The 1,130,332-nt window shown below is 42.4% G+C and overlaps 7 protein-coding genes, 1 long non-coding RNA gene, 5 other non-coding genes and 1 pseudogene across 24 annotated transcripts; 6 read left to right on the forward strand and 8 right to left on the reverse strand.

Annotated features, from left to right (window-relative positions):
• Nucleotides 1–108,201: 108,201 nt before the first annotated feature.
• Nucleotides 108,202–833,047, forward strand: ALK (ALK receptor tyrosine kinase). Of its 3 annotated transcripts, XM_070449831.1 has the most exons (30): nucleotides 108,202–109,932; nucleotides 323,621–323,740; nucleotides 342,985–343,149; nucleotides 503,150–503,351; nucleotides 643,799–643,926; nucleotides 705,704–705,835; nucleotides 713,451–713,582; nucleotides 715,971–716,071; nucleotides 734,877–735,046; nucleotides 755,773–755,867; nucleotides 756,039–756,167; nucleotides 774,031–774,193; nucleotides 787,487–787,637; nucleotides 791,892–792,023; nucleotides 792,786–792,930; nucleotides 795,512–795,694; nucleotides 796,906–797,004; nucleotides 797,482–797,634; nucleotides 799,081–799,185; nucleotides 801,099–801,285; nucleotides 801,933–802,023; nucleotides 802,151–802,215; nucleotides 803,600–803,729; nucleotides 811,976–812,073; nucleotides 816,058–816,150; nucleotides 818,672–818,773; nucleotides 827,185–827,319; nucleotides 828,064–828,154; nucleotides 830,259–830,969; nucleotides 831,074–833,047. In XM_070449831.1, the coding sequence occupies exons 1-29, from the start codon at nucleotides 109,248–109,250 to the stop codon at nucleotides 830,940–830,942; spliced, it is 4,866 nt and encodes a 1,621-aa protein (XP_070305932.1). In that variant the 5' UTR covers nucleotides 108,202–109,247; the 3' UTR covers nucleotides 830,943–830,969; nucleotides 831,074–833,047. The 3 variants fall into 3 exon arrangements, with proteins under 3 accessions (XP_070305932.1, XP_070305927.1, XP_070305938.1); XM_070449826.1 differs by having other exon boundaries at nucleotides 108,203–109,932; nucleotides 830,259–833,047; XM_070449837.1 differs by lacking the exons at nucleotides 108,202–109,932; nucleotides 323,621–323,740; nucleotides 342,985–343,149; ... (10 more) ...; nucleotides 791,892–792,023; nucleotides 792,786–792,930 and having other exon boundaries at nucleotides 795,534–795,620; nucleotides 830,259–833,047.
• Nucleotides 622,569–622,641, reverse strand: TRNAW-CCA (transfer RNA tryptophan (anticodon CCA)). Its single transcript has one exon. It is a non-coding gene; the product is annotated as a tRNA-Trp (tRNA).
• Nucleotides 833,048–838,917: 5,870 nt separating the features above from the next.
• On the reverse strand, nucleotides 838,918–920,677 carry CLIP4 (CAP-Gly domain containing linker protein family member 4). 4 transcript variants are annotated; one of them, XM_020886234.2, is made up of 16 exons: nucleotides 920,447–920,677; nucleotides 899,900–900,047; nucleotides 896,267–896,406; nucleotides 895,042–895,135; nucleotides 893,563–893,724; nucleotides 891,732–891,850; nucleotides 888,442–888,678; nucleotides 887,708–887,843; nucleotides 880,400–880,540; nucleotides 874,360–874,449; nucleotides 873,209–873,352; nucleotides 869,467–869,601; nucleotides 865,891–866,014; nucleotides 861,218–861,282; nucleotides 844,206–844,278; nucleotides 838,918–841,332 (listed from the first exon to the last, which is right to left on the reverse strand). In XM_020886234.2, exons 2-16 carry the CDS (start codon nucleotides 900,030–900,032, stop codon nucleotides 841,011–841,013), a joined length of 2,115 nt encoding a protein of 704 aa, XP_020741893.2. In that variant the 5' UTR covers nucleotides 900,033–900,047; nucleotides 920,447–920,677; the 3' UTR covers nucleotides 838,918–841,010. The 4 variants fall into 4 exon arrangements, with proteins under 4 accessions (XP_020741893.2, XP_070305950.1, XP_020741894.2 ...); XM_070449849.1 differs by lacking the exon at nucleotides 920,447–920,677 and adding an exon at nucleotides 905,189–905,390; XM_020886235.2 differs by lacking the exon at nucleotides 920,447–920,677 and adding an exon at nucleotides 905,185–905,390.
• A 9,441-nt stretch (nucleotides 920,678–930,118) lies between these two features.
• On the forward strand, nucleotides 930,119–938,672 carry PCARE (photoreceptor cilium actin regulator). The gene is made up of 2 exons (XM_020886190.2): nucleotides 930,119–933,858; nucleotides 938,495–938,672. The coding sequence occupies exons 1-2, from the start codon at nucleotides 930,119–930,121 to the stop codon at nucleotides 938,670–938,672; spliced, it is 3,918 nt and encodes a 1,305-aa protein (XP_020741849.2).
• A 12,663-nt stretch (nucleotides 938,673–951,335) lies between these two features.
• Nucleotides 951,336–993,106, reverse strand: TOGARAM2 (TOG array regulator of axonemal microtubules 2). The gene is made up of 19 exons (XM_070472789.1): nucleotides 992,860–993,106; nucleotides 992,592–992,705; nucleotides 991,614–991,895; nucleotides 990,773–990,984; nucleotides 989,905–990,092; nucleotides 984,969–985,015; nucleotides 982,536–982,702; nucleotides 978,044–978,194; nucleotides 977,651–977,815; nucleotides 975,599–975,752; nucleotides 974,640–974,745; nucleotides 973,617–973,852; nucleotides 971,590–971,748; nucleotides 967,143–967,260; nucleotides 966,654–966,748; nucleotides 964,933–965,125; nucleotides 963,840–964,056; nucleotides 955,771–955,857; nucleotides 951,336–951,818 (listed from the first exon to the last, which is right to left on the reverse strand). The coding sequence occupies exons 1-19, from the start codon at nucleotides 993,104–993,106 to the stop codon at nucleotides 951,562–951,564; spliced, it is 3,195 nt and encodes a 1,064-aa protein (XP_070328890.1). The 3' UTR covers nucleotides 951,336–951,561.
• Nucleotides 993,107–1,008,394: 15,288 nt separating this feature from the next.
• Nucleotides 1,008,395–1,013,389, forward strand: LOC139037163 (uncharacterized). Its single transcript, XR_011490000.1, has 2 exons — nucleotides 1,008,395–1,008,598; nucleotides 1,013,244–1,013,389. It is a non-coding gene; the product is annotated as an uncharacterized lncRNA (long non-coding RNA).
• A 17,127-nt stretch (nucleotides 1,013,390–1,030,516) lies between these two features.
• WDR43 (WD repeat domain 43) lies at nucleotides 1,030,517–1,065,533 on the reverse strand. The gene is made up of 18 exons (XM_020886233.2): nucleotides 1,065,268–1,065,533; nucleotides 1,057,893–1,058,030; nucleotides 1,054,730–1,054,851; nucleotides 1,049,149–1,049,269; nucleotides 1,048,244–1,048,383; nucleotides 1,046,916–1,047,018; nucleotides 1,046,321–1,046,385; nucleotides 1,043,620–1,043,791; nucleotides 1,041,996–1,042,082; nucleotides 1,040,974–1,041,105; nucleotides 1,039,608–1,039,739; nucleotides 1,037,103–1,037,189; nucleotides 1,036,486–1,036,517; nucleotides 1,035,201–1,035,264; nucleotides 1,033,044–1,033,157; nucleotides 1,032,419–1,032,488; nucleotides 1,031,036–1,031,085; nucleotides 1,030,517–1,030,934 (listed from the first exon to the last, which is right to left on the reverse strand). Exons 1-18 carry the CDS (start codon nucleotides 1,065,490–1,065,492, stop codon nucleotides 1,030,743–1,030,745), a joined length of 2,046 nt encoding a protein of 681 aa, XP_020741892.1. The 5' UTR covers nucleotides 1,065,493–1,065,533; the 3' UTR covers nucleotides 1,030,517–1,030,742.
• On the reverse strand, nucleotides 1,040,702–1,040,777 carry LOC139031720 (small nucleolar RNA SNORD53/SNORD92). The gene has a single exon (XR_011484191.1). It is a non-coding gene; the product is annotated as a small nucleolar RNA SNORD53/SNORD92 (small nucleolar RNA).
• On the reverse strand, nucleotides 1,041,446–1,041,523 carry LOC139031716 (small nucleolar RNA SNORD53/SNORD92). Its single transcript, XR_011484190.1, has one exon. It is a non-coding gene; the product is annotated as a small nucleolar RNA SNORD53/SNORD92 (small nucleolar RNA).
• LOC139031722 (small nucleolar RNA SNORD53/SNORD92) lies at nucleotides 1,048,671–1,048,755 on the reverse strand. The gene has a single exon (XR_011484194.1). It is a non-coding gene; the product is annotated as a small nucleolar RNA SNORD53/SNORD92 (small nucleolar RNA).
• On the forward strand, nucleotides 1,049,870–1,050,314 carry LOC110132737 (large ribosomal subunit protein uL15-like; annotated as a pseudogene).
• Nucleotides 1,065,534–1,076,054: 10,521 nt separating the features above from the next.
• Nucleotides 1,076,055–1,088,221, forward strand: TRMT61B (tRNA methyltransferase 61B). Its single transcript, XM_020886183.2, has 7 exons — nucleotides 1,076,055–1,076,783; nucleotides 1,079,353–1,079,455; nucleotides 1,082,302–1,082,492; nucleotides 1,086,305–1,086,396; nucleotides 1,086,715–1,086,941; nucleotides 1,087,641–1,087,718; nucleotides 1,087,803–1,088,221. The coding sequence occupies exons 1-7, from the start codon at nucleotides 1,076,070–1,076,072 to the stop codon at nucleotides 1,087,856–1,087,858; spliced, it is 1,461 nt and encodes a 486-aa protein (XP_020741842.2). The 5' UTR covers nucleotides 1,076,055–1,076,069; the 3' UTR covers nucleotides 1,087,859–1,088,221.
• On the reverse strand, nucleotides 1,080,597–1,124,009 carry SPDYA (speedy/RINGO cell cycle regulator family member A). 7 transcript variants are annotated; one of them, XM_070449889.1, is made up of 9 exons: nucleotides 1,123,891–1,124,009; nucleotides 1,122,017–1,122,075; nucleotides 1,120,566–1,120,647; nucleotides 1,119,532–1,119,784; nucleotides 1,117,576–1,117,634; nucleotides 1,115,371–1,115,456; nucleotides 1,108,789–1,108,960; nucleotides 1,100,438–1,100,735; nucleotides 1,080,597–1,088,189 (listed from the first exon to the last, which is right to left on the reverse strand). In XM_070449889.1, the coding sequence occupies exons 2-9, from the start codon at nucleotides 1,122,037–1,122,039 to the stop codon at nucleotides 1,088,101–1,088,103; spliced, it is 1,062 nt and encodes a 353-aa protein (XP_070305990.1). In that variant the 5' UTR covers nucleotides 1,122,040–1,122,075; nucleotides 1,123,891–1,124,009; the 3' UTR covers nucleotides 1,080,597–1,088,100. The 7 variants fall into 7 exon arrangements, with proteins under 7 accessions (XP_070305990.1, XP_020741848.1, XP_020741846.1 ...); XM_020886189.2 differs by lacking the exon at nucleotides 1,122,017–1,122,075 and having other exon boundaries at nucleotides 1,120,566–1,120,644; XM_020886187.2 differs by lacking the exon at nucleotides 1,122,017–1,122,075.
• Nucleotides 1,122,375–1,122,448, forward strand: TRNAC-GCA (transfer RNA cysteine (anticodon GCA)). The gene has a single exon. It is a non-coding gene; the product is annotated as a tRNA-Cys (tRNA).
• Nucleotides 1,124,010–1,130,332: the final 6,323 nt, after the last annotated feature.

The following is a 1,130,332-nucleotide window of genomic DNA, read 5'->3' on the forward strand; positions in this document are numbered from 1 at the left end:
TTTTACTCAATTTGAACAAAAATTTATCAGGCCTTGCAATGAAAAATAGTATTTTGTATGATGATGTCTTTTGGACTCTAACTATGTACTAGCTACAGAATGACTGAATAGGTATTCAAAAAGTACTGAAGAGAGTAAAGTTAAGGCATGAAAAGTAGTTTGCTTTTATCTGCTGTAGTTGTCTTGAGTCCAAGAGTGAAAGGCATAAAGGCAGTTGTATCAGCTGTAGTAACACACTAAAAAACCCAGAGCAGAGGAGAGTCAAGGCCAAATTTTTGACCTCTATAGTTCCATCTTGGTTTTAACCACTGCTCTTAACATAGGAACTAAGTTCTTTGGAACAAAGATGAGAAGTCAGAAGGTGTCATTCTGCCTGGGATGTTTGGGAGAAGCTTTATCAAGAAAAGGACTTCTTTTTTTTTCCATTTATTTTTATTAGTTGGAGACTAATTACTTCATAATATTGTAGTGGTTTTTGTCATACATTGACATGAATCAGCCATGGATTTACATGTATTCCCCATCCCGATCCCCCCTCCCACCTCCCTCTCCACCCCATCCCTCTGGGTCTTTCCAGTGCACCAGGCCTGAGCACTTGTCTCATGCATCCAACCTGGGCTGGTGATCTGTTTCGCCCTAGATAATATACATGTTTCGATGCTGTTCTCTCGAAACATCCCACTCTCACCTTCTCCCACAGAGTCCAAAAGTCTGTTCTGTACATCTGTGTCTCTTTTTCTGTTTTGCATATAGGGTTATCGTTACCATCTTTCTAAATTCCATATATATGTGTTAGTATACTGTATTGGTCTTTATCTTTCTGGTTTACTTCACTCTGTATAATGGGCTCCAGTTTCATCCATCTCATTAGAACTGATTCAAATGAATTCTTTTTAATGGCTTCTAAACAAAGTAATACACTTCTCTGCTTATATGGGCAGGGTGGTCTCAAGCCTTTGTGAGTTTTAGAGGAAATATATGATTGTAGGAAGTAAAGGACTTGCTAGTACTTGTCCTATTCCTTGTAAAGATATTCTTCTTTTCCATGTGAGAAATGACTCTAATTGGAAACTTAAGACTCACTGGATTGTAAAGTTACAGTGATAACATCAGTATGGAATTGGCGTTAAGATAGACTTGTAGATCATCGGCATAGAATTGACAGTCCTGGAACAGATCATCCTTATATAATCAATTGTTGTTCAGTAAAAGTGTCAGGTAATTCAGTGGTAAAAGGAGAGCCTTTTCAATATATGGTGTGGGAACAATTGGTTATTCTTGTTGGCACTCCTCCCTTTTCTTATTGCATATAATAAAGCTATTCTTGATTTGCATAAGAGAAATGACTTTCTACTTAGAAACTTAAAATTACTGGACCACAATGGAATTAAATTAGAAATCAACACTTTGCATATTTGAAAAATTCCCAAATATATGAACATTTAAACAATAGACTTCTAAATGATATGTAGATCAAAAAGAAACTACTTAGGAAATTAGGGAATATTTTGAGCTTAAATGTGAAATGAAAATACAATATATAAAAATTTGTAAAATCCATCTAAAGAAATGATAAGAGGGAAATTGATAGTTTTAAAAGCTTGCCTTAGAAAAGCAGAAAGGACTCAAATCAATAAACTAATCTTCTACCATAAGAAATAAAGGGCAAATTAAGCCCAAAGAAAGTAGAAGGAAGAAAAGAACAAAGATCAGAGAAGGAATCAATGAATTTTTTAGCAGACAAGTATTTGTGAAAATCAATGAATTCAGAAGCTTATCTATGAAAAGATTAGTAAAGTTGATAAAGCTTTTGTTAGACTGATAGCACAGAGAGAGAGAAAGACAGAGAGAGGGAGAGGGAGATTAATGAGAGATTGAAAGGGAGAGAACAAAAATTCCAGTTGTTAGTATCAGAAGTGAAATGGATGTCACAATAGATTTTACAAGCATTGAAGGATAATGAAGTAATAGTATGAAAAATTTTATGCCAGTTAACTTTACAACTTAGATAAAATGGATAAATTTCTTGGAAGACATAAATTACCAAAACTTGGTATTTGAATATGTTGAATTCATAGTTAAAAACACAAACCTTCCAAGCCCAGATAACGTTATTGGTGAATTTGTTCAAGCATTTAATGAATAAGTTGTCACAATCCTTTGTAAACTCTTGCAGAAAACTGGGGAGGAAGGACTACTATGCAACTCATTTTATGAGGCCAGTATTACCAACCCTAGATAAGATATCAAGAAAGAAAACCACAGATTAATATCCATCATGGACACAGATTTAAAAATCTTTACAAAATAAACAGACTAAATCCAGCAATATGTAAAAATGTCTGTATATCATGATCAAGTGGAATTTTTTCTAGAATTGAAGGTTTGGTTTACCATTATCCAATCAATCAATGCATACACCATGTTATTAAGATAAAAGGTAAAAACCATTTAATCATCTAAATAAATGGAGAAAATACCTTTGAGAAAATTCAGCAAACATTTATGATAAAAACTCTCAGCAAGCTAGGGCTAAAAGGGAATATCCTTAATTTAAGAAAGGGCATCTAAGAAAAACCTGCAGCTAACCTTGCACTTAATGGTGAGTGTGTTTCACCAGAGATCAAGAATAAAGGAAGAATCTGCCGTCACGACTTCAATTCAACATTGTAATGGAGGTCTTAGTGCAATATAGCAAGGAAAAAAAAGGCATAGAGATTTGAGAGGAAGAAATAAAATGTTATTTGATAATAAAGTTAGCATGTATATAGAATGTTCTAAGGAATTACAAAAAAAGAAACTGGAAGTAAGTGAATTTAGTAAGATTGTATGATATAAAATCAATAAGCCAATATTAACTGCATTTTTGTATACTAGCGAATAACAAGGCAGAAATAAAATTTTAGAATTTTGCACACATTACACAAAATACCCAGAAATAAGTCTTAACAAAAGCTTTGCAAGACCTCTACACTGAAAAAATATAAAAACATTGCTGAAAGAAACTAAAGAACAGCTAAATATGTAGAGAGCTATGTCAAGTTTATTGATTGGAATACCCAATATTATGAAGGTGACTACTCTCCCAAAATAGATCTATAATTTCAATGTATTCTAATTCAGTATTCCTGTAAGCTTTTTTTTTTAAAATGAAGTTGACAAGCTGATTCTAAAATTTATGTGGAAATACGGAGAGCCCAGAACAATCAAAATAGTTAAAAATAAGTTGAAGGATTTACATTTCTGATTTCAGGAATTACTCTCAAGTTACAGTGATCAAGCCAGTATGTTACTGGCATAAAGATAGACTTGCATATCACTGGCACAGAAATAAGAGTCCTGGGACATATCACTTTTATGTGATTAGTTGATTTTCAGTAAAGGGGTCAAGATAATTCAGTAGTGAAAGAATAATTTTATCAGTGGATGGTGCTGGAACAAATGGTTGTGTATATGGAAAAATGAACTTTGAGCCTTCATGTCATACACAGGTATTAATTAAAAATGAATTAAGTGTAAAAATCATAACAAATTTATAAGCAAACATAAAATCTATTTATTTTTTAACATAAAATCTTTTAAGTAACATGGGTGCAGCTAGAGATTATCATACTAAGTGAATTGAGTCAGAAAGATAAAGACAAAATACCATGTGATATCATTTTTATGTGTGATATAACATATGACACAAATGAAGCTATCTGTGAAACAGAAACAAAATCGGAGACAGAGAACACGCTGGTGGTTGCCAGGGGGGAGGGGGATGGGAAAATAGTAGTGGGAGTTTGGGATTAGCAGATGCAATCTATTATATATAGGATGGATAAACAACAAAGTTCTACTGTGTAGCACAGGAAGTATATTCAATATCCTGTGATAAACCATAGTGGAAAAGAGTCTGAAAAAGAATGTATGTATGTGTAACTGAATCACTTTGCTATACAGCAGTAATTAACACAGAATTGTACTTCAACCATACTTCAATAAAAATAAAAAGCAAAACAACAAAAAAGGAAAATTTTTTAAAACTTGGGTTAGGCAAAGATATCTTTAATAGGACAAAAAAGCTTAAATCATAAAAGAAAGAAATTATAAATTAGATTTCATGAAAATGTAGAACTTTTGTTCATATGGAAACTAGTAAGAAAGGGAATGAAAAGCCATGCATGGGGAAAGATATTTGCAAAATATATATTTGATAAGGCACATGCAAAAGTGCAAGGAACTTTTATACAACTCAATAATAGAAGACAAACAATTTAAACAAAAGATTAAAACATATTTTACAAAAGAAAGTACAGAAATCGTTAGCAAGCACATGAAAAGATGCTTGACATCATTAGTTATTTGGGAACTGCAAATAAAACCTCCATGAGATAGTTTTTATATTCCCAAGAGTGGCTGAAAAGATTGACAATAGTGAAGTATTGAAAATAACATGGAACAACTGGAATTCTCATATTGCTAGTGGAAATGAAAAATGATACAGCCTTCTTCAAAACAAGTTAGGCAGTTTTTTTTTTTTAAATCAAGCTAAATATACACTTTCCGTATGACCCAGAATTTCTGCTTGCTGTCTATCCAAGGAAAAAAACAAAACACATGATCATATATGGAGGCATTATTCATAATAATCTAAAATTAGAAACAACCTGATGTCAACCAACTGGTGAATGGGAAAACAAAATATGGAATATCCAAAATATGGAATATCCATACAATGGAGTATAACTCAGCAATAAAAAGGAAAGAACTACTGATACACACAACATGGATGAATCTTAAAACCATCATGCTAAATTGAAGATGTCAGTCACAGAAGACTCCATATCACGTAATTCCACTCTGGCAGCCAAAGGCAAAGCTATCATTGGAGAAAGTAGATAAGTGATTGCCTAGTGTCCCAGGGCCAGGGATTGGCTGCAGATAGGTATAAGGGAACATTTTAAACTACACCCTCTAAATGGATGAATTACAGGACTTCCCTGGCAGTCCAGTGGTTAAGACCCTGCACTCCCACTTCGGGGGCCAGGGTTCCATCCCTGGTCAGGGAACTAAGATTCTGTATGCCTCACCGTAATTCACAGCCAAAAACAAAACAAAACAAAAAAAAAAACAAGTGAAGAGACAGAAAGAAATGAATTATAAGTAATTTATACTTCAATAAAATATAGAAAAATGCTGGTTTTCTGCAGAAAACACACAAGTAGTTGGCTTTTATTTCAGGATTCTTAAAAAATGTTTTGTTTTAGCTGTAATTGTTTTTCTTCCTTCATGGTGGCAGCAAGTGGTGGCATGAATTTTTGTGGCTAGTTTACAGGGCTTTCAGTAGTTCTGCATGTGAACTCTTAGATGTAGTTGAGCACACCTTTCCTGGAAGTATTGGAGGTAAAGTGGGATAAAAACCTAAATCCAGATCAGATTTTATTATTTTGAAAAACATTTAAAAAACAACTTTAGTTTAGGTCACAAAAAATTTATCTGAAATTTTTGACTAGCATTCTTTTCAGCAAAAATTTGCATGCTTGTTTATTTGCATTTTTGAAGATGCTATAGAACCCCATTTTACACGCCCCCTGCCACTCCCCACCTTGCCTTTGTTTAATATGTTGGTGAGGAAAATGATTTTTCCATCTGTTTCCACAAATGGCAACATCTTATGCTTCTGGAGAATGTAAATGTTCCTTATTGAAGGACAATATTTTGCTTACTCTGTGGTTGATGATTATTTTTAGGGAATCTTCTAGAGGTCTAGGGCTCCACATTGAGAAGAAATAGCAAACTTTTCCTATGCTGGGCAAATAAAAGTTGGAACAGAATGGGATTAATGCTTATGAGAAATAATATATTTCTTGATTTCTGTGTCTTTCTTTTTTTCTTTCTCTCACTATCTTACCTTCTATCTCTTTACACACACACACACATCCCTTTATAACAGCTGTGACATTTGGAGCTAGAAATGAAGAGGACAAAATAGAAGTCAAAAGCATAACATTAAATGAAATATTTCTACTTCCATGATTTTATCCTAAGAAAAAATTAAGTACGTAAACAAAGTTTAAGTTACAAGTTTTTCATTTCATTTTGTATGTAATAGTGAAAAACCAATCTAATATTTTCTAGTGTTAATCACTCTAAATGTCATATAGGGATTTTATTAAAAAAAACTAATGTGATTTTATACAATGGGATAGCACGCAGCCATTAAAAACCATGTTTATAGAAGAATATTTATTCTACTACATGGGTAAATGTTATTTTGCTAATATGCATAAGGTCAGTGACTGGTGGGTCATGGTCAGTGACTGTTGCAGGACCAGTAACTGTAAGAAACAGAAGAGAAAACATACCACTGTGGTGCAGCAGGAATTTCCTTCCATAGTTTTAGAATGAGCCTGTGAGTGCTGGTAGCCCCCGATGTCAGAAATCCTCTAACACTTGCTTCTTAAAGTAGTATCTGTGGACTAACGGCATCCTTACACCTGAGTTTCGTTAGGCATACAAAAATCTCAGCCCCACCCCCACCCCCACCCCCCACCAGACCTAATGAATCAGAATCTGCATTGTAACAAAAGTCCTAGGTAATTCCTGTGCACATTAAAGTTTGAGAAGCCTTGCACTAGCCTGATTCTGTAAGGGCTGCACAGGTCATCAGTCTTTGGGTGTCCGTGGAGAGCTGCACTAACTTATTGTGCCGTTAGTCTTGTGAGTAACTGCACTGCATGATTTGCTGGTTTGAAAGTCAGTCTCAGTGGAAACAACATCAGTGGAGTTCAAGACCCTGTTCTCGCCTATCTTTGAACGAGATCAGCCTTTGTCATCTGGACTTACTGGCTCGTATATATGATTCTAGATCCTAAAATGATTCTAGTTCCTAAACTGTGTTCACTGAGACATTGGTTCATTCATTTTCTCATAACCATTTATTAAATGCAGCTCTATTATAGGCACTGGGGTTACAGTAGGGAACCAAACAAAATCTGTGCTCTCACGGGGTTTATGTTATAGTTGATTTAGTATGAACAAGTTAAAAAATAGGAGATAAGAGGGATTTGTGGCCATATATATTAACTGAAGTTTCTCACATGCTTTTAATATACTACTGTATATTTCTAATAGGGGGTGGAGGCAGTAGGGTGGGCAGAGGTTGAAAATATTCTATGTAGCATCTTAAAAACTGATTTGACTGGAGCTTCTTTATTAAGGGGATCCTGGCAGGATTCATGTTTTGCAGAAAACACTTTGACAAATGTAATTCCCAAATCTTAAGAATGAGAGTATTTCTCATAGTTGTTATTGTTATTCAGGAGTTCAGTAGGGTAGAAATCTATTTTTTCATAAAATTCGGAGATACTTATTTCTTCTCTCCTTCACCTTCAAGTAATGATACTTTACTTTATTTAACAACTAACTCCACTGATGCTTAAAACCTGCTGACATTATTCCATAATGATGTTAAGGGCAAATGAAGTGAGAGAGACTGGTATCCTTACCCACATGTAATAGATGAGAAACGGTGAAAGGAGAAAAAAGTATTGGGATAATAACAACTGTAGTAGAGTGTGACAGCCAGAATTCTAAGATGATCCCCATAACCTTCACTTCTCATGCTACTCCTGTGATAACATATCTTACATGGCAAAAGGGATTTTGCATATGTAATTAACAAAACTAGTCAGTTTACCTTAAGATAAAAGATTATCTGGTGGGTCTCACCTAATCACATGAGCCCTGATTTTAAAGGCAAGAGCTTTCTCAGGCTGATACATTGATTTCAGCCTGTGATATCCTGAGCAGAGAATCCAGTCATACTGGCCTGGAACTGTGGGTCTTGTTTTAAACTGCTAAGTTTGTAGAAATTTGTCCCATGGCAGTAGAAAAGCAAAGCACAGAGCTAGAAAGTGACCATGAACAATAAATGAAGGAACTGAATGAAACCTGTGGAACTGAAGTGGTTTCCCTGATGTGAGTGTCTTAGAGGGTCTTTGTGGTTACCTCTGGCGGTCACTTCAAACTTAAGATGCAGTAGTTTTGTTTTCAATCTATTTTACTGAAGTATAGTTAACTATAGTGTTGTGTTGCTATACAGCAAATGATTCAGTTATACCTGTGTGTGTGTACACACACACATATATACACATTCTTTTTCATACTGTTTTCCATTATGGTTGATCACAGGATATTGAACATAATTTCCTGTGCTATACAGTAGGACTTGTTGTTTATCCATTCTGTGTATAATAGTTTGCATCTGCTAATCCCAAACTCTCATTCCACTCCTCCCCACCCCGCCCCCTTGGCAGCCACAAGTCTCTTCTCTGTGTCTGTGAGTCTGTTTCTGTTTTATAGTAGTTAAGTTCATTTATGTCATATTTTAGCTTGTACATATAAGTGATATGTGGTATTTATCTTTCTCTTTCTGACTTACTACACTTATTTTTTAAAAAATTTAAAAAAATTGGCTGTACCATGTGGCATGTTGGATCTTAGTTCTCCAACCAAGGATTGAACCCGGGCCCTAACAGTGGAAGTCTTAACCACTCAACTGCCAGGAAATTCCTCGACTTACTTCACTTCATGTGATAATCTCTAGTTCCATCCACATTGCTGCAAATGGCATTATTTTGTTTATTTTAATAGCTGAATAATATTACATGTGTATATGCACCACATCTTTATCCATTCATCTGTTGGTGGACATTTAGGTAGTTTTCATGTCTTGACTGCTGTGAATAGTGCTTCTGTGAACATAGGAGTGCATGTATCTTTTTGAATGATAGTTTTGTCTGGTATATGTCCAGGAGTAGGATTGCTGGATTCTATAGCAACTCTGAGTTTTCTGAGGAACCCTCATACTGTTTTCCATAGTGGCTACACCAGTTTACCTTCCTACCAACAAGATGTTTACTCCACATCCTCTCCAGCATTTGTTATTTGTAGAGTTTTTAATGATGGCCATTCTGACCTGTGTGAGGTGGTACCTCATTATAGTTCTGATTTGCATTTCGCTAATAATTAGCATTATTGAACATTTTTTCATGTGCTAATTAGCCATAGGTGTGATAACTTTTTAACATTCACCTCTCTCTCTCCTGGGAACTCATCTAGCAGAGTGCTTTCCATTCTCATATGGTATGCGTTAAACACAGCCCCTCCCTTCAAAGAGCTCATAAGTCTGATGAGGAGAATAGTTCAGTGCGCTGAGCTGGTATATATAGAAAGCCACACAGAGCTATGCATAGGAAGGAGAGGATGGCCTCTGCAGTCCTTTGGTGGAAAAATGTTTACTTTTTACTAGGATTTTGGTGATTTATAATGAAACCCTATTATTACCTGCAAAGACCTCTGGGATGAGTTCATGGATATTAGTCTGGGAACCATTGTTCCTTTTATTGATGAGGAAACTGATACCAGGAGAAGGGTTATGACTTGTCCAACATCACACTGTGGAATAGTTCTGAACCTGTTTATGATCTCTGACTCCCTGACTCTAGGATAGTGTTTCTTCTGCTGTACTTCCCTTCTTTTCCTTAAAAAGATGCCATTTCTTCCCCTTTATCTGCAAAGCTCTGCAAAGGACAGCAGAGGACTGTTAAAAATTTCCATAGACAGTGTGCTGATTTAATAGGCTTTTCTTCAGCAATTCATGAATTGGGCAGCATCCAATCTAGCAGATAGAAAGGAACTCTGAAAAGCTATACAAGGTGAGAGATTCTCACCAAAGTGAGACCAAAGTGAGCGGGAACAATGAGTTACATTGGGCATTCGCTGAGTGTTTAAAGCTGAGTCACTTTCCTTTTATGGAGCAAAGGGAGTCTTGGAGCCTGGTCAAGTAACTTGTGCTGATCAGACAAACAACGACTGGTTGACTAGGCCTGCCTTTTCTGAGAGAGCCAAGGGTAGAAACTTGGTTAAGTTTTGATTTGCTGACTTGGGGCTTAGTGTGAAGAACTCCATCTTGGGCCTAATCTGGCTAGTTTAACTGGAAAAAACCCTTTAGTCCAGAATTGGTCCATTTCAAAGAAGAGAAACGCATTCAAACAAACTAAAATTGTAGGGGGCGCTCCTGATAACAGAACTTGGCTTCTCAGTGGAGTCAGAGGAACCTAATGTTGTCAGCCTACTGTTTCTCTGCCCTTCTGAGCATCTGTTTCTACATCTGTTTGCTCAGAGTCCATCCTGATTTCTACAGAGTGGAGCCCCTGAACCTAAACACTGCCCAGCTTGACTCCTCATGGTTGACTGGCTCAGTTTCTGATTGTCCTTATTTGGTATTGCTGGTCATCTGGGGGCAGAAATTGAGGCATCTGGGATCAGGTGTCCACTTTTGCCCGTGGATGGGGCAATCTTGAAGAAGCCCATTATGGAGATTGCTAGTGTAGGTGCCAAATGAGGGTGGCTGTCGCCCGGTTTTGTGCAGCTCTTTTAAGAAACTGCCTCTGTCCTGGCAAGACACACCATAGTATAAAGATTCCATTTTCTTCCCTTCTATTCTCTATGAACCCTGTTATTCAGAGATCATTTATGTCATTTCCTTTATCACTTAATCTTTAATTCAGTTTTTTCTCATTGATGCTTTTGTCTCTCCTTTGATTAGACTATGTGGAGGGCCTTTAGGGGCATATATTTTATGATCCCACATGGTTCTTGGAAACTTCCCTTTCTGTATCTGTTTTAAGAGCAGTCCCAGCCTCAATGTGTCCTGGCTTTGAGGGCAAGGACTGAACAGCCATGGCTGGAATGATGATGACCAGATGGATTAACTCTGGTGATATATGTTCCATAGGCCCATCTGCTTGGCTGATGTTAATGCCAGGTGATGTCCATGAACATGACGACTGTGTGGACTCCAGTCTGTGTGACTGTGTGACTCACCCTCACTGGGGGTTGTTGAATCACCATAATCATGAAAAGGTGCTAATACTTGGCACTGAAATTTAGTAGCTCTGCCAGCCTAGGGACTTCATTAACTGGAGGGAAAATCAATGACAGGCTCTTTAAAACCCAGGGCTTCCTACTTAGTGCTCCCTAGGCCATTCCATCCAAGAATAGGAACTGTGTCATCTTAGAATGGGTGTTTGAGAGAGAAAAATTTCTTTTTTGTGGTTTTATATTGGAAGAGTAAAGAACTTCTTGATGAGGGTGAAGGAGGAGAGTGAAAAAAGCTGGCTTAAAACTCAATAAAAAAACTTAAGATAATGTCATCCGATCCCATCACTTCATGGCAAATAGAAGGGGAAAAGGTGGAAGCAGTGACAGGATTTCCTCTTCTGGGACTCTAAAATGAGATTAGAAGACGAAGCTTCTAATCCTGCTTCTTGGCAGGAAAGCTATGACAAATCTAGACAATGTGTTAAAAAGCAGAGACATAATTTTGCTGACAAAGGTCCATGTAGTCAAGGTTATGGTCTTTCCAGTAGTCATGTACAGATGTGAGAGCTGGACCATAAAGAAGGTAGAGTGCCGAAGAATTGATGCTTTTGAACTGTGGTGCTGGCGAAGACTCTTGAGAGTCCCTTGAACAGCAAGGAGATCAAACCAGTCAATCCTAAAGGAAATCAACCCTGAATGCTCATTGGGTGGACTGATGCTGAAGCTGAAGCTCCAATCCTTTGGCCACTTAATTCAAACATCGGACTCATTGGAAAAAACCCTGATGCTGGGAAAGATTGAAGGCAGAAAGAGAAGAGGGTGACAGAGAATGAGGTGGTTGGATGGCATCACTAATTCAGTGGACATAAGCTTGGGCAAACTCAAGAGATGGTGAGGGACAGAGAAGCCTGACATGTTTCAGTTCATAGGTTAGAGAACAGTCAGACACGACTTGGCAACTGAACAACAACAACGAAATCCAAAATATTTATTCCTATTCTTTTCAACCCAAACATACATCCTATATATCAAACTGATTATCATCTGGCCTTTGGAAATTGGGAAAGCAATTGATTATAGATGTTTGGGAATGTCTAACCTTGGCAGGCTAGTAGCTATGATGTTGTTTGACTCCTCATTCTGTCTTTGGGTAAGTATGTGTTTTGTAGCATTGTCATTCTATGTTTGCTTGCTTAATTGCATCTTTATGCAACCCAGTTTGGGGCTTCCCAGGTGGCACTCGTGGTAAAGAACCTGCCTGCCAATGCAGGAGACATAAGAGACACCAGTTCGATCCCTAAGTCTGGATGATCCCCTGGAGGAGAGCATGGCAACCCACTTCAGTATTCTTGCCTAGAGTGCGACACAATGAAGTGACTTAGCACACATGCGACTCCATTTATGGTGTTAAAACTGCTCTTTTGCTTCCTTTGAGTCTGTTCCACACTCATTTTTAACTTTTCTCAATTCCCATCAACTCCTCGAAACATTTTTTGCTAAGAATTCTGTTGGATTGCTGTAGATTAAATGTCTGTGTTTGGCTTCAGAAGATATGGATTCTAAGTCTTGCTTGTCTGGTAACTCAGAGTGAGCTTGGGCTAGTCCCCCTGAGGAGGTTAAAGATAAATTGCTTTGGCTCTCTTGGCATTAAAAGAGAAAACTTATTGGAAGTCACTTTATTTTTCTGAGCCAGTGTACTCATTTTCAGGAGTTGTTATGCAAACAAGAGCTTTGGAGCAGCCAGATGTGGGTTCAAATCCCAACAAAAGCATCGATTAGCCATGTCCTCTTGGGTCAGCTTGTGAGTCTCATTTTTCTTTTCATCTTGGAAGTGTTGCTGTTGTTTAGTCACTAAGTCCTGTCTGACTCTTTATGACTCCATGGACTACAGCAGACCAGGCCTCTGTCCTTAACTATATCCTGGAGTTTGCTCAAATTCATGTCCACAGAGTCGGTGATGCTATCTAGCCATCTCATCCTCTGCTGCCCCTTACTCCTTTTATGTTTAGTCTTTCCCAGAATCAGGGTCTTTTCTAGTGAAGGAGCTCTTCGCGTAAGGTGGCCAATGTACTGGAACTTCAGCTTCAACATAAGTCCTTCCAGTGAATATTCAGGGTTGATTTCCTTTAGGATTGACTGGTTTGATCTCCTTACAGTCAAGGGACTCTCACGAGTCTTCTTGAGCACCACAGTTCGAAAGCATCAATTCTTTGGCACTCAATCTTTCTTATGGTCCAACTCTCATATCCATACATGACTATTGGAAAAATCATGGCTTTAACTATATGGATCTTTGTTGGCAAAGTGATGTCTCTGTTTAATATGCTGTCTAGGTTTGTCACAGCTTTACTTCCAAGGAGCAAGTGTCTTTTAATTTCATGGCTACAGTCACCAGCCAAACTGATTTTGGAGTCTAAGAAAATAAAATCTGTCACTGCTTCCACTTTTCCCCTTTCTATTTGCCATGAAGTGATAGGACTGGATACCATGATTTTAGCTTTTTGAATGTTAAGTTTTAAACCAGATATTTTCACTTTCCTCTTTCAACCTCATCAAGGGGCTCTGTAGTTTCTCTTTACATATATTTTTCCTGACAATCTTGATTCCAGGTTGTGATTCATCTGACCTGGCATTTTGCATGATGTACTCTTCATAGAAGTTTAACAAGCAGGGTGACAATATATAGTCTTGTCATACTCCTTTCCCAATTTTGAACTGTCTGTTGTTCTATATACAGTTCTAACTGTTTCTTCTTGACCCACATACTGGTTTCTCAGGAGACAAGTAAGGTGGTCTGGTATTCCATCTCTTCAAGAATTTTCCAGTTTGTTGTGATCAACACAGTCAAAGGCTTTAGCATAGTCAATGAAACAGAAGTAGATGTTTTTCTGGAATTCCCTTGCTTTCTCTATGATTCAGTGAATGTTGGCAATTTGATCTCTGATTCTGCTGCCTTTTCTAAATCCAGCTTGTACATCTGGAAATTCTCAGTTCATGTACTACTGAGGCCTAGCTTGAAGGATATTGAGCATTACCTTACTAACATATGAAATGAGCACAATTGTATGGTAGTTTGGACATTCTTTGGCGTTGCCCTTCTTTGTGATTGGAATGAAAACTGACTTTTTCTAGTCCTGTGGCCACTGCTGAGTTTTCCAAATTTGCTGGCATATTGAGTGCAGCACTTTCTTAGCATCATCTTTTAGGATTTGAAGTAGCTCAGCTGGAATTCCATCACCTCCACTAGCTTTGTTCATAGTAATGCTTCCTAAGGCCCCCTTGACTTTGCACTCTGGGATACCTGGCTCTAGGTGTGTGACAACACCATCGTGGTTATTCGGGTTGTTAAGACCTTTCTTGTATAGCTCTTCTGTGCAGTCTTGCTATCTCTTCTTAATCTTTTCTGCTTCTTTTAGGTCTTTACTGTTTCTGTCCGTTATCCTGTCCATCCTTGGGTGAAATGTTGCTTTGATACCTCCAATTTTCTTGAAGAGATCTCTAGTTTTTTCCACTTTATTGTTTTCGTCTATTTCTTTTTTAAAAAAATTTATTTATTTTAATTGGAGGCTAATTACTTTACACTATTGTAGTGGTTTTTGCCATACATTGACGTGAATCAGTCATGGGTATACATGTGTTTCCCATCCTGAACCCCCCCTCCCACCTCCCTCCCCATCCCATTCCTCATTGTTCATTTAAGAAGGCCTTCTTATCTTTCCTTTGTGTTCTCTGAAACTCTGCATTCAGTTGGGTTATCTTTCCTTTTATCCCTTGCCTTTTGCTTCTCTTCTTTGCTCAGCTATTTGTAAAGCCTCCTCAGACAACCACTTTACCTTCTTGCATTTTTCTTGGAGATAATTTTGGTCACTGACTCCTGTACAGTGTTACAAACCTGTCCATAGTTCTTCAGGCACTCTGTCTACAAGGTCTAATCCGTTGAATCTATTCATTACCTCTACTTTATAATCATAAGAAATTTGATTTACATCATAGCTGAATGACCTTGTGGTTTTCCTTACTTCCTTCAACGTAAGCCTGAATTTTGAATTAAGATGCTCATGATCTGAGCCACTATCAGTTCTTGGTCTTGTTTTTGCTGACTGCATAGAGCTTCTTCATCTTCTGCTGCAAAGAATATAATCAATCTGATTTCAGTATTGACCATCTGCCCTTATGGCAGAAAGTGAAGAAGAACTAAAGAGCCTCTTGATGAAAGTGAAAGAGGAGAGTGAAAAAGTTGGCTTAAAGCTCAACATTCAGAAAACTAAGGTCATGGCATCTGGTCCCATCACTTCATGGCAAATAGATGGGGAAACAGTGGAAGCAGTGTCAGACTTTATTTTTTTGGGTTCCAAAATCACTGCGGATGGTGACTGCAGTCATGAAATTAAAAGACGCTTACTCCTTGGAAGGAAAGTTATGACCAACCTAGATAGCATATTAAAAAGCAGAGACATTTCTTTGCCAACAAAGGTCCATCTAGTCAAGGCTATGGTTTTTCCAGTGGTCATGTATGGATGTGAGAGTTGGACTGTGAAGAAAGCTGAGTGCCAAAAAATTGATGCTTTTGAAGTGTGGTGTTGGAGAAGACTCTTGAGAACCCCTTGGACTGCAAGGAGATCCAACCAGTCCACCCTAAAGGAGATCAGTCCTGGGTGTTCATTGGAAGGACTGATGTTGAAGCTGAAACTCCAGTACTTTGGCCACCTGATGCGAAGAGTTGACTCATTTGAAAAGACCCTGATGCTGGGAGGGATTGAGGGCAGGAGAAGAAGGGGACGACAGAGGATGAGATGGTTGAATGGCATCACCAACTCGATGGACATGGGTTTGGGTGGACTCTGGGAGTTGGTGATGGACAGGGAGGCCTGGCGTACTGTGGTTCATGGGGTCACAAAGAGTTGGACACGACTGAGCGACTGAACTGAACTGAACTGATGTGTAGAGTCCTCTCTTGTGTTGTTGGAAGAAGGTGTTTGCTATGACCAGTGCATTCTCTTAGCAAAACTCTGTTAGCCTTTGCCCTGCTTCATTTTGTACTCCAAGGCCAAACTTGCCTGTTACTCCAGGTATCTCTTGAGTTTCTACTTTGCATTCCAATCCCCTATGATGAAAAGGACATCTTTTTGTGGTGTTAGTTCTAGAAGATTTTGTAGGTCTTCATAGAACTGGTCAATTTCAGCTTCTTTGGCATTAGTGGTTGGGGCATAGACTTGGATTACTGTGATGTTACATGGTTTGCCTTGGAAACGAATCAAAATCATTCTGTTGTTTTTGAGATTGTACTCAAGTACTGCATTTTGGACTCTTTTGTTGGCTATGGGAGTACCCTATTTCTTCTAAGGGATTCTTGTCCATAGTAGTTGATATAATGGTCATCTGAATTAAATTCGCCCATCCCTGTCCTTTTTAATTCACTGATTCCTAAGATACCAGTGTTCACTCTTGCTGTTTCCTGCTTCACTACCTCCCATTTATCTTGATTCATGGACCTAGCATTCCAGGTTCCTATGCAATATTGTTCTTTACAGCATCAGACTTTACTTTTATCACTAGACACACCCACAACTGAGCATTATTTCCGCTTTGGCCCAGCTGCTTCATTATTTCTGAAGCTATTAGTAGTTGCCCTCTGCTCTTCCACAGTATCATATTGGACACCTTCTGACCTGGGGGTGGGTGTCATCTTCCAGTGTCATAACTTTTTTCCTTTTTGCACTATTCATGGTGTTCTTGCAGCAAGAATATTGGAGTGGTTTGCCATTCCCTCCTCCAGTGGACCACGTTTTATCAGAACTCTTCACTATCTTGGGTGGCCTCACGTAGCATGGCTCATAGCTTCATTGAATTAGGAAGTAGGGAGAGGATTACCTCATTGAATAAATGTTGTGATTCAGTGGAGTGATTTAGATAAAGCATGATATGCATTTTACTGTGACCTTTCCTCAGCTCCCCAGTACATCCTGCCCTTTGTTCACCTTTATTTTTTGCATAGCATTCATCAATTTTTTAGATTCTACATCATTTACTTAGTTTGTTTAGTATATATCTCCACCCTCTAACTCCACAAGGATAGAGTTTTTTGTTTGTTTTGTTCACTGCTATATCCCCCAAACCAAAAAAATAAGCATTCCATAAATACTTGTAGAATGAATGTTAAATGAATGTGATTCTTGTAGAAAAAAAAAAGAAAATCAGACTTTTTCTGCAAAGGACCAGATAGTAAATATTTTAAACTCTGCAGGCAGTACAGTCTCTGAGACTTAACTTGGTTATGTAGCCTGAAAGCAGCCCCATAGACAATATATAAACAAGTGAATGTGGCTATGTTCCTATAAAATTTTATTTGCAAAAAAAAAATAGGACTTGAACTGGATTTAGTCTGTAGGCTATAGTTTGCCTATCCCTACTATAGACTCATTGAGTGGTTCTGAATTCTGATGTCTTTCCTGTAAGTCGTTAACTCAGGAACAGCCACATTTGGCCTCCTGTGGTAGGAAAGCCCATCTTGGATATTTTCTGCTTGCCCTCCAGATGCACTCTCCTCACTTCTCCCTACTGCCCTTGTCCTAGCAGGCTAACCCTCAGTAGCTTTATCAACTCTCTTTGCCCTCTTGCCTCTGGTTGATTTCAGTATCTTAGAAGCACTTGCAGGTATTCAGAGCATGAGAAGGGGAGGTGGGGGTTCAGGGTGCTTGTTTCTCAGTTCCCTCTCTGCTACAGTGGACTGGGGAAACAGTTCCTTTCCTATAGTCCCAAATCTTTGCAGCTTCCAATCCCACTATTTCTTGACTCAGAACTGTCGTTTTTCTTTGGTGTGCTCTCTTAGCTCTTTTCATACTTTTGTGTAACCTGTGCCTTTATTAAACTTGCTTTTCTTACCCACTTTAGAAGGAGCTGCCTGTTTTCTGCCAGCCCCAACTCATGTACTGTCCAAAGGAAGAAACACATAGTGGGAGCCAGCTACAGCCTCCCTAATTCCCTATCCATAACTGCAGGTGATCCCAACTCTCTTGCGTCAGCTTCAGAACTTTTTTTTTATAGAGACTTTGTGTTTTCTCTTCTTTTCCTGTCAGCAAAGGTAGATAAAAGAGGAAATGACTTGCCTGAGGTGGTAGATTGACAAGTGAGAGATTCTACTTAGTTCTCAAATTCATCAAAAACTAGGACAGACTATCTGAATTTTTTAGTTCTAGACGCAGACTTTTCACTTAGTAGCCCTGCCTCTTTGGACCAGTTATTTAACTCCTTTGAGCCTCAGGTTACTTATCCTCAAAATGGGTGTAATAATTCCTGATATACATATTTGTGTATTTACTATGATTAAAGGTTAATGAAAAACTCAACACAATGAACTCTTTGAATGTGGTATACTATTAAAAAATGTTAAGCATGAAAATCTATGGGTAGTTTTTCCCTTTCCTATATTTTCCCAATTTCATGAATAAGTATTATTTTTGTTTAGAAAAAAAGAAAAAAACATAGTCTCTATCAACTATACAGAATTGCTCAGTAAATGAAACAAAATATATTTAGATGTACTTTGAAAACTGTAAAGTGTCATGAGGGTTACTCTTGTGGGTTTGAAGCACTAAGATTCAGTGGGTCTCCCTTTGCTTGTTGAAGGGGTGCTCCTTTTGCTAGGCCCTTTACCCTTTGGTCCTCAAAACTCAAGGAGATGTTAAAGGCACATCTTGGCAATATTGTGGGTTTGGTTTCAGATCATTTCAATAAAGCAAATATTATAATAAAGTGAATATTGCCATAAAGCAAGTTATATGAATTGTTTGGTTTTTTCAGCATGTATAAAAGCTATGTTATACTATATTGTAGCCTATTAAGTGTGAAGTAGCATTATGTCTAAAAAAACTATATCTTAATCAAAAAGTACTTTATTGCTAAAAATTGCTCACCATCATCTGAAACTTCAGCAGGTAGTGATATTTTTGCTGGTGAAGGGTCTTGCCTTGCTGTCGATGGCTGCTAATTGACTGACTGATCCAGGTGATGGTTACTGAAGGTTGGGATGGCTTATTGCTCAAAATAAGACAACATTAAAGTTTGCCACATCAGTTGACTCTTTCACAAATTACTTCTGTAGCATGCAATGCCGTTTGATAGCATTTTATTCGCAGAACTTTTAAAATTGGAGTCAATCCTCTTACATCCTACTCAGCTTCCTCAGCTAAGTTTATGTAATATCCTTAAATCCTTTATTGACATTTCCAGTCTTCACAACTTATTCACCAGAAGTAGATTTCATCTCAAGAAGCTACTTTCTTTGTTCATCCATAGTAAGCAACTCCTCATCTGTGAAACTTTGGTCACGAGATTGTAGCAATTCAGCTATATCTTCAGGCTCCACTTCTAATTTTAGTTCTTTTACTGTTTCCACCCCATCTGCAGTTACTCCCTCCACTGAAGTCTTGAACCCCTCAAAGTCATCCATGAGGGTTGGAATCAACTTCTTCCACACTTTCATTAATGTTGATATTTCGACCTCTTCCCATAAATCACAGATGTTCTTAATGGCATCTAGAATGATAAATCCATTCTAGAAAGTTTAGAAGTTGACTTTGACCATATTCATCAGGGGAATCACTGTGTATGGCATCTATAACTTTACAAAATACATTTATTAAATAAGACTTGGACGTCAAAATTGCTCCTTGATCCATGGGCTGCAGAATGGATGTTTGTGTTAGCAGGCATGAAAACAACATTAATATTATTGTACATCTCCATCAGGGTCATCAGGTGCATTGCCAGTGAGGAGTAATATTTTGAAAGGAATCTATTTCCTGAGCACTAGGTCTCAACAATGGGCTTAAAATATTTGGTAAACCATATTGTCAGATGTGCTGTCATTCAGTCTTTGTTGTGCCACTTACAGAGCACAGGTAAAGTAGATTTAGTATCATTCTTATGGGCCCTAGAATTTTCAGAATGGTAAATTATCATTAGCTTCAACTTAAAGTCACCAGCTGCCCTAGTCACTAACAGGAAAGTCCCCACCTCTGCTTGAAGCCTGACATTGACTTCTCTCTAGCTGTGAAAGTCCTAGATGGTATCTTCTCCAATATAAGGCTGTTTTGTCTACATTGAAAGTCTATTGTTTAGTGTAGCCATCTTCATTTAATGACCTTAATTAGATCTGGATAAGTTGTTGCAGCTTCTACATCAGCACCTGCTGCTTTACCTTGTATATTTATGTTATGGAAATAGCTTTTTTCCTTAAACCTCGTGAACCAACCTCTGCTAGCTTCAAACTTCTTCTGCAGCTTCCTTACCTCTCTTCAGTTCAGTTCAGTTCAGTCACGCAGTCATGTCCGACTCTTTGTGACCCCATGAATCACAGCACGCCAGGCCTCCCTGTCCATCACTAACTCCTGGAGTTTACCCAAACTCATGTCCATCGAGTCAGTGATGCCATCCAGCCATCTCATCCTGTCACCCCCTTCTCCTCTTGCCCCCAACCCCTCCCAGCATCAGGGTCTTTTCCAATGAGTCAGCTCTTCGCATGAGGTGGCCAGAGTATTGGAATTTCAGCTTCAGCATCAGTCCTTCCAATGAACACCCAGGACTGATCTCCTTTAGGACGGACTGGTTGGATCTCCTTGTTGTCCAGGGGACTCTCAAGAGTCTTCTCTAACACCACAGTTCAAGAGCTTCAGTTCTCCAACACCACATTCAAAAGCATCAATTACCTCTCTTAGCCTTTAGGGCCTTGCTCTGGATTAGGGAATGTTATGGCTGGTTTGATCTACTCAGACCACTAAAACTTTCTCTGTAGCATCAAGAAAGTTGTTTCTTATCATTGTGTGTTAACTGAAGAACTTTTCCTTTACATTTGCTATATGGCTAACGGTTTGGTGTAAGAGGCCTAGCTTTCGGCTTAGCTTTTGACCTGTCTCAGCTTTTGGTGTTCCTTCCTCACTAAATTTAACCATTTTTAACTTTTGATTTAAAATAAGAAATATATGACTCTTCTTTTCACTTGAACACTTATTAGAGACCATTGTAGGGGGTATTGACTGGCCTATTTTCATATTGTTTTATCTCAAGAAATAAGGAGACCTGAAGAGGGAAGTGGGCAGCCAGTCATAGTCACAGTCAGAACACACACATTTATCATTAAGTTGATTACCTTAAATGGGCATGGTTTATGGTACCCCCAAAACAATTACAGTAGTAACATCAAAGATCCCTGATCACAGATCAACATAATAAATACAGTAATAATGAAAAGGTTTGAAATATTGTGAGAATTACCAAAATGTGACACAGAGACACAAAGTGAGCAAATGCTGTTGAAAATAGAACATTAATAGACCTGCTTGACACAGAGTTGCCATAAACCTTAAATTTGTAAAAAAAAAAAAAAAAAAAAAACCACACTATTTTTATAGTGCAAAAAAGCAGAGTGCAATAAAATGAGGGATGCTTGTATTAGAGGTTGGCAGAGACCCTGATGCTCTGTTTCACTTTTGCTGTGATACCTGCCACCTACCCCTCAGGTTGCCCTTTCCCTTGGGGTGTCCTAAGGGATTTCCAGAAGCACCTTCCACAGCTTCAGGCCCTAAGGTCTTTTTGCCTCCTGCGTGAATTCAGACCCTGCCAGATAGGGGCAGCAGACACCAGCCCCTCCTCTTTATCACATTCCTTTCCCTGAGCTCATCCCTCTGCATGTGCCCTGGTCCTCAGGATTGAAGGAGAATGAAAGAATGGGGCACCATGGGCATTTTTCATTGATGCTATTTTCCTGTATGTTTTTGGATGAATCCTTTCCTTTGGGCCAGTACTGCATGATTGATGGTGTCTGCCTTCACTTATCCATCCCAAAGAAATGACTTTAGTGTAGATGTCCCTTTGATCCAAATTTTTTTTTTGTTATACATACACATGTACAGATAAAATTGAAGTTCCATTTTTTTCCCTTCTTAAAGCCAACCACTGTCATGAATTTGGATTTATATTTTATATTAATGTTTTCTGATTTAGAAGTGATAGATTATGTTTATGTCCTTTTAATCGTTGCCTTTAAAATTTTAAATAAAATTTTCTTGAAATGTATTATAGAAGTTGTGCAAATTGTAAGTGTACAGCTTGATTAATAGTAGTGTAGGGGGTTGGTGGGAGCAGTTCATTGCAGCTTTAGGTGATAAAGGGGTTCGCGTCCACAGAAAGTTTGAAAACAAGAGAAAAGCAATCAGTTTGCTTTTTATTATCACTGTGTGTTTGCCGTTCTAAACAATGTCAGTGATAAAATACTCATCTTTGCTGTTATAGACCACCCTCATGGTCCCACTTCCTTGGGATACCTCTTTAGGTTGATAAATATCACACAGTGAGCACACTCATGAACCACCACCCATCAGCACCCTGGAAGCCTTACCTGTAATACTACAGATTTGTTTTGCCTATATTTAAATCTTATATAAATGGAATAATGCAGTATCTACTCTTTCAAGTTTGGCTTCTTTTGCCCAGTATCATGTTTATGAGACTCATCCATATTGTGTGTTGCAGTAGTTTGTTCATTTCTGTTGTTGTTAATATTTCATTGTGCAAGTGTACTGTATTTATCTAGTCTTCAGTTGATTAACATTTCGGTTGATTCTATTTTTGAACTATTCTGGATGCTGCTGCTCAGAATGTTATTGTGCATGTCTTTTGCTGCACATATGTAGGCATTTTTATCAAGCATATACAGAGAAGTGGAATTGCTTATAGAGTCTACAGATGTTCAACTTTAGTAGATATCACTTTCTTAAAATGATTAGACCTATTTTTACCCCCACCAGCAATGTCTGAGAAGCTCAGGTATTCCACATGTTCATCAACACTTCATGTAGTCAACTCCCCAAATTTTAACCATTCTGAAAGAAGTGTACTGGTATTGTATTGTGGTTTTAATGTGCACTTTTTGATCCCTAATGAGTTTAAGAAACCTTTATGGTTATTGGCCATTTGGATACTTCCTTTGCAAATTGCCTGTTCAAGTCTTTTGTTTCAGTTTTATTTGAGTTGTCTGTGTAATTGATTAGCAGAAGCTATTTATATAGTTTGGATAAGTTTTTTTTTTTTCAAGTTATATGTAATGTATTTTCCTCTGTCAATGTTGTGATTTGAAGCACAGCAGTTCTTAATTTTAATGTATATCAACTATCAATTTTTAAATTTTGTTTTGTGCTATTGTATCTTGTTTAAGAAATCTTTGCCTACCACTAAGGTTTATGTTATTGTCTAGAAGCTAAATTATTTTGCTTTTTATATTTCCATCTGTAATCCACCTGGAATTGATTTTTATGTGTAATGCGAGAGGGGGGTCAGTTTTTTCCCCAGGTGAATATCCAGTTTACCCAGTAATTATAAAGTGATAAGAGTAATCATCTTGGTTTTGCTCCTAGTCTCAGAGGAAAAACTTTCAATGGTTCACAGTTAAATGCAGTGTTTGCTGTAGGATTTTTGGTAGCCATTCTTTTGTAGTAGGAAATGGCAACTCACTCTAGTGTTCTTGCCTGGGAAATCTCATGGACAGAGGAGCCTGGCTGGCTATAGTCCATGGGGCCGCGAAGAATCAGACATGACTGAGCAACATCCTTTATTGGATGAAGAAAGTTCCCTTCTAATTCTTGTTGGCTAAGTTAGTTTTTTCTTTTAAATCATGTGTTGACTTTCATCAGATGATTTTTTCCCTTGTTAAACTGATTTTTAAAAATTATTTTTCTATTAAATTGGAAAATTACATTGATACATTTTCAAAATGTTAAATCAGTTTTACTTTTTGGAATAAAACTGCCTTTGTCTTGATGTCTTATATTCTTCTTGTATATTGTATTTTAATTGTTGCATAAATGTGGGTCTTGCCCCTGATGTTTTGAGAAGAGGGGTTTGCCTTGCACAGATTTGATAGCCCTCTCCCAATAGTGCTGGATGTCCAGTGAGCTGTTGTGGAGGTAAAGGGCCATTAATCCAAGTAGAGTCAGTCATTTTTCCTTCCTGCAGACTGGTGGATTTGACAGTTTGGATGGTGTGATTCTCCTAGTGGCTAATGAGCAGCTCAGGAATGATAATGAAGGGTTTCCTTTGGTAGTCTCTTGTGAGTAAGCAAATGAGCTCTGTAACTTGGAGAGCCAGAAGTTAATTAGTGACCCAGTGTAGATAGACCCTGATGAAAATAAGGGAATTTTGGTCTGTTAGAGCGGAGCACTAAGAAGCTTTGAAGATGAGGCTGGGATTAGGGACGTGAGGCGAAAAGTGAATGGAAGCCAGATAGGGTTATGAATAAATAGCGGTAAGGTACCAGGAGAGGCAGAACATGAGACATACATAGGAAGAGGGAGGGTCCAACATCTGGCTATCACTGACATCAGAGTTGTTATTGATTCACATCTCTCCCTGGTAACAGAATAGAAGAGAGATGCAGGAGTTGTGTGCAGTATGAATAACTGAAGCAGATCACCTGCCAGTGGGCAATGATGGATGAGGGATTGTAGGTGTTTTGTGTTCCTTGTCCATTTTTCTTTGAGACAGGATGGAAAAATCTAAAACCCGTCTGCTTACAAGTTTACTACCGTAACCCAAAGGATGAATAATTTGGCAGGTAATACCATGGATAATGTTCTTCAAATGAAGTCCAATAGAATATAGATATCAGGTGAAGATGAAAGATCAGGGGCCTTCCTAGTCAAGCTGCATAAACAATGTCTACTGTAAGTGTTGAACTTGGATGTGCTGGGCATGCTCATGATCCTGGAAAGAACTCCAGCCAGAGAAAGTGTCACTTCCTAGGCAGTTCCCTAATTAGGTTGGGAGAAATGCCCAAAAGCAACCTATTAAAAGCTAAACTATTGCAAGGCACTGTCTATAAAATATGCAAAATTCCATGGAGGCAAAAGGAAGGAGGCCTGTAGAACAGGTGCAACAGAAAACTAACCTGCCAATGAAGTTTTAGTTCTGTTTCCTCTTGAAATGAATTTAATCTTTTTTTTTTTTCCTCCTGTTTGGAAGCTCCGTCCTCTTTACCATTTAAGACCCAGGAACAGATAGTCCCCATTCTCTCCCTACTCAAATTTTAATAGTAGGTTGAAAATGGAAAGGAGGCTCCTGATTGTTACATGTCCAGGTCAGGTGTTGCAGCCATTCTGTGTCCCCTAGGAAATGTGCAGAGTAGAATGGCAAGGTATTAAAATTCTGCCTGGTTTAAGCTGGTTTAAGCCCATTCTTTGAAAGTTTAATTATTTGAATGAAATGTTCCTGATGTTCTATACTCCTTTCTTACTGAAACAACAATAATACACCAGTGATGTCACCTGGGGCCTCTGGAGCCCAAGGAAGGCCTAAACCTCTCCCCTCGGTTTATGCAGATTCATGGTCTTAAATTGCATTGCATTGGCCAGATGTAAAATGCAGCCTTGTGACACATCCCTCACTTGTACCAAGGTTTTTTATTAGTAATTTTGCTACAGATTTGAGGCACGATGGAGTGGGGTAGGAAGAGGGAGCAGGAGTCTGTGTTCTGCCTGTCAAAGCCACTAGCCATCTTCCTAGCTTTCCTGTGTCACTCCCTCATGCTTTTCTGTGCCTTTTCTATTAGAAATCCTTTTTCTTGTCACATGCAGAGAAGTTTCATTCCCTTCTCTGAGCTCTTGGTACCAGCGATATACATGCTTTACGGGTTATGTATAACCCAGGTGAGCTTCTCAGGGAAGCTTTCCTACAAAGGAGTTTCTCCCTAAGAGATTTGGAACCAGCACCTTTTAAACCCTTTGAAGTGGGCATCATTATCCACTTTTATGCTTGAGGAGACTGAGGCTTGGAATGAGTTCATGAATTGCTTAACACCACAGGGCCATGATCCTAAATAAGGTTGCTTGATCCCAAATCCTATGCTCTTTTCACTATTTCATGCTGCTTTTAAGGTCCTCATAAGGATTTCAAAGCCCTTTACCTACATGACCTCTCCCATTATCAGGTAGGAAGAGGGTGCACTTAGCCTTCATACCATATTGTTGTACCTTAAGTCACTTTGTTTTATTAAAGCCTGTGAGTAATCCCTTTTTAAAGAGGTTAGCTCCTTTTTAAAAGAGGAAGCTGAAGTTGGAGAGGAAAATGACTTGGCTAAAGTCCCACTACTGGTAAAGAGCATATTTAAGTCTAAATCCTGGTCCTTTAACTTCAAGTCCACTGCTTCCTATACTCCCCTTGGCAGAAACCAATGGGTTAGAAGTTTGTAGAATACTGCTGATTTCTGCTTGGTTTTTCAAGATAGTGTTTAGGCTAGGACAGAAAGGATAATTGGCTAAGTCACACATGTGGGTTTATCCTACACCTGACCCCAGGGCCCAGCTCAGGTCTGAAGCTGTGTTATCACAGGAGTAGCAGTGTGTGTTGAACCTTGAGAAGGCCAGAGGAGACCTGAAATGGCTGGACTTTCACAATAATTTTCTTCCCTTTCCTTGGCTTTTTGTGAAGCTGAGTCTGTCATTAATCAGGCTGTGAAGCATAGGAAATTTTTAAAAAATGCCATGGAAAAAAGTTCTTATTTATTTAAATTGGGGGGAAAACCAACTCAAAAAAGACTGAACTGTGTTTCCAATATATGGATTTGATTATCTGGCTGTGAACAAGGGGACTTAGTCATTTAAAATTAAAGTTTAGATATTTGGTGAGTTTGTTTGATCAGTCAGTTGGTCTGGGTGGGGCCCCAGGATAGTCAGGTTTCCTTCATCTTCTCTCTGTACATTCTGAGATGCTTAATTGTTTTATTTGTTTGATGTCACTTTTTCACAGGGCCAGGGTAGGGATGTGTCAGAGAAGCCCTCCATGTCTATCCTACAGGTTTGAACATGTCTAACCTCATAATTTTAGAGCATTGGTGAAATGATATCATTCGAACAAGGGAGTCCTGGGTGTCTATCTGCAGGAGTGACCATCAGACCACCTTCCTCCCAGCACCCAAATGTGCCAGCACATTAGCTTTTGCCTTTTGATGGTGAGTATCCCTCAGAAACAGGCCTTATCCAGCTGGGAGCAAAGATTAATGCTTCATTGAGACAGTGAAACAGAATGGAGGCCATAGGAAGCTGTGGATATTATTATTGTTCTCTAGGGCAGCTCATAGAAGAGAAAGCCTGGCAATGAATGCATAGGAAGCAGTAACTGGCGGATATAATTCTGGCAATATGAACTCTGGGACATATTGTTCAGCACTTGCAGTTGAATTGCAAAGTGAAATCCGGGTGGATGGAAGACCCCTCTTCCCATGAACTCATGCCCTTTCCTTCCTCAAGCTTCTGTGTTTACAAGATTCTCTATTCCTCTGCTGCTGATTAATTTTCCTCAGGTACAGTTCTGGTCACATCCTTCTCTTGTTTAAGAACCTGGAGGGGTTCTCTATAGAATAGAGTGAATTTGGCACTCAAGTTTACCTTCCTCTCCTTGATTTTTCCACTTCTGCCTTTCCACATGTCACCCATGCTTCCCTTTTTGCACCCTGCATTTCAGCCACTGTTTTCCCTATAACTTCTTTCCATGCTTTTTTAGTTCATGTCTTTTTTTTCTTCCCCAAATGCCCCCAGTCTCATCTTTGCATACTGCCATTTTCCTCATGATTTTAGAACACTGGTGAAGTGATATTTCCTTCTTTAATTCCTCTCCTCAAACTAGACACCCCTTCTTCCTCCTCTGGGCTCCCACAGTACTGTGTTTTTCTTACCATTATACTCATCACCTTCCAATTTGTATTATCGTTGCTTGGTAGGGTTTCTTTCCTGCATGTCTTTACCTCATATATTCTTTGAAGGCAGGAGTACAATGATTCCTCGTGTCTACTCTAGGGTCAGGCAGGATGTCTTGGACTGAGTGGTCCTCCTAAAATGTTTGATAAATGAATGAGAGGTTTATTGAGGCAAGGGTTAGCAGTCTTTGGCCCATATTGGCACCCAGTGGTTGCTTCTGTCTGTCTCTCCCTACCTTCTCTATTTCCCTCTCTTACTTTTCCCTCTTCTTTCTTTACCTTCTCTTTTTCCTCTTTTTTTTTTTTTTCTTTCTGTCACTTGCTCCTAAGCCTTAGTCTCTAAATAGTTCTGCTGGGCATACCTGATTTCTCCAAGTGGTGATTCCTTCTACATGGGGAGTTTTTGATGGTTCTAACAATACATTTTTGGAGTTTTAAATATTGAAGTATAACTGACCCGTATCACTGTGTTAATTCCTGGGACATATGTAGTGATTCAATATTTCTATACATTGCAAAATGATCACTGTGATAAGTCTAGTTACCATCTGTCACCATATGAAGTTACTGAAATATTATTGGGTATATTCCCCATGTATATTTCATTCATACAACTCATATTTGTACCTGGAAGTTTGTACTTCTTAATCTCTCTCACTTATTTTACTCATTTCTCCACTATACTCCCCTCTGACAACCACTTGTTTGTTTTCTGTATCTATGAGTCTGTTTCTGTTTGTTATGTATGTTCATTTGTTTTTTTAGATTCTATATCTAAATGAAATCATATGATATTTATCTTTCTGTTTCTGACTTGTTAAATTTAGCATAGTATCCTCTAGGTCAGTCCATGTTGTTGCAAATGGCAAAGTTTTCATTCTTTTTTATGACTTAGTAATATTCCTGGAGTCAGACATCCTGGAGTGCGAAGTCAGGCTGGTCTTAGGAAGCATCACTATGAACAAAGCTAGTGTAGGTGATGGAATTCCAGCTGAGCTATTTCAGATCCTAAAAGATGATGCTGTTAAAGTGCTGCACTCACTATGCCAGCAAATTTGGAAAACTCAGCAGTGGCCACAGGACTGGAAAAGGTCAATTTTCATTCTAATCTCAAAGAAAGGCAATGCCAAAGAATGTTCAAACTGCCGCACAATTGCACTCATCTCACATGCTAGCAAAATAATGCTCAAAGCAAGGCTTCAACAGTACATGAACTGAGAACTTCCAGATGTTCAAACTGAATTTAGAAAAGACAGAGGAACCAGAGATCAAATTGCCAACATCTGTTGGATCATATAAAAAGCAAGAGAATTCCAGAAAAACATCTGTTTTTGCTTCATTGACTATGCAAAAACCTTCGACTGTGTGGATCACAACAAACTGTGGAAAGCTCTGAAAGAGATGGGAATACCAGACCACCTTACCTGCCTCTTTTGAAACCTGTCTGTATCTCCGGGAGATGGTGAAGAACAGCGAAGCCTGGTGTGCTGCAGTCCATGGGGTGTCAAAGAGTCAGACACAACTGAGTGACTGAACAACAGCCACAGTACTCCATTGTATATACATATATGTGTGTGTATACACACACAGAATTTTCTTTACCCATTCATTTGCTGATGGACACCTAGGCTGCTTCCATATCTTGACTATTGTAGATAATGTTGCAGTGAACATAGGAGTGCATGTATCTTTCAGAATTAGTGTTTACATTTTTTCCAGAAAAATGCTCACAAGTGGAATTGCTGGATTATATGGTAGTTATATCATTAATTTTTTGAGGAACTTCCATACTGTTTTCCACAGTGGCTGTACCAATTTATATTCTACCAACAATGCATAAATGTTTACTTTTCTCCATCTCCTCACCAGCACTTATTGTTTGTGATCCTCTTTTTAAATGGAATTTTAAAATTCATTACTTTTGGTCTAAGGATTTAAAAAAAATATTTATCTATTTATTTGGTTGCCTTGGGACACCAGATCTTTTGTTGTGTGTGTACGCTCTAGCTGTCCATGAGCAGGCTCCGGAGCACATGGGCTCAGTAGTTGCCCTGCAGCTTGTGTGTGTGTTAGTCACTTAGTCATGTCCAACTGTTTGTGACCCCATGGACGGTAGCCTGCCAGGCTCCTCTGTCCCTGGGCTTCTCCAGGCAAGAATGCTGGAGTGGATTGTCATTTCCTTCTTCAGGAGATCTTCCTGACCCAGGGATCAAACCCGGGTCTCCTGCATTGCAGGTCCTGCAGCATGTGGTATCTTAATTCTCTGACTAGGAATCAAACCTGAGTTTGATTTTTTTCAAATTCAGTTTTGTTACTGGCAATCTGTCCATTCATATTTTCTTTTTCTTCCCTAATCTGTCTTGGAATATTGTATGTTTCTAAGAATTTATCTGTTTCCTCTTGGTTGTCCATTTTATTGATATACAGTGTTTGTTATTTTCTTTTTGTAGTAATGTCTTTAATGTTTTGCATTTCTGTGGTATCAGTTATAATATCTCCTCTTTCATTTCTGATTTTTGTTATATGGTCCCTGTCTCTTTTTACATTTTTCTGGCCAAAGGTTTATCAATCTTATCTTTTCAAAGAACCAGCTCTTAGTTTCATTTTTCTATATTTTTAGAGTCTGTACTTCTGCTGTGATCTTCATTACTTCCTTCCTTCTACTAACTTTTGGTTTTATTCCTTTTTTCTAGTTTTTTAGGTGTAAGATTAGATGGTTTATTTGAGATTTTTCTTGTTTCTTGAGATAGGCTGTATTGCTATAAGCTTTCCTTTTAGCACTGCTTTTCTTGTGTCCCAGAGAATTTTGGCTTGTTATGTTTCCATTTCCATTTGTCTCTAGATTTTAAAAACATTTCTGTGATTTTTTTCAGTGACCTGTTAGTTTTTTCAGTGACGTATTTTTTAGTTTCCATATATTTGTGGATTTTTGCAGTTTTTTCTTGTAGTTGATTTCTAGTCTCATGCTATTGTGGTCAGAAAAGATACTTGGTGTGATATGCTTGGTATGATTTCAGTCTTCTTAAATTTATTGAGACTTATTTTGTGGCATACTTGTGATCTATTTTGTACACTTTTTCTGTACATGAAAGGAATGAATATTCTGCTGTTTTTGAATTGAATGTTCTCTAACTATCTATCTTAACTCCATCTGGTATAATGTGCTTCTTTTTAAGGTCTATGTTTCCTTATTAATATGTGTGGGTTTGATATAAAGGGATATTTAAGTCCCTTCCTATTATTTTGTTATGTTAGTTTCTCCCTTTATGTTTGTGTTTGCTTTATATATTTAGGTGCTCCTTTGTTGAGTGTGCATATATATTTACTACAGTATGTCTCCTACACATGAAAAAGTTCTATTCCAAGAGTGCATTTGTAAGTCCAGTTTGTTCATAAGTCCAACAGATTTGGCTTAGGTACCCAACTAACACAATTGGCTATGTAGTACTATACAATAATAGGTTTATAATACTTTTCACACATATAATACATAAAAAACAAACACAAAAAATAAAACATCTTTAATTTTACAGTTTTGTACCTGCAAAGTACAGTACTGTACAACAGCTGGCCTACAGGGGCTGACATCAAGTGAACAGTCGAGAAGAGTTTACTGACTGTAGGATGGAGAGGAGGTGGGGGATGGTAGAGCTGAAGGATCATCAGCAATTAGGAGATGGAGGCAAGCCACAGTCTCACCCACACCTGACACTGATGGCACAGTTTCTGGTTCCTTGATGGATTTGATTCTATCTACCCTCTTCAAAAATCAATTCAGTGGTGTCTGGATAGTGGCTTTTTTTTTTCTCATCATAAATGACAGGGTCATACTGGATTGCATTCTGAATGGCTGCTTTAACCTTCATGTACCATTTTACCTTCAGGTCTTGTGCCTCAAAAACTAACAGTGTCTCCTAAAATAAACATCTTCTTGTCATTTCCTGTGTTGTGAATCTCTTTGGTTCTTCAGTTCCTTCTTCTTTTTGTTTCTTTTCGTCCTTTCTCTGGGCCTCCAATTCCATCAGGTCTGTATTAGTAATCTGCCTGTGTTTTACAGCAGGGAGTTCAGTTAAGTTGTCCTCTTGCAGATCTAGCTCCAGCTTCTTGCTGGAGGTCACTAAGTTGCTGAAGGCCTCTTTAGACTTCTCATTGACTTTCTCAGATCCACAAAAATCATGAACAAACTGCAGCAAAGATCCTTCCAAGCCCCATTCATGGTGACGGCTTTAACCTCACATCAAGCAAAGTCAGTGTTCTTTTTTATGGCCTTGTGGATGTTATAGTCCTTCCAGAATTGTCACAAGATTGTTTGTTCCTGATTCATCACTGCCCTTACTACCTGATGAAAAGTGTGATATAAGTAATATTTCTTGAAAGTTGCTATAGGTTGGATGAGTGATACTGTTATTTGGTAGCAGATGCACTATTTTGACAATGAGATGAAAGCTGTCCATGAATAGGGGTGGCCCAGAAAAGAATGTTGAATGGGTTGTCCTTCTCCAAACAATGTATCTCTACCTGCAGGATAAAGTTTTTCCTCCAGGAAAAACCAGTCTTCGAAAGTAACCTGTGTTACCCAGGCTTTGGGGTTACTCTTCCACAAAATGTGAAGGGAGCCCTTCGCTGTTTTTAAGGGCTCTTAGGTTCTCTGAATGATAAACTAAAAGAGACTCAGCTTCATTTCACAAGAAATATTGCCACCAAACAGCTGAGTTAGACTATCCTTTGCTGCTTTATGGTCTGGCATCAATTTTTCCACCTTAGTGATATAACTTCAGTCTAGTATCCTCTTCTAGTACAGTCCTGTCTCATCCACATTAAAATCCTGCTTGGGTAAATTTGCGCCTTCATCAATAATTTCCTGAAGCATTTTAGGAAATTCCTAGGTAGCTACTGTATCTGCACTCACTGCCTCACTGCTTGCTTTTACATCATGAAAGTTGGCTCTAGCCTTGAACTGATGAAACTAGCCATGGCTGCCATTAAAAGAAATGCCCTCTGATTCCTCCCTGTATTTTTTTTTTAAGTCATCATAAAGGTTTTTAGCTGTGTCTTGAATCAACATTAAGCTGAGCAGAACTTGACACTAATGCTGATCCTGTATCCACACAATGATAAATTTCTCCATTTTCTCTATCACTTTTCCATGCTTTTTTGATATTATTGTTGACATGATCAGCACAGCAGACTTTACATGTTACATGATATTATCCTTATTCTTCAGAATTAGTGCCCATGGTTGTAATAATTCATGTTATAAGAATGAGCGATATCTACCATCTTTTTTGCCTTGCTCCACTCTATCAGTTATTTTCACTTTTGTTTCCATCATTATTGTTTGGTGCTTCTTAGCAGAACCAGCTGCATCACCACTGCTTTTACACTTGCTTCCAGACGTCCTGGACTTGAAGTAAAGATACTATACTATTGTACTCTATATAGTACTGTATGGTAAAGTACACAGAAACACAACCACTTCTAGAAGATGCATGCATATGATAATGAATGCCCAGACAAGTGAACTCACTTACGTGATTGGACATATGAATGCATGTTTGCATCTTTGAAAGTTTGCAACTTGAAGACTTGTATGTAAGGGACTTACTGTATTGTTATATATTCTTGTAGGATTGACCTAGTTATCATTATTATAATGTCCTCTTTGTTTCTTTATATAGTCTTTGTTGTAAAGTCTATTTTGTTTGTCTATCTATATGGTTATTTCAAGTTAATCTCTTAAATATGAATGCATTCTAACAACCCTGCATTTTTACTCCCCCTGAGTGATGTTTCATGTTTTTTATGTTATACTTTACATATTTTTGTTTTGTGTATCCTTTAACTACTTAACTATATCTCTTAACTATATTATAGATATAGATGATTTTATTACTTTTGTCTTTTAACCTCTCTGTTAGCTTTATAAGTGGTTGATCTTCTGTGTGTGTGTTTTACTGTATGTTTGTATTAACCAGTGGGGTTTTTCCTTTCATAAATTTTGTATTTGTATTTATGGTCTTTTCTTTTCCACTTAGAAAAATCCCTTTAATATTTCTTTTAAAGCCACTTTAGTGCTACTGAGCTGTTTCAGCTTTTGCTTGTCTTAAAACTCTATATTTCTCCTTCAAATCTGAATGATAGTCTGGTTCAACAGAGTATTCTTGGTTTTAGGGTCTTTCCCTTTCATCTCTTTAAATATATTATATAAGAGTTGCCTTATACATAACTAACTAGTTGCATTTGACTTTTGCTTTTAAGATTTTCTCTTTAAGTTTTGCCACTGTAACCGCCGTGTTTCTTTGCATGGATCTCTGGGTTCATCTTATTTGAGAGACTCTCTGTGCTTCCTAGATCTACAAGTCTAGTCCTTTCCAGTTTAGGAACGTTTTCACCTATTATGTCTTCTATTAAGTTCTCTTCCCTTTTGTCTTTCTGGAATATCTATAGTGTGAATGTTGGTATGCTTGATATTGTCTCAAAGGTCTCATCCTCATTTAAAAATTTTTTTCTTTTTCTTTTCAGATTAGGTGATTTCTACTATACCTTCTTACAGTTTGCTGATTCATTCTTCTGTATCCTCAAATCTACTCTTGATTCCTTATAAATAAAAAAAAAGTATATTTATTTGTTTCAGTTATTGTATTATTCAGTTTCATTTGGTTCCTTTATATATTTTCTAACTCTTCGTTAAACTTCTCACTGTGTTCATCCATTCTTTTGAGTTTGTTGAATATCTTTATGATTATTACCATGAACTCTTTATTAGGTAGATTATCTCCCCTTTGCTTAATTCTTTTGGGGTTTTATCTTGTTCTTTTGTTTGAAATACACTCCTCTGTTTCCTCATTTTGCCCAATTTGCTGTTTTTATTTCTATGTGGTAGGTAGATCAGTTATGTTTCCCTATTGTGGAGAAATGGCCTTATGTAGGAGATGTCCTTTGGGGCCCAACAGTATATTCCTCTCTGGTGAGAGCTGTATGCTCTAGGGGCACCTATATGTGGCCTGCATGGGCCCTTTTGTCCTGGTGGGGACTACTGTGGGTGCACTGCTAGGTGAGACTGGTTCCTGGCCCAGTTAGCTGCCAGGCCTGCCTCATGTGGAGGTTGCTGGGCTGCTGCTAAGCAGGGCCAGGTTCTTGTGTGGCTGTATATGGAGCTTTGGGGAAAGGCTAGGACTGGTGAAGGCCCACTGGTGGGTGGGTTGGGCCCTAGGCATGCTGGTGGGAGGGGCCCTGTCCTAAGATATCCAGCTATAGGGCCCATTGTGGGGTCCTTGGGCTGGTGTATCCCTGCTGGTAGGGGCTGGGTCCCCAAGTGGCTGGCTAATCAACCTGGGGCATCTTGGGATTGATGCTTACTTACAGGTAGGCAGGTAATCCTTGGTACTTTTAGGCTACAGGTAGGACTCCAAAATAGTGTGTGTGAGCAGTAGTACACTTGTGTTAGGATGGTCTCCCTCCAGTGACTGGCCCCTGGTTTATGTCTCCTGGAGAAGGCCTAGTTGCTTCCTGCTTCTCTGGGAGCCTCTGCAAGATCAACAAGTGAGTTTGATTTAGGCTTCTTTCAAGTCACTGCCTTTGTGCTGGGTCTTAGAGCATGTGAGGTTTTGTGTGCACCCTTTAAGAGTGGAGTCTGTGTTTCCTACAGCCCTTTGACTGTCCTATATTTAAATCCTGTGCCCTTCAAAGCCACATGTTTTGAGGGGGTTATCTTCCAGTGCAGGACTGCCAGGCTAGGGAGAACCTCTGCAATTGTGATTGTTTTCCTTTTTGTGGGTTGCTTACCTGGGAGTGTGGGTCTTGACTATACTGTCTCTGCCCCTCCAACCCATGTCATTATGGTTCCTTCTTTATATCATTAGTTGTGGAACTTTTTTTGCTTGTCTCCAGGTCTATTCTCATTAATAGTTGCTTTGTAAATAGTTGTAATTTTGGTATGACTTTGGGAGGAGATGAGCTCAGTGTCTTCCTACTCTGCCATCTTGTCCACACTACAAACAGATTTTAAAGCAGAAGAATAAAGAAACTGTCAAGTCAACAAGGTCTGGTATCAGGAAGATAGGACCTTTTCCTATAGGATGCCTGTTTGCTTTGGAGAGTAGAATGTGCATTTGTGGAGCGTTCTCTACTCTCCTCTGGAAAGCAGCAAGCACTCTTTGTTGGCCAGTGTTTGTTTCCCTCCAGTAGAATGTTAAGCATGGAGGAGGCAGATGGTTACAGCACTGAATAGCAGCCAAGCCACTTTTCTTACAGAGATCATTCTACAAACCTCACCTCCCTCAGCAGTCAGGGTTACTGGATATAGTGGTTTGGCTTAAAGAAGCAGGAAACCAGCAAGGTGCTTAGGGAAAGCATTAGGTTGGACTTGACTGTGGCTTTGCCTGGCAGCATCTAAGGGGTTTAGTTCCCCCTTCTGCACAGTGGGAGAAGGGATTGGATAATCTCTGGGGTCTCCTTTAGATCAAACTCTTCAGAATTCATGATTTGAGATTTCCAGATCCAAGAAAAGACTGCCATGGCTGGCTCAGACTGAGCCAGGGCCAGGAGGTGGCAGCATCTGCCCTGTTCAGAGCCCATAGCCTCCAGCTGCAGCCTTGGGTTCTGGGCTGTTACTGCTGTAGAGCTGGGGTGGACATCACGCTGCACTTCTGATTGGACTCTTCACTTACGTCCCACCGCAGGTTGCTTGTAGTTTCCTGGGTCTTGACTGCCAGCAGACTGCCAGGCCCCGAGTACAGGAAGCACCAATTGCTCCCTCTCTGCTTGTGTCTGACTTCACCTGGCATGACACACACAAACCAGGGCACACTCATCCCCAGTGAGGCCCCGGTGACGGGCTCATATCCGGGCAGCTCTCTGGAGCTCTTTGACGCAGACTAGGATCTCCCCAGGGCAAGTGAGAGCAGCATCCATGAGTAAGCGCCTGTGTTCACCCACACTGAATTTATGCTTCTATCTCCCAGGGACCCCTGTGCTGTTCCTAACAGATAGATGCATTTGCTCAAGGCAGAAATGGAACTGCCTGATGCCTGGCATGACTGATCCAAGCACAGAGAAAGTGACTTGGTGAGCTCCCTCAACTCATAGGGGAGCTTTTACTAAATGGGGATGGATATAGACAGTGAAAATACAGTGGAATGTTTATATTGCAAGGGTCATGTGAGATGATCTAGTTCAGTCTGCTGGGCATCACTCAGGAAGCTTTTTAAAGATAAGTAGCTCCAGCCTCACTGAATAAGGATCTCTGGTGTTGGAAGCCTGGAATCTATATTTTTTAATAAGCTCCTCATGTCTGTCTAATGTAGCTGGTCTATAGAAAGGCATTTAAAAGCCTCCATACCGTCTAGTCTGTAACAGTGCATTCAGAAAGCTAATTAGAAACACAAATCTAAGGGTGAGGCCTAGCACTGTTTTAACAAGCTCTCCAGGTGTAGAGGTGACCAGGTTATCCTGGTTTGCCTAGAACTTCCCTGATTTTAACACTAAAACTCCGATGTCCCAGGACCTCCGTCAGTCATGGCAACACCAGATGGTTGGTTTCTTCATGAGGTGACTTTTGTGCATGCTAAAGTTTGAGCAGCACTGGAAGCAAAATTTATTTCCCAGTTGAGGAGATGGTGGCCAGAATGGAAGCAGTTTGCTCATGGACATGCAATGAGCTAGTGGAAGAGATGGGACAAGGCCTCCAGGCCAGCATCCTTGCTATTCTTAGAAACACTTTGCTGTAAGTTTCTGTCTCACTATTTCCTACTTTCTGCTAGGAGCTAACCCTGGAGGGGCTCATTATGGAGTGGCCATGTTCAGGGTGAATAATCTCTATTCTGTGGCCTGACTAGAGTGAGGTGTGCAACTGTGACAGGTTCAGGTGCTATCAGACTTTAATGAATTCTTCCAGGGCTTCTCTTGGCTCAGGTGGAGAAGGTGATTTACAGTTTAATGCATTTTCATTTGACCATAATCCCTGGCATATCAGCGTTACTGAGATGGAGAATCCTTGAGAAGGGATTATAACCCAGGGGCTTTGGTCCAACCGAGTCAGGGTCCTTGACTGCTCTGCTACCTGTAGGGTCCCCCCAGAGGCCCTGGGATAAATCCTAGATTACCCCGTTTGTCTTGTCATGACAGGCTGTGCCTGATTATCAACGCCAGTTTTGATTTGTTTATTCCAGAGTGCCCACTACATTGCCAGTTAGCTGGGAATGGAGTAACAGTCCAGCAGGCTCTTGTGATACAGTGGTTTTCAGACTGGAGCATGTGGCAGACTCAACCTGGATGGCTTGTTAAAGCCCTGCTGCCAGACCCCACCTCCAGAGTGACTGGTGATTGGTACATTATTAGTATTTCTAAGTGACTTTATCATGTGATATTCATTATTGATATCACCAGCTTGGTCTTAACTATATAAGGTAGGGCACTAGATGATTTCTAAGGAGTCTCCTGTTAGCAGAAATTTTTACTTATGGACAAAGAATATATGTCTTGATATGTGATGTGCTTTCATTATCACTATTGCCTCTTCCCCTCAGCACCCGGTATGTAGGCTATTATTTAAATCTCACAAATAGAGAACAGTTCTTTTGATGTAAAGGTTTAGCATGTAAGTCTCGGGGAAGAAAGAAAACTAATATCTATTCAGAACCTCTTGTTTCAGCTATCACAAGAACAGAAATATTGAGCCTTTTGTACTTGAAGCCTCTTAATCTTGATGTGTGGTGCCAGAGTCTCCTGATATCCTTCTTACCTCCCTGGCCACCCTTCTCAACCCCCTTTACTAGCTCCTGCTCTTCCTGACTTCTTAGGATTGGTATGCTCAAAGCTTGGACTTAGGCTCTCTCTTCCTGGGGAATAGGAGAAGGCAGTGGCACCCCACTCCAGTACTCTTGCCTGGAAAATCCCATGGACAGAGGAGCCTGGTAGGCTGCAGTCCATGGGGTCACGAAGAGTCGGACATGACTGAGCGACTTCACTTTCACTTTTCACTTTCATGCATTGGAGAAGGAAATGGCAACCCACTCCAGTATTCTTGCCTGGAGAATCCCAGGGACGGGGGAGCCTGGTGGGCTGCCGTCTGTGGGGTCACACAGAGTCGGACATGACTAAAGCGACTTAGCAGCAGCAGCAGCCCTGGGGAATATCATCAGTCTCCTCAGTTTAAAATCACGTTAGTATGCTAGTGACTCCAAATTATACCTTCAGTGTGGACCTCTCTTCTAAGCTCCATCTGCTTACCTGACAGCTTTAGATGTCTGCAGACAGCACATATGAAACATGCCTAAAACCATATTATATATAAAATCTACTTCTCTATCTCCATGGTCTGTTCTCCAGTCTGTGCTCCCACCATCATCTGTCTTCTAAGAAATACACTGATCTCCTTCTACTTTATTCTTCTGCAACCAGATGATACTCTTAAAATGAAAAGCAGACAGTCTTTCCCATACTGAAACCCTTTTAGAGACTCCCTATTCCAGGAGCGCCTCTTCCCAGGTGGCACTAGTAGTAAAGAAACCGCCTGCCAGTGCAGGAGATGTAAGAGATGCGAGTTTGATCCCAGGTTTGGGAAGAGCCCCTGGAGGAGGGCATGGCAACCCATTCCAGTATTCTTGCCTGGAGAATCACATGGACAGAGATGCCTGGCAGGTTATGGTTGGTAGGGTCACAAAAAGTCTGACACGACTGAAGCGACTTAGCACGCATGCATTCATATTCCTCACAGTGGCCCACAAGGCCCTGCAGGAGCAGGCTGTGCCAACCTTCTATCCCCATCTCATGCTGTGTTTCTCTGAAGACCACATGCTCCAGCTGTATACTTTCTTTTGGTTTCTGGAACACAACAAACTTTGTTATACCTTTAGATGTGTTGTTGGATATATTGTTCTATTTGAATGTATGTTCTTCCACTGTCTTGGTGTGACTGGCTTTTCATCTTGCAGGTTTTAGCTTAAAACATCATGATCTTCAAACATCCTTCTCTGACCATACCTTTGTAAGCAGGTGTTCCATGACTTATCATTTTCTGTTTCAGCTTCTTGTTTACATCTGTCTTTGACCTTACAATCTGTACTTATTGCATGCTTTTGGTCTGATTACATGTGTCTTATCTTGCTTCCTAATTGGGCTGTGGACTGTGTAAGGGCAGGGAGTTGACAGTGGGAAAGAAGCTGGCTTTACTGCCTGGTGCCCAGAGCAGGCCCTTAAGAAAGTGAACGAATGTATCAGATTCCATCTGGAGAGCATAATAGCTCTGTTCAGGGGTACCAACCATGGGCAAGAAGGAAATAAGAATGGAGGAAGAGATAGACGGTTTCAGACTTGAGGAGTCATGAGCATTGCCAGCAAATAACGGGGCCTCTGAATTTTGCTTTAGACTGGCATGGCTTCAGGTTTCTCAACTTGCCTGGAGCACAAGGTCTAGTCATGAGCCTGCTTGGGAACATTTCACAGACCTTCTTACTGGGGGTCTTATTCTTATTCTTATTCCTGAGCATCTCAGTGGTTTCTCTTGTGGTCCTACATGCGGTGGCAGTATTTTAGTCCATCACAGATCTGTGCCTTCTGGAATGAGTTTAAAGAAAGGAAGACCTTGCTTGTGCTGGAGAAGTGCTCATGCAGAGTGGGCATACAGTTTCTGTCTCTCCTTGACTGTCTGCCTCTCTTGTGCCTGGAATACTCAGCCAAGAAAAAGTCCCATATCTCAATAACTAGTGGGGTTGCACAGTCAGACGACTGAAGCGACTTAGCAGCAGCAGCAGCAGCAGCAGCAGCAGCAGCAGAGAGGACAAGAGATATGAAAGTTAGTATTGTGCATTTGAGGAGCAATAGGAGGAAGCAGTGGGCTTCCCTGGTGGTTCAGATGGCAAAGAATCCACCTGCAATGTGGGAGACTTGGGTTTGATCCCTGAGTTGGGAAGATCTAGAGGAGAGCATGACAACCCACTCCAGTATTCTTGCCTGGAAAATTCCGTTGGCAGAGGAGCCTGATGGGCTCCAGTCCATGGGGTTGCAAAGAGTTGGACACGACTGAGCGACTCAGCACAGCACACAGCACAGGAGGAAGCAGTAGGTTCTGACTGTGAGGGAGTAAGAGAAGATTGAAGATGCAGAGTTCTGCTTTGAACATGACATGTCAGCTTCTTAGCTAGGTCTGAGCCTGGGTATGAGCACCACAAGGTGTCTTGGTGTCTGCTTATCATTTATTCATTCCTATATTCCTGTAGTCATTCATTCCTTCATCAAATATTTATTGAGCACTTGTGATTGGCACTTTACTAGGCACCGTGGAGACAAAGATAAATTGGATACAATTCCTGCTCTTGAGAGTCACAAAACTCATTACAGTCATTATGGTAAGAACAAGCATAGCTGTATTCTTAAGTCCTGTGTGAACACAGAAGAGGAGTCCTAACTCAGCCTGTATGGTCAGAGGAAGCTTCTGGAAGGAATTAATACTGAAATTGAAACTTTGAGGAGAAGTTAGCTAAATGGAGAATAGGGGAAGGAAGTGCAGAAGTATATTTATTCACTCTATAATTATTGATTGAGCCCAACTCTTTGCCAGGCACTGTGATAGTATCTCCTTCTTTCTGAAACTACCCAGGAAACAATTGAATGTCTAATTACTAAGCTTGAGGGGTGGGGAACAGGAATTATGCGAGAAGCATAGTGTAGTGACTTAAAGCATGGATTCTGGTCAGACAGAAGTGAAATTGGTTTAAATCTAGGCTTTTACCATTGACTATGTGACATGAGCAAGTTACCTAAAGTCCCTTCACTTCAGGTTTCTTATCTGTACAATGGGGGCAGTGATAAACACCTACTGTTGTTGTGAGGTTACAGTGAAAATTTTATATTAATGCATTTAACATGAAGCCAGCACATAGTAAACAATAAATGATAACTGTCACTGTCATTATTATCATTGTAGTAAATTATATAATTAACCTCAATGTTTTTTCCTCACTTCCAAGCGAGAGAATTCAGTGTCATTTCCCATTTCCTTGTTGCTTACAGTGTCTCTTCATGGGAAGAGTATACATCTCAGTCCAATGGCGGTGAACTTGTCTGTGTGACATAGTTTGGTCAACAGGTATTAGCAGAATGTCATGTGTACCATGTCTGAGGAGAAGTTTATTAGAAGCATTGTATATTTCCAAAGAATGTCTTGTTATACATTGGGACTGCTCCAACAGTCTGGGTCTTGAAATGAGAAGACTCAGGGAAGAGCATGAAGCCACTGTCATGTAACATGGGAAAAAGTTAAGAGCTAGTCATAAGTCATTAGATTTTGCAGTTGTTATTGTAGCAAAGATGACTGATAATATTATCATCCTTTCATAGGAGAGGAGAATTAAGGAAGGTTTTTTGGAGAAAAGTATTTCTAGGTTGAGCCCTGAAGATTAGAGAAATGGAAAAGAGGTTGAGAATGGCTGAAGAACGAGAAAGGGAGAGTGGAAATAAGTACATTGGAGAGAGAGTTGGGGCCACGTGAAGTGCCTTGTAAATTTCTTGATAAGAAATTGGCACTTTTCTCCTAAAGATAATGAAAGACCATTTCATGATCTGCTTTTGCATTTTAGAAAAATCATGCTGACTAATTGCAAAGACAAGGTTAGTGAGGCAAGGAGACTTAAGTCTGGCAGAAGTCCAGGAAAAGAATTCTGGGCATGAGGGCACAGAGGGAAGTGGATAAATGTGAAGTGTGTTTAGAATGATGTGACAAGTTCTTATGTGAAATTTGAGGATAAGGAGTCAATGATAAAGCCCAGAGTTAGGTGGCTGGTGTTGATGGAGAACATAGATAGGAAAGGAGCGTTGTAAGGGAGGCACGTGAGGAATATGTTTTGGCCGTTTGGGTTTCCAGGTACCTGAGAAATATTGATATTCCTTCTAACAACAGCAGTGCGCCCAGCTAAAAATTACACTCTACCACTTTTCTTATAGCTCAGGAAAGGGGAAATGTCAAGAGGAAGTGATGGTGCCAGTGATATATGAAAATGCAAACTTGTTCTGAATTCTCCAGCAGATTTCAACTTTTCACTCACTGGCTTGAACAGTGTTGTATGTCATCTTAGGTTTGGTTTGTATTCTCCACAAACATTTTTCTTGTGTGATATGTTACTTTTGTTATGCTGTAACTTGCTCTTTTTTTTTTTTTTTACTCAACAATATGTCTTAGAATCTATCCATATTGTCACATACAGACCTTGATCATTCTTTTTAAGAGGTGCATGGTATTCCAGTATGAATGTATTATTGGTCATCTGATCATTCTCCCATTAATAGATGTATGTAGAGTTGGGTTTGTTTGTTTCCAGGTTTTGCTTATACAGCCAGTGTCATGAGGGCATCTTTGTACTTGCCTCTGTTTTCTAAGAGCTTTGTAAATGTTTCTTGAAAAAACAATCTAACAAATAATGCTTGAGACAAATGGAATTTTGTTAGATTGTTTTTGTAAGAAAAATTACCAATGATGCCTGAGACAAATGGAATACAGCAGATAGGCATGTTTTTAGTTTTAATAGATGCTGTCAATTGACCTTCAGTGTTGTATTGATTTTTGTCTCCTACTAGTGATGCAGCAGAGTACCTGTTTTCCTATATTCTTCTCCCACATGATATTGTACTACTTAACATTTAGATCATCTGTAAGTTTATATTTTCATGTCTATTAGCAAGATTGTGCATTTTCTAATTATTTATTTCTCATTTGTAAATCATCTATGAACTGTTTGCTCATATCCCCAGACAGTACTTTTTAACTAGGCTGTTTTTTTCTTGTTGATTCTCCAGGGTGTTTGAATACTCTGGATGCTCGTCCTTTTCTATATTTACAAATGCTTTATTGAAGTTTTTAAATAATTATTTAGTGCTGTATTTTAGCATATAACATTTGAAAAAGTAAGATTTATTTATCTATATGATTTTTACTTTTGGCATCCTTATTCCCAAGGACATAAAAATATTATCTTATATTTTCTTCTACTTCTTTTATGGCTTTCTGTTTTACATTTTATTCCATTCAGAAGTTATTTTTATTACCATATGACATAGGTATATAACTGTTCTCCCTCCTCAAAGAGAGAGCCTCCTGCTATAACACCACTTTTTCAGTAATTCATCTTTCCTCTGCTTAAAAGAAATGCTATATAATTTATCAAGTTTCCATACCTACGAAGGTCTGTTTCTGATTCTCTGTGTGTTCCATTGATCTATTCCTTACAGTGATAGATGGCTATGTTTACCTCTTCAAATCCATTCTCTACCCTTTTTCACCCTGCCAATTGCCCTGCTTCCCAGGTGGTGCTCGTGGTAGAGAACCCATCTGCCAGTGCAGGAGATGTAAGAGATGCTGATTCTATCCCTGGGTCCGGAAAATCCTCTGGAGAAGGAAATCGCAACCCACTTCAGTATTCTTTCCTGGAGAATCCCATGGACAGAGGGGCCTTGCAAGCTACAGTCCATGGGGTTGCAGAGAGTCGGACATGACTGAAGTGACTTAGCATGCACATGCATAACTGCCCTGGGAAGCTGTATGGAATACATGGACTATATTAAGAGACACTACTACATTTGGACTTCTAGGTGGGTTTGGCCAATAAGGGGCCTCCAGTAACAGATGGAGGGAGTGAGCAAGATGAGGTTGGGGCACTTATTCTCCTGGCTCTCTTCTTGCAGGGCTGCTCCTTGGCCTGACTGTATCCCCTGCTATGAAAGGGCACACATCCTCACGACTCCTTTCTTCTAGAATTTGGATTAGGGATTATCTTCCTATGGGGTAATGGCCCCATTGTTGCATGTTCTGGCATAGGGATGGCATTCTTCTTTGTGATTTCCCTAGACCTTATCTATATTGTGTGAATAGCAGATGTGTAAATAGTCCCTTTATCAACATCCCCCTTCTCTCCCCAGAATCATCCTAATCTGAGTGTGCTCTTAGTCTCTTACTGGGACCCTGTATAATACAGTTACTTTGAGATTCTGATTGGGATTGAATTGAGTACATAGATTGTTTTGGGGAGAGGTGAAATATAATATTAAATCTCTACATAAACATGATTGGTCTCTACTCATGCCTTTAAAAACTTTTCAGTAAGGCTTTTTTTTTTTAATAAAAAATGCTTTGCATTATTTTTGTTAGGTTTATTTTTAGGTAGCTTTTTCTGTCATGAGTAAGATTTTTATTCTAAAATATTTTAAATTGATAAATCCTAGTTTATAGAAAAATCATTGATTTTTGTGTAGTGATCTAAGTACTTTGCTAAACTCCCTCATGAATTCCAATTATTTTCCAGTTTATTTTCTTCAATTTTCTAGGTATACAATCTAATCTGTGAATAATAGAAGTTTTATTTTCTTTACTATTTTTAAATAACTTTATTTCTTTGACAGTTTTTCTTCTTTGGCACTGTGTTGAATACTGTCAGTGACAATAAGCATTCTTTTCTTACATGATATTGATAAGTCTCTTCACCTAATTAAGAACTTTACCATCTATTTCTCATTTGCTACAAGTTTTCAGAATAATAAACAGCTGGTGACTTGTATTAGCTGCTGTTTTTTAAATCAGTGTGCTTTTTATTAGTCCACAAGTTCACTTTATATACTTTTGAAAAGTTTAGTACATAATAGTAGAAGAGATGTTCTATTTAAAGACAGTATTTGAAGTGGATTTTCAGAAAACAGGTTAGGAACCATGTAGTTGGAAATGCTCTCAAATGTGACTTCCAAGAAAAACCCATAATAGCAACAACCATATAGTGAGTGCTTACTCTGTATTAGGAACTGTTCTAAGTGATTAAAGAAAAACTTTTAATGTTGATATAGTTTTCGGTGTGTAGAAAAGTTGCAAAAAATAATACATAGAATATAGAATATTAATATACTCTTCATCAAGCTTTTTGTAAATGTTGACATCTTTACTGTAACCATACCACAGTTCTCAAAACCAGAAAATTGACACTGATGCAAGACTAATAACTAATCTATAGACCTCATTTGAATTTCATCAGTTTTCCCACTAATGTTCTTTTTCTGGTCCAGGATCTAATCCAGGATTTCACACTGAATTGACATATGTCTCTGACTCTTTCAGTCTGATGGTTTCTTGGATTTTCTTTGCCTTTCATGACCTTGGCACTTTTAAAACATCCATGCCAATTATTTTGTAAAATATATTTCATTTTAGGTTTGTCTGATGTTTTCTTTTGAGTAGATTGATGTTAATCATCTTTGTCAAGAATACCACAGAGGTAATGTGCCCTTTTTAGTGCATCATATCTGGGGACATGTTATTGGTTTTTCTTATTACTGGTAATGTTAACTTCAACCATATAATTAGGATGCTCCCTGCCAGAATTATCCAACATAGAAGTCATTCTTTTCCTCTCATAATTAATAAGAATTAACTAATTTATTAATTTGTAATTAATTACAGTCTCATGGGGGAGATACTGTCCTGTTTCTCATCATACTTTTTAATCTACCATACTCTTTTATATTTTCTGCTCTTTGTCTTTCATTGAATTCTGGATATTGTTACAGATTTATCTTCAAGTTCTCTAATTTTCTCTTCAGTTATGTCTACTTTACTACTAAACACTTACTGTATTTTTAATTTTAAAATCTCTTATTGCCTCTTTGAAGATATTACTCATTTGAAAACCTTTTATTCCTATTTTTTGAAAAAATGTATATTTAATTTTTATGAGGATTTTAGCTGCATCTTTGAAAAGTCTTTTAAATTTTTTCTATTAATATTTCCCCTACATGGAACTTCTTTGCATTATTGGAGAGTTACCTTTTTTGTTCACCTTCATCTGCTATTTAGTAGTTCTTGGTTCTCATTCATTTTTAGTGACAGCATTCTTCCCTGTGACCCTGGGACATGCTGATTTCTTTCCAAGTATCTAGATGCCCTCTCAGCTGGTGTCATCAGGTATTTCTTGGCATGGCAGGTAAGATAACCTCCTGTGCTTCCTGTTGTGGTGACCCATCATTTTCCCATGTTAGTCTTGCATTGTCTTCCCAAGGAGTATTAGGATACCCTGTGGAATATTAGCTTATAACATGCCTTCCTTTCTACTTTTTCCCCCCAGTATGCCTCTCAACTTCAGATATACCAAATTTTCTCTTTTTGCATGTATTTTTAAAAATAAACTTTTAGGGATTTAAGGTAGAATGATAGGAAAGTTAACACACATAACACTTACTTTGCCGACAAAGGTCTGTCTAGTCAAAGCTATAGTTTTTCCAGTAGTCATGTATGAATGTGAGAGTTGGACCGTAAAGAAAGCTGAGCGCCGAAAAATTGAAGCTTTTGCAGTCCATGAGGTTGCCAAGAGTTGTGTATGACTGAGTGACTGAACTGAACTGAATGTATGCTATGTACTTACTTAACATGCACTAGCTTATTTATTTCTTGCAACATTTCTGTGAAGTGGGTATTCTTTATCTACATTTTATAGATCAGGAGAATGAAGCACAGAGATACTAAGTGGCTTCCCCAAGATCACAGAACCAGAATACTGTCAAACTCAGGTCTTTAAATCAGATAGAAAGCTTCCTCTTGCACTTCTTTCCTTATCAGCCAGTGGGTCCAGCAGCTTCTATAGCCTGAATGTCCCAAGGCATCATTCTACCACTCACTTAAACCCTATAATCATAGAGGGTGGAATTTTAAGAGCTGCAATTAGTTCTGCTAATATAACCCACATGACCCTCAGGAATGACATATTGGATTTTGGACCTTTTTCTTCCTGGCTCTGCTTCCCTGCTTCAACTACTGCTCTAGGACTGTGTTGTTGAAATAAGATTATTGTAGGAGTCAATTCCTTTGAGACCTTAGGGAAGTAATTTTTCCTCCTCTAAGCCTGTTTTTCTCATCTTTTGTAAATAAGTAGAGGATTGAGGGTGAAATGCATAGTGTGTGCTCAGTTGTGTCCGACTCTTTGAGACCCCATGGACTGTAGCCCGCCAGATTACTGGAGTGGGGTTGCCATTTCCTACTCCAGGGGATCTTCCTGATCAGTGATCGAACCCATGTCTCTTGCATCTCCTGCATTGGCAGGCAGATTCTTTACCAGTTGCGCCACCTGGGATGGAAGAGGGAATTTTAAGATTTTTTTTCTTCTCTAGCTCTAAGGATTCTCTGACTCTATAATTCATAAATACTCATTTTTTACATTGTGTTTTGATGTTTTTAAAAATTAATTAATTAATTAATTAATTTTTGGCTAGGCTGGGTCTTCACTGCTTTGCATGGGCTTCCTCTTGTTGAGGCAAGCAGGGGCTACTCTCTCATTGGGGTGAGCAGGCTTCTCATTGTGGTGGCTTCACTTGCTGCCAAGCACAGGCTCTAGGTGCGTGGGCTTAAGTAACTGTGGCATGTGACCTCAGTAGTTGCGGCTCCTGGGCTCTAGAGCACAGGCTCAGTAGTTGTGGCACACAGGCTTAGTTGCTCCGCAGCATGTGGGATCTTTGCAGACCAAGGATCAAACCCATGTCCCCTGCATTTACAGGCAGATTGTTATCTACTGTGCCACTAGGGAAGTCTGTGTTTTGATGTGTTTTAATCTCCCTTTATTTGCTTATCTTTTTGTATGAATCAGTCTAAAAATTCAATCAATACATTAAATTTTTGAATAATATATAAGTTCTTACAATGAAAAAAGTGTCTGGCTTTCCACCTTTTATCCTCCCAAATATTACTCCCTGAAGATAACCATGCCTGACTGTCTCTGGTTTTAAGAGTTCCTGGAGGTTATTTCCATATCTCTTAATAATGTACATATTCCCTTTACTTGATTTATGAGCTCCAGAAGTAATCTATTGGGCCCTACTTTGAAAGAGAAGGATGTACTTCCCCTATGAGGTGAGAATCAGCTCTCTGATCTCAGCTAAGTCCCAGAGGTGGTGCCTCTGCAAGATGGGAAATTCCCCACGTTTGACTGCTGAGGCAATGTGGGTACCTTATTCAGGTTTGCAAAGATGAAAATGTTACCACAGCGAGGCACTGGAGGCAGCTTATGACTGAGGAGGTGCTTTCTACCCTGGGGAATACTGGCTTGATTTTTAAAGAAGTTAATCAAGAGGAAGTATAGTGATTGTCTCAGAGCAGTATACAGTTTATTGCTCTCAAGAGGGCCTTGTGGCACTGGGGAGCCAAGGAATAGGAGCTTCTTTACTACATTCATGCTCTTGTTCCAAGCAGTGGGAAACAGCAAGGTTATCTGAGACAGCAATAGCTGAGTGTCAGAAAGTTCTCTGGCTATGCCCAGTGACTGGTACGGGAAAATTCTTGACCTATGCCATCACAGTAGGTCGAGTTTCCTCCTTCCTGCTGGGGACCAGGAGAGCATACTTTGGAACATTTGGACACAGGGACTGTGGATGGGAAGTGGGAGAGGTGGCTGCTCTCTGACAATTAGATTGTGCCACAGGAGACCTGGGGAGGAGTAGGAACCACAGAGAGGACAGTCTCACAGCTCTGATAATCTTTCTTACTGGGGTGGTCTTAGTAGTTCAGACTGTTGTCACATGCCTGTCACCTGTCAAGCTCTGTCCATTTAAGGGTCATAGCTATCACTGAATTTTACACTGGTATTCACTTCTCTGTGAGGCAAGGGCCTTCATCCCTCAGAGTTACATCACTAGTCCCTTCACCTCACTGCTGTCATCACCTGTAACTCAAGGACTGCTATCACACACAGTGTGATGCTGGGACAGTCCTGTGGACCTCAGCAGAAGGGAGATTGGGGGAAGGCCACACACTTGCCTGCATCTTCCATCCTCCATCCCACCTCCATACAAAGCTGAATGGCTGGTAGCAATAAATTAAGGTAATTACAGAGTTAGAGGTAAAATGGTGATGAACCAATGCTTGCTTTGACTTTTTCCATAGACCAAGGGGGAAAAGCTCAACCAGGTAATTCAACTTTTCACTGGAACCACCCTGATACCTAGCCTTGCCTCCTGTGCTTCAGTATTCCTCTTCACCTCCTTTCTGAAAGACTTTTTCCATTATTCAACATAAAACTTCCACCTTTTGAAAACATAAAACTCATACCCTGTATCACAGAAATTGATCTCATCCCAGAATCTACTTGTTTCAGTATACCTCAAATCAGGGACTTGATCTGTAACAGCGTAAATAGGATGGGAAAGAGATACTTGGATGGGATAGTCCAGGGTGGAGTTTGGCACTCCAAGGTCTGATGTCCACTGGAGAGCCACCATTGTGACTGTAGGTCCCTTCTTTATTCCTTGTCTTCAAACCTGCACATGAGCGTGCATGCACACACACACAGAGACATCTCACAGAGACACACAGTATTTCTCTGAAGCAGTGATATAAAGGAAGAATAAACATTATCTTTTCTGCAATATCATCTGCATAAATTATGCTATCAGGCACAGAGAGTGCTGTATCAATTGTTCTTTCTTCATCCTTCCATGTGTCCCAGGTCCATTGCTCTAAAGAGAAAGGTGGTCAAAGACCTTGGATATTTTCTTTTTTAATAATAATATCAAATTATAATATTAGTGATTTGATAATGATGTAATAATCATTTAATAATCTTTTAAAATAATCGTTTGACCTGAATGAATTATTAGAGTGTCTTCCTCCCTCCATCTGTAGCAGTCACCTGGAAGTGATTGTGGTGGTGGTAGCAGTAATGTTTCACCTACACATATGAGCTGCTCTCATGCCACAACACTCCCTGATGACTGGTGTATTACCTCGTTTTGTATATTAGGAAGAGGAAACTCATAGAGGCTTTCTGGTACCCCCAGTCAGGTAGAGCTAGGACTAGAATTCAGATCTAGTGAGTTGAGGCCTAGAATTCTTTCTACCACATTAATGTGGAAGACAACATCACGAACATACATCTTGTTAAAATAGATTATGACTCCAGTAAAGAAGAAATTAGTGTGAGAATGTACAAGACAGGGGAATCTAGAGTTTAAAATAGATCAAGATATCATTAAATTTTATTTTCTAAGAGAACCTAAGGAAGAAGGATCTTGTCTGTTAGCTTGGTATAGGAAGAATTGTCCATACTTTTCAGCCAAATTTTATATCAGGTACTTTGAGGATTTTAGTTTATCTAAAGACAGGAAAGGTTGGATTATGATCACAGCATTCTGTGATATAAAAAGTTAACAAAACACATAATATGAAGTATGGAAAATGCCTTCCTTTTTACATGGTGTCTCAGGAATGATAGAGTCATGTAGCAACACTACTGATCTTATTGCTGTAGTGTATCCAAGGTCTTTGAGTTGGCCTGGCCTTGGAGCCACAGTGAAAAGAAGTACTTCATTTCATGATTGTAGGAGATGATTGGCCATTATCAGGAACAAAGAACTCATCAAATTCTCTGTGAGGTTAAACAAATGTAAAAGGAAGCTTAAGTGGGTCAAGAAAAGAGCTGTTGGCTGACACTGAAGAGTCCAGAAAGGTCAGATACACCTGGGAAGTGAGGGCTCATCATCTGCAAGACTGATAAAAATTTTAAAAGGTCGGAAGTTTGGTTTGTACAAACAGACAATTATCTGTAAGAATGATGGTTGTGGACTTAAACTAAGATGATATAACAGATTCATTTTGAGAGAATGCTCAAGGAGGAAAGTTTCTATGATGATTGTGCTGTGCATTTGATTAATGATCAAAAATAGCCAGGACGTGACATTCATCTGGATCTCTCAAGGGAAGCCAGATACAGTAAAGGATTTTGAGGAAAATAGTGTCTGGTCAAGCAGTACCTTCTATCTCTGACTCACCTCTCTAGTCTAGTCATAGTCACAATTCTTGATCTGGAAGCCCTTATCAAAAACTATGGTAATATCCATCTCACAGGTTGTTGTAAAAATAAAATGTATATAAAATATGTATGTGTATGAAAGGGCGTGGCAACCTGAAAAACCCTCAACTAATACCATTGCTGTGCTTTGTGGGGACTCTCAAGGAAAGGAGGTGAGGCGGCAGTGTGGTATTTTGGTGAGAGCTGTGACTTTGGTATCAGGCAGTGTGGGTTCTGATCCTTGACCTATAGGTAAATCACTCAACACCTAGAGTCTCATATTTCTCGTCAGTAAAATGGGAATAACAGATCTTACTTGCACAGTTATATGACTTAAAGCCAAAATGAATAACTTACGGGAAGGCTGCAAGTGCTAAAGCACTGTATGAGTGCAAGGAATTACAAATACGATTATTACCACTTGGGTCCCTGGTTTATGGGTTTAAAATTCAATGACAGAGGAGAGGAAATACATGAATGATTACCCTCAAATTATACTCTTTCTTCTTGCCATCTATCACCAGTAAATATTTGGTTTACATTTGAAATCTTGCCACCCTGAAAGCCATGAATCTAAATAAATACTCAACACTCTGTAAGGCAAAGGGTTTCCCAATCAGAGCCTCTACCTGCTCTGTGACACTTGCCTGGCACATGTGGACAGACTCATTTGCTGCTAGTGCTGTCTATAATGACCACCCCTCAGACAGTCAACAGCCTGGCGTTGGTGGCCATTGTGCATGCAGCAGCTTGCAACAATCTGTAGGTAACTACAGAGGAAGGACAAGCATTGTCCTTTGTTGTTGTTCACTCAGTCATGTCCAACTCTTTGCGACCCCATGAATGGCAGCATGCCAGGCTTCCCTGTCCTTCACTGTCTCCCAGAGTTTGCTCAAACTCATGTCCATTGAGTTGATGATGCCATCCAACCATCTCATCCTCTGTTGCCCGCTTCTCCTCCTGCCCTTAATCTTTCCCAGTATCAGGGTCTTTTCCAATGAGTTGGTTCTTCACATTAAAGTATTGGAGCTTTGTTTTGGACATGCTAAATTTAAGGTACATGAGGGATGACTGGATAGATAAACCCATCAGGCAAATGGATATATGAATTTGTGGCTTGATAGGGAGGTCTGGGTTGGAGAGAGACATTCAGCAATCATCATCATATAATTAAAATAATTATCTAAGGAGAAAAGTGGGGTACAAAGGATATCATGTTCGAGAAAAACCCTGAGTACACCGATACTGAAGCATTGTGCTGGAGTTAAAAGAGCTGTCAAAAGAGGCCCTGAAAGAATGGTTGGAAAGATAGGAGACAAACCAGGAGTGTGTGGTCTCCTAGAAATCAAGGAATAGCACTTCAAGATGGAGAGGGTGATCATCAGTATCACATGCAGTAGCATACAGGGGAAAAAAAATATTCTGAACTGCCTATGGTGTGTGAGTCATCTAGTGGTCATAGGGTTGGTTCAGTAGAGGAAGGATGGGAGTGGGGATGGGAGTGGGAAACAGAGAGGAGTAAGTTGAAATTCATAGAATAACTGTGACAATTCTTTGAGAAGTTTACCTAAAAAGAGAGGGAAAAGATGAGATCGTAAGTGGAAATGGATCCAGTAGCAAGGAAGACTTCCTCTTAAGGACCTGAGCCATCTGAGCATATTTTCAGTATAATAAGAACGAGAGATATACCGGGAAGGAAGGTTGGAGATATAAACTGAGAAGGTTTGGGGATACAGCAAGACTTTAAAGCCTGGAGGGGGTATGGCCACTGGCACCATGGATAGATTGGCCTTAGAAAGGAGGACATATTATGTATGATAATGGGAAGAAAATTTTTAAGAGGGGTATGAATTTTAATAATTGAATTGGGAAATCTTTGGGAAAAATACTTATTATACTTGGTTTCACAGAAGTAGGAAAGGGCAGGGGCAAGGTTGGAAAGTTGAGGACATAATACTAGATAACTATTTTTTCTCATGTGGCCAGTTATTTCTAGTTGGTCAGGAATAGACTATGGCAAAAAGGATGAGTTGCTGAATGCCACATGGCCCAAAGGCCTTACGTTTTCCTATTCTTGAGATATAATTTACTTGACATAAAATTTACCTTTTAAAAGTGTTTTTAGTCCATTCACAGTTGTGCAGCTATCACCACAACTGTCAAATTCTAGAACATTTTAATTACCCCCACAATAAACCTATGCCAGCTAGCAGTCACTATCTATTCCCCCATCCCCTGATTCCCTGGTAACTGTTGGTCTAATCTCTTTCTATAGATTTGCTTTTTGTGGACATTTCATGTAAATGGAATCATGCAATATGTGGTCCTCTTTGTCACCAACTTCTTTAACTTAGTGTAAAGTTTTCAAGGCTCATCCTTGTTGTAGCATGCTTTATTCCTCTTTATTGCTGAATAATCATTCATTGATAGATTCTCCACATTTTGTTTATCCATTCATCAGTGATAGATGTCTGATTTGTTTCATTCCTGGGGTACTGTGATAATACTCTTAGGAACATTTGTATATAAGTTTTGTGTTGCACAAATATCTAGGAATGGAATTGCTTTGTCATATGATGTTGAACTCTTTGAGGAAATGCCAAACTGTTTTCCAGAGTAGCTGTGTACCATTTTATTTTCCCACTGGCAGTATAGGGTTCCAGTTTCTCTGTATCTTCACCAACACTTGCTATTATTAATTTTTCAAATAATGATCTCTAAAATTGTGTATTTAGGTGACATTATATTTCTATGAACAGCACTACACAGGGTCCCTCCCATTCCCAAGGTAAATTGAGGAAAGATGGTTACTATTCTCATTATCATGGGGACAACCACTGTAAAACTCATAGGAGATGATGGGACTGTTGTGAGGGAAATAGCCAGGACAATAAATGTCATATCACTTCAGACAGTTATGCCTTTAAGATAGGCAAATACATGCCTGTGGAGTGGTCACTGTACCATTAAAGGAAAATCAGTCTCAGGGATAGATACAGGCTGACTGCATTTCACAGATCCATTGTTATTTCCTTTTATTTGACCTCTGACCCTGGGTTCTACCTTTCATTACTTTCTCAGGATCTGGCTCATATTTGGGCTTGAGGACTTGAGGAACATTTTGAATAACAGCCTTTTTTTTTTTTTTTTTTTCCCTGCAGTTGACATAGAACTGAGCCAAACACTTAGTGTGGACGAACAGGTTCAGGAATGAGAGGATCCTTCTATCACTTTATGGCCAGAGCACCAGCACTGGTTTCTACTTTCCTGGCTGGTGTTGGAGGCTGGCTAGTGGCCCCCATGCACTCTGCCTCTGGTTGAGAGATTTATATTCCCTTGGACACCTGACAGAAGTTAAGAGTCTGTTCACTGTACCTCATGGGCCAAGGAGTATTGGGAGGATATCAAGAGAGGCAAGAAAAGCCTAGCACTGAAGGGTATTCTATCCTCTGGGAGTATGTGCTCAACATGAGTGTGGAACCCTGAGTATGACAGCAGGAATTTTAACCAGCAGAGGAATTAAACTAGTAGGGATTAGGGTGCAAGTGTGGATTAAAAACAGTAGAAATCACTTTTAAAAACACTGTGCTGCATACTACCACCAGCATAACCATAGAAAGGCCCATTCTTCCTTCCTTCTTTTTGCTCTCTTCCTTCTTCTATTCCTGTTTCCTTCCCTCCCTCCCTTCCTCCATCCTTTCTCCTCTTTTCCTTTCTTTGTTCTGGGACATGAACCTGCCAACGTATCTTTGCAATCTATCAGAGCCTAGATTTACACCACTCAGAAGTTTTGCATGGCTGTCACCTCATTAAGGTATTTATGTCCTGGCAGAGGCTGAACTTGAATCTACCTTGAAGGTGTAATTGTGTGTTGCTAATGTAATGGCTGAAGTTGCCCATGCAAAGAGTAACGTGGAAAAGGTCACGGGAGGAATGCAAGGTCACAGAGCCACCTGAAGTGTGCTCAGGGTTGATTTGCTCATTTCCTCCAATCCCTGGGAGGAGAAGTCTCATGATGTCAGGTAGGACTTGCAGAGGGAAAAGATTGTAGTTTGGCCTGTGCAGATGGGAATAGAGAGGAGTTTATTGTACTTTCCAACTGGCTGAAACCTCACTGAGAATCTGAGCACACGCAGCAATAGCCCCAATGCAGAGGCCCATAAATATGGATGAATCTAGGGAAGAGTTGCCTGTCCCCTAAAGATGACATATTGTTTCCCCAGCATTAGCAGATTTATCTGCAAAACAATATAAGAAGATTTTTTTTTTCAGAATAGATACAAAATCCAAGCTTGCTCTCCAGTGTTCAGTCTACTTCCCAGATTCCTTGGGGGTGTGTGGCATGAGAGATGTGGCTATATCCAGCACTGTGATGCTTTTCTTCTCCTTTCACCCAGGAGAAGTTGGCTGGCAGGGATCACCCTGTCACAGGGGCACTCTGCCCCCTTAGATTATATCACATTTATGGATTCAGTTAATATTTATCTCACCTGCCATGAGATGTATCACGGGGCTCCCCAGGCAGTGTAAGAGACGTAGGTTCAATCCCTGGGTTGAGAAGATTCCCCTGGAGAAGGACAAGGCAACCCATTCCAGTATTCTTGACTGGAGAATCCTATGGACAGAAGAGCCTGGCAGGCTACTGTCCACAGGATCGCAAAGAACCAGACATGACTGAAGTGACTAAGCAGTAGCAGCATGAGATGTATCAAGTGCTGGGGGTGCTGCAGGGAACAAGGCAGTCATGAAGCCTGCCTGGTGCTCATCCGCTTGCCCAGGATGCAGGCAGTTGCGGGGTAGTAAGCGCTGCCATGAAGGACAGAATAGGGTTCCAGGGCTGCACAGAGAAGGGGTATCTCACCCAGAGCAGGTGGCACAGGGAAGCCTTCCCAGAGGCAGGAGACCCTGCAAATCCTACATTATTAGAAACATGAAAGAAACTTTAGAATTCATCTTGTCCGATTCTTGCAACAATGAAGAAATTGAGTCCCAGAGAAGTGAAGTAAAACCTCAAGCTTATAAAAACTGGTAAGGGGAAGACTAACCAAACTCAAGCTTCTTTTTTTCACCCTGTTATTCTGTTCCAGATGTAGATGTTCTTCTGGAATTCTCTTGTTTTTTTCTACGATCCAAAGGATGTTGGCAATTTGACTCTTGATTACGCCAAAGCCTTTGACTGTGTAGGTCACATCAAACTGTGGAAAATCCTTAAAGAGATGGGAATACCAGGCCACCTTACCTGCCCCCTTAGAAATCTGTATGCAGATCAAGAAGCAACAGTTAGAACCAGACATGGAACAACAGACTGGTTCCAAATTGGGAAAGGAGTATGTCAAGGCTGTATATTGTCACCCTTCTTATTTAACTTATATGCAGAGTACATCATGCAAAATGCCAGTCTGGATAAAGCACAAGTTGGAATCAAGATTGCTGGGAGAAATATTAGTAACCTCAGATACACAGATAACACCACCTTATGGCAGAAAGTGAAGAGAAACTGAAGAGCTTCTTGATGAAAATGAAAGAGGAGAATGATAAAGCTGGTGTAAAGCTCAACGTTCAAAAAACTAAGATCATGGCATCCAGTCCCATCATTTCATGGCAAATTGATGGGAAACAATGGAAACAGTGAGAGACTGTATTTTCTTGTGCTCCAAAATTACTGCAGATGGTGACTGCAGCCATGAAACTAAAAGATGCTTGTTATTTGGAAGAAAAGCTATGACCAACCTAGACAGCATATTAAAAAGCAGAGACATTACTTTGCTGACAAAGCCCTGTCTATTCAAAGCTATGGTTTTTCTGGTAGTCATGTATGGATGTGAGAGTTGGATTATAAAGAAGTCTGAGCACCAGAGAATTAATGCTTTTGAACTGTGGTGTTGGAGAAGACCCTTAAGAGTCCCTTGGACTACAAGGAGATCAAACCTGTCAATCCTAAAGGGAATCAGTCCTAAATATTCATTGGAAGGACTGATGCTGAAGCTGAAGCTCCAATAATTTGTCCATGTGATGCGAAAAACTGACTCATTGGAAAAGACCTCAAGGCTGGGAAAGAGTGAAGACAGGAGGAGAAGGGGACGACAGAGGATGAAATGGTTGGATGGCATCACTGACTCGATGGACATGAGTTTGAGTAAACTCTGGGAGTTGGTGATGGACAGGGAAGCCTGGCATGCTGTAGTTCATGGGGTTGCAAAAAGTTGGACACGACTGAATGACTGAGCTGAACAGCTTTTGTTCCATTAAAGTTGTGTGATTCTCTTTCCTTAATGCTGGGTGTTGAGCCAACTGAATTTTAAGACATCAGATGAAAGAGTTGATGGAGACACAGTATTGCTATTAATCACATAATTGACATTAGAAATGATAATTGTCGTTTAGGTGGAGGCTGAACTCCATTACTAGGCAGAGCTGTCCACCCTGTCCTAGAGGTACTGGAGCTGAGAGAATGCATGCATCCGTGGATGCCTCACTTTGAAGAGAAGGAGGAGAGAAAAGGGCTAGGCTACCCTCCCCAGGTTTGTCTTCCAAATGCAGCAGGTTTGTCTTCCAAATGCAGCAATTGGATGGGCCACCCAATATACCTCCCAGGACACAGTGAGTGATAGGACAGGAGGAACCAGGAGTGCTATGTTAATGGGAAGAAGGAAGAAACACAGAAAAAAGGAAGAAATACTCTCCTTAAACTCACCTTCCATACTCAATTCATTTGTCCATCAAATATTTTTAAGCATCTTCTCTTTCTCCATGATATGTGACAAGGATTTAATGATGTTATCTTGGCTACTAGAGAAATCATGACCTTAGTAATAAGTAGTATTTTCTTTGAAATCTAACATTGGGAGAGGAGGGGTTATTAAACATAAATTCTAAGCAACTCAATCAGTGGTTCCCACAGTGCCTTCTTCTGTCGTTTGAGTTTGGAAAAGAAATCCACATGGGGCATCACTTGCTATTATAATGCCCTCATCTCAGCTTTGCGTAATCCAAGTCACCATGAGGTGGTGAAAAAGGAACTGAGTTCTGTCTTTCTGTGATGAGAGTGAAACAATTGTTTCCGTCTTCCCTGTGACTGCCAGCTGCTTCTGTTATGCAGTCATGACATTATTCCCTGTTCCATCCATCTCCCCTCGTACTCCTCTTCCAGTACAAAGCTTCTCTTCTCATCACTCTCCACCCTGTAAAGAAGGACCACCAGCCTTTGACTCACCTCTCTTCCAAAATTTCAATGACTTGTCTCTTTCTTAGAGTATATACAACTAATGTCACAGACACCTCATTTTGGAGTTGTCTCACTGTTATGTGTGTTGACCTTAATATAAGTGAGTTTTCTTTGTTCTTATTTTTGCCTCCCCTAAAAGGAAACTCTGAGATAAAAATATAAATTCAAGTTATTTATTTGGGAGGGGGGGGAGCTTCAGGAAGTACCAGTAGGGGAGTGAGAAAGCAATATTGGGAAGGGAACTGAGCCAACCAAGTATGGGATAATGAGTAAGTCACTGCTGTGGAACTTGGGGCTCTGTTCCCAGACCCTGAGAAAGCCTGTGTGCAGTGTGCCTCAGAGTTATCTCCGAAGGCTGAGGAAGTCAGCATATTTATCCACAGCTCTCAGCCCTTGCTTGATAAAGATTGCCCCTGGGGCACCAACTGACAGAGCAGACTGGAGGCCAGAAAATGCTTTGAAGCAGAGAAATGGTGCAGAAAGCCATCCACATGGGAAGAACTGTATGGTGACGTCTGGGGTAAGCTGGGAATGCGGGCAAGGCCGTGACCACCGAGGCCTTGTCTTTGCTAATCTCTTAATCCATCCTTTCTTTCATTTAATAATATTTACTGCACTTATTGCACTTCTCAATTTTATATTAATCGGTTAGTTCATGTCTAATACTTGTCTTATTTGCTACGGTATACCCAGTACTTAGCTCAGTGTGTGGAACCTGGTAGATCCTCAGTAGCTATTTGTTAATTCAAAGACTAAATTAATGAATGAGTCCATGCCTCTGTCTTAGCTTTCTGTTCTTGGGGCGTGTCTGGGACTACCTCTGGGTTTTTAACTACTGGAGCAAGGGAGGAGCGAGGTTTGAAGCTATACCTACCTCCTTTTAGGTAGTTTTTTCCTGAAAATCTCTATGGGAGTTGGGCATTGCTGTCATTAAAAAGATGTGCCTTCCCCACTCTTGTACAGTAAATCTGTACTTAGTCACTCAGTCATGTCTGATCTTTGTGACCCCGTGAACTTTAGCCTACCAGGCTCCTCTAGCCACGGGGATTCTCCAGCCGAGAATATTGGAGTGGGTTGCCATGGCTGCATCCAGTTAAAATCTGTAGGGAGATTCTAAGATCCCTTCAATAGCTCACTCATTTGACAAGTATCAAGCACCCACTAAGGATAATATACCATATTCAGAGCTATAACATTTACAAGAAAGGTACAGGATACAAGTCTTGTTCTTACAGAAGAGCTTACAGTTGAGTTAGGGGTAATAATATAACCAATGTGAATTATAGAACACCTTATAATCAAGAGATGGATTGCATATCTCAGGCTAAGAATTAAGTAGTTGTAGGGTTCAGAATCTTCTGGGGAATTCACTACATACAGGGGAGTGGAGCAAGCTCTAAACTTGTGATGAAGAGACCTGGGATTGGGTTCCTTCTCTATTACTAGGGTCTAAGACTCTTGAGGGCACAGACTAAAGCTGATCCTGGGAGAAGAACTACTCAGATTTGGAGCCCACAGAAACCACCTCATTCTCTGCCCCAAGGCTGATGTGTATGGATTCCATTAATGGTGCTGATGCTCTCTGGTTTATATTTGGCTTTGACCAATGGAGAACCCTGTTGGTGGGAGGAGAGAGAGGCCAGGGTATTGGCATACCATGGCTCCTTTTCTGTGGTTATCTTGGTTCAGCTACTGACTCTTTCTCACTGTTTCCTTCTGGAATCCATTTACCTGATCTTCTCTCTTTCCTCTGGCTTTCTGCTAGCTCTGGATTTCCACACTGTCCTTTAGGTTTCCTGTGTCTTTCCTACATCATGGTAAATAAACCCTCTTTGAATTATCCAGTTTCAACATGCCATCTGTTGTCTTTTGGGACCTGTTACAAAAACTCAGACCCTGCTCTTAAGAACTCTCAGTTTAGTAGGAGAGAGAGTTCCAGACAAAACCATTCTTAATCAAAGACAAACTGAAGGCAACATGCTAATGGCTGAAGAAGACATGATGATTCAGATTATAGGTAGCTGGAGGACCTTTTCAAATTTACTATGGAATGTACAGGTGATTAAAAAAACTGTTGGAAAAGATATTATTTCTTATAATTGCACTTATTTGTGACAACATGATTTTTGGTACCATTAGTACCAGCAGTGGTAATTGGGGCTTTATTGTTAAAGCTATACAGTGGACATTTTCTGTAACCCACCAAGGCCTCTGTTTCCTCATTCCAGGAGCTTCCTACTCCCCTCAGAAGACAGTAAGTCTCCTGGCTTTTGTTTTGCCAAAAGCTGTGCTTCAGAGGGGAATGTGTTGAGCTTCAAGTGAAGGGAAGACATAGTAGAAGCAAGTGCTTGGTGTTCAAGAGGCTCTCGATGTTGAAACTGCCAGAGGAGAGAGAAGATTTTAAAATACCCCCTAAGGCCAGGAGAGAAAGAAAAGTTCTTGGGTTTATAGGATAGTAGGCAGCAGTGCGTGGCCCTGGAAGGTACTTCAGGGAGGAGGGAGGATCTCAGAAGAGTGACTCTTTGGGGCACCAAAACAGGCAGGATGTGGCACTCTGGATACTCAGCCTTGGCCATGAGCCCAGGAAAGAGAAGATGCTCACCTTTGTGAGATTTCATGGGCTTGGAAATTGACTATGGACCATAGAACATTTCTCAATGATGCACACTGTGCCAGGTCCCCAGGAACTCTGCCAACCCTGAGTGAGGAAACTGGGCCACAGTTGAATTTGAAACTGTGCCACAGTTGAAACTATGTTGAATTTCATACCAATTCAATGGGATGGGGCTCAGAAAAGATTAATTTTATTTCAGGAGATAAAAATAATGTGAAATTTCTTATGTTCTATTTGTGGGATAAATTTATACCTGACATGGGATCCTCATCTAGGACTACTAAGAATCCCAGGTAAAACATATCTATACCACAGATTGTTTACTGCCGTAGCAGTGAGACCGGTTGGTTTTGAGGAAATTGTTGTTTCTCTATTGGAAAACTGGTAGGCAGAGATGTTCACATTTCTGAGTGTGAACTATTAGAAGTCACTGCTGATTTGGGGAACACCATTCACTAGTGATGAAACTGTGTTTTAAAGGGTGCCATAGAATGCTTTAAACCTTCAGGTTGATATAAGGTAGCTTATTCAGTGTTTGGAAGGAAGATAATACAAGTGTAGCTTTGTTAAATTACACTGACAATATTAATTTCTCTGAAATTCCCTGGAGGATACAGAGACATTTGAAACCCACAGAAGAAGAAATTTTAGGCCCTATCTCTGATTTTAGTTTTAAAAACAAAATTTAATCTCTTTCTGGGATAAAAAGACGTCAGAGACTGGTATCACCAGAGTCCTTAATAAGAAAACTATCTCCCAAGGGTTATAATGGGCAGAGAAAAGATGTCTGGGGTTGATTTTACTGGTAGTCTTTCCAGCCAGGACACACGGGGTCTTAAAACAGAAGGTAGACTGCCAGAGAGAGGAAGAGGCCTGCACCTTATTTGATGAGGCTGCTAACAAGAGGTGGGCTGAGTGCGTATATGACAGGCTACCCCATGCTGTACTCCTTAATGGAAGAGGTTATAGCCTCAGGCTCCAAGTTCCATCAGATGAGTCCGGAGAAGTCCAGATGAGTAAAGGGACCACCACACCCAGGTTTGGCCCAGAGCCTAGAGCAGGGTAATGACTTAAAAGAAGTAGAATGAATGGTTGGACATTCTATTGGGATGTGCCTTGTGGTTCACTGGCTAAGATTCCATGCTCTAAACACAGGGGGCCTGAGTTCAGTCCCTGGTCAGGAAACTAGATCCCACATGCCATAAATCCCACATCCTGCAACAAAGATAGATCTGCGTGCTTCAGCTAAGACCTGGCACAACCAAATAAAAATAAATAAATATTTTAAAAAGGAAAGTCTTATTAATGAATAAAAATATCTGTTGAGCACTTATTTCTTCTTAAATGCTTGTCTAGATTTTGGGGATGTATTACAAAAGAGGCAAAATGTCCCTGCCTTCATGAAGTGTGGCAAATTGTATTTTCCAAAAGTGACTCAGTGTTGTTAAGATAGCATTTCTTCCCAACTTGATCTGTATATGGCAAATATGTGAAAAATGCTCAACCTCAGATATCATTGGGGGTTACAAATGAAAACTATAATGCGATATCACTACACACCTATTAGAATGGATAAAATCCAAAAACCTGACAACACTGAATACTGATGAGAATGTGGGACAATAAGAACTCCCAGTTATTGCTAATGAAAAGGCAAAATGGTACAGTACAGGTACATTGGAAGGCAGTTTGGCAGTTTCTTACAAAGCTAAGCATAGTCTTACCATGTGATTCAACACTTGTGCTCCTAGATATTGACCCAAATGAGTTGAAATCTTATGTTCACATGAAAACCTACAAGTGATTATTTATAGCAGCTTTATTCATAATTATTCCAAACTGGAAGCAACCAAGGTATCCTTCAGCAGGTGAATGGATAAATAATTCATAGTACATTTGTACAATGAAATATTGTTTGGTGATAAAATGATATGAGCTATCAGGAAGGCCAAGAAAAGACATGGAAGAAATTTAAATGTATTTTTCTTAGTGAAAGAAACCAGTCTGAAGTTGCTACATATGATTCCTACTGTACGACATTCTGGAAAAGTCACCATGTTGGAAGGCAATCCCAAGTCCATGGAGATGTTATATAATGGTGTTCCAGACAATAGTGCCAGCTAATGACCCAGGTGAGCATCAACTACTCGACACATGAGTAATTCTTCAGGTAATTTTAGCCCTTGATGTCAAGGCATTCTCAGCTTTCTTATCTTATAACTGAGGACCCACATACTGTGAGCAGAGGCAAAACCATCCCCGCATTGCCTTGTCTGAAATGCTGACCCACATAATCCATGAGCATAATAAATGCCTGTTTCATACCACTAAATGGTAGACTAATCTGTAATGAATGACTGGAACTCATATCTCTTGTATTCTGGCTACCATTTCATTAATTCTTAGATGGTGGCTATGAAGGAAGACTCAGAAATAAAAATATTTAGAAAAGAAATTTACTGGCAGAGAAGTACAAGATGATAAGAAGGACTGTCTCTCCAAATTATAAGAAACGAACAAACTAAATTTTCTGTTTGTTTCCTATGGCTGCCATAACAAATTATCAAGAACTTAGTAACTTAAAACAACATCAATGTATTATCTTGAGTTCTGGAGATCAGAAGTTCAAAATGGGTCTCAGTCTCAGTAGGCTAACATTAAGGTCTAAACAAGGCTGCATACCTTCTGAAGGCTCTGGAGGAGAATCTATTTTCTTGTCTTTTGCTTGTTTCCCAAGACAGCTCACATTCCTTGGCATGGATACATTTTCCACCTTCAAAGGCAGCAGCAATATTGGGCCAAGTCTTTCACACGCTGCTGTCTCTTTGGGTCTCCCTTTTATGCTTTCCACTTCCATTGTTATAAGGGCTCTTGTGATTTAACTGGAACCACTCATGAAATCAGGGTTTCCCTCGTACCTCAGTCGGTAAAGAATCTGCCTGCAATGCAGGAGACCCGGGTTAGATTCCTGAGTTGGGAAGATCCCCTGGAGAAGGAAATGCAACCCACTCCAGTATTCTTGCCAGGAGACTCTCATGGTCAGGTGAGCCTGGCGGGCTACAGTCTAAGGGGTCTCAAGAGTTGGACACGACTTAGCGACTACACCACCACCTGTAAAATCCAGGAAGATCTTCCCATTTCAAGGTCAACTAATTAGCAAACAATTCCATCTGCAACCTTAATTCTCTTTTGCTCTATATCTTTACATATCACAGTTTCTGGAGATCAAAACAGACGTTATTGGGGGCCATTATTCTGCCTTTGGGCAGACTTGGCCCAAAGTTTCAAACTAGCTTTATAATTGGTGGATGGGTAGGTATTTCCATTCCCTAAGGTGGTTGAGAGTGTTTTCACACACTTTTGTGTCCATCTACAGACTCTCCCTGTGATAGGTTCCCAATAAATGTTGATTGCCTCCCCCTCCAAAAAAAGTGCAAAAGCAAGCATATTCCCGTATAAATTATATTGTTCTGTGGAGAAAGAATAATTAAAATGACATGCAGTGCAATCTGAAACCCTTGTGGGATGCAGAAACCTGCCCTTCTTGTTCTTGTTTTTCTCAGTGAACTCTAGAGTAACTTTGTGAAGGAGGTGGGATGGCTCTGTTATCCATATTTTACAAGTGGGAAAGGAAGTTGCAGGGAAGGTGAATGACCTCTCTGCAGTCACCCAGGGGTCACTATAGAGCTATCCTTGAATTCTGTCTCATGTTTCCAAATCTAATGCTTTTCTTCTATACACTCTGATGCCCAGGGATCCCCTTGGTCTCGTCCTATGAAGAAGGATTCCCTGCATGTGTCAAAATCTTATATTTGCTTTTGTTTTCCCCTTTTCATCCTTTTGTGGTCTAAGGGATTTCTATTTCCCCACTCTGTTCTATGATTTAATTTCCAGCCTGTTCTTCATATGAAGCTTGTAAGTTTGGGGTGTTGTCAGGGACCTGCCAAGAAAAGTCAGCACAGAGCGGCTGTGTGTTTCTTATCTTTCCACTATTACTAGCAGATGCTTTAAATTTTATGCTTTTATTCCATTGTGTTTGGACTGGCTTAGATGAAGTCTGAACTTATTCTTAAGTCATGATCAAACTTCTAGTTGTCTTTTAGGATTGTCAAGGGGCAGAGAAAAACAAAGTTACCAACAACCCCCTCATTTGAGTATGTACTAGTATATCCATCCATTTAACTATTTAAAAATATTTATTGAACATATTTGGAGAAGTAGAATTGTTTACAGTTATTCAGCCAGTTAGCAGCAGAGATGGAATTAAGACCAAAAAAGAGATGGAATTAGAACACAGTCATCTTTCCTAGTTGTACTCAGCACCATCACCAGACCATTAACAGAACATTGTTCCAGGATGGTGTGGTCAGGCTGTGAGAGCTGCTCATCTCCATCAGTCTTCAGAAGCCATTTTCTAAACACTTTCAAATTCAGGCATTTGTTTACTTTGAGAGATCCTAAGGTACAGAGCAAAAGACAAAAGTTGGGGTGATATTGGGGTTTGAATCCCAGCTCTACCAGATATTAGCTGTGTGCAAGTAAATTAAATAATTCTGAATCTTACTCTCTTCTTTGTCTAGTGAGAATAAGATAACTGTCTTTCTAACACAGTTGTGAGGAATAATGATATGGTTCACATGTAAACATGAAAAGTATGTGATACATATTAAGAACTCAGTAAATACCTGCTTCTTCCCTTCTTGCTGTCTGCAGTGCATTCAGCTACTCCTCAGCCCTGTCCCTGAGGAGGAAAACCCTGAGGGTAGGTCAGGCATAACTGGTAACTGAAATTATAGTATTGGTTCTGCTGTTGGCCTGGATAAGATGCAGCCTTATTCTGTGTATATATATATATATATATATATTTACATCCTTAAAAATGTGAGTAGTCAAGCCTGTTCCTCCTAACCTCATGAGGTTTGGTAAATGTGTTGAGCTCCTTGGACTGAAAAATATGTAGAATGATTAAAAAAGAAAAAGCAACAGGAGGCTCGGCTTCTAATATCTCTATTGCAGTGTGTAAAAAATAAGCAATCAGAGCAGCTTGCTAGTGACTAAAAACTGTGAATATTTTGACTAAAACAAATTTAAAATTGGTCAAAAAGCATTTGCTGAATAGCTCCAGGAACTGAAATCTCTTATCGACTTAGTTACTCATTAATAGACAAGTACTGAACCACAGCCATGCTCTAGACAGGCTACAAATAAGAGTATTTAAACATAGCCCCTTCCCCTACTATTAAAGGAGATTAAAAAACAAGACAAGCATGCATAAATGAGAAATGTACTAAGGGGAGAAGGGGTGTGGGATTAGACTCAGTGCAAATCAGAGTTTCTTCTGAACATTGCATATGCCATGGGACTCAATGTCTCAGAAAAGAGAGGGGGGCACTGATCCAAAAGAAAGCAGTGAAAATGATAAAATGAGCTTTGAAGGAAGGTTAAATACTTTGGGTTGATTCAGATGCAGAAGAAAAGGTTAATGAGACTCTGGCTGTCTGTTGTACACATATACATTCATCCAACTCTCAAATATTTCCTTCTCTACCCCTCTGCCCCTGTTGTGGTCAGTTTCCAGTTTTACCAGACTTCAAGTCCTCTGAGGACAAAAATCGTGTTTGTCTTTGAATGTCAATCCTCAGGCGCTTGTACAGAGTAAGGTTTCTAGTGCATGTTATTGGACTAGTGAGTTATTATAAGGGAGGGTGAATATAGAGTGGTGAGGCTCACAGCTTGCTTAGAGGAATGAAAAGAACATTGGTTGCTCATGTAACACATGCTACTGCCTTCCCCACCTCTCTGATAGCAGTTTATTTCTGTGCTGAGGTGGGGATTACCTCACCTTTAGCCAGTTAGTTTAATCCCATCTTCCTTGCTTGGGTGTTGATCTAAGTGAAAGTCGCTCAGTTGTGTCAGACTCTTTGTGACCCCATGGACCATACAGTCTGTGGAATTCTCCAGGCCAGAATACTGGAGTGGGTAGCCGTTCCCTTCTCCAGGGGATCTTCCCAACCCAGAGATCAAACCCAGGTCTCTGCACAGCAGGTGGATTCTTTACCAGCTGAGCCACAAGGGAAGTCCAAGAATACTGGTGTGGGTAGCCTATCTCTTCTCCAGGGGATCTCCCGAACCCAGCAATTGAACTGGGGTCTCCTGCATTGCAGGCAGATTGTTTACCAGCTGAGCTACCAGGGAAGACCAGGTGATAACCCAGGCCTAAGCTAATAATCAGTGCATGATGTACCTTGGCTACTTTGATTCTTCCAGGTTTGTCTAAATCAGAGTGAAGATTATGAGTCTGCTCCAGGTTTTGGAGAAGAAATGTTTCAAGTCTGTCTTTTCCCTCTGGATGATGTAGAGCATGAATATTGTATTGGAATCACCATAATCACTTTGCTTCAGTCAGAGATGAAGCAAGTACATGAATAAGGGTGAAACCTAAGAAATGGAACACAATTCTGAATCAGACGACCCTGAAGACAGCTTTACATTGTGATTCTCTGTACAAATCAATACATTTCCTTCACGCTTAAGTCAATTTGATTTGAATTTTTATTAATATTCATAACATAGTGCATGCTCAGTGATGCAGCTGTAATCCTGCCATCAAAGTTGGAAGCTGAGTGGCAGTGGCATGGTGGTTAGGAATTTGGGTCTGGCTCCACCACTCCATCACCAGCTCTGATACTGGAGAAGTTATTTGCATTTTCTGAGACTCAGTATTTCTCATATATAGAATAGGGTAAGGATAATAAGCTTGCTAGGAGTAAACGAGATAATGCATATCACTGCTAAGCATATAGTTCAGAATAAAGTAGCATAATAATACGGATATAAATTGCACCACTTTGAAGGATCCTACCTGGGATTTTGAGTTTAAATGACATGTCCTGAGTTATAATTGAACTTCTTTGTCACACTTCTCTTAGGTTCACTCACCTAAAGTTTTTTGTGTCTACCTCTTAGAAGGTCAAGTCAACTCAAATGGTTAATTAATAACAACACGGTCCATCTTATTGTGCTTTTTAAGTTAGGCATTGAAGTTAGTTAACAGAACCAGTGAATGGAGTAGAGACATGGGGATCTCTCTCTCTCTGTTTATTTATTTATTATAAAGAATTGGATAACACAATTATGGATGCTGAAAAGTCCCAAGATATGCGGTAAGCAAGCTGGAGTCCCAGGAAAGCTGGTAGTGTTAGTTCCAGTCTAGGCTGAAGGCCAAAGAACCCTAATTGCTGATGATTTATCTTCTAGTCCAAGGTCAGGAGAAAATTGATGTCTCAGTTCAAGCCAGCAGGAAGCTGAAATTCCCTCTTAGCTTTTTTGTTCTATTCAGACCTTCAACTGGTTGGATGAGGTCTGCCCACATTAGGGAAGGCAACCTGTTTTACTTAATATATCATTTCAAATATTTTAATCTCATCCAGAAACACCCTCACAGACACACCCAGAATAGTGTTTGACCAAATATCTTGGTACCTTGTGCAGTCAAGTTATACATAAAAGTAACAATCATGTAATCCAAAAATGTTTATTGAATATATGTTAGATGTTGTTCTGGGCACCAGGAATATGGGAATAGAAGGGTGAGAGGGAGTGAGAGTAAGGAAGAAAGAAAGGACGGAGAGAGAGAAGAGAAGAGAGAGAGGAAGAAGGGAAGGAAGGAAGGAGAGAAAGGAGGGAGAGAAGCAGAAATGCAGAAAGGAAGGAAATCCCTAGCCTTATGAAGGTGGGCTTTTTTTGGTGAAAGTTTCTTCATAGTTTAGCAAGTTCTTTCTCTTTATTGTCTCATTTAGTCCTCATAATAATCCTGTGAGGTTGTTTTGACAAGTTTTATATCTTCACCATACAAAGGGAAAGATAGAGCCAAAGAGAGATTAATTTGTTAATTTGGCCAAGGTCACAGAGCTCCTAAGCAGTAGAAACAAGACTTGAATTGAAATCTTCTGAATCCAATATAATGTTATTTTCACTATACTGGATTTTTATATACCTATTTAGCCACAGAAGTTGCGAAGTTGAGAAGAGCCCATTTACAGAATGTCCTGTCTCCACTCTGCAGTGTGTTTAGGGACAGACAGTGCAATACAAACTGTCAAATCGTGTGTAATTACTATTATTACTCTTTTGCCAACACACTCTAACAGCCTTTCTTGCCTTTGTCCAATGGGCAAATGCATTTGAGAAACGCACTTGGGTTGGCATCAGTTGACCACTTAATTCTCAACTGAAGACAAGCTCTTGCTTTGTTTAATGGCTCTCAAAACATTGACATGCATGGGAGCACAAAATAGCACTCTTTCTTGTTTTTCCCTCCTTCCTAAACTACAAGAAATTATTTAAGGAAGTTTTAATGAAATGCATCTGTCACTTATTAAGATGGATGGCTGGAGTGCAGCTTTCCATTACTGGAAATGGCAGAATCAAATTAGGAAATAACAGTCCTCAGCATCTTCTCCAACTGGTTTTAGCATAATGTGTTGGGAAAAGTGCCACCTCGGCAGAAAGCCGCTATTGTGTGGGCCAGGGTTCTTTCCCCAAAAGGGTTGTGTTTACCAGTGAGGTTCTTCTTCTTGGCAACTGAAATGGGTGGGTTTGAGCAGCAAGATTCCTTGTTTAGGACACCTTGCCTTGGTGTTTGGAGATTGGGGCCTCTATTTAACAGCACCCATTTAACAAATACTGGATGTCTACTATGTGGCCCGCACTCTTGACCTTGGGGTTTCAAGAGAGAGCAAAACTATGTTCCTGTTTCATGTTGCTACTACACATGGTAAGGACACAGTTAATAAAGTTCAGAAAGTGTTTTTGCTATCAAGGTAATAAAGCCAAGCCACAAAGTTAAGAGTAGGTGGAGGAGGGGTTTATTAGGAAGAATAAAATCTCTTTCACAAGTCATGAAATCTGGGCCTTTATTTCAGGATAACTACTGTATTTTATGTCTCCAGAGGAAAACTGCAGTTAGCATTTGTTGTTACCATTGTTGTTAAAAAGGATTTTTACAATTATTTAATTCATCTTCCATCTAGATAAAGGATTCTCTTTTTCAACAACCTCATAAATGATAGCAGACTTGTCACCTTTTCCTAAATACATCTAGACTCTACTTGTATTTCACCAGGAAGAAGTCAAATCAACTCAAAATATCTGTTAATCCTTACAGTCTTTCAGCTGATAGCCTCTTTTATGCACTAGGCATTGAGGAGGAAACAGTGAACAACGTGCAGGACATCAGCACACTGTTAATTTTCATAGCACTTTATCCTTATGAAGAATTTTCACACATGATTTTATCTTCTAAATCATCCTGCAAAGTAGGCTGGACAAGTATAATCAAGATGTGAAGTTTATGACTATCCTTAGTGCTATTCCCTAAATATTTCTGGCTTTCTGTTTTCTGAGCACAACCCTTTTAAGTAGTTGTGCTGGTGTGACATGCTCTGGCCAGTGAAATATGAGGAAAGGTCATGTCATCAATGGAGAGGTTTTAAGGGGGCCTTTCCCTTCCCACTTTTGTGGTGATCAGGGTGCCTGTGTTCCCATCACTGGCTGATTAAGGAACCATAGTGAAGAAAGATCCCTTGTGCCCCACATTGAATGGGTAATGTGAGCGAGAAACTAAACTTTTGTCATATTAAACCACTGAATTTCAGTGTTATAACTGCCTCCTAACCTGGCCCCAACTAACACAAGGTTTCATCTGATCATTTTTCCTCACTGTGAACTTACTCTCTTGTGGGAACAATTTAGCATCTCAGAGAGAGTCCATTCCATTGCTAAAATTTCTAAGTGTTGGGAAGCTCTTCTATCAAAATTGAAATGAAATCTTCTTTCCCGTATTCCCCCCTGACTCCTCACTCTTCCCTCCGGACCATAACAGAGAAACCTACACCTCCTTCTACATGGCTGCTCTTCATACAATATGACAGGTGTCATGTCTTCTGTCAGAGCTCAACTCTCCAGGAGAAATTAACTGATACCCTCAAACTGGCTCTTTGATGACATGGTTCCCAGATGCCTCAGTATTCTTGTTTCCAGTCTTTAGATACATGTAACTTAACACTGTAGCTTTTAAATGGGGAGATCATACTTTCAGGTGTTTTATGTTCACATCTACTACAATGAAACCTCTTTTTGTTTTTTATGCCCAGGTACTATAGCTAAAAAACTTTAATAAAAGATTTAGTAAACTTTTAAGACAAATTCAATCATATACTTTCTGTTTAAAACCCTTCACTAGCCCCCCATTGTGTTTAGGATAAAGCACTTACAAGACTATAGGTGATCTGAACTTACCTTCTGTTTTCAATTTTACTTTTACTGTGTTAGTCTTTTTTCTGTTTGCCTTCTGATCTGTTCCTTCCTCTCTCTGCATTATAATGGGGCTGACAGAATCCAGCTCTCATTTTGGCTGGATTTTACCTCAGTTTCACCAACCAAAGACACTGGTGAGGGATGAGGGGTGAGCAGAGTTATTTCTACTCTCCAACCACCCCACCTCAGATGCAGTCTCCAGAAATGGCTGTATTTCCTCTTCTTTTGGCTCCAGTGCCCACAAGGCTGTCATGACAACCACAGCGCTACTCCTGACATTGAGCTGTGGCAGTTAAGATCTTGCCTGCAGAGACTGAGTGAGATCGCAGTGCTGTATGAACATGCAGGTGGGACAGATTACTGGCCAGGGCATTCTCTAGTGCTAAGGTGGCCACATGACAGTTAGCCAGTTGTGCTGACTTTGGGGATGACTTTGACTAGGGATGTCCTGGATGGGGATACAGGCTCTATCTTGTGTGATGGTGCTACTGCCACCCATAAGTGTGTAGACTCCCCTTGTTGGTCACTCAGTTGATTTCAAGGGACCCTCCATGTGGCCTGGGGGTGTGGGAGAGGGATTATCACCTCTGGTGCCATTGCATCTAGCAAGGTATTGAGGAAAGGAGAGACTATCTCCTCTTGTAGATAGGATATTCCAGAGGGCCCAGGTTTGGCCCTAACCTTTAAGTACTATTTCCATCTCAATAAGGAGATCTCTGTGGCTATGCTGAACCTGTAAGATGCTGCTTTGGTGACCCAAGACATAATGGGCAGCTGGGTAAAACTTGGTCTGGTAAAGCTGAGTAAAATCTGGGCTCAGGGCCTATGAGAGCTTCCACGCATCCCAAGAGGAATCCATTATGTGGCCAACATTTGCTGTTTTAATATTGTATAGTATGAAGCTGAAGAGTTTCTTGCACTGGAAGCCCATAAGCAATTTATGGCCATCTTGGGTGGTTCAAAAACTTCAGGAAGGGGTTGCTAATGCCTGTGTAGTGGAGGAGTCTCCAGAGAGCACTAAAGGGATTGCCTGTTGCATTGCAATTTGAATAGATTTGAGAGACTTTTGTTGTAAAGAGTCTCATTCAAAGTGGGCTGATTTGTGAGTAACAACAGAAGTGGGATTCAGTAAAATTTGTAAGTGAGGAATATGTTGCCTCCAAATTTGAATAGATCCAGCAACTCTTGGGTCTGCCTTAAATCAGTGGGTACGGATAAGTGAGGAGTTGATTCCTTGACCAAATAATGCTCAGAAATGTTGTTGAAGTTGTAGAGCTTTGACTCTTTTGTGAAACAATGACTCAGCCGTAATTGGAAAAGTCTATGATGTATGTTTATATCTCCTGTGTGAATGTATCCTTTGAATCTCTTCAAAGGAGGAAGTAGTCAGTGTGGTGTCATACTTGAGTTCTGAAGAAAATGGAATGCAGTTAAGATCTTGCCTGCAAAGAATGAGTGTGATGGCAGGGCTGTTGAAACATCCTATGGGGAGGCAAGCAAAAGTATTTTGTGTTCCTTCAAAGAGGAGGGCATATTTCCATTGAAAGGCTGTCAAAATGAGCAGTGAAGAGAGCATATTAGCCAAGTCTATAACAGCATAATACTTTGCAATTTCTGATTGAGTAGAGTCAGTAATATCAATGGTATTTGATATGGGAACCTTAATTGAAGGAATTATGATATTAAGGTTAGGGTAAAGCACTGCTGAGTATCATTTATTTTCATCAGGTTTGAGTACTGGCCAAATTGGCTGATTAAAAAGGGAGACAGTGGAAACAATGACCCCTTCCTTCAGTAAGTCTTGTGTAATGGCTTTTGATTCCAGTAGATCTTGTTTCAAAACACATTACTCTATGTTAACCACTTTAACCAGGTTCAGTGGAGGTGTGGAGAGGCCTATGGGATCCTTTTTTGTGAAACCAACTTTAAGTGCCAAAGACTTTGTTTTATTCAAACTTATTGCTTATTGAGTCAAGTATCCTTGCCCACTATGGGATATTTTAGGGAAATGAGTGCTATGACCTTGGGGAAGTTAGGTAAGACAAATAATACTGATGGTTAAGATGAGACATTGCTGTTTGCCCTGTATTTTAATGTCCTGTAACTTAAGTGCATAGGTGAGACCTTGTTTAAATTTCTTGGGACCCCTGGTATCATTGTTACTTGAGCCCAGTATTGACTAAAGCCATGAAGATTTGCCAATTGTGGGGATACCAATGAACCACTAGAGAGATATAGTGGCAAATTGTCCCCAGGTGGTGGCTTATACCTCTGGGAGATGCTGAGTACCTAGCAGGTTTGTGGGAGTTGCCACTGCCTAAAATCAAGACATTGGGTAGTGGGCTCTTGGGGTGTCAAGGGCATGAGAGTCATGGAGATCTGGAGGCAACTTTCTGTATATCTGTGTGGCCTGGCATTGGATACCCTGTAGCTTTTGCATAGTTCACTATAACGAAACTTGTATCTCCACAGGGGTTGTGCCCAAGATTAAATGATTAAGGAGATCTAGACTTCAGAATCTCCAGTATTAGGCCTTTTGATGAGGTTGTTGTTTTGGGGAAGGCTGATTGCCTGGAGGTCCTTTGTGAGGCAACAAATAATTCTAGGCCATCTATTGCTTTCATTCTTTTTATAAAAAATAGTGGCAGCCTGTTTAAAAGGCCCAAGTAAGTCTTCTTGATTCTTTGGGGTGCTATTTGAAAAAAAAAATGTCTGATACAGAATCAAGAGGCCCTGCTTGCGAGTAGTAAGTGCTTCTGGTTAATTGGGATGTTTCACAAAATAATAATAAATACATTGCACCATGCCAGTTTTCCATAATAGCTATTATTCTTCTTTCAAGTTTTTCCAGCTATTGAAGGCAAGAGAATTTACAGTGGTGGCAGGGGGATGGAGTCATTTCCCTGGTGTGAAGATCCAGTAGATGAGAGGAAAGACAGGGAGATAAGTTCTAGTGTGCTGTGGGAGGGTGCATATTATGGTCCCTTTTCAATAGATCAGTGGGTTGCTCAATAAATTATTAATTTGGGGGTCATGAAGTATGCCTGCCAATTAACAAATCTCAGCAAATGTTAACATTAACTCTTAGCTGTGTTGAGTCTCAGTTCAGTTGCTCAGTAGTGTCTGACTCTGTGACCCCTGGCAGCACGCCAGGCTTCCCTGTCCATCACCAACAACCGGAACTTGCTCAGACTCATGTCCATTGAGTTGGTGATGCCATCCAACCATCTTATCCTCTGTTGTCTCCTTTTCCTCCTGCCGTCAATCTTTCCCAGCATCAGGGTCTTTTCCAATGAGTCAGTTCTTTGCATCACGTGGCCAAAATATTGGCATTTCAGCTTCAGTGTAAGTCCTTCCCATGAATATTCGGGACTGATTTCCTTTAGGATTGACTGGTTTGATCTCCTTGCAGTCCAAGGGATTCTGAGGAGTCTTCTCCAACATCATAGTTCAAAAGCATCAATTCTGTGTTTGATATAACAATTAACTGTGTTATAGAGGTGCAATAGCCAACTTTTCATCTTCCCTTTGAATAAATTCTTAGAGTTACTTTTGAATTTCCAAAAGGACAAATCACAGACTTCTGTTTTAGTTTCCCTTTCCTCCACCTGAATAAAAGATTTTTGAGTAGTTATATGGAACTCTTTTGGGGAGGTCTTGCTCTGTCCTGTCTTTAAGTTTTTCCATCCGGGGAATTCCAGCTAGTGTCAGGAATTTCACCTGCACACATAATCTTACCCACAAATACCACTTGATTTGTTGACTTACAAGGCTGTGCTCCAGGGTGGGGTTGGAATGGCTGCTGAGCATGCAGAAAGATGGTGGTACCTGGAGTCTTTGGTGATCACTTTTTCAATTTTCCAATAATGTATAGTTTCCTCTGGCCCCTTTGGGGAGTTGGGATGACATATTCCGATATGCTTTCATTAGTATCACAGAGCATCACACATTTTCCCTCTCCAGTGCTGAGATTCAGGATCCTTTTTTCTGCCAGAAGCAAAGCAGCAACAGAGGCGCTTTCAGCCACACAGAGACCTGGTGATCCAGGTGCCCTCTGGGGCTTATACCTCAGTGCACCACATACTTATTTGTTCTTTCTACACGAGTAATCACCGATGGCACAGTTGCATGTTAATCCCTGAGTGTTCTTTCGAGAGTCGTTCTCTGAGCCAAGAGTTGGTTAGACTCAGCTTATGGTAATATCAAGACACACGGTTAACTCTGAGACACAAGGATAGATCTGAGCCGTGACACACCACCCAGAGTAACTTTGAAGAAGGCACTAGTCCCATTTAGGGTTTCCTGTACCTAACTGCCAATTATCAAAGTTTTTGATTTAGGCCAGTTAAATCTTATAACAGAGTCTTGGTAGAACTCAGCCCGTGCAGCACCAGCTAGCTTAGCTCAGAGTGTAAGTTTATCAGTCAGGCCACAGCAGAGCTCAAAGGTCACACCAGCTAGCAGGCAGCAGCTCCAAATGCATACTTCTCCACAGGCAACCTTCTGTTTTGTCTCTGGTTATATTGGCTTTTATCATTCCTTTCTGCCACCTCTGTCACCACTCTGCTCTGGACTGCTGATTTGCTGTTAGGGTCCTGGATGGTCAGCCTCCTGAATGCTTCCATTCATTCTCTGCTTTATATGATACTATATGGCACCCTGTTATCAGCTGAACGCTCAACACAGGCAGCTTTGTACCATGTAATTTTTTCTCTTTTGTCTTCTCTTTTCTGTCTCTGACCTCACACTGAGAATGTGAGGTCTTTGAGGGTGAAAACACCTCTTTTCCTCTCTGTATCCTCCGAGTCTCTACATAGTGGTGCCTCCATGAATTCTGGTCTTTGTTTTGGCTGCAACTGGGTTTTCGTTGCTGCACAGGTTTTCTCTAGTTTCAGCAAGCCAGAACTACTCTCTAGGTGGGATGTGTGGGCTTCTCTCCTTGCAGAGCATGAGCTCAAAAGCACTGGCTCAGCAGTTATGATGCATGGGTTTAGTTGTCCGGAGGCATGTGGGATCTTCCTGAACCAGGGATGGAACCCATGTCCCCTGCATTCACAGGTGGATTCTTAACCACCAGACCACCAGTGCCGTGCTTGGTCGCTCAGTTGTGTCCGACTCTTTGTGACCCCATGGACTGTAGCCTGCCAGGCTCCTCTGTCCATAGGGATTCTCCAGGCAAGAATACTGGAGTAGGTTGCCATGCCCTCCTCCAGGGGATCTTCCCAACCCAGGGATTGAACCCAGGTCTCCTGCACTGCAGGTGGATTCCTTACGATCTGGGCCACAAGGGAAGTCCCCAGTTCAGGTCCTTTTTAATGACAGTGAAGGTGACACTGAAGTGTACATTGTGCCCATTGCATGCAAATTGATGTCTCTTGGGGTTTGTTTTCTTCCTGTATCCACTCAGCCCCTCCCTCCTTCTGCCTTAAGATAATCAATGAGCTGACAAAGTTTACTTATTTGTGAGCTCCGCTTCTAGGGCTCTAAAGCTGCAAATGACTTATCTTTTTCAGATCTTTTTTTCAAACCTGATTGTCCTAAAGTCCCTAAAGCAAGTACAACCAGTTCTTAAGCATTTACAAGGTTTTTCTCCTGCATGAGAGCAATCATGTTGCTGAGTGAGTTCTTCCTTCTGCCTGGAGGGGCTTTGTATGAAATGGAACATCACAAAATGGGGGCTTTTCCTTGTGCCTCTTCCAGGTCTGTGAAAAAGCAGGGGAGCCTCATCCATGCAACACTCACAGAATGGGAGTTTAACAGATAATCCTTATTATTTGTGCCCAATTTCTTTCTAGGAAGAAGTCAGGATAGTTTACAAAGAAAAATAGGTTAATCATGAGAAGTAAAAGAGGCAAAGAAAAAAATGTAAGCTGAAAAAGACATTAGTGCAGAAATGTACACTGTGATTCCATACACTTGTAAGGGCAGGTCATTTATTTGCTTCTTGCTTTCTTTCAGGACACAACAGATTGGAACTGTCACAGGGTCACAGTTCCCTGAAGTCAAAATAATACAGTCAACTGTGAAGAACAACTGTTGTTACTGAATCCAGAGAGAAACATCTCCCGAGGATTTCCATAAAGAGAATCCCTATAGTAAGCAATGTCCTCAACAGAGTTCTTAAAATAGATTCAGTAGTGGGTTTCTTAGGGTTATATTTTATCATGGCCCAAATGTAGCCTTAGAAAGGGAGGAGGGTATTTTGGGGAACTTCCTTTGAGTCGGGGGCGAGGGGGTGGGTGGCCATGGATAGTCCTGAACTAGACCAAGGCAAGCCTGGGCAGGGCTAGGCCAAACAGGGCTGGCTGGGCAGGATTGAGCAGAACGTGAACTGGTTTGGGCAAGGCTTAGCTGAGCAAGACAGATTGGACAGGACCACACAGTACTGGCTGTGCTGTGCTCAGCAGGTTCGAGCAAGGATGCCTACGCTGGGCAGTTCAGGGCAGACCTGGACAGGACTTCTAGAGCTGAATGGAGCAGGGCAGAGTCAGGCAAGGTTGGGCAGAACAGAACAAGCCTGAGCAGGTCTGGGCAGGGGACAAAAATATAAGAGGACAGGGTCTCAAACTCTGGAAGGAATTGCTAAAAGGAGGAAAATGTCCTCTGTTCCCAGTGGTCTCTAGAAGCTGCAGCCACAGAACTCATCCTCCCCACAGGAGGGAGACTGCTTGCCTTGTTTACAATATGGATTGTTGATCCCTAGTAAGGGTAGATCTCCCTGAGGTCTCCCCTAAGGATACTGGCTGGATTGTCATGCTCTGAATGAATAGTATCGTTGTTGTTGGGAAAGACAATCTGAATCTAATATGTCCTGTCCGTGGAAGGCCCTTCTTCCCTGGAAAAGTCCTTGTCCTTCAAGACCCAAGGTAAATGGCGTTCTCTCTGTGCCACCTTCCTGATGCTTCAGCTCTGTAATTTGCTAACCCTTTACCTACGTCAACCAATATTGATGGTTGATGTATCTGTGTCATTACTAGTATTGGTTGAAATTCATCCTTTCTTTCTTGTTTGTTCATCATAATGGAGTGAAAGTGATGTTATACAAATGATCTCTAATTTGGCACGCTTAGTAACAAACTGATTTGTATTATGCTTCACAATCAATATGTTAGGACACCTCTATTGCAGGAAATAAAGTGGAGTGTGAGGCCTGATCATGTCCCAGGTCTCAGTCTAGTCCCTGTGAAGGCTTCCAAGTGTGGGTTCTTGGCTTCTTGTAGGAAAGAATTCAAGAGTGAACCATAGTGAAGTGAAAGAAGGTTTATTCAGGGAGATACACCCCATGGACAGAGTGTGGGCTGTCTCAGAAGGCAAGAGGCCCAGGGTATGGGGTTGTCAATTTTTATAGGAGTGGTTAATTTCATAGGCTAATGAGTGGAAAAATTAGGGGCAGGGAATTCCAGGAATTAGGCCACCTCCCACTTTTTGGCCTTTTATAGTTGGCCAAACTATAGGTGCCAAACTGTCATGGCACCTGTGGGTGTGTCATTTAGCTTGCTGATGTGTTATAGTGAGCATATACTGAGGCTCAAGGGCTAGGGGAAGTTGACTTATCTGCCATCTTGGACCTAGTTGGTTCTAACCTGTTTATGCTATATGCTCAATGGCTGTGTCATTCTTTTAAAGGTTGTGCCCTTCCCTCTTTCTGTCTCATCTCTACTGGGAGCCATTTTCATGGACTAAGATAGATTTGACTGCAGGATCAGGCACTAGAGCTGGAAGGATCATTAGGAAGTCTTATTAGGAAACTGAGACCCAGAGAGGATAATTGACTTACTGGAAGTCCCTCAGAGAGTTCAGGAGAGAACCTGGACAAAATTCTTTTGACTCTTCGCCTGATGTTTTCCCGTGAAAGACTTCAAAAATATGTGACTTTATATCTCATGTGCTCTGTATTAATGGCTCTGAAACCAGATTTTCAAAATGCGTGTCAGTAACTCCCAGGATCTGGGGATTTGTAGACACTTCTCTGGAATGATACTTCCCAGCCTAAACTTCCAGTCCTTTCTCCCTGTAATCCTATAGCTTCTCCAGGGGAGGCTTCTCTTTCTAATGAGGAGCCCCTGAAGTTGAGTGAGAATCACGAATAAAAACATCCAGATGAGCCTCATGGAAAGGGGGTAGACTCTGGAGTCAGACAGATGTGGATTTGAATCCCAGTTTCATAATTTGAGTCAATCATTTACCATCCAGGAGTCACAGTTTTCTAATCTGTAAACTGGAGGTAAGAGTACCTACCTCATAGGACTGTCATGAGGAATACAAGGTAATAAATGTAAAATGCCTAGCACAAAGTCAGGGCTTAATAAATGCATTTTTGTCATTCTCCTTAAAAGAGCCCTCAGATATAATTTAGTAGTCTGTTCATGTCTGGGAGTCAGTTCAGAACAGCAGGCTACTTCGGAGTATAGACTCTAAAGTCAGACCCCAGCCCTAGTTAAAGTTTTGTTGTCACATAATTATAGGCTATGTCAACTTGCATAGGTGAGCCTCAGTTTTCTCACTGTCCTTCCTTTATAGAACCATTTTGAAGATTAAATGAAATATTGCATGCACATGGTTTAGCAGTGCAGTGCTTAGTATTCATCAATGCCAACTATCACCAGCAGTATTATTACCCTATTAAAACACTGTAGACAGTTGACAGTGAGAATCTTCCAAAGACTCGGGCCCCTACAGCAGACTGGCAACTCCTCCAGCTCTATCACCAGGCCTACTGAACCCTGCAGACTCCTGTCTCCGGGCTTGATCTTCTAGCCATTATGAAAATGGAGGGGGCCTCCTGGCAGGTTCCTTTCCCTCCCTGGATGTGGTGAACCTCACTTCCATAAAGCCTCAGAAGCACATTTGAAAACATACCACGTGTAGAGACCCTCTCCTGCTCCCTTTCTTAACTCAGGGTGTCCCCAGTCCTCAGTCTCCTCTTTATTCTCCTAGGGCTGCTGCTCTAACACTGGATCCAGGATGACTTCTTAATCCACCCCACCCCAGCCCCGACTTGGCTGTCCCTTGTTAGTGGTGCAGTTTTGCCAGCCAGGAACTGCCTAATCCAGGGCTTGAAGCTTTACCCAGATAAACATTTAATGAGCATAGAATGCAGTGGACTCCATCCTGAGAGGTCAGGAGGAGGGGAGAACAGACCCTTGGGGCTGGGAACAGGACCTGGAGGAACAGCTGCTCCTCACATCTGTGCTCACTGCACACCGCCCCTCCTCTCAGTCTTAGCTGCTCCAGCAGGCTCCATGGGGGCGTGTACTGGGCCAGCTTCTAGCATCTCAGAGCAGTGGTTGTGGCTGTGGCTCTCATTAAATCAGGTCCTGAGCTCCCCTCTGCCCTCCCACCAGTGGTTGAGGCGGGAGCACGTGATAGCAGGGGAGACCAGATCCATGATGTATTTGGGGAGCCACTGGCAAGGCTGTACATACAGGGCAGGAAGGGCCTCCAGGAGCAGCTTCCTTGACCACCCCTGGGGGAAGGTCAGGGCACCAGCCATGCACTTTCTTTCCCCTGGCTGGTGGCTTGCAGTGATTCTGAAGGATGATGAGGTCCCAAGCAAGACATAGGTTTTAAAAGAGGGCATCTCCAGGGGCCTGTAAGACACAGTGAAATGAAGCCACTGCCTTGGAAATAATTTTCATATACACTATATATGTATCATGTGGACTTTCATAGTATATGCCTATGAGGTGCTCAGAGCACATTTACATCCCTAATTTATAGATGGGGAAACTGAGACAAGATGAGTGAAGGGCCTGATATTGCTAAGTGAGTCAGGCAGGGCGAAGACTAGAACCAGAATTTAGGTCTTCGGACTGTAATCGGTGCTTTTTCTAAGGGAGTCACCTGCTCCAGGCACCTTCACCAGAGGTCTCATCTGCTCCTGGGGAAGGTCCTCAGGGAGACCTTAGAAGGTAGCTAGGCTGGGATGTCAGCACCTGATACGAAATGAGTGCTAGGAAGACTGGTTGGGGAGCAAGAAAAGCAGCCTGGCAGCTTGGGTAATCAGTTACTCCATGGAGCTTGTTTCATCTTCTGAAGAATGGGTAGAAAAAGAAATGTCCTCCAGATATTCTGGGATTCTTGTGAGACTAAAATTAAGTGAGATGAGTGCAAAAGTGTTTTGTAAATTGTAAACAGGCATAAAAATGAATGTCATAATTAATGCAGAGTCAAGGAACCAAGTTGGCAAAACTTACAGAAGAAAAACAACAAGGTAAGAAGAAAGGAGAATGTTAAAATAGGGCTGGTTTTCTTTCCTTATCTCCTTCTATCTTCTACCTGTAGGCTGTCTACTCTTTATGTGTGGGGGGGGTGCTGACATTATTTTATTTGATCCAGATATTCCAAGACTAACTTAAAGATGAAAATGGTTTTATGAGATAAAACCCCAACATATATTCATAACTTTCCTTGAACTTCAGATTTTAAGCATGTTATTATATTGATAATTTTAATACCACTCTTTCTACTCCCAAGAATACAAATTAGGTATTTATCTGTTTGACACTATGCATTAAAATAAAAACAATTTAATTTTGGAAGTGCTAATATAATTTGCACACAGATACCCCTTAAAAATCATGCCTTAAAAATGTCAGACTTACCTTGAACAAGTTTTAGTGGGAATATATTGCAAAGCAGAGGAAATAAATGCATCATATAGAAAGCTGTAAAATACAGACACCTTAATCAATTGCAAATGCAAGTTTAGACTCCAATAAAGGAGAGTAACTATGTGGTGAATAATTATTTTAAATATACATATAATTGGGATTCCCTTTGGCTTATACAAAATGTTGTAAAACAGCAAAGACATTCTGTCATCAAAATGAATACTCGTTAATACTCAGAATACTATTGGAGGAGGAAAGACTTTTGCAGTGACTGCTTAGAAAGATATAAGGGAATGGGCCAATATCATTAACCGTTACCTGAAGGAGGAACTGAAGCCTGAAGAACTTAAGTAACCTGCCACTGTCATTCACTAGCAGGGGGATTGTGTAGTCCAAGTGCCCTGACTTCCCAGTTTATGCACTGGCTGTGTGTGCTTGGTAAGTCCAACTCAGTTGTGTCCAACTCTGTGTGACCCCATGGACTGTAGCCTGCCAGGCTCCTCTGTCCATACAATTCTCCAGGCCAGAATACTGGAGTGGGTTGGCATGCCCTCCTCCAGGGGAATCTTCCTGACCCAGGGATCAAACCCGAGTCTCTTGCCTCTCCTGCATTGGCCGGTGGGTTCTTTATCATCAGCACCACCTGGGAATCCTCAAGTTTAAATGCTACTTTTCACTATTTGTTTTTTTAGGAATGTCATCTGTTGCTACAATCCCCCTTTTTTCTTTTTAAATCTCATTTGTAGAGGTAAATATTTCCTCCTGTCCAATTAGTTTCATATTATGTTGCAAGGAAACCCAGGGTTCTGTGACTGACTTTTCCTTGGAATGTGAGCATAGAAAGGACTGGGGGCAGGGAGTGGTGGTAAATCAGCAGGGTCCTTCATCTGCAATCCCCCTTTATCTAGAACTTTGTTGTCTTTGTTCAGTCACTCAGTTGTGTCTGACTTTTTGCGACCCCATGGACTACAGTACGCCAGGCCTCCTTGTCCTTCACCATCTCCTGGAACATCCTCAAACTCATGTTCACTGAGTTGGTGATGCCATCCAGTCATCTCATCCTCTGTCATCCCCTTCTCCTCCTGCCTTCAGTATTTACCAGCATCAGGGTCTTTTCTAATGAGTCAGTTCTTTGCATCAGGTGGCCAAAGTATTGGAGCTTCAGGTTAGTATCAGTCCTTCCAATGAATATTCACGACTGATTTTCTTTAGGATTGACTGGTTTGATCTTGCAGCCCAAGGGACTCTCAAGAGTCTTCTCCAACACCACAGTTCAAAAACATCAATTCTTTGACACTCAGCCTTCCTTATAGTCCAACTCTCACATCCATATGTGACTACCGGAAAAACCATAGCTTTGACTGACAGACCTTTGTTGGCAAAGTAATGTCTCTGCTTTTTAATATACTGTTTTGGTTGGCCATAGCTTTTCTTCTAAGGAGCAGGCATCTTTTAATTTCATGGCTGCAGTCACCATCTGCAGTGATTTTGGAGCCCAAGAAAATAAAGTCTGTCCCTGTTTCCCCATCTATTTGCTTTGAAGTGATGGGACCGGATGCCATGATCTTAGTTTTTTGAATGTTGAGTTCTAAGCCAGCTTTTTCGCTCTTTTCTTTAAACTTCATTAAGGAGCTCTTTAGTTCCTCTTAGCTTTCTGCCGTATCTAGAACTGTTCCACTACTATTTGTCATCTAGCCTGGATATCAGAAAAAATTTGAATTTAAAACGAGGATTCCACTGCCAAAAAAGAAAAATATGTAAACCACCACTGAGGGGAAACCCTTTTATTGCCAGTTCTGGGGCTTGGGGGGGTCAAAGGTAGTAGTGAATAGTGAATAGGTGGCAGTAGCTGTTGCTTCCAGTTGAGAGTAGGGAGAAGAGGTCTCAAATGGGACTGCAAATATTTTCACTCCAGGTGTGAATCTAGAGAAGTCAGGAAGCACCTGCCTCTCCCAGCTGCTCTGGGAGGCTCTGTTTGGCTCAAGGAATCCAGAGCAGCAGCTAGGGGCTGCCTCAGAAATGAGCAGGCTGTTTTCTGAAAATAGGACATTTGTTGTCTTTAAGGCTGTATACCCCAGCTCCCCACTTTGAAAGGGAGCAAGATTACAGAGATGTTCAGAGCTGAATAAAGGTTCAGAGATATATACTGTCAAGTGGTCCTAAACTCCGTATTTGGGGGTCTAAGCCTTTTGTCTTAGGATCTCAAAGCACCTCACCTGGCATTAAGTGTGATTACTTCAGCTGTGCAGAGTGAAAATAGAGACAAGAATGGACAGAGCTTGAGGGATGAAATAGTGAGGGAATGGAGAGTCATGAATAAATCTTGGGCTACAGGACACCTTGAAATGTTGTTGGAAATTTGATAGGATTCCTTCCCTTTTCTTCCCTACCTCCTTGTAGAGCTTGAAACTAAGACAAGGGAGATTATGTTTTTGGATCTGAATTTTATTTCTTATTCCTCAAAATATGGCCAATGAAATAATCCTAAAGTGGGTGTTAGATAATTACTAGGAAAACTGAAAAGCAAACATTGCACTCTTTGAATAGTTTCTGATACAAAATATTAAAAAATAAACATGCTTCATTGTTTATGTACCAGTTCTAACCCCACCAATTTATTGATAAAGCATCGATAAGAGATCCAGCAGATGTTGCTGTGAGGATAAGCAACAAAGAAATGAAAGCTCAAAGTCCAAGAAAAGGGGGATGGTGGTGACAAGTTTATGTGCAGTTTATATGGACTATTTTATTTCACCCTCACAATATCCTTTAGAGGGTAGATTTCATCATCTCCATTTTATAGGTAAAGAATCTGAGGCTCACAGAGGTTATAACTTATTTATGGTCACGTGGTAAAGAAGAGAAAGGGTCAGAATTTGAATTCCAGTTTAGCTGACTCTGAGGTCCATATATATTTTTTTTATCACATCATGGATGAGTTTTGATTTGAGGGTAAAGATCAATGCTATTAGAATTTTAAATGTGATTAGGACAACAAAAAATGATACATATTCTTTTGGAATAAACTTAAAAAAGATATGTGCAAATGCTATATGAAGAAAAACATGAAACACTTTTGAGGGACAAAAAGGTAGACTTGAACAAGTAGAAACACATCCTTTGTTCTTGGATGAATATCTCAATATCATCAGGATAATATGTTGGTTCTCTTTAAGTTAACATATAAATCTGACGCAACTACAACAAAAATGCTAACATACTTTTTTTTTCTGTAGCTAGACAAGCTAATACTGAAAGTTTATGTAAAAAATAAACATGAATACCCGTGTGTGTGTGTAGTGAGAAGAGAGAAGGAATCAGGCTTATTAGATATAAACACACTACAAAGTCTCTATAATTAAAATAGAATAGTACTGGAACATATATAGACCAGTGGAATAAAATAGAAAATCCAGAAGCAGACCAAGTACATACAGAAATTTAATATACATGATAAATGTGGCATCTAAAGTCACTGGGGAAAAGATAGCTATTTTAATGAGTAATATTAGGCAATTGGATAGCCACATAGTGAAAGATAAAATTAGATTCATACAGTATGTATTAATAAACTAAAGATGGTTCAAAGGGAGAGCAGAACTTCTGGCTATGGTAGCATCAAGAAATCAACATATCTTTTCCCCCTCAAAATAAGTATAAAACTGGAAAAAAGTTTAAGAAAAATAATTTCAGGAATCTAGAGATTGACCAAAGGCAGACAGAAATTGAGATGCATTTATTTGTGAAAAACCACAAGAGCTTTGGATGAAAACATGAGTCTGCAACCTGCATTCAAGGATTGCTATCATCTTTCTACCATCATCCCCACCTCCCCACATAGATCTGTTGGCAAGAATTGTGGTTTTGCCGTTGGAGAATTGGCCAGTAAGAACAAGCAGTTTTGCTGCTGGGGAGATTGAACTTAATAAGGAGCAGAGGGCAGGAAATCTGGGTGTTTTCAGTAAAAGTACAGAATTCAGTATAAAATGAACTGTGGAAACCTATAACTCTACTAACTTAGATATGTTGTGGTTGCAGAGATAGTCAACAAATGGTGGATCATCAGATATTTTGAAGGAAATTCTGGAAATGAGAGTCCACGTTCGCAGGGCTTCGTAAGCTCTCCACCTACCCTTGACTCACTGTGAAACTAGTTGTAGACTAGGCAGAGTCTCAGCAGAGTCCAGTGGAGAGTGAAGGTCAAGGTGGGCTTGTGAGCTGGCTGAATGTTGAACTTTTCCTAGCCCATAGATAGATAAATTGGAAGAGGGGTGGGTGGACACTTTCAGAGATCAGAATGTTTGAGAGCAACCTCTACTCAAATTGTTGGTTGCCCTCAATCTATATAAGCCATAGAAAGCCAGGTTAAAAAATGAGGAATAAAAAACTGATGAGAGATATTAGTGTTTGTTCACCATGGCAAAGAGGAATTTTGCAGTTCAACTCAAGGCATGTTAACTGCTTTCGCTAAAAACAAAAGAAAATCATAAAAATAAGAATTGAGAGTTTTATAAAATACTATCTACATTTTGTTTTAAATGAGGCATGCAAAGAAACAGGAAAGGATGATCCATACTCAAGAAAAGAAGAAGCCAATAGAAATGGATTCTGAGTGGGCCGAGAATGTTAGTTTAGCAAAGAGAATCTTAAAGAGCTATTATAAATACATTCAAAGAATTAAAGGAAAATATGATGACAGTGACTCAGTAAGTAAAAATTTCAAATAGAGAAAACTATAAAAAGAATCAAATGGAATTTTTGGGATTGCAAAATACAGTAATTTTTAAAAATCACCAGGTTTGCTCATGGGCAGAGAAGAAATAGCAGAAGAATGGATCAATGAAGTAAATCATTTAATGAAGTTATCTAAGCTGAAGAGAAATTAATGGAGCCTCAGATACCTCTGTGACAATATGAAATATACCAATTTATCTATAAAGAGAGTCCCACAATAAGAAAAGAGGAAAGAGTGGAACAAACATTTATGAAATAATAACTGAAAACTTCCCAAATTGGATTTTAGTGATGAATTTACAGATCCAAGAGGCCAAACTATTCCCAAGTAGAATAAACACAAAGCGAGTCATATCTCAACACAACATATTCAGTGATAAAATTCAAAGACAAAGACCATCTTGTAAGCAATAAGGGAAAAATTGCTCATCATATGCAAGGGAATAATAATCTAATTAATGTCTAACATAAAAATGAAGGTCATAAGGTATAATGACATAACACAAAAGTGCTAAGAGAAGAAATAAATATAAACCAAGAATAATCTATCCAGAAGTACTATCCTTTCAATATGAAGACAAAAATGAAGATTTTCCCAGATAAGCAAAAACAAGAGAATTTATTGCTAGCACACCTTTCCTGCAAGGAATTCAGAGGAAAGCTCTTAGGACTGAAAGACAATGATACTTGATGTTAATTGAATATATAGGAAGAAATGAAGAGTGCCAGAAATGGTAACTGTGTGTATAAAGTGTAAAGAAGAGTATAGAAAATTAAACTATATTGAAGCAAATTTGCTACATTTTCCTGGAGTTAAGATAGTATTAACTTGAACTAGATTAAATATAATACTACCGTTAAAGTGACCACAAAGAACATAACTGAAAAAAGTATAGCTGAAAAACAAATAGACCAACTAAAATGGTACACAAAAATTTTTTGTTTAATATAAAATCCACTAAAGGTGGAATAGAGAAATGAAGACAAAAGATGTAAAGATAAAAATAGCAGAGTGGTAGATATAAATACAAATGATCAATAATTGCATTAGATATAACTAGATGAAAAACTCCACTTAAAAGGCAGAGGATATCAGATTGAATTTAAAGAGTAAGATTCAACTCTATGACACTTACAAGAGAGCCACCTTAGATTCAAAAACACAAATAAGATGTAAAGAATGTATCATGCAAACTATAACCAAAGAGAACTGGAGTGGCTATGAATAATATGAAACAAATTAGGCTTGAAGACAAGAGGGAAATTTCATAATTATACAAGGGTGAATACATTAGGAACATATTGCAATTATAAACACCTAACAACAGAGCTCCAAAATACCTAAAAGTGGCAGAATTGGAAGGAGTAATAGACAATTTTTTTAAAATTATTTATTTTAATTGGAGGATAATTACAATATTGTGGTTTTTGCCATACACCGACATGAATCAGTCATGAGTGCACATGTGTCCCCCCATCCTGAATCCCCCCTCCCACCTCCTTGTACTGGTTGTCTATTTTACATATGGTAACATTCATATTTCACTGCTCTTCTCTCATATCATTCCAGCCTTGCCTTCTTCCACATAGTCCAAAAGTCTGTTCTCGGTATCTGTGTCTCTTTTGCTGCCTTGCATGTAGGATTATCATTACCATCTTTCTAAATTCCATCTTTTTATTCACAGATTCAGCAAACATTTCGTGAGTATTTCTTCTTAAGGGGTTCTAAATCAAATGGGGAAAAGGAGTTATGAAGTAATAATTACAATATAATAAATGTGTTCTGAAGTTTTCTGAACGTAAGAGAGAATCTGACATATAAACAAATAAGTCTTCATCAAAGGGGATTAAACACCTACTATTTGTCTGCCCCCTTCATAGATTAACTCAGTGTATTCTCAGAATCTTTTGTTCACCTTACAGGTGTGCCTGGGATCCACAACCAGCAAGTGACTGAGGCATCACTTCATCCAATTCTTCTGACTTTAGATTCTTCTGCTTTCTCAAGTGTCGGATTCCTGCCACAGGTAACTGTCTCCTAGAGCTTAACTGTGCTCATATGTAAGATTGGTCAACAGTTTGATTTTAAAAGATTGTTCCGATTATAACTAATACCCTGGGGACCTTTAGAGGAAAACAAGCTAGTGTTTATCGGCCTCACATGACTCTTATAGCCTTAGAAGCTAGCTTCTGTTCTGAGGAAGCCTGGTTTCCCCATCTTGCACCTAGTTCTCAGCCCCACACAGCCAGGCTCCAGCAGCTGGCCCCAAAGGGAGGTGCAAACACAGGCTCCAACTTGCAGCTTACCCATGCTCTGGACATTGGCTTTGAATCAGCTCTGCCTGCAGGGCTTTGTTTAATTACTGCAAACCTGCTGACTTTTAAAAATTTTTTTTAAGTACTGGATACTTAAAGTTCAGTAAAGAATCTGGAAGAAGAAGTAAAACTTTTATCCATCACTGCCCATGTCAGTACAAAAGCAGTTGATAATTTCCAAGCCAGGATTGTGCTGGAGCGGGTCTTCAGTGAAGTCTGGAGCCCAGGGGTCCCAGGAGCCCTGAGGGACTGCAGAGCTACCTGTTGCTTTAGCAAGCATTCAGACGTTGAGGCGAAAGGCAGGGGCCTAGCAGTGGCAGGGTGAGAGACACAGTCAGCCTGAGGGGCCCTGCAAAAATGCTAACTTTTCAAAGTGTGACAGAGAGAGCACACAAACCTGGTACCTTGCCCTTTAAAACCATGTGCCTTTCTTACTGTGCCACCAAGTACCTCTGGAGGGAGGATGCCAGTGGGAAGGCACAATTGCCCATGCTGTTCCTGACTGTTTGCCTTTGGGGTTCATGTAACCCTTTTGAGGATATTCAACCCCCAACTTCACCTCTTGTAAAAGCTCCCAGTGAATGATGGGTGAGCATATCTCAGGTTGGAAGAGAGAAGCTCACACTGTTCCAGGAAGAGCAGAAGTGTATGTAGAGATCAGGATCATGAACTTGAAAATCAGAATAAGCACTTTCCCAGTTTCACCTGAGTCACTTATTATTGGCCCAAGCTTGGGCAAGGAACTTAAGTTTCTCTAAGCCCCAGTGATCTGTGCCTGCATGTGTATGCTTACTCGTATCTGACTCTTTGCGACCCCATGGGTGGTAGCCCATCAAGCTCCTCTGTCCATGGGATTTTCCAACAAGAATACTGCTGACGGGGCTAAAACTACCTATCTAGCAGTTTGTTGTAAAGAATTAATGAGATAACATTTAAAAGGCATAAAATACAGTGCAAGCACTTGTTGAATCTTGGCTGTTATTTGAGTAAAGGACTCAGTCTTACTCTAAGAATAGACTCAAGGGATTCCTCTATCTTCAGTGGACCCCAGACTAAGCATCATGTGGTTCTTCTACATGAACCCGCACCTTCTTTCTCTTCTTGGGTTTGGATGTGTCTTAATGATCCTAAACTACTCAGATTAAGCATTTTTCTTTGCCTGGAATTTTCCCTGACCCCTACCAGGCAATAAACTCCAGGAGGGCATGGACTATATTTTTCTTTTTGCATTCTAGCATCACTTATAGTGTGTGATGTAGGAAGGTTCAATATGAGCAGAACTGAATTCAGGGTATGAGTTTGTCCCTTTCTAAGTCAGGGTCAGGTGCCTGCTGGAGGAGGTAGAGTCAATTGCATCATCTGTGCCTTTAACAGAATAGGATCCAAAGGAAAGCAAATACTTATTCTGTCAAGCTTTGTCTGAGCTGAGAATACCTTTGGGTGCTTTAGGTAGATGTAAGCCATTAAAGGGAGAAGAAAAAATTAAACAAGAGAAAAATAAGAGGAGAAACAGAAATAAGAAATGTAGATTTGTAATGGGCCCATTATAGATCTTTGCTGATTGAACCAAAAAATCATCGCTTGATTGAATATGAAAATAGAAGAAGAGAAAGTAAAGAAGAGTATTAGGGAAAGGACAATCAAGCAGTGCCTCTTAGGCTCATGTCTACCTCTGTGAAAAGACTTGGCTCTGTGCCATGCAGTAAACAAGCCCCAGCGAGGCTTCAACAATGGGAGGAGGAGAGTATGGGGGCTGCAGGGCTCCAGCTCTGGAGTCAGATTTTCTGATTATGGGCTCCCAGTTCCAGCAAATGGCCACTCAGCTAGTTATTTTAAAAGCCAGTTTTCTGAGTCATACAGTGTGGATAATAATAATTTCTTTTTGTTGTAAGGATTAAATGAGATGATGAGTGTAAAAGAAGTTGTCAAACTTCTTGGTACATAATAAGTGCTCAGTAAATTATATCAATTATGTAAATGTTGATTTTTCTTTTTTTTCTGAATGTCCCAGGCCTGACTCAGAGAGTTGGGGGAAAGAGGGATGAAGGGGAATCTTTGGATATAGGGTAATATGGCCTAGAACAGATCTTCTCCTGTCCCAGGTTATGTTCATTGAGTTACCCAAAGCATTTTTTACTATGGATCTAAGGAAATTAGTCATATGGAGAGACAGAAATAAAAATGGCAGTGGAAAGAATGGTCCTGGAGTCAGAACACCTGTGTTTTCATCTAAATCCCACGACCGCTCAGTTTTGTGATCTTGGCAAGTTCATAAGCTGTCTGGGTCTCAGCCCACTCATCTGCAAAGAAAAGAATTGGTCTGTAAGGCCTTTTTTTCTAAAGCAGTCATTGACTCTCATATTCAGCCAAACTGAGCTGAAGCATTTTTTCCCTTCTTTTCTACATTTGCTTGTTACCCTATCCACTTGGCTGGGGGCTACAAATTGATTAATAGACAAAGCAACCTCACCAGACAGGCTGTTTGTAAAGGGAACTGATGACTGAATAAGTACAAGTTATATCTAACACTATATGTTTAAGTACTTAAGTCTAAGAACCCAAAGATTTCTGGGGCAGAGGTAGCTGAGAGGTGGGAGTGGGCATGAGAAATACAGAGCTTCCTTAGAATGCGGAGCTTGATCAGGCAGGGGTGTGTACTGGCTCCCTTCTAAAATATAAGCAGTGAGTGAATAGGACAGGGGTTTCCATCTCAGGGAAGAGAGAACCAAGAGCAAACCACAATATTGATTATACATACCAAAGGGTTGTCTGATGGAGGACAGGAGTGAGCTATCTGATGGAGGAGGACCTAGCCTCCCGTGGCACTCCAGGGGAGAATGACGGCCAACAGGGCAGATTGCAGACTTCAGGGTAATGTAAGAAAACCCATCCATTTCATTAAAAGCAGGATTTGGAAAACTTGTCAGTAAAGGGACAGACAGTATTAATAGATATTCTAGGCTTTATGGGCCATACAGTCTTTGTCATAGTTACTCAACTTTGCAACTGTAGTGTTAAAGCAGCCATAGACAATACATAGTAAGTATGACTGTATGACAATAAACTACTATTTACAAAAGCAGGTGGCAGGTCAGATTGGGTCCATGGGCTGACCCTGGACATTAGAGGAACCGTTCCCCTACCACCTCTTGGGCTTCCCTGGTGGCTCAGAGGGTAAAGTGTCTGCCTGCAATGCGGGAGACCCGGGTTTGATCCCTGGGTTGGGAAGATCCCCTGGAGAAGGACATGGCAACCCCACTCCAGTATTCTCCATGGGAGAATCCCATGAATGGAGGAGCCTGGTGGGCTACATATATAGTCCATGGGGTCGCAGAGAGTCGGACGTGACTGAACGACTTCTCTTTCACTTTCCCCTACAACCTCTCAGGGAGGACAGTATTCCAGTAGAGGTTGAAAGACTGCCTTAATAGTGCCAAGGTGTGTATCCTGATTAGCTGACCCACAGGGTCCCTTTTAACAATAAATCCTGTGCTTCTTCGAGGTTAGACATAAGGTGAGACCATGGGGTCCTGAGTGTCTGAGAGGAGGCGGAAAATCTTGGAAGGAGAAGCTGGAGCTCATAAGGTAAACTCCACGATTAACCTGGAGCTGATGCAGTTTAGGTTTTGACACTTCAGTTTTGATTTTTTTCTCTTTGAAAGAACATTGGGAAGAATTTTATGTTCTTATGATTTTGGCAGATTTGAAGGGGATCTTGTAGAAATGTTCAATTACTGATATTGCAGATGAGAAAAAAATTCCTCTTTCTGTCTTCTGATGTTTTGGTTCTTCCCTCACTCCATTTGCCCAATACAAACACATGTGCATGCACACACACACACAGAAACCCTTCACCACTCACTAGTTGTATTCACATTTTCATGCAGACCAGTTGGATATAGAACAGGCATCTAAGAACCCAAAAGGAGCATAGCCTGAGCAGAAACTGTAGTTCTACTTTACCCCATGGCCTCCTTTTCATATTTTGCTCCTCCAGAATACCATGCCCTTCACTGATTTCCTTCATAATCTGTTTGATCTTCCTTAAAAAATATATCATGCCAAAAAATATATATATGTGTGTGTATATATATATATATATATATATATATATATATATATAATGCCTTGGAAGCAGAAGGAGGGTTTGGGGGTTGCTGGAGGGACTATTAAGGGTACGTACACCAGGCTGTTATTATCTGATTACAGGCCACCAGGCTCTACTGTGTGTGGAATGTTAAGATACAGCAGCTCACTGTGGACCCTTTAACAAGCCACTGATAATCCTAGTCTTTGTAAAGCCCTGCTCAGGTGGAGCCACACGGATTCTAGCACTTTACATGGCTTTCCCTCTAATCAGGAGTCAGCCAGGCATCCTTACAGAGTTGCACTGAATTATCTTTCAATCTTGTGGCATGGCTGACTACACATTTCTAACACCTGGCCTGCTGGATACTGGCATTTCTGTTATTTTAGCATCTACAGTGTTTCAGAGTAGAAATACATGGAGATTGGGGGTCATGCCATTTGGGTTCAAATTCTGGCTCCATCACTTAGTAAATATGAGCCTTGGGCAAGGGAGCCTTGTGAGACTTTAGGTTCCTGCATGCATGTTCAATAGCTAAGTCGTGTCCAACTCGTTGCGGCCCCATGGACTGTAGCCTAGACTCCTCTGACCATGGGAATTTCCCAGGCAGGAATACTGGGGTATGTTGCCATTTCTTCTTCCAGGAGATCTTCCTGACCCAAGGATTAAACCTGTGTCTCCTATATTGGCAGGCGAATTCTTTACCACTGAGCCACCTGGGAAGCCATTTTGGTTAACCATTTGAGAAATGCAAATTTAAAAGTGAAATGAAACAAAACTGAGCCAAGTATAGTGGATTCTTTTTATTTGTGGTAGTTATGTTCTGTAAAGTCACAGCAAACTCTGAATTAGTGAATATTGAACTAGTACTCCTAGGGGAAATGCAGAGTTAGGTTCCAGTGAGCCTCTGGCCACAATAGTTTAATTAATGTATCAATACATAACCTTGTTTCATTTGTGTTTCTATTTCAAAACATTTAATATATATTGTTGATGCATTAACATTAAACTCATGACAGTTGTACTGTAACTCATGCCAGAGTGCAGCCTATCTAACACATTTCTCTGCCTTCTTGCTGCGCAGCACTGCAGCAGTACACTTGGGAACTGTTTTAAACAGTTGAAATCACTAATACAGAGCCCAAAACATGAAAAAAGGTGACTCTAAATAGATAGCAGAAAGGGCACTGGTTTATGGTATGAGAGCTGAAACCAAAAGAACATCTTCTTGTTTCACCTCATCTGGAAATGTACATAAAAATGTCTGCTGCTCTGCAGGTCTGTGAGTGACTGAGAAAGTACTGCAAGTATTGTTTTGGGTGTTATACAAATAAATTTTAAAAAGGACAGTTTGCAAATATCAAATGTATGAATAATGGTGACTGACTGTACTTGAGATTTATCATGAGGATCTATTGTGATAACATCCAAAGGACCCCATCTAGCGTGCAAAGCCCTCCAAGTTCTATCTTCTGTCTGCTTTTCCAGTCCTTTCTGTGGATGCTGTCTGACACACCCCCAGTTTTTCAGTCATCCTTGCTGTTCTCTAGTCATGGAAGGCTGTTTCTTGCTTCTATGCCATTGCACACACAGTTTTCTGTCTAAAATGCCCTCTTTGTCTCCACAGAGGTAAACCATTATTCTACTCAAGGGAGGTTGACAGGTAGGAAATGTGGCCTTCACACATTCTGTATATTTGCCTCAGAATAAAAGCATTTGACTTTTTTACTTATATTTTTAAAGTCATATGTAAATCATGGGACAGACACATGAAAATTTCCTTTCATTAAGGGCCAGTTTCTTCTGATTCTCCTAATCATCTGCTGTCTCAGAACCTCAGTCCTGTGCATGTGCTCAGTATCAGGGGTTGGAAGGAAATTTCTGCTTCATTTTTCCTGGCTTTTATACTCAAGATTTGGGGAACTCTTACTCTCAGCCTGTGGTTTCCACCCTTTACCTGAGCTTTTTTCACTTGAGACCTTTTAGGATGGTACGGTTGGAACAGGCATAATCAAAATAGCATCAGAAGTCAAAGTCAATCCTTTATATGTCAGAATGATAGTCCAGCCCTCAGTCTTGGTCACTCCAGGTCAGAGCTGGACTTCCAAGAGTGTTTTGGAATCTGTATCACACTGAGTCCCATGAATCTGGATCCCAGGTAATTGCCTCTGAGCAGCTTGGCTAAATGTCCCTGCCAGCTGGGTTTGGGCTTCCATCTGTTCTGCCTACTCTTCGGACAGGCCTGCCCCATTCTTGCCTTGTTTCATGCCTGCCTGTATCTGTTCCTGGGGCTTGTTTTGTGTTTGTTTCATCTTCAGAATAGCCAGCTATTTTCCAGCTGCTCCTGGCTTCTCCCACCTGCACAGGCTTCCTTTCTGCCACCCTTCCTGCCAAGACTCTGACCATGCCATCTGACTGCAAGAAGAGGGGGCACCGGGTAGTGAAAGAACACTGGATTGAGAGTTAAACAGACCTGAGTTCTGGCCCTGTTCCCACCTCTCATTATCTCAGTATTGTGCAAGTCCTTTATTTTCCTTTGCCCCAGTTTCCCCATCTATAAAATGAAAGGATTGACCAGATTGCTGAGGGCTTTTCCAGCATTCACATTCTATGATGCTATGAGGTTTTTGGAAGAGAGATGGGTAGGATGAACCTGATTTGTCCACAGGTGGCAAAACTACCTTTGACTAGCTCCAGGGCTAATGAAAAATCTGCTCCATGACTGGTTGAAAAGGTCCACCCTCCTTTTCCACATTTCCTAGGCTTGATGGTGACGATACCAGTGAGAATGCTGTTGACAAAAATAAAAATTGGGCAAAAGCAATAACAATATGGAGAGTACATTATTTGGTTTTCAAAGTAACCTCACATTCATTCGTTGTCTTTTGAAAGAGAAAAGCCTCTCAGGGTGTCAGTAAAAGCCTTACTTATCACTTTTCTAATGCTGTTTGGTGGTTTAGAGGTTGGCTCAAAAGCAAACTCAAGCAGCCAAATTCTCGTGAATCAAAGCAAGAAAATGTTCACTAATTGGGAGCATTTATAATTTAAAATAAATGCAACATGTTGATAATGATGAGGATGGTGGTGGTGGTGATGATAATGATAATAGTATTCATCATATACAGAGCATACAATATCTAGCACGTACATTGTATGCTAGGTCCTGTGCTAAGTCTATATACATAGGAACTCATGTAATCCTCAGTCATATTGTATTATTTAAGGTTACACTAATATTGTATAAACAAAAAATCCAGATCTGCTTAGGGGACAACACTATGTGAATAATAACAGTATTTTACATTTACTGTCAGTTCATAAACCATTGCAAATAGATGATACCATTTCTGGTTTGACTTTTGCAACAACTCTAAGACATGGAGAGGGTAAATGTATCTTATGTTATGTATAAGCTTGTAAGCTGAGATTCGCAAAGGTAAAGTAACAGGTCAGCAAGCTCCTCAGAAAGAAATGATAAAATCACTTCAGGGGACTGCATTGGTGATTCAACAAGGACAATTCCATCATTGTGATTTGCACAACAGCAAAGAAAATAAAGTGTTCACTGTTATGTGGCAAAAGCAGTTGCTTAATTGCATGTCCTTTGGCTATGTTGAAACCTGATTTGAAAATATCTGAGACTCTGAAAAGTTCTTAAAATTCTTTTAAAAGAAAGCAGAAAAAGAAAGCAGTTCCAGGGACTTCCCTGGTGGACCAGTGGCTAAGACTCCATGCTCCCAACGCCAGGGGCCCAGGTTCAATCCCTAGTCAGGGAACTTGATCCCACCTGTCTTAAGTAAGAGTTCACATGCTGCAACTAAAGATCCCACATTCAGCAACTAAAGATTCCACATGCCACAACAAAGATGGAAGATCCTGTGTGTTGCAAGTAAGACCCAGTGCAGCCAAATAAAGAAAGAAATAAAAATATTTAAAAAGAAAGAAAGCAGTTCCCCATGTCTTCCATGACCATGGGCTTGTTGGTTGTTTTTGTTTGTTTGTTTGTTTTTTTCCCTTGTGGGACTCTGGCCCTGCCTGCCCAAATCCTTTGGGTCGGCAGAATGGGGTTTGTAGTATGATTGCAGATACTGCTGCTCTTTACCCCTTGGTGATTGCTGCTTTTTCTACTGAGTTTTTCTTTGAAATCATGACCTCGGAGTTTTTGGGCCTGCTTAATCTCTAGTCTGTCTTGCCTTGGCTACAGCCAACCCTTAACCTAGGTGCTGTGCAGAGTTGGGTGATGGGCAGTGGAATGAAGTTGAGGCTGGGGCTCTTCTTCTCACCACACTGCTTTCATTCCCCCGGAGGTCAGCCAGAGGGCTCAGGCAAGAATAAAGGATGATCTCACTGTGCTTGCTTCCAGTTTCTACATTCAGGAACTTTATGAACTCATTCTTTTCATCTTTCTTCACATTTCTGCTTTGTCTCAGCTTGCTACCATGTGCTTTTCTGAGTGACTTTCTTATTATTTCATCTTCTAGGTCATTCAAAATGATGTTAATCATTTAGAAGGATGGGAGCTTTACCTACCTGGAGAATGCTTTTTCCTAAACTCATTGAAAGTCTCTTTGATTTGCCAAAGAAGCAAGAAAATAAAATCTAGACTAAGTGGGAAAATATTCTGTGTGAATAACGTATTTATAAGCTCTGGGTGTTATATCAAAATCTCCACATTGTGGAAAAGCCTGCTGCCTGCTTCCACTGGCAGAGCATGTGGTTACCTATATAGTGTGTTTTGAAGTTTGCTAGAAAAAGCTTCCTGCCTCTAAGTATGTTGCCTTGGACACTGCCATTACAGATACATGATTTAGTATTAAATAATTTTGCCCTCTTGTGATGGGGGTGAGAACCTTTTTAAAAATCAGAATACTCCTAAGGTGATTTCAGCTTGAATTGTGTTTGAGTAATAGAGTCTGGATTGAGTTTTACCAAGTGTAGCAGATCCCGCTGGTACCACACCCATGTCAGTCTGTATGCTTCTCACTGCTACTGAAAATACCCCAATCTTGGTCCCAATCTTTCAGGCTGTGGGAGTATGTTTGGCCTGTATGTAGGGCAGGCCAGTGTGCTGGAGAATTAATGCTCTACAGGGCTTAGTTCTCCCCCACCCCCAAGAGGATGGGACTGCTTGGGTGCATACTCTAACTCCCTACCCCCATGGTGGGACCTTTCTGGTGTGTTCTGCATGGTGTCCTGGACTTCCCCAGTGGGACTAAGATCCAGTTCCCCACTGAATAGATCACATACCATTTTTGGCTTCCTTCTCTTCTTTGTGTCGCTTCTCATCCCCCTACTGGCATTTCCTGGGATTACTTCCTAAATAAACAACAGTTCAGTTCTTGTCTCAGGGCTGCTTCTGGGGAAACCCAAACCTAGACACCAAGAAACGGCAGAAAGGCACAGTCCACAAGGCATGAAGGATCCAGGCTGCTTCTTCTAGTTCCATCATCATGACTGTGGTTTTCAGTGTCATGGTGGCAAGAAAGCTGCTGCCCCTTCAGGCATTAGGTCCGTGTTTCAGGCACGAAAAAGGAGATGGAAACCCAAGACAGAAATGAAGACCTTCTCTATCAGAGGTTTTGCCATTTTAAACAGGAATGGATACCTTCTCCAGAATGTTCTGTTTACACTTTTTTTGTCCAAATTGTGTGACCCCCTCCAAATCCCTCACTACAGTGAGTACTGGGGAACTAAACAGTTAGCTGAGCATATGAGCCTACCAAACAAAACTGGGACTTTCAATGTAAAATAAAAGGAGATGTTGGGTAGGCAAGGAGCAGTATTTGTCACAGAACTTAATGCCTTATAACATGTCATTAGCATCTGACTGTGGCACGGTTTTTTAGATCCCACAGCTCAAAGTATCTGACTAGCAGTGTTGGAATCACTTAGGAGCTTGTTAGAAATGCAGGATCTGAGGCCAATCCTGGACCTGCTGTATCAGAATCTGCTTTTTAACAAGACTTCTCCCACCAACCAGTAATTTGTATGCACAATCAAGTTTGAGAAGCCTTGTCTTAAATCACTTTCCTTGGTGTTGAGATGAACAAGGGCATCCCTGCTGTGGGTATCCTTTCCTTGGCCTTGCCAAGTGCCTTCTCAGTGGTAAATTTCTGCAGAATGATTGACTAAGTCATGCCAACCCAGGGTTGGGGGAGAAGCTTCCTCCCTCATCCCTCCCCCTCATCCCTTTCCCCAGGCACTTTGCATCTCTCTTTTCTGTATCATAGTCAGTTTTGAACTTCTCTCATTGTTCTCTTGGACCAAAACTATCTAGGATCTTATCTCATTCATCTTGGCATCATTCCCACTCCATTCTCTCCCAACACCCAGCTGAGTCCTTTGCTAGTAGGGTAAATTGAGCTGAGTGAAACCTTCTTCTTTATCTAGTTCCACCTTTGTTTTTTTCATTGCTTTGACTATTCATTTACACATTCCTTTTCTTAAAGCAACTCCCACAACTGACAAGGTAGTGTTTTCTTTCTGGATTTTTCTCGCTTTGTTTTAAATGACTGTGATATTGCATAAATAGAAATGTGTAGTGCAGAGATTTCAAACATTTTTTTGGCAGCAGGATTCTTTCTGCAAACATAGAAAGTAAGTGTGTGCTTAGATTCGAGGCAAGCTGGTGGTGCTTTAGTGAAGTGGTGGGGGTCTTGACTTCCATCCGTGGGCCTTCCAGCTTCCATAGTCCTTAAGTGTTTTTGATCATAGTCCACTTGTATGAGGCAAAAGACTCCATGGCTCACCCAACCCCTCTTTTGGTGATGGATAGGAGTTGGAGAGGATAAAAATGAATTGGAGAACAAATTGTGATAAATATGTTGCTAGTGAAAAATACTTATTACATATTATTCACATTATAAAAGAAGAAAGTGAGGATATAAAGTCTATATATGCTTAAACAGTGCATTGTGATTTTAAAACAACTCGGTGATTTTATCACATTCTCTTTGACAGAAGTTCAAGTTATTCCAGTGGCACAAATTCACAGGCTGTGTCCTTGTAAAAGCACATTAGCCCAGGGGTGTGGATGATTAATGTTAAACTCTAATTGTTGGGAAAATGATAGGCCCCAAATACTGTTAATGCAGCCATGTATTACTGCACACCGTAGGGTTAACCGAATAATTGATAATATTCTAATATTAATGAAGAGCTTTCCAGGTGACTCACTGGTAAAGAATATGCATGCAAGGCAGGAGAAATGGGTTTGATCCCTGGGTTGGGAAGATCTGCTGGAGAAGGAAATGGCTCCAGTATTTTTGCTTGAGAAATCCCATGGATGGAGGAGCCTGATGGGCTACAGTATGTGGGGTTGCAAAAGAGACAGACAGGACTTAGTGACTAAACAACAATAACAATATTAATGAAGCTAAATGAGCAACAATTCATATTTTGAAAAATTAAAAGTAGCAGCTCTTGAAAACCTCACCAGCTCACAGTAGTGTGGTAATCTTAATGCTAGTAGAATCACCTGGAGTATTATTTGCATTGAGTGCAATTCACAATGGCACCGAGTACGTGGTTGATAAGAAAGCTGACTTCCTGAAGATTATTGGAGTACAGTTTCCTCTAAGGCATTCTCATAGTTAGCTGGAGTTGGGAAATGCAGCCAGGCTTTGCAAAGTGTACTCACTTTTTAGTGGATACTGAATTAAACTCCCCTGCAAACTCTAATAATGAACCATTTTTAGTTTATGAGCGCCAACATTTAATAACCTCGATAACTCAGCTTGTTACTAGGTACCCCTGAGTCCCATGTCATGATGAAAGTCTACAAAACAGCTCATCATTCCCTGAAGGAAGGGAGACCTCTTGCATTCATCAGGCTTTGAAACTCACTGCTGTAAAGAAGTGGAGAGACAAGTTGGGAAAACGCTCTGCTTCCCTCAAAGGAGCTTCCTTCATTATGTCATGCTGCTGAAGATAGAAGCTAAACTTACCAGATGGGCTCCCTCAGTGGGTCAGGCATGCATTCATGTCCCTGCAAATTCACTTTGATATGGTGTGACTTGCAGGGAAGTAACTGGCGTAGCTGCTGGAGGTTTGTTAGTGGAGTCCCCGAAGGCCCTGGGAAGCATGTCAGTGGGACAGCTTCTGAGTGAGGGTTCCTTAATGGGCTGAGCTGCTTTACTCTTTTGCTTAAAGACCAATTTAAAAGCAGTTCAGTAGTGCTGCCGCTTCTCACCACCTTTGACTCTAACCACAGGAGTTGCCTCTGGGTCTCCTGGGTGTTCAAAGACCATTTTTCAAAGTGGCCCTGACTTGGTACATGAGAGCAGTAGACAGTTTGTAGATGTGCCTGTTCATCTTCAGGGCTTCTTGTCTTTACCTGTGACGATAACTCAGGTGGGCTGCTGGTGAGACTTTCCCAGCTTCAGCAGGCTTTGGGGAAATAGAGGAAGCAGGAAGAGGGCAGACCTAGGTCAGTTATGGATAGCAGGGTGAGTAGTGTTGGGGTCAGGTACACCTATGCTTAGAGAGCAGTCTCTAGGTAGGACCTCTGTAAGGAGTTAGTGCCAGGAAGCACTAGTGGGAGAGAAAGGGCAGTGTCCCCAGCTTGTCTTAGTTTGATTTGCCAGGAGCAGAGTCCATCCCAAATTTTCTCAAAAAGTGAGATGTTCATTAAAGGCCTGATGGAAACCATCAGTTTTTAGGGGGCATTCTGATGCCCCACTATTAATGACTCACATGTCAGTTCCACACAGTCTGCTTCCTAGTTGGAGAGGGAAGCTGATTGGCTCAGCCCAGCCTGAGGATGGGCCTCTCTGGAGTCAAGTGTTCACTTCTTATCTAATCAACCATGGTCGTGACCTGTGTTCCATAGTAATAAGTAACGCTTACTCTTGGTTGTGGGCCCAATCAGAGGAAGGGGGAAATAGAGGAAGATAGCATCTCTAGTTCACATCCATGGGAGAGAAGACTGAGAACTAGTATACACACAGTTGGGCTGGCAGGAGACTGGCTCAGAGAAGCCAGTCAGTGGAGAGCAGATTTCAGAGGAAGGGTATTGACTAGGGGGAGAATCCTGTAACAACAAGGCTAAGCTTAGCCCATTAAGAAATTAGGAATAAGGTGTGGCTTGGTCACTGAGTCCAAGACAAAAAAAGCAGTTATTTGAATAGGATTCAAAGTGATTAGCATGAAAGGCAATTGATGATAAGCCATCTGAGCTAAGCCATTAAGATCCTCTTGTTGTTGTTCAGTCGCTAAGTCGTGTCAGACACTACCACCCATGGACAGTAACACAACAGGCTTCCCTGTCCTTCACTATCTCCCGGAGTTTGCTCAAACTTAGGTCCATTGAGCCGGTGATGCCTTCCAACCATCTCATCCTTTGTCGCCCCCCTTCCTCCTAAGTAGAACTAAAATGTGTCTCTCTATCTGGGTAGGGCTCAGTCAAAGGTGTTTAGTCATCCCGGGTCTGAATAAGGAAGAAAGTTAGGGAGAGAAGACCAAGCAAGACAATGCAGATGTGAAATAATGAATCAGATAGGACTGGCAAGTGGGAATTGCCTGTTATTTCCATCATTAGGACAACTGGAGCAGGTCAGTTATATGCAATCTATTGCTCAGAGATTGATCTGCCTATGATTGATCTGATCTGTCACAGATATGTGATTAGGCTGTAAGATACCAAAGGCTTCTTCTTGATGTCGCTAAAAGTCACAGGCCAGGACACTAACCTGGGTTGGCTGAAAGTCAGAAAGAACTAAATGAAATGGATACTGTGTTGGTCTGGAGCCCCTGAAAGGTCTTAAAAGGATTGCATTGATAATCAGATTACCCAAAAAGTTTTACTTTCATCTTCTCTGGCCAAAAAGGATATTTAAAAAGACAAGAAAATATTAGGCTAGCAGCAGGGGTTAAGACCAACACATGCTACTTGTAGTACTGCTCACAGCCTTTTTCCCTAATGTACTGTGCTTCAGCAAACATGGGGATTGCTGTGAAATACATAGTGGAGAACTGTTTGCTTTGATCTCTCTTGTTGTTTCTTCTCTTTTCAGTAAATGTAAGATTGTTTATAGTTTCTGGGAGAGAGCTGTCACTCTTTGGTGTTTGAGAAGGGCTTTTATTGTGTCTGTGCAGCCTCTTATATCATGCCTTGTGAGGGATGAGAGCAGACCAAGCTTTTCTGTTGTTCCACAATGACACATGGACACAGTGAGAGGCCGTGCGGCCTCATGTGGCTGGGCTCTCCCATTGGCTGTGGATCTCAAGCAAATTAAGATCATATTTTCACTGGGTAACACCAGTCTTCTAGACCCTACCTGGTCTGAGTCATCTAAGGCAACCCTTCAACAGGTTTTCCTTGGACATTGCTGAGGCTGTTTGCTGGATATTTCTGACTCTCCACCTTGTGGACTTTCTCATGATAGAAGAGGTCCATATGGCTGTTTCCAGCCAGAGTCATGAGTAAAAAGGATGTGACATTTCCAGGTTGGAACTTTTTTGTTCAAAACCCTCTAAGTTCACAATAGTAGCCCCCTCCGTAGCCTGGATCCCTGAATTATTATGGCAATCAGAGCTCTCTGCTGACCTGAAATAGATATGGATTATGAGATTATATGTCATTGTTAGTGAAATTTGTTGTTGTTGTTATAACAGCATAACCTAGCTATCCTGACTGATATATTTTCTTTATGGGAATCAAATTCTATTATTATTTATTTTACAAAACTGTTAAAAGTTAGCTGTAAAAAGAAAATCACCTATAATTTGCCATGCCCAATAAGTCTATTTATAAATAAATCTATGTTTTCCTCCATTTTTTTTGTTTGTTTTGTATTTGTAATTTTTGCTTAGTTATAGCATAGGCCTGAATTCAATTTTGCATTCTGGATTTTTTCATTTGATTTTTATCAAGACCTCATGCTAATAGGAACCTTGTCTGTTTTATTCATCACAGTACCTCTCCTTGGCACCCCATGTAAAGCCAAGCAAATAGTAGGTGCTTAATAAATAATGGTTGAATTAATTATTCTAGCTACTTTTCTCTTATGATGATGATTTTTAGAAGATATCTTATGTATGACTGGTCAGTAATTGCAGATATAGTTTCAGAACTGAAGTCTGTTTTCTAGTAGAGATACATTTCTTTCTTTTTGGAAAGAAATCTTTATTTTTCCTCTTTTCAGCATTAGTTTCAGACTCTTTCCCTGGTTCCCTTGGAAGTTCATTTTCTTCTTTTGGGTGTGTTAGTTGCTCAGTTGTGTCCAACTCTTTATGACCCCGTGGACTGTAGCCTGCCAAGCTCCTCTGTCCATGCAATTCTCCAGGCAAGAATACTGATATGAATTGCCATTCTTTTCTACAGGGGATCTTCCCAACCCAAGGATCAAACCCAGGTCTCCTGCATTACAGGCGAATTCTTTACCATCTGAGCCACCTCAGCTCTGGCCCTCAGTCTTGGATGAGAACTTTTGGCCACTTGGAGAATCTCACACAGAATTCAGAGTAGCCAGTATCTTAAAGCTATACCTGGTTCTTCTAGTTTGATGTATGAGCCAAGAGAAATCAAGGAGTTCCCCAAGATTCACAGAGCCTCCGAGAAGCAAGATGGTGATTAAAATCCAGTTTCCTGAATACAAATCCACAGTCATTTGAATGTTTTTTCTAGAGCACACTCCCTGCTCTTGTCCCAGGGTAAGATACTCTGGCTGTGAGTTTCCAAATGTCTTAGCAGAAAGCATCTTTCAATGACTAGCTTTAGCTGAACTTATGATTTTTCTCCTACCTTCTTTTCCTTCTCTTGGTCCTCCTGCTCTTTTCCTTCCCTCTCTCTTCTCCTTCTTTTCCCCCCTTCTTTTTGACCACCTGAATGCCTGACTTAACTCTGTAGGTCGCAATCAGGTTTTCCAGTTTTGAGGTGTGTCACACTGCCTGGATTTGAACTGCTGTTTTTATTACTGCTTTTCTTACAGAGAACTCAAACCCCTCCGTATCAGTCTTACTCACTTTGCCATTACCAGAAACTGGGAATTTCCAGAGGAGGGTCTTGGTGCTTTCAGTGTCCATCTTGGCCCTTTGCTTTCTTCCTTCATGATCTCACTTTCCTCCCTCTTCAACTTAAGTGCTGAAGTTATCAGCAAGGTGACCCAGAGCAGCCCATCTTATCAAATGTGTCTTCATGGCTTCCATTATCTCCTGTCCACTCTCACTATAACTTCCACACCCTATATCTCTCTTTTTGAGTTGAGCTTTCAGTTTTTTCCTTGTTCACCTCTGCCCATCTCAGTCTATTCCACCATACTCCATTTTCTGTCTTGTGAGGTCATCCAGGATTTGATACCATGGACTTCTTAGTCAGATATTCAGGTTCAAATTCCGTAACCAGTTTTGTTACCTTTTATAGTCTATTGTTGGGAATTTACTCTCTCTGAGCTTCCATTTGTAAAATAGAGATATTGTTACTTCCCCTCATAGTGTTAGTGTGAATCTTAAATGAGATAATACATGAAAATTATTTTGAAATATGCTGGTCCATAATATGTGCATCAGGCCATGTTAGTTATCATTGCTGACACATTTTAAATCTTTCTATCTCTGTTTTCCCCCAGTTGTTCTTAATTGCTCTTTTCCATCTGCTGTGCTCTAGATGGAAATGATATAAGATAGAATAGACGTGCTTGATTAGTTGTGTCCAACTCTTTGCGACCCATGGACTGTAGCCCACCAGTCTCCTTTGTCCATGGGATTTCCCAGGTGAGAATACTGGAATGGTTTGCCATTTCCTCCTCCAGGGGATCTTCCTGACCCAGGGATTGAACCCATGTCTCCTGCGTCTCCTGCATCTCCTGCTTTGGCAGATGGATTCTTTACCACTGTGCCACTGGGGAAGCTAATGACATAAGGGAGAAGTGGCAAAATTATAGCTGTAAGTCATGAGCAAGAGGCCAAATTTGTCTCAGTGAGACGTGTTAATTTTGGAGGGAAAAAAATCACAGGTTTGAATTCCAACTCTTACTTATTAGCTGTTTGACCTTGGGCAAATTATTTTGCCTCTCTGAGCCTTAGTTGTTTTGTCTCTGTAATGGAAATAATAATATATACCTTTTCTCAAAAGGCCACTGTGTGATGTGATACACACCCACAGATGCATATGTGTATGTATATACATATATGACTTATATGTGACTGATAGACTATCAGTATTCATTTCTGCCTCTTTTTCTAAATTATTTAACAAAAAGGGAAAATGTTTTGGATTCATTGTGATTTAATCTATAGAGAGAAGCACTTGTCCTTCTTTTGGGGATATTGGAGAAAATTTATAAAAGCATGAGAATTGAGACCCTTGTGTTCACTAGGTGCAAAAAAGGCAGTGATCCTGGTGATTTACCTGGGAAAATGTTCAACCCTGGTGGATATCTTAAGTTGAAAGTCTCTGCAGCCCCCTAGTGGCTGTTGATTGTAGCGGATTCATGCTGCTGCTAAGTCGTTTCAGTCGTGTCCCACTCTATGCGACCCCATAGACGGCAACCCACCAGGCTCCGCCGTCCCTGGGATTCTCCAGGCAAGAACACTGGAGTGGTATAGCCAAATGCCTGGGGTCAGTTTGACTTTGGACAAAAATTAAATTGAGAAATAAGGAAGGGCTGCGGTGGGGAATGAAAGGACCTGTGTTTTAGTCTTTTTAATATGTCACATAGAAAATTATTCTCTCACTAGTGTGCATGCCAATGAAATATGATGAAAATCAAAACATATTTGCTCACATACTAGGAAACTATTAACCTTCATACCCTTTCCTTCCTCTTCCCTTTTCTTCCTCCTTCCCTTGCTTCACCAAGGTAGGAGCATCATTTCTTCTATGAATCAGGTCATTCTTTGTTGCTCAGTGAGGGAGAATCAGCTCCACTGTGTGCACCAAAGATTGTAGTTTTGTCTACGATTCTAGTGAACCATTTGTTGTAAACAGCCATTATCCAGGTTCTGTGATAGCTGCTCAAGAGAGATGAAGAGAGACTGGAGATACAGCCCTGACTTCACAGGGCTATAGAAATGGTCTCCAGTTTTGAACTGTCACTCCCAGGACTGTGAACAGGAATGCCAGATCATTCTTTCTAGCTAAGTCACTTCTAGACTTCTTAGCCTGTTACTCATAGAGGGGTATGGTTAAGAGCAGTGGTTAAGAGGCATGAGTAAGAGCTTGGGAGGCACGTAGGACTATGTGATCCTAGGAAAATCAGTTAAGATCTCTGCGACTCAGTTTCCTCTAAAACTAGAGTTTAAAATATTTACCTTGCAGGGAGTAAAGGAAGAAAACACGGAGTGACTGCCGTCTGAAATATTTGTTGTAGCTGAATCGCAACTCTGCAAGATTGCGAGCCACTTCCACCCTCCCCTGGAACCCCCCAAAAGCTCCCCCCGACCTCCGCACCATTTTATCCTATGTGGATGGTGGGATCACCAGGTTCTCCAGGAATGCGTTCAAATAATGGAAGGGTCAGAGAAGACTGTCTAAGGGCCCTAATCCAAGACCAGAGTTGGCAGTGTCACGCTGCCCCTCCCTTCTCCCCTCCCCTGGCCTCCAGTTTTATTCCAGAACTGCTTTTCCGAAGTCAGATTCGTTTACTTCCCTTAAGTGCGAAATTAGAATACTTGATTACAAAGGCCTCTTCCAGTCCTACTATTTATCTAATACACGCTCCTGTTCACACAGAAGCGACATAGGGCAGGAAATCTGGCAGAGGTGGAGCGAGGGAGGGAAGAGGGGTGGAGGGAGGGTAGGGCGGGCTCTGTGCTTTTCTCAATGAAAGCGGGGTGGGGGGTGGTCCTCTGCAGATTTGCATAAGAAGTCGACCTCGCCGCACCATTGGCTGGCGGGAGAGCGGGGCGGGGCGGGGCTGCGTGGGCCCAGCCGCGTTGAGGAGCTGGCATTCGAACCCCGCCCCCGCCTCGGCCAGGCCCCTCTCGGCGCGCGCTCGCGGCTCCGCCAGCTGCAAGTGGCGGGCCACCCGGCAGATGCGATAGAGCGGCTCCCGGGGCTGCAGCGGCAGTAGCAGCTGGCACCCTGGCAGCCGCGGCCCAGAGGGTCGCGGGGCACAGAGGCGACTTCCGGCCACCTTCTGCCCAGCCACTGAAGCCGCAGGAGCTGCCGATGAGTGAGGAGAGGGCAGCAAGATTTCGGGCTTTTGGTCCCTGAATGCTTTCACTCCGCTTCTGCCGCTGGGGCCGCTTTGGTGCCTGAGAACTCTGAGACCAGACGGGAGAGGAGAGCAAGGACGATGTAAACTTGCGCGGCGGCGGCCTGAGCCTCCGCTCCGCAGCGCAACGGCTCGATTTAGGTCCAGAAGTTCAGCTAGTAGTGCAGTCCGAAGACCTCCCGCTGCGGAGGATCGCGGGAGGGTGCGCGAGGAAACAGCTGGTGCCCTCGTTTCCCTGCTAGACGCGGAAGAGGAGCTCAGAAGAGCCAAAAGCAGCTCAGGAGGCAGCCAGGACACCAAATACCAGCTCGGAGCCACCGTTCCCGGCACAAAAGTTGCAGAGGGTTGGAGGCCGCTCAAGAGTGGACAGACCACAGCTCAGGCCGCGAGGGGCAGGAGAGGACGGTACCTAATTGCGGTCTCCCATCAACCATAGTAGTCTCTCTCATTCCAAAGCTCGGCGATCAACGGGCGGGGGCGCGGCATTCTGCACGGCGCGCGAGAGGCATAGGGTCCCAGCTGCTGAGCCCTTCGCGCTTCAGGGTCTCTTGACACGCCCCTGAGCTTCCAGCCCCGTTTTATTGAGATTCCTGCTCTCCTTTCAGTTGGAGGGAAGGAAATCCAGTGCACGGACAGTCCCCCGAGATTTGGTGGAAGGAGCCTGTAAGGACCAACGACTGTTAGGAACCCCTTCTCATCTGAGGGGGAGCGGAGGGTGAGGCTGGATCCCGGGGAATCGAAGCTCTAGCATAAACAGTCACCCTTTGGCGGGATGGGAGCCATAGGGCTTCTGTGGCTGCTGCTATTGCTGCTGCTTTCACCGGCAGCTTCAGGCTCCGGGACTGGGATCGAGACCGGCCAGCGCGTGGGCTCTCCGGCCACGGGGCCGGCCCTGCAGCCCCGGGAGCCGCTTAGCTACTCGCGCCTGCAGAGGAAGAGCCTGGCGGTGGACTTTGTGGTGCCCTCGCTTTTTCGCGTCTACGCTCGGGACCTGCTGCTGCCACCGCCGTACCCCTCGGAGCCGAGGGCTGGCCGGCTGGAGGCGCGCGGCTCGCTGGCTCTCGACTGCGCCCCACTGCTTAAGCTGGTGGGGCCACCACCCGGGGTCTCGTGGACAGCAGGCTCCAGCTCTCCCACCCCGGCTCAAGCACAGACGCTGTCCAGGGTGCTGAAGGGAGGCTCGATTCGCAAGCTTCGGCGAGCCAAGCAGCTGGTGCTGGAGCTTGGAGAGGAGGCGATCCTTGAGGGCTGTGTCGGGCCTCCAGAGGAGGCGACTGCGGGGCTGCTTCAGTTCAATCTCACTGAGCTGTTCAGTTGGTGGATTCAACACGGCGAAGGGCGGCTGAGGATCCGCTTGATGCCGGAGAAGAAGGGGTCGGAAGTGGGCAGAGAGGGAAGACTGTCCGCCGCGATCCGCGCCTCCCAGCCCCGCCTTCTCTTCCAGATCTTTGGGACCGGTGAGCAGCTCCCGCCTGAGTGGTTCGGGATTTTTTTTTTTTTTTTTTTATACACACATCAATTTGCAACCACTGTCAACTAACCCCGATTTCCAAAACCTCAGCCCTTTTTCCTCCCTCAAACCTTCTTCCCCAGTTATACTATATTTTCTCCATGAACGCAGTCACTCCTCAAGGGACTGTCCCTTCTTTCTCAGCGACCAAGTCGGGGGTGGGGGTGGGGTGGGGCGAGTTTCCTGTTCTTGGTAGAATGACCGTTTCTACTGACAGACACAGGTTGCAGCCAAGATCGGATATCCTTTATTTGGGGCTCCTAAGACAGTTGAAATCCCTCTATTACTTCTGCATTCTGAGAGCTTAGTTCTAGATCTCAACTGTTACCTTTCTTCCTTTCCCTTTGTTACTCTTCCTGGCCTCCACAAATTTGGGGAATGTGATACACTTTCTCAGGGAATATAGAACTCCTTATTATTGAATCCCACCCAGCTATCCTCTTCAAATGTTGACTTACCTAAGAATGGCCTCTTCTTCATTAATTCATTCTGCTCCCCACCTAACCCCAGTTCCTGTCCACTCACAGACTCTTGTTCTTCCTCTCAGATGTATTGGGAGAGACCCAGAGGAACTAAGGGACAGGCAACAGGGTAATGGAGGGAGATGTGGAGAGAGGGAGCAAAGTAGCCAAGATTGTTTTCCTTTAGGGGAGTCACTCTGAAGCCAGGAAGAGGCAGTAGTTGATTTCCCTTTCTCTCCCTGCCCCCAGTTCCTTCCCTCCAGTTCTTAGCTTGAGTATCTGTGGTAGCAGATCTGAATGCCTATTTCTGAAAGGCCCATTTCTCTGCAGATCTCGCTGCTGGAGACTCCTGAAATGAGGTTTATATTTCATTTACTCTCATTTTCTTCTCACATTCACTGAGTTGGGGTTATGTATTTAGGCACTTACTTCTAACTCTTCCCATAATATCTTTTGACTGGGAGAACCAGATGGTTTTGAATGGATGTTTCTTTTGTAAGACCATTGGGGAAAGACTTGTGAATAAAATATAAAATGTAAATGAATGAGAAAGCACAGAAGAGAAAGCATGCCTTTTAAATGCCTACACTAATTTCATTGAGTAAAACCCGGCGTCTTTTCTATCATTCCCGTTGTCAGAAATAAATGAAATTCTCATGCTTCACTGGTTACTAATGTCTCTGTATTAATTGGATGGAAAGCATTGAAAAAAAAGCCTATTATAGAGCTACAAGTATCTCCCATGTTTGTCCCAACACACACACACACACACACACACACGCACGCACACACTCCCACATATACCCAGTAGTCTCATGCAGGGATATTCTGAAGCTGAGGTTTCTCAGTCATTGTAGAAAAAATATACCGCTATGTGGTCCCCTTGGAAAACAGAGTCTGGATGCATATTTCAGCATTAGTGCTAGTGGTATTGGCACCTAAAATGAGCCGTTTATGTTCAGTGTTGGAATTATACTAGCCTGTGGCAAGAGACAGGATCTGATGAATTTGATAGTGCTTTCTGTGAACTGAGATAGAGACCAATACTGTTGTCTCACCACAGATACTTTTGTAAAGAACAGCTGTGCTTTAATGTTGTCTTGGCTTCCATGGTTTATACATGCAACATTCTCTTTTAGTGCCTAATGTTTGTGTAATGGATATAAAAATTACTTCTCTGGGAATGCAGATTTTCTCTGACTTAAAAGTCTCTGAGCATCTCTGAAACTTTCCTATCATTTCTTGTTATATAGGCAGGCCCTAGCAGTCTAGATGCTGTTGATATAGGCAAAGGGGTCCTTTCTACAGTTCTGAACTTACCTACTATAAACAAGCAGGTTGCTTGAAGTTATCACTGGTGCCTCTGGAGAGTCACACGCTTGATGCTTTTGAAGAATAGACTCCAGTCAAGCATTAGCTGAGGAGTTGGAGCTGCTGAGTGAGGGAGTCTCATGTAGAGACTAGTGTGCTCTGGGAGCTGCTCTGCTACTGGCTGTAGGGAAGCACAGTGAACATCCCAAATCCTCCCTCGGCAACACAGTCCATTTGGCAGCAGGATGAAGCCCTTATGCATCATTTGACACATCTAGCAATGCTAGTTTTAGAAAGAGCCAGGATTCTGCCATTAAAAGGCTAGAAATTTTAGCCAAGCATTTTTCAGCAGTATTGGAATCAAATGATTATTGATGGGATCAAATAAGACACTAAGTGTAACTGAATGAGCTCCCCATGACCTCCAGAGAGACAGACAGCTTATTGAAAAGCACTTCAGGCCTTGTGGTGATCACACTTGGAACAGGCTGGACTCTCCTGCTCTGAGACATATGCTGTCTGCAGTTAGGCAGCTGGCCATGCAGGACTAGCTTCTCGCCTTATCACTGCTTCCCCAGCCTCATTTTGACAGTCTCTACTGCAGACTTCCTGTGGAGGGACTGGGCACACCCTTCTGTATCATGTTTTATGTTTGGGGCAACATATATTATTGTAGTTTCATTCATTTTCTTATATCAAAATTGAAGTTTAGGTTCTCACACTTGGAACAGTTAGTCACACTTGGACTAATTTTGCTACTCATCTTGTTTGAGGAAATGAATTTATTGTTTTTATATAGACCCTGACTTACAGAAAAGGTGTTTAACTCTTCTGTGTCATAGGATCTTCAATTAAGTGAAGGGAAAATAGGCATAGCTCAGTAAATTTCTCCTTCTTGTTTCTGCCCGAGTAACTGATGGTCTAATCTAGAGGGGAATGGTCTTGCTGGTGGGGCTGTCTGTGGGGAAGGAAGTGGAGAGGTTGGGTCTTCTGCCAACCCTTGTTTTGAGGGGCCTGGGATAGCCCATTTGTCTCAGACTAAAGGTAGTGTACTAAACCTGAGCAGACCATGACTAGGAATCTGGTAAAAAATGGAAAAGCACCTAGTTAGAACAAAGCAATACCTCCATATCACTTGCAGTTTGGGCTATCTGAGAGAACAAAAGGATGTCTGAGAGACTTTATAATGCATGACGTATTAATGGTGTTTCTTTGAGGGTTATTGTGAATTCATAAATGGGATCAACATGTGAAAAGTCTGAAGTAGTTCCCCAGAACACCCATTCATTGAAAAGAGGTACAGAGAGTTACTGGGGCTATACAAATGGTGTACACTCTCTTGGGTCAGCCCAAACCTCAAAAATGATGTCTGCCTGGAGGCTACCACATTGCCCATAGCTCTACTTTGTAACCTGTTGTGTAAACGTCTTGACATCTTGCTTCTGCCATCCTCCAGGCAGAAGCCTAGAGGATGGTGATCTGTGGGATAGGATGAATTGTTTCACTGTTAATACCTGTCTTCTCATTCCAGGAAAGGGGATATATGACTTGGGACTTTATATGTACTGTGGAAGAGCCTAAGCAATTTAGAGTAGGTATATACAATGCAATATTCCTGACCCTTGAACTCACATATCTATTAGTCCTTCCTATTTCATTTCTGGAAAGGGCAGAGAGAGGGAAGGAAGATAGAGAGTAAATTGGAGCTCCCAGAAGGGATATCAGTTATTGGAGGTAAATTGGGAGAATTGGAGTTAGTCCAGAGAAGAGCCAAGAGCTGATTTAAGAGTTGAAGGGACTGATTTGTGACAAAAGACGAAAAAAAATTAAATATATATGGCTGGGCTAAGTGGTGATGAAGGGAAAGCCATGGTAACAATCCACAAATCCCTGAAGAGGGAGAGTGGCAGTGAAGGGGAAGAGTTATTTAGCGTGGCCCACAGAAGTAATAGGATGAGACTCGCAGAAGGAAACTTCAGGTTAGATATCAGGGAAACCTTATTTTCTGAAATTGATATTCCTCTGACTATGGAATGGAATTCCAAAGGAGCAAAAGAGTAAGGTGAGATGTGGGTCAGACAAGCCACAGCATTCATAATTAATCAGTTCTATATTTTCAAATGTTGAGAAGCTGCAGAAGACGGGACAGCTGGGATGGAGAACAGCATCAGGAGTTGGGTTTTTTGGGATGCAGTTCTGGAGAGCCTCTGGATTTTGATGTTACCAGGGGGAAGAGAAAATAATTGCATATGTATCTTTGAAGTTTGTGGGAAGTGCTTACAAGAACATTGTTGGTATCTTGAAAACACTATTGTGAAATTAATGAGTTTATTCTTCTTTGTCCCTAGATTAAACAGAGTGTTCTCTGGGGTTTTTGTATATTCAGTAGGGGGAGCCACACTCACCCAGCACTATGCATTGAAGATATATTTATTAATGTGTGGCATCAAGTCATTGGGCAAGACAAAAGGTACTTGGATCTTGAGAAGATGAGATCAGTTCTAGGTTTGGTGAACTCTTACTGGCTACTGAAAACCCTTTGAAATGCTGAGAATATGTACAGCTATTTGAAAAATGAGCTTCTTCTAAATCCTATTGATCCTTTCACAAATTTACAAAAGAGAAAGAAGGTTCGTGAAAGGTTTTATGTGGAAGGTGGGAGGAGAGTAGTATCATTAATAAAAATGAAAGCATTTATAAGGCAGTTTGTCTGCAGAAGGTGAAGAGGGACTGGCCTGCGGGTAGGGGAAAAGGAGAGTTGTGTGAGCAAAAGTTGCAGCCTATTGCCACTCTCAGGATTACTGCCTGACAACACTCCATAGAAATTTGCCCAGCCTGATTTGGAAAGGACATTTTGCTTTTTAAAATAATCATTATTAATGTCCTATTACAGTTGTATGGGACTTTATAATTTATAAATCATTTTAACATTTATTATTTTTACCAATCATACAGTAGGAAGGGCAAATATTTGCTTTATTTTGTAAGTAGAGTAATTGGAATCCAGAAGTTTGATAACATTGTTTCAAGGTCATTTAGGTAGAAAGTTTTAGACCTGGAAACTTTCATTTATATGTTGAAAGGTTATGACTTGCTAGAGGATGTGTTAGAATACTGACTGGGACCACATATCCTGCCTTCAAATCAGAGCTCTTTCCACTAAGGGAATCATCTCAGGTGCATACTATAAATAACCAAGACATGTAAATAGACAAAAAGCTTTACATTATCTTTTTCAGAAGGTCATATAATAAATATTTGGTGGGCAATAGCCATGACTTGGAAACATTTCTTAAAATCTTTAAGGCCTGGTTTGATCATTTGAAAATGGTTATAGTAAATAGTTCCTATCTCAAGATTGTGTCCCAAATATTAAATTAGGTGATGCATGTAAATCTTAGGGCTTTCCTGATGGCTCAGTTGGTAAAGAATCTGCCTTCAGTGTGGGAGACCTGGGTTCAATCCCTGGATTGGGAAGATCCCCTGGAGGAGGGCATGGCAGCCCACTCCAGTATTCTTACCTGAAGAATCCCCATGAACAAGTGGGCTGCAGTCCATGGGGTCTTAAAGAATCAGACATGACTGAGTGACTAAGCACAGCACATGTAACAGCACATGTAACCCTTAACCCCAAACCTGAAACATCGTAAACTGCTCCATCAATATAAACAGCTATATTTTTTCCTAGAAGCAGCAACACTCCAGCATCTGGTTGCGCAGGTTGTGCACTCTGCAATTACAAGGGTTCCATATACATTTTAGCCTATTTGAATGGTGCCATCTGGAGTTGTGCAGTCCTCATGTGTGAAAATATGTGGCAGCCCTGGCAACAATTGTGATACTGTGTGTTCCCCATATAACTAACTCCTAAGAGATGAGAGGTAAGATCCAGAGGAAATGAGGAGTGACCAGGATGACAGTTTCTATTGTTCCATCACAGAAGACCTGTCTTTGCCAGAAATGTAGATGAAAAGAGGTGTTGAGGTGTGGCATTTACTTTATTCCTATCAACTATTTTTATTTTATAGGCCTTTTGACCTTGGATTCAGTCCAGAGAATCAAGTGGCATATTTACAATCCAATTCTTTTTTTTTCTATAGAAATAAACAAAGTCTTAACTTTGTGAAAGTAAGGAAACTAATGCTGAGAAAGAAAAAGATGGAGGCATTACAGAGCAGTAGTTTTCAGATGGTGGATCTTCCCTCAGAATGATCTGTGTAGTCCAGACCTTGCCATGTCCATAGACATGCTGGACCACTGACCTCTGGCAACTCCTTTATTGTAATTAGCCAGAGCTGTGCCCTTCCCATACATTTCTAGCCTCATCATTCATTGTCAGATTTGTACTGTGCTTAGTCGCTCAGTCATGTCCGACTCTTTTTGACCCCAAGGGCTGTAGCCCGCCAGGCACCTCTGTCCATGGGGATTCTCCGGGCAAGAATACTGGAGTGGGTTTCTATGCCTTCCTCCAGGGGATTTTCCAACGCAGGGATCAAGCCCAGGTCTCCCACATTGCAGATGGATTCTTTACCATCTGAGCCACCAGGGAAGCCCCCCTGGTGCAAAGTCCTAAGATGGAGATGGAGAGATGCAAAGTCCTAAGTGGTTAATAGACCTGAGCCCGTGAAAAGCAATTAAATCTTTGAAATTCCATGGAGACACATAGCCCAGGGACTTGAATGGGAGGCTGTCTTAGGAAAGTACCTTAACCTAAAATAAGTTGTTAAGCATCCACACTGCATCTTATAGATGGCGTTTTTTGTGAGTCATAGATGAGCTGCTGCCTCCAAAAGATGCACATGGATATCATCTCTGCTTGAGAGTAGATGAACATGAGTATTGGTGAGGATGGTTATAGGTCCAGGGGTCATGTAGAGAGAATAGCAAATAGCTAGTAAGGAACCCTGTGAATACCTTCTTTCTTAGAGCCATTGCTTTATCCTCCAATCTAGGGTATGGCCAGTGTTTCTTAACCTAGTGATTACCTGGGTTCTTTCACACAGTCAGGGTGTGAGATTGAAGCAGTTCAAAGCAAGTGTTGGCCTGATGGTGAAGATAGTAAGGGGGTGGGAGGTATCCCATATATTTTTGGGTGAGCAAGATTTCCCAGAATAGCTTTATTTTTCCTTCAGGAAATATTATGATTAATTTTCCAGCAGGACTGTTCTTAGCTTAGGTCCTTTCCCAGGCAACTTTTATCAAATCCATCTGGTGATATAACATAGACATTCCAGAAAGTGGGAAGCCCAAGAACATGTCAGAAAGAAAGCTTCTTTGGGGCAGATACACCTAACCACATAGTTAATTAAGAGACTTTGTTCCTTGAATCATCCCTTTCTGGCTAAGTGACAGCAGGTGCATGAAGAGGTAGGCGGTCTGAATTCCCTTGAGTAAGGAAAGGCTAAAGGGTAGGTATGAAAAAAAGTGTGAAAGTAAAACAAAGGAAATCTAGGCAAGCTTAAAGGAAATCAAGCAGATAACCAAAGGAAATCAGAAGGAAAATTTAAACCATTGGTTATGGTTTTTTCTCTCACTTATATTTTATTCAGTTTTCATCAGAATATGGATTTGTGAGCTTGGGCATGGGTGGAACTTCTTTGTAGATCTTTTTTACATTCTCAGCCCACATAGTTAAATATTTTTTTGGTGAACAGAACACTGGATTAGGAGCTAGGAGGCCTAGATTCTTTTATGATATTAGCCTTCATTGGATTTGAAATCTTGTGCAATCCCTTAAACACCTTGAGCCTCTGGGTTTTGTTTTCCTAAAGGAGATAACACAGATCTTGTCTTGACTACCTCACAGAGTTGCTGTGAGCATTGTATGAGATAACCTATGTGGAAGCCTTACTCTGGATTATTCAGAAATAAATATGTAAGGCAGTAGAAAAATAAATATGTAAGAATCATGACAGGTGCTAAGATTCTGCTTCATCCATGCATAGTTTCCCCAGCCTTTGGCATTCAGAGCAGCTATGCAACATCCCAGACTTTGAGGCAGGCAGTAAGTTTCAGTTAACAGCTCAGAAACATTGAAAAGTGTTTGTAAAGCCCCTCCCTAAGGTTCCTAAAGTGAGGTTGTTTCATTGAAATCAGTTTGCTCAATTTCAGACTTTTCTGGAAATGTATCTCTGGTAGTGGGACATAGGTCCTGTGTTTTAGCATCAGAAAATGATTTGTTTTTTAATTGAAGGATGACAAATAAGGTGCATTGAGTATATTGATCTTGTGTACAGCTTGATGATAATTCACATGTACAGCATCCATATTATCGTCACCCAGATGAAGATACAAAACATTTCTAGCATCCCCAGAAAGTTCCCTCCTGTCCTTTGGCAGTCTGTATTCAACCCCTAACCAAGATAACCATCCTTATAATCCATATCATCAATTAGTTTTGCCTATTTTTGGATTTCATGTAGATGGAATCATATAGTATATAATATTTTGTGTCTGACTTTTCTTACTCAGCGTTATTTGTGTAGGATTCATCAGTCATTTTGTGCACCAACATTCATTCTTTCTTTTTCTTAATTTGCTGTGCTGTATTCCTTTATATGAATATAACATCATTCATTTATACATTTTCTTATTGAGGAACTGGACTTCTATAAATTCAAAAGTAAAAGGTCCTATTCTAAATAGTGGGTGGTGGTTGTTGTTCAGTTGCTCAGTTGAGTCCAACTCTTTGTGACACCATGGACTGCAGCATACCAGGCTTCCCTGTCCTTCACTATTTCCCAGAGTTTGCTCAAACTCATGTCCATTGAGTTGATCCCCTTCTCCTCATGCCCTCAATCTTTCCAGGCACCAAGGTCTTTTCCAATGTGTTGGGTCTTTGCATCAGGTGGCCATAGTATTGGAGCTTCAGCTTAGCATCAGTCCTTCCAGTGAATATTCAGAGTTGATTTCCTTTAGGATTGACTGATTTGATCTCCTTGCAGTCCAAGGGACTCTCAAGAGTCTTTGCCAGAACCACAGTTCGAAAGTATTAATTCTTCAGTGCTCAGCCTTCTTTATGGTTCAGCTGTCATCCAAACATGACTTTGGATAAACCATAGTAGAATAAGTAAAAGATCTGGGATTGAAGCCCTCCTATACCATTTATTGGCCCAAAGCTACTTATTTTCTTCTTTGAATTTCGGCTTTTCTTATTTGTAAAGTGAGAAAAATAATACCCATCTCCTGAGTTACAGTGAAAATAGGATAAGGCATATAATAAGTCCTGACACACAGTTGGTATTCAACAAGTATTAGTTTTTTTTCCCCAGTTCTTGATTGCATTTCTTCCATTGGTGGCCAGAATGGATGCTTCAAACGCTTCCTAAAGCAGGGAAAGCGAGCCCTGTTACAAGTGAGGTCATTAACTCAGAGGGAAAAGTAGCAACCAAGGACTATGTAATAAATTACATGTAATACCTCTTCATCATTTCATTTTAAATAAAATAAGTTAAATAAAACATAAAGATGTGTTGCACTCAGTCTTAAATTTAACAAAATATTCAAGTAATAAATCAAAATTTCAAAACTCTTTGGTCTTATATTCAAGTCAGTTAAAGAAGAGAGAAAGTTTAGAGGGGACAGAAAAAAGTGGGCAGAAGCACAACTATGTTTATATCAAGAGAGATAAAGATGAGAATGACAGAGATATAAGTGGGAAAACAGAGGAATGTATAAGAAGAGGTAACCCAGGAAAATAGAAGGTAGGGGTTATTTTCTAGATATGGAGATGCATAGATACAGTAAAAGAAACCGAAAGAGTGACAGAAAGAGAATGGGGTAGGAGGAGGAAAGGAGGTGAGCAGGAACACTTGATTATTTTTGGCCTGGAAGGATTATTTTTGACCTGGTGTCTGAACTTATGACCAGCGTTATATAATGGTTATCTTCAATTTTATTGAAGTATAATTCACACACAATAAAATGCACCTGCTTTAAGTGTTTAGTTTGGTAAATGTGTACACTGTGTAACCACCTTCCTGATTAGTATACAGAACACTCCTGTCAACCCCTGAGCGTCTTCCGTGACTCGTTGCAATGAACCCTATGCCTCCTGCTCTAGGCAATATCTGATGTGATTTCTATTGCAGTAGATTTGTCTGTTCTGTGGATGAAAACATACAGTATAGTCTTTTGTATCTGACTTCTTTCACTTAGAATTCTAATGCTTTTAAGATTTTTTTGTGTAGTTGGTGTGTATTATAATAGTAATTTGTTTCTTTTTATTCATCTCATTGTATGAACATACAGTTGATTCTTGAACAACTTGAGTTTGAACTTAGAGGGGGCCCACTTATGTGTGGATTTGTTCAACAATAAATACTACACAGTCCACAGGTGGTTGAATCCACTGGTGTTGAACAGCCGGTATGGAGGAATTAAACCCTGTATTGAAAGGGCCAAATATAGATTATATGCAAATTATCAACTGCAAGGAGGATAGGTGTCCCTAACTTCTGTATTGTTTAAGGGTCAACAATTTTTTTTATCCATTCATCTGTTCATGGACATTTAGACTGTTTCCAATTTGGGTCTCTCATGACTAAAGCTGTTATGAACATTGTGTGTATAATTCACTTTGTGGACATATGTTATTAATTCTCTTAAATCCCTGATAGAATTGTTGGATTGTGTGGTGAATGCATGTTTAGCATTATTAGAAATTGAGAAAACGTTTTCCCAAGGTATATGTACCGTATTTTGCTCCCGTCAGTAATGTATGAGAGTTCTACTTGCTCCATCCACATCCCTCAAAATATTTGGCACTGCCAGTGTGTGGTGGCATCTCATTGTGGTTTTAATTTGTATTTCTAGGTGTTGGCTATCTAACATTGCATAGGAAATCACCCCCAAAGTTAGTGGTTCAAAATAATGATAAATAAGTATCCTCTATAGTTCCTATGAGTTAGGAATTTGGGAACAGTTGGCTTGGTGATTTTTGCGTGAAATCTCTCATGAGCTATCAGCCAAAACTGCAGGCATCCTAAAGCTTGACTGTGGCTGCAGGATTTACTTACAAGGTGCTTTACTCACATGACCGGCTATCTGATGCTGGCTACTGGTGGGGTCTCTGTTCTTCGCCAGGTGGTCCTCTCCACAGGACTATTGGAACATCCTTGTGTCCTGGTGTCTGGCTTCCCTCAGACTGATCGTCTACTGAGATGATCATATTTTTCTTCTTCTTCTTCTTTGATAAATGTGAACTACACTATTTAACTTCCAAATGTTGATTTGTTTTAAGTTCCCTGGATAAATCCCACATGGGTATGACTTATCATACTTTTTACATATTGTTGGATCTGCTTCCTAATACCTGGTGAGAATTTCTTCATGTTCATGAAGGTTATTGGTATAGTTTTCTTTCACTATCTTTGACAGGTTTTAGGGTCTAGGTAATCCTGGGATCATAAAATGAGTTGGGAAGTGCTCCCTCTTCTTCTGTTTTTCCTGGAAGAGAATTGTAGGTTTTTCTTCCTTGAATTATTTTTGGTAGAATTCGGTACTGATGCCATCTTAGCGTGGTGTAGTCTTTGCTGGAGGGTTTTTAAATACTAAATATATTTATTTAATACTAATTAGAGGATTATTCAGATTATCTGTTTACTTTTTAGTGAATTTTAGGCATTTGTATACTTAAAGAAATTGGTTCATTTAATTTGTTGAATTAATACAACTTAGGTTGTTCATAATATTCCCTTATTTATTTTTAATGTTTGTAGGCTCAGCAGTGATGCCCTTTCTTTTATTCTTGATGCTGGTAATTTGCATCATCTTTCTTTTTTCTTTTTCATCATTCTGGGTAGAGAATACCAATTTACCAATTTCATTGAATTCTAAAGAAATGACCCTGTGATATTGATTTCTTCTGTTATTTTTCTTATTTAAATTTCACTGATTTCTGCTCTCATTTTATTGTCTTTCTTTCATTTTGTTTGCCTTGGGTTTAATTTGCTCTAATTGTTTCTAGTTTCTTAAGATCATTGATTAGAGATTTTTTGCCCTCTATTTCAAATATAATCATGTAATGTTAAAATTTCCCCCTAATAATTACTTAAGCTGCATTGTACAAATTTCATTCTATTGCAATGAAACTTCATTTACATTCAATTAAAATATTTTCTAGTTCTTTAACCTGTAGTTATGTTTATTTCTGAATACTTGGAGGATTTTCAAGATATCTTTCACTGATTCTAGTTCAATTCTGAAATGGTCTGAGAACATACTTAATTTGATTTTATTTAAAGTTTGTTAAGGTTTGTTTTATAGCTCCTATCTTGCTGAATGTTCCATGTATACTTGCAAAAACGTATTTTCTGTTATTGTTAGATGGAATGTTCAATCAACATCAGTTAGGTCAATTTGGTTAATAGTGTTGTTTGGTTTTTTATATCCTTGATTTTCTCTCTGTTATATATATTGCCAATAGAGGAGTGCTAAAGTCTCCAGGTTTTTGTTTGCCTCTTTCTCCTTTCAGTTCTATCATGTTTTGCTTCTCTATCTGATGCTCTTATTATTAGGTGCCTGCATATTTAGGATTGGTATATATTCATGATAATTTGATTCTTTGATTTTATGTAATGTCTCTTTTTATCTCTGATGGTATTCATATTTTGAATTTTACTTTGATTTTAATATAGCCATCAGCTTTCTTTTGATTAGTGTTTGCATGGTATATCTGTTCTGTCCTTTTACTTTTTTTTTTTTTTAATCAGCCATAGGTATACATATGTCCCCTTCCTTTTGAACCTCCCTCCCATCTCCCTCCCATCCTACCCCTCTAGGTTGATACAGAGCCCCTGTTTGAGATTCCTGAGCCATACAGCAGATTCCCACTGGCTATCTATTTTACATATGGTAATTAAGTTTCCATGTTACTCTTTCCATACATCTCACCCTCTCCTCCCCTCTCCTCATGTCCATAAGTCTATTCTCTATGTCTGTTTCTCCATTGTTGCCCTGTCAGTAAATTCTTCAGTACCAATTTTCTAGATTCTGTATATATGTGTTAAAATATGGTATTTATCTTTCTCCTTCTGACTCACTACACTCTGTATAATAGGTTCTAGGTTCATCCACCTCATTAGAACTGACTCAAATGTGTTCCTTTTTTCGGGTGAGTAATATTCCATTGTGTATATAGACCACAACTTCTTTATCCATTCATCTGTTGATGGACATCTAGGTTGCTTCTGTGTTCTAGCTTATTGTAAATAGTGCTTCAATGAAAAATGGGATACATGTGTCTCTTTCAATTTTGGTTTCCTCAGGGTATATGCCTAGGAGTGGGATTGCTGGGTCATATGGTGGTTTTATTCCTAGTTTTTTAAGGAATCTCCATAACATCTTCCATAGTGGCTGTATCAATTTACATCCCACCAATATTGCAAGAGTGTTCCCTTTTCTCCACACCCTTTCCAGCATTTATTGTTTATAGACTTTTTGATGAGGGCCATTCTGACTGGTGTGAGGTGATATCTCATTGTAGTTTTGATTTTCATTTCTCTAATAATGAGCAATGTTTGTCTTTTTACTTTTTTTTTGTCCTTTTTCTTTTAATCTATGTATTTATCTAAAGTGAATTTCTTGTAGAAGACATATTATTGGATTTTATGTGTCTTTTTAAAATTTAGTCTCACAATGTCTATCATTTACTTGGTGTGTTATGTTTGATATGGTTGGATTTGGTCTACCACTTGTTATTATTATTTTCTCTTTCTATGTTTTGTTCTTCTGTTATCCCTTTCCTGGCACCTTTTGAGTTATTTGAATATTTTTTAGTTTTAATTTTTGTCTTCATTACATCTTTTTATATTATTGTTTTAGTGTTTGCTCTTGGGATTTTATTTATGTATGGGCTTTCACAGTTTATTTTGAGTTGACATTTTAGTACTTCAAGTAAAATATAGATGGCTTACAACTATGTGTAAGGCTTCCCTGATAGCTCAGTTGGTAAAGAATCCACCTGCAATGCAGGAGACCCCAGTTTGATTCCTGGGTGGAGAAGATCAGCTGGAGAAGGAATAGGCTACCCACTCCAGTATTCTTGGGCTTCCCTTGTGGCTCAACTGGTAAAGAATCTGCCTGCAAATGTGGGTAACCTGGGTTTGATCCCTGGGTGGGGAAGATCAAGATCCCCTGGAGAAAGGAAAGGCTACCCACTCCAGTATTCTGGCCCGGAGAATTTCATGGACTGTCACAAAGAGTCAGATATGACTGAGTGACTTTCACTTTCTACAACTATGTATGTCCTTTTATCCTCCCCCTTTAGTGTTACAGTTGTCATCTATGTTTTATCTACATAACTTAGAATCCTGCTAGACAGCAGTTTTAATTTTTTCTTTCAGCAGTTATTTTATTTAATTTTATTTTTTTCATTAATTTTTATTAGTTGGAGGCTAATTACTTTACAATATTGTAGTGGTTTTTACATTGACATGAATCAGCCATGGATTTACATGTATTCCCCATCCCAATCCCCCCTCCCACCTCCTTCCCCATCCCATCCCTCTGGGTCTTCCCAGTGCACCAGCCCTGAGCACTTGTCTCATGCATCCAACCTGGGCTGGTGGTCTGTTTCACCCTTGATAGTATACTTGTTTCAATGCTGTTCTCTCAGAACATCCCACCCTTGCCTTCTCCCACAGAGTCCCGAAGTCTGTTCTGTACATCTCAGCAGTTATTTTAAATAAGAGGAGAAAACTAGTCCTTTATATTTACTCAGATATGTAATATTTCTCTTGTTTTCCCATCTTTATTAAAATTCCAGTTTTCCCTATTTTATAATTTTCTATCAATCTAAAAAGCTCCCTTTTGCGTTTCTTTTAGAGCAGGTCTTCTGGTGACAAATTCTCTTAGCTTTTTCCTTATCTGAGTGTCCTTATTCCATCTTCACGAATAAAGAGTATTTTTACTGGGCACAAAATTCTGGGTGGACAGTTTTTTGGTTTTTTTTTTGCTCTTCAAGAATGATGTTCTTCTCCTTCACAGTTTCTGGTGAGAATTCTGTCATTAAATTGTTCTCCCTTATATGTAGCTATTTTTAAGATTTTTCTTTGGTCTTTGGTTTTCAGAAGTTTGATTATGATGAATCTATGCATGAAATTTTATTTGATTCTGTCCTCTCTGCAATTTGTTGAGATTCTTGATATGTAAGTTTATGTCTTTCATGATATTTGAGGAGTTTTCAGCCATTATTTCCTTATTTTTTCCCTTGCACCATTATCTTTCTCCTCCTCTCTGATACTGTAATTGAACAGCTATTTGACCTTTTGATACTGTCTCACATGCTCCTGAGGCTCTGCTTAGTTCATTTTTAATTTTTTTTCTTTTAGTTCTGCAGATTGGACAGTTTCTATGATCTGTCTTCAAGTTTACTGAATCTTTACTCTGTTATCTCCATTTTATGATAATTTTTTATTTTAGATATATTTTTTAGTTTAAATTTTCCATTAAAATTTTTCTGTTTACTTAGTGAGAACTACCTTTCCATCTGTTTTTCAGGTATTTATGTTAAGCTAATGGAACATAGTTATAGCTTCTTTAAGGTCTTTGATAGTTTTAGCATCTTATCATCTTGTTATTGCCATCTGTTGATCATCTTTCTTGTTAAGACTTTGTCCTTTTTTGTTGTTGTTGTTCTTTATATGTTGAGTAATTTCAGGTTGTTTTCAGGAAAATTTGACTAAATGTTCTTTGGTCTGAGACTTGAGTGTGGTTTAAACCTTAGTTTTGTCCTTAAAGACTTTGTTGTGTTGCTTTAAGTCTGTCCACATGTGTGCTGCTCACAGGTGAGCTGGAACCTGCAGCCAGTTTCTTTACAGAATTAGCATATTTCCTTCTCCATCTCTCTCTCCTTTTAGATTTTCCTTAAACTCACAGTTTTACCCACTTGTACTACTGCAGCACAACTCCTTTAATTAAGGTTGCCTTTAGGCAAAACAGAGAGCTAATAAAGATAAACAAAACAGGGATTCTCTCCACACTCTTAGGCCTGAAAGGGTCTCTTCTTAAGCCCTAGCCGCCGCACCACCCCCACCATCACCTCCAGTCTTCTGGTCTGAATGATAACGTTTGAACGTTTGTTATAGGATTTCTGTTAGAGTTTGGCTGTTGACATCACCAGCCCAGCTAACTCTCCTGAGGACTTATGAATTGAGAGAGAAAAAAAAGAATGTCAAAGATACATGTTCTCTGGATCACAATGCCCTTTACCTGGCCATTTGGCCAGAAAGAAAGGATTTCTCTAAGAATCCTTAAGAGTTGCTTTTCCAAGTGTTTCCTTTTACTTTCTTCCTCAATATTCCTGGTTTTATTTACTTTTCAGAGTCCTTTGATAGTTGTTTTTGTATTTTGTCCAGAGTTTTTGGTTGTCAGCCACAGGGTAATAGGATTTAGTGGACTTACTCTGTCTTGGCTGCAGGAGAAGTTCCTTGTTCTTTTTTGAATCATTTTCCATCTACAATATTTTTCTTTCATTCATTAATTTTTTATGTGCCATTCTTCTGTATTTAAATTTGCCCAGATTCTGTTTGCTGAAAGTATCTTTATTTTGCTTTTATTTCTGAAGATTTTCACTGGATACACTTTTAGGTTGACAGCGCTTTAGTATTGTCCTATTGTTACATGGTTTGTCTTGTTTCTGATCAGAAGTCAGAGAAATTTTAATCTCTGTTTCCCCTTTTGTTTCCCTTCCCATCATCCCATGGTTGCTGTAGGATTTTTTGCTTATCATGGAATTTTCACAGTTTGATTATAATGTATCTTATGGTTTCTTTGTGTTTTTCTTGCTTTGGATTTGCTGAGAGACTCTCAGTTCTGCAGGTTTATATTTTTCATCATATTTGGAAATTTTTCAAGTATTTTTTTCTGTTCCCTCTTCTTAAAAATCTAATTATAATTATGTTATACAATTAATGTATTCTCACATTTCATTAAGGGTCTGTTCACTTTTTTCCAGCCCTGTTTCTCTCCCTACTTCTGTCTGGATAGTTTTTTTGCTTGTCTTAGAGTTTGTTCTCTTTTCTTGTACAATGTCTATATATTTTTAGTTTAGATATTATATTTTTTATCTCTAGAATGTCTACTTCCATTTGTGTTTCTTTCCTCATTATGTTTTTAAAAAGTCCTTGAATGTACTTATAATAGCTGCTTTAAATTTTTTTCTGAGGCAGTCTGGTACTATGGAAAAGAGCATAGCCATTAGAATCAGATTTCCTGGGTTCAGATCTTAGCCTTAATGTCTGAAAGCTGGATTGATCATACATAAGTTGCTTACGAACCTTACTGGGTTTTGCTTCCTCAAAATGGTACAAAGAGATTATCTCCCTTAGAGGACTATTTTGAAAATAAATGAGATAATACCTAATGTTAAAACAATAGTACCTTGAACATAATAAGCACTCAATAAACATTGACTCTTATGATTTTTTAAAGTTTCTTTCTGCTACTTAAATTATTCTGTCATTTCTGTGTCTGTTTCTGTTGACCAGTTTTTCTCTTAGTTAAATGTCACATTTTCTTTCTATTTGGTATACCTAATAATTTTTTATCTGATGGTGCATATTATAAATATTACATTGTTGACTGCATAGATTTTGTTGTCTTCACTTAAAGACTGTTAACTTTTGTTTGCCTGGCAGTTAATTTGATACTTTCAAGGATTATTGTCAAGCTTTGCTAAAGGAGTTTAGAGGAGCGTTTATTCTTCTGTTAAGTTAGTTCTCATCTTAAGGTTTGATCTTTCTAGGGTCTCCACTGAAAGCCTGAAGTGTTCAGTGAGGTTCTTCTCTCTGGTTAAAGGAAGGATACACCCATATGAGTAAGAAATAGCAACCCATTCCAGTATTCCTGCCTGGAGAATCCCATGGACAGAGGAGCCTGGCAGGCTACATTCCATGGGGTCACAAAGAGTCCGACACAACTGAAGTGACTTGGCACACATACCCATCTGAATGCAGAGTTCCAAAGAATAGCAAGGAGAGATAAGAAAACCTTAAGTGAACAATGCAAAGATAGAGAGGAAGACAATAGAATGGGAAAGACTATAGATCTCTTCAAAAAATTAGAGTTACAAAGGGAACATTTCATGCAAAAATGGGCACAATAAAGGATAGAAATGGTATGGACCTAACAGAAGCTGAAGATGCTAAGAAGAGGTGGCAAAAATACACAGAACAGTACAAAAAAGATCTTAATGACTCGGATAACCACGATGGTGTGATTACTCACTTAGAGCCAGACATCCTGGGGTGTGAAGTCAAGTGGGCCTGAGGAACAACTATGAACAAAGCTAGTGGAGGTGATGGAATTCTAGCTGAGCTTTCAAATCCTAAAAGATAATGCTGTTAAAGTGCTGCATTCAATGTGCCAGCACATTTGAAAAACTTGGCAGTGGCCACTGAATTGGAAAAGGTCAGTTTTCATTCCAATCTCAAAGAAAGGCAATGCAAAAGAATGTTCAGACTACTGCACGATTGCACTCATTTCACATGCTAGCAAGGTAATGCGAAAAATCCTTCAGGCTAGGCTTTAAACTATGTGAACCGAGAACTTGCAGATGCACCAGATGTACAAGCTGGATTTAGAAAAGGCAGAGGAACCAGAGATAAAATTGCCAATGTCTGTTGGATAATAGAAAAAGCAAAGGAATTCCAGAAAAACATCTACTTCTGCCTCATTGCCTACACGAAAGCCTTTGACTACGTGGATCACAGCAAACTGTGGAAAATTCTTGAAGAGATGGGAATACCAGACTCCTTTACCTGTGTCCTAAGAAGCCTGTATGCTGGTCAAGAAGCCACAGTTAGAACCAGACATGGAACAGTGAACTGGTTCAAAATTGGGAAAGGGATATGTCAAAGCTGTATATTGTCACCCTGATTATTTAAGTTATATGCAGAGTACATCATGTGAAATGCTGCACTGGATGAAGCACAAGCTGAAATCGAAATTGCTGGGAGAAATATCAGTGACCTCAGAGATGCAGATGACACTACCCTAATGGCAGAAAGCAAAGAGGAACTAAGGAGCTTCTTTTTTTGTTTAATTAATTAATTAATTAATTAATTTTTATTAGTTTGAGGCTAATTACTTTACAGTATTGTAGTGGGTTTTGTCATACATTGACATGAATTAGCCATGGATTTACATGTATTCCCCATCCCGATCCCCCCCCCCCCCACCTCCCTCTCTACCCAATCCCTGAGTCTTCCCAGTGCACCAGGCCCGAGCACTTGTCTCATGCATCCAACCTGGGCTGTTGATCTGTTTCACTATAGATAATATACATGTTTCGATGCTGTTCTCTCGAAACGTCCCACCCTCGCCTTCTCCCACAGAGTCCAAAAGTCTGTTCTGTACATCTGTGTCTCTTTTTCTGTTTTGCATATAGGGTTATCATTACCATCTTTCTAAATTCCATATATATGTGTTAGTATGCTGTAATGTTCTTTATCTTTCTGGCTTACTTCACTCTGTATAATGGGCTCCAGTTTCATCCATCTCATTAGAACTGATTCAAATGAATTCTTTATAACAGCTGAGTAATATTCCATGGTGTGTATGTACCACAGCTTCTAAGGAGCTTCTTGATGAAAGTGAAAAAGGAGAGTGAAAAAGCTGGCTCTAAACTCAACATTCAAAAAATCAAGATGATGGCATCTGGTCCCATCACTTCATGGCAAATAGATGGGAAAAAAATGGAAAGTGAGAGATTTTATTTTCTTGAATTCCCAAATCACTGCAGACGGTGACTGCAGCCATGAAATGAAAAGAGAGTTGTTCTTGGAAGAAAAGCTATGACAAACCTAGATAACGTTAAAAAGCAGAGACATTACTTTGCCAACAAAGGCAAAGCTGTGGTTTTTCCAGCAGTCCATGTGGTAGATGGACTGCAAAGAAGGCTGAGTGCCAAAAGAATTGATGCTTTTGAACTGTGGTGCTGGTTAAAACTCTTGAGAGTCCCTTGGACAGCATGGAGATCAAACCAGTCAATTTTAAAGGAAATCTAGTCCTGAATATTCATTGAAAGGACTGATGCTGAAGCTGAAGCTCCAGTACTTTGACCACCTGATGAGAAGAGCTGGCTCATTAGAAAAGACCCTGAGCTGGGAAAGATTGAGGGCAGGAGAAGGATGTGAGAGGATGAGCTGGTTGGAGAGCATTGTAGACTCAAAAGGACACGAGTTTGAGCAAACTCTGGGAGATAGTGAAGGACAGTGAAGCCTGGCATACTGCAGTTCATGGGGTCACAAAGAGTTGGACAGGACTATATGGCTGAACAACAACAACAAAGCATTTTCTAATTCAGTGTGAGCTGCGGAAGTTGTTCAGATTGCAGTTCCCTCATATGTTCTTTTCCCTTTAGCTATTGTTTACCCAGCTTTGTGTAATCTCGTGCTATGAATGCATCTTAATAAGGGGACTCCTGTGCAGTTTTGTGGAGTGTTTTATGTCTTTCTCTAGATGTCTCTTCTCTGGTTTGCGCCCCGATAATTCAAGCTGCATTTAGCTGTCCCGAACTCTGCTATTACCTCAGGCCTGTGAGACCACCGTGCTCTACTTGGATTCTTCCTTCCTGTATCAAGGGCTTCTTGGTGACGGATGGTGAAGAATCTGCCTGCAGTGCAGGAGACCCAAGTTCGATCCCTGTGTTGGGAAGTTCCCCTGGAGAAGGGAATGGCTACCTATTCTAGTATTGTTGCCTGGAAAATTCCATGGACAGAGGAGCCTGGTGGGGTATAGTTAGTCCATGAGGTTGCAAAGAGTCAGACATGACTGAGTGACTAACACTTTAGTTCACTTCCTGTTTCTTCCTCCAGGAAGAAAATCAGGGAAATGCTAAGACCTCCCACATTTTCTTTTCCTTCTCTCAAAGATTATAATTCTTTGCTACTGAGTATCCAGGAAAAATAGTTTTTTCATATATTTTGTCTAATTTTATTGCTTTTTGTGACAGAAAGGCCAGTCCAGTGCTTGTTTAGTACTCCATCGTGGCTGGGAGTCTGTGTGATGAATTTGGAGATCAGAATCATAATGGCTTGTCTCTAGAGACACCATATAGGTATTTATGAGAGAGCTCACCAAAGAAAAATCAGCAGAGGGATTCTTTTTTGGATATCTGTAAATTTGGAGTTTTGCCTGAGGAAATGTTATTTATTGGTTTAGTTTTTATTGAGCACTTACCGAGTTGAACGAAATAAAGTCTCTTTCTCCAGGGGACTTCACAATGAGTTGGGGGGAAAAGGCAGACAAGACATTCTAATAAATAACTCCAGTGAAAGGTAGCACTTGAATGGTGAACAAATGATGCAGTGGTTTAGTGGAGGCTTGGAGAGGTCAGTTCCTGCTGGGGTGATTGGGAGCATGTTCATTCCGAACCTCCAGATCTCAAAAACCATTCCTTTAAAGTCAGATGAGCTCCAGCTGTTCAGTGTATGATGGGAGTGGTGAAGTTCCTCTGAGACAGGAAATTATATCTCTGAAATTTTAGAAAGAATAAGCTTATTACCTTTTGGCAGGAAGTCAAGTCAAAGGATATCTGCTGAGAATGATGGTTTTCTTTTGGGACTACAATAGAAGTGAGTTAGAAAATAGTCCAGAAGGAGGTGATTTGAGAGGTCTTAGAGTGAATACAGGGCTTCCCAGGGCTTCCCAGTGAATACAGTGCTCAGTGATAATCTGCTTGCTAATGCAGAAGCTGCAGGAGACGTGGGTTGGATCCCTGAGTTGGGTAGAGCCCCTGGAGGAGGAAGTGGCAACCCTCTCCAGTAGTCTTCCCAGTATAATCCCACGGAAGAGCCTGGCAGGTTACAGTCCATGGGGTCTCAAATAGTCAGACATGACTTAGCAACTAAGCACTCAGCAGAGTCAGTACATAATTAGACTTGGAAAAAAGAATGGCAAAGGACTTTTGAGTTGGGAAGATGGGGCCTTAACACAAAATAATGCCTAGAGGAAGAACAGTTGGGTAGAGAGAGAAAGAGAGACAGACTGATTCTGTGTGTGTGTGTGTGTGTGTGTGTGTATGAAAGTAGGACAAGCCAGAACAGAAAAGTCTAAGGAATATTAGGAGCTGAGAGGATGGGTGCTGAGTCAGATACTCTTAATTAGAGGTGGGGCTGGCTTATGAGTCAGGAATTTGCATTTGATGTTGAAGAATCAGAAAGTGTTTAATTAGTGAGTTGGGGTCACGCATGTTGATTGCCTGTTGACTACAGATTCTTTAGGAAATGTAGTTTGGTCATGTGTTTCAGGCCTAGACCACAGGGAGAGCTGGTATTTGGATTTGAGCCTTTGGAGACTGTACCCTGGCTCAGGAGTGGGGGACTCAGAGATGCCTAGATATAAGGGGAACAAAAAGGAAGAAGTCAAAGGTCTAAGGTTTTGGGCCAGGGACCCTGTCTGACTGGTAGTGTTGCTGATAAAGCAGTCAATTGGAATGAGGATCTGGTCTAGGAGAGAGTGACTGGCATGATAATAGTTGTAGTGGGCGTCCATCTGAGGATCAGGTTATCTTGTATGCACATGAAGATACAGAGTAGAAGCAGGAACAGGTGAGAGGTCTAGGAGAAGATATGGATATGGGAGCTATTTATATGTAAGGAAGATCACACCTAAGACTTAAGAAAGTTCATAATTAGGAGGTGGGATGGAGTCAAAGATGTCATCCTAGAGAACTTTCTTACAAGAAGGAGGAGAGGCTACTGGATTGAGTGGTGTGATGGAAACTGAAGGAGGAAGATTTTCCACAGATGGACTGGAAATGTCTTTGGGTTTGGCCAAGAGCTTTCTGGAGAGCAGGCATATGCACAAGGAAGTTTAAGGGCAGTGTTAAAGAAATCAAAGCAAAATGTGCTTACATAGTAGTTCAAGAAGTCTGTCATCTGTGAAAGGAAAAAGGGAAGAGAGAGAGACTGGGATGTCAGTGATGCTAAAAGGTTGAGCAGAATGAAGAAAAAGTGTATTAAAGATGGATGAACCTTCTTAATGTTGAAAATCAGAAGGGGAAAAGCTAAAAGAGAAAGAAGATTTCAGGTACCATAAACAAGGAATAATTTAGTAGCAAGACCACTCAACCTAGGCATTTCAGATTCTTATACAGGCCTCAGATACCACTCCACTCAGGCTTTGTCTGCTCCTGCAGTCTGTTCTTTGATAGTGTTCCTGGAATTTCATCTTTTAAAATATTTCTGGAAGATGGGGAATCACTGTTTTATGAGGCTGCCCTATTTTTGCTGGACAGATATGTTGAAAAAATACTTAATAATGGCTAAATTCTACTCCTATTACTAATGGTAATAGCTACCATTGAACAGTTTTCACAGATTAAAATATTTAGTCCTCACTATTACAAGGTTGATTATACTATTATTCCTATTTTCAGATAACTAAGACTCAAAATTCTCCAAGCCAGGCTTCAGCAATACGTGAACCAAGAACTTCCAGATGTTCAAGCTGGTTTTAGAAAAGGCAGAGGAACCAGAGGTCAAATTGCCAATATCCGCTGGATCATCGAAAAAGCAAGAGAGTTCCAGAAAAACATCTATTTCTGCTTTATTGACTATGCCAAAGCCTTCAACTGTGTGGATCACAATAAACTGTGGAAAATTCTGAAAGAGATGGGAATACCAGACCATCTGACCTGCCTCTTGAGAAACCTGTATGCAGGTCAGGAAGCAACAATTAGAACTGGACATGGAACAACAGAATGGTTCCAAATAGGAAAAGGAGTACATCAAGGCTATATATTGTCACCCTGCTTATTTAACTTATGTGCAGAGTACATCATGAGAAACTCTGGGCTGGATGAAGTACAAGCTGGAATCAAGATTGCCAGGAGAAATATCAATAACCTCAGATATGCAGATGACACCACCCTTATGGCAGAGAGTGAAGAGGAACTGAAAAACCTCTTGATGAAAGTGAAAGAGGAGAGTGAAAAAGTTGGCTTAAAGCTCAACATTCAGAAAACTAAGATCACGGCACCTGGTCCCATCACCTCATGGGAAATAGCTGGGGAGAGAGTGGAAACAGTGTCAGACGTTTATTTCTTTGGGCTCCAAAATCACTGCAGATGGTGATTGCAGCCATGAAATTAAAAGACTCTTACTCCTTGGAAGGAAAGTTATGACCAACCTAGATAGCATATTAAAAAGCAGAGACATTACTTTGCCAACAAAGGTCTGTCTAGTCAAGGCTATGGTTTTTCCAGTGGTCATGTATGGATGTGAGAGTTGGACTGTGAAGAAAGCTGAGTGCCGAAGAATTGATGCTTTTGAACTGTGGTGTTGGAGAAGACTCTTAAGAGTCCCTTGGACTGCAAGGAGATCCAACCAGTCCATCCTAAAGGAAATCAGTCCTGGGTGTTCATTGGAGGGACTGATGCTGAAGCTGAAATTCCAATACTTTGGCCACCTCATGCAAAGAGTTGACTCATTGGAAAAGACTCTGATGCTGGGAGGGATTGGGGGCAGGAGGAGAAGGGGATGACAGAGGATGAGATGGTTGGATGGCATCACCGACTCAGTAGACATGAGTTTGAGTAAACTCCAGGATTTGGTGATGGACAGGGAGGCCTGGCGTGCTGCGATTCATGGGGTCGGAAAGAGTCGGACACGACTGAGTGACTGAACTGAACTGAACTGAACTAAGACTCAGAGAGATTAAAGTTACTGGCAAAGATCACATAGCTAAGGAGAGAAGGATCTGGTATCTAAATCCTAGCCAGTTTAACTCTTGTCTGTTATTCTACTTGATGACTGTCATTCTTTCCCCAGTATGAGGGCCCTTTACATAAGTCAGTTATCCTACACATGCTGGATAATTTCCTTTGTCATCTCCTTCTTTTCTTTCTTTTCCTTTTTCTCACCTTCTGTTTCTTTTTTTTTAAACAATGGTTAATTCAATAAATAATTATTGAGCAGCTTCAGAATATCAAACACTATGCTAGGTGCTGCACAGATAGCAATGAATAAAACACACCAGGGCTTTGGCCTCATGGGGTTTGTAGACTAGAGGGAAGCATTTTAAGTATGCAAAGTAACAAATACATAAAATAAGAAATGATGATGAGTGCTATGAAGGAACCATACATCCTAGCTCCCCTTGTCAGCCTTATTCATAAACTCTGGGTTTTGGAGTGCTCACTGTGTTTGCTTATTTACTCCTGACATCTGCTTTTAAGGGGTATCCCTCAAAGGAGGACAACTTCTGCTGTGATCTGACCATTGTGGTCATGTTGAGGCAATTAACTAGGAATCCTTGTGTTACTGCAGCTTAAAGGTAGGAATGGGCAGAACCGCAGGCCAGGGTGACTGGAGAGAAGACAGATGTGCAGAGGGCTATGCAGAGATAAAGGATGGAGAGCCCTGGAGTGGGGCCAGATGGTCTCAATCCATTCCGTGAAGTATGAGCAAAGGTCATGCTGAATAGATCATGAAACCACGCGTCCCCTTCCATTCCACAGATCCTGCCTTTCCCTTCATGCTCCAGCCTCTCTGTACCCACACATCTGCTTGACAAATGCAGCTGAGGAGGAAAGCACTGAACACACATGTGTCACAGTGGGCAGCTAAGGTTGGAAATGTGCTGTGAGGAAAGTTTTTTCCCCTTCCCCTTCCCTCTTTCTTTCCTTCCCTTCTAGTCCCCTCCTTCAGCTCTCCCTACCCATCCCCTCCATCCCTCTCCCCTTCCTTCTTTCTTCCTTCCTTTTTTTCTTTCTTTCATAATATTAGTCTTAATACCATAGTTTGGAAAACTGTAGTTGAAGAAAAATGTCAAGAAGTACAAATGCAGATTTGATATATCTGACCTTTCTTCTCTTCAGAACAATAAATGTCAAATAGCTTAAAATGACATCAGGATGGATAGGGATTTTTTATGTCCTTAAATATTTAGAAACATAGTTTAGATTTACGTCTAATTTACATGAAGATTCTGGCCTATGAGAATCATAAACATTTTTAAGGTAGCAGCATATAAGCTGTGTTGTTTACTTTTCAGAAAACAGAAAATGTTTTGAAAAAGCATTCTGAAAAATCAGGAGAGAATGAAATAGGAAGTGATTCCTGGTAGGTAATGAGAATGCTTGATAACATCAAGAAAGTATTTTGTGACCCGAAATTGTGTTTGGGTTTTTTATATCTGCTTGGTGTGGTTTGGTAGCATTCCAGGGAAAGATCTACAATCCACATGGCCTGTTCTTTGATTAAATGAAAAATATTGTATATATGCATTTTTACTTGAATCACTTACCCTCATTTTACTAAAGACATTTTATTGTTAAAACAGAAGCAGGGAGAATTTTCTTGCTCCAGCTGTGTAATTCCTTATAGAAGTATAATCGTTCAGCCTGGAGTGTCATTCTGTAGTCTACCTCATACTCTCAGAAGCAGCAGTATCTCTTTCAAAGTGTAGGCTCTGAAAGGTGTTTTTTTTCTTTTTTTTAAAGAATGTTAGTTAACCCATTCACTTCTGAAATGACACAGTATCAGTGTGTTAAGAAAATGGAATCTGAACTTAATTCTGGATCTGGTACTCAAGTCCAGAACTTATTATTTAAAAGTTCATAAAATAATGAGACAGCTACTTACTTTTCTGCTCTTGGAAGTCTTATCTATGAAATAGAGATTATGAAATAATAGAGATTATAATAACACTTGCTTTATAGGGTTCTTATGGGAGGTAAATGAGATAATTAAAAAAAGTTTATTGTAGCACCTGCCACATGGTTAAAGTGTTGAAAATATTATTTGTTATCTTCTATTTTAGAATTATTGTTGTTTTATTAGTAAAAGCATCCCCTAACATTTTTGTACCTTTCTTTCTATATCACCTTTGCTGAAATTTACCTATATTCAAAATTAGAATTCATCCTGTATAAAATACAATTAAGCGAAGGACCCAAAAGAAATCTTGAAATGTTGTAGACTAAAGCAGTCTGTTTGCTCAAAGAACTAAAGTCGTCAGAAAATCAGGGCCATCGCATTGTGCATTTCCGAAGAGTTGCATATGGACCCAGCAAGTCTTTTCTTTATTTATGTTTAATGTCAAATGATTTTAATTAAGTCATGAAGATTGTTTCTAAACTCTTTACGATATTCATTGTAAGATCTTTTACTTTCATAGCAGAAAAAGTTCTTATTTCTATATTTAACTATGAAGTTTGAAAACCTTTTTAGGTTGAAGCAGTAGAAGGAAGGAAGAGTTTTGGACCAGGGGTAATGGGATTAGGTTTTCATCTTAGGATGTGCTGACTTGTCCTATTTGAACCTAGGCAAATCACCTAAACTTTCTCAGTCTTAGTTTCAGTCATGTGAAATAAATGAATTCTAATTTTTACTATCCCTTTCCTGTTAAAATTATGTGATTCTAACCTATTTCCAGGGCTGGTTTTGAAGTGATACTGGGAAGATCCTATTTCTATAAACAGTTGCAGGCTTAATTAGAATTTCACAGAGCAGTGGTAGGAAAGGATAACCTTCTCTGATTCCTATGTGTTTGGTAACTAGCAGATTATGATAAGTGCTGTTTACTGCTAACTAATATGCCTAGAAACTATAAAATTAAATAAATTTATTTTCATTTCTACCCCCAAAAAAACCCCAAGTTTTTTGGGTGCTTTTCTGAATATGCAGAACATATCCAAGATACTCTGTTCTGGTTTTCTGTTCTATTAGGGACCAGCTGTGTGGACAGAGGTGATAGATAAGAAGCTAGATAGATAGACAAACAGATAGATAGATAACTAGATTGATCAATACTTATTATTTACATACCTTCATGTATTAAAAGCTGAACTTCTTCCTTATTTAGATAGGGTTTATGTTAGGGGCAAAATTGAGAAATAAGGGAATATTTGATTCATCTATCTCAGTGTGAAGGACAGGAGGTATGGTACATTTAATATGGTATATTAAGAGGATTACTTAAACAGATCCTTTCCATCTTTACTTACTCATACCCCAATGAACACAGTGTGTGTCTTACAAGTTTATTCACTCACATTTAATTTTTTTTAACTGAGGCATAGTTGATTTACAGTATTTTACTAGTTTAAGGGGTACAACATAGTGACTCAAAACCTTTACAGATAACACTTCATTTATTGTATATTTTTGCCTCCTTTGTCTTAGATTAGTTGACTGTTAAATGTGTGGATTTGTTTCTAGGTTCTCTATTCTGTACCATTGGTCGATGTGTCTATTTTATGCTAGTACCATAGTACTATAGCTTTGTAGTTGGGGAGCGTGATACCTCCAACTCTGATCTTTCTCAAGATAATTTTAGTAATTAGAGTTCTTTTGTTTTTCCATGCATATTTTAAAATTATCTTTTTAGCTGTGTGAAAAATGCCATTGATATTTTTATAGGTGTATTACCTTGGGTAGTATGGTCATTTTATCAATATTAATTCTTCCAGTCCATTAACATGGTATATATTTCTTAATGGCTTATTGACTCTTTCCTTGACTTTGTTCTCCATTCAACAATTATTAATAGAAATTTGTGTGTTTAGAACTTTGTAAAGTTCTATAGGGTAAAAGATGGTAATTATAAAATGTGATCCCTGACTTTAAATAACTTATAGTCTAATAAGAAAGACCAAAATATGGGACTTGGAGTCAAAAGTTGGAGATTCAATGCTTGAATGTATTGTAAAAGCTAAGGGTCTTGGGGCAAAGAACAATGAGTAGGGAGTTAGGGAGTTGAGGCTTGATGGAGCTGAGGCTTGATGGCTCCTGGGATGAGTGGGTTCTGGATAGACAGGATGAAAGAAGGAGACCATTCTAGGTGGGAAGAATAGAATATGGAGCTTGGAGTGAGGGCTGCTCAGTTCAGTTTGGTTAACTCAGCCAGCTCTCCTGGATTACCTGGTATGAACATCATGCTCTGCTGGAACCTTTCTGTTTGGAGAAGAGATGTGTTGGAAAGAATAGTTGGATGAACAAATGGGATCAGGTCATGATAGGAGAGCCCTGGAGAGCAAGCAAGAGTGTTTAACTTCCTCATAGCAAGAAATAGGCTGCCATCAATAGGTCTGATATGAATAGCATTTTAGGAAAATGAAATTGTTAAGAATTTTCAGTCTGTATTAGTATTGCAAAGGCTGGAGTTAGTGTTCTGGAGTGGAGGGTGGGGAAATATTTTGAAAGTGGGATGGTGGAGAAAAGGATGAGTCCAGAAAACTTAGCAGATTTAGCTGTCAGAGGCAAGAGGGAGGCGAATTCCAATTTTTTTTAGAGCTTTTTGCCAGTAAGATTAGAATAACAATGGTTCATTTGATAGGAAAGAATTGGGAAAGAAAAGAAATTTGGGAATAAGAGTGAGTTCTTTTGGCACATGGGGAGCTGAGATGAGAACTCACTCAGGGCAGCAACATTCTGTAGGAAATTGGAAATATGAGACTAGAACTCATGTAAGAAGTCAGGGCTAGGCATGGGGATTTGGGAATCATCAGCACAGAGACTTATAAATTATGCACTTTGCTTAGAACTTAATTTCATGTTTTTTTAGAAGATAAGAGAAATGAAAAGCTTGCTGAATTATGGATTATGCAACTGTATTAAAAGTAATTCTCCCTGCTCCTCCATCTCCCTGATGATTTTTGTGTTCTGTTTTTCTCTCTGATCCACTCACCCTTCCCCTAATACTTTATAAACTGAGGGACACAATAACCTCTATTTCTGTCAGATCAGAAGATTGTCAGTGAAGAGATTAAGGTGATTGGGAATGTTCACCAGAAAATGTGCGATCCTCTTGGCACCTTCTCCAATCCTTCAGAGATCAGAGAGATACAAATTTTCTCTAGAGGAAAGCAACCATTTATATTTATAGGAGGAAATGTTTAAAGAGCTAAATTTTCAGTTCCCTGGGCAGTCCTGTTGTTTGATTTGCAGCCTTTCATAAGTAAAGCAGTGATTCTCAGCAGAGACAGAGCTGCTTGGCAGATAATTTAATAAGATGAAGTAGGGTTTTCAGACCTGGTGGATGTACTTGAAGTTGGGACTCCTCTCCTGGCATCCAGATTTCATCTGTGGTTTGAACTGACTTTGCACAAATATCATGTATAGAACTCAGAAGTTGAATTTAGTTTATCCTCATCAACATCCCCTTCAAAGAAAAACATTTTTCAATAATTTGCTTAAATGTTCTCAAACATTACCTGACACAAAGAGTATCAGACTTGACTTTAGAGAAGGTATTGAGGAGGAAGAAGTTGAAGAAATAAGACACATGATGCTAACATTTATTGAACATTTATTATATGCCAGACATTTTATAGTCATTCTCTCATTTAATCTTCAGAACTGCAAAAGATGGACATTTCAACCTCAGTTTCACAAATGAGGCTCTGAGAGGTTATATAATTTGCCTCAGTCATGCAACTAGTAAGTAACTGAACTAGGATTTGGATCCTGTAACTGGGATTAGAAAAAGCAGAGGAACCATAGATCAAATTGCCAGCATCCTTTGGATCATAGAAAAAGCAAGAGAATTCCAGAAAAACGTCTACTTCTGCTTTATTGACTACGCCAAAGACTTTGACTGTGTGGATCACAGCAAACTGTGGAAAATTGTTAAAGAGATGGGAATACCAGACCACCTTATCTGCCTCCTGAGAGATTTGTATGCAGGTCAAGAAGCAACAGTTAGAACTGGACATGGAACAACAGACTGGTTCCAAATCAGGAAAGGAGTACGTCAAGGCTGTATATTATCACCCTGCTTATTTAACTTGTATGCAGAGTACATCATGCAAAATGCTGGGCTGCATGAAGCACAAGTCAGAATCAAGATTGCTAGGAGAAATATCAATAACCTCAGATACACAGATGACACCACCCTTTTGGCAGAAAGTGAGGAAGAACTAAAAAGCCTCTTGATGAAAGTGAAAGAGGAGAGTGAAAAAGCTGGCTTAAAACTCAATATTAAAAAAAAATGAAGATCATCGCATCCAGTCCCATCACTTCATGGCAAATAGATGGGGAAACAATGGAAACAGTGACAGATGTTATTTTTCAGGGCTCCAAAATCATTGCAGATGGTGACTACAGCCATGAAATGAAAAGATGCTTGCTCCTTGGAAGAAAAGCTATGACCAACTTAGTATATTAAAAAACAGAGACATTACTTTGTCAACAAAGGTCTGTGTGGTCAAAGCTATGGTTTTTCCAGTAGTCATGTATGGATGTGAGAGTTGTACCATAGAGAAGGCTGAATGCTAAAGAATTGATGCTTTTGAACTGTGGTGTTGGAGAAGACTCTTGAGAGTCCCTTGGACTGCAAGGAGATCAAATCAGTCCATCCTAAAGGAAATCAGTCATGAGTATTCATTGGAAGGACTGATGCTGAAGCTGAAATTCCAATACTTTGGCCACCTGATGGGAAGAACTGACTCATTGGAAAAGACCCTGATGCTGGGAAAGATTGAAGGCAGGAGGAGAAGGGGACAAGAGAGGATGAGATGGTTGGATGATGGCATCACAGTTTGAGGAAGCTCAGGGGATTTGGTGATGGACAAGGAAGCCTAGTATGCTGCAGTCCATGGGATTGAAAAGAGTCGGACACTACTGAGAGACTGAACTGGAATTAGGTTTCTAAACCTGAATGTTTCTTTCTTGTTCCAAGCTTGTACTTCCTTTCTATCCCTATTACAAGGAAAAGTTATTTTTTAAAGGACACTTGATTATAATTTTATAGAGGCCTGTAGGGTAGGATGAAAATCCAGTAGTGCTCAGATCCACATACTCCTCAGCCAGTTTACTCAATTCCCTTATCCCTCTTTCCTTCCTGTTTTCTCTTTTGTTTCTTCTCCACCTATCATAATGGGATGCCCTCTTCCCTCCTTATAATTATCCATCTTGAGATGAATAGGCTGAAGGATGAAGCAGAGCAGTAAGGAAATACAGCACCAAGTTCTTCATTTCTCAGGATATCCTGTGTATTCTTTATTAACCTTCTGTGGAGCCTGATCAAGGGCATGTGGCTACTATAATTTGGCTGTATTATAGTTTCTGATTTTCATGTTGACTGTGGACAGACATTGATAGAAGGACCTACCGTATACAAGGTACCATAGTGGGTACTAGAAAAATTACTTTTCAGTGACTAAATTGAAATTTCCTTAAAATTAAAATAAAATGTGTTTAAGTATTGCATTCTTTGGGATTGGAATGAAAACTGACCTTTTCCAGTCCTGTGGCCACTGCTAGTTTTCCAAATTTGCTGGCATATTGAGTGCAGCACTTTCACAGCATCATCTTTTCAGTTCAGTTCGGTTCAGTCGCTCAGTCATGTCTGACTCTTTGCGACCCCATGAATCGCAGCACGCCAGACCTCCCTGTCCATCACCAAATCCTGGAGTTTACTCAAACTCATGTCTATTGAGTCAGTGATGCCATCCAACCATCTCATCCTCTGTCATCCCCTTCTCCTGCCCCCAATCCCTCCCAGCATCAGAGTCTTTTCCAATGAGTCAACTCTTTGCATGAGGTGGCCAAAGTATTGGAATTTCAGCTTCAGCATCAGTCCCTCCAATGAACACCCAGGACTGATTTCCTTTAGGATGGACTGGTTGGATCTCCTTGCAGTCCAAGGGACTCTTAAGAGTCTTCTCCAACACCACAGTTCAAAAGCATCAATTCTTCGGCACTCAGCTTTCTTCACAGTCCAACTCTCACATCCATACATGACCACTGGAAAAACCATAGCCTTGACTAGACAGACCTTTGTTGGCAGAATAATGTCTCTGCTTTTTAATATGCTATCTAGGTTGGTCATAACTTTCCTTCCAAGGAGTAAGAGTCTTTTAATTTCATGGCTGCAATCACCATCTGCAGTAATTTTGGACCCCCCCCAAAATAAAGTCTGATACTGTTTCCACTGTTTCCCCATCTATTTCCCATGAAGTGATGGGACCAGGTGCCGTGATCTTAGTTTTCTGAATGTTGAGCTTTAAGCCAACTTTTTCACTCTCCTCTTTCACTTTCATCAAGAGGTTTTTCAGTTCCTCTTCACTCTCTGCCATAAGGGTGGTGTCATCTGCATATCTGAGGTTATTGATATTTTTCCCGGCAATCTTGATTCCAGCTTGTGCTTCATCTGGCCCAGAGTTTCTCATGATGTACTCGGCATATAAGTTAAATAAGCAGGGTGACAATATATAGCCTTGACGTACTCCTTTTCCTATTTGGAACCAGTGTGTTGTTCTATGTCCTGTTCTAACTGTTGCTTCCTGACCTGCATATAGGTTTCTCAAGAGGCAAGTCAGGTGGTCTGGTATTCCCATCTGTTTCAGAATTTTCCACAGCTTATTGTGATCCCCACAGTCAAAGGCTTTGGCATAGTCAATAAAGCAGAAATAGATGTTTTTTGGAACTCTCTTGCTTTTTCGATGATCCAGCGGATGTTGGCAATTTGATCTCTGGTTCCTCTGCCTTTTCTAAAACCAGCTTGAACATCTGGAAGTTCACAGTTCACGTATTGCTGAACTCTGGCTTGGAGAATTTTTAGCATTACTTTACCAGCATGTGAGATGAGTGCAATTGTGTGGTAGTTTGAGCATTCTTTAGAATCCTAATGCCTTTCTTTAGGATTGGAATGAAAACTGACCTTTTCCACTCCTGTGGCCACTGCTGAGTTTTCCAAATTTGCTGCCATATTGAGTGCAGTCCTTTCACAGCATCATCTTTCAGAATTTGAAATAGCTCAATTGGAATTCCATCACCTTCACTAGCTTTGTTCGTAGTGATGCTTTCTAAGACACATTTGACCACATTCCAGAATGTCTGGCTCTAGGTGAGTGATCACACATTCTTGGTTATCTGGGTCATGAAGATCTTTTCTGTATAGTTCTTCTATGTATTCTTGTCACCTTTTCTTAATATCTTCTGCTTCTGTTAGGTTCATGCCATTTCTGTCCTTTATTGTGGCCATTTTTGCATGAAATGTTCCCTTGGTATCTCTAATTTTCTTGAAGAAATCTCTAGTCTTTCCCATTCTGTTGTTTTCCTCTATTTCTTTGCATTGATCACTGAGGAAGCCTTTCTTATCTCTTCTTGCTATTCTTTGGAACTCTGCATTCAAATGGGTGTATCTTCCTTTTCTCCTTTGTCTTTTGCTTCTCCTCTCTTTTCAGCTATTTGTAAGGCCTCCTCTGACAACCATTTCGCCTTTTTGCATTTCTTTTTCTTGCAGGTAGTCTTGATCAGTGCCTCCTGTAAAATACCACGAATCTCAGTCCATATTTCTTAAGGCACTCTGTCTATCAGATCCAATCCCTTGAATCTATTTGTCACTTCCACTGTATAATCATAAAGGATTTGATTTAGGTCATACCTGAATGAATGGTCTAGTGGTTCTCCCTGCTTTCTTCAATTGTAGTCTGAATTTGGCAATAAGGAATTCATGATCTGAGCCACAGTCAGCTCTGGGTCTTGTTTTTCCTCATTGTATAGAACTTCTCCATCTTTGGCTGCAAAGAATATAATCAGTCTGATTTCAGTATTGATGATCTGATGATGTCCATGTGTAGTCTTCTCTTGTGTTGTTAGAAGAGGGTGTTTGCTATGACGAGTGCATTCTCTCGGCAAAACTCTGTTAGCCTTTGCCCTGCTTCATTTTGTACTCCAAGGCCATACTTTCCTGTTACTCCAGGTATCTCTTGACTTTGTACTTTTGCATCCCAGTTCCGTATAATGAAAAGGACATCTTTCTTGGATGTTAGTTCTAGAAGGTCTTTTAGGTCTTAATAGAACTGTTTAACTTCAGCTTCTTCAGCATTACTGGTTGGGGCATAGACTTGTATTACTGTGATATTGAATGGTTTGCCTTGGAAATGAACAGAGATCATTCTGTCATTTTTGAAATTGCATCCAAGTACTGCATTTTGGACTCTTTTGTTGACTATGATGGCTACTCCATTTCTCCTAAGGGATTCTTGCCCATAAGAATGTATCTGTATTAGTAGATATAATGGTCATCTGAGTTAAATTCTCCCATTCCAGTCCATTTTATTTCACTGATTCCTAAAATGTCGGTGTTCACTCTTGCCATCTCCTGTTTGACCATTCAAATTTACCTTGATTCATGGACCTGACATTCCAGGTTCCTATACAATATTGTTCTTTACAGCATCAGACTTTACTTCTATTACCAGTCACATTCACAGCTGATCATTGTTTTTGCTTTGGCCCCTTCACTTACTTCTTTCTGGAGTTATTTCTCCATTCTTCTCCAGGAACATATTGGGCACCTACCAACCTGGGGAGTTCATCTTTCAGTGTCCTATCTTTTTGCCTTTTCATACTGTTCGTGGGGTTCTCAAGGAAAGAATACTGAAGTGGTTTGCTGTTCCCTTCTCCAGTGGTCCGTGTTTTATCAGAACTCTCCATCATGACCTGTCCATCTTGGGTGGCCCTACATGGCATGGCTCATAGTTTCATTGAGTTAGACCAGACTGTGGTCTATGTGACCAGTTTAATTAGCTTTCTGTGATTGTGGTTTTCATTCTGTCTGCCTTCTGAGGGATAAGGATAAGAGGCTTATGGAAGCTTCCTGATGGGAGAGACTGACGGGGGGGGGGGGGGGAGACTGGATCTCGTTCTTATGGGCAGGGCCATGTTCAGTACATCTTTAATCCAATTTTCTGTTGATGGGCAGGACTGTGTTCCCTCCCATGACCTGAGGGAACTTGATTGTTTGACCTGAGACCAAACTATGATGGAGGTAATGAAGATAATGGTGACTTTCTTCAAAAGGTCCCATGCATGCATTGTTGCACTCAATGCCCCCAACCCTGCAGCAGACCACCACCAACCCACTCCTCTGCTGGAGACTCCTGGACACTCATAGGCAAATCTGGGTCTGTCTCTTGTGGGGTCACTGCTCATTTCCTCTGGGTTCTGGTGCATACAAGGTTTTGTTTGTGCCCTCCAGGAGTCTGTTTCCCCATTCCTGTGTAAGTTCTGGCGGCTCTATGGTGGGGTTAATGGTGACCTCCTCCAAGAGGGCTTATGCCATACCCAGGTCTGCTTCACTCAGAGACACTGCTTCTGCGGCAGGCCACTGCTGACCCATACCTCCACAGGAGTCACTCAAACACTCAAAAGCAGGTCTGGCTCAGTGGGGTCTCCTGATGTGCACAAGGTTTTGCTTGTACCCTCCAAGAGTCTTTGGCAGGTATGGGGTTTGATTCTAAACATGATTTTGCCCATCCTGCCATCTTTCTGGGGCTTCTCTTTTGCCCTTGGACATGGGGTATCTTTTTTGGGTGGGATCCAACATTCTCTTGTCAATGGTTGTTCAGCAGTGTGTTGTAATTTTTGAGTTCTCGCAGGAGAAATGAGCATACATCCTTCTACTCTGCCATCTTGTGTCATCTCTACTTTTGTAACTCAGGGGTCTGTCTGTCAAGCCAAGCAGCCATCTTGCACAGTACCATTGTCTTCTGAAAATTCCTGTATCCAGGCTTCAAACTTCCTGTATTCAATGCTCAAACTTCTCCAAGTCATGCTTCAACAGTACATGTACCATGAGCTTCCAGATGTTCAAGCTGGATTTAGAAAAGGCAGAGGAACCAGAGATCAAATTACCAGCATTTGTTGGCTCATTGAAAATGCAAGAGAGTACTAGAGTATTGCTTTACTGACTATGCCAAAGCCTTTGACTGTGTGGATCACAACAAACTGTGGAAAATTTTTAAACAGATGGGAATATCAGACCTCCTGAGAAATCTGTATGCAGGTCAGGAAGCAACAGTTAGAACTGGACATGGAACAACAGACTGGTTCCAAATCAGGAAAGGAGTATGTCAAAGCTGTATATTATCACCCTTCTTATGTAGCTTATATGCAGAGTACATCATGCAAAATGCTAGGCTGGATGAAACACAAGATGGAATCAAGATTGCTAGGAGAAATATCAATAACCTCAGATAGCCAGATGACACCACCCTTATGGCAGAGAGCGAGGAAGAACTAAAGAGCCTCTTGATGAAAGTGAAAGAGAAGAGTGAAAAAGTTGGCTTAAAACTCAGCATTCAGAAAACTGAGATCATGGCATCTAGTCCCATTGCTTCATGGCAAATAGATAAGGAAAGACTGAAGAAAGAGTGAGAGAGTTTATTTTCTTGGGCTCCAAAATCACTGTAAATGGTGACTGCAGCCATGAAATGAAAAGACGTTGCTCCTTGGAAGAAGAACTATGACCAACCTAGACAGCATATTAAAAAGTAGAGACATTGCCAACAAAGGTCCATCTGGTCAAAGCTATGGTTTTTCCAGTAATCATGTATGGATGTGAGAATTGGACTATAAAGAAAGCTGAGTGCTGAAGAACTGATGCTTTGAACTGTGGTGTTGGAGAAGACTCTTGAGTGTCCGTTGGATTGCAAGGAGATCACACTAGTCAATCTTAAAGGAAATCAGTCCTGAATATTCATTGAACGGATTGATGTTGAAGCTAAAACTCCAATATTTTGGCCACCTGATGTGAAGAACTGACTCATTGAAAAAGACCCTGATGGTGGGAAAGATTGAAGGCAGGAGGAGAAAGGGACGACAGAGGATGAGATGATTGGATAGCATCACCGACTCGATGGACATGAGTTTGAGCAAACTCGGGAATTGGTGATGGACAGGGAGGCCTGGTGTGCTGCAGTCCATGGGGTTGCAAAGAGTTGAACACAACTGAGTGACTGAACTGAACTGAAATGAACTGAAATACTGCATGTTTAAGAACCATGGCCCAAGGAGAAAGGAGTGGGGAAGAGAGAGGAGCAGATAGCAGTTCTTCTTAGAAGCTAACAAGTTCCTGGAGATAGAAGGCAAGGGCAGGTTGATGTATGGCCCTGTCCACCTACCCTGGTCCACTATATAGTCACTTTTTGGTCCACAGTCATCACGTGTTCAGGACTGTCTATTAGGAAGCCCATTTCCACTGACATCCCTCAGGTGGCATTTCATGCAGATGCTTTACTCCCCTTCCTCTTTTCCTTTCCTCTGAAATCTAATACATGAATCAGTGAATGAACTGACCTATCCTTAGGGTAGATGGAGGTGCAGAGGACCTGTTATCTGGGCAAGACAGGGAAATTGGACTGGGCCAGGGCTCCCTCAAAGGATTCCCAAATTAGTCAGTGCATGTTGACTACAGCCTTCCAGAGAAGTGTTGCTAATTGTCAAGGAGGAAGCAAGGCTAGCTGTGAAGATGAATTGAGATGATGCACATGAGGCAGACTTGGCACATGATAAGTGCATCCTAGATGTTATTTGTATCATGATTATGCTTGTTCTCATTGAGATCAACTAAAACACTTTTGTCTGCAAATAACAAAGACCCAACTAAAAGTAGCTGAACAGTCTTATATAATGAGAATTCAAGAGGTGGTGTGTCTCTAGGGTTGGTTAATTCGAGAGCACTTGATAATCTAAAGGACCCAGATCCTTTCTGTCTTTCCACTCTGCCTTCCTCAGGGTGTGTGGTTGCAGAAGCTCTAGGCACCTTCACATGCAGCTGAAAAAGGGCAAGCATTTGTCTTTTGTTCCTTCACAAGAAAAAGGAAAACTTTTCCAAAGATTGCCGAAATCAAAAAGAAATCTAGAGGAAATAACACAATTCACATAGTCTCAAACTTGACCTTGTGTCAGAATCACTGGAAGGGCTTGTTAAAATAGACACTGCTGGCCTGCATCCTCAGAGCTCCTGGGTCAGTATGTCTAGGGTGGGCCTGTGAACTTGAATTACTAATAAGTACTCTGTTAGTGTATCATGCATGCATGCAGGCTAAGTTGCTTCAGTTGTGTCTGACTCTTTGCAACCCTATGGACCATAGTCTGCCAGGCTCCATTGTCCCTGGGATTCTCCAGGCAAGAATACTGGAGTGGGTTGCCATGTCCTCCTCCACGGGATCTTCCTGACCCAGTGATTGAACCCGTGTCTCTTATGTCTCCTACATTGGCAGGTGGATTCTTTAGCACTCACGCCACCTGGGAAGCCCCTGTTAGTGTATTAGTGTAGGGGCCTTACTTAATAACCATTGCCTTAAACTGTTCAGCAGTCATGTCTCAGGTCTAAAATAGTGCTCTTGAAGTACATAGATGTTTCAAACCTGATCAGAGTTGAGACCGTGTTAGCAATAATGAAGGGGGAAAATGCCTGATGGGTAGTCAAATCATCATTTTTAATTTTTGGAGTTACAGAAAGGGCAGGAGGTTTCATATAAAGCTTTTGTTTCCCTCTGGGTCATATCTTATAGGGGGCTTTCCTTTCATTTAGAAAAATCCCATGTAGTGTCTGAATTACCAGTTCAACTCAATTGAAGATGGGATAAAATTAACTGTCATGTTGTTACATAAGCTCTTGGATAGCAAATATTAAGATTAGCAGACCCCTGGAGATGGTGGTGGCTGCTCCTCTTCCCCTTCCTCATCCTCGTCATCTTCCTCTTCTTTGTCTCTACAAACTTCGGCATCATATGAAACGTCTATATTTCAGAGGACCAAATTCTTCCTTGTCCTGAAAGTGTCCACTCCAAGCTTCCCACTTTGGGGCTGTGCGGCAGCAAAGGCTAAGGGTTTTACAGCTGGTATCTGAGCAGTCACAGGCTCAGTCATCAGGGAGCTTGATGCTGTGGTTACTTCTAAATGAATGCTCATTATTGATGCTAATTGAACTTGAAGTTAATGAAAAAGGATTATTTTATAGAGCTTAAGTTGAGGCCAAAATTGTTATTACAGGTTAATTATTCTCCTTAAAAGACACTATTAACAGCCATGATTGTTTTTTATCAGCTTTTTCTCTAGCGCTGAAAGAGATTTCTTCGAAGGCAGATTCCTGATATAATTATTCACCTCATCTAATTCTTAATCACCAATCATTTCTCTCCAGATAAAGGTTAATCAAAGGTGTATGAATTGGCTATTCTGCCTTAATTACATTTGATCAGTTTCAAAGAAACTCTTTTCTCTTCCATCTTTGGTTAGAAACGTGGCCTTTCTCCGTGCTTTTAAGCCTAAACCTTGAAGAAGGAATGAAATGGTCTCACTGAATAAAATGGACCTATTCTGCTCCTGGTGTCAGTAGGAGTTGGACAACTCTGGGTGTGTCTGGGGCCAAGGGAGGGTGCAGGAGATAGTGTGTCTCTGTGGGTCTGTTGTTGGGAATCAGCAGATAGAAATGAGGTCTTGTTATTCTTTTCCCTTACTTTCCTTCTCTCTTCCACATCTTTTTATATGGGGTTTCAGCCTTCAGCATGTGAATTTGGGGACAACACATTTGGATTCATGTTGACACTCAATTCGCCATCACAGCCCTTTGCTTTTGTTAAACTATTTCCTCTTTTAGGTGCCTTTTCATTCCGCTCCAACTGGGGAAATGCTCTTCATACCTCAAGTCTCTATGTAAATTTCAGCTCTTCCAAGACATGTAGTCTCTATAGCCCCCTCCCTGCCTCCTTCAAGAGAGATTTACTACTTCAGAGCTGTGAATGCATGCCTTGCCTGGTCATTTCTATGGCAGTGTCTGCTTGCATCCCCTCTGCCATTCACATAATCCCATTGCAGGGAATAGTTTGTGCCCCCGCTGCCCTCCATGGGACATTTAGTATAGTATATGTGCCTGTCTTCAGAATGGAGAGGCATATGCCAGAATCTTCTGGCACCAAACACAATGCCTGTGAAATGCATGGAAGGCCAGGAAAAGCCACAGGTCTGTAACCTACAGCTAGCCCCTCTTTTCACTCCTGCCATTGACAATCCTGGAAGGCTACTGGCTCACTCCTGTGGTCCTCCTCTCAGATACCCATTGATCATAAAGAACATCCTGTGTGTTAGTCACTCAGTCATGTCCAACTCTTTGCGACCCCATGGATTGCAGCCCACCAGACTCCTCTGTCCATGATAATCTACAGGCAAGAATATTGGAGTCGGTTGCCATTCCCTTCTCCAGGGGATCTTCCTGATCCAGGGATTGAACCTGCATCTCCTGCATTGGAAGTAGATTCTTTACCATTTGAGCCACCAGGGAAGCCCCAAAGAAAGTCCTAGGAGAGCCAGTAACTTGGCTGATAAACCAGTAATTAACCGGATTGAGGCTCACAATTAACTGTTGAATTGAGATGGTGAAGGACCTACTGAATTAAGCCTCTTGAAATACTGGTAAGCTTCAGATATTATCTAGAAGGAGAAACTATGGCCAGTCATGCAGTACTCCTTTACAGAGTCCATGGTTTCTTTCCCACATTATTTAATCAGTCACGCAATTGGTTCCCAAAGGAATGGAACAGGAGCCGGACCGCGGTTTAGCAAGGTCAACAGCCACAGCACAGGCTTTCTTGGAGCTGCAGCTTCATTTTCAGTTTTTGTCTCTCTGCCAAGACTTTCAGTCATATAACTTTTAACTCCTAGCCCATTCTCTTTTAGAGCAAAGCTTTGTCTTTTAACCCTTGTTCACATTGTGTCTTTCAAAATGAAATAAAGATCTCCTAATGGAATCCTGATTCACTCCAGTGTGGTCTGCCTCCCCAGGTTGTCACTCATTCACAGAACAAGATGGCAAGGAGGAGGCTATCCTGAGTAATACTTTCAGGGCTAATTGAGGTTTTAAATCATCCTAGAGAATTAGGATCAACCAACAGTCCTCATGTGTGCTACTGTAACTTGCCAACCCCAAATCCTGCCTTATCTCTAGGCATAAAAGCCACACTAAGGTTTAAGACCTGATTCAAAAACGCATTATGGATAATGATGGCTCCTTGATATTAAGTTTTCAGAAAGGAGTCTGGGCATATGATTTGACATGTTGAGGTTTTACCACTGATAGAAATGTTAGTTTTTATATGTTCCATTGATTATTAAGCAAATACTGTATCTTTCTATAGAAATATTTTCTCAAAAGTGCATTTTAAGAGGAGTATGTGTAAATGGTGTGTGTGTTTTGGTGTGTGTATATCTGTGTGTGTTTGAAATATTGTCATACTTAGATACTGGCATTTTCCCTGTCTTCCTACAAAGGGAAAAGCAAAATACTTGAGAATTTTAAAAAGTTGAAAGTCAAAGAACATACTGCATTAAAAAAACACTTAGGAATAAGAATGAAACATTAGATAACATTAGAGCACCCTGATTTTTTTAAATTTTAGAAGAAAATATCTTGACTAGAAGTCATGCTGCTTGGGTTCTCACTGGTCTCTCACTGCTTAATTAGGTGATCTTGGATAAGGTATTGAGAGTTTAAGCGCTAACACTTTGTTGGTTATTTTTTTGTTGTGTTGTGTTTTGAGTTGAGTTTTGTTTCCATTTCTTATATCACCCTCCTAAGCAGCCCTATGAGGGAAAGATGGATGCTTTTCCCATTTCACAGAGGCTTAGAGAGGTTAAGTCACTTCAGTCATGTCTGACTCTGTGCGATCCCATAGACCGCAGCCCACCAGGCTCCCCCGTCCCTGGGATTCTCCAGGCAAGAACACTGGAGTGGGTTGCCATTTCCTTCTCCAATGTGTGAAAGTGAAAAGTGAAAGTGAAGTCGCTCAGTTGTGTCCGACTCTTAACGACCCCATGGACCCCAGCCTACCAGGCTCCTCCATCCATGGGATTTTCCAGGCAAGAGTACTGGAGTGGGGTGCCATTGCCTTCTCCAGAGAGATTAAGTCACTCGCTGACGTGGTAGAACTAGACCCTTGCTCAGGCTCTCGGGCCCTCGACGCCTACCATCAGCCACTATGCTGTGCTTCCGTCTTGAGTCTGACAACACCGTCCATAGCGCCCTACTCACCGAGTGCCTCCTGTGAGCCAGGCACGGGGATGGGATGGAGACGGGGTGGCCCCTGTTCTCAGAGCTTGCAGATCAATACAGTCAAGACAGTTAAATTCTCTCTGGGTTTCTTGATCTTCCCTCATAAGAAAAGAGTTCTGGTCCTTGATATCCCCTGTAACCTGAAAGCTTCTGAGCATTCAAACTACTTGCAATGACTTCAAGTCTTCCATTCCTTTATTAATATTAATAACATTGTACTTTTATTGGAGGGTTGTCATATGCCAGGCATTCTGCTAAGGATTTTTATAGGATTACTGAATTTAGTCCTCATACCGAGTCTAGGGAGAGACTGCGGATGAGGAAATGGTGACTCAGAGAAGTTACTTCAGCCAAGGTAATTTCATTTATAATGGCAGAGCAGAATTTGAACCCAGCTCTATTAGCTCCATGATCTGTTCCATGTAAGCAACTTCTTGAGCTACTGTTCTGGAAATTTAATAAGCTGCATTCTTATGACTACAGATATCATGAAAACAAAATTCTAGGTAACTAAGCAAGCTGGAAGCCTGGGCCACAGCCTGCTTATTATAGGCAGCACTATACACCAGAGAATTCAGGCCTAAACAGCCTCAAATGTGGGGTTTGGTTTGTTTGAAGCTGAGAATGAATCTGGAAACTAACAACTTCCCAAATTCAATTGAATTTGGGAAGTTGTTAGTTATAAAAACAACAACAACAATATCAAAGGACTAATATTTATACACCTCCTTATAGGTTCCCAGGCCTTTCCGCATCCATTATATTATTTGATAAGAAGAAGAAAAGAATGGAATAAGTTGGAAGCCTGCAAATATATAAAATGATATTGAGAAACTCAGAGCAGTGAGAAAAAGGAGCAGGGTCACTTGTCAGAAGTAGACAGGCTTATCTTTAAATACCTGATCAGGATGGTGGCTGAGCAGTAGATAAATGTAAAAAGACCATGAAGCTGAGAATAAATGGAGCAATCTTTTTCTGAATGAAAGGCAGCTGAAATTCCAGAGCCAGGGAAGGGGAGGGGTGGAAACATTCAGAAGTTATGGCCTGAGAGGAATCCCTAAAGCTGTCAGACAGCAGGGAATGAGAAGGCCCATCAGGAGTGGCCCAGAATAGATGGAGCTATAAATCAAGGAGAAGAGTTACAGCCATTATAAGGCACTGAGGTGCCTTAATGGGGGATGGGCTAGAGGACTTTATAAAAGCTGGGTCTCCTTGGCTCTGGGGCATGATGGAATTGACCGTGTCAACCTTGGGAAGGTTTGAAATTCAACTCAGTTTTAAAAATGGACCTGAGGGGTTGCTTAGATTATTCTGAAGATGCACAAGTCAGTTTTTCTCTCACCAAAGAGCCTATTTAAAATAAAAAGATTATATTCTGTTGGGAAATAATGTGTGTGGGAGCAGAGGAGAGGTTCTGGGTATTTAGGCTTGTGTATGTTTGAATTCCATCAGTGCCCATAGAAGCAGTCTGGAATGGTGCTGGTGGCAGGGATGATGTTTGTTCCAAGTCCCAGATAGGCCACCAGTTATATGACAATTCCCTTCAGCTCTCAGCTCTCAAGTTTTCCAAACCTCAAATTCATCATCTGTAAAATGGTGATAATAATATCTCAATTATAGTTCATCATGAGGATCAAATGAACTAAGGATTATAAAGCACTTGATATAGGGTCTAGTGCATAGTACATTACTAGAAGCCATCATTGGAGAGGAAAGTAGGTATATCTCTCCATTCAGGAATCACAATTAACAAATGAAGAGTGTAGCAGAAATCTTTCTCTGAGTTATGCTGCATGAATAACCTCGGAGTCTTGTTGCTTTACAAGAATGCTGTATTTCTCAATCATACTGCCTCTTGGTGCCATGGGTGGCTACTGTCTGCTCCAGGCTGTCAGTAGGTTCAGATATACTTCATGCATATTCTCATTCTGGAATTCATGATGAAGGGCACCTCTTATCTGAGCCTTCATATTCTCATGGCAGAGGAAACAAATGGAAGAGAGCTCTGAGAGCTTCTGCTTGGAGCTGGTACCTCGCCACTTCTCCATACATCCCAATTGCCAAAGGAAATACTAGGCCAAGGCCAACACTGATGGGGCAGGCAAGTATATCCTCCCCTAGTGGATGGGAAGGGGAGACTAAATATTCACAGGACAGTAATAGAGTCCACCTCAAGGGGTATGCTTGAGACCATGCCTATCTGTATAAAGTCACCTGACTGGATCAGGAGGAGATTGACTGAACTCAGTCAAGCCACTGTTTACCTGGGAAGGTAAACAGTGGATGTGCATTCAGAGAATGGGCTTTTGTGGAATCTTGCTCTTGGCTTTGGCATTGTGTGGAGAGAGGCTAGATGTCAGGAGGGCTGTGCCTGCTTCTCCCCACCGCTGTTGCCCTTAGGTCTTACTGCATCTGTGGCTCCACCTGTGACGCGGCAGTGACTTCCCTAACTTACCCTTCAGTTCTCAGCTTTCTGATGGCAGTTCCTGGTCTGTGTGAGTTGATGGTGAATCAGTGTCTTCTGAGAAGTTGGATTAAGTGTTACAGCATCGGAATCCAGTGATTTCTTACAGTTTTCCCCAGAATCATAAAATATTCTTCTTTTTGGGCCTCAGACTTGTCATTTTTAGATGAGAAATGGCAGAGTGATCTCTAAGGCCATTTCTAGTTTCTGTGGTTTTTGACCATGATGATTTGACAAGTTTTTAGGAGGCATGTATGAAATACTTGATCTGAAACTTCTTAGTATTGATAAGTGTTAATGGCAACGTTATGCTCACTAAAGCTGTGCTGTACTACCCACATTACTATAAAGAGTAATTGTCACCCAGCACCCTTTCCAGGTCTCCTGTTACCCTGGGGTGCTGGTTTCTCTTACGTCCTCTTTCAAATCTGCTGAAAGGCTTCAGGGTGTCACGAAAGTGTGCATGATTGATCATTATTTCCTCTTTACCTCCCAAAGAATGACTTTTGAATACCATAATGTGACAAGCTTGAAAAGGAAGACACTTAAGGCAGGAAAGCCCCTCTTCTTCGTTTCCCCAATTTGATAAATATTTATAGAGCACCAAGCCCCATGCTTACATTTATGTTCACTTATTTAACCCTCAAAAACACCTTCTAAAGGAAGTATCACCATCTTACAGATGAGAAACCTAGTTCCAAAGAAAGGAACTTCGCAGTCATACAGTCAGGAATGGCAGATCTAGGCTGCAAACTTAGGTCTATTTGATTGCAGTTTCCATTCCCTTTTATTACATTTTGATGAGATGTGACACTGAGCTAAAGTTGGGGGTCTCTTTCTAAGACTTGAGTCTACTTCTTGCCCGTGTGGCCTGAGGCAGAACTCTGATACTATAGAATTGAGGCAAGGAAACATTTACCTACTGGGAGACTTTTGTTTTCAAATCCAGTTCATAGTTTACTAATTCAGTGACTTTAGATTTGTTACATTTATATAACAGGATTTATGATACCAGTTCTGCCTACCCCACTGAGATTCTGGGAGAGTCTGAGGAAATAATAAATGTGAAGACACTTTGTAAACTGTTTAATATTATTCAAATATAGGCATTGATAGTAGTTCTTAGAAGGAAATGAGAACAAAGCTGACTACCACTTCCCCTCTTAAAGAAGGTTCTGCCTGAAAAGGAAATCCTGCCCTGCGAAATGTTTGTTTTGAAGTTTCTAGGAGGCAAGAGAAGGAGTATGAAGTCTGTAACTATTTTTGAGAGAACAAAAGGTAGAATTTCAGACTCACTTGTAGAAAATCTAATGCACCGAAATCCAGATTTTTCACCAAAGGCATTCAGGAATTCAGGCCCAGGCTTTTTTGGCTTAGAAACTCCCACTTTTTCATCCTAAAACAGTGCTTAGGCTAGGAATTAACAGAGGTTACCAAAGATGACATGGTCCCTTGATTCTAGTGACATACAGTCTGATTGGTCCTGGGAAAAGGCACACTTACACAACACAGTTCAATCACAATAGAGAATGGTATGGGGTATCGGGTCTGTCAGCAGAGTGAATGTCTAGTTAAGACGGAGTGGAGCTTGCTTTTCCTCCTACTGTAGGTAGGTACTCTGTATCCTACCTCAAAGTGTAATGGCCTAGAAATAGTTGTTTAGAGGACTGAAAACCTCAGGATGTATATGTTTTTGGAAACATTGCTCTAAAATATTTGTAAAGCACCCTGTTGTCTTCTTTTATCAGCTTATTTGCACAATAGAATCCAGTAAGAGCTGATTAGCTGGTGGTTGTTCTCTTCCCTTAAGAAGCTGGATCACAAAGAGATGAAATGACTGCTTGGTCATCTATGCCTAGGAGTGCTTGAGTCCATCTTCATCGGAGAGTCTTTACCTTGCCTGACCATCTACCCAATGTGTTCTCTCCTTCCCTCTCTTTTATTCTGTCTTTCTTGATAGGTCTTGATTTCCTTCCTTTTCTTCGCTCTCCCTTCCACAGAGAAACCATTGTACAGCTCTGCAACCTTTCGTTCTATTCAAATGTGCTTTTTTGTGTTAACAAAGTAAAAAGACAGAACTTTTCAAAAAGAGGCTGCCAGATTAGTGTTTATTCAAAGTCACTTTTTGATTTAAATTAACTTTTACCGAGTGGTTTTCAAACCGTGTTCGGAAATTGAAATGCCCCCTCTTTTGATTCCATTATAGCTACTGATTTTCATTAGTTTTGTACATCGAGATTCTCTTAGGAGTTATTTGACAAAATGTGTACCAACAAACAGACAGACTGCATGCAAATCCCTCTTTTATACCAACAGTTAGTTTCCCAGGAATCAGTAGGAAATACTAGAATAGGAGGTTAGCATTAAAATTTTTCTAATGGTAATGAAACCATTTTAGAAATTGACATGTAACTTGGTATTTTTTCCAAGTGCTTTTCAAATAAAAGATGTAAAGATTGTGGGTATAGTAAGAGGAAATCCTTTTTGGGAAATTAATAGGAAGTTTTGAATTTGACTTCTGTGAAATTAGTGCTCCAGAGCTACTATGGCAAACTGAAATAAGCATTCATGATTCCTTTTGGGTAAATTGCAACCTGTTTCAAGACAGCCAGAGCCCTATGCTTCTGAGTTCTGAATTACTCCAAGTTCAGTAACTAGAGCAGCACAGCTCCTGGAAGTTCTAACACAGGATAAAAACCTGTGTTTATTTTGGTTGAACAAAGGGCAAAGTCTATTTCACAATAGGTGTTACAAGATGTTAATTTGTAACAGTCGAGAATTAGTCCAGAAATTGCCATATTGTATCTAAAGGTTTGTATTTCTTTGAATCCTGCTTTGAATTTATCATTCCTTAAGTAAGAAAAGGTTAATATAGTTGTGTTAACACTGATGATTAGCTAAGGTTCCTTTTTTATAGAAACAAAATTGATTGAACTGTGTGCTTAATGCCTCCAGGCCCAACTCTTCACACCCAGAATAACCATGATAATTGGGACTTTGTCTTGTGTGACCAGAACCCAAGGCATCAATACTTCTTGATCAGCAGCTAGCTGAGTCACAGATATTGTCTGAGTCTCCAAGAGGTGGTAAACCACCAATGAGTCCTCTTCTCATAGTCATCTTTTTGGATGTGTCTGTATTCAAGTGCTGGAGAAAAACATACCCCAAATTCTTTATGATTACCTGACCTGACATCCTCATTTGCCAGAGGTTTTCCCGTTAGCCATTTTAAGCTCCCTGTGAAATCTAAACATAAGGATGTTTGTTTCTTTTAAGATAAAGGTCTTTGAACATAGTTGCCCTTTCAGTAAGTCTGAGAAAAGATTGGCTGGATGAGTTCTAAATTAAAAGAAGCTACCAGAGCATGGGGCCTCCCCGGTGGCTCAGTGGTAAAGAATCTGCCTGCCAATGTAGGAGACACAAGAGAGACAGGTTCAATCCCTGGGTCAGAAAGATTCCCGGAATAGGAAATGGTAACCCATTCCAGTATTCTTGTCTGGAAAATTCCATGGACAGAGGAGCCTGATGGGCTACAGTCCATGAGGTCACAAAGAGTCGGACGCAACTGAGCACAGGATAGCACCAAAGAATGAGACAATAGAAACAGTAACAGACAGGAAGGATTTCGGTATAATGGAAGATGCAACATAATGGGATGTCAAAACCGTTTCTACTCGAGAGTGTAATATATGAAGAGCAGTATCTCCTAACTCGGGAAACTGTTTAAAATGCAGAATCCTAGGCCCCACCCCACCTCTGCTAAACCAGAATCTGCATTTTTATAAGATTCTCAGAGTGGCAGATTAAGAATTGGGCCCCAAATCTTTGACACTTTCATTGAGAGGTGAGGAGCCTATGTTCTGTCTCCTTGAATCTAGGCAGATTTGTGGCTGTTTTCACCAGTAGTTAGTTATTGCAGAAGTGACCCTGTGTGATCTTCTGAGAGTAGGTCAGAAACGGCCATGTAGTTTTCTCCTGAGATGTTCACTGTGAGAGAAACTAGTGATCATGTAAGAAATCTGAGCACCCTCAGAAATTCGGTAAGGTACTTTGGTAATCTGTCCCTGCTAAGCCTAGTCTTCCAGCCACCCTTGCCAAAATGCTAGATGTATGAGTGAAGCCACCGTGGAACCCTCCAGACTAACACATCCACCAGCTGAAAAACCACCTAGTGACTCTAGTTGGTGTCGTAGGGATTGGAAGAGTCACCTAAACCAAGTCCTGCCTAAATTTCTGAGCCATTGAATTCGCGAGATGTAATAAAATGGTTGTTGTTTTAAGCCACTACATTTCTTGGTGGCAATTTGTTATCTAAAATGTATCTGTGTCAGATGTACTATATGCCTAATAAAATTTTGAGACTCACTAGACAAAAGACAAACAACAAATCACTCAGAGAGGCATTAAAAGACATGTCAAATGCTAGGATGGGTTAAGATGTTCCTGATTTCAAGTGGGAATGCTGCTTTTTCAATTTTTCTTGTCTTTACTGTATAAACCACAGAAAGTCTTATGAGAAGAATTTGAAAACTGACATCTATCAAGTGTCTACACTGCCATGCATTGAGCTAAGTGCTTTACTGTGTTGTACCAGCTATTTTTCATGCAACCCTATGAGTGAAGTCTGATTATTCCTATGTCATAAATGATGGAACTAAAGCAAAAAAGGTTATATAATTCATTCAAGGTAAACTATCGTAAGTTAAATGTAGGTCTCTCTGATTTGAATTTCCCTTGATGGTACATGGTTTTCTCTTCATGGCCGTGGTTGAGATGTATTTTCCCTCAGGCCAGACAATGTACTGTGAGCTAAGGGCACTCTTTTTCCCTCCTTGGAGGAAACAGACATGGCTCTAAATAGCCTGAGTTTTATCTTTTTTAAAATCCAATATCTGATGGAAGGACTAAACAAAGATCAAGATGCAGGTAACTAGAGAGATATAGGACTAGGGTGCTGCAAACATGTATTGAATTGTTCTTAGGCAACAGGTTCAAATGTACTTAATTGGCTTAAGAGAAAATTCTATTAATTTTATTAATTAATAGATATATATATTATAAATTCTATTAATTCTATTAATTAATCTTGGGGGAGTAGTAGATCTGAGCCTAGAGTTTAACTCTGTTGAGTTGGAGCTTCTCTGTATTCATCTCTGGGGAGAGAAAAGTATTTTAGTTCAGCATCTTCTCTTGAGTGCCACTGTGTGCTTGGTGGAATTCTTGCACTGTTGGAGGTAACACTGTGGTGATGAAAGAAATTCAACACCTCTGTCAGGAATTTCTTGTTAGGCACTAATGAATATCACTGGGCAGAGACCAGAGGATGGACAGTGTGGAAACAGCAAGGAAGGTTTTCTAGAGAAGTTGGCCTCAGATGGGCCTTTACAGATTTCACCAGACAGAGATGAGGTTAAGAGCATCCAAGGAGGGGTCACTTAAAGCAAAGCCCTCAAATGAGGAAAAGGCCAGAAGGATGGGGAAATGGCACAGAGACTTCAGTGGCTAGAGTTAGCTTCAGGCTTTGCATTGTGTGTATGGATGGGGGTGGGGTGTCTAGGATGGGGAACTCCCCATCCTGTTAACCTTCCTAACAGGGAAATTAGGGATTCTTTAAAACTTTTTATAATGTTTGGATATTAGCTGGAACTGCAAGATTCAGCAAATAAAAAAAATACAGGATGCCCAGTTACATTTGAATTTCAGATAAACATGCTCCATATGATATTTGGGATAGTTCAGTTTAGTCACTCAGTCGTGTCCAAGCATTTGCGAACCCATGGGCTTCAGCACTCCAGATGTTTCTGTCCATCATCAACTCCCAGAGCTTGCTCAAACTTATGTCCACTGAGTCTGTGATGCCATCCAACCATTTCATCCTCTGTTGTCCCTTCTCCTCCTGCCTTCAGTTTTGCCCAGCATCAGGGTCATTTTCAAGTGAGTCAGTTCTTCACATCACATGGCCAAAGTATGGGAGTTTTAGCTTCAGCATCAGTCCTTCCAGTGAATATTGAGAACTGATTTCCTTTAGGATGGACTGGTTGGATCTCCTTGTAGTCCAAAGGACTCTCAAAGAGTCTTCTCCAACACCACAGTTCAAAAGCATCAATTCTTTGGCACTCAGCTTTCATTACAGTCCAACTTTCATGTCCATACATGACTACTGGAAAAACAGTTGCTTTTACTAAATGGATCTTTGTCAGCAAAGTATTATCTCTGCTTTTTAATATGCTGTCTAGGTTGATCATAACTTTTCTTCCAAGGAGCAAGGGTTTTTTAATTTCGTGGCTGCAGTCACCATCTGCAGTGACTTTGGAGCCCCCCAAAATAACGTCTGCCACTCTTTCCATTGTTTCCTCATCTATTTGCCATGACGTGATAGGACCAGATGCTATGATCTTAGTTTTCTGAATGTTGAGTTTTAAGACAACTTTTTCACTCTCCTCTTTCACTTTCATCAAGAGGCTCTTTAGTTCTTCTTCACTTTCTGCCATAAGAATTGTGTCATCTGCGTATCTGAGGTTATTGATATTTCTCCTGGAAATCTTGATTACAGCTTGTGTTTCATCCAGCCTGGCATTTTGCATGATGGACTCTGCATACATGTTAAATAAGCAGGGTGACAATATACAGCCTTGTGTACTCCTTTCCCAATTTGGAACCAGTCTGTTGTTCCATGTCCAGTTCTAACTGTTGCTTCTTGACCTGCATACAGATTTCTCAGGAGGCAGATAAGGTGGTCTGGTATTCCCATCTCTTTGAGAAATTTTCACAGTTTGTTGTGATCCACACAGTCAAGGGCTTTGACTTAGTTGATAAAGCAGAAGTAGATGTCTTTCTGGAACTCTCTTGCTTTTTTGATGAGCCAACGAATGTTGGCAATTTGATCTCTGGTTCCTCTGCCTTTTCTGAATCCAGGTTGAATATCTGGAAGTTCACGGTTCATGAACTGTTGAAGTCTGGCTAGGAGAATTTTGAGCATTACTTTGCTAGTGTGTGAGACGAGTGCAGTTGTGTGGTAATTTGCGCATTCTGTGGCATTGTCTTTCTTTGGGATTGGAATGAAAACTGACCTTTTCCAGTCCTGTGGCCACTGCTGAGTTTTCCAAATTTGGAAATTTACGCATTGAGTGCAGCACTTTCACAGCATCATCTTTCAGGACTTGAAATAGCTCAGCTGGAATTCCACCCCCTCCACTAGCTTTGTTCATAGTGATGCTTCCTAAGGCCCACTTGACTTCACATTCCAGGATATCTGGCTCTAGGTGAGTGATCACACGATCGTGGTTATCTGGGTCATGAAGATTTTTTTGTATAGTTCTGTGTATTCTTTGCCACCTATTCTTAATATCTTCTGCTTCTGCTATGTTCATACCATTTCTGTCCTTTATTGTGGCCATCTTTGCTTGAAATGTTCCCTTGGTATCTCTGATTTTCTTGAAGAGGTCTCTAGTCTTTCCCATTCTATTGTTTTCCTCTGTTTTTTTGTATTGATCACCACTGCTGCTGCTGCTGCTGAGTCGCTTCAGTCGTGTCCAACTCTGTGCGACCAACCCATAGACCACAGGCCACCAGATTCCCCCGTCCCTGGGATTCTCCAGGCAAGAATACTGGAGTGGGTTGCCATTTCCTTCTCCAATGCATGAAAATGAAGAGTGAAAGTGAAGTCACTGAGTTGTATCCGACTCATAGCTACCCCATGGACCGCAGCCTACCAGGCTCCTCTGTCTATAAGATTTGCCAGGCAAGAGTACTGGAGTGGGTTGCCATTGCCTTCTCTGATTGATCACTGAGGAAGGCTTTATTATCTCTCCTTGCTTTTCTTTGTAACTCTGCATTCAAATGGGCATATCTTTCCTTTTCTGCTTTGCCATTCACTTACCTTCTTTTCTCAGCAATTTGTAAAACCTCCTCAGAGAACCATTTTGCCTTTTTGCATTTCTTTTTCTTGGGGATTGTCTTGATCACTGCTTCCTGTACAGTGTCCTCAAGCACTCTGTCTAACAGATCTAATCCCTTGAATCTATTTGTCACTTCCACTGTATAATCATAAGAGATTTAATTTAGGTTATAATTGAATGGTCTAGTGGTTTTCCCTACTTTCTTAAGTCTGAATTTTGCAATAAGGAGTTCATGATCTGAGCCACAGTCAGCTCCCGATCTTGTTTTTGCTGACTGTATAGAGCCTCTCCATCTTTGGCTGCAAAGAATATAATCAGTCTGATTTTAGTTTTGACCATCTGGTGATGTCCATGTGTAGAGTTGTCTCTTGTGTTGTTGGAAAAGGTTGTTTCCTATGACCAATGTGTTCTCTTGGCAAAACTCTGTTAGCCTTTGCCCTGCTTCATTTTGTACTCCACGGACAAACTTGGAGTACGTTTTGTAGTCCAAGGACAAATTTGGGATACAAATATGCTAAAAATGTATTCTTTCTTTATCTGAAGTTCAGATGTAATTGAGTATCCTGTATCAGACAACTTTAGTATTAGGTAAACATAAATAGCCTCTTGGATGCCTTATGTCTGTTCCACAAAGGAGGTGAAATCTACTTGGTTTAATTTAATTTTTCTAATAAATTTTTAAAATTACCTAATTTTTATAAATAAATTTCTGTTTAACCTAGTATAATAGTTTATATCAAGACATTGTTTTCTTTATACATGATTTTTTATTTCTTTTTTAAAAATGACCTATTTGCAACCTGTCACTTAGTTTCCTTATGTCTGCCTTTATTATCTTGATTTTAAGACTTTCAAATGTGACAGTTACTTTCAGAAGGTGTTCTCCTTCAAGCTAAGGTTTGCTGTGAGGGACACCAAGGCTCTCATGTTGATAATCCTTCATTGTCTTTTGCATTTCCTGGAAATGTTTATGTATTTAGACAGCCTCAAAAAGTGTCCCTGTGTGCAGATGGAGACATTGAGTAGGAGCTCTGGTGTGGTGGGGGGGTCTTCATCAGGCTCCAGATCAGGTAGCACAAAAGGGCACACGCCATCCCAGGACTCACAGGACTGAGGAGCCTCTAGTTTCCCCCTCCAATTTGATGGCTTAGAAATTATAGAGAATTTGAGGTTTGAGACCAGGGAAAGGGGAGGAGGACATGCAATGACGATAATGATGAGAGTGATACATTTTGAACTGGAGGAGGTAAAGGGGAAGAGGGAGGGTGAGGAAATAGGAAAAGTTTCTTGGAAGAAATGACATTTCAGCTGAGCATTAAGAAGTTAAGCAGAAGTTTTACCCTATCCCTTGCCTGTGGAATCTCATCCACTCTCCCAATTCCATTGTGTTACTCTTGTAAAGATTGTAATTTGGCCCAACTTGTAACAGCACATGGAGGAGTCAGGGAGACAGCCATCAGCCTGTTGTGTCTGGATGAGCTGGCAGGGGAGCCCACCCCATGGACACGAAAGTTTGCTGTGCCCAACAATGCCACCGTGGCCTTTGCTCCAGGGTCAGAACGGTTCAGCCCCATGTATCTCCCTTGCTTCCTATAACATACAGAAATGCTGCTCTTTGAAACTTGATAAAAGCACCGACCTGCCAATCCAAAGACGGAAGATCATAATTAATGATAATAGCCCTGTTTTAATTATAGCTATTTAACAAGTTAGCAGAACAATACCAGTAACACAGCTCGACACTGAATGGGTCGGGAGCAGCCTGCTGTTCCTCTCAACATTCATGCGGTGCCCCTGAAACTTGCAAGGCTCAGCTCCCTGTAACTGGAGGGACTGCAAGAGAAGACTAAGCAGCCCGCAGCTTTCTTTAACCCAGTGAGGTCGTTCTTCCTTGCTCTCTTCCAGACTACTTGCATCTTATGCCGGGTGCATCTGGCGAGTCAGTGGCCTCTGAGGCTGCAAGGTTGAAGACAGACCCACATTCTCTTCGGGGTAGAGGCAAGAGATATTGTATGTAGATCCCAGTGAGCCCCCTTTTAAATCATCTATTCTTGGCTCAGCTCTCTGTCCTGGCCAGACTGAGACTCCTAGAAAGGTAGCCCTGGAAGGGACCTTAGAGCACCTCCAATCAAGAGACTTTCAAATTTCTTAAGACCAAAAGAGCTGCTCTATTTGAAGGGGAGGGGTAAGAGTGCCAACAAAACCCTGCTCACCTCACCTCCATCTTGCCTCTCATTATAGCCCCTGGTTGCTCCATGGAACACTTAAGACTCCTTGAAGAAGGTGTTCATTATCTTCATTTTTTAAAATTGCGGGACTAGAGGAAATACAGCTTTCCTTTGTGTGTGTGCTCAGTCATGTTAGACTCTGAGACCCCACAGACTATAGTCCATAGGCTCCTCTATTTATGGGATTTCCCAGGCAAGAATACTGCAGTGGGTTGCCATTTCCTCCTCCAAGGAATCTTCCTGATACAGGGATCAAACGTGCATTTCCTGTGTCTCCTGCATTGCAAGCAAATTTTTATTTATTTATTTTTCACACTGAGCCACCGGGGAAGCCCCACAGCTTTCCTACATCTAAGCAATTAGATTCAGGAAGAATTAAAATGCAGATCTCCTCCCTGTCAGGCATGTGCTATTATAATAAACCTATCTAAGTTATTCTTTCAGTGCTGAAAATCCAAATCCATAGATCCATAGATCCATAGATCCCCAAGGACCTATAATAAAGGAAAGAAGGAGCAAAGGTAGGTCTTATGGTGGAGAGAGCCCATAAGTCAGTGACTTTTAAGCTGTGTTTCACAAGCAGATTGGAGGATCATTTTATGTGTATGATAAGGCACTTATGGGTGCCTTTTTTGATTTGTTGAGAGGTCTATAGTTTTCATCAGATTTCAGTAAGATTGATGACCCCCAGTATTTAAGAACTACTGCTTGAGATTTCTCTGCAAGTCAGTGAAGGGCTCTGACAAAACCCAAGCTGCTGGAACTTCTCTGATTGTCCAGTGGCTCAGACTCTGCACTCCCAAAGCAGGGACTCCAGGTTTGGTCCCTGGTCAGGGAACTAGATTTCACATGCTGCAACTAGGAGTTTGCATGCCTCAACTTAAAAAAAAAATCACACAAAAAACCCCAAACCCAAGCTGCTGCTTCCTTTATATATCATATTGGCACACCCTCCTGCCCTGGGCCATATCAGCCTTCTGAGTTGGTTTTTCCTACTTCACAACTAATTCCAAGTGACCACAATCCAGTTGAGGTAGAAGAACCTGACAGGCAGCAAAGGCGTGGAGCAGAATAGAGAGGAGCAGATTCTTCCCCAAGGCAGCCAGGGGGGAGTTGGCTCTGAGAGATGACAAAGTGGCCTTGTCATTAATGACATTGTCATTGTCATTAATGACAATCCACCTCTCCAAGGGTGGATCTGCAGAAAAGACAGTACTTCCCCAATCTCTTATGACAAGATCCAGTCTTTAACAGATGCTGAAGAAATCTATAGGATGGGGTTTGTTGGATCTGCTTTGAAACTGCCATGGCGTGTGGACGGTCAGAGAAAATTATCACAGGTGATAGAGAGTTGATTAGCATCAGATGACTATGAAGTAATAAACTGTACCTCTGAGGTGATTCAGGTGGGCTTTCTTCCCTGACAAATTCAGACATGAAGTTTCAGTCTTGTTAGTTACCAGATTTACAGGAAACGTACTGGCTGCTTCTTACCAAAGGGAAGAGAAATTTCTCCCTAAGACTTTGGTCTGGCAATCTTCCTTCCTCCTCTGATTGATAAGTGGGCCTGTGTTGTTTGCAAGGAATGATAACTCTGTTGCTTTTGAGAGCGACAGGACAGAATAAGCTGGGGCATTAGAGCCACCCCATCTTTTGAACTGAATGAATACACCATTGTCCTCAAAACCCCAACTTTCTATGTTGTCAGTATCCTGGGACCTGGTTTGGGAGGGGAGTGGAGGGAAGGCATTAGACCGAAGAGCTGGAGCAGAAGAGTTTAAAACCGGCTGTCCAGTCACAGACCATTACCAGTCATTGATGAGGTAAGGATCTTGCAGCAGAGTATAAATCACCTTCATCACTGAGTTTGCAGGTTAGTTCAGCTGATATATATATATATATTTTTTTTTTCATTGCAAGACCTTCTTAAAGGAGGATGCAGTGTGTTGCTGCTTGCTTGGTATATACTTCTTATTCCATCATGGACTGGCACTTTGAGAAGCACTGGTTGAAAGTAAAAGTATTTCCTCCAACTGCTTTATCTAGAGGTTGGAAGTTTTCCAGGCCAGTTGCTCTCAGGATCCAGGAGAATTGATTGGAGGAGGGCTTCTTGGCCACTGGGTCAGGTCTGTGTGTCCTGGTGCTACCATGCAGGCCTGAGCTGCCTGTGAATAGTAGCCCTTCAGAACCATACACGGGAAAGCTGAGTGCCTAATCATCGAGTGCAAAGGACCTCTTAGTCCTGGAGTCGTTTTTGGCAAAGGATGTTGAGTAGAATTACCTTCTTAGGGGGCACTGGGGCCCGCTAGGGTGACACTACTTAGCATCAGTCCTGTTTCTTGCCTATTCTCTGCTTAGCCCCTCTGCCTAGGCTCTGCCCAGCCAGCCTGCTGTGCTCTTGTGGCGCTCCTCGCTCTACCCTCTCTTCCTGCTCCATCTACCAACCTTGTCTTCTTGACTCTGGATTCCTGGCTGATGTCTCCTGCTGCCATTTTTCTCATCGACCAGTGACCTGGTGCCCCATACCCTTGCCACCTGTAATGGTTCCCAGTCTCTCAGCCCAGCTCTCCACTGGGCTTGGTGCCCTGTGTTGGCTGAGCTCCCCTACTTGGAAATTCTCTTTACTCCCTAATCCTATGGCCAAAGAGTTCATTCATCATAGTTATTAGCAACTGCTTCATTCTCCAGAGTGGCCTGGAAATTCCAAGACCCCTGTTAAGACCTGGGTCTGCTGGCAACATCTAGATCTGAGCTGGGCAAAGATGTGTTAGAAAATGCTCCAGCAGGACAGTGAGCTGGGCAAAGTTGTGTTAGAAAATGCCCCAGCAGGATAGTGAACTGGGCAAAGTTGTGTTAGAAAATGCCCCAGCAGGACAGTGCATCAGACTTGCCAGAGAACAAAACTGAGGCTTGGGATTAAATCTGAGGTTAATGGCTTACCAGCTTTTGGAGCTTAGTCAAGTCATGAAACAACCAAACCTCAGTTTCTCAATCTGTAAACAATGGACAATCACAGGGATGTGTTAGGACAATAGATGCAGTGAACACACACTTAACACAAGGCTTGGCTTATTATAGTTTCCGTTATCATCATTCAACCTCCCAAAGATCTGATTTCCCTAAAGACTCACAACTTTCTTCTCTGTTTTTTCTCTCTAGTTTCTGCACCTTCTATATGCCTCAGTGGGTAGAAAACTGAAGCTCCATGCTAATATTTCTCAGAGGCAATCAAGTCCCTTTACAAATGGTAAACAGGTGGTTTCCTGGTAAACAAAAAGCTGTGTACTTGATTCATCCTGCAATCCAACAAAATGAAAGAGGCGGCTTTTTATTCTGTACAATAGCAGAAAAACCGTTCTCACCAAACAATACTCTCCTCAATTTGTCTCCCAAGTTGAGGTGGATGGGATAATTGCCCATACAGACTGCAGTAAGCAGGTTGCCCCCCGAGCCCTGCCCTCTGATCCAGTGGTCATGTTTCTCCTCTGGGCCTTGGAAGGAGGCCAGTGTCTTGGTGCTGGGTAGGAAGAAGAGGGGCTTCCTTGCCTCTGCTTCACTGGGAGCCCCATCTGGTCATGCCTCAGGGAATGGCAGCCTCCTGGACAAGTCTGGCACATCCTCCCACCACTGAGCCAGGGGCAACCTGGAGTAGCCTCTGTGTTGAAAGAGTGCTGAAGTGCCCATAATTTGCCTCTGCATTCTGTGAGATTTTTGACCAATTAAATTAATGGTGGACTAGGGCCTCAGGAATCAACTGGATAGCTTAATGAATGAATGAACAAATGAAGAATTACTTATTTAATGTCTACTGTGCGTGAGACACCAGTCTAGGCACCAAGAATACAGTGGTGAACAAAATGGGGAGAAGTTACTGCTCTCGTGGTGTTTACATTCCAGAGGGGAGAGCAGGCAAGAGACCAAGAAATGCATAGTATATCAAGGGGCAGTAAAAGTTTGGGAGAAAGTGAAACCTGGGAAGAGGGTGGATAGTGATGGTAGTGCTCATTTACATAGGATGGGCAGGGCAGGCTCTGTGACCAGTGATGTTAGAGTAGGAATGGGAACAACGAGAAATATGGAGCCATGAGCATGCCTGGAGGAAAGATCTCTGGGTAGAAGGAAGAGCAAGCATGAAAGTCTGAGGTGGGAGTGTATTTTAGTCCATATCAGCCTCTAACTTCAGCTTTAAAAGAAGCAAAAAATTACATATTTATTTCCAACATGTAAGTATGACCCTACATGGGTCAAAGGAGGCACTGATCTTTGAGCAAATTACTTCATTGGACCTTATTTTACTCACTTACGATATATTGATAAATGTGCTAGGTTAGGTTTGCTCCTTCTATAAGATGGAGTTTAGAGACTGCTTTTTGTTATGGGTACCGGGAGGCTATAAAAGCAGAGAAAATCTGCGATCAAGGCATTATACATAGGGGTGGTATCTTTGTTGGCTTCAACCCTTTAATCTTCATATCTGGTAAAGGGACACTCAATAATATTTGCTGAATGACCTCAAAGTCAGGAAGACAGATGAGGGATGGGAATAAAAGCTAAACTCAAGAATGAAGCGGGCACTTGGGAAGGAAAGGGCTGGGTGGTTAGATTTGATGACGTTTCAGGTCACTCTCAGTCCTGAGAATTTAGTTCAGCTCCAGGGCTTGTTTGATACAGGTTTTGATGGTTATCAAATTATCTCAACATTTAGCAGCAGCTTAAAGCAGCAAACATTTATCAACTCACAGAGTTTTTAAGGGTCAAGAATCCAGAAATGAATTAGCAGTGGCTCAGACTCCCCTGAAGTTGTAGTCAGCTGTCAGTCAGGGCTGAAGTCACTTCAAAGCTGGAGAAGGGCTGGAAGACCTGCTTCCAAGATGGATCCCTTGTGTGACTGTTAGCGGAGCCTTCAGTTCCTCATCATGAGGGCCTCTCCATAGGTCTGCTGAAGTGTCCTTCCTGGAACAAAGACCAAAATGAGGATCGGGACTAGGGCGAGACAAGCTCTGGTTCTGCCCCTCATAATGGCAGCTAGCTTCCCCCAGCATGAGTGACTCAAAAGGGAAAGAGCCAGCTGGAGGCAGCAGCACTTTATTATGTCAGTTGAAGGCCAGTCCTTAGGTCCAGCTCACACTCTAAAAAGAGAGTGTGTAAAGGTTTGTGGACTTTCAAAAATTACTACATCCACCTTTCAGACATAGGAGCCTCATCAGGTTGTTACCTTTCCATCCTTGGAGTGCTCATTTTTAGCTCTTAGCATACTGTTCAACGTATGCAAGGCATTCAGTTAGTGCTTCTTTGTTTATCTAGGGGAAAAGGCTAGACTGGGTGAACAAAAGGCTGAGTGGGTGGTCAGATGTTTAAACACATGAACCTCACCCAAGAAATCATAATTCAGTTGATATTAGGTGAGATTGGAGCACAGATACAATTTTTTAAAAAATGTGTTTCTTATTGTGATAAAATATAAATAACATAAAATTTAACATTTTAATCAGTTTTAAGTGTCCATTGACATTTAATGCATTTTGTAACATTGTGTAACCAACACCACTATCCATTTCTAGAAATTGTTCATTACCTCAAACAAATTCTGTGCTCATTTAACAATAGCTCCTCGTTCTTCCCTGCTTTCATCCCTGGTAAGATCTGTTCTATTTTATGTCTCAAAGGATTCACTTTATCTCCTTGCTTCATATCTGTGGAATCATGTGACATTTGTCATTTTGTGTCTAGATTATGTCTTAGCAAATGTTTTCAAGGTTCATCCGTGTTGTAGCATGTGCTATAATTTCAGTACTTTCAAGGCTGAATAATATTACATCGTATGCATATACCGCATTTTGTTCACTAATCTGTTGATAAACATTTGGGTTGTTTCCACCATTTGGCTTCTATGCACATTGGTGTACAAGTATCTGAGCCCTTACTTTCAGTTTTTGGGGATGTAAAGCCAGAAGTGAAATTGCTGGATCATATAATAATTCCATGTTTAACTTTGAGAAACTGTTGTGTGTTTTCAAAAGCTCCTCAGGAAATCCTGATGTGCAGCGAGAGTGATAAAGACTAGTTATAAGTGAGGACTTCTAAGGAAGTTCATCTGATGGGAGGGGAAGGACAGAACTAAGAGTCAAGGCAGCTCTTGGTAGTTAAGTCCATGGTGTTTGTATCTGGGCAAACTCACCTCCAATATCACTTATGAAGTTGCCCCCGATATTAGAATACCTGTATTGCAAGTCCATAATCCACTCTTGGCTTCTGCCCTTGGCTTCTTGCAGAACTTTCTGGAATGATTTCCCCATATGTGTCTCAGCTTCCTCATGTAAGAACCCATTGTCATGCCTGCTTTCCTTCTCTCTTCCTGGCATGTTGAAAAATGACATTGGTAATTTGAAGACACACTCTCTGAAGCTGCTTGAGCAGTATAAACAGTTTTCTCCAGATGTGTGTGGGCCATGAGTTCCTGACCATGATGTGGTAACTGCTTTAGGTAAGTGCTCCAGCAGTGTTCCTTACTGTACACATCTGAGTTTTCTCATCAATTTTTGAGTTCCTCTCAAGAGGGAGGGAAATGTCTGATCTGGTATGTCTGATGTTTCACTTAGTCCTTTTGGATTCAACTTGTCATTGCCAAGTTTTCTTTCAAGTATGTCAGCCTTTGTCATACCAACAGAGAATTTTTTGTTGTTGTTGTTCTGGACTTCAGTTGACAGATGTCAAGTGATGCTAGGTTCTGGGTGGTAGGGGTAGGGACCAGTGAAGGAAACCATATGAGTTTTCCAGATGAAGAAATAATCTTACAATTTTTAAAACCACAAAAGCAATCACACCAAGTGTTTTGGAATGCCCAAATCTTGGGGCAGTGAGACAGGAGGATTTGTACATACATTTCTTTGCCTCATAAATTTGGTCAGTGGTTAGTGGGTGCTTTGAGAACAGAGCAATTTCTATTCACAGTTGAGGAGGTCATTGTGGAATGGCCCTTTTTGGATCCTATGGTTCTCTACTGCTAAATTTGGGCCATGCAGAGAAAGAGCTTCTAGAACAACCCAGGTTTCCATGACACATGAGCAGATAGCTGCTTTATTGGCCAGAGGCCATCACTTTGTTGGGAACATTTAAAGAGTCCAGCTTTTGAGGCCCAATGCAGAGTGGAAGTGCTTCCCAGGCAACTGTTATCTGGGTGGTGAGGAAACAATAGGGGTTCTGAATTATTCTGGTGATGTTTCCATGTCACAGGCACCTGAGAAGGGCAACTCTAGTCAGTTGGCTGCTGCTCTGCTTAAGACGCAGCCCCTGGGAGGCATCTGCTTCTTCCTGTCTGGCTTCCATTAAGATACTGCTTTGACTCCTGATGCTCAAATCTCTTCCTAGAATTTGGCTCTAGGCATCATCTGGTTTCTGCCTCTGGGCAGATTTCTAGCTTCTTGGCTTGCTCCACTGATTTTAGTTGCCCCTCTACTTCCTACTTGAGCTGGAACCACCACGTGAACACTGTTGTTATTTCTGTCTCCCCATCATCACCACTAGGTTTTCCTTTCTGAGGGCCTGTATGTGTTAACTGTCAGAGTTCTGGTTGCCCTTCAGCTTCTGTTGCTCCCTTGGCATATGCTGGCCTGTTGTTTTGGTAAAACCTCAGAGTCAGTGGCAAGGGCTGCAACCTAGAGTGGACCCCAGCCATGCCCCAGATTCCTGGAGTGTGTATGGATGGGGACACAGCAAGTTGAGGAGCCCACACAGTCTAAGTCACTTCCAAAGTAGACTGGAAATCCTCTGGAGCTCTTCCAAGGAGAGATATTGTGTATCTCTTAAATGACTTACTTTTAAAAAAAATGTAGAATAATTTTATTTCTTTATTACCTTCAATCATATTCAAAGTCTTGAAGAGTGGATATTTGCTGGCATTAAATAGTAGAATTTCAGTGTGTTGCATTGTTGACCATTTATACATGGATCATCTGTGTTGCACGTTATTTTTTCTATTGAAGATATGTAAGGGAATTCCCTGGTAGCTCAGTTGGCAGTGCAGGAGACCTAGGTTCAATCCCTGTGTTGGGAAGATCCCTGGAGAAGGAAATGGCAACCTACTCCAACACTCTTGCCTGGAAAATCCCATGGACAGAGGAACCTGGGGGGCTACAGTCCATGGGAAAACATACTTTTGACATTTAAATGCACTAGCCAACTTGAAAGTGAGGAGAAGTGCTGGTTTTCAACAAACATATAGCAGAGACGCGGAGAAGGCAATGGCAACCCACTCCAGTACTCTTGCCTGGAACATCCCATGGACAGAGGAGCCTGGTAGGCTGCAGTCCATGAGATCGCACAGAGTTGGACACAACTGAAGCGACTTAGCAGAAGCAGCAGCAGCATAGCAGAGATGAGGAAGAAGAAAATTTTGAAACTACATAGTTATAAGAGACCTTACTGATTATCTAGTTTGTCCAACTGTGTTGTCTCCTCACCAGATGAGAAAACAGGCCTAGACAGATCACAGGATATCCTTAGTGTCATACAACTTTTTACCAGTCAGCTTTTTCCCCTGACTGGTTCTGTTCTTAAATTCTTTGGACTTTTAAGGTCCTCAGCTCTTCTGAATTAGGGATGTTCTGGAGAGACCAGTTCAGTCAACCTCCTGTCATTAGTTAAATATTTTAGAGGCTCTTCTATGAAAGTATCTAGAACTTTATATATAAGAGAGGCAGCTAGAGAGTGTCAGGTTTCCTGAAGCTTGAGTCTGACAGTCATAATATTGTTATCAGCCTTGTATGTAGTGATATAAAACCTGGGGCTTGGAGGGCCACAGGCTGCATGATTTCTTTGGCAAGGAGTGGGTGTTACAAGGCAGGCCTCTCTACCAGATATGCATGGTTTTTCTCCAATCTACTGAGGCAGGTACTATCATTATTCTCACACTGTGATTGCTTTCTTTAAAACTAATGCCAAACTTCTGTCAGGGTTGGTCTAGCATATTTTGTGAACCAGGGCTTCCCTGGTGGCTCATATGGTAAAGAATCTGCCTGCAGTGCAGGAAACCCAGGTTTGATCCATGGGTCTGAAAGATGCCCTGGAGAAGGGAATGGCTACCCACTCAAGTATTCTTGCATGGAGAATTCCACAGACAAAAGAACTTGGTGGGCTACAGACCATGAGGTCACAAAGAGTCAGACACAACTGAGTGACTTTCACTTTTTGTGCTGTGAACAAGTTGTGTGACCTTGGACAAGTTGTTTCCCTCTTTGGGCTTCAGTTTTTCTCCTCCACAAAACAAGGAGAATTGCTTGTTTAGGGGTCCATGATTTTTAGGAGTCCATGATTTCATGACCCATGCAATATCAATAGCATTTACTGTAGAGTGATCTCAAACCTCTTTTTAAGCACATCTTCAATTTCTACATGTCTCACAGCCTTTTTATGGCCAGGAATGTAATTGGAACCATTGGTTGAGAGTTAATTCCAGAATCAGAGGTTTTATTGCTCTTAGATGCTAGACCTACTCTGATTTTACTTTTCCCTTTTCTTGTTGCCTGTCTCTAATGGACCTAAGCTTCTCACTGCCATGTGCTTAGCATAAAACTAGTCTCGGACTTCTATCTTTGGAGGACTAACTAGGCAACAGTGGGAGGATCCCCATAAGGGAATGTAGTGGCTGATCCCATGAAGCCTGTCCAGGAATCTGTCCAGTAGAATTTAAGGGGTCAGTGCAGGAGAGCTGCATGGATATATTATGGTCTTCATTCTATTTGGAATTAACACCAGGGGAGCCTGGATTAGTCTAGATACAAATTTCTGCTAGACCAGAGGAGGCCTGTAGTGGTGGTTGGCTGTAGGCTTGGTTTCGCTGGTATCTCTCTTCCGTAGTCAGGTCTCCTATTCCTCACTTCTTGGCTTCTACAAACCAATGAGCTCTTTACTGACTGAGCAACCAGGGGAGCCTAATGAGGTCTGTACCAAGGTTCACGTGTGCTGACTAGCCACACCTCTCTCTTCCTGCTGTGGACTGGAAAAGGAACATGAAATACACCTATTCAGTTTTTTACTGAAGGCTGAGGAGCAAGACAGTCCTGGAGTCATTATAGTTGATCCCCTTTACTTCAACAGTGGTTATTTGAACTGCCTTATGATTTGGCATGGCCTTGTAGTTCTTGTGAGCAATGAGGGTTGCTCTTCATCACAGACCTCTAGCACTTAACTCCTCTTACAGGGGAATTGGGAAACAAATCTTAATCAATTTTGCCTTGATTTTTTTTCCCCTAATATTCTACCAAAACAGAAACTTAAGAAATAGATAAAGGAAATTAAAAAAATAGATAAAGAAAATTCATTAATAATCCTTAGAGCTAACCAGAACTATAAGTTTGAGGCACATCTTAGGCTTGTTTCTTTTCAGAAGCATACATATATTTGCATATTTTATTTATTAAAAATTTTATTACATTTTCCACATCTTTAAAATATTTTTGTAAACATGATTTTAATAAATGCATAATATTTTATGACATAGATACATCACAATTTGCTTAACTATTTCTCTAATGTGGATATTTACCCTAAATTGTTTTCAAGTTATTCTTGTTTCATTTGCTGGTATACATATTGCCAGTTTACTTCACCAAAGATTTTTTAAATGTACATTTCCACCAGCAATATATGAGAATACTCAGCTCAGAGTACACCATTATTGTCATTTTGCTGTTATTGCAGATGAAGATCATTATTACCTCATTATTATTTTAATTTGAAATTCTTTGATAACCCATCAAGTAGGGTATTTACCATTTGGATTTTCTCATTTAGAATTTTTCTGTTTGCATTCTTTGCCCATTAATCAATTGAGATCTTAGTGTTTTTCTTTCATTTGTTTGTTTTTTGGTATTTGTTCTTTGCTTATAATCTTTGTTGCATATATTATTCTTTATTCATTGTCTTTTAATATTGCTTATAATTTTTGGCATACAATTCAGTCTAACAGTATTTGGCTTTGTAATTTTTTTGCTTTTAAATTTAGAAAGTCTTTCCCCTCAAGAAATAAAGTATTGCTTTATCCAGATTTTCTTCTTTATTATTTTATTTTCAACATTAAGCTCTTTGATCATATTGAATTTCTTTAAGTGTAGGATCTAAATTGATTTTCCTCTGAGTAGTTAACCAGTTCTTCCAGTATCAATTTTTAAATAATCTTCTCTACTGATTTGTGATACTTCTTTTTAACTTTTTAATAAGGTTTGTTTTTGGCCTATTTGTTTTTGTTTTTGTTGTTGCTAATCTCTCTTAGGGGTAATGTTGGGATTAGTATGCAGTTAGGAGGTCAAGGGACAAAGAAACAGATTAATCTCAGCTTTTAGCTTAACTACTTCTCCTCCCTTGTGGGGTGCCTAAGGAAGGTATAGGCACAGAGGACAAGCAAATTAATATTTTATTATTAGCTGGGGTAACATACTCTGCACTCTCATGTGGATGCTCCAGTTGTCTCATGCTGCATAAAAACCACTCAGACTTAGAGGCATGAAACAGCTACTTTATTATGCCCATGGATTTTATGAGTCAGGAATTAGAAAGGGCACTTGAAGGATCTCTTGTTTTTCTTCCATGATATGGAGACTTTAGCTCAGCTTCAGCTTCAGCTCAGAAGACTCACAGTCTGGGAGAGACTGATGGCTGGTGATGGAATCTTCTGAGTGATTTGTTCACTTACCTGCCTACTGGTTGAATATGGCTGTCAACTGGGATCTCAGCTGGGGCAGCCAGTTAGAATACATACTTGTGGTCCCTCCAGGTGCCTATGTGGGCTTCCTCACAGTGTGGTGGCTGAATTTCAGGAGTGAGTGTCCCTGGAGAACCAGGCAGATGCTTTACTACCTTTTATGGCTTCGCCTCAGAAGTTATTGTCATTTCTACCATAGTCTCAAACCTGTCCAGATTCAAGGTGATGGAAGGAGTGCCAAAGTTGCATTATAAAGAGAGCATGTGGGATAGGAGATCCTGTTGTGGCCACTTATGAATGAGGTACATTGCCAGAGCAGGAGACTTTGACAAGCTGGCCTAGAACGTGAGACTTAGGATATCTCTCCTGCTTGATATTCTCTTCTCTCAGATACCCACATGGTTCATTGCCTCAATAACTTTAAATATTTGCTCAAAGCCACTTTCTTAATGAAGTCTCTCCTTATCACCCTATTTAAATTTGACCTCACCCACATCTTGGAGCTCTTTCACCCTTCCTTGCTATCTTTTCCTCAGTAATGCTTATCATCATTTAACATGCAATCTCATTAACTAAGTTATTATGTTATTATTTATTAGTTATCTCCTCTGCATAGAATATTGCCTTGACAAAGGCAGACTCTTCGTCTGTTGATGTTTATGGGTGTCTCATAAGTGCTTAGAATAGTGACTGGTACTTAGTAGGTGCTCCAAATTATTGAATGAATTAATAGATGAATGAAGGGCAGGGGTTCCTCATCCCTTCCTTTCTCCTGGCCACCTTACTTCTTGGGGCTCCTTTTGAAGCCAAAGGAGACAATCTGTTTTCGTTCCTTTTCCTGGCTTCTGGAATACATACTCCCACCTTCCTGCTCTAACTGTTTAACCTTTCTGTTCACTGCTCCCTCCTTGATGAGTAGTCCTCAGTCTGTTCCAGCTGAAGCATGAGGAATACTCTCCAGGCTCTGGGCCTCCCAGGTCTGTCATACCTGCTTCTGCCACCCTTGCTCTTCACTTGGTTGCTCTTCACCTGCTCTTCACCTCAGGGCCCATGCCTTCTCTGTCCTCACCCCCCAATGGGAACTAAAAGGCGCTGCTGTCTGGGTAACTGCCTATTCCTCCATCCTCACCAACTGTGACTGTCACCTCCTTCCCCCACACTCTCCACTCAAGCAGCACAAGGACAATTTGTCCTCAGGACAACCCTGGGAGGCAGGAAGGCCAAGTCTGGAAGCCTTCATTTGTAAACGAGGGAATTGATGAGCCAGTGTAGTAAAAGAGCTTGCCGAGGTAACAACAGTGGCTAGAGCTCAGAGTCCTTGTGTCTCCACTTCCCTTTGGTGTGGTAATGGTTTTACTTTGTGACTCTGGGCCACTTCTCAGTCTCTTTGTGTTTCACTTAGGGCTTCCCTGGTAGCTCAGCCAGTGAAGAAGCTGCCTGCAATACAGGAGACCCAGGTTTGATCCCTGGGTCGGGAAAATCCCCTGGAGGAGGGAATGACTACCCTACTCCAATATTCTTGCCTGGAGAACTCCATGGACAGAGGAGTCTGGCAGGCTTCAGTCCATGGGATCGCAAAGAGTGGGACACAACTGAGCATCTTAACACTCTTTCACCTTCAAAGGGAATTACAGAACATCCTAAGTCATAAGACAATTGTAAGCCCTCAAGTTGTCAGGGACAAAACAGCATTGTTGCAATTCATCGATCAGCTGAATAGCATGAGCAGAACAACAAAATGGTTGAATATATCTTTAGGACAAGTGAACCTTGTAATTTGATCAGATCACCTTGCAGAAGTATCATTTTGACTGTACTTAATACAGAAGTTACATACCAGGCAAATGACTGTTTTGGTTATGGTACTTCTACTCCAGCAACCTTCAGTCTGGAGAACATTTCCTTACAATCTCTTGTTTTTTTTTAAAGGACTAAACTTCTCTGAAGGGATGTAAGGACACAAGAAAATAACTTTATATTGCCTTCTTTGATGTGCTCATTTGAGTTCTGGGCCTCACTGAAATGGAGACTATTTTCTAGACGGTTCCCCTTCAACCTATTATTCTGCTGTTGTTCAGTGGAGTGTCCTGCAGAATGTAGAGTGGGCTGCAGGCTTTCTTTATGTAAATATATTAATCTTTCAACCGCCCTGGAAACTGTCATCTAGTGCCAGCCAGATAATGAATTTTGCCTTTCAAATATTGAGCCAGTGTATATATTTTTGCCAAAAGGTAGAAACTGGCTTGTTTGTAAGTGGCAAAAGTGCCTAGGAATGCATAGTTGTGACAGGCACCCCGGGTCTCTATTACACACTGCTTCCTACGGACCACAGATCACGGAGAGCAGAAGCAGGGAGCTCCCAGGAACCCCACCGGGATGCCTGGTGCCCTTGTTTTGCCCACAGAGCTGTTGCAAGAGTTTCAGATTTTCAGACAGGTGACTTGTGCTCCACATGGCATGTTTTCGATAGGTCTTTAAGGACTTTTTTCTTCAGCCCCTTCTTTGTTTCCATCTTTGTTGGCTCCTTTAATCAAGTAGTTCTTTTCACCTGCAAACTCTAATTCCTCTGCATGTAGGTTCTCCCTAGTCCCTGGTAAATCTGCATATCATAGTGATCAGCCTGGGGCATAGGGATGTAGCTCATAAGTTTAGCCTGTAAATAGAACTGGAGTTAAGCTCTTTATTACCATAGAAATTAAAAATTCTCCCACTCCCATGTTGTTTTGGTCCTTAGACAAGGTCCGCTAAACCCGCCAACTCCTAGCGGGCTGTGAAAGCTTTGTGCATGCCACACACTGAGCTGGCACCTTCTCTGAAAGGTGGAGATGCTGCCAGCTCCCCCTGCTCCACACCCCCAGTGTATTGCTCATCAGATTGTCAAAAGCCGCTCTGTAGACATGAATAGGTTTTGTTGCCCTTCCTTTCACTCCAGTTACCAGAGAGTTGGAATGAGTTCAGTTCCTGGAGCTGAGATAGAGATGGGAGATGACGTGGAGAAGGAAGACCCCATCTCCTGAGGCTCCGGGTGACCTCTTTCCACTTCTGAGGAGCAGGAGTGGGAGAACACCCCTCTACAGCATCCAGGCTGCTCAGAGTTAGGCTGCATTTTCCCCCACATCCTTGTCTTTCTGTGCCCTGGGAAGGACTTTGATGTTGCTGTGTTTCCAACAGTAGTGGAAACAATTGTTTATTTTTCAAAAAGCAAAGAGCTAGTTTACTACCAAGCACCAGGCTAGATGCTAAGGATATGATGCTGAATAGATTGGTCCCTGCCCCAGGAGAACTTTGGGCCCTGGGGAGAGACACTTTGATCATCCAGAGACCTGGTTTCAAGTTCTGAGTTCTCTCTTACTGGCAATATCACTTTGGGCAATGATAACTATATCAATAACAATTTTAACTTCTATTTTGGAGCAGTGGCATATACTAGGAGGAATAATAGGTGATTTCACACACATTATCTATTTAAGTAAATTTGTCTCTTCAACTCTCAATTTCTTTTTACTAGACAGACTTTTTGCCAGCCTAGGTTTTCCTTCACCACATTCCCTACCCTCATGCTCCCATGGCCATGGTCATGTGATCTAGGGATGGATATCTGAACAAAGATAGGCCAACAGTTTCTTATCCCGGGGTAGGAGTGAGTTGTGTCAGGAGAGAAAAAAAATGTGAATCAATGAGTGTCTAGGTATGTGAATTGTTACATATCAAAATGAGGAGTCGCTGAGGAGCAGAGGAAGTCAGTTCACAGATGAAAAACAAATAAAACAGATTGGCAGAAAGGTGGAGATGAAAGAAGGTGAGAAGGGTTGTGGGAGTTTCCCAGGCCCAGGTACCAGTGTGCCCACCTCTTTGCCTGTTTGTGAGCTCTCTGAGATAGTCTGAGTCCTAACAACATCTTCCATTTTTAGGTGGAGCTAGGAAGAACTAGCACTCTAGCCATTGTAACAAAAAGTCCTAAATAGTGCATTTCTTTCATGAAAGGAGAATTGTTGTCAGAGTTAAATGAGACCATGTGCCTGAAGACACTTTAAAGGTATGTTTGAAATGCATGGGATTATTGAATGATGAGGATGACCATGATGAAGGCAGTAATGAGGATGGTGATGATTACTATCATACAATGATAGACAAGTGAAGTTCTCTGTAAGGTGTAAGATGACAGTTTTCCAATAGAGGTCAAATGATGCTGGTATTACTTGATGTTGGGTGGAATAGATCAGGATTTGGTGCTGGACCCAGTGGCTTCCAGGATGACATAGGAGCTGATCTAGGTGTTTGAGTTCAGTGAGGAAGAAGCTTGCTCCAGGGAAGCAGCTGCATTTCCTCTTGAAAGTCTCAGGAAATGTTGTGGTAGATCTACCAGAAAGGGTCTCCCTCCCACCTAGGAAAGGCAGTGTGTGTTTACTCCTTCCACTTCTGGCAACCCTAACTCTAACCCCGCTGCCTTGAAACGGCTCTCACCAGCTGCTCAGTAAGAGTGGGGGCTAAGTAGCAGTCCCACTGAGTGCACATGCCCTGAGAAGTTCACTGTAAAGTGTCAGAGAGGTCACAGTCATGTTGGGTAGATGTCACTGAATTAGCCACTGACTCTGCCAATTTAATTGTCAACAGCAGAGTTCTGTCCTGGACTGTCAGGGGCAAACCCATTGAACTTAGTAGCATTAAGCCGGAGTGTGGCCGAGAGGACTCAACTGACGTCTCCGACACTTTGGATGGATATCAGCCCTGCTTGACAACTCCAGTGTCCTTCAGGGTTGAGGATAGGAGGTGTTTGTTGGCACAACGTGACTTGCATGAACTGCTGGCTTTATACACATTCCTTCCAGGAAAAACACTGTAATTTCTCCCAAGGTGGACTTGCCCTCTCAAGCTACAGATTCTCCCATTATTAGAGACACCCTGGTACCTGGGACCATTAGAGAAATGTGAAACATGATTTTTTTTCTCCCAGTCCAATGAATTTAAACTCTTCTCTTCATGTTCTCTTTGCTTTTTAATGTGAGAGAATATATGTGGTAAAGTGCCATGCAAATACACTGCTTTATTCAGCACACATATATATTGATAGACTGTGTGCCAAGCTCTGTGTTAGGATTTATCAATGCACTAGAAAGAGAAAGACATGATACTTGGTATCATGAAACTTGCATTCTAAGGGCAAAAACAGAGAAAAACACTATGCAGAAAAGCAATGGAAATAATTTTATGTTGAAGTGAGTGTTGTGGAGGAAATAAACCAGGGGCAGAGGTAGAGAAAAACAAAAAAGATCAATGCTTAATTCAGGAGGTCAGGGAGTACTCCTTTGCCAAAACCCCAAAGAGGAGAAGTAGCCTGTCTTCTAAAGAAGAGGAACATTTCAGATAGAAGAAACAGTGTGGCCAAAGCCCAAGGTGAACTAACCAGGTATGTTCAAGACATGAAATATGGCCTGTGTACCTGCAGTGTGACAGATGATGGAAAGACTGGCAAGTGTGGGTAGCCAGGGAGATGAGCTCAGACTCTTGTCAGACACACATGGTTTTGTTTGAATCTAAGCTTTGCCAATGAATTAGCTAAATGATCTTCGGCAAGCACTTAGCTATTCTGTGCCTCAGTTTTCTTATCTCGAAAATGGGAACAATAGTATGTATATCTTGGGTTATCATAATTGCAAAAAGGGATAAAGCATTGTTTCTGTCCAAGTCTTCTGAGAAGCAGATGCCAAGACAAGATTAGGTGTATAACAGATTTATTGGGAGAAATGCCTTGAAAGAAAAAGTAAAGGAAGCCAGAAAAAGTGGTTGGTTTTCAGATCTTGATGCAGGTCTGACATCTACAAAGGCACGCAAGTGGAAGGAAGGCATTCCAATAAAGATTTGGCCAGTCCAGAAGGGAGCCCTTGAGCCAAAGCTACTTGTTGGCAGACTCTCACCCCTCAAAGGACAGGGCTGATGATAGTAATATTTTTATATCACTGCTTTTCTCAGTCATTGTCTGGCTGAAGCATGATCTTGCTATGGGGCCAGAGGAATGGCTGCTGAAACTTTTGGTCAGTTGCACTCCTGTAACAGGAGGTCCGAGCAGTGCATTTTCATGGCTGTGAACAGTATATGCCTTAGTAGACCCTCTGGTGCATAATAGATGTTAAAATTAAGTGTAGATTTTGCTGATAAATTATTACTACCAAGAAATCTCAATAATATCTGTTGTTATCTTGTTTTATTGATTTTTTTTCTTCTCCCGTGCCTTGATTTTCCCTTAGCCATCTGGTAGAACTTCTGGACATTATCCATCCTCATGGATGAGCAAAGGCGTTCGTAATAAGAGAGAGCAGGTAGTTGCCATATGATGGGATTTGAGAAACATCGATAAAATTGTTTGTTGTTATTTAGTCACTAAGTCCTGTCTGACTCTTTTCCAAGCCCTTGGACTGTAGCCCACTGGGCTCCTCTGTCTATGGGATTTCCCAGGAAGAATACTGGAGTGGGTTGCCATTTCCTTCTCCAGGAGATCTTCCCAACACAGGGATCGAACCCAGGTCTCCTGCATTGGCAGGTGGATTTTTTTTTAACACTGAGCAACCAGGAAAGCCCTCCAACAAAATTACCTTTTCTTAGCAACAACAACAAAAAGCCCCTATCACATGACCAGAATTTCCATCATTAAAAATTTCTTCCTTTGGATAAGCCTCAGACCACAGCTCCCAAAGGGGAAGATTTCAAAGGCTTATCCTTATCATTCTTTCACTCTTTTTTCCTTTGCAACTAATGATGATAATAAATCATTTGCTGTAAAACAAAAAACAAACAAAAAAAACACCTATTTGGGATATTGCTTAACCTCTGCTTGAAATTCTCACCTACCCTTTCATGAGTCCTTGTTGTTTTGAGCCCTTTGTTAGCCCTTCTTCCCATCTTTTAGTCCATATCTATATTCTCTGCTGTCTTCTTTGTCTCATCCTTCTCAAAAGGACCTTAGGGCTCTCTTAACACACTTTCTCTCAGAAATCTTCCCTGACTTCAACTAGTTATAGTTTTGCTTCTTCCTTTCTGATTTGGATGCCTTTTATTTCTTTTTCTTGCCTAATTGCTCTGGTTAGGACTTCCAATACTATGTTGAATAAAAGTGAGGGTGAGTATCTTGTCTTATTCCTGATCTCAGAGGAAAAGTTTTCGCTTTTAACTGGTGAGTATGATGTTTGCTGTGGGCTTGTCACATATGGTCTTTATTGTATGGCGGTATCTTCCCTCTATACCCACTTGTTGAGAGTTTTTATCATAAAAGAATGTTGAATTTTGTCAAATGCTTTTTCTGCATCTATTGAGATGACCATATGATTTTATCCTTCATTTTGTTAATGTGGTATATCATACTGATTAATTTGTGGATGGTGAACCCACATTGTATCACTGGAATGAATTCCCACTTGATCATGGTGTCTGAACTGGGAACACGATTGTCAAAATCAGTATCTCTTTTATCTCTTTCAAACTTCATATCACATCTTTCAACTTCTTCTGGTCATTTCTCCTAAAAGAAGTCCTCCTACTAACTCAGTCTTAACATGACCAAACCATCTTGTCCTCCCCTTAGTCTTTTCCCACTTCTGGATTTCCTGTTCACTCAGGCTGAAACATTGGTCACTTCCATCTTCTTGTTCACTTGGGCTTGAAATTTGGGGTAAGTCATATATGACTTTCCCCTCCCTTTCCCCTACATTTCTAGTCACTCTTGAATCTTCTATTTATTTTTTTCACAAGTGATTATTCCCTTCTTGCCAGCTTCTCTGCCATTATCTTAATTCACATTCTCTTCTTACTGCTGTGGCCTCCTCCCTGGTCTTTTTGCTGTCTGCTTCTCCTGCATTTATTTGGAACCATCTGTTATTTATTTAATACATACAGTGAAGTCATGTTTTTAAAGTTCTTGAAATGGTTTGTTTTCAACAACTTCAGCTTCTTTCAGCCTTCTTTACACACATCTCTAATGCATAGGTCTGACTCTTGAGTTAGCAGAGGCCAATTTCATCTCCATGGTCTTTCTTGCAGTCCCAGCCTGGATCCTACTCAGACCTGACCACTTGATGAACAACCTCTTGTCTATTGGACCCTCCAGACCTTGCATCTTCTTGCCACTTCTGTTATCATCTATAGGGGTGCCCTGTCTCCAGTACATGGCCCCTCTAGTGGGACATGGATGCTCTGCATCCTGCCACTCAAGTTGTTAAATAAAGCAAAGTGGGCATTTCCTGTGAATGTCAGAAACTTCAACTCCATAAGACCGACTATTTCTATGTAACCCCCTGTTAAGACATGAGAGATACTTTGTGAAAAGGATAGTTCAACTTTGGTTTTGAATTATTACCTCAAGGGATGTTCCTCATCTTTAATTATATGCTGTTATCCATAAAATGTTAGCGCTTCTATGATTCCACTTATGTAACAGTATTAAAAATGAAAAAATTATAGAGTTGGAGAACCAATTAGCGATTGCTGGGTGTTGGGGATGGGAGCAAAAGATAGATGGGTATTGTCATTTTTATAACACGAGAGATCCTTGTGGTGATGGAAATGTTCTGTACATTGACTGGTGGTGGTGGATGTGATAAAATTGCGTAGAACTAACCACACATACATGTACATGTAAGCACACATGAGTACAAGTAAAACTGGTAGAATCTGACTAAGACTGCTGGATTGTATCATTGTCAGTATCCTGGTTGCACTTTAGTTGTACAGGATATTACCATGAGGGTAACAGGGTAAAAGGTACCCAACAGGATCACTCATTATTTCTTACAACTACATGTGAATCTACATTTACCTCGAGATAAAAAGTTTAATTAAAAAAAATGTTAGCACTCCTAATTCTAATTCTCAATGGTATTTGTTGAACTGAACCATTTATTCTTTCAGCCAGTTCTGCCTCGTGGGAGTAATAGGTTTCATGGGGTTTTGTTCACTTAATTAGAGAATGTTTCCAGTTACTTTCCAAAATATACCTCTGCCTTTAGTTTCTTCAGTGTTCTTGTTTTTATAATTTGTAATTTTGTAGACATCACTTATACCTCCGCTAGTGCTCTTGCACATGAACTGAAGAATCCCAATAATTTAGAGCAACCCCCGTGTTCCTTTTACTGTTAAAACTGCTTGTCTCTGGTTTCCCACCTGTGAATTTTTTGCTTTCTAAAGTGTCAGGGTCAGATCACACTCAGTTACAGCCCAATGGTGTTTGTACCATGATTTGGTACAGTCAGAATGAGATCTTCTGTTTGGTTTTAATTTTCCATTTTCCTTTTTTTCTTTTCTATGTTTTTGGCTTTGGGGTCTAATCATGGAAAGACTGCAAGATGAGCTGCATGGGTTTTAACTGAGAACTCTGAATTCTTGAAGTTGGGAGAAAACTCCTCTTCTGTGTTTCCCACCTAATCACATAGTCTCAGAGGATCCTGTGATTTCTTCTCATCAATCTGCTGATTTAGTACCCAAAAAACTTGTCATCTGCAGTATGTGAACATGTATTGCACATCCACACTTTCAGTAATTTATAAACAAATAAATAATCTTGAACCCAGTTCTAACCCCACAGAGATGCACATTTTCTCCTTCTAGATGTTTCCTACCTCAGGTCAAGGTCCTGAGTTTGCTAGATCCTATCTGCACAGTTCTCTGCCCAGCATGTGCAGTTACATAAGAACAGTTAAGATTACTTGGCTGAAAGGTAAAACTAAGAAATGCAGTCTAACTTACTATAGAATCCTAGAGGCAGAAAAGACATGAGGTCACCTTATTTCCAATCAGGCATTCCTTCCAACTCATGAACTTCATTTGTTAGATATTCTTTCTTATACTGAGTTCTCGGCTGTGTGCCCTCAGGAGGGACACAGGTCCTTCTACCTATGATGCGTCTCTGCAAATTGAAACCCTTGCCCCCTCTGTGTAACACCTACACACACCTTCAGCCTTTTGTGCATGTCAAAGGGAGACAGACAACATCACCAGTCCTTCTTTACCCACTTAAATGGGAGGTGTGATTTGGTGAAGCAGCCTGATGGTGGATTAACATCCATCTGGGTTCAATATCTGTTCCTATACCTACTAGCTGGTGACCTTGAGCAAATTACTAACTCACCCTCAGACTGCTTCTTCACATGTAAAATCCATCTCAATGGATAGGGGAGAAGTAAGTGAGGACCTGTATGTAAAATGCCTGGCACACAGTAGGTGCTTTCAGTATGACAACTTACATTACTAGCAGTAGCTGTAGTAATTTACTGAACACTTCAGTTCAGTTCAGTCGCTCAGTCATGTCCGACTCTTTGCAACTGCATGAACTGCAGCATGCCAGGCCTCCCTGTCCATCACCAACTCCCGGAGTCCACCCAAACCCATGTCCATCGAGTTGATGATGCCATCCAACCATCTCATCCTCTATCATACCCTTCTCCTCCTGCCCTCAGTCTTTGTCAGCATCAGGGTCTTTTCCAATAGTCAGTTCTTCGCATCAGGTGGCTAAAGTATTGGAGTTTCAGCATCAAAATCAGTCCTTCCAATGAACACCCAGGACTGATCGCCTTTAGGATGGACTGGTTGGATCTCCTTGCAGTCCAAGGGACTCTCAAGAGTCTTCTCCAACACCACAGTTCAAAAGCATCAATTCTTCAGCGCTCAGCTTTCTTTAAAGTCCAACTCTCACATCCATACATGATTACTGGAAAAACCATAGCCTTGACTGGATGGACCTTTGTTGGCAAAGTAATGTCTCTGCTTTTTAATATGCTGTCTAGGTTGGTCACAACTTTCCTTCCAAAGAGTAAGCGTCTTTTAATTTCAAGGCTGCAGTCACCATCTGCAGTGATTTTGGAGCCCAGAAAAATTAAGTCAGCCACTGTTTCCCCTGTTTCCCCATCTATTTGCCATGAAGTGATGGGACTGGATGCCATGATCTTAGTTTTCTGAATGTTAACTATGAGCTAGATGCTGTACCGAGCACTTTACATGCAGTATTTATTTTATTCCTCACAACAATCCAATGATCAGTTCAGTTTAGTCACTCAGTCGTGTCCGACTCTGTGACCCCATGGACTGCAGCACACCAGGCTTCCCCGTCCATCACCAACTCCCAGAGCTTGCTGAAACTCCTGTCCATCGAGTCGGTGACGCCATCCAACCATGTCATCCTCTGTCATTCCCTTCTCCTCTTGCCTTCAGTGTTTACCAGCATAAGGGTCTTTTCTAATAAGTCGGTTCTTCACATCAGGGGGCCAAAGTATTGGAGTTTCAGCTTCAGCATCAGTCCTTCAAGTGAATATTCAGGACTGATTTCCTTTAGGATTAACTGGTTTGATCTCCTTGCAGTCCAAGGGACTCTCAAGAGTCTTCTCCAGCTCTAATATAATTTCCTACTTTACAGATGAGAGATCTGGGGCTGGGTTAAGTCACTTACCCAAGGCCGCATAGCTGGAAGGTGGTAGAGTCAAAATTCAACCTCAGATTTTCCTGACGCTAGAGGAAAGAGTCCTGACCTACTGCTCCATGTCATCCATTTTCACCCTTCCTCCATCAGAGAAGCTCAATATATTAATCAGGCAGTCTCTTCACATCTTTCTTGGGATGAGACGGCATATCAGTAAAGAGAATATGCATATTTTAACTGGAAGGAGTCACAATACCTCTCACTTGATGTCTATGTAATCATGAATTTAAATTAATGTCATCTGAATTAATGGGGTCACACATTAAAGAAACAAAACATGATCTTTAGGGTACTTTTGATTTTAAAATTTGATGGTCCTACACACATAGAAAATTATGGGGAAGTAAACAACTAAATAATTGAAGAGTTGGAAAGACTAAACAGTTTTGATGAGGATTGGCCTAGAACCTGTGGAGTCAAGTACATGCCAAGTAGGTGGGGCCTCCATTCTCTCCAGTCCACTTAGAGCGAGAACCAGAACTTGTAAACTCCTGCAACCACTTATTTAAGGGAAGCAGGGAGACTTCTGTCAGTGTGTTGATTTCTACTAATTAATTTTTAGGAGCTCTTCTGTTAATTTTTTCAAAAGTTCAAGGATGTGATCCTTGAATATTGACCAATTAATTAAAGGTTATATATGAGCCTAATTAATCAAGATTCTTATCTTTACATTTCCTTTTTCCCAGCAGCATGAGGCAGCAGTCTCTTCACAGCAGGAATAAGAGGGTAAATCTTCCATTGTTCTCGAGAAATCAGGATGGCACTGCATAAACAGATAGGTCACTTGGGCATCTAGGTGCAGCTTGTGTGACATGAGCCCAAGATTCAGACTAACTTAGGCATAAGTCTCTTTACCTGTGGGCCTTGCTGTGTTCACAAGTGGAGAGGAAATGATGATACCTTACTGTAGGGTGACTGTGAAGATTAAATGTCATGATGTATGTTAAGGGCCACGGTGCCTGCTCCTTCATTGGTTCATTTAATTAATATTTATTGAGCCCCCTTGTATGCCAGGCCCATGACATGTGCCAGAATTACAGTGGGTTACATTGTTTACAGGGAAAATAAGATAGGTTGTTCCTGTCCTCTCAATGACCTCCAGTACAATGAAGAAGACAGACCAAAAAAAAGTCCATTACAGTATACTAACACATATATATGGAATTTAGAAAGATGGTAACGATAACCCTATATGCAAAACAGAAAAAGAGACACAGATGTATAGAACAGACTTTTGGACTCTGTGGGAGAAGGCGAGGGTGGGATGTTTCAACAGAACAGCATCGAAACATGTATATTATCTAGGGTGAAACAGATTACCAGCCCAGGTTGGATGCATGAGACAAGTGCTAGGACCTGGTGCACTGGGAAGACCCAGAGGGATCGGGTGGAGAGGGAGGTGGGAGGGGGAATTGGGATGGGGAATACATGTATATCCATGGCTGATTCATGTCAATGTATGACAAAAACTACTACAATATTGTAAAGTAATTAGCCTCCAACTAATAAAAAAAAAGTCACAGATAAAATATATAATTACAAAATATGATAAAGGGCATGGAAAAGAAAAATAGCTATAAAAATGAATATGCCAGGGGCTAGAGGGAAAGGGAAATGGGTAGTTGTTTTTCAATGGGTATAAATTTTTAGTTATAGATGATAAATAAATTCTGGAGAGCTGCTGGACAGCACTGTTCCAGTAGCTAGCAATCATGTATTGTGCAGGACTGTTAAATTTTGTTAAGAGAGTAGAGTTCATGTTAAGTGTTCTTAGAACAGTAGAATTATATATATGTATATGCTTAGTCGCTCAGTCGTGCCCAACTCTTTGCAACCGTATGGACTATAGCCTGCCAGGCACTTCCACCCATGGGTATTCTCCCAGCAAGAATATTGAAGTGGGTTGCCATGCCCTTCTCCAGGAGATATATATATATATATGTATGCATATATATATGCACATATATATGTACATATATATATGTATATGATATGTGTGTGTGTATATATATATAAACTAATGTCAGTTCACTACACATATATATGTCACTATACATATATATGTATATGATATGTGTGTGTGTGTATATATATATATATATATATATAAACTAGTGTCAGTTCACTATATATATATATATATATATATATATATATATATATGTCAGTACATGTATATGTACATATATATACATATATAAACTAATGTCAGTTCAGTTCAGTCGCTCAGTCATGTGTGACTCTTTGAGACCCCATGGACTGCAGCACGCCAGACTTCCCTGTCCATCACCAACTCCTGGAACTTGTTCAAACTCATGTCCATCGAGTTGGTGATGTCATCCAACCATCTCATCCTCTGTTGTTCCCTTCTCCTGCTTTCAATCTTGCCCAGCATCAGGGTCTTTTCCAATGAGTCAGCTCTTTGCATCAGGTGGCCAATGTATTGGAGCTTCAGCTTCAGCATCAGTCCTTCCAATGAATATTCAGGACTGATTTCCTTTAGGATTGACTGGTTTGACCTCCTTGCAGTCGAAGGGACTCTCAAGAGTCTTCTCCAACACCAGAAATCAAAAGCATCAATTCTTCAGTGCTCAGCTTTCTTTATGGTCCAACTCTCACAGCCATACATGACTACTGGAAAAACCGTAGCTTTGACTAGACAGACCCTTGTTGGCAAGGTAATCTCTGATCTTTAATATGCTGTCTAGGTTGGTCGTAACTTTTCTTCCAAGAAGCAAGCATCTTTTCATTCATGGCTGCATTCACCATCTGCAGTGATTTTGGAGACCAAGAAAATAAAGTCTCACTGTTTCCATTGTTTCCCCATCTACTTGCTATGAAGTGATGTGACTGGATGCCATGAGCTTCGTTTTTTGAATGTTGAGTTTTAAGCTAGATTTTTCACTCTCCTCTTTGACTTTCATTAAAAGGCTCTTTAGTTCCTCTTCACTTTCTGCCATGAGGGTGGTGTCATCTGTGTATCTGAGGTTATTGATATTTCTCCCAGAAATCTTGATTCCAGCTTGTGCTTCATCCAGCCTGGCATTTCACATAGTGTACTTTGCATAGAAGTTAAATAAGATCGGTGACAGTATACAGCCTTGATATACTCCTTTCCCAATTTGGAACCAGTCTGTTGTTCCATGTCCAGTTCTCTGTTGCTTCTTGACCTGAATACAGGTTTCTCAGGAGGCAGGTAAGGTGGTCTGCTATTTCCATCTCTTTGAGAATTTTCCACAGTTTGTTGTGATCCACACAGTCAGAGGCTTTGGCATAGTCAATAAAGTTAGAAGCAGGCGTTTTTCTGGAACTCTTGCTTTTTCTGTGATCCAATGGATGTTGGCAATTTGATCTCTGCCTTTTCTAAATTCAGCTTAAACATCTGTAAGTTCTCATTTTGCATACTGTTGAAGCCTGGCTTGGAGAATTTTGAGCATTACTTTGCTAGTGTGTGAGATGAGTGCAATTGTGTGGTAGTTTGAATATTCTTTGGCATTAAATACATTTGTCACTTCTACCTTATAATCATAAGGGATTTGATTTACATCATACCTGAATGGTCTAGTGGTTTTCCCTACTTTCTTCAATTTAAGTCTGAATTTTGCAATAAAAAGTTCATGATCTGAGCCATAGTCAGCTCCCGATCTTGTTTTTTGCTGACTGTATAGAGCTTCTCCATCGTTGGCTACAAAGGATACAATCAATCTGATTTTGGTATTGACCATCTGGTGATGTCCATGTGTAGAGTCGTCTCTTGTGTTGTTGGAAGAGGGTGTTTGCTATAATCAGTGTGATGTCTTGGCAAAACTCTGTTAGCCTCTGCCCTGCTTCATTTTGTACTCCAAGGTCAAACTTGTCTGTTACTCCAGGTATCTCTTGACTTCCTGCTTTTACATTCCAGTCCCTTATAATGAAAAGGACATCTTTTTTTGGTGTTAGTTTTAGAAGGTCTTGTAGGTCATCATAGAACCATTCAGCTTCAGCTTCTTTGGCATTACTGGTTGAGCATAGACTTGGATTACTGTGATAGTGAATGGTGTGCCTTGGAAACAAACAGATCATTCTGTCATTTTTGAGATTGCACTCAAGTACTCCATTTTGCACTCTTGTTGACTACAAGGGCTACTCCATTTCTTCTAAGGGATTCTTGCCCACAGTAGTAGATATAATGGTCATCTGAGTTAAATTTGCCCATTTCAGTCCATTTTAGTTCACTGATTCCTAAAATGTCAATGTTCACTCTTACCATCTCCTGTTTGACCACTTCCAATTTACCTTGATTCATGGACCTAACATTCCAGGTTCCTATGCAATATTGTTCTTTACAGCATCGGACTTTACTTCTATCACCAGTCACATCCACAACTGGGTGTTGTTTTCATTTTGGCTCTGTCTTGTCATTCTTTTTGGTGTTATTTCTCCACTCTTCTCCAATAGGCTATTGGACACCTACAGATCTGAGGAGTTTATCTTCCAGCGTCATTTCTTTTTGCCTTTTTTTTTTTTGCCTTTTTATACTGTTCATGGGGTTCTAAACTCGTATATTTAACTATAAAAGAAGTGCGCACACACCACTTATGAAGGAGCTCATATTAGTAAAACATTTCGAATATTGCCTGGTACAGAGAAAGTGGTAATCAGTGGGTGTCAAGTAAAATAAATGTGTATGAATATAGGGATTTATTCTAAGAAAATAATCATGGGATGTGAAAAGATTTAATTGCAAGGATATTTAACCCAGGGTTACTAATCTGAAGTTGTAAACAACCTAAATGTCAAACAGTAGATGACTAAGTTGTTGTTATTTGTTGTTCAGTCACTAAGTCATGTCTGACTGTTTGCGATCTCATGGACTATAGCACACCAGGCTTCTCTGTCCTCCACTATCTCTTGAAGTTTGGTCAATTTCATGTTCATTGAGTTGGTGCTGCTGTTTAACCATCTAATCCTCTGCCACTCTCTTTTCCTTTTGCCTTCAATCTTTCTCATTGGAAAAGACCTGTATGCTGGGAAAGATTGAGGGGAAAGACTAAGTAAATGGTATTAATTTGTGAAATGAGAACCCAGGGAGTGTTAATATAGATTTTGCACATAGAGAAGGCTCTGAGGATGTGAAAACTGATAGATGAAGGCTGAGAAAGACCCATCCTGTTCAGGTTGGGGGGGGGGGCTTGGGATAAGAGGAGAACTTTCTGGTCGAGGGAACAGTAAATACAAAGGCTGAGAGGTGGGGAGAAGCCAGACAAGTTTGAAAGATGACCCCCAAGCAAAGAGAACACAGAAGAGGCTGGGGAGCCAGGCAGGATCTGATATTGTCTGATCTTCAGGCTGTAGGAATGAGTTATTTAAATGAGTTTATTCCACACAGGATGGATGAAAAGCCTTTGAAAAGCTTTTAAGTAGGAGGATGGCACAATCTGATGTACATGTTAAGAAAACTGCATAGATGGTTGCATGGAGGATGAATGGGGAGGAGGGTAGGGATGTGGCTAGGAGGCCAGTTGAGAGGCTACTGGACTAGCATAAGTGAGACGTGATGGCAGCTGGGCTGACGTGGTCCAAGTGCAAAGAGTGAATGGGTAGCTCTGAGATATTGTTTGGAGTCAGAACCAACAGGACCTGTAATAGACTGGGCATCCGGTGAGAGCAGGTAAAGAATTAAGGGTGAAGCCTGAATTTTTGGTTTAAATAATAGGAAGAACCAAGGTGTCATTTACAAAGATGGGGAAGACTGGTTTGTGAGGAGAAACAAAAAATTCAGTCTGAATATGTTGGATTTCTATGAAATATCTAAGTGGAGAGATCAGACAGACTGTGGAAGCATTAGGATTGGAGGTGTAAGTTTGGAAGTCCTCAGCCATATTGACGGTACTTATAGTCTACATCAGTAAAAGTTGCTTTACATTCCCACTTAATAATAGCAGCCACAAGTTTATGCGTTTTCTCTATTATGTTCTCAGTTCCAGCTGTCAAATATACCCATTAGATTGTGTACCATTAGAAACTGTAACTGAGTGACTTAGGACAGGGAGAGTATTTATGGAGGAAGGTTCCAGAACTGTTGGAAATCTCTGCTGGGAGGCTGCTTCCCCAGTCCTGACTTCTACACCTTGGATTTGAGAGATCTGTCCCATGGTGTGAGAGACCTTCTCCACGTTTCAGAATGAATCAACAGGCACTGTCACACTCCTTGACCCACCTTGGGTGGCCAGTCTTGGCGAACCTGGGTGATGGTCAGTGAAGCTGCCAGCCTGATTACAGCCTGATTTACAGCCAGAGACTAGGAGACCACATAGATCTCACTGCAGAGAAGGTTCTCAGTCTCGCCACTGACACACTCCATCTGCCTGTCTTATTGTCACCTGGGTGGAATGCTGTGATGCTCAAGGAAAGGTAAGAAGGTTTGTGAGTTATTAATGCATTACTGTCTTAGCTAGCTTAGCATATGCCCCTCCATGGAATCAAACTATGTGCCACAGGTCATGGGATAAATGCTACATAATGGGCTGGTGTTCTTTCTGTGGTAGAAGCACCTAGGGGAACAGGAGAGAAAAATCGATAATAGTTTTTGCTCTGTTCTCTATCTTCCCCCACAGGCAGATATGGCCAGACTAGAGTAATAAAGTGAAAAAATTCTCCAGGTCTGAAACACAAGACAAAGCAGGTTTTAGTTCATATTCTCTCTCTTATTTCCTCTCTGCCTGTTTACTTCATGTGCCCTGAGCATCCTGAACCTCAGCTGGTCCATCTGAGGAACAGGAGTGATTTCCTGATCTTCCCTTCTCCCAGAACTGTCTTAAAGGTAAAACGAGGCAACAGGTGAAAGTGCTTTGTTAGAGTGCCACAGAAATATGCGAGTTCTGTTTTCATTTATTCAGGCACTCCCTTGTCCTCATGGAAGTGATAGTCGTTGAGGAGGCTAAACACTGAACAAACACTAGCAAGCACAGACATAAAAGGGGCAAGGAGATGTCCTTGGAGACTGTAACAAGGAGGTGGGGCGCTTTGTCTTGACTGGTGGTTCTCAAAGTGTGGTATCTGGGCAAGAATCACCTGGGAACTGGTTAAACATGCAGATTTCCAGGTCCCATTCCGAACCTAAGGAATCAGAAAGACTAAGGGCTTGTGTTTTAGCAAGCCCTTCCAGGAGATTCTGACCCTTGCCAAAGACTGAGAACGACTGATCCAGGCATTTAGGGAAGCTCTTCCTGAGAAAATGAGCTCAGTGAAACCTGACAGAGAATTAAATTTGGTCAAAGGAGAGGGCAGTGTGGGGTTAAGAATACTGTTCCAGAGGAAGGTCCTGGAACAAGTGAGAATGTGGTCTTTTTGAAAAACTGAAGTCAGTCCAGTGTGGTAGAAGCAAAGGAAGAGCAAGTGGAGAAGGACATGAATGGAGCAGCCAGGTGGAAAGGCCCTTGTAAACCTTGGGGAAGATTTTGCAGTTTATGTTCAGGTCAATGGGGAGCCATTAATAGGGTTTGAGCAGGGAAGGGCTTTTTCTGGTCAATAAGTGCTATTGTAATTTTAAAACATTTCCTTACAATCCAATAAGGCAGTTAATTGTCTTAATTAGAATTACCACTCTAATTCAGGAAAAGACACAATGTAACTACTGGGCCAACAAATGGAAATATATTCACCTCTAATTGTGTGTTTGGCACTGTGCTAGGCATGACAGAAAGGATGCAGAAAAAGATATCTCCTTTCAAAGGATGGAGAACCTGGGTGAGAAGACAGATGAAAGTACACACACAACTCCTAGTGAATCTCTTCACATTAAATCGCTAATGGCCTGGGTTGGCTGTGGCAGTATTCCAGAGACTAGGTAGTTAAGGAAGTGCTGGGGCAGTAAGACAAAGCTTCCTGGAGAAGGTGGGTATAAAGCTTGGCAGGGCAGAGGAGGAGGAATTGGGAGAAAGTGTAGGGTCAGGGATTGGCAAGGAGTCTTTCCGTATCCTGAGGAAACAGCCTTGACAGTTTACGGTTCACGTTGGGAAGTACTGGAAAATATGCTTGAAGGAGCAGGCTGAGACCAGATTGTGCTGCCAGGCCCAGAGAGGGGAAGCCCCTGACCATCCTGACCTCAGATGAAGCCATCCTTGGGGTTGTGGGCAAGGGCCCTGCTGGGAGACCTCAAGCAGGGAATCGTGGCCATTTTCTGCAATCACCAGATTGCAGAGAGAGAATATCTTTTCTCTCTCTCTTTCCCAGGCTCTTGGACATCCTTGATAGTTGACTGCTTCACACTTGTTTTTAAATTCTTTTATTGCAATAAATTAGTGATAGAAAAAGTCACAGACGTTAACAGCATAAAGAATTTTACCAAATGAACATATCTCTGTTACACCCACCATGATCAAAAGCAGGACATAGCAGCACCCTGAAATTTGCTGTTCCCGTCATTTCCCTTCCGGGTGTGTCTCTGTCCTAGAGAATCACTGTCCTCTTTTTGTATCTTATGTACTGTTTGTTTCTGGCTTCCCTAATGTCATACTTGTAAGATCCATCCAGACCATTGCGTGTAGTCATAGATTATTCCTTCTCATTGCTGTGTGCTGTCTGTTGTGTGAATACATAGCTATTCATTCATTCATTCATTATACCATTGGTGAACATTTAGGTAGTTTCTGTTGTGAGGTTAAAATGCAACAAAATAATACCTCATATCAGAGCTATCAACTATACTTCAGTTTTGAAGAAAACAAAAATGTTTATGGAGAACTTCATCTTGTGCCAGGCACTTACAAGGTGTTTTACATCCTTTGTCTCCTGTAATTCTTTCATAGCTTTGTGGAGATAGGCACTCTTCTTGCCCCCATGTGCAGATGGGAAACTGAGATGTGACTGGACCAAGCCACCTCCAGGTCCATGCTCATGATTCATGAGTGTGTCATGGGCAACATGGGAAGCCAGGAGGCCGGGCTCTGAGCTGTGCTCTTTGCTACCACACAGCTGGCATCATATGAGCACAGCCAGTGGTAAGGGCTATGGAAGGATGGGCAGACTGGGAACCATTCCCAGGTGGGCTGTGGAGGGGGAGGTGGAGTTTGGGTGGGACCTTGAAGAAGGAGTGATACTTACGCAGGTGGAAGAGAGCAATCTGGTCATGGGATACGGGTGACCAACTTGAGTGCCCTCCTAGAGTGGGCAAGAAGCAGGGATTGATGGGGGTCTGGGGAGTCTGCCAGAGGAGGTGAGACCCTGGGGAAAGTAGGCATATCCTGGTTGTACTTGGAATAAAAACCCTAGGAGGATATTGTGGCAGATCAGTCAACCCAAGTGCTGCCAAGTTGATATTGCCCAGTCCAGGTCTCTGCCACTTGGCCACTACTTGGCCACTACTTGGTGGCCAAATCTCTGTGGCCCTGACTTCTGCCCTTCCTATGAGTTCAGCTGCGGCCCACCACCCCCAGGACCAGCCTCCCTTTGGAGAGGCTGTACCATCTTGTCTTCCTGCACTTGTTGTAGGATCCCATCTTCAGGCAGCTCAAAGCCCAGACCTGCCTGAACCTTTTCATCCCCAAAGACCTAAGAGCTTAACCTTCTCCCCATCCTGGGAAACCCTTTGGACAACAAACAAATCCATTAACACTTATTGAGATTTTGGAGGCTGGGTACTAAAACACTGTGCAGAAAGCCCTGCAGGCTAGCAGAAACGCTTGAAAATTCTCTGCTCATTCCCCTTTCACCACTAGCAATTTGAAGACCATATGGTTTGAAAGTCCATCATCGGCATAGAGATGTTCCTCTCCTTCTTCATTGTATATGTAGCTCAGTGGTTCTTAAACCACCTTGTGAAAAAGCCTTTCTGAACCAGGTGGTAAATATGAAGCAGAGCATGTATGCTGCACTTTATAGACAATTTAAGGGATTTTCAAGTATAGTTTTTTCTTTATGCAATTTGTACCTTTTGCGCTGACTTCAGAATTGAAGTCCCAGTGTACTGCCGACTTGGCTGGGAAGAAAAGCTCCCTTCTGCCCCCTCCCAGGGGAACTAAGGCACACTCATGCTCACTGTCTCTGAGTCCCTCGGCACCCTGGCAGCTGCATACCTAGTCTTGCCAGCGGCTAAGAGGACACTTCTTGGAGACTTGGAAATTCTTGCCTCTTATGGAGGGATTTAAATCCAGTTGGCTCCTGAGCTGAGCCTATAGTTTTGGAGCCAGGAGTCTGTCTCCCACTAGATAATGTGCTCATCTGAAGGCAAGACTGTTTCTTCTTCTCGGCTCCTTTTCTTCCCCCTTCTCCTCTTCCTTCTCCTTACACCCCTACCCCCCACAATCCATATTTCCACCATGGAGCACACAGCCTGGCACAAAACAGTTATTGTATAAAGTCTGATAAATGAATGAATGGATGTCATTATTTGGCTTCAGAGGAAAGTTCACTCATTTTTTTCAGTCTGGGATGTTTGGAACTGGATTGTCATTCACCTTTCTGTCTGTTTTTCATTATTCCCTGAAAGCACAAACTCAATTTAGGCTTTAGTGAAAAATGGAGAGCATTAGACCAACCTTTTAAAATTGCTTGGTCAGTACTTCCTGCTCGCTTGTACTTCATGGGGCTGTCATCACTGGGTAATTATAACATTAAGTATGTACCTGATCAGCAAGTTGCTTTTAATTAAAATCCCCTGTTGGTTTCCTAGCACCTCAGGGCTCCTGGAACATTCGTTCAGCTCCTTGGGCTGCTGGCAAAGTTTCAGCTTCAAGGGGGAAAGCAGTAGACACCCAGAGGTCCTGGTCAACATATTCCCCCCACTTCCAGCTTTAGTACATTGCCTGCTATGGTGAGCAGCTCTGTTTACCTCCAGAAGAGGGTAACTATTCATAAGGGAGTTCTGAGGTCCCCCAGAGAATGGGAGGGGACCCTTGGAACCGGAACTTTTCTGGGAAATTCCTGAACAGCATCCAACCTGAGTGAGATTCTCCCCTGTGGCTTAGCTGGTGGGGCCACTTGGCTTTTCTTCCTATATCCCGTGCAGGGGAAATGACAAGGATGTCAGAGCTGTTTCTACTCCTATTCCCTTCATATGTGTTTATAGATTGTATAGCTCAGCAAGAGTAGTTCTAGAGGTAGGTTGACCTGCTTATAAATCCTAGAGCAAATGATGTTTTCCAAACTTCATTTCCTCACCTGTAAAATGGAAATAATAGAATCAATCTCTTGGAATTCTTGTGGTGAGTAAATGATATATACAAAAAGAGCATCACATAGTTGCTGGCATATAATAATATACTCTCACTAAGTGGTGTCTGTGACTGTCATGACAAATGACTACTACTGCCATCACTACAACCACTACCAGTAGTAGCAGAAGTAGTACTTCTACCCAGTAAAGAGGTTGCCCAACTTTTGGCAGTCTTCAGAGGAACATGGCATCCCTTTCTTGCAGTGTTGAATGTTCTTTAATGCCAGGGAGAGGAGGTGGCCGTTGGGCCACTCAGAAGAATATGACTGGAAAAGGAAGCCATTCATCAGGGTAGACGGAACAGGCTGTGGAGCCTGAGAAAGTCTAAATATGGAATAATGTCGACCTTTGGACACCAACATATGTGCCAGTAAAATTCACTAATACTTAAAGTATATGCCTATTTCTTTTTGCCAAAGGATTATGTCTCCCTTACAATATAAACTCAGATGTAAAGCGTCTGCCTGCAATGCGGGATACCCTGGTTTGATCCCTGGGTCAGGAAGATCCTCTGGAGAAGGAAATGGGAACCCACTCCAGTACTCTTGCCTGGAAAATTCCATGGACAGAGGAGCCTTATAGGCTACAAGTCCATGGGTCGCAAAGAGTCAGACATGACTAAGTGACTTCACTTTCACTTTACCATATAACTGTTTTATTCAATAAGTATTTATCAGACACTCACTGAGTATTTAGTAGATGTGATAAATACTTTTTCAGTCACTCAACGACCTACTGTGTGCTTCCTCTGATTTGAGTGTAGGTGTACAATGGTGAGTTGCTGTGCAGAAGGAGGAACTGAGGCACGGAGAGCTCAGGAGCCTTCCCTCAGGGGACACAGTGGCAGGATATGATTCATTTCAGGCTTCCTGTAACTTACCTTGGATCCCTTTCTGCTGTAGTGTACTGATATGTCCCCGTTTTCAAGAGGATTGTAATACTTCTTATGGGACAAAAGATATAAGCCACAGATCATTGAAAGCAATCATTCATTCATTCAACAAATATTTATATCCCTACTATGTGCCAGATTGTAGGTGATGGATGAGACAAGTTCTTGTTTTCATGGAGCTTATATTCTAGAGGGGAAAACAGGTAACCAACAAGCATATGTATATATGTGCAAGGCAATTTTTCATAGTAGTAAATATTGTGGAAAAAATAAAACACATGAGACTAACAGGACCAGACCATAGAATAAGACATTACATTTCCCAAGTCCTGAATTTCTTACAAACATAGCCCAAAATATATGATCCAGTATACAAACACTAAATGTAGACTAGAGCAGTGGCGAAGGTTTCCTTCATGAGGTAGCATTTCATACAAGTCTTGAATGGGAAATAGGGGCGATCCATTGTGTTAAAGAGAGTCCTGACATGGTAAAGAAAGCCAGGGGAAAGGTCTTAAGAGAATTTGGGGAGCCAAATTTCCCCAAATCTGTCTTGGAGCACATGTGTGAGATGCTCCTTAATCAAAGGCTTCTGGGAAAGTATTCTAACAGTTTTAGGAAATCAAAACTAGAATTCCTTCTCCAGGGTTCAAGAGATGCCATGAACAGCTGGGGAACTCTTGCAAAACAGACAACTGTCTCACTTTTTATAGTCCAAAGTGTCCCAAACTTACTTGACCTTCAGTTCAGTCGCTCAGTCCTGTCTGACTCCTTGAGACCTCTTGGACTGCAGCATGCCAGACTTTTCTGTCCATGACCAACTCCCGGAACTTGCTCAAACTTACGTGCATCGAGTCCATGAGGCCATCCAACCATTTCATCCTCTGTCATACCCTTCTCCTCCTGCCTTCAATATTTACCAGCATCAGTGTCTTTTTCAATGAGTCAGTTCTTTGCATCAGGTGGCCAAAGTATTGGAGTTTCAACTTCAGCATCAGTCCTTCCAATGAATATTCAGGACTGATTTCCTTTACAATGGACTCGTTGGATCTCCTTGTAGTCCAAGGGACTCTCAAGAATCTTCTCCAACACCATAGTTCAAAAGCATCAATTCTTCAGCACTCAGCTTTCTTTAAAGTCCAACTATCACATCCATACATGACTACTGGAAAAATCACCACTTTGACTAGATGGACCTTTGTTGGCAAAGTAATATCTCTGCTTTTTAATATGCTGTCTAGGTTAGTCATAGTTTCTCTTCCAAGGGGTAAGTGTCTTTTAATTTCATGGCTGCATTCACCATCTGCAGTGACTTTGGAGCCCAAAAAAATAAAATCTCTCCCTGTTTCCACTGTTTCCCTGTCTATTTGCCATGAAGTGATGGCACCAGATGCCATGATCTTCATTTTCTGAATGTTGAGTTTTAAGCCAAATGTTTCACTCTCCTCTTTCACTTTGATCAAGAGGCTCTTCAGTTCCTCTTTACTTTCTGCCATAAGGGTGGTGTCATCTGTGTATCTGAGGTTATTGATATTTCTCCTAGAAATCTTGATTCCAGCTTGTGCTTCATCCAACCCAACATTTTGCATGATGTACTCTGCATATAAGTTAAATAAGCAGGGTGACAATATGCAGCTTTGACATACTTCTTTCCCAATTTGGAACTAGTCTGTTGTTCCATGTCCAGTTCTAACTGTTGCTTCTTGACCTGAATACAGGTTTCTCAGAAGGCAGGTAAGGTGGTCTGGTATTCCCATCTCTGAGAATTTTCCACAGTTTGTTGTGATTCACACAGTCGAAGGCTTTGGCATAGTCAATAAAGCAGAAACAGATGTTTTTCTGGAACTCTATTGCTTTTTTGATGAGCCAACGGATATTAGCAATTTGATCTCTGGTTCCTCTGCCTTTTCTGAATCCAGGTTGAATATCTGGAAGTTCTCGGTTCATGTACTGTTGAAGCCTGGCTTGGAGAATTTTGAGCATTACTTTGCTAGTGTGTGAGATGAGTTCAATTGTGCGGTAGAAACATTCTTCAGCATTGCCCTTCTTTGGGATTGGAATGAAAACTGACCTTTTCCAGTCCTGTGGACACTGTTGAGTTTTCCAAATTTATTGACACATTGAGTGCAGCACTTTCACAGCATCATCTTTTAGGGTTTGAAATAGCTCAACTGGAATTCCATCACCTCCACTAGCTTTGTTCATAGTGATGCTTCCTAAGGCCCACTTGGCTTTGCGTTCCAGGATGTCTGGCTCTAGGTGAATGATCATACGATCGTGGTTATCTAGGTCGTGAAGATCTTTTTTGTATAGTTCTGTGTATTCTTGCCACCTTTTCTTAATATCATCTGCTCTGGTAAGTACATACCATTTCTGTCCTTTATTGTGCCCATCTTTGCATGAAATGTTCCCTTGGTGTATCTAATTTTCTTGAAGAGATCTCTAGTCTTTCCCATTCTATTGTTTTCCTCTATTTTTTTTGCATTGATCACTGAGGTAGACTTTCTTATCTCTCTCCTTGCTATTCTTTGGAACTCTGCATTCAAATGGGTCTATCTTTTCCTTTTCTCCTTTGCCTTTAGCAAACTCCTCCTCAGACAACCATTTTGCCTTTTTCATTTCTTTTTCTTGGGGATGGTTTATCACTCCTTTTTGTACAATGTCACAAACCTCTATCTATAGTTCTTCAGGCACTCTACCAGATCTGATCCTTTGAGTCTCTTTGTCACTTCCACTGTATATTCATAAGGTATTTGATTTAGGTCATACCTGAATGATCTATTGGTTTTCTTCAGTTTAAATCTGAATTTTGCAATAAGGAGTTCATGATCTGAGCCAGCTCCCGATCTTGTTTTTGCTGACTGTATAGAGCTTCTCCGTCTTTGTCTGCAAAGAATATAATCAATTTGATTTCGGTATTGACCATCTGGTGATGTCCATGTATAGAGTCGTCTCTTGTGTTTTTGGAAGAGGGTGTTTGCTATGTCCAGTGTGTTCTCTTAGCAAAGTTCTGTTAGCCTTTGCCCTGCTTCATTTTGTACTCCAAAGCCAAATTTGCCTGTTACTTCAGGTATGTCTTGACTTACTACTTTTGCATTCCAGTTCCCTATAATGTAAAGGACATCTTTTTTTGATGTTAGTTTTAGAAGGTCCTATAGGTCTTCATGGAACCGTTCAACTTGACCATACAATCGAATTTATTTTCAGAACTCCTATTAACATCCCCTAGAATTAAGGTACCAAGGACCACTCTTTGGGAATCATTCCTGAAATAAAAACTCAGGTTTTCATGGGCCAGAGTGATCAGTAGCCTCAGCCCTGGGATCCCAAGGTGGATGATTCACCACTTGTGCCCACGATGGCTAACCCTGATGATCCTCTCCAGTGACTCAACTCACTGAGTGTCAACTGTGCCTTTTTTGGCCTTGATCCACTTGATTTCACTTTGTTAGCAGATCAAGGGAGAGTCTGGAGAGAGGAAATGAGTAGACATGCATTCATAATCCACCCTACCCCCCGCCCCTGCCACACACACACACCAGCCTAGCTGTGACTGAGCTGGTTATGAAAATGCTTTTGGGCCTTAGACAACAGCCCTGGGAACCTCCAGTGCCAATGTTCTGAAGGGGCCGATATCTATAGCCTTTGAGAGGCCTTTCCTTGGGAGGGGCAGCATGTGTGTGTGTGTGTGTGTGTGTGAGAGAGAGAGAGAGAGAGAGAGACAGAGGGGCAGATAGACAGAGACACAGACATGGAGGCAGAAATCAGTGTGAAGATGAGTGTGTTCTTTGTTATACTTTGAGGCTAAGTTCATCATGCTTCTTTTTTCCATAGAGCCTTTGCATATGCTGTTCCCACTACTTAATATGTTCTTTCTTCTCCATCTAGAGGAAGAACTACTGATCCCTCAGGCCCATGCAAACCCCGATAAATCCATCTTATCCTTCAGATAGCAGTTCAGGGGTTACTTTCTCTAGAAGGTTTCCTTGACCTTTACCAGGTCCTATATATTAGATTATCCATTCTGTGTTCTCACAGCACTTGTGGATTTTTTTTTTTAAGTGCCTGTCACATTTGAGTTTTACCTTTCTTTGTGAGATTAATTGCTTGATGTCTGGCTCCCCACTAGATAGTAAGCTTCATGAGAGCAGGGACTGAGTCTTTGGTGCCTAATGATGTGCTTGGCACACAGTTGGTGCTTCATGGTAGTGTGTGTGGGATGAGAGAATGCTGTTTGGTTCCCAGTGTGTATTATATCTCTAGACAACACAATCCATGGTCTCAAGGTTTCTGTTGACTTCTGGTTTTGGTTAGTGACTATTGCTTGTGTCCATTGTATTGACAAATTGTGAGAAGTTTTGTTCTTCTCTAGGTAAATCAATGAGCACTTTAGTTTATACAAAGCTGTTGGCCAGATCTCTACAATGTGAATTTCCCTCAGTAATTAAATCTAAAGGCCGAACTTAAACTTCACTTTACCTATCCTTTGCTGTAAGAGTGTGTGATAACCACATCCATCAGCAGCCATCCAGGCAATCCCATTTGCAGTTTGTTCCTTCCTTTCTTCCTCCCTTTTTTCTTTCCTTATTTCCCCTCCTCTTTCTTTCTATCTGTCTCTCTCCTTTCTTATAGCACTTGCATAGCCACCTTCAGGAGTTACGAAGTTGTATACTCATACACACAATTCTTGGAGGAAATTGTATGTGTATGTGTGTACCTGTTGAATGGAACTAGGTGCAGAGTAGGGTGCAATTTCACTACCAGTAATTCCAATTCATAGTTGAAACCAACTCTGTGTGATGGTGGGGCACTAAAATCCTTCTCAAGGACAAGCCCCTTGCCCTCCACCCTCAGTTGCATTCCTCTTCTCTCCACCTAATGTCAGTATTTCAAATCTCAAGTCCTGCTTTCTTTAAAGCCTAGTCATCCTTACCTGTTCACCCTTCCCTGGCCATTTGGTCAATCTATGTCCTTGGTATTTCACACAGTGCAGAGGAGAGATTGTAAACCTAGCCTCCCAAGAGGTGAGAAGTCAGAGGACTTCCCTTTTATCATTTTCTCCACCTTTAATGTTAGAACATTTGCTAAAAGTTTCCATTCCCCTCCTCATCCCACTACCCAAATATCTATGGATTTTGAGCCCAAAGTTCCCCAGATATAACTTTCTTCCCCACTTTCAAGAGAGGAGTTTGCTTGCAACTCAATGTGAAAAGGGATGTTTCCACAGCGCCAGCTGCTCAGGGCACACTGTTGTTGTTGTTGAGTCTACCCAGTCAAATATGGCACTTGGCAGAGCTGCTGTCATGGAAATGAGCCCTGCTTGCTCAATACTGCCTCAGCTTCTTCTCTCCCCAGTGATTGGCCCATGCTGTGGAGGCCTGGAGGATGGTGGTAGTCAGAGCCTGCCCTATTGCTGTTGGAAATGTCTAGAGCCCTTACTGCCCCTTACCTGCAGCTGCCCCTAACCCAGAAGCATGAGTGTCTATCCTTGGAGAGTTGAATGGTAATTGTGTAGTGCATGAGAAAATCCATTGTTAAGTGAGAAAACAAAAACAAAAACCTGACACAGAGGATGTAGCTGTGCACCCTGGTGGTTAACTCCTAACCGCGCCCCCCCCCCCCCCACCCCGGCCCTGCCCAGTTCAAATTCACCCTCCAGTTTCTGCTTTTTCTGATATTAGGGCTCTTTTGTGTGATTTTAAGGCTCTTTTGAGTTCCTGTACTCAAGTTTCCTTCCATTCCTTATGATAAATCCCTTGTTACCTGAGGTAACTCATTGCAACCACAAGAGTCTGTCTAGATAGAACCTTTCCTGTGCACATTCTCAGTTAGTCAGTCATGCCTGACTCTTTGAGACCCCATGGACTGCAGCCCACCAAGCTCCTCTGTCCATGGAACTTTCCAGGTAAGAGTACTGGACTGGGTTGCCATTTCCAACTCCAGGGGATCTTCTCAACTCAGTAATCAAACCTTTGTCCCTTGTGTCTCCTGCATTGGAGGGTAGATTCTTTACCACTGTGCCACCTGGGAAGCCCCAGAACCTGTCCTAGGATTCTTAATATGCTAAGTCACTTCAGTCGTGTCCGACTCTGTGCAACCCCATAGACAGCAGCCCACCAGGCTCCGCCGCCCCTGGGATTCTCCAGGCAAGAACATTGGAGTGGGTTGCCATTTCCTTCTCCAATGCGTGAAAGTGAAAAGTGAAAGTGAAGTCACTCAGTCGTGTCCAACTCTTCGCGACCCCATGGACTGCAGCCCACCAGGGTCCTCCGTCCGTGGGATTTTCCAGGCAAGAGTACTGGAGTGGGGTACCATTGCCTTCTCCGTTCTTAGTATAGTCTTTGTCATAAATATAACTATCATGTTTTTCCTTTTAGACTGTAAACTTCAAGAGGCAGGTTTCAATTCATAGTCATCTTTCTAGCTTCTGATTCAAATTTGTTAGCTTAAAGAGAGAAAGAGGTGGAGAGAAGAGAGGAGTGGAGAGAAGGAGGGAGGGAGAGAGGGAAAGAAGAGAGAAGAAAGGAAGAAGAGTAAGAAGAAAGGAAGAGGAAAAAGAAGGATGGAGGGAGCAAGTGGGGAGAAGTGGTTTTAGGAACTACGTGACGTTTACAACCTGCATGTCATCATACTGTACTCCAGGGTTGGGTAAGAGTGAGGAGGAGGTTTGATGAGGGTGAAGAACAGTTATTGGCTGAAGAAAGGCTCGACAAGCCCTTGATTCAGAGCAGAGTTTTATTTTTGGAGAAATTAGTTGTGATGGATATTTTTGGAGTTGAGAAAAAGGAAGTCTATTTCACTGCCAAGTCTGTCTGTTTCAATTGGCAAACAGATTTCTCCACCGTGTTTTGTGTTTCAGATGGTGCTGAAATGAGCAGCGCTGGTTAGGCTGTACTGACTGGGCGGGTTGCTCAGTAAAGCAGAGACTCATCAAGCACAGTCCCCAACAGAGGCTGCCTGCTATTCCCCAGAAAGCCAATAGAGGGCTCTCAAGAATACTGAGCAAAATCGGGTGGAAGTCATCACCCAGAGAGGTTCATCTATAAGGGCAGTAATTATTATGCTTACCTAACACACTAATGGATAGAACTGGATTCAGATGGTAGAGATGCAGTGAAGCAGAACCTGTCATGAATGCAATAGAGTAAGTTGCTACATTGGGGGGAGTTCAGATTAGATTAGCTTGTATACAGAATGTATATAGTATGCCAGAAGTGAACTGTTGTCTTGGGGGAAGAAAATCACTTAATTCCTCTAGGCTTTACTTCAAGAAAATGATAGTGTGCTACTGAGATAGAGCCTGGCTTTCTAAGACTTTTGCAGTTGTAACCTTAATGTTATAATGGATGGAAGCCACATTCAGCAACAATCTAACAAAGTTTTGTTAAAGGAAGGGGGTTAATGCTGACCCCCAAAACAGGCCTAACGAAATGGTCCTATTATACATTTAGATTAATAGTTGAGTGCAGTAATGAGCTAGAGACAATATGGTGAGTGGTGAGAGTGAAAGATGATGTTAATTATAGCCAAATGAGAGCTTCCCTGGTTGCTCAGATGGTGAAGAATCCACCTACAATGCAAGAGACCTGGATTTGATCCCAGGGTTGGGAAGATCCCCTGGAGAAGGGAAGGCTGGATTGTTGACTTTATTTAGTAGCTAATCACTTTATTTCTCTGAATCTCGGTTCCTTCACCTCTGAAGTTGGGTTAATTTCCTTGCCTACTCCAAAGTATAAAGATGAGATAAGATGGTGCAGCAGAAGTACTTTGCCTATTGCAGTGTCACACAAGTGTTCATTTATTACTAGATGCACTAACTTTCATGGTACTGATTTAGTGACATAGTATGTATGAGTGCCTTGAGTACTTTCTTTCCTAAACTGAAGATCTCATATGAACTACACTATAGCCATAGTTTTTCTTTGTAATATTCTTTCAATAGAAAATAAATTAGGAAAGAAATATTTTTGAAGTGTGGAGGAACAGGAACTAGATTTGTAGATCTTAGAACTGGCCAAGAGACCAAGCAAAATCATGTGATTTATACCCAGTCTTGAGACTGGGTTTGAAGTAGGAAATAAAATTTTTGGGGATAAATAAAATAAATGGTTATTTATTCATATATTCGTTCATTTCAGTTGTTTGACACTCTAGGATTATAATTTCTGAAATTAGGGAAAGAGCTAGAGTCTTGCAATGGGCTTGTTTACCTATCCATCCCTTCAAACACATGTTGAGATCTACCTATTTGCCAGACACCATGTCATATGCAAGAAGCAATACAAAGATGTCCTAACCATGATTCCTCCATTCACGGAAAGCATAACACTCTGTTACTTAGTAAATGATATAGAAATAGAGATAGATTTTGTTTTTGTTGTTTTAGGATTAAATGAGACATGGATGCCAAGGAGGTAATACAGTGATTAAGAACAAAACTATGGAGTCAGACAGCCCTGGTTGTAATCCTAAATCTGCTAAGTAGACTGACTTTGTCCTTGAGCAAATTATTTGGTTTTTCTAAGTCTTTGTTTCCTCTTGTGTAAATCAAGTTAATGCTTGTAACGTGTAAATCAAGTTAATCTCTTGAAGAATGGCTGTAGAAATTGCATGACCTTATGTATGTAAAGCACAGTGAGTAGCATATAATAAACTCCCAATACATGGTAGTTATTATCAGAATCATTATTGTTGTTGTAGAGAGTCAGAATACCAAGCCATGCTAGTTTTCATAAGACAGACCCTGGGAGCCTTGGAAGTTCAGAGAAGGGAGCATTCAGTGAAGGTCTTTTGGGGAATGATCCTTGGGACACTTAAAGGGTAAAAGGATTTTCCATTGGCAGATAAGGAAAAGGTCATTCCAGAGGAGCAAAAGCCCATCCCTTTGAGAGGGATATGAGCAAAGTAGGGAAGCAGGAGAGAACGCGGCAAGTGCTGGGAATGGTGAGACATTCATTTTGCCATGAACAAAAAGCTCATGTTATGATCTACTTAATGTATTCATTCTGACTTTGAAATTTCCATAAAGATAGCTTGTCATGTTTCTCTGTGTAGGAAATTGCCTCAATTATCCTAATGTTTTGCTGGTCTGAATTGGAAGGCAGTTACTTGAAATCTTGAAGATGATGACATTTTTCTTCTGAAATTCTGAGCTACTTTTTCCTCTGCCAGTTTTCCATCTTGCTGGGCCACCCACCCTACCCAGTCATCCAGGATCTTTATTTATTTAAAAAAACTTCATTCATCTTTCTTAATACATATATAATATATGTTTATTGAGGAGAAATTAGAACACAGAGAAAAGCTGTCTTTTATAACCCCCATGGTATTTGTCTTAGCCATCCCCACAAAAACACATTCTTATATTATAGGTGCAAATGGTTTTCAATGTGACTCTCATTTAAAGGCCATTTGATTTTTGAAGAGGCATAGGGCTTCAAAGTAAATTACTTGGAATTTCAGGCATCCATAGGCACATATGGAAGTCATTTTGGGTGGTAAAAATGGTACCAGATACTTAAAAAATAAAAGTATATTGTTGACCACTTATATGCAGACATTGATTTTATTTTTACTTTTAATATTTTTATTGAAAAATAATATATATTCCATGATATACACATTTCTTTAGTGTACAAATTAGTTTTGACAATTGCATACACCTGTAGAACCCTTATTCTTATCAAGATGTACATTACCATGACCACAGAACAACCCTTCTTTCCCCTTACCTGTAACCCCTCCTTCATAGGCAACCAGTCATATTTCTTTCATATAGACTCATTTTGCCTGTTCCAAAACTTAATATAAATGAAATGATACAATATGTGTTTTTTTGTGTCTGGCTTCTTTCATTTAGCATAATATCTGTGAAATTCATAAATTATGTATATCAGTTTATTTCTTTTGATTAGTAATATTCCATTATATAACTATATCAAAAATTATTTGTACATTTTTCTGTTGACAGACATTTGAGTTATTTACAGTTAATTCAGTTATTTAGAGTTATTATAAAGTTCTTATGCACATTTGTATACAAATCCTTTATCTATCATTAATTTTTAGCAACTTGATTATGGTGTATCCTGGTGTAGCTGTCTCTGTGTTTATTTTGCTTTGGATTCATTGAACTTCTTAGATTTATGAGTCAATATTTTCCATAAAACTTGTAAATTTTTTTTATTATTTCTTCAAATATTTTTTTCTGATCCAGCCTTTCTTTCTGTTAGACCTGTTGCATATATGTTACAACACTTAATATTTTCCCATAGATCACTGAGACTATGTTCATTTTTTTCTTGTCATGTTTTTCTCTCTACTCTTTAGTTTGGTTAGTTCCTATTGCTTCGTTTCAAATTCGATGATCTTTTCTTTTGCAGTGTCATCTGTTGTTAAGCCCATCCAGTGAAATTTTCATTTTGGATATTGTATTTCTCTATTCTAGAATTGCCATTTGGTTATTTTTTTCACTTACCATTCCTCTATTGTGATTTCTTCTTTGTTTTCTCATTAAATTTATCTTTTCCTTTTAATCTTTGAACAAATTTATAATATCTATTTTAGAGTCATTGACTGCTAACTTATTCTTCTGTATCATTTCCAGTGTGTTTCTACTGACTGACTTGTCTCCTGAAGATGTATCACATTTTCTTGCTTTTTTTGCCTATCTACTTATTTTTTTTTTAATTTTATGCTGGGCATTATTGTTGCTACATCATTGACTGCCAGGATTTTGTTGTCTTCCTTGATAGTTTTATTTTGTTCTGGTAGGTAGGCAATCAGTTCAATCTTTTTGAGGCTTATTTTTAAACTTTCTTAGTAAGGACCTTTAACCTAAGGCAAGCTTAGGTCCACTGTTAAGGCATGAACTTTCTGAGGTCTATACTGAATTAACTGAGGATTTTCCAGCGTGTTTGGTGAGGACTCTAAGTCTCTCAGTCCTGTGCAACCTTCATTAGACTGAAATACAATCTCTAAGATACAAGGGAAGAGTTATCCTCTTGTACTTTTTGTTTCTCTGGTAGATGTTATTTTCCTGGCCCTGTGAAGTCTTTCTTGCACATGTGCAGTGTAGTGTTCAGCCAAAGACTAAAGGAGACTTCTCTGAAGATTTGTGGATCACCTTCTTCGTATAGCTTCCTCTTTTCTGATACCATATCCCATAATTTCCAATGACTTCAGTACCCCTGAACTTTAATATCTGTCTCGGGCTCAGCAGGATCATGTTTGAGTTTCCCTGTGACAAGTGCCTTTAGTTAGAAAACTGAGTCTGTTGCAGGCGTATCTCATCTCTGTCCTCTTCCCAGAGATCACAGTCTTTTGCTGCTCCCTATCCAATTTCTGTAATAGTGATTTCATATGTATTTTTCTGGTTTTGTAGATGTTTTCATTAACCATATAGCTCCATACTAGTTATTCTATCCTGACCAAGTAAAAGACCACACAAAGTAGTTCATTTTGAATATCATGAAATAAAGAATCTGCCTGCAGTGCAGGAGACCTGGCTTTGATCATTGGGTCAGGAAGATCCCCTGGAGGAGGATATGGCTACCCACTCCAGTATTCTTGCCTGGAGAATTCCATAGATGAGCCTGGAAAGCTGCAGTCCGTGGGATGTTGGACACAACTGAGAAACTAACACTTGCGCTTTTCACTTTTGCAAGACACTCACCATGGATTGTCAGAGATCACCATGTTACTATATTATCACTATATTACCAGGGAAAGCTGGAATAATAGCAACATTTTTCATCTCTGGATTTCTGTAAACCTACCACAAAGTCTTAATGTAGAAAGTATATATAAGCAGATTATGGTGATTAATTGCTACTCATTGACACCAAAGCATATTTCATAAACAGGCAACAGATATCAGGGTTCTAAGCTTTGATTTACTGTAGTAGTAAGTAGTAAAGTTCATCCCTGGATGCTTTTGGTCAGGTGGGGCCATGAAACTAGTTCAGGACAATGAGTTGTTAGCAGCAGCAATGTGTGTTAATTCTGAGTGAACACTCACTGCTTTCTGAGTCTCCCAGTTTCTCTTTTCATTGTGTTATGGTAACTGGCAATGTTCAAGATGATTCTTCTGTAAACCAGTGTCTTTGAGTGATAAAGATGAGCAGAGACAGCTTCTTAACTCTCAGTGGACAGGTGGCATGAACTTGAAATAATCCATTTTTTAAACTACTGAAATTTGGGGTGTTGTGTGTTTTCATGATATAACTATCTTGAATGTTAGAGGAAACTTTGATAAAACTTGATTGTCTTGTGTTGGTTCCCCTGAAGCATCCCGAGGTGAAAATTAGCATGCAAGTCACTTGTTATTTAAGAAGTGCTCCCAGAGGAGACTTCTAAAGGAGTAGGGAAAGTGGGATAGGGAAGGGAAGAAAGGTGTGATCTCAGGCAAAATTCCCTCGGGTGGTACTGCAGCCTGATTTTAGAGGGGAATCCTGGAACTTAAGTTATGGCTTGGTGTTTTCCCAACTCAGAGCAAGGGAGTTAGACTTTATTATGCCTACACACAGCCAAAGTTGAGGAGGGGAGGTTGCTGCATGTGGATTCAGTAGAAAGGTATCTAGGTGAAGCAGCACTGGTGTGGTCCATACTGTGATCACAAGGGAGGAAGAAAAGGCTGTGAACCTTCCCTTCCAGTTTTATACAAGAAGACTCATAACTTATCTTCTAGGAATGTGGCATGGAATAAATGCATTGTAACACTATTTGAGGATAGAAATGCTAGTGGTTGCAGAATTCTCAGATGGAAAGGCCATTTCTTCCTTATGTCAGTATGTTTTGACTGTCAATATATATTCCATAGTAGAGTCACTGAATTATCCTCCCAAATATTTTGAATTTCTCCTACTTTCTCAGCTTCTGAATCAATTTAGAATAAAATAGAGTTCAAGATTTGCCTTCAGCTCATGTTATTTATTATTTGCTGACTGCCAGCAGGGTACTTAGACCTTTTTCCTATACAAAAAGACATGGTCACAATTGCTTGTTTCCTTGTCAACACTTGATTTACCCCCTCACTACACAGCCTGAGTGATGGCTGCCTTCTTATTTGGCTTAGATCATGATTCGGGGGAGCTTGTCTTAAGGGGAAATTTTTCTTAACTAAGAGAGCTGAATTAGTTACAATGCTTTTTCTGCTCTTTTGAAAGGTAGGGCACACAAAAATGTGTGTGCTTTTATTGCTGTAGTTGATGGTATAGTTAGTGCTCAAGGCAGATTGAGGAACTCTGATCTTTGTGGTTTTGGTGTGAGTGATGTGGAAAGACTTCTCAAATTAGGTGCAATAAAGTGATTTGGAATCAATTGCCAATTCTGGAGTGTAGAATCATACCCCTCTTTTTCTTTCACTCCTTTTTCTGCGATCTCCCCTTCCCATACTCACACCCCTTTTATTTGTTGACATATCTGGACAGAACATTTCCTGTTGCAATCTCAGTTCTTCATCTTAATCTTTAACCTGATAGAATGTTTATTATGTTGGCATTATAGCTCATATCTAAACCAACTTCACTATTACCTTTGGCAAATCTTTACTATCCCTTCCCATTCTGTCTAGTTTCTACATGTTAGTGTTGCCCTAATTGTTTAGAGTTGATCCTTACTCTAGAATTTTCTGCCTCCAGCTCTGTCAACCCATTTATTAAGATAACCTATCAAACCAGTTGAGAAAATTGATGAGACTGACTATTTGGCGTTGTGTCAAGTCCTCAAACCCTGGCTCACTCAGCCTATCTTTTCACTGTCTCACTCACTGGGTGGGTACCGTATAGACGATAGACCTGCCGTGGAATTAGAACTCTCAGTCGGCAAGAGGCATTCTTCTCATATTGTCCCCGGACAATTAGCTGAGAAGTCAGTGGGTTTGACCTTACCAGATGTGTGACCTTACTGGACACATTATCTAATTTTACTAGCATTTTGGAATCTCACATTCCTGATGTGTATATTAGAACACTTTAAATAATATATCAAACATTTGCATGGCCTTTTGCAGTTTACAAAGTGCTTTTAACTGGGCTAGGGCATTTGTGTAGGTCCTAGAATGCACATACCTCTCTCTCATGTGCATTTTATATATTCCACCCCTCCCCAGACAACTGATTTTGGGTTTCTTGGTTGTTATTCTTTTGTGTACCCCTTTGAGAGATCCACCCCTTTCTCTTCACCTCCATTCCCTAGTTCTGATACATTGAGCTCTGTCTCTGCTTTTTGGACATGCTCATCCTTGTGAAACCTCCTGCCAGAAAGTGCCCCATAATCTTGCTTTGCCCTCTCCCTTGCTGTCATTTGTCCAGAGTCCTATGGAACTGACTTCCGAGCATCCAGAATTCTAACCCAGTCTTTTCATGATGTTGAGCAAGGTGTCTTACATAACAGTCCCTTGCTTGTCCATTCCCACAGAGATGACAAGGCAGACAAAGGATCTCACCTCTCAGTATAATAGTGAAGATTCACCCTTACTCAAGGTTCCTTTCCTGTTGCTAGAGGTTCTTCAAATAGCCTGTTAAGTACATTGAGATATCTGAATGATAAGACATTACCCAGTTGAGAAGCAATGTGAAACCACAACTTTTCCAGCAGTCTCAAAATTAGGCATGCAGTGAAAATGGTTAGCTTTTTCAGGAGATAGTGGCCGTTAACCCAGACAGAGGCTCCCACAAACTGCCTTGCACTTGCCCTATAATAATGAGTACTATTAAATATGAATGACCCCATTTGTCCTCCTGGCATGTGTATCCCATAGAAAGTGACACATATATATAGGGCCACTTAGCATCTGGGGAAGCCGCAACGTAGACAGGTTAAATGATTTTTATCAACCACCAATATTAACCATTAGGTCTTGAACCTTGGGAAGGCATTGTGTTTGGTAGACTTGTGCTACAAAAGCTGTAAGTTAGAGTGAGTGTGGGATGAGAAGTCAAAAATGTAAATTGAGTTAGGTTAACAGTGTTGGGACACAATGCATATGGTCAAAACAGAAGAGGAGCTGATTAGGAACTAGGGTTAAACTTATAGTGGAGTTGTCATCCTTAAGGGCACAGAGGAAAGGAGATCTAAAGCATGCTTCTCAAAGTTTAATATATCTGATTGATCTCTGGGGATCTTGTTAAAATGCAGATTCTGATTCAGGAAGTCAGTGTTAAGGCCTGGGACTCTGCATTTATAACAAGCTTCCAGGTGATATTGATGCTGTCAGTTACTGGATCACCTTGAACAGCCAGAGTCTCAGTCCCTGGGCTTGGGACTGGAGAAGACCTTGTTTGAAGAAGTCCAGTAGGACTCCTGTTGAAAGCCCCAGACCTGGTTCTAGGGCTGGAAAGTAGTGGCTGTCAATGGGGCATATTAGCTTATGCCACATCCTGAGAATTGGCCAGTGATTTTTCTCTTAGACTGCATTAGCAGCAACCCTACTGTTTGAAGACTGTGAATTTCCCCCCACCACTGCAGTTATTAATTCAGTTGAAAGGAGAGAGAAGTTTTTACTGTCAGTGTCTTTGTGAAGGACAAAGTGTATATTTGTTCACAGAGTTGAAAGAAATGACTGAAAAAAAGTTTTCCTGAAGGTATTTACAGCCAAGAGTCCCACTAAAACATCCACTACACATTCAATAGAGGGGGTGATAGGCTACACAAACATTCTGTCTCAGCAAATCAGAGCCAAGTCAGTGTTAAACTTCTCAGCAGCCAGTGGCTCCATGCCACTTCCGTTTGCCAAGGGAGTGATGAAGGATGCCCAGGTTGGAAAGCAGAGCCTTGGGAGAGACAGCAGATTATGGCATCAATTTAATGGAAATCTCAAATCTTCACCCACAGGCTGACAGCTTCTATGCTCCCATCAGCCCAGAGTATTTTCTGAGACTTGTAGCTACAGAGAAGAGAGATCAAATCCAGGAACAGGAAAGAGCCTCACAGATCAGGGCCATACCAGGCTGAGCAATAGGTATATATACCCATAGCTTGCAGCAACAGACTTCAGATAATCTAGATAAGCTTTGCACTGGCACCCTGGGATTTTCCTAACATGAGAACTCAGTAGTAGTAGGTTGGATTCACTATTCACTGAGAATTAATCTAATGAATAATATATTTCCTTCTGTAGGTGGAAATGATCTTTAGTAGTGGACTCACCTTCTTCATGGAAGTGTAGATCTATAAACTGACTTTAAATAAACTGTACCCAGAACAACTGTGACGAGCCTCAGGCATGTACAGCCTTGGTTGGTAATGATCTCAGGGTCTATGCAATAAGACTGAGGGTAAGGGATGTTCTTGCTCTCTGATCTTAGAAACAGACATCTGGTCTGCTTCTTACCTAGCTCTCTGGTCTTGCGAGGAACACCAGAATTTATAAACTCAGCTCCAATAGGCACTAAGGGTAGAGCAGGTTAGTTTAGCCACATACATCCTTCATCCCAGGGCTCTTTGCAAAGCCAGTGGTGGGAAGCTTTCTCAGGCTGTGGAGCTAGCTTCTTAGAAGGGACATTGAATCATCTCAGATGGAATTTGAGTCTAGCAATTAAGTCCCTGACCCTGACCTCAGCCAAGAGAGCTCATTAAACAAATTAGACTGGAAATAATAACTAAAATCATCTCTAATATATAAACTCTGCAAAGCACTCATCATTTGATAGCAGTTCATAGGCAGAGAAGACCTGTACATTAGAGAACATCACATCATTACAGCGAACTCTGGAGAAAATGTGTTTTCTATTGGAAATGTTTGGCTTGCTCCTTCTTAGAAGGTCAGTGTGTTTTACTTTAGACAGTGAATCACAAATTAGGGATTTTGAACAAATTACTTAGCCTCTCTGGATCTTGACTCCTTACATATAAAATAATCTTAGAAGCCTACTTTTTCAGCTCTGATATTTTAATTTTCCTGTGCTGGACAAAAAATATAAAATAAAAGCTGCTTCTGAACTGTGTGCTGTTCTGAGACTGTTACCTGACATCTCTTACGTCCCTCTTTTCATTATAGCAGTATTTCCCCCATCACATATCTCATGCTCATTGGTTGAAAGATACTGGATTGAGACCAATTGCTCTGTTAGTCTCCAGCACTTGAATTTGAGTTCATTTATTTGGAAATCAATATCTGTAAGAAAATAGCAGCTGAAGGCAAAACTTTCTGAAATGTCACACCATTAACATGACCCCTTAGACGGTTTAAAGTTTGACATCTGATTAATATCAGCATAGCATGTGCCTGTAGACTTGAAGCTGTGAACTCAGTTAAAAGCATTCTGAGTTGCAGTCCAGTTCTCTGTTTCTTACAGCAAAGTAACCAGTCAGTACCCTCTCCTCAGTGCTCAGTCAATGCTTGGGGTCCCCAAGAGGTGGCAGGTGGCCGGGGAGAAGGAGATCTGACTTATGGCACTGATGAATCATGGAGGGCAAGGCAGGCATTGCTCTGGCATTGAGTTTTCTCCCAAGAGTGTGAGAACATTATTCTTGAACACCTCATTCCTTGAACACCAGGGACATTTGCTGCTGCTTCAAGCACAGACAGGGTTGCGTAAACATTTTAATATTGCATGAGGCTTGTATAAGACTGACTGAGTATGTGAATGTTAAACTCTGACACATAAAGAGACAGAGAAAGAGAGAGAGAAAGAGAGAGCGAGCCTGGTAAAGACCTAAGATTGCCTTTTTTATCAACTGGAGAGACGGTCTGTAGTAACTCAGAACGTTTTGATGATTCTTATTGTAGAATTTGTTATGGTGATATATTGAAGCCCATGATAAATCAAGCCCCGAATGTCACAAACTAGAGATGTTTCTGTTTTTGCTTAACTTTTTCACATCCAGAAAAGATCTTATAAAATCCCAACCACTCTGTCTTCCTTTTCCTTCAAGAGTTTGGAGGTTTATAGTTGAATTTCTACTGCCCTAGATGGAGAAGCAGGCTTCATATAGATGGTAGAACTGTGATGTGTTTGTCCTTCCTATAGAACTATAGACTGTGGTGTGCTTGTCCTTCGTACAAAACTATAGGGCCATGACAGAGCTTCTGGGGAGGATGTGATAAGGCAGCACAGGGCAGGCCAGTCGCAGGTGTGTATCTGTCACCTAAAAGGGCCTCAGGGAGGGCAGCTGTGTGAGGAAAACCTATTTTGTTTGATTTAGCATTCACTGAGTCACAAAAGCAAGCCATCGATCACCAGGCATCCTTAGAAATGATTTCTCAGCCTCCCAAACATCTTCCTTTTAATCACTGTCTTTCAAGCTCCACCACCTCCACATCTAACTGCTCTTTTTTGTTGTTTTGATTTCTAGCTTGTAACTATTTGTGGGATGCTTCCATGTTTCTTTATCTCCTTCCTAGTCCAAGTTCAAATCATCTCCTGCCTGAACCATTCATTGGCCTCATTTTCATCTACTCAATCCTTGGTACACAATAGTGATCTTAAAAAATTTAAACATAAAATTATCTTTTCAAGATAAAAACCTATTTCCATTACAATCATGATTAGAATCACCCAGTGATCTCTACTAGAATTCCTTTACACAAAAATAATCTTTAAGCTGGAGTATATGATCCTTCAGATCTGGCTCCTGCCAACTCTTCAGTTTCAACTGCCACCATTCCCTGCCTTGCACTTCAGTGTACAATCCTATTGCTTTACATTCCTTGAAGTACCAAGGTCCCTTATTCCTCTGGCTCTTCACACACACATTATGATATTTAGTTCTCTGCTTCTCCTTCTCAAATGTAATTAGCAGATGGACTGAACCATGCCCATCTTTCTTATTGTTGTTACCAGTGACTAACAGAGAATGTGGCCATATGATAGTCACTCAGTACATATGTGGTGAATTAATGGATGGGCAGATGAAGAGATGAAACAAAGAAGAGTCAATGTCTGGAGAAAACTTTTTCTACTATAGCTTCTTCCACATACAGTCATTGAATTTAGAGATAGATGCCAAACTGGGAGGAACCTCAGGGAGAATATAGCTAACCATCTCACTATATAGGTAAGGAAACCAAGTCAGATGATTCACTCAACATCAGACAACTGCTAGTGGGCCAAGACTAGAATCAATGTCTTCTGCTACCTGTTCTGATAATCCTATATCCCTTGATATATCTCTAAAATTTTCGTATTTGTCAACTCTTAGAACTTTAGAGCTGGGAGGAATTTGTCATTTTATGGGTGAGGAACATTGCTGAGGATCAGAGAGGAAAAGGGACTGCCCCCAGGCCAGTTTTTGCAAATTGCCCAAGTCCTAGAGAACAGGCTAGACGCCAGTCAAGCAGGAATGAGCCAGTTCTTGAGCCAACAGCACGTGACTTTTGACTACTCATTAGGCCAGGATGGTACCCCTGGCAAATAGAGTTCAGATCCAGCTATGCTGGTTTCTCATTTCCTCTGCCCTCCCCTGGCTGAGAGCTGCTTTTGCCTTTGTCTTCCGTCTGCCTAACTGCTGGGGCACTGTGGTACCCTTGGCAGCTCCTGTAAAGTGCCAATAGATTCTGGGTAGTGGTTCAGAATTCCGGTGGATTTCAGAATTCAGAACTCAGAATTCAGGTGGAATTCCGAATCTACTGCTTGGGCAGTGGGAGCCTTGCAACCACTCACCTTCCTGTGTTTTGATTCCTCCCTTGAATCAGGAGGCATCCGGGGTCTGGGAGGTGACTTTACTGGATTACTGTGAAAATGTGCATAAGAGCCTTTGGGCTCATTAGGGAAAAGGACAGTATAAAGAAGAAGAGGCGATTTAAGGTTTATAAGCTCAGCAAATAGGGACTGAAAAGCTTTCTGAGATTCTTTTGCTTACTAATAGACCATGAGGAATGTCAGGAGAACATGGAGGATAGTCACTTTGGAGTGACCCATTAGCCCTCACATTCCCTGCCTGTGCTCATCTTTGGGGCAGGGGCAGTTCAGACAAGATTAATTTTCCTTTGCTAGAACTTAATCTGGCAGGCAACAGGAGACTGAGTTTCCCTCTGTTCCCCAAGGTCTGAGGAATGATAACAACAGAGGGAGGTCAGGACAGTTCAGTTTGTGAGATGCATTCCAGAGGTCTTCCCCTTAGTGCTGGGAAGATGTCAAGACCTCAGTGGTCTGGAGTAACTTAACTCCCCTGGACTCCTCCAGTTGTACTTTATCAGGATTGGGTGGCCAAGACTGGGGGTGATGATTACTTCCTTTTCATTCTCATTTCTAGGGACTAGTCTTGGCCCTATCAGGGAAAGAGGACTGAGGAAATTCAGGGATCAAAATTTCTTATTGAGAAGCCCCAGGGTCCTAAGTTCAGAGTTTCTTTACTTTTATCTCCTATGCAAGATAAATTTATCCAGATTATTGCTAGTCCTCCCTGTCTTCCCAGGAGGTAGATTCTTAGGCAGAGGGGTGCAGTAACAGAGTAAATGAAAACCAAATGGGGTGAGAGAGGGCAGAAAATGAGGCCAGGGTGAGTACCTTCCATTACTCTCATGATCTGGCACCACTGGGTGGAAAGACATAAGGTGGTCTCTACCTGGTGCCACAGATGTTTATTATATCACAGTTTTTTGTGGGTCAGTTGTCCAGAAATGGCTTAGCTGGATGGTTCAGGCTGAGGGTCTCTCCTGAGGTTGTTTGTCAAGGCTACAGTTATCCATAAGTTTGACTGGGGCTGGGGGATCTGCTTCTATGATGGCTCATTTTTGGCTTCAGTCACTGCATATGCATACCTCTGAGTGGGCTACTTGACTGAGCTCATGACATGGTAGCTCATGACATGGTAGCTATAGACCACCTAGACAAAGTGGTCTATAACCTAATTTGTGAGTATATGCTATCACTTCCACCACATTCTATTCATTCGAAATGAGTTGCTAAAAAAGAAAAAGGAAAAGAAAGAAGTGAGTTGCTAATTCCTGCTCACTTTCAAGGAGAGAGGAATTAAAGTCCATCTCTTAAAAAGAGAAGTGTTACAGAACTTGTGAACAGCCTGTTATGCAAGGCATCTCAATCTTAGGGACAGATGTTTTCCATCTTCATGCCAAGTGAATGTGGGCATTGGAATTTTCTGTTCCTTACCTGCAGTATGGACTTTTTTGTTCTTCACCAACCCCGAGAAAGACACATTGTGTTGTGGCCCACTGAGGTTACATCATGGACCAGGGACATGGATGATGTAGAGCAAGCCGTCACTTCTGGTAACATCTTTCTGTGCCCAGCTGACTGTGGAGAGTCTACCTCTCAGAGTGAACGTTCTTTTAGTAAAAGAGAACAAAGATATACAGTGTTGTAAATCAGCTATACTATAATAAAAATGATAATAATTATTAAAAAAGAACAAAGGTACATACATCCTCATGCTGCATTGACTTGTTTTAACCCTTTCCTAATACCTTGACATAAGTGCTGCCAATCAAGTGGTAACATTAATGTGGCATGACAGTGAATTTTCCTGTATACAATAGGGGGATGTGAAAACATCAGCGGGGGGTGGGAATCTAGGACATCACCCAGTCATCCCTCTCATGGTAATAATTGATAATGCTCTCTGCTGCTGCTGCTGCTAAGTCACTTTAGTCGTGTCTGACTCTGTGCGATCCCATAGATGTCAGCCCACCAGGCTCCTCCGTCCCTGGGATTCTCCAGGCAAGAACACTGGAGAGGGTTGCCATTTCCTTCTCCAGTGCATGAAAGTGAAAAGTGAAAGTGAAGTCGCTCAGTCATGTCCGACTCTTCATGACCCCATGGACTGCAGCCCACCAGGCTCCTCCGCCCATAGGATTCTCCAGGCAAGAGTACTGGAGTGGGGTGTCATTGCGTTCTTCAAGAGAACACTTAAAATGAACCAGGCACTGTTTTAAAGTGTTAACTGATTTTCTTTACTCAGTAATTCTCTGAAATAAATGCTGTAATTCATTTACAGATGAGGAAACAAACAAAAAGAGGGTGTATAACATATCCAAAGTCAAGTAAGCAGCAGAATGGTTTTAAGCCCAACAGCATTTGGTTGCTGAATCTGGGCTCTTACATATAAGTCCTAGTGGTTTTACACATAGTCTTGAATGAAAAAAAACAAAACAGGGGAATAAGGCAATGTTTCTGGATTTGTAATGTGAGTATGCATCTTGCCTGGAGAATCCCAGGGATGGGGGAGCCTGGTGGGCTGCAATCTGTGGAGTTGCACAGAGTCGGACACGACTGAAGCGACTTAGCAGCAGCAGCAGCATGCATCTTAGAGTCCTGTGAAATCTGTTAAAATGTAGATTCTGAAGTAGTCAGTCAGTTGGGAGCTGAGATTCTGTGTTTTTAACAGATTCCCAGGCGATGCTGATAGGGGCTAGAGAGGGTGGGAACATTTTGAGTGACAAGATGTCCCTTCCCTTTCTCAGTTCCTTTGGGATAAAGGTTCTTCACCACATCTGGACTTTAGAATCACAGGGGTGGAGTGGAGAAGGGAGATATTAAAGAAAGCAGAAATGAAAACAATTCTGCCAATGTTCCACCTTTAGAGGTTCTGATTCACTTAGTCTGGGGTGTCTTCCTGGGGAAACAATATTTTTAGAAGCACTTCAGGTGACTGTCATGTGCAGCTAGGATGTAGAACCATTACCTTAGGGATAAATCTGCAGTCCGGGACAAGAATAGACTTATTTCTTTCGTCAGAAGCTGTGGCACAGGGTCGCTAAGATGAGGGCTGCCCTATGCTGGGCCAGGCATTATTAAACCCTTTATCTGCTCTGGAGCTGCTGAAGGGGTTAGGAACAGAGTGGCTCAGAGCTGCATTTCTTATGCAACAGAATATTCTTGGAGTAGAGCGCTAATGGGCTGCCTTGCTTTGGGGGAGAACAGCAGGTCCCAGGTTGGAAAGCCTGTGCACTGTTCTGGCCAGCACACATTGGAGATGCAGTGCACGTGCCAGGCTGGGCTTTCTCTAACGCCTCATTTTGCATAACACTTTTTGTTTTCATTATGCCTAAATTTGGCCTGCCCAGAGTGCGTGATTAAAATGAAAACCTTATTCTAATAGGGCTCAGAAAACGGGAGAAGGAATCTAAAAATAGGCCATGGAAAAGTGGTAAGCTCAAATGGTATAATGGCCAAGTGGGTTCAAATACACACACTTGCAGTAATTTTTCTTGAAGAGACAAAAGAGTGGTGACATCCATGCAGGTGTTTGTATAATCCAGGTCATATCCGAACTCCTATCTGTTTTACAAACTCAAAGCCCTGGACAAATGGGAGCAAACAGTAATAGGAGATAATAAGAGGAATAATAAATCTTACTCCCTGCTTCTTTGCACAGTGGAGTTTTGTGTGCCACGCGGGTGCCTGTGATACACTTTGGTTCTCTGCAGAGAAATACTGGATGTTGGGAAGAAACAAGTCCTTATCTTTCTAACACAAAGCCTGAGGAAAACTGTCCATGGGCACCTCATTTCTAGGTTCATTCCTTGCTTTCTGTGTATAATTAAATAACTCACTCTTAAGAGCTCAGCTTAAATTTAACTCTCTGTAGAAGGTGTCCCCTGGCTTGAGTTAAGTTCCCTAGCTCCAAGTTCCCAACATCCCCTCCATTTTCCCATTAAGAGACTTTTTTCTTGTTTAATCTGTGTTTAGCTCAGCCCTACACCTTCATGGCCTTGTACAATACAAGACACTTATTAGATGCTTAGTATGAATGAATGAGTGAAGTCCTGAGAAAGACATTTAAGTTCCCTGAGCCTCTGTGTTCAAGTCAGTAAAATAAGGTCAGTTTTCATTCCAACCCCAAAGAAAGGTAATGTTAAAGAATGTTTGAACTACAGTACAATTGTGCTCATTTCACATGCTAGCAAGATGATGCTCAAAATCTTCAAGCTAGGCTTCCACAGTAGATGAACTGAGTTTGGGCAGATGACTTCAAAACGCTCTTTTTCTTCTGAAAAAGGAAGAAATGCTCTTTCTTCATTTAAAAGGCTTTACTTTTTCTGGCCTCATAGTTCACTCTGCAGGGACAGAATGGTTGCCTGGACAGAGTAGTGGCAGAATGCATGATCTGGCCTTGTTACTAAGAGGAGCAGAAAAGATCCCTAGAAAAGATACTATCTTGCAGTCACATTGTGTATTCATCTCACAACTTGTCCCCTCACCAGATTCATGCTGTGTGACCTGAGATTTATTCTAGGGGCTTGTTGTTGAGTGTATAGGCTCTGGGGTCATCAGTTAGGTTCAGTTCAGTCACTCAGTCATGTCCGACTCTTTGTGACCCCATGGACTGCAGCATGCCAGGCTTCCCTGACCATCACCAACTCCCAGAGCTTGCTAAAACTCATCTCCATTGAGTTGGTGATGCCATCCAACCACCACCTCATCCTCTGTTATCCCCTTCTTCTCCTGCCTTCAATCTTTCCCAGCATCAGGGTCTTTTCCAATGAGTTCTTCACATCAGGTGGCCAAAGTATGGAGTTTCAGCTTCAGCGTCAGTCCTTCCAGTGAATATTCAGGAATGAGTTCCTTTAAGATGGAATCCCTTGGATTGCAGTCCAAGTGACTCTCAAGAGTCTTCTCCAACACCACAGTTCAAAAGCACCAGTTCTTCAGTGCTCAGCTTTCTTTATAGTCCAACTCTCATATCCATACATGACTACTGGAAAAACCATAGCTCTGACTAGATGGACCTTTGTCAGCAAAGTAATGTCTCTGGTTTTTAATATGCTGTCTAGGTTGGTCATAGCTTTTCTTCCAAGGAGAAAGTGTCTTTTCATTTCATGGCTGCAGTCACCATCTGCAGTGATTTTGGAGACCAAGAAAATAAAGTCTCTCACTATTTCCATTTTTGTTTCCCCATCTATTTGCTATGAAGTGATGGGACTGGATGCCATGATCTTAGTTTTCTGAATGTTGAGTTTTAAGACAACTTTTTAACTCTCTTCATTCACTTTCATCAAGAGGCTCTTCAGTTCCTCTTCGCTTTCTGCCATAAGGGTGGTGTCATCTGCGTATCTGAGGTTATTGATATTTCTCCCAGCAATCTTGATTCCAGCTTGTGTTTCATCCAGCCTAGCATTTTGCATGATGTACTCTGCGTATAAAATAAATAAGTAGGGTGACAGTATATAGCCTTGGTGTACTCCTTTCCCAATTTGGAACCAGTCTATTGTTGCATGTCTGGTTCTGACGATTGCTTCTTGACCTGAATGCAGATTTCTCAGGAGGCAGGTCAGGAGGTCTGGTATTCCCATCTCCTGAAGTATTTTCCACAGTTTATTGAGGTCTACACATTCCAAGGCTTTGGCTTAATCAATAAAGCAGTAATAGATGTTTTTCTGTAATTCTCTTGCTTTTTCTATAATCCAAGCGGATGTTGGCAATTTGATCTCTGGTTCCTCTGCCTTTTCTAAATCCAGCTTGAATATCTGTAAGTTCGCAGTTCACATACTATTGAAGCCTGGCTTGGAGAATTTTGAGCATTACTTTGCTAGCATGTGAGATGAGTGCAATTGTGTGGTAGTTTGAACATTCTTTGGCATTGCCCTTCTTTGGGATTGGAATGAAAACTGATATTTTTCAGTCCTGTGGCCACTGCTGAATTTTCCAAATTTGCTGGCATATTGAGTGCAACACTTGAACAGCATCATTGTTTAGGGTTTGAAATAGCTCAACTGGAATTCTGTCACCTCCACTAGTTTTGTTTGTAGTGATGCTTCCTAAGGCACACTTGACTTTGCATTCGAGGATGTCTGGCTCTAGGCAAGTGATCACACAATAGTGGTTATCTGGGTCATGAAGATCTTTTTTGTATAGTTCTTCTGAGTATTCTTGCCACCTCTTCTTAATATCTTCTGCTTCTGTTAGGTCCATAGCATTTCTGTCCTTCATTGTGCTCATCTTTTCATGAAATTTTCCCTTGGCATCTCTAATTTTCTTGAAGAGATCTCTAGTCTTTCCCATTCTGTTGTTTTCCTTTATATCTTTGCATTGATTACTGAGGAAAACTTTCTTACTTCTCCTTGCTATTCTTTGAAATTCTGCATTCAAATAGGGTCTTATACTGGTTCAAATCCTAGGTCTTACTCTGCCAAGGTGTATGACCTTGGGCAAATTACTGCTTACCTCTCTGTGGCTCCATCTTGTTCCCTGTAAAAGAGGTAGGATAATTTTTCCACTTTTTAAGGTTCTTATGAGGATTCAATGAGTTAATACACAGAAAGCACTTAAAATGATGCAAAGAATATAGTGGTAAAGACGAGAGATCTCTGCAAGAAAACTGGAGATACCAAGGGAACCTTTCATATAAAGATGGGCATAATAAAGGACAGAAATAGCAACAACCTAACAGAAGCAGAAGCGATTAAGAAGAGGTGGCAAGAATACACAGAACTGTATGAAAAAGGTCTTAGTGACCCAGATAACCACAATGGTGTGGTCACTCACCTAGAGTCAGACATCCTGGAGTGTGAATTCAAGTGTGCCTTAGGAAGCACCACTATGAACAAAGCTAGTGGCGGTAATGGAATTCCAGCTGAGTTATTTCAAATCCTAAATGATGATGCTGTAAAAGTGCTTCACTCAATATGCCAGCAAATTTGGAAAAGACAGCAGTGGCCATAAGACTGGAAAAATTCCATTTTCATTCCAATCCCAAAGAAAGACAATGCCAAAGCATGTTCAAACTGCCATAAAATTATGTTCATTTCACATGCAAGCAAGGTAATGCTCAAAATCCTTCAAGGTAAGCGTCAACAGTACATGAACCAAGAACTTCTAAATGTGCAAGATGGATTCAGAAAAGACAGAGGAACCAGAGATCAAATTGCCAACATTCATTGGATCATAGAAAAAGCAAAAGAATTCCAGAAAAACATCTACTTCTGCCTCGTTGACTACACTAAAGCCTTTGACTGTGTGGATCATAATAAACTGTGGAAAATTCTTAAAGAGGTGGGACTACCAGACCACCTTACGTGCCTCCTGAGAAACCTGTATGCAAGACCAGAAGCAACAGTTTAAAACTAGCCATGGAACAGCAGACTGGTTCAAAATTGGGAAGGGGGTATGTCAAGGCTGTATGTTGTCATCCTGCTTATTTAACTTATATGCAGAGTACATTATGCAAAATGCTGGGCTGGATGAATCACAAGCTGGAATCAAGATTTCCAGGAGAAATATCAGCAACTTCAGATATGTAGATGATACCACCCTAATGGTAAAAAGTGAAGAGGAACTAAAGAACCTCTTGATGAGGGTGAAAGAGGGGAGTGAAAAAGCTGGCTTAAAACTCAACATTCAAAAAACTAAGGTCATAGCATCCAGTCCCATCACTTCATGGCAAATAGAATGGGAGAAAATGGAAACAAGTGACAGACTTTACTTTCTTGGACTCAAGAATCACTGTAGATGGTGACTGCAGCCATAAAATTAAGACACTTATTTCTTGGAAGAAAAGCTATGACCAACCTAGACAGCGTATTAAAAAACAGAGACATTACTTTGCTGACAAAGGTCTGTACAGTCAAAGCTATGATTTTTCCGGTAGTCATGTATTGATGTGAGAATTAGATCATAAAGAAAGCTGAGCACTAAAGAATGGTTGTTTTTGAATTGTGGCACTGGAGAATACTCTTGGGGGCTTCCCAGGTTGTGCTAGTGGTAAAGAATCCACCTGCCAGTGTAGGAGACATAAGAGATGTAAGTTCGATTCTGGGTCAGGAAGATCCCCTGAAAGAGGCCATGGCAACCCACCCCAGTATTCTTGCTTGGAGAATCCTATGGACAGAGCAGCCTGTTAGACTACAGTCCATAGGGTTGCACAGAGTTGGACATGACTAAAGCAACTTAGCATGCATGCACAGATGATGCTTGAGAGTCCCTTGGACTGCAAGATCAAACCAGTCAATCCTAAAGGAAATCAGCCCTAAATTTTCATTGAAAGGACTAGTGCTGAAACTGAAGTTCCAATACTTTGGCCACCTGATTCAAAGAGCCAACTCATTGGAAAAGACCCTCATGCTGGGCAAGACTGAGGAGGGGGAGAACAGGGCAACAGAGGATGAGATGGTTGGATGACATCACTGACTCAATGGACATGAATTTGAACAAACTCCAGGAAATAGTGAAGGACAGGAAAGCCTGGCATGCTGCAGTCCTTGGAGTTGCAAAGAGTTGGACCCAACTTAGTGACTGAACAACAGCAACAGAATAGGCAGTCAATAAATATCAGCCTTTTTTTTTTTCCTCTCTCTCTTTCTCTTGTATATTCCTGTCTCTGTCCCTGAGTCTTTATTCATGAGCTCCCACTCCTCTACTGAAATCCAATTCAGCTTTCAAGGCCCAGCCCCTCATAGACCATAGATCACAGCCTGTCAAGCTGGGAGGAGCCATGCAGATAATTAAATCCAAATAACCTCATTTTACAGATGAGAAATCAGAGGCACAGAGGGGCTCAGCCAGTTGCTCAAGGTCTCAGAGTTGGCTGGTAAAGCACCAGCCCCAAACCCCAGGGACCAACCCTGCAGCCCTGGTTTTTCTTCTGACACCAGGCAGCCTCCTTCTTTGGAACTCAGGGCTCTTCATTTTGGTGTCTTTCCTTCTGCTTGTTCTCTTGTGACATCTTTTTTAGTAGGATGTGATTAGTAATCACTTTTAGAATACACTTTCTTGCTTAATATTACATGCTCATGTATTAAGCAGGTTGTTTTGGTCCATAGTTGGTATCACTAATAATAAGAATAAGCTATATTGGATTCAGTTCAGTTCAGTTCAGTTGCTCAGTTGTGTCCGACTCTTTGCGACCCCATGGACTGCAGCATGCCAGCCTTCCCTGTCCATCACCAACTCCCTGAGTTTACTCAAACTCATGTCCATTGAGTCAGTGATGCCATCCAACTATCTCATCCTCTGTCGTCCCTTTCTCCTCCCGCCTTCAATCTTTCCCAGCATCAGGGTCTTTTCCAGTGAGTCAGTTCTTTGCATCACGTGGCCAAAGTATTGCAGTTTCAGCTTCAGCATCAGTCCTTCCAGTGAACACCCAGGACTGATCTCCTTTAGGATGGACTGGTTGGATCTCCTTGCAGTCCAAGGGACTCTCAAGAGTCTTCTCCAACACCATAGTTCAAAAGCATCAATTTTTCAGTACTCAGCTTTCTTTATAGTCCAACTCTCACATCCATACATAACTACTGGAAAAATTGGATTAGGACACTGTTATTTATAAAGTACTTCCTGATAATGTTGCTATCATGATGTAACAATGCTAAGAGGCAGGGATTAATTTTTATCTTCTCCAGAGAAAAGGAAGCAGGTTTAGAGAAAGGAATAGGATTGCTCAGAGCCACCCAGCCAACACAGGGGAACTTGTCTATCTGCAAATGGCCCTACTTTGCCTGTTTTCAAATAAAGGAATCTGTTACTTAACATTTCATGTGGATTTGTCTTGTTTCCTTCACTAGTAGACCTGGGCCATGTGTTAAGAATTATTTATATTTTCAGAGAGTCTACAGTAATCACAACAGACTCACAATATGTATTTGTTGAAGAAATAAGTAACAGTTTTCACTGCTGCTTCCATCCCTAAAGAGGTAGGGTCTGTCCAGATGCACACATATTGTTGGCTGTGCAGTGTTAATTCACTTTCTGTACTTCCCAATCTGTGATCTCTCTATTCTTCTGTACAGTGTGGTTAAAGCTGTTTGTCTTCTTTCAAACTTTTGATCATGCTTTAAGATCAGGCTGACAGCTAAACTTTTGTAGACACCTCAGGCTGTTTCAGCATAACCCCAGAAGAAAGAGTGTGTGTGGGAGCCTCAGAGGCTCGGTCTTTGAATAGTCTTTCAGGACTGTGTCAGGAAACAGAAGTTGGGAGGGGGCATGGGTAAGAGGTGGGAGGGAGGCACAGGACTAACCCCCTCCCACACCCTGTTCCCTCAGTCTTTAATTACATCCTTGTTTCATGAATTAATGATGACATTGCCACCTTAATATTATTCATTAAAGCTGTTGATTCCATGCAAGTTGGCATTGCCTCCTCTCTGAATCCCACAAGAGAGACTCCTCCACAGTCTAACAGCAGAGAGCTTCTGAGAACAAACCTCTCCTCTCTCAGAGCACGACCAGCCCAGGAAGGGGCCAGTGCAGCATCCAGGTTCCTCCCTCGCCTTCGTGGTCCCCACAAAGAGATCTGCTTACATTATATGGATGGTGAACCGAGGGTACTAGGGTCACTCAAAGACTTGAATGAACAGCCCCAACCCCCTTCTTTTTAAACAAATTAAGATCTGTAGTAACATAGAAAATTTTAATTGAATCCAATGGGGTCACAAATTTAAATGCCTATAGGTGTGGGTGATTATGCAATGAAAGAATGAAAAAAGCTCAGCCAGATAAAATAGGACAAGCTGACTTCAATTAAAGAGATCAGGCTTAGGTAGACTCTTGCCCTATGGGAATCTGGAGCCATAAATGAGGACTCTGCTTTCAAGTGTTGGCAAGTGATGTAAATAAAAACAAATTAAAATGACACAAAAGACTGTAGGATAAGCAAGACTTTGGGGGCAGGATGCAACCTTGACTACCAGTTTGAGATATTGCATGGGGTGACCACATTCATGTGACTGATACCAAAGGCCCTAGCCTTAGGAGGGAGAGAAACTTTTGAACATGTTTTGGAGGTCAGAAAGTTTTTGCTTTGCACTTCTTTTTTTAAAGTACACATTTAAGTGGGGTTTAGTGGTGGCTTTATAAAGAAATGTAGGTACTATGTTAAATAATGTGCAAAGTTTGACATCCTCATGGCACTGAAGATTGGCTATTATCATCCACATTTGATAGAGAAGAAAATAAAGGCTAAAGAAGCCTAATTTACTTATTCAAAGTCACCTAATTATTGTGACAGAGAACTGCTATGCCAAAAATATCTGTGGTTTCAGACACAGTTTACAAAGTACTCTAGATTTTTATGGTTCTCTGCTTATAGCCTGCAACATGCCAGAAAGTATGTTATAGTACAGCTGGATCTGCTCAGTATTATCCTTTCACTTATTCCAGGTTGGATCAGAGAGTCTCTAAGACTTGAAATTCTGTGGTTCTGGGACATAACCACCACCACTAACCACTGCCACTAATATTTCCCTGCATTGACAGCCTACTAGTTGCCAGGCTCTGTTATGTGCGCTTAATTGCATGTAATTCTCACACCAGCCCTATGACATATGTATTAGTCCCATTTCCCAGAGGAGGAAACTGAGGTTCAGAGAAGTTAAATAACCTGCTCAAGTTCATACAGTTAATACGGCAGACCCAGGATTGGGGCTAAGGTATGTCTGACTCTTAACCCCTGAGCAAAGGTGAGGTGCAGGGTTGGAGAACGGGTGTGGTCTATCTTCCCAAGGGCCCGGGAAGAGCACTACTGAACCACAGTTCCAGCACTTACATTAAGTACAGTGTGACATGGGCAAATTACTTAGCCTTACTAAGCCCCAGTGCCTCTTCTGTAAAATGAGGTGATAGTAGCACACCTACCTTTTACTGTTTAGTTCGCCTGTCTAGGGTGTTCAGAGCCATGCTGGACAAATACTGAAGTGTTCCATGTTGTTTCATTTTCTTTTTCCATGGCCCAGAACCTTGCTCCCTTTCCCGAGGAGGTCAGCTGCATGTCTGTTCCTCCCTCACACCACTGGGAGGGGAGATTCAGCTCAGACTTCTGAAGAGAGGCTTAAAAGATGTTACAGAAGCATTAACTTATCCTTTCTTCCTCTCCTTAAGTTTCTTTCAGCCATGACAGCCACAGACTTAATAGAATTTCAGTTCACTGAAGTTCTATTAGCACTTGGTATGAGTTATAGAAGGAGGTTTCCCAGGCAGCTGTTTATGGGACTGGCAGGGTAACAGCTCTTTGCCACACAATTATGGATTAAACGATTCCTCAGAGAGAACATGCTCAGGTAGTTTAGAAGAGAGCTCAGGGCTGGCAGGGCAGGTGTGGCTTACAAGGGTGTGCTGTAGAGTTCAGCATTGGTCTAGGTAACAGGTTGTCAGACTACAGTGGAGCATTAAACGGGGCCTCCCAGTTTTGGGGGAGACATACAATCATAGCTCTGCAAGTTCTAGGAGGTTGATTTTTATGCTTTTTTTTTTTTAAATCTAAGTAATGAATTCAATACACTGTCTTGAGGGAGACCTTTCCTCCCATTTGTGATGTAACAAGAATGTGTATTCAACCTTGAGTTCTCGATAGGTTTATTTCCTTAGCCTGCTTTCCTCCTCCTCCGTTTACTCCCTAATTCCTCTTACACTTCTGTCTTTAGTGCCAGAGATTCTAGCTTGTGACATCTCTGCTGTGCCTTTTTTTGAAGCTTGCTGGCCAGACTTTAAGGGATGATGGCACCTTTACCCAAATATAAGAAGGAGCACACCAATCAGAGGGTGGGGGCCCCCAGAAGAGACATCTTGGTATCTCCTTTCACATCTGGCAGTGTGGAAACGTAGTCGGTGCTCAGCACATGCTGGCTGGAGGAAGGCCTGAACTTGCTGTGCTCAGAATCAGCCACATTTCCTGGGATGCGGTCAGTCCTTCATCACCTCCCCTGGGAAGTCTTTCCTGGTTGCATCTTCATCTAGAAATGATGTCTTCAAACCTAAAAATCACATGAAGTTTATTACCTCTTAAGAGAGTATCACACTTTGCTTTTGTCACAAATAAGTCTTGGTTCCCTGGCAGGACAGCAGATGTCTTCAAGTCAGGACCAATTTGACCCCATCTTTATTATCTGTATGGTACTCACCCTACAGGCCCTATTCCTGTATTAATTTCTATTAGGGCTTCAACCTGTACCTTCTGGAGGAATAAAATTTAGTCCATAACAGACCCTTAATATAAGGCCTGAGTAGTAGGACAGGCATTGTGACTGCCATTTTATCAGCATAGAATCTGAGGCTCAGAAAGCTCACAGTGTTATCAAGTGACTTGCACAGGTTGCCTTGCCAGGCTGGTCAGTGTCAAAACTGAGGAGAGAACCTGTTTTCTCACTCTTCCCATTGTTCTCTGAAGTCCTTCAACACAAGTTATCCCCAACTACACAACCCAGTGGTCTTTTCTCAGTCTTGATATCCTTGACACCATCAAACAATACAGCTACATGCCCATTATTTTTTAAATGATGAATCTTTTTTAAATCGTAAAAGGAGAAACTGTACTCAAAACACCACCATCTTGACACCATTGCTCTTCTTCGTCTGTATTACCTTTCAAGTTTTGTCCATTTATATTCTTTAGACTCGGTTGTAATGAATAAACTGGAACAGGAAATCCATGGGCTTGTCAAGCTCTTCCAATCAATGACTTGGGAGGATTCCAAAGCCACAGGAAGATACAAGTCCAAGTAGTAGAAACTGGTTACAGATAGACTGGTCCTTTCCCTTCAGGCTGGACTATCCAGCAGTTCCTTGTTTCTCTCTTCAGAAACCAGCTGGCCAATACTGGTTGCTCTCAGGAATTTTCTGGCCTTTTGTGTATCTCTGGGAAGTAATCGTTTGAATTCAGGACAGGGCAGCAGAAGACACACTGAAAGCCCATGAAGCCTATGAATATGGGCGGAGTCAGACCAAGTATTGTTCATGTTCTGCCACGCAGACATTCATTCTTTCACACCCTTTCTCATTCCAGGGAAAATTTTTAAAGTCTTGCTGCCTTGCTACTTGCCAGGGGGGTGACATTTGTAAGATACTTAACTGATTCTGACTCTCTGTATAATGGAGATACTAACAGTCACTTTACAAGGCTATTTGGAAGATTAAACAAAATAATGTGTAAAAGTTCCAAGTACAACATGTGGCACATAGTAGGCGCCCAGAAAACAGTATCAATTATTTAAGAAATGGATGTGTGTGTTAGGCTTATGTTTGCAAATCCTTTTATAAGAACATGCCCCTCATCCATATTCTTCTCTAAAACTCATATGCTCTTGGATGCAGTTAAGCTTCTGCATAAAGTTTATGCTTCCCTGGCATCATCAATAAGGGACTCGTTGGTTTGGTAAAGTAACCCCTGGAAAGGCTTTAGGATTTGAGAACGACAGGTGATTATGGATGGGGCTAAATTATTTACTTCATCAAAGTATCTCTGGGCTTTATCATGCAGACCTGTCATAGGAAGCTGTACATAAAGATGAAAAATGGATCCTTTAACTCAGGGATCTCAAAGGTCACTGGGGCCGTGGCAGTTATATAAAGCTGTGTTTGCTGCATCCATCAAGACGCAGTTGTGTATGGATGTGATGCATGGCAGGCAGCGTGAGGCTGGACTTCTGCTTTCCACTTTGTATTATGGCCACGCTGGGCTGCCACATAGAAAGTCGGGGGCAATTAGCTCTCCAGAGTCTCATGGTGCTGTACTTACACCATTCTTTGCAGCTACTACCTCCTATGGTGGCACATTCAGGACAGCAGGGGTTTTGGAGAATGGACCAGGGAGTGTAAGATAATGGTGTGTCTGTTTTTCCATCTGATAGATGTCCTGGCTTGAGCTCACTTCTTATCTCTCAGTGATCTAAGAGATTGATGGAAAAGGAAAAGAAAATGAGGCAAAGTGATTAACTCTGTCACTACCATGTGATGCACCCAGTGCCTCAGTTGACTATTGGTTGTATGCCTAAAAAGGAAAGACTGACTCCTGCTGAGACACCTGGGACCCAGAACTTTAGAAAGGTCATGTGGCTTCTCTGAGCTCCACATGCTTTTTGGACGAAGGTGATTTTCATCTTCTCTCTCCTTCATAAAGGCCGAGCAGCAGGATTGAATGACATCAACCACATGTGCCATTGTGGGCAAGTCATTCCTGCTCTGGTCCCAACATCCTTTTTCTCCAAGCTCCAAGTCACATCAGTGCCACATCATCCATATCCTGTCTGTGTAACATGTACTTAATATTTTTTTAATGGACTAATTTTTTACTTTAATAAATTTGTGTTTAAAGAAGAAACTTTATGTCTTTGTAGTAAAGTATACAGAAAATATTTGAAAGAATAGATAAAATGAAAACCAAGCAATGAGATTGATTTCTGTCTAGATGCTTTGACCAAATCAAAGTTTCTACACCTGAATCTTGCTCACTTTTTGTTAAAAAGGGAGTGTGGTAGGGCTTCCCTGGTGGTCCAGTGGCTAGGACTCTGCACACCTAATGCAGGGGGCCCGCGTTTGATCCCTGGTCAGGGAACTAGCTAGGAGTTTGCATGTCACAACAAATAGATCCCACATGATGAACTGAAAAACACCCTGCATGCTGCAATGAAGATCAAAGACCCTGCCTGCTGCAACTAAGACCCAGTGTAGCCAAATATATAAATAAAACCCTTAAAAAAAAAAAAAAAGCTTGGCAAGTGTTAGAGAAGTGTTAAAGACATCATAGCACCCAATTGAGACTTTGTTTCTGAGGTACTCAGAAGGGATAAAGAGAACTGAAGCAGGAGTGGTTTTCTCACAATGTAAGTTAATGATATGTAATAATTTGTCCTTGTGTCACCTACAGCATTTTCTGGCCCATCTAAAATCCTAAGATACTAACAGTGGTATGAGTCCTATACTTTGGGGAAAACTGTGCTAGAAACCTTTAGTTCCCTTTCAACTTCAGATTTTTATTACTGCCATCTATTATCCATAATGAGCACCTAATCTACTGTTTCTACTTCCACTTTCACTTGCTTACTGGCTGTACTAAACTGATATTTGTTTGAACCCAGCACTTTGCACCTTCAAAAAAACTCCCACGTGCTAATTAAAAACTATTGACACTTAAATAGCAAATTACTGGAACCTGGAAGTAGGCCAAGGATGGAGCCCCTGAGAACCCCCCCTGCACACTGTTCCTGCTCCCAGCATGCCTTAGGCACTTGAGTGCGGAGTCCTCCCTAGCGGAAGGAAGCCTCCGCTCCCTTCCTGAGGGCTGCTGCCATTCCAGTGAGTAATGTTTTGAGACAGATGCAAAATCGATAGCACTAGACTCACACTGCTCCAGTTATCTTCCATTCTTTTTCATTCAACCTCCTTTGGCTTCCCTAGAGGAGAGTCTGGGGAGAGATTCATCTCCTCCCTTGTTTCTTATTGTATCACTGTTGTAACCACATGAGGAGAGTGACAGATATTTCTAGGTTGTCAAGGGAGAGATAAGAAAGATGAGCCCTTTGTCGCACCTGACAACTCACCATAAAGACCCAAAGTGCTATTTGTGGTTTTTTAAGAAAATTAATGTTTTAATTGTCATCTTCAGTCTGCACAGATTGTAATCTTTGCTGAGGATTGCTCCCGAGTGAAGTTTAAAGTCTGAAAGTGCTTTAGGTGATTGAATTGTCTGAGATCTCTTTAATGAAGGGGATTGTGTGTGTCTTATGTTTTCCCTGAAAATTATCTAATGTGGACCTAAGGTCTTTTCCTTCAAGACCCCTGCTTGTTGTTTTTACCGCCTTCTAACTTGAGACCTTCCTATGTGTTTCCCTCATTTTGCTTCATGGCAACCCACTCCAGTATTCTTTCCTGGAGAACCCCATGGACAGAGTAGCCTGGCAGGCTATAGTCCATAGGGTTGCAAAGAGTCGGACACAACTGAAGCATCCTTGCTCCCTGTCCAAGCCTGGATGTTCCTTCTGTGGTGGGAAAGTTGTTGTGAATTAGTTATTTTGGCACAATTGTTGACTTATTTTATAGGTAATGGATCTCAGGAACAGAGAGGGTAGGCATATTCTGAAAGATCAAAAGTAGGACTAAAGTGGCACCCCCACTCCTGGTGAGCACCCTAAACCCAATGCTGGCCTTCCTCCAGAAAATGGGAAGCACCAGAGGTCTGGTGGGAGCCATGAGCCCTACCTCCAGGTAAGGAAGTTATTAATATTGTTAACTTGAGGACCTCTCTGAACTTCTATTGCCTTATCTGTCAAATACAGACTGTCTTCTAGGCTTTACTTGCCTCACCTCATAGTCATGGTCACAAGCTGCATATGAAGTGAGGGTATGAAAGTTCTTTGTGACCTAAAGAATGCTGGGCAAAATGTAGGGCTTCAAGGACCAATACATACCCTATACCCACCAGACCCTCTCTAGTTCCTAAAATCTCATTAGTTCCAGGTGGAATGAAATGGCATCAAGGGGGCCACAGCACTGGCTGCTTGTGACGCTCACTCACCTGTCTGTGGGGCCAGGGCAGCAGGCATGCACTCTTAATGTTCATTTAAAAAATTCATCTGTAAATACAGTAGTTAGCTCTTGGAGGATGAGGTTTTTGTTCTGAAAATATTCTAACTGCTAGCTTCACACATAGGCAGTCTTTTACATTTGCAATACAGTAATGAGAAAATAAAAGAGATTTCGTTTTCCTGGTTTGCCTCTGAGTATTGTCTAATTGTCTTCAAAAACAATTGACTTGGTGTTTCTTACTCAGCTTCTAATACTCAGCATACATATATTATGTCTCCCAGCTTACTTATCTATTTACCGCTGTTGCTTGGGGAAGGTTAATTTTCTCAGTCTAAGTTGTTTGTTCCCTGAAAATGCTACCTTCAAGGGACACTGAGACTGAGCCCGTGGAGATGAACAGGGAAATGGAGAGCTGTGTGATTTACTGAGGCACAGATCCTCGCAATGGTTTGGGCCCCCTCCCCTTATCCCTGCCCAACCTCCAAGCTTGGGATCTCTTTATCTATCTGCCTAACTGTCTTAAATCTACATTTCACTATAGACAACCTGAAACAATGTTTTTTTCCTCTATGAATGAGTCAATGCTGGTGCAGCCAATTTATCTCTCTTAGGATAAAAAGACAATTTCCACATGATGGATCTGAACAAATATACAGCCATCTGAATTAATGGTTAAGAAGGTGAAGACTAGCACCCTGATGGCCCAGTGCTATTTTTATCTCTAAACAGTTAAAACTCTCTATTCAATTTTCCACACTTGACTATGAAGGATACTCTAAACACAATAGTAGTGGTGGTAGACCCTTGCAAACAACCAGTTGCTATTTTAAGAAGTTAATGAAGTTGCTAGTCATTTAATGGTGGTTAAACAACTAATTGAATTCAACAAACAAGGGTTTGCTTGTCCGTACGCTGCTTTTCAATAATATCTTGAGTGAACTGGATCGTCTCTGGCCCACTCCCTGCCCCAAGTCTACTGCCTAATGAGCTAAGTTGTTCAGAACCTCAGGTTAATGGAGTTGTGACAGTGGCATATTTCTTTGATCTGAATTATGTGGACATTTGCCCAAATTACCACTTTGTTTTGCTGGCAACGACACAGCTCATTGAGAGCAGCTCATTGAGCTTGCTTTAAAAAAAGATTTTGCATTTAATAAAAGCAATTCCTTACTTGTATTACAGTTTAAGCCATTTAGATAATTAAGAAAGCATTTCTTTGAATATATCTTAACTATTTAAAAAAATTCACTTATTTTTAAACACCCCATTTAGGTTATTTGCACATTCAAAGGGAAACAGAGAAACTGGACTTAAGCCAAAATGCAGGTTTAGGGATTAGTATAGAGGAGTTGGCTATAATTGTCTAGAATATGTGTTGGACTTTAATTTTGATTTTCAACCTTCTCTTTTGTCACTGTTGTTATAAACCCAACTGATAACCAGATTAGTTTCAGTGTTTTGTTTCTTTTCCCCTTTCTAGTATAGGTACAAAGAAATGGAATAAAGATCTGAAAATCATGTTGGCAGAGAGTAATGGGAAAAACAAAGATCCTGAATAATCTGCCAACTTGATAACCAGACCCTGAATGCAGAATTGGCTATAGAGGGCCCATCCCCCTTCCCTTTAGTGATAGGCTAGACCATGGCATTGCCCATTGCAGTCAACTGTTGTTTCTCCTCTCATTCAATCTCCATACTTGACTGAACTTAAGTGCATGACTATTTTGGGAGACATGAATGGGTTTCTTTTGTGACTGAGCAAAACATATTTGTACTTAATTAGGTTTGGGAGATATAATTTTGTTTAGTTTTGTTGTTTAAACCAAGTCAACATTTGAAACAGAACTATTTTGATAGTACAGTTTACCTTATAGAACTAGAGGTAGGTTTTGATTTGGACTTTATTATTATTATTGTCATCATTATGATTTTATGCCCTTCTAGACCTAGGGGTTAAGAAATTGTTAATTGTATCATGTCCCAAACTGACTTGCCCTGAAACTGCATAGCAGTGCAGTGGGAGAAAGAATCTTAACATAGGAGTTAAATGACCTGGGATCCTAGCCTAGAGCTGACTCTTTAGTCAACGACTGTGACTCAGGCTGTGATTTCTCAGCCTGAATTTCCTCAACATGAAATGATGGGTTCCTGGAAGATTTCTAGAGCCTCTTTTAACTTTAATGGTCTGTGTACTCATGGCAAATAGAGAGATACATTTCTTTCCTCCTGGAAAAAGAAAGAAGTCAGAGATTGAGCAGAAGGAAAGAAAGCAAAGGGAGAGAAAAGGAAGCAAAAACAGACAATAGAGACCAGTTTCTATTGAAGTAGCTGTGTCATTTCTCTGATCCTTGAAGACTGAGGGTAGCACCACAACGGCATACACAATGCACAATGCAGGAAAAACTTATATGTCTTGGAGATGAATTCACAATCATTAAAAGTAAATGAGAAAACCGAACTGTTGCTCAGTACAGGTAGCAACTAGAATGATCTCGTTCTCTCTCTCTCTCTCATTTTAAACAAAACAGTCTCTGGAACTGAGCGATAGCTGACTAGTCATTGAGCTTAAAAAATTCTATGCATTTTTCAAATTAGGTTCAATGAAGGGGAACTGCAAATTGGCAAAGCAAATGGGTTATTGTTTCCTGTGTTACCTGTTTTCTTTGCTTTCTCTTGGTGGTAGACATTTCTCACACCACCCACTGGTTATTACATATAGTTTTTCTTGCCCTCCATTAAGTAGGTGTGTGGAAGGGGGGCCGTCTCCTTCTGCTCCATGGTCTTTCCTAAGTTAAATGTTGTACCTATCTTGCTATCAAGGGAAATAGGTGGGGAAACAGTGGAAGCAGTGTCAGACTTTACTTTTGGGGGGCTCCAAAATCACTGCAGATGGTGATTGCAGCCATGAAATTAAAAGACGCTTACTCCTTGGAAGGAAAGTTATGACCAACTTGGATAGCATATTTAAAAGCAGAGACATTACTTTGCCAACAAAGGTCCGTCTACTCAAGGCTATGGTTTTTCCAGTAGTCATGTATGGATGTGAAAGTTGGACGGTGAAGAAAGCTGAGCACCAAAGAATTGATGCTTTTGAACTGTGGTGTTGGAGAAGACTCTTGAGAGTCCCTTGGACTGCAAGGAGATCCAACTAGTCCATCCTAAAGGAGATCAGTCCTGGGTGTTCATTGGAAGGACTGATGTTGAAGCTGAAACTCCAATATTTTGACCACCTCAAGCGAAGAGTTGACGCATTGGAAAATACCCTAATGCTGGGAAGGACTGAGGGCAGGAGGAGAAGGGGACGACAGAGGATGAGATGGCTGGATGGCATCACCAACTCGATGGACATGGGTTTGGGTAAACTCTGGGAGCTGGTGATGCACAGGGAGGCCTGGCATACTGCGGTTCATGGGGTCGCAGAGTCGGACACGACTGAGCTACTGAACTGAACTGTTCTTGCTATCTGTGAGTTCCTAGGAGCCTGGGTTGACTGCTTCAACATCTGTTCCTCTCTGGGGAAGGAGTAGTCTGTGCATGTTCTTAGGGCTGTTATTTTCTCTAAGTAGGACCCACTGGAATCTAGATGAGAGAGAAAGAGAGCGCACATAGGAATCAACAGCATGGATACCCTCAGCTGGAAAACTCTGTTCTGTTATCATCTATCAGAGTTGTGAAGTGAGTAGGCTGTGAGTGCTCCCCAAATTGTCTTGCTTAGGACCTGGAGGCCCCAAGCCTTGGAAAGGAAGTCAGTTCTTCCTTTCTGCCTGCATTTCTTAGTGGGATAAATTTGCGCCAAAGGACTTTTCTTGGATCTCAAAGAGAAAAATTGGCTATTAAATCCAATGTGGGGGAAATTTGAATGCCTCAGAGCCATAGTCCTTCTGAAAGATCTCAAGTTGCCAGCTAGAAACTTGAGGGTACTTAATCTCGGTGTTTTGTGTTTTCTTTTTTTTTTTTTTTGCATGGGCAGTTGGTTGTTTTAAGGGGTTGTGAGCTGTCTGTCCCCACTGAACAGCTGCTCCTAAAGGAATCCTGTTCCATAGCAATTTATTCTCTGTGTAGACCTAAACTTTTATTTCCAACTCACTTTTATATAAACATGTTATATTGCTTTTAAAACAAGGCAGGGTATAAATAAATAAGTTAAATGAATGAATGGCTTAAGAATTGCTGGAATGATGAAGGTATATGCAAGGATTTATTGGTCTGCCCAAAGGAAAGCTGAGGTCTGACCCATAGCCTTTCCACTAGCCCGCATGGTGGTGGCTGCACCTACCTTAGGTCTTTCCTCTCTGAGAGATTGATCCTGCTGTCTCTTGGCCATGAATTTCCTGCCCTACCTTTCTCCCTTTTTAGACTCAATTCAGGCATCACCTCCTCCAAGGATTTCGTCCCTCTCCTGTTTTTCTCCTCACCACTCACTTCTAAGCACTACAGATGTCCCTTTTGTGGGCCATCATTCTTAAAGTTTCTAATGTACCACAGTGAATTACAGTTGTTACTCTTCATATTTGCCTCCGCTATTTGGAGACAGGGCCTTTTGTCCTGCTCTGCGCCCTAGAAGATGCACAGTGCCTGGTACAGAGAAAATTCTGAGCACAGATGCACTGACTGAATATCTGAATATATGACTGTTGGCGTCATGCCTCTTGGAGATCCATTTTTATGCCCTTTGTTCAGTCAAATTTGATTTGTTAATGATAGTACAATAGTATGTCTCTCATTTTGAAACCTTTTATCATGATTTTTTAATCCATTTTTCTTTGGGGCCAATTATTCTCTAACTTAAAAAAAATGCCAAATTCTAAGGTTCTTAAAGTGATGCTTAGTTATTCTCTCCAACCCATTTCTTCCCCACAGCTCCATTCAGAACCAGTTCAGCCTCCTTCTTGCTTCCCTGGCTGGATCTCAGTGGATCATTCAGGAGAGTTTTTGTTTGTTTTTTCAGTTATACTAGAGGTTCCTGAAAATGTTTCTTCTTTGGTCAAAATAAAAAGGAAGTTAAAAAAAAAAAAAAGGAAAGAAGATCTCTGGAAGTTTTATTGATTCTATTGTTATCTATCTGGTAAGAAAGGCCATGTTAAAAATAACTAGCTGGGACTTCCCTGGTGGTCCAGTGGTAAAGAATCCACCTGTTAATGAAGGGAACACAGGTTTGATCCCTGGACCAGGGAAGATTCCACATGCTTCAGGGCAGCTAAGCTTGTGTGCCACAATCACTGAACCTGTGCTCCAGAGCCCCCATGGACTGCAACTACTGAACCGTGGGCCCTAGAACCCATGCTCTGCAAGAAGAGAAGCCACCACAATGAGAAGCCTGAGCACCACAACTAGAGAAAGCCCACATGTAGCAATGAAGACCCAGAACAGCCAAAAAACCCAAAAAGCTAGCTGGTGCAGCCAAGGTTTTAGATTTCAGGTATTTTCACTTCCTCACATCCCACTTGTTCAGTTGCTGAGTCATATCCGACTCTTTGTGACCCTGTGGACTGCATCACGCCAGACTTCCCTGTCTTTTACCATCTCCTGAAGCTTGCTCAAACTCATAATCCGTTGTCAGTGATACCATTCAGCCATCTCATCCTCTGTCGTCCCCTTCTCTTCCTGCCTTCAATCTTTCCCAGCAAGAGGGTCTTTTCAAATGAGTCGGCTTTTCATATCAGGTGGCCAAAGTATTGGAGCTTTAGCTTCAGCATCAGTCCTTCCAATGAATATTCAGGACTGATTTCCTTTAGGATTGACTGCTTTGATCTCCTTGTAGTCCAAAGGACTCTCAAGAGACTTCTCCAACTTCACAGTTCAAAAGCATCAATTCTTCAGCATTCAGCCTTCTTTATGGTCCAACTCTCACATCTACTCATGACTAATGGAACAACCATAGCTTTAACTGTACAGACCTTTGTCAGCAAAATAATGTTTCTGCTTTTTAATATGCTGTCTAGGTTTGTCATAGCTTTTCTTCCAAGGAACAACCGTCTTTTCATTTTGTGGCTGCAGTCACCATCTGCAGTGACTTTGGAGCCCAATAAAATAAAGTCTGTCACTATTTCCACTTTTTCCCCCATCTATTTGTCATGAAATGATGGGACTGGGTGCCAGGATCTTTGTTTTTTGAATGTTGAGTTTTAAGCCAGCTATTTTGCTCTCCTCTTTCACTTTCATCAAGAGGTTCTTTAGTTCCTTTTCATTTTCTGCCATGAGGGTGATGCCATCGGCATATCTGAGGTTATTGATATTTCTCCTGGCAACCTGGATTCCAGCTTGTGCTTCATCCAATCTGGCATTTCGCATGATGTACTCTGCATAGAAGTTAAATAATCAGGGTGACAGTAAACAGCCTTGATGTACTCCTTTCCCGATTTGGAACCAGTCTGCTATTCCATGTCTGGTCTAACTGTTGCTTCTTGACCTGCATACAATTTCTCAGGAGGCAGGTAAGGTGGTCTGCTATTCCCACCTCCTTAAGAATTTTCCATAGTTTGTTGTGATCCACACAGTCAGTGTCTTTGGCATAGTTAATGAAGCAGAAGTAGATGTTTTTTTCTGGAATTCTCTTGCTTTTTCTATGATCCAGCAGATGTTGACAATTTGATCTCTGGTTCCTCTGCCTTTTCTAAATCCAGCTTGAACATCTGGAAGTTTGCAGTTCATGTACTGTTGAAGCCTGACTTGGAGAATATTGATCTTTACTTTGCTAGCATGTAAAATGAATATAATTGTGCAGTAGTTTGAACATTCTTTGGCATTGCCCTTCTTTGGGATTGGAATGAAAACTGACCTTTTCCAGTCCTGTGGCTACTGCTGAGTTTTCCAAATTTGCTGGCATATTGAGTGTAGCACTTTCACTGCATCATCTTTTAGGACTTGAAATAGCTCAGCTGGAATTCCATCACATTCACTAGCTTTGTTCGTAGTGATGCTTCCTAAGGCCAACTTGACTTCTCACTCCAAGATGTCTGGCTTTAGGTGAGTGATCACACCATCGTGGTTATCTGGGTCATTAAGATCTTTTTTGTATAGTTCTGTGTATTCTTGTCACCTCTTCTCAATCTCTTCTGCTTTTGTTATGTCCATATCATTTCTGTCCTTTATTGTGCCCATCTTTGCATGAAATGTTCCCTTGCTATCTCTAATTTTCATGAAGAGACCTCTAGTCTTTCCCATTCTATTGTTTTCCTCCATTTCTTTGCATTGTTCACTTGAGAAGGCTTTCTTATCTCTCCTTGTTATTCTTTGGAACTGACATTCAGGTGGATATATCTTTCCTTTTATCCTTTGTCTTTCACTTCTCTTCTTTTCTCAGCTATTTGTAAGGCCTGCTCAGACAACCATTTTGCCTTTTTGCCTTTCTTTTTCTTGAGGATAGTCTTGATCACCACCTTCTGTATAATATCATGAACCTCAGTCCATATTTCTTAAGGCACTTTGTCTATCAGATCTAATCCCTTGAATCTATTTGTCACTTCCTCTGTATAATCATAAGGATTTGATTTAAGTCATACCTGAATGGTCTAGTGGTTTTCCCTACTTTCTTCAATTTAAATCTGAATTTTGCAATAAGGAGTTCATGATCTGAGCCACAGTCAGTTCTGGATTTTGTTTTTGCTGACTGTATAGAGCTTCTCCATCTTCAGCTGCAAAGAATATAATCAATCTGATTTTGGTATTGAACATCTGGTGATGCCCATGTGTATAGTCTTCTCTTGTGTTGTTGGAAGAGGGTGATTGCTATGACCAGTGTGTTGTCTTGGCAAAACTGTGTTAGCTTTTGCCTTGCTTCATTTTATACTTCAAGGCCAAACTTGCCTGTTACTCCAGGTGTTTCTTGACTTCCTACTTTTGCATTCCAATCCCCTATGATGAAAAGGACATCTTTCTTTAGTGTTAGTTCTAGAAGGTCTTGTAGGGCTTCCCTTGTAGCTCAGTTGGTAAAGAATCTGCCTGTAGTGCAGGAGACCCGAGTTCGATCCCTGGGTTGGGAAGATCCCCTGGAGAAGGAAATGGCAACCCATTCCAGTATCCTTGCCTGGAAAATCTCATGGACAGGGGAGCCTGGTGGGCTGCAGCCCATGGTGTCACAAAGAGTTGGGCACGACTGGGCAACTAACACTCTAGAAGGTCTTGTAGGTCTACCTAGAGCTCTTCAACTTCAACTTCTTTGGAGTGGCATCTCACTGATTCCTTACAGTAGCTCTGTGACATAGGTGAGCAAATCTTGATATTCCCATTTTCAAGTTGGTAAAGCAGATACTCAGAAATGCTCAGTGTCTTCGCTTCTCACAGATTGTGAGCACAGAGGCATGACTGGAGCCAGGCCCCATGAAGGAATGCAGTGTTCTCGTCACTGCATTCTCCAGTGCTCTCCTCCTCCCCCCACCCTTTTTTTTAGGAAAAATTTTATAACAAGATCAGTATTTCTCCCCCTTTAAGAGCAAACTTTCTGTGCACATTTACCTCAGGGGCAGGATAAAATCTTTGCTAACTAAGTGGGATTTGAAGGATGAATAGAACTGTTTGGGTTATTATCATCCTACCTTTGGATATTCGTGGAGACATGGCAGGTTCTAGATGTGGTGGCAGTTTATAGAACATGGTCAAGGATCATGCTCTGCTGCTTTTCTTTTCTTGATTGCACTGTGTGGCATCTGGGATCTTAGTTCCCTATCCAGGGGTTGGAACCCATGCCCCATACATTGAAAGTGTGAAGTATTAACCACTAGTCCTCCAGGAAAATTTCCATCCTCTACTTCTTGAGAGCTTCACTATTTCTTAAGTGCACATGAAACTACCTTTGCTAAAAAAACCTAGACACTAGGAGCAGAGAATTTGTAGTTTGTCATGGGAAGACCAAATTCTATATATTTTCTATCCAACACAAAACCTATATAATGTATTATTTCTAATTTCTGATTGATGATTCACATTCCAAAAGCATTTGAAACCATAATTTTCCAGCTGCAATAAAAATAATTCTTGGTTTCTTAGATTTCCTTTCAGGGGACAAATGTGGATAATTTAGTCCCTGTGCATGAACCTATGGATGAGAGTACTTGGCTATATCAAAGTGGATACAATCTGGTTAAAGTCCTGATTTCATAATAAAACACCCCAAATACTTTCATGCACACAGAAGAGGAGGACTTGGCTGCCTTATAATTACCAAAATGGTGGCAGTTATTCCCCTTCTGGATTTAGATTTCTGAGCTCATTTCCTGACTAGCTAATGTAGTAAAGGATACTGGCAGTGTACTCCTCTCACCTTCCCAAATGAGTGCTTGGTGACAGTTCCAATGCAGTACTCTCCTTGGTCTTTATCAAGCAGTCTCACCCCTCCCACCCACCAACTTGCTTACTGACGAGGGAGATCTAAAGTTCACCACCCACTCTCACTTACACATGGATCCACCCACTCATTTTTGCCTTCCTCTTGTGTCCTTTGGATGGCCAGAGCTAAACCTTACTTGACTCAAGCTCTTGGATCAGTAGCTGCATGGATATACAAGTCTACTCCTTTGGTGAAAGTGAAAAATTCCACATTTCCCTCTTTTTTTATTTTTTCATTTATTTTTATTAGTTGGAGGCTAATTACTTTACAATATTGTAGTGGTTTTTGTCATACATTGGCATGAATCAGTCATGGTTTTACATGTATTCCCCATCCCGATCCCCCCTCCCACCTCCCTCTCTACCCGATCCCTCTGGGTCTTCCCAGTGCACCAGGCCTGAGCACTTGTCTCATGCACCCAACCTGGGCTGGTGATCTGTTTCACCATAGATAATATACATGTTTCGATGGTGTTCTCTCGAAACAGCCCACCCTCGCCTTCTCCCACAGAGTCCAAAAGTCTGTTCTGTACATCTGTGTCTCTTTTTCTGTTTTTCATATAGGGTTATCATTACTATCCTTCTAAATTTCATATGTATGTGTTAGTATACTGTAATGGTCTTTATCTTTCTGGCTTACTTCACTCTGTATAATGGGCTCCAGTTTCATCCACCTCATTAGAACTGATTCAAATGAATTCTTTTTAATGGCTGAGTAATATTCCATGGTGTATATATACCACAGCTTCCTTATCCATTCCTCTGCTGATGGGCGTCTAGGTTGCTTCCATGTCCTGGCTATTATAAACAGTGCTGTGATGAACATTGGGGTGTATGTGTCTCTTTCAGATCTGGTTTCCTCAGTGTGTATGCCCAGAAGTGGGATTGCTGGGTCACATGGCTGTTCTGTTTCCAGTTTTTTAAGAAATCTCCACATTGTTCTCCATAGTGGCTGTACTAGTTTGCATTCTCACCAACAGTGTAAGAGGGTTCCCTTTTCTCCACACCCTCTCCAGCATTTATTGCTTGTAGACTTCTGGATAGCAGCCATCCTGACTGGCGTATAATGGTACCTCATTGTGGTTTTGATTTACATTTCTCTGATAATGAGTGATGTTGAGCATCTTTTCATGTGTTTGTTAGCCATCTGTATGTCTTCTTTGGAGAAACGTCTGTTTAGATCTTTGGCCCATTTATTGACTGAGTCATTTATTTTTCTGGAATTGAGCTGCAGGAGTTGCTTGTATATTTTTGAGATTAATCCTTTGTCTGTTGCTTCATTTGCTATTATTTTCTCCCAATCTGAGGGCTGTCTTTTCACCTTGCTTATAGTTTCCTTTGTTGTGCAAAAGCTTTTATGTTTCATTATGTCCCATTTGTTTATTTTTGCTTTTATTTCCTATATTCTGGGAGGTGGGTCATAGAGGATCTTGCTGTGATTTATGTCGGAGAGTGTTTTGCCTATGTTCTCCTCTAGGAGTTTTATAGTTTCTGGTCTTACATTTAGATCTTTAATCCATTTTGAGTTTGTTTTTGTGTGTGGTGTTAGAAAGTGTTCTAGTTTCATTCTTTTACAAGTGGCTGACCAGTTTTCCCAGTGCCACTTGTTAAAGTGGTTGTCTTTTTTCCATTGTATATCCTTGCCTCCTTTGTCAAAGATAAGGTGTCCATAGGTTCGAGGATTTATCTCTGGGCTTTCTATTCTGTTCCATTGATCTATATTTCTGTCTTTGTGCCAGTACCATACTGTCTTGATGACTGTGGCTTTGTAGTATAGTCTGAAGTCAGGCAGGTTGATTCCTCCAGTTCCATTCTTCTTTCTCAAGATTACTTTGGCTATTCGAGGTTTTTTGTATTTCCATACAAATTGTGAAATTATTTGTTCTAGTTCTGTGAAGAATATCGTTGGTAGCTTGATAGGGATTGCATTGAATCTATAGATTGCTTTGGGTATAGCCATTTTGACAATATTGATTCTTCCAATCCATGAACATGGTATGTTTCTCCATCTGTTTGTGTCCTCTTTGATTTCTTTCATCAGTGTTTTATAGTTTTCTATGTATAGGTCTTTTGTTTCTTTAGGTAGATATACTCCTAAGTATTTTATTCTTTTTGTTGCAATGGTGAATGGTATTGTTTCCTTAATTTCTCTTTCTGTTTTCTCATTGTTAGTGTATAGGAATGCAAGGGATTTCTGTGTGTTAATTTTATATCCTGCAACTTTACTATATTCACTGATTAGCTCTAGTAATTTTCTGGTAGAGTCTTTAGGGTTTTCTATGTAGAGGATCATGTCATCTGCAAACAGTGAGAGTTTCACTTCTTCTTTTCCTATCTGGATTCCTTTAACTTCTTTTCCCTCTCTTTTTAAATCCTCAATTCAACAAATATTTATTGAATACCTACCTTGTGCATGGTTTGGACATGAGTAAGAAAGATCTTAAGGAGATTTAAAATTCTAAGAGTAGACAAATTGCTAACCAGTGCGTAAGATCATTCATTTAATGAGTATTTGGTGATACTTCTATGCCAGGCCCTGTGTCAGTGTTTGGGATATATTGATAAATAAGACAGACAAGGTCCCTGCATTCAGGAAACCTACAGTCCAGAAAGGCAAAGAGACAATTAAACAAGCAGTGACAGTAAGGAGTAATAAGTGATTTGATAGGGGCAGAGGATGGGGTGCTCTGGGACCTTCAAGCCAAGAAGGCTATTATAATCAACTGGGTCTTAAGGGAGATTCAAACGAAAGAAACAAAGGAGTATTTGAAAAAAAAGAAATCTATGAAAGATTGGTGAATCATAGCAGGAAGAGGGGGATAGCATGAGCAAAGGCATGGAGGTGGGGAGGCAAGAATGTGCTCAATAAATAGAGTTATCTGGACTTGTTAGAATACAGTTGTTGTTATTCTTGTTTAGTTGCTAAGTTGTGTCTGACTCTGTGACCCCATAGACTGTAGCCCACCAGGCTCCTCTGCCCATGGGATTTACCAGGCAAGAATACTGGAATGGTTTGCCATTTCCTTCTCCGGGGGATCTTCTTGACCCAGGGATGGAATCCACAGCTCCTGCTTGCAGGCAGATTCTTTACCACGGAGCCACAGGGAAGCCTTAGAAGTCAGTGCATACCCCCAGTTAAGAGGGTTACAGAACAAATAGTTTGTAAATTTAATTTATTTTATAAATCTTTAAAAACTGATTAAAATCTAAAGAAAAGTGGCTAGAGTAGTATTATAAACCTCCACATACACTTCCATTAGATTTTTCCAATTCTTGGTATTTTGCTACATTCTGTGTGTGTTTATGTGTGTATAAAGATATGTATATATATGTATATACTTATATATTTGAAAAGGAAAACTCAGCTTTTCCCCTTTCTATTTAAGAAAAAACACAGTTCTTACCTACTGTGCCTTTCATCATCCTGTGTGTCTCTTTTACCTTCACAGAGAACACTTCACTTCTCAGAATACATATGGAAGATTTTTCCCGCAACATAATTTAATCTGATTCTGATACTGTCTGCTCTAAGACAGCATCAGATCTGACATGTTAAGGGCTCAGTCCCACAAGCCTGGCCGTTCAGTGCCCCCACACATAGTTAAGACCACCAGTTGCAAGCCCAGGTTATCATCTGAGTTTCTGTTCCACCAGTGATAGATAGGTTTCAGTGACTCCCCGCTTGGGTTCAATCAGTTTGCTACAGTGACTCGAAGAACTCAGGGAAACATTAGGTAACATTTGCCAGTTTGTTATAAGGGTATGATAAAGGATATAGATGAACATCCCCATGGAAGAGATGCATATGCAAGGTATGTGTGAAGAGTTGGGCGCTTCCATACTCTCCGTGAGTGTGCCACTCCCCTCACACCTCCATGTGCTCACCAACCCACAGGTCCCCCAAACCCACTGCTATTGGAATTTTGTAGAGGCTTCCTCACATAGGCACAGTCAATAACTCTCATTTCCAGCCCCTTTCTTCTCTCTGGAGGAATGATGGAGATGGTGAAGCTGTAAATTCTAAACTTTTAATTATGGCTTGGTCTTTCTGGTGACCAGCCACCCACCATTCAGGAGCCATACAGGAGTCCACTCAGAGTCACCTCGTTAGAACAAAGGATGCTCCTAGCGTTCCTTTCAATCAGGAAGTTACAAGGGTTTTAGGAGTTCTGTGCCAGGAACTGGGGGAAGAGGCAAAATACATATTTGTGTACCTCTATATATAATTTTTTGTTATTATTGCTGTCATTGAACTGCAAGTTGTAGATACCATGGCCCTACATCTGTCTCCTAAAACCAAACAAATAGGATTTTATTTTTACTTATTTTTTGATATTAACAAAAATAACTTATTAAAAAGTAGCTCAACTGCCCCCACCCCATGACATTTGTCATGCACATTTCACAAGCCACCCCCACCAGCCCCAAGTTTCCTTTAGGGTAGTTTCATGTCCCCCTGCATCTTTTTGAGCCTTGAAATGAACAGCTGCCCAGTAGCCAGGTTGCTTGGAAAAAGGAAAAAGTTTAAACAACTCCAAAGTCGTTTGCAGTCTCTGCTGGGTTGGAGCAGACAGGGCCATCTGTGCTTTCTGCTCATACCTCAGGACCTGAAAGAAAGTATTCTGAGGCTTAGGAGAAAATGACATAAAATGAATCCATTCCGCTGTCATAGATCATAATGAAATTGAAGAGGAGGTACAAAATCAATTCATTCTTATTATAATTTCCAATTGCCATCTTTCCGTTTGTTCAGATGTAAGTCTGATGGCTCAAATTGGTCTTTGGAATATTTAAGGAGCTTTTTTTGGTCCCTTAATATTGGCTTATCAGTTCCAGTAATTTTACCTCCCAGAGTGAAATTGGCTGCTAACACTTGGAGGAAATCCACACTGTATTTTTTGGTAAGTTTTGCTGATCATCATCTACCAGGCTGTATAGTAAATGTGCTTCTGGTTTATTTGGAAGACAGCCTTGGAGACTGAACCCTTTATCACAAAACCTCTGGTCATTCCGGGAGCTCTTCCCCAGCAGAGAGAGCCTTTGTCAAGCGTTTATCTATTTTTCTTCCTGTACAATGCCTTAGACCTCCCGTTTAGAGGCAGTTTTCCCATTTGGCAGCTGGGATAAAAGAAAAATCAGGACTGCAGCAAGCGATCCTTTTATTCCTCCTTCAGGGCCATGTGTGTGGGCTTAATAGAGAGAGATTAAGACACAACAGAATGGTAGAAAGAAAGATCGACTGAATTTGAAGACCCATCCCATTTTTTAAGTGTTGCAAAGTAATAATTGGAATGTGCATCTCTGTTTATAAAACTCTTTGTAAAAATAATATGTATTATTTTTGAATGATGGAAAATACAGAATAAAATAATAGTCCATAATTCTACCAACTAAATATAATTATTTTAACAGCTTAATATTTCCTGTCAGTCTTTACTTTGTGAATTTTAAACATAGGAGTGAAAATATATCACATGTAACATTTTAAAAATTATATTTTCATTTAACATTACATAAACTCTTCATAAACATCTTTTTTAGAGGTTATATAATAGCATACCTTGTGGATGTCCATAATTTACTTTGTCATCTTTTATTTTAGGCAGCTAGTTTGCTCCCTCATTGTTCTGATTTGTGTTTTCTATAAAGATTGAGCAATGAATATTCTTATGCAAAAAAGCTTTTATGTGTATATCAGATCATTTTCTTGGGATGGATTTCAATAAGTTAAATTACTGGGTCAAAAAGTGAGAACATTGTAAGACTATCTATATTTACCTTCAAAGAGTTTTAAAAAATGCTCTACCAGAACAATTTATACTCCCACTAGCAGTATATAAGAATGCTTATCTCACTGAACACTTGCCAGAACTGAATATTACTTTAAAAATATGTTTAATTTAATAGGTAAAGAAAAATGCAATCTTATATTAAATTGCAATTCTTAACTTACTTGCGAGTTTGAACTATTTTTCATGTTTGTTAGTAATTTGTATGTGTGCGTGTGTGCTTTTTGTTAATGTCCACAGACTTTAAACCTGCTAGTCTGTATTTTTCTAAATTATTCAAAGGGTGTCAGGAGTAACCATTGTTTGTTGTAAAATTTCCCAGTGTGAAAGCCTTTTACATAATTTTTTATGCAGTTTTAAAATTTCATGTTGTCAAAGTTTTTTCCTTTTTCTTTTAATTTTTTAAATTGCTTTTAATCTTAGAAAGTCCTTTTTTTTCTAGAGATCCATGAAATACTACTTTGTAGTTCCATTTTTTTGCTTTAGATTCATTTTCTAAACATATTTCATTCTATTTGCCATTTATTATGGTGAAATGATTTGGATTGAGATGCCAAATGAACTTTTCCCCAAATAGTTAACCAATGGCTCCAGCAGTATTTATTAACTAATCCTGCCCTCCCAAATAAACTGAGATACTCTGTTTATCATGTGTTCAATTCTTACATAGACCTGAGTCTCTTCCTGGGATCTCCATTCAGTTCCACTGGTCTATTTTTGTTGTCAGCATCACACTTTTCAATTTTCTTTTTCAAACAAGCTTAAAACCCTTTTAAATTATTTGTTGTAACAGAGGGATTTTAGAATAATTTTTCCAAGTTCCAAAGAAAATCTATTGGTGTTTTATTGAAATGGTTAAACCTATACATGAATCCAGCCTTCTTCAAGATTCCATTTTTATTTCATCAGTTCATGTTATGATCAGAATTACTAATTCATAAATAAAGCAGTAATACAAATTTTCAGATCACTTGATGCATCCCAATTATTTGGAAAGAACTCTAAAATGGTGTGTTTCAAATTTCCTAAAATTTCAACTATTAATTGATCGTTAATGATAAAGTCTGTCTCTGGGTCTATATTAGACAAAACATAGAAACTAATTGAATGTAAGTTAATGCATGGATGAATTCGAGATTGTAGATGGGCTGTGAAAAACATAAGATCTGGCTTACCAGAGGCCTTCGGTGCCAGCTGGGCAGAGTGACTATTACTTGGAAATCCCTGATTTCAAGTCTGATAGTATCCACCAGTGGTTCCCCATGTATGATGCAGAGGTTGGAAACTAAGTTTTTATTGAGCTATGCTAGGCAATTTTCTAGGTGCTTTTCATGTGTTATCTAAGAGAAGAAAATAAGGTAGAAGAAAGTAAGAGACTTGCCAGAAATCATGGAGTTTGTAAGAGGTAGAGCCAAATATAAATTTATATCTCTTGGTCTCTAGAGTCTTTTCGGTCTGTTTCTGTTCCTGTAGTCTATGTATGAGCAGGTTAAATGAATCAGTTTTTTAAGATTACTTCATCTCTTCTAATTTTAATGTGTCAAAAACAGCAGATAATATAACATCTTAGATATAGAGTCCCACTGATGATTATTTATTCTTGGACAAGACCCACAAGATTAATCTTTTGTCCTTATTACATGGAAGTAGTTCTACAAAGATGCAGGTCAGAAAGAAGTCTACTCGGGATGTGCCTGGGGACCAGGGGACTTTGCATGGATTAAAGTCCAGTCCATATCAATTGTGATTGCATAGACATGTCTCATGAAGCCTTTACTTGGCATCTAGTCTTAACAAGAGCAGACCTTCTTAAATCTACTTTCCACTCTGCCTCTCTCCATCCAGGCAAGATAGTCTAATTATGGCAGATGCGGGGTTGTGAACTGTGGTTTACTCTCCCTTAAAAAAGAAATGACATTAATGTTGCTGTAATCATTCTTTAGCTGCATATATTAGAGATTCCTCCCCTAGAGCCCCAAACGCTTTGCAAATATGATCTCATTAACCCACATGCCAGCCCTCTATGGTAGGTCAACCATCTTGGCGGCATTTGGGAATTGAATTATGCAGAGAGAAAGTGGGCTTTTCAGACCTGCCTGCCAGCTGGGATGGGATCAAAATTAACAAGGAATCTTAGAATTGTAGAGGGCCCCAGATATCACCTGGTCTAATATCCTCATTAAATAAATAGGAAACTGAGGCCCAGAGGGGCCATATCACTAAAATCAATCATGGCTATTTATTATCATCACCTCAGACTCAGTCGTGTCTGTCTCTTTGCGACCCCATGGACTGTAGCACTCCAGACCTCCCTGTCCATCACCAACTCCCGAAGTTTACTCGAACTCATGTCCATTGAGTCGGTGATGTCATTACCTGGGAAGCCTTAAAAATATGTACTCTTCTCCAGGTTCCACTCCAGATCAGTTTAATCAGTGTCTTTGGGACCTCCTTCCATGAATGGTTTTAAAAACTTTGTAGATGATTCTAATGAATAGCCAGTTGAGATTTAGGTGGATAAAAGCAAACCTAGGGAGAGAAGCAGTGCTATACACTCCAGCCTAGGGATCTATCGATAACGCCCCTTTGTCATTCTATGCCACACAGGTTAGTTTTTGGCAAAAGTTCTTCAGCTATGACAATCTAGGCTGGCATCTTTGAAATGGGAAGTATTTGTAGTAATTTCATTGCTTTTCACTTCATAAGCAGAGACACATTGCAAAGCTGTGGCAACATGATGCTGAAGTAACTGTGTTATTCCACCAAGCCAGTCAAGCAACCAGTCAGTTCACTGGACAAACTCAGTCAAATCAGTTGGTGGTTGACTTATCCATTTCAGGTAGAATGGTCTGGCTAGTTGTCTGACTAGTAGACATTATTTTCCTAGACCTTGCCTTTTACAGGGAGGTGTAGTGATATTATATTCATATATTATTTTCTATAGTAAGCTCAGTTCTGGGGAGCACTGGAGAGGTTCACCATTAGCCTTATAAAGGAATAGATGAAATCCTGTCCTCTGGCACTATAGGGATTAGAGATTCAGGAGTTCCTCACAGTGCTCATAGTAAGTGCTGATAAATGGTAGCAATTTTTATGCTCACATTGCCCTGAGGTATTGTAGTGACCTAAACCCAGGTCCAGACAAGCATGGATGCACATGTGTTATAGGCACACACACATATACACACATACACACACACAGGTCCATTGAAACATCCCCTCACTATCTGCCTCTCACAGCCCACTAGCTCTTCTTGTCTCAAAACCTGTCTTGACAGATGCTGTGGCTATGTGGCCAGGTCATGAGCCACATCACTGAGGCACTCAGCAAGTTATCACACTAGGCTCCTTAAACTAAACAGCTGTTTCACCATCAGATGGTTGGATGAGCTAAACAACTAAACTAGCTGTCCATAAAGATAGGTCACAGCCTAAAGACCAGACAGAGGCTCTGGAGCACATCTTATTAACTGTAATCACTGCTTGCTTTCAAGAAACTCTCTTACCTTCATAGAAGTCCTTAATGTCTGCAGCAACTGATGATGTGTTTCCATTTCTATAACTATGCTTACATGCCTTGACTAACCAGTATTTTCACATACCAATTCTTTCAGTAAAGGCATGGACTCTTGTCTCACTTTAGTGGAATCAATGTTTGCAGGAGAGTACCACAGATTTTTGGTGACTTTGATCCCATTCTTTGGTATAGAGCAGAATTGGTTATGTAGTCCCAGACACCTTATTAGCATCATTTCCTGCCTCTTCTTCTTCATGCATGCATGTAAGTTGCTTTGGTCCTGTCCAACTCTTTGCGACCTTATGGACTGTCCAACTCTTTGTGACCCACCAGGCTCTTCTGTCCATGGGATTCTACAGGCAAGAATACTGGAGTGGGTTGTCATTTCCTCTTCCAGGGGATCTTCCTAACCCAGGGATCGAACCCACATCTTTTACATCTCCTGCATTGGCAGGTTGGTTCTTTACCACTAGCACCATCTGGGAAGTCCCTCTCTTCTTCAGAGAACTACTGAAATGTTCCCCCTTATGGAATTCCCCCTATTCTCTCAAAGCTCCATATCTTTACACTTGTTGCTTCCTCACTCTTGAATGTCCTTTTTCCATTCTCTTCCTGGCAATTCTTACTCATCCTTCAAACCTCAACCCTAATATCAACGACTTTGTAGAGCCTTCCCTGAACTATCCTTCTCCATGTTTGAGTACCTTACACGATGTATACAGCATGAGTGAAATAATTGTTTGGGCACAAGTGAGTAAATTTGAATGCAAAGTAACAAACATGGAGCCTTAGATTGCCATCTGTTACTTCTTGATCAATCCGTAAGTGGCTTAAGGAATGAAGCCCTGATTAATTCATGTTTGTATCTTTCACCCAGCACCTAGCACTATGTCTAGTACATACAAGTATATAATATATATTTTCTACATGAATAAACTGTTACCAAGTGGCTCTCTGTTATGCCAATATGCTCTATCTAAAAATGGCATTGTTTGGGTTAGATTGAACTGGCATAGAATATGCAGGAAGCTGGACTTCAGGAAACTTTTTCTGTTGAGTCAGTTTCAGTCCCCTTTCAAAGGCTTGCAGAGCAATCCTAGGGACATCTGTTTCTGCAAACTCAAGAAATAGAGGGAAGAATAGGAAACTTTTCATTTGCATTTACTTTTCGCCTGGATTTTGGGCTCCCACCACCTAAACTCCAGTCTGGGGACTGTGTATTATTTTCCCTTGAACTCTAATTTCCTAACCTAGTGCCTGATACACAATCAGTGCTTTATAAATATTTATTGAATGAATAGCCACATGGTGATCTCTACATTATTCAGCAAACCCTTTAGCACCATCTCTCCTAACATACATTTATTTTGGTTTAACATTAGTCATTATGAATGCCTCTCTATGCAAAGTTATGTATTCAAGTGCGACTTGCTTGCATTTGAATTGTGCTCAAAAAAGAATCTCTGATGGTTGTACTGATGTTTAATTAAATGGAATGCGGTGCTTCTATTTTCATAATATTTTAACTGCCACTTGTGTTGACACATGGGTTATGGTGAGGGCCAGGGAAGCAGCACCTGTCCTTTTAGGGCTCTATGGAAGTTTCAGATGATTCAAGGGAAAGAAAATATTGGATAGAAGAAGGGGAAAAACTAAGTTAGGTAAGGAAAAGGAATATGAAAAAACTTCCCAAAGGACACAAAAATTGGTGGCATTCATCATTAAAAAGAGGAGCATCAATAATTCTCAGTCTCATTTTATTTTCATTGTGTGTGTGAGTGAAGGCGCAAGTGGAAATGACAATGGTGAATAACATTTAAAAGCCACTTTATCCAGGAACAGTGAATAAGAAGGATATTTAGTTCCAACCTTGCAGATAGGGTAAAGAAGAAATCTATCAACTCTAAAATGTTCCCCAGATAGATGAAATTCCTCTGAATCTTTCCTGTGCTTCCTGATCGCAAGGCAATGGAAGTAGTCAGAACCCATAAGGAAAAGCTGATGGAGAAATCAGAGTAGGGGCCAGTGGAGGTTCAAGGCTGTGGTTCACAGTAAATTCTTTTTCCTGCTACAGGATTTGTTTTCAGTCTCATCTGCTTTCTTTCTGGGTCTTAGCCTCATGGCCTGCACAAATTCACTTGCCTTGCTTCTTGTTTTACACGTGTTTCCGTATCACATGGACTCATACCCGTGCAACTCTTCTTTATTAACACAAGGCTGTGTGAAAGGTTGTGGACAAATGGAACTTTTGTAAACCTAATCATCTTTCAGATGTACTCAGGAGCATTCCATTTAACAGGAGTCAGGCTTGAGTCTTGCACAAAATGAAAAAGACTTTAGCAATCCCACTCACATACCAGTTTGTCTTCACTGAAAAGTAGTTTTTTTTTTTTAAAAATCACTATTTTTTTTTAAAAGCTGAGCCTGACTTTACTGAAGCAATGAATAGGTGTCTGCAGTTTGTAGGACCTCCGTGTGCTCTGCTGAAAGAGCTCTGATCTCCCCACTCCCCTCACCTACTCCCCTTGCTTGTATCCAGCCCCTTGTACCTAATAGCACATGCACCCAGATATTCTGCAGTGCTTGGAGTACATAGGGCAGGTAGGGTTCATGCACAGTGCTTCAAGAAACTTGTAGCAAGAATCCAGACCTTGTTCTCCTGATTTCTAAACAAGTGCTTGTCTCTCTCTTTGCTATATCATCTCCCTATAATAGGATTCATCCCACGATGTAGTACTTTTTGTCAATTTCCAGAATTGATCCTCCCTTGATTCTCCCTTTCTCTGTCAGAGGCACATTCAGAACTGCTCTTGGTTGCAGATGCTGCCTTCTTGGATTCTTCATGAATTGTCTACTTGAACTACGCTTTATGAACTAAAGCAGAAGAGAGCACTGGATCTCTTGCTAAACAATTGAGAGAATGGTTTAGGAGGTAGTATAACATAGGGGAAAGGCTGGCTTGGGTTCTTGGGTTCAGTCATGGTCTGATTAATTAATTATTAGCAGTGTGATCTTTAAACCACTCTGAACCTTAGATTCCTCATCGGTAAGATGGATTTATTAATACAACATCAGAAAGTTGTGAATATTAGAGAAAATGTATATATACCTTGGTAGATGTTGAATGAATAGAAACCATCACTATCATTAGTGTTTACTAGAACTGAATAATTAAAGTTGTTTTGACCTCATCTTTATTCTATCCTCACCTGCCCACTTTGTCTACCCTTCTGTTTCCTGTTATACTACTCTTTTGGTTTTTTATTTTTTGTCTCCTAACTTCCTAATTTCTTCCTCTTCCTTACATCTAATATTATGGTATTCCTATTCTGTCTTCCATGTGAGGGTCATAAAATTTGAAATCTGAATCATCTCTTGGGTATTCTTGGATCCAGCTCCTGCGTGTCGTATGGGACAACTGAAGCCCAAAGGAAGGGACATTTACACGGGGTCGCCAGACCGTGGAATCCTGGAGAACTCAGGTGGCACTCAGCCTCTCTGCTCCTTTATGAGTCTGTCTCTGGGGGTGAACACGTGAGGGACGTCTGTCCCCAAGGAGTCTTGCTAGGACAGTGGTGTTACAGAGCTCGGTCTCCCTTAAGGGTAGTGTTTTTCTCCTTTCCTTTCGAACCCCTCAGGAGCATTTTATATTTCAAAGCTCTTTGATAAAACAGCTAAACCAGCTCATCTCCTGGGGCAGCAAAGCTCAGCTGAGATTTCTCTTGAAATTTTCTTGTTGTTGAACTTGGGGTATTTAAAAATTTTTGTCATTAAAAAAATCCACAGTTGCTCAGCAGGGGTAGTACATCATGAATGAAGAGTAGAGGGCCTTTGATCTAATTTTTGTGTGTGTCTGCTTTCTCAGTAATAAATCGGCTTTTGTTATGAGACAGGTTGACACTTATTGAGTTTGCTTTTCATCGGTCCATGGTGAGTTGGAAGCAGCTGAGGCTGTGTTCTCTTTTCTTAGTCCTATAGCAAGACTGTGACTTGACACCTAATTGGACATTGTTGCTTAGGTCCTTTCAGTATTCCAGGCATTGAAGACGGAGAAAATTGTGTTCCATCTGAGAGAATAGCATCCACACTAGATGTCAGGTGACAGTTTAGCATAGTGGTGCCTGATATGATCCATTACAAAGGAGAGATGAACTATTGATTATGATGCTGAAAAGAGAAAAGGGAAAAAAGCAGGAAAAATGGGGAGCCTATAACGTAGCAGCTATCTTTAAATCAATGTCCTTGAGTAATGACATATGTCTTGCATTGGCTCGGATTTCTTTGACTCAGACAGGAAGTCGAGCCCAATGCCTCTACCATCAAAGGCAGCAGGAGTGATGATGTTAAAGCTGTTTTGAGTAATGTTAATGTTGAGGAGAATGGCTTACACAACAGCACATCTGTCTAGAATGCAGTCAGAGGGCACTCTGCAAAGGGGTCTGAGAGTAAGAACAGGGGAGGGGGTGGAGAACTGGCATAAACAAGCCAAGAAGGCTCATTTATCTGTGCTCTCAGATGGATGAGGTGAGAGGCAAAGGCACAGGGAAGTCTGCCCTGGGGAGCAATAATGGTGTTTGGAGCCTTTCAGTTCAGTGCGGGTCACTGGTTCAGTTCAAACCCAAACTGCTGGAATTGTTACGGCTTGATGGCTGATGGGAAATCAAGTCCTGACTTTCAGTCAGCTTCCTAAAAGTAGTCTCTGTAATTGGTCTCCTTTCCTGGAAGACTGTTGAAGGCTGGGAAGGGCGACAGGTGCAGAACTGTCCTGAGGCCAAGGGAGATTCTGCCGGGATGGGTAGGGAATACATGATGGGCGGGCACAGAGATGAAAGGCTGTGCAGTGGAGGAAGGAATATGCTTTACTCCTCTGGCCCCTGAGTGTGCAAGGGTTGCTGGGATTCTGAGGCCAACCTGTAGACAGACCAGCTTGTGAACACTGGGCAGAAAGTTGGACTGAGTCCCATGAAGAAACTCATGTCTGATCCACCGGCCTCTTTCTCACTCTCTAATTCATCTCTAGCACAATTCCAGAAAGTCCTAATCTAATTTCAGGGCTTGAGAGTGTAACTTGTGAGCCAGCTTCTGAATCCCTTGTGTAAGCCTCCAGCCTTTCAGATTTAGGCTATTGTAAAGCCTAGGCTCTTGCAAAGCTAAAGCTTGGGCTCTTGGATTTCAGCTCTTTTTCTTGGTTTTTCTACTCCTTTCCTGATGCAGTAAATGGGGAGAGGCGGGTGTTAATAGGTAAGCAGAAATATATGGAATAAAAAGCCCATCAGTTATTATCTTGAACTGTCACCCTGCTCCACTTCATATGCATTTCTTTCAACAATAACCCTATTCCTGGGCTTTTGAAGCCTGCACCCAGCTCAGCCAGTGGACTTGCACATGGGTTCATCAGCTTCTCATCAAGGAGAAATTCTCCCTGTGGACAGTTCACACATCCAAAAGTCTTGCCATGGTCTATTTTGTAGAGTGAGATAGGGTACAGAGGAAAGGACCCATGAGAAACCTGGCTGAATCTAATATTCTATGGTTTACAGCATTTTGGTCATATGATGGGAGATGAGAGGGAAAAAATGCAACTCATTACCCATCATAATGTATGCAGGTCAGGAAGCAACAGTTAGAACTGGACATGGAACAACAGAATGGTTCCAAATAGGAAAAGGAGTATGTCAAGGCTGTATATTGTCACCCTGCTTATTTAACTTCTATGCAGAGTACATCATGAGAAACGCTGGGCTGGATGAAGCACAAGCTGGAATCAAGATTGTGGGGAGAAATATCAATAACCTCAGATATGCAGATGACACCACCCTAATGGCAGAAAGTGAAGAGGAACTAAAGAGCCTCTTGATGAAAGTGAAAGAGGAGAGTGAAAAAGTTGGCTTAAAGCTCAACATTCAGAAAACTAAGATCATGGCATCTGGTCCCATCACTTCTTGGGAAATAGATGGGGAAACAGTGAAAACAGTGGCTGACTTTATTTTTCTGAGCTCCAAAATCAGTGCAGATGGTGATTGCAGCCATGAAATTAAAAGATGCTTACTCCTTGGGAGAAAATTTATGACCACCCTAGACAGCATATTAAAAAGCAGAGACATTACTTTGTCAACAAAGGTCCGTCTAGTCAAGGCTATGGTTTTTCCAGTAGTCATGTATGGATGTGAGAGTTGGACTGTAAAGAAAGCTGAGCACTGAAGAATTGATGCTTTTGAAGTGTGGTGTTGGAGAAGACTCTTGAGAGTCCTTTGGACTACAAGGAGATCCAACCAGTCCATCCTAAAGGAAATCAGTCCTGGGTGTTCATTGGAAGGACTGATGTTGAAGCTGAAACTCCATTATTTTGGCCACCTGATGCAAAGAGCTGACTCATTTGAAAAGATCCTGATGCTGGGAAGGTTTGAAGGCAGGAGAAGGGGATGACAGAGGATGAAATGATTAGATGGCAGCACTGACTCAATGGACATGAGTTTAGGTAAACTCCAGGAGTTGGTGATGGACAGGGAGGCCTGGCGTGCTGTGGTTCATGGGGTCGCAAAGGGTTGGACATGACTGAGTGACTGAACTGAACTGAACCCGTCATAATAAGTAGGCAGTGTCATTTTTATATAGATGAGAAAATTTATTTGTTTGCTTTGTATATTGTAATGATTTCATGTCACTTTGCAGATGATCTGTTTCTGAAAAGTGTGCCAAACCTGTCAATTGTGTGATCTTGGGCACATTCTCTCTCCTTCCTGGAGGTGGGGATCCTGGTTTCTGACCTGGAAGGCCCATGGGAAACTGGTGTGCTAGGGCTAGTGGTAAGCATGGAAGAAGCCCAGAGAGTAGTTTCCATGTGTCTCTAGAACACAGAATTTGCATACAAGCTTACATGATGGGATATATTTCTTTGAGGGGCTGACCCTGCCAAGGCAGAGGGTAAGATAGAAAACGAGGTCCGTGTTTTTCAGATCAAGCTGCTACCCTTGTGCCTAGTCCCAGAAGGGGGTGGTTATGCTTTAAGTGTTTGTGTGTATGTTTCTCCTTCATTATACCTTGAACTCCCTGGGGTGGTATCAGAATCACCTCTGTCTCCTTCATCCCTGGCACCTGCCAGACACATAGCAGATACATAGAAATTACTCTTGTTAAAAGAGTGCATAAAGGGGGAGAGCAGAGCATGAGGTAGTTCTGTCTTTTCTGAAGATGATGCTTGACTACCTTGGTGTATATTTAGTCAGTTCCTACCTGGCCTCCTCTTCATACTACACTTAAGTGTCTGGAAAGTCATCAAAAACATTTTACTGAGTAGGCAAGAAACAGATCTTTAAAAATTAGAACTTAAGCTTCCGTGTGATGATAAGGTTAAAGCTTAGTCAACAGAAAGAATGTTGGATGTATCTGGAGAACTTCTCACCAACATCACATTTCAAGTAACATGGACTCTTGCTTGTGGCATCTGTTCCCCTTAGAATCCTTGGGTTTTGCTAACTGAACCATTCATTTCAGCCAAGAGTGGAGCTCAGCCCTCCCCTGGGTATCCAGAGATTAGCTTTCCACACCTGGCTTCCTCTGCAAGCTCCTGACCCCATGTGAGCCTGTCATGTTGCAGTTAGGTCCAATCAATAGTCATTTAAAGTAAGCTTTGCCCTTTGAAAACCAGCCCCAAGCACTTTGCATTCCTTCCCTGTTTGAAAAGTTCATTTTTGTTCTATGTTCAGTTCTAAAAATATCCAAGTGAGTAGGAGGCCCAAGCAATGCAGTTCAAAGCTGTTCCTGTAGGTAAGAGTCTGGAGGGCTTGACGTTGCACTCATTGAGATGAATCCATCACTTTCATGGCTTCAGAAAATGAGCTTTGTGAACAACAGAGTAGGAAGGTGGGCATTCTGTCACTTGGCAGTCTCAACTCAGTTGAAGACAGGAGGGCACAGGATAAGATCCTGAAAGTTGTTGAGATGCCTTAGTCGAAGAGGGCCATCACATGTCTCAAATATATTTTTCCAAGATAGATGCAGTGTTTAGACAGTATTGACTGCAAGTGGATTGATAATCTTCTGTGTTTTTGAGTGTGTATGTGGGGATCAGGAGTCAATATCCATTGTCTTCAGGGCTGGGATGCTTTATCCATAATTGATGCTGGTTATTTGTTTCTCAGCATTCCCAAGATCAAGGAGTTTTGTCCAAAAGCCCCATGAATAAGAGTGTTTCTGGGTGTGAGTGAAGTTAATATACTTGTCCCCTTTACTTCTTAGTTGTCTCAGAGTGGGTAGCAGAGGCCTAATCTCTGTTTTGACTCCATGTCTTTAGAGAATAAAGGCACAGTGAGATACATGCTGTTCAAACACTAAGCTTTTTACACTCTGTTTATCTGATTCTTCTGTCTAATTAAAGTTACCATCTACACTTGATTGGTTTTTAAAGCCCAATATTTAGCAATTAAACCATCTTTATTTTAACAACTGGGTGGCACTTACCTGAGTGATTTAGCACATGATGTATTATCTGCTAAATGAAGAACTGGCTTCTTGGAGAACTTCTTTTGCACAATTTAATGTTTTGGTGGCCACTGTGAATGCCCACTGAAGAATCTGCAGACAGAATTTTATGGATTCAACTCAGGCGTCCATGCAGCAGGTGTGGGGAGATCCTTGACTTGAATTAGGGATTGGGAGACCTGATTTAATCCCCACTGAGACCACTTTTCTAGAGCTTTCTCAATGTCTTTGAAGGTGTGCTTTTATCCATGTCTATGAGTCATAGCCAGAGAAGCTCAGTGGGTGCTGGAAGGAAAGCTAGCCTACCTCAGGATGCTGGCAAATCAACTCCACTTGGCCCTTCCTGAGAGCGCAGTCAGACCACCACAAGGCTTTCCTTTATTCCATGTCCTTTCAGATAGGAAGACCTGTGACAGGACAGGCAGGGAGTTGGGGGAGGGGGCGGGGATCAAGGTCATCATCATAACCTCTCCTCTCACCTCACAAGAGTACACTCTATTTCCTATTCATGTTTGATAGATTTTTGAAGGACAGAGTTTTAATGTCATCTTTAAGAGGAAGATGTTAAGGAGATGACATCCGTTTTATAGAAAAAGGATCAGTGTGTTTACCTCTTCCTCCCAGCCTTGCTCCTGCTGCCCTTTCAACAGACACACACACACACACACACACACACACACGTGCACTCACACACACATGCAGGCACACATGCACAGACTTACAGCCTTGCATCTTCAAAACCAGCGAATCTGAGCCATCCAGAAATGCACAGGCACTGTCCTTCTGGCCTGTTCTCACAATGGCTAGCAAAAAACTGAAGTTTTTTCAGTGACAGTGGCCCTTCCTGGGATCCTGGTCAACCACAAAAGGCATTCTTTATTTGTTTGAGAGTGTCTTAATCCTCATATGTGTGTCCACAATGATGCTTAAAACTTAAGGGAGGCTAAATTTCTGCCACCAAACTGATCTGATGCACCATGAGGTGATTAGCTTTGCCACCTGACACCAAGGACTGTGGGATGCATCCTAATGCCTTTATATTTCCTATACCATGAATGCAAATGATTTAGGGGATTTCTTCTGGACTTTTTATCCTTTTCTGAGGACTCCCCTGGGGAAGATAACTGGAACTATTGAAGACCTGCTGTAGTCATTCTGGCATGTTTGTAAGCTTCCTCTGCAACACCTCTGTGCCTGGGCTGAGGTCTCCTCCAACTGCTGGAGCCCTTCTGCATCTGAGTTCCCCGTTTTCACGAGGTGGAAGACAGGGCTGGTGCGTGGATGGCACAGAAATCAAGGGGCCTGTGGGAATGACCCCTGAGATTCTCTTGTTCTGAGAACTTCTGGATGGGATGGTTTTGGGTGAGTTCACAAGCTTAGGGCAGTCAGAGCTGGAAGGGTCTCTAGCACCTCCATACTCAAAGTATGGCCAAAGGACTAGAGAAATGAACACCATCCAGGAGCTTGGTAGCCTGCAGAATCGCAGCCTGCAACCTAGACATGCTGAATTAGAATCTGCATTTTCACAGGAGCCCCGGGTGATCTGTAGACATGTAAGAGAAAATGGCCAGTCAGCTCCCTCTTCTTAGGGCTATTCTAATAACAGTCCCTCTGAGATATATTGTATTGAGAAAATGTCTACATGGGGAATGGGAAAGAAGCAAGCCAGCCAAAATTTGTAGCACGGATCTCTGATTCTGGGGTCTCTAGGTGGCAGAAGGATCAAAGAACCCAGAGGTAGGCTAAGGGAAAGGTGGTGGCATGAAAGGACACAGTGGGAAGGTCTGCGTGGACACAGACTTCCCTGACATCCCTTTCTCCTCTTCTCACTCCGCATAAACCCTCTGCAGCTAACCTCATGGGTGCCCACTTCTCGGCCGGATGATGATTTTATGAGACCTCGGTCTCTAAGAGTGTTACGGTGTGCTTATTTCCTAACTCCTGCCATAGAACTAAAAATAACAGTAAGCTGAAAACAGGTATAAAAAATCTAATGAAGTTCTGGTTCTCCCATTAATAAATAATTTGATCTTTGCTTTCAAATAGCAATTTGGAGCTTCATGTGTGAGCCCCAGTTTTGCTGGTGCCCCAGGCACGTCACTGGGGAGTCAGACCCCTGCCCAGTGCACTCTTGTCTTGGCCTTGCTGTGGTTTGAGGAGACTCATTCCTGACGCTAGATGAGGGACTAAAGTCTCAGCTCCATGACTCCCTCCCACTGACACAGCCACTTACCAGGACACTGGGGGCCTGAACCTAGTTTCTGGGTTCCCCTTGTTGAGGCACTTCTACTCAGGTCAACGATAATCCTGTCCACCTTGGCGCAGCTGGAACCTTTATGGATCATGAAAATAACATTGGTTTCCAGGGCTTGACACACACTAGGACCTGTTTTGACTTCAGCCATAACTTGGTATCTGGATGCTGATGAGAAGCAGAACTGACTCAGACTTGAAATAAGGCAACTAGTCATTCAACAACCAGCATTTCACTGTATGCTTGAGAAGGATCAGAGGAACACACTGACTCCCTGCCAGATCCATTCAGGTCAGCATAATCAGGAGAGAAAGGGGTAGCTGCCCTACCAAAGGCCATCTTTAACCTCTAGTTAGTCACTTCTCTCTCAACACTGACTCTAGGTTGGGATTGGAAGGACTGTGGAAGTGGTTAAGAGTCATGGCTGCTTGTGACTTGTCAGTTTTGATGAACTTCCTTCTTGCTCATGCTTAAAGGGCCAGCTTACTTGTCACAAAGTCTTACTGGCAATAAACTCCCTTTTCCTGAATTCTATTGTGTTTTTGTTTTCTCAGCAAGAAAGCTATCGCCTATCTATCTATCTGCATGCATGCTTCTTCAAAGAGGCACTGAGTATAATTAAGCTTTGTGTGTGCCTAGCACCATGCCTGGCAGGAAGATGGTCAACATATGTCTAATTCAGAGAAGGGTTTGTTACACCATCAATCACATGGTTCACTGCTTCAAAAGTGGAAATTAGAAAATGTCTTTCTCCACTGCCTTACAGCTGTTACTCTAGTGGACCTGGATGTTCTCTATTCTTTGAAAAGTCATGTGACTTTTTCAAAATGATCAAGAATTTGTGAAGCACCCCATGATACCAAGACTTTTCTTGCCATAAATGTTATGGTCTCCTTCAAGGCAGTACTTTCTCACCAAAACTTTCAATTACAGCAAGTGCTCATTCTCATGTCCATTGGATTGTTACTATATTTTAGCCAGGAGGCTAAGCAGCTCTAATTAAATTAATTTAATTGGGATAATTTTATTATCCCCATTTTATAGATTAAGTAAATGTCTCAAAGTCACCCAGTTAATAGGTAGGGACACAGAGATTTGAACACAGAATTTTATCTAGTTGAGCCCAAGAGATTAACCACTGTGTTATCATCTGTTAAAGGTATATGGAGCCCCCCTTTTTTTCTCTTTTGATTTTTCATCTCTGCTTTGACTTTTTTGCAGGGGAGACTACTCATATCCTACATGGTGGAACTGGTTTCCAACTATGAATAAGAGGTTTGGGATATAACATCTTGGTCCTATATCTCATTCTTCCAGTATTCAGCTACTTGGGAGAGGTTTCCTTCTCTCCGGCTGGTAACTATGTTCAGTTTCTTTAGTTAGCATAGTGTAAGATGGTGTCACTTTCCTTTAGGTAAAGTATTTGGGTAACAGAAATAGTTTCAGTGAAACATGACCCTGATGCCGAAGTTAGAGAATGGTTTTACTCAGAGTTAATCAAGACCTGAGTGTTAGAAGGGATTTTAAAGGCCCTTTTGTCCAAATTCCCATCTAATTTATGACTCCCCTTTATAACCTTCCACCAAGCATCATGTTGTAATTTGGTTTATCTTTTAATCAGTCAAAAGTTGCCTTGTGCTTGTTGACACTTCCAGTGATTAAAATAAAAATCTTTTCTTTTGCCCTTTTCTGAATTTTCAGTCTGGCTTTCTTTTCTTGTCTCCATCTTTTCTTAGAACCTATTTGTCTGCTTAACATGAATATCCAGGTTGATTACATCCGGAAAGAAATCCCTATTTCAATCATAAAATGATTAACTATGTAAATTTAAATTAACCCATCCAAAAGTCAGTATATTGAAATCATCTTTTTGTCAACTCTTTGGTGAAGCTTGTTTCATCTAATGATTTTTCTTGACAGTGTAATTAATACCATCCATTTTCAGAGAGAGGCCATATATACACAACCAAAGTCATTTAATTGTTGTCTCCAGTTTTTATATTTCTCTTCTGGCTTAAGGAACTGTACCTTTTGTATTTTATCGGAAGAAATTTATCAGACATGTGGCATTCTATTTTTATCTCAGGTTCAGCTCAGAGTCCAAATGTCAGCATTTTATGGAAAAAGCACTGGGCTAGAAGCCAAAACAACTGAGTGAGTCCTAGGTTGGATTCTGCCCTGAGACCTCGGTCAAGGCATTAACCTTTGGGAATCCCCAGGAAAATGGGCATTCTGCCAGCTCTGCTTTTGTCATAGGATTATTGAAAGGCTCAAAACAGGGAATCTATGTAAGAGCACTCAGTAAATGGTAATACAGAATGGAAAATACATGGCCAAAGCCCTGGGTTCATAGAGTGATTATGAAATGGATAAGTATGGAGAAGTGGAACCAGAGAACATGAGAACCTCAAACTCTCAACTTTACAGTTGATTCTTATCTGTCTGGAGCATGTGTCTGCAGATGTTAGGGAGGGGTTGAGATTAAATTGGCTCAGAGCTGAGCATTCCTTTCAGTAAGTAATGTGTCAGTCACAGTGTTTCAAAGTAGCTCTGAGAGAATGAGCTGACGGCCCCTTGTACCAATTTAATGAACACTAGTTAAATATCCTGTTTGTAAATAGCAATGAAAATAGCATAACACAAACCGTATTTGTACCATTTCAGGAGGCGGCATTAAGCAGAGTGGTTGCTCCCGCCACCACTGTGCATTGCTCCAATGGTTCTGAGCACTGTCAGGCACCATATTTATATCTTTTAGACATTTTCCTCAACAAGATTAGCTCTCAGTTGAATATTGTCCTGCCAACTTGTATTTTTCCCAATATTTTTAAACTCTGATGCCATTCTAGTTCCAAGACCTTCTCTTTAAAGAAGTCTTCACATTAAAGGTATCTTCACAGAATCTATTCCTTCTCCTGTTCCTTTCAGGATTATAAATTAATTTCTTTCTCCTTTAAGTTCTTTTTTTATGATGCTTTTTGAAAATAATATAATTTTCTGAGGAAATTCATGAAACAAAATTCAGCCCAAAATGCATGTAATGCTTAATGCAATAAATAGTTCAACTGTCATTTCTATCATCCATCCCAATGGATAAATGTTTTACTTGTATTTCTTTGAAAAATAATATCTTTAAGTTATCAATAATTCTTAATTTTATTTCAAAGAAATCCATCCTTATGTAGTAAGTTTTGCCTTCTGTGGGCATCAATGTCAGTGCCCTTTGGGGAAATCTATAGGTGGTGCTAGTGGTAAAGAATCTGCCTGCCAATGCAAGAGATATAAGAGACACAGTTTCAATCCCTGGGTTGGGAAGATCCCCGGGAGGAGGAAATTTCAATCCGCTTCAGTATTCTTGCCTGGAGAATTCCATGGACAGAGGAGCCTGCTTGGCTACAGTCCATAGTATCACAGAGTTGGACATGACTGAGCAAAGAGCACATGAGCACCAGGGTATTTATTAGTCTGTGAAGTCAGAGCTGACCCTTGCAAAAGGCAGAGCCTTCCTTTCCCGGGTGGTAGAGAACAGAGGGGAGGGCAGCAGGCACTCTAAGAATGCAGGCTCCTGAGGGGTCACTTGGCCAAATTTCTCTGGTCGGACTTCCTCGTTCCTAACTCATCCCTGAGCAAAGCTGTAGGTCCAGTGGTGTGCCAATAGTGTTTGTTGACACTCTGTAAAGAAAAACTTGTGTGTATAGACATATGCGCACATACAGATGCACAGACTCATTTAATATACATTTTACTGATAAAAAAGATATGTAGTGCACAATTTACAGATAATAATCAGTAGTTTTTCTTTGTAAATTAAACTTGATTCTCACAGAATGCTTCTGTTGATTTTCACCCATTTAAAAAAAATTTGTAGTCAACATATGGTTGTAATTAACAAATGTGTGGATTTCCTGCATCAATGTTGGTTGATATTTTTATTTATGTTAACAAATAAGATAAACATGAAACAGCAAAGATATAGATTGGAACTCCAGTACATTGTTATGTGAGTCCCTTTTCCCCATGTCTAGTCCAAAGCCCTCATGTTTCTTGTTAAGCTAGTCCTCTGCTTTGAACGATAAAACAGATAGGAAAACACTATTATGATCTGGGAGAGGAAAGGGCACTTGGAGAATTGAGATTCACTCTTTCCTTACATTTTATTATTTTATCAAAATTTGTGCCTGCCTGTAGTTTAAAATAGCAAATAGTGTATAAGACTTGTCAGTGAACACAGCAGTCCTCTGCCCTGATCATTTGTTTACTAGGCAAGCCAAGCCATGCCTTTCTTTTCCTCCACTCTCCCTATCATGTTACATTTTAGTTTTGTTCAAATCGATATTCAGTGTTTATTGTATATGGCAATGCAAATTAGATTCATGGCAAAACCTTTACTTTTCCTTTCATGCACAAGCTTTTGTTTTCCCTAGGGATTTTGTTTTGCTTTATATTTACGTTTAGATTACATTATATACTTTTATATTCCCTTAGTTTCCTGTGAATTTATCACTGCTTCAACCCCAAACTCTGCCAGTTGTCCAAATGTCTTCTCCACATATCAGATGTGTTCATTCACCTGCCAATCACATCTTCTTTAAGAAATCTCTTCTGGAACCCTCTCCCCTGATCTCAGCTGGGGGTCTTACCCTCTGGCGTCCTGGGCCCTCCGTCCTGCCGCATCCTTTGTCGGCCCTTTGTCCCACCCTTCTCTGCCAGTGTGCTGCTGCATCGGGTGGAGCCATCCCTGTGTAGCGTCCTGAGAAACAGTACCAGAAGGTGAGACACTTGAGACTTTGTATATCTGACAGAGCCATTAATTTATCTTCAGGTCTGATTGGTAGTTTCTCTTAGTATAGAATTCTAGGTTGAGAGTCATTTATCTTCAGATTTTTGAAGGCATCACACCATTGTTTTCTATCTTCCAGCATTTCTATCTAGAAGTTCAAAGCCATTCAAATTCACAGTCTTTGGAATGGGATTTGTTTTATTTTTCTCCCTCTGCAAGTTATTTGATTGTGTCTTTGTCCTCTGTGTTTTAAAATTTCATGACACTGTGCCTTTCGAGTTTATTTTAATATTGCTGTATGGACACCCTTTAATCTGGAAAGTCAAGTCTCAACTGAGACACATTTCCTTGAATTATTTTGTGGTTAATTTCTTTCTCTTACTCTCTGTGTTCTTCCTTTCAGGAATGCTTATTATTTGCATGTTGGGCGTCCAACATGATTTGTCATTACTTTTTTCCACTTTTCTGTTCTATGTTCTGTCTCTTTATCTTGTAACCCTCTGTTGACTTTTCCCATTTTTACCATACTATTTTTAATTCCAATAATTCTTTTTTTTGCTCTCTTAGTGCTCTTTTTGTAAATTATCCATTTCTTGTTTGCGTAAATGCAGTGTATCTTCTTTTGTATCTTGTAGGACATTAAATAAATTCTGAATATAAAATGTTTTCTTTGAATAATTCCTATTAGGTTGTTTTTGTCTTGCATGTTTGTTTGATTTCCATCTTTCACATTAGAAATTTTTCTCACATGTCTGGAACTCTAATTTCTGCTCTTGCTAAGAACAGAGTACTCAAATGCTGTCTGGAGGCTCTGAGCTTGCCATTGAGGCTTGTCACCTGTGGGCTTCACTGAAGAGTGTGGCTGGGCTATTTTGTTGGAGAAACTCAATGTCAGTGTTTTTAGGTCTTTCCTTTTACCCTGTTCATATCCCCCTGGGAAAGCCCTGTCAGTCTCCTGCTTACAGGTACAGGCTGGGTAGCTACATTTGGGAAACCCAGTGAGGAAGAAGGTTGGAGGTTGCAGTGTTTAAGATGTAAATACCTACTCTTTCCTGCATGTCCAGTACTCTGCTCTCTATCTCTAGTTGTGCCTTGTATCCCCTGGACCCAGTGGGTCTCCACCTTTCCCAGTCCAGAGAGCAAATGCACCTCTCAATCATGCTGTGGATTCCACTGCTTCTTCTTTTATTTTAATTAATTAATTTTTTAATTGAAGGATAATTGCTTTACAGAATTTTGTTGCTTTCTGTCAAGCCTCAACATGAATCAGCCATAGGGATATGTATAGGGATACATATATCCCCTGTCTTTTGAACCTCCCTCCCATCTCCCTCCCCATCCCACCCCTCTGGGTTGATACAGAGCCCCTGGACTTTGACCAAGCTTCTTGGCTTAGCTTGCCTTCTGTCCCATACCTGCAGAGGCAGTAGAGTCAATTTCTCATTCTTTTGAGGAGTTCTGCTGGGAAAATGGGGCTGCTTCTAGGCCCCCATAATGTCAGCTGAGGATACTACTGTCTCAGTTCTGGTAGGTCAGTTAGATATTAGTCTAGTCGCCCATTTGCTGCCCAGTTTCCTGGTTGTTGCTGCTGTTGTCCGCTCTCTCATTCTCTTTGTCCTTGCAAATTTATACCCCCCACTCTTTCTTGCCATGGCATTTCAGTGCATGTTCATTTCTTGGTACCTCTTTTTGTGTGTTATAGTTCACTGTAAATCTGTTTAATCTCTCCTCTGAAGAGGGAGCTTTTTTGAAGGAAGAGATGCATCCCACATATTCAGTAGCCTTCAGTACTTAGCAGTGAGAGACAGTGTGTGCTGAAGTATACCTACGCTGAGGTCACTTCAGTGGCCTGGCCAACACAGGCTTAGCTGCTGAGGCCCAGTCTCTGCCTTCAGGGAGTTTATGGTTGGGTGCTGTTTTCCTCCTTCCAACCATAGGCGGTCTGGTTCTGACTGTTGGCCTCTCAGTGGCTAAAGAAAGAAGACATGATTCTAACCACAAGCTTTCCTTGCTCTCTCCTTATAGGAAAAGAAACATGGATGGATGTGAAGAGAGCCTAGAAACAGACACAATGTCTGTGGATGGTTAAAAAAAAAGAGGAAGGGCTAGTGTGAGAGTGAAAATCAAGAGACCCCCAGCCCCTTTCCATACTCTTCTTTGCCTTTTTTTATATGAGTGTTTTCTGATTATGCAGTAATGCAAGGTCATTCCATATTTGATAACTGTTGTTGTTTAGTCACTGAGTCATGCCCAACTCTTTTGCAACCCCTTGGACTGTAGCCCACTAGTCTCCTCTGTCCCTGAGATCTTTCAGGCAAGAATACTGGAATGGATTGCCATTTCCTTCTCCAGGGGATCTTCTGGACCCAGGTATTGAACCCATGGCTCCTGCTTTGGCAAGTGGATTCTTTACCACTGAGCCACCAGGGAAGCCCCATATATACAAATATGCACACACATAATTTAGAGTCATATTGACTACAGTATATATACAGCTTTTATACTAAGTATTACATTGTGAGCTTTTCTCACACCACTAAATTTCCTTTGAAAGCATGATTCTTAATGATTGTAAAATTCTACTTTGTAGATGTAGTTTATAAGTGTATATTTTACTATTTATGCTCTTTAAATTTTTCATTATTATAAATAATGCTTTAATTGATAATCATTTACAATATCATTTTACCCATTTCTAATTATGAGTTTAGAATTTATGCAAATGATTTACTGGCTACAGAGAATGGATTTTTTAAAAGACCATAATGCCTATTTTCAAGCTGCTAAGCATAAAAGTTGCTCTCATACTTAGTACTACCACCCGAGGATAAAGTGACTGTTTCTATAGTCCCACACACTGTGTGTGTGTGTGTGTGTGTGTGTGTGTGTGTATTTAAGAAGCAAATTTCAATTTTTAGGTTTGCATCTCCGTATTAAACTTTCCCCTTCTTATTTTTTTGTGTTACTTATTTACTTATGTTAGGTATCTATTTTCAAATCACTATTTTATTTTTGCCCATTTTATTATTCTCAGGTTTATAATTTTTAATTGATGATCAAGAACTTTATATGTCAATATAATCAACCTTTTGCTGTATCTTTTCCTTTGGTTTCTTGTTTCTGTTTTTACTTTTGACACCTTCTGATGTATACCAATTAGTAGATTTTTATGTAATCAAAGCTGACTCTCTCTCTATGCAATTTCTACTTGCTTTATATTAGAAAAGTATTCTGAGTAGATGTCCTAAAAAGGATGTGAATAGGTTTATTTCTCAAAAAGCCATCAAACTTTCCTGCAGTTGCTCAATTACCATTTATGGGACTCACATTTGCTTGGAATCTACAGGCTGGCTCAGATAGTTGTTGTGAAAATTAGGCTCTTTAGGGCTTTGGCTCCCTTTGCTAAATATGTCCATTGTTCCTTCTGCCACTTTCACAGAGAAGATGTGCTGGCTGCTGGCAGAACCACAAACATTGCCACAACTATCATCAGTTCTCTAAACCATGAAAATTCCCTGGATAGCTCCTTAAGATATGCAGTCTATACCTTAATTTGAAAGTCTTGGTACCCTCCCCAGAAGACTTGCTTAAACAAGAAATAGCAAAGGCTGCTCCAGGCACCAACTGACAGCGGGACGATAGTCAGTCATTTTTCTCTCTTTGTAGCTATCTAATGAGTAATCGTTAGAACCTCCCCCAGACTGGGGCTAGAAGATGAGCAGTGTTCCTTGGAGTTACGTCCTTTCATCTTACCTGCTTGACATCTGTGTTGACAGGACACGAAATGCTGGGCCAGATGTCTCTACGAGCATTATACACATGAGTGGCAGGAGTCCAGGTGTGCTGAGCAGAGGGGAGGAGGCAGGGGAGAGACTGGGCATTTCATCACTAGAGTGTACGAGAAAGAACAGTTCCAGCTGGGGTCTGTCTCTTCTTGAGAGCTAAAGTGATTGATGTTATAAACAGATTCTGAAATGCCTGTTTCACTGAGGGCCCAGAAAAATGAATACATGCATCCTAATGACTTCATCTTTCATTATTAAGAGAGAAAGTACAGTTTGTGATGGAAAGAGCACTGTACTAGTAATCACAGGTCCTGTGTTCTACCCCCTCATAGGATAACCAACTGTGCTGGTTTGCCTGGGACTGATGGTTGGCCCAGGACACAGGATGCTTCATTTTAAAATTACAGTTGTTCTGGGCACACTGGAATGGTTGGTCAGCTAAACTAGCTATGTGGCCTCGGCCATGTCATTTATCCTACTGAGCCACTGTCTCCTGATATCTATCCCTGCTCTGCCATTAAAAAGTTGAAATAAGAATCACCAAGGTATTGGGAAGCAGAGCAACATTAAGTTGGGTGACCTTGATCAGGTTACTTAACCTTTAAACTAGATTTTATTTCCTTATCTCTACAGTTAGAGTAACACTAGTGAATACCTCATAGATTATTCTGAGAATCAAATGAAAAATGAAAATTATATGAAGATTTCTGATCACAGTGCTTGACACATAGTAGACCCTATTATATGTTAGCCATGGTTGTCATTATTAATGCATGTAGACCATTGTCAAAAGTAGACTAAACTGATGTCATTATTGCTGGAAAAACCCCTTGAATTTAGGGAAGTCTCTTCTGCCCTTTTTGGGCTGTATTGCCCTCATCCAAGAGCCAGAAGTCTGAGAGTGTACAGTGGCTCCCAGAAAAGCCTTCTGGAAGCTGGGCTACACCCAGGAAGCTGGAAGTAAAGATCTCTTCCTCTTCCCCTGGACATGTGTTCCAGTTCTGTCAAGGACACTTGCATGCTTCTTATTCAAAAGGAGGGTTAAGTTGAGGTCTTGCAGGTTAGGTATATAAAGGATTTTATTTAACAATTATTAAGCTCCATCTCTAAGCCTGATATTAGTGTTAGTTGCTCAGTCGTGTCAAACTCTTTGCAACCCTATAGACTGTAACCCACCAGGCTCCTCTGTCCATGGAATTCTCCAAGCAAGAATACTTGACCCTTCTGCTACAGCCTGTGACCTGTCAGGCAGGCCAACTGGTCTCCTGAAGCAGAGGTGCTGTGAGCGCCTTCTGAGGCAGCTGGGTCTCCAATATCCAATAAACGTGGGGGCTGAGCTTGGTTTGATGGGGAAACACTCAATTTCCTGGTTCATGAAGCACTCCTATTTATTAACTCTCCTATTTCATTAGGTCTCATTCATGGTCTGGGAAAATACCTATCCTTGAAGCTATCAATGCCAAGATTGCCATACAAACATAGAAATGCTCAAGGGTCACACCTCTGGGGGAAAAACTGACTTTCAAAGTGACTAGAAAGAGATAATAGCGTTTATAATCAATGTAATAATACTAGTTTGGTGCCTACTATGGGTCTGATCCTAGACTGATGCTTTATATGTCATCCAATCCTCAGAGCACCCCTAAATAACGGATATCATTACCCCTGTTATACAGATGAAGAAACCGAGGTTTAGCAAAGTTATACAACTTGCTCAGTGTCATGCATCCTGATAGTGGTGGCAGCAACCTATACCCAAGTCACCTGACTCCAGAAGACATTGTTGAGGCACTGCCATAGATTCCTGGACATAGGAAGGGCCTTAGAGCTCCCCTACCCAGTCTCTCTGTGTGGCTGGATTCCTTCAGCTAGTTGCTTAAGCCTCCCTGTATTCCCGTGTCCTCTTCTGCTTCACAGTTTAGAGACACAATAGGTTATGTCTGCAAGAGCCGCTATATTTTAAGCGCTGACATCATCTCAGTCATAACTGAGTCCTAACCAATCCTTTACTCTCTCTCTCCTGCAACATGGATTTGGCACGGTGCTTTCTCTTGTCAGGTAGATCAAGGGCTGCAAGTTGCTCCACAATATATACTCGAGGGGCGACTGCAAAAAGCAACCCTCTACTCAGCTATTAAAATAACCTTCCCTCTGTAATGGATTAGTTATTTCAGCAATGAGGCCCATTTGAAGGGAGATCATGAGATAATTGACTGTCAAGCAGTTGAGCAATGTTAAGGTCAATTGTAGAGGAGGTCAATTTGTTTGAACAATGGGCTTGCTTCTGTCAGGCCTCATAATGTTGATAATAATAACTTTGGTTTAATGGAAGTGTTCAATGATGTTAGAAAAGAATGAACTATTAGACGTCCAGATTAAGTATTGTCTAAACTTAGAAGGTTTTGGAGCTGGTTTGGTCATAGCAAATGTAAAATCCTCAGTTAGGGAAAGCCAACTTTAAAAGAACAGCTGGATTTAATGTCAAAGGCAAATGATTTTCTTTCCCCCTTTACCGAATTGGCTTGAATTTACACTGTGCAGACCGTGATTATTCCCTGACTCTATATTTATAGCTTCTCATTTGCATTTTCCAGAATAATTAAGAATTTAACCTAGAATGGGCCATTTTTGAGTAGAGGTGAATGCTTTCTGATTTTTAAATGAACCGTCTAAATTAGATACTAAATATACATTGTATTCTCATTGCCTCCTATTTAAAGTCATTCTAAACTTCTGAAATCATTACTGGAACCCAAGGGAAGAGACTGTTCACCCCATCCAGAAGTCTGTTTTTTGTCGAAAGAGTGACTCTCATCCACAGAGGGCGAGCTGTTTCACAAACATTCCCCTCTACCTGATGTGTGGAACCAGAGGACAAGCTCGGTGGTTTCTTTACTGGGGGCACCAAGGGACTCCCCAGTGAGTCCTCAGCAGACAGCAGCAGGGGAAGGCAATGCTGTAGTTTCTGCTTAAATTCCATTAGAAATCATTTCTAATCTATTTCCGTCTTGTTTGCCAATGCTGGCTCGTCCTTGTGCCTTTAAAGGATTTACTTCTCCAAGAAGAGTGTTAACTGCACTCTCCCAATAAGGCTGCTCTCCAGGTCAGCTGAGAAGGCGAGAGCTACTCCTCAGGAGTGCCTGCCTTTCTGGTAGGGAGTCCTCATCCTTCTCATCGCCTCCATTTGGACAGGAAGGCTGAGGCTCCAAGGATTTCTAAACCACTTCATGAAGTGGCTGGAAAAACTAGGAGTTCCACCCACATCTGTCTGCCTTAGACTTCTGCTTACTCTTCCTCTCTACTATGCTACTTCCCACAGTTATAAACAGGGCCTGGTGTCTTGGTTCTTCAGTAATGAAGCCCTGTGTCTGCCCCCTAAGCTCACTCTCTGTTAGTGGCAAGAGGCCCCTAAGTCACGTCACCCTGCAGTTGCCAGATTCTACAATATAACAGTAGTTCCTAAGAAAGGGATGTTCTCTCTTTGGTGGGCTCTGTGTCCCTGGGAGGCAGATCAGAGGGGCAGAGATAATTCACCAGAACTTTCTGGGAAACCTGCAGCCACAATCAGTTGTTTATTTCCTTAGACCACAAGGGAAGGAGGGGGGAACCATCAGGCTCTGGGGGTGGGGTGTAGGCATGAAAACAGAGGCGCCTTCAGAGTTCCAGGATGGAGACAAGGGCATGCTGAGGCATGTTGAAGACAGCTCTCTGATTTTACTGTCTGTAGATTAGTGAGTTGTCTGCAAAGCTCCTTGCATTTCGGGGTCCCAAACACTCTTTCCACACTAAACAAAAATCAGCAGGGATCCCATATTTGTGTCTGTAATGTCTGTTGCAGAAAAGGCAAATACCCGTCAAACAAGGGCAACTTCTGAAATCCATGGCACTCACTTGGACTGGACCATAGTTAAGATTGGTTAGCAAAGATCACAGGAGAGGGCTTTATGGAATCTGATAGGTCTATTTAGTTTTTGAGGTCTAGTGTTGGGATATCCCCTGAGATTCTGCAGTGGGGGAGCTTGACCAAAAATAATAACATTGGCTGACATTTGTAAGCCCTTACTATGTGCCAGGTGTGGCAGCCACGAGTATGACATGCATTTTCTTACTTCATCCTTACCCAGTAAGGATGCAAATACTATTATTATCCCCCATGTTCAAATGAAAAAACCAAGACTTGGAGGGTTGATTAGCTTGCCTGAGGTCACTCAGATAATAAGTATGGGAACAAAGAGTCTCATGCCAGTTGGTCACTCAGACTCCAGAGACAGGCTAAACGTGTCTGTGCACTTGCAGGCACACACGTGCACAGGGCTGGGGGTGGGGCAGTGATGAAAGGGGAGAAGATTTTGCCTACCTCACATTTGTCTTAGATTGTGCTGGGATTTCTGTGACTCTATGGAAAAAAAACAAATATGTATATAGATACTCACAAAATGAACTGTATTTACCATCCATTTCTTTCCCACAGTTACGAGTATCAGACAAGATTCTCAGTATAAATGGTGATCAGTCATTGCTATATGGATCTCTATTTATCTGGAAGGCCAATATAAAATTCACAGCCAGAGTAAAGCAGTGGTCAAAGCTAGTCCTCTAATATCAATAAGAAAAACAAATTTGTACATGACTACTGAATAGACCTGTCCTGAAGATCTAAGTAACTCTAGAATTCATCTTCCCACTTTCTGGCTAGACAGAATGAAGCCAGACATCTTGCCTGGTCCGAAAGCAAGAGTAGAATGGTAGCTGAGTAAAATACTTCTAGCTTAGTCACACTTCCTGTGGCTTTCCCTCCATGAGAATGATAGGCAGGGGTTTAAAAAAGTCCTATAGTACTTCCTTTGTTTTGGCTTCAAACATGCTGTTGATAACAGCTGTTACTAGTGTACAGTGTGTTTATTGTTGAGTAATTATGTTTTGCTTTCATATTGGCAAAACTATTATTTGCACTCTTAGGAGCTGTGGACATCTTCTGTGCACAAAAGAATTAATGTGACAATGGCTTTTGACTTTGGAAGCAATGACTTATTAATGTTTTCATTGGCACTACTGTTAAATAGTCATTCAGATCTGTTCAGCATGGCACCTATCACTAGTGGGTTTCTCCAGCTCCATATTCCACAGGATGAGGTAACCCAAAGGACCAAGTTACAGAAAAGAGAGACAGAAATTAGGGACATCTTTCTTATTATTTTTAAATCCTGTCCAAACGCCATAGAGTGTTTCTGATTTAAAACAGTCAGATTGGTCTTAGCCAGACACTGAAGTTCCCCAGAGAGGATGTCCAGGGGAAGACCTCCTGTGCTGTATCCTGTCCCTAGAAGATTAAATGAAAATGACATCCCTCTCCATACACACGTGCATGCACACATACATCCATGCACACACATGCTCACACACACTCATGCATATCCATGGATCTTTTATTTCTCTAGAACTTCCTAAGTCCCTGGTGGAGGGCTCAGTCAATAATATTGCTTGGCTGTTTCATTATTACTTACCATTTCTTGTACACCAGGTCCCATAGAGTGAGCTAAATCACCCACTAAATTGGATAAATGGAAAGGCAGATGGAAAACCTGAGTTAGGTGAGGGATGATGAATGTTTTCACAGAACAGGAAGGTACAATAATGAAGAAGAGATCTTGTGTGAGGATCCTGCAGGCTTGCATTTAAACTGGTTAACTTCAGAAAAGAGATGAGGCTAGCAAGCAGTGAGGAGACAGGTTAGAAACACAGAGAAAGGGGATGGGACATGAAAGAATTCCACTTGGAAAATAATCTAGTGCCTTCATTATGTGCAAAGTGAAGTGTGGATTGCAAAGAAAGAGAAAGACAGCTTTTAATTCTCGGAGAAGTTAAATTGTAGGACAGTGTACACCGAGCATATAAAGAGGCAGTGGTTTCCACACAAAGGACGCACAAAGGACTTGGTGGGACATAGTGTGAACAAAAGGAAAACGAGACTTTATCTTTGAGACTCTTCCAGGCAAATCTGAAATGTCCAGGAAATGGGAAACTTGAAGGTCTGTTGGAGTAGGAAATGTATTTTGAACTGAAACCTTTTGAATAAGGAGAAGAAAAAGAAGGAAACAGTAGAAGCCTGGAGGAGGACACCCATGGGGATGAACAAGACAGAAGCAGAGCATGGGGAGAGAAGAAGCTGAGGCAAGCCCATGGTCCCATTTGCACACACATAGGCATGGGGAGAAGAAAAGAGCCCAAGGAGACTTGGTCCACGAGGTACATATCCATGACCCTTGGCATGGAAGCCCTGGGGTCATATCACCAACCCAGACACAACTAAGACTACCCTCATCCTCAGAAAAGGCTTGTCCAGTGCCTCATTAACAGGAGCCATGGTTGCACAGTAATGCCAGATTGAGTCCCAGCCCTGAGGCCATCAGGCAGCCATTCCTCCAGCCAATGTTGAACCAAAAATTAGCAACCCTTCCGTGCTCCCCCAAGAATACTGTGGATAGGAGGTAAACACTTTCTCTTAGGAAGGTGTGAGTTGATTCTCGAGCACAGAGAACCAAGGCCTAAGTAAGATCATGTCTGTCTGGTACTCAGAAGCTTCTAGATCAAGGATCAGAAACTGCAGAGGGCATGCCCTATGTGCTGAGAATTTTTTTTATATTTTTAAAGTGTTGTTAAAAACAAACAACAGCAACCAAAAGAAGAAAAAAGCAAGTGAAAAATGTGAGACAGAAGCTGTATGTGGCTTTCAAAGCCCAAAATGTTTACTCTCTGATCCTTTGAAGAAAAAAATCTGCTGACTTCTGCTCTGAAGGATTTTGGGACATTTAGGAAAAAATCCAGGTAGTGTTGATAGACCTGGAAAAAAAAATACACACACACACACAAAAAACCAAAAACAAACAGTAGCAACAACAACAAACACATGATGCCCACAAAATATTGGAGATACTCTTAAACTAAAAAAGTGCCTGTTGTTTATCTGAAACTCATATATGACTAGGCATCCTGTATTTTATCTGGCAACCTATGTACAGGGCACAACAGGATGGTATAATAAGACCCTGTCCTCTGGAATCAGATCACCTGGGTTCAAATCTCAATTCTGCCACTTATATCACTGGACAGGCAGTTGACCTTTCTATACCTCTGCCTTGTCATCTGTAAAATGGGGTTGATGGGTTCTCATAGGGTACCTAGAACAGCGTCTGGCACCAGCTGCTGTTGCTGTATCATTGTGCTTCAGGCCACCCCTCTGAATTCGCCTCCTAATTCTCTCCCCTCCCAGTCTTTACTCCAGCCACAGTGGCCTCATGGCCTGTCCTGGACCTTGCCACACGGGCTCCTGCCTTAAAGTTTTTGCAACCATAGCATCCTCTGGTGCAGAACTCTTTTTTTTTTCAATGTCACCTGCAGTTTTTGACCTCCATGCATGTAAGATTCTGATCAACTGCCGTCTTATTGGAAGTCTTCCCTGGCCACTGTGTCACTCTTTAACCTCCATTCGGATCTACTTTGTCATCATGGCTTTTATCTTTCCCTGACTTTATTCATCTATGCTCTTTGCTCCTGATCTGCTCTCTCACTTATAATGTCAGTTTTCTGGGTGGCAGGATCTTGCTGTTTTTATTTGTGGTTATGCCTCTAAATCCCAGTACAGTGTCTGGCACTTATTTGAAGAATAAATGAATGAATGAGTGAATGATGGATTATACGTCCATACTTCGTTCAGAAGTACACTTCATTCAGGGCTTCGTTCAGAGTCCTGAGACAGTTCTAAAGCCATCAACACATGTTTTCAAGGGTCTACTATGTGGTGGGAATAAACAGATGGGTCTCGGTCCCCTTTTGAGTTCACAGCCTGGCTGGGAAGGCAAATATTACACAAGCACTTAGGAACAATGAAGTAGAAAATCTGAAAAGGACCATCAAAGAAAAGTCTTAAAGACCTTGAGAGCATTTGCCAGGGACATCAGAGAAAGCTTCTCCCAGGACGGGCCTCTGAGCTGAGTCCTGAACAAGACCAGAAGTTAGCCAGGTAAAGTGGGGAAAGAGTTCTGGTGGCCAAGGGAACAGCATGTACGGAGGCCTAGAGGCACGTTTGCAGAGCACAGAGGCGGCTAGGAGGTTGGGGGATGTGGGCTGGGTGTCTCATGTTCAGCAACCTATCTGCCCTGCATGTGGCATTCAGGTTTCTTTTTGTTCTGACTCCACGCTCTTGTCAGCGCTGCAGAGATGAATCCGGGCTAACAGAAGCCTCCTAGCATATATTTTTAAAAACTTGTTCATTTTATTCCTTTTGAGTAATTTTAGCTAGCACTGGTGGAAAGGTAGGAATTGGCACATCTGAAGATTAATCCATAGGTTGGCAATGTGGCATAGATTCCATGAGGGGCCCAAACCCCCTTCGTTGCAATTTTCATACATATATTAGGAAGAGCACAGGCTTCCAGCCATGACTATGTTCTTCGGTCGATCAGCTATATGACCTTGTGCAAGTTAGTTATGCTTTCAGAGCCTCAATTTCCCCATACACAAAATGGAGAGATGGGTGTTAATTTGTGCCTCACAAAGTCAATGAGAGAATTACATGAGAAGGGAGGAAGTGTGCTCGGTTTGTTGCCAGACAGTCAAGGCACCCAGGCATGGCTAACGCTTGTCTTCTCCCTTCTGGAACTCAGCCCTCTTCTATAGGCAGGATCCATTTGAGGAGAATGAAGATGTCAGGTTAGCATTTTCCACCATGTGTGGTTTGAATCTTGGTCCCCTGAGACAGTCTGCAGACATAGATACCATAGTAAAATTGGTCCCTGGAGAACACATACTCCAAACATTAGGGTTCCTTCTCAAAGCATCAACCAATGGCTTTGTCTCAGAACAGACCCAAGAGTATTTGGGTATTTGACACTGGGGCTTCTTGGCCAATGCAGCCTGGGCCTTCATACAGTGCCTTTCCCTTGTGGAGAGTCAGGACCCCTGACTGCAGCATTGATATTGAAGCAGGCTGGTCCCTTGAAGGGAGCTAGGACTAAGACATCAACAGCCCACAGACAGTGGTGTTGGCCATTAGCTTTGGAATGAAATAACTTCATTGTGGCACACTGCTAGAGAGTCCCTCACTGCCCCTCCCCACTGATTCTCTAGTCTTCCCCTCCTAAAGTTAGTGTTGTCAGAGAAGCTGATGGAGAAGAAACTTCATAACCATTCCTTCATAGGAAACTGAGCTCAAAATCACGCACTCATACATACGCCATACCAGCTCTAGGAAAGAGCCCATCTCATGTCCATGCTGGCTCCTGTCAGCTCCTTAGGCTGAGGGGCTGTTTTGTCCTGCACGTTTTATACTACTTTTCTTCAAATGAATTTAGAAGCTGTGCTAGTTTGAAAAATATAAACTCACTCAGAATCATTTTTCTTGTTGATAAATAGTAATATCAGTGGCTACTCAGGTACAACTAACATGCATAGGTTGGCAAAAATGTTTAGCCTGAAAATAGATCTTCATTGTCATATAGTTATGGAACATCACTTTAGAATACCTGGTATTCCCTCATCAGAGATGAAGAAACTCAGTCAGGGAGTGGCTGGTATCACACCTAGTCGTAAAAGTGGGTGGTGTGTGTGTGTGTGTGTGTGTGTGTGTGTGAGAGAGAGAGAGAGAGAGAGAGAGTGCTGGGTCACTCTTAAAACTGCCCATTTCCTTATCCAGATCTCCTTCTACAGGGAAATGTGTCTGGGGGAGAAAGGATGTTATATCCTGCGTTCTGCCATGCCTGCTCAGGATCACCCTGGATGGCCTGGCTGTCTTATCTGATAAGCCCACTCTCATGTTAGGGCTGGCAGCATCCTGAAAATGAGCATGGCAGAGCAAAAAGAGAACTACATTCAGTTCAGTTCAGTTCAGTCTTTCAGCTGTGTCTGACTCTTTGAGACCCCATGGACTGTAGCACACCAGGCCTCCCCATCCATCACCAACTCCCGGAGTTTACTCAAACTCATGTCCATTGAGTTGGTGATGCCAGCCAACCATCTCATCCTCTGTCATTCCCTTCTCCTCCCGTCTTCAATCTTTCCCAGCATCAGGGTCTTTTCTAATGAGTCAGCTCTTCCCATCAGGTGACCAAAGTATTGGAGTTTCAGCTTCAGCATCAGTCCCGCCAATGAACACCCAGGACTGATCTCCTTTAGGATGGACTGGTTGGATCTCCTTGTAGTCCAAGGGACTCTCAAGAGTCTTCTTCAACACCACAGTTCAAAAGCATCCATTCTTTGGTGCTCAGCTTTCTTCACAGTCCAACTTTCACATCCATACATGACCACTGGAAAAACCATAGCCTTGACTAGATGGACCTTTGTGGACAAAGTAATGTCTCTGCTTTTTAATATGATGTCTAGGGTGGTCATAAATTTTCTCCCAAGGAGTAAGTGTCTTTTAATTTCATGGCTACAGTCACCATCTGCAGTGATTTTGGAGCCCCCAAAAATAAAGTCAGCCACTGTTTCCCCATCTATCTGCCGTGAAGTGATGGGACCAGATGCCATGATCTTAGTTTTCTGAATGTTGAGCTTTAAGCCAACTTTTTCACTCTCCTCTTTCACTTTCATCAAGAGGCTTTTTAGTTCTTCTTCACTTTCTGCCATAAGGGTGGTGTCATCTGCATATCTGAGGTTATTGATATTTCTCCTGGCAATCTTGATTCCAGCTTGTGCTTCATCCAGCCTAGTGTTTCTCATGATGTACTCTGTATATAAGTTAAATAAGTAGGGTGACAATATACAGCCTTGATGTACTCCTTTTCCTGTTTGGAACCAGTCTGTTGTTCCATGTCCAGTTCTAACTCTTGCTTCCTGACTTGCATACAGATTTCTCAAAAGGCAGGTCAAGTGGTCTGGTATTCCCACCTGGATTCTAATCCAGCTTAACCACTTATCCTTGAGATTTGGGCTCAGCCAGTTCATCCTTCTTTTCGTTTGGGTATCAACATACACGTCTATATAATGATGGGTAAAAATCTCCCTTTCCTTCCTTACAAAGATGCCATAAAATAATAAGAATATAAAAAACTTTGAAAACATTTAAAGCAATTCAGCCACATTCAGGTTGCTGATTGTGTTTAGGTGTTAGTGCCAAAAGTAAATGTTTTCTTTTGGCATGTTTAGGATCACAGTCATGGCCTGGGATTATAAAAAACTGACCAGAAAAAGTTTCTTTGAGTCTTTCAAGGGCACCCTGTTATAGTGCAGTCGAGTTTAAACCTTGGGAATTTGCAGTCTGAGATTGGAAATCGCCCTGGGTAATGGAGAGCCAAATTGGGCCTTAGAGCAGAGAGCAGGGTGACTTATTTTTTAATGTTTCCAACATGAAAGAACACAATTGATTTTTTTCCTCCTTAATCCCTCCAACTCCCTAGCTTTTATTGTTTCTAAAATAAGATAAACCAAGCAGGTGCTATTTCAGCTCTGTAAACAATCTTTATTTTTCTGGCCGATAGGAATAGAAATTGAGACGGAGACCAAGCTTGTGAGAGGGGGAAGCAAGGTAATCAAGGAAATCATTGATCTTAACTTAGTCGACTCCTACCACTTCTGGAAATGCTCACGGTGGTCGCGCTTCCCCACCTCACCCCCCACCATAACTCACCCTCCAATCTTTGTCGATAACCTCATGAAAGTATGGAGCCTCCAGCAGCAAAATCTTCAAGTGCTCTGGTTCCTTGCTCAGATCAAATCACACTCATTAATTTTTTTTAAGATTAGTGGCTGCTCTGAAAATGACTTCACTTTTTTGATCCAAGCAAATAATTGTCAAATGATTTTATTTTAATGCCTCAGTGCTGGGAACATGGGAAGGGTTTCCATTTTATTGCACATTCTGAAGTTCCCAACCTGTTTCTCTTCCCTTTGTGGGCAGAAGTATGTTAGCTTCAAAAGCCTTGTCTGAGTTGGCAGACTCTTAGCAGGATGTTGACAAAAGGAGAAATGAGACTGATGGGCCTAGCAGAGAAGACAGGCACTTATCCTGGATTTGGTATGAGCACAAGGGTTGGAACACACACAGCTCCACTCCCTCTAACCTCAAATGCCTGTGGCAGCTGGACATGTGCAATGCACAGGGTATCTCCTTTGGCTCCATTGCAGACCCTGGCAAACGCTCAGCTAGCTGCTGCTGCAGGTTGGGCATCTAGCCAGATGAACCCCAGTCCCTGTTCCAGTTCGGAATCCCCTTGCTCAGTCTTAGGTAGGTCCCTTGAATTCTTGGAGAGCAAGGTTGGCATAAAATGACAAAATTGTTTTTCCTTCTTCCTACCTTTGAGGACCATTCTATGGTGTTGGTGTAATTTTGTTTTTGTTTATGAAAAGTGTTTATTAACTGCATGTAATTGAATTTTCTTGAGAAACACAGTAACCTCGATTTAGGAACTCTCTGTCCATATATATAATATAAATTATGATAGGAAATCTGTTATATGAATTATGATAGAGAATCTAACTCTACATTGTCAGTCGAAAAAGATTTGAACTATTTACCCATCTTTGAAAATAAAATAAAAACATACTCTTCCTTAGACATAGACATTTGTAGAGTACAATTGCTTTTGTAAATTCCACTGTGTGTGATCCTTAGTGTGATCCCTACAATGGAAGTTAAATAGCCTGGGGCTCAATCAGGCTAAAAGACTCTTTAAGATCACTCAGATGGTCAGAAGACAAGACTATTTTTCCTTCTTTCTACCTTCCAGAACCATTCTATCAAGTTAGTGTCCTTAATGAGAGCAGAAGCAGCAAGGTATGGAGGACTAGGAAGGTCCCGTTGACAGATAGGCCTGGGTTAGACAGTGGTAGCTTTAATTACCTTAGCTTTTCGAGTCTTTCTTTCCTCATCTCAGAAATGGGAACGACATTACCTATACCACCTGACCTGCCTCTTGAGAAACCTATATTCAGGTCAGGAAGCAACAGTTAGAACTGAACATGGAACAACAGACTGGTTCCAAATAGGAAAAGGAGTACATCAAAGCTGTATATTGTCACCCTACTTATTTAACTTATATGCAGAGTACATCATGAGAAATGCTGGGCTGGAGGAAGAACAAGCTGGAATCAAGATTGCCAGGAGAAATACCAATAACCTCAGATATGCAGATGACACCACCCTTATGGCAGAAAGTGAAGAAGAACTAAAAAGCCTCTTGATGAAAGTGAAAGAGGAGAGTGAAAAAGTTGACTTAAAGCTCAACATTCAGAAAACTAAGATCATGGCATCTGGTCCCATCACTTCATGGCAGATAGATGGGGAAACAGTGGAAACAGCGTCAGATTTTATTTTTTTCGGCTCCAAAATCACTGCAGATGGTGACTGCAGCCATGAAATTAAAAGACGCTTACTCCTTGGAAGCAAAGTTATGACCAACCTAGATAGCATATTAAAAAGCAGAGACATTATATTACTTTGTCCACAAAGGTCCATCTAGTCAAGGCTATGGTTTTTCCAGTGGTCATGTATGGATGTGAGAGTTGGACTGTGAAGAAAGCTGAGCACCAAAGAATGGATGCTTTTGAAGTGTGGTGTTGGAGAAGACTCTTGAGAGTCCCTTGGACTGCAGGGAGATCCAACCAGTCCATCCTAAAGGAGATCAGTCCTGGGTGTTCATTGGAGGGACTGATGCTGAAGCTGAAACTCCAATGCTTTGGCGACCTCATGAGAAGTGTTGACTCATTAGAAAAGACCCTGATGCTGGGAGGGATTGGGGACAGGAGGAGAAGGGGACGACAGAGGATGAGATGGCTGGATGACATCACCGACTCGATGGACATGAGTTTGGGTAAACTCTGGGAGTTGGTGATGGACAGGGAGGCCTGGCGTGCTGCAATTCATGGAGTCTCAAAGAGTTGGACACGACTGAGAGACTGAACTGAACTGAACTGATACCACATGAAACTCCCTATATACTTCCTTGCCTCTCTTGTGCTTTTAAGAGTCTTGTTAACCAGACCCTGAGATTTTTCTATTAGTGTTTTTGGTTCTAATTTTCATAGACAGTTTTCTGCTAACAACATTATTTTGGTTCTTAACATTTGAAACATTTACCATAAATGAGAACTATAAGTACAAAATGTCTTCAAATTCTTAATTTCTTAAAAATTTAAAATTTCTTATTTTAAAGCATTTAGTGTTTCCAGTGGTGGAATTATCTTTAACAGAATGAATTGAGATATTATGAAACAATAACTGAGAACCCACAGCTCATTAAAGATTATGTTCTATCTCAAAAAAACACAAAACCTGAATTTCTAAAATGATACCCAGGTGATTCATACACATATTAATATTTGAGAAGCATTGCCTTAGACCATATGCTTGGAGCACCTGCTATATGTGGGCAGCTGATTCTTAAAGTCTTGAGTGGGAAGTGCCACTCCAGAGTAGACCAAGGACTCACATGCTACCAGCGTCTCATGTGTCCTGACTCAGGCATCATGGAGCATGCTCTGATGTGTAATTAACAGGATAATAGATAACCTTGCAAGCCACTGGAGAGCTGGTCACCTAATGAGTATAGGATTGTGGGTCTTGTATCTTTTAAGAAGGAAAGTTCACTCAAGCATTCTTTCAAGCTACTGTTTTTCCCCAGAGAAAAGAGGAAATCCCAATTCATTCATTATGACCTAGCCCAGAGAGGCAAGATTTAGGACTCACTTGACTCATTCTTTTGTTTGTAGTTGATATCATGTACTGAATAGCTTTCTGGAAAATGCCTGCCAACAGTTCTTTACACCTTAGTGTCAGTTAAGATTAATTCATCTTTTCTTTGGGTCTTGATAGTTTTGAAGGGAAAGCTTGACAGTGTATGCTGGAACTGGCTACTTTTCTATTCAAGGAAATTTAGGTGACAATAGCAGATGGAAAGATGTTTGGAGGAGGGGACATTCAAATAGTGAGCCTTCCAAGAACTCCAAGGTCATATTCAATACCTAGGCCTAACCTATGAGTATTGCTGAATATTTGTTTCTGTTTGTATTTCCAGAGGGAAGTAGTTGGGTTGAATGGTTCCTGAGGCTCTTGGGGCTCTTTCCTTTTTTAGAAATTCTTTGGAGTGTTTGTTGAGCATTCATTCTGTGCTGGGCCCTGTGCTGGATATTAAAGAGATGGGAAATTTAAAATGATGCTTCTACTGTTCTCCCAGGCTGGGGTTGGAGAGGAGGACAGAGATATTCTCCTTCTTTCACTTGAGAATGGATGTACCTGGAGTGACCCAATAGTATCTCTAAAGAATATAATGAAAATTTCCACATTTTTGGGGTGTGAAGAAACTCATTTATTCATTCATTCATTAGTTCAGCAATTTTTTTAAAAAATATCTACTACTTGTAGGTAATTCTTCCTGAGATTTGTTCTTGGGTTTGATTATGGGAGCAATTTTTCTTAAAAGCGCCTGTTTCCAAAGATAAGTTTTAAAAATTTCAGACTAGTTAGAACATATTATACTGAATAGAGCACTGATTAGAAAAGAAGAACTATTTTCTCTCAAGTTTCCCAAGGGGCAATTTAAGAGAAGTCAAATTGTAATTCTGAATAAGGAGGACCTTCCCATCAGTAGTATTGGCCACTCATGGATTAGTGACCCCTCCCCTTCCCCCCCCCCCGACACACACACACACACACACACACACACACACACACACAGAACTGGTGGAGGAGAGACAGAAGTGTCAGCCATCATTGCTAAGGGCTTTGAGAGGAGACATGTACTTGGTGGCCTCCTAAGTGTCTTTCAGCCCTGAAATTTTGTGAGAAATACAGGACTGCATGAGATTCATCTCAAGAGCTGTAGTTCTTATAGCATAACACATGTTTATGGTTTACTCCATTATGTTTCTGCAGGATGAATAGAAGGGCTGGCAAATGCAAGCTAGATTCTATTTTTCTCTCCCAAGTGAGACAACATTGATAATATGGTTCAAATATAATGAACTGAGTAGAAAACATAAGATAATTAGAATTAAAAGCAGCATAAAGGGCAATAGAATCTCAAAACTGGCAACTGATAAAAGTTACAGGAGTTTTTCCTCCTAAATTGGCCTAAAGTACTATAATTGTGAAGAAGCCCAGAACACATCAGGCTTCTTTCACTAATGTGTCTCTAAGTTACCTCAGTGTGTCTCATTAGACCCAACTAGGGGAGATATTGGGAGTTGGCATGGGAGCTGATTTCTGCATAAAACCTTAACACTCTGTAGAAAACTGAGAGTTTAGTATAATTTGGATCAAGTTATCCTCTTATTTAAAGGGTTCCAACAAAGCCAAATCTTGTCATATCACTATTTGTCTTCTAAAGATCCAGGCTTGAAGATAAAGGATTCTCCTATATTTTGGGTACCTATCACCAGCAGGTAGAGACTCAGTCCAAATTCTAGCTTTGTGTCAGGAATACATTTCCAGAGAGTTTTGTACACAATTCTTATTTCTCACAAAAAAAAGTTTAATTGTTCAAAATTGATTTCCAACTGCTTTTTAAAAATCACATCTTTAAATAAACCCATACTTAGTGGTCACCCTGAATATTCAGTATTCAACATCAACCCTGAATATACATTGGAAGGACTGATGCTGAAGCTGAAGCTCCAGTACTTTGGTCACCTGATATAAAGAGCCAACTTATTGGAAAAGACCCTGATGCTGGGAAAGATTGAAGGCTAAAGGAGAAGGGGGTGGCAAAGGATGAGATGGTTAGGTAACAGCACTAACTCAACAGAAATGAATCTGAGCAAACTCCACAAATTAGAGAAGGACAGGGGAGCATGTGTGCTGCAGTCACGTGGTCACAAAGAGTCAGACATGACTTAGCAACTGAACAATGACAACAACATTCTTAGCAGTATTGCCCACTAGGTAAGGGATCAGGCTATGTAGTCAGACAGACCTCAGTGAGAATCTTATCTTTGATTATTTTTAGCAGTGTTAAATGAGGGCAAGTTATGTGTCTTCTCTGGACCTCAGTTTTGTCACCTGGAAAATGGAAATTGTTCTAATATCTATGCCATAGGGTTGTTGTAGATCTAAATGACATAATATTCACAAAGTGCTGGCAGAGTATCTGACTCATAGCAAGAAGTACTTCATTAAGATCACTTTTCTTAAACTCAGTTGTTTCATAGTGGGGCCTGAGGATGTGGACTAATGTCCTGAGTTCCTAGAGGTCAATAATTGATCTCAAGATTTTCACAGTCTAGGATTCCTTTCTTCTTTCATTTCTAATAAATATTTATTTAGTACTTACTCTCTGCTAGATTCTATTCTAGCACTTGGTATAGATGCATAAGATAAATACTATCCCTGCCCTCAATGGGGTTTGTACTCTGGGAGGGGAGTCAGACAGTAAGCAAGTGGATAAACAAATATGTGATTATAGATTGGGATGAGCAGCGTGAAGAAAGCAAATGTCGAGCAGTGATGTATCATACCAGTATATGGGAACCTCCTCTGATAGGATGTTCAGGGGAGGACTTTTTAAGGAGGTGACATTCTAAGCTGAGCCTGAAGGATGAAAAAGATTCAGCCAAACAAAGAGCTACTAATCCCTCCATTAGCACAGGAGGTAGACAGAGTTTCACCAGGAGTACTTGATACAAGCTGATAGTCCCAGCTTTCTTCTGGTCTGTAAGGAAGTGGACTTTGCCAGCATCTGAGAGAGTTTTTATAATTTTATTGCTTATGATGAAAAGTTCAATCATACCACAGTTCTCTAGGGCTCAGTGTATTTTAGCATGTTGCACCATGTATTAGGGTTCTCTAGAGAAACATAACCAATATGAGATATATGTGTATGTATATACATATAAAATGAGATTTATGATAAGGAATTGGGTCATAAGAATATGAAGGCTGTGATGTCCCATCGTCTGCCTGAGCTGGAGACTCAGGAAAGCTGGTGGTGTAAATTCTAGTCCAAGTCTGCAGGCCTGAGAACCAGGAATGATGCTGATGGTATAAATTCCAGTGCAAGGGCAGGAGAAGACTGATGGTCAGCTTAACCAGTCAGGCAGAGAAAATTCAACTTTTCTCTGCCTCTTTGTTCCATTCAAACTCTCAATGGATTGGATGGTGCCCGCCCACAGTGGGGAGGGCCATCTGATTTATCTAGCCCACCAATTCAAATGTTAATCTCTTCTGGAAACACTTTTACAGACTACCCAGAAATAATGTATAACCAGATGTCTGGGCATCCCTTGGCCCAGTTAAGTTGACTCGTAAAATTAACCGTCACATATCACCAAGATACAGTTCTTATCCACTGCTGAAGAAATGCAAATTGTAAAAAGAGATTTAGAACCAGAATATAGCCTTTCTGTGCCACTTGCTAGTTGAGTGAGCTTCAGCAAATTAATCTGAGTCATAGTTTTCTCATCTGTAAAATGTGGGTATAGCTTCTTTTGCTGTTAGAATTAAAATTGAAATGAGATATTGCATATAGAGTGTTCAGTATAGTGCCTTAAATATAGTATTCTTAGAGTAAAGCAAATTTTCCCATAGGATTGTTTAAAATAGTGTCAAGTCAAATGAAAATATCTCAGTTTTGTCCAACTCTTTGTGACCCCATGGACTACTTAGTCCATGGAATTCTCCAGGCCAGAATACTGAAGTTGGTAGCTTTTCCCTTCTGCAGGGGATCTTCCCAAGCCAGGGACCGAACCCAGGTCTCCCACATTGCAGGCGGATTCTTTACCAGCTGAGCCACAAGGGAAGCTCTAAGATAGTGTAAACCACCCCTATTTTCTACCTCATGTGGTTAAAAAAAGTCTTTGGCATATGTGGCGGCTTTGAAAAATGTTTGCCAACTCCTTTTATCAAAAGGGGGGGTCTAATTCCCTTCTTAAAAGAGGACTTGTCTGAGTGACTCACACCTAACTAACAGAAAGCAGCAGAAGGGACACTGAGTGACTTCTGAGGCTACATCAGAAAACTTACTAGCTTCCACTTGGCTGTCTCCCTTTTGGGGTGCTTTCCTAATACCACCATTGGCACTCAGACACCAGGCTGTGATGAAGTCAGGAATCTGCATGGAAAGTCCACTTACAGATTCTCCAGCCACTGCCCTGGATAAGGTCCCAGGTAAGAGTTAATATCAACCCCCAGACATGTGACTGAGTAAGACATCAGGTAATTCCAGTCCCCCGCAGCCTTCTCATGCCCCTACTGACCCTGCATGGAGCAGGAATGAGCTGCAGCTGCAACGCCTTGCTCAAACTAAAGATTTGTGAGCAAAATAAATGTTGTCATTGTTTTAAGCCCTTTGTATTGTAGTGGTTTGATCCATAGCAACAGGGAACTGAAATATCATTCTTCCCTCTCTTGGTCAATCCCACGCCCTACCATAGTGTCTTTCCTTCCTCCGACCATGGGTCCAGAGTAGCAGAGATAATTAGGAAGGACGTTGTATTGTAATGAGATCTTGTTTCTTGTACCAACACCCTGCAAAGTTTTGGGCATGTAGCGTCTTCTCTATGGGCTTTAGTTCCCACCTCCATGTGGTGGCTTTAAACTTAGATACTCTCTCAGGCATGTGCTAGTCCCAGGGTCATGTAGGAAACCAATATGGAAATAGGAAAAGTTACAGTCTTTAGGCATTTTGAATTGTATGTCTAAGGTTTGCATGTTGTAGCAGAGAAACCCAGTGTTATCCGAGAGCCTTCTTTATGAATTTTGAATTAAAGAAAACATAATCTTAGCACTTTTGATTTGAGAGGGAGATTTTTTGTCTCAAGACCTCCATGTGAATCATGAACGGGTATGGTTGGAGCCTTGCAGGTCTGTCTTGATCCAGTTGTCTAGTAATTTTCACAGAATCCTCTTTGGAACCTATGCCCTGAAGTGGCCTACAATCCTGGGGGGCCTGTTTAACATCTGTAAATTCTCTTAAAGTTTAAACAAAGACTGGCAGGCTGCAGGCTGACAGAGTTTTAAGCCCCCATCTGTGGAATGGTTTCTGGCAGATGATCTCTAAAGGGTGCTATGTGTTTTATCATTTCAGTTTCTTCTGAGAAAGGATTTAAAATCAATTTAGGGGTCATGTTCAGGGACTTTGTCAAAACTACAGGCTCCAGCTCAAACAGAAATCAGTCCTCAGGGGCTCTCTAGTGACAAAGTGAAAGTGATCTGGGCCCTTCTGAGGCTCCTTGTTCTCATCTCCTTCCTGTGTTGAAGGGTTGACTTTTCTTTTGAAGTCTATTGCCTCCTCCATTTATTCTTTAGTTTCATACCACTGAGGTGATTCCCACTCTGTCTTGTGTATGTAACTAACTGTCATGGTCTAGCCTTCTCTGATGAACAAAGCTTAGCCTGCCTGAAAGGAGTTGCTTTGAAAACCAGGTCTCCAAGTCAAATATCACACCTCTAAATGAAACAGGAGAAACTCTTCTAATTAAAGAGAACTTCTGGGCAAGCTTTGGAGAAAATAAAGATTGCAGAGGCTTTAGAGATCTTAGATAGCTTATGGGATATCAATATGGAAAAATAGATTTATTTGTTTATCTAACCCCCTGACCATGCATGGGCAGATCACGAAACTCAATGTCAGAAAATAATACTGAGAGTCCAGCAGGAATGTGACTGGTTATTCTTGGTCTGTTTAAGGCTGCTGAGATTGGATTATATCCCTAGGATGTTGGATTTTCTCTCCTTCTACTGCCTGGAACTTGACAATTAATTGCAATATTGGCAGAGATGTTGCCAAAGTGCAAGAGGTGTTTGGTATTATAAGTCCATAACTGAGGATGGCTGGCACACGAAGAACCCTGTTCCTCAGTTGGGCTTTGTCCTGGCTGCAGCTGTATGTAAGGCTGACTCATGCTCTGGGATGCTCTATCTTAGAGCAAAGGAAAGGGAGGGGATAAGAAGTTTGGGGTTGGCAACTTAATTGAGATTGCAACCTAAGGCATCTTTGCTCACCTGGCTAGAATGGGTGAGTAGGTCATGTTCGACATGCCAGAGGTCTCGTGTCTGGTCATCTCTGACCCTGAGCTGCGGTTGTTGGTTTCAGTTGGTTAGAGCACTAGACTAAGGGGCTGACATCTAGGGCTGGATCCTTAGCTGGGTAGAGGATCTAAAATGTGTATATAAAGGCTGCAGGTAAAATGAGAGCCAGGAGGGACTTTGGCAATCAATTAGTCAAGCCCCTTTTTCTTATGAACGCAGAAACTGAGACTCACAGCCAGGGAGTGATTTTCCTACAACCTGTAACATAGGCAGGACTGCCCATCTCTTCTCTCAACTCCAGCCCAGGTATCAGTCCAAGTCGGGCAGCCTGTAAACAGATCACAAGAGTGACCAGAGAAAGTGTTAGAACTAGTAGCCTATACCTGCTATGGGAAGAGCAATTTAGAGTGCTTGCCTGGCGGGTATTTGTCAGCAGTACCACCTTAGGGTTAAAGATGGCACCTTACATAATGAACTTGGCCTTGAAGTCTCCTCTAGCAATAGGGACCTGGGCAAAAGAAACGCCTTCCCTAGTTCATCCATAGTCATTCAGGCCCTGCCTGAATGAAAACTCAGGCCATGTCAAGTGGCAGAGACTGACTGTCTCCAAGCCCCAGGGGAGCCTTGTGACAGTGAAGTTGTTGTTGTGCAGGAGACCAGTGTGCTCACTGATAGGGGAGGCAGATTTCAGTTTTGTTGTGAAAATATTTAACTTGTTTTTCATGAATGACTGAGACCTTGAGTGCCAGCACTTTGGCTGAGTGACTCTTATCCCTACCACAGCTCCTCCTCCAGACTGCCTTTGGACCCCAGTCATGTAATTGCCAGGCCTTACCAACCAAAGTCCCTTGTAGCTATGTAGGACCCATGCAGCTTGAGCCCAGTTCAGTCTGTATATGTGACTACTTCAACTTGCCCCAGGGACTTTGTAAGGGCATGGCAGCCAAAGAGGCTTTTGCCTTGAAAGAATCGTCAGAATGACTTTAATTTTAATAAGGGAGTAGAGCTTGGTCCCTGCAAGCTTCCCAATAACTAGATGAATGTCACTGGGGGAAACGTGTGCTGGTTAGATTTATTAACCAAGCAGCTCAACTAAAAAGTTTAGAATGAATTTGACCTCTTTTTAGATTTTTTGAGAATATTGATTGGTTTCAGTATTCAGATTATAGGAATTTTTTAAAAATCAAGCATTCTTATGGTAGTGTGATTTGTCTGTTTTATTTGACATTTAATATTGACACTCTGCTTTCTCTTAGCCCATGGAGTAGTTAAGAACTGTCATGGTCAAAAGATAAGAGAACAAGAGGATAAATAAGAATCTCTGTAAGTCTGTTGACTGTCCCTCTGTGTGTCTAACCAACTGTCCATCTGTCTGACTGTCCTTTTATCTTTCTGACTGCCCTGTGTGACTGTCCAAGGTTCCCTCTCCCTCTGTCTTTCAGAATGTCTTCCCTTCTTCCATCCTTTCCTTTCTCTGCCCCCCTTTTTTTAATTGAAAAAGTGTTTGATCTACTATGTGGAAAGCATTATTTTTTATTAATTCATGAAGCTGATAGAACCCAAAGTAGAGCTTAATGGTCAAATAAACTGGCCCTGCAGAGTTGGAGCTAGAAAAATTCTCAGTGTCAGAATGGGAGATGTGAAATGCCAGTCTCTGACCTCATAGAGAAATGCAATAGCTCTTTGAAGTTCACTAAACTAGAGAATGAATATGGATGGTGTAGGCATTTAATAAATGTTTGCTGAATTGAATGCAATAAAAATGATAAAAGAGACATTACAAATGCATTTTTTAAAACTTCATTACATGCACTGAAAGATGTTTTTGACAGTTTATCTGCATTCCTAGTTATATCCTGAGTGCCAGGCATGTATGATGATAGAGTCCCTTGCACTCTTATGTTGTGAATCAGTGGCTGCAGTCAAAACCCATGCTGGCCTCCTACAATTTTGATTCTAATAGAGGGTGAGAAGGAGATTTAATGGCATTAAAGCAGTCATTAACATATGCTTGGTATTCACAATACACATCTCATGAAATCTTTTAGTAATTACAGAAGGTGAAATTTTCATCCCCATTCTGTTTTTTTAACAGATGACAAAATTGAGACTCAAATACGTTCGTTAATCTGACTCTATCACATACCTAATAAGTGGTAGGATAAAGATGTAAATCCAGGTTTATCAGGCTTTACAAAATATCCACCCATTTTCTTTCCACCCTATTCTGTGCACCCTTCAAGTCATATGTCACAGAAATTATTTTTTCCTATGTTGGGATTTAAGTTATCAGTAACAACTATTCTCCCATGTTCTAACTTATACACATTTAGTTTTGAATGAAGCTTTTCATAGAGCTTCAAAATATCGGATAAGGCAAATGATGTCCTTATGTCAGTTTACTCTTTAATGAATGAGCTCCAATAGGGGTTAAATGAGTCTATCTCCAGTAGTCCTTGTCTGACAATTTCAATTTTTCATTTGACACCCTTTCCCCATGTTGAAAGTTCTAAGATGTGTATATCTAAAACATGTCTCAAAATTTTCTTAGTCTTGAAAACCTGGGCAGCTTCCTCTAAATATGAGCAGGGACTGCTTCATGAGCTGCATTATCACCACCCTGTAATTCTGGAGTGACAACAAAATAATACATGACTGCGCAAGTTAAAGAATTTGCCCTGTGGGCTCATATGCTAAATTATGCTGTCAGGACATAAACATGAAAGCATATTTTATGATAAAAAGTAATGATACATAGAATTTGAGCCTGATTCTTCTGCAAAAAGAACATGTAAATTTGTAATGTGTCATTTCCTTTTCAACAAAGTCCATTTGGTTGCTCTTTTACTATTGACACAAGCTCCAACCTCCATGAGGGCCAGGGCCACTTGGGTTTTAAACTTAGTTTTATGTCTATTGCACCCAAATCCTATAATAGAACATGAGCTTCTTCCTGATCTGAAACTGCCAAAGCTATCTTTCAGTCTTCTTGTTGCTGGCAGTCTTTCTGTTTCTCAACTCTTCTCACCCCAGGCTTTGGGTCTCTGGACTATCATTAGCCCCACCAGGCTTGTGTTTTTACTCTTGTCCCCTCTTGTTCCTATCTTTTTCCTTCTCAGCTTAGCTCAGATACTCTCATCAGGATTATTCTGTTCCTCCTGGCTCTAAATTCCAAGGTCTAAAGTTCAATTCCAACCATTGCCCGACCTCCTTGCAGACATAGTATGTTATTCTTGGGAATAAGCCTAGGGTGGTTCCTAGTGGTGGATACTCCAGGAGGATTATGTAAAACAAAACAGATACCAAGCTGGGAAGGGTGGCAGAGGTAACAACTCTCAATAGACTCTTCTTTTCTGCACAAACCTTGCTCACAGCAGATGTTCCTGCCACCTGCTTGTTTTGCTCTGGATTCCCTGGTTTGTTGGTTTTTTCCCTAAAACAATGCAAGAACTGAGTACAGTTATTATCAATGTGCTTTGCTCACTACAGAGCCCAAGGGAGTCACTGCTGCCTATAGTTTGGAGGTTTGTCTTCTAGTGGTGTCGCTTAAGATTGGAATTATCGTCTTTTTAGCTACTGCGCTGCCTTGCTAGCTATGTAAGAGCTTAGGGCAATCATACATCCTGGCTTTTTTTTTTTTACATAAAATATTGTAAAATCAGCACCAACTACAACACCCCCCCCCAAACACATTCTATAGTTGTATGAGGATATTTTTACATTTTATTTTGAAGAAGTAACTCACATTCAATAGGGCATGATGAAAAAAATACAGTATATAAATTACCCATAGTTTACCATGCAATGAAGTTTCCTGCTAACATTTTAATGTATAGCTTTCTGATGTGTATTCTATGCATTTATCTCTAGCTATCACTTATTTTATATTATTATTATATAATATATTTTATTATATATTATTAGTAATAATATTAATAATATTATTGTATCTATCACATTATTTTTTTTCTTTTTTTTTCTATCACATTATTATAGCTGCTGCTGCTGCTGCTGCTAAGTCGCTTCAGTCGTGTCTGACTCTGTGCGACCCCATAGACGGCAGCCCACCAGGCTCCGCCGTCCCTGGGATTCTCCAGGCAAGAACACTGGAGTGGGTTGCCATTTCCTTCTCCAATGCATGAAAGTGAAAAGTGAAAGTGAAGTCACTCAGTCGTGTCCGACTCTTAGCGACCCCATGGACTGCAGCCTACCAGGCTCCTCCATCCATGGGATTTTCCAGGCAAGAGTACTGGAGTGGGGTGCCATTGCCTTCTCCGATTATTATAGCTATCTATAACTAAATTAGAATTACACTGTTTGTTATATAATAACTTGCCTTTCTTACTTAGCATATTATGAAAATATTTCTAAATCAACAATTTAAATTTCTACAATATCCTTTTACTGAATAATGTTCTATTTTAAGGAGGCCCATAGTATATGCAATAGATCATCACTATTATATATGTTTCTAATCTTTAGGTGTTTCCAGGTATTAAAGGGACATCTCTCAGGCTAAGTCTTTGTGCATATTCTTCTTTATTTTCTTGGGATGTTTCTAAAGTTAGAAGCAAATCAATGGCTAAATCATTTTAAGACTTTTGATACATAAGCAATTGATATACTGAAAACTTCAAATGAGTATTACATTTCATCCTGTATTTGGCTCAGATAATTTCAGATCTTGACTCTGCTTTCTGTTGTGTCAGTTGTCACTACAAATTTCATAAGCATTTCTTCCATGCCTTATTACTGATTTTTAAAAAAAATATTAACAAGACAATGTCACTCATTCGGCAGATATCTGCCGAAAGTTAACACTATATAAGGCAGTAGATACTGGAGTAAAGGGAGTAGAAATTCAAGAGAGTGTAAGTTTCAATCTTGACCCTCTTTTATTTACTTAATATAAAAAGCATTGTTCCATTAATAAATAATTCAAGATATTTTATGTTATACTTGTTCCCTTTCTTAATGCACTAAATATGTTACTTTGTCAAATTCTAAAATACATTGTCCAAATGGAAATAAGAATAATTTGGCATGAATATGGCTTCCTTTTTCTTCACCCTAGATTTTAAAAAAATAAAAAATATAAAAAGCACAAGCTTATTTTAGCAAATTAGAAAAATTCATAAAAGTATAAAGAAGAAAATAAATGACTCATAACCAAACCATTCAAAGGCAATTACTGTTAATTGGCATATTTCCTTCCAGGCATTTTCTTTGTATATTTTTTACATAGCTAAGATCACACCATATAGGCAATTTTTCAAGCGTATAATGTAAATATTTCCTCTTGCTATGAAAAACTCTCTGAAAACATTATCTCTAATGAGTTCATAATATTTTATCATGGAAATAAATATATAGAATTTGACAGTTAATAGTAAAATCTCTGGAGTAAAGTTGCAGTAGTTCTCTTCAGATACTGCTGTGGTTAGTTCTGATCCTGAGGAGTTACTTTTCTCTGGCTCAGTTTCCTTATATGCAAAACGAAGATAATTAGTACCTCTATTTTCTTTAAGTTTCTTTAGGGAATACAGGAGACAATTCAAGTAAATCTTAAACAGGTACCTGGCACATAATGAACATACAATAAAAGTTATTATTATTCCTATTGCTACTTAGTCATTCTACCTATTGTTATATATTTAACTTGTTTCCCATGGAGATAGCATTTACTATTATAAAATTACTGTAGAGTATAATTATTCACAAACCTTTTTATAACCTGAAAATGTTTTTGTAAAATAGAATCAAATTCAGAGATGAACACTGTTAGAAACACTGTTAAGGTTCTAAATATTGCCAAAATTGCTTATGTACAGTGTGATGCAGGATTGTTATTCTCATCAGAGAGATAGTTATGTCCAAACAGGATCACCTGTGGGACTTTTTAATCTCTCCTCTCATCCTCTCCACACCCATCAGTATCCTCTCTTTCCAGGATGACATGTGAAATCAGAATCTCTGGGGCATTTGGAAACTCTTATTCTTTTCATTTGTTAAGATGCAAAATGAGGATATCACTATCTAGTTCATAGGGCTGTAGTAATAAATAAAGCAATGCATGTGTATAGGACTTTGGAGAAGGGAATGGCAACCCAGTCCAGTATTCTTGCCTGGAGAATTTCATGGACAGAGGAGCCTGGTGGGTCACAGTTCGTGGGGTTGCAAAGACTCGGACATGACTGAGCGATTAACACACACACATAGTACTTTATATATAGTAAATACTCAGTGATAGCCATCATTAAATTATTATTACAAATAAAATTAAATTTATAATTTATACTCCTATCAGTCCAGTTCAGTCTATCAGTTGTATCTGACTCTTTGCAACCCCATGGACTGCAGCACACCAGGCTTCCCTGTCCTTCACCAGATCCCGGAACTTGCTCAAACTCATGTCCATCAAGTCGGTGATGCCATCCAACCATCTCATTCTCTGTCATCTCCTTCTCCTCCTGCCTTCAATCTTTCCCAGCATCAGGGTCTTTTCCAGTGAGTCAGTTCTTCACATCAGGTAGCCAGAGTTTTGGAGTTTCAGCTTCAGCATCAGTCCTTCCAATGAATATTCAGGACTGATTTCCTTTAGGATTGACTGGTTTGATCTCTTTGCAGTCCAAGGGACTCTCAAGAGTCTTCTCCTACACCACAGTTCAAAAGCATCAAGTCTTCAGTGCTCAGCTTTCTTTATATATACTCCTATCAGGAAAGTATAAAATTTTCTGTCTCCTTGCCCAGTGTTGAGCATAATTATTTTAAAATTTATTTTAAATTTAGTTTAACTCAAACTATTTAAATTATTGGTATCTTTAAATATTTTCTACTTCAGTAAGTAAAAGGTAGCATTTCACTGTTTTAATTTGCTTTCCTTTCATTACTGTTGGAGTGGAACTTCTGTCAAATATTTATTAGCCATTTGTATTACTATGTATGACTGTAGGAAGTGGGGGTGGGGAGACAGACTGACACAACAGACATAGGGAAGAAGGGAGTAAGCAAGGGAAAGAGATCAGGATCTATTTATTTTACAGGGGTCTTAGTTTTATACTTCTTTTTTATTTTTGTGAGGAGGAGATGTGTTGTTCTTTGGATAGTAAGAATGTTATCCTTAGTCTGACCATGGTTTATCCCTACTGAACTAGTTTTGTTTCCTTATGATCAGTATATGTTTCTAAAGTTTTCCAAGCCATCTGGGTAATTACCCATTTTAGAATTGTGCCAGAAGAGCATTGTTAAACTTTTAAGTCTATGGTCTCTGAACTCCATTCTTTTTTCTCAATTAAAAAAAAAAATCTGAAAAGATTAGCCAGTCTCCTATTCTCTAGCACAATTTGACATCTCTGTGATTGCTCAGAGCTTCCAGATGGTGATGGAGACTGTCTGCAGCAGAACTGTTTGTCTGGGCCTGAATGTGGGTGAGGGGAATGAATGTAAAGAGCACAGATGACTCAGTTGCAGTCAACGTATCCAGGAAACAGGGTCAGAAAGAGGTTGACACCTGGGTCGAGGGTTGGTTCTGTGCCCTGTCACACTGCTTATTCTCTAAGTCTCCCTCATAATTGGGTACATAACTTGTTTTTCCATTCCTGACTTCTCACCTCGGTAACCTAATTTATGCTTTATTGGCTCTCAGACTGACAATGTATCTTATCATCTCCACTCTCTGTAAGCATCAGAACTCTACATTAAGGCCATCGACCCTTGGCCTCTCTGACATTGGTCAATAACCTGCCAGAATCTGCAGGCCCAAGCTCTCATTGCCACGTTTTCCGGAGACCATCCCTTCAATCCTCCTGTCACTGTCTACACAGTTCTGAAAACCTGCCCTATCCAAGTGGCTGTGTATGAATTCCATGTCTTTGCTTCTGCCCACAAAACTCATGTTCTCCCTCTGAGGCACCATATGGACTCTCCCTGAAATTTTAGAACTCAGATTAATGGATGGGCTCAAATTTTGTCCAGCATTTCCTTTATTTACTCTAATAATAATACATTATTGTTTATAGTGATATAAGTAGTGTTTACTGTATGCTTACTCTAGGCAAGGCATTGTGCTAAGTGGTCCACAAGCACTTTCTCATGGAATCTTCAAGGCAAGCATATAAGTCTGGCCCACCATTGTTCCCACATCACAAGTGAGGAAAGCAAAGCTTAGGAAAGTTGAATAACTTGTCTGAGGTCACCCTGGTGGTAGTTTAATGTTGAGGCTATGAATTAATTTCTAGTCAGTCTGATGTCTAAGCCCATGCTCTAAACTCCAAGATGATACGATACCACCTGGGATTCCCCTTCTGGCCCCCTCTTCCTAATCTAGTGTATAGCCCCTTTTATAAACCTGTGCCTCCTAACACACCTCTCCATAAACAATGACAGTTTCAAAGCTGGGAGAGGCCCTGGGTGCCATTTCATTCTCCTAAGGTGGTATCAGGTTTTTGTCCTCCCTGATCATGCTTATTAATTTTTGTGTGACTCTGGAGAGCCTGGCTGGGTTCCTCGTCTTCAGTCCCCTGCACTGGCAGGTGAGGGCCTCACTCGTCAGCTGTATGTCTCTCTCTTTGCTGTCATGCTCTCCTATTTGCTCTGTGAGTAGATTTTCTTCTACTCACTTCCTAGCTTTTTTCTTGCTCTCACTGGCAGGCTGCTTCACATTCTAGAGCTTCTCCCTGTTGGTCTTACATTCATTCCACTTATATACACCCTGAAAGGTCAGGAGCTCAATGTCTTTGTTTTGGGGGTTTCTCTAACAATTAGCAACCCACAAACATGCCTTCCTTCAGTCTTTTCACCTCACGAGTAAGTTAGCCCTATTGCTTCTTGTCTTAGACAAAAAAAACTACAGAGATCTACAAATCTGGACAATAAGAACACCACAGAGAGAACTTCTGTGCGCTAACAATTTTTGCCTCCACTTGCTTGTTTCAGAGTCTGGAACCCCAACATACCCCCCAGTGAACCCCAGGGTACCTAGAAAAGTAGCTTTGGGTTATGTCTTTTTTTCCTCATAACTTTTATATTCTGACTACAGCAACTTCTTAGTAGTAGCAGATTTTAATAGTCACAGTTTCTACTATTTGCAAGTGTCTCCAAATTCTACTATATGTAACAAATCATTTCCTTGAGGTAAGAATTTGAAAGCCTCATACTCTTAGGCTAGGTGTGGTTACAACTCATTTAGACGTGGGTGATTTGTTGTTTCCTATTTATTGTGGCAGTACATTTTATGGAGGAAATGATATGCTGCTAGTTGACAAATGTTGGGATTCCAGAAGTCTCTGGATGCCTCTTGCACCAAAATACAGTTTATCTACCCTGTGTGCAAAGTGATGTGTAAAGGTCCAGGGAAAAGTGCCTCTTCCCCTCCCACTGCTAATCCTATTGCTGTGTGAGCCATTAGTGGGGAATTGACTTCACCTGCCTACAACACCTTTCCAGGTCATGGACAGCACCTTGCTAGAAGTCAGGCATCCTCTTTTTACAGTTATAAGTGATATAAGTGAGATTACCCATTTAGCTTGTGTTTCATTCATCTGGTCCAAATATTTTTAATACTCAATCCCAGCTGCTGTCTCAGGTTGGATCAATATAAGGCATGCTATCCTGATGAGAATAGAAACCTTTGGTTTACATTTGGAGACAGGGAACTGAGGAAGTATTTTCATTTCCCATCCAGAAGTTTAATGTTGTATAGATGCTGCCTGAGTGTAAACTACTCGTATTGAATATAACCTTTCATTCAGCAGGATTTTATTCACAGGGTTTAGATTCTCATACACATGGTGCTGGTAGCCATTATGTCCCAGTGCTGCCCAACATCTCCATTGATAGCAAGACCCAGGAAGTCTTGAGGAGACAGAGTTTCACTTACAGAAAAAGAGTCCATTATCTTAGAAGCCACTCCTGGAGTCATTGCTGAAGGCAATTTCTCAGAGTTTATGCTCAAACCTTAGAAAACTCCTCCTGCCACTTTGATTGAAGGGGCAAGGGAGGGAGCCAAGCCAGGTTGGTCGACAAATGTCATCAGTCGTGATGAGCCACTAATCCTGACAAGACTTCTGATAAGACTCTGGTATGATGACAGATGAGGCCACGTACGGCAGTTAACTCAGTCATTTGTAATCATTACTTCTGGGCCATTCAATAACCATCCTGTGAAGTTATTTTCTGAATTTCCCAGAGTACAGAAAGGAGCTAAGTTTTGCCCCTTTTCTTTGGTGAAGCATCTCAGCACTTATAAACGCTTAATGGGAACTTTCTATGGTCCTGTCAGATCCAACTTTAAGGCCCTTATTCACCCGAATCACCTGCTTCATGGAGGTGATGATGCAGTGTTGGGCACACTTGCTCTTTTCCTGACTCTGCCCATGAAGTAAGCCCTGGATTCCTCTGTTGCTAACATCTCTGATTTTGTTTTTAAGATGTCCCAAGGATGAGATGTAGGGTGATGCTGCTGTCTGTCACTTCTCATAATTGTGACTGTGGTCGTATCTCTTGGCCCACAGCTCTTCTTCCCCAGCAGTGTGCCATGTCATGTATGTGCTACAGAAGCTCACCAGCATGCAGAGATACCAAACTATTGAGGCCCTAGGCACTCTGGGAGGCTGATGTGGACCAGCTATGGCTGAAGCTTAACCCCTACCCAAGTCAGTTGCCTTCTGGTTGTCCCAGATTATTGATATCATTTTGTTTGTGTCGCGATATAGAAAAATGTTAGGAAGCACTGACTTAACTTCTTTGTTTTTCATTTTCTTCCTAAGTTGGGATTTTTTAAAAATTATCTTAAGATCATTGTAAGAATCAAAGGCTTGAGCATGCACGAAGGGGTGTTGTTGTTGTTTACTTGCTAAGTTGTGTCCAAACTCTTTTGTGACCCACATGGACTGTAGCCCACCAGTCTCCTCTGACCATGGGATTTTCCAGGCCAGAATACTGGAGTGTGTTGCCATTTTCTACTCCAAGGAATCTTCCTGACCGAAAGATCGAACCTGTGTCTCCTGCATTGGCAGGTGGATTCTTTAGCACTGAACCACCTGGGAAGCCCTGTACAACGAGGCTTTAAGAGCTACGATATGTTTGTTGGGTATATCACTGGCCACAGAGAGATAAGACTGTATCTTTAGTTCATTGATTGTCACTTTGAGAATAGGATGGAATTCCACTTTTAAAAGATCTTTTCTAAGTTATAAAATTAATGTACTGCATCTATCATTGATGTTTAAGCACTGGAATACATTTTCTACAGTCTTTGGTTCTTGTGACTTCTTTGAAGCATCTAATGGAACAGAAGTCCTTTGCCTCTCTGCCCAGTGAGCTGAGGGTACACAGCATCTCCTGACTTATCGACATTCACATCCCAGCTACTGTCAAGTCTACCAGGCCAGGGTCCCGCATTCCCACTAAAGACTGGCCTGTGTTGCCCTTGACTGCAGGCCCATGCCCTGGGCAGAGAGCATCTCAAGTTTTTGTGGTTTTAGCATCTGTGTTCCAGGGTGTGAGCTGGCTGGTGTTAGTCCACAGGACCTCCAGAGATGACTTCTCTCAGTCCTGCTGGCAAATATCTCATAGGGAGGGAGGAACTGTCCTTCTCCTCAACAGAACTTAAGCCAAATGCTACCTTGATAAACCTGTGAAAACCAAGTCACAAAACAATATACTACAAACATTAACACTGGCTTTCTGGATATGGAGGTATGGGTCATATTTATTTTCTTCTTTCGGCCTTCCTGATTTTTTTCAGATTTTCTATAGTGAAACTGGAAGAGTATTTTAAATTATCTTTCTAAAAGCACTCAAGATGCGCTGCATGAAGGTAAATAACAGCTCCAACATTCCTTCACACTTGCTGGCTCCAAATTACTGCCTCTGTCTTCAGAGCCAGGCGATTTGGAGGCGATGGAAGCCAGGAGGCAGGGGGAGGAGGCAGCATTGGCCATTGAATTTCCTCTTTTTAGACATTGCTCTGGCAGCTAATTCCAGGGTTCTCATCTGTATGGTGGCAGCATGACTTTCATGTTTTCCCCAAGGTGTTTTATGGCCTTTTTACAGAGGTACTTTGAATAACTTTCTCTCGGTAACTTCCAAATAGTGAAAATATCAGGTGACTTCTCTGTCTCTCTCTCCACTTTGTTCTCTTTTTTGTTTCTGCCCTTTCCTATTGCTTGTCTCTTCACTGTCTTTTCCTTTACCTTCCTCCCTCTTCTTCACTGTCTTCCTGCTGCACCAGGACACCAGTCCTGTCCACATTTCATCTATCTTCATTTAATATTTAAAGCAAAAGAAAACACAGTAGTGAGAAAGAAAAGATTTGATGGTATTGCCCAGGTTGTGAAGAGGGGAAAGTAAATATGAGCTTATCATTGGGAGGTCAGTGGCTTCAAGACTGGTTCCAGAAGCAGTTTCATCCCTTTACTTTTCAGTTTTCAGACCTGTAACAACTAATACATCTTAATTTGCTTTCACCCTTAAGATCAAGGGAAGATTGCCCTGGAAATTGATGCTTCAGCTGTGGCCCTAAAGTGAATGAGGGGAGTTAACCAGTTATAGAGAGTGGGGTGGGGTGGGTGGCCAGAGAGGGTAGGGGTCTCGATGGGGCCAAGTCTGTCTCAGTCCAGAGCATTTACTCCTTATTTGTCACCAAGAAAGGACCTGCTGTGTAGACCAACCAGCAACTCTACAGTCTCACTCAGAATCTCCTGGAGATGATGCTGATTATCCTGGAAAACAAGGACCTTGAATTACGTGCAACAGAAAGACTGATCAAATCACAGACACTTGCAGCATTCTCCTAACTGAGAACAGGACTCCTTCAGGCCACCCAGGGAGGTCCCCTAGAATTGACACTTAGAATGACTTCACCCCATTGGCAGGACTACCCTGGACCATTAGTTATCCCCATCTTTTATCTAGTGCTTGACCTGTTAGCCAACCTTTCTATAGAGAGGGAGCCTGGAATCCAGATACCAGGTCCCAGCCCTTCCCTTTGGTGTATGATGGTGTGTTTGAGTTTTGAGGGTCTGATCCACTATGTTTTCTTCTCAGCACATCCTCCATAAGACTGCCAGGCCTCTGACAGATTTCACACTAAGCATCCTCCTCCTGGGTCAGGCACGGCCCTATCTCAAGGTGCAAGCATCAGGCCTGGTGTTGATGTCCATAGAAAGAATGCTGGCTGAGCTTGAGGCCTTGGAGAGGGCTGATATAACATATACCTGACTACAGGTATATGTTTCTATGTGACCTTCCTAGATGATCTTATAGGAGAGACAGTGAAGAGGTTAGGGGACCCTCTCTGGCTCCCCACCCCATCTCACTCTCTTTCACTAGTTAACTCTACTTATCTACTTTAGAGCCTCAGCTCAAGCATCAGTTTCCCTGGCCTTAAGGATGAGTCAAGTCTCTCTTCTGTACATTCTCTTAGGGCCATTTATCTCTCCTTTATAACACACACCAACACTGAGATGTTATAAGGATTTGTGAGGTTGTTGGACTGCTGTCTGCTGCTACCCCACCACACTCAGTTTACAAGCTCCTCAACCTGTGAGCTTTAAGAGGGGAGTTTTTAATTCTGCTCACTAATACATCATAACTGTCAAGGGTAGAGCTTGGCACATAGGAGACACTCAATAAATATTCATCAATTGAAATTAATCTTAGCTGCATCCCATTTGGCTCCAAGACCTTGGGCCATTTACTTCATCTCTCTCTGAGCCTCAGGTCTCTCATTAGAAATGGGGATAATAATCTCACATTGAGAAAATTGTGAGATTTACATGGAACAGTGGTTATAAAATATCCAGTATGGAGAACAGTGTAGAGATTCCTTAAAAAACTGAAAATAGAACTGCTGTATGACCCAGCAATCCCACTGCTGAGCATACACACCAAGGAAACCAGAACTGAAAGAGACACGTGTACCCCAATGTTCATTGCAGCACTGTTTACAATAGCTGGGATGTGGAAGCAACCTAGATGTCCACTGGCAGACCAATGGATAATAAAGTTGTGGTACATATATACAGTGGAATATTCAGTTCAGTTGCTTAGTCATGTCTGACTCTTTGCGACCCCATGAATCAATTACTCAGCTATAAAAAGAACACATTTGAATCAGTTCTAATGAGGTGGATGAAACTGGAGCCTGTTATACAGAGTGAAGTAAGTCAGAAAGAGAAACACCAATACAGTATATTAATGCATATATATGGAATTTAGAAATACGGTAATGACAATCCTAACAACACAGCAAAAGAGATACGGTTATAAAGAAAAGACTTTTGGACTCTGTGGGAGAAGGCAAGGATGGGATGATATGAGAGAATAGCACTGAAATCTGTATATTACCATATGTAAAATAGATGACCAGTGCAAGTTTGATGCATGAAACAGGGCACGCAAAGCCAGTGCTCTGGGATGCCCCACAGGGATGGGGGGAGGGGAGGAGGCGGGAGGGGAGTTCAGGATGAGGGACACATGTGCACCCATGGCTGATTCATGTTGATGTATGGCAAAAACCACCACAATACTGTAAAGTAATTAGCCTCCAATTAAAATAAATTAATTAATTAAAAAATACCTAGTATGGGGCCTGTGTGCATAATAGGCACCCATGAAGTATTGGTTTTTCCCTTACTTTTTTTTCATCCTTGAGTATTGCACAGAGCAGTAGTTCAAAGGCTTAAAGGACAAAAATATATGTTTCTGTATTTCTTTTCCCTCCTCCTTTCTTTATTACTTTCTTTCATGGTTTGGTGAGGCACAGAATGAAGGGTTGGAAGATCAGAGTCTTGAGTTTTCACTAATGAGATGACTTTGGGGAAAGTACGGGCCCTGTTTCAGTTGCCTCATATATGTGATGGGAAGACATAGATAAATGGTCTTTACAGTCCTTCCCAACTCTCACCATGGGTCTCTGCATAGGAGTCAAGGGTGACACTGACCACTGTTGTTCACAGTGCAAGATGAATGGGGGTAAGAGGGAACTGCAGCACCAGAACCAGAGAAGCAAATTAGGTTATTGGCCGATCTAGTTTAATGTGAACTGAGTTGATTTTAGTAATACAAGTGAAGAATGTTTTTAAGATGTATCATCATGACAATGCCCCTTGGTAACTGCACAGGATTGCTAGTGTATCTTTCTTCAAAAGAGCCTGAGGGCTTAGTATGTACTGTTGCAGTAATTCTTAGAGCATTCCTAAAGTTGGAAGGGAAGGCATGATGAGTTCAGTTTTAAATGCAGAGAAAAAAAAACTTCAAAAAAGTTTAAGTAGCTAACACAAAGTCGCACGGTAACATCACTGTTCCCAGGAACCCAGGTCTCTGTCTAACATACCAACCTGTTAGAGCATTCTGCTTCCAGTTTCCAGAAATGTGTCCAGCCACAGGTGAGAGGTCTTTGTGCTAAGCAAAACAGTATTTAAAGTGTGGTTTCCTGGAGGATATACTTTTTTTGTTGGAATGAATGCAGTGACAAGTAGATAAAGACGGGTTGAAAGGCCTGCAAGTTAGTAGAAAGTGTTCTGTCCCTCTGCATCTCTCCATCCCACACATCGTTTCTCTGGACCAGGCAAGGCCCCAATTCGAGGCCAAGCATCAGACCTGGTGGTTGTCATGGAAACAGTGCTAGCTGAGCTTGAGGCCCTGGAGAGCCAGCTACTCTGACTGAAGTTGTGTGTTTCTAGGTCAACTTCCTGGTGACCTGAAGGGATTCTATCATCCTCAGGAGAATGCTTCAGGCATCTGCAATCTGATGAATCTTTCTGCTGTATTAAACACAATGTCACTATTTTCCAGGGAAGTCAACATCATCTCCCAGAGATTGTACTGAAGAATGGCATATCTGGTTGGTCCATTTATCAGGGTCTTCAGTTGAATGTCCTGTCCTGATTCTCCCTGTGTGACCTTGAGTAGGGCAGTTGTACTTTCGGAATTTCAATCTTCTCATCTGTTAAAGGGGTTAATCCACAGGACTGTTGTGAGGATTATGAGAGTGAATGACTCTGAAAGGCGTCAGTAAGTCATAAATCACAGTGATTGTGTAAGTAGTTAGGATCTACTCTTCTATGCTGGAGGTCACGTCTTCTGGTAGAAGTGGGCCATGCCTTCCCCAGGGGTGACCCTGATAACTGTCACTTCCTAACTAGAAATATCAGGTCAAGAGAAGACTTGTTTCTGGATAGTCTGTAGCTTCTTGTCCAACTTGCCCAGAGACTACTGGGCTTGCCAGTGGGTGGTTGTTCCCACAGGCATGCCCTCCCTTGAAAAGAGAAAGGTCCTTCATTGAGAGGCTGGTTCCTTTGGCTGCCTGGACTTTGTGTCACTTTCAGTACATTAATTATTTAGTGCCTGGTAAAGCTTTCTGAGATCACAAGATAAAAGGCCTAGTGGTAGTTCAAAGTCTTCCTTTTCATTATTATTCTAGTCAATAGATTTTGAGGCAAGAAGATAGGATTGAAATAACAGTGGGATAAGTGTCATAGAGTACAAGCAAACCACAGAAATGGACCCAGAACATAATGTCCTGTTGCCCTGCTAATGGAAGCACTCAGACATGGTGTGTGTGTTGCACAGAGAGAAAGAGAAGCATCAGGCTACTTGGAGAGTGATATCCTCTCCATTGCACTCTTGGATTAGTATAAATGCCGATTAACCTTCCTCCACTGCTGAAAGCCAGAGAGTCCACCTGGGCTCGGTAAGTAGGGCCAGTAACTCAGCACACCTGGAGCAGGGATTCCAGAGCAGTAGATAGAGCAGGGCTCACAGGCTCTTCCTTGGAACGCTGAGGTCATCTCTAGATAGGTCAAAATGTAGCAGCTTGGGACACAAATTCTAAAGGGCAGCATTGACTGTCTTATTACTTTCATTATCTGGCTTTGGCTTCAATTATGAGTTACTGGTGGCCTGCACAGACATGGTATCCCTGGGGTCTATGCCCCTGATCTGACCTTGGCCTTGACCTGGAGAGCATGTCAATATGTCCCACGTGAGACAGAATAACAGCCCCTATGAAAAGCTTTTGCTAATTTCTTCTAAATCTGGGCACCTGAGAGTTGTGAATTAAATTAATAAACTAGTTTACTTCATTTTCATGAAACAACCAAGGTAGTTGAACAACGTGTTTGGTAAATGGTCTAATGGCACAGTCCGAAGCGACAGTAACCCATGGTGGTTAAGAAGGCCCAGTCAAGTTTTGCTTTGGGCCACTCTGAATCCCATCTCAGCTGCTCTGATGAGACTGCAGCTCAGGAAAGATGGGAAACCTTGGAGAAGGAGGGATTTGGTTTGCCCCTTTAAGAAAGGGTAGGATTTAGGAAAGCAGCAGGTCAAGAAGGACATTCTAGGTACAGATCAACTTGGGTAAAGGTTTGGAGACTTATGTGTGACAGAGATAGAATATGAAAGGATTCTGTGTGGGAAATAAGAATGAAAAAGCAAGTAGTGGCCCTAGTGTGTTGGTTTCACATTTACACATTTCAGCCATTTCTGTCGGAACCTCTTTGTAATTCCCTTTTACGTGTGGGTCTAGTATACCTTGCAGGTAACCAATCCCCAAGAGCTGGAACCATGCTGACAATTTCCTTTGTGTTCCATCAATATTCCTTAATGCCATGCCTTGGGAAGGAATGCCTGCTTTTATTTGACTGACAGATGAGGTTCACCACTGAATGAACTTAGCAGTTATACACAGGTCCTTTTGGGTACTGGGGAGATAGGCAAGGAACATGTTGAAACTATGACTTTCACTGGTACAAGAGAACTTTATGAGAAATAATAATTTTGCTTCAGAACTTGATCTACCAAGAAAGAGCACAAACCTTCCTGGCAGAGGGGGAGTGGAGTCTAGTGAAAGGTAAGGTGAAATGGGGGGCTTTTAATTCTATTCAGATTCTGCCCTGACACTAATAGCTTCTCTTTGAATGAGCCAGCTGGAAGGAAATGTGAAAGCAAACTGCAGAAGAGTTGATTCCCTGAACTGGAGAGGAGCTTACTGAACCGAAAGTTCAGCCCCCTCATTTTCCAGGCCTGGAGAAGGTTGTAGGGAGGTCTGTGTGTTTAGGACAAAGGACGTATCTGCTAATTCTCCCTCTTGCATCTGAAAATCACATCTGTTTTTCAGACTAAATGAACTGCCTGTCACCGCTCCAACATCACCGCTGACTCTAGTAGTCATGTAAATTCACTGAGGTTTCTTTGGCTGCACAGGTGTGGGCTCAATCCTGTGAATACTGAAACCATTTCCCTGGGCTGCCAATCCCAGGTGGGAGCCCTCCCCTGTGCCCAGCCTTGCTGTGCCTGCTCACACTGTTTGACATCTGGACGGCTATTTATTTGGCCACATTAAGCTTTGTTTTGTGTGACACAAAATCATTGTTAAAGAATGCATTATTAAGTGTGTTTTCAAATAAGGGGGAAACACTAGCAGGCAGTCACTGATTGTTTTATTGTTGGGAGAATAATAAATAAGCAAAACGTGTGCAAGGCAAGGCAGGAACAGTTCCAGGGAGCATTTAGAAGAAAAGCATTTTTACATTTTATTGATAGAGGTTTGTAAAACATGCTTGATAGTGAACCCAGGGCATTCATGTAAATAACCATCACACACACATAGCTGTTTATTATTTATGTCAATGCAAGTATGATATATTTACTGTATTATGTACATTGGCTTAAAGATAAATAGACACACACTAAGACGTATAATAATAAACACTGAATATAGAGACATTGCCAATTGGCTGAAATTGGGGTAGTAGACACTGCAGACAGTTGGCAGAGTTAATAATTAACTAGTGAATAACAGAGAAACAGCTCTTTTGGAGCACTTTTGATTTTTTGGACATTGTATCCTAGATCCTCAGATAGAAGAGGAACCAAGACTCCCATTCATTTTGGATTCTGAAACAGAAATAAAAGCATAAAATTTCAACAGTGGTGTGACTGATACATCATGTGTGCATTATTTCATCTGGCCTGGACAAAATCCTGAGAGTTTGCATCCATTATTCTTGTTTTTATCATTTTTTCAGGACACTGAGATTTCATGAGTATGTGATTGGCCTGGGTTAAACAGCTAATAAGTATCAGAGCTAGTAATTTTCTCCAAAACTCTGGTTTCATTATTTGACAAATATTTACTGAGTGCCTATTATGTGCCAGGCATGGGGACATAACAGTGATTAATGCAGGAGAGATACAGTAAACAGACAAATATAAATATAAGAAATAATAAATGCAGATCAATGTGATATAGAGTTGTTACTGGAATGTGTGGGCTTCCCTCATGACTCAAATGGTAAAGAATCTGCCTGCACAAATATATGTATATATGAGTAAAAGGTATATGGGAAGCCTCTGAGTTATCTTTGCAACTTTTCTGTAACTTTAAAAATATTCTAAATAAAATTTAAGAATAAAAATGCACAGCAAAAAAATTTAAAGTTGATAATCAAATACTAGCTTTGGAAAAAAGATGTAATAAAAATATAACTTTATTGCAATAAAGATATCTTTCAAACTAACAATGAGAATACAACTCAAAAAATAGGCAAAAATATTTAAGTCAGTTTAGAGAATGGCAAATTAATACCACTATTCCCCTCCCCTAGTAAATGGAAGGCCACAGAAAAAGACATACAAATTCACTCATAGTCAGGGATATGAAAAATCAAGTAATAGATATTCCTTTATACCAAACATACTTGCAAAAACCATAAAGCTCCTAATATCTATTATTGGTGGAATATAGGGGAAAGGCGACTCACGTATTGTTAGTGGAATTGGAAATTGTGACAGCCTTTTGGGGAAGGCAGTATGATAATCCTATTAAAATTAAAAATACATTAAAAAAAAAAAAGAATCTTCCTGCAATGTGGGAGACCTGGGTTTGATCCCTAGGTTGGGAAGATCCCCTGGAGAAGGAAATGGCTACTCACTCTGATATTCTTGCCTGGAGAATTCCATGGAGAGAGAAGCCTGGCAGGCTACAGTCCATAGGGTTGCAAAGAGTCAGACACGACTGAGCGACTATAGAATGACTAGGAAGATCTCTCTGAGGAGGTGAGAGACATTTGGGCAGAGACCTGGATGGAAAGATGGTATGATCTTGTGCCTGTAGGGCGGAGGAATTTTTAGGCTGAGACCCACTGGTGCAAAAGCCCTGAGATGGGAGCCTGCTTGTCGAGTTTAAGAATAGCAAGGAGGCCTGTAAGGCTGAAGCTCCACGAGCAAGGGAAAAATGGTTGGAAATGAGGTCAGAAAGAGACCAGGAGCCAGATTATATGGGATCTTAAAGGACTAGGTCATGGCAAGAAATGTTAATGCTCTTTCAGGGCTGAAGTGCCAATCCAACAGCTGTGTGGAGAGCATATTGAAGGTGAGCAATAGCAGAAGCAGGGGACCAGCTGGGAGCTCATAGCAGTTGTCAGAGTGAAAGGTGATGCGGGGAGAGAAGAGAGGGATATAATGTAGGTAGAGCCATTGAGATTGGTTGATGAATTGGTGTGGGCCATGGGAAAAAATGTCAAGGATTCCTCCTTGGTTTTGGCCCAAGGAACCAGGAGAGGTTTGCCATTGCTTTCTGAAATAGAGAACACCTGGGGTTTAGATGGAGAGATATCATGTGTTTATTTTTGCATGTATTAAGTTTATGATACTTACCCAGGAATAAAATGAAGATTTCAGACTGGCAGTTGGATATATGTTCTGTTCAGGGGAGCACTTGGGCCTTGAGATATAAATTTAGTGGTGTTAATATATAGATTATATTTAAAGCTGTGAAACTGGATGAGATCATTTTGGGGAGTGAGTTTAGATGGGGAAGAGACATGTCCCAAGATACCCAACTTTTAACACCTGTAAAATAATAAAACAGAAATTCCCTCCCCCCATCAGGTTTTTAAAAAAGAAGAACAGCTGAGCTTATTTACATGTCAGGCAAGAAATTCACTGAGTAGTTATCTAAGGAATAACATTCAGAGTTTTCAGAGCCCTAGGAAGAGTTACATGGTGGTCATGCTAATTCAGAATTGAAAATCAGCACTTTGGATAGGAGAGAATGAATTTGTAAGTCTGAACATGCTTGGTTAAAGCAAATCCCTTGTTCATCGGTCAAGAGGTTTTAGTGAAGTTTAAGGGTCTGGTGTCCTGGGCTCGCTTGAAATTCATGGTCAGAGTTTATCGTCAGCTGGTTAAAACTACTGTGATGAAATTTAATGTTCAGCCGTGAAATCTCCTGGGCAGTTACTGCTAGGAAATGGAGAATGTTTCTTTTATGCAGCCTGGAAAATGGGGAAGATCTGGCAAAGAGGAGTAGAGAAGACCTGACACTGAAGTAGGAGACATGGACTATGGCAGCCAAGGACTGCGTGTCACTGAGATGTGAAGAATCCAAGAAGCAGTGAAGATCAGCGTGATCCAGTGCTGCTGAGTGGGCCAGTAAGAGAAGAACCAAGACTCATTCATTGTATTTACAACTTGGGGTCTTTGGTGACCTCAACCCAGCATAGTGGAGATGATCCTGATTTCATTTAAGTGGAAATGAGAGAGGAAAAATAGAGACAGAAGCATAGACAGATCTTTTTAAGATACTTAGCTGTGAAGGAGAGCAGGAAATGGGAGGATGGCTGAAGAAGAGTGTATGGGTCAGGGAAGTTTTTTCTTTTCTTTTTTTTAAGATGTATATACATGCTGCAGATGAGATTGACTTGGAGGGGGGGAACTATTGATACAGAATAAAGAGAAAACTACTGCACCAGTGAATTTCTTGGAACATGATGAGATTAGCAACTAGGTGGAGAGACTGCCACTGCTTAGAGTGTGGTCAGCCTGTTTTAGCAGGAGAGAAGGTAGTGTATAAAGTTACTGATACCTCTGAGTTGGTAGATTTGCTTCTCTTTTTTCAATGAAATAAAAAACAAGTTCACTAGCTGAGAAAGTGGAGGAATGAGGGTCAGGGATTGGAGGCTTGAAGGGTAAGAAAACCTTAGGAGTAGTGAGACTAGAAGAGCGAGGGTGAATTGAGCCCATCAGGGAATTCAGAAGAATTCCTGGGCAGTCCTGAGCGTCCTCTTGAGGTTTGTGGTCATAATTTAAAAGTGAAACTTTTAAGCATCTGGTGTACTCCTCCCCTCCTCTCCTACCACCACATTCAAATGCTGAGGACAACTGTGAAGGATGAAAGGACAGGAGTTGCACTTGTTTGCAAGGGAATTATTGTAGTGGAATTATTATAGTGATGAATCCTGGAATCTAAGTTGAGGATGCAAGAGGGGTGACACATGGTAGGAAAAGTGTAGTGTCAAGAAGTTAGGGGTTTGACTGTGCCTAGATACTCTATGGTACCTGGAAAGGACTCAGGATATCACCCCAGATCCCCCTAATCCCCTCTAAAACCTAAAGCAATCTTATCTGTAGCCAATAAAAATGTCCTCAGTCCAGAGTACATTACTTTTCTCCTTAGGTGGTTTTGGCTATCACTTGGACACCTGGAAACCCTTGCTCCTACTTTCTCCTCTCCTTTCCTTTCTACCCCTCTCCCTCAGGGTCCAAGATACACTCCGTTTGAACCAGAGGGTCTCGCTTCATACCTTCACCCCATAAGTCTGTGCTAGTGAGATTCACTTTGGATCCTCACATTTCCAGAGGGAAGCACCAAAAACCCGAGCTTTTTTCTTGCTTAAATGGATTACTTCTTATGCATAACTTTTCTCTATGCTGGAAACCCCCATTCCCACCAGGGCTAAAGGTGGATAGGGGGTGGAAATGAAGTGTAAAGGGAGCAGAGAGCCTCTTCCCTGCACTTAAATGCAGTGCTTTCATCTTTCTAGTCTATGTTTATGCATATTCTATTAACATTAACTAGAACCCACTCTGTGTCAGTGCTTCTGATTTTGACAAACAACTTCATTCTTGTAGACTGTGTTTTTCTTTAGTCTTTATGCTTTCAGGTGAGGAGATGCATCCTTTTGGTTGACCTCCATTAGCTCCCCCAGTCTCATCCAGCAAATCACTATCCACTTCCCTCTGGGGACCATGTGTGAACCCAGCCTACTAGCAGAAATTCTCAGAATGTGTGCTTTCTCTCCAGCATTCAACTTTGAAGGTGCTAAACTATTTATTGGCATTTTTGGTGGCTCGTATGGTCAAGAATCTGCCCACAATGTGGGAGACCCAGGCTTGATCCCTGGGTCAAGATGATCCCCTGGAGAAGGGAATGGCTACCCATTCCAGTATTCTTACCTGGAGAATTCCATGGACAGAGGAGCCTGGCGGACTCCAATCTATGGGGTCACAAAGAGTAGGTCGTGACTGAGCAACTCACAGTTTCACTTTTGGATGTAAAATGGTTTAAGTTTACGTCTTTAGGAATGACCCACAGTGAGGTCCATGGCTCCTTTCTAAGGCCATGACTCAGCCCTCAGAGCCCTCCTTTTGAATTATTTCAGATATTTTTTATCCCTGAATATATAACCTGACCCTTACCCATATTAACTTAATCTGCCATCCATGCCCACACACAGATTCATAAGTGCCCCCTTATGAATCTAGCCCCATCCACTTTGTGCTTCACATCCAGGAAGAAGTTAATGCCATTCCCAAACTGTATGGCTAAGAAAAATGACATCATTCTGAAATTGGGAAATATTACCTAGACTTGATCTTCCTGTTGCTTCAGAATTACTTAAAATCTGAGCTCTGCTGATGACTCAGACATAGAGATGCCAGTTTTTATTCACATGGAGTTCTTTGCAAGGAATTGATTGTCAAAGCCTTCTCATAACCCTCACACTGTTAGGCCCATTCTGGAGCAGACTCTTATCTCTGACCTTAGCCATTGACTAGTGGGGATGCTGAAGGGCCCTATAGAGAACTGATCACCATGGAGTAGTTTGTGGGAGTCCCTGAAGGGTGGTATAAGGAGCAAGGGCTATAGCATCAGGCCAACCTGATCTGTTGACTCTGGTCTCCTGCCTTCTGGTCATGTGGCCACAGTCAGGGCATCTGACCTCTCTCAGCCTTGGTTTCCCTGTTCTCAAAATAAGGCCCAATAATAGTGTTCAGTTCAGTTCAGTCGCTCAGTCGTGTCCGCCTCTTGAGACCTGACTCTTGAGAAACCTTTATGCAGGTCAGGAAGCAACAGTTAGAACTGGACATGGAACAACAGACTGGTTCCAAATAGGAAAAGGAGTACATCAAGGCTGTATATTGTCACCCTGCTTATTTAACTTATATGCAGAGTACATCATGAGAAACGCTGGGCTGGATGAAGCACAAGCTGGAATTAAGATTGCCGGGAGAAATATCAATAACCTCAGATATGTAGATGACACCACCCTTATGGCAGAAAGTAAAGAGGAACTAAAAAGCCTCTTGAAAGTGAAAGAGGGAGTGAAAAAGTTGGCTTAAAGCTCAACATTCAGAAAACTAAGATCATGGCATCTAGTCCCATCACCTCATGGGAAATAGATGGGGAGACAGTGGAAACAGTGTCAGACTTCATTTCTGGGGGCCCCAAAATCACTGCAGATGGTGACTGCAGCCATGAAATTAAAAGATGCTTACTCCTTGGAAGGAAAGTTATGACCAACCTAGATAGCATATTAAAAATCAGAGACATTACTTTGCGAACAAAGGTCTGTCTGGTCAAGGCTATGGTTTTTCCAGTGGTCATGTATGGATGTGAGAGTTGGACTGTGAAGAAAGCTGAGTGCCGAAAAATTGATGCTTTTGAACTGTGGTGTTGGAGAAGACTCTTGAGAGTCCCTTGGACTGCAAGGAGATCCAAGCAGTCCATCCTAAAGGAGATCAGTCCTGGGTGTTCATTGGAAGGACTGATGCTGAAGCTGAAACTCCAATAATAGTGTTAGATAGTTAGAATAGGGAAAAGGAGTCCAAAATGGTGGTGGCTAAAAAACAGGAAGGGAAAAGCCTGCGAAAATAGCGCAGAGGAAGGTCAAAGGAAGGTCCCAGGACTGGAGTGAGGACTTCAGGTAGAACAGCGCTCCTGCCTAAGCCCAATTTGCATAGGATAGGCCCAGGGGGGAGGAAAAAACATATAAAAAGAAGAGCCAAAGCTCTCTCTCTCTCTGTCTCCCCCCTGCACAATGGGGTGCTCTTCTCTTCACGTCTTTGGATCGATGTGCCCTCACGCCTCAAAGATGGATTTTCCTGCCATTATCTAAATAAAATAGAGCCTTAACACTGAGCTGTAACACTGATTTATTTAAGAGCTATAACATGGTGTGTCCTGTGAGAGCTGTGACCCGCCGAGGGGGCTTTAATGTCTGTCACTCCAAATTTTTGTTGTGACGAGACAACCGAGGAGCATACACTCGCCTGACAATAGTATTTATTCATAAGGTTGCTGTAAGAATCGAGTGTAATCACACATTTAAATCACTTACCACAATGCCTAGTCCATGTGTGCTCAGTTAGCATTATTAATTCTTTAAAAGTCTTATAACCTCAAGCCTGCTCTTAAGTAGACCTGCGTGATCTTGGACCTCAATTCTCTCAGCCCCGTTGCCCATCTATAAAACAGAGTTGATGTGAGGGTGAAATGAGGTGGCTGCTCTCTCAAACTTACTAGTGTAGCATCTGATTTCTTTCAGTGCATTCCTCTGAACCATTTTGGAGAAATGCTACAAAAGATGTATCTAGGTACCAACCAATTCAACTCATTTCTCTTTAGATCACATGTGAGAGAAAATTCAAAAAAATATTTTCTAGGTACTCAGGCCAGCACTTCCAACTCCAGTCTTTGGAAGGCATAAAGAAGAGTGTTTCTTTGGAAGGAGAGTATAGAATGCCCATTCTGTTCTAGTTACAGGGACAAGTGGGCTTCAAGAAAAGGCAGCTCCTATAGATAAAACAGTGGAGTAGTTGGGAAACAAAAGGCTGCTGGGACCACTCAGAGCAGTGATTTCCTTAAAGCATATGCAATATGCGTATTATTAAGGGAATACTATAAGGGGACTGAAGACATAATAGGGCCTGGAGGAGCGCATGCTGGAAGTGATGTGGAAGAATCTGCAAAGCAAACAGGCTGAGAAATGCTTCTGCTACTGTTGCTTCCTTTTCTTTTTTCTTTTCTTCCTCTACTTCCCCTATGTGAAATCACTCCAGGTGGTTTAACAATTTCTGTTTGAGTAGCAAGCCAGCCCACTCATGGTAGAGCATGGCCTCTTGAGGTCAGGTAAACCTGGCTTCAGTTCCTGATTCCATCATTTGCCCTCTAAGCCTCAGTTGTTGCATGTGTAAAACTGAGACAGTAATGCTTATCTCAGGGAGTCATTGTGAAATTATGTGAGTTAAGAGCCTAGCATGGTGCCTCATCCATGGAAGCTGCAGAAGAAATTCAAGTTCCCTTCTTTGCCTCCTGCCCACACTCAGCCTATTTCCTAAACAGGTAGGCTCAAACTAGTCAAACTGGTTCTTCTTTAACAGAAAAAGCTTTACCTGCCTTAAGACATTAGCAAATAGCAATTGGGTTGGGGATTTCTGGGAAGAACTGCATAAGAGCATGCAGCCTATGTTCGTTTGATTTGTAGATATATTATAATTACTTTTCACCACATGAAACCCACTTGAGGTACTTTTAAGCAAAGGAATAATGGTGCTTTTACTCTTTTTCTCTCAATTCTTCTTTCTCTCATGCAAATCAGAAACATTAATCCTTTGTAGCTCCCCTGGACTCTCACCTATAGGAAAACTCATCACCTAGCATTTCCCCCCCTGAAAATAGCATAATTGTCAAAACTCATAACTTCTGAGTGCAGTTTCAACATTCTTATTGATAAGGCAATAACCCAAGCAAACAACATTAGATGAAGTTACAAGTCTGAACATAAAGTAGAATGGAGGCATTATTTGAATGCGATGAATTAAAATTCTCTGTAAGTTGCTCAAATTCTCATAGGCAGAACACACTTTGGATAGAACTATTAGACCAAACCATTAAGTAGCCTGGCTTCTAGTTCTTCTAACAGACATCTTTGGCATGGCCTAGTCACAAGATGCAGACTTCTTAGATCTTACTGCCCATGATAGAAAATGTGGATTGAGGTCAATTCAATCTACTAGTGGCTCAATCTTTTTTCCCCTCATTTTCCAATTGATGTCATGAAAGCTCCTCTGAATTTTCTTTTATAAGCCATATGAGTGACAGCTAAAAGACACATCCCAAGCACAAAGATCAGTATTCTCTCTTTTTTTATGTTCAGGTCAGAGCTCCTTGGAGTCACCAACAAACCTGCCTTCTCTTCCTCCCAATTCTTTTGCATGGAATCTGACCTGGATGATGAAAGATTCCTTCCCTTTCCTGTCTCATCGCAGCCGATATGGTAAGTATATTTTGATAGTTATTTGTAATGTATAGTCACCATCTCATAATTAAAGAAGCTGTGAGTTGCAATTAGTGATGTATGGCTTATCAAGAAGGAAGTCTTTCTGTGCCCTTAGTCTTCCATTGACAGCCATCTCCATAAGACCATTGCCCCCAGGCCTGTCCTCTCCAGACTGACAGCTGTCTTATGTATCCTGAAGGAAGCCAAAGGCTTTGTGGCTGCCACATTGTATCCCAGCTGCCTTTATGTGTGTGTGGTATTCCTGACTGCCCTTACCCACCATGAGATGTAATGTTTGTTTGCATTTTGACTGTGGCTTTCTAGATACATGGTTCTAATCCATCAGTGTCTCTATAGTGATCTCTTGAGAGAGGATTATTATGAGGGTCACAGGTCTTCTGGGGCCCCTCAAGTGATTCCCTGACATCTAGGTACCTCCTTAAAAGTACCCAGACATGTTCCTAGATATTATTTCAGTTCCTTTGATTCTGCAACAATTTTGGAGATGAGGACAGGTCCCATTTCATTTTTACAGATGCAGAAACTGAGCATAATAAGATCATACAAAGTGGATTTTCTAACTACAGAAGCAGAATTCTTCCCTTCACTTTTTCTCCTAGGGAGCTACCTACTCACACTGTTAGGCTGAGGCCAGAATTACATGGTATAGCATTCCTCATTCTCTGTGCTCATCTTGATAGTTCACAGAAGCTGGGCCTCTGCAGAGGAAAGGGAAGGTTTGGAGGAGAGCTAATGTATTTTTACTTGGACATTTTTTTCTGCTATTGAACTCCGCTAGGGTGAACCCTGTGAGGGCAGGCACAAAGTTCTGTTTGCTTCCCACTTTAGCCTATCACAAAGAAGAAATTCATAGAGGCTCGTCCATGATAAATGAATGCAGAGGCCTTCAGGGATGGAATTCACTCATCAGGCCTGATTCAATTAAATACTTATGAACCTAGTACAACACTGAGTTCTAGATTCCCTTCTGGGCATATTTGCCTATTCTTGCCACTCGGTTTCTGCCCTTGGGCTTGAGCTTTTTAAAGTGCACCTAACAGAGATCTTCCATGTACTAGTGTTCCCATTTGTAAAGCAGTGAGTCTGGGTTCAGATTAACTGTTTCAAACTTAAAAAATAAATGCATCAAAACCCCTAGGGCAGTTTAGAATGGTACACTTCTAGGATGTTTCCTGCTACTCCTAAGCTGCCCCTGGTGGGAAGGGAAGGTCACTAGTTTTCGGGAGATTCCAGATAAAAATTACTTCTTGATTTTATTTAGGCCAGACACTGAGTGCCATCTTAGGATAAGAACAGGTGTTTATAAATAATTGAAATCTGGTTCTTTGTACTGTTATTGCTTCATAAACCCAGATTTGTGATAGAAGCAGTCTTTGGATAATGCTTTTGTGTTTGCTCTCAAAGTCACTCAGTATTTCCACAACTTTTATAAAATGTAATGTCCAAAAAAGTCAGGTCTGCCTCTTGCATGACACAGAGAGCATTGCATTTATTCTCTCTGGAACATCCAAAAAGAGGTTTCAGGTTAAAAGAAGAAAACCACTGGAGCTTATTTAAACTGCTAGCTGCCCACTGTTTGACTCTGATATACCTACTTCCTCTCCCTGGGCCTCCCCTTTCTCATGTATAGAATGAGGGTGGCATGCCCCAGGGGGGAAAGGAATAGATAAGGGCAATTCCCAGGATTCCTTTCAGATGTTCCTTGTAGCCTGGAATCCTCAGGATTTCCCTTCTTGGCAGAGGAGAGAACCAAAACCATCGGTCAGACATTGCCCAAATGCTCAACGAGGTACCAAAGTCAGCATCATCATTGCTATTGATTGACAGGGTGAGAAGAGATGATTCTTGGTTGGTGGCTCCTTGATTGAGTGCAGTGGTAATTTCAGAGCCTTTTCATCCTCTTCCTGTATTTAATTCAGCTGAGACCATAAGGAGTTAGCTGGCTCCACCACCATTTGTGTGAGCCTGGTCCCGTGCCACATGTTAGAGGTGATACAAAAACAAACACGAGTGAGAATTACTCTTCCTCTCTGAGTTCACTGGCCAGAGAAACAGCTCTGTAAGCAGTTCAATCCATTACTACAAAGAGCACCTCTGGGGCACAGAGGTTGAAGACTAGTCCCGAGACACACAGCAGAGAAAACTGAAGGCTGAGACTCCTGTCGCCTTAAGGATGTTTGCGGGGCTTAGCCTGTGTCTATGTACCAAAGAGGCCAGCAGGCTCACTGGTTATAAATTCACACCTTTCAACTGCCATGAAAGACATTTTAAGAAATGTTAACAACTTCATTAATTTTAAGACCTCAAACTTGGGCAGAGAAATTTGGCTGGAAAATTGCTGCCCGAAGGGATAGTTCTTCAGACAGGGAGAAGTAACTAAGACTCAGCAAGTCAATGTGGGCCCTGAGTGATGGAGCTTGGTGCTGGCTGGCTGTCCTCACCTGCATTCTGGGGCGAAGGTGGGAGGGAATGGCTAGTGGGGAGGTAGGAGGGGGCGGCAGTGGTAGGCTTCAGCAGTACAACCACAGGCATCATGATAGACAGTGGCAGCCAGCCCTCTCAGGCAAGCTGTCCAGGACTGAATTGAGCATGGCTTTCTTCTCCACTGGTGTTTTATGAGAAGAGACGAGGTGGATAGAGGCTAATAAGATTTACTCACCCTAGCCTATAATTATCTGCTTGAGGAAAAAGTTTGACCTACCTTTTTGAAGTCTCCCCATATTTCTTCTAATTTACGTTGGGGCCTTTTATGTTGTGTAAAATATATTCTTTTCAATGGCATTTGGTATCAGATTCCAGCTCTTTCTCATCTTGTCTTGAATGATGGGAGCTTGCTAATTTCATCATCAACAAACAGAGCTGCACATTCTTCCCTCAAGGCTTTGAAGAAGTGGGGGCGGGCGTATAAAGAAACAATTTTTTTTTTTCCTTTTATCATCCAGCTCTAATGCCTTAGGACTTATTTATATAGGCTTAGTTAAAGGACTGGGCTCCAACTCCGTACCCAGATAAAAATCTGTTTCATTTGGAAGCTCCAGGTAGTAAGAGATTGCAGGGTTTTGATCACCTTGAGTTCTAGAGCCACAAAAGCAGATCATATTCCCCCCAGCTTTAATTCATGTTTGCCATTCTGGGTTTAGGAAGAATCAGATCATGTTTTAAAGCAAAGTAACTAAAGTTTCTGTCCAGATGAGGATGAGAAAAAGAATGTTCATTTATTGGGAAAAGAGGTTTGATACTTTGCAAAACTTTCCCAGACCCCTCTTTCTCACTTAAATGTGTTAAAAAATTGTGGTGGGTGAAAATTATTTTATATCCCACTTTGTAGAAATGTAAACTGAGGGCTGAAGATATTTATTAACCATGTTATCAAGTTACTGAGCTGGTGAGCATTAGAAGACTGAAGTCAGATTTTCTGACTACAAGTTGGATACTCCTTCTACCACATCAAAAAGTTATTTCAAAGGTGAAGTCCCCATTCTATAGAAAGGGCTCTCATTTCCTGGACAACCTGACCACTCAGTTGGGACTGAATGACCAATCTGATATCCAAGACCTGTACCAAGACTTGATGTCCCCAAATTGAGACTATTCCAGGGAAGCTAGGGTAATTCACCTCTTCCTAGATGTAAATGTAACCACCCCCAACCCAGGAGCATGGTCAGTCTTTCCTCCCCTACTATCGACTCTGGTTCACTATACCAACAAGGTATATTGAAGTCTTTACCCCCACTGTCTGTGAGTATGACCTTAGTTTAAAATAGGGTCTTCATAGATGCAGTTGAGTCCACACTGGATTAGAGTGGATCCTAATCCAAATATAAGTGATGTCCTTGTAAGAAGAGAAAGCAAAGATACAGACACAGAGACAGGGGATGAACATCATGTAATAATGGAGGCAGAGATTAGAATGATATATTTTCAAGCCGAGGAATGCCAAGAATCGCCAGCAACTAGGGGAAGTCATTGGACAGATTCTCTCCTAGAGCCTTCAGAGCATGGCCCTGTTGATGCCTTGATTTCAGACTTCTGGCCTCCAAAACTGCGAGAGAATAATTCTCTGATATTTGAAACCAGCCATTTTGTGGTGTTTTGTTATAACCGTCCTGGTAAAATAATGTAGTCCTTCATCCCTCCGGACCTCCAATGTCCAGATCACTGAATCCTGGAAAAGAAAGGTTCCTCCCAACATCTCAACATCAGAGCACAACAAAGTCATTGTTGGACTTTAAATAAAAGTTCTATTAAAACTTTGTCTACTTTCAAGCCCATCGGGACCCATCCAATTTAGGGACTGGTGTTTTTGGAAACAAAGAAAGATTAGACTTTTTAATTACTTCCCTTGCTGCTGCTACCACCATCACCAGTCTTGTTAATGTATCAATTTCTTTGATTGAAAAAACTGGGTAATTTAAATCTCTCTCTCTCTCTCAAAAAAAAAAAAATCAACCTACCACAGAATGAAAAATGGTAAACAAAAAGCCCTCCAGCCCCCCGTGGGATACACTTCATAGCTCTGGCAGGAAGGCAGTTTGGTCACATTTCTGAAATTACATATGTAATGTGCCTGGTCATGATCTGACATACTGCCCTCAAGGGCCTGATGTTTTCAGTGAAAAGCAACTCCACAAGGGAGCCCCAGTGGACCCTTGTCACAGCTGAACGCTTTCTTACCAATTCCTCTGCCCTGATAGGCCAGGCCTTTTCCTGTTCTCTTCCCAGTCCACCGAGCCAGGAAGTCAAGTTCATTCCTTGTCTGTGCCTCTGTATTTTTGTCTATTACATGATAAGCACAAGGCTCTGGATGTAGTCACCAGAAAGACTGAGTCCTGTAGGGAACAGCAGTACCAGCGGTCATACAAGACCAAGAGCAGGGAACATCTGTCACCATGAGGACCAGTGACCTGCTGGGAACCAATGAGCTCAGTCTGTGGAAATCAAGTGGAAAGTAGTTGGCTTAGATGTTTTGAGGTAAGATTTGTTTAAAATGCTCTACTCGATCATATCCCTTACCTTTAAAATAAAGACACATAGATCCACTCAATAAATACCAATGAATTACCTCTATGTTAATGGCAGACTGAAACAGAAAGAAATCAAGTCAGATTAAAAGGTAATAAAAAATGATAATAAAAGAATAATTGACCAAATGAAACAAAAGCAAGAAAGGCAAATCAAAAGAGATCCATTTAAAATGACTGTCACAGACAGAGCAGGAAAGAAATTAACAAAAGGGAAAGAGTGAGATGGGTGAAGAATAGGGACAGACTGACAGATAAGCAATGTGGAGAGCATCACTCAGTGTTGTGTGGTCTCTTGGTCATGCATTCATGCTCCTGTTAACATAGTCTCAGCTCTCACGCCTGGGAAGGTGGCTCCCCAAAGCTTTCTCTGATCTTGAGCATCGTCCTCCTGAGCTATTTCTGTACACCTACCTATCTGCCTGCATCATTTCCCCCTTAGTGTGTCTGTGACACCACAGAGAATGGGATAATGGATATAAACACTCTTTGAGCACTAATGGTATGCCTGGTTCTGCTCTAGGCATGGCCATGCTAAATACCAGTAGCACAAGAAGTCTTGCGGAAGAGGCAGACCTGCATGCTATAAGACAGGTGCAGTAACAGAGGCATGTCCAAAGCTCCCTGAAACACAGGGAGGGAGAGCCAGTTCTCTGAAGGACTTCAGAAGGTAGATGTTCAGGACACAGGGACTGTTGAGCTGGGCCCTGGACCCCAGGTGCCATGGAGATCTCTGGTAATGGCTTTGCAGGCAGAGGGAATGAATGTTCAGAGGGGTGATGAGAAGCAGGTCAAGCCCAGTGACTCACTATAAAGATGGTCTGGGAGAGAGGAGCCTGGTGTAACAGTTACTTCTGGGTATACTAAGTGTTTAGATATGATCCTATGTGTGAAGCATAGGCTGGAAAAGGAAGGGCAGGAGGGGAACCTGGGAGAGATTCCAGCTATAAGGCAAGAATGACTAGGTTGCCCTTGTAGGAGAGTCCAACTTGAATAATTGAGTAGATGGAAATCCCACCATAAGAGTATGAAGGAGGAGAAATATTTGACAAGGAGAGATGGTGACTATGACATCTAGAGAGAGAGGAGACAATGGTGAGACCTAAATTGAACCAGTTACATTTGAAGTGCTTTCAGGACATCTAGGTAAAGATGGTCAGTAGAGAATTGTAAATCTGTCTTGGCTTTGAGGAGAGAGGTGTGATAGACAATCATTAGCATAGATTATGATGGAGGCTGTGATTGAAGAGGATCATGACAGTCAGAGATGGAGAAACTGAAAAGATAGGAGGAGAACCAGAAGGTGGAACAGCCACAGAAAACAAAGGAATAAGAATTGTACGTGTGGGAGTCACCAACAGTGTCAAAGCTGCCTAGAGAACAAGGACTGTCATTCTGGTAAATACCCTTTCTCTTTTACATCCCCCTCCTTCCCCCACATTTCCTTATTTCTCATTCCATTTTGTCCCTGGTTAATTTGTTTTCCTTTCCTTGAACCTGCCACTCTAGACCCTCCTGCTGTAGCTTGCAAAGCCCAGCTCGGTCCCTGCTTCTACCTCAGGCCTTTTCCTGAGTACCAGTCTACCCTGATGTCTCTTTGTCCCTGTGATGTTTTTTATGGAGAAGGTTAATGAAATTTTTTGATAATACTAGGGTTGCGTCATCCCCCTCTTGAAATCTGAAAAGATTCTGACTTTTACAGGGAGTGGTTATTTCCTGAGCATCCCAAATTCTCCAAGAATCCCATCACATGATACCCGGTCCACAAAACCTGGGGCTTTCCTGGTGTTAGGAAAGCCAAATTACTTTCCTAGTTTGTATTTCATCCTTTTTATGGCCCAAGTGTAAACTAGGTCACCTGATAAAGCAGTCATGGAGGGGTCTAATTTATTCAACCCAAGGTAGAGATGTTAAATATCACTTTTCATCTATCTGCTTATCTATTGTACATTCATTCATACAGTGAGTGTCTACAGTTGGCCAAGCTCTTTGCTCCTGCCCCTCATAGAGATTCTAGCCTACTTTTAAAATTTATTTATTTTTAAATGAATTTATTTTTAATTGAAGGATAATTGCTTTACAGTACTGTGTTGGCTTCTGCCATACATCAGCACGGATCAGTCATAGGTGTACATGTGTGCCCTCACCCCGAACCTCCCTCCGGCCTCCCCGCCCGTACCGCCCCCTGGGTTGTCACGGAGCACCAAGTGGAGCTCTCTGTGTCACACAGCCAATTCCCACTGGCTATCTGTTTAGCATATGGTAATGTGTATGTTTCAGTGCTACTCCCTCAGCTGGTCCCACCCTCTCCTTCCCTCGCTGTGTCCTCAAGTCTGTTCTCTGTGTGTGCGTCTCCATCGCTGTCCTGCAAATAGGTTCGTCAGTTAGCCTAGTTCGTTTTTATCATAGGTCATAGGTCTAAGGTGGTTCTAAATATCTGTCCGAATGATGCTGCTTAAATACTTGTATGATTGTTTTGTATCTGTGCCCCTGGGTCTGATGAACTGTCAAACCTATAGGAAGGTTTACCTGGGAAATAAGACTTTCAGCTTTAGCAAAGATACTGTCTGCCTGTTAGATTTAGTAGAGCTTCTTTTTGGAAACCGTGTAGTGAGCATTCACACCCCACAGCTAGTGACCAAATTAACCCCAAATTAGGACAACCTGCAAGGTTGTAGACCTCACTGTTCCTATCTTCTCAGCAAGAAAGGTTATATAATGTCTTTCTGCAGCACTTTGCATGTCTGTGTCACACTTTTCTTCATATCTTAGTTATGTATGGCCCTGAATCATCCTGATTCCTAAACCGGAAGCTCTTAGAGGTCAATAATCCACATCTTGTTTCCTTTGTATCCCCAGTGTTTTGTACTTAGTTGCATTCTTAAACATACACTGGATGAAACTTCAACATATGCTCAACGGTCCAGGGGTCAACTAAGAGTATACTCAAGTCCCTCTTTTCTGCTCCTGGGGATCTCTATTTTAGTAAAAGGTATGGATGTTCCCTTAAGCCCTCTTACTCCTAATGTCATATTAATTAGAAAAGACATGTGTGTAAGGGGAGAACAGTTCCTAGGCTGGACGTATTTCCATTTAGAAATAAAAGCTGTGACTTTAACTACTTTGGGCAGGCTTTTAAAAAAAAAATCTCAGTCTAAAAAAGCACATTCAGCAGACATGAGTGAGCTGAGGAATTTTTGTTTTGACAGCTTTGGGACATCTGAGATATTGTATACAGAGCATTTCTAACCAGTCTAGAAAGACATGTGTCCAAAATATATGCAGGAAAATGACTGATCAACAGTGAGAAAAATGAGAGGAAATCTTCTTAAAGTGAAATGTTATGTGAAGAGCTACCTCAGGGGCAGAACTTCATGACAGAACAAACCTCAGATTAACAAGACTTTAACCAGCCTATTTGAATAGATGACTAGAATAATTTGGTCTGTGAGAAATTCACAGAAATGGTGAGCTTTCGGGGCCCACAGCAGTCTCATCAAATAGCCTCATCTTATAGCGGGTAAATTAGACACAGAGAGGTCATTGATGTGCCCAGGGCTAGTAACACAGCTGAGATTCAGACCCAGGCCACCTGCTTGGCAGACCCTACAACTATCCCCTGCTCTTGCCCCCTGGGTGATGGTTCATATTTTCTCAGTACTTGAGCTACAAAACATTTCCTCACATGTTACTCCCAAATATTGCTTTACTCATATTATCACTTTAATTCTGTGGGTCTCTGTCAGCCCATCGGTTCTTGCTGCCTTAAAGGTTACATCTGTGTAGGGTCAGTACCATCCTGATGTGGGTAAACTCACGTACAAGCTCAGTCTAGTTGCTTCACCATCACCTGGAGAGCTTCTTTTTAAAATAATTTTTAAAATATCTGTTTTATTATGTATTTGGCTGTGCCAGCTCTTAGTTGCAGCAAGTGGGATCTCCGATCTTTGTTGCATCATGAAGGGTCTTTTAAGTGCAGCATGCAAACTCTTAGTTGTAGCATGTGGGAACTAGTTCCCTGCCCAGGAATTGAACCCAGGCTCCCTGAATTGGGAGTGTGGAGTCTGAGCTGCTGAACCACTAGGGAAGTCCCCTGGAGAGCTTAAAAACAAGATTCTGGGATGTGGAGACTGTAGGATTAGGTTTGGAAACCATAGATCTTTCATTCATCTCCTGGTTGCCTATTAAAATCACCTCTGTGACATGGAAGCAAGACATCTTCCAGCCTCTGATTGAATGGTGGGGAAGAAGCTCAGTTGGGATTGAGATGTGAATTTCATTCTCAGCTCTGATTCTTAAGAGTGTTATTATTATACCGTCAATGACTCAACCACTCTCCTTGATTCTCTTTGTCATCTGAAGAGTGGGAATGGTCATGATTCCTAATTGAGAGCATCACTGTCGGGATTAGCTGTGAGGACAGAGTTCCATGTGTTGGAGCATAGGTGCTTCCCTAGTGCTCTGTGAAGAAGAATGAGAGCTGCTCCAGTTGAGAGGTCAATAGCCTGCATTTTGGTGGCATGACTCTATTTGCTAAAATATTTTTCCTTAAAACTCTTTAAGTCCCTAGTTTTGTCCTCTGGAACCTGAGAGCACTTTATCCTGAACCATGATACTCTCTGAGCTGGGATTTAATGCTATGCAGTCCAGCTTCAAAATTCACATGGCTGCATGAAAATAATCAAACTAGTTCCTCACCCTCCCTGGAATAACCTCATTCCTTCCTCTATTCTTAAACTTCCTAGCTAAATCTTTAACACGTGTCAAAATCATTTCACCCTTCAAACTGCAGCCCAAAAGTCACCTCTTCCATGAGCCTGTGATCCTTCCAGGCAGGTCTCTCTTATTCTGTGTTCCCATGGCTTCCCCAGGTCTGCTTATGATGCAAGTCAGGTGTGAGTAACTCTTTCTCTCCTGCCAGATAAGGAGTTTCTGAATGTCACAGAGTCTGTGTTAGGGAAACCTGTGTTTTGAGATTGGCACCAGGAAGGAACCTCATGTTCACCTCCAACACTCAGGAGGTCCTCACCAGCAGAGACAGATGAGTGAGTGGGGAGGGCCATCTTGCATGAGGTCAAGACTTCCCAGGACCCTCAGCCTTCTCTGGTTGTTGGGGCTGCCACACTACTCAGAGATCTCCTCCAACCATCTAGTTTCAGGAATGATCCCATTTGGGTGGATGCCATGCTGAGCAGTGTACAAAGAGCATGTTTTCACTATGCTGTCTGGAGCTGGCCTTATTCTGTTAGAGATACCATGTTTTGCATAAACGCTTCCTGGAAATTGCAGGCAGAAAACTGGCCTAGAAGTCCAATCTGGACTTTGGTCTTAGCTTTCTGCTTCTCCAGAACCTGGGCAATGCCACTTTGGCCAAGTTATTTCACCTTCCTGAGCCTTAGTTTTCCTATCTGTGAAATGAAGAGGCTATTAACTTCAGAATTTAAATTATTTCTAATTTTCTGTTCTGGAATGAAGAGCCAAGTCCCATTTCTTCAATCTGTAATATTGTTATGGCCACAGATAAGGGAAATGAGAATTGAGCTTTCTGTGCTGATCTCCCCACCCTTGCGGGCATGCATGCACACACACCCTCCTCTGAGACTGTCTTCCGAGACTGTGTTTATATAATTGATTGATTGAAGGAGACTTGGCCTTTTTTTGCTGCAGCTTGATTATAAGTGAGCCAAGCAGATGTCTTGAATTGGGTATTTGGTTCCCAGATGCATTGTAGCGAGCATGCTGGTGGGGAGGAAATGAATGATTTCAGTTCTGGGGTCCCTCCAAGTGAATAGTGGTGGGGGAGTGCAGGCAGGGGGCAGGTCTCATAAAGGGTGTGACCAGAATGTTGACGATAGCTGGTGGATTAACATAGAAGATGACTGGTGGGCTAAGTGCTTCTTAAGAAGAAAACCCAGAGAAAGGAAAAAGGAGCCTGAGCTGGAAGTTAGGACTCTTGGGATACAGCTGACCAGCTGGCTAGAGCCAGATTAGAAAGCTTGTTTCAGTCATGCCCAAAGGTGAAATTGGTTTTAGGATGATGGGGATGGATGAGATCTGAGGATCATTTTATTCCACTACTTCACTTTTCAGATGAGGAAACAGGCCTAGGGACTGTTAAGGGACTTGCTTGAAGTAATATCTCGAGCCAGGGCTTGAACCTAGCTCTTCTTACTCAAGGTCTAGCGTGACTTCACTTCCAAAGGGAAGCTTGATCAGCCTGTCAAAGTGAGGAGGAGCTTCAACAAGGTTTCACATGGTTCTGCCTACATTGCTGAACATACCCCCCTTTATTTCCACTCTGAGGTGGCTGAGCCTGGAGCCAAATGGAGAGCAAGAACAAGGCTCCCCATCATTTAGTAACAATCAGACTGTGTGTGTGAGTCCCCATGCCAGGTGCTTGATGTGTGTATTGCATTTAATCCTCCTCATAATTCCCTGAGGTGGCCCCTGTTTTAATCCCCACTTTAAAGTGAAAACAAAATCGAGCCACACAGAAATTAAATAATTTGCCCTGAGATAACACAGCTAGTAAGTGACAGAGCCAAGCTTTCATCTTGAACAGTCAGACCCCAGTTAGGAGCTTAGGTCTCTGTTTACTCCCCAGACACCCTGGTGCCCCTCTGAGGTTTTGACATAAAACAGGGCAAAAGAGGATCTTCCCACTTCACTCCTAGACCACCCTTTTCTCTTTCCTTTGTTTTCACATAGCTTCTGGCCTGCGTGCAGACTTGCTGTCCAGCAGGAGCTTCCAGCAACCACCAAAAAGCAGCTTGTTGGCAGAAGAGGACTTTTAGGATGTGAGAAGCTAGGAAGCCTTATTGGAGATTATTTTAGCCATCAAACCATTGTGGAATATTTGAAACCTAGCTATGTATGCTTTTGCCAGCTTATTCCAGAAAAATGCAGTATGGGTTTTTTAGAATTTTAAAAATTGTTTTAAGGTATCATTTTACTTGTTTGTTACCCACAGCTTTGAGTGATAATAGTAAAAGTTACCAGGTTAGGAACTGGAAATTAAAACAATTCTATACTCACCCACTGTGCATCCGTTGGCAAGCTCCTTTATGTCTCTGGATTCAGTGTCTTCTTCTAAGATGGTCCTCAGAGTCTTTCATGATCTTGAGATCAACATTTGGAAAGTTCTGGGAAATCTCTTGAGAAAAGGAGACCCCACCTTGTGACTCAGGATTGGTGGCAGCCAAGGGAGTTCTCTTGAGCTGGATACAATTCTTAAGGCCTGATGGTATTTCAAGACTGCTGGTTCCTGGAGCTTTATCTAATGAACTGAGGTTTCAAATATGAAGCTCTATTTTATGACCTCTAAAGGTCACCTACAAGAAAATTGCCACATGTGTATGGTGCTTCATATGGTTCTTTATTGAATACACAAATCAGGCTTGTCAGGAATACATTGGCATTTGTAATACCACCCGTGACTCATTCCCGCCTTAGCTTAAATGTGCCAATAAGCCAAGCCTGAGGAGGTGAGAGCTGGTGATTCAGTAACTGATTTTCAACCTGGCTCAGGCCTGGTGCTGCCTGGAGAGGATGCCATTCAGAAAGGCCTCCACAGCCAGAAGAGATGCCCTCTACTCTGTATGTGAAGGACTCCCTGACCAGCCATATGACCCTGGGTAAATCTTCCCTGGCCTGGGTCTTGGTGTTTTCACCTGTCCAATGGGAAAAAACAGCCTCAAATGTTGCTTCAAGTTCTAACAGCTGACTGCATCACCTTAAGGCAGAAATAACAACCTTTCTGTGGTACAACAGAATACTAAGGAAATGGTCATGTGCCATTGGTTGACTGCCCCATGTAAATACTGTTTCTCATGGTGAACAGAAAGCTGTGTTCAAAAGGGCATGGGTAAATTCTGAACCAGCTAATGTGCATCGGGAATTTCTCCATTCCAAAGACATGCATCATTCTCATTGAGTCCTGCTACCAGTTCTGGGAAGTTAGTTTTATCACTGAGATGACTGGGGCTCAGAGAGAGGGAGAGAGTGAGTGCCCCACGTTGCACAGCTGACAAGTAGCAGGACTGGAGTCAAATCTCAGGACTTGTGCTCTATCCCTGAGAAATAATCTTGATGGTGTTAAGTTACTTAATAAGACCTATGGGCAGGTATGCATAGGAAAAGACTGCAGAGCTGGGTGAGACCATAGAGACCACCATTCAGCAAATGAGAGATTTCAGGCCCCATGTCAGGTTATCAGCATCCTGGCAGCTAAGCACTGGATCAAGAAAACTAGAGAGAGAAAAATAACCCTGAGGCAAAAATCACAATTATGTTGCCATATGTTAAACTAGTAGCAAATCTGTTAATTCTGTTTTCAGATGCAGATCCCAGGGCTGAGTATACAGCTGAATAAACTCTCTTGTGGGCCCCTGATAGTCCAAGAACCTTGCCATCCCACTCTCAGTTCCCTTAACTGAGACCCTTAGCCTACCCAAGAAACACAAAGGATACCCTAGAGGATATCAGGAAAAATAGACATGAACATTGAGTCCCAGACTTTAATGCCACTGTAGGTTTGACTTTCTGAGTCATGCCCACTGGGAGGAAGACTTGGATCTCGGGGATGTACACACTGACTCAGTCCTCACCTAGGGTATCCCAGGTCTGACTTTGTGAAGGTGGGAGCAGGACACTCTTCAAGGACAGCTCAGGTGCTTTGGTTCCTGTCCAGCCTCTATCCTGACCCTGCCTGTCCGAGTTCCTGTCTTGCCTCACTGCAGGTCTTGACTGTTACTGGTGTTTGTGGCTCTGAATGAGGGGAAGTCTTTCTGCTACCTTTTCAGTTCATAATTCCCTGTTAGTGAGATACTGATGTCAAGGCCTTGGGGTCCCATGGAGGAAGCAGGTCAGTGGAAGCCAAGTCAGTCACTTCCTATGTGAGTAACCTCAGATGTGACTTCATTTCTCTAAGCTCCAGTGTCTTCCTCTATCAAATTGAGATAAGAATCCCATTTAGTTCATAGCAATTCAATAAGATAATGATATAGGGTGCCTGGCATTGTGTCTGACCATGTTAAACTCTCAGTACATGCTATCCATTATAAAATGGAGGAATTTCATAGTTCCTCTATTGGAATTATTCTCCATCTCCCCCATGGAGATCCCTCACTTGGGGCCCTATCTGTAAACATATACTCCTTGCTGCCAGAGTCAAGAACATAAGTCCAAGCTTGACTCCTGGGACCCTTGTAATGAGAGACAAAATGAAGAAGGGTGAAGTATCATGGGGTTGATAAATATGGTGTTTTTCTCTTCTTTTCTATGACTCTGCTTTTCACTCTGTGGTTTTGCTTTCATTCCTTGTGCTGGGTTGTGGCTGGGCAACATCATCCAGTGGGCTCCTATGAACCTGCTCAGGCTGGCACCAGCCACCTGTGGCCTCTGGAAACCAGCCAGCCTCAGAAGACATGTCTTAAAGTCTAAAGGAGGCTGTTGGTCCCTTAATTTGGGTTGTCTAGAGGAGACTTAGGAAACTAGTGGGAGGTCTCTGGATTTATAGGGTTAGGATGAAGGAGATACAAAGAATCTTGATCTAAGGGATTTGGGGAAGCTTGAGGTCAGTCTGGATATAAAGGAAGACTGGGATTTTCTAAGTCCACCCAAGAGAAGACCCTAGAGTCCAAAGTACATCTGCTCTCCCTGTTATGCTTGGACAGTGCCTGAAACTTTCACACAGTCTCCTTCCTGTGGCTCAGGCTGGGAAGATTCCCACCTTTGCTAAAGTAGCCACAGCTGGCTTCCTAAGCTCAGGCCTTGAGCATGATTGCTGTGGTAGTCACACACATTCCCAGAGTCCAGATTGAGTCTCAAAGTGCTTGGGCACCGCCAACTCACCACAGCCAAGCAAACTGGGCATCTCTCTGGGAAGGGCCACCACAGGGTTTTTCTGATGGGTTACTGAACAATTCTTCTGAATTCTTCAGCTGTGTTTTATACTAGAACAATTTCTTGAAGCTGTTAATTCAGTTTTTGAAGTATAACTCATATCCTGGAAGATTTCAGAATATGGATACAGACTGATAAAAAATGTGTGAATACACACATACACACTCACCCTGGCAGTCATCTGTAAAATCTCCCTGAGCACTCCTTCTTAATTCTTTGAGGCTCTTGAGGCAAACTGAGTCCCTATGTAGTGTGATACACATTTCACCTCCTTTCCTGGGGAACCCATTAGGGATAACAGCAGGCTCTCATTTAGAGGCAGACAGAGTGAGGGGACCAACTGTCTGTAGGTTTGGTTGGGTTGGCTCACTGTGAGCTCTGTAGAATCACTGACTTCAGAAATGGAGAGCATCAGAGAGGGGATATGCTCCATCATTTTCAAATTGCAGAAAGCCAGGTGCAGAAAAAGGAATGGACATGCTGAGGCCCTTCAGCTGCTATGTGCAGGACTGAACCTGGGGTCTTCCTCACTGCTCTACCAAGACCTTTCCCTTGACAGCACTTGACACTCCTGTCAGCAGGCCAGTTATTTCCAGAAGATTCCATTACTTTATCTTTCTTCCATGATGGAAGTGACTTTCTGTTGGTTGCAGTGATTTCAACTATGTGATTAGCAGGTTCTGGAAAGTCTTTTTCTCATTGCTCTTTCTCAGTGGTTAGATTCTTCTGGTTCCAAATGGATATGTGAAAAGTACAGTCTTGGACCTGACACGGATGAAATATAGATCTGTCCCCTTAGGGTAGTATAGAAGCCTTTATGGATATGACAAAGTTACAGACTTAGTATCTAATAATAACCAAAATATAGCACTTCATAGCTTTCTCATATATTATTTAATTTGATCTGTTGGCCCTGGATTAAAATTCTGAAGCTGTGGAGGTGTGAGCTATTCAGCATTAGTCAGCCCTGGGTCACATTCCGGCTCCTCCTCAGGGAAGACCTTTCATCTTTGTTCAAGTAGAGTAAACTTTCTGAGTCTCAGTTTCCTCAGCTTTAAAGAGAAAACACAATTCACTTCTCAATTTGTTTAGCAGATTAAATATAGTGATATAAGAAATCTCTTTAGCACAGTTCCCGGCTGACAACTGGGGTTGGTGAATGTTTGTTTCTACCCTTCCCCTTGGGCAAGGACCTGTTGGGCCATTTTGGGTTGCTTAAGGCTGAATGCTTCACTGAAGCCCTTAGTTTCTCTGAGTCCTATTTGTAAGACTCTATAGCACCCACCACCTGGGGACAGAGTCAAGGAGGGCTAAAGAGAGAGATCCAAGAAACACCCTAGAGCTAGAAACTCAGAAAATGCCCAAGGAAAATGAGACTTAATCTGCCATTTTTAGAGAAGATAAGTCCCGGGTATTATTGCTCAAAAGGCACTAAAGCTAGGTCAGAAGAAACCTGTGTTGAAATTTTATAAGAAATTAAATCAGAATGTAGAAAAGCCCAATCTAATTTCACCTCAAATAAGCAATAATGTTGGCTCCATTTCTATTTAAAGCACAAAGTACATCTTAGACAGCTAAAGAGAAGCTGCCTCAGAGTATGGATTTCAAAACGAACCTATTTGATAATAGGAGTATCTGCCTGGCCTGTTTTACTAGGCAGAATCTGATCCATACACAACTGATCATCAGTCTCTCCAGAGTTCAAAGAGTCAAGGATTGATGATACTTGAGGCTGGGATTGCATATTCTGTTGTCTGTGTAACATGAGCACAGAGCACACTTGCTAGGCAGTGTCTGAGCTGGCATGCCGCCCTTCTGTCCCACGTGGAAGCAGGATGACTTTAATTGGAGAAGAAAAGTCAAGATGGAGGATGGGCTTCAGAAGTTGAAGCTCTGGGAAAGGCACCGATAGTTGTCGATGTGGGGTGGAGGTGGCCACCCTCTGACTTGATCTTCTGCTGATGTGGTTGGGTCTTTTTGATCATCCCCAGAGGAGCCAGGCTTAATGGCTATACTTTTCATTATAAGATATATTTCATTATAAGGATAATTTTGTGCTGCAAAGTACAAATGTTGGTTTTTTTTCTTCTTATTGCATTCTGTTATTGAAACTGGGGACCTAGCAAGCAAGTCTTGAAGATTAAGGCACCCTACAATTCATGGACACTAGCTCATAGCTGTAGCTCAGCCCCCAGAAGCATGTAGAAAGTCTTCAAGGCTGATATAAAATATGTAGGTGGCAAGTGGCTTGTCAACTCAAACAAGCCTAGCTCTGCCTGTTTCAGCTTGACATTATAAAGGTGAATTGTCTGAATCGTGAAAGGGCGAGTGATATTAACCTTAGGACCAGGAGGATGGCAGCTCTGGAGAGCAGCTGGTACATAAATCTCCACTGGTTGAGAAGTAGAAAGATACTTAATAGAAGGGTAATTGAAGGATTTTTTTCTTCCCCCCTAAACTTAGTTTGGCCAGTGTCAGTGGGAATTATTTTACTCCTACTCCAGGGCAGGGCCAGCTTCTATGGTGTTACTAAAGGACATTCCAGTGACTGGCTATTTGCGCTAGATTTGGCACTACTTCTCCTCTGCCTTCTGGAATTCCCAACAGAGAACTTGTCTTAGAGATCAAGGTAACAGTAGCTCCAGAAGCAGATACTAAAATACACAGTGATAATTGGGAGTTAGTACCCATTAGTGGCTTCCTTGGTAGCTCAGTGGTAAAGAACCCCCTGCCAATGCAGGAGATGTGGGTTCGATCTCTGGGTCAGCAAGATCCCCTGGAGAAGGAAGTGGAAACCCACTCCAGTATTCTTGCCTGGGAAAACCATGGACAGAGGAGCCTGGCAGGCTACAGTCCATGGGGTTACAAGAGTCAGAACCAACTTAGCAACTAAATACTACCCATTAGCACCACCAAACAGATTGATTTAATAAATTTGTTATAACACTTCTAAGAGTAGGGACTTTGGAATCTTAAAAAAGTCAAATCAAGAAGGAACTTTAGAAGACATCTAGTGTGGGTCTCATTCTGTATTTGAGAAACTTAAGGCCCAGAAAAGTAAAGTGGCTTATTCAAGATAACCAGCAAATCAATGGCAAAGTTGGAGCTGGAACCTAGGTTTCTCTGGGTAATTGTTTCTAGAATCATTGAGTCTAAACCTCTTATTTATGAATGAGGGCACCAAGTACTACATGTGAGAAGAAGATACCAACCAAATGTGAAAAGCCTGGATACCAACAAAATTCCCCAAAGTCCCATTCATTCAGTGGTCTTTATATCAAATTTTCCCTTTCTTCACATCTCCAGGGCTAAAAGGAGATAGAGATGATGAAGTAAAGAGTGGATGACTAATTTGCTTTTTGGCACATATTTTATTGATCCATGAGCAAGCATTGAGAGCCTTCTAGGTGTACAAACACTTCAACCACTTTGGGTAGAAAATAATGATCAAGGCAAGGGAAATAGAAGGTGAGTATATCCTAAAAGTAGGGCAGCAGATGTGAAAGGATTGGACACAGTGATGATTCTTGCAAAGAAGCCCAGAAAAGATCATATAAAGTCCCAGAGCACGGCCTCTTCTTGCCTCTTCTCTCTCTGCCTAATCAGTGACCTTCCCTATTCCCTGCCCAAGAGAGAATAGAACTCAGATTAGCTATCCTAGCCATGGCACTTCTCCCTGGAAGGTGACTGAATAGATAATATGATTGGCAAACGGGGCTGTGAGAAGCCTAAGTTCCCTTTGACCTTCTCTTCTTATTTAGGAATCTGATAAGAATTTTTGCTGAGCATCAGTTGTGCACCAGTTGTGTGTGTAGATCTTGTATTATCCTTCTGGTTCTTACAGCAATCTCCAGAGGTAGAAATTATCATCCCTAATGTATAAGAGAGGACGGTTGAAGCCAGAGGGGTTAATTTTCTTGCCTGACTTAGATTCACACCTTTCTGGTTGCAAAGCCCAGCTGTGACCAGTTGACCTCAAGCCTTCTTCATGTCACCAAGTAACTTGACAGGATGCAAATCTTTTCATGGTTCAACCTCTTAGCTCTTTTTTTCTACTTGCCTTTTCTGAAGACATCTCTCATAATCTAAGTTATACAAAGCACACTATTTTTCCCTCTTAGTCTCCTTCTCATGCATATGGAGCTAAGATGCCTATGAAATTTATAGCTTCTCACACCTGGATAGGGTGAAGGTTGTGGATGAGATGGAGGCCAACTTCCTGGAGTGGAGGAGTGGGGCTGGAAGGTCACTTTTGGGAGACAGTTTGCTCCACTGACCATGGGCTGCTCCTTGCAGGTCTGGAGTGCAGCTTTGACTTCCCCTGTGAGCTGGAGTATTCCCCTCCACTGCACAACCTTGGGAACCAGAGCTGGTCCTGGCGCCATGTTTCTTCTGAGGAGGCCTCTCAGATGGACCTGTTGGATGGGCCTGAGGCGGAGCATTCCAAGGAAATGCCCAGAGGTAAGGGTAGAGGACACTGCGAAATGTCCTGAATGGACCAGGATGCAGATGGGATGTCTATTTCTGTTTGAAGTTTTGTGACCTCTCCATCCCTGTTCTGTCCTGTTTCCTTTGAAACCTGTTTTTAATATCTGTGCCTTTCCATGTCTTGGACTATACAAGGGAGAGGAGGCTATAAGTTCAATTTCAAGGTCAATCCAACCCTTTGGATTGAAGGGTTTAGAAATAGGATTTCATAGCTGTCTTTCATGCAGATTTCCCAATGTAAGATGTAAAAAAAAAATGTTAACCTGTTTGTTTATTTGGAATGGTGTCATCTCTAAAACATAAGACATCCAGTTAAATTTGAGCTTTAAGCAACAAATGATTTTTTTAGTATAAGTGTGTCTCATGTAAGTAGTTGGGACATACTTATACTGAAAAAGTAGTCCAATTATCCTAAAAAATTCAAATGTAATTGTGTTCTGCATTTTTATTTGCTGAATCTGGCAATCCTAATTTGGAGTGTGTTGTATAACTGAGTTAAATGTTAGTTCCAAAGCCATTAATGACTATTCAGACTGCATATTAGTTCTGTAAGGTGCTTCCAGTAGTTCTGAGCTGTTTATGAACATCCTCTTCTGAATTATCAGTACTGGAAAAGATAGGCCCAGGATAAGTAGTGGATGCTTGATAAATATTTGCTGAGTTTTTAGAGAGATACAGAGGTACCAAGACCTAATCCTTCCTCAGGTCTCTCTAAGGCAAATCTTAGAGCCCCCAATTCCTTGGACCCAGAAAATTCTACTGGCCCAGCATTGACAGCCTCTATTTCTAGCTTTTAGGAAGAAATACTAACTGACATAGTACTGGGTTTACTGGGCATGGCAGAGTGGTACTTCCAGTTGCAAAGCCCTTCCAACTGCATTGTCTCATTGGATTCCAATTTTGTGAGGGAGTCAGGGCAGATGAGAAAACTAGGGCTCAGAGATGGGAAGCAACTTGCTGACGATCAGCTTATACATGTGGGTCTACAGGTCTAGATGTCTGCCTTGATGAGTCATAGACTGGAATACTTTCCACCTTGTCATGCCTCTGTCTTTATAGTAAAAGCTGTGGTGAGAACTGCTGTGGGCCCAGTTCTTAGGGGTGATTATCTCAGACAGATGCTCCTGGGAAGCACACAGGGACAGAGCTCAAGGAAGCTCATGAGGACTAAAAACTACTAACTAATGTTCCCAGGCTTCCCCCTCAGCCTGGAGCCCTGAACTGTGAGGCCCCTTTCTTTTATACTCTCCCAGGATGACCTTTTCTATTTTTATGATGCTCTTGAAATTTCTTGACTTTCATTTGTATTTAAAGCTGCTTTCACCTGGATACTGATGTGTAATGTGGGGGGTTTGTGTGTGTAAGTGAGTGGCTCTTACCCAATAGTGCATCCAGATCTTCTGGAGAACTTATAAAGATACTGTCTAAATGCTATAACCTAAATTCTGATTCAGTAGATGTGAAGTAGAGCCTAGGAATCTGTAGATTTTCAAACTTTATTATAAAATCAAGCATGTACAAAAAAGTAGACATAATATATATGTGTGGATTAAAGATTACAATATAATCAGTACTTGTATTCTCATCACCAAGTGTAAGAATTTGAACTTTGTCAGTTCCTTTACAACCTTTTCTTCTCCCGCCTAGATCAAAAATCTCTCCTTTTCCCCAGAGGTAACCATTACCCCACACTTTGTGTTTAATCATGCATTTGCTTTTCTCTGTGCCCTTACTCCTTATGTATATAGCCTCAAACAACATATTGATTAGACTTGCAACCTGTTGTATAAATGGAATAGTGTTTTGTGATTTGCCCATTTTAATACATATAGCTGTGGTTCATTTTGTATTGGATCCATTACATGAAAATACCACAGTTTGTCTCTTCCACTGTTATTAGATATTTGGGTTGTTTCTAAGTTTATGCTATTACCAATAGCACCACTATCAGCATTTTTGTACATGCCTCTTGGAGTGTGTGCGTGTCCGAAGGTTTCCCTAGAGCATAGAATTTGGGGTGGAATTTCTGGGTCACATGGTTCACCTTCCACTTCAATTCATAATCCAATGTCTTTTCCAAAGTGGTGGCACCGATTTATATTCCCTTTAGTGATGTGCATCCAGGATTCTACATCCTTACCAGTATTGGGTTTTGCCAGACTGTCATTTTTGCTCATCTGGCAGATGTCATTGCAACTTTGATTTCCATGGGGCTTTGTTTTATTTTATGATTGTATAAGTTTCTCGGGTGATTCTTAGGTTTCTTGTACTATTGGTGTGGACCCTTTTTCAGGCTTACTCACATTCAGCCACCGCTAGTGATGTCTCTGGATTCTAATTCCTAACCTGTTGAAACAGTCCTGTGTATACATGCATTTTTGATCATAGGTTTTTTATTTGATAACTGTTGAATTGTGATCAAAGTTCACTGAGATGAGGAAAGAAGGACAAGTGGCAATGATCCACAGACATGGTGGTGTCAGACTTTATAACTTTGAAAATCAATGCTTTTTACATTTTTAAACAATTTTAAAGCAGTGCCAATAGATTGTGTTTTGCCACACTCTGACCTGTTTCTCCTCCCCTAAGCTCTGTCTTATGATCTTTAGCATCTGCATGTTATGCTGAATATCGTGAGGGGGTGGGGGGAGGGAAGGAAGGAGAGGAGAGGGGGAAGAAATACTTCCACTGACTTCGCAGTGGTCCTGAAAGTGGAATATTGAGGGCTTTATGTTTCTAAACAGCTGGATCCCAAGGGCCAGGACATGCACTAAATGTGAACTTTCCTACTATATGAATCAGTCAGTTCAGTTCAGTTCAGTTGCTCAGTCGTGTCTGACTCTTTGCAATCCCAAGGACTGCAGCACGCGAGGCTCCCTGCCATCACCAGCTCCCGGAGCTTGCTCAAACTCATGTGCTTCGAGTCGGTGATGCCATGCAACCATCTCATCCTCTGCTGTCCCCTTCTCCTGCCTTCCGTCTTTCCCAGCATCAGAGTCTTTTCCAATAAGTGAGTTCTTCACATTAGGTAGCCAATGTATTGGAGCTTCAACTTCAGCATCAGTCCTTCCAATGAATATTCCGTATTGATTTCCTTTAGGATTGACTGGTTGGATCTCCTTGCAGTCCAAGGGATTCTGTCTTCTCCAACACCACAGTTCAAAAGCATAAATTCTTTGGCATTCAGCTTTCTTTCAAGATCAGTCAGGATTTGAATATCCACTTTTTAGCAAGTGTTGCCAACTTCCATCCCTCTGAAAAATCATTGCTCTCCCTAGTGTGATAGGATCTCACATCTCTGAAGATATTGATGGAACAACCATGACAAAAGCTTCTGTGGATACACCAGTTTACTTTATCAAGTTTTTTAGTGAAGAAAACCATCCAAATGTAATTTGGGGGAATCTCACCATTGTCAGATACTTGTGTTTATTTTTCCTGTGGTCTAGTGGAGGGATCTATACTCAGCCTTGATCAGTCTTAGAAACAAAAGACCAGCCTCCCAGCTTTTGTAGGACTGCCTCTGGCCTCTGGAAGGTCACTGAGAGGTGTTCAAAATTTCCAGTAATGGACCACCTGTTGTTTTTGAAATCAGTTGATTACATTGCTACCTGTTTGTTCCCTAAGTAGGATTGTTCCTCGTGAAGCAGTCTGTTGTATCTTAATGTCCCTTGACCTTCAGGGAAAGAGGAGAAGAAGGTAAGGGAAGAGAAAATGACATGTCCAGTCCAGACGGGAGCAAAACAAGGACCTAACTCTCAACTGTTTAGAAGCTTATTTCTCTGTCATTTTGACAGAAAGAATTGCTGTTGATGGAGATAAGAAGGAGAGATGGAGTGCCCTTCAATAGAGGATCCCCCCCCCCTTTTTTTAAACTCAACATTTATTGGGTGGATGGTATTTAGACTCTACTGCAATATTTCTTGTCAGGGCATATAGAAGGGCCAGAGAAAGGTGGTGAGATAATACCAATCATAGATAATGAACTGTAGGAGTATAAATTCTGAATGATTTTAATTTATGGCCCTTGTAGCTGAGAATAATAAGGGAGATACAATGCAGAGCAGCAAGATAATAAAAAGTGATGATCTTGATGGAACATAATATTATAAATTAATCAAATCTTGAGGAATCATCAGGTTGAGGCATTCTATGACTTTTTAAGAAGTGCTAGGGGCATGTTCTGGAATCAAGATTGCCGGGAAAAATATCAATAACCTCAGATATGCAGATGACACCACCCTTATGGCAGAAAGTGAAGAGGAACTAAAAAGCCTCTTGATGAAAGTGAAAGAGGAGAGTGAAAAAGTTGACTTAAAGCTTAACATTCAGAAAACTAAGATCATGGCATTAGTCCCATCACCTCATGGGAAATAGATGGGGAGACAGTGGAAACAGCATCAGACTTCATTTTTTGGGGATCCAAAATCACTGCGGGTGGTAACTGCAACCATGAAATTAAAAGATGCTTACTCCTTGGAAGGAAAGTTATGACTAACCTAGATAGCATATTGAAAAGCAGAGACATTACTTTGCCAACAAAGGTCCGTCTGGTCAAGGCTGTGGTTTTTCCAGTGGTCATGTATGGATGTGAGAGTTGGACTGTGAAGAAAGCTGAGTGCCGAAAAATTGATGCTTTTGAACTGTGGTGTTGGAGAAGACTCTTGAGAGTCCCTTGGACTGCAAGGAGATCCAAGCAGTCCATCCTAAAGGAGATCAGTCCTGGGTGTTCATTGGAAGGACTGATACTGAAGCTGAAACTCCAGTACTTTGGCCACTTCATGCGAAGAGTTGACTCATTGGAAAAGACCCTGATGCTGGGAGGGATTGGGGGCAGGAGGAGAAGGGGGTGACAGAGGATGAGATGGCTGGATGGCATCACCGACTCGATGGGCATGAGTTTGAGTAAACTCCGGGAGTTGGTGATGGACAGGAAGGCCTGGCGTGCTGCAATTCATGGGGTTGCAAAGAGCCAGACACGACTGAGCGACTGAACTGAACTGAGGGGCATGTTCAATGTCTACTCCTTCCGGTATTTTGGAATGCAGTAAAGGGAACATATTTTTCTTCTTCAGCAAGATAAGATTTTGATCTCTAGCTAAATCCTAACTTTAAAATGGGTAACAGATTAACAGCCCCCCTCCCAAATTCCTCCCCAACCCTTCATGCAGATGCAAACACAATAAGACCAGGAGTAGCCTCAGATGGGAGGGGCTAACTTTCTTCCTGTATCAACTGAATTCTCGTCCAGGGCATTGATTCTCAGGTTTTTGCTTTGTTTTGTTTTGGGTGGGCGGGGGGGGGGGGGGGGGGGGGGGGGGGGTGGAGAGCCTGAATGAAACTCTGCTCCTGAGATTTTTCTGTTTATCTAGGTAGCATAATAGTTTTCAAAAAGGTTGAGAAATACTGTTCTGGAGCTCTGAAATGCCTAGCGAAGCTGCCATGGGTGACAAGGGGACCACAATGGCAGAGTGGGGTCATTTAGTCTTTAGGTTCACTCCTGCTTTACCCTTTTGTGTTGGTTTCTTGTAGCTGCTGCAACAAGTAAACACAAACTGAGTGACTTAAAACAACAGAAATTAATGTTTTCCCAGTTCTGGAAGCCAGCAGTCTGAAATTAAAGTGTTGGCATGGTTGGTACCTTCTGGAGGCTCTGCAGGAGAGTCCCTCCCATACCTCTTTCCTAACTTCTGGTGATCGGTAATTGCTCCCCCCACTTTGTCTGTATAGGCAGTCTTTAGCAAAGACCTCTGGTTTTAGCAGTTTGTTGAAGCTGGGAGAGTAGTCAAGAGGGATAGGCAAACTGGAATAGAAGAAGGTAACTGGAATCACACACACACTCCAGAACAGAATGATGTTCCTTTTCACGTGTGTCAGATGGGGTGGTCCAAACTGGGACTGTTCTGACAAGTGGTTCCCAGAGTCTCCCTAACTGTTCTGTTCCCTCTGTCTACCGTGGAGTTTCTGTTTTAAGGCAGTGGTTTCTAAACTTTATTTTATTTTATTCCCCATTAGTAAAATATTTCTGAGCCCTCTTGCTATGTGTGTATTCATCAGTTATATGCATATATATTTTTTCTAGCTACATAATATTATTGGTAAAGCTTATTTTGCTTCTTACTTCTGTAAAATAAATGTAATCACGCACATACTTTGGAGCCTCTGCAGGACATCTGTCCTCTATAAATGGAGCTGAACTTCAGGATTTGCTAAGACATGTCACCTGGCCCCAGAATCATTGATGAATCTGTCCCTATTTAGTCCTTTAGGAAGTTGCCTGGGCAGATTTCTCCCTGTCTGTTCACCTCCCATCTCCTGGGCTATGCTGGCCAGGTACTCTGCATCAAGGCCTTACAGATAGGTTTAGCTCTTGTGGTCTCTCTGAGTTTCAAAGACCATTTAGTCTCTCTTTTCAGAATCAATATGATTTGAAGAGGAAGAAATCACTTCCTGTCTAAGTACTACTAACATACTAACTCACCCTCAAGAATCAAAAGATATTTTTCCCTACGATTACCTGACAGACCTGAGGAACAGGGTTGCAACCAAATGTTTTCTACTGGCTTATCTAAAAAGGTATCTTGGTAGTGAAAAACTAGAATTCATTTAAGTGCTTACACAATAAGGATTTAGTTAAATAAAATATTGTTGTTTTTTAATTGGTAAGTCATATCTGACTCTTGCAACCACATGGACTGTAGCTTTCCAGACTCCTCTGTCCATGGGATTTCCCAGGCAAGAACACTGGAATGGGTAGCTAGTTCCTTCTCCAAGGGATCTTCCCAATCCAGGGATCAAACCTGAGTCTCCTGCATTGCAGGCAGTATACTTATATATTATGCAGCCATTTATATTTATGCCATGTAAAAACAATAATATAGGAAAGTATTCAAGGCCTATTATTAGATTTTTTTCAAAAGATTAAACAATGTATGTTGTGTAAATTGTTTTGTAAAAGAGAAAAATGTATATGTATGTAAGAAAAAAGTCTATAAGGAAATATACTAACATAGTAGCAGAAGTTATTTCTAGATGACTCAATTTTCAGTGATTTTTATCTTCTGTGTGCTCTTGGTATTTTCCAATTTGAGTCCATTATTATGTATTACTTTTATAATAAGATAAAGCATCATTATTTTTTAATATAAAGGGATAAAAATTCTCATTTGAAGGTATGTCTTATTGAATTATTTTAGACTTTCCTGGGGGAGGGAACATGTTAGCTATTTTCTGCCACAACAACCACCAAAAAGCCTGCAGTACTGGCTGGAGTGAGACAAACAAATAGGCAAGCCTGCCTTCCTGGGTATGGTGCAGGATACCAACAGTTCACATCAGCTCACAAATCCAGAGCACCCCTTGCCGGACCCTGTTTCTGTTTGATTTATGCTTAGAGAGTTACAAAAGGTAATCACTTGTGCATAAGGTTCAGGAATTCACCCAGGGACTAAGCAGCAAGTAAGTATGAATGACATCAGCACATTTCAGTTCAATTCACATTCCTATTTCAATTCAATCTTTGCCCCTTCAGATGTATCAGAAGGATTTTGGGTGGTCGTAAGGTTTTTTTTTCTTTAATTGAAGAATAATTGCTTTACAGTGTTGTGTTGACTACTGCCATCAATGGAGAAAACGGAACCCTGTTGCAATGTAAATTGATACACCCACTATGGAGAACAGTGTGGAGATTCCTTTCATTTTTTTTTTAATAGGATCTTAAACTTTACTTTTAATTAATTTATTATTTTTTTGTCTGTGCTGGGTCTTCATTGCTGTGTGTGGGCTTTCTCTTATTGCAGTGAATGGGGGATACTCTTTAGTTGCAGTGTGCAGACTTTTCTTGTTGTGATGCGTGGCTCTAGAGTACGCAAATCAGTAGTTGTGGTATACAGGCTTGGTTGCCCTGCAGCATGTGCAATCTTCCTGGACCAGGGATTGAACCCATGTCCTCTACATTAGCTGGCAGACTCCTGTCCATGGGACCACAAGGGAATTCCCATGTGTCACATCTGAACTACTTATCATACTAAGGCCAGTGGTTCTGTTTGTGGTCTCTTATCCCTGCCCTTCGCCTGGAACTCATCATGAGAGGCCACGTTGTTTTCCTGATTCTGCCTACAGAAATGTAACCCTCATCTCCTGAGAAGTAAGATCACTGGGCTTTAGGTCTTGACCTTTCAACAAGCTGTGACTTGTGATTATTTCATCCTAATGATTCTGGTGCCAACCTGACAGCTGGAACTTAAGCTCCAGAGAAGAACTTGCCTTAATGAGTTGGCATGCTTTGGGGGTATCTAGTGAAGTATTTCTTGCCTCCCCATCAGTATGGGCCTCTTCCAGGGTGTTTCTTCTGCCTTCTATAGGAAGCCTTCAGTGGGAAGGGATGGATTGTGGTTATCTGGTGATGAGTATGCCCTTCCTTAGATGAATCTAATAATCCTGCCCATGGAGCATGTCAAGTAAGAAAGGAGGACAAGAATTGGAGGGAAAAGGGACCTGGACTCTCACTGCAACTCTGCCATAACGGATGTCACTACCTCTCTGAGCTGTAGTTTCCTCATTTGTAAGGTAAATGTCTTAGACTAGATTATCACTAAGACTATTTCCCACTCTGATACACGACTGTGTATCCAGGCATATCCAATACAAAGGACAGCCATGTACCTGACACAGAATTTGTGAGCCACAGAAATCATCATCAGCCTCAAGAGATATACCCACTTCCCAAGATTTAGCCATGACTTCTGGAATCTGGAAAGTTTCATGGCTCAAGTCACTCTTCAGGCCACAGCATCAAGATGGGGCACTGCCTCTGGAAACCTGGAGGTTTTGAGTAAATTCTGGGAGTTGGCGATGGACAGGGAGGCCTAGTGTTCTGCAGTTCATGGGGTCGCAAAGAGTCGGAGACGACTGAGTGACTGAACTGAACAGAACTAATATGGCAAAAGGGACTTCGCAGGTGAGATTATCCTGGATTTTCCAGATGCGCCTAATGGAATCGCAAGGATCCTAGTGAGTGAAAGAGGGAGACAGGAGAGCCAGAGTCAGAGAAAATGTGATGATGACTCCAGATGAATCAGAGGTCAGAGAGAAACAGAGATTTAAAGATCATTTAAGTGCATGCTATTTGTATCAATTAAAAAATTCCATTTATTCTTTGAATTGTGTATTTCTTCACTAAATCAATAATTGGTAGTTCCCTACTGTAATCTACAGTGCAGGGCACTGTAGATTAAAATCTAAGTCAAGGAAACATCCAAAATCAAGGCGGTGGACACAGTTCCATGTAAAGTGACAGCACAGTAGCTGATGGTGTTGAAGATGTAGGAAGAGGCCATGAGAGAAGGAATGCAGGCCACTTCCAGAAGCCAGAAAAGGCAAGAAAAAGGATTCTTCCTCAACTTCATCCAGAAGGAATACAGCCCCCCAAATCATTTTAGACTTCTGACCTCCTAAGCTGTTCAATAATGAATCTGTTGTTTTAAGCCACTGCGTCCTTGCTAAGTCACTTCAGTTGTGTCCGACATTTTGTGATCCTATAGACTATAGCCCGCCAAGGTCCTCTGTCCATGGGGATTCTCCAGGCAAGAATACTGCAGTGGATTGCCACTTCCTTTTCTAGGGGATCTTCCCTACCCAGGGATCAAACCCACATCTCTTAAGATCTCCTGCATTGGCAAGCTGGTTCTGTACCACTAGCACCACCTGAGGAGACCTTTAAACCATTAAGTTTCTGATAATTTGTAAGAGTAGCCATAAGACACTAATACTGCTGGTCCTGAGCAAGTCTGGAGGAAAAATGATGCTCCTAAAGCACTTTTCTAGAAAAGGCAGGGCTCAGAGCACTGACTGGGCCTCAGAGTTACTTCCTTATAGTTACTGTAGGTGTCCTTTGACTTATTGCTAGGAGGGCAGTCTGTAGACTTCCTTCTGCAGAGGGAACAGGCAAACATCTCTTTGGACCAGAAATAGAACAGAAAGCAGTAGCAGGAGCTAAAGCTAGAAGTACACAGCTGCATCTGAGGGTCTGGCTCCTGTGGGTAAGGAGGACAGAAGGCCCCCAACAGAGGAGTCTGGGGAGGATCATTGCTCAAAATGGGGGAGCTGGGGTGAGGCTACATCACCTGTGGAAGGAAGCTGTGATGCTGCCCAGGACAGTACCTGTGAAGTTCTTGTCAAAGGTGGCTGGATGATGCAGTAAAAGTACACATACAGGGCCTGTGGTGAGCGGCTGCCAGTCAGGCCCTGGGCTCTGTAGCAAGTGAAACTGGAAAGAGCTATAATCTGTGAAGTGCTTTTCTATTCATGATCACCTTTGATTCTCATAAAACAACAAGACAGGTAGTGTTAGTGTACCTAATGTATAGGTTGGTAAACTAAGGCTAACCAGTAGGCTTTGAAAAGAGGAAGCTGGGTCTTTCTCATTCATTATGATGTCCCACGTTTACTCAGAGGAGACTGGGTCTTGCATTGTGATGTCCCAGGAGCTTGGCCCAATACCCAGTATAAAATAGACATTCACTAAATGTTTCTTGACCCACAGATGGAGGCTTAGAGAGATGAAGTAAATTGCTCATCTACAGAGTCTACAAAACCGGAATGTGAAAGAGTCAAATCTTGAATTCTAGTTTTTGAGTACCAAACTTTATGTTCTTTCCATTATATCAAACTCATGAAATGCAGTGTTTCCCAGGCTTCTCCTACATAAGACTATCATTACATGTCTGGCAGTATTCAGAAATTCAGGGCATCGTCCTCACACCAGTGATGCTGGGGGACTCCTGTTCCATAACACAGCCAGCTTCTCTGGTGGCTCAGATGGTAAAGAATCTGCCTATAATGCAGAAAAAGCAGGAGACCTGATTTCGACCCTTGGGTCAGGAAGATCCCCTGGCATTTGTGAAGGGCAATGTCTTCAGATGGATCCTGGGAAGCCTACTTTCACCCATGTCTCCTCTGCAGATGGCCGAGTCAAGGAGTGCTGCCTAAGGCAGCCACAGCATGAAGCTTGCCATCTGGGCTACATACCAAGGCAGTCAGTGTGGAGTCTAGTTATTGTGACTTGAGTTGCCCTTTTAGAAATAAGGGAGCACTGTGCTGAGTTGGGAGTGGTACCCTTAGGTACCATGTGAACCCAGGCCTTAGTTTTTCAATTGGTAAATTGAGTGGGTAGGGACTAGATAGGCTCCAAGAGTATGTGAAGTTGTCTTTCTGATTTCCTATTTCCTCTTATTAAGACCTTTTATTACTGTTATCTGGATTTTTTAGCCTCACTGATTTCTATATATCAAATGGTTCAGATAAGACACATCTTAAAGAAATATGGGTTCTGCTTAAGAAAAGCTATGAACCGCTCAGAATTTATGTTTGAAGAGAGTTGAGGGAAAGCCAGGACCTTGCAAAGAGGAATAAAATAAAATTCTCTTGAGTGGAGATAACTACAGTGTAATTCTCCTTAGGGTGGAAAGATAATCTTTACTCATTTAAGATGGAGAAAGACTGGTCTGATATAAGTTGAAGAGAGATCTGGGGGTCATTCTACTCTGTGTTTTTTTTTTTTTTTTTTCTGACTTGTTATAAAAATCAGTGGAAATAATGCACAAGAGACCGCTCTGTAAACAAGGAAACGGCATAGTAGAGTAACACGTGGCCCAGCCTGATAGTGGACTTCCCAGCCCTAGCAGTCCGAAGCAGGGGTTGCTGCTCTGTTTTGATTTAAGAATCCTGACCCTCTGGGACTTCCCTAGTGGTCCAGTGATTAAGACTCTGCACTCTGAATGCAGAGGGCCTGGTTTAATCCCTTGTCAGGGAACTAGATCCCACTTGCCACAACTAAGAGTTAGCATGCCACAACGAAAGATCCTGCATATCACAAGGAAGATAAAAAATCCGATGTGCCACAGCTAAGACCCTGTGCAACCAAATACACAAATAAATATATTTTTTTTAATTAAAAAATAAGCAATCTTGACCCTAAAAGACAGGAGGTTTGCTTGGCCCAGGTATCCATGCATAACATATTTAGGACTTTTTGGACGTGACAAAAGAATTCGCTGAGAAGGACTTGTGGAAATACATTAGGTTCTAGAAATTGCATGGGGGTTCAGATCCAGGGTCCAGTTCTCCCACTGAAGAATACATAAGGACCTTTTACCTGGTGCTATTGTGGTAGTCTAGTTTTTCTTACCTAAAGCATTATGATCAATTTTGACTCTTTCCGCTTCTTGCTTTATAGTTCTTAGTACTATTTGCTTGTCATACTTAATAAAAAACACATTACTGGATATCAGGTCTTAGTTAATTTTTACAGAAGCTGTTATTATTTGGAAGTATGCTGGATTTACTTGTTTTACTAGACTTACTTTTAATGAAACTGGCTGCATACATGGTGTGGAAGCTCCCTGTGTCTTTGTTGTGGTACCCTGACCTGCACTTGTATTCTCTTTAGCAACTGTCTTCTCTCTGATATGCTGGTATGGCTTCACCAGGAAGCATAGAACGAGGTTTTAAGAGATATTATGCTGGCAATAAGGAATTATTTATTTATTCCTCGTAGAAAACAAGAATGGTCTATGATGAACAAGAATGTCTATGAAAACAAGAATGTCTCAAATGAGAGTGTCCTGTTTATTCTGAAGTAGATAGAATTAAATTCACTTTTGTAGCAACAACATAGAATGCTCCTGTTAAATATCTTCACCTTCAATATCGCTTGTGCTATACAGTAGAAAATATTTTTCAGATATCATTCCTCAGATCATATACTCTGCTTCGCCTAAGAATTATTTTTCTTGATTGACTAAGACACTGTGTTTATACCCCAAAAGCATCCATTCCAACAGTGGTGTACATTCAGGGAGCCGCGGAGCGTGGGAGGAATCAGTGGGTTTGTTGCTATTCCTCCCTCATCCAGTTTTTAACACTGATTCGTCCCTAGTTATCCCTTAACTGTAAATTATATAAAAAACATTGAGCATATTAAAAAATAGTGTAACCAAAATAATTAGTGCATTCAAAATGAAGAATTTAGAGAAGGTAAGAGTTTCAGTTCTATGGAATTGGCAACCCTCCAGTGCAGATGTCCAGCCCTCACACAAGTGCTTCATTCCCTTCTCTGATTTTTTCTGTCTTTGCTTTTCCCTCTGTCTTTTCTGCTTTTGTGGCCCTCTTCCCTCCTCAACCTATATTTTCTCCTTAAAAGCAAATGCATCCTTCCCGTCTATAACTCTGGACGCAGAACAGGCATGACAAGCCAGCACAGAGACCGGAAGTGGGCTTCCCCTGCCAATAAAGATTAATTCAGACTTATTGTCTTTCATGTGACACATGTACAAACATAAATTTAAGAAACATTGCTTCTAGAGAAACAAGAAAGTTTAGCAAATTCTGGAAGTCTTGTGCTCCATGAGGAAGTAATTACAATTACTTACAATTTCTCATGTAAGAAAAATGTAAGCTGAGTCAATTGGCTTCTTTACCCCTGAGGTCAAAGTCAAGATGGAAAGTCAGCGTTCTTCAAAAGGCAACCAGGTGCTTAGATGGAGTGGAAGAAGGATTCCTAATGACTCCTGTCTTTCAGAGGGATTTAGAGATTGAGTTTCTGCAGGAAATGCAATTAGCAGTACTTTCCCCAACACCTCTATCAGCAGCAGGAGCAGCCCACAACTTTTTAAAAATTCATGTTTCCATAAATGCATGAGTTAAGTCATTCAAACCATTTATCCTGAAAAAGGAAAAGGGAAAATAAAATGAAAACAGGAGAGAAACAACCAAAAGGCATGAGATTAATAAGGGGCTTTCCTGTGAACATGTTGAGCCAGCTCAAGAAAAAGGACTTAGCCTGCATCATGAAGGACTAAGGCTGACAAGAGGGAATATGACGACCCTGAGACCAGCTAGACTATATGGCACCTCTGTGTGAATTTGAAAACATTTCCTCCTCTGGATGAAGGAATTAGGAAAAGATGCCTCTTCTGGCTGTGTGCAACCAGTGCTAGAACTTGTAGCTTGGCAAGCAGAACATGAACTGATGCTCAGCCCTACTCTCCCCTTCGCTTAACACATCTGTACAGGGCAGAATCCACCCAACTGCATACAATAGCCCTGTCAGTGTGTACCAAGAGCTTACTTTATGCCAAGCACCTGTCATGAAAAGAGTGAAAGTGTTAGTCACTCAGTTATGTCTGACTTTTTGTGACCCCATGGACTGTAGCCTGCCAGGCTCCTCTGTCCATGGGATTCTCCAGGTAAGAATACTAGGGTGGGTAGCCTTATCATACTATGCTCTATATGATTCTCAAAATAGCTCCATAAAATAGTTTTAGAAAGATGAATATCCATCTTTCAGACTAATAAAATAAAATTCAAAGAAATTATGTGAAGCAGGATTTCCAGCTATGGCCAAATGAAAAAGTTAGCTGCTCAGTCTTGTCTGACTCTTTGTGACCCCATGGACTATAACCCCAGGCTCTTCTGTCTATTGAGATTTCCCAGGCAAGACTACTGGAATGGGTTTACCATTTCCTTCTCCAGGAGATCTTCCCAACCCAGGGACTGAACCTGGGTCTCCTGCGTTGCAGGCAGCTTCTTTACTGTCTGAGTCACTACTTGCAAATTCTCTCCCTCAAAAGCAACTATTAAGCTGGACTAAACAGGCAGAAACAGGGCTTCCCTGGTGGCTCACACAGTGAAGAGTCTGCCTGCAATGCGAGAGACCCAGGTTCAGTCCCTGAGTCAGGAAGATCCCCTGGAGAAGGAAATGGCAATCCACTCCAGTATTTTTGCCTGGAAAATCCCGTGGATGGGGGAGCCTGGGGCTACAAGCACATGGGATGGCAAAGAGTCAGACATGACTGAGTGACTGAACAACAGCAGCAATCAGGAAAAAGTGAGTGGTCTCATAGTGTGAGTTGAAATGTTCATTCCTCTATTTTCTGAAAGAGTATATGAAAAATTAACAATATTTGCTCTTTAAATATTTGATAGAATTTACCAGTGAAGACATTTAGGTTTGGGCTTTTCCCTGATACTAAACCTAGAAAAAGACATCACAAGGAAAAAAACAAAAACAAAACCCCACTATCCCTCATAGACATAGATAGAAAAAGCCTTCACAAAATAAGCAAAATTTAGCAACATATGAAAAGGATGATACTGTGATCAACTGGAAATTATCCAAGAATACAAGGCTTAACATTCACAAAGAAATCGGTATAATAATAGGATAAAGGATATGACCATCTAAATAGAAACAGAAAAGGAATTTGAGAAAATCCAACATCCATTTATGATAATACCTCTCTACAGAATGGTAGTAGTAGGAAATTTCCTAAATTTGATAAACAGCACCTATGAAAAAACCCACACCTAACAACATACCTGATAAAAGACTCAAAGCTTTCTCCCAAAATTGTAGAAAAGGCAAGAATGTCTGCTTTCATCATTTCTGTTCAACATTGAACCTTACCAGTTTAATAAGGACATGAAAGAAAGATGAAAGAACTAGGGAAGGAAGAAAGGGATGAAGAGAAGGGAGAAATTAAAGACAAACAGATTGAAAAGGGAAAAAAGAAATTTTAGTATTGCCAGGTAACTTGATCCTTTATTTGGAAAACCCAAGAGAATTCACACAAGAAAGCAAAAACTAAAAGAACAAAAAAAAATGAATTTAGGAATATCACAAGATATAAATTGATATACAAAAATTAGTTATATTTCTATGTTCTAACCAAAAACAATTCCCCAAAGGGAATTAAGGTATCAATTCAAATGATAAAAGTGTCAAAAAAAACACAAACTTCTTAGAAATAGATTTAACAGAAATATAAGCCTGCACACTGAATATTGCAGAGCATTGCTGAAAGAAATTAAGGGATAATATAAATAAAAAGATAATATAAAAAAAAGAAAGACATTATATTTTCATGCATTGGAAAACTCAGTAGTGTAAGATGGCATTATTCTATAAATTGCTCTATAAATTCAGTGCAATCCTGATCTCTTCAAAAATCCCAGCAGGCTTTTTTCCCCCTTTCCTTTCCTTCCTTCCTTTACTAAAAATTTATATGAAGATGCAAAGGACCTAGAATATATAAAACAATTTTTTTAAAAAGAAGAAAAAAGTGGAGGATTTACATTATCTTCTTTCAAAACTTTTTGTAAAGACAGTGTGATATTGGGGCAAGAGGCATATATATCAACAGAACAGATTTGAGAGTCCCAGTGTTTATGAGCAGTTGATTTTTGACGAAGGTTCCTAGGCAATTCAATGAAGGAAAGGTAGTCTTTTTAACAAACAGTGCTGGGATAATTGGATATCCATACTAAAAAAACAAAAAACTTAGACCCCCAACCTCACACCATATACAAAAATTAACTCAAAACAAATACAGACCTAAGTATGAGAACCACAACTGTACAGTTTCTAGAGAAAAAGAAAGAATAAAATCTTTTACTCTAAATTGAGAAAATAGATTTTCCCTGTGACACTAACATCATAATCAATTAAAAAAAAACACTGACAAATTGTATCTCATCAAAATTTAAAACTTTTGTGTTTAAAAGACACAATTAAGAAAAATGAAAAAAGCCACAGACTTGTTGAAAATATTTGCAAATTATATATTGCATAAAAGATATGTATAACTCTTGCAATTCAATAATAAGCCTGATATCCAGTTAAAAGTGAGAGTCATATAATCCACTTCAAAGGGATTTAGTGAAAATTAAACAAGATATGCATTGAAGCTCTCTTTTGGTACAATATTTGACATATAGTCAATAATATATGGCAGTGATAGTTATGATTAGAAAAGTTATCACTAATTTATAAATAAGCAAGTTGAACTCCAGAGATGGTAAAGAACTTGCCCTAGGACACTTAGAGTATAAGCAACAGCAGGAACCAGGTTCTACCTGGCAGTGCCCAGGAGAATTTAGAAAATTTCAGAGTGAGCTTCACATTAGGTGATTAAAAGGTGTTCTTTTGTACCATCCCATCATTCGTGGTGACTAACGATGCTCCACCTCCAGTATCTCTGTTCCATCACATTCTGCTATTAGGGGAGGTTGTGGGCAGAGGAAGAGGGAGAAGCAGCTTGCCGTTAGTGGGCAACCCTCATGGTTTCATAGTTCCCAGTTCCCACTCCTTTCCTCAATTCTCATTAATTGTTTAGACATTATTGTAGTTTCTTATCATTAGTATTTGGAATAGAGAAAAATTGGAAGCTACTTTAAATGTCTGTTAGTAAAGACTGGCCAAATTAACTATGACTTAACCATAACAAATTTAATTACAAACCAGTACTCTTGCCTGGAAAATCCCATGGATGGAAGAGCCTGATAGGCTACAGTCCATGGGGTCGCAGAGAGTCGGACACAACTGAGCGACTTCACCTTAATAGATACTTACTGTGAAAAAAATTTGGATAGGTGTATGTACTGTCATGGAAATATATTTGATATATAGTTAAATGAAAAATGTAGATTGTAAAGCATTGTGAATATTATGGTGTCATTTTGATTTATATGCATTTATTTTTTTATAGAAAATATCCTAGAAACATGTATGTGTGTGTGTGCTAAGTCTCTTCAGTCATGTCCGACTCTCGTAGACTGTAGCTCACCAGGCTCCTCTGTCCATGGAATTCTCCAGGCAGGAATACTGGAGTGAGTTGCCATGCCCTCCTCCAGGGGATCCTCCCAACTCAGGGATCGAACCCACATCTCTTATGTTGCCTGCATTGACAGGCAGGTTCTTTACCTGTAGCACCACCTGGGAAGATTGGAAATGTGCATATAAAACCATTATCACTGGTTACTTTTAGAGGGTAGGATCTTGATTGGAGAGCCAAGGGGATAATACACTTTTGTGTCATTAGAATTTTTCATATATTTCTTTTGTAATTAAAACTGAAAGAAATATAGTATTTTAAAATGTTTTTATTTTAAAATTCTTATTTTTGTCTCATTAAAAAAAAGAAAGTTACTTAAAGTCACACAGCTAGTAAATAGCACATTCAGGATTTGAACTCAGTATCAGATCTATGCATTCTTCACCATAACTTCCTCCTTTAGAAGGAAATTGGATGAGAAATTTGGAAGTGCTTCCTAAGCATAAAGTTATGAATCACTGATTCAGGTATCAGTGAAGATCTCAAATTCTCCTATTTGGGAAATGCTAAAAAATGTATAGTGTTCTGGAATGGTTCAGGAAGGTGATGAGGGCCTTGTGAAGAAACAAAGGCATTGACCAAATGACTTCTGAAAGGCCCTTTCTTATTCTTTTGTGATATAACAGAATGAGGAAATACCCTTATGCTGATGGTATCAAATTAGGTAGCAAACTTTCAAAATAGCAAGGTAGCAATCCTAGAAATGACCATCTAGTAATTCAATCCCTGTTAAAATAGTGGAACAAATATTAAGAGGAAAAAAATACTATCTAAGATAATGGAATTATGAGCAATAAGCATTATGGGTTTTAAAAGAACAAATCATGCCAGACAAAGTTGATTGCTTTTTTGATTAGTAGACTAAGGGGATAGAGTAGATGTAATATATCTTGATTTTAGCAAAAGGTTTGATAGTGTCTCATGAAATTTTACTCAGGAAATTAATTGAAAATGGCCTGGAGATGAGCACTGTTGCGTGAACTTCAGAGTGGTGCAGGACAGCAGAAGGGAATGAGAAACAGCGATGTATCATAGTGGGGAGACGTGGGGCGGGGAGGTCCAGGTTAGGGGTCAGTTCTATTTAATTATTTCATTACTTCTCAGGAAGAAGAGGAGGCAGCTCTTACGTGAGTGAAATTTATATTATATCTTATCTCTGTTCTTTCATGAAAAAATCCTTTGAAAGCTAACAAGTCTACCTGGTTTCCAGTCCCAGGTATAGCCTTGGTCTGGATCCCAGAAAAAGCCTTGTGTATGCAGGCAATATCATACAGTGTGGTCCTATAAGGAAATTTAGTTCTAATTCTGAAAAGTGAAAGTGAAGTCACTCAGTTGTGTCCGGCTCTTTGTGACCCCCGTGGACTGTAGCCTACCAGGCTCCTCTGTCCATGGGATTTTCCAGGCAAGTGTACTGGAGTGGGTCGCTGTTTCCTTCTCCAGGGGATCTTCCCAACCCAAGGACTGAACCCAGGTCTCCCACATTGCAGACAGATGCTTTACCATCTGAGCCACCAGGGAAGTCCTTCTAATTCTGAATGATGAGTTAAACATAACAGTCTTAGCCAAGAGCCCTGCGTATCCTTGTCACTATGCCCTTATCCTTCATAGGCTTCCTCTCAACCCCTAAATATCTGGGAACCCCCTAATATCTTGGAGCCCAGCATTTAACCCTAAGATCAACCCTCAGTACCTACTGTTTGCCAGGACCATGGTAGATATAAAGTATAAAGAATGTCATAAATGCAAAAGACAGAGAGGATAGTTTATGGTTTACAGTAGGTGACAGACACATTAAACTGATAATGATCACTGCAGTAATCAAATTTAAAGAACAGTCTATGGAAAAATAGAGGAGTCTAAGAGTAACGTTAGATGGAGGGGAAGGGGAATTGGGAAGAGCCAAAAGATTGTTGAGGCCCACTTCTAAAAGGAGGTGCTATTTGACCAGAGTCTTAAAAAATATATTGCATAAGATGGGGAAGGAAAGGGAAATTCAGGCAGAGGACAGAGACAAGATACCCATCCTCCATAACTGATCTGTGTAATTCTAACAGTAATCATTTCAGCCCTAAGTGTTGTGGGGAGGATAAAGTGAGGGGTTGTCTGTATAGAGCATAGCACTGTGCAGAGCACAGAATAGAGGTTCAACAGTTGGAAGCATTATGCTGCTGATGATGGTTAAGGGTGGGGTTTGGCAGCACACAAGGATGGAAAGACATGTGTAGAACCAACTTGTAAAGAAGGATCTTGAAAGTCACATTAAGGAATCCAGACTTCGTAAGGTAGGCAATAGGAGGACATTGATGGGTTTATAAATAGAGGAGGCAACTTGGCCAGAACTTGTTTTACCAAGATCAGTCTAACAGTGATGGAAGAAGAATATAAGGAAAGAGTGGCCAAAACAAGGCCAGGTAAGAGGTTCCTTACTCAAGTACAAATGAAGACCCAAACTGGGGCATTTCCGTTGGGAGTTGGAAAAAGGCTGTGAATCTGAGGTCTGTCTTAATAACTGAAGGAAAGAGAATCAATATTAACTTGATCATATGGTTTCAGCAACTAGATATTTTGTAATGCCATTATCTGAAAAATGGAGCTCAGAAATGGAAAGAGTGGATCATGAATTTGATTTTCTGTCATCCCATGGAAAGTTTCTGTGTACTTATGCAAATTGTGTCTCAGAACTGTGGTGAGAATGCTTTTCCATCAGTACTACCTTTCTTATAGAAGTGAGATTTTAATAGGCTGATACTGAGCTATCTCCTCCAGGTCTCAGTATTTGGCAGTGGGGTGGTGTTATCAGAGAAACGTCTCAGGAGGTTTTACCTGGGGAAGAATTGGAAAAACTATACTAATCAAGAGGAAATAAATGAGTAACTAAGAAGACAAAGGCCTTCCCAGAGATATTAACCTTCTCTCTTTTTTCCCCCCTCTTATTTTTTTGTTTCAACCTAACAAAGAAACATTTTCAAAACTCCCTTTCAGGGTATTTTCAGCATAGAGCCAAACATTTCATTGTTTCTCTATTTGACACATAGGCAAACAAAAGAGAGAAACATTATATCCTGACCTGAAACATGTAAGGTTATATATATAGACTAGGTCTATTTGCTGTAATTTCTCTTCATTGTTACATGTGGAACCAACTCTAAACTTTCACAACCCATGATGTGAAATCCAGTGTTAGATTTTGTCCTATGCTTTCCTTTAAACATTAAATAGAAGGGAGTGAAAAATAGCAGAAGAGATTGCCTGATTCATTGAACCCTGTTGTGAGAAGATATTCAATATGTCTTAGACACATGACACATCTGTGAGTCACCCAAAATATAATCCAGTCCTCTTGAAATGGGCCTCATGAGGTTTAACTCAGTGAAGGGAAATTGCTCCAGCACAGCTGTCATCACTGTCTGTGCTCTTCTTTGGGTAAAAGTTGCTGAGAGAACGGGGGAGGGAATGAAGGAAGATGATGAGAAGGAGAAAGAGAGGGAGAGCAATCATTTTTGAACCAAGAATTTTCTTTAAATTTCTTCTTTTAAAGTTTTGACTGATTATGTTTACTTTGACTCACCTGAAGTGATTAATAAGAGCATGGCTTCATGAAAGAATTTTGTGTCAGAGCATAATCAAGACATTTTTACTTAAACTTTTTTCAGTGTCCCTAAGACATAACCACTAGGTCATTTTAGAATCTTGTTTTATGGTTTCTTAGGAAGATGAATATTATGAGTTTTAAGGGGAGAAATTAGGCACACAGTTTAGTCTACTCTGATTTATGAATTGCCCTTTAAGGAAATACAGTGTTAGTTGAACATGGGTTTATGGAAAGTCAGTGTTGTTCAGAGAATATGGAGTGCATATTAGTCAAACTAACAGTCAAACTTTTTGTGAGTCCATGTTTCTTTGAATATGTGAATCTCTCTTTTCTTGTCAATCATCAAACAGTTCTTAAGCACTTAGTATCTATTAGATGCTATTCTAGTCCTACTGGGAAATACATAGAAATAAGGTATGTAAAGGTATGTCACTTTTTCCAAGGAGCTTATACTTTCATGAAAGTGATGTCACAAACTTGTGGCAAAGATTTAAGTGTATTGTAAAAGTTGGCACACAGTTTCCTTTGGGGAAGAAACTGTCTTTATTTGGAAAAAGAAATATCTTTATTATAAACTGCTTGATGGGTAAGCAGCAGACCCCTCAAGCAATTTATACAAAGTCAAGGATGTCCATGTGTTCTGATGAAAATAATGAGAAGACATTTCCTGAAAGAAGAGAGAAGGGCGAAGATCAGTGAAACTGCCTTTGATAGTTTCTACTGAAGGAGTGGTTGAAGGACTGTGGGAGCTGGCATTCCTAATGTTCATTTTGAGCTTATTCATGTTCCTCTGACGTAATGCTTTCTCTGAAATTATTGTTGTCCCTGCCAGCAAAACTATTATTTTGTAGTAAATACACACATTGCCCTGAATAAGTGGCCTTTTTTTTTTAATGGGAGGATAATTGCTTTACAGTGTTGTGTTGGTTTCTGCCATCCAACAATGTGAATCAGCTACAAGTATACATATATCCCCTCCCTCTTGAGCCTCCCTCCCACTTCTCCCATCCCACCCCTCTGGGTGGGCCTGCTGCTTACCCATCAAGCAATTTATATAAAGATATTTCTTTTTCCAAATAAATACAGTTTGCTCCCCAAGGAAACTGTGTGCCAACTTTTACTATATATATATATAATATATATAATATATATTTTAAAATATAAAATCTCTAGCCCAGTGATTAATATCCAGTACATACTGATGTCTTCCCTTTGTTTCCATAACTGTGTTACCAGGAGATAGAGAGGATCGAGAGGCAGTGAGTGCATTTGATCACATAGGAAGATGCCTACTATGAGGGCTTCATGGGAGATGTCAACCAAATGAATGAGTAGGGTGAGCACCATGGTTTTAGTAAGGGCAATGTGCAGTCTAATTCTTCTGTGCCTTTATGGTCAAAGCAACACTTGCAGGTTGGGGTGGGGGGCACAGTGTGTAATCATATTTAGGAGGAGAAAAGAAATGCAGAAAATAATGGAAATGAAGATCCCAAAGAGAAGAGCAGTGCACTTTGGTGCAGCTGTGCACACTCTTGACTAGAAGGAAAGTTCCAGCCTTCCTGACTTTCTGCAGCTGTCACTATCTATACTTCTTACCAGGCCTCTTTGTCCTCTTTCTCCCTTCTCCCTTGGCCCTATCTCTATTTCTCCTTTTATTTCTTCCCAGTTTTCTCCTGATTTTCTTTACCCCCTTTGCCCTCACTTCCTCCTTATATTTTTGCTGGTTTCCTGCCTCATCACATACCATCTGTTGGAAAGAGGGGACAGCATTAAGCACTGGTATGAGGGTCGACAGCTTGGTAGCTGGCATCTAGGGGTGACCCCAGCCTCATAGGTGGCTTCCAGATGAGAGTGACCTTCAGGGGAACAGCTCAGACCCACCTTGGCCACTCTTCTTGGACTACTTGTTCCCTACTCCTTTGAACTGGACACAGATGAGTCTTTGGTCTGTGTTCACGGTTAGTCCATGTGCTCTCCTCATTCAGCTGGCACAGCACCTCCTGGAACAGAGTTTAATCACATAACCAGTCATTCAGCGTGTCTGAGAGTCTATGACTGCAGAGCCGTGTCAGGGCCTTGGCCTCAGAGGGACCCGTCTCACCTCCATTTTCCACCTTATACCAGGGACTTGCTTACTAAGGTCAAGACTTCCTTCCAGTATATTAATATTAAAGGGTTGTTTATTTTATGATGTCCTGGGAAGGGTGTGTTGATTTTTTTCAAAAGATATATTCTAGCTAATAATACAGAAAATGAGGATATATAAGAAAGGGCCATATTAGGGCAAAGAATAGGGCAGAAGATAGGAGAGATGAGACCAAGTGAGAAGATGGAAAAAAATAAAAAGAGTGCAGATAGGAAGAGAATGAAGGGGAAAAGTGTATTCCTAAGAGACTGGTTAAATTACTCATATTAAATTTGTTATGAACTCCAAGACCCCCAAATAAAAACAGATGCACCCATTCATGCATACATACATAGATACATGGATTCAGTTTTTTAAAACTAACATCTATACTCACTTTCCAGGTAAATATTAGTTAGAGTGAATTGTTAGAAGTGCCTGGTCCCTGATGACAAATATTATATATGTGAAGATGGGTTGGCTTTTATTTTGGGATCTGTTTGCCTGGAAGATTTGTGCAGTTTGTTTGCTTGCTTTTTTAATATATTGAGTCTAGTCCCAGACCTGAGAGATAAGGTAATTTGCTTCATTTCCCTTAACTTTCAGTTTCCTGATGTAGAACACAACTTGAATGCCTCATCTTCCTGCTCGTATAAAGTGTCTGGCAAGCTTTTGAGTAGTCTGAGTACTCTGAAGTACTAAGTCACAGTAGACATCAGTGGCAACTCATAGAGGAGACTCCATCCCATCTCTCTCTCTTTTTTTTTTTATCTTTTTTTTTTAATTAGTTGGAGGCTAATTACTTTACATCCTTCCCATCTCTTCAGCCCACTTGCCCAAGGCAGAGGAGCCTGCTCTCAGTTGCAGTGATGTTAGTCTTATATACTTGCCTACCTGGGACCGTCAGCAGCTAATTTGCCATGGGACATGAAATGCTGTCTGTAAATGCAATGCTTCTTTCTTTAAGTAGCATTGTTCCTGGTGAAATTGCAAATCTCCCTATCAGCCACTAATTCTTTTGTTTGAATGGGTTTGTTGTTGTTGTGCAGTCACCAAGTTGTGTCCAACTTTTGCAACCCCACAGACTGCAGCATGCCAGGCTTCCCCATCCCTCACTGTCTCCTGGAGTTTGCCAAGTTCATGTCGGTGATGCCATCCAACCATCTTATCCTCTTTCACCCTCTTCTCCTTCTGCCTTCAATCTTTACCAGCATCAGGGTCTTTTTCAACAGTGGGTTTAGAGGATCCCAAGCATTCCTATTAACTACTTGCAGTAGACTTAACAGTGAATGTGCATGCTGGGAGATGGCAGGAGGGAGACTCCTCAGTTCCTGAGCACCTAGATAGACATTAAAACTTGAGCTTTATTTTAAAAAGATACCATTATTTGTCAAATAAACAATGAGCCAAAAACTTTTAAAACAAAACAAAAACTTCGGCTTTAACTTCAAAACCTGGTAAAATGTATGTGAGGACTTGAGATAATTAGCCCCTCCCCAATTTGATTTTTTTTTTTTTAGTGAAAACTTTATAATCTTAAAATATAAGAGATTTAAAAACCACAGAAGCTGAACAGTAGCTTCTGGCCCAGGGAGGAGACTAAACTTATGGGCCCTGCTTAAGTGTAGTTTATGAGCCTCTTTATCTTGGTCTATTCTGGGGGTGAGTGTACAATAAATATTATATATGTGTATTATATATTATGCAAAGCATATAATTAAGGAAATCTGTATCACTTAATCCACCCTAGAAAGTAAATTACTAGCATGAATATGCATGCTCAACAAAATAGCATTCATTGTATTGCATATTACATCTTTAAATAAAAAATTGTTAGTATTTTTTGAGGCCAGGTCGACTTCTGTACAAATACGTGGTTATTTTATTCAAGCACTTTCTTCACCCTTGTTTGCCCATCTCTGAAGAGGGTCTCTACCAAGCTGTTGATGTCTTTCTGAAAGGGTATTCAGCAGTATCTTCCAAAGGCTTGACATTTCTTTGAGAAAGGATGTGTTTATTAACTCAAATTTCCTAATGCTAGAAGAGATGCCAAAATAAACGTCTTTGCATGCAGGTGGGCAGTTCAGGTGAGCTAAGGGAAGCCTGGAGAAGTTAAGCAACCTTATCATGGCTCTAAAGCTCTTCGGTGGGAGAGGAGGGCCTGTAGTCTGGACTAGAACTTCTGCTAGCTTTCTGTTCTGCATTTAAATGATGTATTGCGGCAGGAATAACCTCATTCTAAATGTTTTTGTTTCTTTTGTTTCTTGTGGAATTACTGCAGTCTTTTGACTCGCCTTGAGTGGATCATGGAACCACGGAGTGGTGGGCAGTGGAGGGGGCCGGGAGCAGGAAGAACCCCAGAAGCTCTTGTTTTTTCAACCTTGTGGTTGGCCACACCTCCTACTCCCAGAACCAGGACAAATGCATGTCTTGGAGACACGCCCGCCATCCCTCCAGCTGTTCAGTTGAGTGAGACAGATGCTGTGGCCGACAAGTGACCTGAAGTGACTGGCAAAAATTAATTAACTTGCTGTGGAACTAATAAGCTGCTGGTTTGTTTTCTCTTTCCCTAACACCAGTCACCAAAGAGTTTTTCATTAGGGGGCTGAATGCTTCCTTTGTAACCAGAATAACCTCATTAGTTACAGTCCCATTGTGGCTGGGGAGAGAGACAACAAATCACTGTCTCTTCCTCAACCACCATGACCTAACTTGTCATCTTTCATTGTCTTGCTGGGAGCAGCTTCTCTCCACCCCCAACATTCTCCATCCTTTCTTCAAGGTCTCTTTCAGAAATGACTTTCAAATAAATCTACTTATAGTTTTTTTTTTCTCTCTTGACAGCAGAGTTTTTTTGTGTCTGTTGACCCAGGCATTTGTTGGAAAGACAGTAATTCTGGCTGATCTGTGTCCATACTTCCAACTCCCCTGGCCCCTTTATCTAGCCACCTTGGGTTGGTACTCTGCTATTTTAATTCATATTTGCTATGTGATTTACAATGTTCATATCAGCTTCAAAGACATCTTTAGTCTTCACAAAACCTTATGTGCTATCCCCATTTTACAGACAAGGTCATTGAGGTTCATGGAGGTAAAATATACAGAATTATACTTCTATAGAAAGATGCAACTGGTATAAAAACCAAAACGTTTGACTCCAAGTCAAGTGTTCTTTCTAACCTATCACAGCTGTCTCTTGGTCCCTTGTTTGCCCATGTAATCTTTACAGTCCAGATTTTTATATTCCCCTCCTCCCATCTTAGCCCTGTTGCTAAGAAACTTGACCTCTGGAACTAACTGAGACTTTACAACACAAGGTGAAGATGGTAGAGTCCAGAGATCCATAAGACTAGAAACTAAAGGGCTATCTTTCTGCCCAATGTGTTGATTACTGAGCCCTTCTAGGCCTCCCTGGACATAGCTCAGAATAATCAGAAGGAGAACTTGATGAGTTCCTCATGGAGTCTGTTGTTATTAAGATTTCAGTGTTAGTGTACATCTCCTACAGGCTTCCCAGGTGATGCTAGTGGTAAAGAACCCACCTGCTAGTGCAGGAGATGGAAGAGACACGGGTTCAATCACTGGGTCAGAAAGATCCCCTGGAGGAGGGTGTGGCAACCTACTCCAGTATTCTTGCCTGGAGAATCCCATGAACAGAGGAACCTGGCGGGCTATAGTCTATGGGGTTGCAAAGAGTTGGACACAACTGAAAAGACTTAGCATACATGCACATACATCTAAGACACTCTTCAGTGTCTTTCCAAGCACCCAGAAGATTGGCTTGGAGAAACATGATAGAGAACTGGTATATTATAATTTACTATTCCATTGGAGTTGATATCTTTCCAAAATCATGGACCTCAGAACCATTTGATTAGGTCCACAAAATATACACTTCCCACTTTCTCTGAATTTCTAGTTTATCAATCCCACCATATTCAGTCTCTACCAACATTTCTACAATATTCCAAACTTGCTACTTTTCCACCAGCAGGAGTATCTTGAGATCACTTTTCTCCAGTCCAGACACCCAGAACTTTCTTAGATTTTGAAGGTCAATAAATCAGAGAAAAACATGACTAGTTTTCTTTGGTTTTTGCATATTCCAAATAGTGTTTTTGGATATTTCTCTGAATTATTTTTTCTGGAAATCAGTATCTGATCTTCAGCAGCTCTGATCCATTTAGCTTCTTGAAGATGTCTCTAGTTGGTAGAACAAAAGAACTTGTTTTATTGGCCTACAGTAAGTTATCAATGACAGAAAGAGCCGGTTTATCATCTTTTCTTTATTAACAGACATCAGAGTAATTTATGAGGGCTTTTTTTCAATCTCTGGTATATATTTTGAAATGGATTGATTCTGGGGCATTTCAGTTCATTTACCGACAATGTCTTAAGGAGTAGAATGTGACTGTAATCAATTTTCATTATCATTGTGTAGCTAATAGGGCTAAAAATAAGAACTCTTAATTTGCTATGGCATGATTGATTATCCAAGAAGAATATGGAAATAATGTCTTTTAATATGCCTGGGGAGTTATATTAGACCTTTAAATTTTTTATCCTCAAAACATATCACTTCCTGTAATTTTCTAACCACTAATAAAACAACTCAGGACTTATAACATCACTTTTATCTGGCTCTTAATATCAAGTGATCTCCAGTTTCAATTTTCATAGTTGATGTTCCCCTGCAAACAACCTCATAGCCAAAGCTTTTCTTCTTCATAGATTCTCTTCATCTTTGTGTCTCTTAAAATAATTCTTTGAAGCCATGCTAGATTTGGAAAGATTCCCAAAGCAGCTTCCTAGAGTCTCGATTCTGCTCATATGTGTTCTCCTTAAGCCGGAAGTAGGCCATCTGAAGTATGGGATTCATCACAAAATCCCCAAGGTGGTGTGGTAAAGACAGAAATTTGGAGACTATGTGGACTCATGAGCAAAGTATTAGGCTGGGAATAAAAAGTATTAGGCTGGGAATAAGGAGACATTGGGTCTAGTTCCAACTCTGTTCCAACTTAGTCAACTCTTACTCTTTGGGACTGTAGCTTCCTCATCTGTAAAATGAGTACTCCTGCCTGTCCTGTCTCACAAGGTTGTTGGGATATGCCACTGATGCTGGTAGTAGTTTAGTCACTAAGTCATGTCTGACTTTTGCAGTCCCATGGCCTGTAGCCATGGGACAGGCTTCTCTGTCCATGGGATTTCCCAGGCAAAAAAACTGGAGTGGTTTGCCTTTTCCTTCTCCAGGAGATCTTCTCAACCTAGGGTTTGAACTTGCATCCCTTGCATTGACAGGTGAATTCTTTTACTGCTGAGCCACCAGGGAATATGCCAGTGATACAGTGTGCATAAATATGCTCTATAACTTTAAAATTTTGTGTATTATTTTTACTACTCCTTCTCATGTTCTTTCTCTCTTTATTTTGAATCTTTTGGTTTTTGAATCTTTGGTTTCTTACATCTTTCCCAATTCCTTTACTTTCCAATAAAATTTTGGTGACCTTTTGCTCCTGCCTAATAGTTTAGCATCTGCACATTTCTGGTCCCTTGGCATACATTGAAGCATTTAATCCTCACATTACCTCCGTGGAGTACTTATTGCCATGACCTTTTACAGATAAGAGACTGATGTTCAAATTAAGTTAACTTGGGTAAGCAAGTGGTAGAATCATGATTTGAACAAAAGACTGTCTGATTCTAGGGCACTTTTCTTTAACAGAGTGTTTCTCAGGTAACAAGAAGTTGCTATTTCCTGGTCTGATCTGATTAAAAGACATGGTGTACTTGAAGGTTGAGCCAAAACAACAGGAAATGGGGAAAGTCTCAAATGGATAAGATGATGACTTTCTTCCTCTTTAGAGATCCATGTTTCTTGTGATCTTCAAACTGTTCAGGAAACTTTCATTATGGTAAAGGGTGGCTCATGGTAGAATACTTTTGTCATTCTCCCCATGACTTTAAGTCACTGTTAGAGACAGAGAATTTCTTACCACTTCATTAACCAGCCTCAGTCCTTCTTTACTATAGGCAGGAAACTCTCAGCCTCTCAGCCAGGGAAGGCAGTCCCAACCTGAGGACTCTTCTGTTGAGGAGCTATGATAAGGAATCCCAAAATCCATTTGTAGACTAAAAAGGTAAAATGTCTTACCCCTCTAGATGCTGTTTTTCAAAAATATGTAGAAGGAATAATGAAGAACAAAATATAAATTCATTTAAGAGCATCCCTAAGTTCACAGGACAGTAAAAGCTCTCTTAATTAACTTGCACGTTTACCAACCCACTATACTAACAGCTCCCTCTGTAAAACATCTTGATTGATGCACACAGTGTCCTGAATACTCGAGGTCAACAGGCTACTCTCTAGCATACCTGCATTTCTTTGTGGCCATCAGTTAAGATGTTAGCTTCCCAAGAGTCCCCTGTTGTATTTGTTCTCAAAGATATTTATGGTAATTACAAAATTCAATTACAATGCAAGAAGAGAGCTATTGTTTCTATGAAAATTCAGTTGAACGCTTTGAAAAGATTCAATAAAGGCAAGCCACTAAAAAAAGTTGCTGCCAAATGATGCAAGGCCACTGAGAAAGGTTCTGTGGGTTGTCACAGTGCAGTTCTGAGGCATGTTCTGAATGACACCCCCTCAGACTGCATAGGTCACAACTACAAGGCAGTGCACAGAGCCTTTGCATTGGGAGTAAGATGACTATAAAAGTTTGAAGGAAGAGCATGAGTATCTTTAAGAAGTCTGCATTCAAAATTCTCTGCAAATCCTTTTAGGTTCCTGTTCTTCTTTATATAAACCCAAATGGGAAATTATAGGCAATGAGTTACGGATGTGGTGATTGTAAGAAAGATGACATGGAAGACCCAAGATCTTGGCATTGACCCTACATCAAGATCAGTATATGAAAATCTGTACATGTTTTCTAGTTAAAATAGTGTTTATGGTATCCTATTTTACAATTCTCTGACTTAGCTGCCTTTTGGGATTAATATATGAACTGCTAGTCCTTGCGGACTCTAGCCTTTACTTGCTTTATGTGTTTTCAACAGCAGATACTCAAAGTATAGACATGATTATGTCATGTAGGGTGGTCTGTGAAAAGTTTCGAAGTTAAAAAGACTTTTTTTGGTGGCACTCAGCTTACTTTTAACTGAGCACAGGACTGAGTAATGCTGTCATTGTCAGAGAGAGGACCTAGATTCCTACAAACACCCATATCAATTTCTGTGCAGGCCACACACTCTCTGAACAGCCCACACCACTGTTGTTTTGAGAGCTCCAAGTCACTAGCAGACTCTGCATTCTCCATAATTACACCCAATTTTCCAATTGAATTATCGCATGATTTAATTCGTTGGCTGCATCTGGAGAGCATCAGCATTGTGCAGCTGTTGCAGCTTCAAGAGCTAATTGTTGCTAAGCACATTAAAAGTAGCCCTATTGCAGTGCACTGGAGTCAGAAAAGGAGCGGGTACAAACTTTTCAGTTCCCATTTTCTCTTTGGTTGAATCATCACCCAAAGAGCCTGAGGGGTAGAAAACATTTAAGCCCTGTTAGCATGGAGACCTCATTGGGTATGGTTACTGTCACTGGATGAAAGCCCTTAAGTGAGTCAGACATATCCAGATACCAAAATACATAGAGACCTGAAAGCTTTATTTGGCATGTCTCAGAGAATCATGACAAATAAGATTAGGTTAGAAATTAAAGGCTCTGTTAAAGGAGAGGCAGTGCCTCATTGAACAAGGAAGCCAATTGTTGATGAGACACCAAGGCAAGGCATCTGGAGACCCCAAATCTTGGTTTTGGTAAGAAGCTACCATATACCTATCACCCTATCCATGTGTTAAATTCACCTTAATATGTTTCCATAGAGCATCTACTGTGTGCATAGTAACTTGAAGACTTGCTTCAGTCTAAATATTTCCTGATAATTATCTTTAGTCTCTTGTTGTTTGGTATCTTAGAGTCGGGGATCTGAAACTCTGAAAGAAATGAATTGGGTATTTTCCTTTCTTCCTTCCCTTCCTTGTGGTTCCAAGCATTTTGAGTTTGACTCCAAAGAATCTTCATCCCCTGCCTAGATTTAGGGGTCTACACATAGGCTCTATTTTTATGTGAAAGATAAAAATTGGGGGTTTATTAAAAGATATCAGGGGATATTCTGTCTGAACTGAAGGCTGGCAGGGGAGGAAAACAGGCCATGGGGCAGCCACTTGTAAAGGCTGAAGGGTGGAAATGGGTGACCTGAGGGAAAGAACAGAGGGAACCAAAACAGAATCCAAGGAGAGTCCAGGAGACAGGCAGAGGTGAGGTCATGGGTTTGCACCATACCACCTACTAGAGGATTAAGGAAGAGTCTGTATCCTGAATGGTGAGATTCCCTAGCTTATTCTGTATCCTAGAATGGTAAGATTTAAGAAGAGTGGCAGTCAAGTTTATGCCTTCTTAGCCAGGCAGGAAAGCAGAAGGTGACAGGGGGATTCTTTACACAGTCCTGTGAAGTTCACAAGGCAGTGGCCCTCATCCATGCACACAGAGATTCCAATTGGCTTTAAATTTTCCTCAATCTTAAGTTAGAAAGGACAACCAAAGACCAGCAGACTTTTGGTGATAGAGTTCTAAAAGAAAAAAATAGAGACCAAAGCCAAAACCAAGAAGCAAAACAAAGAGGGGGAAAGGATTCTCAGAATCAATGTGGAGAGCAGGAATAAAACTTACACACACACACACAAATGATAACTGCAGGTAGTATCCAGGACAATTAGCTCCAAGGTCTAAAAGGTATACATAATAGCTCATAATTGTGAAATTTTTAAAAACTAGAGAATAAGGAAAGATTTTATATATCTTTCAGAAGAAAAAATATAGATCATATACAAATAATAAGAAATCATAATAGTATCTACCTTAACATCTGCAAATTGGACTTCACAATATCAAGAAGTCAGTTGATAAATGCAACCAAAATCCCAGAGGAAAATAATTTTCAACCTAAATTTTCATATCCAGTTCAGTTCAGTTCAGTTGCTCAGTCATGTCCGACTCTTTGCGACCCCATGAATTGCAGCACACCAGGCCTCCCTGCCCATCTCCAATTCCCAGAGTTTACCCAAACTCATGCTCATTGAGTCGGTGATGCCATCCAACCATCTCATCCTCTGTCCTCCCCTTCTCCTCCCACCTTCAATCTTTCCCAGCATCAGGGTCTTTTCAAATGAGTCAGCTCTTTGCATCAGGTGGCCAAAGTATTAGAGTTTCAGCTTCAGCATCAGTCCTTCCAATGAACACCCAGGACTGATTTCCTTTAGGATGGACTGGTTGGATCTCCTTGCAGTCCAAGGGACTCTCAAGAGTCTTCTCCAACACCACAGTTCAAAAGCATAAATTCTTTGGCACTCAGCTTTCTTTATAGTCCAACTCTCACATCCATACATGACCACTGGGAAAACCATAGCCTTGACTAGATGGACCTTTGTGGACAACGTAATTAAAAAGCTCTGCTTTTTAATATATTGTCTAGGTTGATCATAACTTTCCTTCCAAGGAGTAAGCATCTTTTAATTTCATGGCTGCAATCACCATCTGCAGTGATTATGGAGACCCAAAAAATAAAGTCAGCCACTGTTTCCCCATCTATTTGCCATGAAGTGATGGGACCAGATGCCATGACCTTAGTCTTCTGAATGTTGAGCTTTAAGCCAACTTTTCCACTCTCCTCTTTCACTTTCATCAAGAGGCTTTTTAGTTCTTCTTCACTTTCTGCCATAAGGTTGGTGTCATCTGCATATCTGAGGTTATTGATATTTCTCCCAGAAATCTTGATTCCAGCTTGTGCTTCCTCCAGCCCAGCATTTCTCATGAGGTACTCTGCATATAAGTTAAATAAGCAGGGTGACAATATACAGCCTTGACGTACTCCTTTCCCAATTTGGAACCAGTCTGTTGTTCCATGTCCAGTTCTGTTTCTTCCTGACCTGCATACAGGTTTCTCAAGAGGCAGGTCAGGTGGTCTGGTATTCCCATCTCTTTCAGAATTTTCCACAGTTTATTGTGATCCACACAGTCAAAGTCTTTGGTATAGGAAATAAAGCAGAAATAGATGTTTTTCTGGAACTGTCTTGCTTTTTCAATGATCCAGTGGACGTTGGGAATTTGATCTCTGGTTCCTCTGCCTTTTCTAAATCCAGCTTGAACATCTGGAAGTTCATGGTTCACGTATTGCTGGAGCCTGGCTTGGAGAAATACCTGGGGTGAATTGCAAGTGTAGCATGTTACAACATAGATGAACCTCAAAGTCATTATGCTAAGTGAAATAACCCAGTCTCAAAAATGACAAATACTGTGAGTCCAGTTCCATAAGGTACTTAGATTAATAAATTCATAGAGACAGAAAGTAGATTGATGTCTTGTAGGAACTAGGAGGATGGGGAAATGGGGAGTTACTGTTTAATGGATATGGAGTTTCAGTTTGCGAAGAAAAAGAAAACAGTTCAGGAGATAGATCATAGTGATGGTTGCACAACAATGTGCCACTGAACTCTACACTTAAAAATAGTTAAAATGGTAAATTTTATGTATTGTATATTTTACCACAATTTTTAAAAATAATTGATAGTGTTTGTTCTGAAAAGTGGGAATTAGGAGGAAGGGAAAACTGCTTTCTGTTATATAGGTGTGTAATACTTTAATAAAAAATGTTTTAACTAAAACCACTCCAGTACTCTTGCCTGGAAAATCCCATGGACAGATGAGCCTGGTGGGCTAAAGTCCATAGGGTTGCAAAAAGTCAGACATGACTTAGCAACTGAGCACACATGCAAATATTAAGGCAATAGGCTTTCTAGGCAAAGGGAACCACATGAACAAAGTCAGGAAGGCATGAAAGAGCATGGGAAGAACCATAGAAGTTGCCTCTTCTGGAGGGTGTTGCAGAGGCCATGGAAAGGAACTGGAGCTTTATTTTCTACGGCAGTGTTTCCACAGTGTCATGTGCACTTACCTGATGATCTTTGTCATTTGAATAGTTATATATTTACTTTTAAAGTACCTTCTATTCATAACAAATGACATTGACTTTTAGTTGATGGTGGTGATAATAGTGATGAAAATTCCTGAAACTAATTTTATAAATATGAGTTGGTTTTAAGAAAAATATTAATATTAATAATAAGAGACACACAGTTGTGGCAAAAAATCATGAAGGTGACGTGTGGATGATCAAAGTAGAGGAAACACTTTTCAAAGTGATAGAAAGCCCTTGATTATTTGAATGAGGCAGCATGTCCAGGCTGTTTTGAGTCCTGTATCAATTAAGGGAATATGAACTGCCTTTTACAGCTCTTTAAGACCTAGAGACATCTTCAGAGGCAGTCCTAAGGTGAAAGTTAGAGCTTCAAATATCAACTCTTTGTTCTAGAAGCCTTTCTATGAGTTAAAAAAAAAAAAAGAGTTGCCATTAAAAAATGAAAGATTGAAGACCACTGAAACAGATTAATCTGGTTGGAGGTGGGGCAGGGAGATAATTAAGGAAGAAAGGCTAAAGAAGAGGAAGACAAACAGAGCAGCTTCTGCAAGTGACCCAAGAGGAGACTATGGCCTGGTCTAAGATAGTGTATAGGGAGAGGAGGTAGATTAGAGAGGTAGAGCTCCTGGCTGCAGGCCCAGTGGTCTACCTGGTAGCAGGCCATCTGAATTGCAAGTATACACTTATGAAGAAATACGCAGTTCTTAGAGAACAAACTTTATCTTCCCAAATGAAGAAGTGATGGCAGAAGTTTATTACTTTTTTGAATCTTCCAACATAAATTACAGTATTAGGAGCAGCGGTATTAGAAACTCATTTTTCCAAGCCCAAAAGAGTATGAAAGTAGAAGAGGAACCATATGCTATAATATCAGACTAGACTTAGAGCCATTCATTCATTCACTCCTTCACTTATTCATTCACTCTGTCCATCCATTCATACCACAACTGTTTATTCAATATGTATACATGAGGAAATGTTCTATAAACTGGAGAGCTAGACTGACATCAGTTCCTGCTTTCCTGGTACTTGTATTCTCATAGAAAGAAACAGAAAAAATAAATTAGTAAAACATACAATGTGTTAGAAGAGAATAAATTTTTTATGACAAAACTGAATTCATTTTATCAGTACATTAAAAATTTGAAACATCTGTTAGACATTCAAGTGGCAATCTTAAGAAGGCAGAGAGATAAATGGGCCTGGAATTCAGGGAACTGGTTTGGGCTGAAAATACAAGAAGAGTTCTTTAGTAGGGAGATGGTATTAGCCAAGAATACATGTAGCGAGAAAAGAACTCCAACAAGAGGATCCAAAGGCTGAGTTTTGGTGAACTCCAACAAGTTGGGGAGATAAGGAGCAACTGGCAAAAGAGACTGAAGAGAGGATAGTGAGGTAGGAAGGAAACCAAGAAGGTCCTGTGTCCTGGAAGTCACATGAAGAAAGTGTGGGAACGGGAGTGGTCAGTCATGGTAATGCTTCTGATGGTCCAGGAAGAGCATCTGAGGCTGAGGACTGACCACTGGGTTTAATAACAGGGAGGTGACCAGTGACCTTTACAGGAGCATCTCAGTGGGAGGTGCGGACAAAAGCCTGATTGGAATCATAGTTGCTGAGCTCTGGTCAGAGTCAACATGCTGGATGACTTTGGATGAATCATACAACTTCTCTGGAATCAGTTCCCTCATTTGTCAAGTGAGGGTGTTTGAAGATCTCTAAAGCCTCTTATGGCTCTAAAATTAAAAGATTTGTGATGACTCCAACAAAACAGGTTATTCTTTCCATGAAACTGATACCCCGAAAGTATTTGGAATCTGAAACTTGCATATGGGGCTTCTCTCTCCTCAGAGTAAAGAAAATATGGGTGGAAATGCAAGACATTCAGCAAACTGACCATTGGGTCTCATTTAATAGAAGCCAAGTTAATTTGTAGTTTATTTCAAGATAATGGAACACACATGCACACACACGTTTTCTGACTTTTCCCACAGGGAAAGACACCTCATTTGCATTTGTATGTTTGTTTTTATTCTGTGTGTAATATTGATCCCATTTAATTAAGATTTTCAGACTCTCATTAAATAGAGTTTGTTTTGGTAATTTCCTGAAAGAGAGAATTTGATAGCTCCACCTTTGCCATGGATGCACTTACCTACTACCACCTGGTGGTAGCAAAAATATTACAAAATAAAGGAAAAGAGGAAAAGCAGAGTCTTTTCTTACTTCACTGCTCCCAAGGATTGGTCTTAGGTCTTTTCAGGCAATATTGACTTCATGAGGTCTTAAAGGCTGTCAAGGTTGTGGGAATCTGCTTGGCCCTGTGGAGACCTGACACCTGGGACTTGGCATGGGTTCCTTATATCCAAAGCCAGTAAAACCTAGACATGTTGAATAATCAGAGTATTCCTGAGGAAATGAACCAAGTAAGTGAAGGCCCTCAAAATTAATCCTGGTTTTCTGAAACCACTTCAACTCCCTATTTAAGAACTTATCTATTCAATCATTGTTTTTAAAATTACCTTTTTGAAGAAGTACTCTTAGAAAACTGTTTTTAGTGAAAGTTGAGTTTTGTATTTTTAAGATCCTGCATTCATAACTGGTTGCTAAAGGATATAAACTTCTTTAAATTATCAGTAAACATAATAGCTAACAACTGGATTCCTGCATGAATGGAAAAGATTCTGCTATCCCTGGAGAGTCAAAACAAAGCAAAACAACAACAATAAAACCCTTTAATTTGAAAAAACTAGTTACTGGCATTTATTCTGCTGATACAAAGACACACCCAACGTGCCTGTAATCTCTGAGTCTATGAAACTTCAGGGAAAGCAGAGAGCAACTTTAAGCAAGGAATAAGAAAGATAACAGGGGACTGCAGGATTTCTATCACTATTGAACCTCACTGCCTCCCCTCCCGTGATTTTTCTGAGTCAGCTCAGAGAAGAGTCTGAGTTATAAGACAGAGGAAGCCAGAGTTGTGGGTGACACTGAGAAGATAGATTCTCCCAGAAGTCTATATTGCTTCTGAACAACACTAGGATTCAATAACCGATCAAATGAGTAAGATAAAAATGCTGGAGCTTCTGTTAATAAAGGAAGAAATTAAATATCATATGAATTTAAGATCACTTGAAAGGATAACTTTACATAGATGTTTATTTCTTGAAATAGTTTTGCATGAATGTGTAGAGTAAGGGAGTTAGAGAAGGCACGGTTCAGAATAAGAGCGAGACAGGCACTTTACAGGAACAGATCGCCTTTAGTTGAGGCGAGAAGGGGCAGCAGTCAGATTAGTGAGCTGCTACGCTTACCCAAGAAAAGAGTGAGTACATGTAGGCATGTATGTGGAAATCTACTGTCTTAAGGGGGCCTGTTCTTCTCCAAGGTTGTTTGGAGTAGTTATCTCTTAAAGGGCTAGGGCAAGGAATGTTGGAGATCGGCCAGAGGCTGGACCAGCTGGGAGCTGGGCGTAATCAACCTAATGTCCATTTTTTTTTTTCTTAGGGTAAGAGAGTTCTTTGTTTTGCATAAAATGGTGGGGAGGACCTGGAGGGGAGTTTTAACTCCAGGCTATTTTGAGCCATGTAACTTTCCTTCAGAATGTATAACATAAATTTTAAAATTGTGCTACTTGATATTGAGCCACTAATCATGGTAGAAAATGGGAGGAAACAGGGAGGACCCAACTAATGATGGGTTGTTATTAACAGACCTACTACATACTACAAACCAAATTTTATAGTTTGATATGGGAAGAAATAAGTCATTGGAAACTTGAAATGATCTTAGATGAAGCAGAGGGCAGGCCAAGTAAATTTAGTAATAGAAGTGTCAAATGATCAGTGACTTGGCATTGGGAAGGAGAAAATGTGGTATATTTGAGTGATATCATAGTGAAACATCTGATCTTCATAAACTCCTTCATGTCACAGTGGAAAGATTCATAGACTGTGGATCTTCTGGTCTATTCCTCTATACTTTAGATGCAAAGTCAAGATCAGAGAAGTAGAATTATCTACCCAAGCCTCAAGGGAATTAGTGCAGAACAGAGACTAATGCTTCAGTGACATCTTTAAGCCCTCTGTGAAGTTTAAACCTTAAGGGATGTTTCTGAATGAGGAACTTTGGTGGAGATGGACAAGGAAAGCTGCTGTGAAGTGTAGAGGCGGGGGTAGGAAGGGATCTTCAGTTTTGCTATCATATTTATTTTAGAATATCCAACTAAACACCCTTGGTACCTTCCTCTTCTTTCTCTTTCTCCCGTCTTGTTCAATCCCATGGTCTCAACTCCCATCTCTAAGATAAATGATCCCTAAATCACTTCATTCAGTCTCTTCCAGTCTCCAGTTCCATATTTCCAATTGCCTGTTGAACATTTTCTCCTGGATTCCCACTAGGATCTTAGACTGAAGATGGCCAATATGAATTTATCACCTTTCTTTCAAAATATCTGTCTTGGTTCCCTGATGAGTACCATTCTCCCCCAGACATCCAGATCTGAACTTTTAACATTATTTTTACTTCTTTCTCTTCCTGGAAAGTCCCAGTAAATCACAGTCTAGTTAGACGCCATCGGACTTCCTTAGCGGCTCAGATGGTGAAGAGTCTATAATGCAGGAGACCGGGTTTGGTCGTGGGTTGAGAAGATCCCCTGAGAAGATCTCACTTCAGTATTCTTGCCTGGAGAATTCCATGGAAAAGGGGAACCTGGTAGGCTACAGTCCATGGGGTCCCAAAGAGTTGGACATGACTGAGTGACTAGCATTCACCTTTTTCTTTAGATGCCATCATCACTGCATCTCTTGTTCCTGCCCCTCTTCTCTGCCTGCTCTTAGCTCATGCTTTCATTGCTTGTACCAAGACTCTGATGATGCCCTTCCTCTGGACTTTCAATGTCCAATACTCTTTTATCAGGATTTTACTCCAGAATCTGACTTGGTTGTGTCACTCGTCTATTGAGAAAGCCTTCAGTGTCATTGTTCCAGCATATTTTCCCATTACTTTACACTGAAGTTGACTTTGCTAGATTCAGTTGTCCACTAACCCTATATATGTGGTAAGCCTTTGCCATATGCTGTACTCTTTGCTGGTGATATCTTTCTTTCTAGTGCCAGGATGGAACATTAAATATGTACCCATATTATTATTATTTTCACTCTTGAATATGTGTTTCAAACCCATTGTAACTCTTTAAAAAAAATTTATTTTTCTTCCCCAGACCAAAGGATTCTCTTCCTTGGCTTTCTCACCATTTTATCTCTTTTTTCTCTTTAGAAATCTTTACTTTTCACTTTCTGTTAGCTATTACTATTCCTGAAGTTTAAATTCCTACTAAATTATAAGCCCCCAGAGGGTTGAGATGGGTTTAGCTTAATCTTACCTAGTATAATACTTGCGGTATGATGCTAAGTAGGTGCTCAATAAATGTTAATTGAGTGAATGACTAAGTGAATGTTAGTAAATACATTTCTGAAGACAATAGGCAAATTGGATTAGAATGAAGTATAGAGGTAGGAATGGGAAAAGATTTGGAATATTTTCATATTCTACTGATGGTGAGAATTACACAGGTTTTTATGGTTGTTGCTGCTGCTTTTTTTTTTTTTTTTTTTAAGAGTAGATGGAAAGGTGAGATCCAGGTCTGAGTCAGGGAAACTGCAGAACATAGCCCAGGATGAGAAGGTTCTAGTGAAAAAGGAAGCTGAAAGGGGAAAGGATATACAGTACCCCTGAGAAGAAATTTATGCAGACCCAGATTTGGAGTCAACCTCTGATTATCTACTATTTATATATTTTAAAGAAATGTGCGCCAGATTTTAGTGCTGCTTTGTTTGTCTCCCTATATATGCATGAGCCAGCACAATCCTGGACTTGATTTACCTTTGCTGATTTGGCTTCTTTTCTCTGAACTTATTTATGGCTGTGAGAGAGGCATTGTGTCCTTGCTGATAAAGGACAACTGAACTGTATTCTAGGCTTAGCTGCCTAGTTGTCATACAACTCTTAGAAAGTTGCTTTCTTACCTAGCTGCCAAGTTTTCCTGAACTATAGTAAATGAGGACCACGTGTCAAAGGGAGAGTCCTAGACTAGAGGTCTCAAAATTTAATACCCGTTCAGTCTCTGGGATACTTGTTAAAAAAAGTCTTGTTTCAGTAGGTCTGGGCTGGGGCCTGAGACTTTTACGTTTAACAAACTCACAGATGAACCACACTTAATAACAGGGTCCTTTTGAATACAGGAGAAACCCTAGAGATCAGCCAAGCCAGTGGTTCACAGCCCCAGGTCACCCTTAGAGATAATCTGAGGAGTGTCTCAGAATACAGATACCAGTGATAGCTTCCAGTGAATGATGTCAGATTCGTGATCTCCGAAGAAGAAGATTTTAGCTTCGGGACCAGGGACCAGGGACCAGGCTTGATCACTCAAGAGCTTTTGTATAGCAGAGTTTTATTCAAGTAAGAAAAGGGACAGAGAAAGCTTCTGACAGAGACATCAGAAGGTGGATGGGGCTTGCCCCTTGTGGGGCTGCTGGGGCTGGCAGGCGGCCCAGACCTGGGTTTCGGTTTCCCCTGAAATGGTGGGATTCTCCGCCCCCATTAGGTAACCTGGAGCCAGCCAATCAACATGCCCCTAGCAAGAAAAAGGGAACCTATCAGGGGAAAGCTGAAAAGCCCACGATCACCCAAGTTTGTAAAAAGCCACGAAGGTTTGGGCCAATAAGATTACTTTGCAAACGTAACCAATCGGCTTAAGCCAGCTACCAACTGCTTACGCACACCTTATAAATTGGGTAATAGCTTGAGCTCAGTGCTCTCTGACCCTGTACCACTGTGTTGGACGCGCGGCGGGAGCCCTGACTCGAGTCAGCAATAAACTTCCCTTTTTTTTGCGAGTTGCATTGTCTTGGAAGCCTTCTCTCTTCCCACTCGGGCATTCAGACATCGGGCATAACACCTCTCTCACTAGTCTAAGCAAGGGAGTTATATACTTTTTTAATTATTCAGTTTAGTTCAGTCACTCAGTCGTGTCCAACTCTTTGCAACCCCATGAATCACAGCACGCCAGGCCTCCCTGTCCATCACCAACTCTCAAACTCATGTGCATCAAGTCGGTGATGCCATCCAGCCATCTCATCCTCTGTCATCCCCTTCTCCTCCTGCCCCCAATCCCTTCCAGCATCAGGGTCTTTTCCAATGAGTCAACTCTTCGCATGAGGTGGCTAAAGTATTGGAGTTTCAGCCTCAGCATTAGTCCTTCCAATGAACACCCAGGACTGATCTCCTTTAGGATGGACTGGCTGGATCTCCTTGCAGTCCGAGGGACTCTCAAGAGTCTTCTCCAACACCACAGTTCAAAAGCACCAATTTTTTGGCCCTCAGCTTTCTTCACAGTCCAACTCTCACATCCATACATGACCACTGGAAAAACCATAGCCTTGACTAAACAGACCTTTGTTGGCAGTAATATCTCTGCTTTTTAATATGCTATCTAGGTTGGTTATAACTTTCCTTCCAAGTGTTGTAGCCAGGCGTTCTGGAAAACAAACTCACTCAGGACAATGCAGATAGTGGAGTGCAGTTTATTACACCGGCGGGCCCAAGGCAGAGTCTCCTCTTAATAAAGGACCCCGACCAGTTTTTGTGAAAACCTTATATATACCCTAAGTGTACTTGCTCAAACCCACCTCCCCAAATTCCTTGAAACTAGTCTAGACAAGGTAAAAGAGAGATACAATCAAAGTTAACCCATGATTCATGTGTCACAAGACTAGATAAACAGTGGATATTTATCAATAGGCCTGTGGTCCTATCCCAGTAAACAAAATGGAATGTACCACTTTGTTCTGTTACAGAGATAATTAGCATATTCTTTTAGGCAATGGAGAGTCTAAGTACAAATCTTGAGGCTCTTTTATCCGGGGAAGGGGGGCGGTCCTGGTTTTCCATTGGTATGCCATTTCTATAGACACCGGGCACAAAGTTCAGAGTCCACTGGGAGGGTGACCCTGTGTGTAGCCTAATGTTCGCAGCCTGGCCTAAGATGGAGTCCAGCTCTGTCTGTTTTCTCCTTCACAAGGAGTAAGTGTCTTTTAATTTCATGGCTACAATCACCATCTGCAGTGATTTTGGAGCCCATTTAACTTATATGCAGAGTACATCATGAGAAACGCTGGGCTGGAAGAAGCACAAGTTGGAATCAAGATTGCCGGGAGAAATATCAATAACCTCAGATATGCAGATGACACCACCTTTATGGCAGAAAGTGAAGAGGAACTAAAAAGCCTCTTGATGAAAGTGAAAGAGGAGAGTGAAAAAGTTGGCTTAAAGCTCAACATTCAGAAAACTAAGATCATGGCATCTGGTCCCATCACTTCATGGGAAATAGATGGGGAAACAATGGAAACAGTGTCAGACTTTATTTTTGGGGGCTCCAAAATCACTGCAGATGGTGATTGCAGCCATGAAATTAATTAGTTATTACAATAAATCAAAAGAATGTCTCAAGGTTGTAAAGATCTTTCTAGACCCACTCCCATAATTTACATTTTAAGGTAACAGGATTAGCTGGAAGGTTTTCAGGAAGGAGAAACTGTCCTCAGCAGGATACCTTGTTCTATAATCCTTAGAACAGAGTTGAAACTGAGTTGTTTGTTGTGTAATTATCAGTTCCTGACTTAAAGAAAAAAATGTTTTATGTAACTAAGACTAAGGAATGTAGAGAAAAAAAAAAAAGATGTTTGTCCTTTTCTCCTGTTTGAGAATTCCAGGCCCCTATCTTCCCCTTGAGAGACCCAGACCCTTTTCTCCTCCTTGGGGACCCCAGACTTCTTATCAACTTGCCGAGGCATTGACTCTCTCACCAGGCTCTCCAGCCAGAAGCTTGTATGGGACCCAAATAGCTGAGTTTTTAATAAGCTCCCAGATCATTCTGATGTACAGCTAGGTTTGAGAACTACAGCTAGGTTTGAGAAATACAAATATTGTCTGACCCACACCACCACATAGGTATGGCAAAACTGAGGACCAAAGACTGAATTCCATGAAGAAAGATTTTGTTCATTTGAAAGGGGTTTTCCTGAAAACCCGCTGCCTGGTATGCTGCAGTCCACAGGGTCACAGAGTCGGACACAACTTAGTGTCTGAACAGCAACATTCCTGAAAACAATTACTCCTGTGCATTTTGTTACTGTAAGTAAAAGCTCCCCTTTAAAGCCACAGAAATGACTGGATCCTGTATATAATTTATTTCTTAGATGCTACTAACATAGAAAAGCAATGTTTTCAGTCATTTTTAGAGTGATAAATACTCTAGATTATTTTAGTTTCATCCTAATGGTAGGGGGTGGTGGTGGGTGGTGGTAAGGAATGGCCATTAAGCAATTATGTAATTCAAATACATCATCATTATTATTACCATGATGAGTGGACTCATTATAATCGAACAATAAAAGCGTGAATGACTTTGCATTGCTATTAATGTCTGTCTCAGGGCCCCTGCCTTTCCCAGGGGCTATTGCATTCAGCAGACTGATTCACCATGTACCATACTTGCAGTGCTCAACTTACAAACTACTGGATTAATTTTCAGAATCCAGTGTGGTCATCTTTTCTTTCCTGGTGCTGTCCTGTTGTTCACTCAAGATTCTTGCTTCCTCCACCCCCAAATAAGCTAATCTTAGGAAGCCTGTGGTCTCCTTGTATTCACCTTTGTTGTTCTCCCATCCTTTCTTTCACACCGCAATTAGTGATCCTCAGAATTTGAACCAACATTATAATCCCCTTGCTTAAAACTTGCCAATTGTTGCCTGTTTCTTCTAGGATAAAATAAAGATCCTTGGCAAGTCTTCCCAGACCCTTAATAAACTATTCCACTTCCTTTCAGCGGCCTGATTACCAGCCAGTCTTCCTCTCCCTCTTGCCACACTATTTTGGGCTTCTGGGATATTCTAACATCTCCAGTTTTTGGAAGCTTTTAACATCTTTCTTCTAGGAACTCTATACATGCTCTTCTCTCCGTTTGCAAGATTTTACCCAGCTACATTGTCCTCATCCTTCAGCTCTCAGCTTAAATTTCTGTTGCTCAGAGAGCCTTCCCTAATCATCTGACAAAATTAACACCCACAGTCATTCTCTTCCTTAACACCTGGTGCTTCTCCATCGGTAATAGTAATTACTTGTTTAGTATCTTTCTTCCCTCCCTCATGATAAACCCCAAAAGGACATGGCTGTCCTTTCAAAGCTAATTCCTCATTGTTCAACACTTACCTGGTTTAATAGTTGTTGGAGGAATGAGTATAAGAATCACCAGGCATGGGACTTTCCTGGTGGTCCAGTGGTTAAGAATCCACCTCGCAATGAAGGGGACACAGTTTTGATCCCTGGCTGGAGAATTAAGAGCCCACATTCAGTGTGGCAAAAAAAAGAAAAAGAAAAAAAAATCACCAGGCGCTTGAACTGACCATGCAGAATCCAGGAGATCTAAGGGGAAACAAAAGCAGTGGGCCTCCTCCTGTCTAATTCTCTGAGTGAAGGACTGCCCTCCCTTTCCCAGATCCTTATCTACCCCGCTCTGCTGGTACATTTTTGAATACTTTAATGAGTAAAATATTTTATTCCTAAATTGAACATCAAGTCCAGCATGTTGGATCTCACTTCCTAGAACCTCTGTCACAGTGTTACCCTTGGAGGATCTGTGGGTGAAGCTCTGCAGAGTCCAGAACTGTATGTACTTTTGTAGAGATATTGTTGTGGATGCCATTGGCTACAGCACTCTCTGTACCCTATGGAAAGACCTACTCAAGAAATGGCTCTTTTAGATTTAATATCAGGAAGAGCTTTGCATCCTTGGGAGACTGATGAGTGTTTTCCTTATGTCCACTGAATTTCTGTACCACATTTTTCTCTCTGCCAAGAAGCTCAAAGTCACATTGTCAGCTCAATTTTTGTTAAGTATGGAAGACTATGGGGTCGCAAAGAGTGGACACAACTGAGCATGCACGAGTGTGGACGCGCACTCACGCACACACACATGGCTCAAGTACTTGCAGTATAACTTTGCCCTGGTGTTCATTTTCTATTCTATATATTTTCTCTGCTCTTTATTAAACATTTATAGGTTTCTATTTTAAAGTATGAAGTCTTGTAAGCTTCCTCAAATCCTTAGTGGAATGAGGCAGGGAGATATATGAAAGAAAGAAATTCATGAGGCTCTGAGATACATTCCCTTTAAAGTCCAGAGGGTTCCTTTCTGCAGGTGGTACTGGCAGGAGCCATGAATAGCAAGAGTCCTGCTGGCAAGAGTGTTCCTTGCCATGCAAAGACATGGCAGAGCTTCTGGGAGAGGGAACCCTTTGAAACAGCTTATTGAGGTGATTTTGCTTCTGATCTCTTGCCAAAGCTATCCTCAAATGACCCAGAAGGGTGAGTGGCCCTGTCCTCCCCTTAGAGTCATAATCCTTTTGGGGGGCGTGGCTAAATAGAGTGAGCCTTGTAATCTGTTCTGAAATTCTATATGAGAGCTAGATTTTCATTGGCATGAGTTTTCTATTATGAAGTCAGAATTAGAATGATTTTGTAGGCAAGACTGTAACTTCACCTACTTTCCAATTCTATTTAGTTCAGTTCAGTTCAGTTGCTCAGTAGTGTCCGACTCTTTGCGACCCCATGAATTGCAGCATGCCAGGCCTCCCTGTCCATCACCAACTCCCAGAGTTTACTCAAACCCATGTCCATCAAGTCGGTGATGCCATCCAGCCATCTCATCCTCTGTCATCCCCTTCTCCTCCTGCCCCCAATCCCTCCCAGCATCAGGGTCTTTTCAAATGAGTCAACTCTCCACATGAAGTGGCCAAAGTATTGGAGTTTCAGCTTCAACATCAGTCCTTCCAATGAATACCCAGGACTGATCTCCTTTAGGATGGGCTGGTTAGATCTCCTTGTAGTCCAAGGGATTCTCAAGAGTCTTCTCCAACACCACAGTTCAAAAGCATCAATTCTTTGGTGCTCAGCTTTCTTTATAGTCCAACTCTCACATCCATACATAACCACTGGAAAAACCATAGCCTTGACTAGACATAGGTCAGGGGCAGCGATCAAGAGTGCCAGGCTGCGATGGCGGAGCAGCCGAGGGGAGCTACCCTACGTCAGAGGTCGGGGTGGCAGCCAAGAGGAGCTACCCCTTGCCAGAGGTCAGGGGCAGTGGCCGAGAGGAGCTACCCCACATCCAATTCTACTTAAGTGTCCAACATTTTCTATAAGAATTCATTTTCTGTGTCTAAGGGAAGCAGGAATGAGCATATGTTCTACACGTACTGTATGCTGGATACTATGTATCTACCTCATATGAGCTGTTTTAACTCCTGTATCCATCCTGTGCATTAGGCTAATTATCTGCATTTTGCATGTGGATAAAACAAGGCTCAGAGAGACTTGCCCAATGTCACCTGGATAATGGAAGATGGCGCCAGGATTATAGTCTTACCTTCTGAGCCCAACAAGGCTGACATTCTATAGTCTACTGGGAAGATCACATGAAAGCAGAATACGTTTAGGGTCAAAAAAAAGACTGCTCAATGAGTGAGTCACACATGGATCTGAGGAAGGACTCAGAAGCAGGCAGAAGAGAAAAGAAGAGAACATGCTGAGCCCCTGGCCTCAAGACAGTGCTCCAACCCAAACCTGCTTCCATCTCTCTCCTCCATTCTGTCATCTTTGGTATAGTGCTGTTACTGCAAACAAGTTCCCTGATACTCTAGGCTATCCTGGCTGTAAGCATTCTTGCCTCTTAGAAATTAGATAGAAATAGATATAGACACATACAAACAACAGATATATCCACAGCATTCTTCTGGGTAGGAGATGCATTTTGAAGGTAAATACTAATCACTGACTATTGATATTGGCAAAAGTTGCTGTGTGTTGTCATGTTCTGGATCCTTTAGAGGTCTTACCTCATTTAAGCTTCACAAAAACCTAGCATGGTAGACATTATTATCTCTGCATTGCAGGTGAGAAAGCTGAGGGTTACAGAGGTTGTCCATGGTCATGGTGTAAGCAAAGAAACTGATGCCCCAGTTTCCAGCCTCCATTTTCCATCATTGCTGAGATACTAACTATGATCAGGAGAGTTCTTTAAGTATTAAGGATGAGGTACCCCTTTAGGGAAAATGGAGTCAATAAAGAGGAATGAATTTCACAGACCTCCGTAAAGCTCTGATTTGAATATAAGTTCTCTCCACTCACTTCATTGACATGCATATTGAATTTTAATAGCAACTATATATTTTTAATTAAACTTTTAATTTTTAGATAATTATAGATTCATATGCAGTGGTAAGAAATAATGTAGAAGAGTCCATTTGCCCTTTACCCAGTTTCCACCAATGGTAATATCTTGTAGCACTGAAGTACAATATCACAATCAGGATGATGAGATTGATAAAGTTAAGGCACAGAACAGTTTCAACATTACAAAGATGTTTTATAATTGTCCTTTTACAGCCACAGCACTTCCCTTCCATCTGCATTTTTTCCTTTTCCCTGGTAACCACTATTCTCTTCTTCATTTCTACAATTTTGTAATTTCAAGAATACTACATATGGACTTCCCTGGTGACCCAATGCATGGGACATGGGTTTGATCCCAGGTTGGGGAACAAGGAACCCACATTTGTTATTGTTGTTTAGTTGTTAAGAACTACCAGCAATTCCACTCCTCAGTATATATCTGGAAAAAATGAAAACATTAATTAAAAATGTCCGTCTAATCAAGGCTGTGATTTTCCCAGTGGTCATGTATGGATGTGAGAGTTGGACTATAAAGAAAGCTGAGCACAGAAGAATGGATGCTTTTGAACTGTGGTGTTGGAGAAGACTCTTGAGAGTCCCTTGGACTGCAAGGAGATCCAACCAGTCCATCCTAAAGGAGATCAGTCCTGGGTGTTCATTGGAAGGCCTGATGTTGAAGCTGATACTCCAAAACTTTGGCCACCTGATACGAAGAGCTGACTCATTTGAAAAAACCCTGATGCTGGGAAAAATTGAGGGCAGGAGGAGAAGGGGACGACAGAGGATGAGATGGTTGGATGGCACCACTGACTCAATGGACATGGGTTTGGGTGGACTCCGAGAGTTGGTGATGAACAAGGCGGCCTGGCATGCTGCGGTTTATGGGGTCGTAGAGTCGGACATGACTGAGTGACCGAACTGAACTGAACTGAAAGTGGGCAACTTGCCTGTTCTTAACTTGTAAAGCATTCAGCATTCTTTCTTTAACTATTAAATATGGTATTAACTATGGGGTTTTTGTAGACCTCTTTTATCAAGTTAAAGGAGTTCCCCTCTGTTCTTAGTTTCCTGAGAATTTTTGTCATGAATGAATTTTCAATTTATCTACTGCTTTTTCTACATCAATTGATATGATTATGTGATTTTTCTTTTTTAACCTACCAATATGATGAGTTAAATTGATTGCTTTTTGAGTGTTGAATCAGCTTTGTATCTCTGGAATAATTCCCACTTGGTCATGGTACATAGTTATTTTTATATATTGATGATTTTTTTGCTGATATTTCTGTTAAGGATTTTGCACATATATGCAGAAGGGACTTTGTTCCCTAGTTTTCTTTTTTTGTACTGTCTCTGTCAGTTTTGGTATCAGGGTAGTTTTGGCTTTATAAAATGAGTTGGGAAGTGAACCTCTTCTATTTTGTAGAAGAGATTGTGTAGAACTGGTATTAATTCTTTAAACGTTTGGTAGAATTTTCCAATGAAACTATCTGGGCTTGGAGATTTCTTTTGGGGAAGTTTTTAGATGGTAAATTCAATTATCTGAATAGTTGTGGAGCTGTTCAAATTGTTTCATATTGGGTAAATTATGTTAGTTTGTGGTTTTGATATTGGTCCATTTTATCTACATTGTTAAACTGATATATGTGGAATTGTTTGTAATATAATCTTATTATTCTTTTGATATCTGTGGAATCTGTAGGATCTTTTGATTTGGTCCTCATATTGATGATCTGCATCTCACTTTTTTTTCCCTTTGCTTTTCTTACTGGAAGTCTGTCAATTTTATTGATCTTTTCAAAGAATTAGCTCTTTGTTTTATTGATTATTCTATTTTTTTTCTGTTTCCAATTTTATTGATTTCTGCTCTTAGATTTATTATGCCCTTTATTGTGCTTGTTTTTGGGCTTATTTGGGGTTTTTTTCTTTCTTTTTTTTGGTTTCTTGACTTAGGATTGAAGATTATTGATTTGAGAATTTTATTCTTTTCTAATCCAAGCATTTGGTGATATAGGATTTCCTTTCAAATATATTGGCTTTATCTGTGTCCCACAAATTTTGATATGTTATTTTTGTTCTTCATTTTTGTTCACTTCAATGTATTTTTAGACTTCCTTTGAGAATAATTTTTTGACCCCCAGGTAGTTTTTGACATGATAAAGCTACCCCACACCTTCTGAGCAGATATTCAAAATGGAACCTCTTCATGTTCGAAAAGATAATCTTTGACATGATCATTGTCATGACTATGATGAAACAGATTCTACCAGAGAAAGAAGTAAGAAATGAAGCCCATTAAACTCATGAAGTAGGTCATCGTAGACTCAGTTCACCTCCAGACCAAGGTGCAGTATGTACTCCTGCTGTTTTCTGCTAAGGATGTCATAACAATGCGTCATTGACTGGCGGGCCTTAAACCATGGAAATTCATTTTCTCCTAGTTCTGCAGGTTGCAAGTACAAGGTCATAGTGCCAGCATGGTTGGTTTCTGCTGAGAGCCCTCTCCCAGGCTTCTTAATGGTTATCTTTTCACTGTGCCCTCACACAAGAGAGAGATTTCTTCCTCTTAAAAAGATCACCAATGCTATTGGATTGGAGCCCAACCTTTCATTACCCTTTTTAACCTTATTTATTTAAGCTTTCTTAGTCTTCTCTATCTTAATGCTATTTAACCTTAATTGAAACTTTATTATTTAACATTAATTACTTCCTTAATCACCTAAATTTGACCTTAATTGCTTTCTAATTTTAACCTTATTTATCTCCTAAATTACTTAAATTTAACCTTAATTACCTCTTTAAATCTGTATCTCCATATATAGTCACTGGGGTGGGGGTGTGTGGGACTTCAACATATGAATTTAGGTTGAGTGACACAATTCAGTTCATAACACCTACATTCCCACCAGCCCCACACCCTGGAGACAACCTGGCTCTCTCAGCTGTCACAGATTCAGTTCAGCGTTACTCATTTTTATTTTTTTGTTGACGTCATACTTCATGCAAAGTTCTACGTTAGACAGCACAGAGGCGGAGAAGGAGGAGTTCAGCCCTTAGGAATTTACTACCTACTCCAGGAGGAGACTTGCAGAAATTCTCCACAGCAGGCAGCTCAAAGAGACAGAGTCACCTCACGACTCCACCACTTACTAGTGGTGTGAGACCTCTGCAGTTCACTTATTTCCACCTTATCTGCTAATTAGAAACAATCCATATTTTATCTGCCTCAAACCATTAGACTGATCAGATGATGTATGCATGGGAAACAGAATTAAATACTTTGCAAAGTTGCCACTGGGAGGAAATGGCGATTTTTTAGGGTATGTTCATTAGTGGAGAGGAAGTTGAGGCAGGGTACGTGGGATGGGACTAGATGGTGTAGGGCATTGGAGGCTATGTTGCAAGATCTAAGTTTTATTCTTTAAGCAGCTTTACTGTGGGGTTCAGTGCCTGTTTTACAACTTGCAGAAGATCTTGACATCCATTTTCATTTGATGTATAAATGATCCTTTGAATTGTGCAGAGCAGATACTATTTTCTCAGTTTCAGTTATTAAAAAAAAAGAAAGAAAGGAAAAAAACTCAGAGGAGTTAACTGATTTGCCAGGGTGTCACACTGGCAGATCTGGGATTTCTGATTCCTCTTCTAGTCATTTGTCTATTGTCCTGCCAGTTATCATAGATATGCACAATCAGTCCCTGCGTGGGATCTGGAATTAAAGCTCATTTTCATTCTCAGAGATTCACATATATTAGCAGAGCCAAAAGTAGAGGCTCATCTTTGTTACCAAGATTTCCCTGATTGATCTCAATTCACTTGAATGTATGAACAGCTTAGACTCCTACCTGGAATGATGATAAAGGCTAGGTTTACTTTGATTTGTTTTAGAGTTTTAGACTTAGTCTTTATCACCCTCATTATGAGATATGGCCCAGGGGCCAAACTTGTTCAATGACAGCTTTTAATGAAAAGTTTTCTTAAATGAATCTCAATAAACATTTGTGATGTAGAGATTGCATCAATGCTTTATAAATCTTAAAGCTCTCTATATAGCTGTAAGAGCTTGATATTCATTTATTTTTATGTAGTTTGCATATATTTAGTACAGTCTCACTTTGATCATTTTATCTATAGACCCATTGAGTTGACTTTCTTATTTGGCTAACTTGAAAATGTTCATTTTTATATCCTCATCTTTCACAAAGAACCTAAAGGGCCATGTACTACACAAATCACTTTGGCCAATGTGATTCTGGGGCTTATAAAGTTAGCCCGCAAGAAAAAATAGATTATCAGTGTGTAACTAGGCTATGAGTCGTGTGGGGTGAATGCTCAAGTTTCCTAAAGATATAGGTAACCAAATTTCAAAAGATGACCTACAATAACTATAGTATATATTTCCTCCTCTATGTGTTTACTAAGATAGCAAAGCATTAATCTAGGAGGATTGCTTACTGTAACACTTACTGTGATACCCTTAAGAATAACATTTTAAAAATTATATTAAAATTGTAAATACTTAGTACACTCAGATACTCAATAATGACAACCTTAATTCCATCCCTCTTTTCCTTCTCTGCTTTCAATGAAAGCATTTTCTTCTCATGTATGGTAGTTTGAGTGTCAGAGTTCCTGAGCTTCTATATAACTCCCCAGTGCTTGGAATTGGAGACCCTGTACTTAGGCTTCATATCACTTTCAAAAGAATTTAAATAAAACTCTCTATCTGTGATGGCTCTATTACTGGAAAATCCCTAACATCCCCTTTTAGCTACTGTTTTATTTTCCTCCTTCTTTGAGAAGAGAGGCTTTCATTTTCTCCCCACTGGCTTTGGTAGAAGCCAGAAGAGGAGGAATATCTATGATCCACTTAGGGTACCTTCCTTGTGTGCCCACAGTTTCTGTTCTCCTACCAAGTGCCTTCCACCTCACCCTCTTCCATGCCATTGCCGGCACTTTAAGGTACATGTGGCTATTAACATTCAATCAGGTTCCTGTCTGGACTCTGAATTGTAGCTGTGGTGCCTGAGGAAGTCAACTGACATAAACTACCTAAAAAATAATGTTTTACTATTTATTATTAAAGAACTTTTATAGGCACTGGTGGAGCTCAGAATGGGAGCTGCATTTGTTGGGTACACAACTGCCTCTAGGGCCCATCATTTTATAGATCTAGAAATACGAAATGACCTCTTCAGGGTCAGCTTGTTTTCTGTTAGCTTAAAGGTTAAAACTATGGGTGTGGAGTCAGGCTGACCAGCATTCAGTTCCTGTCCCATCACCTGCTGCAGTGTGACTTATGTGCTCTAAGACTCCATCCATAAAATGGGAATAATCACAGCACTTACTTCAGAGAGTGACTATCAGGATTAATAGAAATCATGTATGTAAAGGACTGCACAGGGCCTGGCAACTCAATAATGTTAGATGTTGCTGTTGAAAGATAGATAGTGATTATTAAGTAGACAGCAATGCCTTGGACTGTGATTTCTTATAATCTCTGCTGATGTAACATAAAGAATTACAAGAACAATTTAACATTATTCAATTTAAGATTCTCCTGTATGCAATACCTTAGCTTTAAAAATCCTAAAAGAAAACTCTGACTACTATATAAGGCAATTCAATACTCCATTTATAGAAATAGATTCAAACAAATAAAACTCCTGTTGTAGGCCATTGTCTATCTGTTCATTATTATAGATACTAATTTTCTATGATAATTGGTTAGAAAGCAATTTCCACTTGTTCCATTCTTTCCTTAGACTCTTGAACTTTCTAGCGCTTGCATATAGTTACTTTGTTAAATATAATGACAAATATTTAACCATAGTTAATAGGCAGTAGTCCTGGGGATTGACTTTGAATGCAGGACTTCTTAAGCACTCAGAAACATGGGTGAGAGGGAACTTCTCCCAGGGTGCCCAGGTCTAGATCTGATCCCATTGCTATAGCACGCATGTGACTGGCCAGAGCTCTGTGTGCGGTTCACATAACAACTTGCAGCTTACAATAGAAAGCATGTAACTTTGCCTTCTGAATGCTCTCATGACAGGTGTCATCCCGATTTTTAATCTGGTTCCTCAAATCTTCTTTAGAGAGAATGACATCCTTGTGTGTGGGGTCATTCTCTGGTGGTGTGCTCCAGCTTCTGTGGAGAGGCAAATCATAGAGTATTGAACATACTTAAGCTGTATTACGTAGGTCTTTTTTTATGGTCTTTTTTTTCTTACAATTTTTTTTTTTTTATATATGGACAGCTTCTTCAGAGCTTCCTTAATTTAAAAATTATTTGCATTGAATTGCTTGGGATTATACAGGAACTATCTGGCAAACAGGTTTTGCAGTCTGATCTCTGCCAAAGGTTTGGTTTTAGTTATTAAGGTAGCCCAACATATTTTTCTGACTCAAGCACTTTCAACAGAATTCTAAGTTTTAAGTCAGACTGTACACCAGCTTCTTTATAACAACATAGTAAGTATTTGCTATGCAATAACAAATAAATATAGTACAATACTTGTGAAGTGGTACAATTGAATTCTGGCCGAGAAAATTCTGCCATATGGTTCCTCTGGCTCATAAGTTTGGCTGAAATTCTGAAGCATTCTCCTGGTAACTATGGCTGCTTATACACTTAAGTCCCATGGAGTCATGAAAAATTGCAATGAAGTGAAAATTAGCTATATAACATGTTTTAATGGGGAATACATGTGATTCATCCTGAATCTGCTAAGATTATATAGAACAGCATACGTTTTTCTTACGGTTTTGTAGGACGATTTAATGCTCATAGATTGCATGTTGACAAAGGTAGAATGCTTGCAGTGAATCATAAGAGGATTAAATGATGCTTTTATTGTATTTTGGGGTCTCAAGGAAACATATCTCTGAAGTCATAATGGAAGTCAAAGGGAAAAGAATATAGCTTAATACATACTTTTTAACTTTACACGTGGCTGTTTGGGGACTGCCTGAGATGCATAAAGTAAGATGAAGCTTCACTGAATTTACTAATTCTTCAGCTGAAGAATTCTTAAACTAAGCCCTGTTGATTTCTCCACTGAATGCTGAAAGAGAATTAATGATATTTCCCAAGCCAAATCAAAGTTTGATACTCTAAAGATTACTTCACTCCTTTTCCCTTTTTCAGCACTTTCTTTCAACTTGGGCCCTTTGCAGTGCCATCAAAAATGGAGCACGCTAAACTTTTCTGTCTTTAAACACATAAGCTCTCTTCTTGCTTAAATGGTAATGAATAAATTACTTTCTGCCACCTGACAGAAAGATGAATTGTTTAGCACTTATTATGCAGCCGTCTACTTTAAGCCCTGATTACAGTTCAATTCATATTTGATTCATAGAACTTGAAGTATTCATCATTCCACCCTCTTTCCCGCTTCAAAAGGTCCTGGGACATTTTCGCGTTGTAACAAACAAGACGTGACTCATGCCTTCTCCTTCCTCTCTCCTGCTGGGGTCTTAGCAGTAAACCAGCCAGAGACACGTTTGCGAGAAACGCGACTTAAGTTGGATGAAACACATGCCACAGTTCCCTGGCCCACTGCAGTTCACACAAACTAAATACAATAATCATCTTCATTTGCTAAATTAGGGAACGGAAATGGGCTACCTGCCATCTAACACAGAAATTTGCAGCATCAACAGTGAGCAGTGTTTGGGGAGAGGGGGAGTGGGGAGCAGACAAGTGTTCTTCCCTGCAAACAGCCCTGCTTTAGAATGCTTGAAATGATGTTATTCTCTCTGGGTTCTGTGTAGAGGGCAGCTGGGGCCGGAGAACAGAAGAGAATTTTCTGTTATAATTGGGCTAGAGAGAAATCTTTTATGATACAGGGCCGTGGTGGTCTGGAAAAGCCTGCTGTTTACCTTCCGGAGTGCGTTGTGCCCAATCGAGCCTCCTTGCGTCAGCCGGGCCTCAGAGCCACCTTGGCGCCTGGCATTAAGCATCATTAGGGGATGATGAGCACGATTACCTGACACGGGTTATCTTTCTCTTTTGGAAACGGCAGCCAGGCTCCTAAGAAGCAGGTCTAATAACTGCAGTGGGTAGATTGCAGGTGGTTTGGAGGAGGCCCTGGGGAAAGAATAAGCAGAGGTTTCTTTGCACTGCAAGTCTCTCCTACTCCTTGGACCTCCATCATCATCTCTGCAGAGATGGAGGTCTGTCTTACTAGAAGGCAATTGTGGTCGAAACAGAAAAGTACAGTGAAAACAGCATACTGTCACGGTCTTCTCGAGCTGCTGTAACAAAATGCCTCAGACAAGGTGGCTAAACATTTATTTCTCACTATTTTGGAGCCTGCTAAGTCCATTATCAGGGTGCCAGCATGGTCAGGTTTTTGGTGAGGACCCTTTTCCTGGCTTACAGTGGTTTTCTTCTTGCTAAGTCTTCAGATGGTAGAGAAAGAGGGAGCTCCCATTTCTTATATGGACACTAATCTTGTCATGGGAGTCCCACATTCATGACCTTATTGAAACCTAATTGCCTCCTGAAAGCCTCACTTCCTAATACCATCTCATTGGGAGTTAGGGCTTCAGTATATGAATTGAGGCATGCAAATATTCAGCTCCTTTTACGTATCATTGGCCGTTATTCAGAGCCCTGTGCCGCTTCTCACTTCTTTGCCTTTGTACAGGTTTCCTCTGATGGAAATACCTTCGTCTATCTTGCCTCTCTTAGAAAACCCATGTTTAAGATGCAGTTTGAGGAGTCCTTGAAGTGCTCCCCAGCCTTATCCTAGCTCCCCAGGTAGACCATAACCCCCCCCCCACCGGTACATGCCCCAACCCAGCACACGGTCTAACTTCCCCACTGGAGCACAAAGTGCAGAGGTCTACTTCTTACAGGGAGGGATGTGGAGAGTTGGGGTCGTGGAGAGGGAGGGAAAGTCAGATAACTCTCTCTGTCTCCAGGGCCGGGCCCTGCCCTGGCCTACCAGCAGCAGCCAGAGAAGTCTTGGTGTCTGAATGAGTGAGTGTGGTAAGTATGAGCTTAATAGTAAGAAAAAGTGGGTTTACATGTTTACTTTGCCACTTAATCAAATTTACTTATTCCTAATACTCTCTGGTTATCAGTTTTCTTATCTGTTGAATTGAGGTAATTATACTTGCTACTTTTCTGGGCTATTGAGAGGATCGAATTAAACACCTGGAGGAGAAGATATTTGTAAATGGCAAAATACTGTTTGATTTAAAACCTTTGGAAGGCTTTTTTTGGAATATATATGTATATATACATACAAACACATACATGCAGGGTTAGTCTTCCTTCCTTCCACCTATGGATTTGGAAGTCAAACAGTTAATTTTGAAGTTGAACTCTAGTCCCTCTCTACCTATGTAATCTTTAATAATTAACTTTCTCATTTGTAAAATCAAGAAAATAAAAATAAGATGTTGGCGAAGATAACACAATATGAAAAAGTGGAATTGCCCAGTATGGTGCCTGCAGACCATCTAGATGCCCATCCTGTTTCCCACTCATGCTCCAAGTGTCACTGACCTGGCACTCCTAGTGTCCACACTGCTCATGCATGGTGGGACTACCACTTACCTTTCCCCTGGGTCTTAATCTTACTTCCCCGACAGCTGGTAGACTTCTGGAGATGAGGCTCCCTAGCTCACCTAGCCCCAGACTCTGTGCACAGTGAGTACCTCCCCCTAGATATCAGCTAAATGAATGTCCTTATTTATAGTGCCTGGGGCAGAACACAGAAGCAGTGAGTCTTAGGTGTTGAGTGATGCTGTCTTTGATGTTCCTCCTCAGGCTAGTCCATAGGAATAGTTCCTCCAAATCAAGATCCATTCATCTTTCTTGCAGATGTCAACACCAGAGTGGAAGATGAGGCCTTCCTTCCCTACCCTTCATGTCTATATTTCCCCTCTCTTCACTCCCTCACTCTCCTTAGAATTGCTCTTACTTATCTACAGACATTAAACCTCTCTGTTACCTGGAAATATTTTTGTGCAAGACCTCTGCAGGTTTGATTTTGTGTTTATAAAAGACCACAAATCAGATGAACCTGGAAGGAAGGTAAGGTACCCTTAATCTCTAGTTGCATCCTTATTGCTGCAAATGGCATTCTTTGTTTCTTTTCTATGACTGAGTAGTATTCCATTTTATACGTGTACCACATCTTTATCCATTCATCTATCAATGGACATTTAGGTTGCTTCCATGTCTTAACTATTGTCAAAGTGCTGCTATGAACATATGGGTGCATTTATCTTTTTGGATTAGAGTTTTGTCAGGATTTAAGCCCAGGAGTGAGATTGTTGCGTCATATGGTGATTCTAGTTTTAGTTTTCTGAGGAACCTCCATACTTTTTCCCATAGTGGCTGCACAAACTTACATTCTGACCACCAGTGTAGGAGGGTTCACTTTTCTCCACACCCTCACCAGCATTTGTTATTTCTAGATTTTTTAATGATGGTCATTCTGACCTTTGTGAGATGGTACCTTACTATAGTTTTGATTTTCATTTCTCTAGTAATTAACAATGTTGAGCATCTTTTCATGTGACTGTTGACCATCTGTATATCTTCTTGGACAAATGTCTATTTAGGTCGTCTGCCCATTTTTTAATTAGGTTATTCCATGATTTTCAGTGGAAGGAAAACATTGCATCAGATTGCAGTTTAACCTCTTCTCTGGTTATTGGACATTTAAGTTTCCAGGTGGTACTAGTGGTAAAGAACCCACTTGCCAGTGCAGGAGACATAAGAGACACAGGTTTGATTCCTGGGTTGGAAAGATCCCCTGGAGGAGGGCATGGTAACCCACTTGAGTAGTCTTGCCTTGAGAATCCCATGGACCGAAGAGGCTGTCAGGCTATAGTTCATAGGTTGCAAAGAGTCAGATACAACTGAAGCGACTTAGCATGCATGCAAGTTCATTCCAGATATTTTCTATTTTAAGTAATGCTGCCCTGAATGTCTTCATGGTGATCACTTTTTCATAGTTTATATTATTTTCTGAAGAGAGGTTCTCAGAATAGGAGTGTCAGTGTCAGATGCTATGAAGTTACTATTATTTGTGATATGTCTTGCCAAATGGCTTTCCAAGGACCTTGAATCAATATATATTTCCACCACAAAGTAGAAAATGAGTGCTTCAACTCATTCTCAGCAGAGTTGAGTTCTGTCTTTTTAAAATCATCAAATTTGACAGGTGAAAAAAAAAGGCTCATTCACAATAAATATTATTCAGCATTTCCTAGGTGCTAGGAACTGGGTCTCCCATCAGGGATGTCAGGAGGGAGACCATTGGTTAAGCTCTCAAGGAGGAATTGAAAACTAGCAATTACAAGTGCTACGGGGTGCAGGGAAGTGACCCTCACCTAGCCTGCGAAATCAGGGAAGACTTTCTGGAAGGGGTGGGCTTGAATTTAGTCTTGAATGAAGAATAATGGTTAGCCAGGTGGAAAGGGCCATGAAGGGCATTCCATACCAAGAGAACAGCATGTGCAGGGGAGATGTGAGGGGGCTGGCTTATTTGAAGAACTACAGGAGATTGGATACAGGTATTTTGGATTTTAAAGGGAGTCACATGTAGATAGAAATTCTTGCAACCAAAAAAAATCTCTAGTGTTGGAATATCAGGCCAGAAGGCTGGCCAGTGAAGGAACAATTTAAGGTTGGGCTGATCAAGCCGTGTCTCCCCAGCCCCTCCATCATCCGGCATAGCAGAGGGTATTTGTGCTAGTCCAAACTTGGATGTAACCTTTTGTTCCATGCCCAGAGGTTGACTTCCTTCATTCGGTTGCGTGCTTCATCTTGCCTTCTAGATGGAATGTGGGATCATTGTCCTGGGGTAGAGTGTGCGGTCAGCTATCTCTAAAAGCTGGTCAGAATCAGGATGATGGCCAGTAACTGGGAGGGGGAGGGCGTCTGTAAAATGGCCACATTTCCAAGTTTCAACCTCACTTACCTTTTTAGACCTATATAAAAAAATAGCATCTTTTTTCCACCTTCTAGGAAGCAAAAATAAAAAAAATCATCTAGGACAGTGTTTTTTCACTCCTCAGGAAAACACTGTAATTCCCTCCCGGAAGATTTCCTAGATCTTAAATATCAGCTCAAACATTTATGCATGAAAAATTAGAGGCCATGAATGATGCATGTGTTCTGGAAACTCTGCTCGTAAATCTCCCCTCCCTCCTTTGGAAAGTCCCCCAGGACAGCATCCAAAGCCTCATTTCCAATCCCTATTTTGAAGCCACCTGAGATGAAATCTCCTATTTGTTTCCAACTTGCATGGCCTTTGAATATTCAGCCCTCTCTTGTGGCAGATGAGTCTGCTATTATCTTGTCTGAGATATTGTTCTTTTACTTGACCAGATTATAGCTCAATTGTCAGTTTGCTCTTTAATAATACTACTTCACAGGGGATTTGTAAAGATTAATGAAATAATGTTTGAAAACCACTTTGAATTTGTCTGCACTTTTTCTATGGAGGCTCCAGGGTTATTATTTCTTAGTGTTTATACTGTATCTTCCACGTGAGAAGTTTTAAATGCTTTGTTAACATTTGGATCTGTTTCAATTAGATGATGAAGCGATTCGTTGTTAGAGCTAGAGGGGCCTTTGAGATGGTCTGGTCTTAAATCTTTAGACTTAGGGGACAAGGAAAAGCCTGAGGCCTAGAGAACCTACTCAGCATACCCTGTACCACAGAACTGCTTAGAATAGTTGGTTCTAGAATCCAGCTGCCCTGACTGCTTGTTCAGTTCTTCAAGCCTGTAATGGAGTGAAGTGTGCCCCTCCAAATATTCATATATAGAAGTCCTCACTCCACGGTACCTCTGAATGTGGTCTGATTTAGAAGCAGGGTTATTGCAGTTGTAATTAGTTAAGATGAGGTCATTCTGGAGGAGGTTGGGACCCTCATCCAATTGCCTGATGTCCTTATAAAAGGGAGAAATCTGGACACAAGCACACATAGACACAAATTCAGACAAACTCATTTCTGTAGACATAGAAATTTGGACACAAGTATACACAGAAGATCCCCTGGAAAAGGGAATGGCTATCTATTCCAGTATTCTTGCCTGGAGAATTCTATGGACAGAGAAGCCTGGTGGGCTACAGTCCATGGGATCACAAAGAGTCTAACATGACTGAGCAACTTTCAGTTTTCATACATAGAGGGAGATGTGAGTGTGAAGACAGTCTCCACACGAAGGAGAAAGGCCTGGAAGGGATCCTCACTTCACCGCTTTGGAGGAAATCAACTTTGTCATCATCTTGATTTTGGACTTCTAGCCTCCAAAATTGTTAGACAATACTTTTCTATTGTTAAGCTTGTGGTACTTCTTTATAGCAGCCCTAGAAAACTCACTCAAAAACTTTCCTACTCTTAATACTGATTATTGCTGGTTAGCACATTAGGAGATTGAGATAGGTAGAAAGGGAATCACTTGGCTCTGTCAAACCCAGAAACCCATCTGCTTATCCTCACTCACCCCAGGCTTCCCTTGGGGCTGCTGCAGTTGGGCAGCCACCCTTGCTTGATGTTCCTTGGAAGCCCTCACTGTGGGTGTAGGCACCCGAGTCAGCCCGTCACATAAGCCAGTGCCCCAGGAACTGCCTCCTGACATTCCTCCAACATCCTTCACCCCATCAGAAGGCAGCAGCAGTGCCAAGTGAGGGCAGAAGCCCAGGGACCCTTGCTGCATGTTGTTTGACAATCCAGGAGGGGTTGTTAAATACAAATGAAAGGAGATAGGTTCTGAAAGTCTTCTTGTAAATGAGATGCTGGCAGCTCAGAAATCATTCTCCTGGGATAGAGTGATTGTGCATTAGGATGGGTTCCTAAGCCTGTCCACAAAGTCTGTTTGAGTTGTATTGTCCAGAAGCTGCATACTAGCAGCCCTACTTTTGAAGTCACTGTAACATTGAAGGGCTCTTTCAATGGGGTTGTCAGGCTGGCAGGCAAATTGTGGGGCTTTTAAGAAGGGAAAAGGATGAAGAATGCAGTACCTCAGAATTCACACAGTAAAATAGGAGGAAGAGAACCAGAGAGCTAGAACTTGAAGGTTCAATATATCCTAGGAACAGTTTGGGGAGACTGTTTGTAAGCATACTGGGAAAACCTGAGCACATTTGAAAATCAGGAAAGGAGCCAGCCCCAAGAAATCACAGACAATCCCAGTGGAGGCCCAGAGAGGTTAAGGTATGTGTTTGAAGCCACATGGAGGATGAGTGGCAGAGCGGGGACTCCTGGCTGCCAGCCCAGGGCTTTCTACTGTGCAGACCATGCAAACTTCAGTCCATTGTTTCCAAAGCCTCACATCGCTCCCACTGTCATTTACTTGGTTTTATTATAAGTCAATCTGCTTTTTTAAAAGCTTACATATATTTAGCTTCACTTAAAGCAGTAATATCTGTAAAACTATGTGTTTGATGTTATATAATTTTTTCTTAATACAAATTCAAATTAAGTGCATAACTGTTTTGAAGTGTTTATTCTTAATCATCTTGCACATCACTGGTAGTAACCACCTGTTCAAAATTTGGGCAACTCTGCACCAGGAGATGGCAGGTGATGGGGAGAGGAGCACTAGGGGCAGGGCCAGTGCCTTCAAATCCTGGAGGAAAAGAGATAGTGGACAGGTTGATAGCACACAGGGAGGGGGTTATCTCTGGAGAGAAGGGACCTTCTTTCCCCAAAATGAGGGCAAGTGGGTTCAGGGACAGAACAACACTGAAATGGAGGTGAAAGAAGAGGACAGAGTTCATGCCCACTCACCTTGAGTTTTTTCAACAAAGCAGTGTGGCAAACTGATGACAGCTTGAAAGGAGCACAGAGCTTTAGATTTTAAATTAGAATTGTATTATAGTCCCCTGAGACTCAACCCTGTTTGTCAAAGGGTGGAGGCAACTTGTTTTAGGAAAGAGAAAAAAAAAGGTTGAATTTTGAACCTCAACTGTGGTTCTTAAAACACTACTATAATTGCTTCTGGATTGGATTTTGAGGTTGACCTTTGATCAGAAACATTGGTTTTCTAAGATGAAGGCTTTCCCTGAAAAAAGGCCAATTTGATTACAATGAACTAGGTTGAATGTGGGTCAGAGACTAGGAGCATTTGTAAAGCACTGGCCCAGCCCCTCCCAGGAAGTTTACCATACTAACCCCAAGGAAAGGGATTGAGGGATGTGCTGAAGCAGGCTCTGTGTCTGCCTCTCTCTTTGACCCCAAGGCACCTACCTGTAGTTACCATGTCAGGGTAGAGCTTCCCAGCCCAAAAGTGATGCCAGGAAGGCAGAGTTTCCACATGGTTGTGGAAGTGCTGCCATTTTAACTAGGAACTAGATAGAAAAATTCTACAACCACTTGATCCCTGGAAGGGAGGAAAGATAATGGCAGTAATCATTGGCATGTACTTTTAAAGAGGAATGATTCTGACACTTGTGAAAAATGGTGAGGAAGACTTTTGTTTAAGACTATTGCAATAGGGAAGAAAGATCAGGCTCAACTCCAAATACAGGAAAGATAAGGGGAGACATATAGTCAAGGAGCAGGGTGTGGGGAGGGGTTCAGTGAATAAAAAGTTCTAAGAGGAGACATCAAGAATAGAGGAATTCTTGCTGACTTAGCATGATTCTTGCTAAAGCTGAGCTTGGCAGGCTGTAGACAGGATGGGGTTCAAGGTCGAGGCTGAGTGGAGAAGTGGACTCAGGGGAGCCTGACCAAAGTTTGGTCAAAGAGAGTCTTTGTCAGTACTGAGTGCGCACCCAGTGCCAGGCATGAGGCTATATCCTTTGATATCGATCATCAGACCACCTTATTAAAATAGGAAGAGGAAACAGGCGCATCCATTGCCCATGGTCCATAGCCAATCAGATGTTAGATTTTATTTCAGTGTCTTCTGATTACCCAAGCCCAAAGCTCTCACTGCATGATGGTTCCTGACATCATGGGTGGACATCTCCTTCCTCAGAAATGTTTGTAGAAAGAGAAGACACATGTTTGGATTGTTCAATGCATACAGGAGGGATGACCTGATACAGTTGTCTCACAGCTTCTTCAAACCCCCCCATCCCTGACTCAAAAACTGTCTTTGAGTAAAAGTCATTTAGGTGAGGCCCAAGCCCTGGCATTCACATGGATGATGTGGTCATACAGTAAATTAGATTTGGAGGTTAAGCTCAAAAGTGTCCGCCTCGTCCTTCTCAATATTAGATAATTTGACATCTGAGGTGACATGTGAAAAGTGTTCCTAGTTGTGCAAGCACTGTTTGAAGCTCCTATTAAACTGCATGTAAACTTCTGTATTTTAGATTTTAACCCCTCATCAGATATATAGTTTGCAGATATGTTTTCCATTCCATAGGTTACCTTTTCATTTTGTTGCTCGTTTTCTTTGCTATGCAGAAACATTTTAGTTTCATGTCATCTCATTTGTGTTTGCTTTTGTTTCCTGTGATTTTGGTTTCACATCCAAAAGATTGTTGCCAAGACCAATATGAGCCAACAGTCTACATCTGGATATCCAAAGGAGCTGAGCTCAGAATCATGACGTATTTGCACTTCCATGTTCTCTGTAGCATTGTTTACAGTAGCCAAGATATAAAAGCAGCCTATACTTTGGCAGATGAACTTATAAAGAAAATGTGATACAGAAAGAAAGAAAAAAATGTATACACACACATACACATACATACACACACAGTGGAATATTTTCAACTTTAAAAAAGAGGGAAATCCTGACATTTGCAACACCATAGATAGAACTGGAAGGCATTATACTAAGTGAAATAAGCCAGACACAGAAAGATAAATACTGTATGGTCTCACTTGTAAGGGGAATCTTAAATAGTCCAACTCATAGAAACAGAGAGTAGAATGGTGGTTGCCAGGGACCAGGAGAAGATGGAAATGGCCAAATGACACAAAGTTTCAATTATGTAAGATGAATAAGTTCTAGAGATATAATGTACAGCATGGTGATAGTCTTTTACAGTACTGTATCGTATACTTGGAGAAGGGAATGGCAATACACTTCAGTATTCTTGACTAGAAAATTCCATGGACAGAGCAGCCTGGAGGGCTACAGTCTATGGGTTTCTAAAGAGTTGGACTGGAGGAGGAAATGACAACCCACTCCAGTACTTGCCTGCAGAATCCCATGAATAGAGGAGCCTGGCGGGCTACAGTCTGTGGGGCCGCAAGAGTCAGACATGGCTGAGCAACTCAGTGCAACACAGCACAGCATGCTGTATACTTGAAATTTGTGAAGAGGACAGATCTTCATCTCCTCACCACACACACGCACACACAGTGGTAAATTTGTAGAGGTGATGGGTATGTTAATTAGCTTGATTGTGGTGATGTTTTCACAATGTATATCAAAACATCAAGTTGTGTACCTTAAGAATATACAGATATCTCAGTGAAAGTGTTGAAAAAAATGCAGATAAACTGCCAGAGAGATCATTTTGGCACCCATCAATACTTGCTATGAATCCTTTATCCAACCAGTTGTTATCAGCACAGGACTTAGTGACGTATTGTGAGCCATGATGATGTGAAACTAGAGGGAAAATGCAAAAATAAGTGAGACCCACATAGGCTGTTAAGGAGCTTCCTTGTCAAGGATTGAGGGTAGGGGCAGGGCAGATAGTATTAATAACAATGATCATTATAAAACATGAGAAGAGGTAATAACAGTGGTAAAATTTATTGGGTCCTTACTATGAGCCAAATATTATATCCAAGCACTTAACAGAATTAATGCAACAACAGTCCATGTGGTGAGTAGTATTATTAACCTCATTTATTGATGGGGGAACTGAGATACAGACAGTTTAAATAACTTTCCCAAGATCAAAAATTAAAGAAAGGTAGAATTGGAATTTGACTCCAGGCTGTTTGGTTCCAGAGTCCTGTACTAAACAGGATGTGGCAGTAGAGGGTGGGGGTTGTCCAGTGAAAACTGTGCAAAGAAGTTGACATTTATAAAAGTGAATATCATTTAACCAACTAGGCAAAACAAGAACAGGAACCAGACTCTCAAAGTCACAAGTGAGAGCACAGATACTTGAGGTCTTGTTAAAGAAAAGAATTATTCATGACCCCTTGTTAAAGAATGATAGAGCCGACCTTATTCAAGCCTATTGTAATAGAGAGTTTGCAATACAAGAGAGAGATTGGGCTCTATCCTGAATATAAGGAGAAGTCGGAATTTATAGCCAAGGATTGGAGGGGTGGGTATGGAAAATTAGAAAGAGGAACTATCAGGAAGAACATGAGGAATTCTGACTAAATGGGCGTAACAGGAGTCTTGCTAAAGGCAGGCCAGGGTGGTCAGATATTGAGAATGAATGATTCTGGATAAACCATCTTCACAGAATTCTTGCTAAATTGGGCTCTTAGAGGTTGAGGCCTCATTGAACTCAGAGGTCCAGTCTGAACTCAGACTAAAGTTTGGTCAAGAAGAGAATATTTGTCAATCTTTGAATCATTTGTAGTGGATGGACTATACTATCAGTCTAGAGGGAAGAACCTTGAAAAGAGACAAGCTAGGTGAGTCTGCAGGGAGTGAGGGCTGGAGGATAGAGAGGGAAGGAAACTCACCGTAACTGATCCTTTACTAGTGCCCCAACATTTTGTCAGTCACTTGAAATAGGTTAAATTTTTAAAAGTTTTTCCAGCTTTATTGAGATGTAATGAACACAAAACATTGTGTATGTTTAAAGTGTACAATGTATTGATTTTATATACTTATATATTGCAAAATGATTACCACAATAGCTTCAGTTACCACTTCCATCCTGTCCCAGTGTTATCATTTTTTTTTTTTTTTTGGTGGTAAAAACATCTGAGATCTACTCTCTTAGAAACACTCAAGTATATGATACAGTGTTATTAGCTAAAATCAATCACCATTGTACATTAGATTTCCAAACTTCTTAATCTAATAAGTATGAGTTTGTACCCTTTGAGCAAAATTTCCCTATTTCCCCCACCCCCCAACCTCTGGCTGTTATGCCCGATGTCTGAATCCCCCAGCGGGAAAAGACAATGCAACACGCAAAGGAAGGGAAATTTATTGCTGACTCGAGTCAGGGCCCCTGCTGCAACCAACGCAGTGGTGCAAAGTCAGAGAGCCCTGAGCCCCAGTTTCCACACACATTTATTGGGTGCTCGATTTCAAACATAAGCAGTGGGTAGTTATCGCAAGTGGATTGGTTACATGTTTGCGAAGCAATTTCATTGGTCAAACACACTTTAAAATTTTCGCGTGCAGGGGACTCTCCCGGAGGTTTACTGGGCGCGTGCTGATTGGCTGGTCTCTGGTGGCCTGTTGAGGGCAGATAATTACCCCACCCTCGGGAGAAACTGAAACTTGGGCTTCCTCATATTTCAGGGCGCCTGTCATGGCGCTAGTTATGCCCGTCTCACATTCCCCCCTGTCTTGTTGTCCCTGTAGAGGAATCTTTCTCTTCACCATCCTGAGCCACTGGCTGATATTGTTGCCTCAATACCATAATCTGAATAGTGTTTAGGCGTTGTTTAACAAATGACATTAGCCGGTTTAAAATACAAGGGCCAAATGTCAGTATCAATATTAATATTATGAGTGGGTCCAGGAGGGTGGAGACCAAGGTGGTTAGTCATGGGGAGCGTTGGAACCAAGATTCAAACCATCCCTGTTGGGCCTCTCGTTCCCTCTTTCGCTGTGCAAGTCCCTCTCTTACTTTTGCCATAGATTCTCTCACCACTCCTGTGTGGTCCGCATAGAAACAACATTCTTCTCCCAGAGCCATGCAGACCCCACCCTGTTGGAGAAAGATTAAGTCTAACCCTCGCCTATTTTGCAAAACCACTTCAGATAAGGATGTCAAAGACTTTTCTAAGTGACTAATTGATTCTTCTATGCGGACTTTGTCTTCATCTATAGCGGCCCGCAGGGAGGAGAGCCCCTGGCCCTGTAGAGATAATGAAGCTATTCCTGTCCCTGCTCCTGCCAGTCCGAGGCTGAACAGGGCTGCCACAGTGATTGCGCTAATGGGCTCTCGTTTCTGTCTTAGTACTTCCCGGTCCCAATGTGAGTACATTACCTCCTCAGAATGGTATAGGATCTTTGGCATCACAGTGACGAGAACACAGAATTCTTGGCTCTGGTTAAAAACCTTCATATTTAAACATGGTGTTAGCCCCATGTGTGAACAAAGCCACCATCCCCCGACTTCCGGCACTAGCCAATTTTTGCCAGGTAAGCTGATATTACCAATAGTCTGAGCACAAAGAGAGGTCTTATCCCTTGGTACTGTGCCCAAACAGACCCCCTGTCCCCATACCTCTTCCATCGTGAGGCCGATCTTACGCTCTTCCCACCGGCATTGAGGGGGATTGGGGTCTGAAGACAAGTTGTAGGAGACATTGAGGCCTACGGCCTCATAGAAGAGGGGGCGGAGGTTATAACAGAGCCAGCAGGATTGGGTCGCATTTGGGTCAGTATGGTTTAGAGCCGTAAAAGCGGCATTTACTATGGCCCATAGTGGGTCTCGAGTTACTGAGCTAGCAGTTAGTTAGATGGCCCGGGGTGTTTGCAGATTACCTCCGGTGCCTGGGGTAGAGGAGGTGCTGTTTGACCTCCGCGAGTCTGGCCCGGAGGTGGTCGTCTTAGGGGTCGTCTTGTGCCCCTGTGCCGTTTTGACCAGGTTGGGACCCAGACTATGTACCTGTACCGGCTCAATCACCTGTTTAATGGTCAAGAGCTCACCTGGGTAAGGGCCGGGCCAAGCCACATGGAACTGGAAGCCCCAAGTTTGCCCTGCGGTCCAGCGGCTTTCTTTTGTTGCTCGGTCCTGGTTGAACTGTACCCGTACAAAAGGCCCTTGGTGTTTGGAACCATTAAAGGTGAATCTAACTAAATCTCTGTTCCCGACATCCCACCTCCGGGGCCCATCACACGAGGTTACACAGCTCCAGCTCGCACAGTAATAGCTTTCTATACCCCCACAAGTTTTCCAATTACCTCTAATGTTGCCTGGGCAATCGAAAAACCCAGGAAGGTCCCCCACTCCATAAGTGTGGGCGTATGCGTCCCCCATATGTCCACCCAGGCTTCCATATAGCAGAGTGTGTAGCCCAACCCAGCATACAAAGAGTCTCCTGAGGTTAAAGTACAGGTCTGGCCACCAGGTGTTGAGAGGGTGGATTCCTGAGGTTTCGTTGATCACCTCGTGGGTCTGTCTGTCGCTGAGCTTCCAGGTGATCTTGAATGGTTGGTGTGGATTGGATATTCCTGGGTTGATGAGAATTGCCACCAGTAGGAGACTCAGGAGGCCTCTCATTGGACGAGTTTCAGTTTCAAAGGATTTGACGGGTGAGGACTTGCCTTCCATTCTGCTCGCGCTCTTTCCTGTTCCTCCGGAGTAGCTTGCCACATGTGATTGCAGTGAACCCAGGGTCCGATCCCATCAACCTTAACGGTGGTAGGGGTGGTAAGGAGAACACATAAGGGCCTTTCCATCTAGGCTCTAATACTTTAGATCGGTGCCGTTTTACCCAAACCCGGTCACCTGGGCCAATGTTATGTGAGGGGATAGCCCCCTTACTTTGACCCTCGTGTATCTCTCTAATCAGTTTCCAAACATGGTTATGCACCTTACTTGATGCCATCAGAGTTTGCTGAAATTGTCCCAAAGTAGGGGGTGGCAGGCGTTTTCCCTCGAAAATAGGACACACAGAAGGGGGTCTTCCATACAGAATCTCAAAAGGGGTAAGATTCAGCTTATAAGGGGTGTTATGCGCCCGAAAGAGTGCGAAGGGAAGGAGGGTCACCCAGTCCCCACCAGTCTCTTATTGCCGACTTTGTCCGATTCATTCTCTCAACCTGTCCTGAGCTCTGGGGATTATATTCACAATGTAATTTCCATTTTTATCCCCAGAGCTTGGGCCAGCCCTTGTACAATCTGGCTCACAAAGGCAGGTCGATTATCAGAGCCCATAGTCACTGGCAGCCCATACCTAGGCACTATCTCTTCTAAGATCTTTTTAGCAACCACTATTGCTGTCTCTCCCTTAGTGGGGAAAGCTTCTATCCACCCTGAGAAGGTATCTACCAGAACCAACACATACTTGCCTGGCCTTACCTCAGTGAAACCTATCTCCCAGTGTTGCCCTGGCTCTTCCCCTCGGTACCTCATTCCCGTGTGCTGCTTTTTCCCTGTCCTCATCAGCTGGCATGCTTTGCAAGCCTGGATTATCTCTCGTCCAGTTGCATTTTGTTGAGGGAACCTCGGGCAGGCTGTCTGGAGAAGTGTTAAGGTCTTTTTCTCTCCCAGGTGTGTAGTTGTGTGCAGGTGTTCACACAGGTGACGACCCAGGATGGCAGGCAATATCAGGTTGTTGTTTTGGTCCCGGTACCATCCATCTTTGTCATCCTTCTGGAGGGTGGTATCCTCGTTGATCCAGGTGAGATCAGGGAGGGAATATTCTGGAACTGGTGGCAAGGCCCCCATACTAGGAGGTGGAAGTCCCACGGCTAATATGGGGGCGGCGTAGTCCCGGCTAGCCGCTTCTCGAGCAGCCGCATCAGCAGCACGATTCCCCCGTGCCTTAGGGTCTTCTCCTTTCTGGTGACCGGGGACATGTACTATTGCTACTGCCCGGGGCAGTTGGACAGCTTCCAGGAGCCTGCGAATCTCGGGCAAATTTTTGACCTCCTTTCCCTCAGCTGTCAGAAATCCCCTTTCTTGGTATATTGGACCTTGAATATCGGCAGTGCTGAAAGCATATCGGCTGTCAGTAAAAATGGTGACTCTCTTCCCTTTGGCTTGCTCCAGAGCCTGTGTTAGGGCAATCAATTCTGGTTTTTGTGCAGAAGTGTTTGGGGGAAGATATGGGGGAAGCCCATATCGTCTGTCCTGAATCATCAACTATGGTGGCTCCCACCTTCCTTTGCCCATATTTTACATAGCTGCTCCCATTGGTGAACCATACTAGCTCACTGTTGTTTAGGGGTGCATCAGTTAAGTCTTTTCGTGCCACCAGGGCCTCAGCCAGTATCTCACTGCAATCATGGAGAGAGCAGTCTTTCTCTGGGTTAGGTAGGAGCGTGGCTGGATTCAGGAAGCAAGGGGTCTGAAAACGCACCCGTGGGGCATCAAGCAGCAAGGCCTGATAATGTGTCAAGCGGGCATTGGAGATCCACTTACCGGCGGCTGCTTTAAAACCCCTTCAATGGCCTGGGGGGTGTAAACCAAGAGTTGCTGTCCATACGTCAACTTGTCAGCATCGCAGACGAGGAGGGCAGTGGCTGCAATGATGCGAAGGCAAGGGGGCCACCCAGTGGCCACTGGGTCTAATCGCTTCAAAAGGTATGCCACCGGCCGCTTCCATGGTCCCCATTGTTGCGTCAAGACCCCCTTTCCTATTCCTTGCTTTTCATCTACAAACAGCTGGAATGGCTTATTTGGGTTAGGCAGGGCAAGGGCTGGGGCTTCTAGTAGGGCCCGTCTGAGTGTCTGGAAAGCCTGTTTCATTGACTCAGTCCAAGTCCAGTTTGGGGTCTCTTTACTTCCCTCATACAAGGGCCGGGCCTTCTCAGCAAACCCCATGATCTACAGTCTGCAATATCCAACAGTCCCCAGAAACTCTCTCACCTGGCGGGGGGTCTTGGGCTCTGGTATCTGCAATATTGTTTCCTTCATGGCCTGAGTTAGCCACCTTTGCCCCTGCCTGATCTTATACCCCAAATAGGTGACCTCTTGCCGGGCTATTTGCGCCTTCTTTGCGCTAGCGCGATACCCCAAGGTGCCTAGAGTCTGTAAGAGGTCCCCGGTGGCACGGCTGCATGCCTCCTCTGTAGTTCCAGCCAACATAAGGTCATCTACATATTGCAGCAGGATGACCTCTGGGTGGCGAGTCCGATATTCGTAGAGGTCCTCACTCAAAGCCTCATTAAACAAGGTAGGGGAGTTCTTGAACCCCTGTGGGAGGCGGGGTCCAAGTTAATTGTACTACCGGTTGGCTTTCCCCCTCAGTCCATTCAAAGGCAAATATCTCCTGGCTCTGGGCCACCAGGGGTAGGCTGAAAAAGGCATCCTTCAAGTCCAACACATTGTACCAAGTGTACTCAGGCAGTAAGCTGCTCAGGAGGGTATACGGGTTAGGGACAGTAGGGTGTATGTCACTCACCCACTTGTTGACTTCTCGCAGGTCCTGGACAGGTCTGTAATCTGTCCCCCCTGGCTTCTTCACCGGCAGTAAGGGGGTGTGCCAAGGGGATTGGCACCGCTTGAGGATTCCAGCATCCATGAGCCGTCTAATGTGGGGAGTGATCCCCCGCCGAGCTTCCTGGCTCATAGGGTACTGTCTACCCTCATAGGAATTGCCTTGGCCTTTAGCTCGATGACGACTGGATGTCTCTGTTTGGCTAGTCCCATTCCTGCTGTTTCTGCCCAGGCCAATGGGTATTTGTGGACCCACGGTTGTACATCTGGTGCTATGACCTCTGAGGGCTTAGGCGCAAAAAGTCTGTATCCATCTCTTAAAGCTAGGGATAAGACTTGTATCGGCTGTCCAAGTCCATCCGTGACTGACATCTCCCCAGGGTCAAAAATGGATCTGAGCATTAACTTTAGTCAACAAGTCTCTTCCAAGTAGAGGGGCTGGGCATTCTGGTATCACCAAAAACGAATGGAACACCTGGTGGGTCCCCAGATTTACTTTCCGTTCTGTGGTCCAGCAATATCTTTGTCCCTGTGGCTCCTTGCACTAAGCTGGTTTTCTTAGACATTGGTCCCAGTTTTTTATTTAAAACAGAGTGTTGGGCGTCAGTATCCACCATAAAGCCAACGGGTTTCCCCTCCACATGTATGGTTACCCAGGACTCGGGGAGGGGTGCTGAGTCTTGACTCCCCTAGTCACTGTCTTCCCCCGCATATAGAACTCAAGTTCCAGGGGAGATTCTCTCTCTCTGGGTTGTTCCTCTCTTCAGGTCCCTCTTAGGGCACTCGTTTTTCCAGTGTCCCCATTCTCTGCAGTAAGAAAACTGATCTTTCTTTAGGGCTTGCCTTTTTGGTCTCTCTTTTTCTCCCCTCTGGGGGTCATGAGGCTCCCTCAATTCTGTTCTGGCCTTTATCCCCGCAAACAGTATCTGGGCTAGCTCCCTCTGATTCTTCTGGTTTTCCTTCGCCCTATGTTCCCTATCTTCCTTCCTGATCTTCTCAGCTAATTCCCTTTCCTCCCGTGGAATTCGCTCTTCCCTTTCTTCTGGGGTCTCTCTATTATTAAATACCTTTTCAGCTGCTTTCAGTAAATCTTGTATTGTCTGTTCTCCAATCCCTCCATCTTTTGTAATTTCCTCCTGATATCTGGGGCTGCCTGATTTACAAATGCTAACAGAACTGCAGCACGTGGCTCCTCAGCCTGGGGGTCCATAGGTGTATATTGCCTAAAGGCTTCCATGAGCCTCTCTAGGAAGGCTGCCGGGCTCTCAGTGGGCTCTTGCCTTACTAAATTTACCTTCGCCAAATTTGTCGGCTTTCTAGCTGCAGCCCGCAGGCCAGCCATTAGAGTCTGGCGGTATACTTGGAGACGCTCCCTACCTTCCACTCGCTCAAAATCCCAGTTAGGCCGCAACAGAGGAAACCCCTCGTCCACGAGATGAGGCTGGGCGGTTGGTCTCCCGTCAACCCCCGGGACCCGTTTCCGTGCCTCTGCCAGAATTCGCTCCCATTCTTCTGTGGTGAAGAGCACCTGCAACCGCTGCTGACAGTCATCCCAGATGGGGTTGTGAGTGAACAAAACGGAATCTAAGAGGTCAATGAGGCCTTGGGGCTTCTCTGAGAAAGGAGGGTTCTGGGTCTTCCAATTGTACAGGTCACTCGTGGAAAAGGGCCAGTACTGGTAGGTTCGCTCTCTGTCCGGGTTAGCTGGTCCCACCAGGACGGGGAGTGCCTGAACGGTGGATGAAGGCAACTCTGGGTCCCCAGGGTCTCGCCCACCCCTATCTCCCCTAGTTCTCCTCCGGGTCCCCAGTGCGGTCCCCCCTCATGGTCAGCTCCTGCGGGCCCTCTCAACCCTCTTGCTTCGCCCGGGGGAGTTCCTCCCCTCGGAGGGAATTGCAATGGGGGGGGGCATTCGGCGGAGGCCTTATCTCTGTTTCTAAATCTATCAGGTTCGGATAAGATGATTCCTGAAGGACGGGTTTTGGGTCCTCTTTCCTTTTAGTTTCTTCCGGGGGAGTTTCCATCACCAGGACCTGTGAATTGGAAGAACTAGGAAGCCTGTGAACTAAAGGTTTTAACCACTTGGGCGGATTTTCCACCAGATCCTGCCAGATCATGACATAAGGAACCTGATCTGGATGACCCCCGGGATCAGGAGCCATAATCTTTTCTTTTACAGCCTGTATAATGGACGGTTGAAAGGTACCTTCCGGAGGCCATCCAACTTGGAAGTCAGGCCACTCTGCAGAGCAAAAGGTTATTAATTTACTTTTCTTGACTAGCAAAGACAAGTTATGTGCCCTTGCCCTGACATCTGAGAAATGGTCAGTCATGAGAGAAAGTGGGGTAGAGTCCCTCTGACCCATAGTCAAAGAGCAGATGGTAGGAGAGAGAGAAGAAGTCACTGAGAACGGCCACCAAAAATCCTACCGGGAGTGGTGGCGGCCAAGAGGTTGGGCTTATGGTATGCTTTTGGAACTGTTTATGTGCCTGCGTCATTGCACAGAAGTTTTCTTGCTGGGGGCGGGCACCCTAGAGGTTTCTAGCCCATTCTGTGACCCCCTTATCCTCTCACAGGAGTCTTCAAGTGGCAGGCGCCCTAATGGCCTTTAAGTGCCTGTCCCGTGCCCACACAAGGAATTTTAGTCCACGTCCTCAGTTAGGGATGTTGAAAAAGAGTTTCACCTGATCGGGCTCCCGTTACTGAGGCTCACTTATTGTAGGGCCTTCAGAGTCCGCCAGAGTATAGCCCTGGCCGGGACTCATCAGTTGCCCCCACAACTGTTTGCCTGTTCACTGAAACTCTTGAAGAGAGTAGGAGTTGCAGTCAGATCACAGAAGAAGGGGAGAAGGAGAATAAGTCAGAAGAGAGTAGAGGACGATACACCAGAAGACAACGAGACCAGAGACAATGCCGGCACACACACAAACACGGAGGGGTGTAGGCAAACACACGGACAGACATATGTCGGCTGACAACACAGCGCTGGGTTTTCAGGCCCCCTGAGTCCTCTTGCCTCCCGGTACAGGGTTCACCTTACCAAATGGCGTCCACTGCTCACCAGACTCGGGATCAGGAGAGGAACTTTCCTTCCCGCAGAGCCGGCTGCCTTCCAGCGTGCTCGCTGGCCTCGGTCTTGCGCCAGCTGGAACATCCAGTCTGTTCCCCCTTTATAGAAAGCTTTCTCTTGCGCCAGATACCTTCCTGCTTGTCAGCAGGGCCCCAGATTTACACTGGACTTTCCTGTCCTGCCTGAGCACCGGTGCTATTATCTATCCTTCCCCTCTGTCCTGGAAGTGTTCTCTTCCCCCAGTCAAGGGATCCCGGACGAGCCCCCAAATGTTATGCCCGATGTCCAAATCCCCCAGCGGGAAAAGAGAAGACCTCCATGACAATGCAACACGCAAAGGAAGGGAAATTTATTGCTGACTCGAGTCAGGGCCCCTGCTGCAACCAACGCAGTGGTGCAAAGTCAGAGAGCCCTGAGCCCCAGTTTCCACACACATTTATAGGGTGCTCGATTTCAAACATAAGCAGTGGGTAGTTATCGCAAGCGGATTGGTTACATGTTTGTGAGGCAATTTCATTGGTCAAACACACTTTAAAATTGGTCAAACACACTTTATGCCCGTCTCACACTGGCAACCACCGTTCTACTCCCAGTTTCTCTGAGTTTGCCTAGTTTAGTTTCCACATATAAATGTTATCATACAGCATTTGTCTTTCACAAGTGGACTTATTTCACTTAGCATAATGCCCTCCAGGTCCATCTATGTTGTCACAAAATGTCATCCTTCTTTCTCGTGGCTGAATAATATTCCATTGTATATATGTATATACACACATATGTACATGCATGCATACATACCACATCTTTATCCATTCATCCATTGACAAACACTTGAGTTTACACATCTTGGTTATTGTGAGTAGCACTGCAACAAACCTGGAGGTGCTGATATCCTTTTGATATTCTGTTTTCATTGTGAAATACACTAAAATTTAATCATGAGGTGGGGATTATTCTCACTGTTGAGCAAATTGAAGTCAAGCCATCCAGTGACACAGAGCTACAAGTGGCAGAGCTGGAGTGATAAACCAAGTCCCATGGGTGCCAGCACCTCTGTAACTAGCTGCAGGGGGGTGCTGTCAAGGGAAGGATAAGAAGGCAAATGGAGCTGGTCTTCGGGTGTCCAAGGACCCAGGGATCCAAGAAAAAGAGGGCACTGGTTTAGGTTAGGAATGATAGGAATGATGGAGCAAAAGTAACACTGCCCCTGGCTCCTCCTCACTTTTTAAGCTCCTTGGCATCCCTGGTGAGTCTCTTACCGTCTGAGCTGCCTGGACCAGATCTGCTGTGGGTGGAAGCAAGATAATGGAGCCAGGTAGCACACTGGCTCTGCTCTGTTGCCCATTAGGCCTTGTGCTGTGGAGCTCCTCTTTTCCTTGACCTCCTGGAAGTGGCTCTGGCCCTGTTTCTGCTTAGCCAAAGAAGAAGTAAGTCCAGCTGAATCCGCACAAAGCTAAGTAGCTAGGTTACCATAGGGCAGAAGTAAATCCGTCTTGATAATCACATTTGGCAGTATTCGAAGCCATTCTGCTGGACAGTGCAAGTTCATTTAATGGTACAAAATGCTGTTTATTTGTTATGGAAAAACACTGAAATCAGGCCTACAAAATCTCTGTTCAAAATCTCTGTTAGAAATCTCTGTTCCATAGAAAAGAGTGTTTATTTCTTTGGTGGAGGAGATACAAATGTGTAAGATGCATGTGTTCTTATATGATATATGTTCAACTGGGGCCCAGATGTCTACTGGCATCCACAACAAGGAAGAGCAGTGTGTGAGCCTGTGGATTGTGTTTCCATTTACCCTTCTGTTTCCAAAGATGATTTTTTACAGGAAGGGCTTATCCTCTGAAAGAAATGTCAACATCTGAAAATATTAGCTAATTTGACTTCCTGAGTAGAAATGCGAAAGGGATTGAGGCGATTTATTATGTTAAATCTCAAATAAACCTTGACAATTAAAAATGGAAAGGAAGCCAAAACTAATTAAAAGGAGAGGAGAATGAGAAATGCCAGGCATCTGGGATAAATTTATGATTGCGGTCGAACACTAAATTTAGCTGCAGGCTTCCTTTTGGTGCAAGCATTCAAAAAATAATTTGGGTTAATAAAGTTTTTTAGGTTCATTTACAGAAAGCTACTGATGATGACCACAATTGTGGCAGAACACTTATTACTAGACAATTAATTTGGGTATTGAAATGTAAATAGAACTAGAATTCATGAACTTGCTTTCCATTCATGTACCTTAACATGTATACTCACTCCAACCATCCCTTGTGTGAGCACACCCAGAGTGAGAGGAGGCCATGCCTTCGAAGATTTATGTTTGGTCTGAATTCTTTCTTCCTAAACTAGTCTGGCATTATTCTGAGGGAGATGGGTATTTGTAGACACATCAAAGAGAACCAGAGCTGGACCGTGGTGACAGCAGTAAAAACAGATTTTACTCAGGAAGAATTGCAGTAGGATAAAAGAAATGTTAGTACAGAACTGGGCTTGATTCTGAATACGACAAGTAAAAGTGGGCATTTATTGCCAAAGAGTATCTGGTGAATGGAAAATTGCTAGGAAAGCAGATTAAATCCCTTTAGGTTTTAACAGGATTCTTGTTGAAGGCAGGCTGGGGTGACCAGATATCACCTGGATGGGGAGCAGTCATGGGTAATTTGATCACAAATCAAGGGATCAATGGTAGGGATCTGGATAAACTGAGCTGACAGGATTCTTACTAAATGTGGGCTATGTAGGCCAGACAAGGAGGTACAGTGAAGGTCAAAGTATAGGAGGATTGAAAGTCTTTGTCACAGGATAGGAGGGGAGACAGCAAAACTGCCTGTTCCCACATTCACCTTCTCCTTAACATTAACTCTTGTCTGGAAAATTCCATGGATGGAGGAGCCTGGTGGACTACAGTCCATGGGGTTGTAAAGAGTCGGACACAACTGAGCAACTTCACTTTCACTTTCACATTAATAGCCCAACCCCTCAGTAAGCACCATGTGGCCCTACCACTCCCACCCCATCCCCTTTGTGAGCTAAAATACCTGGAGAAATAACCACCCTGGATTCCTCCACAGCAGGCCAGCCTTCAGGGCTTGAGGCTGAGAGAAAGGAAGGAGGAGGTAAGAAGAGAAGTGGCTGAAAGAGAATGACCTCCAGAGAGAACTCTCCTCAGCTGACTCAGCGCTGGTTGATCTCATGATAACCTTGGGGACAGGAGAGGAGTTATCCATGTTGGAAGCAGAATTCCTAAATTTGTCTTAAGCATGAAACCCTGAGATGTAGGCATGATTGCCAGGAATGAGTGAGACCAGGAAAGCAGAGTGAAAGGAAACTTATCAGGGACTTTAATGATTACCCAGGTAAAAATAAAAAAAAACAAACTTGGGAAAGGTTCCTGGTGGCCTAGTGGTTAGGATTCCGTGCTTTAATTGTCATGGCCAGGGTTCAGTCCCTTGAAGGAAACTGAGGTCCCACAAGCTGTGCAGTGTGGTCAAAGCAAAACAGCAAACTTGAAGTTAAAAGATAAGAAAGGGAATAGGTGCAAGTTGTATTTGAAAGGCTTACTTTTTTACTTTCTTCACATTTAAAATTGAGACATTGCTAGAACACTACTGAGATGGGATTACAAGGGTACCTCTTGAGTACCAAGGTGTTAAACAGATCATTAACATGTAAGGCAGTGGGGCTGGGAAGAGGAGGAAGTGTGGGTTCCAGTGTCTGTCCTGGTGTCAGGTCCCAACTCTGCCACTTCCAGGTCATGTGATCTTGGGCAAGTCATCCTGCCTGGGTCTGCTCTGGTAAGGATTCATTTTGTAGAGGAGAACTTATGTATCTGTCTGCTGTTTATTCATTTATTTATCCAACCTTCCTCCCAGTAAGATTTTAGATGGCTGACATAGCCATTTAATCAAATCACTTAATAGCAAACAAGCAGGCAAAACCCCCCAGACCAGGACATTACAACTCTCTCATTCACAGGGTTGTAATGAGGATTAAATGAAGTCCTATTTTATGAGAATGTTTACATTTTTGGATGGGCACATAGTATATTCTCGGTAAATGTTTGTTGAATCTGAAAATGTGCTTCCACAGCCCAGGGAAGCAAGGCATCATGGGTACTTGCCCACAACGGGCCCAGGAGAGCTAGCGAAATGAATACCCTCTGCGGCCTCCTTCCCATGTACAGCGGCGCACACCTTCCAGCCCCTCGAGGCCTGCACCTGTGATGGTGGTGGTCTTGCTGCCATTCCCCTGCAGCCCCGCCATCTCTGGAGTCTGTCAGGTGAATTGCATTTGGTCTGATGGGTAGAGTTTCCCAGCCTGCCCCCTCCCATGCCCTGCCATTATTAGTGACCTGGATCACGTGAAGGAAGCTTCTCTCCTTCCTTAAGAGCTGAAGCCTGAGAAATGGACTACAGCAGGGGTCTGGGAGGAGCAATAAATGGTCCCTCAAACACATTTTTCAGTGGGGTCCTGAAGAAACTACAGTGTCAGCAACTCCAGACTGATTTCGGTATAAGTGAAATGTATTCAAGTAACAAAATACACAAGCAGACCTACAGCATGATTTTATTGAGTCATTTTTTTAATTATTGTTGAGAGGCAGAATCTAGTTACAGAGAAATGATTTGATGCTGATGCCCAGACTCCAGTTGAAAAATGAGATACAAGGTACCATTTGCCCAATGACCTTTTCCTTCCTCAGGACAATTAATAAATCTTGTTTTTGTAGAGCTATGATCTTGTCAGTTTAAATCCGGCTTGCTGACCAAACTGGAGAGAAACCATTGTCTCCAGCAGAACAAGTGCCCCTGTCTGCTGCTGCCAGGAGTTGAGTTTGCTGGCTCGTGTGAGTGGAATTTTAGCTTTAGCAGGCCGTCACTGGAGTGGAAATAATAAACATGGAATTTGAATGAAGGGAAAGCAGAAAGTAGAACTCATCTAAGGAGAATGAAACCCTTTAAATGAAAGTACATCTTTCTCAGTAATAGGAATTCTAATGTTCTTGGAGTTGTTATTATAATAGCTTTCTCTGGAGTATGTACTACATTAGGGAATCCAAGTCAGAGCAAAGGACAAGCAGTCTTGAATCCTGAATCATTTGTTCACTGAGTCTACAGTGAGTCATCTGCCATCCATATGCTTTGGTTTCTCCATCTGCGCCATGGTAATGGCAGTACTTTTAACTCTCTTGCTGCCTGGGGGTATATGGAAAGATTTATTAACCTTTATTTATTTTAATAGCCAAAAGAGTTATATTGGCATCTAGGTTCAACACAAATGCATCGGATATATTTTTCTATGCTCACAGGCCTATTTGACAACCTGGCAAAAAAATGAAAAGTGAGGTTTATATGAACTAGGTCTAAAAACAAAAACCACGACCAATGTGTGGAGGCTTTAGGGAGGCTGGTTTTGACTCAACCTAAGGAAAGTTGTATGAGAGTAAAAATATTTTGTTGATACAGGGGCTCAAGCAGAGGTGCCCTTCATGTCACAGATGTTTCAGGGGTCACTGGATTGTTGCTAAATGTTAAGACAGTATGTCATTTCAGATTCTACCCAGATCTAAGATTCTGGATTGTAAGATGTTACTCACTTTGAAAGGAAAGATGAGTGAAGGAAGACCTTGAAACAATAGTTCTTAACATTTTTCTTATGTGGGCCACCAGTTTGGGCTAAAGATCTCACAGAGCCCCTGCCGTTGTCCATTTGCCACCATATAGCAGAATCTTCTCAGAAGGGAAGGGCAAAATCACAATACTTTGGACTAGACTCTGGTGAAGGTAACAAGATTAATACCATGCACCTTGATAACCAATGAACACTAAAAACTAGAAGTAAAAATATGAGAGACAAGCCAGGAGACACAGGGACTCCTCACAAACCACTAAGATACTCAACACTTAATAGCAGTCATAGTTTAGAGAAATGAAAAAGTTCTTTTAAATGTGAGCTCAAAATTCATTTAATGCCTCAGAATCCTGTAAGATTTATGCCTTGAGAAGGCATAATGGCTGTTTAAGAATAAAGACCTTGGTCTCAAAGGGTCATCTTGATGGTGTTAACAAGAAGCCAATGGAAAGAACCTGGCCTAGAAGTCAAGAGGTGAATTGTCATTGTCTGTTCAAAGTCAGACTGAACGGCTCTGAAAAACTGAAAAACCACTGAAAAACTCCATGAGAGCAGAAATGGAACCTGTGTCTACCCCCCATCAATCACATGACCAGGATTCATAAATCAGCTTTGCCACTTACAAGCTATATGATTTGAGGCAAAAAAACCCCTAAATTTAGCTCCCCCAGCTATGAAATCATGTTGACTCCTAGAATCCCAACATAGACAACTCACACCTCTATTCATTCATCCTACAACATTACTATGTGCCTATTATGTGTCTTCCAGGGATCTAGGCCCTTGGATTAACTTTTTTGGAGAACAAAAGAGTACCTGCATTCATAGAGCTTATGTTCCAATAACTAAATATTTCTGATAGTAATAAGTTCTGAGGAGGAAAAAAAAAGCATGCTGAGGGAGCACTGGCAGGCAGGAGTGAGGGGTGATGGTGTTGTTTACACATGTATTTACAGAGTGGTCAGGGAGTACCTTAGGGATACTGTAGTATTTCAGCAAAAACATAAAGTGAGGCAAGCAAACTTCTGGGTAACACACATTCCAAACTGAGGATAGAGATAGAAATGTGGGAGTCATTGGCATTTAAAGCCGTGAGACGGGATGAGCTCATGTAGAGACCATGTAGATGGAGAGAGGCATTCTAGTGGGGGCCTTGGGGAATTCCAGCGTTTGGAGGTCAGGGAGATTATAGTGACCCAGGGATTGGCTGAGAAGGGGGGCAAGTGAGGTGGAAGGAGAGCCACAGGAGAGCAGGATCCTGGAAGCCTAGAGAAGGCAGTGTTTGGAGAGAAGAGTCATCTGCAGTATAGAATACTGCAGATATTACAAGTACAGTGACTGAGCCTTGACCTTGGGTTAAGCCTCTCGGAAGTCAGGGTGATCTTGCCAAGAGCCATGTTAGGGGAGTGGTAGGGGAGAAAGTCTCACTAGAGTGGATTCAAGAGGGAGTAGGAAGAGGGGATTGGAGGGGCTGAGTATAGACAATGCTTTAGAGAATTCTGATGCAAATGTTGGCAGAGGCATGGGTGTAGTGGCATCGGGATGGTGTTCAAGAGAGGGTTGGTTTGTTTTTTGAGATAAAAAAATTATGTTCTTTGCTTATAGAAATAATCCAATAAAGAGGGAAAATATGATAACATTGGAGGGGGACTCCTGAAGCTCACTGAGGGTTCTCCCCAATTTCTAGTGTTTCTCCTTCCTCGGGCTGAGAGGCACTACTCACTGTATCCCTCTGGCCTAAAGGAAACACTTCAGCCCTCCCCTCAAATCTCATCAACATAACTGTCACTAGATTGGAAAATCTAAGCAAGGTGCTTCCCTGGGCTTGGGGAAAAAAATAGAAATTTCGTTCAAAGAACAGTAATAAGCAACAAGATTGGTATTTTGCGAGTGTGCTTCTATGCTGCAATGGAATGTTGATAGGGTCAAGTGAGTCTGAGGAGTGCTGAGTTAAACAAAGTTAAACAGACATGTGTGCTGCAGGGCTTCTTGAAGCCTTTACTCAATTAGTAACACCATGAATTTTCAAGAGGGGTACCTGGTGTGAAGAACTACCCCACAGATTTGTTGCCTTACCACATTAGTCACTCAAGTCTAATGTGGTAAGACATTCGATACTGGAAATAGTGAAAGACATTCGATACTGGAAATAGTGAACTGTATCACTGGTGGCAGACTTTTTCTGTATTTTTTTTTTTTACTAGTCACTCAGTCATGTCCAACTCTTTGTGATCCCATGGACTATAGCTCACTAGGCTCTCTGTTCATGGGATTTTCCAGGCAAGAATACTGGAATGGATCTCCATTCTCTTCTCCAGGAGATCATCCCGACCCAGGGAACAAACCCAGGTCTCCTGCATTGCAGGTAGATTCTTTACCATCTGAGTCACTAGGAAAGCCCTTTTCCTATAAAGGGCTAATAAATACTTTAGGCTCAGTGAGACTTAGTCTCTTGTCACAACTACTAGGCTCAGCTATTGTAGCACAAAAGTAACCATAGTTAATAGGTAAATCATAGGTGTGGCTCTGTTATTTACAAAAATAAGCAACAAGTCAGATTAGGCCAACCACTGAACCAGATAATCTGCATCAAGAGGTAAACTCATTCTCCTAACTGCCCACAGGGATGCCCAGTTTCTAGCCACCTCTACATGACAAGGGCTATTATTTCTTTTCCTTATATTTAAAAGCACTCTCAAATACACTTAAATTCTTTGACGTTTGGCACAGGGGCCCAAAACCTGTTATGGCCCATTTGGATTCCCATTTCCTGCCTATGGTCCTGTCCCTTTTCTCCATGATCGACACCAGGAAAATCCACTCTTTATGTCATTTTAACTAGACAACCCTTCGGGTCTGAATTGAAAGCAACTCTTAATGATCCACATTGTGACTTATCCAGTAAGCCTTTGACTTACTTGCAGCTCATTTCCTCACTCCTGGGGAGGAGTCAGGGAAGGGAAATGAAGTGAGCATCTACCATATTGGCTGCTTATTTTCTAATATTGAAAGCTTCAGTGGAAAAACAAATTTTGGAACCATGCCATATAAAGAATAATCAGGAAATATTAGCTTGCTGGGCCTAAAAAGAGAAAGCTGGTATAGTTATGAGTATGTGGCAATGGGGATGAGAGGACATGATATAGTTGTGGGGCTGTTTCATGGAAGGGAAATGTAATCCAAGGGATGGAACCAAGAACATGAGGTCAGACTTAGAGGGAACAAATTTCCACTGATGCTCTGCCATTTTGATTCTGGTAGAGGGGTGGGGAGGTAGTGTCACATATATATTCAAGCAGAAATGGTGGAGAGGATGCTCAATATTCAGATCGTGGATGGACTGGCTTTTTAGTCATTATGGGCTGCTACAACAAAATCTTGAGACTGGGAGGCTTTAACAATAAACATTTATTTCTCGCAGTCTGGAGGCTGAGAAGCCAAGATCAAGGTACTCGCAGATCTAGCTCTGAGTGAGAGTTCTCTCTCTGACCTGCAGGTGCATAGTCTTGCATAGCTTCTCTCTTGGATGCATCACCTGTCGAAGAGAGAGAAAACTCTGGTCTCACTTCCCTTCTTATAAGGACACTAATCCCATCATGCGGGCCTTACCCTCATGACCTCATCTAAACTAATTACCTCCCAAAGGCCCTACTTTTGCCATCACTTTGGGGTTTAGGGCTGCAAAACATGAATTTTAGGAAGACATAAATATTTTGTCTTTCACAGTTAGACAATCTTTTAAGACCTCTTCCAATCCTGAGAGTTTATGAGATTGAAGCTGTCAATTCAAACATGGTTTCCTCTGGGCTGCAGATTATTCTCTTCCCCCTAACTTCTTCCAACAATTTTCATTGTCTTTAAACATCATCTATATTTATTAGTTGGGATGAAATATGCCTGAATATTCCAACAGCAGTGATTGAAGGGAGGATTCACTGACTTTTCAAGAGACTGAAATTAATACCAGTATTGCCATCTTAATACAACTGGCTTGAGCAGGGCACTCTAATCCAGGAACATTTGTTTGCACAAGCCTGTGGCTTTGTTCCCTTGTCGGAAATGTGAGCAGGAACAAAAGATCTGAAAAGCATAGCGATGTGGAGTAAGAACATGAAACTCCTGGGGTTGTTGCATTTTGTAACAGAATGGAAAGAACTTCCGCATAAACAGAACACATCAGGCCTCTTTTCAGCAGAAATGCTTTTATCCCTGTAAGTATCTCTTCTCAGGGAGGTATTTAAAGTGGCATTAACAAAGCACCTTTTATCCCAGGTCCTCAGGGATATTTACCTATCATGGATATCTAGAAAACCTGCTGCGGGGGCCAGGTTAGATTCTGGGCCACGGTTTTTGCAGTCGTTGTTGTCAGTTTGGAGAAATTCAATAAGTGGAAACACTGCAGGAGTTTGAAAGGTCTGAGTTTAATCCCTGACACATGTCTGAACTTTAGCATGGCCTTTCTCTGCTTTGCTTCACTGTTGTAACTACTCTCATGTTACAGCTCTGCCATTGTAACATGAAAGCAGCCAGAGTTGATACACAAATGAAGGAAAATGGCTGTGTTCCAATAAAGCTTTATTTATGAACGTTGAAATTTGAAGTTCATATAATTTTCACATCACAAAATATACTTCTTTTGATATTTTCCCCAACTATTTAAAAGTGTAAAAAGTATTCTCAGCTCTTAGTTCACACAAAAACAGGCGGCGAGCCAGATTTGGTCCACAAGCTGTAGTTTGCCAACCGCTGTGCTTGACCTTGCAGTGATGGACAGAGTCCTGGCCTCATGGCACTTACTGTTGATGGGAGAGATGAAATTGAAGAAATAATTTGAATAGTTTTTATGTAATTGCTAATTGCATAGGAAGGGAAATAAAGGGTTAATTAGGAATAGGGAAATACCATTTAAATTGGGGAATCAGGAAATGAAATGAGAACAGAGACCTAAAGATGAGTAATATCTAGCCAGGAAAGAGTGGCTAAAAAAGCAAGTCTTCCAGGAAGAGAATTATGAGGTCAGACTGATAAACTGAATGGTGGGTTTTATCCTTCATAGTCTTATTAGGTAAGCAAATGCTCCAGGAAGTTTTCAGAGAGAATGTGGTACCTGGTGTGTTGGGGGACAGTGTGAGGGAACCACCTCATCTCCAAACGTGACACAGGAGAAGGAGTTCCTTGTACCTTCCTTCCTGTCATTCTGTGTTTTCACAGAGGTTCTGGCCTCTTCATGCTGCTCTTTTTCCTCCGCTGGGAGGCAGGTGAGAGGCAGTGACATTATGAAGCAAAACAGGCACTCCACAACAGAGTCAGGCACCCTGAGTTCTGGATTCAGTACTGCCATCCCTTGTCATGTGGTCCTGGGCACATTGCTTAACCTTACTTAAACCAAAAAATAAAGTACTTTTATACATCAAGAGTCCAGGCAGGTGACTCCAGGCCCCTTCAGAGCAGTTCATTCAAAAATAGAGTTCCATGAAAGGCTGTTGGACCTGGTGACTGCTGGATCCTCCCCAGGCCTGGCTGTCAGTGATTCTGTGAGAAGAGTCTTTCTCCAGACCTGTCCGTGTTGGATCCTGAGCTAGGAGGGAACCCTGGTCTGGCTGTTCCCAGGCAAATGGAATGTGGAAATTTCCATCCCAGCCCTCCCTAACAAGAATTGGGAAAATCAAGCCATTTTCTTCAGGAAAATGATAACTGCATCTTGTTGGCAAACTATCAGGAAAAAAGCAAAAGTATATGATTCATATCGAGGTTGTTTCAGATTTCTATCATTTCAGTGGCACCACAGGCAATTGGTAACATAAACTAGGTAGCAGGCCTTTAACTTCCCAGTAAATAAGCATCCTACTTTGAGAGGCTTACACCCCAGAGAATGCTGAGCCAGGCTGAGTTCCTGCCCGCTTCCACCTTCAAGTGTCATAGGAGGCAACCTCAGGGCCTCTGGCCAGCCCCATCCAGCTTCCTTCTGTGTCACCTTAAGGCTGTTCCCATCAGAACATCTATCTGCCCCTCGGCTCTGGTGATCTGGTAAGCTTTGCATCTGGGTCTGCTGAGGTCTGTCCAGGCCACAAATGCCACGACAAGGTTCTGGACCCTTTTTGTTGGAATCTGCCCAAACTGTATTCTGAGTCATCTGAACCCAACACTGCTGCCCTGGACGTGTTCTTCAGGCTTATTCATATGACTTTCCTGCTCCCTTTGTTTTGTTTTTTACTTCTGGTAATCTCTTCCCACGGCTCTCTTGTACAGGACACTCGAAGAAGCTGAGGGAGCACCATTTTTCTGTCCTGCCCTCTCGGTATAGCCATTACACAAATCTACAGTTACTCTTGATGCTCCCACTGAGAGGAGTGGAGTCTTTATAATCTAGGCCTTGGGTTATAATTCCTCCTTCCCCTGGGAATCTCCCCTCAAGTCACTACCCTGATTTTACATCACGATTAATAAAGTCTTTTCATTTATATCCTTGCAAAGTGAAAGTAAAAGTCACTCAGTTGTGTCCGACTCTTTGCGACCCCATGGACTGTATAGTCCATGGAATTCTCCAGGCCAGAATACTGGGATGGATAGCCTTTCAATTCCTTCTTCAGGGGATCTTCCCAATCAAGGGATCAAACCCAGGTTTTCTGCATTGCAGGTGGGTTCTGTACCGTCTGAGCTACCATGGAAGCCTAAGAATACCGAAGTGTGTAGCCTATCCCTTCTTAGGGGATCGTCCCGACCCAGGAACTGAACTGGGGTCTCCTGCATTGCAGGTGGATTCTTTACCAGCTGAGTTACTGGGGAAGCCCTATATCCTTGCAATAGATATTCCAAATACCCTCATAGGTAGGTGGAGGAGTTATGATTATCCATTGGGACCCATGGGGAAGCTGAGACACTAGGATCGAGTCATTGAATCAGGATGGAACTATGACTGGTACCCAAGATCTTGATTAAGTATGAAATTAATAATTTTAAATTAACCAGTCTGGGGTCTTGTTTCAACCCTAGGCTCCCCTTCTCTGGTCTTCCCTGATATTTCTGTAATGTTCACAGAGGCCATTTGCCAAGCTCTGAATTGGCTAGTTTGAAACTACTTGTAGAAGAAGCATCAGAGGGAATAAATTTCTCTGCATACAGGCAGAGCTATGTGCAAATGCAATTTTGGTTATTTTTGACTATTTTACAGCAAATTTGAGCTCCAGAACTGAGTGATTTCTGAGGAATTATAAATGGGTTACAAATCCAATTTTGAAACCTTTAACAAAATATAATCAGTGACCCAAGCAGCCCTCTCCATTTCCACCTAGATGGATGTCCCCTGGGCTTGCCTGTTAAGGAATTTGCCAGTAAGCTTCAGTGGAGACATTTAGCCCTTTCTTAGTTTTCCAAGCTAAGCTACCTATTTCCAAATATATGACCTGAGTTCCTTCCTACTTCCCACTAGCCCAGCACCATGCCTCTGTGCTCTAATTTCTGTTTTATAGTTTGTTCACTAGCCCAGCTGTTAAAGTGCCTCCAGCCTCTCTCTTTGAGTCATCTCTTCCTACCATCCACCTCCCACAAAGTTCAGCCCTACCCTAATCCACTGAGCTCCCAGGGCCACCACATCATGCCACCAACACAGCATACAAGCAATGCCTTGTGCCCAGGCAGCTCCACGGTCTCAGCAGGCCGTTTCTCCTGGTATCCCTGCCTGTATGAGAGTCTACTTCCTTCATCTCTGTCTTCTTCTTTGCTTCTCTTCTGATGCCAGGAGCTATGTCTTCAGCCTCAACGTTTCATTTTCCACATAAACAATGATTTAATTTCTTTTCTTGCAGCCTTCATTTCCAAAACTTCTAGGGGTTTTCTTTCTTGGAACCCCCTCTCGTTCTTCCATATCTTATATTCTTTTCCATAAATGCTATTGCCTCCTTTATCTCTTTGAGTTTCTTAAAAATAGTCAGAAGCTCACTTCAGGGTATTCTAGTATCTCTATTCACTTCAGATAAGTTCTTCTGTTTGTTGTCTGCCTTTCAAGGTGTTATTCTCCCACACAGGCTGGAGGATTTTTGGTTTGTGAACTCATCTTCTACCAGAGATTTCACCTCTTGAGTATTTTAAGGTGATACCCCAGGAAAACATTCTTGCAGGGTCTCAGCTCCAGGCTTGAAGGGAAATGCCTCCAGGTCAGGCCTGTGCAGGTTACTGGTTGGATGGGTGGGTGGTGTGGTTCCAAGCCCATCCTCACTAGTGCGAGACAGCTCTTGGTTCTGGTCTCGTATGACTGAAGATTTCCTAACCTTGACATTGATGAACAGCTCAACACCACCCCCACCCCAACCTTGGGATGATGGCAGGGATGCAGAACAGTTTAGTTCTACAATATCAGTGAGCACCATGACCCAACTTCCAGATGCCTGAGGGTGGTCTTGGCTTCATTGTAGGTGAAAAGCATTGGCCCTATTGCCCATTAAGGATTCCCTTTTTTATTTACCTCTTTTGAGGTTTAAGGAATCATTACTTGTCTAATGAGAAGTCTCTTTCTTGGATTTCAGTGTGAGATACGTATTTGTCGTCATCAGTTCAGTCACTCAGTCGTGTCCAACTCTTTGTGACTCCATGAACCGCAGCACGCCAGGCCTCCCTGGCCATCACCAACTCCCGGAGTCCACCCAAACCCATGTCCATTGAGTCACTGATGCCATCCAACCATCTCATCCTCTGTCATCCCCTTCTCCTCCTGCCCTCAATCTTTACCAGCATCAGGGTCTTTTCCAATGAGTCAGCTCTTCGCATCAGGTGGCCAAAGTATTGGAGTTGCAGCTTCAACATCAGCCCTTCCAATGAACACCCAGGATTGATCTCCTTTAGGATGGACTGGTTGGATCACCTTGCAGTCCAAGGGCCTCTCAAGAGTCTTCTCCAACACCACGGTTCAAAAGCATCAATTCTTCGGCACTCAACTTTCTTTATAGTCCAACTCTCACATCCATACGTGACTACTAGAAAAAACATAGCCTTGACTAAACGGACCTTTGTTGACAAAGTAATATCTCTGCTTTTTAATATACTGTCTATGTTGGTCATAACTTTACTTCCAAGGAGTAAGCGTCTTTTAATTTCATGGCTGCAATCACCATCTGAAATGACTACCTCTTTCGAGGTTTAAGGAATCACTGTCTGTCTAGTGAGAAGTCTCTTTCTTGAATTTTAGTGTGAGATATGTATTAGTTAATTCTGATTATCCAAAGATTCTATCCTTTCTGTTCTATCCTTTCCTGTGTTTGGTGTGCAAAAGTGAGGTATAGACTATGCTCAATTTCCCATCTTGAACAGAAAGCTCAAGTTCAAATACTACCTTTGTGGTCCCAGCAGATCCCCAGGAGCCTGCATTTTCCTGCCAGCAAAGCACTGGTCACATTCTTATACCCCAAAATCAGAGTGATTCAACAGCTTAATCTAAAAGCCCCCTTGGTACCTGATGGCTGAGCCTCTAACTTCCTTAATGACAACTTCTCATCTCTTGCTAAGGGATTTTTCAGCTTAAAAACATATTATCAAGTGAAAGAGCCACCATCTTATTCCTAGCAGTCAGTCCCTCATTGCCTTTGAAACATTAAAAAGTACTTAAGAGCTCACATTTTTATTTTATCACATTTGGGATTGTCCCTTATACTAAGGATGTTCTTGTTACACCATAGGCTTTTCAATTACATAGTACTCCTCTAGGACAGAGTGTAATATTTTTTTTTTTGCAGAGTCAGATATTTAAGTGAATTTTATTGTCAGGTTTTCTTTTTAGTCGTTTTAAAGCCAGCCACTGTTTCTTAAGTTACCTCTGAGGGTATCTTATCTGTTGATGACACAGCTATATCTTTTTATAGTGTTCCACACCATACAACTTAAGTGCCTGGGCATTGTTATTTTAAAGTAGAGATTTTTTTTGGTCTGTGATTTTCTATGTGTCCTTTTACTTGTAGTTTTAGGTGTTCCTGTATTTTGTTCCTGTATTTTGAGAACAGAGGTATGGCTTAAGTTGCCTTATAATTTGAAACAATGCTTATTTGAATAATATAAATGATATGTTTATAGTATTTTCAATTCATGCTCATTGTAGACTATTCATTGAATATTTAAATGTATAAATTAATAGAATAAAATTTATTGATACTCCTATCAACCAAAGGCTTTTAATCACTATTAATAATTGGGAGCATTTCCTTCTAGCTTTTTTTGATTGTATGTAAGTGTGCATGTATATTATATATTCCATAACTGGAATCAGTACATGTATATACACACTATGCCTATATATGCATATGTATCATTTTTATTCCATGCTATTTTTACTTAGTATCATATAATTTTAAATCAAGTGCTAGCTGCCTTTTGCTTTCTAGATCTCTTGCAGCTCTCTTCCTTTTGTAAACTTAAAAAATTTTTTTTAAATTCATTTCTTTTGGCCACACTGCACATGTGGGATCTTAGTTCACTGACTAGGTATCATACCCATGCCCCCTGCAGTGGAACCGTTACGTCCTAACCGCTGGACTGCCAGGGAAGTCCCTCCCTTCCTTTTTTCATGAAGCGGTGAAGCCATGCACTTTCGTGGTGTCCCTAATAAAAGGTATTAGGATGAGAGCAATTTGCTTCAGGGTCATGCACTGCCTGGTGTCACCCCTAGTTTTCTGTACTGAGTCCTATTACACTAGTCCAAGTGTAAAGAGAGCAAAACAAAAACCACATGAGTGCGTGCTTTTTAAGAGTACTCTCTGATCCTCCATTACAGTGAGGAGATAGGAGAGGTGGTAAAATTTGACCCAGCCTCCTTTGGCAGAAACTGGCCTTGGCACCAGCAGAGCCCTCATGTGAACACTGCTTGCCACTCTCCCCTCCACCCTCTTCAGCCCTGCGTCCCCTACCTGCCCTGTCCTCTTCCTACCCCCAGCGGCTTTCTGCATCTCCTTATCTGGTGAAGAGGAGAGAGAGCTCTCTAGGAGCTTTCAAGGTTTTAATTAAACATGACACCAGCTGAACAGCAGTATGTATTAAAACTTTTATTAAAAACACTGCTAAGGTTCCACGTTAATCGGGAAGCCACATCTTCCCTTAATGGACAGAATTACTCATTAGATCATTAGTACCAGTGAGATCTCTTGGCTGTCAGATTTTTTTTTCCCTAATGTAAAATCTGTATGAGTCACTCTCATGTTAGAAATTAATAAATTTATTATTTGATTGGTTATGTAATTTTAAGAAAAGCACACCTGGCTTTGTTGGGGTATTTCTGATGATTCCATGGCAAATGGAAGGACTGAGCACCAAATTAGCAGCATCAATTCATATTCCTATATGATTTATCATCTTTCACATGCTCTGAAGCACACAGATATGATGGCTCTGGGAATGAGCACTAAATCTCCTCTTCCTCACCACCCTATTGACAGTAGCTACTTTAAGTAGAGTCTGATTTGTGAGGCTGGCCAGGCTTGCTGTCCACTACCTCTACCACTGCCAGTCAGGGGATTGGATTTCCAAAAGACTGTCTCTTTTCTTCAGATTTTCTTCATCTAACTTTTTATTAATAGTCTCATATTTCCCAGGTACTTTTCTGTGGCCTTCAAGAATTTCACTGACTTTATCTTACTCCCACTGTTGGAGTGGGTAGCATCTTCCTGTCCACTTTGAAGTCTGGAAGTGCTAAGACATATAGGTACTGACTGATCTGCAGATATACAAGCTAAACCCAATGGCGCAGACTGGAATGTTCTCTCTGGGGAGGAATTCTGTTCCAGCAAGGCTCCTTTGTCCCTCAACGAAAAGAGTAATAATGAAAGACCTCATGGACCAATTTATGAGGTCTGACCTCATTCAGGATGCTAGTAGTCAGTATGCACTCCAAAAATATCCCTGGGACGCTCCATACATGCTCTTGATGCTCCTTCTTAGGAGTCAGATCTGCCCTAGTGTGCCCAGGGAAATTCTCAGGTGGCCAGAGTCTTTGCTGCCATGCCAATACTCTTCTGGAGTCTGTTTTCTCAAAGATTCTTTTGTCAGTAGCTAGCTTCTTACTATTAATAGGTCCCCGCTAGGTTTCCTGAGCAACTCATAAATCCTTAACATGGCCCAGGATTTGAGAATCTGGTCCTGATCATCCCTTCCAGGCTCTGCTTGCCCCTCTCCACCTCCCAGTCATCCTGAATTTCTGTCATTTCTTTAGAGATACACATTCCTCTCTTCATTCAGTCTTCAGATATATTTCTCCCTTTGCCTAAAACACGAAAAGATGTTGCTTGGAAAAGAAAAGATGGTTTGGGGAAAGAGATAATGAATTGTTTGGGACATTTAAATATGTTTGTTTGTTTGGTTTTGGCTTCATCATGTCTTCCTAATGGCATGCAGATCTTTCATGTGGTGTGTGGGCTTCTCTCTAGTTGTGGATGAGCTTAGTTGCTTTGAAGCATGTGGATCTTAATTCTCCAACCATGGATCAAACCCGCATCCTCTGCATTGGAAAACAGATTCTTAACCACTGGACCACCAGGGAAGTCCCTGGCACATGTTGAATGAAGCTGACAGTAAAATATTCAGGATTCCTACAGGCTACAAAAAATACAGGACACAGGGAATGCAGGAGATTGAAACTCAAGCTGTGGATCTAAGAGTCATTTTCAAAGAGAGGGTGATTAAACTCGTCAGTGGGAATATAGGGAGAAGTGCATAGGTCTCAGAACAGAGCTTCTAGTGGGGCTTGAAGAAAGAAGAATCTAGCAAAAGGGTGAGGTAGAAACAGATTCAACTGGTGACATCAGAGGTGAGAAGAAAATAATAGTGTGTTACTGGAAGTAAGAGAGGAGAGCTAACATTTGTTGAGTGTCTTGTAAGTGCCAACTCTGTATTGGGTGATTTGTACACTCGTAGCTGAAACTCAAACCTAAAGTTCAGGTTCACCCCAGAGATAATTCCAGTGCCAAATATTATGGAGACCAGTAAGATGAAGGTTGAGAACAACCATTAAATCAAGCTAAGGAAATCACTGATAATTATTAACAGATGAGACCCTTGATATGAGGTCTAGTTTTTATTAGTATTTATCATCTTTGAAGTATAATAAAAGACGGACTGAACTAGAAATACAGAGGATCTATTCTTAATTCTTTAATTAACTAGCTAAGTCACCAATGCATTTGACTTTATTTTTCACGACTATGAAATGGGATACATTGTTAAAGGATTTGGTCCTCCAACTGTTTCTGGAACCCATAATCCTAGTGAATTTTACAGGAAATATACATACCAGATATACTGCTATATGAGGCAGAAACATTGCCTATTTTGTTCACTGTCATATCCACAGAACCTAAAACTGTACCTAAAACCTAGACAATAAATATTTATCAGTAGACAATAAATAAAAGATATGTATCTTTTATTAATCTAAAACAAAATATAGGCATTATCACATTTCAGAACTTGAATAGTTAGGATGGTACATTAAAATTCAAACTTCAAGTGTAACAGGTAAAAATTACTGATCTGCAGTACAGAAGACCCAGGTTTGAGTCCTAGGTTGGGAAGATCCCTTGGAGAAGGGACTGGCTACCCACTCCAGTATTTTTGCCTGGAGAATTCCATGGACAGAGGAGCCTGGAAGGCTGCAGTCCATGAAGTTACAAAGAGTTGGACATGACTTGGCAACTAATACTTTGATACACTTTTTCACTTCACTCAAATAAAGCGACTATTCGAATATATTTTTCATTCTAGTTAGAAAACAGTGGAAATTAGAGTTGAAATTGAGGAGCTGGGCAAAGAAGTGTGAGAATCACTGGTCTAAATTGCTCTGCCTTTGAGGTATTAAATTCAGATAGATGTAAGTCAATCTGAGTCTTTATGAAATAGCCAAAGTATCATTAGTTAGACAGTGATCATGAAATTAGGGGAAACAAACCCAAATTGCAACAAGGACAGTTTAGCGCTGTTTCAGGATGACCATCTTGGATTATACTACAAACAGGGAAGACATTGTAAGAAGACACTTTTACATATACTGACTGTGTTCACCTTCTCCTTTTAGAACCAACTTTTTTCTTTTTGGTTATGAATTATCCCCTGTTTATGATAAAACATTTTAGAAATACAAAACTGTAGAAAAAAGAGAATAGGAGCTGCCCATAGCCCCAACTAGTGGAGATGCCCTGTTTTATATTTTGTAATGGTCCCTCCTGTCTTTTTTCTAGGATACTAATTTTTCATGTAGCCCCTCAAGCTGAAGCTGACTTGACCATTGGTAACCCGAAATCTGGGACGCCCAGCAGGATCTGGTGCACTCTCCACCCACCTCCACCTTCTGGAGAACGAGGCCTAGGGTCAGTTGTCTGCGTTCACAGGATCTGAGTGGACATTCTTCTTTACCCACACCTCCTCAAATACAGTCCTAGCCCCATTTCCTCACTGTTTGGCCACCTCCCAGCTCCTGGACTGCAAGATACCTCATCTCCGACCACAGTCCACACTGTCAGTGTCCATGGCTCTTCTGACTCTCCACCTAGTTCAGAATTCTCTCAGCTTCACAGAAACTTCCCCCAGGCTTTGCTGTCAAAGCCACCACTTTATCTTACTAGACTTATTTCATTCACGTACTTGGATTTAAAATTCACACAAATTTTCCTTTACTTAAAAAAATTTTTTTTCTTGTTGTCTTCCCTATCACCCCATCACGTTTTCTTATTGAGGGAGGCTCTTTAAGTCTGTTACCACGCAGAGTAATCTCAAATTCTACATGAGCCAAGTAGGCAAATTTGTCTAGTGCCCTCCATGGTTTCTAGTGTGGGTCATCCTGAAGTCAAGTTCTACTTTAGTAAAAGTGAAACTGCTTTCACATATCTAAACAGCAAGAAAAAAAGTGGAAACTCATCTGACTATTTCCTAATATTTAGATATTATGCTTCATGGACTCTGAATGTTCGAGTATTCATCTACCAGCATCACTCAGAAAAGATATCTGGGTGAAAGATGGATTTTTCAGTTTTAACCCAGGTGTTTTAATAGTGTAAAAGGATAGATTTAGATGCATGACTTACTTTCCATTAACAATTGTTTCTTGTAAACACCTTATTTCTTCCATTTCTTTCTTTTGCATTTTTATATGAGACTTCATTTTTCCAGCCACCTTTGTACCCCCTCCCAGTTTTTGTTTAGAAAAATGGAAATCTCCATTTCACTGTGATCTTTTGAGAGAAGTGAAAAATTAAGACGATCCCACCACAATTCAGGTACCCTATACCTATATATACCTGAAGTAGTGTGCTGTAGAATACTTAACAATTGGATCTCCAAAAACGAGGGGAGACCTTATAGGTAATGTTTGCCTATTTCCTTGGTGTAAATCCACCCACCATGGCTAGTTTGAAGGTACTGACATGATTTACTGAATGTGGAGTTGGGAAGAAACACACAGTTCACACCATGATAAAGTATTTCTACCATGCAGATGCAATATGTGCAGAAATCTGTAGCCTCAAAAGATAGATACTAGTAAATAATTAGGAAGTGATGAATTTAATGTGCTGTTTACCTGTTTTTTATTTAATTGATTTAATTCAGGATTTCTCACTCTTGGTATTGTTGACATTTGGGGCTGGGTAATTTTTTATTAGGGATCTGGCCTGTGGTTATAGGATGTTCAGCAGCATCCCTTAGCCTGTACCCACAAGAGACCAGTAGCATTATTCAGTTGTGACAATCAAAAACCTCTCCAAACATTGCCAAATGTCTCCTGGGGACAAAATCACCCCCCAGCAAGAAGCACTGATTTTAATTGTAAGTTTTATACTTTAATTTTAATAATGGCTGTGCTGAACAACCTTTTCTCAAAATTCCTGAAAATTAAGCAATCAGCTGTTGCTTGCTTACTACTCTGTCTCCCATAGAGAAGCTTGTCCAGACAATATACTGCTTTGCCATGGTCACATAGTATATCAGAGGAAATAAAAGAGGAGTATTCAACTACACTTTCTGACATTTTTGGTTTCTGCATTTAACCACTAGGTTTGTCCTATACCAACAAGCATCACAACATCTTTCTTTCATTTCTGTGAATTAAAGAGTTTCTTGATTGACTGTCTAATTTTCTTCCAAAGTGGACTTTGCTTTGCACACAGCCCCAGAATGAATGTGATTTTCTGCTCAGCCAAACTCAAGAACCTCTCCTAGATTTTTATATGCTTTCCAAGGAAGCCAGCTTTGGGATGGGAGGTAAGGAGTAGAGAATGAAGGGAGAATGAGCCGCTAACACAGTGATAGGCAGCGATCTAGGTGAGGAAGGGCCTGATTTCCCGGTCTTAGGAGAGACTGTGTCCTGGAATAAGAAATTCTAGTCTGTCTCCATCTCTTCACTCCAGGATGAGGGGAGTTGGAATGTGAAAATGTGAACTGAGAGCTCTGACAATCTATGGGGGCTAGGGCGGGTGGGGGGTGGGGATTGGGGGAGGGGACCCTTCCTGTCTCTAGGCAATCAGTTTAGCCATTGAAGTTATTTGAAGTCATCTCCAACCATTTCCTTTTCTGGTGTTTTCCTGCCCTCATCATGCCCTCATGGGGTTTTACTCTAACCAAATAACCAATGACTCTTCACAGACCAAAATTACCTTTGGGTAAAAGCTTCCACTTACATGCCAGTCAGGCACAGGGGTAGCATAACCTGTGAGTTAATTCATCCCAACTTGTGAGAACCAATTTGTAACCCACTGTCCTTTTTGTGTCAAGAGAAATTATTCTACTCTTAGTAGAGTTTATCTAGGGAGATATATTCGTTTCCAAGGGCTGCCATAGCAGATTAATACACACTAGGTGGCTTAAGAGAACAGGAATTATTCTCTTACGGGCCTGTAGGCCAGAAGTCTGAAATCAAGGTGTCAGTAGGGCACTCCGAAGTCTCCAGGGGAGAGTCCTTCCTTGTCTCTACCAGCTTCTGGTGGCTCCTGGTGTTGTTTGGCCCACATCAGTATTCTGATCTCTGCCTCCATCATCACTAGTCTTTCTTCCTATGTCTCTGTGTCTCAGATTTCCCTTTTCTGTCTTTTGTAAGGAGGCCATCACTGGATTCAGATGCCATCAAAACTAAAATCATCTGCAAAATCCTATATCCAAATAAGGTCACCTTCACAGGTGCTGGACTGTAGGACTAGGGCGCATCTTTCTGAGGAACACTATTCAACCCACTGACAGGAGATTGGGTATGAGGGTCCTTTCTTCTGCTCCACCCAACACTCAACCTAGCCAGGAAGTGAGCAAAAGGAAGCCATGGCCTCCTGTGATCCTTCTGTCTGGGTGTAGGAAGAGATGAAACACACTTGCACTGCTTCCTTCTTCTGCCAGCTTCATGTCAGGGAACAGCTCAGCCAACAGGGACCCTTTCCAGCTCCTAGCTGTCTGCTTAAACAGAGCAGATTATGGAAGCAGAGAGGGCTTTCAGTGTTACTGGCCTGACCTGCAAGAAGCAGGAAACTAGACCCCAAGGTACATGCTGTTTCACCACCCAGTGCCCAGATCTGCAAAGAGATGGGGTGATGTGGCCAAGACTGGAAAAGAGCCTCTGATAATACAGAAGTTGTATATTTGGAGGGATATAAGGAAAAGAAGGGGCTTCCCAGGTGACTCAGTGGTAAAGAATCTACCTGCCAATGCAGGAGACTTTGGTTCTATCCCTGAGTTGGGAAGATTTCCTGGAAAAGGAAATGGGAGGAGCCCTGGAGGGGGCAGAAGGTGCTCTAAGATCCCTCTGAGCACCGAAGGAGCCATCAGCTGTGGTGGCTCAGGGGGGGCCTGGGCCCTTCCCCATTCTCAGTCCCTTCTCTTAGGCCCTTAATTGAGAATTTGTCATCTGAGCTTTCTTGGGGTCAATTCCCCAGTGACAATTTCCTAATCTTTAAAAGTTGGTAGCCTTGGCTTTGTACCTGAAGTAGAAAGGGATCTTAAAAAGATAGGCAAAAAGAGATCTTAAGCCAAAAGGCCAAAGACAGACCTGTGAGAAGGACAGTGGAAAGACTAAAACCCAGAATGTGTTCAGGCCCTGAAAAATGCTAGTGACAGCCCAACAGGTTTGTTTTAGCTCTGAGAACTGAAAATGAGAGGACATGGGCCGCTGCTTGGGGAAGACAATGTAATATACATAACTAAGGTTCTGGGCACTGATTTCTTTTTTTAAAAAAGCCTTCCTTTCTTCCTCCCTTCTCCTACCAGCCCCCTTCTTCCTCTTCTCCCATTTATCCTACTGTCTGCTGCTTTCCTTCCTTGCCTTCCTTTTCCATCTGACCTTAAGGAAGAAAAAGCCAAAACACAGTCTCCAAGGGGTTGCTTTAGTGCTCTCTGTTTATTTCTGTCTCTTTAAATTCTGACAGAGTCCATCCTCTGCCTGTGCTCCTCTGGTGTCTTATACTCCCCTGTCTCTCCAGCCATCAACATTAATGATTCATGGCATTGTGGTTCAGTGGAAGAGGCCCACTTGCCAAAGTCCAGCCCTCCTGCATGTGCCTCTGTCTTGTTTTCTATGCTTCCCTTTGTTTACCATACTAGCGGTGGCTGGCTGGATGCTTTGGTGAGCCTGATATTCTTGGAGATTCCAAACATAAGAGGAGCTTTAACTCTTTGAACTTCTCTCTAGTGACAAAAAGGAATTAGAGAAATGTTTAGTGTCAGAATGAAGAACTTCAAAGGACCTAATAAAGGAAATTGGTTTAGGTGTCATCAGAGCATTTGGTTTTAATATGGGGGCTGCTGAATAGGAACATGAGCTTGGGTGTAGAAAATTCAGCCTTTAAAAGTAGCCAGCTGGAAACAAACTCTGGAGCCATGCATGATTTGGGTGTTTCACTGTACACTAATTGCTCTTATTCAGTCACTAAGTCATGTCCGACTCTTTGCGACCCCAAGGACTGCAGCACAGCAGGCTTCCCTGTCCTTCACCATCTCCCGAAGTTTGCTCAAACTCATGTCTATTGAGTCAGTGATGCTATTTAACCATCTTATCCTCTGTCGCCCCCTTCTCCTCCTGCCTGCAGTCTTTCCCAGCATCAGGGAATCCTTTTCCAATGAATCAGCTCTTCCCATCAGGTGGCCAAAGTATTGGAACCTCAGCTTCAGCATCAGTCCTTCCAATGAATATTCAGGGTTGATTTTCTTTAGGATTGACTGGTTTGATTTCCTTGCTGTCCAACAGACTCTCAAGAGTCTTCTCTAGCACCGCAATTCAAAAGCATCAATTCTTCGACACTCAGCCTTTATGGTCCAATGCAATGCAAATTAGGGACCAATTTTCAAGGAATTAAAACATAATAAAATTACCAATAACATTATGTTTAGAAGAATTAAATGGTTTCATGGTTAAGGATGTTCATGTCCTTCTTAGAGTGCTCTTAGTCATCATTATGCACATGGTCATTATTACCCTGTAGATGTGGGCGCAGGTTGGCTGACAAGAGTCCTTTGGATGACAAGCCCATTCAGCTTTGGCTAGATGGCCTTCAGGGATGACTCTTCCCTAATGTGTTTAATAATGTCCTGTTCCCTGGGACATAGAGACTTTGCCATGGTGACCCCAAAGTCCTTCCAGATTGGTGATTTGACAAGCCTGCTACAGGGTTCTTTACTGTTTACTTTCCATTCTATCAAAGAGCTTCCACTTGGCACAGGGATAACCAAAGGGTCACCAATTCTGTCTTTGCATAAATATTTTATACCAGTTTTCTGAATATCAGTTGGATTCTTTTGATCTAGGTCATGTGCTGAAAATGTTTACTTATCCATAAAATGCGAACAGTGCAACTTTCCATGTTAGTACCAGAGGTGAGAAGGCCCAGACTCTGTACAATAGGGGTAGAATTACCCAATGCTTTGGAATATTGTTGCAGTAGAGCCTGAAGACATCAGACTGAGTTTTTGAGGTTTCTCTGACCCCGGTGACACTGAAAACTGTGTGCTGTAGCAAAGCCCACAAAATTTAGGACTCTAAAACCCAACATTAGAGTTCCAGGTCTACTGCTCATCAGCTGTGTGACCTTGAGCATTTTGCTCTGTCTCTGCCCCTCAGTTGCTCTGTGTGCAGACTCAGGCCCATGACATCTTTTCCTGGACCCTTTCTTATGCAGGGCTGCTATGAAGACCTTTACCCATCTGAAAAAGAATGAAGTTGGACTAGGTCAGAGGTTTTCCACCTTCACTTGTCATGCAGCTGTGGAGCATCCCTGACAGTTGGTCCTGCCAGTGAACTTCACCTGTCACTCGTGTCGGCCAAACCCCTCTTAGTACCCCAAAAGAGCCGATCAGGATGAAGTGAGAGAGAACAGCACTCTTGTAATGAAAACGTCAAATGCACCCTAATTTATGAGTAGGCATTAATCACTTGCAAGCTTTGGTAGTTTATTACTGGTAGCAAATTATGATACACTTCACCTATCACCACTCCATGTTTGAAAGCTGAAGAGATAATAAGATTTTTCCACCTCTTAAGATCTCAAACCTCATCGTGTGTCCAGACTATAAATGTAATTGTTGACTATGATGATAATAAATGTATACAGACAACAGATCCAACAGAGCCCCTCCCAGAGCAGAACAAGAGGCTTGTCTACCAGTACCCAAGTGTGTTCACCCAGGTGAGAGAATAGCACAGGGGGTGGCTATGACCGGCAGGCCAAATCTGGCCCTTGATTTAGGAATGACTTTTACATTTCAAATGGTTAAAAAAATATATCAAAAGAAGAAAAACATTTTGTGACAGGAAAATTATGTGAAATTCAGGTCTTTGTGTCCACAAATAAAGTTTTATTGGAACACAGCCAGGCACATTTGTTTACATGTTGTCTGTGACCACTTTCCCTGCAAGAGCCGCATTGAGTTAGTTGTAATAAGAACTGTCTAGCCCATGAGGCCTAAAATATTTACTATGTAATCCTTTACAGAAAATGTTCACCAACTCCTGGAACAGTGTTCACTAATTCCTGGAATGGCATGTGACTTCTCTTACCTCAATCCCAAATCTAGGGAGAGAATGAGAGTTTAATTTATACTTCATCTGTTTCTCTACAAATAATTAGGGTAACTATATAAGTTATTGTCCAAACTGAGACCTTTGTGAGAGTGCCTTAGTCCACTCATGCTGCTGTAACAAAATGCCACAAACTGGGTGGCTTATAAACAACAGAAATTTATTTCACAAAGCTCTAGAGGCTGGCAGTCTGAGATCAGGGTCCCAAGCATGATCAAGTGACAGCTCCACCCTTATGACTTAAGCACCTCCCTAAGGGTCACTTCCTAATACCATTTGTTGTTGTTCAGTTGCTGAGTCATGTCCAACTCTTTGCGACCCCATGACCTGCAGCACACCAGGTTTCCCCATCCTTCACTATTTCCTTGAGTTTGCTCAAACTCATATCCATTGAGTTAGTGATGCAATCCAACCATCTCAAACCCCCTTCTCCTCTTGCCCTCAGTCTTTCCCAGCAACAGGATCTTTTCCAATGAGTCAGGTCTTTGCATCAGGTGGCCAAAGTATTGGAGCTTCAGTTTCAGCGATAGTCTTTCCAAGGAATATTCAGAGTTGATTTCCTTTAGGATTGACTGGTTTGATTTCCTTGCTGTCCAAGGGACTCTGAAGAGTCTTTTCCAGCACACAGTTCAAAAGCATTAATTCTTCAGTGCTCAGCCTTCTTTATGGTCCAACTCTCACATCCATGGGCTTCCCTGATAGCCCAGTTGGTGATGAATCCGCCTGCACTATGAGAGACCTGGGTTCAATCCCTGGGTTGGGAAGATCCCTTGGAGAGGGATGGCTACCCACTCCAGTATTCTGGCCTGGAGAATTCCATCAACTATATAGTCCATGGGCTCGCAAAGAGTCAGACATAACTGAGCGACTTTCAATCTCACATCCATACATGACTCCTGGAAAAACCATAGCTTTGACTTGAAGGACCTTTGTAGGCAAAGTGTTGTCTCTGCTTTCTAATACACTGTCTAGGTTTGTCATAGCTTTTCTTCCATTACACAGGGCATTAGAATTTCAGCACACATTCAGACCACAGCAGAGAGTGAAAGGAACAGCGGTGTAAACTGAAACAGACCTGGGAAAGCTGGGACACATGGACTCCCTACTTAAAATCCTTGGTGTGAAAAAACTCTCTAGAGTAAGTTTGTCTGGTGTAGGGACAGAAGGCTTTGGTGACCCAGACTCTAAGGGATTTGTTCTCTGGCTTCCTGAACAAGACTCTGTTCAGGATAGTAGAGTATGACTGGACCTGGGACAGCTGACTTCCCCTCACTCTGCCCACCTACTTCGTCCCTCTCTCTCACACCCTCATTGTTTAGGAAATATTGCAATATTTTTGTACATTCTTGGAGGGATACATTTGTATACAATTCTATACATTGTAGAATGTATACAAATGTATATATTCTATACATTTTTGGAGGGATAAGCTACTTATTTTCTTCATCTTCTTTTTTTTTTAGTACGTAAGAGAATATTGAACACAACATAAATGCAGTCTCTCACCTTTCTTCATTTTTGAAATTAACTAAATAGCTATCACCCATCCTGTAGTTATTTGAGAAATCTGAAATGAAAGAAGTTAAAGAAAGAAATATGAAGCTGCTGTCACTTAGGCTTTTTCCAGAAAACCAAAAGCAAAATGCTAAGTCTTTGCCCCAGGCCAGAGAACTGATAAAGGAGCCTGTGGTTGAACTGAAATAGGAAGTGGTTTTCAGGTGCTGAGACCTTTGGTTCCTGCAGCTAATCCATCTCAGGGGAGAAAGAAACCTGATTGACTCTAGTAGGGGCAGAAGGAGAAGTGATCTCTCGAAAAAGTCAGGGCCATATCACTTGGGACTTTATATTTCACTGAGAAGTCAGTGCTTAGAGTTGTGCTTAGAAATAAGCCCACAACCTCAGCCTGTTATGAAAGATAGCTATAACACATCAAGTAGCAGCCACAGATCATGGGTCTGCTGTACAGGAGACCAGGGACTTGGTGTCTGTGCCTGGGTCTGAAACTTGGGAGCATCCCATCCCCCTTCCACATACAGGGGAGTTATATTACCTTCCTGCCAGTTGCACTGGGATGACTCCTAACTCAGAGTGGAAAAAGGTCCCCTGTAGGAACAGAGCTAACTCTCAGGCCAAGGGGACTAAGAAGCAGGAAGACTCAGATGCAAAGACTCAGATTTAGACCCCACCCTCACAAGCGGGTAAGTCTGTGCCCACCCCCATCCCAGTGCTCCTTCATCCTGGATTTTGTCCTGTTGAATCTGGAACTCTTAGATAAAAGTCTTGGAAAACAATCACCCCTAACTCTGGGAACCGTCTCAAGGATTTTATTTCCCTGGTTTTTGGTTTTTGTTTGTTTGCTGTATCCTACTAGAAAGAAAAGGAATATGTGTATAATGGGAAATTTTGGGTTTTGTCCCTGGCTGCTAAATGTACTGTATGTGACAATGGGTTGTGGGGCGGGGAGATCCTCCTGATTCGCTTCTAACCACAATGTGTAAGTTGTTACCTGCGTTACTTTCTTCAAAGAGGCCAGCCAAAATGAACATTAAAATTGTTCTTGTTTGCCAGGTTATATAGCAAAACCACTGGCTGAGAGCATCTTAGAGAGGACTGATGCACTGCCATGGGCTCAGGGCTTGAGTCTTCAACAGAAGCCCAAAATATACCAAAATAAATTCTAAAATTTAGCTAAATTTAGTTAAACTTAAAAGAGCAAAACACTTTTTGAAACTTAAAAAAACTACCTCAAATGTAGGTAAGAATTAAATTGAACAGATCTGTTGAGATAATTACATAAGAAATAAAAAATGACAATCAAAAATAATAAACAAAATGGAAACACAAGCATATTTTCCAAAAACACATTGGAAAATAGTTGATGTATTAGATATATGTAAAAAGCCTCATGTAAATAAAAATGGAAAGTGTTAATACCCTAAAAAGAAATATGGGCAACAATTCAAAGAAAAACACTGGAAAAGATTAGTAAAGAGATGAAAGATGATTTAAATTCTAGTAATCAAAAGTGCAAATTAAATTTTTAACAATGTATGGTAGTGGATGTTAAGCAATGAAAAAATACAAATTAAGAAATTATTTTCAACTATAAAATTAATAACATTTTTAAATGATAATAACATAATTCCAGTGAAGTCAGGACGAAATAGCCATGTTTCCTATGCTGCTAGAAGGAATGCAGACTGATGCAATATTTTTGGAAAGCAGTTGTATAATATTTATCAAAAACATTAAAAATGTTTATAGTCTTACAGAGGACAAACTAATGGTTACCAGCTGGAAGAGGGAAAAGGAGAAGGGGCAAGATAGGGATAGGAGATTAACAGATTCCAACCATTATGTATAAAATAAATAAGCTATCGGGATTTATTGTACAGCACAGGGAATTTAGCCAATATTTTATAATAACTTCAAATGGTGTATAATCTATAAAAATTTTGAATCACTATGTTGTACATGTCAAACTAATATAATATTTTAAATCATCTCTACATCAGTAAAAGACATTTTGTATCCTTTAGACTACTAATTCTCTTAGGAATTTATCCTAAAATAATAATTTAAAATTTGAACACAGATATATTCTAGAGAGATCTTAACACAGTATTATTTATAACATCAAAAGACAAAACAACCCCCTGAAAATGTGCTAAATGCTTGTAAATAGGGAAGTGTTAAATATAGAGAGACTATTTAAAGTAATAGGAAAATGCTCATACAAGCAAATGCAAGATACAAAGTTGTATATAGTATATGATTCTAATTTTGTAAAAATGATTGACAGAAAATACATCAAAATATTAGCAGTGCAGAACTTTATCTAGATGTTAGGATTAGAGGTGATTTTCTTGATTTTTTTTCTTTGTATCATCACTTAAAATGAGCTTTAAAAAATTTTTAATTATGCATTTGTGCCTTGCCTTATTCCAGAAAGAACTTAGGTCTTAAAAATATGAATAATTGAGCTACATAGAATACATTAAAAATAAGAAATTAAGATGAAGGAGAGAATGTGGATAAGAAAGTTACCATGTATCTTAGAATACCCCCAGTATAAAAATCATGCCATATATTATAATATACTGATAGAGGAAACCACAGATTTGGCTGTAGGCTTCTAGCAGCCCATGTGAAGCATGAAATGCTTTTAATTACAAGTTCACAGTGTGTCTAAAGTAAAATCAAACCAATTGCTAGTCTGAAACTATGACCAGAGAGAAATGTTTTACATGGGTTCTTAAAGAGAGATGAAAACACTCAACATCATCTGAATAATAATCAAAGAGGTGCCTTTTATGCTGCATTGCTTACATTAACCTTTAAATACAAGCTGATGTCACCATACCAAGGTGTAAATCAGAAAAGCAATTCTGATCATTTAACTAAATCCCTTAGTAGACTCCAGGACCTAAACCAGCCATTCTAGAATGAGTTTTGCAGGTTCTTTTTTTTTTTAATTGATTGTTGATTTACAATGTTACATTAGTTTCAGGTGTACACCATAATGAGTCAGAGTTTTATACATTATACTCCATTTAAGTTATATAAAATATTGGCTATATTCCCTCTGCTATACAATATACCCTTGTAGCTTATTTATTTTATCCTTAGTAGTTTGTAACTCTTACTCTCCTGCCCATATCTTGTACCTTACCCAACTCCCTTCCTGCACTGGTATCCACTAGTTTGTTCTCCAGGTCTGTGAATCTGTTTGTTTTTTGTTATATTCATTAGTTTGTTTTATTTTTAGATTCCACATATAAGTGGTAACTTATATGTGGGTTGTATGAGAGGGTTGTATGCTGATACTCTACATACAACCTCTTTTTCTATCTGATTTGTCTTTTTCTATCTGATTTACTTCACTAAGCATAATACCCTCTAGATCCATCCATGTTGTTGCAAATGACAAATTTCATCTTTTTATGGCTGAGTAGAATTCCAGTATATGCTAAACAGTATATTAAAAAGCAAAGATATCACTTTGCCAACAAAGGTCCATATAGTCAAAGCTATCATTTTTCCAGTAGTCACGTACAGATGTGAGAGGTATATTGTAAAGAAGACTGCTGCTGCCGCTGCAAAGTCGCTTCAGTCGTGTCCGACCCTGTGCAACCCCATAGATGGCAGCCCACCAGGCTCCCCCGTCCCTCTGAATCTCCAGGCAAGAACACTGGAGTGAGAGCCAAAGAATTGATATTTTCAAACTGTGGTGTTGGAGAAGACTCTTGAGAATCCTTTAGACAGGAAGGAGGTCAAACCAGTCAATCCTAAAGAAAATCAACACTGAATATTCACTGGAGGGACTGTTGCTAAAGCTGAAGCTCCAATACTTGGCCACCTGATGCAAAGAACTGATAAAGACCCTAATGATGGGAAAGATTGACGGCAAAAAGTGAAAGGGGTGGCAGAGGATAAGGTGGTCCACTGACACAGTGGACATGAATCTGAGCAAACTCCAGGAGATAGTGGAGGACAGAGGAGCCTGAGATGCTACAGTCTATGAGGATGCAAAAAGTCGGACACAATTTAGTGACTGAACAACCAGAAGTATTTCTCTATCCATCTATCTCTCTCTATCCATCTGTCTTTATCTACCACATCTTCTTTATCCATTCATCTATTTATAGACACTTAGATTGCTTTCATATCTTGGATATTATAAATACTGCTTCTGTGAATATGTGGGTATGTGTGTCTTTTCAAATTGGTGTTTGATTTTCTTCAGATTATACTCAGGAGTGGAATTGCTAGATGGATCATATGGTAGTTCTATTTTTAGTTTTATGAGGAACTTCCATAATATACGCACAGTGGCTGCAGAAATTTACATTCCCACCAACATTGTACAATGTTTGCCTTTTCTCCACATCCTCTCCAACATGTTACTTGTGGTCTTTTTGATGCTAGCCATTCTGATAGGTGTGAGGTAACATCTTTCTGTGGTTATGGTTTGCATTTCTTTGATGATTAATGATGTTGAACATCTTTTCATGTGCCTATTTGCCACCTGTATATCTTCAGGGAAATGTCTACTCAGATATTCTGACCCTTTTTAAATTGGGTTGTTTGGTTTCTTTGGATATCAAGTTGTATGAGCTGTTTTGACATTGAATTATATGAGCTATATTTTGGCAATTAATTCCTTATCATTCATATCATTTGTAAATATTTTCTCCCATTCAGTAAGTTGTCTTTTTGTTTTGTTGATAGTTTCCTTTGCTGTACAAAAGGGTTTGTTTAATTGGGTCCCATTTGTTTATTTTTGCTTTTGTTTCCTTTGCCTTAGAAGACAGATTCCAAAAAAGAAAAAATTATTGCTATAATTTATGTCAGAGTGTTCTGCCTATGTTCTCTTCTGAGAGTTTTATGGTTTCCAGTTTTACATTTAGATCTTTAATTCATCTTGAGTTTATTGTTGTATATAGTATGCGAAAATGTTCTAGTTTCATTCTTTTACATGTAAGCTGTCCAATTTTCCCAGCACCACTTATTTTTTCCATTGTATATTTTTGCCTCCTTTGTTGTAGATTAATTACCCATATAAGCCTGGGTTTATTTCTTGGCTGGTCTGTTCCATTCAATTCTGTTCCATTGATCTGTGTGTCCATTTTTGTACCTATACCATACTATTTTGATGACTGTAGCTTTGTAGTCTGGAGTTAGGGAGCATGGTACCTCTAACTCTGCTCTTTTTTCAAGATTGTTTTGGCTGTTCAAGGTCTGTTGTGTTTAAATAATTTTAAAATTATTTGTTCTAGTTCTGTGAAAAATGCCATTGGTATTTTGATAAGGATTACATTGCATTTCTATATTGTTTTTAGTAGTATGGTCATTTTAACAGTATTAATTCTTCCTAACCTTAACCTAAAGGAACTAGAAAAAGAAGAACAAACAAAATCCACAGCTAGTAAAAGGAAAGAAATCATCAAGATAAGAGCAGAAATAAATGAAAATAAGACTCAAAAAGAAAAAAAAGGAAAAGAAAAGATCAAAGAAACAAAGCTGGTTCTTTGAAAAGCTAAACAGAATTAACAAACCTTTAGCCAGACTCTTCAAGAAAAAAAGAGAGAGGGTCCACAGTAGTAAAATCAGAATTGAAAATGAAGAAACTAAAACCAACATCACAGAAGTATAAGGAATCATGAGAGATTACTAAGAACAACTATTAATATATGTCAATATAATGGAAAACCTAGAAGAAATTGACAAATTCAGTGTTCAATCTTCCAAGACTAAACTAGGAAGAAATAGAAAATGTGAACAGGCCAATTACCAGTAATGAAATTTAATCCATAATTTAAAAACAAACAAACAAACAAAACTCTCAAAAAACAAAAATCCAGGACCAGATAGTTTCACAAATGAATTCTTTCAAATATTTAGAAGAGAGTTAACACCTATCTTTCTTAAATTATTCCAAAAATTTACAGAGGAAGGAATGCCTCCAAACTCCTTCTATGTGACCAGCATCACCCAGTTACCAAAACCAGACAAAGATATCCAAGAAAAGAAAATTGCTGGCCAATATCATTGATGAACATAGATGCAAAAATCTTCAACAAAATATTAACAAGCAGAATCCAACAATAAATTAAAATGATCATACAACATGATCAAATAGGGTTTATCCTAGGGATATAATGATGATTCAGAATCTATCAGTGTACACCACAGTAACAAGTTAAAGAAAAAATTATATAATCATCACAATAGATGCTGAAAAAGTATTTGACAAAATGCAGTGTCACTTTATGATAAAAACTCTCAACAAAGTGGCTTTAAAGGGAACATACCTCAACATAATGAAGACAATATGTGATAAGCCAACAGCTAACATCCTCAGTGGTGAAAAGGTGAAAGCATTTTCTTTGAGGTCACAAATAAGACAAGGATGCCTACTCCCACCACTTTTATTTAACATAGTATTGGGTGTCCTAGACACAGCAATCAGACAAGAAAAAGAAATAAAAAGAATCCAGATTTGGAAGAAAGAATTAACACTATCACTGTTTGCAGATAACATGATGCTAAACAATAGATGTCACCAAAAAAAAAAAAACTACTAAAGGTCATCAATGACCTCATCAATTTTCTATACATAGAAAATCCTATACATGTCACCAAAAAACCAACTAAAGGTCATCAATGACTTTGATAAATTTGCAGGATATGAAATTAATATACAGGAATCTATTGCATGTCTATACACTGATGACAAACTATCAAAAAGAAAAGGAAACAATCTGATTTATAAGTACATTGAAAAGAATAAAATACATAGGAATAAACTTACCTAAGGAGGTAAAGGGCTTCCCTGACAGCTCAGTTGGTAAAGAATCCACCTGCAATTCAGGAGACCCCAGTTCGATTCCTGGGTTGGGAAGATCCCCTGGAGAAGGGATAGGCTTCCCACTCCAATATTCTTGGGCTTCCCTTGTGGCTCAGCTGGTTAAGAATCCATCTGTAGTGTAGGAGACCTGGGTTCAATCTCAGGGTTGGGAAGATCCCCTGGAGAAGTGACAACTACCCACTCCAGTATTCTGACCTGGAGAATTCCATGCATTGTTTAGTCCATGGAGTCGCAAAGAGTTGGACACAACTGAGCAACTTTCACTCACTCACTCAAGGAGGTAAAAGATGTGTACTTGGAAAAGTATAAGATACGGATAAAAGAAATTGAAGAAGACAAACAGATGAAGAGACATACTATGTTTATGGATTTCTGCAGATCCTTGATTACCACATTTCTCTGCAAGGAAAAGAATCATTTCCATGATCACAGGAATATAAAGACGCCTGTGTACTCTGTGTGCCTTTCTGAGAGTCCCAGTGCATGAGTACTACACCAGATTTTGTTTAATTCAGGTTTGCACAAATTTATTTGACTAATATCTTTGCAAAATCCCTGTTGAGATCCTGATGAACCAGCCATTAGTTGTCATATTTTGCTTTGGAAAAACTCCCAGGGAACATTTATTGCTTTTAAAAGTAGAGGAACAACATTTAACAAATAATGAAAGCAGAAGCTCCTTATATAGATGGAATAACTGTAAATGTGGTTTCTTATGGATTTACCACCTCTATGACCTTACATTAAATCCTACTGGATTTGACTCCAGGAGTCTTCCTAGGGACTCATTCTCAACAGAAACCCCATTCAGATTTGGTGACTTGATGACTTTGGAGGTTTGGGGGCGGGGGGTGATGAGCTCTGTCTTTTGAGCTTCCACCCCCACTTACTCATCACATCTTGGCTTTGCCTTTAGCCCTCTTCTTCCTGCTGCTACAGAGCCAAGATCCAGGAAAGACAGAGCTCATTTTCCTCGTTGCGTGCCATGGCTAGAGTGGCCAGAATGCAGAGCTGGAGAAGGTGGTGAGACCCTGATAGACACAGAGTAAATACACCAGGCGTCTAATTAAATTTACATGATAAATAAATAGGTTGTCTCATTTATTAAGTAAACAAATTTAGGCAGATAATGAGATTTCTACTGGAGGCCGTGCAATGCCCTAGAGGCATATGCCAGCTATCACCCTGTTAACATTCCATGGTTTTCTATAGAGGGCTTATCTGGCTCATCAAGTGGTTGTGTCTGTAGAAGGGACAAGTGACAGCAAGCAAGGCACATGCTGGTACACATGGGAGTCTGTCCTTCCATTTATGGCCACAGAAGAAACCAGAGACTAGCACCTAAGAAAGGTTTGTTTGTTGTTGTTGTTTTAGGGCAGAAGGAAGCAGGTTTGTCATGGTAAAGGAAGAGAATAGATGGAGCATTTTTATCTCAGTGTTAAAAATCAGGAAACTGAGGTCAAGAGAGACTGGAATTAGAATCAAGACCTGTTCTCTGCTCAGGGCTCTGCTGTGACTGGAGATCTACAGAGAGCCAGGATGTTTGTTTGCATGGGAGAAGCTTTCCTGAATTAGAGAGACAGGAGGTGGAGTTTCTTGTTGGCCAGTGGTGTGGCCCTAAGCAGATCACCCCATGTCTGTGTGACTTAATTTCTTTGTCTTTAAATGGAGACTAATGGTGGTGGAAGAATCACCAAATGATAGTGAGATTAGGAATGTTTTACAAATTGTAAAGCATGATGCAAATGTTTCATTTTATTACAACATTATGTAAATGACAGCAGGAAGCAAAGTGTAGTGGAAAAAACGATTTCTCTGGATTAAGAAGAGTGCTGGCCTTGAATTCTGACTTCTCATTCTTTTCTGTGTGTGAAGACGATGTTGGAAAAAATTCTGCCTCTCTCTGATTTAGCCTGCCTGTCCTTCTTTGTATCCATTCTTGTACTCTATTTCTCTAGTTGTGTCTATGAAACAAACGTGACCACTTCTTGGAAGGGAATCTTGACGCTAGACTTTGGAAAAGCCTGTTCCCTAGAATTACTGTGCAAGTGAACATTCTTTCGAGCATCAACATAGGAACTAACAAAATGAGATGGCATTGCAGTGTCCCTTTAATTTGTAAGACTCTCTAGCCCTGCAAAAGCTGGCAGTTACAAGACAGGTAAGAATGTCTAGGATGGGGTTTCTGAACAATCTGAAATGTTCATGGCTCTTACCCAAACCCAAGGCCTCAATTTTAGATCCTAGTTATGAGACTGAGCCTATAAGCTTTCTGCTTTGAATTCCCTCTCTGGGCCTTGTTATTTAAAATACAGAGGGAAAAAAATCCATTCTGCATGTAGAAAAAAATAAAATAAAAACACATAGAAGGAAAGTGAGTGAGATTCCCATTTTTTTTCAGAATTTGGGATGGAGTTCCTAAGCTCTAGTCAAATCTCCCTCCTTCTTGAGCCTTTAGGATTACCTTAGCTAGAAGGCCATTCCCCTTGGCTTCACCTGCACGGTGTATTGCTTCTAACACTCTTAGGCTCTTGTCCATCTCTTTTCTCCAGATATGGTTCTGTCCATGCATATCTGCTCCTGTATAAGCAGTGCAAGCAACAAAAGATCAGGCCTTGCAAACATACAGAGCCTAATAAATGCGTGTTGAGTCAATGTTCAGCCTGAGTCTACACTCAGGGACAGGGGAGAGAGAGTTGCACCATGACCGTGACCTTGCGGTCCACTCTACAGAGGTCCCATATATCACCTAGGCCCATACCACCCTTATCCTGGCTCTACCTCCTCTTGGCTTAAGAGATGAGGAGGTGAGGCATGATGGGCATTTAAGCCATCACTGGGCAAAAACTTAGAGCCAAATGCCAATCTTCTCAAAAGTTTTTCTAATTTGAAAGGAAGTAAAAAGAGGGAAGGAAACTCCTCCTGACTAAGGAATCCAGGGGCTGGGGTCCCTGCTTCACCCACACTACCCTACTCATCTCTGATGGTCATCATTTCCTGGAGCTCTGGGCTCTTGGTCCAGGTGATTCCCACCTCTAGTCTTGACCTGCAATCTTTAGACCACAAGATACCCGTCAGCCATATATCACCTTCTCACTATCTCCTCCTCCAGGAGTGCTGAGCAGAGCCTGGTGGGATGTGGACACAGTGAAGGGGTCCTTGCAACTGTTCCCTTAACTCTGGGACTCCAGGTGGGTTCCACCAGGGCAGGCCCTTCCTCTGAGCTGTTGCTATGCACAGACTGCACCAGGTAGTTCTCAATAAGGACTTAGAACTGCAGAGAAGAACTCGACCTTGGGGAAAGAGACACCATATGTTCACCAATACTAATTCACCCCTGAGTCCTGACCTTGATACTTGTTTCTGTCTGCCTGAGACATGAGGAAACTAAGACAGAAAGGCCGTTATGCCATCACTCAGCAGAGCCTGACAGAGCTGACCACTGCGGAGCCTGTGGGCGAGTGCTTTGACTTGCTGCCACTGGGCAGCAGGACAGCATAAATAGCCCCAAACCACGTCAGGGCCTGTCTCTGTTCAGGCTGAACTAAACTGTCATATGGATGGCAACTTTCCCCTCCACAGCTGTTTAGCGTAATTTAAAAATCACAGCCCTTGCACCTACACGATCGGCACCACATGTTGTTCATCTTCCTTATTATCCTAAATTAAAGCGTTGCCTGGTGTCTGGATTTTCTGCGTTGACCATAATAATGGAGCTCTAGTCTGACTCCCAGTCTAACTTTGGGAGAAGGCGTATTGAATCAGAGGGGAGTTATGTAAACCTGATTTCAAGTGGCCGCAGCAAAGGAGACCTCCATTGTGGCTGGGTCTAAAATCCCAGGCTTAGGTTATAATGACGTTCAGATGCCAGTGCTGGCCTTGTGGTTTGGCTACTGTGCGTGACAGAGAGAGGGAGGGCGAGAGAGGACACGGAAGCAAGTGCATCTGGGCTTCATTAGTTGCAATGTAATTTACAAAAGGCAGCTTTTCAGATGTTGGGATAATCAGCAGGCTGTTATCGAGGTAGCGCACGGTAATCATGGGTTGACATGAGCAATCCATGCTCAGTGAGATAAATGGGTTTGACTGGCAGGGCAGCGGTTGGACTTTAATAAAAAACAAATTGAATTTTTTTTTCCTGCAGCTTAATATAAGAATCATCTGGACATATGCATAAAACCCACACAGTCGCAAAAACCCCTTCAGAAAGAAAAATGCCACATCGCTGAGTCTCAGAGCCAATTCCAGTGTTATAAATTCTGTGGATGTTTAGGCAGTGGTTGAGATGGGGGTGGGTGGGGTGAGGAGGAGAAAGCAATGCAGGGACCTCTCAGATTGATCCCAGCATAAATCACAAAATAATGGACAAGTAATTTAATACCATCCTGAAGCCTCAGAGTGAATCAGTATTTTTCCTACAATGAGGCTGGGCTCTTGTGGGTGAAGAACTTGAGGCTGTTGACTCCTAGAATTATGCCTTCTTTGGGAGTCATATATCCATGTGTGTCGCTTGGTCAAGACTGGAGTCTTCGCTGAGGGGTCTGTTCACCTCTCCTCTACAGACCCAGCATCCAGAGCACATGGAACTGCCTTCAGTCTGCCACATGCACCGTCTCCACAGTCCTGAGAACTCCACAGGGGCCCTCCCGTGCCTCGGAGCAGCTGTTTCATAGTTTGACTAGTTGGCTGTATGTACAGTTTTTCAAGTCTGGCACGTAGCAGGTGCTCTTGGACAAGCCTTGGGGTGGCTCACATACTCTGAGTCCATTTGCAGGGCACAGAGGAAAAGGGCAAAATTTCAGCAAAGAGCACTGAGGACATGGAGGAGGCTGTGCAGGAGGCCCCTGGAGTTTCTTTACATATAACAACACAGGTTCTCATCAGAGCTAGACTGAGCATTTTCTCTTATGTCACCCCCATGTGGACCAGAATGTCACCTTTTTAAAGGTCAGATTAAATAAGCCATGAGCATCTTTAAGACACCTAAAGCTTGTGAGGACAGAATGGAGGAATAGACTTATTTTTCACTGCAAGTTGATCTTGAATATAGATATTGGTACAAGAATGAGGTCATCATTAAAGATCAGAGAAAACCTAGAATTCTTAAGCTGGAATGATCTTAGAAATAATCCATCTGTAGATGAGGAGATGCAAAGACAAAAGTACTTGTCCAAGGTCTCACAGCAAATTGTCTGCAGAGGCAGGGCTAGAACCCTGGGTGCTGGGCTCTTTGGTGCTTCTCCATATCCCACGGAGTCCCAGAGCCATTCAGCAGGGCTACTTACAGATGCTATAGAAAGGGCCTGGCAAACCAGGAACTTCCCAGAGTATCTCACAGCAGGTAGCTGCTGCTTCCTCCAGATTGTGCAGTTCCCTGTCGATGTTGCTCAGACCCCCTTCCAATTCCCACACTCTGCTGTCCACGACTTTACCTCCTGGCATCACCAGTCTAGAGAGCACAGAGACAGCACTCAGACTGCTTGCAGGGCAGGCCAGGGGAAAAGCTTGACTAACCAGCTAGGATTTGTAATAGCCAGCTGGGGGGCCTTGGGGAAGTCAGGCTTCTTTGCTGTGAAGTGTGGAGATGGAATAAACTATCTCTGGGGATTCCATGGCAGTTTTTGTTTTGCTGCAGTGGAATCCTTTTATACCAAGTGAACCTTTCACTGGCCACACCCCCGAGCACTAAGAAAGAGATGGAGTAGAGTGGTACTGGTCGAAGGTGGGAAGAAACATGTGCCTTCTTTCTACACTCTGCACATCCCAGCAGACCCCGAGATCCCTTCTGAAGTGCAGGACTGCAGAGCATGGGTAGAAAAGCACTGGAATAAACTGCCTCAAGGGCCCTTTCAGCTTCCGCAGTTTATGATTCTATTAATAGTCAGGACTCAGGGGTCTGAACAGAGACCATATTAATACAGGGCACGATACCCTATGGACCCTCCCAGAGCTATTCCAGATCAAGATCCTCTCTTGCTTTCCCTTGACCAGGCAAAAGAGCCCAATGCAGCCAGGGGTTGCTGCCCTGGGCCTGCCTACCTCCTTGGTACCCAGGGCATCTCTCTCAGCTTTTCCCTGATCCTAGAAGCAGCATAACTTCAAGGATTAAAGATCCTATCCTGCAAGAAGAAAGACCTGAGGTGTCTTGAAAACTGGATTAGGCTGTCCTTTTAGGTTGCTGGGAAAGACTTGTCCCCTGCCAGTTCCCATGAGAACTGGGGCAGAGGCTCACCAAGTACATGCACTGCTCTCGCATGCGTTCAAAGCCATCTGGAAACAAGGAGGTTGTGAGACACGCTCCTGTATTTGCAGAGCTGAGGGTGGACTGCACGTGCTAGAACGGTGGTCCCAAGACGGGCAGGGATCACAAGCTGCAGCATCCCCTCGGACAAGACCCTCATCACCTCTCTTTGCTTTCACTAATTCTTCACCATCTCAGCCCCAAAGCCCCTCCATGTGGACTTAGCAACCCAGCCCTGCACCCCAATGTTATTATCCATATGTTGTTATCTAGGTTATGTCGGGCAGTTAGATGCACTGCCAACCCCGGACTGCTCACCAGATCCCTTCTTGCTTTTGTTCACACCTCAGGAAAGGAAGTGCAAGTTATTCAATAACTGCTGGGTGCCAGCACAGGGCATGTAGAGACTGCTATGAAAAGTCATCTGTTTTTAGCTCATCTGAAGTGGATATCTTTATTTTCAAGTGAGGAGACAGAGGCTCAGAGGGATATAATGAGTCAAAAAAATAAAGGACAGGCCCAATATTTGAATCCAGACACACCAGAGTATATTTTATGAACTTCAGTGTCACTTCACCTAAGAGTGTGAAGTCTTGGGCTCTGAGAAGTGTCGAGAGGGCTGACAGGTAGCTTGGAAATTCCCCAAAGGACTGGAGAAAGGACTTCCAGGGGCATCTGCAATCAGCAGGTTGCTTTCCTTAAGGCACCGGGTGGACAAAAAGAGATCTGAACCAGGAGTTTTCGAGGGTTGGTCCTCCTGGGCAAACCTGACAGAGCACCTGCTAAGAAGGCCAGCTCCTCCCTCACCACATTGGCACTAGCATTGAGACGGGTTTCTGCCAGGCTTGCCTGCAGTCCCAGGGGAGCTGAGGGGGCGGGTAATGAAGAGCACTATCCCGACTGGGCCCTGCAGCCGTGGCCCTGGAGGAGGCAGGGCAGGGGGAGTTGCAGTTCTGCTCCTGGCCTCTGAGATCTCGAAGATCAGGTGAACTTAGGGCAAAGCACACTTGTGAACTGGGCCATTTTATCAATACAGCATATTTCTCTATTTCATTCATTTCACTGAAATGAAATTCATTAATTTCTCTGAAATGTACTTTTGGAGAATAAGTCAACCACACCCCTGTGCTTCTACCTTTTCACAGAAGAAGGAACTGCTGGCTCTTGCCTGCAGCTCCTGATTCTTTCTTCATCAGTGAGTCGGGCAGGAACCTATAGGCAGTCTTGAATAGGGAGGCTGAAAAAAGGTGTTCTCAAATAAAAACTTCCTTGCCGCCCCCACGACACTCTGTAACTCTCAGGGTGCGCCTTTCAGGATCACATTAACATGCCTGTCGCCGAAGCCCCCTGCACTCCATTCTGCCTGCATTTTTGGCGAGCCTGGCACTAGGCAGACTTGGCTGACAGAAACACCACTCCAGGGCCACTGCACTGTAAAAGAGCAATCTTCTGCCCAGAAACTTTCCAGAAGGCTGGGAACTCACTTATCTGCTGGCAAAATTGCCAACTTGGGGATTCAGCGCCGCTTTTCTGCAAAACAGGCACTGAATTACCCTGCACTTAACAAATGGTTGCCCTGCTCTCCTAAAGCTGCCAACACAAATTGAATTGTATTTTTTCATTGGTGTATACAATGGGTGTGCTCTTGCCCCAGCACTAATTTCCCCCAAGCAAGATAAATGCACAGACCTAAGCCTTCCTGCTTACATCCTGTCTCATTCCAGCAAATTAAAATGTCACAAAGCTCCAGGATTCTTCAGGAGACCCGGTCTGTTGGGAGTGGTGCAGTGGGGGTGGGGAGGCTATCATTTGGTGTCACACCTCAGCCACCACTTAGGTGAGTAAGAATGAGCACTGATCAGAAGAGTTAAAACACTCACTGCTTGCTGTGAAATGAGCTTCTGAGGAAGGCGGTGTCGATGGAATCTTGCAAGAAGCGAAAAGCTATCATTTGGGCAGTCTTCTTAAGAGTTGTTTTGGCATTACTGGTATCCTGTTGTGAATTTTTCCCCTGCTCACTCTTATAACCAACCACAATCAATTTGGCTTAATTCAGTCCTATAAAAATTTTCACCTAGAGTGGCCACTTTGTGAATCGAAGTTCATCAGCAAACAAAGTTCACACAATAAGAACTGCAGTTTGATTTTGAGAGGCTCTCAGAGGAGAATCGCAGTAGGAAATGGAATTGCATTTGCAGCTGAAATGCCCCTGGTTGTGCCCGCCTGGATTCTCTGAAGTTGTCAAAGAACGGGTATTAATAATGTAACACCTGGTTTACGCATCCTCCTTTTCTCTTGGCATCTCCCATCAAAGGGCACTGCAGCAGCTCACTTTTGCCCCTCAGGCATCCTTTTAGGAAAGGGGTATGTAAGCCTGTGTATCATCATCCCATTTCCCAGAGCAGAAAACACAGGCCCATAAGAAGTTCCTGAGTACCTGAGCAGTACCTGAGAGAAGAGTATAGCACCGCCCCCCCCCCCCCCCCCAACACAATGGTGGAAGCACTGACCTCAAAGCAAATCTAGGGAACTTTTCCCTATTCCTGCCCAGAGGTCAGGCTGTTCGCACCAAATCTTCATTAACAAGGGTCTGCAAAGGGGCAGGCACTTCGTGTGAGAAGCAGTCAGGAGATGCAGTTTGGAGGCTGAAATATGTGACTTTCTGGGACATTTCAATAGTTTATAGAGCCAGTGGGACCACACACATGAAGTCAGAGCTGTCCCAGAAAATTCAAGATAAATGGTAGCCAACCCAGGGGGGCTTACAATCAAAAGCAGGGAACACCAAAAAGGCAGGCAGGAATAATAGAAGTCCATGGTAAGGATAGTTAACCCCTCATGCGCATTTCCGTTTAGAAAGAGACTTCATGTTCATCTTATTCAACATGGGGCAGGGCTGGAGGTGTGCACCCCGCTTTACAGGTAAGGAGGCTCAGGGAGATGGAATGGCAAGAGCGAATCCCTGAGCACAGCTGAGGTCCTGTGACCACTGCACCACACTCCCTCTCCCTCAAGATGAGAAACAGAGGCCCTTGTTGGCTCTGCACCAGCGTCAAGGGTGGCTGCAGGGAAGATATCCAAATGGAAGGTTCTGGCCAAGGACTGTCCTCCTTGACACTTGAGTTTCTCACTGTCCGAAATCCTCTCCCCCATACATCCAGATCTTCCTTCTATATATCCCTCAGGTCTCTTCTCAAATGCCAGCTCACCAGGGAGGTCTTTCTCAAACCCACCCTTACCCATCAAATTTATCCTCCTTACCATCATAATATTTTCTCCATAGCGTTTCTCACTTTTTATTTGTCAGTGTCCTGTCTCCTTCCTCTAAGTCCAGCCATGAGAGCTGAGACCTCGTCCTGCTTTATACCTCTGTCTAGATTAGGAGTTGGCTGTTTTTATAAAGGGCCACAAAGTAAATACTTTCGGCTCTGGGGACTGTATATTCTCCGTTGCAACCATTCAGCTTTGTCACTGTGGCATGAAAGCATTCACAGACAAAGCATAAAGGGGCATGACAGTGTCCCAGTAAAACTTTATTTATGGGTGATGAAATTTAAATTTTATATAATTTTTATATGTCATGAAATATTCTCCCTGCCCCCTCAACCATTTCAAACTATAAAAAGCATTCTTACCTTTTGTATGGGCTGTACAATACAGATATTGGGCTGGATGTGCCTTCAGGCCATAGATTGCTGCCCTCTGGTCAAGAGACAGGATGATAAAACAGACTCACAGGTATAGAGAACAACTAGTAGTTACCAAAGAGGAGAGGGCAAAGAGAAAGAGGCAAATTAGGGGAATGAGATTAAGAGGTACAAACTACTATGTATAAAATAAATAAGCAACAAAGATACATTGTATAGCACAGGGAATTGCAGCCATTATCTTATAATAACTTTTATTAGTGGAATATAATCTGTAAAAAAATACTAAACCACTATGTTGTACACCTGAAACTAGCATTATATTGTAAATCAACTATACTTCAATAAATACTTTAAGAAATACTTTAAAAAAAAAAAACCAAAACAGAACTGGGTAGCCAGGGCCTGAGGGCGGCAGTGTTGTCTTGGAGGCCTGGTTCTTTAAAGGAACACTACAGAATGCTTGCCCCTAGAGACCCAGACAACTACAGTGCTGTGTGTTTGGTTTGGGGGAGGAATGCTCTGGGAAGGCAGGGAAGAGGTGCCTCCCACGGGTGGGGAAACAAGTTGGATCAGAGACATTCCTCAGAGGAAATAGCAGAGAAACACCTTCATTCATACATTCAAGTACCAAGTGTTGAGAGGTACTGGGGTAGGAGCTCAAGATGAAGACAGGCATGACTTTTGCATTTAATGTGAAAAGTGAAAGTGTAGTCGCTCAGTCGCATATGACTCTTTGCAGTCCCATGGACTGCAGCCCGGCAGTTCCTCTGTCCGTGGAATTCTCTAGGCAAGAATATTGGAGTGGGTTGCCATTTCCTTCTCCAGGGGATCTTCCCGACCCAGGGATCAAACCCAGGTCTCCCGCATTGCAGGCAGATTCTTTACTGTCTGAGCCACAACTCAACAATTGCAAGGGGTTCATAGACATTAACTATTATTTCATTAAATTGATGGTAGGTGCTTATGGAGAAGAAATAGAAGGTAGTTATGAGGATATAATAGGTACCCAGGCTAGGTGCCAAGGAGGATGTGGGCTTGTCTGGCAAATAAAGTGGGGAGGGATGTGCCAGAGCTGTGCAAAGGCTCAGGGGTGTGAAGGGACTGTCAGGATGGACGCACTGTGAGATATGTGCTGGGGAGTGGGGGTGAGGACTCCTCCTGAAGGGGTGTCCAGTGCCTTAGGGTCTTGTGTGTGGTGTTGAGGAGTTTGGGTTTAATCCTGCAGTCTAAAATTTTTCATTTGAATGGTGGCCAACCACCTCCCTGGATGGTTCGGTATAAAATCTTGACTTTTCCATCAAAGGCTCAAGACCTCTCATCAAATCTGCCTCACAGGAGAACTTCCAAGAAAAGAAATTGCCATCTATACTTCAGTTCAGTTCAGTTCAATTCAGTTCAGTCACTCAGTCGTGTCTGACTCTTTGCAACCCCATGAATTGCAGCACGCCAGGCCTCCCTGTCCATCACCAACTCCCGGAGTTTACTCAAACTCATGCCCATCAAGTTGGTGATGCCATCCAGCCATCTCATCCTCTGTCGTCCCCTTCTCCTCCTGCCCCCAATCCCTCCCAGCATCAGGGTCTTTTCCAGTGAGTCAACTCTTCGCATGAAGTGGCCAAAGTACTGGAGTTTCAGCTTCAACATCAGTCCTTCCAATGATCACCTAGGACTGATCTCCTTTAGGATGGACTGGTTAGATCTCCTTGCAGTCCAAGGGACTCTCAAGAGCCTTCTCCAACACCATATTTCAAAAGCATCAATTTTTCGGCACTCAGCTTTCTTCACAGTCCAACTCTCACATCCATACATGAACCACTGGAAAAACCATAGCCTTGACCTAATGGACCTTTGTTGGTAAAGTAATGTCTCTGCCTTTTAATATGCTATCCAGGTTGGTCATAACTTTCCTTCCAAGGAGTAAGCGTCTTTTAATTTCATGGCTGCAATCACCATCTGCAGTGGTTTTGGAGCCCCAAAAAATGAAGTCTGACACTGTTTCCACTGTCTCTCCATCTATTTCCCATGAAGTGAAGGGACCAGATGCCATGATCTTAGTTTTCTGAATGTTAAGCTTTAAGCCAACTTTTTCACTCTTCTCTTTCACTTTCGCCAAGAGGCTTTTTAGTTCCTCTTCACTTTGTGCCATAAGGGTGGTGTCATCTGCATATCTGAGGTTATTGATATTTCTCCCGGCAATCTTGATTCCAGCTTGTGCTTCTTCCAGCCCAGCATTTCTCATGATGTACTCTGCATAGAAGTTAAATAAGCAGGGTGACAATATACAGTCTTGACATATTCCTTTTCCCATTTGGAACCATTCTGTTGTTCCATGTCCAGTTCTAATTGTTGCTTCCTGACCTGCATACAGGTTTCTCAAGAGGCAGGTCAGATGGTCTGATATTCCCATCTCTCTAAGAATTTTCCACAGTTTCTTGTGATCCACACAGTCAAAGGCTTTGGTGTAGTCAATAAAGCAGAAATAGATGTTTTTCTGGAACTCTCTTGCTTTTTCAATGATCCAGCAGATGTTGGCAATCTGATCTCTGGTTCCTCTGCCTTTTCTAAAACCAGCTTGAACATCTGGAAGTTCTCGGTTCACGTATTACTGAAGCCTGGCTTGGAGAATTTTGAGCATTACTTTACTAGCGTGTGAGATGAGTGCAATTGTACGGTAGTTTGAGCATTCTTTGGCATTGCCTTTCTTTGGGATTGGAGTGAAAACTGACCTTTTCCAGTCCTGTGGCCACTGCTGAGTTTTCCAAATTTGCTGGCATATTGAGTGCAGCACTTTCACAGCATCATCTGTCAGGATTTGAAATATCTCAACTGGAATTCCATCACATCCACTAGCTTTGTTGGTAGTGATGCTTCCTAAGGCCCACTTGACTTCACATTCCAGGATGTCTGGCTCTAGGTGAGAGATCACACCATTGTGATTATCTGGCTCTTGAAGATCTTTTTGTACAGTTCTTCTGTGTATTCTTGCCACCTCTTCTTAATATCTTCTGCTTCTGTTAGGTCCATACCATTTCTCTCCTTTATCGAACCCATCTTTGCATGAAATGTTCCCTTGATATCTCTAATTTTCTTGAAGAGATCTGTAGTCTTTTCCATTCTGTTGTTTTCCTCTATTTTTTTGCGTTGATTGCTGAGGAAGGCTTTCTTATCTCTCCTGGCTATTCTTTGGAACTCTGCATTCAAATGGGAATATCTTTCCTTTTCTCCTTTGCTTTTTGCTTCTCTTCATTTCACAGCCGTTTGTAAGGCCTCCTCAGACAACCATTTTGCCTTTTTGCATTTCTTTTCCATGGGGATGGTCTTGATCACTGTCTCCTGTACAATGTCACAAACCTCCGTTGATAGTTCATCAGGCTCTCTGTCCATCACTTAGTGCTGAGCAAACCCCAGTCAGTTCTGTGATGTCAGCCAAGATAGTCTAAGCAAAGTAGCAAAATTTGGAAATGATACTCTGACACAGACCTGATTTTCTTTAAAACAGGATGCGATTCTACCCATTTTGCAGGATAAAAAGTTCAGAGTTGTCTCCAGGGGAAGTGAGGATAAAGTGATTTCCCTCACATTGGTTCTTAACCTATTATGACTCACTCTGACACATTCTTCAGCTGGATTTTCTTCATGTTTGCAGGTGTTCTCATTTATCAACCACTCCCTTTGCATGACTGAGCCACTGTAGGTCTCTGGATGCCTCTGAGTATGTGGCTTAGCCTAGGACTCCTTGGTCCTTCTGCAGAGTATTCATTTTCATCTTTCACCCTGAGCGGAGAAAGGAAGACTGTGATGCCCTGCTGCTTCACGCCCTCTGGGCCTATAGGCTCCTTCTGTGGCCCTCTGTTTCCATATTTCACTCCAACTGTCTCTTTCCCCTCTTTGGCCCCCCACCCCTATCCCTGCCTCTCTGTTACATAATTATCCATAACAGAAAAAGAAGATTTTATTATTTTGTTTTAATTATTTGAAAAGGTTTCTTTTTTTTTATATAGGTTTCCTGTTTCTCATTTAAAAGGCTGATGAAACAGCAGTCTTAGATTCATCCCTCAGAAACCAGTAAATAAAAGTTTTTCTTTGTGGATGAACCCTCACTGGCTAAAATGTTGGCCATCTGCTCTCTACATAAGGATGCCCCAGGCCAGGGAACTCTGTCCTTACAAAAATCAATCCTGAGGAGCCAGCTTTACTGTGGAGAGAATGCAGACTCTGAGAGAGAACGCCAAGGATCCTTCCTCTGGAGCTGCAGTCACCATGTTTGGAGGAAGAACTTCCTCCAAGGACTCAGCCTTGGATCCCTCTCCTTATGAGACTGTTCCCAACTCTGTGTGAGACCCAGTGGTCTGGACTGAATGCTGTGACCCTGTGGGGCCTTCCATCCCAGAACACTTTCTCAGACCCACATACTTTCTTCTGCTCAAATGCTTCCCTCTTCCAAGACAGCACTCCCAGAATTTTCACATTCTTGATCACCTTCAGTCCTACCTGCGCAAACTTGCTCCCTTAGAGGAAAAGTCCTGAAAATAAGCTGATTTCACATTCAGAGAGGGTCTTCCTGGGTAACTCATACCGTAAAGAATCTGCCCGCAATGCAGGAGACCTGGGTTCAATCCGTGGGTCCAGAAGATCCCCTGGAGAAGGGCGTGGCAACCCACTCCAGTATACTTGCCTAGAGAATTTCATGGACAGAGAAGCCTGGTAGGCTACAGTCCATGGACTTGCAAAGAGTCAGACACAACTGAGCGACTAACACACACGTATAGAGACAACTACATATGGCATCACCGACTCGATGGACATGAGTTTGAGCAAGCTCCAGGAGTTGGTGATAGACAGGGAAGCCTGGTGTGCTGCAGTCCATGGGGTTGCAAAGAGTCGGACACTGAGTGACTGAACTGAACTGAACATATGCACATAACAACTCTTTTCCTTAAATTATCTTTCAGGTCTAGTGTCTCTAATATGTTGAGAATCAATCTTAGTTGTGTTTACCTTCTCTTTCTTTTTAGAATTCCATTAGAATCCTGGGTTCTAATAGTTGCTTCCTTGATATAAGGAGTTTAATTGTGCAGCTCTTAGAATGCCCTGGAGAGTCCGATGAAGATAAATAACCTTAAGTAGCCTCCCTTGGGGATGAGAGATATGCTCTTTACCCAGAGGCTCTTGTTAAGGAGATTTGCTAATTGTTTCAACAGTGGTAGACTACTCCCCAACTAGGTAGGAGGCTCCTTCAGGGCTGGGATCATTTCTTAGCCTCTGAGGTTTTTCCTCTGGAGAGGGAAATGGCAATCCACTCCAGTATTCTTGCCTGGAGAATTCTGTGGATGGGGGATCGTGGTGGGCTGCTGTCCATAGGGCCACACAGAGTTGGACATGACTGAATTGACTCAGTAGCAGCAGCAGCAGCAGCAGCAGAGGTTATTCCCTTAAGTCCTAACACAGGGCCCAGGCATAGGATGGATTCCAGACTGTCCCCAAGAGTGCTTTTGTGCTCTCTGATTGTTTGAGCAATAGCTAAAGAACCCTATCAATTTTCTTGCTGCCTTCATGTCCTCATCTGTAAAAGGAGACACTCTCTCTCAACCTCATTTAGGGGAAGAAAAGGGAAAAAAAGTCACATTTACTGAGCATTAGTGACATCCTGTGTTTTCCCTTCTGCTATTACCCCTGATTGCTATGAAGCACATTTTAGTATCCATCTCACCGTACAGACAAGGAACTCAGGCTCAGTAAGGCTTCTGTGTGTGTTAGTCACTTAGTCGTGTCTGACTCTTTGCAACCCCATGGACTATAACCCACCAGATTCCTCTGTCCATGGGATTCTCCGGGCAGGAATATTGGAGTGGGTTGCAATTTCCTTCTCCATCAGTAAGGCTTAGTGACTTACCAAGTAATGTAGTTATGGAGTGGTAGAGATGGGACTACTCTTACGTGATTTATTCCAGGTAAGGACCTAAAATAGCAGTGGTAAGGGGTCAGTAGGTGGTGATCATTGTTGCCATCAGTGCTGTATTCACACAAAACCAGGCTCTTGGATTTCCAAGCCCATGCTGTAAGGGTAAATGAGAGGAACCATGCAGAATTTGCTGGGGTAGGAGGAGGAGCCTCATACATTGGGTGAAATTCAAGTAGTTTAAGCCACATGCAGTTGCAAATTAACAGTCAATGTCCAGAGGGTCTGCCAGTGTGGCTGTGTGGGTGGAAGCCTCCCTTCTTAGGGTCCCTTGTCTCCTTCCTCCAGTCCAGCCTCCTTCCTTGGGTGCAAAGAAGGCCTCTACAGAAGGCCCAGGCTACAGTCTCAAAAGAAAGACTCATTTTCTCCCCCAGGGCAGGAAGTGGAGAGATGTATCATAATTTTGGAGCATGCTCTGTCAGTCCCTCCTGCAGATTGCACACAGGAGTCCGGTTGATGGAATGCTATTGCCCACAACTACTCCAGTGCCAAGCAATTGCTTTTCCCACCCAGTCCCACTGAGAACACACTGGCAACACATACCAATTTCACAAACAAGAAAATAGGACCCAGAAGGAAAGAAGGGTTTTCTCCCAAATTCAGGTTAGTTCTTTTCTCCCATTTTTACCATCTCTGCTGACCAGGAACTCAGCTGCATTTCCCCTTTCTTCACTTCAGAGGCTGTGGGATCAGTGAGCAGGTGGAGCAGGGGAGGGAAAGGGGACCACTTGGCACCCAGGTTCCAGAGGCTTTGCTGTGCCCAGAGACCACTGGGAACTTGGACTTGAAAGGCCTGCCCTACACTTTGAGTTACCTGCCCCTGAAAAGCACACACACATTCAAAATCACTGACTGAAACTGGTTCTCAATTTTATTTTCTCTGCCCCCTCTTATTTCCCTAGCTAAACTTAAGCATTGACACTTGTCGCTGCTACGAAAATGTGGCTGTGGGAAAAAAAAAGTCTCTATGCCATTGACAAAAGAGGAAAGGCACTCTGTTCAGTCAACTGTGGGAGAGACAGAATTATTTATACTGCTTTTGTCAGTCACTGGGAAAGGTAATTTCATTGCTGAATTTTAAGTTTTTCATTAATTAACCACTTTTTCAGTTCAGTGCTCCACAGCTAGGCAAAAACTCACAGCAGAGCCATTTTGCAGGAAGGCTGGGGGGAAGCTTGGCTTTGGCCCGGCTGCTCCCAGGACATAAAGAATGTTTTCGTATTTTTGTTTTCTGCAGTTTCTTGGGCTGTGTGCTGGTGCAGATATTAGATGTTTCATTTAAGACTCAGTCTCACCCAAACTGTCTGCAATTTAATATGTCATAATATATACTTGGGTAAATCATCTCTGTGTCATCTCTCTCAACGTTCTGTTATTAAAGCCCATTTTTCATGGTAAAATATTCCTCCAAGAGATGACAAGAGGTACATACGTCCCCAAGTCTAGTATTTAACACTAATAGGCTGAGCCTTCTCTCTGAAACTAAACTAGGAATTGAGAAAATGTAGCAGAATGAATCAGGAAAATGCTTTCTTAGAAATGGAATGAGATTTAGACTCAAAAGAGGATTCAGAAGAAAGCTGACATTTTACCTGAACCCTCCAGATAATTGCTTCATCTTTTCCACTTCGCTCGGAAAGTAGAAACCTGGCAAGACTTGCCTAGGGAACAGCAAGTGACTGGTTTCAGGGAGTCTGTGCAGTGGCTCTCAGTGAGGACAAGGCATGCAAAGTTGTCAGAACTCAAGTGTAGCAATAAATTGATATTATGGGATTGTGAAATTTCTGTCTGTAGACATCCTTTGGAATCAGAGTCTTTGAAATGTCACTCCTGCCCCAAACAGAGAGCAGATAAAAGCTTTGTTGATTCCAGAGAGACACCTGAATACCTATTTTGTACAGGTTCAGGACAGGTGCTGGGCAAGTGGAGAACATGAGCTTGGTCCCCATGAGTTTATAAGCGGATGAACCAAGATGGACTATGTTAGTGGGGCTGCCAGTTGGCTCTTAGCAAAGCCAGTATTTTCTGGGCCCTGATCACATGATCCTACTGTATCAATAGGGAATCAGTTATCTAAGCCATAGGTAACCAACTTGTCAGCCAGGTTGTACTGAGCATCTAGTGAGTTTTAATGTGTGAGAACACTGAAGGCAGTGAGACGGCCAAGTGACACAATCTAGTTTCTGTTGCCTTTGGTCACAGAGCAGCTGGCTTTGCTTAAAGGCCCCTCCTCACCAAGTCTTCTTTATAGAAAACACCACCCAGAGTTCCTTGCATATTAAAGAATAAAACTTGTATTTATTTTGATGAGGATAGCTAACCTATTCACTGTGAAAATTTGAGAAAACAAAGCCTAAAAATGCAGAAAAAGTACTTGTAACTTTATGACTTAAAGGTGACCACATTTAACATTTTGTTGCATGTCCCCCCAGTCTCTTTTTCTTTTTATCCATATATTTATGTTACATAGTTTATAGATCACAGTACAGTTCTGTTTTGTGACTTTTTTTATTGCATAGAGATATGCAATGAGCATCTCCCAGGTCATTAACTGTTCTCCTCCAACCTTATCTCCTGTTCCCACTATATGCCTGAATTACTTCACTTAACCGTTCTCCTTTTTAGGCTCTTTCTTTTCTTGCTATTATCAGTACATCATATTCTGGAAACTAAATTGTACTCACCTCTACATCATTTCTATTAAACAAATCCTAAGTTTTGAATTGCTGAGGCTAAGGTTTTTGCCAAACTTTAAGGTTATTGCCAAATTTTCCACCAAAAACCTTCAACCAGTTTGCATTCCTACCCACAATGTATATGACAACTTGTTTCTCCACATTCTTGCCTTTGCTTATAAGGTTTAAAATCTTAACAACATGTGAGTGCTTTGAGGATACCTTGCCCCACAGTAATATCAACTTTCCATGTGGACTTGAGTCAGTACACCCAGGACATCTTATTTCTTGTATTGGAAGATAGCATGTCAATTCTGCTACTATTAGTGGTTTCTTAAATATGAGACAAGCTTGCAATGCTTCCTTGATGCTCTAGTGAGTTCTGTGTAAACCCAGGATGTCCTGACAAGCATGATGTGGACACTCCAATCCCCGGGACCCTAATGACTGATTAGAATTCAGCCATGGTGGGTGCCTCACCAACAGGCCTGGATAAATTGGACGGCTCATAAAGTGATCCAGGCAGGGTGACTCTGACTGGGTCTTGCCTGTTTTCGTATCCTGTTTTCATTCCTTCCTGCAAGCTTGCAGCTCAAGTAGGGGCCACCAGGTTCAACTTGCCACAAAGGGCAGCTCCAGGAGACCCTATGTATCTAGCCATACTGGAAAAGTTCTCAATTCAGTAAAACCTGATTTGGTGCTGATACACAAAATTGTGAGTGTCAGTAGTGGTCCCCACACATGCCTAGAGATTCTTCTCTTTCTTTTCTCTTCTTTTTCCTTCCTCTTTTCTTCTTCCTCTTCCCCTCCCTTTTCCCCTCCTTCCTCTTCCTCCTCTTCTTTTTTATCTATCGGCTCCAATTTAATCTCTCCAAGTACTGAACGCGTATGCAAAAAGTAATAAAATCCTTCTAGGAGAAAAACAGAGTTTATGTTCAGAATAACAATCTCTGTATTTTGCAAGATGCTATGAAGTTGCTGCTGTGCGATGGGGAGGGACTGGGTGAGGAGAGACTGGCTGCCTTTGTCTAGCTGCCCTGTTTTTCCATGGATAAGCTAAGCCCATGGAAAGGTGGCTGCTGGCAATGAAGAGAGCTGGGCCACTGCCTTGGGGATTCTCCACTGAATAATCTGACTGAGAAGATCCCCAGGGCTCCTCTTATTTGTTTAGGCTCTGTTATTGTTTATTCAGTAGCTAGCAAATATTATTTTTCCATAATCGCTTGCTTGATGCCTGGTTTCTAACACTCAATTGGTTTTCTTTGCCTCCCTTTGCTCTTGTTACCCTCTCTCTAACTGCAAGTTTCTCTTAGGCTTGCCAAACAGGGTCCTGGGATATCTGTGTGTGTGTGTGTGTGTGTGTGTGTGTGTGTGTGTGTGCATGCGCGTGTATGCTCAGCCACTCAGTCATGCCCAACTCTTTGTGACCCCATGAACTGTAGCCTGCCAGGCTCTGCTATCCTGGGATATCTATCCACATCTATCTATCTATCTATCTATCTATCTATCTATCTCCATATCTCTATCTATCTATTCATCTATCTTCCTGCACTTCACTCCCCTTCATGCTCTCCATTAGGAAGCTACACATTAGTAAAACCTGGGTTTCAATCTCCATTTCACTTTTTGTTCTTAGACTTGAAACTTCTTTGCCTCAAGTTTCATCAGTGAGTTTAACAATCTTCTCTCTGAGGGATTTATGTAGGGATTAAATGAGAATATATTAAATCATTCTGCCATGCGAATCCACAATAGCATCCAGACCCAGAATTCACTTTGTCAGCTCGAGTTGTGCTGTGCTGTCATCTTCTCATGCTCCATGCCTGGCATAGAGCAAGTGACCAGTAAATGGAAGCTGTCATGATGATGGTGATGATTTTCTGCTTCCTTCAGAAAACAGCCTCAGGTCAGTAGGCTGCACTGTTATCCCCAAAGGGTATTCTGATGAATGCCCTTGGTTATACATAGCCTGCAAGTCTGGGTCCCAGGGAGAGGGTCAGCTGTCCTGCCTCTCTGGAAGATCCATAAATGGTGGACCTGAAGACAGACAAAGTCTTCTTCTTCTTCCCAAGGAAGGGAACAGAGTGCTTTTGAGGGCACATCACATGTCCCTTGTCCAGGTAGAGCAGTCTTATAGAGATTCTACCTATACCTGTGAGAAGGAAACTGGTTGCCTTACCTGAGGTGCCCTAAGTCCCCAGCAGATTGCCAAGGTTCACTCACTCAGGGTTTGGAATTGACCTAATTATCAAACTCTGCAACCCCTGGATCCCTTCTAGAAACAGTGCTTTCTATTGCTTCATCCTAGTCGTTCCAACATTTATCTGCACATTAGAATTTTCTTGGAATTCTTAAAAATTGTCAAAGCCCAGGTCTCATCCAGACCAGTTAGTCACAATCTTAGGGGTGAGATACAGACACCAGGGTTATTTCAAGGCACCAAGTGATTCCTGTGGCAGACCAGTTTGAGAAGCACTGGCCTAGCCTAAGGTGAAAAGAAGGTGAAGACTGTGCAGTGACTCAGATCCCAGCATGGTCCATGCGTGCCGTTATTTGGTCCACCCTAGCACTGCCTGTCCCCCAGAAGGGTTGCTGGGAAATTTGCTATGGTGCGTGTTTTGTTCCATTGATTGGATGCTGTTATGTCTTTTTCTAAGGTTTCCTTACCATGTGCATCACAGACATAACATCTAATCTCTATTTTCCTGGGGGGAACTCAGAGGACATTTTGCAGATACCATAGTGAGAACCTTAAGAGAAAGTGAACTGGTATAGAAGTTTTCAATCACTTTGCCCTCAGCAGGCAGGACCCCCTTCCCCGGTCTCTCTGTAATAAAGCACGAGGCCCAGGGGTCCTCTTGGATCAAATCCTGGAAGAACCATGGGAAAGTAAAGTGATAGCAGCACAAATGCACCAAAAAGTAAAGCAACAACCCAGAGATTATAAGAATAGCTCAGCCTGTCTCTGACTCAGAGCGGAGCATCTTGAGGCCTCTGACTCTTCACTTGTGAGGATCTCAGTGGACAAACTGAGCTCTTCATTCCAGGACTCTGCAAATATGGGTGCTTTTTATTATTATCATTTATCTCTTAGGAGGGAAGTGGAGAAAGAAAAGAAATAAATGGAAGACTGGACTGAGCAACTCAGGGTGAGGCATCTCCACAGATGACCTTGGTAGCGACAGGAAATCTTGGAGGAGATGAGCATTTTGCCACACTGTCTCAATAGAGCTAGGAAGCAGTGGTCTTTCCCTTTACTAGGGTGGGAAGTGGTGGTGGAGATCCTCCATGCCAGGCATGGGACTAGGTACTCTATGAACACCCATTTGACAGTGTCTATGCCTCTATTGATTAGATAGTATCACTGACTTAAAGAACATGAGTTTGAGCAAACTGGGAGATAGTGGAGAACAAAAGAGCCTGGCATCCTGCAGTCCATGGGGTCGCAAAAAGTCAGACATGACTTAAAGGCTGAACCACAACAATGCCTCTGTTGATTTGTTTTTGTTTCAATTTTGATAGCTAAAAAGATAATATAGGTAAAAGACAATGTCTGTCACCCACGTGATACTGGCCTTTGAAAGTCCAAGTTGGAATTATCTGTTTCCAGGGTTCAGAAGGATTATCCCCTGAGAGAAAGTTATATTATCCTCGGCAATGAGGGAGGCAACTCCCTACATCAGAAAGAGACTATTGGTTTGTATGTCACAAAATCATCAATTGTCCTACCTCCTGCTGGTATGTCATTCACCATTTTGCCATGTATGTCTGTAGCATTTTGCTAATTGTGGTGAGGGGGCGGTCTATGTCCATGCAAGCAATGGCGCTGTGGCCAGGGATGCATTAGGCTTTGAAAATTGTCCTAGTCTATAGGTAGTCTCAAGGTCATGCAGAAAGACTAGGTATTCATGAGCTTTTCTGGTGCTTCCCTGAATCTTTTCTCAACTTCAGCACCAACCCTCCAACCCCCTGGGGTCCAGTGATCTTTACTGACTAATAGTCAATGTTTCCCTTTCATTAAGCAATCCAGGTTACCCCCTTGCAAACAATTGAAAGTGTTTATATAGTTCAAAAAAATATGTAAAGGCACCCTACCTATCTAGCACTGAGTGCATATTCAATATAAGTAAATGGAATTTGAAATAAATTGCTTTTGGAGAGAGATGTGGATAATTAATTGTTAAACAGCAGATATCTTCTACTATGTTCTAGGCCCTATGCCATTACAGAGAAGTCAAACTGGCCACTGCTCTTTGGGAGGCTGTGTTTTTGTGAGCAAAGCATATAAGGACCAGCTTCAATTCACAGCATGGAATTTAAAAGGCCGGTCCAGGCAGGGGATATAATTTGCCTTTGCTCTTGTCTTTGAGAACCAAGTCAAGTCTCTACGTAGAAGGTACCCTACCCAGGATAGACTAGCCCTTTCAGATATGTTAAGCCCTTTCCTGAGTATTGTCGTTTTGGTCGCTGGAGCACTTGTTAGAAGGTTAATAGTTAAGAAATAAGTTAGGAAAAAGAGCAATCTTTTCTCTGCCCATAAGCCCTCCATTCTCATAAATTGGGTCCACATTCACTCCAGTGTGTATTTTGTGAAGTACTGTACTCAAATGTGAACACTGTACAAGTGAAACATTTTAGGAATCTAGCTCTCTCTTTCTTCCTTTCTTCCCTTCTTCGCTTTCCTCTTTCCTTCACTTTTCACATTTCTAGGGTCATGACCTTTTCAAGGAGTGAAATTGTTCTTCCATACTCAGCTCTGGGAAGATACCATCTGGAAGATGGGCATTTGGAGTCCACATTTTAAAGAGGAAACTGACAAATTTATGCTTAGATAAGGTTATAGGCCTGGAGAAGGGGCCATGTCTGATCAAAGAACTGAGGGTATATAGTATAGAAAAGAGAAAAACGTGAGGTGCTAATAATTGTTTTCAAATAGTGGAAAGACCATCATTTGGGGAGAGGATAGACTTCCTTAGTCCTGTCCAGATGGCAGGATAGGAGCTGTAAGTAGATGTTAAAATACAGCAGGTTTGAGCTTGGACTAAGTCAAACACAGCTTAAAATGAAATCTCGTCCTACACAGGAGGTGCTGTCTTGTAAGCTGCAGGCAGCATACACCTCGAGGGCCTCTAGCAGAAGTTGGATGACTGCCAGGGAGAGCAGAAGGGGATTCCTGCCCTAGATGGGCAGAGAATTGCAAGGTTCACGTGGCCTGTGGGAGTCGCTTCCTCTTCGTCCATTGCTTTCCTCTCCTCCTCTTTCTCTTAATTCTAAATCCATTATTAAATCCTTGTTGAGCAAAGCCAAGAATCAGTGACTCTCACGCTGGCCTGTACTAGAATCACTTTGAAAAGCTTTCCAATAGCATTACCATAACTAGTTAAATCCAAACATTTGGGAATGAAACCCAGGCGTCTGTATGTGTTTACAGTCCCCCAGCTGATTTTTGAACATGATTCATTTTCAGACTTGATGGATGCTCCACTGACACAGGGCTTGGTTTCCCCTTAAGCTCCTGTACCTCAACCAGCAAAGGGTCACAACTTCTTTTATGCAGCCCAACACTCCTCTTCCAGTCACCAAGGTGCTGTTATATAGTCAGTCACATAAACAGCTATAATCCAGGCAGTTCCCCCTTATTTTAAAGTCTGTTGAAGGGTACAAGCACTCTGTTCCCATATGGGGCTTGTTGCGAGCCAGAAAGAAGGCAAGCACATTCTCTGAAATTGTAAGGAGCTGTGGACCTGTGCTTTGTTGGTATCATGGGCCTTTCTAAAGTTGTGCTGTTCAAGAAACATAGATAACTTGAAATTTTCTAGTAGCCACATTAAAAAAGTCAAAATGAACAGATAAAATTAATTTAACACAGTATATCCAAAACACTATAATTTCAACATGAAAATGATGTAAAATTATTACATTAAAAATTACATGGGAATATCATATAATATGGGCTTTCCAGGTGGCACTAGTGGTAAAGAATCCACCTATAATTTATATACTATAGTATTTTCTCATTTTAAGTATAAGATTCAATGATCTTTAGTATTTTACAGAGTTGTGCAACCATCACCACAGTCTAATTTTAAAACAGTTCCATCATCTCCCCAAAATCATTGAGCTTATCCGAAGTCATCTCATTCCCATCCCCAGCCCCAGGCAACTGCCAATCTAGTTCCTATCTCTATAGCTTTAAAGGTAGTTGTAAAATATGTGTCTTCTGGGTTTATCTTCTTTCATTTAACATAATGTTTTTGACATCCAGTCATGTTGTAACATGTATCAGTACACTGTTCCTTTTTATTGCTGAATAATATTCCATTGTAAGGATATGCCATAGTTTGTTTATCCACTCACCAGTTAGCGGACATTTGAGTCATTTCTAGTCTTTGGCTATTACATATGAATAAAATCCTGTGAACATTCACATACAAATTTTGTGTAGACTAAGAATCCCAGGGACGGTGGAGTCTGGTTGGCTGCTGTCTATGCAGTTGCACAGAGTCGAATACGACTGAAGTGACTTAGCAGCAGCAATGTTGGGTTATGTACTTTGGGTATTATGTCCTTTGGGTAGGTACATAATGAAATTGCTAGATACATGTTAACTTTATATTTAACATTTTAAGAAACTTCAAAGCTGCCTTCCAAATAATGATATATTTTATATTTTAAAAAAAGTATTAAAAATCTTCTGTGTATTTTATAGTTATAACACATTCAGTTTGGACTAAACACATTTCAAAAGCTTGATAGTCACATAGGGCTTAGGACTATTGTATTGGACAATGCAGATCAAAAGTGTCTCTGCCCAGACAGACATACTATTCAAATCCAAAGCCAGCTCAGAAGAGCACACACAAACACACACACACACACACACACACACACACACACATGTACATTCATTTCTAAACACACACAGATGTGGTCATCATAAACTGATACACAGCAGTTCCACTCATATTGCTCTTCTTTTATGATTTATCCATTTGCCTTTACTGAATGTTGCAATAATTATATTGTACTAAATAAATATGCTTTACAATAATTTATCCATGGCTTGCTGAAATACATTTCTCATGGGAGAGAAGGTGATAAATTAACAGAAGTATATCCCCCTAAATGAAGATATAGAACCTCATTAAGAGTTGATGGCAAATATTAAGAATATGGAGAGACAATGAAGATTAGAAAGCTGAACATATTAAAAATCCTATCGTAATTCTGGAAATCTCTATTACTTGTCAGTGATGACAAGTGTTTAGCTAGGGCCTCTTCTGGCAGGAGTTAAAAACTACTTCTCCTACTTACTTCATCACTTTGACCCAGTGATCCGAGATCCCAACATGTGTGGTCTCTTGGCTCTCTGAATCCCTAACAAATAGCCCTGGATATAATTCTTAGTCTTTAAAACCACTTACAGAGCAAATGTCTCAAGACCATCAGATGGGTTCCCCTTCAATACACAGATTTCTGGAAAGACTGTTGAAGTTTGGTTTGGGACTATCCATACCCTGAAGGCAGCTAAGCTAACATCCACCCAACTTTTCAGGAACTCTCTTTGCTTTCAGATCTGGGTACACTTGTCAGAACCTTTCAAAGTCTATGAGATACTGGATGTGTATTGACCAGAGAAGTAGCTTTGCCACCTGTGCATATGATTATGGTAGGATTTAAGAACAGGAAATTATAGGCTACCCTCTTAAACTTTTGAAGTTTGATCTATTATAGCAATTAATGAATTATTTCACATTTCTAAACCTAAATTCCCTGTCAGTTTAATTCAGGAGTCACTTGTGGGTATCTGCTATGTGCCAGGACTGGGATAGAATGCTGGGGAGAATGAATGAGTAAATTGAATAGTTGAATGCTGAATGAATGAATTGTGATGTATACCCTTGGGGAGAATATAGGCTACCTGGAAACATGGGCACAAGTCATAATAAGGTACTAAGTTTTGAAAAATGTTATACATAAAATTATGGATGTAGGAAAGGAAAATAAGACTGACTTTGCTTGAGGAAGTTGGAAAAGGCATACCAGAAGGGCAACATTTGAATAGGCCTTGAAGAGTGAGTAGGAGATTTCGAGGTGCAGAAGAGGAGGGAAAACAAAGAAGATGGTCTGTGAAAAGCCTCCATGTCATGGAAGAGAATAGCCCAGGGTAGCAATGACCAACTCGTGGATTGCAGGCTGGGTCACAGAGTGAACGTAAGAACTGGGAGGAGAGAGGTATAAAAATGATGTTAAATCAGGCTAAGGAGTTTGGGCTTCATTTTATAGGCAAAGCTTAAGAGTAACAAGGACTCCTGGGAGAGGCAGACTGAAAGCATTTAGTCAAGGATTAACCCTGAGATGAGCAAAAGTGTGTCAAAAAAAACTTTTCAAATCTAGGAGTCCAAAGTTCTCTGATTCTGTGAATGACCTGAAGCATTGTAACACATGCCAGAAACAGACAAACATGTTTGAAAATGAAGAAGAGATAGACCCTTGATTAAAGATGATCATGTAGTATTTATAGAAACCAGAAAAAAGGAAGAACTTTTCAGATCAGATTTGGTTGGCATCGGTCTTTCCCAGCAACCAGAAGGGTTTTTGAAACATAAGGACTCAAATGAGGAATGCAGTGCATATGTCATTAGCCAGACATAGGAGGAGGAAAGAGACAGCCTTTCATCTCTTTAAAGGCACTATGGACTCAGCCCAGAGGACCCCTTTGCCAGGACTTCAAAAGAGCACATGCATGAAAGCCCAGATTCCCTGAGTCAGCTTGGAGGAGAGGGCAGAGGAGACTGCACATATGCAAATGCCTATCTTAACCCATATCCTAAAATCCCAGCATCAATTATTTTACAACTCTTTGGCACCCCCATGGCCTACCTGTGCCTTTTGTTTTGCTTTTGTTTCATCTATCCTATATGTTCCCTGAGAACAAGGAGAGTCTATATACAACCCACTCAATATAATGTAGTATATAGTAGATCTAATGTCTATTTTGTAGCCTATCAGTGAGTGTTTCAGATGAAGGGAAATGCTTTCGTTTGGGGGTCCTTGGTCAGTTTTATCTAGCAACAATTTGTTAGTTAAAGGGTTAAAGTAAAGGTTGCTTACCTATTTCTACTAGCTGTTCCCAGTTCCCTGCTGAAACATCCCTCTTGCTGAGTGCCCCAGGATCTGAGACCAGTGAGCTCTGAGCCCTGAGTCCTGAGGATCTGATCGGAATTACTTCAAAAGTCATTCCCTAAGAAAGTCTCAGCATCCTTGACTGGATAGGAAATACCCACATTTCTCATGATCATTTGGTTCCTGAAAACCAAGCACTTTCAATATGTCTTAGTGTTTCCAAATGGGCTGTTTGATAATCTGCTCTAGGCTACTTACATGCAGAATTTAGAGGATATGTCTCAATTTCAGGGTTATGCTTAGTGCTCTTATTATTTTCTTTTTTCCATTAAAAAAGGTTGTGTTTGCTTTTTTCCAGTCATGAATTAATCAGTTAATATGTAGCTGTCTAAGATGCAAAGTACTTAGAGAACAAAGTATATATGGTTTTATTATACATTTGTATGGTAAATGTTCTTATCCATGGAATATACCACATTGTTGTATGAAATATTGTAAACTGGAGTCAGATTATAAAACTAAAATATTTGTAAAGATATTTCTTAATTAACTAGTTAGTATTAAAAGAAGGAAGAAATAAAAATATGGGACTGTAATTTAAATTTTCTGGAAGAGAAATACTTCTAACAGGTTAAACCACCTAAGTGTACACACTGCAGATGGAGACTAGCTCAGGCCCCTGGAGGCCTAGTAACAGCCTTCTAGAAACCTAGAATATATCATCAGTATAAACCTGGGCAGGTAGAATATTGATCAGAAAACCCTAAGCTGGATGCCATTTCCAGGTTTAAATGAAACCTGGAGAGTTCTCATAGGCCCCCCTAAAATGACTAGGGAAACCTAAGACTTCTTGATAACAACTTTTATTTAAAAGAGAGTGAACCCATGAAATCACAGTAGCTGCCTTTCTTATGCCCCTTCCTGGCCCACCTCCATTCAGGTTCCTAAACAATGACTATGACCTTGGAGAATGTGTCGCTGCTGCATTTCTTGTATCCCTCATCACTGAAAGTTGTCAACAACAATGTACGTGCTCAAAACAGTCTTGTTGGTGATAGTAATGATTGTAATGGCAAGTAATAATGAGAGTGAGCACTTACTGAGTCTTTGATGAAGACCAGAGAGGATGCTAAGTGCTTTTACAAAATTTTCCTCCATGAAGTCTCACCACAACACTATGGGAACATCCTCTCACTGTTCCTATTTTATAAATGCCTTAGAGAGGCTGTTTACCTCCTTTTCATTAAGATCATACCTCCTATAATAGAGCCAGGATTTGGCCCAGGGGTCAGAGCTCCCAGTGCTGGGGCAATACCACTCCAGACTACAGCGTTCTTCCAGGTAAGCTCCTGGACCATTGCAGGTACAGAGTTCTAATGCCAAGTTTCCCTTGGGGCCAGTTTTGACTATCTCCTCACTCAACAGGGGTGCAGCTTCTCAGGATTTCAATCCCTTTCTCATACATTATGATCCTTGAGCCTGACTCTTAAGGCAGTTTCTTTCTGTGCAAACTTACACCTGTAACAGCCTGAAAAGCCATTATTTCTTCAATAACCAAATATTTTTTCTAAACAATTTTTGTAAATATTTAACAATTATTCTTTTTTTTTCTTTAGTCCTAAATAACTGACTGGTTTTTTTTCCTTTTGATTTTTGAAAATCAAAGCATTTTTGTTTTCCAAAGAAATTGAGTCTGCCCTTATTTATTTATCATCATCACCTGTGACTATTAAGATGTAAGATACAAGATGTAAGATACAGCTGCATCTTCAGACTCTCACAATGAGTGTCGTTTAACCATCTGCTTCTTTAGCTGGGCTTTAGTTATAGAGCATCTAAATTGAAGTCAAAATAAATCATATTCATTAGGTTCAAACCAAGTGAGCAAGAACGAGAGAGAAATGGTGGGTAGGGATGGGAAGCAGGCAGCAAGTTCCACTTGTATAAATGGGCAGATCAAATACTCAGATTGACTGTTTCCAGAACAGAAGCACTGGATTTAAAATTAATCCTTGTAGTTCTATGATTGAGATTATCACACAGATTCCAGAGCCTGATCTGATGTCATAAACTAAAACTCAAAGCCCATGGCAGCCTGGTAGACAAAGTAATTGAGCAAAATGAGCCAAGAGTAAGACAATAATGACCACTGACCCTCATTCCTCAGTGATGGGACACTAGGGAGTGGTGGGGATCATGGGGAAGTAAGAGTGCCCCGAGAGCGCTGAGAGGGTCAGAAATGCACCACTGCCACCAAAACACCAGGCCCATTCTTATTAGACCTTCTTTTTTCCCTCAGAGAAGCTGGATATGCAGGTATTAATGTGACTGATGTTTCCTGACTTTTAAACATTCATACTAATCCACATTTAAAAGCCAGTGCTGACCAAGACTTGGGCCAAAGGAAAGCTACCCATGGACAGTGGCCTCTGGGGACTGATGATTCGCCCTTTCCTAAACCTTCTTCTCCAGGCCTGACTATTGTTTTGTAATTTAGATCTCACTTGAAATGTAGAGCTTTTCTCCCTCCCTGACTGCAATAGCTAAGGAAGTCTTAAAGAAAGCTCAATTTACAATATCAGTTCAGTGACTTCACTTAGGTTTCCTTTTTTTTCACCTAGTGATTTCCTTGGATATAATTACACTTAGATATTCCATTCAATACCCATAAAGCAATTGGTATACTTTTAATTGTAGTAATTATTTTTATCAAGTTTATGAAGTTAATACTATAGAACTTTCAATTATATTTCAATTATAGAACATTCAAGTTTATTGATATAAAAAGGCAAATTGATAAACTTCATATATAAGATTTGATAGCATAAAATGATTCAAATTATTTACATTAAAAACAAAATTAAATGACAATGACTAAATGGGAGTAATTTCTTTTAGCAAATATAATAGACAAAGGGTTAATAGCCTTGTTTTAAATAGTTTTTACAAAATCAATGAGGCAAATACTAAACTTCCTATAGAATACTTAACAAAAGAAATGAACAGACAGTTCACAAAAGAGGAGAGATAACTAATTAAAGAACATATGGGGAAAAGATTCAGCCTCACTAGTAATTAAATAAATGCAAATTGAAACAACAAATATTATAATTCCCATTGCTGATAAGACTGCAATGAAATAGGTACTTCCATGCATTGCTGATGGACAAAATAGAAAAGCTTGTTTTGTTAGCAAGCAATAAGTTAATAAAAACCAAGAGTTCAATTCTGTTAAGTAAATATTGAGCTCCTTCTGTGTGCTAGGCATTGGTGTATGCTGATGACAAAGGCCTACCCTTATTCTCAATGAGTGAGTGTGTCTTGTGCAGGAGACAGACACACATAACTCCATCATTAAAAGGTAAATGGCAGGGGCATCCACAACATGTGGCAAAAGCAGGAGTAAGATCATCACTTAACCTGGAGGGTTTGGAAGAATTATTTGAGGAAATAACCCTGAGCTGACTCTTAAAGGGTGGTTAGAAAAGAAAAAAAGGGTGGTTAGGATGTAGCTGGATAAAGAAGGGCAATGAGAAGGAAGAAAAGAAGGGAAGACAATCTCTACAAAAGGTAGAGCATGGGCAAAGAGACCCGATGTCTGCAGGAAGTTTGGAACAGCTGCAGCATACTATGTGAAGCAGGAGGCTGCAGATGGAGCCTGGCTGACCTATACTTTGATAGCATGAACCTCAACCCAAAGGCAACACGAGGTATAGAAGTAGGGAAAGACCCAATTAGATATGCATTTTTAAAATCCTTCGTAAAAGTCACTGTAGTTTGCTTTCTAATTTAAAAAGTGACAGATGAAAACAAACAACCCAATTACAAGCTGGGCAAAGGACGTAAATAGACATTCCTCCAAAGAAGATATACAAATGACCAATAAGCACATAAAAAGATGCTCAACATCACTAGCCATTAAGGAAATGCAAATCAAAACCACAGTGGATACCACTTCATACCCATTAGGTGGCTATTATTTTTTAAAAAGTAAAAAAAGAATTTTAGTTAAGAGTGTAGAGAAATCGACATTGTTGTACAATGCCAATGGGAATGTAAACAGTTTGGCAGTTCCTCAAAAATTGGTGTTTCTTAAATATGGAATTACCATATGACCCAGAAATTACATTCCTAGGCATATCCCCAAAAGAATTGAAAGCAAGGACTCAAACAGATACTTGTACACCAGTGTTCATAGCAACATTATTTACAATAGCCAACATTATTTACAACAACCCAAATGTCCAGCAATAGATGAATGAATAAACAAAATGTGGTATATATATATATGCACAATGGAATATTATTTAGCCTTAAAAAGAAATGAAATTCTGACACATGGTACAACATTGAATAAATTATGCTAAATAAGAAATTTGGCTAAATTTCTTGAAGAATTTCTTGAAAAAATTATGCTAAATAAGCATCATAAAAAGACAAAACTGCATCATTGCACTTATATGAGGTACCTAAAGTAGTCAAATCCACATAGACAGAAAGTACAGTAAAGATTACCAGGGGCAGGAAGTGGATAACTGGGTGATGAAAGAGTTCTCGAACTGTATGGTTGTGACAGTTTAATAACAGCATTGTGAGTGTACTTAATGCCACTGATTTGTACACTTAAAATAGTTAGAGTAGTACATTTGATGTTGTATACATTTTATTGCAATAATAAATACCAAAAAAGTAGCAGATGTTTTGGAAAATTCAAAAAAATATAAAGAAAAATATTCCACCATCCAGAGATACCCATTTAATCTTTTGGTGAATATCCTCAAGTATTTTCCTTTTCCATATACATATATTTATTATATGTATTTTACCATACCGAGATCATACTATCCACATTATTTTGCAAATGCCTTTTCCATCTATTAATAGACAGTGAGCATCCTGGTTATTAATATATCATGGTGATTAATGGTGCAAGCCCTGGAGATAACAAGTTTGTGTCTTGGTTCCGTTGCTTACCAGTTTTTTGGCCCTGAGAGGTCACCTAACCCTCTAAACTTATTTTTGTATCTGTACAAAGAAGATGATAATAATAGTACCAAACACACGGGTTGTTGAACACAATGTCTGGTAGTCAATCAAGGAAAGTTATCATTATCAGTAGTAGTAGTATTTAACAATCCTTATTTATTTTTTACTTTTTATTGGAGTATAGTTGATTTACAATGTTTAGTTTCAGGTATTTGGCAAAGTGAATCAGTTACACATATACATATATCCACTTTTTTAACTTACACGAACATATTTATTTATGTATGTAGCTGCACCAGGTCTTTGTTGTGTGCAGAATCTCTTTTTAGTTGTGGTATATGAGGTCTTGAGTTGTGGCGTGCAAACTCGTAGTTGTGGCATGTGGTTATCTAGTTCCCTGACCAGAGATCAGACCCAGGTATCCTTTGTTGGGAACATGGAGTCTTAACCACTGGACCACCAGGGAAGTCCCTACATATATCATATATCTGCTTTTAAGACTGTGTTTGTAGTGTTTTCATGAAGTACTTCATCACATGAACACACCATACATTACTTAACTAATCTCCTATGTCCAACATATACCATTTCTGAATATTTGCTCACATAAATAGTGCTAAGCATCTTTGCAAAGAAGTATTTTTGGATTACTTTTTTCAAAGCAAATTACTAGAAAGGAACGACTGGGTCAAAGAATATGCACGGGTTAAAGTTTTTGATACATGTTGGGGAACTGACCCTCCAAAAAGACTGTACTATTCAAAGTCACAAGAGAACAACTTTTTCTATAATCACAAAAAATTGGAAACAACCTAATTGTCTAAACTAAAAAAATTGTTTAAATGTTCTGTCCACTGAATTGGAATATTATACAAGTATTTATATATATATATATATATGTTTGGAAAGCCTACATAAGAGCTTATAGAAAATGCTTATAACCTAATGTTAAAGGAAAGAGCAAGGGAAAAAGTATACTTAGTGAAATTATAAATGTTAAAAGTTCTATGCATATGGGGCTTCCCTGGTGACTCAGTCTGTAAAGGATCTGCCCACAGTGTGGGAGACCTGAATTTGATCCCTGAGTCAGGAGGATCCCCTGGAGGAGGGCATGGCAACCCACTCCAGTATTCTTGCCTGGAGAATCCCCATGGATAGAGGAGTCTGACGGGCTGCAGTCCACGGGGTCTCAAAGAGTCAGACACAACTCAGCTACTAAGCACACAGGTGTGTGGAGGAACAAAACAAATACAGTACAAAGTCCAGGTGGTAGAGATATAGATAAATTGTTGTGTCTTACTTTTTCTTCCTAAATTGTATTTAATGAGTATACAGAGTGTTTATAACAAAAGAAAAATAATTTGATAAGGAAAGTATGATTTGTCCCTATATTTGAAAGCTGTTATCAAATTTAGTTTTAAATTGCAAATAGATCTTTAAATAAGCACCTATAGTAATAAAGCCCATATTTCAATTTTCTGGTTGAAAATTTTTCAGATACAAAGTCACCTTCTTGAGCCTTATGTATCTATTCAAAGATTGTGGCACTTAGAGATTTCTATTGTATGGTGTTGGAATCAGCAGCAAGATCAGCAAACATTATTTCCCAAAGGAAATTAATCTAACAGGATTCTGGGAGATACAGCTGCTTGTTACCCACACAGAGCCCAAATGCTTTTGTGATGGCCATCATCTTGGGAAAGGATTTAGTATTCAGTCATTTGTATGGACCCAGACTGCACTACCTTGAGCTGATAGGCAGATTAATTGGTATCTCCAAACCTTAGTTTCCTCATCTAAAAAGTGAGTATAACAATCACATGCCTACCTTACCAAGCTGTTGTAAAATCAAATGCAGTAAGCCTTGTCAAATGTTAACCTAGCACCCAGGACATGTTAGGCATACATTAAATGTTAGCCATCATCATCATTATATTATTATTGTCCTACAATTCACCCCCACTGTTTTTAGAGGTAACAGTAAGGCCTGTTAGAGATGTGACTTGTAGTTTAGCAAAAAGAGCCATGAATTTTGAGTCACATGATCTGGATCAAAACAGTGGTTGAAGCACTTGATTCATCCAGTGGCCTAGGGCAAGACACTTGATCCTCAGAGCAGTGCTGCCCAGTAGAAATATAATATGAGCCAAAAATGTAACTTTAAAGAATTTGCAGAAACCGCATTACAAAAACTAGAAAGAAACAGATGAACTTAATTTTAATAATATATTTAATTTAACTCAATGTATTCAATATTGTCATTTTAACAAGTTATCAATATAAAACTATTCATAAAATACTGTGTATTTTTTCTGTACTAAATCATTGAAATCCAGTATATGCTTTATATTTACAGTACATGCCAATTTGAGGCTAAATTTTCATTTTAAATGATGGATCTGTATTTCATAAAATTTATGATTGAAAAATTAGACTCACATACCCAAGTTGTTCCAAACATGTTTTTCTAATGACTAAATCAAGTGTTGGCTTCTAAATTTAATTTTTAAATTAAACTTAAAGTTTTAAAAATTACATAAAATGAAAAATTCAGTTTCTCAGTTTCATCAGCCTCTTTTCAAGTACTCAGTAGCCACATGTGGCTAATGGCTGCCATGGCAGGAACAGCCATGACTGGGAAAGCATCTGTTTCACTGAGCTGTTATAGGATTGTTTGTGTGGGTGAGTTTTATAAATCACAAAATTCTGTCCAAATAGATTTCTTCTCCCCAAATCTCCCACCTAATGAGAGGTAGCTCAGGGAACAGACTCACCCAGTATACTTTTCATGTATGAACATTTGAAATTTGAACAATACTCATCTTGAGCCTTTCAATTATTTTTAACCATAACCCACAGTACGAAATATATTTTATATAACAGCATAATACATAGAAACATGTGTGACTCTGTGTGTGTGTATACATATAGATCAGCAGCCATTATTTCCCAAGGGGAAATTACAATATGGATATTTTTTAATTTCATTTTTCTCCTCTTCCTTTCTTCTTCCTTCTCATCCTTTTTATTTAATGCTGGTCATGACCCACTAAGTTGATTTCATGGCCCACTAAAGGGTTACAAACCACTATTTGAAAAACACTGATGTTAAGTGTCCAAACGTCCATGCATTTAAAAAATTATTTGTTTTGTGTTGCAAATAATACTCCTTCTATAGCCACCAGTCAGTTCAAGAGGGGAAATGTTCTTCCTAACATAAATAAGAATGACACTATTTTAGATAAGATACAAGGAAATAAGTGAATTGCTTGCTTTTTTGTTAAGTGTAATGTCTTTACCCATTTAGGAAATGTTTGTTGAAGGAGCACTGTCCCTGTCATTGTGTTAGGCACTAGACAGCTGACGCAAGACAGACAAGATCCTTGATCACAGGGCATCAGCTATAAAAACAGAGCCCTCACCACAGTGGCTTAGCCAAGTAAAGATCTTGGGCAGGCAATGGTACAGATGTCCCAAACACCATTAGTGACAGCTCTTCTTACCTTCCCATTTTGTGTGCTTATGCATGTCACTTCATAGTCACAAGACAGCTACCACACCTCCAGGCATTAAGTCCACATTCCAGGCAAGAAGAAAAAGAGGCAGAGAGGGAAGGTTTTCCCCAAATTTTCCAGAACATGGGCTTGCCTGATAAAATATAGGCTGTCTAGTTAAATGTGAGCTTCAGATAACTGATAAATAATGTTTTTAATATAGGTATGCCCCATGTAATATGTTTGTGCTGAAAAAATTATTCATTATTTATATGAAATTTACATTTAACTGAGTGTCCTGTGTTCTTATTAGCTAACTCTGGCCACCTTATAAGCCCAATTCTGCTTACATTTCATAGGCTAGTACTGTGTCAGTGGTCTGTAAGGAAGGCCTATTAAATCAAGTCATTTTTTAACTTCCAGTCTCAGTAAAAGAGAAAGACAAGAGAGAAGGAAGTTGGTGAGGGTACTAAGTGAGCCAGCCTATGATATCAGCCACAGGTTGGTTCCCCTCTAACCTTCCTTGTAGATCATAGTAAGGAAGTTGGATTTCATCTGTTGTCAGTGGGAAGCTGTTGAAGAGTTTAAATGAAGGAGTGTGACTAACTAAATCCTATTTAAGAAGATGGCTCTGGCCGCTGTTTGCAGAATGTATGGGGGAAGGGTGAGTGGGAAGTGGGAAGACCATTTAGAAGAAGCCAGATCATTCTAGAACCTTTGAGAGCTCAACCTAGCCATTTTCCTCTGCCTAACCCTCTTCAGAGAGTTCCCTCACCTTCCTGCATGTGAGTTCCCTCTTCTGAAGGACAAAGAGCTGGGTGGGATGGCCTCTTGGTGCCCTGTGGATCATTCCCAGAGTGGCATGTGGTGACCTGGTGTCCTTCCCTTGCTTCCCTTCCCTTCCCTTGTCAGCATTTGCCCAGGGTTTGTGTTCCTTCCTCAACACTGCGGTGTCTGAGAGCCACAGCACACAGAATATCAGAAATTATTATAGGAGGCTGAGATCCTGTGACACTCCCACAAGAACATGAGTCCAAAATTGCTTTTTAAAATTTTTAATTTTAAAAAATTCAATGAACTACACAATTAAAGTGATAAAATCTGATACCTCTTAGCAAAATTTTAAAAAGTAACGTGAAAGATTTTTATACCCTGACATCTGGGACTTAAAGCAGAAATTGAACAATCTGATTCCAGAGCTCTGAACCTACATGGAAAAGGGAAAACTTGATTTGGTGCTTGTCTCCATCTAAAGTGGATCTTGTTACACCAAAGGCACTTTGTCCCCTAACTCGTCCCTTCCCAACCCCAATAGCAGCAGATACTTTTACCTCTCCTGCCTCCTGCTTCTCATTGAATTAAATCAATTGTTTAGTTTTCATTTGTCTTCTCCTTCCTCCCTCTCATCAGATCAAGTGCTGTTCTATTTTCCTTGAGGATTACCACAATGAGCTCTTAGGGAAAAGAGGTTTCTCAGCACTTCAGCTTGTTTCCTTCTATTTGTTTGCTTTGCCTTTTATTATCTTTTTTTGCTGACTCCCCAGAACACAGAGGCAGTATATAAATATTTTTGGTCTTTTTTCTTAAGTGAAACCTGTGGGTTAAAAAAACAAAAACAAAAAGAAGTATGTATCTCCCCCTGCCAAGAGATTTGTTCTTTATAATAGGATCAGAGATCTAAAATGGTGTCTACCTGAACATACACACATATTAAGGATGCACACATATGTGTGTGTATATATATACACACACATATATATATACATTATAAATTATGTATACACATGCTCACACAAATATTCATATATTTACTGTATACACACATGAGCTTGAATATATTTTACAATTTCTAGGGAACTTTTGCCACAGTTAACCTGGACCTGAGAGGTAGTTTACAGAAATCCACCAAATAGGCATGTGTACTACCACTTTTGGCTACAGCTGAACTCGTAGTGTTAAGACTAATAACACTGTTAAGAAAAATAAACTCCTACCTCCCTTTCCTCCCTTAATGAACACACTTGGATTTTCTGTCATTCGGCCTCAAAAACTGATTCCATTTCTCTTCAAGTGCTTCCTGATAAAGGTGCAGTAAAGCAGTACATTTAAGTCCTGGTGGTGGAGGGCAGTAGCACTTATACCGAATATTTGACATCGTAGCAGTGTGAGACAGTAAAGGTGCACCAGTCTGGAACTGGAGGAGCTGGGGCCTAACACAGCTCAGCTGTCTGCTGTGGAACCCAGACATATTCCTTCAACCCTCTGGCCTCAATGTCCTCACCTGCAAGGTGAAACGGTTGGGCTAAATAACTAGCAAGAACTCTAGGTCCGGATTCCTAAGTTATCACACTTTTAGACAAGGCATGGTGATAAGGACAATCCTAACTATTCCTTCCTATATATTTCAAAACTCTGAACTAAAACCTAAAACCTGAGTTGAGATTACATAGGGTAGCAGAACTCAAATTTGAAAAATGAACAATAAAGGAACTTTTTCAGTGTTCCCAATTTGGTTTGGTACTTCATTAGACCACATGAACAGAGGAGACCCTCAAATACTTTCCAGACTTGAAGGACCACCCTAAACCCCCAGGAGTGATTTCCAGAGGATAAGTCATCTGTCTGGGTGCCCCTGCCCAGGCTTTAGTCTATTTCCTTGGATCTGAGACAGTCAGATAGATGGGCCTGATCCTCAGAATTGTGAAAGTGAAAAGAAAGAAAGTGATGTCTGGGACAACTGGAGACCAAGCCATAGAACATTTTACCAAAAATACCATCGTAGATCTCTGACATGGGCGGGCAGATACTGAATATTCCACTGGACAGGATCTGAAAATCTTGCTGTTCGTCCCAGATCCACCACTAATTTGCTGTATGACCTTGGGCAAGTCCTTAGCTTCTTTGCTTTCTCCCCATTAGAGCAAGGGGTTAGCTATGTGACCACTACGTTTGTTTCTAGCTCTGACATTCTGAAAGTCAGATATAGAATGTAGCATTTTTAAGTATCCTCAGGTTGAGAGATCAAAGTAGTAACCCAGAAGAGCCTTTCCAAAATCATGATTCTGCCACAAGAATCTTAGGTGTTGATGGGAGGACAGTTTCAAAGTGATACAAACAGAGCTTTACAATTTAAGAGATGGTAGAGATATGTTATTCACTTCTATACTACTTTAATTCTTATCACGATTTTTTTTTTCCTTTCTTGCTTTCTGCAGATAGTCTCTAGAGCACAAATAGAATAGAGTAGGGTTTTCAAAGCATATTCCGTGGTGCATTATACACCATAGCAAAAGATTCTGTGCCCAAAGGAGTTTTGGAAAACTTTGTTTTATGTTTCAGTCTTGAAGAGTCAAAACTCTTATTGGCATATTAAGTTTCTAGGAAGTTCCACAAGGAAAGAGCCTGTTTACTTTTGTTTAACCCAATAACCCTCAACCTTCCTCTATCCCAGATATTTCCCATAATACCTATTAACACCTTGTGGGGCTGCTGTTCTGTGGAACATACTCTGGGGGATGGCATGGCATCATTCCCTAAGGTGCACCTTGCACCGTGTTGCACTTCTTCTGACCACATTCCAGCCAATAAACTTCTGCTATTCCTTCAGTTCAGTTCAGTTCAGTTGCTCAGTCATGTCCGACTTTTTGCGACCCCATGAATCGCAGCACGCCAGGCCTCCCTGTCCATCACCAACTCCCGGAGTTCACTGAAAACCACGTCTATTGAGTCATTGATGCCATCCAGCCATCTCATCCTCTGTTATCCCCTTCTCCTCCTGCCCCCAATCCCTCCCAGCATCAGGGTCTTTTCCAATGAGTCAGCTCTTTGCATGAGGTGGCCAAAGTATTGGAGTTTCAGCTTCAGCATCAGTCCTTCCAATGAACACCCAGGACTGATCTCCTTTAGGATGGACTGATTGGATCCCCTTGCAGTCCAAGGGACTCTCAAGAGTCTTCTCCAACACCACAATTCAAAACCATCAATTCTTCAGTGCTCAGCTGTCTTCACAGTCCAACTCTCACATCCATACATGACCACTGGAAAAACCATAGCCATAACTAGATGGACCTTTGTTGGCAAAGTAATGTCTCTGCTTTTTAATATGCTATCTAGGTTGGTCATAACTTTCCTTCCAAGGAGTAAGCGTCTTTTTTTTTTTTTTTTAAGTAAGCGTCTTTTAATTTCATGGCTGCTGTCACCATCCACAGTGATTTTGGAGCCCCCCAAAATAAAGTCTGACACTGTTTCCACTGTCTCCCCATCTATTTCCCATGAAGTAATGGGAACAGATGCCATGATCTTAGTAGTTTTCTGAATTTTAAGCTTTAAGCCAACTTTTCCACTCTCCTCTTTCACTTTCAAGAGGCTTTTTAGTTTCTCTTCACTTTCTGCCATAAGGGTGGTGTCATCTGCATATCTGAGGTTATTGATATTTCTCCCGGCAATCTTGATTCCAGCTTGTGCTTCTTCCAGCCCAGCATTTCTCATGATGCACTCTGCATATACATTAAATAAGCAGGGTGACAATATACAGCCTTGACGTACTCCTTTTCCTATTTGGAACCAGTCTGTTGTTCCATGTCCAGTTCTAACTGTTGCTTCCTGACTTGCATACAGGTTTCTCAAGAGGCAGGTCAGGTGGTCTGGTATTCCCATCTCTTTCAGAATTTTCCAGTTTATTGTGATCCACACAGTCAAAGGCTTTGGCATAGTCAATAAAGCAGAAATAGATGTTTTTCTGGAACTCTCTTGCTTTTTCAATGGTCCAGCAGATGTTGACAATTGGATCTCTGGTTCCTCTGCCTTTTCTAAAACCAGCTTGAACATCTGGAAGTTCTACGGTTCATGTATTACTGAAGCCTGGCTTGGAGAATTTTGAGCATTACTTTACTAGCGAGATGAGTGCAATTGTACGGTAGTTTGAGCATTCTTTGGCATTGCCTTTCTTTGGGATTGGAATGAAAACTGACCTTTTAAAGCCACATTCATCAAGACAGTATGGTACTGGCACAAAGACAGAAATATAGATCAATGGAACAGAATAGAAAGCCCAGAGATAAATCCATGTACCTACGGACACCTTATCTTCAACAAAGGAGGCAAGAATATACAATGGAAAAAAGACAACCTCTTTAACAAGTGATGCTGGGAAAACTGGTCAACCACTTGTAAAAGAATGAAACTAGAACACTTTCTAACACCATACACAAAAATAAACTCAAAATGGACTAAAGATCTAAATGTAAGACCAGAAACCATAAAACTCCTAGAGGAGAACATAGGCAAAACACTCTTCGACATAAATCACAGCAAGATCCTCTATGACCCACCTCCCAGAAGTATTGGAAATAAAAGCAAAAATAAACAAATGGGACATAATGAAACTTAAAAGCTTTTGCACAACAAAGAAAACTATAAGCAAGGTGAAAAGACAGCCTTCAGAATGGGAGAAAATAATAGCAAATGAAGCAACAGACAAAGAATTAATCTCAAAAATATACAAGCAACTCCTCCAGCTCAACTCCAGAAAAATAAATGACCCAATCAAAAAATGGGCCAAAGATCTAAACAGACATTTCTCCAAAGAAGACATACAGATGCCTAACAAACACATGAAAAGATGCTCAACATCACTCATTATCAGAGAAATGCAAATCAAAACCTCAGTGAGGTACCATTACACGCCAGTCAGAATGGCTGCTATCCAAAAGTCTGCAAGCAATAAATGCTGGAGAGGGTGTGGAGAAAAGGGAACCCTCTTACACTGTTAGTGGGAATGCAAACTAGTACAGCCACTATGGAGAACAGTGTGGAGATTCCTTAAAAAACTGGAAATAGAACTGCCATATGACCCAGCAATCCCACTTCTGGGCATACACACTGAGGAAACCAGATCAGAAAGAGACTCATGCACCCCAGTGTTGATCGCAGCACTGTTTATAATAGCCAGGACATGGAAGCAACCTAGATGCCCATCAGCAAATGAATGGATAAAGAAGCTGTGGTACATATACACTATGGAATATTACTCAGCCATTAAAAAGAATTCATTTGAATCAGTTCTAATGAGGTGGATGAAACTGGAGCCCATTATACAGAGTGAAGTAAGCCAGAAAGATAAAGACCAATACAGTATACTAATGCATATATATGGAATTTAAAAAGATGGTAACGATAGCCCTATAAGCAAAACAGATAAAGAGACACAGATGTACAGAACAGACTTTTAGACTCTGTGGGACAAGGCGAGAGTGGGATGTTCTGAGAGAATAGCATTGAAACAAGTATACTATCAAGGGTGAAACAGATCACCAGCCCAGGTTGGATGCATGAGACAAGTGCTCAGGGCTGGTGCACTGGGAAGACCCAGAGGGATGGGATGGAGAGGGAGGTGGAGGGGGGGGGATCAGGATGGGGAACACATGTAAATCCATGGCTGATTCATGTCAATGTATGGCAAAAACCACTACAATATTGTAAGGTAATTAGCCTCCAACTAATAACAATAAATGGGAAAAAAAAGAAGAAGAAAATTGACCTTTTCCAGTCCTGTGACCACTGCTGAGTTTTCCAAATTTGCTGGCATATTGAGTGCAGCACTTTCACAGCATCATCCTTTAGGATTTAAAAGAGCTCAACTGGAATTCCATCACCTCCATTAGCTTTGTTCGTAGTGATGCTTTCTAAGGCCCACCTGACTTCACATTTCAGGATGTCTGGCTCTAGGTGAGTGATCACACCATCGTGATTATCTGGGTCATGAGGGTCTTTTTTGTACAGTTCTTCTGTGTATTCTTGCCACCTCTTCCTAATATCTTCTGCTTCTGTTAGCTCCATACTATTTCTGTCCTTTGTCGAATCCATCTTTGCATGAAACGTTCCCTTGGTATCTAATTTTCTTGAAGAGATCTCTAGTCTTTTCCATTCTGTTGTTTTCCTCTATTTCTTTGCATTGATCGCTGAGGAAGGCTTTCTTATCTCTCCTTGCTGTTCTTTGGAACTAACTAGCAAACTATCCTTTGCTATTCTTGCTATTCCTTAGGTGCTACCTAATACAAATGGTATCGTGATCAAGTAATAGCTTGAAATAATGATTTAGTAGTTTAATTGCAATATAGACAATTAACCAGTGGTGCCAGAATCATGTGATTTATTGAGATAGAAATCTGTCCGGTCGTACATTTGTTTATTCATGTTCTCACACAAAGAATATAATTAAGAGACTTCTGGTTCAGGATGGTGGACTGAGCACACATTTGTCTTCTGTCCTATAATCCCACTAAAGTGATAATAAAGGATTCAAAGGAGGAATAAACCTTGAATGGCAAACAGAACAGGAGGGCATCTATGAGTGACTTCTAGAACACAAAGAGGAGATGGAAGCTGTTGACAGAGGAAATAAGATGAGAAGATGCTCCCTTTGGAGCGGAGGAGGGGGTCTTCCTCTGCTGGGCAACACCACAGTGGGTACTGATAAGTCGTTCTCTGGAAGGAAGGATGAGAGTCAGGGGGAAGAATGTGATTTCTCTGTGGTGTGTTAACTCATATGGTCATTTCCTTTCAACCCCATTTTACCAGATGAAAAGTTAGTAAGATACCTAACCACAAAGGAGAGAAACAAAGACTTTTCTCTAAAAATTTAAGTGGACCAAGAAAACCAGGGCTACTCTTGGGAGTGTTCATTGCTCATGCAGAGAATGAAGATGAGTCCACGATGCTGGAGTTGGGGAGCAGGTGCTGCAGTGTGGCCTATCCATCATGCCAATGCTGACATGAAGGGCAAGCACTAACTATGGGTAGAGAAGTTTCTAGAAGTGCTCCTAGCCTCTCCTGTTTCTATACGAGGAGCCGAGCCAGGACCACCCTACATGTGATAGCCAGCAGAATGAAAAAGAAATATCAACCTTAAAAAATTGACCCCAGAGAAAACAAAGGTAAAGTAGCTGACAAGTTAACTTGAGAGATAAATGTCTTCAGAAAGATTGAAGACTGAGAAGAGGGCAATGAAAATATCAGAGAAATAATAAAACAGATTTACCAGAAATGAAAGAAAGAAATATATTTTCAGATTGAAAGAGCCCACCAAATGTCATTGCAGAATTTTTATAGAGATCCATTCCTAGATCCATTGTACCGAAATTCAAGTACCTCAGTGTTAAATAAAGGTCCTGAAGGCTTCCAAAGGAAAAAAAAAAAAAAAAAAAGGTTGACTATAAAGAAATTACAGTAAAACCAGCCTCAGACTTCACCTCAGTCATACAGATGCTCAACAACACTAAAGCTAGACCTTTAAATTTCTGAAGCAAAACTCCTAATTTGGGAACTATCGCCAAACAATCTATCAACCAAGTGTGAAAAAAAAATAAAAATATTGCAGATAGTCAAAGATTCTCAAACAAGTTTTCCCCTGAGGAAATTTCCTAGGATGGTGGGACTAATGGAAGAGACCCAGTGAAAAGAAATTCCAGAATAATAGGTGTACTGGAGGCCAGAAAACAACTGGTATAAATTAAAGACAGGAAGTCAGAGTCTTCAAGAAGAAGGGAGAGACTCTTCAAGGAATTTGTAGAAGCATTAGTGATATAGTGCAAAAGGCAGATAGAAAATAAAGAGAAAAAGAGAAAAGCAGTCAGAAATTTCTGGAAAAACAAACTGCACAGGAGACTCCTGATACAAACATAAGGCAAATTATAATGTGCCACAGTTTTGACAGGTGACAATGTTAAGACCAAGAGAGAGAGAATGAATATTCATTTCATCTTGATATTAGAAACATTCTCTGTGGAGTGGGATGCATTACTGGCCCAATAAAGACATTTATAAATATAACCTTTGTTCACTGCAGTGAAAATATGTATATAGTTTTCAGTATAAAAAACTGTTATTAATTTTCAACATTTAGCATCAACCTGAAAGCAAAACACAAGACTTAATCATTCTTACACAACCTTGACAATATAGAGGAAAACACAGCTGCTTTAGTAGGTGGATGTGAAAAAGTCTGGAAGAGCAGGAAGGCTAATGGTGTCATCTTCCAGGGAGGAGAGTCAGGCGATACTGTGTAAAGCTGATGGAACAAATGATAAATTTGCCATGAAGAGTTAAAAAGGAAAGTAATAAAAAAGTAAAAAGGGATTTAAGAAATAAAGAATTATTAAGATCGTGTGGGAAAACTCAAATGAACTTTTTGACCAACCCAATAGAAGGGAGATAGGATCATTTTTCTTACTGTACCATCAACGTTAATGAACCTAAAGTTGTTGCACCAACAAATAACACTCTGATCGTAATATCTAGAATCATGAAAGCAGCTGGCCAAAGACGTTAGAAATCCTTAAAAGTATTTTTGGGACTTGGTGTGAAGAGTATGATTGGGGATAGTTTTATTATTATTATTAACCACTCTGAACTACTTGACTCCTTGCTTTATGTATAAATTACTTTGATTTTTTAAAGTCATTGAGTGCGTGCCATATGGCAAGCATTGTGTTAAATATGAAATATTTAGAGGTGGTACCAGTCTTGTAACAAAAGCATCTACAGAAACAAATGATGCTAGGTCAGGAGCCCTTCGCAGAGATGCATTCGTGTAAATTAGAAGAGAGGAAGCAGAACCAGGAATCACAGTTCACAGAATATTTGGTCAATTGATTGAAACTGTTGGTTTAGAAGCCTCAGAGAGGTAAATTAGGAGAAGAAGTCTTTAGGACTTAGGGGCTTGGAGACTTGACATGTTTCCTTTAGATTAATAATATTCTAGGCAGGCAGATAGAATTACTGACAGTTTGGAGCTCTAGGAGTCCTCAGAGAGATTCTATCCAACCTTTTCATCCTATAAACAAAGAAACCTTGGTAGTGTCAGAGCCAGGGCTGAAATTTGGTCCTTCTGATTTCAAGTTTAGGAATAGATAAAAGGAGCTTCAGATTGACACCCCTCAAAGCAAGAAATCAACATTCATCACATATCTACTAAGGGCCAGACACTGTACCAGCCACTTTTCACACATGCAATTCAACTTAATCTCTATGACAGCCATAGGAGGTAGGCTATAGCCATATTAAATCTGAGCAAACTAAGGTTTAAAGAGGTTAAATAGTTTGTCTATAGCCTAGAATGGAATATAGAGCCTGAATATAAAGTCTGTCTGATCTCAAGATTCATGCCCCTTGGTTTTTGTCTCATAATTTGAGCCCTGCTGGCTTGGATGAAATGACACATCTCTATGCCTGTGACCAGAGGTAAAAATAATAACCATTTCATATTTAATCATTGAACACATCAATACAATCCCGTAATAAGGAAACCATGGTCGTGGCACAGGGTAAGCAGGGCTCCTTGATCTGCTTCTCCACCCGCTATGGCCCACTCTGGGATAAGGTCTGTGAGCTGCCATGCCATCCTTCTTAATTAGAAGGGACCCCAGGAGCCTTCCCATAGCCCCAAGCTGTTCTGAGCAAAATAAACAGGAAATGGGAAAGAGGAAGAGGAGAGATAAATTCTCACTGCCTTTAAAAGATTTATACTGACAATATCCCAAGGAGCTTATGAAATGTATTTTTTCCTTTTATTTAATTTTTTAGGGGTAGAGGAAAGCTGCTGATGAAGAGATAGCTCTCAACTATAGAGTTTTATTGAGAGTGAAAATACTTTAAGCTCAGTCCCTTATTGATAGTCCAGTTGCACAAAATAAAATTCATATAAACATCATCTCACATATTAGAACTGGAAAAGTAATCCATCTTCCAGTCAGCTTTGAAAGAGTCTCATTATTGAGGTACTGAATCACAAGGACAGAATTTACATGTGTTTTCACATCCAGGAGGGAGGGACAGTGAAGAGGATGAGCCCCAAGCCCCAGCAACTTCAGCTTGATTTGCTCCTATTGGGAGCTCGAGTTTCCCAGGGGTTAAACGAGTATCTTTAACACCCACTCATCAATGTGTGCTCACTGACAAAAAAGGGAAGCACCTCTTTTATTTTGCCTGCATTATTTCTCAGTAGCTCAAAAAGCTGGTTTCAATCCAACTTTTTCCCAATGAAAAATACCAGCGTAGGGTCTCAGACCCATACACACTACTGTTGCTCCCTTATATGTGGCATGTGTGGCTTCATCCTAAGCTCAGAATGCACCCCAAAGTGTCTGCTGCAAGACTGTGCCCCAAAGGTACTTCCAGGGCTCTCACTTGCTCTGAACAGATGGTTGGAAGCATTGGTAGATCCCAGAGTTTTCCCTAACACAGTACCTTTGCATACAACATAACATACTAAACACATCCCATTTGCATTTAGTCTTGTCCTTGCCTTGTGTGGACAGATGGTGGAGGATGAGGCTGGGTCAGTTTTGATCCCGCCTCTCCCCCACCATAGCAGATTAATCTTCCTGAAGCACCACTCTGATGAGATCCCTATCCTGCTGAAAAGTCTTTTCTGGCTCCCTATTGTCCAAAGTATAGTTCATTCAGCTGGGAATGAAATGTTCTCTGTGGGCTATTCCACATGCACTACCCTTCCTTATTTCCCAGCCTTCTCTTTATGTGCCCCACTCTGCATCCAAATGCCACTACACATTTTCTACATTTCTGCCTTGATGCCTCTTCCTCTCAAATCTTGCACAGCCATTTCTGCCAATATCTTTGTTTTTCTCTCCCTTAAAGACCTAGCTCAAAGATCATCTTCTTTATGAATCTTCCCAACTGAACCTAATATCTTTTGTGGAGCTTCCCAAAGTATTTGTCTGTATGTGTCTTCTGACTCTATAACCTCTACCTTTGATTAAAGTTAGTGCAGACATCTCATCACCCCTATGGGACCTAGAGTTCCTTGAAGTCCAGAACTGTGTCTGGCTCATGTCTGTGTCCCCAGGGCAGAGCCAATGCTTGAATGTTTGCTCAAACTAAGCATCCAATAAATGAAATCTGAGGGCAGAAAGGAGTGAGTAAAGAGGCCAATGAACAAATGGATTTGGTCCAGCACCTATCTGCCTGTCTTTCTCCTGTCCCATCTCTCTGGGCTCCCGCATTATACAACTTGGCCACAAGGCACCCTGGTTACATTTCATTTTAGGATAAAGAATACAGTGGGGCAATGAGAAAGATGCAAGGGAAAGAGCCTTGATTAGGAGTTCAGAGACCTGGAATCTGGTTTGGACTTTCAAGTTGAGACTTTATACAAGTTATTTCCCACTTCTTATCTCCAGTCTGCTTCTCTAGAAAAGCAAGGGCATTACATTGGATCATCTTAAAGTGCTTTCTAATTCTGAATCTTTGATTCTAATTATCTTTTTTTTTTTTTAACTTCTGTGTCCATAACAAGAATGTCTCCCCATGGTAAAATAGGATAATAGTACAGATTATTTACTGAGGGTCGGAAAGCACTTTTCAAAGTCCCGTGCACCATGCTGAAACTTCCCACTAATTACAGAGGGTTCAGTTTCCAGTACTGACCCGTGTTCCCGATTCATTTCAGAAACAGTCTTGTGCTAACTTCATCCTGATTGTAACTAGAAGTCACATTTACCTACTTCCAGAGCAACTCTCCAAATTCCTGACACAGTATGTGTCCTTGGAAATACTTAGCTTCTGGTAGAAATCCCCTTCTTTCCTCCATATCATTCTTTATCAGTGAAAAGTATGGTTCCTTTGCCTACTCGATAAATTGGGTTATCTGCGAAGGAGACTAATTCTATGTGCTGGGGGTGGTTAAAGAAGCTGAACACTCGTTAGCTGGTTCCCACAGGAGAAATCAAGGGTCTTATGAGACAGGCTTTCACTGCAAAAGGAGCAGCATCTAATGGTCTAAAACATCAATGGAGAAGTATGGCAAGTGAAATTAATGTATCAGAAGGAATACCAGGAACAAAAATAATGCTGTGCTTTTATGCCAACAGTAACCCCCGTAAATACAGGTTTTGTGTAGGTTATTTGGCCTGTGCTACTGGTATTAGGGTTGGCTTGCCCCAGAGGGAAACTCTGCCACAGACACGGCACCAGGATGGATTTATAGGGCTCTCTTTTTGGAGAATAGTTGCAGATTCACATGATTCATAGACTTAGGGGCTGAAATGGGTCTTAAAAGATTATTGAGTTCGGCCAACCCTTCCCACACCATTTTTATCCATGAGGAAACTGAAACAAGAGAAAGATGATGCTTTGCTCTAGATCACTTAGCTAGTAAGCAAAGGAGCCATAGCCATGATCTTAGCTACAAAATAAGTGACCCAAATAAGCCACACAAAGAAAATCTTGAACTGGTCATAATTATTTGAGAGCCTGGAGCCAAACCATACATTCCTAAGATACTCTGAATTGTCCAACAGATATCAGTTGAGTCTGAAGTTGGCTTGAGTGTCATATGGAGAACTCAGGTCAGCTCAGATTTAAACTGTGACCCACTGGGTGGCCTGAGATGCCCCAGAGTGTCCTGGTTCGTGAGGTCTGGAGATACCACACATGGAGGTTTATGAGGTGGAACTGATGTCCTGGCTCCACTCTGGGATCATGTATGAAGTGAGGGACTCTCTTAGGCTGTCCGTGTTACAGATGAGAAACCTGAGACTCAAAGATACAGAATTAGTCAGTAGGGAAGCTGAGGTGAGAAGCTCGGTCTGCCTGATGATAAGTCCCAGATTACCATCTTTGCCTCAGGCTTTACTTTTTATAGAAACAGCCTAAAGGAGCAGGGAAGAGATTGGCTGTGTGAAGAAGGTGAGAGACTGGAGGAAGACTTCCAGCATTGCTTACTCTAATGCCGTTGGTTTCTCTAAATCCCACCACAGAGCTGATGCTGGTCCTCTCATCTGGACACACTGCAGACTCACTCTCCGTGTCTCTTGGCAGGTGCCTTCCTCCTCCTCAACACCTCGGCAAACTCCAAGCACACCATCCTGAGCCCATGGATGAGGAGCAGCAGCGAGCACTGCAGGCTGGCCGTCTCGGTGCACCGGCACCTGCAGCCGTCGGGCAGGTACGTCGCTCAGCTGCTGCCCCACAACGAGGCTGGAAGAGAGATCCTCCTGGTACCCACTCCGGGAAAGCATGGGTGAGTCCTTCCCCGTGTCCCAAATCCAGTATGTAAATGGAGATGTGGCTTTTGGCTACAAATTTCCAGACTCTATGACATCTACTTAAAACTCACAATTGTCCTTTAATGGGTAGGGTCCAGATTGAGCCATTACTGCTAATATGCCCTGGGTGGTGTCTCAGGCACTGATCTGTGGGGCCCTCTGGCTGCCCAGGCTGCGGTCCTTCCAGAGGCCAGAGGACCAGCTGGCAGTGTGGACATTTAATGAGTGGGTATTAAAGATATTCGTTTCCCAAAGTCCAGATGGAGCCAAGAAGAAAACAGCCAAGGGGAGTGTTAAAAGGCCACAATGAAAGTAATTTAATATGCTGGAAATTGGTTTTTACCAGAGGAACTTTGGCAGGAAGGGAAAGAGGAAACTACTGTGGGTGGCTGCCTGAGCATTCCCACAGCAGTGTGGGACCCCACAGTGGAAGAGATCAGGGTTGCCACATGGTACCGATTGAGGAGAGGAGCAAGATTTATTCTAGAAAAGCTTCACAGCATTGATGTCACGCGCAGTACCCTTGTCATTGAAGTTAAGCTTCCTGGACATACTCACTTGCTTCCTCAGTGATCCATCAGGCCTCTGGAAGTAGTGACTCTGGGAAGCAAACTTGAACAAGGGAATCTCTGCGCTTGCCTTTCTTCTCATTCCATAAGACCCCAGCTTTGAGGGGTCCCTGCTCTGATAATCAACAAGATTAAGAGAGGCATGTGTGCTAGTAGACCTCAAATTTCTAGCTAAGCTTAGAGGGCTTAACTTCCCTCTAAGAAAATATCTTTCAGAGAGGCTCCAACTGAACAGTGATGTTACCCATCTCCACCTCCATGCACTGGGGAGAGCCTACCTACCACCATTCCAATAAAACTATACAGCCTCTTACTCATTTCTTGAAAGTCTTCACCCCACTCCCCCTGCTACTGGCCCATCCGTATTTATTTGTGTTTCAAAGAACTGCTATTACTGTTCCAGCAGGAATGAAATCTTGGCTTCAGAAAGGATGTTCTCCTCATATTGAAACTCGCATGCATCTTCTTGCCTCAGAAATGTCTCGTTGGCTTGGCTGGGAGGGGCCTAGCCACCAAGTGTTTCTTGCTCTGTTCACAAGAAATCAGGAATGCCAGGTGTTAGGGGTGAGCCATGGGCAAGCCTTCCTCCATCATGGCCTCCCTTTCCTGTGAGAATACCAGATGGCAAAGTCTCCCATCCATGAGTGGGGCTGGTGGTGGCCCCGGTTGCAGTGCCTTCCTGTATGTGTTTGCCCAGCCCCATGAGCTGTTTACTTTGCCTTCTGCTCACCATTCCTGCCCCACCAAGCCTGGCAGAGTCCAGAGAGTGCTGCCTGGGGCTGCTGGGACTTCAGGCTATCAATCTGTTAAAGTGCTGGAGGAGTGGGAAGCAGGTAGAGGGACCCACGGATGTCACCCGGGGACGTGGAGTTTGGGGTCTCCCTGAAATGCCAGCTGAGAAGATGCACGTGTGTAAGAGGACAAGTGCCGCAGGACTTCAGCGCTTCCTAGGTAGCAGGGCCTGGTCCCTGTCCAGCATCCTCAGGAAGATGATTGCTACTTGGTGTGACTCGCTGTGGGGGCTTACAAAGAGCCGTCCCCTCTTTATCTTCCTGCGCTCATAACTACTATCTGAGGTCCCATTTCAGTTCAGTTCAGTCTCTCAGTCGTGTCTGACTCTTTGCAACCCCATGGACTGCAGCACGCCAGGCCTCCCTGTCCATCACCAACTCCCGGAGTTTACTCAAACTCATGTCCATTGAGTAGGTGATGCCATCCAACCATTTCATCCTCTGTCGCCCCCTTCTCCTCCTGCCTTCAATCTTTCCCAGCATCAGGGTCTTTTCAACTGAGTCAGGTCTTCGCATCAGGTGGCCACAGTATTGGAGTTTCAGCTTCAGCATCAGTCCTTCCAATGAATATTCAGGACTGATTTCCTTTAGGATGGACTGTTTGGATCTCCTTGCTGTCCAAGGGACTCTCAAGAGTCTTCTCCAACACCACAGTTCAAAGGCATCAATTCTTTGGCACTCAGCTTTCTTTATAGTCCAACTCTCACATCCATACTTGACTATGGGAAAAACCACAGCTTTGACTAGACAGACCTTTGTTGGCAAAGTAATGTCTCTGCTCATTTAACAAACAGGAAAACTGAGGCAGAGAGGAGATTGGCAGCCTATTTTTAGCAACCTAAACAAGACCCCAGGTCTCCCCTTTCTTCATTTGGGGTCTTTCTGGATCATTTCTCCTCTTTCTGGGAAACCCATAGCCTCTCTGCAGGAATTCAGGGAGAACCGATGAGTTTGGGAAAGAGGAAATGGAAGGTGAAGGAACTTTGCGAAAAGAGATGAGCTAGCTTCTTTGAAGATCCAGGGAGCATGTGATGGTGACCTTCCCGCCATATGTGGTGAGGAGACCAATACTGCACAGTGCAGGAGGCTGTGACCTTCCCCTGAGGCTGCCCTGGCTGCCGTTTCTGTGTCCATTCTGCTGGCCAAAGCATTTTCTTCCCTGCGTGAGTCCTCTGCCCCCTGGAGGGAGGGAGCTGAGACAGGGGAAAAGCTGCAGGGGTGATTGGCAGGCCCACTGACCCTGGCTTTGGTAGGGCTGCCCCTGCATCCTAGGGGCCTTGCCTCCGGCCGGCTTCCATGAGTCTTGTGCCACGATGTTCTCTCCTAGTTGTGGCAGAGTCATTTTGGAGTTTGATGATAAGCAAGAGTGATGCCAGTTTAAATTAAAGATGCCTGAGCCAAACCCCCTCCCCTCCACCCTGGATTGACGAGATCAGTGTGGTAAGGGTGCTGCCCTGGGCACCCTGGCAAGCTGCAGGCCACAGGCCCTTGTCCAGCAATTCAGAGAGCTCTGGCTGTTCACGTCCAGCTGGATCTGGTTTGCTCAGTCTCGATACTATTGACATCTGGGGCCAGACAGTTCTTCTTGTGGGCGCTGTCCTGAATGTGGCCCCCACCTTCCCAGGCCCCTACCCATGCCAGTAGCACCTCCCCAGGTTATGACAACAAAAATGTCTCCAGACATTGCCAGATGTCTCCTGGGGGGCAAAACTGTCCCACTTGAGACCACTGAAATGGAGCATTTTAGAGTGGGGAGGAACAGTGGAATTTACCTGGTTGCACCATGTCAGTTCACAAGTGTTGGGAACTGAGGCCAGGAGGGGTAAGGGACTTGCTTCCTGTCACATATGTTTCAGTGTTGGCAGGTGTGTGTATGTTCCAGCCACTGTGCCAAGTTCTGGGTTTCATAGACATATAAGGCCCATCCCCACCCTTGAGTAGTAACTTGTTAACACTAATTATGCACTAATTATGCCAATCACTGCTATGCACTTTAAATGTCTTTTCTTATTTAATACTCAACAACACAGTGAAGCAAGTACTGTTACTATCTTCTATCTCCCAGATGAGGAAATTCAGTGAAGCCAAATAACTTGCCCAAGGTCACTGACTAGACAGGATATAGGGCATCTGAACCTAATCAGACTGACTCTAGATTGTTTTTACCCATTGCTGCAAGAGCTCAATTGAACCACAGTAGTGCAGCAAAAATAATAATAATAATAATGTTCTGTGAATCAAAGTCTTGAATTTATGTCCTGTGTCAGTATTCAATTGTCAGTTCAATGAACAGTCATTTATTGGGTATTTTGTATTTGTTAGGACCATAGAGGTGCTAGGGATGCAGAAAGCCAACCTTGATGGTTCGTGAAAGGATATTTCATGAATGAGCTCTATGAGTTCAGGCACATTCCATCCCTACTTAAGCCTCAGATTTACCTTCTGTAAAGTGGGAATCATGGTGCTGCCCTTCTCACATAGTCATGTGGGGTCAGTGCAGTTACGGATGTGAAGGGTTTTGCACACCCTGATCAGGAAACACATATAAGAGGCCATTTACTTAATAGCCTTATCTACTCTGCTCTGCTTACAATTTGGGATCACACAGGATTGCGACTCATCTGTTTTCTGATTATGAGGTCAGTGCCACTCTCAAGAATCTTTTGATTTTGAGATCCTTGGCAGTTTGCCTTGCTGGAAGCTTGTTCCCTTTAATGTCAGAGATGACCCCAGCAGCCCAGTGATCAGTGCAGTGAGGGGGACATGGTGAAATCGTGGTGGTGATGACAGTGATGACTACAGATAAGGCTGGCTTCCTCTCAGAACAGAACACGGTGGTTTGGGGGACGCTGCTGGGAAAACAACAGTCAGCATTTGTAGTAACAAGGGAGGAAGTTGTCATAACACTGTCGACTGGGGAGAGCCTGACTCAGAGGAACAACAAGTCAGAGGCCAGCAAGCCCCTGGGAGACCACTCAGTGCAACACCGCGGGGCGGCAGCCTGCGAGGAGGCGCAGGAAGCAGGGGCGGCGGTTGGGGAATCCCAGCAGATGCTCGCCTCCTGGTCGCCTGGAAAGCAGCAGCAGCAGCAGCAGCAGCAGCAGCAGCAGCAGCAACAGCAGAATGCGTGAGATCTAAACGATTTACAGGGCAAGAACGCCTGAGTGTGCCAAGGCAGTCAGGCCTTGCCCGGAGTCTCCCAGGGGACAGCCGACAACGAATGCCTGGCCTGCTCATCTGCTCATCTGCCCAGCCAGAAAGGCCACAGACTCAAGGAAGCAGAGGAATGGGTTGTCAAACTGCCCAGCCTCGCTGACTGCAGAATCCAGCAGGCAGAGGACATCCTAACTGGAAATTAGAGGCCACAAAATTCTGTGAATTGAATGAATATAATACCTATTTAACATGGTGTACTGTGAAATGCTCCAGTATTTTGGCCACCTGATGTGAAGAACCAACTCACTGGAAAAGACCCTGATGCTGGGAAAGATGGAAGGCAAAAAGAGAAGGGAGCAGCAGAGGATGAGGTGGTAGGATGATGTTACTGACTCAATGGATGTGAGTTTGAGCAAACTCTGGGAGGTCGTGAAGGACAGAGGAGACAGGCGTGCTGCAGTCCATGGGGTTGCATAGTCAGACATGACTGAGCGACTGAACAACAAACTGAAATGGCATAAGAAAGATGGCTCACACTGTGCCCAACTGTAGTAGATACTTAATACATGCTATCAATAGATCATTCTCAGTTTATAATTCATGTAACCACCGTGGATGGAGTGCCACTTGTGTCATCGGTGCTGGGAATACATAGCCAGAGATGACAAAGGCTTTCTTTCAAGGAGCATCCAGTTCAGTAAGGAAGACACAAGTTAAACAGCAACAGCAGATGCTTATGCAGATGTTTTAAAATTAGGGCCCAGAAATTTTAAGAGGCTGAGCTAAGATCACTGTCCAGGAAAGCCAGCACAGGCAGCTCAGCTCCTTCTTCTCCTCTTGCGCTCCCCTGCCTTTCAACTGAAAGCTGTTTTAGAAAGAGCAGTTTGTCCAGCGGCCACTGGCAATGTAAAATCAGCAGCTTCTTGGACTCAAGAGCACAAGCACAAGGGTTGGTGGTATCTCAGACTGTAAGGGTGACTCTCCAAGACTGCTTCCAGGACATCCATCACAAGCCTGCCTTCCTCTTCGTGCACACAGCTTTCTCCTGCAGCCCTGGGTATCACACACTTTCTTATGTGTGACCAGAACTATAGTGTGTGGAGGGAAGAATTGGGCCTGGTGGGATAGAAGTTGCCAATCATTTGAATTACTAATACTTGAAAAGATGTTTTAACCTAAAGGATTTGGTGATACCCAGGCTTGAGCCAAGATAAACTGTCAGGGCCTTTTCGCAACACAAATGAGACTCATTCCAGAGGGTGACAGAGAAATAAGATTCTTCACAGCACAGAACTTCACCTATCTGTAGGAGCTTAACCCCTACACTCAGAGGAGACTTGAGTTCCATCTGTCTCGTTGATTTCCTGATGTGGGGAGCCAGGGCTCAATGCCTGATGAGACGTGATAAAGGTCAAAGTGCAGGCTCCTGGCAAAGCCAGGGCCCACGCCCATGTTGGACCCCAGAGCCCCATCCTCCAGTGCTTCCATTTGTCTGTTTCCCAGCTAAACTGAAAATCTCAGTCAAGATGTCCTCAACCTCTTTGCCCTGAGATTAAAATCTGCACTCCTCTCTCAGTTGAAGAAGAACCCATGTCTGTGCTGGCTACTCACACGGCCGCCATGTTTATTTAAACTGATCGGTTCTAACTAAAGATCCCAGCTTTAAAACCAGAAACAATCCCAATGGGAGACCTGCCAAAGGAATTTAAGCCAAAGCAATATTGATTCCTGGGCGTCAGGAGGTATATTGTCAGGTATATTGTGCAGGTATATTGCTGCACTGCTAGTTTGCAGTGTGGTAATAGAACAACCACAGCCTTCCCGGCCTCAGCTTCCTCCCTCCTGAAGTGGAGATTTCACCAGCTGCCACCCCTTCCTCTATCGTGCAATGCAAGTGCCCCTGCCTCAGGTTGCCAGTCAGGACAGGGCAACAGGAAATGATCGAGTCTGCTTTATGGGCCCACTAATCCGGCACACAAGACAGTTACCTACCACTGACCCACAGAGACCTTTCCCCACTTTTGTACAGAAATCTGGATTTCCCTATAGATAGACTGGATGCTCTCAGAAGGCTCGGTGAGGGGCAGGAGTGGGGGGAGCACAGTGTGGGAAGATGACACAGGACATTTGCTTCTGAAAGGATGCCCAACTGCCTCTGCCCAGCTATGCTGGGTGTACCTTCAGTTGGTTCAGGGCACTGTGGCAGGCCTGGCCAGCGTGGGGAAATCAGAGGCCTGTGGTACTCAGCGTCCCGGGGCAAGTTCTCCTCGCATCCTGCCCCCATGACAAATGGGATCAGGAGTGAAAAAAAGGTGATCATTTATTGAAATTGATGCCCTCAAGTGGCACTGTCACAATGATTTAATTTCAGCCCCCAGTTCTTCTCACTTTCAAAGTCATTCGTAGTGTCAGCTTCTCTCTTTTCCCCCTTGGTCTGAATAACACACTAATAAATATACAATAAGGGCTTTAATGTCCGGGTGATTTACACTAAAAAGAGAGAGCCATTCAAAGGCTTTAAAGATAATTTTTAAAAGCCTTAAAACTCACACTCAGCTCTGTCACCCTGTCACGGGAACAGTCATGCAGCTGGGAACTCTGAGCAGAGGCAGTAGTGAGACTCCAGTCCTAGGTGTGCGGGGAGGTACCCCCTCCCCCAGCACACACACAGTGTGCTCTTAGGCTAGTCTCTGGAGCCTCAACCCTCCTCTCTGTATAATGGTAATAACTGAACCACCTTATAGTGTGGTTGTGAAGTTAAGTAATGTGAAGTGGGTGTTCCCCTCACCCCCTCCCAATTGCTTCTATAAAGGTGGGCCAGCCTTCCTCCAGACTGCTCAGCATTTGAGGAGAGTGGTTGTGAGAAGGACCAAGGTTATCAATTTCATACCCCTCAGAATGACCTAGGTGGTACCCCAAAGTACCAGTTCCACTGACTATGCCTGGATTTATCATATTTCTCACCCCTTTGAGTAGTAATATTGAAGCAATGACTAAAATGCTAGTCTTCTCTAGCATATGGACCTTAAGCCATTGAAACGGTAGGTCTCAAGATTTGGGGGTACAAATCAGAGCTACACAGTTTACAAAATCCATATGGCTAAAGGCCATCCCAATTGATTCTGCTTTTATTAGTCTTGGGAAGGAGCATGAGCATAAGTATTTTTAGAGAGTGCCACTGGGATTCTGATGTGTATCAGGAATTAGTAATGACAGCTAACATCTCAGCTTGACTGGCATCATCACATAAACGGGTGGCTTTCTGTAACTATTTACTAAATGCTAAGAAAAAAATAAAAAAAGAAAGCTTGGAGAGGTGAGATGGACTTGTGTGCAGGGTGGAGAGTCATTTTTCTCCCCCTTATGGGGAGCCATGCTAGTGACAAGGCTGTCTAAGCCTGCCCTGATCCTGCCTGCTGTACACCCCCAAGCTGGGAAAACTATGTATCCCAGGTCATGGCTGGGTCTGGTCTCCTCTGGTGGGTCTTCTTAGGACACGTCTGTTGTTCTTTCTCCAAAAGGACTGTGGTGTCCAAGGCCACGGAGACTGAGAATACACAGTGGACTGGAGAAAGCCTGGCCTTTTAGAGCCAGAGGGGTCTCCATCCCATCCATCCTTTCATGTGTTTATCCATCCATCCATTCACTATCCACACACTATCCACCATACCTCTTGTCCTTCAGAATGGCATATGTTGGCTCTCATCTAGTTTCAGATTAACAGCAGGACCATGGCACTGCTTTGTGTTCTTAGGAGGTAGACACTACGTTGTCAATATTCACAGTAAATATCTGTACTGTGCATGTTGAGGGTACCAAGTATATTAACATCCATCAACTCATTTTATCTTCACTACAATCTGTGCCTTATATGTTGTTAAACTCATTGTACAGATGAGTAAACTGAATCTTGAAGAGGTTCAGTGATTTGCCCATAGTCGTGGGTAACACAGATCTTCTGCGTCATTTTTTTTCTCATGTTATTTCCCCCAAGTAAGCCTTGCAGTTGAACCCTTGTATCACACCTGGCTCTGAGGAAATTAAGACTTATTCTCAATCAGTCAGGAAAATCTCATCTGATATTTGGTCATCTGGCTCTAGACCACACACCTTGAAGGTAGATCCTTGGTTTGTACATCTTCTTATTCCTTGCAGTGCCTGGCACAGCATCTAGCGCACAGAATATGTTCTGTGTTAGGTGAACAGATACCAGATCAGCTTACGGTAGTTCTGTGATGCAAGTCTTCCTAAACCTAAGCTCTAAAAATTAAAAGTCCAGGCCAAGATCAAAGAAGAGTCTCCAATCAGTGAAAAGATAAAAAGTACTTCTCCCCACCCTCTGCCCATGCCCAGGGATAGATGTGTGATTCTCCCTGGGGTTCAGGAAGCAGCTGTCACAATGCACCTCAACTGTGAAGGTTGCCACTAAGTACAAAGGACAGTTCCTTTCCTGGCAGGTACAACTTTTACTCACGATTGCCTTCATTGATGAGCGTCAAGAAAAATAAATGAAAAGACCATCGGCTTCTGCCAGCTTTGACCTTCGAGATTTGACAGCCCAAGGCTTGTAGTGGGGCTCTTTTGAGCTGGTTGCTTTCGTTTTTCCACTCTGCCCTGGATATTTGATGGATTGAACACTAGGAAGATAAGAGAATTGTGAATACCTATAAACCCCTCAGCTTGTCAGAATGGCATCCTGGCAAATCCCATAATGATAAATATATGTTGTATACAAAGAGAAGTCAAAATGCATAAAAACAATCACTTCTCATCTCAGGGGTGCTTACCATGTACTTACCATTTCCCAGTGGGGAGGGAGATATTAAAAATAGATGGAGGAATTAGGTGATACACCACTGGTGTCAATGAATTCACACGTTTATTCCATCATGCATTGTAGCAGCGAATGTTTACAAGTCTTACTCTATCCCAGCAGCCTCACTCTTCCTCTGTCCTCTGCGTGTTGGCACTCAGGAAGAAGCCAGCTGTGAAAGGGCACCAGATTCCTGTCGATCAGTGGAGAGACAGGGCTGCAGCTGGACGGTCAGAGGGCTGCAGGGCCAATGCCGTTCTGGGCACCCTGAAGGGCTGCTCAGAGGAGGAGACACTAAACTGGGTGTGGAAGAACGAATAAGGACCTCTGGTGGAGAACAGGGTGGAGGGCAATCCATGAGGAACAACCTGCCCGAGTTACTCTTCTTGCACAGAGAAAGGAGAGGAAGGACGAAGGATGACAAGAGAGGTCTGGAATCAGAGCCAACAGCAGCCAAAATCATAAAGTTGGCCCAGAGAAGACAACTGAGCTGGCTCTGATGGGAGAAGCGGAGTGGTCAGGTGATGAGCACGTACCCTGGCAGCCTGAGTAGGGGCTCACCTCTCTTCCTGCATCTCTCTTAATTTGTATAATAGTAATAATGATGATGGAATGGAAAATTTTATTCCTTGTTTGAGCCACTGTAACAAAATACCACTGACTGGGCTGTTTATAAACAACAGAAGTTTATTTCGTACAGTTCTGGAGTCTGGGGGCTTCCCTTGTGGCTCAGCTAGTAAAGAATCTGCCTGCAATGCAGGAGCCCTGGGTTCGATCCCTGGGTTGGGAAGATCCCCTGGAGGAGGGAAAGGCTTACCCACTCCAGTATTCTGGCCTGGAGAATTCCATGAACTGTATATAGTCCATGGGATTGCAAAGAGTCGGACACAACTGAGCGACTTTCGCTTTCACTTCACTTTCATTGGAGTCTGGAAGTCCAAGATCAGGGTATCAGCAGGAAGAGGGCTCTCTTCCTCATTCATAGCTGGTGCCTTCTCTCTGTCCTCACATGGCCAAAGGGGCAAGGGAGCTCTCTGGAACCTCTTGATAAGAGCACTCACTAATCCCATTCATAGGGCCTTCACCCTCATGACCCAATCACTACCCACAGGCCCCATCTCCTAATACTACCACTCTGGGAGGTAGATTTCAACATACAGATTTGGGAACGGGGCAGAGAGCACACACAGACCGTAGCCAGGAGAGAGGAGTAGTTACCTCGTGCTTCCTCTGTGGTGCCGGGCGTTATTCTAAGAGCCGTCCACTTGTCGTCTCACCTAACATTGTACTTACTACCATTCAGTGAAGGAGGTGCTTTTATGTTTTCGTGGAGGGAGCTGAAGCTCAGTGTGGTTAAGTAACTTGGCCAGAGTCACACATCTCATATTCAAACCCAAGTCGTCCAGCTCCACAATTGATACTCCCAAACACTGTACTATGAGCTTCCCTAACACCAATAATCAAGAATACATTATTATATATGTGTGATGATTAACCTTTGATATGCCCAGTTGCATGTTTTCTATGGTATATATGTAATCCTTCCCATTCAAAATCAAGGGCAAAGTTCTAAGGCCTCAGCCCACAGAAGAAGCACATTTTGGAGAGCAGGCAGTCCTGAGAACAGGCACTAGAAAACATTATGCCCAGCCCTGCAGAAGGTCATAGAAAGCCTAACTAAAGAATATGGTCTTTGACTCCTGATTCCTGAAGCTCTCTTCCAATCCTGCCCCTCGCGGCCTGCTGGTTTCAGGTCTCTGTGGTAAAAAGAAGCAGAAACAGGTGATGGAATCATCAATTCTTTTTATTGTAATGGAAAAAGGTTAGGTAGCCAGTGCTGATGAGTAAAGAAACACCACCACCTGCATAATCTCCCAGGTCAGCCTGCGTTTGCTCTAGGCCTCAAAATAAAGCTCCCTGTTTTTCATTACCTGGTCTGCTTCTGAGTTTTCCTTTTCCCTTTTTGTTTTGTTTGTAGTTCCACACTCACATGTCTAACTAAACTCCTTGCTGTTAGAACAGAAATGCATTCTCTTATGGTTCAGAGCCTTAGTTAAGAACTGATCAACCATGGGATTTGGCATTTAAAAGGCTTTACAAAATCTGCTCAGGGATTTGGTGCAATGTCTATTCCTGAGAGACTTTTACATCACTGAACTCCAAGAGGAGAGTTCTCACTGCTTTTGAATTACTGAGAGCTTTCCCTCTGCCAACGGGTAAGTCTTGTGGTGGCAAGAAAGGGGAAGCCGTGGAAGGAAAGCCACAGCTTGCAGCAGAGCAGGCCGAGCCCAGGCGTGAGAATAGCGTCCCCAGTGGCTTGGATGGCCCTTGAGACTGTTCACTCCAGGGCACCAGGTTACCTGAGGGTCTGGAGCCTTCCTCCGCTCCACGGTGTAGCTTTGCTCACGTGACTGCTGAGCAGTGGCCTCCTAGGAGAGAGCCGTGTGCTGTGCTCTTCATCTTCAGCTCAGCTCCGTGGCTCAGATTTTCAGTCCCTCTGAAGGAGTGTGAGGGAGAGTCCAGAGCCAAATTATTATTCTTTGTTGTTCTGTTAATTCTGTGGAATGCTGCGTGAAGCCTCTGAGGATGATAACCTCAGTGACTCTTGCTGGGTGTTAGGAAGTCCCAAATGAAGCACATCCAGATCTTGAGGAGAAACCTGGCAGGTGAAAATTGTAGGCTGTTAATCTTCCACTTCAAACACTTCAGTGAAACCATGTCCGACCCAAGATCAAGTCTGAGCTCCTTAGCATGCAGCAACCCAACTGGGCTGCACCCCTCTTAAGCCTGGATCACCCATTCCTTGGGACCCGTACTTCATTGATATCACACTGTTCAGTTACCCTGCTGAGTAAAGCAAGTTGTTTCAAGCCCTCTTGTCCATCTCCACACACACTCCACATGGCAAAGAAAGAAAGAAAAAGAAAGTGCTAACTAAAGGAACAAATTCTCAAATTGGGCCAGGAACTCTTCAAGAACTTGAAATATGGTTTTAAGTGGGGTGGGGTGGGGGGATGCATCTAGAAAGCTCTTGACCAAAATTCTACCTCTGTCTTACACAACAACTTACTTCCTTCTACCCACCTCAGATATATTGACTGTCCTCAGCCTGAGTCATCTTCCTTTGTAGCCCTAACCATCCCATACTGCTAAGCAAAGGCTAACATATATCAACCTTGGAAATAAGTGGTTCCGATGTTTTCTGATTACCCGCTCTGTGATCCTTTTATCCTCTCCAATTTTCTAAGTAATTTCCTATGTATCTTTCTATATGTTTCTTCATCTTCCAAAAGAGACTTCTACTTGCTACTTTCCCCCCATTTTCTCCCTTTCCTTAGTTTACTACTAGTCTTTACATCCCCACTTAAGCACACTGGCTCCTGTTAAGTTTTTTATCTTTTCACATAAGCTAGGATGAATTCCAGTTGCATTATCTTCAGCGTTCCTTGAATATTCCCTCCATTTATCTTGTTTTTTCTCTCCCAGGACTACCATTCCTCCCTGACTACATGAAATTTTGTGTATTATTCTATCGGATATCTAACCTGTGGGCCTCAGAGAGACTTCTCTGTCTGGAGTTTTCCACCCTGGTCACTTTCCCTGGGGAGCATCTTGATGCTCTTCCGGGTCATCCTCGCAATAGACCTAGATGACTTCCATTTCTAAACATCCCTACTTGGCTGTTAGCTTTCTTGATTAACCTTCTGCTACCTTGTCTAAGTTGTCTCACTGGCCTCTGAAGTTTGGGGAGCCAGTGACAGCAGATTCATTGAGTATGGAATGTGAGCCAGGAAATTTGGTGGTTGACAAAGTCAGAATTCAGATAGGAATAAAAACTCCTGGATTTCCCTGTGTGTGCATGGTCCTTGGGTCCTTGGCCTTCTTTTCTGGCAGCCTGTCTAAGTTCACATTCCCACTGAGCCATTTATGCTAAGATGAGTTAAAGGCATGGTCTAGCCAGCCAGCAGAACTTGGAAAATATTTCAGTCATAGAATTATTTCATTCATAGAATTAATGCTTTAAATAGCATTAAAGAACATTAAAATTATTGAATTCAACCCTTTTACTAGTCCAGACCAGTGCAAGAGCCTCTTCCTAAGCTTCTCTACCTCACCTCACCTTGCTCCAAGCAGTAGAACACTCATCACAGCCAAGCAGGCCACCCCACCGTGGGGCAGCTAAAGCTACTAGGAGCAACTTACTAATGGCCCATTCACTGGATTTGTAACCTGGTAAAGTTACTGAATGTCTCTAAAAAATTATTTAACTTCTTCAAACATCTGGTGTCTCATCCATAAAACGGGAATATTAATATCTACCTTGTGGGATCTTTGAGGATTATTGCTTTTAATGCTGATAGCTAATATATACTGAGTGCTCACCATGGTCTTAGCACCAAGGCATGCAATTACATTTAATACCACAATTTCCCTATGAAGTAGTACTATGATAATGTATACAAGGCACCTAGGATCATTTGAGTAGACAATATCTCTTAGTCCTGTCTCCTGTTTCACCATTATCTTACCAGTCCTCTTTTTCTCCTCTAAAATTAAATAGAACAAGCCTAATTTCTCCTTACATAGCAGTTTTTCATTTGAGGATAGTTTTCATGTCTTTTTTTTTAACTTTTTTCTCCCCAGGCTAAACAATTTTAGTTTCTTCTGTAGCATATTTTTCAGAGCCACATTTTTCCAGTGTGACCAGTGAAGGGGTCAGGGACCTATTCTTCAGTGATCTGGAAAACCCCACCCACCAGTGTAGGGGAAACTTGGCTCTCTCTTCCACTCTCTGCATCTGCTGTTTGAAGCCCAAACACACTGAAGTTGACACCATTAAGGAACCAGAGAGGCCCCGGAGCAGTCCATCAAAATCACGTCTCAGACTGTTTGCATCGGTTTTTGCCGATGGAGAATCCTCATGTTTCTCTTGAAAAGAGTGCTTTTGTTTACTATTAACATTCCCAAAAATGTCTGATTCAAAAAGAATTTAATTCCGGCCCCAGCTTTCATGTCATCTTGCTTTGTTTGTCATCCTTGTGGTCTGCCAGCTTTGCCCCTTTGTTCCCCTAATTGCCAGAGACATTTTTATACTGAGTAAATTGCATCAGGCTTACTGCAAAATGAATCAATTTGGAAAGAGTATGAGCTGCACTGTTGTCTTAAGTGTGCATTAACATTTAGATGCGTTATTTAAAACGGGTCTGGGGTTAGTGCCAGAAGGACAGCCTCATGACTATTCTGACTCATTCTCTGTGGCTGGACTTCACAAAAAGGAACTGGGGAGCCCTGTAACCCATCACCAGCCCTGTCTTACTCTCCATCCCTCTAGGGAAGGCTTGAACTAGGTGAGATCTTTACAGAGCTCAGATTTGGGAACTTGATCAACAAACTGAGTTTGACTTGGTGAACTCAGAATGAAACATAGCTGGGAGTAGGAGATGATGAGAGGCAAGCATCTCTCCCTCTCTCATCATCCATCAGGCACACATATGACATCTAGGTTTAAGTGCAAACCAGACGGCCGAAGCCATTGGTGGTAAAACAAAGCACACACAAGAAACAAAAGACATCAGTAGCCCTCTCTAGTGTAAAAATTAAACAATGCTATGGAAACTGCTGAAAAAGAGGAGCTGCCATCCATGCGATCAGGTGGTGATTCAATGAGCTAATTCTTTTATCATTGAGAGGGCCAGGTAATATCTCCCTTAGTAGCAGGAGGTTTAAAAATTGGAGAGAGTGGCATCACCAGGACAACTGTCTGATTTATGCTTTTTCAATCACCTGGGCTTGTGGCCTAAACTGGTAATGGACTCCATCCATCAAAAAATTATCCCATCTGGCATCCTGGTTTTTGAAGAAATCCGGACGTCCTCGTAGAGAATTAGCTAAATGATATAATGCGTGTGAAAGCCCAGTTCCTCAGTGAAAGGAGGTTGAATCTATTCAGTCTTTTAATTTTATGTTCAGAGATATGATGATGCATTAGGTAACACAAGAGAAAATATCAATTGTGTAATGCCACCATTAAGGTCTCAAAGCCTGAGATGAACAACTGTGAGGATTGTGAGGATGGCACCTTCTCAGGGAAATCTGCCTGGACATCTCTGTCCCTGTGTGTCCCTTCTTTCTCAGCCCATTGGATCCTTTGTAAGTAGTGGCTCCAGTTTCTCATGGAAACTCACCAGCTTTGTGTGTTTCTGCCCATTTCTCTCAGTAGAACCCCAGCTTCATGCAAGCTTTCATTTTTGGTGTCTACCAGGTCCAAAACAGTGTCTGACGCACAATACACATTCAGTAAATATTAATTGACTGAGAAATACTTCCAAATAGAACTAAAACATATTGTCATGCTAACCTCTGAGTTGAAGCAGATGATAAGTAAGGGTATGTGCCTCGGTACCAGGAGGCAGAGAACAGTAGAATCTCTGACCAGAGATAGAACATCATGTATAGAAAACACTGCTGCCACTTGCTGGCACTTATTATTAATATATGGTGGGCATCATTCTAAGAGCCTCTGCCTGCATTTACCTGTGTAACCTTCACCATAGTCCTGTGAGGTAACATATTATTATTATCCCCATTTTATGGATGAAGACATTGAGCTTGCCCACAGTCCCACTAGGAATGTTCAGAGCTGGGATTTGAACCCCAGAGTCTTACTGCAGAGCCCATAGAGATGGAGTGGGAAAGAATCAGATCTGCACTTCTACCAAGACCACAGCAGTGCACTTGGTCCTTTCCTTTTATTTGCAGGTGAAACTGAGTAGTAAACCACTAAGGGAAGGGACAGATCCATGACTTCTTATTGGATATACCAAGGCGGGATGGAGATAAGGAAGTCTGCATGCATGCCGCTGCTGTATGCGAATCCCTGCTGAGGTGGGACCCCCACCCCCACCCCCGCTGCCCCAGACTCCTGTTGCCTCACTGCCCGAGACCCCACTCAAATCACTGGATCCTGCCTGCCTCAGCCCTGCTCAGTCAGGCTTGAACTGACTCTTTGCATTTGTGTGAATAGGATTCCCAAAAGCTCTAGAGGAAAAGTGAAAAAAAAAATCTCTTTTCCAATTGGCTTATGAAAATATCTTCCTCGAATTGAACTTTCCCCTTTTATTAATGCCTTTTGATACCTGCACTTAATTGCTTTTAAACAGGAAGCCACAGTGATCAGAGAATTCAGAGTTACATCTGCATCTTTTGTGCTGAAACTATTTTACTATATGCTCCTAAAGCTGTACAGGTTGATTTTGATGGGAGCAATGCAGGTCTCACCAGTCTTGCTATAATTAGTTGCCTGCTTACATGATTGGGGAAAGAAAATTATCTATTGATTCCCAGTTCCAAAAGGAAATTCAACAAACAGGTTTCCCATAAGCACATAATTTCATTCTAACCCCCATCTTGGTGTGATCTTACCCCATGGCCCACCCCCACCCCTCTTCTGGTCCAGAGTTGCCTTTCTCTTTGTCTTCATTCATTCACTTATTCATTCATTTTCATTTATATACTAAATATTTACCTCAATAAGTGTTCCTCTACTGCATGAAGGGAAATGGATGGTGGGAAAAAAGACTGAGAACAAGCAGAAACAATTGCTGTCCTCATGAAGTTTGCATTCTAAAGGAGGAAATTAACATTATATTGCTAATTACATGTATAATCATGCAATTACCATCCTGATACATGGTATGGGAGTATATTGGAGAAGGAAATGGCAACCCACTCCAATATTGTTGCCTGGAAAATCCCATGGGTGGAGGAGCCTGGCAGGCTACAGTCCATGGGGTTGCAGGAGTTGGACACGACTTAGTGAATAAACCACCACCACAAAGGAGTATAGACTTCCATGAACTCTTAAAATGGGATGTGACCCCAACTAGGGGATCTGATGAGCCTTCCAGAGGAAGTGGCCTTTGAAGTGAATCTGAAGAAAGAGCTATAGTATGACAAGTGACGAGATTCTTTCTGGGAGGGGAAAAAGCATATGAAGGTCCTGAAGGTGAGATATTTTTGAAGAAATCAAGGAAAACTGATGCACCTGGGCATGAAAATAAAGAGAGACCTTGCTGGGGTAAAGGGTGGGGAGAAAGGCAGAGGACCCATCAGCCATAAAGATCACAGTCTTTATCTTAAAAACCAAGGAAAGCTAATGTAGAGTTTTATATATATGGTGAGAGGGGCTACTCTTCGTTGTGGTGTGCAGGCTTCTCATTGCAGTGATTTCTCTTATTGTGGAGCACAGACTACACGAGTGAGCTTCAGTAGTTGTGGCACATAGGCTTAGTTGCTCCAAGGCATCTGTGATCTTCCCAGACCAGGGATCATACCAGTGTCCCCTGCATTGCACTGTTAACACTTGGACCACCAGATAAGCTCTAATATAGAGTTTTAAGGACAGAACTGTGAGTGAATTGGAGGTAGGACAGAAGTGTCTGGAGACATCAGACTTCTTCAGTGGTCCAGAGGCCAGGGAGGGTAGTCCTGTAGTCATAAAGTGAGGTATAGAGAGATGTGAACAGGTGTGTACATGTATATGTACCAGGTACAATGGACAAGATTAGTGCTGAACTGGATACAGGTGAGAGAGAGAGGAAGGTATTTTTGCCTTGACCAGTTGGGTGGATGGAAAGATTCATTAAAACAGGCAAAAGAGAAGGAGACATACGTGGGGAGAGGAAAGTAGAAATCAGTTTGGAGATGGACTTTTTAGAAACTTATAAACACCTTAGTGGATATGCAGTTGAACAGGGGAATTCTGGAGCTCAGAAAAAAGATCTGGGCTGGGGAAAAAAAGTAAATTTCAGAGTTATTGACATGTTGGCTTGACTTTGAAGTCAATGGGAATGTATAAAAATGCTTAGGAAATTAGCTGGTAGTGAATCATTGACCTAAACGTAAAATCTAGAACTATGAAATTTCTGGAGGAAAAGATACAGAAAATTTTAGCAAACTTAGGTAAGCAAAGATTTCTTGAATATGACACAAAAGGCATAAACTATAAAACAAAATATTGATCGCTTGGAATTTATCAGAATTAAAAACTTTTGATTTTCAAAGGATTCCATTTAAAAATGAAAAATCAGAATAGGAGAAATATAATATTTAAGATTTTATCTATATCAGGGCTTCCTTGGTGGCTCAGCTGGTAAAGAGTCCACCTGCAATGTGGGAGACCTGGCTTCTATCCCTGGGTCGGGAAAATCCCCTGGAGGACGGAACAGCTACCCGCTCCAGTATTCTGGCCCGGAGAATCCCACGGAACCTGGCAGGCTATACTTTATGGGGTTGCAAAGAGTTATACACGGCTAAGTGACTTTCACTTTCATTTTTCATACTTTTATCTATGACAAAAGGCTTGTACCACTCAGTTAAGAAATGGTCAAAAGACTTTAATGGACACTATGCAAAAGCAGATATATAAATGGCACTAATAGGTGAGGAAGTGGGTGTGCAGTCAGTTAACTTGGGGCTGGTGAGAGACGGCGGCTGGAGGGGCAGAGGAACCAAGACCACTCACTGTGCCCCATTTGTTCCTCGGTCTGACCGGCAAGGCCCAGAAACAGCTAGCCAGGATGGAACCCCCACCCTCATGAAGCTTCCGGGAGATGTCAGCCCACTCTGTTCTGCTTCCAGGAGACGTCAGCCCACTCTGTTCTCTTTATTTCTCAGTTCCATATAACTATCGAAACTAAATGCACTCTGGTGTCCCACCCCATCAAAGAATGCCTGCAGGTTGCTGTACTCGACTGTTTATTTACTTAGTCTGTCAACATCCGGTGCTCTCTTTGTTCACAAATCATTTTGTGTAGGTGTTTCTGGTTTCCCTGATGCAACTGTTCTTGCTGTTTTTTTGCTACTAGTTATTGAACGTTTTTGTGTAAGTTAAGCACTTTACAAATATTGTACATATTAAATACTTTCAGTTCATATTGAACAATGTATGAAGTAAATATTACTAACCTCAGTTTACAGGGAAGACACTAAGGCTAAGGGAAATCAAGTAACTTCCCAAAGCAGCAGAACAAGACTTGAACTTTGGTCTTTGTGAGTTCTGAATTCTCTGTTCTGAGTTCTAAAGCCTGTTTGTAAGCACTGGAGACATGGACCTCATTTTATACTTACTTTGCATACCTCTGTGACTGTTATGGTGCTAAGCACATGGCAGATGCTAAAGAAATATTGATTGATTTCCTCAACTAATATTTTTATGCTTTGAAATAGCAACCATCTGCCATGAGGGGCTCCTAAGGGGCTTTAAAGGGTGTCAGTTATTAGGTACACATCATCTTTGCCAAAGCAGATGAAGAAATTAATTAAAGGAGCTCCAGGCTTCTTGTCACTGCCTTGGTGAGAGAAGATAAAGAACATCTTCCTTCTGTCTCCTCATTCCAGCTACCTTTCCATCTCCTCTGGGATTTCTCTTTCCTTCAAGAAAAGCCATAGAAATGTCAGGGGATTGACTGGTCACCTTGACCCAGAACCAGTGTAGGAACTTCTACTACATCCATGACTCCATAAGGAATTCTAGAGCAGGGAGTGGTAACTACAGCCACTGTTTCGTCTTTTTCTAATTACAAGGTGACAAATCCCAAATGTGAATACCAGCAGTTAACAAGTACCTTGCAAGTAAAGCTCCTTCACTTATAATCTCCTAATCTCTCCCTCTCTCTTTTTTTCTAACACTAGTTTCTTTCTTTCTGTCTTTCCTCCTGGCTTTCTAAACCCCAAACGGGTCTCCATTACAAATGTTTATCCAAAAGATTTTCTTATCTGTTATAAAAAGGCATTCTGTTAGAAATACATTGCAATATATTCCAGTTAGATAGCTTTGAGTTTTGCATAATTTAGGGTGAGTTACAGAAGAACTGGCTTCCTTGATAGCTCCGTTGGTCTCCTGCAATGCAGGAGGCCTTGGTTCAATTTCTGGGTTGGGAAGATCCACTGGAGAAGGGATAGGCTTCCCACTCCAGTATTCTTGGGCTTCCCTCATGGCTCAACTGGTAAAGAATCTGTCTGCAATGTGGGAGACCTGGATTTGATCCCTGGATTGGAAAGATCCCCTGGAGAAGGGAAAGGCTACCCACTTCAATATTCTGGCGTGGAGAATCCCATGGACTGTATAGTACAAGAATCAGACACAACTGAGTGACTTTCACTTCACTTCACTCTTCACAGAAGAACTATACAAAAAAGATCTTAATGACCCAGATAACCACAATGGTGTGATCACTCACCTAGAGCCAGACATCCTGGAGTGTGAGGTCAAGTGGGTCTTAGGAAGCATCACTACAAACCAAGCTAGTGGAGGTGGTGGAATTCCAGTTGAGCTATTTCAAATCCTCGAAGATGATGCTGTGAAAGTGCTGCACTCAATATGCCAGCAAATTTGGAAAACTCAGCAGTGGCCACAAGACTGGAAAAGGTCAGTTTTCATTCTAATCCCAAAGAAAGGCAATTCCCAAAGAAAGGCAATGCCAAAGGCAATACCAAAACTGGAAAAGGTCAGTTTTCATTCTAATCCCAAAGAAAGGCAATGCCACACTACTGCACAATTGCAATCATATCACATACTAGCAAAGTAACGCTCAAAATTCTCCAGGTCAGCCTTCAACAGTAGAACTGAGAACTTCCAGTTGTTCAAGCTAGATTTAGAAAATGCAGAGGAACCAGAGATCAAATTGCCAACATCCATTGGATCATTGAAAAAGCACTTGAATTCCAGAAAAACATCTACTCCTTCTTCATTGATTATGCTAAAGCCTTTGGCTGTGTGGATCAAAACAAACTGTAGAAAAATCTTACAGAGATGGAAATACCAGACCATCTGACCTACCTCTTAAGAAATCTGTATGCAGGTCAAGAAGCAACAATTAGAACCAGACATGGAACAACGGACTGGTTCCAAATTGGGAAAGGAATGCATCAAACCTATATATTGTCACCCTGCTTATTTAACTTCTATGCAGAATACATCATGAGAAATGCTGGGCTGGATGAAGCACAAGCTGGAATCAAGATTGCCAGGAGAGAGATCAGTAACCTCAGATATGCAAATGACACCACACTTATGGCAGAAAGCGAAGAACTAAAGAGCGTCTTGATGATGGTCAAAGAGGAAAGTGAAAAAACTGGCTTAAAACTCAACATTCAAAAACTGAAGGTCATCACCTCTGGTCCCATCATTTCATGGCAAGTAGATGGGGAAACAATGGAAACAGTAACAGAATATTTTCTTGGGCTCCAAAATCACTGCAAATGGTGACTACAGCCATGAAATTAAAAGATACTTGCTCCTTGGAAAAAAATCAATGCAAACCTAGACAGCGTATTGAAAAACAGAGACATTATTTTGCCCATAAAGGTCCATATGGTCAAAGCTATGGTTTTTCCAGTAGTCATATGTGGATGTGAGACTTGGACCATAAAGAAGGCTGAGCACTGAAAAACTGATGCTTTCGAACTGTGGTGTTGGGAAAGACTCTTGAGAGTCCCTTGAACTGCAAGGTGATCAGACCAGTCAATCTTCAAGGAATCAGTCCTGAATATTCATTGGAAGGACTGATGCTGAATCTGAGGTTCCAATACTTTGGCCACCTGATGCAAAGAACCAACTCATTAGGAAAGACCCTGATGCTGGGAAAGATTGAAGGCAGGAGGAGAAGGGGATGACAGAGGATGAGATGGTTGGATGGCATCACCAACTCGATGGACATGTTTGAATAAGTTCTGGGAGTTGGTGATGGACAGGGAAGCCTGGCGTGCTGCAGTCCATAGGGTTGCGGAGTCAGGCATGGCTGAGCAACTGAACAAAAACTTTGTTCTTTGATGAATCAGTGCAAGGATAAGAATTCATTCATGAATTAAGGTTTCCAAGGATTCATGAAGACTCAGAGCAATATATTTGCCTAAAAGGTAGAAAGGCTCTTTTCTCCCACAATTCAGACTTTATATTCACTGAACAGCATGAGAGTAAGTGGGACTGAAGGGATTGTACAAGTACAGAAAGTTTTTGCTGATCTAATTTACTCTTAAAACAGCCTTCTCCATGGTTGAAGGAATCTCTGTTCTCCTTAAAGCCTTTCTATCTTGGCTACATTTTTTTTTTTTGTTAAAAAAAGGTTATTTTAGTGTATTGGGAAACCAGGGACATGATGAAGATGAAACAGAGAGGAGGCTGAAATCAGTAATGCTGGAAAAAGTCAGAATCAAAATTGTTATTTAAATATTGAATGTCCAAATTTTGCTAGAAGTTGCTTATAAACATTCACAAAATTCAATGCCCTTTTCCTCTGGAAGCTTTCATTGTAAGGATGCCTCTTGAACATGATCACTGGTACCTTGGTCTCTGTGTGTGTGTTTCCCAGAAACAAGGGTCTTTTTATTGCATGACTTAACTATCCTTCTTTCCTGACTGTTAGCACATGGTGATACCTGCACACACTGTTCGCATCCTGTTTCCACTACTGAGTCAGAATCTCCTGGAGGAGGAGCCTGGGAATCTCTTTAATAATGCACCCCTGGTGACTCCTATGACTGGGTGAGCATGGGCAATAGGAATTAGATGGTTTTTTGTGCATATGAACCACCCAGAGGTCTAGTTAAATCCAGATTGTGTTTCAGTAAGTCTGGGATGGAACTGAAAATCTGCATTTGTATTAAGAGTAAGCTCTCCAGGTGATGCTTATGCTGCTCCAACCACTTTGCTTAGGAAAAGCAGCAAATGTCCAAACACAGGTGTTGATGGGGGCCAGAGAATAGTTAGAGAGGGAGCAAACAGACCCTCTGCTCTCCTTGTGTATCTGATGAGTGATGGTAGAAACAATTCTCAATTCTTAAAAAAGTCAGCAAGGCCCTGCAGGGTGGAAGTTTCTTAGCACGCTCACTTAGTTCTAGATCAGACCTTCAGTTTTGCAGGCCAGACATGCTCAGGACTCAGGCATACCACACATACCCCACCCCCCAAATAAATTAGTCATATATGTGAATTTTTAAATGCTTAATAAAAGAATGGTTAGACTCCTCTCTTTGGCCAACGTATGTGTTCTCTGCCTACAAGCAGATCAACATGGGCAACTAAAACTCAGATCGTAATCAGCAGGTGGCTTTGGCCAGCAGACCTTCAGAAGCCTCAGTTGAGTGAAATCAGTGGCCTCTCACACTGCAGTGTGGACATACCATAAGTCATGACTCTATCAGCTTGGCTTGCATTTCCTGCCCCTAGTCTGAGAAGTTCTTGCTTCTCTTGAAGTGTTTTTGTTCCACTCATTCCTTCATCCCTCAAGGTATTGTACTGGGTGCTGAATCATAGAAATATTAGTGAAAATTGAGCCTGTTCCTCCTGATTTGCATCTGGAAGCTTTTATATCTCTTACTTGTTAAAAATAATTTTTATTTAAAAAATTTAATACTGGTAAAATATATATTAAGCATTTTTAAGTTCAGTTGTGTTAAGTACATTTACAGTGCTGTGCAACTGTTACTAACTATTCATCTGCAGAATTATTCATCCTGAGATTGAAACTCTGAATCCATTTAACAATGACTTCTTATTCCCTCTGCCCCTAGTCCCTGGAAACCACTAATTTTGCTTTCTGTCTTTACAAATCTGACTACTCTAGATACCTCAAATATAAGTAGAATCTATACTAGTTGTCTTTTTGTGACTGACTTATTTCACTTAGCATAATGTCCTCAAGATTTATCCATGATGTAGCATGCATTAGAATTTCCTTCCTTTTTAAGGCTGAATAATATCCCACTGCATCTTTTTTCCATGCATCTTTATACCGCATTTTATTAATCCATTCATCTGCCAATGGACATTTAAGTTATTTTTACATTTTGGCTACTGTGAATAACATAATAGTGAATAACACTATTATGAACATGTGTGTACATATACCTTGGATTGCAGGGAGATCAAACCAGTCAATCCTAAAGGAAATCAGTCCTGAATATTCATTGGAAGGACTGATGCTGAAGTACTTTGGCCACCTGATGCAAAGAACTGACTCATTGGAAAATCTTGCTGGGCAATATTGAAGGCAGGAGGAGAAGGGGATGACAGAGGATGAGATGGTTGGATGGCATCACCAACTCAGTAGACATGAGTTTGAGCAAGCTCTGGGAGTTGGCGATGGACAGGGAAGCCTGGCATGCTGCAGTCCATGGGGTCACAAAGAGTCGGACACAACTGAGCGACTGAACTGAACTGATACCTTTGAGACCTGCTTTCAGTTCTTTTAGGTATATACCCAGAAGTTGAATTGTTGGATCATGTGGTAATTCCTAGTTTTAATTCTTTGAGGAACTACCATTCTGCTGCCATGGTGGTTGCATCATTTTATGTTTCCATCAACAGTGCACAGGGTTCCAATATCCTTGCCAATACTTCTGCCTTTTACATCAGGCCACTTCCTTAGCTATAATCTGGACCATTGCAGCAATGTCCCACTCAAATTACTCTCTCAGTCTTCCCCATCCCCTCCAAATTTTGCTCAATCTCTAAAGATAACTCTTATGTTTTCTAAAAAAGTCCAATGACATCAGCCTCTGATGAACTCACTTCATCTTCATCTGGGACCCTGTTTTCTCTTGATGATTAGTATCTCATTCTCTAATCACCTTCTTACTCCAAGTCGTGTTCTATGCTCACTACTTTCAGTTGGCATTTGTTATAGCCCATTCGCTAGAATAATATATGAAAAGCAAAATGTATGGCGACAAAAAGGGATGAAATGCACAAAGCTGATTTCTGATCTGAGAACTCTACATGGAACAAAGAGACTGAGTCCTGTTGCCCCAAAACACTGTCTCTGGTGGAGGCTTACTAAAAAGCCTTTGCACCGTCTCATCAGATATCCTCCCCCCAGCCACAGTCACCTTGGAGAGCACTGAGCGTAACATCACCAGTTGAGGAGAGAGGCTTCTCAGAGGAGAACTGGCTCTGGGAGTGCTAACCACCAATCATAGCAAGCCAGAATTCATTAGTTCAAGGGATTGCTGTAGAAGTCCGTGTGAGTTTTGTTACAATGTCTGCAGCCATTTACATTACGCAAAGGCAGGGTTTTTTTCCATATCTTACTCACCCTGTGCTAGATGCCAGCAAACAGTCCCAGTGGGGCTGCTGCTGCCAAACCAAACAAACCTTATTTTTTTCCCCAATTAATCTGCCCCCTTTTGAGTTTGAAATCTTCTCAACCTTTCATTGTATTCTCTTTTAGGGGTGCTGTAGAAACCTTTGGCTACCTTATATTACAGAAAGAGCTGAGCAGTGCTGGGGTTGACCTCTTGGAATGATGATTTTTCTGCCATCACCTGAATGCTCTGACATGTGCTGTGGCCTCTGCTGTCCAGGGCTTGCCCTGCACCCATTTAGCAGTGTGAAGCAATTCCCTGAAGCCCCAGCCATCACTAATAGCACAGGCTGCAGAGGGCTTAGTTCCAATGTCCCTTCAAGTTCTTCCACCCAGAATGGAATTTCAATCATGTCAAGAGTGCCTGACCCAGCACACATCTCCTAAGCTCATCAGAACCAGAGGGGAGCTAGAAGCTCTGCCAGGAGGGAGACTTTTAAGCCATTTAAGACAACTTCCAGCTGGTATTTGAAGCCCCTGCTAAGGGGCTGTCAGTCTACTTGAACTTCTGTAACAGGGAACTCACTGCTCCCAAGACAGTTCAGTCACCTCTAGACAGCACTTTTGTACTGGAGCTGTTGAGGCCCCAAGAGTCTACTGAGAAGGAATTGGTATGTATGCAGGAGCAGTCCCCTCCCCAGCTCTGGGGTAAGAGCTGATCCCTGAACACCTGTTCACTTCCTGGTAGCCCTGGGAAGCTATATTGAGGATGGTGTGAGGCCTGGGTGCGCCGGATGGTTATAAAACTGCCATCAGCAGGTATCATCCAGTAGGGAATTCATAAGCCTTCCTGCCCTGAGAACCACAGAGCATCCAGCTGCTCCCAAGTTATGCATCATCGAGAAGCCCCAGAGGTTTTGGAGTTATTCTCAACCCAGCTGACTTCCCTTACTGTGGTTCAGTTACTAACCACTCCCCAAAGGGAGGAGCTTCCCAGGTGGCACTGGTGATAAAGAAGCTGCCTGCCAATGCAGGAAAATAAGAGACACAGGTTTGATCCCTGGATCAGGAAGAACCCCTGGAGGAAGGCATGGCAACCCTCACTAGTATTCTTGCCTGGAGAATCCCATGGACAGAGGAGCCTGGCAGACTACAGTCCATAGGGTTGCACAGAGTCAGACATGACTGAAGTGACTTAGCATACACAGCCCAATGGGAACCACATTTTCTTTCATAATCCTAATAACTGTGCACCTGGGGTTGTCAGCAGACCATAAGCAGCCTGGGGTCTCTGTCTTACTTTAAGCCCTCATCACCTCTTATCTGATCATTACAGTCACCCTCAACTCACCTCTCTGTCTCAAGGCTCCTTGCCTCCTCTCTCTACCCAGTTGTCAAAACAACCTTCTAAAATGCCGGTCTGATCATGTTATTCTGCTCAGCATCAGGGCATCCGTCTTCAGTGAAATCAAGCCCGATCTTACTGCCAAATCTTTAGGTCACTTCAGTTCTCTGAGTTAGTCCACCTTGGCTGCTTCCTCCACTCCATCTCAACATTACCCAAGCCTGCAATTCTTCCTTGTCTCCTCCTTCAACCCTCACCCATACCCACGCTGAGAGCAAGTCCCACTCATTCTATCTACAAAATATATATTTAGCCACTTATCCCTGTCTCCCACCACTCTGGTCCGCGCCACCATCATCTCTCAACAGGTGACAGCAGTAGCTGATCTTCCTACTTCCACTTTTGCTCCCTCCTAATTCATTCTTTACATAAATGTCAAAATAAATTTTAAATATGATTCAGGAACTTCCCTGATGGTCCAGTGGTCCACACTTTCACTCCTGGGGCCATGGATTTGATCCCTGTTTGGGAAACTAAGATCCCAGGTGCCACTGAGTAGTGTGGCCAAGTACACACACACACACACACACACACACATAATTCAAATTACATCATTTCACCATGAAATAGTTGAATGGCTTCTCATTGGTCTTAGAATAAAATCTTGACCCAAAGCCCTGTATAACCTGGCTTTGCCCACATATCTGACCACCTCTCATACATTATCTGTAGTCACTGTCCATCTGTCTCTACCAACCACAGGCCCTTTGCACTTCCTACATCCCCAGCATGGAACACCCTTTCCTTGATCTGTACTCTCATCTGATGCTCATCTTTTAGGCCTCAGCTGAAACATTACCACCTCAGGAATGCTTGATATGACCTGTTTTTCTCTATTATACCACCTTGTTTAGTTTGTTTTAGTGCTACTCACAACCTGTAACTAAATATTATACTCAGTTTCTTGTCTGTTGTCTGATTCTCTTACTAAAAAGAAAGCATCATCAGGGCAAGGACCTCTCTCTTTCATTATATCCGCTGGATCAGCTATACTGAATGCAATTCGTAACATGTGGTAGGCTCTCTATAAATTTTGTCCATTAAAGGCTAAGTGAATCCAACCCCTGCTGCTCCTTCAGCCTTTCTTCTTTGCCACTCCTCACCCTGACACCCACATTCCAGCCGTGCTGACTGGGACTCCCTGAAGATGCACGCTGCTTTCCCTCTCTATGCCTTTGCACCTGCCCCAGGCTGGGACTCCTGATGCACTGTGTGTATCTAGAAAACTCCTGTGATTGAAATACCATCTCTTCTCCAAAGCCTTTCCAGCCTCACAAGCCAAGACCTGCATGTGCCACAGTGTGGTGCCCAGGCCTTTGTTCTTGCTCTCAGCAACTTGGTGGTAATGATTCATTTTCATATCCACATCCTCTGTAAATTCTGTAGTCCCTGAGGAAATAGAGCACGTCTCCATTTCCCCAACTTTCATCCATGATCAAGTCCAGAACCTGGGAGACATCAGTTGCTCCACCAACATTTGTTGAAAGATGACTGAATGAAGTGGAAGAGTAGTCCCTGCATGTAAACTCAGTAGGCCAGGTTACTAATCTCAGCTCCCTGGTAATCAGGTAATCTCAGCTCCCTGATAATGCCCCACTGTGTTTCAGGTCCCACCTGTAAATTGGGAATGATAAATCATTACCTATCTATTCTGTAGGCTAGTTTAAGAATAAAATAAAATAGTAAATGCAAAACAGTTTGAAAAATATAAACTTATTCATTTAAAATATATATATTGAGTCCTTCCTTAGTGTTGAGACACTCAAGTTATAGAAATAGAGACATGATCCCTTAAAGCGTTCTACTTCTTCATGATGGCATTAGTTGCCCACTGTAAAGATGAGTTTGCCTCTTCCTGACTTGGTTCTTGGTCTGCTGCATCTTTCTGTCTGCATTAACTCTGTGGTTCTGGATTCACTGCATACCAGTATAGTCTAGCTTTACTGAAGGTCTCTGCTTGCTTTCTATCCATAATCATGGCTGAATAATCACCTAACCAATCCTGATTCCACTTCAGGAAAACTGTCAGCAGTACACACAACACCAAGCCCATCCATCTGTGTATGAGATAATGTAATTCTAAGACAATATTTAACATTGTGGGATGAAGCATAAACTCAATATGTTTTCAGGCAAAATGCAAAAAATTGTGTGCCTCATCTCATTAATCACAATAAGAATGAGGGATGGGGCAGAAACGCAGGCCGGAGCTGTTTCCTTCTAGTTAATCTGTCTTAATAGTAGGCCCTTGATAAAGAGAGTGTACATGCCATTGTTCTGCTTGTTCAATGGCAGTTTACATTGGGGGGATGCAAGATATACAGAGTAACAAGATTCTCTCAGTAATAAAAACTTGAGTGATCCATGCTGAGTTTGGAGGTAACTTTAACTGCAAACACTCTCAGGGGATGAAACTTCAAGAGAAAGATTTCAAAGTAGGTATTATAAAACTGATCTATTCACAAATGCTTACTGAGTTCATTCATTCACTCATTCAACACATTTTTTTCTGGGCATTGATTTCTGCAAGAGGCTCTGTTAGGGGATTTGAAGCTGCCAAAGAAACCAGCTATGGCCTGTATCCTCGAGGGACCCCCATAAGGGAGTATGCAACTTATGTCCAATAATGAGGGCACCATATGGATGGCAAGCTCTGGTGTACAGCAGTGCCTATCACAGAAAAGCTCATTAAAAATCTGTCATATGACAATGTGGCACATACACACAATGGAATATTATTCAGCCTTAAAAAGGAAGGAAATTCTGACTCTTGCTACAACCTAGACAAACCCTGAAGACATTATATTTACGTTCAGTGCAATAATCCAGTCACAAAAGTACAAATACTATATAAGTCCACTTATATGAGAAACCTAGGAAAGTCAGGTTCATAGAGACAGAAAGTAGAATGGTAGTTGCCAGAGCCTGGAGATTGAAGGGAATGGGGAGTTATAGTTTGATGGGTATAGAGTTTCAGTTTTGCAAGATAAAAAATATTCTAGAGACAGATGGTAATGCTGGTTATAGACCATAGTAAATGTACTTAATGCCAGTGAACTATACATTAAAAATGGTTAAGATCCTAAATTTTGTTTTGTGTGTATTTTACCACAAAAACAACAACAAATTTTGAAAGAATATCAGATGTCCAGAGAGAGCTTGAGGCTGGAGATGCGATGGAATGTTCCACGAGAAGGGAATCACTGGGAGGACATGTGCTTTCCCAGGGAAGGAAGAAGAAGAGGACATAGCATTGTGCTGAGGACTCACTCCAGAGGGGAAAGAAAGTAGGCTAAGGGCAGTGTGGTTGGAACTTCGAGGAGCAGTGGGCCAGTTAAGAATGTGGAAGTGAAGGATCAGAGTTCCGAGGAGATTCTTTTAGAGCATGGCAGTCATTGACCAAAACCTCTGATTTTGGGAACATGCAGCCCTTAGTAGAGCTTCTTCAAAGAACTGTGAATGTGGCAATGAGGCCGCAAAAGGTTAAATGCCACATGAATGGAGAATAAGACGCTGACGTTTGATAGGAAAGAATGATAGAGAATGATGGCAGAAATTTGAAGAGGTCATTGGATGGGAGAGAAGAAAGATTTAGCAAGGGACATGGGGACTGAAAGTAAAGGAGAGAGGTTCTGGAATGGTTGGGAGAGATACCTTGGGGAATTCCCTCTCCCTTTGAAACAAGAGGACAGGATAAGGAAATGAAGGAGGTACCAGGAGGAGATAGGCAGAAAAGAGGGAGCTGAAGGAGTCATGCCTCCTCGGGGAGGCAGGAAACAAAACCAAGTTGGAGATGGTATTATAGGGCATGTGAACTTGGATCCAGCTGAGATTAGAGCCCCTCTGCAAGTGGGGAGCCCCTGTTAGCTGAAGGAAGAGAGCACATGGAGCATTTCCCAGCCGGGGAGACAGAATCAGCAGCAGACCAGAGAGAAAGGCTTCCCAGGATAGCCAAGAGCATGGATAAAGCTAACGTCCACCAGGTCTGGACTGGATGGCAAGGAAATCAGGATCCAAGGAACTAGGAAGGCATGAAATCAGGGACTGGAGTTCCTGATGAAGGTGAGGAGATGCTTCTGGAAGAAAGAGAAGGAATTTTGGAGTCTGAAATCCTGGTTGAGGAGCAGCTGTGTGGGAGGGCAGCACCCAGGTGAGAGGTGCTGACAAGGTATGGACCCCATCCCAGGACAGGGACTGTGAGGTCCACGTGTTTGTTTTATGCTGCAATGTCCCCAGGGACAGTGACAGGGTGATGAGGTGGGAACAGCTGTTAGACGAATGATAAAACTAACCACTGGGGAGGGAAGATAGTGCAAGGAAAGTTTACTTGGCTGGCTAGGACAGGGAGAGGAAGAACTTGTTGAAAGACAGAGGCACCATCATGGGGGGATGGGAGCTGAGGGCACCAGTCAGTCAGTCAGTCAGTCAGTCAAGAAGAAGTGGGCTGAGGGCAGAAGTCTACTTCCACTGAAGAGGGTTCACTGGGAAAAGCTGAGGCTACACACGAAGAAAGGAGGGCCAAGTGGAGAAGGTGTTGGTGTTTGCAGTTTATAGCCTGAGCAATAATTGTGAATAAGCTGGATGAGGAGTCAGGCTAGGGGAACTAGAGGGATGGGAGGGGATTGCAGACAGAGGGCTCAGGGAGATGTGTGGTGAGGAAAGCACTCAAACTCCAAGTGTCTGTAAAACCAGCAAGCCCTCAACCTAACCAAGAGGACCCCCAGGAAGGAGGGCCAGAGCAGGGCCCAGGGGGTGGATTCTCAAGTGCCACAAGACCACGGTGACAGGCATACGTCTTGGGACTGGAGGACTCCTTCTAATATGCAGGCCTGCCAATCAGGACATCAGGGTTCTCATTCCAACCGCCACCAGCCAGCTTTATGAACCTAAGTAATAAACATTTTTTCTTTTTTCCCCCTTTGAGGGTAAGAGAAGTTACTCTGAGGCTTGGACTCCTTTTCTGCAGAATGGGGGTGTTTGGAATAGGTGATCTTCCAGCTTCAAAATGCTGCAGTGCTGTGAACCTGTGTACTTGGTCTCCACCTGCCACCACTTCTGCCTGTGTTCAGTTATAATGATCCAACTCCACACTCTGTCCACTGGTGGGAAAGATAGATGCTCATTAGGAATAAGTAGAAGCCCTTGGCTGAATAATAATGTCATTACATACTTAATCCGGGTGACTGTGAGCACAAACAAATTTGTGCTTCTTCCAAATTAGAAGCAGTCCCCCAGCTCTTGGGAGACAAATGAGCAAAAGGCCAAGGCTTGGCAAGTGGAGCCAGGCTGGATTGGATTAGAGCCAGGCCCTTCTCCTCCTCTTAGCAGGATGCTCCAGTGCAGCCCCAACCTGGACAACTGCGACTGACTTTGATTCTTGTGACAACAGAAGTATCATTGATTGGCAAGTCAGCACTCCCATTTCACAGAGGAAGAAATCAGAAACTAGAAAGCTTCAGTAATTTCTCCTACATCTTGTGGCCCCTCCACATGTATATCCCAATTCTACTGCTTTGGAATCCTGAAAATGGTCACATTTCAAAACTCTTCTGTTTTTTGCATATTGTTATGTCAGTGAGTGGCTCAGCAGTAAGGAATCCACCTCCTAATGCAGGAGACACAGGAGATGTGGGTTCGATCCCTGGATTGGGAAGATCCCTTGAAGGAGGAAATGGCATCCCACTCCACCATTCTTGCCTGGAAAATCCCATGGACAGAGGAGCCTGACGGGCTAGTCTGTTGGGTCACAAAGAGTCGGACACAACTGAGTGAGCGTATCAATGAGTATTTCCTTGTCAAAATAGCTCAACACTTCATGGACAATATCTTCTCCACACCCCACAACCCAGTCACCATGCCTCCTTTTCCATTTTCCAAACCATATTTGGACATTAATCCCGTCACCCACAGTCAAAATGCCATCTAATCTGGAAGGAATATGACTGCAATATTAGAAGAGCAGAGAATAAATTCTGAAACCCATAACTCTTTATCATCCTCTCAGTTCCCAAACGCACTTACTAAAATGCATTTGGCCAAATGAGAAGGGGAGAGAGAGACATTAATCCTATAGAAGTTAATAGTAATGGCATGAAGAAATTGTATTTTGACTTATACTATTATTACTTATTATAAGTGATAGTATTATAAAGATCTCAGGCGCTCTCAATTAGTTCTGTGTTTTTTGAACTTAAAAAGAGAGAAAAGAAATCTAAATTTACTTTCTGGACCAGGAGAGTAATAATCCTTTTATGACTATGTATATTCATTTTCTTAGCCTCAGATGAAAAAGGTGACCGGGGACTAGTTATAACAAATGATCATGCTTTATTTGTCAAGGCACCTTACATGCCCAAAATATGGTTTATAGAATTCCTATGAGAGCAGAGTATTGAACCCAAGTGGAAGAAAGAGATTCTGTCTTTAAGGGACCTGCCTTCTTGGTGAGAATACAAGGCCTCGACACATAAAAGAGTTATAATTAGTTTCACAGAGACTTACAAATCACCACCAAGTGCTGATTAGTAGTGAACAACAGAGCATGGGCCTATATGGAGCTTATAGGAGAGAAAAGGACCCTGAGTGAGCTGAGCTTGGTGAGGATATGCATAGAGCTGGGAATCTAAGTCCCTCTGGGTCACAAGCACAATGTCTGACACAGACCAGGCTTCATTCATACTCAGTCAATATTTGAGGCAGAGCATAGATTGGTGGAGAGGCAAGCACCAGGTATTGTAGAGAGAATGATATACAAGCCATGGATAACATTCCCAGAGCTCTGGTGGAAGTTTTATGTTCTGCTACAACAACAGTCATCATCATATCCCAGGCACTGTAGATTCATCATCTTGAAATCCTTACAACTATTTTCTCACGTAGTGATGGCAAATGGCATCAGCCAACATGCCAACCCCCAACTGGTTGGTAGTAGTTGCCTGGGACATCAAGTGGGTAGCATCCAGGCTTGGTGAGAAAAGGAGTCCTGATGGGCTGCTGAGGTCTGCCATTGGCTGACAGTGATGTGGTACCCATGGCAAATATTTGCCATCTCTATTCTAAGAAATGCCCACTGATTAGATTAGGAAACAAGGATTAAGTTAAAGAAATTTCATAAATTCATATAGTTGCTTTTTGTGAAGCATATTAGGAAAAGGCATCCTTTTTTCAAGACATTTTACTTTATGTTGTAAAATTGCCATAATATAACAACTTTAACAGGGCAAGCCACTCTACTATCATCTCCTGGAAAATTGTCATAAAACACATAAAGATCTACAACATCTGTGATGTGAATGTCTTAGATGTGGCATCCTTACTCGGGACCCAGCCTGCACAGCTATACATGATGACCCTGAACCAAGATTTGAATTGAGATGATCTGTATTAGTTCCCCTGCCTCATACTGCCTTAATGAAAAAGTGAGGCAATTGTAGAGGAAAGGCAGTAAGTTTTTAGAGGGCCTTAAAATTTCACCTAAAGAACTTGGATCTGATGTAATAGGTAAATGTGCAAAAGGGCTCTTTATATGCATATGCTTTCCTTAAATCAGAAATTTATAGGTTGAGTACCTATAATGTTTCACATTTTGTGAAGTATGTTATATTTTTAAAACTACTTTGAATAGTTTATTTCGTTTGATCTCTACATGTGGAACTATAGTAGATTTCTTGGCAAAGAATTGTCATCAGTTGTCAGGAAGGGGGAGGAGGTAGATGGATCTCAGAGCAGAAGTTATAAAAAGCTTCCATTTTTTTTTTTTTTAAGGCATGTGAAGTTTTGCTCCTTTCTTAAACTAGGTTTGGATTCTCTTAACTGAAGCTGAAACGTGCATTTCATTATTTGATTCATCAGCATCTCGAGTAGACTTGCTAAATCATAACTCCATTCATTGGATGTGCCAGCATAATTAATTACACTGTGAATCCTCCCTAAAGCATTTTCCAGGGACTGAAGGGGGAACAAAAAAGACTAAACACAAGGAACTAGGAAAATCTGGGTCAACTTTCTGTATATTCATCATGGACTTCTTCCATGTGAGTCCTGGCTTTCTGTAATTGAGTGACCTTGAGCAAGTCACCTCCTGAGTTTCCTCCCCTGTGAAACTGAGGTGGAAGTAGATGATTTTTATCATTCAAGGTGGCAGAAGGAAAGAGATGATATATTCAAATTAGATAATTTGAGGTGAGTTGAAGAGAGAAGATTCTTTATAAAGGTGTGGGCAAAGTAAGGAAACTACCAGGGATAAAGCAGTAGCCCAGGGGCCAGTAACCACAGGCCACTGCTACCCCAGTCCCGAAGGAGAAGGGGGCACTTCTAGCACTATAAGAATCCAGAGGGACAGAGTTGTGGAGAGAAGGCTGCCTTGAGAAGGGCAGTGACCACTGCTGAGGGATAGACTGGCGTGCCACAGTGAAGGAAACAGAGAAGTAAATTCTCCAATGCTGCTCTCCTCCTCCCTCCCTCTAACCTCCTGTGATGCTCTGCATTGGCCAAACCCAACCAGAAGGCAGGATTCAAGGGGGCTGGGGATGTAGTCCATGCAGCTCAGCCCCCTGCAGCACAAACCAGGGAGAAGAAGGGCAGAGAGGGGACCCGGGGTGGGCAGGAGATGCCCAGCACTCACCCGAAGTCCAACAATATGAATGTACTTAATGTACATCAAACACCCTGTCCTCTTAAACATGCCTAATGAAACATGTTAGAAGAATTTTTTTTTTTTTTTTGAGTAGAGAATGTGCTGGAAACTTAGGAGAACATGGCAAAAAGCATGGAGTCTGCTGTAACAGGAGAGCAGAATACATTTACAGAATGAATAAATACATGAAGGAAAGGAAATAGCTCTAACTGAGGTCTAACAGCAAAGAACTATGACCCTCTACACATGCACACACATACCACATGCACATGCCCTGACAGCCTCTAAAGGTTTTGAGCATCTCACAATAGAATGGAATTTACTACACAGTGAATCACTTCTGAGATTCCAGCCTTGAGACCGAATTATTGAGGTACCCAAAAGGTTTATTGTTATAAACCTGCCCAGTCACAGGACTGGGCAGACCTGGAATCCCAGGATTTTAGGTTCTGGAAGGACTTGAGGGAGCAGCTAGTCCAACCTGTCCCTTTCTGTTGCAGGGTAGGTTCCTTGAGCTACAGAAGGGTCTGACTGTCAGATACCCACCTGAATGGGGCAGAGCCTGTGCTGGAGCCATGCCCAGCCCCCTCTCCCCACCAGCCCCCCTTTAGGACTCAACGTCCCACTCTAGTGTGGCAGCTCCCGTGAGTGTGGGAAAGGTTGCTGGTTAAAAAACCGTAATATCTTAAAAGATCTCAGAGCCCCAAGCTTCGTGGGCCTTCTAAACACCCTTTCTTTTGCCAAAATCTTTGCCAAAATCCACTTCTCATCACTATTTTCCCACAGCTTCTGCCCAAGTAGTCTTAGCTGCACTCCCCCTCACCATTAGCCAAGCCAGTGAAAGTCGTTCAGTCGTGTCCGCCTCTTTGCGACCCTATGGACTATACAGTCCGTGGATTCTCCAGACCAGAATACTGGAGTGGGTAGCCTTTCCCTTCTCCAGGGGATCTTTCCAACCCAGGGATCAAACTCAGGTCTCCCACATTGCAGGTGGATTCTTTTACCAGCTGAGCCACAAGGGAAGCCCGAAGTGGACTAGTACCAGGTCTGAAACCTAAAGGCTTGAGCTGTTCTTGATACTAATATCACCAAAAGTCCTGCCATTTATTCAGCACTTTCTGGGCTCCAGGCTCTGATCCAGACAATCTCACATTGCTTATCTCTACTGGCCCTTCCCAGACCCATCAAGTTGGGGATTCAGCTTCTTATCTCTCATTTGAGGACACTGGGACAGTTTCCCTAGATACTGAGCAGCCTGCCTGCCAAGTCAGAGAGAGACTCAGTGTATCTCACTGCACTCTCTCCACTGTCTCCCCTCTGCTCTGCCAGAATCAAAGACCTTCCAGAGTAGGAAGAACCTGCTACTTCACAGTGTTTGGGGACATGTTACCCTGGCAGTGGTGGCCCCGCAAAGAGGGATTCTTGGGCTCTGTCACTACACAAGCCCCAAGGGCTCGGCAGGGCATGTCTCAGGGAGCCTTGTTCAACCTCTCTACCACACGCATGTCCTAGACCCGGGTGCCGGGAGATGGAGGGAGCCCATGTTTATTGAGGACCTACTCTGTTTGTGCTTCAGGTAGCCCATGTGACTTTCCACAACCTTGGGAAATAGGAATTATTCCCATTGTACAGATGGGGAAACTGAGATTTGCCAAAAGAATAAAAAGAGAAGTCAGTTCTGTTTTAAAAGCAAATACTCTTTTCACTACACACTGTTCCCTCAGATAATGAGAGACAAAAGGGAAGACAGGAAAGCTTCAGCGGTCATCTGGATTGACCTGTCACCAATGTAGGGACCTCCTAGAAGGCAGCTCATTCTCCTATGGGATGACTGAAGAAAACATTCTCTGATATAATATGACTTTGGTCTTGGACTGGGTTGGGGGACAGAGTCTTAGAGTGAGGGGAGATTAGGGCCTGGGCTAGAGGATTCCCTTAGAAAACTGGAAATGCCACAGTTGTAGGAGTGAGTCATTGAAAATCTGATCAGCTATCCTTCCAGTCTTCATTCCAGTGTTGGATAAAAACCTCCAACAGGACAGGGCAGAGGACAGAGAGACATTAATCCATACTCCTTTGCTGTTGAAACTCAAGTAACTGTAAATCCACTTAATGCCATTATCAACTAATCCACATCTATCTTATTGCTTGAAAGCAAAGCAAGAGAGATTTCATCAAAAGCTGAAATGAGATGCATGTTCTCTACTGCATTACTTCCCAACCTGTGCCAAGCCTAACAGTGAGAAAACAAGGTTGGTTTGCATGCCTGATTCTGAGTTTACCCTTGGTAGTTCTTCGGTGATCCCTGTGTTCTTTTCTAAATGCTCCCAAACCATCTGGTTGGCTTAAAAGTTGGCCAAGTTTCTATGCTGGTATTCCCACTATAAAGTTAAATTTTTAGTTCAGAACACTTACTTACATCTAATCTTCAATAGCATCTGTGTAACCAAGACAGCCTTGAGTTACTTCCGTGGCTTAGACGACCACACCCATGATATTACCTCAGAAACCACCTTTAAAGATCTTTATGAACAGAAGGAAGTTCCCCCATCTGTACTCTCAGTGGTTAGCAGAACCACTGGACCAAAGTGAAGACGAGAGTTTCTGCTAAGTGCCTACTTTGTGCCAGACACTGAGCCAGGCCCTGGAGAAGCCAGAACTGAACAGGGTGCAGGTCAGGCAAATGCCAAGTGTCATCTTAAGACCCTAATTCTTTGTGCCTCTCCTAATGCCTCTCCCACTCTTTTTAAGCAGCTCTGATCTGAACCACCAAGGACTATTTTTACTTCCTTCCTCAAGGGCAGAATCTGTTTTATTTCTCTATGCCTCCCCAGTGGAGAGCCCCATGTCTTCTGTGGAAAAAGCACTCAATGCACTCTTGTGACAAGGATAGCAGTGTTGCTGATGGGTTGGGGAAAGAAGATACAACCTAAAGATAATTTAATTTCTGGTTCAGAAGTAAAGGATTATAAAACACATTAACTATAATGTTGCCAATTAATATGACTGAGTATTAAAACAGATCTTGCAATACTATAGTTTGGAATGGTAACCATGGCATATTCTTCCAGTCAGGCCAAGAGTGATATTTTCCATGATTAGCTTTTGATTAATCTTACTAGATTGATACTTCATTTACAGCCTATACATTTGTTCTTAAGGATTTAATTGCTGTTATGTTAATGAATTTTTCAGTATTCAGTTCACCTTTAAGGTAATCACATTAAGTGTGGTTAGTTAAGAACACTAGACTTCTATGAAAAGTGCCTGAGAAAAATTTGGTTTGTTCAGATGAGAAGGTGGTCTTCTCTGTTCCTTTTCCCTCGCTTTGTGTTTCTCCCAGATTCTGGGTCCTCTGTGTCCCCTCCTGTCTTCCTTCTTTCCTGCTGGCTCCAACTAATTTGCCAGTTAAAGGACACATGTTGAGTGAAAGAAACAACCTGCTTCATAAACAAGCTCAGCAGCTTCCAAGAGAAAGCAGAGGGATTCGTGTTCCTTGCTGAGATGCTCCTCTCCTCAGTTTGTTGAACTGTTTTCCCATTTTGATGGTATAATGTTGCTCATAATCTGTGTATTCAATATGAATTTTAGAATCAAAGCTCAGCAGTCAGGTCTAGCATACTGGGGAACTGAACTTACCTTTTCCTGACTTCCGGATAAATATGAAGAAAGTGTCCCATCTTAATAGTAGCATACGGTGGTTGGGGAGTAGAAAGAACATGGACTTTTGAGGTAGGTAGGCTTGGCTTTCAGCCAGTCTGATGCAGTTCATTCATTCATTCAGGGAATACTTATGAGTACATATCAGGAACCTAGCTCTGTTCTGGGAACTGGGGAGAAACAAGGAAAGCTGCATTTCACAGGGACTTGGAACCTGCACTCTGTGTCTTACTTGCTGTGTAAGACATTGGATGTATTTCTTCAATTCTCTGAGCCTCAATTTCCTCACACATAAAATGGGAATATTAAAGATAATATTATTCAGAGAATAAAATTATATTTATTAAGTGCTTAATAAGCAGAAGTTGTAATCCTGGGTCCATGGATCCTTAGAGAACTATGGATATAACTGAAATGCCTATGAACTTGGAAGGGAAAATTACATCTTTATTTTTAGAACTTGTGACAGAAATTTAGTGTTTCTACAATTGTGAATATAGGAAATAAATCTGCTTATACTGTAGTAGTATATGTGACTTTGTCACAAATACAAATCTCATTACAACTGTTGCAGATATCATGAAATACTGTTGAAGCTCATCACTACTTCAAATTGACAGACGTTATTAGATCTGCCATGAGATACTGTTATTAAATGTGTTAATAAAGAAGCATACAGATTACTATATCATAACTTTTTAGATATTGATAACTATATTTCAGTTTAATTGGTTTCCTTTGTAGTGCTATGTATTTTATTTTATGTGTTTGGAATTTGGAAACATTACTCTAAGAAGGGGTCCATAGGTTTCATCAGACTGTCAAAGGGGTCTTTGTGAAAAGGGAAGAACATTGACTCAGATAGTGTCTACTACAGTGATTTTGAACATTGAACTGTGTCAAAATGTCTTAGAGGCTTTGTTAAAACAGAAACTGTTGTCTGCTACCTCGGATTTCTGACTCAAGAGGCCTGGGGTAAGACGAGGCTGATGTTGCACGAGCACCACACTGTGAGAGCCCTGGGCTAGTACACACTAAGTATGACATGTTCCTTCCCCACTTGACCTGGCACGTGAACAATTTGAGGGCACTGCGGTGCTAGCCAATTATTCAGAGCGATACAGGAACATACCCTCTGACTCTGCTAGTCAGGCCATGCTGAGCTTTAGCCTCCCCTCTGCCCCTGGCCAAGGTCTTGTGACCCTACTGATTGTAAGCTCAGCCTTTCTTTTGCCTCTAGCTCCAATTCTGGTTTAGACAGGGGCAATTTAAGAAGCACTGAATGTTCTTGGATTCAGCATCAACTCATATACACAGCCTCACCAGCACTTGTCCGTAGGGATGATTCATGGTTTCTCCTTTATTCCATGGTACATGAATTCTTGACTCATGCCCTAGCCCCTATTAGACAAGTGCTGTGCTTGCCCTCATGCTAGGGTTTGGAGTCCTAGTCTGGATAATGCAATGACTGAGTCCCTGTTACCTCCTGGAATTCCAGTCTTCCTACATTTTATAAGCATCGCCTTCTATTGTCTTCTTTTTAACATGTTTCTGTCTTCTGTGGGTCCATGTCCTCTTCAGAATACCTGCGTAACTAGCTATACCTTTCCTTCAGTACCTGAGATAGCTCCTCATTTTGGAATAAGCTTCCTGGGCCCAGGTTCTGCTTCTTCAGTTAACCTATCCTTCTGGAGTTCATTGTGACACAACCTATCATGCCCCAGATAACACATTAGTCATGCTTTGTGATTTGAGGCAAGATCAACCCCAAAGATTAATATAACATCTTTGGAGGTACTTATACTTGTGGAATATTTAGCTCAATTAATCATTTATTGAGCATCTATTAAGTACTAGATATCATGCCAAGCCTTGGGGATATAAATAGGAAAAACTCCGATACAGACCTTGGTTTAAGAAATGCACAGACTAATATGAAATGTAAACATATAAATAAATAATTATGGTCTCTTTTCATCTCCTTTGCATATTCATTTGCATTGTTCTGATCTAATTAATAATTCATCTCTAATTCTTCTTTAAGAGGAGTTTGTTTTTTCTTTCTAGTCCTAAAGATGAGCGGTTGTGAATTCTCCTTTGGTAAGCTTTTAGTCCTTTGCTTTCTTCTCAGAGCCTATAGTCCCATTCACCATCCCAGTGATCCCAGTGATCACTGCTGTTGTGTTCGGGCTAATAAAGTGATATCCCTCTCTTTTGCTCCATGAAACCAAAGTCATGGGCTTTCCCAGATGGAGGAGGACCAGGCTGTGACCAAAAGTTTCTCAACTAACTTCACTTCCCTGCTAAGTCTACCTGATATTCGCACTTCCAGTACCCTCATCTCCCTTTGAAGATACACCATGATTATGGGGCTCTACTGGATCTGAAAAATCTTATGTTATACCCATAGACCATCATTACTAAATGAGAGGTGGAGATCATGAGTAAATTATGAGGAAAAGAAAGTTAGATGTCATTTTTCCCCCATCCTTTGCTTTTTTAACTAATTCCAGTGTAATTTTTGAAGACCATGAAGGCTATATGGACCCTTACCAATATTATCTGACCGAAATCTACCCTACAGCTCCAATGCAGTCAGTCGTGCAGGGGAACTGCTCGACACCCCCTGAACTGCTCCAGTGCTGCTGTAATTAATTAGGAGAGCTGGTGGAGTCACCAGTGTTTGAATATCAGTTCAAGAAGTGACCCCAGCATTCTGCTGAAGATAACAGCAGACTTATATAATAGGAAGTAGGCACCTGGTAGAGCATAGTGACACATTATCAAGGAGTAAATAACAGGAGCTTATCAGTTGCCCGAAAAGCAGCCTATAAAGCTAAGAGAATGCAAGAAGTTTAATCATTTACATAGGTGTATGTTAATAGCACTTGCTTTGTGCAGAGAACTGTCCTGGGATTACCCCAACCTGCTTGTGAGGTGATTTCCACTGCTATGAAGTCTAAGTAGGACAGGCAGTGTCGAAGGCTGTTGGTGTGTCTATGTATGCACACATGTGTGCATAACTATTATGGAAGAGTCCAAAAGAAACAAAAATAACAATCCAAGAAAAGATGCTGAGCGCAGAAGACCAAAATAACTCCAGCCACATGAGTCCCTCTTGCCTTTGAATGTGGGCTGAGATTCAGGAACAAGCCCAGGATAACATAACAGCCTGCAGGGAGGGGGTCAGACATACAAGATGTGAGTACTGGGTCCGGCTCTGTCTATGATTCTGTCTCTGTCTCATAAAATGACAGATCAGTAAATGAGCAGAAAATCCAATGAAACAATGATTAATACCTAGCAAGGTGACTGGTACATAGAACGCTTTGAGGAAGTGTCTTCCCACCTCCTGAATCATCTACCGTTATCCCTGTTTTACAGATTAGGAAACAGCTTCCAGCAGGTTAAATGAGCTGCCCAAGGTCACAGAGCTGTTAAATTTGGTGTCCTGGACAGCATACCATGTTGTCTCCATTTCACATGTTCATGGGTTAAACCATCTCATGTCGAGTCCTTTCTTCAGCTGACGTTAGAGCTCATAAACAGCATCATTCTAATCAGAGGCAACCACCTTTCCTCAAAATCCAGGCTGGGACTTAGACTAACAGTCCCCACCTTATTTTTTTAACCAGAATCCTGTTCCCTTAGCTTTAGATTCAGTCAGAGCCACAGACCATGTTTGGGGGCCCCGCAGTTCCCTCCCACACAGCTCCCCACCTCGTGCTCGGCTGCTGTTCTATATACAGAAGAGAGCTGAGAGGAAGCATCTAGTCAATCTCCCCACATCTACTCTGTTTATTAATATTTCAGTCCTTTTGGACCATGATCCCAAACTGACAATCCTGAGAAATCCAATTTTTGTCTACTTTTTTGATGACTCTGGAGTTCCGGAAGTTAAGAGTATTGCTTTTTAATTAATTCTACCTTCTAGAAGCTCGAAAGGCATAGTGCTGCTAACAGTGACCCCCTCTAACTCTTCTGGAAAATGGATATGGATTTGTTCGTTGGTATTGTTTTGGGTCATTATTTTTCTCTTAAAACTCTACTTTAGAAAAAGTTGCATTTTTGAAATGGCTGTCATTTAATTCCATAGGCAGTTGATTTAAGCTTCATTTTTTTTCCATTAAGTGAAAATTAAATTAAGCTCATTATTGTATTAGACAGGCATTGATTGTACTCACTTTGGTTTTAATTAAATGCTACTATTCATTATTTCCTACTGTGTAGTGCTTTTAATTTTCTTTGGTATATAATTTGGGGTAACAACAATATCAGTAAATTATCCCTCATAAATAATATTCAAAGAGAAAGACTAACAAAGCACACTGTGAAGCAATTTGAAGGTATTTTCTTATTGTTTTTAATTTACTGGTAGGATATTTATCAAAGGATATTTTTCCATGTTGCTCCTTTGTGATAAAATAGGGCATGCTCATATCGCTCTTAAGCAGCTCTGACTTTTGCAGTTAATGGCTGACTTCAAGACATCATTGATCTTAAAAATGTGCTGACTTTATGTGCAGCACTGAAGATATGGTCCAGGGGGTAGATGTTTGAATTTAAGTCTAAGAACATTGTTAGAAATGTTCAGAAAAATGTCCAGAGAAGCTTATTTATCTATAGTTTTTTCTAAAACATTTGTGAGGCACTTATTTCATGCTAAACAGTCTCCTGGGGTCCTGGAAGTATATGGCATAATAGAAGACCACAGACCTTATCCTTCTGGTTCTTGAATTCTAAAGGGTAGGAGATAACATAATATGCACTGACTCCAACCCTCCAAGAAGACAGGACTCCCATTAATCTGCTGACAAAGCCTGGGCCAATCTCTGCAAGTCTAGACTTTGAGCAAGATCATGTATTTTGCACTCTCCTCCACTAAATATTTTATAATGAAAAGCACAGAACAGCTTAGCTGAGCTCAAAAGGACAGACAGATACCACCTCTCAAATCCAAATCAGAAGTAGAAAACAGAGTGAATAGATCAGGCTGCTGCAGGTGTCCAGGGTCCTGGGTAGAGAAGCCGTCCATTCAGCTAGGAATTTGGTCACTGCTGGTAAGCAGTTCTCAGGGTGACCACCAGGATGTGAGTTCAGCAGTCAGTGCTTACAGCCAGGGTTGACAATGGGACAAGCTTCCCCAGGCATACAGGGAGCCTAGGCTAGTGTTTTTTAGCAAGCTGTAGTCCTATGGACAATGTCTTCTGACGTGAGGCTGAATCAAATTGTCAGTGATTGGATCTGATTCTGGCCTTTAGAGAGTTGCAAGTGCAATGCAAACAACTATGCAAGGAGGGGTGAGCCTGGCTGGGAAGAGGAGGACTTGTAAACAAACAAACCACTCCAAATAAGCTTAGCCTTCAAGCCAAAATCCCAAAATGTGAAATCATGCCAAGAAGACAGCCTAAAATCAATGATCAGGATATGAATGCTGTTCAGATGATAAGAAATTTATGTACCAGTCTGAACTGGTTTTAATATGAGTACATTTAGTATATACTCAAATAGATACATAAAGGGAACTTCTGTTTAAAAAGTTAGGAACCAAAAGTTATGGAGAAAACAGGCTGACATGAAATGAAAACAGGGAGATATGAAAAGGAACCAATTTTAAATATTAGAAATAAAAAGTCATTAAAAATAGAATGAAAATAAAATTTTAAGTAAAATTTAACAGCTTAGTAGATAAGATAAACTCTGGAGTGGTCTTCTTCCAATGGAAAATTAATGGAATTTATGATTACATTCAAGGATTCACCCAGAATACAGCAGAGAGAGACAAAGAGATTTTCTCAAGTCTTGGAAAAGCAGTTGAAGACACGGAAGACAGAGAGGGTCTTACATAGTCAAACAGGCGTCAGGAGAGAGCAGAGGAGATAGAGGAGAATCAATACTCAGAAAAATAATATCAGAATTTTACAGACATGAAGAAAGGCAGAATTATTCAGATAAAAAGTCTACTCCAAGCATGTAGCATAATTAAGGAATATATATACACCTATATGTTCAGATTATCAAGGAAAATAAAGAGAAAAACCTTTAAAAACTAGTAGAATATCTTTAATGAAGCATAAGTGACATGTAACATTGTATTTATTTCAGGAATATAACATAATGATTCAATATTTGTATACATTTTCCAAGTAGAATATTTTTAAAGGGATTAGCTATAATCAGAGTATCAGACTTCTCACCCAGGACTGATGCCATAGAAATCATGTACTCTGATCACAGTGCAATTAAATTAAAAGTAAATATAATAATAAAAGATAGTTAAAAGCAATACCAAAATATGTTTGAAAACATAAACATGTCTCAATAACCCATAGATTAAAGAGACAACCACAGTGGAAATGACTAAATATATAGGAATGAGAGACAGAAACAATACTAAGGAAAGTTTATGAAATGCAACTACAGTGAATTTTGAGGTCAAATTTATAACCTTATGTGCATTTTCCAAAAAAGTCTGTAATAGTCAACTCAACAAGACACAAATATAAAACCTAATAAAACAGAGAAAATATGAGAAAAAAGATAATAAAGAGTGGTTAACAAAGCTGGTTCTTTGGGGAAAAAAACTAATAAATCAAGCAAAAGAGAAAAAGAAAAATCAGACAATAGCTACAGATAAAGTAGAACTTTTTTTTAAATAAATGAATTCAATAAACAATTTTATGTTAATAAATTTGAAAACTCAGATGAAATACAGTTTTCTGGAAACAGATGAATTGCCAACATTGACTCAAAAAGAAATAGAACTCCAAGTAAACTGATATAAATAAATGAATATTGTTTCATTAAATATTATTTCACTGTTAAAAAAGTGAATCAATAATCAGCCCCTTGAACACCCCCCAAAGATGCAAGATCCAGATGGTTTAGGAAAACCTTTCTAACTCTCCAGAAACAGATAAATAAACCTAATGGTTTACAAAGTATTTCAAAGAATAGAAAAAAGGGTAATACTACCAAACTCATTTAATACAACCAGCATACTCTTAATAACAAAACTGACAATAAAGGAACACTTCAGATGAATCTCATTTAATACCATAGTGAAAGTTGCTCAGTCGTGTCCAACTCTTAGCAACCCCATAGACTGGTCCATGGAATTCTCCAGGCCAGAAAACTGGAGTGGGTAGCCTTTCCCTTCTCCAGGGGATCTTCCCAACCCAGGGATCGAATTTATGTCTCCTGTACTGTAGGCAGATTCTTGACCAGCTGAGCTACTAGGGAAGCCCCCTTAATAAGGCCTAAATAAAATACAAGCAACCAAATCTATCAGTATATTTCTAAAGTATACATAGTATAACCCATTATGATTTGTCCCAGGAATGCAGAGATGGATCAATAGCAGAAAACCTATTAAATAGACAAAATCATTTTATGTACCTGTTTAATTACCCACCTATGTAATAATAATATAAAAAATTTGTGAAATTAAAAAGTACCAAATTCAAGATAGTGACTACATCTATGAAGAGAGGAAAAAGATGGGATTCAGAAGGATAAATAGAGGGGCTTTGACATAAAATATGTATTATTACATTAGACAAAACCTAAATCAAAATGGTGAAAAGTTAATGATTTGATAAAGCTGAGTTTGGCGCATGGGTGTTACTTAAATTATTCTTTAAGGATTTCTATGTTTTAAAAATATTTCACAATTTAAAGTAAAATATTACTTAGAGATCTGTCTTCAGCTCAGTTCAGTTCAGTTGCTCGGTCATGTCCGACTCTTTGCAATCCCATGGACTGCAGCATGCCAGGCATCACCTGTCTTGGGGCTTCTCAACCTTGGATGTACATGTAAATCATATGAGAATCTTATTAATATGCAGGTGCCCAGTGGGTAGGTTCCTGGACTGGAGCCTGAGATTCTGTATTTCTAAAACAGTTCCCAGGTGATATTGATGCTACTGATGCATGAACACCCTTTGAGTAGAAAGAGTAGTTCTCAAACCTGGACATACACAGAGTTGGTTGGGGAGCTTCAAAGAGAACCTGTTTATGCCCCAGCTCCAGCCACAGGGTTTCTGATTCAGTTGGCTTGGGGTGGTAATGCCTAGACAGTGGTACTTTGGGAAAGCTTCTAAGTGATCCTAGCGTGCAAACGTGGTTTAATTGAATGCAGCTCATTTTGTAGCTAAGAAAACTGACTCAGGAGAGGCGGAACACATTGCGCAGATTGCTGGCCACTAGATTCTACTTTTGCAATTCCCATTCCAGTTCTCTTTCCAGGCACAAGATTTTTACTTCCATCTCTTCCAAGTTTCTGCCCTTCAGGTTTCCAGGTGCCTGTTGCTCATTCCCTCTTAGCACAATTACTGGGTGAATGTGTGCTCAGTTGTGTCTCACTCTTGGCAACCCCATGGACTCTAGCCCGCCAGGCTTCTCTGTCCTTGGAATTTTCCAGGCAAGAATACTGGAGAGGGTTGCCATTTCCTAGTCCAGGGTATCTTCCCAACCCAGGGATGGAACCCATGTCTCCTGCATCTCTTGCATTGGCATGCAGATTCTTTACCACTGTACCACCTGGGAAGCCCAATAACTGGATAGGATAGTTATGAAGCAAGACAGGCTGCCAGTGGCATTCTTTAGTTACCTCCCTTCCCATCCATTGCCCCCTCCAGGCATAAAAGGAAACACTCTTGGGGAAGTTCTTGCCTTGGATTTGAGTAAGTAACATCATGCAAGAGTAAAGAACTTTTTTCTCCCAAGTTTTTCTGTTTTTGTTTTGTTTTGCTTTGTTTTCTCTTGCACAGCCCTCTTCTGCTCTCTCATCAGCTGAAATGTACAACACTGCAATCATTCCACTGCACCAGTAACACTTCTTTATGTCCAAAGTGCCTATGAGATCCATGGATGTATCCTATGTGGAAGAAAGCCTTAGTGCATGACCTCATGTCACACCATGAGCTCAACACAATTTTAAAATGTTAGGTGAACTTTTTCCAAGTGTTCCCAGCTTTCATTCTTTTCTTCTAGCCTTAATCTCTATTTTTCCTTACTAATCCACCCTGATTTGGTAATCCTTCCTCAAATGTACACATCCACAGTATTGACCCTCACTTCTCCTTGACCTTAAACAAGTAGGATTTATGCCTGGACTTCAACTCCACCTTCAGATACAAAATATTTAAAACTATAGACAGAGTTTAGAAACTAGAAAATCTTGCAAATTAAAAACTACAGCTATGGGGTAACTTACTCCTACTCATGGTATGCTGTCCAGTGGTATATCTCATACTGAACAGCTGTATTCTACACCTAGCAATACCTTTCCAAGCCCAGAGAGAGCCTTATGGTTCCAACACTAATGGAGTTTTCATTTCTAATATTGGTCTTATACCAGAACTGTCTCAGGGGAAAGAGGTAATGACTGGTTAAAATTCACGCAGGGGTTACACTAAAGGTTTATGGTTTGTCCATTTGAGATCTATGGTCATAGATAGAGAGGGAAGGGCACAATTGACTTAATTATGCTTTCTAACAGACCCACTGAACTGACCATACTCTTTCTTCTAAGGCAAATAATGTGTGGGGCAATTAATTACTTTTTTTTTTTTTGCATGTGTGTGAGAACTGAGGTTTAAGAGCCTTTGAAAATCAATGCATAAGTCATTCTGTTGCTGGGTTTTAAATAGTACCTTGACCCTCTTTCCTGAATATAAAGTAACCACTGTATCAATAGTCCTTCCTTTTACTTATCACTTTTCTGGGCAGGAAAGCTGTGAACCATGTAAAGAGAAAAATGACAGCTGCAGAGAGGAGTCCCAAAAAACTGTATTTGAGATATACAAAAAAGAAAACTTTAGACTCAAAATTATTAAAAATGAAAAGACTTAGAGGCAATGAGTCCAACATCATTGAAGAAATTGAAGCCTAAAAAGTACCTTTGCCAAAATCAGAGACTAGAAAACTAAAGAAAGACAGGGACCTAGGGTCTGGCAGGCACAGAATCAGTTAAGATGGGCCTTTATTTATGTATGTTGATAAAATAGTACACATAAATTAATTCTAGTAAAATCAAATTATAAAGCAAAGTTTATTATAAGAGCTAGAAGTTTATAGGAGTCTTGTGATAAAGACTGAAAAACAATTTCTCCCTTCCCCATTGCTCTTTTATTTTTAATCTCGGTTTGTCCACAGGAGAGTTGCTTAAAGCCCAATATATTGGCAAGTTAATGAGTTCTTACTGTTGAACTTGTTTTCTTACTAAGGTGAAAATGATGAAATGGTAAAATAGTTAAAGCAATGAACTACAGGTCAGAAATCCAAATTCTAGTCCCACTCTACCCCTAACAAATTATGTGGGCTTGAATGTGTCACTGAACCTCCATATGCACCTATTTCCTCACCAGCTGTTCGAGAATAATCTCTAATATTTTCCTTCTCTAAATCTGATATCCATCCTCAGACACAATTCCCAGTAGAAGAATACACTCAGTTGCTACATGCAGTAACTCAAAGGACCACAGTCAGTCTTTTTCCTGGTTTAAGATTTCAATCAATGTGTGATCCTTGCTCATCAGCAGCAAAGCATCACCTGGGAGTTCATTAGAAATGCAGAATCTCAGGCCTCACCCAGACCTGCCAAATTGCAATCTGCATTCTAACAAGGTCTCTAGAAGATTTGTATGCACATGGAGAAGCACTGGCTTAGGATACCTTGTCCAGCTTCCCAGATGATAACTGGCTTTTCTTGGACCTTCCTCGGAGCCCACTTTAGCATCACCTATGTGTTGACCTGCCTGTTCTGCTCTAGCTGACCTAGCAAACCCCAGTTCTTCTTCCTTCCCTGTGTCTGACTGGCCTCTCCTCTAGGCTGGTGTGTGAAGTGAGTGAGTAGATTGACAGACAACAGCAAGAAAGGTCAACGTGTCCCTGGGGCAGGGGGACAACCAAAAAGCAGAGACAAGAAATAAACAGACAGCTTGGAACCACTGAGTTCAGAGATAAACAGTCCCATACAACTCAACCAACTCTGAAAATACTTACAATATAAACTATATCTATTTAAGGAGTTGTTAGGCAAGTTTTTCTAGGTCAAGAATAAAAAGCACAATAGACAAATAAAAGAAAAATAAGAATGTGAATAGGCAGTTCACAAAACAGAAGTAGAATGGTCAGTAAATCCATGAAACTATGCTCAACCTCAGGGAATTCAAATTAAAGCAACAGGATACTATTTCAGCATCTCTCAAAATGGAAACAATATACCTGTTATTCTTTTTTAAAAATAATACTTTGCTTTTAATTATGAAATATTACATAAATACAGAAAATAATATAACAAACACCTGTGTACCCACTGCTTAGAATATATATTAACATTTTGCCCTATTTACTTTCCTCCCCCTTTTTAATTGATAAAGATAAAACATCACTCCACTCTCTTTTACCTCCCCCATAACTCTCCTGAAATTGCTGGGTGTTATTCCATGTGTGACTTGGTACTTTTTCTACATATGAATGTGTCCAAAGTCAATGCATATTCTGTTCTGATGACACTATATATGTCTTTCAGAACTTGTATTTCTTCACTCCACATTGGGGAATTTTTCTGTGTTGATACATGGGGAGTTTGTTCATTCTTTTTAAGCTGCTTTTTAGCATTTAGTTGAATGAATACAACAGTGAGTCATGGGTTGAAAGGAATGAAAAAAGAAAAACTTAACAAATTCTAGTGCTTTATCTAGTATATTTTAGGTCTGGTATAGAAATTCTATACCAGATTCCAAGGATTGCATGCTCCTTTGCCTTGTCTAAACTTGTGCTTTCCACCCCTGAGTTGAATGAATGCTCTCCCCTACATTTTCCTAACTTCTCTCAAGGTCACTTCCAGAACAGAATTACTCATGTCTCTTGGTGATGGCAGAAGGACAGAGAACCAGCAACCCCTGGGGTGCACAGTCCCAGGGGTCAAGCTGCCTCATGTCACCCTGTTTTACCCTGTGGTCTGCAATCTAAGTGCCCATGACTGGGAAAGGCTCAGCTCCCTTCACCCAGTGATACATGGTAAAAATGCAAATACTTTATCGCTACAATTTATCCTAAAGGAGATTTGCAAAGCCACATGCCTGAGATTTATGGTGTGACATCCAGAGATTTCATGCACTGTATTTCTCATTTATGAGCCTCAATTTAGTTAAGAGAAAAGAAGCTATCTAGAGCAAAAACACCCTGAAGCTTTGGTAAAATGGGATATTTAATTAATTCCAAAATCACCACATGGATAAAAAGTGAGTTTCAGATCCATGTGTTCAATCATCCCCTGGCCTTCTTATTAGCTCCCTCGTAGGTCTTGGTGACCAAACTCTGCTCCCAGAAACCTATCCTTGTGACCTCAAACCCTACAGCACTCTCAGGCAGGCCTGGAGCCTAGAAAGCTCAGAGTGGAAACTTTCCCCTAAGTAACCTGGTCATATGGGTTGATTTGCATATGCAAATAACTTGTTCCTTGTTGGTCTGTAGCAGCCTGGAGAGCACAGAAGTCCTTTACTTCAAAGCTCTCCTACAAAAGCACTCAGTAAGGAGTAGTGGAAAGAAAGCAGCGACCATCAGGGAAATAAGTCCTTCACCTGCCCTGGCTGTTTCCAGGTGCATACGCAGAAGACAGCACCCTCCCACCTTTCTTGGAAGAAGGTTGTGTGACTCAAGGCAGACAATGGATGTGAGGGCTGTTTGAGGCTACAGTGCCCTTTATACAAGATAAGGTCATGATAGTCAGTCATGTCCACAGAACAGGATGGTTTGTTGATCGACCCTAAAAGGAAGTTACAGAGGGGAAAGGTAGACCACATTTATTTATATATCGTGTTTTATATGTTTGAACATATTTATATTCACATGTATGTTTATATTCATATTTGTGATTTTATTAATATTCATATTTCTATTTATTTAACCTGGAGCCAAAAGCAGGGAGCCTGGGGGAAGCTCTTAGAAGCTGAAAGCTCTTAGAAGCTGAAAGCGAGGCAGTCTCTTCATTTCTGATGGATGGAAAAGCATACACCACGTGGGGCAGTGCTTTGCACAGCTTATCAATATTGAGCTCAGACTTGGGAAAATAGCCTTTTTTCTTTTTTGCTTAAATCAATGTGTTATCTGCTGGCAAAAGATCTTGACTCATCTCTCCTATACGCTTCCACACAACACCTCCAAGTGAGAACCCGAGCTGTCAGATTCTAAGTCACACTCAGAAGAAGCAGCTCACATTTCTTGACCACTGACCTCGTGCTGGCTGGGTGAGCACTCTGCCCTAAGTCATCCAGACTCCCTCTGAAGTCCCTGCCTTTCTCAGTGCCCCTTACCACACTAGGATCCCGCTTTCCTTTGCATCTCTCCACACTCTCAATGTTTGCTATCCCTGCTGGTAGTATCTATCACCCTCTGAACTGCTGTCTCCCAGAGCAAGAAGAGCTGGAAATTTCAAGATGTCACCCCCTTTTGTCTATGACCTTCAGAATCTGGAAACCATTCTACATTATTAAGAATCATATAATGTCTCTGATGAAGCAGCCTGAACCTGAGGGTGGGAACTTACTGACTTGCTTTGCTGGGAAGAGAAATGAAGTGAAGTGAAAGTTGTTCAGTTGTGTCCGACTCTGCGACCCCGTGGAATAAACAGTCCATGGAATTCTCCAGACCAGAATACTGAAGTGGGTAGCCAGTTCCTTCTCCAGGGGATCTTCCCAACCCAGGGATCAAACCCAGGTCTTCTGCATTACAGGTGGATTCTTTATCAGCTGAGCCACCAGGGAAGCCCTTAGCTGGGAAGGAAAATATCAAACATCAGTTGAATACACATTGTGTACTGGGCACTCTCCTAGGCAATTTCATAGTTTCCCTCTTAAAGCCTCACCACAACTAGAGAGGCAAGTATTATAATTTACTTTATAACACAGAATCTCAGAAAGGTGAATATTGTGTCCCAGACCACACAGCTGGTAAGTAATAGAGCCGCTTTCTGTGTTGCGTAGTGTGCCTCTGGCCTGTGGGATAAGGTGGTACTAAGCGTGTTGATTTTTGTTTAGTCTTTCAGTCGTGTTCGAGCCTTTTGTGACCCCATATACCATAGCCCATGAGGCTCCTCTGTCCGTGGGATTTCCCAAGCAAGAATACTGGAATGAGTTGTCATTTCCTCCTCCAGGGAATCTTCTTGACTCAGGGATTGAACCTGCATCTCCCACATTGGCAGGCCGATTCTTTACCACTGAGCCATCAGGGAAGCCCAAGCATGTTGATATGGGCATATAGTTTCCAGGCCCCCTGGTTCATTCTGATCTCTGTAAACTATTCAGACCTTCTATGCCAGGTGTCATCTCCCTATTCCTCTTTAGTTACCCAAATCTAACCCAGCCAGCACTGCTCAGTTCAGCTCTGTCTGATGGCACACCTCTTCCTGTAGATCCACAGCCTTTCTAGCCTGATGTCCCACTCTATACTGCATCCTCCACCCACCAAATGGTAAATGGGAATCCCACCTCCCCATGACCCAATCAAGTCCCTGAAGGTATAGTGCAGGGCCCAGAACAGTCATCTGGGGTCCCTCCATGTGGCTGGAATTCCATTGTTAACATTCCATTACTTGGCTTCAGAATTTATCATTGCAAATTGGGGAGATAATAATGCACTAAGCCTTATTAGGCACTTATATCATTCTTTGATTTCACTTTATGAAGGCAGTTTTGATAAGAAGAGAATATTAAGAAGCCCATTGGAGTTGCTCAAGGACAATTAAGAAAAGTGATTGAGAAGAAGGTTGGATGGGAGAGGGATGACAGGAGACTAAGATGACTTCTCTCCCCTGCCAAGTTTGCCTAAGGGCTAGATAGTTGTTGACTGATCAGTCAAGGATTCTGGAAAGGGAGAAGTAGAATTCTCTGCTATCATCTAGGCCTGTTCCCAGTAATTACCAAAAAAAAAAAAAAAAACAAGAAGCTAAGGTCCAACAGAAGTAGCTGCCATCTTTTTAAAACACACATCTGACCATGCCACTGCAAGCATTCAGCTGCTGGCCACAGCAGCCAGGTTTGGATAGAGACCAACTTCATGCAGGACACATGGCTATTGGCATATGCAGATTTTGACTTCTGTTCAGTATATAATTATTTGGTGCCTGGTATATTCCAATCCCTTTAGGAACTAAGTGAAGTGTAATTTCCTCACTGATTTCTTCATTGCTCCCAGTCTAATTATTCCTCCCATGCAGAACCCCTGTGCTGTTCCTCGATAGAATTTGTCACTATTTGTAATGAAACATTTATCGGTGTGTTTATTCACTTAAAAGCTGCTGCTCCTGCCCTGACTAAACTTTAAACGCCACGAGTCTGGGAAGCATGTTCAACAGAGTGAAGTGAGTTGGTTGTCCAGTGCAAAGTTGACATTCAATAAATACTTATTAAAGCAATAAATGAATGAATGAAATGTGCTAGGGGCTGGGGATATAGCAAATGATAAGACTGATATGGATTCCACCCTCAAAGAACTTACCCAGGGCAGGAAGGGGAGAGAAAGGAGACAGTTATTAAGGGGGCAGCATTATGATGCTGATGATCATTTCCAGGGGAATGGGGTGGGGTCACCATCCTGGCTCTGCTCTATCCCTTTCCCATCCACTGTTGAAACTGATGAGAATGCAGGTGAGTCAGAGTGTGGTGCACAGTGACTGCTCTAATGAAAAACAACTATAAAAAGGCATGTCAGTCAGTATCTGAGGAATGATTGTTAAGGAATTACTAGCAATGTATCTCAACTAATTTCTACATGCAAAACTATAGTGATAAAGGCTGAGGATGAGATCCAAGTTCTTTCTGGAGGAGGGGCTCTTTTGCAGCCTGTCTGACGTGTCTCTTCTCTCCTCTCACCTCTTTTCCCTGAGTGCCTACGCATACCCTGAGTCCCAGCCCACACCATGTTTTCCCGCCCTTGCTGTACTCCCCCTCGGGGAAGCATGCCCTCCTCTATCTGAAAAGCCATCCTGACTGCCTGGGCCGCCAACTCCCTCTCTCTTCTGTGCTCCTCCCCACTTTCTGCCTCTTCCACCATGGCCTTGGTCATGAGCTATATGTGCATTCATGTGTGCTAAGTTGCTTCAGTCATGTCTGATGCTTTGCAACACTATGGACTGTAGCCTGCCAGACTCCTCTGTCCATGAGATTCTCCAGGCAAGAATACTGGAATGGGTTGCCATGCCCTGCTCCAGGGGATTTTCCTGACCCAGGGATCAAACTCCTACATTGGCAGGCAGGTTCTTTACCACTAGTGCCCCCTGGGAAGGCCCATGAGCTATATCCCTAAATAAGTGCATTAGTAATTTCTCAAACCACTTCAGTATTCTTGCCTTGAGAACCCCATGAACAGTATGAGAAGGCAAAATGATAGGATACTGAAAGAGGAACTCCCCAGGTCGGTAGGTGCCCAAAATGCCACTGGAGATCAGTGGAGAAATAACTCCAGAAAGAATGAAGGGATGGAGCCAAAGTGAAAACAATACCCAGTTGTGGGTGGGACTGGTGATAGAAGCAAGGTCTGATGCTGTAAAGAGCAATATTGCATAGGAACCTGCAATGTTAGGTTCATGAATCAAGGCAAATTGGAAGTGGTCAAACAGGAGATGGCAAGAGTGAACGTCGACACTCTAGGAATCAGCAAACTAAAATGGACTGGAATGGGTGAATTTAACTCAGATGACCATTATATCTACTACTGTGGGCAGGAATCCCTTAGAAGAAATGGAGTTGCCATCATGGTCAACAAAAGAGTCCGAAATGCAGTACTTGGATGCAATCTCAAAAACGACAGAATGACCTCTGTTCATTTCCAAGGCAAACCATTCAATATCACAGTAATCCAAGCCTATGCCCCAACCAGTAACGCTGAAGAAGCTGAAGTTGAATGGTTCTATGAATACCTACAAGACCTTTTAGAACTAACACCCAAAAAGTATGTCCTTTTCATTATAGGGGACTGGAATGCAAAAGTAGGAAGTCAAGTAACACCTGGAGTACAGGCAAATGTGACCTTGGAGTACGGAATGTAGCAGGGCAAAGGCTAATAGAGTTTTGCTAAGAGAATGCACTGGTCATAGCTAACACCCTCTTCCAACAACACAAGAGAAGACTCTACACATGGACATCACCAGATGGTCAACACCAAAATCAGATTGATTGTATTTTTTGCAACCAAAGATGGAGAAGCTCTATACAGTCAGCAAAAACAAGACCGGGAGCTGACTGTGGCTCATATCATGAACTCCTTATTGCCAAATTCAGACTTAAACTGAAGAGAGTAGGGATAACCACTAGACCATTCAGGTATGACCTAAATCAAATCCCTTATGAATATGCAGTGGGAGTGAGAAATAGATTTAAGGGACTAGATTTGATAGAGTGCCTGATGAACTAGGGATGGAGGTTCATGACATTGTGCAGGAGACAGGGATTAAGACCATCCCTGTGGAAAAGAAATGCAAAAAAAGCAAAATGGTTGTCTGAGGAGGCCTTACAAATAGCTGTGAAAAGAAGAGAAACAAAAAGCAAAGGAGAAAAGGAAAGATATTCCCATTTGAATGCAGAGTTTCAAAGAATAGCAAGGAGAGATAAGAAAGCCTTCCTCAGCAATCAATGCAAACAAATAGAGGAAAACAACAGAATGGGAAAGACTAGAGATCTCTTCAAGAAAATTAGAGATACCAAGGGAACATTTCATGTAAAGGACAGAAATGGCATGGACCTAAAAGAAGAAGATATTAAGAAGAGGTGGCAAGAATACACAGAAGAACTGTACAAAAAAAATCTTCACGACCCAGATAATCACGATGGTGTGATCACTCACCTAGAGCCAGATATCCTGGAATGGGAAGTCAAGTGGGCCATAGAAAGCATCACTACAAACAAAGTTAGTGGATGTGGTGGAATTCCAGTTGAGCTATTTCAAATCCTGAAAGATGATGCTGTGAAAGTGCTGCACTCAATATGCCAGCAAATTTGGAAAACTCAGCAGTGGCCACACGACTGGAAAAGGTCAGTGTGCATTCCAATCCCAAAGAAAGGCAATCCCCAAAAATGCTCAAACTACCACACAATTGCACTCATCTCACATGCTAGTAAAGTAATGCTCAAAATTCTCCAAGCCAGGCTTCAGCAATACATGAATTGTGAACGTTCAGATGTTCAAGATGGATTTAGAAAAGGCAGAGGAACCAGAAATCAAATTGCCAGCATCCACTGGATCATCAAAAAAGCAAGAGAGTTCCAGAAAACCATCTATTTCTGCTTTATTGACTATGCCAAAGCCTTTGACTGTGTGGATCACAACAAACTGTGGAAAATTCTGAAAGAGATGGGAATACCTAACCCACCTGACCTGTCTCTTGAGAAACCTGTATGCAGGTCAGGAAGCAACAATTAGAACTGGACATGGAACTACAGACTGGTTCCAAATAGGAAAAGGAGTACGTCAAGGCTGTATATTGTCACCCTGCTTATTTAACTTCTATGCAGAGTATATCATGAGAAATGCTGGGCTGGATGAAGAACAAGCTGGAATCAAGATTGCCAGGAGAAATATCAATAACCTCAGATATGCAGACACCACCCTTATGGCAGCAAGTGAAGAGGAACTAAAAAGCCTCTTGATGAAAGTGAAAGAGGAGAGTGAAAAAGTTGACTTAAAGCTCAACATTCAGAAAACTAAGATCATGGCATCTGGTCCCATCACTTCATGGGAAATAGATGGGGAAACAATGGAAACAGTGTCAGACTTAATTATTTTTGGCTCCAAAATCACTGTAGATGGTGATTGCAGCCATGAAATTAGAAGATGCTTACTCCTTGGAAGGAAAGTTATGACCAACCTAGACAGCATATTAAAAAGCAGAGACATTACTTTGTCAACAAAGGTCCATCTAGTTAAGGCTATGGTTTTTCCAGTGGTCATGTATGGATGTGAGAATTGGACTTGAAGAAAGCTGAGTGCCGAAGAATTGATGTTTTTGAACTGTGGTGTTGCAGAGGACTCTTAAGAGTCCCTTGGACTGCAAGAAGATCCAACCAGTCCATCCTAAAAGGAGATCAGTCCTGGGTGTTCATTGGAAGGACTGATGCTGAAGCTGAAACTCCAATACTTTGGAGTTCATGCAAAGAGTTGACTCATTGGAAAAGACCCTGATGCTGGGAGAGATTGGGGACAGGAGAAGAAGGGGACGACAGAGGATGAGATGGCTGGATGGCATCACTGACTCGATGGACATGAGTTTGAGTAAACTCCGGGAGTTGGTGATGGACAGAGAGGCCTGGAGTGCTGCTGTTCATGGGATTGCAAAGAGTTGGACAAGACTGTGCGACTGAACTGATCTGAACTGATAGTGAGATTAAGTGTGGTTTTTATTTCCTCTGGATACTTCCAGATATTTTCCATTTTTTCTACAATGTATCTTTCCTACAATTACTTTTTTTTCTAAATAGAGGGAATAACTGCTGGTAGTTTAAAAAGATTGTGGTTATTTTATGTCTGTCACTTGTGCAATATTATGGGATCATCAAGGCCAGAAATCAGGTCTTTTTTGTTTTTTCAAAGCTTAGAACCTATTATGTGCTCATTATATGTCAGATAGATGGATGGATAAATGGAAAGAAGAGGGCAGCAATTGAGTTGGCAACTAAAGACATGAATTTGAACCTCAGGTTAGTCAAGAAAGTGAATAACAAATCCCACTGGTGTCAGCATCATAAGTTAATAGATCATTCCTGGGGAGTCTCGTGACCATTTCCTCCCAGAGCACGTGCTGGTGGGCTTGCAGCTGCCTGGGATCTCTGGTCCACTGTCCCCACCCTGTCAGTCTGAAGTTACCCCGCATGGCACAACTGAGACTCCCCTTTCCTTCCAGTTGTGGAACTAGATATCACCAGTCGTGTTGCCACCTGTCTGGGATTTTATAGACATGCTTTCTCTGTTTATTGTGATGTCAGTTTGCACAGTTTCTCTTCAGGCGCTCAGAGCCTTTCAAGCAAGAAGCTCCTGGAGATGACTGAGTCTTTATCTGGGGCTCAGTGCTCTTTACTCAGTGGGAGCTAGCTGTGCTCTCGGCTGTCTTAAATTTTCATCCAGAATTTTCATACCTTTAACTGAGAGGCTGGGGCCAAGTGGAGACTGGCCTCAGGGGTTTCCAACATCTCCACAGAGCTGGCCAGGATTCGGCCACTCGCTAATGGGAGGGAGTGAGGATGGTGACATCTGCCTCCCTCTGGTGCCCTCTGGGATGTCATCCCATGCAGCTAACCTGAGAGGCCCTATATGTTCACTTGTGTGAGGGCTTGGACGAGGGAAGTCCTGCAGAGTAGGGAGGGCATCTGGGATAAACTGGAAGGAAAAGCAGATTCTACCACCTACAAAGTGTACAGTCTTGGGCAGGGCCTTTCACCTCTCTGAGCCTGTTTCCTCATCAGTCAAATGGGAATGGTGTGAGCTGAGATCACGTGGAGCACTAGGAGACATTGAGAAAGGAAAGCTCTCCTCTTTCATTGTTGCCTTTGGATTCCCCATGGCCCCATTGTCCTCTGAAATGTGCCTCTTGTTCAGCAAGGAAGGGATTCCTCCAGGACTGGTGGCTCTCCTGCCAGCTGCCTGGCTCACTGTTAGCTCTCCACTCGCCTGCCTCACTGCTGCTCCGGAAGGCGAGCTGAACAGTTGGAGGCAGGGTTGATGCTGAGTGGGGGAGATGGGAGAGGATATCAGATTAGACAGAGGAGCCAAAGCAGCTTCTTCTGCAGGAACTTCAAGGGTCCCCTAAGGTCTCCCTTCAAAGTGACGCCAAAGCCTGGGTCCTGACAAGTGGCAGGAGTGGCAGACGGGCCCGACTGGCAGAGCACTTTGAGTTCAGGCTTTTGGGCTCCTCTGTCTTTGCCTTTCAACTTGATCTGATGAATCACCCTCCCCACACCCATCTTTCTCCTCCGCCCTGACTGACTTTTATTCCTCTAGAAGACCAGCCTGAACTAAACTTCCCCAAATCCAACAGAATAAGGAATGAATTCAGGAGTAAGTTTCTATGCTGCAATGCCATCTTGTGAAAGAGAGCGTATTCCTGAGTTCACAAATTTTTTTCCCCCAGAGGCAAAATATCCAGGTATTGCTGTTGCAGAGTTAGTTGCACAGTGGTAGCTGAAACTCTGTACGTGAGGCTTGTGTGGTTCCCACTCCTTGGGCATGTGGGAAAAGAAACTCAGTTCTTCTGGAGAACAGAAAGTCATCAGTGTTGCCAGCCCCATTCCCAGCTACTACTTATGTTTTTTCTTCTTTTTATTCTTTGAATGTTTTAAATGAAATATGATATACCTACACTAAAAACCATATATCAACGCATGAATTTTTACAAAATGAAATTATTCATATAACCACCATACATTTCCCAGCATGTGGGAAGCCTCCCTGTGCCTCTTCTAGTCATTACAGATTTCTTAAAAGTAATCATTATTTAGGCTTCTTTCCCTATAGATTAGGTTTTCCTGCTTTTAAAATATATATAACTTTATATGAATGAGCATATGAATAGTAGTAACTTTTTTGTCTGTGAGTTATTTCCATTTAGTTGTATGTACTAATTCAATTTTCATTGTGTAGTAATATTCCATTTTATAAATGTATACCAAGTGAATTAGATTGTACGTGTACATGGCTTTTACTGCACATATGTATACATTTCATTTTGGATATTTACTTAAGAGGGTCAAAAGTGTGTGTTCATTTAGCCTTAGAAGATATTGCTAAGCATTTTGCCAAAGTTTTGATACCAATTTACATTCTCTCCAGCAATATATGAGACTTCCATCTGCTCCCTATTCTCAACTTGGTAGGGTCTGGTTTTTGTTTGTTTTGTTCTGTTCTGTTTGTCCTTAGCCATTCTGCTGGGCGAAGTAGTATTTCATTGTTGTTTAAATTTGCATTTCTTTGATTCTTTTCATATGCTTATTGAACCTCTGCAAATCTTTTGCTCTTTTCTATGTTCTTATACTGTAGATTTTGTTTTCTTAGTGACCAGAAGTCCTTTTTAAGATGTATGCATTATGGATATTGCTCATATTTTCTCCAAGTTCTTGATTTGCCCTTCCAATTAGTTAACAATATCTTCTAATGAGAAGTCTTAAGTTTCTGTAAACTCCCACTTACCAATTTGGAATTATGATTAGTGCTTTTTAGGTCCTATTTAAGACTTCTTTACCTATGCCAATGTCATAAACATATTCTCCTGTGTTATCTTCTAGAAGCTGTATTTTTTTGCCTTTCATATTTAGGATTATAATTTATTTAAGTGGATTTTTATGTATGGCATGAAGTAGAGATGCAAACTTGCTTTTTCCTAGCCCATTAATCCAGTGCTATTTGTTGAAAAGATTATCTTCTTGCCATTGCATTTCAATGGCATTTTTGTTATAAATCAGGTGATTATAAATACAGGTTTCTTCCTGAACTCTGTTCTATTCAGTTGGTAGCTATGTGTCCATCTTTGTGTCAGTGCCACTTCATTTTCATTTATGTAGCTTTATAAAATCTGACTTGATATATGGTATTCTAAGTACTCCAACTTTGTTCTTCTTCAAGATTGTCTTTGCCACGCTTCAGTTCAGTTCAGTCACTCAGTCGTGTCTGACTCTTTGCAATCCCATGAACAGCAGCACACCAGGCCTCCCTGTCCATCACCAACTCCCGAAGTTTATTCAGACTCATGTCCATTGAGCTGATGATGCCACCCATACATCTCATCCTCTGTTGTCTCCTTCTCCTCCCGCCTTCAACCTTTCCCAGCATCAGGGTCTTTTCAAATGAGCCAGTTCTTCGCATCTTATAGACAAAGTATTGGAGTTTCAGCTTCAACATCAGGCTTTCCAATGAGTATTCAGGATTGATTTCCTTTAGGATGGACTAGTTGGATCTCCTTGCTGTCCAAGGAACTCTCAAGAGTTTTCTTCAACACCACAGTTCAAAAGCATCAGTTCTTCGGTGCTCAACTTTCTTTATAGTCCAAATCTCACAACAAAGGTGTAGACCTTTGTTTGGCAAAGTAATGTCTCTGCCTTTTAATATGCTATCTAGGTTGGTCATAACTTTTCTTCTGAGGAGCAAGCGTCTTTTAATTTCCTGGCTGCAATCACCATCTGCAGTGATTTCGGAGCCCAAAAAAATTAAGTCTGACACTGTTTCCTTTGTTTCCCCATCTATTTGCCATGAAGTGATGGGACCAGATGCCATGATCTTAGTTTTCCTAATGTTAAGCTTTAAGCCGACTTTTTCACTCTCCTCTTTCACTTTCATCAAGAGGCTTTTTAGCTCTTCTTCACTTTCTGCCATAAGGGTGGTGTCATCTGCATATCTGAGGTTATTGACATTTCTCCCCGCAATCTTGATTCCAGTTTGTGCTTCATCCAGTCCAGCATTTCTCATGATATACTCTGCATATAAGTTAAATAAGCAGGGTGACAATATACAGCCTTGATGTACTCCTTTTCCTATTTGGAACCAGTCTGTAGTTCCATATCCAGTTCTAACTGTTGCTTCTTGACCTGCATACAGATTTCTCAGGAGGCTGGTCAGGTGGTCTGGTATTCCTATCTCCTGAAGAATTTTCTACAGTTTGTTATGATCCACACAGTCAAAGGCTTTGGCATAGTCAGTAAAGCTAAGGAGATGTTTTTCTGGAACTCTCTCACTTTTTCGATGATCCAACAGATGTTGGCAATTTGATCTCTGGTTCCTCTGCCTTTTGTAAATCCATCTTAACATCTGGAAGATCATGGTTCATGTACTATTGAAGCCTGGCTTGGAGAATTTTGAGCGTTACTTTGCTAGCATGTGAGATGAGTGCAATTGTGTGGTAGTTTGAGCATTCTTTGGGATTGTCTTTCTTTGGGATTGGAATGCACACTGACTTTTTCCAGTCGTGTGGCCACTGCTGAGTTTTCCAAATTTGCTGGCATATTGAGTGCAGCACTTCCACAGCATCATCTTTCAGGATTTGAAATAGCTCAACTGGAATTCCACCACATCCACTAGCTTTGTTTGTGGTGATGCTTCCTAAAGGCCCACTTTACTTCCCATTCCAGGATATCTGGCTCTAGGTGAGTGATCACACCATCGTGATTATCTGGGTCGTGAAGATCTTTTTTGTACAGTTCTTCTATGTATTCTTGCCACCTTTTCTTAATATCTTCTTCTTTTAGGTCCATGCCATTTCGGTCCTTTACATGAAATGTTCCCTTGGTATCTCTAATTTTCTTGAAGAGATCTCTAGTCTTTCCCATTCTGTTGTTTTCCTCTATTTGTTTGCATTGATTGCTGAGGAAGGCTTTCTTATCTCTCCTTGCTATTCTTTGAAACTCTGCATTCAAATGGCTCTATCTTTCCTTTTCTCCTTTGCCTTTCTCTTTTCTTCTTTTCACAGCTATTTGTAAGGCCTCCTCAGACAGCCATTTTGCCTTTTTTCCTTTCTTTTTCTTTGGGGATGGTCTTGATCAGTGCCTCCTGTAGAGTGTCACAAACCTCCGTCCATAGTTCTTCTCACCATGCTTTAGCCTTTTACATTTCCATATACATTTTAGAATCGTCTTAAACACACAAACACACATACACACACAAAGCCTGTTGAGACTTTGATCAAGATTGCACTGAATTTATAGATTAACTTGAGGAGAATTGTTATTTTACAGTATTGAGTCTTCTAATCTATTTGCATGATAAAGACTTCCATTTACATAGGTCTTCCTTAATTTCTCTCAGTAATATTTTGTAGATTTCCTTGTGTTCTTGCCAACCAATATTTCTTTTTTTTTTTCTTTTTTTCATTTATTTATATTAGTTGGAGGCTAATCACTTTACAACATTGTAGTGGTTTTTGCCATACATTGATATGAATCAGCCATGGATTTACATGTGTTCCACATTCTGAACCCCCCTCCCACCTCCCTCTCCATCCCATCCCTCTGGGTCATCCTAGTGCACCAGCCCTGAGCACTTGTCTCATGCATCAAACCTGGACTGGCGATCTGTTTCACAATTGATAATATACATGTTTCACTGCTATTCTATCAGATCATCCCACCCTCGCCTTCTCCCACAGAGTCCAAAAGTCTGTTCTATACATCTGTATCTCTTTTTCTGTCTTGCATATAGGGTTATCATTACCATCTTTCTAAATTCCATATATATGCGTTAGTATACTGTATTGGTGTTTTTCTTTCTGACTTACTTCACTCTATAATGGGCTTCAGTTCATCCACCTCATTAGAACTGATTCAAATGTATTCTTTTTAATGGCCGAGTAATATTCCCATAGTGTATATGTACCACAGCTTTCTTAACTATTCTTCTGCTGATGGGCATCTAGGTTGCTTCCATGTCCTGGCTATTATAAACAGTGCTGTGATGAACATTGGGGTGCACGTATCTCTTTCAGTTCTGGTTTCCTCGTCGGTGTGTATGCCCAGGAGTGGGATTGCTGGGTCATATGGCAGTTCCATTTTCAGTTTTTTAAGAAATCTCCACACTGTTCTCCATAGTGGCTGTACTAGTTTGCATTCCCACCAACAGTGTAAGAGGGTTCCCTTTTCTCCACACCCTCTCCAGCATTTATTGCTTGTAGACTTTTGGATAGCAGCCATCCTGACTGGCGTGTAATGGTACCTCATTGTGGTTTTTTTTTTTTTTTTTTTTTTAGTTTTTATTAGTTGGAGGCTAATTACTTTACATCATTACAGTAGTTTTTGTTATACATTGATATGAATTAGCCATGGCTTTACATGTATTCCCCATCCCAGTCCCCCCTCCCACCTCCCTCTCCACCCAATCCCTCTGGGTCTTCCCAGTGCACCAGGCCCGAGCACTTGTCTCATGTACCCAACCTGAGCTGGTTATCCGTTTCACCCTAGATAATATACATGTTTCAATGCTGTTCTCTTGAAACATCCCACCCTCACCTTCTCCCAGAGTCCACAAGTCTGTTCCATACATCTGAGTCTCTTTTTCTGTTTTGCATATAGGGTTATCGTTACCATCTTTCTAAAGTCCATATATATGTGTTAGTATACTGTAATGGTCTTTATCTTTCTGGCTTACTTCGCTCTGTATAATGGGCTCCAGTTTCATCCATCTCATTAGAACTGATTCAAATGAATTCTTTTTAATGGCTGAGTAGTATTCCATGGTGTATATGTACCACAGCTTCCTCATCCATTCGTCTGCTGATGGGCATCTGGGTTGCTTCCATGTCCTGGCTATTATAAACAGTGCTGCGATGAACATTGGGGTGCATGTGGCTCTTTCAGATCTGGTTTCCTTGGTGTGTATGCCCAGAAGTGGGATTGCTGGGTTATATGGCAGTTCTATTTCCAGCTTTTTAAGAAATCTCCACACTGTTTTCCATAGTGGCTGTACTAATTTGCATTCCCACCAACAGTGTAAGAGGGTTCCCTTTTCTCCACACCCTCTCCAGCATTTATTGCTTGTAGACTTTTGGATAGCAGCCATCCTGACTGGCGTGTAATGGTACCTCATTGTGGTTTTGATTTGCATTTCTCTGATAATGAGTGATGTTGAGCATCTTTTCATGTGTTTGTTAGCCATCTGTATGTCTTCCTTGGAGAAATGTCTGTTGAGTTCTTTGGCCCATTTTTTGATTGGGTCATTTATTTTTCTGGAGTTGAGCTGGAGGAGTTGCTTGTATATTTTTGAGATTAATCCTTTGTCTGTTGCTTCATTTGCTATTATTTTCTCCCAATCTGAGGGCTGTCTTTTCACCTTGCTTATAGTTTCCTTTGTTGTGCAAAAGCTTTTAAGTTTCATTAGGTCCCATTTGTTTATTTTTGCTTTTATTTCTGAAATTCTGGGATGTGGGTCATAGAGGATCCTGCTGTGATTTATGTCGGAGAGTGTTTTGCCTATGTTCTCCTCTAGGAGTCTTATAGTTTCTGGTCTTACATTTAGATCTTTAATCCATTTTGAGTTTATTTTTGTGTATGGTGTTAGAAAGTGTTCTAGTTTCATTCTTTTACAGGTGGTTGACCAGTTTTCCCAGCACCACTTGTTAAAGAGGTTATCTTTTTTCCATTGTATATCCTTGCCTCCTTTGTCGAAGATAAGGTGACCATAGGTTCGTGGACTTATCTCTGGGCTTTCTATTCTGTTCCATTGATCTATATTTCTGTCTTTGTGCCAGTACCATACTGTCTTGATGACTGTGGCTTTGTAGTAGAGTCTGAAGTCAGGCAGATTGATTCCTCCAGTTCCATTCTTCTTTCTCAGGATTACTTTGGCTATTCGAGGTTTTTTGTATTTCCATACAAATTGTGAAATTATTTGTTCTAGTTCTGTGAAAAATACTGTTGGTAGTTTGATAGGGATTGCATTGAATCTATAGATTACTTTGGGTAGTATAGCCATTTTGACAATATTGATTCTTCCAATCCATGAACATGGTATATTTCTCCATCTGCTTGTGTCCTCTTTGATTTCTTTCATCAGTGTTTTATAGTTTTCTATGTATAGGTCTTTTGTTTCTTTAGGTAGATATACTCCTAAGTATTTTATTCTTTTTGTTGCAATGGTGAATGGTATTGTTTCCTTAATTTCTCTTTCTGTTTTCTCATTGTTAGTGTATAGGAATGCAAGAGATTTCTGTGTGTTAATTTTATATCCTGCAACTTGACTGTATTCGTTGATTAGCTCTAGTAATTTTCTGGTAGAGTCTTTAGGGTTTTCTATGTAGAGGATCATGTCATCTGCAAACAGCGAGAGTTTCACTTCTTCTTTTCCTATCTGGATTCCTTTTACTTCTTTTTCTGCCCTGATTGCTGTGGCAAAAACTTCCAAAACTATGTTGAATAGTAGTGGTGAGAGTGGGCACCCTTGTCTTGTTCCTGATTTCAGGGGAAATGCTTTCAATTTTTCACCATTGAGGGTGATGCTTGCTGTGGGTTTGTCATATATAGCTTTTATTATGTTGAGGTATGTTCCTTCTATTCCTGCTTTCTGGAGAGTTTTAATCATAAATGGATGTTGAATTTTGTCAAAGGCTTTTTCTGCATCTATTGAGATAATCATATGGTTTTTATCTTTCAATTTGTTAATGTGGTGTATTACATTGATTGATTTGCGGATATTAAAGAATCCTTGCACTCATTGTGGTTTTGATTTGCATTTCTCTAATAATGAATGATGTTGAGCATCTATTCATGTGTTTGTTAGCCATCTATATGTCTTCTTTGGAGAAATGTCTGTTTAATTCTTTGGCCCATTTTTTGATTGGGTCGTTTATTTTTCTGGAATTGAGCTGCAGGAGTTGCTTGTATATTTTTGAGATTAATTCTTTGTCTGTTGCTTCATTTGCTATTATTTTCTCCCATTCTGAAGGCTTTCTTTTCACCTTGCTTATAGTTTTCTTTGTTGTGCAAAAGCTTTTAAGTTTCATTAGGTCCCATTTGTTTATTTTTGCTTTTATTTCCAATATTCTGGGAGGTGGATCATAGAGGATCTTGCTGTGATTTATGTCAGAGAGTGTTTTGCCTATGTTCTCCTCTAGGAGTTTTATAGTTTCTGGTCTTATGTTTAGATCTTTAATCCATTTTGAGTTTATTTTTGTGTATGGTGTTAGAAAGTGTTCTAGTTTCATTCTTTTACAGGTGGTTGACCAGTTTTCCCAGCATCACTTGTTAAAGAGGTTGTCTTTTCTCCATTGTATATTCTTGCCTCCTTTGTCAAAGATAAGGTGTCCATAGGTACGTGGATTTATCTCTGGGCTTTCTATCTTGTTCCATTGATCTATATTTCTGTCTTTGTGCCAGTACAATACTGTCTTGATGACTGTGGCTTTATAGTAGAGCCTGAAGTCAGGCAGGTTGATTCCTCCAGTTCCATTCTTCTTTCTCAAGATTGCTTTGGCTATTCAGAGGTTTTTTGTATTTCTATACAAATTGTGAAATTATTTGTTCTAGTTCTGTGAAAAATACCATTGGTAGTTTGATAGGGATTGCATTGAATCTATAGATTGCTTTGGGTAGTATACTCATTTTGACAATATTGATTCTTCCAATCCATGAACACGGTATATTTCTCCATCTATTTGTGTACTTTTTGATTTCTTTCACCAGTATTTTATAGTTTTCTATATATAGGTCTTTTTTTTTTTAGGTAGATATATTGCTAAGTATTTTATTCTTTTCATTGCAATGGTGAATGGTATTGTTTCCTTAATTTCTCTTTCTGTTTTCTCATTGTTAGTGTATAGGAATGCAAGGGATTTCTATGTGTTAATTTTATAGCCTGCAACTTTACTATATTCATTGATTAGCTCTAGTAATTTTCTGGTAGAGTCTCTAGGGTTTTCTATGTGGAGGATCATGTCATCTGCAAACAGTGAGAATTTTACTTCTTCTTTTCCTATCTGGATTCCTTTTATTTCTTTTTCTGCTCTGATTGCTGTGGCCAAAACTATGTTGAATAGTAGTGGTGAGAGTGGGCACCCTTGCCTTGTTCCTGACTTTAAGGGAAATACTTTCAAATTTTCACCATTGAGGATAATGTTTGTTGTAGGTTTGTCATATATAGCTTTTATTATGTTGAGGTATGTTCCTTCTATTCCTGCTTTCTGCAGAGTTTTTATGATGAATGGATGTTGAATTTTGTCAAAGGCTCTTCCTGCATCTATTGAGATAACCATATGGTTTTTATCTTTCAATTTGTTAATGTGTTATATTACATTGATTGATACTTCTTTAGATTTATTCCTTTGTGATCTTTAAATACTTTTGTAAAAAGTATTTGTTTAAAAGTATTTGTTTAAAAATTTTATTTTTCTTTTATGACTAGTTTTTTAAAATATAATTTTTGTTGTGTATTGATGGTCTTTGGATACAAATCCAAAGACCATGCTCAATTTGCATATTGATTCTAAAAGCTTATAGATCATTTTGGATTTTCTATCCTGTTATCTGTCAAAGCTGACAGTTTTATTTTTCTTTTCTAGTTATTTCTTTTCCTTGCTTTATTATATTGGCTAAAAGAACCAATAAAATGTATATTTGAAGTAGTGATAATGAGTATCATTGTTTCATTCCTTAAGTCAGAGGAAAGCTTTCAGTATCTCATCATTAGATATCACAGTAGCTTTCACAGAGTTTTCACAAATGCCTTACATCAGATTGAGGAAGATTTCTTCTGTTCTAGTTCCTATGGTTACATCCTGAAACTTATTGGCAATGACCAATTTATTTATAAATGACCATTTATTGTGCTCGTAGATTCTGCCAGTCAAGAATTTAGACATAGAGCAGTAAGGAAGGCTTATCTCTGCTTCACAGTGTGCTGGGGCATCAGTTGGAACACTTGAAGTTGAAGGGATAGAATCATTTGGAAACTTGTTCCCTCATATCTGTTGTTCGATGCTACCTCTTGGCTGGGGGCCTCTTTACTTGGGTTTCTCCATGCAGGCTCTCCATACTGGCTAATTTGAACTTTCTTGTAGCACGGTAAAGAGTTTTCAGTAGCAAGTGTCCTGCAAGGGGTCAGAGTGGAAACTGTACTGCCTTTTATAGTCTAGCCTCAAAAGTCACCCAGCAACATTTCTACTGTATTGTATTTAACAAGACAATCATAGAGTCCTGCAAGTTCTGGAACAGCATGGAGGGATGCAGTATGGCTGTGGCCATTTTTTTAAAAGTACATCTGCCAGACTTCTATACCTAATGTGCTAAGGGTTTTAATCATGATTGGGTGATGAACTGTATCAAATTCTTTTCCTGATTCTATCAAGTCCTTTATAGAATGTTTATTATTTTTTCTATAAAAAAAAACAGTGAATTACACTGATTGAATTTTGAGAATTAAACCAACCTTATATCTTAGAATAAACTCAATTTGTTGTGATGGATTATCTACTTTATATGTAACTCATATTGTTTTGCTAATATTTTATTTAGAACTTTTACATTATGTTCATGAGAAAGAATGGCCTAAACTTTTTACTTCATGTAAGCCTTCAAAGTGTCTGTTTTCAAACTTATGCTAACCTTATAAAACAAAATGGGAAGTCTCCCTTAATACTTTTATTTGCTGCTGACTTCATATGAAATTGGTTTTAACACATATTTAAAGATCTGCAAGAATTCACTGGTAAAGCCATCTTGGCCTAGAATGACCTTTGTGGGAAGGTACTTAATTATGTATCATATTGTTGTTGTTGTTCAGTGGCTAAGTCATGTTAGACTCTTTGCAGCCCCTTGGACTATAGCCTGCCAGGCTCTCAGTCCATGGGGTTTTTCTAGGCAACAATACTGGAGTGAGTTGACATTTCCTTCTCCAGGGGATCTTCCTGGCCAGGGAAAGAACCCATTTCTCCTGCATTTGCAGGCAGATTCTTTACCATTGAGTCACCTGGGAAGCCCAATTATCATTTTACTGTGCTGTTAATTGTTACCCTGGAGATCACTAGGGTATATCTTAAATTAGTATGCTTACCATTCCCAAACAAGGCAAGGTCCTTAGATCATTTAACTTCCATTACTCCAGCCCTATCTTTTGTCCTTTTTTGTTATATATTTTATTGTTACACATATTTAAAATCTCTCAAGACAGTATTACTGTGTCAAAATAACAATATTTTTTTCTTTCCAATGCTCTTGAGCTCCTTACATTATTCAGCTTCTATCTGGGACCATTTTTGTATTGCCTCAAGAGCTCTTCTTAATATTTCCCTTAGTGAAGATCTGCTGGGAAAAAACTGTTAAGCTATTTTGACTGAAAATGTCTTTATTTTACCTTTATCTTTGAAGACAGCAATCACTGGGTAAATAATTCTCGGCTGACAATTATGTTCTTTCTGTGCTTTATGTGTATCACTCAGTTCTCTTCTGGCTTTCATTGTTTCTGTTGAAAAGTCAATTTTCAGCTTTACTGATGCTTCCTTAGAGGTAATAATTTTACCCCTCAAACTATTTTGAAGACTGTCTTTTTGTCTTTGATTTTAAATAGCTTTATTATGATATGAATAAATTTGTTTTACATTTATTCTGTTTGGGCTTATAAAGAAACATTTGTTAATTTTTAAAAGAAAATCTCTTTTTCTTCAGATACTGCCTCTGTCCTTTCCTCTTTCTCCTCTCTTTCTGGGACATCAAATTCATCTATTTTGCACCTTTCATTGTGTCTCATATGTCTCTCTGACTCTTGCATTTTCCATCCTTTTTTTTCTCCCTGTGATTCAATATGGTTATTTTCTACTGACCTCTCTTCTAGTTTACTAATTCTCTCTTCTGCTGTGTCCAATGTACTGTTAAGTCCATCTATTGAATTACTGATTTCAGATATTATATTTTTCACTTCTATAATTTCCACTTGATTCTTATTCCATAGATTCATGTTCTCTGATGAAATTCTTTATATTTCATTGATTGTCTTAAGTATATTCTTTAGAAAATCATTTTTAAGTATGTATTTGATTACTCCAGTACCAGGCTTCAAGGTCTGTTTTTCTCTTTGTTTTTTATCTTGGCTTTGGGTCTTTTGGCTCTGTTTCCTGTCATTCCTGGTAATATTTTATGAAATGCCAGAAGTTCTGGATGATAGTGTTCTTCTTCAGAGAAGTTTTATTTTCCTTGACAGGCAGATTCATATTGATCCAATCAGGAGTAGATGATTCAGGACTGTGGAGTCTCCATGAAAGTCTGGGTAGAATTGGTAGAAACCAGCAACTTACTGAAAAACAGAAATGGGGTGGCTGGAGCAAAGTGGGTGGTTAGAATTGGCAAGAGAGGAGGAGAAGTCAAACACCCTAAGTTGAGAACCTCAGTGACAAAGAGGATGATGCCATTAAGAGAGCTGCAAGGAGGATCAAAATTGGGAAAGAACAGGGATGGATTTGATTGTTGTGGAGCTGGAGCATGCCTGTGAAACAATGTTGGGGCTGAATAGACGGTGATTTTAACTTTGTGGAGAGAACCCCTTTGAAATACAAGTCAAAACTTAAAGTGAGAGAGATCTTATTAAAATACTTAGGCTAATAGAAGCTGTAATATCCAAAGGGCTTCCATTGTGGCTCAGCTGGTAAAGACCACCTGCTACTTCCTTACTTGATATTCTTGTTGTCTTCACTGGCTCTTCTCAGTCCCTGTCAAATCAAAGGCTCTGGATATTGAGAAGTCACTTTAACACAAGATAATGGCCAATGAATACCAATTTGGATGACTCCACAGATGTGGATAGATTGAACATTTTAATCTTTCATTAACTTGTTGACAGGATACTTCCTCCTTCATTCAGAGTGTCAATGAGAATAGCTTCTTTAGAAAAGCTTCTTAGCACCGTCTTTATCTCCTCAGTCTTTGCTAGGGCTGGTTACTTGCAAGACACCTCTGTCTGTGCCATTAATAGTGAGGCAGTTATTGCAGTTTGTCTTGTGGCAAACCAGTGTGAACCAGTACTTTTCATCTATAAGGATAAGAGGGAGAAATCTATGCTCATGAACTAAAATTACATTCGTACCTCCAGTGAGTTGGCATTCTTCTAGGTTGTATCACCATGGATCCTCAGTTTCACCACGAAATATATTAACCCACCAACTGTTCAGCACTGGTCTAGATTAGCAGGTCTCAAACATTTTTTTGTCCCAGGATCACTTGAGAGTCTTAAAAATTAATGTTTGTATGGGTTAAATAGGTTGACTTTATCATATTATTATTAAACTTAGAAGTTGAAAAAATTTTATCTATTAATTCATTTGCAAATAATAATAAATCCATTACAAGTAAACATAACATAGTTTAAGGAAAAGTAACCATTTTTACCAAAACCAAAACAAATATATTGAGAAGAATGGCATTGTTTTACATTATTTTGCAAATCTCTTTAAAGTCTGGTTTTAGAAGTCATGTAGTTTCTGGAAAACTTGACTACATAGTCATGAGAGCATGAGAGTGAAAAAGGCAAATAACATCTAAATATATTTATGAAAATAGTTTTACCCTATGGATCCCCTGAAAAACACACCGGCACCCCCAGGGATGTCTCAACCAGTATTGCAGAAGCGCTTGTCTAGCTGATTAGTTTTACTCCAGACCAAGTGAGAGGATTCCAAGTTCTTGTCTTCAGTCAGGCTCTTCTTTTTAAATGATCCTCTCAGTTTTTAAAATCAGAATTAAGAGTGTGTTTGAACTCTTTCAAGCAGCAGAAATTAAAGGTAAACTAATTTAAGTGAAAAGGGAAGATTAATTGGCTTGTGTAACTGGAAAGTCTAAAATACTAAGACTAGGCTTCAGTTGAAGCTGAAACTCCAATACTTTGGCCATCTGCTGCAAAGAACTGACTGATTAAAAAAGACCCTGATGCTTGGAAGGATTGAAGGTGAGAGGTGAAGGGGGAGACAGAGGATGAGATGGTTGGATGGCATCACTGATTCAATGGCCATGAGTTTGAGTAAATTCCAGGAGTTGGTGATGGCCTTGCATGCTGCAGTCCATGGGGTCACAAAGAGTTGGACACGACTGAGCGACTGAACTGAACTGAACTGAGGCTTCAGATTCTACCCTGTCAGGTAGCTCAAGAATTTCCTAGAATGTGTTTAGAGGTCTTGTTCACTGTCACCCCCTCAAGGCCAGGAACAGTGCTAAACACATAATAAGTACATAGTAAACACAATAATATATGCTTGCTGATTAATTAAACAATAGATTAAATATTGTTAGAGAACTCTGTTTCCATTCCTCAACTCTACTTGCCTCTTCTTTCTTTCCCTTATCTCTAAGACTCCCTAGAAGCTTTGGTCACACATGGTTCTCAGTGCTCAGAATCTTAGAGAAGAAGTCATCCTTTCCTTCACACAGCATTCATATTATTCCCAAGAAAGGAAGATTATTGATCCTTCTTGGGTCATGAGCCCAAACTGAATCAATTATTGTATGTGAAGGGAATGGGTATTATCAGCTTAGAAAGGGAGGGGCTGGATTATTAACAGCTCCACCAGAATCAAATCAAGTGAAGATGTGGCAATTCCCAAAAAGAAAGAGCACTGAGCATACATCACACAAAATTACAGATGTCTACTAAAGATACCATAATAACCTATCAACAAATGGCTTATCTAATCACATAACTCAAATTATCAGATGTACAACATGTGGTCTGGTCACTCAGTGATCCAGAAAACTGTATGCCAGCCAAGTTAACAACTAGGTGATTGATTTATGATTATTCAATTTAGTTTTAGTCCCTGAGCTTCAGAACAAACTATTCGACTTTTTTCTATCTCATGTCATTTAATCTAAAATGTGATGTGAGAGCATTGCTGTCAGGTGTCACCCCCTTTATAAACCATCAGTGATTGCTTGTTACCTTTCAGAAACAATCTCAAACTCTTTAGGCTATGTTCTTTCATCCAACACAGTGGTTCCATGGTTCTTGACCATTTCAAAATTGAGGAACCCTTTTAATGGCTCCCATATTCTACAAAATGTTTTAGTCATAAACATTAACTGATTAAAATATAATGACAAGTCTTATCAATTTAGTAATACTTTAAAATAAAATTTTACCATTAGAACATCAGCATATATTTGAATATTATTATACATATTTGATGTGAGTATTTGTTATATTCCCTTAAAGAGTGCTGGATTTCATTCTGGCTTTCAGTTAAGTAACTTGCAGATCAGTTTGATCCTTTCAGGGATTTCCTTTAAGTTTTGCTCTGTCAGATTCAGAGTAGTCCTTATTCTGAGGCTTGTTGTTCAGTTGCTAAGTCGTGTCCGACTCTTTGCAACCCCATAAGCTGCAGCACGGTAGGCTTCCTTGTCCTTCACTGTCTTCCTGAGTTTGCTCAAACTCATGTCCATTGAGTCAGTGGTGCCATCCAACCATCTCATCCTTTATCACCCCATTCTCCTCCTGCCATCAGTCTTTCCCATTCTGAGGTTAATTTAACTCTGTTACTACTAAAGTGTGATTCTTCTGTGTACTTTACTGAATGATATTACTAGATCTGTCCACTCTGACTGGTTGGAACACAGACTGTGTTCACAGTCTTGCCTCCAGGAATTGTTTAGCCTCTTTTCTTCCTGGTTCCTTTCTTGTCCTGCAATTGTTTTCTTACATGCATGCGTGAATTCAAACTCAACCAAAGGGATTTCTTCTGTTCGTGTTCTCTCACTTCCTCTCTCTCTTTCTCTGGAGCTTCCTCTCTGATGTGTTGCCTGAAAACCATAGCTTCTTTGGCGCTCCCAAACTCCCATCTCAGTCTCAAGTCAGCTCACTGTTTGGGTTGTTTGCTGTAAAATGCAACCTAGAAGCGACTTCCAGACAATAACCTGGGGAAATTATAAGGCTCATCTCATTTCCTTTCCTTCTATCCTGTACCACAGCTTGTGATATCTGCTGTTCAGTACCTGAAACCCACCTCTTTCTATGGATTTCTGGTTTTCTATTTGTTTATGACAGGAGGCCAATGCCTGTAGCAGTTAATCCACATAGGCAGAAGTGGACGTCTTGTGAGGAGCTTTGAATAAACCAAAGTAATAGCAGACTTTTACATTTAAAACATTTTCTCAGCATTAAAAATCCCACAACCTGCCATTGTGGATCTCCGAACAACAGTCATTATTTTCCTTGGTATTTCGAGTGAATCTTTGGAATACATCTGCTTGCTGCAGGAGTCAATCCAAAATAAGGGAATGCATAAGTACTAATTTCCTTGGATATTTCACCCTTATAAGAGAAGTGAGCACTTAAAGTATTCTGTAAGACTCCATCTAAAGTCTCAAAGAAGCATATACAATTATCACTCATTGCATGTTTTTGGTTTATTGTTGACAGCATGTTAGTTTTAGGTCATATTTATGGTGTAGATTTTTATGTTTATATTATATGAGTACTTTGATTATACAGTAAGCCCAAATGTGCTATAATGTGTTCAATATATTTATTCCCATTTTATAGGAGTTGGAACATCATTTTATTATTTCAAATGATGTTACATTTTGCTCTTGAGCCTTGTTATTGGCTATATTTATAATTAATTGGATTCTACGTCTTTGGTTAGGAGCACAACCCTTTTTATGACATAATTCCTATGGGAAAAATAAGAATCATTTTATAATTATTTGCTTTATAACACTGTTTTCGAAGACATATTGTAGCAAAAGTAGTCTTTTCTTTAAACAGCTTTAGTTTAACTCTTGCATTGCTCCTCAACATGGTATGTGTGTATGTCTTATCTCCTCAACTAGGTTAACAATGTGCTAAAAACAAATATCAAGTATTGTACTCTTTATATCTATAATGCCTTATGTATCAGAGGAAAACTGCATGGCATAATGCTATTTTATTTTAAACTATATTTTTAATCAACAGAGCACTTTCTTTAAATTATGTTTTATGTGAAAGTCTAACTCATAAAATGGGTTAGTAAGAATTATTCCAGTTGACGTGGGATAGGGAGCTCAGACCCCCACCTACTGGCTTCCTTCCATTTCTCTTGTGTGGTAGTCACTGGAACCCCTTCATTTTACTGTGAGGTTCCAGGGTAGACAGTTTAGGATTTGGAGTTAGTCCATCTGAGTTTCAAGTCCAGGACCCATTATTTATTTATTGAGAGATTTTAAACAAGTAACTTAACCTTCTCTTTGGCTATTTTATATAAAATAGGATTTTAATAATTATAACATCTCTGGATCAGTTAGGGATGATTTTGGCTAAAGGTGACAGAGAAAATTTAATTTAGATTGCCCCGCCCCCCCCAAAAAAACCCAGAGATTTCTTTTTTGTAATTAAAAACAAGTTCAGATGTATATAGTTTCTGTGTTTGGTTGTTTTTTTTTTTTTTTTTCTCACAATTTAAGTGATGTTGTTGGAGGTCTTTTTATCTTTCTGCTCCATCATATTTAGCATTTTGGCTTTCATCCTTGTGCTTGTTGCATTATAGTCATGAGATAGCTATTCATTTATGAGTTTCAGAAAAGAAGAGGCAGGCATTCACCTCAGGAAGTTGTCTTTTAGTTCAAAAAGGGAGATTTTCCCCAATACAGTTCTTTTTATAGCTCAGTAGCCAGAACATGCCCATTCTTTGCCAACAAGTTTCCTAAAGTAATTTGTTTGGACCTCTCAAAAAATTTTCCCCAGGTAGGATAGAGGACCCATATTTCCAGGTTTCATGGGATCTCCAGCCCAACCGATGAATGCAGAGGATAAATTACTACAGAATCCTTGACAGAAATATTGAAAAGGTCCATATAACATAGCAATATACCATGTCTGAAGCTAAGTATCTGGATGATTGAGCAAATCCTTTCCCGCTTGATTTTAAAATAAATTAATCAAGTCCAAATTAATCAAGCTGGCAGAGGAGAAGAAGAGAACTCACTGGTGTCTGCCACATGTGCCCTCATACCTACATGATGGAGTTTAGATGGCTACTATGAGCTTCAAATGAGGGTGTATGTGGAAATTATTTTCCAACTGTGAAAGCACCATACAAATGAGATTCTCCATTATGTTAACTTCTTGGTGAATGTTTGAGAAGTGAACGAAGGGCAAAATTTCAGTAAAGAATAAGAATGTCTTAGCAAGTCCTGAATCAGTGATTATCAAAGTATATCCCCCTGATGCCTATATTAGAAGGCATCAGAAAGATTAAGTAAATATACAACTTCAGACCTACTCAAACTTTAGATGGGTCCCAGAAACCTGTATTTTTAATCCATTTCCCAAGTAATCCTTATGCCCCTTAAAATGGAGACTCATGGGCCCACATGACTAGGTACAACAGTGAGACAGAACCAGGTTTTCTTGAGTAGATGTGCTCATGCCGTGGGTCTTTTGAAGCCCAAGAGAGGGGAACACCAAACAAAGGAGCCGACTGCTGAATAACAACCATACCATCTCTTAAACCCCAAACACAGTGTAAGCACTCAATAATGTTGGCAACTTTTATTATTATTGACAATTTTCTTCAGCACCAGGAGACCTAGATCTTAATGAAAACCTCAGCCATGGTTCAGTTGCTTAGTCACTGTCTGTGAAATGAAGTCACTATTGCCCAAGCCTGCTAGCGGTAGACACCATTGAAGTCTCCTAATTCAATCCACAGGGAACAATAGGAAGTTTCCAATGCCTTCCGTAAGTCAATAAGAAATCTTGAGCCTCAGGATTGTTTTGAAGGTATTGCAAGACTTATGTAGTATCTTTTGAGTCCCTCAAAAGAAAAACAGCCTGAAACAAAGTCAAACCATAATGATTAGTGCTGTCTCCTTATCCCAGAGTGTTGAGAAGGACAGGTGATAAATTATTACAAAATCTTTGACAGAAATGCTTAAAAGGTTCACATAACATAACAGCATACCGTGTCTGAAGCTAAATATCTGGGTATGATTGAGCAGATCCTTTCCATTGATTTTAAAACAAATTAATCAAGTTATAGGTGATTGTTTTAGGGTATATGTCCCAAGTTGCATAACTGGACCTGAAAAATATTTGTTTATATGTGTGTGTATATACACATGCACACACATATATATGCAGACATGTATACACATATATACATATATATTTAAATGTGTATCTATATATAGATATATACATATATATACACACATATATAATATATATATACACATAATACATATATATATACATATATAATATGCACATTTATACACACCTTGTAAAAATACTGTGGGGGTCACATGGTGACCATGGTTATTGGTTTAAAAAAGCAAGTTCCAAATGTTCATTTGTTATTCTTTGAGCCTTTTTCCTACAAGCTTAGCATACCTCTAGAGCTTGCACAAAGGATATTTGTAAGCATGGCATCTGAGAACTTCCTAAACTTTCTATTAATAACATGATAATGGTACCTTCAAGGTGCCAAAAAGTTAGGAAGGAGCAGGAGGAGAAGTGGAAGGAAATAAGGAGGATCTTTTCTTTACCTTGAACGAGTCACCTAACTTCTCTCAACTTCCATTTCTGCACTCATAGGATGAGAATAATAATACTGACAACACAGGGCTCTTATGGGGATTGAATTGTATAACGAATATAAAGCACCTCGGACAGTCACCAGTACATAGTGAGCCCTTGATACACCACCGTTATTTTTTACTTTTAGTATCCTCTGTAGGGTGATAGGTTTGAGGAAGTGATTTGAGCCTAAGCACCCTGATTCATAGTGTTCAAAGGCACCACCTGAGAAAAAGAGGGATAGTCCCAGCCTGGCCTGGCCTGTTGGAAGAGTTCTCCATGAAACCCACAGGCTGCAACCTGTTCTCCAACATGGAGGCCACAGATGCAACAAAAGTTGGTTCTGGAAGGAGCCTTGGAAAAGTACTCTTTGGCATTGTCCTTTAGAGGTCCAGGTTAGGCCAGGTGCAGAGCCCCTCACCACTTCTGCCTCCAGCAGGAACTGGCCTCCAATATACTTCTTCATCCTGTTTCTGAAGGTCACCCGAGCATAAATGGGCAGGTATGGTGACTCCCCACCCAGAAACACCGTTTAGCAGGGTGGGTGAGATTCTGGTTCCCACATCCGAATCAAGCTGGTGCTGTTTGTTGGCCTGCTGAACTAGGTAGGTAAAGATGCTTTCCTTCACTTTTGAAACCCAGAAAGGCATTTCTCCCTTCCTGGTTTAAACTCGAAAGAGATTTGCAATGGTCCCTCTGGTGCATCTTCCTGCATTTGGTTTGCTGTAAGGAATAAATTATTCTTAAGGCATAAAATGGAAGGAAGCAAGGTCTCCAGAATGACCTATAATTAATGTCTTCCTTCTTTGAGTGTGATCATCTTTGTGCAGAAATGTTATTCTATGCCATCTCCATTGTGTGGCCACTTTTCAGTTATGATATTCTAAGAATGCAAAGAGAGGCTCCTTGTAAATTAAATATGCTTGTAGAGAAGGAAATCCCTGTGTGTGGAACAACTACAATGTGACAGGCATTATTCTAGATATTTTGAATATGATATCTATTTTAATATTTAAAATAACTCAGAAAGTTAGTGGTAATATTCCCATTTTTTTCTATGGTAAACTATACATAAAATTAACCATTTTAAGTGTGAAGTTCAGTGGCATTCACATTGCTGTACAACCATCACTACCATTCATCTCCAGAACTTTTTTCATCTTCCCAAACTGAAACACTGTACCCATTAAACACAAACTCCCCATCCCCTTCTCTTCCCAACCCCTCGAAACTACCATTCTATTTTCTGTCCCTATACATTTGACTATTCTAGGTACCCCATGTGAATGGGGGACAGCCTTTGTTCTTTTGTGTCTGACTTATTTTACTTAGTATAATATCTTCAGTGTTCATGTATGTTGTAGTGTATGTCAGAATTTCCTTTTTAAGGTTGAAAATATTTCACTGTATGTACATACCACGTTTTGTTTACCCATTCATCTGTTGAAAGGCACTTGGGTTGTTTCCACTTCTAAATTATTGTCAAAATGTTTCTATGAACATTGGTGTACAAGTATCTGTTTGAGTCCCTGCTTTCAATTCTCTTAGGTTTTTATTTAGGAGTGGAATTGCCAGGTAATATGGTAATTCCATATTTAACTTTTTGAGGAACTGCCAAACTGTTTCCACAGTGGCTACTTTATTTTATATTCCTACCAACAAGACATGAGGATTCCAATTTCTCTGTATTCTCACCAACACATGTTATTTTCTGTTATTGTTGTGTGATCATAGCCATCCTAATGGACATGAAGTGGCATTACCATTGTATAGGTGAGGAAGCTGAAGGTCAAAAATCTGGGGTGTCTTATTCAACATCAGGCTGTTAGTAAGCAAAAGGGGCTCAGTTCTAGTCTAGAGATCTTAGGCATCAAACTTTTTGCTATATTCCTTACACAGGTACCATGCTAAGAACTGAGGGCCCTTAGGAAAATCATAGAGGACAGAGTCCCACTTAAAAGAAGAGCTTGGTTGAGTCTGTTTTTATTTCCAGTAGCCATCCAAGGATGGACAGACTGTTTCCTGATGTAATTGCCAGGTCCAGAACACAACTCGGAATTTCAGTTTCCATAGTTATAAATAGAGGCTTTTGAATTTTCATTTCTCTTACCTCTCTTGGTCAGTCAAGTGGTTTTTGACCTTGTTCCAAACAAGGTTCCTGCTGAGGACATCATGCATGTTTCTTTCTGCAGCCAATTCAATCGTTCTGATCGTGGAGCTAATGCACAGTTCTTATTTGAAAATTCAGAGTGAGAGAGACAAAGACTATGAAATAGAAGCAGTGGGGAAAGAAAAAGATAGCATATTCTGAGGTAGGTGTAATTAGCGTGGCACAGCATTTCAGCCACTTGAACAACTTCTGTGTCTGTGCTTGGCATACAGGATGATGGGAGTCTTCAACTGCAGACCAGACACGAGGTCCCCGCCTTGCAGCTTTCCTAGGGTAGGAGAGGCTTCCATATCTTTGTCATCTGACAGAAGGCATAGCCAAAGCTTGGACAGGGCAAATGCCCTTGTCTGAGATCCCACTGCTAACAATATGAGAGGCTAGAAAGGCCTCCAGTTTGCTGGCAGTTTCTCTGGGCTTCTGGACTGTGTTCCACTGGCTTCCTGCTTCAACATCTTGTGAAAGACAGTGGCAAGGGGGACCCTTTCTCTTATAGTCTAGTCTATCTCACCTGCTAATGCCTATCATTAGCAGCATAGAATATGGGGCAGGGCAGTGTAGAGTCAGAGTAGATGATGTCTAGGACCCGTTTCAAGAGCTTTGGATGAGAGGGAGCTGGGCTTAAGTTTATGACGTCAAGACTTTAGTGCTATGTAAATTAGGACTGATCAAGCTTCACTGATAGTTCAGCTGGTAAAGAATCTGCCTTCAATGAAGGAGACCCTGGTTCAATCCCTGGGTTGGGAAGATCCCCTGAAGAAGGGAAAGGCTACCTACTCCAGTATTCTGGCCTAAAGAATTCCATGGATTGTATAGTCTGTGGGGTCACAAATAGTTGGACATGACTGGAACACATTTAACTTTCACATCTCACTCTCTCAGCTTGATTTTCCTTATCTGTGAAGCAGAGATATTAACTTAATTTCAAAGGGTTTTTATTGTGAACTAAGGAAGTATATAACTAGATGCTAGGCACATTGGTAGTCATTTATACAGAGAATTAAAATAATGGTCTTCAGTGAAATTTCATCCCTTCTACTGGAAAGACACCTCAGATTTTGAGCCCTTCTTATGTCCTTAAATTTGGAAAACGGTGCAGCGCATAGTTTTATACATCCTGCATTTGAAAATAAATTCAGTTCTGTAGGCCACCCCAGGATAGGCTCTTTCACTGAGTTGATTTTGCTACAGTTTTCAATAATCTATAGAAACTCACTTACCCAAGCCCTCAGGACCCAAGCCTCAGACCGTGCTAGTTCCATTCAGTAGCCAAAGTTATTAACCTGCCCACCAAAAGCTGGAGAATTCTCTTGGGAAAGCATCACATATGTTAATCCAACCATTGCATCTAATCCAAGTCATTAACTATTTTAATTAAATCAAATTTAGTAAATTTGTATGAACACCTAGAATGTAGTATAGGCGCTAGGTCCCAGAAGCACAAAGATAAATAGCCACAGCCCCTGCTTGGGGGATATCCCCAAGCCTCTGTGTACCTAGGGCATATATACGACAGATGCTGTGGGTGAGCCTCTTCCTTGAGGGCCTTAACAGAGCTGTTATGTTCACATCTTCTTCAAGAGACACCTTAAGTCTTCCCAAAGCCATGCACTCCCTTCTCCCCACACTTCCTCCAACTCTTCTCCCTCCCTTGCCTCCCTCTTTCCCTTCACCATTTCTTCCTTTCCTCAATTCCACCCTTCTTTCTTCTTTCTCACCTTCCTTCTATTCACAAATGATTAGCTAATACCTGCTATGTAAAAGGTACTGTTCTAAAACAAGACAGATAAGTCCCTCCTCTCAAAAGCTTATATTTTTTTAAAAAAGTTTTATTTTGAGATAATTCTAGACAACATAAAAGTTGTAAAAATAGTATAGTAGTACAGTGTTCCTATATACCCTTCACCTAACTTCCCATTCCACCAACATCTTATATAAAGATAGTGTAAATATTGAAACCAGGAAATCAACATTAATACATTTCTATTAGCAATACTACCAATATTATTGGGGGGTTTTCCCCCAATTGTTTATACTCCTTTTTCTGATCCAGAAAACAATATAGATTCTTGTATCATGTTTAAACATCATTTCTTATTTTCTCCAGTCTCACAATCCTTCAGTCATGACCTTGATGCTTTTGAATAGAACTGGCCAGATATTCTGTGAAGTGTCACTCAATTTGAGATTGTCTAATGTCTCATACTTAAACTGAGATTCTTCATTATTGGGACAATACCACAGAAGTGATATATCCTCAGTGCATCACACCAAGGAGGTTTATGATGTCAAATGTTTTGTCACTGCTGCTGTTAACCCTGGATTACACTTGTCAGGTTAATGCTTGGTAAAGGTGGTGTCTGATATGTTTCTTCTCTGTAATAAAAATAGCCTTTTCTCCTTTATAGTTAATTAGTATCTTGTTGGGAGACAGTTTGAAACTGTGCAAATATCTTCCTTCTCATCATGCTTTCACTCACTGATTTTATTACACACTGGTATTTGAGTGCTTCCTTACTCAAGAAGCTCATCTTTTATTCGGAAGAGTTAGACAGTAAAGAAGTAATAAAATAAATTCTAGATACTGAAAGGGTTGTAAAGAAAATATAAGGAGGTGGGGTAACAGAAAGAGAGGTCTATTTTAGATGGCACATCAGGGACATTCTCTCTAAGGAAGTGACATTTGAGCTGAGACCTAAATGACTACCCAGCTGAATGAGATCGGAAAGGAAGGCACTCCAAGCAGACCACAGGGCAAGAGCAAGAGCCTGGAGACCAGAGTGAGCAAGGCCTACTTAAGAAAAGGAGACTAGCCAGGCATGGCTAGATGGAGTAAGGGGGGAAATGGTGGGAGCTGAGCTAAGGATGCTAAGGGAGAACCAGATCAGGTGAACCTTGAGGGCAGAGTAGCAAGTTTTAAAGTTTTCTAAGTGCAGTTCATCCTCCTTCATTAAATATGTTCTCTGTCTGTGCTGTCCCATAGTCTATTCATTAGCCACATCTGCTACTTAAATGTAAGTTTTGATCAGTTGAAATAAAATAAAATTGAAAATTTAGTCCTTGGTCACCATAGCCACATTTTAAGTGGTCAAGAGCCACTATTGTGGCCAGTGACTACCCTAACGGATGATGCAGGTATATAAAATTTCCCTCATGGCAGAAAGTTCTATTGAGCAGCACTCTTACATATGCCTTCTGGAAGTTGTTTTACCATATTTATTTTAATGGGCGATACAGAGTGGAATGTGTTGTGGGAATGAATGAGTGAGTGAGTGAGTGAAGTTGCTTAGTTGTGTCTGACTCTTTGCGACCCCATGGACTTCAGCCTACCAGGCTCCTCCATCCATGGGATTTTCCAAGCAGTAGTACTGGAGTGGGTTGCCATTTTCTTCTCTGGTTATGGGACTGCTCTCCAGTAACTTTAAGTCTCGTAGACAAATAAGCAATAAGTACAATACCAGGTATCATGTATTAAGACCAGGGGCATAGCACAGAAAAAAGTGCTGTAGAGTTTGGATGAACCACTTACAACTCGATGACCAGCACTTAGATGTCTAGAGATCTAGAAGGATGATAAAATTCTGATGAGTTGAGGTGAGGAAGTTTGGTGTGAGCTAAAGTTTTGGAGACATAAAGTGACAGGTGAGGATGGTGAGTAGTCCAGATTCGCTGGCATTTGGGTGTGTGTTTAGAAAACTGTGAGAGAAAGATTAGCTGGTAGGTGGGCCATATAGTGTGAAAGGCCTGGAAGCCAGGCTAAGGAGTTTTATCCCATAGGCAGTGGGGAGCCATTTGTGGTTTTTTGTTTTTTGTTTTTTTTCACCAAAGGAGTAATCTTACCAAAACTGTGCTTCAGAAAGATTGGTCAGTCTGTGGTATCTGAGGTGGACAGTGGTGGGGGAGAGAGAGACTGCAGGGAGAATGTTGGAAATACATTTGCAGGAGAGCAAGCATGAGATTGTTCCTATTCCAGCATATATTTTTTCTAAAACCAAAAATCATTCTCAAGCAGATAAAGTCAGACTACTTGAAGTACAACATTCTGAAATAAACTTTGAGAGTTGAAAATACACTATTTTATTTTGCCACAAGGAGTATTTAAAATACTCCTTGTAGCAAGCAGATATGTTACATAACCATAGTAGAAATACTGAAACCATGAAATTAATATTAACTTATAAAGCCCACAGGATCTGATTTGAGTATTTGATAAACAGGTGCTCTTTGTGTATGTTTATTCACCCCAATCAGAGGTTAAATATACTTAAATATTACACTTCATAAAAATCACCTGAGCAGCTTGTTACAGCACAGTGCCAGGCCACATCTCAGGTTCTGATGTTTTAGGTATGGAATGGGGTCTGGAGACCTGGATCTTCACAAAAGAAGCAGTAATCTGAGAGAAGTCACACAAGAAATACTGCTTAGTCCTATTTCCTTAGAAGTTTTCTGTCTTCCAGTTAACAGATTCCCCTTCTCATTATTTATAGGATATAGCCCTATAGATATTAAAAAAGAAATGTTCCCCTTTCATTATACCTTTTTCTACCACCTCAATGAAGTAGTAGATTTAAGAGAACTGTAACATATTTTTCCCCTTACAATTTCTTTTCATTTTACCCACTTTAAATAGGCTTAAAGAGGTATCCCTTCAATTTTCTCTTTTTCTCCCAAGTGTTGATTTCCCAGAACTTGATCATCCACCCTTCTCCCATGTTTCCCTTATAGTGACATTACTTTTGCATTGCCCTGTCTGCCCTGCACCACTAAAAACTCTGTGAGGACTAGGACCTTGTTCGAGTCACTTCCACGAACCTTGCAGGGCTCAGCTGGGATCACCACAGTTAACACTTGTAGGACCCTCAGAGCTCTGGCCCAGCTGGTACCACAACACTTCTATTTTTTTTGTTGTTGTTTTTCCTTTAGAAGTCTTTATTAAATCATAAATGTACAACAACTTCTTAATACTACAAGACTTTCAGTTTTTTAAATGTCTCATTATACCATGATCCTAGAAAACAGTTTTAATGTTATCAAAGAAGGGATTCTTCCATCCTCTTACTTGAAAAGAAACAAAAAGTTGGGAAACTGTCTCAAAAGCAATTTTTTTTTCATTCTTTCCTCCATAGTAAGGTGATGTTCTTAAGTAAACCAATCCATTCACAAATGACTCTCTGCATCTGTCCTGGTGTCTTCTGCTACCTCACTGCCACAGTCATGGCATGACTGAGAGAAGAGTTTCCTTAAAGTCACTAATTATTTGGATAACCTAAAGCTGCCCTGTTACCTCTGGGCTCTTATCCCCTCTTTATACAGTCAAGTCCATGTAAAATAGGAAGCTAAAGATCCTCTTGTCTGTCCATATCCAAGTCCTCCACCACCATAAGCTCCTTTTCCTCCTCCATAACCAAAGCTAACTCCCAAATTGCCACTTCCTGGTCATCCACCACACCTATTATAACTACGACCAAGTCCACCGACCACTTCTTAATCCATCAGATCATCCTCCAAAGCTACTTCGTCGTCCTGACCCTGGTCCAACATTTCCATCGTTGCAAGGAGAATCTCCAAAACCAGCTTTGCCTTCCCTTCCAATCCTAGAACTCTGGACTTGTTGCATTTTAGGTCGAGAAAAGTCCTTTCTTATTTCTGCATGATGGCCATTGATGGTATGATTTTTCTGCAACACAATCTTATCCACGGGATCATAGTCATCAAAAGTCACAAATCCAAACCCTCTTTTTCTTCCAGATTCTCTATCAGTAATTATCTCAATGGTATCGATTTTTCCATATTTCTCAAAGTAATCTCTAAGATGATGTTCCTCGGTATCTTTAATTCCACCAACAAACAGCTTCTTCACAGTCAGGAAAACCCCTCGCTGTCCAGATTCCTCTCTTGGGACAGCATGTTTGGGGGCAATTGTTTTGCCATCAATAGAATGAGGTCTGGCAGCCATGGCAGCATCCACTTCAGCCATGGACGAAAAGGTGACAAAACCAAACCCTCTTGATCTTTTGCTTGCATGGTCCCTTATGATCTCACAGCTTGTAAGCTTTCCCCACAGCTTGTAGTAGTTCCTCAGACTTTCTTCTGTGGTTTCAGAGCTCAAGCCGCCAATAAAGAGTTTACGGAATTGTTCTTGTTCCTTCTTTTTCTTCCAAGAAGTAACAGTTTGGAAGCTTTGCTCAATCTCGGACTCCATCATTTTAGCCATTTTCCCCAGATCTAAGGGGAGAACCTCCACTGCTCCAGGAACACCTTCTAAGAACACCTTCACAATGGGTTTTGGTGCTACCCTTTGAAATTCTTGAGCACCTTTCAATTTTCCAGAACAGTCTGATTTGTGAATGCTGGTTCTCCCAGTTCCAATAGCTGTCCTGTGACCCACACCTGAGATGAAGGCAACCAGTAACTTGCTGGAGATAGTCCACAACGCTTCTAATAACCCTGCCAAGCTAGAGTCTCTACCAAAGCTATTTCACCGATGAGATTACCCAATCTCAGTGAGTTTAAGTGACATCCTTATGGGCACACAGCAATTAACTGAGTGATTTTGAACATAGGTCTCTGAACTGTACTGGTTTTGCCCTTCACCACATGGCCCCAGAGAAAATAGTTGTTTGGTGATGATGTTTTTTCCCTGGGGTCCTAAGAGCCCTGTTGTCAAGTGGAGAGCAGGAGGGTGACAGCATCTTTCCCTTTGCCCTCAGGGTTTTGCTTGCTGTCATTCACTTCCAGTTCTAGTACTTTCTTTTCCTATTTCTCCAGTGCCGTGCACCCAGGCACGATCTGCCCTAACAGTCAGTTCTTCCATTAGCCCACCTTCAAGAGGAGCGTTCCCAATTCACAGGTCCCTGGGGAGTCCAGAGGGTGATAATTACAGACCTTTCCTCCAAATCCACACTAGTAAGGCACTTTCACAGTTAACACAGTCCCTTTCTTCCAAATGTGTCACAAGCAGATAAACTGCTTGCAAAAGATGCTGTAAGATTTCCCTCGGCAATCCATTCCTCTGTGAAACAGATGGGGGTTTTGACACAGGAGCCTCATCTGCACAGTTTCTGTAGGGAAGTGACTGGGGAGACCAGTAACATTCAAGAGCCCTTGGGTCCTACAGCCAGATCCTCAGGAGCATTGTCCTCTCCCGAGGGCTTCCTTGCGCCAGGTGCAGTGCCTCCAGGTTGAAAGACAAGTGAAGCAACTTGGGTCTGGACTGTGAGCAGAAAAGTACCTCACAGTTGAGACTGTCAGAGTCTACATTAATGGAGACTGCAACACAATGGCTGGGCAGACCCTGATATGCAAATCCTCTCATGAGAAATTAGCAAGCAGCTTGAAGAGAAAGTAGGAAACATAGCCCTGGGAGTCCAAGACCAAAACCACCACCTTGGGAGGCCTTCTTTGCTTCCACCCACCAACCTCCCACTAGGCAAATTGCTGTGCTTTCCCCTAGGCCCCCAGGAAATTGTTTAGACCTTCACCTAACCACTGCAAACTCAATTCAGTTGGTAAGGTACCCAGTGGTACCTTACAGTAGTGCCCTACTGTATTGTGAGGGCAGGTTCTATGTCCTCCACTTCATAGCCTTGGACCTTACTTTCTGGCCCATGATAGATGGTTCAACTAATGAATGAACAAATAAATAACATGGCTGTCACTGTTGGAAGATTGTCGTGCCAAGAGGGGTTATTTTTGCACATTGTACAACTAGGATCGAGAGCTAGGATCAAGCAGGAAATGCCATGATTTTAACATTAAATAGAGGGGTTTGCTTCATTTTGTTTTTTAACCATCTGGACACTGGGAAGTTGAGATGGGTTAATCTCCATGGAGGAGACAGTGAGATCCCCGTCATGGAAGGGATTCGAAGCAGAAACTGGAGGAGAATACACAGAGATGCTCAGAGGACGCAGGCATGGGTGTCTGGACAGATGGCTGATCCAGACATCTTTCAAGTTTCTTCCAACCTTGAGACTCTGATTTCTGAATTTGTTTTTATTTACCTGGATGGCTGCTTTATTGGCTGAATATATATGGGAATATTTTTCATCTTCCAAAGTAATCTGAAGGCAGCCTCTCCGCTTACCTAAGGAGCTGTTGGTGGGCAACATGGATTGACTTATGGTGGGGCTGAATCACATGTTGCATGATTCACTGTGCTCTATAGATGCCCCCCAAAACATATATCATTGTGTCTGCTGTTCCAAGATGACACTGTTATTTCCCACCTGTGCAAATACAGCTGTAAAAAAATGATGCATGGCCAGCCATCCCTTCCCCAGGGTGTAGACAGAAAGCACGCACCCTCTGGCTTAACACGCCCAAGAGGCACACACACACACCCTCTTCTGAATTTCAATACTCATTTTCAAGCCGGCTGAGAAGGGGAGAGAATTGCAAATGAACTAATATTACCAGCAAAACCAAGCCAGCCTTTCTCCTAAATTACTTTGTATATTAAGTCTGTGGACTGCAGAAACCCCTGCATCCTCCGTGGCTTCTTGAAAAATCAAAAAGGTTTCCAGCAGTTTCAGCAAACAAGCAGGCTCTGAGCCTTCTGTCTTTGTTAGAGATTTGATTCAAACTGTGTCCGCTAGCAGTGAAACACAAAGGGAAAGAAAGTCAGTATGGTATAACTTTGAAATTTTTAGCAAGCGCCATGGGAAAGAATAATAAACCATAAATTGCTGCATCTGGCTTTAAATTTATAAAGAAAACAATAATACCAGAAACTAAAATTGTTACTCTCCGTTGTCATTTTTAAAAAAATGGTTTCTGGCTCTTCTTCATCTCTTTCCGTTCACCCTTTCACTTCACCAATTGTTGAAATTGCATCAAAGGCAACATCACTTTCTCCGCACCCCTCCTTAAGGCAATACACTTGTGTGGGAAAATCCACCCAAATTCAAGCAGCTGAGACATGGGGAGAAGTTGAGAGTGATAAGGCCCTGCACCCAAAAGACCAGAGGTGTGTGGGGGTTTCTGATTAGTATGCAAAGGAAGGAACTTACCTGGAGGACCAGTGAGATGTACCGTTGACCCTGTCTGACCCTGAGATGTAAAGTACCATCTGTGTTCTAGGGGAAATCCTGCCCTTCTCCCCCAGCCACCCTCTTTTTCACCAGAGGTGCCACTGAATCGTGTCATTTCCTAATAGAAACAGACTATGGAGAGAAGGACAGGGCCTGTCTCCATTTTCTCTTCTTTTATGTGTGCTCAGCAAACCAGGACCAATTCCATTCTATTTCATTCATTCAGGGCAATCATCTTGGACTGCATTATAATAAACACATAGGATTTTTACCCCCTTCTGAAGCTATCGCTCGCCGTGCTGCTCAAAATAATTTCCTGAGCTGACAAAAGCACCGCATGTCAGCAGACCAGTTCTGTGTGCACTCTCTGTCCTCGTCCTGCCGAGATGTAGTGGTGGCTTAATCTGGATGCCGCCTGCCCAGGTGCTAGTGTACCTGCTAGAGTGGTTTCTGAAAGAAATCATAATGGACTGCTCTAAAAAACCAACAGCAAATGACCAGTAAATATGGTTTGGCCCCAGACGGTCAGGTTAAGGGAGGTCTGTGTCCTGCTTGCTCTATTAGCTCAGGATGGGTGGGAGCAGGAGGCTGGATGATGCGTCAGTGCAGCTTGGCCATCACCATGGGGAATGAACCAAGTGGGTGGCAGAATCAGTGGGCCTAGAGCCAGTCTCTGGGCACAGGGAGGCAGCTGCCTCATTGTGCCTCTCTGCAACCTGGCTCATCCAGTTATATGAAAAGTGCTGATGCCTTGGCCTTACTGCTGAGATTCCATTTAATTGGTCAGAGTGGAGGGTGAGCACTGATAGGTTTCAGATCTCCCCAGGTAATGTTAGTGTGCAGCCAGGGTTGAAAGCCTCTTATCTAGACGTTGGAGGAGCAGAAGTAGGTTGCTTAATGCCCTACTCTCATTACCATTATTGTTAATACAAAGGCTGGTTGCACATCCAGGGAGCATCTGGCTTGTAATGACCTGGAGGGGATGACCTTGTCCCAGAACTTGTGTCTCTTCACTAGTTTCCACCCTGGGAAGTGTTTGGTTAAATAGCCTGATTTGTTAAGGTGACCCCTAGAAAGCAGGTCAACTTGATTCTTTTTTTGTGCTTATGGTTGTGAGCCATGACCATGATGCAGTTGTTATGGAGTCCTGAAGTTGGATGAGCACACTTAGGTACTTGTTCTTGCTCTATCGCTTTGATTAAGTCCCTTCCATTTTCTTGGCCTTGATTTACCTGTTTGTAGAACAAAGGTGTTGGATTATTTAGTTAATCACTAAAGACTCACCTGCTCTGTCTTTGGCTTTGGAAGCATAAATTACCAAAACACTCCTGTTTGTCTGTTAACAGGAGACCCAGACCAGAAGCAATGATACATAATAATAATGCACTTTGGTATTTAGAAGATAAGCATTATCAGAGACACAGAGTAGGGGAGGGGTAAATGTATTTGGAAAAATACTATATATTACATACTAAACACATGGGAAAGCAGAGGTCATGCGAAGAGGGATCAGGGGAGAGATTCTGGTAGAAAGGTCAATTTGGTCTAGGTTGCAGAGTCTTGAGTGCCTTGCGATCAGCTACTTGGACTTTATTCAGAATGCAGTCAGGTACTAACCATGAATATGTGTCAGGAAACTGATGTCCCAGCTGTGTTTTAACAGCCAACTTTGGCATCCACATGGCCAGAGAGTCCTTGAGAAAGGATGCATACCTTACTTTGCTAATCATCAAATCCCTGGCACCATCATTGTTAAATGATTAATGAATGAGAGACTGCTTAACTGACGTCATATCCTGATGAATACTGAAAAAGGGTCATAACCAGCTGGTAAGCCACATACTGAACACTAGGTTCCTTAACATCCATATTTTTTAAACACCTGGAAGAGTTACTGTTGTTTAAAATATTCTTCCTAATTCTTTCAAGGATATAAACGAACAGCCTTTGGCCATCAGATTTTTCTAAGCAGACACACGGACACTGTTTGCTCATTATTTGCATGAAATACATTCATTTACATATATTTGCATAGTGCTTTCAAAAACCCTTAATTCCAAGTATGTCAAATAAATAAAACAAATTAGTGTAATCTACTGCCATTGTATGGCAGCCCAGCTTGGGAATCCTGGTGGTGACTAGGCCAGCTTTTAGGAAGCTATGACCACCCCAGGGAGCAACAGACACAACGATGTCTGAGAACACGACTCTAGGGCAGGGTCAAGTTTCAAGCATGTGGACAGTGCTCTGTAGCTCACAAACCCAATTTATGCTCCTTATTTCCTTTAAGTCTCACAAAAACCTGTGTGCTTGGTAGGGCTGGGGTTGTTATGAACTTTTCATTAGCAAGGGGATTACAGAAGTGAAGTGACTTGTTCATATCACATTTGTAAATGGTCATGCCTAGATTTATTCCACATCTAGGCCTCTTGGTCCTCAGAGGCTTGATGCTTTGAGGATTGATCCAGAGTTCCCTTGACAAGAGGCAAAATGTCCCCATTCACTGATAATCCAGTGTGTCCTCTCTAGCCTCCACACTGCCATTGGGAAACTGTACAAGAGAACCCCAGATGTCTCGGAGACAGTGTCGCCTAGCCTGTGATGTGTCTGGCCCTAAGTTATTGCCTTTTTATTGTTTGAGACAGTTATTTGAAAGTTATGGTAATGGGGTGAAAATATAAGCAGCTTACAGTTTCCTGGAACATTAATCCTCTGGGGATGATGTCTTTTTCCCTCTGAGTATCTCTGTGGGACCTTTTCCATTGCATTATGTAGACTTTATTTTCAGACTTTTCTGCTATCACCTATCCACTCTTGCTTAATTACTAATTTCCATATTTGCTAAGGTGTAGATAGTTATTTAGAAACATCTATCTCTGTAGATAGATAGATGTTTCTGGTATAGGACCCAGAGAGGAAAATATCTGGTCTGGGGAGTGGTGTTCAATAGCAGCTCAGATACACACTGTGGGAAGTAGGAGTCAAATCAAGGACTTTGGGGAGAGACAGAGCTAAGTTCAAAACCTGGCCCCTCCATCTTTGATAACTTGACCGTGACATCTTTGAGCTTCAGTATCATCACCTGTAAAGGCAATGGAGCATCTACACCTCCTAGAAGCTCAAACTGATGCTTTGAGACTGATTCTATGAATTTGAGTGAGCCTGGCCTGGATAGGCTTGGGAAGACTGTAGGGGTCAACGTCCGTAGCTGGTCATTCTAGGAGGCAAGGAATGCTCTCATGCCAGCTGATTAATCCCTGAAGCACAGCAGATGCAGTGCCCATGGCCCACAATACGCTTAGGGCCTCATGAAAACATTCTAATTTCTTTTTTCTTTTGGCTGTGCTGGGTTTTTGTTGCTTTGTGAGGGCTTTCTAAGATCATGGCATCCAGTCCCATCACTTCATGGCAAATAGATGGGGAAACAGTGGAAACAGTAGCTGACTTTATTTTGGGGGGCTCCAAAATCACTGCAGATGGTGATTGCAGCCATGAAATTAAAAGACGCTTACTCCTTGGAAGGAAAGTTATGACCAACCTAGACAGCATATTAAAAAGCAGAGACATTACTTTGTCAACAAAGGTCCATCTAGTCAAGGCTATGGTTTTTCCAGTGGTCATGTATGGATATGAGAGTTGGACTGTAAAGAAAGCTGAGCACAGAAGAATTGATGGTTTTGAACTGTGGTGTTGGAGAGACTCTTGAGAGTCCCTTGGACTGCAAGGAGATCCAAGCAGTCCATCCTAAAGGAAATCAGTCCTGGGTGTTCACTGGAAGGACTGATGTTGAAGCTGAAACTCCAATATTTTGGCCACCTCATGCGAAGAGCTGATTCATTTGAAAAGACCCTGATGTTGGGAAAGATTGAAGGCAGGAGGAGAAGGGGATGACAGAGGATGAGATGGTTAGAAGGCATCACCGATTCAATGGACATGAGTTTGAGTAAACTCCGGGAGTTGGTGATGGACAGGGAGGCCTGGTGTGCTGTGGTGCATGGGGTCGCAAAGAGTTGGACACGACTAAGTGACTGAACTGAATTGAACTGAGGGCTTTCTCTAGTTTCAGTTAGCAGGAACTACTCTTTGCTGCAGTGCATGGGCTTCTCACTGCGATGGCTTCTCTTGTTGGAGAGCACAGGCTCCAGGTTCATGGGCTTCACTAGTTGCAGCACACAGGCTCAGTAGTTGTGGCTCCTGGGCTCTAGAGTACAAGCTCAGCAGTTGTGGCACACAAGCTTAATTGCTCCCAGGCAGGTGGAAATCTTCCTGGACCAGGGATTGAACCTGTTCTCTGCACTGGTAGGTGGATTCCTATCCATTGTGCCACTAGAGAAGTCCTTACTTTCTTTTAAAATCAGAAGGAGGGAAAATGAGGCTTTAGTTTGAATAATGTGTTTTAATATATAATATCAATATATTTGTACATCAATGCAGTAGTAAAATAGAATTTTTAATTCATTTTGTGGAGGAATGGTCCCATGACAGCAAAAGTACCCAGGTTTAGAAGTCATATTGCAGCCCTGGATGCTACAGCCTGACTCTCTTTGCCCCCTGGGCATCCAGTCTTCATCTATTCAGTCTTCATCTTTTCATTTACAAAAGAGCATCCAAACTGGGGGTCAAGATGCCCAGTAAGAACTGACCTTACTGAGGTCATCTATATCAAAATGACCACTGGTTTGTCCAGACTTGGGTACTTGCTTACCCTGTGTCTTGCATCAGGCACTGTTTGTCCATGTTCCTCAGTTTCCCTCATGTTCCTGCCCACAGCCCCCCAGCTCCCCCAAGCCAAGCAAGAGAAGGACAGAGAGAGAAGAGAGTGCAGAACCAGGAATCCCTGACTCCCCATTCCATGGCACACCTCTGTCTTCTCCCCTCTTCATTCAGGGACTATTCGAACGGCCTAAATAAATATTTAATTAGCAGTTACATTGTTCTTTATTGTATTTTGATATAAACTTCTTAGAACATAGGAGAACCAATGCAACTTTCTCCTTTCCGTGACTCAGTTTCCCCATATGCAAATCGGTGCTAATAAGAACAGCTTTGTAAGGAGCAATGGAAAAGTGAATGAAGTTACTGCTAGATAGATGCAGAACCTTCAGAAGAAACATTCTACCTGAGCTAGGAGTTATTATTAGCCTGATTATCAGTGATCTCAAGCCTCTCAGAGTGCACAGTCATAAGGACTTCCTGTGTTCATAGGACTTAACAACCTCCTCCATGTCCTTCCTGAATTGCCTTCCATTAATTTCATCACTAGTGAAAGGGTTCTGTTCTGTTTTGTTTTTTAAATTACTCTCAGTCCACCCCCATGGCTTGTGAAAGGCTTGTGAACCAGTGGTTGATTCAGCTTGGAGAGTTAGCAGTGCCCTTTCCCAACCGCTTCTGAAATCCTTGGCCAGCCTCCTGGCAGGGCTCAGGTCTAAGGGTGAGGAAACACGTACAAGAAGGGGAGAGAGTGAAGAGAAAAGGAGAAGAAGGAAGTCATAGGAAAGGGCAAGGACACCCTGACAGCTGGCATGTCACTCTAGGCCTGGGCCCTCGTTCTGCATCCCACGGTCATCTTTGGAGCAGGACACCACCCGGGAAGTTCTCCTTGCCCCCTGCATCCTTGTCACATTGCAACTATCAGGTGATAACCTTGGCCAGTGGTAGAGCTGTGACTTTGCCCCTTTCATGTCTGAGTTAGAATTAGAGGCCTTTGACCCAGGAAGGACATTGGAAATCATTTGTCCAAAGTTGTTTTTTTTACAGATGAGGAAACTGAAGTCCAGAAGCCTAAGAAATTTGTGCTAGTTCACACAGCAAAGAAGCCAGGACTAACACCCAGGTGTTCTGATGCGCCCCCAGTGTCCATTTCACTGTAGTACATAGGGTTTTTAGGTATGTGTGCGTATATGTCTGAATACACACATTCACGTACACACACATTTCCACATGCTTGGGAGTCTAGGTGTGCTTTCATCATTTTATTCATAATTACAGCAACCAGGCCTGGAAAATGAGTAATACAGCCCCATTTTTACCAAAGAAGAATCTGAATCTCAAATAGGCTGAAGTATTCAAGATCACCCAGGTTATAGAAATGCTGGTATAAAACCCAGTCTCCTGACCCCCAGCCCCACACTTCCCAACACCCCTCACTGCCCCTGAGCCAATTGTCCAGAGCTCTTGGCTATGGCTATTATGAAGGAGCCAAAATTTCCATCCATATTTATAGGAAAACTTTTGGCTCAACTGCATTCTTGCTTAGAAGTCTCAACATTTTTTTAATTTATCAAAGGAAAGAGAGTAACAATGGAGTTGATGGGCAATTTGTGTAATTAACACCCCAAAGCTCCCTGTACTGTAAGGTTTTTTGTTTCAGTGTATTTTTCTCGACAGATGCTCTTTTTACTGGTCAAGAGGCATTATCAGAAGGATTATTAAGGAAGGGTAAGATGCCTGCCAGAGGAGAATGGAGGGGAAGGCATGATTTGGGTTCGTCATTAGTAATCTTAGGTATATTTTGATGTACCTATGAGCCTGCTTCCTGCAAAGATTTGAATGATGAAACCAGTGAGATGCAGACAAGGAGTTGGACATCTGCTTCTAAATTAGTGCTAATTTAGCTTGTTTGGAAATAATTTGTGCCTCTACAAGACAGCATAACTGAAAGTTGTTTTATTTCCTATGACCATAACTTTTTACTCTTCTCACAATGGGCCAGATGGACACATCAGAGGGGACTTGCTAGCCTTCAGAGGAATGATGGATATTCCTGTTCATCCCAGTGTTTGAAAGACACTGCTCCTTATACGCCAGTCAGGATGGCTGCTATCCAAAAGTCTACAAGCAATAAATGCTGGAGAGGGTGTGGAGAAAAGGGAACCCTCTTACACTGTTGGTGGGAATGCAAATTAGTACAGCCACTATGGAAAACAGTGTGGAGATTTCTTAAAAAGCTGGAAATAGAACTGCCATATGACCCAGCAATCCCACTTCTGGGCATACACACCAAGGAAACCAGATCTGAAAGAGCCACATGCACCCCAATGTTCATCGCAGCACTGTTTATAATAGCCAGGACATGGAAGCAACCCAGATGCCCATCAGCAGACGAATGGATGAGGAAGCTGTGGTACATATACACCATGGAATATTACTCAGCCATTAAAAAGAATTCATTTGAATCACTTCTAATGAGATGGATGAAACTGGAGCCCATTATACAGAGCGAAGTAAGCCAGAAAGATAAAGACCATTACAGTATACTAACACATATATATGGACTTTAGAAAGATGGTAACGATAACCCTATATGCAAAACAGAAAAAGAGACTCAGATGTATGGAACAGACTTGTGGACTCTGGGAGAAGGCAAGGGTGGGATGTTTCAGGAGAACAGCATTGAAACATGTGTATTATCTAGGGTAAAACAGATAACCAGCTCAGGTTGGGTACATGAGACAAGTGCTCGGGCCTGGTGCACTGGGAAGACCCAGAGGGATCGGGTGGAGAGGGAGGTGGGAGGGGGGACTGGGATGGGGAATACATGTAAATCCATGGCTAATTCATATCAATGTATAACAAAAACTACTGTAATGATGTAAAGTAATTAGCCTCCAACTAATAAAAATTTAAAAAAAAAAAAAAAAAAAAGAAAGACACTGCTCCTCCTTAATCTCAGTATAATCGTAATACCCAAATCAAGGTCTTAAGAAATCATCCAGCCCCTTCCAAAGGACTTCATGGAAGCATGTAACTGGCTCTCCTGTGATTCTGAAGCCAGGGTTGATGTTTAGGTGGTAGGTACACACCAAGACGGGGCTTCGCTGGTGGCTCAGATGGTAAGGAATCTGCCTGCAATGCAGGAGACCCGGGTTCGACCCTTGGGATGGGAGGATTCTCTGTAGGATGAATGACACCTCACTCCAGTATTCTTGCCTGAAGAAATTCCATGGACAGAGGAGCCTGGCAGACCATAGTCCATGGGGTCGCAAAGAGTTGGGCACCAGACACAACTGAGTGACTGAGTATACATGTCTCACATGTTGCAAATAACTATTGACTTATTTGGCTTGGCTTTAGTTGTCATGTAAAAGCTATAACCATAAGAAGTTTATACCCACTTTTATGTTATACATTTAAAAATAGTATTATAATACAATTTGTCAGCTCAGGTAGTCCTTAATGATTTTCATTTATTCTATTTTAAGTAAATGCATGTTGTTTCAGTACTAGAGCCCCTGGGGTCTATGTGAATTCCAGATGTAAGAGGAGATGATAGCCTTCCAAACTTTGTATGTGTGAATAAATGTGTTAAAAGCAGCTTGCCTGGGAACATGGTCAGATTTCAGATTCCCTGCAGATTTGTGTACCTCTTATAACTATGTCTAAGAATAAATGTTGGGCTTTGACATGGCCTGGAGTCAAGGCCAGTTCCCTTAGGGTCCTCTCCCACCCCCACCCATGCCTCTCAGCAATAATAGCTGGTCTAGAGAGGGGCCGGATTCTAGCTTGAGTCCCCCAGGGAGGTCAGGTTTGGAGATCACCAAGCTACAGAAAGCTGGATGACCCCTTAGAACCCTAGAGAAGAACTGGCTCTCGGGGCAAGTCCACAGCTCACCTCCCCCAGAGTCAACAGGGGCCCCAGGAGACTCTTAACCCTACTCCATTGAGCCTAATGGCCCTGAGGACAAGAGCGCTTCAATGTCAGTCCGAGGTGTTTGCTCCATGATTTTTCATCCAAAGATGGATTGTAGGACCTTAGACGGAATTCTCAGCTCTACTTTAGTATCCCTAAATGCAGGCCCCTGGGGGGTGAGGACAAGGCCTGGGATAGTAGCCTTAAGTCACTTGCAGCAAATAACAAAATTTTTTGCTCTCTTTTTATTTGTAACTTTTTCTTGAGTTTTGTTTTAATTCTGAAATGTTTAAAACTCATTCTTTAAAAAAAAAAGTTTAACTTGTTTCCTCAAAAATCTATATTAAAATCAATGATTCTGAAAGATATTTCAGGTTTATCCCAGAATGTTCTGCCCACCACCAACCTCATTCCCTTCTTGCCTACAGTCTTCAGTTGATGAAACACTAAATTACAAATAGTTGAGGGATTTATTTCTTCTGGGACCAGGCACAGGGGAAAAGCACGGAGTATGGAACAAACAGATTTGTTTCAATCCCTGGTTCCAATACTTAATAGATATTTGAACTTACTTAACCTGTTTAACTACATGGGGCCTCAATTTCTTAATCTGGAAAATGGGTATAATAATACCTTCCCATCTTCCTCATAGTCATGAAGATTGAATAAAATAATGCTTGTGAAAACTTTTAAAATGTAAATTGTTACTTAAGTGTGAGTTATTTTTATCATTTGCCAATGTCCTTCAAGCAAAGGCCATCAGTAACACACCTGTAGCTAAACAAACTGGGTTTATTACTAGCTGCAGTGCAGAGCAGACACCATGGGAAATATTGTGGGTCTCAGTAAGAGAGTGTTGAAGAACATACTATAGGATTTGGGCTTTGGTTGGATGATTTGCAAGAGGTTTAGGGAAGAAGGGAGTTGCTCTAAATTGGATGTTGTCCAAAAGTGGGGGCAATTATATGCTTGTGTGTCTCAATAAATCTTCTCAGGGAGAAAAGACTAGGATGAGGATCAAGCTGTAATTGTAATTGGTAAAAAGCACTAGCAACTCATCTTGGTTGAGAGAGACACGTTTGGTATTTTGTATGCAGCATAGTTATCTATTTTTTAACTGTGCTTAGAAGTGGCCATGCTTTCTCATTTTTATCATGATCTCAGAGTAACCTTGCCTGAGCTCAGTATTCTGTGTTCATGTCTGATAGAATAACATGACCAAGCTGTGGAGTGCCAGGCCAGCTTCTGCATGTCAGGGGCTGCTCTTCTTTCTCACATCACACATGTTCAAACCAACAGTTTTTCTGTAGGACCATGGGCCTACATGGGGTTTCAAAAATAAATGCACTGAGAGTAAGTAAGAAAGAGAAGGAAGAAGGGAGGGAGAAGAATAAGGAGGAGGGAATGAGGCGCTAAGAGGGGAAAGAAGTTGTGGGGCTGTAGTGTGTCTGCTCATCCACCCCAGGACTCTCCAGGAACAGAAGAACTCAAACTGAGTTAATTCCATTTCATAATTGGCCACCATTGGAGGCAGCATCCAAAGGTCAGCCTAGGATACACCAGTGCTACTTCATTCCCTTATGGGGCTCCAGTGTCATCAAGTCCTGTGGCTCTGGTCCTGACTACCTCTCCCACTCCCCATGAAATCTGTGTCACCTAGCTCTTGGAGTCTGTGCTTCCTAATGCTTTGAGGAAAATTCCAGAGTCATTTTCTCCTCTGGTCTATGATCAAAGTGCACAGATGTTTCATAAAACTTAAAATGACTAAGCCATTTACCTCAGGTGGCTAATCAAGCAGGTTTAAAGAATTTCAAGGTATCAAGGAACCACAAGTGCAGAGTGGAAATTGAATTGCGGTCACAGATACAGTTTGGCCATTAAAAGCTGAACTTGATGGGCTAATAGAGAGTTACCAGCTGATGAGTGAAAATCAGTACGATAGCAACAAATTGGCCTCTGTTGAAAGGGGCTTTTCTCAAAGACCTCATGATACCCGGTAGAAGATGAACTCTTGATACCTGCTATGTCTCAGTTAATAGCATCAGTTGAATCAGATTAATTTAAAGGGGCTAATGAAAATGATGTAGGAGAAGAGTTTGGAGGTGATAATTTGATGCAGAGATATCAGCTGAAAGATGATGACATTGAAACCTGTCCCCTTGGGAACAGGCATGTGTGATGGAAGTTAGAAGGGAGCAAAGGGTTCCTGCCTCATTTCTGTCAGCCATGTCTCAGGAAAATGTGGCAAAATTGGTTGACATTTATCAGTAAAATTTTTTACATCGCTATCTGATTTCTAAGGAGTTCAAGTCTTACTGATGGTTTTGTAACAAATGGGTTTTACATTTCTCTTGCATTACTAAAGAAGTTCTCTGGCTGTACTTGCTAGGCCTTCTTGGCCTCTAGCTATCTTTTCTTGTAAGCAGAGTTATACTCAAAGCCAAATCTTAGCATTATTAAGGCCATGTCTTATACAGAAAAATAGAAATATCCTAACCAGAGATGGAAAATTAAATGGTAAACAAGGAAGAGGAAAGAGTCTTAATGACTAAATGGATCCTACCTTTTAGGTAGGATCTACTTGTGCTACTGGGGGTAGTACATGCTGGCTACTATGATAAGAGTACCACAGACTAGGGAACCTAAACAACAGACATTTTTCTCAAAGTTCTGGAGATTGAGAACTCTGAGATCAAGGCACCAGGAGATTCGGCATCTGGTGAGAACCTACGTCCTGGTTTGAAGACAGCCACTTTCTTGCTGTATCTTCACATGGTGAAAAGAGTGAGCTCTAGTCTCTTCATCCCCTTGTGTTAGTTGCTCAGTCATGTCTGACTCTTTGCAACCCCATGGAGAGTAGCCCATCAGGTTCCTCTGTCCATGGGATTTTCCAAGCAAGAATACTGGATTGGGTTGCCATTCCCTTCTCCAGGGGATCTTCCTGACCCAGGGATTGAACCTGGGTCTCCTGCATTGCAGGAAGATTCTTTACTGTCTGAGCCACCAGGGAATCACTCTTATAACACCACCAATTCCATCATAAAGGCTCCACCCTCATGACATAATCACTTACTTCCCAAAGGCCCTGCCTCCAAATAGTATCACATTGAGAATTCAGTCTTTAAAATATTAAGTTAAGGTGGAGGGTAGATACAAACATTCAGTCTGCAGCACTACTTTAAGGATTAATGTTGGCAAAATCTGTCCAAGCAACTGCTCTTGACACGGTTTCTCAATAAAATTGTAAAAAGGGTGAAACCTGTATTGCCTTTGGAATCATCTTTGTGGTTGTTGTTCAGTAGCTAAGTCATGTCTGACTCTTTGCAGCCCCATGGATGATAGCATGCCAGGCTCTTCTGTCCTCCACTATATCCTAGAGTTTTCTCAAATTCATGTCCATTGAATCAGTGATGCTGTTAATCATCTCAGTCTCTGCCACCCCCTTCTCCTTTTGCCTTCAGTCTTTCTGAGCATCAGGGTCTTTTCCAATGAGTTATCTCTTTGCATCAGGCGGCCAAAGTATTGAAGCTTCAGCTTCAGCAATAGTCCTTCCAATGAATATTCATAGTTGATTTCCTTTAAGATTGACTGATTTGATCTCCTTGCAGTCCAAGAGACTCTTAAGACTCTTCTATAGCCTCACAATTCAAAAGCATCAATTCTTCAGTGCTCAACCTTCTTTTTGGACCAATTTGCACATCCACACATGACTCCTGAAAAAACCATAACTTTAGCTTTATGGACCTTTTTTTGGCAAAGTGGTGTCTCTGGCTTTTTAATTCACTATCTAGGTTTGTCATAGCTTTCCTTTCAAGGAGCAAGCGTCTTTTAATTTCATAGCTGCAACTTTACCTGTATTCAAGTCTTAGTTCCAGATTTTATTACCTCTGTGACCCTGGATTGAGTTCATAAAACTTGTGCAAACTTCTGCATTCTTACCTTTATATATATATAAAGAGGGAGAGGGCAATACTTCACTGTGTAATGCCAGAACCAGATAAGATCATGGATATGAAAGCACCTGACATTGCACTGGGAGATTCAGAAACTTTGAGATGTTATATTGTTCTCAGTTGTGTTCTTGTTTCTAGCACCTGGCAGGGCCACCTCTGACAGATGCATAAAGGGATTACTCTTGAAGTAGATTAAGCAGGGTGGTTTTGGTGGTGCTGAACTCTCTTACAAGTCTTCATGTTGAGAAATGAACTTTGGCATTCCAGATGAGAGAATTCAATGACTATTCAGGATTTCATCATTTGAATGCCAGGCACATAGTAGGTTCAGTAGATTTTTTTATGTAATGAATGAATGGCAAGTGGTAGAGACACTTAGTTGTTTCCTTTAACTATTCAGTTCATATCCATTGTGTTTTGGGTCAAAGCCACAGCAGTCTATTGGTAGAAATAAAAATGGCCCACTAAATTGGGAGTGTCCAAGGGCATTGCTTAAAACAAGGCAGGTGCTTTCTTGAACTATACTAGATGCTTGAAATAGTTGTGCAACCTTGGGCAAATCAGATCAGTTTTCTAGCCTTAGTTTTCTTATCTACTAAATGACAGGTTCTGGCCAGAAGATTTCTATTATTCCTTTGAGTTCTAATGATCTGTGATCCAAAATTGACTGTTCCCTTGCAAATGGATTTCCTATTGACCTAATGGGAAAAATACAATTGCCTCATCTCTCAACCATGAGCCCAGTAATGTCCGTTAGAATTGGAAGGCAAGTCTTCATTGTAAATGGATATTATATGTGTTGGGGACTGATCAACGCCTTTTCTTTGTGGGTGAAGTGTTATTTTGATAAATGCCTATCTTATGAATTTTAATCATGTGGATTGTCAGCCCTCTTCAAACTCTAAAGACCAAACTATTGTTATTACTCATTGACTGATTTAGAACCAGGTCAAAGAAACAAGTCCCAAACGTTGACAGCTGAAATATTTATGATGCAACTAGTGTTGCTTCCAAGTAATGCACACTGTATTCAGGAAAAAACACATCATGGCAGTCCAGGCCTTAAATTGATGAACATGTTTCCCTTTTAGCCATGCAAATCATTCATCAGAGAGCAACCAGTATGAATTTGATATTCCTTGGAGACAAAGTTGGGATGAGAGTAAGCCTTACTGATCCTGCTTTGTCAACTTTCAGAAAAGGAATAAGCATCCACCACATCCCATTGTAGCCCCAGTCCTATTTTCATTTGTCTGTTATGCCTACCATCCTCTTTTTTAAAGGACAATATACCTACTTGGAGTGTATCATATAGAGAGCTATTTTATATGATTGATATAGGAGTTTTTGAAAATATTCAATTAAAAATTGTATGCACTCTCTTTGGAAATATAACCAAGGATAACGCATTAGGGATTCTTGTACAGGCATACGTGGTAATATGATATGGAAAACATTCTTTATAAAATTGCTGGCAAAACTGTGTATCTGTGTGCCTTCTACTCTTCACACTTTTCCTTTACAAATGCCCATTGAATGGTTCCAAATGGTTGGAGTCAAAGAAGCTCTGAATTTTAAAACATCTTGTAAATGTTCCTTTAAACTTCGCCTAAGAGATCCAGAAATTCTTAATAGAAATTGCTAGCAGGATGCGGTGTCAATATACCAGACTGTTGTTTGTGTTGTTGAGTAGATGAGTCGTGTTGGAATCTTTTGTGACCCCATGGACTGTAGCCCACCAGGCTCCTCTGTCCATGGGATTTCCCAAGCAAGAATACTAGAGTGGGTTGCCATTTCCTTCTCCAGGGGATCTTCCCAACCCAGGGATTGAACCTGCATCTCCTGCACTGGCAGGCAGATTCATTACCACTGAGCCACCAGGAAAGCCTTAATACCAAGTAGGAGAAGCCATTTGGGTTTAATTGCCCTAGATAATGAAGAGCAAAGAGATACACTTTCTTTTAAACTTTAACAAAAGAGTAAAATCCAGCAGTCAGTGAGCAAGCACTTGCTAAGCACCTGCTTTGAGCAAGGCCTTGGGGAAAGCACCTGGAGAGAAAACAAGTTAGCTGAAATTTGGTATTCTTAAGTATCAAGCCTTCTAACACTGGTCTCATGTCCTCTCATCAAAACCCTCTAAAATCTTGCCACTCAAAGTGGCATATCACTCAAAGTGTGGTCCATATCAGCATGGGACCTTGTTAGAAAAACAGAATCTTCAGCCCCACCCTACATCTACTGAATCAGAATCTACATTTAAACAAAATTCACCTGTGACTTACATGCACATTAAACTTTAAGAAGAGCTGCTGTAGACCAGTGAGTCTGAGAAATCATCACTTTGTCAATCAAAGAGTATTTATAAGGGGCATCCTGAAGTATCTACAGTGCATCTGGTATTGCCGGAACAGACTTTATAGTTGTTTAACATTGCCTAGTCACTTGGAGACAGATTTTCTCCCCAAGTCTGACAACGAGGACATTTTTGTTGATCATATGAAATCATATATGATACAGCTGGATAGGCTCTTACTGAACACAGACTCCCTCCTGATAGAGACAAGGGAAACATCAGTGACTCCTGGCTAGTAAGTGGGAGAGCTGGGGTTGGAGCTGAGGTTTCTGAACCCACTGTCTAGTGCTTACTCACCTCCACTTCATTGAGAAATGACACAGAGGCCCAAGGGCATGTCTGGATGACTCACTTAGAAATCAGTCACTATTCAATGGATCATATCAGTAAAAAAAAAAAAAAAAATGACTAAATATAATTTACCATTGGATGATCCATTGCTCAGAGCCAAATTCTCGAGGGGAAAAAGTGGAATCATAATAACACAGTCATTGGTACCATAATTAATGCCATGGCACGAGTAGAAAGAAAATGGAGACTGGCCATGTTTAATCATCAAATAAATGACCTAATTATCATTACAACTTAAAGTTATTTGTCTCCTGACAAGCCCAGGAAATAAGTGTGTCAGAGAGAGGCCTACCTACCTGTAACCTAGGCTATAGGGACTGAGGGGGTCTACCTAGAGTTCTTTTCATGCTAGAAGGTCCACCCTCAAGTTCCGTCCTTCAAGGGCCACCTAAAATATCACCTCCTCCTCAGTGAATGGGAACGAGAACAGAATGAGACAAAGTGGAGCAGTACACTCACTCTCATATTGACCTGGGAGCTCCTAAAGACAGAACACACATCTAACTTATATCTGCTTCCCCAAAACAGCCAGTCCCTAGTAGGCCCTCAATCCCTGTTTGCTTGGTGGAAACTCCAGGGGTGCTCATTTATAAATCGTAGGTCACTTCAGCAGTCAGTCTTCAGCAAGAATGACTGCAGCAGCCTCAGAGAGCCCCAAATCTACCAGCAGCCATCACTAGAGGCAAAGACCTACCCCTGGATACCCCCAAAGTCCCTATCTGTTCTCACTTGCAGTTGGTGTGGTACACACACCTGTCAGTCAGCTGAGTCAAGGGACCAGTAGAGAGCTGGCATGGAATCCTGAGCAAGAAGAAAGGTTGGGCCACATTGGTTTGTCACTTCTCATGGGCCTAGAATAGATCATTGTGAATGAACAAATCACTTTGGTAGTTTTATCCATTATTTAGTTTCTGCTAAAATTCAGAGTCAGCTGCTTACAGGAATCAGATTTGATTCCCATCTCCTGGTTAATCCATTAGCCCAAATGTTCTGCTTTTCACATTGTTTTCTGTCTTGTATACATAGCCTTAAATACACAGTAATGATTCTTGGGGGACGCATGTTATCATCTCATATTTATCATTTGGTTTGATTTTCCAAACTCCTAGGTCCCTTTGTGCCTTACATGAGATATCATTTGACCACATGACCTAAATCCATTTTCCTTCACTTTCAGCTAACTTAGTGTTGTCCTTTATGGCTTATTCTTTACAATAATTCCCTAGTCTCTGGCATCTCCACATTTGCCTTTTGTGGAAGTGATTATGTTTCCAAGAACTCTTACTCTTACCCGCTCCCTAGTTATAGAGGAAAGCCATCCCTTTGCAACAACTGCACTTCATCTGGAATGCTGACCAGTGTACCAGCACTGCCCCTCCTGAGAGGTTCCAGAACCCAGGATCGGGAGCTGGGGCGGAGGAAGATCTGTGTTCTTGGCTGAACATGCCTGGAGTAGAATATCCGTCATGCTGAGCAGCAAGAGGGATGGAGGGGTCAGATGTCACAGATTCTCACTGTCCTTACCAAGTTTTAGTCAATTTTCTTGAATAAAGGGTTTTGTTTTTTTTTTAATGTGCTGAATGCCCTTAAGATAATTTTCAGAGGCTTTACATAATTAGGTTTTTAAAAACAATTTTCACAAGTTATGCTTCTTTCACTGAGGAACAGGTCTTCAGAACTCCTCATATCACCATTCCAAAAGTGGAAACCCCTCTGTAATTCTTATCTTTCTCTCATACCAGATGGTGAGCTCCTTTGGAATAGGGGCTGTATCCAAATAATAATGCTGCCTGCGTTTACTCTGTGTCAGGAACTATGCTTGGTGCTCTGTGAATATTATTTCTAATCCCCTCAACAGTGAGTTGATTATCATCCCTCCACAGGTGAGGAAACTGAAGCTAAAGACTGTAAATGACTTGCCTGAAATCTCGCCATTAGTAAGTGTCAGAGCCAAGAACCCAAACCGTGTCTCTCTCTCTCTAAAGTCTGTCTTCCTACTTTCCCATGCTGCCATTGTGCTCTAGTGTCTGCACAGTGCTTGGAATACAAGTGCTGGCTGAATGAATTAAAAAAACTACAAATGAATGGATAAATAAGTAAATGCTTAGGCCTAAAAAGCCCAAGAGTGTCTATCAGCACATAGCTATCCTCACTCCCTTCACATTTTGCTTTCAGGGTGATGAGAGCATCTTCACAGCAACCTTTCTAACTTTGCTAATTAGTTCCTTTGCTTAATGGCAATCATAATATATAAAAACAGCTTTAATCCTAAATTTATTATATCAATGGATATTATATAGTCATGTTCAGGAAGCATAGTACAAAGCTGCCTGGAATTTGCAAAAAGTCTTCCTTTGAGTTTATTTCTGTGACAGACCATAGTAGTATTATTTTTTGTGTTATTTGATTTTTGTATTATTAGTCAGCTTGAAACCTTTTAGATGGGTGATCTTTAATGCTGTATTATTCAGAAAGTCAGATCAGGTATGTCATTCACTGTATGATTGTACCTGAGTCTATTTCTGACAAATGCAATGATCTATTGAGTACCTTAAAAGTTGAATCAGTATCTTCATTCCTAAAGTAAGCTTTATTTTTCCTAAGTTCCATTTTTTATTTCTCTCCTCCTCTTTCTTTTTTTGAATTAAATTTTCACTACCCAAGTAACATATGAATTTATTCTTCTTGTGGAATTTCTATAGATACATATTTGTGTGTATGTTTGTAAGACACATGAAAAAAAAAAAGACCTAAAGTGAAATATCTGAGCTTGATATAGCAATGACCTCTAGGGATGAGAGTGGGAGTGTGAAGAAGGGAGTCTGCTGGTCAAAGAGGACACTAGGCTCATCTGCAATGTTTTAATATTTTACAGAGAGAATGTTTCCACTTTCTTTTTGTTCCCTTCATTCTCTGTCATTCTTAGTACAACATGTGAGAATGTGTAAATCCCAACGTGAGATAAATTCAGCCAAAAGCTCCTACTGAGCCTCCCCAATGTCCAGAGGAACCACTCACCCCTTCTTAATTGTTCTCTACTGAATTGGAGAAATGGGGTATCATTATTTTTGTCTGTGACTTTTTCATCTTCATTGTACATTTTCTATTAGCTTGGTCTGCTGCAGTTTATGGCAGTTTTATTGCTTAGAGTATTTGCCTGTAAACACCAGCTTGATCACGAAGAAGAAGCAGAGAGAATTGAAGAAGTACTTCTAAAAGCTTATTCTGTTACCAATATCAGGATGCCGACTTGCTTACAGATTCAACCTGAGGGAACTTGAGGAAGACAGATTGAGACACAGCATAATCCAGGCATTCACTTTGACCATCTTCCCAACTGATGCTAATTGATTCCACGTAGTTAGTCACAGAAGGATGCAGGTTGTTGCTTAGGTCAATGCAAGGTGGTGGAGCAAGGACTTCAGGGTGTCACTCCTGATACAAATCCTAGTTTCATCTCTAGCTGAAGGGTTCATATGTCAAGTCACAATTCTTAATCAGTTTTAGTTTCTTTCTCCCCCCTCCTCCTACTCCTCCCTCACTTGCTCTGCTTTCTCCTCCATTTCCTCCTTCTCCTCCTCCTTCTAGAATTAAGTGAAATAACATGTGAAAGAACACAGTTTCATGAATGCTGGAGAACAGAAAGATAGTCTTTGATTGACTGTCAGATTTCTATCCCTGTGCTAAGACGAAAAAAACAAAACAGAAACAAAACTACAAAAAAAAAACCAAAAACCCAACAACAACAAAACATAGCACCAACAAACAAAAACTCTTCTTTTCACACTAATGTGCTTTCCATTTCTCTTTCTAAAAATGTGCAGAGCAGTCCCTCACCCATGCCCATCTACCCTGGCATTGTTGGTCACATTTATAGATAAGATCCCTTAGACTAAATAGAAATTTGATGAAGGAAGAAAAATAATAAAGCACAAAATACTGTTCTGATTGAGGCTTGGGGTTGTCACAGACCCAGGCACCACTTCTGAAGCAGTTTCTTAAAAAGCTATTAAGGTGAAAGACTTCCAGTATCTATAGGAGGAATGAGACTCTGGACCCTTGAGGAGCCATAACCACAGGCCATGCTGAATGCGTCCATCCTTAGATGGGGACTCTCACGGAGAAACAGCAACTGGCAGGAGATGTCACTGGCATTTCTTATTTCCATTTGATAAGCTTGGTATAAAGGATATCCAACAAGTCTCAGAAAGAACAAAAAACTAACTAAAAATGTCTTGATCAATCTGTTACATTCATCAAACATTTCTTTGGTTAGGGCAGCTGGAAGACAGAGAGGTGAGCATCACATTTGACTGGCACCTTGAGAGACACTCATCTCTGCTCAGGTTGAGATGCTGCTCCAGGCTGTAAGAGGCCTGGGACCAAAGAAGCCTCCTATAGGAAAAAGGGTGAGGTTTTTCTGAGTGAGTAGATCCCACCAATTTGGGGCCTGAAGTCATTCCTGTCTGTCCCTGAGTAAAGTCTGTCCCTGTCTTTTTAGTGATCTGATCTCACCCAGTTTTGCTGGGTACCATTAGCTTCCTCTGAAGAAGACCTGACTATCATTAAAGTCAGTCTGTTGCCTCTGATCCTGCTCTAGAGGGACTGAGTCACACCTACCTTACCTCCAGGCTCTTAAGAGACCACCCAGTTTCAGTCGCAGACTCTCCTTCCTTGGCCTCTCCTTGTAGACAAAGCCCAAGGAGCTTCAATGTACTTGTCTAGGAAAGTTCCAGAATGGAGAGTTCACGTAACAGTTGATCCTAATTATTCTTAGATGTTAAGAAAAAAAAAAGTTGACTATAAAATGAGTTGCTTTTCTAGACTTTCTAAACAGAGGCTCTTCCTGAAGACTTGACAGTGGGGTATTCCATAGAGTTTATGATTTACAGAATGGGGCTTTGCAGGGAAGTTCAAATATAAGGGCTCTTTTTTACCCTGTGACTGTGATCTGGGCAGAGGTTGCTCAAGATACCTGACCAAGGTCCAGCACTTAGGGTTCTCCTGCTTGACTCAGATATTCTGGCTTTCTGAGACATAGGCAACAGCCAAGCTGAGCATGAAACTGTAAACTTAGAATCAGGACCCACATCTCTAACCCGTTGCTCGTCTCTGATAGGGTCAGAGAGCCCAGTCTCCCACAAATAGACTCTAAGAGGAGAAAGGGGCCTTAGAAGTAATGTCCAACACCTTTGCTTTTAAAGAAAACAAGCCCAGAGACATCAGTTGGCCTTCCCCATGCCTCCTTTCCCAGATTGCACCTTAGGGTATCTTAATATTCTCAGCTACCAGCCGCCTCCACACATATGACAGGTGCTCAACAAACGTTGCATGAACGAATATACATTGTGGTGGGAACTCAGTGGCAGAGCTACAATGAGCACGCAAGACTGACTTTTCTACCCCATCACTCATCAAGTCAACACTTAGCACAAGTTAATCAGCACATTCGAGCACAGTCATTTGGAGCCAAAGGCAGACTCACAAAACATGGCCCCCTGCTTGCACTCAATCTGGACAGCTTTTCCTCTCATTGCTCAGTTGACCTCTGGATTGAGGGCTGCAGCTTGCAGGACCAGCAGAGGATACCCACTGACTCGGAGAATGGCGTGAAGCCAGTTTCCCCTCTGGATACCGGGAGGAAAGGAACCAACAGCACTGTCCTGCCAGAGCCATCCTGGGCTGAACATAGACTAACAGTGTGGAGGCAAGAGGGGTCCTGAGCCATCAGCAGCCCCCTTGACTATGGTTTTCCCTGGCAAGTTCCATGATGGAGGCGGGCACGCAGCCTCCAGATTGCTTCTGCTGCCATTCTGGGCATGTAATTGCAAAGCTAAGGGGGCAGGTGTGTCAGTATAAAGTTAAGGTCTGGCCAGCATTCCATTTCTGCAGACTTTTTTAAAATAACAGGCTGCAGGACTAGCATTTCTCCTCTCTGTGGTTATTATCTGTTTCTTTTTGCAAAGCAAGACATTCCTGTGAAGGGCGCTGAGACCGTAAGGCGGGTCATAAAGGGTGACAAAGCAGAAAGAGAGCCGCCTGCAGTCTCCTCTGATGGCGACTCACTCTGTCTGGTTATTCATCCGCACAGGGAAGTCGCGGGCCTTACTCTTAAATGGCTTCATTCATGATGATTGACTTCAGAGATTTGCCTGTGCCTTTTGCAGAATGTTAAGCAGGAAAGGATTTTTCCCTCCTTTGAACCAGCTATGTTAGGAAGCTCTGGTTTCACAGGCTTGGAGTGGGTGACTTGAAGGAAAAAAAATCAGTCCTTGGTAGGAATGTGTTCCTAAAATGAGAATAACTACTGAATAAATACGGTAATGAACCTGGGAGCAGATCCATCAGGGGGAAATTCTTGCCTCTGGGCACTCAACTATTTTTCTGATCAATTCTAAGCAACATCTAAACCCTTAAAATACCAGTAAAAATGTGTTTTATTAATATATCTTCACTTATGTCTACTGACTATCTTTGGTCCCTGTTATTACAGAAGTTGGGGAAGGTCTGAACTTAAACATTGTTCTTAAATAATGTGATGCCTTGGATACTTTTCCAGTGCAGCCCCATCCTTCTAGGCAAATTATCACCACCTTAGTTCAAGCCTTCTCTCCCCAGTGCTACCCTTGCATTAGTTTCCCAAAATGGATCAGTCTCCACTCTTCCCCATTCCTTTATCCCAAAATATCTTCACTGATGCTAATCCCAAGACTTTTTTCCTATGGACCACTTTTCTTGATGATGCTGAACCTTCAGAAGCTCCCCCACTGCCTCTCAAACAAAACTCAAACTCCTTTGCAGTCTAGGTAAAGTGTTTTGCTTTTTATCTTACTAATACTTTACACTTTCCACTCCAGCCAAGCAAGTTCACTCCTCATTTTTAACCAACCTTCACACTTTTTAACTCTTCAACCTTTACTTGTTATGATTGTGGCTGTGAGTATAAGGTAAGAGAAGAAAACCAGGAAGCATGTACCCCCAATTGTGAAGCTTTTAAGTCTCTTCTGTTGATTTTCACAAATAGATTTACAGCTGTATTTGTGGCAAATAAATACATAAAATAAACATGTCCTTAAGCATACAGATTAAAAGCCCAGTTACTAGGTTAAGGCACTCTCAATATTAAACGTGGTATTTGGCTAGATTCCAATAAATGGGACCCTTATACTTAGCAGCTGCAAGAATAGAACACAGCAGTTCCATTGCTTATGCATGTAAAGCACAAGTGATAGGACAGCATTGGAGAAGAATTTCTTACTGGTATCCTATCTGGGCTTTATGTTTGAGTAGGAAATTGTCTAGTTGGTGATCACAGGATGTAGGCTAGTGGCTATTTAATCAGAAAATAAAAAGCCTTTCCTTGGAATGAAAATACTCTGTCACCAGCTATTTGGTCTTGGGCAAATCAGGTCTTTCCCTATCAGTCTCTATCTGGTGAACTAAGGGATTAGAACAGAGTGTCTCTCTTTTCAATTCTTGTTCTTGTGGATAAAATTCTATGAGTCTGTGAATATTTGTTCTTCATAGCATCTATAGGACTTGTAAGTATAAGTTTGCCTCTTGAACAGATTCAGAAATTTTGAGGAAAAGAAGGAGAAATATTTCAAAAGTTGATTCACAAAGCAAAGGAAGAATGCTAACATTGATTGACCTGATTGAATATTTTAAATGCACCAAACATCTATAAGACAAGAGTAATTCTTGCCTTATGAACAAATATTTGTTGATGCATACTATTATGCAAGGCCTTCCCTGATGACTCCAATGTAAAGAATCTGCCTGCACTGTGGGAGATCCAGGTTTGACCCCTGAGTCAGGAAGATCCCCTGGAGAAGGGAGTGGCAACCCACTCCAGGATTCTTGCCTAGAGAATCCCATGGATGAAGGAGCCTGCAAGTTATAGTCCATGGGGTCGCAAAGAGTCAGATATGACTGAGCAACTAACACTTTCACTATGCAAATTATTATGCAAACTACAAGACAGGTATTCAGTCAAATATTGGAGGTGCAACATGAAGTTTATAGTCTAATGCCATTTTACATATGGATAAACTGACTTTTAGATAGGTAAAGTAATTGGCACAGGTAAGGTAGGTGTTGGTGAGTGAAATCAGAATTTGAACCCTCATTCCTCTGACTGCTGCAGTCAGAGGAATTCCTGGGAATTGAGACAGAAGGACCAAAAGGAGCAGTGTCTGGAGCCTGAGCCTGGATCTGAAATCTTGATATTTTTCCTCTTGGCTCCACTAAAGTGAGTTCTTTGTGCTTCCTGACACTATCCCCAGCATTTGATAGCCTCTGAAAAATCTCTTTTTTCCCTTAATAATTTTTATTGAACCATCTTCTGTTAACACACACAAATCTCTTAGAAAACTGCTTCTGGAAAACTCAAAACCAAACCTCTGAAACCTGGACCTTGGGTGCCATAATTCAAGAAGCTAAAAGAGGACTTAGTCTTATGTCACATCACAGATCAAGTACTTGAAGAAATAGCTAAAAAGATGGCTGTCCTGTGAATTGGAGTTCCATTCCCTAATCCCATTCCCCAACGCACCCAGCTTCTTATTGGATTGGCCTATGGGCATTCAGGCACCTGGCAGAGATTGTGAAGAGCGGATTCTGTACTCCTCCTACCCTGCCTCTCCTGACCTGCAGCCTTTGGGTCTCAACACAGTGATTCTGACTGGGGATTCTGCTCATTCCAAACCCAACGGACTGAAGCAGTAACACACCGTCCTGCAGTCACTCCTTGCCTACTGTCTCTTTTAGAGATGGAGAGGGTGATCTGAAGGATCCAAGGAGTCAGGGGTGGCCTGGGGGAGGTCAATTACATGAGTTTAGACTCCATCTTAGGCTAAAAGGGTAAAAAGAGCTTTTGAGAAAAGCTCAAAAGCCAGGTTAGGTGACCAAATAGAGCTTCAGCACAAGGACTAGGATTAAAGAATGTGCTTTGGGGGCAGAATGGAAAGATAACGGCTGGAAAGTCAGCTCAGCGTACTAACCATGTGCTTTGGGTCACTGGGCATCAGTGTCTATGTCAATTGAATGGAGATAATAACACTTCCTTTGGAAGATAGTCGCTAACAAAAGTCAAGTTTGCAGTAAAAGGTTCCTGCTGTTATTTTGCTATATTTGTATTACATTATCCCTCATGAATCAGGCAAGATTTCAGACCCAGCATGTCAGCACCACAGTATTCTGGATAGTCACTTGTTAGTGAGGGAAGAGGAAGTTTAACTGTGAATAGAAACATATGATTTTGTTTTATGTGTTATGTACATGTGTGTGAGGTATATATGTGTGCATGTGTGAGTGTGCACATATTCTGTGTGGACATGCAGGTGTGGGCATGTCCCTGGGCCTGGAGACACACCTCTATGTGGCATTCTTTGACGTGACTGAGGGATTTGATAACCTCCCTTCTCATGCAGCCTGCCTTGGATGTGGCAGTTTGAGAATCCCAATTATAGACTCTTGTCTCAAAACAGCCTGGAAAACAGAAAGACAAGCCACACAAACACTGTCTCATTAGTTCAGTAAAACCTTACTAATTTACCCTAATTGTGGGGAAGGATCGTTTGCATGCGGGAAATGTCCAAAAGGGGGTTGCTTTAATAAATAGACAGGACTTGTTTGTAATTAGTGGTGCCACTTGCACACAGACAATCGATGTGCTTGGTCCTTAAAAACACTTTGTTCTCATAAGTGGATTGCACATTCCCACTGCCATCTTGAAGCTGCTAATGCAAGGGGTGACCTGGGAACAAGGGTCTTTTATTTTCCGTCTTATTTCCAAGTAAACAACAATCTAACAGATGGCTGAGGGGATTGTACTAGGGCCACTTGCAGGAAGAAGCTAAAGACAAAGGAGAAAAGGAAAGATATACCCATCTGAATGCAGAGTTCCAAAGAATAGCAAGGGGAGATAAGAAAGCCTTCTTCAGTGATCAATGTAAAGAAATAGAGCAAAACAATAGAATGGAAAAGACTAGAGATCTCTTCAAGAAAATTAGAGATACCAAGGGAACATTTGATCTCTGGTTCCACTGCAGTCCATGGGGTCACAAAGAGTTGGACACGACTGAGCAACTGAACTGAAAGGAACGTTTCATGCAAAGATGGGCACAATAAAGGACAGAAATGGTACGGACCTAACAGAAGCAGAAGATATTAAGAAGAGGTGGCAAGAATACACAGAAGACCTATGCAAAAAAAGATCTTAATGACCCAAATAACGACAATGGTGTGATCACTCACCTTGAGCCAGATATCCTGGAATGTGAAGTCAAATGGGCCTTAGGAAGCATCACTGTGAACAAAGCTAATGGGGGTCATGGAATTCCAGTTAAGCTGTTTCAAATCCTAAAAGATAATGCTGTGAAAGTGCTGCACTCAATATGCCAGCAAATTTGAAAAACTTAGCAGTGGCCACAGGACTAGAAAAGGTCCCTTTTCATTCCAATCCCAAAGAAAGGCAATGCCAAAGAATGTTCAAATTACCACACAATTATACTCATTTCACACGCTAATGCTCAAAATTCTCCAAGCCAGGCTTCAATAGTACCTGAACCGTGAACTTCCAGATGTTCAAGCTGGATTTCGAAAAGACAGAGGAACTAGAGATCAAACTGCAACCATCCATTGGATCATAGAAAAATCAAGAGAGTTCCAGAAAAACATCTGCTTTTTTGACTACACCAAAGCCTTTGACTGTGTGGATAACAACAAACTGGAAAATTCTGAAAGAGATGAAAATACCAGACCACCTTAGCTGCATCCTGAGAAATCTGTATAAGCTGGTCAAGAAGCAATCGTTAGAACTGGACATGGAGCAACAGACTGGTTCCAAATTGGGAAAGGAGTATGTCAAGGCTGTAATTGTCAACCAGCTTAGTTAGCTTATATGCAGAGTACATCATGCGAAATGCCAGGCTGGATGAAGCAATAGCTAGAATCAAGATTGCCAGGAGAAATATCAATAACCTCAGATATGCGGATGTCACCACCCTTACGGTAGCAAGTGAAGAGGAACTAAAGAATCTCTCATGAAAGTGAAAGGTGAGAGTGGAAAAGCTGGCTTAAAACTCAGCATTCAAAAAATGAAGATCATGGCATCTGGTCTCATCTCTTCATGGCAAATAGTTGGGGAAACAATGAAAATAGTGACAAACTTTATTTTCTTGGGCTTCAAAATCACTGCAGATGGTGACTGCAGCCATGAAAAGGAACAAGGAAAAGACATTTGTTCCTTGGAAGCAAAACTATGACAAATCTAAACAACATTTTAAAAAGCAGAGACATTACTTTGCCAACAAAGGTTTGTTTAGTCTTTATGCTAAAAAAAAAAAATCTTTGGTTTTTCCAGTAGTCATGTGTAGATATGAGACTTGGACCATAAAGAAAGCTGAGTACAAAACAATTGATGCTTTTGAACTGTGGTGTTGGAGAAAACTCTTGAGAGTCCCTTGGACTGCAAGGAGGTCAAACCAGTTAATCCTAAAGGAAATCAGTTCTGAATATTCATTGGAAGGACTGGTGCTGAAGCTGAAGCTCTAACACTTTAGCCATCTGGTGTGAAGAACTGACTTATTGGAAAAGACCCTGATGCTGGGCAAAACTGAAGGCAGGAAGAGAAGGGGACAACAGAGGTTGGATAGTATCATCGACTCAATGGACATGAGTTTGAGCAAGCTCTGGGAGTTGGTGATAGTCAGCGAAGCCTGGTATGCTGCAGTCCATGGTGTTGCAAAGAGTCAGGAACAACTGAACAACTCAACTGAACTGAACTGACTTGCAGAGAGAGAGAGACAACAAAGGCAGAGCTTGAAAGTTTTGGCAAGAGTTCGGACTCAAAAGACCTGAATTCTAATCTCAGCTCGGTCCCCAGATGGTCAAGTGACTTTATCTCTCTGGGTCTCAGTTTCCATCTCTCAAATGAATGAGTTTACCTCTCAGTGCTATTAAATCATGGCATTTCAGGGCTGGAAGAGATCGTAGAGATCATCTGATTCAACCCCTAGGTTTCCTTGTGACAACAGTAAGGAGTTCTTCCCACACTGATTGTCTGAAGGTTTCTGAACTACAATTATGAAGACTAAATATACATTTAATGATATATGTGCCTGAAATAAAGCCTCAGGAAAGAGGATGGGACTGAAAGAACTTGACTGGAGTCAGTGTTCAAGCTAAGAATAGATGAGCAGCCAACAGGGCAAACAGAGAATGAGCAACCAGAGAACCCAGAAGTGGGCAATGGGGTTGAGAAGTGGGCATGAGACTCTAGAGCTCAGCAAGCAAAGAGGTCACCAGCAGAGCAGGCAGGTGGGGATTCCCCTAGGGTTGAAGGACCCAGAGAAGAACCTTAGCAAAGAAAAGCGAAACTCAGCAAAAATATTAGGCCGCAGCCCCAGAGTACCAAAGAAGAGAATGAGGCTTGATGGAGAGTCATTGGCCCTGCCAATAGTGGTAATTACAAGGCTGGAGGTCCAAAGGTATCTTCTCTGATTAAAGGAGATCAAGGAAGCCCTGGGCTTGTTTCCTACCCTCTGGAGACCTGTAGAGTAATGAATGGAAGGACTGGCTGATTGAAAGGAATGCCATGTGGTGGAGGACAGCAGGAAGAAATGGTTCAAAGCAGCAGGAAATGCAGTGCTGGTGACCCACACCAGCCATCAAACCAGAGCTGGAGCTGAAGATCTGAAAGCCATCCCCCTGAAAGCAGCACTGACCCCGTGAGTGGGCAAGCTCTCTGCAGAAAGCAGATAAAGGAAAAGTCAAAGACAATCTGAGAGAACACCCTTATTCTGGCCAGATAAGTGAATTGAACGGTGACCTATCCTCTTACCTTACTTGAGGCTAATAGTGAAGTATGTATTGAGAACAGGCCGGAGAAAGGACAAGTGGCATTTTAGAAGACACAAAAATAAATGGACTTTCCTCCTTGTGTTGCATATTATCAGGTCCACCTGTCTGTGCCTCTTCTTCACTTACATCACTGTTCACTCATGAATGGCATCTCCACAAAAGAAAGCAGGACTTTCCATTGTCTCTAGAATGCAAGCGACAACTGAATGAGTCCCTGGCTTTCTTTTCCTTTAGAGAATATGGGTTGAGATGTAGAAGCCACAGGAATAAATCAGCTTCTTGATATGGATGTTTGTATATGTCCTTCTCCCAGGGTGATTCCATTCCAGAGAAGATATCAGCAAGTCCTGCTTTTTTTTTATTCAGTTTTCTAAATGAGTATTCTCATGCTCAAAATTGGTGACTTTGAAGCAGTCAGCTGGAGCAGCAATCTCAGAAAGGTCTGCCTGTCTCCCAAATGCTTGTCTTCTCAGACTGAAATTCCTGGAACTAAAAATTATCTCATCTACTCATCCTATTTTTTTTTTAATGTGAAGAACTAGTCTGGGAGCAATGAAATGACCTTACTCAGGGTCATTAGTACATATAAAGATTAGATTTGTTGTTGTTTAGTTGCTAAGTCATGTTCAACTCTTTTGCAACCCCATGGACTGTAGCCCCCCAGGCTTCTCTGTCCATGGGCTTTCCCAGGCAAGAATACTGGAGTGGGTTGCCATTTCCTTCTCCAGGGGATCTTCCTGACCCAGGGATCGAACCTGGGTCTTCTGCACTGGAGGCAGATTCTTTACCATCTGAGTCATCAGGGAAAGACATTAATGGTTGAGTCTGGGTAAAACATATGGTCTGCTAAGAGGATAAAGAACTGCCTCAGATCAGGAAGTTATGAATTCCAGGCAGTTAGAAGTGTTGGCTGGAGACTCAAGGGGCAGTTCTTCCTGCCCAGGATTGAACACAGAGCAAAGGTGGACATGGAGTCCACACACAGGATCGGATGTGCTGCTGATGGGGACAGCGGACACACAGACAAGATCAAAGTGTGTCTTGAATGGCGGGGGCAGGAAGTTCTGCCTCCCCATCAATATTCAGGCCAATTCTTTCCTGAAAATTCTATTTTAATTTCATAATATAGAAGGTCTGTAAATTGGGCAGTCCTCTCAGCTCCGTGCAGACTCTGCAAATGAATAGAGAAACCATCAGTCATGGGTGGACTTGGCTTCAGAGTTGTTAGTCATCTGTTAGACTGAGGTCCCTGAGCCTAGCAGAGACCTCATGCTTACTGAAGGCAGTCTTGAGAATTGGCTGGGAACAGTTCAGCTCAAAGCCTTAGATTCTTCATTCCACCTCAAATCCTAAGGAGTCTCAGTGCAAAGGGGTTCTGGACAAAGGAATGGAGAATGAAGAGGTGTGGGAGAGGGGCTGCAGGACATCGGGGTTCCCAGAGAAACCTGGGAAGACACAGGCCAATTTGGTGGAATAATGTGTTTATTCCCTTGACCTTTTCTGTAGAAGGTGCCCTGGCTTTCCCTGAATTGCGTCCCTGGGGAGAGTAGGGGATAACTTGTCCCAAGGTCATGCTCATCAGTGATAGGGATGGAGAAATGTCACCCTGTGCCTTGTTGGCTCTGCAGTTATTCAAATGCTTTGCTTATAATACAATCACAGCTCTCAGCTCTGATTATTGGCATCATCAACATCATCTATTAATGGATTCTGAGCTCCTCTGGGTACACGGCATTGAACAAGATGCTAAACGGTGCCAAATTCAGAAATGAAAGCCACAAAAGAGCAGAAAGTGGACCAAACCAGGCATCATTCTGAGTAGCAAGATTTAAAAAAGCCTGAATCTATTCATGTGTGCTAATCTTAAAGGGCCAGAGCCTTATAAATTTCAGAAAGGTATTAATTATTCCATACTCCTTTTTATCATTCTTGTCTCCATTATTTTCAGCTGTCTACTTTTAACTAAAAGTATTTAAACTTCTATTAGTATTCTTTTATCCTTTTTGTTAAATAAACTTCCCTTTGTCATCTCTCAGTCTCTCCCCATGTGGCTTGACTGGAGGAGGAGAACTAGCTAAAATCCAACAGTTAGAACAAAATAAATAGGTAAAGGAGGACTTGCCTCCAAATTGGCCAGAGCTTGCTGTGTTTGCACAGTGGCACCTTGCTGCCTGGCATTTCTACCTGACCATACCTTAGGAACCAGGCACAGAGTGAGGAGACACACCATGCTGAAAGCACCCGTCACCCCGGCATGAAAAATGCTCAACCCACTGCAGAGCTCCAAACATCTGTTCTGCCTTCTTTCATGCATGTGCTTTTAAGCTGATGGTGGGAGACAGCCTGCCAGAAACGTCTGAGTTTCTACCAAAGTCATATTGTAGGTTAGAAGGCAGACGGCATCGTTGTATTGAAAACCTGTTCATCAGAACCTCCAAAATGAACAGATATGAAAGGTTCAAATGAACCCTTCAGGGTTTCTCCATCTAACCAGGGCTGAAGCTCTGCCTCTCATTAATCTTTAATGAACAACAAAGAAAATGCGTCGCTGGCTAATTATTGTGTAGGGTGGCAGATGCTGAATGAGGAAAGATCCCCAGAGACCCATCATTAAAGGGACGCTGTCAAAAAGCAAGTCTTATTTTGAAATGGATTCCCCTGACCTGTCACATTATCTATTTCTTGTTCAACTTGAATTACACTTTTCTCTCAATGCTTTACCATGGTCTCGGTCTCAGGATTTGCACTTTGAGCGGGAGCAGTCAGGTGGTGGAAACTGAAGGACCTCTGTGCTGTCTTTCCTTGTGTCATGATGCCCACTTGGAGTGCCTATCCCCGGCCTCTATTTCCTTCAAACCTCTTAATCTTGTCCCATGCTGAGCTAGTCTCTCCTTAACTTTGAATTTTCTTAAGCAGTCTCGATGTGTGAATTCTGGAATATAAATCCCTTTAGGGCAGAACTTATGTCTCATCTCTATCCAGTGCCTACACATGCCCGGTACGTAATATGCTCAGTAAGTGTTTACTGAATTCGGTGAAATTGATTGTACGTGCCTTGGGCTTATCTATCTCTTGTTCCATGCTGCTTCTTTAGCCTTCAACTGAAAAGTTCCCTGAGGGTAGGATTCCTGTGTTATTCCCCCTTTGCCCTACTGCTAGAACACTTGCTACAGGTTTATGTATGTAACAGGATCTCCATACGTTGGGTGACCATGTTAGTTGTTTTTCAAAGTCAGATTTTTTTATCTACTCAGTAAAAACTGGGCTTCCCTGGTGGTTCAGATGATAAAGAATCCGCCTGCAATGAGGGAGACCTGGGTTCCATCCCTGGGTTGGGAAGATCCCCTGCAGGAGGGCATGGCAACCCACTCCAGTATTCTTGCCTGGAGAATCCCCAAGGACAGAGGAGCCTGGTGGGCTACAGTCCATGAGAGTCTCAGAGTCAGACAAGACTGAGCGACTAAGTACAGTATAGTATAAATTACAAAGTGTCCCATTGGAGTAAATAGTTACATGCTCTCTATCTGAGATGAAACTAGGCTAATCTGACTAGATTTCCTTTCAAAGATAATTTTATTTTTAGGTTTAAATGCAAGGGTCTCAATACTATATTTTTAGCATTCTATTTACATGGGGTCAATCAGAAAATTTTTTGAATTTGAAAATATTAATGTCAGTTAAATTCTAAATAAATTGCTGAAGTGGTTTGGAACGTTTAGAAAAGAAGGTGGTGATTCTAAGAGTCAACACAGCCTCATGTAAAGCAAGTCCTAGAAAACACCTTCTTCAGAAGGGGTGTGAGATTAGGAGGATAAGGGGATGTGACAGAGTATCTTGATTTAAGCACCCCACTTGACAGGGTTTCCCTTAATATTCTGGTTGATGAGTCTGTAACAAATTGAACACTTATATCCAAAGAGGCATAGTGAGTGAGCCCTGTCCATCTGAAAGGTGTCTCTAAGAGAACTGAGAAAGGGCTTTGCCTTGACCTCTGACTCTACCATGGTTTTAATGCATGACTGAAATGGTGACAGAGAAGGAATCAACATTTGTTCAGACCTGTGACATTCTAGAAGCTACATGATCTTTACCTCATTTCATGGATGGGGTGGGGGTGGGGGTGGGGGTAGGGGTGGGGGCTGGCCTACTGATGACATCAAGCTTGGTTGGAGGACTAGTACTACAGATTCTAAATTTTGGAAACCAAATCAGTTGCTGCAGGAAACATGATGGTCCTGCACTTAGATTCAAAACAGTCTGCTGCTTTGAGTCGTCTGGCTTGGAAACAGTTTTCGGGAAGGGGATTAGAGAGGGGTAGGAGTGGAGAGAGATTCCGATTGATTAAAGTTGACATACAGCTATGGTCTCCTGCAGCTGCCTGAGAAGACAACACCCTAAGGGGCCGCAGTGAGTGTAGAACCAAAGCCCAGAGAGGGTTGACCAGCATTGTCTGCGTCAGCCAAACCAGTGCATCCTAGTATCCAGGGATCGACCACATCGAGGCGAGTAGCAAATATCAAAACAATAGAAATCAATCATAACATATATTTTCAAAGCTCTCTCCTATTCATTCCACCATGTAGTCCTTCGGCTATTCTGTGAGGAAGTCAGTGAAATAAAGGAACCTTGAGCAGAAAGGTGGGGTGACTTGGCCGACCACCCAGCCAGTGCAAAAGCTAGATCTCAAGCCAGGATCCCTGGACTCAAGCTAGTTAGTGCTCTTCCTCGGAGCCATGCTGCTTGTCCAGGTCAGCTCCCGGCCCCAGCCCTCATTCAGCAGCTGCTCCCGGCTGGCGCAGAACAGCTGCATAGCAGACAAGGGCCCTGGCTCTCAGCAGAGCTGGAGCTGCAGTGCACTGGCGAGTGGCTCTGCCGGGCTGTCACTCAACGCCCCTCCGCCAAGCCTGCCCTCCTTCCCACACTGCTCCCTTGTGAAGTGAGGGGTATAAAACACAACCAAATGCAAACCCGTGGTTCTCTGCCAGGCTAGCCCTCAGAGCTGCCCCTATTCCCAGAAACAACACCTGATTATCATTCATTATTTCTACTTCTTAGTATTAAAGCCCTTTTAATATGGCATTGGAGACCATCGGGGAGTTTTAAATTTCATGTCAAATCAGGATTTATGGGCCAGTTCTGAAATGTTACCTCTGGGCTCGATAATTGCAATTTCCTTTTAATCACTCTCTTAGACACCTCTGTTAAAAGACTTCAGTTATATCCACACAGTGGTCCCCAGGATTGGGCCAATCTGAATACCCAGCCTGTGTCACCTCCTTTTGGAATCCTGCATGTGAGGCTTTAGCCCTGGGTCCAGTTTGAAGATACCGTGTCTAACTAGCAGTCCCACCAGCAACCTGGGAAGGTTCTTAGGAATCTCCCTGGACAGGTAGTCATGAATTTAGTGACTGTGCCCCCAGATATCCCTCCTCCACCATTCTCCAATATGTGTGTGTGTTAGTCACTCTGTCGTGTCCAACTCTTTGCGACCCTATGGACTGTAGCCCACAAGTCTCCTCTGTCCATGAAATTCTCCAGGCAAGAATACTTGAGTGGGTTGCCATTCCCTTCTCCAGGGGATCTTCCCAATCCAGGGATAGAACTTGAGTCTCCCAGATTGCAGGTGGATTCTTTACCATCTGAGCCACCAAGGAAGTGAGAATAGGAGGCAAGAAATGAATGCATTAGGATGTACATGTTCCACGATGCTTGTTGTAAAGGCTGTACAATTCTATAAACAGGCAAATGATATTGGGAATTTTTCCATGGGAAATCACTTAAGGGAATATGATTGGAAGGAGGGTCAGAGAGGGGAGCAATCCTTCAACTGAGCCTTAGAGAGCCCGATGATGTTTGGGGAAAAGTACAAGTAGATGCTATCTGAGAGGGTGTGCAGGATTGGAAAGGAACCCCCACCACCAAGGACAGAATGAGGGTACAGGAGGAGCAACCACCTGTGAAGGGCAGCCATGTCACAGAGAGGAGAGAAGAGCTGCAGTGGCAGCAGGCTCTTACCCTCTTCCCAAACACCCAGCTGGCCCAGGGCGTAGTGAAGGGGCTAGGACAGAATGCCTGGGGCGGGGGCCGCTAAGGGAGCCACCTCTGAGCTGTCAGTAGTGCTCCGTATCTGGTAACAGCAATATTTGTATGGGAGAAATGCCCAGCTTGGTGTCCAGAGCTCGATGCCACCAGCTGCTGAAAGAAGGTTTAATTGTGGGCCAAAAACATCTGCTCCTGTTTGACAGCGGGCTGGGTGGGAGACAGAGTTCAGACTAGGGAAAGGGGAGTTCATTAGAGGCTTGGGAAGCAAAAAGAAAGCCCAGGACTCAGGGCCTCGAACACTGATGCTCCAGTTCCTGACCTGCATAGAGGCAGCCAAGAGGGAATGAGACTCCCAGACCTGGTGAAGAGGTACCCCAGGCCCTCCATCAGCAGCCCTTCACAGGCTACACAGGGATTGCCTGCACTGGCAGGCACAACCTGTGAGAAGGCAGTTAGTGATCTGGACCAAAGCGCCAAGAGCCTTCATCACTTGAGTGTGACCTAACAAGGCAATGGGGTAAGGTGCATCTCCAAACAGAGTGCAGTCATCTCATGGGCAAAATGATTCATTGAGGGTACTATTAACATAGCAACTTACATATGTTACTCATTTAAAAATAAGATATTAAATTTTACTAATATTTGGTATTAGATTGAAAGGAGTATCCGTAAATGCTCAAAAGACTTTTATAAAAGAGGAAAGAAGTAATAAGATCTTTTTAAACTAGATGATGTACTTGACACTAAGGATACAGTGACATATGATTGAATTCAACATGGGACTTTAGCCCCTGGTCCACCCCAGGCAGCTTCCCACAAACCACAAGCATACATAGAGCCAAATCAGAGGTGAGGACCAAAGGGTCCCAGTTACCTTCACTCAGTTCAGTAAGAGGCTACAAGGACTAGGTGTCAGATACTGGCCCTAGGATTCTAGCGTTTGTGATCTTCTGTCTAAAAGGCTAGGTACCATTTCCTTCAGCTTTTCATGCCTCAATTTTCTCACCTGCAAAATGGGAAGAGTTGTGTATTATTCCCGTCCTAAAAGAACTGATGTTCATTTTCTCCCAAATGAAAATGCAGGGATAGAGGAGGCTCCCAACTGAGATTTTTCCCACCTCCCCCCACCTCCCCACACCCATGCCTCTCATGCCCCTGCCAAGGGATGGCTCTAGAAACAGGAGACCTTAATCAGTGAGGCTCCACACGTACTAATGCCAAGCAGACATCATGACAGCCAGTCCCCACATGCTGAGGCCCTTTCTGTTTCTGGAGTCTTCAGGGGATGGAGAAGAGAGCACCAGCCTGCGAATCATGAGACCAAGCTCCGGTATTTCCTCCAAGCAAGCCCTGTAACCCTTTATTGCAGTCTACCTGGCTGTGGGACAGAGGATAAGAGCACCTATGTGCAGGTTAGGCGAGGCAGAGTAGGGGTGGGGTGCTGTAAGAATCAGATGAGAGGCTGTGTGGAAACACGGAGCCCCTCAGGTGGGAGCCAGTGTGCTGAGGCAGCAGTCCCATGGCTGTCCCAAGAGGCACTCACCCTGTGAACCTGAGGGTTCTGGACTGTGGGGTCCATCTTCACCCTGAGACCATCTCACCCTTAAATCTCCTGATAATCACAGTGATTTCTGTGCTCTGCGCACAAGGGACCCTCAAGAAACTATCTCAACCATCTCAGCTCTGAAGCTGTGGGATCTCTCAGTGCCTGAGGCCAGCCTCCCCTATTTCCTACAGTAGCCCTGACTGCACCCTGCTTCTGTGGGAAGCCAAGGCATAGAGAGACAGCCATTGACTTGAAGTTTGACAGACCTGAGTTTGAATATCAACTGGTTAAACATTGCTTACTAAATCGAGAAGAAGATAATTCACCTGCTGGAATCTCAGTTTCCTTATCTGTACAATGGGCTACCAACTCCTACCTCTCACAACCCCTAAGGGATTAAATTAGATGTCTGTGAAGGGTTCCTTCAGGTCCAGGGAGTGATATGCATTATAACAATTATAATAATCTAATAGCTATGTAACAATTATTACCATCATTGCTGGATGACACCACTGGCAGGTGTCCAAAGCCAGAGAGGCTAGCAGACCACAGATCCCTTCCACATCCTTCAGGATCCCGCAAGAGCAGTACCTGCGATCCAGCCCCTGCTCTGTGAGCATGAAGATCCAGAGATGAGTGACCACCACCTGCTCAGTGCAGAGGCCAGCAGCCCTTTGAACCAAAGGCTCAAGGCTGTTTCGAATGATGTCTCTGAACCTCCTGCAAGGTGTTGGCAGAGCTTTGGAATTATCCACGGCATTCACACGAGCCAGGAGATCCTGTGCTAAACTTTGTCTTCCCAACCTTTGTCGCTGTCTGCTCCTGCAGTCCTCCATCCTTTGAGGATGCCTTAAACTGGGAGGAGAAAAGGGCTCAGCTCTCCTTCTGAGCTCCACAAGAAGCATGCTAAACACTTGAATAGGCTCCAGCTTTGATGATCTGTTGGTACAAGGCTTAGCAAATAGATGGGTCTTACAGCCTCATCCCCAGAAGCCAGTTTTTATTGACTCTTTGGAGGTCTCTGCTTGCTTTGGTTTTAACAAAACTGCACTGCAGGCTTACTAGCGACTATGGTGATGTTTATAATACACTGGGTATCCAGGCAGCCTTTTCTAAGATACTTTATATACATCTCTTGAGAGGCAGGTAAGGAAGATGGGCTATTCCTGTCTTAGAGGTGACTGTTTCCCAAGCCCTTATTGATTAAACAGATCATTGAAGGGGAAAGGGGGAACCCGCCCTTTCCAGAAAATTGCAGCTTCTAGTATATAGGGCCAGGGCCAGTGGCAAAAGATTCTGAGTGTTCAGGGCTTTCTTATTATAAATATTCAAAGTCTGAGATGAACTGGGAGAGGGGAGGAAAGCCTGGCCCCACGCCTGGGGATTCCTGCCCACCCCATCCCTAGCCCAGATTTTTCTGGCTCTGCTTCCCATGTACTCTACTTCTAGTGCAGGCTCAGCATCCCTTCAGAGTTCCAGGTCATTCTTTCGAGCTGACCCTTTAATGTCATGTGAAAATTGGTGGTGGAAATTTCAGCCCAGAAATTGGCTCCCAGGTGAACATACCATTAGCACAGTCTCAGCCTCTCAAGCGGTTCTGTCTGCTACGTTCTGGAAAGCTCCCACATGGCTGACACAGTAGAATCCTGAAGTTCAAATTCCATTAGTTTCCTCAAGCATGGCTTAAAAGTATGAGCATTACCCAGGCGGATCTAATAGGCCCATGATTCCTGGGTTATTAGCAAGCACTTCGTAGTATCATTGTGAAGTGGAGCCTCCCCGAAGGTGAAGGTGATATTGTTCATCTGGGAAGCAGAGGTAAATGTGTAGGAAAATGTCTGGTGTTCTTTCTGGCCCCAAGGAAAACTGGACTCCTTTGAGAGAAATTAGTTGTTTTTCTCAGTCTGTGGGCTCCTGTCCATGGTGGGGGTTGTCACATGGAAAGATGATGCCATTTATCATCCACAGTTGGTAAAAATATTTTAAAGTTTGTTTCACCACTTAGTGGGGATGATATTTTTTTCTTTTCCATTATGACTTATCATAGGATACCACATACAGTTCGCCGTCCTATACAGTAGGACTTTGTTGTTTATGCGTTCATATGTAATAGGTTACATCTGCTAACCCCAGCCTCTCACTCCATCCCTCTGCCTTCCGATTGGCAATCACAAGTCTGTTCTATATGTCTGTGAGTCTGTTTCTGTTTCGTAGATAGGTTCATTTGTGCCATATTTTAGATTTCATATTTAAGTGATGTTGTATGGTATTTGTCTTTCTCTTTCTGGCTTACTTCACTTAGTATGATAATCTCTAGTTGCATCTATCTTGCTACAGATGGCATTGTTTCATTCTTTTTTTATGGCTGAGTAGTATTCATATAAATATATGTGTGTGTGTGTATACATATATATGTGTGTGTGTGTGTAGGTGTATATATACATATATATGTATATCTATACACACCACCTTTTCTTTATCCATTCCCTTGTTGATGGACATTTAGATTGTTTTCATGTCTTAGCTATGGTCAATAGTGCTGCTGTGAATGTAGAGATCCATGTATCTTTTTGGATTAGAGTTTTGTCTGGATAAGTACACAGGAGTGGGATTCCTGGATCATATGGTAATTCTATTTTTAGTTATCTGAGGAACCACCATATTGTTTTCCATAGTGGCTACACCAACTTACATTCTAGTGGAGATCATTTTGAACTATCCACCTATATTAGTTTGCTAGGACTGCCACAAGAAAGTACAAACTATAATAAACTAGAAGGCTTAAGCAACAAACCTTTTTTGTCTCACAGTTCTGCGAGTCTAAGCTCAGGGAGTCATTACCAGGGTTGGCACCTTCTGAGGGCTGTGAAGGAGAATCTGTCCTACACCTCTTTCCTAATTCCTGGTGATTTGCTGGCCATCTTTAGAATTCCTTGGCTTGTAGACGCATCATCTCAAACCTCTATCTTCTTCTTCATGTGGCAGTCTGCCATGTCTGTCTTAGTGTCCAAAGTTCCCTTAATTATAGCAACATTGTCATGTCAGGTTAGGGCCCACCTTCATGATCTCATTTTAAGTTGATTGCCTTTCTGACGACTCTACTTCCAAGTGAGGTCACATTCTGAGGCGCTGAAGGCTAGGACTTCAGCACAGCTTTTTGGAGGTATGCAATTCAACACAAAACACCCCCTTTCTGACCATTCCTTCTAGGACCAGAATAGATCATGCAAAAATAACAGATGTCACTTCCTCCAAGAAACTTTTCTTAAAATGCCCCAGGCAGAGTCAGGCACAGCCTTACCCTTGCTCCCCTATACTAGTCACCTGGTGCAACCTGGGAGTTGGATTCCTTAGTCAATGAAAAACAGCCCAATAGAGAAAACTTATAGAAGGAATTCTGGGTGCAGGGAACGCCCTGAGTGTATGCACAGGGACAGGAAAGAGCCCTGCCATTTGCAGGGAACCAGAGGTGGGTCTTGAGGCTGATGGAGAGCATGGTCATGTTTGAGTTTAAAGAAATTGTTTCAGACACAAGGTATAGAATAGACCCCTCCTCTGTCCGCAGAGTAGAGGTGAATAGTTCAGGCCGCAGTCCTTCTCTGCCCTATGAGAGGATTAGACATGGGGATTTCCAAGACTCATGCCATATTTATATCTTCCAACCCCACAATAGCGTCATCATCTACTATGCTTGCCACGATACAGTACAGGGACTGCAGCAGGGCCACTTAGCCTCTCTGCCACGGGGCCCAGGACACGATTGATCAATGCCTCTGGCAATTGCCTCCACGCCCCTGGATGGCCACTTTGAAGAGGGCAGCACAGGAGCAGAGTGTGAAATGGGGCATCATCTTTAATAGGGACAAATCTGTGGGCTGTCCTGACCTCACCTGGCCAGGCCCCTCCATCCTTTTCCAGCTGACCGCTGTCCCAGCTTCAGAATTTGCTTACAGGGCCACAGTTTTATGGCCAGGTCTACCCTACCATATAAGGTTTCAGCACAGAGGCCTGGCTTGGCCAGAAATTTATGACTGAAATGGAGCCTCTGGGCTTGGGCGTCAGCATTTTGCTTGGCACAGAGGCTTGAGTTCGTATTGAACCAATCAATACGGTAACACATTAAATGGCATTTACGCTGGCTCTCTGGGGAGCAGGATGGGAGCCTGGCTCTCATTTGAGCCCAGGCGAGGAGGATAGCTTCCAGGCCTGGGAAACCCTGGGCCTCGAAGTGGGACACAGGATGAAAGCCCGCCCCCAATCCCACTCAGGACTCAAGCTGGGGCAGATTGGGCTGGAGGAGGAATCCTCCAGAAAATGGCCACATTTCAGGTTTCCGTGTTGTCTTTATATTTCTTCGTCTGGCTCTGGGGAGGATGTATTAAAAAAAAAAAAAAAACCAAAAGAATTGCATTGAGTTGGCTTGAGACAAAGGACTGTGTTTTACAAAGAACAGATGGTGCTAAAAAGTTATTGGACAGAGAGGAAGTTAGGAAAACAGATTCGAGATTCCCACTGGCTGCTGGTGGATGATGTACCCAAATCTCCTTACAGAAAAAGTTCCAAAGACAGAACAATCACCTAGGCCTCTACTCAGAGAAAATCCACCACCCAGCCTGCCAGAGAGACTGTCTGGTAAATCTGTAGGATGGGGAACCCCGTTGGGATCCCCTCTTATACTTCCTTCTGTAATTTTAAGTTATTTCTGAAAATCTGACACCAACCAAACTCTCTTTTCACTTCCCCTGCTCAGCATCCAGCCAGGTCCCTCCACACAGTCCCCTGATAAGGGAAGTTCATCAGATGCTGAAGGAGGTAGTGACTTACATAAGACCCAATCCAATATTCATAGAAATGGAAAGGGGAGTATCAAGATCCTAAAGCTTACTCCTTCTGATTTGAAGTTTTCTCTCATTTGATTTTTTGCTTATATAATCAGTGTTCCCTCCTTTAAAAGAAGAAAAGCTCTAGTGAATCCTCTATGTATTTTTAAATACGTGCTTGCGTGCCAAGTCACTTCAGTTGTGTCCAACTCTGTGCGACCCCCATGGACTGTCAGCCTCCTCTGTCCGTGTCTCCTCTGTCGTGGGATTCTCCTAGCAAGAATACTGGAGTAGGTTGTTATACCCTTCTCCAAGGGATCTTCCTAACCCAGAAATCGAACTTGCATCCCTTAAGTCTCCTGCCTTGGCAGGTGAGTTCTTTACCATTAGCGCCAACTGGGAAGCCCATTTTTCAATACATACTAGAGCTAAAAGAAATGTTCTTAGACAATAAGCTTGAGACCAATAGTTGCTTGAGAATCAACTTACATCCTTATACATTTTAGCCAGCAGTTTATAAACACATGCTAATCCACCAGGTTCTTGCTGTAGGGCCCAGGCTTTTGCTTCCAGTGTTGGCCTGTTGCTTGGGCATTCTACAGTGTCTTTCTGTATAAATCGCATTCCTGACACCACATCCACAATTTTCAGTTTCAGTTTTTCTAAAATGAAAATAATTTTCAAGTCCTTGTGAACCACTCTGCGGATTTTCAGGATTTTTTAAGGTCTTTTTCTTAATCTTTTCTGTTGCCCTATTCACATCTAGTTAAACAAGAATTATTTGTAATGATTTACCTCTAATAGTCTTCAAAAAATAATTCCAATTTTTCTTGCTTATGTTGCATCAACTTAGTGAGCACAGTTGGCATAAACAGAGTTGGGAATAAGTAAACTAACTCAAGTGATAGGAGTGGAAGGTATGAGAGTGTAACCTTGAACATTCAGTGACCTTGAACACTCAGGGCACAGGGTGTGCCTTTGAAAAGAAAATGTAGAGATTAGGCTAATCCAGTAAGCAGATTGGTCACAGGGAGGTCATTTAAGAACATTTCTTCAGCTAACATTTTTTCTTACAAATGTGGCTATCCTCAGTCTAATAGTCTCCACCTCACATCCACTGATCTAGGGGCGATGTCTGCAGAGGTCTGCTCTCAGTCTCCTCTTTGTGCATGGCCTGGTGTAGAATGAAGAAAAGCTCTCCTCCAGGGAATTGGCTGGATGTTTGCCTGCCACAGTCCCATGTATTCCCACATGGTTGTGACAATGTGGAGCTTGAGGGGAAAAGGAATAAGATAGCCTGGGACAGCACTGGAAGAAGCCAAATACTTCTTGGATACAGCCTTTTCTGAGCACTGCTGTTCTTCAAATACTAGCCACTTCTGACCCACTAAAAAATTCTGTTAATAAACAAGTTATTTACATTTAACATTAATTTATACCCATGTGCGATATAGTAGGAAGTACAACAGTTTTGAAGATAAATCGTCTTGGGTTCATATCACCTTTTACCATTTACTACATGGGCAAGTTTATAAGCTCTCTGAGCCTCAATTTTCTCTCTTATAAAATGGAGATGATCATATCTGTCTCATGCATTTATTGTGAAAATTAAATGAAATAAAGTAAAATAGCTGTCTTAAATCCTTTCTGGAATGAAACAATATAAATGAACACACACACACATACAAATAAATGAGATGTATATCAAGGGCCTGGCACAATGTTCCTTGGGGTATTTGCATTTGTGCATCAGCTCTGCATGGGAGACTGGAAAGAATCCCCAAAGTTTTGGTGTTCTGGAGTGGGAGGCTCCCCCCTAATCCCTGAAATCCCATCATACGCAGTCAATTTCCTGCTTTACCCTCTTGTAAAGTCCTTCCTTGTAGGGTCATCTGCCATAGCGGGTGTAAGAGAGAGAAGAAACTCTAACCTAATAGTAACAGTATTAGCTAATGCTTCCTGAGTGTCAGCTAAATACTATGCAAGTCTGAATCCACATGGTCTTCACCACACCTCTTATAGGGTCTTTTACTCTCCCTGCTTCTTAATGATGGAACTTGGGCACAGAGAGATTAGGTAGGTAGCTGGCCAGAAGTCACAGTCAGTAAGAGGTAGAGTTGAGATTATTAAATGGGAAGTCTGCCTCCAAGGTTTGTGCTCTTAATCAATATACTTCTCCTGAAGGAAGGAAAGAAAAAGGGGAGGGAGGGAGTAAATGAGAAAGGAATGAAGGAAGGAAAGGAGGGAGGGAGAGAGGGAAGGAGATAAAATTAGAAGCTGAAGAGAGGCCAGGAAGAAGAGCCAAAAACTTTTTTCTTTGCTCAAGAGCATGACAGAAGAATTAGGGGAAAGGCAGCTTGGGAACATTTTCCTAGCCCCCGCCTAGGGAAAGCTGGGCTGCCTTCCAGATCCCTGTCACCCACACAGCATCTCTGATAGAAACCAAAACTGCTTTCTGACCATCAGTGCTAAGGTCTCTACCAAGTCCACTGTGGCCCCAGTGAGCCCATCCCTGTCTCAGCACCTCACTGCTCCCACAGTTCCCTCCAGAAGAGCCAGAAGCCACCCTCAGCCTCAGGGCATCTCTTTCCACCACGGGCTGGTGGGAACCACATCCTGAATCAACTGGAAACCTAGTCTCCATCCAGATCCAATCCTCTCCAGGGCACATGCATCTAACTTCTGGGAAATCTTGAAGGGCAAGGAATAACAAAGCCAGGGCTACTTGGGTAATAGACCCCACAACACATACAAACTGTAATTATTATTACAGAAAATTAACTAGCAACAAAGGACTTTACAGTAAAATTTACATTGATCTGGCATTTTCTCCCCTGCTATCTCCCATAAAAATGCTTTAAATGCAGGCTGATTTAATGGAAACAATAAAAAATAGTGCTGAATGGTTTATATTTGCTGTAGAATTACTACAAAGTCTATTTTTAAAAAACCTTGGAAGTTATGTGTGCTTCTTTCCTTTAGGATAAGATTAGGGAGAGAAAAGCAATTGACTTTTTTTTATCGATCTCGATGAGCTGCCACAGGCTCAATCCCTTATTTCTAATGAACCTTCACACCTTCACACCCACATCCTGACACTTGTCAAAAGAGAGTCTTAGCAAGGGGATATGTGAAGGAATGTCAGCTGTGTGGCCTGAGCTTTGACAGTCTTATGCTCAGTAATAATAATAATCATGTGACTAAGCTCCATGTGAAAAGGATGTTGCTGGTTGTTTAATTTGTGTGGTTTCCATCATCCTCAATTAATCCATGAATTTAGCTATCCTGGCAAGGGGGTAGTCACCACCTGAATGGGTTGGCACTTGTAGCCACTACAGAATGTGGGATGACCATATCTTTTAGCTTCGAATCCTCAGCTGTATTCATCAGGGCCAGAAGTTGAAACAAAGGCCCAGGAAGACATGGTTTCTAACTTCAAGAAGCTTAAAAGGACAATTTAGGAAGGTGTTAATAAAGAACCATGGAGTCACATGACACTAGCTTTAAAACTCAACTAGAAGCAGAGCACAGAGTAGGCCCTCAATAAATGTTAACTGTTGTTGCTGATCACATTATTAGTGCAGTTATTAATATCACTAGAATTGTTGCCCTTGTTAATATTCATTAACAAGGTTCAAGGCTGACCTGGGTTCTAGAGGGTGTTCATGCATGAGGTGGGACCTCTCCTAGTTAAGCACTCAGGTCCCCTCCATGTCTCAGTTACTGTAACTCTGATGCCTTCTTTGGGTTCTAGGTCCTTGAACAAAAGCTAGTTTGTTGGTTTTCCATGACCCTGCCTCTTTAAAGATGGGGCCTATGTGTGGGCAAAGGGGAAGCCAAGAACTAAACAGTGAAAAAATCCCAAACTTCCTTCAACCCCCCAAATCTCCCAATCTTTAGGTTCCTCCAAAGGGAAGGTATCATTACCACTTGAATGGATGAGAGCTAACAATAATGAATTGACTTGTACTTTCAGATTAACTCAACTTCACTACTATAGGGAAAGAGCAAATTAGCCGAGATGGCATGGTCAGGCTTTCTTGCCCCACAGCCTCTCACTCTTGCCCCATGTTTTGTAAATAATGATGTGTAACAGGTGAGATCACTTATAGCACTGTGCGTGTGTGTCACAAGATACTTGCTTGGTCACAGGCTACTTTGTGCAGTACACCTGTGTGAGCTTCACCATGAAAGCCCTGGCTGCTGCTGCATCAGGGCTTCCCTGGAGCAACATCATGGGTGTGTTATATGAGGTTATGCTATGGCTCTGTTACGGTTATGTTATGGCTGCTGCTATGGCTGCTGTGTCGACCAGGAGAGAGGCTGTGTTATGGCTGCCATGCCAGTCAGGAGAAAATAAATGTTTCTGCAGTTCCTGTGGCTCCTTGAGTTTCCTTCCAGCCTCTTAGCTCATGTCTTGCCTACCCTGGGTTCAGCAAACAGTGCAAACTGCAATATAAATTTTGGCCAAGAATGTCAGAATCTTCTCATTTAACAGAAATCTGTTAGTACATTTGTTCTCTTATTCAACAAATACTTGTTAAGTGTCTAAAATGTATCAGGCCCGGAAGACACAATGATGAATGATCCACCAACCTGGCTATAAGGAGATTGAGGTTGGGGAGAGTTGGGGAGTGTGGCAAGACACAGAGGACCTCCTTTGTATAGAAATTAGTGAAAAACATTGACTCCCACCAGACAGAACCACCTGTTTTCTGTATACACAGTCTGTATGGGCTCTGCTCATGTGCTCATGCTAGCCTCTCTTTCTACATCACCCTCTTCCCGATTCCTGCCTCTTCTTCACAACCCATCCTCAAGTTATACCTCTCCTGATCACTGGATTTAAGACATCACTTTGCTCTCTATGATTCAACAGCACATAGTGCCCATGCTGCTAATGCAGCTCCTCTATACTGCTGTTCACTGTAAAGTTCAGCTCATACTTTTACTCTTCCTTACCAGCCTGTAAGTTCCTCAAGTACAAAGCTACATTTTCAACTCTAAGGATCCTCAGAGCATTTAATATGTTATCTAGTGTTCAATAATGCACCAAAAAATACCCGAGAAGTGGAATTCAATTCAACAAATCCTAACCAACATCTAGACATAAGGCATCTTTTCACACGCTACAGAAAGATGTGAAGCTAAATAGAGGGTTTTACTCCAAAGTGAGATGGGGCCTTTAGAGAGCTCTGGGCAAAATATTGATCTGCTATCATAGTCCAATCCTAACGTATTTTGTTATAGGGTTGTTTCAACATAGTTTCTTTTTTTTCCAATATAATTTCTTTTAACTAAAAATTTTTCCTCATTTCAACAGAAGGTGGCTGCTATTCATAAATTGCTAATGCCTTTCTTAACTTCTTTTACCTACTTTACTCTCCCACTTGAATCTTATAAATGAATTGAGATGCAGATAGTTTCATGGACCAGTGCCATTCTATGAAAAAGAGCTCTGGTCTTCTGTAAGAATAGTTCCCATTTATGGAGCCCCTGATAAGGACGTTTCTTGTGTACATCTTTCTCAGAAATCCTCACAGCAATCTAGAAAGCTAAGCATTATGACTTCCACCTTAAAAATAAGGAAATAGGAAGTGAGAGAAATTATATCATCTGCCTATGGTTGCTTAGTAGATCATGGAGCTGAGAAGTGAATGTAGGCCTCCTGATATTGAAGCAGCTAAAACCATCTCAGAAAGGTATTCCATTGACCAGCATGTAGGTTTGATGGCTCACTTTTGTGAGCCAGCCCTACATCAACATCATGCCTATTGCAATATCATGCAGCAGGAAGTAATACACATTTCTCCATCTTGTCAGGTGCCACTCATGGCCCTCAAGTTCTGTCCAAAAGTGCCCCTTCATTCTGGACTTAAAATAACTTTCTGCCTTCATCCTTTTGAGACAATCTGCCAACCTTTCAATCTCATCAGCAGCTTGTCTCACATCAGAAGTGCCAGTCTCCTTTAAACTTGGAGAGACTGACCTGGTATGGGGCAGTAGGAACCTTAGAGTTTCTGTTTCCATGTCATATCTTCTTATGACTTTTTTGTTTTTTCGTGTGCATTTTCTGATAAGGTATTTCACTGTCTAACTGGCCTGTCTATCCTCAAAACCCAGACTGGTGATTCCCTGTAGCAATGCTAAGTCAACACATCCTTCTTTATCTTTATGATTCTAGCAATATGAAATGTGACTGAATATACAGACTGATTCATGGATCACATTGTCTCCTGTTCTTGCAGTTGTGGAGCAATAATATATTTGATTTTAATCTTTGGTCTTCAGGTAACCAAATGGGTGACCTTGAACCGGTCTCTTCATTTCTCTGAGGGGGTGGAACTGAGTCTCTCTGGAGAAATAAGTCTGGGTAATTTGACAAATCATTCTTCCACCTTCTGTAGAATATTATTGGCTCACTGAAGCTTTCAGGGTTTTGGTCAAGTGTTTTATCATTAGGACTTGGGTGATCTGCTAGAGAAGTAGTGGTATCAGACCAGTATGAGACCTTGGAGAACTCTTAACATTTTGCTAATGAAGAAACTAAAACCCAAGTGGGTTTCTGGGACTTACCATACCCCATAATCTGGGACTCAGTTCCCAACCTGATGGCCTTTGAATATACAACTTCCAGCCTCCAGGTCAGAAATGGACCTTGATATTCACAAACCAACCCTCCTGCCTTCTTCAGTGGACTCTGATTTATTATGATGCAGCCACTCAGCAAAAAAATGTGTAGTCAGTTGTTTTCTCAGCAAATTTACACAAAGTTGGAGATACTTTCTGTGATTGAGAATACAAACATTTAAAATTTCAGGCGTTTGGAGTAAAGTGCCTTGTTCAAAGTCATCAGGCAAATGGTGGACAGAGCCAGAACTGGAAGTGAAGCGCTCCAGAGAGACAACTGGAAGATAATGGATGGTGACAGGCCATTCAGACCATTCTTCTGGCTTCCTGAAGTCCAGATGGACTCCCCACAGTGTCATGTTGATTGATCGAAGCACCAGTGCTGAGATGACTGCAAATCCCCAGCACGTGGATATAGCTGCACATTTGTCTCTAGGAGGCTGTAGGTTAGAACATCACCTTCCCCCTTGAAAGCACAAGTAGAGTGGCCACCAGCTAAAGAGGAAAATAGGACCCTAAGGAGCAAGTTTCATGACCATTGGGATGTCAGCAAGAAAATGGAGGCAGAGAGAAAAGAGAGTGTGTGGTATTTTTCCCCCAATAGGGTTTTTGCTGTCTCTTAAACAAATCTGACCCTAGGTATAAGCTTGCCCTTTTTCAGTCCCAGCTTCCCTGGTTATAAAATCATGTTTGGCAACTGCTCTGAAAGTTATTAAAGTTGCAGCAGTAAACTATGGGAAGCCAGAGAATTTCAGACAAAAGTTATTGCATCAGTAACTCAGAAACTAATTCCTAAAACTCTTGACACATTTATCCAGAGGGCTAGTGCCAATACAGAAATGGAAATCATCATCAAGGGCCACTGTGTACCTGGAATTAAAATCCATCATTCCTCAGAGCAGAGAGCTATGATTGTGGAAGAATATGAATAGTCATGCCTTTTCACCACCATCTTCCCTCAAAAAGAGTCCTTTATTTTTCAGAAGAACAAGAAAAATTCTGCTCTCTTTGTCTGTTTTTTCCTTAAGAACCCCTCATTTACATTTTCTTTTCAATTTTTTTTTTCTTTGACAGTTCCACATTTAAACGGAAAGCCCTCCTTTTCCTTATTCAGTTGCACTGGTTTTATTTTGGATAGAAATCCTGTTGGGTACAGTAACAGAGAACAAACTTCACAACAGCAATAGTCCCTTTTACAGCATCTATTGTGGGGAAACTTAATACAATTTTATTAAATGGTGGAGGCACTGGCTCCAGTGCTCAGAATTAACTACAGAAGAGCATAGAAAGGGAACAGCACTGCCTTCTTCATCCAGCAAACCTCATTGCATGCCCAGCAACATGGCAAGAACCAGAGACACACAATCCCCATCCAGGAACACCCCCCTGAAAGACCATAGATTGCTTTAGGTGATGCCTTCCTCACCAAAAGTTAATGAATGGAAAATATTTGATGGGATCCCATGTTAACAAACAAATGGAGAAATGAGCCCTCTAATTCAGTGTTGGAGGACTGACAATATCCTCAGAGTTTTAAATGCATGTATGCTTTGACCCAGGTTCTAAGAATTTGTCTTAAGATAAATTCACAGGGCTAGCATCAGCATGATCATAAAGAGGAAAAACCAGGAGCAATGCACAAACTGTTAAAATGCAGTCTTTGACCTCATCATGTAATTTATATTGATTGTCTTATGACAAACCATTGAGGGAGCACGTGTGTGTATGACCTTATTTGTGTAAAACTGTAGTTACAATGCTGCTACAGAGGTGTTTACCATGGTAGTCTCTAGATGAGTTTCCAGGTGACTTTTACTTTCCTTTACCAACTTTTCTGAATTTTTAATATTTTTACACTTGAAATTTGGGAGGGTGCTTTAAAATTTTTTTAAACAAAAAGCTAATCTTTCCCTCCATTCCTTAGCACTCGTATTACCATACCTAAGCCCAACCTAGTGCTAAGGCGGTATGAAACATTGTGATGAGTTAAGGTGAATCCACATGGCAAAATTCATCAAATTGTACACTTTGGGATGTGCAATTTATTGTACATTATACCTCAATAAATTTTTTTTTCTTTAAAAGGAAAGAAAATATGAAATAATCCAGGTAATTTCCATTCTCCACACAAAGTTGTCAAAATAATTATATATTTTAAAAAACCTGAATCAATGTTGGAAAGTAAATTTGATGTTCCAATCAGTGACAGGAGGCTATTCCAAGAGGTTAATAGCCTGAGTGAGGTGTAAAAATGTTCATTTAGCTTATTCTCTATTCTCTGGCTGTGTCGGTATCCTTGATTATAGACAGATGCAGAGCTCACATTTGACCTGCTTCTGTCTTCTCCTGTTTGCACCTTTTTGCAGAGTCCACGTCAATCTTAGGTAGCTTTTACCCCAAAATACATGCTTCAATGCACTTTAATTTTCCTGCAGTCAATAAATAGCACTTGCTAGTTTTCCTTAAGCAACTATATAGCAAACCCCTCTGAGACTTGAGGATCAGATAAAATTCCAAAAACCAAACATTCTTTCCAGAGATAATTATGAATACACTGATAAATGCTTTGAAGACTATTCCTTCACTCTGCTGGCAGATTTTCTCAGGTGTACATATTTTTTCCTATATGAAATAGTCCAAAGGTCTGGAGTTGCCTAAAATGTAAGACAAAAGAAACACCAGTGGCCACAGTAGGTTTAAGAATTGGGTCTCTGAGTTAGTTGGACAAGAAGGAAATAAATGTGTGTGTGTGTGTGTTGCTGTCAGACTGACCATCCTCAGAACCACTTAGGGTTCTACCTCTTCATACAGAATGGAGAACATGGGCCCTGAGGTCAGGGTAGGCATGGGACCTGTCTGCAGGTTAGATCTGCTTCTCATCACTGTTTTTCTGTGTTTTTCCCCTCTGCTTTGCAATGCAACCAGTTGGACTGTGCTGCAGGGAAGAATTGGGCGCCCAGAGAACCCGTTCCGAGTGGCCCTGGAATATATCTCAAATGGAAACCGAAGCTTATCTGCAGTGGACTTCTTTGCCCTAAAGAACTGCAGTGAAGGTATCTGAATCTGGCTTTCCCCCTCCACTCCTTGGTAGCTTGTTGTCTTAAATAGGTCAGTATTCTGCCACCATAATTAGATGGAAATGTGCACACTGATACAGAAGTGTCTCCAGTGCTTTGGGTCTGATTCTGAATATTGCCAAGTGGTTCACAGCCCTGCTGATCAGTTTTCAAAGATTGAGTTATAATATTATATCTACTTAACTTGAAGCTATATCAAATAGAATATAGTCTTTGTTGGATAACACATTAGCTTAACTTCCCTGGAGTCCAAATGCTTTCAGCTATGGTTTTTGTTTTGTGGAAATTTTCAAAGTTTACAAAAATAGTGAAATGGACTCCCATGTACCCTCAGCCCAGTTTCAAAAATTTTCAACATTCTGCCATTTTTTTTTCACATGTATCTCCATCCCACTAACTTGATAATGATAAGTGCTTTACTTTTTTCCCCCCTGAGGTAAAATTTACAATTAAGTATTTTTCATTATTTGATTTAAGCTGTTGTTAAGGGACAATGTGGGAAATGGTTATATGTGAAAATTCTTGCTTATTTTGTAAAAATCATTAAGGCATGTGTCATTGAATTCCTTTTGCATAACTCCACATTGTGAATTTATTTCAAGGTTTATTACCAAGAGAAGACATCTCTCTCCTGAAGAGTAATTTGTCAGTTTTTTTTTTTCTTTTTGTCTTTGTTGCCAGGAAACTCTGAGCTAAATGCAATACTCAATCACGGTAAATTATATCTGTGTAGTTATTTGATAAACTTATTTTCCCTTCCCTCTACAGAGTTTTTGATATTCTATTCCTATTTTCAAGATCATTTTTTATATATATTTTTCATTAGACATTGCTCCAAGTGTGATTGGTATGCAGGAGAAGACTGCTTATTGATACAGATATGAGGTTGATCTTTCCTTGATTCTTCAGAAGACCTAGGGTCATCATTATAAATAGCCTTTATTGTTTTTCCACATGTAAAGGGTATATAAGATGGACTTGAATTATGCTAATCTTTAGGAAACAAATTGCTTTCATAGCCACTCTTCTCCTGCCATGCCTGCTTCTTCCTAGAGGTTCACTCACCTGTGCTATGGAACCTGTGGTCTGGAGGCCCAGGAATGAAGTATGGACAGAAAGGGAGTCTGTGGCACTCCCAGGCCTCACCTCTCCATTTAGAATGTTCATCAGCAACCATGAAGCCTCATAACACATAGCCATCAGTCGCATGTTGAGGCCCAGTTTTGAATATGAAGCTGTATACAAAAGGGACTCCTTTAGGTAGGGACCCTACTGACCACCCAGTTTGTTACCTTGCTGTTGCTCTTCATTCATTGCTGGCCTTGCGAGAACTTTCACAAAGTGGTTTTCTTTCTTTCTTTTTTTAATCAAAACTTGTTTATGTGTCAGAAAAAGAAAAATCTATCATAACATGATAGATTGAACTTCAGTTCAAATTGAAAAGGTGCCTAGCCTGTGATGTGAGATGCTGTACAAGAAACATGTGGTTTGGGAGAAAGCCAGGAGCTTGTACAAATATTTCCACACTCAACGAACTTAGGGATTTGTGAACGTCTCTGGACATCATCAGTCCTCACAGATGTCAAGCATCCACATACTGTCTAAAAGAGGTCATGTGTTGAAATGGAGCCAGTTATCAGGAATGTGTCAGGAAGAAGGTATGAGTTCCCAGAATTGGCCTAATCTCATTTCAGCAGCATCAGAAGGGAGTAAGAGGCTATAAAACTCCAAGTATTAGGTCCAGCACAAGTACTCCTGCAAAAATTCTTTGCACCTTTGAAAGTTCTCAACCAGTGTGCGCATTTTTCCTTCCTTACTCCTACAACTTCCTTTCACCTATAGTATTCTCCCTCTGTAGTTTATCTTGCGTTTGTTGCAATCCATTGCACAGTTTACAGGATGTGTTTCTTTTCTGCTTCTCTACCCTCACAAAACCAAGAGAGTTAACCTCTCTAACTTTCTCTAATGGTCCAGAAAGTGTTTCTTCTGGCAGGACACTCTCTTAAGGAGGGAGAAAAGAAATCTGTCTCAGATTCCTTAGGGAAAGTAGACCTTTCAAGATACCCAGGAAGGTTCTCATGGCCCAGCTACCTTTCTTCAGAGGCTCCAAGTCCAAGAACAGATGGTCTTCATGGGGAAGCAGGTGTCCTCTGTGCTCCTTCTCAGGTTTGGAATCCTGTGACCACCAAGAGGTATGAAAGGACCACTGTGGACATGTGAGGCAGAGAACAGAGTGATCCCAGTGTTTCCTGAGAACTTCTAACTCTTCCTCCTATAATGGAACAAATTCAAGTGCACATCAGGTGGTATGGACAAGTTGAAAACATAAGAAGTATCCTAAATCTACCCTCATATATTTAAAGAGAAGGAGTTGTTTTGGAGGCATACCCAAGGCCTATTTGGTGTAGACAAACATCTGTGTTTTCTGAGATCATTACTTTAGTTAGGTCATGAAGGGGAGGAGCTAAGAGAAGTAGTACATTTGAGGGAGCTGATCAGGCTGATGATATGCTAGCCAGGGATGTTAATAGGTTTGTGGGATATCTAGCCTACTTTCTGCCTGGGTTCAATCCCTGGGTTGGGAAGATCTCCTAGAGAAGAGAATGGCTACCCACTCCAGTATTCTTGTCTGAAGAATCCCATGGACAGAGGAGCCTGGTGGCCTATAGTCCATGGAATCACAAAGAGTCGGACATGACTTTCACTTTCAGCTTTTCAGCTTGTAGGGTATCTGGTCTCCTTTCAATAGACTTCTACAACCCTTCCTTGTCCCACAAGAAAGGAAGTGCCATTTTAACTAAACTGGAGATGGGGTCGTTGGGACAATTCTGCTGGCAAAAGAGAAGATATCTATCCATGGGTGTTGTCAAGGCAGAGGTCGTGACTCCCTCTGAATCCTGACACCTGTTATCATAGAATGTAACAGTTATTAGCTTATCAGTTAGTAAGCAAAGAAAGCTCACATCTATGGAGCATTAGGCATGTGCACACGTAGAGTGCTCATCCCTTTACACGTTAGTTATCTCCTGTGAGCTTTACAATAACACTAAAAAATAGGTACTATTATCCTCATTTTACATATGGGGAAACTGAACCTCACAGATGTTTCTAAAGTTGCCATTATTGTACAGTTAGGGAAAGGTAGAGTCACACTCAATCTTAAATCAGTCTGAACACCAAGCCAGTATTTCTATCCATGACATTCTACTACCTTAATGGAATGTGTAGAGGCTGGAGTTTTATTTACCTTAGAATTATCTTTGACTCTTCTTCTTATCCCTACATCCAGATGATCAAGCCTTGAGCTCTAGGCTTGTGGCTGCCTCGCATTCTATCTTGCTGTCTAGATGCCACTGTTACTGTTTCTCAAATTTACCCTTCTGACTTCGTTTCCTCAGGCACATGCTTTATTCAGACCTTCATATATGTATTCTGGGACTTTAGCAATAGCCAGCTAGTCTCCCTGATACCATTATCCATCCTTCACACATTGCCAGAAAAATCTCCTCCAAAGTCCCTTTGCTTGTGGCATTTTCATGAGGTTCCAGTAACTTCTTATTGTCTATCACATCAGAAATATGAAGGTTGGGCTGGACCACTTCACTCATTTCTTGGGGCCAGAAAAGTGATGGCTGCAGATCACCCAGCTGGTTGATGGTAGAGCTGGGATTAACATAAGGACCACCCTGACTCTGACCTTGGTACTTTCACCACTTCTCAATCCTGCCCGGGAAGCCACAGTACCTCTGCCTGATATCCACAGTCGTTTACAATCTGGCCCTTCTGTACCTGCCCAACATTATGCCCTCTGTTTCCCCACACCTCTCCTCTAGCAGACTGGTGTTCTGTACACTATGCCAATAATGCCTACTTGATCCCAGGCCTTATGTTTTGAACACTGATTCATCATTTGAGATCCAGCTTGGGGCCCAAACCCTCCAGAACATCATTCACGGTTAAAGAAATTATTCTTGGAAGACTTTGCTCTCTGCACCTAAATTTAGTAGCTATTTTATAATTATTTCTCAGTTAGTCATTTTGGGGCCCCAACGAGGTTCAGAACCTTGTCTTATATTGCTTTTATTTCTCCAGGGTACAGTTAACACCATGCTAAACATATAAGAAACACGATGTAAATATTTGTTGAGTGATCAGCTAATCAATCAATTGATAAATGCTGCTCCTGCTTTTATAGCTTTGAGCTATTACCCTATTACTCCCAAAAGAAACTAGCAGTGAGTAGAAATTACTTGGAAGAGGTTTTTTCCCCTCATCTTGAAAGAGCGGTGTATGTATTCAGTACTGAGGGCAGAGATATCAACCCCTACATGCCCAGGCTCCCAGGGAGCCCTTAACCCTTTCATAATGACCTTTCTTCAGCAGACAACTAAAGCATAGGATTACACAGTACACTCACTGGGACCCCTCAGGTTCAGAGGAACCTGCTGAAAAATATATCAGAATAGCAGGACTAGCATCTTGAAAAGGACTTGAAAATGGTCAGTGTGCTCATAAAATTACATATTGCGAACACCCACCTAGCACCTCCTATGTGCCTGGTCCTGTTCTGTGCACATTCATGTGTTAACTCATTAATCCTTCCAGCAACACTGTGAGGTGTGCATTACTATTATCATCACTAGGCACAGAGACCGAAGTCATGTACCCAGAGTCTCAGAGCTGATATTGGAATGGAGGCCGTCTGGCTCCAGCATCCATGCTGTTAGCTGCCACACACCAGTGCTACCTGTGGAAGATCACTGCTGGTAAAGACCCCAGAAAGCATCTAATCTGCCTCCCTCACCGTGTGGAAACTGAATGCACAAACACTCAAAAATTTACCTTGAACTTTAACATACTAAATTACTGATTAGCCCAATGTGCTTTCTACCTCCATCTCATGGTCAAGTTCTCAGTTTTTCTAAGAAACCATTTCAGGATTTCCCTTTCCCTGCCCAGACGGGTCAAAGGCAGTTTAAGAAGACCACCAAACCCTTATCAATAGTGGGTCCCCCATCTGTGAAAATCAAGGATGTAAGCCAAAACACATTTTATTGCAGGTGACCATAGTTCTTTCATGAACCTACAAGAATCAGAACTGAAATTTCCCAGATCAGAGCCACATTCAGCTCACTAACAGACCTCTTACCAAGAAGTACTCGTGGTCCCTTACTCTATCAAGACATTGTCATACACATTACCTCTTCTAATCCATTCAGAGTGGGTGTCAGAATCCTCACTCACACTAACCATGGTGCTGAGGGTGATTTCACTGACTTCTGTACTTTAGGAAAGGGGAGGAATCCAACACAGTCAGACCATTGCAGACACCTTAAAACACGTGTCCCGAAAGAGTGGGAGATGACAGCTATCTTAACCTCTTTGTGCCTAAAATGAGGACGTGTAAACTAGATCCACAGTCTTCAAACATTTTTTAGAAGCTTAACTCTACTGAAAGTGAAGTCACTCAGTCGTGTCCAACTCTTTGCAACCACATGGACGATAGCTTACCAGGATCCTCCGTCCATGGCATTTTTCCAGGCAAGAGTACTGGAGTGGGTTGCTGTTTCCTTCTCCAGGGGATCTTCCCAACCCAGGGATCAAACCCAGGTCCCCCACATTGTAGGCAGATACTTTACTGTCTGAGCCACCAGGGAAGTCCAATTCAAACAAAGTCTTATATAAAAATCCAGTATATAAAATTACACAAGTACAGCTGCCCTAGAGGAAGTGAAGGTGAGCCTTTGACAAACCTTCCAATTGGGTTTTCATGAAGTGCAGCTTGAGAGTTGCTGGACAGTCTGGTTTTTAACTCTCCTATTAACCCCAGCTTTTTGATCCTATTATACTGTACTTATTTAAAATATAATAGCAAAATGGAATTACATTAACCAGACCTTCTTTAAATGATTAAGACTAAGCCCAAGGCTATTGTACTTTGAATATGGGCCATTTCTCCAGACAGATTTCTGTCACTGTGGGTCCTGGCTTTGAGATACTAAGTATGGAGCTGGTATGATTGTTTCCAATGAAACATGCATGGCATCACCTGGCCCTCTCTCCCTTCTCTTTATTCTTACTTTATCAAAGACAGTGATGGGCACTGGAGGATATCCTCCTTAGACAAAGAGGGGACAAGACGAAATGCCAGAAGTTACACAAACAGATTCCAATATTTAGCCAGCCGTGTGGAACCAATTAGCCTTTAGAGTAAGATCCAAAATCCAGCTGGGTAAAATGAAGGATAACCTCATGGGCTCCTGGCAGCCTGGCCCAAACTGGGCATTTTCTGTTCCAAAAGCAAGCAGCACCCCAGCACCCTCCTTAGTCTGTGCTTGTATTAATAAAAGGAAATTACTGTGGAATGCTGTCTTCGGACTCCCAGCAGAAAGCTCTCTGTGTAACAGACTCATTCATCCAACTGTCTGTGCATTCACCCATTCATATGACAAGTATTTACTGAGCAGTACTAAACTAAATGCATAGTAACCCTGATATAAACTTGTTTCTGTCTTAAGATTGCGTTTTGATGTGATGGCTTTAAGATCTCTATTCTACTTGGGACAAGCACTGCTCCACAAAAGGCATCCCTGACTTACATTTAGTTTACCCAAGGTATTGAATAGGTGCTCCATTTGTAGAGATGTCTTCCTCCAAACTAGTTACAATGCACCTTTCTCAGAAAGAACACAGAATGAATGCTGAACCAGCAGTCAGGGAATTTAAGTCACATTTCCACCTCTTCCTTGGTGGCTCAGACAGTAAAGAATCTGCCTGCAATGCAGGAGAACTGGATTCAATCCCATGGTTGGGAAGGTCCCTTGGAGAAGGGAATGGCAACCCACTCCAGTATTGTTGTCTGGAGAATTCCATGAACCAAGGAGCCTGGCAGGCTACAGTCAATGGGGTTGCAAAGAGTCAGACACGATTGAGCGACTAACACTTTCATTTCTTTCTCTTCCACCTCTTTAGGCTTCCCAGGTGGCACTGGTGGTAAAGCATCCACCTCTTACTTGCCGTAGACTACTTCTAGAGTTTCCCAGGTGGCACTGGTGGTAAAGCATCCACCTCTTACTTGCCGTAGACTACTTCTAGAGCTTCCCAGGTGGTACTAGTGGTAAAGAATCCACCTGCCAAGCTTGAGAAACATTTTTGACTTCTGGGCTTCTCTGGTGGCTCAGACAGTAAAGAATCTGCCTACAATGCATAGGAGACCCAGGTTCGATCCCTGGGTTGAGAAGATCCCTTGGAGAAGGCAATGGCAACCCACTCCAGTATTGTTGCCTGGAGAATTCCATGGACAGAGGAGCCTGGCAGGCTGCAGTCCATGGGGTCGCAAACAGTAGGACACAGCTGAGCAACTAACACTTTTACTTTCAATCCCTGAGTCAGGAAGATCCCCTGAAGGAAGAAATGGCAACCCACTCCAGTATGCTTGTTTGGAGCATTCCACAGACAGAGGAGCCTGGCTACACTCCATACAGTCTCAAAGAGTTAGGCATGATGGAGCTACTAAACAACAACAAGCAATGCAACACCGTGGATCAAAAGAGACATCAGGTCTCCCCCAGAATTGGCACACTGTTTTTTAATTTAAAATAGGAATAACAATATGTCACAGCTCTCCCCAAATTGACCTTAATCGTGACGGCCAAAAGAGAGGATGGCTGTGGAGGTGTGTTTGTGGATGTTGCCCTGAGCTCCCTGACTTCTCTGGCCTCAGGTCTTTGAAAATGGAGCTACTCCCTCTCTGCCACTCAGTTTCTCATGGTGAAACTACCATTCACAGAAATAAATTGACTCTTCTGGTGCCTCTTGCAAACATTTCATGTTAATGACAACAACATGCCAAGTGGGTGATGGGAGCTGAAGCATCGCCAACCTGATGCCAGCATCCAGGTGGCCACCACCTGGGTTGGTCTCTTCAAGGGACTGAATCAATCATGCGGTGGTGGATCTATTGCTTGGAAGTGAAAACCAGAGCGGAACCCAAGCCACAGCCTGATGTCCTCCCTTAGTTCTCACTACGACTTCCAGGTGGAAGGTGAACCTCGTTTACCAAACATTCCCCTTCTTAACTCCCGATCTCTAAAACTTGCCTGCAATTTACCTGTGGACTGTGCTCTTTAAAAGATAGGCATTAGAATGACTAAAATTTCATTTAGCCACTGAGATCTACTCACATTTCCCTGAGCGCCTTGCCACCTTTAAGCTTTTTTTTAGCTATGCCCCCTCCATTCCTAATATCTGCTTCTCCCAGTCCTCCATGTCTTTCAGATTTCTGCTCAAATACTATCTTCTCCCAGAAGTCTCAGCCCAGAATTGTGTTTCTATATATTTCTGTTTTAAAACAGCCTACTTCTTTCTAGGGTTATTTATGTGTCTTGCTCAATAGATGTGAAGTTCTATTTTTAAAAAGACTGTATCTTTTTAAAAAAATCTCTATATCCCAATTAGCAACTAACAGTGTTTTTCCCATGGTAAGTAGTGAATAAAAGTTTTTTTGTTACAATGTAGGAGAGAGATTACAGGCTTTGGAATCAGAATGAGTGTGGAATTCCAGTTCCATCATTTACCACCCTTTTGATCTCATAAGAGGTTTTTTTTTTTCCCATCTGTGAGTTTTGTTTTCCTCATAAGTAAGTGGGACTAATAATATATAATTATGGGTTTTGGGAAATTAAAACTGATTTTGTGTGTAGACCCCCTAGCACACTGCTTGGCACAATAAATACCATCTCCCTCTCTCTCCCATGTCCCCTGGCTGAGCTGAATGTCCCCATTCAGGAACCAGGGCTAAATAATTCTGTAGGACTAGCCCGTGGTGAGTTATATGTTGGCAGGGTCCTACCCATCTTTCATTTATGTTGTTGCTATTTGTTTTCATTTGATATATTATCTTTTTAATCATATATTTTATTTAATTGTCAGTTTATAGCATTTAATTTTCAGTAGTAAGTGTTTATCAGCTAGCTCGCAAGATTTCTGAAAATGTAACAATCAGCTCTTGCCAGTGAGTATGAGCTGGCTGTAACCCACCACTGCACTCTTCCTTTCCCAGATTGTTTTTCCTAAATCCCAGGCATTATATTATCTTATCCATAGACATTTCAGCATATACCTCTAAAAGATAAAGACTCTTTAAAAAACTATAATATCCTTATCACATATAATATTAATCATAATCCCTTAATATTCCCTAATAATTTTCTAATTGGCATGTAAATTGAATCTACTTTTCACTTTCACTTTGGGCCTTGTTTGAACAGTTGGGCCAAGGGAGAGTTTACCCCATTTCCAACAGAGATCCTGACAACCCAGATCTACATTTTGATTTCCAAGGCAGCTACTTCTGTATGCTTTTATCTCTAATAAAGTCAGTTTTTTTCTTTTATGACTCAGTGCACAGAATCCATGGTATCCCCAAAGGAAAAGGACCGTTTAATCCCATGGGGATGGCTGAAGTCCAGGGAAGACCCTAAAAGTACGTTGACCTGCCTATCACACTGACTCGTCAAGCCAACTAAGCGTGGAGTCTAAAACAGCCAGGCGCCAGATGGTGGAACCAGGAAAGATCTTTGTCCACTTCTCCTTTCCCTTCTGATGCATAGCTGCTGTTGGTGGAGACTTTTATACTCTGGAATGGCTTACTCATAATCACTAATAAAGCCAATTAGAAATGCCCCCACAAAGTGCTTAGGAACAAGAATGATTGCTTGGATGACTGTTTTAAATATTCGACCATTGAAAAATCACCTGGAAATGGGGGCAGACACAAGAGGTTTTAAAATATAAATAAATAATGAACCAGTGTGCTGAGGTCATTGTACTCCCAAAAGAAAATTACTTTCAAATTACAACTACATAAAAGAAATAATTGAAAAGATTAATCACACTAAAATAATTGGTCTATTTTACAAGTAATTTGGAGCAATATTCAGTCATTGACATCAATGTCTAGTAGTAAAATAGCAATGAATTCCATTCTCTGACTAATGTATTTATTTTATTAATGGTACTAAATGGTGTTGTTACTGCTTATAAATATTTCATCATTTTTAATTCATTAAAATGTTCAAGGAACTTCCAAAAGTATTTATTAGTTTAAATCATTCTTAGTATTCAATATGCGATTGCCACTCTGCTTGGGTAATTAAAAAAATTATTGTTTTGGGTAATGGGAGTCTCTTTGAATGTGGAGGATTAAACCCCAGTTATTAATGAAACTACTGCTCCAGATGGTGATGAATGAGGGGCTTGGTGAAACTGTGTTCCCTCTTTGGATCTCTAAGGTCCCTCTGTAGCCATTCTGTAAAACCTGGCCCTGGAGCTGTGAGGCAAACAGGGTGGACCTTGATAAATTAATTCCAGAGATAATAAGAGAAGTGTCAGTTTGGACATTAGTTTCAATCCACCACCTCTCCCACCCCCGTTTCATCTTCCTGAAACAGCTGACAGCAAAATTCATATATTCCAACCTTGCCTCCTGTTTCTTTCATTCTTTGATAGAGGCCATAACAGGTGAAATGAACAAAAAGATGCAACAGAAAGAATGGATACCACATAATGAATAGTGGAAGGAGGATAGGACTTGGATGAGGAAAACATGGATTTGGGTGCTGAGTTGTTTGGGTGCCACGTGTCCATTATACCCTGCAGTCCTAGATCATTCATGTGTGAAACGAAGATGATGGATGGTACCTGCCCCAGGGTCCCTGTGGGGTTTGAATATGTTCGTCTGTATGCCTACGTAAAACAGTGCCTGGAACCTAGTGGGAAACCAAACATGGTTAGTTATACTCTTCTCTAAGTCCAAAGAGTGTGTCATGGTAGTGTCATGCCAATGGCCTTGGCAACTCTTAATTAACTATGCTATTAGACAAACAGTTGGTATGAGTCATCAAGGAAAATCAGCCATAGTGAATTGCACAACTCAGAGGCTCAGTGAAGTCTAAGGACATCCGCTAGAGGAGGGACAGGATAACTGCCCAATAGGTCTGAGATCAGCCTCACTGCACTGCCTCCAGAACATCATCCACACAGGAAATGGCTAAAGTCATTTGGCTATAGGCAAATTGGGAGGGGCCAGGACCCAATAAGTGGCTTGAGGTGAAGTGGGGCCAATGCTTCTCACACTTGGATGCTTGTGTAGTGATGTTCTGGGAGTGTCCAAACCCACAGAATCAACATGGTACGTCTTTCCAGATTGGAGTCGGGGGACATTTTCTATTGAAATTAGCAGGCTATATGTTGGGCTCCAGTGCAAACTGTGCACAATCAATAAAATACCTTCTGTTTATAGCGATCCCCCAGATTCTGGAAGGTGACTTCATCCTTCTCTGCCATTGGGAGAACATCATATGTGTGTTGGTGAAGCACCATTTCAGGGGGACAGAGGGACATGGGTCAGAGGAAGTACAGCCAGGCCTGGGGTCAAGCAGGTACCCAAGGGAAGGTATCCTCTCAGTGCAAGCCATGGAGGACGGGCAGGATGGCAGGCAGAACTCTGGTGACACCAGAAACCAGCAGCCCTGGTAGGCCCTAAGCTCTGGTAGACAGAGAAAGGCTGAGTTCCTAAAATTTAGGTACCTGGTCAGGGACAGACTAACCAAATATTAGACTGCAAAGTCCCCTGTGCACTGACCTAGAACTTCTTAAATTTCCTCAAGGACAGAATTAATCTCAGAGTTGGTTTGGTTTGGTTTGAAAGAGGATACAGGAAGGGGATTCTAAACCTTTATCTGAAGACCTGGGAGACATTTTACTTCCTCTCTCCTGGGACCCCTGCACAGGGCTCCTCACTGCAGGGGCTCAGCAACTTCCGGGGTGGTGTGGGCTGAAGGAGCCGTTTGCTTTGCTTGCTGAGGGGCATAGACTCCGAGCACTGGAACCTAAGTGACTGGGACGTGAGGCTTTTTCTGTCTTCCCTTATGGTTATTTTGCCATTTTTGCCATTCTATGTCTTCAAGTCATGCTGTGAGCATGGTTTTTGTGGAACTTTAGTTTGCCTTTCTTGTTGTGATTTGTTTGGGGAAGAAACACTGAGAGACTAGTTGCTCTGCAGCTGCCTGGAAAGCCCTGCAGTGTAGAGTTTGCAAACCATAGGACAGACGATCCCTGGGATCCCTCCTTCTCTCAGCTCCATCATTCTGGGATTCTCTCAGCAGCGTGTGGGTGAATGCAAAGTCTTTTGGCTTCTGCTTCTTCATTTAGCTCTTAGCCAGAATTTTGTATCTAGAAAATGCTTAACGAACACTGACTAATTACCCCTCATTAATCATTCATGCAGCTGGTACAGCAGGGTCTTACCATTTCTTAAGAACACGGGTGTAATACCCTATCTGGATCCCAGCTCCCACTCAGGGGGGCGATAGGATCATCATGGCGGCACTGGGATCCTCCTGAGCTCACTGGGGGAGTGGACCGGAAGGTGGGCATGGACTCTGTGATGCTACAACCACGCTGGGATGCCCTTCTATTCTAATGAACAGGAAGGACCAGCCATGTCGCCAGCCAATGGCAGCTGAGAGGCAATAAGCTTTAATTAGAGGCTTCTTCCAGGAAATTCACATGAACATAATAAGTCTGTTGTCTTAAAAGGCCCAGAGAGGTTAAATGCCTCGCCTTTCTTTTGCTTTTATAAGCTGATCCTTTCAATCGTTTGTGAAATGTAAATATAGTGAGAACATTGACTCTAATGAGCTCCCCATTGCTCCAGGGACAGGTAGTCTGAGTCTGGGGTCAGGAGGCAGCCTGTCTGTAGGTTTATGTCTCAGAAGCACAGAACAGGACAGGAGAATGAGCTGTCACAGCTGGGTGCAGCAGTAGAAGGGAGAAGGTCACTTGGGTCTCTGGGAGGGCTGGGAATGAAGCAAGCTCCCTGTGCCGCAGGCCCCCAGAGGTCAAGGTGAGCCTGTGAGAAAGCCCAAAGTCTCTGTCCTATGAACTTGGGCCCATGAGTTTATAAAGCTAGGGTGAGAAATGCCCAGAATTACATTATATGGATAAGAATGAAAAGTATTCCTTGTAATGGAAATTACAAGGAGAGAATGTTTTTCTGCTTATCTTACCATCTCAGAAATGATATTTTTCTTTCCTGTTAGTATACAAACACAGATTTTTGCTCACTGGCTGTCGTGTGCTCTCATGTTATACATAGGGCACGTATGTACACTAATGTTAGAGGCCTGATGTCGGGCCAGTCTCTGCTGTCCTTCTCCTGATGTGCTTTTCCCATTCCTTTCTCTCACCCCTTACCTGTGGCATGTGCAATGCCAAAGCTTCCACTCCATTCAGAGTCCTACCTTTTGTTTACTCTGTGATAAGAAATAGGTAAAGGCAGACAGATCATTTCCCTTCTCAGTTGTTTGTTTGGGCATACTGTGGATGGCCTGTCCCTACATCTCCCCACCCTCGGCCTCTCTTCCTTCTGTCTCCCCCAGGCTGTGGGTGTCTTCCTCTTTTTGTTTGTCTGTTAACCCAGTCTCTTCTCAACTTTCTTCCTTTCCTTGTGAGAAGAAGAAAATCGGGCCATGGAATCGCTGTGGTCACTTCAGTTATCAGTGAGCCTGCTCCGCTTTCACTCCAGGCACAGACCTCTGGCTCTGCACCCATGGATAGAAGCTGAGACAGGCAGGTTGGATATGCTGGGATGGACCTGGGGCGTGCATATGTAGAGTCTTCCTGTCTTTTCCTCCTTATTCTAAGCAGAGGTTTTCTCCTCTCCTCCTTTTTTCCTTCCCCCATGTTTCCTCCTTTCCCTTCATGAATCTGTCACCTCTCATTCAGGACCTCACCCACCTGTAATGCATATGCTCTCTCTCTCTCTCTCTCTCTCTCTCTCTCTCTCACACACACACACACACACACACACACACACACAAAGAGAGAGAGAGAGCGAGAAAGGCACAGACATGCTCAGGAATAGGGAGAGTTTTTGAGGGACATTTGGATGTGGGACTTCTAAAGAGTGCCTTAGGGACAAGATCACCATCTTTAGTTGAGTGAGGTCTTAACCTAAGATGGAAGTCTTTCCTGGTGTTGATCACATGGCAAAGGCAAGGATCTAGGTAGATAAAAGGATCTGGTATTTTTCTCCAAGGGTCAAGAAATGAAATGGGAGTGAGCTCTTGGGTTCTGGAGCTGAGGTTGCACTCACTGCATGGGAAGACAGTAGAAGCCAGGAAGGAAAAGTCACTGGGCTTAGGAGAACTCTCTTCTGGGGTCAGCAAAACACATAGTCTAAGCTCATGGGGCACACCTGAAATGTTTGTCCCTTGTGTTCCCCAGTCTTCAGTAGAGTCACATTGAACATTCCAGCTTACCTTGGTTGTAGTCCAAGAGTTTTGTATGGGCACAGTCTAGGGTTTTAAAGGGTTTAAATGTCACTCCTGAGACGGGATTGAAGATGATAGTAGTGATCTATAGGAATCTCCAGGGAAATGACTAATCTTCAAAAAAGAGGGAGGAAAGGAGGGAAGAAAAGAAGAAGGGAGGGAGCCAAGTCTTGAGATCTAGCCACTCCCCCCACTGTGAAGTTCTCTTTCTGGACCAAAGTTGAAGATTCTGATCTTCATTGATTAAGGAAGGTGGGATCTCCCTACCTGGGATATGTGCAGATGCATCAGTTGGGCTTCCCATCTTCCCACCATCTCGTAACTGAACTCCACAATAGAAACCCAGCCTTCCAGAACCAAGGTTGGAGACCTTATTAAAGAATCCAAACTCTTTAGGCTTTTCTAGATTTAAAAAAATCTTTATTTGCTCTTCCATGTTTCTATATTATCTGGTACAACTTCATCAGAGGCTCTGATGACATATGAGGTTCCCCAGTCTCTAATTGTTGGTTGTTGCTTTTCAGAGACAAAAAATAGAAAAGGAGTCACACAGTCACAGTCACTATTATGGGCTCTTTTGTCAGCTGTAGAACTCCTCCTCCCACACTCCACCCCAGCCTTTGGTTCCAATGCAGACAACTCCATTCATGTGGTGTGAGCTCTGTCCACAGAGCTCAGCAAGGCTTTGTAGGACTCATGTGGATCATCCACAGTCTCTGACTTTTGCTTCTGTTATTTTCCCCTCCTGCTAAGTTGCAAGCCTTCCACCTCATCTCTGTATCCCTGGCACTTGGTTCAAAGCCTGCAACACAATAGGGGCTCTTTGAGTTTTCGCAGAGTGTTAAATGAGTGAATGAACAAATGAGTCAAGAGGGAGCAGTGTGGAAAGTGTCTGTGAATGCAAAGCAGAGTGGAAAATTGAGATCAGCAGCTGGAAAGTGTAAACAAGGCAAATGTATCAACGTTGCAGATGATTTCAGATGTCCCCTTAGTCATTTAGGTGGATCTTCTACTTTGTAAGTGTAGGCAGACAAACACACCCATACCATAAGCTTAAATTCCAGATTCTCCCCTGCCAGTATAATAATAATAATCATTAATATTATTATTTTTATTGTTATCATTATTGCAAGAGTGGGCCCTCCAGTATACACCATCTAGAAACCCCTTCTGGAGTCCTGAATGCCACCAGGACTAGACAGGCTGTTGATCCATGATGTACTCACCTCCACGTTATCTACTCGAAGTAGGACTGAGGTGGCTCTGAGGATGTTACAGAGGAATCAAAGAGCAGAGGTGCTTGTAGTGGCTGTATTCTGTCAACTCGCTTGCCTTCTACGGCTTCAGTGAACTCTACAGTTCTTCACTTTTGAAAATCACAAGTTTGATATCATTTAGCTCTGGAAAGGACCTAAATTAACCCCCCTCCCAACTACCCCCAGTTTTACAGGGTAGCATACTGGAACCCAAAGAAGTTAGGGCTCTAAAATTACCAAGTCACCAAGTCATGGCTTTTTACGTCCTATCCCATTTTTTTTTTTCCTTCAGTCTCTTCCTACTACTTCTCAGCATTGGAAAGATTAGAAGTTGGCTTTAACATCTATATATTTCTGTTCCCCACTGCCCACAGAGCCTCATGCCAGATCCTCACCATCCAGCACAAGAGCCTGGCACAGACCAGGTGTTCAATAAGAGGTTTTAATTGAAATAAATGGAATGCACCGTATCCTGATAAAGTATTAATGGGTGATAAGCATACTGGAACCTTCTGTCTTAGCTTGTATCTTCAGAGAGAAGACCAGCTCACGCTCAGCCCAGGAAAAGGGCACACCTAAGAGGAAAGCTATGCCAGGGAAGAAAATCCAAACCAGATGTGAGAAGCAGCCCATTGGAAAGGATTTTAAATATCACATAGAGGATGTAAATTTTACAGTCTATATGCAAAACTTACAAATTAAACTTCACTTGGCTCCCATTTCTGTGGATGGCCAATAGCTTAATCTAGAGTCAACTCTAAGAGTCAGCTCTGAACTGGAATTTTCGTTGTCCCTTTTGGCTAGTTCAGACTCCTCCCCTCTGCCCTTCCCATTCCTCTGGGGAGCAAGTAACAATGGGAAGGCCCTGTGCCAGTTGGTAATGAAAGAACCATGTACTCTGGCCTTCACTAAGAGACTCATTCACTCCCTGTTGGTCTTTGGTCATTGAGCCAGGCTCCTGAGTGTGACTGAGGGAGGAAGTCCTGGCTTGCAGGTCTGTGTGGATCACTCCAGCTCTATCCACAAGCCTCTCCAGCTCTGTCCACACCCACTTAGCCACCTCTGGGCTCCTCGAAGGAGACACTGATGCTCCTGACACCCTCTGTGCTGCTCTGGGTTCAGGGGCCCTTTCTGCCCTCAGCCTCCCAGCTGCCCCATCCCTCTCCCCTGACCCTACTGAAGCAGCCCGGTGCTGACCCAGGGCACACAGGTCTTCCTGTTTGCAAATCCCCTCAAGCTTCCTGGTCTCTGTCTCTTTCCCATGCCCTCACCATGCCAAGCCTTTCCCCAGGTAGGAAATGCGTAGCCCCTGTTGCCCTAGCAGAGCCATGTCATTTGTTCTCCTTTTCTAATTGTCTATGGGGTCTATTCCACACCATTGTATGTTCTATCTCACTCTGTGATTTTTATGTATGGGGTTAAAGGCCTGTGTTTTGGGAGTCTTATCCATCCTTGGTTCCAGATACTCAAGACTCAATTTTTTGACTCCAAGGTCTGGTTTGCTCTTGAAAAACTCCTGATCTTACTCTTGAAAATCTGTTATTTTCAAGTGTATGTGGCCTCCCCATCCAAGGCAATGCAACTTTCACCTAGAAAGCAATAGCAACTTTCTAAATGGAAGTGAGGGAATGTGTCTGCAAAGCTCAGGAGAAAGAAACCTCAGAGGATGTTCCAAACTATCATCATAATTTGAATCATAATTATCCTCATCATGATAATGCATGCATGCTAAGTCGCTGTCATGTCCAACTCCTTGCAATGCTATGGACTATGCTGCCAGGCTCCTCTGCCCATGAGATTCTCCAGGCAAGAATACTGGAGTGGGTTGCTATGCTCTTTTCAGGGGATCTTCTCGACCCAGCAATGGAACCCATGTCTCTTACGTCTCCTCCATTGGCTGGCAGGTTCTTTACCACTAGTGCCACCTGGGAAGCCCAATCATGATAATATCATATTATCACAGATCCTGACTCCAGTTGTCCAGCTGTGCTTCCAGCTAAATAATCCCCAGAGAGAGCTTTCAATTCCCCCTTTTCAATGATCTTCCTGGAAAGAGTTCCCACAACTTTTCTGATGGGAGACAAAGACTTCTAAATATTTCAAAGTTCTAAGATGGTGCAGCCAACATCCATTCCTTCTGGATGTGGACTGTCACCCTAAGTCAGGGTCAGAGCCCCACAGTACTGTGTGTGCATCTCTATGGTCCACCCCAGAATCTCCCCTCACAAAAGATCTCAACCTAAAACAAACCCAGTCTGGGTTCTGTGATGGTCAGATTCATTCTTTGAAAGCACCTCTTCATCTGTTTCCTCCTCAAGATTCCTATAACCTGTAGAATCAAGTTCAGAAACCTTGAATTCTCTCTTCTCTACCCCAAGCTGCGTGCCCAGACTTCTCCATCTGACTGACCTCTGACTTAATCCCACTCCAACCCACCAGATCAACAGCCTGTGCTCTGAACAAGCCAGGGATGGTCATTCCATGGGTCCCAACCCAATGTATTCATCAAGAGCCATCAGAACTCTCCTATCATCTCATTTCATCATCCCCCAGCAGCTGAGAACTTCCTGCAGTATCATCGTTTAAACTGCTCTAATTGCACTTACTAGCCTTAGGCATCCACTGCTCACGGCTTCTCATAGAAAGTGATTTCACTTTTATAACTAGACTGTTTGAGGTAATAGAGTGTATACAAACTTTTGATTCTTCCCTGAGAATGTGTCCCTGTCCATCTAGGTGACACACTCTCTGAGGACCATGCCCCATTGTGAAGAAGATTTTGGAACCACACAGAGCACTCACCGAACTCAGCCCCTCTAAGCATTGCCTACTTCTCATCACAAAATGAGAATCATTTTAATGCCAACTCTGCAGGGATGGGCTTAGACTCAGTGAGACAACCTGTGTAAGAAAATGGCCCAGGAAATTTTCAAAAAATTCTCTTCCTTCTTTGTTTTTAGAGTTCTATATATTTCTTCCTCCTTCTTGCCCCTACTCACCAAAATGGATCCTACCAGCTCACACGATGGCCTGATACATGAAGCATAATAAATCCTCAATAAAAATGTGTTTGATGGATGAACAATAACTAGATAAATGAATTAATGAGAACAAGCGACATGTTAGTTAGTTAGTTAGTTAAGTCGCTCAGTCGTGTCCAACACTTTGCGACCCTGTGGACTGTAACCCACCAGGCTCCTCCATCCATGGGGTTCTCCAGGCAAGAATACTGGAGTGGGTTGCCATTTCCTTCTCCAGGGAATCTTCCCGACCCAGGGATCGAACCCAGGTCTCCCGCATTGCAGGCAGACGCTGTAACCTCTGAGCCATCAGGGAAGCCCAGTGACATGATAGGGTCACTCTATTACCCACACTTGCTCCCTGTTCCACCTTTGATCTCTACCAGGGCAGCTTCACCCAGCCTCTGGGAGGCCTTCTAACCACCACTTTGAGCTTCAGCTCTCCTTCATTCATTTTGCTAAGGAAGAGCTTGGCAAGGATCCCTCAGCAGGCTTCAGTTTCCTTGACAGTGAAAACCTGGGCACTTCTGAGGAATGATCATTGGCTATTTTTTAAAGGACAGTGTGTCCTTCAGAAAGAACTGGCAGAATTTCTTAGTGTAGGTGTGCTAGGGGCTTCCAGCTTTCCTAAGCAGTGACATGAGGCCCACAGCAAGCCAACCTTGTTGTCTGGAACCTTCCCCAGGTCAACACCTGTCCTTTGTCTCAGAGAAATCACCATAGCTCTTCACACCACTTCGTTCCCCTTTCCCGGAGCCATGAGACAATGTGACCATTACCCAAGCTGAGCACTTCTGTTCTAGGTCTGAGGATGCCAAATGTTGGCTGTGGAGGTGGGCTAGCTCTTAGATACAGGAGTCTGGATAGAAGCCTCCCTTTAATTAATCTCTCATCATGAAAGTCTTCAATTCAATGTAGAACATTAACTTAGTCATATTTAGATTTTTCCCATTTTGAATATATGTTTATGGCCCATAATAATGAGGGACTGTGAGACTGGATGACATTTTTAAGGTCTTAGGTTTATTTTAGCGAGATCATTAGAGAGTTTTGTAATCTCACTCCCAAGATGGGAGGAAGAAAGAAGTCTTGTAGGGGTGAGGGTGTCAGTTCACAGCAGCAGTACCCCAGTTTCCAGCTAAGGTATTATATTCTCCCAATGCTTTTTACAGGTTTCAATCTGGTCTCTTCTATACATTTCTTAATAAGCTTTCTGAAGAGATGACTGAGTCTGAATTGTTGACTCAAACGGTACAGCTTTCCAAATATCCTGCTTTCACAGTAGGGATGATAAATTGAAGTTATTTATTTCTCTTTTTATAATGTGTCCATCGTTGAGTGTAAAGATTAAAAGACACAATTCCTTCAGCAAAATACCCTGAGTAGCCTGTGCATAGGCCACACGAACTACAGTCTAGACAAGCAACAAACCTGTGTCTTAGATTCAGGGTAACAGTGGTTCAGGGAGCTCATAGACCTAGCAGACATGTCCTAGTAGAAGTGAAGCTTTTCTGAGGAGGACAGGTGACTTCCACCTACACTTGACTTCTGAGTCAAGAGACCAGCCTTTTCGGGGCTGAGTGGTATGAGCTCAGAAATGCACCACTCCATGGAAAAGGTCATGCCTCCCAGTTCCCTGGATATGTTGTTTTCCAAAAAGTAGCCCAGCAGCAATGGATAAAGTCCCCAGGAATGAGGAAGCCAAAGTGGGGTCTGTGTTCCCAGGAAACAGACATTCCCAGAGCCATTGATTCATTTTGTTAGTACACAGCCCAAGTTATGCCTGAGAGGAGATCCCTGAAACCTCACACTCATAGGGAAAGGCTCTCGACAGCCAGAATGAAAGGGAAACTGGCTCACCCACTTCCACTCAGGATCCCTAGAGAGGAGACGAGGCAGGTGCAAAAGAAAGGGAAGTGAGAGGTGGGAAAAGATGGGGAAAGTGTGTGGATGTTAATGAAAGCATTCAGGGAAACACCTTAACATTTTTCCACATAAAATGTCAGCAGTGTGACAGAAATACTGGCTAGAAAGTTAGTTGTTGTGGTAACCCATGTAAATTGGAACCATTGGAAGAGAAATTATATATGCCTAATACTTACAGTCAATGTGGTTTTGTTACTGTTTTAAGGGGTTTGGGGTGTAGGGGGTGGTTTCTGTTGACATCTGCTGTTTGCCGGCTCCATGCTAGGTCCTGGGCAATATAAATATAAAAGCAATTAAGCCAAGTTTCTAAGCTTTAAAGAGCTCAGTCCAGTGAGTAAGACAGACATGAAAGGAAGTGATTACAATACAGTGCAGTGAATGCAGATAAAATTGTTTCACAGCGTCATGGAAATATGGAAACTAGAGTGACTAACTCAGGACTTATGTGAAGATAATTCAACAAAGCTATAGAGGGGAAGCTACATATAGAAGAGCCCAGAAATTCTTCCCATCTTGAGACCCATGCATCTCCATGAAGCCTCCCTGGCCCTCCCTCTGCCAGTAGGATTGATCCATTCCTTTTGCCATGTACACACCCCTCCTGTGATAGTCTTTCCACACCTAGTCACATAGTAAACACTCTGCTTCCTCCTAATATACTGTGAGCTCCGTGCATGCAAGGACCATGTTGTATTCATGTTTGCACCTTGAGCACCTAGACTATTGATGTAGAATATTGTGTGTCAGGTTATGGGTTCCTAATAAGTGTTTGTCAGAAGCAAAGAAAGAAGGAAAGGAAACAAGAAGGGAAGGAGGGAGTGAATTTCTTAAACTTTCAGCACTTACCTCCGTGTTTGTGTGTTAGTCACTTAGTCATGTCCGACTCTTTGCGACCCCATGGACTATGCCTGACTGTCCGTGAGCTTCTCCAGGCAAGCATACTGGAGTGGGTTGCCATTTCCTTCTCCAGGGGATCTTCCTGACCCAGGGATCGAACCTGGGTCTGCCACACGCAGGCAGATTCTTCACTGTCTGCGCCACCAAGGAAGCCCATAGCCTCTGCCTTTTTCCTGCATTTGTCCTCCTTCCAGTACCTCCTTCTCCATGCCTGTCCCTCTTTCTCCCACACTAGTCTACTTCTCACCCTCCATCCATTCCTGCACCACCTTCCATCCATACTCTCCCTTTCTCTGTTTCTCCTCCATATCCCGCCACTTCCCACCTCCTGTCTTACCCCCCAAGCCTTTGTGTACTTTCTCCATCTTTCTATCCCTAATTTCCCATTACTTTAGTGGGGTCAGGGGTCTGATATGGACCATGAATTGAGGGAAAGGAAAGAGCCCAGTGTAACTTGTTTCCAGTCTTCTTAGGCCTTAGGTCAGTGAGGAACAAAGAAGAACTGAGGCTGAGTGCCTCCACAGCCTTCACTCTCTGGGTTGCTGACAGTGGATAGACCACAGTATCCAAGGATCATGTGGCCAATCCATTTTGAGAATTCCCAGGCCAAAGCAAGAGTTGGAGCCCCTGCTCTGCTAAAGAAGAGCCCACCCAGTGAGCCCAAACTGTAGATCTCACAGGCGTCACCTCCTCCCTTCACAGCAAGCCAGCCAGCAGAGAGGCTAAGTGACTGACCCAAGGTCACACAGCAAGTCACGACTTGCTGAAAACCAGAAACTGGTCTCTAGACAATGAGTGCGGTGTTCTTCCCACTACAATGCGTTGCCCACGCTGCTGGCAGTACATCCCTGCATGCCAGGATTGAGGCTGCTGACACACACACACACACACACACACACACACACACACACACAGGGAGTCGTTCTTCCTGCAGAGAAATGCGCCCAGTTATGGGAAAGAAGGTGACAGCTGTTTAATAGCAGCTCTGTGGGATGGTTCTGGACTTAGAATGTGGAATATTATCTCCCGCTAATGTGTTAGAGGAGACTCGGGGAAACAGAATGTAATTACCCAAACGGCTGTTTTTCCCGGATACCAAAACCAATTCTCCCGCCCTCGTGAATAATGCTGAGGGGTCTTTAACAATTAGTTTATGCCCCGTCTGAAAGCTGTCACCACTGCTAACAGCGTGGGGACCTGTTTTGCCAATCAAGGGTATGGATTGGAGGAGGCTCATCAGTTTCCTGAGGGCCCCTGAGAGAGTCCCTCCAACAAGGAGGATGTGGGCGACTTTGCATTCCACTAATGACAGCGTGGCCTCTGGGAGCCCCCCTCAGATGTGGCTGTTCTTCTCCATTTCTCCTTGCTTCTCACTGAGCCCCTGGCAGCTTCTCTGGTTCCAGCCACCAGTGATAGGCTGTGTGGAGAGCAGGGATTCAAAGAAAACACTTTATTCTGGGGATGAACCAAGAATGAGTAGGCTTCCTACCACCCGTCTTTAAACAAACCTCATGCACAAGGATCTCAACCATAAAGCTCATAAATTAAGCATAATTAATTCATCTCATCAACCTAGAAATAACATCTCCTCTTCTAAATGCCTGTGGGCTTTTATTTTTACCACCATTATGGTACTTAAGGTTTACCACAATTCCTTATTATTTGTGCTCCTGTCATATCTGCCCTAAGATTGCTACTCTTTGAGGATAAGAATCCATGAATCACCTCTGTATTTCTGCAGCACCTGACACCTATCACAGAGCTATACACAGGGAGGATGCCCAATGAATAGAACCTAACAAATTCACTAACAAAACAGGTTTAATACATGGCTTTAGAGAAAGGTACCCACTGTGTGCAGGGTGAGCCCAGTGTAAAAGCTCTGGGTACTGTGTGCCCAGAGGCTAGACCTGTGAAAGGGGAGGGTTGACTGGCTGGCTCAGGACAGTGCGCAGACTCCCCAGCAGCTCATTATCCAGAAAGAAGGGAAATGGAGCCCACTCAGGCTAAAATGGAGACTCGGACCCAGAAGTCCCTCATGGCTATGTGGCCTCTGCCTGGGAAGGTTTGTGGATGGCAGGAGGCCAGGGACACTTGAGCTAAGCTGGAAAAGTCACAACTTGTGGCTTATAAATCAGCCTTTCAGACTGTGGACGCCCACTTCCCTGGACTTGAAACGAGAGTTGAAATGCACATCTTCTTCCGCACAGCAAGGAAAAAACATTTGGACAAATTCTGTAAATATATAGGCACCACCAAAGGACCAAGCTGCAGAAACTCTGTATTAGGTAGAATTGTCTCTGAGACAGAGAGAGGAGGGCAGAAGGTGGTGAGACCACTCAACCAGACGGCCTGTTCATGAGATTTGCAGTCTGGGGATGAGCGGGGTGGCACTGGCCACCTTCCGGGAGGTGAGCTGGCTGGTGCAACCCATTAATGATACAGAGAGTCTATATGAATTGAGTGTCTGGAAGTCCAACTAGAGAGTGTATTGATCCCAAAGTCACCCTCAGGTGGAACAGCCATAAATTACCAGTCAGCTTTTATTATGTGAGAGACTTTCACATTCTGAGAGTTTGACTTTCTCCCTTTTTGTTATCCTAATGAAACACCATGACTTGGTGTTTCACTGCAAGAAAGCACCAATGAAGGAATAGGATTTCTTGGCTAACTGACTAAGCTCCTCAGTGAGAAGGCTGGGATACCAGTCCTGCCAGGAACCTTGCTGCCTGGGTGGGGAAGGGGTGCAATCTGAAAGCTACATCACACAGCCTCGGTGGGGCTTGAAGGGGATGGAGGGTAAGATGCAGGTGCAGAGGAGCACTGGGCAAGCCTAAATAATGTCCTCATCAAGGCATGGGATCAGTCTGTAGTATAAACCCTGATTTGATGATCCAGGGAAGACACCAGTCCCAGTTGGTATGAGTGTCGATACTATAGGGCAAATTGGAGGCTTCCTTTAAATCCAGATCATCCTTCTAGATAAACTTAAAATATTTCTAATTGTTCATCCCTTAGTTGAAAAAGTCCTGTACTGGGACTATTTATTTATTAATCCCCCACATATGTATTAATCATCCAGGAATATGTGTAGTAGGGAATCGTGGATCCTCACAAAGCTTGTATCATTGTCAAGAAGAAGGATAGATGACAACTAGTATAACCAAATGAAGTGCCACTGTGGGGGAAGCTGTGGACACAGAGCAAGGGGCAGGGGGCTCCAAACAGGAGAGGGGGCGTCAGCACCTGCCTCTCTCTGAGACCACACACCCACACCATTTATTTTATGGAGATGCAGATAAGAAGATGTACAGAGAGGCCGGCACCCGCAGGCAGAGTAAATCCACATTCAAGTGGGACTGGTGAACAATCGACTTTCTCGACGCTTGAGCAAACTTGAGATTGAAATGGTTCCTCCGGAGCCCTTAGAAGAATTTACTGTCAGCCAGACTGCTTCCTGAGGGCTCAGTGCTGGGAGACTTTGGTTCTTATTTGGAGACAAACAAGACGAAGAGCCCTGCATGGTCGGCTAAACCCCTAACGGTCCTCAAGAGGCGCACATATTTATCTTACTCAGAGATCTTCATCTTTCCTTTTCACCTTAGACTAGAACATTTATTAAAAATCAGGAATTGAATTAGTCTATCAGTCATCATTCAGAGAATTAAATTTCCAAATAAATAAAATACGTTCTGAATACATCATTGCTTATTTCAAAGAACAAAGGCTATCATTGGATTTTTTCCTACACTTGCAGAAGTTTTTCATGACATACACACACAACTTCAGTGATACCCTGACAACCTCAGTATCATACTGGTTAAGAACTTTGGTTCTGGAGTCTGATCTTCTGGGCTCAAGTCTCCATCCTGCTATTTACTGGCATTGTGAACTTGATCAGTTCCTTTTATTCTCTTAGTCTCAATTTATCCATCTGCAAAATACTGATAATAATGGTACTTACCTCATAGAGATCCTCAGTGGAGTAAATAAGATATCTCATATTCTGAGTTTAGCACAGTGATTAGTACATAGGGAGATCTGATAACTAGTAATTATTGTATTTTAAAGACCCAGGGTGTGACCAAGCCAATGACATATCATTAAACATCTGAGAAATCAAGGGGATGCACCCTTGACCACCACATGCAAATAAAGAGCTCTTTTTGCCCATCCATCAAGAAAACCCTGCTAAGTCAGCTTGCAGATTCTGCAAAGGGTAATTGTCAACATAAAGGAACATGTCAGGTTGAATCCCAGCCAGAGCCTGGCACGTCACACGAGTACCTTGAATATTCCAAGGGACAGAGAAAGCAGGGAGGTTGCCACCGTACTCACTTGTGTCCAGGAGGACAGAATGAGATCTGAATTTGGCCATGGTTTGACCCTAAACTGCAAAGGCATCTGTCGTGAGAGTTTGTCAAGACTGCTGAGACTTCAGAAATAACTGATCTTCCTGGAAGCTAGAAACAGTGCTGTGACATGCTGTGTGAAGGGAAAGAGAGACCTCTACTCCCTGGAAGAGCCACCGGAGAAGAACTGCACAAACTGGGCTTTGCCAGGGGTAAAACTCAGACAGGGAGATATGGAGGGTGACCCAGGGGAGGGGACGTGAGAATGACGGTGAGGAGGGGACAAAGCACGGATACCCACAGTCACCATTAATCAGTGACTACCCACATTCAGTCCTGGCCAGGTTCCAAACCCTGTGCTAAGCACTTTAGATGGGTTATCTCATACTCCTCACCATAAACCCACATGGTAGCTCACTGTCCCAATCTTAATACAGAGAACAGGAGATGCTGAGGCTTTAATTAGAACTAGTACATAAGAACAAAGTGACAGCCCCTGGCCTGACTAAATCTTTTCATTCAGTTCAGTGGGGAAATAGCCTGGGACTTGCTTAGGAAACTGACTAGAGGGGGAGTGTCTGAAAGTCCTGACGGTGGGATGGGGAGTTTTTGAGGACAGGTAGACTTGGAGCATTTGAGGGGCTGGGAGTTACAAATGGTGGGAAAGGCTTCAGGCATTAGTAAGTTTCAGTTCCTATTCAGGAACTTGGAAGTTTCTTTACCCTCAGCTGAACTCAGGTCCCTCCTTCCCTGTCCAAGACAGCCCAGAATAAACAGCACCCAGCAGCTGCACGGGAGCCCATGCTGTGTGCAGAGCCCAGATGGTGTGCTTGATTTTCTTTATTTATTTAGATGTCATTCTCAGTGTGATTGAGTGACTCCACCACCCCAGTGGGTCTGTTCAGTCTCCCATCCCAAAATCAGACAGGAGGAGTGGAGCAAGTGTGGGATTTCTGAAGTATACTTATCATTTATTAATTGAGCCAACTCTGAGAAAGCAGCTTTTTCTAAATATAGAACCAGGGGCGGTGAAGTACAGGAGGGTAGAAGGGGGTACTCAGGCCCCTCAGTGAATACTTTAGTGAAAATGTTAATTTTCTAGCATTTTTTTAACCTGGGAGTTTTTTCCCCAAATTAAATCTAATGTGGAGAAACAATAAGCATAGAGGTTTAGAGTGAGGATTAAGAGTCTACCTGCCTGAATTCAAATCTTGATGCCACCTTTGCTAGCTGTCTGCAATGAGTTACCTGGCCTCTCTGGGCCTCATTTGTTTCATCTACAAAAAGGCAGTTAATAATGCTACCTACTCTTAGGGTCATAGGAAATAAAGTGGGTCAATGCTTGTAGAGCCTCAGCACAGAGCCTGGCAACTGTGAGTGCTCAGTAAAGGTCAGAGGCTATCAGTCCAGTCCATGGAACAGACAAAAGGAGGGCTGCCTGGGTTGCATGGGGACTGAGAGGTCTCTGGTTCTGACCCTTGAGCCTCCACCCACACTCACCACTCAGACTCCCATGGTCCCCCTGGGGGCCCTGGGCAGTGGTGGGCCAGCACGTGTTTAACAACTGCCTCTCTAGAGGGATGGGAGAAAGGGCCCTCATGTTAGTATTTGCCAGTTTCTGCAGTATAAACCATCTCAATCATGGCTGATTTTAAAAAATACCACCCTGAAGTCACTGTATGTGGACTTGATAAGAGATGCAGGCACCTAATTGGCTCCAGCGTACCACTGGCCCTTGGCCTCTGAGGAGCCTAGTGAGGAACCCAGAGAATCTTGTTCCCTCCTAGCCCTGGCTTTGTATATTCTGCCTCAGGGTAACCCAGACTTTGGATCTAAGCTTCCCCTAATGTTGGGTAAACATCATAGAATGGGTAGAGTATGAAGCAAGAAGGAAAAAAGTGTGGAGAATTCAAGGTCTTAATTTTATGCCTAATCCAAGAGGCAATATGTCTGATAGTTCAGTGACTCTTAATTAGATGAGATTGAATCAGCAGAACTGCTTCCTGTGGCTTAAAGGCTTTCCCTTCGAGTGCAGCCATTCAATTACTGCCAGGGCCCATTGGGCAATGAGCCTCAGTGGAGGGGTGAGAGCGTGGCATAATGGTGAGCATTGCAGAGACCACCAAGGATGCAGTGTGTGTGTGTGTGTGTGTGTGTGTGTGTGTGTGTGTGTGTGTGTAGGGGAGAGTGTGTGTGTGTGTGTAGGGGAGTGTGTATGTGTGTAGAGGGGAGCACAAGCCAGGATAAACACAGTGCGTGTGTGTGTGTGTGTGTGTGTGTGTGTAGAGGGGAGCACAGGCTGGGCTGGGAATCCTGGACTTACAAACTGAGGACTTAGCTTAGTAGAAGGTAACCTTCTGAGAATGTGAGACTCATGATACCCACCTTGCCTTCTTCACAGGAGTGGTGTAGGATCCAGTGAAATGATATCTGTGAAAACTCTATATAGATGGAAAGGATTAAGTCTTACTCATTACAATAGGGACAAAACACTCACGGATTGGATAAAGGCCTCCCAAACCAGACAGCTGCTAGAGCGGGTATTGGACCCACACTCATGTCACCACCAAGAAAAGGGGGAGCTTTGTAAGGGTATTCACGGTCTGGGATTGGAACCAGAACCCGACAGGCACCAAGATAGTGACTCTTCATCTCACTCATCACAGGAGATGTGCAAGCCCCTTTGCCCCTGTGAGGCAGGGATAATTAAAGCCTCTGAGTTTAAGTTCTTCTATGTCTAAAGTTGGGATGAGGAGGAGAAAGGGTAAAGAGAAGGTGAAGAGCTGGCCCGATGTCCCCTGCACCTCTGATGGGATGCTGCTGTCTCCTTGCTCTGCTAAAAAGCTGCTTCTTAACCTTTGCTGGAACATGGCTCAGAAGGCTGCCTTAGCCGCCAACCCACCCCGAGACCTTCAGCTGAACCCTCAGCCCCCAACCCACCCCGAGACCTTCAGCTGAGCCCTCATAGGCAACCACCACTTCCTCAGTCTCAAGTTCTGAAGAAAGGCGTCTGAGTGGCCCAGATGCCACTCAGATGGCGTCAAAGGTGAGCTTTTCAAACAAGGCCACCAAAATCACAGGTGGACGGCTAGCCTGTGGAGGGGCTACCCTTCAGTTCTGGTCAGGAAGGGGTCCCACAGCACAGAGAGAACCCAGCCAGATCAGGCAGACAGACTCCTTTAGAGCCGGCACAGTAAGCAGCCTCTCTGCAACCCCCTGCCTCCCTTGGACACGTTTCCAGTCTTTGTGTGGCCCTTGTACACTCAGAAATAAAATTCTGAAAGATCTTGTGGCTGGCACATGAGACCCCCTGAAGGTCACACAAAAGGTGCAAGCATCAGTGGGAGGATGGTGGGACGTGTGAGCTGAAAGTGAAAGAAGCGCCTCCATCTCAGAGTCAAGTGCTAGTCACTCAGTTGTGTCCAACTCTGTGCGACCCATGGACTGTGGCCTGCCAGGCTCCTCTGTCCATGGAACTCTCTGGGCAAGAATATTGGAGTGGGTTGCCATTCCCTTCTCCAGGGAATCTTCCTGACCCAGGAATGAGACCCAGGTCTCCTGCATTGCAGACGGATTCTTTACTGTCTGAGCCACCAGGGACGCCCCTCAGAATCAAGGCTCTTCTGTAAATAGGCACCAAATGGCCATCCTTTGCTCAAAGTTTCAGCATTCGTCCGTTCCTCTCCCTCCCTTTGAGTCTCCCTCTCCTAATCAGGCAAAAAGCAGTGGAGATGTTTTCCTTGTGGAGTGTTTATGAAGAATTCCGCAGCATCTGTCTACATTAGGGTGACCCATATGAAATTGTGATGTCCATGGGTTGAAAATGGTTCATTGTCGGCAATTGCAACCTAATGGGAAGCTTTCAATAAATATTTTCCCATGAGCCCCTCACTTCACCATGACCTCCTCCACCAGAAAATATTGAAAGCACAGCACTCTGCCTTCGGGTCATTTACAGCTCAACACAAATGTGTAATGGACGAAACACCTCTCCCCAGTGTGCAGACAGGCAGCTTTAGTGCAAACAGCGCCTTGCAACTGCCCTGCCCTCTGCCCTCTCGAGACGGGGACTAGCCGAGCATGGTGCCAGACCCAGACTTGGCAGCGCAATGGAAGCTCTGTTGGAAAATTCCAGAGATGAGTTCAATCATGGTTTTCTCTCTCTCTCTCTTTCCTGGAAATTAGACCAATTGCATATGTAAATACCCAAAAAAAGGTTAAAAAATTGACAGTTGATTGATAGGGAAGAACAAGGCACCCAGCTCATGACGTTCTCTAGGAGCAGCCCTTGGCCAACCCAGCAGCTCTTCACAGCCACCGTGGCCCAGCTGGGCCTGGTGGAGGAGGCGGGGAGCACTGAGGAGGAGGAGTTTGCTGAGGCAGAATCTGGAAGATGCTGGCCCAGGGGCCAAGTCAGCTCCTAGTACCAGGGGTCTCAGGGCTAGCCTCTTCCCTCTCTGGACCTCAGACTCCTCATGTGCAAGATGAGCGCTCAGTCAGGTGTACTCTCACTCCAGTTCAGCATCGTGATCTCTGAGACAGGGGTGCCCATAGCCAGATGCCCTGCAACAAGAGGTGGAGCTGGTGAGCCCTGTGCCAACAATGACAGTGAATGAGTGGTCCCTGCCCATTCACCCCTGCTCTCTTGACCCCTTCTCACCCTTCTCCCTTCCTAGAGACCCCCTTCCTCCAGGCACTGTTGTGTTCTGCCCGCTTCCTACCCCCTTTTCCTCACTGCCCCCGAGATACCACCTCTGACCTCTCTTCCCCTTCCTCTTGCCCATCACAGTCTCAGTGCCTTGGAGTCACTATTCTTCAGATGGAGCTGAAGGACCTGACCTGCTAATTGCTGATTAAGTAGTCAGCATCATCATCTCACATAACCCTTACACTTCTCAGTTTTCCTACCTGATATGCTGTTTTCTGTACCTTCCCTTGAGCATATTCAGGACCACCACTGGACAGGCATGTGACTTCAGGGGGTGATGCAGGAGAGCAAGACTGAGGTGGCCTCCTGTAGCGCTTCCTTCAGGACCTTGTGGTCCACCACAGCTGGAGTCTGGCTCCCCGGGATTCCCCAAGTACCTCTGCCCCCTGCATGGCCTTTGAAAGCATCTCTGCCTTTCCTCCTTACCTACATCCCATGACTGATAATAACAGTAATAAATCTGTGCCCCCTTTGATACAGGTCTTTTTTCATAGGTCTTCACCCCACAAGAATATATAATATCCCAAAAGAATATGTTTCATCTATTTGTAATAATTATACATATTAACTCCAAGAAAAGCCAAGATATAACTCAGTACCTCTAGTATAGGACTGCTCAGAGCCTTTCATTCGCTAAATGTGTTTTAGTTGCTCAGTTGTGTCTGACTCTTTGCAACCCCATGGACTGCAGCCCGCCAGTCTCCTATGTCCATGGGACTCTCCAGGCAAGAATACTGGAAGGGTTGCCATTCCTTCTCCAGGGGATCTTCCCAACCCAGGGATCGAACCCAGGTCTCCTGCATTGCAGGCAGATTCTTTACCATCTGAGCCACAGTGCAATGTAAATCTCCAATTTGAACATAGAACATGTAACCTTCCTGTATTTATTGCCACAAAATTACCTTTTCATGAAACGCAAGAAAAAGCTCCCAGAACCAATACTTTCTGCAGAAAACGTTAGGGAGATACTGATATAGCAGAAGTTGTTTAGACTCAGGTGTGGACAAATCTGGCTCTGTGACTTTGGACAAGTCACTTAACTTCTCTGGGCTTGGGTTTCTTCATCTACTCAACAAAGATAATAATACCTACTCATACATGTCAGTAGGATGACACGATATACAGTGTAGGCAGAGTGACTGGCACTGTGGCTGGCCCTGAGCAGATGCCTGATGCGTGGCTTCTGCTGGTTTCTTGGTACCTCTCTGGGCTCTGTTTGCTCTGGAGCAGGTACTCAGGAGGTGTTCACTCAGAAGCACAAGACAACAGTGAAGTCTGGAAGGCTCCACGAAGCCACCAGAAACCCGTCAAGGCCACAGCTTGTGGCAACCACCCCTCTGGGATGAGCTGACTCAGATGCACACCTCTCAGTGCAGGGATCTTCCCACAATCCACCTCCCCATCTCAGTGCAGGGATCTTCCCACAATCCACCTCCCCCTTTCAGTGCAGGGATCTTCCCACAGTCCACCTCCCTGCCCAGCCCCTCACCAGAACCAGAGGTCACCAATGGACTACTGACATCTTTCAGGCCACAACAAATGCCCACTGGCCCTTGTCCACTCTCATCCAGCACTCTGAATAATACAACGAAGTCACTTGTATTTTCAGAAATACTTCAAGTTTCCTTTATGACTTCTGTCTCATCACCTCAACCAGGTGCTCACACAGGCTTCACCTACAATGCCCTGGAGTTGTGTTACGGGACAATTCTGATCCCAGCAACCCTGTAGGATACTTAGGACAGGAATTTATTTCTTTTACAGATATGAAAAGCAAACTTGGAAAGAGTAAGCCAGTTGCCCAAGCCTTTGCCCTGAGATCAACAGTCTGTCAGCCTTGCCCAGTGTACATGTTCTTACTGATGCTCAGTCATCCTCCAGGGCCCAGGGGCCTACCTACCTCCACCCCTGATGTGGGGTCCTCCTGTCTTAGTGGGCCTGACTGCCTAGCCAACTTCTTCTGACCAACTGTCTCCAGTAGCCTTGGTGACATGGATCCTGCAGGCACTGGTTCTCCTCGTCTGGCTAAAGCCTCACCCCCACCCCCACAGGCTTCACCACGTCTTCAGGCCTTGAATGTGTAATCCATGCCTCCATCCTTCCCCCTGTGATCACCTGATCCCTCTCCATGAGCTGACACCTGGCCAGCCTCTACGCATCCTTGATGCCACCTGCAAGGTGTTCCTCAGGAGCCAGAAGTAATGAAAGGGGAGATCACCAGCCAGGGAACAGATTGCCACCAATTGTTGCATTGGAGGGTTAATAACAGCCCCAGTGTGCTAGAACCCTGCTTTGTGGATGTGGAATTGTTTTGTGTATAAATGAAACTCTCTCTTCAGTCACTGCCCCTTACCCTGGTAAACACCACGTCAATTGCCTCCCCATAATGCAATCTGATTTCCCCACTGTGATTCATAATGGACTGTTAAGCCAGTGGCCCCATGAATCTTATCCTACGAGGCAGCGATCATAAGCAAGCAGTTTGAAATTACTTTCCCCAGATGAGGCCACAAACAGAGGACAGAACTCAGGCTGAGGTCTCTTGTCAAAACATGAGTCAGAGCGGGGTCAAGAGTGAAGGGGAAGACTGTGTTGTGGGCCATGGAAACCACTGGTTTCCAATAATTAGGGCCCATCAGGCCCCACGGAAGAAGGCAAGACTCCACTGTCTTCTCTAAGCCTATGGAGATGACGGCCCTGCAACCCATTTCATCAGGGAGGGAGTGACGGTAATACAACCTCTGTTCATCAGGTTTACCCTAGGTCAGACACCACTGAGAACTTTATGGACACTGGTTCACTTGCCCTTCTCTGTGACCCGATGCAAAAGTTTCTCTTACTATCCCTATTATACACATGAGAGACTGAATCTGGGTGAGATTAGACAGCCAATACATGGTGGAGTCAAGAATCAAACTCAGGCTGCTCAAATTCAGAGGCCAGTTCAGGACACACTGCCTCATTCCTTCCATGGGCTCTGAACAAGAACCAAACCTCATAGTGATTTTATAATGACTTTACAGAATTATTACAAAGATTAAATTTCATAATATGGGTCAAAGTGCTTCAGAAACCATGACATTGACCATATGAACCAATAGTGCTTGCTGTTAGATGAAGAACCAGGGTGTGAAGATCTCTGGTCCTGTTACCAAGTGGCTTTGTGAATTGGTACCTCTGAGCTTCAGTTTTTCAACCATAGAATGATACCACTGATACATAGCCACCTTCTCACCTTGTTTCCTACCAACCTGATTGTCCAAGTTGTTGTAAAGCCCCAGGGAGCCAAGGCCCATGAGAATCCACAGTGCACCATATGAGTGAAAAGCATTAGTTATGACAGTGATTGGGCTGAGATGCCCTCTCTGGAAGGCTGCCAGCTCTTTACAAACACATTTCATTCATTCTCCTAAGCAGACCCATATGGACCACCCCGGGGGACCATCTGGCTGGGTGGATATGCCAGGTCAGCCTGGGAGAAATGAGGAGACTGGCTTACTGGGATGGGGCGGGATCCTGTAACTCATGCTTTCCACCCATGCCCAACCTGGCACAGATGATGTTGTCTCTGAGAGAAGAGAGTAGACTTCGTCACTCCCAAATTTCCCCAGTCCTTAGGGACCAGTTTGTCAGCCGATATCAAGTTAATGGGAAGGCCTCCAAGGTGACACAGTGAAGAAGCCCTGTAGCCGTTCCTTGTACCCAAACCCTTACTGCAGAGGTTCTCAAGATGTGGTTAGAGGACCTGAACCATCATAATTTGTATAATTAGAAATACAAGTTATTGGGCTCTCCCCTAGACCTACTCAATGAAAGATTTGGGGGATTTTAAGAATGATTTTGATGTTAAAATTTGAAAACCACTTTATTGGAGTAATTCGCAGTTTCAGGTGCAGAGCTCATCTGTGATCATGGAAGGCACTCTGTAGACATGGAGGGTTAGCTCCATGGCAGCCCAATTCCTAAGCAGTCATTATTCCCAGGCCTGGAGCCTGAAAGGTGATTGGAGTTAAAGTCTCCCCTCACAGCCCCATTACTTCCCCTTCCTTTACCCTTGGTGCCCAAGTAGCCCCTGCATCTTAGGAGTGGATGGTACCATAATCCAGTTTTTCTATAATTATTTTATAATATTTTAGATGTAAGATAAGACAGGTTTCTCAAATTATTTTGCTTAGGGGCCCAGAATCTGGACCTAAATCACCTCTCTTCCCTCTAAGAAATGCACCAAGACCTTGGCTGCAGGCAGACCCCAGCATCTCAGAGCATCAGGCCTGTCACTCCCTCCCCACCCCACCCTTTGCCATCCAAACCAAATGATTATCTTTACTGGTCCTCTTTGGTATTTCTTCCAAGTGCTAATGGAACTGCTCCCACCTCTCATTGCTAAGCATGGAAATCTGCTCTGACAGGTAGCTCCAGGTTAATTAATAACCAGGATGAGATCAGAAGCAAGTAGATACACTTTCTGTTGAGCCTGGCATCCCCCAGCAAAAAATGTCTTATCTGACTTGGGAACCTCAGGGCCGAAGACGATGCTGTGTCTCATTTATATCTGCAGTCCCACATGGCATGTGGAGGGGGCTCTGTAACTGTTTTGATTGGAGGAAATCTGCCCTGGGTTCACCAGAGTGTTATCAGCAGAGCCTGGGCTAAAAGAACACAGTGTTCAGTGCTAAACTGGCAGGCAGTGACCCCGGGAGGGCTGGGGTTTGCTGAAGTCAGTGCCTGTAAGGATGTGGATCTGACTCATGATGCAGGTTAGGGAAAGCTTGAGACTGGCCTGCGGCAGAAATTACTACCAAAAATCTTGGCATTGGCTGTGGCAGAGAATCCATTGCCATCCCCTGTCTGTATCATCAGAAACTTGTCCACCCATGAGGAGGCAGGAGGCAAGGGGAGGAGCCCAGGTTTTAGAGCCCAAAAAGTGACTCTAAAGCTAAACTATTGAGTGGTCCTTGGCAAGTTATTAGATCCTTAAAAATTGCTTCTCATCTGGACTAGGGACAGAGCAAAACATACATTGCAGGGTTGCTCTGAGAATCAAGTAAGCTATCGTATATAAAACACCTTATGACATAGGGTCCCTTTCTCTTCTCCCCAGACCCTCTGGGGACTCAATACTTTGAGGTAAGGATATAGGATTGTGGAGTCCTAAAGTATGAGTAAAATAGATTCCAAATTACTTGCATAATGACTTTTGCAAAGTTAAAAAAAATGGAATGATCTGGCTATGCCAATCATTGAAATTGGTGTTGGCCACTTCTCGTAAGCTTGTCATGAGTCTTTCCACATGTGGAAACACCAAGCCAAACAAATGCTCCCCCATTGCAGCCCCCCCCCCCATCCAGCATCTGGGCTCTGAGCTCAGTGAGTGGCATCATCAAGAATGAAGAAGGAGAAAGACTCTGTACTACCTGATTCCATTTATCTAAAATGCAACAGAATCTAGAGTGACAAAATGCCGAACAGTACCAGGGCCCAGGGCTAGAGGGAAAGGATGAACTGAGAAGAAGCATGAGGAATTTCTCAGGGGTGATGGAGAGAGTCTGTATTTTAATTATGGCAATGGCATCACAGGTGTATATCACTGTCATCATACTTTACCAATTTGTACACTTCAAAATGAATGTCACTTATTATCCATAAAATATTCCTCAATAAAGTTGACAGAAGAAAAAGAAGGGGAGATATCTTAGATCCTGCGAATTATTATGAGGATGATTCAGCAAATGAAGGCTACATGCTTATTCTATTAAAAAAAAAGAAGAGTCAATATCTGAAGATATTTATATACCACTATTCAGAGTAGCCAAAAATGTAGAAGCAACCCATGTCCATCAGTAGATAAACAAATTGTGGTATGTGCATAAAGTGAGTTATTTGAATAACAAGGCTGAATACCTTAAAGAAGAATGAAATTCTGACACATGGATGGTCCCTGAGGACATTATGCTATGTGAAATAAGTAGGGTCCATCCGTAGTACACTTATATGTTTCCACTTAAATGAGATTCCACTTAAATGAAGTACTTAAACTAGTCAAATTCATAGAGACAGAAAGTAGAGGAGTAGTTTTCAGAGGCTTAAGGAGGGGGCAATGGGGAGTTAGTTTTTAATGGATACAGAATTTCAGTTTTGCAAGACAAAAGGAGTTCTGGAGATGGATAGATGGTGGTGATGGTAAGACAACAATGTGAATGCCACTGAACTGTACACTTAAAATGGTGATTTTATGTGTATTTTACAGCTATTTAAAATTTTTTTAAATATAAAGAGGGCGGGCCCACCAGCTGGCTGACTTACTATGTCATACTGCCTGGTCAGTGTGTCCTGTACCAACATAGAAGCCCGCCTGAAAAACCAGGCTCCAGCAGAGGGAGGGTATCAGAGCTTCAGAGGGATGGCCAGGGCCCCTCTGTTACAATAGAGTAAGCGATTGCACTCTTAGAAGATTCTAGAAGGTTCTAGGATGTTCTCAAAGTTATATTGGATTGGCAATCAAGAGATCATGATTCGAGTCCTTCTCTATCCTTTATAACCTATCTGACCTTGAACAAGCTTCCTCATCTCTAAAATATAGGTGGACAGTAACATCTCATAGGGTTATAGATAAGATCAAACGAAATAATTTATGTTATTGAGTTTCAAAAAATGAAGAATGCTATGCAAATGAAGGTCTTTATTATTCTGAGTCACTGCTCTTCAAGAGAGCCAAGGGAAGTCAGGGGAGCAGGTGTAGACAAGTCTGACCATCAGGGCAGAAATTAGAAGTGAAATTATCCCACTGATTGCAAGGAAAGCATGTTGCAGAGTGAATGACCAGCTCTTAGGGACTGCCTCGCCAGGTCAGCTGCCTCCGATTCATTCATCTCCTCCCAGTTCAGAGACTGACAGATGGACACAAGAATTGCTTCCTAGTTCAGTGAGTGAAATGGACGTGGTGGATAGTTTACTGTTTACCCCTGAGCCAGTAAATCTGAACTCCTCTGCACTGTGTTGTGCCTGGAACACATTCAGTCTGGCAGAAGACAGGACATAAAATGTATCAGAGTTTAGTTGATTTGTTAATTTAGCTGTCAAAGGAAATCAGATGTCTAGATTCACTGCAGTGCAAAGTAGCAATTTGTGCCTCTGACAGAAGTGTGGGTCTAAATGGTGATTTAGTAGCCTTGCCAGAGCACCATGGACCTCTCAGGCATGCAGTAGCCCTGAGACGTGCCAACAGCTTGGTGATCCAGCTGTGGATAAAGTCCATCTCCCCATCCCTACCTACTGCAGGGCTCACTGTACCAGCAGATTTTTAGGTGAGGATCAGAGGTGTGGATGAGATGTGGATTCCTGAAAATAAAGCATACACTCCATTCAAATGGTACCTTGCTAAGTATCATGTTTTCCTTTCTAAAAATGCATAGAATCCCTGCCCTGCCTGCCTCCTGGAGTGATTGTGAGAAACTAATAAGATAATGGCGATGAAAGTGTTTGAAGAGTTTCATGAATAAAAATGCAGGATGAACAGTCTCCTTAGAATGTAAGCCTTGGTCCAGGAAGAGGGGAGGATTGATTCTCTCATGCTTCTTTTAAGGTAAATTTACTTCCTTTTTTCTGATTACAGAAGATATATGCGTATTATAGATCACATAAATTCAGAAAGGTAGGAAAAAGAAAACTCAAAGCATTCAAAATCCTCCAGCTCAGAGGCACCTTTGGCTAGCATTTGATGTATTCCTTCTAGTTTTTCTCTTTGTGTGTATAAGTGGGTTTTGCCATGCTGTTCCAACATTCTTAGATACAGATGGAGTTTGTCTTTTTGTTTAGTTAATTTATCATGAAAATGTTCTCATGTTAGTAAAAGTGTTTAGAAACATCTCTTTGTGTGATACAGGTGTTCCAACTTTTATTACCACTCCCTATCATTGAATTTCTTGCTTCTCTGTTTTTCCTTTTATGATATTATAATCCACTGTGAATGTCTTTGGGTATAAATATCTGTATAACTCTCAATTTCCTCAGGGATGTTTCCTAGAAGGGGAACTATGGGGTTCTAGAGTCTGAACAAAATTGTTGAGATTCATATAACCAATTTCCAAGCATTTCTAGAAAAGCTCTATCAGTTCATATTCTCACCAGTGGTACATGAAAGTTCCTAACCCACTACATCCTGGCTAGTTACAAATATTATTTTAAAATCTTTGCTAATTCGATGCAGCCCAACTTTCTAGTCTAACCCTCAGTTGACTTAGGTGCTTCAAAGATAGCACTATAAAAATAGCTAAATGAGCATTTTGTTGTATTGGCTTTACAGATGCAGGTGAAGATGTTAACTGCAGCACTTAAGAGGACTGAGAAACAACTTCTCTTAGACCTCAATGTCAGAAAAAGCATTCTCCTAAGAACTTCCCTGGTAGCTCAGACGGTAAAGCGTCTGCCTATAATGCGGGAGACCTGAGTTCGATCCCTGGGTCAAGAAGATCCCCTGGAGAAGGAAACGGCAGCCCACTCCAGTATTCTTGCCTGGAAAATCCTATGGACTGAGGAACCTGGTAGGCTACAGTCCATGGGGTCGCAAAGAGTCAGACACAACTGAGCGACTTCACTCACTCACTCAAGAACTCTTATAATTGATCCTGTTTCCCTTTTTGCTTTGGCCACTGGGAAACACAGAAACATACTTCAGCCAAATTTTAGTTATCATGTAGAAATCTTATGGCACATTTGTACTAAAATATTACCCTTAGATCACCCTGATTTATTCATTTATGTACTTTTATTGCAAGTAATTGCAAGTAACTTTAAATCCTTTTCTGAACAACATAGAAGCAGTAGAGCTTTTCTTCTGTTATCTTCAAGGACTTGAGCTTCTTTATTCTCACTGAAGAGAGTAACTTTGCTTTCAGTAAAGTGCACTTTATAAGAAGTTCTGGTTAGTGGTCTTTACCTTCATTTCCTTTCTGAAACTCAAACTCAAAGTGATTCACACATAGGTCTCCAGCACCACAATCTTGGTAGAATTTAAACGTGCTGAACAAGTCCCACCCCACCACACCTACTACTCCCATCCCCTCCCTGCTTCTACCTTCAGTTGGCGAGAGGCCTCAGAAGTTTGACATGACTGTTACAGGAAGAAGTCTGCTTAGCCTAAAGATGTCGGTACTCAGGCATGATCCTGAAGAGTCTTCTCTTTGCTTGAATCTACTTTCAACATAAGACATCTCAAGCCAGTAGAACTGGTCCTTTTGACAACTTGGATGAGTCCCAGTAATCAGCACTGATGGTGTTGGTCCTCAGCCTAGAGCCTGCAATAATCAAAGAGGCTGCTCTGTTGCATGCTGGCAGTGCTGCAGGGAGGTCCAGAAATGGCTCTGATGCTGCTCCACACTCCAGGATCAGACCACAGAGTAGTGCAGATCTGTGACTGAGCCAGCATCCTCCTCCCACCTGGCACCTGCCCTCTCCCCTTGGTGGTGCCAAGCATTTCAACCAAGAGCCATGAGGGGAAGCCAGCACAGAGCAGTCCCCTCTGAAGCCAGGGCTTCAAATCGTCCATCAAGAGGCAGGTGTGTGCCAAGCAAGGAAGAGGGGCTCTTGTCTACCCAAAAGTGCTCGGCTGACAAGGCAGACCAGTGACTGCCAGTCCAAGCTCAGAACAGAGCTCCTTGCCCATTATCCTCATTGGGAAGATGCAGTCCCAGGTGGGAGGACTGGAGAGGGAGATGTTTCGGGCCAGCCTCTCTCTGACTGCTCTGCTAAATGCTGCTTAATCAATTACCATGCAAAAAAAAAGAAAAGGAAAAAAATAGACATTCTTTTCTCATTTTAAAGAACCGGAAGAAGCTGAGGCTCAGAGAGGTTGGCCCACTCAAGGTCACTCAGAGAGTAAGTGGCTGAGCTGGGCTTGAATATGGTCTGCTACCTCCAGAGCCTTTGCTCCCTCCATTTGCTGTGCTTGGAGGCAGGAGAGGGTGGCAGCAGCTGAGAAGGTTGGGACCCACACGGAGAAATCCTTGTGTCTTCTCCACCGCATCTCTTACCAGTGGGAGCAGGGCCAAAGCCATGGTGTGACTGCCCACCTCTCCCCAGATACCATGACTCAGTCACGCTAGGGCTGGTGGGCTGCACAAACTGCCGGCACACAGTGCAGGTGGTGAGGAAGAGGAAAGAGACCTTGGAGCAGAGGAGGAGAGGGGAAAAGGCACCCCTACATCTTCCAGCCGGTCTTAGCTTCACTAAGAATCCACAACACATTAAACCACTGTGGTGACTGCGGGGTAGGGAGGGCCTGTGCAGCCATCTGGACCACCTGTCGTGACAGGGAGCTCAGGAAGGGCAGCTGGGAGGAGCTTGTGATGGGGAAGTTAGCAGGGACCAGCGCCAGCTGGGTCACCAAGGCTCTCTCCCCAGAGGAGAGAGAGCCAAGCTGTGTGTCCACCCACAGGACCCCTGTGCTGGCCCCTTTAGAGCCCTGCCTTGCCAGAATGCTCGCTCACCTCCTGCACATCCTCCGCTAAGCATCTGGCATCTTCCTGCACTCCCCAAGCTCCCTGAGGTAACCCTGCCCAGGGCCCTGATCCATCCCACAGCAACCACCCTGGGAGGCTTTGGAGGCCCTACAAGAAGAAGGCATGCGGGTGATCTAGCTCACTGCCCCTAGGCACTGCCCCAGCCAACACAGCCTGCTTCTCTCATCTGCCTTTGCAGATAAAGGTCCACTTTGCCAACAAAGGTTTGTCTAGCCAAAGCTTTGGTTTTTCCAGTAGTCATGCATGAATCTGAGAGTTGGACTACAAAGAAAGCTGAGTGCCGAAGAATTGATGCTTTTGAACTATGGTGTTGGAGAAGACTCTTGAGAGTCCCTTGGACAATGAGGAGATCCAAACAGTCCATCCTAAAGGAAATCAGTCCTGAATATTCATTGGAAAGACTGATGTTGAAGCTGAAGCTCCAATACGTTGGCCACCTGATGCGAAGAATTGACTCAGTGGAAAAGACTCTGATACTAGGAATGATTGAGAGCAAGAGGAGAAGTAGGCAACAGAGAATTAGATAGTTGGATGGCACCACTGACTCAATGGACCTGAGTTTGAGCAAACTCTGGGAGATAGTGATGGACAGGGAGGCCTGGCGTGCTGAAGTCTGTGGGATCGCAAAGAGTTGGAGATGACTGAGCGACTGGACTAAACGCAACTGAAGTGCCCAGATGCTTAAGCCTCAGTGGCGTCTTGTACCTCTTCCTCCATCTTTCCATGATCCTATCCTGACAACTCTACCTCTGAAAGAGTTCTCACCAGCCACTTCCTCTCCACCCCATAGCCCTGTCTTTCCCTAGGTCTCCCAGACTCCTGTGATGGCTCTGTGGTTACCACCATCTCTGCACCCCCCTGAGCCCACCCCATGCCCTTCTCCATACCCTCTAGGACATAGTCTTAGTCCTGTCTCCTGCTCTAATCTGATCCTGTCCCTTCTGAAAGTGTTTTAGATATTCCTTGTCACCTCTGGTCTTGCACTCCCTCTTGTTTATTCCTGAGACTTCTAAAATGGCCTTTTCCACCCTAGTGGGTCTACCATATTGAATAAGGGCTTGGGCTTCAGAATCAGGCAGACCTGTTAAAATTCTGGCTCTGCAAATCCTCTGTGACCTTAAGATGCACCATACAAATGTTTGGATTGCAGTTTGCTTTCAGTAAAATGTAGATAACAAACACTTCATATAGTTGCTATATGGTCTGAACAAGATAATGCATATAAAGTCTGAACTCTGATTTTTCATAAATTGCTTCTGGCTTGTTTTTCCAGCTTGTCCCCACTCCGCAGCTCATACTTGGGGTCACCCAGAATGACCTGCTGTTCCCTGAGCATGCTGCCCTCTTCCTGGGGTTCCCTTGTCCTTTCTCCTTATTTGATGAATCCCCACCATTCTCTGAGAACAATTCAAGTGTCACCTCTTTCTAAAGCCTCCCTTTACCCCATAATCAGACTCCTCTCCTCTCTGTGTCTATCATTCATACGTTCAGTTATTCCTGGTAGCAGATACTCCAGAGTGTGGCTGCTTAACACAACAATTATTATACCTCACAGTTTTGTGGGACAAGAATTCATGCAGGGCTCAGCTAGGTAATATTTTTGGTACCGCATAGCATTGATAGGGGCTTCCCCGGTGACACAGAGGTTAAGAATCTGCTTACAATACAGGAGCCACAGGAAATTTGGGCTTGATCCTTGGATAAGAAAGATCCCCTGGAGTAGGGCACAGCAACCCACTCCAGTATTCCTGCCCAGAGATTCCCATCGACAGAGGAGACTGGCAGGCTACAGTCCGTAAGATCACAAAGAGTCAGATGTGACTTAACATGGCACGGGACGGCATTGATAGAGGTCCACAATGATATTCAGCTGGCAGATAGACTGATGTGCAGGATCCAGGACAGTTTTGCTGCATGTCTGCTGTGTTGGCCAAGAGGGCAGGGAGGCTGGGCTCTGCTGGGACTGTTCCCAGAGTGCCTACATGTGACTTCTCCAGCTTGGTAGTCTAGGAGGAGTCCATCTTATGTGGAAGCTCCAAGGCCAGATGTATCCATGAGCAAGTAATCTAGCCTCAAAAATCACGTGGTGGCTTCTACCATATGCAGTTAGTCCAAGCATTCACAAACCTGCCTGGGTTCAAGAAGAGAAAACCGACATTCCCACCTCCCAAGAACTCTCTCAAGAGGATTCTTAAAGAATTTATAGACTAGTTTTAAAACTGTCACAGTACACTTATTTTATCTATTTGATCTCTTGTCAGATGATGACAATCATGATGGTAACTATTTGTCCACATATTTGCCCCAACATGGGGCTTCCCTGGTGCTTACTGGCTTCAGACGGTAAAGAATCTGCCTGCAATGTGGGAGACCTGGGTTCAATCCCTGGGTCAGGAAGATCCCCTGGAAAAGGAAATGGCAACCCATTCCAGTATTCTTGCCTGGAAAATTCCATGGACAGAGGAACCTGGCAGCTACAGTCCATGGGGTCACAAAGAATCGGACATGACTGAGCAACTAACACTTTCACTTTCACTTGTCCCAACATACAGGATGGCCTTAAGAGGGTAGACTGTGTTTTCTGCATCATCTACTATTTATTGAATACCTACTATGTACCAGGCACTGATGTTTACCTATAGTATTTCTAAACCTTGAAATAGCCCTGCAAGATGAATGCTGAAGCTCAAGGCAATAAAGCACTTTGTACAAGACCACGTGATGAAGTCAGAATTCAAACTTGGTTCATTTGTGTCCAAAACCACAAATTTGGTCCATCTGTCTCCAGACCACATGCTTGGCAAATTACAGAGACCAGTGGAGATTGAGGACAGTCACACAATTTAAATGGGCTTTCCATCAGGTCCATCTGAAATGGGTTGTCCTTGTATACCAAGGCGTTCCCTAGCGGAACTGTTCTCTCTGGACCCTCCCTGAGCTGAGAGAGGACACTTGTGTCTGTTCCCCTGCGGCTTGGCAGGTCTGCCTGAGACCTGTGGGCATGAATAGTCCTATAGGTGTCCTCACAGATCTCTTCCTTCAAATCTCATTTCTTTTCTCACCTATTTTCTTGAAACAAAATTGTAAACTCTGTTAGGTAGCAGCTTCACTCTCAAACTTATAGTACCTGGCAGAACACCCTGGGTGTTCAGGAAATACTCATAAAAGTGGAAATGGAGCCCTGTGTGCCTGGGAACCTGCTGGGCCTGCAGCAGCCCTCCACAGGACATGCCCCACATTTAATAGCAAGAGTGCAGGTTGAGAGGACTCCAGCTGACCTGGGAGTCTTCCCACAGGCTTTCCAAGTTGTCGTTCACATATGTTGCTATTAGCAGGGCCCCCACTCCCCTCAACTCGCACCCTCCTCCTACAGAGAAGAGAACTCTTCTCTGCTATTCCCTGTTGTTGGCTAAGACCCTGATCCACAGTAGTGGGAGGGAGCCCCCTGCAGCTCACCTGGTTCAGCCCCATCACTTCACAGATTAGTAGACTCTGAGACCACGAGGGCACAGACCTTGTCCAGCATCACCCAGCTAGTACATGGCAGCAACAGGAAGACCTGAGACCTCCTCCCTGCAGACCAGTGTGTTCTTGCTGTATCCTCTGCCTCACACACTAGCATATTCCACTGGAAGCCAAATGGAAGGGGATTTAAAAGAAGAGGAAAGAAGAAAAACCTAAACTCCTCAGAGAGCCACTGCGACAGGTTTTTCTCATGAGGCCATACTGACGTCTTCTTGCCCTGCCCTCCTGCCATCTCAATTAGGGCTTATTTTCAAGGCTGGCATAATCAATAGGCTGATAATCATACCTGGGAAGGCCAGCATAATCATCTTCTGTTTTTTTTAAATTGTGGTAAAATAACATATAACATGAAACCCTCTTTAAGTGTACAGTTCAAGTAGTGTTAAAAATATTCAAGTTGTGCAACCAATTATCAGAGCTTTTTCATGTTGCAAAGTTGAAACTCTGTACCCATGAAGCAATAATTCCCCATTCTCTCCCTGTCACCATCCCCTGGAAACCAGGATGCTACTATTTGTGGAATTTGAATTTCTATGAATCTGGCTACTCTAGGTACCTCATGTAAGTGAAATCATACAGTGTTTGTCTTTTTGTGACTGACTTGTTTAACTTAGTGTAATGTCCTTAGGGTTCATCCATGCTGTAGCATGTGTCAGAATTGCCTTCCTTTTTCAGGTTGAATAATATTCTATTTCTTATATATACCACGTTTGATTTATCCATTCATCTGTTGATAAACATTTGGGCTGCTTTCATCTTTTGACTATTGTGAATAACACTGCCATAAACATGTATACATAAGTACATCTTCCAAACCTTGCTTTCAGTTATTTTGGATATATACCCAGATGTGAATATCTGAATCACATGGTAATTATATGTTTTATCTTTTGAGGAACCACATACTGTTTTCCGTATCAACTGCACATTTTACATTCCTACTAACAGTGCACAGCTTTCCAATTTCTTCTCTACATCCTATCAACACTTGCTATCTTCCATTTTTTTATAGTAACCATTCTAAATCACTTATCTTCTTATATATTTCAGTTATGTCCAATCAAAGAATCAAGTGGATGATAATACACACACACACATACAAAATGGCTGGTACATAGTAGGTACCCATTGAATATCATTTTTTCACATTATTTTTTTTAACCTTCTTCCCTGTCATCCACCTTTCCTATTTCACTAGATTTCTCTCAATTTTGTGGTTCTGAGAAGGTCAGACCCCAATGTAAGAATCTTAGAAAAGAATTAAAAACCAAGATATGTAGAGACTCTTGACTCCTAGCCAAAGCAAGTGACATTGATCTTTTCATAGAAGACTCTCCCCTCCTTTACAGATTTCTTTGCCTATCAAACCAAGTAACCCAGAAGCTCTTCACATTTCCTCCCGGAAAGCTTTACTTCATCTTGACTCCGACTAGAAGGAGCACATCCACTGAACATTCATAGCTTGAGGCCTGGTCCCAACCTCCCTCTTAGTTTTGAGCCTGGAATAGAAAATACTTTCTGACAGGCTCTCAGCCTCTCACTATTTACTGTGAATTGGCCAACACTTCTTTCCTCCCTCTGTGTTTGGCGAGGTCCCAGCAGCCCATGCCTGTTGCAGCTTCATCAACACCCCCGCTTCCCCAGTTAGTACTTCATTGTACATGTGAGTATGCAGCTATCATCCTAAATTGGTTTGGCAGCACTGAGCAAGGTCTTTAGACAGAGAAGGCCTCAATCACCGCAGTAAGCCTCTTACATGATTTGGTTTTTATATGGACAAATCCCAGCTATGTATACATGTAGCCATGGGAGTTGGGACTACATGAAGTTCTCCTCAGTGAAATGCCTTTTCTCAGAACTACCAGGTTTAAATCGTGAATAAAACATAAATCCTGCTTCTGAAACCACTGTCCAAAATTACTTATTAGAGAGCATATGTGTACATGTGTCCCCCCATCCTGAACACCTCTTCCGCCTCCCTCCCCACCCCAATTGATTCATGTCGATGTATGGCAAAAATCAGCACAATATTGTAAAGTAATTAGCCACCAATTAAAATAAATAAATTAATTTTTTTTTAAAAAAGAGCATATATACCTATTCTTTTAACAGACATATTGAGAGTACACTCTATGCTAAGCACTGTTCAAGGAACTGGGAATTCAGCAGTGAAAACACAGACCAAGCTCTCCATCCCTGTAATGCTAGTGGAGGAGAAGGACTATCAACAAAACTAATAGGGAAAGTGTATGTTGCCCAGTCGTAGGAGAAACAATACAGCAAGGAAGAGAGACAGGAAATGTCTAGGGTGGCCATCAGGGAAGAAAGTTTAGATAAGATAACCAGGTTAGCTTCTCACTGAGAAGGTAACATTTCATAAAGACAAAAGAGGAGAGGAGTGAGACTCTTGAGACTTTGGTGAGAGCCTATATGAATGTCAGGTAATAATATATATAAAATTTGAATCATTTGCTAGCACAGTGGTTTACCAAGTACTTTTCTGTAACTATCTCCTTTGATCCCAACAGTCTCTGATAGAAATGGGACTTTTGCCCAGCCCAGGGGATAAACTGTGAATTCTGATACTCAAGTCCAATCTTGTTCCCCTTTATCTGGACCCTGCCTTAGCCCCTACCTGTTGTATCACACCCCTAAAAACATTTTACCAACATTTGAGGGGCTAGAATCCAGTCCAGAGCCCCAACCAGTCTCACTCTCCATTCTTCCACATTCCCAAGACCAGGGTCTCTCTCTCTGTCTCTACAGACTGCTGCTCATTTTCTCTGTGTGGAACTCCACTGATTTGCAGTTCACCAGCCTCCCCCTTGTTTATTCCTGGGTTTCTAACAAGGCCTTTTCCACCTGGTGGGTCTAGCATATTGATTAAAAGTTGGGGCTTCATTCAGAGTCAGGTAGACTTAACATCTGTCTCTGTGACTGTGGGTCCCAGTTTCCTTCTCAGTGAAATGGAGCTAATAACTATCATAGAGTTGCTGTAAGGTCTAAATAAATCACTGCATATAAAGCCTGTAATATAGCCCCTAGAAAATGCTAAGTGCCCAGTAAACAGTAAGGGTGGCTGTTATTCTCGTTGTGATTGATTTTCTGCATCAGCACTCAGGACTACCTTGTCTCTTCAAGCAGTCATCCTTTACACCATGGCTTCCATAGAAGGAATGGAGGCAAGATGACCACCCATCTGTCTTCAGGAAGCCAAATCTACATGACTTCCTTCCGTGGAGGTGCCTCACAGGGCCACTCCCCATAGTCAGCACTCCTAGCTCTGCTCCTCCAGTCTCAATGATCCCGGCTCGCCTTCGCTCTCCATTCCATGCAGCCTTCTCCACATAATCTGCATAGTCCCTCCAGGGGCCTCAGTTGTAGCTGTAATTTGTTAATGATTAGTATTAATTCTCCAAGGTGCAACCGGGATTGTTCGTTGTTTACTGAACAAGCAAGAGGAGAAAATGACATAGTTTATAGGGAGCTATGGTGCAGATTGGTTAAATGTCATCACTCTTCAGGGAGATTAATGGTAAATGTGCACAGAGGTCATTTATAACATTAAAAATAAAATTACTGCTGTGTCTTTTCAGTAAAGCAATGAAGATAAATGTTGCATAGAGAAACCTTGGGAAGAGGACTATGCAACAAAATCAAGGGATATTGAGGCCACAAAGAGATAAGAAAATTTTTAATTTCTTTGGAGAGCTCAACTGCAAAAATGAGACATACTGCATCCCACTGATGGCCCACAGGCATCCTTGTGGTTCTTCATAAGTTTATACGAAGACTGGCTTTGAGGAAATGGGATTTTGAAACAAACTCTCAGTGGTTCTCTCATGTCAACTGGCAGCCATGGTTTCACCCGAGCACCATTCTCTCCCTCAGCCTCACCTCCAGGCCACCAGCTTATTCTATCAGTGTCACCTCAGACACAAAATCCATCACTCATTTCTCTCCAGCTCCACCATCACCAGGCTCAGGCAAGTGCCTTCATCACTTGCTTAGGCAGCTACAATGATCTATGAACTCGTTTTTCCACTTTTATTGCCCTCTCTAATCCATTCTTCCTAAGTTGATCTTCCCGACCTGGGGATTGAACCTGAGTCTCCTGCATCCAGGCAGATTCTTTACCAACTGAACCACTAGTTCAGTTCAGTTTGGTCGCTCAATCATGTCCAACTCTTTGTGACCCCATGGACTGAAGCATGCCAGGCCTCTCTGTCCATCAACAACACCCGGAGTTTACTCAAACTCATGTCCATTGAGTTGGTGATACCATCCAGCCATCTCATTCTCTGTCATCCCCTTCTCCTCTCGCCTTCAATCTTTCCCAGCATCAGGGTCTTTTCCAGTGAGTCAGCTCTTCGCATCAGGTGGCCAAAGTACTGGAGTTTCAGCTCCAGCATCAGTCCTTCCAATGAACAGTCAGGAATGATCTCCTTTAGGATGGACTGGTTGTATCTCCTTGCAGTCCAAGGGACAATCAAAAGTCTTCTCCAACACCACAGTTCAAAAGCATCAATTCTTTGGCACTCAGCTTTCTTCATAGTCCAACTCTCACATCCATACATGACTACTGGAAAAACCATAGCCTTGACTAGATGGAACTTTGTTGGCAAAGTAATGGCTCTGCTTTTTAATATGCTGTTTAGGATGCTCATAACTTTTCTCCCAAGGAGTAAGTGTCTTTTTATTTCATGGCTGCAGTCACCATCTGCAGTGATTTTGGAGCCCCAAAAAATAAAGTCTGACACTGTTTCCATTGTTTCTCCATCTATTTGCCATGAAGTGATGGGACCAGATGCCATGATCTTAGTTTTCTGAATGTTGAGCTTTAAGTCAACTTCTTCACCCTCCTCTTTCACTTTCATCAAGAGGCTTTTTAGTTCCTCTTCACTTTCTGCCATAAGGGTGGTGTCATCTGCTTATCTGGGGTTATTGATATTTCTCCCCGCAATCTTGATTCCAGCTTGTGCTTCCTCCAGCCCAGGGTTTCTCATGATGTACTCTGCATATAAGTTAAATAAGCACAGTGACAATATACAGCCTTGACATACTCCTTTTCCTATTTGGAACCAGTCTGTTGTTCCATGTCCAGTTCTAACTGTTGCTTCCTGGCCTGAGTACTGATTTCTCAAGAGACAGGTCAGGTGGTCTGGTATTCCCATCTCTTTCAGAATTTTCCAGTTTATTGTGATCCACACAGTCAAAGGCTTTGGCATAATCAATAAAACAGAAAAAGATGTTTTTCTGAAACTTTCTTGCTTTTTCAATGATCCAGCAGATGTTGGCAATTTTATCTCTGGTTCCTCTGCCTCTTCTAAAATCAGCTTGAACATCTGGAAGTTCACAGTTCACATATTGTTGAAGTCTGGCTTGGAGAATTTTGAGCATTACTTTACTAGCATGTGAGACGAAGGCAATTGTGTGGTAGTTTGAGCATTCTTTGGCATTGCCTTTCTTAGGGATTGGAATGAAAACTGACCTTTTCCAGTCCTGTGGCCACTGTTGAGTTTTCCAAACTTGCTGACATATAGAGTACAGCACTTTCACAGCATCATATCTTAGGATTTGAAACAGCTCAACTGGAATTCCATCACCTCCACTAGCTTTGTTCATAGTGATGCTTCTTAAGGCCCACTTGACTTCACATTCCAGGATGTCTGGCTCTAGGTGAGTGATCACACCATCGTGATTATCTGGGTCATGAAGATTTTTTTTGTATAGTTCTTCTGTGTATTCTTACCACCTCTTCTTAATATCTTCTGTTTCTGTTAGGTCCATACCATTTCTGTCCTTTACTGAGCACATCTTTGCATGAAATGTTCCCTTGGTATCTCGAATTTTCTTTGAAAGATCTCCAGTCTTTCCCATTCTATTGCTTTCCTCTATTTCTTTGCACTGATCACTGAGGAAGGCTTTCTTTCTTTTTTTTTTTTTTTTAGTGGTAAATAGTAGGAGAGGATAACTTTATTATTTTGTCTTTAGTTTGTATTATTTTCTTTTGTTGCTGTGTTTATTCATTCTTTTTTTTTTTTTTTTTGGATTTGCCTATTCTTTTTTTTTTTTCATTTATTTTTATTAGTTTGAGGCTAATTACTTTACAATATTGTAGTGGCTTTTGTCATATATTGACATGAATTAGCCATGGATTTACATGTATTCCTCATCCCGATCCCCCCTCCCACTTCCCTCTCCACCCGATCCCTCTGGGTCTTCCCAATACACCAGGCCTGAGCACTTGTCTCATGCATCCAACCTGGGCTGGTGATCTGTTTCACCCTAGATAATATATGTGTTTCGATGCTGTTCTCTTGAAACATCCCACCCTCGCCTTCTCCCACAGAGTCCAAAAGTCTGTTCTATACATCTGTGTCTCTTTTTCTGTTTTGCATATAGGGTTATCGTTACCATCTTTCTAAATTCCATATATATGTGTTAGTATACTGTAATGGTCTTTATCTTTCTGGCTTACTTCGTTCTGTATAATGGGCTCCAGTTTCATCCATCTCATTAGAACTGATTCAAATGAATTCTTTTTAATGGCTGAGTAATATTCCATGGTGTATATGTACCACAGCTTCCTCATCCATTCGTCTGCTGATGGGCATCTAGGTTGCTTCCATGTCCTGGCTATGATAAACAGTGCTTCGATGAACATTGGGGTGCACGTGTCTCTTTCAGATCTGGTTTCCTTGGTGTGTATGCCCAGAAGTGGGATTGCTGGGTCATATGGCAGTTCTATTTCCAGTTTTTTTAAGGAATCTCCACACTGTTTTCCATAGTGGCTGTACTAGTTTGCATTCCCACCAACAGTGTAAGAGGGTTCCCTTTTCTCCACACCCTCTCCAGCATTTATTGCTTGTATACTTTTGGATAGCAGCCATCTGACTGGCGTGTAATGGTACCTCATTGTGGTTTTGATTTGCATTTCTCTGATAATGAGTGATGTTGAGCATCTTTTCATGTGTTTTTTAGCCATCTGCATGTATTCTTTGGAGAAATGTCTGTTTAGTTCTTTGGCCCATTTTTTGATTGGGTCATTTATTCTTCTGGAGTTGAGCTGGAGGAGTTGCTTGTATATTTTTGAGATTAATCCTTTGTCTGTTGCTTCGTTTGCTATTTTCTCCCAATCTGAGGGCTGTCTTTTCACCTTGCTTATAGTTTCCTTTGTTGTGCAAAAGCTTTTAAGTTTCATTAGGTCCCATTTGTTTATTTTTGCTTTTGTTTCTAATATTCTGGGATGTGGGTCATAGAGGATCCTGCTGTGATTTATGTCGGAGAGTGTTTTGCCTATGTTCTCCTCTAGGAGTTTTATAGTTTCTGGTCTTACATTTAGATCTTTAATCCATTTTGAGTTTATTTTTGTGTATGGTGTTAGAAAGTGTTCTAGTTTCATTCTTTTACAGGTGGTTGACCAGTTTTCCCAGCACAACTTGTTAAAGAGGTTGTCTTTTTTCCATTGTATATCCTTGCCTCCTTTGTCGAAGATAAGGTGACCATAGGTTCATGGATTTATCTCTGGGCTTTCTATTCTGTTCCACTGATCTATATTTCTGTCTTTGTGCCAGTACCATACTGTCTTGATGACTGTGGCTTTGTAGTAGAGTCTGAAGTCAGGCAGGTTGATTCCTCCAGTTCCATTCTTCTTTGAGGAAGGCTCTCTTATCTCTCCTTGCTATTCTTTGGAACTCTGCATTCAAATGGGGGTATATCTTTCCTTTTCTCACTTTTTGCTTCTCTTCTTTTCACAGCTATTTGTAATAAGGCCTCCTCAGACAGCCATTTTGCTTTTTTGCATTTCTTTTTCTTGGGGATGGTCTTGCTCCCTGTCTCCTGTACAGTGTCATGAACCTCCATCCATAGTTCATCAGGCACTCTGTCTATCAGATCTGTTCCCTTAAATCTATTTCTCACTTCTGCTGTATAATTGTTAGGGGTTTGATTTAGGTTATACCTGAATGGTCTAGTGGTTTTCCCTACTTTCTTCAATTTAAGTCTGAATTTGGCAGTAAGAAGTTCATGATCTGAGCCACAGTCAGCTCCTGGTCTTGTTTTTGCTGACTGTATAGAATTTCTCCATCTTTGGCTGCAAAGAATATAATCAATCTGATTTCGATGTTGACCATCTGGTGGTGTCCATGTGTAGAGTCTTCTCTTGTGTCGTTGGAAGAGGGTGTTTGCTATGACCAGTGTGTTCCCTTGTCAGAATGCTATTAGCTTTTGCCCTGCTTCATTCTGTACTCCAAGGCCAAATTTGCCTGTTACTCCAGGTGTTTCTTGACTTCTTACTTTTGCATCCCAGTCCCCTATGATGAAACAGACATCTTTTTTGGGTGTTAATTCTAGAAGGTCTTGTAGGTCTTCATAGAACTGTTCAACTTCAGTTTCTTCAGCATTACTGGATAAACTTGGATTACAGTGATATTGAATGTTTACCTCAGAAACAAACAGAGATCATTCTGTCATTTTTGAGACTGCATCCAAGTACTGCTGACTATGATGGCTACTCATTTCTTCTAAGGGATTCTTGCCTACAGTAGTAGATACAATGGTCATCTGAGTTAAATTCACCCATTCCAGTCCATTTTAGTCTGCTGATTCCTAGAGTGTCGACGTTCACTCTTGCCATCTTCTGTTTGACCACTTCCAATTTGCCTTGATTCATGGACCTAACATTCCAGGTTCCTATGCAATATTGCTCTTTACAGCATGGGACCTTGCTTCCATCACCAGTCACATCCACTGCTGGGTGTTGTTTTTGCTTTGGCTCCATCTCTTCATTCTTTCTGGAGTTATTTCTCCACTGATCTCCAGTAGCATATTGGGCACCTCCCGACCTGGGGAGTTCCTCTTTCAGTGTCCTATCTTTTTGCCTTTCCATACTGTTCATGGGGTTCTCAAGGCAGGAATACTGAAGTGGTTTGCCATTCTCTTCTCCAGTGGACCATGTTTTGTCAAAACTCTCCACCATAACCCATCCATCTTGGGTGGCCCTACACGGCATGGCTCATAGTTTCATTGAGTCAGACAAGGCTGTGGTCCACTAGGGAAACCCCTTTTTAGAAATCAAATTATTTTCAGTCTCTTGTCTAAACTCCTTAAGCAGAATTCACACCCCTTCCCACAGCATGTCAGATCTTGCCTGACGGGGCCTCTGCTTCCCTTCCCACCCACTCCTCATGACCGTCCTGGCCCTTGTGATCCTTTTGAGCCACACTGGCCTTTGGTCTGCTTCTAGATCCTTAGTATCACTTCCCACTCCCGGCAGTGCAGTTCCTGCCCCTCTACAGCTTTCCACATGGCTGACTGACTTCTCTTCTCCTTCAGTATCAGCTCGAATATCTCCTCCCCAGAGAAGGTTCCCATGGCCTGCCCATCAAACCAGGTCACCCATGTCACCTTCTGTTCACTACCCTAACCCCAGGCTCTTAGTAGAATCTCTGAACATTGTTCACTAATCCAAAGCTTGCATGGGATTTTGGCTGAGGGGGGAGGATATGTGTATGGAATTGCTACAGTGTTACCTAAAGGAAATAGTAGTTTCCAGAATGCCAGGAAATTCTACCTCATCCCATTTTTCTACTTAAACTAGGTGATCTATTTTGTACTTCTTCAGCATACATTTACTAGCACTTACTATGTGCCAGGCACTCTCCAGGAGATAAAATAATATGGACCCCCTGCCTCAAAGAATTTAGAATTTAGTGGGAGAAGTTAGCAATGCAAGCATAATCGCCAGTGGGGGTGATGAGTTCGCCATTAAAGGTGTATAGTGATTACCAGAGAACCCGAGAGGGAGGCATACATCTTTCTTCAAGGGAGAAGAACAAGCAATCAGGGAAAGTGACATCTGAGTCAGGAGGAATTGCTCAGATGGAGAAGAAGAATCTAGCCCACCAAATTGGATTACACAAAGGCTGTAGCCATGGCTGCATGTTCAAGAAACCGCAAGTCATGGTCTTCAGCTAAAGATGCAAAACACACAGTGATGCTGGGAAAGTGGGCTGGCTGGGCGTGCAAAGCCTCAATTTGAACTGAAGGCCAAGGAAACTAGCAAAGGTTTAGGATTAGGACCTAAAGGGAGCTGGGCTCAGAAAGCTAACTCTGGTGGTGAGGGTGACACTAGAGACAAATAATCTTAGAAATTCTTCCTTGCAATTACTCTTCATAGCTATTATTTATGTCACAAATTACTATTGGGTTTGTTTGCACCTTTGTTTTGCTGAAAGGGTTTCATCTTCTCTATGGGACATGAGGGCTTCCCTGTTGGCTTAGATGGTAAAGAGTCTGCCTGCAATGCAGGAGACCCAGGTTCAATCCCTCAGTCAGGAAGATCCCCTGGAGAAGGAAATGGCAATGTACTCCAGTATTCTTGCCTGGAAAATCCCATGGATGGCAGAGCCTGGCAGGCTACAGTCCATGGGGTCGCAAAGAGTCGGACACGACTGAGCGACTAACACATCAGGCATAAGGGCTCTCCAGAGGTACAGTCTGCCTCCAAAATTTGGCCTGGTCAACCCCTTCATTGACAACTTTCCACCCAACCTCCCTGGCCAATTCTCCCAAACTCTTTGGGATACTCTTTAGTTCCTAAGAAACCCATGTAGTGTTTTATGTACCCAATGTCATTTGATCCTCACAAAAATCCTGTGTATTAGACAGCCTCCCTGATTTATAGAAGAGAGAAGCCTATGAGGATATGTCCAAGTTCACACCACCAGCTGATAGAAGAGGAGAGTGGAACCTAGTATTAGTCTGTCTGCACCTTAGGGGCCTTTTCAGCACAAACTGAACATAGTGGTGCCTTGGGTCTGCTGGAGTCATAACAGAAATGCGAGCCCTGGATCAAGGAAGGAATTGTCACCATGAGAGTGGGGTGGTCCTGGAAGGCTTGGGATTCTTCCAAGGAGAGAAGGAACTGAAGATCGGTTAACTTCCTGAGCACTAGAGGTCTCAGATTTTGGTGTACCTAGTTGTCACTCAGGGAGCTTGTGGAACATGCTGGATCCAGAGCCCCACTCTGAGATCTTCTGACTCTGTAGGTCTGCAGCGGGGCCTGGAAGTAGCATGATTACCAAGCTCAGTGTGACTTTTATGCAGAGAGTCTGCAAACACACCCAGCCCATAGAAAATGTGAGTGACTGGCTGTGGACAGTCTACAAACAAGGAAACTGAGGCCCAGAAGAGTGACTGGCTCATGCTTCCATGAATCTTACTAGTGGCAAGACAAGTCCTCAAACCAGCTGTCCTTACTCCTAGCACAGCACTTCCTCATCCCGCCCTCTTGGCGTCTGAAGCCAGGCCCTCTCCACACCAATTTACATTTTGAGTAGGAACCCAAGATGCCAGTTCTTTAATGAGGTTGTCCGCACTACAATTTATGAGGCCAAAGCCCTCAACAGGACTGGTCTCTGCCAGGTTTAATTTACGCAGTTCCCAGGCCTTCCAACACCTCCATTAACATCAGCGCAGTGGCGGCGGCTGTTAGCCTGTGCACATTGTTTGACTACATCCTCATCATGTCACCATTCATTTTCATGTCTCTGGGCTTATTTACCCTTGAACACCTGATTGTCCTCATCCTGGGAAACAGTAAGTTTCCACTGGGAGCCTGGTTCAACTTCCAGCCCCACTTCTGACCTCCTCACACTCTAGAAGCTGGACTCTTCCCACTATAGTCCCTGCTTCTCTTTCATTTAAGAGCAAGATCTGCAACCCCCTCCCTCACCTCCACTGATGCAGCACTCAAATTTTCCCCCTTTAACGAGTGTCATCAGTTAGGCAAGAGCAAGCAGGTGGGAGACAGCCCAAAAGCTGATACAACTGTGCCTTTTTTAATGTCACATAAATCACCATAATTAAAAATTAATTAAGTGCCCTAAAATCTGACATTCGTTTAAAAAAGAAATTTGAGTTAGGAGAGTTGTGTAGATTTTGTAGCATGAAGTCTCTGAGACACGATTGAAGAAGGGGCGTAGGTGTGGGCTTCTGTTTTGAATGAGCAATTAGGGAGAAGGAATCATTCCCAGTGAGCAAACCCAATTAATCACTCAGTGTCAGTCCGCAGTTCACGTAACCTGACCGGGGCCGCATGCATCTCAGGTGCAAGTCTGAACTGGTTTCTCCCTCACCCAGAGAGGAGATAAACAGGCAGGCAAGTGTGGCATACTATTTCAGGAGAGATATTCCAAGATGGAAATGACAGATGACCGAGACAGCAGGAAACAACAGGGGAAGCTCGCTGGGTGAGTGACTTGGCAGAAGGCTCCAAGAAAGCCATTAAGTGGTCAGTATTAATAAAGACAGCACGAACTATATCCAAGCAACCCTTTAAACAGATAGTTACCAACAACCACTGCTCAGATTCCCAGAATTAGGATGTTGAAGATGGAAGGGGTCCTGGAGGTTAGGTCTGAGACCACTCCCTCACTGTACCAAGGGGCATTGGAGAACCATGGAGGTAAAAGACCCACCTACGACACATAGGAGCTCAGGGCCAAATCATCCAGCTCTCCAAGGAAGTGGCCCTCAACCCTACGCTCATGAGAACCATTCCAGACTCTTTTACTTATTTACCTATTTATTTTATTCTTGGCTGTGCAGGGTCTCCGTTGCTGCACACAGGCTTCTCTGGTTGTGGCAGCAGGGGCTACTCTTCATTGCGGTGCACAGCCTTCCCTTTGGGTGGTTTCTCTTGTTGCGGAACACAGGCTCTAGAATGCAGGCTCACTAGTTTTGGTGCTTGGGCTTAGTTGCTCCGTGGTTTGTGGGGTCTTCCTAGACCAGGGATCGAACCTGTGTCCTCTGCATTGGCAGTCAGATTCTCAACCACTGGGCCACCAGAGAAGTCCCCCAGGAGCTTTTCATACCCTGGTACCAAGAGTCTGTCCTCCAGAAACACTGGTTTCATTGGTCCCTGTGGGGCCCGAATATCAACAGTATTTCTAACTTCCCAAGTGACTCCGTGGGCAGTCAGGGTGCTGCTTCAGAAGGTGATCTAACACAAGTGATGGGAGAAGAACCCCATCTGAGGTCACCTGACCAAGTTCTGGGCCTTCCCTGTGGTTTACTACCTGTGAGACCTTAGGCAAAGCACCTAGCAACTAACTGGTTGGATTTTGTACTGCATTTCTATTTAGAAAGCGTTTCTTTCTCCATTATTTAATCTCTTGAATCCTCATTCTTCTGATTAATCAAATGGGAATAATAGTAACTGTTCTGCCAGTTTTTTATGAGGTTCAAACAGAGAAGGATTGGGAAAGCACATTCTAAGCTATTACAGTGCTATACAAAGGTAAGGAATGATGGTGGCTTACTACTCCTATGTATGTGTGCTAAGCCACTTCAGTCATGTCCGACTTTTTGAGACGCCATGGACTGTAGCCTGCCAGGCTCCTCTGTCCATGGGATTCTCCAGGCAAGAATACTGGAGTGGTTTGCCTTGCCCCCCTCCAAGGGCATCTTCCTGACCCAGGGATCAAACCCACACCTCTTATGTCTCCTGCATTGGCAGGTGGTTTCACCTCTAGCACCACCGGGGAAGCCCAGTGACTTATATTGTTATTCTGGAAAGAACTGCCTCCTCAAAGGTAATTAATAGATTTCCATAGAGAAGACCCTTACTAACAAAAAGACCCCCAGTATCAGCCTCCCCGAGATGACGTGATCTTAGCTCTCCCTAATCTTTCTGTGATTAGGGCATTTGGTGTTTCAGTGGTTTCCATGTATCACCAGAACCTGTGGCTGGAAGACCTCAAGATGTGGGTGTTGGATCTTCTTTCCCATGCTCTGTCCCTTCCTTGCTGCATTGGAGCAGGCTGCAACCATCCAGGGCCTCAGTTTACCCTATTCCACAAGCCAGAATTATCATTTCACAACCACAGAAAGGATGCTGTTTCAGAAACTCGGGCCCTTGATTAAAACCGTTCACCAAGGGTACTTTCCTGCTTGAAATTTATGGGCCCCATAAAAAAAGAACTTGAGAAGACAGAGCAGTTGTTTTTTGTTGCGCCTCATTAGTTTTGAGTTGGGCTGGCAGTAGAGATCAGAGTACCAGGCGTCCATCTAATTGAATCTCTCACAAGCATAAAGTTCCCTGTGGTATGGAGGAGGCTATGCCAGGGAGACTGTAAGTATCCAGCTGGGAAAAGAAGATGAGGAAGAGTTGGTAGAAGCAGGACTGGAGGAGACGGCTTCTCTGGACTGTGGCTGTGCAGCAGAGAGGTCCTGAGGATAAACGCCAGGGCACCCAGAGAATGAAAGCAGCACCCCCTCCCATGACTGGACCCCTCCTCCATCCGGGTTTGTGAGTTAAGGACAGGGTACTGACTCCCTGCCCTTTTGTACCCATTATCACCACTCCTGAGCACATCCTCCATACCACCCATCACCTTGTAGGGGGACCCCACAGACAGACAGGGTGCAAAAGATAGAGATCAAGATGTGAAAATGTAGGTTTCCACCAATCTCTCAGCAAGCCATGTGACCACTCTGAAGCCTTGTATTCTCAACTGTCAATATAAAGCAGGCATGATGATCACTTCCATAGTTAATACATACTACAGTTCAAGTCCCAAATATTGGGGTGAGGAGATCTCTATACAAGGCACTGTTATAGATTCATGGAGGTAAGACATGATCCCTCCCTTCAAGTCATTTACAGTTTGGTGAAGAAGACAGGCATCCAAACAGCTAGTTGCGTGCTAAGTCACTTCAGTCATGTCCAACTCTGTGCAACCGTATGGACTGAAGCCTGCCGGGCTCCTCTGTCCATAGGGTTCTCCAGGCAAGAATACTGGAATGAGTTGTCATGCTTTCCTCCAGGGGATCTTCCTGACCCAGGGATCTTTTATGTCTCCTGCATTAGCAGGCAGGTTCTTTATCACTAATGAGAGGGCAACCTTGCAATGAGAGAGCAACTCAAAGACTACAAAAGGCAACCCACGCCTTACTTACTGACCCCACACGGAACAAACACTCTCACTAGCAAAGGCACAAAAGAAGAAAACACCAAGGAAAATATGTAGGTTTGGACTACATACAAATTTTAAAACTCTTGGATATCAAGATGCATTATAAACAGAATGAAAATACATATAAAATACTGGGGGGGAATGCCAAGCATGTGATAAATAGTTTCACATCCTTGTTAATAATCTCATACAATTCAGTAGGAAAACATGGAGAGCCTAAAAGGTTAATTGGCAAAAGGAAGTGGGCAATTCCCTAAAAATCAGGGTAAGATAAAGCTAATAACATGTGGAAAAAAATATTCACCCTCACTAGCAAAGAAATACAAATAAAACAGCAGGGAAATACTTTTAGTTAAAAATCACGATAATGTTCAGAGCTGGCCAGGATGTAGTAAGAGGGGCATGCATGTATGAACACAGCTGGTGAGAGTATAAATTGGATTAACTTCTAGAAAGCAATTTGGCAATATGTATCAAGGGCCTTTAAAATGTTTATACCCTTTGATTCAGTAATTCCACTTCTGGGAATCTATCCTATGAAAATAATCTGAAAGGCGGGTAAAAATTTATGCTCAAAGATATCCTTCAAAGTGTTATTATAAACAGTCTAACAATTTGATCACTGAATAATGTTGAAATAAATTATGGTACATATCACGTAGTATTGTAGCTACTAAAAAGTATTCTTATGGGGAATTTTTAAACCCTAGAAAAAGCTTGCAATATAACCTCAATTGATTTAAGCAATGTACACATATGACACAACTCTACACACTTTTAAAGCATAGGCCAAAAACAAAAGAGAAATCTACCGAGATGTTAAAAATTATGGCCTCTGGGTAGTGGGATTCTGAGCATTGTTTTGTTGATTTTTACCCTGGTTTTGAACTTTAGACAATAGGCATATATTTTTCAAATGAAGGAAAGTAAAAGGAACTGTAAAAGTAAAAGCTATTTGGGGAATGACAAGTAATTGGTGTATGAAACATGCACGTGTTCATGAAAACACATGATGAGAAACAAGGCCTAATCATAAGGTGTGAATAAAACAGGACACGGCTTACATTTGTTTCATAGGCTGGGGAAGACTTTACAAGCATTTTATTTTGCTCATGTTTTCTTTGGTAGGACTGAGAATGAGGGCAACAAGGTCCTAAGTGTATTTCATGAGCATGTATAAGGAATAAGAAAAAAATACTTTGGAAACTAGAAATCAGCAAGCAAAAGTGAAGGAGAATTTTTCTTGTTATACTAAATACCTTCAACCTCTTCCTCCCATGACTCCAAAATCTTGCTGCCCTCATCAGGCCTTCTTCTCAATTTGACTATCTCGTCACCATCTCATAAGAACCCTGTGATTACATTGGGCCCACCTGGATAATCAGGATAACCTGCCATCTAAAAATCACAGCGAGCTACATAAAGTAACATATTTCCAGGTTTGGGGGATTGGGATATGGATGTTGATGGGGAGGCATTATTCAGCCAGCCACTGATGGGTCACCTAATGTTCACAGTTTTTGTAAACTGGGCACTGGCTAGGGCTGGGAACACACAGAGGCTCAGTCAACTTGGTGGAGAAGATGTTCTGGGAATGGGTATTCTAGAACCAGGTTGCATGCAACCAAGGCCGGGTGGATCTGGAGCCCAGGGATCATGGGGAGAGACCGAGAGAAGTGAGACAGGAAAGGTAATTTGGACCCAGATCACAGAGAATGTTTAAGAACAGGTTAAAGAGTTTAGATCTGATTCCCAAAGGAAGCAGGGGCTATGTGTTTCCCATGCCCAAGAGCTAATGAGAATGTCCAGCTAGGCTGGACAGTGACAGGTGGCCATCTGCCATCTGCTGACAAACTGAGCCCTTCCGGGACTAGCCTGTGGAAGAGGGCCCACGGCCACCTCCGGCAAGCCCCTGCCATGAGAGGGAGAGGGCAGCTTTGAGGCCCTGTAGGCTGTCCACCTGGAACACTAAAGCCACAGGTTGGAGGACCCCACAGTGTTGGGGGAGCATGGCTCAAAGCTCAGGCCACTCTACCACTGACATCACAGCCAGGGGTCTGTGGGGTCAGGGCTCTGACTTCCTCTCCGCCTCCTGGTGTTAACCCTGGTTTGGCCCAGACTGAAGCCAGGGTTCTCTCGGGCCGTGAGCTATGAACGGTACGGAGGGATGCCTCTCTACATCCTTCCTGCGGGACTGCTGAGCTGACCAGGGTTGTGTCTCTGTGTGCCCTCCAGGAACATCCCCGGGCTCCAAGATGGCCTTGCAGAGTTCCTTCACTTGCTGGAATGGGACAGTCCTTCAGCTCGGGCAGGCCTGTGACTTCCACCGGGACTGTGTCCAGGGAGAAGACGAGGGCCAGCTGTGCCGTGAGTAGATGGGGCTGCCCCACCTGCCCCACACTGTGCTCACATCCCCCCCTTCCCCCACCACCCGAGGCAGGCAAGCTTGAGCAACCTACCTTACGTCCAGTGACACTTATGTCCTCCCAGTGGCAACTTTCAAAACTTACACAAGTCTTCAAAAGATGGAGCTAAGACCCATGGTCTAGAAATACTGTGCAGTTAAGAACCAAGCGAGATCTTATGTTATGCTCTCAGCATCCTCATATATAGAGAAAATGTGCAGACTACAGCCCAACTAGAACATGACATGCGAAACCTTCGAGGCCCAGACCTCCTTCACTTTTTAAGCTTTGCTTTCATCACCCACATGCCTCCCTTATCCTCACAGCCTTCCATGTACCCCAGTTCCAGCCATATCAAACCTCCTCTGAGCTCCCTCACACCTTCCTGAATTTGTTTGTGTCCTTTCCCTTCCCGGAATGCCCTTTCCCATCTTAAGTCACATCTGCTCTTTCAAGACTCACTTCAAAAGTCAGACCCTCTGAGAAGCATCTTCTGACCATTGCCAACCAGTACAGTTGGTTCTTCTTCCTCCATGCAACCCTACCCCTGCCCCGCATCCATACACCATAATATTCATTACTTTTTAACATCTTTTGAGAGATATAATTTACGTACCATACAATTCACTCATTTAAAGTGTACAATTTAAGTGTAGTCACAACTATGCAGCCATTACCGCAATCTAATTTTAGAACATTTTTATCACTCCAAAAAGAAACCCTCGGCAATCTCTCAATTCCCTCCTATCCCTCCCCCTTCGGCTTCCTCCGCCTCTTCCCCCCTCAGCTCCTGCTAGCCCTAAGTAACCACTAATCTACTTACTGTTTCTATAGATGTGCATTTCATACAAATGGAATCGGATAATATGTGGTCTTTTGTGATTAGCTTCTTTCACTTAGCATAATGTTTTTGAGGCCCATCCGTGTTTTAGCACATGTCAGTACTTGATTCCTTTTTATCTCCAATAACTTTTATTGTATTGCTATACCATATTTTGTTTATCCATTCATCAATGGATGAGCATTTGGGTTGTTTCCACTTTTGGGCTGTTGTGAATATTCATATACAAGTTTTTGTGTAGACAGATGTTTTCATTTCTCTTAGAAATGAGATTTCCTACCAAGGAATAGATTTGCTGGGTCATATAATAACTCTATGTTTAACATTTTGAGAAACTTCTAAGCTGTTTTCCAAAATGGCTATACCATCTTACATTCCCACCAATAACGTATAAGGGTTTCCAGTTTCCTCATATCCTCATCAACACTTGCTGTTGTCTGCCTCTTTAATGTTAGCCATCCTAGTAGGGGTGCATCCATTACGTTTCTTGGAGGTGGTTTCCATGCCTCTCTCCCCTGATAGGGACAGAGTGGGTCTGGTACTCTTCCCCATACCAAGATCTCCGATGATTCCTGGTGCAGCATACGTGCTCACTGACTCCTTGTTGATTAACATGAATACATGAGTTGGGGAGCCTGGGCTCCCCAGAGGACCCAGCTTGCTGAGGTCTCACTGGGAGCTAGGGGCAGAGTTGACTGCCAGCCCAGTGCTCACTCCACTTGAAGACAGTGTTCTCAGCAGCCGCCTGGGGAGGAGTGAACACTTTAGACATTTCTTCCAGGAAAACCGCAGGCACATACAGAACACATGTAAAGTGAACTAAAAAGTGTCCTGGAGCACAGACAAATAACACAGCCTCTGTCTTCATAGAGCTGAAACTCCAACACACAGGCAGGGAGTGAAACAAGGGGATGGTGGTTGGGAAAGGACACAGCAGCCAGGGGTGGGGCCCCGGGCAGCCAAGGCAGTGCCCTTCGGATACAGTGGCTCCAGGACGCTGTGGTCTGCCTGCCAGACAGCTCTAAGAAGTTCACAGTGTCCCTAAGGTCATTTGGAGGACAGATTTTTCCCTTAACAGAAAAAAGATTTTATATATTCCCTTTCAAGTGAAACAGTAAAGAAATCCATTTTTCAATTTTAAAATCTTCCTTTTTATACAAAACTTTCCAGTGACATTTTCCAATAATCATGGAATAGTGGTTGTTTGGATAAAACTCAGTAATGAGCAGCAGGTAAGCCCTTAGCTTGTTCCACAGCTATTCTGCTCCTGGCTTTTTCTCCAAGCTCTCACTACACACACAGGGACCAACAAGAAGCCAGGCCCACCCGTGCTGCCCTGGACCCAGCCTGCATGTGTGTCTCTCTCTAGTTATTTGTCTCTATAGTATTTCCAGCAGTGCCTCTGAGCTGTGTGACTTTGCCTTGGCCTTTTCAAAGTTTTTGATACCCACTTCCCAGCTGGGACACAGGTCAGGCAGTCCATGCCCTGATTTACAACTGGGAAAATGAAAGCACAGAGAAGGTAATTGATTTGTTCAGGGTCACGCAGCATGTCGGGAACAGAGCTATGATTAGAGCTTTGAGCCTGCAGGATCCAGCTCATTACTGTGGATTTAGGGCACTTTCCCACCATTTTGGGGCTTGCCATTAATGGGCTTTCAGGGCCAACTCCAAGCTTGAGGGCAGCCTGTTTCCAGTAAGGAGGGTGGGCACCTGGAGCCCAGAAGCCTTTTCAGCCACACTTGAAAAGTTGCTCTGACCAGCTGTCAGAATGACCGCTCCATCCTGGAGAACACCCCACTGAGCTCTTCGCTACAGAAGTCGGTTGATAGAAGGAAAGTCCAATTAGAAGGAGGGTTATTCTGATCTTTTTGCCACTCTGATCTTGGTCATACTCTTGGTAAATATCCTTTTCCTTTTATGAGCACCCCTGTTCTCTCAGTATTTAAGCTGTTTTCCCCATCACACTGGCTAATGTTGATTCTGGAAACCAACTCCATGAAGATAATAATAGTCATAGTAACAACTAACACTGAGAATTTTCTATATGCTCGGAGCTGCTCTGAACACTCTTCATGCATTAACTTATTTCACCCTCACAGCAATCCTATTGCAATAATGCTATTGTGCCCATGTTACAGATGAGGAACCTGGAGTCCATCAGACTGCTAGCCAGTGGCTGAGCAGTGATTCAGATCCAGGCTGACTTCAAAGCCCATGCTCTTAGTCACTGCAAGCCAGACTCACTAGTTTCATGCGTTCCCAGCAATTTCCAATACAACTCTCACCACATATCCACACAGGAAGAAGAGGCCAGGAAAAGGCAGGGAAGGTCCAGAGCTCTTCTCGGGGGGCACTCAGATCACTCATCTCTACCCTCTAGGCCTCAGTTTCCTCATCAGTAATATGAGTTGGAACATGATGTTTGCTGAGGTGCTGTTGTCCATGATGCGTTAAAGATAATGCTCTTGACTTCATCTGGTCCGTCCCAGGTGGTCTGGAACCTGTTGGAACATATTCTCTGAGCAGTAGTCACTTTAAGATTTTGGGGATGTCCCCATGAGGGTCACTAAATTTAAACCAGGGTGTTCAACCATGGTTGAAATTCAGAGGGAAAAAGTAGGTTGTATCCTGTCAACTCCCAGCCTCAACTTCCCACAGTTTCCCCAGAAGGAATTAGACACTCACACTAAGCTTCATTCAGATTATCAGGCTCAACCTTGAGGGGCATTTCTGACTGAGACAAGTTGGGGACCTGAAATGGAGGTGGCACTGCTCTTGCCCTTCTCCATCCAATCAGGAACGTGTCCGTTCACATCCCATCCTCCAAGCCCATACACCATACACCTCTTTCTACTTAAACATAGCCAGTTCATGTCTACACCCCCGAATGCTGTGACCCATTGAAGGGTGTCTTCAAGGTTCCCTCTGTGTCCTAAGCATTGACCTTGAAGGCATGCAGTGTCCCAGAAGAGGGTCAGGTGGGTCAGGTGGGTGGGTCATGGATTCACTCAATGTTGCAGGCAGCTCACTCCCCCTCCACGTACTCAATAATCTCATCTGTTTACTGGAATACTCTTCCTGTCAGGCGAAAACTGTTTGTTTTGTTTTGTTTTTAGGTTTATTTCTTTATTGTAAAATAAAACATGTTGGTTGTAAAATATTTGGAAAATCAAAAAGTACACAGGAGAAAATAACTATTGCCCATAATCCTCCCTCTCAGACATTCAGAGATAACCATAATATTTTGATGTATTTCTTCTAGCATTTTTCCCATGACTATATTTTCAAGGAAATGTATAACACATATTTATCAAAAATGTTAACAGAGTTGTCACACAGGAAGGAAAAGAAGTAGTGTCGTTTGGCCTGCAGTTTATACTTGGCAGCTCCTGCAGCTGCTGCTGAGGTCACATCTCTGTGACCTGAACAGTTTGTCTCTCTTAGAGTGGAATCAGGTGTCATAATTGCTGAATGTTGTGGGATTGACTGACCCACACATAGCCGATTTGGCCATCCAGCCAACGAAGTACCTGGCTGCAGCCCAAGAAGAGGGTGGGTTACAGCAGTGCCTTTCAGACATTAAGGTGCCTGGAGTCATGTGAAGAGCATTAAAAATGCAAATTCTGATTCAGTAGGTGGGGGTAGGGAGGGGAGACCTGAGATTCTGCACAACTAACAGTTTCACTGGTGATGCAGGTGTGACTGGCTCCTGGACCACATTCTAAGTGGCAGAGAGTTAGGGGGCTGAAGAAAGTGAAAGTGTTAGCACTCAGTCGTGTCCTCACCCTTTGCAACCTCATGGACTATATAGCCTGCCAGGCTTCTCTGTCCATGGGATTCTCTGAGCAAGAATACTGGAGTGGGTTGTCATTTCCTCCTTCCTGACCCTGAGATCGACCAACTCCCATTTCATTCAACAAATAAGTTTTGAGGCCCTGCAACATGCCAGGCACTGAGTTGGTGCTTGAAATGGATGAGGTAACACCTTAGATCCAACACGGGGTGCCAACAGTGCTCAGCAATGGTCTTAGCAGCAATTTCCCCACCCCAGCCTGATCTGCCAAGGGCTTGACGCTGGCACCCACCCCACCATCTTCCTCAGGACTGGCTCCTTGCTGAGCACATGCTCTGATGTTCTTACACTGGTAGAAATCCTCTCAGCACCACTGCCCACCCTTCAAGGTTTTAGTTGTCGCATAAGTTGCCCATTGACCTATTTTGGCCTATCTCATCTTCCTTTATTCAATCATCCAAAAAGAAAGGGTCTTCTGACCTCAGCTCACCCTGGATCCTATGCCAAGTTAGGACAAGAATGGGTTTCCAGAAGGCGGAGAATGCCAATGACTTTCCTCATTCCTGTCCCAGTGGAAGGCCCAGGCATCTCCAGAGAGGAACTGAGGGACCCATCTCTGGCCCCGAGGGCAGTGTTGGCAGTTTCAGATGTTGAGTTTCCCTGCCTAGACATGAATGATGATTCATAATGCCACTACTGCTGTGTTTACAGAATGTTTCCATACTCTTTCCCTTACTTTGTCCTCAAAATAGCCCTGTGAAATATACACTACCTTACCCCACTTTACAGATGAGGGATTTGGGGAAGGAAGTGACTTGTCTGGGGTCACTTGCAGAAAGCAGAGAGGTTCGGACCAGGGCACAGGTGTCTGGTGCTGATGAGGCACCAACACCGATAAGTCGGGCTAAGTTCTCTGCCTCCACTTCCTGGAAGAGGGAGGAGGGGGCGATACGCTGTGCAGGACCCAGCTCAGCCCCGCGTCTTCCTTCTACCTGGAGCCCATTGTTGCCTGTTGGAATCTTCCATTGTGGTTTTGGTTTAAGCACATGTGTGAAGGACGTTTTCTGGAAGGTCGCTTCCAGCTACCAGTTAGTTTTTGCTAAAGAAGTGAATGTGAAATTCCTTGAGGGGGGCATAAAAAATAAAATAGAAAGATCCCCTTAGCTTTTGGATTTTTAATCAGAGGAACATGTGGGACTGGGGGTGGGGATGATTTCTTCAGGGGGGTATAAATGGGAAGAGATGCTCAGAGTCAGTGACAGCCTGTTTTAATTTATAATTCTGCCTCTGTGTGAAATGCACAGAGAATCAGGGGGAAATGAGTAATAATTCACTAAGGTGCTGTCACAGCCAGGAAGTGTTAGGGCCCTGGGTGTCAGCCTGCCGCTGCCAAGAAGGCTGAGACAGAGAAAGGAGACTGAGGGTGCTGGGCCCTGCTCGAGAGCTCCCCCGTGGAGACAGGCCTGGCCGGGGCTGTTGGGTACCATCAGGGTAGTCTGGAAAACCCACTCGCTCCTCAGGGCTGAGAACCTTCCAGCCATTCTACGAGTGAGCGGAAGCAAGGGAGCTCTCTCTACCCCTCTGCTCCCGTCCTTCTCCGTGGGCCGTGGGGAAATATATGGTCTCGAGAACTGACAGTGGCCTCTTTAATGGGACCTGAGGTCGGGCTGATAAGGAGAAAAGTGCTAACAGGACCATTTATGCTGAGCCAACAGATGATATGAAGAGGCCCCAGGGGCTGGGGTTGCTTAGTCAGGATAGGCTAGGTTATGCTGCAGTAATAAACCATCCCCAGATTCCAGTGGCTTAACATAACATTTACGGTTCTTCCTGTCCACTGAGGGCTGTGGGGAGGGGCCCCTACCCCACAGGATCTCTCCTGCTGGCAGAAGCGCCATCTTCCTGCAGCAGCGCTCCCAGGAACGAGAATTCTCCTTGGTCACTTCAGCAGGAGAAGAGAGAGACTGAAATCTACACCAGGGCTTTTCACAGCCTCACTCCAGAGGAGACACACATCACTTCCATTCACATGCCATTGGCCAGAACCAGCCATGGCGTTTCACTTAACTGCAAGGGGATTGGGAAATAAAGGGAAACAAATAGTTTTGAGCAGTATGTGTCTCTGCAGACAGAGGTGATTTGAGGGACCCAAACCAACCACCTTCCAGCCAACACTACCACTGCCACCACCACATTCTTATCATTGTGCTGATCACTGGAAGTGTAGTTCAGTGAGATATATATATATACACTGGCTTTTCTAGGGTCCTGCTCATGGTGGATCTGTGTGAAGAGCACATAATTTAAAAGCAGAAGAGGGACTTCCCTGGTGGTCCAGGGGTTAAGAATTCGCCTGCCAATGCCAGGGACATAGGTTTGATCCCTGGTCCAGGAAGATTCCTCATGCTGTGGGGCAAGTGAGCCTGTGTGCCACAACTACTAAAGCCCGTGTGCCCTTGAGCCTGTGCTCCACAACAGGAGAATCCCCCACAATGAGAAGCCCATCCCCTGCAACGAGGAGTAGCCCCTGCTCTCTGCAATCAGAAGACCTGTGCACAGCAGGGAGGACCCAACACAGGCAAAAGCAAACAAATAAATAAATATGGCAGAAGAGCTGGTTCAAATCCCAGCAGGGTTGCTTGTGGACTCTGTGACCTTGGTTAAGTTGCTTAACATCGCTGAGCCTCTGCTTCCTGATATATAAAGCTGGGTTAGTGATACCCCATACTGTGAAGTTATTATTATTTTCAGAAGATCAGAAAACAGTAAACCAGCACATGTGCAAGAGATTAGGCTTCTCTTCACTATGAGCAGCAGTAGATATTGTGGGTCTGGTTGGGTAGCTGTTATTAAAGAGAATGGTTATGACTGGCTAATTTTCCTTGATGTTTTGGGTTTAGCAGTCCCAGCGATGATTGTGCCCCTGTGCCCTTCCTGCAGGTAAACTCCCTGCTGGTTTTTACTGTGACTTCGAGGATGGCTTCTGCGGCTGGACCCAAAGCTCACCATCACCCCACATGCCCCAGTGGCAAGTCCGGACCTTAAAGGATGCCCGGTTCCAGGACCATCAAGGTACCACCCTCTCTTCCCTTCCCTGGTGCCTACCTGGCCACAGCAGAATTGGGACACCACCCAGAGCCACTGGACCTCCCCCCGTCTGTCCTGGGGTGTGCCCACACAATTTCTTCAGACCCTCTTGGGCAAATCAAGCCAAAGCTGACGTTGCCTTTTGATCCTTTGATCCTTAAAATGAGAACTTTGATAAAAGATTAGCTGAAAAATAAAAACAACAGTAACAATAATAAAAATTTGACAAGTTTGTTGAAACCTGCTGTGTATTAAGCACAGAATTGACTGAGAAATAAGGAAAACAGTTATTTTTCCTTATTGCACAATCTTTGCTTGAAAAGAGAGGAATTTTGTACAAGGGACTCCAGCTGGAGCAAGTAAACACAGGGGAGCAGAGGGGAGGGGAGAGAGACCCCCTCCTTCCTGCAGAGAGGTGGGAGACTTTATGATGTGGGAAACTGGGACTCAGGGAGGTCCTCCTGTCACTTGCCCCAGTATCGTGCCTAGGAACCTTGCTGTATCTAGATCATTTCCTGGGGCCCAACTTCCTCAGCCAAACCCTACCACTATATCCAGCTGAAACTGGCAACTCCCACCCTTCTTTTGTAGCCCATCTTCTCATAGGCCCTGCTTGACTGCCAGAGGGGCATGGGGTCTCCACGCACCCAGGAGATGCCACCCACACTGGGCTGACTCCACACCTGGAGGTGCTGGCCTGGACATGGGATCAGAGGTGGTCTGTGAGGCCAGTGCAGCTCCCAGAGCTGGGCCCCTGGAGAGGCCACACCATCCAGTCATGGGCTTCTCCTTGCCCTGTGCACCATGGATAGGTCTAGCAGACCCGGAGGCCCCTTGCAGGATGCAGGGGGTCTCTCCCCCCTCCCCTGTGTTTACCTGCTCCAGCTGGAGTCCCTTGTACCAAAATTCCTCTCTTTCCAAGCAAAGCTTGTGCATCCTACAGCTTCCTTTAAGAATTAATAGTAGTGATATGTATGAGAGAGGACAAGGTCCAAATCTACCACTGAGGATCTCAGCACCCCTGCAGGTCTGTCCTTGGTCCCCAGATCTGGCTGCATCTAGTGAGCTGGCTTTGGGCCCGGCTGGGAGGGAGGCTCAGTTACTGGACCATGGGGGAGTCTGCAGGGCCCTCCCCAGATGTGGAGGCCAAGAGCTCTCACTTCGCCTCCAGCCTTCTCGCCACACTGCCTCATGCTCAGTGCCTGGTCTGCAGGAGCAGAGAAGACAAACAGCTCAAAGCCCAACGTGAGACGTGATCTTCGTCTCTGCTCTGACAGTCCCCGACAGCACCCATAGCAAATGTGTCCAGCCCTGTTGAATGCCTCTTGTGACAGGGCTCTCACTCCCTACAAAAGCAGCCCTTTTCGTTGCTTAACGGCTCAGAGTCGCACATCCATTTCCCTTACCTGGAGATGAGCCCCACCCCTCTGTAAATTCTTCTCAGTGATCATGATTTCTGTCTCCTGGAGCCCCACAGAACTAAACTGTGCCCTCTCCCACAGAGGCAGCCCTTCAGATATTTGAAGACAACCATTATGACCTTTCTACCACAGCAGGTCTTTTCCCTCCCTTGTTACATAACCTTGGCCATTTGATTTTTCCTCAAGGGTGGGAGGGTGTTTTCTAAGATTTCTGGCCTGGTCTAGTTACTTTCCTCTGGACCCCTCTGAATTTGTTACTTGGTAGTAACTCTATAAGGACTTGCTAAGAGATAGAGAAACACAGAAATGAATGACTAGAGTCCAATCTGGGACTCTGTGAGGCCCCTGAAAGTGAGGCCCCTGGGCTCACTCTGGCTCCCACCTCCACAACACCAAACATCTGCAGGCACTCCTGGACATTTGCAGATGCTCCTTCCCACCACCACATGTTGGACTGAGGCTCATGTTCTGCCAGGTTTTCCGGCAGGTCAGTGCTTAGAAAAGAATAAATGAGTCTTCCTGGTCAGGGCATGGGTCACAGGCTGACCTGGGCTCTGGAGAGGGGAGTAGACAGTGAAGGTTCTGAGACCATTGGAGGGCAAAGCACTGGCATGACTGGAAACAGGGGGCAGGGGTTGACCTGGGGAAGTCCAGCATGCTTCAGGCTGCTCCCGGGCTATGAGCTAAAGCTGGTGGCTGTGGGAGATCAGGGAACGCAGTAACCCAGATGTACGGTGCTGGAATGTCACAGGCCGTTTAGAACAAAGACCTCTGCACAAGCCTAGTCTCATAATCAGCGAGAAACAGGCTATCTTACCCACTGGCAGCAGAAGCAACAGTGTCTTCAGTCCTGAGGCTAGAGAAGAATAGTGCGGGGCCCATTAACCTTGCACCCCAAGGCCCTTCAGTGCACAAGGATGGTGCAGTTTTGACTCTTCTCCTCTCTGCCCAGGCCATGCCCTACTGCTCAGCATCACTGACGCCCCCACCTCTGAAAATGCCACAGTGACCAGCGCTGCATTTCCCGCGCCCATGAAGAACTCTCCGTGTGAGGCAAGTCTTGGTGTTCCTCTAGTTCTCTGCCTGCTCCTCCCACTTCCGGGCACTTCCAGGTGAACGCGCACAGATGAGCAAAATAGACTGATGGTCAGTCTTCTTGTTCTCCTGCGGGAGGATCAGAGGGCCATTTGCACCATCTTCAAGGCAGACAGTAGCTACCAACATGGTAAACTCCTGTCTTCAGAGAATTTCACCTTAAACACCACACTCAGCTGCACTGAACTATTTGCAATAGAACTTTGATGTCAGCACCTTCAAAATATTTCCAAGACTTAAGAGGCAATGGTAACAGCAACTTTCTACAGAATCCTTTTAAAAGATGTCAGTCTCTTACAATACGTTTCAAAGTCTCAAAGCATCAACACTTTGACTTACATAAATATCACTAAGGCATCAATGGCAGTCAGTGAAGTGCCTCCAGAGCCTCTGGCCCAGACAGTTAGTGTAGCTGTTACCCCTTCAGTGTGGGAACTGAGAGCCCAGTGCCGGGATTCTTAGCCCGAGGTCATATTCTCTAGGGACCAGGAGATGAGCTTAGACCCCCAGGAGGGCCCAGTGATTAAGCTTATGGACTCTGGGATCAACTACCAATCCAGGTTCCATCACTGAGTGGTGGTCTAATTTGTTTTATCCATTAATAACCTCTCAGTGCCTCAATTTTCCCACCTGGAGAGTGCCTACCCCAGGGAGGTGAAGCTTAAATAGGTTAACATTTGTAAAGGGCTTGTCATGCAGTCTAGTACAAAGTAAGTAGCACAAAGATTAACCAGCAGTGTCTGAAACCCTGTATAAATGGGAGAGGAGGAAGAGAACTTCAGCCAACAACCAGGCTGCACTTCTCCACACTGGCCCAGCATTGTGACGATATCGTGCACACAGTAGGAAGTCAGGACTGAATTTAAATTTGGCCAACCCTATCTTTCTGAAAACTCACAGGAGAAAGTCCTTTCTGGCTTCTTTTTGGAATAGCTCTGTGCTCTCAGAGCAATTTGTTGCCTTTCAAGTTGTGGATATTGTGAAACTGACCACATTCACATCCCCTCAGCAGGCTGGTGGCAGTGCCCGGCAGGCGGGGCTTTGACCAGCAGAGGTGCAGGAAAGAGGTGATTTAGTCCCTGAATCCCGCCTCTTGTGATTTTATGGACTGTAACCCGCCACAGTTGCCTATGTAATACCACAGTCTGTCCGTGGTATTTCCTCGCAAGAATACTGCAGTGGGTTGCCATTTCCTGTACAGGCAAATCCAAGCCCTCCAGTCTTTTTGTGAACTGAAAACTCACAGACATAAAACAAAGGAGAATGGAAAAGATGTATCAATGATGGTTTTTTAATCAGAAGAGTGGTAGAGTTAAGTCTGTCTTTACCCAGTAAGTTTACAGCAGACTCGCTCCTGATTCGCTTTTATGTTGTTACTTGACATCTACCCCATCACCTTCACCTTCTCCTAGTGTATGTTTTATGTATCTCTGTGAGCCACCTTAAATCCTTTCTGGAAGAAGTCAGGGCACAAATAAGTAGATTCATTATGTTAAATTGCATTTGAGAAACCATGCTCTCCGCCGCAAATGGTGGAAATACTCAGTCATCGTTGATATTTCTCGGGTGTCTCAGAGCATCACCTAGAAAGGGAGGTTTCTTAAGAGGAAATCTAAATGAGGTGAGGTGATTGGCCTGTCTGACAGGCAAGGGGAATCCTTATAATCACTTCACCTTCAAATTTATTTTTCACTAGTTTTAATGTGAGCCTGATTTAAAAAAAAAAGAAATGTCAAGGTAAAAATGATATTTTTCTAATACTTCATCATTTCTCTAATAACCTTTGGGTTGATCAATAGCTTAAACAAATGTTTTGTTTTACTGGCCTATTTTATTATTCCTCCAGTCACATTTGCTCTGGGCGGGTTCTGTTATTTCCTGCCCTTTTCCAGAGCTTGGCTCAGCACGAGGATTGAAGGGAAGGCAGGGAGACCACTCCATTTTCAGCTCACAGTTATTTCACATTCAGGGTTTCAGATCATTCATCTCAGGCTGCTGGGTCTTTGAATTCCCAATGTTGGGGAAATGTTTTCATCAGAAAAATAAATGGTCAAAATAGAAATATGCATTTCCAGGTTTGTAAGCCCTGCCATCTGTTTCCCTCGAATCCTAAATACAGAAGGCAGGAAGTTGATTTCCTTCTCCCAGGTTGGCTGAACGTCAGTGACAGAGAAACAGATGTTGCGTTGCTGTGTGGGACTGTGTGAGGTTAACCTCCCTCCAATCCTAAAGGGGCCTCCACTGGCTACGGGACCCTGGTGCAGGAAGGTGGATACTAGATAGAGACATGGGTGGAAGTCTCTGGTGAGAGTCAGGCCAATGGGGACAGGCTGGAAGCACTGAGCTCCCAGCTGACACCCACCCCGAGCGTCTTCTCTAAACCCTAACAGTCCTGGTCCACGGCCTCCAGAAAGTTGAAGTAATTGCCGAATAACTCAAAATACTCTTGAGAAACTACAATCATCAGTGGATCCCAAAGGGCAACTGGTGTCGCCTTCAGTGCATTTCCTTGAAAATCTGGCTACAAGCTACTGGTAGGTCTGTGTTTCTCCAGTTGCAGTCACTTGGAAAATATGACAGATGCAGATTCTTGGGCCCCACCCCAGACTTCCTGAATGACGTCACTGACAAGGGCCCAGGAATCTGCATTTTCAAACCCCACCATTGGTGATTTGGATGCACACTGAAACTTAAGAGTGACTAGCCAAAAAAAAAAAAAAAAAAGAGTGACTAGCCATAGGTGTCCTTGCCTGTTGTGACTGAAATTCATTCTGAGCCCAAGCTGAGAGCTATCCTCCATTACCTGGGGCGCCAAAGATTGTGATGTAACTTGCCTTTTTAGAAAGATGAGTGCAAGGGGGTGGTTAGAATTGACTGATGGTGTGGGGGACAGAGATGGTGGAGACAGAAGGGGGAGCCTCTCTGAGAGCCACATGGAGCTAGGTCAGATGCCTACTGATGATGGAGACATAGCCAGGGTGTGCCTTTGTGCCAACCAGCTTCCTGGGCATTTCAGAAGCATGCCAGCTCTGGCCTCCGCCCTCCAGATCCCTGCAGCCACTGTCGCCAGGGCCTCTCTCCACTGCCTGGCCTTGATGCAGACGCCGCCGCCTCCATGGCTCTGCACTGTGGCATGTGGGGCATGAATATTTAAAGACCTCTGCCCAGCCCTGCCCCACTCTCCTACCCACAAACTATTCTCTGCAAGAAACTGAGGAGCCACTTACAACACATTCAGATTTTATTTTATTTTAATTTTGCTGAGCTCCAGTTCAAATAATTAAAATTGCCAGTGGGGAGGGGAGCCTTGCAGTGGCTTTCATGCGCTCGCTAGCTGTCAGAACTGCCCGCGTCCCCCGGGTGGGGAGACACACTGGGATGTGTCTAGCATTGCAGCTGCTGGTAATAAAAAGGATGGGAGAGTGGCAGGGGCCGTCTCCGCCCCTCCCCCTGCCTTTCACACATCCTAGCAGACTGAATGTCTCAACAAGCCCCGTGTGGTTTAAAATTCTATTTTATTTGAATAGTCTGAGCTGTGACTAGAATATTTTAAACCATGTTCTCAGGACAGAACAAGGCCTAGTGGGGAGAGGGGGAGAAGTGGGCTTCCCTCAATCTCTTTACCCCCTCTACAATGTAGAAGTAGTTTTCCCTCTATGAGCTGCAGAAATGAAAGGGACCCAGGAAGTGGGAGGTGACCCACTTAGTTTGTGCTGACACCCTAGGGCAGGCCAGTTGGCGGCTACTGGTTTTCTGACCTTGCTGAAGCTGCAGCCACCTCTGTCCTCTCCATATACGCCTGTGCAAACACTCAGACACACACACCCTGGGGCTGGAACACACCTGGCCTTTCTGTCTCTGGCATCTGCCCTGTAGTGATAAAAGCTTTGATTAGCGACTGGGAGCTACTGAGACCAGGGGAGAAAGTGACCAGTGGGACTCCTCTATCTCGACATGGGCTATCTAGCCCACAGGGAAGGAGACCTCCACTCCATCATTAAAACCAACGAACATGGCCAGAGGAAGGTGGGAGAGGAGTTTGGCGTCTGGAATTGCCCTCTGCTGTCCATTAAATTCGGTGCAAAGCCGCACTGAGAAGGAGCCTCTTGTGGCAGGGGGCCAGGAAGTTTTTCAGCAAATTGCTCTCTGGTTGATTTTGTAAGGCTTTCCAGACTGCTGGCGCTCATTCCTGGACACATTTTCCTGGGGATTTGGCTGGTGAGACGTTCTCTAGCATCTCAGTGTAAACCTGCATCTCAGTGAGCGTCGTGGCTCTGTTGATGGGGCTTAGTCCAGCTGGCCTCACTCCCTCTCCTTGGGTAGACAAATAGGACTTCCAGATAGGAAGAGGAAAGGAACTTTGAGATTCCTGGGTTTTAACAGTTTATTAATTCAATGGCAAACTCCCCCTTGGAATGGTCAAGAAAAGAAAAAGAAGAGTAATCATAGTTACTACAGGATGACTTGGGGCAAGGGAAAATACAAAAACCGAGGGGCTCTTCCTTTGTCAACCCCACCAAACCCTCACAAGCAGGAGCTAAAGATCCTGAGAATATTCTATGTAGCTCACTTCCTGGAGTAGATCCTGTGTGTCAGGGGTTGCCCCACCCGTGATCTGGGTCAGGGTGCATGCAGGGTGGCCCAGGGAAGAGAACAGCCCATCTCCGTAAGACAGGAAAGAAATGTCCCCAGTGTGCACAGCCAGTACATACAAAATCAGGATCAAACTCAGGTCTTATGACTTGAGCCCCATGCTCTTTCTGTCACATTACTCTGCCCCTGCCAGGGGCAGATGGTACCTTCTCAGCTTCCGGGGAGCTGACGTGGGCCTTGGAAGCATCCCTGAGGACTGGCATGGCTCCCACCTCACCCAGAGACCTCATCCTCCTCACCATGGGGTCCTCATCTTCAGAGACAGGGAGGAAAGTCATACCAACCATTTTGTAACAGACTAGTTAACCCACTTCGTCTCTCCTCAAGCTGGGACTGGTCACTGGGTCTAATTCCTAAGCAACCAAGCGGACATTGCTGCTCACCCACGGAACCCAGGTGTTATTTGTGCCTTGTGTATGCGTTGTTCTCAGCCTCACGTGCTCTCACTTATTTTAGCAAATCAGGAAGGAAAGTCTATTTCAAGAGGCCTCTCGAGCTTGATCCTGAATAAAGCTGTTGTGTCCTGAATCCATCCCATCTTCTGCATTGAACATGTGCCCACCTCAGGGGAAAGAACGTGCACCTTGCCCTCTTCCTATTCACCGTCCTCCCCTGGGTCTCTGCAGAGTGTTGACTGGTGGAGGAACAAACAGTTTCCTCCTGAGTCCACCTAGGACAGCCTTTGCACCTGTGTGACCAAGTGATGCTGCACAGACACCTTTGGTGACCATAGAGACCCTCTTTGTAAACAGTGAGGGCCCAGTGCCAAGCTCAGGGGAAGACGGGCAATACCCTCCCTAGCTCCCCTCCATTAGCCTGAGTTGGACTGGATATCCAACTCCCATCTCATCTAACACTGTGACATCCACTGTGGTGACAGAATGCTCACCAACTCAGCAGCAAATCCCTCTCATCTTTGGATAGTTCCAGGCTTCAGTGTTTGCCTAAATCAAGATCATATGCAGCTAGACTCGCCAGGGCTTGTTTTCACACCCTTTGTTCTCTGCACCCCTCCTCTTCTTGCTTTGGGGAGCCTTGAAGAAGCAGAGACAGAACTCCATGGTAGCTATGCAACGCCCAGCTGGGTGGTCCATCCCTGCCCAGGACATCATGGTGAGCCCGGCAGGAAGCACAGTTTCCCTCTGGCTCCCGTGGGTTGATGCTGACATCTGAAGCAAGTCAGAGCAGCATGGTGGCCCCAGGCAGCTGCCTGCCTCCTGCCCCACGGCCCAACAAGCACGGCATCTCCTGTGTCTAGAGGAACCCAGCCGGTCATTTGGGGCCAGGGCAAAAGGAGCATCACGAAGGCAGTGTGGTGTGGTGGCTGGAGCAGCTCCTTGAGGTTCCACAGTCCTTGGTAGAATCCTACCACTTTCTAGCAGGGTGACCTTGGGCAAGTCACCTCACTTTTCTCAGCCTCAGTGTCCTCTGCAGGGCTGTTGGGAGAAACAAGTAGACAAGTAGTAGATGTTTAATAAGTGTGGTTTCTGCTTCTCCACTGCTGTGTGCATACATGTTTGCTAAGTTGTGTCTGACTCTTTGCGACCTTATGGACTGTAGCCCGCCAGGCTCCTCTGTCCATGGAATTCTCTAGGCGAGAATACTGGAGTGGGTTGCCATTTCCTCCTCTAGGGGATCTCCCCAACCCAGGGATCGAACCCATGTCTCCTGCAGCTCCTGCATTGCAGGTAATTCCTGCTGTTACTATTAGTATTTGACTTTTGTGATGACTCCAAGATCAAAGGCTGGACCTGCCCTATCCAACGACCCTCAATCTGGAGAGTTAAGCGAGGGTCCTCACCCTCAGGACAAGAAGTGTGGCAGCTGCCAGGACAGGGCCAGAAAGGTAGCATGGCACTTGGCTGGGCTGGATGGACACAGATGGATGGCGGGAGGTCCTCACTCAGGCGGTGAGCCAGCAAGTATTCCTCTCAAACCCACCATGTGACCAGCCAGCCATGCAGGAGACAGACCACAGGAATCTGGGATCTTTTTAGAGTGTTTATTCAGCAGAAAATTAAGAACACTTACTTCCAATATGACAGGTCCTGGTCTCCAAGTTACTTATGAATCCCTTGGCTATGTTACAAAACACAAGCCAAAATTCTTAACTAGAGCCCTCAAACACCCTAAATCTTTGTCCTCCTAGGAGAAAGAAACCTTCCCTTAGTCTGGGGCTGAGGGAGGGACCCTTAATAACCATAAAGTAACTAAAGGAGTGCAGTACCCACCCCCCCCCCATCAAAGAGGGGGATACATTCTAAGACCAGTAGCAAATGCCTGGAACCACGGACAGTACCAAACCCTGTATATCCTATATTTTTTCCTATACAGCAGGTGGGTAGTGTGTACAGCATGGAAACAATGGCCAAAAAGATGATTCATATCTCAGGCGAGACAGAGGGGGTCAACATGAGATTTCATTGTTTCGTTCTGCTACTCAGAATGGTACAGAATTTAAAACTTAAGAATTTTTTATTCTGGAATTTTCCATATAATAGTTTTGGACTGAAGTTGACTTAGGGAAACTGAAACTAGAGAAAGTGAAATGGCTGATAAGAAGACTACTGTATTTTTTTAAAATAGTGATCCCCTCCCATATGGCTGGCACTGTGCTAAGCATGTCACTTGCCTTATCTCATTACCAAAAGAGACTTGTAAGGAATTGTTGCCCCATTTACTGAGGCAGAACCTGGGACTTCAAAAGCTTAAGTGACTTGCTAGTCACCCTTGATAGTCAGAGGCAGAACCAGGATTCAAAACAGGTCTGTCCAACTCCTAGGCCAATCCTGCAAACACTCGTAACATTATTGGACTTGACTCAGGTCACCTGAGTGTGAGTTCCAACACTGCCATGTAATAAGCCATAGGACCTCACGTCAGTCAGTGTCCCTAATTGGGAATAAAAATGCTTGTGTTACTTACTTGCTGCGAGAATTAGATTAAAATGCAAGAACTCTTTGTATTCTCTTCAATCTTTTATGAATGGCAGCAATTATTATGATCCCTCTTCTTACTCTGCATAGGTCTGAAGAAGTCACTGCTGACATAAATTCAGACAGGCTATATTCTTATTTCTCCTCTGAGTCAATTAGCAATGCAGGCAGCTTGGGAGCATTATTTTGTACAATTCCAATCGTTAGCAATGGGGGGATATGCCCAATGAACCTGCTTCATCCTAATTAATTAATTAATTGTGCAGCCTCTCAATCGTGAGCATGGCCATGGTCCAGAATAAGCGCAAACAAAGAGACTCCTCATTGAGTCTCAAGGACCCAACAAATATAGCCCTACTGAGATCTGGGGCCAAAATCATTCTTACCTCAGTACCTAGAGCTGGGAAGCCACTGGAACCTAGCATTCTGTCACCACTTCCTGCGATGTGGTTGATGCTGCCAGAACACATGCTAACGGGCTAAAGTAATCAACAGTCATTGTAATTACAGTTGGACATAATTAATTTAATACCTTTGAGTCATTCAAAATTAATACCTCAGCCATTACATGATGAAATTGAGGCATAGAAGAATTACTGTCAAGGCTCACGGGTGTGAATAAAAAACCTCCTGGGCACTTGGCAGAGATTTAGGTTTAGGTCCCATTCCAATTCTATCTATTAATCAAGTGCCCTCGTGGCTCCCACTAGTGGCGATCATTGTAACACATTCATGTGGCCGGGATGCACAGGGGCCAACCTGTTGAAAGCACACTCTCCCCAGGGAATAAATATACTCCCTGAGTGGCTATGGGTCCTGCGGACACCTGGAGATGCCTGAAGTCTGTTCTGTTTCTGATGGCTGTTTATGAAGGTTGTAGGAATTTCATTTCACAGAGTTGATCCTGTTCCCCAGTATAAGGATTTCTAAAGCTATTTCTCAGCATTACCTCTATCACCCACAGAGAAACTGAGGCACAGAGGAGATTGGCTGCCCAAGATCACCTCATTACAGTGTAACTCAAAAGAAAACATTGTTTTCTTCACACAAGACTGGAACGATAATCCTCTAGGGGACCTGGAAAATAAAACACTGGACTGAACATTTTAATACAGCATCCTTCATCCTGTCCTATTCTGTTTGTGTGAGCTGCTTATTTCTAAACTTATTCCCTGCCTGCTTTTTCCAATACAGGAGGATGGAATTAACATTGATAAATGTATTTGGTAAGTTGGGTACTGGGCTCACATAATCTTACTAAAGTCTCTCAGCAACTCTATAAGGAGAGTAAGATTAGCCCCATTGCACGGATAAAGACTGAGGCCCTGAGATTTGTTGTTGTTGTTGTTGTTGTTGTTCAGTCCCTAAGCTGTGTCCAACTCTTTGTCACCCCATAGACTGCAGCACACCAGGCTTCCATGTCCATTACTACCTCCCAGAGTGTGCTCAAATTCATGTCCATTGAGTCAGTGATGCTATCTAACCATCTCATCCTCTGCCACCCTTATCCCCTTTTGCCTTCAATCTTTCCCAGCACTTTCCCAGACTCTCTTTAAATGAGTCAGTTCTTTGCATCAGGTGGGCTAAGTATTGGAGCTTCAGCTTCGGCATCAGTCCTTCCAATAAATATTCAGGGTTGATTTCCTTTAAGATTGACTGGTTGGATCTCCTTGCTGTCCAAGGGACTCTGGGGAGTCTTTTCCAGCACCACAGCTCAAAAGCATCAATTCTTTGGCATCCAGCCTTCTTTATGGTCCAACTCTCACATCCATACATGACTACTGGAAAAACCATAGCTTTGACTGTATAGACCTTTGTCGGCAAAGTGATGTCTCTGCTTTTTAATACACTGTCTAGGTTGGTCATAGTTTTCCTTCCAAGGAGCAAACATCTTTTAATTTCATGGCTGCAGTCACTATCTGCAATTATTTTGGAACCCAAGAAAATAAAATCTGTCATTGCTTCCACTTTTTCACCTTCTATTTGCCATGAAATAATTGGACCAGATGCCATGATCTTACTTTTTTGAATGTTGAGTTTCAAGCCAGCTTTTTCACTCTCCTCTTTCACCTTCATCAAGGGGCTCTTTAGTTCCTCTTCACTTTCTGCCATTAGAGTGGTATCATCTACATATCTGGGGGTGTTGATATTTCTCCCGGCAATCTTGATTCCAGCTTGTGATTCAATATTATGTCATAAGTAAAGACAGAAATGTTCTTTCTGATTCCAGAGCCACAGCATGACCCAACCTCATTCCCCAGAAGCTCCCACTTCCCCGTAGTCTTCCTTGCAAAGCCCACAGTTCAAGCAAGAGAACTAGATCCTCCTCAAAGTGGTAAAAAGATGGCACTCTCTTTTCCCACTTTCCAGTGATATCAGAATCCTCCCTTGATGCCTTTTTTAATATAGCATTTATTGTTTCTTCTCTACATTCATTGTAGAATATTAGGAAAATATAAAGAAATTGAAATTGCCGACAATCTTACCCTCCAAAGATAACCCTTGTCACCATATTTGTACATTTCTGTCCAGAAAGATAAATGTAGATTTGAGCAGAGGGATAGATAAAGGATTTATATAAATTTGATATCATACCATATAAGTATTTTGTATCTTGTTTGTTTGCTTAATATTATTCTTTCCTAGATCAATATTATTCTTTAAAAAATATGCTTTTACACTGAGTTTGTTCTAGTTATCAAAAGTAATAGATGTTCATTATAAAAAAAATTAGAAAAGAAAAGCCCAAAGAAGGAATAATATAGCCATAACTTTGTAATTTCACCAGCCAGGGATCCCACAGTTATTAGTTTTGTATATAATCTTCATTGCTTGCTGTGTTTTTACTAAAGGGGCATGTGGATGACCCTGCTTGGGTGTTCTCTGGCTTCATTGTGATGCCTGAGAAAGAAGGAAAGACATGGGGTGCTGTTTTCAGAAACAATCTCAATCTTTTAAGTCTCTTACAAGGCCAGGAATCCAACATTCCCTAAGCCTCTGTAATTGCAAGTATTTCCCAGCATATTTTATTTGCTTGTTATCAGAAATCCACATCTGGCCTGCCTCGTGCTGAGTTGGGTTGATTTTCCATTAGGCTATTTATAGCTAGAGAGTTGGTATTTATTTTTTTCAGGTGAATTAGAGGATGGTGTACAAAATTTTGGGTTTTGCAGTGTTAATAATCTCAGTTAAAATTAATAAGACCACATTAAAACTCTTAAAATTACAGGTTCACACCCAGAATTACAGCCCTGGCATCTTAGATTAGAAAGAAGCTTTAACCTCCATTCAAAGCTTGGATGTCCTTGACAACATCCCCAATCCTGGCCATCCAGTCACTACTGGATGACCTCCAGTGTGGGGAATACTGGGGGAGTACCCATCCCACCCACTACAAAAAAGCTCATCTCTGAGCATCACAGTCTGTTAAAAAGTGTTTTTCTCTTCTGTTGAAGTGAAATACACACTAGAGTATCTGTCCTTGGTTTTGTGTCTACTGCTGGAATATATACTGCCCTTTAGAAATTCAAAGAAACATAGTACCTCCCCCTCATACCATTGCTTATGTTTGAGAGTGCTGCATGTTAATGGACATTATTGATACCATTAGGTCTCTTTTGTCTAACTTCAGCCTACATTCCATGCTGATTTTTTTTATGGGTCCAAGATAATCCTGTGAAGTTGCCCATGAGGTATTCATAGCAAACACAGGGCATATTCTAGACATAAAATTGCAGTAATTACCTGTGGAGGAGGAAAGGGCCATGAGAGAAAAAAATAGCATTAAGCCTAGCCACAAGGCTGGTCCTGCTTTACATACAGAACTTTAATTAATAAAATGACAAACACTGGTGGTGCATAATTGGAAAGTCTATCAGGGCCCACCAAGAGAGGGGCGGGGGAAGGCCTGGAAAAGGCTGGCTGGAGCCAGAAGATATAATTGCTGGTGGCGTGCTCCTGGCATTGTCTCTTTTCACTTGTCTCATTTGCTGTCAGCATATAAAAGAATTTATTAGTCAAAAGCTGTCACTTATAGCCTATATCTGTTAGAATGGGTCTTAAAAGGATAAAAACTTTATTGTTACAGGTTCCAACAAGTTTTACATCCCATAAATATTATGTAGGATTTGTATAGCATTTCTCATATTTGTGTGAATACATTTGAGATACCTGCAGACATACACACATATCTGTAACTATTAATTTTCTGGCAGAGGCAGGAAAAAAGGTTATAAATGGCTTAAAATCCACCATCTCAATTATTCTCCCCAATATGAAGCTATTTCTGTGATAATACCTTGTTAAAATATAAATTCTGATTCAGCAGGTCTAGGGTAGGGCCTGAGACCCTGCATTTCTAACAACCTCCCAGGACACACCAATACTGATGGTTCATAGACCACACTTTGAGCAACAAGTATCTTGAAAACCTTCACAATAACTCACCCAAAAGATTTAAGTGTCACTATAATATGTCACACTTGTATAGTGCTATAGACCTGGTGGAAAGAGCATAGAACATAATATGGAATCCAGGTCTGCGGTATGTGGGCTTAGGGAACATGCATGATGTGCATGGTCTTAGATTCCACATTCCAAGAATGGGTATGATAATTTCTGTAGGAAGGGATGTTATGAGTGTAAAATGAGACAGAATATATATAAGTCCCTAGTACAGCTCTCTAATATTTAATAAAAAGTCAGTTAGTGAAGTGCTTTATCCTATAGGCAACCTAGAGAGAAGTTGGTCTTACTTACTAAGATCAAATTCCAAGACTGCTTTTTGCCTGCTATGGGTACCTGAACTTGACTGTCAAGATCAAACCAGTCTACCTGATTTGAGTATCTGTATAAAGTGATATCAAAAGAGTTTTTGAACCTAGGACTGTATAAGGAAAATGGAAGAGTTTGAAAAGAACTTGAGCCTTCAGTCTGTTCTGGGAATCACATATAGTTCCTCTGTATAGTTGCATGCTCAGTTACTAAGTCATGTCCTTACATACAAGTAATTAATAAGAGATATTCTGTAAGAATTGACATCAGTCCTCCAGTCCTTCTGAGAAATTGGAGAGGATCTTAACGCTATAGGTCCAAGATGAAAGTTGTGGTCGTGTTTGCATCCTCAGATCATCCCTATTCACTCTAAGCCCACAAATCTTTCACTGTCAAGGTCATTCTGAGTCTTTGTCCAGGGGTAATGTAGCGGCCATATGAGGACCCTCTGCTGAGGAATACATCCTCCCCCACTGCAGGAAAAATACTCTTTACCTTGGTGATGGTGGGCACATCATAAGTCATTTTTTAGCTATTTACGGATTGCTTCTTACTCAAAGTCCAAGATGAAAATGGACCCCCCACCGAGAAGGCCAGGCTGCTTCCTGCACAAAGTAGCTCCCTCTCCCCAGTAATCTCAGCCTAGGCTGCACTTTAGAATCGCCTGGAGAGATCTGAAGAGTGGCCAATGCCCAGGAGCTATCCAAGGCTAATTAAGTCAGAGCCTCTGGGGGTGGAGTACAAGGTGCGGGGGAGCAAGAAACCTCCAGGTGATTCTAATCTGCCATAAAGGTTGAAAACCCCTGTTTAACCATTTCATTCACCATAGTGTGAGCTCTACTTTCATGTTCTTTATTTCATTCAATCTTTATAACCACCTTTTAAGGGAAGGGAAGATATGGTTATTGTCATAAATTTGTCTCTAAGAAAACAGAGATTCAGAAAGGGTAAGTGTTTGGCTTAAAGTCATACAGTTAATTTTTGTTGGCCTTGGAGCACAAACTCCAAGTAATCCCATTGTCAACAGGCAAGGAAACAAAGATAGTCTGACAAGCCACCGGAGAATGAATGTTGATACAAAGATTCTTCTGGTACTTTCTAGAAAGGAAATGGGATGAGTCATAGGAGCGCAAGGACAAGGCCCTAGAGGCTGCTCTCTAGTACCAGGCTTCTCTGCAGATGTTAATGCAGTAGGGTTGGGGTCAGGCCAAAGATTCTGTATTTCTAACAAGTTCCCAGGTAACATGGATGATACCAGTCTTAAGATCACTCCCTGAGTAGCAAAGCACTGGCTGACTCTTAGAGGCAGAATCTGTAATCACTGGGAAAAGTACAGGTGAAGATGGTTAAGTGAAAGACTATAGGTTCTGCGCTGCCTGTATCTTGAGAAAGAACAGCATATGCCTGGATACATCATCTTACCAAACAGTCAGTGGATGAAAACATAAATGGCCAAAAAACAAGCTTTGCTAGCTGCTCACTGGCTACCAGTAGGCAATCTTACTCCAAACCTTTTGCATCTGTTTCTAGAACTAGACTTAAATGAAACTCAGACAGTGCATCCCCTTGACTTGAGTTTGGCTATGGATATATGCTTTCCAAACAGATGGTAATACTGTAAAATGAAAGTTTAATTCTTCTCTTTATCCATAGCACTGAACAGTTGGATCAAGTGGCCATCTTAATCCAAGTCCTGACTATCTTTTATCAGGTGTCTTGACTGTCTTATGTCTACACTGTCAAGTGGCTCTGATTATTTTCCCTCTTGCCATACTCAGCACAGTTGCCATTATTCATTTAAATTCAGATTTCCTCACTAGATAATAAACTCCTTGAAGGCAGGGAAGGTATGCATAATCAGTTCAGAATAGATACACAATACTTATTTGCTGAATGAGTGAATGGTCATCTCTTTCAAGAAGGATCCTGGGTCACCGCCTCAGGAGCTAAGGATGCCATCTTAGCACCATCTCTTGGCAGCCAGCCCAGTTCTCTCTTGCCCAGGCTTGCTGTCATAAAATAGAGTGAATAGTGCAGAAAGATGGAGAAAGCTCAGCAGTCACTGGCCAGTGGCACCCAATGTCTATGAGACAGGACTATATCTCACCAACATGCCCATGCCACTAGCAGAATCTACTTCAAATATAGTTTCCTAAGAGCGGCCAAGAGGTATGCAGTTTTGACTATAGTCATTAGCTGTGAAGTGGGTAGACCCTCCCTGCTTTCCTTGAACCCGACCCCTGGAATGCAGGAAAATGCTAAGGAGCATCACAGGATGCAGAGCTGGTTTGCCTCCCTGAGAGGAGGACCTGGTAAAGAGAAGGGTTTTCCTGTGTATGTGTACATTTTTGTTCCTTTTGACATTGATCCATGCCTGTCATGTGCGTACACTTGACAACTACTGTGAATTCAAGGTCAGTAAAGCAGTCCCTGCCCTGAAGGAACTAGTGGCCCAAGAGGGCTGAGGGCAGGGAGGGAAGACGAGGTGGCAGAGCTGTACCCTGATGGCCCCACCAGCCTCAGTGATGAGACTTCTGACCAGTGGGAGGTCATTTCTGAGATCGATAAGAAACGGCTCCATGAACAAAAAGGTTTATTTTTTATAAGTGGCAGGAAGGAAAGAGTAGGTGGAAGAATGGAAGGATCAAAAGCACAGAAGCAGAAAAATGAATGGCAAGTGTGAATCTGGCATGTAAGCTAGTGGGGGGAGGGTGGAATCTAGGAACCCACTTCATTGAGCCCCCACGTGTGGACTCCTGGGTAAAAACTTCAGCAGATCCTACTACTTACCTGGTCACTTTATGGTACTGCAGACCTAAAGTCACTTCAAAACCCCAAATGCAGGCTTATGTAGAAATCAAAACTTCCCTCTCACTTTGATGTAAGGGCTTTGTCCTTTCCCCTCCACCCACCATGCTTGGCCTTATTGCAGATGAAAAGCCTGAAATGAGGGAGAGGGTGGTCATTGATCTCTCTCTTCATCACCCAACTCCTCCTCTTCTTGCTGACTGACCCTTCAAGATCTTAAGTGTGGGGAAGGAGAAGAGATAAGGGGAACAGGGGAACAGGGAAGCTCTTACTTGGCCCAGACCATTGTGGTGATCTTCATTGGTATTCTCCAGACATGACAAGTATGTAAGGATTTACTCTTTCTTATAGGGGAGATTTTTGTGGTTTCTTTGGAGATCTGCTTTTCCCCCAGTCCCTCCACTATGGCTGGGCAACTGTTGCTTTGGCTAGGGCATATGTGTCTCTCCCGTCCAGGTGGTCACTTAGTCCTTCCCCTGCCCTTGAGCATCTCAGTATGCCTGCAGCTGCTTTCTGCTGAGTTATATTTTCCCTCCAAACAGCACTCTCAGGTAAGATCTGAAATGACTGACACGGGCTCCTTTGTACACAGTTCACTCTAGTGTAGCCTATATGCAGCCCTCATGCTTGTTTTTTTTTTCTTTTGTGTCAGCAAACTCTGGGAATGCAAGCCACCCAAAATTGTCACTGCCTCTGTTCTGCCATCAGAGAAGCTAACCACCTTCTTGTTCATGCTTCAGGTTTTTCCAGATGAGAGATAGACCCTAATCCACTGTGCTCCCAAATTGCAAGGGGTAAATGTCGAGTACTTGATGTGGGATCACTGAAACCACTCTCTCATCAGTTGGGGTGAAGAGAGAACCTTCCTCAAAGTGAGGTGGAACTCACGATACACCAAAAGCACTTGCCCAAAACTGTATCCTAGTAGTCAGCCACCAGCTTTTCTGCATCTGATGCATGGACGAGGGGTAAAGAGTTGCGTACCCTGTTTTCGTCCACCCCTCTTGAGAGCCCTGTGCGTCACTGTGCTGTCAGACTTCCCACTGAAATGCAGTATCTATTGCCTCCGTGCTTCGACCAGAATTCCTTTTTAACCTTTTGTTCCACTATTTATTACCTCATTCAATTGTCTCTACAACCTTGTAAGTTTAAAATAATTCCCATCTTAGAGAATGGAGAACTGAGCTTCACATTTACCGAAGTGGCAGGGACAAGTTTTGCATCTAGATCTCTCAGACTCCAGAGCTCTTAGACCATCCTAGGATGATACACATGGCTCAGCAAGAGTACTCAATAAACATCTATTGAATGACTGGAAAGTTGATTTGCCTAGATTATAGAGGAATGTGAATGGCTTGCTATTAATTGATAGCGAGAAACCATTGAAGAGTCACAGATGGCAGTGATAAACAGGAAAATGTGACAGAGATACAAAAGAATTTAGAAGAGAGAAAGAATGGATAGAGAGGCACGTTTGGAGGCTATGGAATCTAGAGTACAACGAGTAAGTTGTAAAGGACATGATGAATGTTACTTTAGACTAATAATGGTAAAAGACAGGTTGAAAGGATTTATGAGAATGGGCAACAAGGAAATTGAAGCAGTGGTTACATGCCAGTTTTCCAAGATGTTAACATCTGAATTGACGTATAGAAGTAGATTGTAAGCCGAAGCATCCAGCAGCAGGATCAAATAAAGGATGTTTTTCCAGGAGAAGTGAAACCTGATCTTGTTTGTAAATTGAGGAGCCAGAAAGTAGAGAGACTTCGAAGGTGCTGAAGAAAGGAAGGACAGAGGTTGCAGGGTGAAAAGAGAAAGGGTTAACATAGAAGAAAGCAGAGGGTACATCTTCCTCTAAAACAGGAAAGGAAGAGAGAAGGTGGATAAATAGATACTTATGCTGTGGGGAAAAAAAAAGAGGTTAAAGGAGAATGCATTTGATATAGTAAATCTTCATCAGTAAAGTAGGAATCATAAGAATGAATTGGGTGTTGGGGACCAGAAAGTGACAAAATCAATGTTTGAGGAAGAGTTTGAAACACCCATTGTACTACATGTGTTAAGAAATCAGCTGTGGAAATCACCAGCGGATGAATAAGTATCACCAGTCATCCAGGACACTGAGGCTCCAACAGTCCAAATCAGCACTATTCTGTGGCCAGGGAGCAAAAGGAGCAAAATTATGTGGCAAGCATCATCCCAAGCTGGCACTGCAGGACGATGAGCTGAGGGCAGAGGGAGCTTCACTAGCAAGAGGAGGGTTAAAATTTCCAACCATGGCATCCAGGTTGCTCAAGAAAGCTGAGTGGAGCCAGTGAAAAAATTTCACAGATTTGGGAAATTATGCTAGAGATGTGCAGTGGAGACCATGCTACAGAGGATGCAGGAGGATGGGAAAGGTAGAAGTGAAGAGGTTATGGTTATACAGACCAGGCTCACCAGGCTCAGCTCTCAGAAGTAGAATAGCACATGGGCACTGCAATGCCAGGGGTGGCTTGTTAGTGAAGGGTTGGTATGCAACAGAGTGAGGGGTCTTCTGCTTCAAGGGCTTCATGGTATGTAACCTCTTTAAACAAATTGTCAGGCAACTGTGAACTTAAAGACTGAGAGAAAAGGAGTAGTGATTTACAAAGAAGCATGTCTTTAGACAATGAGAATCAGAAAAAAGGAGGCACCATAGCTGATGAAAACTCCAGGTTGCCATAGGACATATATTGTCTTCCTTTCTATAATAGCCATTTTTATTACAAGGATCTAAACAGGAATATTTAGGGCATGATATGCTGTAGTTGTCTTAAGTTTTAAATGTTGCTATAGACTGTTTCTATCAAACATACAACCTCTATTATTTTAAGCACAAAGACCAGAGACCTTGTTTATAGTATATACTGCCTCTGGGCATGACTGTACTGAAACTTCCTGAGATAAATTAGTTATTCCCTTTCCTATGTCTTAGGGTACAATGCCATAGAAACCTTTAATAAAGACACAATGAAAACACATAATTGTATCTTGCTTTAGGCAAAGTGTATACCCTCATTCTGAAAGATATCATATTAAAAAATCTTGATAGGTAGATTCTTGTCTCACCTTTGCCCACCAATGGCCACAGGTATCGAGTCATAGGGTCTCCAGTTAGCTAACAAATGACATGGTACCATTCAAATAAGATTATTAGTCTTTAAAAGGAATAAAAATCAGTGATACCTAAATCATTAAAAGAAATTGAATCACCAAATCACTTGCCTAAGGTCACAAAGTGAATTGGGACCACAGATAAGACTCTTTGAATTCTCTTTAGAAAGTTCATTTAATACCCCACTGATCTTAGAAGGCAGAAGCCTATGAAATTTAGGATGATACCATCAACCTGAACAAAGTTCCGAAATTGCCCATCAGTTTCCCCTCCCAGCTCCTTGAACCTTGGTGAAAATGGGAGACAATGAACAAAGTCAGGCTATGCTTGGCCAGCTCTCCTCACAGGAAGACCTGGGCTGAGTCTCCAGCAAAATCCTTGAGAATTCCAGAAATTTGACCTACAGTTTCCTTTCAACAGTAACATCTTGTCCTTCTGACTCTTCTTTTCCTTGCAGCTCCGAATGTCCTGGCTCATCCGTGGAGTCCTGCAGGGAAATGTCTCCTTGATGCTGGTGGAGAACAAAACCGGGAAGGAACAAAGCCGAATGATCTGGCATGTTGCCACCCTGGAAGGCTTGAGCCTGTGGCAGTGGACGGTGCTGCCTCTCCTCGAGGTGGCTGACAGGTGGGCCTTTTCCCGTCCCATCTGTCCCTCTTCCTCTGTCAGCCAGAATGCAAGAGGGGGCCTGTCCGCCCTCCTGCCACTCCTTCCATCCAGATCTCACATACACATGCGCACACACAAATGTTCACACACACACTTTCTGGAGACCTACAGGAAGCACTGATACTCGGAGGGATTTCCGTGCTAATGAGCACTCATCTCTCACACCTCTGGCCTAGCCTGATTGGCTCCCTCTGGTATCTGTAGCAGAAAGTAAAACCAAACAACTCATATGATAATAATCAGGCTTTATATGTATATGGCGTTTTCTCTTAATTAATGGATATTGCCTTACTCTCCCATTTGACATTTTAGTTATTCCTTATTAGCGACAAGAAAACCTGTGACATAGGTAGGACATACCTCATGTATCCCCATTCCTGCCCTTTGACAAGGTTCTTCTTCATTGAGAACCAAAGAGATGAAGCACCAGCAGGTCAGCACTGAAGTGGGGACAGGTGCTTCAGCCAACCCCAGTCCAGCGCTCCTAGAAGTCTGGTCCCCAAGGCAGGTGAATAAGAATTATTCAGTAAACAAGGGAGTGCTTCTACCTGAGGCCCAGATTCCTAGTTAGATTCTAAGACTAATGGCCTTTGTAACCTTGAACTCCTCTGGGCCTCAGTCTCCTCATCTTAAACTGAGAGGGTTGGAATACAAGATGGTTAATGCCTTGTGGCTCTGAAATGGAGCAGTAATGCTCGGCTGCCACTTGTCTGCCCAGGATGGCACCAGTCTGCCACCTGCAGTCAGTCTGGAGCAAGCAGCGCCTGACCACCCCAGCGGCTCACATGGTGCTCTGCTGTGTCACACCGAACCCTCAATGATTGGTGCTGATGTGTTCCAGATCAAAAAGTGAGGGAGCAGCGAGGGAGTCATGTATATAAATGGACCCGGTAAATGGATCTGGAAGGGATCTTTAAGCCGTCTTTAACAGGCTAAATGTCAAACCATACGATCCAGTACAGCCTCTGCATTCGACTCCCCAAACAATTCACCGTCCTAGTGGGTCCTTCAAAAAATAAAGGCAAAGGGCTTAAAGTAAAGGGGAGGGTGATGCCAGTTGGCATGCAGTTTGTAAATATAAAGCTGAGTCTCAAATTCTTCACCCAGACTTCTGTCTGCTGATTTCTAAGAGCTCATAACTCAAGCAGCGCTGTCACAGGAAGACGCCATCTGCCTCTGAGCACCAGCTCCCCACTCCTTCAGATGTATATGGGTTAAAGATCAAAGCTCTCGGACATCCCAGGGCTCCGCGCTGCCCCCAGGACAAATGGATTTAATTAAAGTGGAGGAAGGGGCAGTGTGGATGCCCTCACCCTAGACTAGTCTTTTGTCCTTTGGGATTGTGGGGGCTGTGTGCAGGGGATGGGGAAAAGGCAGGTTATGCCAGAGTCCTCCCTCCTGGGAGATGCTAAATTAATTCAGATGAATCAAAGGTTTTTTTTTTTTTTCCCTCAATCCAGCTAGTCCTCTCTCTTTCATAGCCACTCCAGGGGATTTAAGGCCAGTAAGATGTTGACTCTGTTCACTTCCATCAGCTCAAGTTTTGTTTGAAAGAGACTTTGTTCTCAGCCTCCCTCCTTCCTGTTAAAAGCTGTTTACCAGCCTGACATTTCCAATATTAATACTGAGACCAAACTGTCCAGTGGGGATTGAGACAAAGGCCAGCCTGGTTGGATGATGCCTCATGACCTAATAAATGTGCAATTATGCGAGTGGCCCTGCGCACCAGGAGCCTGCACACCACTGACATGCTCTGATGTGGGATGCTGGCCTCCCCCTCCCTGGAACTAGAGGTGATAGAGGAAGGCATCCAGACCCTGAGGCAATGGAACTGCAGGAGAAGGAAGCAGAGCAGTTTTCACATGCTAAAATCCACCTCAACGTATGTGTGGCTGCCCCCCCAAAACTGAAGAACTGTGGATGGCAGAGCACAGACTTTAGAGTCAGAGAGTCCCAAGTTTAAAAACTGGCTCAGCCACTTACTAGCTGTGTGACCTCAGCCAACTGAACCTCTATAATACCGGTGCAACTTTACAGGGTTACTATAAGACTAAAACTGACTGTCAAAAGCATCTATGTATAGTACATATCAGTAAGTTTTATTTCCCACACCCTCCATCATCATCCCTTAGTTATATGGCCTCAGATAATTTATTGAATAAATAGAACAAACCACAAACTCCAATCTTCTAAGTCAAGCCATATTCAATTATACAAAGACGATAAAATCTACCTCTTAGGCTTGGAGAAGTAAAGTGCTTGGTGAACTGCCTGGCGCACAGTAAATGCTTAGTAATAACTACTAATAATAACAAAGATTTAGTAGTAATAATAATATCTCCCCATCTAATGCCTCAGAAGAGGCTAAGATGGCCATTTTAGCAATAGTAACCAGTAATGAAACCCTAGGGTGGGGGCTAAGTTTCTTATGAATTTGTGATCATCGATGCTCTGTAGCCTTCTTATAAGGGAAAGCACATTATCCTTCTTACTTTCAGACAGTGTGCTATAGCTGCCTGGATCTCCAGAAAATGAAAATGGGAGGATGGTGAAGGTAGAGGAAGGACATAAATGAGGGAAATAGAAAAAGAAAATGGATTTTTTTAAAAAAAGTTAACTCCCTTCCTCCTGACCCTGAGGTAGGCGTTAGCATCTTACCATCTGCCCACATCCCATGAAGTATCCTTAGGCAAGTCCTTGCTTCAGTTATTCAGCACCTGCCTCCTGGACAGCTCCCCAGCCATGGCCCTCTAGAGGGCGAGACTTCATTCCCTGCGCTGTCCCAAACCACCATCTCTTTCGAGGTTGCCCAACCTCGCACATTACCATGTTTTAAAAGCAACTTTATTAGTGCTTGAAGATTAGCCCTAAAGAGCTCCCAGGCTCTGGACATTCCTCATAGCCCCTGGGTATTACATGAAACTAGTGCCTGCCTAGACATGGGAGTGACATCCAGTCTTGTCTCCTTGCCTGCATGTCTTATCCCCACCCAATCGAGTCTGCACAAGGAAGCTGGAATAAACTTTTTGAAATGTAAATCTAATCATTTCCCATTTTTAACATGCTTCCATGGCTTCTGTGGTTTTTAGAGTGCCTTTCAATTTCCTTTAAAAAACTCTTCATTTAGCCCCACATGTGATCTATCCAACCATAATCTCACCAGCCTCTTTTATACTATTCTGTTATTCTACCTGCTAACCTCATTAAGCTTCTTTCAACTCAATTGCACCATCGTCAGTTCCTACTTCCAGACTTTTGCACCTGCCATTCCCTCCACATGCAATGTTCTTCCACCTTCCATCTTCCTGACTGCTACTTTTCCTTAGCTTTTCAAAGAAGCCTCCCAAAACCCCTAGACTATATAATATACCTACAATATAGTCTCATGGCTCTTGAAACACTCCTATAATATCTTGTCACTCAGTGATATCTGTTTTTTATTATCTGAATATACATATCAATGAGGCAGGAATCAGGTCCGACTTACACTGCACTGTTCCCTGATCATCTAGTACCATACCTAACACATAGTATGCCCAATAGATGCATGTTAACAGAATGAAGTATCGAGAGAAATTGCTGTATTCTCAAATTCTGGCTGAATTAAGTGAGAATTTCACTTGTTGGAATCCATCTAACATTCCTCCTCTGTACAACCTGCGTCTAACAGAGCAGATAAAATCATGTTATAAGAAATACTACTACACAGAATTCTGTATATCAAAGCAATGCCTGTGTCCCATCAGATGAACCCAAACAGCATTTGTTACTCTCATGACTAGGTGTTTTCTCTAGAGACTTGCCTGGTACCTGTGCTTCCTTTGTCTCTGGGCACTGTCCTGTCAGGATCACTTTGTACAAAAGACTTTGATCTTAATTGTGTGCCCTGGTCCTTGCAAGTAGGGAGATCCAGAACTGGGCACTTGAGAGATATATTCAGATTGCTCCCACCACATAGTAGTCCTTCTGTGAAGACTCAGAGAATAAGCCATAGGTATATAAAGGCTGCTGACAGGGAGGCATTGATCCATGGAAGGATATTTCTCCTGTCCATTTACAAACAGGCAAAGTGATAGAAATAATGCCATAGTCTGTCATCGTTATGAAATGGTATTAACTTTACAACCTACTATAAATAGTAACAAGAGAAATCTCCAAGAGCAATAAGTGCCCAAGATGTTTTGAGCAGTGGTAACATCTCTGGAATACAGATGTGTGCTCTCAAGGTAATTTTGAAGGACAGCACTAATTCAAATACTGGCTTGATAAGGACTTAAAAGTTATCTTGTTACTTTACCTCTACCTCATATAACTGCTTTCCCTAATCTCTCCCCACCTCATCAGCTTCCCTCCTCGCCCTGCCATTCAACTGCCACTCTTACCACTAGAATTAATTCTACCTTTTCTCAAAATAGAAAAAAAAGGACAAGTTCTCTCCCCTTATTCTAATTTTCAGTCTCTTGCAGGGACATACCCTAGTTTTCCTCTTTATAATGATATATCCTAGTAAGTTAAGCACAGTGCTCCCGCACCATGCTAAGCTTTGACATGCTTAGAGCACAGAAGCAGGTGCTAAGTTCAACTCATTATAAGATGGATTTGGAAACACCATGGATCAAACTGTGCCCCACAAATCACTGCATTGTACAGCCAAATAGAACGTACATAACTTATCACACATATGTGGGCTTCATTCCCTAGCATTATCATTATAAAGGCTTTTAGCTGCTCACTAAATACACAGTCTAACAAGAAGAAAATGTTCCCTCTGGAGATATTTAGATGTCTGTTCCCTCTGCATCCTTTGTCCTAATGACAAGTGGTGTGCTTCACAAACACATCTTTTAAACGGGATCAGTTGGGCTGAGAGTTATGGCTTTATATACTTAGCCCAGAAACTCCACAGAGGCAAGGTTTTTCTCCTAATATGTCCTTGTTTCTCATCTACAGAATCCCCATTTTACATACACAATACTCTCTCTTTGTGTAGTGTCTCCTGTGATGAGGCCAGCTTGAGAGGGACATTTTCATTACTTATTCTCACCTGAATAGAGAAGTACACAGTGAGTGGAAATCCAGAGATTTCCAACAAACCTTAGTTTGCAGGCCTACGCATATTCCTGAAAAAGTTGTATTTGATTCATATTTTTGTAAGTTTAATCACAACTTCCTCATAGAGCCATGGAAATTGTAAACAATGATTAGAACTAACATTTGTTGAGTACTCACTGCCTGGCAGTCACTGTCACAAGTGCTTAACATGCATTATCTCATTTCAACTTTAAAACAGTCCCTTGGGATAGATTCTATAATTAATCCTCTTTTTAATAAGAGGAATCTGAGGTCTAAAGAGGTGAAATAATTTTCCCTTGATCCCGAGGCTAGTCTGCTTCCTATGTACATATGTGAAGAAATGTGCTTGACATGCAGTTGAAAACTTGGTTAATGGTAGCCATTATAATTAACAAAATATTTTGGTTTGGGTTTTTTTTTAGGCCACACCTCTTACTCATTTTGAGTTAGTTTCCTTGACCTCATCCACTCCTTGAAATCCATCATCTTAATTCCCTACCACCAGCTCCTGCTAAAGACCTCTCCCTGCCCAGCACCACCCTCCCTGCCTTCCTTCTTTCACACGTCCAGTTGGCCAGCATCACCAGCAGAGAAGACTCTCCCCCCTTCCTTCCAGGCCATTGTGCCAGTCAGTTCAGTTCAGTTCAGTCGCTCAGTCATGTCCGACTCTTTGCGACTCCATGAACCACAGCATGCCATGAACCACAGAATCTGCATGCCAGGCCTCCCTGTCCATCACCAACTCCCGAAGTTTACCCAAACTCATGTCCATGAGTCAGTGATGCCATCGAACCATCTCATCCTCTGTCATCCCCTTCTCCTCCTGCCCTCAATCTTTCCCAGCATCAGGGTCTTTTCAAATGAGTCAGATCTTCGCATCAGGTGGCCAAAGTATTGGAGTTTCAGCTTCAACATCAGTCCTTCCAATGAACACCCAGGACTGATCTCCTTTAGGATGGACTGGTTGGATCTCCTTGCAGTCCAAGGGACTCTCAAGAGTCTTTTCCAATACCACAGTTCAAAAGCATCAATTCTTTGGTGCTCAGCTTTCGTTATAGTCCAACTCTCACATCCATACATGACTACTGGAAAACTGTGCCGGTCCCCATGTGCCTTTTTAAATCACCACTCTGGTATGCTTTTGATGCTTCCTGGTGGCTCAGACAATAACGAATCTGCCTGCAATGCAGGAGATGTGGATTTGATCCCTGGGTTTGGAAGATCCCAGTGAAAGGAATGATAACCCACTCCAGTATTCTTGCCTAGAGAATTCCATCCAGACCCCTGGCAGACTATAGTCTATGGGGTCACAAAGAGCTGCACACAACTGAGTGACTGAGCATGCACACACAAGCCCATTAAATTCAAGGCTTTTCACAAGCCACTTGCCCTTGCTATCCTTAACTTCCCAGAGGGAGGAGGAACTAGCATCTTAGAGCACTAGACCCCACTCCTTAAAGCCCATTCTGCCTCCCCCAGCTTGTCCCTCGTCCTGCAGTAGTACAGATGTGCAGAGAGAAGCCTGCAGCCAGCCTAGGGCTAACCTTATCCTGCACCCCACCCCCAAGGGCGGTTAGTCGTTGACCCAACCATGTTGGGTGCCTTGAACACACTTGGGTAACTAGGCTTGTGCTACACGATATGATAGTTGGAGTAACACTACCCAGAGTAAAATTAAACCTCCGATCCTTGGGCTGTACAAAAAGAAACATATTTCTTACTCATGTGAAAGCAAAAATGAATGTGCCAGTTGGCAAGTAGCCTTCCATCTGGTCATTCAAAGATCCAGCCTCTTTCTCTCTGCGGATCCATCCTTTTCTCCAGTTTTGACTCCTTTGCCTTCAGACAGCCAATGAGGAAAGAGCACTGGAGGATCCTTGCATAGGAAGATTTTTATGAGTCATCACATCAGCTCACTTTCCATTGGCTACAACTCAGTAACCTAGCCATCACTAACTGCATGCAGCAGATGCTGGGGTATATAGAAAAAAGGGAGACAGGTTTGATGAAAAAATATGTGTGTGTGTTGTGTGATGGGTTAAACCAAGGAATAGAGCCTCCATCTTTGGCATCTATCAGACTGTCATTCGAGAATACTGATTCCTTATGTAGCTACTCTGAGCATTGATCAGTCTTCTCCAAGAACCTTCATAATTCAAGGCTGAAATCAATTCCAGGATCTAAGGTGCATGCATGCATGCATGCTAAGTCATTTCAGTCATGCCCAACTCATTGCAATCCTATGGACTGTAGCCTGCCAAGCTTCTCTGTCCATGGGATCCTCCAGGCAAGAATACTGGAGTGGGTTGCCATGCCCTTCTCCTCTATTCTAAGGTATGAATGTTGTATTCCCCAAATTTTATGATGTAGCAAAACCTCACTTTCTTACTTTTAGGGAGAATTTCTCTCAGCAAAATATTCCTTCTAAAAATTAATTAATTAATTAACTAATTAAGCAAATAAATAGGGAAAGAATTTTCAAAAGACTTTAGCAGGACATTTTAGGACAGTGGTTTCCAAAATTGGCTGAACATTATACTTACCTAGGAAACTGGCTTTAATGCAGTCTTGGATCCCATGCACAGAGATTCTGATCAATCACATACTGGACCCAAGAATATTTCTTTTTAAGTTTCCTAAGAAATTGAGAGAGGATCAACCACATGTGGAAAGTCACTGGCATAAAATGTCAGATCCAGCTGTCTTATGGACAAGAGAGGGAATCAAGTGACTGGAGAAGTGTCACTAGCTGTCCCCTTGTCAGCAATTATGTACTAAACCTTCATCGAGCACAGAGGATGGAAAGGGATGTATGATTCAGCCTCTTGCTGGGTCACAGGAGCTGCATGTGGGGGACATGGAGCATACCCACTGAGAGGCCAACAGCAACTCTCAGAGCATCGTGCTGGGTCTGACAGAGCGTGGCCGGTCTTCAGGTGGCTCAGTGACCTCCATGTGTCAGGGGAGCCATTATGGAGAAAATGGGCTTATTATATATATGCTGGGCCTTGAGGACAGTTTAGGTCTTAGGGAAATGGGAAAGGGACAAGGGTATTCCAGAGATGACCATCAGGATAAGCAGAGGCTTAGAGTCAGAAATGTTTTATGCGGGTTCAAGAATACTCAAGAGGATTCTATGTTGGAGAATCCTGGGCAATCTCCTTGGAGAGGGTGGATAGGAGGTCAAGTGTTTTGGACACCAGGCTGTGGGGTGCAGAGAGCCATTGGACACATAGATAAAATGGAGGATGGGAAACCAGAGTGTGGGGACTGTTGGAGGCTCTTTCGAGGGACCAAATGTAAACTCTGATCAGAGTGAAGCTTAGAGGAGGAGCTGGAGAAGGAGAGACCCCTTCTGCCACTGCCTACCAAATGGAACCATCAACCAGGACAGGCTTGGGTCAGGCAGAAGAGTGGGAGAGTGTGGCTGAGATCCTAGCAATGCAGTGTGCAGCCAGGCATTGATACATACAAATCAAACTGTTCTTTGCAACAGTGGGAGGATCTGGCCTTGTTTCTTTCTTAGAAAACATCCCAGATCATTGGAGCAAGGAGTAGATTAGCAATTCCAAGCTCTAAATCCTATTTCTAACACTGATTTACTGTGACATTTGAAAAAAGTTGTTGCTTTTGATTGCTAAATTTCCACAACCAAGAGTGCAGAGCAGTGAGATAGATCCGGCCTGTGAGCCTGGTTTAAGAAGTAATCGCTCAAAACAGCAGTAAGTGAACCGCTTTAGAATAACAGGATGTTCTGATCTGCTCAAGATTTTCTTGGTAATATCCACAGCTTGGTTTACAAGTCAACAGAGGCATATGTTTTTCATAACTTAGTGCCTCTGAAAAACAGCCATGTATTCTCAGTCCCTTCTCTCCCCAGGAACAAAGTCTGGAATTGAGGAGATACCTGAGCTGCTGATATTTGAAGCAAAGCAGCTAAACTTCTACCCTCACCCTCCTCCTGAATGATTCTCCTGTCCCCAGCTCTACCATTCTTTTCTAGGCACTCAGTTCTTCAAAGTCTTTCTTGATTCCTCTCACTGCCCAGGTTTGATGTTTTCTCAGGTTGTGAAGCTGTAGTTCTATGGGGGGCAGAACCAGTAAGGACTTTAGAAATCTCATGGTCAGTGAATAATATGAATAAAAAATCTGTCAGTATTCTCTGAGGTCAAGATCCATGTCTTACGCACCCCTATACTCCCAGCTCCAGACACAGTGCCTGACTCATAGGAGGTGCTCAAATAATCTTTTTTTGAAGGCAGAGGAGGAGATACATAATTTGTAATACTTCTCGAGGAGGTACAGATTTTTAATAGAAAATAATATAAACAAGGAACAATGAACTAGACTCTCCCATACTAAAGAAAGGCGTCCACTATGAAAATACTATTCTCCAAGCTAGGCTTCAACAGTACATGAATCAAGAACTTCCAGATGTTCAATCTGGATTTAGAAAAGGCAGAGGAACCAGAGATAAATTGCCAACATCCTTTGGCATAGAAAAATCAAGAGAATTTCAGAAAAAAACATCTACTTCTGCTTCATTGACTATGCCAAAGCCTTTGACTGTGTGGGTCACAGCAAGCTGTGGAAAATTCTGAAAGTGATAGGAATACCAGACTACCTTACCTGCCTCCTGAGAAATCTTTATGCAGGTCAAGAAGCAGCAGTTAGAACCAGACATGTAACAATGGACTGGTTCCAAATTGGGCAAAGAGTATGTCAAGGCTGTATATTGTCACCTGGCTTATTTAACTTACATGCAGACTACATCATGTGAAATGCCAGATTGGATAGAGCACAGGCTGGAATCAAGATTGCAGGGAGAAATATCAATAACCTCAGATATGCAGATGACACTGCCCTTATAGAAGAAAGTGAAAAGGAACTAACGAGCCTCCTGATGAAAGTTAAGAAGAGAGAAAAAAAAAATGACTGAAAATTCAACATTCAAAAAACTAAGATCATGGCATCCTGTCCCATCACTTCATGGCAAATAGATGGGGAAACATTGGAAACAGTGACAGACTTTATTTTGGGGGGCTCCAAAATCACTGCAGATGGTGACTAGCCATGAAATTAAAAGACGTTTGCTCCTTGAAAGAAAAGCTATGACCAACCTAGACAGCATATTAAAATGCAGAGACATTGCTTTACCGACAAAGATCTGTACAGTCAAAGCTCTGATCTTTCCAGTACTCATGTACAGATAGGAGAGTTGAGCCATAAAGAGAACTGAGCACCAAAGAATTAATGCTTTTGAACTTGGTGTTAAAGAAGACTCTTGAAAGTCCCCTGGACTGCAAGGAAATCCAACCAGTCCATCCTAAAGGAAATCAGTCCTGAATGTTCACTGGAAGGACTCATGCTGAAGCTGAAGCTCCAATTCAGCTTCAGTTCTTGAAGCTCCAAGAACTGACTCATTGGAAAAGACCTTGATGATGGGAAAGATTTAAGGAGAGAGGAGAAGGGGATAATAGAGGATGAGATGGTTGGATGGTGTCACTGACTCAATGGACATGAGTTTGAGTAAGCTCCAGGAGTTGGTGATGGACAGGGAGTCCTGGCGTGCTGCAGTTCATGAGGTTGCAAAGAGTCGGACATGACTGAGCGGCTGAACTGATGAAAATACTCACATTATATACTTTTTAAAAAAAATGAGATAGCACCTGAGAAGTTTCAGTGACTTCCCCAGGGTCCCACCAAGTATACAACCCATTCTTCATGTCACTCTACCTTTTGAAACTCAACCTCCCCAAGCAGAGAAGGCCACTTATTCACTCTCATGAAGATATTTGTGTCAGGTGAAGGGAGCCAGCGACCACCCTTCCCCTGGATTTCCTCTCCGTGGGGGGGGGGGGGGGGGGGCTGGGGTGGGCTGCCACCATCTCTAGCGCCATCATCTAAGGCCTCAAGCCACAGGCCACACAGAAGCAGGAGTGAAGGATGAGGTCTGTGTTGGAAATGCCTATGTGTCCTGAGAAAGGTGAAGCAGGTATCCCAGTATTTCTGAAATGAGAGGGTATGGGTGGTTTCCAGCTCTGGATGGCCCTCCAAGCCCCCAGTGGCTCCAAGGGGCTGGTTGTACTTCACCAGTAGCATGAAGGACCTATGTGCGTACTCAGTTGTTCAGTCACGTCTGACTCTTTGCCACCCCATGGACTGTAGTCTGCCAGGCTTCTCTGTATATGGGATTTTCTAGGCGAGAATACTGGAGTGGGTTGCCATTTCCTACTTCTGGGATCTTCCCAGCCCAGGGATTGAACCTACATCTCCTTCACTGGGAGGCAGATTCTTGACCATTTCACCACCTGGGAAGCCCAGTATGGAGGACGTGAGAGGATACATGAGATTAATGAATTTCAATGGTTCTGCAAGGGATGGCAAAAAAAAAGAAAAGTGAGCTGGGAAGCAAGAGGCCCGAATTCTCCCACCTTCCCTCAGCTACTGTATCCCTGTGTGACCTGGCAAGTCAGACGATGCTCCCAGAGGTCCCTGCCCTTCCTTCATAAGCTCTCTTCTTATGCTGGCATCCCAGAGATAATCTAGCCTCAGTAACTCAGAAGGGGACATCCAACCCAAGAAGCTGGCTTTCTCAAGTGTACACACTCTCTATCTCTCCCTCCCTCTCTCCCTGGGAAAATGCATTAATTCTCCTTCCTTGGGGGCTGCTCGTGGGGCAGGTATTTTTGTGCATTTTGTGTATTTTGGCCCTCCCTCGATGGGCTAGGGCTCCAGGAAGCAAGATCTCCCTTTCAGCTTTCCTCCTGAAAGCCTGGGGCCCAGAGGGAACTCGATATATAGGACCCAAAATGAGAGAGTGAAAGAGCAAACTGGGAACCTGCTAGTTCAGGGCTTCTCCCCACTCTGTGGCCTGGCAGAATATCCTTGTTCCTTTCTGATGGGTGACATGCCAGAGCAAATGTGGGAACCAGACCTGTAAGTGTCAGCCTCCAAAATGAGCAGAGACAGCCAGCACCTGGAAGGCTGGGACAGAGAACGTTGAAGAGCGAGCGATTCTCCACGCTTGCACGGCCAGACTGAAAATTCATTTTCTCCCCTATTCCACCCCAAAGGGCTCCCTCACAGAAGCCAGATTCACTGTGAAAGAGCTCTGTGGCCCTTATTAGCCCTGGAATTACTCTGTATTGACTCTCCCCCGCCACAACACTGTTCTTAGTTTCATTTTGCCCGGAGAGGAGAGCAAGTCAGGAGATGGTAAATTACTCTGTGAGTGGGACCTCGAGGGGAACAGGGGTCTCCCAGTGATGACTCTGGCCTTGAATGTCCAGCCCACCCCTACTCTCCTGTGCCAGAGCCAAAGATTCCTAGCATCAGGACACAAGAGCCCAGCCCTAGCCAAACTGATCCCAGCCAGGGCTGGTTCCAGGGCCCCAAGGCTGGCCATCAGCCCCTCCTCTTCCAGCAGTAACTGAAGTCAATTACACAGATAATAGGATGGGTCCAGAGGGCTTTGTCATCACATACATTATTCTAATAGAAATGCATACAGTGGCCCGAGCTTTTTGACAGTCCATTTTAGAAGACTTTTGCCGAGCAAATCAAGTGCACAGTGAGAAACCGGAGAAAGCATTTTTCCTCAGCAGCATCTCCCCTTCCTATCCTAAGCAGACAGAGCCCAGATGAGCCCCAGCTGCGGAGAGGGAGGTGGAGCGCTCTGCCTTCCAAGCACACTAAGTGCTCTACCGAGGAATCCAAGACGCTGTGCCATCCATTAAACGCCTGTTACCCAGCCCGGCCATCCTTTCTAGTCTCCCTGCAAAGCCTCCCTATTCCCTCAGTCCACATTCAGACACACACCTTTTTGTCAGCTACTTAGAATCATTAAGGGAACTTAATTAGGTTTCTCAGTCCCTCAGGCTGGCAGGGTGGCAAATAAGGCATTATATCCACTGTCCATTAACAGTCTGATGCCTGAGCGGGATTGTGCATTTTCTGAGCTGTGCGTGAGTTGCCTGCACATCACCCAGGCAGAGATCGGCCCCATGCGTCTGGGAGCAACCAATACCAAGGCCACCCCTCTAAACCTGGCCCTCTGCCCCAGTGGCCACCTCCCAGAAACTCCCAACCCCCAGGTCAGTTTTCAACAGGCCTCTCTGTAAAGCTGAGTAAGATGGAGTCAGGGGATGTGTTCTTTATGCAAAGCCAGGCTCCAACTAAGATCTCTAGCCAAGCGTGTTTTAGCAACAAGCTCCAAACGCCACTGGCTGGAAAAAATGGAAAAAGGCAGCATCACCTAAGCCATCAAAAGTATCTTCTTTGGAGAAAGAGAAAGAGCTGAGCAGGTGTGAACCACAGAGGGGCAAGGAATGAGGTCTCCACTGCGGAGGGCTGGACAGAGGGTCTCAACTGCCATGTTCTGAAATGGCACAGCTCGGTGAAGAAGCTGGATGAGCACCAGGGAGCTGGCTCTTCCTTCCCCCTGCCTAGGGTGCCCGTGGAGAGGGAGAGCAAGGCTCGGCCAGCCATGAGGCTTTGCTTCCTTTCCCCACACAGAGCAAAGGCTTTAGGGGCAGCATAGTGACCTGTGCATGTGTTAGAACCACCCGGCCCCTGCCATCTGGGCAGTAATGCGGCATGGACCTTGTTCACCTCAGACCCAGAGCAGGCTGCCTATATGTGCAAAACCCAAGACCCAAGATCTTGGCTGGCTCTGTAAAGTGATTTAGGGTCTGTACTTTGGGGAAGCTCAACAGTGAAGAGTAGTTAGACCAGAAAGACTCTGAGAGCCTTGAGGACTCCCACCATCTCCAGAAAGGAGAGCAAGCAGAGCCAGGAGTAAACTCTTCTTCACTTGTTGTTGTTCAATTACTAAGTTGTGTCCAATTCTTTGTGACCCCCTGGACTGCAGCAATCCAGTCTTCCCTGTCCTTCACTATTTGCCGGAGTTTATGCAAACTAGTGTCCATTGAGTCAGTGATGCCATCCAACCATCTCATCCTCTGTTGTCCCCTTCTCCTCCTGCCTTCAATTTTTCCCAGCATCAGGGTCAGTCGGCTCTTCGCATCAGGTGGCCAAAGTATTGGAGCTTTAGCAGCAGTTCTTCCAATGAACAGTCAGAGTTGATTTCCTTTAGGATTGACTGGTTTGATCTCCTTGCTGTCTGAGGGACTCTCAAGAGTCTTCTTCGGCAAAAACACACAATTCGATGCCATCCAAAGTAAAGAAGCCTGAATCTGGGTGGCCCTGATGGCCACCTGGTCTCTTGGCCAGTGCCCCCACCAGCAGGAAGCTCCCAGACTGGGTCTTCTGTCATGTCCTGCCCCATCACCAGCATCCTCAGACCCCTTTCCCAGACTGTCTCGCTTCACCCCTGCCCTCCTCTGCTTCCTAGCGTGGCCCACCTTTGTCCCACCTGTCCCTTTCCTGCAGTTTCTAGAGTCTGGAGCATTGGGGAAGAACTGGCAGCATGGCCTCCTGGGTGGACAGAGGCAGCATCACATGTTTACATCTGATTCGGCATCTGATTGAGTCTTCTCTGATTGTTATGAGTGTTCCTGACTCAAAATATGTGCAATTCCCAGTGTCAATCAAACTCTTTTAAACAGCAGCTGCCACTGCCGTTGCCTTGCAGAGCACTTTAGAAACTCTTCTATTTAGAAACCATTCGAGCACCAGCTTGCATCCTGCCATCCATGCTAAGAGGCCCAGGGGCTGGCTGAGAACTTTGCAGCTCTCAATTGCTCAGTCATAAGAAAGAAGGCAGGAGGGGGCAGGGAGAGCAGAGGGGCAAGAGAAGACGTGCATTTAGGGCAAGGGCTCAATTAGGGGTAACAGGGATTATGGCCCTTGCCCCCACGCTCCACAGGTACCGGATGTCACTTACTTGCTGGGGCACCCCAGGCCCTCCCAGCAGGTAGTGCCATGATGCAGCTCGGCAGTGAAACCAGTGCCTGACCTGGCCCCTTGGCCTCTGGAGGTCAGACTAGGAGATGACGGCCAGAGTGGAAAATTGGAAAGGTGGACAGAGGACCCCTTCCCCACTGCTGTGCAGGAGCATTGGGCAGCTTGGCCTCCCTGCTCTTCCACCTGGGAGCAGGATTCTTTCCGGTCATCCTCTCCAAGTAGACCTCTAAGTACCTGTTTTCCTGCTGCCTCAGAGCTGTGTTTCCTTCATCTCTGAAACTGCAAGACCGCACTATTACAGCACTTGCTTGTCCCTTGAGAATCCTGGGTCTGGCTGTGTCTGAGGGTTACACAGGCTCCAGTCCAGAGTCCATCTATACACCATGTCCTCTGGGGAGATCCAGGGAAACCATAGCTCTGACCTTGCCAAGACTCTTGGAGAAACCCGATGCAGGTGTGTGAGACCTACAGGCCTCTCACCATCTTGTCCTCCTTCCACACCCCTCACACTGGAGCTCGGGGGGCCCTCTCCCACTCTGACCCACCCCCCAGTCCAGCTCCTCTCCTGGAGACCCCCTCCCCTCACTGTTCTCCATCCCCATGTCCATGTCTTTGAGTCCTTTCCTTCCTTCAGAACCAACCTGAAGACTACCTCCTCTGTGATGTGCTTGCATCCCCCCAACCTGGTGGAGTGCCTCCTTCCTCTGAGCTCTCAGAGCATCTTACCTGCACCTCTTGTGTGGCATTCACCTCCTTCTAACTGATTCTCCATCCTTGGTCTCTCCACTGGTCAAGAAGCAATTTGAAGGCAGCATTCCTATCTGATTTCTTTTAGAATCCCTTAGAGATCTAAAGTAGGATCCAGTGGATAGACATGAGAGGTGTATGTGAATGAAAATCCTTTCAGTAGATGCTTTTCAAGGTCATAATGAAAGATGCCTCTCAGGGGCAAGTGCCAGGTGCCAACAGCTGACCAGACATGTCAGGTGGGTTCGTGTGTTGCCCACACCTCATGCACAGGCATCCAGCCCAGGTGTCCCAGAACAGGCTTTGGGGATCCTCCACTGGGCATGCATCTTTCCACACTCAGCCAACCACCAACCCTCTTCACATATCTGTCCTAATGGGGCTTGTGACCCCATCATGGGGAGTGTGGCCTGGGTTGGCCATGAGTATAACAGACTCAGTCGTTTCCTCTTTAGAACTGACCAGATTGAGACCATCTAGGTGTGACTTTCAAATAAGGACTGTTTGTGAGTGAGCAGATTTCACCTGACAGGTGAAGGCATAGATGGAGTTACTGTACACAAACGCATATTTAGATAAAAGTTTGCCTTTGATTTTAAGTCTTCCTCCCACCAGAGACAGTAATTCTTCTCTGACCCCAGCATCTAACCCTTCTGCGTGTGGAGCAGAGGTCATCTGCTCATGGGCACAATGAGGGCTTCTACCCCTGTGGCCGTTCACTCACTGACTGACTACTCTGCTTTAAGTCTCTATAGATTTGCCTGTTTTAAATGTTTCATATAAATGGAAAAATGTATGTGAATAGGGTCATGAAGTCTTTAATTACTGTCTGGCTTCTTTAACTTAGTATAAAGGTTTTTTTTTTCCATTTATTTTTATTAGTTGGAGGCCAACCATTTCACAACATTGCAGTGGGTTTTGTCATACATTGACATGAATCAGCCATGGAGTTACATGTATTCCCCATCCCGATCCCCCCTCCCACCTCCCTCTCCACCCGATTCCTCTGGGTCTTCCCAGTGCACCAGGCCCGAGCACTTGTCTCATGCATCCCACCTGGGCTGGTGATCTGTTTCACTATAGATAATGTTCATGCTGTTCTCTCAAAACATCCCACCCTCGCCTTCTCCCACAGAGTCCAAAAGTCTGTTCTGTACATCTGTGTCTCTTTTTCCATTTTGCATATAGGGTTATCATTACCATCTTTCTAAATTCCATATATATGTGTTAGTATACTATAATGTTCTTTATCTTTCTGGCTTACTTCACTGTGTATAATGGGCTCCAGTTTCATCCATCTCATTAGAACTGATTCAGATGAATTCTTTATAACACCTGAGTAATATTCCATGGTGTATATGTACCACAGCTTCCTCATCCATTCGTCTGCTGATGGGCATCTAGGTTGCTTCCATGTCCTGGCTATTATAAACAGTGCTGCGATGAACACTGGGGTGCACATGTCTCTTTCAGATCTGGTTTCCTCAGTGTGTATGCCCAGGAGTGGGATTGCTGGGTCATATGGCAGTTCTATTTCCAGTTTTTTAAGAAATCTCCACACTGTTCTCCATAGTGGCTGTACTAGTTTGCATTCCCACCAACAGTGTAAGAGGGTTCCCTTTTCTTCACACCCTCTCCAGCATTTATTGCTTGTAGACTTTTGGATAGCAGCCATCCTGACTGGAGTGTAATGGTACCTCATTGTGGTTTTGATTTGCATTTCTCTGATAATGAGTGATGTTGAGCATCTTTTCATGTGTTTGTTAGCCATCTGTATGTCTTCTTTGGAGAAATGTCTGTTTAGTTCTTTGGCCCATTTTTTGATTGGTTCATTTATTTTTCTGGAGTTGAGCTGGAGGAGTTGCTTGTATATTTTTGAGATTAATCCTTTGTCTGTTGCTTCGTTTGCTATTATTTTCTCCCAATCTGAGGGCTGTCTTTTCACCTTACTTACAGTTTCCTTTGTTGTGCAAAAGCTTTTAAGTTTCATTAGGTCCCATTTGTTTATTTTTGCTTTTATTTCCAATATTCTGGGAGGTGGGTCATAGAGGATCCTCCTGTGATTCATGTCAGAGAGTGTTTTTCCTATGTTCTCCTCTAGGAGTTTTATAGTTTCTGGTCTTACATTTAGATCTTTAATCCATTTTGAGTTTATCTTTGTGTATGGTGTTAGAAAGTGTTCTAGTTCACTCTTTTACAGGTGGTTGACCAGTTTTCCCAGCACCACTTGTTAAAGAAGTTGTCTTTTTTCCATTGTATATCCTTGCCTCCTTTGTCGAAGATAAGGTGTCCAAAGGTTCATGGATTTATCTCTGGGCTTTCTATTCTGTTCCATTGATCTATATTTCTGTCTTTGTGCCAGTACAATACTGTCTTGATGACTGTGGCTTTGTAGTAGAGTCTGAAGTCAGGCAGGTTGATTCCTCCAGTTCCATTCTTCTTTCTCAAGATTACTTTGGCTCTTCGAGGTTTTTTGTATTTCCATACAAATTGTGAAATTATTTGTTCTAGTTCTGTGAAGAATATTGTTGGTAGCTTGATAGGGATTTCATTGAATCTATAGATTGCAATCTACAGTATGGGTAGTATATGGGTAGTATAGCCATTTTGACAATATTGATTCTTCCAATCCATGAACACTGTATATTTCTCCATCTGTTTGTGTCCTCTTTGATTTCTTTCATCAGTGTTTTATAATTTTCTATGTATAAGTCTTTTGTTTCTTTAGGTAGATATACTCCTAAGTATTTTATTCTTTTTGTTGCAATGGTGAATGGTATAGTTTCCTTAATTTCTCTTTCTGTTTTCTCATTGTTAGTGTATAGGAATGCAAGAGATTTCTGTGTGTTAATTTTATATCCTGCAACTTGACTGTATTCATTGATTAGCTCTAGTAATTTTCTGGTAGAGTCTTTAGGGTTTTCTATGTAGAGGATCATGTCATCTGCAAACAGCGAGTCTCACTTCTTCTTTTCCTATCTGGATTCATTTTACTTCTTTTTCTGCTCTGATTGCTGTGGCCAAAACTTCCAAAACTATGTTGAATAGTAGTGGTGAGAGTGGGCACCCTTGTCTTGTTCCTGATTTCAGGGGAAATGCTTTCAGTTTTTCACCATTGAGGGTAACGCTCGCTGTGGGTTTGTCATATATAGCTTTTATTATGTTGAGGTATGTTCCTTCTATTCCTGCTTTCTGGAGAGTTTTAATCATAAATGAGTGTTGAATTTTGTCAAAGGCTTTCTCTGCATCTATTGAGGTAATCATATGGTTTTTATCTTTCAATTTGTTAATGTGGTGTATTACATTGATTGATTTGTGGATATTAAAGAATCCTTGCATTCCTGGGATAAAGCCCACTTGGTCACGGTGTATGGTTTTTTTTTAATATGTTGTTGGATTCTGTTTGCTAGAATTTTGTTAAGGATTTTTGCATCTATGTTCATCAGTGATATTGGCCTGTAGTTTTCTTTTTTTGTGGCATCTTTGTCTGGTTTTGGAACTAGAGTGATGGTGGCCTCATAGAATGAGTTTGGAAGTTTACCTTCTTCTGCAATTTTCTGGAAGAGTTTGAGTAAGATAGGTGTTAGCTCTTCTCTAAATTTTTGGTAGAATTCAGCTGTGAAGCCATCTGGTCCTGGGCTTTTGTTTGCTGGAAGATATCTGATTACAGTTTCGATTTCCTTGCTTGTGATGGCTCTGTTAAGATCTTCTATAAAGTTTTTGAGATCCATCTATTTTGTAGCTTTTAACTATGTGGATGTGCTCAGTCACTCCAGTCATGTCCAACTCTTTGAGATTCCATGTACTGTAACCCACCAGGCTCTTCTGCCCTTGGATTTCTCCAGGCAAGAATACCGGAGTGAGTTGCCATGCCCTCTTCCAGGGGATCTTCCTGACTCAGGGATTGAACCCTTGTCTTCTGCATCTCCTGCATTGCAGGCAGATTCTCTACAACTGAGCCACCAAGGAAGCCCCACCTAGAACTACACCCATTCCTTTTTATCAGGGATAGTATTCCACAGTATGTGGTTCATCCAGTCACCAATTGATGGGCATAGTTGTCTCTCTTGATATTTTAACATCCATACCAGAGGCTGTGCATGTTTCTGCAGGTCCTCTAGGACTGACTTTCTGAAAGGTGGGAGAGTTTTTAAGTTCTGAGGAAATTCAGTTTACAGCAGGTCAGACCTGGTTGACTGAAGTCTTCCAGGAGCATGACTTCCCATGAAATGAATGAAAGGTATTTTCCATTTACCAGACTCTAAAGCCTCCCCTGGCCACAGTCCCAGGATCTGAACCTCCGAGGCTGTGAAAGAGATGGAAAGAAGCAGTATCTTATGGGTTTACTGTTAACACTTCCAGTCTACTCTATACTGCTTACAAACACCCCCAAAGATCATAGTCAAATCACTTAATATTTAGCAATCAGTCAGGCACTGCACAGACCAACCCCAGTCATCTCTGATACTGAACAAGCCCCAGGTTTCTCGAGACCCCGCTCTGTGTGAGGAGTAAACCCTTCAGTTGCTGGATAATGAGGAATCCAGGGGAGACAGGAGCAGATCAGGCTACCTGAGGTAATCAACAAACACAGGACACATGGGGGACAGATGCATCTGTGCCCATCAGTGGGCACAGAAGCATCTCAGTAGCTTAATAATGGCTTCAGCTCTGCCTGTGAGTACCAAAAGATATGGAGCCCAGCCCTTCTGTCCACCCTGTCCACACAGAAAACACAAACAGTCTCCTCAGACTCTCGGGGAGTTCTGGTCTCAGGCCCCAAGGCCCACATTTCATTAACCTGCAGAGCAGTCCCTCAGAGAAGGAAGTGCTCTGTGCTAGAAAAGTAGGGAGATGCTGACAGCTCCCCCTCACCACCTCCCTGGGGTGAGGGATTAGGTGAGCTGGGTCTTCACAATTAGATTGGGCAGGATGTTGAATCCTAAGATACGACACACCCCCGTCATCCCTCACACATTTTCTTGACATACATGCAGGTTCTGGCTACAGATTGTGGCGTGGTGGGGACAAGGATCCAGAGCCACGGTGGCCTTCGACGACATCTCCGTCAGCCTGGACTGCTACCTCACCAGTGAGCGCTCCCTGTCCCTTGCACTTGTCCCCCAGCCCAGACTATCCCAGCCTCACTGTCCCTCCTCACCCCAAGCCCTGGTCTCTCCCACCTTCCCTGGGGCATACTCCTCCCTGTCCCTTAAACCAGACCTCCCTTAACTCAGCCCGTGGGCTCTTCTCTACCCTATAGTCAGCGGGGAGGACAAGATGCCACAGAACACGGCACCCAAGTCAAGAAATCTGTTTGAGAGAAACCTGAACAATGAGCTGAAACCCTGGGTGAACCCATCGAAAGAAACCCCCATCTTTGACCCTACAGGTAAGAGTTCAACTCACATATCTGAGTGAAGTCATTTTTTGTTGCAAAAAGTAGAAAAAATATATATGCTGTGATTGGGGTGAGGAGCTGTGTTTAAAGAATAAAACGGTCAATCTTTAGGAAGAACATCACCTACACCCTGGTTAGTGAGCTTCAAGAGGAAGCTGTTTCTCTGGGAAAATAGAGCTTCTGGAATGTGTGCAAAGGAGCAAATGTCCTCCAAGCCAGGGAAATACCTAGGCCCCAACACAAAAGGGAGAAGCAAGCTGGTATCCTTTTCTCAACTCAGTCCTTCGAAACCACTCCAGACTTACTGAATAAAGCAAACCTTCCATTGATTTCTCCTCATAAAGAGGGCTGGGCCCAAGGTCAAGGATATCTGTTGCACAAAGGCAGACTAGCTCGTCAGTGGTGAAACCCCCAAAGCTTCAGGTTCAATGAATTTCCCCAAAGCTCAGCTCCCCTTTGAAGCTGTTCAATTCAGCCTCCCATGGGCTGGAAGACCTCTTGTGGGCCCTTGCTGCTTCAAACACAGGGGTCTTCAGCATCTGGCCCTAAACCATGGATGTGACTTCTCAGCTGTTCTGTACCAGGAGGAAGTCTCTTGGAATGAGTCTCCAAACCCATTGGAGGTTGGTCGGCAATTATTAGATCTGTGAGCCCAGCCCCAGAGAAGTTGATGCAGGCCACCCAGCCCAACACTAGCAGGTCGAGGGGATCACCCAGGGGAGTGCTGTTACATGGAGGTGTGAGGCTCCATCCAGCATGAGTAACTCATAGAGGCAGGGGTACAGCTACAGTCCACCCATCCTCTTTTTCCTATAAAAGGTAATTCTGTATTAAGATAGCAAGAGATAAATGATAGTCTCTAATTTCTACTTTTAATGTGAAATCTTTGTTGAGTGCAAAGTACAGAAAAAGAAAGTAAAGTTTATGTCTTTTCACTAAATTCATTGACCCTCAACTTATTAAACAAATATTAGCTTTGCTTTGTCTTTGAAGAAAGAAACCCTTTCATTTCCTCCCCCTAAAATGCTGTCCCAGAATTAACTCTCATCCCTTCCAGGTTCCACCAGATCTAATCCAGCCACCAAACCAGAGGAAAGAGTTTGTTGCTTTTCCCATCACCTTCCCCCTTTCCTCCCTTCACCTGAGCTAGAACCTCAAAAAATCTTGTCTTTTTTTCATGCAACAGGGAACCTGGTCTCCTAAACCATAATCTCTACTTCCCCCTCTGCCCTGTGGTTTGCAAAAAACATCTAACATGATGGGGGCAGCTTTCTATTAATCGTTCAACACCCTCCCCACCCCCCATCCCAGTGACTCACCTCCATAGCCCTTGGTTAACCACTGCCTCCCTGCGATAAATATAGGACATATCCAGCTAACACGACTGCAAGCCCCACTTCTCATCACCACCAGCCCTGATTACATAGCAGGGGCTCCAGAAACACTTATCGATTGACTGTGGGCGATTGATGCTTGAGCACAATCCTCCAAAGTCTGCAGCGGCTTCCTCGCAGTCATCCACCCTGCCTGACTCCCAGGTTTATTACCATGTAACTCCCACTGGCCCTAAAAGGCTGATCAATAAGGGTCTGCCCAGTGGCCACTCAGACTAATGAAATTTCACAGTGGCTCGAAAGTGGCAGTGCCCCACCACCACCTCCAGATAAAATTAGGAGAAAGTGGAGGCCTGAGAGGGTGGAGATGCCCAGGGCTGGGACAAAACCTTCCTCTGCTGCCTGACCCCAGCCTCAGGGCAGGAGTGTCAACAAGTGTCTGTGGGTCAGTGTTCTAGCTCTAGACCCCTTCCAGAGTGACCCCAACTCGAAAGGAAGAGGATGCTGAGGCAAACACATTCCCAAGCAGCCTTAGTAGCCTCCTCAGGCAGGTTTTAGAGAACCAAACAGAGCCTGTGCTTCCCCAGGAGCCCACATTAGGAAGTAGTTCAGGTGAGTGAGGAGCTGAGGCGGGCTTCTGACACCCCTTCCCAGCTCTGTTCCTGTAGCAGGAGGCATCTCCCCCATCTGATGGGCCTGCCAGGGTGAGGGTATCTGTCTTCATCCGGAGGATTAATGAGGGGAGAGGGAGCAGGGCCTCCTTTTCCCACCTTCTGCACAACAAGGTCCACTGAGCCCTTTGGAGTGGCACTTAGCCAGGACCCAGCTTCATGGTCAGGGAAAACAGGCCACCCCCTGGGTTCATGCACAGGCCCACCCTCTTGGCTTTCATCTAACGCCCCTCACCACAGTTCTCCTCTGTGGGGAGTCCAGACCCAGGTCAGGAGCTCAGAGAGCTCACAGTCCAGAAGAGAAGAGCGCAAGGGGACAAATGCTGGGAAGATTTGTGGAGCTCAAGGTGCCCACAGCAAGAGAAGTGGTGATGGGGGAGGGACCTGGAGGGGGAAGTACAGGCGGCTCCTTGAGAAGCCAAGGTCAGGACCACAGCCACTCAGTGATAATCACCCAGCAAACGTTTGCCTGGTAACTCCCATGCCCCTGGGGTTGCACAGCTCCAACAGGGAAGAGGGGAACCAGTTCTGGAACTTCCGGCCCCTGGAGAGAGGGCAGCCAGTGAACCCACAAGTCACGGTCTGCAACGTTAAGCTTGTCAGTTGAAAAAAATGCACAATGTTTTATTTGGAGCAACATGAGGACTGTAGCCTGGGAGGCAGCATTTCAGATAGCTCTGACGAACTACGCTGAAGAGGCAGAGGGAAAGGTCAGTGTATATGTGATTTTGGTGAAAGGGGATACATGCAATTGGGCACACAGTTTTGTAGAAGGTCACTGCTAGGCTTGTGAAGGTTACTGGTAGTCACAAGGAGTAGATGTCACCATGAAAGATTTTAGTGCTTTTTTTAGATGTGATGAAATGCAAGAATTGGGCTCATAAAATCTTCTCCTGAAAATACCTAACTATCTGATGGCTTGTCCTGCCACTTTTTCCAGAGCACAGAGTGTCTCATTCTTGATCCCCACCCTGAACTCCTTTCAGGGACTGTTAAAGGTCAGCAGTTGCAGCAGCTAGTGATGTGATCCTTGTAGAGGTAGATGGCAAGTGCCAGTTTATGGATGACAAGCTTAACCTAACTCAGAGTTTCTACCCAGGGAGGGACTCTGGAGAGAAAGTGGGGGCTGAGGCTGGAGGGAGAGGAAAGGAAAGAATGATCAGTGCGTGTGCTTGCCCCTGGGCTGGGGGGCTCTCGTACACTGACTCCTCTAGCCCTCACTCCGGCCCAGGGCCCGCTGCTGTTGTTAGCACTGCAGGGATAAGGGAGGTGATGGGGAGGAACATAAACGTTCCACACAGCTGGTGGGAAAATGAGCCAGGATGTGGCCCTGAAGTCTGCATCCTTCAGCCAACTGAACTACTTTGGGTATCCAGTTCCCTCTCAGAGATCAATGCTCTACATGGAAAAGAGCCGGGAGAGTGTCCCAGACAAGAGGCCCTCTTTGATCAGTAAACAAAGCAGCTCCCAGCCATCCCCGTAAAGGACAGAGGAGGCTGGATAATAAGATTTTCTCCCCAAAGTTCAGCACTGTCAGTTTCTGCTCGACTGGAACAGAGGTGGCTGGTGGCATTTCAACTCTCCTTCTGGCAGGCATTAGAGCAGCTCCTGGAAATGCAAAGGCCAGTCAGGTCTTCCAAAAACCATCACTCACAAAGCTCCCGAATTTCTAAACACTCCCTACATCCCCCAAGCCAGCCCTTCCCTCTGACGAGGGCCTGACCTTTTGGGTCTGGGGGTTTCCTCTCCCCCAGCCCATGGGGCAGAGCTGAGCCACTGGGGCATCCAGGCAGGAAAGAGCCTGTCCAGGTGCTTCACGGAACCTTCTCAGAAGCTTCTGAGTCACTTCAGCTAATCAGATGAAGAAACTGGGAGAGAAAATGGGGCAAGTATTAAGGCTGGGAAATTACACTTATCAGATTTGCACATACAATTACACTATCCAAATGGATGGGATAATGCGATCACGGGTGCAGAGCTCTTCTCTCCCTCCCCCTCTCTCTGCCTGCTCCCCACCCGGCAGTAATGAACATTAGGGGTGAGGAGGTGCAGGCAGGCTCTGTCACCTTCTCTCTCTCTCTAAAAGCCCAGGTAAGGACAGGCAGGATCCCCACCAGGCCCCTACCCCAGGTCTGAGGACCCTGCCTCAGCTTTCTAACCTCTCTCACCTTCTCCTGTGAGCTTACATGTTGTGTCGGAGGGCAGGATGGAATCATTTCAGTTTAAATGAGAACCAGCCCAACCCACAAGTATTCATAACTTGCAGAATCCTGGCTTCAAGCCAAAGTCTTGCCTCTGAGTTGGCTGGTGACAGTTGGTTTACTGTTTTCTGAGTACACATCTTTTGCCAAAGGTGGTGGGGGGAGGGATGGCAATTTAAAAACACTGGAAAAGAGCACTGGACCAGGAGTTAGAATCCCCAGCTGGCCTACACTTGCTGGCCTCCACTGTGCTCTTGGGGCAGGGCTCACCTCTCCCTGGCCTTCCGTCCCCTCATCTGATGGCTGATGCCTGTCAGCAAAGCCCCAAGTAACAGCTGGTGTTTGCAGGGCCAACACAAACACAAAGGCTAAAAAGCTGCTGCATTTCAACGTCAAGGTTAAAGTAGACTGTCTCCAGGCCGCTCGTCATCCCCAGCTCTGTGGTTCTATGGGCTGAAGGGACAGAGTATAAGTGAACCAGAGCTCACTAACTCATGGCACTGCTAACGTGCCCAGAAGTGAGGGTGACAGACTGTCCACACACACGCTCCTATGACTCAAGAACAGATGCCAATTCCAATGAGAAAGTTTTATGTGTTTCACATAAATTGATTGGGTCTATTTCTGCTAAACGCATTATCCATTCGCCACAGAACAACTATTAGAGTTAATAGAATTTGTAGCTAGAGCCATTATGCTCCAAGCAAGCCCTTCTGGGGATGACAGCATTATTGGAAGGCAGGCTTCACAGGGCCCGCCTCCCTCACTCAGAACTGTCTTCTCACTCACCTGGGGGTCTTTGTTTCCATCAGAGCCTTCCACACCCCAGCCCTGCAGGCCCAGTAAAGAACAGGTATCTAATCCAGTTCCAGAAAATCCCGTTGTCTTGTCACCTGTGGGCACTGCCGACAACCTCATGCCAACCTGGAGGCAGAGATGAAGCTGGGACCCCTGTGTTAACTGCGGCTCTTTACCATGTGCCAGTTTTGAAGGCAGGAGGCCCCCAGAGAACTGGGAGGGAGGCAACAAGTAAGGGTAGAAGCCCACTCACTCCAGGGGGACCCCGGATTAGACTCCTGGCCTCATTGCATCGTTAATGGAAAATAACCTGTGACCATCTAGGAGTGCACGAACGTAGAAGTGAGGTCAGCTGTCGGGGACCTAGATCCAGCCCAGGGTTTCTCCAGGTGTGTTCTCATGTTATCTGTTTCATTCACCTGGCAGGGTGAGAGGGGACCTACGAGTGCTCCTGGTTAAAATGCAGATTCCTGGGCCCGGCAGATCTGTAATATCACCATGTCTGAGGATGAGAGGGCAAACTCTGCCTTTTTAACAAACCTAAGGAAATCCTGGTTTAAAGCAGAGTTTAGGAGCCCCAGACCACAGCCTGACATCCTCGATACAGATGGGCGTGGACCTGGAGACGGAGAGGAGGTAGGCTCAGAGCCACACAGCTCACTCTGAGGGTTTAGTTCTCAGACAGCAAAGGCCTTGTCTCCTGGGCCTTCTCCTCACACAGAAATAATAACCACGATCTCTGAGCACCACTGGGTGCTGGAAGTATGCAGGACTCTTTCATATACATTATCTCATTTGCTTGTATGATAATATTATCCCCCACTGACAGTTGAGGAGCATGATGTCCACAAAGAAGGAGTAACTTGCCCTAAGTTATACCAGTTGTGTGAAAGGCTAAAGAATGTTTCTTTAAAACACATGAAAAATAAAGTTTCCTGAGTCAGATAACATTCAGAAGGGCAAAGTTTCCTTAAAGAAACCTTAAAAATCCCACTGTTGAGTGGGTCTTCTGGAGGAATCTCTCTTCTCTGAAACACCCTGAACTGAAAATGTCAGTTTTTGTTTAAACAGAATGTAGAGGCATCTTCACTAACATTCAAAACAGTGCAGCAGGCGTACAAGGCACTCCCGTACGTGTAAGATAGCTGATCATTGCAGCTAATTGTCATCTTTCCGTGCACCCCGGCCTTCATGGGTGCACATGAATCAAGGCACTTCTATTGGCACTCGTTCAGTTGCGGGGAGCACCTCTTTAAGAGTTGGGCAGATTCTGTAGATATAATCCTTGGAACCCCTTCGGTCACTGGCCGTCTCCCTGCTCAGCTGGCCTGCTGTTAAACCATGTGCTGCGAGTTCTCTCGTTCACTAATTTTAGATTATCACCTATTTATAGCCAGCGTGCTGTGATGACGAAGGAAGCACAAGCCCTAACAAGACCCATGGGTCCCAGTCACTGCAGCAGCTTCGGCGCCCTTCCTATTAGGCTGTCATGCTTCATTTGGGCACAGGCTCCCTTCCCCAGGAGCCAGCATGGCCATGCTCCAGGGAGGCAGGTGGCGTGGAACTGACTCGGGACTCATGATCCCTGCTACTCAAGTCCCTCTCAGAGCAGTCAGCATCCCCAGAGGTGGCTGACACCAAGGCCCAGGAGCTGCTTGGTGGCTGAGGGAGAGGCAGCACTTCCGCAGGGACCTGGTGATGGTGGAGGGAGGCACTAAAGCCTGGATGAGAGGCTCCCTCCCTGGGCAGCAGAGTCTCATGGGTTTGCAAACACCCCCTTTCCTCTGCACACCTGTGTTTCCAGCTACTAAATATGCTTGGGATCACTTATATGATCCTTACAGCCTCTCCCCTCACCCAGTCCCCGAGAATAGATATCACCATTCGGGTCCCAACTCTGCCACTTACTCAATGCCATTTCCTTCTCCTTCCTGTGCCTTTGTTTCCTCGCATTAAAAAATGGAGCTTATGGTCTTCGGGTTTCCATCGCACAGGTCTGATGAAAGGTTCACATGAGTGAATTGGTGTCAAGGGCTTAGAGAGGCGCTTGGCCCAAAGTGCACTGCATGAGCCGTGCATTCTAAATGAGCTGTGCCCACTCTAAAACTCAGGAGACATAATCAGAAGGGTTATGCCGCCTGCCCTAGCAGTCAGCTGCAGAGCTAGGGTTCCCACTAAGTCAGCTCACCCCAAAGTCGTCAGCTTCCATGCCCATTAGGAACAATCCCAAACACCACCCAGCTGCTGACCACAGTTAGGGAGATGCTCCTGCTTCATCCAGATTGGCTTTATCCATCTTCTCTTTCCACTCAGAGATGCAACTGAGTGTTCAACAGAGAAGACATCATTGCTTTCTAGTGTGTTCACAGAGCCCTGAATCTCAGTTCCAGGAAAAAAAAAAGTCACACGAAGCTGAGTTTAATTTAACAAGTCTGTGTTGGTGCCTGCTCTGTATCAAGCCCTGTGCTAGGTGCCTCGGGGCCTGCAGCTGGGAACAATCCAAAGTGCCCCTCATGGAAAATACACCACCCAGAGCTGGGCCCACATAAGCCTGACAGGAAGCCACTGCTACCCCAACACAGGGAGTCTCCAGGTCCCTTTCCAGCATCCCTTTCTGAGCACAGCTAGTAATCAGACTTGTCCCCCAAGCCTCGGCTCTGACTTCACCCTGCCCTGTGGTGCAAAGGTCTCTATCCAAGATTGGAGCATTGCCAATTATGCTGAACTGAGCATCATTTTTAAAGAGAAATCCAGTGTCCATTGAGAAAGCAACAAATCAGTAGTGGACTTCATAACTTCCCGATAACTTTCCGACCCTGGGCCCCACTGGAAAAATAGTGCAGCAGCATCCAGCTCTGACAGACTCAACAATGCCTCGGGAACCTCCAGTCCAACGTGATGTGCTGGTTGGCATTATAGCAAAGCTGCAGACAAAATGCCTTCACACCATGCCGCGGCCCTTTTAGCAACAGAGAGGACCCATTGCCTTTCCCTCTCTTCTTGGCTGGCCTGAGAAAACATGTTGTTTTTTCCCATTTGTTTCAGTGAAAGTTTACATAAATGGGAGACAATAAATGATCTGGGAATTCCAATCTCAGCACGCCTTGGTATAGTTTAGCTCCAAGACCAGCAGGATGCAAAGGCCCCTCCATCAGTGCAGGTGCATTAAGCACTTGTTATTTGGGAAGTCCACTTTTAATTATCATCCTTCCCTCAGACTTGCTGGTTCTGCCTGCAAAACAACCCCACTCACCCTCAGAGCCTATTAAGCTCTTTGCTTTTCACAGCAAAGCTTCAGTGATCTTGGACAGAAAGACTTTTTTTTTTTTTTAATTTGTTTGGGCACAGAACTAGACAGAGAAACTATAATAAGAATGATGGCTGAAATGCTAATGCTAGGTCCCAAAAGTCAGCTCCTCTTTGCCTGCCCCTACGTTGCCAAGAAGTGGGATCACCTTAGCCATCACTGATTCAGGGAAGAGAGAGGGGGCCCAGAGAAGAACTCAGTCCAGCCAGTGTCCTCCAAGCTGGGTGCTCACAGAAAAGGTGAGGCCAAAGAAAGCACTGGCTTCTGGGGAGGAATTTGAGTTATGCAGATAGTTATCTATTGCTCTGTAACAAATTACCATAGACATAGTGGCTTAAAGCAACACATATATATTATATCAGTTTCTGGGGGTCAAGAAACCAGGTACAGTTTAGCTGGGTCCTCTGCTTCATAGTTTCTCATAAAGTTCCATAAGGTGTTCACCAAGGGCTGGGTCTCATCTGAAAGCTCAACTAGGGAAAGAATTACTCCCAAGTTCATGTGGTTGTTAGTAGTTCCTGGAGCAGCTGTTGATGAGAGAGAGAAAGAGAGACAGAGAGAGAGAGAGAGAGAGAGTCTGCCAGCAAGATGGGAGTTACAATCTTGTGTCACATGGTCATGGAAATAATATCCCATTACCTTTGCCATATTCTTTTGGTTAGAAGCAACTCAGAAGCCTTGCCTGTACTCAAAGGGAGGGGATTACGCAAGGCTGTGGCCACCAGGAGGTAGAGATCATTCGGGCCCCCTAACAACCTACCTGCAGCGGCTTTTGTATGTGGGAGAGCAACCAGTCACCAGGAAGCTCTGAGAGTTCATTGTGGATTCTGGTGGGCCAAAATCTTAGCAGCAATCTTAAGCCTCTCTGTTCAATATTCCATAGACACTCAGATATCACAAAGTACCTACTGAGTGCCAGTCCATAGCCAGATGGAAAATGAATCAGAAAGAATCCTAGAAACTGTGGTTCCAGCTAGGGGACTTCAGGAGAGTCAAATATTCTCAGCCCCAGTGTTTTCTTTATCCCTAAAGTAGGGATAATAATTACCTGCCATGGTTCTTTCTCAGAGCTGGCTATTGTGGTAAGCAAATGAGATCATTTGCTTTGAAAGGTATAAAAGAATATACTAATATAAAGTGTGTGATATTATTACTAACATTATCAAACTACATTACAGAAAAGATTGGGCCAATTCACTTCTCCTTCATAGATTGCCTTCTATACATTTTCAGTTCATTTATAATCCTCCTCCTCCACCTGTGAGCTGTACAGTCTTTTATTTATACATATGTGTTCTAGGCATATTTTTCCTTATTTCTTTTTTTTTCAAAACTTTCAAGCACATTCTAATTTTTGACCTCTTAAAACCAACCATGTTAAGGGAAAGGGGGGACAGCATTTTGCATGTTGGATCCTTTTGTTCAATCAGTTCCTCCAACCCATTGGATCATCAATTTGTAGATGAAATCCTCACACTCAACTTGGGGGAAACATGTAACTTGAGTGAGGACATAGAAGAATGCCTCCAGAAGACCCACTCCTTAATACAAATTGAAAGAGGGTTTCTAGTCTTTCAAAGCTTGTCAGAATCTCAGAAATAATGGGGACTCCAGAACTTTCTCCAGGACAGCTTTCTAAACCAATCCAGGTGGTTGGGTCTGAAAGGCCTAATTTGGTTTTTATAGTGAATATTGACAGTGACTTCGTAATAATGTAATAACATATTTTATTCATTTAATTTTTATTTATTATTAAGTGACTGACAAAATAATCCAATTCTGGAATTAAGGTTCATAAGTAAGGAAAATAAGGCACAACTTGGGCTTGTCCAGCAACACAACTGAAAGTCAGAAGAACTCCCTGAAAAAGAGAAGCACTTCTTTTCCTTCACCCAGATTTCTGACTTGGATCCTACTAACTAGTCCACTCAGTCTCTCAGCCAATCAGCTCCATCAACCATGGGGCCAGGGGTGTGTTCATACTGCTAAAGAGCAGGATTCAAGCATTTCCTTAGAGACCCACTTAAGCCCACTTGAGCCTCAGAAGCAAACCCGTTGTGTGTAACCCCCATATGAGTGAGTCCACAGCACCCATCTCAATATCCAATACTTTATTAACACAGCTCTGGCCTGACTCCAACTCGGGAAATAACCAAATTAGCCCCGAGACCTCCCTTAACTTAATTTTTACAGTTCTGCTTTCAGGATAGTGTTTTTCCTGTGACATTTCTTCTCTCATGTGTTACTCACTTTCCCTCAGGGAACAGAGGGTGGCTGAGAACACAAGGAGCCATCACAGGAGCCATTAAAAACTGCCTCAGATGGCTGGGTGTCAGAGCTGTTCAGGGTAATTCAGTCCTGAAAGCAGCTTTTATCTCAACAGCCCAGACTAGCTGCCCTGTTGATGGGGAGCTGGCCCATTCCAAGGTTCTTCTTCAGGAAGGGATGTCTGCTCCCAGCAGAGAGGGATGTGGGCCTCTGGTCTTTGCTCCCCGGGAGACCTCAGCTTCTGCAGGCATCCTGCCCACCCAGAGGGACTGTGTGAGGCCCCTAGGAGACAAGGATGTAAAAGTGAAAAGAGATCATTGTGTGAGCACATCTAGCACAAAAGACAGAGCTGCCGTTATTACTACCGCTGTTACCCGCTCCTAACTTCTCATCATCAGAACAGAATAGGAGAGAAAGGACCAGGAAGCAATGCATGAAGAAACAAGGGGTGTGTGTGTGTGTGTGTGCGTGTGTAGGTGCAAATAGTTCAGTGTGAGAAACAAGCTAGAACAACATGGAGAATTGATCAAATGGAAAAATGTTGTAAAAAGAATAAATGTGATGGTCCCCTCCTCACTTTTTCTCTATAATCACAAGCCAGTTGTTAAACTTTTCTGCCTGGTTGACCATCTTATGAGATAAAAGCAACAGTTCTTCCCCATTCCCTCTCTAGTGATATAACGTGTTTTTAAGACAATAAACAAACTGGAGAGTGGAAGTGACCTATCAACGTACTGTAATTCAGTACATTGGAATAGAGGGCCAAAGAGTCCCAGCTCTGTTGGTGAAAAACCACAACAACATCCTTTTATCTGAGGTTAGAAGATTCTTCTAGTACCTTCCACCGTCCACCAAATATAAGTATCAAATGTGAATACATTCCAAAACTCTGAAATAAAGATTTTGTGCATCTAACTGCCCCTCGGTCTAATGCACAGAGATTCTCCATGCATTCTCACAGCCTCACCCAACACTAGATACCACATAAGACTAAGAACATTCTGAAGCCCTAAGAAAGTAAACCTGACAATAAAGAGAAGAGAAAGTGAGTTAATAGAAAATATTTATGTCTGCAGTCATTTAGTAAAGGGTCAAATAGCCCCAATCAACTTAAGTCCAAATGGCACTATCACAAAGAAGTTTAATTATACTTAGTGGGCTCTATCCAAAAAAAAAAAAAAAAAAAAAAAGGCAGAGTATGATGCAACAGTAAGTTATAGACCACAGTCACGGGGGATGTCCCCGAGATGAAATCTGAAAAAAAACTTGCAGTTCCAAGAGTAGAAATAAAGGTGAGGAGCCTGACCAGAGAGATATCAAGTGATTCCTAAATTTAAAAACAATTTAAGGATCCTGGAATGATGCACAGCACCGTTGGTGGTAACAGCATGGTTTTTTAAAATCTCTCTGAGTCTCTATGCAAAAATTGAGCAAACACATATCAAAACTGAAAACCCATGGATATTTACAACAAAAATTTTTTAGTAAGGTAGTCCCTTCCAACTCCCAAATACAAGGGAGTGAGGACAAAGCACCATAAAGTGTATGAGTAACTGTAGAATTTTCTAATTCCATTATCACCTTTGTTCTTGAGAAACAAGATTTGCAGTGTGGAAAAATAAATACAGATGTAATATAGAAGAGATTAAATTAAAAACCCTCTAGTTCTGAATTTGATTTGGAACTGTCAATGTAAACTCATGGATACTTTGTCATATAAATGTGTGTATACACACACACACACATGTGTATACGGCCTGTGTATTTCCTAGCTCTATCCACTAAAAAAGCCTAGAAACAATCACAAACCCACTAGCAATAAGTGTCTATAGCACCCAGATTGTATACTTAAAATGCCTTTTTTCACTAAAAGAAACCAAAGTTTTTGAAAAAATGGCTGAGCCCAGGTCTGGGTAAGGAACATTTCATCAGACCAGATATCAAGGGGCCAAAGGACACAGCTTAACTACTAAACAACAACAACAATATAAAAAGAACTCAGGAAGCTACCACTCACCAAAAATGTGACAATTTGAGCTATTAAGAAATAATAATTATTAATTAAAACTCAGAATATGTTTAAATTCATGTACTCATAGTGATATACAAACAACTAGTCAACTTCAGAGCATGATAGATGACCATTTCATTACCTTGAATACTCCAAATAAGGAGAAAGAACTGAGCATTTATCTGCCTTTCCTATATGAACTGTATCACTGGGTAACCAAATAGTAGGTGAGAAGAAGCACCTCTTTAAAAATATATTCTAACTAATAAATAAGGAAAAAGGATATAATCTGGATATCATTATTTTGCAGCTCTCAGTGAATAAACATATGTAGGCATTATGCTTCAACAACTGCAAACATCAAAAAAAGAAATAATCAGACATTGATCTGGTATCTGGAAGGGGTTGCTGCCCCATTGTTTAAAGAGTTAAAATGTTTTAACCTCACAATAGCAACAGTATGTGTATTGTTTTCATTTTGCCCTGTTAAGGGGAACAACTGGTTGATTTTCATCGTTTACTCACAAAAAGGGTTACTTCCTCCAATTTATAATAAAGAATAGCGTCAGATATATTTATGGATGGTGAATGACTGTATTTGCTTGGATTTGGGGTCATTATTTAGTTTAATGGGATCTACAGTGGCCATCAAAATGGTTCAGTATGCCACAGCTCCCATGAAGTTCAGCTCAGTCAACAAATATGGATAAAATTCAGTTCCATGGATCAGAATCAAAATAGTATAAAAGATCCACAAGAGCCATTGAGCTCACTTCCATGGCACAACCATATAGGCCTTCGACGTGAGGCAGATCCTTATTATTGTGATTAATAGTGATAGTTGAGAACTTATTTTCCTTTGTATCACGCTTTATTTCTTTGCATTCAATTGAGCAGATGAGATGGCTTAGGAACAGTAATAAAACCAGCACAATCACTATCTAGCCTATTTTTTTTAACATTGTGCTGTATATTACTAATTGATTTGTTTCTTCTTGGAGGATGCTACAATATAGTTAAAATGAAACCCAGTGCTTAATGGATTTTTCCTTACTCAGCTGTCTATAACCAATCAGTATTTTGATGTTTGTGGGTTCTTTACACAATTTAGATGTGAGTGAGTATTAAACTAGGTTTCCAGTGTGTGGTATAAGTGAGAGCAAGATAAAGCAGTTCTTTTTTCTCTTTCCCTCTCTCTCTCTCATAAATGAGTTTTAATACAATAGTTTGGTGTTTTGTTTTGTTTTTTAAGTAAGAGAAGAGGAAAGAGCCAGGCTTCTTCCCTCCCCGGCTTCTTCCCTCCCATGCTACCAATCCAGGCTGCTCCTTGGAGGCCATCTAATCCTCCTACAGCTCAATGGAGCCTCAGAGATTAATGTAGACTCTCAGCTGGGGAAATGCGAGGACCCTTGGACTCTCAGATTGGCAGCTCACATCAAGCCCACCTCACTGCCAGTCTCACTATGACCTTGATCTTCTCTTTAAAAATCAAGATTTTACCTCGTTGCTTTTTACCCAGTCCCTCTCATATGTCTGCTGGTTGATCTTGTAAACTTTCCAGTTACTGGACTTCTCTTTTGACACCCCCTGGCTCCCCATGACCTCTCAGGGGACCAGAGTGCTGACACTAATCACCTGCTTTCCCTGGTTTGTGCCTATGACTCCAAAACCCACACTCTGCTAGGCTAAACCACTGTGGTAACTTCTAGAACTGAGGGTCTACCTACCACATACCCTGAGCCGACTCACCTCTCCCTTCATGGTGGCCTGCCTGCTCTCTGGGCCTGAGCAACGCTGTTTGGATTTAACTGAGCCCTGAGCTCATGGATTTATAAGGAAAATAAAACCAGACTCATAGAAAGTTTCCATGAGGATTTTATGGTAGTTACAGCACCTTTTTAAGTCTTGAATTTAAACTCAGAAGATCCATGTTTCACTCCTAGCTTAACTATTTATCCACTCGGCACACAGCAGTCTAACTCTCCTGGGAAAGTTTTCACAAAATGAAAATATTGTCCTTCCTCTATATGAATCTGAATCTTCAGGGCCCTGAAACTGGTATGCTTAAAGGTCCTTAGGTGGTTTGGGAACCACTAAATTCAGAGGTTTCCAGGGTCGTCCCATCTTGCTGTGGTATTCTGTGGTGTCTGTGAGATTCCAGGCAGATGAGCAAAGAGAACCAACAGGATGAAGTTTCAGCAAGGCAAGCCCATACACAGCAGAAGCAGGACAGCTCTTGTTCAATGAGCAATAAACTCAGAAACCCCATACCCCTAAGAAGTGCTTCTTGTGGGACCCAGAAATTAATTCCAAACAACCTTGGGCAGATTTATGAGAATCGGAGCCATTGAAGGGAGCAAAGAGGACCTCCATGCCTCGAAGGCTGTGGGTGCAACAGACCTCGGCTGGATGAATCATGGGTCTGACCTGGAATGGTGAATCCTCATTCTGTGGACTCCACTTCAGAAAAGAGTTCCCGCTCTGGACCTTTCCATCCGCAGTTGCTGAAAATGAAAACATAATTTTGTGTATAGAAACCACCTGAGACTAATAATATATGTCCAATGAGTTGGGAAAAGTTGGTCCTTTTACTGAGAAACAGCCTTAGAGTCCCTTCTTTATGGACTGGAGAATGTAAATCTTGAGACTGGGTGTCTCTGCTTTCCTACAGTCAAAAATTGAACAGGAAGTTGCACACTTTATAAACTATATTCTTTATGCGTCTCTAACATATAATGTTCTTCTAAGCACTTTGCTTAGGTCATCATTCAATACTCATAGCACGTCTAAGTACTGGGTATTGTATCTCCACTTGTTCAGCTTAAGAAACTGAGGCTCAGAGAGGCCACAGAGTTTACCCCAGTTTTCACACCTCATCAGGGGTAAAATCCAATGAGAAAAATTGGCCCACCTGGATTAAAAGCCCATGCCCCTCTTCCTACCTCATCAGATGCCCAACTTGGCCAGGAAGTAGAAACCCAGCCTCTCTGAGAACATCTCAGAACCTTCAGAACAATGTTAAGTGAGGCTGGAGTTAGAAGAGGTCCTGCTGAAGACAAATGCTCAGGTAGGGTGCCAAGTCCATGCCTTCTTTTAGCTGTCTTCCTCAGCACACTCTCCACGGGGAGAAAACATATTTATATTTATGTCTGAATTCTTTGATTTCCAGGACCAAACTAACTAAATGAACCACCATGCTCTGCCCCAGATTGACAAGGCTGCCCCCAAATCCAGGCTGCTTGCTGTAGGCACAGACTGACCTGCAGAATAGACTTAGAGGAGCTAGAGACCATGGGGTGGAATGGACTTTTAAACTTCTTTTCTGAGCTTTTCTTTTTCTTCCTGCTCCTACCCTCATCCCCAGTTCACTGAGTTTAAATTCCTTGGTGCTGTTGGCAGGAAGATCCATAGTCACAGAAACTCTGGCCACTTTTCCCATTGTCAGGAACAGCACCAGCCTTGGTTGTAGTCGGGAGTCAGCAACGTAGCTTATTACATTTTTAGAGTTTTAGATATTATAATAACCTTTCATACCCCTCATTTCCCTTTAATTCTCATTGCAATCTAGCCCCTTTCACAGACAAAAAAGAAGATAATCAAGGTCCCATAATCACCAAGTGATGAGGCTGCTCCCAAACCCAAATGTTCTTGCTGATTTTGGAGTCCATGACCTTACCACATCCCCCCACACCACCACCTCCGCCCCCTGCACAGCCCACACGTGTAATTTGAGCACTGGAAAGGGTGAAAGGTCAACTGGCCATGACAGCTCTGCTGAAAAGCTTCCAGTAAAGAGTCAGTCCTTTGAATTAACAGATTACCCCCTTACAATGCAAACAGATGAGAAAATTAACACTCAAGCATTCACACCGAAGATGAATGGATTCATCACCTTCTTGCCCTTGAAACGACCTTCAGAAACCAAATAGAAATCAACATCTTTCTTTGAAGAAAATGAAGCCAAGAAAAGTCCTGAGGGCTCAGTATTGAGTAGCTGTGTGTGCATTGGAACCCTAGCTAGAGCTTTGCTCTCCTGACCCTGGGCTGGGGCAGCATCACAAAAGCCTACCACAACCAGCCTGGTTTTTAGATTATCAAAACTGCCCTCATGTAATCTCAATCTGATTGCTGATAATTAGCAACCCAAGTTAACCTTTCATTTTTGCATCAAGTTAGTTGAAAGTCATCAAAAGAATTTTATGTTTTAGCGAACAAAGCTATATACAGCCAAATTAATTTTTTCATAATTTTCTGTAGGTAGGATTCAACTTCATCTCTTTAAAGGGAAATAATTTCTCCAATCTTATAATGAGATTTTTGTATTTTAAGTAAAAGTAACTTTATCAAGAGCACATTTGGGGGAAAAGTTTTTATAGATTTTAAACACATTAGAATTCCCGCCAGGATAAAATCTGACAATTCTTCAAGGTCCAGCCTGACTCAAAAATAAAATGTATGGAAGGAAGTGGTCCAGCGGCTGTGGAGGGGTGGAGGTGTGCTGAGTGTTCCTGAGACACCCCCGGAAGGCCACTGAAGAACATTGGGTGCTCTGGGTGAGGACAAACCACCAGGCAGTGGTGAGGGGCTTGGAAAAGGAAGACATGCATCGGAGGCACAAGTAATCCATTTCCTATTTTTTACAGTAAATAGCACAGAGCTGCTTCCAATGTGTTTCCAAGCCCAACCAATGAGGGGAAGGATGGCATGGAGCTGACTCTGTGCCCAGTTTATTCTTTTGAACTTCTTCAGGCTGAGAGGATCCTGTATGCCGAAGTCAGGTTAGACCCAGTCACAATAGCACAGATTGAGCACCTCTTGTTTGCCTAGTACTGTCCTGGACCTGGTGAGAACCAGGAGAGGACCGAACCTCCACTCGTGCTTGCCTCACCTGAGAGGAGTCTTCTCTCCCTCCTCAGAACTCTCACGGTGCAGTTAGCTGGACCCCTCTGTGGCTCTTTTTCCCTTACTGGCCTGTGTTGTTGCATCCCTTTGGGTCTCCTTTTAGTCGCCTGTAAGTCTGTGAAGGCCAGGGTCGAGGTCTGCTCCATGTGTGTCTCTGCCTCTGGTCCAGGGCCTGGCACACAGCAGATCCTCACAGAAGCTTCCAGTTCGAATGACTGATTAGTGTCCCTTGCCCCAACCTTGGTGCCATCCTGGAACAGGGGCTTGGCACCATGGAGCCGACAGCTCAGAGGCAGCGAGGGAAACCCCTGGAGAAGGGAGGGCCAGGCCAAGTGAGTGATTGCCTTTCCTCTTGTGTGCAGTTCACTGGCTGTTCACCACATGCGGGGCCAGTGGGCCCCATGGCCCCACGCAGGCCCAGTGCAACAACGCCTACCGGAACTCCAACCTGAGCGTGGTGGTGGGGAGCGAGGGCCCCCTGAAGGGCATCCAGACCTGGAAGGTGCCAGCCACCGACACCTACAGGTGGGTATGGGGGAGGGGAGGGTCAAGGGCAGACCCACCCTCCTGAAGAGGACTGGGGTCCTGCCTGTGGGTGCATGCCTGACTCGCTGGGGTGCCCAGGCAGGCCAAGGCCAGAGACTCTGGCCCACATCAGAGGCGAGGGCTGGAGACAGGGAGATTGGGGATAATGGAATATGGCAGGAAAGGTAGCTATGTCCTCTGTTGGCCAGGTGCCCACACCACAGACCATTTGTGGAGACGATATGCATGCATGAGCTAGCTTCAGAGCGTTCTCTAGTTTTATTAATAATTATAATTTGAATGGGCTGTTCTTTGACTATTACTTCATGTTCAAATGAGGCAATAAATGTCAAAATGTTTGGGAAACAAAAGTATGATACACATGAAAGATGTTTCTTATCCTTGAACCTCCTTTCCTGGGCCTTCATTGTTTGCTAGTAAAGCAACTATTCTTGAATTCTCATCCCAGGCCCAATCCCCACCTTACAGCATTCCACTAGAGCAAGGCCAGGCTGAGGGAGGCCCAATTCCAGCGGGTAGACAGCTAAGCCAAGCTGATGGCAAGGCTTCTAACCCTGAACAGGCATCGGAATGACAGGAAGGCCAGATATTTGCATGAACGATGGCATAATTATGCTTCCTATTTACGCAGCCCAGCCATGTGCTGTACAAGGCCCAGATTGCTGGCCCTACTCGAAAAGTAAAAACGTGAAAGTGTTAGTCACTCAATTGTATCTGATTCTTTGACTCCTCTGTCCACGGGATTTCCCCCGGCAAGAATACTGGAATGGGTTGCCATTTCGTTCTCTAGGAGATCTTCCTGACCCAGGGATTGAACTCATGTAGATCTCCTGCATTAGCAGGCAGATTCTTTACCATCTGAGCCACTAGGGAAGCCTTTCGAAGAGTATGATTATATAGGTCTGGAGTGGGGCCCAAGAATAAGCATTTCCTTTTTTTCATGCTAAACATTTTTACATTAATGAAGCAAATATGACAACACATTGGCGTTTACTGGATGCAGGTTGAGGAGGGAGACATAAGTGATATTCATTGTACTCATGGAATCCATCCACACATTTGTTCATCGAGAATATGAATTTCTCGCAAGTTCTCAGGTGATGCTGATGCCACCCCCAAAAACCGCTGGGTTCATCACACCCCAGACTGTCATCTTCTCACAGCTCAATGACGGAGGCAAGGTTAATGCCACAATCCTCCTTTTACAAAGGAGGGAACTGAAGCTCAGAGTCAGGCGCCTCCCCACAGCCACGAGGTCCAGAAATTGCCTCCAGGCCCAGACTTCTGAGGCCCAGCCGGTGGAGGCTCCTTGCACAGCACGTGGCTGGGCTGCATAAACAAGAAGCATAATTATGCCATCGTTCATGCAAATGCCCGCTCCTCTCCCCTCTGGGGAGGGGAGAGGGAAATGAGCTGCTTCCCTTCCTGCAGTCCCCAACACCCTCCTCCTGCGCCCCGCACAGCCTCAGCCCCCGGGGAAGAAAGGAGCTTCTCAGGTTGCCCTGCTTTCTGTGCAGTCCCAGCCCCTGGGACCTCGTGTAAATGCGTTCTGGGGAAAGCCTAAGTGCTTTTTAAATGACATTCCGGGCAGGAATGCAATAACAAGGTTTGGCTGCAATGAGATTAGCAGCTCCAGGTCCCACAAATCCCCAGTAAATGGCCGAAGACATCCGGCTACCCCTGCCCCTACCGCACTGAGCAGGCCGGGCCTCCCTTCCTGCCTGGCTGATTTTCCAGAGGTCACCCACTGTCATAGAGAGGAGAGGATGCATGTCTGTTGAGGACCCACTAGGTATTTCTCCTCCTTGTAACAATGAAGTAGATGTTATTATTATTGTTTTTATCTGTATTCCCTTGTTTCCATATGAAGAAACTGGAGTCAGGAAGTTAAGCAGCAGATCTAAAGCCACATGTATGTGTGTGCATGCATATGTGCTAAGTCACTTCAGTCGTGTCCGACTCTTTGTAAGAGTGGAAATGTAGCCCACCAGCTCTCTGTCCATGAGATTCTCCTGGCAAGAATACTGGAGTGGATTGTCATTTCCTCCTCCAGGGGATCTTCCTGACCCAGAGATCTAACCCTCATCTCTTACATCTCCTACATTGGCAAATGGGTTCTTTACCACTGGCGCCACCTGGGAAGCCCCCCTAAGGTCCCCCTAAGCCCCCCTAAAGACCCCCTCAGTGACAAAGATGGAATTTGAACCAAGAACCCTCAGGCTCAAAGCATTTGTGTTCCCTCCATTAAAACTCACATCTGGACTTTGAGACACAAGAAACAGGAAATGGGGCAAGGGGATCCTTAGGACCCAAGCAGCACCCACCTCCCGGAAGCCTCCAGAAATGAGAGCCTGGGAGGGGAGGCCCCACTGCCTGAAGGGAGACTGACCAACCCAGCAGTTGGTGTAAATCCCCACATGTGAAAAGCAACATGAGGAAGGCGGCAGAGAAGTGGCAAGGCAGACAGAGACCTCAACTGTTACTCCAGCAAGACTTGCTGTCCCATCCTTGCCCAGAGCGACTCCCAAGTTAGACTGGCTCAAAGTCCCCTGAGACTTACAGAGGTCCTCTTAGGCTGTGTTTCCCCTGAGATAGGGTGAATCAGACCCACTTCCAAACTTGGGCAGGTCATTTAATCCCTAGAGACTCTGTTTACCCATCTGTTAAAGGTGAGGGTTGGGAGTTGCTGACACCTGTCCAGCTGGTTGCAAAGATCATGTACAGGTACCTTGCACGTGTCCTGCATGTGATAGGTGCTTCCCAGCCCAACATCTGCAAGAAATCTGCTGGAGTAACTATGGTGTCAGGCAGTGACCAGACAGCATTTCCAGAACAGCAGTAGTTCCCAACTTCTGTGCTTCCGAGGACTTTTTCCTGGTCTTTTGAAAGATTGTGCCTGCCAAACTACACTTATTAAATAATAATTAATTCATTTCCCCATTTTTTATTAATCACAGCCATATCTAAGTCTAGCCAGGTTTCTGATCTACGTGAATTGCTACAATATCACCACCCTGTGTTGCAATAAGCCCAGCCCAAATGGGAGAACTATTTCCATTTCTCTCTTTGGAATGTTGAGACTAGCTAGCTTGAAGCCCCCAGCACTGCCTACTGCACACTCCCCAGAAACACACACAGGAGCTGTTTTTCTGTTGAAGCAAGACACCGAAATGCCCACGTTTCTAAAGGGGACTTTTTGAACTAGCCTGAGAAGCATCATGTCAAGATGAAAGAATCAAAGCCCCAAAATGTTTGGTTTGGGTTTTGTTGTCACTGTAGACTCCTTGTTTTTTAACCCAACAAAGGCTGTTACAGATATTCTTGACCTTTATCTAATCCTTGACCTTAGATGAGGCTCGAAACTTGAACAATAATGTCTATTGGTCACGTAATGTCACATCAAAGAAGCAGACCATTTGATGATTTGCTATAAATCATTAGAGCACATCAAAGTGCTATGTATGCATGCTTCAGTCGTGTCTGACTCTTTGCAACCCATGGACTATAGTCCACCAGGCTCCTCTGTCCATGGAATTTTCCAGGCAAGAATACTGGAGTGGTTTGCCATTTTCTCCTCCAGGGGATCTTCCCAACCCGGGGACTGAACTTGTGTCTCCTGCACTGGCAGGTGGATTCCTTACCCACTGAGCCACCTGAGAGGCCCCAAAGAGCTATAGACTACATCAAAATGTCCCCCAGTCAGAATATCCAGGTTGAGAGGTCAGGTGCCTTTTTTCTGGAAGATATTTTCTCCATGGTAACTAGTACTAATCCTTATTTAGTAAGCACAGTTCATCTAGTGAGACAAACAGGACACACAGAAGACAGATGTGATCAAAGGTTCTTGAGAACAGGAAGGTCGGGAGCATTCCTTAGGGAGTCCATCTATTCCTGGAAGAGTGTGGCACTCAGCTAGTGCTGTCTGACTGCAGCCTGAGACCTGGCACTATTATTGCTCCAGTCAAGGACTCTACCTATTGATCAGAGAGGTTAAGGAAAAGAAACTACTACTTACCAAGCACCTACTGTCTGCCAAGGTGGGGTATCATTGTCTGAGGCTTCCTCAGGGATGCATATAGGTGAAAACACCCCCACTCTTTTTTTTTAATTAATTTGTATTGGAGTATAGTTATTTATAATGTTGTGTTAGTTTCCACTGTATAGCACAATGAATCAGTTATACATTTATCTGCTCTTTTTTAGATTCTTTTCCCATACAGGTCATTAGAGTACTGAGTAGAGCTCCCTGTGCTGTATAGTAGGTTCTTATGTATGTGTGTTAGTTGCTCAGCCGCGTCCAACCACTTACAACCCTGTGGACTGCAGCCCACCAGGATCCTCTATCCGTGGAATTCTCCAGACAAGAATACTGGAGTGGATAGCCATTTCCTCCTCCAGGGGATCTTCCAGACCCAGGGATCGAACCCAAGTCTCCTGCACTGCAGGCAGATTCTTACCATCTAAGCTACCAGGGAAGCCCAGGTTCTTACTAGTTACCTATTTTATATCATACTGAAAGCGCGCACACACACACACAGAGACACACAGATACACACACACACACTGCTGTCCTGTCCTGAGCTTCCCCTTCCCCTAGATTTTCTACTTTCTCTGTCAAAACAGAAGAGGTGTCCGCACCTGCTCTCCTCCTGCTTTGCAAATCTCAGAGAACCGTACTAAGCGCCTCTTAGGACACTGTGCCTGACACCTAAGTATATAAAGGGTACAAGATCCAGTCTTTGCCCCCAAAGGAGCCCCAGCCAATGGCAGACATAGGAACAAAGCATTTTGGTGTGAGGTACAAATGCCACACCGGAGGTTTACACACCGCCCTGCCATCAGAGGCCAGGGGAAGGGCCTGAGGTCATGGGTGGCTTCCACAAGGAGACAGAAGCCTGAGCTTCAGTCTTGAAGGTGACAGAGTTGTCTGTGAAGAAGAGGGGAGGGCCTTCCTGGTGGGAAGAACCCCTGGGGGAGCCGGGGCCTGCAGGAGCTGAGGCAAGACCTAGCCCTAAGGCTGGAGCCTCACCTCCTAGACGCATTTTGCTCCTTCTGGTGATGGCGTGATGAGGAGAAAAACAAGCAGGGAGGCAGGGAGAGCAGAGGGAAGGCTGCTGAGGTCTTCTAGGCTAGAGTCAATGGGGTCAGGCCAGGGCAGGGGAAGCATAGCGAGAGGGGTTGATTTGTTTGGGAGGTAGCGTCAGCGTGACCGGAGGACGGAGTGGGTGGGGGCCGGGGGAGCAGACGGTACCGGGAGGACAGTGAGTCAGGGGCTGAGGAAGCCAGGACAGTGAGTGACAGCGCCTGTCCCAGAGCCCGACTGGGAAGGAGAGGCAAGGATAACAGGGAGGGGGCGCCTGATTTGGGAGGATTCCCAGTTTGGTTCTGAGTGCCCGTGGGGGTGGGTGACTGAGGTGGGTCAGAGCACGAACATGGACTGTGGGTTGTGCTGGGCAAGAGTCTCAGCCTCACCATGAAATGGAGGCACGCGCCCAGCTCTGAGGCCTGGGGGTATTTAGTAGGATTCCATGTGTGACACACCCGCGCTGGTGCAGCCACACGCCAAAGGTGTCGGCCAGCCAGCCTCTCACTCTTCCTGACTTTTTCCCATCTTCATCCTTCTCTCCCTCCCCCCAGCCCACCTGCCTGTTTCCTTCCTTACTACCTCTCCAGGGTTCCACATCCTTCCCAGCCCTCCTCCTCCCCCAGCTTCCCACACACACACACTCATGCACGTATATGCACACACACACAGATAGTCCATAAAATCATTTGTCTCATTTGTCAAGCACAGCCCACAGCTCCTGACAGCAGCTCTCACATGGTTCGCTTGTTTCTCAGACATAGCGTGCAGGAGGTCCCAGATCGCAGCTGCAGCCAGCCAAGCCCGCCCACAGACCTGGCCGCAGCTGTTCTGATGGCCTCTGTCCCTGACACTCATTTCCTCACCTGGCTCCAGAGACCAGCGAGTGCAGCTGGATCACACCATCAATCAGATCCACCCACGGCCATGGAGCACCTACTGCCGCTCGGCTCTGAGCCAGGGAAAGGGTGGGGGTGGTGTCCACTTCTTTATCTGGAGCCACAGCCCTCATAGAGAGGACTGAGCCTCTGGTCTTTACAAAGACTGCAGAGCAGGGAAGTTCAACAACAGTTCACAATGCCAGAACAGTTCTAGACAAGCGTAGAGGAGAGTCGCAGGCATGACTCCTTGCCAGGGTAATTGGGCAGATAGCCATCACCCTAGAGAGCATAGAGCAGGGCAAGTCAGAGTGTGGGCCTGGGGGTGCATGGAGCGAAGAGCCGTGAGCTGCAGGCAGAATGAAGCTTGGGTTCTACCTCTGATACACTGTGTGACCTTGGAAGTGTGCCTTCCCTCTGCTTTAGGGCCTCATCTGTCAAAGGAGGGGTGAGAGGGAGCAGTCACTGAGGTCTCTTCTAGCTCTCGTACTCCTGGGTCAGGAAGGCAGTAAGGGACAAGTGGACAATGGGTCTTGCTCATCGGTGCAAAACCGGAATGGAACAGGGACGGCCTCTGCTGCTGACCTGGGTGTCACCTGATGACTCGCAGGACCCATCTGGGTCATCCAACTATACAACTGAACAAAGACCTCATGCTGCCAACGCCCTGCGCATATCCGGCGTCTCCGAACACACCCAGCATCTCCGCGCCCTCACAGCACCCCAGAGGCTGGATGGATACACAGGGTGGACCTTACCATTCTGATTTCCCAGAGGAGGAAGCCAAGCCTCAGAAGACAGAGGGACTTGCCCAAAGTCCAGCTAGGTGTTAAGGGCAGAACCCAGATCGGGTGTAGGAGAGAAATGAAGTGTCCCTGCTTCTCCAAGTGGGGTTTCCTCGCTCCCTCCCCTCCACCATCCCTGGCAACCCCGTGCTGCACACCAGCTGCGCTCTCCTTTCAGGCTCCGGCAGGCAGCCACTTTGATTTGCTGCTAATTCTTTATTTAAAAAAGATTCACAACTCAATTACATCAGGTAACAATAGCTCACAGTCAATAATACAAAACGCAAACCCAGTAAACATTCATTCTGACCAGGGGACATGGATTTAGATGAAGAAAAACAAAAAAATTACAGCATCAGCTCGTTGAGAACAGTATCCTGTAATTTCCAGTAAATTGGAATCACGGCGAGTCGTTTTCCCCACTTGAGTGGCAGGTATATTAATTTGTTGGCATTTGTCAACCATCAAAATAAGTTGTTTACAAGGGATGGGAAGAAAGCTTCAGAGAGTCAGGCTGAGGTTATTATTCTGGCAGGAGATTGTGTAATGTGATTCATATGATTTGGGGGTCTTCAGAAGCACCAGGGCTGGCCTGTATGTACTCCCTGTGGAGGTAGGTCCTGGGTGAAACTGAACACCCTTGACCCTGGCCCCTCAGCCACACCCTACTCCACCTACTGCCCTGCTCTCTAGAATCGGGGGCCTCATCCAGTCACCCCCTTCTGCCTCCCGGAAATCACTCCAAGAGAGGAGTGGACAGGCTCACCAGGGGTACATTAGAACAGTTACCATTTGTTACTCACTAGTTACCCTCCAGGGGCTGAACTAGGCCCCTTAGCATGCGTGCATGCTAAGTTGCTTCAGTCATGTCCAACTCTTTGCGCCCCTGTGGACTGTCCCAGAGGAGCTTGCCAGGCTCCTCTGTCCATGGGATTCTCCAGGCAAGAATACTGGAGTGGGTTGCCATGCCCTTTTCCAGGGCATCTTCCTGACCCCAGGGATTGAACCGACATCTGCTGTGGCTCCTGTATTGCAGGCAGATTCTTTACCGCTGAGCCACCAGGGAAGCCTCAGGCCCCTTATAAGGGGCATTATCTCATGGAATTCTCACAACCTGTCAAGGTAAGTATTATTATCCCCCTCTTATAGATGAGGAAACTGGAGCTCAGAGAGGGTACATAACCTGCTCAGGGTCACAAAGCTGGTGAGTAACAGAGCCAGAACCAGAAGAGGGAAGCAAGGTGCCTTGGACACAAAAGTCCAGGAGGCTCTGGCTCTCAGGGTGGCCCAAGTGCAAGGCTGGAACCTGAATGGGGGACGTCTCACCCAGCTCCTGGCCCTGAGGGACCCAACTGGATCTAGATCCAGAGTTCCAAAGAACAGCACGGAGAGACAAGAAGTCCTCCTTCAATGAACAGTGCGTAAAACTAGAAGAAAACAACAGAAGGGGAAAGACTAGAATTTCTTTAGGGAAATTAGAAATACCAAGGGAACATTTTGTCCAAAGATGGGCACAATAAAGGACAGAAGTAGTAGAGACCTAGTAGATGCCAAAGAGATCAAGAAGAGATGGAAAGAATAACTGTACAAAATAACATGGAAAAACTATCCAAAAAAGATCTTAATGATCTGGATTACCATGATGGTGTGGTCAGTCACCCAGAGCTAGACATTCTGGAGAGTGAAGTCAAGTGGACTTTAGGAAGCACTGCTTTTAATAAAGCTAGTGGATGCAATGGAATTCCAGTAGAGCTATTCAAAACCCTAAAGGATGATGCCATCAAGGTGTTGCATTCAATATGTCAGCAAATCTGGAAGACCCAGGAGTGGCCACAGGACTGGAAAAGGTCAATCCTCATCCCAGTTCCCTAGTGGGGCAGTACTAAAGAATATTCTAACCATCAGACAGTTGCCCTCATCTCCCGTGCTAATAAGGTCATGCTTAAAATCTTCCATGCTAGGCTTCAGTATTATGCAAACCAAGAACTTTCAGATCTCCAAGCTGTGTTTTGAAAAGGAAGAGGAACCAGAGATCAAATTGCCAACATTCACTGGATCATAGAGAAAGCTAGGGAATTCCAAAAAAAAATGTACCCCTGTTTCATCAATTATGCTAAAGCTTTTGACTGTGTGAATCATAACAAACTGTGGAAAGTTCTTAAAGAAATGGGAATACCAGCCCATCTTACCTGTCTCCTGAGAAACCTGTATGCAGGTCAAGAAGCAACAGTTAGAGCCCTGTATGGAACAACTGATTGGTTCAAGATTGAGAAAGAAGTATGACAGGGCTGTCTGCTGTCACCCTGTTTGTTTCACCTATACACCAAGTACATCGTGAGAGATGCTGGGCTGGATGAGTTACAGGCTGGAATCAAGATAGGTGGGAGAAACATCAACAACCTCAGATATGCAGATGATACCACTCTAATGGCAGAAAAGCAAAGAGGAACTAAAGAGCCTCTTGATGAGGGTGAAGGAGGAGAGTGAAAGAGTTGACTTAAGACTACATATTAAAAAAAGTAAGATCATGGCATCCAGTCCCATTACTTCATGGCAAATAGAAGGGGAGAAGGAAGAAGTAATGACAGATTTCCTTTTCTTGGGCTCTAAAATCACTGTGGATGGTGACTGCAGCCATGAAATCAGAAGACAGTTGTTTCTTGGCAGGAAAGCTATGACAAACCTAGACAGCATGTTGAAAAACAGAGACATTACTCTGCCCACAAAGGTCCTTATAGTTGAGGCTATGGTCTTCCCAGTGGCCACATATGGTTGTGAGAGTTGGGCCATCAAGAAGGCTGCTGCTGCTGCTGCTGCTGCCAAGTCACTTCAGTCATGTCCGACTCTGTGCAACCCTATGGACAGCAGCCCACCAGGCTCCTCTGTCCACAGGATTCTCTAGGCAAGAATACTGGAGTCGGTTGCCATTTCCTTCTCCCTCAAGAAGGCTGAGCATTGAAGGATTGATGCTTTTTAACTGTGGTGTTGGAGAAGACTCTTGAGAGTCCCTTGGACTGCAAGGAGATCAAACCAGTCAATCCTAAAGGAAATCAGTCCTGAATATTCACTGGAGCTCCAATACTTTGGCCACCTGATGCAAAGAGCTGACTCGTTAGAAAAGACCCTGATGCTGGGAAAAATTGAAGGCAGGAGGAGAAGGGGCCGACAAAGGACTAGATGGTTGGATGGTATCACCAACTCAATGGACATGAGTTTGAGCAAAGCTCCAGGAGATGGTGAAGGCTGGCATGCAGCAGTCCATGGAGTCACAAAGAGTTGGACATGACTGGGCGACTGAACAACAGCAACAACCGTCTGCACCAGCCTGTGCTTTCTTCACTGTGGTACAGCCACCTGGAAGAGATGGGCCTTGTAGTAGCTAGAAGCTTCCAAGGAATGAAGTTCAGTGGTGGGATTTCAGGCCTCATCTGGCTGACCAGAGAGACACTATCGCCCCTACAAGTGGTCCAGGCAGGTAGCTGCCAGTTCCCCATGTCTAGATGTTAGTCCAGGTGGAAATGTGGGGCTGAGGCTATCACACAGGAAAGCAAAGTCCAGCTGCTGACACCTGGGTGCCAAGCTCCCCGGTGTCCCCATCCCAGAGTCCCCACACCTTGCACTTGGCAGCAGTTTGCCGTCTTTCCAAATCCAGTACTTACCCTCATGAGGGCAGGGGTCCTTGTCCTCATTTTTTCCTTGGCTAGGGGAAGCTGAGGTGATGAGAGGTTAACCAAGTTGTCCCAAGTCACACAGCCAACAGAGTGCCCAGATATGACTCAGAACTCACGGCTTTTTCCATCTACCTCTCTGCCAAGAACTAGGTCAAGACCCAAATGGGGCTGGAGTTCAAACTTGATTTGGGGTAGGAGAAATAGGAAAGAAAGCTTGGGGGTGGGGGGAAGTGTCAGGAACAAACAACGTCTAAAATATAATGCTTTGGCTAAATTTAAACATGTGAGAGAGTTCAGAATGATTCATAATGCATGCAGATTGATGCAAATGACTATGCAAATGAGGCAGAAAGGAGGAGAAGGGTACAGCTCACCTCTCAACCGTAGCAGGAGTGGGCAGGGCAAGGACTCCCTCTCGGGCAGCAGTTTTCCAAGCAAACCTCACCTTCAAAACGACTTTCTGAGGCAACCTGCCAAGGCCCCAGGGCCCTGGGGCCCTGGGGCAGTGAGCTGGACAGATGTGGCCCATACACGTCCACGTCGCTATCTCCACATTCGACCGGGTCTCTGGAACACCCACCACCCCCACCCCCCGGCCCCAGTCTGCCTTCTCTGAGCTAAATGATTCTGCTATTTTCCTTTCACCAATGAGCCTTCCTTTTCCCTCAGCCTTTTCATCATCCTCTGTTTCTAATGGGTTGGGAGCGACGGTTTGGCAGACAATCTGAGTGAGTCAGGATGGGCCAGTAGCTTCTCAGACCATATAACCCGCAGCAGCGTGCTGGAGGGCAGATGGTCTCCATGAGAAGTATGGAGCTTTGGACCAGAGTTTACCTGGGCAATGAATCCCTCTATTCCTTGGTTTCCTCGTCTGTCAAATGAGATCACTAACAGCTCCTGTGTATGGCTATTGGCAATTGGATTCGGGGGTTGGGGGGGATGCCATATGCATTCACGCCTAGCACAAGGTCAGGAATCGGCCCTACTTCCCTCTGCAGACCTCACAGTCCCCTCTTCCCTACCCCAGCCCCCTGACTTTTCTCCCTCTTCATTTTTGCTCACACAAGCCTGACTGCTACCCTTCACCTCTTTCTGCTTGTCTGAGAGTACTACCCATCCCTCATCTCCATCACAAAGCAGACCTCAAACGCACACCCCCCAAAACCAGCCAGGGCCACCAGCACCGCTGCCCCCAGGCCTGTCACAGTCATCTGCCCCCTTCCTGGGCCCTGAGCACCCGACAGCCCTGATGTGTGCAGAGATCTGCCACTTTCTCAGGTTTTTCACCCCATTATCTCCTTCTGATGTTGACCCTCCCCATACCTCTGTACGTTTGGAGAGGAATAAATGGCTCTTCTTTGACAAGGGAAGAATCTGGGACTCTGAGAGGACACACAGCAAGGAAATGGTCCACTCTGGGCATGGAAGCCTAGAGTCCTTTGGTGCTTCCACTTTGCCTCCCCAGTCTCAGCACTCCCACAGGGAGATTTCTCCGGTCATAACTCTATCTCCCCAGTTTCTTTGTAAGCCCCTCGAGGGCCTGGAGTCCATCTACCAACTCCTTTTAGGCACACGCCTTACACCAACATGCAATGAGCTCGCAGGGGAGCTGGCCCTGGAGACAGAACGATGGGCTCAACGCTCCTTCACTCTCTATGGAGACCTTGGTTCCTCAGCTGCCACGTCAGCCATCAGCTGGCCCTCCAGCCTTGTCTCTGCAGAATGGGCCTGAGTTCTGCCTTAGGACAACCCCCAGGAGCCCCCTCCCATGCTGGGAACAAAGGACATTTCCTAGAATCAAAATCACCTTGCAGCTCTCCCTCGAAGCTTTTCATAAAGGACCTTGGATCTGAATATGCAGGGACTTGAAAGACCCCAAACCCCTCTTCCTGGCAGCCAGTCTTGGGGAGGCGCGTACAGTGGGCACAGAAACTGCCTCCACAGCACCCTGCTCTTCTCATATGGTTCACCAACTGTATTTTTTGTCCCCCATCCTTGGACTTCATCTCAACAGCCTCAGAGGCAGCAGGAATACCCCTGCACCCCCACACTCTGGTTTTATTTTCATCACGATTGGTTGTTTGTTGTCTGCACACACAAGGCTCCAGAAGGAGTTTCTGGCGAGATGGGAACAAACAGTCTATGCTCGTAAACACCACTCTCCTCAGTCCTTCCACGTGGGGCTCCTTGTATCTCGAGCCCGTGGGGAGACTTTAAAACTTCGTACCGAGTCAATTACTGCTACTCCCATCAGTAAGAATAATAATAAATACTCAGTGAGAGCTTCTTACATGCCAGCCGCAATTCTGAGACGTGACCTCATTGCTTTAACCTTCACCACACACACAGGCTAGAAGGTAGTATTTTCTCATCCCCACTTTACAGATGAGGAGCAGGAAAGTTCAGGAACACTTTACAGATGAAGAATAGGAAAGTTGCTTGTCTAAGTGGACCACATGAGTCCTTTGATCTTGGACAGGGAGAGAAATGCATAATAGGAAACCCCAGGTATTCGGGACACTATCACCGCAACACCCCACCTTAATGCAGACTCTCCCTGTCTTCTCTTCTCTGTCTCCCCTCTCCATCCTCCCTCTTCTTCTCTTGTACCCCATACTAGTTCTTCATCCTCCTAGCTCTGTGAATCAGGCAATTTCCTGTCCCTCTCTGAACTTGACGGCCCTCTCCTGACAGTAGACAGAGGACCCTCCTTGCTAACCTCGTGGGCTGATGCAGGGGACAGCCCTCCAGCACAAGGGCAGTGTGCTCGGCCTGCTGGGAGCTGTGGGGTGGGCAGGAAGGGAGTCGGTCCTCACACCCCATGGCAGGAGCCCATGCTCTCTGTCCTGTTGCAGCATCTCCGGCTATGGGGCGGCTGGTGGGAAAGGTGGGAAGAACACCATGATGCGGTCCCATGGCGTGTCTGTGCTGGGCATCTTCAACCTGGAGAAGGACGACACGCTGTACATCCTAGTCGGGCAGCAAGGGGAAGATGCCTGCCCCAGCGTAAGTACCCAGAGCGGGAGTTTCTCCTCCACCTTCCCCAGGACCCAGGTGTCCCCAGGTTGGGGACACCAACACCAGACATATCCCATCACGGAGCTCTCATTCAAAAATGGCAGGACTCACCCCTTGTTCTGCCTGCACACGTTCCTCCCTTTCCAGGGCCATTTGGGTGCCTGAGAAAGTGGGTGGTGTGGCTTTGGGCGCTGCACATCCCTATGGGGATGAAGGCTGAGGCGTGGGTTTCATGAGCAGCCCTTAAAACTGAAGTCCTGAGTTCTGCTGAAATGGGCAAACAGTTGTTTCTCTCAGCACAAGTGTGAGTCGAAGCCCACTTTCTAAGCTTTCTTGCAAGGGCATAGTTTTTTTTAGCCATATCATTATAAACAGGAAAATGCCAGACCAAACATGTCTTATTCAGCTTGAAATCACAGACTCATAGCCAATATATGTACATAAAACCACAGAAAAAGCTCTGAAGGACACAGATAATGGTGGTTGCTTCTGGAGTGGGGACTGGAGTTTAGGATAATTTGTCCATAATGTCTGATATTGTTAGAAAAAGAATGTATTCACATATTATTTGTGTGATTAAAATTTTTTAAGTTTTTTTAAGCATGGAATCAGAGCTGGAATACCATGTAATCCACCTCTGCCCACCCCCATTTCACAGATGAGAAAGTGGAGACCACAGAGGTGAAAAGACTTGTCCAGAGTCACTCATAATGCTCACAGAGACTCTGCCTCCTGTTTCTGATGCCCCGAACATGCCGGGGCTTCCGTTTTTACCCCCTTTCTCCCGTTTCCTCTTATAGCACACCACCTGACAAGCTAGACTGTCATCCTCTCCAGTCTGAGACAGCCCTTCCTACTGGTTCCTGATCCCACTGGGGTGTCCAAGGACAGCACTTAAGAAAGCCAGTAGTGATCTAAGGTGACCAGCAGGGGAAGACAGTGGGGACTAACAAAGCTGCAGCCAGGCCTCTCGCCTGTGCTGGGGGTGGCAAGACCCAGCAGTGCTGGCTGTTCCGCACGAGAACTCAGCACTCCACAGGGCGAGTCTCCACGCTGGGCAGGCCACACCCTCATCTGACGGTGAACTTCTGCACCGGGTGAGGCCGGGCAGGGATCCAGCTTCTGGGACCCAGGACACAGGGCTCCTTCTCCAGAAATGTATTCACGAGCAGATTTGGAAGACAGAAGTGGTAACAAAGGTGATGCGTTCAATTCCACAGAATAACCTCAGGGCTCCTAAGAAACAGGTCTCAGGCTGGGAGCCAGGGGTAAAGTACAGCATCCCATCCCCAACCCCACCATAGAGGGTAAAAACGAAGCAGCAGGAGTAAGCTTCACAGGTGCAACCTCGTGCCTGAGAAACGCCTGGACCCTTTTATTTAGCAGCTATAATCAAGACTTTCCAACCTGATATAATATATTAAGTCATTAAATTACAAGCTGCTGTAATTTTCACAGGAATTTATTGAGTGCTAATGTAATTCTTTCATCTATGCAAAAAGATTGCATTGACTTCTGCAAGGGACTTTTACTTGATTGGATCGTAATCAGTTATGTCTTTTCACAAGACTTCGTCCTTCTTTTTTAATTCAGTTGTAATCTCTTGTTCCTCTGGATTGCTGCATTTTATCATTTTATTAATCAATCTGAAATTGTTAGTCGCTCAGTCACGTCTGACTCTGCGACCCCATGGTCTGTCATGGAATTCTCCAGGCAAGAATACTGGAGAGGTTTGCCATTCACTTCTCCAGGGGACCTTCCTGATCAGGGATCAAACCCAGGTTACCTGCATTACAGGCAGATTCTTCACTGTCTGAGCCGCCAGGGAAGCCCCATTAATCAATCTACTTGCTCTTAGACTTTGAGGATGTACAGTGCAGCCCCCTCTGCTGATCAGGTTGGGTATAGCATGGGCGTGGGGAAAGGAATTGGTCTTCCCAGTAGCTCCAGACCGCCGCTCCCCCCACGGGCCCATTTGAGTAAGGGAGAAAACCTTTTACAAGCACCACCTTAATCTCTGGTCCTCCCGAGGCTGAAAAATGATGTGTAGAGAGGATCTTCTAGAGAATGAAGTGGACCCTAAGAATTAAACTGCAGGTTTTGGCAACTCTCCTAGTGCTGCATGGAGTTGCTCTTCCTGTGTGCCTGGCCAACCAGAGCCTGGAATGGGCTCCAGCTGCTGGAACCCCGCCTCCCATCCCACACACACATCCCTCAGTCCCTGTCCTGTGCACTGTAGGTTGTTCAGCAGCATCCCTGGCTTCTGCACCCTGTTTAGCAGCATCCCTGACCAGTATCATTCATCAGAAATGACAATCAAAAAATGCCCCCAGACATTTCCAAACATCTCCAGGACAGCAAAACCATCCATCGGTCTAAAAGTCAGTTCCCACCACTCCTGTCACTACCAATGCAAATATTTTGAGAGGTCAGCCCACACTCACCCAGCTCTCTCAAGTCTTTCAAATATCTTCAGGACCTCACGGAAGTCAGAAAAAGAAAGCAAATCATGAAAAAGTGATCTCTTCCAAACGCTGCTGTGGGCCCAGCAAGCTGCAGACTGAGACAAATCAAGGGGACACCTGAGCCAGAGCAGTGAGGCATGGCCATGAGTCTGGGCTCTAGGAAACCAAAAGGCCGTCCTTCGGCCCAGCTGCTTCCTCCAGCCATCTGCAGGTTCTGCTCAGAAGAGGGCCTCCCCAAAGGGTGGGGGGCCCCACTGCTGCCAGATGGAGGGCAGGAGGAAAAGGAGCAGGGCGGAGGGATGGACCTTCTTAGCACACTGGGCAGCTTCCCAATTTACGGAGGAGGCAGATCCAGGCAGATGGGGCAGCAAATCTCCAGTCAGGAAGCTAGACTGGACCTTGAACTCTGCTCTGCTCTGCCCGGCTGGCAGCACACATTTCCATCCCCTGTCCCTGGCTCTGCCCACAGGGAATGCCCCCAGCATCTCAGGGCCTCCCCAGGTGGCAGTTAGCAGGGTTTCCTTCCAGCAGACTCCATGCCACTCTGCCCCTACCCCGGCCCTGACCAGCACTGCACGTACACAGGAGAAATGTCAGCTGTCTACAATAGCAATTCACAGCCTTCCAACCACACTAAACCCACTCTAGAAAATATCAAATTATTTCCATCATTAAATCCAAAATGCCATAAAACAAATTGCATCTCAGCTATTTATCTGGAAATTTCTCTAGTACTCATTCCCGGCACCCCTGAGTGATTTAGCATAAGGAGTGGCTCGAGATGAATTGCCACGTCCACTGGCTGGTTACACAGCCACATTTGATGAAAATTTGATGTTTTATTGGCCTTTTTTCTATTAAGTGAAAGAAAATTCATTTTCCTCTGAGGTCAGACCGATGTGTGGTGAGTTCATCTCAGCTGCTGTGACCAATAAACATAGTGGCTCTTCTTGAAACCCTGCCCTCTTTGTTCAGGGATTCCAGGATTCTGGGTCACAGGAATTTCCAGCATGTCCCCAGAGACTCCCAGATGCCTAGGCCTGCATCAGGTGGAATAAAATCCAAGTTTGGCTATCCACTTTTTTTTTTTCTCTTTACATGATACTTCAAACTGCAACTTCTCAAAAAACCTCAATGGCTCCTCACTGCTTAGAGAATGAAGTCCAGCTCTTTCTCTATATTCGAGGCCTCTGGCCATGATCTGACTGGTTTAGTCTCTTCTACCCACTCCCATTTGGACTCCCTCCAGCCCTGTCTTACCTCATGGGACCTTTGTCATCCCCTCTTCAGAATCCAAAGGGTCCTAACAAGTTGTCCTGGACCACCTCTCTGTCCTAAAATGGACTTTTCTGAGCTGAAGAAACTCCTTACCCTTTTCCCCCAAATACCCCCACTTAGCACTTTCCCTCTGACTTCCTGCTAATCTCCTCCCCTGCAATGTCGTCACTTTCCCCCATTCTCAGTGTTTAAAAAGCTCCACATCCTGCAAGGCCCAACTGAATGCCACCTCTCCCAGGCAGTCCTCTATGCTCAGCACTCCAGCAACAAAGCCTCGCTCTCCCTCCTCAACTTCCCATGCATTTTCTGTCTAAGATGTCCCTGTGGTCCTTCTCCAATATTTCCCAGAGTGACAGTTATCCATGTGTATTTTTTGTCTCCTCAACTAGACCATAATCTATCTGAGAGATGGTCAGACCCTATCTTTTAGCATAGAAGTTCTGTCTGCTGGGAGGCGGAGGACCCTGGGCACAAACCTGAGGTGTTTTTGTTTCTCCAGACAAACCGATTAATCCAGAAAGTCTGCATTGGAGAAAACAACGTGATAGAAGAAGAAATCCGCGTGAACAAAAGTGTGCACGAGTGGGCAGGAGGGGGCGGAGGAGGGGGAGGAGCCACCTACGTGTTTAAGGTGAGGTCTGTGCGCCATTCCCCAGGGCAGTGCCTTCTCTGCGTCCTAGCTTTGAACCCTCAGGACAGACCTAGGAACCAAGCACCTTGGGTGCTCTTAGCTCCATTTAAGGTTGAGGAAGCGGAGACCCAGAGGGATCTAAGGTTTCCTGTCTGTCCAGGAAAGGGCAGGCCTTCTCATGCTGATGTCCCAGCCCAGTTTCACTAGGCAGGCCTTCACCATCCTGCTTCAGAGCCCCAGGGGGTCCCACTGTGCCCTCCTGTGTCCTCAGGTGGACTTTTCTGATCGAAGATAGACAAAGATTTCCTGTTGGGTCCTCCTGCAGGGCCAGCAGTGCTGAGGGCTTAATCTTGAAGTTGTGAGGTCAAAGCAGAGAGCCCTGCGTGCAGAGGAAGGAGAGAAGAGAGACTTGCCCTGAGCACCAGCTCCCAGATCCCTGAGGCTCGAGAGGCGCTTCAGGAAAGGGGCGGTATAAACAGCCTCGAAGGACACTGATCCTCACCTCCCAGTGTCCATAGACATTTATATCTCCTGGTGCTTTTGCTTCATTTACAAACCTGGACTGATACAGGAGCTGGAGGTGGAAGGGGACAGAAGAGCTCATGGGCTCTTGTAACATGAGATGGGAGCCCTCGGACCACCGAGATGTCACCCACTGCCCAGCAGGCGCTCAGACACGTTTAAGCATTTAAATGGCTCGGGGGTCTCCAGGGTGGGAGCCCTGCTTGGCTTCTCAATCTCTGAATGTCTCTCCCCTGGCAGATGAAGGATGGCGTGCCGGTGCCTCTGATCATTGCGGCCGGTGGTGGTGGCAGGGCCTATGGGGCCAAGACAGACACGTTCCACCCAGAGAGACTGGAGAATAACTCTTCAGTCCTAGGGCTGAACGGCAATTCTGGAGCTGCAGGTAAATCTCTGCAAGCCCAGCCTCTCCCAGAATGATCCCCCAGGACTGTGTGAGCTTCACCTTGGCTGGGCACCATCACACACCTGTGGGCATCTTAGTCATGGGCCCTTGAGATGCTGGGAGCTCTGGATATTGGTACTGGGAACAAAAGAGGAAAGACAGGTCACACCTTGGGGATCCAGAGGCCGCCTGGCTGGTATGGGGTTTGGACTTGCAGAAGGTCATTGAGAAAATGAGGCAGGAGGCAGTGTTCTGACTGCCAACCCAACCCTCCCTGGGATTTATCAAATGCAAGTAGATATGAGCAGATGGAAGAAATCTGAGCGGGGTCAGCCTCCCAGGTCCCTGTGGTTTGTTTGTACTTCCAGGCCCTGGGCTGCCAGCTCACACACTCCTCACATGGAAGGAAAATCTCTGTCCATGACAAGGGCTGTCTGCCTCCTTAGTGAGAGCCAGTCACACAGAGATGGGGACAGACTCTGAAGGAGATGTGAATTCCCTGATTCCTCTGAAGTCAACCATTCATCTTTGCGTTTTCTTTTCTCCACACTCAGACCAAGGGAGGATTTTTGAAGGCATTTAGAGATTTGAGCTTAATTAAAATAAATACTCAAACTTTCTCTTCAACTGAGAGATGGCTAGAGAAAGAGGAAGGAGAAACAGCCATTGTGTCCACAGCGAGACATGACCCCAGTGATATTTACAGCACCCTTTATGTCAGTCAGCATTTAATAAATTATGAAACATTTCCACATCTAGTATGCATGTTCTTTTGTTTTCCAGACATATTATTTTCATTTTACAGATGTGTCAAGAAGCTCATTGAAAGTTGTAGGGGTTTTTTTTTTCCCTCAAGATGACCAAAGTTGCACACTTAATCCTTTTTTAAAACGTTGTTGTTGGTGTGTTTTTACTTTTATGCCCATTGTTTTCTTTTCCACACATTTGCTTGAAGGCTGGGATGTGCAGGATGCAAGGGTAGGGTGCTGGGGGCAGGAGAAGGGGGGCAGACTTAGCTTCAGGCCCATCTCATCCTAATTTATGTACTAAGTTCCTGGACCCCGTAGCCAGCCACCAGAGCCCACTCCCAGCTAATGGAGCTGAGGGGGCCTTCCCTCCACCACATGACACAGACAGCAGCCTTGAGAGGCCCACACCCACTCTGCGGCTGGCAGAGGGAGGCCAGATTCTTGAAGTCCTGCCGCTTCCAGAACTGGCAGATGGTCCCCATGACTTGCCCAGGGCTCTGGTTATCCCTGTTCTAGACCCAAGCTTATTTGTGACCTTGACCTCATTTCCTGAAACCTGTCTCCCTCTTGCTAGCCCCAGAGTCAGCCCTGTCTGCAGCTTCCCCCCACCTACACGTCCCTCTGCTGCCCCCTCTGGGTCCAGAAGAACCTTGGCCAGGAGTTCTAGACGTATCCAGGCAGATTAACCCTTACAGTCCCAGCAGCCCGAGGCACTGCTATTTCTCTAGGTTCCCGCCCACCCCCCCCCCCCACAACCCTCCCCCCCCCCCCCACCCGCCTTCTCCTGGAACAGAAAGGGTTTTGGAGTCTCTGGGAGTAAATTGCCCCATGAAATGTCATAGGAAACAATAGGGGGAGACAAAGTGGGGATCCTGGAGTTTCAAGGGCCTTGGGAGAGATGTATTGTGGTCTGCCTGTGGCTTTAAGATAAAGTTGCAATCAAGCTAGCTCTGTACAGACCCTTTGCAAGAGTTCAGAGCAGGCCCAGGCGTAGGGAAGCACAGCTCCAGCTGCTGCCCTTGTAGCCAGAGCATCACCGCCTCTGCCCCCAGCCCTCTTTGCTCTTGACCTTGGAGCAGCAACTTAGACGCCGGCTAGCAAGACTCTACCTGGGCTTCAGGGTGTGAGGCCGTCTCGTGTGTGGGTGTCTCACAGATTCCCAGTGATCCCTCACTTGGTGGTTTATAAAACATCTCACACACTCCCTTTCTCCTTTGATCCTAATGTCCACCCCTTGAGGCGAGTCTCGTTATCTCCAAGTTACAGGTGAGGAAACCAAGGCTCAGACCAGGGAAGCTCTTGCCTAGTAAACAATTATAGCCCTTTGGGTTATCTGGTGCCTAATCTAGGATTGCTGCTAGGAATTTCACTGCTGTGACCTTGGTGGGGTTTTGACAGTTGGTCCTTGCTCTTGTTGGGATGAGTAGTTAATGACATGAAGGCCAGGAGCTTCAGGAGTTGGCAGGCCCAGAGGGAAGGCAGAGGAACAGATTTAGTCGTCATGCTGCCTGTCCCCACCACCACCCCCATCCCTCAATGAGCAGTTTGGGGTTTTGAGCCAGAGGCCTGACAGGAAGCAGGGGTACACGGCCTGCTCCCATCTGGACATGCACAGCTGTGGCCAGAGCAGGTCTCTCTCCGGCAAAGGGCAGATGCCTGATTTTCTAGCTGTGGACTCTGAAGGCCCCAGGCCCCATTGAAGAAAAACCCCCTGGGCGCTGGATAGGGACAAGTACCACTGGAAGACACCGAGTCCTGTGTTCTTTGTCAGACCCAGCAGCCGCCCAAACCAGCCGGAATCCTCACTTAGGCATTTCTCTGTCTGCCTACAGGTGGTGGAGGTGGCTGGAGTGATAACACTTCCTTGCTCTGGTCTGGAAAATCTTTGCTGGAAGGTGCCACCGGAGGACATTCCTGCCCCCAGGCCATGAAGAAGTGGGGGTGGGAGACAAGAGGGGGTTTCGGAGGGGGTGGAGGGGGGTGCTCCTCCGGTGGAGGAGGCGGAGGATATATAGGTAAAGATGATTCGTGTTCAAGGTGTCACTCCCTCCCCTCTTAGTCCTAGGCACCTCCCTTCCCTATCCTCTCCCCAGCCCTCGCCTGCCCGCCCCTGGCCCGCCCCACATGTGGACTGTGATGTGACCGTGCACGTCTTTCTCCCAGCCCGCCAAACGAGCCAGAGGTAGGGTGCTGGCTCCCGAGCCAGCATCCTGCCTCAAGGTTTCGGCAGGACAGCATCAAGATCCCAGTGACTCTTGATCTCCCCCAAAGCTGATGATAAAGGGGCCTTGGCTTCCCAGACTCCTCTCTGAGCCACCCCCAAGGACGCATGAGAACCCCGGAGGCCAGACTCCTCCCTTTGGATGGCCTGGCCAGAGTCCTTGCCAAGCCAGCTCCCCGAGGGCCTGGTTTGCAGCTTCGGGCCTTGGGGACTCCCTACTCTCCCTTCCCTACCCCAGCCCACCAGCTTCCAAAAGGGGCACCATTCCCCATGCTGATGGGGGCTACTCCTGAGAGCAGCCGTGGGCTGTCCCAGCCCAGCCCTTCAGCACGCAGCTGGCCCCTGGCCCCGGCTCTCCTCTGGGCTTCGGAGCAGAGCAGAAGAGCCTTCTGAAGCTGAGAGGCTGGGAGATGATGGCTCCAGCGCCCTCCAGATTAGGACACGATGCATGCACGTGCTGTGATGTGCTGTCTGTGTTTTGCTTTAAGGCTGTGTGTAAGATGCTTGTGTTAACTGGATACTCTTCTTTTCCAAGCCCTGGGTGGGCGGGAGGAGCCCAAGGCGGGGAGCCCAAAGATAACCCAAGCCCCGCTGAAAGGAGGGACAGGAGCCTAAAGGCACAGGGGCCCACCCCCCTGCCCCAACCCTCACCGGATGGGACAGGAGCACCACCCACCCCAGGCAGTCCTGGAAGAGGGGCAAAGGGGCCAACCCAGCCTAGGGAGACTAGAACTTTTCTGACTCTTGATCACATGGACTGCTTCCTGGGAGAGCCCAGCAGAGCAGCAGAGGAGATCGTGGCCCTGGAGGAGACAGTGGCCCACGCACCCAGCAGCTACTGAACCGAGCCCCATCTGCAGCCTGTGTGCCATGAGCTCCCTTCCCTCCCACCACCCCGCCCTCGAGGCCCCTCCCCGACCCTGCCGCTCGCCTTGCTGATGCACACGTGTATCCAGACTTAGGCACCCACCTCTCTGCGTTAAACTCTTCTCTGGTTTGCCACAGGTGGCAACGCAGCCTCAAACAATGACCCCGAGATGGACGGGGAGGATGGGGTTTCTTTCATCAATCCACTGGGCATCCTGTACACCCCGGCTTTAAAAGGTACCCCCTCTGCCAAGTAGCAGAGCCCGCTTCCCTGGGCCAGTGCTCCCTCCCTCCCAGCTGAAACCCCAGGGCTACTCAGTGAGTCCAGGGCACACAGGTGTGATGGTGGGTCCCTTGCAGGCAAATCTTCCTAGTGGTCGCCTCGCCAAGTTTTCTGGAAATCAGCATGAGTGATCTGATACGTTCACAAAAGAAGACTGACTCCAGGCAGGTCAGCCCTAGGAAAATGCAACAGTAATGGGCCCTGTGCCTGTGGCAGCCAACCTAAGGGTCCATCGTGTGGACCCTCCCACCTGCCTACAGGTCCTCTGAGTTTCACTCACCAGATGCATCAGGGACTTGCCTGCACAGGCAGTGCTTCCAGTGGCAGTGAGACGTAGGACCAGGGACCCACAGCTGGAGATGAAGTGCAGAGCCCGGGGGTGGGTGCAGGTTGGCCTCTGCCCGAGGCTGACCCTCCCTCCTTGTCACCAGTGATGGAGGGCCACGGGGAAGTGAACATTAAGCATTACCTAAACTGCAGCCACTGCGAGGTAGATGAGTGCCACATGGACCCCGAGAGCCACAAAATCATCTGCTTCTGCGACCATGGGACCGTGCTGGCCGAGGACGGTGTCTCCTGCATTGGTAAGGGGTTGGGTGGTGGGCGGGCACAGAGCTGGAGCCACAGCTAGTTTCCATGGTTCTGGGACACCTCAGATGCAGCTTTGTAAACTTCCTGACACTGCTGTTTGCCCCCAGCACGGGTGCTCAGACGACAGGCAAAGGGACCTATGTGCAAAAGGTGGGTCATGGCTTGGGAAGGAGTCATAAGTCACCTGGTCCCACCACTAGCCCAGGATGCCACCAAGGGGCCAGCTCATCTCCACCGGACACCCCAGCTCCAAGGACCTCAGTACTCCTAAGACACAAGGTCTCCCATTGGGGAATTACGGAGCCAGACCCATTCTCCTCCCAACTTCCACCCCTAGGCTCCCTGCTTATAGTGGCCCTTTGAACGCGGCATCTGAAGAGCATGTTGCAATCCTCCTCCTCAAGTCTCCTCCAGATTAAAGTGCCCGTTTATGTCCATCCCATCTACGGGACACGAGTCTATGTCTCTTTCCCATCCTGTTGTTGCAGTTGTCCACATCCCTTTTGAAATGCCGTGTCCAGGACCAGGCTCGGTGCCTGGTGTGGTCAGTACCATCATGCACCCAGCTCTCCCTCCCACACGCTGGGCCCGGTGCTCTCGTGGATAGACCATCCATTCAGCTTCCAGAGTCTAACTGACAGGCACACTCTATCTTTGGGTCATACTGAGTTTCTAGTCACCTAAGGCACCTGATGGCTTCTCTGATGGCTCAGAGGGTAAAGTGTCTGCCTGCAATGTGGGAGACCTGGGTTCGATCCCTGGATCGGGAAGATCTCCTGGAGAAGGAAATGGCAACCCAATCCAGTATTCTTGCCTGGAGAATCCCATGGACGGAGGAGCCTAGTAGGCTACAGTCCACGGGCTCGCAAAGAGTCGGCACAACTGAGCAACTTCACTCACTCACTAAGGCACCTGAGGGGCTTCCCAGGTGGTGCCAGTGGTAAAGAACCCGCCTGCCAGTGCAGGAGACATAAGAGATGTGGGTTCGATCCCTGGGTCAGGAAGATCCCCTGGAGGAGGTCATGGCAACCCACTCCAGGATTCTTGTCTGGAGAATTCCATGGACAGAGGAGCCTGCTGGGCTTTAGTCCATAGGGGTGCACAGAGTCAGACACGACTGAAATGACCTCACACACACACACACAAGGCACCTGAATCACTTCTACAGCCCCTACTGGCTCACTTTCCATCCTCATCCTGTCATGCACAGTTGCTGTTTTAGATCAGTGTCAAGATTGTGACATTTATCCCTGTCACATAGTGCCTCTCCACAAAAGCTGTTAAAAGCTGTAAAACCAGGATGAAACTGCTTCATGCCCTCGTTCTCTGAGAAGGCTGGCAGTCCATGGGTCCGGGGTTGAGACGGGTCTTTCTGACGTGGGGGCAGCTCAGAGGAGAATCAATGTGGTCATCCGTGCCCCGTGGGGACTGTCTTCCAGTGTCGCCCACCCCGGAGCCCCATCTGCCACTCTCACTGATTCTCTCTGTTGTGACCTCTGCCCTGGTGGCCGCCCTCGTCCTGGCTTTCTCCGGCATCATGATCGGTGAGTGTCCCAGAGCCCCAGCACTTCCAGAGCAGGGCAGGGAAGGAAGATCTGGCAGAATAGAATGGCATCTCAGGCTGCAGGCTGAAGGGTCATTCTGGGCGGTGGTAATGAGGGCAGCCCAAGCCAAGCCAAAGCAGAAGCCCCTCTCATTCTGTCTCCAGCACATTCCTGGCTCCCTAGGAGCCCTGATTCCGAACCTCAGCCCGGGTAGAGCCTGCTGGCTTCTCAGGAGGGGTCTTCTTCAGAGGAGAACACCATGGCTAAAGCTTACTACCGCCCCCACTCGCCAGCCCCCTCCAGACCTCACTTTAGTTCTCATCAGACATGGACTTCAGCGGACTCTTCTAGTCTGGTTCACACCTCCAGCCCACCCTTCCCCCTCCACAGAGAATGCAGAGCTGGTTTCTCAGTGTTTCCCATTAGGCCTGTGTGCCAAGGGGCACTGCTCTGCACATCACAGAGGGCCCAGCCAGGCTCTTTCTGCTGGAAATGCCCGGGGCAGGTGGGCAGAGACTTGAGGGGAGGCAGAAGGAAAAGAAAGGCTCGGCTCCAGGCAGCACTCTGAGTCCAGCCCCATGGGGCCGGGGGAGTTTGGGGGTGGACAGGAATTCTCTGTTCTCAGTGCACCTTTGTGATTCCCATGACGCCATCCTGCAAAGAGCAGGATGACAAGAGCTACCTTGTTGCACACTCACCACACGCTGAGCGAGTAACACATTTTAGTTCACTAAACCCTCAAAGAACCCTGTGATCACAGTTGGCATGTTTCATAGAGGAGGAACTGAAGTTGACTCACTTGCCCTGGCCCGTAAGTGGTGGGGCCGAGCTTTAAAAGCAGAATCCACCCTGTGAATCCCCTCCCATGGATATTGCCTTATATACAGAATGTTCTCACATATAGTAATAACAGTGATAGTGGTCACTTGTATTGGGGAGCTCTTTAGAACTTTCCAAAACCATTTCTTTTGACCGCATTACTCTGCATGTGGGATCTAAGTTCCCTGACCAGAGATTGAACTCAGGTCCAGCAGTGAGACCACTGAGTCCCAACCACTGGAGAGCCAGGGAATCCCCTCTGAAACTATTCTGTTTTGGTGAATTCATTTCATTATCACAATCCCAGGGGATGGGGAGTGGAGGTTTAGGGGACAGGGCAGGTGTTACTGTCCCTGCTTACAGAGAAAGAGACTGAGATCCAAAGAGGTCACATGTCAGTTGTCAGTGTCACAGCTTGTAACAAAGGTGGAATTAGAGACTGGCTTTAAGTTGTTGTCTCCAGCTATGTGGCTTGGTGGTTCTTCATCTGTAGGAAACACAGGTGACCAAGAGCCCCAGCTGTGCTCTCAAGTCTTTTGCCATGTTTGCCTCATGCAGCCCCTGGGCAGAGCAGAGCTACTGAGGCAAGCCCCCTCCTGGAGGGGACTCCTCTAATGGCCCACTTTGACTCCAGAACTTCCCAACAGCCTTGCTGGAACCTTTTTAGACTGAATGGCCATCTAGAGTCTTTGCTCAACCTTCCCTCACCCTGTCCTTCACATGGAGTCAAAACAGTCTAGTGGCTTCCCAGCCTTCCTGGGTTCCCCCTGGATCATCTCTCATAGGCATTTCCCCGAATGAAACCCTTGCACTTCTAATCCTATCCTGGGTCTGCTTCTCAGAGGACCCAAACTAATGTGCCTCTGCCCCTGCATGATACAATAAATCTTTTCCATTCATATGATTTTAAACTTTACATTTACTTTAATCTTCAATGAAAGGTACACTTTCACATCTATAATCATTTTGTTAGTATGACTAAGAGTGATGGAAAAAGATTTAGACCCCAGCGGAGGAGCTAGAGATTCAGGAAGGCTTCCTGGAGGAGGTGGCCTGGCCCAAGTCACCTTGTATGGACCGCCGTCTGTCTGCAGTGTACCGCCGGAAGCACCAGGAGCTGCAAGCCATGCAGATGGAGTTGCAGAGCCCGGAGTACAAGCTGAGCAAACTCCGCACCTCCACCATTATGACCGACTACAATCCCAACTACTGTTTTGCCGGCAAGACCTCCTCCATCAGTGACCTGAAGGAAGTGCCACGGAAAAACATCACCCTCATCCGGTGAGCACTGTCCGCTGGGGCAGTGGGAGGTGGGGAAGGCAGAGAAGGGAGGGTTCTAGGCAGCCAGATGTCATCCCTGGACCACAGATTCCTCTGACAACAAGAGGCCAGCAGAGCCACCCCTCGGGGCACCCCCAGCCCTCCCGGTGGAGGGGAGAAGGTTTAATGTCCAGGGCCATTTAGTGGGTTAATTATTTAAATAATTAATAATTATTTAACTTATGGGGTTGGAACAGTGAGAGGAAGACTAGATGGGAAAAATGGGGTGCTCCTCAAAACCACCCAAATGCCCCTCCCCAAGCATTGTTCCCCTCCCCCTCCCAGCTCCCAGAGAACCCTTTGCACTTGTCAGTCATTCACTGAGTGCTCTCCAGGAGGTGTCTGCCAGCCATCTGTCCTTCCCACCAGATCCATGTCTTAGTCACCTCTAGGACCCGGGCAAATATTAGAGACTCAGTAAGTGTTCATGGAAGGAATGTCAGCCAATGTCATGAAGCCTGGCTTGGAACCTTTCTTGCCCATATTGCTGGGGACTGTGGAGCAAAGCCACACCGAGGACATTACTACTGAGGGTGTGCGTGACCCCTGCCTTCTGTGAGTGGCCACTGAGTGTGCCCCCGCCTCATCACACCTTCTCCTCTGCACAGGGGTCTGGGCCACGGCGCGTTTGGGGAGGTGTATGAAGGTCAGGTGTCTGGAATGCCCAATGACCCCAGCCCCCTGCAAGTGGCTGTAAAGGTAAGAGGGGGCTCCCTCGTGGGCCTGACCTTGGCCGTGGTCTCTGTAACCGCAGCCCTCTGCCAACAGCCTCTGACCTCTGCGGCTCACAGCTCCTCCCCCTTCCCACCCTCTCTTCTGTGTCCAGACGCTGCCGGAGGTGTGCTCCGAACAGGACGAACTGGATTTCCTCATGGAAGCCCTGATCATCAGGTAACGACCGACAGAGACACCCACACCACAACCCCAAGCCTGTGAGGGACACGGGGTTGTCCTGCAGGGCACCCCTCCCGTCTAACAGGAGACCTCCCCACCGAAGTTCTTAGCACATCTTACCAGAGTGGACCATTCCCCATCTGGTTTTCTCAGGAAAAGAATCTTGTAGCCCCAGTCAATATCACTTGGCCTTCAACCAGCACCCCTGTGTCACCCATTGGTTCTTTTCCCCCTTTTCTTAAAAAACATAGCATGCTGACTGTTGACAGTAGAAGATACAGTCTTCCTCCAGGTAACTCTTCCACCATGTCCTTCACCCATCCCAACTCCCAGCTCTCAAGTAAAGGAAATGGGCCCCCACATGATGGAAGGCGCCCACCCAGGTCCACCCAGCTGGTCCGACCCTTCAGCTGGTGGATCTGGGGCCCACCACTGGGAGTTACCGTGTCCAAGGCTCTGAAAGCAGAGGTTCGACCTTGAGAGCTGGCCAGGCTCGTGGCCTCCCCATGCACCGGGGAGCCTCAAACATCCTGACAGGCTAGGGCGGCCTTGATGAAAGTGGCCAAGAAAATGAGGCCAGAGCAGTGTGTGTGATGCACTGGGTCCATAGGAGGATGCGTGGCAGGCTCAACTCCTGCTTAAATGATGTATTTCCTGGTTGCCCGTGTAATAGTCATCATTGAATAAAACCTGGAAAGTAGAAGAGTAGATGGAAGGAGACCCGAGTCACTCAGTCTCCCTACTCTGCAGTAACTAAGCAGCACTGTATTTGGGTGCACGGTCACCCAGTCCATCAGCTCTGCCCAAGTGTGCCCACGTGGAGCTCCCTGGCCCCACTGCCTCATGTGTCTTCATAGCATCACGTTAACAAGAAAGCCCAAATCTCAGCACCCCCGCGAAGGGTCCATGGTGGGATCCAGCGGCCCTCTTCCTTGTTCTCTTCCACACGCTGTCAGCAGGTAGGCCCTCGGGGAAGCAGGCCCTCCAGCTTCCACTTGAGGCCTTCCTCTGAGAATCCAACCCCTGGCCAGCAGTCCTGGTGCCAGCCTCCTGGACACCCTTGTCTCCCTGCCCACCTCCACCCCAGCCTTCTCACTCAGTACCTGTGTGCAGCCCTCTCCCCCGCTCCCCAGCCCCCCACTCCAAGCAAGTATACTCCACGCATGTTGAACCCCCACCAGGCCTGCCCTCTGGTTCTTCCAACTGCTCAGCAACCAGATTCTCCTCTGCTTAGGCCCAGCCTGGGACCCCTGCTGCCACATTTACAGAAAGCTTTTACATAATGTGGCTCTGAAAACATAACTCTGTACCCAGCTTGGCCCACTTAAGATTTTCGCAGACTCAGCTCAGTTAAATTCGGTTACTCCCCTCCACTCTGCAGCAAATTCAACCACCAGAACATCGTGCGCTGTATTGGCGTGAGTCTGCAAGCCCTGCCCCGATTTATCCTGCTGGAGCTCATGGCAGGAGGAGACCTCAAGTCCTTCCTCCGGGAGACACGCCCCCGCCCGGTGAGTGAGAAACGCCTTTCCCAGTGTGGGTGCCGAGGGACAGAGCAGGGGGCGGAAGGAGCCAGAGGGGCAGCCAGGGTCAGCGCCTGGGCTCTGATCTTGGGGACAGGTGGGAGAGAGGGGACAGAAGGTATCCAGCGGCTGAACCTCGTCCAAGGGAGCTTGCCCAAGCCTTGAGCAATGTCTCCTCTAGCCAGTATCTATTTTTATGACCTGCTGATTGTGGAAAACCAAACTAGGGACAAACACAGAGGGGGACTTTCACGCCAGCTATGTCACTCACTCAACCATCTGACTTGGGGCAGGTCAGTCTGCTCCACCCCTTGTGAACCCCAGTGTCCTCATCTCTCAGATGGGGACTTCCTGACCTTGTAGTTTTACAATCAAAATGAAGGGCTGAGGTATTTAGGAAGGTGCTGCATACATGTTATGGTCAAAGGGCTAGAGTTCGGGGGAATGAAGAAACCTATGTGGGCCCACGCACACTTCCTCCCAGTTGATTATTAGACAACCTGGCTTAGGGCAGCCAACCCCCTCTAACCTGAGCATCTGTGATGTGAACTCTGAGGGTCAGGCTAGAACATCTCGGACAGAGCTGATTTATAAAACACAGCACACCGGGTGAGCCCAGAGGCCTGCTGTCCACTCCTGTCACTGCCAGGGTCTTCGAGAGGTCCTGGGCCCAGGGGACTGGGGCAGAGCAGACCCCCTGAGTTAGGACCTGCCATCTTGAAGTTGCCGCTGAACTGTGAGGACCACAGGAAAGACTTGTACCCTCCCCACCTCCAGGAAAGCAGAGAAAGGCCGACAGCCACGCAGCCACAGCAAGACCAGGACTGAACACCCTCCTCAAATGGACCCAAAGTGGTGGTGGAAACCTCAGAAGTTCACGCCTGCTCCAATTCCCGCCTTCACTCAGGCTCTTAGGAGCCTCCACACCATTCCTGCAAGCCTCTGGCTGACAATCTAAGAGGAATCTGATCTAACTTCTTGAGAGGATGAGCATGTGCACCTCAGCAACCCTGGCAGGAGGAAGGGGCCTGGGAAAAGGGAGAACGACTGACCCCACCTCATTATAACCTTCGTCTGCAGTACCATCCTCCTCCTCCCCAGAGTTTTCACATTCCTCAAAACCATCCTATGAAGTAGATGGTACAGATCTCACCTTATTTTGGAGACTGGAAAACAGGGCCTCAGAGAGGTTATGTGACTTGCCGAGGTCACACAGGAAGTGGAAGAGCTGGGACTAGAACTCAGGCCTTGTGGCTCCTGATTCCTTGCTCACTCCAGCCTGCTGTGCTATTGATCCCTGTGGTCCCCGTGGGGAAGCCCTGAGGGCCAAGGTGAGGGCAGGTGGTTGAGAGCAAAGGTCGCCAGCTACACAGGCATCTCTGCCAGGGTCTGGGCACCAGCCTCAGCTTCCCCAGCCCTACCCAGCAGAGCAGAGCCTTCAGCCTTGTGCCCTGAGCATCTAAGCGGTGCTTCTGGCAGATGTCCAACAGGGAACATCACTCTCTGGGAGGAGGTCCAGCTCTGGGTTTCCCATTGGACACTCCTGAGACTTGAGGACAGGAGAGTATTGTGACTTCCTCGTAAAGGGAACCTGAGAGCCCATCACTTGGCAAGACCGAGTACCTTGAGGGAGGGGTACTTCCTTCTCTCATAGGCAAAGGTATCTCTCTTGATGATGACTTGGATGTTGTCTCAAAAAAACAAAGCACCAGTGAGGAAGACAGATCACTGACCTCTCCCACCCCCTCCCAGCCCAAGCGCTGCCTCAAGGAGGCTCAGAGGGAGCCTGCTGCCGGCTTCCAACCTCTGGCTGCAGGCACCACCCCAGGGATGCCCACAGCCAGCGGAAAGTCAACTCTCCTTGGGAGAGAGATGCTTCCAAGGGTCAGGATCCCCCCACCAAATCTTCCCTTTAACCCTTGACCCTGATCTTCTTTGTGTGACTCTCCTGGCCAACCATGCTCCCAGGCCTTGGTGGCAGTCCAGGTATCCTCCTTACTCCTTTACATGCCCACTCACCTCAGATGAGCTGGTCCTTCTTGGGGTACTTACTGCCCATGATGGGTGATTTGAAATGTCGGATGACAGCCCTCCAGAGTGACCCCATGCAAATGTGTTTGTAGCAGCAACATCCAGCCAGGGTGGGAGCAGTGGGGTGGGAGGTTGCTGAGTGTCCCGCATGGATTCTCAGAACCACAAACTCCAACTTAGTGAGCAAGGACCAACCAGGTTGACTGTGAGGAAGGACCATGATTTGTAGTGGACCGAGGTAACTAATATCAGTAAATCCTGATGAAGGAGGGAGGGACTGGCTGATAGACATCGGGGCTGGAGACATACACACACTGAGGAGAGTGTGGGCAGAGCTGTGCCTCCAGGCTAGAACTCACTGAATTCAAAGGCCTGAGGTCCACCTGGTTCATTTGTTTGAAGCCCCTGCATCTCTCCAGGCTTACCTGATAACCTGCTGTGTGCAGGCTTCCAGCTGGGTGCTCAGAATCAGACACATACTCTGTGCTCACTTACTGCCATCTCTAGGGTTCAGCAGCTCCATAGACATCAGGATGGAAGGACTTCAGAGATGGTCTAAGAGGCTCTGGCTTCAGATAATGCATGGATATGAAGTAATGATAGATACACAGACTCATAGGACAGAATGGGTGCCAGGGCCAACTATGTCTGTCATGGAAATGAAATTCATGGGTACAGAGGGAAACTTTGTTTGGTCCCAGGACCCCACTACCTCAAGAAAAAGGACCCTTTTAATGTCAATATAATTTTGCAGACCCCCCTCTTTATTTAACAAAATTTTATTGAGAATTTAATATATGCCAGATATAGGCTAGTAGCTATCTTTTAGTATCAGTTGATTCAATCAGTAATGACAAAGGCCATCAAGGAGTCAGTAATCTCTCTATTAAAGGGGGTGGTCATTGTCCACTATAGCATCTACACCTGTTTGGGGAATAGTAATCTGGTAGGTGGTGGCTCTGGAGAAGATGCTCCATATGCATGGCGGCTCCTTGGATGCCAGAGAGCACAGCATAGAGATGAGAACCTCTGATTGCAACTAATACTTAGGTTTTCATCTTCAGTTTCGATTTTGCTGGAGCTGACTGTGGCTCAGATCATGAACTCCTTATTGCCAAATTCAGACTTAAACTGAAGAGAGTAGGGATAATCACTAGACCATTCAGGTATGACCTAGATCAAATCCCTTATGAATATACAGTGGAAGTGAGAAATAGATTTAAGGGACTAGATCTGATAGACAGAGAGCCTGATGAACTATGGACAGAGGTTCGTGACATTGTACAGGAGACAGGGATCAAGACCATCCCCATGGAAAAGAAATGCAAAAAGGCAAGATGGTTGTCTGAGGAGGACTTACAAATAGCTGTGAAAAGAAGAGAAGCAAAAAGCAAAGGAGAAAAGGAAAGATACACGCATTTGAATGCAGAGTTCCAAAGAATAGCAAGGAGAGATAAGAAAGCCTTCCTCAGTGATCAAAAGATCGAAAGAAATAGAGGAAAACAACAGAATGGAAAAGACTAGAGATCTCTTCAAGAAAATCAGAGATACCAAGGGAACATTTCATGCAAAAATGGGCTCAATAAAGGACAAAAATGGTATGGACCTAACAGAAGCAGAAGATATTAAGAAGAGGTGGCAAGAATACACAGAAGAACTGTACAAAAAAGATCTTCACGAGCCAGATAATCACAATGGTGTGATCACTCACCTAGAGTCAGACATCCTGGAATGTGAAGTCAAATGGGCCTTAGAAAGCATCACTATGAACAAAGCTAGTAGATGTGATAGAATTCCACTTGAGCTATTTCAAATCCAGAAAGATAATGCTGTGAAAGTGCTGCACTCAATATGCCAGCAAATTTGGAAAACTCAGCAGTGGCCACAGGACTGGAAAAGGTCTGTTTTCATTCCAGTGCCTAAGAAAGGCAATCCCAAACACTGCTCAAACTACCGCACAATTGCACTCATCTCACATGCTAGTAAAGTAATGCTCAAAATTCTCCAAGCCAGGCTTCAGCAATACATGAACCAAGAACTTCCAGATGTTCAAGCTGGTTTTAGAAAAGGCAGAGGAACCAGAGATCAAATTGCCAATATCCACTGGATCATTGAAAAAGCAAGAGAGTTCCAGAAAAACATCTATTTCTGCTTTATTGACTACGCCAAAGCCTTCAACAGTGTGGATCACAATAAACTGTGGAAAATTCTGAAGGAGATGGGAATACCAGACCACCTGACCTGCCTCTTGAGAAACCTGTATGCAAGTCAGGAAGCAATAGTTAGAACTGGACTTGGAACAACAGACTGGTTCCAAATAGGAAAAGGAGAACATCAAGGCTGTATATTGTCACCATGCTTATTTAACTTCTGTTCAGAGTACATCATGAGAAATGCTGGGCTGGAAGAAGCACAAGCTGGAATGAAGATTGCCAGGAGAAATATCAATAACCTCAGATATGCAGATGACACCACCCTTATGGCAGAAAGTGAAGAGGAACTAAAAAGCCTCTTGATGAAAGTGAAAGAGGAGAGTGAAAAAGTTGACTTAAAGCTCAACATTCAGAAAACTAAGATCATAGCATCTGGTCCCATCACTTCATGGAAAATAGATGGGGAGACAGTGGAAATAGTGTCAGACTTTATTTTTGGGGGCTCCAAAATCACTGTAGATGGTGACTGCAGCCATGAAGTTAAAAGACACTCCTTGAAAGGAAAGTTATGACCAACCTAGACAGCATATTAAAAAGCAGAGACATTACTTTGCCAACAAAGGTCCGTCTGGTCAAGGCTATGGTTTTTCCAGTGGTCATGTATGGATGTGAGAGATGGACTGTGAAGAAAGCTGAGCACTGAAAAATTGATGCTTTTGAACTGTGGTGTTGGAGAAGACTCTTGAGAGTCCCTTGGACTGCAAGGAGATCCAACCAATCCATCCTGAAGGAGATAAGTCCTGGGTGTTCTTTGGAAGGACTGATGCTGATGCTGAAACTCCAGTACTTTGGTTACCTGATGTGAAGAGTTGACTCATTGGAAAAGACCCTGTTGCTTGGAGGGATTGGGGGCAGGAGGAGAAGGGGATGACAGAGGATGAGATGGCTGGATGGCATCACCGACTCGATGGGCATGAGTTTAAGTAGACTCCAGGAGTTTGTGATGGACAGGGAGGCCTGGCGTGCTGCGATTCATGGGGTTGCAAAGAGTCGGACACAACTGAGCGACTGAATTGAACTGAACTGAACTGAATGTTGCCTCCACAATTCGTTGAGTGCATTTTGTTGACCATGTCAGGAGCCAGGAATCTGAGGCCCTGCACCATTCTCATCACTTGTCAAAATGGATTTTTGCCACTTTTAATATCTTGTGTCCCCTGTCTTCATTCTTTGCTTCTTCCCTTCATCTTTCCCTCTTACTCTCATAGCCATCAATTAAAAAATGTATACTTATTCTGTTCTTCACTTGGTGAAACAGTTCCTCCCCCACGTCTTGTGATCCTTCATCTCTAAATACAGGAGCTACTTAAGGAAGTATTATTATTATCATGAATATTATTCTGTCTTTTATCAGTATATACATTATCCTTTGGAAATAGCACCTCAGAAACTGTGAGCAAAGAAATCATTTCACTTCAGTGGGCCTGTTTTTGCCCCTGTAAAAGTAAGATATTGGTCAAAACAGTGTCCTGATGGGAATGTCAGAACCCTGAGTGGTACACACTCACAGGCATGCTCAAAAGAATTCCATGGTCAAGCCATTTTCAGAGCCACACAGACTCCCCTCTAATTGATTCGCAATACACATTAGTGTGTAGCAAAGATTCTGATAATTCCTCTGATGAAGAAGCCTATTGGACCCAGGAATTCCCATGCCTATTTGATTGAATTCCATCCCACAGCCTGCTTTGGGAGGAACTGGACAAAATCCTCTCTGAGTATTGGACAGGATAAAAACTGCCTGAAGTTGCCAAAGGAAGTGCCACATTCAGTAGCAAACCAAGGAAAAAGAGCCCTGGTTCCAACTCCTTCTTTGCCCAGGCTGGATACAGTTGGCACTGAGCATACTGGCTATGCTCTGCACTGCTCGTTTTCAATGTCGGTTTTGTCACAGCATCCACAGACCCCCACCACCACCACACACACACACACACACACACACACACACATGCAGACACACCCCTTGGGTTGCAGACAGTCTGCTTCTGTGAAGACTGATTATCGGCGTGGTTAATTTGCTCTGAGCAGCCACAGACAGGGAGCCCCGATAAACACGGCCCCTGGGTCAATGCCTGGGAAGATTTAGCCCCTGCAGTGCAGCAGACTTGTGGAGTGTTTCAGACATCAATGGTCCTTGCGTCCTGAGTGATGGGGGCTAAGACACAAAGAGACTCCAGGAGCAATGGGAATGGTCCTCTTTGGCAGGAACAGAAAGAATTTTCCTGGAAAGAGAAAAGATAGTCCTAATACTATAGCAAGATGGATGAATATTTCTCTCAAAAATATATTACTTTTCTTGTCCCCAGGAAATGGGGACTCTCTCTCTCTCCCAGTGCCCAGTACTTCTGACCCTAACAAGGTCCTGGGAGAAGCCAAACACATGAGCCACTTCTCAAGTCCCCAGCAGCGCCCTCCGCGGAGTAACCCCCTCCATGAATGCAGAGACCTCTGTGCAGCGCTCACTCTGTGCCTCTTGCTGTGAGTCCTCAGAGCAACCAGGGAGGCTGAGAGTGTCCCATCACTTTCACACAGGAGGACACAGTGCCTTGGACAGAGGGAGTGCCGTCAGCTCCAGGTCACACAGCCAGTAAGGGACCCAGTAGGATGAAGCCCAGCTCAGCTCGGCCGAGTGCTGAAATGTACTCTGCACTGTATCTGTGCTCACTTGGGTATCGTGCACTGAGTTCACAGGAACTCCAGCCCTTCTCAGACATGCTCTCCTAAGAAACTCAATTTTAACTCCTAGAATCCCGCCTCCCCCCAACCCAAACCCTCAAAGCCCAGCTCAGGGCAGTTTCAGCTCTCCCCTACTAGCTGTGTGGCCTGGAGTGAGTCACTGAGCCTCTCTGAGCCCTCAGCCCTCTCATCGTCAATATGGAGGTAACCTTGCTTGCCTACTGACCACACAGGACGTTGCATCAAAGGTCCTGGGACTTGCCCTTTGGCAGGTAAGGGACTGCCTGATGGTCCATGGGCAGCAAATGTTCCCCTCCCTGAGCCGTCTCCCCTGGAACTGAAGCAGGCCCCAGACAAACTCCTCGCCACCTCCCCCAGACCCACATTATTGCTCCAAAGAGTCCCAGGGAGGCCCTGATCTGTGGCAGCATCTGAAAAACCCTAGTTCGGCTGTAATCAACCAACAAACCCCCTTGTTCACTGAACCTCGGCAGTGAGCTAAGCATTGTGCTGGAGACCATGGAAGTGGACGCCAAAGGCCCTACCTCGGGAGCCTCGAAGTTTCCTCGGGGATGTGGTAGAACAAGCCCAGAGCAGCACAGTGCACGAGACACTGCCTGAGGACATGCTGCTGCAGACTTGGGGGGTTAGGAATTTAGAAGACACCAAGGAGGGCAAAGCCCTCAGGAAAGACTTCAGGCCGCCCCACCAGACTAGGGGAAGGAGAGCCAGGCTGCATCCTGGGAGGGGTCGGGGAGGGGTGGGCAGCAACTTTTGCACAAAAGGGACTTCATGCAGGAAGGCCAGAGATAGCTCTTCAGCTGCCCAGTATTTTCTGGAAGGTTCGCTTTTTCAGTCCACTTCAGATCTGGGTCTTCTTGAAGGAAGTTAATTTTTTAAAATATTTTTAAGCATTTAAATAGAGCATGTTAAAGCAACACTACCCTGCCTTGATTTCCTCACAGGCCTGTTGGTACGCTTAGGGATTCAAATGTTTATGAAGATAGTGGTGGAAGAGTGGGCAGAAAAAAACGCGAAGGGGCCGGATGTCTGTGGTAGGGGTGCCGGCTCCACTCACCTGGCGCTGTGACTCTGTGAACGCTGCGCCGCACAGAGGCGGGGTCACTGTTCTGGGCTGAGGCCCGGGTGTGTGCATCTGTATAAACCTCCCAGTGATCGCGAATGTGCAGCCAGGGCCAAGACCCCAGGACAACCAGCCTGCGTTTGACCTCCCGGTGAGCACGGGAGCCTAGCGTTTCAGACCTTCTCTCCCCTGAGAGCTCCTCACCAGCCGGTCACTTCTGTCTCCTACAGAACCAGCCCTCCTCCCTGGCCATGCTGGATCTCCTGCATGTGGCTCGGGACATCGCCTGCGGCTGTCAGTATCTAGAGGAGAATCACTTCATCCACCGGTGAGTCCAAGTGACCTTGCTCTGCCCTCACATTCCAGACGCTCCCCTACATGTCCCTTGGGCTTTGTTTGGCCCATGTGTAAAGTGGGATCATGTGCTGTGCTGTGCTTAATCACTCAGTTGTATCTGACTCTTTGCAACCCAATGGACTATAGCCCGCCAGGCTCCTCTGTCCATGGGGATTCTCCAGGCAACAATACTGGTGTGGGTTGTCATGCCCTCCTTCAGGGTATCTTCCTGACTGAGGGATCAAACCCAGGTCGCCCACATTACAGGTGGATTCTTTACCAACTGAACTACCGGGGAAGCAAAGTGGGATCATAAAAGCATCTATATCAGCGCCGGAGACCCAGATGAGCTCTGCCTGACCTCCTGCAGGGACCCCTGCCTGTGTCAAGTCCTAGGTCATGTTAATGTTTCCGTGTCTAGAAGACTGAGCTTCCTAGGTGGCTCAATGGGCAAGAATCTGCCTGTCTAAGCATCCAGGGTTCAATCCCTGGGTCGGGAAGATCACCTGGAGAAGAAAATGACAACCCACTCCAGTATTTTTGCCTGGAGAATCCCCACGGACAGAGGAGCCTGGAGGGCTACAGTCCATGGATCACAAATAGTCAGGCACAACTGAGTGACCAAGCATGCCACATCATCTAGAAAATTGGGCTCCTTAAGGGAAGTTTGAGGATTTTGTATTTTCGGATCTCTGGCTATGGATAAATCAAAGGCAACGACCCTATTTTATTCATCTTCATATCCCCAGCATATAGTGGCACACAATAAATGTTTATTGGATAAATTATTTTTTTCTAAAACACTCAGAAATGAAGAATGAGAATTATTTTCTTTAACTCTATACTTAGTTTCTTCTACTCAGTATGACCCTTGTGTTTAAATGGTGTTTGCACTTGTACATCAAGTCCATGTGTAACGCTATAGACATGAGAGATGACACATATTTCTTTCCACATGGCTATCCATGGCTTTCTCAACAGACAGCTTGATTCTGAAACTTGAAAAGTCAAATAGATTGTTAGACTCTTTGCAAAGCTCTTCCTAATGATTTGTTTCTCATTTAGTAAGTAATAACCTGGTGAACTAATAAACATTCATGAACGCATCAAAGAGTATAAGACATGTTGCTAATCATTAGAATATGTAAATATAATGTAGAGAATGAGAGACGCTGTATGAGTTTAGAAATAGAAGAGCATGGAGGTAGATAACAAGCTATGTTTTCTTCCCTAATAAAGGGGATGTTAAAGATCAAGAAATACACTGGCCTAGTTTACCAAAATCATTCTGAAAACATGGCCAGAAGCTCACACTGGCTCATCCTTTGTCGCTTCATCCTTTTGGCCCTCAGATCTTCCTCTTGAGTCTCAACCTTTCCAGCTTGCAGATCATTGTGCTTGATAGAAATAACAGAAGCAAGAGAGAAGCCGAGCCCCAGTTCTTTCTGTTCTCATCCAAAGCCACACTTTCTGCTTCACAGCGCAGGTCAGCCCTGCCACTATTGTTCTTGCCCTTTTTATTGTGTCCAGAACTTTCCATAAATCTCAGCTCTGGGCTTTATTGTCGCTCAGACATGACAGGGTTGTGCTCTTTTTAGAATAAGTCCTTGGCTAGAGCCATCGTTCCATCTTTTTTTTTTTTCTTTGAAGTATAGTAGAGTTACAATGTTGTGTTACTGCTATACAACAAAGTATGCATTCTTTTTCATATTCTTTTCCACTATGGTTTCTCAGACTGGTGTACCTGGAATGAATAAATGTCTCTCCATCTCATGTCTGCCTCCTCTAAGTCTGAGCCCATCTGAGAGCAATGTGACCCATCACCTTAGTGACTTCAGATCTCTCCCTTCACTTCTCCCCGAGGTCGTCTCTCCCTTTTCATCTCCACCCCACTTTAATCACCAAGTGTCCAGATTCTCTGACTGAGGGATTGTGTCTACTTTTCCTCTGACGTTTTGAAAGCTGCTTTCCTAAGGGATGATACATTTTGACTATATCCAGTGCCCTGTTATTACTGAAAAATAAGATAACAGGATCGAAAATTCACTCAAGATTCCTAATCCTTCCATATCTGTAAATAGTTGCTGAAGGTCACAATAAGATCCCAGAGTAATATTTTGTTGCTTCTTTTATCTTTTTCGAGAAATGAAATTGTCAAAAATTGAATCAACAGTATGTTCGATGATCTGCTTTATAAGCAAAAGGTGACGATTAGCAGAAATTGTCCATCTCAATCAAAGCTGTCTTCTGGGGTAATTGGTTTTAGGAAAGCATCTTTTTATATCTTCTTCTAACTGGCTCAAGGCTGATGGCACCCTCCCCCAATAGTTTTACTGAATTCTCTCTCCTTCACCATCTGCCTTAAGATTCACAAACTCCCATGCACACATACCTCCTGAATTCAGAGCAGACTCCCTCACAGATCCACACACTCCCATTTTTCTATTAGATCTGTTTCCTTTGGACATGGTTTATTGCCATTTCAAGAAATATATGTCATTCTACCAATTCTTGGTGTGTTCTATGATATTACATTTACTTTCTTGCTGTTAAATTCAAGATCAATTTTTTAAGCAACCATTCCATGCACATCAACGAAAAAGACCTTTCCAGAGCCATAAATATTGTTCTTGGTCGACTTCACTATATTTCTCTTGAGAAGCAATGGCTATATATCCTACTATATTTTCTTCTTTTTGATGTCATATATGTTATGCTTTTATGGTTTTCTTAGGGCATTTTATGCACCATTGCTCCTCAAAATTCAACTTAAACCTTCTAGATTAGGGCAGTGGCATTAATAACACCCATCTCCCACCCTGACCAATTGTTCTGCTATCCTAAGCCATGATCCCCCACCCAGATCTTTTTTGTAAAAATACTATTCAGCTGTTTATTTTCCATGTTCCTTCTTTCTCAGCCAATGATCATGAAACCAGTTGAAAGTATAAAAACACCACCCACTCCCCCCAAGAAGTACTATTTTCTTCTCTCCAGGACTTTAATATCATTAGAAACCCATTCCATGAGTTTGAACAAACTCCAGTACATAGTGAAAGGACAGGGAAGCCCTGTGTGCTACAGTCCAGGGGGCCACAGAGAGTCAGACACGACTTAGTGACTTAACAACAACCACATTCCAGGCTTCGTCTGGCTGCATCCTTAATCCCCACATGCAGCTCAAGAATGGGTTAGCGGTCAGTGAGTAGAAGCTGATGAGTCTTGGAAAGCTTCTGATCCAGGCTTACACACATGCTATGGAAGAATAGGCCCTGACGACTGGAATGTAATGACTAAGACAAGATAACTTTATAACAGGAAAGAGTGATTCTTTGGCCTCATAGCTATGATGCATACAGCTTAACAAAGGCTTTAGATAAAATCATGGATGTAAAAACCATGATGGCATATTAAAATATAAAACTAGAAATATTTGGGGGAAGCCTTGACCTACTTGAATCTCATGGGAACCATGCTGTTTCAGAACATTCCTTCAAACAACCGGCAGAAACCAACCAGCAATCTGTACAGAACAATAACCAAAGGCCAAATACATTTCTATGTCCCTCTATTCTCTTCTTTTAAATTTTTTGATAAAATAAGGATAATACTAGCACCTTGTATCTTACAGGGCTACGGTGAGAATTAGATATGAAGTAGTTAGAACAGTGCTTAAGTACATAGTAAAAGGACAATCAATTTTCTAGTTCCTATTATAGTTCTTTTCATTATTATTATCCCATTAAACATTTTCAATCATCTCCCCTAATCCTTTTCCATTTCCCTGTTGGTTCTGAGACCTAGAATTGCTTAGCTATTCCTTTTGTACTGAAGTCTAATGTAGTAAAGGAAATACAGAGAAGAAAACGGAACTATTTGAACTTTAGATTGGAGGTGAAAATGCTTGTGATTCTTATATCTTTTTCTTTTTAGGAATAAAATTACAAAATGCATTTTCTCTTTTTTTTAATCCCAGGGACATTGCTGCCAGGAACTGCCTCTTGACCTGCCCAGGCCCTGGAAGAGTGGCCAAGATTGGAGACTTCGGAATGGCCCGTGACATCTACAGGTGAGTGAAGACTGCCATCACCCATCCAAGCTCACCTTCTCAACTGCATCCCCTAGAGCACTCTGGTGCCTTGTCAACCTGCCACCTAAAATGGCATTAAGTTCCTTTGCAGCATGGGGCAGCCTTAATTATTATTCATGCCTGAAGGGCTAATTCTAGGATCTCTCTGCCTGCAATAATTGACACTAACCTATTAATTAGATTGTCTTTCTGGTTCTAACTCTTTAGTCCTAGCATGTTCTGAGACAGAATAACCTGGATACTTCACATGGAAAAAGTTTCTAGGTAAACTTTAGCTTAATTAACCCCTTTCCTTAATACTCAGGAATTCCAAACAGACTTAGCTTCCATTCCCCTAGGCAAGAGCACCGTAGAACTGACAGGGCCCAGCGCATTGCTCTGCATTTCCCACACCAGGAGACAAGGAAGTATAGTCAAAGCCCGTCGGTACTTAGCTCCGCTTCATTTCTTTTTCCCTGTCACATTCTCGAGGCTACATTAAAAAAAAAAAACAGGGAACTTCCCTGGTGGTCCACTGGTTAAGACTTGCACTCCCAATGCAGGGGGCCTGGGTTTCGTCCCTGGTCAGGGAACTAGATCCCACATGCCACAACGAAATTCAAAAATCCTGTGTGCCACAACTAAGACCCAGTGCAGTCAACTAAGTATTAATTAAAAAGAAATCAATAAAATAAACATTTTAACTGAAAAAAAAAAACCTCTATTGTATACTGTCCCACACTTCTCTTCCCAACCCCTAGTTTCATCTTTGTCTAATTATTAACAACAGTGACTCGCTCCATGAGCTGAGTGAGCCACTCTCTGGCACAGTCACTAATTACACCTTCCCTATCCCAGCTGTAGAGTGAGGAGAGATGGTCAGGTAGACTTTTCAGTCTTCGGACAATACAGGAGACCCCTGTCGGCCTCCCACGGAACTGGTAGCAATCTCCTAGGGCGAGAATGCTGATGGCATCCTGTTACCGCTGGGCAGCAGCACACGGAAACTCAGGAGTTAGCAATGTTTTCACCTACTGTTATCTTCCACTGATATTCACTGCATATCTGGTAAAGCTCCGCTTCACCCTCTTCCACCACCTGGAGCCTCAGTGTTCCTTCACCTCCTGTCTCGGAGCACCCAGGGATGCCTGTGCTCTAAGACTCGAATGTTGCAGGAGACTAGACAAGTCACGTGGTCTGGCCCTTCCCCTCCGTCCTCAGCACTGATAGGTCCCAACTCCAGACTTCAGCACCCTAACTCCCCTACAGCCCTGCTTCCCACAGGCCCCGTGCAACAGCGTGTGTCATGAATGTCTCCTGTGAGAGGTTCTTTGCCATTCAGCTTCATCAGCACCCCCAAGACACTCTTCCTGTATTTTTCCACCCACCACCCCCACCCTGAGTAGAACAAACCCATTCTTCTTTGGTCACTGAGTTTCCTCTTGAATACATACTTTTGTCATCATATGTGTGTTCTTACTGCAGTTAATTATGTCTGTTTCTTCCACTAAACCAGATCCTTGGAAGAGAGAGACTATGACATTTCTGTCCTCAGCACGGGGCAGAATACCTCACACGTTGTTGCTCAGTCACTCAGATGTGTCTGACTCTTGGCAACCCCATGGACTGCAGCATACCAGGCTTTCCTGTCCTTCACTATCTCCCGGAGTTTACTCAGACTCATGTCCATTGAGTCAATGATGCCATCCAACCATCTCATTCTCTGTCAACCCCTCCTCCTCCTGCCCTCAAACTTTCCCAGCATCAGGGTCTTTTCCAATGAGTCAGCTAACCATTCAATTCATATTTCAGTCAGTTATTTTTTGAAGTAATTAATCTAGGCAGCTGGTAGGAAGCCACCTCCCATAACATACCAGGCACAAAAACACTGGCTGGGGTGGAGCTGGCTTCAGAAGTAGGAATTATTAGTTTTTTTTATCAGAGTTCATTAATGATGTCACTGACAAAAACTAGTTACCTCATCCCTCGGATGCCAGCTCCACCCCAGGCCTGTGTTTTCCCTGGGGACTGTGCCAAAGGAAGCAGCTTCCCACCAGCCACCTAGAGGACTTGGAGTCACGTGCCTGTGTTGATTTGAATTAGATGCTGTGTGAGTGCTGACAAGGACCCAGACTAGTAGGACACCAGCCCCACTCTTAGCCCTCCCATTGTGTATCTCGCATTACCGTGGATTATCAGGAACTGTACTCATAAGGTTGGAGTAATGTTATTCATTGTGAGTTACAGTAAACAAAATCCATCAGGGAAATCTAACCATCTGCTAGCGGGTATTTTAGTCATTGCATAGATCTTTTCTTTCACGCCTCCAGTGGGCTGTTTCGTCTCCTATTAAGTGACACTAAGGTTGTTAACTAGATGATCTGTGTTCCTGCTCTCCCCCCAAATCACAAGAGCCCCCTCATTAATTTCAGTTTGTAGACCTTGTTTTTTGCCACTCTCTCAAGGTACCTGGCTCAGAGCCATCTCCAGAACCAAGTCTGCTTTTCTCTTCTCCCTGCAGAGCAAGCTACTACCGAAAAGGAGGCTGTGCAATGCTGCCAGTCAAGTGGATGCCCCCAGAGGCCTTCATGGAAGGAATATTTACTTCTAAAACAGACACGTGGTGAGTCTTTCTGCTACTCTCATCCAGGTCTCACCATGAGCCTTCAAGTAGAGCTCATGAGTCAAATGAGCCCACACTCTCTTGTGGAAGGGTAAGAGAGATGATAGCATACCTCTATAGCAGGGCCAACATCAACAGAGCATCAGACTCACCAGGAAGTCTTGGTAAGACACAACTGAATGCTGGAGCCCAGCCTGAGAGCTTAGGATCCAAGAAGTCTGAAGTCGTTGAGAAGCTCCGTTCCTCACAAATTCCCAGGCTATGCTGATACTGCAGGTGGTGGGCCACACACAGAGCCACACGTAATTTTTTTTAACATAGTAACACAGTTGGATTTCTTCCAGGAATGCAGCATTGAGTTAAGATTAGAAAAATGATCAATGAAATTCTCCAACTGACAGAAAAACAGAGAAAAAGAAATTATCAGCACAAAAATATCAGTGATGGTGATCTACAACTAAAAATCAGTTTAGAAAACACTATCTGCACATTAGATCTCCAGAAATCATTCATCCTGCATAACTGAGACCCCGTGCTCCTTGACTAGCCTCTCCTTCTTCCCTGGCAATCATCATTCCATTCTCTGTTTCTGCGATTCCACTTATAAGTGAGGTCATGTGACATTTGTCTTTCTGTGCCTGATTTATTTCACTCAGCATACTGTCCTCCAGGTTTATCCCTGTTGTTGAAAATGGCAAATTTCCTTCTTGTTTAAGGCTGAATAGTATTCCTCTGTATGTGTGTGTGTGTGTAAAATACATGCCACATGTTCTTTATCCATTCATCCATCAATCAGTATTTAGGTTGTTTCCATATCTTGGCTATTGTTAATAATGTTGCAGTGATCTTGGGAGTGCAGATGCCTCTGCAAAATACTGATTTTATTTCCTTTGGATGTATACCCAGAAGTGGGATTGCTAGCTCTTAAGGTAGTTCTATTTTTAATTTTTTGAGCACTCTCCATACTGTTTTACATAATTCCTACAAGAGCAACACATAATTTTCAATGGCAGTCAACCTGTGTTCCCTCCCAAAATACACACACACACAGAGGGACCTTTTTTGCATAAAAATCCACAAGGACAAAGACAACAATGACATTATTCTGGAAACTGGAAACTTTACTTGTGTGTGCGCTCAGTGGCTCAGTCGTGTCCGACTCTGTGTGACCCCACGGACTGTAGACTGCCAGGCTCCTCTGTCCATGGAATTTTCCAGGCCAGAATACTGGAGTGGTAACCCTTCACTTCTCCAGGGGATCTTCCCAACCCAGGGATCGAACCCAGGTCTTCTGCATTGCAGATGGATTCTTTACCATCTGAACCACCAGGGAAGCCCGGTCCCTTACTTAGGAGACTAGAAAGTTGACACCTACATCCATCTTGAAATAGCCTGCTTCACTCTGCCTGGTCAGGTGCCCCAGAAAGGCCCAGGAATGGAAGGTGCCAGCAGGTGCAGCAGAGAGGAAAATGAGTTACAGATCTGTTTAAAAAGTAACTAGATCATTCCCTCACCTCTGCCCCTCCTCAACCATCACACAAAGCTAAGGGTTCCCTCTCCGAAGAATTGAATTCTTTCTGACCTTGGGGATATCAGACATCAGCAAGGGTGGATTCTCTACTGTAAGCAGATATAGTAGAGTTTAAGAAGTCTGCCTACTTAAAGGTGCATGCCTCCTCCCTCCCCTCAGTGCCAAGCACATGGCAGCTAGGCAGGAGGAGATCAGAAGATTCTCATTAAAGGAACGGACCCATGAAGAGAAAAACTTCAGACATCGCAAGTGCTAGTGGGCTGAAAAATGGCCCTCCAGTGCTATCAGGCTCTCATCGCAGAAACCCTCATCAGGAGAAGGAGTCTGCATCACCAGTGTCCTCACAGGAGGCAGAGGGGGATTTGCCTCACACCCAGAGGACAGAGGCAGAGGCTGAAGAGATGTGGCCACAAGTCAAGAAGTTCCAGCAGCCTCCAGAAGCCGGAAGAGGCAAGGAACAGTGTGGTCCGGCATACACTTCGCTTTCGGATCTCAATACTGACTTCAGACATCCAGCCTTCATACCTGTGAGAGAATAAACTTCTGTTGTCTTAAGTCATCGAGTCTGTGGTGCAGCCACAGCACCAGGAAACGAATGCCCCTCATGAAACAAGCAAGTCAGCTGCCCACCAGTTAACAAGCCTCATCTACACAGAGCTTCCCATCTTCTTGGGTTCCAATCTTAATATGTGAACAGAGAGCCAAGAGTCTACAAACACTTGAGAAAAGATTCTGATCTGAAGGAAGTCAACATACACAAAGGAACTTGGAGGAAGAAGAATGCAGAAAGTTTAGGGAAACTTTGAAAAACAATATCCTCGGAAAGTTAAATTATTGTAACCATAATCTTAAAGACATTATTTAAAACAATGTTTTTGGGACTTCCCTGGCGGTCCAGTGGTTAAGAATCTGCCTTCAGTGCAGAAGATACGGGTTTGATCCCTAGTTGGGGAACTAAACTCCCACAGGCCAAGAGGCAACTGATCCCGCGTGCCGCCCAGACTGAGCCCGCACACCACAAGGAAAGACCCTGCATGCTGCAACTAAAGACCCGATGCAGCCAAAAATTATTAATTAATTATTTCAAATGTTTTTAGGGAAAAAGCTCCTGGACAGAAAAATGTGATAAGAGAGGCTTCAAGGAGATGGAGCCTAGTTCCCTGGAGCCCATGTGGGCAGCACACCGCGGCATTTTTTCAAAAAGAACAGAGAGGGAAAAGCAAGGGGAAGAAAAAACTTGGCAGACACTACCTCTGCCAGGCCGTCAAGGTCAACATCAACAGCAGTAGATCATGTTGATAGCACGTACCTTGACATATGATGAAATGGTAGTTAACCTCTGAGGTCTTTCTCCCAAAACCCATTAACTCCAGTCTAATCATAAGAAAAACAGACAAATCCTAACATGACATTCTACAGAATTCCTGACCAGAACTGTTTGAAACCGTCAAGGTCATCAAAAACAAGGAAAGTCTGAGAAGTTGCCAAAGTCAAGAATAGCCTAAGGAAGCATGACAGCTAAATATAAAGTGACATTCTAATGGAGTCATAGAACAGAAAAAGGAAATTCAGCAAAAGCTAAGGAAATCTGAATAAACTATGGGCTTTAGTTAATAATAATTCCTTAATATTGGCTCATTAATTGTAACAAATGTATCACATTAATGTAAGATGCTAAAAATGGAACTGAGTGTGAGGCATGTGGGAACTTTCTGTATTATCTTCATAATTTCTTTACAACCTAAAACTGTTCTTAAGAAAATAAAGTTTTTTTAAAAAAGATGATGATAGATGTGTGAAAGTAATAGAAAAGTTGGAAGAGTTGAATAAATCTTCTAGAAAATAAAATGACTATAAATAGATGGGATAGACAGGAAAGGAAAGACAATTAAAAGGATTAGACCATTAGACACAATTAGCTGACAAATAGGAGTCCCAGAAAGAATAAAGAGCAGAAATGAAGGGAATAAAAACATCAAAGAAATAGTTCAAGAAGATTTCCCAGAAGGACATATGTTTTCAGAATGAAAGCATCCAGCAAATGCCAAGTGCTATGAATAAAAAAAGCAACCCCATGAACACATCATTGTGAAATTTCAGACCAATGGTGATCAAGGTGGTAAAAGTTTCCAAGGATACAAATAAAATCATAGTAAAAAATTATCAGAAATGAAAGGGAATCCAAACAACTGAATTTCTCAACAGCAACATGGGAAACCAAGAAAATGGACAAGAGTTCTCCAGTTTCTGAAAGCCTTGCATTGAGATAAGGTCAGAAGACAGAGGAGCCATGGTAACCAGGGTCCCTCCTCTGACCCATTTTTTGGTAATGTGTATAAGAGATGTTGTTGTTTGAAGCCACTGATACTTGACTTACCCAAACCCAGTGGGTCTCAAAGTGTGATCCTCCGATCAACAGCATCAGCATCAGCTGGGACCTTGTCATAAACTCAAATTCTCAGTCCCACCCCAGGCCTCATGAAGCAGAAACTCTAGGGGTGGGGTCCAGCAATCTGTGTCTTAAGGAATCCTCAGGTCATTCCATGTGCACCCAAGTTAGAGCACCACCCAACTACCCTCTCCAGGTACAGATAGTAATTTGGGCAACTATGTAATTTTTTTAAATTGGAATATAATTGCTTTACAATGTTGTGTTAGTTACTGCCATACAACGAAGTGAATCAGGTGTATATATACATATATCCCCTCACTCCTGGACCTCCCTCTCATCCCTGTCCATCACACCCCTTGGGGTCATCACAGAGCACCAAGCACTTGCATATCCTACGACCCAGCAATCTAAGTGCCTGAATTAGAGAGACTTGGGTAGGGTGTTCATCTGCATCATTGTTTACAATAAAGAATAAGCAAAGATAGCCTAACTGTCACTCAAGGGGAGGATGGAAAAATAAAATTGTAGTTAATTTATATCATGGGACTTCCCAGGTGGTGCAGTGGTAAAGAATCTGCCTGCCAATGCAGGAGACACAGGAGATGTGAGTTTTAAAAGGCTGATAAACATAACACAATTGTGACTTTAAAAATTTTTTTATCAGATTATTTTTATTGATACAAATTCCTAAGATAATTTCATCTGCAATCACTTAAGCTATTTCTATAATTTTAGGAAGAGCGAGTTTTATACCAAAAGAAACAATGTGGGATTTTTTAAAAAAATATTTGTCTTATTTGATTTTTGAATGCTTCAGTGCAAAGCTTTGGGCCTTGTGGCTCCTATTTAAGACAGGCTTACCTTATAGGTGATTAAAAAAACATTGGCATTCAAAATATAGATTTACCTGATCTGTAGGATTACTAGATAAAATACAAAATGGCCAGTTAAAATGAAATTTCACATGAACAGTGAATAATTTTTTGGTATAAGTATGTCTCATGCAGTATTTGGGATATGAATGTGTGCTAAGTCGCTTCAGTCCCATCCAGCTCTGTGCAACCCCGTGAACTGAAGTTCCACAGGCTTCTCTGTCCATGGGATTCTCCAGGCAAGGATACTGGAGTGCGTTGCCATGCCCTCTTCCAGGGGATCATCTCAACCCAGGGATCGAACCCTCATCTCTCATGTCTCCTGCACTGGCCAGTGGGTTCTTTACCACTAGCGCCACCTGGGAAGTCCAACTGGGACTAAATGTAATACTAAAAATACTAAATTTAAAACAATACTAAATTTTAATACTAAAAATGTATTTCTTGTTTACCTGGAATTCAAATATTAATGAGTATCCTGTATGGTTGGTTATCTGCTAAATCTCACAACATTACTTACCTGAAATTATCAGCATTCTGTAACCAACATGACTTCTCACTCCCTTGAACTCTAAGAAAATAAACATCTATTTGCAGTCCATACAGTGATTCTCTCAAAGAATACTGCAATTTGTCTCCCTAGCTATTTATCCATATTGGCAGAAAACATATTGCTGGGATTCTTTAAGCCCTGCTACTTAGTTTCATCCGTGATTTTGCTTATTTTATTTTGCCTTGGGGGGAGGTAGAAAGACCACCAAACAGAGAGGAATAATATATGCACCAGGCAATTTGTAGTTAGTAGACTCAAGAAATCTAACAACGCATTCCAGTCTGTCTTGAATTAACTGTATAATAATCTCTGCTTCAGCCTTCTCACCTGACAAATATAGAAACTATCTTTGCCCAATTCTCCTCAAAAGAATCTTTGAAAGTTCACTTAAATGATGTCAATAAAAGTACTTTGTGTAAATCACTTCCTACATGTCCGACTCTTTGGGACCCTATGGACTATAGCCTGCCAGGCTCCTCGTCCATGGGATTCTCCAGGCAAGAATACCGGAATGGGTTGCCCTGCCCTCTTCCAGGGGATCCTCCCAACCCAGGGCTCGAAGCCACATCTCTTAAGTCTCCTGCATTGGCAGGCGGGTTCTTTACCACTGGTGCCACCTGGGAAGCCCAGAGAAGCTTTTGTTGTTCGGTCACTCAGCCGTGTCTGACTCTTTGCAACCCCATGAACTGCAGCACGCCAGGCTTCCCTGTCTTTCACCATCTCCCAGAGCTTACTCAAACTCATGTCCATTGAGTCAGTGATGCCATCTAACCATCTCTTCCTCTGTTATCCCCTTCGCCTCTTGCCTTCAATCTTTCCCAGCATCAGAGTCTTTTCTAATGAGTCAGGTCTTCGCATCAGGTGGCCAAAGTATTGGAGCTTCAGCTTCAGCATCAGTCGTTCCAGTGAATATTTAGGGTTGATTTCCTTTAGGACTGACTGGTTTGATCTCCTTGCAGTCCAAGTGACTCTCAAGAGCTATAGTTCCAGAGGAGCTATAGTTCCTTAAATATAGTTCCGTAAATTTTTAAGGTAGTATTAACATCAAAAAACTGCAACCAGATACTAAAACAAAGATAGCCTTTTTTTGGCTAAAAAAACTAATTATGAAATTGAATGTTTTAAAGTTTTAGTCAAAATATCAAAGGAGATGATTTTGAAACACAACAGAAATCATTTTAAAGTTCATTTAAAACAAATCAAATACATTTTTTTGTATTTTTGATTTTGAGAAATCAGATACATTTCTTTTAAAAGAGAGAAGTAAGGGAAAATGCCCTACCAGATATTAAAACGTAAATACACAAAAAGCAAAAGAGACTTCCCTAGTGGCACAATGGTTAAGAATCTGCCTGCCAATGAGAGAACACAGGTTCGATCCCTGGCCCAAGAAGTTTATACATGGTATGGGGCAACTAAGCCTGTGTGCCACAACTACTGAAGCCCACACTCTAGGGCCCGACTCTACAACAAGAGAAGCCAGTGCAATGAGAAGCTCGTGTACCACAACTAGAGAAAAGCTTGCATGCAGCAATGAAGACTTAGCACAGCCAAAAAATAAAGTAAAAGAAAATGGTATCAATGCAAGAAGCAGACAAATAGATGAAGTGAATAGATATCCTGGAACAGACCTGTCTTACTCACAAGTCAATAGTTGACGAGAAAATTATTTTAGGACTATGTAGTGCTAAAGAGTGGTTTTAGAAGAGCGAATAAAATTAAATCCTTACCTCACACTTTACACCAAACTCAAATCCAACTGGATGTGAGAAGAAAGAAAAAAGAAATATTAATACAACTGGAAGAAAATAGCAAACATTCATCTAATCATTGGTAAAGAAAGGATTGTACAATCTCTGAAACAGATGGAAGAAATCACAGAATTTTTAAAAATAGATTCAACTACCTAAAAATAAAAATCTTTGGCTAACAAGGAAAATTAGAAAGCAACTAATAGAAGTGTTTGAACTTTGAATAAAAGATTAACATCTTTGATAAAGTATGTTTATAAATCAAAATACAATATGTGGTTTAAAGTGGATAATAAGTGGTTAAACATGAAACACTCACAGGAAAAAAAGAGTGAATTAACACACACATTCAACCATGTTAATTATCCATAAGCATAATTTAATCAATAAGCATAATTTAAAACAATCTACCATTTTTTACCTTAAAAATCAGCAAAAGTTCTCATTTTTAGTAAGAACACACAGAGTTGGTGACAGTGTCTGATACACAGTGCTGGTTGATGATCAGCAATGCATTGGAAAGTCACATTGGCACTATGCGGAAATAATTTCTCTGTGTTCATATTATTTTGATCTAATCATTCTATTAGAATTATCCTAGATTTTACTAGATTATCCTTATCCTAGATTTTACTAGATTATCCTAATCCTAAATTCAAGAAATTTATTCTAAGGAAATTGTCCTTTTAAAAATGTATAAAGATGTTCATCACAATATTTTTAAAATACTCCAAAAATTGAAAACAATATGGAAATGATACAGCAAATTATGGTACAACTACTCAGTGGAATTTTTTATAGCTATGTCAAATTCTATTTATAAGAGGATTTGTATTAGCATGCAAAATGTTTATGCTATAATGGAATTTACAAAAAAAAACCACATCAATTATGTAAAAAAATTCTAAGCCCAGAATATTGAATGAAGAAACATAGCATGCTGGTTATCCTTTTACGGATCTTCATGTGTGGCTACTTTCTCATTCTTTTCTATTTATCTATATTAAAAATTTTTATTGTGGAAAAATGAAATTAAGCAATTAAAAATTTTCATGTGTGCATGTCTGTGTGTGTCTATGTATGTGAGACTGTGTATGTTTATGTCACTGTGTGTACATATACATATGTCTCTATATGTGTGTCAGGGTATTTACATGTGTGTATGTGTCTGTGAGCATCTGTGTGTGTATGAGCATCTGTGAATGTATTTGTGTGTATGTTTGAGTCTGTGTCTGTGTGTGTATGTTTGAGTCTGTGTCTGTGTGTGTATGTGTGTGTGCACCCACACCCACACCTCCCGTCCTGTGTGCAGGTCCTTCGGAGTGCTGCTATGGGAAATCTTCTCTCTTGGATACATGCCATACCCTAGCAAAAGCAACCAGGAAGTCCTGGAGTTCGTCACCAGTGGAGGACGGATGGACCCACCTAAGAACTGCCCGGGGCCTGTGTATGACTGAGGATTTTCTACAATTTACTAAGCACAATTCTCCTTTTCAAAGAATATCTGCAGCCACATATGCTTTTTAATTTTTAAGATGAAGGAACAGATGGCTGACCTCATTTAATATGCCCCAAGATAGGAGTGTGTCTGTAGTTTCAATGAGATGGCTTATTCTTCCTGCTCCTTGACAGCAATAATGCCACACCCCAAAAGGTATACATCGTCTGGATGGAGGCTGTGGACTCACCAGGCTCACTCTCCCCAAGCACCTCCTAGGACTCTGTGTAGTGGACTCCGCCCCTGCCGCCTGACTCCATAGGTCTTGAGTCTCCTTGAAGTATCTCTATTCCCTGGGTTTTCTGCTGTCCTATGTGTCTCACCATGGACTCTATGCAGTCCATGGGCTCGCAAAGAGTCAGACACAACTGAGCGACTGAACTGAACTGATCTGTCTCACCTCCTCCCCACAAACAAGACAGATGGGAAATACAGTTAGAATATTCTGCCTCAGAGATAACGTTAATTCAGGGATGGAACAAACGAGCCCTGTATGATACCTTCACACCCTGCCCATCAGCAGAGGGCAGCACGTGCAAACACGGGGGTGGGGCGGGGGGGTGGACACAAGATGAGTCCCCACTCTAGAAGACAATGCTATTCCAGCCCCATTAGAAAAGCGCTGGGGGGAAGAAAACTTATTTTTCATCCCATTTTTATTGATTTTAATTTATGTGCTTGTTCTTCTTTTAGATACAGGATAATGACCCAGTGCTGGCAACATCAGCCTGAAGACAGGCCCAACTTTGCCATAATTTTGGAGAGGATTGAATACTGCACTCAGGTATACACATCCCACCCCACCAACCTCCTTCAACTAGTATTTATATGGAAAAGTCTTGAAGATGGCAAATACCAAAATGTGAAATAACAGTTACACCAGCCAGGAGAAATGAGTTATACTCTTGAAGATGAATGTTAATTATCTATAAGTACAATGAGTGGTATCTCAGTCTGCCTCTTTTGTAAACAAATACTACTCGCTGTTGCTTAAGATGAGTTGAGCTGGGAGAAGGTCTGTTCAAGTCACGCAGCTTCCTGCAGTCCTGCTGGTCCCTGTCCAGATCCCACTCCCACTTCCATCAGTAAGGACTGCATTTTTCCTGTTTTGATGTTAATAGAAATGGGGTACATTTTCAGCAGATAACTATGCCCTCTACCTCCTCAAGAGTGGAGGCCATCAAGTGAGAGCCCTGGCCCCCAGTTTCCTCCATAGTGTCTGCACCATCCTCGGTGGAGGGGTGTCCTCCTCTACCTCAAGGTCTCAGGGACCTTCACACGCTGACACTTCTCATCTCCAGGCTGCGTGCATTCTCTTTCCCTCTTTTTTGCCTCTCATTCTGCCAGGATATCAGATTCTAAAGAACCTTTTAGAAGTTAGACAACAAACCACTACCTCTCTAAATTCCCTCTTGTTGTGACAATAGACATACACATTTTCACACTGGAGTCATCTCCTGTCCTCATTCTTTTGGGTCCTTTGAGCTCAGAAGGCATTTGTCTATATAGACTTCAAGTTATTCAGGGTTTTTTTGTTTTGTTTTGTTTTAGAGAACTTTATGTTCAGTGGCTTTTAGGTTATTATGTTGTAATATTAATGGGATGCATCCACTTATGTACATATACTTTGGAGTAATATTCTTCTCCAAAGTACATAAGATCCCTCTTATGTACAGAGCTGGGAGCTCTGTACAAGCATATTTTGAATGACTCATTCTAGAAATTAATAATTAATAGGGAAGGAACAAAAGACTAAAGCAGAGAGAATTAGAAGGTAGTTATTTTTTATGCTTAAACTCTTTACTGATGAATACTGGACCTATGTGCCTTTCTATTAAACTGAAGTAATGTTTTTCCCAATTTACACAAAATAGTACAGGATTAAGCTTCCCCAACTTTAAGCTTTCCTCCACAAATCTTCCTTAAATCTCTAGCAACTGTCTTCTGCTTTTCTATATCAGTCTGTCACTGTAAAAATGATCTAGCACAGAGTTGATTTTGGAAGTGGTTTTCCTCATAGCATGTCAGTATTTCCTGGGTTTCATCAGATCCAAACTTGTTGAAAAACCACTGCATTGTGATATCAGCATGTGTAATGAAGTGATGATATAACCCAGAAACGTTATGGTCAAGTGCAGCCTCCATCCAAAGGTGATGGAAATGTGAGAACCAGAGGTTAACCTTGTCAGCCAGCATGAGGTGGCCCTCCTCCCTTCCCCTCCCCTCCTCTCACTCTCAACAGACACATTTTGAAGTCAAACATATAGTTTTGTTTTTTTATTTCATTGAGAACCGGGCTTCCCTGGTAGCTCAGAGGGTAAAGTGTCTGCCTGCCATGTGGGAGACCTGGGTTCGATCCCCTGGTTGGGAAGCTCATCTGGAGAAGGAAATAGCAACCCACTCCAGTACTCTTGCCTGGAAAATTCCACAGATGGAGGAGCCTGGTAAGCTACAGTTCATGGGATTGCAGAGTCACACACGACTGAGCAACTTCACTTCACTGGGAACAGACTGTAACCATTTTTTAAACTAATTTATAATTTTTTTAAATCCATTCATCTGTAAGTTTTACCTAAAGCTAGTCTCTGCAAAGCCTTCCTTTCCTGAGCCCACTCCCCTTCCCCAAGCAGTGGGGCCGCTTCCGGGCACTCTGTCCCAGCACACTCTTCCGTCATAGCGCCTCTCCTCCAAGCTCTACAAAGATGAAGACGATTTCGCATGTGTTTATTATTCTCCCGTGCTTACCAATTAATATATTCCCAGTAAACCCTGAATGGTTTCCTCATCTGTGAAATGTTTGGATGACATCATCGCTAACGTTTATCTTCCCGTCCACACGTTTGGCTTGTGGTTCAAAGTCTCCATCCGTCCATCTCTCCCGCCTGTAGGACCCAGATGTGATCAACACCTCTTTGCCCGTAGAATACGGGCCCCTCGTGGAAGAGGACGAGAAGGTGCCCATGAGACCCCAGGACCCCGAGGGAATCCCTCCTCTCCTGGTCTCGGCAGCCCAGGCCAAGCGAGAGGAGGGCCGCGAGCCGGCCGCCCCCGCCGCTCTGCCCTCGGCTCCGCCGGGCAAGGCCGGCAAGAAGCCCGCGGCCGCGGAGGCCTGTGTCCGAGGCGGCACCCGGCCGCCGGGCGTGGACGGGGGACACGTCAACATGGCCTTCTCACAGTCCAACCCGCCTTCGGAGCTGCCCCAAGTCCAGGGCTCCAGGAACAAGCCCACCAGCCTCTGGAACCCCACCTACGGCTCCTGGTTTACAGAGAAACCCACCAAAAAGAACACTCCACCGGCCAAGAAGGAGCAGCGCGAGCGGGGGCCCCCGGGCGGCGAGGGCGCCCGTGCAGTCCCGGCCCCAGCGCCCGCCGCCCGCCGCCCGGGCGCCTCGCTGCTCCTCGAGCCGTCGGCGCTGACCGCCAGCCTGCGGGACGTGCCCCTGTTCAGGCTGCGCCACTTCCCGTGCGGCACCGTCAACTACGGCTACCAGCAGCAGGGCTTCCCCCCGGAGGCCGCCCCCGGCCCGGGCCGCTACGAGGACCCCGCGCCCAAGAGCCAGCCTGCGCCCTGAGCCCCAGCCCGGCCCGGGGAGGGACAGGTAACGGCTCCTCCGCAAACCACTGACCAAATGTCACTCTTCATTCTGTGCCAACTTGTTTTGAAGTGCCACATCAAAGCTGTGTTTTCAAATTGCTTCTAAAGGTTTGGAGCACGGGTTCATCCCAGTCTTGCAAAAGGAGAACATCTCAAAGACGAGTGATCAACGCGAGGCCGGGACGGGGCTGCGTAGGGTTCTGACGGATGGCTGGTGTCCACCTGCTCCCGCTTCTTTCCCTGTCCCGTGTGCTCTGCGCCACGCTCGCAGAGCTAGCCGCTCCTGTGTTTGCTAGTCGGAGTCATACGTGTTCCCTCACCTGGTCAATGTGGGCCTGGACCACTTGAGAGCAGAGGGAACAGAAATAAAGTTCTCTGTAGTGTCAGCGCGGGGACATTCTTTACTTGGAAAAGAAAAATCATAGACAACTCACTGGAAGGTCACTGTGGATGATGCTGGGTGCTTTCACTTGTGCTGAGTCATCAACCATCATATCATAAAAATGTGGTTAATAGAGTAGTAGAGAGAAAATGTGTATACACTCACCTGAATGAAACACAAGTACTCAAAGTGCTTTGAGGATGGTAAGATCCAGAGAGTGCAACATCCTGGTAATATACCTCATGCCTTAAGAAAACCTTCCTACTAACGGTGAACAACTGAGTGTGAGGTTTCCTACTGCGTTGAAAATTTGAGATTTAAAATTTTAATTACTGATTTTAAAACTTAGCACTAAATAAACTCCGACGATATAATTTAAAAAAAAATTTTTAATGTAAGCAACAGTGATACATCGATGCATAAAAACATATCCATTCATGGGCATTAGTGTCACACTTCCTAACAATTTCAATCATGAAGGTTACCAAGTTGAAGTTTCTATTCCTGGAGATGATTCACGGGAGCAGCAGGCCCTCCAGTGGTCCTAAGGAGAGGTACTGATTCAGTATCCTTCCTTCCAGGCTTCACCCCAGTTCCGGCTCCTTAATAGTGTGTGATTCTAGCACACATGGGAACAGAAATTGACTGAAACACAAGGCATAATTTGTATACCTGTCAAATACAGAGTAAAACAATTTTTTTCTCTGGGTGACAAGTGAAGGAATTAAGGAACACGTGGAGTGCTGAGGTTGGTAGTGACATGTTACAAAGAGAGTTCTGAACTTGGTTTTCACACGTGAAATTTATCTCCATTGCAGACAAGTTGGGAATCTGTTAAATCTTACACACAGACATATGCAATGATGCTTTATCAGAAAGTTTTCATCCCTTTCTTTCTGCTCGCCTCCATTCTCTTTCCCAGTTTCATTTCTGGTGGTAGCTGTGCCAGAACCTCACTTTGGGATGACAGCATTTTTTATCACTTGTTAAGCACTAAACATTCCCAAGCAAAAGTACTGTGTCTATCCACCTTCCCCTGCCTTCACAACTCCACTTGCATCAACAATCTCATCTGGACATGAGGCCATTCTGTTCTGGGCCAATACCAGACCAGTGAGTGTTGATTGCCCTATGGCAGAGCCTTGCCTAGTCAGTAGTTCTTCACATCTTGAGAAGCTTAGATACCTTGGACATCACTTTTCTTATCTTCTTGACTGCCAAAAGTATCTTCATTGGACACACATGAAGATGAAACATCAATGAACTCATCTCTTAATACTTGTATCAATAAAGTTTTAGCTCATGCCCGGCACAAAGTAAATAGTCTAATTATATAACCATTAACTCATAAACCACCTGAAGGTGTCCAAGAATCACACTTTGAAAAATACCCTCCTAAAAGGATGACAGAGCAACTGTCAAAACAAGAACAACTTTATATTTGTGACACCAGTAACCAATTAAACAGGGAGCATGCTACGTGGTTAAACAGCCAACTCTTTCAATTAACAAGGGAAAAATCTTATCCCTTTCTCTTCTTAAAAACTACACATCACTACATTTTCAGGTTGTGCCTTACTACCACGGAGATTGATTTGTTGATTCTCTCTAATCGTGTTTATTGGTATCAGTTTTCATGTAAATGATAGTCAAATCTTAAAAGCCTGTATACATGGATAATAAACAACTCCACACTAAGATATGATGACCTCAAGACGTTTCATTTAACTTGCTAATCGCCCAGGTATCAGCACTCCAGCCATATGGCTCCAGCAATTCATACTGATGCTGTGGACTCACATATTTATTTATTATGATGGAAAATTCCACCTAGAACATGGACAGGCACAATTAAAGTCTGTAGAAGGTACATTAGTAAGCTAGTATAATTATTCATGTTCTATATCTATAATGAAGCTCATCATAAGTTCACAATCATTCCATTGGGAAATTGGCAATTTGTGAGGAATGACTAGTTTATCAATAGGTGGTACTTCAATATTTTAGCAGATCAATATAGCAGGAACAAACTTTTATTTTTTTAGAAAGAGCAAGATCTACTTGGTAGTTGAAAGATCAGATTCTCCAGGTGCAGTTAGGATGTGCGTCCTGGCTGTCCATGGGTTCTCAGATCTGTCTGTACCTCAGTGTCTCCGTACACAAAATGAGGATAGTAACATCCCTTTCTCCCTGCCCCTCGGGGAGACTACCAACTGGGAAAGCACAAGCACTCCCTCTCACACCTCTCGAATCCCTTAACGAATCGGGTTGGCTGTGGGGAGAACTTCGGAAGTTGGCCTGTGTCTCCATGCCCCCCTCTTCTGGTCCCATCTGGTCCCCCCAGCTCCCCTCCTGTGCCGCATGGGCTTCATCTGTCAGTTGTTTAATGACAGGAGCAAGAACTCTACCAAAACCAAGTCCTTTCAGCTCAAAGGAAGAGTGTGAAGACTCTCTGCTACACGTAGTGTTAAAAAATGAGCAACAGAGGAAGACATTTAATCAATTTGATGAATTCTTTTTAAAAAGTGTCTGGCCTCTCATATAATTTTTGATAAACTCTACAGCTGTAAGATATTACATAACCACAGGTTAACTTTATTCTGTAACACTTGGGGCTTTTACCTCCAGACTCATCAGGCACACCACCAAAAATCCCCAGTGGCTCAGTGGTTAAAGATCTGCTTACAATGCCGGAGCTGAAGAAGACATGAGTTCAATTCCTTGGTGGGGAATATACCCTGGAGGAGGAAATGGCAACCCACTCCTGTATTCTTGCCTGGAGAATCTCATGGAAAGAGGACCCCAGCAAGGCTACAGTCCATGGGACCAAAAAGAGGCAGGCGTGATTGAGCACACATGTACCACTAAAAATTCTAAGTGATCAGGCTATTTTAACAGATTTTTCTCTAGTAATAGTAGAATTAAAATTCACATGAGCTTTGTAGACCTAAAACATGATGCTTATGAATTTAGACTACTCTGAATAACAGACTTCCCATGACAAGATTCATAAAATGTATGAAGTGTGTTATCAATCAGTCTTTAGCTAATGACTTTTTAAATGGGTCCCCAAAGAACACACAACTTGACTTTGCTAATTTCACTGCAGCAGACGGTTCCCTGTGCTGCTGTGTGAACATATAAAACAAAAACCAGAAATTCCTATAATTTTCCACAAGATGCCCTAAAATAAAAGATAATTATTGAGAACAGATAGTAAGGCTTCTATTAAGGTTCTGTTTTGATTTGGTATCCTGAGTAGGTATATTTAATTTTTAATGCACCACTCAAACACAAAGCTATTTTTATCTCTAAGTTAATAACTTTTAAAACATTTGAAAAGCTCAGTGTAAGGAAATAATATGACATAGCATTGGGGGAGGGAGGAACAAGGCTTCAGTGTTCAGTAAATGTAAATGAGCATGTTACCTTTCCACATAAAGATGGCGCCACCAGACTCGCCTCAGGAGAACCCCAGATACCACATCTATCTGCAGACTGTGCCCTATCTATCCCTCAGATCCCTCTGTTTGACCTGTGCTCCAGCAGTTACCCCACTCCATTCATCTACTGAGGCCTACTGCCTCCCTGAAAGCAATTACTCAAAATCAGTTATCCTGCCATCACTAAAAGCCTCATTGGGCAGGCGAGTTTTTCAGCCAGTGTTAGTTGAAAGGCAGTCTTAGTAAATGAACCCACTAAGCCTTAGTATATTAGTGCTCCCTGGAGCGCTTACATTGTGAGAGGTTATTTGCCAGTACAGATGATTATCAGACTGATAAAAACCTCACACGGTTGTAATATTTTGCATGGTTTAGCACTGATCAATTATTTGAGAAGAAGCAGGCAGACCGAGTACAGGAGTTGAGTATAGGTATTAGACAGCAATTACCTACCTACATGACTCCAGCAAGTTAAATTCTCACTTTCTCATTTAAAAACATGAGCAGTTTGGTCTCAAAGGCCCCCTTCAAGCTCTGAAGTCTGATTCTGTTAAGACTTCACCTCTGTGTAAGGTAAATCCCAACATCTGGCCCACAGTTGGTAGGTGTGTGTGCACAAGTGTGTGTGTGTGTGTGTGTGTGTGTGTGTGTGTGTGTGTGTGTGAGAAAGAGAGCGACAGAGAGAAAGACTCTTAATTCATTCAAAGCCAAAGCCAATTAATTCATAAATTATAAATATAATTAATTAATTATATTTAATCTTCATTCAAAAGGAGACCAGAAAGAAGTTTAGCATCAGTTCTCTGTTTATTGTTCTATTCAAAGATCTCTTTAATAAATCATAAAATCATTAACATAGCAAAATGAGGTTAATCTGGGATGGTTTCCTGAAAGAAGCAAAGCTGACAAAGGACTATGAAAATGACTATTTAATGACCTTCACACTCACCATGACACCACTTATTTCTCTTTTGTTACATTTGCTACAGTGGCAGCCTTATTAGCAAAGTAAAATCATGTGACTTATCACTCGAAGGTTCTCTTTCACCATGCCTAGTATTCAATGACAGATCTCATGTACTTTCTGTCTGTGACCATTCCCAGAGTAACAAAGCCCAAGATGAGCCGCATGTTGGAGACCAGGCGTGTCCATGGAGTCAGGCCTCCCTCAACAAACATCGTGGAACCATTTATGATGAGGAATTCATAGTAACTGGAGTCCTCTCTCCCAGCCACCATCGGACTGGTTAGAATCCCTCTTCTCAGCTTTGTGGAGACACCTACTGCCACTGAAGGGCAATTTTTAGAAACCTGTGCTGGATTATATAGCTTTATAGTGGATCTAGAAATAGGGAATCCCCAAAAGATAGCCAATTCAAGTGTCCCACCAAAAGAGAAGACTGTGACGATTGCAGGGAATTTTCTACATTTTAGTGTCTCTAACAGTTGAGAAAAAGATTTTTAAATATTTTTTCTTTATTCCACAATAATATTTATGTGGTATTTCACAGTTCTCAGAGAAGTAAGATTAAAGACAAATTATTTTTCTCCATGAATGTAACCAGTAAGCAGCAGGTGACATTTTATAAAAGAAAACAAACTAAAGCAGGACATGGACTGGATTTTCCTCTGTCTCACACCAGGGAGTGTGAAGTGAGACCTAAGAAACCTCATGCTATTTCTTAATTCCCTAAGCTCTAGTCCCTTCAAGAAAGAGAAAAGATCACTTGAGAAAATCACATTTTTAACATTTAAAATTCATTCAAAAATCCACATTAGGATATTCTCCCAAAAATACTGCATAGCAACACCTATCCTTCATAACGAGAACTGTCAGGAATAGCCAATATCATCAACACTGTTGACTGAGGCTTAAGCTGAATCTCAGAAGTCATGTTAGACAAAGAATAAAAAGGATGACTTGAACCTGTGCACATAATTTTAACATGATTCATTTCCATGTCAGTCTTATTTGATTTGTTACATGAAAAATCATTGATTTGGTCTTCATGAAGGTAAGCGTTCTTCAAGTAATGCCTCTCTCAGACTGGAGCTGAAAGAACTTCTATGAGATCAACACAGGTCAAACAGAACACAGCATGTAGATATTTAAACTTCCTAAACTTTAGGAATGCTTCAAATTCAGTTCAGTGCAAGTAGCTTCCTGAGACTCCCTATTTAATTTAATTTAATTTATCCAATTCAAACAACTCTGACAAAATATTCAGTCCTGAGACTGGTTTCTCTGAGAACAGAGGCATACAAGGTGTACATGTGAAGACCTGAATATCTACAGGAGCAATGAGCTTGACACCTGGAGGTTCTTGAAGGGTTTTAGAGCTGAAATTAAATCATATTCATGATCGCTGGTCAAATGATGGCAGTGATCACTGGAGACAGGTTATGTTTTAGCTAAACAACCTCAATTTAAACACCTAGAGTGTCTTCACTAACACAGCTCAGAATTTACAGCCAGCCCCTCCTCAGCACCAAGACCACACTTTCCAATTTGAACTAAAAAATGACAAGACCTACTGCTGCTTTATCATGAAAATTCTGTTATATTTTAAAGAATGAGAAGAAAAAAGGATCCTACACCGCCCCTCCCCCCCTCCCAATCCGGGCCTTTCTCCTCAAGGGAAAAGGCTATGAGCAGAAAAGAGTTTCATTTCTATCACGCATAATGAAAATATATTGTTGTCAGTAATGTGCCCATCCACTCTAACTCCTCCACATAAATTTCTTTCTCCCTCCTGTAAAAAGGAGCACTGGCAAACATTTTGCTAGAAAAAAATTATTTTTGCCTAAGCAAAGGCATCATATTCTGCTTGTAATAAAATCTTAACACGACTTGCGTAACTTGTTCAGCCCCCACACAATCTCCATTAAGAATGTCTGTTGTGTATTCAAGCAGCTTATGTGACATTGTTTGTAAATAAGGGCCTATGTACCAAGGGATATTACTTAACAGTTACTAAAATCATATGTGATAATGTGAGTTTTGTATTAACTACTGTGTTTGTATAATAAATAACTGTAGTAAGGCAGAGGGCATGAAGAAAAATAAAAAATTCTCCTACTTGCTTGTCATGCAATGAAACGTATTATATGTCTCTGAGTCAATCATTTAGATAACAAATATCCAGTGAACAGTTAACTACTAGATCTATATCCTAATTAAGATGATTCTTAACACATTAGGTCTCCAGCCATTGGTCCATGTGGTTTAAATAACATCACATAGTCTAAATAGGTAGGTCCAAAATACAACTCTGAAATAAAAATGCTGGACACACGTGGCTGAGGTCCCGTCCACCCTGTGTTAGAGCACACACGTTACTGCATCCTCTGAATGAGCGTCACAGCACAGCGGAAACTCAAAGCCGGCCCCAGGGAAAACAGATAGGCAATCGGTGACCATACTGTCCTTCCTGTTCCCTTTTCTACCCTTGACACCCAGCATGTCACTATTTGGGGTAATCATGGGCTACCATGATTCAAACCTTTCTTGTCCCTTGTCCTCCCTTGCCCAGCAAAATGTACCTGTCCGTGGCCTGGCTTCTCCAGCCCACCTGGCTGAAGCTGGCGAGACAGCACCTCTACTGTAAACCATCGATGGCCTCCACTGCCTTTGCTCATTCAACAGCCTTTCCTGAGCATGTACGAGGTACCAAGTATTATTCCAAGTGCTAGGGATGAAGCGATGAACAAAACAATTAGAACCCACCCCTAAATGAGCACAAAGTTGAGTATAACCAAGGGTGGTAAATGCTAAGGAGAATAATAACACATGAGAAGGCTAAGAAGCTCAGGAGAGGATGGTGCGAGGAACTCACCATGGTTAGTGTCTCAGCTCAGACTCTGCAAATGTCTGTATCTGAACATGTTTAAAGCACTTAAACATACTGCCACCAAATTACCTTAAAATATAGAAACAAAAGCCTTTCAGTAGGAGGTAGACACTTATTAACATATAATTTTAAATCTATAAACTCAAAGTTTTCTATCCTACTCTAAATAAATGAAATCCCACTGGTATAAAAGGTAATTAAGCTATTTTAGAAAACCACAGAAATATATTATTTTCTTAAATGAGACTCTGTCCATCAAAACAAAGTAGTAAGAAAGTAGCTAAAAACATAACTTTATTTGCTGAGTAGAAGCATGGCACTTTTTAAGACTCTCATATAGGTATAGGACAAATCCAAGTCATTACTGTAAGAGGAAAAAGGTTAAACACAAAGCATATGTACTGTGAGTACCGAGAAAAGGAGAGGTGCAGGCAGGGTCAGTGACAACATGCCACTCCAAACCAAACAGCGTCCCTTTTTATTAACGCGCAAGATGTGGACTTTGAATGACAGAAGCAAAACACAAATGAAAACACCTAATTTTTATGTATAGTATATGTAAACATACACATTACATGGATTTAATAATCATAATCTAAATATGAGAACAATTGGTTCTCTAACCTCAAAATAAATTCAGTGTTGACATTACTGTTACTAACTTACAAGGTTTTGCATTTAACAGGAAGAATTATGGACACCCAAGTTCAGTGTAGTCATGGATTTCATGGTAAGATATAAATAGAGTTTTTAAGAAATAAACTATATAATAAAATAAGTTTACTTTTGAATCATAGTTCAGTCACTTTCTTCAATCAAAAATATTCCTTGATTATAAAGCAGCCTTACTTTGCAAATGTATTTCAGGAAAATAGCTCTAGCAATATTTGAAATTTCATACTTTTTTTAAAAAGGCAGCAAAGCAACAGACTTTAGATTTTAAACAGTATATTGCAAAATAGTTCAACGTATTCTTTCTAAAGCACAAAGCAAGCTCCATTTTGAAGGATGCTTTTTATCTTATAAAGCAAACTGTTCTGATATTTCTGTGGAAGTTTAGAGTCTGAATATATATGATAAAAGATAAATCTTTGTACATATAGGACAAACTTCAATACATATCCACAACACAAATGTTTTGCATTATTACATCACTCTATTATGAAGCTTAGTTTGTTAACATGTACTCAAAAGGAAAATAAAAACATGATACAGTTCTGCAGCTTTATAACAGGCTGAATTCTGCAACAATCGAAAACATGAAACCAGCAGCAACAGCAAAGGCAACACCAATCTTATGAATAATAAAACAAAACATCAAAAACCATAACCATTTAAATGAATAGCTACTACATTCTTCTTAACATATCTTAATTTGCTCTCTTGTCTTAAATATACTTTTTTTTTAAAATATTTTTCATCCCCAGAGGAAATGATGGCAAATTCTCCACAAAGAGGAAAGTGCATCATGTTTTATTTTCAAAGTGCTTCACATGTGTGTGTTTTATAGATATGTCTAATAAGGAAGTTAAATATGTGCAAATAGTTCCAATTGTGACTTGAATTCATGAACCTCATTATGGGATTTTTAAGTTCCTCCAGATGAGGCAGTCACCAACACAGAAGAAAGATCTGAGATGACGCAGCAGAAAGAGCCCAGGCCACAGATGAGGAGACCTACATCCTAGCTGGAGGGTCTGGTAACCAGCTAGCTCATGACCCAGGTGAGGAAGAGCAGCTTCAGAACCCCGCAGTAGGACAGGTTAAGCTCCAGAGCCGCTGGGGCCCATCCACCCCCACAGCTCTAAAGTATCTGTAGGTGGGACATTCCCAGAAGGGCAAAAAACTAAACCCAAAGACAAAAACATACGTTATCCAGCTACTATTCTCGCCTTGTCCTCAGTGGTACAGAAAGAAAGAAAAACTCCAGACAAGTCATGTGAACGTCTTAACATTAACCAAAGCTAGTGAAAACCTTCACAATGATGGTATATGGAAAATCCACTATTCTGTGCAAAAATGAGACACAGTAAGCAACATCAGTAAGTCACCTCATGGCACACTTTTCCCAAGTTTAAGAATTTTCTTGGGTCTAAAGCTTTAAAAGCTTTTTTAAAAAAAAAAAAAAGTCTTATTTTTACATTGTTTTAAGAGACCTACAGTTCATATTCCTACAGTTCATATTTCGAGCTTTTTAAAGGGGTCTCTGAATTGTTATAATGGTCTATATGAAGATAGTTGTATTTTCAAATTTTAAATAATGGCTAAGTGAAGTAAACCATTCATCATGGACTTTTTATATTGTGTGCGTGTGTGTCTGTGTGTGTGTATGTGTAAGCTCATTTATTATAATACTGTAGAAGCCTAACTCAACAATTCTCATCCACCAGCTTGGACCCGTTTATTCCCCGGTAGGTCACTCTGCTGGGCCTCACGAGGACCCCGTGGTTGGGCTTGCAGGTGAAGTAGCGCTTGTCTCCCACTGCCCCGTCATTCTTTCCTTTGGGGCTTCGAAGCTCCAGGCCCAGCCAGATCCCTGAGGCGAAGTCAGTGGGGCCCACGTACCTCACGGTGGCCATCTCGTTGGAGCTGGTGAGGAGGACCTGGGAGCCCTCGCGCAGCTTCACGCTGCCCTCCAGGCCGCCGGCCGCCATGCTGCTGCTCCAGCTGCGGTGCAGGGTGGGCTTCGACCTGTGCACAGGGGACCGAGGGAAACGCTTCAGCACGGAGCCGCAGGACGCCGTGCGCCATGCTCACTTCCACGGCCAGGTTCACAAGTCATTCACAAAACAGCACACTCGGCATTCACAACTTGATCTTTTCTATTCTACGTAGCAACATTAGGATATACTTTTGCTTCAAGTTTTTCTCTTCGGGCTATTTTAATGCTACCCTCATCTGGATTTAAGATTTCACTAGCAATTTATGTATGTGCACACACATTTTATACCTATTTAATGAAGCAAAAAGAATGAAACCTGGTATTTGGCCGTGGTAAATTAAAATTACCTTTTGTTCACCTTTCAAATATTTCTTTACATGAAAACCATTTTTAAAAACTTAATCCACAATTTTGGAAACTACACACACACACACACACACACACACACAGGCACCCCTTCTATGAAGGAACTCCAGTTACATTTAAGGGTTCGCCACTCCCCCTTGTCACTAACATCAGGAAGGATCTTAGTTGCCTAGAACAGGATTCCTCTCCTTTCCTCTACAACAAAACATTACTTACAAGGTACTGCCTCCGAGCACCCGCCACCCACATGACCTGATGACACAACTACTGAGCACCCACACACACAGCCCAGGCAAGGCCTTGCGCCAGCACTGCCCGGAGCTTCTTCCACTGTCCCTGCAAGTAGCTAATCCTGAAACCTGCCCCAAATAGAAATATGACCAGGATCTTGTTGCTCTATAACCTGAGACCTCCCACAACAGTCATCCAGAAAGCACCACCATGAAGCCATCCACCCACCATCCACACCATCTCTCCACCAAGAGAAACCCTTATCCTGGCCACACAGTAGAGATTATAAAGAACCTGTTACCAAAACTGCACAAGCCTGATTGTGAGCAGAATCTGGGTCCTGCTTGTTTTCCATTTTATTTCACTCTCTGTATTTTTAAATACATTATCACATATCGTGTCTCATTTATACATACTTCTACCTATTAACGCTGGAGAAAGGAAGAGCACTCTAATTTTCTGGGTAGGAAAACTGAGGTAAAAAGCCTGTCCTATGCAATGGGAAAAAAAGATTATTTACCACATTGAATTTCCAAATATAATGATAAAGTTAACAAAGGAATACAAAATACGTGTGTGTGTGTATGTGTGTTTGTGTATATATATATACATCCTCCCCAAAGTGATATTTTTTGGCAACCTGATGAAATTACTCTGAATTTCACATGACAGTATCTACCACTTCCTAAGCACTTAATATGTGCCAAACACATACATTATCTCATCCAACCTCACCCAAACCAGTGAGGAATTAAAAGAGTTAAACTATTTGCATAAGGTCAGAGAGGTGGCAAAGAGGAGTGCTGGTATTCAGATCCAAGCTATCCAAGGACAAAGGCCAGGCTCTTGCTCACAATCGCAATGAGTATTAATAATTGAGAAAGTGTTGAAAGATAATAATATGGCAAAATTTGTTTTAAATTGATTATATTTCCTCAATAAGAGTATGCTTTTTAAAAAAAAAAAAACAGGTACTAGTGTCAATCTGTAGAAGGATGAGTAAAGCTTCCTTTATTTTTATTTTCAAGGAAAACCAACAAAAGTGTTGATATTTTCTTCTCATGTCAATACATCATCTTGTACATATCCATACCTGCTGTATCATCCCCACGGTTCAGATTCCTCTCTCCTTCCCTGGTTTCTCTGTATCATGCTCTTCCACTCACCAACATCTTGATACTGATTTTGATACCTTTCCCCCTTCAAAATCCTTTATATCCTGGTTGTCTCTTCTTAGTAATTTCTTCCATTCTGCCTAAGAACTCTTGAATATCTTCAACAAACTGGAGCATAAAGTTATTGCCCTTAAATTCTTTCAGCTAGTCAAGTGAGGAGACCAATTTCAAAATCTCACAATTGATAAAGGTTTTGAGGAAGGTGGAGAAACAAAACCAAACCCACCCAACTCTGCTAAATAGTACCTGATAGTGCCTCAGCCCCCGTCAGGGTTCTCACGTGAAATCTCAGATCTTTGTGAGGCTTCCCAGCAACTACAGACCAGCTGATTACATAAACTAGCTGACTGATGCTCATCTGTTTGTTAAGTTCTAATGCATGGGCTGTAATTCCAGGTGGCTTTGAGGACCCCATGACTAATGCATGTCCCTAACTCAGCTAGATGTTTTCCCCTCAGGGCATGGTTCATAGATTAACTGGAAGAATTTAAAATTGAAAAAAATAAAAATCTTCTTAACCCAATCAGTCTAGAAGAGCCTCATATTCCTCAAAAAAAAATTTTTGAAGTTTCTGAAAGTTTCAAATAACTATTATGGGGAATAAAGTGGGTCTGGGGGAAATAAATACAAATGAGAAAGAGAAAAAGGAGATTCTATCTACAAAGAAACAGCAATAAAAAAGCCTTTTGAGCAGTATATTCTACAAGAGGAAGCAGGAGTATTTTTTAAAATAATAGTAAGATTACCTTATGCAAATAGGCCTGACATTTTTTTTATGGACTCCCCAAAATAGTAAGTCAATTCTCTAATTAAGTAAACAGAGTATAAAATCAATCTACCCTGTTCAAAGATAACACAAAATGTAAATTCCTCCAACTTTTATTAATAGTACTAAGTCTCTTTGAAGATATATTCAGGATACTACCTTTAGTCATTGGTCACATTTTTAATTGAGCTTGCAAAGGAGGGACAAAGAACTCTTCTCACTGACACACTCATCACACCTCTTCTCCTAGGTGTTAAAATTCTACCATGCAATGTAAAAGATACAAAATTCTACTTTTCTTCCTTCACAGAATCCTGTCATGTTCATCTTGAAAGATGTTTTTCTAAATCTTCTTAATACTCACTTGGCAAAAGCATTTCTTCTGTTAATCTCTTTTTGGGAAGAAGCAGAAGTTGTACTGAAACTTCTCCTAAAACCTAAATATGAAAGTCAAGGTCAGAAGAGGAAAAATAAATCACAAATTCACAGTTCTCGTTAAAAGTTATCTTTTATCATTTCTTCTACAGACTTCTATTTTACTAAATGGTTCTTTGAAAATAGACAGAAAAGAAAATAAGTGCATGTAGAGTGTAACACAAGTATAGATTTCTTGACAACTGCTGTTTTACCTTTCTCATCAAACCATGCACTACATGAATAAGTCAAGATCATGACGTTACTTTTGGAAGTTTTTGTTGTAAACTTTGAATACCAAACAAAATCAGACTATACACTGAGAGAGTTGAATCTTTTTACTCTCAAATATTATAATCTTGATAAGTCACATTAAAAAATAGGATAAAAATGGTTTAAAAACACTATTACTAAATATATTGTGAACAATAAATTTCAGAGCTTCTGGTTTTTGGCATCCCCAAATGACAGAGTTCTTTAAAAAAAGAAGAAGAAGAAGACTTCACAGAAGGTAAATTTTTTAAAACATGTGTTTAAAAAAGAACAGGATTTCCAGTTCTGGCAGTTACAGCACACCAGATGTGCTGAATGAATCTCTTGAATGAAACAAGTATAATTTAAAACAACAATAATCTTAAAAAAAAATACTGTTGAGCTCATACAAGTGGCACAATTTTAAAAAGGCCAAAAACCAAAAAGAGAAACCATGAGGAGTTTCCCCCAAACAACCCACCACCCTGTACCCCAGGACTAGACTGCCCTCTGGAGAACCTGGGGCCTGCCAAGATGGGGTTCTGACAAAAGTGAGGGTCTTGAGCAACTCACCCTCAGTGTAAAGTTAAACAAGAAACAAAATGAAGCACCACTCAGATGAACACAAAGGAAAGCAGCCTGTGTCAACCCTACCGTGCAGAAGGCAAGTTCATTTTATCTGTGTAATATAAAGGCAACAACACTGCAGAGAATGTAAACTGAAGTTGGCAGTGCCTTGTAGGCAACTGGAAGCAGTAAATACAGGAGGACCTCAGAGCTACTTCAGGCTCGGTTCCAGACCACCACAATAAAGCAAGTAACAAAGTGAGTCACAGACTTTTCGGTTTCCCAGCACATATAAAAGTTTACACTACACTGTAGTCTATTAAGTGTGTGATAGCATGACATCTTAAAAAAAATGCATGTACCTTAATTTAAAAATACCTTATTGCTAAATACTGCTATCCATCATCTGAGCTTTCAGTGAGTCACAATCTTTTTGCTGGTGGAAGGTCTTGCCTCAATGTTGATGCCTGTTGACTGATCAAGGTGAAGGTTGCTAAAAATTGGGGTGGCTGCAGCAATTTCTTAAAATAAGGCAACAATGAAGCTTGCCACATTGATTGACTCTTTCACAAATGATTTCTCTGTGCAGCATACCTGTTTGATAGCATTTTACCCACAGCAGAACTTCTTTAAAATTGAAGTCAATCCACTCAAACCCTGCTGCTGCTGTATCAACTGAGTTTATGTACTGTTTGAAATCCTTTATCGTCATTTCAACAATCTTCACAGTATCTTCACCAGGAGTAGATTCCCCCTCACAAGCCACTTTCTCTGTTCATCCATAAGAAGCAATACCTCATCTGTTCAAATTTTATTATGAGACTGCAGCAATTCAGTCACACCTTCAGGCTCCATTTCTAGCTCTCTTGCTATTTCTACCACATCTCCAGTTACTCCCTCCACTGAAGTTGTGAACCCCTCAAAGTCATTCATAAGGGCTGCAATCAACTTCTGCCAAATTTCCATTAATGTTGATATGTGAACCTCCTCCCATGAATCATGAATATTTTTAATGACACCTAAAGTGGTGAATCCCTTCCAGAAGGTTTTCAATGAACTTTGCCCAGATCTAAGAGAAGAATCACTATCTCTGGTAGCCACAGCTTTATGAAAAGAATTTATTACATACTAAGAGTTGGAAGTCTCAAAATGACTCCTTGACTCACAGGCTACAGAATGGATGTTGTGTCAGCAGGCATGAGAACATTAATTTTATTGTACATGTCCATCAAAGCTCTTGGGTGACCAAGTGCATTGTCAATGAGCAGTAATATTTTGAAAGGAATCTTTTCTTCTGAGCAGTAGGCCTCAACAGTGAGCTTAAAATATTCAGTACGCCATGTTATAAATAGATGTGCTATCCTCCAGGCTTTATTATGCCATTTATAGAGCACAGGCAGAGTAGATCTAACATAATTCTTAAGGGCCCTAGGATTTTCAGAATGGTAAGTGAACATTGACTTCAACAAAGTTACCCACTGCATTAGCTACTAACAGGAAAGTCAGCCTAGACTTCCCTGATGGTCCAGTGGCTAAGACTTTGAGCCTCCAATGCAGGGGGTGCTGGTTTGATGCCTGGTCAGGGAACATGATCCCACATGCCACAACTAAGAGTTTTCATATCACAACTAAAGAGCCCACATGCCACAATTAAGACCTGATGCAGCCAAATCAATCTTTTTTTTTTTTTTTTAAAAAAAAAGGCTACCCCTTCATTGAAGCCTCACATTGACTTCTCTCTAGCTGTGAAAGTTCTAGATGACATCTTCTCCAATACAAGACTGTATCATCTACATCCAGGGATTCCCAGGTGGCTCAGTGGTAAGGAATCCACCTGCCAATGCAGGAGACATGGGTTCAATCCCTGGGTTGGAAAGGTCCCCTGGAGGAGGAAATGGCAATCCACTCCAGTATTCTTTTTTTTTTTTTTTTTTAGTTTATTTATTTTTTTTTTTCACTCCAGTATTCTTCCCTGGAAAAATCCCATGGACAGAGGAGCCTGGTGGGCTACAGCCCATGGGGTTGCAAAGAGTTGGTCATGACTGAGCACACACATGTACCCATGTCTACATTGAAAACCCACTGTTTAGTGGAGTCACTTTCATTAATGAGCTAGCCAGATCTTCTGGATAACTTGCTTCAGCTTCTACATCAGCACTTGCTGCTTCACTTTATGCTTTGATCTTATGGAAATGGCTTCTTTCCTTAGACCTCATAAACAAACCTCTTCTGACTTCAAACCTTTTCTTCTGCAGCTTCCTCACCTCTCACGGCCTTCACAGAATTGAAGAGTTAGGGCCTTGCTCTGGATTAGATTTTGGCTTCAGGGAATGTCGTGGCTGCTTTGATCTTCTCTCCAGACCATTAAATCTTTCTCTGCATCAGCAATAAGGTTGTTTCTTACCATCTGTGTGCTTACCGAAGTAGCACTTTTAGTTTCCTTCAAGAAGTTTTCCTCTGCAGTCACAACATGACTAACCATTGGTACAAAAGGCCAGCTTTTGACCTATCTCTGCTTTTGATGTGCCTTCCCCACTAACTGTAATCATTTGCAACTTCTGAATTAAAGTGGGAGACATGAGACTTTTCCTTTCCCTTGAACACTCAGAGGCCATCGCAGGGTTCTTTATTGTCCTACTTTCAATACCGTTGGTTTTCAGGGGACGGGGAGGCCCAAGGAGGGGGAAAAAATGGAGCAACAGCCAGTGGTGGAGCAAGTCAGAACATACACATTTATCAATTCAGTTCGGTTTGGTCGCTCAGTCATATCTGACTCTTTGTGGCCCCATTGACTGCAGCACACCAGACTTCCCTGTCCATCATCAACTCCTGGAATTTACTCAAACTCATGTCCATTGAGTTGGTGATGCCATCCAACCACCTCATCCTCTGTCATCCCCGTCTCCTCCCATCTTCAGTCTTTCCCAGCATCAGGGTCTTTTCAAATGAGTCAGTTCTTCACATCAGGTAGCCAAAGTAATGGAGTTTCAGCTTCAGCATCTGTCCTTCCAATGAATATTCAGGACTGATTTCCTTTATGATGGACTGATTGGATCTCTTTGCTGTCCAAGGGACTCTCAAGAGTCTTCTCCAACACCACAGCTCAAAAACATCATTTCTTTGGCGCTCAGCTTTCTTTATAGTACAACTCTCACATCCATTCATGACTACTGGGAAAACCATAGCTTTGACTAGATGGACGTTTGTTGATTTTTTGATCAGCTTTGCCATTTTATATGAATGAGGTTCACCATGCCTCAAAAAAATTACAACAGTAACATCAAAGATTACTGATTGCAGATTCACCACAACAAATATCATAATAACGAAAAAGTCTGGGGCTTCCCTGGTGGCTCGGTGGTAAGGAATCAGCCTGCCAATGCAGAAAACATGGGTTTAGTCCCTGGTCTGGGAAGTTGCCACATGTTATGGAGCAACTAGGCCCATGTACCACAACTACTGAGCCTGTGTTCTAGAGCCTGGGAGCTATGTGCTGCAACTACTGAAGCCCACGCGCCCTAGAGCCTGAGCTCCGCAACAGGAGAAGCCACCACAATGGGAAGCCCCCATCTGCCACAACTAGAGACATGCCTGTGTAGCAGCAAAGACCAGCACAGCCAAAACTAAAACTTAAAAAAAATTAATGTTAAAAAAAGAGTTCAAAATTTCAAATTTAACCCCTGTCTCTGGGCTAAAATGCAACCCAGAGACATAAAGTAAGCAAAATGCTATCGGAAAAATGATGCTGAGAGACTTGCTCAAGGCAGGTTACCACAAACCTTCTATTTGTAAAAAAAAAAAAAAAAAAATATATATATATATAAAATATCTGAGCACAAAAAAAGCAAAGCACAATAAAACAAGATATGCCTGTATAATCTTCTTGAGAGGCATCAACCCAGGCTTCAGAGAATTTCCATATATTAAATTCTAAGTAGGTAAAATAAGTATTTCACAATAAATTACAAAACTCACAAGGAAAGAAAAAGTACCACAAGTTAGGATATTGAAGATATCAGATATTGAAGTATTAAACATAAAAGGTAACAATATTTAAAATGCTTAATAACATAAAAGAAAAAATCTTGAAAATATAGGAAAAGAATAAGTGACAATAAGTAATAACCACACAGACTTACAAAAAGAAAACAAATGAAAAATTTATAATTAAAAACCTTTGTGGCTGAATTAGGCAGTAGTATAAATATAGCAGAAGAAAGAAACAGAAAGGTAACTCTGAAAATATCCAAAATGCAGTCAAGAAAGAGAAAGTTCTGAGAACTATAAGCTAGGCATGGGAAAGTGAAAAACTGGCCTATCCTACTCATCAGAGTTTCAAAAGGAGATAATAAAGAGCATGAAGAAAGAAATATTTTCAAAATATGAAGAAGAATTTTACACAGTAAATCAAAGATACTAATTCCCAGATCCAGGAAGACTCAAGATGCCAAACAGAATAAACAAAGGGAAATCTCCACCTAGGCACAGAGTAAAACTGTACAAAACAAAGCAAACAGAAAGGATCTTAAAAAGCAGTCAAAAAGCGGAGATAAACCACCTACCATCACTTCATGGCAAATAGATGGGGAAACAACAGAAACATAGACAGACTTTATTTTCTTGGGCTCCAAAATCACTGCAGATGGTGACTGCAGTCATGAAATTAAAAGATGCTGCTCCTTGGAAGAAAAGCTATGATCAACCTTGACAGCATATTAAAAAGAAGAGACATTACTTTGCCAACAAAGGTCAGTATAGTCAAAGCTATGGTTTTTCCAGTAGTCATGTATGGATGTGAGAGTTGGACTATAAAGAAAACTGAGCACCAAAGAATTGGTTCTTTTGAACTGTGGTGTTGGAGAAGACTCTTGAGAGTCCCTTGGACTGCAAGGAGATCCAACCAGTCCATCCTAAAGGAAATCAGTCCTGAATATTCACTGGAAGGACTGATGCTGAAGCTCCAATACTTTGCCCACCTGATGCGAAGACCTGACTCACTGGAAAAGACCCTGATGCTGGGAAAGATTGAAGACAGGTGGAGAAGAGGACAACAGAGGATGACATGGTTGGATGTCATCACCGACTCAGTGGACATAAGTTTGAGCAAGCTCCAGGAGATGGTGATGCACAGGGAAGCCTGGCATGCTGCAGTCCATGGGGGTCACAAAGAGTCGGACACGACTGAATGACTGAACTGAACTGAAACCATCTACAATGGTACAGATTAGACAGACTCATAGCTGACTCCTCAAAACACTGACAGAAGACAGAAAACAGAAGAATGATAATGTCAATGTGCAGAGAGAAAACAGGTTTCAAACTAAAAATTCCATCAATTTTTACTTTTACCTGGTAAAACTATCATTAGGAAAGACAGTTAAAAACAGAGCATTTGCTACCAATAGGCCTTTTCTTAAAGAAATTTTTAAGAATACAAATGAGTTAAAAACAAAATGATTTCAAGAGGAAATTCAGAGGATTTATGACTAAAGATATTAGTAAATATGTATAAGCAAATTAAATAAATATCAATTATATAAAAACTAGTATAATAATGTGAAATTTGTGAGGAAAGTAAAATAGAAAAAGAATAACTCAATTTCTAAGGATTTTCTATTATTTGGAAAACAGTAAACATAATAATTGACTTTAAGCTTTGTTAAGTATGTATGTCAAAGTACCTACAGTAATTACTAGGAAGCATATTTATAGAGCATAACTTTTATACAAGTAGAAAACAAAATGAGAAAAATAGAGGGTAGGAATATAAACAGAATGAAGTCAAGAGAGAAAAACATTTAAGTACAAAAAAGTGGAAATATTAGAAAAATTAAATAGCATAAATAAACCCAAATATATTAGTTATACAATGAATGCAAATAGGTAAAACTCTCAGATTAAGAGACAAAGATTGTCTTTTTTTAAAAGTAAAATCCAGTTATATTCTATTTAGAAGATATTCCAAAAACATGAGGACATAGAAACATTAAGGCAATGGCTAGAAAAAAAGTTTTAGGCAAATACTTAACCACAAGAAGGCTGATACAAGGTAAAGAGAATTATTATAAAGCAATACCACTGACATTAACACCAAAATAGAAGAACCGTGTTGGTAAAAATCTAATAAAATGCATATAAAATCTATATTAGGAAAACCATGAAACTGATGAAAGAAATCAAAGATCTAAATAAATGAACAAGTATTCCATGTTCATGGGTAGGAAAATTCAATACTGTTAAGCCATCAGTTCTTCACAATTTCATCTATACATTCAATGCAATCCCAATGAAAATACCAGCAAATTATTTTGTAGCCATCAACAAACCAGTTGAAATGTTTACACAGAAAGGCAAAAAGCCCAGAATAACCAACTCTAAATTGAGGAAGATGATCAAAGTCTATTACTACAATTGAAGAATCTCTGTAAAGCTACAGTAATCAAACAATGTGGTATTAGCAAAGAAAAAGACAAATAGATCAACAGAATAGAATAAAGGGCCCAGAAATAGACTCACACAAACACAGTCAACTGCTCTTTGACAAAAGAGCAAAGGCAATTCAACAGAGAAAAGATAGTCTTTTTAACAAATACGCTGGACCAACCAACATTTGCATCCAAAAAAAAAAAAGAATCTAGACATAGACTTACACCTTTCACAAAAATTAACTCAATGAATCATAGATATAAATGTTAAGACCCAAAACTATGAAACTAGAAGATAACATAGGAGAAAATTAGGGTAACCTTGGGTTTGAAGACATTTTCAATACAAAACCAAAAGCACAAGTCATGAAAGAAAAAACTGATAACTTGGACTTCATTAGAATTAAAAAGTTCTGCTCTATAACAGACACTATTCAGACAATGAAAAGCCAAGTCAGGGGAGGAGCCAAGATGGCGGAGGAATAGGACGGGGAGACCACTTTCTCCCCTACAAATTCATGGAAAGAACATTTGAACGCTGAGCAAATTTCACAAAACAACTTCTGATCGCTAGCAGAGGACATCAGGCGCCCAGAAAAGCAGCCCATTGTCTTCGAAGGGAGGTAGGACAAAATATAAAAGATAAAAAGGGAGTCAAAAGAGCTACGGACAGAGACCCGTCCCGGGAAGGGAGTCTTAATAGAGGAAGTTTCCAATCACCAGGAAACCCTCGCACTGGTGGGACTTGGGGAAGTTTCTGGCAATCTAACTGGGAGGAAAAATTAAATAAGGCCCACAGATTACGTGCCTAAAAGCAACTCCCAGCAGAAAAGTACCCCAGACGCCTGCACCCGCCAGCAACAAGCGAAGGCGGAACGGAGAGGAGCGGGCAGCATTGCTTAGGGTAAGGACCGCCCGAAGACCCTGAGAGCAATCGGAGGGAGCTGTTTTAAACTGTGGGATAGCAAGGGACAAAATTAACCGGCTGGAATACACTGCCGGTGGTTCGCAAAACAAAGGGACTGAGAAACTCCAGATAAGAGCCGGCCCATTCCCGCTGGAGGTAGGAGGCAGGGGGGAGGGGAAAAGGGCAAACTCAGCCCCTGAGAAGCCACCCCCTCCCACACTGCAAACAGGCCTCCGGTTCCTATCTAAAGACTTCCTGAGACCCGACTGGCGGTGCGTGCTGGGGCCGCGGAGGGAAAGAGCGCGCCGTACCCCGGAAGATTGCACCCAAGCCTCTGGCTGCCTGGGCCTCTCGCCGCGGAGGGAAAAGGCGCGCCGCACCCGGGGAGAGTGCGCCTAAGCCCCTGGCTGCCTGAACCGCTCAGGCCGGGAAAGGCACAAAACACAGGTGCAACCGAATCTGCGCTTTTGTGGAGTACCCAAAAACTGGAACCGCACTCAACGCAGGGCCCACTCAATATAGAGCAGCCGGGAGCCTGAGCAGTGTAGATGGGGAAAGTACTGACACCCGTGAGCGGGGCAAACCCAGTGTGGCCGGAACACGGTGAGTGCTATCCACACAGAGGGTATCTGTCTGCAGCGCCCCGCCCTCCCCGTAGCTGGACTGAACTGAACTTGCGAACCTAAATAAGAGATCACCTCCACTCGCCTGTGTCAGGGCGGAAATTAGACACCAAAGAGACGGCAAACAGAAGCCAAATAAACAAAGGGAACCGCTTCAGAAAGGACCGGTGCAACAGATTAAAATCCCTGAAGTTAACACTGACTACACGGGAAGGGGCCTACAGATATCGAGAAGTGTAAGCTGGAAAGAGGAGCTATCTGAAATTGAACTGAACCTACGCTGACCGCAACAACTCCAGAGAAATTCCTAGATATATATGTATATATTTTTTTTAATTAAAAAAAATTTTTTTTTCTTTCCTTTTTTTAATTTTTTATTTTTTCTCTTATTTTCTTTTAAAATTCCCCCCCAAAAAAAATAATAAAATAAAATAAAATTCCCTATTACTCCCCCATTACTCCTCAACTTTCATTTTCATATATTTTTATGATTTTTTTTAATTAGAGGAAAAAAACTTTTTTTTCTTTTTCTTGTTTTTCTCTCCTATTTCCTTTTAAAGTCCTCTAATAGTCCTCTATTATTCCTTAATTTTCATTTTCATTTCACTATAACCTTGCCAAAAAAAAAAGAGAGAATCCCTATTTTTAAACCAAACTTCATATACATTTCTAAATTTTTTGTGTTTTTGTTTTTCTTTTTAAATATTGTATTTCAAAGAGTCTAACCTCTACACTAGATTTTTAATCTTTGTTTTTCAGTATGTGATATAAATTTTGGACATTTAAGAATCCAATATTCAGTTCCCATTTCTATTCAGGAGTGTGGTGATTACTCTCCCACTTTTGACTCTCTGTTTTCTACCTCAGAACACCTCTATTTCCTCCTTTCCCCTTCTCTTCCCAATCCAATTCTGTGAATCTTTGTGGGTGTCTAGGCTACGGAGAACACTTTGGGAACAGATAACTGCGTAGACCTGTCTCTCTCCTCTTGAGTCCCCTTTTTCTCCTCCTGCTCACCTCTATCTCCTTCCTCCCTCTCCTATTCTTCATATAACTCTGTGAGCCTCTCTGGTTGTCTCTCACGGTGGAGAATCTTTTCAACATTAACCTAGAAGTTTTATTATCAGTGCTCTATAGTTGGAGAAGCCTTGAGACTATTAGAAGAATAAAACTGAAATTCAGAGGCAGGAGACTTAAGCCCAAAACCTGAGAAAACCAGAAAACTCCTGACTACACGGAACATTAAGGAGTAAGAGACCATCCAAAAGCCTCCATACCTACACCAAAACCAACCACCACCCAAGAGCCAATAAGCTCCAGTACAAGACATACCACGCAAATTCTTTAGCAACGCAGGAACATAGGCCTGAGTGTCAACATACAGGCTGTCCAAAGTCACACCTAACACATAGACCCATCGCAAAACTCATTACTGGACACTCCATTGCACTCCAGAGAGAAGAAATCCAATTCCACGCACCAGAACGCTGACACAAGCTTCCCTAACCAGGAAACCTTGACAAACCAATCGTCCAACCCCACCCACTGGGTGAAACCTCCACAATAAGAAGGAACCACAGACCACAAAAATACAGAAAGCCCACTCCAGACACAGCAATCTAAACATGATGAAAAGGCAGAGAAATACCCAACAGGTAAAGGAACATGAAAAAAGCCCACCAAGTCAAACAAAAGAGGAGGAAATAGGGAATCTACCTGAAAAAGAATTTAGAATAATGATAATAAAAATGATCCAAAATCTTGAAAACAAAATGGAGTTACAAATAAATAGCCTGGAGACAAAGACTGAGAAGATGCAAGAAATGTTTAACATGGACCTAGAAGAAATAAAAGTCAATTAAAAATTAACAATGAAATAAATGAGATCAAAAACACTCTGGAGGGAACCATGAGTAGAATAACAGAGACAGAAGATAGGATAAGTGAGTTAGAAGATAAAATGGTGGAAATAAATGAAGCAGAGAGGAAAAAAGAATCAAATGGGGACAACCTCAGGGACCTCTGGGACAATGTGAAACGCCCCAACATTCGAATCATAGGAGTCCCAGAAGAAGAAGACAAAAAGAAAGGCCATGAGAAGTTACTCGAGGAGATAATAGCTGAAAACTTCCCTAAAATGGGGCAGGAAATAGCCAACCAAGTCCAAGAAACCCAGAGAGTCCCAAACAGGATAAACCCAAGGCAAAACACCCCAAGACACATATTAATCAAATTAACAAAGATCAAACACAAAGAACAAATATTAAAAGCAGCAAGGGAGAAACAACAAATAACACACAAAGGGATTCCCATAAGGATAACAGCTGATCTATCAATAGAAACCCTTCAGGCCAGAAGGGAATGGCAGGACATACTTAAAGTAATGAAAGAGAATAACCTACAACCTAGATTACTCTACCCAGCAAGGATCTCATTCAGATACGAAGGAGAACTCAAAAGCTTTACAGACAAGCAAAAGCTGAGAGAATTCAGCACCACCAAACCAGCTCTTCAACAAATACTAAAGGATCTTCTCTAGACAGGAAACATAGAAAGGTGGTATAAACGTGAACCCCAAACAACAAAATAAATGGCAACGGGACCATACCTATCAATAATTACCTTAAAGGTAAATGGGTTGAATGCCCCAACCAAAAGACAAAGGCTGGCTGAATGGATACAAAAGCAAGACCCCTTTATATGCTGTCTACAAGAGACCCACCTCAAAACAAGGGACACATACAGACTAAAAGTGAAGGGCTGGAAAAAAATATTCCATGCAAACAGAGACCAAAAGAAAGCAGGAGTTGCAATACTCATATCAGATAAAATAGACTTTCAAATAAAGGCTGTGAAAAGAGACAAAGATGGACACTACATAATGATCAAAGGATCAATCCAAGAAGAAGATATAACAAATATAAATATATATGCACCCAACATAGGAGCACCGCAATATGTAAGGTAAATGCTAACGAGTATGAAAGAGGAAATTAATAGTAACACAATAATAGTAGGAGACTTTAATACCCCACTCACAACTATGGATAGATCAACTAAACAGAAAATGAACAAGGAAACACAAACTTTAAAGGACACAATGGACCAGCTAGACCTAACTGACATCTATAGGACGTTTCACCCCAAAACAATCAACTTCACCTTTTTCTCAAGTGCACATGGAACCTTCTCCAGAATAGATCACATCCTGGGCCATAAATCTAGTCTTGGTAAATTCAAAAAGATTGAAATCATTCCAGTCATCTTTTCTGACCACAGTGCAGTAAGATTAGATCTCAATTACAGGAAAAAAATTATTAAAAATTCAAACATATGGAGGCTAAACAACACGCTTCTGAATAACCAACAAATCATAGAAGAAATCAAAAAAGAAATCAAAATATGCATAGAAATGAATGAAAATGAAAACACAACAACTCAAAACCTATGGGACACTGTAAAAGCAGTGCTAAGGGGAAGATTCATAGCATTACAGGCCTACCTCAAGAAACAAGAAAAAAGTCAAATAAATAACCTAACTCTACACCTAAAGCAACTAGAGGAGGAAGAAATGAAGAACCCCAGGGTTAGTAGAAGGAAAGAAATCTTAAAAATTAGGACAGAAATAAATGCAAAAGAAACTAAAGAGACCATAGCAAAAATCAACAAAGCTAAAAGCTGGTTTTTTTTGAAAAAATAAACAAAATTGACAAACCACTAGCAAGACTCATTAAGAAACAAAGGGAGAAGAACCAAATTAACAAAATTAGAAACGAAAATGGAGAGATCACAACAGACAACACTGAAATACAAAGGATCATAAGAGACTACTACCAGCAGCTCTATGCCAATAAAATGGACAACTTGGAAGAAATGGACAAGTTCTCAGAGAAGTATAACTCTCCAAAACTGAACCAGAAAGAAATAGAAGATCTTAACAAACCCATCACAAGCAAGGAAATCGAAACTGTAATCAGAAATCTTCCAGCAAACAAAAGCCCAGGACCAGATGGCTTCACAGCTGAATTCTACCAAAAATTTAGAGTGGGGCTAACACCTATCTTACTCAAACTCTTCCAGAAAATTGCAGAAGAAGGTAAACTTCCAAACTCATTCTATGAGGCCACCGTCACCCTAATTCCAAAACCAGACAAAGATGCCACAAAAAAAGAAAACTACAGGCCAATATCACTGATGAACATAGATGCAAAAATCCTTAACAAAATTCTAGCAAACAGAATCCAACAACATATTAAAAAAATCATACACCATGACCAAGTGGGCTTTATCCCAGGAATGCAAGGATTCTTTAATATCTGCAAATCAATCAATGTAATACACCACATTAACAAATTGAAAGATAAAAACCATATGATTATCTCAATAGATGCCGAGAAAGCCTTTGACAAAATTCAACATCCATTTATGATTAAAACTCTCCAGAAAGCAGGAATAGAAGGAACATACCTCAACATAATAAAAGCTATATATGACAAACCCACAGCAAGCATCACCCTCAATGGTGAAAAATTGAAAGCATTTCCCCTGAATTCAGGAACAAGACAAGGGTGCCCACTCTCACCACTACTATTCAACATAGTTTTGGAAGTGTTGGCCACAGCAATCAGGGCAGAAAAAGAAGTAAAAGGAATCCAGATAGGAAAAGAAGTGAAACTCTCTCTGTTTGCAGATGACATGATCCTCTACATAGAAAACCCTAAAGACTCTACCAGAAAATTACTAGAACTAATCAACAAATACAGTAAAGTTGCAGGATATAAAATTAACACACAGAAATCTCTTGCATTCCTATACACTAACAATGAGAAAACAGAAAGAGAAATTAAGGAAACAATACCATTCACCATTGCAACAAAAAGAATAGAATACTTAGGAGTATATCTACCTAAAGAAACAAAAGACCTATACATAGAAAACTATAAAACACTGATGAAAGAAATCAAAGAGGACACAAACAGATGGAGAAATATACAGTGTTCATGGATTGGAAGAATCAATATTGTCAAAATGGCTATACTACTCAAAGCAATCTATAGATTCAATGCAATCCCTATCAAACTACCAATGGTATTTTTCACAGAACTAGAACAAATAATTTCACAATTTGTATGGAAATACAAAAAACCTCGAATAGCCAAAGTAACCTTGAGAAAGAAGAATGGAACTGGAGGAATCAACCTGCCTGACTTCAGACTATACTACAAAGCCATAGTCATCAAGACAGTATGGTACTGGCACAAAGACAGAAATATCGATCAATGGAACAGAATAGAAAGCCCAGAGATAAATCCACGAACCTATAGTCACCTTATCTTCGACAAAGGAGGCAAGGATATACAATGGAAAAAAGACAACCTCTTTAACAAGTTGTGCTGGGAAAACTGGTCAACCACCTGTAAAAGAATGAAACTAGAACACTTTCTAACACCATACACAAAAATAAACTCAAAATGGATTAAAGATCTAAATGTAAGACCAGAAACTATAAAACTCCTAGAGGAGAACATAGGCAAAACACTCTCTGACATAAATCACAGCAGGATCCTCTATGACCCACATCCCAGAATTTTAGAAACAAAAGCAAAAATAAACAAATGGGACCTAATGAAACTTAAAAGCTTTTGCACAACAAAGGAAACTATAAGCAAGGTGAAAGGACAGCCCTCAGATTGGGAGAAAATAATAGCAAACGAAGCAACAGACAAAGCATTAATCTCAAAAATATACAAGCAACTCCTCCAGCTCAACTCCAGAAAAATAAATGACCCAATCAAAAAATGGGCCAAAGAACTCAACAGACATTTCTCCAAGGAAGACATACAGATGGCAAAAAAACACATGAAAAGATGCTCAACATCACTCATTATCAGAGAAATGCAAATCAAAACCACAATGAGGTACCATTACACGCCAGTTAGGATGTCTGCTATCCAAAAGTCTACAAGCAATAAATGCTGGAGAGGGTGTGGAGAAAAGGGAACCCTCTTACACTGTTGGTGGGAATGCAAATTAGTACAGCCGCTATGGAAAACAGTGTGGAGATTTCTTGAAAAGCTGGAAATAGAACTGCCATATGACCCAGCAATCCCACTTCTGGGCATACACACCAAGGAAACCAGATCTGAAGGAGACACGTGCACCCCAATGTTCATCACAGCACTGTTTATAATAGCCAGGACATGGAAGCAACCTAGATGCCCATCAGCAGACGAATGGATGAGGAAGCTGTGGTACATATACACCATGGAATATTACTCAGCCATTAAAAAGAATTCATTTGAATCAGTTCTAATGAGATGGATGAAACTGGAGCCCATTATACAGAGCGAAGTAAGCCAGAAAGATAAAGACCATTACAGTATACTAACACATATATATGGAATTTAGAAAGATGGTAATGATAACCCTATATGCAAAACAGAAAAAGAGACTCAGATGTATAGAACAGACTTGTGGACTCTGTGGGAGAAGGCGAGGGTGGGATGTTTCAAGAGAACAGCATGGAAACATGTATATTATCTAGGGTGAAACAGATCACCAGCCCAGGTTGGATGCATGAGACAAGTGCTCGGGCCTGGTGCACTGGGAAGACCCAGAGGGATCAGGTGGAGAGGGAGGTGGGAGGGGGGACCAGGATGTGGAATACATGTAAATCCATGGCTAATTCATGTCAATGTATGACCAAAAAACCACTGCAATGTTGTAAAGTAATTAGCCTCCAACTAATAAAAATAAATGGAAAAAAAAAGCCAAGTCACAAAATGAGCAAAAACATAACTTTGCTATTTTGACTACTTAAAAATTAAAAGCTTCTGCTCATCAAAAGACATCAAAAAAGGGAGGGAAAGGGGACAAAAGACAAGTCAAAAAAAGGGGAAAGATATTTGCAACAAACAAAACAGGCAAAATATTAGTGCTCAAAATATATAAAGAAGCCTACAAATTAAAAAGATAAAAACAAACCAACACCCCCCCAAAAAAAATAATGAGCAGAAGACCTGAACAGGTATGTCATAAAAAAGGCACAATGTATGTGGTCCATAAACACGGAAGTGGGCTCAACTTCATTTGTAATCTGAAAACCACAAATTGAAACCACAAGGAGATGCCATTTATATCCTTCAGATGGGCAAAGACTTCTAAATCAAACGGGACTACTGTTGTTGAGGTGAGGAGTGGCAAAGACGCTCATCCATTCCCATGTGGACAGTCTGACACACTAGGAAAGCTGAAGATATGGATATCCCATGCCTGGAAATCCTAGAGGAACTTTTGTAAATGTGTACAATGGCATAGCTTCTGAATGGTAAAAAAATGCGATATAACTCAAATATAGAATGGATAATGTATTTTAGGGCTTCTCAGATGGTGCTAGTGGTAAAGAACCTGCCTACCAATGCAGGAGACATAAGAGACATGGGTTCGATCCCTGGGTTGGGACAACCCCCTGGAGGAAGGCATGGCAACCCACTCCAGTATTCTTGCCCCATGGACAGAGGAGTCTGGTAGTCTATAGTCCATAGGGTCACAATGAGTCAGACATGACTGAAGCGACTTAGCAAACAAGCACAATATATTTTAATGGAGCATTACATAGCATGATTTCCCAGATGGCTCAGATGGTAAAGAATCTGCCTGCAATGTGGGAGACCTGGGTTCGATCCCTGGGTCAGAAAGATCCCCTGGAGAAGGGAATGGCAACACACTCCAGGATTCTTGCCTGGAGAATCCCATGAACAGAGGAGGCTGGCAGGCTATAGTCCATGGGGTCGCAAAGAGTCAGACACGACTTAGCAATTTAACTACCATCACCACTACACAACACAGTAAACAACAATCAAAACTAAACATACATTATTTACTGACATCTATATATGATGCATAGACATTTAAAACAATCAAGGGAACATTAACATACAATGTAAGATACATAACCTGGAGACAGGACATATGAAAAAGGCAGGCAGATGAGACTGGGCAATACTCAGGACATACAGGTAATCATCTTTGGCCATGGGATGGGTAATAGATATTGCTTTATGATTATATAACTATACAAATGTATTTCATATATTCTTCTGTATATACATATACTTTACAATTTTAAAAAGTTCAATAAAGGAAAAGAAAAGGAATAATTATTAGGAACACAAAATCATAATCTTACCAGGATAAGAATGATTCTGTTTATTTGAAGAAATTTCTGAAAGAGTATCCAGGGAATCTGTTACTCTGTGAATGAAAGAAGGAATGCAAACCTAATTAGAAGCAGCTGGTCTTCATATTTAAGACTGGCGCTTAACTGAGGGTTTCACAACAATGGCTTTATCTTTTCTTTTTAACTTTTTGATTTGTATTGGGGTATAATCAACTGACAATGCTGTGATAGCCTCAGGTGAATGGCGAAGGGACTCAGTCATACATATACATGTATTCAATGGTCATTTCTTATTTTACTCACTGGACAAGCATTTACTGAGTATTTATTAATAAGCCAGAAATGAATTTCAATTTAGCACCAGAGACAGGCACTAATCAAACAGAAGAAGTCCTTGTTATATAAGGGTAGCAAAGTATATAAGGATAGCAAGTACAGAGAAAGTCAACTTCAAGTGAATTCATTTCAAATAGGGGCCCAACTTTGTTTTCTTGGAGCTTCATTTTCAAAGATGGAACTAAAAAAGGTGAAAATTTATTTTACGTTAAATATGGCAAATGTTAGGTTGTAATTATAAATACATTACATTTTTATATTGAAAAAAATCAGACATCAGCTGAGTCTGTGTATATATGTGATTTTTCTTATAAAACCAACATCTTTTATGTTATATTTGACTCTAAGCACAATCATAAAGGACACATTCTTTATAGGTCTATTTTTTTGATATTTAAATAATTTATTACTTTTAAAAAGCCAATCCCATAACAGTCTCATTTTCTTTCGACTGTTTACTGACCTAAACCAGAAAAGTCTTCATTCTATCCATCACTTGTTCCAGCACACTTTGTTACCATAAAGGAATCCTGCAACTCTTGCATTAATTGTAACTTCATCTTGCAATCCATGTGCATCATCTTTACATGATACATAACATAGAGCAATCAATGAGAGACTAATGAATGCAAAGAATATGACCTGATGAAGCAGAGAGATACTTGAATTTAGTTGTGATGGAGAGTTGAGAACTTAATTCTAAAAGTGATCAGTTCATTAGTAAGAAGTACCTAATGGTATGAACTAAGAATAAGAAAATTAATACTATGCTGAACAAAAACCACTTGAGCAAAAAAGAGAGAGAGAGAGATTAGATCTAGTCACTGAGTCTCAGAATTTCTCTAAAGAAATACTGGCTTTTATATATGTTGATAGAAGAAAAGGAATTAGCTAGACAATAGTTGAGTGATTGCAGAAAGCCATCCAAGCAAAGGAAGTAATATGTGCAAAGATTCTGGGAAAGGGGCACATTTTTTTTAATAGAAATGTTTTTGTTTTTTTTTTAAAGAGAAAAAAAAAGAGGCAAACAACAGTCTGGGGAGGAGAGTGATGCAAGGTGAGGTGTTGTGATTGGTCACTGTGTGATTAACAACTGTTCTCAGGAGTCCCTTCATGAAGATCAGTGTGATTGTTAAAGAGCTCCCAAGCTGGTTTAAATTAGAAACTCCTCAAAATCAGGCATCATGTCTGTTTTATTTGCTTATAGAATGCCGAGCACAGCACAAAGTGCTAAAAGACACTTAATAGTATTTGATGATGATGAATGAGACAATCAGAAGATGACAGGAAGACAGCTGGTTGGAGACAGCAGTTCATTTAGAAAGAGCCGTGCTTCGTCTGAAGATGAGGGGACTGCTTTTAAATGAATCACCTTAAAGAAGACCAAATATATGCCCCCCAAAAAGAAAGCAAAAAATGTGTGTTCCATAAACAAAGCAATAAAAAGAAGATAAAACTTGGAGAGAGAAAGTGGCTTCGCAATGTAACAGAGAAGAAAGCTGTTACAGCATAAAAGACACTGAAGGAAAGTTCATCAGTATTTACTGTGTGCACAATATGCCAAACTATATTCGTTGGGTAGACAAATATGGAACAGAGAAGCCCAGTCCTCATGACTAGGAGACAAATCAAACTTCTAAGAGACTGTAGCAATGTGCTAATGAAGATTTGTTCAAAGTAATATGAGAATCCAGAAGACTAACTGGTGACTCAGTATGGATTTTATTCCCAAATCAATCACTTATAAGTTACAGGTCCTGAAGAGAGTCACGGAGCCTCTTTTAACTATAATAGGATAATGGTTAAGAGCACACACTCTTATACTAGACTCTCTGGGCTCAAATCTTCACTTGGGCCCTGGGCACAGTTCTACACCTCACTAAGCTCTCTGTGCCTTACTTTCCCACGTGTGAAATAGGGATAATTATGGTACCCAACACACAGGGTCACTGTGTGTAAACAATACATAGAAAGCACTTAAAATAGTGCAGCACATCTAAGTGCCACCAGTTACCGTCTCTTTTGCTTTATTTATAAAATAACTACCAAAAGGCCCCCTGCAAACTATCTAAAAGCAAGGGCTTAGAGAAAAGCAAAGTAACAAACCTGGGCTGAATCCAGCTCCACCATTAACTAGTATGGGAGATCAAAATACCTTACCCCAAACAGGCTGCTCTAGCACAAGGGATTATTTTGAGCTAAAGACATTCAAGAATAAACAAATGCAAAAAGAGGCTTTCTCTGAACTCCCCTTATCTGCCTAAAACAGATCTCCCCAAAGAAGAACTCAATTGTCATAAATCCCCTCCCCAGAATTTCATCAAGCATGGAAGACTGACTTGCATCACAGGAGAGGAGATGGGGAGTTAACACCACACCCAGACAGACACTGTCACAGACTATCACATCCCCATCCACTTCCCTAAAGGCCCACTGATCTTCCCTAACATCATCTGCTCTCCCATAAGCGGCCTTTCTCCCCCGTCCCTTCCCCCATTAAGATGGTCTATAAATTCCCCAATGTCACCATCCTTTTGGGCATTCACCACTTTCTGTGAGGCCCCCATGCATTAACATTTAATAAATGCTATGCCTTTTCTTCTGTTTATCTGTTGTCAGTTTAATTCACAGACTCTGTCCCCTCCAGTTAGTGAACGTAAGATGGTAAGGGGCAAGTTTTTCATCCCCTACACCAGCTACATGACTTTAGCAGTTACTGTATCTCATGAAACTTTTTTTGCCTGCAAAATAGGAATAATCATAATACCTTATATCTCATGGGTCTGGGGGAAATTGATGAAGTACACGGTACAGAGCCCACCACTCATTAAATGATCAGTAAATGTTTGTAGAGATCCTCTTCAACTTACAATGGAGTTATGTCCCAACGAACCCATCTTGAGTTGAAAATGCATTTGATACACCTAACCTGCTGGACATCATCACCTAGCCTTGTCAACCTTAAACATGCTCAGAACACTGTCATGAGTCTACAGTTTGGCAAAACCATCTAACACCAAGCCTACTTTATAATCAAGTGTTGAATGTCTCATTTAAGTTATTGAATACTGTACTTAAAGTGAGAAACAGAATGGTTGTGTGGGTACAGAAGGATCGTAGGTGCCTGGGTTGTTCACCTTCATGATCACGGGGCTGATTGGGAGCTGCAGCTGCTGCCCTGCCCAGCCTCATGATACTGTATCATACTGCGCATGGCTAGCCCGGGGAAAGATCAAAACTCAAAATCTGAAGTACAATTTCTACTGAATTCTTACCACTTTTGCACCATCATTAAGTCTAAAAATTGTAAGCTGAACCACTGTAAGTCAGGGACCATCGGCAGTTATTCTTTTCTAGTTTACCTGGCTAAATACTTATTAAAATCAAACAAAACATTTAATTGAAGGTACTTTGTCAAGTACTTTGCAGTTAACTTATAACTGCAAAGCATTACAAGTTAAATGTTATAAAATCATAAATAACAAGAAAAGGATTATATCAAGTACATCATAGAAGAAGGAAAAGAATACAAAAATTATATGTAACTATTCATTAAAAAAAATGAGAAAGAAAATGGATATGAAAACTATTAAACTTGCCAGGAGGCAGTCACACAGTCCAGTTGGAAGGGGATGAGACGGGACCCCCAGGTTGAGATGGCAGGTCTATTCTCATGTGATTGTACCATACGTGTTACTGCCTATTTAAAGATATCAGGCCAACTTCTTTCAGCATATTAAGTCATTTCACACAGTTTACCTAGAATTTCACAAGGACTTGTTTCTGCTCAACTTAAAACCCAGAGTGAGCTGGAGCAAAAGTGTACTATCTTCGGAAGAAACACCGAGGAGGTATATTATATATAAATACTTGAAGCTTCACTTCCCCCCAAAAGATGTACTGCCTATCTATTTTTGAAAACTAAAGAAATCAGAGGAAAAAGCCATTTTGCTTCCATTAGGTTTGTAGGAGAATGAATGGGGTGCCTGCTGGCAGGAAATTTAATGTAGTTAGGATGTGACTGAAGCAATCAGAGAGCATTTTCACTTTTGTTTGCATGACAGATTAAGCTTGCTGCTCTCGCTGTTCTGAGCAGCAAACACCACTCCTAATAGCCTACACATACTCATAGGGTTTGCAAATGAGGAATAAAGGAGGTTTTTAAAATTGCAAATCCTCAGCAAAGCAAATTTAGCTTTCCATGAGCCTACCCTCTGAAGAAGGCGGTGGTGAACCCCTGAAAGAAGACATGGTCTGTAGTGAGTGCACTACAGAGTTAGTGACTCTAACTCGCTGTGCATTACAAAAAGCTCTTGTTAATAATGTAAATTTCATTTTTTTCTCACCTTTGAACCCTGGATGGGGGAGCAAATATTCCATATCTTGGGGAACAACTAAAATACTGCACACCTCCAACTGAACCATCATTCTTGCCATGGGGTTTCTCAAGCTCTATCCCGTACCAATATCCTAGAACAAGAATACTGGATTTTAAAAGCATCTGTACTTTATCCAAAACTGTTATGTTATTATACAAACCCACAGTCTAGATGGTTTAACATTCTCACACATGACCAAAGTGATGGAAGATCACTGTTATCATTAAGCCTTCAAACAATAAAATTATTAAACAAAATTTGAAAGTTTCAAAAATGAACCAGAAAAACATTTCACAAGCATAATTGCAGAGCTGTACATTAAGGGAGAAAGACAAAATGCACAAACACAAATTTGGCAAGGATTAGCTATTATGCAAGTAGTGTTTGACCAAAATATATCTAAAAGCTATAATAAGAAATTGTCCTTAACTTGGTAATATAGTCTGTTTGAGATGGGAGCAATGTAGCATAGTATTGAGATGCATGAGACATAAAATGAACATGCAATCTTTTCATTTTACTCTCCCAACATGAGAATACCACAAACAGTTCTTAAATAATTAAAGAGGGACAAAAATAATATGGAAAATTACTAGACTTCATGGTGATTCTTCTTTTTCTTTCATTTTTTTCCCCACCCAAGATGGGGAAAAAAATCATTTTTAACCTAAAAGATTTAGGTTAGCTAATAGGAAGAATTTTCTAAAAGGCTTTCAAGTATTTAAAAGGGCATTCTGAGGAGAGTAATGGGATTTCCTTTTCCAGAGAGCATAAAATTAAAACAGTGAGGTTGCTTTTAGTGTGGCAAATATTAAATAAAAGGACACAGACTCCTAGAGTAATGGCTCTGGATGAAGGTAACTCCAAATTAGTTAAATGTACCTGACAGTCCACTCATTTCTTATTTAAAAGGGGAACACAATAGTGATTGTATTTGGTCTCTCAGAATCAGTGTCAAATAAACATATGGATATTGAGAAATTTACTACAAATGACAAAATATGGAATATTGTTTCCTTCAGATTAATAATGTAGAGAGTCAATTATATAACCTCTAAAATGACAAACCAGAAGTTCTTAACTTTTTTTTCCTCTTATATTCAAAATGATGACACTTGAGTCGATTCCCGATATCGGAGTTTGAATTGGAAAGACTAGTATAAGGCATGTGGTAGTCTTTTATACTGAAACAACCTACTCTGCACAGGTACAAAGAGATGTATACAGACCTACTGCTTGGCCATATTAATGCTGGGCACTGCATTTCTGAATGTCATTAAACCAGGTTATTCTGGCTGCCACTGTTATTTCTGAGTGCCACAGTTCCAATTTTCCAAGTTTTATGTCCTCCTGCCTTTGATGCTTTCCTATATAATTTGTACATTTTCCCATTTTAATACACCATATCACTGCTACATGTTTGCCATATACCTCTTGAAAGTATATAGCACACAGCAGGAAGGCATTACAGCAAATGTTAACAAGAGTGACTACACAGTGTCTGGCAGTGGTGAGGGAAGGATGTCACCCCATGTAACCAGCACCTTTCTTTCAGAGGTAGCACTGATGGCTAACCATGCCCTCTGTCAGGTCTAAGTCTCATAATCTATAAAAAGGCTAGATATTACCACTGTTCTATAGAACTGACTGATCTATATTTTGACGCCGCAAGAAATATATCCTACTACTTTCTGAAAGGGCAGAAGGACTTTAACAAAAAATCTCCAGTATTTATACTGCTTATTTGTTGTTCAGTCGCTAAGTCATGTCCAATTCTTTGCCACCTCATGGACTGCAGCACACCAGGCTTCTCTGTCCTTCAGTGTCTCCCGGAGTTTGCTCAAACTCATGTCCAATATCTGATTATTACTTTTCAGATTTCTAAGCGTTCTATGTATACGCAGTCACTCAGTCATGTCCAACTTTTTGCAACCCCATGGAAAACTGTAGCCCGCCAGGCTCTTCCACCCATGAAATTTTCCAGGCCAGAATAATGGAGTGGGTTACCATTTCCTACTCCAGGGAATCTTCCCGACCCAGGGATCTAACCCCTGTCTTTTGCATCTCCTGCACTGGCAGATGGATTATTTACCATTGCACCACCTGGGAAGCCCTAAATGCTCTTTACTAGGAGTTCAAAACTTAAAAGCCAACCTAAAAACAACTGTATCCAAATGAATCAAACCATTCAAGCCTTGTTTAGTAAAACCAGAGAAAGGAAACTGAGAAGACATGATGATGGTGGAAAAATAAACTGCCTTTGGCATTTCTAAGTTTTTATTTGAGAACCATATTAAGAACATTCTAACTAATCTCGGTTACTACCTCAGTTGCTACTACTATTTCGAGAAACATGAATTATAAAACATACAGCCCATCCCCAATCAATTAGTAACTGGACCACAATTATAAATTGTACTAATGAAACGAGAATGTGCTAGGAGACCATTCTCTGTCCATGTCTTATGGAGAGAGGTGCTGACCATGTTTTCACAGACGTTTGCAGAGAAGACAGCCTCGGGAGATGGAGACAGTCTCCTGGCAAGAGGACAGGTATACTTACTGTCTCTATAAAGGTTCAGGTTCCTTAAGCGTGGGGCTCCTCTCCTGTACTACTGGGTTACAGGGGTCACCCGGCCCTCCTCCCTATCTTATTCTCTGGGAACTGGGGCCCAGGAAGCCAACAGAAGAAAATGTTGCCACTCTAGCTATCATTATTGATGAGAGCACTGAGGTTCTCTGCCTCTGACCCAGGAGTCTACCATCTTCTGCCAGCATTGATGGAACCGTGGTCATCCATATTGCAAATAAGGTAAAATCTCAGATCTTTCAGAGTTCCTGACAGAAGACTACAAACTTTTTAAAAAAAAAAATCAGTGTTCTCAGTAACCTTTTCCTAAAAAATCCTGCAATGCCACCATGTGTCAACACGGCATATTGCTATTTAAAAATACAAATGTTTTATTCAACTGGCTTCTATTTGAAATTACAATCACCAAAAATACAAAAGAAAGATTATCTTCACATTTGGAAACACAGTATTAAGTTTAGATTGGAATGAATATATAAATACACAAACATACATCTTTAAGGTCCCAGGGTGCGCAAAACCTTTTTCATCTCTCCTTTCATCTCCTTTGAACCTCTTTGTTTGCTTTTCTCTCTAAGCCATTCTGTTAAAAGCTATATGCAATGAACTCATTATCCACTCATTTTAAAGAATGTGCTTAGCACAAATCTAATCCTAAAATGTTTTCTCTGTTATTTAGCACATTTGGCAATCAGTGAGAGTGAAACTGGAGAGTAACAACTGATTTTAACTTTAGACAATGTAAAACACAATTGGCAGGAAAAATTCATAAGAAATAATCAACCTGCGTGAAAACAGTCTGCATCTGAATCAACATTTTGCATTTTCTGTGCCAGAGCGACCATCCATAAGAACTATTAATCAAGAATTCTACATTTCATTTACATGTAAATTCTAAAACCTTTTGTATTCTAAAGAATTCAAGTTGAGCAAAGACTATACAGGTGAGTTACCTGGAGCAAAGTTTGTTGTCCCAAAGAACTTAATGGTACCAATTCTCTGGCCTGCCACCAACACCCTGTCTCCAATTCGGAGGTCTCCTTCGCAGCGCCCGCTATTTGCTACAGATGCTGCTGAGGAATTCAAACCTGTGTGGGGATTGGTTGGGGAAGGGGGTGGGACAGGAAGAGAGAGAAAAAACAAAGGGACACTCAAAAACCACATTAGCCAAAAAATGACTATGTATCCTAACCAGTCTCCTTAGTTGGGGTTTCAATATATGCTGCTTTCTTCCTTATACACAGCTATAGTTGTGTTTCTCACGTGTGAAGGAAAGCTACTCAAATGAAATTTGAAGGGTTTCCTGAGACGACCATTGCTCTGGGAACTTACACAGGACACCTAGTGAAGCATCAACTTTATTCTGACTTCCTGGGGGCACTCTCTACAAGAACAGAGGTCAGCACACCCTTTGTGTAAAGGGCTATATAGTAAACACTTCAGGCTTTGCAAGCCACGCTACCCTGTCACAACTGTTCAACTTCGCTGTTGTAGCTCAAAAGCAGAGACAAAATGAGCACAATGTGTTCCAGCAAAACTTTATTTACAAAAGCAGGTGGTAGGTTGGATTTGGCCCATGGGCTGCAGTCCACCAATCTCTATTCTAGTAAAATGGTAGAATCATAATAGTTCAGTGGGACTTGGTGCAAATGATACATACACAAATGTAATTTAAAAGTGGAACTGCTGTAAGGTTCCAATGACCCCCAAACTGATTTCCTTATTAGAAACAAAAGCACACACCACCTTGCCTCAGACCTTGATTCAAACCTAAACCCTGAAGTGCCCACTCCTGAACATCAGACGTTCTAGAGCAGCACTGTCTAGAAAGCTGCTCAATTATAACAGGGGACAGATGGACCTCTGAGGCTTCTCCCAGCAGTTCAAAAAACAGATTGGAATGGCTGTCATCTGAGAAGGGCTGGGGAACCCTCTGTGAGGGTACGGGATACAGGGAAAGTCAGTCTGTGAACAGGGAGAAACTAAAAACATGGCAACAACTGAAGAACACAAACCCAGGAAGAAGGAAGGTCTAGATCAACTGTATACTAAAAAGTCCTAGGCCCTCAAAATAACTAACATTTCCCAAGCACTTCATAGTTTACAAAGTGCTTATCATGAGAATTATAATCATAGACAAGATACAAACTCGGGAATTAATGAAGACACGGTGTTCACAGTGAGTAGATGGCACACCTGACTTAAAACCCAGACCCTATGACCAGAAGCCCTCAGGTTTCTGTCTGCAGACAATGGATCGAGACAATGAGTTCAACGTGGGACACAGTGGGGCTGAGTTCATAGACTTCCTCCCCAATCTCCCCATCCCCCAACCCCTTCTTTCTGCTCCTCTTTCTCTTTAATATTTTGTTCTTAACTTCCAGCAATGTCCACTCTCTGCAGTCCACACCCCCCCAAATGCAAATCACTCAATCTAAAGAAAAATTTAAGGAAATATTTCTGGGTTTGGAATATGGACTTTCTCTCACATGTGACCCATTCTCTCTCCCTTTTTTTTTTTTTTTCATTTATTTATATTAGTTGGAAGCTAATCACTTTACAATATTGTAGTGGTTTTTTCCATACATTGATATGAATCAGCCATGGATTTACATGTGTTCCCCATCCTGAACCCCACTCCCACCTCCCTCCCCATCCCATCCCTCTGGGTCATCCTAGTGCACCAGCCCTGAGCACTTGTCTCATGTATCAAACCTGGACTGGTGATCTGTTTCACAAATGATAATATACATGTTTCAATTCCCTCCCTTTTTAAAAGGACCTCTTTCTTACTCTGATAATTCTCTTCATTTCTATTATTTAAACTTATAAACCCCTCAAATTTATAAAAAGAAGAAAATGTTAAATAAGAAGGTACACTAGAACTACTTTATATAAAGGGTAAAAAAGACAATTCCATACCCATACATAAATTTTAAAATCAAGTCACTGTCAAAGGCCTAAATTCCAAATGAAGAAGGCCTTAAAATGCAATTAAAATGAGGACAAACAGGATTGCTACATCACTGCATTGTCTCACCTCTGTTCCTCTCAGCATTAACAAGAAACTGGTTTCAGGGGAAGGGGAATCTATTCAGAAAATAGATATTCAAGCAAAATTTCCAGGTTTTCCACTTGTGGAGAACTTTTACATTTATTACATCAGTGTTACTATCAAGGATTTTTTTTTTGTTTTTTTCCCCCATACAATAAAGTATCTTTAAAAAAATCCTGTCCTGAACATTTTTCACGATAAAATACTGATTCAGCACAAGTATTAAAAGTATTAGAAAAAGGATCCAGTAATTACTATGAGACTTATTAAAAACAAGTTATGCTAAAATGACCTGATTTCCTTTCTATGTAGGCAAATAAAGTAAAAGAAAGTGAAAGTCACTCAGTTGTGTCCGATTCTTTGCAACCCCAATTCCATACAGTACATGGAATTATCCTCGCCAGAATACTGGAGTGGATAGCCTTTCCCTTCTCCAGGGGATCTTCCCAACCCAGGGACTGAACCAGGTCTCCCGCATAGCAGGCAGATTCTTTACCAGTTGAGCTACCAGGGAAGCCCACAGGCAAATAAGTGAACTGCAATCAGTATTCACGTGTTGATTCCAACAAGAAAAAGTGTTTTCTATATCCCTACACATAACTGAAGAAATGTGGATTGAATGGGATCATGCAGGCTTCATAGCGAGCTAAACAGGTTATCATTGTCAACCTCTCCTACACAGTTTTAAATGATGACTTTAAAAATAGAGAAAGCATGCTTTTTTAAATAAGAAGATAACTCTAAAGTGTGTGAAAAGCTACAAGCAAGATGTAAAAAACAAAACTCAGAGGGATAAAAATTCTACCATTAAATTAAATGAAAATAAATGTAAAGTCCTACGTCAAGCCATAAAATGAAGAAACTTAGCTTACGGCTCTATTTGAGCCAATGATACAGTGTGGTCACCAAAACTGCATGAGCAGCCTCAGGCTGGACTTGTACTAAGAGGCAGAGCTTCAGCTCTCTACCAGCTAGCCAGGAGGGTCCTAAGGACCCTACAGCACAAGGAAGAGCTGAAGGTACTTGAGACAGAGGCAGAGTTTAACAATAGCAGAGAAGCATCAGACAGACCTGTGGGTGCAGCCCAGGTGTGCACTTAGAAACTGCCATCATGCACCAATACCTGACCTCCCTAAGCCTCAGTTTCCCCATTCATAAAGTGAAGGTTGTCATGATATTTGATTCATTTTGAGAATTAAGTGAAATAAGATATGCAAAATGCCTTTAATAGATATGAAATATAAACAATGCATACTGACATGTTAATTATTAATATTAGATTTAGATTAGAAAAGAGATAAGAAAAGAAAGAGAAGAGATCATACAGTTTCCAAGTATCTGAGGATCTGTCATAAAGTTCTAATAGGAACCTTACAGAGGCTGGAGTCCTTAGATAACAAAGAGAAGAAGTAAATCCAGACAAGGAAAAATGGCAGGAGCATGAGGAGAAAGGCAGAGAGATCCAGAGTGTGCTGAGAGAGGAGAGGGGTGAGGGCTGGGAGACAGACAGGAAAGGGGCAAGTAGTTCAATCTGACTGAAGTAAAGGGTTCCTTCTACACATTTAAAAAGAGCAAATCTACTTACAAACAAACCAAGATAAAAAACACCAAGAAAGCCTGGTTGAAAAAGCCATAGATACCAGCACTGGCTCTAGATGAGAGAGAAGGGCTTTTGCTCACTGTCTTCTTGTTATTGCCACGTGCATTCAGGTGCTTGGAGAGGCTCTGTTTGTGCTCCAGAGAAGATATAGAGGAGGAGCTGCTGATGGATCCAATCAGGGGAACTGAAACAACGGTAAAGGAAAGGAATACGTCAACGGGTGGAAAACAAGCAGTGAACCGATTAGATGCTTTTCCAGGTAAATCCTCTGAAACTCTCCATTCAGCTTCTTCCATTGTAGATTATCTTAGTGTTGAATTAAATGCCTGATTTCATCAAAATACATTGTAGTTAATACACACAAGATTTTAGGGCCCAAGCAATTTTAAGGATCCAAAGGATCCACACCATATGATGACAATCTTATATAGAAAAGTGTTGTTGTGTAATCAATTTAGACCAATTTCCTATTCTAACCACCACTGTCTCTCACCTCTTACTTTGGATGAATTCGTAGAATCACAACTTATTTATATAAAAAACACAACTAATGTATTTTTAAGGTAACAAAAGTTTAATATTAAAATGTTCTGAGTTAACCTGAAGGCAAGCAGGAATACTTTTGAATTTTCTATTCATGCTCTATTCACCCAGTGATTTGACAGCTAAAGACAACTTAATTTTTTATCTATTTCAAGTTTATTGAGTAATAATTGACAAATATAATTGTATATAAAGTGTACAATACTATGATTAAAAGACATACTGGAATGATTAACAAGATCAAGATAACATTCACATCCATCACCTCACATAGTTCATTTTGTGTGTGTGTGAGTGGTGACAATGCTTAACATCTACTCTCAGCATCTTTCAAGTATAAATTGTAAAGGTAACTTTAAATAATTCTATCAAGCCATCTACACTATGTAATTTCACTTTATTCTCTGCATCTAGTCCTGTAATTCACTACATGTATGTAAGAATCACAACAGGAATTTATACAAAAAATACAAATGTGTGTGTGTGCACTTTATTATGAGCTGTTTAGGGAATTTTCAAGTATAAATTTTTACTGTACCGAGTCTTCCCTTACAAACTTTAAAATTTAGCCTCATATAAGCTATATCACTATATTGTTTTAAAGTTCCATCAGTACATTAAACTTTAAGAAGTTATAAATTATATTACCATCTTTCTCTGCTCCAGTTTTCAACTCTTCACCAGGAAGCAATGAGAGTGTTGATTCTGAAGCACTATCTTTTTTTGATGTCATTAATCCTAAAACACAGAAACAAAACACATTCAGCAAGAAAGAATTTTAATGTTAAACATAAACATGGATTCGCTTTTGAAAGTACAGACAATCCTCACTGAAATCTTCTCTACTTCTGAGAATACACTGGATAATAAATTCACAGACATCAGGGGCCAGTATTTTATTAAGGGGAAAGAAAAGAATGTATTCCTAGCCCATCTGAAAACCCCAATCAATTTCCCCAAATATCACTAAGCTATCTTTTAAACTTGTTTTAAAATCCACTTAGGAATTCTATATAATATAAAGAATTTAAAACACAGCTATCTAACCATCTGATACTTAGTATACTCCTTAGTGCTTGCACAATGCTAGCAGGTAAAAAAAACTTAACATGCCTACGACAGTTGCACACTTATTAAGATCTGCACACAACTCATGATTTCATTGGTGTGTGCAGGCAAATTCATTGGGGCAGACTGCCTATTCAGATAGTGGATTTGTGGTAAAAAAAATTTTTTGCAAACCATTATAGAAGCTTTTCATTTAAGTGGAAGTCAGATATTAAAAATCCCTGTACTCTCTGTCACTGGTATTCTGAAAATGACTACTTGACTCTCATTACACTCAACTCCCACCAAAAAAAAAAAAAAGCAGTTTAAAAAAGAACAAGGTCATGAATAATAATCTACTTTATTAAGACTTCTGTTTTAATTCTACAGAACCAAACCATTTAAATAAGAAACCTAATGAATGACATCCAGTTTTGAATTCCATCTAGAACTCATTTCAATTCTACTTGCTCACAAAGAATTTTGGGTGGAGAACTGAGCTTGGCACCCTGAGCATCACAAACAGAGCAAGCCATAGTCTCAGTCCTAAAGAAAGACCTTTTCAATTTGGCATGGCAGAAAGACATGAATAATCAAAATACAAGGACATGTTTGATACAAGCCCTAGCATTGAGGGAGGAGACAATAATCATTGCTGTAAAGATGAGTTAACACCTCATCAAGAACATCACATTCCAATATGCGTCTTGAGAGATAGGTCGGATTTCTTGTAGAGAATACTGGAGGTATGGTCAGAAAGAACTAGGGTAGGCATAATGGATATACAAAGAGAAAATAAACTTAAAGAAAGACAGGGTCAGAGAAGATTGAGTGGATTGGCTGGAATGAAGTGGACTTTGGGGGGACACAGGAGAAGTAAACCTGATGGATGAGTCACATTACAATCTTAGAGGGTGACAGGGTTGGCGCTCTTCAGTAAGGAACAAGCCTCTGATGGGCTGTGGAAAGGAGGGCTGGAGTGACCACTCACAGGTGGATAACATCAACCAGACAGCAAAGTCTAAGAGGAACCAAAAGGAGGAGAGACAGGAAGCAGAGGCTGGGAATGAGGGCCAGAACTACAACTGCAGACCCTGGATGGACGGGTTGGGAAGACAAACTTTGTGAAGGCAACCCACAGAGTAAATTTCTTATTTTCAGTAGTATTTGTCAGTCCTAAAAGAGCCATTTGAGTCTTTCCTTTTATTTGAATTGTTAGAGATAACTAGAGATTCACATGCAGTTGTAAAAAAACAATACTGGACGATGTCCCACACACTTTGCCCAGTTTCCCCCAAAGGTGACATTTTATAAAACTATAGCATAAAATCACAACCAGGATACTGACATTGCTACAATCCACCAAGCTCTTGTGTTCCTGTGCGTGCTCATGTGTGTCTGTGCACATGCATTATTTGGTTCTTCCTTATATCTTCATGTCTCTGCTGAAATCTTCTATTTGTCTCAAGAGGGTTCACCCTTAATTCTTAGAGGGTTATAATATGTTCTTTGAAATATTTACCTGATAATTGTATCATCTCAGGGTTGGCATCTTTGATTGTGTTTTCCCTTCAGAGCTGTTGAGATTTTCCCGGTTTTTCATATTTAGAACAACTTTTCATTGTATCCTGTACACTATAAACATTATTCTATAGGACTCTGGGTCTTGTTTAAAATTCAATGGAGAATGTGGGTTGTTTTGTTCTGCTCTGTTTTCGCAGGCACTGGACAGTCAGCAGGCAGTTAGGTTCAGGCTGGAAATTCCTATCCACCTTCTGTGACTGTGGTTCCAACGTCAGTTTGGTTCCCAAAGCCTCTTTGAGATCTGGCTTGTGTGTTGTGCCACCCAGCAGTCAGCCTGAGATCTGGGTGGAGGTCTGTGCATACCGAAGCCTGTGGTCAGAATCACGTACACACAGCTTGGCAGTAAGTGCTTCTGAGAGCACTTTCTTGAGCTCCCTCCTCACATGGTCTCCAGAAGCACCCTCCTCCTGATATTCTGGATAGAATGCCAAGGTTTTCATTGCTCTGCTCTGTCATACAATCTCTTGAAAGCCAAGCAGTGAGAAAAAAGAAGAAAAACTAATGGGGACTCCATCCACGTCCGCAGGACCACAGTTCCTCTGGCCAAAAACAAGGGTTCCCTCCCTTGGGGGTTTTAGGTGCCTGGCCATCCCCTGCTGCTACTACAACATACAGGACTTCTTAGGGACTAGGGTGCGAAAGAACCAAAGAGATTTTTTAAAAAGCAATTGAAAAGGAAAACAGGGATTTCCTCCACTTTGTTTAGTCGGAGATTCCTTTTCCTGCTCCTCAGACCAGAAATAGAGGGCTCCCCTTCAAGATTTCCCTCCATACCTGCTGTGTACTTCTGCACTTCACATTAAAAGCATACCATTTACAGAGCATCAAAAAGTACAGAGTACCTAAGAATAGACCTAACAAAACAAGTGCAAAATATACAGAAAATCATAAAATTTTACTGAGATATTTTTTAAGGATCCAATTAAATAAAGTGATATCCCAAGCTTCTAATTAAAAGACTAAATACCATAAATGTCATTTCTCAAATTGATTTTAGGCTTAAATGCAATACAAATTAAAATTTCAACAGATAATTTTTTATTTTTTGACACTAAAAATAGCATTAACATAAGTTGTTAATTCATTTGTCTAGAAGGTAATTTTCTGTTAAGCAAAATAACTCTTGATTTTTGGACAAGCACTTTTTTGAGATATAATTCTAGTTTGTAGTTGCAAACTAACATTCTCTCGCCCTGGGGATACATTTATCATCTTATTTATTTATTTTTCTTTTTTATTTTTTCAACTGAACTATAGCTACATAAACAATATATTAGCTTCAGGTGTACAACACTTGTATATATGACATTATGAATCAGTTGCCACAAGAAGTCTAGTTACCATCTGTCACCAGAGAGTTGTAACAGCATCATTGTCCTTATGCTATGCACTACATCCCCGTGACTTATTTTTTAACTACAACTTTGTGCCTCTTAATTCCCTTTTTCCCAGCGCCCCACCCCTCTCCCAACAGATTTTTCTTTAAAGAAACTTAACAGCTTATTCTGTTAAGCAAGAGACTTCCAGAAAAACATCTATTTCTGCTTTATTGACTATGCCAAAGCCTTTGACTGTGTGGATCACAACAAACTGTGGAAAATTCTGAAGGAGATGGGAATACCAGACCACCTGACCTGCTTCTTCAGAAACCTGGATGCAGGTCAGGAAGCAACAGTTAGAACTGGACATGGAACAACAGACTGGTTCCAAATAGGAAAAGGACTATGTCAAGGCTGTATATTGTCACCTTGCTTATTTAACGTCTATGCAGAGTACATCATGAGAAACGCTGGGCTGGATGAAGCACAGGCTGGAATTAAAATTGCCGGGAGAAATATCAATAACCTCAGATATGCAGATGATACCACCCTTATGGCAGAAAGTGAAGAAGAACTAAAGAGCCTATTGATGAAAATGTAAAGGAGAGTGAAAAAGTTGGCGTCAAGTTCAACATTCAGAAAACTAAGATCATGGCATCTGGTCCCATCACTTCATGGCAAATAGATGCGGAAACAGGGGAAACAGTGGAAACAGTGGCTGACTTTATTTTTTGGGTTCCAAAATCACTGCATGTGGTGACTGCAGCAACGAAATTAAAAGATGCTTACTCCTTGGAAGAAAAGTTATGATCAACCTAGACAGCATATTAAAAAGTAGAGACATTACTTTGCCAACAAAGGTCCGTCTAGTCAAGGCTATGGTTTATTCAGTAGTCATGTATGAATGTGACAGTTGGACTATAAGAAAAGCTGAGTGTCTAAGAATTGATGCTTTTGAACTGTGGTGTTGGAGAAGACTTTTGAGAGACCCTTGGACTGCAAGGAGATCCAACCAGTCCATCCTAAAGGAGATCAGTCCTGAGTGTTCATTGGAAGGACTGATATTGAAGCTGAAACTCCAATACTTTGGCCACCTGATGCAAAGAACTGACTCATTTGAAAAGACCCTGATGCTAGGAAAGATTGAAGGCAGGAGGAGAAGGGGAAGACAGAGGATGAGATGGTTGGATGCCATCACTGACTCAATGGGTATGAGTTTGAGTAAACTCCGGGAGTTGGTGATGGACAGGGAGGCCTGGTGTGCTACAGTCCATGGGGTCGCAAAGAGTCAGACACAACTGAGTGACTGAACTGAACAGCTTATTCTAAAGTTTATATGGAAGTTTGATCTATAAAAAAGGCCAAACAGGTAGGACACTGTTCAAGAAAAAAGAGAGGAGGTTTTCCTCTAATGGAAATCAATACTTAAAAAAAGAAAACCTATGGTAATCATGAAATGCAGTACTGACATGGGAATATTCAGATAAGTCAATGGAACAGAGTAGAAAGGGCAACCCAATTCCTGGACACACTCCTTTATTCATGCTAGAGAGCCCTCTTGCTTCAGCTATTGATGGGTTAGCAAGTATGTATTAAGCACCTATTTTGTGCTATGTGCCACAGTGAATGAAAAGTGAAAGTGAAGTTGCTCAGTCATGTCCAACTCTTTGCTAACCCATGGACTATAGACTACCAGGCTCCTCCCTCCATCCATGGGATTTTCCAGGCAAGAGTACTGGAGTGGGTTGCCATTTCCTTCTCCAGGGGATCTTCACAATCCAGGGATTGAATCTGGGTCTCCCACATTGCAGGCAGACACTATACCATCTGAGTCACCAGGGAAGCCACAGTGAATATGAAAGTACAAAATACTCTCACAGTCCATTTAAAGTTTAAGATTTTGCCAACAGAATAAAAGATCTGCATGGATAAGGCAATCAGAGGACAAAACCCAAGGTAACAAATAGCAACTGGGTAGTATGGATAAGAAGGAAGAGATCAAAGAGACCTGGGTCATCAGAGGGTCCTCACGGAGAAACAGGATGTGAGTAAAGAGGTACACAAAGACACGGACCTCAGGGAGAAGTCAAACATTGCAGAGAAACAGCTTGGGACAAGTATGAAGGGAAGAGTGAGAACAATACATACAAAAGACAGTGAGACATGATCAACCACGGCTCAACTGCAAAACAGTAAGACCCTCCATCAGCGAAAGGTCTCTGACAGCCAGTTTCAAGAGTCATGACTTCCTCTGATTAAAAAGAAAAAACTCAGTAGGGACTCCCTGGTGGTCCAGTGGTTAGGACTTTGCCTTCCCTGGTCGAGGAGCTAAGATGACTCATACCTCCCAGCCAAAAAACCAAAACATAAAACAGTAGCAATACTGTAACAAATTCAATAAAGACCTTTTTAAAAATGGTCCACATTAAAAAAAAATTCTTTAAAAAGTCACTAAAATTCTTAAATAGGTGAGAAACATAAAGCTAGTTGTGTTGCATAAATATTTATCAGAGGTATAAAGTCTAGCTTTGAGGTTAGATAAAAGTATGGAGATAGATGTGGGGGAAAGGAAGGAACATATCTGAAATACTCTTGTTAAAAATTAAAATCATAAACCAAGTACTTTGCAGGCAATAAACTCAGGTTTCACAGGTAGCTAAACAAAAAGTCTGACACAATATAAGGTATTCCATGGATTAAAATTAAAACAAGATTTCTAACATTCCGGTTTGACCTACCAGTATTTACTTTTGATGTTACATGAGTTACATCAATTTTCTGGGACCTGATGAGAGGTCCAGCTTTTGTAGAAGGAGTGTGTGCTATATTCTTCCTTCGATCTTTTGCTTTACTTATCTTTGAAAGAGGTGCAAAAATACCTAAGACAGAAGGCAGAATTTTAATATTAAACTATTGAAAGCATTTCAAATAAAGGGACAAGTACAACCATTCAGTAGCAAAAAATCTTTAAATTTTTTTTGAGTGCCTACTAGGTGTCCTTGTAGTGAGAGAGAAAGAAAAAAAGTAAGAATCAGTATTTGCCCTCAGAGAGGTTATAATCTAGTTGTCAAGACTAACAACATACACAGTAATTCAAGAAGCACATAGCATAATCAGGCACTATGTGAAACTAAGGAAAAAGAGGAATGAGTAGAAGTAATAATTATACTTTTATACATTATAATTACTTCTAAATACCAGCAAATAATAATGTACTACATAAGCAGCGGTCCCCAACCTCTTTGGCACTAGGGATCAGTTTTGTGGATGATAATTTTCCCATGGACTGGGATGGGAGGGATGGTTTCAGGATGATTCAAGTACATTACATTTACTGTGCACTTTATTTCTATTTTTATTATATCAGCTCCACCTCACATCAGTAGGCATTAGATCCTGGAGGTTGGGGACCCCTGCTATATAGTATAAAAACTATTCTTCCATGTCACTTTATCTATAGCTCCTTAGGACATATTTTTTCCCATATTATAATTTTTTATGTCCATATTTTATCTCCTTTCCAGACTTTAAAGATAAAATTCAAGATTACTCACCTCTGCATTCCCCCAATGTACCTAATTATAGTGCCTGACACATAGTAGGGATATAAAATACTTTTGAATACAAAATATAACCTTCCCCAAAGGCTTATCCCTCAACATCTGAAAATCAGAAACAATACAGAGAGAGGCAGCCTCTTTGCTGCAGCTAAGAGTATAAAATTCCATTAAAAAAGAAGTTTATCTGGGCACAAAATTCCAGTATATATAAACAGGCAGACATTAGAAACAGTGAATATGAAACTGCAAATACCAAGATTATTTGGCTAAGACATTTAAGAAGAAAATATAAAGTCATAATATGTGTACTATACATTTCCGTTCAGTGTTTACACCTAAACTAACAAAGACACATTATGACCAAAATGTAATACATTAAAACAACTTGTTTTAAAATAGGTTTTTAAGGACAACAAAAAGTGAGTGCTCTATTTATAGCTAACAAGTGCAGACTATACTGCTTTTCTGCTAATCTTGACATTCTTTCCTCCCTTGGATTCTACAGTACTTCCTTCTGATCTTCCCAGATCTTTTGACTTCTCCACAATGTTTTTTCTCTTCTGTCTCCCGACTAGCAGATTTTTCTTTGACCTTCTATTCTTTTCTCTAAATTATTTTCCTTGCCAAATACACATACATTCTCAAGTCAAGGGTTTGAAGAAATAAATTATTTTATACTGTGGGATGTACATTTGTAAAATCTTACTGGAAGACAAGAATTCTGCCCTAATTTGTTTTATGATACTAACTATAAGGAAATACTTATATTTAAGAGGTGTGAACAGGGTTACACTTGTATATTTTAAGGAGAAGATAGATTTCAAGAATCAAAGCAATTTCTAGTTTTCTACTATGATCCAATCACACTTTTGGAAATTATAAGAAAATAATCCAAACTGGAGGAAAAGACTGTCTACTTGAATATGCCAACATTGCAATATTATAAGTAAGAGAAAACAATTATTTGGCAATAGAAGGAATGAATCTATATTTACGAACTATTACATCACCATTAACAACTAAAGATTATAGAAATATAGAAAAATATGAAAAGCAAATTCAAGAAAACAAAAATTGAACTGTAAGTTTGACTGCATTATGATTATATCTGTGAGAAGTTATATGTGTGGATATAGGAAGGACTGAAAAAAATCAAAAACCAAAACATATTTATGAGTGCAGACTATGAATTATTTTTCAAATTTGTGTGTCTCTAAAGTCACAATAACATTGTTCAATGAATGAACTATATAGTTCTTATCCTCTTTGCTTTTTTTAATTAACTAAATCATTTGAGAGAAGCAAAACTAAATTTAAAGCAATGATTGGATACAAAGTCCAAAGTGTGCACCATATACGTGCTAACCTTCCTGTTTAGAATCTCATGCTAATCAAAACAGTGATGGGATTCTCCTCAGATCCTAACATATAATTATAAGGCTTAACTAAAAATAAACATCTAAGGAAGAATTATTTTAAAACAGAAGAGTAATGAATTTCTAGGTAAACATAACCCATTTTGTTTACCCACAATTCCTCCTAAAACTCCACTACAATTTTAATAAGAAATAAAAACATAAACACTAAAGAAAAAATAACATTAAAAAAAGAGAGAAAAAACACTAAAGCTTCCAAAGAAGTTTCCAAAAATAGGGAAAAGGAAAAAGCAGAAGAAAGACTCTGAAACTTGTAAATAGCAACATGGAATCTCAAAATAAGAGCTGGCAAAGCAATGCCCAAGAACCAGGTCCTCCCTGCTGCCTACTTCGTAATGCTCTGTTGGAACACAGCCACACCCATTTGTTTACGTATTGTTTATGCCTGCTTATTCACTACAATAGGAGAGCTGAAGAGTTGCAACAGAGACCCTATGGCCCATCAGTTCAGTTCACATCAGTCGTGTCAAACTCTTTGTGGCCCCAAGGACTGCAGCACACCAGGCCTCCCTGTCCATCACCAACTCCTGGAGCTTGCTCAAACTCATGTCCATTGAGTCAGTGATGCCATCCAACCATCTCATCCTCTCTCGTCCCCTTCTCTTCCTACCCTCAATCTTTCCCAGCATCAGGGTCTTTTCAAATGAGTCAGTTCTTCATATCTGGTGGCCAAAGTATTGGAGCTTCAGCTTCAACATCAGTCCTTCCAATGAATACTCAGGACTGATTTCCTTTAGGATGGACTGGTTGGATCTCCTTGCAGTCCAAGGGACTCTCAAGAGTCTTCTCCAACACCACAGTTCAAAAGAACCAATTCTTCGGTGCTCAATTTTCTTTATAGTCCAACTCTCACATCCATACATGACTACTGGAAAAACCAGTTTTCTTTATAGTCCAACTGTCACATCCATACATGAGCACTGGAAAAACCATAGCTTTGACTATACTGACCTTTGTTGGCAAAATAATTAATGTCTCTGCTTTTTAATATGCTGTCTAGGTTGATCACAGCTTTTCTTTCAAGGAGCAAGCATCTTTTAATTTCATGGCTGCAGTCACTATCTGCAGTGATTTTGGAGCCCAAGAAAATAAAGTCTGTCACTGTTTCCCCATCTATTTGCCATGAAGTGATGGGACCGGATGCCATGATCTAAGTTTTTTGAATGCTGAGTTTTAAGCCAGCTTAACACCTAAAATATGGCCCAAAAAACCTAAAATTATTTACTACCTGGCCCTTAACAGAAAACATTTGCCAAATTGCATTAGACAATAGTGTATCACCTTCCAAATACTGAAAGAATGTGAATTTCAACCTATTCCTGATCCCACTAAGCTATCATATGAAGTGTGAGGGTAGAAATAAACATTTCTGGAATGGAAACTCTCAAAAAATTTACTTCCTGTGAGTCCTCTATGAAGTCCTACTGAAGGATGTGATCCACCAAAACAAAGAAGTCAACCAAAAAAAAAAAAACTGACTTAGAATATTAAGAATATCAAATCTTTCTCTTCATAGTATGAAGTCAATAGATGTCTAAAATTGGAAAGATTCCTATAAATATATTAGTCAAAATATGAAATGAACATCAGAAGATAACAGCTAAAGAAGTAAAAAACATTCTTGCCTCTAAATAACGGGACTTGGAGTGAGGAACTGCAAGCCAGGGGAGGGTTTCATTATTGTTTTACAATACAATTTGACTAATTAAACTAGGCATTTGTGTTTACTTTGGTAATTATTAAAAGGAAAAAAATAGTTTTATCAAATATTAAAAATTATTATAAAATTTTCATAATTGCCTAAACTTAGAAGCAACCAAGATATCCTTTAGTAGGTGAATGGAGAAATAATGGAAGTCTTGATACCTCCAGACCATGGGAGTATTATTCAGTGCTAAAAAGACATGAGCAATCAAGCAATGAAGAGATATAAATACAAATTACTAAGTGAAAGAAGCCAATGTTAAAATGCTACATACTGTATGATTCCAGCTCTATGACATTCTGGAAAAGACAAAATATGGAGACAGAAAAACAACCACTGATTGTCAGGGGCCTGGGGGGGTGGTGCGGGGGAGGGTGGCTGAATAGGTGGAGCACACAGGGTCTTGAGGGAAGTGAACATACTCTATAATATGGCATTGTGGGACACATGCCATTGTATATTTGTCCAGACTCACAGAATACACAGCATGAAGAGTGCATCTTAAGGCAAACTATAGCCTTTGAGTGATTATGATGTGCTCACGTAGATTCAACAATTCCAAGAAATGTACCCTCTGGTGAAGGGATGTTGATGACAGGGGGGCAGGAGGTTTACAAGAAGTCTCTGTACCCGCCTCTCAATTTTGCTATGAACCTAAAACTGCTCTAAAAAAAAATCTTTTAAAAAATTGTTGTAAAATTTCTATAATTAAAAAATCTAATATGTGCTAGAATTAACAGATCAATGGAACAAAACAATCCTGAAACAGACTGTAGCATTTAGAATAACTTAATTCATATTAAAGGAAGCACAACAAGTCAAAGGGAAAGGATAGATTTAAGAGAGAAGAAGAAAAAAAAATCTGTTGCTGAGAAACCTTTGGCTTCTGCTTCATCAGGGGGTGCTCCACCTCTCCTGCTCCCCACACCTCAAGTAGTTTAGCAAAGACTGGGCTCAGGCTGCTGAGCTGGCTCAGCAGGAAGGACTATGGCCATTTCTGTATAATCCAACACATGACCCTTGCCCCGAAACTTACCATTTAAATATGTAAAGGGGAATGGAGGAAGGGTCCTTGGGAATCCACCTCTGCCCTAATCATGCGTGCCTCTCCTTGGGATGATGGGGTTAGGGAGGCCACACACACTCTGCTACAGTCTAAGCCTCTCCCAGGGCTTTGATCTACATCAGCTCACTCTGCGGCTAACGGTTTTGGTCTTGCCCTTAGTCTGCTGGACAGTTGCCAAAATTAGCTAATAGAGGAAAATTAAATCCTTAACCTCATACAACTAACCAAATAAACTCCAAATTAATTGACTAATACAGTATTTAAAAATAAACATATTCAAAAAAATAAAATATATAACCTATAATGAATCCTTGGATTAGGAAGAATGACCTACCTTAGCATAAAAGCAATTTTAAGAAATTATAAAGGAAAAGTCTTTTTTTTTAACTGCATAAAAGTACATGTCCAAAAACACTGCAGATGGAGTTCAAAGGAAAGTGACAAACTAGGCAAAATATCTGTAGCAAATATAAAGGCTTAACATCCTAAACATGTATTCATATTTTAAAAACTATTATCAGTTTAAAGTAACACTAATATCCCCATTTTTTAATGTGCAAACAATAATGAGTAATTATTTCTTGGGAATTACCAAGACAATACAAAAAATACATGTGCTACAACAGAACATTTCAGGCATTCCACTTCACCACAATCAAGAGAAATATGAATTCAAACAAATTTCACCTATCAAATTAGAAAAATTAAAGGAAATGGAATCATATAAAAAATCATACTTTCAAAAAATATTTAAAGATTTATAGAAATTCTAATAGGATGTCAGTTAAAAATGTAGACTATCTATAATACAAATTTTGTGGAAAAAAATAAACAGAAAACATATACAGGCAATTTTACATTTTTTCTCCTTTTTTTATGTTTTTTAAATCTAATGTCATGGACATTTTTTATAAAGAAAAATTTTAATAGAGCCAAAAATGAGGCTCCAGCTTAAGTGTATGGTGAAAGGAAACTGGTGAGTTTCCCAAATGGCCAGGCTCCAAAACAAAAGCACTCCAAGCCACACTGCACCCTTGGCGCAGAGGCCACGTCGTGACCTTGGACATGACTTTAGGGAGGGCAGCTACTATCATACCTTCTGTCCTGCAGTAACAACACGATCCCCCATTTGATACATTTATAACAGGTAGCAGGTAGTTAACATTTTTCGGGTGCTTACAGGGAACCAAGCACTTTTCTAGGTGCTTTCTATATTTATCATTTAACTCTCACATGAACTCTGTAGGTTTGTTATCCTCAATTTACAGAAGAAAACTGAGGCAACACAAGAAGAGAAAGAAGGTCCCATAGCTGGTAGGGAGAATAGCTGATTCACACCCCAGCCATCAGGCTCCAAAGCCTGTACTCTTCAAACACTATCCTGCACTGCCTCCCTATCGAGCTGCAAGATGAAATACTGTGCAAACAGGGAAATTAATGTTCTGGGAAAATATTCTCAACATAGTAAGTGACAAAAGCAATTAGAAATCAATGTGTCAGAGTGTGTGTGTGAGAGAGAGAAAGAAACAGAGAAAATAAAATTAAGCAAACATTTGTCAGAGAAACAAAGAAGCATTCCAGCTCAGAAGCACAGTAATAAAGTTGGCCTCACTTGCTTTTCTAATTTTTCAAGCTTTTCAGCGTCTAGAGTACTGTAGTTCTTTGGTAATAAAGAATAAAAGCCCTCCTTCAGTCATGACACCACCACCAGCAGGATTCAGGAAGGTCCACAGAGCTGGGTGCACTCCTAGTAAGCCATACTCTATCAGTCACAAGACTGCTCAGTAAGAAAAGGGCAGTCTCTTCATTCATTTATAACCAGGGAGAATGCTTTATTTAAAAAATAATTAAAAAGGGGTGAGATATATGCAAACAGTAACATGGAAACTTACATTACTATATGTAAAATAGATAGCCAATAGGAATTTGCTGTATGGCTCAGGAAACTCAAACAGGGGCTCTGAATCAGTCTTAAGGGTGGGGGGTGGGGCGGGAGATGGGAGGGAGGCTCAAAAGGGAGGGTTTATATGTATACCTATGGTCGATTCATGTTGACGTTTGACAGAAAACAACAAGATTCTGTAAAGCATTATCCTTCAATAAAAAAATAAACTAAAAAAAGAAAAGATAAAGTCTATGAAATAGTTGAAATGGGTGATTAAATGCTGTGCCTCAGTTATGGATCAAATTCAACCACTAAAAAAAATTTTTTTAAAGCAAAGAGTAAAACTGTATTACTTTAAATTAATTCTCATCACATTAGGCAGTATCTACCTTACCATATCTGGGGGCACATTTAAAGTACTGGACTTTCCCAACACTTCCATTGTTTTTTCCCTCTGGTTCATCCAACTCAATGCCAGCCCACTGTCCACTTGCAAATTCAGTTGTTCCACAAAATCTCAATGTTCCAACCTAAAGAAACATTAATCAGGGTAACTTTTGAGTATTACTTGCAATCCTAAATTTTCTACTCTTGTAACTTTATCACAGAAGTCTTTAAGAAGCACTCACTCAAAGCAGACTTCAGAAGAAGGAAAATATCACCAGGGCTAAAAACAGACATTAAATAATGATAAAAGAGTTGATGGACCAAGAAGGCATAAGAATCCTAAATCTATATGCACTTAACAACTAAGGCAGGAACAGTGACAGCCACGTCTGCTGCATTTTCATACAGTAGTAATTTGTGGGAGAACCACTACTGAGGAAGAGGGAGCTGCAAGGGGAAACCTGCAGACTGGAAACCTGTAAATTCACTCAGCCCCTCCACTTTCCTCCCATTTAAATACAGATGCCTTCACTATTCAGTTTGACTAATAGTTTATATTCTTAAGTTATACTTTATAGTAACCGTGCATCTAAATCTCATGTTTTCCATTAAGTCTCTTTCTACCTACACATTGAACTTAAAAACAAAACAAAAAAACACCCCAAGCCACACTGTACCCTCGGCACATAAGCCACATCGTGACCTTGGACATGGCTTTAGAGACGGCAGCTACTATCATACCTTCTGTCCTGCAATAACAACACGATCCCCCAGCTTCAGGCCAAGTGACGTCAGCATCGCCTTGCTAGTAACACGATCATAATTTGGAAGCAAGGGCTTTGAGAGATCACATGACAGAGGCGCCGCGTCCAGCAGCATCTGCTTGATTTCCTTAGCAGTGGCCGCTGCATCGGCCATTTCCAAGGGCATCTCAACCGGGTCTGGGACAACGTCAGCGGGGATCTGCCCTTTGTCATTCTACAGATAAAGAGAAACTTTTCAGTTCATATTGGCTCAGAGCTCTACATGGCCACCTAGAAGTATTCTGGGAAAAAAGTTAAATTCATCGATCATTTATTTATTCAAAAATATTCACTAAACACCTACTGCCTGCCCATTCTAAATGCTAAAGACATACACAATGAAGAAATCAATAGCTCCACGCTCAAACAGCCTAGTGAGGGGCAGACTATAATCACATAAACAAAATGTATGGTGTATCAAAGGGTGAAAAGTGGCAGAGAGAACAAGGCAGAGAAGAGGAACATGGACAGGCGGGCAGAGAAGGCCTTGGTGCTGAGCGGCACTGGTGCAGAGGCCTAGGGAGGTGAGGGAACATGGGCAGGTTAGCTGGTGGGGATGGCAGTCCAGGCTGAGGGAAGAGCAAGAGCTCAGGCTGTTAGTGGGTGGCGTGCCTGGAAAAGGCACTTCTGGAGACAGAAGTCATGGGACTGCCTGGCTTCCCAACCCGGGACCCGACACTCCCATCAGTCTCCTGAGCCTCCACCTGGGCTCCACGACCTTGACCCACCCTGCCCACTCATGGTGCAACTCAGATTTTGAGAACAGAATCCATAGTTTCAACACTTCTAAAATTGGGACTGGGATTTATCCTGCAGCAAAAAAAAAAAAAAAAAAAAAAATGGTCAATCCCAGGACCCACTAACGTTTGCATGGTGTTTATATAAGCAAATCTCTGTCCCACAGATTCTCACTTGGTTATCACATCAAGAAAAAGCTTGAGAATAACAGAGATAAAAATCCTTGCCTGTTACAAATTTGTTTTTATTGCAGCAGGAGGGACCAACTAAACAAGTAAAATATGACTACCATTTCCAGTTTGCCAATTAGGAGACTTACGCAGGGAGAGATGAATGAGTGATTGATCAGCGTCATCTCCATGATTACTGCAGAGACAACACCGCAGCCCACATTTAGCAACCACTGGACTCTCCACTCTTCTCCTGCTCCATGCCATCCTTCTTCCCTCAAACAAGCCCTCTTTCTTCTATGCTCCCTACCCAAAAACTCAGATTTTATCAGAAAGATTCCAGACTCTAATCTTCCCTTAATGAGATGAATCAAGATTCTTTGGCTCAGAAACCTTTTTCCCTTTTCTTCTCCTCTGATAATTATCTTCAAATGACCCACATGGATAAAAGAATGGGGCTTTTAGAACACTTAGTTTGCAAGGGCCTCACATTTTTTATTTTAAAATTCAAGTCAGTTTGGTCCTAAGTAAAAATATGGTAGGTAGACATGTTATCAAATTTGGGGGATGGTGATGAACTATTTTGATCCCCAATTTCAAAGTACAAAATATAAAGAAAATTATCTATAGTGCTAATATGTACTCTTGAGAAAAAGAAAGAAGGGAAAGAAACTTTTAAATCAACAAACCTGTTCTGTTAAGTTGTAGGCTACTTTTACAATGAATATTTTACTTCATATTTTCAAGTCCTCACCTTTCTTGAGTAAGTCACACATTTCTATTAATTCCTACATAAAATTTAACAACTCAAACTTCAGTGTTTAAAAAATACTAAACACTAATAAAATAATGATGATATCATGTTAACATAAGAAGACTTGTTCATGATTATGGAATTCCACTTTCTTCTAAAGTAGTGGCTAAGTTAGGGTCTGATCCAAGGGCTACTGCTAACCCACATATAGATCTTTTTTTTTTTTAAGTATTAACTACCAAAAGTGGGTAAAATCTATTAATTACTTTTAACTTGAATTGGTAATTTACCTCCATGACATACCTCACTGCATCTTACTAGATTCAAAATACTCTCTCCACTAGTGGGGTCTTGCCAAGAGTTGTACTAGCAAAAGCAAGCACCTATCACCTTCACATTCCGATCAACTCCTGGCCTTTGTGCACGCCACTCTGCCTAACGGGACTTTCCCAGCTCCCTCCTATATCTGGTTAATTCTCAACTCTGTTTAAGTATTCAAGTTTACCTACGTCAGGAAGCAGGCTTCCTAAGGCTTGGACAGACTCCCCTCCCGTGCAATCCCATGACACTCTGTGCCACACCCCGCAAGTCCCCCATCCTAACACGCTCAACTTGACACACTACAGTAAATCTACCTGCTCTCTTGTTTGTCCCCCCTTCTAGACGATATTCTATTTGAGGACAGAGACACATTTTTTGTACCAGTGCCATGTATTGTCCCAGACACATGTATTCTCCCAGTGCCTAATAAACAATAGGGTACAAAGGATGGAGGGAGGGAAGGAGGAACAGAGGGGGTGATTAAATAATTAATAGGGTTAAACAGAAAGAAAAGTGGCAAAGAACTGGGGAGGGAAGGCAAAACAGGAAAGCAAGGAAAAGAGAAGGGGAGGAGACTTTTGCTAGCACTGCCCACTGCTGCCACTTCAAGAGAATGCAGAGACCCAGTGAAGAATCCCAGCCAGAGCAAGTCAATGCTATTAATGCAACAGAAAAGAACACTCATAGCCACTTTGGTGAAGACAATAAAATACCGAGCAATTTGAAGTTTATCAAGTTCAGTCTTGTGTGTTAACTTTGTAAGTATGTAACTTGATCATGAAAAAATAAATTTTTCCTTTAAGTCAATTTTAAAGGTTTACTCCGTTCTTAAATAGGCCTTTTTTAGACTGTCTGAAAGAAAACTTCTTTCCAAAAGAATTTAAAATATGGTTTAATGCAGAAATATAAACTTTAATATATGCATTGTTATTTAATAGCTAAAGGTTTTGAAAGATACTTTTAAACTCAAAGATGATAAACTCTAAAGAGCATTTTATTTAGCTGAATGAAAGTAAGGCTAGTAGAGCTTATCAGTATCAAAGGACTGAAATTCACTGCTGTGCCTTAAACTTATCTGAGATAAAAATTTATCATTATTACTCTTTATATGCAGCACAAAAAAATATAAATCATTTACTCATGTAAGAGTTCCACAACAACATCCAGATTCAACTCTTTCCTGGAAGATAATGTTAGATGTTTTAAATCTTTTTAATATTTTTCACTTTTAATTTAACCTCTTACCCTAAATGCAGGATTTGCTCCATGCTCCAATAAGCATTTCACGGTACCTGCACACAAGTTATATGCAGCAATATGCAGAGCTGTTCCAAAATTAAAGTCACTGCAAGTGGCATCCACATCTGTAATTGAACATCACAAGTGTATTAACAAAAATTTTAGTTAATCTATTATAATGTGAAAGGAGGCAGGTTGGGTTGGATTTATTTGGGGGAAGAGGGGTATAAGCTATTGACGAGACTTAAACCAACCCACTAGAAGGACCATTCTCACAATGGAATAAAATCTGCATATTACAATCTGGTTAACTAATTTTTTTCTTAGCATAATAAAATTTCACTATCAAATGGACTCGTGGGTTTTCTAACCATCACAAACTAAAGTATACTTAAAAGCAATTAATGGCAATAATTCATATTTGTAAAAGTAACTATCTTAACACACTCTTTCACTAAACCTCTTGCATATTTGCCATGACAATGATAATGTAGCAGGGTTTAGATCAGGGACTAGCAAACTGTGGCTCATGGCCAAATACAACTCATCATGTTTTCATAAACAAAGTTTTATTGGAACACAGCCACTTGCATTCATTTATATATTCTCTGTGGCTACTTTCACACCACTCTGTAGAATCAAATAGGTTCAACAGGGACCATGTGGTCCACAAAGCCTAAAATATTTACTATCTGCCTCTTCATAGAAAAAAGAAGGTAAAACAATGGAGACTTCTCAAACCTGGAATAAATTAAAGTGTAATTAAACATATGCTACATGCTGTATTCATTCACAATACTTTATGATGAATTTGGATTTCACAGTAAGAATGAGAATCTTGCAATTCTAAGAACATTTTAAGAATTTTCAACAAATCATCAGGATGCTATACATAGATACAAGATATACTCCAGATTTGGATATCCCATTTCGACTGTTTTTTTATAACATGGGTTTAATATACCTCTGGTTCTGCTAATCCTACCTGAATCAAACTACCGCTTCACCGCTTTACATGTCCTACCCACAACTGCAGACAAACCAAGACACACTTGGAACACTGTCCTGAGTTATGAAAGACACTGTACTATCAAGAGAGGCTTTCTTCCTAACGTCATTCAAAAAGTGAAAACGGAAAAAGGGAAAGGGGAGCTGGACAACTATATGAAGCAGAGGTTAGAAACAACATTCTGGGAAATTTATCTACTGAATCTCTAAAATAAGTCTTCTACAAATGGAGGAAATACCACATACAACCTTCAACATAAAGTAATACTACTGCATTTGTTGTCATTTTTTCTCTAAAGAAAGCTGCCCTACTGAAACGAACCAGGACTGTGATTTAGACATTCTGATGTTCAATTTTGGGACATTAAGCACCATCAAGACAAGAAGAAAAAAAATGAAAACCTATCCTTTAATGGAATCACAGAATTTCAGAACTGAATACCACCTAAAACAAATATTCTTCATGATTTCAGTGCTCAGCTCTGAAGGTTTTATTGCTCTAAATTTCTGGCTACCCAAATAAGACAAAAGAACTATACATAGATTCAACTACACTTTATAAAATCCATGTTATACTGGGGAATGTGCAGAGATATAAAAAAATGAGACAACACTTTATTTTGTATGTCTCTGTACTAAATCTTTTGTGAAAGGATAGCAACTAATCTTCAATTTAAAAAATTCAAACTATTTCTGAAAAATAAAATGGGATTGGAAGTCATATGGAACAAGATGGATCACAAGTAAAAACATCTTTGAGTTATAATTTTTCTGCCATCAATAATAATGTTCAATTAATAACATCCAGTGGTGATCTTGTAGTACTTGCCTTTTGGTTTAGATGTCTTCAAAATCACTCTTATAAGCTCAGGAACATCAAAATAAGCAGCATAATGCAAGGCATTCATGTTTGTCCATCGACTCCGCAAACTAACATCTGCTCCCAGATCAATAAGCTGAGTTGCAAATTTTACCGCTGTATCAACATCACCTAGAGAAGGTTTTCTAAATTACTTTCCTTCAGCACAAATGTTAGTTCCCATGGATGCCATCTACTTACTACCTCATCTAAAAAGCCAAGGCAAATAGCACACCGAACATACACTTACAACTCAAAAACTGTCACTTTTACAAGGAATTTATTCTTTCTAACAAAATAATCATACTCAAGGATATTGATAAACACATAGCTGTAAAGATGTCCATCACAGCACTTTTTATTATGAATAAAATTGTGAAACAATCTAAAAGTACAATAATAAAACACTGGTTAAATAAATTATGAGACATCCACATAATGGAATACTATAGAGCCATTAAAACCAGTGTACCAGACCCCTGCTACTCAGGGTGCAATCTGTGAACCACTGCCAGTCCCAAACTGTAACTCGAACTTTTGATAATGTTTCTCTTTTTCCCTGTGTAATCATTTCCTCTGAATATATTAATTGAACTGTAATTTTATGCTTTTGAAAAATATTTGGGCTTGTATTTTATATGGCTTTAATTTCACTTTTCTATTACAAGGTCATTTTTATTTTATTTTACAAAAGTATTAGTCCATGATGGACTGCAGAAAGAAAAAACAAGAGTCCTTCATCATCAATAGTTTAAGAAGCACTGTCTCAGACTACTGAAACAGGGAGAGGTATTCACAATTTATCATTAAAAGGCAGTGGTAAAGCACAGGAGAATACCAATTTTGAAAACTATGCACATATGTATGTAGGAACAGACCTTAGACAGACATAAAGACCAGGGTCTGTAGGGAGCGGGATGCCTGGAAAAAAGCATGGACTGTTAAAGTGAAGTGAAGTCGCTCAGTCGTGTCCGACTTTGTGACTCCATGGACTGTAGCCCACCAGGCTTCTCCATCCATGGGGTTTTCCAGGCAAGAATACTAGAGTGGGTTGCCATTCCCTTCTCCAGGGGATCTTCCCCACCTAGGGATCGAACCCAGGTCTCCTGCATTGAAGGCAGACGCTTTACCCTCTGAGCCACCAGGGAAGTTAAACCTTGCTGTAAACCCTCAGGAAGGTTCTAGGTGTTACTAGTTACTCTCATCTAGCAAGGAGGCAGGCATGAAGCCTGTTCCAGAAAAGTTGGGAGGTATCAGGAGACTATAAAGACTCCCTCAAGAAAAGGGAGGAGCAGGAACAAAGTGTATGGAGGACCTAACTGAATCCTCGCCTATTCAGGAAATATTATCATCATCACCTAGGTGCCCTTGCAGGGACTCTGGCTGACATAAACATACAAGCACAAACATAGATGTCTCAAGCCATTAACAGACTCGCTACATACTTACCAATACCATGAGCTCCAGATTTGCATGTATAATGCAAAAGAGTCATATCTGTCAATCCATCTCTGTCATTCACATTGCAACCTCTCTTAAGAATCTGAGGAAACCAAGGAAGATATGATTACAACATAAGAGTCTACTGATTTCAAACCAATACTGAGGAACCAGGATAGTCAGTCTTATTGAATTAGTTCTCAACATACCCTGGAGGAGGAAATGGCAACCCATTCCAGTATTCTTGTCTGGAGAATCCCATGGACAGAGGAGCCTGGTGGGCTACAGTCCATGGGGTCACAAAGAGTCAGACAAGACTTACCAACTAAGCGTGCACACACAAAATGGGTAGACAGAACTGACTTCTCTTAAGGATGAACTTAAGTCTGCACCCAATAACAATAATGAAAATTGAACTTGTCACCAGACCAAAGGAAACTCTTAAAGAGTATTCCCAAGTAATCTGTCACTCAAAATAGGTTCCTTAACCTCTCAAAAGACAAGCAAATTTCCTTTCAAATGCGAGTAGCAGTAATTGAAAAAGTATAAGCCCCTCTTCCTTAACACATGACAGTGAACTGGTCAAGGAACCCAACATTATTCTTTTACTCCTCTTACAAAAAATTCAGAGTTTTTAAATTATATTTAAGTCTAGATCTTTACCAAGTCACCCAAAAGTATAGATAAACATGAAGGTAATCAAATTCCCTCATGAAAATATTTTTTAATGTATAAATTAATTTGTATGAAAAATGCCTGCTCCCATCAAGAGTCAAAATGTCAGAACTCCAGATGTAAGGGAGTGAGGAGCACAGGGGAATGACGGAAAGACTGTGCTGTGTGCGTGCTCAGTCATTTCAGTCGTGTCCCACTCCCTTGCGACCCTATGGACTGTAGCCGGCCAGTCTTCTCTGTCCATGGGATTCTCCAGGCAAGATTACTGGAGTGGGTTGCCATGCCCTCCTCCAGGGGATCTTCCCGACACAGGGATCGAACCTATGTCTCTTGAATTGTAGGTGTATTCTTTACCCACTGAGCCACCCTGGGAAGCCTGAAGGAAAGACTATACAGCACTAATTCACCTTTGATGAAAAATACAGAGATACAAAGAACAAGCATCAGCATCTTTAAAAGGTTTCCCCTTTATCACCACCTATCCATTCCAATGGGGAAAAAAATCTTTTACAATTAACAATCCTAATAACATAAGATTTATGATATAAAAACTCCTTACCTCATTTCCAATAACATCAATGTTTTGCTGGACCTGAGGAACCCACTGTCTTAAAATGGCAAATAATTCTGATACAGAAGTTTTGGGATCAAAGAGAATTTCCTGGCATGATGTATCATTAGGATCAAAGAAAGAAAACTCTGTTTAAAGAATAAAAAAAAAAGGCATAAGTTATATTTATTAGAATTTCCAAAAGCATATGTTAAAAATAATAAACAACAAGACCAGGACTCAAATGACACAAATACTTTTAGGTGCTAGAAATATTTTACCTTAAGCAAGTCTCAAAAGCAAAGTCAGGATCACCAAAAATTATGAAGCACTTCTGAAGGGCTGTGAGAATGAGATTTCCACACATCATACCATGCCTTATCACAAATGAAACAAAAATCTGAGTGCACTGATATCAAACCCTAAACTGTCCAAGAACTTCCTCTAAAGCACAGAAAATCTGTCAAAGTTTACAGGTATTTTCACCTCTCAAAACATAAATATGTCATGAACAGTAGACTCACATCCATGATTAAAGCATACAAAGTAGAAAGAAATATGCCAGAATACTAACAGTGGTACTAGAATGATGTGTAACTTTAAATATTCTTGTTACTTCTCTGTAGTTTCCTAATTTTCTATAGTAAACAGGCATTACTTTTTACCCACTGAGAAGCCAGTGGGGAACTGCTATGTACACACAATAAGGAAGTAATATGTGATAATACAGAAAGGAAGCATTGAGGCAAAGAGATTGGGTTATTTGGAATATGTATTAGTAAAGATGTGGAATACTAGACAAAATTAAACATGATTTTAAAATTCCTTAAAACTTTCTTAAGATTCAGAGAACAGATTATCCTATGGCCAGAAAATAAAAGAGAACAGAAGAAAATCAGATTATTTAATCTTGAAAAAAAAGCTAGGGACTCTAAAAATTCAGAAGCATCTAAAGAAGAGATGCATAAGAAAAGCAGTATTTGCTGAGTGCTTACACTTTACCAAACACCTTACCTGATAGGTATTAGTCTCATTTTATAGATAAGCTGAAACTAACTAATACTTGCTCAAAGTCAGACAGCTAGCAAGTGACAAATCTGGGGCAGAAAACCAGGTCTGCCTCCAAAGTCTATCGTCTTTCCTCTATGATGTTGCCTCCCCAAGAAAATTCACTATTGAGCTAAAATTTACAGATTTTAGCAGCATACATAAGTTAAATTATTTAAACTTTAAGGTTTAATTATTATTTAAAATAATTTCAATTCTAATCAATCAAAATTCCACCAAGATTCCTTTGTAGGAAGAGACAGACAAATTACATTCCCATTACATTTAGACAAAAATACAAACTCCTTTCTGAAGCCTAAATGATCCTGCCTGGTCTGGCCCCTGCCTTCCTCCTCAATTTCATCTCCTGCCATTCTGCCCTTCAGCCACTTTGCTTCTCAGCCACAATGGCCTTCCACTATTTCTCTGGATACACCAAAGTTTTTTCCCCAACTCCGTATCTTTGATTTCCTGTTCCTCTGCCTGGAAAACTTCTCTCCAGGCTCTTCTCTCAACCAGATGCTTCTGATTCTTCAGATGACCAGCCCACCTAACAACCACTCTGCCATTATCCTCAGTCCATTTCTTTTCTCCACAGAATTCATTATAACCTATAAAATTCACTTTTGTTTATTCATGTGTTCATTTATTGTCTGTTTTCCTTCCTAGAATGTCGCTCTTGGTCACTGTGCTATCCCCAGCACCTGCGACAATACCTAGCACATAACAGGCCCTCAACAAATCCTTACTCAACAAACACAATTCTGGATGCCATGTTTTAAGAGGACACTTTAGCATACTAAAAAGAGAACAACTGGAGTGAAAAAGGTCTAGAAATCCTGATGATGAGGGACTGGTAAAGGAATCAGAAATGTGTAGCCTAAAGTACAGACTAATTTAAAATATCCAAATTATCTTCAAATATTTGAAGGTTATCATATAAAAAGTGTTTGCTCCACACACATATCAAACCATTTGGCCAAAATTTTAAGGAGGGATACTTTGAGTCCATATACAAAAACAATTTGATCACAACTAAAACTTTAGCAATGAAATAAACTATTAGTTTCCTACTACTGAAGATATCCAAGTGGCTGAATAGTTACCTATCAGATATCCTGAAACAGAATTTCTAAACTAGGAAATGAGTAGGGAAAGCGGAACTACAGGTCCATTCAGATTCTAAGAACCTATTAAGAATTCAGACAATGTTTAATTTTGGTTATACAAAGGGATCAATACCCATTTTCATCTTTCAATGTATTTATTCAACAAACACTGACTGAGCAACTAATATCAACAAATGACTACCTTAACCCAAAGAGATAACCAAAAACAAAACATGATTTCTACTCCATCCAAAGAGCTATAGTCTGGGAAAGGAAATAAGATAATTATGACTCAAGATAGAACAAGGTAAGTGCCATAAGCAAGGTACAGCATGCTTTTCAAGGTTTTTCCTGCATAACTGATTTTTTTATATCTGAAAATCAATCCAGTCAGTTTTTGTAAAAACTGCAAATAACTCCCAAGATCTAGGCACGGGTTTTATGTAACACCTTTGACGACTACAAGGCAAGCTGCTACAGAATCTGAACATATAAAAATAGCATACTTGGAGATGAGTAGTTATTAGAATAGATATGACTAAAAAGACAAATTCATAATCCAATCATTATATTTTCACTAATATTTAAAAACTGCATTATCTCTACCTCCAAAGACAATTTGAAATGGTGACCCAATATTTTACTTGAAAAACTATTTAAATTAGAAATGTAACATATCCATCAAGTTTACCTTCCAGTTTTTTTTTATTCCTTTATCACCTATCTGATAAAATGCAGTCGCAGGAAAACAAGTCTAAATAGATTAAAAACTAGAATACTACTAAATTTACATTTTAAAAAGAATATTTAATGAGACAATTTAAATATGAATCAATCTCAAGCCACATTCCCAGGAAAGGTCTCACCCTCTCTGCATAAGTACAGAGCTTTTCTGGTTTTGTTTTACTATATTTGTGTATACATTGATAATTACAATGGGAGACAGTTGAACAGAATCCAAATCAGGCTTGTTTGTGTGTTAAAACACATTACTTTTTGTTACATGGTCACCCAAATTTGGATCATTTCAGCAGTGATTACTTAGCTTGTTAATTAGAATCCCAGTATTTCAGAGATAACAGGGCCCTTAAAGAAGGCTACCTCACAGTGTTTTTACATCTTTTTCTTTTTTTTCATACATGGCTTTTTAAACAAGTCAATATATTTAACCAAAATATATATATCAGTAGCAGAAGGATGCTAGGTGTCTAAGCACCATTGCATTTTAAAAATAAAATCCTCTGAATCCACCATGGTGCTTAAAATGAACATTTTTACATAGTAAAAATGCTGACAGCAGAAATAAAGTGTTTAGCTTAAAAGGCACGAAAAGCAATAAGCAACTGTTATTTTTGAAAAAGTAAAACTTTAGCAATTTTATGAAAACCACAATAAATGGTTTTAGGAAAAATTAGGAATATAAAAATGTATAAAACAGAAGTCAAGTTACCAGTTCGTGAAAAATAAACACAGCTACTTAACATACCGCAGTCTGAAGGCATTGGTGCTGCAGAAATGGAAAAGATAACTGGTGTATCAGAACCTTGAAATAAAAATGGGTATTTTCCAATCAAAGAACTTCCTTCTAATGGAAAATCTGGAAGGTCCTCTATGGTCATCTTCTAGAAAGCCACCTTGAATGAGAGAGAGGAAAAAAGCATATCTATTATATTTGTATGCAACTTAGAAAAACTGCCTTCAATCACAAATAGCCTATTTTTTAAAATATCTAACCTATTGTCAACCTTCAAATTCACTCTTTAGAGAGTGAGGGGGAAAAATTCCTTTTAGCAAACCACTGTTAATGAATATACATTGCTTCACACTGTCTCTTAGGGTCAACAGCATACGTAATCTTTTTGGACAAAGCTCAGGAGTAAAAAACTACTATGTATTTCCCAATAATAGGCAAAAACATTTTTTAAACACTGAACTAATCTAAATGGGTGATGTCTCTTTACTTGCAGTAACAAGTGAGGAGACAGTATCCCTGGTAGATGCATCTCAAACTTCTCATAGGATCTGACACAGCTTCTATCGTGTCATCCAATGGTTCATGCCATCTGCTCATCATATGAAAATAATCTAGTTTAGAACATTATTATTTTCTGACATCCCAGAAAACTTAATTGAAAACTGACCACATCACTCGTACAAATCTAAATCTAGAAGCTTATTTCTAGATTGTTTCACTTCTTAACAAGGTAGAGGATCTGTTTAGTCCATCCAGCGGAAGATGGAAGGTCACGCCTTTAAACCACATCACTTATATTACCTCTTTTTCCCAGGAAACATGAGCAAATTTCAGAATAAATTTGCTCCAAATTAGACAGCAGCTGCACCCTGACCCACATATCAGAGATGGCACGGAATGAAGAGAAAATGTTAGTAAACCTGAACTATGAGGCTAAAAGCCTTCCAGTTTCTTCTGCATCAAATCTCTGAAGTCTGAAATATTATGAATCTCTATCTATTTAAAATATAAGCAGAAAACTATATTACAAAGCTAAATAAAAATGAGTATAGATTATTTCAGTAGAAAGAACAGAATAAGTAAAGATGGTTAACTTATAGTGTAGCAGATAATGCTAGGCTAGATACTACTCAAGGTGTGCTCTATTCTACTTGGTTAAATTCCAAGCAGTCACCTTTCTGAGATAAGTGGTTTCTTTCCAATTAGATTCATATGTTTTCTAAATACTAGCAGAAACTGGTAAAGAGTAAGGCAATTTCTTTTTTCTCATAAGGTACAGGTTTACATGGTCATGGATATTATATATTAAATAACTTAATCCAGTGTTACTATGTTAAAGGCTCTCAAGGTTTCTTGGATGCTAAAATGTCTCACCACTCAATACTCTGAATCATTCTGACATTAACCTGGCCACATAAATGGGAAAAAGTGTTGCCATACGGCATGGTGAACTTCCTCAAATACTAACAATTTCAAACAGTAGCGCCTACCACAAGGACAGCTCTCCTTCAACACTGCAGCTTCCCTGTACTCAAAGTCAGTCAGGATTTCTGCTTGCTGGCCTCTGCAAATTAGCAGTAAATTTGGGGAAAACAGTCTATACCAGGTATGAAGTGTCCTCTGAAGCCAAGGAACAGAAATAAAGTTTAATAATAGTAATCTGTTTAATATTAATCTGTACAAGGCACTACACTATTCTAGATGTTTCAGAGAATACAAAAATGAGTAACATATGGCCGATGCTTGTTAGGTAGCTTACAATCTACTAGGGTGAATAAAACAGTACTAATAACTATAGTCGATAAAACTGAGTGAAATATATTCCATAACCTCAGTACAAGGAACGTTTGCAGTCGGAGCTCCTGAGAATGAGAAATGGTGCAGTGAAAAAAGCATCATTTGAGAAGTGTCTTGAAAGATGAGTAGGCAGAAATTTAAAAGGGGAGCCCATCAAAGGAACAGCAGGCTGGAACTGGGCACATCTAGTAAGAGGTAAGGCTGTCATGGTTTTTGAGGACTCTCCTCAGTAATGCTTTATATACCTGATCAAATACCAACCATTTAATTCCATGAGCAGTGGGAAATCACTGACTTTTTAAAAGGAGACTGTCCTAATTCAAGCTGTTTTAGAAAAATTAATCTTTGACTACAGTCACACTTTGGGATTCAGCCACGTTTTTTTACACTCTTAATTCTTCAACAAAATGATTAAGTGGTTTTCTTCCTGAGTTGGTTAAGAGGAAGCCACTTTTCAAAACTTCCCTTTCAAAGAATAGGGTTTCCCATTCAAAAACACATTTAATAACTATTTGTTAAATATACACATTTAGCAAATATTCAAATCCTAGACTCAAGGTGGAAAGATGATTCATTCAACAAGATGTAATCAACTTTATTTTACATGTTATATATTTCAAACCCAAAGAAGCTACAATATTACCTGAACAATGTAGTGAACATTCTTAACATGTATTTTGTGTCTTCATTGCATTTTTTTCCCTGGTCCCATTTCCTTTCTGTCATGAAAAGCCTAACCTTCTGCCTTTTGTCGTCCCACTTAAGAAAACTATACATCTCTACAAACTTTTGTATAGTTTTAGAATCCTTTCCTAAAAGTGATTTCTGGATCTAAAGATCTGGGAAGCTTGGTCAAATCTAGAGTTGTGATGAGCTGGACTGAGTACATATTTTCATTTCAAATCCTACTATGGCTAATTGGTGATAATGGGTTATGCAAAATAACCTAAGATTTTAAAAAAAAAAAAAGTGGCCCTAATTAACTGTGTATGTACCAGATGCAATAACAAGAATCAAATTCCCTAAACTATGATTTATATAGGAATTCCATCACCCCAAATCAGCTCCGAGTAAAAGCAACTGGTAACATGGTTCTAATATTTGGTGATTTTTTTTCAGAGATTCCTGGTCAATGCCCCAACACTGAACGGTGGTGAGTGGAGTTGCCCATTAACTTCTTCAGAGTGGTCCACGGCTATCAGGACCTCACTAAGGAACCTCACTGAGACCAAGAGATGCCCTCAGATTTATTTGGAATACAGTTCGAGGGCATATTACTCAAACTCATATCCTTGAGTTGTTACTCAGCTATCAGTAAATCCAAGCTGCATCCACATGAGTTGGAAACATGAGGCCCTTTCATTCACTTTCATATAGTATTCTGTTATGAGTGTTTATTTTCACGAGATACGAAAAAACATAATCTTAACACAAGAAGCATTTTAAGCATATTTCTAATAACCCATTTATTTGTTATCTACATGAAATCTATTTAATCACTGAACAAGTATGGTGTGCTGCAGTCCATGGGGTTGCAGTCAGACACCACTGAGCGACTGAACAACAAGCCTTACAGAGAACATGAAAGATACTTGCCCTTAACAAGTTCATTTAGTCATTCAACAAATATTTATCAAGCATTTCTTACTAAGTCTTAGCCTGGCATAGCAAAGGTTTTAAAAAAATAGATATGTCATCAAGTAGATTACAGTTGAGAACACAATTCCTACAAGAAATGTGAAATTACTATATAATTGAAATAAGTGCTGGATTCAAGGGGGCCAGTGAAGGCTTGCTAAGGGAATAATTTAAAACTGCAGTGCCCAACCAGGTAGCTATTAGCCATATGTGTCTATACAAATTAAACATTTAGTTCCTCCATTGCTTGAGCCCCATACAAGGACTCAAAAGTCACATGTGGCTAGCGGCTACTGTATTGAACACTGCAGAAGAACACTTCCCTCAGAATAGAAAATTCTGTGGACTCAAATTCCAGATGAGAAAATATACAAATGCCTGAAATGAAAAAAAAAAAAACATAAAAAAACAGAGGCTAACAAACTAAGCAAGCCCACGGTGGTACCTAATTATACATCATTAACAAGAGAATAGCAAGTCTAAAAGTAACCAGATGTTCACAGATTTACACAGGGCTAAAGAGTTCAGTTGATTCTATTACATGAAGATCACTAGTATGTTTCAAAACTGGAGCTGTTACAAGCCATAAAAAAAATCATATAAATATTATTTTTTAAAAGCCTTGCTGGTGGGATTGTTTCTGGTAAATATGAAACGTCTGAAATAAACCCTATAAATAATATACCATATGTCAAATCTTCTGTAAAACAGAAATAAACATATTCATTCCATTTCAAGATTCACTCTTTCAGCCCAGGTTGTCCATAACAAATGAAAGTATTTTAAAATGCATAATTATTGTAGTAAAACAGGGTGGAACCAGGATGGCTTTGCATCATAAAAATGCAGACTTCTGCCAATTCCAGTTCTCTGCTTTCTCTACACAGTTACTCCATGTCCTTCACTGCGTGATCTTCTGCCATTTAGACGACTTTAAGTTGTGCAGAAGATACATAAAAGACAAGTGTCAATGTGAAAGTGAAGTACGATTAAAGTATTTGGCAGATGTTTCAAAGAAGAAGGGTGTTTCTTCACTGAAATATTTAAAAGGCATCAATTTACACTCTGATATTGCTACAGTGTGAACCACACTCTAGCAGGGAACATACAGCAAGTTATTATCCCATGAGAATATCCTCCTCTGATACATATCAAAACATTGTCTCAGAGTTAAAATCCAAATTGCCTACATAGTCTCTAGATTAATGAACAACCTGACATGTAATTCAAAAGAAAGCTGACGTTATAAACCCATCAATCCAGCTCACAAGGATGAGATCTAACCCGCGTCTCTGTTGAGCAGTCTCGGAGCGTTTTCCCCCAACTTCCCATGATTTAGAATTAAGGAATCTGGGGGCAGCGAACGACTGGAGGCAGAGTCATTTATCTTAGTCATTTATCTTTGAATTCTCTCCAGCAAAAGGTTTCTCAAACAGTTTAATGAGCAAAGGGGTGGCAGGAGAGATGCGAAGAGGGCCCTCTCAGGAAAACCACGAAGGGCTGGGCACAGCACGCTGCGCATCACTGCGCGCGTGAGGCTCTCCCAAGGGCGCCGGGGCAGTCAAGGTTGGGGCGCGCAGCAGGGTCCGGCCCGTCCCACACACCTGGCGGTATCTCATCCTGAAGTTAAACGGGCGGTGAGAAACGGAAACCAGACACCCACGTCCCGCCCGTGGGCCGCTCCAACCCCGCCCCCGCCCCGGGGAGGCCTCCAGGAGCCGGCGACACTGGCGCCCACTGCAGGCGACCCTGCGGGGGTGGGAGGGGGCTCCCAGCGCCCCCGCGCCGCCCTCCCCGAACCGCCAACCGGCCCTCAGGCCCCCGCCCGCCCGGCCCGGGGCCCCCGCGCGCTCCCGCCCCACCTGCCTCCTCCGGTCCTCTCCGGGCGGCCGACGGGAACGCAGGGGCGCGGAGAGAAGGCCAAGAGGCGCGCTTCTCCGCCCGGGTGCCTGTCTCCGGTAGCCGGCCGCGGGGCCTCCCGCCGCGCCGCTCCCCTCCCTCGTCCGGCCCCTCCCGCCTGCCTCCTCCGCGTCGCGCGCGCCGGAGCCGGGCCCCACGCGGGGTCGGTGCGCGCGCGCAGTGCAGGCGCCCGGGCGGCGCGCAGGCCGCGGGCCCGGCCCCGCGCACGCGCCAGGGAGCGAGGACTGTAAGGGAGCGCGCGCCCGTGCTCGCCGCCTCCTGTCTGCTCCCCCGCAGCCCCTCCACAGACCTGGGCTGGGGTTCGAGGACAGGAAGGTCTGGTGGGCTTCGTGCGTTAACCTTGCGAGGGTGATACGCCACTGGGATATTTCCACCGCAACACGAGGCAGGCTCTCTGCGGAACCCCACCTGGCCCTAGGCCATGCTTGGGGAAGCAGCGCGTGGCCTGCTGTACAGACGCTCCTCCATCAAAGCCTTTAGCTAAAACGATCTGACCAGGCGGCACTCTGTCTCGCATCCCTGGACTAGAAGTGTTCCAACACCCTACTTAGGGGCAGGGCCCACGTCTTACCCTTTGGGGGCTCCCCCATATCACTCCGTGCATGGCCCAGAATAGGGCCATTAGTCAATTACCTGCTTGCAGGTCTTGCTGTAAAAAGCCTAGTCAAGGCTATACCCAAGTGGAATAATTACACCCAAGTATGGCAGTGTAGATGCAGCAGAGGATGCACCAGTATTCGTCCCAGAAGTTTATTTCCCCTGCTGCGTTGCTCCCTTCTCACCCACTTCTCTCCCGGTCCCCTTATTCATCCCCTCTAAGAACCAGAAAGTGGTGATGAATGCTGGCATCCTGGTTCTCCATCCAGTGAAAGGAAAGGTGTTATTTGACAGTCCCTTAAAGAAGGGACTAAATAAGTACATGTTTCCCGGTGCCTGATGCCTGTAACCCTGAGCCAGTAAGTAGTGTTACATCGTAACAACTCCCTCTGAGGCCTTTTTGATCTGATACATCAACTGCTACACTGTACTTCCACGTTCACCAAACACAGTGCCTGGCAAGAGCTACCACTAGCAGAGATAAGTCCTCAGACGCTCTAGAACATCTTTTCCTGTTAGAATAATTGACTCCAGACACTAGAAAAGGTGCTTAAGTGTCCCTTACAATATCCTCCCACCAAGTACCCATAGTTGAGCACCTCCAGTAAGCAGGAATGCACTTCCTTTGAAAGCAGGTATTTTAGCTTTGATTAGCCTTGTTGAAAAGTTCTTCCTACCTTGAGAGCTAAAATGCTGTTTCCTGCATCTCCTCCTTAATGGGTTCCATTTCTCCCCTTTAGACTTCAGATCATGCCTAACTCCAAGGAATCCAGGACAAGCATGCTTAGTGCTCCTAGGCCGCTCCGTATATGACTCTGTTAACATCCACTCAGCAGCATTTTAAGGGCCTCTTTATGATGCACCCCGGCTTGTCTAGAGCTCTCTTAATTGTGATGCCCAGGAATGAATGGGATGTCCTGTTGAGTGCAGAAAGGAGAGACTGCCACCTCTTTCTTGGTCTTGTGCTTCTATTAGCATAGCTCAAAATATGAAAGTGCTTGTTTGCCACAGTCACATCACGTTGTTGAATCAGGTTGAGCATGCTGTCAACTAAAATTCACAGTGCTTATGCAATGTGTGAATGCCATGACCATCCCACAGTCCCTGGTCAGCTGCCAGCCTCTCTGTCCCTGCAGGTCCAGCACCTCACACGCTCTCAGGAGAACGAAGAAACGCAGATGCTTCCTCCTCCCTTTGGGGTTTCCTGCTCCTCTCTGCTCTCACCACACCCAGTTCTTGTCTGACCCCACCCACCTGTTTAACTGGTTGAAAGAAGGAAGGCAATCTGCCCTTGGCTGACTTTGCTACTGCTGCTGCTAAGTCACTTCAGTCGCGTCCAACTCTGTGCGACCCCATCCCTGGGATTCTCCAGGCAAGAACACTGGAGTGGGTTGCCATTTCCTTCTCCAATGCATAAAAGTGAAAAGTGAAAGTGAAGTCGCTCAGTCATGTCTGACTCTTCTTGACCCCATGGACTGCAGCCTACCAGGCTCCTCTGTCCATGGGATTTTCCAGGCAAGAGTATTGGAGTGGGGTGCCATTGCCTTCTCCATGGCTGACTTTAAGGAACTGTAAATAAGTAAGACTTTATTTTGGAGGGGGGGGGCTCCAAAATCACTGCAGCCATGAAGTTAAAAGACACTTGCTCCTTGGAAGAAAAGCTATGACCAACTTAGACAGCATATTCAAAAGCAGAGACATTTCTTTGCCAACAAAGGTCCGTCTAGTCAAGGCTATGGTTTTTCCAGTCATGTATGGATGTGAGAGTTGGACTATAAAGAAAGCTGAGCACTGAAGAATTGGTGCTTTTGAACTGTGGTGTTGGGGAAGACTCTTGAGAGTCCCTTGGACTGCAAGGAGATCCAACCAGTCCGTCCTAAAGGAGATCAGTCCTGAGTGTTCATTGGAAGGACTGATGTTGAAGCTGAAACTCCAATACTTTGGCCACCTGAGGCAAAGAACTGGCTCATTCGAAAAGACCCTGATGCTGGGAAAGATTGAAGGCAGGAGGAGAAGGGGACGACAGAGGATGAGATGGTTGGATGGCATCACCAACTCAGTGGGTATGAGTTTGAGTAAACTCTGGAAGTTGGTGATGGACAGGGAGGCCTGGCATGCTGCAGTCCATGGGGTCTCAAAGAGTCAGACATGACTGAGTGACTGAACTGAACTGAACTGAAGTAAACCCTATTGTTAGTGAGCCACAGAAACTCATAAAGTTCTCTATGTAACAAAAGTTGCTATACTTTCCACCTGTACAGTTCACTTTTATTGCTGATTTAAATTATCCCTCTGAGAAACCACTCTTAGTGGGTGACAGGGTGTGGCTGGCTGGGTTTTCCTCACTATAATGAAAGTCTCTGTTAGAACCAGCCAGGCAACTGGCTTTTTCTGCCTCACCCAAGCACTGTCTAGTTCATCGGCAAATTCCAAAGATATGAAGCCATTAGAGAAAGAATCTCCCATTCACCTGGTTGCCTTTACTCAAAAAAACCGAAGTTACTCCCTAGCCCATGATCAAGGATGCAAGCACTCACTGGAGTCATGCTTGTTGGAACACCCTATGGGTTGTACAGTTCTCGAACCAAGAGTTGGACTGGGCAACGATGTGGAGCCAGAATTTGGAACGTGAACCATCAAAGGGGTGGGAAAGCACATGGGGAAATGGTCCAGCTGCAGCTGCTGAGAGTCAGTTATATCTGAAGACACAAGAAGGTTCTTGGACAATATAGCAATAATCCGCAGTCCCAGAAGTTGACCAGAATCAGTAGTCAGCATCAGTGTGGAGATGGGGGCATTATTGTCTCATTATGCTCATTATGAGCACAGTTTGATTCCTATCTTTCGGATCTTACTTCTTTTCACTTTACCAGTGAAGACTCAGACTCCAGGAGGCTATGGAACTCACTCACTCTATCCTCGGACAGAAATAGGATTCAGACGCAAATCTGTGTAACATGAAGACCTGTGTTGATCCACTGTGTTGTATTATCTACACAGGTGTCCCTTGGGGGCATTCAGGACACAGGAATGCTGCATGAGTAGCAGGGATCTTTGAGAAATTCGGGTAGACAAACAGAACATTAGCATGCAGAAGGTCTGTTCAGTGGCTAACAGGACTGCAGCCCATGAGAAAAGAGTGGGGGGAAAAATCAAAAGAACACAGTGTTACTTCCAGTACATGGGCTCAGCGTTGGATATGATTCACAGGGGAGGAAGACAAGGGCTCATTTCCAGAGTGCAAGTGAACAAGAGACACCTAGCTATTAGAATCAGGGTGCCATATTGGAGCCCAACTAGCAGAGGTAGTCCCAAGGTGGCTCTGGTGGTAAAGAACCCACCTGCCAATGCAGGAGACGTAAGAGACATGGGTTCGATCCCTGGGTCAGGAAGACCCCCTGGAGAAGGGAATGACAACCCACTCCAGTATTCTTGCCTGGAGAATTCCGCGGACAGAGGAGCCTGGTGGGCTGCCATCCATGGGATTGCAAGAGTCAGATACGACTGAGCAACTAACACACACACACACACACACACACACACACACACACATTTAACACAGAGGTAGTTAAATGTAGAATATCAGAACACTATGTGCAACTCCTAAAATCCCTATCATGTTCACAGAGGAGAGGGTCATCAGCATATAAAAGCAACAGAATCAACTATTAGAAGTTATAGGCCAGTGTAACAAGGTTACCAAATACAAGATCAGTTTCTAAAAATCAGATGTTTCCTCTACTTCAGCAGTAAGCACCCAGGAAATATAATAGACCATAAGAGACCATTCACAATATCAATAAAACTCTAAAGCATAATATTAAGAATTAACCTAGCAACTTACAAGATCTTTATGGAGAAAATCTTTAAGTTCTATTTAAGGACATAAAAGGAGATTGAATAAATGAAGATATACTATGGATAGGATGACTTTACAGTGTAAAAAATGTCCATTTAATCTCTAAATCCAATGTTATACCAACCAATATTCCAACAGGAACTCAAATTTTAAGAAACTTCAGTAAAGTTCAATAAAGAAAACTTCAATAAAGAAAAATCAAATATTAAATAAATCAAATCAATTTTGAAAATCAAGAGCAAAGAGAGAAAACCTACCCTGGCAGATATTATGTCATTACTACATAGTGATAAAAATAGTATGCTACTTGTACAGGAACAAGTAGAACAGCCACACAAAATAGAACACTCAGAAACAGACCCTGGGACCTCAATATATGTAAATGTGGGACTGCAAATTAATGAGAAAAGTTGCAAATTATTTAGAAGATGATTTGGGGAAAATGAGCTTAATTTAAGAAGAAAAAATGAGTTGAATGCCCATGTCTACCATATTCAGACTGAACTCCAGGTTAATTAAAGATCTACATTTGAAAAGTAGGTAGAAAGTAGGAGAAATGTGGAAGAAAATCTTTATGTATGTGGGGTAGGGATTTACTTCATAAAACAAGATTGCAAAAGCACAAGCCTTCAAACAAAAGACTAGGAGATTTCACTGTATCCCCGTGGTTTCTCTTCAATGAAGAATACCATGGAAAAAGTTAACAGCTGACAAATTGGAAGAAAATAAATTTTCAAAAGCAGCAAGGGATTCATATCTAAGATATGTAAGTAACTTTTGCAAATCAATAAAAAGATGTCAGAGAACCCAACATAAAAGTAAAAAAAGAGTAGAAATAGGTGAATTCACAGAAGGAGAAGCTAGAATGGCAAACACTCATAGAAGAGATGCTCAAACTCACTAGTAATGAGAGAATAGATAGATAGATGGTGTGATACTGCCGATAGACACTGGTTTGCTGGCATATATAGGAGTTGAAGGAGAGTCCTAATTTGTAGTGTTTGCCAATTTCCAAGGTACAAATACTCTCACCCCTGATGATTTCAAGCTTCCAGTGTGAAGCCACTGAAAAGTAATTGGGAGGAAATGTGCTCCATCAGTTCTCATGAGTCAGCTCCAACACATCACTACTTTACCCATCAGCCTGGCAAAATTCAGAAAGATAATCTCCAGTGCTCACAAAGACATGGGGAAATGGGAATCTTCAAGCACTGTTGATGGGAATTTAAACTGCTAAATACATTCTGTAGAACAATCTGGTAATATTTAGTGAAAAATTATCAGCATTCTTTATGACTCAGCAACCACCTTTGTAGATATGCCTCAGAGAAACCCTTACAAGGGTCCTGTAGGAATCTTCTTCATGTGGTTTCCAGGAAGCCAATTTCTCATTTACTAGGTGATCTTATCCAGTCCATGGCTCTAAATACCATCTCTATTTTCATGATTCCAAAATGTCTGCCTCCAGCCCTGAATTTCAGACATGTATTCAACTGCCTATTCAGCTTCTAATCTAGAATATGCTCTAGATTAATAGACATCTGTTCATTAACAGGCATCTCAAATATAACATATTCAAAATAGAACCCTTCCCCATAACCTTCCCATGTCAATAAATAGCAACTCTCCTCTGCTGTGGGCTCATAAAATCATCCTTTCCTTCTTTCATATTTTTGGATTCTACAAAGCAAAGTCCCCCTTGTCATGCTTTAAAAATAAAGTTCATAACATAATTTATTAATGAAGAAATTCATCAACACCACTGAAATCCTTACAAATTGGTAACCACCAGACATCCCAGGAACTTCCTACTGATGCTTCTTTGGGGCTTGCCTTTCCCTGATCTACCACTTTTTCTTTCTCAGGACTTCAATGGGGGACTGCCTGCTGAAGATCTCACAAGCCTTATTAATCTGTGGGTCTCATTCCTGGTTGCACATTCAAATCACCTGGATATCTTTCACAAAATACATAAACACTAAAGATCCTCAGATATTCTAGTTCAACTGATCTCATTTAGATTCAGGCTATTCTGTAAGTTTTTTCTCTCTTTTGTTAGCTTGCTTTCCAAGAAGACAATATCAAATGAATTTTTCAAAACCACCTTGTTCCTATGTGTGACACCACTTCTGGGGCTTCCAGTTGGTGCCACTCACAAACATCATGTGACACAGCCACTTTTAAGTTTTCTTTAGAGTCAAGCATAAAAGAAGGAACAAAGGGAATTTTTCATAGCATCAGGATCAAAACTGTTACTGTTGTACAAGAGCTAAGTTTTTCATCCTGGTCACCCAAATTTTTGGACTTTCCTGGTAGCTCAGATGGTAAAGAATCTGCTTGCAATGCAGGAAATGTGGGTTCAATCCCTGGGTCAGGAAGATCCCCTGGAGAAACGAATAGCAATCCACTCCAGTATTCTTGCCTAGAGAATTCCATGGACAGAGGAGCCTGGCAGGCTACAGTCCATGGGGTTGCTGAGAGTTGGACACGACTGAGCAACTAACACACACACTCAAATTTTTGGCCACCAAGATACCTCCAGAAACATCTCTAGCACACAAAAACAGCATCAGGCCAGTTTCAACTAGGAGGTTAGTTCCAATACACACACCCCTCCTCCACCAAACATACACATTAAAACTGACTCTAATCAAGTTTCTAGATATATCTATAGAAAATGTGAGGCATAAAGGAAAATCACAAACATCAAAAGGATGCATCCAGCCAAATCCAAACTGTGGGAACTTCTCCAGGTTGAATAACCACTTCCAAAAAATAGCTAAGGGGAATTGGTATAAATCAAAAGAGACATAAGAGCTATCTTCACAACCTATAATCTATATCACACCCTGTCTGGATCTGGATTCAAACAAAGAAATATAAAAAACTCTGGAGACAAGAGAAATTTAGTCCAAATTGGATATTAAAGGATATCAAGAAATTTTGCTAATTTTGTTAGGTATAATAGTAACATGATTTTGTTTTTATTTTAAAAATTCTTACTGATAGAGATTCATACTAAAGTATATATTTTTTAATATCTGGGATTTGCTTTGAAACACTCCATTTTAAAATAAAAAAGTGTGTGGTGGGAGAGGTAGATGAAAAGAGAATGACAAAACATTGATAATTATTACAGACAAATAATAGGAAAATTATTCTTTCTCCTTCTATGTAAGTTTGGAATTTTTTTCCAAATAAAAAGTTTAAAAAGAAGAAGCTTGAGGACAGCAGAAGTTTTAGTCTATTTCTGTTACTGCTGTAGCTTCAGTACCTACAACAGTATCTGGCACATAGTAAAAACTTAATAAAATATTTGTTGATTGAGTGGGCCTGGCTCTTTAAGATTTCTCAGTAAAGATAGATCAATATATGCAAGGAATTTAGAAATCTCTGAAGTTGCCTTTGTATCACATGCATGCACATACTCTGAGGGGGGGAGGCATTCATGCATCACTAAAGCTACATCAAGTTGTCTTTCCAGCAGCTGTTTACAAAAGCAATACAGTTTCATCCTTGTTCACTGTAAATCATCAGCTGCTTTAATAACATCTTGATTAGGGGTTGAGAATGTCAGGCCCACTGGAGCTTCCTGAGAGTGGGTAGAAAGCAGCTTGCACCTTGTCAACAATGGACCAAATGACTCATCTAACAAAGAAAGCCACTGACAGACCAATTAGCTGGCACCGAGTCATGGGAAAGTCTCCTTTGTGACAGAAACAGCACTGATAATAAAATCGGTTCTAACATTCCATATCTAACTGTATTTACAACAGCAGGGAACAGCAAGTAAAAATGAATGTGAACTGCTTTTTCAGATTCACATGGGGTTCAACCCAAGAGGAATAAGTTATAGTCTATCTTTTCAAAGCCCGTCAAAATTTTTCATGCAGAATCTTTATCATTATCAAGATAATCACAACCATAGCGCACTGCTGAATGACAGTTATAAAGGCAACCAACTTGCATATTGATCCATTAAACCACCAGCAAAGTATACTGAGTGCCTCCTACCCTAAGGGCAGCCGTGGTGTAAGATGTTTTCTAGTGAATTCACTTGTTTTCTAGAGGAGGGAGAGTGAGCAACCTGGGTTGGAAGCCCAGAATCATCAATCCTCACTTCGGAAACCCCAGCAAATCACTTCACTCCTCTGAGCCTTAATTTTCTCCTTTGTAAAATGACGTAAAGAGGGCTTGCTTCCCTGTGATGCCTTAGGCACAAGGCCTGATGCAAAGTGACTGCTCAACAAATAGCTGGTTGAACACCCTGGTGTGTGCCTGGAGCGTGTGTGTGGCTATAAGACATAAGCAGGTGAAAAGAACATCAACCACCTGCCAAAGAAACAGTGTCAGTAACTAGGGATTTCCCAAGAGAAAGAGCACACTGTAGGATGAGGTGATCTGGAAAAGTTTCAAGGAAGGTATTTATTTTGAAGCTATATATATATTTTTTTAATTTATATTTATTTATTTTGAAGTTTTATATATATATATATTTATCCTTGAAACTGTACATATATTTTTAAATTTTTTGTTGGAGTACAGTTAATTTACAATGTTGTATTAGTTTCAGGTGTTCAACAAAGTGAATCAGTTGTGTGTATACATATATCCACTCTTTTTAAGATTCTTTTACCATATAGATCATTACGGATTATTGATTAGAATTCCCTAGGCTGTGCAGTAGGTCCTTATTAGTTATCTATGTTACATATAGCAGTGTTATATGTCAATCCCAATCTCCTGATTTATCCCTCCTCCCACATTACCCCCTGGTAACCATAAGTGTGTTTTCTACATCAGTGACTCTATTTCGATATTTTGTTGTTTTTTTTTTCTTTTTTTTTTTTCCATTTATTTTTATTAGTTGGAGGCTAATTACTTTACATCATTACAGTAGTTTTTGTCATACATTGAAATGAATTAGCCATGGTATTTCGATATTTTGTAGATAAGTTCATTTGTACCCTTTTAAAATTTCTTTTTCTTTTTTGACCATACTTCATGGCATGAACTTCCCCAACCAGGGATTAAACACATGCCCCTTATAGTGCAAGCTCAGAATCTTAACCTCGGGACCACCAGTAAAGTCCTGTAGCCTTTTTTTTAGATTCCACATGTAAGTAGTATCATATGACATTTGCCTTTCTCTGCGTGACTTACTTTACAAGGAAGAGATTTATTTTGAAGTAAGTTGGGAGAACAATGAGATCCAACAATATAAATGAGGAACTAGCATTTACCGAGGGCTTAGTATATGCTGTGTGTTGTTCTAGGCACTAACATGAATTATTGTACCCCTGCCCTGAAGGAGAACTATTTTAGTTTCACTTTCTAGTTGGAGAAATCAAGGCACAGAGTAGTTAGATAACTTTCCCAAGATCATGTTGTTTGTAGCAGAACCAGCATTTGAACCCAGTCTAGTACAAGAGAGTAAATATTTAATGATACTTCACAAGAGAAAGACTTGGAGGCAGAAAAACTAAATTCTTGTTTGTTTGGAGGACAGTAAAGAATCTAGGTTGAGAAGAGTCTATGGTGACTACTGGTTGGAAATGAGCTGGAAAGAGGGGGCTAAACCAGGAGTGTTTTGAATGTCACACTAACAGACTGAGAGACCATCCTGTTGGGATGAGGAAAAGACACCTGAGTTTCTAACGAGGGAAAGATGAAAGAATCTGTCAGCGCTCTTCAAAATGGAAACTGCACCTCAGCTTTAGGCCCCATATCTGGTATACTCTCTTAATACAAAGCCTGAAACAAAAGTGCATTTTAAAACTCAAGCATTTTGAAGTGAAATTTAGCACCTAAAAATAGCTACCTTGAGAGTCTTAGCCTTTATCGGTTCAATTTCAATAGATTTTTTAAAAATAGCAAGTGATTTTTATAAATAATTTCTTCACACACAGCTTAGTTTTTATATTTAACACAAGCTCAATAATGACCTGCATTCAAAATGAGGTTGAGACAAGTTTTACAGATGCCCTTAGGGGATGGAAACCTACTATTTCTGCCTTTTCCATCATACCTCATAACCACTTTGCAGTATAACAAGAAGACCTGCATATCATCATTTTAACCACTTGGTTATTACATAATAATGTAATAATATATTAATCTTTCGTATATGTGCCTATTGCACAAAAGCACTATCTCAGAAAATAAAAAATAAAAAACGCCAGCCACTCGGCTTCCCTGGGTGCTGTCCATCCCGCAAGGTGCTGATGTGCTTGCTCCTACCATATGGCATTTCACTCCTCTTGGCACCTTGGTTTCTGTTTCTCCAGCCTCATCCATGTCCTAACTCAGAATTCAAATAAGGAAGTCTCTCCAAGTTCAGCTTGTCATGTGAGGCACCACACACCTAATAAGGAGCTGCATTTTCACCAGCTTAGAGGCACTGCTGCTATTGATAGTAACAATAGACTAGCATCTTTGCAAGCAAAGATGGACCTGCGTGCCTCTGTTGCAAAGGCTACTGGCCGTGCACAAATCTCAGTGGTATCTGAGACTGCGCACCTCCAAGCACACTGGTCCACACAATCTTCAGCTCCTGCCATCCAAAGAGGTCCAAGAAAAGAGGTATGACAACTGAGGGGAGCGCCTGGTTCTCCTTTGACAAGTGTGTACTAAAGAATTCTAAGTATCATAAGTGCCATTAGATACTACCCCTAACTTAGGGACATTATGGCCTAACTTAGACAAAAAATTAAAATTCTCAAAAAAAAAAAAAATGGGAAGGAGAATAGGATTCTAGGCTTTGAAGTTAGACATACAGGGTTTCCCTGGAACCAAGAGGGCTCCCAAGATATGGCAATTTCTGTTTTAAAACCAGAACAGAACCAGGGATACCAGAACAAGTTGGTCACTCCACAGACAAATGAAAGTTGAAGTTTAATTAGTTTTGAGATCTTGAACAAATAAAATAACCTCTCAAAGACTCAGCTTCCTCATTTGTAAAATGGGTATCAGAGTAGTACCTACTCTATCACATATTTCTTCTAAGAATTCAATAAGCTATTGTATAAAAAGAACTAAGCACAATGCCTAGTATTTAATAATTGACCAACAAGTATTAATTCTGTATATATAATCAATAATACAAGATACCTTGTAATGAAAGACTGAATTAGTTGTTTGTAGAACTAAAAAAAATGAGATCAGAGATAACTGGATTGGGGAATTTCCTGGCAATTCAGTGGTTGAGATGTCATGCTTTCACTGCCAAGGGCCTGGGTTCAATCCCTGGTCAGGGAACTAGGATCCCATAGGTCACACAGAATAACCCTACAAAAAAGATAATTGGATCATGTAACAAGAAGTTTCCATAGTGGTAGAGTGAGCAAATAAAACATAGGTTGCCCAGTTCAATTTGAATTTCAGATAAACAAGTAATTTTTTCAATGTAAGTATGTACTATACTTTAAAAAAATTGTTATTTATCAGAAATTCAAATTTAACTGGATATCTGGATATTTTATTTGCTTGAAATGGCAACCCTAGATAGAGGAGGTAGAATTCAAATTGTTCTTTAAAGGAAGAAGGAAGAAAAAATGCCAGGTAGAGGGATACACATGAGCAGCAGTGGACCAAAGACAGGAGCAATGCATGGGTCTTTTAAGTTTTTGGAGCAAACACCTTGGATCCAGATTAAAAAGCCTAGATTTGATGCAGAATATATGGGAGAGTTAGAGGTAAGGTGCTAGAGTCTGGGGATAATGTGGGAATCAAAATGAAGAGATGCTTCAGAGAAAGAATGAATAAGACTTTATGAAGGAAAAGAATGGATTCAATATTTTGAACCTGAGTCACTATGAGAGGAACTATGTAGCCAAGGAGGTCAAGTATGTGGCCACCTTTATAGTCTGGTAGGTAGTCTGAACTCAGCTGCTGGTAACAGGAATAGAGGGGTGGGAAGAGTTGGATGCAGAGAGATATTATGAAGGAAGACAATGTCTGTGGAGAAATTATTAACTAAAATTCTGAATGTGAATGTGTACTTTCACTGTGCAAAAATTTTTTTAATCCCTGCAGGGTCACTATTGGTGACCTGAATAAGCAGCCTCTTGAGGTAAGTTAACTCAGACCAAGAAGAAAAAAAAAACAAAACAAAACTGTATTTAAAGTCCTATCTACTCTTCTCTTAGTAGTAAGAAGAGATTAAAGCTATGGGTTTCATGCTTTTCCCTCCTGGCTTTCCCCGACTCTTCAGAGACCCCACAGAGGCCTCTGTCTGCCAGAAATGACAGAGACCTTCAAAGACAGCGAGTTCAATGCAACCAGGCAGTGGGGCCTAGGGAACTCAGGGCAACTTCCCAGGGGGTCTTGTGTCACTATTTTTGACCTCTCAAGCAAGTTACTTTCTTCCTGATGTGTATACATGAAATTCTACTCTTGTACCAAGTGAAAAAGCTACAGACCCTTTTGGTAGCTTTTGCCCAGGACGGTGTTTCTCTTTAGAAACACTCCCTGGAATGAGCCTGTGATTCTGACTCAGGGAAGCAAAGGGTTCAAAATATCTGCCCTAAGGTATATGTGAAAATCAAATCCCAATGATCCTAAAAGAACCAAACCCTAAAATCTACGAGAACTCCTAAAACCCACCAAATTCTGGCAAGACTGGAATATCTGGAAATCTCATTCATTTCCGGTGGGACTGAAAAATGGTACAACCACTTTGAAACAGTTGGGCAGCTTCTTACAAAGCTAAGCATGGTCTTACCAAATGATACAGCAGTCTCACTCCAAGGTGCACACTCAAGTGATTTGAAAACATACGTCCATACAAAACATGCACATAAATGCTTATAGCAGCTTTATTCATAAAAAAATTGGAAACAACTAAGACATCCTTAAATAAGTGAATGGATAAACAAATTGTGGTACAATGGAATATTATTGGTACAATGGAATATTATTTGGCAATAAAATGTAGTGAGCTACCAAGCCACAAAAAGACTTGGGGGAATCTTAAATGTATATTGTTAAGTGAAAAAAGCTAGTCTGAAAAAGTGACATATATGATTTCAACTGTATGACATACTGTAAAAGGCAAAACTGGAGACAGTAAAAAGATCATTGGTTGCCAGAGGCTGGGGAAGGAGGGAGGAAAGGACAAATAGATGAGGCATGGAGATTTTTAAGAGCAGTGAAATTATTTTTTATGATATTATAATGGTGAAGACACATTATGCATTTGTCAAAACTCATAGACTGTACAACACAAAGAATTAACTCTAATGTAAACTATGGTCATGGAACAACAGACTGATTCCAAATAGGGAAAGGAGTACATCAAGGCTGTATACTGTCACCCTGTTTATTTAACTTATATGCAGAGTACATCATGAGAAACACTGGGCTGGAGGAAGCACAAGCTGGAATCAAGATTGCCGGGAGAAATATCAGTAACCTCAGATATGCAGATGACACCACCCTTATGGCAGAAAGTGGAGAAGAACTAAAAGGCCTCTTGATGAAAGTGAAAGAGGAGAGTGAAAAAGTTGGCTTAAAGCTCAACATTCAGAAAACTAAGATCATGGCATCTGGTCCCATCACTTCATGGCAAATAGATGGGGAAACAGTGGAAACAGTGGCTAACTTTGTTTTTCTGGGCTCCAGAATCACTGCAGATGGTGATTGCAGCCATGAAATTAAAAGATGCTTACTCCTTGGAAGGAAAGTTATGACCAACCTAGACAGCATATTAAAAAGCAGAGACATCACTTTGTCAGCAAAGATCTGTCTAGTCAAGGCTATGGTTTTTCCAGTGGTCATGTATGGATGTGAGAGTTGGACTATAAAGAAAGCTGAGCGCCAAAGAATTGATACTTTTGAACTGTGGTGTTGGAGAAGACTCTTGAGAGTCCCTTGGACTGCAAGGAGATCCAACCAGTCCATCCTAAAGGAGATCAGTCCTGAGTGTTCATTGGAAGGACTGATGTTGAAGCTGAAAGTCCAATACTTGTGGCCACCTGATGTGAAGAGTTGACTCATTGGAAAAGACCCTGATGCTGGGAAAGATCATGGGCAGGAAGGGGAAGACAGAGGACGAGATGGTTGGATGGCATCACCGACTCAATGGACATGGGTTTGGGTGGACTCTGGGAGTTGGTGATGGACAGGGAGGCCTGGCGTGCTGCACGCGGTTCATGGGGTTGCAAAGAGTCAGACACAACTGAACAACTGAACTGATACTGATACTCATAAACTATGGACTTTAATTAAAAATAATGCATTAATATTGGCTTGTCAGTTATAAAAAGGGAATAAAAGGTGGATTTTGAAGGTTTTTACTCCATTCAGGTTTTTAGCACTGAACTGACATTTTGACCTTTTGATGCAGTTATAAAAGAAGATGCATTTCTGTAAAACATGTCTAAATTGCCTCGTAGTATATATCCAACCACTGAAACCCCTGTTCATTTGTCTGAAATAGTAGTATGTGGGGCTGCCCAATGATTAGAATTCCACGCTTCCATTGCAGGGGGCATGGGTTCGACCCCTGCTCTGGGAATTAGGACAGAGGAATCTGTCGTGCTACCATCCATGAGGTCGCAAAGAGTTGGAGATGACCTAGCAACTGAACAACAAAGCCATGAGGTGTGGCCAAAAATAAGTAAATTAATTTAAATTAGAAAATTAAATAGTAGTGTGCTCTGTCCAGGACACTCACCTGTGCTTTACCAGAAATGAGATTTCAAGAGAGTCATAGGTGGGCACAAGATTCATTTCATGATGAAACTTACCCAAATCATGTCACGATCTTCTCAACGTCACCCAGAAAAAAATTTTCAATTTCTCATGGGGCTTCCTCAACAAGAGCACAAATTGTTTAGAGTGTTGGTTGGGAGTGTATGGAAATAGGTGTTTTCATAATGGGCTCCCCTGGGCCCATATGCAGATTCCAATTGGAGAAAGCCTGGGTGGTGGTGGCAGGCTTTGATTTGCCTCCCTGGGGTGGAGTCCTCCTTTGAGTACTGCCAGCTTGCTTCCCTACAGGCAGCAAATACACAATAATGACATTGCCTGTGGTGCTACGGATACCAGATTTAAAGGGCCAGAGGCCATCAGCTATAACCCTTACCCTACCACTGAAGGTCCAGCAGCAATGGCAGAGGAGGGAGGCCTAGGAAACAGAGGCGACTCTCCCAAAGCTTTGGAGATGGGAGAATTGATACCCTGACTCTTTCTTCTCCCTGTCTCCAAGTTCCTGCCCATATCCCTCAGAGGCAGGAGGCCTAAGGCCCTGTCCCACCCACCCCCAAGCCCCCCAACCCCGCCTCAGCACTGAGTCTTGGCAGTGGGTCTAGAAGATATAGTCAAGAAGATATTCACAGCAACCTGCAATTGCATACTTCCTGCTTTTAGAATCCTAGGATTACAATCTGGACTGAATCTCTACAGAACTTCAGAAAATGTACTTATTCCACCAACAAGGATCAGCTCTGCTTTCTAATATAAAGGGAACATTTTGAACAGAAATTTGGAAGGATTTCATCATGATTTCTGATGACAAGACACTGTGTGGACCTTCTGTGCTGTGGCCACAGATGAGGTAATAACTTGGAAGCGCAGCCCATAATGATTCTGTGATCTGTTCTTGAGACTTTACTGACACCTGGCTGCCTGGAATTATTGGAGCCAGTACAAATTTCACAGTCACTGACTTGAGTGTGCAAAAGCGTAATTTTCTCTATTCTCCTATAACTGAGTGTAATCTCTGCCTTGAGTCTCCATTCTGCCTCAAAGCAGATAAAATTTAATCTGGTTACCCTCAGATAAATTCGTTTGAATTCAGCCATTCCATAGTCAATTCAAGTTTATAACTGAGTCAAAATTAGGTTGAAAATATCCTCTCTTTTATCCTCGCTGCCCCCTTCTCTTCCCTGATCTCAGCTCCCTCGGAGCCTGCTTCTTACTCTTATTCTGTGTGTCTGGCTCTGGCTGCAGCAGATGACACGAGCTCCTTTGGATAGTTTGTAGGACACTGCTGCTGCTGCTCAGAGAAGGCAATGGCACCCCACCCCAGTACTCTTGCCTGGAAAATCCCATGGACGGAGGAGCCTGGGAGGCTGCAGTCCATGGGGTCGGGAAGAGTCAGACAGGACTGAGCAACTTCATTTTCACTTTTCACTTTTATGCATTGGAGAAGGAAATGGCAACCCACTCCAGTGTTCTTGCCTGGAGAATCCCAGGGATGGGGTTGCACAGAGTCGGACACGACTGAAGTGATCGACTCTGTGCGACCCCATAGACAGCAGCCCACCAGGCTGGGGCTCCCATTTAATTCTCTCCATTAAAATGCTTCCCAGGTGGCGCTAGTGGTAAAGAACCTGCCTGCCAGTGTAGGAGACATAAGAGACGCAGGTTCAATCCCCGGGTCGGGAAGATCCCCTGGAGCAGGGCATGGCAACCCACTCTAGTATTCTTGCCTGGAGAATCCCAGGTTTATGTCAGGTATCATCATACCATATGTCAGCCGGTTCACTCCCATTTTTGGGAATTCTTTAAAATATTAAAACCAGTGTCATAAATCTCCATGAGTGGCCATAAGTTACAGTTATCCATCTTGAACTTGTGTCCACTGTTAGCTGTTTCAGAGAAAAACTTCTATGTAGTCAAGATATGTCCTCCCGTTTCATGGGAACTCAACTTAAAAAAAAAAAAAAAGCTTCCTAAAAAGAAACGAATCTGCCTGCCAGTGCAGGGGACATGGGTTTGATCCCTGGTCTTGGAAGATTTCACATGTCATGGACAACTAAAGCCCACACGCCACAACTACTGCAGCCCACATGCTGCAACTATTGAAGCTCACTCCACAACAAGAGAAGCCACCGCAATGAGAAGCAGATGCACCTCAGTGAAGGGTAGCCCACACTCCCTGCAACTAGAGAAAGCCCACACACAGCAACAAAGACCCAGTGCAACCAACAATAGGTAGATAATAATAATAAGCAACAAAAAATAAATAAACAAGTAAATAAGCAATAATAAAAGAAAAAGAACACTATAATAATAACTCCCTGAATATAAATTTGTCCAGGTATTTTACAAAGTGTAAAGTTAGCATTTCTAAACATGACAACAAAGATAGAAATTATGAAGAAAAAGACTGATAGAATTGATTATGTGAAATGAAAATTTCTGTGCCCCTCCAAAATGCCATAAACAAAATTAAAAGGAAAAGAGAAAACTTTTAAAAAATTACTGGCAATGTGACAACTTATATGATCAGTCAAAATGTTAACATGGCCAACAAAATATATAATTTTTAAAATATACCAACTCTTTAATAAACTCATAAATACAAATTAAAAATGAGATGCCATTTTTCCTCTTGAAGCTCAGGAGATATTTTTTTAAAGAATAATATCCAGTGCTGGAAAATTTGCAGTAAAGTAGACACATAGTCACACTGCTGCTGAGAATGTTAACTGGTAAAATATTTCTGGAGAATAACTTCACAATTTATACCAAAAACCTTAACAATATTTATATTCATGGGGAGTATATCTCCCTTCTCCCTAAGTGACTGCACAGAATATTTCCGAAGAGTAGAGAGAATTTGAGGGAATAACTCTACAACTGAGTAACCTAACATACACTGCATCAGTCAGGTCAACACCAACATCACAGTCGTCAACATCAAGGTCAACATCAACAGCCATAAATCATGTTGCCAGTACATACTCCTGATATGATGTAATGAAAAAGGCACATTACCTCTGTGATTTTCCTCTCAAAACCCCACAGCTCCTATCTAACCATGAGAAAAACATCAGACAGAACTCAATTGAGGGACATTCTACAATGTGACCAGGACTTCCTAAAACTGTCAAAATCACTAAACACAAGGCAAGTCTGAGAAACTGTTACAGTCAAGGGGAGCCTAAGAAGTTGTGATAACTAAACGTGATATGGTGCTCTGGATGGGATCCTGAAACAGAAAAATGACATCAGGTAAAAACTAAGGAAATCTGAATAAAGTATGGATTTTAGTTATAATCATATGTCCGTGTTGGCTCATTAATTAATAACAACTGTATCACACTAATGTAAGAGACTAATAATAGGGAAAACTGAGTGGTGGGGGGAGGTACATATATGCGAACTCTCTGCTCAGTTTCAAGTAAACTTAAAACTGTTGCAAAAAATAAAGTCAATTTTTAAAAATTTACGTTCTTTGGCTAAGCAATTCCACATCTCAGAATTTATTCTGAGAAAATAATCACAAATGTGAGCATGGATTTATCTACAAGGACATTAAAGGAATACTTCGATAGAAATAACCTATCAATGGTAAGAGTCTGGCAAAAGAAGCTATCATTTCTCTGCTCAATGGAATATTGCATAGTCATTAAAAGTGCTGTAAAGACTATCTGATTATATGAGTATAAATTCATGATACAATAAGAGATAAGCTAGGTTCCAAATTGTAGGCACAGCAGAATCTGCCTTTATTGAAAAGGATAGATAGATAATCACTTTTATTTCCCTTTGAGCTTATCTGTATTTTCTAAATGTTTACATTTGCATATACTGCTCTTTTGTTGTGGTAAAATGCACATAAAACAATATTTGTCATTTTGACCTCTTTAAAGTGTACTATTCAGGCATTCAGTACCTTCACAATGTTAATGCAACCATCACTAAGTTCTAGTTCCTGAAGCTTTTCATCACCACAAAAGGAAACCTTTTACCCCTTAAGCAGTCACTCCCATTCTCCCCTCACCCCAGGCCCTGACAACCATTAATCTGCTTTCTCTTTCTATGGATTTGCCTATTCTGGATATTTCATGTAAATGGAATCAGATATGACCTTTTGTATCTAGCTTCTTTCATTTAGCATGTTTTCAAGGTTTAACATGTTACAATGCTATCAACACTTCACTCTTTTTATGACTGAATAATATTCCATTATATACCACATTTTGCCTATTCCTCCATCAGTTGATGGACAATTCTATTGTTTCCACCTTTATCTATAGTGTTATATTGAATAGTGGTGCTGTGAACATTTGTATACAAGTTTCTATAATAAAAAAATGCCATTCTTAAAAAATAATCTCTCTTTTAGTCTCATCAGGCTGCCATTTCAATATACGATAGATGGAGTGGCTTTAATAACAAATTTATTTTCCCACAGTTCTTAAGACTAGAAGTCCAAGATCCAAAGTTTCAGCTGATTCAGTTTTTAAATATCAAGTATTTTAATTATCACCTGCCTTATTTGTTCTCCAATTATCCTTGGATAATTAATCTCCCTTAAACATTACTATAAATACTTGGCTGTTTGGAGGGAAGCTGTTTTTATGTTAATAATCCTAAATTTATAAAAGCAATGCATTCAAAAAAGCTGTGGGTGACCAGGAATGAAATTTCCCAGATTAGGTTATAAGCAGTGGTTGGTGTTTCATCCCCCAGTCAGCACAGACAAGCCATTCTTATGGATGTAAACATTAAAAAGAGAAAGAGAGAACTGAATCTGCTGTCTGCTCTTCAATCCAAGGGCAATTGCTCAGAAAATATTACAGTATTTAAATATAAGAAAAAATGCACAGAGTAGGCTACGATGTTACAGAAAATACTTGCTTTTCGAACCCTGAGAAATCGTGAGACTGGCTCCTCACCCACATTCCACCATGAATCCACGTCATCACCCGATGTCTTTCCCCAAATGTGCCACATACACAAAACCAAAAATAACAAGAGTATAGAGTCTATTTTGAGAAGTTTGTACAACTAGCAGCCAAGATCTTTCCAAGGTACAGGGTACATATGGGTTTTTTTTGTTTGTTTGTTTGTTTTGCTTATTTTTTTTTCCATTTATTTTTATTAGTTGGAGGCTAATTACTTTACATCATTACAGTAGTTTTTGTCATACATTGAAATGAATTAGCCATGGATTTACATGTATTCCGCATCCCGGTCCCCCATCCCACCTCCCTCTCCACCCGATCCCTCTGGGTCTTCCCAGTGCACCAGGCCCGAGCACTTGTCTCATGCACCCAACCTGGGCTGGTGATCTGTTTCACCCTAGATAATATACATGTTTCCATGCTGTTCTCTTGAAACATCCCACCCTCGCCTTCTCCCACAGAGTCCACAAGTCAGTTCTATACATCTGAGTCTCTTTTCCTGTTTTGCATATAGGGCTAAAGACGGTACATATGTTTTAAAGTAAATATACAAGTAAACAACAAGTGTCTTCAAGTCAAGAAATTAGATTCTGCTATTTCCCTACTTGGAATTAACAAACGGTCCCAGAGCTTATCTGGATGTTAACACAATTTTTCCAAGGGTCCTTCTAATAACATGTGAGCAGTGATCTGACAGTTGGGAAGAATCTTGATTAATTCCTCCCCCATGTGCTGTATTCTGACTTCAAAGCCAGGAGCCCTTCCCCTGCACCATCCCTGTGTTATGGGAGGAGAGACTGAGATCTAGAAGTCAAAGGCAATAAGCTAGGGATTTTTATTGGGCTTGGGAAGTGGAAGAAAGCTCAGAAGTGAAGAAAGGAAGAGATCCATTCACCCACTGAATCAAGGACTTTTAAGCACAGAGTATCCTTTACAACCATCTCAGGGACCAACTCCCAGAGACACTAGGCTTGATTTAATCTTTCCTCTCTTCCTGGTGTGAGGTCTTGTCTAATGATAAGGTTAAACTCTATTTTGCGTATGTTCAGTTTCTCAACCTGCTCCTCCCGAAGCATGAGCCATATATAGTATAGTTAATGAAGATATGTGAAGTATTTGCAGCAGAACTTGAAACACTCATGACAATAAATATCATCATCATCATCATCTCAAGGTCACTAAGACTGTTCACCTCTCAGTTTAATTTATGTGCATGAATTGTCTTCACATTAAGTAGTAAAATCTTTTTCTGATTTAAAAAATACTATAATAAATAACTACTGCATGAAGAAGTTGGAAGAGCATGAAAGTATTGTATAATCTGATTGATGTTTGTACTATCTGAGCTGAAATCAGATCAAAAAGTCTGGACCAATTGAGAGGGCTTCTATGTTACAGGGTTTGAGATTGGGGATCGCCTAATGACCACTTGTAAGGAAGGGATGGCAATCAGACTTCTACATTAATGCTCTGAAGGAAAATACTTTGTTTCCTGTTAAGGCCAAACTATTACAGAACCACAGTCTTAAGAACAAGGTTGTTAGAGTCAGAAGGGACCTTGGTGTTAGAGTTAGAACAGACTTTGGAAATCATCTGTGAGATGACTCAAGGATTGTGGCAGCCCAGAGCTGGGCACAGGTGGCTAAGTCCCAACACATCTTTACTAAATCCCTTCACAAGGTATTTTACAGGAAAACCCATATGTTAAGCAGAGAAAAGTGGATGTGGTCAGTTAAGGCTAAAGTGTCTCTTAGACCCCTCATTGGCTCCTGAGGGCAGTTTGAAAATCATCAACACACTTCAACCTGCTGATTTTGAGCTGTCACAGCAGACAGCCTGAAACAGTGGGAACACCCAGAACCTGAGAGTCAGCCAGACCTGAGGTTTAAGTCCAGCTTCACCACTTCATTAAGATGTTTGTCTCTGCCTCGGACACTAGCTTTTCACACAAATCCTATATATCTGGTCACTTTTTTTTCTATCCACCTATGCCACAGGGTAGGTGTGTGGGGTTACATCTATATGCATTTCTATGAAGGACTTCACACTGAGAAACATCTCCCTCAGGAAATTCGTAACCTGTGCTTTCTTTTATTCATATAGACTCATTGCTATTTACCTTTTTGTTAAAGAGGTTGTTGCCTTCACTATAGACATCACTGTCTTTCCTTCAAGTGTGGTAAAACACTATAACATGGAAAATGTCTATAATATGTTTAAGTTAATGCAGATAATACAAAGGCATAATGATTAGCAACTGTGTAAAATATAAGCACAAAAAAAGAGAAGGAAATAATAAAAATTACAAAGTATGTAAATGCAAGCTTTTTTTTTTTTTTTTTTGCTGAAATCAACATGTCTTACTTTAAAATATCGCTGGAAATAGAAGTTTACTTTACCAGTTAGAGACTTTAATTGATAGTTGATATGAAGCCGTTTGGGCTTCCCTGGTGGCTCAGCAGTAAAAAAGCCACCTGCAATGCAGGAGGTGTAAGTTCGATCCCTGGGTGGGGAAGAGTCCCTGGAGGAGGGAATGGCAGCCCACTGCAGTATCCTTACCTGGAATATCCCATGGACAGAAGAGCCAGTTCAAAGAGTTGCAAAGACTTAGACCCAACTGAAGCAACTGTGCATGCACACACGCATGAAGCCATTTAACATATTCGGTTTCCTGGCCCCGGCCACCACTCTGGCTGGCAAGAACCCTGGGAAGTGAGCCAGCTGAGGGTTGGAGAACCAGGCATCTGGGCTGAGGGCAGAGGTGGCAGAGTTTGGGACTTCCCGTGGGTCTAGAATTCACACTAAGGGTCATCTGAAGGTCTCTACCCAGAGACAAACTTTAAACCAATGACCACCAACCAAGCCTTCAATCCAAAGGGCCTTGTCAGAGACAGATGATTGGGAAGGGCAACCTGGAGAACTTCTTTGGACTGCAGAGCAAATCCAGAATTGTTTCTCACAGCTTTGCTTAGGTTAGGGTTGCTTCTAACCCTAACCGTGTAGCCTTCCCTCTGGTGGGACCCATCTGGTTTCTTTTCACTCAGCATACTAATTTTTAAGTTTATATTGTTACATATTCGATAGTTTGTTCCTTTTATTGTTGGCAGATATTCCAATGCCGAATTTATGTATTTCCCTATTAACAGACAGTTGGATAGTTTCCAATTTGAGGCTATTGTTAATAAAGCTAATAGGAATATTCTTGTACCATTCTCTTTTGTGGACTTTGGCATTCAACACTCTTGCATAAATCCTTAGGAATAGAAAAGATGGGTCAGGAGGTGGATGTATGCTTAACTGCTTTCCAAAGTAATTGGGTCATTTTACATTCCCACTCAAAGCAATTCTCCCTTTTTTTAATTTGAAGCTACACGAATTTGAAAAGGAATAAAAACAAAAGTGAGTCTTATTGAAAAATGAGAGGCAGTGAAGAAAGCACTTCCTAAATTATTTGGAATAGTCAAGAAAACCTGTCTATAAGGCACAAAGCTATTTGACAGCTGATCCTCCGGGCAAATGCTTTTATTTTGATCATTGGTTTGGAAATAATTTTAGCCACTTAGATCAAAAGTTTTCACAAAGATGATTCAAGCAAAAGCCCAAGAGGAGAACTTATATAAAGAACCCTTCAGATGAGCGTGGCACTGTGTTAAATGCAAGAGAGAGAACTCTTCCCACTTGGCATGCTTGTTTACTGGGCCAGCCATGGCTCTGACAAATGAAACAACATTTTGATGCCTAACACAGTTCGCCCCCAGGCACTGAGTCAGCTTTGTGTTTCCCATGAGCTTTGCTTCAAATAAACAGATCGGAGAACTTTATTAATTATGCACTCTGGGGCATAGGGCTGTGATAGACACCACGCTCTGCACACAGCCTGGTAGCCAGTCTTCAGCTTGTTCCCAGCAGAAAATGGATCCCTAAGTCTTAAAACCTACAGTGTTGTTTTTGTTGGTTGTACAGCACTCAGTAAGAGAAAATGAAAGCAATAAAGGCAGAATGTAACTCCATTCTCAGTAACTTTAGGAGGTGCTCCATGCAATTTTTTTTTTCTATTAGGAAAATGTGGTCTACTTTATAAACCACACAAACAGCAATGCATCCATTCACTTCCCATCTACTGTGTGTTTTGGGGTCTTCTGGGTAGTAACAGGTTGGAGCTTGCTGTGCCCTTACTAAACTGTGAAGGTTATTTCTCTTTAAGGATCCATCATCAGCGAACCCTTTGCTTCCTCTCCACAAATGTGTCTCTTCCAGAGCCTTTTGCAATTATGGCTCATTTCTCTAGGTTTCATATGGCAGGCGTCTGAGCAGAATTAAAAACATAAGCACGTGCAAAAATAATCTGCTTCCCAAGATAGTAAATGCTGAGAAGTTCTATATTAGAACACACTGTGAATGCTGACTGGCTGGGGCATGATTAACCTAATAGGCTTAAAGTTCCACTTGCCATGCACATCTGTTAGGACATGAGCAACACTCAGAGGCCCGTAATCCACAAGACTGAAGTCCTTTAGAATTGCCTTGTTGCTCACTAGCAGCAGAGGGCTCAAACCTTAGAACATCACCAGGACAGCAGCATTACTACCTCTGCAAGATGGGGCCAAGGAAGTGAAGAGAGCTGGTTGCAAGTTTAGGACATTGCACCTTGGACTTCAAAGGATTCTGGCTTGCAGATTGCCTGGATGAACTAGTAAGACTGCCTTCTGTTCCTATTTTGAATACGATTCTCTGAAAATTGTGAGGGTTGCAGGTGGGAGATGACGACAGGCTGACATCATGGGATGTACACCTTCCCACAGTGATCTTGTTAACAGTGTTGCCAAGAGTGGCATCCAGTTTTTTAAAAACCCCAAAGCAATTCTGCCAGGACATCAGAGGGCCAGTGAAAGAGGCTCCCTCCCTTTGCTGGTTCAAAGTTCCACCTGCTATGACCCAGGAGGGGGCTCGTCCCAGGCACAGCAGGCAGAAGAAGAACAGCCTAGTCCCAGGTGGACCCAGACTGTGGCTGACAGTCTCTGTCAGCTCACCAGGGATCCCACTGCAGGCAAAGCAAAAGATATGGAGAGACTGATCCCAAAAACCAAAACCTCCCCATCCCAACTGAACAAATCACAAAGCTGCATGGCTACGGACATTCCCTTCAAGAGACAGAGCTCCCGTGGGTCACAAGGGGCAGCCTTTTCCGAGGAAGAGAGTGAAGAAAGTAACACCCAGGAGACTTCCAAATGGGCAAAGAGACCAAAATGTCACAGGTCGAGCAAACAGGGCCATTACCGCCAAACCATCCTTCCCGCCCACGAGTCTAAAGACAAGGTGGACTTCCCTGAGCCCCTGGTGAAGGCCCACCAGCGCACTTACACCTATCTGCATGCCTGCCTCTCTAAATATGAAGCAGTTCTGAGCATCACCCATCGGGCCACCCAGACCCACGAGCTGCTGCAGCCCATGGTCAGCTTCCTGATGCTGTGTTTCGACGAGGTCAACCAGCTCTTGGGAGAGATCTCCAAGGATGGGGAAGAGCTCCTCCAGGAGGTTCGGGAGGATCTGGCTTGGCCGTTGAAGAAAGGAGAGCCCCGGGAGCAGCCAGATCTCCTGCAGCAGCTTCTGCAGTACACAGTCAGCAAGCTACAGGAGCTCAGCCACACGGCGGCCTTGCTCACCAGCAGCCTCCTGGAGGGCTCTGGCAGCTACCTCCACGCCACTGCAGGCCACCTGGAGAACAAGCTGAGCACAAAGAGAGGCGCGGATGAACGCCTCCTCAGGACTCTGGGGCACCTGGAGAGCTTGGCGAGCAGCCACAGCGACCCTGAAGCGTGGGGTCTACCCCTGTGCTCTGAGGACAGTGGCATCGGTGCGGACAGTGAGTCCCTGCAGCTGGCAGACAAGCTGAGCAAGCAAGCCAGCTGCGACTTAGTGCCGGAGGCTGCAGAGTGGAGGCCGGTGACTTCACCCACAGTGGAGGCCAGGCTGTCAGGACACACCTGGCAGCGAAGTCCATTCCGGATGGGTTTAGACGGACCCCAGGACTACCCACTCTCAAGGCCTCTCACAGCTAAGGTTCATCCAACAGTGCAGGGTGGATCAGGGAGCCCCGGGCCCTCCATTGCAGGCCCAGAAAATACTGCCTCCAGGCCTTGGGGGCTGGGCCAAAGTACTCCATGTGGTCCCCCTGGGATGGGGACTTCCGGTGAAGCACACCTTTCTAAAGGCTCTAGGTGCATGGGCACTCCATCCCTCAGTGAAGGTGAGGACAGCAGCTCAGAGGAGGAGGAGGACAAAGGGAGCTGCACGAGTCCATGTACCTGGCAGGAAAACGCTTCCCATCCAAGGCCACGGTCTTCACCTGCCAGTGCCGAAAGCCCATTTCAGCCACACCCCCGGAGGCTCAGGAGCCCCCAGGCCCGGGAAATGGTTCTGAAGATGAAGGAAGCGATCAGTGAAAGGATCAAGTTTGTTCCTGTGCCCTCTGAGCACCAGGACTGGATGGAGGAAGAGGATAGGACCACAGTGCCCCCGAGACCCAGCACAGCCAGCGGCAGCAGGAGGGCCCCCTTGAGGCAGAGGAGGTCCCAGTCCGAGGGGTGTCTAGAGAGCCACACGGAGGATCACACCCTCCAGGAGCTGCGGAGGGTCCAGAGGGACCTCAGCCAGAGGCTGGAGGCATTTTACATTGCCCGATGGCAGGGGCAGAGCCAAGAGCCAGTCACGCAGCCCAGAGCTGCAATGTTGAGACCCGACAACCGCTGCCGGGTGGTCCCAAGCAGCGCCATCAGCAAGCTAAAGTCATCCCTCACCAAGAACTTCAGCATTTTGCCAAGTCAGGACAAGAGCATCCTCCAGAAGTGCTGCTCCCGCCCTGAGGGAGAACAGCCTGAGCAGGGAAAAACTGAGGAGCTCCCAAACATCATCCCACCAGGAGAGAGGGCCGGTGAGGCTCCAGGGGTCAGGGACCAGACCATCAAGAGCTGCCCCACCAGAACATCAGTCAAGAAACTCATTGAAACCTTCAGTCCCACAGAGAGTCTAAGGATGCTGGGGGATTCTCGGGACTCGGGGCCGAGCCCCTGCCCCAAGAAGTGGGGGGTCCCCACCATGCCTCCCAGATTCCCCATTTACAGAGGGCTGGCCCCGTTGTACCCAAAGCCTCGGATTTCTCCAGCAGCGGGTGGAGAATCTCTCAGGATGGGCCCAGGCTGGAGGCCCTTAGCTCCTACTTTTCCCCCTCTGCTCACAGCTGAAGCAGCCGAGAGTGAGGACCTCAACTGGGAAACAGAGGAGAACCCAGAGGATCTCCCTCCACCACCTCTGGAAATTCTGATGGACCAATCTTTCACTTCCCTGGGGCCCCCGGAGAGTGGCAAGCGGGCAGAGAGCCCCCTTGAACAGACCCACGTGCCAGGGCTGGGAGGGACTGGCTCTGCCCGGGGAACGTGGGCTTCCCCAAGGCTAAGAGCCTCCATGAGCCCCACTGACTTGCTGCCCAGCAAGAGCACCACCACCCTCACCAGGGCCCGCAGCGGAGAGCCAGGGAACAGCAAGGGCAGCTGCAATACCGGAAAGCTCGCCTTGGACTTCAACCACCCACCAGCAGCTAGCGGAAACGCAGAGGTGCAGGGCAGCAGGGCACAGAGTCAGGTACGGGCAGACAGGGCCTCAGGCTTCTCCAAGCCTCCCCGGAAGGTCATCCACTGGCTGCATTCCAGCCACACATCCGGGCAGAGCAGGATCTCAGAACCCAGCCTGAGCAGGCCGATGCGGGGACCACATTCTCCTGAGGCCCCAAGGCAGACCCAAGGCCGAAGCCCCGTGCTGGTCAGGAAGGCCTCTCCCACCAGGGCGCACTGGACGCCGAGAGTGGACAAGAGGCACTCGGGCCTGTCCTCCACTCACAGGTCTGCCCAGCCAAGTGCACCCTGTGTGCATGGATCCCCTAGCCCACCCCTCAGCCCTCCAGTGAGTCCCAGGGTGCTAAGCCCCCCAACAGTGAAGAAACGAGCTTCCCCTCCTCTCCAGCCCAAGCTGCCCAGCCCTCCCTCAGCAAGCCCACTCGCTCAGCACAAGATCTCCAGTCCCCCTACCCAGTGCACAGAAGCCGGGTCCCTGGCCTCTGGCCCCTCCCCGTCTCCCCCAGCGTCTCCCAGTCAGGGGCCCAAGGAAACACGAGATTCTGAAGACAGTCGGGCAGCCACAGCATCTGGAAACACACGTTCCATTTTCTGCCCAGCCACCTCCTCTCTGTTTGAAGCTAAACTACCACTCTCAACAGTACATCCACTCACCCGACCATCGTTGCCCGCTGAAGCTGGGGGTCCTCTTGAGACCCCCACAGAAGGCTGGAGGGGCAGCTCAGGGCCGCGAATGAGGGCGAATTCACAGCGAGGGACAACGCTGTGTGCCCTGAATCCTCAACCTTTCATCCGAAGGACAGCCTCTGACCCCCGGCCGGGCGTCCGCCTTCACCTGCCTGTCCCAGATGCCACCAGCAGTGCTTGTGAATCCCAGCATGGCCAGAGCAGGTAAGGAGAATCCTGTGGTTCAGGGAACAAAGCTGAGGGGCCCTTAGGATCATCTGGGTCAGTAGTTTTCAAACTGTGCTCCGAGAGAAGAACAAGTTAGAAAGGGGGTATCAAGATATCCGGTCTCCCAGTGTCCCAACCTGAAGCAACAATTTTTCGTCTGTTACACATTTCAGGTTCCCAAGAAAGATTTCATTGTAAGAGGCTCTGCTGTAATACCTATAAAGTTTAAAACAACCAGGTTGGTCCAGCCACACATGCCCCTCATTTCACAGGTGGGGAGATTGAGATGAAGTGACTTGGCCCCCCAAATTGAGTCACGGTTACCTGTCTGGAGCCAGCAGCTTGATTTCTCTCCTTTCTGGTTTACATCAGTAGACCCGCATCTTAGCGGGAGGTGATTTTTGGTCCCAGGACTTTCTTTAAACTCTTTAAAGTTGACACCCTCAAGGGGCCTTTGTGCATTGCATCTATTGCTTTTTACTGCATTATAGTAAAAAAAAAAAAGTTGAGAGATGTCTAGAGCATTTATTAATTTTTAAAATGCCCCATTCTATGTTAACATAAATAAGGAAAAGTAACTATTTTTTCCACAACAAAAATAAACTGAGTGAGTAGAGTGACACTGTCTTTTAGTTTTGCAAACCTCTGAAGTTTTGCAAACCTCTTTAGTGTGTGGGCTTCACAGAAAGACAGCTGGGTTCTCAGACCTTCATCCACAGGCACTCCGTTGCGACGACACACACCCTGTAGTCTGGAAAACTCCACTCTGCATTCATGAAAGAATGAATGGGAAAGGCACAAAACATCTTAATATTATGATGGATACAGTTTTGACAACTTGGACACAGCACCTTCCTCGAAAAGGTCTGGGAGGCAGCCAGGGGACACGCTTTAAGAACGGCTGATCCTGGAGGTATTGAGTATAAAAGTTTAGCTTCCTCTTACTCCTGAGATTCCCCAAGCCTGCCTCCTTCTCCATCTCCCCTTTCAGACTGCGTAGAGGAGGAACAAGGCTTTCCATGAGCACCGATCACGAGAACGCAGGCAGAAGGGGCCCCCTGCCTGCCCTGGGCCAGCTGAGTTCCAAGTGTGCCTTTCTCATGAAGGGCGGCTGAGGGGCATGTTCTCGGCCCAGACACGCAGACAAGTCTGGGCAGGCAGCTGTGAGAGGACATGACTCAAAGTATAGCCACTGCCTGGCCGTTGAAAGGACTCATATGGTGGTGTGGTTATTTTACAGGATATACAGGGACATGTATCTTTCCTTGAATTGTAGCTTGGGGAGAAACATGTACATCTGAGGTCGGTTAAAGAGGAACTCTTATCAATGTGTCTTGATATCAAATCAGACAAAGCTCAGCCCGCACCAGTCCTTGCTATCTTTTCAGTGACCACAGTTGTGTAAATCAGAAGTTAATTTCTGCCAGAGTGATACGTGTTACAGACTTCACAGTCTGTCGAGGCATAAATGGTAATTTTTCACAAAGTACTCGGCAGTCAATTTTAAACAAAGATATTATCTCGGGAAAGTTGTGCGCGATTATAGTTATATAAATTTCCCCGGTCACTTGAAAGAAATGAAATATTGATTATTTTTGCACGAATCTTAATGTAACGTTGCTCTTTTCTTAAATCTAAAATGAGGTTTCTACAACACAGTGCCTTTCATCTGAGAACCTCTATAAATGTTAATGCATTATTCCTCACACTCGCTACTTACTCAGTTATTAGATTTCTAAAACTGTGCCCTTCAGGAGAAGAGCTTGAGAGAACAGAGACAATAAAATGGCATTAATTAAAAACACTAACATTTTAAAACAGCAGGAGCAATAATAAAGTAACATAAAATTGTTCAAGGAGAAAATACTGCCATTCTCTCAGGCTTCTCCTCAGAATAGGGCAGCCTAAAAGGTTGTTTGACGTCCTGAATTTCAATATGCAGAGAGATGGGGCAAGGTGGGGAGTGATTGTAGCTTGAAAGAGGGAGGAAGAGGAGGATGCATAAACAGGAGCCTTCCCAAGGTCATGTGTAAGGTCACAGAGTGACTCACACCTATTCCTGTCTCCTGGTCAGACCACACCTCCAGGCTCTTCCAGACTGTGAGACTGTGAGCATGTGCTGGAAGTAGTGGGAAAACGCTCATTCCCCAGACACCCCCTACACTCCTCGCCCAACCCTTGTAAAGTTGGCATCTGGGAGCAAAAGCCGACCAGCTCTAAGAGCAGGACGTTTGCAGCTCTGTAGCAGACAAGCATTTTTTCTGCCATCCTGGGTATGGGAAACAATGCCAGGGACTGACTGATCCCCAAGATCATGCAACAAGTCAATGCCAGAAAGCCAGGAACTGCTCAGAACAGGCTGTTTCCCCAAGCAAGGACTTGCAGGAGCAGCCCCACCCATAGTATCTTGCAGCCAAGGCAGGCTTGCAGGACGCACTGGCCTGCATCTGGTGTTGATCTCCCATCTGTCATCCTGTGCTAGGCATGAGCCCCTTTTTTAGAAAACATGATGGTGTTGATACCTCCCCATCTCGGGGCCCGGGGATTGGGCACAGTCCTTGGAGGCTTCCCCAGGAAGCTCAGTTACTGAGCCTCAACTGTTATTTACATATTGAATCCCCTGGTGGAGGCAGCTGTCTCTGCCCAGGTCTCAGTGTGTCCAGACTTGCTCCCTTAAATGCAAACGCGGTGCTTTTACTCTCTGCCAGGACAGGACTAGCCAGGCAGGGACTCTCAGCAGACATGTTTCCTGGATCCGGAGACCCAGGCAGCCTGCTTCCCCATCAGGTCTGGGAACAGGTGGAACCACAGCCATACAGCAACTGAAAAAAATCGACCTCCTGGCCTGAACCTCATGAACATGTAGCACCTGGCTGGGGGTGGGGAAGACACAATTCTGGAACCAAATCTTGTGTCAGACCTCAGTGTCAACATCTACAGATGCTGGGTACCACAACCTGTCCCCTGGACCTGCCCCTCCTGTTCCTGGTAGCTGATCCAGTCCATGGGCAGCAAAGGGTCATGCCTCCCCCTGCTCCAAAGGGGCACCGGGAAAACAAACAGTAAGGTGGGAGCTGTTACCCACACATCACTGGGTCCTGCAAGGACTCGTGGTGGGGCCAGAGGCTGACGTAGATAAGACTGGCTCTAAGGAACAGAGTGGGTTCCTCACTGCCTGAAAATCATGTCAGCCAATGTCAGTGCCCATTCCCCCAACCCTCATTCCTGCCACTCTGATCTTGTCAGGATCCAAGCTTGTCTTCTGCTGGTTGGATATCCCACGTAAGTCTAAGGATGCAGAGCTGAGCACACTCATAATACAGTCAAGAAGGCCCTGTTGTAGGCAGAGAGAAGGGCTTCTGGTCTGTGCACATGCAGAGCTGGGTCTCGTCCCAGCCCTGGGGTAGCTGATGGAGAGGCTCAGAGCCTCAGGTGCCATGTGACAGAGCGGTCCTTCAGGTCCCGTGTGGGTGTAAACTTCTGGTCATGCTACAAAAGAGCACCAGTGACAGCTGACTACTTATTGGGTGCCTGTGATGTGCTGGGTGGTGTGCAGAGAGTTTTCAATGCTTCATCCAATATTGAAACCTTTGAGTGTCCTGTGAGATGGGCATCAATACTACCTCCTTTTGACAAAGAAGGAAACTGAGAACCAAGGCGATTAATCAACACACTCCAGGTCACACAGCTAGTAAGTGGAAGGGCCAGCGCGTGAAACTAGACAGCCGACTCCACCTTCCATGTGGTTGTTGCGGGACTAGCCTGGCTGCCCGTGGCCAGGGTGGCTCTCTGAGTTGGCTCCCCATCTGGCCTAGGCTTGCTCCGTGCTTGGGACCACCCTCCGTTCTGTGCCGCCAGAGCACACTGGGTGGCCCTCTGTGTTCAGAGCTCCCTCACTGTGGCACTCAGCAGCTGGGAAGCTCTGTTTTAGTCAAAGGCCAGGTCTGGGCCAAGCAGTTTTCATTTTATTCCATTCAGGAAAAGGGTGGCAGCGGAGCAAAGCCGGGTTGTTTTTGCATTTGTTTTATTTTAGCTTTTGCTGTTATCGTTGGTATCGCTTTTATTTTTAATTCAACTAGCTAAGCCTAGCCCTTTATGAAATAAGAAGTGGTGGTTCAGATGGTAGAGAATCTGCCTGTGATGCAAGAGATCCAGGTTTGATTCCTGGGTCAGGAGGATCCCCCAGAGGAGGGCATGGAAACCCACTCCAGTATTCTAACCTGGAGAATCCCATGGACAGAGGAGCCTGGCGGGTTATAGTCCATGGGGTCACAAAGAGTCAGACACAGCTGAGCAACTAACACTTTAAAACAAAACAAAATAAAAGCCCGAGTTCTTGAGGGATCTGCTTTGTTCAGAGCTGCAGGATCTGATTGTCCCAGGAAAAAAACAGGACTCAGCCTGTCCTCCGAATCGCCAGGAGCATAGCTCCCATGGTGCCCCACCAGAGGAGACACCCACAATAACAGCACCAGCAGGCAAACCTGATACAGAAAGGCAGGGGCCTGGCACAAGGGTCCACCAGGTCTGTGGGCAACACAGACAGGAGGGCTGGAGAGAGACAGAATGGCGAGGGGGTGGGGCCAGAAGCCATGAGGAGGGTTTGACTGGCACCTGTGCTTTCTCTCTGCAGCGGCAGCGAGGAGAGCCCCGAGGACCCAGGGCCATGGAACAGCCCCTGTGGCCTAGAACTGAAGGGCAGCGGCAGGGGTGCGCCATGCCCAGAGCTCTGTGTGCTGGGCCACGGGCTGCAGCGAGAGACCAGCGCGGGCCATGCCCAGGACAAGTCCCAGCAGAAGGAAGTCACCTGACGGGCTGCCAGCTGAGTGACACTGATGTCAGTCACCCCAGAAAGCAAGGGTAACAGCCAAGCGTCAGCCCCAGAGAGGGTAGGCCAACCAGACTCCTGCTGAGATGCAGGAAAGGCCTGGAAGGGGCACTGCCCGAGGGGTCTGCTAAATTCTGAACAACTACTGTGTGCAGCCCTGGGTCCTGGTTTGCCTCAAGGGTCGAAGATTAACTATCAATATGGACTCCACAATGACACTCTTTAATCCTTTAAGTATTGGCCTTAATTTAACAGGAAAATGTATTTCCAGCATGCTTGATGAGCCAGGTGTTCATGAAACCATCTAATTCTCTCAACAATGAAGGAAGCAAACAGCATTCTCCTAGTTTTGCAGCAAGAAAACCAAAGTACCCCCATGCCTACTCACCCCCCAAGTGTCTTGTCTGAGCTCACCCAGCTAGGAAGAGAACAGGAAAACTTGCACAGGTGTGCCTGGCACTAGAATCTATTATCTTTCATTACTTTTTTTTTAAACATTCCATTGCCCTTGACTATCCCATCATTCCATTTGCCTAAAGCGTGCACCTACTAGTACAAACAGAAAGCTTTTTTCAGGTTTAAAAAGTGGCACGGCATTCAAGTGCCCAATATGAGCTCTGTTGAGAAACTGATTGCTCCAGAGATAAGAAGCCTGAGGTAAGATTAAGACACATAGCTCCACCTACCCTCCTTCTGCTTCCCCAGCTCAACTCCAAAGCCCTGAAAGCAAAGCCTCCAGCCCATTGGTGCAGTCCTGTTGCCTTTCCAGCTAAGCGTGTCTCAGATGCTCTGTCCTACGCACCCACAGGCCTCTCTCTCAGACTGAGTGGGGACAACCAAGCCTCCCAAACAAAGCAGCCTTTTCTCTGTGCCCCATGGGGACTGAAGCACAGAAGGACGTGTGGGTAAGGGGTGCGAATGTACACACACACACACACACACACACACAGCCAATCTCCCACAGGGGTTTCTCGGCCAACTTTATTCCCAGTCATCTGCAGACCTTCTGCTGGAGTTGAAATTGAAGTGAAGAGCCATCGTTCATGCCAAAACCCTGCTTCTGCCAATTGAGCTAGATATTTGCGGCAGCTTTTGGAATTTTTCCACTGGAGGCTGTGGCGTGCTTTCTATTTAGAAAAGAATTTGCAGTAATTGGGTGATTCAGTGCCAGCACAGTGAGTTGTCAAAAGACAAGAGTTCTCACCCACAGGGTGCAGCAAAGGGGCAATCCTCCACCCTTGCTGCAAAGCTGACTTTTTAAGTTTGGAAAAAATTAAAGTCTTCAAGCCCTGTCTTGTTGAAGTGGATCATGACTCAAAAACACATTAAACTGGGTCCTGAGAATTCAGCTACCACCCCCACGGACAGGCTGAAACTCTGAATAAGGGAATCCCTCCTTGACCTGTCCAGATACTCAGAGGTGACAGGGACCATCTCTTCCAAGGCATCCAAGGAAGTGTTGGTTAGACTACCACAAGGGGCCACAACTTGCCCCTCTATGGGGAAATGTCTGTGAACGCCCACTGTGAGATTGTGTTTGCTGTGTATCTGCTCTAATCCTCAGAGCAGAACTCAGGCCACTGTGGGGTGGAATCACACCCCAGGCAGGAGGGTGGACCCTGGGAACTGCCTAGGCTGCAGGAAACCATGGAAGTTTAAAGCCACCCAAGCAGGCAGGACCTGGGTAAGTGTGTGAGAGCAGCCAGCTTCAGGGAACTTGTTTGAGGTAGGGATAAAACTTGTTCAGGCCATCTCCCTGCATGGTTAGGCTGGCAGCATGCTGCCAAGGGCTGGGCCCCATAGGCAAGCTTTCAGGAAGCAAGCAGTACGGAACCATCCAGCCTAGAGGTAAGAACTGGTCAGAAGGGGTTCTGCCCTGTGAGAGGCTTCAAGGCCAGCTTCCTGGAGGTCTGAAGAAACAGCACAGAACCCCAGCTTCCAGGAGATGAGACAGGGACCCCGCTGATGAGACTGGATGCTACGTGGGGTCATAACCCCAGCAATGACAAGTCTAGTGATAGGATGAGAATGGGGAACCAGGCCTGAAAGAATGGAAAGTGAGGCTGATTTCCAGCCCAGACCCTGCCACCCCCACCCACCCCCCACCCCGCAAAGGGCTTATCCTAGAGGTTTGGGGCTGGTTTGAGTGTGGGGGGGTGGTGCGAAATGGGCTGAGTGTACCCAGCTGCAGTGATATGAGGAAAAATGGGCAGCTAGGAGCCAGGCAGCATATTATATAATGGAGGAGGCTCAGTATCAGAGAGAATGCCCTGGAAAGGTCTGGAATGAACCACTGCTGCCTTCATGAGGGTGCCTGGCAGGAGGTTCTGTAAGAGGAGAGCCCCACCCCCATGAAAGCTAGGCTGGTAAAATAACAGCCAACACCCACCCCTCCTGTCTGTACTGCAGGCAGCAGGGGAGGGATCCAGGGCACCCCAGATTACTGCCATCAGCAGTGAAGCAGCTGATGAGTCCCCCACTCCCCCACCTCCACTGAACACCTGCTGCTCCAGGACAGGGCCAGGCTACTGTCATATATTCCCATATGTCATGTAATGAGAGACCCAGAAACCTCTAGGCCCAGGCAGCAGGGGCAATGAGCTAGTAAAGCCATCAAGATGCCCAAGGACCCAAAGCCTTCAAGAATCCCAAGTCATCTTCTGGGAGAGTGGCAAAGAGGAGGGGTTGCTGAGGCCAAAGAGCTGGGAGGCAGTAAAGGTCTAAGATGAAGCAGTGCCAAGCTAGCCCAGGGACAGATGAGCCAAAGAAGTGTTTCGGGGCCACTATCCCAACCACGGGTTTCCCTTGTGGCTCAGAATCCTGGTAAAGAATCCTCCTACAATGTGGGAGACTCTGGTTCAACCCCTGGTTTGGGAAGATCCCCTAGAGAAGGGAACAGCTACCCACTCCAGTATTCTGGTCTGGAGAATTCCATGGACCGTAGAGTCTATGGGGTCACCAAGAGTCAGATATAACTGAGCGACTTTCACTCACTTTCCACTCACTCATCCCAACTACTGCACTCAGACCAAATTAAATTCTGGATTAAACTCTATAAAAATAAATTAAATCCACCCCCATTGAACCACTTGCGTGAAAATCCATTATTTCACCCTTCCTGTGGCCAGGCCTTTCCTCAAACCTGTCTTTGGCTCTGCCTTGGAAAAAACTCACTGTTGGTGGCCATGTGGGGCAAGCCCAGCTCTAGAGCTTCTCAGATGGGTCACTCTTACCCGCCTTCCCCCTGTGCCTAAGACCCTCATCCATGTTGGATCCAACCTACTTTCTGTACTCTAGGGGAAGGGAGAGCAGAGATTTTTTTGTTTTGTTTTGTCTTGTTGAATTAATTAAGCCAATGGACCCAATCCGTTAAAGACATGATTCTGTTATTTTTCTTCATAGTTAGAAACCAAGAAGGAATGTTGAGTATAAAGGCAAAAGCAAGCCTACATAGGAGATTCATTTAAGGGGTGCATATCATACCCAGATTCTTCTTGGGGCCAACTCCTTTTCTTCTTGGGGGATGGCACGGCCATCCTCCATGCCCATGGGGATCCCAGAGCTGCGGAGAGGGAGGTGTTCAGCCCCCTCTTTATCCAACTCATTAGTAACATAGCAAAGAGTTCTGCCCCAAGGGAGAACCACAGTTTTCTAGTTCTGCCAAAAGGATTCATGGAGTAAAAAAAGAAAATATAATATTTAAGTGGAATAGTGATAGCTTTTTGCAAATATAAAAAACAATCTTCAGAATGAAATATAACTTCCTTCCATAGCTTGGGTCTGTGTGGTTCTTTACTGTAAGCATGATCTATGTTCCTTCCTTGCATCATATACCCGGTCCAGAATCTAAAATAACCCATGTTGATAGAAAATTCAGGGCAGACACAGACCAAAGAGACTTTACTTTCATTGTGAAGAGCTTACGTTTGACAAGACTTGCCTCATAAACCCTACAACGTGAATGAAAGGGATTTTGAGAAATATATTCTTTTTTCCTAAAATAACCCAGTATTTTTGTAGGTATCAGGGGAGCTGGTGCCATGAATTATTAAGGGTCAATATGCTTGTCAATTAATCATCTGGTTGACTGTATACAGGCTGCCAACACCCACTCTATCTGCCAAAGCAAACTTATCAAAGGTAATATATTTTTAAGTAGCCCCACATCAAAGTCTGTTGAACTGCCATAAAGTAAATGTGTTTCAAGCCCATATTAACAGAACATGTTATACTGCACTATGGTTTCCTCCTTGTACTACCAGAAGTTTAAATAAAGTTCCATCAATCCATTCAGACAGTTTTATGAAATGTAATTAAAGATGCATCGCACACGCAAAGGAGCAAACAGTTAATTCACTCGGGACTCTAATTCAATTTTATGGAGGACCCTGGATGCTGCTGGCTTGATTACACTCCTGGACTTCAGAAAGTAACTTTACAATAGTCTGTGGGGCCCTGCATCAGATGACTGAAGAAGTTGACCAACCTTGTAGTCTGGGTTCCAAATGCTGTAATTTCAGACATCCTTGAAGTCTGGCACCCAAGGCAACAATCCGACTGGAATGCAGTAATGCTAAGGACTGAGGTAATGCCCCTAGACAAACCAGATGGGCCTGAAGTGAAGGAAGCAGAACAAAACAGAAGCAGAAGGAGAAAGAAGGGAGGACGTGGTGAATGTGATCATTGCCCTGGGAGGCAAACTCTCCCACTCCTCCTGGTTAGGCAGGAGACCTGACACCTCTGTTGACTCACCCGGTGACCTGGCTTTACAGGCTCATTACTTCATCTACCAGGCCGTAATAACAATGCTAATCAACTAATCCTGCCATCTGTAAGACATGAGCAAACCTGCCTTTTCTAAACCATCTTTCGGAGCTATTGGGGGGGGGGGGGGACTGAAGTCATAATCCCTCTGTCATCTTTGTTTTTAGTGTTCAGTTCTGCTGTCTCTGCATGCTAAGATTCTGATTAAGAAAAGAACTCAAGCCTATTTCCCCCTCCTAGATCTGTGCTTTGATCCTTAGAGAAAGATAAAAACAGCTGTCAGACTCCGCTAGAATTGACTTCCTTCTTTGAAGAGTTCCGTGTCTTTCAAAGTGAAAAGACTTTAAAACATTTTGCTGGCAATCGCAACTACATATGTCAAACATACCAAACAGGGGAAAAGCAAATTAAGCTTCTGAATCTCCCATTTATTCCCACACTGAGTCGTAAGTGATCTGTCAGTTAGCTGGTAGGAATGACTGGCATGTCTTCAGAATAGCAGGTTTTACTGGGATAAGACTAGAGTTAATCATAATTATTTCTTTGTGTGTAATACTCTACTTTTTCAAAACACAATTATCTACACTGTTTCATTAGATCTTTGGGGGAAAAAAATCCTAGGAGATGAACAAAGTAAGTATTTTTTCAATGCCTTTTACAAATGGAGTAAAAGAGAGGCTGAGAGATGTCAGAAATTTTCCTCCAAAGACACATTGTCAGCATGTGGCAAAGAAAGTCCCCTATTCCCTGGCTAGCCTTGGTTCTAAAACCTAGTGCAACAATGTTCAGATTATTCCAGGGGACAGTTTAGGAAAACCACAAACTTCTCTGGAAGAAATTCTGTTTTCTCCAACTTTTACAAAAAGGAAATTATGTTTCATATCCAGCCAAAGTCTAGCTATAGCAATAGCCATTCCTATTAAACTTAGATGGGAACTCAAAATTTCCAAGAAAATTTTATAAAATAATAATCCCCTCTACACACCTCAACCACTTCCCCATCCCTCCCCTCCATGCACACATAAAACTGTCCCTGGCATTAAGGAAAAGAAAAGTCTTTTCAAAAAATATTTGTTGATCATTGCCATGACCCCCAGAGTGGGCTTCCAGGTGAAGCATTCTGGCAGGAGCAGATGAAGCCTTACTTTGGAGACACCTCTTCTACTTTATTGTCGGTGTCCCAGAGCAGTAAAAAACTGCTGGATGAGACAAAAAGGAAATACAGCCCCTGGGAAACAAATTGCCTTCATGAAAATTATTTATCTGGCTTTTTTTTTTTCTCCTTTGGAAGGGGAAAGGATTGGCTATGTTTACAAAACCTGGTGACATGTTAAAGCTTTGGTTCAGTTAACAGCTTCTGACAACAGCACACAGAGGTGCTGGATCACTTTCTGGATGTAAAAATTCTCAAGGAGAACCCAAGGTGATGCTAATAATAGCCGTCAACCCACAGAGAGGTGATTATAAAGCTGTGATTAAAGCAAAACAAAACCTTCAAATGTTATAACCTTCTTCACCGAAATACCAGGTGGTAGGATACAGAGAAATCATAACACCCTCTGAGTAAGCCCCAGTGATGATACAGACCAAAGTAGGCCCCCTGAATGGTCCCTGACTCAGAAATGCCCACCTGATGAGCAATCTGTACATACAGAGATGCTGCCCTGTCTGCCTGCGCAGGGACTCCTGAAGCCCTGCTGACAACAGGCAGTCAGGACGCTGCTTCTGCAACCTGTCTGATCCTGGGCAGATCAGACTCCCAGGTCCCTCACCCCAGGGACAGGTCTATAGCTGAGAATAAAAGTCTGATTTTTAACAAGCACCTTGCTTCCTGTCTCCCTCCCTTCTCCAGTCTTCATGCCTCTTCCCAAACAAAGGTTTCATCAACCGCATTTGAGAAATACTGACTTGGGGATGCTCATTCCCAAGTGTGGACTAGTCTGGGACCCTAACAACCACTCAGAGCACTGAAGCTGTGGCCCAGGCACTTTAGACTGTGTAAGGATGACTGAGGTTTCTGATTCAGTTGGTCTGGAGTATGACCCAAGGGTCCACACTTTAACAAGCATTAGAGATGCTTGCCAGCAGGCCATGGTCCACGTGGTGTCTACACCTTCCCCAGGCCAACAGCCTCCAATAATGATGGCATACCTGAAACCTTCCCCTTTTCCCAATCTTCTGCCTGCCCTTGAACCTCTGCCAAAGCACAAACGATCTTGCCAAAACACTCCCTGGCTATAGCAAGCTCTGAATAAAGAGTTTGCACTTCTCATTTGGTTGGTCTTCATTGAGTTCCACAAATCCTATCCCACATATACAAGATTGATAAGGGAAGATCAGAGAGGTTAACAAGTGGCTCCAAGGCCACGCACCAGAAGTAACAGTGCCTGGACTTGAGTCTAGCCTCTCTGACTCCAGTACCTGGCTTCCATCAGCCTCTGTCCCTAACCAGGACACCCCAGGGCTGCCAGGTGGGGAGAGCTGACAGGCCAGATGCCCACAGAGCCAAAGCCATTGCTGCTTTCTACTCCTTTGATTTTACTGTGGTTTCAGAATTTGGCCACCCATTAGAATCAGTTGAGAAAAGAAAGAGAAGACAGAAAAGAAATGGGAAAAGAAACCGTGAGATACACACATACACCGGAAAACTATTTAGTCATGAGAAAGAAGGAAGCCCTGCCATCTGTAACAACTTTAAGGAAACTTAAGGGCATTATGCAAAGTGAAATCAGTCAGATAGAGAAAGATAAATACTGCATGATTTCACTTATATGTGGAATCAAAAAAGGTGAATTCAAAAAACAGACAGTAGAATGGTGGTTACCAGGGGCTGAGGAGGTAGGGGGCAGGGGCAGGGGGCTGTGCTATACGGAGATATTGATCAAACTGTACAAATTTCCAGTTTTAAGGTTAATAAATTTTGGGAACCTAACATACAACATGGCTATTATTGCTAATTATTCTGTGTTATATAGATGACTGTTACCAAGAGAGTAAATCTTAAATGTTCTCAACACACAAAAACAGTAGTGATTATGTGGCTGGATGGAGGTTTTGGTTAATGCTATGGTGGTAATCATTTTGCAATATATAAATGTCTCAAGCAATACATTGTGAAACCAAGGCTAGTCATCAGTTAAACCCATTAAATTATAACTTTCTTAATAAATAATAACTGTAACCTGGCTTCACTGACCAAGCTCACTGCAATTGTTTTTACAAAAACTTGTGTGTCTTCCAAGCATTATGTATTATTGTTTGCCCAAGTTGTTTTTCAGGAACTTGGAGTCAGGTGTTGCCCAGCTCAAGCCAGCTAAGACTGGTTGGGATCACCCACCCTCCAAATGGGCATGTGTAAATGTCATTACCGCTTGACATCACAGGGCCAAAAACTCCACTCTCAGAACATGCTAAAGCCACTGTCTTTTGAACATGTGTCCCATGAAAAAGCATGTAGCTTAGTTGAAACTGCACAGAGTGACAATCTTGTGTCTCGTCTCCAGTCACCTTTCCCCACACTCCCCATGCCTCAGACCATCGCCCCCCTGCCCCCCCACCCCACCCCTCACACTTCTTTATCCTATAAATGCCTATAAAAACAGAAAAGGCCGATGCCTTGGCCCTACCCCATATTGATCAAATCAAAACCCCCAGGGGCGGGCCCAAGCCTCAACATTTTTTCAGATCTCACTGGATGATTCTGAAGTACAATCTTTTCAGATCTCACTGGATGATTCTGAAGGACAATCAGAATGGAGAAACATTTCTTCAGGAGACAAGAAATGAAGCAGGGAAGAGAGAATAAGAGAAGTGGAGCCTGTAAGAAAATGTCAAAAATTCCCAAGCAAGGAATTCCTAAGCAGTTACACGTTTTCAGACAAACCTGTGTTCCTTGATCCTGACACTGGAGAGAGAGAAAGTGAGAGAGAGAGAGAGAAAAGCTCTTCCATAGCTCGAGGCTGTATTCCCACCCCAAGGGCATCTTCTAAGTAGGGCTCCTTGCTGCACACAACCAAGCAAAGAATGGAGTGGGCTCTGCTACATCCACTATGGTTTTCAGGACAGTCTTCATTCCCAATAAGCCTCATTCTTCCAGGCACTCCTGACAGCCCCAGGTTACTAATAAACTGTCTTTCCTTTGCTTTAAAAGTATTATGAGAACTTTTTTTTTTAGTTGGAGTATAGTTGCTCTACCACATTTCGCCAGCCTCTGCTGTACAATGAAGTGAGTCAGCGGTAAGTGGACATATGCCCCTCCCTCTTGGGTCTCCCTCCCGCCCCGTTCCATCCCATCTCTCCAGGTCATCACAGAGCTGGGCTCCCTGTGATGTCCAGCAGGTTCCCACGAGCTGTGTGCTTTACACACGGCGGTGCACAGACACCAGTCACAATCTCCTGGCTTATTTCCACCCCCCTGCCCCACCCTGTGTCCACACATCGATTCCCTACATCTGCCTCTCTATTCTTGCCCTGCAAACAGGTTCATCTGTACCATTTTCCTAGGTTCCACATAATTTCCTGAGGCACCCAGAACCATCCAGCCCTTCCCCACTGATTTGTGCCAGGAGTGTCACCCGCAGAGCCCAGCTGCCAAGAGACTAGATTAAAACCTAAGATAGTGAAGGAAAAAAAAAAACACATAAAGATTTATTCTTTGCTTTTCAGATGTTTTCAGTTATTTTAAACATCCAACTGTGAGGATGGGTACAAAGTACAGGAGACGGAAGCTTCCGGTTTGAAGACAGAAGGCAGGACCCAAGTGCAGGAAGACAGGGCAATGTCTTTGAGTTTAACTTCTGCCTTCAAAATCCCTCGGCTCCTACAGTTCTATCGGGCTTCCCAGGTGGCACTAGTGGTAAGGAACCCGCCTGCCAATGCTGGAGACATAATAGACTTGGGGTCGATCCCTGGGTCAGGAAGGTCCTCTCAAGGAGGGCAGGGCAACCTACTCCAATATTCTTGCCTGGGAAATCCCACGAGCAGAGGAGCCTGGCAGGCTAGGGCTACAGTTCATGGGGTCACAAAGAGTCGGACGCAACCGAAGCAACTTAGCACGAAAGTCTATAATTATAAAAAATTCTGAAACATTCTGACAGGCTCTATGACCTTTTTTTTCTTAAGAATTTTTTTTTAGCTCCTTAACCAGGGGTTGAATCCTCATCCCATGCGTGGGAAAGTGAAGTCTTAACCACAGGATGCCAAGAAGTCCCTAAGGCTCTAGGATCTGGACCAGCAGAAAAAGTCAGTCTCCCAACCAAACTGAAAAAGCCTACTTAGAGTTCAAGCAAACTCATTTAATTAAATTGTGTAAAATGGGTGTCTTGATGGGTTCACCATCTGCTACTGCTGCTCTAAGTCACTTCAGTCGTGTCCGACTCTGTGTGATCCCATAGACAGCAGCCCATCAGGCTCCCCCGTCCCTGGGATTCTCCAGGCAAGAACACTGGAGTGGGTTGCCATTTCCTTCTCCAATGTGAAAGTGAGAAGTGAAAGTGAAGTCGCTCAGTCGTGTCCGACTCTTAGCGACCCCATGGACCGCAGCCTACCAGGCTCCTCCATCCATGGGATTTTCTTTAATCTCAGCCAGTCAGAATCAACAAAGGGCAAGGTGGTGCAGGGGGAAGCCCCAGCAAAGGTCACACGGAGGTGAGAAGCTGCTCAGGCTGGGACTGGAATTACCCACACACTTAAGCCGCCTATTAAAAGCCCAAGTCCCAGGATGACTGCACCATGCCTAGCCTCACCCCAGGGCATTTGTGGCAAGGGGAGGGGAGAGCCTAGTTATGCGGTGGCAACACCACATAATAAAAAAGAAGCTTCCCCAGCTGGGGGCATCCAGGGGTTTGGAAACAATTGAGTTGGTTCAAAGCTTCCCAGCCTGCCCTGGGCTATACTCTCAGGAGGGGCTCAGAACACTGACGTGGACCTGATGCTGTACCTGGGGGTGGGTGACAGTGGGGAGGGGTCCACTGGTGGGCCTGCCAGAAAACTTGCTGGTCTGAAGCTGGGCATCGGGGACTCGCCTTCAGATCTGCCCCAGAGGTGCTGTGGCTCCTTGGTTGGCACTGGGATGTTGCCCCTTCAGCCTTCACCTTACCATGTGTTAGAGGTCATGATCTGAGCTCTAGTTCTTCCTGGTCATGCTGTTGTCAACGTGCCACTGGCCCTAGGCAAGACAGAGCCACACTCACTGTGTCCAGAACCCCAGCCTGGGACATTGTTCCCCTCTCACTGCCAGGACCCCGTCTCCCATTCTCTCATTGCTCCATCAGTGGCTCCGCCTTCATGTTCTGGCCCAGCCCACATCCAACACACCTCTCCAACTCCGATGACCCAGCCAGAGTAACCTGTGCGGTTTTAGAGCTCCCACAAGACATCTGCGCACCTGGAGCTTTGTTCTTCATCCGGTCCTTTAAGTTTCAAGGGTGAGGGCTCCTCTGGTGGCTCAGTGGTAAAGAATCTACCTGCCAATGCAGGAGACATGGATTTGATCCCTGATCCAGGAAGATCCCACATAGCGAATGACAACAAAACCTGTGTGCCACCTACTGAGCCCATGCTCTAGAGCCCAAGAGCCACAACTACTGCACCCACGTGCCACAACTACTGAAGTCTGCATGCCCTAGGGCCCGTACTCCGCAACAAGAGAAGTCGCTGCAATGAGAAGCCCATGCACCACAACTAGAGAGTAGCCCTTGCTCGCCGAAACTGGAGAAAACCCTGTGAACCAACAAAGACCAAGCACAGCCAAAAAATAAATAAGTGAATAAAGTTTTTAAAAAGTTTCAAGAGTAAAACATAATCTAGTCCTCTTCAGAAACTAGCCAGAAAGTCACCTTCCAGAGAAGCCTTTTAGTAATGCCAATGTCAGTATCGAACTCTCCTTGCCTTTAGATCCACTGAAAGGTTCCCATAGGACCAGCAGATGCTGCACTGAAGATATTGTAAAGCAAAAGCAGGATGCTCCCAGAGATGTTTGTGTTCACCCCACATCAGGTTTATGACAGATGGGCTGGATTTGAGTGACCAACTCAGGGTCTCTGGGTGCAGCAGGGCTTCTCCAGCTATTCACAGACAGGAGCTATGCTGCAACACGGTCTGCCACATGGGGGGTCTGTGCTACACTTTTTCTCCCTAGTTCTTTGTCTCAGTAGCATCAGCAACTGGTTTTGCTGTTGTCATGTTTTGTTTTCTTTCTAGAATTCTTTGTGTGTCAGTCAGTTCAGTTGCTCAGTCATGCCCAACTCTTTGCAACCCCATGGACTGCAGCACACCAGGCTTCCCTGTCCATCACCAACTCCCAGAGCTTGCTCAAAATCACGTCCATTGAGTCCGTGATGCCATCCAACCATCTCATCTTCTGTTGTCCCCTTCTCCTCCTGCCTTCAATCTTTCCCTGTACAATACTATATTTTGACTTCTCTACACATTACAGTGAATTTACCACCAAAGGTTTTCATCACCATACAATTAATCCTCTTTCCCCTTTTTGCCCATCCCTGCTACAACCCTTCTTCTATGGTAACTACTACTCTGTTTTCTGTATCTATTTGCTTCTGTTTTGCTTGTTCTTTTTTTTTTTTTTGCTTTTGTTCTTTCATATTCCACAGATGAGTGACATCTAAAGGTATTTGTCTTTCTCCAGTTGAGCAGGATCTCATCTTTTTTACGGTTAGTATTACAGTATGTGTGTGTGGGGGTGGGTGTGCAGGTGCACACATATATGTACACGTGTGGGCAGCACGTGTGTTGCATCATCTGTATCCTTTCACCCAAAATCGGGCACTTAGGTTGTTACCATATCGTGCTCTGTTTTCTTTGTCGCAAACCTAGCTACTGAAAAATTCTCTGAGGTAAGAAAAAAATACAAGATAATAAAACCTTAGAAAAATAAACAATTCTTTTATTTCTACTTCAAAATATACCATATCCATCTGGAACTCTAAGGGAAAATAGACCAGGAGATCATTCCATCATAAAAAATAAAATAAGATAAAAATAACGGTTGCCCATTCCAGATCCACCTTTAATCCAGAAGAAAGAGGTGTGAGCTACCAGTTGTCCTGCTGTCAGATGCCTTCCCCGTGTCGGTGACCTCTTGAGCTGCCTCATGGGGATTCTGTGTCTAAGAGCTCCTGGAGCATTTTGAGGACTTGCTTTGGCTCGCCGGCAGCCAAGTCCTGCAGCCGGGAGCCCATTTGCTCCTGGAGGCTCCTGCACAGCTGGCAGACAGCCGTGCGGACGTTCCCACTGTGCCCGGGCAGGACGCCGTTCCCCGTCATGCTGCTCAGAAAGTGCCAGAGGACGGGAAGGACGTGGCGCTCCACGGCCTGAGGCTTCCGGGGGTAAACCGAGGCCACCAGCTCTGTCACACAGAAAAGAGGGACAGTTACTTGAGTCAGACACTCTCTCCCTCTCTCACTGCCTTCCCTAGGAAGGGGACACCAACTCTGTCCTCCAAAAGGCAGGCAACGCAGGGGTTCGACGGCCTGGGTCATTAGACACATGACCTAGGGCTCACAACTTGCTTCAGGACCCATGGAAATATTTTAAACTCTTTCAAAATCAGAAGGAAAAAAATTATGAAGATGTCTAACCTGCTTTATATTTGAGTTCATATCAACCAATCATAAAATATAATTTTAAACTTTTGGTTTGTTTGTTTATGGAGGAAGGGGTATGCAAAGGCAATAGTGCTCAGAGACTGTGACAGAGTAATTGGTCCCTGCAGCCCAGGGCAAAGGGAAGAGGCAGGCACATCTGGACAGCAATCCTCCCTCTGCTATTTACTAGCTATGTGAGCTTGGGAAAGCCACCCAACCTGTCTGAGCCTATCCCCTAACCTGTAAAGTGAGGAAAAGAATTCTGAACCAAAGTCTTGAGATTGTTAGATAATAGATGCAGGTGAAGTGCCTGTGCAGGTACGCACGTGACAGAGTAGTTAGCCCTAGAAGTGCTTTAATCTGCATTACCACCTAGGAGAACTCACACAGAGAAAACTTGTTCTAGGGAGAAAGATCAGGATTCTCTCAAATGAAGCATTCTGGAAAATAAAACTGCCAGCAGGAGATAAGACCATCATGGCCTCCCTGGTGTCTCAATGCCAAACCTCATGACAAGCCCAGTAGTAACACGGGAGGCACAAACATACTTTGTAAACCATTAAGCTCTGCATGGATCCTCATTCAGAGTCATTCATTCCAGTGATGAACCCTCCAAATCCGGTTACCCCAGGTCCCCCACCTTCTCTAAACCCTGGAAAACTCAAAGAGACACGCTAAAACCTGCCAGCAAGCCCTCCATCACACAGAAAATGCCAGAGCTGCCCCCAGTGTCAAGGCCATGTCAAGGGGTACCCCACACCGCTTCAGACAGGTTGCTACAGCCCTCAGCTTTGGTCGCATCAACCAAAGTGCATTCATGCTAACAATGATTGCTTGACAATCAGCACACTCTGCGTGTCATTCTGCCAAAGGATAAGTGCTGGTGAAGGCAAACACTGCTGAGAAAAGCACTTGATTTATTTATGGGCAAAGAAACCGGAAGGCTTCCTGAGCTGAGACACTAGCACCGCCTGAGCCTGAGCCCGGGGCTCAGAGGTTTCTATCGTGATTCCGTTTCTCTCTCACCTGAGAGACAGGAGAGCTGTCTGTTTCACAGAGGAGGAAACCAACACTCGGGGGTCAAGAGCTGGCCCAAGGCCCCACAGCTAACAAGGGCAGAGGGCAGAAGTCAAGCCCGCCTTGACTCCAAAGTCCAACCTCTTCCCACTCCTCGCTGCCCCAGATCTCCAGGAGTACCACGTTTCAGAGGCTGGTCTGGAGTTTTATTTTTTAGAGAAACCCCCAATTTGTCCTTGCTTCATCCACTCAACTTCATCCAATCCCCCAGGATACTTTGCAGCTTGTGCCCCTCTGATTTCAGAGCCAGCCTGGGACAGTGGGGAACAGAGAGAATGGCCTGGCCCCCACTCAGCCCAGCCTGAGGCTTTCCTTGTGCCATCTCCTGTGGACTGTGTACCCTGACTTTCCGGCCATACCCTCAGGGTTCCTGCACCCCACACTGGGGGCCTCTTGGGGCACGCCCAGTAACACACAGCCCTCCAAAGTCAAGGAGGTCCTCATTCCTGGGAAGGCAGGACTGCACCCAGGGAGCCAACTCAGCCACGTTGATGTCATAACATGGGAACCAAGAAGTGAGAGTTACGTTCCCTGTGCTGGAAACAGGCTGAGAAGGGAGGGCAGTTAACCGTGAAGCCACGTGGTCAGCCCCAAGGGCGGTGGGAGGGTAGGAGGAGCAAGGGGAAATGGGAGGAGAAAGGGGAGATGGGAGGAGCAAGTGGTGGGGGGAGGAACAAGGGAGGGGAGGAGCTAGGGGAAATGGGAGGAGCAAGTGGTGGGGAGGACCAAAGGAGGGGAGGAGCTAGGGAAAATGGGAGGAGCAAGTGGTGGGGGAGGAACAAGGGAGGGGAGGAGCTAGGGGAGGGGAAGGGGGAAGGGACCAGGAAGGAGCAAGGGGGAGGAGTCGGGGGCCCGCCAGAGGGAAGGGAAGGAAAACCAATCATCCGATTAAGCCCCTATACTAGACAGCATATTAAACAGCAGAGACATCACTTTGCAGAGGTCCGTATAGTCAAAGCTATAGTTTTTCCAGTGGTCATGCATGGATGTGAGTGTCATGCTGGAGAAGGCTCTTGAGAGACCCTTGGACAGCAAGGAGGTCAAACCAGTCAAGCCTAAAGGAAATCAACCCTGACTATTCATTGGAAGGACTGATGCTAAAGCTGAAGCTCCAATACTTTGGCCCCCTGATGTGAAGAACTGACTCACTGGAAAAGACCCTTATGCTGGGAAAGATTGAAGGCAGGAGGAGAAGGGGATGACAGAGGACAAGATGGTTGGATGGTATCACTGACCCAATGGACATGAGTTTGAGCAAACTCCAGGAAATAAGGAAGGACAGGGAAGCCTGGCGTGCTGCAGTTCATGGGGTCACAAAGAGTCAGACACGACTGAACTACTGAACAACAACAAATAACTCAAAGGTTTCCTAAATCTCCACTGAATCTCTCCTGAGAGCATAGAGGTGAAAACTGTCGGGACCAACCCAGTGTATAGCGTATTTCCTACAAAAACTATCCCAGGAGCTGGGCCCAGGCAGGGCTCCCTGACCCCACCAAAGGGTGAAGGGCTCACCTCCCCCTAACCTGTCACACCTCACCCACTCCTCCTCCACTGATGCCTCTCCCCTGAACTCTCTCCCCCAGCAGTGAAAGGCCTACACCCTGGCCCCAGAAAGCTCACTTCCACTCTCAATCCACATTCACTTGCCTGAGGGAAGCTGGGTGCCCCCCTAGCTAACAGCCCCAGCATCATGAGGAAAATGCCATTAAAGTCCAGCTTAAAAGGCAGCTGAAGTAATTAGCAGAAGATTTACTCCCCTGGTAAGCTGTGCTATTATTAGTCCATGCCTTGTGACAATTGAAATTTTCTTCCCTGTTCCTGACTGACATGGAGTTAATAGAAGAGCTATGTAGAAACTCTTGTTTTTGAGCTCTCTTGGAAACAGATGGGTAATATTTACAGTAAATGGATACCCACTCACCTCTGGGGCCCATAAAGTACCTGTATAATCAGAGAATGCTGATTTTGAGTAACAGAAAAAGGTTCATTGTCTGATACCCAAGGTGTTACATGACCCCATTCTCACTTCAGGGCACCCTAACCTGACCCTGAAGCTGCATCGTAGCCCCCAGCCCGACCTCGCCCAGGCCATCTGCTTGAAGGAGGCCTGGCATCTGGACCAGAAGTAAGGGGCCACTCCAGGGGCCCTGGGAGGATTGAACCAGGGTGCAGAGGCAAGACCAGGAGCAAGAGATGAGGGTGGGCAGAGGAGCAGGAATGATGCCCTCAGGCAGGCAACACACACTGAGCACCCCTGGAATTATTTTTTAAAAGCAGATTATTGGAACTTCCCTGGCGGTCCAGGGACTAAGACTCCATGCTCCCAAGGCAGGGGGGCCAGGCTCAATCTCTGGTCAGGGAAACTAGATCCCACATGCCACAACTACAGATCCTGCATGCCGCAACAAAAAAAGAAAAAATCCTGCCTGTCACAGGAAGATCGAAGAACCTTTGTGCCCCAGCTAAGACCCAGCATAGCCCAGTAAATAATACATTTTTTTAAGCAAGCAGCTTATCACATTCTTTAAATGGTCTGTAGGATTATTTGATGATTTTTTTGTCTAAGATAAGTGGGTGGTTCAACTACATGCCAGGAGAGAAGAAGAGAGATGGGCTGGAAGGCTGTGTGCTCACCGGACAGACGTTCTGTGACATCAAGCACAGCGCGGCCACTCAGGAAGCGCACTCGTCCTGCAAACACTTGTAGAAGGCCAAGGTTGTCTGGAAGAGAAGGACAGTGTCAGCGGTCATGATGCCGTGGCCTGAGAAGAGGCACCAGTTGTTCAGGGCAAGGTACCCGCCGCACCTTCATAAGGAAGAGCCCCTTAGGGAAGCTGGATTAATTTTTCCAGGTTACAATGGTGCCTGGAAAAATAGTGAATGTACATAGAGTGTTTGAGGAACAGTGAGTGGCCTATGACAGCTATTCTGGTGCCCACATAAGCCTCATTTACTCCCAGCAGATCTGGTTCATATTGTCTATGTTTCTTCAAAACTGCTGTGAGCTTTAGAGCAAAATAGGTAGGTAGATAGGTAGATAGACAGACAGATACAGATGACTGATGCTAGATGCATGATTGGTAAATGAGAGAGAGAGCAACATAACTAAATAATTGAGAGGTAGGTAGACAGATATGTATTATAGATGATAGATATAGATAATAGGTGGATGACAGACAAAGCATATGATATATATAGATGATATTAATAAATAACAGATAGATGAATGATATATAGAGAAAGATGGATGAATGGATACAGATGTGGATATATAGTTTTAGGGGAAACTGAGGCACTGGGCCATAAGCATAACTAGGATCAGAATTCAGAAATCATGTATCTCCTCAAAGCCCAAACTTGGGCTCTAACCAATAGAATATGCCCATAGCCAGAGAGTCAGTTATTTCCACACTGAACATTTACTGAGATCCACTACATAACAGGCATGGAACTAAGAACTAAATGAAACATGGTCCTCCTTCTGCTCCTGTTTCCCTTCAAGAGACTCCTTTGTCAAAGAGATGAACACTTGATCATGAACTCTTACAGAGAGTGGGAGGCTCCATGCTCATGTGAGCAAGAGCCTGGGGGGTTCTGGAGCTACAGTGACCAACATGTCTCCATCTGCCCAGAACCTTCCCCATTTTAGCACTGAAAGCCCCGCATCCCTGGGAAACCATGATGGTTGGTCACCTTATCTGGAGCAGAAGCCCTGGCTGGTTCTGGTAGGATCAGAGGAGAGAATGTGCAGGTTGGGGATGGTGGGGGGCGGGCACAAATGATCTTTCGGTAGTTTATTTATAACCTTCCTGCGCCCCTATACTCAGCACTCCAGTCATACCCATGGAGGAAGCCTGGGGCCGGAGTGCTTCTCACTTTTAAAGGAGTGTTTATTAGAGATGGACCACTAATGATAAAGCCCCAGCAAATGGGCTGGGGGATGTTCTGGGGATAAAGAGACTCACTGACCTTCTTTGATTGTACTTCTAAAGTTAACTCCAGCCAGATCCCACAGCTACTGATTTCAGAAGCCGTTCCCTCTTCCCCATCCTAGCTGACACCTCCTTTCCCAAACTACTACACTTGAAGTCCTGTATCCTTCATCAAAGATCTGCAAGATGAAGCAAGTGGCCCTTTACCTGAGAAAGGGGTGCTAACCCAGACAATACACAAGGCAGGAACGGACTCCTCTTATTCCTGGATTGCCCCCCCCCCCCGCCCCGCCCCAAGATCTGAGGAGGTGCCCAGCACACACAGCTCCCAATATCTGCAATCACTGCAGACACAGCAGAATTCCATGGGAGGCGAGCAAGAGCCAAAATGCATTCTTCAGGGATGTGGCTCTGGGAGGTGAGGTGCACCCAGCAAGGGTGTCCTATTTCAGGAGCTGACCATCTCAAGGCCAGATTTCTCTCCAGGAGACAGAGATTAGCAACCTGCCTAAGGAAGTTTTTCCAGGCATGTGCCACCTTCTCTGAGCTCCTTCCATGCCTCAGCACGGAGCCTCAGCATCCCCAGAGATGGGCAATCAAAGCTTTGTTTTTCCCTTCAGGCAGCCATTCTAGCTAAGAGCTAACTTATGTTTCCCTTGCTTCCCTGCTGAGACCTGTAAGAAACACAGAGGAGAAAATATATACATGTACATCCTGTGCATCTCTGCAACTTGCAAAAGTTCCATAGTCTAAAATAATTTGTTCGGGGAGACAAAAGAGATACCAGGTTCTAGAACATTTCAGTTAGCAAGAAGTGGTCTCAGGATTTCCCGATAAAGCTATAAATGTGTAAGAATAGATTTTTATATCAACATCACCTGCATTATTGCTTCCAGGTGCTTCTGGTTGTCCCCCCACCCATGGCTAATGATAGCCATGAGCTCACCTCTGGGAACAAGGACTTCTCCCTCTTGCTCTCCCCCATCAACACTCAGTCCAGAACGTTCTCTGGGTGCCGCTGGACCTCCCTACTCCCAGCCACTGACATGACCTCCCGGAGCCTAAGAGAAGTGGAGATCTTGGGGAATACTTGAAAATGCACAGCCAGTGGACATCTGTGCCAGCTCATGCTCCCATGGTGCCTGATACACAAGATGCCCAATAAATGCTATGGACAGCAAGGCAATGCTAAAGCAGACACACTAGGTTGGCCTAAACTGGTCTATGCACCCCAGATACCACCCCAAGTAGCTGCCTTTCTGCCTCTGACTAATTCCATAGTGACAGCTCACCTTTTCGGTCACTCCCAGGTTTACTGGGAGTCAGTAAAGGATAGTGGCTGAGGGGGTAAACTGGGTCCAGATCACCTGGATCTGAACCCTGGCCCTTCCGTGTTTCACTGTGAGACACTGGACAAGTCACCCTCTCTAAACCTCAGTTTACCATCTATAAAATGGGGATGATATTAGTACTTTCCACACAGAGCTGCTTAGGATATGCAAATATAAGTTATTGTTGCTACGATTACTATGATTACCCTAAAATACTCTGAAAGCCCAGCAACTTTCATGAACCTCAGCAACCTTAATTGAATCCTCTTCAATTAAGAGGCTGGAATCTAACTTTCAAAAACTTAAAAATCCATGCTCAATTAGCCTAACCCAGGGTTTTCATAGGCTCCTTTTACGTACCACAAGAAGCCACACTAGCCTTGGTGCTGCCCACACAAAGGGGCAAGCAAAGGCTTCAGTATAGAGAAAGTAGCCATGGGCTGGCAAGCCAGTCATCTTGGCCTCCCTGAGCCTAGTCTCCCCTCTCCACAATGGGCTGAGGTCTAGCAGGCCTCACACCTGTCCCATTCAAGATGATTCCAAGGCTACCAGGCCATGTCATCCCCAGGCTACTGGGAAGCCAGAGAAGAGCTTTTAAGAAAGCATTAAAAAAACATGGTATCACAGACAGTGGCAGCAAAGACACTGGAGTCAAACTGGGCTCCCAACAATAAGCACAAGACTCAGTAAGTTATGACTCCCCAGGTGGCTCAGTGGTAAAGAATCTGCCTGCCAAACAGGAGATGTGGGTTCAATCCCTGGGTTGAGAAGATCCCCTGGAAAAGGAAATGGCAACCCACTCCAGCATTCCTGCCTGGAAAATTCCATGGACAGAGGAGCTTGGGGGGCTACAGTCCATGGACTTGCAAAGAGTCAGACACAATTTAGTGACTAAATCACCACCACTACCAGTAAGTTATGTCACACAGCTGAATTCTCTGTGGCCACTAAATCTACATCTGTTCATTGCAGGAAAACTGGGAATGATCCACTAAAACAGAAAAATACAAGCTATGACATAGCACATGATGGAGCTGTTGAGAGTGACTCAGGTGCATAATTATATGTAAATACTCATGCTCTGCTTTTTTTAAAACAGGATGCAAATTTCAATGTGTAATATTATCATGACACCGTACACAAATATACACAGAAAAAAATACCTAACATGAAAAATGCTAACTGTCAGCAATGGTTTCTTTAAGGAGTCCAGACTGTAAGTTTTTTCCTTCTAAATGCTTCCATTTTTCTTTTGCTCAATAATTAATAAGTATGACTTTTACAGAGGTGGAAAGTAAACTTAATATTTTTAATAAAGCTAACTGGAAAGACTACTTAACAGCGTGGGAAATTGAGTGGTGTTAAGTGAAAGGAGCAAAGTCAAAATTATATTTACATTATTATTAATATTATGAAATTTGTATACATGTAGACAAAAAAACTGAAGAGAGACATTTTTAAGCAGTGGGTATATCAGAGGGACAGCCTGGATGAATTTTATGTTTCATTAACAATACAATGTTGGTCATATGATTTGTATAAAGTAATGAATTTAAAATCAGAGCAAAAGAGCAAAAGTAGATCTGATGCGGCCCATTGCTGAGCTTATCTGCTCCCTGCATCAATGGCCAGGGGCTGCACTAAACAGTTTCTTTGGTGCTCAGTCTGACCAGGAGCCAGGTGAACTGTCAGCAGCCTAATGTTTTAATTAATGAAGTTTCTTCTGTAACTAGCTTCCTTGGTGGCTCAGACAGTAAAGCGTCTGCCTGCAATGCAGGAGACCCAGGTTCAATCCCTGGGTCGGGAAGATCTCCTGGAGAAGGAAATGGCAACCCACTCCAGTATTCTTGCCTGGAAAATCCCATGGACAGAGGAGCCTGGTAGGCTCTAGTCCATGGGGTCTCAAAGAGTTGGACACATGACTGAGCGACTTCACTCACTCACTTCTGTAACTATCCCAGTAACAGAGCCTAAAGACAGAGCCAGCCAGTCTTTGCTCAGGAAGCACCTTGATCCCTGAAATAACTCTCTTGAAATCTTGGTGCTGAGGAGAAGAGATGACACTCCAGGTTCAGCCCCGGAGACGCCCTTAGGCAGGCAGTGACCAAGCGCAGAGGACACGGAACAAGGCTCCCGACATATCTCCTTTTTCACTGTCCCCCAAAACGAACATGGGCAGAAATCCCACCTGCTGTGTCAGCCAGCACACCACTGGCCCACTCACCCCAGGGAAAAGTGAGATGGAAGAGACGTGGCGTCTGATGCCCAGACTACATCATCCGATTCTAGAAACAAGAGGTCGCCTAAAAAGGCCAGTCTCCCAGTTTGGCTGTGCCAACTGGACTTTATGCCAGAAGGGAGCCTGCCCCGGCTGTGTTTTTGACCCCCTTGAGCCCCACTGAGTAGGAAGGAAACAGGCAGTAACATGCTGTAACTTCCCATACAATTATCTCATAGCGTTTCACAGCTCCTCTCCAGCCTGGAGCCCAGAGTCCCTCATGGGGCATGAAGAAGCCAGCCTGGGAGAAAGCTCCTGCTCAAAGGACCCCACGCCACTACCAGGAGGGGTCTCTGGGGGCTAAGGGTCAACTAGAGCTGTCGGGCTCAGCCTGGGTGATTTGGGAAAGAGGATGTACGCCTCCTCTCCTGTCACACCTGCCGCAGTCTCTACATCCACCACCCAGTCCCCCAGGACACTGGGAAGTTTTGTTTCTTGCATCCCTTATTTCCTCTGCAGGGCAGGCCTAGACCATTCCAGGCAGAAGAGGACTATTCTTTGGGAAAGCTTGGCAACTGAATCCTACCAGTTCTGACCATGGGTTGAGAAGTCAGCTCATTACTTCACAGTTAAGAACACTTCCAAAACCAAGCACTGCTGGTTAGGCTGGGAGGGCGTGGCTCAAATGACCAGGAACCGAGACCCTGGGCTTGACCCTTGGGGAGCCACAGGAGCCTTGTGCCAGGGGGTCAGTGGGCTCCATCCATCCCTTTGAAGCCAACTCCATTCCATTCCAGCCTGGCACTGACCTAAAGATTAGAGAGGAGGGTAGGGCCCCCCTCCCCTGCCTCCATTCTCCTTGCACCAAATCCTCTGGCTGATGGACAGAGGGAGCACTGTCAGCCATCCCCAAGGAGACCCTGTTCCAGGAGGAAAGGAGAACCATAGACATCTTGCTGGATGCTGCAACCTGCCTCATGGTGGGTCAGATCATGAAAGCAGGCCATCCCTAGGCTCCCTTTTCTGGGTGTCCAGCCCAGGTAGGTACAGCAGGGCCCAGGTAGGGGAGACTTGAGCCTTGTGACTGAGTAAGACATCAGATTCTGTAGCTCAAAGTTCAGGTGCTCCGGCGTGCTCATGGAGGCCAACTCAATGGCAAAAAGGGGGAAACTAAAATCCCTGGACGGGGAAGAGTTAAAAGCTCCTCTCCCCAGACAAGGGTGCTCAGCCTCTTCAAATAGCTAAAGCCTATTTTGCTTGGTGCTGGTTTTCCCAATAAATCTAGGGCCCACAGTGATTTACCAAGAGCCTTGGTTATTGGCAACAGCAATCTCACTTACCCAGAGCAGTGCAGAGAACAAGCTGTAATTTAGAGCTGGATTTATTTTGTTTGTTCTACAGCAACAAACTCAGCAAATCATAAATTCCCTCTGAGATGAAGAGAGGAAATTGACAATATTTATGATCTCGAGAGGCGGAGAAGGACCTGACCAGGCCTTTAATTTGTAACTGAAACTTCTCCTGGAGGCTCCAGCCAAGGACACAGCTGGTGTCCCAGCCCCAGGGAGCGGGGCTCAGGCCAGGGTGCAGGATGGGGAGGAGGAGTGGGTGAGCCAGGCGGTGTTTCCAGCCGCACTGTGGGGATGGATGCTCTGTGCATTCCGAGGCAGGACATGGCTCTGTGCTCATCGGAACATATGGCAACAGAGCCAACAGTGGTTCTCAGATCACACACTTCCTCACATCAAGGCAAGACTAGTTTGTGAGAGACTACAGGTCTGGACACGAGTCTATCATTTACTACATTCTCACATACCTGAGGTTTTGAACTTGCACTTCAGTCTGTGTACTAGATACACCAAATATGACCATCTAATCATCTAGCAAAGGAATGGATAACAGAAGGTCATATACACACTGCTATATTCAAAATGGATAACCAGCAACAAAATAGATAACCACAGGGAACTCTACTCAATGTTATGTGCCAGCGTGGATGGGAGGGAGGTTTGGGGGAGAATAGATACATGTATATGTATGGCTGAATCCCTTCACTGCTCACCTGAAACTACCACAACATTGTTAATCAGCTATGCATGCGTGCATGCTAAGTCATTTCAGTCATATCCAACTCTGTAGCCTGTCAGGCTCCTCTGTCCATGGATCCTCCAGGCAAGAATACTGGAGTGGGTTGCCATGCCTCCTTCAGGGGATCTTCCCAACCCAGGGATCGAACCCGTGTCTCATGTCTCCTGCACTGGCAGGCAGGTTCTTTACCACTAGCACCACCTGGGAAGCCTGGTTAATCTGCTTGACTCAAAAAAAAAAAAAAAAAAAATATATATATATATATATATATATATATACAGTATAATGTCTGAAAAAAGAAAGAAATAGATGCACCAAAATTTCCACCTAACGTTCCAGAACCAAGATGTGATCCTGCAAAGCTCATAAGGGACAGAGGAGCTGCTGTCTTTCCTCATGTCTCTCCCCTGGCTTCCACTTTTTCATTCTTTTCATTCTGCCCCAATCTCCCAGTCCACTGTCACTCTCCACTCCTCACCCCAAATCACTGCAAAGGAAGTTCTCGTTCATTCCACACTCAAAAAGTCAAAGGGATCCCAACCTGACTCCTATATCAGACAGTCAAGGTGGTCACCTTTGTCCTTTCCAACAGGCTTGCCCTCCTATCTCTCCAGCATCCTGCCTGGCTCCAAAACCACATCCCCTACTACTATTTCTACAACTAAAAAAAAGTTAACAACCCTTCTAACTCCTTCTCAGTGATCCTCATCTGTTTTTCCATCAGTGCCCCAATGGCTCATTTGCTTGGCACTGTGTGACCTAGGGTGAGTTATTTTCATCGTGTACCACAAGGAGGCAAGACTAGGTTGTCTCCACTTCTACCAGATGGACTTGACATGGAAAAGCCTGCCAATAAAGAACCTGGGAGGCCCTGGGCTGCCCACTCATGCCCTGTGCAGGAAATGTTGGGTTGGCCAAAAAGGTAACTTGGGGTTTCCCATAAGACGTTACAGAAAATCCCAAATGAACTTTTTGGCCAGTTCAGTGTTTGGCCTGACAGCCAATCAATGCCTTTCACTGCTCTGCTGATTCCAAACGAGGGAAGGTGGGAATGTCCATCCTAAGTTTAACAGAGGGGCCAAGGAGGGAGCCAGCCACCTACCAGAGCCCAGCAGGGGCTCAGAGTAGGCTCACCTAGACTCTCAACCATTGCATCCAGCGCCGTTGCCGCAGCCGCATAAATTCCTGCGTTCTTGGAGTTGAGGTTGTCTGCTACAGCGATAATGATGGAGAGCAGCATGGGCTGTAAGCTTTCTCTCAGGAGGGGGATCATCTTGGCGAGGGACTCCAGTGCCCACTGGTTCACCTTCTTGTTGGAATCCTGAAGCCTTGGGGTGAAAGCATCAAAGACCTATTGAGGGAACAGAAACCAAGAGCCCATGGGAACCCAGGCTGGGCAGGAGTCCTACAGCCCAACCAGCTGCCCTCTGCAGGGACTCCTCCTCCCTGATGGGGACCATCCAGCCTATGTCAGAGTATTTCCAGTGATGAAGAGCTCACCTCTCAAAGGGGGAGGCGACAAGAGGGGAAGGACTGTATACTGAGTACTCGTTGGGAGCAAAGGGCATAGAGCATCTTGTTAGGTATTCTGCACTCACTCATGGAGTAATCTTAATGACCCATGAAGCACAGGTTCTCATCCTCAGTTTACCATTAAAAAACAAAACAAAAACTGAGGCTGAGAGAGGTTAAATGATTTGCCCAGATCACACAGCTAGTACGAAACTTCAAGCTTGTGTCTTAACAACTCTGCTATGTGGCTTGAGTGTCAGCAGCCTCACTCCTGGAAGAAGCAGGCATCTGCCCTCATTTCCAGACTGCGAGACCTGTGCTTTCTCTGAACCCACCCATCCAGCCATCCTGGCCCAGGTGCCTGGTCAACCACATGTTCTACCACCAAACCTCATGCGCATAGCAGGACTGGGGGCAGCCCTTAGCCATGGCAACCTCCATCTCCACCCTCCTCCCTATAAATCTGCTGGGACGATGAAAAATGCCCAAGATGTCTCTGAGTGGTCCCAAGGTGCCCAACAGGAAGCAATGCCCCGTCCTCTTGGCCACTTCCAGATAATCTTATGTCATTACCATGGAAACTGGAAAGCAAGTGTTTGTCAGGCTCCCTTTACCCTGGAGGGTCTGGCACAATGTCTAACCCTCTCCCGAGTTTTCCAGATTGAAGTTGCACCTACTGGGGCGAGAGACAGGACAGGTGTGGGGTGGCACTCACCTGGACCAGGTTGGCAATGATGAGCTCTGGTTTGGCCCTGCAGTGCTCAACGAGCCGCCCCACACCTTCCATCCGAGACTGGTACTCCTTGGCCTCCAGCAGCCGAGTCAGCTCCCGTAGCTGTTCCACCATCTCCAAGCCACCCCGTATGGAGGAGCGCAGCCCCACCAGCCGTGGGCCATTGGAGCTGAGCCTGCGTGGAACAAGCATCTGACCTGGGCAGCCCCAGGGAATGAACATACATCTTGTCCCATGCACAGCCCCCAAAGACAGGTGGGGCTGAAACCAGAGTTTCACCTGCAGCTTAGTCCACTTGAGCCTCCCCTCCACCCACTGCTTGGGGCCACAGGCCTTGGGAACTCTGGAAGTGCCTTTTCCTCAGGAGGGTGCCAATTGGGTGCCTAGGGTTCTGTCCCCTTATCAGCGGGCGGGGCTCTTTCTTCTTGTTTGTTTGTTTGTTTCTTCCCCTCTTTTCAGAAGGTAAGTTAGGAATGGGGTTAGGGTCCCTGGAGTGAGGGTGGAAATCCATAGAAGGACAACAGACACACTTTAATCTAAGAATTGGGCTTCCCTCAACTCTTAGATTCCTCCTGCACCCTGACCCCTGGTCATCTAGTATCTGCTCACATCCTCTGGGAAGAGGGAAATGTTAAGAAGCCCTGTTGTCTTAACATTTGTCTTAACATCACAGGCCCATCACATTCCCCTGGTCTGTTCCAGCCAACAGGAGAGCCTCTTCACACAGAACTGGGGGTGTCCCCCACCCCCAGTGCTCACCTGGGTCTCTGAGTTCTGCCCTACACCTGGGTCCCACCCAGTAGAGCCCAACGTCATTCATTCTGATAGTCATCCCTATACCTTGCCTAACTGTGTGCCAAGAGTTCTGCTGGACACTGAGAGCAATGAGATGAGAGGCATGGTCTTTGCCCAAGGAGCTCATGGACCAAAGGGAGGTGAAGGATTGAACGCCGGGGCAACCTGTCCACCTAGGGTACATGGGGGCAGAGGGGCAGAGAAACCTTCTGGTGGAAGGTCACGGTGGGGAGGGGGTCACATCTTATAGAATAAATAGGCATGTTCCAGGTGCAGATGACACTGCATAGGCAGAGGCACAGGAAAGAGAGAACTCGGAGGGCAGGGCACCTGAGGGCTGGCTGAGAGCAGGAACTTAATACAGAAGAGGTGGAGGGGGCTTCCCCCAGGGATCCAGCTAAGGAGTCCAGATGTTCTCCCGCAGAAGGAGTTTAGTTTCAGGCGCAGGAGTGACAGTCAGATTCCTGTTGGGTTTCTAACTCCTCCTGATGCCCACTCTCTCATCCCTGGGTCTATTCCTTCTCACCTGCCTTGACTCTACCTCTGCCTCTAAATTAGTCTCAGGATGGCCACTTTGATGGCAAAAGGTGCTCTAAGTGGATGGAGAAACCCTGAGTTCACATGCAGCCTGACCCCATCCCCGTTAAACAGCAGCTACACAGCTGAGACTGCAGGAATCCATCTCTACCGGCAGATACTCCGTAGCCCACGATTTGCCCTCCCCGAGATGTGGGTGGGGGAACCCTCCCCATAAACTCACCCATGAGTCCTGCTGACCAAGTAGGGCTCAGTTGCAGCCCAAATGCATACCCCTCCTCTCCCAGGGCCACTGCAGACCCCAGGCCAAGCAGAATGTCATGGTCAGAAGTCTTGGAAGGGGAGCCCGAGGGAGACAAGAGCTACTGTACCCGTCCTGGCCAGGCAGTCCGTTCTCATATGCCACCAGACTTCTCGACACCTTGCGGTCTTTGGCAGATGGAATTTCATTACCACCTTCTAGTCCCTTGAGAAATACACACACACACACACAACATGAGCTGAAAGGGGTGACCCTCTGGGGAAGTGCCAAATGTTCCAGTCTAGACCGAAACAAGAGGAATAACCCCTTCCACCCAGGAGAGCTTGGGAGGGCCCTGGGGAGCCTTCCAGGGGTCAAGATCCCCACTTAGAAGATAAAGGCAAGAAAACCTAGGCAGGTACCAGGGACACAGGCAGTGAGAGGCAGAACCAGGTTTGAGCACCAGAAAGGAAATTCTACCCATCAGGCATCATGGATGAAATGAAAGCCTCTAGAATGCATGACCTCTTCCCCTGACCCGAGTGAGGGTTGCAGGCTACTAGGCTCAGCCCTGATCCCCACCCCAGACCAGCTCACACCTTGCCGGCTGCCAACTCACCTGCTGTTTAATAGCTGTCATGACCTTCTGTAAGTCATGGGACGGGAGGGACTGCTTCAGAAATGCATCAAACTTTGTGTTTGACATCAAGATATTCACCATCTTCCGGCCATAAAACCTGCCATCAGAGAGAAAGCAGGATGAAACAACGGCCACAGGAATGCAATATAAATTTGCTTTACAGTTTTGCATAATTTTTCTAATTATAGTAAGAGAATTTTTAATACTTTTTCTAATCATGACAGTAATCCCAACTCAGAACAAACACTGACCATAATCCCATTACCAGGAGAAAACCACTAGTCAATTTTTATATTATTTTATTATAGTCATTTTTCTATGCATATATATTTTTAGTTGATATCAGAATGTATATACAATTTTTACCCAACTTTTTAATGGCTAAATAATATCCTGTTGGATGGCTATACCAAAGTGTATTAACTTTTTTTCTAGCATGAGACATTTAGAAGTCCGAGAAAGGGTATGGTAGGGCAATCTAGGAGGGAGGGGTCAACTCTACCTGATAAATAGTGGTGGTAGTGGGGGACCTGGGTTGGGACTCAAACGATGAGTGAGTGTGTGCTCAGTTGCTCACTCAGTCGTGTCCGACTCTTTGCAACCCCATGGGCTCCTCTGTCCATGGAATTTTCCAAGCAAGAATACTGGAATAGGTTGCCATTTCCTACTCCAGGGGGTTTTCCCAACCTAGGGGTTGAACCCACATCTTCGGCATCTCCTGCATTGGCGGGCAGATTCTTTACCCCTGCGCCACCTGGGAAGCCATAAAAAATGAGTAGGAGTTCACAAATGGGATGAGATTAAGGAGGAAGTGAAGAAGGGAGGACGCCACATAAGACAGTCTGATAGATCTGCAAGTGTGTGGTTGGAGAATAGCAGGCAGAGACTGGACCCAGGAAGAGAATAGGATAGACAAGAAGGAAGGTAAGACCCAGTTTAGGGAGATGTGAAGGAACTGGGCTTTAGCCTGCAGGTGATAGGAAGCTGAGGAATGATCAGATTTGCACTAAAATCAAAATGTCTCAGGACTTCCTTGGTGGGGGTGCCGTTGCAGGGGACAGGGGTTCAATCTCTGGTCTAGGAAGACCCCACAGGCCAAGGGCAACTAAGCCGGTGTACCACAACTACTGAGCCGGCGCCGGAGGGCCCGAGAGCTGCAACTGCTAAGCTTGTGTGCCTACAGCCTGTGCTCCGCAACAAGAGAAGCCACTGCAGTGAGGAGCCTGCACATCACAATGAAGAGGAAGCCTCGCTCGTTGCAACTAGAGAAAGCCCACACAAGTAACGAAGACCCCAGCACAGGCAAAAATAAATACATAAACAATTTTTTTTTAATGTCTCAGGCAGCAGTGTGGAGGATGGATCTTCGGGGACCAGGCTGGGGTCCAGGAGACCTGTTAGGAGGTTCACTATAATATCCAGGCAAGAGATGCTAAGGCCTGACATAGGCAGGAGGGTGGGGTTAAGTAAGGATGATCAAATTCAAGAACTGCGAAAGAAGATGAAATTGAAGGGTCTGGCAGCTGATTGGAGGTGGAGCCTGAAGCATCCAGAATTATCATAGTCACTCAATCTAAAACTTCATTAATTGTAAAAATGCACCATTAATTTATTTCCAAAAGAAAAACAGAAAAAGAAGACACGGGCAATTTCCACTGCCTTCAGTGACACAGCCCCATGTGTGAAAGCCATCCATCCTTCTACATGCTATCTCAGAAACAGAAGTAACGCTTCTTATGGGAATTGCCTTCCTTCCTTAGGTCAGGTAAAGTACTTGATGGTTGCTTTGTAAGAAACTGTGGAATCTGGGTCTTTCCTTCAATGATGAATGTTTGTATTAATATCAAATTTATGCCCCAACACTCTATTTCCATGCCTTTTCTCATACACAATAACTCTTCATTTCAATGCCAAAACTAGTGTAATATTTCTAAAGACACTTTAAACAACGATTAAACTCAGCAATTCTCTACAGTGACTTTTTAAAATAAATATAAAAGGCTAACCAGCAAACAAAGTCTCATAATGTAGTTCCTACAACACAAACAGTAATTCAAAGGTTTATATGATGAGCAACGAGGATCAAGTTTGCAATTGTGTAGATAGTAAAACTTAAAGTCTTAATTGCTGCCTGGCCAACAACAGCTGTGAGATGCCTAGGATTCTAAGATATTAAAATGTGGAGGGAAAATGAAGTATAACTTCCCCATTTTTAATCTTAGATGACTCAGTAAATAATAGTGACTTTTAATAAGAGAGGGAACACAGCCAGAGAAGCCACCTTCGGGAGAAGGCAGTGAATTCATTTAGGGTGACAGTGGGACATCCCGGTGATGGGTCCTGGGGAGGCATCAGAGAAATGGACAGATGCTCAGAGAAGGAGCCGCCTGGAGGGAGACACAGGGGAACATCAGAGTTTTGCTATGACTGGAGCCACGGGAAGTAATGGTGCCGCTCAAAGAAAGCTGCAAGGTGGGGGTGAGGACTGAAGACAGTCCTGAAGCCATGGGCATCCAGGTGTGGTGGGAGGTGGGGGAGAAAGACACAGAGGAAGGACGAGAACCAGGGAGTGTGGTGCCATGGAAACCAGAAGCATAGGGTTCCAAGAAAGAAGATGAAGTGCACTCAATGCCATCCAGTGTGAGAGAGAAGTCGGTGAGGGGTTTAGATCTGGAGAGGTATTAGATCTTAACGTCCCTTCCCCCACCCATGATGAAGAACAAACCAATCAAACCTATTCAATACTTCCCTGACGATATTCCTCCCTTCAGTAGATGGCCCTTTCACTCACCCCACAGTTCATCTGAAAACCTAAGTCTCATCTCTGATTCCTCTTTGAAACCCTCATCACCAACCTGCTATCAGCTCTGCCTTCAAAATACACCCTAATCCACCCCCTCCCCCTTCTGCAGCCTCCAACACGACTTGCCCAGATTCTGGGGTAGCCATCCACCCAGCATCCCACCTACATCCTGGCTCCTCTCCCCAACTATCAATCCTCCAGAGAAGCTTTTTTTTAAAAATGCAAAAGACTAGCAAAGATATCAAAAAGCACCCAAATGCATTAGCAATCAGGGAGGGAGGAAAAGAAGCAGTAGTGAGCTAGCACTTCTATCCACTAGCTGGGTAAAAATGTGAAACCCAGAAATTGCAAGGTTGTGAGGATGTAGGCACCTCGGGGGCAGGGTAGGGGGGGGCTCCCTGGTAGCTCAAACAGTAAAGAATCTGTCTGCAATGTAGGAGACCTGGGTTCAATCCCTGGGTTAGGAAGATTCCCTGGAGAAGGGAAGGGCAACCCACTCCAGTATTCTTGCCTGGAGAATTCCATGGATGGAGGAGCCTGGAAGGCTGCAGTCCTTGGGGTTGCAATCCTGAGGTGCAGTCCTGTGGGAGGGCATGGGGAGGGAGCATGCGTGCGATGCTGCCTTCCCGGGCGCACTCTGGGACAGCCCATGTGAAAGCACCGCCTGGGACACAACACTGAACACAGTGTGGAGCTGTAGCAGGAGCAGTGGGAGCTCCAGACATAACATGTCACGAACTGAGAAGTATGATAAATGACCCCAACTCCAGCTTTTAAGGACTCTTACCAAATCCCCAACCCCTGACCATGAGGCCCTCCCCGGCCTGGCCTTGCCTCCTCCCCATCACTGCCCACCACTCCCCTCGTTCACTGTGCTCCACCAAGCTTCGCCTTCTCATCATTCAATACCCAACTTAGCCCATCCCAGGGGATGTACCACCTTCCTTTGCTGGGACTCTTGCACCCCAAATCCTCAAAGAGCTTGGCCCTACTAGCCAATCAGTTCTCAACTCAAATATCAATCTGTAGCGAGATCTCCCTTGACCCTCAACCTAAAGTAGTCCCTATCTTGTCTCCCATTACGTTTTTGTTTTGCCCCTTATCTGTGTCTAAAAGTGTCATAATTATTTAATTGTTTATTATGCGACTAGGAGGTAGGATCCAAGACAACAGCGGTCTAATTTTTCTTGTTCACACCTGTGCTCATAGTAATGAACAGAATGCACATCACATATCTCCTGAACAAAATGAATGAATGGATAGCTTCATAGGGAATGGAGCTGGACTGGGACAGAAACTAGAGCAAGATTGCAATGGCTAGAGGGGAAGTGAAAGGTGAGGGATGGGAGGCAGATGGTAGGATTGCAATGGCTAGAGAGGGAGTTAAAGGTGAGAGATGGGAGGTTGAGGGTAGTGACCATTCCCTGAGCGGGCCTGGCTCTGGCTGTGGTGGTGTGGAGAGGTGGATGACAGCTGTAAGGAAATGACACAACTTTGTCCATCAACTGTCCCTCCCCGTGGCCCTGGGGAAGCTGAGCTGCATGGGCAGGACCCTCAGGGTTGGCTGATGGCCTTGTCTGCTCTGGGCTGGCCAGGTCAGCCATCCCCCCGGCCCTGCATTACCTGGTGTCCTGGTTGGAGTCCTGGGCCAGTCTCACCAGGTTGTGCACCAGCATGTCTGTGCTGTCTCTGGTGCCTGAGAGAAGCTTCTCGGCGCCTATCTGCTCCAGGACGACCGACAGGTGCTCGGCAGTGCATTTCCGGACTAAGGGGTTTCGATGGCTGAAAGGAAACCCAGTCACGGGCAAGGGCTCAGTCAAGGAATGGGGTTTGGGCAGGAGGGGCGTCCCCAGACTGCCACACATGGACCTACAGTTGTGCCTCTGTGTTTCATGCCACAGTGGGCTCCCAATTTTGTCCCTCCATGGCTCAGGGGAATCTTCAAGGAAGAGCAGTCCCTTCCTGACAGTGGAACTGAGGACGGACTAGGGGTGAACATGAAGCCACATGACGTCCCCAGGCCCACCGCGTGCCCACCATCCCTGTGCCTTCCTGAGCTCATGTCCTGCCTTTGCTAAATTCACTTCTCACCTTTCCTCTACCTAGGATACCCTACCTCTGCATTCTGAGCCCCAGGACAAAACTAGTGCTTTCCTGGGGGGAAGGGCACTGTCCTTTGTCCCCTGGTAAATACTGGGATACCTCATGGTTCCCAAGGAGCAGACAACAAGACTCCCTCTCAGTTGAATCCCCTGTGCCCCTCTGGCATGGTGACCCTTCAGCAGTTCGTGGACATTTACTGCGTGTTCATTGAGCTGAATTGAGACAGGAGGTGGAATAGGAGATTGATGGGTGATTTCTAGGGGAACCTGAAATCTTACAGGAGGAACCCATCGGGATGTCACCTCTTTCTTTTTCACTTCATTCTATGTGAACTCAATGTGTCCACAGTCCATTGCATTAGGTGACACTGGCCCCTTCCTCCTCACTAGGGACCATCCCAGTAGAACACAAAGGGAGGCTTCCCTACTCAATGTGGTCCAGGGACCAGCACATTAGCATGCAAGTCAGAATGTGCACTTAAGCAATATCCTAGGGAATTCCAATGCACAGACAGCCCTGTTTCAGGCTCCCATGGTTCCTCCTGACAAGAATCTATTGGCTCAGTTTACTGTGAGCGCACCCTCCCTGCCAGGCACTGCACTAGACACCTTTGAACCCAGGTCTCCCCAACTCCGCAAGCTACTTTTGTCATCATCTTGCAGGTGAGGAAGCAGAGGCATGGGGAGGAATCCAGAAAACAAGTACAATTGATTTCTCCCTAGTTAAAAACAGCCACTATCAGCACTCAGTCAATGTCAGGTAGAGACAGGCGTTTCCCCATGAATGAATTCCTATACTCTTCCCAACAATTTTATTATTATCCCTGGTCTCCTTTTACAGATGAGGAAACAGAAGCTTGGGGGAAGTTTAGTAACAATCCAGACTGTGAACTTCGGTAATGTGGTTCAGGAGTCTGTGGGCAAAAAGGCCTTCTGGTTGTGACAGCTCACCCTGGGTTCTAGCCAGCAGGCCACCCAGCGTAACAGTCAGTGACTGGCTTATCGGGGCTGAGAGCTGTGTCACCCTGTGGGAGAAAGGGCTTGGGGGAATGCTTCTGGTTTTGCTGTTGGAGTTGGTTTTTGTAAAGAGAAAGCAGATCTGGCTGCAGAAGGGTTCCGACATCAGCCTGTACCCTCCTCTCCAGAAGGCCAAGTGGGGCCAGCTAGAGCAGATTTTGTGCCTTGCTCTGCTCATGGTCCAGATTTCATCAGAAAGAAGCATCCCTCCCCTGGGTACAGTGAGGCCTGGGCTGAGGCTGCCTCTGCCACCCCATCTCCGGGGACAGTACCATGGCCACTTCGAGCTTCCCAGTGTTGAGCAGACAGTAGCACCCATCCCTTCCCAGCTGGGGCCTGGGACAGCTACAAGCTGCCCTCATTATCCCCAGCCTGGCCCAGGCGGGAGAGAGGCCCACCGGGGAGCAGGGGTCTTTCTCTCCAGGGGAAATGCTTGAGGCACCTGCACCATCTCCCTGCTCTGCCCCTACCCAGCGCATCTTCCCTTTGCCTGACCTCCCCAGGCTGCTCCCCCACCGGATCCCCACGTACTAGATGCCCACGGAGGTGAGGGCCACCAAGGAGCGGGCGGGGGTCACGTGCTCCACCATGGCCCCCAGGGACCGGTTGGCCGCCCTTTGGATGAACCCGCTGGTGTTTGCCATCTTCTGGAGCAGGCAGCGGGTGATCTCCTCGGCCTCCTGGTCCATGTTCTTCTTCAAGGCCCGGAAGAGGTCTCCCAGGGTGCTGATGGCCAGGCGGGACACCTTGGAGCGGAGGTTGGTAACCTTGGAGAGAGATGGGCGGGGGACCTGCAGGACTGCTGGGCCCTGCCAAGGGCTCCAACACATCGGAAGGAGGAACCCTGCACCACCTCTCCTGTGGCCCCCACCCTCACCCAGGCCTAGGCCTCACCAGACTGGAAATGGAAACCCTGCAGTAGCTCTGGGCAGAACAGTCTCATTTTAAAAAAAACACCATTACTTTTGTTATCATCATACTTATCAATCCTACTATTATCATTATCATCTGAAATTTGTATAATACTTAGTCTTGAAAGCACTTTTACAATTGATGTTTAATTTGATCTTCACAAGGCCCCCAACAGGGACAGTCTACTCCCAAGGACAGGAGGCATTGCCTCCACTTGTGATAAGATACATCTTTATTGCCCATCTGGGCCTGGCCTAGGCCAAGCCTTAGCCTCACAGGAGAAAGGATTTGGGAAATGTTACAACTGCCCACAAGTTGGAGATCTAGCCCAGAACATTCCACCCCTCCTCAGGCATTCTAAGTACAGAGGACAACGCAGGGCTGTGACAGATGGGCACATAGGATTCTGACTATTTCAATACCCAGAGATTAGAAATAAGGAAACTCCAGGCCTCAGTTTTCCAATCTAAGAAATGGGTGTCTAGCTCCCACCTCAGTGGCTGAGAGCAGAGAAATAAACAGGGATGCCCTGGGAGCCATGGGCCCCTCTGCAGCTGCTGTGTGACCAGCACCAGCAGTAGCACCAGGGAAGGGGGACTGGCTGGGGGTCAAGCGGAGCACACAGGACACAGGAGCCCTTACCTCCCCGGTCACGGCCAAGGACACATCATGTAGCCTCCCGGTGAGGACCTCCGAGTGACAGGCTGCCAGGCGCTGGATGCTCACCAGGCCCCTCTCCTTCATCTGCCTGAGAAGCAAGTCCAGGCCCTGTCATAGGTGACTGGGGGAGGGCACTCTACACAGGGTGCCCACATTGCCACCACCCCCGCCACAGTGGGGAGGGATTTGATGGCGTCAGCGGCAGTGCCCTGGTGTTACAGCCAGGCTGAAACACCAACAGTCCAATACAGGCCATTTTACGGGGTCCGTGACCCAGCCCAACCCAGGATGGAGGCCCACTCCCACGACCCAGGCCTATGCCACCCACAGAGCCTGTGCCTGCAAGAGAAGGCTCTTGACCATGAGGACTGAAGGAGGCCTTCCCGCAAACGGGACCTCAAGTCATCACTTTGCTCAGGACTAAGACGGGTGGCGCTAGCGGTAAAGAACCCGCCTGCCAATGCAGGCGACATAAGAGATCCGAGTTCGATCCCTGGGTTGGGAAGGTCCCTTGGAGAAGGGCATGGTGACCCACTCCAGTATTCTTGCCTGGAGAATCCCATGAACAGAGGAGCCTGGGGGGCTACAGCCCATAGGGTCACACAGAGTCAGACAGTCTGAAGCGACTTAGCACACAGCACACAAGACTGTGTGGGGGAGGGACACCGGAGCGGAATGAACTTAACTTAGAGAAAGGAAGGACTCTGACCTTCCTCAAGTCCCCAGGGAAGCATTTGCAGAGTCAGACTGTACTTCCTAGGCCCGGCTCTGGGGCACACAGGACTGTTGGCAGTCCAGAACAGACGATGCCGGTGGGACTCACGCACTCCCCCTCCCCCACCCCTCCCGCTCCGCGGGACCAGGGTCTGCAGTGGGGGAGGGGCGCGGGGCAGGCGCTCCTCTGCGGCCCCACCCCTACCCGGTCACAGCTGTTTCCTCACCAGTCACTGCTCTCCAGGCACTGCAGGGCATCCACCAGCCCCAGCTCAGGGTTCGAGAAAGGCCTCAACTCCCTGAAGGCTCGAAGATCCATCTCCTCCTCCTCTTCTTCCCACTCAGGAGACCCCAAAGTGAGCACCGCGGGTAAGGACTGAGCTGCAAGAAAAGGAGAGGAGTGGGGGCGGGGGGGGGTTCACCCAGAAGACCTGAGGCCTCCACAGGACGGCACTGAACCCACCTGACTGAGGAAGGGAAGACGGAGTGGGGGGTCTGCAGGGTGAATGGACTCGTGAGGCCTAGAAGCCAGGGCCTGGGCTGCACTCCCTGGGGAACCATGGAGACCACCTAACTCCTACCTCTCATTGACCGTTTTTATCCCTACCATTGCTAACCTGATTATGATAAATAAACTGGCCTGTGATAGGTTGCTTGATGTCACGTGACCAAGCCCACCCAGCTGGTGATTCGTCCCCAATCCTGCCCTGTCTGTGACCGGAGGTGAGGCCAGCAAGTCTATCAAGGAATGACTCCCTGGCTCTAACCCTGTCCCCACCCAGGAGCCTGTGTTACGACTTCTCCTCCTCCTCCTCCTCCTCCTCAATTCTCCATCCTCTGGTGAAGCCGGGGTCCCCCGGACAGTCCCTCAGCTCCTTCATTAGCAGAGCCAGGACTGGAATCCAGATCTCTCACTTCCCGCCTGGTTCTCTGCAGAGGTACGTCTTTACATGACTTTTCACAATGCCATACCCAGGAGGTCCAAGGCAAGAATGAGCTGAGGGGTAGTACTCTCCTTTAAGCCAAGACACAAAGACCTCATTCATTCTTGGATTCTCTTCTCAGCTTTGCCAATGGATCAAGAGTCATCAGCCAAAGTCTAAGTCCCTATGGGCCACCATCACCTCGAGTGACCTTGGGTGCTCTTGGGTGACTTTGAGTCTCTGGGTCTCAGTCTATTGTCTATGAAATAAGTAGCTTAGATTAGAAAGATCAATGTTTCCCAAGTACCAACCATTCAGTTACCACTTCCATGGTTTGTTTTTTTTGCCACGTCTCTTAAGTACTTGTACCCTTATTTATGTGGTATTTTTCCTCAACTCACTTTTCAAACCCTAAATAAGTTTATTTAAGGGAAATTTATATCACTACCATAATTGGTAAATGATTATTTGTCATAGGGTGTGATAAATATTTACAGTCAAAGTAAAAGAATATTGTAAACTCTCACTGCAAAGTGGCAGTCAGCTTCTGATTTTTCTAGCCAGGAGGAAGATCTCTTTGTTTAAAAAGGAGACTCAAAAGTCTTAGTAAGGTGTTAAAAATTAGCACCAGATTAAGGCTTTCAACTTGATGGTATCAAAAGAATAGAAAGAGAATGAAATAGAAAGGTGAGCCAGTATTATTTCTAGCACCCTAATGATGCTCTATTCTCCCACTGATGTCTTACAATATCCTATACTTAAAGAAACTCTGAACCAAGTTGATGGTTTTCAAATGTCCTTTTGTAGCAAAATCGTTTCAAATGAAATCCCACATGGAGGCCTAATATGCCAAAAGGGGAAGCAAAATAAACCCTCCTTTGGTGGAATGGGGACAGGGCCTCCCCTCCACCTTCCTGAGTGTCCCACAGAAACTTCAGGTCCTTGCATCCCAGTCTGTAATCAGCCCTGTCCAGCCCTGACATTTTATAAGGCAACAGGCAGGAACCCAAGATTTTCCCAGAACCCTTTTCTCTCTTCCGGGTGTTTCCAGATATTTCCACAGAGGCTGTTATCAGCATCTGTGATCCTGGTGCTCTGGTGGGTCCTCTAGGACATGTCACACAGGTTGGGCACACCTGTCCAGCCATCCACAATTCCCGTTACAACAGCCTGGGTCCCCAGGCTGGCCCACAGACACTCTACTGTTCCTCTCTCTGGCAATCCCAGGCTGCCCCCTGCTCTCACAAGGGCAGCAGAAACAGAGCAGCAGAGGTCACCCTTGCCATGCCCCTCAGCATCCAAGACAGCATACCGAGAGACAGATACGTGCCCCCCACCAGTTGGTCCGGGCCCCACCTGAAGCATGGCGGGCAAAGCTGGGCTCCTGCTTGCTGATGGGGATGCTGGGCAATGAGGCCCGGCTGGCCCGCTTCCTCAGGGTGACGCCAAGGTTGTTCCTGCGGGGGCTGCTCAGCCCGGTGGGTACAGACAGGGTCCCGCTGCCCCGGAGGGGAAGGAGGCCTGTGGAGGCAGAGAAAGTCCGTGGACAGAGCTGGTCCTGCCTGGCCCCAGACCCCCCACTTTGGAAATTGGCTCTTCGGTGAACTATGTGAGAGCAAAGGTGACTCCCTGTCCAGTCTCAGGGTGGAGACTGTGTGGATGGGAAGTGTGGAAATGTTCTCTTTTTGGCCCAGGTGTTGGTGAAGGAGTGTCCCCAGCCTGAAGGCGCCTTCCCCAAACACCTAGTACCTTCTTTCATCAAGGTTCTCCGGGAGACCAGGCTCTGGGAAGTGAGCTCTCTGTCCCTCTCCGGCTCCTTTGCCCTGCGGAGTAACTCCATCTCCTTCATCTGCTTCAGCCTCATCTTCTCCTGGGCAGACCTGGCAATGGTGACCTGAATCTGGCACAAGGTCAGAGCAAACTCTGTCACCTTGCAGACCCAATTGTGCTTTCTATACCTTCTTCATTCATTCAGTCATCAGGAACATGAGTGGCTCCTGGGTGCTGATGGCTGTTCTGAAAATGATCAAAAACTCAAAGGCCTTGCTCCCAAAGAACTATGTGGAGTGGTGAGATGGCAGCAAACAGACCAGCCTCTAATGTCAGGCAACCATGCACGGGAAGGAAAGTAAGGGACACAAGGTGATGGGGTTTGTTTCAGGTAGGGAGATCTCAAGGCAGTGAAATTGAAGCAGAAACAGAAACAAAGTAAGGAGCAGACCTTGAGTCTAGGGGCTGCTGGGTGTGGCTGTGAGCCCCGAGGAGGACACTGGTGGGGGTGCCCAGAGTCAGAGGCAAGGCAGGACACAGGTTGGAAGTGGTGGGGTTGGGGCAGGAGCCACAGCACACTAGGCCTAGTGGTCCATGTCGGGACTTGGGCTTCTCTTCTGGAGGACACAGCAAGTCACTGGAGGTTCTGAACAGAAGAGTGGCGTGATCTGATTCCCTCTTCTTTTTCCTTTTTCTTTTTTTGGCTGGGTGGGGGGAATTCTCTAAGTATTGTTCTTTATAACTTTTTATTTTGACATAATTAAAGATTCACAAGAAGTTGCAAAAATAGAACCAAGAATTTCCATGTGGCAGGACTTGGACTAGGATAACCAGAAAAATGATAGAATGACCGGATTCTGGACAAGTTCAAAAGTAGAGCCCACAGCTTTGGCTGATACATGAGGTGTGGGATAAGAGAGACAGGAGGTGGGATGGGCCTGCGATTTGGGGTCAGAGCAGCTGGAAGTCTGGAGTTGCCTTTTACTGCCATTCACAGAGAGAGGACACTGGGAAAAGGAAGTTTTGGGGTGGGGTGGGTGAGAATTCCACATTTAAAATCTTGGATAAGGTAAGTTGGAAATATAACTAAAGACCTAAATGCAGATGTTGAGTATCAGTGCTATATAAATGCAGTCATATAATTTAACAACTCCAGGAGTTCAGGGGAAGCTCTGGGCTGGAGAGGGAGATTTGGGAGCCCTCTGCATAGAGGTGGTACCTAATGCCTTAGGTCAGGTATCAGGTTACAGCAGTCAGTATAAATAGACAAGATGCTAGAGGTGTGAGTTCTGCGAGTGCCATCACAGAGGTCAGGAAGACAGGGAGGGGTCAGCAAAGAAGCACCAGGAAGGGTGTAACTGGCGTAGTCAGAGAGGCAAGAAAGAAGCAGCCCTCATTTCCATTCCTTGGTGGGGAATTCAAGAAGGATGAGCCACAAAAGCTGGCAATCGGTCAAGTTGAAAGAGCACTGAGACTGCTGCACATGGGATGGTGGATCCACCAGTGCCTCAATGGGGGCAATTTCAGCGGGGCTGCGGGAACTAAACCTACTGGCCCACACTCAGGAGAGAACTGGTCAAGAGACAAGGCAGAATTTTTGCTCTGGTTTGGTTTTCTTAAGATGAGAGAGAGCTAAGATGCTGGTGGGGATGATCCAGTGTCAAGGAAATTATTGTTGATGCAGGAGAAGGACAAGTACTGGAGTTGGGATGTCAGATGGATTGAGCTAGAACATTAGCAGAAGGAAGTGAGCAAATGGGCTGCTTGAGGTTGAGATGATGGTGGGGTAGATGTTATTTGCAGTGCCAAGGTCTACGGTATGACCATGGGAGTGAGTGGCTAAGGTGGGTAGAGGATGAGATCATTTCATGGCCCTGAATTATTCCTCCTTTGTCCCATGGTCTGTCACCTGTTGCTAGAGAGGGAGGATGTGGTACCTGGACCTTATCAGCATCACTGGATCCCATAGCACATAGCAGGCTTTCAAGATATGTTTATTGCACTCTTACATCTCTGTTTCGAAGGATGACCATAGCAGTGACTCTGCATGTATGTACGCATGCATCCAGATAATCAACGATGGTGTGATCACTCACCTGGAGCCAGACATCCTGGAATGTGAAGTCAAATGGGCTTTAGGAAGCATCGCTATGAACAAAGCTAGTAGAGGTGATGGAATTCCAGTTGAGCTATTTCAAATCCTAAAAGATGATGCTGTGAAAGTGATGCACTCAATATGTCAGCAAATTTGGAAAACTCAGCAGTGGCCACAGGACTGGAAAAGGTCAGTTTTCATTCCAATCCCAAAGAAAGGCAATGCCAAAGAATGCTCAAACTACCACACAAGTGCACTCATCTCACATGCTAGCACAGCAATGCTCAAAATTCTCCAAGCCAGGCTTCAACAGTACATGAATCTTGAACTTGCAGATGTTCAAGCTGATTTTAGAAAAGGCAGAGGAACCAGAGATCAAATTGCCAACATCTGCTGGATCATCAAAAAAGCAAGAGAGTTCCAGAAAAACATCTATTTCTGCTTTATTGACTACACCAAATTCTTTGACTGTGTGGATCACAATAAACTGTGGAAAATTCTGAAGAGGTGGGAATACCAGGCCACCTGGACCTGCCTCTTGAGAAACCTGTATGCAGGTCAGGAAGCAACAGTTAGAACTGGACATGGAACAACAGACTGGTTCCAAATAGGAAAAGGAGTACATCAAGACTGTATATAGTCACCTTGCTTATTTAACTTATATGCAGAGTACATCATGAGAAATGCTGGGCTGGATGAAGCACAAGCTGGAATCAAGATTGCTGGGAGAAATATCAATAACCTCAGATATGCAGATGACACCACCCTTATGGCAGAAAGTAAAGAAGAACTAAAGAACCTCTTGATGAAAGTGAAAGAGGAGAGTGAAAAAGTTGGCTTAAAGCTCAACATTCAGAAAACTAAGAGCATGGCATCCGGTCCCATCACTTCATGGCAAATAGATGGAGAAACAGTGGAAACAGTAGCTGACTTTATTTTTGGGGGCTCCAAAATCACTGCAGATGGTGATTGCAGCCATGAAATTAAAAGACGCTTACTCCTTGGAAGGAAAGTTATGACGACCCTAGACAGCATATTAAAAAGCAGAGACATTATTTTGTCAACAAACAAAGGTATATCTAGTCAAGACTGTAGTTTTTCCAGTGGTCATGTATGGATGTGAGAATTGGACTATAAAGAAAGCTGAGCGCCAAAGAATTGATGCTTTTGAACTATGGTGTTGGAGAAGACTCTTGAGAGTCCCTTGGGCTACATGGAGATCCAACCAGTCCATCCTAAAGGAGATCAGTCCTGGGTGTTCATTGGAAGGACTGATATTGAAGCTGAAACTCCAATACTTTGGCCACCTGATGTGAAGAGCTGACTCATTGGAAAAGACCCTCATGCTGGGAGGGATTGGGGGCAGGAGGAGAAGGGGACAACAGAGGATGAGATGGTTGGATGGCATCACCGACTCAATGGACATGAGTTTGGGTGGACTCCAGGAGTTGGTAATGGACAGGGAGGCCTGGTGTGCTGTGGTTCATAGGGTCGCAAAGAGTCAGACACGACTGAGTGACTGAACTGAACTGAACGCATGCATGCTCTGTCGTGTCCGACTCTTTGTGACCCTATGGACTGTAACCCACCAGGCTCCTCTGTCCACGGGACTCTCCAGGCAAGAATACTGGAGTGGGTTGCCATTTCCTTCTTCAGGAGGTCTTCCAGACCCAGCGATCAAACCAGGGTCTCTTGCAACTCCTGCCTCGGCAGATGGATTATTTTACCACCAAGCCATGTGGGAAGCCCAGTGACTCTCCAAGTTTCACTAAATTCATCCAGACTAGGATCTAGAATCCCAGGGACAGCAGAGCCTGGTGGGCTGCCATCTGTGGGGTTGCACAGAGTCGGACACAACTGAAGTGACTTAGCAGCAGGATCTGTATGAATCATCTGGATCAAGGTCGCCTTAGAAGTACAAGGTATTTGTCAGCCTGTGAAACAGCCTTTGGCTGATCTGCCTCTGAGTCAGCTGCCTCTAGGTTGCTATCTTGGGTGCTGGTTCAAATTACTTGGTTTGGTTCACCTAAGCCCTTCTGCCATCTCCCCCACATCCTACTTCCTTCTGAACCACGTGTGACCTCCTTCTGTCCTCGCCTCCTCCCTCAGCCCCACCCCTCATCTCCCTGCTGTACTCTCCACTTCACCTAGGCTCCCCACCTCTATCCTTCTCCTCCTTTCTTTCCTCTTTTTTTCCATAGCCTTCACCCAAAACCCATCTACAGGTTCCATCCTTAAGGACTAGAGCAGCTGCCTCAGGGTTCTTCCTTGCTTTCCTCAAGCCGGTCCCACACTTATTTACTTCAGAAACATGTGCATCTTCAGCCAGTGTTCTACTCTCACCCCAGCTTCCTCCTCCCCTCGCTTTCCAGGTACCTTGGTTCCACTCCCCTTCTGGTCCTCCTCTTTTAACAAGGGGTGAACTTCTTTGGCATGGCTGAAGGAGAAGGATGTCAGCATCGGAGCAGACTGAGATAAAGGCAGGGCAGGCTTCTCAGGAGCAGCAGACCTGTCTCTGACAGGCGGGATCAAAGGTCTTGGCTCTGAGGAATGGAGAGCAAGAATAGAACTGAGGACGCCCAGCACCTGAGAGCAGCAGCCGTTGGGATTAAGGCTCTACAGCCCTGTGGTTGGTGTAACATTTAACTGTCTAAGCCCTCCACCCTCAGTTCTTCTGCCCTATGCTTCCTTAAAAGGGCAAGGCACAGGTTGCATTCACTCTACAGAGCAGCGCTTGCAGGTATAGAACAGGCTGCCTGAGGACCAACACCCTCCTCCTTTCACGCATCCGTCCATGCATCCGTCTATCAACAATTATTGCACACTTTATTCTAAGACTAGAGTTGGGTGGGGTGGAGAGGAGGGTGGGCAGGAAATAGGGGCAGACCTGTTATCTAAGAGGTTTGAAATATTTTCTGAGAATGTAAGTCTGTCTTAACTGGGAGACAATACTTCAGAAAGAGGAAAAACAAAATGAGCCCACTGATCAATATACACTACCATGCTCCTATCTGAGGCTATAATATAGCAGGAAAGAGCCAGAGAATTAATGCCAGCCTAATGCTCTCATTTTACAGATGGGAAAGCTGAGACTCAGTGACCTTCAGATGCTCTTATGATTAATAAGATTCAAATTCATTCCAAATGACATCAAACCCATAGTATTTCTTTGTCATTCCATATTTACCCAATTAACAAACTTTAAGAACATGTTTCTTGTTTTAGGGACAGTGTGGGGGTAGATGCATTAGATTTCCTTTAATGAAAGAAACGTTAACCAGGTTCTCCTGCTCACAAAGTTCGGAGTTCACTGTCCTTGAGTGAACTTGCAAATCAGGTCTCCTCCAGGAAGGGGGGCCACCACCTGGGGCTGCCTGAGGCTGGAAAGGGTGTCTTGCATCTGGGGATCTGGCAGGGCTCTTGGGTCCCCCCAGATCTCTGCCCGGCCCCTGCCTTCTACCAAAGATCCCTCCTTGGAGAAGGCTCTAGAACCAAGGGGCAAAGCCTCTGTCTGCTGGAAAGTAAGACAGGGCTGAGGACACAGGTGTCCAGGTGCCAGCTAACCAGGGCAGGGACTACGGGAAAGCCCTCAGCTTCAGACACTACCACATGAGCCCCGACAATGTGCCAAACGTGGTGCCCACATTGGGCACTGTTGTCCCCTGCTGACAGCTGGAAGGACTCTGCCAGTTTATACCCCCCTTTTGCCTATGCCTCCAAGAGACACCCTGGAAAGTCTTGTCCAAGCAGCCTGGCCCCTGCCCCCCAAGGACTTGGTTCTCAAGCAACAACCTCGTGGGGCAGACAAGGGAGTAGCTCTAGGCTGGTGTCTCCTGGCCCAAAACCCCCTTCCAGTGCTCTCAGGAACCTCTTATGGGACACTGGGTGCCCATGCGTGTCACACTGGACTGCCCCAGCTCACCCTGCCGCAGCCCAGCCAGAGAGGGGAGACTGGCCTCAGCAGAGGTTTCTATGCCAGGCCTGCCTTTCAGGCCCAGATGGGCATCCTGACCCTGGGGCCTCGTGGGCAGCAGCCTCCCCCTGACCAACTGACCTGCTGCTGAGCTGATTACAGAGTGACCTGCCCGGAAGCTGGGCAACAGTCCACCCGCTCCTGCCAGTCAGCACAGCAGCTGCCACCAAACCCCTAGGCCTGCGGCCCAGGGTTCTCTGCCCATGTCCCCTCACTCGACCTTCCATCCTCCCCACGAATTAGGTCATAGGCTGGAGAGCCTCTCTGAGCCTCAACCACCTGCCTCACTGCCAGCCCAGCTGGCTCTCTTCCCCTGACGCCGAAACCTCCCGGGATCGGCTGACCAAGGGATTCATGGGATGCAGTTTAATTTCTCACTCTGTCTGGAAAGGAATGCTCTATTCGCTTAGACCCATGTGTCTCCTGCATTGGCAGGCGGGTTCTTTACCACTAGCACCACCTGGGAAGCCTGGGGCAGCCACAGGATGGGACAAAACCCCACCTTTGGAGCCGTGAGGACCTGCGTGCTTTCTGTGCACTGAGACTAAGACGGAGGTCCAGCCTGGTGAACCTCAGTGCACCCCTTCCTCTATCAGATGGGACAGCACCGTCTCTCTCGGCTGGGTGATCATGAAGCAACCTACGCTGGTGGAGGGTAGCACAGAGCAGGGGCCACCCTCCCTGGCACCAGGCGACTTCTGCTTCCCCCTCCAAGAAATGAGGGCAATGAGTCTAAGAGCACCCAGATCTCCTCTAGCCCTAATTCTGATCCCATGATCCAACCCAGGAACCAGAGAGTCAAATAACAAATGGAAGAGTGCAAGGTGTGTACGTACCCAGAGATCTGGGGGTCTTCTCCCGAGGCCCATGCTCCCGGACCAATCTTAAAAGAATGGGGGAGAAAAAAGCACCATGAGAGATGGCAAGCAAGAGCTAGCTTCCAGGCTACCTCCAGGATGGGGTGACAGATGAGAGGGGGATGAGACAGAGGGGGCCATGGGTGCCCCTGTAAAGAGGCTCTTGGCCAGGTGTTCAAGGCAGCAGGAGATGCAGCTCCTTCTGGACTTGAGGGCAGGCTGACCAGCAGGCTTGGCCCAGACAAAACTCAGAGCCCTGTTTTCTGACTGCATAGACCATTGATTCCCCAGGAAGCCAGCCTCCATGAGTAAACCGCTCAGTCCAACAGGAAGCCCTGCCCCTGCTGTGTGCACAGGAGATGGGGGTGAATCTCCTCCCAGCTCAGGACAGACTGACTTCAAGTCCTCTCCCAACCCATGAGAGCTCGGGGACCCACTCCTTCTCCCCTCCAGGGTCTAGAGGGAATGACCCCCTTTGCTGCTGAGGGGAAATCACCACTGCTTTATAGGAGACGTTCTGTTCAAACTGAGCACAGGAAGGGAAGATGAGGCATTCCTGGCACTGGTTTTAATTGCAGTTTTTAAAATAAACAGTACTATTTACTCATTCCTGTGTGCATGTTGTTGCTTCAGCCATGTCCAGTTCTTTGCAGCCCCATGGACTGTAGCCTGCCAGGCTCCTCTGTCTATGGGATTCTCCAGGCAATAACACTGGAGTGGGTTACCATACCCTATTGAAGATGTACTATGTGCAAAGCACTGTGTAGACACTGGGAATACAGCATCACTAAGACAGGTGGTGATGCATTCATGGGCCTTACATTCCCAGGAAGAGCAGATATACATTATCTAACATGGACTTCTCTTATCTCACTGGGAAATGCATAGACAGCAGAAGGCTCTGGTGGGGCTGACAGGGGTGACAAGTCACAGCATGAGAACTGGGACATGACATCCTGTGCTCTGGCTTCAGAGTATTCACCCAGCAGGATGACCCAGGCTGGGATGACCGGAGGACAGGCCACAGGAGAGCCCACTTGAGTGCCTGCCCAGATATAGGGACTTCTAATGAGGGGACCGTGGAGATCAGGGGACCAGAGGTCTACAGGAAGGGCCAGAGCCTGGGCCAACCAAGACTCAGAGTTGCTCCCTGGGACAGACACAGCTTCCTAGATCAGGACCCAGAGGGAGGGCTTGTGTGTCTTGGAGACTGTAGGCAACCACTCCAGGGCTCTAGGTCTTTGCCCATTGGAACCCACCACTAGGTCTTTGTCATTGGAACCCACCACTGCCCAGCTGTACTAACAGGGCTGGGGGCAGAGGTGAGCTGGGAAGTCCCTTTGGTGGTTCTGGCTAGGCATGGAGTGGGCATGGGGCACTGATAATCCTGGTGCTGCTTCCTCCCTCAGATCCGGCCGCCTCTGGCCCCTGGCCCACAGCCTCGCCCCTTTGACCTATAGTTGGAGGCTGTTTTCCCTTCCCCTCTGAGCAGAGGATGTGGCCTCAGAGCACGTGGCTCAGTCTCCTTCAAGCTGTGGACCTTGTCAAACCTCTCCTTCCCTTCTCTAGAGACCCATTAGCAGAAAGGACAGAGGCCAAAGTCACCCACACCCAGAGAGCCTTCACTTTTCTCCACACAGCATTCCAGCCCCTCCTCCCTCTTCTGAACCGCCACCATGACCTGAGGTGGTCCCACCAGGCCGCACGAAAATGATGGGAACAGCAAAGTTCTACCTGCATCGACAGTCTTCTCCATGCACCTGGCCAGACATCTAAGCATCTACCAGTGTCCCCAGCAGCACAAGTTGAACCCACTCACGAGTGACCACCCCACTGCCCCAAAGCCTGCCTCTCCTCCTAATTCCCTGTCCTGGTGAAGCCATCACCATCTGTCTGGCTGTTTATCCAGTAACTCTGGCATGGGCCTCAGCTCACTACCTGCTTCATCCCACAGCCATCCAGTCACCAACCCCCTCCCCCACTTCTTCACTTTTCGGGCCCCTCTGCACACTGACCACTGCAGACCAGGGCCCCACAGCCTCTGCCCATTCAGGCACCCACAGCTTCTCCCCTGGATCCCTGAGGCAACCCCCAACAGTGTGCACAGCCCATGCCACACGGCCGTAGCCAAAGTGGCCTTCCTAAATCAGATCTGACATCACTTCACACCAAAAAGCCTCCAGTGGCACCTCACTGCTTCAGGGTAAAGCTCACACTCCTTAGTTTAGCAGATGGGCCCTTCAGCCCTGCGTATCTCACCCCGGTCACACACAGATACAGCGCTGCTGGAAAACTAGCCCCGCCCCAAACGCCTCAGTCACTCTTCCTTCCCTGCTCTCCCTGGGCTCCGTCTCACAGACCCCGCCTCAGCCTTCAAAACTCAGCTCAGGCCTCGCCTTCTCTGAGAAGTCTTCCCAGCCTGATCGAGATCATTTTCCACAGCACTCCTCAGAATGAGAGGCAGCCTTCTATCTTAGCGTTTACCTCACTGAACTTTTAGTCAATGGTCTACTAGTAAATATCTCATGAGCTCCCAGAACACAGAGAATGTCTTGCTTGGCTTTGCTTTACTGACACCTGATACAAAGTCTGGCACAGAGAGGTTCTTAACAGCTTTTAGGTGAGTCAATGGATGCCTGGACACATGGACAGATAGACAGATGAAAGGATGGATGAAATGGTAAGGGAAGCTCCCTTCCAGCTGTTGGCTAGCCTCCCAGGGTCAATGGAGAGAAATCCATGTCATAACCTGACAGCAAGTAGGCAGATACTTCAGATAGTTATCTGCCTAATCCATGCATGACTAATCCATGGCAGTTAACATGGGAGCTTGACACCATGGGAGCCACAGAAATGTCCAGATATAGCCCCTGCCTTATAGTGCTGCAAGTTCAAGAATAGAAATGAAGTTGAAATAAAAGGTGAGCAAATAAGTAGGTGGGAGGTGGCTGGACAGCACACAGGCTGGGTGTTGTATGAACAGAGCCCTTCCCCTCATCCCAAGGAGGCCAGGGAAGACCTGACAGAGAGGGTGGACGTGGAGCTGGGGCTTGAAAAATGTAGGCAGTGATCAGCAGGCCAAGGATAAGAGGCTCACTTGGGGCTGCAGGGAGGTGCCATCCAGGGCTGGACACGGGTATGAGGGGGCAGGGGGCGGGATTCCGCTCATGCTCCCACAGAGCAGCACAGGAGGAAGTGTGAAGTGGTGGACTAGAACACCCTGAATGTCTGGCCAAGGAGACTCCTGTTTAAGCTGCTGGCACCAGGAAGTCAATAGAAGTGAGGTGCATGGAAGGGGTGTATTCGGGGAGTGGGGGGGTGGATGAAAACAAAAGATCAGGATGGAGAGCTCAGGGCCACAAGGAGATGGGGTAGGAGCTCCAGGAGGAGGTTAAAAGGGAGCCAGTAAGTGCAAACTAAGAGCAAAGGCAGGGGCAAGCAGGGTTGGTAGCTTTCGTATTGTCTATAGTTGTTTAAGAAAGCCCTCATGGGATGTGGCAATCTGTCAGGAACAGGAGGCAAGAGTTAAAAATGATGCTGAAATTGGAAGATCAAAGAGCACTCCTGCACCCCAGTGGAAATTGGGAGGTCATGGGAGAGAGACAGTTAGGGGAAACACGAAGAGCTCCATTCGTGATTCTGTGGTGGTGGTATATCCTCCCTCCCTCCTTCCCTCCAACACTCCATCTGCATCAGCCTTGAGGGCCCTGGGAATGCTCAACAGGAGGAGGGAAGCCCAGGGGATGTGGAAGTTTTCCATCACACTTGACCTTGGAAGCCACCTGCACAGATAAGACTCCCAGGAGAGAACAAGGAGATGGAGATGAAGAGTTCTGGAATGTATTTAAGAAATAAGGAAAGAAGGCACACAGGAGACTGGAAGTCAGGAAGGTGAGGAAGGCAAAGAATTCAAGGATATCAACAACTCAAACAATACCAAAAAGTCAAGAGCAGTGGGATAGGTAGAAAGGTCACTTATCTGGGGCCAGAGAGTCATGAAAGCCACCAAGAACTCTCAGAGGGGAGGAAGAGGAAGAGCAGGAAAGGAGGAGGCGGTCTCGATGGTAAGAAGGTAGAGGTCGGTGGAGGAAGAGGTTGATAGAAAAATTGAGCAGAGAACTTAAATCCAGGAGCAGGTCCGCAGATGGGTTCCCACACTCCACCAGGTACAATAATGTATGGACATGTATTTGGACAGAAGGGGAGGCAATGTGGGAGACAGGACGCTTGAGAGAAATGGGTACAACAGACCCCAGAAAGAGGGCTCTCTCTCCTTCTCCCTGTCTATCTCTATCTCTCCCTCTCTCTCAAACACACACACACACACACACACACACACACTCCAACATCAGTCTGATCTGACTATGGGGATGATCTTGGCCATATAGAAAGTACTGTCTGTCCCACTTACAAGCCGTAAGTCCAGATTCATTACAACACAGAGATCCTCTACTCACTGATTCCCAGTTTTTTGGAGTATGAAGACCCCTTTTTAAGTCCAAGACTTTTGTAGACTACCACCCCCTCCACCGTACATAGACACAATAATGCTTGCATTTTTAGTGTCCATTCATTAAGAAAATGCACCATCACAAAAAGCTATCATGAATCCAATAGCGCTTTAAAATTACTCATACTCTATTCATCAGGGCAGCAACCACACTTATCAGGATACTGGTAGAAGGCAGAGGTCAAGACATTGCTAATTAAGCCTATACACCCCTCCTTGCTGGAGTCAAGGGTCAGCTCTGTGACTGCCCCAAGCCAGAGGCTCATGGTGGAGGACACTGCCCTCCACACATCTGGCCCCCAGAGCTCTGCCCTGGTGTGGAGACCCAGTCATAGAGAGTCCAAGCAGATCTTGGAGGGTAGAGGAGGGAGGACCACAAGATAGTTTTGATTTAGGGCTGCTTACCGTGTGGTGGGGGGCCTCAGGCCCGTGAGGATGTCCTGGCCTAGAGGCAAGAGGCTGGGAAGGGAGCCAGGTGTGGAGGAGGTCCCAGCAGGCACCTTGGTCTTTGGGATGGGTGGGATCACAATGCCCCCCAGGGACCTGTGCATCTTCTCATCATTGCAGTGCAAGTACTGTTTGGAAATCTGTACCTGGGAGCAGAGGTGAGGGAGGGGTCTGGTCCATGAAACAGTCCACTCGGGAAGCTCACCTCCCAGGTGCCTCGCGCAGAGTGGTCCCTTCTACCTGCAGCACTGGTAGGTATCCTGTTTCTCTTTCCAGTAACACAACCCTGGGACCCCTGAGCTCATAATTTCCTTACCATTTAAACGAAAAGGGGGTCCTCTCATTCCTACTCCAACCCCTTTTGTCATTATTATTAGCTGTTTTTCTGTTCTCACTTCAGAAAATCCTAGAACATCAGAGCTGAAAGGGATCCTCAAAAACATCAGGTCCAATTCCCTTTTCTTAGTGCATGAGGCCCAGAGAGGGAAGTGACTTGCCCAAGGTCACACAGCCAGTGACGGGCAGAGTGGAAACCAGAACCTAAATCTCCTGAGTCTTAACCCAGTATTCTTTCCCCTCTGCCACAGTCCTTTGCCAAAAGTGAGGAGGGTCAGAACCATAAGAAATTCTGGAACATTTAGATCAGAGAAGGCTTGAGAACCATCACATGTAAGATGGATGGTCACACAGCCTCTGCTGAGGAGCTGGTTCAGTACCTCTGGGACAACTGCCAGAGAAGATACCTTCAGAGATGCTCAGGGACCAGGAACAGGGATTGGTAACAGAAGGATGGGAGGCAAGACTTAGAGCAGTCCAATTGCCTTACCTCCTGGGCACCGGGTCTCGGCTCCTGGGGACCCTGACAGCTTGTGGGCGGGCCCAGGCCCTTCTCCTTGGCTCCGCTGGCTTCTGGGGTGGTGGGGATGCTCTGAATGGGTGGCATTGGCCTGGACACCCTCAGCAGCCTCTGAGATGTGGCCCGGGGGATGGCAGTCCGCAGGGGAACTCCTTTGGGGCCTCCGCCGGGATCCAGAGTGGCTGTGTGGGGTGGGGATGGGGAGTAAGTGAGTCCCCGGAGTGTGTGGAGTGGAGTTGATTGAGTTGCTGGCAATAGGGCCTTATGTCCTCTGGAGGTTAGGATGGCGAGAGGAGGGGACAGATGTTCCCCCAGCCCCAAGCCCACCCCTAGACTGTGCTGAGTGTCCTTTCCCACTCCTGTAAAATTTGGTAGAAAGTGTCAAAGTCACCTATTTAAAATTCAGAATAAATTAATTAAATAATTAAAATTCAGAGGCAGGTTGGATAGAAAGGGGAACAAAATCAGTACTGACTTAGGAGGGAGGGCAGAGGGTTCTAGTTCTTATATCCACCTGAAAACCACTGGGTGGCTTTAGCATAGTTGGCAGAAGTGGGAGGAAGAAGGTGGTCAGATCTGTGTTCGAAAAGAATTCCTCTGCAGTGAAGACTAGAAGGAGGCGAGGGTGGGAATGGGGGGTCCGGTTGGGAGCCGCTGCAGAGGCCCAAGTGGGAGACGGCATTCCAGGGAGGAGGCAGGGGCTGTAGAGAGGGTGCCCCCCTGACCACCTCTGACCCCTACTGACTCACAGTCCAGGTGGCCTGGGGCCCCTGACCTTAGGGTTGGGGGCTGCGCAGGACCCAGGGCTCACCGCGGGAAGATGCTGCCAAGCCTTCCGAGAGTCTCCTTTTCTTGAGCTTGTCCTTGATCTGGGTGGTGTCCCGGGCCACACTGTTGGCCTCTGACTCCAGCGAGGGGAGTGGCACCAGTGGGTGGGGACCTGGAGACAGAGCCGCGAGGTTCCTGGGGTGGCCGTTCCTGGCCTGCCAGCTCTTCAGGGGAGCATCCAGCTTGAGGCTGCCAGGGTCTCCATGTCCACTCAAGAGCTGTGACGGCTTCTCCAGGAGGGCGCTGGGCACTGGCTGGAGGGAGGCTGAGGGAGGCAGAGACAAGAATTGCTATGCTAGAGGAGCCCACTCCCCGCCCCACTTCCCTGGGTGCTAAGACCACCCAGGCCCTGGGACCTCAGCTCTGCCTTCTTGGGCTCACGGGGCCTTCCTGCGGTTCCTAGGAGAGTCCCACTTCCCTGTTCCAGTGGGAGCCCTCCATACACCTCCATCCTTTGAGGCAGAGAATTGAAAAGTGAAGTGAAGTGAAGTGAAGTCGCTCAGTTGTGCCCGACTCTTTGCAACCTCATGGACTTTAGCCTACAAGGCTCCTCTGTCCATGGAATTTTCCAGGCAAGAGTACTGGAGTGGGTTGCCACTTCCTTCTCCAGGGCATCTTCCTGACCCAGGGATCGAACCCAGGTCTCCTGCATTGCAGGCGGACACTTTACTGTCTGAGCCACCGGGAAGCCCAAGGACCCACCTAAAACACAGGATATGTCCAGCAGGGACCAGGGTAAAATTAACACCTGCCCATGGCTTGAAGACACAGTGAGGCATCTAAACACACCCATCTCCTCCCTCCAGGATGAGGTCCAAGCTCTGCTCTGTGGTCACTGACCCTGTCTGCGTGGCTGCCAGGTGGAATGGCCCATCTCTGTCCCAAGGCCCCAGAGAGGCTGCCGGGACACTCGAAGGCCATTTGATGTGATGGGGTCACCAGGCCCGTCCCCCTATCTCACCTTCTCCAAAAGTCTTCAGGCTGGAGTCACTGCTTCCACCCGGGAGAGCAAGGGGCCCAGCACTGCTCTGGGGAACGCTGCCACAGTACACGGCCACGGGAGCCGGAACTTTGGCTGGTGACAGAAAGGGAGGGAGAGCAGTGTCTTAGAGTCCACTAAGGCCGGGATAGAGGGCAGACGGCCCCAGGCCCTCTGGGACCCATCCCCCAAATCAGAGCCTTGCCCTCAGGTGGGGACTTGCCACCCCGACCCCAGCCGGCCAGGGCACCTTGGTCCCCACCAAAGCCCACTTCCCAGCCCTCTCCGCGTGACTTCTCCCAGCTTTGCTCCAAACCCTCCCCACACTCTACCTTCTCAGCCTCCTTCGTGGGCTCCCCGGTCCTCGGCCCTGAGCACAGTGGCCTGTTCCCTGAACTGCTCAGGCATTCCCAGTTCTCCACACTCCTCCCAAGGAGCCTCCAGGCCCCTGCAGAGGCCGCTCCCAGGAGCAGCAGCTCCACCTCACAAGCACCCATTCCCCTCCAGGCGGGACCTCTGCCTCCCTCACCCTCTAGAGGAAACGGGCTCACACGGCCGGCTCCCAGCAGCAACGCCAGGCCTCGAACGCTGTTTCCTGATACAGACTTGGCCACACTGTCTCCTGCCCTGTCAGCTGAGGAAAACGGGGCCACCCAGCCCTCCCATGGACCCACTCCTGCATTCTTGGCCCGTCTTCATTTTCCCACTACAGAACTCTACCCTCAGTCAGCCTATCAGCTCAGAGAGTGGAGGCAAAGCCCCGGTTGAGGAATCTGGAGCCAGATAGGGAGCCCCCCACAGGAGGCTGAGCAGGGAGGCCCCACAGAGAGCCTGGCCCAGATGGAAAGGCATGGCAGCCTGACCACATCTCCCAAGCAGAGTCTGTGGGAGTATCCAAGGAAGATCCCCACCCCAACGACATTCCTTGGGGCCCCTTACCAGGGGGTACATCGTCACGGGTGCCCATGCCCTGGGTGGAGGAGGCTCTTGGGGGTTTGTCCAGAGGCAGCAGCTACTTTCTGGGCTGTGAGCACTATCCTCAAGCATCCAGAGGATTCCAACCTATAACATCCAGGGACGTATGATGGAGAGAGGCAGAGAGAACCAGTACAAATCACAAACTCTTTTTAAACCGCTTTGTGGGAAGCCCACCAGAAGCTAAAACATTCTTTCTTCTTCTTTTTTTTTTAAGAGCTTAAAAAATGTTATTTCTTTTTGACTATGCCGGGTCTTTATTGTTGTGTGGGGTTTTCACTAGTTGCGGCAAGCAGAGACTATTCTCTAGTTGTGGTGCACGGACTTCTCATTCCTTGGCTTCTTTTGTCTCAGAGCACAGGCTCTAGGCATTGGGGCTTCAGTAGTTGTGTCACATGCACTTAATAGTTGCAGCTACCAGATGCTAGACCACAGGCTCAATAGCTGTGGCCCAGGGACTTAGTTGCTCCTAGACATGTGGAATCTTCCCAGATCAGGGATTGAAACTGTGTCTCCTGCATTGACAGGTGGTTTCTTTACCACTGAGCCACCAGAGAAGCCCTTAAAGCATTCTTGTAGTAAAGACATCTGCCACTGGCTTCCCAGGTGGTGCTAGTAGTAAAGAACTCACCTGCCAATGCAAGAGATGTAGAGACATGGGTTCAATCCCTAGGTCAGGAAGATCCCCTGGAGGAGGGCATGGCAACCTGGTCCAGTATTCTTGCCTGGAGAATTCCATGGAGAGAGGAGCCTGGTGGGCTATCGTCCATAGGGTTGCAAAGAGTCGGGCATGATTGAAGCGACTTAGCACTTGTCATGGACCAAAGGGGACTTTTAACATTCAGACTCTCTTGGACACTTTAAAGTTTCCAAGTCCCCAGGTTGCATAACTGTTGAATTCAGTTCAGTTGCTCAGTTGTGTCTGACTCCTTGCAACCCCATGGACTGCAGCACACCAAGTTTCCCTGTCCATCACCAACTCCCGGAGCTTGCTCAAACTCAGGTCTATCAAGTTGGATAGTTGATGCCATCCAACCATCTCATCCTCTGTCATCCCCTTCTCCTCCTGCCTTCAATCTTTCCTGGCATCAGGGTCTTTTCCAATGAGTCACTTCTTCTCATCAGGTAGCCAAAGTATTGGAGTTTCAGTTTCAGCATCAGTCCTTCCAATGAATATTCAGGACTGATTTCCTTTAGGATGGACTGGTTTGATCTACTTGCAGTCCAAGGGGCTCTCAAGACTGCATGACTGCAGACAGTCCATTATGTAGACAGTCCATGTAGACAGTCTGCATGACTGTAGACAGTCCATTATGAAGAGTGTCAGTGAAACACATGAACCCAGCTTTGCTAGTGGCTTTGGTGTTGACACAGTCACCTCAGGGTCTTGGGGAAGGTTGAGCTTATCAAGGGGGAGTCTGACACTGCCTTTCCCTACAAGTTTCTACTTTCCTCATTACTCTGGTAGCTGCCCTGGAAGCTCATGCTGAGTCAAGCTTTGCAACCCCTCTTTCCACTCAAGGATGCAGCAGGGGACTCTGCAGAGACTAACTCCCTTGTTTTTTCTCAGGCACACGGGTCTTCTTCTGCATGAAGTTCCTGGCCCTCATTCTCACTTTGTTGAGCAAGCCAACCTCAGACACTCCCAGCCATCTCATTGTCCTGAGCTGACCGCTTGACCCCTCCAAGCCTCTTTCCAGCCTCCCTTAACCCTCTGGGGCCAGTCATCCATTCCTGCCCTTGACCTGACTTCATTCTTTTCCCATGTAATAAAGGTCTTGCCGCAGACTCTGCAAGTTCACTCAGTTTTATAAATTCTCTGCTGATATCATACTGACCCATTTCCACCCTGACAGGTAGGGATGAATGACCAGAGATGATCAGTGATAAAATCAGGACAAAGGCTGCACCTTCCAAATCCTCCAGTTTCTGCCCCAGAGTAGGTCCCTTGAGATACCACCTAGGGACAGGGCAGAAGGCAATGCCAGACTTTTTTTGCTGAGCAAAAAATCCTAACCCAGGAACTGAAAACACCTGCCTTCTGTCTGGAAGCCGGCCCAACATGTCCCCACCCAGACCCCAGCGGGCAGAGCAGCTCCTAGCAGCCCTCCTGGCCAAAGAGAGGTTCCGGACCAGCCTCTGAGATCGTGCTGATTACAGCCTCCAGCCACTCGATTCTCTGAGGAGAATTTTCCACAAAATCAGAGGAGAAGGCAACAGCCTGTCATGGTAGTGACAAGCAGCCCGGAATAGCTGAGAGACACGGCCCTTCTCCAGAGCAACGGAGAGGGAGATTTTATTCCACGGGTCCCAACACCCTACCTCTCGCCTCTCTGAGTGAGAGAGACTCAAGAATTTGTCAAGATGGCTGCTTCCAGAAAAACCCAGAAGGAACATTCCTTGGGGGACAGATTGAATTAAAGTAAACAAGCTGGAGTCCAGGCTCTGGACGCCACAGACTCCTGCCACCTGTATCTAACCAGAGTGCAGACTTTCTGTGCGAATCACATGTGGAAACATGGTGTTTAGCTACAGCCTTGCTCTCAGTCTCAGCTGCAGATCAAAATCTCCTGCAAACTGATCAGAAGGACAGATTCCAAGGCGGCACCCAGGCATCCACAGAAGCAGACTCTTCCAGGGAACGGCCACAGGGCTTTGTCTAGTTAATTCTCTTCCCTTAACTCCTGAGTGCCTCTGATGTTCACACAGGCTTGAGAACCACTGGGCTGTAGTCCAGACTCCCTGTGTAAGAAGACCCCAGCCCTGACTCTGACCTTAGGCTATCAAAGTGGATATACTGTCTCAGTCTCTCCATAGTAATCATGTTTATGAAGCTAAAGAGAAAATTTGGAGCTGCCTGAGGGTCCAGACATGTAAGGTTCAACAGCACCTTCTGAGCAAGACTGCCCCCATCGCTTCCCCACTGCCTCCCCAGCAGACCAGGATGGCCCAGCTTCCTCCACGCTCTGAGGGACACCAACAGTATGGAAGGGAACGCCGAGTGCACTCCATGGCTTGCCCAGGCAACTCAGCAGACAGAGACCCTTTCAGGCCTCCCCTCTCCTACATTCAAACCTTTGACCCCTCAGGCCCTCAGGGTCTACATGCTGGCCTCCTCAGTGCCTGCCAATGGAAGGTGCCTACACCTGTGTACAGACAACCATGTCTTCTGTTAGGACAGTGGGTGGTGCCTCCCCAAGGCCTGGTGGAAAGTTAAAGATCTACGCCCAAACTATAAAAACCAGAATCAGATATTCCAGCCCAAATGAGGACAAAGCTTTGGGTTTGGCATGGACAGTACTTAGGGCTGACCTCTGAGGCACAATCCACTGAGCCCTTGTTTGACCCATCACTGTCCTGGGCATCAAGGAGTGACTGTCCCCTGATGGGAAAACCAGTCCCTGACCTAAAGTGCTAGAGTGAGGGGGTTCTGGGGACCAGGGTTCCCTCCTCACCCTCTGATGCTCTGAATCGCCCAAGGTGGCTGGCTCCTCCATCCTCAGTCTCAGAGTCCCCACTCAGGAAATGGAGTGACCCAAGGTAATTGACCATTGTCCACTCCTTCCACTAAAACTATGGCTAAAGAGTTTCCATGGTGACCAGCACCGCAGGAATGAAGAAAGGTGACTAAAGGGGACTCAGGTTTCAACTGGAAAGGGAACAAGCAGGTACTGTCCCAGGAAAGAATGTCGTCAGCCCCAAGGACAAAGTCCCCACCGTCCTGTGCCTCGGCTCGCACAACCCACAGGGTCCACCTTGCTCCGGAGGGAGCTGGGCAGACTCTGGTCCTCAAATGAACAGTCCTCAGGCAGGAGAGCAAGGCTCTGAGGAGGGAGGAAGGGTCAGCACAGGGGGACTGGGATGGGGTTGGCCCCCAATCCTGGGACATGGGTTCCAGTAAGTCAGAGAGCTCACCTGCTCAGATGTGTTTGATGGGAATGAAAGTGCCATGTTGGGGAGAGGAGAAGGGAAAGATGACTGACTCACCAAACCTAGAGTTTGAACCCAAAATATGTCCTCGCTGAAACATTCACTGGAGAGGGGACTTGGGGGTAAGCAGCCCTTCCACCCCAGGCTGCCCTGAACACCCACCTCGGGATTCTTAGAACTCTGCTTTGAGGTTGACACAGGGAGGCTGGGACCCTGCCCTGGCCCTCTTGAATGAACCTGGGCAGGTTATTTAATTCCTCTGAGCTTTGATTTCTTCATCTGAAAAACTGTTCTAACAAAGGATTTTGTTAGGATTCAGTGAAGTCGTGTACAAACATAATTTAGTACCATGGCTGGTAGGTAATCACTAATGTCAAGTGTTAGCTCTTCCTCTCCCTCCCCAACCCTGCATGTAAACACACATGCACAAACGTGCAAATCCACGCTATCTTTAAAGTTATCAGGGTCAGCCCTCCTTTCCTTCAAGACAGACCCAGGTGACACAGGCACCACTCACAAGGAAGAGACAGACACGTCTACAGAATAAGAGGCTCAAATTAGATGAGTCTCCAGCTATTTTCATGGTGAGTCTATACTGCCCAGGGAATGCTTGTTGCAACACCTGGAGAACCTAATCCATCCTGGTCCCACGTGGGGAGGGCCACATGGGGAAAGCCTCAGTGCCATGTGACTAGACACCCAGAGACCCTCCGTGGAAAAGCTGCATCCTCAGTGGGCTGGGAAGGAAGTAGGACCTAGATAGGCAGGGAAGTAGGAAAGGCAATCCAGACTCAGGAAACCCTGAGCAAAGGCGCGGAGGACTGAGCAGGCCCATGAGTTTAGTGTTTGCCGGGAGAGCCCAAGTCTAGGCAGGTAGTCGAGGGCCGGTACCTGCACAGCTCTGTCAAGTCTGGGCTTGTTCTGCAGGCAAAGGGAGCTCTAAGGATTTCTAGCAGAGAAATGACATCATCTAACCTGTGTTTTCATGCAGACCCCTCAATGGGGACCTAGGACGAACTTTCCTAGGGAAGGAGGTTTTTGACAAAATTTTAGGACCCAAGCAGAGACACTAGCACAGCTTCTGGACTAGGTACAGAAAATGTACATGACTTAACCAAGATTTGCCTCTAATGTCAGAGTTTAGACCTGTCCCCTTCCTGTACCCCAAGTGTCTCCCCAGGAAATAGTCACCCACCCACAGCTCCACTCCCATACATACCCCGTCCCCTCCCCCAACAAGAGGTAACCCACCCCATAGACTTCCAGGGAAAACTCTATGTTCTCAGGTGACCCACTGGACTCTGACCTCCTGAGTTCAGCCTATCACTGAAAGTCTGAGATCTGCTCACTCATTCAGCTGTATGTGAGGAACTAAAATACAAAGGTGAATGAGATTACATTCCAACACCTGTGAGATGTGTGACCACAGACCTGTTGCCAAACGTCTCTGAGCCAGTTTCCTTAACTGCGAAAATAAAGATATTGCCTACCCCACCTCAATAATACATTCAATAAAACACAAAATCACTCAGTACTGAGTCTGGCCCCTACTAAGCAATCAATACCCTGTGGCATCTGTTCTACTGTGATGTACCAAGCTCACGGCAGCTAGAGGACAGATGTGGGTGGACAAGGCAGGAGGTTGTGGAAATAATCCTGGAGAGAGAGGAAAAGAGTGTGATTCGGGGTAGAGGTGGTTCAAATGGGAGAGCAGGGTCAGATCTGAGAAAGAAGCAGGAGCCACGTCAGCAAGACAGGGAGACAGATGAGAATAGGAGAGCTGAGAGAGTCTAGCCCAGTCTAGGGATCTGATGAAAGACCCGGAGCACAGAGTACCTCTGCTGCTGCGATGGTAAACACAGAAGCAGGTGCCAGACCAGGAGAGACCCTGAGTCCTGGTTTGGACAGGTTGGTTTGTGGCTCCTCCAGGGCCCCCAGGTAAAGGCATCCAGAAAGTTGGTTTGAGACTCAAGAGAGGGTGATCTGGGCTGGAGACCCAGGCCAGGAAACCCCTAAGAATCAGACAGCGATTGAAGCCATGAGAGCAGATGTTGTCAGTAAGAACAAGACAGGCAGGAGTGCAACCATCTTGGAATCAGGACCCGGGAACAGCCTTGGGCAAAACAAGCCCTACAAGCTAGAGCACAGATGCCTGGCATACCTAGTGGCCACAAGACCAGAAGCTCACTGTCAATTTCAACTTTTTCTGTTCCTGTGCTTTCTTGCAGAAAATTCTCATGCCAACCTTTCCCCCACAGAAACACCCCCTATTCCTGATAACCACCCACCACTGATCAAAGATGTTTGACTATTTCTGGAAATTACCAGTGCTCATGAGACCAGCCCTCTCTTTTTTTTATAAAAGCAACTCACCCCTTGAGCTGGCCCCTTTTCCCCACCTTCTACCTTGAGCATAAACTATCTCTTTTAATGAAAAGCTTTGCTTGCCTAAGAGTCTTGTGGAGGAATTCCCTGTCTGTCCAGTAGTTAGGACTTGGTGCTTTCACTGCAGGTGGCCTGGGTTCAATCCCCAGTTGGAGAATTTAGATCCTGCCAGTTACATGGCATGGAAAAAACAAAGAGGAAAAGATTAGGGGGGAAGAAAAGAGTTTTGTGGAAGCAATATTCATTTCTATAGTATTACCATCTAAGACTCTGGAAAGGGCCTGGTACCAGGAAGACCTGACACTGAGAGAGAAGAGCCGGAGTGAGGACACTCAGGGAGGGAGGGAGTGGGTACCAGGAAAACCAAGAGAGCAGAGAATAAGCAGAAGTGTCCACACAGCAAAGAAGTCGGGAGGGGTAAGGACTGAGAAAAGCCCATTGATGTGGCCCTGACGACATCAACCAGGTTACTGATAGCAGCTTCTGTGCCTGAGGACCCAGAGATCACAGGCAGCTGCTGTTGAGAAGCGTGTGGAAGGTCAAGGAGACGATGGGTAGGGATCACTCTTCAGAGCTGCTGGATGGGAAAGAAGAGAGAGCGTGGGAGGCAGCTGGGGCGGAGTGAGGGTGGGTGAAGTTGGTGCTTGTTCTCTGTGTCCCTTTTAAGGGTAGGAACTACTGGAGCACGTGCGTAGGAGAAGGAAAAAGAGCCAGGAGAAGGGAAGGGCTGTAGATGTGAAGGGAGGCAGGGGAACTGATGGAGCAGGATCCCAGAGCTACCTGGATGGGAGGCGGCGGGGAGGGAACTGGCTTAGGCATGGTCAGGTTCCCCAAGGACAAAAGGGAGGCAGCGGAGGGGAGTCCAGAGGGAACCGGCAGGAAGGCTTTGATATCATCCATGAAATAGGAGGTTAGACCACAGAGCATGAGAGCAGTGAAGCCCTGGAATATGATGTGTTTTGACCCCAGGGAAAAAAAATTCTGTTTCTTTCCGCCCCCCTGTCCCAGTCAGATGCCTCCATCTTTGTCAGCCTGAGGCAGAGCTGATTTCCTCAGTGACTCTCAACTTCCAGATAAGGACTCAGCCACTCCTGGAGCTGGGAATCCCAAGAGCCTCCTGCCACCCAGAACCAGGAGAGGGATACCCACACCCACCAGACCCTCTGTGAGAGGCATCTCAGGGCACCCCGCTCCCCACCACTGCCTCCAGCTATGACTGGCACATGGGCCAGCAGGAAGGCAGTGCCCAGATGAGATGGCCTCCCCGCCTTAACTGCTCCTTCTCTGCGCCCCTCCGCCAGCTCCAGAGCTGCACCCACTGGCTCTCCTGCCATCATGGGATCAGGTGGGATCAAGCCCCCTGTAACCCTTCTGTCCTCCAGACAGCATCAGGTGTAGGCCCATGGAAATTTACAGATGCAGACAAATGTCCGACCTAGTACTTGGCACATAGTAATAACTCTTTTTTTTAATGTATTTATTTGGCTGTTCTCGGTCTTAGTTGCAACACACAGGATCTTTAGGTGTGGTATGTGAACTCTTAGCTGTTACATGTGGGATCTAGTTCCCCAACCAGGGCTCAAACCTGGACCCCTTGCCCTGGGAGTTTGGAGCCTTAACCGTTGGACCACCAGGGACATCCCAGTAATAACTCAATAACTGCTTGTATCATGAATGAATGAAGAAATCAAAATTAAAGCACATCTTTACAGACAGTCTCACTGAGAAGTAACTAAGAGAAGGAAACAGATTTCTTACTTCCATGTTGATATGTGCCAAGCACTGTCCTCATTGTATAGACAAGAAGATTGAGACTTTTAGAAGTTAAGTGACTATGGAGAAGGAAATTTCAATCCATGGGACTCTCCAGGCAAGAATACTGGACTGGGTTGCCATTTCCTTCTCCATAACCACTTAACTTCTAAAAGTCTCAATCTTCTTATCTATATGAGGACAATAATATCTGCCTTGTTACTGAATTTCAAAAGTGAAGTGGCATAACATTTAGCACCATGTAGCCCAGTTCTTGGCACATATCAACACTGAAGTAAGAAATCAGTTTCCTTCGCTTAGTTACTGTAGCCTGCCAGGCTCCTCTGTCCATGGGGGTCACAAAGAGTCAGACACGACTTGGCAACTAAGCATGCACACACACAATTTGGAATAGAAAAAAAATTCATTAAAAAAAAGTTAAGTATCTATCAAGGCCACAGTGCAACTAAGTGGGAGCAGCAGGGCTGAAGTCCTCTGCTCTTGGAGGTAGTGGTACACAGTACTCCAGAGAGGATGCTTAGGAGTTGACAGATTTGAATTAAATTCCATCCCTTTCTAGCTGTGTGACTTCACGTGACTAAACTTTGCTAAGCATGCATTTAATTGTAATGGAAATAACACTGTCTATCACAGAGTTATTGATAGTATTCAATAAAATAGGACAAGCACTTAACACTGTGTCTGGGTCTTAGCAACTACTCAATAAACAGTGGCTATTAACGTTATTGTTTGTTTAATAACAATTTTACTGCAGGCAATCAGACATTCAAGGAGAGGGAAATGCCCTTTTTGAAAGTCTTTGTGGCTAGAAGCTAAGCGCCCTGGCTGGGCTTCCCTGATGGTCCAATGATTAAGAATCTGCCTGCCAATGCAGGGGATATGTGTTCAATCCCTGGTCCAGGAAGATCCCACAAGCTGGGGAGCAAGTAAGCCTGTGCACCACAACTACTGAGCCCACACGCCAGAACCTATGCTCCGAGATAGAGAAGTCACCGAAACGAGAAGCCTGCACACTGCAATGAAGAGTTGCTCTCTGCAACTGGAGAAAGCCCGTGCCCAGCAGTGAAGACCCAACACAGACAAAAATAAATTAAAAGATAAATAAAAATTAAAGAGGCCTGGCTGAATCTGGGTGGCAAAGTGGAAACGCCACTTAAAGCAATAGGATGTCTGTCTGTTGCATGAGTTCCCTGGAGTGAGCAGGAGTCAGTGGGTAGGCTGGGGTAGGACACACCTACATCTCAGTGACCCCCTGGGACAGGGTGAATCTCATGGTCAGGAGCCCTGATCAGTACTTCTCAACCACGTTTATTCCCCAACACAGATGAGAATTGTGGTCTTCAACTTGTAAATCTCAGTGTGTGTTTTGGGGGGATGAGTGAAAGAGAGGAAGAGGACAGCTGCCTGTATGTCTGCATCTGTGACGTATGAAACAGCTCCCTACACCCTCCCCAGGAATTCTGATATGAGAATCATTGGTCTCAAAGATATGAGAAAGCCTACATATGAGAGAAAGTTTTATTTAAGTTGTATTTGAAAAATAATGGGAAAAAAAAAAGAAAAATAATGAAGGTAGGAGAGAGGCAGGGCTTCCCTGTCTGATTGTTCAGGTTGGACACTGCACAAGAGCATCATAGTTAAGGGGAGACACCATTCACACTGCAGACACTACAGATCTGCACATTTATTATAGCATTTCTCTGATGAATAAAAGTAAAATGTCTTAAGTGAAAGTGAAAAGTGAACGTTAATCACTCAGTCATGTCTGATTCTTTGTAACCTCGTGGATTATAGCCCACCAGGCTCCTCTGTCCTTGGAATTCTCCAGGCAAGAATACTGGAGTGGGTCACCATTCCCTTCTCTAGGGGATCTTTCTGACCCAGGGATTGAACCGACTTCTCCTGCATTGCAGGCAGATTCTTTACCATCTGAACCACCAGGGAAGCTCAAAATGTCTTAAAGAGGCATCTTTTTTTAACTCATACAAAAGTACCAGATGAACAAGTGGCAGTCCTGGGGACAATAGGTATGTAACATATCCATAAATTTAAAAATCCAGAATATTCTGAGCCTTTCCCCATTCTTGTATATAATGTTAATGCAAATGTAAATTAAAGATCAAAACCTGTCCTAGTTAATTTAACAAAGTTTCATGCTGTGGGAATAGGATGTGCCTTTATTTGTTTCTCCTGCCACTAAATTTCAAGCTGCAAGGAAATCTCAGAGGTCAGCTACTCTCCTGGCTCTTAAAAGAGGTGCTCATGAAAGGCTGTATGACATACCCAGGAATGTCAAGAGCCACTGCCTACCAGGACCCACAGCCCTGCAGGCATCATTCTAGCCCTTAGCTGGCAAGGCCCTGAGCAAGGCTAGGAAGAAAGGTGCCTTTTCCAACCTACCGAGGCCTCCCAAAACGGTCACTCAGCAGTGCAAAGCCTGGTCAGAGCCATGCCAGTGCCTCCCCAGGGTCTGAACTCCTTGGTGGGACTCAGTGCTACTGAATCAAATTCTGCCTGAAATTATGCAGCTGGGACCTGGAAGCCTGCTGCCCACCGTGAGAGTCCCACCTTCAGGAACGAGTCATCCCAGAGCTTGATCATAGTTCTGGAGTCTTGAATTAAAAATGACCTGGTCTACTGTCCCCAGAAAGCTTTCCATATACGGTTTGGCTGTTCAGAGATCCCTGCCCAGTAGCTGGAGCTCACAGCTTTAAATCGTAGTCTGCGAACACTTACAGGTACCAGGGGCTCAGAAGAGACTGGAAAGAAATAATACATCTTTTCCCATCATAGACTCAGCAAAGTTGTTCTGACCATGCCCAGCATCTAAGTGTCTGTCACATTCCATGAAAGTGCGCTTGACAACCACCTCCCTATAAGAAGCTCAGCTGACATCAGAGCACCGCTCTGTCCTTCCCCCAGTGCCCCCAGGAGAAGCTCAACTCTTCTTGAGAAGAAGAGCTAGAGTCTTCCACGTACCTCTCCAGGGTCTAGGCCAGGTTATCCTGGGAAATCAAAATGGCTTCTGAGGAAGGCCGTTGTTTTTTCTGTCTTTGTTTAAGTGAAGGGAAATCCAAGGCCCAAGAAAGGATATGAGTTGGACCAAGAAGCAAAGGTTTAGAAGCAGAGACAAAGTGAAAATCTCAGACCTCTAGACAGCTCCTCTGGAGCCCAGGTCAGCAGTTCAAAGATCAGTGATGGAGAAATAATGTGGATGAGAGATTGGTTTTCCAAGAAGCAGGATGAGAGGGTGCAGGGGGGAGAGGGGCAGGAGGACTGAGAGAAAAAGGGAGTTCTGAGGAGGGGAGGGGCGGGGGAGGAGGCTAAGAGAGAGATCAGGGGGGATAGGAGAACCAAAAAGGAAGGAAAGTGATGAGGAAGAAAGCCTAGGGCAGGTGCTCATTTCCTCATCATCACAGAAATGCAAATTAATGTCAGAATGAGATGCTACCACCATCTGCAAAGGTTGGCAAAAATTAAAATTGTAGATGGTACCAAGTGTTGAAGAGATGCAGAGCATGTGTGGTAGGTGAGGAGTCAATGGGTCAACCACTAGGGAACGACATGCAAACCCTATGCCGATCAATTCCATCCTAGGCATCTACACTAGAGCAAACCTTGCATGTGTAAACTCAGGAAGAAGTAGGAGAATGTTCATAGCAGTTCTGCTGATACGGACAAAATCTGGAAATCATCTCAGTGCCCCACAGGAAAACGGAGACATAAGTTGTGGTGTATTCACGCCATGGACTATTCCATGACAATGGAAATGAACAAACCAGAACTCTACTCAACACCACGAATGACTCCACAGAGTAATGTTCAGTGAAAGAAGTCAAACCCAAAAGACACATAGAGTGCGATTCTGTTTATAGGAAGTTCAAAGAAAGACAAAGTTAAATGAAGCATTTAGAAAAACATACATAGATGGGAAAACCTTATGGAAAAACAAGGGAAAATGAAGATACGATTGACCCTGTGGGGAGGGAGGCATCTGTGACAAGGAAGGGCTCCATGGGGGGCGGTTCTAGGGTCCTGCGTTGATGTCTATTTCCTGGCCTGATGGTGGTGGCTACACAGACATTCATTCTTCTTTAAACTGTGGGTTCTATACATTCCTCTGTCTGCAAGAGGTTGAGCATACAGTGATCAACTTCCAAGTATCCACACTGGTTGAGCAGAGTCTGGGGCCTCTGCGGTGGCCCTGGGGGCACGGGGAGGCCTTCAGAGGCAAGTTTCTCCAGAGCCCAGCTTGACGTCTCTGTGTCCCTCGCTCCCACGACATGCTCTTCCTTCAAATCTGTCAGAGCAAGCCTCCAGGGGCTGAAGCAGAGCCACTCCTGGGATCCAGCCCGCCCGGGGTCAGGGAGCTGCAGGCTCCATCCTCCCAGGATGTGGTGGAGAGCAGTGTGGGCTTGGCGGGCTCAGGGCCAGCCAGATGACTCACCCCTGCCGACCCGCCTGGAGCTGGCACCCCGTGCTCAGAGACCCACCTCAGTGACCCACCCCAGTGACCCACCCACCAAGCATGGCCCTTCCCAGCCCTCCCAGTGCTCCCGAGGACATATCAGCCCCTTGAGGCCCCTGGGCCAGCATGGGCCCTTATCCAGGAGGGCTGGCTGGCTGGCAAAGCCTCAGTTTCAGGAAGCTGAAGTCTGTTCTGGGAAGGAACAGTATCATCTCTGCAATACTAACAGCATGAAGAGAAGTGGCCTCTGTCTAGCACAGAGGCTTATGGTCTCCACGCCTCACAAGCAGTGCCAAGGGAGGTATTTTTAACCCCCACTTCACAGGTGAGGAAACTGAGGCTCAGAGAGGAAGGAGCTTAAGTTCACACAGCAAGTAAGAGGTAAAGCCAGAATTCAAACCCAGAACCCCTCCAAGACTTCCATTTCACATGAGTTCTCCATACCCCTAACATTCTTCATAGCACGTACACCCACCCACATCCCCCTCCCGGGAAGCCTCAGCTGGGTGGGCGCTTGAATGGTGCAGTGTTGACCCCCAGTTCTGGCAGAGGCTGTGGCTGGGGAGGGGCCAGCCTGGGACAGCTCCTCCTTCCTGGCGCTCCACTCAGAGAGCAGGGATCCAACCTCCCGGTGCAAAGGCCCAGAAAGGGGAAGGCACCTCCCAGCAGTGATTCAGACTCCATCACAGCTGGGTAACCCTCCTTCCACCGCACCCTCGTCCTTGCTCCAGATCAGCTCCTTGACACCTCACCAAGGACTTCAGGCACCCTAATTCATCCTCCCTTCCCATCCCCCCACCCAGAGTTTGGTGGACACATCACCTGTCACCTCTCCATCCAGAGGCCAAACCCCTGTCACCAGAGGAATCCAGGTTCCACAGTCTCTCTGCAGACGATGCTGCTGTGGGTCCAGGGAGGGGAAGACGGGGCGGCCCCACGCCTGGCCTGCCCTGGCTCTGGCCCAGCCTTACAGCCCCGGGCTGCAGGCCTCCCGTCTGGGCAGGTGCTGGGGGCAGCCACGGGCCTCGCTGCTGGCACACTCCTGCTTGTCGCCTGGCTAGCCTTGAACAAACAAGGCTGCGTAGCAACGGCTGCTCCCTGTGTGGGGGAGAGGGAGCCAGGAGACATTTCCCCACGGCCTTGTTTCCTCCAGGGCTTGCCCCGGGGCTGGGCACTCCCAAGTGGCCAGCCTGTCCTGTGGGGCTGCCTGAGAGAGAGCTCGTGGTAACCCAAGCAAGGGCCAGCACGGCAGGCCTGGGGTGGAGACTCCAAGGCAAATAACCCCCGGTTTGGCCTCAGTTGGCCACTGGGCCCAATTGTGCTTCACATGTCAAGACCCTTTTAGAGGCTGCAGGGCAGGTGGTTTAAACATCCAGGCCTCGGCAGCAGGCAGAGTTGGGTTTGCATCCTGATCCTGCATCTTCCAGCTGTGTGACTTCTGGCCAGTACTTAACCTCTCAGTCTCAGTTTCCTCATCTAGAAAATGGGTATATTAACAGTACGACTGTTAGGGTTGCTGTAAGAATTAAACAGATGCATGTAACACCCTGTGAGTCTGTCTAGCCCATCGTGGCCCTCCACCACTGTTCATGTCCTTCCCCAGGAATACTTGCATAGCAGGAAGCCCTTATGGCCTTCTCCCAAGTCAGATTCTACTACTCCAACTTTTGGAAACATGAATCCTAGCAGCCCATGTATACATCCTCACTGAGCCCAAGCTGGTGAACAGAAATCCCAGGCTGGCATCTCCCACCTGGTATGACAACTGCTCCTGCCCCTCTTGGTACTCCCTTCTTACCTCCCCCATCCAAGAGGCCTCACTGATTTTATGCAGCCATGCAAAGACGCTAAGAATCTGCCCAGGCAGATCCCCCGGCCCCATTCTTTACAGAAGAATCAGCAGGCATGTGAAATACAGAGCAGAGAGGGTTGGTTGGAGGCTGGTCACACATCCAGGAGGCCTGGCCAATTGAATCGACATACCCAAGACTTGCCACTTGCACCCACTGCCGGTCTTCCTGGCCCTTTCCTGGGCTTCTGTCCTTTTCTCAGAGACATCACTGAGGTTGGGCCAGTGGGGGCCTCTCCTGAGGCCCTGGAAAGAGAAGCTGGCAGTAACCAAGCTCCAGCAGGGCCAAGGAGGACCAGGCAGTGAGCACCAGGAACCAGATCCCCTGTGGCAGACACTGGCCCTGAGCCCACAGGCCTGCTGGGCCCCAAGGGGAGACCTTCACCATGGCCCCTTGGGAGGCGAGCTGGTAAATGGAACAGAACTTCTGAACTCCTTCCAGCAGACGCCCCAGGAAGGAAGCACATCCTCGAAACCAGGACCAATGGCTGCAAGAAGTAAGGAGAGACTTAACTCTGCTTTGTACTGGATCCACGAAGAAAGGTTGGAAGGCACGAAGAAACTGGCATGAAGATGGGAAAATGGATGGGGAAACTGAGACCCAGCATGGTAAGCCCTTGCCCATGTCCCACAGCTTGTTAGTGAAAGCAAGTCACCAATGAGAATGCTGGAAAGGGAGGAGACAGAGGGGGCCAGCCTCTGTGTCCCTTAACTCCACCAGGGTTTTTTTTGGGGGGGGGTGTGGGAATGTGGCTGTATCTCCTCCCAAACTCATCCTCACATCACCATGAGAGTCAGAGCTTCGGAAATACAATCTGATGGTTGCTCCCCAGCTGGACACCTCCCGTGGCTCCCAGTGTCCTTGGGGTAAAAGCTACCCTCCACACCAACAAGCCTCTCCAACCTGGTCCTGTCTCTCTCCTTTCTGCTCCTCACTGACTTTCATATCTAATTTTATCTTCTTTCTTAAAGAAGCCCCCAAGTTATTTAAGCATCAATCCCCACAGATGCAGGCAAATGCTCTAGAGAGACCTGCTAGCCAGGGCAGAGGGTCTGGAGAAATCCAAGCGGGTGGGAGCTTGCACGGAAGGTGTGGAGGGAGGAGAGACCAGATCACAGGGCCGCCAAAGCCACCTTCAAGTGTGAGTGTTCACAGGCCCCAAACACGTGGCAATTAGGCCTCTAAATAATAGCTCTACCCCCAGCCCCACCACAAACACACACACACACACATACACACATACACACGTACTTGTCTGCCTGGTGAATCCCTACCCAACTTTCAAGACACAGGTTGTGACAGGTTGATCTGAATCTCCTAAAATTTCATATGTTGAAGTAATGGTCTCCAAGAACTTAGAATGAAACTGTATTTGAGATGTAATTAGCTAAATTAAGAGATAGACCCCGAATCGACATGACTGGTGTCCTTATAAAAAGGGGGACTTTGGACACATACACAGGGAGACTGCCATGTGAAGACTAGGGTGATGCTGCCACAACCGAGCAACTACCACGAACCAGGAGAGCGGCCTGGAGCTGCCTTCCCCTGCACCTTCAGTGGCAGCAGGCCCTGCCAACAGCTTGATTTTGGACTTCTGGCCTCCAGCACTGGGGACAGGACGTTACTGCCGTTCAGAAACACCCAGTGTGTGATGCTTTGTTACGGCATGCCCAGGAGACGAACATGGAGCGCAAACATCCTCTCCAAAGGGAAGCCTCCCCTGTGCTCCCTGCAAGAGTCTGAATGCAGCACATCTCTGCTCCCCTCCCCTCACCCTGCTCTCTGCTCCCCTCCCCTCCACCCTGCTCTGTGCTCCCCTCCCCCCACCCTGCTCTGTGCTCCCTCCCCACACCCTGTGCTCCCTCCCCCCCACCCTGCTCTGTGCTCCCCTCCCCCCCACCCTGATCTGTGCTCCCTCCTCCCACCCTGCTCTATGCTCCCTCCCCCCAACTCTGCCTATGCTCCCCCCCCCACCTCTGCTCTGTGCTCCCTCCCCCCAACTCTGCTCTGTCCTCCCTCCCCTCACCCTGCTCTGTGCTCCCCTCCCCCCCACCCTGCTCTGTGCTCCCTCCCCCCACCCTGCTCTGTGCTCCCCTCCCCCCCACCCTGCTCTATGCTCCCTCCCCCCAACTCTGCTCTGTCCTCCCTCCCCCCACCCTGCTCTGTGCTCCCTCCTCCCCCCCTGCTCTCTGCTCCCCTCCCCTCCCCCCTGCTCTGTGCTCCCCTCCCCCCACCCTGCTCTGTGCTCCCCTCCCCTCCACCCTGCTCTGTGCCCATCAGCAGATGGAGGCCCACCTCTCTGGGCTATACCAACAGGCCCTCTTGCCTTCTGGTTCCCTCGGGTAGAGCTAATGGAGGTGAGAGAAGAGGGGCCAAGGTTTTGCTTGCCCCACTTTCTCCACACAGTTTTGCAGGGCTGGCTGAACTTCTCACCTGAAAGTCTCAGCTCTTCACATGAAAGTCCTGGCTCCTGCCAGGTAGCTTCTTTGTCTTGGAGAACCTATAACTACTCCTTTCACGTCCATGAGGGATGGAGGTTCCCAGTGTGACCAGCAAGCTGCTGCACCACCCTGCGGTTTTTCCATATCCTGCCCACACCTGCATAAACCCTCTCAACACTTTGCTGCAATCACCCAACTCAAGGATGCTTCTGTCTCCAACCAGTCCCCATGTTCCTATCATCGCACTCTTTGCTGAGCTTGATGACTCCATGTCTGTGTCCCTCCACCTTCTGCAAGTTCTCTGAAAACAAAGATTATGAGTGATTATTTACAAACCCTCAGCTCAGGGCACAAGGCCCAGACTACCCAGAAATCACTGAATAAACACTTGACATGAATGAATTACATGGACTAACCGACCATGCAGAATCACGAGCTGGGAGAAGGGCTCTTGAAAATACCAGAGAAGTTGTCCCCACCACATCCACAGAGGACAGTGCTTGTCTACCCAGAAAGCAGCTCAAGCTCTCAGAAACTTATACTCTGTAATTTCCCATGCTGATGAATTTTCTCAATGGAAGATGATTACACATTGACCCTATTCCCTCAGTAAAAATGTCACTGAGGTCCTCCTGGCCCTTGTTGATTTGTAAAATAAATTAGACTGCCTTGGTGTCCAGCAGTGTCCAGAACTATATGTTCCACTGTAAAGTATCAGATGCCCTGGTTTAAATATACAAACAGGCTTCTCAATACACAGCTGGGCTCTCAGTAGGGACCCCATTGAGGGTGCAACTGCCCACACTCTTCCTTACTCCTGGGCTCTGCTCATGCTGTCCCCTCCACCCGGAAGGCCCTTTCCACACCTCTACATACACATACCACCCCTGGTCACCCCTCTTTGGGGACCCCTCCCTGATTCTCCAGGGCCTGCTCTGCCTCTTTAGTCACGTTGTAGCTCCACACAGCACACCGAGCTGTAATTGTCCACCTCTACCTGCCACATGGGAGACCCAGGTTCGATCCCCGGGTCGAGAAGACTCCCCTGGAAAAAAGCATGGCAACCCACTCCAGTATTCTTGCCTGGAGAATCCCATGGACAGAGGAGCCTGGCGGACTACAGTCCACAGGGTAGCAAGAGTTGGATATGGTTGAAGTGACTTAGCACACACAGACTACTGCTAAATGCTAGCGAGTGTGCTTGTAAAGGTCTTAATTGTTTAAGGTGTTTTGAGAAGAGTTTTCTATCATTTGACATGGACAGAATCCTAACTGATAAGGCAACTGGCTTACTGAGACTTTCTATCCAAAGACACTCGTGCTGAGGAGAATGTAATAACTAAACAGAAAACCTCAGCCAACCCTTCTCACTGGGGCAAGACCTAGTTCAACCCACATGAACACATATCATATCCCTATTGTGGACCTGTGTGGCATGGACAGGCTAATCAAAGAACCTTTCCCCAACACATAAAAGTTGCTACCGGACAAGAGAGGCAAGTAGGTAAGAACAGACTTGACCCTCTTGGGCCAGAGACTCGGGGGCAGGTGCTGCTCTGAAGAAAATGCTCAGTCTGTGTTCAGATCTACTCCTCCTCACCACACTGTGGAAGGATATCAGCCAAGCACAGCCTATCTAGACCCACTCCTGTGTTCTTGCCTGGAGAATCCCAGGGATGGCGGAGCCTGACGGGCTGCCGTCTGATGGGGTCGCACAGAGTCAGACACAACTGAAGTGACTTAGCAGCAGCAGCAGCAGCCTATCTAGAGGAATGAAAACATGACCGTGAAGAACTCTAGACCACATTACAAAAGCAACGCAGAAGACATAGAAAAAAGACCTCAGAGAGGAATGTGAGGGCTCCATTGAGCCACCGATGGGATGTGTGTGTGTGTGTTAGTTGCTCAGTCGTGTCCGACTCTGTGTGACCCCGTGGACTGTAGTCCACCAGCCTCCTCTGTCCATGGCATTCTCCAGGCAAGAATACTGGAGTGGGCTGCCATTCTCTTCTCCAGACTGAAGGGATAACAATCCACAGTGGATTGGGCTCGGCTCCATGACTGCAGGGGCTGGGACACTGCTTTACAGATGTACAGGAAGGTGAGCTTCCTAACAAGCTCACAAATGGATCCCACAGGAGGCACTTAAGTCTCCAACCTTAGGCATGTGTGGGGAGAAGGCCAGACAGCCCTCTTCCAGGCCCTCCCACCCAGTCTCCAATTCCCCAATCCATTAGCTGTGAGTATAACTGAACTGACACCATCTTGGGTCCATTCAGTTCCTCCTGTCCTTCCACTGACCCTCCCCAGGACTGCACTGAGCAGTAAATCACTTCACTGTTGGCAGGGGTTTTCTCATTAATAGATACTGTTTAATAATCATTAGAACCAGGTGGACTCTATGCTCTGTTAGTCCCTAAATAATGATGAGGAACTTTGCTGATTATTTTCCCAGCACCCACGAGACTAGTTACCTGTCAGAAATCTTGACTTAGAAATGTATGTCCAGTTTTCAGGCACCTACCCCCTACTTTAGGTTAACTATCAAATTGTGCAGCTTCCAGATAGTTGTCTGCCCAAATCCACCCTGTCAGTAAATTACCCTGTAATAAACTGATCCATTGATTACATGGAGCTTCCTGCCTCATTTTTCCTCGGATACCTTCTCAATTCAATGGGCATTTTTCATTCTTTCCAACCTCCAACAACAACCTCACTAAGAAGACTTACAGCTCAGTGATTTTGGAATGTGGGGGAAATGGGCCACACAGTCCTCTTCATCTCAGCTAGATCCTATGTTTCCTTCCAGCTGTATTCTGAAATCATGCTATTGGCAAGACCTGCATTAGCACCAGTGGGAATCTCCATTCCAGCCATTCCCCAGGTTTGTTTTATGGAACAAATCTGAATGCAAAAAAAAAAAAATTCTGGTAAAGAATGTTTGGGAAACATTAACTTAGATAATGCTGCAATAGTTTCTTTAACTACACCATATCTCAGGACATTTTCACATGTTCTATGTGTTGTAATGTTCCAATAAAGGGATACAGTATGGGGAAGCCCTGTATGGATTCCCTTTGTGGGCTTCCCTGGTTGCTCAGACAGTAAAGAATCCACCTGCAATACAGGAGACCCGGGTTCGATACCTGGGTCAGGGAGATCCCTTGGAGAAGGAAATGGCAAACCGCTCCAGTACTCTTGCCTGGAAAATCCCATGGAGGCTGGTGGGCTACAGTCCATGGAGTCACAAGAGTCAGACACTTGGGAAATTCCTGAGGATCCAGTGGTAGAATCAGCACTTTCACTGCTGTGGCAGTCAAAGTTCGATCCCAGGTAAGGGAACTAAGGTCCCTCAAGCTGAGCAGTGAGGTCAAAAAACAAAACAGAGTAGATTATGAACCAATTTCCAAATGTATATAACCATAGACCTGTTTGTTCATGAACTACTTCCCAAGGCCAGAGTCTGAAGGAATGTAAATTAAAAAACAATGCTCTGATCTGTCTCAAAGTTTTGAAAGCAACTTTGGAAACTTAGCCCACAACTTAAGCCCAACTGACTAACAAATTTATAAATCAAATCATATTTTACCCCTTGGGACCATCAAAACAAATCAGATCTCAACAAAGTTGTCCAGATCAGTCAGGGTGTGGCTCTCCCCCTCCATCTGATACCAGAACATCCTTACTTCTCTACAGAGAAGTCTTCAGAAGCAGATGAGGATGAAAACTCCTTCCCATAAAAAAATACCTCAGAGAAGACATGCCAGCAGCCTCAAGAGTGAGGAGAGATAGGGAGGACGCCTTCCCACCACCAGAAAATTCCGTCAAGCATCTCCCCTGCCCCCTCAACCACCACTGATCTTTGCTGACAAAACTATCAGCTACCACAAATGCAAGCTTTTTGAGCAATTCAGCCTTATCTGGAATATGACTGATTCCCCAAGCCTCCCATGCAGCACCTGAGGAGCCAGGCTTCAGGGAAGTTTTCAAAGGCAGGAAGGCTGGGTCCTTGTTCTGTTGCCTTCAGGTCTGCTGATCTGCAGCCTTGAACCATAAGCTGGGGCTCCCTGGGAGGGAGAGATGAAGAAGAGACATACACATCTTCTCTGGAGAGGCAAGCTGGGGCCAGCCAGGAGAGCCAGGCCTGATGGTCTCTGGGTACTGGCTCTGTTTGACGAGGATGGGAAGAAAAGACTCTTTTTCTGACTGTTCCCCTGGGTGACAGTTACCATGGATATAAATCAATTTTTGGTGCCTGTCATTGCCAGCTGAATATTAAGAGCAGACTCTCCCTGAGCCACCGTCGCAAAAAGATACATACACATGGGAGACGGCGACTGATGGTGAGCTCAGGTCTGCTGCCTGAGTGACGCCTGCTCCAGGGAGCCCACCCTGGTTTCTAACATAACACAGATGCACACACAGGCCCACACAGTATACCCTCCTGTCAGGGGAAACAACTGGACATAGATGGATACTGATTAACTCCCTTTACCCTTCATTAGGGCTTTCCTGGTAGCTCAGCTGGTAAAGAATCCGCCTGCAATGCAGGAGACCCCAGTTCAATTCCTGGGTTGGGAAGATCCCCTGGAGAAGGAATAGGCCATCCACTCTGGTACTCTTGGACTTCCCTGGCGGCTCAGACAGTAAAGAATCTGCCTGCAATGAGGGAGACCTGGGTTCAATCCCTGGGTTGGGAAGATCCCCTGGAGGAGGGCATGGCAAACCATTCCAGTATTCTTACCTGAAGAATTCCATGAACAGAGGAGCCTGGGGGGGTACACCCCAGGGGGTCGCAAAGAGTCAGACACAACTGAGCAACTAAGTACAGCACAGCAGCATCCCTCATTAAGATTCAGGACACACAGAACTCGAAAGGACACTTTGCCAGAATGGCCCAAGAAAATATCCAAAAATAAGCCCATGAGAGAGGGCTTTGTAAGTCTCATTTAATCATCAGAGCTACAGTTTATTATGTGCTTCCCAGGTGGCACTAGTGGTAAAGAACTCGCCTGCCAATGCGGAAGACATAAGAAACTCCGGTTCAGTCCCTAGGTCAGGAAGATCCCCTGGAGAAGCGAATGGTAACCCACTCCAGTATTCTTGGCTGGAGAATCCCCATGGACAGAGGAGCCTAGTGGGCTAAAGTCCATGGGATGGCAAAGAGTCAGACTTGACTGAAGCAACTTAGCATGCTTCAGTTTATAATTGGCCAGTCTAAGCAATTTATAAATATTAACTCATTTATCCTCACAATAACATTTGGAGGTAGGCTCTCTTATTATCCTCACTTTACAGATGAGGAAACTGAGGCTCAGGGAGGTCACCCAGCAAACAGGGATGGGGCCAGGATGAAAGCTCAGCTTGTCTTCTTCCATAGCAGTTCTACTGCAGCATCAATTTCTGGGGTCCAGACCCAGCCCTGTTCCTGTGATCTTATGCAAATCCCATTTTCTCATTTCTAAAATGGAATACAAACATTCTCCCTGTTTATGTCCAAGGATTGTTATAAGAACAATGTCAAAGTTAATCCAAGTTTAGGAAAGAGACAAAGAAAGGATATTAACATTCAGCGGTCACCTCCTATGTGCAGAGCAGCTGCATTTTTTTACTTACAATGGCTAATCTCTAGTTCTGCAAGAAAGACAAGGACCCTGAGGGGAGATCCACTGTCAAGGAACTCACTGTTGGGAAGCCCAAGAGTTTGGATTCCAACAGAGGTTGATCTGGTTCCAAAATCTTTGGTTTTTATGTTTTATTGCTTGTTTTTGTACATCAAGATGACATGGGTACAAGAAGAACCCATTAGCACTAATAACCCAGATCTCCTTGGTACTCCAATCCGCTAATCACTGTCTCACAGGTGTGGGCATGTTCTGCCTCACTGGCCACAGAAAGGTCAAAGCCTCTGACCTCCCACCTGGGAAGGTGGCCATCGTGGGCCAAGACACCGCCCTCTGAGTCCTCTGAGGTACCCCCTGACAGGCAGTGACAGACCTAATACTATCACCTATGAATGGCACTAAACCAGAACTGAAGGTCGCATGGCCAGTCTCAACTCCCAGAGGCATCCTGCAGACTTTGACAAGTCCCCGAAGCCCAGCTAGAACCCTCCTAATACCATCTGTGCAGAGAATGTCCTGACGCTTTGTCATAAAATATAAATGGACATTTGTCATTCTTGCCTCAGATAGTGATGGCACGTTCTTCCAGTGAGATCAAGGAGCAAATAAATATCCTGTATTCCTCTCATGTTGATCTTCCTGGAGCTCTTGGGGCTGACAGAGGCAGGGTGAGCCTGAGGGGAGTTGAGGTGGTGGGGGGAGGGGGAAAGAGTGCCTCTGAAATGCTGATTGGACCACAGTAATGGAATCAATGACTCTTTAAATTTTATTTATTTATTTTTGGCTGCACTGGGTCTTCAATGCTATGCTCAGGCTTTCTCTAGTTGCGGTGCACAGGCTTCTGTTTGTGATGGCGACACTTGCTGCCCGACTCTAGGTGCGCATTATACAAGCTCGGTCACTCCCGGTACGTGGGATCTTCCTGGATCCCACATGTAGGTGTATCCCTAACCATTGGACCCCCAGGGATGTCCAGCAATCGCTCTTTAAGGACTAAGCGGGTGACAGAGGAGTGCATCCCCCAGAAGCACACCCAGCACACACACTTTTCTTAGGGTATGTGGTTGGAGGAGAAGGACAAAGGTGTGAAGAATTAAGATGGCCTCTCCTCCACCAAAGAGACACACAGAGGAAAAGCGACAGACTCGGCGAGGGGAGGGAAGGGAAAGACAGAGAGACAAAGAGAGAATATCCAGGACAGCTGAGCATGTCTGACTGTGGAAACCAAGGGGTCACGGATAGAGTTTTCAGTGTTCCAGAAAAACATAACTAAAGTGTCTTTAAAAGGGAGAGACGTTAGCTGGAAAATATATGAAGGTAAAGGGAATAAATACACCTGAGGGCTGGAGAAGGTGACTTTGTACTTGACACTCTGCTGGCTCTATGATCCGGAGCTGGTTTTGTAACACCTCTGAGGTTTTTTACTGAACACCTGTGTGGTTTTGGTCACTGGAAACATTACAAATTTTATTTCATTTCGTCTTCACAGTCAGCCTCTGAGTCACACTTATCTTCATTTTGTGGATGAGGAAATTGCCAAAGTTTGCAGCTAGAGCCCGGGTCCTCACGACTCTAACCCCAAAGCTTTAGCCATGTTCACTCCATGCTGACCAGTGGCTACTTCTGATCTGGCTAGTGGAGGGCATTTTGTGAAAAGAGCCACAGAACTTTAATTCGTACCTTCTTCTTTTTTAGCAGGGTGGCTTATTTGGTTTATTTCTTTTTAACTTCAAAAGGTCCAAATTAATAAATAGTCCAGACTTGAACAAAATTCTTGAAATCTGACAATCCATAAAAAAATTCAGTCTTCGCCCACTCAAACAGTGCATTTGATGACAAGCCCTTTTGAGGCCTAAAAATATGATGCTAAATCTGTCATTTTGTTCATTCTTTTTCTCTTTTTTTCCTTTTTATTTGGGGGGGTTATATAAAATTCTCTCTCTCAAAATTTTACATTTGCAGACTTGCAGAATTTTATATACATACACACATGTACACACAGTTTTCTTTTACATGTGAAATTTCTCAAATCCAAAGTCTTACAAATGTGTCTGAAATGTAGGAGACTCTCCTATAAAACTCATGAGTTGTCGTAATATGGACAAAAAATAGTTGCCATTTCTCCTGTGTTCCTGGGGGCCAGGCAGCCATTATAAACCATTGTTGTAGTTGATAATATAGTCTTAGTTTCATACTTATAGATATATATGCACATAGAAAAATCTGGAAAGATATATGCTATAACATTATTTCTGCTTACTTCAGGATAGAGGAGATTATGGATGATTTTTAGTTCAATGGGCATTTCAAAGATTTTCTGCTATGAACATAGATTATTTATATGCATTTTTAAATTACTATAATAAAGATTATGTAGCCACATAAAAAATATCAATAATCAAAAGTTAAATGAGACTTGTCTTTATGACATAAGAGAATAACATAGGCCAGATTTACCCTCCCACAATAAACAATTAGAAAATCAGACAAAACATATGAAGCACTTGTTTTCAGAAAAAGGACAACAGGTAGCACAGTGAGTCCTAAAAGAAAGGAAACAGATGAAGTGAGGCTGGTAGGAGTCCTCGCTTTCTTCCTGGAGGCACCCTCCAGACCACACAGCAGGGACAGAGAATCCCAAGCCACTGTGTCGAGGAGACAGAGACGGGGGTTCAGAGAAGCTGAGAAACCTGGACGTTGAAGGACTGAGCTCTGATGGAGAGAGGTAGGGAGAGAAACAGCCAAAAAAAAAAAAAACCTTCCCGGGAGAGCCCTTGAGTCTTTACTGAATACAAGATGCTCACACGTAGAATGAAACTCCAGGTCAAAGAGCTACCAAGAAACAGTGAGCTGAACTGCCCCCAGAGATGACACAGCGCTTAAGTTTCAACTAACCAGGAAGGAGAGCGTCCTTGTTGATAACTCAGGGCATTCACTAGGGAATTCAGTAGGACCATGTGATGAATATGGCAAACCCCAGAGCCATCACTAAGGAAATAAAACAGAGGAGTACAGCAAATTAGCGAGTAGTGAAGATAAAGTGGAATTTTAAAAATATTCACCCAAAGTCACAAAAAGAGGAGGAAAGGGGGAACAAAGAACAGAGGAGACAAATAGAAAACAATTAGCAAAACGGTACACTTAATCCCATCATACTGATGAGTACATTAAATGTAAACAGTCTAAACATTAAAAAAAAAAAAAAAAAAAAAGGAAGAGAAAGCCAGACTGGGTAAAAGCCAGAAGTAATTTTATGCTACTGACAAAATGAAAGTGAAAGTTGCTCAGTTGTGTCTGACTCTTCGAGACTCCATAAACTATACAGTCCATGGAGTTCTCGAGACCAGAATACTGGAGTGGGTAGCTTTTCCCTTCCCCAGGAGATCTTCCCAACCCAGGGATTGAACCCAGGTCTCCCGCATTACAGGCAGATTCTTTACCAGCTGAGCCACCAGGGAAGCCCATGCTGCTTACAAGAGATACACTTTAAAATTTAAAACACAGATTAAAACTAAAAGGATGGAAAAAGATTTTTGTGCAAAGAGTAAGCATAAGACAACTGAAGTTGTTACATTAATATTAGATGAAGTAGACATTAGGATAAGAGATATTACGAGGTATGAAGAAGGACATTTCATGATGACAAAGAGGTCAATTCATCAAGAAGATACAGCAATCTTAAATGTGTACATAAGAAATAACAAAGCTTAATATACATACAGAGAAAAATGGAAGAACTGAAGAAAAGCAGACAAATCCACATTTATAGTTAATACTGCAATAGACTTCTTTTGATAATCGATAAGATAAGTAGACACAGAAAGTAGAAAACCTGAACAACACTATCAAACAATTTTTAAGGGGTATATACTTATTTAAATATTTATTTATTTGGCTGAACTGGGTCTTAGTTATGGCATGCTGGATCTTCACTGAGGCATGTGGGGTCTAGTTCCCTGGCCAGGGATCAAACTCAGACAACCCTACATTGGAAGCTCCAAGTCTTAGCCACTGGACCACTAGGGAAGCCCCTCAAACAATTTGACTGAATTGATATTTACAGAACAATCCAGGCATCCCCAGTGGCTCAGTGGTAAAGAATCCACCTGCAATGCAGGAGACACACATTCAAACTCAAGGTCGGGAAGATCCCCTGGAGAAGAAAATGGCAACCCACTCCAATATTCTTGTCTGGGAAATCCCATGGACAGAAGAGTCTGGTGGGCTACAGTCCATAGGGTCACAAAAGAGTCAGACATGACTCAGCGACTAAACAACAAACACAAACATAGGACACTCCACCCAACAAGAGCAGATACACATTCTTTTCAATTGAATAAGAAACATTCACCAAGACAGATCATATAACTGGGCCCTAAAACAAGTCTTAATAAGAATTTAAAAATAATTTACAGAGAGGAAGTTCTCTTACCACAACAGAATTAACTTAGAAATTAACAAAAAGACCTTTGGAAAGTCCCCAAGTATTTAGAAGTTAAAGATCACACTTCTAAATAATCCCTGAGTCAAAGGAGAACTCACAAATTGAGCCAATATTTTATAATAACTTCAAATGGAGTATAGTCTATAACAATATTGAATCACTATGTCACACACATGAAACATATAATATTGTAAATCAACTATAGTTTTTAAAGAGGAGAACTCTTAAGAGAAAAGAGAAATCAGAGAATGTTTTGTGTTGATTGAAAATGAAAACACAGCCTAAAAAATTTGTCGGATATAGCTAAAGCAGCACTGAAAGAGAAAGTTTAGCTCTCAGTGCTAAAGAGGAAGCAACAAAATCTCCATCAATGGAAGGGATAAACAAATTGTGGCATATCCATACAGTGAAATACCACTTGCCAATAAAAAGAACAAACCATAGATACATGCTACAACATCAATGAATCTCAAAACATTCAGTTGAGTATATTTCATTGGAAGCTCAGCAAAGGAGACAAAGACAAAGAGAACACACTTGTGGACAGGGTAGGGGGAGGACAGGGTGGGACAAATTGAGAGAGAAGCATGGAAACATATACATTACTGTATGTAAAATAGATAACCAATGGGAAGTTGTTGTATGATGCAGAGAGCTCGTCCTGGGGCTTGCAACAACCTAGAGGGATGGGATGGGGTGGGAGGTTCAAGAGGGAGGGGACATATGTGCACCCATGACTGATTCATGTTAGTGTACAGCAGAAACCAACACAATATTGTAAAGCAATTATCCTCCAATTAAAAATAAATTAATTTTTTTAAAAAGAAGAGTGCTGCTATATCTGCTCAATGTTATGTGGCAGCCTGTGTGGGAGGGGAGTTTGGGGGAGAATGGATACATATATGTGTATGGCTGAGTCCATAAGAGTCCAAAGCTCCAATACCTTGGCCACCTGATGGGAAGAGCCAACTCACTGGAAAAGACCCTGATGCTGGGCAAGATTGAAGGCAGGAGGAGGAGAGGATGACAGAGGATGAGATGGTTGGATGGCATCACCGACTCAATGGACATGAGTTTGAGTAAGCTTCGGGTGTTGGTGATGGACAGGGAAGCCTGACGTACTGCAGTCCACGGGGTTGCAAAGAGTCGGACACAGCTGAACAACAACAACGGCTGGGTCACTTTGCTCTCCACCTGAAACTATCACAACATTATTAATCAGCTATACTCCAATGCAAAGTAAAAAGTTTTAAAAAAGGAAAAGAAAAGGAGTATATATTTATTTATATGAAGCTCTTTGAAAGATAGCTAGCTATTCCATAATGTCAGAAGGCATTATCAATGGTTGCCCCCAGACTTGTTAGAAGGGGGTACACTTGAGTCAACCAGAAATAGGTACAGGGGAACCATTTGCAGTGATAGAGGTTTCCTATATCTGGATCAAGTCATGGTATACAGGAGTAAACATTTGCTGAAACCTATTTACCTATACACTTAAAATGCTTTTATTGACTGTAAATTGTATCTTGATAAAGTTTTTTAAAAAAACTACTCTGACTCATAGTGGGACAGTGTGTTACTATCTTACCTCCTGATGAGTTGCAATATAAAATACACAGCATCACCTTTGGTGTCTTCAAAACTATTAAAGCTAAATCTAATCAAGCCTTAAGATCCATGCTGTTCCATACCATAACTACCAGCTACATGTGGCTATTTAAATATAAGTTAATGAGTAAAAATTAAATAAAATGTAAAATCCAGTTACTCAGCCACACTGGCTATATTTTAAGTGTTCAGTGACCACATGTGGCTAGTGACTACCATATTGGATGTTGCAAAGAACATTTTCATCATCACAGAAAGTTCTGTTGGGTAATACTGAGATAGAACATCCAGATTATAGAAAATACAGGGAGAGGGAAATGAATTAAACCCACAACAGTGAAACAAATCCAGCATATGTCTCATTCTATTAATACAAGACAATAAGCCTGGCCTCTTCAATGTGTCATGTCACAGAAAAAAACTAAAGGGGGAACAGGGAGGAGTCACTCTTAGAGTCTCAAGTAACCAGAGAAGACTTAACAGAGGATTCCCTGACCGTCTAGTGGTTAAGACTGCAGTTTCACTGTTGAGAGTACAGGTTCGATACTTGTTCAGGGAACTAAGATTCCCACAAGCTAAGCAGCAAGGTCAAAAAAGAAAAGGCTTAACAACCAAATCCAATGAGTGCTTTTGACTATCCTGGCTTGAGAAAAGTCGACTACAAAAGATATTTGGGAAACAATTGAGAAAAATTGAATATGAACTAGATACTAAATGATATTAGAAATCACTGTTTGATTCTTTTGGTGTAATATGGTATTGTGATAATGTTAGAGGTCATAATTTTTAGAAAATTTACTCTGAAGTATTTAGGAGTAAAGTGTCATGACATCTCCAATTCACTTTCTAAAAGATCAGCCAAAATAAACACACACACAAATGTAGATGAAGTGAAATATTAACAACAGTTCAACCTAAGCAGTGTGCATAGAGATAATGATACTACTCTTTTAACTTCTGTGTATTGAAATTTTCATAATGTGGGAAAAGAAGTTAAGAGAAAAAAACTTTGTCTCCACACTCCCATTGACAATGTAAAGTCCTGGTTTTCATGGACAAAGTCTACTAGGGAAATTAATGTAGTTGATGAACAGCATTGTGATTTTTCCCTGATTTTACCTTATCTTATTACTTCATTTTTGAAGGAAATGCAGGGAAACATCAATTCAAGCTTCCTATGCTCTGGAACTCACTCTCAAGGTGGTTTTCCTGATGGCTCAGATGGTAAAGAATCTACCTACAATGCAGGAGACCCAGGTTTGATCTCTGGGTTGGGAAGATCCCCTGGAGAAGGAAATGGCAGCCCACTCCAGTACGCTTGCCTTGAGAATCCTATGGACAGAGCAATCCATGGGGTCACAAAATGTCGGACACAAGTGGGCGACTAACTTTCTTTACTCATGTTCTGGGATTCTTAGAGACTAACAGCTGCTGCTGCTTCCCTGTTAGCTGAGCCCATTGTCAGACAGGTGTTTGGTAGTCCAGGATGGAGGTAGACCAGTTGCCTGCTCCATGGCTGCTGCCAAGATCAATATACCTGGAGGTCCTGGCTCACAGCCTAGACATTCTATCTCCTCTGAATTGGAATTCACTTTTGGTCCCTCTCATGATATATGCTGCTGGGCTATAGACATTCAAGGTTCTGTTTTGGGACCAGGACACCAGAAAAGAGAGCTGGAAGCACCTCAGAGCCCTTCTGGGCCAAGCCCAGAGGTGGGGTTCAGAAAACACAAGCCCCACTGGAAACACAAGCCCCACTGGCATCGTGGGAGTTTACAGAGGAAGGGAAGCTTTTCCTCAAGATGCCTGGGCTGCGATAAGAAATTTGCACAAAGCAAGGCTGACACCTAGTGGTTGTTTTCTGCATTGACCTCCTTCTAACGAGAAAGTGCTGTGCTAAGTCACTTCAGTCCTACCTAACTCTGTGTAACCCTTTGGACTGTAGCCTGCCAGGCTCTGTCCATGGGATTCTCCAAGCAAGAATACTGGAGTGGGTTGCCATTTCCTCCTCCAGGGGATCTTCCCGACCCAGAGATGGAGCCCATATCTCTTACATCTCCTGCATTGGATATAATGTAAAAATATATTTCTTAAGTCTCCTGCATTAATGTAATGTAAAAATATGTCAAATGTATTTTAATACACTAAAAATGTTAATACATTTTAATGTATTTTAATGCATCTTTAAATACAAATGTATTTTTAAAATACATTAAAATATATTAAACTTTTTAAATGTATTAAAATACATTTAATGTATTTTTAAAATCTGTTGTTTTACAAGTAAATGACATTCATTGAGTAAACTTTGGAACACATCAAAAAGCATAAAGAATGAAAATAAAACATTAAGAGAGATAACCATTTGTAATGTTATGTTGTATCTATCTCCTTTTACTATTTTTCTCTTTTTTAAAATGAATATTCTTAACATTTTACTTATTTAAGCCACTGCATGCCACGCAGGATTTTAGTTTCCCGACCAGGGATCACACCTGTGCCCCCTGCACTGGGAAGCATGGAGTCTTAACCACTGGACCTCCATTTGTATTTTACAATGTATTTAAAAATTTTTAATGTATGAAATGCATTTGTGTGTTTTAAAAATACATTAAAAAGATTTAAGTTCACTTTCTTACCTGTGGAAAAGAGGAATTGTTCTTACTTCATCTGAATTTTTTAAAGACGCCAGAGATAGAAAGGGGTTTCCCTTAGAACTTGTGCCCCTCGTCCTCTCCCATAAGGGAAAATGCCCAACAATTAATTGTTCCAAAACTCAGCCCTCTGCCAGGTGCTGTGCTCCGGTGTATGTGCTCATAGCAGCCTTGCGACAAACCACATTGCCCTTACTCTCCTGTCACAGACCAGAATAAAAAGGTTTCTCATCACCATGCTGCAGTGTGGACTCATCATCGGAGCTTCTGGCCCTAAATCCAGTAACTCCACAACAGACTGATGGATTGCACTAATGTCTGCTCTTTCATTTCCTAGATTTGACCCTTCCACAAAAATCACCAATTAAGAGATTTTGCCAGTTGAACCAGCATGGAAATGTATTAATGATACAGAACTACACATTTAAAAATGGTTAAAATGGTATGCATATTTTATCATAACAAAAGAAAAAAAAGTGAGGGGGAGCACAGACTTTGACAGGTTGGGAATAATTAACAAAATCAAAGTTTGCTGATGTGAAGAACTGAGTCATTGGAAAAGACTGATGCTGGGCAAGACTGAAGGCAGGAGAAGGGGACGACAGAGGATGAGATGGTTGTATAGCATTACCAACTCAATGGACATGAGTTTGAGCAAGCTCTGGGAGTTGGTGATGGACAGGGAAACCTGGCGTGCTGCAGTCCATGAAGTGACAGTCAGTCAGACATGACTGAGTGACTGAACTGAACTGACGAAAAATAGTGAGCTTGTTTCTTAGTTGTAACCATGTTTTGTGGTACTCACGGTCCCTGAACCACTAGAATGCACCCTAACAGGCAGCCCTCAGTAGGTGCCTGAGGAGACCCAAACACCAACATGCCACCCACAGTAACAGTCCTGTTTATTACAGGAAGGACCAGAGCAACACACAGGGAAGAATTCCAACCCTTTCAGTGCAGACGATACACGGTCCACTACCCTCGGCTATTAAGACCATCCAGTTCATTTTTCCATTCCAATTCCACACTCTGGTGCAAAGACAGTCTTCCAATTACAAAACTGGTTTTTACTGTGTGACTTTTCTGCGCAGCTCACCATCCAATATGAACACTGCTCCACTGGAGAGATGTAATGTATTAATAAATACACCATTTAAATATCCATTTCTCTTGGAAGTCTGGCCAATGTTCTGACTGTATGAAATTACAACTCTATGGAGGACAAAATTAAGTTTCTGAACCTGTGAGGCTGCAGCCTGGTTTTGGACCATCACATCCACACAGGGCCCGCTGAGGCAGCTGCCAAGTTGTTTCTGACCTCAGAGACTGCACTGCCAGGCAAACACAAACCTTCCCCTTTTTCAAACTAGAACAAAATATACAAGGCCAAAGGCAAGGCTGTAACAAGATGTTTTCCTTATTTCCATTAGGAAATCCCTTTTTTAAACTTCAGCATCCAAAAAGCATAGTATCTCCTCACCCTTTGAGCCATTATTACCTAGAAAGAATATGCCAGGCAGTTTTCTAAGTGATGACTTTCAATTTTTGGATTTTTCATTTGACACTCCTCACACCATAAAGGGTGATTTATAATCACCCTGTTCTTCTCAGAACTATTTTCATATTTAAAAATGACCCACACATACACATAAATATTCATTATACTGCTGACAAGTACAATTTCCCTTTCTCACACCACGTCAGCCGCACCGTTTAGAAGAGGGGGCGCCACCTATCCTACGCTTTCTTCCACACTTTTCCTTTTTGAATGATGCCTGCTAGTCCGTTTACAATGCTGTGGTCTTTCATTCTGCCTGTCTTGTGATCCAGTGTACAAGCTGGACACAAGGGACGGTGCTGAGGGGCCACTGAACAACCCTGCACTGGATTAAGAGGAAAACAAATTTTACACCTGAGTTGCTTTCAAAGAAAGGATCAACAAGCAGCCATAGGAAAGGGATCACAAAAACCCAGCAGGACCCACCAGGAATATCAATTACTGCTGAAAGATACTACAGCTGAGTAATGTCATGAATTCAGATTCAAAGAAAATGGAGGAGTAAGTAAACCTCGATTTCACCTACCTCACTCTCACTCTTTGTGTCTTTGGAGTTTCTCCTAACTCTGATGCTCGGTTCTCTTCCTTTGCATTCACTCCCTGGAGAAGCTCACCTGGTCCTGTGGCTTTACTGACACTTATCAATCTCTCCCTCCACCCAAACTCATCCCTGCCCTCGCTAAATCAACTGGGAATGGATTTACATTCCCAACAGGTATCTGTAACTCAACATGTCCCAAATCCAATTCCTGATCTTCCTTCCCAAATCAGCTCCACCCACAGCTTCATCCTGGTCTCCTCACAAGAAGTCATACCTGACTCCCTTTTCCTCACACCTCACCAAAATCCTGTTAGTTCTAAACTAATCCCCGAAACAACCAATTATCACCAAGTCCATTACTACCACTCTAGCCTAAGTCCCCATCACCTCTCACTTACACATTCTCCCTTTCTCCTTCTTTTCCAGTCACACTGGTCTCTCATGGTTTCAACACATCAGGACATGTGCTGGCCTCTGTTCCTGCCATTTCCTCTGCCTTGAACACTTGTCCACCGATACCCACTTAGCTAACTCCCTCACCTCCTCCTAGTCTATGTTCAAATCTCATCTTCACAATAAGCCCTGCACTGATCATGTGTTTAAATTATGCAACTGTATTCCCCCATACCAACTCCCCATGTCCTTACTCCTTTCCCTGGGCCTCATACAGTAAAGCATCTTCCTGCAATGCGGAGACCCAGGTTCAATCCGTGGGTTGGGAAGATCCCCTGGAGAAGGAAATGGCAACCCCCTCTATTCTTACCTGGAAAATTTCATGGAATGAGCCTCGTGGCTCCATGGGGTTCCATAGTCCATGGGGTCGCAGTAAGACACGACTGAGCGACTTCCCTTTCACTTATCTTCAATCACCGTATCTTCTAACATACTAAATAGAATTACTTCCTCTTTATACTTTACACATCATATATTGTCTACTGCTTTTTTTTAAATTTTATTTTTGGCTGCGCTTTGTTGCTGCTCGTGGGCTTTCTCTAGTTGCAGTAAGCAAAGGCTACTCTCTAGTTGCAGAGCATGGGCTTCTCATTGTAGTGGCTTCTCTTGTGGCACAGCACGGAGACTTCAGAAGTTATGGCCCATGGGTCTAGTTGCCCCTTGACACATGGAATCTTCCAGGAGCAGTGATTGAACCCATGTCCCCTGCATTGGCAGGTGGATTCTTAACCACTGGACCACCAGGAAAGCCCCTGCACTTCTCTGATAGAATGTCAGCTCTGTATCATGCAACTGAATGACAATAAACAAGCAACTAAATAATCCTTGAAAGAGATCAATAATTATGTGATTAAATGTACACTGCTGAGAATTCACTTCCACAAAAATTTTAACAGCCAGGCTTCCCTGGTGGCTCAGACTGTCTGTCTGCAATGCAAGAGACCCAGGTTTGATCCCTGGGTTGGGAATACCCCCTGGAAGAAATGGTAGCCCACTCCAGTATTCTTGCCTGGAAAATCCCATGGACAGAGAAGCCTGGTAGGCTACTGTCAATGGGGTCACAAAGAGTCAGACATGACTGAGTGACTTCACTTCTTTACTTCATGTGTATACATATATATACATATATATATAAAATATACACATATATATATCAGTGTACCCAAAATGATCTCACTACGTAGATCCCATTTCTGACCCTCTTAAGGGCTTCAAAAATCCCAAACCTAGAGCCTCACATCTACTTTCATCAAATACACTCATCCATACCCAGAATTTTTACAAATTAATCTCAAATATTGTCTCCTACTTAGTTTTCTCACCAAAAACATTTAAACAATCTAATCATAAGGACATTCTAGAACGACATGTAGGACATTCTATAACACAGCTTAAATTATGTGGACTTAAAATCATGAAACACACAAGGGAGAATATTCTGGGTTAACAAAGCAATAACAACCAAATACAGTATGTGATTCTTGATTTGATCAAGGGCAGAGGGTTAATTTTTCAAAATAAAAAAGCTAAGAAAAATTAATCTCAAAAAAAAAAAAAAAAAAAAGGACACCACCACATCCTCAAAACTCTTGACTAGATTAGGAACGGAATACTCTGAAACCTGAGAACAGTCATCTTAACAAGTTTGGGACTCAACTCTGGATTTGTCTAAAACAATAGTGAGCATTCACCACAGTTCTCTAGGTAGAGTCGGGCGGAGAGGAAATCCGACTCAGACCACTGAACAGGGCCTGACGCATGACCACATGCACCCTTGCGACCATCACTGCAGCCTCGGTCTGCAGGAGCATGACCCAGCCAAGTGGGACTGGATCAAGGAGCCACCACTGGCTTAAAGCTCTTGGTTTCTTCACTTTGATACAAATTCTAGATTATCCAAAAAGCCTTGAAAGCATGTGCCTATTAATGCTAGTGGAACAAGATCCTTTTTTAAAAAACCTTCACACCACAAGCCCAAACCTGTGGCTGTTTCCCTACATACACCACAACACAAGCACTGGGTAAAGATGAATATTTATTCACTTTACAAAGAGAATGGTATTAAATTGCCATAAACAGCTCCATTTATAGACAAATATAACTATACATTACACCAGTAGCTGACTCTAACTTTCCCAAGATGCTTGTACGGCTCCAGCTCTACTAGTTGAGCACGGAAATCTGCCAACGAAGTGAGAAGTCCCTCAGAGATAATGGTTTTATGTTTTACATATTCACAGGTGGGAAAAATAAACCCATCTCCCCAGCCCTTTCTTAAGAGTTGAGCTTCTATCTGCATGTTCCCTAGAGAGCACTGAGCAAATACTGGCTCATTCTTAAAAAAAAAAAAAAAAAGTTACTGATAATTTGAAAAGGCTTTTGTAGCACACAAAATACTTCTTTATACATACATAAAAAATCTTGAGTCAGATTTATTTTAAGGTAAACATACCCTAACACTGCCAAGAGTGGGTAATGAAAAGGAACACATTAAATTACGGAATTATAAAAATATTTTCTTTGGAAAAAAATTCCAACAAGGTTATCATTAATATCTAAAACCAAAGAGAAAAAAATAAACAATTGTTCTTTGATCCATTAGTAGTTTAAATAAAAATGAAAACCTCTTCAAAAGCAGCTGTAACTGAATCTTTTAAAAAGTTGCAGGTAATGAGCACTTCTAAATCTATACACTGATGATTCTTTACAGGCAACCTGCAGTCAAGAAAAATCCTTAATATGGCTAATTCTTTAGTTTTTAATCATCATGATTTTTGTGTATTTTAAAAAAATATTTCACATGACAGCTTGAAAAATAAGTGGTTGTTTTGGGGAAGCACTCCAAATATTCAATCTGATTCAAATCAGATTACCACAGTTGAGAAGCTAGGAAAACTGGTGATTTTATTTTTTTAATCACAATCATTTTTACTCCAGTTTTTAGTTTATCCCTTCATGTTTTATGAAAATGTACCAAATTAAAATTTTTTCACTAGTGCTGCTTCGTATCAGGATGTGATGAAAGATACCAACCTGAGATAGGAGCTGACTCCTTCATTAAAGTCCAGTTCTTGAACCCCTACATGGGAAATGTCTTTTCACTTATGTCAATTCTTGGCATAACCAATCATACTAGGATATTATATTATAAAAATATACCATATATTGGACACTCATGTCAGTACATTGCAGAAAATGTGTCTATTTACTGTGTAAAGTTTATTAACATTTGAATGAAACTCTCTTATTTACACAGTTAGATCTGGGGTGCTCAGGACAGCAAAGTGGCATAGGAACCACCATTAAGAATTTGGAAATGTGCAGCGGTCCTTGGCATCTGTCAGAGACAACCCTCCCCAGGAGAACTCGGCAGCAGTGGGTAAGGTGAGCCAGTTTACATAGTTCGTTTGGCTTGTTCTTTTCTGTTCATTCTTCTTCACTTTCATTTTCAGGATCTAAATCAGAATCTCCATTTAATTCCTTTTCACTTGCTACATCTCTGTCCTCACCATTTTCTTCATCTTTTTCTTCATCATCCCCTTCTTCCTCTTCATTCTCTTCATCAACATCTTCATCTTTTTCACTTGCTTTCTCATCCTCATCTTCATCCCAATTATCCTGGTGGAAATAATAAGCAAAGAAAGCATGATTGAAGGCCTCATTCTTACAGAGTACAAGGATAAAAGGCATATTTATGTACCAGGAAACAAATTACTCACATCAGAATCCTTATCTGCTATTTCATCATCAGATTCCTCTTCAGAAGATTCTGTAAGGAGAGGGAAACCTAGTTTTAATTCTGTGATCAAAGGAAAGGGCACAGCACTGAAAGCTAATAAATGGAATCAAACTCCTGAATTAACTTTTGGAAATTTAGCTGTCCTCCATCCAAGAAAGATTATATCATACTTCTAAAAGGAGCATAATGTAATGAATGCCAATTATATCTCAACAAAAGTGGGGAGGAAAGGTGGGATCACAAAAAGTGTAATTCAGGTATGTTTTTATGTTCTTCAGTTATGTTTTATAGCTTTCTCTATAAATGTTTTGTTTCATTTTTTAGAGGTATTTCTAGATAGTCTTGGATGCTGCTGTGAAAAGGATCATTTTCCTAATACATTTTCTGAATGGGACATTATGGACATACATTACTGGGATATAATAATGCTACCAACTCCTTTTTTGCTAGATCTTGGTATCCAGTAAGCTTGCCTATTTGTATATCTTAATAACAGTGCAACTGCAGATTCTGCTGTATTTTGCATGTGGAGAAGACTAACAACTGCAAGGTAAAATGTTCTAGAATTCATTTCTTTTATAAAGTACAGGCAGGATATCCAGAAGTAATAAAAGGTACACTATTGTCTTGTTCCTGACTTTATGGGAATGCTTCTAAACTTTATGTCTGATGTAGATTTATTACGGAAACTCCCTTACTTAAAATCCTAGGTTGCTTAATGTATAGTGCTCATGGTAATTTGTTAATGTGGTAGTAACTACAATGGTAAGACTTCTTGATGCTAAATCATGTTATAATCTTTAAATACATTCTATTTGGCAATGAAACATGATTTTACTTCTATAATTAATCTGCTACTTAGGATATTTGAGGATGGCCTAAAATGCTATTTTGACTAACATTTTTCTGGTTCTGTTTCATAAAATGCCTGAATTGTTCGTATATGACAAAAATGACTTGCTCCTTAAAAGACTGATAAAAGTCATTTATGAAATCTGTGTCTGGTACCTTGTGAGGAAAGATTTTGATTAAGTAAATTTAAAACTATTAGTTCAAGGTTTCTATTTCTTTCTAAGTCAATTTTGGTCACTGAAGCTTCCCAAGAAATTACCTATACCATCCAGGTTTTCTGTATCTGCACAGTTGTTCATGGTGGTGTTCTATTTAAATCTCTTCCATACCTAATGCTCTTTTTTGTTACTATATTTGTGCCCTCTCTTTTATTTGATCACATTTTTGCCGGTTTTGCCAAGGGCTTGCCCATTTTATCAGTGAAGGTGTGCCAAAGCATGATCTTACTCACAAGTCACAGAGCTGAGTCAATATGAAAATGAACTGTTTAGCATATACCCTAAGTCTTTACCTTCTTCATACACCAACTTTGCCTTCTGAGCAGGACAAGTCGTTTCCTTTGTTTTCTCTGACGCTGTAACCTGAAAGATAATCAAGTGCTATTGATACTCTCTCAAGTATCACACAACCTTCCCCAACAGTAAACTCACCCTCAGCCACTATAATGGATGGCCTTAATGATGCAGTTCAAATACAGGGCAAAAGACAAGGGCATCAAATACAAGAAAGAAAGAATTACTCTGTGTAAGCTGAAAATGCTTCTAAGGTAAGATTTCTTTCTGTGACCAAAAGCTATAGCAATACCCTGCGACTCTTGTTCACAGCATGTCACAACCATTCTAACTATATTAACAATTGAAACACTGATGGTGACGAGTTAAAGCTGACACAGGTACAACAAAGCTTACTTACTGTCAAATACATAACATTGCCTAGTTAAAAATTAGATCTTCATCTGCCCTCTTAGCGCAGTAGGCAGCACGTCAGTCTCATAATCTGAAAAATTAGATCTTCATCTACCAATTTTTGTTTTAACTGAAATAGGGCACTTTCAACATTCAGGCAAACAATCCTTATTCTTCTCTCCATTACTATGACATTCGAAAGTTTAGCACAAAACAGTATGATCTACTCACTTGTGTGATTAAAAGGATGAGCTTTCCGTGAAGGTGGGAGAGCTTCTGAAAAGTTTTTACTCTGCTTTCCATTAACTGGTACAGTGTGCCCAGCTGGGGTACCAGGTCAGGCAACTACAGAAAAATGACAATAAAAAAGATACTTTGACACTATCATAACAAAACATAGATAACAAATGTATAATGCTCACGTATGCCTGTGTATTCAGCCCCAAGCAAATGCCTGTACTTCTAGCGGCAGTGGCAGCCTATCATATAGCCTAGCAAAATCTCAAATTTTCAGAGGCCTTTACTGTACTAACAGCAAAAAAGAATAATACATTTTTTAAGAAGAATGATACAAGGTCAAGAGAAACTGCAAGGCAAGACAAACTGCAGGGTGGGACCTCTTTGTGTTGATCATATATTTTTGAGAACATGAATATAAAGGAGACACTAAATAAAAAGTACCCTCAACCACGTATTTCTTAAAAAGGACTTCACTCTGAAACTTCCTCTCTGATGGTATCACAAGATCTACCTCTACCATTAGGTCCCTGTAGCTAGAGGAAGCTTTTCAGAGCTTCCAGAGATCCAGAGTGACAGACTACAAAGCCAACCTTAGAGTATTTCAAACATACTTCCTGTTAGTGAATCCTGACTTCAGAAATTAAAGCAGGAAATTATTTTATTTGTCCCTTCAGAGCTGTAGAAATTCAGACCCCACACTTTGCCCTTTAACTAGCCTTTACTTGCCCTCCTATCTCTGACACTAAAGTAAACAAGAGTGTTTCATTTTAAATAGTAAAAATGAGTGTGTGTACATTACTAAAGCCCCCATGCCCAACAGTCTTTGACTTGAGAGAAGGTGTTTAAAGATACCTGATAAGGAAGAAATTAAGGAAAGGTGGAAGAAAAGCACTGTTCTCTGAGGAAAGAGAACTGTTTTGAGCTGCAGAATCTACCCTATACTGTACTTCCACAGTCTATTTTGCCCTGACCTACATAATACAACTACCATTCCGGTAGTTATAACTTAAGGGCTGAATCCAGAAGGGATTCACTTCAAGTCCTCCTAAGGCTCTTTTCACCTCTAAGCAATTCAACGAGGTCACAAAGTAAGTGCTGTACTATGCTTGCGGTGATCTCTCCATTCCCATCACCATGCCACTCAACCATCACCCCTCAACTCCCCAAGGCTTCTGTAAGCTAGGAAAACCAATATGCACTGTTTCCTGTCTCTTCCCCCATTTTAACTCCCTGACAGAAATCACCACAGACATACAGAGAACGAACTGCCAAACTCAAAACAGGTTATCCAGTAGTCTTTCCTATCTCAAACTACTGAAGGAAAAGGAGCCTGAGAACAAGGGACAGTGATCAGGCAAGAATCGAGTGAAATTGTTAAGAAAGGAAGAGCTATAGTTTAAAGAGCAATTAAGAATTTTCAACTCTCCATTAAAATCTTTCAAGAAAACCTACTGAAAGATGCTAGATAATCAAATAAAAAGAGGAAAAGGCCAACTGCATGATTTTATTCCTAGTTTAATGTAACTGAATTAATGATGTGGTAATAACTTCTATTATGAGATATAGAACTATTTTTTTTTCTGGTGCTGCTTTAAGATTTTACACTCCCCCCTCCAAAAAAAAAAAAGATTTTTACACTCCCTCCCTTACATCTGTATAGGTAATAAGCAGCTGATAGTTGCCCCAGCAAAACGTCAGGTATTAAATATTTATATAATTTTTATCACAAACTACCCATTTAGCCTCCTGAGGCAATGTACAACAGACATATTAACACGAGGGATATAAACTTTTAAAAGTTACTAAGCTTTTTAGCAGGAGGTGGAGAGATATACACAATGTAAAGATAATTTTGCTAAACAGGTTGTGTATATAGAAAAACATCTGAAGGCTCCTATGTAACTTTTCTCCTTTCTGTATTTTTCAAGCTTCCCTACAGAATATATATTACTTCTAAAATCTGGGTCAACAAAAGACTGGTTTATAAAAGGTAACAACAATGACAATATGATATTGCACCTGGGGAAAAAAACAAAGTCTTTGAAAGAAGCGGCTGACAGTTAAAGGGTAGATGGTTTTTGTTAAGCCATGAGTTTATAATCCTTATCAAATCCAAACTATTCAACAACTCCAACTGAACAGACTTACTGTGGATAAGTAGGATGCATGGACCGTTAACACACATTTTAGCCACTGAACCATTAAAATAGCACTGAAAAAAAAAACACACACACAACAAATCAACTAATATTCACAAATCTAAAAGTAAATACAACAGAGTTATAAAGATCTAGAAAATGACTCCAATAATAAACCACTATTGAATATGACAGTCCTTTCATTCTTTCACTGGGTCTATTTGAGATCTGTGTAATATAGGAATATCTTGGGGAAGGGAGGGGGTAGTAAGATGGACTAGGTGACAGGACAAAAACCCCTTCCTCTAAAAATAATTCCATTTCATATATAAAACTAATGTTTTACTTCATAATTAGCTGATACCAAGGCAGTAAACTGGGCTCAGCTGACACTGCATTTTATGCTCATGTATCTAAGCCCATCTGTTCATCATAAGGAACAGACAGCAAAAGATTTCCAAACCAGCATTAAGACAAACCCAGGCCAAAAATGTAAGTCAGGCCCTAATTAATGAACTCTTCAACTTTCCTCTGTGAGCTCCAAAGTCTAATGGAGTCTATCAAGAAAAACAACTTAGAAAAGAAAAAATATATTATAGACACTGATGATGCCATAGTCCAAGCTTAAGATCTTTGAGAAATCAACACCCCCTGCCATGTGTGCTAAGCTGTTTCAGTCGTGTCTGACTCTGCGACCCTATGGACTGTAGCCCGCCAGGCTCCTTTGTCCATGAGATTCTTCAGGCAAGAATACTAGAGTGGGTTGCCAGGCCCTCCTCGAGGGGATCTTCCCAACGCAGGGATCAAACCTGTATCTCTTACATCTACCTGCACTGGCAGGAGGGTTCTTTACCACTGGCACCACCTGGGGAAGCCCATCAACACCCTATCTAAATATTTAATCATCAAATTAACAAAAGATGACTCATAAAATTTATATAAAATCTTTTCCTTATAGTGTCTTCTAGCCAATACCAGAGGTTGAGCAAGTTCTACAAATGGCCAGCTTTACACATCATGATTAGGCCTAAATCATGAAATATTAATCCACTAAATGACCTGATAATAAAGTTGTTTTCTAAAAGAAAGGAGAAAAACTGTAATACAATCTTGGAAATAAGAATCATTCAATTTAAAATAAGTGCAGAGATCAATATTTCACAATTAAAAGAGTTTTATTAGAATTTGGGGCTACCGACTATGTAGTAACATGCTCTAAGACATTGCTGTTATTAAACAATAACATTTAAAGTATTTATAATATCAATGCAATTTAGGTTGCCGAAACGTTTTACCTATTAGGATGTCCTTGTAATCTCTTTGTAAGCTGAGGAAAAGAAAAACAGTATTAGTCACAGTACTTCAGAGCCAGCCAATCTCCATCAATTCACACAAAAACACATCCATAGAACCAAAGGAAAAGAACAGATGTATTAGGAAATCATTATTCTTGTTTCCTAACTCCTAAATATTTGACCAATTAATTTAACATCATCTAGGAATACATTCCTAAAATAACAGTAATTATCTGATAAAAATCTAGGCTAGGATTTATGAATGAATGTTCAAAATAGACACAAAGACAGAAAATAGATTAGTGGTTGCCAGAAACTGGGGGGAAAGGACAAATGGGGCGTGACTAATGGGTACAGGCTTTCTTTTTGGTGCGGCAGTTATACAGTCTATAATATACTATACAACACTGTACACTTTAAAGATATCTAAATTATATCTCAATTTTTAAAACATATAGAAAAAATCAAGGTTAGGAAACTTTTGGCTGAGGAGATCTAATGGTCATCTATCATCTACTCTAAGTACCCTGCTTGCTTACATACTACAGATCCATGTCTGGATTTTCATCTTCGAGTCATAGCATTAGGACCTTAGAATGAAAAGTGTTCTCAGTTACCTCTTTCAACAACGGAATAACAGCATGCAGGGGCATCCTTAATACAGTTCTCTTTATTAAGTTTAAATTCCTAGTTTGAAGTACTTTCTGTGAGGGGGAAAAAAATACAAATAAGCATACTCAGAAACTAAGGACACTACAGGAAATACTGTCAGTAAAAATGATCTTAAAAACCACACGATGAAGAACCAACTGAATTTTAGCAAATAAAGGTTGGGATTAAATGAAGAATGTTGCACTATTTCTTATGGCTATCAGACAAGTATAGTCGGCAAGTTATCAGGACACTTACTCCTTGGACTCTACCTTCTAGCTTCCCTTCGACCCCCCTCCCTCAGGCAACTACTGAACTATATATTGGTTTGCACTTTCTAATTTTTATATAAATGAGATCAAGCTATATGTACTTTTTTTGCCTGGCTTCTTTCTCATAGCATAAGTTCGAGATTCATCCATGTTGTTGATGAAGCAATACACATTCCTTACACTGCTAGATAATAATTTGTTTATCCCTTCACATACTGAGGGTTCTTCCCAGCTTGGGGCTGGTAGAAATAAGGCTGCCCTGGCCATTCCTGTACCAGTCTTTGTATGAACACTGGTTCTTGTGGTCAACACCTGAGGACAGAATGGCACATTCTTGTGGTAGATATGTCCTTAAGAAACTGCCAAACTGTTTTCCAAAGTAGGCGTACTATTTCACTTCCCACCAGCAAGACATGAGTTCCAGTTACTCTGCATACTCCCCAACAGATGGTACTTAAATTTTAATAAATCTATAACGGGCATGCAGCTGTCATCTCATTGTGGCTTTAATTTGCATTTATGATGATTAATGATGTTTAATACCTTTATCTGCACTCACTGGCCATTGGAATATCTGTGAAATATCTGTTCACACCTTTACCAATTGGTTTTTACTTGAGTTAAGTCTCACAATGAGTTAAAAGAGCTCTATAAATTCTGGATATAAGTTCTCTGTCTGATATATAAGTTGCTTTTTCTTTGCCAGCCTGTGGCTTGCCTTTTCATTATCTTAACAGTGCCATTTCAAGAAAGAAGCTTTAATTTTTTATTAAATCCAAGGGACCAATATTTCCCTAAGTGTGGATTTTTGTTGGAATATAGTTTTTAAGAAAGAGAAAAAAGTAAAAGTTTACAAGGCAGTCAGCGAGAGGTAAACACATATTAACTGGATATTTGATAATTTTAAGGAATCACCATTTACTTTTTTAGGTGTGATAATAGATTGTGGTTATGTTTTTAAAAGGAATTGCTATTGTCAGAGTTGAACAGGGGTATATTTGTGGTTGAAATAAATAGTAGGTCTGAAATTTGATTCACTATAACCTGGGGAGGGGTGTGGCAAACAGATAAAACAAGAACAGACAGGTTGGTTAGTGTTGATACTTTTTCAAACTGAGTGATGGGTTCATTGTGGCCCACTGTACTATTACGAGATGTTTCTTCAAAAAAACAAAAAGATAATTTTGATTCACTTGTACTAAGGAATTTTTCAAACCACAATTAAGTAAGCTATGATGGCAAATAAGCTATATTTTTAAAAACACTGTCAATTGTTTTCTGTAGCTTATTTTTCACCAAATCCTCACCAAGGTTTCTATACCATGTTAAACTAAAATTGACCTCCCCAGATACATACACTCACAAACTATTTTGAAAGTAATTTTAGGTTTTCATATATGTCTGGTTTCCCCCCTCATTTTACAAAATCACCTTAAACATAAGATATTCCCATTTAGATCAAAATATAAAGCAGAGAAACATTATTCATGGGTTGCCTATTCAAGTCACATCTATACTAAGTGGCACTAAGACTCACTAATAACAAATGCACTTAGCAAATGTAAACCTGCTTTAATCTAGGTAGTGCTTAAGTCCATTTTTTTTACACTTAAATTTTCCCTACAGACCACTTTCAAATTCTGGAATTTAAGAGGACCAAATTAAGCAACATACAAGCAGTCACCAACTTACAAACACAAAAATAGCAAATGCCTCCCTTTTATATACCCCCAACCCTCTTGAATTTTTCCCTCAAACCTCCTATCCATTGCCAAGGTTCCACCTCACCGCCCCCTCTCACGGCCAGGGGGAAATAAGTTTCTGGAATCCAGAGTAAAAACTCAGGAACGCATTTTCCTACAGAAAAAAATATAAATTGTGATCTAGAATGCTGAGTATTATAATTCAGCTACACAACGTTTATAAAGGCTTTTGTGAACTAAAGCCTAAGAACCCAGTAACAAGTCACAACAATATTTCTATGAGAAAATGCATTCCAGGTTCAAAATAACTCAATTCAATCCCTTTGTAGGTTGGTGACTGTCTGTATAGTGCCACCAAGAGATAGACATTTGACTAAACTCACAAAACATTAAATTCAAAACAGTACATGACTATTCACTCTGTAAATGTGCTGTCAATCGCCTTCTAAGGAAAATTAACCATCTTATTTCCTTTAAAAACTGCTGTAATACTTACATTTAGAATTTCAAAATCATTACTTTCTAAGCCCTGTGTGAGGAGAACTGGAAAACTATTTGTCTGTGGAAGGTCATCCTTTTCTTTTTTTGTAGCTATATCCAGGGCTCCCAGGCGTTCTTCAATGCTAACCTACAGAACATAAATGACCAGTTAATGTTGCACCAGACAAGACCTAAACCAGTTTGGTCAAATTACACATGCTCTTTCTCATTCCAATAGAATCTCATCACCATAAAGCCAATGTTGCACACAAGTGTAATATCTACAGTCCGAGTTCGCAGATTTTAGGGGGGAAAGAAAAAACCTGAAAAATCACAATTTGAGAATGTAATTCATAAAAATTCCTCTATAAGATTCAAATATGATAAAGATCTGGCATCTGATTATTAGAGCCTAAGAAAAAACCTATAATTTTCCCCATCTATAATTTTCTATAAAAGCTTCCCCTTCTATAACTTTCTCTTGCCATCAACCTCAAGTCTCTTGCTAACAAATATTATCAAAGGAGCACAAAAACAGGTTCCCCCCAAAATTTATAAGATGTCTTCCTATTTTTCTTTTTACTTGCTACAAAAACTCACTTGTACTTAACCAATCCCTTCTGAAAGCAAATCTAACAACTATGCTCTGCCAACCCCTTGGTAAATGAATCAAAATACACATGTTCTATTATTACCAAAACAAACAAATATGCTCTGGTAAAGCCTCCTGTCTGGGATATGTTTTATGAAAAACAATTTTTAAAAGGAAGGATGAAATTAAAGGGTTGGATCCAGGCCAAGCTAGAGAGAGTTGGCCATTATTTTTACATACATATCCCATGTTATTGAGGAATAATTTTTATAAATAAAGCAAGACATTTAAAATCAGGTAAAGAAACATAACATTCTTTCTCTAACAAAACAGTTAAAATTTTAGATTATTTAGATAAGATTGACAAGTGAATGGAAGACAAAAAAGACTTTTCATTAACAAGAACAGTAAACCATAAGAGGGTTTTAAAAGTTGCAAAAAAATGAAATTTATAAGTGCTTTAAAAGATTATAATGATGATCACTTTTAAAGACTAACTAGCACTAAACCAGCCAGGAATGCTCAGACAGCCAAGAGACAAGGCATCATTGGAACTCAGCAATATGCGAAACCCAATGAAAATCATCACAGCAAGTCCTGGTTTAAACTACAATTACCTTATACAGCTAAAAATTAACAAATGGCCAGAAGAGCACCCTCTTTAGTTAACAGAGTTTTGTCCTCTCCATTTTCTGAAGTCTTCAGCTTTGGCTCCATCCAATACACTTGTTAGATTCTCCCAAGTCATCTTAAATTTCAAACTCAAAAATGGTCAGAAGGATTGTATTACCTCCTTTTCCCCCAATTTCCTCTTGCTCTCTACTTCCTTGGTCTGTGGAGGAGCAGGCTTGATAGCTGCATGATGACCAGGTATCCCGGGCACCAGAACTTTTGCTTCAGAATTCATCACTGGTGTCCTCACCTGTTCACAGGAATAGGAGGCATGTGACAAAGGAAATTACGTCTTTAGTCCTTGTAAGATTTATCCCCAGTGAGAAAACTAACAGATTTTAAAAGGTTTTCCTACTGAAAAGCTTAATACAACTAACTCAATAGGATATGAATTAAAGATACATTTTAATTGAATGTGGGCATTTAAGTACAATCTGAACATTCATGGTTTTAAAGCTTTGAACACTGGGTAAGAAAAAGAATCAAGAAAAACAAAATCTACTGATTACCTAATGACACACTGACTTAAAAACGTTAATAGTGAAGCTGCACATTTTACAACTACCTTCAATAATTGATCTTTGCCAGAAATGCTCAGACAGCCAAGAGAAAGGTGTCATCTCTGAAACTCAGCCAGAAGCGAAACCATATGGATGTCATCATAGCATATCTTGGTCATTAAACTGCCAAACACATGTCTACACGTAGATGCCACATTATATTCAAAACGGAGCATCACAATAATGCTCTTATGTATGGTATTTAATTCCAGCCCCATCACGGATTCAGGTTTTATTTCACCCTGAAATAAACAATCCTCTCAACAAAGTTATGCTGCTTTTTAAGTACAGAAACTGATAAAAATAATAGACAAATCTGATATTTACTCAGTGATACTGCATGGGGGGATAGAGGAAGAAGAATTAAATAAATCCAAGGTTTTCAACTTCTAGTCACCTATGCACTCATTCATTCAACAAATTAAGAACACAGAAATGAATAAAGTTTTACAATCTTGATATCTAAAACCTAATCCCACAAAGACAAGATCACAAACAAAATTAAATCTAAACATAATATTACATGACGATTCAATGCAAACATCTTTTTTTTTTAACTTCTAATATACAATGCACTCACCTTTGTTATAGCTGTTTCTACTTTTGGGGCCCAGCAGTTTGAAATATCTCTTATTAAACACATATGAGGTTCTTTGGAATTCAAAGCCTGGGGACAGGATTTTCAAGGGGGACAGAAGGTGGAAGAGGGGGGAAAAAAACTGTTAAACTGAGTAATTGGGAGTAAGAATTAAGTGAAAAAGAAATGCCTACTTGTGCATATTTATAAAAATACAAAAGGGTACAGAATGCTTCCAGAAAAAACTCCTAGTCACTCAGACTAATCACCATTCAGACTGAGGGCATTTAAGGAAAATGGATAAACTCTGAAGATAGCACACATAATGTTTACTTTCCTTAGTTATGAACTGCTTAAAGTTTTCACATGTGCAGCTTCAAAAGATTGAGATTTAAAATGTAACAGGTTTTAAAGAAAATATTATCAGCTCATTGCCCTTGTAAAGAATAATATGGTAAAAAAGACTGGTCCTACACTAAACTTTCCTACTGCTATCCTTCCACAGGCTACTCAAAGAAGAGTACTGGCTCGAACATGAATTTCTATGTCCTGATACAGTAATAAACGGGAGGTTCATGCAGCAAAACCCCTATGTATCTATAAGGCTTTAAAGTTACAGGTAATTTTCTATATCCACACAATCAATCAATATCTGAAAGACACAAAGCAAACAGGTAAGGCTGCATCCGGAGCGTGGGATTATTAAAGGAGCCACATATGCTAAGAAGGCTTACGTTCACAGCTTAACACTTCTCTCCCCTTTCATCGTATCATATCCATGTATCATGTTTTTTAAAAGTAAGTAAATAGTTTTAAATCGAATCAACAACAGATTGCCTGAGCAAGAAATATTCTCTTACAGCTTCATCTACTGGATATGCTCATAATTACACACCAGAAGTCCTCAAGAAACTTTTGTAATAAAAAAATTTAAATCATTGCCCCACCTATCACATTTCCACTTGGAATATTCAATATGTGATATTACCACAAAATCTTATTTATCTTTTGGGTAAATGGGCAACATTCACCCATACCTGTGGCTATTGAGCACTTAAATGTGACTAGCCCAAAGTGGGATGTGCTTACAAGTGAATAATACATGTCAGACTTCAAAGACATAATACCAAATAAAAGAAGGAGAGTAAAACATCTCAAATAATGTTTTATATTGACTCGGCATTAAAATGCTATCTTGGATATACCGAGTTAAGTACAACTACATAGGTGACCCTTGAACAACGCAGAGCCTAGGGGCGTAGACCTTCCATGCAATCGAAAATTCATCACTTATAACTTACAATGAATCCGTAGTTCTGCAACTATGGATCCAACCACCTTGGATGGTGTAGTAGTATAGTACTTACTATTGAAAAACCCCTGTAAAAGTGGACCCACACAGTTCAAACCCACACAGTTCAAATCTGTGTTGTTTAAGGATCAACTGTAGAACCAGAGTTCTCACAAGTTAAAATAAACCACCCACTGAAAGGTCCCTCAGTTAAAGGGAAATATATGACATCTTCTTAAGTATTCCAATAAGCAGAGCAATGTATCCTTTCACAAACATCATCTACCAGAGATGTACTGATGTTATACTGCTTTATTTCAGGAGCCATCTACGTACCACTCGCTCAATGATGGGCTGAAACCAATTGCCATACACAAGCAACAATGACATTTTGTCTGAGCAGAAACCAGCTGCTAAAATAGGGATAGGTTTTGGTGTTGATTTCTTGCCTTTCCCAGGTGTTGCTATCTGAATTGTACAATTCGAAGTCAAAGGCTTTTTGCAGTACCTAGAAACGGAAAAACAATTAGATAAGAAAATGTGAAAATAGGACTTCCCTGGTGATGCAGTGGATAAGAATCTGTCTGCCAATACAGGGGACACAGGTCCAATCCCTGATTTGGGAAGATCCCACATGCCAAGGAGCAACTAAGCCCATGAGCCACAACTACTGAGCCTGTGCTCTAGAGCCCGGGAGCTAAGACTATTGAAGTCTGGACACTACAGAGCCCACACTCTGCAACAAGAGAAGACACCGCAATGAGAAGCCCACACACCACACCAGACTAGCCCCTGCGATGAGAAGCCCACACACCATGAGAAGAGTAGCCCCCGTTTACGACAACCAGAGAAGGCCTGCACGAAGCCATAAGGAGCCAGTGCAGCCAAAACATAAATTACTTAATTAAATATAAAAAAAGAAAATGTCAAACACCATTTCACACTAATTCTTTGAAGTTGGTGTCAAGTAAAGAAATGGAATCCTCCACTGGCCTCCATGTCACCACCAGGAGTGAGAGGGTCCCCAGAGCACCAGTGTTTCTGTCATCTATCCCCACCCTGCCAACATTCAAGACCTCACCACCAAAACCTGCCATGAGGTACACCTGCTCTATCCCCACAAAAGGCCCCAAGCTCCCAAGTGTTCTCTCACCACCATGAGCTTTCAGACCCAAGTGGCTCTGTCCACACCCTACTCCCCTCAGGCCCATCTCTACACGCTTCCAAACTCCGAACACTCATCATGACCTCTGCAACACACTTCTAGGAGCAAAATAATCAGTAAAATATAAGTGAAATTAGATCCTCCACTTAAGAGCTCCCCTCACCTTGCTCCAGGCTGCTCACCTCGGCAGCCCTCTCCACAGCCGTGTGCCGGGACCCTTCGCCACGACTTCAGTGTCCACCTTGTTCTTCACTAACATTCACTACAAGCAGTCTCTCCTCTCACCATCTTTAAAACCACTGAAATTGTCGTCACCAGCTAACCCTAATCCAATGGCCTCTGGATCACTAAGCACTTCTTAAAGACGTGAGTGGCTCACTGTCATTCTGTTCAACAATTCTGCTGAAGAGTTCCTTTCTTGGTGACTTCCACACATAGCATGCAGACGGATGATCCTTCTGACCCCCTTCCTCCCTCCCCTCCCTCAGTCCTAAGCCTTTTGCCTCCAACAACCTTATCCGTCCCTGTATCTCAGCCACACACACTCACATCACAGACATCTCATCACCAGTAAGTACACATCCTCTATAAATAATTCCAATTCTAAGCACCCCAACTAGCTTTCCAACTCTCTTCCTAGTTTCCCAACTCCACAGCCATCTCCGGCCAGGATTTTTGGCCTCTGCTCTGGCCTTTACCCTTCTATGGCCTATTCTCTTCTCAATGTCTTAAAATTTGGGTCAAACTCCATCAATTATCAGTTTAAAATCCTTTAATGGTAGCCTACTGCCCAAGAAGAAATGGCCCTCTTCTGGGCCTTCAGTTATACATTCCATGTACACATGTGACTATGTGAACAAAGGCCTCCGGGGCTACACACCAAAAGGTGAACAGCTACCTCTAGGGAATGGAGCTCAATGGAGCTCCAGAGACTTGGGTTTTATAATCGCCTCTGTGTCCTGAATGTCTTAAAACCAATGTATACTGCTGTCACACTTCCTATTGTAAAAGGAAGGTGGCGGTGATGGTGGTGGTTTAGTCACTAAGTCGTGTCTGACCTGCAACACCGTGGAGTACAGCCTGCCGGACTTCTCTGTCCATGGGATTCTCTAGGCAAGAGTACTGGAGTACCTTCGCCAGGGGATCTTCCTGACCCAGGAATCGAACCCGGGTCTCCTGCATTGCAGGCAGATTCCTTACTGACTGAGCTACGGGGCAAGCCACCAACAAACAATAAAAAGTTGAAACCATTTTAAAATCATTAATCTTAAAGTTTAACATCATTACGCACATGACTTGAGTCTCAGACCATGTTCACAGCATGTGGCAAGAGCTGGCAAACTTTCTATAAGGAGCCAGACAGTAAATGTTTTTGCTTTGGTGGGGCCACATATGGTCTCTACTGGATGCAGCCTGCAGGCCATAATTTACTGATCCCTGTTCTATGACTACTATACATAACGTCAGCAACATTCCTCTCTGCCCACCAGAACACAAGCATTCACTGACCCACCACTGTGTGACAAGGGCAACACTATCCAAGTCAGAAATTAAAGCTTCACCAAAGCTCACAATGAAGTTTTCCTACTCAGCCAATGTCTTTTAAAATTTACGTTAGAACTAACAAAATTTACTAAGTACGCAGCATAAAAAGCCACCCTCTTTTACCCACAAATATGAAGAAATAGGCCACAACTCCAAAACTCAAGTTTTCATGGGAATGTATGTATTCATACAGACAAAGAATTAAAGCTTTCAGAATGACCTAACTGAAAAGTAACAAAGCAAAGAATGCTGAGGTGGGAGTATAAATAAACAGTAGCAAGTCAGGGAAAGAAAATAAATTTCTGACTTGAGAACTTTCTTACTTACCCATTTAATATGTGTTCAAAAAGATGAACTTGACCATCTCTGCAAACAACAGCTAACTTGACAGGCTAAAACAAAAACGTAACATTACTCTAATAGGAAATATACTTCAGTCTACTCTAATGATTACTTATGAAAATCTGACTACCCTCTCCACCCTTCAAATAATAACCAGAGATAAATCAGAACAGTAAGGATGGACAACTTTTGAATTTAAAAATAATCACTGCCATCAAAAGAACAATTCAAGTAGAAGTTGTCAAGCTTATAAACAGAAGTTTAGACTACGGAGACAGCACAGTCAATGCCCAGCAGCCTGGAGGTTTAGAGGCACTAAAAGTTACTACCGCGGGCACTTGCTGAATACAGGGAACCGGCAGCCCCGCGTTACCTGGATTACTGAAGGCGCCACCACGGCCTGTCCTTTCCCCTTATGAGCACTCAACACAGAATCCAATGGTTACTTAAAACAGTCTAAGATTTTTGTTTTACTTCATCCTCTCTCTTTCCTGAACCATCACATCATCAAAATTCTGATTTTAAAAAGAGTATTTGTGAAGTCCAAATACAAATTCTCAAAAATAAAAAAGTCACTTACCTCCTCTTTGTTTTCTGACAAAGTCAAGTCAATAAAGACAGGTTCATCTGTAACTGTAAAAGACATCACTGCATTCTTCTCTTTGTTTTCTGACCGGACCTGCCTAGATAATAAAACCAAGGTTTAGACAGCAAGACACTGGGAAGGGAAAAAAGGGGCCAAACAGCATTTTCATCTTTTGAAAGCTAAATAAGGTAATTAAAGATAAAAATAAGCAAAATATTTGTGTCACTACCATGTAACATGGCTCATGGGAAAAGAGAAAGCATTAATGTGTTTGTGGCAGACTTAAACAATGAGCAACCTTCTTTTCCATCAACCTATTTGTCTATCTTGATGGCAAGGCCAACTGTCTTGATCACTACAGCTTTGCAAGTCTTGAAGTGAGTCCTCCAACTTCTCTTTCAAAGTCATTTTGGCTACTCTTAAGTGCTCTGCAGTTCCACCTGAATTTTAAAATCACACTGCTGGTATTTTGACTAGGTTCACTCAGAATTTATAGATTAAGGTGAGGAGAATTAACATCATAATAATATTGAGAAAACAGAGTCCAGAAATAAACAGATAAATGACCTCATTGTTTGTTGATTCCTTATTTGAGAATATGCCTACTTGCTAAAATTTATTTGCAGACCCCAAAATCAGTATTTGCGGTGATTTCATGGTCTTAACAGGTACACACAGAGCAGTGAAGAATATGAGCAGCCCAACACCCCTGAGGTTAAACAAGACGATGCTCTGCCTTTTCACTGCAGCTTTCATACTAAGGATTCTTTTCACAGCCTGCTTAGTGCCACGTTTTTTGCTCCTGTGCTTTTGGTTGGTGATTTCTGTTTAAAATGGCCCCCAAGAATAATGCCCAAGTGCAGCCTAGTATTCCTAAGAGTAAAAAGGCTAAGATATTCTTAGGGAGAAAGTGTTTGAGTTCAATAAACTATTATTTAACATAAGTTCATCACCTATGTATGTGTGTATTAAACCATCGGCAAACAGACATTACTAAACTAATCCAGTAGTCATTTCTTTCAACAAAATCAGAGATTTTCCTAAAAAAAAAATTTTTTTAAGGTTTTTAAATTGCCCAGTCAGAAAAATATTCAGCTTAGTGTAACTTTAAACAAGCAGAGGAAGTTCTATAATGTAATGCTCTTAAATTTTTCTCATAAAGATCTGATTTTTAGGCAGGCTCAATTTCTCATTACAAGTCAATGTAAATCTAACATTAGATACAATGAAGCCAATCTCATATTCATCATTTATATTAACCATGTAAATGTGACCAATCCTTTCAAGGTAATGTTACCTCCCAAATCCAAAAGACTACATACCAGACATTAAGTAACCGGTCATGGACTGCTCCAGATAAGAAATAAAGACCTGTAATTCCATCAAAGGGTTGGCTCTCATTAGGAGGTCTGATAGTAGTGAACGTAAGTGATGAAACTGGTGTCGCATGTCCTGTGAAGTGCTAGAGAAAGTTAAATCTCATTTAGGAGAGGATGCATATAAAGCAGTAACAAAAATTAAGAGTTCACATGTACCAAAAACAATATAGATAATATACATCTGAAATCAGAGCTCCAGACTACTGATTATTTGTGCTATATTCCTCTCACTTTAAAAAATTTCATCTGAAAAAAGTTAAACATTAAAGATGTCCCTTCCAACTCCCATGACCCTACCCCATAATCTTTTCTTCCTCCAACTTTACCCTAAAGACTCACTTCATCCTACCCATTTTAAAGGGGTGCTTGGGTGCTCAGACACAGCCAAGGAATTGTAGGTCTTCATGTTACTCTCAGTGAGTTGAAACCACAATTTTAAGGCATCATCACAGCACCAAAAGTTCAGTAACCCAAGTACACTAAATCATAAGTCTACATCTCCACAGTTAAGTACTGTGTTAATTCTAAATTTCCTTAGTTAAATACTAAGTGTACCAAATACTGGATGCAAGCTAGAAATTAAAAATTACTATCATTATTACACAATTATAATAATTCAAATTCTACTCATTTCTTCCATTTATATTCATTTTTGCAATGCCTGTGAAACAGACATACCTAATTTATTTTAACAGAGTTGGAGGCTAAGTTTTGTCTATTAAAAATCTATTTCATATGCTTCAAAGTAACAAATCTTATAAAACAATATTCTCTTGTTCAGATTCCTGCCTTTCTCCATACTTGCCCCAGACCACTGTTATGCTTAATGACTAATTTGATTCACTCACTCTGTAGACTTCTTTGGTCTCCAAAACCCATAGTTTGATTGTTCGACCAGCTGAAAGCAACATCTTTCCATCTGGGCTGATACACAGGGAACTGACACTGCTATTATCACCTTTCCATTTGCTGTATTAAAGAGAAATAAAAACATCTCAGTAAACGGGGAGGAAACTTTACTCAGAGCAAAAATAAAAAAAACAAATCAGGCCTTAAAAATGCCACTTAAGATTCTAGGCCAAATGGCAATCCCCTGAATCTTGAGCCAAGTAACCAACTCTGGACAGAGCTCCAGGGTCTTGCCTCCCCAACAGGACAGAGAATCTGGAAAGGTACCAGGAAATGGGTGAGTAAGAGCTATGAGAGTGTACAATGGGTAGCTCTGTATCCTGTGATCCATGAGGTGGATTTTATTAATACCCAGGAAACTGGGCATGCTGGCTGGGCCTCTGCAAAGCCACTATCCCCTCCAAAGTTCCTGCATTCTCTGAAAGGTTGAGAATTTACTTAGCAGCACAAATCATCTCTCAACCTATGGTACAAAAAGGCTATTTCTATCCCAAATGCACACAGATACGCCCCCATCTGATAGAGGGAATAACAGCAGCCATTTTCCTGCCAAAAAAGGTTAATTCTGAAGTGGAAAACATATTGCTCTGCTAGTCACAATGGAACTGTCAAATAACTCGTTTAGAAAAACAAAATTACTCTTTGGTCTAGGCTGCCAACATGCCATCCAGACTAAGGAAGACCTGAAACTTAGGAGCCACGTGAGCCACGGCCACAGTCACCTCGGCAAACACCAGAAACACTCAGAAGGCCAAGGTAATGCTGGTGGCACGTCCCACCACAGAGTCAACTTCAATAAACACCACCCAGGATACTCTGGGAAAGCTGGTATGAGGCAGTACCACTTAGAGAGGAACCAGGGTTTCTGCCCAACCACCAACCATGATAAATTATGGACCTTGATTAGTACACAGACACGGGTAAATGCTGCCAAGACCAAGACTGGAGCTGCTCCTATCACTGATGTGTGTGACTGGGTTACTACAGAGTTCTGGCAAAGGGAAAGCTCCCAAGGCAGCCTGTCTTCATGAAGGCCAAACTCTTCAGCAGAAGAGCTGAGGAGAAGATGAAGGGTATAGGTGCAACTTGTGCACTGGTAGCTTGAAGTGACATGTTGGGAAATTCATTAAACAGTAACAAGTGCTTTTCAAAAAAAAAAAAGGAAAAACAAAATTAGATTCTTAAAATACACACACAATGAACTTCAGAAATTAAATCAAAACTGATGAAAAATAAAGAAATATTTATGGGAATGTTTTTCTAATTCTGGGGTTAGAAAAGGCCTTCCAAAGCAATTACAAACAAGGAATCACAAAGAAAAAAAAACTTAAACAGAACTTCTTACCACACAATAAGTCATAAAAATTAAAAGCAAAAGCCTGGGGGGAAGAGATACAAAAAATATATAGGCAACCAGGGCTCTGTAACAGCCTAGAGGGGTGGGATGAGGAGGGAGATAGGTTCAAGAGGGAAGGGACATATGTATACCTACAGCTTGATGCTTGGCAGAAACCAACACAATTCTGTAAAGCAATTATCCTTCAATTAAAAAATAAATTTAAAATTTTTAAAAAGACTACATACTCAGAATACACAAATATTTCTTTGTATTCAAGAAAGAACTCCTAGGGACTTCCCTGGTATTCCAGTAGCTAAGATTTCATGCTCCCAATGTGGGGGGCCTGGGTTCAATCCCTAATCAGGGAACTAGATCCCACATACTGCAACTAAGACCGGTGTAGCCAAATAAACGTTTTTAGAAAGACAGAGAAAGAACGAACTCCTTGATTTAAAAAAAAAAAAACCTCAAAATAAAAATAGACAAACAAGGGCTTCCTTGGTGGTCCAGTGGTTAAGAACACACCTCCCAATGCAGGGACATGGGTTCAATCTCTGGTCTGGGAAGATACAGGCCTTGAAGCAATGAGTCCAAGAGCCCTACAGCCCATGCTCCGCAACAATAGAAGCCACCACAGTGAGAAGTCTGTGCAAAGCAACTTGTCAATAAACGTGAAAAACTCAACCTCACCAATAATCAAGGGAATGCTGCAATAATGAGCAAGAACTTTTCCTTTACCCTCGCTGGTACCAAACATTCTTGACAATATTTCACCAAATCCCACAGCTTCAGTACTCACCTATGTTCCTTATCTACTATCTGGTCACAGAACTGACTTTAAAGAAAAAAAAGACATGATCACCATCCTGACAAGCTTTCTAAATCTACTTCACCACTGAGCAATGAAAACGCCAGCATAAAGCTAACACCACCAAAACCCATTAAGAGCCTTGCAACCTAATGTGTTAACTAACCTCCCTCCATCAGCAGTACCTGGGAACTTGTGTGAATTCCAAAGCTCCAACCTAGACCCACTAAATCAGACCTGTAGACATAAGTAGCGTAATGTGCACTTTAAAGATGGAAAAGCAATAGGAAATGTGACTGGTTCCAGAGGAGTGACCTACAATACTAACTCTGAAGGCCTCCCAACCACTCTACAAATGAGCCCAGCATCTGAGCCACACACCCACACAGGCTTTCCAATCAGCTTTTTAATGTTTCATTTTCAAAAAACAACAGGCAGTCAAGGATCTCCAGTCACGTGAAGAATGTCTTTAACATGAAAGAAACCAAAATCAAACAAAAATCAAAACACATCCTCAAGGGGGAGATGACAAGTAAAAAAAACTTAAATCCCGCACTACTTCAGAGAATTAGAAAATAATATAGGCATGAAAGAAACATGACAGAATGAAAAAGAAATATTCAAAGAACATAAAATAGCTCTCTGAAGTTAATAATTTAGTTTGAGGAACTTAAAAATTCAATACAACACTTAGAAGGTGAAATTGAAGCAATTTCCCAAGTAACTGAAGGAAAAGACAAAAGAGTTAAAATGAGAACACAGTAAGAAACTTAAAGGATTAGTCCAGGAGATAGAATATTTAAATAACAGTATGCAGTATAAGAGAAAGGAGAAAATGGGAATTAAATTATCAAATCTATAGTACAAGAAGAATGAAGAACACGAATTCCCAGGAAAAATGGTCCCTCAAGGGCCAACATAATGCACTGACTAAAGAAATAAATAAATAAACAAAACACAGAATATTTCAGTGTATAAAAATAATTAACAATGCAAGCCAAAAAAAAAAAAAAAATGAACCAATGCTTCAAAATCTGGGGGAAATTATTTCCAACCCAAAGTCTGTATCTTCAAATTATTAATCAACTGTGAGGACAGAATAAAGACACTGGAAGACATGCATGGTAAATGTATTGAGAGTCTGCTTATCGTCCAGGAAGCTACCAATTTGTGTCACCAAAAAGAAGAAATAAACCAACAAAGAGAACAATGGGATCTAGGAAACAGAGGTTCCATCTGACAAGAGAATTTTCAAGATGATGAAAGGAAATCCCAGGATAATCACTAGAATAAAGCAGAGAAGTCCTCCAAGAAATAAATGAAACTGGAGGAAAGCCTACAAAGATTAAATAACTGATTCATCAACCGATGTGTCTGAAAAAAATGAGATTTTACACTATTGCAGGAATGAGACCAAACTAATGACAAGTATATACAAAATTAAGCAAATGAAGCAATAACACACCCCAAAATCTTGTGCCCAAAGATACTATAAACAGTACAGTCCAAGTCTCATCTATGACAGTATTTAGGTAAGTGTAATGTGAACAATGAATACTGTTTAATCAAAGTGTGACATTACAATACTGGGGAAATGGGGCTGGAAAAAGGTAGGGACTAAGAGCTAAATCCTCATCTTCCTAAAATGGAAAATAAAATCAATTAATTATAGCATAAGAATGCCAAGAATGAAATTGGAAACACAAAATTGTAAGAGAGCGCATAGTTGGGTGTAAGTTCAGACTCTGATTCGACCTCTCTCTTAAGTGCAAAACAGGGACAGAGACCGCCTTGCAGTGTTACAGAAACAACACTGTGTGTAACATGTTGACCAGTGCCTTGAACATTATCAGTCACTCCTGAAAGGACTGGCTTGGTGAACTCTCATCTAGACGGCATTTAAAAGTATAGTTTCATGGGCCCCACCCTGACCTAGTGGACAAGAAATCTCCACAGGTCTCTTTACAACCATGAGTGTGGTTAATGGAATGCACTGACTGAACCTCTAGGCAGATGACTCACTCTGCACCACCAGCCCTAAATCTTCTGTAAAATTCTAAGCCTCTTTCACCACCCCTTCTGCTGGGTCTAGCTTCTCTGCCTCTGAAGTAGCTTGTCTGCTTCTGAACTGGCTCCTTCCCACACATTTTACACCGTCCTAGCAGATTTTCTTCCTAAAACAGTATTTGGGTTACTCTAAACAATTGTTTGGATTACCAAACAATCTAAAACTCTAAAAAAGTAGTTTCAGTACAGCAGAAAAACACTGTGCCACAATTCAAGAGAGCAGGATTAGAACTCCCCTGCCAATTATTAGTTGTAAGACCTTGAGTATCATTATCCTCCTTAGGATCCTCATCTGCCTAAGTTCAACTACATTCAACAGTCCACATTCACTAAGCATCTACTATACAGTCACTCACAGGATTAGGTGCTCAAACTAGAAGATTGTCTGAGATTTTTATCAAAAATTTACGGCCAGACTCTTACACAGATATTTTGGCTCATATCCTCTACCAGCCATTATTCCCCAGCATGGCCCTCCTCTTAAATTCCTCTACTCCATTCCAAGTAAATCTTTCACTTCTCTTTCTCCAAGCCTTTGCTCCTGCCATATCCCCATGCCACATTCCTTTCCCCACCCTCAAAAAGATTCTCCTGCCCTCTTCTATCCATCTTACCTCTCTTAAGAAGACCAGCTGAAATTCTTCTCTTCCACCAGGCCTTCCCAACACCACCCTACTCATCTAACCAGTAACTACATGCTGTGCTGCTAAATCGCTTCAGTCGTGTCTGACTCTGTGTGACCCCATAGATGGCAGCCCACCAGGCTCCCCCATCCGTGGGATTCTCTAGGCAAGAACACTGGAGTGGGTTGCCATTTCCTTCCCCAATGCATGAAAAGTGAAAAATGAAAGTGAAGTCGCTCAGTCGTGTCCAACTCTTAGTGACCCCATGGACTGCAGCCTACCAGGCTCCTCCCTCCATGGGATTTTCCAGGCAAGAGTACTAGAGTGGAGTGACACTGCCTTCTCCAAATTACATGCTACCTTATGGCATCTCTTATGCAGTTATTTCACTCCTGTACTGTTATTTATGTATTAAAATCCCCTTTTATGTATTATGTATTTTTATGTATTTAATACATAAAACCTTTTATGTATTAAAATAAACTTTTATGTATTAAAATCCTCTATGTCCAATTTGATTAAAAATCCCTTGAGAACAGTCTATAACCTTACCAGTGTCTACATTCTCCATTGTATCCAATATCCAACTTTACTTATATCAAGAACACAGCCATGATTTGTCAAAACACTAATGCATTCCCAAACAGTCATCGAGCTATCCCAAAAGTATCAATGTTACTCACCACTTTACTTTGCATGTCTGTGTATTCCATTCCACAATATGTTTATCATCTGAACAACTATACAAACAGCCATTGTCTTGATGCCACTGTATGCAATTGACTCTGTTGTCATGTCCACCACTCTGCAGATTTTTTTTTAAAAATTTAAAAGAGAAAAAAAAAAAAAGCTCATCTGGTATAATGTATAATATGCACACTAGATTCATTACTAAACACTTAACTAAAATATTAGGCCTTAACCTAATAAAAAAGCCTACCCACTAACCTAATTAAAATGAGTCTATCCATTTCCAACACTAAAAATGAGATAAATCTGCTATAACTATCAAATATTAACTTTCTCTTCTCCTCTGCTGGAAGAACATACATTGTAAGTCAAAGTATTAGTTCTAAATCCTGCTGCTTTTGATAGGAATGGCAGCACTAAACATGATAAAATACTTCATGTATAGTGGCAACAGTCTGGGACAGTTGAGTGTACTAATAAAGTCAAACTTTAAAGGTTTAAAGTCAACACTTAAGGTAAAATTCACTTCTAGTTAAAATTATCCTTGAAAATCCTTTTGCAAAAAAATTACCACTCTCTCAATTTTAAAAATCATTGTTTCTTCAGGGAAACACTGAATGTTTCCATGTGTCATAGCTCATACCATACGGATGTAATTTTAAATATATTTAGCATAGCAAAATGCTTGCTTACTTAGAGGCACCGCATAGAAATGGAAACATCAGCTGAGGAAAGACAAATTCAAGTCTCCCAACTAACACATATTCCAGAACAAGCTCATTCAGCAGAGTAAGGTGTTAAATCTTAGGGTAAAACCTACCCTCTGAGCAATTACTGTTTCTTCACTCTTTCCACCTAAATTCACATCAATTAAATATACATACAATGAGTCATGACTGTACACATATCTAAGCTAAGCATAAAGGTAAACTCACTACTACTATCAAACAGATTGCTCCCACCAAAAAATAAAAATAATTTTAAACGTTAAATTCAATTACTTCCCTTCCTTCCTACAGTTCTCTACTCAAAGCCCTACTTTATAACCACACACAAAAAACTGAACAAAGGATATAATGGATAAATTCCATAGAAAGAACTCAGTAAGAATTTTTTTTTAAATTTCAGTAAGTAATCCAAGAGATACAAAGCAAAACAAAGCAACATTTTCAGTCTGTTCATCTAACAATTTTTTACCATTGTAACATCCATCCTGGTAAGGCTACAGTGAAAATGACACTATCACATGTTGCTAGAGGGCTTGCAACTGTCCACTTATTCATTCACTCATTCAACAAACACTGACTCAATACGAATTATTTCTAATCAACTCACTCCTTGTCAAAGATTTATATATAATCCTGCGAGGTATCAAAATGACCTAAAAAAGGAGTTCAAGCCTCCATCAGTATCACGTCTATAAATGACTGAAACAGTATCACCGTGCACCTGATGGTAGGTCCCTGCTGACCACAGAAGACTGACCAAATCATAAGATGGGATCCAAACTATAGTGGGGTAAAAGCAAACATGAGGCCCACACTCAACTTGCAGGGGAAGGAGGAATGAAGCGAGTGTCCCTTTACATATACTTCTCAAAGCTTTTTTTCAGTTGTATATTATTTTTATAGTATTTAATATAAAAACAAGTGATATATTTTTAAATGCAGATTTAAAAATCAAATAAAAATTTTCACCTATTAAATAAGCATGGGCTTTTGGTTAGTCTCATTGTTGTTTTAATAGAACAATCAATGATGAAAAAAACACTGCTGAAACACAGGTACCCTGCCACCGCTGAGATAAGGACAAATTAGGAAAACTTTCAGAAAAAATTTATACTATGTATAAAAACACCTAACACACACCTTGGACTCATTAGTTACAGGTTAGTAATTGTGGGAACCCATGTAAGAAAAAAAGTTTTATAACAAAAAAATCAGAAACTACCTCAATGGTCAGTAACAGTAATACCACCAAGGGACTATCCAATTTATATGACTTTAGGCAACTAGGTCTGAACAAATATAAAAATTACTCAAGCTGTAATATAATGGGAAGTATCATGATACAAAATTGACTGAATAAAACTATCAACAGAGGATCTCAGGTATAGGTGGGGGGGGTGGTTCAGGATGGGGGACACATGAACACCCATGGCTGATTCATGTCAATGTATGGAAAAACCATACAATACTGTAAATAATTAGCCCCCAGTTTAAATAAACTAACTTTTTTAAAATTTAGGTATAATTTTTTTCCCTTTCTAACTTCAGGTATTCCAAATTACCTATGGATAGATGTTACTTAAAAGAGAAAACAGTCTTTTATTTATACATACAGAAAGCATTCCTATATACAGATAGGAATTAAGTGAACATCAAAAACATACTGTAATAGATAAGTGTCTGAAACAAATCGTGCCAATTAAGTTACTGTCTTGCAGCACCAAGCCCACATGTCTCTGCTCTGGATGCTGGGCTGAGGCTCTACAAACCCCATTTCTGCTTTGCCAGTGGGATCATTAGTGGGCTCCAGACCAAAGGACCTGTTTCCTTCCTGTCTCCCAGTTTGCATCACCCCAGTGTTTCATCAACCCAGCAGGAGCAATCCTCTCAGCAGCAGCTGAACTTAAGATGCAATTTTTTCAACACGTGGAGAACCAGTCTCATCAGCTCCTTTCAAAGACACCAACAGCCAGCTAGTGCCCACTCCTGGCTCCCAGAAGTCTGGACCTCAAGTCCGTAGGGCCAATCTCCCTCGACAGACATCATCAGCACAGAGAGCAACATCTGCTTCTCAAAGGTCTGAGTTTCAGCAACAATCTCACGGCTTCCCTTGTTCCCAAGCCCTGGAGGTGGCGTGCTCCTTCCTTTAGCTACTGTCTGTGATACCCAGAATTCTTACTATCCTTTCTTATTTTAAGCCTACAAAACAGTTCTTCACACTCTTCATATTCTGACCTATAACAATGACGAGGTTACCTATCACAGCAATTATCAAATATTACCGTTCAAAATTTTAAATATGGAAGGGGCAGAAAAATGCCCCTATACTACAGATCCTATAGCATATCCTGAACTGCTTTGTTTTTCATAATCAGTTTCCCAACATCTCTCTTTTATATAAAACATACACACACAGATATGTACTTACTATCAATTTACTGTGTAATTCTCCTTTTACTGTACTGTATAATAAAACACTACCAACTGCTGTACCAAGAGCCAACAAGTCAGCCTGGTTACTTGTTCCTACAGCTTCTGATTTCCTTTTTTTCCTCTGTGGACCTTCCTGGGGGAAAAAAAAAAGACAATTTTTTATTATTTCAAACACTGAACCATCGTTAATGCATAAATGCAAACGCCCTCGAGCCCACAAATGAAATGTGCCTGCTTCTAAGAAATGTTTTTTTAAATGGAGATGGGATTTGCTCTCAGATGATTTCTTTCTCACTACTTAGAAAATAATCACTCCACCAGAAGAACCTCTAATACGTGTCCCTGTCTCCTACCTCTCTGAAAGGAAGGCAAACAGGATAACTTAGAACGCTCTTGGTAGGGATCTAAGGGTTCCAACCAAGCAGCGTTGTTTTCCACTTCTCAGAAACCAACCATTCCCAACAAGTCCAAGTGAAGTCTCCACTCTGAAGCAAAGAGATTACAGATCCATATACAAGCAGCCAATACTTAACCCTTTACCCACAAAATCTTTCCTTGCCTTGTGGCTTCATTTTCGGGAAATGGGATTCAAATGCTTTTATATTTATAAATATACAATTACTTCAATTTGAGTCAAAAAATAGTTGAACTCTCAGAGGAGCGCAAAGCACACACAAGAGAAGTCGCTCCAGTGACTTGACTAAGGGTCAATCTGCAAGTTCCATGCTGTGTTCTTGACTAGTGTCAAATGGGCCAAGCCTTCGACTTACTTCAAAAAATGAAACTAACAGCTCCTATCTATTCATCAAGAAGACAACCAGTGACTACAACTTCAGAGTACTACTTTAGAGTTTATAATGCTGAACAATAATTTATAATTTTGGAACTTTTCTTCCATAGATTTATAATTTTTTTAAATTAAAGCTTGTAGCCTATGTTTCAACATAAAGAAATTCTGAGAAATCCATTCTTTTCATGCAAGAGACCAATACCATACAAAGAGGAGAATTTTTTTACTCAATACTGCAAGATCTTTGCTCTACAGCACATAAAAAGCAGTTCACAATACATATAATCTGCCCAACCCAAAAAACCACCAATGAAAACTGATGTTATCAGTGCACAGAGTATCAAGGAGTAGATTTATAAGGCATTCTCCTCTTTTTTTCCTTAGTTATCCTATAGAGATGTTTCATTTGAAGAATTTGATTCTTTAGACATACTAAGTCAACAAAAAATTGAAAGATTTAACAAAAAATAAGATATCTTTAAATATGGAAAAAATAATGCACATTTTACAAAAATAATACATTTGAGAAATGTATTTACATTAATAAACCCAAAAGAGAAGTTACAATTAAGAGTCAAAGTCTAAGTCTGATGGTCTCATCAGTAACATTTAATTTGACTCAACACTGAACTTAATCAAGAATCAATCAGGTTCCACCTTCAGTTACATGAATTTCTAAAGCCACCTCTGAATGATCCCAGAGGGCAAATGTGGCTTCTGCATAAGGTTATGAATACAGACACCAATTTCAGGCAAGGGAAGCAGGGCAAAGTGTACCAACCTAATACTACCTCATCAGAAAACTCTTCTCTGAAAGAGTCTAGAAGTATTTCTTCTATTCTTGGTTTTCCCCAAATCAAATTAAAATTACCTACACTGAGGTTTCTAATGTGTGGAACATGGGATGATCCAAGTATGTGTATGTTTTTCTGTCTATATGCATCTGCATTAAAAAACACACAGAGGGCTTCCCTCGCAGCTCAGTGGTAAAGAACCCACCTACCAACGCAGGAGACACAGGTTCAATCCCTAGCCCAGGAAGATCTCACATGCCACAGTGAAACTAAAGCCTGTGGGCCACAAGTACTGAGCCTGTGCCCCAGAGCCCCAGAGCCCCGACTACTGAAGCCTGCAGGCCCTAGAGCCTGTGCTCCACAACAAGAGAAGTCGCCCCAATGAGAAGCCCATGCAACACAACCAGAGAAAAGCCTGAGCAGTAACAAAGGCCCAGCACAGCCAAAAATAAATACATAAAATTATTTTTTTAAAGCACAAAGAAATTTTAGAAATTAAATATTAACATATTCAAAACCCTCATTTCCCTATCAGCAAAATCTCTATTTGGGGGAGAAGCAAGCAGAGGCTAGTGGTACGAATATTACAGAAATTATGCCCAATTTTGAGGATCATTGGTCTAAACCTAAATAATAATCCAATCAGTTAACCTCAAACAACTAACAACTCACATACATTTTCTCCAAGTTGGGTGATCTTTTTTAAAACTCCTCATTCAAAAAAAAAAAAAAAAAAACTCCTCATTCAATAGGATGCATATGACCAAACAAGTAATACATGCAACCAGATAAGTTTATATAACCAATGTGCATTTTAGTGAAGCCTAATATTTTAACCCCATTACTAAATATTTCTGAAATTGAGTTTAGTGGTACTAATGATTACAGATTATGACAGACTTCTGTTGGCGTTTCTCTATTAGAACCTGTTATTTCTGTGATCAAAAATTTCAATGACTCCCCAGAGACGAGTAAAGCAAAAAACCAACTGTTTGGCATTCAAAAGCATCCACAATTTGCCTCCAGCCCACCTTTTCTAGTCTCATTTCCAATTCCATCTTTACATTACACTCCCTAGTCAAGAATGTGTGTTAGTTGCTCAGCTGTGTCAGACTCTTTGCATACCCATGGACTGTAGTCTGTCAGGCTCCTCTGTCCATGGAGTTCTCCGGGGAAAAATACTGGAGGGGGTTGCCATTCCCTTCTCCAGGGGATCTTCTCGACCCAGGGATCTAACCCGGATCTGCTGCAATGCAGGCAGATTCTTTACAATCTGAGCCACCAGAGTCACGAATACACTTTCCCATCTGCTTGTCCTTCCTTTTGGAGAGAACTTTTTCTACCCATCCCAATTTTCAATTTGGTTTAAAAAAAAAAAATTGACCCATGCTTCAGGGTCGACCTCAAATATGTTCTCTCTACAAAAACCTCTTCTTTCTCTTAAAACTCAAGTATACTCTGCTTTCCATTACAGACACAGTATATCTGAATTGCCTTTATTTCTTCTTCAATGTCTTAGTCATATTGCTTTGTTTCATGTCATTTGCATGCTAATGACATGTGTAAATATATAAAGTAATGGAAAAGGTAGGCTAAAAATTTAGTTCATCTATGTGTGATCAGAGAATCTGAGTTTCAGGGAATTTCCTGGTGGTTCAGTGGGGAGGACTCTGGCACTTTCACTGCTGGGCTCCAGTTCAATCCCTGGTCGGGAACTAACATCCATCCAACAAGCCACACAAAGGGGAAACAAAACAGAGAGAGAGAAAGAGAAGAAAATCTGAGCTCCAGAAGGTACCAGGAATGGAGACCAAAAGGACTGGGTCTGTTACTTAGACTTCAGAGTCTTTGCCAATGTGAAGGGCTGGCTGAGATAAGCAATAAATGCCAACAGCAGTCTCAAGAAAGCAGTGTTTGATCTAGAAGGCAATTGGAAGGCTGAGTGAGAATCTGCACGTGCGTGATTCATAAAAGCAAAGCAAAGTACAGAAGTGAAGACAGAAAAAGTACAACCAGGTGATGAGGAGTCTGATTCTGATCAATTAAGCACTGACTTTTTAGGCTGAGATCCCAGAGTAAGAAGAGTTTACACACATACACACTCATAAAAACATGGGTGTATACAGCTGAAACAAGTTTCACCAAAAAAACTTAAACTTTACTATGCAAAATACACTCTATATTGTCTATACCATTTCTGTAATACTATCACAATCCACTAGATCTATTTCACAATCCACTAATGGTTCAAAATCTATTTTTGAGAAATACTGACCTCTAGTCACTGAAAATCATGGCCAAGTTTCAAGTTTCATTCTGCGATTGGTCTCCTATGCCACCATTTCTTGGCCTATTTTGGCTGTCCCTTACTCTGGCAAACGCTAAAGTTTCATGGGTAACAATGAACAAAATGTGTGCATTTTACATGTAATTATATACAGTATGTACATCAAAAATAAATCCTAATACAGAGGAATTTTTATTTCTGCCAATAAGATCTAATACGCAAACCTTACTCTTTTTAAGTTTAAACACTGGACAGACCTTAAGACAAGCATTATACTGTAACACAAGTGGACTGTGCTTCTTCTCTAAGGGTTAGGACTGGGGTTGCTCAGGTCTTTCCCAGAAACATGCTTAATGCTACCGTGCCCAAAGCCTGAAATGCCATGTGCTTCATTCAATAAGCACTAAGCAGGGTCATTTTAACTTCAGTGACAGCAAAGCAACATAAATGCATTTACTGTGGTAGCCAATCTGTTTCCTCAGGACTTTTCAGCAGTTAGGGAAGGAAAAACTAAAGAGTTTGGATCTTAAAGGAGCAATGAAATAGCAGGTGGCTCAGCCACTTAATGTGTGCCCCTGGCATACCATCTAACATCTCAGCCTTAAACACATAAACCTGAGACTCTAAAAACAGCATTCACCCAGTTCATCAACCTGTCTCGTTGCATGCTTCTCATCTTCATTTGTGGTCCTCTTCCTCCAGGCTCCATCACTGAAATAAAATGCTTAGCTACATAACACATACAAAAAAGTCCTAAAGACTACTGTGACATAGATGCAAAGAATTATAACCATCTTGTGACCAAGAACAAGCAGCAGCAGTCTAATTTTTCTAAAAATTTATGAACCACTGCTTTAACTCCTGTCACCCAAGAAACCCAGCACCAAGTCATTTTTCTCCGCTAATAAGTGTAACGTCACCAAACTTTGTCCTTGGGTGGCAAACTGCCAATTACTAAACCAGACAGAGAACACTCCTATAAACTGATGTAAACATAAAATAAAAGTTTACGAAAATATGTTAGAACTTAAGTGGCAAAGATCATAACCCAAGGACCTGGGAGCAAAGGTAGAAAATGAAGATTTGCAGCAACTGCTATCTTTAAAAATCACCTGACTTTAAAATTTTACAAAGTACACACGCAAGTTTAATACAGGAAAATCACTTCTCTCCCCAATTTTCAAGTGAAATTGATAATACCAAGAGAATACAATCCCAAGATGATGAACACTGGACGTCTCTACATTGTTCCCAGTTCTCAATTCTATGACTCAAGATCTAAGGTTCAAGTAAGAGCACTGGACCAGGAGTCAATGCCCTCAACTCTAATGCCCACAACTACTTCACTGGTTATTAAGGCTTTGGTGAAGTCAGTTAAATTTTCTTACTTCTGACTCTCGAGTTTTTAAAAATGTGACTTTAGGGCATTTCATAGAGTCAACTGGCTAAAGTGAAAGCATACGAGTAAAAGGATACTGAAGCCTCTAAGAACTTTTTTTAACGTAGCCCAACTCTTTTTCAAGGAGGCCTCCAAAAGTAAAGTGACTTGCTCAATGTGACAAAACAAGTTTGGTTCATGAGTATGAAACCAAACCCATTTTTCTACCTTATCACTGTGCTATAAATAATCCCAAACTGATTTTAACAGGAAGTTTAAGACTAGGTAAAAGTCTTATTCCTCAGACATACGATTGCAAGGCAAGAGAAAATCAAGTGGGTGACAAATGTCTGCCAGCCTAATAGTTAACGATTTGTTGCTCATAATGAAGAGTTGAGCTCTAGACACCTGTATTCTAGTCCTGGCTCTATTTTTAGTGTTTTTCAAGTTGCTTGATTTTCCAAAACCTGGTTCTTCTTCCTGAACAAAGCAAAAAGTTAGTTTTTAATCTACTGTGCAGGACTAACCATGCAAATAAGAGATGGTAACAACAATTGATACTTGCAGCACTTACACACCAAGAACTACTCTAGACGTTTTAGGCATCATTAAGTAATACTAACCTTCACAACCACTCTTGAGATGAGCACTATTACTCCTATTTTACAAATGAGGAACCAGAGGCACAAATACAATGACGCCAAGCTTGGATTCAAAGCCAGGAGTCTAGCTTGGGTCCTTGCATCTAACCACTGCTCCACATTTCCTATCACCATTAGAATTACTATCATTTTACAAGACTGTTAAAACACAAACACAGAAATCCGAAAAGGCGAAATATGCAGAGTGCTGTAATCTTGATGACAACTGTGATTTTTTAAGTCCTAGTTTTGTGCACTGATAAGGCTTCTTTAATAGACAATAGGAGTTACTTCATCTAGAAAGTATAAAAACCTAACTTAATATCTGAAAAATATCTAAACATACTCATGCAAAGTGTAACAAATTAGATGTATCCCGACTTTCAACCTAAAAAGTTAGAGGAAAGTTTCCTGGAATAGTCAGAGGGAGTTAAAATCTGTACTAAAACAGTTGTGTGTGTGGTTTTTTTTTTTTCCTTCTTAGTGCATTTGTGTTTAAACACTGACTTTTTAAGGTTGAAACAGAGTGTTAGCTAAACCTCACACAGCTCACTACTGACATTTTCAAATCACACTGCACTGATTCAGGCTGGTTACCTTACAGGAGCAGTACCCACGTGCGTCTGAGTTACTGCAGACGTAGTCGAGTGACTCAAAAGTGAATGGCATCTTAACTGAGATGGGTCCCTAAGAGTGAAAAGCCTTCCCTAACTCAGCAGTAGCCCCGTCTAAGAGAAACTTCACTTGGACTCATGTTCGTTAAGTTAAGCTACAATTTCACTTTACCTCCATGTCCTATTGTAGACGTCAGACTTGGGGAAAAGGGGATGTATTAAGGGCGAGCCGTGCAGATGTTAAAATTTTAAAAGCAAGAAGGTTCAAACGGCGTAGAATGGAACCCAGGCTGGGAAAGTTAGGACTTTCAAGTCTCACATCCTAGACGTGTGAGAGAACACGTGGTGAGCCGGCACCCACAGCGAGGGGGGGGGGGGGTGGATGGGGGTGTCCGGAAGCAAGGAAACAGACTTGTTCGTTTTAACTGCCCAAAGCAAAGTCGATGAGCTCGGTAAGGGTCGGAGAATAGTACTGCCCCAAAGAGGGGCTCTGTCAAAAGCCAGAGTTCTGAAGAGCGCAAGCAAGAGAGCCGGCCGGGCAGCAGGAAGACGGCCCTGGGGGGCCTGGGGCCTCGGCGAATATGGCGGCCCCGGCGACGGAGATGCCCAGACTGCACAGAGCCCGCCGGTAGGGCTCAAGTCCACTACCCGTCGGATCTGGCCGCGCCCGTTCTCTCTGCCCTGGGGACAGGCCGCGCAAGGGGGTGACGGCGTGGGCCCACGCCGGCGCCGCCACCGCGCTCGGTGCCTCCTCGCCCCGGGCTTCCGAGGGCCACGCGCGATGCCAGACCGCGCGCCGCCAGGCCGGGGGGCAATAAGGCCGAGCCTGGTAGAGTGCCCGCCCCGCGCCGTTCCGCTCACTTTACCTTGGCCTGCAGCCTCGCTGGCGCCCAGGCCAGGCAGGTGCAGGTACCGCTGAGGTGCGCGGAAGGCACGTACTCCTGGTGTAGCCGGTTGTTGGCTGTCTCCCACACTCGCAGGTGACCATCGGTAGACGCTAAAGCGAAATAGGTCTGGCTCTGCGGAGAGAAGGCGCAGGGTACCCCCGCGGGGGACAGGGGGTCGGCAACACCGCCGCCACCCGCCGCCATTGCTGCTCTGGCTCCGCGGCAGCCACGTGTTCGCTCGTGCGCAGGCGCACCGGAGCGGGGCGGGGCCTGGAGGGAGGAAGTGGGGCGGAGGGAGTGCAGGGAGCAGAGGGAGTAGCTCTTCGAGACGCAAGCGAGCTTTGGACCGCCTACCCGTGGACGGTGGCCGGGTGGGCTCAGTGCTAGTTTGTTCTGGAGACGAGTGAGTGGAGGAGAATGACAGGACTGCTATCTTATAAAAAAAGGAAAAATATTATAGTGGTTTTTGCCATACATTGACATGAATCAGTCATGGATTTACATGTGTTCCCCATCCCGATCCCCCAAAGTAATTAGCCTCTAACTAATAAATATAAACGAAAAAAATAAAAAATAAAATATAAAAAAATAAAAAATGGAAAAAGAAAAAGGTGTTTTTTGTTTTAATTTAAATAACATGATTGAACGAGATGTTTGAAACAAGCGTTCAGTTATAATTCCGTGATTGTGACAACCCTTTCCATTTTTCCTTATCCACTTACAATCTGTAATCCTGCACACATTAATAGTTTATTCAGTCATAAATCTAAGTAGAGAGAGTCATGGTAAAATCTGCATTTTATATTATCTGGAATGATATAAACTGATCTACATTTTAAAAGGCATCCTGCATGTTTCATGGAGACAGTAGAGGGGCAAGAATGAAAGCAAAGAGACAATAAAGAATGAGGATGGTGGGTTGTGGTGGTGAGAAATGCTCCAGATTCAGATATACCCTGAAGTTGGAGCCAACAGGACTTGCTAAATGGATTGATTATGAAGGATGAGGAAAAGAATTGAGTGAAGGATGACTCTAAGGCCTGAGAGAATAAGTGAATGGTGATACCATTAGCTGAATTGGGGAAGTGGATCTGGATGGAGTGGAAATCAAGACTTCTGTTTGGGACAGTTAAGGCTGAGATGGCCATTAGACATCCAAATAGAGTTGTTCAGTGGGGAGTCAGATAAACAAGGAAATCACAGATAGAAATTTTGCATGCATTAGTATTCAGATGCTATTTGAAACTGTAGGACTGTTCAGATCATCTAGAGTGTAAGTATAAATAGAGAAAAAAGCTTAGCCCAAAAATGTGCCAATCTGTCAGGAACGGAAAGAGAACACAGTGAAGGAGATTAGGAAGGGTTAACAGTGATTAAAGCCCTGGAGAATGAGATGCCCTGGAAACCAAAATTTTTATAAGGATTTTAGAAGCAAGACATAATCAAAACCATGTCAAATGCTTTAAGATGAAGACTGAGAATCAGTGAACTTGGCAAGATCAAGATCATTGTTGGCTTTTCAAAAGCATTTTTAGTACAGAGGTAGGGGAATAACTCATTGGGGAAAATAGAGGAGGGAATGGGAGGTGAGAGGGAAAAAAAGTATAGACAGCTCTTTCTAGGATTTTTGTTACAAAAGAGCTTGCACTAGTCTTCATGAAGATAGATTTGAGCTACAGTTACAGATTTGTTAGTCATAAATGAAAATAAAAGCTTGTTTTGCACGAATTGTACATCAGGCAGTCTTCTAAGTGCTCTGTGTGTATTAATCCATTTAGTCCTCACAACAGCCTTAGGATGTAGAAGCTATCAACATCTACATCTTTCTGATAAGAAATTGATGTACAGAGCTGGCAATGAAGAACTTGAGCACAGACAAGCAGACCCAATGAGTATGTAGGGTTTATATAGATGACCCTCTGATACCCAAGCATATCAATTCCTCAGCCTCCTCCCTTTCAATGATCTCTATGCCACACCAGCCACTCACTCCCACTATCATGTCCCAGACCTTGCCATACAATAAATGCACCTCTTTCGTAATCTGTTTCCACACACCAGTCTATACCACCAACTCTGATCTTTCCAGCTCACTCCCTCTAACTCCCAGCATTCAGCCAGTCCTTCGACCCAACGAGATCATCAATTCATTCATCCTATAGTCTTTTCACCAGCCCTCATCCCTCCTCCCTGATGGTTGCACTTTCCTCTTAATTTATCCTAAATTCTCTCTTTACAACCCTCAACTCCCTTGCCTCTTTCCCTCATCAAAGTCTTGGCAAAATGACAAGCCTGGGGAGTTCCCTGGCAGGCCAGTGGTTAGGATTCCACAATTCTACTGCTGGGGCCCTAGTTCCATGGTCAGCTCAGCTCAGTTCAGTCTCTCAGTCATGGCCAACTGTTTGCAACCCAAAGGAATGCAGCACACTAGGCACCCCTATCCATCATCAACTCCCAGAGCTTGCTCAAACTCATGTCCATCAAGTTGGTGATGCCATCCAACATTCTCATCCTCTGTTGTCCCTTTCTCCTGCCTTCAATCTTTCCCAGCATCAGGGTCTTTTACAACAAGTCAGTTCTTTGCATCAGGTGGCCAAAGTATTGGAGATTCAGCTTCAGCATCAGTCCTTCCAATGAATATTCAGGACTGATTTCCTTTAGGATGGACTAGTTGGATCTCCTTGCTGTCCAAAGGAATCTCAAGAGTATTCTCCATCTCCACAGTTCAGAAGCATCAATTCTTCAGCGCTCAGCTTCCTTTACAGTCTAACTCTCACATCCATACATGACTATTGGAAAAACCATAGCTTTGACTAGATGGACCTTTGTCTGTAAAGAAATGTCTCTGCTTTTTAACATGCTGTCTAGTTTTGGCATAGCTTTGCTTCCAAGGAGCAAACATCTTTTAATCTCATGGCTGCAGTCAGCATCTGCAGTGATTTTGGAGCCCAAGAAAAGAAAGTCTGTCACTGTTTCCATTATTTCCCCATCTATTTGTCGTGAAATGATGGGACCATATGCCATGATTTTACTTTTTTGAATGTTGAGTTTTAAGCCAGCTTTTTCACTCTTCTCTTTCACTTCCATCAAGAGGCTCTTTGGTTCATCTTCACTTTCTGCCATAAGGGTGGTGTTATATGCATATCTGAGGTTATTGATATTTTTCCCTGGAATCTTGATTTCAGCTTGTGCTGCAGCCAGTCCAGCATTTCGAATGATGTAATCTGCATATAAGTTAAATAAGCAAGGTGACAACATACAGCCTTGATGTACTCCTTTCCCAATTTGGAACCAGTCCGTTGTTCCATGTCTGGTTCTAACTGTTGCTTCTTGACCTGCATACAGATTTCTCAAGAGACAAGTAAGGTGGTCTGGTATTCCCATCTCTTTAAGAATTTTCCACAATTTGTTGTGATCCACAGAGTCAAAGGCTTTATGATAGTCAATGAAGCAGAAGTAAAATGTTTTTCTGGAACTCTCTTGCTTTTTCTATGATCCAACCGAGTTAGCGATTTGATCTCTTGTTCCTCTGCCTTTACTAAATCCAGCTTAAACATCTGGAAGTTCTCAGTTCACATACTGTTGAAGCCTAGCTTAGAGAATTTTGAGCATTATATTGCTAGCTTGTGAAATGAGTGCAAGACAGTAGTAGGGGCGAAATCACATTTAGAATCAAACCCCATACCTGCCAGACATGCTCTGAGAGCTCAAACATACTTTGTATGCACCAGGACCCAGAGACCCCACAGAGATTGAGACAGAACTGTGTTTGAGTGTCTCCTGAGGAGGTACCAGTCAGCAGTGGACTGCTGAGGGGCAGGGGCTCTGGGTGCAGCAGACCTGGGTATGGCATGCCCTCTTGGAGGAGGTCGCCAAACCCCACCACAGAGCCATCAGAACTTACACAGGACTGAGGAAACAGACTCTTGGAGGGGCACAAACAGAACCTTGTGTGCACCAGGACCCAGGAGAAAGGAGCAATTACCCCACAAGAGACTGACCCAGACTTGCCTGTGAGTGTCCAGGAGTCTCTGGTGGAGGCGTGGGTCAGTGGTGGCCTGCTGCAGGGTTGGGGGCACTGAGTATAGCAGTGCATGCATGGGACCTTTTGAAGAAGGTCGCCATTATCTTCATTACCTCCACCATAGTTTGATCTCAGGTCTAATAACAGGGAGGGAACATAACCCCCCCATCAACAAAAAATTGGATTACAGATTTACTCAGCATGGCCCTGCCCATCAGAACAAGAACCAGTTTCCCTCTCAGTCAATCTCTCCCATCAGGAAGCTTCCCTAAGCCTCTTATCCTTCTCCATCAGATGGCAGATAGGCTGAAAATCACAATCACAGAAAACCAACCAATCTCATCATATGGACCACAGCCTTGTCTAACTCAATAAAACTGTGAGCCATGCCGTGTAGGGCCACCCAAGATGGACGAGTCATGGTGGAAAGTTCTGACAAAACGGGTTCACTGGAGAAGGGAATGGCAAACCACTTCAGTATTCTTGCCTTGAGAACCCCACGAACAGTATGAAAAGGCAAAAAGATAGGACACTGAAAGATGAACTCCCCAGGTTAGGAGGTTCTCAATATGCTACTGAAGATCAGTGGAGAAATAACTCCAGAAAGAATGAAGAGACGGAGCCAAAGCAAAAACAACACCTAGCTGTAGATGTGACTGGTGATGGAAGTGAAGTCCAATGCTGTAAAGAGCAATATTGCATAGGAACCTGGCATGTTAGGTCCATGAATCACGGTAAATTGGAAGTGGCCAAACAGGAGATGCCAAGAGTTAACACTGACATTTTAGGAATAAGAGAACTAAAATGGCACAGAATGGGTGAGTTTAACTCAGATGACCATTATATCTACTACTGTGGGCAAGAATCCCTTAGAAGAAATGGAGTAGCCATCAGAGTCAACAAAAGAGTCTGAAATGCAGTACTTGGATGCAATCTCAAAAACAACAGAATGATCTCTGTTTGTTTCCAAGGCAAACCATTCAATATTACAGCAATCCAAGTCTATGCCTCGACAAGTAATGCTGAAGAAGCTGAAGTTGAACGGTTCTATGAAGACCTACAACCTTATAGAACTAACACCCCCAAAAAGACATCCTTTTCATTATAAAGGACTGGAATGCAAAAGTAGGAAGTCAAGAAATACCTGGAGTAACAGTCAAATTCAGCCTTGGAGTACAGAAGCAGGGCAAAGTTTAATAGAGTTTTGCCAAGAGAACACACTGGTCATAGTAAATACCCTCTTCCAACAACGCAAAAGAAGACTCTACACATGGACATCACCAGATGGTCAACACCGAAATCAGATTGATTATATTCTTTGCAGCCAAAGATGGAGAAGCTCTATACAGTCAACAAAAACAAGACTGGGAGCTGGCTGTGGCTCAGACCATGAACTCCTTATTGTCAAATTCAGACTTAAATTGAAGAAAGTAGGGAAAACCACTAGACCATTCAGGTATGACCTAAATCAAATCCCTTACGATCATACAGTGGAAGTGACAGAGAGATTCAAGGGATTAGACAGAGTGCCTGAAGAACTATGGACAGAGTTTTGTGACACTGTACAGGAGACAGTGATCAAGACCATCCCCAAGAAAAAGAAATGCAAAAAGGCAAAATGGTTGTCTGAGGAGGCATTACAAATAGCTGTGAAAAGAAGAGAAGCAAAAAGCAAAGGAGAAAAGGAAAGATATACCCATTTGAATGCAGAGTTCCAAAGAATAGCAAGGAGAGATAAAGCCTTCCTCAGTGATCAGTGCAAAGAAATAGAGGAAAACAATAGAATGGGGAAAGACTAGAGATCTCTTCAAGAAAATTAGATACCAAGGGAACATTTCATGCAAAGATGGGCTCAATAAAGGACAGAAATGGTATGGACCTAACAGAAGCAGAAGATATTAAGAAGAGGTGGCAGGAATACACAAAGAACTATACAAAAAAGATCTTCATGACCCAGATAACCATGATGGTGTGATCACTCACCTAGAGCCACACATCTTGGAATGTGAAGTCAAGTGGGCCTTAGGAAGGATCACTATGAACAAAGCAGGTGGAGGTAATGGAATTTCAGTTGAGCTTTTTCCAATCCTGAAAGATGATGCTGTGAAAGTGCTGCACTCAATAGGCCAGCAAATTTGGAAAACTCAGCAGTGGGCACAGGACTGGAAAAGGTCAGTTTTCATTCCAATCCAAAAGAAAGGCAATGGTAAAGAATGCTCAAACTACTGCACAATTGCACTCATCTCACATGCTAGTAAAGTAAGGCTCAAAATGTGAACCCTGAACTTCCGGATGTTCAAGCTGGCTTTAGGAAAGGCAGAGGAACCAGAGATCAAATTGCCAGCATCCACTGGATCATCGAAAAAGCAAGAGAGTTCCAGAAAAATATCTACTTCTGCTTTATTGACTATACTAAAGCCTTTGACTGTGTGGATCACAACAAACTGTGGAAAATTCTTAAAGAGATGGGAATGCCAGACCATCTGACCTGCCTCCTGAGAAATCTGTATGCAAGTCAAGAAGCAACAGTTAAAACTGGGTATGGAACAACAGACTGGCTCCAAATTGGGAAAGGAGTACATCAAGGCTGTATATTGTTACCCTGCTTATTTAACTCATATGCAGAATACATCATGAAAAATGCCAGACAGGATGCAGCACAAGCTGGAATCAAGATTTCCAGGTGAAATATCAATAACCTCAGATATGCAGATGATACCACCCTTATGGCAGAAAGTGAAGAAGAACTAAAAAGCCTCTTGATGAAAGTGAAAGAGGAGAGTGAAAAAGTTGACTTAAAACTCAACATTCAGAAAACTAAGATCATGGCATATGGTCCCATCACTTCATGGCAAATAGATGGAGAAATAAGGAAACAGTGACAGACTTTCTTTTCTTGGGCTCCAAAATCATTACAGATGGTGACTGCATGAAATTAAAAGACGTGTGCTCCTTGGAAGAAATGTTATGACCAACCTAGACAACATATTAAAAAGCAGAGACATTACTTTGCCAACAAAGGTCTGTCCAGTCAAAGCTATGGTTTTTCCAGTATTCATGTATGGATGTGAGAGTTGGACTATAAAGAAATCTGAGCACAGAAGAATTGATGCTTTTAAACTGTGGTGTTGGAGAAGACTCTTGAGAGTCCTTTGGACAGCAAGGAGATCCAACCAGTCCCTCCTAAAGGAAATCAGTCCTGAATATTCACTGGAAGGACTGATGCTGAAGCTGAATCTCCAATACTTTGGCCACCTGATGCAAAGAACTGACTCGTTGGAAAAGATCCTGATGCTGTGAAAGATTCAAAGTGGGAGGAGAAGGGGATGACAACAGAGGATGAGAATGTTGGATGGCATCACGGACTCAATGGACTTGAGTTGAGTAAACTCTGGGAGTTGGTGATGGACAGGGAGGCCTGATGTGCTGCATGCATCCATGGGGTCACAAAGAGTCGGACACAACTGAGCGACTGAATTGACTGATGGACTGAGACAAGTGCAATTAAATTCAGTAGTTTGAACATTCTTTGGCATTGCCTCCAAGGTCAGGGAACTATTAAGAAGATCCCACAAGCTGCAAGGTGGGGCCAAAACAACAACACAATCCTGGTACAATTGCTAAAATCTAACTCTCCACCCACAAACTACTGAAGGTGACTGGAGGAAAGCCACAACCACCTTATTATGACTCTTAATCTACTTTAAATTGATCAGAAACCTCACATGGGAAGTCAGTGCTAACCAGATTATCAAACAGTTGGTCCCTAATCACTCACTGTTTCACTGTTGCTGTTCAGTCACAAAGTCTTTGTCTGACTCTTTACAAACCCCATGGACTGCAGCACACCAGGCTTCCCTGTCCTTCACTATCTCCCAGAGTTTGTTCAAACTCATGTCCATTGAGTTGGTGATGCCATCCAACCATCTCATCCTCTGTCGTCCCCTTCTCCCTGGCCCTCAATCTTTCCCAGCATCAGGATATTTTTCAACAAGTTGGTTCTTCCCATCAGGTAGCAAAGGGTTGGAGCTTCAGCTTCAACTTCATCATCAGTTCTTCCAAAGAATATTCAGGGTTGATTTCCTTTATGGACCTTGATGCCATGATCTTCGTTTTCTGAATGTTGAGTTTTAAGCCATCTTTTTCACTAGCATGAACCTGGGAGAGAAAATGCTAGTTGCCTTCAAATGCATTTCCCTCTTCTTCAGTATTAATATAATTTAAGATTTTTAGTTAGGCTGATATTCAGTTGTAATAAAGACTAAATTTCTCAGCTTTCCTTGCTGCTAGATCTGGCCATGCAATTAAGTTCTGGTGAATGAAATGTAAGCAGAAGTGATATTTATGTTTTTAGGAAAGTGTTTTTAAGGAAAGAGGGCATGACCTTCTTCCCGCTTCTCCCTTCTTACTGACTAGAATTGAGATGAGATGGGTGGAGGTTGAGCAGCCATACTCAATATTGGTATTTTTAGAAGTGTGTAGGACAAATTTATATCATTGTATTTGTTATTCAAACAACAGAAAGAAAGGAATGTTATTTACTGTTCACAATTTCAGAAATTATGTATTTAAATGTACTTCCTATATTTTGTCAATGTACCTTCTAATTCCTACTCCTTCTGAAATAACATCCAAATATCTTAAATAAAATTTAAGAGATAATAAAGGAGGAGTGATAAATTTTAAAACAATTGTAAGGCTTAAGATTCAGAAGTTTCCAACTCAGACCCATATTTAGCAGTGATAATAGAAATAACTTTTCTTAAATTGAAACCCAAAGTGACACATGCAGTTGGGATGGGGGAGAGCAGGGCTGTTTTGTCTTTTCATGTTTAGGATTAAAAGACAGAAGTCTTGATGATGGAGTTTACCATGGTTGATGTTTTAGAAAGCACAGATTAAAGAGAATTGATGTCTTTGAAAGTAATGACAAGACTTATTTTCTCAAATTTAAATTGAATCAGTAGCTCTCTGAACATATTCCCATGCTAGCTCTGAATTCAGTTGTACTATTGAGAAATGTCAAATGTACTTTGAGAAGGGGTGTTACAGTACAAAGAGCGGCATGGGCCGCTGAACCAGACTGACCTAGATAGGGAGCCCTGTCATGCCACTTGTCAGCTATGGGCTATTGCACAAAACATTTAATCTCCCTGGGTCAGTTTTTTTATGCATAAAACTGGAATACTTATTTCTGACACAGGATTGTTTTAAACTTATATGAAATAAATATCTAATGTGCTTTGTAATGCTGAACCCTCAGTGAACTTTTACCGACTGAATTAACATTAAGCAAACAAGTTAGTGATATTTAATGTCAAATGACATTTTGGACTCCATAGATAACTTTTCCCCTGTTATTAATTTTGCTTAGTTTTTAGGGTTAAATTCATTTTTATTTAAAAATACTGGGGGGGGGATGCCAAAACCTGGAAATAATTTTTTTTTAATAAAAATTTTTAAAGAGATTCAGCAAGAGAGAATTAGAAAGCACAGTCAATTCTCTTCCTTTTTTCTTAAACAACTGAATTACTTTTCTCACAGTTCTGGAAGCTAAAAGTCCAATATCAAGGTGTTGGCAGGTCAGGTTTCCTTTGAGTCTTCTCTTCTTGGTTGTAGATGGCCATTTTCAGCCTACGTCTTCACATAGTGTTCCCTCTGGATCCTCATCTCTTCTTATGAGGACAGCAGTCATACTGGATTAGGGTTCACTCTAATGGCAGTTTAAGTTAATTACCTCTTTAAAGACCCTGTCTCCAAATACAGTCCCATTCTGAAATATTTAAGGTTAGGACTTAAGTGCATGAATTTAGCGGGCTGGGGGTGGGGGGTGGTGTGGGGAATGAAATGCCACTTCTGTTTTAGCAAAAGTCTTTCCCTGATAGCTCAGTTGGTAAAGACTCTGCCGGCAACGCATAAGACCCCAGTTCCATTCCTGGGTGGGGAAGATCCCCTGGAGAAGGGATAGGCTACTCACCCCAGTATTCCGGCCTGCAGAATTCCATGGAGAAGTCCATGGGGGTCCAAAGAGTCAGACCTGACTGAGCGACTTTCACTTTCACTTTCCAATTTTAAGACACTAAAATTTTGCTTAGTTTTGAGGAGAGTAAAATACTTTAAGTATTATATTTTAGTTATTGAAAACATTTCTGTTAAATGAGCACACAGTGGATACAATCACTTTAATCTAGGGCGGCCTATTCCCAGGGCCTGGGGAGGACATGCAAGTGGTCAGAGTCCGGTCAAAGGGGACTCGCTAAGACCAGGGGAAGAAGGAGGCGATCAGCGGGGAAAGGAGAGACAGTCAGCAGGTGGTCGGTACAAATGCAATCTGTAAAAACACATTTCACGGCCAGTTTTACTGATGGTGACTGAGTGACGTTCCTGTTCCTGATGACTAGCGAGCTAACTCTGATACAAGACTTCAGCTTAGACAGCGCTTTGACAGGCTGTCTCTCTTAATCCTCTAGTCCCCGGACGAGGCTGGTGGAGATGTGTCAGCGGTCAATTGTTTAGTCTGAGCACATTCCAAAGAGGAAAACGCGCCCCCGCGCAGGAAAGGGACCCACTTATAGGACAGTTACTCAGCGAGGACGGGCGGTCACCACGCCCCCTCTGGAGACAGGCGCGGTAAGCCGAGCTCTTCCCGCTCAATAGTTGTCCAGCCGGGGGAGGCTGCGTCACTGCTCCGCGCAGCGAGGCGGGGCGTCGCCCGGCCTTCCGTCACTCGCCTGCGCCTGCGCCTGCGCGGATCGTCATGCTGTCAACTAGGTGTGTGGGTCTGGTACTACTCCCGCTGCGGCGCCTCCAGAGGTTTCCGGGATTCAGGACCAGTCTCTTCCTGCGCCGCCTTGGGCGAGAGTCCTTCGAGAGAGGCCGGTTACTGTGTTTTAAAGCCTCACCTAGAGACACGGGAGATGAAGAAGGAGAGCACGAGGCGGCACAGAGGAAAACCCCAGGCGCAGACTCGCCTTCATCTCTGCCTCCCCGCGTCCGGGGACTTGGGACCAAATGTCTGTCGTCGCTGGAAAGTCTCGGACTCCCGATGCCGCGAGACAAGTCACCCTCTCAAGAGAGCGAGGGCTCGAGTGGAGACCAGGGCCAGTCGGATTCTGCACACCCGGGATCCGGGAGTCCCTCAGTGCCCGCCTTGGTCCAGCCTGCCACCAAGGACGAAATCCTACACGTCTCCTCTTCCTGGTCCGCTTCTAGAGTGGTGCCTTTTCGCGTTGGGGAGCTCATTTTAGCTGAGACTGGGAAGAGAGAAACACAATTTAAAAAATTATTTAGGTTGAGCAACGCCGGACACTTAAATAGTAATTGGGGGACAGTCCCGTTCAGCGAGATCGTGGGGAAGTTCCCCGGCCAGATTCTGAGGAGTTCCTCTGGTAAACACTTCATGCTGAGGAGGCCGGCATTGGAGGATTATGTGTTACTGATGCAAAGAGGGCCTGCCATAACGTATCCTAAGGTAATGCCATGGGAGTTACTAAGAGCAAAACGGTTGCAGTACTACAGACCTGATTAATGTACTTAAAGCACCGCTCAGAATGTTTCAAGTTTGTATTCTCACTTTTTTTTTTAAACCAATAGCTATAACTTTTACATATTTTTTGATTTCTAATTCTAGGAAGAAACAGCCAGATTTTAATTTTAACTTGGGAGACTCGATTCTCTGATCTGTAAAGTGACTTACTATCATGGGGTGATGTGGACTCACTAGGCATTTAATAAGAATGTACATTTATTCCCCATAATACTTAAGTTTGCAGGTTCAGCCTTCAAGAGAATGTTGAACTCTTGGGGACAATTGTTTAGTACCACTGTGGTGATATTTTAAGCATCATACTTAATGAGGTAAGTTATTAGAGGTTATTGTTCAGTCATTAAGCTGTGTCCGACTCTGCGACTCCACAGACTGCAACATGCCAGGCTTCCCTGTCCTTCTCTGTCTCCCTTAGTTTGCTCAAACTCATGTCCATTGATTCGGTGATGCTATCCAGCGATCTCATTCTCTGTCTCCCCCTTCTCCTCCTGTCCTCAGTCTTTCCCAGCATTAGGATTTTTTCCCAGTGATTCCACTCTTCACATCAGGTGACTAAAATATATTTTATCAACAATAGATTTATTACTATGCTTTTATCATTAGGGAAAAATGTTTGTATTAAAACAGCTAAAATTAGACACTAAACATAAAAGGGATATTCTTTAAAGGAAATTACCTACCAATTCCTTGTTACAGTCTTGTATCCATTGCTAGTGGATTATTTTAATCATTCATCATAGTCACTGTCCTTGAGTAGAATGTTCATTTGTAATTATAACAACTCTTCCTCCAGTCCTAGATAGAGAATCATTCATTATTTCTTCAGCAAATAACCACCAACCTTGTACATTCAGGGCACTATTTTAGGGAGGTGTAGTGGTGAACTATAGTCCTTGCTCTCAACACAGACCTCATGTCCTAGAGCAATGGTCCCCAACCTTTTTGGCACCAGGGACTGGATTCATGGAAGACAATTTTTCCACAGACTAGGGTGGGGTGGGGCAGTGTTGTCAGATTGATTTAAGCACATTATGTTTATTGTGCACTTATTTCTATTATTATTACATTGTGATATATAATGAAGTGTTTCTATGTCTTATATGAAAGAGCCAAGGAAACAGAACTGCTTCTTGTGGGCATTTCGTTTAAATGATTGCTGGAGCTGCCTCCCACTCCTGGGTGAAATTATCTGTACCCCCTCCCACCTCTGCTCCCATGTGCCTGACAGATGGGAAAGGATATGTGTGTCTGAAAGGCTTTGAATTTGTGACTGAAACTTTTTGAAGAGTACACCTTAAATATTATGTGTCTATGTATCATCTGGTTCAAGTCTTAGTCCATCATTTCAGAAAACACGTTTTGGCTTTCAGTTGGACCACTGTACCTGTTAAATATTAATAGTTTCTTATGCAGCCAAACCCATATTTAATACACAGTTTTTTTGTGATTAAACAGAGGATCTTATTCTTTTTTAGAATTTTCACTTCAGCTTCTCCCAGAGAAGAAAAAGATAGTAAAAACTTAATTGATATGCTGCTTATTAGCAACTTCAAAAGGTTTGCTATTGGGGGGAATGTTGAAATAAATGCTAAAATTTACATTTTTTCTCTCTATAGCATTTATAACAAATAGTGTAACAGTCAACTGCATGGTGTTTGGGAGTTCAGCATCAGTATTACTTGCCCACTTAATTCCTGGCTGTGTGACTTTGGGCAAATTACTTAACCTTTCTAATTTCTCATCCTTTAATGGCAGTGGTGATCATCTTCTCATTATTATTCTGATTAAACAAGAAAATATTTGAAAGCAGTACCTGGTGAAGTTTCAATGAACAGCTATTACTACTATCACCCATGATATTCCTGTTAACAAAAGAATTCTTTAGTTATAAAGTTTGGCAAATGTGTCCTCCTGTCTGTTCCTGGTATCCTAATTCTAAATGAGAAGTCATCATTTCATGCAGATTATGTAATAACTTCCTAACTTGTCTTTCTGCCTCTAATTTTTCTCAATTCTAGTACACCCTGTATTGCCCTGACAGATTAATCTTTATAAAATGCCATTTATATTACCTCAGTGACACATCCTAGTTACTTACCGTGTTAAGTTTAAATGCTTTAGCCTGGATTCAGATGAGCAAACTGTTTTATTCTACCTCTTTTTTGTTGAAAGCTGTCCCTACCTTGTGACTGTTTCCTTACATTTTCAGTCTTTAAGCCAGGGTACTCTGCTGATTTCTCTCCTTTCTCTGAGCTTCTAATGTTACTTATTGTTTGTAATTTCAGTATTATACTTAAGTCCTTTTGTATTTGCTCATTGATTCCTGAATCTCTCATTTTGTCAAGTAAACTATAAACTCTTGGTAGAAAGGGCCAGAGTTTAATCCTTTTTTTTTCCTTCACTTTTCTCCAAGCTCAACATAGTGTTCAAAGGAGTAGGTGCTTAGTACATATTTATTGGCCACACAATCATCCATGCTGTATTTCAATCATAGGATATAAATATGATACTGTCGATGATGAATATCCACCCAGGTGATACTGTTTTGGAAGCTGGCTCGGGCTCTGGTGGAATGAGCTTATTTTTATCCAAAGCAGGTAAGAGATTAGGGTAAATGAATTTAGATGACAAAGAAAACATTCAATCTGTTCATAATAACAGAAAGTTAAATAGATACAGATAATGTTCACATAACTTTGTGATAGAGAGCATTCTCTTTGAAATCAAATGTAAGCAATCATTTTTCTATTTTGTACATTTATTCAAGTCACTTTCTGTCTAACCCGCTCTTTGCTTTCTATTGCTCCTTGGATGCTTTTTTTTAACTGAAATTTTTATTAGAACATAACACAGCAGCAGAAAAGTACACAGATCATTATTGTATACCTCAGTGAATCTTTATGTAGTGACCACACTCATGTAGTTATTACCCAGATCAAGATAGGGAATATTATTGTACTATTGAAACCTTCTCAAATCCCTCTCAGTCCTTATCCTAACCAAAGGTAGAAGGTAACCACTACTTTGACTTTAATCACCATTGATGAGTTTTGCCTGTTTTGAATCTTACATAAAAGGAATCCTTTAGTACTATACGCTTTTGAATCAGTTACTTTCATTCAGCATTCTGTTTGTGAGGTTCAGTCATTGCATGTAGCAGTAGTTACTTCATTATAGTTGCCATTTTATAAGTGAAGCACAGTTTATCCATTCCGCTGCTGATGGGCATTTGAGTTGAATGTTGTAAACAGTGCTCCAGTGCTCCTCCGAACACTCTTGTGCTTGTCTTTCAGTGCACATGTGTACATGTTTTTGTTGATAATAGTGCCAAATGAATACTCAGTATCAGAAACTATAGAAGGGGGAAAAGGGCTGTCAGCTGCTGGGGAAGAGTCATATACTATTAGAGGCAAAGAATTATCATTGTTCATGAATAAATTAATTAAGCTATTAAGCTAAAACTAGATCATGAAGAATTTTCCTTTCTTAGAGAAAGTCTCTAAAAATTGTCAGTTGGTTAAAATACTGCTTAAAGGTCAAAATTCAAGAGGTATATAGTAAACATAAATATCTGTTCATGTTACCTCCACTTGAATTCTGGTTACTGTTGTTGTAGCTGATTACTGCTCCTTTTGGCCACTGAATTCCTCTGATTGTCAAGGTTGCTTTGGCTTGTTTGACTGCCTCTGCAGTGTTCCCTTTCTCACCCAATAATAGACAGCACTCTCTTTGGATAAATTTTTTTAAAAAATCATTCATGTTGTTTTTATTAGTGCATTCTTTTTTAGCTAATAAACATTGTTAGAGCAGTTGTAGGTGTATGTGGGTAGATTTTATAAAGATTACAAATAGACATATACTGAATTAAACCTTTTGTTTTTTGACCTAATGTCATCACATACAAACATAATCCAGCTTATCCTGGGTCAGGAAATTCATTTTGAGCTCCTCACCTCTTTTGTTGGACTCTTTTCTGTGCATAGTTAAAGGCAGCCATTTCTTCACAGTCTATGACTGATTCCTAAGTGCATTTGACAAAGTGAACTTATAAAAGTTTGTGAGATAGGAGTGTCCATATTTCTAATACCTATAGTGCTGGAGGAGTGTCACATAGCATGAATAATCCCAACCTATGAGTGATCAAGAAATCATTGCTATTTACCTTCAGGATGGATATTTTTGCTCCATAATTTTCTAAACGTTTAGCTTATGCTGCTATTAACATTAATTTTTATCCCTTGAGAACATGATGAATTATAGCTGGACTTACATTTTAAAGAGACATGCTGGAATTTAAACTCATTTTAACTATAGACTGATTGACCTGGGACAGCCTGCAAATCAAATCACCTCATATAGAGAGGGATAGAAAATTAATTGCTGTATTTAAAATGTTGTAGTTTTCTGTGAATCTACAGTATTGCTATGATAGTTTGGAAGTTTTTCAGACACACACAAAAATACAAGTATCTTTGAAAGTGAAGTGAAAGTGGTTCAGTCTTGTTTGACTCTTTGTGACCCCATGGACTATACAGTCCATGGAATTCTCCAGGCCAGAATACTGGAGTGAGTAGCCTTTCCCTTCTCCAGGGGATCTTCCCAGTCGGGGGATCGAACACAGGTCTCCCACATTGCAGGTGGATTCTTTACCAGCTGAGCCATAATGGAAGCCCAAGTATCTTTTAAGTATCCAAAAGGCCTAACTTCATCCTAACAAAATACATGCAAGTTAAAACTACAGTGATAAACTCGATGCAATTTTTAGGTTGATACAAAGTTTGGTAATTCTGTTGGAGAGAGTATGGAGAAATACATTATTGGTCAAGTGTAAATTGGTATCATTTTTTTGGAGAACAATTTGGTAATAATTTTCAAAATAAAAAAAATTCACATATACTTTGAGTCAGCAATTCCATTTTTAGGACTTTATCCTATATATATAACTGGCTTGTTTACAAAGACCTAGGCAAAATAATTGTCACTGCAGTATTGTTTGTAATAGTGTAAGATGAGAAACAAGCTAAATGTTCTTTGGCAGGTGACTGCTTAAATAAACATAGCCATACAAGGGAACATAATAGCTCTTTTAAAAAAATGTAGTAGATCATTAATCACTGAAATGCCATTGGTAAATAAGAAGAAAGGTACAGGACAGTATGTATGATGGGACACAGTGTTTGTTAAAAACAGAAAAAGAGATACTTGCAAAATTGCATACTTGTAGAGGCAGCGACTATCTTGGGAAGGGTAAATAACTGTGGTGATGTGGTTGCCTCTGAAGAGGAAGACTGACTGGGGATTTGGGATAGGATAGAGACTTTTGTGACCTTGAACCACTTGAATTATTTTTTCACACCCATGTAATATCTTTGAAAAATAAATTTTTGACATTTTTAATAGACTGATTTATACTATGTACTGTCATAATTTTTTTTTAATTAAGTTGGCTCACAGGGACGAGTCATAAGTTTTGAAATTCGAAAGGACCACCACAAACTGGCTATGAAGAATTATAGACACTGGCGTGATTCATGGAAAATAAGTCATGTAGAAGAGTGGCCAGACAATGTAGAGTTTATTCATAAGGATATTTTAGGAGCAACAGAGGACATAAAATCTTTAACATTTGATGCGGTAAGTTTTCTAAAGTGGGTCCTATGATATTACCTAATACTGAGTACAAAGAAAACAAAGGCCACACTTCTTTTGTATGAGAAAGGATCTTTCTTCATTATTTGTCCCATTTCCATTTCTAAGAGTGGGAGGAATATTTTCCTTTAATATCATGGTTGGATTTAGAGCAGAGATATATACTGAATTAGGTGCCAGAGTTGTTAATAAATGTGCCTGTGCCGTGCAGGCCATGCTCAGCCACTTCAGTTGCATCCGACTCTTTGCAACCCCATGGACTGTAACTCACAAAGTTACGTGAAGCAAGAACTCCCAGAGGCACAGCTGGGTTTAGAGAAGGCAGAGGAACCAGAGATCAAATTGCCAACATTCGCTGGATCATAGAAAAAGCAAGGGAATTCCAGAAAAACATCTACCACTGTTTCAATGACTATGCGAAAGCCTTTGACTATGTGGATCACAACAAACTGGAAAACTGTTAAAGAGATGGGAATACCAGACCATCTTACCTGTCTCCTGAGAAACCTGTATGCGGGTCAAGAAGCAACAGTAAGAACCTTATATGGAACAACTGACTTGTTCAAAACTGAGAAAGGAGCATGACAAGGCTATTTATTGTCACCCTGCTTATTTAACTTACATACAGAGTCCATCATGTGAAATGCCAGGCTGAATGAGTTATAAGCTGGAATCAAGATTTCCTGGAGAGATATCAACAACCTCAGATATGCAGATGATAGCACTTTAATGGCAGAAAGTGAAGAGGAACTAAAGAGCCTCTTTTGATGAGGGTGAAAGAGGAGAGTGAAAAAGCCAGCTTAAAACTCAATATTAAAAAAACTAACATCATGGCACCCAGTCCCACCACTCCATGGCAAATAGAAGGAGAAAAGGTTGAAACAGTGATAGATTTCCTCTTCTTGGGCACTAAAATCACTGTGGATGTTGACTGCAGTCATGAAATTAGATGACTGCTTCTTGGCAGGAAAACTATGACAAATCTTGGTGTATTAAAAAGCAAAGACATCACTTTGCCAACAAAAGTCCATGTAATCAAGGCTATGGTCTTTCCAGTAGCCATGTATGGATGTGAGAGCTGGACAGTAAAGAAGACTGAGTGCTGAAGAATTGACACCTTTGAACTGTGGTGCTGAAGAAGACAATTGAGAAACTCTTGGACAGTAAGGAGATCAAACCAGTCAATCTTAAAGGAAATCAACCCTGAATACTCATTGGAAGGACTGATGCTGAAGCTGAAGCTCCAATCCTTTGGCCACCTGATGCAAAACAGCCGTCTCACTGGAAAAGACCTTGATGCTGGGAAAGATTGAAGGCAGAAGGAGAAGAGGTTTCGAGAAGATGAGATGAGTGGTTGGCATCACTGATTCAGTGAATAAACTTGGGCAAACTTCGGGAGATGGTGAGACAGGAAAGCCTGGCATGCTACAGTGCATGGAGTTGCAAAGAGTTGGACACAGCTGGGCTACTGAACAATAACAGACATTGAATATAGTCCCCTGTGTTACACAGTAGGACCTTGTTTATCTATTTTATATATAATAGTTTGTATCTGGCAATCCCAAACTCCTACTTTATCGCTCCCACCTGTTTCTCATTTGGTAACCATAAGTTTGGTTTCTATGCATTAGCAGTAGGATGAATTTGAGAAATACTAAGAGATTTGTAAGACTGGGAAATTTTAATCCAAACAGAAGCATCATAACCCTACAGAGTCTCAAAAGAGAATTCAAGGTAAAGAAAATAATGTAGAGGATCATGTCATCTGCAAACAGTGAGATCTAAGTTTCTGTTTTGAGTGGCTAATGAATGGTAATATTGTTGGCTGAGTATAATAGAGCTTTGGATTGGCAGGCTGCTTGGTAGTCTGATTTTTGGTCCTTGTCAATAATATAATAAGACTGCAACCAAAGAAATCCATTTATGTCCACAGTGTTGGCCCCTTGATTAGTCATTGAGATCTTTACTTGGATATCTAATAGGCATCTTAAACTCGTGTCCAAATCTGAATTCTCAAATATTTCTCCCCAAGCTTGTTCTTTCATTGTCTTAGTCATTTTCCTCAATAGTAAATGAGGAAAATTTACTCCATTCTTTCAGTAGCTTAGGCTAAAAACATTGAATTTATCCTCACTTCTCTCATCTCACAGCCAATCCTAACTCTAATTGGCTCTGTCTTATCACATTCAATGCTATTTGCTATTGCAAGTCACCATCATCTTTCCTTGCCCAAGTCAGAATATACTTAATGCCACTGAACTATACACTTGAAATGACAAGTTTTATGGTATGTTTATCACACTCAAAAAAGTTTAAAAAGTCAAATCATGTCTAAAACTCTCCAGTGGCTTCTCTCTTCATGAGTAAAGCTAAAGTCTGTAAGATTCTGCATAATTTTTCCTTCCCCCATTTCCACCACATCCCCATCATCTGAGAACCCTTCTCTTGCCACTTTCCCACTTTTGTTCCCACTGCAGCGATAGTGGCCTTCTCAGACTCACCAAATATGCTTCAGCCTCAGATAATTTGTATTTGCTCTTCTCTCCATCTGGAGTACACTTCCCCCCCTAAATTTCCACAGGGTGAGTATAATCACTTTCTTCAGGTCTCTTCATGACCAGCCTATGTATAAAATAGTACTTCCTTTCCTTGCCCTGTCACTCTATCCTTCATATTCTCCTTTATAGTCCTGTAGTTCATGTCACTCTTTACTCTTTGAATTACATATTTATTGAATTTTTGTTTAATGTCTATCCCTTAATTAGAATATAAGTTCCTATGAAACAAAATAGAATGTAAGCTCCCATTTTATTTTTACCACTTAGCAAGATACTTGGCACATGGAAGTTGCTCAATAAATATTTGGTTAATAAATTATTAATGAGTGATGACCCATTTTTTTTTTTAAAAAAACATGTGAACAGAATACTTTAATTTAGTAAATTTAAGGATGTGCCAACTAGATTAGATTTCTAGAGTTATCAGTAAGTCAGTTGTTTTCTATTTTGGCTATTTATTTTTGTTTTCAATGAAATTTTTTTGAAAATCTCACTCATTGTATTCATTTGACATCTTTTGAGTATATAGCCTTGTATTTTGCAACTGAATGAAGAGTAAAGAAATAAGGGACATGATTCTTATATTTTAGAATCTCTAAAATTAATATTCAGAAGTTTTCTTTTGAACATAAAAATACACATTTGAGATGGTGTGAATTTCTATTGCAAAAAGCTGAAATAAAGCATTGAAATTATATATATACAGTGGACCTTTGAACAACACGAAGTTTAGGGGCAACAATCCTGCTTGCAGTCAGAAATCTGAGTATAACTTACAGTCAGGACTCCCTCTCCATGGTTCCATCATATCCAAGGGTTCTACATCTTCAGATTTAACCAACTGCAGATTGTGTAGTTCTGTAGTGTTTACTATTGAAAAAATCCTTGTGTAAGTGGACCTGCACAGTTCAAATCCATGTTGTTCAAGGGGCAACTCTGTGTGTGTGTATGTGTATGTATAAAAGTAGCTAAAGATTCCTGTATTATCAATATTGTCAAGTACAAGACTTGCCATTACAGTTTTTATGTAGTCAAGAATTATAACAAAATGTATAATAATAAATGTGCCTTTTTGAGAGAAGTAAAATGATCATCATCAGTACTGTATTCTAAAAAGTGAAATACTTTAACTGAGTATTTTAACTGCTTTTCCAAAGTGTATCATTTCACCACAATAAGAAAAGAAAATACATGCTTTATTTAAACAAAACTCAGTCTGATTCTCTTTCCCCACTATAGGTAGCTTTGGATATGTTGAATCCTCAAGTTGCTTTGCCTGTTTTATTCCCAAATCTTAAACAGGGTGGTATATGTGCTGTATATCTAGCAAAGTGAGTAATGTGACTGTACTTTTTTGTAATGTTATTTTTTTTAATTTACTTTATCTCATAAAACTGTTATGAAAGAGCATATGTCCCAAAAAACAGTAATATAAGATGGCTATTTCCTCTCACAATTTAGAAGAAAAGTTTTTAAAAGTGTAATCTGTATTTTTTTACTTAGTATTCTCTTATGTGCCCTAACTTGCATTTTTACTTTTTTCCCCCTGTCTTGATTTAAGTATAGCATTTAAATTGGGATAAGAGGTATAGTGAACTTAGTTATTTCTGTACTGGAAGTTTAAAGTACATTATTCACTTTTTTGAAAGCATCACACAGGTTATTGAACTTTTAGATGGAATTCGCATCTGTGAACTTGCCCTCTCATGTGAAAAGATAAGTGAAGTTATTGTCAGAGATTGGTTGGTTTGCCTTGCAAGACAGAAAAATGGAATTTTAGCTCAAAAAGTAGAACCTAAAATCAACACAGACGTACAAGTACACTCTCAAGAAAAAATTAGAATTGAAGGTGAGATGTTTCAATATGATGACCATGGTGAGTTTCAATTCTATTTTATGCATGTGTTGCAATAATAAATGGAGAATACATTCCTGAGTATATGAGCAATACATTATAAAAATATTTCTCAGAGATTTATTATTTTTTTCCTATGGAAACTGAAATGTATTTATTCTGTTCAGTTAAAATCTCTAAGAGAAAGAATCATGACTTTTTCTGCCTTTTATGTAAAACTCTGATACCTTTGAAGAACTGAACTTATAAATATTCATATTTGTGACAAGAGGGTTGGCTTATGAAATATTTTAAATATACTAAAGAATGTTTTAAATTTAGATCAGTGATTATCACTGCAGGGAAAGAATTTAAGGACTTGGTATGCAAATAGCTGATATTCCAAAAAGCAACTTCTAGTATGCTGCTGGAATTTTTCCAAGAACTAAATTTAGTTCCTTATTGTATGTACACATTATTTAGACCATAAACACGTTTTCAGACATCTACTGATTTATGATATGGGCTTATTCATTTGGTAATAAAACCATATATAAAGTTTATCAACAAGTTGTTTCTGTAAGATAACTGTCAGAATAGCTACAAAACAAACACTAAAAAAAAAAAAAACAAAACAGAAAAAACTTACAAGAAAGGGACAGTAATTTGTTGTTTAACAGTTTTGTAAACAAATTATCAAATATTTTATGTAGCTTATATACATATTTTGTTCTATTACAGAAGAATCACATTCTGATTTTCCCTATGGATCGTTTCCCTATATTGCTAGACCTATACACTGGCAAATTGGTCATACAGGTGAGTAATTTTTTTCAGGCTATATTATATGGTATTTTCTTCTCATTATTCCAATCACCTTACCTTTTTATCCCCTTAATTTAGCTTTTCTTGTCAAGTTGAGGAAGTGCAAACCACAACTAACTGAGTACCTCAGATGACAACTGATTTGAAGACTTGAAAAGTATCAAAAAGAACTTTATATTGCAAATCAGTACTTTCATAGATTGGTATTTTTAGCTATCAGTATGATTTGTATAACTTTTACATGTAACTTTGAAAAGTAATAAAAGCTGGAGAAACATGTAACATTTCAAAACTGCTTAAATGTCCCATTTTGACACTTGTCTTGCAGTTTGGTATTTTGTAGTAAATGATTCCAAGTTGGTTTAGTTGAGCCATTTCATTCTTCACTTCCTGTAAACCACTCCATAGATTTGTCTTTCTTCATGAAATTAGTTTTCTTTTCTTTGTTTGATCGATGATCATTGGCTACCAAAATAAAATATGCATTTTGAGGTAAATTTTATGTACCTGTGTATTTTAAATATATACATTAATGGCTTGTATGTATCTTAGAAAATAACAAGTCTAGGCTATAGTAAATAATAGGGAAAAAACTGATAATGATATCACTATGTAACAAAAGATGTAACAATTCTTGAATCTCTTTTGCCCTTTTTAACACTTTGAAAGAACATCAGAATTATTCTGTTGTTATATAAGTCAAATGTTTGGGGAGTTTCCTGGCAGTCCAGTTGTTAAGAGCTTGGCACTTTCACTGCCATGGCCCAGGTTCAATCCCTGGTCAGGGTACTAAAATCTTGCAAGCTGCATGATGCAGCTAAAAAAAAGTTTGGAGAGATACACTTTATAAATATGAACTAATTAGGACTAGATTTTATTTTTCATAGGCACCAGTCATTTAGCATTTCCCATGTACCTTACATGTCTTAAGGACTTTATAATGTCTTTTTATTTAATATATGCTGCTCATCCTTAAGGTTATTCATATTTTACAGATAAACATAAGCTTAAAGTTATTGTTTAAATATAGATTTTTATAGGTTTTGAAGTAGTAGTGCCTGTAAGGATAAATGCTACTTATCTCTTAGGCTAGAACTACTTAATATACATATCCTAAAAAACATTTTACATACTTTTCATTATGTGGAAAATCTAGTCTAAAATCTATGCCTTTTTTTTTTCCATTTATTTTTATTAGTTGGAGGCTAACTACTTTACAATATTGTAGTGGTTTTTGCCATACGAATGGATAAGAAAGCTGTGGTACATATACACAATGGAGTATTACTCAGCCATTAAATCTCTGCCTTTTTAGATTTTATACCCTATAATAGAGATAGACATTAAAAAAAATCACACAAATATAAAACTAAAACTGTTATAAATGCTTCAGAAAAGTACAGGGTACAATAGAGATTTTGCTCAGGTAAAGTAATTACCTGTGCAAGTGACAATTGAGCCAAGACCTGAAGGGTAGATAAGAGTTAACTACAGCAAGGAAAATGAGCACAAAAAGGTGTCAGTGATATTGCGGTTGACTGAAAGAGACTGAAAAGAAGGTAGGGGTCAAGCCATGCAGGATCTTGTAGACCTGTTATGGAGTTGGTCTATCCCAAGAAAAATGGGGTGCTACCGGAGGATTTAGTGAAGTAAGGGTTAACATGCTTAGATCTGTGTTTTGAAAAAAAATCACTTTGGTTGCATTTAGAGAACTGATTAAATCATAAGCAGAGAAGTCTTCTGGTACTATTTCTGTGTGGTAAGTATCTGAACCACTTATATAATAATAATGGCTTTAAACTTTCCATAACAATTACAGATGTATAGAAGTTCTAATATGCATTTTTAAATTCCATCATGGAATACTCTCCATTCTTCTGCCCTTCTGTTTAACTGCTAGTGAAATTGTGTCCTTCATTTACTGTTTTGAACACAGGCCCTAATTTTACTTTTTGGAGAAGGGGATGACTTAAAGAGAGAAAAGTTGTGCCTTCTCCTGTTTCATGTAGAATAATTTGTTTGGTACACTGCTCAGTAGATGTTGAACTAAACAAGACCTAACAGTGTCGATTCTAATACTGAATTAAAAACAAAACTACAGAAGCAAATAAACATTTATTTGCATATTTAATCAAAGTCCAGTTTAAGCCCTTTTTCCATCTCTTCATTGAACACTAAGCATCTTTATAATTTGGTTTGTGGGACAAATGCCTTCTTCTAAAGTTAGCTTTCTTGGTTCATGTCTGGCCCTCATTTACCATAAAATACTCCTAGAGATCTGTGACTGACTCACAACTGTCTTCCTAGTAACTTCCAGAGGTCCTGACTTTTCTACCCAGTAAATGGTCAGTAAAAGTTTGCTGATGGCTTTGAAGCCTACACTGGATCAGGTATTATTTCATCAATGTTGACTTGATTGTTCTAGGGGGGAATGTAAGTATATAGCTTATGGATTATGGAAGACTTTGATTTTGAACTTACTTCAGAATCAGTAGGAAAGTTAAGTTTCTGTGTTTATGCAAAAGCAGGTATTTTTTAAAAGTCTGTTAGCAGTGTCTGAGTATTTAAAGGAAGGAAAAACCATTAAATGAGAAATTTCATAGTAATACATAGTGTACAACCATGAGGTTGTTGTACAATATACATATACAACTAGGAATGGTGGAAAAGGAGAGAATCTAAAAAATTATTATAAAGGAAGAACCAGATAAGCTGGTGGTTCACTGGATGTAGAGGGAGAGAAGCTATATATACTCAAACTTTCATCCACTGTTCAGAAGCCCTTTCCCTTATTTCTCTGGGCTGAACAGGATTCAGTCAACACCCAGCTCATAAATTACTTCCTTTGAATAGCCTTCACTATATATCTTACTCTGCAGAGTTAATTTTGAAATCTTTTGTGCTCGTAAATGTTGATTATATAATTAGCATTGGTAATTTATAAGCCCTGATCATGCCTTCATTAAAGATTTTAAAATGGGATGACTAGAACAGTGGTAATGACAAAAGTAAATAAGAAAGTTCAGAGGATTTATTTTTGAGGGAAAATTATTTGCTTTTAGATTATATAGCAGTTGGAATGTCTCATGTCTGCCTACATGACTCAGGAGTAAGGTTTGGAATACTGCTTTCTTTCCCTTGGCTTCACTCTCAACTCTGGGGAGTCCTCAGATAATACATAATAATATGTATCCATGTTTCAGATAGATTAGCCTAGGTGCCATAGGCTTAAAATAGCATAAGGTAATTTAGTTGGTATAAACATGTACTATCTCTTCAGATAAAACTGGGTTCCATCTTGGTGTTTTTATTGTTGCTATTTTACTATGCAACTGTGACTTTTCTGAGTTTGTTTCTTCATCAGTAAAAGGAATGTCATAGTGTCACTTCGGATTTCTTGGTGGAGTCAAGTGTTAAATGAGAAGGATTTATTTTTGAGGAAAAATTATTTGTTTAAACCTTTATAAGGTAGCTTAGCACATGATTGGTGATTGTGATGCATGTAAATTTGTACAGAATGCTTCATCTATCCCCCACAACCTTAGCAAAACCAACTATTTTATTCTTAATAAATGTTATGTTTATATAAACTTGTTTGTTGAACATGTTGTTTTGAGAAAAAAATTGTTAAGGTAGAAAAACATAATTTTAACCTGAAAAGCAAGAAGTTGCTTGTATTTGAAAAAAGGATGGAAGCATGGATACCATCTATTGCTAGTTTTAGCATAAAAGCCTGGAGATCATCAGTTCTTTGTATCTCGCCTGGAGAATGAATCATCTGCAACCACAAACCTTAGGTGATTCCAGCAACCTTATGTGAACTGGAGGAAGAGAATTCTGCTGAATAGAGGCCACTACTGGCATCAACAGCTGCTGAGGCAGTAAGAGAATGACCGCTGTCCTGATAATATCATGTTATCCTTAAACCTCCCCAGCCCCAATTAGCTCACTCTCTTGTTAAACCTATTGAGGGAAAATGAATTTAAGTGTTTATTGGTCAAGTGTATGTATGAAAAGTATTTTTTCTTTGTATTGATTACCCTCTGGCATCCTGAAACAATAGGTTTTACACTAGCCTTGAGTTAATACTGAGAACAAAACAGAAATGAGAAAGTAATTGTTTCTTCCTATATAGGACTTATATATCCTAAGCCAGGGTGTCAGGGTGTTCATCCAGAAACAGATGAAAGCACAATTCTGTTTACAATTGCCCTAAATCAAGTGCCCCCCCTTTCATCTAAAACCCCTCAAAGACCTGCTTTTTTTTTTTTTTCTTTCCTTGAGGCAAGCTGACCGGCAGAGCCTCTTCCTCCCTTGGTGCACTCTGGTTTCCCATTGAAATATCAAAGCCTAAGCGTAGACTCTGACTACTCTTGGTATCTAAGGGGCTAGTTTGAATAAAATATAAGTGCTCTGTCCTTCTTTCTTTAAATATTTGTTCAAATTGTGGTTGGAATTCTCTTCTAGTTCATACAGCCTTCCATCAGGGACTTCGTTCTTAATGCTCTCACCAATTCCTTAGTCCTTGGCAGTCAGCACGGACTTCTGTAGCAACTTATTTTTACCACAGAAGGCAGGATTTCATCAAAGAGGTCAGTATAGCATCATAGGAATTCAGGCTGTAGTAGATTCAGACCTGGGTTCAAGTGTCACTCTTATCACCTTGGGGAAAGTATTTAACCTCTCTAAGCCTCTGCTTCCTTATCTACAAAGTGGAAACACTAGTATTTACCTTGGCTTGGCTGTGAGTATTAAGTTTGGTTATGAATGTAAAATGCTCAGCACACTGCATAGAACATTTTAAACATCTACTAAATCTTACCTGTTATGAGGATAAAAGAGTGTAAACAAAAGGAGCTGGGAGAGAGGAGAGGGATACTTAAAGGTAACTCTTATTTTATAATTTAGCCTATGGTAGATCCTATTTACCCTCCAATATGAGTGAACAAATAAAAATTATGGTTGAAGATGTTACAAGGGAAGAGACTAAACTATCAGTCAAAATATTTAGTGATTACTATGGCCAGTGAAAGTGTTAGTTGCTCAGTTGTGTCCAACTTTGTGACCCCCATGGACTATAGCCCACCAGGCTCCTCCATCCATGGAATTCTCCAGGCAGGAATACTAAAGTGGGCTGCCATACCCTTCTCCAGGAGATCTTCCCAACCCAGGGATCAAACCCAGGTCTTCCAAATTGCAGGCAGATTCTTTACCATCTGATCAGGAAAGGGAACAATGACAGGCATGACCCCTACCTTCAAGAGTCTTAAGAGATTAGTTTTTCTTTTAGTAAAACTTCAGTAGCTGAGTGGTAAAAATAAATAGGTGAAATTCTGAAATAATGTGGGTCTCATTATAGTCTTAGAGGCATAAAAAATTACCAGTCCTATCTTCAGATGGGTGAAAATCTGGGACAAAGGTACTATAAGAAGTAAAAAGGATCATTGCTGGTAGAATATTATTCTGGTTCTGTTTCAAACTGGGAAATGTCAGAGAAAAACAACCTTTCTAAATATAATTTAAATGGAAATTATAATGTGGTTGACTCAATGTATTTCCAGTTCAGTTCAGTTCAGTTGCTCAGTCGTGTCCGACTCTTTGCAACCCCAATGAACCACAGCACGCCAGGCCTCCCTGTCCATCACCAACTCCCAGAGTTTATCCAAACTCATGTCCATTGAATCAGTGATGCCATCTAACCATCTTATCCTCTGTCGTCCCCTTCTGCTCCTGCCCTCAATCTTACCTAGCATCAGGATCTTTTAGAATGAGTCAGCTCTTTGCATCAGGTGGCCAAGTACTGGAGTTTCAGCTTCAACATCAGTTCTTGCAATGAACACCCAGGACTGATCTCCTTTAGGATGGACTGGTTGGATCTCCTTGCAGTCCAAGGGACTCTCAAGAGTCTCCTCCAACACTGCAGTTCAAAACACATCAATTCTTCTGCGCTCAGCTTTCTTTATAGTCCAACTCTCACATCCATACATAACTACTGGAAAAACCATAGCTTTGACTAGACGGACCTTTGTTGGCAAAGTAGTATCTCTGCTTTTTAATATGCTGTCTAGGTTGGTTATAACTTTCCTTTCAAGGAGTAAGCGGCTTTTAATTTCATGGCTGCAATCACCATCTGCAGTGATTTTGGAGCCCCCCAAAATAAAGTAAGCTACTGTTTCCACTGTTTCCCCATCTATTTGCCATGAAGTGATGGGACAAGATGCCATGATCTTAGTTTTCTGAATACTGAGCATTAAGTCAACTTTTTCACTCTCCTCTTTCACTTTCATCAAAAAGCTCTTTAGTTCTTTGCTTTCTGTCATAAGGGTGGTATCATCTGCATATCTGAGTTTATTGATATTTCTCCTGGCAATCTTGATTACAGCTTGTGCTTCAGCCAGCCCAGCGTTTCTCATAATTTACTCTGCATATAAGTTAAATAAGCAGGGTGACAGTATACAGCCTTGACGTACTCCTTTTTCTATTTAGAACCAGTCTGTTGTTCCATGTCCAGTTCTAACTGTTGCTTCCTGACCTGCATACAGGTTTCTCAAGAGGCAGGCCAGGTGGTCTGGTATTCCCATCTCTTTCAGAATTTTCCACAGTTTATTGTGATCCACACAGTCAAAGAATTTGGCATAGTCAACAAAGCAGAAATAGATGTTTTTCTGGAACTTTCTTGCTTTTTCAATGATCCAGCAGATGTTGGCAATTTGATCTCTGGTTCCTCTGCCTTTCCTAAAACCAGTTTGAACGTCTGGAAGTTCACAGTTTACATATGTTGAAGCCTGGGTCGGAGAATTTTGAGCCTTACTTTACTAGCATGTGAGACGAGTGCAATTGTGCAGTAGTTTGAGCATTCTTTACCATTGCCTTTCTTTTGGATTGGAATGCACACTGACCTTTTCCAGTCCTGTGGCCACTGCTGAGTTTTCCAAATTTGCTGGCATATTGAGTGCAGCACTTTCACAGCATCATCTTTTCAGATTTCAAATAGCTCAACTGGAATTCCATCACCTCCACTAGCTTTGTTCATAGTGATCCTTCCTACGGCCCACTTGACTTCACATTCCAGGATGTCTGGCTCTAGGTGAGTGATCACACCATCATGGTTATTTGGGTCATGAAGATCTTTTTTGTATAGTTCTTCTGTGTATCCTTGCCACCTCTTCTTAATATCTTCTGCTTCTGTTAGGTCCATACCATTTCTGTCCTTTATTGAGCCCATCTTTGCATGAGGCTCTAGGTGAGTGATCACACCATCATGGTTATTTGGGTCATGAAGATCTTTTTTGTATAGTTCTTCTGTGTATTCTTGCCACCTCTTCTTAATATCTTCTGCTTCTGTTAGGTCCATACCATTTCTGTCCTTTATTGAGCCCATCTTTGCATGAAATGTTCCCTATCTAATTTTCTTGAAGAGATCTCTAGTCTTTCCCATTCTATTGTTTCCCTCTATTTCTTTGCATTGATCACTGAGGAAGACTTTCTTATCTCTCCTTGCTATTCTTTGGAACTCTGCATTCAAATGGGAATATCTTTCCATTTCTCCTTTGCTTTTTGCTTCTCTTTTCACAGCTATTTGTAAGGCCTCCTCAGGCAGCCATTTTGCTTTTTTGCATTTCTTTTTCTTGGGGATGGTCTTGATCCCTGTCTCCTATACAGTGTCACAAACCTCCGACCATCATTCATCAGGCACTCTATCAGATCTAGTCCCTTAAATCTATTTCTCACCTCCACTGTATAATCATAAGGGATTTGATTTAGGTCATACCTGAATGGTCCAGTTCACAGACTGCCAATAAATATCTGTATAATCAATGGTATGGTCTTCCCAGTGGTCACATATGGTTGTGAGAGCTGGACCATAAAGAAGGCAGAATACCAAAGAATTGATGCCTTCGAACTGTGGTGCTAGAGAAGAGTCCTGAAAGTCCCTTGGACAGCAAGGAGATCAAACCAGTCAATCTTAAGGGAAATCAACTGTGAATACTTGTTGAAAGGACTGATGCTGAAGCTGAATCTCCAGTATTTTGGTCATGTGATGTGAATGGCTGATGTGAATGTCACTGGAAAAGTCCCTGATGCTGGGAAAGACTAAGGGCAGAAGAAGAAGGTGTCAGAGGATGAGATGTGGATGGTATCACCGATACAATGGACATGAACTTGGGCAAGCTTCAGGAGATGGTGAGAGACAGGGAGGCCTGGTGTGATGCAGTCCATGGGGTATGAGTCAGACATGACTGGGCAACTGAACAACAATAACCATTGTTCAAAAACACGTAAATCACCCCAAAGAAATATGCAAATAAATTGTGGTAATTATACCATGTCATGACTAAACAGGTTTTCAAAGACTAACTAATGACAAATGGGAAGTGTTTTAAGATAAGTGAAAAAAAACAAACATGGAAAAAACAGAAAATAGAAACAGAAAAGTATATAGTATTACAAAACAATATTAATACAGTGAGATATTGGCATAAAAACACACATACATAGATCAATGGAATAGAATGGAGAGCACAGAAATAAACCCACACATATGGTTAATTTATGACAAAGGAGCCAAAAACACACTGGGAAAAGATAGTCTCATCAATAAATGGTGTTGGAAAAACTGGATAGCCACATGTAAAAGAGTTTAAAGCTAGACCAGTATCTTAAACCATGCACAAAAATAAATGGATTTAAGACTTGAAACCACAAAACACCTAGAAGAAACAGAGGGTAAGGCCCTTGAAATTGGTTTTGACAATTGCTTTTTGGATTTTATACCAAAAGCAAAGGCAACAAAAGCAAAAATAAAGAGTGGAATAACATCAAACTAAAAAGCTCTCTATGGTATAGGAAACCATCAACAAATGAAAAGGCAACCTACAAAATGGGAGAAAATATTTGCAAATCTTATATCTGATAAAGGTTAATATCCAAAATATATAATGAACTCATAAAACTCAACAGAAAAAAAATCCAATCAAAAGATGGGCAGAGGAAATGAACAGACATTTTTCCAAAGAAGACATACAAATGGCCAACAGGTACATGAAAAGGTGTTCAACATCACTAATTAGCAGGGAAATGCAGATTAAATACACAATGATCTAACATCTCACACCTGTTAGAATGGCAGCTAACAAGAAATAAGTTTTGGTAGGGATGTGGAGAAAAGGGAACCCTTGTGCACTGTTGGATGCAGTCACTATGAAAAACAGTATACAGGTTCCTCAAAAAATTAAACATAGAACCACCATATGATCCAGCAATTCCACCTCTGGGTATTATCTGAAGGAAACAACTATCTTGAAAAGACACCTGCATCTCCATGTTCATTGCAGCATCATTATTTGCAATAGTCAAGAAATGGAATGGAAACAACTGAATTGTCCATCAACACATGAATGGATAAAGAAAATAAAATGAGAATATTTTAACACACACACACACATACCCCTCTTTAAAAGAAGGATATCTACCATTTGTGACAACATGGATGGACCTTAAAGGCACTGTGCTAAGTGAAATAAATGAGATAGTCAAAGGCAAATACTGTGTGATATCCCTTATATGTGGAATCAAAAGAAAGCCAAACTCATAGATACCCCACTAGATGATGGTTGCCAGAAGTGGTGAGGAAAGGGGCAATGGGTGAAAGTAGTGGAAAGTATAAATTTCCAGTAATAAGATAAATGACAGTGTCTTTCTGGCCCCTAGCTGACTGGGCCCCTTTTCCTGCAGTGCTCCTGAGTCTGATATGGTGGGACAACTCACCCCCACCATGGGAATGAGCTCATGGTAGTTTTGCCAAGAGAATGCACTGGTCATAGCAAACACCCTCTTCCAAGAACACAAGAGAAGACTCTACACATGGACATCACCAGATGGTCAACGCCGAAATCAGATTGATTATATTCTTAGCAGACAAAGGTGGAGAAGCACTATACAGTCAGCAAAAACAAGACCGGGAGCTGACTGTGGCTCAGATTATGAATTCCTTATTGCCAAATTCAGGCTTAAATTGAAGAAAGTAGGGAAAACCACTAGACCATTCAGGTATGACCTAAATCAAGTCCCTTATGATTATACAGTGGAAGTGAGAAATAGATTTAAGGGACTAGATCTGCTAGACAAGAGTGCCTGATGAATGATGGTCGGAGGTTCATGACATTGTACAGGAGACAGGAATCAAGGCCATCCCCAAGAAAAAGAAATGCAAAAAAGCAAAATGGTTGTCTGAGGAGGCCTTACAAATAGTTGTGAAAAGAAGAGAAGCAAAAAGGAAAGATATTCCCATTTGAATGCAGAGTTCCAAAGAATAGCAAGGAGAGATAAGAAAGTCTTCCTCAGTGATCAATGCAAAGAAATAGAGGGAAACAATAGAATGGGAAAGACTAGAGATCTCTTCAAGAAAATTAGATACCAAGGGAACATTTCATGCAAAGATGGGCTCAATAAAGGACAGAAATGGTATGGACCTAACAGAAGCAGAAGATATTAAGAAGAGGTGGCAAGGATACACAGAAGAACTATACAAAAAAGATCTTCATGACCCAGATAACCATGATGGTGTGATCACTCACCTAGAGCCAGACATCCTGGAATGTGAAGTCAAGTGGGCCGTAGGAAGGATCACTATGAACAAAGCTAGTGGAGGTGATGGAATTCCAGTTGAGCTATTTGAAATCTGAAAAGATGATGCTGTGAAAGTGCTGCACTCAATATGCCAGCAAATTTGGAAAACTCAGCAGTGGCCACAGGACTGGAAAAGGTCAGTGTGCATTCCAATCCAAAAGAAAGGCAATGGTAAAGAATGCTCAAACTACTGCACAATTGCACTCATCTCACATGCTAGTAAAGTAAGGCTCAAAATTCTCCAACCCAGGCTTCAACATACGTGAACCATGAACTTCCAGACGTTCAAACTGGTTTTAGGAAAGGCAGAGGAACCAGAGATCAAATTGCCAACATCTGCTGGATCATTGAAAAAGCAAGAAAGTTCCAGAAAAACATCTATTTCTGCTTTGTTGACTATGCCAAATTCTTTTGACTGTGTGGATCACAATAAACTGTGGAAAATTCTGAAAGAGATGGGAATACCAGACCACCTGGCCTGCCTCTTGAGAAACCTGTATGCAGGTCAGGAAGCAACAGTTAGAACTGGACATGGAACAACAGACTGGTTCTAAATAGAAAAAGGAGTACGTCAAGGCTGTATACTGTCACCCTGCTTATTTAACTTATATGCAGAGTAAATTATGAGAAACGCTGGGCTGGCTGAAGCACAAGCTGGAATCAAGATTGCCAGGAGAAATATCAATAAACTCAGATATGCAGATGATACCACCCTTATGACAGAAAGCGAAGAAGAACTAAAGAGTCTCTTGATGAAAGTGAAAGAGGAGAGTGAAAAAGTTGACTTAAAGCTCAGTATTCAGAAAACGAAGATCATGGCATCTGGCCCCATCAGCTCATGGGAAATAGATGGGGAGACAGTGGAAACAGTAGCTTACTTTATTTTGGGGGGCTCCAAAATCACTGCAGATGGTGACTGCAGCCATGAAATTAAAAGCCACTTCCTCCTTGGAAGGAAAGCTATAACCAACCTAGACAGCATATTAAAAAGCAGAGATATTACTTTGTCAACAAAGGTCCATCTAGTCAAGGCTATGGTTTTTCCAGTAGTCATTTATGGGTGTGAGAGTTGGACTGTAAAGTAAGCTGAGCGCTGAAGAATTGATGCTTTTGAACTGTGCTGTTAGAGAAGACTTCTGAGAGTCCCTTGGACTGCAAGGAGATCCAACCAGTCCATCGTAAAGGAAATCAGTGCTGAAAATTCATTGCAAGGACTGATGTTGAAGCTGAAACTCCAGTACTTTGGCCACTTGATGCAAAGAACTGACTCATTCTAAAAGACCCTGATGCTGGGAAAGATTGAGGGCAGGAGAAGGGGACGACAGAGGATAAGATGGTTGGATGGCATCACTGACTCAATGGACCTGAGTTTGAGTAAGCTCCGGGAGTTGGTGATGGACAGGGAGGCCTGGAGTGCTGCAGTCCATGGGGTCGCAACGAGTCGGACACGACTGAGCGACTGAAGTGACTGCTTAGTAAGATAAATAAGGCCTGGGGATATAATATACAGCACAGTGACTATAGTTAACAAGATCCTATATTTGAGAGTTGCTAAGAGAGTTGCTAAGAAAACCCTAAAAGTTTTCATTACAAGAAAAAAAACAAAAACAAACTATGTGTGGTGATGGATGTTAACTAAAATTGTGTTAATCATTTTGCAACATCTATTAAATCATTATGTCACCCACCTAAAACTAATTCAATGTTACATGTTACTTTTATTCCATTAAAAGTGTGTAAAAGAAACCAGTAGTTACTCACTGATAAAGCTGGATGGTGAGATTAGAAGTAAATTTATTTTCTTCTTAAAACTTGCTTTGAATAAAATAAACACTTCAAAGAAAATGGTTCAGGTTTTAATTTAACAAGTCACGTTAAAAATCTCTTAGTTTAGGTAAGCTACTACAAAACAGATACCAAAATAAAAAGTAGCAACTGAAAGGGGGAAAATTTTCAAAACTAATTTAACTCATATTGTTATAGTATAAAATTATTACGTACCACTGCCTACAAGGACTACAGGTCAATAGATAACTTCGATTCATTACTAAGGCGCATAGATCTGCCATATTGCTAAATCATACCTTGAGAATAGCTATAAGCTTGAGAAGTATCAACTATTTTGTCCATTGAGAATGAGTTGTGTGATTCCTGAGAATGTTTCTCCACCACTTCTACTGTATCACTGGATGAAGATGATGATGAAGACAATCCCAGTCTAACATATCTTCCTTTTTTACCACATAGTGAACAATCTACCGGTGTGGCACTAGGTCCCCGGGGCAGTTGAACTTCATCTCTGTTGTAGTTTCTAACAGCTCCACTGTGATGCACAGAGCGTTCTCGTTGCCATATATAATGGGTTGGAGCAATGGCCATAACCTATAGTGGAAAGCTTTCTTTTAGAATTTTTAATAAGATTTTAAAATTTAGTGAAAGAACAAAAATTATAACTTAAGAACAACTATCTCTATAACTAGATCTAAAAAAATGTTTTTTAAAAAAAGCATCTCCAGATAGGGCAGTATTACCTATAAAGTGATTCATTGCTTGGATTCTTAAGATAACAATTGGTAGAATATTTAAATTATTTCTAACAGGAAATAGAACTGAAGCAACTTTCCAGTTTTTGCTCAGATATTCTAGGTTTGGGAAAGAAAATGCCCCCCCCAAATAATACATCATTCTTAACTTTGGAATGTATTGGGTTGAGAATATTTTTAATTGAGGTTTCCACCTATGTATGTTTATCTTAGCATGTCTGCAATAATAGCAAGAGATATGGTAAATGAGAACACAGGTAAGTTGCTTAACCTCTCTGTTCCTGTTTTCTTGTCTGTAGTATGGAGAGAAAAATACTATTTTAGCAGGGTGTTGCAAGTATTAGATGAGGAATCATTTAGAAAGTACTGAAGATTCTGCACTACATGTCAGACACTGTTCTCTAAGGTGTTAGATAAGATACTGCCTTTAGAGTCGGGATAGACTTAGTTTCTTATCCTGGCTCTGCCACTTGCTAGTTGTATGACGTTAGTTACTTAACCTTTAGGAGCCTCAATTTCTTCATATCTAAAACTTGGGATACTATCTGCCTCATAGGATTGTCCTGAAGGTTAAATATGTATAAAATCCATATCACACAGTAAACATCTGGCCAATGAAAGCAAATGACAGCCATTTAAGAAGACAAGCTAGGGAAGTGTACCTACCTGTTGACCTCATGGTGTCTAAAACTTCAAAACAGAATGTTAGAATGTTACTTCTAAACAAATAAAAATGTTTAGTTGCAGTTATCAATGGCCCAAGGTAAATTAGAAGCGTAGAATTTGACAGCTAGACAGTGCTTTTAAAAAATATTTAAGTTTCTGGCAAAACTATAATTCAAAAAGATAGACAGTGCTTTAATTGCCTAGTCAAGTGATTTTTCAGACTGGTTTGAGGAGCCCTTGGTTTTACAGACAACGCTGGGGATCCCAGGAGGGGCTAAGGCAAGACAGAGCAGCTTGGAGAACCTCAATTTGGGGGATTGTATAAAATTTTGTTTGGAAAAAAGCTTTTGTTGTTAAGAATGAAAACCCTAACAGTACCCCCCACCCCAGCCCCGGTTAAAGCCAAATCCCTCAGAAAATAGGGTTATTGCGGTTATTGTCTCACTTCAAGGCAATGAATAAAGAATACTAGCTATGCTAACTTTATGATCATTTCTTTTAAACTTTTTATTTTGTATTAGGGTATAGCCAGTGAACAATGGGATAGTTTTAGGTGAATAGCAAAGAGATTCAGCCATCCATATACGTGTATCCATTCTCCCCCAAAGTCCCCTTCCATCCACAGTGCCATATAACTTGAGCGGAGTTCCATGTAGCTATGCTAATTTTCAAAGTGTACTTTAGAATTGGATTTATTTTATAATCTACTTCTTAAATCCTTGAAAAAAGTTTTCAACCAAAGATATGTAATGAAAGTTATATATCTTTTAAAAGGCAGAAGTAAATAAAGATGTTAACTGCAAACATATATATTTCTATGATAATATAAAGTTTGGTTAAGAAAGACCCAAGGTGAGGAAGTAAAATGTAAATTTTTCTTGTTCCTTCCAAATTTGTCTGTAATTTTTCCTCAGTATTCCTCTATTTCCCATATCTGGAATGGCCTTTCCCTTTATTCGTTTTAGCATTGCTTTTCCTTCAATGCCTGGCATAAATCCCACCTTTCTAGAAACTCCAGGTTTCAAATTTTATTTTATTGTTAATCCTGTATTAGGACTCAGCATATAAATGTTAATACTCAGATATACCTTTTTATGCATGTAACCCCTTCCAGACAGAAACAGCTTCTTGTACATCTCTCTCTCAAATGCCCTCTCCACAACTGTGAAAGTGAAAGTTGCTCAGTTGTGTCCGACTCTTTGTGACCCTATGGACTGTATACAGTTCATGGACTCCTCCAGGCCAGAATACTGGAGTGGGTAGCCAGCTCCCTTCTCCACAACAGTACACAGTCATTAAATATTTCTTAATGATAGATGAAAATAAGAAATTAAGAGGTCACTGACATTACTAGCCTTCAACAATATAACTTTTGTAGGAACCCTACAGCAAAGTCTAATGAAGAGAGCAGAGGGAACTATGAAGTAAAGGGAACTCTGAAGCAAAGGGCACAATATAGAAGATTTGGTACTTCTGCAATAAACTAGGCATCATAGTCTCTCCACATGCTAACCTAGAGAAGTGCATGCAAGTGCACTCTCTTTTAAATATATATGAGGTCTACATATATTTCGCACACACATTAGAATGTTACAGTGATAAAAACAGTGAATTAAAAAGAAAACTGTACCACAGTCAAAAAAGCAAAATTTTGGTCTTAATTCTATTTAGGTCCTATGACCTTAGGGAAATTGCATTAACTTTCTGAGCCACAAGGCCTTTTATATATGAGACAATAGGTCACTTAGAGTTATCAAACTCTACAATTCTATGAAAGTGACTTCTCTGAAGCATTGGTAGCACTTGACCTATCAGAAACATTATCCTAGTTTTTTTACTTCATCTCACTCTTCTGTTATTTTCAGTGATTTCTTGGTGGGGGATGGAGGTGGGCTTTGGTGAGTTTTTAAAATTTAATATTTGGCTGTTTTCTCTCTATACATTCTACTTCTCTGTGATCTCAAGTGGCAGTATAAGGTGTTAAAAGCAATGACTCTCAAGTTAGACTGCCTAGGTTTGAATACTGGTGTGCTGCTTTTCTAATTGTGTGACCTTGGAGAAGTCATTTAGTCTCTCTGTGCCTGTTTCCTTATCTGGATTACCTAGTTAGCCGTAAGAATTGTGAGAGTTAATACATGTGCAGTACTGAGACCAGTGCTCAGACATTACTTTCATTGTGGATCTTTTATCTACTACCAAACTTTAAACATCTCTTAATGAAATGACAGATGTCAGAGAACACAGAACACTGGGAAACCATCAGATGTGAAGTCAAGCTCTGGTTCCGCCATTTAACTATGTATGATCTTGAGTAAATTTCAACCTCCGTAGTCCTCAGTTTCATCAGTTATAAAATGAGAATGCTACAATCCTCAAAAGTACTTTTATGAGGATAAGAAGCTAATTTATGTGAAAATATAAATTTGTAAAGCACAACGCAAATGTATAGTATAATTATTGTAAGCCAGTTTATAGCTAGTACTGTAACTTGCATTTATTTTAGGATATGTGACTAAAAAATGGGTTGGCAGTGTGCTAGTACTGGGCTCTTAATAACAAATGCATAGAACACTTAACTAAATTTCTTAGCATGTTTCCCCATGCCACCCCCCCCCCCCCCCAACCCCGCCAAAATTATCTATCTGGGTATCTGAATAAGGGTCAGTGCTAAGGCTGCTCAGTAAAGAATTGTTCCACAGTCTTGTTTATTTTTAATTTTTTTATTGAAGTACAGTTGATTCACAATGTTTCAGGTGTACAGCAAAGTGATGCATTTGTATACTTTCTCAGATTATCTTCCATTATTGATTATCACAAGATTCTGAATGTAGTTTCCTTGTTATACAGTAGAGATCCTTGCTGTTGGTTTTCATGGATAAGAAAGTATGAAAAAGAAATGGAAGCTTTAAGTTCCATTATGTCAGTCAGTTGTATTTACTGAGTACCTACTACAAGTCAGGCACTGTTCTAGATACTGTACATGTAATAAGCACAAAATAAAGGCCCTCTTGGGGACTTCCCTGGCAGTCCAGTGATTAGGACACAGCACTTTCACTGCTGAGAGCTCAGGTTCAGTCCCTGGTTGAGGGAACTAAGATCCTGCAACCTGCACAATGAAGCCAAAAAAAAAAAAAAAAGACCCTCTTGGAATTTATATTCTAGTAGGGGGAAATAGACATCAGCAAGATAAGTAAGTAAAATAGTGTTATACAATGGCTAAGTGTTGTGAGGAAAACCAGGAAAAGCAGTAGAGAATAATAGAGGGACATACTACTTGCTATTTTACCAGCTTTATTGAGATATAACTCAGATATCATACAATTCACTGGTTTAAAGTATAGAATTCAATGGCTTTTGATTTCTTCAGGGTAGCACAATGATTACCACAATCAATTTTAGTATTTTTTTTTTAAATTTTAGTACATTTTCATCACTTCATAGAGAAGGCAGTTACACTCCACTCCTCCCTCCCTTCAGCCTCAGGCAACCACTTTCTATGATTTTGGATTTATGTATTCTTCACAGTTGATATAAATGAACTATGTGGCTCTCTGAGGACTGGCTTCTTTCACTTGCATAAGGTTTTCAGCATTCATCCACTTTGTAGCATGTATTGATACTTTATTCCTTTTAATTGCCAAGTAATATATCATTGTATTGATATTTTGTCTATCCATTCATTAGCTGCTGGACATTTCAGTTGTTTTTACAACTACTGACTATTATGAATAAGGTTACTTGCTATAAACATTCATGTAGAAGTTTTCAAAAAATGTCTATTTATTTTTGGCTGTGCTGAGTCTTAACTGCTATACTTTCTCTAGTTGCAGCGAGCAGAAGCTACTCTCCAGTTGTGGAGCATGGGCTCCTCACTGTGGCGGCTTCTGTCGCAGTGCACAGGCTCTAAGGGCACGTGGGCTTCAACAGATGCTGCTCCTGGGCTGCAGAGGGAAAGCTCAGTAGTTGTGGCACACGAACTTAGTTGCTCCATGGCACGTGGGATCTTCTTGGACCAGGGATCAAACTGGTATCCCTTACACTGTAAGGTGGATTCTTAACCACTGGACCACCAGGAAAGCCCCATGTACAAGTTTTTGTGTGAACATAATTTTCATTTCTTTAGAGTATAAAACTAAGAGTGGAATTGCTGGGTCATATGGTCTCTGTTTAGCTTTTTGAGGAAGTGCCAGACTGTTTTCCAAAGCACCTAAATGATTTTTACATTTCCATCAGAAGTCAGAGTTCCAATTTCTCCACATCCTTGCAATATTTGTTATTATCAGTCTTTTTTTTTTTAAATTATAGCCTTCCTAGTGCATGTAATGAAATATCTCCTTGATTTTGATTTTACATTTTTCTGATGGCTGTTGAGCATCTATTCATGTGCTTTTTTGCCCATCTGAATATCTTTTTTGAAGAAATGTGTATTAAGATCCTTTGCCTTTAGAAAATTGGGTTGTCTATTTTTGAGTTTTAAGAGCTGCTTATATATTTTAGATACAAGTACCTTATAAGATAGATGATTTGCAAAGATTTTCTTCCAGTTTCTGGGCTGTCTCTTCACTTTCTTAATGGTGCCCTTTGAAGAACAAAATTTTTAAATTTTGATGATGCTCATTTTTTTAATCTGTATTTTCTATTCTTGCTTGTGCTTCTGGTTATTACATCTAAGAAACCTAATCCAAGGTCATGAAGATTTAACATCTATGTTTTAAGAATTTTATAGTTTTTAGCTCTTAAATATACGTCTTTGATCCATTTGAGTTAGTTTTTATATATATAATATGAAGCAGGGTTCCAGGTGCTTTCTTTTGCATGTGGATATCCAGTTGCTTCAGTACAATTTGTTGAAAAGATTATTCTTGCTCCACTGAGTTTTATTGGTACCCTTGCCAAGAAACATAAATTTCTGGACTCTTCAATTTTTATTCCATTAAGGGAGATACTATGGAATATAGGGTGGTAAGGAATGATTTTTCCAAGGCGACACTTGGCGGAGTCCTGCATGAAGTGAGGAAGTGAAGCATACTAACTAATATCTGTGGGAAAGCATTCCAGATAATAGGAGTGGCAAGTGCAAAGACTCCAAGGTGGGAGCGTCCTTGATGAATCTGAGGAATAGCTAGAAGGCCAGTGTGGTTAAAGTGAAGTGAACAAGGCTGGGAGATAAAGTCAACGAAATAAAGGAGGAGAGCTGGCAGACCATGTGAAGCAAGATAAGGATGTTGACTTTTACTCTGTGAGATGAGAAACCTCTGAAGGTTTTTGAGTAGAGGAGATATGATTTTATTTCCTAAAAGATTTACTCTGGCTGCTGTGAAGAATAAACTATAGGTGAGAAAGACTGTGAGGGAGTCTATTTGGAGAATTATGGAAATAGTTGAGGCAAGAGATGACAATCAAAGTAGGGTTTAGTGGTGGAGAAGGTGAGAAATGGTAGGATGCTGGATATTTCTTTTAAGGTATAGATACGAAAAAAAAAAGCCTAGGGTGACAGTTTTTGGCCAGCAACTAGAATGATGAAGTTACTGTTTATTGACATGTGGAAGACTATAGGAGGGGCAAGTGTGGAGGTCTGTGTGGGAGAATCAAAAACTCAAATTTTCAGCAAGTTAAGCCTGAGGTATCTACTAGATAATCAAATATGAAGTAGGAAATTAGACATGCCAATCTGGAATTAGGGGAGAGCTCTGATAGTTCTCAGTGCTGAAGCCTCAAGAGACAGAACTTTTCTGAAAATCCGACTGACATTTTCAGTGTCAGTGAAATGAGTGAAAAAGTCAATGAAAAATCAGTGAAAAAAAAAGTCATTATAAAATCTGACTTTTCAGATGTCTAAAACATTATAGTCTTATAAGCCACATCATTCTCTTAACAGTCTGGTGCCAGCAACCAAGGTAATTCCAGCTCCAATAGAATAAAACTGTTGCAGTTAAAATGTGAGTCATTGTAACTTAGGAGTGGTGGGCAGTCTACCAGGAGGAAGCATTGCCTATCCTGACCTCTTGCCTCCAGTGCCTCCTCCATGCACTTGGCTGAGTGTTCCATGGAGCTTGAAGCATTTACTTTGATAAAATCAGTGTTCAAATAAGGGCACTATCATACCAAGGATGGCAGCAGGTGCACAAATTACCCACTCCTGACCTGGGAAGGCAGTGACAAAAAAATAACAAGACAGGAATTTTTCAATGCCCTGTAATTGGAATGAGTCCTTTAAATTCATTAATGAGGATCCACTAATGGAAGGGAGGTAGTCATACATACTCATCCTTTCATATTTTTCTACTGAATATAATCATGTGCTGTACAGTCTTCTAAGTTATTTCTGAATCTTTGCATTTCTCCCAATATTCAACAATTATAATTTAATCCAAAACCATGTATAACTTCTATAACTTCATCTCATTAATAAATATAATTAACAAGATTAGTTCTGGACAGAGTTCTGTGACACACCTCTAAAGTCTTCCCTCAGGTTGGACACTAATCCATTAATTGGCTTCTCTGGCCTGTAGTCATTAAACTAGATATGACTTCATTTAATTACAGCATTATCTCCCCAAATTTTCTGAACTAGTTCTGGCTTACAGTGATCACTGCCTTCCATTAATTTTCTACTCCAATATTTTTAGTTTGAAACATTAACTTTCTTTACTGAAAACCAGAACATCAGATAAAATAACTCATCTTTTAATTTAGTGTCTGCTTTACATTAAGAGAATCTGTCATCAAGGAAACTTACTTTATGTACGCGATATATGAAAAGAGGTATAGTTTTTAAGCTTATTTAAATTTATTTAAATTTTAATACCACACTATATTTCAACCTCGTGAATGTGAAATTTTGATACTTTAGTGGAAATTATTTAATGGAAATTATTATTCAGCTCCAGTGTTATTACCCTGAGGTACTTTGGAATGTGCACACCATTTCTTCCTAATATATTCATGATTTTTTAGAGAAGAGAAACGCACTAAAATAAAAATACTTTCTATGGAAGTAGGCTGTTCATAAAAAAAGAAATGACAATTTTTAATTATTGTGCTATAAATTTAAAATATCAACATTTTAATATACAAGTTGTACTCATGGTAATCATCAAGGTTAACAGTTTACCCTTCATTTACAAAAAATGAAGCATTAGAAGCACATTAAAAAATAAGACAGGGAAAATTACATAAAGAGAAGACAGAGATTACATATATAAAGCATTTAAAAATCTTACCTCCTCACAGCATCGCCTGCTTACAATAGCCCTATAGTCAATTCTATCCCAGAGTTGGTCCCTTAACTTTAAGAAGTCAGGGAATAATTTTCTCCAGTTTTTCCCTAAAGCCCATGGAAAAATTTCATATTTGGATTCTTCTTCATCTTCTTCAACTGTATTAGCGAGATACCTAAAAAAAAAAGACCAACAACTCAAAAAAGAAATGGGTAAAGGACAGGAAGAGAGTTTACGCATATACAAAAACCCAGCTTGTTTATAAACACAATAAAAGATGTTCAAGCCTTATGAATGATTAAAGAAATGTATATCAAAAATAGAGATACAATGAATTTTACATTGTTGAGTTCTGGATATTTTTATATTCCTGTAAATTTTGAGCTTTGTTCTAGGATGCAGTTATTTGAAACAGTCTGATCCTTTTGTTTTGATTTCATGATTTGTTAGATGGATCTGGAGCAATGTTCAGTTTGGGGCTAATTACTCCCCACTAGGGCAAGATGTTTCCAAGTACTCTACCCAGTACTGAATTATTCAGTGTGAACTGGAAGTTTTTTCAGTCTGGTGTGAGAACAGGTACTATTTGAGCTGCGGGTGAATGTTAGGCACTGTGTTCCCTCTAACCTTTTCTTATGGTCTTTCTCTACACTCAAATACCTGAGGGGGACTAGGCATGCACAAAAGTAGGAAAACAGGACAGATAAGAAGAAGAATCATTAGCCAATCAAAACTAATATATGGTAGAAGTAATAGACAAAGACACTAAAACAGTTACAATTACTCTAGATGTTCAGAAAGACAAGTAGACACATTGAAAGTATACCTCTAGAGATGAAAATTTTGTGTACAATGAAAATTACACTGAGTGAGGGTAAGAGCAGATTAAATGTCACAGAAGGAAAGATTTGTGCACTGAAGACATAGCAATATAAACTATCCAAAATGAGACACACTGAGAAAACGAAACAAAAATAATGAACAGAGCATCAATAAGCTGTGAGACAACTTCAAGCAGCTTAATATAGGTGAAATTGGAATCCCTAAAGGGTGGTGGGTGGACAGAAAAAACACCTGAAGAAATAATTACTGAAAATTTTTGAAATTTGATGAAAACTATAAACCCACAAAGAAGCTGAATAAACTCCAAAGCACAAAACATATGGAAAATTACACCAAAGCATATCATAATTAATTGCTTAGGGCCAGTGATATAGAGAAAATCTTAAAAGCAGTCAGAGAGAAAAACAGACACATTAAATTATACAGGAATAGAGATAAGGATGAAGCAGATTTCTTACTGGAAACAATGCAAGCTCCATAGATGATTTTCTAAGGAAAAAAAAGGCAACTTGTAATAAAAAGATTTACAAAACATATAAGGGAACAAGGCAAAATGAACAGAAACAGGCTGTGAAGTATGAAGATATTGGAATTAAAAGACAAACACCCAATAAACAGGGGCCTTAAAAGCAAACAGAAAGGTAGGCAAATGATCCCAAGTGGAAGGTTTGAGATGCAAGAAGTAACAGTAATCAAAGATATATAAATATGTGGGCAAATCTAAACAAATGTTGAATTTATAAAACAACAATAATAGTGTCTGAGTTTTTAGAGAGCATCATGTAGAACTAATGGAATTGTAAGATAACAGAATAGAAGTTGGGCCTTGTAATTAAAAATACCTAGCGTAATTGCTCAAAGAATAGGTGTAGAATATAAGATTTCCAAAGAAATAGAGGAAAAAAAGGTGTCAAAGGTAAAAATTTTTAAATCTCAATTAAAAAAAAGATAAAAGTGGAGGGGAAAGAAGAAACAGGAAAAAAAAAAAGGAAAATTTACAAAGTACACAACAAGATGGTGGGGAAAAATGCAAATATATAAGACACAAGAGTATTTTTTCCTGTAGTGAAAGTGAACTACAACTACACATATCAATAGAAATCAGTCTCAAAATAATATCATAAAGCAAAAGAAGGAATTTACAGAAGACACATACATATAATTTTTATTGTACTGCCCCAAAATAGGAATAACCAAATAATATATTATTTAGAGGTATATACATAGAATAAAGGAAAGCAAAAAAACGATTACTTGTGGAAGGAAGAGGCTCTAATTGGGAAACTGTGTACTGTGAGCTTCTAAGATTCTGGTAATGTTCTATACTTAAGTAAGGGGTACATGAATGTTTGTTTTGCTTTTATTCTTTCACACACACATACATATACACTCCAATCACTCTTCTGTAGATATTTCACATTAAAAAATTTTAAAAGCATACATACAAGTGTGAGTACATTTCTATTCATGTAACATACACACTGGTTCATATATAGAAAATTATTTCTAGACAGATACATATGAAACTGTTAATTATCCTTGAGAAGGGAGCTCAAGATCTTGAGATACGAGACTTATTTTTAATTGTATACCCTCCTATGTAGTCTTTTTAACCATGCACATATTCATATTTGTGTGGGTGTGTATGTGTGTCTCAGTTGTGTCCGACTCTTTGTGACTCCATGGACTGTAGCCCAGCAGGCCCCTCTGTCCATGGGATTTTCCAGGTAACAATACTGGAGTGGGTTGCCATGCCCTCCTCCAGGGGATCTTCCTGACCCAGGGATCGAACCCATGTCTCTTGCATCTCCTGCACTGGCAGGCAGGTTCTTTACCACTGAAAAGTACCTGAAAAGTACCCATTCATATTTAGTTACATTAATATGAGTACTTACATTTTTTTTTACTTACATATTTTTATTCTCCCTTAAAATAATTATATATTTTAACATTATTTTATATGCATATTATTAATATCATAAGGCACCTCATTGTTAAACTCACTCAGTTATTTGAGTCAAACTGTGTCCTTTGTGAAATTACATCAAGTAATTTCTCACTTTAGTATCCCTAATAGTTGTTAATAAACTGTAGATAGAGTTGGAAGAGGTTGGCCCCTTTCATGCTTGCTGATTTCTATGAAAAAATCTATAATGCACATATTGAGTGCCACACTCAGTATGCCAGCAAATTTAGAAAACTTAGCAGTGGCCACAGAACTGGAAAAGGTCAGTTTTCATTCCAATCCCAAAAAAAGGCAATGCCAAAGAATGTTCAAACTATCGCACAATTGCACTCATCTCACACGCTAGCACAGCAATGCTCAAAATTCTCCAAGCCAGGCTTCAACGGTAAGTGAATCTTGAACTTGCAGATGTTCAAGCTGGATTTAGAAAAGGCAGAGGACCAGAGGTCAAATTGCCAACATCTGTTGGATCACAGAAAAAGCAAGAGAGTTCCAGAAAAACATCTATGCCAAAGCCTTTGACTGTGGATCACAACAAACTGTGGAAAATTCTTAAAGAGATGGGAACACCAGACCACCTTACCTGCCTCCTGAGAAATCTGTATGCAGGTCAAGAAGCAAGTTAGAACCAGACATGGGACAATGGACTGGTTCCAAATTGGGAAAGGAGTATGTCAGGCTGTATATTGTTCACCCTGCTTATTTAACTTATATGCAGTGTACATCCTAAGAAATACCAACCTGGATGAAAACAAGCTGGGAGAAATATAAATAACCTCAGACATGCAGATGACACCACCCTTATGGCAGAAAGCAAAGAACTAAAGAATTTCTTGATGAAAATGAAAGAGGAGAATGAAAAACCTGGCTTAAAACTCAACATTCAAAAAACTAAAATCATGGCATCCAGTCCCATCACTTCATGGCAAATAGATGGGGAAACAATGGAAACAGTGACAGACTTTCTTTTCTTGGGCTCCAAAATCACTGCAGATGGTGACTACAGCCATGAGATTAAAAGATGCTTGCCCCTTGGAAGAAAAGCTATGCCAAACCTAGATAGCACGTTAAAAAGCAGAGACATTTCTTTACAAAGGTCCGTCTAGTCAAAGCTGTGGTTTTTCCAGTAGTCACGTATGTATGTGAGAGTTGGACTATAAAGAAAGCTGAGCACCAAAGAATTAATGCTTTTCAACTGTGGTGTTGGAGAAGACTCTTGAGAGTCCCTTGGACAGCAAGGAGATCCAACTAGTCAATCCTAAAGGAAATCAGTCCTGAATATTCATTGGAAGGACTGATGCTAAAGCTGAAACTCCCAATACTCTGGCCACCTCATGTGAAGAGTTGACTCAGTGGAAAAGACCCTGATTCTGGGAAAGATTGAGGACAGGAGAAGGGGACAACAGAGGATGAAATGGCTGGATGGCATCATCAACTCAATGGACATGATTCTGAGCAAGCTCCACGAGTTGGTGATGGACAGGGAAGCCTGGCATGCTGAAGTCCATGGGGTTGCAGAGTTGGACACTTCTGAGCAACTAAACTGAACTGAAAACGCACTATTGTACGGAGGAACCTGGTAGGCTACAGTCCTTGGGGTCACAAAGAGTCAGACACGACTGAGCAACTTCAATTTCACTTTTCAATGTAGTATTAGGACCACATTATGGTTTCATTCTACATTAACAATTTTTCAGGCTCCATACAATGAAATGTCTATATCTTACACATATAAGTTGTCTTCTAATTTGAAATATATTTTTCTTGGAGCAGAGTCCATTTATTTTGCATAGGGTTAATTATGTTTATTCAAACAAAGAATTAAGAAATTCTATGTTAGCCATTGAGATATGCAAAAAAAGTAAGGTACACATTCCTTGCCTTTAAGGAGTTTATAGTCAAGTAGAAAAGGCAACCAAGTATGAAAAAAATACATAACTAAAAAAATAGAAAAATAATAGAAGTTCAGAGTGTTAAAAGAATATATAGAAAATAACTTGAACTGTGGCTGAGAAAATATTTAATGAGAACTACTGAGTTGGGTGGGCTTCCCCTATGGCTCAGATGGTGAAGAATCTGCCTGTAATGCAGGACACCTAGGTTTGATCCCTGGGTCAGGATGATCCCCTGGAGAAGGAAATGGCAACCCACTCCAGTATTCTTGCCTGGAAAATTCCATGGACAGAGAAGCCTGGCGGGCTACAGTTCATGGGACTGCAAAGAGTCAGACACAACTGAGCGACTATCACTTCACTTCACATTGAGTGGGGTTATATCAAAAGTACAATTAGATATAAAAATGGAAATTATGATTCATGTTACTTTTAATATGAAGCTTATAATACAACATGCAATAAAACCTGACATGCTACTACACAGTGTAAGCTAACAAAGTGCTATGCTGGTAATAATTTTACAAAACTGGTCAAATCCAATTTTGGGCATGTGGTAAGATTTAAATAAAGTTTCTTTTGGCTTGTTTTCAATTTTCAGGTGAGAAAAAAAACTACAAAATAGAGATATACAGATCAATATACAGATATAATACTAAGAGACACATTAACAGCAACACAGCTTAGTTTCAAATGGCTGGATTTGGCCATTGGCAAATCACACCTAAATCTGTGCCCCAGTTCTGCTGCTTACTAATTTTGTGACCTTGGAAAGCACTTAATCTTCCTAAGTTTCATTTTTCCTATCTGTAAAATGGAGATAATTTAAAAATATATCTCATAGGAAAATTAAATGAGTTTATAGAAAACATTTTTCTGGTGCCTAGCACATGATACTCAAACTAGCTAATGCTATTATGTTCCTTCAATTTAGCAATCATCATCAAGTTTTATACTGAGTTCATTTTTCCTCTGCATGGGGAAATCTATCTCCTGAAAACATGCAAAGATCAATTTCTTCTAGTCCTATTTCTTGAATTACATTCTGAATTAAGCAGACTTTAAATTCTTCATTGCTAATAGTTGCTGTGATATTTAATTTCAATGTTTATATGTAGCTCCTTAGGTACTTAAAATTATATTCATATTTTTCTAACTGTAGCTTTGTATCCAGGTACTGGGGTTTTGATACTGAGATTGTCTAGAGTATTTTCCACAAACTGTTCAACTTAAAAAGGCAATAGTTATAATGATTTTTACTAAATATTAAATTTCAAAGAGGATATTCTGGCTTTTAAAAAGTCTCTAAGTCCAAAAAAGGAAAATTTGGGGATAATTTATATGGAACACTATATAAAGTATGACAATGTGAAAGGTACAATACAAACTCAAGTGGAATATGAAATAATAAATCTTAGGCATAAGGTCAATGAAAAGAACATAAGAATATCCTATTAAAGTAAAAAAAAAATACAGCTTTTAAACAGGAAGGCCTATTCAAAGATATATACCAGGGTTTAAACAGCCTCTATTTTAAATAAGGTATTGTAGATATTGGGCTTCTCTGATAACTCAGTGGGTAAAGAACCTGCCTGCAATGCAGGAGACCCTGGTTCAATTCCTGGGTCAGGAAGATCCTCTGGACAAGGGAAAGGTTACCCACTCCAGTATTCTTGGGCTTCCTTGGTGGCTCGGCTGATGAGGCAACCGCCCACAATGCGGGAGACCTGGGTTGAAAATATCCCTTGGAGAAGGGAAAGGCTACCCACTCCAGTATTCTGGTCTGGAGAATTCCATGGACTGTATAGTCCATGGGGCCACAAAGAGTCAGACATGACTTATAAATAACTACCATAAAAACCACTTAGTAGAAAGCATACTTACAGAGCAATAAAGAAATTTATCCTGGTATGCTCATTTACAGTAAATTTAGCTCTCTTGAAATAAACAAAGGTCATAGCCAAAAGATACTATAGAGAAAAAAGTTAAAAGTTAAAATTAATGTTTTGCTTTCATAAGTAAAACTGCTTTAAACTAGCTGTCTTTATACGCTAAAACAACAAAGCATTATTTATCCTTATTACAGAAACACCTATTTGAGTCCTTATTTTTTGGCTTCCTTTAATCCATATGAACAGTGAGTAGTTCTGGATCACTTACGATTAAGTCATAATTGGAATCAACTCCTAAATTTTATTCTTGCCAATATTTTTTGAATCCCAAACTCATTTTTTTCCTATTATTCAAACATATAAAGAAGCTGAAATAATAATCAAGTGAATAACCATACATCCTTTACCAAGATTTATCAGTTGTCACTCTGTTGCCACACTGGCTTGATGTATGTGTATATGCAACTTTTCCCCCCTCAACTCTTCGAGTTAGTTGTAGACATCCATACTCAAAATAATTAAAAAAATAACTTTGAGCCAGAAATTAGAATCACATGGCTCTATTTTCACTGGGAAAAGTGTTTTAAATGTATTATTAGGAAGACATGTCTAGCCTGTTATTAGGACCCATGCCAGGTTCTGCCTGTTCAAGTTAAAAACAAGTTACAACACAAATATATTAGATTCCCTCTCATAAAATAGCTAATTCATCCTACCTTCACAGGTTTGACCACAAAGGTGATTCCAAGTTTTTCAAGGTAACTTTCAGTAGAGGACTCGACACTAGTTTGTTAAAATACACTATTCCTGGTTAGTTACTTTAGAGGCACTGCCCCCTGCTGTCCAACAACTTTAATTACTGATAAGGCACTTAAAACTAAAATTTAAACTTTAGAAGTCCACATGAACTGGATATTTGATATTAAGGCATTACTGTTAATTTTTAAAGGTATTAGTGACACTGATTATGTTTAGAAATATCTCAATTTTTAGAAGTATGTCTTTAAATATTTATGGATAAAATGTTAGACTGTCTGGGATTTGCTTCAAAATAATCCAGTTTTGGGGAAAGAAATGAGAATAAGAACGGCCGTGAGTTGATGACTGTTTTAGCTGGAAGGTAGGTACACAGACGGTCTTTGTTCTATTGCCTCTACTATAATTTTAAACGTACTACTGCATGTTTGAAATTTTCTAAAATTAAAATTTCAAACTTTAAAAGAAAACCTCCAATTTTACTTTTGTTATCTTAAGCTTAAAAGAGTTTACATCAATATTAAATTAATGGGTATTTAATCATGAAGTAGTCTGTTCATTCCCTTTTCTGTTGGTTGGCACATGATCTTAAATGTGATATGAAGTCATGCTGCATTTTCTGATATGACGAACTGGTCTAAGATGACATTTATAAATTTAGAAAGATGGTAACGATAACCCTATATGTAAGACAGAAAAAGAGACACAGATGTATAGAACAGACTTTTGGACTCTATGGGAGAAGGCGAGGGTGGGATGATCTGAGAGAATAGCATTGAAACATATATATTATCAAGTGTGAAACAGATCGCCAGTCTAGGTTGTATGCATGAGACAAGCGCTCAGCTGGTACACTGGGATGACCCAGAGGGATGGGATGGGGAGGGAGGTGGGAGGGGGGGGTTCAGGATGGGGAACACATGTAAATCCATGGCTGATTCATGTCAATGTATGGCAAAAACCACTACAATACTGTAAAGTAATTAGCCCCTATTCTGATCAAAACATATTAAGCCTAATACAGCAAATATTTTATAATTATAAATGGAGTATAACTTTTAAATATTGTGAATCATACTGTACACCTGTATTGTACATCAACTGAACTTCAATTAAAAAAGTAATAAAAAGCAAAACCAAACCAAAACCACCCAACTAACCAAACAAAAAACATATTAAACATCATGTTTTAAATCAAGCAAATATGGGTTTAAAATCATATGAACCTAAATCAATAATATTTTACAATTCCTTGAGTATAGATGGAATGAATGTTAGTTGTATACTAATGTATAAGGATTCCATTTTGAAGGAGCAACGTTAAGTTAGTTCTTTTCTTAACGTTAATTAATGATAGAAAATCATTATAAGGTTCATTAAAGTCCTGACAGTCCAGTAACATAAAAATGCTAGTTAATGATTATACTGTTATCAAATTTACCTTGTCTGCAATTTTACAGCAGCAGTCCATCCACAAGAAATCCTGAATTAAATCATCATCTACAACAAAAGAAGGCTATGACTTGTCTTTTGAAAACAGGTTTCCTTTTGAAGAATTAATTTTTACATAAGGAGATTATAAACAATGTTTATAAATCAAACAAAATGGCTGGACTGGTATTGTCCAAAGTATAGTTTTTGGTTCTTTAGTGTGTTTACCAATGCAAGCACTGTACAGAAAACTACCACTTTATTTTTTGGCTTCCCATCTGATTTGCCTTAATATATAGCCCAGACTAGAGGGAGAATGCCAGAAGTGTTTGATTTACTGAATATTCCAGTAGCTCTTTTAGGAATGTTTTGGGTAGCTCTAGATGGGCTCTTTGTTAATTTCCAAAACAAATCTTTAACAGGTGGAAATGGAACCTGATAAAAGATAAGTCAGTCATTAAGAAATAATCACTCAATGAATACTCTGTTTTCTAAATAACTTTTACTTTTTTTTTTTAACCACTTTCTCCTTTTAGGTACAGGGTATTTTTAGTTTTGGGCTCTTTTTCTATCCTCCTATTTATCTCGCCTCTGTCCAATTAGCTATTATCCAAATACACATGAAAATGTCTATGTAAAGATTTAAAATTCATTAGTTATTTATAACTAACATTTAATTTTGGAAAGACAGTATTATGACAAAAAGATCAACACACAAAAGTAATGTTAAAAAGAATAACATCCAAAAAATAGCTAAGAAACACTCACTTCAAATAAAGGCTCAAATACATAATACCAAAATACATGTGTAGCTGTCAGAAAATAATTTGAAAAAAAATCCACTTTTTTCCATTTCCCCCTCCGTTTTTAGTTAAATAACTAAGTATAACTTTTTGTTATATCCTAGAAATATCATCAGCATAGTCAAATAAATGGAAAGTTCCAATATGTATCAATTTTCTGAGAATAATTAATCTCGGCCTTGTTAATTCCATTTCTATTTCTTAAATCACCTAAAATGGTAGAGCCATGTATTTTTCCTTATTTCCCACATTCAGTTATGAATAACAAAAAAGTTTGTGAGTAATAATTTTGCTCTACTCAATAAAGAGAAAGGGAACCCCCATCCCCCATTTTTTAAAGACTTCTGTCCTCTCAGCAGGGCAAATACTCTTGTCCCTAACTCTCTCTTCTTTTATGAATCTCCTTTCCTCCATAAGCAAAGAAGGTTGTTACCTGAATCTACTAGTCTGTGATAGCTACTTGATTTGATTCAGTCCTATAGATAAGTATCAGAATCTATCTATCCAACCCTTTATTCTGTCTACCTTACTACCTTACCTCAAAAAAAAAAAAAAGTCCTCTTTCTTGGGCCAGTAGAAATACTACAAAGTTTCTTTTTGGCTATTTTTAAGATTATCAGCAAAGTAGCACTATTTCATGATCTGAACAAAGTTCAATTTTATTATATGAGCATTATGATAAAGCATAGTTAATTTTTAATAATATTCCCCAGAGATTATACTTAAACTTCTCTAGGTTGACTAACCTTGCCAGACTGCTCAGTTTTAGCACTGAGTCCTGGGAAACCCCCCAGGCTCAGTGACACTGAGTCAGTTAGTTCACCTGAGCTGAGACTTTATGTGTATTTACTTTGGGTCAAACAAAACTCATGCTATGACCTTGAATTGCCCAGAATTTACATTTGACACTTGAATTAAGTAGTCTAGAAGCTAGATGAGTCAGAATTTCTACTCTAAAAGTAATAAAAACAAACAAAAATCTAGCACTGGGGGGAAAAAAAAAACCAGACTAAGGCAAAAAACAAATTTGGTTGGAGATAGAAAATCTGACACAGAAAATAACAGCATCCTTTTTGATTATCATGAAAATGATAAAACAGAACTTACATTATCTCACTTTTAAGTACTTTATAATTACCTCTATTACAATATTTTAAACCTACCAAATAATTTAAAGAAAGCAGTCATTTCCTGACGCTGTATAACTAGACAGGGTCCTTTGGGGCGTTTAGACTTGTTGCTATTATGTGCATTTTTTTCAGATGCTGGCCAACTATCTTTAAAAATAGGACGCTTCAGCGTAATGGGTTTTTTAGGCTGATGCAATCTATTTGACCCTGATTTTACATGTACAGTGACAGTAGGTGGTGTCTCACAACACAGCTGATTATGTCTCATTTTGGTTTCCCACGATTCCTGCAAAAATAAAACACATAGTTATTTATCACACTCTTGTTCATGTCAAGAAAAGCTATGTTTCATTTGGGTCTGGTATGCCTCTATTCCCAAATAATAAGATACTGCAAACTATTTTGCTTTGATTACTAGGGAACTAAAAACCAAATTTTAAAGTTAATTATAGAAACTGTGCTGAGTTTATAATCTATTTGTGGTATTCTTTTTTCCTGATAATTTTTATTCTGCTTGTATTGACATAATTTTATCATACAATTATTGTCATCTCAAATATTTTATAGAATAATGCAAACTGTTTTGAGAATTAAGTTATTATCAATATCATTATTATGTTAAAAAGCAATCTCACATACACACAAACATTTCCTAACTGGTTAATTCCTGGATATGTTATAAAACTCACTGGTTCAACAAGTGTTTATTGATACTTTTGAAAAGTTAAAAACAATTCTAGCAAAGAAATGCATGCATTGAGGGATTCTCATAAATTGATCACTTTAATTTCTAAAGTGGTGAGTGTATGACCATGCTATTTGTGTGGCTGATTACCAGTGTATATGAATGTAAACTGCTATAGTCTAATAAAAATTGAAAGTTAATCCATCAATATTTAATGATATGCATAATCACTATTATGTTTGATGGTAATTAGTTCACATAATTACTAGTATTACTTTTATGATCAAAGTATTTATAGGGTAATAGGAAATGGAATTATGAATAGCCAAAGCAGCAAACTACTTTTAAGATCCTAATGAGAATCTCTGAATCCATAACTCACAGCGACCCAGGCAGTCGTGCCTCCCTCGATGTTCAGTGAGTTAGGTACAGATTCTCCTTCCTGATCCTCAGAAACTTCCCTGCTAAAGGAAGGAATGGAAAATAAAATTGGATATAGTGAGGCTAGATCAGAATTGTCCAATATAAAGTGAGCCACATATATAACTTTGTATTTCTAAAGCCACATTTAAAAAGCACAAATAAGCAAGTCAATTTAATTTTACAAATATACTTTATGTAACTGAGTATATCCAAAATATAATTTTGGCATGTAATCAATATAAAAACTAATAAGACATTTTATATTCTTCTTTTATACTAAGTCTTTGAAATCTGGCGTGTATTATACTTCTATCTCAATTTTGAATGCTAAAATTTGCAACAATTAGTGAAATGTAGTCTTGCCAAAACAATGATCTGGAGGTAAGGGAAAAATATATTATATTCCTTCAATATTTAATTGTAAAGTAAAAATTCTTCAGTTGCACCTGCCACATTTCAACTGTTTAATAAGTACATATGGCTAGTAGTTACCCATATTAGACAGCACAGGGCTAGATTATGAAGAACTAGGCAGAGTAAATTATATTCAATTACTTTTATATATAATTCCTTCTCCTCTACTTTGCTTCCCTCCTCTCCACTCCTCTTTCTTCCTAGATCCTCATCTGTATCTTTTTTTTTCCCCCAAAGAAAGAGCAACCTTACAATCTAGATGGAAAAAACTAGTCATGCTTCTCACATTGGGGTGTGAGGGCTAGGCTTAGGGAGTGGGGGATAGATGTGCCAGAAAATAGAATAACTGTGGCACTTCTCCCAGGATGTCACTTTTACTTAATGTTAAGTAACTTAAAATAGTGTTGCTTTATTAAAACAACCTGGGATATATGGTGAAATAGAATGCAAATTTTCTATCAAAAAATAATGATCACATTTTACATTATTCTGCTTCATATAAAAATTGAGAAAACAGAAACAGGAGGAAATTCCCCAATAGAGATTCATTGAGATTAATAAGCAAACACTGGCAAGAGAGTTATGGAGAAGGAGCTTAAGGAGAGAAGTTATCAGTGATACATTTTTGGTCAAATTCCAACTTTAGGTAACCTCTCTTTTTGCTTCACTTAGACATACCAAGAGAATGGCAATAGTCAAATGAGAGTTCTTTTTAAGACAGAGGATAGTTTTTTTATAATTCTTCTTAAAAATTTATTAATTGAAGGATAATTATTTTACAGAATTTTGTTTTCTGTCAAACCTCAACATGAATCAGCCATAGGTACACATATATCCCCTCCCTCTTGAACTTCTCTCCCATCTCCCTCCCCATCCCACCCCTCTAGGTTGATACAGAGGCCCTGTTTGAGTTTCCCGAGACATACAGCAAATTCCCTTTGGCTATTTTACATATAATAATATAATTTTCCATGTTACTCTCTCTATACATCTCACCCTCTCCTCTCCTCTGTGTCCATAAGTCTGTTCTCTATGTCTGCTTCTCCAGTGCTGCCCTGCAAATAAATTCTTTGGTCCCACTTTCTAGATTCCATATATGCATTAGTATATGATATTTATCTTTCTCTTTCCAACTTACTTCATTCTGTATAATAAGCTCTAGGTTCATCCACCTCATTAGAACTGACTCAAATGTATTCCTCTTTATGGCTGAGTAATATTCCCTTACACATATGTACCACAACTTCTTTATCCATTCATCTGTCAATGGACATGCAGGTTGCTTCCATGTTCTAGCTATTGTAAATGAGCACTAGGGTACATGTGTCTATTTCAATTTTGGTTTCCTCAGGCTTCCCTGGTGGCTCAGTGGTTAAAGCGTCTGCCTGCAATGCAGGTTTGATCCAGGTTCAATCCCTGGGTTGGGAAGATACCCTAGAGAAGGAAATGGCAACACACTGCAGTATTCTTGCCTGAAGAATCCCATGGAGGGAGGAGCCTGGTAGGCTACAGTCCACCTGGTTGCAAAGAGTCGGACACGACTGAGCTACTTCACTCACTCAGGGTATGTCTAGGAAAGGGATTGCTGGGTCATATGGTGGTTTATTCCTAATTTTTAAAGGAATCTCCATACTATAAGACAGGATTTTAAAGTATGAATGAAGGCAAAGGGACAGAACTAGCTGAGAATAAATGTTAAAATACTGGACAAGAGACCTGGATTAAGACCTGATTCTCACCAGTGATATGATCTTAGGTTATTTAACTTCTGGGAGTCTCCCTTTTCTCGCTTGTGATATTGAAATAATAAAAGCACTTATTTTTTGTTAGAAGCTGGTACATAGTAAGTATTCATTTAAAGTTACCTATTATCAAAATACATATTTTGGAGGGTTAATGAGGAAAGGAACCATATGAATAATGCATAGTGCTGAATATTCGGCAAAAACTCAACCTACGGCAGCACTATTATCGTATCTTTTTTACAGGAAGAGTGTCTTGAAGGAAAGAGTCCCAATATGACAGATAACCAAATTTCACCTCAACTAATAAACGTAATTTAAATGTTAAAATTTCACTGGTAACAGGCACATAGGTATATTTTAATGTGCTTATGATATAGAATAAAGTTTGTAAAGAGACAGGCTCTCAATTACTTCTAAGGTTTTTTAATTTTTTTTTAATTTAACTGAAGCTAGCTGGCCTACAGTCGTACTGCAAATGTTAGAAAAGGAGATTTGTAAAGTTTGATAAACGGGCTAAGGGCAAGCCCTGAGATACAGCAACTCAGGTCTCAGGATTCTGGTGCAGATGCTCCTGGAAAAAAAGATGCGTTTAATGGGACACAAGAGACAGGATGAATTAAAAAACACTGCTATCCCGCGCTCAGCTGTATAAAGACGGGAGGGCTGCGGGGAGGCGCGAGCTCTTTCCTAAAGGCCTTCCTTTCCGAAGGGGGCAGCGCCCGCAGAGGAGAGGGCACGGCGAGCCCTTGGGGACGAGCCTTGGTCTCCTTTGTCCTCTCCCCCGCCGACGAGTGAGCACAACCAGCTGAGCTGGTGAGCAAAGTGCGGCAAACAGCAACAAACACGGCCGAGGGGAGCGCCCTGCCTCCTCTCTCTACTACACCGTCGTCCTCCACCCCGCTCCTCCCGGCTCTGCGCAGTCCTACCGCGACGCCTCCACCTACCCACCGGCACCTGAAGAAACTCAAGGGCGGAAGTGTGTGAGGAAGGGGTCGAGACGACGCCGCCATAGCCTCACACATTTAGGCCGGCGGGGTTGGAGGCAAGAGGGGGCGGAGGGGCCAGGCACAACCAAAACTGTAGAGTCGCCAGCGAGGCCCGAAGCCGGAGAGCGAGCGAGGGTACCTGCGGAAACCTGAGGCTGGTGAGCAAGGGCCAGACCGGCGGCCAGCCTTTCCCAGACGCCCTACGCCTCAGACGGTTATTCGCAGCTCGCTCCACCGCGGCACCGCCGGCCCCGAGACCTCCCGCCAACCCGAGCGAAGCCGACGCAGGCCAATCAGCGCCCGGAGCCCGCCCCTTAAGGCGGGGCTAGCCCGAGGCTGCGCGCGACGCCTGCCGACCTTTTACCGTTACCTTTTCTTGTTCCCCTCCCCGAAAGGGCCTGGTAAAAAGGCGGGCCCCTACCAGGCCTCTTCTTGCCTTCTAACACAACCCCTTCCCCCTGGGCACATACCAAAGTCAGGCGTGGATTAGAGCCATTTATCTTCCCTCCAGCGAGACGGAGAGGCACCGCTGGGTCGGGAATTCTGCCTCACCGCACCAAGCATATACACTGGCAGGTAGGCGAAAAACGGAGACATCAATAGCGGGAGGACGAAGAATCAGAGAGGAATTTTGCAGCAGTAATTATAAATTGCTGCTACGTTAAAATAATTACAGAAACAGAGGAAAAGGCAACTTAAACTGAAAATTGTGTGAATACTGTGGCTCACTGTGAGAAGGGGTAATGATCTTCTATCCTGTTAAATCTCTTGTTCTAACTTCTACAGGAACCTTTTCGTTTTGGCGGCATTCTCGCCCTTGGCCTGGTGCCTAGGATGTAAGGTGCTTAATGTTTGTTCAATGAATAAGTAAAAGGATTCTTCATAGCATTTAATTTTGTCCTGACAGCTTTTCCTCTTCCCTTCTAATTTATAACCTGCTTCCTCACCCCTTTGATAGATCACGTTGCTGCAGTCTTCTAAGTATTTTGAATGTGCATACTACTCCAGAATGGATGGGCCAAATTTAAATCGTTTTGATATTTGCATTGCTTCTACATTTTTCAGTTACCACCACTGTTGTTGCTATTCAGTTGCGAAGTCGTGTCTTGACTCTTTGCGACCCCATGGACTGCAGCACACCAGGCTTCCCTGTCCCTATTTCCCAGAATTTGCCCAAGTTCATGTCCATTGAGTCGGTGATGCCATCCAACAATCTCATCATCTGTCGCGCTCTTCTCCTTCAATCTTGTCCAGCATCAGGGTCTTTTCCAATGAGTCGACTCTTTGCATCAGGTGGCCAAAGTATTGGAGTTTCAGCTTCAGTATCAGTCCTTCCAAGGAATATTCAGGACTGATCTCCTTGCAGTCCAAGGGACTCTCAAGAGTCTTCTCCAACACCACGGTTCAGAAGCATCAATTCTTCAACACTCAGCTTTTTTTTTCATTTATTTTTATTAGTTGGCGTCTAATTACTTCACTACATTCCAATGGGTTTTGTCATACATTGACATGAATCAGCCATGGAGTTACAAGTATTGCCCATCCCGATCCCCCCCCCCCCCCCCCAACCACCTCTCTCTCTACCCGCTCCCTCTGGGTCTTCCCAGTGCACCAGGCCCGAGCACTTGTCTCATGCATCTAACCTGGGCTGGTGATCTGTTTCTCTATAGATAATATGCATGCTGTTCTCTCGAAACATCCCACCCTCACCTTCTCCCACAGAGTCCAAAAGTCTGTTCTGTACATCTGTGTCTCTTTTTCTGTTTTGCATATAGGGTTATCATTACCATCTTTCTAAATTCCATATATATGTGTTAGTATGCTGTAATGTTCTTTATCTTTCTGGCTTACTTCATTCTGTATAATGGGCTCCAGTTTCATCCATCTCATTAGAACTGATTCAAATGAATTCTTTTTAATGGCTGAGTAATATTCCATGGTGTATATGTACCACCGCTTCCTTATCCATTCGTCTGCTGATGGGCATCTAGGTTGCTTCCATGTCCTGGCTATTACAAACAGTGCTGCGATGAACACTGGGGTGCACCTGTCTCTTTCAGATCTGGTTTCCTCAGTGTGTATGCCCAGAAGTGGGATTGCTGGGTCATATGGCAGTTCTATTTCCAGTTTTTTAAGAAATCTCCACACGTTCTCCATAGCGGCTGTACTAGTTTGCATTCCCACCAACAGTGTAAGAGGGTTCCCTTTTCTCCACACCCTCTCCAGCATTTATTGCTTGTAGACTTTTGGATAGCAGCCACCCTGACTGGTGTGTAATGGTACCTCATCGTGGTTTTGATTTGCATTTCTCTGATAATGAGTGATGTTGAGCATCTTTTCATGTGTTTGTTAGCCATCTGTATGTCTTCTTTGGAGAAATGTCTGTTTAGTTCTTTGGCCCATTTTTTGATTGGGTCATTTATTTTTCTGGAATTGAGCTTCAGGAGTTGCTTGTATATTTCTGAGATTAATCCTTTGTCTGTTGCTTCATTTGCTATTATTTTCTCCCAATCTAAGGGCTGTCTTTTCACCTTACTTATAGTTTCCTTTGTTGCGCAAAAGCTTTTAAGTTTCATTAGGTCCCATTTGTTTATTTTTGCTTTTATTTCCAATATTCTGGGAGGTGGGTCATAGAGGATCCTGCTATGATTCATGTCGGAGTGTGTGCCACTCAGCTTTCTTATAGTCCAACTCTCACATCCATACATGACTACTGGAAAAACCGTAGCTTTCACTAGACAGACCTTTGCTGGCAAAGTAATATCTCTGCTTTGTAATGTGCTGTCTAGGTTGGTCATAATTTTCCTTCCAAGGAGTAAGCGTCTTTTAATTTCATGGCTGCAGTCACCATCTGCAGTGATTTTGGAGCCCCTTAAAATAAAGTCAGCCACTGCTTCTAATTTCATGTACTTAAAAAGGAATTTGGCCTTGCCTAATTTGTGGTGCATGCAAGCTCAGTCCTGTCCAACTCTTTGTGACCCCATGGACTGTGTAGCCCGCCAGGATCTTCTATCCATGGTATTCTCCAGGCAAGAATACTGGAGTGGGTTGCCATTTGCTACTCCAGGGGATCTTCCCGACCCAGGGATCGAAACCCGATCTCCTGCAGGCAAATTCTTTATTACTGAGCAACCTGGGAAGCCCCCTATTTATGGTACTTCCTAGCAATTAGTTCCTCAGTCAGCAACTATGAAGAACGATTATTTAGTTCCCTTCTTTTTTGGGCTCTCACCCAGTTAGAGGATGGCAAAAACCACCTACATGTAAGAGGATACAATCTAGGAACTCATTTTTCATTTTAAGCATCTTGGACATTTTCTCAAATGAACCAAATAACAAATTGGCTGTGAAAACCTTAAATACTGATTCTCTTGAAAAAACACTGCTTGAAGCCTCATCCTGCTTTCTCTGGTGGTTCTCTTTTCCCCAAGGTATCAGGGTTTACTGTGATTACTAGTTTCCAGGCTTGGGTACAGAATGTTTACTGAATGTCTACTACAGGCATGCTGCTTTGCAGATACATTTTCTTTTTTACAGATTGAAGGTTTGTGACAACCCTAACAGGCCTGTGCAAGTCTGTTAGCACAGCTTTTCCAGTAGCATTTTCTCACATTGTCTCTGTCACATTTTGGTAATTCTTGTAATATTTCAAATATTTTCATTATATTTGTTATGGTGATCCATAATCAGTGATCTTTGATGTTATTATTTTGAGGTGCCATAAAGGGAGCCCATAAAAGCCCATCTATAAATGTGTTTTGATTGCTCCACTAACCGGCCATTCACTTATCTCACTCCCTTTCCTTGGGCCTTTTCCCTAAGACAACAAAATTGAAATCAGCCCAGTTAAGGTTTTACAGTGGCTCCACAGTGTTTAAGTGAAAGGTAGAGCTGGATGTCTCCCATTTTAAATCAAAATCCAGGCATCTTTTACATAAATGGGATTGCATACAAATTTAAAAAATGAAATATTTGATATGTACAAAAATATTAGTAATATAAATGGCAAGCCAAGTATAAAATAAACACTCAAGAAACCACTACCCACCAAAAAAGCATGAAACCTAAGACCCAAGGAATAGAACATAATACTGTTGAGATTCTGTATACTCCTCCTCCCTCCCCTTACTTCCCGGAAAAGGTGACTTCTGTTTTTCCCACTCCATACTCCTCCTCCTCCCAGGGGCTCTAAAAGCCTAACCACTGGACTGCCAGGGAATTCCCCCATTCCATTTTTTTTAGATTTACCATATTCCCAAGCATAAATCTTGTTTGAAAATTTAACATTCTCTTTATTCTCCATACTTTTAAGACTTAGACATGCTAATACATGACAGTGAATCATTTTCATTCTGTATAGGACTGTTCTAAAAATATACCGTAATGAATCAATGCTCCTGTCAAGTCATTTGGGTTATTTTTTGCTATGACTGATATGAGCACTCCCGTACACAGACCTGGTTTTCTGGTGTGCTGTCTCTGTAAGGCCACTTAAGTTATTTATAGCTTGCACAGGCTCTGATTAGTTGGTTGGTTGACTGATCAGTGCACATGTATTAAAGTCAAATATTTTGAATACTACTTTTGTTTATGTATGTATGCCCCACAGGGCACACATGGAGTTTTTCTATAAATGCTTTGAAGTGAAACTATTGGCTTTTAGAGTATGCACATTTTCAACTAAGCAAGATTATCAATGCTAACTAAATTCATTTGCCAAGGAGCTGTATGTACTAATTTTATGTAAGAGTTTCCATTTGTCGACATCTTACCAACGTCATGTTTTCAGACTTTGTGTGAAAAAGATTAATCTCAAGGTCCAGCCACTGATTCAAGCTGGGCAAAACTCGCTTCCTGGAATTTTGTACTATGACCAAGTATGGCTAATTGCTCTTTTATATGGTAGAGGTTAAAAACTCTTCAGAAGTATTAGCATTGAGCAGTAATCAAAAAGAGAAAACTTCTCTCCAGTTTTTGCCACTGTACCTCTTTTTTGTCCAGTAATGAAAATATCTATTTTTATTTCTCCTCATTCTAGCTTCTACTTATGACATAATCCTTATTTGTTAAATTGAGCCAACAGCCTGTTCACTTTCAAGTTTTGATTCCTGGTTTTAAGTGTTAAGTTTTAAGTGTTCATTTACTAGGTTGACTTTTGAAAGATAAAGTGTCACACAAACTACATCACCTTCCTAAAAATGTTTGAAGTGGCTCACAACAAAGATGACTTTAAGGTCAATAAAATAAAACCTAAATAAAATGCAGCAAAGGGGAGGCAAGAAAGTAACCATAAGGATATTGGAAAGTTTGATACTCAACAAGAGACAACCTCCACAATGTGCCTGTCAGCAACTAGCTGAGAAATGTTCCTTCAACCAACTGAACATTGACTTCTCATTATTTACCAATGTTTTACCAAATAAGGATTATAGTTCTGACAACAGACTATTTTTGCCATACAGACCCAAATCAATTTTCTCCTGAGACTATTCCAGCATTCTTGTAAGACGGAAAAAGCAGTTAGATGAGGATAAAAACTGGAACTATTTTTGACTAATTTTGACTAATTTCTCCAAAAGATCAAAGTGTCGAAACAGAACCAGTAATTTTTGAAACTCATTCGTCATTCATTAAACCAACATCTGCATCTGTACTATGTGCCAGGCATATAGGAGCTGTAGACACATCAGCGAACAAGAGACAAAAATCTCTGGTCCATATGCGTTTATATTCTAGTCACATACAATTAGACTGAGGAAATGGCAATCCACTCCAGCATTCTTGCCTGAAGAATCCCATGGACAGAGGAGCCTGGTGGGCTACAGTCCACGGGGTCACAAAGAGTCGATACGACTGAGTGACTTCATATCATATCATATCAGACCCAAAGGCTTCTAAGGACCAAAAAGAATTTTTGCAGGAATACCCAACATACTAATGGATCTGTACAGCAGATAATTTGATTTTCAGTGGCATGACCAAGCCCCAGCTAAGATGGGCTACAAAACCTGAGGGCAATTATCCTGTTAGATGGGGATTTGTTTCTAAAACTTAAGGCATACACTGCGTAACAGATACATATGCTAAGAATGGGGCCCTGGGCCTCACATAAATTTTTCTGAAGTACTGAGTAATTTCCTGAGTTCTACCAGAATATGCTTAAGGTGACTCCACCCCTCACACCTGCCTTTTCAGGAATCCTTACTATACTGAAGGCTATAGAGACAGAGCTCGTGTTTGCCCAAGAATGGTAGGATAGGTGTCAGTTTGTTAATAACCTGTTGGTGAGTGAAAGCATTTTCAAACGGTGCCAGTATCAGTTTGAGAATTACATATTGGAGGGTAGCCTGATATAAGGTTACCTTATATCACCACCACCCCAGTTTCATTTCCTCTGCTCTTTTCCCCCCGAGAAATACATTAGAAGATCTATTATTATTTGATTATTATTGTTACATATAACAAGTTATTCCAATTAAACTTGTTACATATAGTAAGGACTTCTCTGGACTACTTCTTTATTGTTGCTCAAAGTCTTTGTAACTTTGTCAAAACTCCCTGTTTATACATGGTAAGACTAT

Source organism: Odocoileus virginianus, chromosome 2 (genome assembly GCF_023699985.2).
Source record: "Odocoileus virginianus isolate 20LAN1187 ecotype Illinois chromosome 2, Ovbor_1.2, whole genome shotgun sequence".
Lineage (NCBI taxonomy): Eukaryota > Metazoa > Chordata > Mammalia > Artiodactyla > Cervidae > Odocoileus > Odocoileus virginianus.

Excerpts from the sequence above, each read along its gene's own strand:
- PCARE (XM_020886190.2), top strand. The coding sequence starts at position 930,119 with ATGGGATGTACACCTTCCCACAGTGATCTTGTTAACAGTGTTGCCAAG. Across the intron at positions 933,859-938,494 it reads TCCCAGCATGGCCAGAGCAG|CGGCAGCGAGGAGAGCCCCG; the intron begins GTAAGGAGAATC and ends TTCTCTCTGCAG.
- SPDYA (XM_020886184.2), bottom strand. The coding sequence starts at position 1,122,114 with ATGGAATCTAGAAAGTGGGACCAAAGAATTTATTTGCAGGGCAGCACT. Across the intron at positions 1,117,635-1,119,531 it reads TGCTTTCTTTAAATTATTTG|ATGATGATTTAATTCAGGAT; the intron begins GTAGGTTTAAAA and ends CTTTTGTTGTAG. Across the intron at positions 1,088,190-1,100,437 it reads AGCTTATAGCTATTCTCAAG|CCAATGATCATCGATCAAAC; the intron begins GTATGATTTAGC and ends TTATTTTGGTAG.
- TRMT61B (XM_020886183.2), top strand. The coding sequence starts at position 1,076,070 with ATGCTGTCAACTAGGTGTGTGGGTCTGGTACTACTCCCGCTGCGGCGC. Across the intron at positions 1,076,784-1,079,352 it reads CTGCCATAACGTATCCTAAG|GATATAAATATGATACTGTC; the intron begins GTAATGCCATGG and ends TTTCAATCATAG. Across the intron at positions 1,087,719-1,087,802 it reads CTGGCAAATTGGTCATACAG|CTTTTCTTGTCAAGTTGAGG; the intron begins GTGAGTAATTTT and ends CCCTTAATTTAG.
- ALK (XM_070449831.1), top strand. The coding sequence starts at position 109,248 with ATGGGAGCCATAGGGCTTCTGTGGCTGCTGCTATTGCTGCTGCTTTCA. Across the intron at positions 109,933-323,620 it reads CTTCCAGATCTTTGGGACCG|GTCAGAGCTCCTTGGAGTCA; the intron begins GTGAGCAGCTCC and ends TTTTATGTTCAG. Across the intron at positions 816,151-818,671 it reads ATGGCCCGTGACATCTACAG|AGCAAGCTACTACCGAAAAG; the intron begins GTGAGTGAAGAC and ends TTCTCCCTGCAG.
- CLIP4 (XM_020886234.2), bottom strand. The coding sequence starts at position 900,032 with ATGACCATAGAGGACCTTCCAGATTTTCCATTAGAAGGAAGTTCTTTG. Across the intron at positions 873,353-874,359 it reads AACTGGAGCAGAGAAAGATG|TTCCCCTGATTGGATCCATC; the intron begins GTAATATAATTT and ends CCGTTGTTTCAG. Across the intron at positions 869,602-873,208 it reads CTCATCTAGAGCCAGTGCTG|GTTTGAATTCCTCAGCAGCA; the intron begins GTATCTATGGCT and ends ATCCCCACACAG.
- TOGARAM2 (XM_070472789.1), bottom strand. The coding sequence starts at position 993,106 with ATGGGTGCTTGTGAGGTGGAGCTGCTGCTCCTGGGAGCGGCCTCTGCA. Across the intron at positions 967,261-971,589 it reads GACTCCAACCAGGACACCAG|GTTTTATGGCCGGAAGATGG; the intron begins GTAATGCAGGGC and ends CTCTGATGGCAG. Across the intron at positions 965,126-966,653 it reads GGACTGCCTGGCCAGGACGG|GCTCAGCTCCAATGGCCCAC; the intron begins GTACAGTAGCTC and ends TGTTCCACGCAG.
- WDR43 (XM_020886233.2), bottom strand. The coding sequence starts at position 1,065,492 with ATGGCGGCGGGTGGCGGCGGTGTTGCCGACCCCCTGTCCCCCGCGGGG. Across the intron at positions 1,054,852-1,057,892 it reads AATTACACAGTAAATTGATA|AGTGGTGGACATGACAACAG; the intron begins GTAAGTACATAT and ends AAAAATCTGCAG. Across the intron at positions 1,035,265-1,036,485 it reads TTACAAGGACATCCTAATAG|TGCTATTTTAATGGTTCAGT; the intron begins GTAAAACGTTTC and ends TTTTTTTTTCAG.